This window comes from Lissotriton vulgaris, chromosome 12 (assembly GCF_964263255.1).
Source record: "Lissotriton vulgaris chromosome 12, aLisVul1.2, whole genome shotgun sequence".
Classification (NCBI taxonomy): Eukaryota; Metazoa; Chordata; class Amphibia; order Caudata; family Salamandridae; genus Lissotriton; species Lissotriton vulgaris.
The window spans coordinates 293766084-294840701 of record NC_141700.1 but is presented as its reverse complement, the minus strand read 5'-3'; the positions used below and the strand labels follow the sequence as shown (position 1 = coordinate 294840701).

The window sequence follows — 1074618 nt, the reverse complement described above, 5'->3', positions numbered from 1 at the left end:
TTTCAAGGTTTTGTAAATGCAAATTCCTAACTATATATGGTCTATAACCTATGGTTTTTTCTGTGAATTTCATTGGTTTTTTAAAAGCTAATATCTATAGCTGTAAAATATATTCTTTATTAAGTGACGTATCACGTAGCCCGTGAGACGCCTCATGATGCATCGCATAACCGTGACGTATCGTCTCTGCAGCGCAAACCAAACCCAAAACGTAAGCGCGCCAGAACACGCTTAAAGATATATATATATTTTTTTAACCTTAATTAGACAAAATCCACACGTGCACATATCATGAACGTTCAAAAAACACAATATGTCGGACTCCCGTTACGCTGCCAGTTAGCTGCCCGGTTAACGTACCAGGAAGCACCTTTACCGCGAAAAATCGCAATTTTTTTTCACCCCCCAGGGAACTTTAATAGCCCCCTCATCAATCCTAGGGGTTCAGGAGGGGTTTGCCTTACCCCTTTCATTCATTTCCACCTTTTTTTTTTCCACCTCTTGTCTCTCGATCCCACAGAGAGACAAGATGGCGGCCGCTCCAGACTGTTTACAATGATAACAGCCAATCAGCTTCTCCTCAGACTCCCGTTACACTGCCGGTTAGCTGCCCGGTTAGCTGCCCGGTTCGCGTACCAAGACGCGTCTCTACGGCGCAAAAAAACGGATTTTTTTTTTTTTTTGGGCCCAGCGTGGCTCTATAATATCCCCTCATCAATCCTAGGGGGTCAGAAGGGGTCTACCTTGCCCCTTTCCTTCATTTCCCCCTTTGTTTTGGCCTCCTCTTGTCTCTCGATCCTACCGAGAGACAAGATGGCGGCCGCTCCGGACTGTTTACAATGTTGACAGCCAATCAGCTACTCGTCAGACTCCCATTACACTGCCAGTGAGCTTCCCGGTTAGCTGCCCGGTTCGCGTACCAAGACGCGTCTCTACGGCGAAAAAATCTGAATTTTTTTTTTTTTTTTTGGGCCCAGCGTGACTCTATAATATCCCCTCATCAATCCTAGGGGATCAGAAGGGGTCTACCTTGCCCCCTTTCCTTCATTTCCCCCTTTGTTTTGGCCTCCTCTTGTCTCTCGATCCTACCGAGAGACAAGATGGCGGCCGCGCCGGACTGTTTAGAATGTTGACAGACACCGGAGAGCCAATCAGCTTCGCTTCGCAAAGTTCCGATACGCGAAAAGTAAGCGGACCGGAGCGCAGCCCGGAGCGCTGTTACAGATATATATCTTGTTTTAAACGTTAATTTCTCAAAATTCACTGAAGCACATATATTGAGACCTAGCAAAGGCACATCGGGCTAACAGTCCCTACAATTTTGCCAAGTTTCGTGGAAATCCATTCAGCCGTTCGGGCTAAAAGTGAGTCCAACCGCCCTATGGAAATTAACATGGGAAAAACGCGTTTTGGGACCCCCCTTTTTTCTCGGCCCCCCCTTGACGAACCCCCCCCAAATTTCCAGGAGCTGCTCAGAAACAAAATGTGCCATTTTCCTGAAAATTTCAGCCAATTCTGTCCACAAACGCCAAAGTTATTAGACATAGAATTTTCAGAAATCCCATAGGGAAAAAATCCTAACTATATATACCTACTGGCTATCGCCAGTAGGTAATATATATATATATATATATATATATATATATATATATATATATATATATATATATATTTGAGGAAATTTTCAGGCAGATTCCTCAACCGGCTCCAAAGTTATTCACAATAGAGTGTTGCGGTTTCCCTATTCAAAATAATCCTAACTATAACTACCTACTGGCGACCGCCAGTAGGTAATATATATATCTATCTACAGACTCCACCAGAGGAGAAGAATCGCACTACAGGTCCCAGCATGCCTCATTGGAGAGTGCGTGCGCTGTATGGGATAAAGACACCTGCAGTGATACTGCCCATTGCCTAAAGCACCGCCCCATGAGGAAGGAGCCTGTGGCTCCGAAACGCGTCGGGGATTGATATGCAGCCGCTATATGTGGTTTCCCAAATAAAGAAGTTTGATACTTACCTCGTGTTGGAGTGGCGTCCTTGAATCAGAGGCAACCTTGGGATAATGTATGCGCGGCGGCCTCAGCCGCGGAGGATGCACCGCCTGTTTGGAATATGGTAACAGGACTGCGAGCTGGTATCATACGAGCTGACAAGCGGCACACGAGGTCACAGAATGGAAACCACACATAGCGCCTGGGGCCCACTGGAGGGCTATGAAAAAAACTTTTGAAATGCTTGGTTTATCGGAGGCATAACGGACAGACTCCACCAGAGGAGAAGAATCGCACTACAGGTCCCAGCATGCCTCATTGGAGAGTGCGTGCGCTGTATGGGATAAAGACACCTGCAGTGATACTGCCCATTGCCTAAAGCACCGCCCCATGAGGAAGGAGCCTGTGGCAGCCAATCAGCTACTCGTCAGACTCCCATTACACTGCCAGTGAGCTTCCCGGTTAGCTGCCCGGTTCGCGTACCAAGACGCGTCTCTACGGCGAAAAAATCTGAATTTTTTTTTTTTTTTTTGGGCCCAGCGTGACTCTATAATATCCCCTCATCAATCCTAGGGGATCAGAAGGGGTCTACCTTGCCCCCTTTCCTTCATTTCCCCCTTTGTTTTGGCCTCCTCTTGTCTCTCGATCCTACCGAGAGACAAGATGGCGGCCGCGCCGGACTGTTTAGAATGTTGACAGACACCGGAGAGCCAATCAGCTTCGCTTCGCAAAGTTCCGATACGCGAAAAGTAAGCGGACCGGAGCGCAGCCCGGAGCGCTGTTACAGATATATATCTTGTTTTAAACGTTAATTTCTCAAAATTCACTGAAGCACATATATTGAGACCTAGCAAAGGCACATCGGGCTAACAGTCCCTACAATTTTGCCAAGTTTCGTGGAAATCCATTCAGCCGTTCGGGCTAAAAGTGAGTCCAACCGCCCTATGGAAATTAACATGGGAAAAACGCGTTTTGGGACCCCCCTTTTTTCTCGCCCCCCCCTTGACGAACCCCCCCCAAATCTCCAGGAGCTGCTCAGAAACAAAATGTGCCATTTTCCTGAAAATTTCAGCCAATTCTGTCCACAAACGCCAAAGTTATTAGACATAGAATTTTCAGAAATCCCATAGGGAAAAAATCCTAACTATATATACCTACTGGCTATCGCCAGTAGGTAATATATATATATATATATATATATATATATATATATATATATATATATATATATATATATATATATATATATATATATATATATATATATATATATATATATATATATATATATATATATATATATCTTTATATATATATATATATCAGGTTACACTCCAAGATGCTTGCAGGCACCATGCAGAGAAAACGAACTCTTAGATATGCTGTAAGTTGCTGGTTAAGATATAGTCTTTATTTAAATTAAATCAATGGTGCAAAGCGGTCATGACGCGTTTCGGCAATCCCAGTCGCCTTGATCACGAGAACGCCAATCAAGTGAATTGAATACATTTAAAGAGTCCCAGAATACCATGTGATGTTCTGTCTGCTGACCAGAAATAGACATAGTAAAAATACTACCCATATTTTAGATGCTCAAATGTGGGGCAATGGCAACACAATGTAACATTATAAATAACAAATGTGTGTGATAACTGTTCAAATACTTCATTCAGGTTGTATGATCCTGAGTACACCTGGAATGAATAAGTGTGAACAAACAAGATTACAGTACAAATAAGTAATATATTGAGCAACACACATGAGCAGTCAAAAACATCCAATACATTTAAGATGCACTCTGCAGATGTTAAGTATAACAGCTGAAAACATTGGTTGACCTGCCTCTAGTTGACAACCTAAACGTGAAATATATATATATATGTCACAGTCAAAGTGTGAAATCCCGATATTGTAGAGAATGCCTAGGTAATGTATAGAATGCCTGATGGTTTTCGGCAAACTATGAAATATAAGTTTTTTGTGAAAATGTTACATACTTTTCCTAGGCATTCTATACAATTCCTAGGCATTATGCATAATGACCAGTACCATTTACGCAAAGTGTTAAAAGGGCACAAGATGAGATTCCTAGGCATTCGGCAAAGTGTGAAATCCCGGTATTGTATAGAATGCCTAGGTAATGTATAGAATGCCTGATGGTTTAGAGGCAAAATAGGAAATATACGTTTTTTGTGAAAATGTTACATACTTTTCCTAGGCATTCTATACAATTCCTAGGCATTATACAGAATGACCAGTACCATTTACGCAAAGTGTTAAAAGGGCACAAGATGAAAAGCCTTTATTAATTAATACGCATTTGAAACTGAAAGAACAAAAGTACGAAATAAAGCACAGGATATTCTTACCGGAAAACAACGAAAGCAGAACCGAGATTGAAGTACTTGTTACACTAAAAGAGGCCAGAGTAACACGTGGAATTGTACTCACTTTTATTCTTCACACAAAAACACCTTATATTTTGGCACTTTGATCTTTTACATACATTTCACGACTTAAAGAAGAATGCGAACAGAATATTGTTACCGGTAAAACACAAAGCAGAACTGGCATGACCTACTTGTTGCAGCACAAAAACACCTTCTATTTTGGCACTTTGATCTTGTACATACATTTCACGACTTAAAGAAGAATGCAAACAGAATATTGTTACCGGTGAAACACAAAGCAGAACTGGCATGACCTACTTGTTGCAGCAGGGAAGGCTAGAGTGACATTTTGAATTGCACTTAATTTTCTTTTTCACACAAAGGCACCTCATATTTTGACATTTCGTCTTGCACATACACTTACGAATTCTTGGCCGCTTCCTGTGGACTGAGAAGTAGCTGCAGATCAGAGAGGTATTTCGTGGTCAGGAACGTCTTCAATTCTCATTAAGTTCTTTGGACATAATTTGAATTGTGATCTGGCGTAGAGTTGCTTCAAGATTCCTTGTGCAGTTCCAAGTCAGTAAAAGCCATCTTCCGTCACGTTCATAACAACTGCCAAGAGATTGCGTGAGTCACCCCGCCCTTTGTCGACGTCGGGAATCGGAACTCGCACAGTGGCACCCAAAGGCACAGGAGGAATTTTTTTGTCAGAATCCCTTTTCATTTTTTTGGCCTGAATCTCAAGGTTCGATTTCGATTCCATTTTACTTTGGATAGCTTTCTCAACATTGAAGCAAACATTGCACAAAATGCTAACCCCAAAACCTTTTACTTCGTCGCCGTCATCGTCTTTAGGAGAATGTCCACAGATGGCATGAACGTTTTGGCCACACTTTTGACATGTGTGAGCACCGCTGGTTTCTTTTAAGCAGACGCAACAGATATCGGAAGAAGGATTTTCGGTAACCACGGAAATGAAAGGCTCTTCGATAACCATGGCTTCATCACTGTTTTGGTTTCCTCCATCATGGATTGCATTCTCAGCTATGTCTTCTGCAGGGAGCTGTGCCTCTTGCATTGATTCATCTCGTCTTTCTTCCTGCTGTTGTGTTGTTTGTACGCTCTCTATTATTTTTTCAAGCTCTTCCTTAGTCTCTACGTCTTGTAAAACGTCGTCAGGCAGGTACGACATCGAGAGACCTACTCTAGCTTTACAGCCGAACAGAGCTTCGTAAGGTGAACTCTTAATCCCAGAATGAAAAGCTGTGTTCTTCATAAGTTGGACGAACCGCAATCCCTCACTCCAGCAGCTAGTTTTTTCATCTTGCATCCAAGTACACAGCATATTTTCAATGTCTTGATTAGCTCTTTCGATACTCCCCTGACTTTGGGAGTGGCGCGGCTTACCATGGACAATCATCAAGGTGGGCCAATACTCCTTTAGGCTGCTTACCACATTGTTTGCCAATTCACTGCCATTATTGGACTGTAGATTCGTTGAAGCACCGAGCAACGTAAATATGTCGACGAGTTTGTAGGCTACTTCTTCCGCTCTCTTTGATTTCAGAGCCCTGAGAACTACAAACTTAGTGAGATGATCTTGGTACACCATTATAAACTTGTACTCTCTGTGTGGATAGGACTGAAAATTGATGAGATCGACCACCTTTTTGCTTCTTCTGGCAAGGCTCACAAAGGTGAATGTACAGCTCAATATCATGACGGGTAATGTTCTTATACTTGGGTGAAAGTTCTTTCAACATCCTGTCCTGTCCTCCATGACCAATAGCCAAATGGGCCTTATGGAGTTCGTCAAATAACTCGGAGTCCGCGATGAAAAACTGAATAGCACTTGTATCTCCTTTAACAGGATAGATCAACTTAGTCGTATTCTCGACCATCATTACGTCATAGTGTTTCATCAGCCAATAGTCCTGTGGTTCCTTCTTAATGGTCGTCTTAGCCTTTTTCTCATCGCCCACTAACTTTTGGTAACTGGTTTCGGTTAGGAAAACACAGTTTTTAGCAGCATTGGCTCTTACTTGAGATAATTCATCGCAGAACCATTGTTGCATGTCAGCATGGCGTGATTCCTGTCTTGGCACTACACTCCCTTCCGACATAGTAATACAAGAACCGCGGGAAAGGATGACGGCAGAGCGTCTGTGGAACCTCAGCTAGATGCTATACACGACCGCTGACCCTACTTGCAGGCAGGTCGCTCCCCACACCACCGCACGGCTGCTGCCTGCTCTTTGTCTGGTTACTTGTGTTGTCTCTGCCCCTTGCTTGCTGGCAACTTGTGCTGTCTCTGCCCCTCGCTTGCTGATAACCTGTGCTGTCTCTCCCCCTCGCTTGCTGATAACTTGTGCTGTCTCTCGGATGAGGTGTATTATATACTTTGCCGGCAGACAATCCGGCAAAGTATACAATGCCTAGGCAATGTATAAAATATCAATCATTTCATACTTTGACATTCGATTTTCAGGCATTCTATATATGACCTAGGCATTCTATAGAATGCAGGATTTAACACTTTGACTGTAACATATATACAAAACCAATGCCCACTCAGAGGAAAGAATGAGCCCGACATATGCTAGGGCAACACCAGTATTTATTCCAAGTAAATGGAGGCACAAGGCATGCAAAAGAGTCCCAATTGTGCTGGAAATGCCAGGCAGATGCGTTCCAGCATTCCGCTTTCATCAGTGCCGGTTTTAAGTTTCCACGCAGAGTCTCTGGCTTGGGGATCTGTTATGAGTACTGTAATGCTTTCATTGGCTCTTTATTTTGTTACGTCCCCTGCTTGCAGCTGTAGTGCATCCTTCATTCCTGATTGGGACCAGAGACATGCTGGTCAATGGAGTACAAGCGGCAACCCATACAGTGAGGGACTGACTAACACTCCTTTTTCTTTACTTTATCACTGGCATCTTTCAGCACAGCCTAGGTGTAAGTCCTTTCTCTAAATAGTGCAAGTTTTTTTCTCAGCTTTCTTGTATTCTGATGGGAAAGAACAATTCTGTTTGGATCTTAACAATTTACCTTAGGGAATGCTGTTTATCAGACACTGTGTATGTGACTGCGCACATGCAGAACAGTGTTGACTGCCGTAGGTTTTCTAAACAGCTTTGTACATAGCTTGTTATGATCAACAAAAATAGTAAGATCTAAAAAAGGCACATCTGCCTTACTAATTTCACTGGTAAATCTCAAGTTCAAATCATTTTCATTCAATATCCTAATGTACTTCTTGGCTTCTAATTGGGTAACTCGCCATACTAAGAACAGATCATCTATATATCTCACCCATAAGGCAATCTTTTTCACCCATTTTTCATTTGATTCCGCCCAGGCCATATGCTTCTCCCACCAGCCTGCGAACAAGTTCGCATAGCTGGGGGCGAAGCACATGCCCATAGCCATTCCTAGTTTTTGCCAATACAGTTCCTCTGAAAAAAGGAACATTTTATTTCTAAGTCAGAAAGATTTGAAAACAATTATAGAGAGAGGGCAAGAGACACTCTCAGTCCCCCGGATTAAATGTATCAAACAAAAAAGAGAGTGTCATGCGCAAAAAGATCTGAGTATGAACACTGAGGCAAAGTCTGTAAAAAATGTCCTTCTAAGAACACACTGGAAATCTTTTAGGGATTTTTAGGAGGCCCTCACTCACCAACCTGGTTGGTGACATGCTTCATCATCGGGCCCATCAGGAGAAGCCGAATGCCTCCCTGGTGTGCTACAACGCCAGGTTACTGCAGAGCTGGTTTTTGTGACAGTGATGTGCAAAAGGAAATGTGATTTAAAAATGTCTAAAACTGTACCAAACAAAAAATGTATTCACTGGTCAGTTAGACATGGTTAAAAGATATGTGTGGGAGAACTACCATAAATTATGATGGAAGTTTCCACATATAGTGGGGTCGACATGTTTCTGCCCGTTTAAGTGCATGATTTACTGGGCATTCTTCAGGACCGTGTTGCGTGTACCTCGGCGGTATGGGCGCGCTAAGGCCCACCTTGACCAGAGGACGTGAAAGTTAAAATAAAGCTATTAGTGTAAAAATAAGTGCAAGAAAACAAACCACAAGTTGTGGCAATTACCTCAGTTATGAGGAACCTGTGTAGTCTGGAAAGACAAAGGGACATACAAACATGTAAGACAAACATAAACATTATGCTCTTTGTATAAGAATGTTTCCTGCTAGGTCAGTCTCTGCAACAAAGTGCTGTATACTGGTCTAATGTTTTGCACTCTCCAGAGTAACCATGCGCACTGACCCATGCACCTGGGACCCTTTAGCCATCCAAGCGTCCCCTTGACCTACATCCTAATTCCGTTCTAGATTTGTTCCGCCTGATTCACCCAAAGCATCATCAAATGATTAACAACCAGGACTAATGGTTTTAAAATTGGCAAAACGTTTTGAACTTTTTAATTTCCTCTATCTTCAGAGCGAAACTCCTATCTGCCATTTAGGAGCTGCCCGAGATGGCAACTCGGGTACACAAGTGTCTATTCATGACACTTCATTGGTAAACTCCCACAGTTTACTCCGGGGCTTGAGTTTCAGGCCTCCTTCTAAAATAGGCTCAATGATTGGCCATTACACAGGCTTGCTTCCCAAGCCTCGTTCTCAGAGCAGCACAAGGATTGGCTGCCGCACGTCACACGTCACCCGGCCCCCACCGGCACCCCACATTAGCTGTCTCCGTGCTCCGGCTCACATCCACGAGGTCCGGTTGCAGGAGAAGCTAGGTGCCGAGCGGGTGCCAGGCGTTGCGGGCGTAAGGATTCTTCGCACCACTTACACAGAGCTAAGTAACCTATGCTTTCACTACCATTTTGTCACGTAATTTTTACCTGGCTTTCCTTTATCTAATGTCCCCCTACAGGGTGTGCCATTGTCGCCTCCACCCCCAACCGAGACCTATGAGGCGTCGATCTTTTAAAGTACTAGTGAGATTAACATGCCTTATTTATATGTTCAACGTATCACTTTAGAGGCTAGTAGTCAGTCAGTCAGTCAAACAAGCTTTATTCAACATAGTCATAAAAGCACTACATATAAAAATTTATATAAAAATGGAATTCAAATGTATACAAAATTTAAAACAGATAATTCATTGTAATAAAAATAACCAATTTTAAGATACATCAAGTATTCATTGATAAAATGCATTTTCAAAAGCCAACCCCTTTACATTTTTTACTTCTAATAATCCAGGCCCATCCTAGATATTTTGCCACAGCTATATATATTACGGGGCTTGGGTTTGTGCAAATGATTCTAGTAGCCACAGTTCCACTCTGAGTACCTAATAGTTTAGCCATAGGTCGCAGCCAAACTCTGCGCGGGGCAGAGTAGGCTGGGCACCCAATTAGTAAGTGGCCAACTGTTTCTTTGATATCTGGGCAAAATGGACAGGAGCTACTTCCACCGTTTGACCATCTGGATGTAAAAGATCTGATAGGTATACTACCAATTCTCAATTGAAAATAAAGTTTTCTATCCAATGGCTTTGTTATGTCGTCCCAGAATGTCTCGAAACGAGTTTCATCCTTGAACTCCATAAACACCCCTGTTAATGAAAGTGGGGGGACGGTCCTGAAGTGTTTTGAAGATATCATCTCCCAATACAAGCCCTTAAGAACCTTTTTTGATGGAAATACAGCATTGGTTGGGTCATCCCTTGTTTCCGCCAGTCCCAGCTCTCTGAGAACCGCTCTAATTCCAGAGAGCTATTTTATCTGGTGAAAGACATCACATTTAATAATGTCCAGGAGTCCCACTGCAAATATTTTCAGCTCAGGCGTTACCCATATTCGACGCCAGTACAATACAGGACGGAGATTTGCAATGATCTCAATTGGTTTTATGCCTAGGTCCTGTAGAACCGGGCCCATGGGGGTACTATGAGGGAGCATAGAGGCTAGTACTTTTGGGCGTACATTCATGGCCCATTGATCGCTATTCACGAGTGTTGGATTACTAGCCACTCTGTCGTGTGGCCCTATTCCCTTTTGCCATAGTGCATGCTCACACGCCTGTAATGCCCCCCTGGGCAACCATACAGCGTTTCTTGCACTAACATATAACTTATGGCACATGGGCCATTTCCAGACCTGTATAAAGCACTTTGTTGGAGAGACTGACCTAGCAGGAAACATTCTTATACATAGAGCATAATGTTTATGTTTGTCTTACATGTTTGTATGTCCCTTTGTATTTCCAGACTACACAGGCTCCTCATAACTGAGGTAATTCCCACAACTTGTGGTTTGTTTTCTTGCACTTATTTTTACACTAATAGCTTTATTTTAACTTTCACGTCCTCTGGTCAGGGTGGGCCTTAGCGCGCCCATACCGCAGAGGAACACGCAACACGGTCCTGAAGAATGCCCAGTAAATCATACACTTAAATGGGCAGAAACATGTCGACTCCACTATAAGTGGAAACTTCCATCATAATTTATGGTAGTTCTCCCACACATATCTTTTAACCATGTCTAACTGACCAGTGAATAAATTTTTTGTTTGGTACAGTTTTAGACATTTTTAAATCACATTTCCTTTTTCACATCACTGTCACAAAAACCAGCTCTGCAGTAACCTGGCGTTGCAGCACACCAGGGAGGCATTCGGCTTCTCCTGGTGGGCCCGATGATGAAGCATGCCACCGACCAGGTTGGTGAGTGAGGGCTTCCTAAAATCCATAAAAGATTTCCAGTGTTTTTTACAGTCTTTGCCTCAGTGTTCATACACAGATCTTTTTGCGCATAAGTCAGAAATATGCCATCTGTAATAGCATTAGATTATGCTCCTGGAATTTTAACGGTCTACTTTTAAAAGAAAATTCTAATGCAGCAAGTCCTTTTTCATGTAAGATACTTGTGTACAGAATGGCAATGTCCATGGTGATTAGTATAAAGTCCTCTTCCCATTGAATATTCTGTAAGCAGTCGTGTCCTGGATAAAAGAGCTTAGATCCTCAACCATAGCGAACAGGAACGAGTCCACATACATCAAGACCTTCTCTAAGAGACATCCTTTCGATGATACTATTGGGCACCCTGGTGGTCTTTTTTTATCCTTGTGGACTTTCGGCAAATAAGAAAATGTGGGTAACACTGGATAGTCCACCTTGATGAACTTGTACTCATTTTCCTCCAAGATTCATCTGTCCCGCCAGATGTCAAGAAAGTTATGGAAATACCTATTACTCGCTTTGTAGGTCGTCCTATTAATTCGTACATAACTTTACGAGTCACCCAGTAATGGTAGTGCTGCCTGATATTGTTTCTTGCTAAGTAGCACTATGTTGCCGCCTTTGGCTGAGGACTTGATTACTATGGTGGCATTTTTTTGTAGTAAGGTAATGGCAGCATGTTCTTCTTTCGTTAAGTTGATATATATATTTATATTACCTACTGGTGGCCACCAGTAGGTAGTTATAGTTGAAACCTTGATTCCATAGACAGAGCATTTTTTGTTTTGCTAATAACATTGGCGCCCGTTGACAAATCTTCAAGAAGTTTTCAAAACTAGTTTACCACTCACTTTAGCTGTTGTCTTGAAGGTTTTGGGATGATTCATCACGCTGGGGCCGAAAAAAATGGGGGGGGGGGGTCCCAAAAAGTATTTTCCCCAAGCAATATCCCCTGGGGATTTTAGACATGACTGCAGCCCGAACCAGTGGATGGAATTCCTCTAAATTTGGAAGAAAGCTAGATCTTGATCCAGAAAGATCTCTTTTTTGTAATTTGGTGAAATCTGTTCAGTAGTTTCGGAGTTATTAAAGAAAAAATATTTAGATATCTAGGGACACTGATCCATCACGGATCCACTGCAGTGGAACCACGAATCCATGAGCCACCAGCAATGTCGTGATTGGCTGCCAACACTTCAACCAGGAAGTGCTGGCAGCAATCCTGGGACTGGGACTTCCAAGAAAAACGTTTAAAAAAAAGGTAAGGGTAAGAATACCCTGACCCCCTAGGGTTGATGATAGGGTCCCAAAAGTTTAAAAAAACAAAAAACTAGCAAAACAAAACACAAGTGCAGTTTCCTGCACTTGTGTTTTAATAGACTCTGGGTGGGCCAGGTCCCAGGTGAATGAATTTTATATATACAGGTCACTTTTGGCCCCAGGGACCCCATTGCCAGGGCCTGGCCAAAAAAATAAAAGGAGAGGGACCTTGCAGCCCCCCTGCCCCAGGCTAATTTTGGCCCTGGGGAACCCATCCCCCAGGCCCCTGCCATGCTTTATTGAGAGAGGGGACTGCATCCCCCTCCTGGAACCATTATGGGCCTGGGAATCCCATCCCCCAGGTCCACCTCCTGCTATGACCTGGGGTGCTGTTTCCCTGCCCGTACTGCTGCAATCAGGGAAAAACATGTTTGCTCTTGCTTGATGGGAGCAATTTTAAAGTTCCCACTATGCAAGAGCAAACACTAAGTCCACTTTCAGCTGGGGGGGAACATTAAAAATGCTCCTGCAAGCTGGGAGTGGATTTTTCATCTGTTGCTCATCTGTTGCTCTTTTGCCTTTTGTTCTTCCTCACTCTTTGCTCTTCTTTGCTTTCTTCACCTCTTGCTCTTTGCCTTTTATGTTGTTCTCAGACTTTTGCCTCTTACCCCTTTTTTCATGCTTTCCTCTCTTTTGCTCTCTTCCTCTGCAGTTTTTGTAATCTCTTCTGCCACCTCTTTGGTGCCTCTTTCCTCTTGTGCCCTTGCCATGCTCCTTTTTCCTTACTCCGCCTCCTGCCCACCTCCCCTTACCTGTTCTTCCTGTGGTCCTGCTAAGCCCTAACCACTGGCCATGCACTCCGCCCTCCCTCAGAATCAACATCCTGTGCCTGGACAGCGCCCAGCGCCACAAACCCTGGTCCATCTTCTACCCCAAGGTACTCCGCAGAAACCCTCTGGTCTCTCAACCCTGGATGCCATTCCCCCAATTGCTGCTGCGCCACACTACACAGAAGGAGCCTTTTCTTGCACCCATTGCTGTTTTGTGTGCAGCAACCTTCCAACATGCTAGCACCACCCACACCAACCCAGCCTACGCACAGCCAATCCCCGATCCCCAATAGCATATATACACCCCAAGACAAATTATCAAGAATGCTCGTTAACACCCACTCACTCAGCAAATATGCCTTGGAAATCTGGGCCAACGATGCCCTTGACCTCCTCTTCTTCAAGAAAATGAGGCTGTGTGGCACCCAACATCGCCATGGCCATCCTGAAAGGATACAAGATAGGACAAAAGGATCACCAACGCAAACCAGGAGGAGGAATAGCATCATTTTCAAAGAAACCGTCAGCTGCACTACAGTCACTGAGAACCTGGCCCCCTTCATGGAGTCCCTACACAAACTGTGAATCTCAGAAAATGTAACCCTCATCACCTGGACCCTAAGCAAACTTTACTGACAAGATCAAATATGTTGATGCCCTTCTCTCCATTGATTCCAAAGCCTACATGCACGCAGGTGAGCTCAACCTCTCACCAGACCAAGCACATCACCCACTTCCAGATTCAACATCCCTTTCCAAATAAAACCCTGCCACCACCAGTCTCGCCAGTAACAGCTGAAGCAGTGTCACAGAATCAGACTGGTGCTGCACCCAATGCATTAACCAGTCCCAACTCCACCAGCAATTTAAATAGCAACATCAAACAAGACTGCGCCGGCTCCCTGGCACCACCAAAAACAACCACCAGAAGAGAACCAAGAAGCAGGCTAACTGGTACAGAGGAACTCCGATCAACCAAACAATAATGCAAACAGCTTGAAATAAGATGGAGAACCAATCACATAGAAACTGACAAGAACACCTTCAAAGCAGCACTAAGACGCTACCACCATTATATCAGAGAAACCAAGAAGAAGGCCCTAGCCGCATGCATAGCAAGCAGTTCAAATAGCTGTAAAGAAATCTTCGCAATGGTCAAAGATTTCACCTCACCACCCTTTAAAAGGGCCTTAAAAACGTGGTGCTTCTCAAGAGCCTACTCAGGTTGAACTGTTGGGTCTTTGTTATGAGCTGGTTTTGGAAATAGGCGCCTTGACGCCCATTGGGCTAAGTTTGCGCACAACAAGACTCCTTTCATTTCATTTCATTTCATTCAACAGCATCATCCCTTCCCAAGACCTTTGTGACAACCTTAGAATTCTTCAGCAATAAAATCGAAACTATCAACAACAAGTTTGACCCTCAACAAAACCCCTGCAGCCTCACATGCAGCCTACTCCCAAAAATCCTTGGAAGCATCCTGACTGCAAGGAAAACAATCACCAATCACCATAGACGAAACATCAAACATCATGAAAATCATCCACGCTGGGGCTTAGACGGTCCATTGCCCCCACCACATCTACAACATGAGTGCTCTTCCCTGATCCGCAAAACACTTGCCCACATCCTGAACAACTCCATCACCACGTCCATGGTCCCTGAGGTCTGCAAACATGCAACAATCAATGCACTACTAAAGAAACCTTCGGCAGACTCCACCAACCTAGCAAACTACCATCTGATCTCCCTACAACCATACTCAAGTAAGATCATCGAGAAATAAATCAACAAGTGACTTGCCAACCACCTCGAATTACACTTGCTCCTTGAGATCACTCAATCAGGCTTCAGACCCAATCACAGCACTGAGACCCTCCACTTTGCAGCAACTGACGACATCAGGATGATTCTCAACTGAGTAGAAACAGCAGCCCTCATCCTGCTTAACCTCTCAGCAGCCTTAGACATGATCTCCCACTCCTCGCTGATCAAAAGAATTCATGAGATAGGCTTCCAAGTATCTGCTCCCAACTGGATCTGCTTCTTTCTCAATGAAAAAACACAGAAGGTCAGCATGCCACCCTACACATTGGAAGCCAGGAACCTTATCTGAGGAGTGCCCCAAGGATCATTTCTTGCCGCACCTTACTCAACCTCTACATGACCCTACCGACCAACATTATCAGAATGCACGTCATCAACATTCTCTCCTATGCTGACGGCACCCAAATTATACTCTTCCTTAAGTCAAGACACCCGTGACAAAAACCAAATCACCACCTGCATGTCCACAGTAGCCACCAGGATGAGGTCCACCTGCCTCAAGCTCAACTCAGACAAGACCAAAGTTGTGATATTTGGAAGGAAGACCTCTCTGTGGCACGCTACCTGGTGGCCGACAAACCTAGGACACAAACCAAGCCCCACTGCCCACGCAAGAAACTTAGAAATCATCCTTGATGACAAGCTCGACATGGCAGCTGAAGTCAAAGCAGTGACCTCCACCAGCTTCCACATCCTGAGGATGTTGCAAAAAAATCAAATCCTAAAGTGGCTACCAGAGAACACCAGGGAAACAGCCATACAAGCCCTCATAACCAGCAGACGTAACTATGGCAATACACTCTAGGCTGAAATCATCGAATAGCTCCTGAAAAGGCTCCAAACCATCCAAAATCCTGCAGAAAAACTTGTCCTCAACCTACCACACTGCACCCACATCACATTACACCTCAAGGAACTTCATTGGCGCACCAATTTCATCCTCACACAAACATACAAAACACTACACAATATAGGCGTTGTTTACCTCAACAGCTGCATTCACTTCCACTAACCCTTAAGGCATCTCTGCTCAGCAATACTCTCATGAATAAACATACCTCACATAAACAAAAACAGAACAGATGGTTGCACTTTCTCATACATCTCTCCCAAAGCATGGAACGGCATACCACACATAGTACATCAGAGCCTCCTCATCGTGTCTTGAGTTCTGCAAGCAGCTGAAGAACTGGCTTTTTGAAGAAATCTCCCTGAATACCACTACCTACCCATCTGCGAAGTGCCTGGATACCCTCACATATGATTAGCACATTATACAAATATGCATAACATAACATATCAATTAATTTGCTAGTTTTTAGCACATGAGAATGCATGCACTAGAAAGTAAAATACCATCAGAATGTCTAAATTTAATTTTCTGGCACACGCTCTTGTATCCTAGAGTGCTGCCACTTTGTGCCATTAATATCCAATTATATGCCTGTAAGAAATTCCATTTGTCTTTCTTTCATTCCTCTCTGTTGTTTTTTTTATTACAGATGCTGCCTTCTTGACCTCTGTCATGAGCTAGTAGACAGTTAAATAATTCTCAACCCCATATTCATCCTAATCTATGCCATTGCCACCTCAGCACATCTGTAACTATTGTTTTTTTTATTTTTTTATTTCGAGTTCAAGGAGATACAGAGATACAGAACTGCAAAAATAAAGTGCATAGTGCGGGATAATTAGATTATAAATACTCGAGCTGCCATTACAGATAAACACCATACAGGGAAAAAATACAACCGTACAAATCTGCAATTTAAAGTGCAAAGTACAAACCATTAAAAGTATACATATTCAAGCGGTCTAACAAGTAACCATGTTGCAGAAAGGGAATGGAGCATTCATATGGCAAGAAGGTAAGAGATACAAAAAGTGCAAAAGTGCATAAAATAGAATATCAATAGTTTCGGAGGGTGACCATCGAGATGCATACTCTCGCCAAACTTAGCTATTCGATCCAAAGCCTGCCTCCTCCTCAGCTCCTTATACGCCATCCAAACAGAGACCCTTTCCCTTACTTTTTGGACTAATTCCCCAAGGAGCTCCAGTGTTTCTCAAACTTCCTTGACGACCCTGATCCTAAAGCATATTTTCTTTCCCAAACTTTGATACTGTTTAGTTTCGCTCTCCAGGCTTGGAATGAAGGTATCTTATTGGTTCACCAGCTCTGTAAAATTAAAGATCTTGCTACTAGTGCTGAAATAAATAGGTACTCTTCATGTGTGGTGCTTAGCATTCTATTGGGAGAGCAACCCAAAACTGCAATGGATATGTCAATGGAAATGGAGAGATCTACGGTGACTCTGAGATAGTTTTCAATTTCTTCCCACAAAGTGCTAATTTTTGGACATTCCCAAACAATGTGTGACCAGGTGCCACCATTCTCTTTGGCGCAGCGAAAACACCTGTCATCAAATTGTGGATAGATATTATGTAGGAAACAAGGAGTCCTATAGATTTGCCATTTGGAATAAAATTGCATACACTTAAGATTTGCGCCCCTCAGTACTGAAGCATTAAGTTTTTTAATTATGCTCCAAGTTGATTCTGAGAAGTGCATCCCTTCCCTTTTCCCCCATCTATCTCCAATTTTTTCATATTGGGATAGAGACTTATTTTCGTTGCAAATTTTGACCCATGCACTGACCGACCGTTGTGACGGGGTATAAAAAGCTTCACTGATGTCTTCTCTTAAAGGTATACTATTTAAGTCGAAACTTTCCAAAAAGGGTTTAATTAGGATACATGACCATTTAAAAAATGCTTTAGAGTGTAGGAGCCCCATTTATATCTCAGGCCGTGACTTGCAGCAGTTGCCTATGATAAAATCCTGAATCTGTACATATCCATTATCTTCCCATTTTCCTAAGATACAGGTATATAATAAACATCTTACCCCCATATAAAAATGGGACAGCCTTGTCGAGCAATTGATCCTTGGAATACTAAAGAATTTTAGAAGTTGAGTTTTTTGCTTCAACAAACATTCAAGGGTCTTATATCAAATTTTTTATGGTATTTAACTACTCTTGTGGAGTCAGCTATATTATGCTCCATTAACATTTTATTCATAAAAAAAATATTATCTGCCTCGGAGGGGTCTAATAGAGGTAAAAATCTACAACTTTTATGTGCAAAACTAGCGTGCTAATAATTCCTAATATTTGGAAGGGACAGCCCTCTCTCTGCAACAGTGTAGCCTAAAGTGCTCAGTGCCAACCTCAGTGTTTTGTTAGACCAAAAGAAGGAAGAAAATATACTATCTATCTCTTTAAAAAAAGATGCTTGAAGTGCACACAGGGCAGCACTAAATAGAAAATTAAATAAGGGCAGCATAGACCAACAAATTAGTGCCACCTGACCTAACATTAGTATTGCGAGTTAGTTCCATCGTGCTAAACGGCGTTTCACTTTTTTGATCAACGGGGTGTAGTTTATGTGGAACATGTCTTCTACTTTCTCCGTAACGTAGATCTCTATGTATCTCTTTGGGCGAGTGTTATAGACAGATCTAAAATCTGGCAATAGTGAATCGGTGAAACAATTGCACAGTAATATATCCCTCTTGTATTTATTTATTTTATAGCCTCCTAGTGCCTGGAAATCAGAGAAAATCCTCATGATTTCCTCCTGGGTGTCATTTTTAGGATTTAAGAAAAGAACGATATCGTCAGCATACAATTTTACGTTAGTCATCCCTTGAACTACCTTCAAGGGATGACTAACGTAAAATTGTATCCTGACAATATTGTTCTTTTCTTAAATCCTACAAATGACACCCAGTAGGAAATCATGAGGATTTTCTCTGATTTCCAGGCAATAGGAGGCTATAAAATAAATAAATCCAAGACGGGTATGTGCCTTTTTCTGTCCAAGCGCTATTGCTAGGGGCTCTATAAATAACGCATCTGCTACTATTGTTGGGTGTCTTTACTCCCTGTTCTGACACGATAGACACTTTAGAGACAGTTTCATCTTAAGTATTTTTGGGGCCCTGGGCAAGAAATATTTTAGGGCCCCCAATCTTATTACCCATTTTTTTGCTAATTCAAGCCTTATGTTGCTTACCAATATTGAATTATACATTAAAGATATGGGGCCAGATGTAGGTAATCCTAATTTACCAATTCTAAAATACAGAATTTTACTGATTCAGTATTTTAGAATCGGTAAATGCTATGTAGGAAAAAATTTGGTAAGTATTACCGAATCGGTACGATTCGGTATTTACCGAATCGGTATTTACCGATTCGGTAATTCCCATTGATTCCTTTGGGCCTGGAGGCCCATAGGAATGAATGGGATTTACCGAAACGGTAAATACCGATTCGGAAATGGGGGAACACATTCAAGGGTAGCAGGGTGTCACATTGACACACCGTTGCACCTCTGAATCGTGCATGTGTGCACATGTGGCACACATACATGCCCTAAGGGCATGTATGTCTGCCACATTGCACTTTTGGAAATACACAAAAATGCTTTTACAAAGGTTTTCGATATTTACCACTAACTTTTTGTTGGTGGTAAATACCGAATCCTTAACTATGCAATTCACTCATTTGAGTACCCCCTACATTGCAGATTCAGTAATTTACCGATTCAGTATTTTAAGGAATCAGTATTTTACTGATTCCTTAAAATACTGATTCAGTAAATTACCGAATCTGTAAATTGGCCACCTACATCTCGAAAGCCTAATACCGGTCGGTAATGGCCGAAATTCGGTAATTTCGGCCGTTACCGACCGGCATTAGGCTACCTACATCTGGCCCTAAGTTACAAAAGTGAGCTAGAGAGAAATTTCACTTTTGCAGTGGGCTCCTTGGAATGTGGGAGCGGTGGGCAACTACCCACTTTGCCCAGTCATTAAAACATATCTGTTTAGAGGCTGCATCGACTTCTGATAGCAGTGCTGTGGAACCCTATCTCGATCAAACAAATGCAACATCACCATTCATTTGGATTCAGGGTTCGGTAAATGCGATAAACACAGACTTTACTGCATGAATACAATTTGTCACATACAGGTAGAATTTTTTTTCATGTTTGATGAACATATTTTAGTTGTATTACTTTTGAGACATGGGTCTGTTTTATGCTCAGTCCAGACTTCTAAGGGCACACGCAATTCCTGAGTAAGTGAGGGCAGAATTGACATAAGCCATATTTACCTGTTCATTTATTATTTTTTTAATGGAGTTTTATATAGCGCGAAGTAGACAGGAAGGTATCAGAGGGCTGAATATAGGCACCAGTTACTTTACAGATGGACACATTAATTTATGTTAGGCACAGGATGATTAAGTGATTTGCCCCGAATCACAGAATGTTGAGCGCCCCTGCCGAGACTTGTGCTACAGCGGGACTCCAAAAATAAATTCTAATTCAGCACCACCATTTCCCTAAAGTCTTTAGACACTCATCCATTCACCAGTGGGGCCCATAACACTGCACACTTTTAAGTTCATTTAACTCAACTTCAGAGATTTGGCAGAAGAAACAGGAGTCCTACTATAACATTGGCGGGGTGTCTAGATCTAATTAACTATTTATTATTTACACTTATAGTTTAAAATGATTTACCATGGTTTTCATTAAACACCATTTTTTCAGACACACCACCATAGTGGCAATGGATCTGCTAGAACGAAAATCAGGCATAGGAAAATACAAGACCAGCTTTAATTCTCCATTTTATCTAACTTTTATTCAAAGCAAACTTTTAGTACGTCTGACATTTTAGGCATTTATTAATTCTTTATTCAATAAATCTTTAAACTTTATTTCAAAATGATCATTTATTCAAGAACTCAGAAAAATAGACATTTATTTAAGATATTAATGTAAAGTTTAGCAAAGGACAGATAGTTTCAACTTCATTCTCTCCTAACAACCCTAGCTATCACCCTCATCTTATCCTAACAGTCCTGTAAAGAAAGCAAACATTTAAGAAAAATTCTTACAATCAGGAATCAATCTTCAGTCCGGCAGCATCTCCAGAGGAAATCGAATAGAGCAATGCTTCTAAGCAAAATCAGGGGTTTTTATACGCTAATTTCCTAACTTAATTTATCTAAAAAGTATCTAACATCACCAATTCGGCTTCTGATTGGACAAATTTGGGGTAGATGAGCGTCCTTTTCACAATGAATCAGCAGAAAAATAAAGGGGCTTTGCTTAGGACAGTCCGTGGCCTAGTCACTTCCTTCACTCGCAACTTCAGGACTTTTTCCCAGGATCAGAACATTAGAACGTCCGTGTTTGGCACTCATCCTAGGATCCGGGGCAAGGTAGCCTTGAACCTGCCATCCGAGCACAGACAGCTCACTCGCGCTTGCAGGCTTTGGATGCACATGCGCAGTCTAATATTCGCTCGCAGTTCATCAGAACAGCCCTTTTCTCAGTAGTCCTCAGAGGCCACTTTTGGAACTATCATAGAAACAAACACAAATTCATGTTAAATATGGAATTAAAGCCCTTCTGTTTACCTCCCATCATACTAATGTTTCCCCATTAGTTGTTACCTAGCAAAGAAGCCACATAAATGCGTTTTATACTTACATATCCGACTATTTTATGACACAAAAACACGTACAATAAGCACATTTAAGCTGCATCTGTTTATATTTAAGCTGTGCATTAATTCACATTACAGTAACAACATATATTAGTTAATTTTATTGCATCATGCAGGCAAGATTAGTTATCCCGTGTGTGAAAAGTGTATGCAACTTTTACTATGATTGATTAATTCACAATAACATGCCATTAATAAATATTAACGTTATGGAACATTGATTTCGAGAGGGGTGCACAAAATGTTGTTTTACCACCTCGGTCCATCAATTCCCTCATCTGGTGATCCTATCACCAAACATCTCTCAATTTTGTTTACAATTTAGCAGAACATGTTTTGAATTCTTCATATTAGTATGATCTATACTCTTGTAACTTTCTCCTTAGATTCTTTAAAAATCTTTTCTTTAATTTCTTCCATTTCTATTTCATTCTTTTCTCTTTCCCTTGCTTTTCGTTCTTGAATTGTCTTCTTTATTGCCTTTCTGAAATCTCTCCTACCTTTGCATATACAGCATATTCTAATCAGAAAAATCACTACCACTAAAATTGTTATTGAAATTAGTATTTTACCTATAATTGAACTACCTATTTCTTGGAACCAATGCTTAACTGCTGTAAAACTTCTACCTAATTTTTCAAGAACACCTTCAACCTCCAGTGGTTCAATCTATTTATGTAAATCTGTAATGTGTGTATTATACCTTTCAATATTCTGACTTTTATCTGGAATATAAGTACAACAATGTTGCACTTTCAATATTCCACAGACTCCTCCCTCTTTTGCTAAAATTATATCAAGGGCAAGTCGATTTTGCATTACCATAGTTCTCATAGCAATCATTTCAGTATCAACCATCAGGAAACCTCCTGCTGTGTCTGTTGACAATCGATCAACTATTGTGGACGATTTTCAGATTCTGTTTGCATTAAATGAAATTCCCACTGCTGGTATCAGTGCTCCAAAAACATCACCTATTATTTCTAACACACTCTCTCTTCTTTTACGACTTAAAACTTTACCTATCTCATGCTTTCCATTAGTACCTCTATCTACATGGAACATTTTAGGAAAGACCAAACCCAAATAACAAGTCCCATACCAATTGTCGGGTAACCTATAGTAAGCTTTATTCCCACAGATAAAATAAACACCTGGAAAAACAGGATCATTTCCTCCTTTAAATCCCCAACCCCCTAAAATTCTATAGGTGTCTTTACATTGACTTGCACCCACAAAATAATTGTCATACATGGTGTTATCTCTTCTAATACAAAATTTCCCTAACATTGGAGAATCTATGTTTATACCTACATTCACATTCTTATCATCAAGATTTTCATAATTAAATGTCCAATATTTAGATTTCGAATGTTTTATTTTCTCACTTCGTTTATAAGCAATCCTTTCCTCAAACATATTTAAAAATATTTTTTCTTCAATTCTCAATTTACATGTCAAATTATTATTAAAAGCATATTCATGTGTCAACTCATCTATTTCTAAGAAATACTCTCCCATCTCTTTAGCAGGCTTCTTTTTGTTTAATGTACTATCAATTTTCAGTTCCGCAAAAATTTCATCTACATTGGAAAAATGATATTCCAATTTCCTAATCTGATAGAACAAACTTGCTATTACACTGCAGGTCACACCATATGTAAGAGGAAGGTGGTGATAGGTCACCCCTTCTGACACTGATGCTGGTAGTTTTACACAAACATAGCAATCATCAACATTCATGGTTTTAATATACTCAAGCAATAATTTTGAAAATGTATTTTTTGTATAATCACTAATAGACCTATTGTGATGCACCTCTGGTTTATACACATGGGTCTCATGAACTTCTACTTTCTCACTTGGCTTATTTGAACTTACATTTGACTTCAGTTTTGTTAAACTGTCTTGGAAAGGAATTACAATTGCTAAAATCACCCACAATATTATCAATAATCCCATACATATCGAAGAGCACCATTTTCTAAAAACAGAACACTTTGTTTTATGGTTGCTGACAGCCATTTTTCTCTAACACAATTTCTTCGACCTTGTGTCACCTATAGATTACTCAATACACAGATCACTAATAAGATTTCTTCGGCCTTGTGTCAATTCTATTCTAAACTATATTATAATTCGTTTTTTCTAACAGGTTTTCTTCGACATTATGTCAACTCCGACCTCCTCTATATTTACAATATCCGTCTCTCAGGACTTCAGGCTTTTACTTATTATCATATACTTAGAGTACCAATCACTTTTCTCTTAGGCTGACTTCTTTACTCACTTTTTCCAATTGCTTTTGGGCAGTACAAGTTTTCTTGACTACTAATAACTTCAGCAATGGGTGGTAGGACTATATAAGTCCACTCAGGCGATTTGTACTTCTGATTTGGTCGTCTTACTCTTTTTCGCCTTTGGACAACTTCTATTTTCTTTCCCAGTATTTCTCTCTGGCTAGTGATCTCATTCACTTGCTCTTCTGGCTCTTTTGCTTTGTTCACTAGTTTGAATCTTAGTCCACCAGTTTCTTTAGGCCAATTATCTCCTTTACAAATGTTCTTAGTCTTTGGCTCTATTGTGTTATGCTCCACTCTCCAAGCTCTTTTCCTTGGGCTTTTTCTTAATGCAATTTCATCTGAACTGTCATCAGTTTCGCTTTCAGTATATTCAACTGTGTCATTGATTATGATCTTTACAATGTCTTTGTCTTCATCAGATTCAGCTTTCTTTTCTGTTACTCTGTTAGGAACACCTTCATAACTGGTACTTGGAATCTCATCCTTATCGTGAGTCACTTCCACTTCCCCAGTTTCAGGATTTCCATTCCTGTCTACAGAGTTTCCAGACTTCTCTTCAGCTTTCTCCTCTTCAATGACCTTATCTTCACTTACTTTTGCATCTTTACTGGTGTCTGTCTTTACCGATTCCCAACCTTCAGAACGATCTTCAGAATCTGGTATCTCCACAATCTCCCTTTCACCTTCACCTTCAGACGCAGAACTGGCTTCTGATACCTCCAGATGTCGATGCTCCTGTCGATCTTCAGTATCTGTAGTCTTTTCTGGTTCAGCTTCAGAATCAGAGTCAGTTGTACTTTCACCATCGTATGGGTATTCAGGTGCAGGCACATGGATGGTGTGGCTTGCATGCACCCATATTTTGAGTCCAGCACACTTGACTGCAGTTGTGCTAACCAGGATCACCTGACATGGTTTCTGCCACCTAGGTACCAAACAATTTCTCCTGCGATGTACCTTCACTCGAACCCTGTCTCCATGGACTAAATCATAAGCTGGATTTTTCTCTTGGGCATTTGACTCAGTTCCCACCTGGTGGAGCACAGAAGTTACCACATCAGACAGATTCTTGCAGTAATCCAGTATGATGTCACCATTTATTGTCAATAACTTATCAACAGGTACATAGGCCTGCCTCATCACTCTGCCCATCAAAATCTCATGTGGACTTAGTCCAGTTTTCTTGTCAGGAATGCTTCTCTGTGCCATCAGGACACGCGGCAAAGCGTCTGGCCGCTTAAGTCCTGTTGCCAAACACATTTTTGCAATTCTGTTCTTAATGGTTCCATTTACTTGCTCTACCACCCCTGAAGCCTCAGGTCTGTAAGCACAATGCAGCTTCTGGCGAATGTCCAGAGCTTCACAGATCATCTGCATCAACTCATTTTGAAAATGTGGTCCGCGGTCTGATTCAATTGATACTGGGAATCCAAAACGCTGTATTATCTCTCATAAAAGCAATTTGGCAACAGTTATCCCATCATTCCTCCTCATGGAGAATGCTTCTACCCATTGGGAGAACAAACAGATTATCACAAGAATATACCTAAGCCTGTTGCATGGGGGCAACTCCACAAAATCCATTTGAACCCTTGTAAATGGACCACCCTCCCGCCCTATGGTTCCCAAACTTACAACGGTTCTTCTGTTTGGATTAAATTGCTGACATATTAAACACCTTTGGTACAAACTTTCAGCAATCATCCTGAACTTGGGGTTATACCAAGTTTGTCTAAAAAGACGAATCATAGCATCTCTTCCAATGTGGGCTTGACCATGATACATTCGAGCCATGTCTGAGATCATGCTGTCGGGCATTACTGGTCTTTCATCTTTGTAAACCAAAATTTCATCTTCTCTCTGTCTACATCCTGCTTTTAACCAAATATCTTTTCCCTCTGCTTTTGCCTCTTTCTGTATCTGTTTCACTTCCTGCCATGTCTCAACTGCAGTGGGTAGCATTCAAGGACTCGGAAGATGTTCTTTTAACTTCTCTCGATTGATTGAAATTAGATTTTTCGCACAATGCTTAGCAATGGTATCCACATAATTATTTCACCTAGAAATGTAATCCTCACTCTTTTTGTGCGCTGAACATTTCACTACAGCTATTCTTTCAGGAAGCTGAAATACATCTATCAGTGTTTTTACAAATTCAGCATTCCGAATAGGTGCTCCCGCAGAAGTCAAATAATCTCTTTGAGACCAGAGTTGTCCATAATCATGAACAACTCTGTAGCCATATTGACTGTCAGTCACTATGGTTACCTTCACCTCTTTTCCTAGTTCACATGCTCGTATCAAAGCAATCAACTCCGCCACATGAGCTGAATGAATTCCTTTCAAACAAGATGCTTCCAACACTTCTGCCACCATACAAATGGCATAGGCAGCGCTTAAAATGCCACTCTCTGTTCTCAGATATGATCCATCCACAAACATCACAAAATCTGATTCAGGTAATGGTTCGTCCCTAATGTCTGGTCTGGGTTTTGTGCAATACTCAAGAACATCCAGAAATTTGTGATCAAGCTCACCTTTTACTTCTACTTCAATAGTGTCAGGTGGTAATGTAGAAGGATTAACATTCACACATCTGGCAATTGTCACATTTTCAGCTCCCAAGATTACTTTTTCATATCGGGTCATTCTGCTGTTGGTCATGTATTGTGTTTTTGCTCTTGTGAGGAGAATCTCCACTGAATGAGGTACATACACCCTCACAGGAAATCCCATCACAATTCCTTCACGTTGCTCCAAACTTATACTGGTTGCTGCTACTGCTTTCAGACATCCTGGCAAAGCCTTTGCAACAGGGTCCAAAACAGCTGAGAAATACACAATTGGTTTTCTCATTTTTCCATGTCTCTGACTTAACACTGACAATGCACATCTTCTCGCTCACTGCAGTACAATTCAAACTCTTTTTCAGAATCGGGCATTCCCAATGCTGGTGCTTTACACAGTTTAGTTTTCAGCTGTTCAAATGCTTCCATTTCAGTTTTGGCCAAAACTATTGGGTCTCTGATATCTGCTTTTGTCAATCTCTGTACTGGTTGTGCAATCAATGAAAATCCACTAATCCACTGTCTACAATAACCTACCCTTCCCAGAAACATTCTCACTTGTATTTGAGTTTTAGGTGGCTGCATTCCTTGTATCATCATGATTCTTTCTATTTTGACTTGTCTGATTCCTTTTGCAATCTTGTGACCTAAATATTGTACTTCTTTCTGGCAAAACTGTAATTTAGATGGAGACACTTTATGTCCCTCTTCTGCCAAATGATTCAACAATGCTACTGTGTCAGTTACACACGCATCTTTTGTTTTTGATGCAACCAACAGATCATCTATGTATTGTACTAATACAGACTCTCCAGGCATGCTCAAGCTTTCTAATGATTTATTTAGCAACTGATTAAAAATCGATGGACTCTCAGTGTACCCTTGTGGAATTCTACACCATGCAAGAATAAGTTTCTGGAATCGGAACGCAAAAATTGGCTGACTTTCTGAATGCAATGCACAGATCAATCACTGTGTACCACTCTGAATCATGGGGAATTTGATACAAAATCACTGCTGGATTCAGAACAATCGGGCAGCATGGGACAACAATTTTATTAACCTTTCTAAGATCCTGTACAATTCTAAATGTTCCGTTAGACTTTTTCAATCCCATGATTGGTGAATTACAAGGGCTGCTTTCTATTTCTCGCAGAATTCCCTGCTCAATCATTTAGTCAATCACTGGAGTAATTCCTTCAATTACTTCTGCAGTCATCTTATACTGAGGAATATTTGGGTAGCTTGCACCTTCCTTTACTGTGATTCTTACAGGATCAACACCTTTCATTAATCCTATATCCTTTCCAGTGAAATCCCATACTTCCTCTTTCACTACTTCTTTCAATTCAACAGGAATCTTTTCTCAATCAAAAACAGGAAATAACTTGCTCTGCTCTGTCTCAATCATGAGCATTGTCATTTTATACAAACTATCTTCATCTGGGGTTTGCAATTCTATGCCATCCGATGAACAATATATGGCACAGTTCATTTTGCACAAAATATCCCGTCCTAAAAAATTAACAGGGCTACTATCACACACCACAAATTGATGCATATCTTTGTAATTTCCAATTTCTATTTCAACTGGTTCTGTCAAAGGAGTTTGTATCTGTCTGTTAGCTACACCTACAACTTGGATGCTCTCTCCCGAGAGAGGAAGATTTTGAATTTCCACTGACCTAACAGTAAAACGGGTAGCACCAGTGTCCACTAGTAAAGTTATTTGCACATCATTCACCTTTCCGTTCACAAATGGACCAGACTGATTTACCTCAAGAGTGGCTCCAAGCACACACTCTTCTCCCTCTCTCAGGCACCGTCATAAACTTTCATCCGACTCACTGCCACCTTCTTCTTGTAACCAATACTGAGGACACACATTCACTCTTTGCAGACTTTTTACCTGTTCAACTCCGCTGAATCCTGTCTCTGCACTGTATCTCTGCTGGTTTACACTGTTTGGCAGTGGTGGTTGTGGCACCTCAAGCTGCACCTGCAAATTTAACTGATTATTTTCCACGTTAGCTCTTGGCGGACATTTACACTCTTTCTTCCAATGCCCTAACTTGCCGCAGTTAAAATAAGGGAGTTTCTTCTTTAGTTCATCTATATTTCCTACTAACCTAGGTTTTTCCCTTAAAATTTCCTTGATTCCCTGCATTCTTACTTTCCATTTGTGCCACTTGTTGTTTTGCTACTTTTACTTGTGCCCACATGGCTTTCTCTTTTAGCTTTTTCTGCTTTGCATCAATTTCTTCACTGCAATATTTTGCTTTTCTTAAAACATAATCCACAGTACCTGACTGCCAACCTATCATGTGTCGTATAATGTCTTCAATCTCTGGTCTCAACCCATACACAAATCTGTATATGAAGTGGCTCATATCCTTCTCATTTAGTTCCTCATAACCACTATACTGTTTAAAGACTAACAGCAATCTTTCATAAAATGAATGTACAGATTATTTTGGCTCTTGTGTGGTCCTGTCTATTTTTACCCAATCAGTTTCTTTTGGAGGTATCTTATTTTTCAACCATACTATTGCTTGTTCATATTTCTGCATTACATCTGGAGATGGAGCTCCTGTGACTTTGTCTCTAGCAAATTCTTCTCTTGGCCAATCTATGGCTAATTTACATTCTGTCCATAAATCTGCTGGCACTACTATGTCAAACAATCCATCCAGATCAATCCATAAAACTTTTGACACTTTTACAAATCTGTCTACTTGTCGATACCATTCTACTGGTTTCTCTCTCAATCTCAGAAAATCATTAGTAAACAACAATATGTCCTGTCTGCTCCAAGGAACATGTACATATCCTCCTCCAGGTATCTCTCTAATGGGGAACTCAGTTACCACTGCCTCTTTTTCCCTGATTGGAAAAGCTAAGGTAGATTTATCACTATTTTCTTCTCTCTTCTTTGCCCATTTAAGTCTCCACTTGCTTACATCTCCCCATTTTCGCAGCAGCACAATAAATTCTTTTATCTGTGCTATTCTCCCAGCAGTATTCATGTTTTCAATGTCTTTTTCTGCAAAATCCACTCTATATGATTTCTGCAATGATTTAAATTGTGAAAATTCTACTCATCCTACTACTTATCATACACTGTTTTAGCTTTCCATGTAATGCTTTTACACATAAACATAAGTTCATCATCCTGATATGTTTTTAGTCTATCTGTTCCAATTGTTCCAATAATTAATTCTTCCATACCTACTTTTAGTTTTGCTTCATCCAGTACTTTTGGGTCATTCTCTTTCAATTTCAAAGTTTTAATCCAGTCACTCAATTCTCTATCTGATGGTCCTACAGGATTTTATATTAAATCTATTTTATCTAGACTTTTCTCTGGTGTTGCAGAGTCAGATTCTGCACCAATCGGGTACTTATATAATGAACTTTGGTTAAAAGTCAATTCAGGTGGATTCACATTAGCAGTCTGCCTAATTTCTAACAAATCTGGATAAATCTGGATAAATATTTCCTCTTACTTTCTGCAAACCTTGTTGTAACAGGATTGTCAAGCTTGGCTCTTTTATCCTCTGATTTTCAAATACTGGTATTACCGGCCCTATCATTACAGGGACAGTTACTGCTTCCATGTTTTTAGTTCTGAATCAGTTCATGTGCAGAACGTTCATAATCAGAAATATTAGGTGGCACATCACTTCGGTTTTCATTACTTCGCTCACTTTTGTGTGAATCATTCATTTGTACAGGAGTACATGTAACTCTGGCTTCCACAATTGGAGTACTTGGAATATATCTTGTTTCTACTCTGTCTGGCACATCTTTTAAACTTGAATATTGTGTTAGGGTTTCATTATTTCTTTCATCTATTCGGAGTAGCCCATAAAGAACTTGGCTGATATGGTGGTGGTCTCCTATTTAATATTTCTTCTAATACAGCATCTTCTGATTCACTATCACCATAACTTTGGTTCGCTGTTTCTATATTCTTTTTCTTTTCTGTACATTTACGACCCTCATATTCATCCACTAGCCTAACTGGATACATACCATCAAACATATTACCATTTCTCAATCGATGCATTCTACTCTCATGTGTTTCTCCCCATAAATCTCGACCTCTACCTTTTGGTCTGATATGCCTACATAGTCTTTCACTCTCTTGCTCATGCATCTCATCCTCCCATTCAACCAGTAGCGGTCGGCAGTAGGTGTTTCTATAGGGCGGTGACGTGGGCAGGAGGAGGGGCAGGGTGGGGGGAAATAATGTATGGATTACGGAGTTTTACAGGTAAGTAAACATTTAAATACATAAAACGAATTTCGTTGCGCACACTGCATCACCAAATGTGATGCAGTGCGCGCAACGAAATTCGTTTTATGTATTTAAATGTTTACTTACCTGTAAAACTCCGTAATCAATACATTATTTCCCCCCACCCTGCCCCTCCTCCTGCCCACGTCACCGCCCTATAGAAACACCTACTGCCGACCGCTACTGCATTCAACCGAAGCATCAAACTGTGTCGGTCTAGGTCTCGGCTCAAGCTTCATCATCTTGTCTCTCAAATTTCTCAAAACTGCTAAATCAAACGATCCTTCTACAGGAAAAGCTAACACACCATCATCCTGAGTATACCTTGCCCAATTCCCTAACCAAATGCATGGATGGTAACCATATTTTGATGACATGTAAGAAGGGGGCGATTTCGGTGGAGGAAGTAATTTTCCCTCTCTAGTCACAATTTCTTTGTCTTTTGAAAATACTGGAAAGTGCTGGAAAATATGTGGTGAGTTCACTGGTACTTTCCTCATTGGATTACTGTAATGGTTTTTTGCCAATGCCCAAGCCCGGGTGGTTGCCAAAATTACAAACGATTCAGAATGAGGCGGCAAGATTGCTTTCCAGGACCCCCAAATTCAAACCGATTAGGCAAACAATCAGGAACTACCACTGGTTGACGATTAAAAATCGGATTACATTTAAAACTCTATGCCTAACATTCAAAGCGCTTCACAAACAAGGGCCAGAGTTTCTCAAAGAGCAGCTCCTTGCTTACCGTCCCACTAGACAACTAGGATCCACGACACAGCATCAACTAGTGATACCCCGTACAAGGACTGTTAATTGCGGAGATAGACATTTTACGGTTACAGCAGCCAGACTCTGGAACTCCCTTCCGCTAACTATTAGATCAACCCACTCTCTTCTCCAATTCAGGAAATTGCTGAAGACTTGATTGTTCGACCAGTAACTCATCCTTAGCCCCCACTGACTTTTTCTACAGAGACACTAACTGAATTTATAGCGCCAAGACGCCCAAGGCCAATCGTTGCGCTTTATAAATCGTAATAATAAATAAATAAAATAAATAAATACATTCTTTAATTTCTTAAACCATGAAGGTTTCTTCTTTTCTTCTTCGTAATAGTAAGACAAAAGATCACGCACTTCCCTGTTTGCTGTTCCGTACACCAACCTATCGCAGCGCGGTTCACACTAACGCACCAATTAGAACATGATACGTTTTTCTAAGTGCTTAATCAATCATTTTGCTGCTTTTACGTGATGAACCTATCAGCTCCACCTCTGTCTTGGCCATGAGGACCAATCCCAGCGCAACACTTTTGACGTCACCAGCGCTCCAGCTTCTGCAGCGCCGACTGACCCCTCCTTTACAGGTTTTTTTTTTTCAAGAAGCCGTATTTACAAGATATTTTACAAAATCCATTAGAAACTTACACAAAACAATACCATGTGCCTGTTTCGCTAATAAAGTGATACAATTTTCAATCACACAAGTATTCTGTAACTGGAGTAGACGACGCTTATCTCCTCAGAATTTTCTAGCTCGTCGATAAAGCAACACTACTGGCCTTACCCTTCTATCAGGCAATAACAAACTTGTTTCTCCAGGAAAGCACATACATAGATCTTTTTCACCTTCTTAGAGACAATCCCAGAGTTTCACTTGAACGCATATTGCAATTTCATTTATACGCTCATACAGAAATCCCTTCTCAAATATACATGAACTCTGTATCACCAGTAGGCAGCGCTTACCTCTAGCCCACCACAGAATTCCTCTATCGTTAGTAAAGTAGACGCCACTCCTTTAACCTTCTAGCAAGCTCGGGTTAAGTCCTACTACTCTCCTCAGCGATAAGCTTTAGTCAGGATACACAATGACCCCTATACTTGAAAGCCGAGATTTCATAGACTGCCCTCACTATTCATTTATTCTTTCACACCTAATGTCCCTAAACAGTGATATGCAACAATACCACCGCAGTATACGACAATACTACTTCTTTGAAACAGACCAATGCACTGTGCGACTTTACTTGCCACACTTCCTCTGCCTGGCACTAGCTTCACGCAACACTTGGAAGCTTTTTCTGAACTACATATAACATAATACGAACTCAACAGATGTTAGTTCATAATTCTGCACATTAAACTCTATATAATGCTTTATACATAATCCTAGCTAATTTCCTTAGCAACCACTAGTCTGCTACCAAGATATAACTGCTACAGCGGGACTCCAAAAATAAATTCTAATTCAGCACCACCATTTCCCTAAAGTCTTTAAACACTCATCCATTCACCAGTGGGGCCCATAACACTGCACACTTTTATGTTCATTTAACTCAACTTCAGAGATTTGGCAGAAGAACCAGGAGTCCTACTATAACATTGGCGGGGTGTCTAGATCTAATTAACTATTTAATATTTACACTTATAGTTTAAAACGATTTACCATGGTTTTCATTAAACACCATTTTTTCAGACACACCACCGTAGTGGCAATGGATCTGCTAGAACGAAAATCAGGCATAGGAAAATACAAGACCAGCTTTAATTCTCCATTTTATCTAACTTTTATTCAAAGCAAACTTTTAGTATGTCTGACATTTTAGGCATTTATTAATTCTTTATTCAATACATCTTTAAACTTTATTTCAAAATGATCATTTATTTAAGAACTCAAAAAATAGACATTTATTTAAGAAATTAATGTAAAGTTTAGCAAAGGACAGATAGTTCCAACTTCATTCTCTCCTAACAACCCTAGCTATCACCCTCATCTTATCCTGACAGTCCTGTAAAGAAAACACACATTTAAGAAAATTCTTACAATCAGGAATCAATCTTCAGTCCGACAGCATCTCCAGAGGAAATCGAATAAAGCGATGCTTCTAAGCAAAATCAGGGTTTTTATACACTAATGTCCTAACTTAATCTATCTAAAAAGTATCTAACGTCACCAATTCGAGTTCTGATTTGGGGTAGATGAGCGTCTCCTCATCATTACAGCATCCTTTTCACAATGAATCAGCAGAAAAATAAAGGGGCTTTGTTTAGGACAGTCCGCGGCCTAGTCACTTCCTTCACTCGCAACTTCAGGACTTTTTCCCAGGATCAGAACATTAGAACGTCCATGTTTGGCACCCATCCTAGGTTCCGGGGCAAGGTAGGCTTGAACCTCCCATCCGAGCACAGACAGCTCACTCGCGCTTGCATGCTTTGGATGCACATGCGCAGTCTAATATTTGCTTGCAGTTCATCAGAACGGTCTTTTTCTCAGTAGGCCTCAGAGGCCACTTTTGGACCTATCGTAGAAACAAACACAAATTCATGTTAAATATGGAACTAAAGCCCTTCTGTTTACCTCCCATCATACTAATGTTTCCCCATTAGTTGTTACCTAGCAAATAAGCCACATAAATGCATTTTATACTTACATATAGGACGATTTTATGACACAAAAACACGTACGATAAGCACATTTAAGCTGCATATGTTTATATTTAAGCTGTGCATTACAGTAACAACACAAATTAGTTAATTTTACTGCATCATGCAGGCAAGATTAGTGTTCCCGTGTGTGAAAAGTGTATGCAACTTATACTATGGTTGATTAATTCACAATAACATGCCAATAATAAATATTAACGTTATGGAACATTGTTTTCGAGAGGGGTGCACAAAATTTTGTTTTACCATCTCGCTCTATCACTTGAATCTGGTTCCCCAGCTCTGAGGTCCACGGCCTTAGCCGTTAGTCAACACTCTCTCTGAATAGCTCTATTGATTCCTACCTCCTTCTAAGCAAGGTTGATCAGATGCTCACCTTCTTCTTTCCAGCAGAATATTCTGGGATAGTGCCAGCCAGCAGATAAGAATGATTGCACAGTGCGGACAAGCATCCGGCACTGTGCAATCAGTGCAAACAGCATTTCCCTACCGCACTATGCAGTTCGCGTAGCTACGCGTAGCGTGCGTAGTGCAAAGTGCACTTCGCGTAGCTATGCATAGCACTACTACGCAAACTACTCCCAGGGTTACCTTTAACACCTTGGGTGCTAAGCTGATCCCCCTCCTGTGCTGATATTTACTGAATCCCCTTTTACATGATGAGCTCAGCTCTTCATGAGCACACGAGAGGTGTACCTCATGACGAGCTGAGCTTGTCATGAGCATCGAAGGGGTTAAGGTTAATTCGCCTACACTGAGGGGAGTTGGGCTGAACTAGAAGGAAAGGGAGGGATTCTTCAGCAAAAATGAGGCCTCATCAGTTGAAACGGGTCAGTACCCTGGCATTTAGATTGCTTCCATTTTTTTACTTTATCTGCTAGGAACGTTGTTCATTTCATACTCTAACGGATCCTGTGTGGACATCAGGCGCGCCTCTACTCATTTCCCTCAAGCCTGTGAGCTGACCTGGAGGCTTGCCTTGTTCATAGAAATTTGTGGGAGAAGTGCCCCGCGATACACACTGTTATTGGTTGATTCACATCCGAATTTAACCACAAATACTGAATCAGCATCTTAGACTGTCTTTTGTATTCTTTGCACTGTTACAATTTATCAGCTAAGAAGTTCTTCCATTTTTTTTCTCCTCTGAGACATGTTGGGCACTAAGCGCCCCACTCTACTCCGTAAAGCAAGTAGGGGTCCTCTTGTAAGTGTACATTTGGGGGAGGAATGCCTTGGAACAGACTCACTTTCATGGACCACTAATTCAAGCAAACAAAATGGTTCCCACCCCAGTGATACTCTTAAGGCCTCAGCTGCCTCTGTCCAAATGTAAGATTTTGACTGTGGACAGGGTTCTCACCCTGCGTTCAGATATTTTAGTCTAGTGATTGCTCTTCTAAACAAAACCACCACCACATGCCCTGCTGACATCTGTGCCCCCTCTGCTGAGCATGACACTCAACTGTGTTTTTTGCAATTTTCACCCCGAGTGGGCTGGGTATACTCAGACGTGAGTCCCAGGCTCTCCACACCACTGGAGTCAAGCTATCCAGGCTGATGAAGGCTAATAGCCAGAAACCGCTTTGGATGCTTGATTCCGGTCTGGGAAAGACATGGCTTGGTAGTTCGGACTGGACTGTTCCCATGAGGCACAAGGTCAGAGCTGATTTGCATATAGCCAGTGTCTAACCCAGGGTGGTGTGGAGTGCAAAAAAACGATGGATTTAGGCCCAGATCCTTGTACTGGGGTGAATGTATGACATTGTTCTACATTCTGTCCATCAACTGTGTTTTTTGCAATTTTCACCCCGAGCATGACACTGTAGCACAACTCGTGAGAAGTGCCCGCAGGTGAACTTTGAAACTGGCAGGACAACAGTTCCTGTCTCAGAATTATATTTATTGAGTACAGCGATCAAACCTGCCCTCATCCAACAAGAATGGTTTGTCAGTCTTCTGCAAAGAATAAAAAAAAACATACAAAAAAAATAGAAGTATTTACTGTCTGCCAAGGGGACTCAGTCCTCGGCAGGGGTGTTTGGGGTCGAGGTGGTCTCCACAAACCATTATATGTGAACAAATAGTGCTCATTTGTGCATTTAGCAGCAGAAGGCCAGTTTAAAGTCAGTTGTAAAAATCTGAGCATGCTGTGTAACTCAGACTGCTGTATTTTTCTCTTCACTTCTACGATACACTTTGCATTTCCCAGCACACAATCAGTTATATCATATGCTAAGCAGTTACTTCGAATGGAAGGATTGGGAAATGGTAAGGAAACACGTTGCACACAACCTAAGGCTTTTGACTCCAGCACTACTTTTTGGATTGCAGGCACCGCACAGGTCTTGGCAAAAGACATATTCATAATCAGACATACAAATAATACATACACAGATTTCAGACTTCAGTTTTAGAGTATCTACATTTTCAGATAGCAGTCAGATTCCTTAGGGTTCCCCGATCTTACAGTCCCAGACCGTGGAGAGTAAATGTGTATAGACATAGTAATTTCATAAAATTATATGATTATACATCGTGGAATGCACCCGTGCTTCATGAAATAAACAGCTGAGGGACACTGAATAATAGAGAGAATCACTGCACGCTACGCATGGTCACCAGATATCAGGAACGGTTCCTATATACCAAATGTATTCTTCCTATGACTGCTAGAGATGCCGAGCTCTTAAGATGACAGGGAGTGCTGCCTCGTGCCAAGGAGGACCAGCATATTCCAGAGACATCCAACATTTGCCAATAACAGCCTTCCCTTGAATGAGATGGCTGCCCATACCAAAATTGGCCACTCAATGGATGGCCACCAGAGGCAAGGCTGGTCGCGAATGGCCACCACATGCCAGAAATGAATATAGGACCACCGGTGCACAGTCTAAATATTGAGTTTTAAATATCGACCTACAAAAATATCGAGTTGGAAATATCGAGGGTACAGAATATCGAGGTCAAGAATATCGTTGGACAGAATATCGACCCTAAGGTAAGTAATATAGATTTTGTTTATATCCATGAATGTAATATCAAAGTTAGTAATATCGATAGCATATATATCGATGTAACTAAGCTCGATGTTACTAATGTTGATATTTGTAGTATTGTTATGTATTTTATTATGTATGTGTACTATGTTTTTTGTTAAGTATTTTACTTGTTGTAAATTATATGTTTCCTATTTTTATATATTAATAATGTTATTTTTAAGTAAATTTTATGTTTTAGTAACGGAGCAGGTTGTGGGTTTATAGGGGAATAGGGTGGGAAGTAGTTTAAATATACAATTTTTTTTTTAAGAATTATAAATTAATTTTAATTAATTGTTGTGTTTTTTTCTGTAGCGGGTTGTGGGTTTATAGGGGAATTGGGTCGGCAGTAATTGAATTGTAATTAATTAATGATTTATTTTCATTTATTGATATTGACAATTATTATATTTTAATTAATTATTAATTGGCAATTGATTATTTTAATTGATAATTAATTTTTTAATTGGTAATTTATGTTTTTAATTGGTAAATCATTTTTTAATTGGTAATTAATGTTTTTATTGGTAATTAATTTTGTTAATTGGGAATTAATATTTTTATTTGGTAATGTCTCATAAAAAGTATTATATGGTATGAAAAATAATTTTAGTGTTTAATATGTTTTAATTGTGAATTAATTTTAAATATTTTATAATTTTTCTAATGAGAAATATTTTATTGTTCAATATTTATTATTTGGTGACTAATATGTATTAACTAATATTTATTGGTATTTATTGTCCATTTATTTTTAATTAGTTATTCAATTGTAATTATGTTTTTAATAATTATTAATGGGTATTTGTAGATGATGTATAGTTATTTAAAAATTTACTTATTTATTATTTTAAATACAAAAATTATTTATAAGAATGTTATATTTAAATTCTATGCTATCCAATGTTTTCCCTACTGTTTCACTCTCTGGAGTTGGAATAGTTATTTTTTACCCATACGCTATCCAACATTTTCCCTACTGTAGCACCCACTGGAGTTGGAATAGTAATTTTTACCTCTACGCTATCCAACGCTTTCCCTACTGTTTCACTCTCTGGAGTTGGAATAGTAATTTTTACCCTTACGCTATCCAACGCTTTACCTATTGTTGCACCCTCTGGAGTTGGAATAGAAATTTTTACCTCTACGCTATCCAACGCTTTCCCTACTTTTTCACTCTCTGGAGTTGGAATAGTAATGTTTACCCTCACGCTATCCAACGCTTTCCCTACTGTTGTCCCTCTGGAGTTTGAATAGAACTTTTTACCCCTACGCTATCCAACGCTTTCAAAACTGTAGCACCCTCTGGAGTTGGAATAGTAATTTTTACCCTTATGCTATCTATTGCTTTCCCTACTGTTGCACCCTCTGTAGTTGCAATAGTAATTTTTACCTCTACGCTATCCAACGCTTTCCCTACTGTTGCATTTTCTGAAGTTGGAATAGTAATTTTAAGTGTTACCAATGTTATCGTTACTGTAGTTGATTTTGAACTTTGAATAGTAGTTTTATTTTTTTAGCAATTTAATATTTCTATTATTATTTTTGATAATGTAGTATATTATTATTTTTAAAATATTGAAAGTATATTTAATGTTTTAAATGTATTAAATATAATTATTGACTTTTTATTTATGTTATTGTTTTATGTGTGTAGATGTATTGGTAATTTATAATATTTTGTAATAATTTATAAGTTATTAAATAAATTATTATAACTTATTAAGTAAGTATATAATATATATTTTATGTATATGTTTTAGTAATGTTATATTATTGTATATGTATTATTTATTAATTCTAAACATTATTAGATATTTTTTACTATGTTTATTTGGTATATAAGTATCATTTACTTTATTTTACACTTTTTTTTAATTACAAAAAAACACAATAGTTTTAATTACGATATTTTTAACATCGATACTTTGGGTTCGATATTTTTGTACTCACCTTGTTGTAGATAGGATGTCGATGTTCTTGCCTTCGATATTCCTGCGTTGATTTTTCTGTAGGTCGATATTTTGTTTGACGATATTCTGTCAGTGATCCCAGACATTAAGAAGACTTTAAGGAGAATTGGTTCATTTTCCTCTCTGTGATAGTTTATGATAGTTTAATAATATATGTATTAATCTAGTAAGAGCTTTGTTTAGTCACCGTCACCAAAATAGAAATTGTTTTAAACAAACCATAAACTGCTTTTCCCATCCTGTTTTTTAATTTAATTGGTAGTATAATTAAAAGCTTTCCTACACGTTTCTATTTAAGTTCCTGCCATGGCCAACTTAGCCTTTCATCTTTCCATTCTCAATGAAGTGGGTTCGGGGCATTAGATGATAACAAGGCAACACTCGTCTGAGAAATGTTCTACATAAAGCACTTATAAAGTGGATAATTTAAATATTATGAAATAGGGTGTCAGTAGTGTGGCAGCAACAATACGATGCTTCCCTTGCCTCTTGGTTTTCTTTTCCCGTGTCAAAAAACAAAAACGCACGCGTTTCAACACATTAGACATGATGAGTTTTGTTAATGTCTTTATGTAATAATACCCATGGAGATGTGACATACTGTAATGTCGGGAAATACTTCACAACTGGTAGACACCACCCACCCACTCATTTATTTATTTACTTATTTCATATAGTGCAGGTGCACTGACAGAGATTGATGCTCTTTACTTAGTCACAACAATAGCAGGCATGAAGGTCACCCAACAATGGAATGAGAGGAGGAATGGAAAAATGAACAGAAGAAGCCAGGAAGAAGTCAGAAGGTAAAAGAAGAGAGGGAGCAGGATGGTAAGAGATTAGAGCAAGGAGACACAATGGGAACAGGGTCGCAGGGTAAGATGGGGCAAGTGAGTGTGCCACACCTAGTACATACAGTGAGGAATTTTCCCTTGATTGGTGGGATGATGTGAACCAGGAGGTATGCTTTTGAAGGCAGAAAGGATTAAAGTCATCAAAGCAGCAAAATTAATACCACCCTTGGTCATGGCCCGACAGGCAAATGGCAAAATTTGCTTATGTATGGATCTCAGGAATCTGAATGACTGAATTGTAATAGAAAGATTCCCTTTTCTGAGAATAAACAAAATGCTGTCCATGGCTGAGGGGGTGCAGTTGTTTTCCATGACTGTCATGTCTTCTTCTTGCCATCAGGTGTGTTTATACCCTGGTGTTGAAAATTAACAACATTCATGTTATCAGTATGTCTGTATGCCATTCAGGTCAGCTTCAACGGTTGCGGTGTTCTAGCAGTGATGCACAATTTTTTTAAGAACACCAAGGGACTTTGTGTTTCCAGAACTGTACTTTAGAGAAGGGAATATGCAAACACAACAAGATGAAGGCTTAAAGAAGTATTGGATATCCTTATGTAGCGTGGATTGATTACAGAATTTCTGCAATGTAAATTTACAGTCCAGAGTTTGAACTATTTGGAGCATAAGGTTTGTAAAGACGGTGAGACAGCGTAAAAGCTGATAATTTTTTTCACAACACCCAAACCGATTTTGACAATAAAAAGTAAAATGTGCACTTTGCACACGTCTAGAAAAACAACACTGAAACTTAGAAAAGTTGATGTACCAGCACAGTAAAAGTGTGCTTGGATAGGTAGCAATAGCATGATTAATCAAATAATGAATTTAACATGTTTATTACCTGAGAACCTTCTATTTTCTACACAATTGTACCTGCTCTGTGTTGTCCCAATGATCTGGGGGTTAAGTTGTGCCTCAGAGCTCAAGGAGGCGCCGCTGGAGATACTACACCTCCCATCAACCCCTATCTCAGCTCCTGTCTATCACACATGAAAGCGTGCCAGGTTTACCTGTAGGGTGTATCTGCTGTCTGTTGTCCCGACGCTGTGGTGGTCAAGCCGTGCCTCTGTGTTCCTGGAGGCACCGCTGGGGAGACTACACCTCCCATCAACCCCTGCCTCAGCTCCTGACTATCGCACATAAAAGCGTGTCACGTTTACCTGGAAGGTGAACCTGCTGTCTGTTGTCCCAACACTGTGGGGGTCAACCCGTGTCTCGGTGTTCCTGGGGGCACCGCTGGGGGAACTACACCTCACATCAACCCCTGCCTCAGCTTGTGACTATCGCGCAAAAAAGTGCGTCATGTTCCCGCAGCACAGGATGTGCCCAGGCAAAGCCCGGGCCAGGGCGGGCCTATCCATGCCAGTTGGAGCCCAGAGGAGGATGGGCAGGCGCCCCCTTATGTCACCAATAAAACTACTGGGAGCGGTTTGGGTAACAGGAGGCTGAATCAAGCAGCCACCGGGAGGTAACTATTAACTTGTTAGATACCTTTTTGGTTAAACTAACTAATGTTTTGAAAAAGTGATTTCCCTTACTGAAAGGAGTCTCTCAATGGGGCCCACATGGAATGAGAGCGGGCCCATACTCCCCCCAAGTTTGGAAGCCACACTCCCACTATCTGTAGAGGACAAACCAGAAAAAGCTTCCCCTCCCCTTCATCCCCCTCATTTTGCTCCCCTCTTCCCATCCTATTGAAGAACATACATCATCGCCGGCTAGTGATTACGCTGCCAAAAGAAAAAGTGGCCCTTGTGAGAAGTTGGCCTGGTATATGATGTCCACTAATTAAAGTGGGCACCTTGCACCAGTCCAAACGACCCTTATGATGTATGAGGTCAAAGATAACCTATAGAAAGCTATTCTAGTCGTAGCTGTGGAGAGCAGGTGCTCGGGGTTTCAGGTTATGCAGTCCCCACTTGGAATACTGGCCTCAAACTTGCTGAGAGGGCCGATCATCCTCAGAGGCCTTGGTAACCCACCTCCTGTATTCCTGAAATCTTCAGAGTCTGCAGGAGTTCAGGAGCAGCAGACTGGTTAGTTGCATTGAGGTGCCTGCAAATGCAGGGGAGTGACTCCTTCACCCCAAGGGAGATGCTTGAGTTGTCCTTATTGCACCACAGGTCCTGCATGGAGCCTCTATGGAGCAAGGGCACAAACAAAGCTTTGGATGGAGAGGGAGATGAAGTCGGGCCCAGTCGAAATCCAGCGAAGTCCAGAGTGTCCAGATGTTTGAAGGTCAGTGGTTTCTTCTGTGAAGAATCTTGTACACGTAAAATCTAAAGTCTTACAGCCAGGTAAGCCCATTTGTACCCACAGAGAGGGTTGGACAGATTCAGGTAACCCTCCTAGGGGAGGGGCCAGATAGAGGGGAGGTTACTCCCATGTCCTTTGTCCAGTTGTGCGCCAGAGCAGAAGCCAATGGCTCCCAGAACTGGTTTGAACTGGACTATGCACAGGGGCACCAAATGTGCCCCTCATGCAGACTTTCAAGCACTCTCAGAGTGCACCCACCCAGCCCCAATACACAAAATCCTGTCTGGGAGGTGGTCACACCTCCCTGTGACAGGGTGCCTATTGTGTTGCCTTCCTCTGCTCGAGCTTGGCTCAGCAGCAGGAGGGCAGAAATTGTCTCTGGTTGGCAGAATCATTTTTGTGCTGTCCGGATCTAGAAGGCTGGCACTGGATATGCCAGAGACCCCATGAAGCTTGCTTCTGAAGGGTGAATTATACCTCCCACGCCGGTTACCGGTGAGGAGGTATGATTCCAAGGTGGTTTATACCAAATACGATATGCTTTTATGCATCCGTATGCTAGATAGCATTTACAGCGAGATTATAATGCACCTCTACCTATATGTCCCGCTGAGTCACAGACAACCCGGGAGAAAGGTCTCTGAAGGCTACAGAGGGGCTCTGCTCATGCAAGGGCACCCTCTCACATAACACCCAGCACCCTGCCTTCAGGAATCATCAGGCCTGCTATAGGGGTGACTTATAAGTTTTAACTGTAATGACCTAAAGATATAGTGAACCTATATCTAACCCCTTCGCCGCGGAGCTAATTCCTGAGCTGACCTCGTCATGACCACGCCCGTTTCCGTGGAACGCTAAGCACAGCAGGGGAATTAGCCCACGTGTGAGCGCCGCAGTGGTCATGACGATCTCAGCTCGTCATGAGCACAGCACCACCGTGCCTCATGACGAGCTGAGCTCATCATGAGCACACAAGGGGCTAAAGTAAGTGGTGCAGGCAACAGCTTACACAGGCTGCAGTAGCAGACCTGTAGATCCATTTTGCATGGCCTCTCATAGGTGGCATAATACATGCTTCAGCTCATGGGAGACCTCTTGTACCTATGCCCTGGGTACATGGGTACCATATACTAGGGACTTATAAGGGTACTCCAGTATCCAATCTGGAGTGTACCAAAGTACATGTATGTCAATTTAAAGGAGAAAGCAGATAGACTGGGGTCCTGATTAGCAGGATCCCAAGTCAGTGTAGTCAAAAAAAGTGCAACATCAAGCAAAAAGTGAGGGTAACCAGAAGAAGCAGATTTTACTTTCCTAAAGCCCTTCTAAACTTCCACCATCCAATAGTGTTAAAAGACAGAGAAGGTTTAATCCTTCTGAGGGCTCACTGAACAGTCATGTACAACCCAAGGAGAAGGCAATGCTGCCACTGAATCATTCCAAAGGGATACGAGGCTACTTGCGTCTTTTCGTAGCACTTACAGTCATGCATGAGTATTTTTAAATTTACCATTCTAAAATGGACGTTGGCAATTTTGGAATGCAAATTAAAAATTGCATTAGTGCTTTATGATGAATGTGACTACAGGTGATCATATGGCAGTCATCTTGGATTGGTGATAAGCCATTTTTCATAATTCCAAGATGGCCATCATGCGCGTATGTGTATTCCAATGGCCATTTTAGAATGGTAAATAAAAAGTATACGTATGCTAGAGAGGCATTGCTAAAAAGGTTTGGTAAAGCTAAATAGTCAACATACAGATTTTAAAAGTGCAAGTGATTGAAGTTGCCAATGCTTGTTTAGCATGCCATCAGCACATTCTTGAAGGTTACACCCCAATTGTTTCTGCATGATTGCTTGTTGTTCTTTCTCCTTAAACTGACATTCCTAGGTGGCCAAAATGTTTGCACCTTCCCGAGTGTTTGAGTCTTCCTTCCCGATAGACTCCTTAAATTGACTGAACATAGTCATTTTGGAAGCTGCACCTTTCTGTGGATTGTACCTTATCTTTCCAAGTTGAACTCCCTAGATCAGATTAACTGGTTCATTGTGGAAGCTGCACTTTCTTATGTGCTGTTCATAGCTCCTCTTAAAAGGACTTCATAAATCTTACCCGTTGACCTTTTAGTCTCCTTGGTGTGGCATTCTGTGATGGTTTTGGAAAGCTCCTCATGTGGGTTACAGTGATTGTTCTTAGGAAGACACCGTAGAATAATACACAGTGGTTGGTTAGTATCCTTAAACTCACATGCAGTTGTGGTCTCTAGAATATACATGCCATGTGGGAGGAGCCCCCACGAGTTGTCGGTAAATTCCTCAGATCATACAGACCTCTCCACTTCTCTCTTAATGTAAACATGCCAGCTCAGGACCACAACTATACACCATCTCCTATTGGACAGCCCAGTGCAGTAACCAGATAAGCAGACTATATATTATGAAATACCATAAAGGGACCTGCAGAGCTGCTCAAAGTTGACAGCTTACTGAAAACCATGAAACTACGCGACTATCTCTTACACTTCATCATCCATAACACGCTACGCGCTGCGTCCCATAACATGATAACTGCACATTAGTGGTCATCACGCACAGCATAGAACCACTTCCCACACAGGATCAAAAAAAACACAACATCCTTTCACCCACACACGGCCTGCTTTAGGGCGGTGCAAACGGTGCAATTGCACATGCCGCTGACCTCACAGGGCACTGTGTTACAAATAATTTATGGGTTAAACGCTCGTGCTGCAGAGTTTCTTATGTGTAAAGCAGCTTCTAGGGAACATTAAAAATGTCATGATTACTGTAGTGATTAATGTTTCTGCAGTAGAGATTTCAGAGTTTCGTCTAGTGGCAGTTTTGACTCATCATAAAGTAGGGCAGAGGGTTAATTTGACTGCAGCAAATAACGTGTACCATGCAGATTATGGAACTGAGTGTTAATGAGCTATGAGTACCTCTATAAAAACATAAAATGCATGTCAGAGAGGAATTTTGGAGAGATGAGAGGTACTCTTGGAGGGTGTGGTGAGGGAATTTATGGAGAAGGTCATTGGAAGGGGTGCCAAAAAAGACTGTTATACTGGGCGCCACCTACGCTAAAGCCAGTTCTGACCACACACACCCTACATTGTCTAGCACGCTTTGCACAGTAGTGTAGCACTGCTTCCATCGACCCTAATACAAGCAAAGAAAGTGGGCTCCCAAGTGGAGAAGATTTAGCCTAAGGGCTAGGGCAGTCGATCTTAAATCTGGGGAACCGGGTTCGCGTCTTGGTAATGATGCTTAACATCCTGTCATTCTGGGCAAATCACTTAATCTCCCCGTACCTACCAAAAATGAATGTGTCCTTGTGTAAGCAACTGGTGCTCATGTAAAGCTCTCCAATACCTTTGGGTCAAGTTCATGCTATATAAAACTCAGGGGAAAAAAAGTGCCCGGGGCCGGGCGACAATGAAAACTTAGGACATCCATGATTGAGGTGCAGTGGACCCCTCACAGCCATAGGCCCTTTCCTACTCTGCGTGTTGCACCATTGATAGCTGCACCCCAGCCGTTGCCACAAATGGCATCCATGGCCAGTTTATAGGGGAGCTCCAGTGTATCTTTAGCCACTATTTAAAGTCATAGAGCATTGCATTTCAAGCACCAGTTCATTGTTCAAAAACAGCTAGATATTTGTTACCTGCTTTTAAAGTTATGAAACTGTTTAATCCATGCAGGTGTACCAAAAGAATATCACGTTTTTCACAATGACTCACAAAAATATAAAAATGCGGAATATGAACTATTATCATATAGTCAATATAAATGTCTAAGTGCAGATTATTCTTCTTATCTCCACGTCTGCGTATCTTGCGAATAGGTATGTCAATATTGTCATGACCTTGATATTGACATGTAACCTTTATGTATAAGTAACGTCATAGGAAGGCTCTGTGGAGACCAAGTACACGGCTCTACGGCGCCATTTTGTTTTGAGTTCGAACACAACAGAACCGAGTCCAACATTGAGGTTCAGGAGTAAGTGTGATTGCTGTAGTAGGAGGAACCATTTTTAATCCCTAGTAATCTGCTGTGGCCTCCCTGGGGTGAGGCGGCAGAGGCGGGGGTGTGTGTGGGTATTACAGCTGTTGCCACAGGCTCACTGGCAGCAAGTGAAAATGTAGACATTTCTCAGTTGTAACTTAAAAACACTGCAAATGTCGTGCTGCCTTTTCCTGCCTATCATAAAGCTGGCAGGATGCCCAGACCCACTGTTGATCCTCTTATACGGCATGTGGGCTATTCCTGTCACGAGGCTGCAATCCAAACATGAAAAATATTGATTCAGCAGAGAAACGAAGATATAAAAATAGTGGCTGGGATGTCCAGTTAAATGATGATGAAAGCAGAATATTGCATTCGTTGTTTACAAGTTTATCTGTAGTTAGGAGGTGACTTTTTCTCGGTTTATTCTAGGTAACACCTACCAAATGTACATGCTTGTTCCGTAAACACTTTATGGATTATATATGTGCATCGAGCACGGCTGCGGTGAGTTGTAGCCGCAGCGTTTTCAAGGGCCCCAGGAGATGATCTAATGCGGAAAAAGAAAACGAAAACCGGAATCTCAACCAAACACAGAACTCATTGTCAGAAGTGTAATACCAAGGACATAACGGCGAGCACTAGCATCCTAGTAGAAAGCCGCTGAGATTCAACATAATACCTGCAGAGCTATAGATAGGAGCCACAAATATAGCTCACACATGACATGGCGGATGGAATAAGGTAATGATCCTCTGACCCCCTCACCCTTTCGAGGGTCATGTGCCTGACATCAATTTTGATAGAATGCTCACAAGTCTAATAATGCATAGGGATTAAAAAAAGTTTGTATAATGACAGATTCTTCTTCTGTTGTTTGATAAATACACTTGCCCAGTCTTAGGAGTCACCAAATAGTTATTCACACTATTTAGCTACCAGTGAGTGGCAGACTAGTGACCCCAAGCATAAGTAAGAGAATGTTGGACCGGGATGCGGCCCTGAGTAATTACCAGCGGCTCAGTTTCATTCAAGCATTCCATCCATCACTTTTTTTGTGTACTATATGTGTCACCCTAAGTGGGATGAGTATGCCTAGATACGGGTGTCATGCACACTGTGTCCCTGGAACCAAGCTGTTCCTGTCTAATGATTCAGAAAAGGGGGTGGTGATGAACAGAGTGTCTGAAGTGAGCAGACCACTCTTACCCAGCCCAAAGATCAGGGCTTGATCCATCACCGTTATTTATCTCACTGCACCATCCCAGCTCAGAACCTGGCTATATGCAAATCAGTCTGTCCCTGGCCCAGTGCATCATGGGAACAGGGCAGACTAAACTACCAAGCCAATTCTTCACCAGAAAGGAGACAAGCTACCGGGGACCGGTTTCTGGCATTTCAGCCGTCTTCGGCCCGGCTTGCTTGAATCCTGATGGTGCAGTGAGAAAGGGACTCATGTCTGAGTATACCCTGCCACACCTATAGTGGCCAAAAACGATTCAGAAAAGGGGGTGGTGATGAACAGAGTGTCTGAATTGAGCAGACCACTCTTACCCAGTCCAAAGATCAGGGCTTGATCCATCACCGTTATTTATCTCACTGCACCATCCCAGCTCAGAACCTGGCTATATGCAAATCAGTCTGTCCCTGGCCCAGTGCATCATGGGAACAGGGCAGACTAAACTACCAAGCCAATTCTTCACCAGAAAGGAGACAAGCTACCGGGGACCGGTTTCTGGCATTTCAGCCGTCTTCGGCCCGGCTTGCTTGAATCCTGATGGTGCAGTGAGACATTTTGTCCACCATAAGCGTGGAAGGGTATACTCAGATGTGAGTCCCTTGCTCATTGCACCATCAGGATTCAAGCAAGCCGGGCCGAAGACGGCTGAAATGCCAGAAACCGGTCCCTGGTAGCTTGTTTCCTTCCCAGTGTAAGAATTGGCTTGGTAGTTTGGTTTGCCCTGTTCCCATCATGCACTGGGACAGGAACAGACTAATTTGCATGTAGCCAGGTTCTGAGCTGGGATGGTGCAGTGAGCTAAAAAACGGTGATGGATCAAGCCCTGATTTTTGGACTGGGTAAGAGTGGTCTGCTTAATTCAGACACTCTGTTCATCACCACCCCCTTTTCTTAATCATCTTGTCCACCATAAGCGTGGAAGGGTATACTCAGATGTGAGTCCCTTGCTTATTGCACCATCAGGATTCAAGCAAGCCGGGCCGAAGATGGCTGAAATGCCAGAAACCGGTCCCCGGTAGCTTGTTTCCTTCCCAGTATAAGGATTGGCTTGGTAGTTTGGTTTGCCCTGTTCCCATCATGCACTGGGACAGGAACAGACTAATTTGCATGTAGCCAGGTTCTGAGCTGGGATGGTGCAGTGAGCTAAAAAACGGTGATGGATCAAGCCCTGATCTTTAGACTGGGTAAGAGTGGTCTGCTTAATTCAGACACTCTGTTCATCACCACCCCCTTTTCTTAATCATTTTGTCCACCATAAGCGTGGAAGGGTATACTCAGATGTGAGTCCCTTGCTCATTGCACCATCAGGATTCAAGCAAGCCGGGCCGAAGACGGCTGAAATGCCAGAAACCGGTCCCCGGTAGCTTGTTTCCTTCCCAGTATAAGAATTGGCTTGGTAGTTTGGTTTGCCCTGTTCCCATCATGCACTGGGACAGGAACAGACTAATTTTCATGTAGCCAGGTTCTGAGCTGGGATGGTGCAGTGAGCTAAAAAACGGTGATGGATCAAGCCCTGATCTTTGGACTGGGTAAGAGTGGTCTGCTTAATTCAGACACTCTGTTCATCACCACCCCCTTTTCCTAATCGTTCCTGTCTAATGAGCTCATAAGAATGGCAAACCCGGTCCTGGGCTGCTTGTGTTCTGGCTCAGGGATGACCTGGTCTGGCAATTCGGGCTGGACTGCTTCCATTGGAGCAGGGTCAAAACTGCTTTGCATATGGCTGGATCCAAACTGAGGTAGCATGGCGTGCTAAATTGCAATGGACTGAGATGCATCCCTGAGTAATTGCCAGTGACTGAGATTAATTCAAGCATTCCGTTCCTTACTTTTTGGTATACTCATTATTATTCAGTCAGTTGTCATCAGGCATCTGGTTGTCTACAGCTACCTTAGGTAGAAAACTCCTCCACACATCAAACACGGTCATTTTCAGTGGATGGTGAGGCACCAGCAAATCTAAATCTCACGTTCTACTTGTCAGCGCCTCGAACACAATGACACCTATAATGATTGCATCTCCTGATTCAGGAGACAACCTGGATTTTACCAAGAACCTGTCATCCCAGAGCATCTGCTGAAAGAGGTCCCCTGCCACTCTTTGCAATGAGATGGTTGTTTATCTTTCCTATTTGTCTTCCACCTTATTAATATCTCAAACAGTCAGGACTCAATCCGGGTCACTGGCATGTGTCAGGGACTCTGGCAGGGACTGGTGCCAGGGAAGACCAGGTAGGCAGAATACTGGGTACAGAGCTGCTCAATTTCACACAGTGAGTCAAAGGAGAAAGAGAATCCTAAGAGGAAGCTCTAACAAGAGAATAAGAGAGTAAAGGCTCAGAAAGGACAGGCCCTCAGAGGCGATTTAGCATTCAGAAAAACTACACACAGGACGGATATGCAAGACATATATATAAAACAACATTAACAATAAAGAGAATGTGGGGTAAAGCACTCAGGAGCCCCACACGGTAAGACTGAAGCTCAGTAAGTTCCTCACCCACAATTGCTGTTACAGATACTGACTGCAAATACCCACATATAGGATATGCATGCAAAGGCAAGGTCTGTGGAGCTGATACCTATGGTGATGTTATAAATGTAACTCAAAGACAATACTCACAGTGAACAAGAAACACCAACTAGGTAGTCAGCTGTGCCCAGGGATTCAGGCGATCAAACAGGAACATACAAGGCAGTAACAGCAAGGGGGTAGAACTAAACACAAGCACAATAGAAAAGGAGCTAGCCAAGAGGAGTGCTTAACAGGAAAGGAAGGAAATCACAGGGCCCACTTGGCAGAAAGCAAGTAACAAACATACAAGGTAAATAGAAGCAAGACAGCAGGAATAGAAAGACAGCAAACTAGGAACCAAGGAAATGGGAAGAAAGGCCAGGACTGGAAAAGGATATACAGAAGGAGAGGCTATAAGGGTATACTAGAATAGTTTAGTTTAGTTTAGTTTAAAGGAGTTTGTAGAGCGCTTGGTAACACCTCCCGGCGTGTCCCCGCGCTATGGAGAGAGAATGCAGCAGCAGAGGGAAAAAAAAGAACCAATTCACACAGCAAAGAGGCAAGTTTTCAGCTTCTTCCTGAATACGATTTCATTACTCTCCAACCTGATATCTAGAGGCAGGAGGTTCCATTGCTTGGCAGCTAAGGTGCGGAATGATCTGCCTCCCATTTTAGCTTTTTTGGGGCAGGTAGTTTTGAGCAGACCCATTCCTTTGGATCTAAGAGATCTGTTAGGTTCATACACAGACACCAAATCAGACATATATGCCGGAGCTCTGTGATGAATTATTTTATGGCACCAGAGCATAGCTTTAAAAACAATCCTCTTACTGATCGGTAGCCAGTGGAGGGCTGCTAGAGAGGGACGTGAAGGAGCTCGGCGGGGAAGCCTTAGCACCAGGCGAGCTGCCGAATTTTGTAGAACCTGTAGCTTTTTTATGTTTTTCACTGATGTCCCCATGAGCAGTACATTGCCGTAATCAATACGGGACGTTATTAGTGCCTGCGTCATGGTACGCCTGGAGTTAATGGGTAACAGGTCGAGGGTGCGGTTGAGGGTTTTCATCACCCCAAAACATTTGCCAACAGTCTTCTTTACGTGGCTGTCAAAGGACAGTTTATTGTCCACCCATACACCCAAGTTCTTCGCCTCTCGTGCAGGCGAGGGCAGAGGACCCAGACAGCTGGGCCACCACTCTGTCGTCCATTTGACCTCATTGCCTCCCATAATGAGGACCTCTGTTTTTGTCCCATTAAGTTTCAAACAGTGTTCATTCATCCACATAGCCAGTTTGGACATGCAGGCATTGAAGTTATCAGCTTCCTTAGAAGGGGCATGGGTCAGGGATATGAGGAGTTGCGTGTCGTCGGCGTAGGAGACAAGCTCTACGCCGAACGACTGCACCACTTCTGCCAGAGGGGCCATGTAGAGATTGAACAGGGTGAGACTCAGGGCAGAGCCCTGAGGAACCCCCTGTTCCAGCATCACCCTGTCGGAGAGGAAAGTCCCTCTTTGAACTTGGAAGGTCCTGTTAGTCAAGAAAGATTTCAGCCACCCCAGTGCCTTGTTGGTAACTCCCGCTTTATTTAGACACTGTAGCAAGATGGAGTGTGCTACAGTGTCAAAAGCGGCACTGAGATCAAGCATGATGAGGGCCATTGTCTTTCCCTTATCTGCTCCCTCACGTAAGGTTTCAGTGGCCCTCAGGAGAGCTGTCTCCGTAGAGAAGCCAGTTCTAAAACCCGATTTATGGAAAACATTATGGGTTATGTGCAGGTTCAGGAATCAAGAAAACAAAGTAGCATAGAAGGCAGTGCTGGGGCAGGAACAAGAATTGAGCTAAGGCTCAAGAGTCAAGGTAGCACTGCAGGCAGTGCTCGTTCAGGAACAGGGAATTTCTAAAGCACAGGAATCAAGGTAGCACTGCAAGCAGTGCTAATTCAGGCACAAGGAATAGCTGTTGATCAGGAATCAAGGAACAAGGATTAACTATAGCTCAGGAATCAAGGAATATCAAAAGCTCAGGAAACAAGGATCGGTCTCACCGGAACACAGCTACAATGACCAACCTTGTCCTGAAGGGAGCTGGGGCTTAAAAAAGCTCACAGTAATCACATGCATCAGGTGTGAGCAGGCTAGCAGCAGCCAGCCACAGGTGAGCTGAATTCCTCCACCCATCCCAGGCCTTCAGGGGTGGAGACGAAGCAGTGAGACGGGAACTCTAGGTAATTGAGTGTCAAACATGAGCAGGCTGGCTTTCACAAAACCTGACATGGATTGGGAATGGAAGACAATTTGCAAGTAGAATCCAAATGACTGGAAGTCAGTATATGCATGAAGGGGCGGGTCGGGAAGCTTATTAGAACACTGGAGGGCCCCACAATTCAGCCCCCTGGTGATGAGCACACGAATGCAGGAAGCGTATTGTGACACAAACAGAGCTACTCCCTCTCACATCACAAATTGCAGCTTGAAGGGTATCACAGATGCAGCAGCACATTTTACATTTCATGGCGATGAAAGGCTGCTGCAGTTTCACCCACAATTGGTGTAATCATTGACAGACATAGAAGGCAGTCTCATTTTCAACATCTAGACATTCTTACAGATGACACATACACAGACGAAAGACGGGCACAGTTGCACTATCATTTCTCTGATATCTTAGTGGACACCCACATCAGTTGTTTGGTGACTGAAGCACTGTCAGAATCATTGAATTAAATGGGTGGATATTCTTTCAAATGCACAGAAGCAGGGAAAGTGTTATATTTCCGTTGTCATCAAAGGCATTTGTGAAGTGCAATAGTGTGCTGTGCCTGTGGTGTCACATATGCTGCCATTTGTGATGTCATATGTGATGTAATATGGGATGTTTCCATGTCTTCTGTAATGTACTTTATGAGGCCACAAGTTGCAAATCGGGGATGGTATTGTTACATAGCTTACAACATGTTTGTTTTTGTACCTTTTCAAACCTTGACTGTTTTTGAGGGAATCATGTTTTTTATGTTGGTTAGTTGCTAATCATAGTAGACAATCCTAATCTCTGGTAAAAAGTTTGTTTAAGTGGAATATTTGATGTATTGCCTTCCTCCATGCACTTAGTGCCTTTTGAGAAATGCCTACGGCCATGCTCAGGGTTAGGCTAAAGCATAGGCTTTAGCCACACCTCGCCCCACAACACCTACAGCAATGTGCACAATCGTCTTCTAATTCCAGTGGGCATTGAACATACTTTGGGCCATTCCATGTGCCATTATCCCAGAAGTGGTACTCAAGAGACAAGGTCAATGGCTTTCCTCACCATAGTATAGTTCCAGGGCTAGTCTCCAAAGTAGGCCCCTGTGCACAGTGCTCCTCTTCCAAATACCCAGTAGGCCATACCTACCCCCCCCCACTTTCTCCCTGTGTGTGATGGGAATGGTTGTTAGCTGCATAGTGCAGGCTCTAGGTATGGGTCATGAAATTAAGGCATATCCTGTACCCAGTACCTCTCACCAACCCCCTTAAGCAATGCTCAGTGGGATCTCACTGCAGAGCATTACCTTTGACCATGACCTTCACTGTGTCATCCAACCATCAGAACCCACAAGGCATGTCCCTTGGGCATGCCCAGCATGCTTTTGGAGCAATGTATGCCCCTCGGCCATATCAGTCTTCCAGCACAGGGAGCCTGTTTGATGGGCTTGTGGCATAAGGCTTACATTACTCCCCGTGCCCTGCACTGTATTTTTGAGTCTTTCCCTTCTCTTGGACCTTCCTATGCCACTAGCGTGATAAGAATTTTATGGAGTGGTGCATGGGTCCATTGTCTTACTTCTGACTTTTTGTTTTTAGAAACACAAGGTATTTTGCACATCTCTCAGGCATGCCCTAATTGGAGTCTGTTTACCCTCACAGACTTAAATGAGGAGATAGCCAGGAGAAGCAGCTGCTACTCAGCGGATTGCATTTCTCTTACCAATGGAACTTCCCTTTCTACCCCTGATCTCAGGGGATAAAAGACAGTAGCACTAACAGAAAGTAGGGAGGGCTTTTAGAGGCCTACTTACATTTGCATTATTTACCTGTGGCCCTGTACATGACACCTTAGCTGTAAGTAGGACACTGTTCATGAGCTAAGGGCGAGATAAGGGAATTAACCTGGGCATAATGTGATTTCAGCAACCCATGGCATTATAGTGAATTGCTGCTGGGAAAGCTAGAACCCTTACTCCTAAATGATTTGACGCAATGGTTCTTTTTATGCAGCATGAGAGGTAAAGAGTAAACTCCTTTCACAATATCTACATTTAAGAAAGTCCACGTCACCACATAAGAATTCAGGTTGACAGCCAAATTCACGTTAGTTTGTTTAAGTTAAATTCTGAAACAAATAAATATAGACTAATCTGAGCATTATGGTGGAAAAATACAGAGTAAACAGGATGAACCTGAACATCCAAAATCTTTTCAGTTTTTATAACAAAAAGAAATTGACTAACTCGATCACAACAACATATGCTATCAAAAGTCAAAAATGCATATTGGATCCCATCAATATTTCAGGTAAAACCCCTACTAGTCCCGTACTGTCCCTAAACAACCTTGAAGTGAAAATCCTAACCTAAAGAAAGTGTAGCAAAGGTGGAAAAAGAAGACAGGTATTAGCTGTTAGAGTCTTCCTAAGAAGTAACTCAAACCAGGGTCATGTTGCAAGAAGCCACGAAGCCAAAGGTGTCCTAAACCAGAGTGTCAACTGTCCCTAACTACATTACAGCATAAGCAATCGCTGAATTAAGACACCTCCCATAGTGCCACTAGTAAATTTCCATTTCCAGCACCTTCTGGCTCCCTTGTTCACACGCTGACATTTTTTGTACGTCCTTGGTGCCAACCCCTTCTCCCATGAGCACTCGTCTCCCATCCATTATCGCATTTCTCCTTCTCAGGCCACTCTATCTACTAGGGACAATAACTCTTTCTCTCAATTAATGAAGCCTTGTCCACCTTCAGTGGGAACACAAGATGCATGCAACATCCCAAAATGCAAGCAAAAATCCAATTCAAACGTTAGCTAGAAAACATATTAGAAATGCATTTGAGGCCTACAGTTGGGCTAAATTAACAATGTACATGTGACATTATGTGCGCACTTCTAAAAGCAGATAAGTTATCCGTTCAACATATACTTCAACAATTATAAACGGCAAACCCCATAAAACATTAGTGTCATGAGTATCATTTTGAGACAAATTAGCATAACACGTTAACTGTTATTCCCTTAGCTAAATATTAATGCACTATCCTGTCAATTACATTTCTAAAGTACTCATGTGACTTGCGTTAGTCGTGAGAATACCCAAACATCGTGTATTCAGCTTCTTCTTTTTTTAATATATTAGTCAAACAGAATATATGTTAGTGCAGACAAACGCAATTATAATTCAATCCTACTGTAAATTCAAATAGAGCCCAACCTACTCTCCTCCAATGTCCATGCTCACCATGCTCTAGAGAGCCTTGAACATTTTCCTTTTAACCCTATCGCTGCTGCCGTCGGCCGTTGGATGTTGCGCGAGCTACCTCCCTGGTGCTGCGCACGTCCAACGGCCGACGCGGCCGCACCCGTTTCTTCGAACGTTCAGCACTGGCGCTGAACGTTCGAAGCAGTAAACGGGTTAAAGCCTGCTCTTAAAGCTGCCTTATGATTTGCCAACAGGAACTGTTTCACAAAGTGCGTTTCTTAAAACATCTTAAAACTGAGCCTGACTGGAAACTAACTTTTTTAAAATCAGTCCCACCTTGCATCATGCAAGGCAGTGAAGCAACAAAGTCGACTGTCTGCTTTGGGTTTTGGGGAGAGTGGGAAGGGTGGATTTTACGCCAACAAAGATGATGCAGGAATGGGCAATAGCAGGGGGCCAACCAGCCCTGATGAGCTTCTCCCTCTTGCTGCCCAATGGAAAATACCACAATGTCAACTGACCTGTTCGGCCATGATCTCAAATGCCCCTTTCAACCTTCATGGTTACCCCAGGTGCCTCCAGGGCCTCCCTTGCTAATATATGGGCCAAAAAAAGAGACAAAGGTACAATGGGATTGTGCCACTGGAACGTCACTTTTACTGGCATTCCGGTGGAGCAATGCTTGCATAATTACAAAGTGGCATTAAGTCACTTTTTGTGGCTTAACGCCACTTTGTAAACTTGGTACCCTTTCACGCAGGTATCTGCGTCAAAGGGACGTGTAAATGGTGTTGCTATGGGTGTTCCACCTCAACCTCCATTGCTTTTGAACATTGCTTCAGATTTACAAGGATGTGTAAATCTGAGGCATCGCCAAAATGCAACGACATGCAAAATTAGGTGTTAGATTGGAGCAACGAGGAGAAATACTTTTATTTCTTCTTGTGTTTGCTCTTTCTATGAGTGATGCATTCTGCAGCACACATAGAAAGAACAAATTATCTTTAGAGATCGTTCATGTGCAGGAAGGTGTCCCTTTCTGCACATAAACATAATTCCCTGCAACACAGACACCTTACACCATGGCGCAAAGGTGCCTTTGTTGGCACTTGGCAGCTATTATTAGTACCAGTAAAGGTAAGACAAAAGGGATGTGCCGTATTTTTATGAATACGGCCCATCCCTACATTTTTTAAACGACGCAGTGCAGCACTGCAAAATTTGCAGCCGCAACATTTCCTTTGGAATATACACCTTAGTTTTCATGAACTGTGAAATAGGGAACTTCAGATTCACATCTTGGGCCAGATTTCCTAACATTTTGCATCATGGTTGCACCACTTCTGCGGCCAAAGCTACAAAGCCATGCAGGTGCAATTTGCGCGGCCTTGCACGGCTTTGTAAAAAACAATGTAACGTAATGCCGCACCTTGTGCTGCATTGTAGTCCATTTAATTCTGGAGGCCTTCCAAGGGTGGAACATGGGCTTTCCCATGCATCCACTCTTGCATTTCATGCAATACGAGATTTCCAAAGGTTTGTAAACCTAGAAGGCATGAAATCGCTATGCCTCCGAGAGGAGGGCGTAATGAGGAGTAAAACCTTTTTTTTCTGCTCGTTATTTCCTCTTTTTATGTGTGCTGCAATCTGCAGCACACGGAGAAAGAGGGAAATGCCTTGAGGCGATGTTTTTCAGCAGAAATCTATCCCTTCCTGCACAAAACAATTCTCCTTGTAATGCAGGTACCCTTGAACTGTGGTGCAAAGGGTGCCTGTGTTGGCGCTAGGCTGCTTGAAGTGCGCCAACGCTATGAGAGATCAGAAATAGTGCCATGTCTTAGCGGATACAGCACATTTCTCATCTCTCCCTTTTGCGCAACGCAGCCCAGCAAGTTACCTTGCTCACTGAATTGGGTGGAAAGTTAGTAAATCTGGCCTTTAGGTTTTTTTAAGTTGTTCACAAAACCTGTCAATAAATTAATAAAATAATAAGGGGCATATTTATGAAAGTATCACCCAGCGCACTGCGTGTTAGGGAAAGGGAATGAGCTCTACTCAACAATATACAGTGCATGTCAGGCATTTTCCAGTGATGGCACACAATGTGTTGCCTAGAGTCAAAGCAGGCACCCGTGCACCATGGTGCAAGGTTGCCTGCATTGTAAGCAGAATTTTTTTATTGGTCCAATTTTGCAGACTAGTGTGTATACTTGTAAAGCACACTGCCTCCCCTTCTCGGGGCATCCTGGCACTGTATACCACTGTGGAACCCTTCCTGGCTTTCCCTGTGAGATGCCCCCTCCTGGGCACCCCCAAGGTGAAGCCAGGTATCCCAGCGCTGTTGGGGCAGTTGTGGAGATTAAGCAAGCTATTGCCCAGAGTTGCAGAGTGGGACCCATGATTAGAGTAGGCACGAGGCAAGAATTATCGAGTCCGCGGACATTGAGCCCAAGACCCTGCCACGTCAGGAATTGAACCCTGGTCCCAGGCCTGACCTCTGCTTCAGGTTCTGCCGCTTCTAACCAGTGAGCCACACTTCTCCACAAAGTCAAACACAGCCAAAGGTTTTTAGTAATCACAAAATGTTCTTTGCATAGACTAGTAGTCTCATGTCTTTTTGCGGATCTACTATTGCAGACGTAGTATACCTTTAATACCTATATTCGAGCTTGCTCATTTTATCCTTTTTATAAGACTAGTTTTGACATTACTAGTTACTTGGAATAAATAAGCGCCATCTTCATCGATTTATCAGTTGCTTTATATTTATTGCTGAGTTGTGAGGTCACAACGCCTACTTCTAGAGTAGGATCAGATTACTAAGGGTAACTCCCTGCGCACAAAGAACAATTCCATAACACAATTGAATACTTAACTTTTTTTCCTAATCCTTTTCTGTGAGCTTTGTTTCTTTGACAGTTTGCAGTCACTGCTGATAAGAAATGATTAATGGTGTTTTGTTTTTAAGTGCACCGCCGGAGATTAGGCAGTACAGCGGGCATCTATCTGTTTGTTTCCGTGGTTTTTAAATCAGAGGGAGCCGGTTTTGAAAATGATTTACAATAATCTTCTTAACAAATGTGATAGAATTTGCTTGGTGCATTTTAAATTGTTTTGAAACGTTGTGGAAGAGTAATGCCCTACATTACAATGAATCAATTAACTGGCAACCTATAAAAATGTTTGCAAGCCCCTCCATTATGTTTGAGGGAAACACTGGTGGAGACTTGTGCTGGGGTAGGTATGGGACTCTGAGAGTAAGAGAGGGTAGCGATCTTTAGGTTCCTCTGACTAACTGCTCATGCGTGAGTGTTGATGAAGCTCAATGATCCATTTCCCCTAGCCCTGAGAGGTAAAGTGAATCCTATGCAGGAACTGGTCAAGTGGAAGTTCAGGTCCCATCCTTTGGTCTTTAGTGATTCTCATTGCCTTCTTGAATGGTGTTCAGGTACCGCTCTGTTTCACCGTTGCCTTGCTCCCACATTGGAGTGATTATGCAACTTAAGATGCTGTAGACTCCATATACATCTGAAATTCTCACCCTACAGACAGGGACATATTGTCTCTCTTTATCTCTTTCAAAATTCTGTAAGGCGACAGAATCCATTTTGGATGTGTGGAGGCAGGGACGTAGCTTCAGCGGGGTGTTTGGTGTGTTATACCCCCCTAACAAATGTATTCTGTCGTTAATAGTTGGGTACAAGTGCTTTCAGTCAGGTATGGTGAGTTGTCTGTCGGATTTCACCCTAGATTTTTACATGCACACACAGACAAAAACTCATGCATATACACACACTATCTCTCTAATGTCTGCCTTTTTTGGTTTGAAAACAATTGTGTGTCAAGTAACCCTAACGATCCGCACTGCTCTGTCTTTTGCCTGTCTCATAAGCCCTCCTCATGTCCAATTTCTCATAATGTAGTTTAACAAGATTAGCCAGGTGATTGTTGGGAAATCTGAAGCTCACACCCACTCAATATTATTAACCAATCTACGCCCCTGTGTAGAGGGGGGTGCACAGTGGATCAATGAAACAAATTACAAGTCATTTGTAATCCATGGGCACATGGAATGGCTGCCCAGGGAGGTAGATCTAAAATGTCGAAAACTGCAGAGTATGGCAATTGTTTCCTTCTACTTCCAGTTTAATGTATTTATTTATTTTTATTTGACAAAGTAAAAAAATATACAATAAAAAAAGTCATGTTCTACAATAACCTCTTTAATACCGCCTAAAGCCTACCAGGAGTTCGATAAATATCAATTGAAAAGTATTTACATTCAAAATACTTCATCCCTGTTCACCTAGGAAACATATGACCTAATTACCAACCCATTACACCTGGCACTGAGGTCCTTTGCCCTGTAGATTGCATTTTCGGGTTCTTCCGTGTTAAGGTATACTTGCCACCTATTATTTAAAACTAGTTGGTACACAAGATCAGTCCAGAGGAGAGACTACCCACAAGGACCCCTTCCTTTTTGCAAAAGAGTTACACCTCCTTTGAAGCATTGATACTTTAGATACTGATTCAGTATTTGGACGAGATGCCTACAACTAACTAGACCCTTCCAGATACTTTAGGAGTCAGTAAAAAATGTGGCATCCTAAAATGCAATTAATACATAAGAAACATTTTTTTAACAGTTTCAAACACCAAATCGCTGTGTTTGCGTCCAATACAACGCTTACTAAATCTGGACCGGAGTATTTAATTCCTATAATAATAATTGTTAAAATATTTTGTGATCTGAAGTTCAAAAGCTTTTCATCCATCATGTCTATTTTTTTATTTTCCATGGTGCCTCATTAATAACCCTCTTTGTAGAAATGCAACCACAGCCTAAGATCTTAGTTAATCATCATAGTCTACCCATCAGTTTAAAAATTCAGTGAGCCCAAATTGCTCGCTAATTTAATCTTGCTATCTCATAGCTCGTAGTGGAAATATTTCCTAAATGACCTAGAAGGAAATCACATTTTTAAATAAGAAGCATACTTAACCAGTAGAGTGGGAATGCATACAAACTAATTACAATTAAGCAATAGTGGTTGATCTCAGAGAAAGTGGTCAACATAAAACTTGTCAATGAAAAAATATAATCATCATCAAATCATTTCCTGATCTTATGCATTACATATACAATCTAATTTACTAGGACTAAGCTCTATTTCAATTCTCCATCTCTGTTAAAACCATAATCAGCATTTCCTTATTAATGTATCCAGACACAGTCTCTTCTTCTTAATTTACACTCTTCATCACCTCCTCTCCAGTTTGAAGTGGCATGTTCAAGACCATATGAGTTTAATATTTCTGAGATCCTTCATTGCATGCCAATTCTGAAATGTTTAGCCAAAGGATATTGTAGCTTAGTGGGTTCCACCAATTTTATCCCAATGTTTTTTTTAATTTCTTGACTACCTCATTTTAGACCTTTACTGTGAGCGAGTCTAACCATCCGACTCTTTCTCACAGTAAATTTTATGGAAATAAGCTGAGAGTGCTAAAGGCTAGTGTCATATTTTAAGATAATTATGTTGTTGGGCAGGTTAGAGGCTCTGAGCTGGTTACAAGTGTAAGCTGAGCATGTGAGACTACTGTCTAGCTCTGCCCAGTGTCTGTGCACAGGCAGCCAGTTGCAGAAGGGATCCTTCAGAGATTGGTGCTGACCTGGTGTAGGCCTTAAAAATAGTGTGGATGTGTAGTGCTTGCTGAAAAGGCTCTGTGGTCATTGCTTTGTACCTCATGGGCAAACTCTGTGTCACTGCAATTGTGCCACACCTTGAGATACCAGTCAAGTAGGAATGTTAGGATAAACTTGAACACCAAGTGCTGACCCACTGCCACTTTTGTGATAAATGTTCTCCGGATGGTACTTTAAGAATTGTCATATTTCCCTTACTTAGTCATAATCAGATTCCAGACCTTTGTCCCCGGCCCTACTGGACCAAGTATAGTTCTTTTTTTCTGGCCAGCAGCAGGGTCAGTACAGCAATTAATAGTTCTTGGTACTGTTCCTGAGAAAGAAAGAGGCGGGGATGATATCTGCATCTTATAATTAACTGTTCACATTGTACCTGGCCTGAATAAGCCCAAACCCACAGAAAGCACAAATCCCTGGAGCCAAACACAGAAGGGGCTCTCCTGTGAAGTTTTGGTTGGAAGGGATGAGACAACTGTGTTAGTTGTGGGTGGGGTTGAGGCTCCCAGGGAAGATATTTCTATAGACCACTGGAAGTTGCCATGTTGTAATTTCCCACAATGCTGTGCAGAAGTCGTGGTGCAGAGGTCGAGTTATGATGTTGCACCCTGGAAATGGCCACGGGTGCTTGGATTCTAGAATTTTCCACCCTCACTTAAAACCCCTGCACAAGGGAAAGACTTTTGAGTAGACACTGGATCTGGGAGCTACAACAGCGAAAGAATGCCCAGCTGAAAGGAGAAGACACCTGATGTCGGTGAAAGGTTGACCTAGAATGACTTTAACTCCAACTGACACCCAGGACTTGGATGGCTCTCTCCAAAGCCAGTGGTGCTGGTCCCCTTGTGCCTTCTGTGAATTTATTGGCGAAAATGACATGCTGGAGGTCCCTGGATCGGGTGGGTTTCTAGGACTTCCGTTTGTTGACTAGCCCTTGACTCTGCTGACACAGAGATGCCCTTCCAGTCGCTAGGAGGCTTTGGGACCTGGGAAGAGTGGCAGGGAGGATATTCTACTTGTTGGCAGTAGAAGACACACCCAGTAGGAGAGAGCATCAGGAGCCCAGGTAGGCAGACGACATGTCTATCAAGGGAGCAGCAAAATCAAGCTTCCTAAAAACATCACCCATTAGAGGCCAGGCATGCTTGAAGAAAATGCTCTTGGGCAGCTAGAGCTGGCCAGGATGAACAAAACAAGACAACATTGTGACCCCACAGGTGTAGGTGCCTCCTCCAGTATGTAATTTGTAACTAGGGAGTCGGTGTGCATGCGACCCCCTCCCCGAGATCACACCTGACACAAATAGGTATTGTTCAGTGGGAACCGATCCCCCCAGGGTAGGAGAAGACTGATGGGGAGGCAGCCAAGGCACAGCCCCCCAGCTCTGCTGACTGAGGCCAGGGGGAAGACGTCTTTACCTTCTCCCGCCTCTGACTTCAGAGTGCAGGCAGGAGGGAAGATGATGCCAACTCTGTCTTGGCATGCAGCAGCTGTGCCAATGGTGGCAGCCATCAGGCCACACATGAGTGGGCTCCCCACCTGGCCCCAGGAATAAGCACAAGCCGGCATATGGCCACCGGAAAATGAAATGGAAAAGCGTGCCACAAAGATACCCCACAGCGTGGCCAAGTGCAGATAGAGTGTTAATGCCCGGGACCATGGAGCACCCCATAAGTCATTGCTGGGGCTCTCGAATTTGCATATCTATTTTAGTGCTGCCCCAGAAAGTGCAGGTACACCAGCAAATTTGTTTTTTGAGTATTTAGGGGGCTGCAGTGAGTGCAGACCTCCTCCCCAGAAATATTTCCCTAAAAGTAGTTAAGTCTCCCAGGGGGTTCAATTGATGCGCGGGGAGAAGTTTTTCCTTGTTTAACCATTCCTGGAGCTAAATCTTTTCCTCATAGACTATGGATGAAGGAATCCCTGTTAATTGGTCATAAAGTTGTAGTGATTGCATGCTTAAAGGAGAAGAAGAAATCTTGCACTCATTTGATTGTTTAAACATCAGTTATTGGCAATGACAATAGTGACAATGCAATGGTATATGCTTTAATCAAGTTTATCCAAATACTTTCTTTACAACGAATAAGTTAACAGTCAATCGACACATGTTTTATTTATGGTTATTGAGATACATTTAATTGCTTTATTGACAATCTCAAGGTTAACAGTGAGTCCTGACAAGCCTTATTGAATGCTGCTATAAGATTGTACAATCCCTAATAATTTCACTGGTGTTCTATTGGGTTAGTATGCCATAGTTCTATTTTTATCAAAGTGGTAAACCCCCTTGAAAAGTCAATGGGCCTGTCATATTCATAATGATACCCCCTTATATTGTGATACTGCATCTAGTGCAGGTAGGTGTAGGGGATATTTTAAGGATGAGCTGTGTGTTTCCTTGGGACGTGAACTGTCCGGAAGGTGTCATCAAAGATATTTCCATCTAACGGATTAAATCTATTTATTATCGATTCATAATATTTAGCAGTGTGCACATAATAACATACTTTTCCTTTTTATAAAAAAAAGCACTGACTGGACAATGATTTATTGAGTGCTGTTTGTTGCATACCAGTGACCTGGGGTACTGGCCCACAATCCCTTCTCTAAGTAGGCCTTGGATTGCTCTAGTTCACACCCTGAGAGAGTCAAGTGATAGAATGGGGTTGTTAGTTCCCAGTAAATAGAAAGGTGTGGACCTCTTGCTTGTGAATGACTCACATCCTACACAAATAATAACCAATTTTCTTGCAGACAGTTATTATCAGCAATTTTGATAGATCTAATGTGTTCAAATTACTTTGCTTTCAAAGCTCTTATTGTGGAATCACCAGCTTCCTTTTGCCAAATGCTTTTAGTCCAACATATACAGAATTTTGTATTACAAATATCAAATTGAAATGATACCTTTTTTCTCTGTTTTATTTTTAAATTCAGTAGTTTTCTTCTCTGTATCTTTTCATATGTTACTTTAAACACAAATATGGAATCCCACTGTTTGATTGGAAGCCAAGTGGTTGAATTGTTTTCAGTATTAAAACAGCTCAGTGTGTCACTAGGGCTTAATATTGACTTCAAAGTTCTTGCTTTTTGCATGTTATTTTAGCAGAGTCTCGAATTTTCTTTTTTTTTCCAGCTGTGTAGCCACTTACGACAACATTAGGTTGTTTACCTCTACACCAAACATTATAGTTGAAGCGTTGAAAGTAATTTCTGTTTGTTTGATACTGCATCATTTTTCAGTAATCACAGTTCAAAATCTGTCAAACTTCTCACACTTTTATTTTTTAAATATTTTTTATTGACAATTGGAATATTGTACAGGTTGACAATCATAACAATTTCACTTATTAACATGTTGCAATAGTAGCAGATTACACAGGAATAGTGATGACAAATAATGAGGGGGAAAAAAAGAATTTAGTGGTGCATACATGCACATATCCAAGTAGGAAATTATATCATATGAAAGACTCCAAATAAATAATCTTTGTTTGGTATACTGGGTCTGTTTCCTATTCGCTAACCTAATTCTGCATCCTACTCTACACCAGGTTGTGGTACGTTCTGATCCGCAGCACTCAGCCAGGTTAGAAATGGGCCCTAAATGTCTTTCAGGAGAGAGGCCACAGGCATCAACTCCCAAAAAGCAGTGATTTGTTCCTGACAGAACGTAACATCAACAATCCAGTCTTTGAGCTTGGGAGGGTGCGACCTGCTCCATTTCATAGCAATCCTACTTTTTGCTAATCATAGCAACATAGCCAGGGGCGTAACAGAGGCCCCGCAGCCCACGCGGTGCGGGGGGGCCCAAAGCTCCAGGGGGCCCCCTCGGCACTGCAATCTGGCCGGAGAGCTCCTGATTGAGCATGGAGGGGGCCCCTCTGCGTACCATGCAGGGAGGCCCCCTCAATATTTGTTACGCCAGTGAACATAGCCAAAAGTCTGTGAACCCTCACAGGCACACTCTTTATATATGCCAATTATCAGGGCACACAGAGCGTGAGTGCACTGACTGCAGAAGCGGAGACAAACGGGAAAAGGAACTATAGTTCCCGTCATCCGCCAGCGCTGTTGGAGGTATGTGATGATGATGCAGACGTGCCCTAAGCAGAACCAGATATCTGGGGAAGGCGCCTTTACAAAGACGCTGATTATTCTGAGGACGCCCGAGTTTCAAGAAGTACGGTCAGGGTAAGGGTGTGATCTCGCACCAACATTTGTTCTAGTGCTGTGTCTTTGATCTTGAGTGCGACGGAGGCTTCCGGAGCACATTTCCTTGGTTCCTCCCATAGGAGAGACACACGATTTTTCCGGCGGTCTCATGTGGTAGGCAATGCTGTGTTTACTGTGAATCCTGATCATGTACATTACGAATTGGGCATTAATTACACTCTCGCTTTGAAGCAAAAGTGAGAGCGAGAGTTTTATTTACGATTCTTGCATTGAGTGCGAGGTCTGGAAGTCTACTACACTTTGGCTTCGCTGGCCTCTCCCTCGCCACAGTCCCCCGCATCTGCAGAACAACCGCTGGTGGCAGATCCTTCTCCCACCTTGCCACCAAGACCTGGAACTCCCTCCCTACCCACCTACGGCAGACCCAAGACCCACTGGCCTTCAGAAGACTCCTCAAGACCTGGCTCCTCGATCAGTAGCAGCACTCCCCCACCCCCTCTCCCCAGCGCCTTGAGACCCTCACGGGTATGTAGCACGCTTAACAAGTGTCCTAATTGATTGATTGATTGGTATATGCTGTGGGCTTCTATTTGATGGGAGTCTAACCTCTTCATGGTTAACAGAGGAGACTGGCTAACGAGCTATTAGATTATTGTGAGACAAACTAGAATCTCTATGCTTACTCTTTGCCTGCAACAGACTTTGGCTTAATGTTGTTGTATTCTCATCCTTTAGGGGAGATCGGTTGAGGGGGTCCGGTAAGGGCAAGCACGTTCTATGTAAAAAGGTATGAGTGGTGTAATCAGGACCATTAGATTAGAACAGAGGCTGTATATCTCCATGCTGGATGGGACATGTTACTAACAATACTCATTTCTTCAATAGAATATGAATGTGCTGTTACCTGGTACTTACCCTCACATCTCGCCCGACAGAGAGCCATCCTTATTTTCTTTCACAGGTAGAGTGAATTTCCATTGCATAACATCCTTTTAGTAACAAACAGTTAAAGCATTGAATCGTATGGTGATATTGTTTATTCTCTCTTTATCTATTCTCAGGTCTCCCTCCCCGCTGTTCCTCCCCTTTCCTTGCCTCGCTTGACCATCCCACTAGTCTGAGGGGATTAATTCTAACCGGACTTGGGGCTGTCAAGAGGTGGACCCTTTTAAGCTTCGATCCAATCCTGAGGATAACCTGGTGACCATGGCACCAATAGGCCCATCAGTGCCCCTGGTGCTATTTGTATAATAAGTATCTCGCTAATGGTTTGGAAAATCTTCCAATACGCTGCTATTGGCTGGCAGCTCCAGGCCAAGTGTAAGAAAGTGGCTTGATCTGTACGACATCTCCTCATTACGCGTTCGGCCTAATGCCCATTCGTACCAGTTGTATGGGTGTACGATAATATTGATTTATACTTGTAAAATTAATTAGCCTGAGCTTATAATTGCGGGACAGTTGTTCTAGCTACGCGCAGCAGAACTTCCATTCCACCTTTGTCACTTGTGGATGTAGCCCAGTGTTCCATTGGTCTCTATGGTTTGGCCTAGCCACTGGATAATGGGTCTGCATGGAGGAATAGAGCCTAGTGCTAGGTTTTTTTGCTGAGGGATTGGTAAGTATGTTTTCCAGAGCCTGATGAATAGGTGGTGTATTTGGAAATGTGTCATGGGTTTGCCGACAAACTGCTTGTATGCGATGGCACAGCAGTATGTCTGAAAATGATGGGGGAGGTGTATCAGTCGGAGCCGGAGGGTCAAGAAAACCTTCCTCTCTATACAAGTCTACTTATTTTTGAATACCCATCCTCTGAGCTCTTGCTAGAGCTACCTTGTCTTCCAATGGCGGCATTTGTGAATTTTTTGCCAGTTGTATTGAGGGGGCGTAAAGTATATGCATATTGGCACATCATCACAAGCCATTCCAGGCCCATCCTAGTGTTTCTGTAGTGTCAATTACCCGTCGAGGGTGTTTATATGGACTGCATAGTGCCACTGCAATGGAGTTGGTGCAGCTATGTCACCCTCCACCGCTACGTGGGGCTGAAATGGGATTGGATGTATCCAAAATTGCAAATATTGCGCCTAATTGCAGAAAGTATACAGTTGGAAATCTGCTGCACCCAACTCACCCTGACATTGTAGGAGTGTTAGTGTTTCCCAGGCGACCCTAGCTTGCCCACCCGCCCACATCAATAATATCAAAAGTGAGCGTACCCTAGTGAAGAAGATTTGGGTGAGTATAAGAGGAACGTTAGCAAATATGTAAAGGAATTTGGAAAGAACAATCATCTTTGCTATCGCTAGTCATCCTGCCAGGGTCAACAGCAGTTCAGCCCAGGATTTGATTATCCCCTCCACCCAAGTGATAGTACACCCTATGTTTATATTACATAGCTCTTGGACATCCCTGCTCAATCATATCCCCAAATATTTCACAGGGCCTTCTGCCCAGCAGAGTGAGTAGTCTATCTCAGAGGGTACAGTGTCATCGGTCAGAGGAAACAAAGTGGATTTTTTCCAATTTATTTGTATGCCCGACATGCCCCCAAATTGCGTAAGTTCTCGAAGCACCGGTGGCAAGTTGGTGTGAGGCTGTTTAATATAAAAGACTATGTCATCCGCATATTGTGAAAATATTATCCCTCTAGATGTGAAGCAGAGCCCTCTCGCTGCATGATGCTGTTGCAGCCTACTGCCAATGGCTCCATTGCGATCGCAAATAGCGGGGGTGAGAGTGGGCGCCCCTGCCTCATGTGATTGGAAAGCCTCAGTGGTCTGTCCGTTGACAAACAGGCGGGCAGTGGGGTCGGTGTACAACAGTTGTATCTGTTTTATAAAGAGATGGCTAAATCCTAATCGTTGTAGAACAAAAAACAAAAAAAAGAAACAGCCATTCCAGAGAGTCAAAAGCCTTGGTGGCGTCTAATAGTGTCGCTACTACAGGAATGTGTGGGTTTAGGTAGTGCAGTATTGTGAAAAAGGTACGCAAATTGTGAGACGTCGATCAGCCAGGAATAAATCCTGATTGATCTGGCCTGGCGATGAGCGTTAGAAGTGGCTGGATCTGGTTTGCCAATACTTTGGTATACATTTTAATGTCAGTGTTAATAAACGAAAACGAACGATATGATTCACAATTGTTCGGTGCCTTGTCGGGTTTAAGTAGCGACAGGATACTCACCTCTCTGAGAGTTGGAGGTAGTCTGCCATTATCTAGGGATTCTTGGTACATTGCCATGAGGCGAGGGGCAATAATAGAGGCATAACTTTTATAAAATGATACCAGCAGACCATCTAGCTCAGGGGCTTTATCTGGTGGCAAACTATTAATAACACTAATGACTACTTCTATGCTGAATGGTTCATCCAGATATGCTCTATGAGCATTACTGAGCCAAAACAGCTTTATAGAGTCAAAGTACGAATGCATAGTCTCTGCTGGTATGTTGTGCTGCAATGTGTATAGTTGCGAATAGTATTCTACAATGTGCTTTTTGATTGCCTGTGGGTCCCTTACTGCCTGTTGCATTTCGTCTTGCAGTTCAGTGATGAAATTTGTGGTGCGCAGTGCCCTGAGCAGAGCCGCTAATGGTTTTCCAGGTCTGTCGCCCTCCCTATATTTCCTGGCTTGTGCGTTCCTCCCCAAGTAATGAACCTCCCTTTGCACCTCCTCCTCATATTCATTTAGTTTACTTCTAATCTGTGGCAGCAACGTATTACCCCCGCTGCTAAAATAGTTAAGTTCTAACTCACAAATTTGCGCTTCTAGGGTAGACAAGGCGGGCCGTATGGCCAGGAGCACCCCAGCTTGGCGAGCAATGCATTTGCCACGATTTACTACCTTGAGAGCCTCCAAAAGTGTTGACGGGGAGGACAGAGAACCATCATTTAATGCAAAGTATTCTAGGATGTCTCCTTTATTTTTTCCTTGAATGCAGCGTCTAAGAGGACATGCGGTGTGAGCCTCCAAGTAAAGGTGCATCTGGGCATAGTTTCTACTTGGAAGCGGAGCAGACATAGTGCGTAGTCTGAGAGGGTGCGAGGGAGGTGCCTAATGTCTACTGTCCATGTGGCTATGTCTTTTGATATAAGCCAGAAACCTATATGTGACCAGGCTGAGTGATGTGCAGTTACACATGCGGCTTCCAAGTCGTCCGGATGCCACTCCCTTCAAGTGTCCAATAGCTCTCCATCCTTCAGCATCCTGTTTAGTGTAGCGCTTGTTTTGGGGTGCAGTGTGCGCAATGTTCCCTTGCGATCCCAGGAGTTGTCAAGGATGGCATTATGGTCACCTCCCAAAATGATTGTATCACATCCAGTTTTCCGTATTTGAGCCCAAAGGTCAACATAAAAGTCAGGGGTGTCTGAGTTGGCACCATATACTGTGACCAATACCACCCTCAACGTTCCAAGTGGGCCTTCCAGTAGGACATATTTTCCCTCTGGATCAGACCTCAGCCAGGTCTGGTTCCAGCCAATCCCTCTATGAATTAAAACCGCAATACCCCTGGCATAATTAGAGTAGGCCGCTAAGTAAATATTCCCCCAGTGCCTGTGTTTAAGCGAGGTGTTTATCACACTGGATACATGTGTTTCCAATATCTATGCGATGTCGCACTGGATAGGATTGCCCCAACCGAACCTTCCTATTATCTTTTAATCCTCTAATGTGCCAGATTATACAATTGTATATTGTCATTGTATATACGGTACAGTTCCATCCCTGTTTCGCCCGCAAGCTGTGCCACATTGCAACATGCACGTCAACTTTGCTTCTTCACATGTTTGCAATTTTGAATTTAAACTTATAATACCCACCCTTATTAGGCTTCCCCCACCCACTCCAACCCCCCAAACATGTTGAGCTAACATATCTCTCCCGCTATACTATCTTAACAAAGGAAACTAAAAGAAACAAAGCACCTGGTAACCGAGTGAATACACGGGAGATCTCCCTGAGGGGCGTGGGACAACCAGCATACACCCCAGTTTGAGAACCGGGTGGCCGAGGTGTATAATCAATCATTGCAACACGTACAGAGAATAATTTACAACGAGTAACATAGCTCTGCGTTCACATAACATATCACTGCACTACTGTGTCGTGAAAGTTGAGGGCAAGGCTAAAACACTCCCCAAACAGCAGCATAAGATCACCTGGGTACATCTATTAATCATTGTCACTTAGGTTGTGGCCTGCACTACGTTTTCTTTCAGTGTTTGCCTTCTGTTTCTTTGTCTCACCAATGTGTTTAGCAAACTTAAACGGCGACTTAGCGTCTGTGAAAAAGTGTGTGTTCTTGTCATGCGTGACCTTAAGCTTAGCGGGGTAGAGCAGCGCATATGGCACGCCAGTTTGCTGCAGGATCGTCTTGACTTGGGTGAATTCCCACCATGCTGCCTTGACACCAGGAGTAAAGTCAGGGTAGAATGAAACATTGTTCCCTTTGTAAGAAATGTGACCACGTTCTCTGGCTCCCCTGAGTATAGGGTCCCTATCACAGTAGTTTAATATTTTAGCAAGGATTTGTCTGGGGGTTCCGCCTACCGGAGGCCTAGTACCCAATGACAGTTGGGCCCGTTCCACTATAAACACTGGAGACAATTCTGAACCAAAGACGTCCTTTAACAGTTCCTCCACAAAGGTTTCCTTCTTTCCAGTAGCCGTGGTCTCCGGAATACCTATGAGGCGAATGTTATTCCTCCCAGAACGGACTTCCAAGTCGTCAATTTTGGCCCTTATGACCGTGAGGACCCGTTCCATGTTCAGCAATTGCTCTTTAGTTTCGACCTGAAACTCATGCGCTTCAGAAGGACGATTCTCGAGCTCATCTAGCCGAAGTTTGTGAGTGTCTACTTGGGTCTTGACCTGGTCAAACCGAACATTTAGGCAATCTAGTTTGGAGTCAATAGTTTTGAAGCTAGACTTCATTTCTAGAAAGAGACTCCGGAGGTCAGCAACCCCACTCTCAGTGTCGTCCAGTGGGCCATGAGCCGTGTCTGGGTCACGGTTGGCATCTCCCTGACGTGTTTGTCTTTTATTTTTAAATGTCAGTTTTGGTTGCTTTGCATCTGTTTTCCTTCATTTCATCCTCACAATGGTGCTGTTCGAGTAGCGCCAGCTAAACGACGGTAACCTTGCACACCCCGTCCAACTGGATTCCTATGTACTTCAGTAGCGCTTGAGTACCCTTTACTCGGGACGTGGTCTTTGCAATGTTGTAAAGTGGTGCAGAGCGAGTGGAGTGCCCAGTCCTCTCCTTTCCTACAGCATGCATGACCCCAGTTCCAGGGCTAATAGGTATTGTGATCACAGGCCCATGGTATCACCAGGGTACAGTGGTGTGCCGAACCAGGGAATGCCACTTTTTCACGTTATGATCCCCTCTGTGTTGACCACCGTTGATTCAAGTGTTCCCAATGCATTCTATGGGCCAGCCTGGTATTTCAGTCGGATCCCGTGTAGCTCCGCCTGTGTCAGGGCAATTCTGGTCACATGTATTGATGCCACCCTCCGCACCCAGTGGAAATGTGCCCCGACCGGGTGGGAGGCGGATTATCAGCACCACATGCACCTCTCCCCACCTGTCAACACAATGATCTTAATATCCTGTGGCAACTCCAACTCTGCTCCTCCTGTGGGAGCGTGGTCTCAGCTACTCCCTGCGATCTGGAGGCGGCACGTTCCACTCCCAACCCGTACGTATCACCAACTGAAGGGGGGAGTGGAGCACCAGTGTCACAACTTGTAGAGTCTACAGTGCGGCATATAATGGGGCCTAGTCTTTATGTGCAATGGAAGTGTGGCCTCCCCTGATAAAGCACTTTTTGAGCCTCTTGCCTACGTGTAAGGGCAGGCTCCCCTTATCAATGAGAGTTATGACTAGCCTCAGGGAGGCCGCTCACCAGTGTCTCTCTCTTAGTGGTGATGCACACAGGTCGCCCGGTCGCCCGGTCCAGTATGTCTCAGCAACAGCGCGATTTTGCCTTTGATGGCGCTTGCCCTGCACCCTTCACTCGCGGGTCAGCATCGCACCCCAGTCTGCAAGCAAATCACCCCCAGGCTATGGGGGTTATATCACCAGTGTCTGCCGTCTCTGTTTGTGTTTCAGGAGTGCGGCGCATTCTTGAGGCTCAGCTCGCCGTCTCTCGAGCCACGCGTACCCGCCTATCGTGGCTCAGGCCAGGCCTAGCTTGCTCCCACTAGGGTGGCTCTCCTCTTTTGCGGGTCGCAGAGGTTACTGTCAGGGGGGCTTAAATCTCTAGCGCTTTCCGCTCTGTGCCTGCATTACTTGTTTTTCGAGGGTCCTTTGAAGGGCTCCAACTCTGCACCAGTCTTCACAGCTGGCTGCCGCCCACAGCGATCTTCGGGTCTCTGGCTACGCAATCAGAGGGGCTCGGGTCCGCGCACCAGGCCCGACTAGGCCCGCTCCTACAGATGGCATCCCAATCCGAGCCTTCAGGGTGTCACAGATGCAGTCTTTCCATAGTTTGCCAGGCGCACAGTGCATCAGTGGTTCAAGCAGCGCCAAAAGTGTTCATGTTCTGTCCGTGTATGGCTGGCAGAGCCCTCTCACCGAGTGGCCATCTTGCTTCTCGGTCAGGACATGGCCCCCCAAACTTCTCACACTTAACAAATAAATCTGAAAGTCATCTTCTTCCTCTTGGCAGCACCTAGAATAGCTAGTGTGACCGGATTATCCTTATTATGAGAATTTGGCTCTGTAAATAATGGATATATAACTCTGATACTGGTAAACCTTGATCAATAATACAGAATGTTAAGGGAACCTTATTTAAAAACAATCTCATATTTGCAGATATGTTTAGAACCTGCCAATCATTAATGCAAACTCTGCTAAAATATCATAAAAAGTACGCAGCACCTGGTTATGAAAACTGTGGTCCATATTCACTGATCTGTATAGAGCTGCAGCACAAAATGTTGAAAAAAAACTAGGTAGTTATGATTCACATCCTAAAGGAATATATCTATTTTATTTTTTGATCTTGGGCATCTTGCTCCATGCGTGCCATATATGAAACCCAGTTCTTACAACATTGAATCCGACCTGTTTGAAATAATAAGGATCTGAAAACCTTAGGAAATGCTCTTTGGCTCTAGACCTCAAGCATATCTGATATATGGTTGAGCCCCCTAGTCAAAAACATTAGTTATGAAAGGAGACATGTGTTTCCCCATAGCAGCTGAGTAATAGAAAAAAATCAGGAAGCAACCATCTTCCCTTCAGAGTCAATAATTAAAAACAAATTAATGGCCTGGAGGACCACTTAAAGCTGCAGAAAAAGCCACCAATCACTGAATGAAGTCGGTGAAAAAATGCATTAGACACAAATAATGGGATGGATCAAAAACAAACCTAAAAGTGTGGCTAGGATGATCTTTTTCACAATACTGCACCTCCTATAAAGAGGATTAGGTAGTCTACTCCAATAATGCACCATTGTGGAGCACGTTTTCAGCATAGGCTTGTAATTGCCCTTCACTGTATCGCCAATCTTATTAGTCATTCTGACTGTCACATATACAGCGTTGGTGACTATATGAAAATCTTTCTAGGCTACATTAGAATTAATAATGATCTGAGTTTTGGAGACATTCAAATAATACCCTGAAATGCATTTGAATTGTTGTGCGAGCCATTCTATAATTGCGACGACGATTTCTGAATTAATTCCGAAGACTGCAACATCATCGACGTATGTTGCTCCTTTGATTTCATCCCCTTTGGTTTCAACTGATTGGATAACCTTCATATTTATAATTCATCTAAGCTAGGGTTACATATATAGAGTGGGCAATAAAGAGGTTATCAGACACCCGTGCTGCATACACACAACAATCTTAATTAGATCCAAAATCATTCCCTAAGATAGATGTTTTGTAGGGAGGGATTCATTTAAAGCCTTTGCAAAAATGTGATAAACTTCAGACCAAATGACATTTGTTCCTAACTGTCCTTAAGTATCACCAGGAGACCCTATCAAATGCTTTTACAGTATCGCAAAAGATCACACTTACATTTCTTTGTATTACTTCAGCCGGATCAAATAATATAATGGTCATATTTATAATGTGCTGTATTATGGCCAGTTATAAAGCGGTTGTGGTGTTCTGATGCTAAACCTTCTATCACTTCAGCAAGTCTAGTGGCAAAGATCTTCGAAAAAATCCTCCTGTAAATAAGCGAACACGGGCTAATATTCAGCCACCTCTTCCTGGATCACTCTCACTTGCCTCAACTAGGCATTTTCACATTCCATCCGCAAAGCCAGTATGCTATAATAATCAAAGGAGGTTCGTCCCCTGGATAAGATTTGCTCAAGATTACTAATAATAACATTTTGTCAGGAGTCAGGGCCAGCAAAGACATTGAAGCAGGCACAGGACTCATCAGGTGTGGAGCTTATGGCAAACATGACAGTAGAAAGTAAAGAGACTATGACCACTGGACTGCTAACTTAGTGCACCTTAGAAACTCATGTCCTGGTTACTAGCAAACATCCAGTACACATGTAGCAGAGACAATATTTAAGGCTTTTCTTTAAATGAAGTCTGGGCGGGGTGACATTTCATTAGTTGTAGTGGCTCTCTGCTGCAAACCAGTTCCCAGCCATTTGCTTGTCTTGCACTTTTGTTGTTTGTTCCCTTCTCGTTCCCTTGTGTTGGATTTCCCTCCAGCAGAGCCAGTTTTAGGGCAGTGTGACCTCTTTTATGTGCAGAGTTCTCTGCCCTGAAGTTGGAGTCTCCGCAGTCGTAAAATTACTATTACTCGAATTAAACTTGCAGTTTGTGAATGTCAAAATAATTATGAAACTTTGTGAATCAAGCCCTTAGTGTTCCTTCCTCAGGAAAGATCAGTGAATCTGGGATCTCTTGTACAAGAACCTTATGGCAAGAAGGAAGCTCCAGCCTGATGTTGGTTAAAGATCCAAGCCGCATGGCAGCATGTATCTTCACAGTGGTGTGGGCGCATCAGCACATGTATCAAGTGCTAAAGGATATTCAAATGTTCTGAAGCCTGGTATATCAGTACTACAACCAATTGAATCCAGTGAATGAGGAGGTCTGGGAAGCATTCGGTTGTGGATGTTTCTGGAGTGTCTAGAAAGAGGACTGTCTCTTCGAATGGTAACCCCAAAGGTCTTTAGAGCAGAAGCCACTGCAATTGGATAGGGTGCATGGCTGGACCTGCCTAACCTCAATTATCTAGTTTGGACAGTCAAAGATCCTGCAGTAGTAAGGAACTGAAAGCAATTCTCAATGTATTGATCTCCTTCCTTCGAGAGGTGGATGATCACCATGTCCTAGTGAGATCGGACAACAAGATGGCTGTTACTTATATGAATCACCAGTGTGGGACAAGACATCCTTGGTTGTAATCACTGGCAGCAATAGTTAGGAATATGGTTAGAGAATCACTTGCTATCCCTAAAAGCAGCCTTAAGCGAATGGGAAGATTATAGGGGCCAGCTCCCTGAGCAAGATTGTCTCAGTCAATTGTTCCGACTCAGGAAGTGTTTCCAGCCATACATCACAGGTTTGTCGTTCCATATCTAGAACCTTTTGCAGATCAAGTAAACCATCACTTACACATATTTTTGTTCCAGGACGTGGATAGATGAGATAACGTTGGGGGTGGTTACACTGTCAGTAGAGTCAAGTCAAGTCAAGTCAAAGAATTTATATAGCACGCTACATACCCAGAGGGTCTCAAGGCGCTTGAGGAGGGGTGGGAAATTACTTGTCAAATATCCACGTTTTAAGTTGCTTTCTGAATGCTAGGTGGTTCTGGGTAAGGCGAAGGTAAGTGGGAAGTGAGTTCCAGGTTTTAGCTGCCAGGTAGGAGAAGGATCTGCCTCCCATGGTGGTTTTGTTGATGCGAGGTACCGTGGCGAGGGCTTGGTTGGATGATCGTAGCTGGCGGGAGGGGGTGTAGAAGGACAGTCGTGTGTTGAGGCATTCTGGTCCGATTTCGTAGAGTGATTTGTGTGCGTGGGTTAGGAGTCGGAAAGTGATCCTCTTATTGACGGGAAGCCAGTGGAGGTTTTTCAGGTGACCAGAGATATGTTCTTTACGTGGGATGTCTAATATGAGCCTGGCTGAGGCGTTCTGGATTCGTTGGAGTTTTTTCATGAGTTTAGCGGTAGTACCGGCGTAGAGGGTGTTTCCATAGTCCAGTCGGCTCGTGACCAGAGCGTGGGTGACCGTTTTCCTAGTTTCGGTGGGGATCCAACGAAACGTTTTTTTGAGCATGCGAAGAATGTTGAAGCAGGATGAGGAGACGGCGTTGACTTGTCTGTTCATCGAAAGTGAGGAATCCAGGATGACGCCCAGGTTCCGTGCGTGGTCTGTCGGGATGGGTGCTTTTCCAAGGGCTTCTGGCCACCACGAGTCGTCCCATGCAGAGGGGGAAGTACCTAAGATGAGGACTTCTGTTTTATCTGAGTTCAGTTTCAGACGGCTGTGTTTCATCCATTCGGCTACTTCTTTCATTCCTTCGTGTAGGTTAGTTTTGGCGGTGCTAGGGTCATTGGTGAGTGATAGGATCAGTTGAGTGTCATCCGCGTAGGAGATGATGTTGAGGTTGTGTTGGCGTGCGATGGCCGCGAGGGGGCTCATGTATACGTTGAAAAGGGTGGGGCTGAGTGAAGATCCTTGTGGTACGCCGCAGATGACTTCAGTGGCCTCTGACTTGAATGGTGGAAGGCGGACTCTCTGGGTTCTTCCGGTGAGGAACGAGGTGATCCATTCTAGTGCTTTTCCTTGGATTCTGATGTTTCTGAGACGCTGTAGGAGGGTACTATGGCAGACTGTGTCGAAGGCTGCGGAGAGGTCGAGGAGGATGAGGGCGGCTGTGTCTCCATTGTCCAGTAGAGTTCGAATGTCGTCTGTTGCTGCGATGAGTGCGGTCTCAGTGCTGTGTTTTGCTCGGAAGCCGGACTGTGAGGAGTCGAGGGATTTGTTGGCTTCGAGGAAGGCAGCGAGCTGGTTGTTGACAGCTTTCTCGATGACTTTGGCCGGGAATGGAAGGAGCGAGATGGGACGGTAGTTTTTGAGTTTGGTGGGGTCCGCTGTGGGTTTTTTCAGAAGGGCGCTGAGTTCAGCGTGTTTCCAGCTTTCCGGGAAGGTGGCGGAGTTGAGGGAGCAGTTGATGACGTCTCGGAGGTGCGGTGCTATGATGGAGTCTGCTTTGTTGAAGATGTGGTGAGGGCATGGGTCTGTGGGGGATCCTGAGTGGATAGAGTTCATCAGGCGGATGGTGTCCTCAGTGGAGATTGGCTTCCAGTCGTTAAGGGTGTTCGAGGGAGGTGAAGGTCTAGCATGTGGTTCGGTGGGTTGGTCTCCGGGTTGGTTGTCGAAGCTGTTGTGGATGTCTGCAATTTTGTTGTGGAAGAATGAGGCTAGGGAGTCGCAGAGGGCTTGAGAGGGGGTGATGTCGTTAGAGTTGGCCGAGGGATTGGTAAATTCCTTGACGTTGTTGAAAAGTTCCTTGCTGTTGTGGGCGTTGCTATCTAGTCGATCCTTGAAGGCGCTTTTCTTGGCCTTTCGAATCAGTTGGTGGTGTATGCGGGTGGCGTTTTTGAAGGCGTCCTTGGTGCTGGAGGTTGGGTCTTTTTTCCAGGTCTTCTCAAGGGAGCGGCAGAGTTTCTTGGATTTCTTAAGATCATCGTTGAACCAGGAGGCCTTCTTGCTGCCGAGTTTGATTTGTCGTTTTTTCAGTGGTGCTAGGATGTCGGCGCTGTTGGATAATCATAGTGTGAGGTTGGTGGCGGCTTGGTCGGGGTTTGAGGAGTGGGCTGGGGGGTTTAGAAGAAGCGATGAGGAGATCTGGTCGATGGTGATTTTGTTCCAGTTTCTTTGCAGAGTTGGTTGGGGGTGGTTGTTGGGTTTGGGCTTGTTGTAGGTAAAGTGAACGCAGCTGTGGTCGGTCCAGAGGAGAGCCGTAGTGTGTCTGAAGGAGACATGATTGCTGGAGGTGAAGATTGGCTCGAGTGTGTGACCTGCGATGTGGGTGGGGGAAGTGACCAGTTGTTTAAGTCCGAGGTTGGCGAGGTTGTCCAGAAGGGTGGTGGAGTTGTGGTCGTTGTTCTTTTCAAGGTGAAAGTTGAGGTCTCCCAGAAGGATGTAATCTTTGGAGGGGAGCGCGTGTGGAGTGATGAAGTCCGTGATGTCCTCACTGAATTGTGCGCGGGGTCCTGGGGGTCTGTAAAGGAGGGTGCCTCTGAGTGTGGTCTTGGGGTCGATGTGGATCTGGAAGTGGAGGTGTTCAGAGTTGCCGAGATTGACGTCTGAGCTGGTTGAGATGCGGATGGATTTCTTATGGACGATAGCGATGCCTCCTCCTGTATGGCCGGTACGGTCCTTGCGAATGATCTTATAGCCTTCCGGGATGGCAATGGTGATGTCTGGGGCTGAAGAGGCATTCATCCATGTTTCTGTTAGGAAGGCGACGTCCGGAGAGATGGTGTCGAGTAGATTCCAGAGGTCAATGGCGTGTCTGTGGACCGAGCGGGTGTTGAGCAGGATGCATTGTAGGTGGTTGGGATCGGATATCTGTTGTGTGTTCGAAGATGAGGAGTTGTTCTTGGTGCCGTCGAACTTGCAGGAGTAGCAGGAGAAGGGTCCATGGGTGTGTCCTGGAGCGGCTTGGACGCAGTTGGGGGAGCGGCCGGGGTTCAGGGCTAGGAGGGTGGTGGCATCGTAGGTAATGCGGGAGGGCTGGGCAGTGAGAGGGCCAGGGGGTCTGGCGCTGGGCGCGGTCCAGGCGCGGACGGGCGTAGACGGGCTTACCTTTGGCGCACCTTCGGCGTGGATTGGGCGCGGTCGCTGCGCGTAGACGCGGCGCGCAGATGCATCTGTCATAAATGGATGGATGGTGGGGGGGAGGGGCGAGGGAGGGGCAGCGGGAGGCGGGTGCGTGCTGGGGAGCCTCGCTACGAGGCACAACAAACAAAATGGCCGGATAAAGTAAACAAACCCCCAATCAGGCGGCCAGTCCGATCAACAGTGCATGCAGCAGGCAAACAAGCAAATGCGAGCGCGCATTCAAAGGCTACGTTATAAATACTCTGCACTACAAAGAGGCAAATGCTAGCGCACAATACCAGTGCCAAGCGCTATGACAAGTCGGCAAATGGAGCGCACAATATTAATGCTAAGCGCTATGAATATTCAGCAAATGCGAGCGCTCTGATAGCTGAAAAGCAATCAGTTACAGGTGAGGCAGTTGCGGGGAAATACCAGTCATTCTGGCATGCCTAAAAGAGTCCAACTGGTCCATGATTTTGATTTTGATAGGTCTGCTCTGGCCCAGAAGGTCATGGTTTCTCGTTGTGTAGAGGTTATCCGTTTATCAGAGTTAGAAGATTTCCTTGAATCCCTTCCGTCTAAGTCATCCAGTAAAAACAGTGAGGCCATTGATGCTCTTGGTTTGGAAGTAGAGAGGAAAGAGTTAGAGATGAAAGGTTTTTCTTGCCATATTGCAGAAGCAATTCCAAATTCTAGAAAGCAATCAACTTTGAAGTATTACCCACATCATTGGGGTTCTTCTAAAGGTAGTATAAATCATTCTTCAACTCCATTAGATTGTGAGCATTCGAAAATCATGGTGTTTTTCTGGAATCGCTTTTAAATAAACCTAGCTATGTCTGCCCTAAGGCCAGAGTTGTCCGTAATAAAACCTTTCAGACTTCCTTGGAAACAGTTCACCCTATATATAGCCCCTTTGTATGATATAGTCTTATTACTTAAGACTCTTTAGAGTCACCCATATGAGCCAGTGGAATAAATTGACTTAAAACTTCTGGTGACATTTCTAATGAGAATAACACCAGCTAGATGGATTGGGGAATTAGGAGCAATGACATGTAAACCTCCTTTTCTGTCTCTAGTGGATGATGGCACAGTGTTAAGAACAAGTTATTTTTTTATTCCTAAAGAAGCTTCAGTTGAGAATGCAAGGCAGGAAATGTTCTTGCCAGTATTTTTTCTAGATCCTTCATCAGAAGAAGAGAAGAATTGGCATTCGGTGAACATAAAAAGGGTTCTATTGATATATATACAAAGAGTGAAAGACTTTTGTTTTACAAATCATTTTCTTGGGAATTTTGGCTCCTAAAAGGATAGAAGCCTTCTAACTTTGGCTTGAGTAGGTGAATAAGGTCAAGAAATGTTTTGGCCTATTCTTTGTTGTATTCTTCTCTCCCCGAAGGTATCCAGGGTAGATCCGCAGTGAGCCTGACCACTTCATGAGTGGTGGGACAGCCAGTGTCGGTCACAGAGAATTGTACAGCTGCAACATGGTCTGCTGTGAACACTTTTGTTCAACATTTCAGACTTAAGAAATGTGACACAGAAAAAAAAGGCTTATGGTGTGGGGATGTTGAAATCAATCAACCCTATCTTAATCACCTAATGGCTTCAGATAGGTCCTTGGGATGTTGCATTAAATGGATTTATTTTTTTATTATTAGTCGAAGCCTAAGCAATTACATTGTTATTCCTCATAAGTAATGACTGGTTTGAGGACAAGGGGATGTAGAGATAATGGCTAAATTGCTTATTATTTATCTTCATTGATCATAGTCTTACTAGTACTCCTATCATTCAAAACACGGCGCCCACCCTCCCAAAAGTTTAGTGCCTTTGAGAAATGGACCCTAGTATTCCCAGAGGATAATTGGGATTCATCCCCTTTTTTTAGCTTTTGGATGAGAGTTGGGCAGGGATCAATTTAAAGAATTCTTCCTTCTATTATTCTTGTCTAGTGGGGGGGTTGTTTCCACTTCATACGTGATGATTGGTACGAGTACAAGTAGGACCAAGGGTAATGGAGATTATAGGTAAACATTCGACTCATCATCCGGAAAGCATGTCAGGAAAAGCAAACAAACCCAAAATGAAAAATAGCTAAAATAATAAAGAACAAATATAAGCAAATCTAGGCATCCATTTGAATACAAGGAACTCAAATGATAAAACTGATCAGAAATTAATTAAAACTAAAAACACGATCAAGAGTACCAGGCACCCCTCGTGGTTACAATTACAAGGAAACTAAGTAAAGAAGAAAAAATAATAAGATCTGAGTTTTTCTACTTCCACTGAAATTGCAGTTTAAATTAAATGCAGATCATGAATGTGAAAATGTCTTAGCCCTGCAACCTAGCTGGACATCAGAGATCTCTTCTGAGAGACCGTGACCATTGACTGATCACCTCTCTAAGCATTCTGTTGTGAATTTCTTTTCAATTGATTGTCGACCCTTTTTAGGTTTGGTATGCACCATTCATGGCAAACGTAATCAATTCTTAAAATAATACACATATATTCAGTAAAGGGGTTTTAGGCTTTCTCCTTCGGCAATTGGCTTGTCGATGTGTCATTTCAATTTTAGATTAGCCCCCTGATTAGCATATTCTAAGAGTAGAAGGTTTGCCCTCTTTAATTATTGGATGTCATTTACGTTTGGATCAACACATTGAACATGAATTGGCTCTTTAACATCTGGGGGCGTGAGTGATGGCATTTAGCTTCTTTACTGACTGGTGGAGTGTGTGCGCCTCTGGAAGTGGCAGGGGCAACCGCAGAAAGTAGTCCCTCTTCAGCTTTTGGCTGCACAGCACAGCGGGGCTGCAGTGGAAAAAACACAGTAAAACTAAAACATGTTCAATCTCATAAATAGACAATAAGGGGCTTATTACTTTTAAGATGGGAAAAACTGTCATGCAGGCAGCGCAAGAGCCTTGTAAATGAGCCCTGTCATGTTTTTCAAAGAAAAACAGTAAAAGCCCTCTGCATTTTTTTATTAAGAATTCCCGCCCACATTCTATTGCAGCCTAAACAGTGCTCCATGGTCAAACACCTGGAAACAACATGTTTTCGAATCACCTTAAATAAAATGAACATAATTCTGACCCTTAAACAGATTTCTTTCATGGCTTTGACCTTGTGCCTCCCGCTCCTTTTGAGATGTATCTCTTTTTAATGATCTTGTCCGGCCCTTTGAGTGTGTGTTTGTGTTTCTGTTTTGGTGGGACTGTTTTGTGCATACCAATAACTGGTTCTAGCCAGGTACTTGGGCAGAGTGTGTGATTTCATTCAGTTCAGTTCTGTGCGCCTTAATGAGGCCTGTGTGTGGGGCCTGAAGGCCACTGTGTTGGCACTGCACACATACACACACTGGTGATGCATGCTGCTTCCTGTGCCCTGGTCTCTTTCCATGCCGGGTTGACAATATGCAGGGCTGCACAAGTGACTCTTGACATTCTAGTGGAGGGAGGGGCGGGATGATATTCAGAAGTGGGCTGGAGCAGCATCTGGTCCACAGCTGCCCATACCATCCTAGTACACCCTGGGGCATGCTAGAAGAACTATTTCCTGAGCATTTCTGTGCAATGTTTTACTTTTTTACAGAACTTTATTTATTGAGTTTTGACCTAGCATGGTACAGCTCATGTGTGTGTCAACATGCCACCCCATCAGCGTGTTCTGTTACAACAGAATAGTCCACCCCTCGTGTATACTCTCAGATATCGATGGCGGAGATTCCAATCTCCAGTGAAATGCTGCATCCCTTTTAGCTTTGTAGAGACCCATTGCCACTAGGAGTCGTGTATCGACTACCCCCCACTCATCCATCAGCCACAGCAGGACTAGTTTCGGTCCGGGTGCACTTGCCCACTACTTTAGTGAGAATGTTGCAAATAGTATGCCAATAGTGTTGTATTATTGGCTATTCCCAAATTGTATGTAAAAAGGTCCCCTGGTTTGTGTTGCATCTCAGGCAGTGTGGGTCTAGACTATTATTCATGTTGGTTATTCTTGTGGTGCTATAATAGATCTGGTGGAGATATTTTAGTTGGATTAGTTGTAATCTCATGGAGATTGCCAACACCCTGGGAGCCATTTTAGCCTCAAACCAGTCTACATTTTCAGTTGTGCATACATCTCTTTTCTAGCATTTCCGCAGCACCCCCACAGGATCAGGTGTATTCATCCACAGATGTAGAGTGCACCGCAGTTACAGGTTTACACAGTAAATGAGTCCATACCGTCCATATTGTATTTCATGAATTCTTTATTTTTCACTGAAGTAGCTTAAAAACAGCCAAGGCATTTCGTCCACTGCCTGTGGACTTCATCAGGGCGTAATAGTTTTTTGTGTTGGTTACTCCAATATATCACCAAAACATCACCTCAAACCATGTATTTGCCAGTTGGTGGTACGTCCCTATGTTTTATAAGGCCCTCATATTTACAGTTCTACTTGGAAGTCCTTATGCAGATATTTAAATCGATATAGCTTGAACACCTGGATAAGCATCAGTTGCCGCTCCGTATGTCTACTATGAGCTAGTGGAGGTGCACGCTACATGGCTCGAAACTGCTGGACTTTGGATTTTTGGGGGATTTTGCGAGGGAGTTGCGGCTGCTATATAGGCTCACCCTTTCATTGTTGTTTGCAGGATCTGGTGTATTGTTTACTGGTGCAGGGTATAAAGTGGATATCCGTTTCGTCCCCGTTCGGGAGTCTGTTATGCATGCCTTTAGGGATCTGTAACATGGGAGGGTTTACAGTGGGGTAAGAGAGGCCTCTAGAGCATGGCGGAGCTGTAAGTATCTGTAAAAGTGTGATTTAAGCATCAGCTATATGTCGGGCAGGTGTTTTAATGCACATAACCCAGCTTGGATATCCCTATGAGGTCCCATGTTTGAAGCGCTTTAATTGAACTCCATGCTTCAACCAATTCATTGCCTATAGTGGTGTTTCAGCTGTCGGTACTCTGTGCCATTTAATCCATTGTAGTGCTTGGTGACAGATCATTAGTGATCTTCAGGTCACTTGGGGTGTGCTACGTGGGACTAGCCTCCTTTGTATGCTGACAAGACATATTTCTGGTATGCGATACAGTCTTCTCCCCTGCCCATAAGAATTTCACGATGGCTGCTTGGAGGGTGTTGAAAACGGTGGGTGGCATGCTATGAGGGTAATTATGCAGTGTGTAGAGGAGCCTTGGGAGGGAAATCAACTTGCACAGGACACCCATAGCTGCTATGGTCAGTGGGAGGCTCTCCCATATATCCAAAACGTTCCTAGTCCTGGCTACCAGGGGTGCAATATTGAGGTCCCATGCCTGCTGTGCAGCGAGTGCTGTGTGCGTCCCCAGGCATTTTAAATGATGAGTTGCCCAATCTAGGAGAGTGGTGGCTTTTATATCATTGTGTGTGCCTATCAGAGGAATCTAAATAGATTTGGACCATGCATGAATCCCAATGCATCAGCATATATCAGGAGCATGGATATCAGCCTGGGCAGAGAGGTTTTCGGGTTGCTGAGGTAAACTAGAAGGCCCTTGGCTTAAAGTGACACCCTATCTTTCAGGTCCACTGGCCAGCAAAACCCAATGAGTTGTGCATCTCTCCTCAAATAAACCGGTAGGGGTTCAATGACCAGGGCGAAGAGAAGGGGCGATAAGGGACCTCCTTGTATGGTGCTCAATATTAAAACAAGGTGAAGTCTCACAGTTTACCCTGACTTTGGCGCATGGTTTATAGTAAAGTATTGAGACCGAATCTGCGGAAAAGAGCTCTGAAATGCATATGTTTGAAGAGGCAGAACATAAACTGCCAACAAACAGTCTAAGGCGTTTTCAAAATCTATGGAAACCAAGGCTCTGCGTTCGTCCATTGTGTCAGAGAGTGCTAATATATTATTAAGGCAACAAATACAGTGACGAGTACTGTATCAATGCATAAAGCCATTTTGCTTAGGGTGCACCAGGGTCATAATTGTCTTTGCTAGCCTGTTTGCAAGCACATTTGCTAAAATGTTAGTCTTCATGTTAAAAATAGAAATGGGTCTGTTGCAATCCTATACTTAAGTCTGCCTTTTGACTTTGTACACAAGAGAATATAAAATGTGATTGGACAGCTGCCAGTCAATATGAGGCTGCAACAAAAATAAATCCCCCTAGTTCAATGATTGTTATAGTCTGGTAAAAAGGAAATATAGTGAAAAAATAGATAATATTGAGGATTGTTGTGTTAGAGTACCTGCAAATGTATCACACATTTGTATGGCCTCTAAGCGCGTTCAAGGGATTATTATTTTTTTTTTAATGCCTTTTTGAGTTTTAAGACTTCCAGTGATATCATTCACTGGGTTAACCATTTAAAGACCATGGAGCACAGAGCATCATTGCTGTGTCTGGTTCTTATGTGAAAAATCTTGAAACATCACATTTGCAGAGATGATAATCTGTGTTCCCCTTCACCAACTGATCTGCAATTGGTTTAAAATGACAACTTGTATAATGCTCTCACTGTGCATAGCTGCAAAATCGGCCCTGCAACAAAATCGGCCAAAAGCGCTCGGCGGCACCTCCAACCCCCCCGAGTGGGGAGGGGGGGGGGGGGGGGGGCGGCCGAGCACTTTGCCTGGGCCGGTTTTGGTTCCCAGTCCGGCCCTGCCCACCAATGACCTCCTCTGCCTTGGATTCCCTCGCTAGCAGATTCATGTACTTTTATAGCGACACTCATACCCGTTTAAGGTGTCAGTGCGGTATAGAGACAAAATATCGACTTTTAATTATCGACTAGACATAATATCGAGTAAAAAATATAGAATAGACAAAATATCGACTAGACATAATATAGACTACCAACATATCGACTAGAACATTTTAATATCGAATAGAATGGACATAATATCGAATCAAAAATATAGAATGGACATAATATCGACTAGACATAATATAGACAACAAAAACATCTAATTTGAGGTAAGTTAATATTAATTTTTAATTTTTGTGTAATATAATTCTGTAGCGAGTTGTGGGTTTATAGGGGAATAGGGTGGGAAGTCATTTAATTATAATTACTTAAATATGTTATTTTATTTATTGGTATTTATTTAGAATTAATTGTTAATTAATTATTAATTGGTAATTAATTAAAATATAATTGGTAATTAATTTTAATTGATTAATTGATGAATATGTTACTTTTATGCAATACAGGAACCCAATGTGAAGGGTTCAGAGACCTGGTTGGTGTTATTGGTTACTGCTTACTAAGTCAGTGTGTACCAAGAGTGTGAGAAAGAAAAATTTCTTTCTAGAGTCCCCTCACTCACCGGGGTTGCCCCACGGTGACATGCTTCATCATTGGGGCCATCCCAGTTCTCTACGAAAAGGGGCGTGCTGCGACAAAACGACTACGCAGGAGCACTTGTTTTGTGAGATGACTATGTGTGGTGTAAGTGTGGTGATGGTGGAGTGGTTGTGTAATTAAAAATACCGTGCTAGTGGGCCTCAACAATTTATTTTGCTCCTAGTGTGGTATAAATTAAAAAGGGGTAACACTGTATTCCAACTTTAAGATTGAGCTAGATCAGTGTTATGGTCGACATGTTTCAAGCTCCCCCAGGCTTTTCTTCAGGACCATACAGGGTCCAGCCCTGTATTTCCACTCCTATATTCTAATGAATAGGTGTTTTTAAAAAAAAATAAATGCTAGTTATTTATGCTATACGCTGTTAATAATAAAACATGCGTGTTTTATATACATTCGGTTTGTATTTTACTCGTACTGATATATGAGTGTTAAGTTACACTTCATGGTCTCAGGCGAGGGCAGGATCGCCTCGTGGAAACATTGTTCCTATCGGCAAACCCGCTCGGTACTACCTGGTCATTCCTCACCCGACCGCATACTAATTTTTACCCTTACGCTATCCAACGCTTTCCTTACTGTTGCACTCACTGGAGTGGGAATAGTAATTTTTACCCTCTCACAATCCAACGCTTGCCCTACTGTTGCACTCGCTGGAGTTGGAATAGTATTTTTTACCCCTACGCTATCCAACGCTTTCCCTACTGTTGCACTCACTGGAGTGGGAATAGTAATTTTCACCGTCTCACAATCCAACGCTTGCCCTACTGTTGCACTCGCTGGAGTTGGAATAGTAATTTTTACCCCTACGCTATCCAACGCTTTCCCTACTGTTGCACTCACTGGAGTGGGAATAGTAATTTTTACCCCTACGCTATCCAATGATTTCCCTACTGTTGCGCTCTCTGGAGTGGGAATAGTAATTTTTACCCCTATGCTATCCAACGCTTTTCCTACTGTTGCACTCTCTGGAGTGTGAATAGTAAATTTAACCCTCTCGCTATCCTACGGAAAAAATATTGTATATGTTTTGTTAATAATATGTATATATATATATATATATATATATATATATATATATGTGTGTGTGTGTGTGTGTGTGTGTTTTAAAATTAATAATTAATATTTGTTAAAGTTACATTATTTATTTATTAATTTTAAGCTTATTTAAGTATTTTAAGTATGTTTAAATTAATTATATTTATTATTATATTACTTTTAGGATATTTTAAAAAATGCAATATTTTGACTGTCTATATTTTTTCCTATCGATATTTTGGAGTCGATATTTTTGTACTTACCTGTTTGTAGATAGGAAGTCGATATTCTGGCATTCTATATTTTTACCTCGATATTTTTCCAAGTCGATATTTTGACTGTCGATATTATGTCAGTGATCCGTCAGTGCACTTTACACTACACACAAATTGCACAGAGACAGTCAATCATATGTGTGTAAATCAGTGTATAGAAAATGTTACATCATACAGTACTGTAAGGTGTAGTTTAGGAGTGACATGTCATCGATACTGGTAGGCAATATAGTTTAAGTTCTTATTCAGGAAAAGCACAAATTCAGAATTTAAAACGAAACATGATTGTTAGTGGTTCTCTTTCATAATAAGAATTGGTTTCTATCCAAATGAACCCTTTTCACAAGATTAGGATGATGAAATATTGGGCAAAAAACATATAGCTCTATCATATTCCTTGCAGTTTGCATGCAGCTCTTTGATGACAGTAGATAGCCCAATGTTCTATATTAGGATTTTGACTTAGATACCACAAGTAACAAAAGGAGCTCTCTTACAGAAGCAGCAACCCACTGACTTATTTACATTATATGCCCTTCATTATCTGCATGGCACACAGTCTTAGCAACAGGCATTTTAACCCTCTGCGCTACCTTAGGATGAGTCAAACCTTCCACTAGACAAACCTCCGTCCCTTTCCAGGAAGAAGATTAATCACCGTACCTCTCTTGACATTTTAATTGAAGTCTGAAAGTTGCTGGAGGCCATGAACGCGGCAGCAGGTGCTTTTAAAATGATAATACCCATTTGCAAAAATGACACCACCACCCCAAGTCAACATCGGGTGCGGTATGGTGAGTAAGCAACACGTCATAACGAAGGGGCCTTTGTAGCCTAGTATGACCCAGCAGGTAAAGTTTACAACCAAAAGATTATCCATCTGAGAATAATATTCTAGGACGCTGTTTTTGTTTACTCCCTTTAAAAAAGGAAATTGCGCTTGATTTGTGAAGATTTGGTTGTTAGTTCTTGTGACTTTTGTGGTACACCTGGCTTACTCTTGAATTGCAGGAGTAAGCCAGGGGTAAAACAAGAATACTTTTGTCTTACAATTGAATTCCAATATTAAGCTATGAGCTCTCAAAGAGTAAGTCTCGCTAACTGTAGTGGCAGCTACCGTATAGAAAAAAATGATGGGGCGCTCAGGCGCTCGACTCACCATATTTTCGGGAGCATGACTGATGCAGCACTTGTCTTTGTTTTCCATGAGCGGGTAAAGGAAGGACTTCCGTCCTGCTTGTAGAATGCAACTCCAATCAATCCCAGAGCTGCTCTCATGCTGTGAACGCAGCTCCAGGAATGGTGGGAGCAGGCTCACCCAGCGCTCATTTTGAGGCTGGCGGCCAGTGCCAACAATCCCTAGGCTGTTTCACAGCCTTTGGATTGCTGGGTGTACAGTGCGGATGTTGGGCTGGCTGTCGCAAGACATGTGCATTGTAAACCAGTGCTGTCAGCCTGCATTTGCTGATTTCAGCCCTGCTGCCACCCTCATGCTGTGCACAGCGAGATCCGGTGCAGTGGCCAATAAATAAAATGGCATTGACATGCCATTTTATTTATTTGTGTTTGCCTGCTGAGCTCGCAGCAGGCGGGGCGATGCTCCTCCGCTCCATAGGAGGAGTCACCCCCAACTCTCAAATGTTGGGATTTAGACCAGCTGTTTACAAAAGCCTAAAAGTGCTAACATTTTCTGTTGCATGTTTATGTAGCTCAGTATGGCCTCATCAGAAACTTGAGCAATATTCTTAACATCACACTTGAACTTCCATTATCTGTATGTGTGGAGCTTCATATGGCCCAATGAGGCCTCATTGAAACTTCTGTCCATTTGAGAAGTGCAATGTTCTTAACCAACTTTGCAGTGGAATCTGTCTCTAAACGGCGTGGTGAGGAGGGGGGGGTGGCGAGGAGGGGGGGTGGCGGTTCGGAATGAAAAAAAATAAATAAAAATAAAAATATACCTAATTTCTTGCCGCATAGGCTGCACGTCTCTCCTCATCTTCTTTTCTTCTTCCCAGCTGCGGCCTGCAGCTTGCAGCCTGAACAGGAAGCACCCTGGCTTCCGATTCTGCCAGCCATTCACGACCCTGCAGGAAAAGTGGCTTGATTGGTCTGAGCGGCCTGTTTGACCGCTCAGTCAGTGCCTGGGGAGGCTGGGCATGTTCTCCATGAGGCTGTGCATCACAGCCCTATGGAGAACATGCCAATTACACATGACTGTTTGTCCGGCCTTGGAGGGCTGGTCAAAGCGTCATGCCCATGTAGGGAGGAAGTGCAAGCCACTCCTGCTCCCTCGGCTTCAACCAGCCCCGCCCCACCCGAAGTCGCAAAGGAAAATAAAATGATAATAACTTCTGGTTAATTTAATTTTATTTGTATTTTCCACTGCTGAACAAGGAGTGGGGCAACACTCCTCCACCTTAGAGGAGGAGCCACCACTGCAACTTTGAGCAGCTTTGTCAATACCGGTGCACATTTGCTTAGTACAGTTTCACTAATCATGCTCCTCTGTGAGGTTGTATGTGTTGAGCCCTGGTGATCAGCCAATCTGCTGCATGGGACACTGTGAGGAAGAAGAAAGAAGAGACTGCAAAAGCTAAAAGTTGTGAATTACCGCCACAGAGGTGCAGGATATCGGGCCTAACCTAAGGAACTTTGATGCTAGTGGAAAGGGCTACCTTCTCCGGCAGACAGCGTTCATATACGCGTCTAGTGCTATAGAAAACAAGGCAACCCTTTTTCATATGTTTGGGCTGTCTTTAGATCAACAGAACTGATGTTTGAACGGCAGGCGCTTGCCCGATACGCCCAACATAAAAATGTGAAGCCTATTAGCTTTGCCAATGCTTGTTTTTAATAGTGTGTAGGTTAATTCAAGAGAGGAAGATGATGCAAACAAGCGATTCGTATTTATTTGCAGCCTTACATTTAACATTGCACTGCAGAGAAACAATATTCATGTTTTTATTTTTTTTATGTGCGTTTTGCTGGTTCGATTTATGCTAACTTTGCTATCATGTTCTTTTCTGAGCCCGCACCTTTTGTAAATTGAATGAGGCCTGGTCTGTCTAACTTGTTTCTAGAAATGTCTCTCTTAGACTCTCAGGCTGTTTCATGCCATGATTTATAGTGTGCGCCTGCCACGTCGAGTCTAATCTAGGTCATCAGAGAACGACAAAGCAATATCCGTTCACATAAAAACGGCCGTCAGGGATGCTATATGGGGCTGAAGTACAGACTGCATAGCTGGGAAAACGAGGCTCAAATACCAACTCCTCTTTTTGGCCAAATCGCGCGATCCTAGGCAAACCAATTGACATCTACTGTGCTTAATTTTCGTTCTCTCTAAAATTTGGAAGCAGTCAGAAGATTCTGTGCAGAAACAGCTTAGAAATTTATACAATAAATTGGGTTATTTATACTAGATGTTCCTGTATGTCTAATAAAATAACAAGGCACTTCTATAGTACACAACAATAACATAGCTGTCTCTTGGGGCCTTCATTGCAATGTGGTGAGGCCTTTCTATATTTACGTTTTCTAAGTTTATGTTTAGTCATTTTGTTTTTTGATATTTTTCTAGTGGTTTGTAATAGTATGTATAATTCTAAAACCCTTACAAATAACAGAACGCTTAAAACATTTTGAATTTCAAAGAAATGTGTGATATTTGTTCAAAGCATCTATTTCATGGCTCACATTAGGGGTCCTTTAATGGCTCGCTTAGGACCGTAGGTCTTGAGGCCAAGCCAGAACCACGTCTCAGCGCTGACTAGCCTCTCCCTTTGAATCCTGTGGCTTGCAGATCTCTACCCCCACACCTGGCTAATATTGATAAAATATTGAACCACAAGCATCATGTAAGGAAGAAAAAAATTATGCTCTTGTATTGTTTTACATAAGTTAGCATTTGCGGTACCATTTTATGTACATGCTCCATTTTGTGTCATGATCGAAACTAATCCTTTGCCATTTCTGGGAAACAGCCTTCTCTAGGTTATGTATTCTTGCAGCTGAGTTTTTCCACACTAATTAATGCACTGTTCTTTTTGGCACATACCTTTCCCACTGAATTCAGACCTTCTCCCACCAGTCTAACAGTAGGCACCCACAGAACGACTTTGCAACTGAGATAATGTGTGCCTGGTCTAAGAATAGAAACTCATCCTTCTGTACTTCTTTGTTCCAGCTGCATTTGCTTATAGAATTCCATTATGGGCAGAGTTTCCTTGGTTTAGAAATGTACACAATGTATCTCTATGTTGGCTGAAGTCAGTCCCTCTACAGCAATCCTAGGATGCTTTTCAGACTGGACTCTGCTCGAGTGTACCTGAATAAAATATACTTGGTTTATATTCTCTACTGTCTGACCGACTCTTCATTTGTATGGAAGGCTGAGAGGTGGTCTTGAGTGACCTGGGTGGCCCTAATCGGTCACGTCCTTCAGTTGGCACCCAAACATGAACTCCATCGGGTAACCCATTCACGTCCGCGGACCGGTGTGGAGGTTGGGGCCATCCTCGGGTCGGACGGGTGGACCCGGGATCCCTGCACAATAGAGTCCTGAACTCGCAGCTGCCTCGTCTGTCTGGCCGGTCGGTGCCTTGCCCAGCGGTCATTCCGACTGGGGTCTTGAATGGCGAAACCTTGGAATTGACTGTTTAGTCCAAAGAGTTGGCAGTGGAGAATACATTAGTTTTACCCATGTGCACCAGGTGAGTTTGGTTTGGTTCTTTGTGGATATGGTACCATTTTTGTTTGTCTTTGGTACAGTCTGAGGACCGATTTTGGTTTGCATTTGGTACGGTTTGAGGACCGATTTGGATACAATGGGTGTGTGAACACTTTGCCCGGCAACATAAGGAATTTGGCATACTTTTGAAAATACAGTGTTCAGTCGCTTTTTGCTTTCTTGTTATCGTTGTTGTTCTGCTGATGCTCGACTGGAAGAAAGTCAGCCAGCACCTCCGGAAGGCCCACCCAAATTTTGATATGTTTGTAAAACATGGCCTTGGCCCTATTACGTGTAATATGTTATGGCACAAATATACGAGGGACAATGCTGGGTTGCAGTGGCCATTGACGGGCACTTTTGATGAACAAAACATTGGGTTTTTACAGGAGAAGTTGTTTGTAAGAAGACGTAGGCAGTCTATGTTTGATTACCTCAGAACATGGCGAAAAGAGGCTAAACAGAGGTGAATTAAAGCAGAGAAAGAGGCCTGGAAGGGGAGAATGCAAACCATGACTCAGAAGGTTGTAGCGCATGATAGAGAGATACAGGAGATAGGAATTGAACGTGAAGATAGGAGGTTTCGATTAAATATTGATATATCTTATGTAGCCTAAGAAGAAAATCATGCTTTTGTGGAAGAATTGCTAGATACTCGACCCCCACCGCCCTATGCCCCGCAGAGGGTTTATCCCGCTCTTTCCCCACAGGCCAAGCTACCCAGTTCTTCTGTCTTGGCTGTTTCTGCTTCTGTTACTGTTGATCAGACTGCCTTGGCCATGGCATCTCCTGTCCTTTCTTTGTCTTCGCCGTCTGTGGCAACTACGACTGTTAGCATTCCTGCAATGCCTATTGCTTCGGCATCCCTTTTGCCAGCTCTTACACCCACGACCTAGCCAGCAGCGACGGTAATGGCCACTCGCTCTGTTATTACTCCAATTGTGTTCCTCCATTCCCCGACATTACAGAGTGGTGGGACTCGAGTATGTGGCCTTGAATATAGAGACTGGACGAAATGTAAGGAACGATTGGGGCGAACGTTGATACAATCTGACATGGGGGAGGCAGAGAAACAGGTAGTGGCTAATCAAACTGCGCAGTGGGCCCGAAACCCTATTTATGGTGTGGAGGATGTGTGGAGTGTGATGAAAGACTTTTGAACCTTTTGTACAACAGCATGCCCTTAAGCACATGTCGGCTACTCTGATTGGACTTTGGGAGCAGTGTTCCAATGATGCAGCACCGCAGATTATCTATGATATTAAGGATCATGTATAGGTTGCTAATATGGCGCCTGGTCAAGTTTTTGGTGTTATCACAACGTTGGTTGCTTATTGGAGTAGGCTGCTTGAGAAGAGCCCGACGACAGTATCTCAGTTTCCTATGAGGGAGGTCCACCCCATATATCACCCCATTTATGGTGTGGAGGATGTGTGGAGTGTGATGAAAGATTATGAGCCTTTTGTACAACAGCTTGGCCTTAAGCACATGTCGGCTACTCTGATTGGACTTTGGGAGCAGTGTTTCAATGATGCAGCACCGCAGATTATCTATGATATTAAGGATCATGTGTACGTTGCTAATATGGCGCCTGGTTAAGTTTTTTGTAATATCACGACGTTGTTTGCTTATTGGAGTAGGCTGCTTGAGAAGAGCCTGACAACAGTACCTCAGTTTCTGATGATTGAGGTCCACCCCATATATCACCCTGAAATACCAGAGCTGCGAGATCAGCATAATGATGTTACTAGACCATGAGTAGCGGACGTTTCCATGAACAGTGGGTTTATTCTCCATGGAAAAGGAGTGAGGTGTTGTCCCTAAAATCTCAGTTACCTGACCCTAGGAAAAATCCTTCTTCATATTATAAAGAATTGACTGAGGCAGCCTCTCTAACTGTAATGACGCTTGCAGATGTTGAAATGTTCTTTGATTTGTTGCTTGCGTTGATATTTGGAGACAAGTACGCACACAGGATCATATTGCGGAATCGGGTGGTAGCTGGGATCAAATTAAAGTATGAGACCAGGAGAGGAAGCCTGTTGAGAAGCCTAAAGCAGAAATACTTGCTCTGCCCGGTCGTATCGTTACGTACATGCATTCTCTTATCACTGCCAGAAAGGTTGATTGGGACAAGATCTCATCTTGTCGTTAGAAGAAAGATGAGAGTGTGTCTGATTTTTTCACTCGATTTGAAGGTGTGTTTCTGGATTATAGTGGGCAGGACTTGTCGATTGAAGGTGGTGTGCATTTGTTTGTTAATAGATTTGTTTTAAACCTGCTCCCCGAGATTGCAACTCGATTACAGGCTTCCAAGCGTACCTGGTCCACCTCTTCCCCTTCTGTTATCTTGAATATGGCGCAGTATTATGAGGAGAGGGACATTGAGGATAAGGCGAAGTCGGAAAAGAAGCATAAGGATTTAAAGACGAAGGTGTTGTTGCAGAAGGCTTCTCGAGGGAATGGTAGAGGACGTGGTGGTTTAGCCCGACTAGCACTGTACTAGCAGGAATACTACGCCGATAGGGCCAAATCAGTGTGCGTATTGTAAGGAAGAGGGACACTGGTGCAGCGAGTGTCCTGTGCTTTTGCAGAAGGTGGCAGTCCCAAGAGGATGAGGCTCTCGTGGACGGGGTCGTGAAGATGGTGGCCAGGACAGCGCTCAGAACGCTGTGGCATCTCAGGGTCGTACTGATCAGAACTACTTTGACGACCCTCGGGGCAAACAGTATTATCATGGTGACTATGATACGAATGAGGTGACTGGGATGTTTTAAACCTAGGACAGCCGGGGACTGGGTGAGAGCAGTGTGATACCTGTAGACTAGCGAAGTCAGTATGTTAGTGCGGATGTGCATGGTTCGACTAAGGAGTTTTTGGTGGATACAGGTACAACAAACAGCTCTATTTCTCGTTCCTTGGCCCCTGGGGTGACTCTGTCTGGCCATAATAATGTTTCGGTAGGATTTTCTGGTGTGCCGATTGTGAGCCCCATTTAAAGCCTCTTGCATTTACTATTGGTCCTTTCACTGTGGATTCACCATTTGTGTTGACGTCCAATTGTGGAGAGAATTTTCTGGGTTTAGACTTGTTGAAGAAATTGCATGCTACAATTTACTGCTCCCCAGACTGCGTTTATATGACGATGGGTCCTGATGTGGTGTGCGCTAAGCAGGGTCTGTCCAAAGAACCGTCCCACCCTGCTGAATTTAAAGATGTGCCACCCACATTGTGGACAACAGGTGACACAGACATTTATTTGTTACAGATATCGCCTGTCTCGATTTGTGTCAAGGAAGGTGCTATTTTACCCCATATTCCTCAGTACAGGATACCGCAGCAGATGGGTGATCTTGTACTTTGATACAGATTGTGCAGGATTTGATTGAGAAAGGAGTGGTTGAGGAGACGACTCCTGCTAAAGTTTGCAATAGCCCTATCCTTCCCATTCTTAAAAGGACGCCTTTGGGTCCTCTTGAGTACCAAGAAGATGTTTATCGTTTTGTGATTGATTTGCATGAAATAAACAAAATAGTGATTCCCCAGTTTCCAGTAGTCCCTGATATTACTATTCGCTTGATGATGATTCCTTCTTCTGCTAAATTCTTTTCTGTCATGCACTTGAAAAATGAATTCTTCAGTATTCTCATTCATCCTGATAGCAGATATTTGTTCGGGTTCACCCTCGCCGGTAGAAGTTTTAGGTTCTGCCATGCTCCTCAAGGCTATGCAGAGAGTCTGAGTATCTATAGTTCGTCTGACCCCTCCTCCCCATCCTACCCATCCCTAGGAGCACGCAACACCATTTCCCAGAATCCCTTCCCCCTGGGCCCATACATCCACCACCTCCCCGACTATCCCCTGCTTCCACTAGCTCTCTACCTCTGCAGGGTCCCCTGAGCCTAGCCTCCCAATCCCATCCCCTCACTCCAATGGAAGACAGACTGGACAAGATAGCACTCTGCCTACAAAAACTTAAGGTAGAAGTTCGTAGCCTATTACATATCACTGAGGAACTATCAGCTAACTCAGATGAAGTTGCTCCACTAGGAACAATCACCATCTCCGCATGCTCCCAGCTAACAGGTGTACCTGGATCCCTTTCCCACCTCATTTCTGTGATCACTGTCCCACGTCACCCACACTCCCCATAGTTGGGCCTCCACTCAACACCCTAATGACCCTTCTCGCCCCTCCAGATGTACAGCCTCCTTGTCAGATAGTGATATCTATTCTCTCCTACTTTCATATGATCCGACACATCCCTACACCTTAACAAACCTTAACAAACCTCCAACAAATTGAAATCATTCCCACGGATCCCTTGAGGGAACCTAGGCCCAACACCAGAATATTAAATGAGAACAATCTCACGAGTGTCACCACCACACTACCTGCACCAACGAACACCAACATAAGTCTCAAATGTGTGCTCCTAAACTGTAGATTGGCAGTTAAACATGCTGCGGACATTGCCAACCTCATCCTTGCCCAGGACCTTGACCTCGTAATGCTGTCTGAAACCTGGCTAAATGACTCAGCTGCTTCCATCCTGGACATTTTAGTGACTCCCCACTACGATATCATTAGGTTCGACAGAACAAGTGGACAAGGAGGCGGCATCACATGTTTGCTTCGTTTCAATCTATCAGTGAAAGTACTTCAATCCGATTTCCTGCCATCTTGTGAACACCTATGCATTTAAGTGACTGGTAGCAACAATCAGTCATGCAAACTTCACACATTCTACCACCCCCACAGAAATCATGGACATTATCTCGGCTAATGCTGATTTCCATGGCTCTCAGATCTTCCTGGGAGATTTCAATCTCCAGTGGAACGATGGGCATGATGAGGTGGTCAATAGCCTTAAATCCTTCATACTAGACCTCAATCTAATCCAAATTTTTGATAGCTTTACTCATATCAAAAGAGCTACCTTAGATCTTGTCACTGGCAAGCCCAACTCCATCCTTCTGGACTTGATCATATAGTGTGATTGGTCAGACCACTATTGCATCACCTTCCTCATCCTGGAGTCGGTAAGAGCAAGTAGAGCCCAATCTATGAACCCAAAACAGTTGAAAAGATGTCTACGGAACATCAACTCAGAAGATCTGACTGCTCTCTGCAAGAACATCCTGCCCCCTCCCTTGAACATGTCGGACGCCCACGACCTTACGACCCACTACAACCACTCAATGCTCAATGTTCTAGACTAGGTTGCACAACTACAGCGTAAAAGAATATCCTCTAAAATCTCCAAACCGTGGTTTAATGATAGTCTTAATTCGGAAAGAAGAAATGTAAGACTTGCAGAAAGGTTGTGGCGATCCAATCCCTCCCTTAAACATCTCTACCATCTGAGATCCCTAAGAATCATATACAATAAATGCATCAGATGCTCGAATGCCACCTTTTTCAGAAATCAGTTAGAGCAATCAAAAAAACATTAAAAAACTGTTCGAACTCATCAAGTCCCAAGCTAACAGTCATCCTAATCTCTCGTCACTGGTCAAGGGTCACTGCCGAACTGCGAAGAATTCGCTGATTTCTTCACTGATAAGACTACTAAGATTATTATTATTATTATTAGCTAGCTTTTAAAGCCCCTGGTTACCCCAACGGAGTATCCCCGCGCTAGAACATGAAATGAAAAACCCAGAGACAGTCCTGACCTAGTAACACTCCTGCGCATAGGACTGACAGAACAATAGAAGGCAAGAATATTACTTCCGTCCACCAGACTGGTGTCGGGAGAGCCAAGTTTTTTTATTTTTTCGGAACAGAGACTCTGACAATTAAAAAAAAACGTATTTATGCTCTGCCCTTGATCATCTTTCGATCAGTCCACTAAACACCCTCCTTCCCCCAGGGTTTGATATCACTGTCCCTGCGCAACACCACCTCCCCAAAAACAACACATCCTGGAGTCTTTTCCAAACTTTGGATGAATGCACTAAACGCAAAATACTGTTGACTCTGAAACCTTCCAATCACTACAACGACCCAGTGCCATCAAACCTTTTCCCGAAGTCAGAACCTCCATAATATCCCTTTGGACTACGATCGTCAATGCATCACTTCGGCAAGGTGCTATTCCGGATTGCCTTAAATCGGGTCAAGTTTCCCCAATTCTAAAGAAACCATCTGCTGATCCCACTGACCTTCAGAACTTTCGCCTAATCTCTAAGATCCCTACCTTCGCAAAGCTCCTGGAGAAATGTGTGCTCACCCAACTCTGTAATCACATTGACCATTTTTAACTCCTGGACCAATTCCAATCTGGTTTCCAGCCGGGCCATAATTCAGAGTCTGCTCTAACGCACATTGTTGATGATGCGCTAAGAATGTTGGACCATAATGAGTTGTGCCTATTGATCCTTCTTGACCTTTGGTCAGCATTCGATACTGTTAAACACAATAACCTAATTGACCTCCTAGAACACAGGATGAGGTTGTCTGGGCCTGTACTAAGCTGGTTCTCTTCATTCCTGCATAACAGATCCCAAGGCTTCAAGGTGAACCAATTCCTATCCCATCCTACACCGGTCACTCTGGGGTTCCCCAGGGCTCAGTGCTTTCTTCCATGCTATTCAACCTGTTCATGGAGCCACTGACAAAAATTCAGAAATCATCCAGCATTCACTACCACATGCATGCAGATGATCCCCAACTATACTTGAAGATCACCTCCCCCGAAGACATTCAGTCCCTCGATTCAGTCCTTCTTGAAACACAAAGCTGGCTGACAGGTAACCACCTGAAGCTAAATGGTCTCAAAACCGAATTCTTCCTAAACTCACCCCACAAGCAATCTATCGTCATGGAACAATGGTGGAATCAGCTTACTGCTCTCAACTGAAGACCTCACCTCGTTTATTTGGCAATCTCTCTAGGTATTGTGTTAGACAAACGTTTGAACATGCAGAAGCACATCAGAACCCTCACCAAAGGAGTGAACTTCCAACTCAGCATCCTAATGAAAATCAAACCATATCTCCCTGCTCATGACCTAAAGGTTGCAGTGCAAGCATTAGCAAAACGCTTTGAGGCTTGCCTAGACTGAAGATGGCTCCTCTTAAGGTTGACATAAATTCTGATGCTAGGCTCATAACTGGCACTAAACAATTCAACCACATTTCTCCGGACTTATTGGCCCTGAACTGGCTTCCATATGAAGCTTGGATACAGCTACAAATCGCATGCATGGCACACAAAGCCATTCACTTCAATACCCCGCTATACCGCGCTCAGAAACTGGAGCTCTCATGTGGTTCGAGAGCCTCCAGAAGTGCCAGCACCCTAATGCTCAAACCACAAAAATTCAAGAAAAAAAGACCTATAATCGAGCCTTCACAGGGATGGCTCTGAGGATCTGGAACTCCCTTCCCCCGAAATCAGGATGAACCCTTCAACTGTCCTCTTCAAAAAAGAAGTCTAAGGACTCCTGATGGAGACATTTCTGCCTCTGTCGGGCTACACCATTTGATATGGGGAGTTTTCAGTGGACTTGTAGCCCTGCTACCTGGTTCACAAGAATTTAGAACTGTATAAGCCTGTACATTTTTCGCTTTGTTGGCTATGTTTTTGTTTGCTTGTACCCTTTCTTTATGTATAAACTGTAAAGCGCTCTGATACCCTCGTTGTTCATGTTCGCGCTAAATAAAACTTTTTAAATAAATAGGTATAGTCAGGCATTGAAAGCTCAGCTGGATTCCTTGTCACTCCCTATTGCTTCAGTACATCAATGACTTGCTCATCTCCTCGCATACAGAACACGGTTGCAGAGACAGGACAGTCAAATTGTTGCTACATTTAGCTCAACATGGCAATAAAGTATCCCTTTCCAAATTTCAGTATTGCCAATAGGAGGTCACCTACTTAGGTCACCTACTGTCGAAGGAGGGTAGGAGATTGACCCCTGAGCGCATCAGTACCATTGTTAAAATGCATGTCCCGCAAACTCAGAAAGACGTGGGTGCTTTCTCTTTTTTCCAGATATTTGATGAGGTTTATATAGCGCTGGCTAGACCTGTAGGTATCAAAGCGCTTTACATGGGGATAGCATATTTACACACGTTACAGCTGTTACATGAAAGAATGTTGCGAAGAGAAGAAAACATAATTACGTAATTACGTCTGTTATTAGCTTATTACAAACAGGGACAGGTACTATGGCGGCATGGGAGTAGAGGGGGAAAATCACGGAGGAAGGGATGAGGATCAGGACTGGAAGGAGCGGCCAAGGAGAATAGTATAAAGAGGGAACGCAAAAATAGAGAAAGCAAGTCAACAAATCAGTAGGGTCCAGTAGATCAACAAAGTCCAAGACCAGGCCTCCTACCCTGCTTCAGGGAGTGTTAGGAAGGAAACGGGACAGGAGGAGGGGGTAATTGGAAGCATCCCGGTGAAATAGCAAGGAAGGGGGGGTGAAGAGGTCCAAGAGGTGATCCATAAGGGCGATGACGAGTCTAGGAGGGTACAAGGCGTAGATCGGCAGCCGGATTCAACCTGAGAGTCTGTAGAGACGACAAAATACCAGATCCGGTCAAGGACCCCAGACTTGGTGACAACATGGCAGGAGGACGAGGAGGAAAGTAGTCAGTTCAAAAAACCAACAAGGGAACTAACCCCTAGAGCAAGGTTAGCAGGGGAAGAGCAGTCATCAGATCTTGCGGGGAAAGGCTGCGGGATGCCGACCATAATCGGGTCGAACCAGACAGGAGGCAGTCAGAGCGGGCCCCCAGGTAGCTACCTCGGGAGGGGAAGGCAGCAGCCGGATCAGGAGGGTGGGCAAAATCGGAAGGGAGAAAGGAAAAACACAAGCCCAGGGACAGTGGCTAGCAGCTATTTCGGCACCCTTGATGCTAATCAATCGGCGTGACAGGTTCCATGCATCCCAGCTGCGGTCCATAAGATGGAGAAGGGTGAAGCCAGGCAGCCGCGGCTCAAGTCCGGAGGACGGGCTGCTACCCAATCATTGCCCCCAAAGCATCCAAGGCAGCCCAGCCGGGCATCGGCATAGAAGATCAAGGATCCGCCATCTGCAAGCCCCCAGTTGTTAATCGGACGATGAAGGGATTGAAGATCGAGGTGGAGGGAACAAGAAAAAAAAAGAGTCCAGTCCAGAAGAAAGGCGAGGCCGAGGAGGCTATGAAGGCAGCAGCGGAGACCAGGCAGGCACGCCTCTCAGGGCTCGGAAGGCGGAAGCCAGCTCAGGGGCACCGCACTGAGTCCAGATCCATCGACGGAAAATCATCGGTGAGGGGGACGGAAATAACAGCGGGGAAATGACAGCAACCATGTCCCATGTCTGGCTGGGTAGGAGTCGGCGGAGGGAAAGAACCTGAGCCGGTCTCCTCTACAGGCAAACGAGTAGCTCCACCGGGCATCTGCCATATTGATCAGGATTTCAGCGGTCAGGACAAGGATCACTGTTTATTCATGAGAATTTGAGACAGAGTCGCAGGAGTTGAAGAAGATGAGGGCTGCTGACCACACAGTGCAGGTAAGCAGAAAGGATCCAAGGAGGGGGTGAATTCGTGTGATTTGAGCCAAAAAGGCGATCCCTGGCCGGGAGCTCCCAGACGGAGCTCTTCACCTGTCGGCCATCTTGAAGCCTTCATAGATATCACTTCCTATTGCAGGCAGTGAACACCTGGCTACTCGTTGCTTATTAAGCTCCTGCTTGTGCTAACACTAAAGGATGTGCATGAACCCTTGCCTTAGACGCCAGAGTGTCAGCAGTCTTTTGAGCAATTAAAAACTGCACTTTACTCAGCTCCAGTGCTTGGTACTCCTAATTACGCTAAATGCTTCGTATTGTACGTCCATGAGCTAGGTGGTTGTGCGCTTTCTGTTTTAACACAAAAATGTGGAGATAAGCAACGTTCGTGTGCTTATTTCTCTGTTGTGCTTGACCCTGTCGCCCGAGTCCCCCCGAGCTGTCTAAGAGCGGTCGCAGCTGTGGCCGTCTCAATAAGACAATCAGCGGGACTAGTACTCGATATTGACCTCACAGTTATGGTACCCCATGCTGTGGATACACTTTTGAATAAGACAAGGACACAGCACCTCACCAGTGCACGTCTGACCGGTAACGAGCTAACGCTCATTCAAAAGCACATTATGATCAAACGCTGTGCAACTCAGAATCCAGCCACATTACTATCCCTCCCTTTTGAGAATGAGGAGATTGACATACATGATAGTATCTTCCGGACGGAAGAAGAGACAAAAGGACTGGTAGACCTGACTGATGTTCCCTTAGCTGATCCCCAAGGGGAACTATATGTTGATGGCTCTAGCTTTACGCTACCAGATGGCACTACAACTGCTGCGTACGCTATTACAACACTACACATGTTATTTAAGACATCACACGTTTCCTATCAGTCAGCCCAAGCTGCAGAGCTAGTCGCCCTTATTCGAGCCTGTGAATTCAGTGAGGGACTGCTAGTTAATATTTATACTGACAGCCTGTATGCCTTTGGGGTCATGCATAATTTTGGGTGACTCTGGGCAGAGAGAGGGATTCTTACTTTCCATGGAACAAGAATAAAGCACAGCCCTCTCATATATAGACTTTTGTCTGCTTTGACACTCCCTAAGAAGTTGGCACTAGTGAAGTGCAGCACCCATTAGAAAGTTTCTGACAATGTGAGTAAGGGGCATGCTTCTGCAGATCAGACAGTTAAAGAAACAGCACAAACTAAGACAAAAAGAATGTTTGTAGCAGGTCCCACCAGGTGGGTGCCCGAGTTCTCCATGTTTGAAGATACACTTGACAGCGTGAAGGAAATACAGAGTGAGGCCACAGTGGACACATTAGTGCTGTGGCAAGTAAGTACAGCAAATGTGAATGATGAGGGATGTTGAATTGACAAATTAGAGAAGCAGAAATGGATGTTGCCACATCCATATGTTTTTCATGGAGTCACTATGGCTCACGGGCCAGCTCATATCAGTGCTAAGGGTATTTGCAAGTTGTTAGACCCCGTATGGCTGAATGTTAATATTCCAAAGACATTTAGTGAAATACTGTATGGTGTGCATAATGCACAATCCTGGCAAGGGAACCCCTACACCACCCAGTATTTTCCATCTCCCACTTTCCCTTTTGAGGTCCTACAAATGGACTTCATTGAAATGGAAAGGGTCAATATTTGAAGTATGTGTTGGTGGTTGTCTGTGCGTTCAGTAAATGGGTTGAGGCCTACCTACTAAAGAGAATACAGCAATTGCGACTACAAAGATACTCCTGAAGGAGTTCTTTCCTCGCTTCGGCTTGCCCCGTTTGATCTTGAGTGATAACGGAAGTCATTTCGATGCCAAGTTTATTCAGTTAGTTTGTGAGGGACTACATATTGGACATAAGTTTCTTGCTGCGAATCATCGCCAGTCAGCAGGTTTGGTTGAGAGTACAATGGTACTCTCAAACTGAAATTGGCAAAGATTCAGGAGACCACCGGGTTACAGTGGCCAGATGCTTTACCACTAGCTCTTTTGTCCACAAGAACAACAGCACATTCTAGGACAGAATTGTCACCCTACGAGGTCATTTTCAGACGCCCTGCGAATGTCTGGGGCGTCCTGCGACCGCAAAGGTTCTCAGAGATTGAGTACTCTTTATTGACCGATTACCTGTGTCAGTTAACTGAAAATGTGCTTTCTATTCACTAACAGATCCAAAAGTCGCTTCCACCCATACCAGAGGGGCCTGGTCATAACATCCAGACTGTGGACTAGGTGTTGCTTCAGACTTTTCAGCTGAAGAAGAGCTTGGAGCCCAGTTGGAAGGGGCCTGAGTCAGTCCTCCTCTCTACCAGGACCGCTGCGAAAGACGCTGGCTGAAAGAATTGGATTAATTCCAGTAACTGCCACAGAGTACCCTTGCCCTTACCCTATGACCAGTGGGTGAGGGACAGTATTGGGGATGCTGAGGGAGTAAAGATACCTCAGTTCATCCCCTTCAGTGATGCGAAGCTTATATGGACTCAAACACATGCTGAGAACGACAATGTACTAAATGCAGCAGTCCACCCTGAGATACAAGCAATAAAAGAGCCCCTCTTCGCTGACCCCTCTGTACCTGGAGTCACCAGGTACAATTTGCACCCTCGGTTGAAGAACGGTGCACCAAAGGAGATGTCAGATTAATTAGGGATGGACTGTGCAAGTCAGGGTGTACTTTGTCATAGTACCAACAGTGTTAGTTAAGGGTGAGGCGAGATTGGTCCATTGTTCTGACATTGGAAAAGATAGATGGAACGTGCTCCCTTGGAGGGGGGTACATTATCCTGTGCAACGTGGGATTCTTTGAAAGCAGGACTAAGGCTCTCCACCGTTGGTGCTCAAGAGCGCCAACATTGATAAACAAAAAGGGGCCTGTACCAGTGAGGCTCTGACGGACACTGGGAATTTGTACATTCCTTTTATTGGCAATTTACACCCCCTTTCTCTTTAATTCACTATGCACCCCTTTGGCAGAATGGATGCCGACGAGGAGCAGCCAGAAAATCCTTTTGTTCATACACGTGAATTGTGGTCTATGAAGCAAAAAATGCTGTGTGCTGTTCTTGTGTTAATATTGCTGTTGATTTTGGATGTAGTGTCCTTGGTTTTGGAATATGATCAGACTGCACTATCATGTACTAAACACAAGGTTGTTTCCCAAGTTCGCACAAAAAGGACAGACCCGAGTAATATATTTTTGGATATGCATAAAAGATTTTTTGGGACAGGTATAGCTTGTTACCCTACTGAATCTGTTACAAGTTTATGGACTACATACCCTTTATCATTTGTTAATTACACTATATGTGTACTTGCCCAGCCTACTTCTTAGAGGTAAGAGGTAAGTTTGGTATGGGATATCCTGGCCCTTGTCAGTATTATTGAAAGCCACGAGGGGAAGTGTACCCGGGGTGTGATAATACCACATATTGTGATAATATGTATGTGGAAGAACAGAATATCACCCTAAGGGCTGGCATTACCAAGAATTGACTGAAAAAGGCTGGATTTATCTGCATGTTGCCTGATCATTAATAGTACAGACACATGTTTATGTGTCAACTGTTCTGCAGTAATACTGTTTAAAAATACCATTTCTTTAGCACGAAAAGAAGATACAAATACCTCCGGAATGAATACTAGATATGCTCCTGTGGATTATCAAGGTCCAATATATGAACATCCAGGGTTTTAGTTTTTGTCCAATGGTACGTACTCATGTTCATAATGGTGCAGAGGATGTTGCTTTAGGAATGGTACTTCCCCTAGGTGTACCCTGTAAGTACAGTAAGCCTAGTAATAGAAGGGTAAAAAGAACATTGACGGAAGCGTTTTGTGACGGAGTGACAGACTTGGAAGTCAATATTTATAGCAATGGTATCACTTTTTGATATAGTCTTTCTTCTATCATTACCTTTGGTGGTACTGCAATGGCCAGGGGTGAAAGAGCCAGAGATTATTTTAGATGTAAACTGCAGATATGGTCCAACTCCACAGTAGCAGCCTTGCATGATATCATCACTAAATCGGAAAGTATGTGGATATATTCCGAGCAGACTATATATGCTGTTGATTTCATTTTAGCTAAGAATGGTGGTTTGTGCACTGTAGTGGGAGACCAGTGTGTAGTCGGGATCACTAATATGGAAAAGAATGTTAACCAGCACATTTTGGACATCCTGGAAAATGTTAAAGGAATGGAGAGTGGGAATTGGAGTTGGTCACTCTTTGGCGGGTGGGGCTGGATTCTTGAAAAGGTGATCTATTTCATTGTGATTCTGATTGTTTGTTGTATTCTAGCCCAATGTCTTCCTTTATGTTGCTCTTATTGCCCCACCATCCTTGCTCCTAAGAAACTATCAATTCATGATACTAATGCCACTAGTATGATCCAGAAGGAATGGAAGACCTCATGCAAATAAATGATGGTATTTTTGAGAATTCCTCCCTCCGTACCATTTCCCTCCTCGAAAGCGACACTGATAATATGGAGTGCTGCTAAATCTTTTGCTATTACACCTTATTGCTTAGCTCATGCTAAAAGGGGGGTACGTAGGAAAAAAGAAATATGCTCTTGTATTGTTTTAAATAAGTTAGCATTCGCTGCACTATTTTATGTACAGGCACCATTTTGTGTCATGATCGAACCTAATCCTTTGCCATTTTGGAGAAACAGCCTTCTCTAGGTTATGTATCCTTGGAGCTGAGTTTTACCAAACTAATGAATGCACTGTTCTTATTAGCGCATACCATTCCCACTAGATAGAGGCCCACTCCCACCAGTCTAGTGGTAGGCACCCACAGAACGACCTTGGCACTGAGAGAATGTGTGCCTGGTCTGAGAATCGAACCTCATCCTCCTGTTCTTCTTTGTTCCAGCTGCATTAGCTTTTAGAATACATTATGGGTGGGTTTCCTTGGTTTTGAAATGTACATATTGGACCCATGCGTTGGCTAAAGTCAGTCCCTCTGCAGCGATCCTACGAGGCTGGTCAGACTGGACTCCACTCGAGTGATCCTGAATAAAATATCTCTATTGTCTGACCGACTCTTCATTTGTATGGAAGGCTGAGAGGTGGTCGCCAGTGACCTGGGTGGCCCTAATCGGGTCACTTCCTTCAGCTCTCACGTTATCATCAGGTGTCGGATGTTTAGGGAGTCCTGGCTTATTAAATAAAATCGATATGCATTCTGATACTTGTAGTACCTCTGCAATCAATTCGAACCCAGGGCTTATTGGGATGTGAGCAGAAGTGAACGAAAGAGCTGACCATGTCACACTTCACAGTGGACAAGTTAACAGCTGTAAATAAACCCACACTACTGATCTTAGAAAAGATTGTTGAAATTAAAATCTTATTGATAACTGCCCCATTTTATGTCGACACCCTCAGACAAACTGTACTGGACCACTTTCCATGCTTTATGCATGTCAATACTTCTAAAGGAGCTGACTATGAGATTGATGTAATTGTAATTGCATTTATATAGTGCTTGCTACCCCTGACAAGGCATCAAAGCTCTTTTCTGGCGTGTAGCGCCCTACTCCAGAACCCATAAAGAATTAGTGTCAAATTCGTATAGTGAAATATGAAAGTAATTTGAGTGGTGGATATGTTAGTCAATTATTTGTATTCAGAAGGATAGTGGAGGGATAAAAGAAAGAAAAAGGTATGCATTTATATAGTGGTTGCTACCCCTGATGCGGTGTTGAATTGCTTTTTCGGCGAGTAGCACTCTACCCCGGAATCCATAAAGGACTAGTGGTGAATTAGTAAAGTGAAAAATTAAATTTCATTGAGAGGTGGACTTATGATGCTATTCCCCATCCCAACCACTCTTGAAATATTTTGAAAACACCACAACATCATAGTTTACCTCTGATGACAATTTAAATTTGTTTATGACAACAGGATATTCACTATGTATATTTCAGAGAACAAAAGATGCAAGGTAGAGAATCTGCTTGAATGACATCAGTTTTAAAATCGTGATTGTAGTACTTCCACAATAACAAAAGTGATAAACTGAATATTCTGCTTTTTACATCCTTTCACTGAAAAAAGGCAGACAACAGCTGAACACATACCTAACAATAGCACACACAAAAACATTACAACTGCTTATTTTCCTCACATAAGCTGGAATGAGATGATCATTTAAATGGACATAGCTCTCTCTCTATAAACATTTGTCATTTGCTTGAGTCACTGGTTTGGTCTTTGGGTTTGTTCTCAGTTTTTGGAACTACTTCCTTCTTATATTTGACCCCAAAGAAGCTGAAGATCTTCATTAACATCAGGTCGACAATCTCTTCCTCTTCAGAGGCCTGGAAAATGAAGAGTGACAACATTAGACTGATAAGTTCTCTTCAAATTCATATTTTGTTTGTAACTTTTTATTGCGACGGGTTTCCTTCGTAATTTAAACAATAATTAGTCTTATTGCTAGATGTACAGCAGGTTACCTGCCGAGGGGCCATCCTTTACATATCTGTACGCAGCTCTGATGTGTACATCTGGCAGTGACAGCTTTAGCTCCCTTGTAGAGCTCACGCACTCTACAGCAGTGGTCTCCAACATTTTCAATGCCTTGCCCACCCCCCAAGTGGAAAAAAAAATCATCAGCCCCCCTCAGAAATTTTCACAATTATTCTATTTAATTGAATCTATTAAAATTATCCTCAGTGTGTGGCTCGGGTTTTTGAAGAATATTTGGAGTCCCTTCCCTTTTGAGACATACTCTCAGCTAGGAAACAAATGACAAACGATGTTAGTGATGGCCCATTACAGAGCATAATGCTTCTTTTGGCCAAAGCCTGGAGCCCCTGGGAACACTTGGGGGCCAGTTTGAAGACCCCTGCTCTACAGAGAATGCATTTGGCTCAGCACCCTTCAGCCATTGGTTGCTGCATCATTCTTCACCTTCATTACCCATTGGCTGACTGTAACTGTCATTCAAGATGTATGGAGTTTTGCCATTGCACTAAGACATAAGCCTTGTCATTGTTGTAGCACTGATAAGACTCCACACGGGCAAAGAGCGTGCGCTGGAGGCTCTCAAATCTGATTCCCTTGTATTGTATAGCCGTTTTCTGACTTGAAAAAATATGCCTTTTTTGGTATACAAAGCAGTAATTGTAAGGATTGGTATGTTTAATATTTCTTTCTTAATATGGCTGATGCCCAAAACGCTCTCATCATTTCATCGACCCCTGTTAAGTCACCGTTGTATTGCTTGGTGTGCAGTTTAGAAGTGGCACCATGCCTTTTGGAAATCCAGTTTTATTGAACGTTTCTGATCATAATAAAACAACAGGGTTATACGGCAGAATATCAGGACCTGCCTGGAATTCCTATGGATTCTTATCTTTCACAAACTAAGAGGCATATTATCAAGGGCCGGCGATAAATATCGCAAAGCCTGCTTAGGCTTGCATATTTATCGCGGGCTATCTCTGGAATTTATCGCCCGGTTAGCGCGTTATCAACAACGTGCATCGCCGAGGTGATAAAAATTCCAGAGATAGTGGGGATATCACAGTTTTCCATGGTGGAAAACGGCAATATCCTAGATGATAGGGCCTGTGGTCTTAGCCACACAATCCACCCCCCATGTTAGGTATGCTTTAGTCAGGAATTTAACAGACGATAAATTCCTATGTTAAGGCCTTCTTAACGCGATTTTATATATCGCTAACCCTCGTTGATAATATCGCGAAGCTGCCTTCGCGATATTTTCCCATGTTGTTTTCACAGCCACGCCTCCTTTGCATCTCATTATCACTGCATGTGAAAAATGGGCGATGAGTCAAGGAATCACGCGCTAGCGTGTCCTTGATGATAATGCGATAATATTATCGCCGCTTATCGCCCGAAAACGGGCTCTAAAGCGGCGATAATAATATTGTCGCCCCTTGATGATATGCCCCTGAGCTGGCAACAAATGCCATAGGGATAGCGTGCATTTTAGGGACTCTGGAGAGTCATCAGAAGGGTGGAATTCACTCCACCCAGGAGATTCAGCCCACGAAGAGGGGGCTGGCGGTTCTGAGACCCGGAGTCCCAGGTTACTTCAGAATATCTTCTTTAGTTAGAATTACTAAATTATGAAACAGAGAACTTCTCCCCTCATTTAAGCTCAAGAACTATTTGAAATAACGCAAACTTTTAAAATATTACACTGCTTGCTGCCATAGTATTGGGGATACAAAGCACAGGAAATAACCCAAATTACCCAGACAGACGGGGATCACTTTATCCTGCAGGGATTTGAACCCGTGACATGGACGTTTCAAAGAGATATCAGTGACAGATGCTTGGAGGCACTGATTTTACCATCCCTCGCCCCGCCCCCTCCACTATCTACTTATGGTAGAGCAACAGAAGAGCAGCGGTCACGCGCAGCGATCGCGCCCCAGTCGCGCCGAAGGTGCGCCAAAGGTAAGCCCGTCTACGCCGGTCCGCGCCAAGCCCGCGCCCTGCGCCAGACCCCCTGGCCCCCGTACCACCCACCCCACCCGCATTACATACGACGCCTCCACCCTCTTAGCCCTAAACCCCGGTCGACTCCCCAACTGCGCCCAAGCCGCTCCTGGACACACCCATGGACCCTTCACATGCAACTCCTGCAAGTATGACGGCACCAAGACCAACTCCTCATCCACTATCACCAAACAGAGATCTGACACCAACCACCTAAAATGCATCCTGCTCAACACCCGCTCGGTCCACAGACACGCCATCGACCTTTGGAATCTACTAGACACCATCTCTCCTGACGTCGCCTTCCTAACAGAAACATGGATGAACGCCTCCTTAGCCCCAGACATCACCATTGCCATCCCGGAAGGCTACAAGATCATCCGAAAAGACCGCACCAACCAAACAGGAGGAGGCATCGCTATCGTCCATAAGAATTCCATCCGCATCTCAACCAGCTCAGACGTCAACCTCGCTAGCGCCGAACACCTTCACTTCCAGATCCACACCGACCCCAAGACCACACTCAGAGGCACCCTCCTCTACAGGCCACCAGGACCCCATGCACAATTCAGTGAAGACATCACTGATTTTATTACCCCACACGCCCTCCCCTCCAAGGACTACATTCTATTGGGAGACCTCAATTTTCACCTGGAAAAAAGCAACGACAGCAACACCACCACCCTTCTGGACAATCTCGCCAACCTCGGACTCAAACAACTTGTTAATACCCCCACTCACTACGCAGGTCACACACTCGACCCGATCTTCACCTCCAGCAAACATATCTCCTTCAGTCACACCACAGTTCTCCATTGGACGGACCACAGCTGCGTTCACTTTATCTACAAAAAGACCACAACCCACAACCATCCTCAACCCACTCTGCGAAGAAACTGGAACAAAATCACCATCAACCAGATCTCCTCATCGCTTCTTCAAAACCCCCCCTGCCCACTCTTCGAACCCCAACCAAGCAGCCATTAACCTCACTCAATGGCTAACCAACAGCGCCGACAACCTAGCACCTCTGAAAAAACGTCAAATCAAACTAGGCAGCAAAAACGCCCCCTGGTTCAATGATGGTCTTAAGAAATCCAAGAAACTGTGTCGCTCCCTTGAGAAGGCCTGGAAAAAAGACCCAAACACCATGGATACCTTCAAAAACGCCACCCGCATACACCACCAACTGATCCGGACTGCCAAGAAAGCCGCTTTCAAAGACCGACTAGACAACAACGCCCACAACAGCAAGGAATTATTCAACATCGTCAAAGAGTTTACCAACCCCACTGCCACCTCCAACGACATCACTCCCTCTCAAGCCCTTTGTGACTCCCTAGCTTCGTTCTTCCACGACAAAATCGCAGACATCCACAACAGCTTTGACAAGCAACCCGGAGACCAACCCACCCAACCTTCTGCCGTACCTTTGTCGTAATTTGACAATGGCCGGGTTAGCGCTTAGCTGTGCTACACGTTTTTCCTCTTAACTTGACTATACTTGGAAACGCCATCTTGTATGTTACGGTGGCCATATTAGATCATGAGCGGCCTCGTGGCCAGCGTGCCCTTTAGTCCGTTGTCCGTACCACTGACCACTCGAGTTTGCCCAGCAACAGGCTATTTTTACTAACGGTCAAGCCTGTTCATGCGCAGTCCCAACTGACCAGTCACCCCTCAGGAATGTGCCGCAAAACTGACCAGTGGGGTTGTAACCCATCCCATGAGCTGCCTGTGTTCCAAAAATGACCATATATGTACATAATGCTCTGTAACTCTGTACCGCCTATCTTTTTATTACCTGTAAATTATATAAAAGAACGGGTCACACCGATGTTCGGTGTGATACTTCTTGCATTACCGAAGGGTGCTGTAGGAATGTACCACCACCCCATGGGGTCCTAATAAACTTATTCTTTGAATATTTCAGTTTCCGTGCCAACAGTTCTTTGAATGTAAGTGGGTTATCTTCGGAGCATGTAGGCCTTGGGAACCCAAATACGACAAATTGGCGACCACGAAGGGACTCATCGGCGACTCGGATGCCCGAAGGAGAGGTCGTGACGAAGGTTTGGAAACTCGCCATGGACGCGTACGCTGCCACCGAGTGACCCGAGTCTTGGCACCCACGGTGTTTCTTCCTTTCCTTCCGATCTGACCTTCCAGGTGGCGCCGGTCTCCGACTGAGTACTCGATCGTCTGCGTTGCTGGATAAGTGCCGTTTGGCTGATTCGATTAAAAGACCTTGGCAGTTGGAATCTGGACTTTTGAGACTTTGGGTAAGATTTGTGACCAGTAAGGTAGTCTGCGGACGCTTACTGAAGTTCTATGATTTGTGATCGGTGAGGTAGTCCTCGGACGCTTGCCGAAGTTCTATGACTTGCGACTTTGATTTGAGTTAGCTAACATTTGTGAATTTGTGAACTTTGAATCTATATGTGTAGTGCACTTCACATAGGCAGGCATGTAGAGATGTTTCTCTAACTTTGTTTTTTTCCTCTGAGCAGCACATTTGTGTGAAGTACTGTAAGTGCCATTTTTACGGTATCACGCTTTCGTGATACTTTTTGAACATGCCTGTTTTAAGCACACTCCGAGGGATGTGCTGTCTTGGAAATGGTACCACAATTAGGTTAGCGCAATCACAGCCGGCTCCCCCAGAAGGAACACCAAATCGTGAAATGTACATTAAATTCGGCCTTCCCCCTATAATGTACAGTAAACTATGGCATAAATACACCAGATCAGATCCTGAATTGCAATGGCCACTACATGGGTTGTTCGATTTGCGTAAGGTTTAGTTTGTGGAGCAATGTTTGTTTCAACGAAGGTCTAGACAAAATATGTTTGATTGTGTGCGAATGTGGGAGAAAGCGGTGCGTGAGCGAATGAAACGTGAGGTTGCCTTGGCGGACAAAGAGCAGCGCAAGGCTGCTCGTGATAAGGCTTTACAGCTTGAGGAAAAGGAGGCTCAGGAGAAGAAAGAGAGGGAGGAACGGGAACGTAAATTGCAAACGACTGGTCAATTCCCTATTCGCCGACCACTTTATCCTGTCCTTAATAATGAAATTGATGATTTTTCGTTACTAGATCGATCGCCGCCTCCGTACGTCTCGCCTACGGCTCCAACTGCAGAATCTGATGACGAAGGACAGGATAAGCCAGGAAAAGGGGATACGTCCAGTGTCAGGTTTTCTGCGGAGAAATCCGCGAACTTGCGTAGTTGGGCCCGTAAAGTGAATACAAATTTTGTTACTCAGGCCGAAGTTGTTACTGAAAGGGGTAAATGGACAGAACAAGAATTACTGTATTTTTTGGCTACTTTGGCAGATGAAGTTGTTACTGCGTACCGTCAATTTTCGGATACGTTAGAATCTAAGGCTGTGTCAGTTCACCGTGAGAATTTGGATAAAGGTGTATTTGATCTTTCAGATGTCGATGCCTTTTACAAGCAACTGATCCGGCTGCGGGATGAGACGTCCAAGTTGCGGGACGAGCGGAAAAAGAAAAAGGAGTCCGGGTCGGAGACCACTGGACAGGCTAAGGAGTGTTCTCTCCGGGGTTCAGATAAGAATTCTAACGTGCATGTTATGCCTATGCGTGAAGCCGCACCTTTGTATGTTCCGCCTAAAGGGGATGGTACAGATGATGATAAAATGTCAAAGGATGCGTAGGGATATTTTGTATATAATTGGGTGTATACGCCTTGGAATAGAGCGGATGTTATGACGTTGAAAAATTCTCTGCCTGACCTTCGTAAAAATCCGGCAGCATTCTATGAAGGGGTGGAAGGGGCTATTTCGTCCTGTGTGATGACCCTTGTCGACATAGATCTGTTTTTTGGGTTAATTCTTCCGCCTGATATGTGGAGACTAATTCGTAAAAATAATGATGAAACAATACTTGCGGGAACGTGGAAAGAGATAAACGAAGCAGATTTAGAAAGGGAACCAGCATGTAAGCCATGTCGGTTGATTCTAGACCTCCCGGCGGCTATTTTGATTAAATTAAAAATGCTCGTTCCTTCTAAAAAGATTGATTGGACCATATTAGCTTTGTGCAAACAAAAATCAAATGAAACAGTTTCAGATTTCTTTACACGCTTCGAAGAAGCGTTTCACGATTACAGTGGCCAATCATTAACAGACGATACGGGTAGGCATTTGTTTGTAGATAAGTATGTGGCTAATCTCCTACCGGAGATTGCAAAACGATTAAAATCGAGTGAAAGTTCCTGGGCCACGGCGACCCCTGCGTCTTTGTTAACTATGGCTCAGTATTATGAGCGGCAGGAGTTGGAGGCTAAAGAAAGTGTTGATAAAAAAGCGAAGGAATTGAAAACGAAGGTGATGTTGGCACAGGTTCGTGGAACACAAAATAGAGGGAATGATAGAGGTAGACAAGGTGGAGGCAATACGTCGTATGGTCGCACGGATATAGCGGAGGATCAATGTGCGTATTGTAAAGAGTTTGGGCATTGGGCCGAAGATTGTCCGGTACTTCGTGAACAACGTAGTCAGCGTGGTCGAGGAGGTGGTAGGTCGAGGGGCAGTTATATGGGGCGAGAGGTGGTGGAGGTGATCGTGGAAGGGCTGAAGAGAGGGACCGTGGCCAGGATGAACGAAATGCTTTTGATAGACGAAATCAATATCAGATATCGGAGGGTGAGAATGTGGAGCATCAGGATTATGTGCATGCATAGGATTGCGTAGGATGGGGTACGGAATCAGTTGAAGTGCCAGTAGATCAGAAAGGTCCATATGTATCAGCGGGCATTTTGGGTTCTACTGATCAATTTCTAGTCGACACAGGAGCTACTCGTAGCGCTTTGTCAAAACACTTGGTTCCGAGGGCTCCCCTGTCTGGCGAAATGATAACATGTGTAGGGTTCGATGGCACACCCTCCCCTAGCCCATTGTCAAAACCCCTTGCACTTTGTCTTGACAAATTTTTTAGTTTTGGTCAATTTTTGCTATCGCCCCATACACCAGATAATATCCTGGGCATTGACTTGCTTAAATATTTTCGAGCAACGATACGGTGCGCTCCTGAGGGAGTGCGGGTTATCCTGAATGACAATTATCCTGAATCAGATAGGTTTTGCACTATATTAGACACTGCAGCTTTGGCCTCTCTCCCGCACACGTTATGGGCGACCTCAGACACGGATGTGGGAGAGATGCGTATTCCACCTATTCGAATTACTGTAAAGGAGGGAGCCTCTCTGCCACGGGTGCCACAGTATAAGATTTCCAGGGAAGGTGAAATTGCCCTGACACATATTGTTCAAGATTTGATAGCTGCAGGAGTGGTGGAGGAGGTTCCTTATAATGTTTGTAACAGCCCTATTCTTCCGATCCTTAAAAGAGATACTGACGACAAAGTCTATTGTTTTATTATTGATTTGAGAGAAATTAACAAAATTGTCATTCCCCAATACCCGGTGGTGTCCGACATTACGACTTTGCTTACACTGGTGCCACCAACGGCAACGACCTTTAGTGTTATTGACTTGAAAAATGCGTTCTTTTCTATCCCTGTCCATCCTGATAGTAGATATTTGTTTGGCTTCACGTTAAATAATAAATCGTATAGATTTTGTCGTGTTCCTCAAGGTTACACTGAGAGCCCTAGTATCTACAGCCAGGCTCTGAAAAGACAGCTTGATTCCTTTGAGTTACAGTCTGGGGTTGTCCTTATCCAGTACGTGGATGACCTTTTGCTAGCTGCAGACTCTTATGCACAATGTGAGGAGAGTACGATTGCTTTGCTTTCTTTTCTGGCACAGAACAATCACAAGGTTTCTAAGAAAAAGCTTCAATACTGTAGACCCAAGGTGACCTACCTCGGTCATCTTTTGTCTAAGGAGGGGCGTGCATTAACATCAGATCGAATTCAGGCGATTTTAGATACACCAATTTCCCGCACTCACAGAGATGTACGCGCCTTCATAGGACTAACGTCCTTTTGTAGACAGTGGATTATGGGGTTTTCGCACATTATCAAACCTTTGTTAGCGTTACTCTCCAAAACTACACCAATGCCCCTTGAATGGACAGATGAATGTCAAAATGCCTTTGAACAATTGAGACAAGTCCTTTGTTCTGCACCCGTGTTAGGTACACCAGATTATACAAAGATCTTCACGTTGTATGTTCACGAGAAAGATGGGTGCGCGTTATCAGTGTTAGTGCAAGCACACGGGGATAAGCAGAGGCCATGCGCATACTTCTCGGCGGTTCTTGACCCTGTAGCACGAGGGTTACCTGGGTGTTTTCGAGCAGTTGCAGCAACAGCGGTAGCCATACGACAGAGTGAGAGAATAGTGTTATCACACAAACTGTTGGTGTTAGTTCCCCATGCAGTAGATGCCCTGTTAAATCAAACAAAGACCCAATATCTCACCAGTGCACGATTAACAGGATATGAGCTTACACTTTTGGCGCCACATATCACACTAAAAAGATGTGCTACCCTGAACCCTGCCACTTTATTGCCCTATCCGGTTGAGGAGGGTCAGGAAGAAAAACATCATGATTGTGTTTTCCTGACCGAGGAACAGACAAAGGGTCGTGTCGACTTACAGGATACGCCACTTCCAGATGTGGATGGGGAACTGTGGGTTGATGGATCGTGTTTGAGGCTGCCAGATGGTACGACTTCCGCAGCCTACGCGATCACGACACTTAAGACAGTGGTAGAAACAGCTAGAATACCACAGAAATCGGCCCAAGCAGCAGAGCTGATAGCTTTGACAAGAGCCTGCGAATTGAGTGCTGGCCTATGTGTGAACATATACACAGACAGCCGGTACGCCTTCGGAGTAGCACATGACTTTGGGCTACTCTGGAGAGAACGTGGGTTTTTGACTTCTCATGGAGTACACATTATGCACGGAGAACTAGTGCGTGATCTCCTAAACGCGTTGCTTTGTTCAAAGAAAGTAGCGATAATCAAATGTAGTGCCCATAAAAAGATCACCGATAAAGTGGGTCAGGGAAATGCTTTTGCGGATAGCATAGCGAGACAAACGGCTATGTCCCGAACTGACTCCCCCATGTACGTAACACAATCACAGGCTGAGCGATGGTATGATGCTAGAGCAGAGATACTAGATATTCAGAAATCAGCTACTGAATCAGAACTTGCGGCATGGGCAGCAGAAGGGGTGCTAGATGATGAAGGTTGTTGGAGAAGCAAGGACATGGAGAGATGGAAATTGCCTGCAGCTTACTTGCAAACGATGGTCCAGATGACACATGGGTTGGCGCACGTGGGGGCTCTTGCAATCACTCGACTGTTAACACGAGTTTGGGAGCATCCCGAGATTGCCAACACTGCTAAGAGAGTAGTGCAGACCTGCCTGATATGTTTACAGCACAATCCTGCAAAGGGGACCCATACTCCGAAAGGAGGGTTCGTTCCACCTTCTGCACCATTCGAGGTACTCCAAATGGATTATATCCAGCTTGAGCGTTGCAACAACCTTAAGTATGTCTTAGTGGTGGTATGTGCTTTTAGCAAATGGGTTGAGGCTTTCCCCACGAAAGACAATACAGCTTTGACAACAGCTAAGGTGTTGCTCAAGGAGTACTTCCCTCGATTTGGAATTTGCAAATTTTTGTGGAGCGATAATGGGCCTCATTTTGTCGGGAAAATTATGGAGTATGTGCTGAAGGGGTTGGGGATTCAGCAGAAGTTTCATGCTGTGTTCCACCCTCAGTCGGCAGGTCTTGTCGAGCGGTATAATGCCACGTTGAAACTAAAACTGGCTAAGATTGTAGCATCTACGTCATTGAAGTGGCCGGATGCTTTACCGCTAGCATTGCTCTCTCTCAGATCAGTGCCCCACTCTCGAACAGGCCTCACACCGTATGAGGTGGTGTTTGGCAGGCCTATGAATATCTGGGGAGTGCCTAAGCCGCGATTGATACATGATGTGCCTTGTATAATGATGAACGATTATTTGGCACGATTAACAAATGATTTGCTTTCTATTCATCAACAGGTTCGAGAAGCGCTCCCTGACAATTCGACTGGAGAGGCCCATAATCTTCACCCTGGTGACTTTGTCATGATAAAGTCGTTTGAGAGGGCGAACAGCTTGGAACCGAGGTGGCGTGGCCCCGAGCAAGTCCTCCTGGCGACTCGAACAGCTGTACGAGTGACCAACAGAAAGCGGTGGGTGCACTCAACCCACTGCCGTCGTGTTTCTCCTGATCTGGTGAATCCTGCCGTGCTGACCGACTACAAGGAGATTCTGGAGAAAGAAAAGAGCCCAGCTGTGACATCGGCCGAAGTTGAGGGAGCCTTCCCGGACCATACTGTTTCTGGACGAGAGCGCTATAATCTGCGGCCACGATAAGAAGATTTTTTTTTGGTTTTCGAGACTGGTTGGTTACCGCTCTGTGGTTTGTGAAACCGAAGCCGGGAATGTCAAGGGGGGGGATCAGTTCTGCCAAGAGTAGCGACACCCGTCTTGACCCCGGAGAAGAAAACAACGGCTACCTCGGAGCTCAGCACCGTATTTTTCTTTTTTAGGTATATACACATGTACATTTGAGACTTTGTGAACTTTTTGAATTATTTGAGACATTAAGAACTTTTTGAACTATGGCGTCTTCTGCATCACGAGACAAAAGAATACTTGGTGCCATCCTTTTCGTTTTGACAATTGTGGTAATAGCAGTAATAGCTTGGGTAGTTGAACTTGTGGTGCCTGCACGTGAACATTTGCTGCCGACTACCCCGGCTCCATCTGAACATTTTCACTTTACCTTGCCTTACCATGAAGAACGGCACCGACAGACTTATTTGAACAATAGCTTTATTCAGATCCTGCATCATACGCATAACATGACAAATACGTCTAATTGTTGGGTGTGTGGGATGTTGCCTGGGCACGAGAAGAAAGGGGGCACTCCACTCATTCCACTCCCGTTCTCACATAATGGATCTTGCAATGCCTGGTACACTCTTCTCTTCACTTTGAGATGGCCAACAAAAGGGGGGGTGCTTTTCCGTTTGAATAAAATTTGCTACCATGACCGGGATGGGTATCCGCGAGCTGAGGGTACTCGATTTGAATGGGAGGAGTACCGCCCCGATAATGCGTCTGCCCCACGTGTTTACAGCAACCAACGGAACATCAACGTATCCAGTTCACATGTTATTAATGTTATTGCTACTAAAGCTGATTTGTGTATACGCAATAAAGGTACAATTCCGGTGGGGAAAAGTGAATGCAACATCACACTTACATTTGACAGCCCGAATGGCATATCGTTTGTAGCGTCTCGCAATACTTATTTCATTTGTGGAACGAAGGGTTATCATCAGCTCCCGTTGGGATGGTTAGGCACTTGTTATGTATCCTTTGTATTACCCCCTGTATTCATCGCCCCGCCAATGTATCATAATGATTATGTCCTTTATCACGATTTCGTGTTGAATCGTGTTAAACGTACTGTCGTTTTTGATGAAATAGATCAGACTGATACTGCTTTACAACAATATGTGGACTTTAATTTGGGACTGTTTTCCTTTGTGGGGGCTGCTTTGAATAGTCGGAAAATACGACGATTGACCCGTGTTGTTGAGGCTGTAGCCAATGATACTGCTATTGCACTAGGGAATATTACTGAAGAACTCCAGATTTCTAGGATTGTTACGCTCCAGAACAGAATGGTTCTAGATGTGGTTCTAGCTGACCGTGGGGGGGCATGTAGAATCATCGGAAGTAGCTGCTGTGTATACGTGCCTGATAATTCACCATCTGTTTATGATGCTAATTCGAAATTGCACAAGATAGCTGCCGAAATACACCCGGACAATGGAACTTGGACTCTTTCAGGGTGGTTCTGGTCAATGCTTACCACTTGGGGTTGGAAACTGCTAACGATTTTATGTATTATTGTTGGGATATTGTTTTTTGTATGTTTATGTATACAATGTGGCCCAGCTTTATGTTCCATGTGTTTATCAGCTTGCATACCATCAAGACGAGCTCTTGCTCACAACCAAATGATGCTTCATAAAGAAGTAACCCAAATAATGCTAATCGATATTGAAGATGAACATCCTGATTATGTTCACTATGAGGTAGCTTCAGCTAAACGCTAAAAGGGTCGTCTGTCGTAATTTGACAATGGCCGGGTTAGCGCTTAGCTGTGCTACACGTTTTTCCTCTTAACTTGACTATACTTGGAAACGCCATCTTGTATGTTACGGCGGCCATCTTAGATCATGAGCGGCCTCGTGGCCAGCGTGCCCTTTAGTCCGTTGTCCGTACCACTGACCACTCGAGTTTGCCCTACAACAGGCTATTTTTAGTAACGGTCAAGCCTGTTCATGCGCAGTCCCAACTGACCAGTCACCCCTCAGGAATGTGCCGCCAAACTGACCAGTGGGGTTGTAACCCCTCCCATGAGCTGGCTGTGTTCCAAAAATGACCATATATGTACATAATGCTCTGTAACTCTGTACCGCCTATCTTTTTATTTCCTGTAAATTGTATAAAAGAACGGGTCACACCGATGTTCGGTGTGATACTTCTTGCATTACCAAAGGGTGCTGTAGGAATGTACCACCACCCCATGGGGTCCTAATAAACTTATTCTTTGAATTTTTCAGTTTCCGTGCCAACAGTTCTTTGAATGTAAGTGGGTTATCTTCGGAGCATGTAGGCCTTGGGAACCCAAATACGACACCTTCACCCCCCTTGAACATCCTTAATGACTGGAACCTAATCTCCACTGAGGACACCATCCGCCTGATGAACTCCATCCACTCAGGATCCCCCACAGACCCTTGCCCTCACCACATCTTCAACAAAGCAGATTCCATCATAGCACCACACCTCCGAGACGTCATCAACTGCTCCCTCAACTCCGCCACCTTCCCGGAAAGCTGGAAACACGCCGAACTCAGCGCCCTTCTGAAAAAACCCACCCCCACTGAACTCAAAAACTACCGCCCCATCTCCCTCCTTCCATTCCCGGCCAAAGTTAATCGAGAAAGCTGTCAACAACCAGCTCGCCGCCTTCCTCGAAACCAACAAATCCCTCAACTCCTCACAGTCCGGCTTCCGAGCCAAACACAGCACTGAGACCGCACACATCGCAGCAACAGACGACATTCGAACTCTACTGGACAATGGAGACACAGTCGCCCTCATCCTCCTCGACCTCTCTGCAGCCTTCGACACAGTCTGTCATAGCACCCTGTTACAACACCTCAGAAACATCGGAATCCAAGGAAAAGCACTTGAATGGATCACCTCGTACCTTGCCGGAAGAACTCAGAGAGTCCGCCTCCCACCGTTCAAGTCAGAGGCCACTGAAGTCATTTGCGGCGTGCCACAAGGATCTTCACTCAGCCCCACCCTCTTCAACATATTTATGAGCCCGCTCGCGACCATCGCACGCCAACACAACCTCAACATCATCTCCTACGCTGATGACACTTAACTGATCCTCTCACTCACCAAAGACCCTAACACCGCCAAAAGCAACCTACATGAAGGAATGAAAGAAGTAGCCGAGTGGATGAAGCACAGCCGTCTGAAACTGAATTCAGACAAAACAGAGGTCCTTATCTTAGGCACCTCCCCCTCCGCCTGGGACGACTCTTGGTGGCCAGAGGCCCTTGGAAAAGCACCCATCCCGACGGACCACGCACGGAACCTGGGCGTCATCCTGGACTCCTCACTCTCGATGACCAGACAAGTCAACGCCGTTTCATCATCTTGCTTCAACATTCTTCGCATGCTCAAAAAAACATTTCGCTGGATCCCCACCGAAACTAGAAAAACGGTCACCCACGCACTGGTTACAAGCCGCCTGGACTATGGAAACACCCTATACGCCGGTACCACCGCAAAACTTCAGAAAAAACTCCAACGCATCCAGAATGCATCAGCCAGACTCATACTAGACATCCTGCGTAAAGACCACATTTCAGGTCACCTGAAAAACCTCCACTGGCTCCCCGTCAATAAGAGGATAACATTCCGCCTCCTAACTCACTCTCGATGACCAGACAAGTCAAGGCCGTTTCATCATCTTGCTTCAACATTCTTCGCATGCTCAAAAAAACATTTCGCTGGATCCCCACCGAAACTAGAAAAACGGTCCCCCACGCACTGGTTACAAGCCGCCTGGACTACGGAAACACCCTATACGCCGGTACCACCGCAAAACTTCAGAAAAAACTCCAACGCATCCAGAATGCATCAGCCAGACTCATACTAGACATCCCGCGTAAAGACCACATTTCAGGTCACCTGAAAAACCTCCACTGGCTCCCCGTCAATAAGAGGATAACATTCCGCCTCCTAACCCATGCACACAAAGCACTTTACGAACTTGGACCCGAATGCCTCAACACACGACTTTCCTTCTACACCCCCTCCCACCAGCTACGCTCTTCCAACCAAGCCCTTGCTGCTGTACCTCGCATCAACAAAACCACCATGGGAGGAAGATCCTTCTCCTACCTGGCGGCTAAAACCTGGAACTCACTTCCCATTCACCTTCGCCTCACTCAGAACCACCTAGCATTCAGAAAGCAACTTAAAACCTGGATATTCGACAAGTAATTCCCCACCCTTCTTCAAGCGCCTTGAGACCCTCTGGGTATGTAGCGCGCTGTATAAATTAAATGAATTGAATTGAATTGAATCAGCATTGAAAGTCAAAGGTCCTTCAGGACCTCACATTAGGAAAGTGGTTTTATACTGCAGAACACAGAAGAGCCAAAAAAAGCAGATGTTCTAAAAAACCTAAGGTCTGTATATTGTTAATGGTGGTCATTCATTTTGTTTTCCAGTTTCCAGAGATGGCAGGCTCTGTGGTGTGCTTTGACTGTTGACACTTACGTTTGTCGTCTAGCTGGCCCTATTTTACAGATGCATCTGAAAGATGCGCTATCAAGTAACATAGTTTATTTTAGGTATTTGTAAAATGCACACAACAAAACAAATAATAATTTCACAATGTTGTCTGTGCACCTGTAGTTTTGTCTGGACGAGCATGTGGGCCGGTCCGTGCATTTAAGATGTATGGATGCATGTGAACATTTATCTTCCCTATATATGCCTCCATTGTTGGCCATCAGCGCATGCCTTATGACAAAGTCAGAGTTGGCTTTTTCAATGTTTTTTTAATTTTAGATATCTTCAACTCACTAGATACATTGTTATTTGTATAGGTTTAGTTACACTGTGATTAACCAGTGGAAACTAATGTGGACCATCATTATTGACCCAGCTTCTTTGCCCCAGTCCTTACCTAACACAGCAAATTGGTCATAAAACAGACTCACTGGTATTGAAATTAGTTACCCTTTGAACTCTGCCCACTGGGAGGATAAAAGTATCTCTTGCTTTCTGTGGTACATAAATGAGGATCCGTAGTCCAGGTGTAGTAGTAGATCCCTCTTTATTAGCAGGTAGATAGGTGGCAAGTTATAAGGTAAGAAGATACAAATGAGAAACCCCACCAGGAGCGAGCTACCAGCTGCTCAGCCTGAGATGACTAACTGACAATCTAGCCACAGAAAGGCACTCAAACATTCTATGATGTCACAGGACATTCTGATGAAGTGGTAGAGAGGGAAGAAACATAGAAGGCATTTACCACACATCCTCCTTCGTTATAGAACAACAGAAAGAAAAAAGTTAAAACCAAAGACAAGAATTCAGAGGAAACTGTAGACACAAGAGCAAGGCAAAGAGATAACTTGAAAAGCAGGAAACTTAAGCGTGGAAGCAGAAACAAAGAAAATTAGAAGAGGCATGTAGAAAGATATTCATACAATGCACAAATGGTAATGGTTGGCCAAAACACAAGAATGCAAATTACATTACATGCCCATCTACCCTCCTCAATAAAACAAGGTAGCGACCCTGGTAAGCCAAATAGGGTGTAACAACCAAATGACAAAATGTGTGCAAATGGAAGTAAGCACAATCCGATGTACGCCAGGTCCAGCAGTCCAAGAGAAAAGTAGTTATGAGCAACAAAGCTACAACCACGTCCCTAAAGGAAAAGTACACCTTGTAGTAAAAAAAAAAAAAAAAAAAAATTGACAAACACCCTTAAAGAATTAGGGTGCACCTAAAAGTACAGTTTATAAGTATTTTGGCAACGGTGCAATGAATGAACTAGCAACCTACACAGAAAAAGGGTATACCTTGCAATACAGACTAGTGCAAGACATGCACCAACGACCTTCCCTCTAAGGGTACACCTAGCAAGGCAACCTAAAACTGTGGAAAGACAACTCCCCAAGAAAGAGTACACCAGAAGATATTAGTCTCCTGGAACAAGGAACATAGTAGCCACAACCTAACAACCTCCCCCAATAAAAGGGTACCACATGCAAACAATGTAATACAAAATTGTTTGACGCAAATTCTCCAAATAGTGGCGCTGACCACGCACACCGCCTCCCCAAGAAAGGGTAAAACACAGTAGTCACACACTGACAACCTCCCCTAATAAAAGGGTACACCTAGGAAAACAACGCAAGTGTAGTGTGACACAACAAAGTAGACACAAGCTAATAACCTCCCCTAACAAAAGGGTACACCTTGCAAGACACCCTAGCTACCAAAGTAGGGTACAACACAGGATACACACCCTGTAAGACCAAGACAACAACATCCCCTAGACAGGGTACACCATAAGGAACAACATCACCCTTGAAACCAAAATCGGGCCTTGGCGGGCCCCACAACCTCCCCAAATGAGGGTACACCGTAGAATTAAGATATTGCCCTAGGAAACCAAACTCCCCACGAAAGGGTACAACCTAAAGTACTAGACCACCTAGAGAGAGTTCTGTGTACCTCTAGATGTAGGTCAATGCAACCACCACAGCAGAAGACACTATACGCAAAAAAACACAATGGGAAGAAAAAAAACACTCAAAGAACCTCCCAAAGATAGAGCAATCAGAACAGGAAATGCCCCAAACACACTCCCACACACAACATGCACATAGATACTAATAAGTTCAAGCATAAGCAAATGAATAAACAAAAGACAATAGCTCCGGTGAGCGATTTCTCACCCGGGGTCTTCGTAGACAGCTCCATGTAGAGATGAGCATCGAATGCACAGCGCGATGTAGTTAAGGCTCTTGCTGTATTCCAATGATGCATAAAGCCATAAGGGTGAAAAGTCAGTCACAAAGTCCTTGGGAAACAACCTCTGAAAAGTGACGAGACGTGATGCATTCTGTGTGGAAATACACATCTGGTCTTTCATTTGTAGTTCGTAGCGTTTATGAAGTAAAGAAGTTTGAGATGAGCCGATTGCTTGCACTGTTCAAACACGTAGTCCATGTGATACAAATGGTGAGTATATCCACTAAGACGAAAAGTCAAGAAATGTGAGCATTAGTCAGTTGAAAGGTATTCCACATATTTGATTAGCCGTTGAAACAATAATGGGACTGGCCCTGCAGGGCAGGCTTGAGCGGAGATACTTCTAGATGAGTGACAGCACCAGAGATACTCGTACGGAGATGCGCAGTAACTCCAAAACAAAATGGCGTCACGGCGTTACGTCCGCGCCGGATGGTTCACGGCGAAAACGTGCTGTCGGAAAACAGAAGGCAGTGGCAGAGGAGCAAACATCACAAAAGGAAAGATGACAGCTTCACAAGACAGGTAAGTCTATGTGCGCGCCATGGCAGGAGGCTTGTTCAAAATGTAGCGGTTCAACTGCCAAAAAGTACATTGCATCATGAATGCACATAAAATACCAATTAAAAGTGTCCTCCACTCACCGCTAAATGCAATCCGGCTTTCACTAAGACGAACGTAGGCTCATAAGGAAGACACTGTTCACGAGTTCACCACAATAGTTCACCGCAATGACAAGGAAAACAGGGGAAACTTCACACTGCAGGAGCATAAACATGAAACAGATTGGTTGTAAGGTTGGATGTTGTGAAGGAGGGAAAACTGCTAGCGCCGTGGAAACTCTGTGACAGTCGGAACAAGTGCTGACAAAAAACATCGTGCCCAGACTGTGAGAATAAACAGAAGTCTCACAGTGGTTGTAGAAGAATCGAACTGTCAAGATGCAAAAGTCGTAGAAATTATGTAGGGTCATCAGGCCAGCTGAATCTCAGACACTTTTGTTGCTGGAGGCAGTCAATGTCCAGATGACAGCAAGATGGCAGTTGGCTCCTTCACACAGCAAACGCCCAGGGTACAGGCTGTCCAAGATGAAAAGGACACTGGTGGGGTTTACTGGCCGTTTCTCCTATTCCTTGAAATGATTAGCTTACTACTGTTTTCACTTTAAGTGAGTCCCAGAACAGTCCTTGGTTTCCTTAATGCTGAGTTTCAAGCCTCTCTCCTTGCAGCGTAGGTTAGTCCAAGAAACTTCGCCAAACTGTGGTACATAAATGAGAATCCGTAGTCCAGGTGTAGTAGTAGTTCCCTCTTTATTAGCAGGTAGATAGGTGGCAAGTTATAAGGTAAGAAGATACAAAGGAGAAACCCCACCAGTAGCGAGCTAACAGCTGCTCAGCCTGAGATGACTAACTGACAATCTAGCCACAGAAAGGCACTCAAACATTCTATGATGTCACAGGACATTCTGATGAAGTGGTAGAGAGGGAAGAGACATAGAAGTCCTTTACCACACTTTCCCCCCGATCTTCCTGCTTTGCTTGTATAGATGGCTGGTTCCTTGCAACCTCGCTTTCTGGGGAGCTTGTTTTGCTTCTTCCATCCTATTTTGGCTATGGGTTACTTAGCTTTGTGATCTTCTGAAGCAAGCTTATCTGTGTACTCCATGGGATGCCCAACCGTCTCCCCCAGCATGACACATGCTTCTTGCAATGTCTCCCACAGCATGAGATCTGCTTCTTGCAGGGTCTCCCATAGCATGAGACACGCTTCTTACAAGGTCTCCCACAGCATAAGACACGCTTCTTGTAAGGTCTCCCACACCATGAGACATGTTTCTTGCAAGGTCTCCCACACCATGAGACTGGCTTCTTGCAACATCACCCACAGCATGAGACATGCTTCTTTTAAGGTCTCCCACAGCATCAGATGTGCTTCTTGCAAGGTCTCCCACAGCAGCAGACATGCCTGTTGCAAGGTCTCTCACAGCATCAGACATGCTTCTTGCAAGGTCTCCATGCTTCTTGCAAGGTCTCCATGCTTCTTGCAAGGTCTCCATGCTTCTTGCAAGATCTCCATGCTTCTTGCAAGGTTTCCCACAGCATCAGACGTGCTTCATCTATAACTCTCAGTGGCAGAGGTTCACAGGGGTATTTCCATCACAATTCTTTGTAACAAAATTAAGAACAACTTTACCAGGGAAGTTCAGGCTTCTCCCCCAAGAATCTTTTTGTACAAGCGTGAACCAAATATTTTTAAAATGAGGAGGAAAGGTGTTCCGATTTTTAAAACAGTGTGCTGTTGGCATGAATGTGAGCGTGTGTGTGTGTGGGGGGGGGGGGTCGCACACACCTTAAATGTTTCAAACAGCTAATTAATATAGTCATAATTTACAAGTTCTGGACTCACTCAATGATACTATTAGACAGGTTACACACATCCTCAGGTTCTGGCTTCTCCCAGGTGACAGAGGCCTTACCCTTTGGACATTGAAGCTATCTCTCAGGTTTTACGATTGTGACGTGCTCAAACACTTAGAGAGAAATGCTGACTCATCAGTAGAGGATTTGACTTTAGGCAGCAGAGCTATCCTTAAGGTCACAGAACAGTCTCTCAGGCTACACAGATTTGACAGCACAAGGCATCTGACCGCAGACAAATCCCTCAGGTTACAATATGTGTAGTATTGTATGACTCATTACACATAACATACACAACATTGATCCAATAAGACAGATGCACAGGAGTCCAAACAGAAGGGGGCCCCCCAAAAAAGAGATGTAGGCAGGTTCGCGGGCGAGAACTACATAAACAAAGAAACAGAGGTGAGCCCTGCCTACATTTTTTTTTGCCTCTGAGACCTTAGAGATCTCATCATTTTGCTACGTCCAAAACGCTTCTGAGCCTGACTTGTATCTCATCTGCCTAAACAGGACCGTGTGATTGAAGACATCAGATCTATCAGTTCTTCACCGAAGGAAAACTATCGGGCACGTCCCTCTCAGACGCCCGGACGAACTGACCTGATACCTCAGCTTATATTCGCCCCTAATACATACTGGTAAGTTTTTGACTATATCCTGTGGCCCGTTGAACACTATATCTTGCTATACACTAGGTTTGGCCCCATTTGGCTCCGGGGTTGTGGCTAGCGCCATTTACTACTCCTAATTCAGTATCTTGCCACTTGCCACATAGTATGTCATCTAAGGATGTGGCACGCTATATATGCCTATGAGTAGAAATCAGCGGATATATGGGTCATGTGTCTCTTATCTTACTTTGTGTTTGTTCAATCTCTTTAATGGCTGGACATATTTATATTACCATTCGTTTTATGTTATGTCTCACTGATACTAATGTGCATCTCCATATGTCGTTTTGAACTTGAATTGTTCCCACTAGGCCTCGAGTTCGTGTCCCTATGATAGCTAAATATATTAATGATTATCCTTGAAAAAGGAACTTCCCAAAAAGTCTCACATATATAAGTTGTGAGAGAAATAATGATCTATTGATTTAACTATGCTATAGTGATAGAGATTTTCTTTCACACTTACCAGTGATATATGTGTATATATGCTTTTTATTCACAGATGTTTTGTCCCGTACTCCGTGTTACATCATCGCCCTGACGAAGGTGTGGCCCCTACCGGGTCGGACACCAAAACGCACGCTGGCGTTTATTTTATGGGCAACAGGATTGTTCTTCCCATTTTCAATCTAGCTTGTGTTCCTTGCCCCCACCTTTTCCTTATTGAATGACCTATTTGTCACCTGGTCACCTATTCATGCTCTGGTGTTCATGTAATATTGTGATTATATGTGGAGTTGTGAATGAAATTTGCTGTATGCGCATGAGCGAAGAATGTATCTTTATGAGTGTGAGATTGCACGGTAGATGTGGGACTGTATATTCTGATAATTTGACATATGTGTTTTATCTAATGTTTATTTAATGAAATGATGCACACATTTTTGTAGCACCCTTGCACTCAATCCTGAACTTCAAGAAAAAAAGGAAAAAAAGGAAAAATAAATAATAAAATGAATTGTTTATATATCATGTTGTCTGCTATCTGTCCTGTTATTGGGCTGTTCCGTTTTCTTGGCCAATATTAAGGACCCTTTATATGGCCATATGTATAAATAATTTAGGCAGGGCTCATCTCTGTTTCTTGGTAGATGCACAGGAGTCCCCAAGGGGCTAGAAAGTTCTCATGTCGGGACTCATTTATGAGGTTTTGCCGTAGATCAGTGCTGCAAGGAATTTTGCTGCTCTGCCCTATGTCAAAAGAAAAGGACAGGAATGTGCTGTATCTATAAGATATGGTCCATTCCTGTTTTTTTCCCCAGCGCTGGCACACAATGAGCTGCTGTGCGCCAATGCAGGCACCTTTGCACCATGGTGTAAGGGTGCCTGCATTGCGGGGCTGATTGAATCTGTGCAGGAAGAGTCACTTTCCTGCACAAAATCAATTAATTCAGGTGATTTCCTCTTTCTATGTGTGCTGCTAGAAAAAAGAAAAAAAAACGTATATAAATTAAAACATTTCTCCTCGTTGCGCCTCCCTAATGCCACCCCTGGGTTGGCGTTAGATTCTGACGCATTCCCTGGTTTACGATTTCTCATAAATCTGGGAATGTGTCAGATTCCATGGGTGTTGTCTGGGAACACGCATGGAAGCCCCAGGAAATGAAAAGCCATGTAAAGTGACTTTATGTGGCCTTGTAAATATGCTGAGGTAAACTGCACCACCGAATGTCAAAAAAGTGAAGTTTCGGAGTGGCAAGGGGCCTCATAAATGAGGCCCTTCGAGTCCAGTCACTGAGTTATCTCTGTTCCCTGTCTCACCCTTACCGTTCACTTGGGTTATTTTGATGACCTTTTGTAATTAAAGCGAAAGGAGCAAATCTGGTTCTTCCATAGTATATTAATACCCCGCCTTCATGCACATCTTTCTCAATCCAGCTCTTTTTTTGCATCTCTCCTACCCTCTTTCCTTCTCCTTTACTTTTGCCTCCGTCTCTATTTGGATTGTTTCTCTCTCTTTCTCACTGACTGACTTTGGAGCAGGATTTAAAGATGACTAAATGCATTGCCAGCAGCAAAAAAGCATGTAACTGACATTTCAATCCCCCCCTTAAAATATTCTTTAGTTTTACAATGTTTCGACCAATGCTGCTGACCTAATGTGCTTGCAAACACACAATCTGTTTTGCTAAATGCAACATGTGAGCAGTGTGCAGTACTGTACACACAGTTTGCTAATGCAGGCCTATATGTCCTTGAGCTCTTGCCACTGGGAAGGGATACAGCTCCGCCCCCTCCCCCAGGTAGATCATTGCTGATGGGGGAAGGAGCAACATGCCATAGACACCCTCTTAAAGTGACAGATATTACTTAGTTTGTAACGTCGCAAAGGTCCTATCGTCCTAAAAATAAGGATACGAAACGAGGTGACCCATGCTCAATTTTAATCCTCTCTTGCACCAGAATGGATACTTTTCTCCCCTCTAAAACTCTTTAATGTACATTTCCTAAAATGCAAGAAAAGCGAGAATATTAATCTCTAAGAGAAGGGAAATAAATAGATCAGTTCAATCCCACCTTGAAATCCTACTGAAAAAAGGGGCGATCATCCTGTCCCAGCGAGAAAACAAATACACTGCGGCTTATTTACAAGCCCCTTGCCCCGCCAGCGAGTCATTTTTAATATGGGAAAAAGTGAAGCACCAGTGGTGCAAGGTGCCTGTAAATAAGCCTAGTTATTTGTATTCTTTTTGGTTTCTTGTCTGGGAGGTGTTTGGGGGACGTTTAGACTAGTGATCAACCGAAACAAGATCAATGAGGTCATTGACTCAATCTCATCCAGGATGCAATCTATTCATCTTATAAGTCCGCTAATGATAATAAATGTTATCGTTGATCAAATTATTAGATGCTTAGCTTCACTTTCCCATTAACCTAAACATAACATAGATTTTCGTCAGGGACAGCAACTCAAATCAATTTTGAGTTTCCGGTTCGAACTCGTCTCCATTATGTATGTTCAATAAAATCAAGGTGCCAATAGGGGCCTCCAACCTGTTCTGTAATAAGAGCTACTTATGATCAATAGAAATTATCCTGAGCTACTAATATAATTTGTGCTCTAACATCTTACATCAGATAAGATTACGTTAGTGATTACCCTATGTATAATTACCAGCAGCGATCACCTCTGTGTCAGGCAGGATTGCCAGCAGTATTGTAAAAAGGGCTTTGCAATTTCAGAATGACTTTTCGTGGATAATACATAACAGCCATAGCTTAATTGCCCCTGGCACCAATGTAATAATAATAATAATGTAATAATATTTGAAATAAGCCTCCCCAATGCCACATGATTTGTCATTCAGATATCAGTTTTATATATGTTTTGGAAATTCAAATATCAGCCTTTCAGCTCTGAAAATACACACATTTTCATCTCTAATCTACACTTTTCAATTTTAGTATAAATATATGAATTGAGCCAATCAAAGATCCAAATTTAGTAGGCTGGACTGGACACAGGAAAGCGACTTGCAGATAGCCAGAGAGCTACCAGTAGCTAAGGAGTACTTGTTGGAGAAGCACCTTTACTGCATTCGAGAATGCCAAGAGCCACCAGTAAATGGATGGTTGGCTGCTTTATTCTCCATCCGACAAGCTGGCCATGTTTCAAGACCTTCCCGAATTAGCGATGTCCTGTTGAGTTTCTGCATGGTAATAAGACTCAACCAGTCACCTGGATACATCCAGAGTGCTGGAGTCTAAATGTCAGTTTAAGCAATGAGGATTGCAGGGTATTATTTCCTCTTGAGACAGCTATTAGGCCCCAGTCTGACCTGAGGGTTCTTCTATTGGCGAAGGGTCTTCCAGCACATCATGGACATCAACCTATGGGTAATACTGTCTTTCTCCAGCTTGCACATGAAACCTCTTATACACCACAGCCTCCTTCAACAGACCTCAGACTCTTGGAAACAGAAGGCCCAATCTCAATGTCAGGCAATTCAGTGGAATCATGGCTGGATAGTTAGCATTTCTAAAGGCCTTGACTTGAACCATCAATAGCCGCAAGTTATATTGAAGGACAGCATTGAGGCAAGCTGAGGAGTGATTCTAATTACTAAATACACACAGGGCCTTTGGTAAGTGACACAGGTGAACAGAGCATCCAAAAGAAGGGAATAATTATCAAATATCAGCATCCTCTTTTGAGTCCTTTCCAAATTAATTTGGTGATGGAATGTTCTTCGAACAGTTAAAAAAACATGGAATGCACAGCCAGACCTTGTAGTCACGATAACTTGATTCGTATAAAGGTAGTGGAGCCAGGTCTGGTGGCTCAGTGGACTAATGCTTCCACTGCAGGGGCCTGTGTTCCACCTCATGATCACAGGTTCAAATCCAGGTTGGTCCACTCAGCCTTTTATCAGTCTGAGGTCGATAAAATGAATACCATCGGTTTTGGTATCAATACACATCTGTTATTTAGCACCAAGATACCCAAGGGGGAACATGCGCTTTACAAATACACGTTATGTTATCATCTCCTTGAAGGTAAAAGTATTCAGCCATAGAAACTCAATATTTCTGCTCACTTCAAGAAATGTCTCCTTAGAGAGTCTTTAGCACTAATAAGAGCTTGTCTGCTGCACATTTTTGTGCACTGCTGGGAGCAATGACTGGTTCCGTTCTGCATGTATAAGTGCCCTGCGGCTACGAAAACTAATGCTAAGGGATGAAATAGCTTTTTTTTATGAGGCACACTTTGAGCAGCAGATCTTTAGTGCTGAGAAGCACAGCTTGTCCATTCAGTTGGACGCTGGATTCCTCCAGTGCCTCATTTGCTATCTCTCAATCCATCCATTTTGGAGTATTCGATGAGTTCAATGGTGATCAATTTCTACAGCAGTCATTGTTCCCTGGGCCCTCCTCACCAATCAGGGTGGTTTGCATAACCAATATTTTTTTTATTTTCTACTGCTTAATCTGACAATGTTAAACATTAAGTGCGGATGTTCAAGGAATCTTATTGTCGCCTTATCCTTAAAGTTTCAGGTTGACTGAAACTTTAAGGATGATGAGACAATATGATTATTCCAAAACAATTTTATTGCTTCTCATACATCTAATTCAAATACCCACATTTTATTCAAGAACTCACATATTATTTTGGTTGAGCCCAAGTGATATGATAATTGGTGGGATGAAGACAGGCCCAATGATGAATCATGCTACAAATTGTGGCTGGCGGCTTATTTATCTTACCAGAAGGATATGTACGTACACCTTATACAAACAAGAACTGGTTGCTTTTGCTTCACGATGCCTTTTACATGATAGTGATAGTTGTGGAGGAAGTATTAGAGAGCTCTTAATTTCCTCTCACTCCTTCTGTTTGTGTATTCGACTGGTATGAAGTCACATTCATTCTCTCACCATCTTGCTTGCTCATCCATAATTTCCATGATCAACATCAGTAATAGATAGACAACTGCCACTCTGGCAAGTAGTAAGAAGATGATGAGGTGGATTCCCAATGAGCAGGAAGAGTATTAAAGGAGAAGAAGATTATTTGGATCAGAGATATGCATATGGGTTTGCAGTGGGGAATCTCATGGTGTAGGTAATGTGATGAAGGAGTAATGAATATGCATCAAACCTTTCTGTATGAGTTGGGTGTTGAGTCATATTCAGACAATAATGGTGAGTTGGGAAGTCAGCAAAATGACTTTTCTGTATCCGGCTCCCTTTGAACATATTACAAGTAAGCAGATCCAGACTTTTAACTGTACAGATTCTTCTATTACACCCCCCCCCCCGCTCCCCCCGCCCCGATCCAGGGTTTGTACAGGAAATGTTAAGGTTTTTGAAACAAGAAGATTTAAAATCAATTGTCCATACCACCAACACCAGCGTAATTGATTTGGCACTATTACCTGATAATTCTTTTGTTCCTCAGTGAAAGCGACAAGAATGACTGAAATAAATAGATTCAGCACGACGAATGTCATGAAAATGATGCATGAACCAATCAGGAAGGAGCCCAGAATCGGATTATAGTCCAACACCTGAAATGAGAAAACAATGAGAAGGCAGAATTAGAACTGCATACAAAAACAAACACCTTTGAATATAAATTGTGATTTTCTACTTTCTTAAAGAAACAAATGACTGCATGTTCTAGACTTTCTTTCAAATGATAAATGCGATTGTCTGTAGATATTAATTCTGAGGTATCTTGGGTTATCTTCCTTTGGAGTTTATTGTTTGTGCCTGTGGGTATAATGCAACATTTCCTGTACAATAATAATATTTTTTGTAAATTCACAGCCGGAACCTAATCCCTGCAAGTGAAGCTCCAGATACAACCTGTGACTTATCTCTTTTATTAATACCTTTGCCCTAGGAAGAGCAACCATCCCCCCTAAACCTAATGTTTTTTCACCCCAGGCTCTATTTCTGCTGACTTGTCCTGCATGGTCCCTCCTTAGTTTCTTGTCTGCTTCCTTTTATGGATATTGTCTGAGGTGGCTAGTGACATACTAACTTACCCTAACTGTGGTCCTGGGGTCTCCCTGTGGCACTGATAGGACCAAAAAGCACTTTATAAAAAATAATTTTTCGATGTGAACAGGATGGAGCAGCAAATCAGTAGCAACATTGGAAAAAACCAAGCACCTGTCTCCCGTGCTTATTTACAATATAGCCCCAAGGTGGCCAACTCCCGGTGGCATGCAGTTTTTTTTTTTTAAAAGGGAGGGGCGCACGGAGACCCACTCCTTAATTATGCCCCAGGGACCACCACCTCCCTGGGACTAAATACAAAGAAACGGAGGGCCTTACAGACCCCCCTGGGGTACCACCACCCCTACGGGTCTAGGTTAAATATGGAGCAGAGGCCGCGCGGATTCCACCACCTCCCCAGGACTTTCTTTTTTTTAGAAGCAGGGGATCCGCAGCCCCCCGCCCCCCCCCCCCCCGGCCATTCTTGGCCCCAGGGACTACCACCTCCCCGGGGCAGACGCTTGAAAATCAAAGGAGGAAGGCTACTCTACTAGAGCCATACATGGCCCTTGGAAGCTCCACCCCCAGGGTGTCCACCCCCCGGGACATAGCTGTTTGCTTTAGCTGTGCTTTCAGTGGGTGGTAGCTGTCAAAGTGCTCTCCCCTGCTGGAAGCAGAAGCATTATCTCTTTTATTGCCCGGAGACATGTGGGCAAAAGAAAGAGATGAAACAATTGCTCCTGCACTGTGAGAGCTGCCTTTCCAGCAGCTCCCTCCATGCAGCATCAATCCTGGCTCCTGCAGGAGGTGGGGAGCTGGCTGGGACAACAAGGCTCTTGAGGCTCCCTCCACGTTCCCGGTCAAAGAGGCAAAATAAAGATCCGAAAGGAGCAGAAAGAGGCACAATAAAGGTTAGAAACAAACAGTAAGAGGTAGAATAAATGTCATCAACGAGCACTAAGAGGCAAAATAATATTGAGAAACAAGCAGAAAGTGGCAGAATAAAGTTCAGAAGGGAGCAGAAAGAAGCAAAATAAAGGTGAGAAATTATCAGGAAGAGGCAAAATGAAGGCGAGAAACCAGCAGAAAGAGGCAAAATAGAGGTCAGAAACCAGCACCAAGATGCAAAATAAAGTTGAAATACGAGCAGCAAAAGGCAAAATAAAAGTCAGCAACGAGCAAAAATGAGCAAACTACAGGTGAGAAACAAGTAGAAAGAGGCTAAATAAAAGTCAGAAATAAGCATAGAGAAGCAAAATAAAGGTGAGAAACGAGCAGAAAGAGGGAGAATAAAGGTCAGAAATGAGCAGAAAGAGGCAAAATAGAGGTCCGAAATGAGCATCAAAAAGCAGAATAAAGGTCAGAAATTAGCAGAAAGAGGCAGAATAAAGGTCAGAAACAAGCAGCAAGATGCAAAATAAAGGTGTGAAAAGAGCGGAGGAGGCAAAAAAATGATTACTAATGAGCAGAAAGGGGTGAAATAAAAGTGAGAAATGAGCAGAAAGAGGCAGAGTAAAGATCTGAAGGGAGCAGAAAGAGGCAGACTTAAGGCCAAAAATTAGCAGAAAGAGGCAAAATAAAGGTGAGAAATGTGCGGAAAGAGGCAAAATAATGGTAAGCAATGAGCAGAAATAGGCAAAATACAATTGAGAAACAAGCAGAAAGAGGCAAAGTAAAGGTCAGCAATGAGCAGAAAGAGGCAAAGAAAGGTGAGAAACGAGCAGAAAGAGGCAGAAAAAAAGTCAGAAGGGAGAGAAAGGAGGCAGAATAGAGGTAAGAAACCAACAGCAAAAGGCAGAATAGAGGTCAGAAACCAGTAGAAAGATGCAATATAAAGGTCAAGAGTGAGCAGAAAGAGGCACTATAATGGACAGAATGAGCAGAAAGAGGCAAGATAGAGGCCTTTCCAGCAGCTCCCTCCATGCAGTAGCAATGCCGGCTCCTGCAGGAGGCGGGAAGCTGGCTGGGACCACGGGGTCTTGAGGCTCCCTCCATGGTCCTGGGCAAAGAGGCAAAACAAAGGTCAGAAATTAGCAGAAAGAGGCAGAATAAAGTTCAGAAGGGAGCAGAAAGAGGCAGAATAAAGGTGAGAAAAGAGCAGAAAGAAGCAAAATAAAGGTGAGAAATTATCAGGAAGAGGCAAAATGAAGGCGAGAAACCAGCAGAAAGAGGCAAAATAGAGGTCAGAAACCAGCACCAAGATGCAAAATAAAGTTGAAATACGAGCAGCAAAAGGCAAAATAAAAGTCAGCAACGAGCAAAAATGAGCAAACTACAGGTGAGAAACAAGTAGAAAGAGGCTAAATAAAAGTCAGAAATAAGCATAGAGAAGCAAAATAAAGGTGAGAAACGAGCAGAAAGAGGGAGAATAAAGGTCAGAAATGAGCAGAAAGAGGCAAAATAGAGGTCCGAAATGAGCATCAAAAAGCAGAATAAAGGTCAGAAATTAGCAGAAAGAGGCAGAATAAAGGTCAGAAACAAGCAGCAAGATGCAAAATAAAGGTGTGAAAAGAGCAGAGGAGGCAAAAAAATGATTACTAATGAGCAGAAAGGGGTGAAATAAAAGTGAGAAATGAGCAGAAAGAGGCAGAGTAAAGATCAGAAGGGAGCAGAAAGAGGCAGACTTAAGGCCAGAAATTAGCAGAAAGAGGCAAAATAAAGGTGAGAAATGTGCGGAAAGAGGCAAAATAATGGTCAGCAATGAGCAGAAATAGGCAAAATACAATTGAGAAACAAGCAGAAAGAGGCAAAGTAAAGGTCAGCAATGAGCAGAAAGAGGCAAAGAAAGGTGAGAAACGAGCAGAAAGAGGCAGAAAAAAAGTCAGAAGGGAGAAAAAGGAGGCAGAATAGAGGTAAGAAACCAACAGCAAAAGGCAGAATAGAGGTCAGAAACCAGTAGAAAGATGCAATATAAAGGTCAAGAGTGAGCAGAAAGAGGCACTATAATGGACAGAATGAGCAGAAAGAGGCAAGATAGAGGCCTTTCCAGCAGCTCCCCCCATGCAGTAGCAATGCCGGCTCCTGCAGGAGGCGGGAAGCTGGCTGGGACCACGGGGTCTTGAGGCTCCCTCCATGGTCCTGGGCAAAGAGGCAAAACAAAGGTCAGAAATTAGCAGAAAGAGGCAGAATAAAGTTCAGAAGGGAGCAGAAAGAGGCAGAATAAAGGTGAGAAAAGAGCAGAAAGAAGCAAAATAAAGGTGAGAAATTATCAGGAAGAGGCAAAATGAAGGCGAGAAACCAGCAGAAAGAGGCAAAATAGAGGTCAGAAACCAGCACCAAGATGCAAAATAAAGTTGAAATACGAGCAGCAAAAGGCAAAATAAAAGTCAGCAACGAGCAAAAATGAGCAAACTACAGGTGAGAAACAAGTAGAAAGAGGCTAAATAAAAGTCAGAAATAAGCATAGAGAAGCAAAATAAAGGTGAGAAACGAGCAGAAAGAGGGAGAATAAAGGTCAGAAATGAGCAGAAAGAGGCAAAATAGAGGTCCGAAATGAGCATCAAAAAGCAGAATAAAGGTCAGAAATTAGCAGAAAGAGGCAGAATAAAGGTCAGAAACAAGCAGCAAGATGCAAAATAAAGGTGTGAAAAGAGCGGAGGAGGCAAAAAAATGATTACTAGAGGTCAGAAACCAGTAGAAAGATGCAATATAAAGGTCAAGAGTGAGCAGAAAGAGGCACTATAATGGACAGAATGAGCAGAAAGAGGCAAGATAGAGGCCTTTCCAGGAGCTCCCTCCATGCAGTAGCAATGCCGGCTCCTGCAGGAGGCGGGAAGCTGGCTGGGACCACGGGGTCTTGAGGCTCCCTCCATGGTCCTGGGCAAAGAGGCAAAACAAAGGTCTCTCAAAGACCAACTCAGAGACTCATACACCCACTCACAGACCCACTAAGACAACCATGCACCCACTCACAGATTCACTCAGATCCTCATGCACCTACTCACTCACCCAATCAGAGACTCTTGCATGCTTTCACAGACCCATTCAGACACTCATCACCTGCTTAAAGACCCACTCAGACACTCATGTTTTTATTCACAGACCCACTCAGAGAACCATGCACCCACTTACAGTCATGCACCCACTGATTTATCCAAATAGACACTCACTCACCCACTCACAGACTCATTCAGAAACTCGCACAACCACTCATAGACCCAGTCAGAAGCTCATGTGCCAACTCACAGACCCACTCAGACACGCATGCATCCACTCACAGACCCACTCAGACATTCACACATCCAGTCACAGATCCACTCTGAGGCTCATGCACTCACACAGAGACTCACCCAGCGACTCATGCACTCACTGACAGACCTCCTCAGTGACTCATGTATCCACCTACAGAACCACTCATGTACCCACTCACAGACCCACTTAGATACTCACACACCAACTCAGACATTAACACACCCACAGAGAGACCCACTCAGACATTCTAACACCTGCTCACAGACTTACTGAGACACTCATGCTCTCACTCAAACACTCCCTGTTAAAGGTTATTATTATTATTATTATTGTGAAATTTATAACGCGCTCAGTTACCCAGGGGCATCCCGGCGCTGGACACAGCGAAGGAAAAAGACTCAAACTCAGCCACTACACCGGAAACAGATGGGTCTTGAGGAGTTTCCTAAAGTGCAGGATGTTAGGCTCTGAGCGTATCTTAAGGGGCAGGGAGTTCCACAGTGCCGCCACTTGCACCGAGAAACGCCGGCCACCCGAACAAGCTCTTTTAACTCTGGCTGAATGAAGCAGGTGCTTTTTGGTCAGAGCGAAGAGCCCGTGTGGACTTATATGGACGTGCCATATTAATCAAAATGGAGGGGCCCCTCCCATGCAGGATTTTGTGTGCAGTGCATAAGGATTTGAATTTCACCCGCTCCTTAACAGGGAGCCAGTGAAGAGTTTTCAGGGCCGGAGCAGCTGATTGTCTCCTAAGGACCATCATCAGCAGTCTTGCGGCTGCATTCTGAACCTGTTGGAGGGTCTTTAAAGTCGACTCCGGGGCACCGACGAACAACGCGTTCCCATAATCGAGTCTAGACAAAATAAGACCACGGATCAGAAGTTTCCTTGATGAATCAGGGAGCAACGGTAACACCTTGTGAGCTGACCGCAGCAGGCCAAAACAAATCCCCGCTGTCTTCCTGGCGTGTGTCCTGAAGGACAGATCTTCTTCCAACCATACTCCTAAGCTCTTGATCTCCTTCTTAGGAGATGGTGGAACGCCCAAGGACCGGGGCCAACAACCAGCTATGAGTGAAGGCCTGGATTTGCCAAGCAACATCAGCTCAGTTTTTTCTCCATTGAGCTTCAAAGCAGAGTGGGACATCCACCGATGTACATTGGCAAGACAGTCGTGGAGAACCTCAGGTCGTTCCGCCAGCTGGGTCAGACCTACTACCAGCTGAGTATCATCAGCGTAGCTGATGATCTTCACACCTGAAGGGGAGACCACTCTTTCAAGTGGAGTCATATAAACATTAAATAAAGTAGGGCTCAAAGATGAGCCCTGGGGGACTCCACATTGAAGAGGGAACGAGGTCGACTGCTCTGCCCCTTCCCAGACTTGATAAAATTGGTCTGAGAGGAAGGACTCAAGCCACTTCAGGGCCATTCCCGTAATGCCCACCTCTGGCAGACGTTGGAGGAGCACCTGATGACTAACGGTGTCGAAGGCAGCACTCAAGTCCAGGAGGATCACTGCCACTGACCCCCCTGAATCAAGAATGCTCCTTGCTTCCTCCACCACTGCCAATAAGGCCGTGTCCGTCCCCTGACCAGGGCGAAAGCCAGTCTGGGAGTCTCCCAACAAACGATGGAATTCAAGATGGTGTGAAAGCTGGCGATTGACCAATTTTTCTGCAATTTTGGAAAACCCGGGCAAAAGTGAAATGGGCCTAAAATTGGCCAAATTGGAAGGGTCCAAGCCCGGTTTTTCAGCAGTGCTTTAACAACTGCTTTTTTCCAACTCTGGGGCACCGTACCCTGAGAGAGGGAAAGATTGATAAGGTCATTGATAAGGTCCGTAAGCGGGGTGGAAAGAATGTTGGCCACTTGTTTGAGCCATTTTATAGGCACCGGGTCACTAGGCGACCCACTCTTCATCACTTTCAGGACTTTTACAACCTCTTCCTTCGTAAAAGGACCAAAGGAGGACAGCTCAAAAGGGCATGTTACTGGGCCAAAACCCACCTCCAAATTCTGTGACGTCACCGGCAAAGAGGACAAGATCTTCTCTATTTTAGAGTGAAAGAAGTCTGCCAACTCCTCACATTTTTCCTGAGGGTTACCATGCACGACTGGAGGGACCGGAGCCTTCAGAAGATCCTTAAAGATTTTAAAGGATTCCCCTGAGGAGTTACTCGCCCTATCAATCCTGTCACTGACGTAGCTAATTTTAGCGTCCTTCAAAGCAACTTTGTATTTCCTCATGGCTACCTTATAGTCTTGCCGGCTCTCTTCATTCCACTCTCTCCTCCATGCCCGTTCCAATCTTTTACAGATTGTTCTCAGACAACTAAGTTCAGGAGTGTACCAGGGAGCGGAACCAGTTCTTCTTTCCCTGGTGGGCCTTTTCTTTTTCGGTATTATTAGATCAAGGGAACTAGTCAGCCAATTTTCCACGTGCTGGTCAGCTGTAATTGGGTCAGAGACAGGGGGGGGACAGGTTCTCGCCAACTCAACCGCCCAGCTGTCCACTGGCAGCCTAGACCATAGCCGCTCAACTGTGTACCGTCTGGGTACAGGATCTCTCCCCTTCTCCAACTGCCACCTAAGGGGGACTAGGCAATGGTCTGTCCAAGGAAGCGCCAGGGGCGGCAGGGCCTGTAGGTTCTCTGAATTAGAGAAAGCCACATCCAACTAGTGACCCTTGTTGTGGGTAGCTCCGATGTTAACGAGCTGCAGATCAAGTGCTCCCAACATGCCTCGTAGGTCTCTCGCCACTGCATCGCTCGGATCTTCAAAATGCAGGTTGAGGTCCCCAAGGACTATAAAGTTGGAAGAAGCGGCGGCTAATTGTATAACCGACTCAAGAAAAGAATCAGTGAAATTCCCTATTGCTGCAGGAGGCCAATAGACGAGAAGGCCCGCAATAGAAATGGTGGGAGAGATAAGTAGCGAGAATTGACAGCCTTCACAGTTATCAATACCGCTATCTAAGACTTTACACGTAAATTTATCTCTGTACAAAATGGCCACTCCTCCCCCTCTCCCGACCGGCCTATCTAAATGAAACATAAGATATCCAGGAGGAAGGGCTTGGACAATATCAGGTCCTGAGCAAGGGGTCAGCCAAGTTTCAGTAAGAAGCAAGGCGTCTAAGCTGTGGTCCAGAATCAACGAATTAATTTCCGTGGCGTGACAGGGCAATGACCTGCAATTAAGCAGAGCCATAGAAATTTGAATGCGATCTTTTGACGAACTACCGGAGCAACATAAGGAGCAGTTCTTAAAGGGGACACCTTCTGCCCATTGGTAGCCGCAACAAGGGTCTCTAGGAACGCGTAGCGAAAGTAAAGTGTTACTGGAGTACCTGCGAGTAGGATCCGTGAGTCCGGTCGAGCTGGGCAGAGTAATGCGCCCTATGCCCGTCTGGGCCCGGACGGGCACAGACGGGCTTAACTCTGGCGAGACTCCGGCGACGTTCCGGTGATGACGCTGCGTGATGACGCTGCGCGTCAGCATGGCTGGCTTTATGTTCGCCCAGCGTCAATAAACTAGAGCGCTGACCGCGCCGCCGGCAGTGTACCCCCTCCCAAAATGCCCACCACAAACGAGACAGTGGGCAAGGGACCCACGATAACACGGTGTTCTCACAATTAGAGTGGGGTAAGCGTGACAACCGTGCAAGTCTGCGGATGGCCTCAGGTAAAAGCAGGGGAAAAAGGTAAACTAAGAACCAAAAGAAAATAGGCAAAAACGGGACAATTAAAAAATAATTAAACAGAGCAGAGTTGCAGTAATATGCTGTGAGCAAAAAGTCCTTCCTAGAGCGCTATGAATCAAGAGGTTAGTGGTTAATTTTGGAAATAATATTCAAAAACCTTAGAAATGTACAAAAAAAAAAACAAAGGTTACAGGAATGTTATAGTTAGAAAACAACATTAAAAAACCTTGGAAATACATTGGAAAAACCAAATATTAAAGGGACATTACATTTAAGAAATAGAAGTTTAAAAAAACTTGGAAATTTACTGGAAAAAACAAAGCCCGACTTTATAGTAGGTACAAAAGGGGGTGGTAATGGACGGAGCATCTGAACCAAGCAAACACTCACACCCAGTCAAAAGATCTGGGTTTAATCCATCACCGTTCTTTAGCCCACTCTGCCACCCCAGTTCAGACATGGCTATATGCAAATCAGTCTGACCCTGTGCCTCATGGGAACAGTCCAGCCCGAATGCCAAGCCATGCTTTCCCTGGACCGGAAACAAGCTTCCGAGGACCGGTTTCTGGCATTCCAGCCGTCTTCAGCCCGGCTTGTTTGAATCCAGTGGCAAAGTGAGCAAGGGACTCACGTCTGAGCATACCCTGCCACCCTTATGGCGGCCAAAAGCGGTACAAAAGGGGGTGGTAATGGACGGAGCATCTGAACCAATCAAACACTCACACCCAGTCAAAAGATCTGGGTTTAATCCATCATCGTTCTTTAGCCCACTCTGCCACCCCAGTTCAGACATGGCTATATGCAAATCAGTCTGACCCTGTGCCTCTTGGTAACAGTCCAGCCCGAACTGCCAAGCCATGCCTTCCCTGGACCGGAAACAAGCTTCAGAGGACTGGTTTCTGGCATTCCAGCCATCTTCAGCCCGGCTTGCTTGAATCCAGTGGCAAAGTGAGCAAGGGACTCACGTCTGAGCATACCCTGCAAATCAGTCTGACCCTGTGCCTCATGGGAACAGTCCAGCCCGAACTGCCAAGCCATGCCTTCCCTGGACCGGATTGATTGATTCAGATGCTCCGTCCATCACCACCCCCTTTTGTACGACTTTATAGTCGGGCTCAGATTTCACTCGTACAAAACCAGTCAATTCAGCAGTTATAGTTAGCTGAGCTAACTATAACTAATGCCCCCGCAATGCCCTGTTTATGACTTCACATCTTACATCACTCATGAGATGGTCAGTGACATTACTGATGACATCACTGATGACTTCTCCTATGACATCACTGATGACATCATCCAGTGAGTGTGAGTGGTTTCTAAGAATTTATGAATGCTAAAGATATATACTAGGGAGGCGTGGTTTCGGCGCCGACGCAAGATGGCAGAGACGCGCTGAGCTTCGACGGACCGGGAAGCTAAATCAACTTGGGAGATCGTTCTGGCGCTTCTGAACAAGGGGATTCTCTTCCTCTGGAAATAGTGAGTCTCCAGTGCGCTGCAGTCTCTTCCCCTGAGTAGTTTTTATCAGCCAAATGGCCGGTGGGATTTCCTCTCACTAAAACGGTTGCGTCCGCCATTTTGAAAAGAGGAACGCATTAACTCCAGCATGAACTCTTGGCTTCTTTTAATTTTACACCAAATGCTTTTCTCCTCAATTGTCTCTTAGGGCCAGATGTGGGTGGCCATTTACCGACCGGTAACGGCCGATTTCGGCGTTACCGACCGGTAAATGGTCATTGGTGATGTAGGGGCCCTATTTTACCGATTTGGTAAATTTACAGAATCGGTAAATTTACCAAATCGGTAAAATACCGAATCAGTATTTTTACCGATTTGGTAACTTGCAGATGTAGGTGGGACTCTTCTGAGTCCCACAGGCCTTACAGAATCGGTATTTTACCACCCAATCCAATTGGGTGGTAGAATACCGAATCCAGGTGTGCATGCACATGTGTGCATGCACACCTATGCCATGTGACAGACAGACATGCTCTTAGGGCATGTCTGTGTGCCACATGGCACGCGTGCCTGAATACGGGGTGCTAGAGGGTGTCAAAGTGACACCCCTGCACCCTTGCAAGACTAGGTAATTACCGAATCAGTAAATACCGATTCGGTATTCCACATTGATTCCTATGGGCTTCAAGGCCCATAGGAATCAATTGGGGATACCTATTCGGTATTTACTGAATCGGTAAATACCGAATCTTACAGATTCGGTATTTACAGAATCAGATTTACCTACATTTCCCCCCCTCTAATTTACCACTTCTTAAATACCGAATCCGTATGATTCGGTATTTTAGAAGTGGTAAATTAGATTTACCTACATCGGGCCCCTAAAGAGGAATTTCTACAGTGACCATATTATGCTGAATAAGCTCTGCCCCCTATCTTGTTGTGGAATGTTTGGTTTACCTCAGCATGGATAATTCCCTCTTTTCTGACATCAAGTTTTTTCGAATATCTAAGGCAGTTTGTGACACCATTACTTAACTTGACTTTTTTATTACTCTGCCTATTTGGACTTTCAAGAATTGTAGCTTAATCGCTCTTCACCTCGGTCTGAGTCTTTTTTGCCACACAATAATTTCATTTTTTATAATTTTTCCCCCTTATGGGAAGATTAAAGAATCTTAGGCTCTCTGCTATCTGTAAGCATGTTACTCTCTCAGACTCTGACTCCTTAAATAATAACATGGAGGAAAACACCCCACACAAACCTGAACCCTTATCAGGAGGTATTTCAAAACTGCATCCTTCAACAAACCGATTGTGAGCTATACTAAACTATCAAAAAAGGACCCTCCATCCCCAGGACATACTTCTTCTGTATTTATAGATTTGATTTTGGAGGAAATTCGTGCCTTAAAACCTTTTATGGAAGAAACTAAAAAAACGATGCAATTTCTGGACAGTAAATGGTCTTTCCTAGACCAACACGTTTCTGTCATCGATCAATCCATGGAATCCTTACAAACTACTTGTTCTCGTCTACCTCAACTAGGAGTAGAAATTGCTCCTCTCAAGAAACACACTGAGGACTTGCAAAACCAGAATCACAGGAACATCTTACGTATTTATGGACTTCCTGAAAATTTAGAGGGCTCAAACCCTACAGCTTATTTCCAATCTTTTCTACCAAAACTTCTAGACTTGTCACCTTCCGTCTCCATCAATATTCAACGAATTCACAGGCTTGGTCACAGGATTTCATCAAAGCCTTGTGGCGTCATACTGTATTTTTTACAATACACAGATCTATTACACATTTTGTCGTCTGTTAAAGCCAAAAGACAGGTCTCCTGAAAGGGACACTTCTTGTTCTTTTCACAAGATGTAGCGAAGGTCACTGCAGATCGTCAGAAAAAAATTCTTGATCTTCGTCCTCAATTACTATCCATAAATGCTAGATATGGTCTCATCCATCCTTCTCTTTTTAAGGTCACTTATAAAGAAAAGACTACCACCTATGATGACCCAGAAGTTTTAAAATAATTTCTTCTACAATTCGAAGCAGATGTCATGGACACTGCAAAACCTTCTTAATTGATACCTTGTTATTTCTTATATGCTCATGTTGTGCATATTTTATGTATAATTCTGTCTGATGTTGGTTCTAGTTACTCTGCAGATTTTTCTTTATTCTCTTATGGTGTCAATTCTTCCTTCCTCTCTTACCCCTCGTTCTTCTTATTTGATCTCCTCAATTTTGTTGATGTACTTCTTATTCCAAGCTGCCATATCGTTCGCTGGAACTCTGACGTTGTCATCGTCGCTGCTGGGCTTGTAGGTATGTTTTTCAGTTGTCATTTATTTGACTTCTACTGTCTTCTTGTTCTTCCTTTTTTCAATCTACTTATTTCATAATTCTATTTCTTACCATTCGTCCTAGTGTCTATTCTGTTGCTACCTTTCTCCTTTCTTTCCTATTCAAACAACAGTTTTACCTCTATACTTTTTTCTTTTCATCCTTTCTCAAATTTGAATTTCGATTATATCACTGTTCGCTTATTGACTGTTCATGTTAAAATCTTTTGGTAAAATTCAGAGTTACTACATGGAACATTAGGGATTAGGTAATCCCATTAAGAGACAACGGGTATTATCTCATTTAGATAAATTAAAAACGGACATTGCATTACTTCAGGAATCACATCTATCTGAAACCGAAGCATCTAACCTAAAGAAATGTTGGGTAGGCAATGCATTTTCTTCTACGGCATTAGGTAAGAAAAATTGCATTTTGATTCTTTGTCATAAGAAGTTTCATGATTCAGTTGTTCATCAAGAATCTGACTCTGATGGTCATTGGGTTATTGTTAAACTTCTTCTTTATAATATACCATTAGTTGTTTTTAATGTATATGGCCCTGTTTCCATTGATAAAGTTATTGGGACTCAGATCTCTGATAAACTACTTTTGATTGATGATGAATATATTGTTTTTGATAGTGACTGCAATCAACTACATAACCCCATATTGGACAGACACTCACCAGTTAAATTAATCAAAACTAAGATGCACTCACAGTTTACTTCCACTATATGCCGCAAATCTCTAGTTGATATCTGGAGGCTTTGTCACCCAGATCTCTGAGAATACAGTTTCTATTCACCCCCACACCAATCACAATCCCAAAGTGACTACCTCTTTTTAAGTAAATCCTTAACTCAACATGTTCTTCAGTCTGAGATAGGATCTATCTTAATATCAGATCATGCCCCGGTTTATGTTGATTTCGATTTGATATCTTTTACTCCACATGCTGATAGGTGGCGTTTTAATAATTCATTACTTGCTGACCCTAATTTCTCTAGCCAAATCAGCTCTTTTGTCTCTGAGTTTTTCGCTCTCAATTCAACACCAGATTCTTTCCCTGTAATGGTCTGGTATTCTTTAAAGGCGGCTGCTCGAGGTTTCATAATGAATTTTGTTTCACAAAAGAAAAAATGTTTTGAAGTACAAACCACTCAATAACTCACTAAGATTAAACAACTAGAATATACTTATTACCATTCTAATACTGAGTCTTCTTTAAAAAATCTTATTGATGCGAGGCTCACTTTTAACAGAATAGCCACGGAAGCCGCTTCCTCCTATCTTTTAAAAACCAGCTCTCGATACTACGGAGGCCAAAATAAAATGGGGAAACTACTGGCTAACTACTTAAAAATAAGGTGAGAAAGAACTAGAATATAATCTTTGTTGAACCCTGCTGGAATTTCATTATTTAAAGACAAGGATATCTTAAATGAGTTTGTTTCTTTTTATAAAACTTTATATACTCCAGAGACGCAACCAATTCAATCAGATCTATCCCCTTATTTTCAATCCATCAATTCCCCCCATTTCAACATATCGATTTTGATTCACTGGAATCTGATGTTACTTTAGCAGAAATTATTCATGTAGTATCTGTATTATGGCGAGGGAAAGCACTTAGACCTGATGGATTTACCGTTGAGTTCTTTGAACACTTTGCTAAACTTTTCCTTACAAATCCATTACTTTTATTTAAATTCTTTTATTACAAATGGTTCATCTCACAGCACTTTTCAGGAAGCCATGATATGTTTAATCCCTAAGGATAATAAAGATCCTTCCCGTTGCAAAATTTATTGCCCCATCTCTTTAGTCAACACAGACTATAAGATTTTTGCAAAAATTCTGTCTCTTTGCATTGACCCTATCCTACCTGAACTTATTGGCCCTGAATAATCTGGATTTGTAAAAGGTCGGTTATCCTCTGACAACTCTAGAGTCTTTTTCAACATTCTTAGTAAGGCTTCTTCCCTAGACTACCCTATTGCCGCGATATCTTTAGAATATGAAAAAGCATTTGACAGGATCAGATTGGATTTTATGTTTGCTTTAAAATGGATTGGTTTTCCCTCCAAACTGATCTTCTAAATTTCTTTACTATACTTGGAACCCAGAGCTTCTATCTTCGTTAATGGTAAAATCTCAGATTATTTTCCTCTCTTTAGGAGAGTGAGACAAGGGTGTCCTTTATCACCTTTATCATTCATAGTAGCATTAGAACCCTTCTTAATCAGACTGGATACTCAGATCTCTGGTTTTCAACTTGATGATTCACACCAGGTATGTCTGTTTATGTCTGTTTATGCAGATGACATATTGATCTAATCCTGCAACTTCTCTTCCCTCTTTTCTGCATCAGGTTAACATTTTTTTTCAACTATCAGGCTACTGCCTTAATCCGGATAAATGTGAGGTCTTACTTCTCAATGTGTTGTGCCTTAAGCATTATTTTGTCCATACTTATTTTTCCTGGCCGCCTTCTAAGCTAAAATACCTGGGCTTGTGGATCTCCTCGACTATCCAAGAGACTTTAAAACTAAACTTTGATTATATTATAAAGACATAAAATTATTCTTTTGCATGTTGGCACCCACTTTCCTCGCTTGATTAGGTCGACTAGATTCAATTAATATGATGCTTACTACTCTGATTCTTTATATTCTCTCAATGATCCCTGTGCACATTCCCGGATATTATTTTAAGATCATTGATTTGCTTTTGTTGGAAATAGCCCTTTTTGCAGGTTTATCCCCAAACCTTTTGCTTCTTCCTCCTTTGTTTTTCCTGACCTGTGGTTGTTGGCAATAGGACTCTGGGCACTTTACCACTGCTGATCCGTGCTTAAGGGCATATGCTCTCTGTGTAAATTGTTGTTATAATTGGTTATCCATGATTGGCATATTTGTATCACCAAGAAGTCCCCAGTAAAGTGCACTGAGTGTGCCAAGGCTGGTGATTCAAATTTTACTAGTGGGCCTGCAGCACTGATTGTGCCACCCACATGAGTAGCCCTACAATGGTGTCTCAGGCCTGCCACTGCAGTGCCTGTGTGCAGTCTGTGGACTGCCTTGTCAACCTGGCCAGTGTCCCCACTGACCAGGCCTAACCCTTCTCTTTTTGTACACATTGGACACCCCTATGGAAGGCCCAAGGTACCCCCCTGGGCAGGGTGCAGTGTATGTGAAAGGTAGAGCATGTACTAGTGCAGATGACATGCTCTGGTAGTGAATTACAGCCATTTTTGTTTTTCACTATTGTAAGGCTATCTTGCCCATAGGCTATAATGAGAAATGCCGTGTACAGTGGTTACCTGCATATCTTACCATAGGAGCAAGATAGGACATAAAAGTCTGGTATCCCTGAACTCATAATTTAATAACACATCTTTTAGGAAAGGTGGTTTTTTAATCCTGTGTTTGAGAACAGCACTTTTTAGAAAGTGGCTGTTCTCTTGTCGGACCTTTCTGTGTGCTTTGGCTGTTTGTGAATTGACTGTCTGGTTTGTGAGTGACAGGGCTGGGGGATTCCAGGAGACAGAATGAGTCTGCCCAGTGGTGAATAGAGAGATTTGCATCTAGATGGGAGGGAGGAGTTGCACCTGGGACCTGAATAGGACTGTGCCTGCACCCCACAGTGCTGGCTCTAACGCCAGTGGTGCGTCTGATGTCTCTGCCCTGCACTGTTTAAGGAGAGAAGGAATCATGTCAACAAAGTGCTCCAGGGCTGTGCTTTCCCTCCACAATGCTGGCTCCACCTCCTGCTGGGTGGCTGATGACCCTGCACCTCTCTCTGAAAAGAAAGGAGAGGCCAGGAAAACAAAGTGCTCAAGGAACACCCAGAACTGGTTCAGACTTGGCTCAGAGCCCTCTTGCACAAAGTGAACAAAGACTTTTAGGGGTATAATGTATAGAACCCGGACCACTGAACTTTAGATCATCCTGGAATCAAGAAGGAACCTCTGCCAAGGAGAAAGCTGGAAGACTGAAGAAGGAAGACTGTCCTGCTGTTGCTTTGCTGGACTGACCTGCAGTTGCTTTGCTGCCAAGGAAAGGGGAAGGACTTTGTTGTTGCTTTGTCCCCTTGCTTGAAGAGATCCTCAGGGGCCTGTTGTGAGCTGGCCTCCTGTTAAGAAGTCCCAGGAACAAAAGGACTTCATCCCCCAGCTTTCCTTGAACTCTGCTGAGAGTCCTACCTTCCTGAGTGCTGAATCCGACAAAGAGGCATCTGGAAGTTGTGGCCTGCTGTTTGGAAAGCTGGAGAACAAGAAACTAATACTATCTGCAAATTTTCACGCATCGCTCACTTGCAATGCGCATCCCCGTCATTGCGAGGAAATTCCAGCCTCTGCGAAGATTGAGAACGTCGTAGCGTCTGTTGGCGCTGCAAGCATCGCACCGGTGCGGGAAAAGTACCATCGCTGCGAGTATCGTTGCAGAGCCTGTCATCGCTGGGTGAGATCACTACACCGCTTGCGGACCGCATCACGTCGCTGCGAGTATCGCCGCAGAGCCATTGCATCGAGGGGCCGCGAGAGGAGAAGATGGACACTGCGCTGCGCCGCCGCACCTGAGGTCGTCGCCGTCCCAAAGATCGTCACATCATGCCTTTGCGAGACGCTCCCTATGGAACCTACGCATCGGAATCCATACAAGGTATCTCCTCCCTCCCCATACAGATCGGATTCGTCGCAACACTCCTGCTGTGTCCAGCGGGGCTGTCGCATCGCCTCCCCAGGGTCTCAGGAGTGACGCATCGCTTGTTTTCCACCGCGCCAGCTTCTGTTTTAGAACTTTGTTGCATCTAAAGGTACTGTTGGCTAAACGTGATGCAACTGGGAACTATCATAACACAACTGTGGATTATTTAGACGCAACAACTGAGAACTCTTTAAAAACCATATCTTGAACTGTGTATGTTGGATTTTTGTTGTTTTGGTCTTGTTTAGTTTATATTAAATACCTTTATTTTTCTAAACTGTTGTGGAGTCAGTTTGTGGTGTTTTCACTGTGTTACTGTGAGTGTTGGTACAAATACTTAGCACATTGCCTTTGATAAGCCTGTCTGCTCATGCCAAGCTACCAAGGGGGTGAGCAGGGGTTATCTAAGGAGCGGTTCCTCCTTACCCTGATTAGAAGCAAGGTTCCCTATTTGGACAGTGGTACCTACCTCTGTCAACTAGAGACCCCCAGTTCTAACAGCTTTAAACACAATTTCTCTGGAAAAGCAAGCCCCCTCACATAGCCTTGCCCTCCTTAAAAGAAGACAAACCTAGTGGTGGCCTTAAATTCCCTGATTTAAAATCTTATCATTATGCTTTCTCTTTACAACAATCTTCCTGTTGGCTTTCCTTTGAACCCTCCAACCCCCCCCCCCCCCAGGATGGATATCTATAGAACAATCTCTTGTCTCTCCTTTTGACTTTCAAGAAACCCTTGCCTTCACTAATAACATAGCCTCTTTTCTTTCTCCCGATATTTCTCATGCTCATAAAATTCTAGCTCCTCTTCTACCATCTTCTTATCCTTCTACTGCTTCTCTCGACCAACAGCCCATTTGGCATAATAATTTACTACGTATACAAAATCGTATACTGGAAATCTTGGAGATCAAAAGGGTTGCTTTTGATCTCACAACTCATACTTAGCTTTCCCCTATCCTTTACTGATCTTCAAGCCAAATTTTCATTGCCTAATTCTTTTAATTCGCAATATAATCTTTTACTTCCCTCTTTTTTTAAAAAAAAAACCTTTATTATCGTATGCACAGTACACAGCATCTGCCTACAACCCAATCGGGCTGGCCGCTATGACATACGACAATAGTCCAGACCACATTATGCTGCGGCAAAAGCCAGAAATAACATCCCTCTAGTGCATTTGGCATCATACAGAAAGGAAGGATCATGTAGGTTTCATTTTTATAGTTTTTGGTGAAATTCGAAACAAACAACACAAACACTCACATGGTAAAACAGTGTCTAGGGCGCGGGACGGGGGAATGGGGAGATCAATTCGAAAGAATAAAGGCGATCTTCCAGGGAGGGTGGAGAAGGTGAAAAGGATTATCGGAAAGGAATAGTTGTCAGGCTATAGGAAAGTCAACTACGGGGACGAGGGGATGTTAGTAGTGAAATCAAGTGGTGGGGTACAAATGTCTCCACGGTATGCATTCCATTGTGACCAAATTCTGCTCCATTTCCTGGGCCGGCCCGAGCCTCATATACCCTCTTCTCCCGAAACATGCACCAATCCATGTTTTCTCTCCAAGCACTGATCCCAGGTGGTCTGTGAGAGCCCCAGAGTTGAGCTATATCCCTCTTGGCAACCATGTTGCCCAGAGTGATCCAAAAGGTCTGAGCAGCTGTACAATCTGTAGGCTCCCACACGTTAAGCAGGCAGCGCCTCACCTCAGGGAGAAGGGAGACCCCAGTGACTTGCCCCATTACGTCATGCACACTGGACCAGAAGGTGGCAATAACCAGACATTCCCATAGAATGTGAAGAAAGGTGCCACCCATACCACAACCACGTTTACACAGCCCATCAGTCGAAAACCCCATCCGAACCAGACGCGTACCAGTCATATAAACTCGGTGGAGGATCTTTAACTGCACAAAGCGAAGGCGGGCCGGAATAGCCACCTCCTTGGGGGAGAAAATTGCTGTTTGCCAATCCTCGTCATCTAATTCGAGGCCATCTGCCGTCCAAGAGGCCCTAAGCTTCACCAGAAGATCAGGCCTATTATTAATACGTTTTTTATAAATCAGAGAGATCGTGCTGTCCGGCACATGACCGTCCGAAATACGATCCTCGAGTGGGGGATGTCCGTTCCAGGGGGGAAAACAGAGAGCAACGTGTGACGCACCTGAAGATATCGAAAATACTCCTTGTCGTCCAGTTGGTACTCCACCTTCAGGGCCTCAAAGGACTTAACTGTGCCTCTGGCCCAAAGATCCTCCACCTTGCTAATACCGATCATATCCCATCTATCAAACCCTTTCGTTCGCCCCAGGCCACCCAACCGCTCTGAGTCATACAACGGGGTCATTCGCGTCAATCTATCACTCCAGCCTGTGGCCAAAGTCGCATCCTTCCAAGCACGCACGGCACATTTCATAGGTCCAGTCAGAAGGCGGAGAGGTGCCCTCGAATACAGGGCCCTGTTGAAGTTGCCGCCCGGCAACAGCAGTTTATCCATAGCGAAGGCGGGTGCAGGCCCCGGGGAGTACGTCACGTGGTTAATCGCACTGAGCTGGGAGGCCCAGTAGTACCGTCTGATGTCTGGTAGGGCTATGCCACCATCATACCACGGGAGCGTGAGTTTGGATAAGGAGATGCGAGCCCGCCCGTCCCAGATTAACTGCCTCTGCAGACCTACAACCTCGCGAAAGTAACGGGAGGGAACAGGATCAAAGAAATTCTGCAGGGCATACAGAAATCTGGGAAGGGACATCCTTTTAAAAAGTGCAGCGCGTCCCAATGGGGACAGAGGCAAACCACGCCACCTCCGAACATCTTGCTTGAGGCGCCGAAGAGGAGCATAAAGGTTACGATCATACCGCACAGAGGAATCCATAGAAATGAAAACCCCCAAATATTTAAACCCAGTCTCTGCCACCTGGATCGGGAATCTACGAGGCAGCGGAGGGAGTTCCCCCGCTATGACATTGACACACGATTTGGTCCAGTTAATAACGAGTCCCGAGTTCTTCCCGAAAGAGGTAAGAACATCAAAGAGCACGTTGAGGGATTTCTGAGGTGAGGTAAAATAAAGCAGAATATCGTCTGCGTATAGAGAGACACGTTCCTCCAGGTCCGGTGCCCACTGGATCCCCTTAATCGAGGGCTCCCATCGAAGCCATGCCGCCAGTGGTTCCAATGCCAAAGCAAAAAGAAGTGGAGAGAGCGGGCAGCCCTGTCGGGTGCCGCGCCCCAATTCAAACGGGCCGGAAACTCTGCCGTTAACTACGACTTGGGCCAACGGTTGTTCATATAGAAGCCGCACCCACGCGATAAAGTTAGGGCCAAAACCGAACTTCGAGAGGGCCGCCCACAAATATGGCCACTCGATGGTATCAAAAACCATCGTGGCGTCCAGAGAGGCCACAACAGCAGGTTCAGTAAGGGTCCCAGCTCTCGCGAGAACACTGTGGAGTCTATGGAGATTAAGCGCCGTATTCCGATGAGGAATAAAACCGGACTGATCCGGATGGATCAAGTCACAAATAGCCGTCAGTAAACGATTAGCAAGGACCTTAGCCAGGATCTTAGGCTCGGCATTAAGCAACGAGATAGGGCGATATGAGGTGCACCGATCCCGAGGTTTGCCGTCCTTGTAGATAACTACTATAGTGGCCAAACGCTAGTTGGAAGGGAGGCTGCCCGCCTCAAGAGCATCAACAAACATAGTGCGCAGATGGGCCGCCATTTTGTCCGGACGTAGTTTGTATAACTCGATAGGTAAACCGTTGGGCCCCATAGCTTTCCCTGATCGCAAGGACCGAATGGCAATGGCAATCTCATCCACCGTAAAAGGCGCATCTAGAGCGGAGCTATCCTCCTCCGACACACAGGGAAGCGCAATATCCCTCAGAAGCAACCGAGAGTCAGCCTCATCTCGATCACTCACAGACCGGTATACGGTCCGAAAGTGATCCACAAAGCATTCTACAATCTCACCCGGATGAGTCACACACACTCCAGTCTCACGGGTTATCACAGGCACCACACGATTCAGTCGCTCAGATTTATCCAACCACGCCAACAATTTACTAGCCTTATCGCCCACATCGTAAAGTCGGCCCAGCTGATTCATGCGCATCACTTTCGCAGCGTCAGTCACCAGGGCCCTATAATCCGCCTGTTTCAACGCCAAGGAGTGCAAGATTGCAGGGGTATTGTCACCGCCCAGCCACTCTCAAGCGAAGTAATTTCCGCCTCAAGAGCCGACACAGTTTCTCTCCTGGCCTTCTTGTCAGCAGCAATGAAGGACAACGCGGAGCCCCGTATGACGGTCTTAAAGGCCTCCCACAAGGTAGTAGGGGAAGAAACAGAACCCTCATTCTCGTCAAAATAACAGTCAATGGCTTTAACCAGGCCCGAGCGAAGCTGTGGACTCCTAAAGTGCCAGGGATGAAGAGGGGGGACCCTACTACCAGGACGGTTTCCCACCGAAACCTCGAGCAACAGGGGGGAATGGTCAGAAATACCCCTGGGAAGATGTCGAACCCCACGCACCAAGGAGGTAGCAGCAGTTAACATCAGAAAATAATTGATCCTCGAAAGGCTGCCGTGGGCACCAGAGTGAAAAGTGTACTGGGTTTGTGTAGGGTGTAACATCCGCCAAACATCCACTAACCCAAAAGTCTCAAGCAACTCAGTCAGCCACATTTGGGAAGAGGGTAAAACCCTGGGAGGCAATCGATCCCATTCACCCGAAACCACCGAATTAAAGTCCCCACCCATTATAAGAACACCATCTGAAAGCCCTAAGAGGGCCCTACCAAGATCTGCATACGTAGTAGCCTGAAGTCCCGGAGGAACATATACAACCACAATTACAATCAGCATTCCCTCCCACCTCCCCGAAACAGCAGCATAGTGGCCCCGATCGTCAAGCGTGACTTCATCTATCTCAAGGGCCAGGGAGGATTTCACCATTATGCCAACCCCCCAGGAACCGGAAGTGAAACCCGCATGTGCCACCAGTCGATAGCCACGGCGATCCAGGGCTTTACAAGCATTACCTATCAAGTGGGTCTCCTGCAGTAAAACAACATCAGGGGAGTGACGTCTAATAAATTGAAGCACAATACCCCGCTTAATCCTGTCTCCCAGACCATTGACGTTCCAAGACAACACTTTCATATCACCCCCCCATCCCCGCAGAACCCCCAAACCACCCTCTTCCGAAACCCCAAAACTAAGGCTACAAGCAAATGAAAAAGTACCATGTGAGAAACCATATACACAACACAAAAAACAACCCGGATCATCCCCCCCACCCCCAACCAAGAACCTGTTACAACACCCCCCACCCTGCACCCCTGCTGACTTAGAAGCCACCCCAAACTGCAGTGTGCCTGTCGCCCCTTCATCCAACTCTACACAGAGAACCCCTGAGGAGGAAGGGAGAGACAATCCCACCCCACCCCACCCTCGGGCCTAAGAATGAGGCATATACACGATACTCTGTAAATACTACGACCCAGGATTGAACCTCAGGAACCAGAATGTCACTCCTGTGCCGATGAACCTCCGTCCGCACCTCCAGGTCCTCCGCTCTCGGTATTCTCCTTGGGCAATGAGTCCAACCAGTCGCTAACACTGTCCGGTTGATCAAAAAAGAAAGTACGTTCTCTATACTCGATGCGAAGACGAGCTGGGAACAGCATCGCGTACTTAAGTCCCAAGTCCCGCAGTCGACGTTTCACACCCATGAATCCAGATCGTTGCCGCTGCACCTGAGGAGTGAAGTCAGGGTAGATGGAGATGGAGCTGTTCTCAAATTTCAGCGGACCGTGTCTTCAAGAGGCCTGCAGGATGGCGTCCCTGTCTCGAAAGTGGAATAGCCTAGCAATGATAGGCCTCGGGGGTGCCCCCGGCTTGGTCTGTCCCCCCGGGAAGCGGTACGCGCGCTCGACCGCAAAGAATTTACTGAGACCTGCGGGAGCAAGTTTGGTCACAATCAATTCTTCGACCAAGAGATCGATAGATGCAGCACCACTGTCCTCCGGCACACCGACTAGGTGAATGTTGTTCCGTCGGGCCCTACTATCATACTCCTCCAGACGTCTGGCCAGTAGATCATGCGAGGACCGCAGATTACCGATCTCAGATTGTGCTTCCGCCATGTCGGTGACCAAACTGGTGGCTTTAAGATCCAAAGCTTTGACCCTCTCATTGGTCTTAGCCAAGTCAGCTCGTATGAGAGTAACATCCACTGCCACTGTGTCGATCTTGGACACGATGGCTTCGTACTGTTGACCCATGTCCGTCTTGATCCCAGCAATGGCGGCCATGAGATCTTTAAGGGATACCTCCGATGTAGCCACCGAATCCGTCCTCGGGTCCTCAAGACTACGGCCGGCAGCATTGGGGGAGCCTCTTGGTTGAGTGTAGCGGTCAATTACGTTGGATTGGATCGAGCCCCCACGGGTAATCACCTTCGTCCTGCGTTTCTCCGTCTCGGGCTTAGCCGCCATGTTGGAATCAGCACCCCGAAAGGTCTTCCTGGACCTGATGAAAATGTCAGCGATCCGCTGGTTTCCAAAACCGGGGCTTGGGCGAAGAATCGCAGCCTGCCAGCCCAGGGCTATAGTCAAAGAGCACAGCTAGCTAGACCACCGGAGCCAGGAACACAGACCGCTCCCAAGGTCGGCAGCTCAAAGGCAAAGGGAAACCGAAAGTGAAACCAACAGCGTCACCGGCTGAGCAGATGCCAGGCGACCGTTGTTGTTGAATTACAGCTCGGCCATCCAGCGCAGCAGAGACCCCGGCCTCGCCCGGGGCTAGGCCAGAAAACGTAGGACGACGTGGAGACGGTTCCCGAAGTCCGATCTCAGCCACGAAGAGTACAGCAGGATCAGCAAGAGTAGTACTTCAAAAGCCCATCAAAATAATCAGGATATCAAAAGGATAAATCGATAAGGGCGGCGCGGGTCCCGGGAGCTCTCTGCTCACGCGACCATCTTGGATGCCCGCGTAGTTCCTCCCCCACTTCCCTCTCTTAATCAATATCTCCTCTCCCTATCAACTGCCCCCAAACCTCCTTTGACATGTTCTATACTTTTTCCCATAATAAATATATCTCCCTCTGCAGCTTCTGTTTATAAGCACTTATTACTACCTTCTGACAGACATAAGTCAAAGACTGAATTGGCATGGGAAAAGGATTTAGCACAATGCTGGCCAACCTCCATCTACGCTACATTATGGCTTAAGATTCATAAGACATCAAGGACTGCAAATACTTCTGAAACCCTTTATTTTGTTTATCAACGCCTATTATTTTCTCCTGCAATACTAGCATCCTTCTCACCTAATACTCAATCTACCTGTTGGTCCTCTCCCTGTTCGCATGCTGATTTAAAACATATGTTTTTCGATTGCCCTAGTATTTTTCAGTTTTGGCAATCAGTTTGGTCCCAAATAAAAAAAAAATTAAAGTTAAAATGTCTTTCTTTCTACTTAACATTTTTTTAGGCTCCTTATCACCTCAATGGCCCCAGTCACCATCTAACTTGAAGTTATTGGATCTATTACTAGCAGTAGCTTTACATTTAATAACCTCAAATTGGAAACAAGCAAGCAAAGTTACTTTTATAGCCTGGTCGAATGCTGTGTGTTTTCATCACAGACTCAATAGTAATTATGTCACCCCCATCTACCTATCAATTAAAAGAAATCTTTTATTGGTCCCTTTGACTACATACTTAACCTGGTCCGCTTCTTCTACTGTTAGTTTTGTAAATACCTCGGATGATGTCCGGAAACAACCATAAATACACCAAGTTGTTTTTTTTCTAAATATTAAGACATTATTGTTTCATACTTATGTATTTATATTATAATATTTTATTTATTCCCAAAGTGTTTATTATGCTTACAGTGATTAATTCCTTATATTGGTTTTCTTCTAATGTTATAGAGTCATAATATAATTTCACCCTTTTTTCCTCTTTCTTACCCCTCGTTTTCTTTCCTTCTCCTATCTTTTAAATTTATTCCCTTTCTACATCCAGGTTGTTCATGATAACCATTGTACTTTCTCCACTTTTTATAATCTCTATGTTTAACTGAGATATATTATACTTATTATGTATGCTGTTATTTTTCTCTTGGTTTTCAATAAACTAAAACTTAAAAAAAAAAGATATATACTAACCTTCTACAAAGTTAGACTTGTATACTAGGTGCACTACTAATGAATGATACTACTTCTAACATATATTATGGGAATGGCTGTGTGACTGTGTGTATCCACGTGTGAGTGGGTGTCTGAGTGTTTGTATGAGTGGTTGTGTGAGCGGCTATATGGGTGTTTAGGTGGGTGTGTGAATAGTTGTTTGTGTGAGTGAGTGGCTGTATTGGTGAATGAGTAGGTGTGTGTCTGGCTCTAATGGTAAGTGGGGGGCTATGCGATTGGCTGTATGGGTAGGTGTGTAGATGTGTGAGTTTCTATGGGTGAGTGAGTGGGTGTCTGAAGAGTTGTATGAGTGAGTGACTGGGTGTGTAAGTGATTGAATGAGTGAGCAAGTGGCCGTTTGAGTGAATGTTTGTTCAAGTGAGTTGGTGTGTGAGTAGCTGTACTGGAGAGTGTGTGTGTGGATGGTTATATGAGAGAGTGAGGAGATGTGAGAGTGCTTGTATGAATGTGTGATTGGGTTTGTAATTGGTTATCTGGGTGTGTGTGAGTGTGTGACTGGTTGTATGGGTGTATAGGTGAGTGACTAGGTTTGTGAGTGCTATATGGGTGAACAAATGGGTGAACAAATGGGTGTATGAGTATCTTTATGGGTGAGCGTGTGGCTTTGTGAAGTGGCTGTATGAGTAGCTGTATGACTGAGTGCACGGTTGTGTGAGTGGCTGTATGAGTGAGTGAGTGAGTAAAACTTTGAAGATTGCATTTTCTAGGGCTTTCGTAGCTGGAGATAACATTATTAAAGTATTATTGTATCCCATTGCTTTTGCATGGAACAGCCACCCCTGCTACAGTGAAAATTACTTTTAGGACCTTTTTACTGTAAGGACATGCTTAACATTAAACTTTTACGTGTCCTAATTTTAAATACATGCACCCTGCATTTTGGGCAGTAAAGCGTACTTGGAGGGGTGACATATTTATATTTAAAAAGAAGGTTTATGCCTGTTAAAAAGGGGCTATTTTCACAGGTTGAATTTGTAGTTTTAGGACTGCACAGCTAGGCTACAAGTGGTAGGTCTGCAGTCATGTTTACACTGTCACTGTAGTGGATGGCACAACCAGTGCTGCAATCCACTTGTAACATTTGGCTTACAGGCCCTGAGTACACCTTGTTACCATATGCTAGAGACATATGGGTAAGTTAAAGTACCAATTAGGGATATGCCAATATCATCACGTTAAGGTTTGGAGGGTGAAAGTGCACAGTGTTCTAAATAAAGCAAAAACACGCAAGGCAAAACCTGGGGGTACACCACGCAAAGGACGGTCATTTCCTACAACTTCCTGTTGCTTGGTCAGAATAGCTTCATTTGTGGAGGAGATGTTGAAATTGTTCACCCCAGTTCCATCTTATCTTTGCTCAGTGCTTGTCTCATATCGTATTGAGCCTTCAGATGTTATCTTTCTTTATAATTTCTTGAAGATTGCTGCTGTTTACACTCTATGTTATACATAAGTATATAAACATTTCATGGTAACCTTCAGAAAATATTGTAATATTTCCCAACATATACTGGCATCCAAGGAACATTCTTCATCAACCTGATGTTATGTTATGTTAAAAGGAACTTTTATAGCGCACGTTCACCAACGGTTTCTTGGCGCTGGAGGAGTTACTTTCCAGAAATAGTTACTGGTAAGGGGGTGGTGGAAGAACGTTCCAGTGTTTGGGTCCTAATATTGAGAAACGTGAGCCTCCTGTTCTTTTGCGTCTAAAAACTGGGACCTCTAAGTAGTTCATGTGCATAGACCTTAAAGTACGGTGTGGGATGTACTTATGAATTTTTGATGAAATGTACTTAGGGCCGGTCCCATGCAAGGCTTTAAAAAGAATACAGCTGGCTTTAAACTTGGAGCATTGCTCCACTGGAAGCCAGTGTAACTCTTTTAGCAGCGGCTTGATGTGACATTGACTGCCTTGTTGGAATATAATTCTGGCTGCCTGATTTTGTGTTAGCTGTAGACAATGTATCTGATTGCGCTGAAGACCTAGGTATATAGAGTTAGCATAATCATTTCTTGACAGAATCAAAGAGATGAAAATTTGGATACATGCCTCTTCTAATTTTCCTCAGTTTCCGCAGCTGGAGGAAGCAAGCGGAGGTAACTGCTCCAATCTGCGTGTTCATGTTTAGGTCTGAGTCAATGTGTATGCCTAGGCTTTTTATCGAGTTTTTTAATGCCGGAGGCGGGCATAACTCGGAGGGCCAGTGGGGCGGAGGTCTAATGCTGGAGTTTATTGTTGGGGATAATGATTTCTGTTTTTTCGGCATTTAGTTTCAGTTGATTTTTGTTCATCCATTTCATGATGAACAGCATGGATTTTTAAAGAAATTCCTGGGACTCTGTAGATTCATTGATGGGGAAGACTAGCTGCATATCGTCAGCATAGTTGTAGATTTGAACTCCCATCTGTCATAACGCAACGATAAGGGGATGGATATATATTTATTGAGAAGATGTGGGGATAGGGCTGAGCCCTTGGGACTCCACACTTCAGATTTACTGTGCCCAATTTCTACGGAGAGAGACAAACTGACTGTTTTCTATCCACAAGAAATGATTGAAACCATTTCAGGGCCGTGCCACTGAGACCTGCTGCAGCCAGACGATCCACCAAGATGTTGTGGTTGACGGTGTCAAAGAGTGCAGACAGGTCCAGGAGAATCAATGCTTGAGTGCTGTCTACATCTGCCTTCCCCTTTAGGTCATCCATTATAGACAGAATAATGGACTCCGTGGAGTGGCCTGCATGGAAACTGGCCTGATGTGGGTCAAGGAAGTTTGTTTTTTCAATAAATGAGCTGGGAGTCTTTGCTATGTGAGTCTCCAATACCTTAGCCGAAAAGGGGTGGAGAGACATTGGCCTATAATTGTCCAGCCTCTGGGGTTCAACTCCCTGTTTTTTCTGAAGTGGAATAATCACTGCTTCTTTGAAATCTTGTGGGACTGTCCCTTGAGTTAAGGATAGATTCAGAAGAGAGAGGGTGATCTTAGGGAATGCTTTGAAAATTGATTTTTGTACTTCAGGTGGACAGACATCATTTGGGGAGTCTGATTTTATTACGTTTAGGTACTACAAGAATAGATCTTGGTCTATACATGGGAAGGTAGTCAGGATGTCAGTGTTGGTATTTACAACTGATCTACCCATAACTTCTCATTACATATATATATATATATATATATATATATATATTACCTACTGGCGGTCGCCAGTAGGTAGTTATAGTTAGGATTTTTTTCAATGTTAAATCTCAAAATTCTATTTGGAATAACTTTGGCACCGGTTGACAAATCTGACTAAAAATTTCCTCCAAATGGCCTCGCGGCGTTCCGGTCCTTCCCTGAAAGATTGGGGGGGATTCGTCAAGCGGGAGCAGAGATAAAAGGGGGTCCCAAAACGCGTTTTCCCCATGTTAATTTCCATAGGGCGGTCGATTTCACTTTTAGCCCGAACGGCTGAATGGATTTCCACCAAACTTGGCAAAATTGTATGGACTGGTAGCCCGATGTGCCTTTGCTATGTCTCAAGATATGTGCTCCAGTGGATTTTGAGTAATTTAGGTTCAAAAAAATATATATATCTATAGGCGCGCTCCGGTGCGCGCACCGGGGAACGCACCAGGCGCGACAGGCGACTTGCGCGCGGAAAGCTGATTGGCTCACGGGTGTCTGTAAACATTCGAAACAGTCCGGAGCGGCCGCCATCTTGTGTCTCGGTAGGATTGAGACACAAGAGGTGGCATAAAAAAAGGGAGAAATGACTATAAGGGGGCAGGGTAGACCCCCTCCTGACCCCCTAGGTTTGATGTGGGGGCTAAAATAGGGTCCTGCGAGGCATTTTAAAAAAATATTTTTTTTCGATTTGCGCGGGGGAGCGCCCGGTGCGCGCACCGGGAAGCGCACCGGGGAGCGAAGCACGGGGAAAATCCAGGGCCTTATTTATGAAGGCCTTGCGGCAGTTTTGCGCCGCCTGTGCGTCACTTTTTGTGACGCACCAGCGGTGTAAAAAAATGCTCATCGTTGCGCTATATTTAAAAAGTGACGCATCTAGATAGATGGGTCACTTTTTAAAACCCTGCACCACATTATACCTGCGTCAGGTATAATGTATGCAGAGGGGGCATTCCCCCGCAAAAAGCTTCGTAATAGCGACGCAGTGAAATCTATGAGATTTCACTGCGTCACTTTTAGGATGCTGTTGCGTCAAAATCTTGCGCCTGCCTCACAGCAGGTGTAAGACTGATGCAAGACCTTTCACATGGTGCTTTCCCCATGTGAAAGGACGCATTACTGGAGTTGCGTCACTTTTGTGACGCACTCCAGCAATGCGTCACTTTTGTGTTTACAAATACGTCAGAAATACTGACGTATCTGTAACTCCTTGTGACATGATTCGTCATACATTAAATGACACATCTGGAATGTCGTAAGGAGTGCGCACAGAAAAGTGACGCATCGCACCAGCGGTGTAAAAAAATGCGCCTCTTTGCGCTATATGTAAAAAGTGACGCATCTAGGTAGATGGGTCACTTTTAAAACCCTGCGCCACATTATACCTGCGTCAGGTATAATGTATGCAGAGGGGGCGTTCCCCCGCAAAAAGCTTTGTAATAGTGACGCAGTGAAATCGATGAGATTTCACTGCGTCACTTTTAGGATGCTGTTGCGTCAAAATCTTGCGCCTGCCTCACAGCAGGTGTAAGACTGACGCAAGACCTTTCACATGGTGCTTTCCCCATGTGAAAGGACGCATTACTGGAGTTGCGTCACTTTTGTGACGCACTCCAACAATGCGTCACTTTTGTGTTTACAGATACGTCAGAAATACTGACGTATCTGTAACTCCTTGCGACATGATTCGTCATACATTAAATATGACACATCTGGAATGTCGAAAGGAGTGCGCACAGAAAAGTGACGCATCGCACCAGCGGTGTAAAAAAATGCGCCTCGTTGCTCTATATTTAAAAAGTGATGCATCTAGGTAGATGGGTCACTTTTTAAAACTCTGCGCCACATTATACCTGCGTCAGGTATAATGTATGCAGAGGGGGCGTTCCCCCGCAAAAAGCTTCGTAATAGTGACGCAGTGAAATCTATGAGATTTCACTGCGTCACTTTTAGGATGCTGTTGCGTCAAAATCTTCCGCCTGCCTCACAGCAGGTGTAAGACTGACGCAAGACCTTTCACATGGTGCTTTCCCCATGTGAAAGGACGCATTACTGGAGTTGCGTCACTTTTGTGACGCACTCCAGCAATGCTTCACTTTTGTGTTTACAGATACGTCAGAAATACTGACGTATCTGTAACTCCTTGCGACATGATTTGTCATACATTAAATATGACACATCTGGAATGTCGTAAGGAGTGCGCACAGAAAAGTGACGCATTGCTGTTTTCACGCAGCGATGCGTCACTTTTCAGAAATGAGGCCTCCAGTTTATTAACTGTGTCACCTCTACGACCCTTTCTTGTGTCAATACGTCCCTTTTGCATACATTACACCTGACGTAGGAATAATGTGGCGCAGGTGCTTACAAAGTGATGCAACTACCTAGATGTGTCACTTTGTAAATATGACTGAATAAGGTGCATTTTCTACAGCACTGGTGCGTCACAAAAAGTAACGCATCGGTGGCGTTAAAGTGACGCATGGCCTCATAAATGAGTCCTTCAGTCTTCTACTCATGCGTCATATTAAATTTATAACGTATTATGTTGGAAGTTCTTTTAGATACGTCAGTATTTCAGACGTATCTGTAAGCGCAAAAGTGAAGCATTGCTGGAGTGTGTCACAAAAATGAAATAACTCCAGCAATGTATCTTTTCACATGGGGCCAACCCCCATGTGAAAGGGCCTGCACGCCTGCTGTGAAACAGGCGTAAGATTTGGACGCAACAGCGTCATAAAAGTGACGCAGTGATATCTCATAGATTTCACTGCGTCATCTGTACGACCCTTTCTTGCGTCAATACGTCCCTTTTGCATACATTACACCTGACGTAGGAATAATGTGGCGCAGGGGTTTACAATGTGATGCATTTACCTAGATGTGCCACTTTGTAAATATGAATAAATAGGGTGCATTTTTTATTGGACTGATGCGTCACAAAAAGTGACGCTTTGGTGGCGTTAAAGTGACGCATGGCTTCATAAATGAGGCCTTCTGCCTTCAACTCCAGCAATGCATCTTTTCTTACCCTTCCACACCCCTGTTCCTTTTCAACAATTTCTTTGAATATCAACATTCCCCATATTCACTCTTCTTCTCCTTACTTTCTTTCCTAACACTCACCTTCTTTCAGTCCTCCTACTTCACTTCCTTTCTCCTCTCATACCTTTCTGTTCTTTCTTACTCATTTTCCTTTCCATTATCAATGCACTCTATTTCACTTACTCTTTTTCATTTTTTTAAGAATATAGCTATTTGATGAGAATTGGAGGTAGTTCTGAAAAGAACTTTTTGTTTTCTCCTTTTTTCTAAACAGGAACAAAAACAGGGAATGGAAACTGCTCAACAGGAGCAAAAAAAACTTAGGGGTGGGAAGGGCAGTGATGGTTCTCCAATGCTCGAACCATGAGCTGGACACTTTGCTCCCCATAGGTGAGGAGTTGATTGCAGTATCTGCATCTCAGGACACCATGGTTAAAAGCAGGTTGAATGTTTGGCACCAGCTCCTGCGATTGCCCCCTCCCAGAAGAAGTTGCTCCTCCAGTGGATGTAGAGGCCCCATCACTGGGAACCTCTTGTGCCAGAGCCCTGACACTTTCCCAGGCAAAATTCTGGGGGTGCTTCCTCTCCACATGCCGGATCATCGTGAAGTTTCCAAATGAGTACTTTTTTAAGGGGTTACCCCGTGACAGGACTTCTTTGCAGATCCTGCACTCCACTTTTGGAGCATTCACCTTTTTTTGGTTAGGTGGTATTTTAAAAAATTTCCTAATAAAATGTTCCTTCACCTTTCGTTGAGGAGGCTCTTCATTGATGAATTCAGGTTCTTCATCACTGCTGGATTCTCTGGCAGCCATGGTAAAACCAAGAAAGATCCAGGAGCAAAAAGGCAGGTCTTGCAGTCACAAAAGTGAAAGAAGAAGTGAAGGAAATGGGTGGGGATTTCATTCTTTGTAAAAAAAACTGTTAGCAACCAATGAAAAGTGTTATTTTAAGGTCACCGGAGCGCTTCCGGGTGCGCACACGCGGCGTGAACGTAGGCGCTTCCGGGGCGCATACGCGGCGCGAACGTAGGCACTTCCGGGGGCGCACACGCGGCGCGAACATAGGCGCTTCCGGGGCGCATACGCGGTGCGAACGTAGGCGCTTCCGGGGGCGCACACGCGGCGCGAACATAGTCGCTTTCGGGGGCGCTTACGTTGCGCGCCGAAGTGACGTCATCATAGTTTTACGGAAATGCATAATCATTTTCATTTCCTTATTAAAAAAAACTGCTTTTATTTGTATGGTACGAAATGTTTTGCGTTATTATTAACTTTTCATTCATATTTTTTTCACGAACGAAAGTAGAGCTTTGGGTGCGCTTTCCGGAGAGCTTACCGGTGAGCTTACCGGAGAGCTTACCGGAGAGCTTACCGGAGAGCTTACCGGAGCGCGCACCCAGAGCGCCCCAGGAAAAAATGATTAAAAAAAAAAACTTAAAAATTAATACTTACACAAAACAGCAAATTGTAAAAAAAAAACATAGGTTAGAAACTCGATATAGAAAGGAATTAGCATTTAAATAACCTATGAAATTCACTGAAAAAACCATAGGTTTCACACCAGTTATAGTTAGGAATTAGCATTTAAAAAACCTATTAAATTCACTGAAAAAACCATAGGTTTCACACCACTTATAGTTAGCTGGAAATTTTATTGACATAAAACCATTGAAATTCCCACGTTATAGTTAGTTGGACTCACTATAACTTGCGCGCCTGCAATGCACTGCTGATGACGTCACATATTACATCACTCATGACATGGCCAGTGACATCACTCATGACATTACTGATGACACCATCCTTGTGACAGAGTGAGAGACCTCCTTTCAGTGTAATGTAAGCCTTGAAAAACATATTCAAAAATAGTATTTAACATTTTCAAAAAAATTGAGATACCCATACCAGTTACAACAAACAATTCAGTAATTCCACCATCTATATACACATCCACTCATTCACCAACAGTTCTATATAGTCACTCATACATATACTCACTCATTATATGTAGTGATACACCTATACATCCTGTTACACTTCGACAGTCATCCAAAAGTTACTCACACACATATTCACACATGCAAAAAAAATATCGAACATCCATTTATTTCCATATACAGCAATACACACACTACCACTTTACTTCTAAGAATACTTACACATACTTACTCTCTTAAACAATCACTTATATAAACACATACTTATTTAAACAGGAACTCTTATAATCTCCCACTCTCACATATACTCACTTTTATAAATCAATACTCACATATACTAGGTTAAAACATATGTCGTTACTGAAAAAGACAATAGTGAGACAGTCGTTTACTCACTAACATACACATATACACACTCACCCATCCATACAGTCCTGTACATATGCTGTCTTCAAAACACATACAAACAGTGAGTCATTCACCAACCCATACAGCCACTTATACACAAAGTGAAACACTGATACATACATTTCAATATTTAAAAGTTACTTGCTAATATATGTATTCACTAAGATACACTTAATAAGGCAGATAACCAATCAATTATTTTAAAAACAAACATCCATTTACACACTTATTTAACCATTTATTCTTCCATCGTACGTATTCTTAGAAGTAAAGTGGTAGTGTGTGTATTGCTGTATATGCAAATAAATGGATGTTCGATATTTTTTTTGCATGTGTGAATATGTGTGTGAGTAACTTTTGGATGACTGTCGAAGTGTAACAGGATGTATAGGTGTATCACTACATATAATGAGTGAGTATATGTATGAGTGACTATATAGAACTGTTGGTGAATGAGTGGATGTGTATATAGATGGTGGAATTACTGAATTGTTTGTTGTAACTGGTATGGGTATCTCAATTTTTTTGAAAATGTTAAATACTATTTTTGAATATGTTTTTCAAGGCTTACATTACACTGAAAGGAGGTCTCTCACTCTGTCACAAGGATGGTGTCATCAGTAATGTCATGAGGGATGTCACTGACCATGTCATGAGTGATGTAATATGTGACGTCATCAGCAGTGCATTGCAGGCGCGCAAGTTATAGTGAGTCCAACTAACTATAACGTGGGAAATTCAATGGTTTTATGTCAATAAAATTTCCAGCTAACTATAACTGGTGTGAAACCTATGGTTTTTTCAGTGAATATATATATATATATTGATTGGACTGCATATTCATCGGTAGCAAGCACCGATTTGCCGACGCGCCTTCACGGTCAGGAGCTACGCGCCCAGCTTGCATCTGCTTTGGTGTAATGTTTAGAAGACATAGTGCGTCGTTCCCCCAGTAGGTTGGAGACACTCACTTGAGTTTGCGACCGCATGGGGAGTGAAGAAGCAGCATTACGCTGCTTTAGGTGGCACGGAATGGAGATGACATCATTTAGTCCTGCTGTGACTGCCGAAGGCGGAATGGATCACGCAGCCAGTTTTGGGAGACCACTGGGTGTTTGAGAAAGCAGATCACTGCATCTGCGTTCACTGCGTGGGACATGAAAATCCGAGATGGATCACAGCAGGAGAGGTGGAGTGACAAGTTGTGAGAGGTGGGTCTAAGAGTTTCCTGCTCCAATGAGGGAAATTCAACCTACCTTCACAAACGAGCCCCCAGGCAGAACAGTATCCAGGTGAAGCGGGCCTTGAGGAAAGTCGCAAGACTGAAACACGTTTGCCCTTGATTCACCCTCACAAAAGGACTTCTTACTAGGAAACCTTACAATAAATCCTTTCGAGCCACGGAGCATGTGACAGACCCGTTTCTTTTGAAGTGGGATTGGACTGCACGTATATATATATATATATATATATATATATATATATATATATATATATATATATATATATATATATATATATATATATATATATATATATATATATATATATATATATATATATATATATATATATATATATATATGTATATGGATTGCAAATGTTCCCAGCCTTTCTTCTGACCGCTTCCACCAGGCGGGGTTGGTGCCGACAGGTGGGCGCTGCACCCGCTATTGTCTTAGAAAGTCCTTACGTCCAGCATCCATAAGGCAGAGTCAAACTCAGGATTCAAGGAAACAAAAACTTTATTGACTGATGCGTTTCAACCTAACGGTCTTTGTCAAAGTCACTCCGTAACCCGGAAGTGGCCATGCTTAAATGCATTTTTAATAAACAAAGAAAACATATGCAAACAAGGAAGTCTTCAAATAATAGAAGACAGACTCCAGTCACGTGATCAACAGGTTGCATTTTCAGTGTCAATCTTAATTCATCAAATTACCATAATTCATGTAAAATGATATTGCATATATATATGTTACAATTATGGGGGTGTCATGGTTGCAAAACTGATAGTGGCTCACTTAAGCATGCGCTGCCACCGAGTGTGCTCAGAGTCAACAAAGCGCTACTGAGTGATTATCCCACTGCCTTTCCAAAAGGAGTCTCAAGGATAATCTTCTGGCCCCAATCAATCCATTCAATGCAGATCACTATTACCAGAGAACCACCTCGGTGATATCTGGAAGGGATTGAGGAATACGAAGATTAGACCGTATATGTTGTTGTGCCCTGCCCATACCTCATAGAGTGCTAGGCGGTCCTCTATCACCATTCCCTAGTCAAAACCCCAGCGTCACACCTGACCCAGACCACCAATGGTTCTATGGCTAGAGCAAACATAAGGGGGGGGCATAACTGGCACCCCTGTCAAGTGCCCCGACCAACGGAGAACGGAACTAAAAGAGTACAATTGACCCATCTTGTGCACATGGGTGCAAGTATAGGACCCGTACATACAACAGGAATTTGGGTTCAAGACCATTTTCGTCAGAACTCCCTCCATAGAAGACAAATAGACCGAACCAAAGGTATTTTTGAAATCGATAAGCATTAAAGCAGTAGGGTCCCCCTGTTCGTAAAGATGTGGTTACGCCACCTAGACTCTGCGGTTACAGTGTCTGGTGCTACAATGGCATAAACCCACACTGGTCTGTACAGACCAAGGGCGGCAGTGCCCTTTGGATCCTAGTAGCCAGGATCTTAGCGAAATTGTTGAGCTCTGTGTTAATGAAAGATCTTGGTTGGTAAGATGTGGATCAGTCGCGGTCAGGTTGGCCTGATTTATGTAACACTACAATGGTGGCCAAGTGGCGTTCTGGAGAGATTTACCTATTCCTTATCGACTCTTGCTACATGGGATTGGGGAAGCAGGAGGAGCTACTAGAATCAACGGTAGCACTTCCCTGGGTTTCTGTCTTGGCCTTTGAGTTTTACCAGAATTCATATCTTCTAGAACAAGCCTTATTTCATCTTGTGCAAGAGGTTGCCCAAGCACCTGTCAATCACAATTGCGGTAGAGTGAGATATCCGATAAGCGGTATCGAAGTTTTCAGTGGGGAACTATTGCATGTCAAAAAAGGCATATTGGAAGATGTCACAAATGCAACTGCAATGTCTGAGGCCTTAGACAGCTATTGACGCAATCATTCAAGAGGCTGTATCTTTCGTCACTATCCAGTATAATAATTTGCCAGATTTATTGCCCCATTCATACTTTCTATGTGCCTAGGCCATCTAGCATTGGCATGCCTTATCAAGAGACAATTGTCACTGTACCTGTTCGGTGCGGCAACCTTGGCTAGCCTGCTCCAAGGCCATAATACAGCCCTCTAGGTCTATTATGTCAGTATTCCTCCCTCTCCTTGTGCCCCTAAATGGGATCTAGCTTTGTTCCGCAGTGTGGCTTTCCTAGCAGCCTACAATGTACCAGGCGAAGCACACAAGTATTTATTGAGTGTCAAATTGAGTGGGATTTCCAATGCCAGAAACTGTGTAAAGTGTCCTTCTAGTATTCTTGAACAATCCTAAAGTACATTGGTGATTTTCTTTCATTGATATTCTGAGGGTATTATATCACAATATTAATATTGTAATATCAACTTGTACTTATATCAACTAAAAACATATCATCAAGGTCCTTGGACGTGGCATGAAGAATAGTAATTCTATAACTCCCCGTATGTGCTAACGTTCACATTATGTGGGTAATGGTTACTGTGGATATAAATGTAGTTTGATATTGTTGACCCCAATAGTATGACACATGATCCATGTGCAGTTATGTTTAAGCTGGTTAGTGTTAGGACATCAAACATCATTGATGTGGATTCAACAATATTGTGGATTGAATATATGTGCAGCTCAACATCGTTGGCCACAATATTGCAACACATGATCCGTATGCAGTTATGCTTATTTTTTTTGTTGCCTTCCATGTCACCTCAGATTAGACCCAAACAAATGTAAATTAGCCTTGTCCTCCCCTAGTAGGATCAACTAAGCCTGAACTGTCAAGCAAGGTCTTCTCTGAACTAGAAACCAAGCTACACAAGACCACTTTGAACTTATTTGCCCTATTCAATCAAGTGCAGCTTGGTTCCAGTGACATATTGAGCATGGGAGCCCCATCTTGGTATAGCCTCGCCTATTAGGAGCATTCCAAGAAGCACACTGGCAATTGGACAGGGTAGCATTCCAACCCATCGATTTTTTATGCCTACACTGTCCACCATGCCACCTCAAATTATACCCAGCTGGAAACAAGCCCTTAGTAACCAAGTTATTTAGTCTTTGGCTTATAATTACTGGATTGAAGAAATTATTTTATACTGACAAGTAAATCCTTTGATTAGAAAAAAAGTCATTTTGCAAAACTTCATAATCGTTGTAAACGTACAAATTCTGACTTATGTTGGTAAAGGAGTGGGCAAAAGGCATTTCTGAAGTGTATAGGTTGAGGAGCAGGGTCTCAAGTAGAGATTTTGTACCCTGGTGAGTTTTCAGGCAATGAGAACAGGTGGCATAGGGTTGAGCAACATAGTACATCTGACATAGTGGAGAAGACTCCACAGATCGCTTTTTATTTTCACATGAGTTTTAATCTGAATCCATACTGTTTCAAGCTTTTGTACCCACGTTTCATCTAGGATTTTTATAAGGAGATCCCTTTCCCAAGTGAGCACATATTTTTAAATTGAAGAAGGCGAGCAACGGCGGACCGTGGTGGCCCCACTTCCCTGCTTTGCTCTCTTTATAGTTTGTCAAAAGATAGTTCAAGTTAGTGTGCACATACAACTTCTGCACCTGCCGTTGTTGGGTGCCAGATGCCAGGCAGAGAGAAAACTACTCCAAAAGTTGGAGTGGTGCACTACCCAGGTGATAATCTCAATAAATTATGTTGGCTTGTTTTGTTGTATCAAATAAATCCTGTATTTTCAATGTCATCGAAATTGGCCCAGGCATACTGCACTACAGAACTAAGCATCCTGGCCATTATCAAGGAGGCCACATCATTTGCATTACTTTGCACCTGCTAGACAGACGTATTTTGCAACAACCACTACAAGCATACTCGAGCAAGCTCGCATCACACTTATTACAACACAGGGGGACCTGAAGAATATTTCTCTTCACCTTCCTAATACTAAACGAATGCCCTGGAGAAGTTCATGTCTTAATGAACTAAACGCATTGGCCGGAATTTTGTATTGTCGGTCCGGATGACATTGAAAATAAAGGATTTATTTGATACAACAAACAAGTCAACATAATTTATTGAGAATATCACCTGGGTAGTGCATCAATCCAAATTTTGGTGAGCATATATTTTTGTTTATGCTGGTGGGCACAAATAATTTTTATGGTGATAAAGACCTGAAACGGTGTTATGTCTTTGTGATGGAAAAACAATTCTGAGTGCCTTCCTGTGGAGTCTCTATATCTGCCTTGGACCACTCTAGTGCATTATCTAGGTTAGGTGAAAGTCGTCATCTTGTGTGGGGCTCAATGATTGCCTCTATACATTCATCTCTTTCAAGCATCTTCCCATTGGTAAACACATCTCCCAAAAGTGTAGAGTGGTGTGAGTTCCATTTTTAAACCTACTGTGCAGCAATGTTGTCAGAAGCGAGGGAAATGTTGTTGCTCAAACGTTTCTGGAAACATCGTTCCAGTATTCTAACAGGATGAATGTTGACTTAGAGAGGGCGGGGGTTTTAGGTTGGTGTCTGGGAGGGAGTCATTAAAGATAGCGTTGAGAGGTGGGGTAGAAGGTTTGTTGCATAACACCCATGGTTCGTGATGGGTAATAGATCCAGACTAATGATAGGCATAGTTAGTTGGACTGCACAGATGTATCTTTCAATGTTATGGAAGCCTAAACGTCTCCCTCTTGAAATAAAATGGTTCTTGCTATTCGTGGAGTCTTACCATCCAAGAGGAATGTCAGGAACTTTCTCTAGATCTATTAGGAAGCCTGAATAGTAAAGTCTGTATTGCCATGTATGCCAATTGTAATAATTGCAGAAATTGAAAAAAAACGTATTTTTGTAAGTATTTTTAAAGTAAAGATTCTTTTCTAAATGTATATATCATGCACACAATAATAGATCAATATAAAAAAATCAGTATGCATTTTATATATTGATATTTGTAAAACAGAGTTTATTTTATATATTTATATATTTATGCACACAAAAATAGATTGATATAAAAAATTCAATATGCATTTTATATATTGGTATTTGTAAAACAGAGTCTATTTTATATATTCATATATTCATGCACACCAAAATTATTCTATATCAAAAAAGTCTGCAACTCTACCTCTTCATAGTTGAATATTCCAAGCTGTAGGCTAACCATTGTCTTAGCAGAATCAAGTACTGTTTTGTAAGAAGAAAGTTTCCAGCCAAATATTAAATTTGTCTAGAATAAATAACAAGAGAAGCACGTCAGTAATGGTTAGTAGAAAGTAGTACAAAGCTCTGATTATGGAATTGAATTACAGTAATATTTTCATTGATGAAAATGTAGAACTTATATTGATGAATAAAAATGCAAAATATCAAAAGTTTGGAAACCTATTTTTAGGTTTTGCCTGCGACAGAGCTTGCGCTGCATGTGCTTTTGCTTGTGAAATATGTTATATACAGCAAGGAGCTTTGAGCCCACCCATTGCTTAACATTCGTTGGTCTCACTGGCATTCTTATTTGCTGACCTCTAATCATACAGAGCGGACTGGCTTCACTTCCTCCTCATTCAGCAGGAGCATGGACTAAGTACTGATTACTTTAGCTTGATTGCTGTCTTTCAGCTGGTCACGCAGTGGTTGAGGCACTACTTTTATTTTTTCTTCTTGCCTGTCGTCCTTGATGAAGCTCTTGCCATATATAGCTATGTTTTACTATGCCACACACACTTCAAAGAAGCCCTTTTCTTCTTTGAAATGAATGTTTATAGTGACAACAGGCGTTGTTTGCCTTTATTGAGAAAATATGGTATGTGCTTTTCAAGAAGACATGAACATGGGCGCAATTGCTTTCTTTATGCAATAGGATTTTTTGCCAAATGCCTTATTTTCTATTTTTTACACATGGGGAAAGTAACTGGTTTGCTCAGAATCGCAGGGGTGTTGCGCCAAGACCTAACAAGCATTGGCAAAGCCAATAGGTTGCGCATTTGAGACTATTGGCTCTGCCTTTGCCTTTTGCTCATGCGGTACAGAATGAGGACTGCCCACTTTGGCAATGATTTGTAGCCATGCTGTATAGAAGTATGGCTGCCATGCGGCATGGCTAAAAGTAATAAAAAAAAAGGATTATGATGCATCCAGAATCAATGTACTTAAAAAAAAGTGCATTGCTTCTGCTTGCATCACAGACCTTTTTGAAATTAGTTTGAGCCACACTGCAAAGCATCTACGCTGCTGTACGGCATGTCTACAAAACATTGCCAAAGCTAATAGCTCTCATAGGGAGACCTATTTGCTTTTGCAATGATTGATAAGTTAGTAACCAAGTGCACAAAATAGTGCACACAATAATTCTGTGACGTCAGTTGACACATCTGTATAACATCAACAAAGTATAATTATTTCAGTTATTGTGTGTAATGAAGTTATATACATTGGTTCCTATTATGTGGTGAAATAGGTTAGTGTCATGAACACTAAGGGCCTGATTACAATGTTGGGTGGAGCCTTTCTGCCTGACACTGTCAGAATCTGTTCCCGGTTGCGCGCTGGCTGTACCGCTAGGTCTCCCTAGCGGACTACAAATCCTGGCATGCTAAGCGAGTCACGCCCCACGTGACCGCCTGAAGACGCAGAGAGCCGGGTAAATGGTGGCGGTCGCGGTGAGACTCTACTTATTATTCCTCCTCGTCTTCGTGGATGCAGGCTTCTCTCGTCGGACTCTACGAGCGGGTAAGAGTGCTGAAGCACATCTCTGTTACCGCTACTTATGCGCCTCCTCTTTTGGATGAGTCCGGTATTGAGGACTCGTGCAGGAGAGGTTATTGGTCCTGGTGGATAGTGCGTACCAGTATCTAGGAGTTCCTCTGTTGGTTGGGACTAAGCTCTCATTAGTCCCTTGCAGAAAAACGTGTTCGGTCCTTTTGTTCCTCTGTTGGTTGGGATTAAGCTCTATAGTCCCTTGCAGAGGAATGTGTTCCGTTGCTGCTGGGTCTTGTGGCTAACTTTTGTTCATTTTCTGTGAGGAAGCCAAACCGTTTTATTGAGGATACGAATCCAAAGCGTAATTGTGGTTATCCATCGTTTTCTTTATAACTTGGTGATAATTGGCATTGTGATGGAATGCGCTGTTCAAGACATTGGTGAATCTATTGTTCTCCACAAATTAAGGGGTCACTTCGTTTGCATGATCTCTATTTCCCGTGTTCCCAGGATTTTGTGGAGTATTAACATACTTGTGATTGTTTCTATAAATTGGATGGAGATACAAGACTGTGATTGATCTCTTTTTCATTTACTCAGGACAACTTGGTTGTTTCTAGTTTTCTTTTTTTTGTTTCCTTATTCCCAGAAGAGAGTGCTGCAAATGAGGGTGCAGATTTAGTGTTCTCCTATGGGTCCTAATGTCAGTAACTTTGTGGTACGTTACATACTGCTTTTTTCCTCACATGTTCCACTATGAAACTGCTATAGTTAGGAAGTGAGTAGTTACATGTTCTTCTTTATGTTTCATGGTTCAGGTAGAAGAACATACGTCACCCTATTCTCTTCTGGCATCATTCATTCAAATTCTTATTATTGCAGGTATGATGCTAGAGAACCCCGAATTGAATAGTTACATGTGTTAGCTGACTAATGTATTGAAGCATTGTAGTACGCATCCTGACATTGTGTTTTCTGTGTCATTCCCGGGTCTCCCTCCCAGCTGTTCCTACCCTTTCCTTCCCCCGCTTGATAGCTCCAACAGTCTGCAAATATTATATTCCAGACTTGGTGTTATCGGGAGGTGGGCCCCCATAGAGCATCAATACCACCCGAGGATTCCTGGAGGAGCCTGACAGACACCGTTTCGGATTCAGAATCCGACTGACTTGTGGTTGGCGGTTCTACACAACCATTTACGATGTCTCCGATCACCGTTCAGTCGGACTCCCATTGACTCCTACGGGAGCCCATGTTCCGACCTGCAACATTGCCTCCTGTTATGTTTCATACGGGTACTCCAATTTAGGCTCAGGTAGTAACCAAACCTCTCCTCTATATTTCCCCAGCCATTACATAACAATTCTTGGTACTAACCTTTTACCTGGTTACAGTACTGCTTAAAGGAAGTAGGGGTTTCCCTGAAAACTAGCCTCATTCATAATATACATGAGGATTCTTGGAATCTCAGCAGGACTACCATCTCCTGTATAATAACTATGTATAAGGGTCATTCTTGCCTTCATCCTTGTCCAACATGACACAGCAAGGTAGAGCCCCTGAGGGTACCACTTTGGGTATATCAAAACCATATCTTTGCTAAGGCAGGTAGAGGAGAAAAAGAAAAGGACTTCCATGCTGACACACTGACGCAAGACGCTGAAGTTCCTGGATGCAGACACTGCAGCTCGCAGTGATCTGACATCCCTCGTGGGCTGTCCATGTCAAGACCAAGACGGGGGTCCCATAGTCTCTCACTTCAGGTAATGGGGTTGACTTTATCCTAGAGGGATTCTTGGCTCTACACCTACATACATGCTAGGTACATTTAAGTAGGCACATCTAGTTTGGGTCGCCTTGTAGATGTACGCAATAGTACTGTCATGTATTTATATACCTGCCTGTATTCATTGTTTTCAGAAAAGGGGGTGGTGATGAACAGAGTGTCTGAATTAAGCAGACCACTCTTAGCCAGTCCAAAGATCAGGGCTTGATCCATCGCCGTTATTTATCTCACTGCCCCATCCCAGCTCAGAACCTGGCTATATGCAAATCAGTCTGTCCCTGGCCCAGTGCATCATGGGAACAGGGCAGACTAAACTACCAAGCCAATTCTTCACCAGAAAGGAGACAAGCTACCGGGGACGGGTTTCTGGCATTTCAGCCGTCTTCGGCCCGGCTTGCTTGAATCCTGATGGAGCAGTGAGAAAGGGACTCATGTCTGAGTATACCCTGCCACACCTATAGTGGCCAAAAACGATTCAGAAAAGGGGGTGGTGGTGAACAGAGTGTCTGAATTAAGCAGACCACTCTTACCCAGTCCAAAGATCAGGGCTTGATCCATCACCGTTATTTATCTCACTGCCCCATCCCAGCTCAGAACCTGGCCATATGCAAATCAGTCTGTCCCTGGCCCAGTGCATCATGGGAACAGGGCAGACTAAACTACCAAGCCAATTCTTCACCAGAAAGGAGACAAGCTACCGATCTGTTGACTGGGTACGAGTATTCTGCTTAATTCAGATGCTCTGTCCATCACCACCCCCCTTTTCTGAATCGTTTTGTCCACCACTAGCATGGAAGGGTATGCTCAGATGTTAGTCCCTTGCTCACTGCACCATCAGGATTCAAGCAAGCCGGGCCGAAGATGGCTGTAATGCCAGAAACCGGTCCCCGGAAGCTTATTTCCTTTCCAGTAAAAGAATTGGCTTGGTAGTTTGGTCTGCCCTGTTCCCATGATGCACTGGTCCAGGGACAGACTAATTTGCATGTAGCCAGGTTCTGAGCTGGGATGGTGCAGTGAGCTAAAAAACGGTGATGGATCAAGCCCTGATCTGTTGACTGGGTACGAGTATTCTGCCTAATTCAGATGCTCTGTCCATCACCACCTCCCTTTTCTGAATCGTTTTGTCCACCACAAGCGTGGAAGGGTATGCTCAGATGTGAGTCCCTTGCTCACTGCACCATCAGGATTCAAGCAAGCCGGGCCGAAGACGGCTGTAATGCCAGAAACGGGTCCCCGGAAGCTTGTTTCCTTTCCAGTTAAAGAATTGGCTTGGTAGTTTGGTCTGCCCTGTTCCCATGATGCACTGGTCTAGGGACAGACTAATTTGCATGTAGCCAGGTTCTGAGCTGGGATGGTGCAGTGAGCTAAAAAACGGTGATGGATCAAGCCCTGATCTGTTGACTGGGTACGAGTATTCTGCTTAATTCAGATGCTCTGTCCATCACCACCCCCCTTTTCTGAATCGTTTTGTCCACCACAAGCGTGGAAGGGTATGCTCAGATGTGAGTCCCTTGCTCACTGCACCATCAGGATTCAAGCAAGCCGGGCCGAAGACGGCTGTAATGCCAGAAACCGGTCCCTGGAAGCGTGTTTCCTTTCCAGTAAAATAATTGGCTTGGTAGTTTGGTCTGCCCTGTTCCTATGATGCACTGGTCCAGGGACAGACTAATTTGCATGTAGCCAGGTTCTGAGCTGGGATGGTGCAGTGAGCTAAAAAACGGTGATGGATCAAGCCCTGATCTGTTGACTGGGTACGAGTATTCTGCTTAATTCAGATGCTCTGTCCATCACCACCCCCCTTTTCTGAATCGTTTTGTCCACCACAAGCGTGGAAGGGTATGCTCAGATGTGAGTCCCTTGCTCACTGCACCATCAGGATTCAAGCAAGCCGGGCCGAAGACGGCTGTAATGCCAGAAACCGGTCCCCGGAAGCTTGTTTCCTTTCCAGTAAAAGAATTGGCTTGGTAGTTTGGTCTGCCCTGTTCCCATGATGCACTGGTCCAGGGACAGACTAATTTGCATGTAGCCAGGTTCTGAGCTGGGATGGTGCAGTGAGCTAAAAAACGGTGATGGATCAAGCCCTGATCTGTTGACTGGGTACGAGTATTCTGCCTAATTCAGATGCTCTGTCCATCACCACCCCCCTTTTCTGAATTGAATTCATTGTTTTAGCACTAGGGTAGAAATCTACCATCCTTTTACTCTGTTGGTGCTTATAATCATTTATATTTGCTTCTGTGTTATGGTTGTTTCAACACACCTATTTTACACTAGAATGATGCTGGTTCAATAAATACTTATTGAAAACATCCCCACCGTTTATTCTGTGTATCTCTCTGAGATAAAGGGAGCACGGGTGACTGAGCAAAAAATACTGCACTGTTTCCATGATCCCTGATGGGACAGAGTTGTCATGTTCGATAGTAGCTAAGAACTATTCTTTCCTTTACAAGAGGAGTTTACAGTGGCACAGTGAACTAGCTGGTATACAAGTGAACATACCCGGTGGGGGTGTCTGGAATCAGTCTGGCTACTAATCCCACAGTCTGTGTTGTCTAAACACGCAGATCCTATATGGGTTTATAGGAACTACATGACATGGCTCCCAACGTTGGTTTGGTACTTATTTAATGGTCAAACCTGAGTAGTTCAGTCGTGCTATTCTCAGAGACCCCATCTCACATTTTTCCAGAGAGGTCTGGAGTGGGAAGGGAACAATCCGCCACAGCTGAGTAGGCATATCCTATGTGTATCTATAGGTTTATCATGCTTGAAGGACAACTAGTTCCCTGTTGTGCTTAAAATCTTATTTCAGTTTTCTTGAAACTTTCTCTTTTTCAATAATGGCTGACGGAGACGCAGCTGCACCAGTACAACATGCGACTGCAGCAAGGGAGGAAGAACAAGAAGGTGAAATAAACATTTCAGAAAATGTCAGAACTGACCTTACTTTGAAACCTTGTTTTAACAAAAAGGGGTAACCCTGTGTCCCTCAGAACCTGGGTATGCGTGATTAACAAAAAGTGGTTCTGTTGGGTGTTCGCAATAATTACTTTAAAGGAGACTGAAACAGCTCAGAAGCACAAAACAAGCAAAACCTCTCTGAAGGCAAAGTTTTTATATATTAAAAACAAGAATCAACAATATACACTGGAATTACTTCATTCCGTCATAGTACTAATAAATACTTCAAATTCGTGAATAGTGACTGTGGTGATCAAAGTGACTAGTGTATTGCATATAGTGACACTTATATACAAAACATGTATTTACAATAAAACCACAAAAAGAGGGGGAAGGGGAGGGGAACAACAAAGTGTTTTTTGTCGTTGTAAGGCCAGTATTGCGAAAGTAAATATTCCAAGGAAAACAAATGGTTAATGTCCAAGTTCCTGGAGCTATCTTGGCCAAGTGAGAGCATCGACGTTTCGACCCTAATTGCGCCCCAATTGGTGGTCACGGCGGGTCTTTATCAAGACAGGGGGGAAGGGGAATGGTCAATCGGTGAGTATGTTCAGAGGGAAGCCCGTCGTCTCGAGCAATCTACTCGGACAGCTTGCTTGGCGTTCATTCCTGCTCGCTACGACTAATTGCGGCTAACACTGCACCAAGGGTTGACCGACGGGCTTCCCTCTGAACATACTCACAGATTGACCATTCCCCTTCCCCCCTGTCTTGATAAAGACCCGCCGCGACCACCAATTGGGGGGCAATTAGGGTCGAAACGTCAACGCTCTCACTTGGCCAAGATAGCTCCAGGAACTTGGACATTAACCATTTGTTTTCCTTGGAATATTTACTTTCGCAATACTGGCCTTACAACGACAAAAAACACTTTGTTGTTCCCCTCCCCTTCCCCTCTTTTTGTGGTTTTATTGTAAATACATGTTTTGTATGTAAGTGTCACTATATGCAATGCACTAGTCACTTTGATCACCAAAGTCACTATTTACGAATTTGAAGTATTTATTAGTACTATGACGGAATGAAGTAATTCCAGTGTATATTGTTGATTCTTGTTTTTAATATATAAAAACTTTGCCTTCAGAGAGGTTTTGCTTGTTTTGTGCTTCTGAGCTGTTTCAGTCTCCTTTAAAGTAATTATTGCGAACACCCAACAGAACCACTTTTTGTTAATCTTACTTTGAAACCAGCAGGCTATGGAGTCACAGCTAGGGATTGGACGGTAACATTCGTGATTGAGGCACATGAATCATATAGAACAGAGGTATTCTATTCGTGGGTTGAATTCCCACAAGCAGATGCACACACAAATACATTTCACTCACACTGAAGATAAAGCACCAGATGAATACTGTCTGTATGAGGACATCAAAATTCTGCTCACCTACCAGGAGCACATAAACTGGTTTAAAGGTGCCCTCCCACACACAAAAGAAAAAGTGAGACTCGGTCCGCTCGGAAGAGATGGAGCAACGTGGCCAGTCTTCGTGGCGGGAAACAACCTTTACAGCGCAGTCATTACATTGCACTACCTTTACATAGCAGTCATTACATCGCAACATCCTTTACATAGCATGTCATTACAACGCAGCCATTACATTGCATGTCACTACACCGTGTGTCATTACAACGCATGTCACTACAACGCAGGCATTACATCGCAAGTCATTACAATGCATACCATTACAATGCATAGTACCCTTACACTATCCAACACTTACCCAACTGTTGCACTCACTGGATTTAGAATAGTAATTTTTAACCCTACACTATCCAACACTTATCCTACTGTTGCACTCACTGGAGTTAGAATAGGAATGTTTACCCCTACACTATCCAACACTTACCCTACTGTTGCACTCAATGAAGTTAGAATAGTAATTATTACCCCTATACTATCCAACACTTACCTTAAATGTGATGTAATGGTATGCATTGTAATGGTATGCGTTGTAAAGGTATAATGCAATGTGATGGAATGCGTTGTAAAGGTAGTTTCTGAAAATGCAATGTAATGGCATGCAAATTAAAAGAATGCGTTGTAAAGGATGTCGCAATGTGAAAACTGCGTTGTAAAGGCATGCATTGTAAATGTATGTGTTGTAACGTTATACATTCCCCAGTGGCTTACACACCGCATCCAAACATTGACACAATGCCAGTAGCAGAATTACATCCACTTCATAAAGAAATAATAAAACTTTACAAAAACCTGACATTTCGTGATGAGAACACTCACACTTCAGCCTGCAAGGGCTAAACCAGCAGGACAAATTCAGGGATCTACAACTAAAACACACCACAAACACCACACGCAGTTATGGGTAAAATGCCCACTAAACGTGAGCAAATGCCATTCTGGATAGCTAAAAAAATAACACAGTGCTTCCACACACAAGCCCTGAAGAAAAAAACAGAATGCTAACAATCAGCTTACCAATGAGGATAGCTTGCCAGATCGCGGATTTTACCTCTTGGGGTTCAGTTTTTGCTGCCATATATACCTGAACTCATGGTATCCCTTTGATAGCAGTAATACCAGATGTATTGAGGCAAATACAGAATGAGTATGGAGCAGAACCTGCTGTGAACTTAAGGATGGAATTGTTAGGAAATCTTGCCCAGGTATCAATTATTATATTAGCAAATACAAAAGGGGGGCAGCAGCAGTGGCAATACACCAACGTCTGAGGGATTTCACTCCTTTACAACAGGAGCTGTGAATTACCTAAAATTATCAAAGATGCCTATGCTGAATTAGGTAGAGATAGTTTGGGAGCTTAAGCAACAAAACTTCAACTCATGGGTGGTCCTGAAAAAGAGAACATCAAGCAAGCACCTGATTCTTCCAAGAAGATAGGGATAATAATAAAACACACAGGAATAGAGAGAACAGATCATAATCCAGGGGTGGGTCTCCTCAACAGGAGCACTCTGAAAAGAGGTACAACCTTAGGAATCGTGCTAACACAAAAAAACTGACTGATACGCATTCCTCTTGTTCCTTTCAGGGTTCATCAAAAAACTCTGAGAGGACAGGACGGTCAGATCACAGACAAGAAGATCGTTCCTCAGTCCAGAGATGTGCAACGAGCTTCAGACTATACTTCCAATAAAGAAGTGAAACCTCAATCAAAACCTCAATTTAAGAAGAAGAAGGTTGCAGGTCTTAAAGTTAGACATACCCAGAATTCTGAGCACTCAACTTCTAAACAGGGAATGGGCTCTGACAATACTAGACAGTGCAGCGGAAGTAACAATAGCTTGCCAGACCCTGATGAAATATCTGGTGACAGTGGAGTTGAATGAACATACCTGATACGAGAGTAGGTGTCCCACATAGGTTACATGAAATAACACTCCAAACTGAGGGGGACAAACCCAGGAAAATGACAGGTCTCTTTTGGGAGAACCTGACTTATGGATATAACATCCTTTTGGCTAAAAAAGGTTGCCCACCTGAAATTGTTATAGAGTGCCCAAAGGGCGAGACTGTAATTTTACTGGCTTTTTCTTACCTCGTTCCAATATACTTAAAACATTCATATGCGTAAAAGTGAGCGGTAGCATTTGCTCCAGCATTATATCGTAACCATGGTGGATGGGATGCTGAGTCCTCTCACCATGTTATCACAGTAAAAACTACTCCATCTCCACAGAGACAGTACCAAATGAAACAAGAAGTGAAAAAACAAGTCAGGGAGATCTTAGATCAACTTGAATACCAGGGTGTAATTGAAACTTGCACCTCTTCAATGAATAATCTTTTGTTTCCTGTAAGGAAACCTGATAATTCATACCATCTAGTTTTAGACTACAGACATCTGAACACAGGCACTAAGACATTTGCAGTACAGAATGTACACAGTGCTGCATTAATGAATAACAGTGTGCGGAAAAAAATACAACACAACATTAGATATCTCAAATTGATTTTTCTGCCAAAATATAGTACCTGAGAGCATATATTTGACAGTTTTCTCAGCGCTCGGGTCTCAGCGTCAATTTTTTCAACTCCCCGAAGAGTATAAGAAAAGGCCTAGGTTGTTGTCAGCTAGGGTAACAGAGTTACTTCAGAATTTAGATGAAGAGGCATTGTCCAATGTTGATGATATTTATCTGACAGATGATGATTCAATGTATCATTCAACCAGGGTGAGCAACATAATTTTGGGGTTCACCTCTGGGGGTTACAAATTCAATTTAAAAAAATACAAAATAGCCCACCTGAAAGTCCTATTTTTGGGCTATGAGCTTTCACGTGATGGAAATATTCTGGCAGGTAACTTTTTGGAGAAGTGTGCGCTGCTCCAACCTCCGAAATCATTGAAAAACTTTCAATCCATATTGGGATTCCTACATTTTGGCAAAACATACATTTTAGATTAGGCAGAAAAAGTGCAACCTTTCTAGGACCTAATAAGACCTGATTTTTCAGTTAGGCATTGGGCACAGCAACACACATATATGCTTCCTTACCTACAAGCTGACATGATAACTTAAAAACACCTACACACACGTGTTAACACCACAAATTTGGTGATCCGTGTTATAGCGGGTCAATCCTGGTATACTTTCCTAACCTTCAATGAAGGCAAAATGGTACCTATAGCATACAAAGCACACTTGTACACAAACGCGGAAATGTGTTTTGGTACTGCTGAAAAAATTATGACAGCAGTACAGACTGCTGTAGTGAGGGAAAGAGCACTGGCTCAGGGGAAACGAATAATTGTCGTAACTCCGGTACCGACCTTAGAGGCTGTCACAAAAGCAAGGGTTACAAAATGCTAAAGCTTTACATCCGAGATGGATACAATGGGCTAATTCTCTCACTGCAACAGATGTAGATTACACATTTGGCTCTACACTTAAAACACAAGCATTCCAGCAATATGAACAAGAATATCCTCTCCTAAATGAAACAATGCCTCTGGATCAGTATGAATATATTATTTACACAATGGATACTCTCAGCCGGCCACAGGAAGTAAACAGCAATACAGTGCTGCATGTGCGATTGTAAGGAGTCGTATGCAGGAAGGCAAATTCCATCTTTGAAGTACGAAGACACAGTCTCTAGGAAACTGCACGGCACAACTGGCAGAATTAAAAGCCCTGTTACTGGCACTAATAAGTGCGGATTGAGAATTCCCCACACTGATCATGTGCGATTAATTTTACTGTGTCTAGTCATACAATGAATATCTTCCCTACTGGGGTCAGAATGGGTTTAAAGACTGAAAAGGTTGCAAAATCAAGCATAAAACGCTATGGGAGCAGGTAGCTGAGTTAAAAAACAAACTACCAAGAGCTCACGTGATACACATGCTGAGTCATCAACGTGATGGCATTCACGTTGAGGGAAATTCTTTGGCTGATAAAGCAGCAAAATGGCAGTATGAACTGCTGCCATAGCTGCGATCACTCGTTCTAGAACGAGAATAGAAAGAAGTACAATGATAGCTGTCATTGCTTCACGCAAAAACAGTGCAGCATTGACAAAAGTTTTTCCACTCAAGTACTTCTGCAAGTTAGAAGCAAATAACATTCTGTATGTTCAAATTCCAGGAGTGGTGGATAAAGTAATACCAAACATGGATCGCAGATTAGGTTTCATTCTAGCTGCACACAAGGGTGGGTGTAGGTTCTGTACGAGCAGGGATTACTGCAACGGTGTCTTTACTGAAACAATGCTATTGTGGACAGGACTAACGAAAAAGATGAAGAATTGTGTCTTAAAGTGCAACATCTGTCAGTAGATGAAGAGTTCCACTGTGGCACGTCCACCACAGACACCATTACTTATGTCAGACAGACCACTCGCTTGTGTCTATTTGAACAACTGCAGCCCACTACAATCAGATGGGGCTTATAAGTATATCTTGGTGGCATTGGATTTATGCTCTAGATTACTGTAGGTTTGGCCTCAGCACTCGACTGACGCTCAAACTGTTATAAAAGATTTGCGAGTCTTCATAGGGACATGCGCAGTTGGCACATTACATTCTGACTGTGGCCCCGCATTTAGGTCTAGGGTTTACAAGGAAGCTATGGAAAATTGGGGTGTTGTACTGCAGTACTCCTCTCCATACCATCCTGAGGGAAATGTTGTCGTGGAGAGGAAAAACCGAGATTTAATGCAATCTTTAAAAGCAAGGGTATTAGGTCAGGTGGTAGTTGGGTCAGTCAATTATATGGGGTCCAGGGGGCTCTCAACAATTTGCCAAGAAGTTCCATAGAAGGTGTCACTTCGAACGAAGTCCTATTTGGAATGAGAATGTGGCTACCTGATCCTGATTATGAAAGCACAGTGGTGGATGAAAAATCATTTGGCATCAATAAACGTTTGGCTGTTTTACAAGATCTCACTGAATTCTGGGCACTACAAAGCATCATGCAAGTAAAACTCACTGCCACTGGGGAAGTCAAATCAGTCACAGCAACACCTGCCTGGATCCCACAAGTTGGGGATCTGGTCACAGAAAAGATTGTGGACTGAACCATCATACAGAAAGCATGCACCTGTCCTGGCTGTCGATGGAACAAGAACAGTACTTCTTCTGCCTCTTGCCTACAAAAAATAAAAGAGATTTGTCTCTATTGAGCTGATCAAACCATACTAGGTGGCCGATACTGAATAGTATGCCTCGTTGGCGCCTGGGTAGCCAAGGCTCTCCTCTCGTTACCATATAGGAAGTTCAGACAGACAGACTCATAACATTTGAGGAGTCACCAATACAAAATAATGGACTTTCCAACAATGAAATGGAACTCGTTCCTACTGCAACAGAACATCAAGACATGAATGAAAGACAAATATCAATTCGGTCTACCACCAATATCTACATAAATATGTCTCTACAAGCGATGTCTGCCAGTTCAACAAAACCTGCTGAGCTACCAAAGATAGATTGAACTGCATCTGACTACTCCATCGATTTTGATGTCTTTTCTCTTGATCTCAGTGAACCGGAAACAATGCCAGCTCAAGTTTCCCGTAAACAACAACTTCATGAATTCTACATTTTTCTGAAAAAGATTTACCTAGTATCACCTTAGCTACAGCTCTGAATAATAACTGGAATATTGTTTTTTCTATTCTGGATTGGCCTAGTGGCTGTCTTTTTCTTACTAATGAATGGAAACTATCTCCCAGAACACTCTGCAGTATCAAATGTGAACTTGGTCCTAAAACCTCATTTATCATTTCATCGTGAGCAAAGAGACCTGTGCTTCGTGAAAATTACAGCTGTTCCAATTCATGAAGGCATAGTTTGGGACAGAGTTGCATATGATGTATGTGGTCGCACTGAGCTTTTGAAAATACCTCAGATATTACAAATTTCTTTAAATTATGTCATTACCTCCAGTACATTTTCTGACAATTGGCATTTTGAAACCACAAATAATATGCTGTCTGATTTAGAACAATCCACTGCATTTTCAAGAATTGAAATGTTAGAGGACACAACTGTTTACAACACAATGTACTGTTATCAACATAATGGTCATCACTTTTTACATATATCCAGTATCCCACGTAATGTTCTTACATACCACCAATGGGAACATTGCCCAACACCACTGAAAGGTATTTCACGTATGTTCACACAGACGTTTTCTTATTTTTCAGGGCCGACCTCAAATTACTAAAAGGTTGCACCTACAACTGCAAGGAAAAATATGCTAACAAACACCAAACAGATCTACTCTGCATCCTTATTTTTCCCACTGTCTGAGCAATGTTTCCACTTATGGAAAGACACTATAGACATAAAAACAGTCTGGGGTTCCAAGGAATGGCAAGTTCAGGGAACAGAAGCACTATTTCGAGTATGCCTCATTCCACAGCAGATAATATTTCTGAACGGCACTGTGCAACAAACTTCATGTCTTGGGCTTGCCAAGAACAAAGACTTGACCACACCTCGGATTACCTTACCATCACACTTTGAGGGGTGGCAGAACATTACAACACTTGGGTGAGAACACAATAGATGACTAAACTGAAATGCATCCCCATTAACATGGGGTATGTCCCCTGTGCACTGGTCAGTAATCCTTGTGTGAGGCTCTTAAATGTTCAATGAAAACAATACCCCAAAAAGTTCCAAATCAATGTTAAATTGTATTATTCATTCACCAAGTGATGGCTCCATAGGGAAAATTAAACTTCATCTCCCATAATGCAATTATAAATCACAAATCATATATCCCAATGCATTTCGGCTGTCATGGCCTTCATCTGGGGATAATCTAGAGAAGTAAAAGACACAATTCAGTATACAAGAACCACGGGGTCGTCATAATAAAACGCGCGTGAACAGTGAGTGATGAAATGTTACAAATAAATGTGCGTGGTTTAAAGGAGTGTATATGCTGCATGAAATCTAATTGAAATGAGATGACACATGTGAGATGGTATATCATTAAATGAACTATTCAGATGCCCCGTGTTATCAGCTCTTCAAAGGTGAAGTGAGCAAAATGAATTCTCGAGTGAACGCAATGAAATTAATACAAATTTGTGCAAGTTCGTGAGTGAATCCAATAAATCAGTGTCCCCGAAACTACTTACTTGTGAAGTTAAATATGCGTGAAAAAGGACATGGCGCATGCAGCGCGGTCAAATTCTCGAGTGAACGTGATGAATATAAAATAAATCCACGCAAGTAAATGTAAATGTAAATGTAGCCGTACTTGTAAAGCGCACTGATACTCCTGAGTGTCCTGGCGCTGTACTCATACCGCTAGGGAACCCTTCCTGGTTTTTCCCCGTGAAATATCCACTCCTGGGCATCCCCAGGGTGCAACCAGGCCTCCCCAGCGCTGTTGGGGGCCGTTGTGGAGACTAAGCAAGTTATTGCCCAAAGTTGCAGCGTGGGACCCATGATTAGAATAGGCACCGAGGCAAGAAATCAGGTCCGAGGAATTATGAGCCCAAGATCCGCCAAGACCAGCCAAGGCGGGAATTGAACCCTGGTCCCGGGCCAGACCCCTGCATCCGGGTCTGCCGCTCTAACCATTGAGCCACACTTCTCCTTGAGTGAATGCGATATGTCGGTGTCATTGAAACTAATTACTTGTAAAGTTGAATGCGGGTGAAAACGGTCATGGTGCATGCAGCGCGGTCGATCAGTGATTGAGAACTGCTCCGTACTTTGGTAAAAAAGCCATGAAACAGAAATTCATGGAATTAACCCCTTCCGTGCTCATGACAAGCTGAGCTCATCATGACACGCGTGGCGCTCACACGTTGGGCTAATTCCCCTGCTGTGCTGAGCGTTCTTAAAAATGGGCATGGTCATGACGAGCTCCGATCCTCATGCGCACAGCGCCACCGTGTAGCGTGACTAGCCAAGCTCGTCATGAGCACCGAGGCGCTGCGCGCGCCCCCCTCCCTTCAGCACCGCAGTGGAATTAGCCCTGCAACAAAGGTGATAAAGACAGGACTGAAATAAAATTGATAAACAGTAACAACGGACTAGTGTTGTATAGCGCTGAAGTTCTTGGAGAACCCAGTGAAAGAAGAACTCTAGCTGTGCACGCAAAATATCAATTGTAAACACAGTAGATGACATAATATATACAGTTTCATACAATTCTTCAGACTCCGATTGAAAGGGATGGTTAGTTTGGCCCTCAGACATAAATAGGTGTCAGTCAAGGTTCAGGGGTACCACCGAAGGGTTAATTATCCATAGGCTGGACCAACGCTATGTACAAAGAGAAGATCCGGGGATGGTAAAATCATACAATGTTGGTAAGTTATGCCTCGATTGGCTAAAAACCTCGACATTATCCCAGGTGAAACAACACTTATCCTTACTATCAGAAGACATGGATTAAAGGCACTTTTTTTTGGACCCCACAAAGCTACGTCAGAAAAGTTTCTTATACGCTGTTTATAATGAAATCTGGAAAAATCTCTCAACAAGAAGCGGCGAAGAGACTTCGTGAAATTGATAGAATTAACCTAGTGGTGGTTGATAATGGTAGGACCACATTAGCACCCAGGATTTATTCACTGGGCAACATTGTATCTTCTGCTATAGATATACTAGAACAGGATTTGTCCACACTACAGCACGGACAGTCTCAGCTACGTTCTATTATGTTGTTAAGCTGGACACTACAATCATTGCGTTCTGGTTATGTGCCTTGGCGATTTATCAACAGTATGTCCTTGCTCTCTGCATACAATCTGACTAAGAAACGGATAACAATGGCACAAAGAGGAGCAAAATATACAATGATCTGTATTGAAAAACTTGTACAGTTAGCTTTCACAGTGGCGGAATCACCGTCAACAGAATGGTTAATTCAAGGCCATATAACATTACTGGTCACAACTTTCCAGTTTCGGTATTGCCTAGAGCAACAACAGCCAGGCAGATATGAAGTAATGGGTAAGGAATTGATCAAGGAATCTAGGGCATTACCTTATAGATTTCGATGCAGGAGTGGGGACATGGAAGTTTTTCTCAGTGGTACTGACTGCAAGAACTCTTTAAGTGGATCTCTCATATGCCAGTATATCATGCTTCACGGGGCTTGTAATGGTTCTGTTGCAAACTTATCCTGTCATTTGAAAGGGTCCCTGGCTGCTGTGATTAATCCGGTGTTCAAGTTGTTCTCAAATGGGAGTCACTTGAAGCTGAATGATCAAGGTTGTTGTGGGATACTCTCGAGCATCGTATATCTTGTCAATGAGGGCTCCAGGGTTACTTGTTGTATGCAAGTATTGTTTCCACCGACCCACACAGTCAGGGAGGCGCTGTTATGGCCTTCGTTGAATGTTTCCTTTACACGGTTTGATATTGTAATCCGGATGAAAGCCATGCTTTTACAGAAAACTGTGTCCTTAACCTCTACCTGAGATTCTTTTGATCATTAGGTCGCAAGGTCCTCAGCTGAGATACAGGCACTTGTACAAACTAACTGCCCTTTCCATTTCACAGAAATGGTACAAGGTATCTTTAACATATCTGATACGAAGAGTATAGTACACCTATTTAAGACTTATTCAGAGTGATATCAGCATTCAAACACTCGGTGTTCGGAAGCATTTTTGGAGGACTTCCTCTGATCCTGTTACTAATACTAGGAATCCTGATTGTAATTTTTCTGCCACTCAAAGGACGTCCCAGTCATCGAGGAGATGGAAAAAATGCTCTTGGAGCACCAATACCGTGATCGCATGGTACTCCATCAGGGCACACCTCGCCTTCGAGAACTAAGCAAGTCTTGGTTCCTATTGTTTCGGCCAGTCTGGATTTACTGTGTTTTGTCTGTCCTCTGATGCCTGTTCTGCGGACAAGAATGCCTGTTGGATCTCTGTCTAACACTTCCAACAGTTGCGCAACTGGACGTGGAGGCTTTACTGGACCCAATAACGGCCCATGTACTGCTCTGTCCTCAGCGTATTCCCATGTTGATGTCCGCATTCTTAGCGCCACCAGAGGACGCTTCAGCTCCTGTTGGACCGGAGTATGGCTCCTCTACAAACACATAGGCCTTGGATGTCACACAGGCTTCCCCAGCATTAGCTGTGGGAAATACAGAAGATCATCTGGGCTTGATTGACCTGATCTGTGAGATGTTGCAGGGACTGTCTCTGAAACGGCAAACAACAGTGATGTTGCATCTCTCAAACAGGACACATAAAAATTTGTCTCATCTTGTGCTGGCAAAAATTTGACCTTTTTCAAAATAACTAACTTTGGATTTTTTTTTAAACAAATAACACTTTTGCTGTACAGCATAGCTTTCAGACACTCATAGTTTTTCGAACCGCATATACGAAATTATTTTAATTAACCTCTACTGCTTATGCTGCTATTTTGGAAAAATGTTACGTGTTATTTTTATGGACTTCTAAGTTGTTTGCGTATTCTAGAAATATATTTAAACTTTTTAGTATGTCGTCCAGTCGTATGTGGAGTAGGTGTTATGTTTCATACAGGTACCCCAATATAGGCTCAGGTAGTAACCAAACCTTTCACTTATATTTCCCCTGCCATTACACTACATAATGGTTCTTGGTACTGACCTTTTACCTAGTTATGGTACTGCTTAAAGGACATGGAGTTTTCCCTGAAAACTAGCCTCATTCATTATGCATAAGGATTCTTGGAATCTCAGCAGGACCACCATCTCCTGCATAATTACTATGTATAAGGGTCATTCCTTCTGTCATCCTACAGCAAGATAGATCCCCTGAGGGTACCACTTTGGGTGTATAAATACCATATCTTTGCTAAGGCAGAGAGAGGAGAAAAAAGACTTCCATGCTGACACACTGACGCAAGACGCTGAGGTTCCTGCATGCAGACACTCCAGCTCGCAGTGGTCTGACATCCCTCACGGGGTGTCCATCTCGAGACCAAGACAGGGTCCCACAGTCTCTCACTTCAGGTAATGGGGTTGACTTTATACGAGAGGGATTCTTGGTTCTACACCTACATACATGCTAGGTACATTTAGGTGCATCTAGTTAGGGTTGCATCGTAGGAGTATGCATTATTAATGTCATGTATTTATCTACCTGCCGGTATTCATTGTTTTAGCTCTATGGTAGGAATCTACCATCCTTTTACTCTGTTGGTGCTTATAATCATTTATATTTGCTTCTGTCTTATGGTTGTTTCAGCACACCTATTTTACACTACAATGACGCTGGCTGAATAAATACTTATTGAAAACATCCCCCCTATTCTGAATATCTCTCTGAGACAAAGTGAGCACGGGTGACTGAGCGAAAAATATTGCACTGTTTCCACAATACCTGATGGGACAGAGTTGTCATGTTCAATAGTTTCCAAGAACTATTCTCTCCTTGGTAAGAGGAGTTTACAGTGGCACTGTGAACTAGCTGGTATACAGGTGAACATACCCGGTGGGGGTGTCTGGAATCAGTCTGCAGAACAAAACCACAGTCTATGATGTCCAAATGCACAAATCTTATATAGTTTATAGGAACTACTCGACACTCCCATAGGAAAAATTGGTGTCTGCAGAAAAGCCTGCACCCTGTCGCAGGCCCCCCATTCTGCCTGACACACAGTGCACAGTTTTAAAGGGGGGTCCCTTGGGTACCCACACAGCCCCTAACCGGAGGCCTCAGGATGAAAGGGGGCCTGCTAGTAGCCCCCCAAGTCAGTTTTCGACAGCCTTTTTGTTTCGGACAGATCGAATTGGAAAGGCTGTTGGAATCCGACATCATAATCGGTCGGTCAGAAACGCTGTCTGTAGAGCTGTGCAATTCGGCTCCGACCGACATGGACTCTCCTAGATCCGGTCAGAACCAATTCAGAATGTCCGAGCAGTTTCACTTCTGACCGTGAACATCATAATCAGTTGGGCGGATTGAATTTCAACTGAGTCGGGCAGATGGGTTCCAACAGGGTATTGGGAACTCCAACTGTTGGTCAGAGGCTTTCGGGCAGACATAGTTATCGGCCCCTAAATACGAGTGGTGGCTTGAAGTGGCGGTGCCTAATCACCTGCCCCAAATTTGACCCAGTAAGAGAGTAGCTGAGACAAAGTTTCCTGAGCAGGATTAGATGGGGGTTCTCCATTCAAGACAATTTTTCAAAGTACAGGGCAAAATGGTCCATAGTCCACCATATTTTCCTGTTGAAGTTGGTAAGAACGCAACAGGTTTACAAAGCATTCCAGAATGGACTCTCCTCAAAATACTGAAATACTCAATAACGTGGCTGGGACACAAACTAACAGGTTTGAATTACGAAAGAAATACACGCTGTGGATCTTGTTCCAACTTCAGTGTTAACCCTTTCGATGCTCATGACGAGCTCAGCTTGTCATGATGCACAGTTGAGCTGTGCTGATGACGAGCTGAGCTCGTCATGACACCAGCAAAATGGCAATTTCCAGCACAGGGGGGGAAAACGCCTAGCAGCCCAGTTATTCCCCTTCACACTTCCAAAAGAAAATATGAGAGCAGCGCTCTTTATCCTTTGAGTCCCAACACTTTCTCAGACTCCCAACACTGCTAATCCTCAAAGGAAAATGTAAAGATGGAAGGTTGGAAAAACACATTCAAGCAAAATGGGTTGGTTTAAGTTGTATCAAAGCATGAGCCTCTGACTATTAACTGTAGCGCTTCACTTCCTCACCTGACTGGAAAACTGCTGCCTCTTTCCTTGGTTTTCTCTCCCTAGATTCCATTATGTTCTTCATGCTCCCTAGCCTGGTCTCAGGCTGTCCTTACTGCAGACCCCAAAGCCTCTGCACACTTCATCTTTTTCACAAAGATTTTTCTCTGAAATTGCAGATTGCGCTCCCTGTCCCCAAAACCGTGCTGATATAATGCTTCATCTGTTTTCACTCTCTTTTCATCCCAGCTACTCCACAGCTTCCCATGCCCCAGCCTCGCTTTACCTTCCCATTTGTCTTTACCCTGGAACTCCAATCACTTTCCTTAGCCCTGACTCCCGGATACCCCAGCCTCACCACTTCTAATGATTGTTATACTTAGGCTGTGCAACCCCAGCTGCACCGCCCAACATCCTTTCCCATGTTCACGCCTTCGCCAACCTTTATTCCAGGCTTGCTCGCCATTTGGTTTCCAACTATGTCACTTTCACACTATTCTTTCCTGACTTCCCAGATTCGTCCCTGCTGGTGGCGCCTAATCATCTCAAAATTGCCCGGCTATCTCAACATTCTCCCCAAACACTCTCCCTTTGCCTAATTGTCCAACCATATCCCATTCCCCTTACCCCTATCATTTTCTCACATCGACCCAACACCCCATCTCTAATCAGCAGCTTCTCCCCTTCTTTTGTCTCCCCAGCCCACACAGAGTTCTCTAAACACATCTCCCTCTTTGGTTTTCACTGTCCCTGCCAGACACTTCCCAATCCCACACACACCTTTCCCTTTCCTCTCTCTTTTACATCCCTAAGTATCATCCTCCTTCTGCTGCAACAACCTTGACTCTTTCCTCCTCGACATCTATGTATTTACTTAACTGGTCAGTCCCTTGCACATCTCCTAGTTTCTCTCCCTCCACCACCACACCTGCTCCCTCTCCAACAACTCTCACCTTCCCTACTGCCCTGGCTTTTCACCTACATCTCTACCATACACCTCATCTTCTCATCGGCCTGTTACGCAGGAGCCTCTCACCGTACATTTGTGCAGGAATGCCAATAGATTGGTTTGTGGAACATATTCCTTGCTGGCATCTGCAATGTTGATTGGCTGAGATGGACTGTACAAAATGGCGCGCTAGTGGTGGGACACTGACAGCTTTGGAAAAGCCCTGTTCAACAGGTTGGTAAAGTACTTGTGAAATATGGAAACACCGTTATTGGTGGCACAGCATAGATGTCAAATTAGCAATGTCACATCTAGCACCAAACTCTTTGGCCATCAACATTTTGGGCCGATCACGACCTGTTCCTATCATAAATGACTATTTCTGACTGAAACAGCATTGCACCTTTTTAGATTTTAGTGCACGAGAACAATGGTTGGGGTAAAAGTAGAAGGATTTATGTCAGGTAAATGGTGAAGAATGCTGAGACGCACAGTCATTTTGCATCCTGCATGCTGTTCCCTATTACCGGTCGGAAAACTCATAATTCCATGTTAATGGTGGGGTGATACTGCACGGATACAGTAATTTTGGGTGTATATTTACCACTCCACCTTTATTACGCAATTTATGATCGACCCTTTGAATTCTGGAGGTTGAAATTTCAGTTTGTTCCCATCTGTAGGTATTGGCCTGCATGTCCCCTCATTCAGGGCACTGTTGGCTAACAGCCACTGCTTGCACAAAGGATCAGACATGGCAGCTGTGGTGATGGACTCTACGGTGGACAGTAAAATAAATCAATGCATGGGACCTGCCAAACCAAACATGAAACTTATTTATAAAAAGGAAAGGTGTTTCACAGAAAGCAACAAGGAGCCAACAACCACTCACAGCAATGGAATAAGCAAGGAACATGACTAAAATCACAGTGATGAACCCCGAGATGTCGCCCCAGGCTCTCTGCAGCGTTGAAGTGATCATGTTCAGCTTCGGGTTCAGCCTCAGCAGATGCCACAGTTTCACGGTGGATAGGAGCACCAGGAAGGCGATAAGATACCCCAGAACTGCGTCCGCAGTGGCCGTTTCATCAAAACTCACACACCTGCAACAACAGCCAAGCAATCACCTTCAAAGTCAGATTAAAGCATATATATATTTTTTTTTTTAAGTAAATCAATTTATTGTATTAGGAACATTTTATCAGCCGATAGAAATAAAATTATGTAGTTGAATACTGATATTTCCTGAGTGCGGAGTGCAGTGCGTTCTCGGAATAAGAAACCCCATAGAGGAGCAATGGGTTAACGGTACCACCACAAGCCCCTCGTTACGTGTACCAAGGCAATCGCAATGGGGACGGGAACAGGAGTTGGCAGCCATGTCATGAGTTTAGCGCGCTACAATAATTCCATTTCACCTGGGGCTTTGCCTACTGAATGCAGGTAAAATCTAAAAGTGAAAAAACAGGACAAAATGGTGCATTATTGGGACAGGGTGGGGGAGGAGGAATTTCTGGTTCCCCTGCTAGTTTTTAATTATTAAGGGTATCCTATTGGTTCACCTCATAATCCCCTGTATTTGTGCCCCTAGCAGACACACATATGCCAGCTGCACTGATTATTTTGGGGGCGGGGCAGAATATCAGTTTAGAATGTGGGACAATCAGAATGAGTTCCTTGTGCTGAACTATAGTTAAAATCTCTTTTACTTTTGTCATTTACAGCTGCCAAAGCTAAGAACCCTTTATTAAGGTAAAATGATGTGTTTGATGTCAGTGGGTTTTCACCCGGTAATGGGGTTTGGGATGGAAAACACAATGCTACAAGAGCTTGAAATGCCATAAAATGTATGTACTGAAACTTACCTTCTGAGTCTGAAAATGGGAGATTATTGGGAGGAGAATCAATGTCTGTGTACCTTATGGGTGGAGATGGTAAGTAACAATGGCAGAAAATCTGCAGGGTGGATGAGTTTTCTGCAGTCGCAAATATAATAAAGGAAACAGGTTCTCAGAGGAGGGTTCGGGCGGGGTGCCATTATGAGTGGGGGTAACCCCCACAAAGCTGAATCATCTACTTTTAATCCCAAAAAATTGTTATAGAATGTGTAAATTTTATGTGTGTCTTAAATGCCTCCATTTTCAGGAGGTGTAGAGGAAGAAACAGCACTATGTGCACACGTTTATTTTATTCATGCTTGGCTAAGGGCACAATTATTTTGCTATTTTAGGAATTAATAGGGAAAATACATTTGCACCACAAGATTGTACTTGCAAATTTGTATGCATTGCTTAGTCTCCCCAGGCGCGTGATTTGGGTCTAAAGAAGTGTGCCTCGGAATCTTTGATTTTTTTGTAAATCTCTGAAAATACTGGGCGCCATTTTGAACATCACAAAAAACGTAACTCTTTGCAATTTAGAAGCACATTTTTACACTTTGTCCTCCCACCCACGCGTGAATCATGCGCTTTCAAACTGAACAGTATCAAATGAATAAAGTTAAAGGGGATCATGATAAAGAGATTTGCACTGACTCATCCTTGTGTTCCTGGTAGTAGTAGATGTCCCGCTCGCCAAGAACTGTTCTTTTCACAAACACCGACAGCGCGCACCAGCTGATGATGATAATGGCCAGTTCCACAAGGTTCCACTTGCTGCGAAAATAGCCCCATTTCAAAGATTTCATTAGCTTCGCCTGTGAACAGAGAATTATCAGTTTTACTTGCATGTGGTGGAGTGCTGAGCGCTCTAATTACTTATTTGGAGAACGAGTTTTCCCATAACCCCAGAGACGTCTTACGCCAAGGGCAAAGTGGACAACTGCCCAGGATCCCCCTCCCACGGGTCCCCGGGTAAACGTTCATAGGAGTGTTATAATTTTCATTGTTGCATCAAGAATGCCATCTGTGATGTGGGATAACTTTGTAAATATGAGTATACTGCAATTAAGCTAGAAGTAAAGAACTGTGAGCATATGTTTTATTTTTATATTATGTACATCCACCCAGCTGTGATCACTGTATCTTTTCTAAAATAGGAGGAGCAGGCTGGGTTCACACTGTATTCCACATAAAATATTGTAGCTGCAAGATAAAATGTATCAATCCAAACAGAAAAAGAAATGGTTTCATCAATGCTTGTTTTCATTTGGTGGAATTAGACTGACAGGCGCCAGGCAGATTAAGGCTGCAGCTGATGTTGCATGTCCATTTTTCTGAAAGTTTAATTTATAAGTGGCGTAGTGAGCAAGTGACCCATGTCTGGGCAAACCCGCCCCACTTAGGGCGAAAAGTGTTACTGCAATGATGGATTTAACCCATCATGGCATCATTAACTTGTGACTGGGGGTGAATGTTTGCATTATCAAGCGTTCCGTCCATCAATTGTTTCTTTTGCATCTTCAGAAAGCGCAGCCTACTTTGTGCGCTGTTCACTGTCTGTGGGTTTTAAGTATTCATGTGTGATTGCAGTGATTTTAATTTTTAAATCACTTTTATACAGTTCGATGTTGAACTATTAACGTACAAGTAATCCCTGTCTACCCAGTTACATAAAATCAGTTAAATGTGTTTAATAGGCAACTCATATCTTTTAAATAAGTGTCTGTGCATAGTGACTTTTTATTGTGTAGTGCTATACTATAGTGGACGCTGTTTCAGGGAACTTTTAGAGCTAATTCCCATTGATAATTCTTCATTTTAAGTCCTCTAGGCAGTGCTGCAGCTGTCTCTGGTCACAGTGGTAATTCCTCATTCTGAGTCCTCTAGGAAGTGTTGCTAGCTGCTTCTATGGTCCCAGTGGTAATTCCTCAATCTAAATCCTCTAGACAATGCTGCTAGCTGCAACTCTGGTCCTGTTGGCAATTCCACATTCTAAGTCTTCCAGAGAGTTCTGCTACTCTGGTCCCATCAGTAATTCCTCGTTCTAAGTCCTCTAGACAGTGCTGCTAGGTGCTTCTCTCGTCACAGTGGTAGTTACTCATTCTAATTCCTCTGGACAGTGCTGTAGCTACTTCTCTGGTGTCATCAGTATCTCCTCATTCTCAGACCTCTAAGCAGTGCTGCTAGTTGCTTTTCTGGTCCCAGTGTAAACCCCTCATTCTTAGTCCTCTACGCAGTGCTGCTAGCTGCTACTCTGGTCTCGTTGGTAATTCCTCATTAGAAGTCCACTAGACAGTGCTGCTAGCTGCTTCTCTAGTCCCATTTGTAATTCCTCATTCGAAGTCCGCTAGACAGTTCTGCTAGCTGCTTCTCTGGTCCAGTTGGTAATTCCTCATTCTAAGTCTTCTAGACAGTGCTGCTAGCTGCTTCTCTGGTCGTAGTGGTGATTCCTCATTCTAAGTCCTCAACACAGTCCTGCTGGCTGCTACTCTGATCCCATCTATAATTCCTCATTCTATGTCCTCTAGGCAGTGCTACAGCTGTGTCTCTAGTCACAGTGGTAATTCCTCATTCTTAATCCTCTAGGCAGTGCTTCTAGCCGCTTCTCTGGTCACAGTGGTAATTACTAATTCCTAGTCCTCTAAGACGTGCTGCAGCTGCTTCTCTGGTACCAATGGTAATTCCTCATTCTAATTCCATCACCTGCGGCCTTCTGTGTGTATATTCAATGTACACCTGTACAGCTGTAGTCCCCACAAGTGTAGAGTTTGCAGCAAAGTGTACACACATGCATGCTGGTCTGGCATCCCTTTTGCTTTAACCCATCCTTCAAAGTGCAGAATTCAAATACATATGCAGTACTATCTCCTTGTATTTCTCCAGTTTCTTACACCATTGCCTCATGCGGTGGTTCTGGAGGTGTAAAATGGAAACAGATGTCTTGGAGGGACCCTGGTATGGCGCTCGCCATACCTTGGTACAGCCACAAGCCTCCATGGGCAGAAATACAATGCCGGTTCACAAGTGTATCTCATAGCCGTCCCTGGTGTGGGTTCTATTGGGTGAGATTTTATAATTTGCACGTGACTGGAGGCCTTAAAGCAATCAATGACAGAAGAGATTCATAAGGGGTCTGTCCTCTGCTTGCACTCATTTTTTATTCCTCCACTCCAAACCAAAACACATGGGTAAAAGACATTGTCATTTAGACCGCCAATAGCTCTAACTCTTGCAAATGCGAAAACTATTGCATTCCAAATGCTTGTTGAAGGGCTGGTAAAGGCTGATTTTTTGACTGTGCAGTTTCATATAGCACGAACTCGACCCGAAGGTATTGGAACGCTTTACATGGGCACCAGTTACTTTACCCAAGGACCCATTCATTTTTGGTAGGCATGGGGAAATTAAGTGATTTGCGCAGAATAAGATGTTGAGACAACGCTGAGACTAGAATGGTTCCCCAGTGCCAAAGTCAAAAGCTCTGGCTATTATGCCACATCCTCTCCTCACCCTCTTTACTAATCCACTCAGCTTTCCACATAAAATACAGATCTGTTCTTTGCATTTGACATATTAACCATCCACACTACTTTGTGGCAAGTCACAAATGCCACTAGACAAAACTCCGAACACTCTGTCTAGCAGGAATTTTAATCACAAGAGTCATCGTGACATTTTGCATGCCTAAAAGCTGGGCACACAAGGAACTCTTCAGCAGGTGCTTTTAAATTTTAAGTTATTGCTAAACACAGTGCCCCCCCCCCCCAGGGTAGAGTTCCCCCCCCACACACCCCCCGGTCCGTGCCTACTGCAGCCACACCGGTCGCACAGCCCTAAAGACAACCCTGCTTGCAATTGTAGCTAAAAGTGTTGTATAGCAAAGGAAAAACAGAGTAGCTGTAGCCTCAAGTGATGGCTTGTGTCGCCCTGGTGTCAACATGGGCCCCTAAATGGTTCTTCTCCACTGGACCCTGCACTGTTCAGCATACCCCGTAGTGCTCCTCACCTCTGGGCCCTGGGCTGCTTCCCATCCCATCCCATCCCATCCCATCTTTTGGACCACTGGCCCTGCACTAATTCCTTCCCCCTTAACCCTGTGAAAAGCCCTACCCCCTTCAGGCTCGGTACTGCTCTTCCCTGATAGTCTTCAGGTTGCTCCACCCCAGCTTGATGTTGTTGGTGCACCTGATTTTGATATACTGTAGGGCATCCTCTAGTTAACAGGGCCATCCAAAGACGAGAAAAGAACAGCTTTCTTGATCGATTCCTGCATCACTTGCAATCACAACAATAATAGTTCTACACTTTCCCTTCTTTAATATATCTGTTTCGGGGTTGAGACCTATTGTCACACCATTCACCGGATGGTCCCTTTAATATTTGATAGACTTTAGGTCTAATAAAAATCCATGTTCTGTGCTTAAATCTGTCCAAATATTTGGAGAAGTGTCTTTGGAATAGGAAGATGGGTGAGGGTCAAAGCCCTTTAGGAACTAGATTAATTAAGAGAAACATTCACAAGGTTCCTGCTTCTAGTTGAATATTAGGAATTTCGACATGTGCTCTCTCCTAACAGTGCTTTTTCCAAAATGTCCCTGATAAATCGGGGCGGTGGGGCCACAATTAGGTAGCTACTGCTCTTTGGGTAATTCTACCACATTCTCCACCCTTTCGTTTGGGTTGTTTGGGTTGCTATTCTATTCTCTTACCATGATGGAGGCTGGCCTACTTTGGGTATCTAAAGTGCTTGTTGTTGTCATTATTTAAGTGCTAGGTGATGGTGCACTAAGAGTGAGTACACATCATGATCAGCTGCAGTGTAACTGACCTATGCTGACCTACAGAAAGAGTACTTTGAGATCACAGGTCATTTACAAAGAAGTTCCATGCTTGGCGCATTGCTCCCCAAACTGATGTTTTATTCTTGCAAACCTGTGGTGGTCTTTTGTCCTCACTGAGACACCTTTGATTCTGTGTTGTGAATTTCCGTTGTCCCTTTGGGAAGTTGCTGAAGATCAGTGGCTATAAAAAAAAGGCCCTCAATTGAAGAATCCCATATTTAGAAAAATCTCTGGAGCTTTACCTGATGTGCAGCTAGTAAGGATTTGGATGCGGCACTAGATTTAGGTAATCCTCAATCCTGGAATGAACCAAAGGGACTCAGGACTCACTTTAATGTTTTATGGGATGTGTGCATGTTAGTTCCAAGAAGGTTCTTTTTTTGTCCTTTATGACTTTTTTTTAGATGAACGAGCACATGTAGGGTAGATTCCCCGGTACGGATTACCTTAAACCAGTGAGTGGCTTCTCCTTGGGGGTATCAAGAGGTCTACCAGCTTCTGTGTGTTTCTATGGTCTGAAATATTCGTGTTACATCATTGCTGCCCAGAAATATAAGAGAAATCTCTGAAATTGATTAAGAGTATTTTCACGTACATATTCATTGTTGATATCTTGGAAACATGATTAGGTTTTACTATTTGGTGGATCGACTAGATCAGTGCTACATAAACAGGAGCTTTCTATTTCAGGATTTCTAAATAGTGGAAATCCTCGCAGTGTTTTTTTTACTGTGCTACATTGCATTCTGGTCCAAGTCCAAGTTAATTATTTACACTCATTTCAACATATGATCTAATGCACACCAGAGTCACGATTATAGATAATACCTTGTCAATGGTTGAGCAAATCATTGACTGTTCAACTTATTAACTAACACTTGGCAGGAACATCAGTCTGAGCAAAATCAAGAGTTAAAATACTTTTTCCAAGGACACTTTAATTTCATTTTTGTGTTGCACAACCTTTTCCTGACTGTGTAGGTGTTTCTGAGCTTCCAAGCTGCTTCATTATGTTCTTGGGCATTGGACAGTATATTTTGGCCTACATTTCAGAAATTGGCTTAGAAATCTGGTCAGTGAACATTCATCAGGTCCCCGTGTTTTCAGTAATAGGGATTACGGCACATTTCCATTATTATGAAATCCTGGGCAGAAATTACAGAATAAGTAAATACCCTGTATGTGGGATACGCTTACAAGGTTTTCAGTTTGTGTCTGATTCCTCATTGTTCTCCGTAGTATGCAGCATTGAGTGGAATTTTAGGAATTTTAATAACTGTACAATTAATTAAAATATTTACAGTAAAAAATACAAGACAGGCATCATATAAAAAGATAAAAAGGACAAAGATACAAATTGGAAAGTCAACCCTAAATTTGTAAAAAAAAAGACTGTAAATACTTTGGTTTGTTGTTGATGAAGGTACCTTCCCTCTCCAGTGGCCTGCTTGATCTACCGGCACCCAAGTTTGTGTTCGTGGTCCAATCCTCCTACTCGCATTTGTGGAGCCCTCATTGCCCAGAAGATGGATAGATTTGGAAGACAGTTTGCCCTTCTTTTTGGTGCTCCAAGTTAGAACAACGTGATGGAGCACGTGCCTCAGAGTTTGTTCTGGGACCAGCTACTTTCTTCTACTTGATTTGCAATACTCGTCGCCCAAGATCAGTTTCAGTCATTGCCAGCTTTTAGGGTGAACCTGATCTGATGTATGAATTCCCCGTCTTGCTAATAGCGTCGTGTTTGAGGTAGAAAAGCACAAGGATGACACTTCACTGCAGGACTTTATTCCATTGGATATGCAAATAAGGCGCAGGAGTCGCCGGCGTTCATTGTAAAGGCTAGGGCAGCAGCATAGAAGGTGCAACCAGGATTCCCTCATGTAGAAGCACAGTCTACAGTGTGAGCTTTCCCCTCTGCAGGCCCAGGTGGGCTTGAAATCAGCTATTCCTAACATGCATAATCTCATGTAAAGAATGTTACTTCGGGCTTGGGGAGAGAGAGCCTCGCATAGGTAAGATGGGGTTTGCCTAAAATGTAGGAGTTATTCAGCAGGTCTAAATGGGGACTTGAGCGGAGGGATTTAAAATCGAGTTCAAAAGAGATTTTGGGCACTTGTTTGTTTATTGCTTTTTTCCAAGCATGCAATGGGATTTCCGGCAATTGTATGATCATTTCCTCTGTTTTCAGTATGGTGATCGCATTGGCTAGACTAATATGCCAGGCCAAGCATGTTTCCTCGAAGATGGCTCTCAGTTGATGTTTTAGAGATTTAGCGGGAGCCCTTAGGATTCTTAGGTAAAACTTTAGAATCTCCCCCTGACATGACAGATCTGGCCTTGTCAAGCCCAGCTCCAGGCTTAGCCTTGCTTTCCTCGCGGTCCTTGGGATAAGAAGCACAGATTTATACACCTTCGCTTGGGCTAAATTTAAGAAGGCGTCCTGAGACCCCGGGAAGGCCAAGTGGTCGTAACTGATTGCTGGAAGAAGTTTTGCTTTTAAAACTGTCAATATTGGCACCACGGATGGGAGGATCAGATGTAGGCTCAGTTGCTTTAACAAATATTTGACCTTGTTGGCTTTGGATGACTGCTGATTCAGGTGGATATTTGCCTTGGCCTGTTCTGCGAACTAGACCCCTAGATAGTTATATGAGGCCACAGTATTTATTTGTAAGTTGCCCATTGACCACTGTACTTTCTTTTTCCTATGATAGCTTCCGAAAATAACGACCTTGGTCTTTCCCTGGTTTACTGCCAGGTTGCTGTCTTGATTGAAACAGTTCAGGGCATTTAGGGCTATTTGAAGGCCCACCTTTGTGTTATCCATTATAGCAGTATAGTCGGCATATTGCAGCACTTGCAGCCTCACTGCTCCTAGTCTTGGCGCTACTAGGCAGGCTACTTTTAGGGCGTCTCCCAACTCAACAGTGTATAAGTTGAAGAGGATGGGGGCCAACACACATCCTTGTTTCAGCCCATTATTCGTGGGTATTTTAGGGGACACACTGCATGCGCTTGTTTTGACCCGCACCCAAGTGTCTTCATAGAGCAATCTTATTGCTTTCAAAAGGGTTGATGGAATGCCCCAGTTTTCTAGTTTCCACCATAGTCTTCTGCGTACAACTTTGTCAAAAGCTGTACTGTAATTGACAAAGCAACAGAACAGTGGGGGATGGTTCTTCCTTGTTGTCTGAGCTGATAGGTGCTCTAGCGCAAGCACGTTGTCCATGGTCGATGACTGTGACCTGAAGCCTGTCTGATAGAAAGGAATAATGGTGTTTTCTTCGGCCCATGTCTCCAGATCTTTCAGTAGGAGACGCGCATAGGCCTTGGCCTCGAGATCAAGCAAAGCAATGAGCCTAATATTGATGGCTTTAGGCGATCCCCTTTCTTAAAAATGGGGACCAATATAGAACCCATCCAGGAGTTAGGGTTTATGGCTGTTAGAAAGGTGTAATTGTAGAGAGGAGTGAAAGTTGATGCCCAGAAATCAGGCGCTTTTTAAAAGACCGGTGCAGGAATCCCATTAGGCCGTCGTTCTTCATGGTCTTAAGAGTCTTGATGACCTGTTGGGGGTTGAACTGGGCTGGCATAATACAATGAACCTTAGAATGGGCACTCCCACCTCTAATGCAGTTTTCATGACTGGAAAGCATCTCTCCTTGCTTTGTACTCGATTGCAGAGGATGTTCCGCCCCGCGTCTGGTCTCTACTACTCTATCTTTTTTAGACGAGGAATAGAATATAAATGTTTCACGTTAGTCAGCCAATCTTTTTCTGGTACTCTGTTTTTTCTTAGGATTCCTTGGTTGCTCAGCTGATTAATGTGTCTACACAATCTCGAAAGGCACTTCTGCTTGAGCGGGGAGAAAACTTTAAGCCATTCCCTCTCCATATTGGCTTGTTTCTGTTCTCACAGTTCTTTCCTTAAGACGGTCCTCAATGATGCGACCAGGGTGCCCCCTGTTTGATTACTCTTCGATGCGAGAGCCTTGCGCAAGAGCCGCTTGTATTCTATTATATCTTTGGTGGGGCCAATTTTTCCTACACTACATAGCCCTGCAGATCTAAGGCGTGTGGACTGGGGGTTGCCCATCTTCACTTGCAATCCTCTACCATGTTCTCCCAGCCATTTACTCGTGAGAACAGCGTTTTTGAGCTCCCTGCCTGTTTCTGGTCCAGCCAGATTTGCATGTTTTTTTCTATCGTGTTAGATCATTTGATCCTCCTCAGGACGCTATAATTATGCAGCATTTAATTATGCAGCATTGAGTGTAGATATCACTTAGCCCCAGTTTCAAGGTGTGCAAATTCGGCATGTGGGCTGCTTGGCCTCATGCTTTGCAACTGGTTTTTACAGACATTTGCAACTGAATTGAAATTTGCACCCGACTAGAAGTGAGGGATCAAGTAGGCTAGATGAGCAAACATCTTATATCAACTTAAGTATTTCCATGAATCTGCTCCATCACATGGCTACACCATCATACTATGGAACTGAATAATTTCGGGTTTGTATTATTTTTCTTCCATTGCATTTGCTGGTATATACATTATACCTCCTTGCAAGTAAATTACTAGGTAGGTATTTAAAGCCTATTTCCTATTGAGTCTCGTTTTAAGAACCCGTTTCCATTATTTTCTACGGAAGGTGTATACAGTACCTGTCAGAGGCCATGTATGGTTCTGGACTTACTCCATGGCTATGTTGAAGTACAATTAGCGCTGATGTGGGGCCTTTTTGACTGTAGTAACATTAGATATGCAGCTTGCGAACAGCAATGTGTTTACTCTCTTGTCGGAGGGTGTTTATCACATCCCTCTCTAAATCCATACTAAACCCTTTAAAAGCTCCTCCTTACATTTTCCTAATCCCTTCCCATTTGGTAGAAATTATTCCTCCTTTTCTAGCCACTCCCCCAGATACCACCAACATTTACAACTAAAACGTATACCCAAGTATAAGGAGTTTCACACACATGTAGCGGACACCTATGCATAGAAAAGATAGGAGAGGGAGTCAGGTGTCGCTACACATGGGTATGTTATTAGCATTTTCTATTATGTTAGTAGTACTATTTAGTACTACTAAACAGACTACGAAGGGCAGTTTGAGAATAGGCCCCTGAATGCATTACGTTGGACCAATTCTGTAAATCTCATGCTCCTCAAACAACATCTGCCTCATAGGAGAAACTATGTCCAACTGATGTGTGTGAATAAATAGAAAACGAAAACTGAGAAACCACTTTGGAGGAAACCAAATTATGGATTTTTTTAAAGAAAAAAAAAATCAATAATTAAAAGAAATTAAAGGAAAGATAAATTAAAGGAAAAATCCAACATCACATTAAACTTGGGTGGAGTTTAGGACTACGGTGAGGTTTTTGGGTTCAGGGATGGGTAATGTTTAGGGTGATGAGGGGTTTTTAGGAGTCAGGATTAATTGGGGTTTGGTCATACAAAGGGGGTTGCAGGGTTCAGAGATGGGTGGAGTGTATGGGTGGTGAGGGGTTTTCCAGTTCATGAATGAATGGTGTTTAGGTGTGTGAGGTGTTTCCAGGTTTCAGGGATGTGGAGAGTGTAAGGACGTGAGGGGTTTTAGGATTCATGGACGGAGTTTAGGGCTGTAAGGTTTTTAAGTTTCAATTATGGGTATCCGCTGGGGTGGTGAAGAGTTTTTAATGTTCAGGATGGGCGGAGTTTAGGTTTGTGAGGGGTTTTATGGATTCAATGATGGGTAGAGTTTAGATGTGAAAAAGGGGTTTTTAGAGTTCAGGGATGAGTAGTTTAGGGTGATGAGGAGGTTTTATAGGTCATGGATGTCTTGTGTTTAAGGGCAGTGAGGGGTTTTTAGGGATCATGGATCGGTGGAGTTTGCTAGTGCTGAGGTGTTTTAAGGGAATGGGAAAGGTGGGGGTTAGACTTAGAAAGTAGTTTTAATGGTTCATTAATGTGTGGAGTTAGGGATAGTGAGTGATTTTATGGTTCACAAATGGTGTAATTTCGGGGTAGAATGGGCTTTTAGGCTTCAGGGATGAGTGTAGCTTAAATGTGGTGAGGGATTTTAGGGGGCAGGGATTGATGGTGTTTAGAGGTTGTGCTGGAGTCAGCAATGGATGGTGTTTACGGATGGTGATGCATCATCAAATTAAAAGTATCCGAAGTAACCGTTTGAAAACGTGCAAGATATATAAATGAAATATTGTCCCCTGAAGTAAAGCTATGAAATAAATATCTCAGACAAAACTATTCCTGAAAGTAAGACCTGCAACCATTGCATTTACAAGTTAAAAAAAAGTGTTCAAAAGCCGTTAAAAAGTGGAGAGGTGTGGTGCAGCAGCCTTAGCAGTTGACTCTGGCTGACCGGCTCCCGGTTTGATCCCAGCACTGGCGTCAGCTCAGTTCAGCACCATGTGACTCTGGGCAATAGCTGACTTAATATCCTCAACGGACCCTAGCGCCTTGAAACCCTTATGGGGATGATATGTTCGCGATTTACAAATAGGAATTAAATTATATTATAATTTCAACCAATTAATTAGGTTATATGAAAAAATAAATGCCATTCATTCTTAACATTTCCATTAAACAGTTTAGTTGAAATGGTTTATCAGTAATCATATTGCATGAAATCATTTTTCTGTGAAATTACATACAACCATATCCAACACCCTTCCAACGTATGGCCAGATTACAACTGCCCTGATGGCGGTTGCAAAAATTATTAAACCCAATAAAATCCAACAATGAGTGTTCAAAATTTGTCTATTGAGATAATTATTGCCTATTCTGAGTTTGTCCCAAAACACTGAACGCAAAAAAATCTACGTGTTGATACATATCAGGCATTTGTCACCCATTAAATTCCAGTAGTTTTAACCCGACAAAATGTAATGGGGGTGAAACTTTATCACACCTGTTAAGTACCCTGTGCAATAAATATCACACCACTTATAATTGCAATTCCTGTGCAGAAAGTACACTTACAAAGGGAGCACAATTTAATGGGCCATTTGCAATGAGGCCCATAGACTCTAAAAGGCATCCGGATACAGCTGGGAATCGGTGCACTTGGTGGACTTGTCAGGGGTATGAAGCACTATACAAATACAACATTACATTACAATGCACACCTTTGCTAAACATTAAATTACATTCCTTGAAACTAATTTCCCTGATACTTTTTCATTTGCAAATGTTTCAGTGTTTTCTAAGTGACAGACTTTTCTTTTACCTGCAAGACCATGTAGTAGATGATGAAGAGAAAATAAATAACTTCGGCTGCAACAACAAAGATGTGTAGTCCGTCTGTATAGGGGTAAAGTCGAACACTCTGCAGCTCCGAATGTGTGAAGAAAACCCCTGCGTTAGAAAAAGGATTTCAGTTTTTTAAAATATGTTCACCCCCTTTGCCTTAGGTTAAGATATTGGAGGCCAAAGATTATTATCTTCGAGTCCACAATGTTTTTCATACCTTTATGGTGCTCTGCTTGATTTATAGTTTGCATGAGATTCATAATTATATGCATATGCAATTTAGGAGTGGATCATGAATATCGAATAGGAAATATTGTGGAACCTTTATATCAGGGACAAAATATAGAGGACCAAAATATTGAAAGCTAAGTATGTAAAGATTTTCTATACCCAACGCCACATATATGTAGCTTAAAAAAAATATATTTATTAGTTTTGCAGTTTCCAAACGAGGCATAATTTCATTTCCTTTAAAATAAATATAGAATCATTCTCTATTTTAAATACCATCCAAATGGGCACAGTAAAGGCCCTGCTACATTTCCTTACTCGTAGGCCCAAAGAAATACTTAGGGCCTCATTACGAGTTTGGCGATCTGGGACTGCCATTGCAATCTGGCAGTTCCACCCCCACATACCTGGTGGTTCGCTCAGTGGATTATGATGCTGGCGGTGAGATTGCCGTCAGACCGCTGCAAGACCACCAACAGGATCTCAGGTCTCGGAGTGGTGGCGGTGGGGAAAGCGCGTTGCAGTTATGACCTGCCTTTCCACCAAGTCCTCCATGTCGTGGACACCACCATGAAAAGTCGGCGGAAAGGCAGGCATGGGGCCAAAAACAGGGCTCCAGGGCAATTTAGCCCATTGGGACTGTGGCTGGGAGCATATGGTCTGCCCCTATATGTTTGCACAGTCGTGCGTGCACTGTGTGCCATACACGACATGGGATATGGCAACAGTGTGCCCGATGTGCAAGAGGTGCTGCACTGTGGCGGCATTTGCTTAAGGATCTCTCCATGAGCCGTATCATGCAGCTGCCGTGGCACAGCCACTGCAACACCACCAGCCATGTGGTAAGTTAGTAATCTGTCAGTCAGTTGGCGGCGTTCTCCATACCGCCGACCGCCAAATTCAAAATAAGGCACTTCCTCATGATCGAGGGTAAAGTGCATCAAAACAGTGCTGTTTAACATGCTTTAAAGGAAAATGGGCAACTACCAATTAACCCTATTTCATCTTGTAAAAGTATATTCCATGTGGCATATTAAGTGTATTAGTCCGCAAAAATATTCCTTGCCCGAAGTCTTAAATAAACACTATGGGGTAGATTTACAAGCCCCTTGCGCCACTTTTGCATCACTTTTCCCATGTTAAAAGTGACGCAAAAGTGGCGCAAAAGGCTTGTAAATCTGCCTCAAGGTCTGCTTTGAAGCAAAAGCGCATCAGGCAGTGCTTTTTAAAGTTTAACAAATCTACTAATTCATCTTACTGAAGTGCTTCCCATATAACATGTATAACATTTCCACATTTTTAAAAACGTCTTGCACCTCCCCACTCTTTAGGTGTATAAATATTCTTTATTATCGACAGTATGAAGCTTGTTCAGCCATATTTGAAAGTCTGGTGGATCCCTTCATGTCCAATATCTAGTTATCACTGAAAAAGCTGGCAGAGTTGCTATAAACCACCAACCTTACTGGTTTCTAGTCTTTACACCCAGATGTCTAGAACTTTCTAGAAGTACTGACTTAGGGTCCGGCACGACCAGGGATCCTAAAATCTCCTGAACACTTTACAACCTTATCCCAGAATCCTCTTAACTTCTGGCAACTCCAGATCATGTGTTCACAGGGTGCCCCTCTGATTACATTCCAGTCATGCAGTTTCTTAGGGGTATGATAAACTATCCACAATAAATACACCTGCATGCATTTAAAATGTGCCTCCCTTAAGAGCTAGGATTGAAAAACTGATATTTCTGACCAGTCTCCCTGAGCCAAATTCAAGCTAACATAATGTATCCATTTATTTTTGCATTATGAAACATTTGATCAACATCATTCTGACAAATTCGAAGCCTTCTTACCCATTGCCCAACATCCTTTGCTATATTTTGGGCATTGTAATGTTCCATCTCTCTTTCTCTTGACTCCTCTATCTGAAGAGGAAGGACATTTCTTTGGACTTGTAAATATTCCAGGATGTTTCGACCTGGGATGAGGATGATCTTGTTTGACCCCGCTCTCAGTATATTAATTCATTATTACTTATCCAATTGCCTACTGTTAGATCGGGGGGTTTCTACTTGGCAATGGTATTCACCTTTGTCCAAATAGGGACCCTTATTTCTAAGTCAGGATAAGGGGATTACACTCCTTAATAACCCCTGCTCACCCCCTTGGTAGCTTTGCACGAACAGACATGCTTATCTCAGAGGCAGTGTGTTAAGCATTTGTAAATATACACAGTAATACAGTGATAACACTACAGATGGACACAACACAGGTTTTATAAAAAAGTAAGTATTCTTTATATAGACTTAACCCAAGACCACAAACAACAAAATTCCACAATACTACACGTAAGATTGCTTAAAGATGATAAAATGTTGCTTAGTTCAAGTGATCAATGCAACACAGTTCTCAACAAAGTACCTGGATGCGTAATGCAAATAAAACAAAAGGCTTGCAAAAGGGGAGGTGCGTCGCTTCCGTGATACGGGGGAGATGATGCGTTGTGCCTCAATGCTTGCGCAGAGTAGGGAATGCGTCGTGATCCTTACCGGTGCGGAGGTGATGCATAGATTCTCGGTCTGCGGGCCCGTTACGGTGCGCAAGATGGCGCCTTGATGCAATGATCCAGTCGCAATGTGAGAAGATGGCGCCCTTGAAGCGACGATGCAATGACAATGTGTAGACGCCCTGGCAACCTTGCGACGACTCTGTACTTTGGCGCCGCGACAGGCCCTGCGACAAGCTTCTCCGGTGATGCGATGATGACTTTCTCGATGGCGTCACGCTTCTCTGGTGATGCGACAGCAGGCAGCTTCGATGAACACACAGTTCAAGCCCTTGGAGAATATTCTGTAAATTATGAAAGCCCTTAAAAATTCCTTCTCCTTTCCTTGGCAATGAAGCAACCACTGCCGGCCAACTCAGCAAACAGCACACTGGCAGAGGGGCAGTAAAACTCCTGCAGCTTCCTTGGTTCTTCTACTTGGCAAAAGGTTTCTTGTTCCAGAAGTGATCTAAAGTTCTTGGGACTGGGTCCCAATATTTCTACCCCAAAATCCTTTGTTCTCTGAAGGCAGAGAGGCCACCGCCTAGTCCAAATCAGTTCCTGAGCACTTTGTTTACATGACTCCTTCCTTCCTTTCACTGTGCAGGGCAGGGACGTTAGACGCCTCACAGGCGGTGGAGCCAGCACAGGGGAGGGAAGGCACAGCTCTGGAGCACTTTGTTGACAAGATTCCTTCTCTCCTTTCACAGGACAGGGCAGAGACATCAGACAAGCCACAGGAGGTGGAGCCAGCATTGTAGAGGCAAGGCCCAGCCCTATTCAGGTCCCAGGTGCAACTCCTCCCTCCCATCTATATGCAGATCTCTCTATTCACCACCGGGCTGCCCCAGCCTGTCTCCTGGAATCCCCCAGCCCTGTCACTCCCAAACCCAGACAAGGAATACACAACCTAGCAGAGGCAGGCCTGGAAAGTCAGGCAAGAAAATACCTACTTTCTAAAAGTGGTATTTTCAAACATAGAATATTAAAACCAACTTTACTAAAAGATGTATTTTATCGTTCTGAGTTCAGGCATGGTGTTGGACTTGGCCCTTTTTGCAGGGTCATCCCTGAACATTTTTGCCTTCCTCCTATATTTTTTCTGACCTGTTGTTGGCTATTTTATGACTCTGGGCACTTTACCACTGCTGATCAGTGCTAAAGTGCATATGCTCTCCCTACTGTAAATGAATGTATTAATTGGTGATTTCATGATTGAATATTTGGTTTACTTGTCAGACCCTAGTACAGTGCACTGAGAGTGCCCAGGGCGTGTAAATCAAAATGCTGCTAGTGAGCTTGCAGCACTGGTTGTGCCGCCCTTGTAAAATGTGTCTAAGGTCTGCCATTGCAGAGCTTGCGTGGAATCTGGTTCGGTCATGCTGACTGGGCAAGTACATCCACTTGCCAGTCCCTGAACCTTCCCTTTTCTTCATATTAGACACCCCTATGGTAGTCCCAAAGGCAGGGTGCATTGTAAGTATTAGGCAGGACACGCTCTGATGGGTGTGGCATGTCCTAATAGTGAATTACAGCCATTTTTGTTTTTTCACTATTGCAAGGCTACCTGTTCTCCATAGGCCAGAATGGGCTATTAGAATTATTACATTTTATAATCCTAACTGACTCTGAGAACATGGTAGAAATTCGAGTTTAGTATGCCTGGACTCAGAGTGATAAAATACATCTTTTAGTAAAGTGGGTTTTAACATTTTGTGTTTGCAAATACCACTTTTAGAAAGTAGGTATTTGCTTTCCTAACCTTTCAAGCCTGCCTCTGTGAGGTTGTGTATTCCTTTGTCTGGTTTTGTGAGCGACAGGGCTGGGGAATTCCAAGAATCAGGATGAGTCAGCCCAGTGGTGAATCTGCATCTAGATGGCAGGGAGTAGTGGCACCTGAACCTTGAATAGGGCTGTGCCTGCCTTCCACAATGCTGGCTCCACCTCCCAGGGTGCGGCTGATGTCTCTGCCCTGCACACTGAAAGAAGAGAAGGAAGTCTGTCAAAGTGCTCCTGGGCTGTACTTGCCTTCCACAATGCTGGCTCCACCTCCTGTGGGGTGTCTGATGGTCCTGCCCTGCACTGTGAAGGGAAAGGAGAAGTCTGGTAAACAGAGTGCTTCAGAACTGATTTGGACTGGGACTCCCCTCAGAGAACAAAGGATTTTGGGGTATAAATATTGGGTGTCTGATCCCAAGAAATTAGATCACTTTTTTAAAAAAAAAAATCTTTATTGTCAGGAGTTCAAAAGAGATATTCATACTTTCATTCGTCAGTTGCATGTACATACCATTAGTATGAGTAAGCAGGAGAAAAGAACAAAACATATCGTGTGTCTTCAACTATCAATGTCCGCCGCGTTCAGGAATTGGAACAGTTATGAGTAACAAGCATATGTAGATCGTGGCCCAATTCTGCCTCTTATCCATAAGGTGTTCCCTGACAATACATTTCTAACATACTCGTCTGAGACTAATAATTTGAAGTTTTTAGAAAAACAAGAAAGAAAAAATAAACAGTAAAATCCAACTATGGTCATCATTGAGCAATGGAATGTGTCCATCCACATACAGTCTTCTACAGGTACATTTGTTCAGCCGTGCACCTAAGGTAGCGTTGCATTCCCGTCTGTTCCCGGCCTCCCCCATCATTGTGCTGGCATACCCTTTTCCTGCTATTCCTCGTCATCCTCCGATTCTGAGTCCTCCCCCTCCGGCAGGGGCTCACATGGTTCTCCCCTATATTTGTTCCATGGCATCCATACCTTATTCCACTTGCGGGGGCATGCCCTTAGCACATAGACTGCTCTTTCCTTCACCATTAGGAGGTCCATATTCCTTATCCACCCTGCCACTGTTGGCAACTCCGGGGCCCCCCACCTCTGTGCAATGTCTCGTTTGGCCACTGTCACCGCCAGTGTGACCCATAGTTGTCCATATCTGTTTAGGTCTGTAGGGTCCCAGATGTTTAGTAAGCACTTACGGGGTTCCGGCAGGACAGACACATTGACAGCCTGCGAGACTGTGCGCATAATCTGCCTCCACAGTTCCCTGATTTGGGGACATTCCCACAACGTGTGGAGGAGAGTTCCCTCATCCCCGCATCCCCTGAGACAGTACGGGTGTGGTGCCCTTTGTATTCTGTGAAGCAGTGTGCGAGTGTAGTAGGTGCGATGCAAAATTTTAAGCTGTACTAGGCGGAACCTGCCGAAATGCCTACCTCTCGTGGCGAAGCAAGCGCCTCGTTCCACTCCGTATCATCCATTTCACCCAGTTCTCCCACCCACTTTTCTTTAAGTTTCTGTGTGGGGTCTGGCAGGTTATTTATCAGTTTTTTGTACGTGAGTGAGGTCGCCTTCTGCTCCATAAATTCGGTCAGCAACCTGTCTTCCAGCGGCGAGGATTCTGGGAGTGTGGTGTCTGGTGGGATTGTTTGTAGTAGAGTGTGTCGGATTTGCACATACCGGTATGTTTCAGAGGGACCCAGACCATATAGCTGTTGGAGCTGTGGGAAAGGAATAACCGTGCCCCTGTCCCAGAGGTCCCCAACCACCGAGATCCCTATGGCATAAGCATGGGCGGAAAATCCGTTTCGCTCGCGGATTTTGCGGATTTTCGGTAAATTCGCAATCCGCGAGATTTGCGAATCTCCCGCAAAATCCGCAAATCCGCGAGCAGCGGATTTTGCTCGCACTGTTCGCGTGAGTTCGCGGCTTCCCAGTACAACTTCGCGCCCCGCGAATAAGTGCAAAATTGCAGAAATACGATCTTAGCAAAACTGAAACTACTTACCAGGTTCAAAAGTTCAGGCTCATCATTAGTAGCCATTTCCTGTAGTGCTTCCTGAGGGGCCCCTCCAGAGTTCAGTTGCCAGTTGCAACTATTATGTGACCCTGCTCTGAACCTCAGAATAGTTACACATATGCCACAAAGGTCCTGAATTACAGCTAAGGGAGACAAGCAGGAGCCAGGCTGGAAGTTCAAATCCATTAATCAGCCCCTAATTCATTATTGTCAGTTGGGGCAGGGCAGGTGTTGTAACTAATTTTGCAACAATGAAAGCACTTAGCAAGTGCAAAAGATCACTAATCAGGAAGCACTAAGGAAGCAGGTGCCAGCTAAAAAAATATTCTGTGACACATTAATCAGCCCCAAATTAATTCAGGTCACTTGAGGCAGGGAAGGTGTGCTTGCGTTGCCACAATAATGTACACTGACTGGACAACCAGAGGGTGCTGTGATGAAACAGAGGGTGGCATGGGTGGGCCAGAGGGTGGCATGAGTAGTCAGAGAGTGGCAGTGGTGACAGAGAGTGGCAGTGATGAAGAAGAGTGTCCCAAACAGGCTGGACACGTAGAAACAACAAGTTCGCGAAACTTGCGACCCGACAGGTAAGTTCGCAATTTGCGAAATTGTACAAAACCCTCGCGAACTGGCAGAAACCCGCGCAAACACACAAAAAAAAAAATCCGCAAATTCGCGAGAATTCGCGGATTTTGCGGATTGCGAGTTCGCAAATCCGCAAAATTCGCGAACGCGAGATTCGCAAAATTCGCCCATGCTTACTATGGCATCCCACCCTGCGAATCCTTTACATGTCCGCAGGTTTCCCAGTGTTTTAGTGTCCCACAACAGAGTCAGCCTGGTGATTTTACCTTTCCACCCCAGACGTGATTGTGCTGCATGCCATAGCGTTGCTGTATGAAGCGTTGGGCCAAGCAAGGTCTTTACTTGCGGGTAGTTGTACAGCACTGAAAGCATGCCTTCAGTCCCTAGTTGTGACCAGTCCGCCTTATACGCGGGGTCCTCCCGTGTGACGTGGATCCAATGATTAACAACCTTAAGCTGGGACGCCCAGTAATATAGTTGGAGATTGGGCAGTGCGATCCCCCCTCGTACCAGCTCTTCACCAGTTTATTCTGCGCTATCCTTGCTGGGCCATTGCTCCACAGCAAACTGGAAACCAATGCCGCGACCTGTCGGAAGTATCTTGGGTTCACCACATAAGGGGAGTTTTCCAGCACATATAGAAACCTTGGGAGGGCCATCATTTTATAGAGTGCCGCTCGTCCTAGGAGGGTCAGCGGTAGTGTAGCCCAGTATTTGACATCTGCACGCAAGCGTTGCAGAGGCGGCCGCAAGTTTTCGGCATAGAACTCCGTAGCGTCGGCAGTCACAAAAATACCCAGGTATTTAAATGAGGTGGTGGTGATCTTTAGGGGACAGTCGGCTGGCAGCACTGGACCGGGGCCCTTGAGTACATAAAGTATGGACTTGGACCAGTTCAGGGTGTAGCCCGAAGCCTCGCCGTGTTCATCGCATAGAGCCAGCAGGGCAGGGACCCCTTCATTGGGCTTGATCATGTAGATCAGCATGTCGTCCGCATATAGGGAGACCTTGTCCTCCCACCCGTCCTCCCAAGTGATGCCTCTGAATAGTGGCGTCGCCCTGAGCATGACTGCCAGCGGCTCCAGCACCAACGCAAATAGAAGGGGCGATAGCGGGCACCCTTGTCTGGTTCCCCGTCCCAGTGGAAAGGTCGACGATATGTGACCATTCGCAACCACCTGCGCCATCGGCAAGGTGTAGAGCAGTCGCACCCATGCAAGATACTTTGGGCCGAATCCCATTCGGGTCAGGACAGCAAACAGGTACTCCCACTCCACCAGGTCAAACGCCATTTTTGCGTCTAGGGAAAGAATGACAGCCTGGTCTGTAAGAAGGTGTGCCTGTGCCAGCACCCCATGCACCCTCCGTAGGTTCAGCGCTGTGCTCCTGTGAGGCATGAAGCCCGATTGATCGGGGTGTATTAGGGTAGTCAGATGTTGGGTCAGACGATTAGCCAGGAGCTTCGCCAAAATCTTTGCTTCTGTATTGAGCAAAGAGATGGGCCGGTACGAGGCGCAGTCTGTTGGCGGCTTGGCTGGTTTGGGAATGGCCACAATAATGGCCGTGCGTTGGTCGAGCGGAAGCAGTGCCGTCTCCACGCTTTCATTGTACATGTCCAAGAGGGGCTTGGCCAGCACCGAGTCCATTGCCTTGTACCACTCCACAGGAATTCCGTTGGGACCCAGAGCTTTGCCTGACTGCAATGCCTGTATCGCTAACTGGATCTCCCCCTCCGTCAGGTCTGTATCCAGTTCTTGCTGTGCTTCAGGAGCGAGCACAGGGATAGAAATGTTTCTAAGCGACGCCAGGGCCTCCTGTTCCGTTACCGATCGTGTCGGTGTGTATATTCCCTGGAAGTGATGCGCTAGTGTGTGTACTATCCGTTCTGGGTGAGTCTGTAGCTGGCCCCTAGCATCATATAGTCGTTGTATCCCCTTGTTACTGCCCCCCTGCTTGTCCAACCATGCTAGCATTTTCCCTGCCTTGTCTCCCACATCATATATGCGGTGTGCGGTGTTCGCTAGGTGTCCTTTAGTGACCGTGGTGAGGTGTGCTTGGTGCTGCTGCTGTCAGAGCTGCAACTCATGTGCGGTGGTAGGGGTGGGGTCTGCCATATGGGCGGTGTTCGCCGTGTGCAGTGCCAATTCTAAATTCGCGAGTTCAGCTCTGGATTCCCTTTTATGCCCAGTGATGGCCGATATGGATGCCCCTCGTAGGACCGTTTTGTACGCCTCCCAGAGTACCGAGGGTGAGGTGACCGAGCCCACGTTCTCGTTAAAGTAGTGTGTTGTAGTCAGTTTGAGTTTTTTCCTGATACCAGGAACCTGTAGATAGTTGGGATATATCGGGTACATTCTAGCGCGCTTTTGTTCTTTGGTAGAAAGGTGAAGGGATATCGTGGAGTGATCAGAAATGCCTCTCTGTAGAATTTCCAGCCTGTCTATGGAGCCCAGTCCCACCCCCAGAAAGAAGAAGAAGTCAATACGTGAAAGGCTATCGTGAGGTGCTGAGTAGTGCGTGTAGTGTTTCGCTGTGGGGTTCAAATGGCGCCACACATCCGTGAGGCCCATGGCATTCAGGAATCCAGGAAGCGTGGCTGTCCCCCTCTGGCGATCTCGTATGGGAAAGGTGTCTAGTAAGGGGTCTGTTATGGCATTGAAGTCTCCCCCAAGGATCATATCGCCTTCCGGGAGATCGATGAGAAACTGCCCAAGAGCTGGCAGTGCTGTAGAATGAAGCGCTGGGGGGATGTACACAGATACCACATTAAGGGGCCTCCCTTCCCATTGGCCTGAGAGCGCCGCAAAACGCCCCTGGTCGTCTGTCTTGTGGCTTGTAACCAGAAAGGATGAGTTTTTCTGGAGGAGTATCCCAGTGCCTCTGGAGCCTGTGGTGAATTCAGAGTGTACTGCCATGGTGTAGCCACGCCTGTTCAGTGCTTTGCAAGTGGTTCCCGCTAGATGTGTTTCCTGGAGTAATACCAGGTCAGATTTATGGCGTTTGATGGTTTGCAATACCAAACCGCGCTTAATTTTGTCCCCCAGTCCCCTGACGTTCCATGTAAGCAGTTTCAATGGGGGCACCAGTGTCATCCTAGGGCCGCCCTCAGCGGGTGCTGCTTGTGCTTGTTGTGCCATTTGGGTTCATGTCCCATGATGCCAATGGGTAGCAGTGTGGTGATGCCAGTGTGTGGGGCTGTGCGCCGGGGTACCTGGCGCTGACGGCTAGCAGTGTGACTGTGTCTTGTACAAACATAATGATGACCAGTAACCTTAACTTTAACTTTAACTGTACAACTTTTCCCCCCCCACCCCCTCCCTGCTCCCCTGCTCCACGGACGAAGTCCCGCCCGCATCCCCAACTTGGCAGAGTGCTTTGTCTCCTCCCCATCTAGTCTTACTTGCTTGTGGGGTTGGTGAGTCCCCTACAGGCACCGGCTTTTACCCGCCCTACTCAGTTCCATCGGTCCGAAGTCCCAAGGGCTATGTTCGTATCATTGAGTCAACCCCTGCTCGGCTGACCGGAATCCAACGGATCCCTCTAGAGATCTGAGTCCAATCCCGCGGCGGCGCCCTGTTCAGTAGTCGGGCTGGCTGCCCGGTGTTCCGTCGTCCTCTCGTTGCGGCGGTCTTGGCGGTCTTTGCGCGGGCACTGGGGTTTGCCCACTGGCCTCCAACCATCCAGCCATTCTCGTGCCACCTCAGGCGTGTCGAAAAACCACGTCTTCCCCTCAGCCACAATCCGCAATTTGGCGGGGAAGAGCATTGAATAGGGCAGGCCCCTGTCACATAGCGTCTTTTTCACCTCAGTGAAGGATTTTCTGCGTCTGGCCACCTCGGCCGTATAGTCTGAGAAGAAGGCCAAAGTAGAGTTTTGAACTTTCACAGGTGGTGCCACCCTTGCTGCCTGTAGAATGGCGTCCCTGTCCCTAAAGTTGAAGAGCCTAGCCAGCACCGGCCGCGGTGAGGCTCCCGGCTTGGCCGCGCCCCCAGGGACCCGGTGTGCCCTCTCGACAGAGAAGAAGTTGGACAGGCCTTTAGGCTGTAGTTTGGTTTTGATAAGGTCCTCTATGTATAGGTCCATGGCGCCCTTCCCCTCCGATTCCGGAAGGCCTAAAATGCGGGCGTTGTTTCTTCGTGAGCGTCCTTCCTGGTCATCCAGTTTTTCTTGTAGTTGTCTTGTGGTTTTTTCCAGTCGCTCCATCGCTACCTGTAAATCTGAGGTGTCCTCGATAAGTGACTTCGTGACTACCTCCACTTGGGACACCCTCTCCGACATTTTCTTAAAGTCCGCTCTCAACAGGTTTACTTCGGTGGAGATGGTGCCCACCGTCGCCTGGACCTCAGTGAGGGTTTTCATAATGGCTTCCAGTGTAACTTTCCCAGTCCCATTCGTGTCCGTGGATGCACCAGTTGAGTGTCGCCCAGGCCCTTGCGAGTGTCCGCTCTGGGTATATGCAAATTTATCAAGCCTCGCTTGCGTCGTTGTACTCCTTGTGTTTTTGCCTGCCATAGTGCTGTGTTCGGTTCTGCCCCGTCCGGTCCGTCCAGTGGTTCTTAGCCCAGACTCTCATTGATCTCACTGTTCCCCGGGTGTGCGTCGCTGTCGTGGATTGCAGGAGTTCGGATCGCGGCGCACCGCAGCCCCCTGATGTCAGTCTGGGTCTGAGTCTGCTTGGGTTTCAGTCTCAGTGTCTCGCCACCGCGGTCCTTGCCTCCGTGGCCGTTGTAGTGTGACTCGCTATGTGGCCGTGATGCGCCGCTGGTGGCGTCTGGGCTGTGGGCACCTCGCAGGTAGCAGTCGGGTGTGGGGGTGCCCCTTCCACGTGGGTCGCACCGCCGCTCTCAATTTCTTTGTGGGCGCCCTAGTTGCAGGCGCCGCCAGGCTGCGAGTACCCTTCCCACCCCACGCAGTCTCGGGTCAGAGTCCAATTCGCCGAGCTGCGGGGGGGCTGCGTGGTCCCAGGCGCCTTCTGCCCCACCTTGTCGCGCGTGTGGGCCGCCAGCCCGGCTGCGTGGTGTCAAGATGGCTCCTCCACTAGGTAGGGACGCTTCAGTCCCCGAGTGCGCCTACACCGCGTGGAGGAGGAACTGCCTCTCAGATCCTGGTGCAGCAGCCGTGTTCGTGCCCGCTGGCTGCCGCGCTGTGTAGAAGCCGCACTGGGTACCTGTTTGTTGGCGGTGGGGCGTGGGCGCCGGCGAAAGTCGATGTCCTCCGGCCGGGCAGGGTTGACTTCCGGTCGGGCACGTCCCGCACTCCAGGCCGGTGCTGCTGGGTAGGCGGAGGCCTCACTTCGCCTTCGCCGTACGGAGCACTTCTCGGTGCCGGATTCTCGCCGGGGGCGGCTCAGTGTGCGCCGTTGCTCCCCCGAGCCGATTTCACTTCTTCGGGCGGGTTAGTGTGCGGATGGGCATACGGATTAGTTACGTGGGCCGGTCAGCCTTGTGGAGCTCCCGAGTTAAGCTGCCGCCATGTTCGGCGGTTGGCCACGCCCCCAAATTAGATCACTTTTGAACAACAAGAAGAAACCTTTGCTGAAGAGAGGAACCTGAAGAAACTAAGGAGAGACTATTCCCAAGCCGAAGTGCTGCTTGGGGGATTGGCCTGCAGTGGTGGCCTGACTGCCAAAGAGAGGAGAAAGAACTTTGTGTACTTTACTTTCAACTTGTGAAGGCTCTTCAAGGGCTTGGAAGAGAGCTTGCCCCCTGACCAAAGTCTCAGGACCAGTAGACTTCAACAGCCTTTGTGGATTGCTGCTGGAAACGCTGTTTCAGTGGCTACAGAGGCAGGGAGCTGTGACCAACTCTCACGACCGGCCTGGTGTCCTGTAGGCACCGCATCGACCAACGTCTGCCTCGAACAATGCAAGCTCTGAGCTCACCGACTCCGTCCTGATGCCGTCATCGAGCCGTTGCCTGCACCACGACTGGTGGACACCGCGAAGTGCAACGCCTAGCTACACCAACTAAAAATCTGGTCTGACCGACGCGTTCACTACTGCTAACTTCGAGTCCTGTGAACGCACCGGAGTTGGGCACCGCCTCACACGCTTCGCGATGCACTGCCCAACTCACACTGCTGTCCGACTGATAAACGCCAGCTCCCAAACTCCGGCTCTGTTGCCGCACCGCAAGCTGGGAACACCGAAACGAAGCACCGTCTCGCCCTTCAACGCACGCCTTGGATCCATCGACTCTGTCAATGGGCAGCTGCCTGCATCGCATCGAGGGACAACGCGTCCTGCAACGCTTTCTTTTTTGCACCGCGACGAACACCGGAACCGGCTCGCACGTCTGTGCCGGCCGCATCAAGTAAAAGTTACTGTGACGGAGTCTGTTGATATTTGATTGGGCTCGGACCGACGCGGTCCGCTGGCTTTGTTAGACTCTGTGTTATTTCAGCAACGCTGTAGCCGGACAGGGCTACCGACTCGCACAAAACTTTGATTTAAGCCTTTTTAACCAGAGCTCTTGAATTCTAATAGTAGTGTGAATTATTTTTGTCGTTTATTGGTCTTGTGGTAACTCTATATAAAATATACTTATTTTTATAACTATAAAACCTGTGTGGTGTCCATTTGTTGTGTTGTCACTTGATAACTGTATGTGTTCACAAATGCTTTACACACTGCCTCTGAGATAAGCCTGTCTGCTTGTGCCAAGTTACAAAGGGGGTGAGCAGGGGTTATTCTAGGAGTTTACCCCCCTTACTCTGACTAGATGAGAGGGTCCCTATTTGTCACAAGTACCTACCTGTGCCAACTAGAGACCCCCAATTCTAAAATTGTTGGTCAGTGGAGGGATTCTGGACTTGCATTTGTGACTCATATACAGTGATTGGTGAACACTACTTAGTGAGTGCAGACCATAACGCAACCACGTACTTCTGATACTTGTTTTTGCCAGGGATCTCCATTTTTGCAAAGTAATGCCTGGTTCAGTCAGAATGGAAAAGGCAGCATCCATTGCATCTGTTGACTGTGACTGGGAGCAAGAGAAACTAGAAAGCTACACCAACACCCAGCTCAAGGGCTTCTGCAAAAAGTTTACAATTTCCGTGACCGGACTCTCCAGAAAGGAGCAGTACCAATAGGCACTGAGGGCCTGGGTCGAGGCAAGGAATGCCCCTGGAAATTTTATGGACTATGAGGATGCAGAGCAGCAGCTGGATGAACCACTGGGTCTTGGAAAGGGGGGTGCACTTTCCCCAGTGGGTAGCGGTGTTTCTGCCCCAGGTCTGTCCCCAGAAGAGTTGGCAGGCAGGAAAGAAAACAGGATGCATGAAATGGAGATGGCCAAGCTCAAATTGAATGGGCAACTGGAGTTAGACAGCAAGAAAATGTCTCTAGAAGAAAAGAAAATGCAGTTTGAGCATGACTTGATAATGAGGAAGCTTGATTTGGAGCTTGAGAGGCTTGAGGCCATTAGTGTCTCAGCCCAGCAACCAGATATTTGGGTAGCTCAGGAAGTGAGCTTGGCTGAGTTGGAGGTGGAATCCAGCTCAGATGGTGGCAGCAATTTTCAGTTATCTAGTGCTGAGGGACTAGTACACACACCCAAAGATGTGGCACCTGTCTTGGAGGGGGTTAACATACACCAGGAGGTTCAAGGACATGAGGTAGCTCCAGTAGTGAGCAGTGTCCCTGAGGGGAATAGGGTAACTGGCAAAGGGGTTCATGGTTCTAGTGGTGGGAGGGACACTCTACTGACTCTAGATGAGAGGTACAGGGAGAGGGGTTCCCCCAAAGTTGAAGTCCTGGTATGTGAGTATGAAGACCGCCCAGAAGAGTGTGGGTTGTGTGACAGAGACAGTCAGCTACTGTCTTGCCAGTCTCAGGAGAGTGGTGTGGAGTACGTGTGCGAGGCACTGGATGGTGAGGTGAAGGATAGTTTGGTTAAACCCTGTGGGGGGCTGGGTGATCCAATTGTGGGAGAGCATATTGTAATTCCCTGTTTTCCAAAGCTAGGCCAACACCTGTTGGAGAGCGATTTCTCTGACCCCAGGGAACTCACATTGGAGGCAGACCTTTTGGTGGATTTGGTGGAGTTTCTTAAGATAAGTAATCATTAGTGAGAACCACTCAGAAGGATTACCATCCCACAAAGCCTTACATCTTGGGAGCTCCTTCACCACCATTACCACCTCTTCTATTTCTATAGGGTGAATAAGGTTGATAGCAGCTTTTGCTGCCAGTAATGGAATCTGGGCTCTGGTCAAGAAACTAGTAATATCTTTGTCTGACAGGGTCTAGGCTTTTTTAGTATACTCTACTGAAATGTCCAATAAAAACAAACTCTATTCCCTCTCTATCCCCTCCATTTTTCCTATCCTGGGATCTTCTGTTTTGGTGATATTATTCCTGACTGCTCTGGTCCCGGTACCCCATGCCAGCAATTTTACACTAACTCCCCTCCCTTCATATAGCTGTTGGTTGTAAGTCTGCACATTTATGATCTCCATCCCAAATAAAAAAGTTTGGAATTCCTTCTTAATTGCTTCCCTAGCTGAGTATCTCTGTTTATCTTGTACCTGCTGCAGTCTAATTTCAGCTAATCAGAGCTCACTTAATAGGCTTTGATATTTCTCAACCTCTAATCTTCTACAGGTGCTTTCATAAGCTATGATCTCACCCATCATAGTTAGCTTGTACGCCTTCAAAATGTTTTGCAGTGATGCAGAACCCCTATTCTCCCAAAACTAAGTTGAGTCTCAATCTTACACCATCACAGCACGCATGACACATGGAGCAGAAAGTGGCAGAGCAGAATACTACGGTTACTTCAGTCCTGATTCGGGGGAAAGGAATTCTCTCTCTTCTCTCACCATTTGATAAACAGAAGAGTGTTCCTTACCTCCTTCTTTGTAGCACCTGTTTACTTCTCCCTGTACTCCAGTGCCAGGCCTGTCTTGAACCTTCCAAAGTATTTTTTCCCAGGGGGCTAGGGGTGGGTAGGGGAGCCATTATTGCTCTGGACTGTTATACGTTCTGCACTATGGGGCCTATTAGGATTGCGGTTTTTCCGCATCCTCCGGGCCGGCGGAAGCCACCGCCGGCCCGGAGGATGCGGAAAAACCGCAGCGGACCCACCAAAGACCCACCGCCACATTAGGATGGCTAGTGGGTCCTGATTTGCGTCCGCAGCTTTTCCGCCGCGGTTGGCTTACAACGCGGCGGAAAAGCCCTAATATGGTGGCGGTGTCTCTCAGACACCGCCAGCCATATTAGGATGCCCCATAAGAAATGCTTTTCCACGGCGGGTTTTCCGCCGTGGAAAAGCATACGGTTCTTCACTGCGGGGGCCCGTTGCTGACCCCCTAGGTGAAGGGGGGGTGGGGGGTGCACATGGGGGGTACCTATGGTACCCCCCTGCATTTGTATGCAGAAAGGGGCAGGCACCGCGCGGTGCCTGCCACTTTCTGCATGCAAATGCAATGACTGCATTTTTAACATTGCCGCGGGTGCAGCTAGAGGCTGCACCCGCCGCAATGTTAAAAATAGAGGATGTGACCGCCAGGGTGGCGGTCACATCCTAATTGCACAGGAGGGGACGCCGCAGCCCATGCGGACGTCCCCTCCTCCTCAGTGATCGCGGGGTCCGTCCGCGATCATAATCGGCCCCTAAATCTGGTCCCAGTCCCTCAGCATATCAGAGGTTTGGCTTTCCCTCTCGAAGTCTACAATTTCACCAATTTCAGAAGAAAGCAAGTGAATGGCAGCCGTAGACTATTGAGGGATGCGCTATATGGGGTTGCGCGCTGCCTCTCCTCTCCAATATCCAGCAGTCTCTGTGACTGCTGGTGCCACATCAACCATGTTGGCTGGGGGAGTGGCCCCACTGGGTGAGACTCGTTAGGCAGAGTTGCGCATCATCCGACTCTCCAGGGTTTTGACAATTGTTTAAAGCGACAACCACGAATGGGCAACCAGTAATGGTAAACCTCCCACATATATGTAAATTGATGATAAATATATCATCAAGGTATGTAGCTGTGGAGTTAAGAACAGTAAATCTATACTTCCTCTCTGTGCACTTAGCTTTCTGTATTCGGGCCATTGATGTTTTATCCTGGATAATAAGACATTATGATATTCATTTTCTCAAAATTCAGTAGGGCAACCTGCAAATTACCATATTTATAGGTATTTGAGTTACAACATACATGTGTCATACTAACACCAACCCATTCTATTTTTTTGGCAATTTCATATTGTCCTAATGTAAAAGCTTTGGGCATCACTTTTTTCCATCTTTCCTCAAGAACCCTTTGGTATCCTCCAATCCCTGAGTTTCTTGCCAGAACCTGCTTGGTTCTCATTTGCACTCATCCACAAATATCGATCCATCCTCATTTATAAATCCTGCTTGCCACCTGCACTTGCTCCTCTTGGCACGCAAAACATTAATTCAATACTTAATCCGAGGGCGGGAGGAAGCATTTTTGTCATTCTAAGTAAACAGTCACTTTGTGAATCCTTGCCCCTTGCATTAGGCTCACCTTTGCTTCTTGTAAGGCCATTTTGGTGTCCCCAGCAACAGAAAAGGCCTAATCTTATTTAAAAAAAGAATTGGCTCTAATTCTTCTGAAGAATCCAAAGAACAACTTTCAACGTCCATTTTCTTTTAATGCAGGCACTTTGGCGCAGGTGAGAAACTGTCAGTGTACTCAGTTAAGCCTAACTGCCAGACCTCATTCAGGAAAGCCAAAGGACAGACATAGGCTCCAAGGTCCCAACCATGGAGGTTTGAGACCAATGTGTCCTGGGGTCTGTCCTACTATGACTCTACAAACTGGACCAAGTACAACCCCTTCCACACTTGGCTCTCTGGTAGTGAGGGAAAGCATTCACATGCGCTTCATGTAGGTAGTGTGATTGATGAGTTCTGATCTTAATCACTCCCATTCAACAGATACAATAGCGTCAATATCCAGTCCAGTGCTTGCCTTGTAATAAAATGAAGGTATTTTTAATCACACAGCAGCAATAAATACTACACATTCCAACTTAGTATACAGGGCACAGAGACCCTGGGTATGATGCGCCCTTGTATTGCTTCACCTGCCAAGTTCCCTTGCTAATCCCATCCGGGGGACTTGTTTGTGGTTGACCTCCTCTCTAAATGTCAAATAAAACAAAGAAGAAGGCTCAGGTGCAGTCTTAAGTTTCTCCATTAAGTCAAGTGCTCACTCAGTTGAAACTTGTATCATTTCTTAAACCCTACTGGTTTAGCAGATAGATGGTAGTCTTTTCCTCTCTCCTTTATAGTAGGTCTGGAAGCCCATCTGCACTCCTGTAGGTAGGGGATGCTGACAAGTGAAGGTAGTCCAAGAAAGCCATGTATAAGCTGCATCATGAGATTCGGTTGTTGGAGGATCTTTTTTCTTTTCGTAAGGCTATTAAAACTTTCTTATTTTAACCTGGTTCCTTCTTTTTAGCTGTTGTGTTTCTTGTGGCTGTTGCGTGTTACCTTGCCATGCGCCAGGACGCCCCCTAGCTGGGGCAGCTGTGCGCAGTACAAATCCACGTAACATAACATAACATCTCAATTTATGTTCCTGTGAACTTTGTCCTGTGTCACAGCTGTCCTAGTGCAAGTATGGTATTCTGTGCAGCAGCATCCTCTGCCAGCAGGTAGGTTGTGGGCACAACCCGAGCTGACTTAGGTAGTTGCAGACCCAATCAGGCTGATGCTGGGACTGCAACAGATGCAGCATAGATCGGGTTGATCCAAGTCTGGAAGCACTAGTCTATTTTCAAACCCACATTACAGGCACAATTAAGTGTGTGGTAGATTTTTATTTACACTTTTCAATTCTTACTATTTCTGAAACTTTTGCACCTTTTTCAACAGTTTTCAACTACTGGCTAAGCAGATTTTACTTTTTTAGAAGCCACAATATGCTTAATACATAAGGAAGGTCGCAATCCTAAATTTTGTAACAATTACCGCCCTATATCTCTTGTAAATGTGGATTATAAAATCTATGCTTTACGTCTCGAACCTCTTCTATCTACTTTAATTGGCTCAGAGCAATGCAACTTCACTAAAGGTAGATTAACTTCTGATAATTCTCTGCTTTTTGTTATCGTCTTAAATAAGGTTTCCACTCTTTCTTAGTCTCTAGCTGCAGTCACTATTAATTTATTTTACAGAGTTTTATATAACGCGAACTTGACCCGAATCGGGTATCACATAGCTTTGATGCGGAGAATGCATTTGATAGTGTTGACTGATCTTTTTTATTTAAAGCCCAAAATTGGCATGGAATTGGTCCCAAATGTATTTCTCTTATTTCTTTGCTTTATAGCTCCCCTAGAACGTCTGTCTTTATTAATGGTCTTATTTCTCAATTCTTTCCACTACAGCTAGGTGTATGTCAAGGATGTTCCCTATCCCTTCTTTCATTTGCTTTATGTATAGAACCCTTTCTATCTCATATCCATCAAAACACTTTATCTCTGGATTTATTTACAGAGATTCTCATTTGAAGTTGTCAGGGTATGCAGATGATGTTTTACTTTTCATTTCTAATCCTGAAACCTCTATTCCCTCTTTACTGTAAGAGTTCTTTGATTTTTCTCTGGTTTCTGTGTAAAAAAAATAAATCCTGATAAGACAGAAATTCTGCCCATTACCACATTTTTTCTTAAGCAGCATTTTGATTTTACTGGTTTCCAATGGAATAATTCTAAAATTAAATTCTTAGGAATCTGGTTCAATAATTCCATATTAGACTTGGTTATAATTAATATGAAGGAGGACCTTGACCCTCCTGTAACCTTCTTTTTTTCTCATGGTGGGGTCGTGTTGACTCTATTAAGATGATGATTTCTCCTCTTGTGTTATACATTGTTTCAATGATACCCATTCGCATTCTGTCTATGTATTTTCAAAATGTTTTACTCTCCTATCTAAATTTTTATGGCACGATAAGAAAGCTAGAATTTTCTTGAAACACCTCAGGAAAACAAAGTCTAATGGAGGAGTGACATTTCCTAACTTTTGACTTTACCATAAGGTTTTTGCATGAAGCAAGCATCTAAATGGCTTTTTACCGACATCTCCCCTTTTGCACCTTTATGGGTTAGAGTTGAACAATCTTTATTCGTAACTTTTTCTTCAAAAGAAAATCTTGCCTTTACTGCAAATGCTAATATCACGTCTCTTCCATTATTTCGTTACACATGCTCATTATTAAGACCTCATTATCAACCGAAGATCCTACAATCTCCTCTTTGGTATATCCGTCTTATTACTAGTAATAATAGACCTTTATATTGGAAATCTTGGAGATTCCAGGGAATAGTTTGGGTCCGAGATATGTTTGACGGTAAGACCCCTTGTTCTTTCCCTCATTTTCAAGCTACTTTTAAATGTCCATGCTCTTTCTGGCGGAAATTTTCAACTCTTATGGAGATAATTCTAGATGTTTTTTATTTCTTACCTTCTGATGCCTCTACATCCTCAGGACATCCACTTTTAAAAATGTTGTCGTTGTTTCCAAAGGCTTCCCAGATTGATAAACTCCTTTTCACCCCTGACCCGGTCCTCTCTAAATCAAATTTGGAATTGGCCTGGGAAGCTGGTTTGGGCTTTGTTTGGAATGTTGACTTCTGGAACAAGATCTGGGCAAGATCGTTAAAAATCTCTAGATCCGCTTCTACTATTCAATCTATGTTTTTTCTATATCATAGGTTGTATCTCACCCCCATATCAATAGCTACATTTTCACATACTATTAATGATTCCTGCTGGTCCTGCAAATACCTGTTAGCTGATTTATTTCATCATTTGTTTCCTGTCCCAGTGTAGTCTACTTCTGAGTGGATATATAGGGCCAGATGTAGGTAAGTCTGTTTTACCGAATCATAAATAAGCATGGGCGAATTTTGCGAATCTCGCGTTCGCGAATTTTGCGGATTTGCGAACTTGCAATCCGCAAAATCCGCGAATTCCCGCGAATTTGCGGATTTTTTTTTTTTGTGTTCGCGCGTGTTTCTGCCAGTTCGCGAGGGTTTTTACAATTTCGCAATTTGCGAACTTACCTGTCGGGTCGCAAGTTTTGCGAACTTGTTGTTTCTACGTGTCCAGCCTGTTTGGGACACTCTTCTTCATCACTGCCACTCTCTGTCACCACTGCCACTCTCTGACTACTCATGCCACCCTCTGGCCCACCCATGCCACCCTCTGTTTCATCACCACACCCTCTGGTTGTCCAGTGTACATTATTTTCGGCAAAGCAAAGCACACCTTCCCTGCCTCAAGTCACCTGAATTAATTTGGGGCTGATTAATGTGTCACAGAATATTTTTTTAGCTGGCACCTGCTTCCTTAGTGCTTCCTGATTAGTGATCTTTTGCACTTGCTAAGTGCTTTCATTGTTGCAAAATTAGTTACAACACCTGCCCTGCCCCAACTGACAATAATGAATTAGGGGCTGATTAATGGATTTTAACTTCCAGCCTGGCTCCTGCTTGTCTCCCTTAGCTGTAATTCAGGACCTTTGTGGCATATGTGTAACTATTCTGAGTTTCAGAGCAGGGTCACATAATAGTTGCAACTGGCAACTGAACTCTGGAGGGGCCCCTCAGGAAGCACTACAGGAAATGGCTACTAATGATGAGCCTGAACTTTTGAACCTGGTAAGTAGTTTCAGTTTTGCTAAGATCGTATTTCTGCAATTTAGCACTTACTCGCGGGGTGCGAAGTTGTACTGGCAAGCCGCGAACTCACGCGAACAGTGCGAGCAAGCCATAAAATCCGCTGCTCGCGGATTTGCGGATTTTGCGGGAGATTTGCGGATCTCGCGGATTGCGAATTTACTGAAAATCCGCAAAATCCGCGATCGAAACGGATTTTCCGCCCATGCTTAATCATAAATACCGAATTTTACCGATTCGGTATTTATGAATCGGTAAAATAGAAGGGGGGAGATTTAGGTAGAATCGGTAATTGAATTGCCGATTCTGTAAGAATCGGTATTTACCGAATCGGTAAATACAGATTCGGTAATGCCCATTGATTCCTATAGGCATTGAAGCCCATAGTAATCAATGGGCATTACCGAATCGGTATTTACCGATTCAGTAAATACCAAATGTTGCAAGGGTGCAGGGGGTGGCACTTTGACACCCTCTAGCACCCCGAATTCAGGCACGTGTGACATGTGGCACACAGACATGCCCTAAGGGCATGTCTGTCTGTCACATGGCATAGGTATGTGCATGCACACCTGGATTCGGTATTTTACCACCCAATTGGATTGGGTGGTAAAATACCGTTTCTGTAAGACCTGTGGGACTCAGAAGAGTCCCACCTACATCTGCAAGTTACCAAATCAGTAAAAATACTGATTCGGTATTTTACCGATTCGGTAAATTTACCGATTCAGTAAATTTACCGAATCGGTAAAATAGGGCCCCTACATCACAAATGACCATTTACCGGTCGGTAACTGCCGAAATCGGCCGATACCGGTCGGTAAATGGCCACCTACATCTGGCCCATAGTCTTTTATATCCAAAATGTTTAATTTACATACTTCTTTATCTAATTATACTCTTTTTTGCAGGAAGTTTGATAGTCTCTGGGCTTATCTTTACATGAATAAGGGCTATTTGACCCTATGTTGGATTTAGCTTTTAAGCAAATTACACTAAACTGGAAATGTTCAACTAAGCTCTCAGTTAAGTCTTGGTGGAATAATGTTTTTCATTTTAATAGACTGGACATTGCCTTTGCCTCCTCTTACAATCCACTTGCAAATAGAGATTTGTATTGGTTACAATTAAATAGTTATTTAGATAATGTTGCAAAAAAACATGTATCTTTCAAACGTTCTGAACATTTTTAAACTTCCGTAAATTGGGGGCGTGACTTGGCTGGCTGCAAGATGGCCACCCTTTAAGTGGGCTCTGCCGGTCAAGCTCAAGATACAACAATATCCTGCAGACGACTGTACTTTTGCAATCTACAACCGGCGTACCCCGTCTAATCCTTACCTGCAGCATCGTCCGGGGCTGTTCCTGCCTCCCAGAGTCTCTAGAGGGCTTAGAGCTGCTGCCTGCCTGCGACGCTGGGCCTACACCTTGCGGGTCCGCGGGGCCCGGTGCTTCCTTCTCTGCTACCAGCGGGGCTGCCTGGGGGCTCCGTGCAGCCAGAGTGCCATTAGTGGTCCCTGGCCTGCTTTCACCCGGTGAGTGTCATCGCCGCCGGGGCTCTCTGCTGCGAGGTTGGGGGCTCACGAGCTGAACCACCAGGCCCGGGCCCATTACTGCTACCACTCCTCCCGGCACCTTCCCTGTCCGCTCTTGGTGCCCGGGCTCGGTGACATGAGCGGTGTGCCCCCTGCGCCTCCCCGCTGCGTCTGCCCCAGGTTGGCGCGCGCTCCCGCCAATACTGCTACGGTGCTGTGCGGGGATCTCTGAATTCGCACTCGCCTCTGCGGCCTCTTCTGGTGGCCCGTAACGCTGCGGTCCCCGGCACAGCTGACCTCAGGTGTCTGGCTCTAATGAGGCCTATTCTGGACTTGGGCTGTGGCTGTCCCCATACGCCTGGGTTGCCGCCCATCGCTTCAAGCTGGACCGGAGTGGGCCCTGTGATCTACTGCAGACACTCCTAACTTTTTCAGCACGCCTGCTGCTACTTCCCAGGGCAGGGTGCGCCCCTTCCTTAAGGCCTCAGTCCTGAGCAGCTGGTGCTGCTCCCGCCCTTGGTTGTTCTTGGCCCTGTGCTTCTGCCGCTGCCGGGGGCCCACCTTTTGCCTGCTCCCTTATTGCCCCAGTACTGCCGAGGAGCTGCCATCCAAAACCTCCCAAGCCCACTCCGGCATACTCCTGCTGTAGCACCACATTTGAGCCTCCAGCCCTACGGTGACTTCTCTTCATTCAGGCCTTTCTCCAGGGGAGGCTTCTACTGCATGGCCTGGGCGCAGTGGCGCGGGAGCTTTGATCTTGGGCTCCCTCCTCACGCAGGATGACTGTCCCTTCTGCTCGGAGACTCGTGGGCCCTTCATATCTCCAATCTGCTACCTGCCTCGAGTGGTGTGCCCTCTCTGGACTTCCCTGTCATACTGCCGCCCTGGTTCCTCTGCCATCTGCCACAGCCTTTCCTCATCATGCAGTGTCCACTACCAGCCGGGATTGTCCTCCGCTGCATCCTTTTCCAGATGACACTCCCTTTCCCCCGTTAAGTCAGTGACTGCTGTGCGGCTGTGCCTAGATTGAGGTGCTCTTTGGACGCTGACTCTATCGGACACCTTCTCCCCCTCCTTGATATCTATGCTGGGAGCCTCGGGCGCGTTGTGCGACCACCTGCACCGCTGACGCTCTCCTCTGCCTCCCGCTCAGCCTCGCCATTGCTGGTCTTGCGGGGTGGGCCCCGATCTTGGAGATAGCCTAGCCTCATTGCAGAGCTCAGTCTGCCCATCTGCCTCTTTCTCTGGCCTCTGTTCGTTGGGTTGTCGCGCCGGTGGAGCCCTCCCTGGCGGTGCTGTAGTCCTGCCGCCCACGCTGCCCGCCACACTCCTCTGTCCAAGTAACCTTCGATCCTAGAGGCCATCTGTCGCTGCCCACATTCGGAGGCGATCTGGTGATCCTTCCTGGCTGCTCTACATCTACTGTGGTGGGCTGATCAGTCTGTGCCTCATCTGCTTATCTTGGGCACTCTGTCTCTCTCCCGCTCCCTGGTGGTGCCTGCTATGTAGTTCCTCTGCCATGTGAAGGACCGACCCCAAACATCCCAAAATTGCTTTGACCAGCGCAGGTCGACTCGCCAGGATGGCGCTGGTTCGACACAGTGGTGACTCCGCAGCCACCATGGATTCCCCTCCTACCCGTGATGATGACCTATAAGCAATTATGTTGGATGTAAAATCAAAGGTCACTGGAATGGCGACCCAACTGGATCAGCTCTCTGCCTGGCTGCACTCTGTCAAGGCCCATGTTGATTCCCACGACATTCGCCTTCTCCAAGTCGAATCCAGGGTCTCGGACGCCAAGAATGCTGCCACTCAGGATCATAAGAAACTGCTGCAGATGGACAAAATCCTAGCTATCATTCGGGAGAAAAACGAGGACTTGGAGGAGCGCTCATCTCGGAGTAAACTCCGCATGCATAACAGGCGTCCCAGAATCCACCAACATAGCCCGTATGGAAGACTTCGTGGAGCAACTGGTCAAGGAACTCTTCAGTGACGTACTCTCCTCAGTTTTTATTGTCAAACACGCACATCGCTGCCTTAGTCCATGCCCTGGTCCCAGACTACCTCCTCGCCCTATCATCGCAAAAATTCAAAATTTCCGGGATCGGGATGCCATTCTCCGTGCGGTGTGGGACATGGGCAAAATAAACCATCAAGGTAACTCACTTTCGTTCTTTCCAGATTACACTCTTACTGTCCAGGCCGCCCGGTGTGAATTACTTTCTGCAAAGCGGATTCTGCAAAAACATGAGGTCTCTTACTCGTTGGCGTATCCAGCAAAACTGAGAGTCAGTCAGTGCGCAAAAACGCTTGTTTTTCCTGATCCCATAGACGCCCTCGCCTTTGCAAAGGAACTTGAAAAATCATCACGCTCTTCACCATCCAGCTCTCAACCTGCTGAAGTCGATCGCCTTAGTAAAAATGATTGACTGGTTCTACTTTATAGGTTTTTTAATTACTGAACGTTGTCTGAAGTTCTGGTAGCTTGGCCACCTGCTTAACTGCGGGGGTGTCCGCTGAGCCCTGCCATGCCCCTACAGCATAATTCCCTTTCTTACTATGGTTTCCCCTCTTCCAAGTTGCGGGTTCCTGGGGTGGGAATGGGTGGGTCTTGGGTATGGGTGGGAAATGTTGTCCTCTGCTGGGGCTCCTACACTGAATCTTGCAAGGTGGGTTGGTGAAGGTTGGGGTGGGGGGTGGTTTTAAGTATTCTTTAGTACGCATCACTACACTACTATGCTTGATTACTTACTGTGTCTTGCAATGCACCTTACTCTGGCATGGGTTGGCGCTCTTGGGATCGGTCCCGACTGCCTCCCAGTTCTATCCCTATCAGTGATTTTCATTACAGCCTCGCAATACACACTCAAATTCACTGGTTGGCTCAAGAGCATGCTTCATGTGACTGTCCTGTCCAATCTTCTTCCGGGCACGCCCGCTCCTTTTTCCACACCAGCTTACGGCCACGGCCTGGACTTGCTGCCCTTCACCCCATCTTACCCTGGTCCAGAGTTGTGTGACTGAAGCCGTTTGCTGGACATGGAATATCTGCGGTCTTAATGACCATCGCAAGGCCAGACTTATGCACTCTCACCTCTTCCGGCACAAAGTTGACATATGTCTTTTACAGGAAAGTCAACTAATACCAGTGACCTCCACTAGACTCCAATCGCGTTATTGGGGGGGATCACACTCCTCTTTCTATTCCTCCTATTCCCGGGGGGTGTCCATCTTGATAAGGAGGGGGCTACCATGGACCACGGCTCAAGTTCTTACTGACCCTGAGGGATGCTACGTCGTTCTGCATGGGTCACTTCTGTCCCAACCTATGACTATTGCCGCTGTATACAGCCCTAACTTGGACGACCCTGATTTTTTCACTCATGTTTGGCACCTCATATCATCCCTGGGTCCTGCAGCACTTCTTTGGGGTGGGATTTCAATGTCACACTCTCTGCAACCTTGGACTACTCTAGCCCTTATTTATCCCACCCTCGCTCCACCGCTCGCCTTCAGTCACTACTCACCGACAATTCCTTATATGAGGCATGGCGTCACATGTGGCCCGAGGCTAGAGAGGGAACTTGCGTCACCGGTGCCCGCGGATGCTGGTCTCGTATTGATTTTTGGATCACCTCCCCTGATGTTCTCACTTGGCTAACCTCTGCCAACAACATGGCAAGCACTCTCTCCGATCATGCGCCGGTCCAGCTTTGTCTACGCCTTTCCCATTCCCCTCAGCGTGCCTTCACCTGGCGGCTCCCCCGACCGCTCTCCGTAACTCCGTCTTTTGTGACGAGATCCAAACCACTATATCTACCTATTTTGACTTGAACGTTGGTTCTGTTGATTCTGCACCCACTATGTGGGAAGGCTTCAAAACTGTGATCCGCGGCAAGTGTATCTCAATCGGGCGTCCTTCGTTCCTTCCGCTCCACTTTAACTAAGTTTGAATCTGAAATTAAGGCTTTGGACGCAGCTCATGCTACCAACCCTAGCCCTGAGACTCTCGTTTGTCTGCGCAAGAAACATACAGAATTCACCTAGGCCAACCGGGAACTCTTGTTCCTTGGCAGAGCAGGGCTTGATAAATCGAAAAAATCTTACTTGACCTGCAGGTCGAGTGAGTAGACAAATTGATCGCATATGAATTTTTTTTCAAAACATTTGCAGCGCCAACAACCCAAGAAAACGTTGGCCAACCAAAAAAACAGAAAATGTTATTAATTTATCACCCAGTACCTCCCTAAGATGTGCGTATCAAAGTGCTGTGGTGAACGTTTCTGCGAACATACATGGCAAAAAATACCCCATAAACTTTAACATGTCACTGAAATAACATCCATGACAACATATCAGGCATTTACTCGTTAGTGAAGATGCTCTGAGCTAAGGGTTGCGTTCTTCAGATGCAACACTGCCTTCTGTCCTTGGTATTCTGTCTTGAAATAACTTTGTGCAACAGGACCAATGTACTTGTATCAATCGACGTTGAAACAGTCTGAGCCATCGGAATTTATGGCCAGAGATCAAGTGCTTGTTCTTTCAAAATAGGGACAGTTTTGCATTAAGTGTGAGCGGAAAATCCGTTCCGCTCGCGGATTTTGCAGATTTTCGGTAAATCCGCAATCCGCGAACTCCCGCGAATTTACCGAAAATCCGCAAATCCGAGAGCGGCGGATTTGGGGGGCAAAAGTTCAAGCCTTCAAGCTTGAAGTTGTTGTAACTATTTTAGGATGGCGCCGGCAAGCTGCCAACGCCATCCTAAAATAGTTACTAAGTTAGCTTCAACAGGAAGCACTAATAGATAAAATAAAGCAGGTGCTCTATTTTATCTATTAGTGCTTCCTGATGAAGCTAATTTAGTAACTATTTTAGGATGGCGCTGGCAGCTTGCCGGCGCCATCCTAAAATAGTTACAGGATGATGACAGCTCACTCACACATCGGTGCGATTGCATAGTAACACACACATGGTCGCTGGAACTAGTTGAAGCTCAAATTCAGTGACTCATTCATCAGCCCAAAAACAATCGTGAGCGTCGTCAAGGCTGGGCAGGTGTGCCTTCTTCCCAAATCTACAGTCAGCCCTCGCTACAGTCAGCCCTCGCTGGAAGAAAGGACATCGCTGGCAAAGTATAGCGCTACTCTCCTAAAAGCGCTACTGGGCAGCGCTTTGTCTTTACTGCTCGCGTTTCCCGCTTCGCGGGAAACACTCGTGTTGGCTGGCTGGTCGGCTGTTTGGGAATCCTGCAAAACTAAAAGAACCACAAGCCATCTGGCCCTGGAGCACCTCCCCGCCACGCCCCCCTCACCTGGCGATAATTGGGCAGTAGGAGCGCTGGAGAGCGGTGACTACCGCTGATACTGCCGATATTCTACTGTTCCTGGTTGCTGTGCGTGGAGCCAGAGCCCTCGCTGGAAGAAAGGACATCGCTGGCAAAGTATAGCGCTACTCTCCTAAAAGCGCTACTGGGCAGCACTTTGTCTTTACTGCTCGCGTTTCCCGCTTCGCGGGAAACACTCGTGTTGGCTGGCTGGTCGGCTGTTTGGGAGTCCTGCAAAACTAAAAGAACCACAAGCCATCTGGCCCTGGAGCACCTCCCCGCCACGCCCCCCTCACCTGGCAATAATTGGGCAGTAGGAGCGCGCATCGCGGGACGCGCGCGGGCGGCGCCGGGCTAAGCCCGGGCAAAGGGCGGGCCCTCTGTGGCCCTCAGTGGCTGAGGTAGGCTGGGCTGGGCCCTGTTACTTTCTTTGTCTTTGTCGCTATTCATATCATATACGTCTGGCAGTTAGACGAAGGATCATTTAGTGAAATAGTACGTCGCTTCCTTGCCATCTACTGCTGGTCAGTTACTGCTGCATCTCCAGAACTATATTTATTCTTTTATGAACATTGTATTATTTCGTGACTATTCTTCTGGAGGTAAACTACTTGTATAACATTGATTTGTGGGATAAGTCTGCAGAAGATGTCTAAAAAACTACGCTCAGGAAGGTTAGTGGGAGGAAAACCTGGTGCTAAAATAGATACCATCCGCACAAGAAATAAATCTGTGAATAATCCCCCGCTGAAGGGTCAATGCCAACTCTTTGAGCTATGGGACATTCCTACGGCTAAGAAGCCTAATTTTGCTGTAAAGGAAGCTCCCCGCACCGCGGTCCAGGAGGACCATACTCAAGGTGTCACAGACTCTTTGCCTCCATCCTTGCTGACCGCGCCACCGCAAACAGCAGCAGCGGTGAATCCCTGCCCTGTACATCCTGAAGGGGAGGGGGAGAGTAATCTCGGAGTTCTTGTATCTGAAGGAGAACTTGAGAATCAACCACCTATGCCTCAAGCTCTTATTTTGAATGACAGGTTGGGTGGGGATTCGTCATCGTTATCCATTGATCTTGAACTTTGTGGACGCTATGTAAATACAGCTAATTTGGAGACTCAGGATCCTATTAAGCCTTCGGGGGGTGCTACTCCCTCTGGGTTAATGTTATATAGTAGTACCCCTTCGTTAAACGGACAGGACATGTCCGATCTGTTAAATGTTTCCAGGAGCCCGGGTCTCAATCTTTCTGGTATCTGTCGTCCAGCGGAAGCTAGTGATAAACCGATCTCAGAATCCATGATTGCTTTGGAACAATTACTAGCCTCCATTTTATTTCTCCTGGGGAAATTTGTAGGCAGCTCGGATTGTATCCTGGATTCAGTTACCCAAATACTGAAGACATTGTTACAAAAATCGCCAGATACGAGGAGTGTCTCCCCCTCCAAGGCTGAACCCAGTTCTCTAAAGGGGAAAATAAATGTGCCCATAGTGGATTCTGACATAAAGGCTGCAGCAATAGTTCATGAAATTCATACTGCAGTTCAGCCTTTAACCGCAGTGCCTAATTGTGTTAAGAACTCGGTTCTAGAGATTGAGGAAGAAAATAAATCTACTTCCGGCCCTAAAGTGGTTCAAGATTTATTCCCTATCTTCATGTCCGAAAATAAAAAAGAACTTTCTGAAGATAAACAAGAGGTAAAGGTAAAAAACGGTAAACATAGAAATAATAAAGGGAATAAAAGGAAACCAATCCGAAAATACAGGAAGAAAAGGCAATGACGGATAATCTTCCAAAACTCTCTGGTTGCATTGGAGAACGAAGAAATAGACTTGGATCCCACTTCTACATCTTTAAAGGTGGAAAGTGAATTGTGCCCACCAATGTCTTTGGAAGTTTTGCCGCAAATGGAGGGCCCTCTTCCAAGTTCCTCTCCATCGACTGCGACAAGAGCCCCAATCATATATCAACTTGGGCCCCTTAACCCTTTGGCCCCTTCTTTCTCTTCTGCCCTAGAGATTGGAGACCGCTCTCTTCCTGCGCGCCATTAAAAAAACTCAAAGGCTCATGTGGATACTCTTGTGTTAGACTTTTTACCTTTATTTGATGCTGACTTACCCCTAAACAGAGCATGGCTACTTAAGCGTTTTAGCGAGATTGAAAGTCTTCACCCTATTCAATCTAGGGACATTGAGCTAGTCTCTTTGTCTGGTGGAGACAGGGTACTGAGTATAAGGGTTAAATTTTATTCACCTATCATTGTAAATTTGATATTACAGCAAGCTGAGAATTTTCAACGCATAGGTATTGATGTTCTCCCTATTTTTAACCTTGGTAATACAAACCCTTCCCTTGGGATGGTACTAGGGGGCGATAAACAAAATGGGGTAGCCTCCCCTCTTAGAGACCTGAAGATTTGGGTCTCTAAGGGGAAACGCTCGGTCTCTCAGGTAAAGCCACTCCCGCTGCCTTAGAATTCCTCCCTCATAGAGGATAATAATCGGTGGAATTGGCTGCACAGTGCTTTATCTACAAAGACCACAGATAACTCCAAATTGTTTCATCATCTTTAACATCCCATTGAAAATTATTTCTTGGAATGCGGCAGGGATTCACAGTAGCCCAGAGAAATTTGACCTTTTATTCTCTCTAGGAGCAAATGTGATTTGTATACAGGAAACCTGGTGTATTAATATGCTGGATGTTTCGAAGGATTTCTATGTCTTGGAAGTGCCAGCTGCCCCTTCCAAGAAAGGTCACGCTAGGGGGGGAATTGCTTGTCTATTATCAAATAAATTGCAGTGGAGATTTTCCCATTATATCGACCCAAGTAAATTTTTTCACGCTATAACTATTGAAAATCTGTTTAGTAATTGTATAAAGTCACCCATTGTTATCCTTAATGTGTATATTCCCCCAGAAGAGCGTTTTAATCTCATATTGAAGCAGGTATTTCGATATATTGATCAAATTAAAAATGCTTCATCCCCTCCGGAAATTATTCTCGTAGGAGATCTGAACTGCAAAATCTCCAATGCTAGTCTGAAACTTTTTAGAAATAAATCTAAAGAAGAGGCGCATTTTGTTCCCCAACCACTCTCCCCAGATTAGTTAGTGACTAATAAAAGAGGGAAGATTCTGCTAAAAGAACTAGCGGCCGTTGAGGGACTTATATTAAATGGGAGATTCCCGTCCGATGTGCCTGCCAAATTCACACACAAGTCCCCTTTTGGGTCTTCTATCTTGGATTATGTAATCTCGGACTATGGCTTGTTTCCTTATATTCAGGATCTTAAGATTATTCCTACATCTCTGAGCGACCATAGTATATTGCTTATAACTATTTCTCTAAATCCTATGCCCACTGCGCCATGGTCTCTTAACGGCAGTGATGCAGCCTTCCACGCTTCCTCGGGAAGGTGTTTCTGGAATCCTTCCGCCATTAATGGGGTACAGGATTTATTATCTGAAACTTTAATAGAATTAAATGAGTGGCGTGGGCATGAAATAGTCAATTTTGAGAAATTCATGCGAAACATTATCTTACATGTAAAAAAGACTTCTCGCCCTAGAAAAGGGGTAGTGGTGCCTAGTATACTGCGCATCCTGAACAAGGAAATAAATAAACTAGTCCGTGAGCAATATCTAGATAGAGTTATGGAACGAGAAAAAGAAATTTCTAGGCTAAAAAGAAAGAGATGCAGACTAAAGGTGAAAATAAAAAAGGAAAAGGATGATACTGTTTGGATCAACTTGAGGGAATCAGTTGTTCATGGTAGGATAAGAGAATTTTGGGCAATAATCGGGAAGGGATGTGGTACCAGAATAAGACCTTCCCCCATCCCTATAGCTGAAGAGGTATGGATTACTTATATTCGGGACCTTTATGCAGGGAACGGTATTACAGGTGAAGATATCGCCCTAGATGCAACACCCGAAGGACTCATTAATTATCCCACAGAGGAAGAAATTGAGATGGCTATAAAAAACATGCGTCCCTCTGGGGCAATGGGTCCTGACGAACTCCCCATGACGGTCCTGAAACAGGATCCTTTAAGGTGGAGTAAAATCCTGTATCCACTGTTTAAAGCCTGTTTTTTGTCTAAAATGGTCCCTGCCTCCTGGAGGGGAAGTATCTTGGTCCCTATTTTTAAGAAGGGTACTCGGGATAGCCCCAGCAATTATCGTCTGATAGCCCTCCTCGACTCTATCGGAAAGGTCTTTGCGAAATGTCTTTTAAATTCCCTCTCCGATTGGGTCGAGGAGAACAATATCTTGCCTTTTGAACAGACTGGCTTCCGTAGGGGCCATGGTACTTTAGATAACCTCACCGCGCTCCATGTGGTTACTGATAAATACGTGCAGGTGAGAGGGGGGGTGGTGTATGCGGCTTTTATTGATTTCTCCACAGCGTTCGATAAAGTAGATCGCAGAACGCTGTGGAGAAAATTGGCAGCTCTTGGTGTTCCAGCTTATCTATTGGAGCTGGTTCGGACTCTCCATACAGAGACCTGGTGTAGTGTCTTGCAAGGGGGCGAAAGGGGGCTCTCCCACCAAATTCCGTCTTTGAATGGCCTCAAACAAGGCTGTTTATTGGCTCCCCTTTTGTTCTCCTTATATACTGTAGACCTACCCGCTGCCTTGTCTGCCAGAGAGGGTATTGCCCCGGTGGTGGGGGGGACCTCAATATCCTGCTTGATGTATGCCGATGACGTCCTTATTTTAGACTTGACCCCTAAAGGACTTACAAATCGGCTACATGCCCTTCATGTCTTTGCTGCTGCCCATTGCATGAAGATTAATATATCCAAAAGTAAAGTCATGTGCATAGCCGGTAAGAAGAAGTGCCGATCTGTAAATTTTGGATGGTATATCGGCGGCCAAAAACTGGAGGTTGTTAACTCCTATACCTTCCTGGGGAAAATTATCACGGCTAACCTGAGTGAGAGGCCCCATATTGAGCATAGTTCACGCAAAGCCCTCGCCCATGGCAAAGGTTTAAATTCCCTCTATCAGGCTACGGGGAAAAGGCACTTTTCGTGTTTATTGGAGGTGTATAGGTCTAAAATCCCCGCAATGATACTGTATGGTATAGAACTTATAGAGGTGAAATATTGGGACTTTTGCCATAAGATTGAGGGGAAACTCTTAAGATCTCTATCTTCCCTAAATACTGCGTGCTCTTTGGCCGCCTGTAGGCTCCATTTCGGTCTCAGGAGCAGCTGGGTACAGGGACTATGTGCCCTAGTAAGATGGGTGGCCTGCCTGGCTAGAGCTGAACTAGGGACAATGAGAGCTCTCCTCAGAAGTGAATTACTGGGTAATTTTAAAGAGTTTTCACAACTTGTAAGGAATTTTAGAAAAGCCGTAACCCTTCTAAAATTAGATGAAAACACTTTGTTTTTGTATTCTCCCTTACAGTTAAAACTCGTTTTAAAACAGGCCTCGTGGGATCTATGTTTTCAGTCTGATAAAAAGTTAATCGGTGAAAAAAGGAATGTAGACCTTCTCCTTAATTCCTATGTGATGAAGTTGGCCCAACCCTATGTTACATGGAACCTGCCGCATGGTATTCGTAGATTTTGGTTTCTTCTACGTTACGACCTAGTACCTCTAAATCTACTTTTATCCAAATGGTATGGTTCTTCTTCTATGTGCAATTTATGTAAATTGAGTACCCAGGATTGTATGCATGTTTTACTGATTTGCCCTGCGCTCCGTAAATTGCGTCTCAGATGGTTAAAATTTATTTGTATCCATCTGGGCATTTCCACTTTGAACGGCTTCCTCCAAGCACTTTATTGGCCTCCTAATGAAATGTTCTGTTTCCATATTTTTAACTTTTTTAAAGGTTTTTTAGCTATTTATTAATATGCCTCTGGAGATGTTTGACATTGCGACCTGCTGTAGATTTGTCATTGAATGTTATTTTTGCACTTAAATATGTTTCTTAAATGTCATAACTTTGATGTGTACTTGTCTTCTGCTTTTATCTTGTAAATTTTATGTGGCCCTCTTTTGAGAGCCAAAACATAATAAAATAAAATTGAATTGAATTAAAATTGAATACAGTCAAAAATCAGCTGTGATGCTGGATAGAGGCCTTTGCATCCTTGACTTTCACGAGCGCAATCCTCGTGCTGTTCCTGTGACCAGGAGCTTCTTTCTCTTAATCTGCTGCTCTGATCGGTCTCTGACCTTTTATACACACAAGAGGCATGTGAACTCGCATGGAAGCCCCGCCCATTTGGCCCTGCTCACACACTCGCGGTGTGCACCGTCTTCCCGCCATTTACCCACTATGATGGACAGCTCACTCAAGGGACCCTTGCGCCCTTCGGGGCGATTGCATAGTAACACACACATGGTCGCTGGAATTAGTTGAAGCTCAAATTCAGTGACTCATTCATCAGCCCAAAAACAATCGTGAGCGTCATCGAGGCTGGGCAGGTGTGCCTTCTTCCCAAATCTACAGTCGAAAATCAGCTGTGATGCTGGATAGAGGCCTTTGTATCCTTGACTTTCACAAGCGTAATCCTCCTGCTGTTCCTGTGACCAGGAGCTTCTTTCTCTTCATCTGCTGCTCTGATCGGTCTCTGACCATTTATACACACAAGAGGCACTTGAACTCGCACAGAAGACCCCCCCATTGAAAAAATCTGCGAAATCTGCGTATTCACAAATTCGCAGATTTTGCGAATTGCGTGTTCGCAAATCCGCAAATTCGTGAACCGCGAATTTGCAAAATTCGACCATGCTTATTTTGCATATTCATGGGCCTGGAGGCTGTGTCAATGTGTCATGATTGTCAGTGTCCTGTGTTTCCACTCAGCGAAAGCACCACTGTTCGGATTGGATGAAAGTGTCAACTTTCGAGTTGTCCACTTGTATTTCCATTAGCGCTCCGTCAGCTTTGAAGCAGAATGTAACTCATTTTGTAATCAGTTTGTAGTGCCAAGTACTCAAAATTTTGTTTATATTGCTGTAGCTGTGGCAGTGCTTAATTGAAAAAAAGTGCTAGGGCCCTTGTCAGGAGTCCATTGGCTTGGCAGTTCGGGCTGGACTGTTCCCATGAGGCGCAGGGGTCAAGACTGATTTCCATGTAGACTGTCCTGAATTGGGGTGGCGAACAGTGAGCTAAAGAACGATGATGGATTCAACCCAGGTCTGTGACTGGGGATGAGTGTCTCCAAAGTAGACAAACAGCTGCTCCACCGTGGCAAATTGTCAGAAGTATTATTGACAGACACCAAACAGTGAATGGCAAAACAACACAACGCACCAGCATTTACTAACTTGTTAAGGAAAATGGTGCTGATTTGAATATTGAGTAGCAATAAACTCAGTCGCTATCTTCGACTCAGTAAAAGTCTTGTTTTGACAAGGATGTTTGTGGCCCATAATGTGCCTCATTCCTGGATGTGCTGAAAGCCAATGCAAAACAGCTGGGTTTGGATCAAAAGTGTCTAACACCGGCCCATCTACTTGGATCCGCATTAAAGCAGATATGGTGTCACTTTTAAGGGACCTACAGAGCTCATTATTTATTTGGTTCATGCTGCTAAACCCCCGTTCACATATTGATGTTGTTGGAATGATGGAAAGTATTATTTCTAAAATTGAATGGACATGTTTAACTTCTTGTGGGCGTTTTTTCAATAGCTGAGTGAAGAGGGATACAGGCATATGCGACGTCATCCATCGAAAAATGTACAGTTTAAAATATAGCCACTCTCTAGGGGCAGACTGAATTTCTTCATCAGTAAGTGCCTTTTTGTAGTACGTAACAAGGGCCTCAAATTCTTGATCCCCAAAACCTCTTTTCAACAGAGTCTGGCTACCAAGTAAAATCAAAACTGTTAAACAATGAATGCGGCTTGCCTGAGATGTGCTTCAGAAACTGGTCACTTATAAAAGAAAGAGCATTCTCTATTAAATCAATAGTGTCTTCCTTGACACTAGTTTCATTTGAGCTTCCTTGTCTAGTAGGCTTTGCCTGTGTTAGTAACGGGCCCCCCTGCAAAATTTCCATCTTAAAAAAGCAATTGAAATTGTGTTAGTGCTTTTCCTGGCTTTGTTTTCAGCTGTATTAGCTTCTGTTGAAGCACCTCAATCCTTCTTGCAACTTCTGAAATAAGACTGTCTTCTTTTTGAAATGCCTTAGACACTTGCTGAAGCAGCTCTGTGAAGTCTATCATGAAGTACAAGAAATAAAGAAACTTCTCTGATTTCATGTCATGAAGCAATCCTTTGGCTTTGTTTGAATATTCATCACTACCAGTAGCAAGGTGCTCAAGATGAAGTACTGTAGATTCCCAGTTTGTCTTAAGCAGTGTTACTGCCCTGTGCTGACTTGCTACCCATCTGATTTTCTGCAATCCACCAACATGTTTTAACTGCTCTTCCAGATTATCAGCTATCTCTTTAAGTTCCCATCTCCGCTCAGGTGAATAATAATATAGTTTGAAACATCCTTTGAGCATCTCTTCAAATTTGGATATGTATGAACTTTTTTTAACATCACACACAGCAAGCTCTAGATTGTGAGCTACACCGTGCACAATTGCAATGTGATCGCAATGTCCCATCCTTGATGTTTGGAGACTTCGTCCACTAGCTGCTTCACAGCACCAGATTCACTACTGATGTCCACAGAAGCTTCATCTGAATTCAGACCAATGCATTTCTGGCTCAGAATATCCAGAGATATGCCCATGCTTCCCAGGCCAACTATCATAGCATTTTTCACTCCAGATGCAGTGGAGTTTTTCATGCTGGCAATGTCACACAGATGGATAACAAGGGTGCCTTCACAAACGAATCGTGCAAAAATCAGTTCCTGTTCCTGAATTCCTTTGTCAGTTGACCCATCTGACAGAACACTGAGGAACCTAGCATTTTCTATCTGGGATCGAATTGTCACTTTTAGGGTCTCGTAAATTGCTATTACAAAGTTACGATTCAGAAAAGGGGGTGGTGATGAACAGAGTGTCTGAATTAAGCAGACCACTCTTACCCAGTCCAAAGATCAGGGCCTGATCCATCACTGTTTTTTAGCTCACTGCACCATCCCAGCTCAGAACCTGGCTACATGCAAATTAGTCTGTCCCTGGCCCAGTGTATCATGGGAACAGGGCAGACCAGACTACCAAGCCAATTCTTCACTGGAAAGGAGACAAGCCTCCGGGGACCGTTTTCTGGCATTTCAGCCGTCGTCGGCCCGGCTTGCTTGAATCCTGATGGTGCAGTGAGCAAGGGACTCATGTCTGAGCATACCCTGCCACACCTATAGTGCCCAAAAACGATTCAGAAAAGGGGGTGGTGATGAACAGAGTGTCTGAATTAAGCAGACCACTCTTACCCAGTCCAAAGATCAGGGCCTGATCCATCACCGTTTTTTAGCTCACTGCACCATCCCAGCTCAGAACCTGGCTACATGCAAATTAGTCTGTCCCTGGCCCAGTGCATCATGGGAACAGGGCAGACCAGACTACCAAGCTAATTCTTCACTGGAAAGGAGACAAGCCTCCGGGGACCGGTTTCTGGCATTTCAGCCGTCGTCGGCCCGGCTTGCTTGAATCCTGATGCTGCAGTGAGCAAGGGACTCATGTCTGAGCATACACTGCCACACCTATAGTGGCCAAAAACGATTCAGAAAAGGGGTGGTGATGAACAGAGTGTCTGAATTAAGCAGACTACTCTTACCCAGTCCAAAGATCGGGGCCTGATCCATCACCGTTTTTTAGCTCACTGCACCATCCCAGCTCAGAACCTGGCTACATGCAAATTAGTCTGTCCCTGGCCCAGTGCATCATGGGAACAGGGCAGACCAGACTACCAAGCCAACTCTTCACTGGAAAGGAGACAATCCTCCGGGGACCGGTTTCTGGCATTACAGCTGTCGTCGGCCCGGCTTGCTTGAATCCTGATGGTGCAGTGAGCAAAGTTACGGAATACATGATCGTTCGTATAATTTTCGAAATTCCAGTTAGGATTGTTCTTTTTTTGCAGTGTGCAGAGTTTTCGAAACTTAATAACAGCCACACCTTCTTTTTCAAGATAATAGGCTGTATTAAATAAAATGTTTAAGCGCTGATATTTTTTTCATGCATTTTTGGATCGATTTGGCTATGCAGGTCTCCTGTGGGTTTTGAATTGCAGCTTCATGTAATATGCATTTTTCATGTGATTTGCTCTTGTATGCCATTTTAACGTCTCCCTTTTGAATTTTTCTGTCACACCAACATATAGGAAAGACTTAGTATCTGCAAGATGAGGACATTTCCTGCAAACTCCACAATCAAAAACATGAGATTTTTTAAAACTGGTCTCGACTAGGACAGCGCTGTTACTTTCCTTTTCTTCAATCACTGCCCACTTGAAATCTTCAAGCCATTTCTGCTGTACAACTCTCTGTCTTTTTGTTTGATCATACTCCCTTTGCTTTTTGTGGATTTCTTCGAATGACTTCCTTTTCCCAACTGCTGAACTCTCTCCTGCATTATTCAGTGGAGTTTTAGCTCCAGTGGTTTTTCCCAACTACAACCTGATGTCTGCCATTGCTGCGGCACTCTCTGCCTGTTGTCTGCCTTGTCCTCACTAGATAGCCAGCACTGCTTCTGTCAGCTCTGAGCTAGAATCAAAAACAATAACTGTAACTAATTTAAAATAACATGAACTGTGTACAAACTACTAGGCTTAAAGGCTTAACAATGTTGCTTTCCATAATTAATGAAAGAGTATGGCTCTAATTACTTAATACTGCAAAGTCTTATATGTGACTAAGGGTATGGCTTACCCCGTCCATCATGAGATTGGGTGTTCCATTCAAAGTAAGAATCTTGACTTTTAATTAAATGCTTCCAATTATCACTTATCATTATGTCAAATATTCAGTTACATGAATGATAACAGTGCAAAGTGCTCTGAAGCGAATATTACTCTCTGGTGCTACATTAATGACAAAAGCTGTGTCTCTGACTAATGCAGAAGCCTATGGGTTTTTTTTTTGATAATCAATTTTATTGGCATTTAGAAACAAAAACAAAGAACAAAGACATACTATTAGCAGCAGATCAGCAATCAAAAGTACAGCAGAGGGCAAAAAAGGGTATGACACATTTCAGACCAACAGCACGAATGCTTGGGACAGAGCTATTGTCAGTGTTCACGGGGGCAGCAGATTGAACCATTTCCCCCAGATTCTGGTGAACTGGTCAGGCAACCCTCGGGATTCACAGAGGGCCTCCTCTTGGGCCCCGCACCAATCCACCCCTCGTCTCCAGCCTTTTACCGTGGGAACCGCATCTCGCAGCCAGTGACATGCAATATCTCGCTTGGCCACGGACACCGCCGTCCCCAGGAGGCGCTTATACGCTCTCGTACCATCCAGGCCATCAAAGATCCTCAGGAGAAGCCGGAGCGGGTAATGGGGAACCTCCCAACCCAGGGCTTGCGTTAAGTCTCTCTCCACCCTTCTCCATAATCGTTCCAACCCCAGGCACAGCCAGACCATGTGGTGAAAATCATCCAGGGAGTGCAGTCCGGGGAGTTCCTCAAATGGGCACGAAAGAGCCTGTCCGGGGTGGGTAGGACATGTGGAGGTAGTAAATCTGTACCAGCCGCAGCTGGAGGACGTGAACAGGGTACGCGGGGCCATAAGGGCATCCCTCCAGTCTGCTTCCTCCAGGGGGCCCACTCCAGGGGGCCCACCCACCCCTCCCATCGGGCTCGCAGATGGTCGAGGGACACGGGGCTGTTATTTACGAGGGCACAGTAGATACGGGACACCCCCCCTCCCCAGATCTCCCATCATTACTTGGGCCTCCAGGGGGCTAAATTCTGGGAGGGTAGATGGTGTGGGAAGGTGCACATGGAGGGCGTGGCGCAGCTGCAGGTAGCAAAAGTGCTGAGTATGGGGGAGGGCGTATCACTGTCGCATGTCAGCAAAGGTTCGAATGTGGTCCCCCACCCAGACATCCTCCAACACCGACACTCCAATGAGGTCCCAGCGACGGAATCCACTCAGAGAAGACACTTACCGAAACCAGTTCCCGTGCCAAAGGGGCGTTTGGCGGGTGAGTTTGCGGTCCTATCCAGTGTGGTGGAGTGCGGCCCGCCACGCCTGCAAGACCGTCCTAGTGATGGGTGTCAGAGCCTGCGGGATCGGGCACCCATAGAGGAACGCCTGGATCTGAGGAAAATCCACCTCCTCCAACTCCACCCGGTACGCCGGGTCGGACCAGCCTCCTGCGTACCAATCGTGAATAACGATCAGCTTGGAGGCAATATAGTAGAGGTAAAGATGGGTCACCCCTAGGCCCCCATCATAAGGCGGGTGCGACTATGTGCGAGGGAGATTCGCGGTCGCCCACTCCCCCAGAGGAACCTAGACAGAGCTGAGTCTAGCTCCCGGAACCAAGCTTGGGGTAGCGGGGCGGAGGTGTTCTGTAAGGTGTAGAGAAAACGAGGTAGGACTATCATTTTGAACAACGCGCTCCACCCCAAGGGGTTGAGGGGGAGGGAGCTCCACTTCTTCAGGTCGGATCTCATCCGAGTCACCAGGGGAGCGATGTTCAGCGCCCATTCCAGCTCTGGGAGGAGGGTGACCCACATCCCCAGGTATTTGACGGAGAGACGACAAAGAGGGATGGATGATTGCCAGTTAAAACATTCTCGGGAGGGGTGCAGTGGGACCAGGACCGACTTGGCCGTGTTGAGCCGAAGGCCCGAGACACGCTCAAAATCCAAGAGGAGCTGGAGGCATTGAGGACCCAAGGCCGCCGGGTCCGCCAAATAGAGGAGCACATCATCGGCATAGAGGGCTCTGATTTCAAGCCCACCCCCGAATGAGGCGGTCATGTCGGACGAGTGAGGCCAGGGGCTCCATCGCCAGCGCGAATAAAAGCGGGGAAAGGGGACACCCCTGGTGTGTCCCTCTACAGACCGGGAAGGCGCACGAGAGCGCTCCATTGACTAGGACCCGGGCCCTGGGGTTCGCATAGAGGACCTTAATATAGCTGCCGGACCGTGGTCCGAAACCCATTTCCCGCAGCAGTTCCTGCAGGTAGTCCCAGCCCACCGTATCAAAGGCCTTTTCGAAGTCAAGGAAAAGGAGGGCCAGGTAGGGGGACAGGCGGGCACGGTGGGCCAGGGCCAGATGAAGGCGACGGAGACAGTGCCGGGTACCCCTAGCCGGCATGAAGCCGCATTGATCCGGGTGGACCAGAATTTGCAGGAGGGGCCTGAGTCGTTGGGCCAGGATGGTGGCGAAGAGTTTGAGTCCGGTGTTGAGCAGTGAGATAGGTCGGAAGTCCGCACATTCACCGAGGGTGGGTGGGTCTTAGGGATGACCACGATCGTGGCCAAGTCTGACTCGGGAGGGAAAGTGCCCTGCTCTATTGCATGGTGGAAGAGAGACAGCATCTGGGGGGCCAAGGTGTCCTGAAAGGCCACGTAAAATTCCTCAGGGAAGCCGTCAGGGCCTGACGTTTTCCCCCTGTTCAGAATGGGAATAGCCTCCAAGACCTCTTCCAATGAGAAGGGCCGATCCAGGGAGTCAGCGTCCTCCAGAGCCAGGGAGGCCAACCGGATGCCGGCCCCGTCCAGGAGGGTGGTCAAGAGCGCAGTCGGGGGACGCGCCGCGTAGAGGTCAGTGTAGAAGTCGGCAAATGCCCCCGCAATGGCCACAGATGTCGTCTGGGGGGTGCCCTCCAATGCCTGAACCTCGGGAATAACGCGGTGGACCCTGGGTGAGGACACCAAGTTGTGAAGAAGCTTACCGTTCTTATCCGCGCCACCGACGAGCGCCAGAGCTGCTGGACCGAGTCGAGTGAGACCTGGCGGATCTCCTCTCGGATCAATGCTAGGTGCTGGGCAGAGTCACCCCGACCGCCTACCCCCAGGTTGAGTTCAAGTTGGGACGCGCGGGACTCCAAGCCTGCAAGCCGGGCCAGCCGGTCCGCCCGCTTAGCATGAACCGGGCCTCTCGACATTCCGCGGATTACCGCCTTCCCAGCCTCCCAGAGGGTCCCCGGGGATCGGACAGATCCCTTCTTGGTGGTGAAGTAGTGGGTAAGTTCCTGCCCCAGTTTCTCCACCAAGTCTTGATCTTGCAAGAACCAGGCGTTAAGGCGCCATACCCATGCAGGCCTCCAGGGGTTGAGCCCATACGGAGGGAGACCGGGGAGTGGTCCGACAGACCTCTAGGCAAGATGGACACTCCTGAGACCAAGCGGCAGTCCGCGGCCGGGAGCAGTAGAAGGTCTATGCGGGAATGGGAATGGTGGGAGGCCGAGGTATGGGTGTACTGCGTCACCCGGGGGTTCCACACCCGCCAGGCATCACAGAGTCCCAGAGCGGACACCCACCCCGAAGGGCCGCAGCCGACGAAGAACGGGCCGCTGAAGGGGGACTCAACGTATCTCGTCCCGGCTGCATTACCGCGTTGAAGTCGCCCCCTACCAAGGTGAGACCCGCCGGGAACTCAGAGAAGACATGAGTGAGGGAACGCAGCGTCGAAGACTGGAGGGCGGGCGGGACATAAACGCTCAGGATGTTCATAGGACAACATTCCAGGACACCAGAGACCGCGACATAGCGCCCCTGAGGGTCGGTGTGGGCCATAGTCAGGGTGAAGGGGAGACCTCTCTGCAGCAGAATCGCCGCCCCCGGGATCCGCGCTGGAAGCCCGAGTGCCAGACCGCCGCGAAGCCGAATCGGGCCAGGAAGGGGCAATGGGTACCCATGAGGTGGGTCTCATGATGAAGAAGTATGTCGGCCGAGAGGCAGTGCGCTGCCCGGAGGACCGCCATGCGCTTAATGCGATCAAGGAGACCGTTGACGTTCCCAGACAGAACGTGGAGGGACCTATTCAGAGCGCACATCATGGGGAGAGGCAGGGGCATAGGAAAGCGCAGGGGGCAGGCCACAAAGAGGGGGTCCAGCACATCCCTCCGGAACCCGGGGGTGAAGGACGCTGCGCAGGTGTAGAGAGCTCCGGGTCCAAGGCATCCGTAGGGGCAAAGGGGAGCGGGCGGACAGGAACCGCCACCCGGTCTATGGATGGCTGAGGGGGACCCGGGGTTGCCTGAACATCAGGGAGTCAGTAAGGAGTGCCGGACAAAGTGTGTTCACCCTGTAAAAGAAGGAGGAGAAGCTGCTACCAGCCGCATAGGAGCGGCATCTACCTAAATTTTGAAGCTGCTGCACAGTGTCAATCTGAAAAACCTGCTCCCCGGCGGACAGAACCAGTAACCTCATAAGAAACAACACCCCCCCCCCCTCCCAACACCCCCCACCCTACACTTCAAAACAGGAAGCATCTGTCGCCCACCTATGGGTTTAAGTGATAAAAATCTATTTGTATTTTTGGGAATACGTGAGTTTTATAAACTTTTTTTTCTGAAGCAACAAACTTAGATAGGAGTTTAAAAGGTTAAAACAATTGACACAGAACAACCAACCTCGCCACTCTTTCAACTGTTCAGTGGAACAGAAGGCCCTGGCCACAGGTACACACGAGATCCACTCGCTCTCGGCATTTCGCTTAGCACCAAAGTGCACTGCATTGGAGCTATCTTAATTCATTTAAATTGAACCACTTCCCCTTCCCTACACTACATGATCTGTAAACTCACTGGCACTCTTAGGTTCGCACAAAAGCACCCCAATTTGGAATGCCCTCTAAGCCATAATAATCAAATGGTACTGAACGATGTGCAAATTCCAGTAACACAACCAGCGCTTTCAACTGAAATAACTCACTTCGGAAGTAACCGGTCTGCTCTTGAGAAGTACTGATACTAATATGTGTTGCAGATGGGGCAGGGTCTGTTATACCTGTAATTTCAGTAAAATTAAAATGTCTTGCCTAACGCTTTAACTAAAGTCAGAACTGAAAAGAAATCCACTCAGCTTAAACTTAAATGTCTTAGCGCTCGAATAAAAAAGCACAAGTATTCACTAACAGTAACTGGCTCCCTTACCCACTGACAATGAGTAACTTACAGTCAGGATCCCCGAGACAGGAGTCACGCTTGACATTTTTTCTAATAAATATTGCTACCATTCTTGATGAATGCGAAGCGGTGGTGCAAACCCTAAGTAAAGGCAAAAAATCTCTCAGTACAATTTTAAGATGGTCTAAGCATTGGCATAGCCAATAGGTCTCGCCTTTGGGGCCTTATAAGTGTTTAGCCATGCAACAGTTGATATTGTTGCACCAAGGATATTGCGCTGCATAACCAAATACTTATACGGTCCCAAAGGCGAGATCTATGCTTGCTTGGGGGCAGGTTACAGTATATTTGTTGGCCAGTAGGCAATGCAAATGAGCAAGGTGTACTTTTTCGAATGATTTGAAGGTTGTGTCCATCAGATCAGAGAAACTTGGCAGCTTTTTTTTTTGCTGCGTTCTGGTTATAGGGAGCAGGATTTTCTATATGTGACTGTACCTGACCGGAGACGTTTTAACTGCTATATGCGTGCCTGCCTGGCTTAAGCAGTGTTGCAGCTGGCCCCTGGTGATCCCATATGTGTAAGTTGATTACACCCTTGCCTCCTTTTTTTCTGTTAGTCTTCAAGGCACTTGTTGGTGCAATGCTGTGATGTAAGTCCACCTTCATAGTAAGTTTATTTGTGGAGCGGGAATCCTGTCTTGGGAATTCAGAACAACTGGTGTGTCCTAGTCCAGTGCCAAAGTGAAAGCTGTCCCATATGAGAGCAAACTGTTAAAGTAGCACAAGTGTACCTGCATCACTGAGGAGCAAATGCAAGTGTATATAGGCTAGTTGTGCCAGTATCTGAGGGCAGTCTAAGCGTGAGTTATGTTTTGTTGTAAGGGCTAAGAAAATGACCATATGTCTCTTTTCACTAAGAGGAGTGAGCTTGCACAAAGCAACTCTATTATGAGTTGCAGAGTGTTCAGAAATTAGTTTTCGATTGTTTCACTGACATAAAGGGCTGCAAATGGACAATTTGGCTCCATTATTTTACTGTTTTTCTTGCAGAGACCCCCATGAAACGTGGTTTGAGCTTGCTCATTTGCATTGCCTACTGGCCAACAAATATACTGTAACCTGCCCCCAAACAAGCATAGGTCTCGCCTTTGGGACCTTATAAGTATTGTACGCCCCATCACACAATCGCTACACCAACACAACAATAAAAACCTCTTGTCGTGACAGGGACATGGCTCAGGCACCGCATATTTAGAACTGACAGTAGAAGAACAGTTGTCAAGCCCAGGTCTGGTCACCAAAATTGTCATGCTAATATGGCGGTCTCTTGCACTAATGGTAAAATATATGTGGTGAAATGTATCCTTCCGCAACTGCACAGGACACTTCGAGTGCGGCCTTCGGGCCCTTGCACTAATGGGGTGCATATGTGGGGAAATCATACCTCCTCAACTGCAGAGGGTACTTGAAGTGCGGCTTTCAGACCTGTGCACTAATGGTTAAATATATGGTGAAATGTATCCCTCCGCAACTGCACAGCACACTGCGAGTGCAGCCTTTTGACCCTTGCACTAATGGGTTACATATTAGAATAGAGACAGCAGACTGAGACTGCAACTGCTATAAATAGTCCATCATACCATTCAACGCAAGAACTTGAGTGGAGGCGAAGAGGCAGTAGCATTGAGAGACGAATACCACAGTGAGCAATCAGCAAAGCGGGGGCTCCCTGGTCACGTTAGAGAAAATCTCACTGTCCGCATTGTACAAAGTCTTGATGCCATAGAAGGCTTTCCATTTCCATTCTAAGACACTAATTCAATTTCTATCCTCCTATTAGTGGAAAAGTAACCAACAAAACTACATACAATATATATATTTGTAATGGGAAAAACTGTGACTCACCTCTCCTGTGTAGAGTGCAAGCCAAATCGCCCTGCAATCCCGACTCCACTGAAGAGAGCGCGTGGTGGTGCGCTGCAATACTGCTGCATTATAAACAGCACAGCTCGGGGGCTGGCCAAAATGAAGTCCAGGGCCGTCATTGGTAGCACTTTCATGCCCTACAAGATTAAAGGCCCTGGGACCCGCATACAATAGCCTGCGCATCGCACCACCACCACTGTTAGGTGGTGCATGTGCTTTCCCTACATTTTCCTGTCGTACCATGCTGCCCCCTAGAGCCTTCACCGCGCACCGCACCACCACCACTATGCTAGGTGGAGCGTGCGCTTGATTGCCTGTGCTTTTCCCGTTGTACCATGCTGACCCCTAGAGCCTTCACCTGATACTGCAGTGGCAGATAGCACTCGCCAGGCCGGTCAAGTAGACCTAAAAACTGTCTCGCCCTTCAAGAAATTCACTCGCATTTGCAAGCGGTCGAGTACATTTTTCGAAGCCCTGCGAGAAGCCCAGTCTCGCCATTTTGGTGAGGGCGAACAGCCTGGCAAGGCCCTGGCCAACCTCTTCCGTCCTCCCCGTGTCGTGTCGTATATCAGGGCCCTCCGGGATGGTGTCCCCACCAGAACCACCTCCCCTGAGGAAATCAAGACTCGATTTACAGAATATTAATCGTAACTCTACACTGCGGGTCCCACCCCCTCCCGTGAGGATTTCAACCAATACTTTGACACAATTGCATTGGTCTGGCTTGCGGACTACCATGGTAAACTCTTAGATGAGCCCTTCTCTAAGACGCACTTCTCGCACCATAAATAGTTTACCCGGTGAAGAGGTCCCTAGTTCGGATTGTCTCCCCGCAGCGTTTTATAAGACCTTTGCAATGCTTCTTGAGCCGCACCTAGCCGCCATGTATAATTACTCCTTTGATACTGGCCTCTTACCACAGTCCCTCCATGAAGCAATGATTACACTTTTACTCAAACCGGATAAGCCACATGATTGCCGTGATTTATATCGCCGCCTCTCTTTAATTAATTACTCTCTTCCAGCTTCTCCCGGTCCTCTGGATACTTTGCTATTTTACCAGCTGTGGGCGATCTGCAGGGAGCTGCATCCCACGTTTCCCCAGCCACCTCTGTCGATGCCCACTCTTGCCTTCATCAATTCTTTCCCCTCCCCCTGGAAGGTAGTGACTAAACTATATGCTATCATCTTGTCGAATGCCTCCATTTCTACTGAGCGTGCCCAGGTGGCATGGGGTGAGGATCTAGGTGAGGACATCTCCCAAGCAGACTGGCTCTATTGTTGTAATCAAACTAAAAAACTGTCTCCAAACTATCGCCTTTGTCTGATTCTCTTTAAATACTTACACAGGGTATATCACACCCCGCTCGGTTTCGATAAATTGGGACTCATACCTGACGACAGATGCCTGCGCTGCTCTGCCCCTGTCGCAGATTTTGCTCATTTGGCTTGGCTGTGCCCTAAGGTGTCAGATTTCTGGCGGGCGGTATGTGTGGCTATATCTGAGATTACCTGAACGCCGGTTCAACCTGACCCACCATTGTGCCTGTTGGGCTTTGTTAAATTCTGTCCGGATGTCTCGTTGACTGGTCGCAATGTTGCTGTTCCTTGCGCGGCGCAGGGTGGCCATGTGTTGGGGGTGCAGACCGTATCTAAGTTTGCCCAGTGACTTGAGGATGCCTCTAGATGTCAGACTCTACTTTCGGAATTCTGGGACCTGATGCCTGCTCGGTCCCGGCCTCTTGACAAATGGGGCCCTGGTGACTTACCTTCATACTCGTCCACACCCCAGCCGGACTGCCTTCCTCGCGGTCCCCGCCGGCACTCTGCCCGCGGTGGCCGCCGATGCTGGTCAGTAACCGCTTCCCTCCCTGTCCCCTACATTCTTGTGCTGAGCTTGCTCTCTCCTCTAAGGTGCCGACACTACACTATGCAGTTACTTTTGGCTTGATGAAGCGTTTGTTGTACTGTACTTGATAATGCCTCTGCCTGATCGATCTACCTCTTGACGTGGTGTGCATTGTCTATGATATGCCATGTATGATGCTCTGATTTAATGCAAAACTGTATTCCAGTGATGACGAACTTTTCAATAAAGGTTTTGAAAAATCAAAAAAAAAAAACCTCTGTAAATTGTTATTTTCTCTGCGTTTTACTCTGCAATATTTCTTAATGTTATATTGTTTTTAGGTATGTAAATTATTTCTTTATTTAGTATTAGTGTACAATGAAGATACTCGACCTTCAGTTGTAAAATTATATTATATCTTTTTTTCCCATTCCCCCTAAGACATTGTCAAAATGTAAACAGCTTTCTACTTTGTTTAGTATTTGCCTTCTCATCTTATGCTACTTTAATTTAAGATACTACGTATGGCTTATTCTTTTTAAATGATTTTGTTTCCAATAAAGCTTTTTAAACATAAAAAAAGTCAGAATAGCTGATGCATGCAGTCAATCAATCAATCACAGCATTTATACAGCGCACTACTCACCCGGAGGGTCTCAAGGCGCTAGGGGAGGGGGGGGTCCGCTACTGCTCGAACAGCCAGGTCTTGAGCTGCTTCCTGAAGGCGAGGTGGTCCTGGGTCAGGCGGAGGTGGGTCGGGAGGGAGTTCCAAGTCTTGGCGGCCAGGTAGGAGAAGGACCTTCCTCCTGTGGTGGCTCTTCAGATGCGGGGGACGGCTGCGAGGGCGTGGCCGGTCGATCGAAGTTGGCGTGTGGGAGCGTAGAAGGTGAGGCGGCTGTTGAGGTATCCTGGGCCTTGGTTGTGTAGGGCCTTGTGTGCGTGGGTGAGGAGACGGAAGGTGATTCTCTTGTTGACCGGGAGCCAGTGCAGATCTCTCAGGTGTCCGGAGATGTGGCTGCGACGGGGGATGTCCAGGATGAGTCGTGCTGAGGCGTTCTGGATCCGCTGGAGTCTCTTCTGGAGTTTGGTGGTGGTTCCGGCTTAGAGGGAGTTGCCGTAGTCCATACTGCTGGTGACGAGGGCCTGGGTGACCGTCTTTCTGGTCTCGGTGGGGATCCACCGGAAGATCTTACGTAGCATGCGCAGGATGTTGAAGCATGACGAGGAGACGGCGTTGACTTGTCTGGTCATGGAGAGGGAGGAGTCCAGGATGAAGCCCAGGTTGCGTGCGTGGTCTGTTGGTTTGGGTGCGCTGCCCAGGGCGGGGGGCCACCAGGAGTTGTCCCAGGCGGAGGGTGAAGATCCCAGGATGAGGACTTCCGTCTTGTCCGAGTTCACTTTCAGACGGCTGCTCATCATCCACTTGGCTACGTCTGTCATCCCTTCGTGTAGGTTGGCTCTGGCGGTGGCGGGGTCGTTGGTGAGGGAGAGGATCAGCTGGGTGTCGTTGGCGTAGGAGATGATGTTGAGGTTGTGTTGGCGTGCGATGGCTGCGAGGGGGCTCATGTAGACGTTGAAGAGGGTTGGGCTGAGTGAGGAGCCTTGAGGAACGCTGCAGATGACTTCGGTGGCTTCTCATCTGAACGGGGGGAGGCGGACTCTCTGTGTCCTTCTGGCAAGGAACGAGGTGATCCATTCTAGTGCCTTCTCCTGGATTCCGACGTTGCTGAGGCGCTGCACTAGGGTGCGGTGGCAGACCGTGTCGAAGGCCGCGGAGAGGTCTAGGAGGATGAGGGCCGCTGTTTCTCCGTTGTCGAGCAGGGCTCGGATGTCATCGGTAGCTGCGATCAGGGCGGTCTCGGTGCTGTGGTTGGCCCGGAAGCCAGACTGCGAGAGGTCGAGGGATCCGTTCGTCTTGAGGAAGGTGGAGAGCTGCTTGTTGACGGTCTCCTCGATGACTTTTGCAGGAAACGGGAGCAGCGAGATGGGGCAGTAGTTCTTGAGGTCGGTGGGGTCGGCTGATGGCTTCTTTAGTAGAGCGCTGAGTTCGGCATACTTCCTGCTCTCCGGGAAGGTAGCGGTGTCGAAGGAGGTGTTGATGATGTCCCGCAGGTGGGGTGCGATGACAGCGTCAGCCTTGTTGAAGACGTGGTGAGGGCAGGGGTCGGTCGGAGATCCGGAGTGGATGGAGTTCATCATGCGGATGGTGTCTTCGGTGCTGATCGGGGTCCAGGCGCGGAGGGTGGTGGTGGGGGGCGGTGGTTCAGTCGTGGCATGCATCGGTTGAGAGCTGAAGCTGTTGTGTATGTCCGTGATCTTGTTGTGGAAGTAGGAGGCGAGGGAGTTGCAGAGGTCTTGCGAAGGGGTGATGTCTTTGTTTCCGGCGTTGGGGTTGGAGACCTCATTAACGATCTTGAAGAGTTCCTTGCTGTTGTGGGCATTGTTGTCCAGTCGTTCCTTGAATGCAGTTTTCTTGGTGGCGTGGATCAGTTGGTGGAGTTTTCGGGTGGCGAGCTTGAGGGCAGTCACGTTGTTTGGTGTTGGGTCTCTGCGCCAGGCTTTCTCGAGGGCTCGGCAGTTCTTCTTGGAGCTCTTGAGTTCATTGGTGAACCATGGGGCTTTCTTGCTGCCGGGTCTGCTGGGCGGGGTCTTCAGAGGGGCGAGGTCGTCTGCGCAGTTGCTGATCCACTTCGCGAGGTTGGTGGCCGCCTGGCTTGGGTTCGTTGCGCTGGGGGGAGGGTTCATGCTCAGGGAAGTCGCGAGCTGGTCGGCTGTGATCTTGTTCCAGCTTCTGCGTGCAACCTGTTGCTGGTGGTGGTGAATCGTGGTCCTTCTGAAGCTGAAGTGGACGCAGCTGTGGTCCGTCCAGTGGAGTCCGGTGGCGTGGCTGAAGGCGATGTCCTTGCTGGAGGAGAAGACGGGGTCGAGTGTGTGTCCGGCGTAGTGGGTGGGGGTGGTCACCAGCTGCTTGAGACCGAGGTTGGCGAGGTTGTCCATGAGGGTGGTGGTGTTGCGGTCGTTGTTGTTCTCCAGGTGGAAGTAGAGGTCCCCGAGGAGGATGTAGTCAGCGAAGGGGAGGGCGTGCGGGCTGATGAAGTTGGCGATGTCTTCGCAGAATTGTGTGCGTGGTCCCGGGGGTCTGTAGATGAGGGTGCCTCTGAGGGTGGTCTTGGGGTTGTTGTGGATCTGGAAGTGCAGGTGTTCAGCGGGTGCGAGGTTGTCATCGGTGTTGGTCGTAATGCGGATGGAGTTCCTGTAGATGATGGCGATGCCTCCTCCTGTCTGGTTGACGCGGTCCCTCCGGATGATCTTGTAGCCATCCGGGATGGCGATGGCGATGTCGGGCGCTGAGGAGGCGTTCATCCAGGTTTCCGTGAGGAAGGCGACGTCTGGGGCTGTGGTGTTGAGCAGGTTCCAGAGCTCGACGGCGTGTCTGTAGATGGAGCGGGTGTTGAGCAGGATGCACTTGAAGTGGTTGCTGCTGGAGTTCGGCTTGGTTGGTGCTGGTGTGGTGCAGGTCCGAATGCAGGTGAACTTGCAGGAGTGGCAGCAGAAGGGTCCGTGGGTGCGTCTCGGGGTGGCTCAATGGCAGCCCGGGATTCTACCAGCGTTGAGTGCATAGAGTTCGGTGGCGTCGTAGGTCCGACGGGTGGGCTGGTGTCTGCGGGGGCCAGGGGTCCTGGCACTGGGCGCGGTCCAGGCGCAGATGGGCGCAGACGGGCTTACCTTTGGCGCACCTTCGGCGCTCAATCGGCGCTCCCACTGCGCGCGTCCGCTGCACGGTCGCTCTGGGGGCGTCATAAGAAGGGAGCCGGGAGGGCGGGTCAGCTGGGAGGCGGGAGCGTGGGAGCCAATCGGCTGGTGGGGGGGCGGGCCGCAGGCAGGCAGCGGCGGGAAAAAAAGAGTGCGGGCTTGGAGGGTGGCCCTGCGGCGGCTGGGGCGCTTGTTGTCGAGGCTGACGGCGTAGGCGAGCAGGCAGGCAGGCACAGCAGCAGGAGGCAGGTAAGGCAGGAGCAGGAGACACGAGGAGCGTGGGGGCGACCAGGCCGATGAAGGCGCAGTGGTCGCTCTGTCAGGCAGGCACTCGGACAAGGGATTATGTCCGTATACCATGCAGAGGACATACCCACCTAAACACAAACAAACTCTCAGATTGTGTACATTGTGTGATCTTCCCCACATTCAATGCTATTCATACCATCTTTCTTCTCAGAGCAACAACTTCAAGTTAGCCTCTCCTTAGTGCTGATCCCAGATCTCAACTCTATTATTTCAATGAGTGGAGAAGTGTGACTCACCGGTTAGAGCGGCAGACTCTGAAGCAGAGATCAGGCCCGGGACCAGGGTTCAAGTCCCGACGCGGCAGGGTCTTGGGCTCAATGTCCGCGGACTCGCCTATTCTAATCATGGGTCCCACGCTGCAACTCTGGGCAATAGCTTGCTTAATCTCCACAACGGCCCCTACAACACTGCGATGCCTGGCTTCACCTTGGGGGTGCCCAGGAGGGGCATCTCACAGGGAGAGCCAGGAAGGGTTCCACAGTGTTATACAGCGCCGGGACGCCGCGTTGGGGCAGCTGTGCGCTTTACAAAAATACACTACACTACACTACTTTGCAAAGCCTTTGCGAGATTATTAAACAATATATTTGGGACTGGAGAATTTTGGCCCAACTTTTGGGAACTGACCATTTAGGGCCATATGTAGGTAATCTACATTTACCGATTCTAAAATACAGAATTTTACTGATTCGGTATTTTAGAATCGGTAAATGGTATGTAGGAAACAATTCAGTAAATGTAATCAAATCGGTACGATTCGGTATTTAAGAATCAGTATTTACCGATTCGGTAATTCCCATTCATTCCTTTGGTTCTGGAGGCCCATAGGAATGAATGGGAAGCCATTCACTATTACTGATTCGGTAAATACCGAATCAGTAGTAGGGGGCACATATTCAAGGGTGGCAGGGTGTCATATTGACACCCTGTTGCACCCCTGAATCATGCATGTGTGCACATGTGGCACACATACATGCCCTAAGGGCATGTATGTATGCCACATGGCACTTTAAAAAAAGCACAAAATTGCTTTTTTAAAGGTTTTCTATATTTACCACCAACTTGTAGTTGGTGGTAAATAACGAATCCTAAATGCAAGAAGGCACTCACTTGAGTGCCTCCTACATAGATTTTTTGAATCTGTAATTACCGATTCCTTAAAATAAGGAATCGGTATTTTACCGATTCCTTAAGGAATCCGTAATTACCGAATCCTTAAACATGCCTCCTACATCTCAAACCCTAAATACCGGTTGGTAACGGCCGAAATTCGGTAATTTTTTCCATTACCGACCGATATTGGGCTACCTACATATGTTCCTTAAATGCTACATACGGACACTTACTACCTCACCCATAGTGTTTTTATTACTGTAATCTAGGTTTTCATCTGTGGCGTGGACATCCCTGGTGGTGGGTGAAGTATTACACCACAATGTGAAAATTAACATTATTCAAAATGCATGACATTTTGCATTATTTGTGAAACAGACATTCTCTGTCTCTCCACACAAAAAAACAAGCACCTCAAAATACGAAAATCAATACAAACGTAAGAAGTTTTGCTATTTTCACAGATGGAAAAAAAGAGAGTTTGCGGTGCATTTGGAGTATTGGGGGAAAGAAATCGCCCAGGAATAAACATCAGCAGAGTAAAATATTACTGACTATTCGTTAGCAGATGACTGTAATACAGGTTCTCACCTAGGGCATTCGTCTCAAATGATATTCTGATAATGCAGAATAGGTTCACATTAGCATTGTAGACTGTGAACTCAACGAAGACCGCTCTGGTGTAGGTGTCCAACCAGACATTTCTATAAAGATACTGGATAACTCTGAAAAAAATAAACAATGAGAGAAAAGACAGACAACGTTGTTTACCCACAAAAAGTTCTCTGGTGTAACCTGTGGTCATCTGCAAACCTCTTAGAAATCAGTGTCTGCATTATGGAGCTCACAGTCATTTTTCTTATGACAGAAGCATGTTCAATTGATTAGTAGTTCTACAATCTACACTGCCAAGACAAGATGGCTGAAACTAGCACCACCCAAAATGGACAAGTGTTATTTTTACGTCTGGAGGTTGTTACGCCCTTTTGACCTCCCACCACAGCATACAGTATGTGGTACTGAGTCAATCCACTTCAGACATGGCTATCTTCACTGTGAGTGATGGCATTCTGCCCTTTCACAAGGAGCACATCCACACACAAAGTGGCCTCCTTCTGCGCCAGAGACTACTACAGCAATATGGGTTTTTGAGACTAAAATATTTTTGCTTTTAGCTCTCCAAACAACTTTTTGCAAAAACGATGTCATAACAAAACAAAACATTGACAAAGCCAAAAATCAGACACCCAATGCCAGACCTATTGGCTTTGCCAGTGCTTTTGTCGTGGTGTTCTTATGAAGTATGACTTTATCTGGCAAAAGCAGTATTCACTGTTTACCTGCTTGTTTTCTTGTATTTTAATGTTTTATGTTATGGCAAACGTTTTGCCACATTTTCAATGGCCACTCAAATTCAACAAGAACTAAACAATACCTAACAAAGGAACCTAACAATTTGAGAGAGTTTCAAACTACCTGGACGCATTCTTAGCATCGTTCCCCAAGTAGTCCACATATCCACCACCTCGGTACATGGCGAGCTTGCCCCAGATCGGATGGCCCCTGAGGGCGGATTGGCTCTGATAATTCCAGGCAGGATTGCTATCGGATGAATTGGTGTCCACTGTAAGATTCCAGCGCTCCCCATAGTCGGCCATGTCTTCCGCGTCCAGTGAATACGCGGAGTGGCACTCTTTTACAGTATTTCTCAGCATCTTAGCTATTGGGCATGTATCCTTCCTCACTCGAACCTGTCGAATCCGGGCACTGCCAACAAGTTTCGAGTTTCCATCAGTGACAAATCCTATCATTTAAAAAAGAGAAGCAAACTATTGTCATGATTTATTCTTCCTTGACAGCTGTTTGTTTTCTATTTTTCTAAACATAAAAAGAAATATGGCTTAAATCATCATTATAAGCGACTTTCGCTTCATCGAAAACCATACAACACAATTGGTCAAAATTAAAAATAATAAGTAAAACAATAAAATAGATAAATCCATAAATTGACAAGTTCATGAAAATAATGTAGCCTATGTAAGTGATTAGCTAAATAATACAACATTTCTTTGTTTGCCAGGGGCACATAATAGGCACTGACCAAGCCAATGGGTTCTGCCTACGAGAACTATTGGCCTTGGCAATGTTTTGTAGCCATGCTGAACAGCAACAACGCTAATGTGTCTTTTTAAGAAGTGCATTAGCTGTGGCCTGTCATAGAGCTTTTACAAATGTTTTTGCAGTGTGATCCTCTGAGGCAACACAGAGGGAGCGAAGGTGGGACAGAAGGACGCAGGTGAGGAGAGAGGGCAGGCAAGAGTGGATGGGGAAACACACACACAATGGACGGTGGGCAGGAGGAGCTGGGGTGGGTGGTACAGGCTGGGAGCAAATACACACACAATGGAGGGTGCATGGGAGGGGCTGGGGCAAGCACACGGTCAATGGAGGGTGTATGAGACATTCTGAGGCAAGAACATGAACAATGGAGGGTGGGAGGAGCTGGGGCAAACAAACAAACATTGGAGGGACAGTGGGCTTTAGGGACTGGCAGAGGAATACAGAGTAGAAGTACATGAGTGAGACAGCTGGAAAACACACACATTCTCTTAGAGAGCTTAAACAAAGAGGAAACAGTAGAGCCAGAAAAAGCGAAAAGTGGAAGTACACAGTAATGTGCCCATGCTCCAGGGGAGGAACAAACACACGAAGATAAAGGAAGCCTATGGAAGATGACGTCTAAGGAGCAAGCAAATAGGAGTGGCAATGAAGCCAACTAATGGTAAGGAATGGGCAGCCTTTAAACCCCAGTAAGGTAATAAAACATCTCACTGTCTTAGATGATTCCTGAAAAGTGTCTCACAAATCAATAAACCAGAGGGCGCAAGAATATTTGGACTTTGGAAAAAATTACAGAGGGATCCAAAACAGGTTAAAATGTGAATTATGGAGACAGCTAGCGACTGTTTTAAAACAAAACGAACACACAATATTGTATGTTTATAAAGACTATGTACAATTAAGAGTTTAGGAATTTAAAAGATTACTTTTTCTGGTTCCACAGTTCTACATGTAGAGGGTTGGTGAAAGTGACAATAATAAAGTGTTCGCCAGTAGCGATTATAAATTGAGGACCTGCTAGTGTGGATTAACACTAGTGTATAATGTTTGAAATACTTATGACCAAAGGAAAGAACAGGGAAGCATCAATCGCTCTTATTACATAAACTGTGTTTGCTAAAAACATTTGCACAAAAAATGTTTTTGCACCAGGTATGATTTTAGATTTGTAAATGTACTGGTAGAAGCCCATGAAAGGAAATTCTCTCCTCTGCCACCAAATTATAACGTGATGTAGGATGACATCTGCTGTGACATGCAAGTCCTGAGTTTTCATCCCAGCAAGGCCAACTCAGCCTCTCATCCTTCTGAAGTTAGTTAATTGAGTATAAGTAAAGTGTGCAACTGATGCAATTCGACCTCTTCTTAAGACTGATTTGCATTCAAACCCTCGGACGCATCAACACAATTCAGTCTGTCATTTATAACTTGCAAATGTGTGTGGCCTTCTTAATGCGGCTTGTTGCATTGGTTCTGGCAATTGCACTGCTCTCCGCCTCCTCACTCTCTTGTTCACCTGTACTGCAAACTCCACTACCTAATGTGTTGGCAAGGAGTGAATAATGTATGCTAACAACTAGATGACATGGCAAAGCTTCCATAGTTGGGGGTGGGGGTAGATCCAGGGGTGTCTCTTCAGGGGGTTCGGGGGAGGGGGGGTGTTTGGGGGGTTTCACCCCTAATAAATATATTAATTAGGAAATAGCTGGGAGCTTTCAGTTGGGTATGGTAAGGTGTCTCTCGGATTTCACATGGGATTTTTAAATACTCACTCAGACAAAAGCACACTCGCTCTTCTTACAAAATACTGTGTTTTAAGTACCCCTCAAAATTCTCACTCCATTGGCCCATAAGCCACTCTCATGCATGGCTTCCCATATAATAGTTAGCATGATATGCCAGCTTCATTGTCGCAAAATCTGGAACTCACAACCCCCAAGCCTTACTGGATATATCCACCTCTGACTATGCTGACCTAGTGACCACTCTATTGTTGCTGTGGCTCGCACAGTGAAATCCTGTGGGGCGGTGATGCGGGGCGGGGGCAGGGCAGGGTGGGGGGTAGTGGAATCAGACATATACAACGGGAATGTGAAAATCAACAAAATATATAAATAAAAGCACTTACATTGCGCTCGCCGCATCGCAGACTTCAGCGAGCGCAAAGTAAATGCTTTTATTTATTTATTTTGTTAGTTTTCACATTGCCATTGTATGTACGATTCCACTACCCCCACCCTGCCCCACCCCCAACCTGCCTCCCCGCCCCACAGCATTTAGCTGTGGGAGCTGCGGCTACTCTATACTATAGCCCCCAACAGAGCCGATTAATGCTGTACACTTCCGATTCTTCAAGCGAAAATTCCTATATTTGATCTGTACACTCTTCTGCTTCAGCAGAAGTCAGTGGGGAAAACACTCTCCCCTGATTTTTTTTAAATCTCCCATTTTCCTGTTCTGAAATGTTGGCATGAATAGTGTCGCGACCTGTCTTAAAGTTTGCCATCATTGCAAAGGTATATCTTGTCTCTCCCTGATTTAAAAGTAACTGAAAATGTAACTGGAGGATGATTGATGTGTACAAAGGGTTGTACTCACAGAGAAGAGGAGTGGATTTTTTCTTTAAATCACCCATATTTACATGGGGTACAGCCATTTTGAGGTCAGGCTGCTGTCAATGGGTCTCCTTGCAGTCAACGGATCTTTCACACCAAATGTCAAAGTGCTGCAAATTTACTTTGCATATAATTTCACCCCTTCCCTAAATATTAAAGAAAATGCATGTGTCTACTGGGAATGATTAGAAAGATCAAAGCTGGTCTGTGTCATGACTGATTATGAAATCCAAGCTGAAGTGATTATACAGTTGGGTGGCAGAAATCTTCTTTACTTGCGTAGTAAATAATTAAGGCTCCCTGTTTTCTGTTTTTACTGATTTTTAAAGATAAATACAGACGAAAAACATTAATTTTCTTGTCTGTATTTATTTTTAAATGTGGATAAAAACGGAAATTGGGTTGCTTTTTGAGTAATTCTAAATACTCTCGGCCATGACTGCCAGGACAACAGATGTGTGGATTGATAGATAAGCGGGTTAAAAAAGAAAGGACATTTAGTAACGAGGCTTTATTAGCAGTAGATATCACAAAGTTGATAGTGAAATTTGCATTTTTTTCATATAAGTGCATTGATTTATTTTCTGCGGGTGCCCACAGCACTGAAACCTGGCAGACCTTCAAGCATGAGTGCATATTTATTGGGTAAATAAATGTGGAAATATGCTAATTTTAGCTTACAATTACACAAAACCCAAAATAAATATGGATAAATACAGATAAAATGAGCAAAAAGTAAATATGGATGAATACAGATGGAAACGGCAGAAAAATAAATACCATAAAACCGGGAGCCCTATATATAATGCATTTAGGCAAATATGCCTTCTGTGGTGAATATCACTGATTTCTCAGGGATTGCTTCTTGTGACTGTGGATTGATTTTTTTTCTGACCTCTAGTGCACAGGTCACAGTGTCAGCTGTATGTTTATAAGTATATTATAATGAACATTGGCTGTATTCACTAAACAAATGAATGTGGGTGCCACCTTTTTAGATTGTCTTAATCATACCACTATTAATTCAATATAATAATTATTAAGGTGAATTTACAACCTAAGCAATATATATTTCAGTCTCCCTGATGGAAACAGAGAGAAGGGGGAACTCGATTTGCTGTCTACAGGGGAAATCCCTTTGTCACTGTGGTTTTCCACACCTTACACCAGGCTGGGATGAAGGAAGATATGGCCTCATTGTGGAAAAGGGTGGAGTAGTTACTTCACTTGGTAAATACCATTGCCATGTGGTGAGGTATTTACACGGTGTGGTAAATACCTCCTATTTCGTTTTTTTACTGGGAGGCATAGCATGCAGAATCTATAATTGAAGTACCGAAAATCACATGTTTTGACTTTTTCCAGGCCCGTTTCTCGGAGAAATTTCAGCAGGTTTGACCTGCAAAAATGTGTCAGGGGAAAACGGAAGAGGTTAGATAATTATTGCAAGGCTCATGAATTCTGATCCCGGTGCAAACTCTTCTATTCACAGGGATTGAAATTCACCCTGAGCATGTGATCAGCGCCTAAGTGTAGAACTTACTTATTGCGCCGGGCAGTCAAGAAGTGCTTCCTTAAGCACTAACAAAAGATTCAAGAAGGCAACCTAAAGCTTACTACTGAGGCCTCAATTACAATTGCACCCTCAAATCTTGGTCCTAGTGCAAACACGTATAGGATAGGATAGGATGAAGATTTAAAAAGCGCACTAGTACCTGTAGGTGCCAGGGCGCTGGGCGGTAGAGAAGAAGAGAGGAGAGTGCAGAACTGCTGAGAAAACTGAAAAAAGCCAAGTCTTCAGCAGCTTTTTGAACACCGGGAGCGATTCTACATGGGAGATCGAAGAACGTAGGGTATTCCAGAGTTTTGCGGCCACCAGAGAGCAGGAGCTGCCGCCCCATCTGGCTTTGAACTCTAAGGGTGATCAGTTTTCTCTGGGAGGAAGATCTAAAGACTCTCCCAGGCATGTACCATTTAAACATGGGCTTCAGCTGCTGATAGCCTTTGTTATGCAAGGCCTTGTGAACCGTGCATAGGGCTTTGAATTAGATTTGCTTCCTAATAGGAAGTCAATGCAGAGTACGAAGCCTCTCCTTTGCTGAGTGCCATTTGAGGATATTAAGGATCAGCCTGGCAGCTGTGTTTTGTACAACCTGAAGCCTGTTCAGGGATGCCATGCTGATATTCAGATATAAGGCATTGTAGTAGTCAAGCCGGGAGGTGACTAATGCAATGATTGTGGGCCGATGCAGTGCTGCTGGAATATACAGGAGCACCTTTCTGAGAGTCTTCAGAATGTGGGAGCAAGTGGTGCAATGCGGCTGAACTGAGACTTGAAGGTCAGGCCCTCGTTAAAAATTACCCCCAGGTTTTTTGACTGTCTTGGCGGGAACAGGGAGTGGACTGCAATCTTCCGGCCACCAGGCATTCAACCACATTGAGGTCTGAGTACCATAAACTAGGACCTCAGTTTTCTTTGCATTGATCTTAAGGTAGTTATTCTGCATCCATCTGATAATGCTCGCCATGCACTGGTCACATTTCCCTGCTATCAACTGCAGATCATAGGAGATAGAAACAATGATCTGCGTGTTGTCAGCATTGGAAATCACCTGGAACCCAAAAGATCACAGTAAACGTCCAACTTTACAATGCAATTCACAGTTTCAAATAGTTGTAATCCGGTTTCTTGAATGAGACACTACATCCTTCCAGCATCCACCTCCTGATGACTTACCTAGTGTCTGCAATCCTTAGCGGATAATATAGCACAGTTGACTCGAAATACTCTAAAGCGCAGATGCGCACAACCATTCAGTTTGCTTTCACCAATTTAAGTTCAACTAGTAAAAGTCTTAAATTCATGGGGCAGAATTCTTACGGCTCTCTCTGTCTTTTCACTTACAGCTTTGGCCCTGCTATTACCTGTGTTCTGTAGATGCAATTCCGACAGTGGGGTACTGGTGTATGCAAAGGGGCTCTTAATTTAATGTGTGACAACTTGGGTCATAGAATTATGCTGCCCTCATGAGAATTTGAGTGCTTAAAACTTGCCATAGTATGTTAAATTGTGGTTGATGTGCTCTATATGGATTTTCTCTACAGATACTTGCATGCACTGCAGATACCGGTCTGACATGCCTTCGTGTTTACATGGTGGCAACCACTAGGACTTTCGGTGGTTCTTAAACTAGATCAGTTCAGCTGAATTATGATCTTTATATTGCAAACGATGCAGAGTTGTTGGAATCGTGATGGCAATCTGAGTACCTGGATAACTTCCATATAAATTGCTGATAAGTGTTGTATTTGCCCATGTAAAGAAATGTTGATAGCTGTTGACATCTTGCAACCCATTGGAGAAACTGCTCTGCAGGTGTGTGTTGAGGTAATAGGAGTTTGGATCTCGCTGACCGTAGGCCACCAGCAACAGCATCCATAGGAACCCTAGATAAGCTGGAAAGAAAAGAGAAACAACATGATCCTAAATGACTTAAATGAGCTATCATTATCTTACTGTGTACTTTATAGCAAAAGCCAGCTCCATATTTTAAACTCATACTGTATTGCTACTGTAATATGCTGCTGAAAAGGCTCAAAATGTATCAAAAGAGTGAGAACATATATTGTCAGCTCTTAAACTAGATCATAGTACAGTGTGTGATAAAATTACATGCATTCGCCTCTAGTTAGAACATGAAAAAATACATGACAGTATCATAGGCACTAAAATCTGGAATTTAGTGGGTGAGATATTTACCACTTGCTCCGAGTTCAGCAATCAAAATTGGGCATACCATGTAGAATTTCGTGCTTATCACACCAACATCCAGGTATCCCAGAATGTACTGAGCCTTTTCCTGCAATTTTGACCTGCTGAAATTTAACGTGGAAATAATCCAAAGTTGCGATCTTTATCACTCCCCCTAATTATTGGACACGATTAACATTGCGACAATTGTAACTGTGATCAACGGGCAAACGCATGTTTGTTCAGGGATCGTTATTTCACGAAGAACTCATAATCGAAGCCTTTGTATCATGGAACTCATGAATGGAACTGGTATATAATCAAAGAGTGAAACAAAAAGGTGCAGCCACACAACTATAGCGTAAATATATGCATAAGAAGTTGGCCGGGTACATGATGTCCACTAAATTAAGTGGGCCCCTTGCACCAGTCCAAACAACCCTTATGGTGATTTAAGAGGTCAAGGATAACCTTAGACAGCTATCCAAGTGGTAGCTGTGAAGAGCAGCCGTCCGGCTTATTCTTGAAGGAGTGTTAACTCCTTCCATGCTCATGATGAGCTGAGCTCGTCATGAGCCACGGCGCTCCCGTGCTCATGACGAGCTGAGCTCGTCATGAGTCGTGGAGCGCTCGCATGCGGGGATAATTCCCCTGCTGTGCTGAGCATACCACGTGAACGGTTGTGGTCATGACGAGCTGAACTCGCCATGAGCACAGGAGCGCCGTGCCTCATGACAAGCTCAGCTCGTCATGAGCATGCGGGCGCCGTGCGTGCCCCCCTCCCCCCCAGCACAGCGGGAAAATAACCCCTGCAGCGAAGGGGTTAAGCAGGTATTTTGCCAGAATACAACCTTATTGATTGTATTGGTTAAATGAAAGGAGAACCACACAGTAGTTATAAAAATATGTATTTTTTATTATAATACACTCTAAATACTTCACGGTATCTGCTACATGCGATAAACACAAAGCACACAATACTGTCGAAAGGACACAATCGTAAGTAGCACTAATACTCAGTGGGCTCCAGAGGGAGACAAAGGCATATACTAAAATAGTGGTATAAAAACCACGACTTGAGTCAAGACATTGTCTAGAGTTGTAGAATTGCTGGGACCCCAAGAAACCACACGTGGTGAGTAAGTAGGGACCCCACGTAGGACGGGTGCAGTGTGGAAGCACGACCACGGGCGCCGTACAATTCTATGGGAGAGTCACAGTTGCAGTTTTAAAGTTTAAGGACCCTTCCCAGTGGATTATGAGGAAACCCTTTGGACCGTAGAAGGTTGGAAAGCCACCCCACCTGTGGATACCGTAGAATCAGAGTTAGCTATCCCAGGCAAGCTGGGTGCATAGGGCTGAAGTGGTGTCAGAAACCGTAGTCAATCTCAGTGGAGGACTTCAAGGAAATGCCACTGTGAGAAAGAAGAAAAGTGTCAGTCAAAACCCAAAGGTGGATTCCTGTTGAAGAGTACCTGAAAGCAGAGGGAACAGAATCTGGGTCTCTCAGGAGTGACCAGGGGCTCAGTAGACGAATGCCTATCGATGTTGGGTGCCTCAGGTGCGAAGAGGGGGTTCTTGACTCTGCAGCCACCGGGACCACGAGATGTCGAGTATGACCAGGAGCCAGATACAGGCTTTCCCTCAAAGGATGTCGAGTGCTGAGGGGTCGTTGTCCAGCTGGACCACCAACAAGCCTTGGCAGCGGCACCTATGAAGATGGTCAGGAAAGGTCACGGTTCGGACCAGCAAGGTGCAGGAGACACACCAAACACAGGGGGGTTGGAACAAGCCTGGTGCAACCAGGAGAGCCCAAGAAAAGCAGTATTGACCCTTAAGAGGATCCACAGGCTGGAGGCACAGGAGTCGCGAGGGGAACTTGAGCAGAATTACAAAGCAACAGCCCACAGAGCACTCAATGTGAGGAGGCCAAAGTTCTTTGGTGGAAATGGTGCCAGAAGTTGGGGCTACTCGGAGCCCAGTGCACTTGTTTTGGGAACGTCAACAAGCATACGCACTTGCAAATGTACACAGTGCACAGGGGTAGGGGTATTTCAACCCCCACGAGGGATTCTGACCTTAAACTTGGTGAGAGGGCAGCTCGGACCTCAAGGAACTTGGAAACTGACCTCCTGTGTTGCTGGAGGCTTGGGAGTCCATATGAGCTCAGAAGTAGCAGACAGGTACATCTTGATGTGCTGCCTGCGGTTGCCGGGGAGTGACTCCTTCGCTCCAAGGGAGATGTCTCCATTTGTCCGTGATGCTCCACAGGTCCTGCATGGAGCCTGTATGGTGCACAGGCACAGATGATGCTTCAGACTGAGAGGGGGAAGAAGTCGGGCCAAATGAAGTCTAGTGAAGTCCAGAGTGTCCAGACGGTCGAAGTTCAGTGGTTTCTTGATCAGAATCTTGTCCACATCGAATCTATGGTCCTACAGCCAGGTAAGCCCTTTTGTACCCACGGGAGAGGGTTGGGCTGATTCAGACATGGCAGACCTAGATACAGGCAGTTACACAGAGTGAAAACAGAGAGACTCCTTCCTCTCCTGCACAACACTCCGCTGCTAGAGTCACACTCTGTAAATGTGCATACATGCACTACTGTTATTCGTCAGTGTTGAGCAGCAGACAGATCAGGGAGTCTTGTGGTTACAAAGGCATTACATCCAGTATATTGCCAATGAGCACAGTGCAGCTCTGAAGCTGGTAGCACTGGGATAGAGTCAGTTGTATGGCAGACCTTCTTCCACAGGAACATTCCTGCATTCTTCAGATCTAGTGCTTTGAGATCATCATGGGCGAGTAGCCCGCTCTATAAATCCTTGATTGATTGATCTTAGAGAAGTCAGCCTGTTACGTGACTTCATCTTTTGGCCTTCAGTACTTGTCAGAGGTGTCCTTGAATGTTACTGACTGATCAACTGGTAACACTGGGTAGTGAGCCTGAGATTTGATTGAAGGTTTTAATCTTGAGTAATCCTCTCAAGGTGAGCCTGACATCTGACCCTTAACCAGCTCTAATATCCTGTAAGAGGTAAGCCTGAGATGAGTCACTGTGATTTAGGCAGTTTAAGGCCAGTCTGTAGTCTCGGAAATTCTAGTCACCAGTGGTAGAGAGTCAAACTGGAGCGAGTGACTTCTGCAGCTTCTCAGTTTAAAAATTTCTGTTTAGAAATCCTGAGTCCTAGGCCCTAAAGTCTGTTCCTGGCAAAGTAAAGGAAGTGTCACCATACTAGAAGGCTCTTTGGAGCATGGACAAGAAACTAGAGGAGGAACCGAAGAGGCAGGACCAGGAGGGAATGTGCATGAGGTAGTCACTGCTGCCTGCTCATGGCCTAGCTCTCACTGCAGCTGGCCTGGTCTCTCCTCTTATTTGTTTAGGCCATGCCTGGACAGCGCATGCGCTGTTTCTATGAGACATTGCTTTTTTATTTGTTTCTTCTAGTGTCCTTTAAAAAGCCTTAATTCTAAGTGGTTAATCTTTCCTATTTGTCTCTCCTTTTTGTGGGTTGTTCCCTCCCACAGACCACCACCCCATTACTTGTAGCCTTACACTTGTCCAATTTGAGCAACTTCTTTTTTCTTTGTCTAAGAGCAATTCACATTAGCACTTGCTCCGAGCTTTTCTGTAAAGAGGGCTGTCATTCTTGTCCTTATCTCGTCACATTCACTGTTCTTTCAAAGACAGAGATCAAATATCAGATGTTGTTTCCCCGAGGGTGCCTGTTCTTTCTCTGACTTCAAAGTGAGAGAATCGGTCACCCCATGTACTCACTCATCGCTGCTTGCCCTCTTCTTGCTTGTTTATTACTTGTTGTAGTCAGCAATGCATGGGTGCATTAGTGCTTTTTTATGGCGTGCACTATGGCTCGCAGCTTCATACAAACTCAGATCTTTGGAGGGGAACTGCTCATGCTTGTCTTTGCCAACTTTATGCCACTAGTGACAACCTGAGAGGGAATACAGGGAACTGCGCAGTAGCTGGGGCCTGAAGAAGTCGGCCTGTAGCAGTTGCACTTCTGATGTGCTCCTGATCAGACCATCTGTTTGTAAATTTCTAATTGTAAGTGGAGTGAAGTGTAGATAGGAGATCATGTGGCAAAAAATACAGTATGAAGAAAAGTGGTGAATGGCACTGTTGGACTTGGCCCTTTTTGCAGGGTCATCCCTGAACTTTTTGCCATCCTCCTGTATTTTGTCTGACCTGTTTTTGTTGGTTTTATGACTCTGGGCACTTTCTCCTGCTCATTAAAGTGCCAGGACACCCCTTAGCTGGGGCAGCTGTGCGCTATGCAAGCACCTATAAAATAACATAACATAACATAACATAACATAACATAACATAACATAACATAATATTTATCACTGCTGATCAGTGGTAAAGTGTATATGCTCTCACTATGGCAAATTGATGTACGGATTAGTGACTCCATGATTGGCTGATTTGGTTTACTTGTCAGACCCTAGTACAGTGCACTGAGTGTGCCCAGAGCTTGAAAACCAAATGCTGCTAGTGGACTTGCAGCACTGGTTGTGCCACCCACAGAAGCAGCCTGTAAGTTTTTCTCAGTGTGTGCAGTCTTGTACTGCCATGTTGACTGGGCACGTGCACCCACTTGCCAGGCCCTAAACCTTCCCTTTTCTTCATATCAGACACCCCTATGGTAGGCCCAAGGGCAGGGTGCATTGTAAGTATAAGGTAGAACATGCCTGGTGTGTGTGGGATGTCCTAATAGTGAATTACAGCTATTTTCGTTTTTCACTATTGCAAGGCAACCTGTTCTCCATAGGCTAGAATGGGCAGTTAGATTATTACATTTTATAATCCTAACTGACTCAGGGAACATGGGGTAAATTCGAGTTTAGTATGCCTGAACAGAATGATAAAATGCATCTTTTAGCAAAGTTGTTTTTAACATTCTGTGTTTGAAAATACCACGTTTAGAAAGTAGGTATTTTCTTGTCTAACTACCCAAGCCTGCCTCTGTTAGGTTGTGTATTTCTTGTCTGGAGTTTGAGTGACAGGGTTGGGGGATTCCAGGAGACAGGATGAGTCAGCCCAATGGTGAATAGAAAGATCTGCATCTAGATGGGTGGGAGGAGTTCCACCTTAGACCTGAATAGACCTACCTTCCACAATGCCGGCTCCACCCCCTGTGGTGCGTCTGATGTCTCTGCCCTGCACTGTGAAAGGAGAGAAGGAGTCATGTCAACAAAGTGCTCCAGGGCTGTGCTTTCCCTCCACAATGCTGGCTCCACCTCCTGTGGGGCGACCAATGTTTCTACCCTGCACAGTCATGTAAACAGAGTGCTCCAGAACTGGTTTGGACTAGGCAAAGGCCCCTCTCCCCTCATAGGACAAAGGATTTTGGGGTATAAGTATTGGGACCCTGATCCCAAGAAATGTGATCACCTTTGGACAAACAAGAAGAAACCTTTACTAAGGAGAGGAACCAGAAGAAACTGAGGAGAGACTATCCCTAAGCTGAAGTGCTGCTTGCGGGATTGGCCTGCAGTGGTTGCCTGACTGCCAAAGGAAGGAGAAAGGAACTTTGTGTACTTTATTTCAACTTGTAAGGATCTCCAAGGGCTTGGAACAGAGCGTGCCTCCTGCTGAAGTCTCAGGGACAACAGACTTCCACTCCCAGCTACCCAAGAGTTCTTTGGAAGTGCCTGCTGCTGTTTTGGGCCTTCTAAGAGACTGCGTGATGCAAGGAGCTGGAAGCGCGACTCAAGAGGAAGAAACGTGTCGCCGTCGCAGCCGCTGGCATCGCATCTCTGAACAAGGGTGACGCCGCTGTAGCTGACGCATTGCAGAGCATCGAGAGAAGCATCTTGCACCAAAGAAGAAGCGTGTTCCGTTGCAGCCGCTGCCATTGCATTTCTGAACAAGGATGTCGCTGCTGTAGCTGACGCATTTCTCCGCATCGAGAGAAGCGTCTCACACCGAAGAAGTAGCGTGTCGCAATTGCAACCGCTGCCGTCGCATTTCTGAACAAGGATGTCGCCGCTGTAGCTGACGCATTGCACCGCATCGAGAAAAACACCTAGCATCCACAGAGAAGCGTGCCGCCTTCAGAGCTACTGCCATTGCATCTTGAATGACGCCGCTGTAGTTGTCGCATTGTGTGGAAGTGTCTCGCAACGTTGGAGAAGAGTGTGGCAGCCGAAGCTGTTGTTGTTGCATCGCAGAACAAGGGTGTCGCCGCTGCAGCTGACGCATCGAATCGAGACTTCTCGCATCATCGGAGAAGCGCGCCGCATCTAGAAGATCTTCATGTCTTTATTTCTTTGCACCAGAACTTTGCCGCATTTCCATCGCTGCAACACTTTTGTTGTGGAAGCGCAACGCATGGTAAGGGACATTGACTCAAAGGGTCGCATTTTAAGAACTGAACAGAACTAAGCTAAAACTACCATTTTAAATACAGTATTGTGGATTTTTGTCATTTGTGGTCTTGTGTTAAGTCTATATAAAGAATACTTATTTTTAATATACAACTTGTGGGGTGCGCATCTGTAGTGTTGTCACTTGATTACTGTATGTGTTCACAAATGCTTTACACACTGCCTCTGAGATAAGCCTGTCTGCTCGTGCCAAGCTGCCAAGGGGGTGAGCAGGGGTTATTTAAGGAGTGTACCCCCTTACCCTGACTAGAGGCAAGGGTCCCTATTTGTCACAAGTACCTACCTGTGCCAACTAGAGACCCCCAAATCTAACAGGCACTCAAATGCGTAATAAATATTAGCGCATCTCTCAATAAACGTGAAACCTTGTTAAACTGCAGTCTTCAGTACAAGGCCAACTCCCTTCTGGATGCAGTGTTGTTCTACATCCAACTGTGCCCAAAAAATGGCACCGCTATGTAAAAGCAGTTTAAAAGCATCTACCCTGCGATACAAATGCTCCTCGGAAGAGAAAGAGGGCCTCCAGTGGAAACAATTCACCTCAAAAGTACCAGTGCCACAAGGACCAAAGCCCCTCCAAACTACTTGCGTTTATATTTATACTCTCCACAAAGGAATCATCCAGAAAAGGCAGCTCCCTGAAAACTAAGTTCAGAAACTTTTCAGAATTTCTGCTCCTGATCATTGATGAAAAAACCTGTCTGTCCTCGAGATCTCTATATAGTGACTCAGTGTTCGTTTGACCTCACTCTGAGTCAGCTAAATTCACTTAGGTATTACATGTTAATGCTTTCAGTGCACTTACATGTGACAAAGCAGTTATGGTAATTTATGTTCATACGAGTATCGGAAATCATTCCATTTTTGTTGGAATGTAATGGCTTAGAAATTGCCTAAAAACAGCAGCTACTTTCCTGAAGTGCTTATGCAAGTTTGCACATTTATCCCTTTCCTAACTTGGTACAGCAGGCCTAACTGTTATGGTGCCTAAATGTTGTTTCCTCCGTGTTTCTCTTATCCGCCTGCTGGTGAGAGATTTTAGGCCAGGACTGATGTTGAGTTAGTCATGGCCTACCCCATTCAAACACAGCAGCAGTCAGTCATGGATTGAGCTGGGATTTGACATGACTATCATGTTAGTCCTCGGCACTGCTTTGGGGAATGGCCGTGTGTCCCTGATCTGCTGGTGCCATAAGGGCAAGGCAGGAACAGACATAGAGAGACTGAGTGGGGAATCTTAACTGCATGACCGCGGATCCTTTCTGCAGTGCTGGAATACTAATGAAATGTATTAATCTAACTCACAATACTTGGCACTTGGTAGGACTGCCTGATTGTAACTTTTAAATTGCCCTCTGCTACCTTTGTCTGTGGCTTGCTGCAACCATGTGAGTTTGACCTCTGACCCCGTGTGTGTACTTAAATTTACTTAGGCGTTGATTACAAGTTGTGAGGAATATGTTGTGGGATTTACCACCCCATTAAATACTATTACCCTGGGTAAGACTTTTACTGAGTGTGGTAATACCTTCTTTTATTCATATCCAATGCACATCTTCATCATAAAAAAATATATGGGCTCTCTGTATCTTTCACAAGTAATGGATTAATCTGCATACAGAGTACAGAGTAATAGCAAATAACTAAATCTTTTGAGTCTTTATCTTTTTTTATTTCTAGCATGTTCCATTTGTACTTTAATCTAGCTCTGGATCAACAAACAAGCACAGAGCAGACAGGCTTATTCTAGGGCAATGTGTAAATGATTTATGAAGTACCCAAACAGTAATAAAGTCAAAGGCAAAACAATAAAAATCCAAAACCGAATAAAAAAAAATAGAGTTGCATATGTGATACTATTGGCTTTGCAAATGCTTGTTTCAGCTTGCCGCAACCCGTAAAGTGCCTGGCCTCTCTGTCTCTTTCTGCTCCATTCCTAACCTCTCCAGTGAACTTCCTCTGTCTGGGTGTCCACGCTCAGGCTCTCAGACACAGCAGAACTCAGGAGGTGGAGTGCTGACAATAACCACTTTCCACCTTCTGAGACCTGCTGAGGTCAAGCACCATGTGCTTTTCTGAGTGAGGTCTGCACCACCCTCACCCTGCCACCTGCTGTTGATTTCAGCACCTGCACCCAATGAGTATGAGGTGATGCTGCCAGGTGGAAACTGATCGCGAGATGGACTTCTACCAAGAGCCAGGATCCACCACAGCTGCCTGCGAGACATACAGAAAGGAAGACTGTGACAGAGAGTTGAGTGTGTAAATGTGTGTATATGTATAAGTGAGTGTGAAGGAGCTTTACCTTGTGTGTACGTACCCCTACTTTTGTAGGTGTGCAAATGGTGCATGGCTATGGGTAGCTGAGATGTCCAAGGGGTCGTGGCTCAATGGTGCACTGCTGAATGGCATGACCCATCTGTTGAGTGCATTCTGAACACCATTTTGGTTGTCTCTGCCATAAGGTGAACATCTATTGGGGGAATCCAATGCATTATTCTGACTGGCCCTCACATAATAGTGACAACATGGGCATTCAGGATGACATTCTAGCAACGAACGGCATAATTGGGGTCAGTACACAATATACTGTGGGCATCCATGGCAACATTCTTGCTATCATTCGCACTATAGGAGTCCATCTATAGGATGATGTGGACATTCATAGTTATAATTCTTACTACACAGCTTAGTGGGGGCCCGTCTTTAATATACTTGGGCCTTCTTCAAATAATTGTGGCTATCCATTGCCTAATGATGGACCTGACACAATGATATTTATCCTTGACTGAAAGTGGCCATTCTTTTCATACTGCTGAGTGGAGAGGTGTGGTGCAACGGCCAGGCCAGTTGACATCAGAACACCGGGTTCACTGTTCAATCCCCGGCTCCGGCGACAGCTCAGCTCAGCACCATGTGACTCTGGGCAATAGCTCACTTAATTTCGATGGCCCCCAGTTCCTTGATACCCGTAAGGGTGAGTAGTTCGCGCTTTACAAATACGGATTTATATATATATTTTTTTAGTATCCCTGTTACAATGGTGATCAAAATCTCTGCAATACTATGAACTTCCCTTTAACTCTATATTGGAAAAATAAAAAAATCTGTATGTTAATAACCCTACCCTATTTACAGGGTGTTTTATTACAGTACCATATTGTGGTACTGAAAAACGTATATGTCGGTATCCTGGCGTGCCACCAGCCGCTCCTCTTCCTTGAGCCGCCACCAACCGTTCACCTCCGAACCCCTCCTCGAGCATGGAACACACAAGCCTGTGTTCCATGCTCGACATTCCACATGGCTCACTGAGGTGAAATACTACACAAAGGAAAATCACAGCAGCACAATATCTCACAAATATTTAATTTACGAGATTGTACAAGAGTACTACAAATTAGAATTTAAAAAGAACCAACCTAGTATTTCTCTAAAAAGTGCAAACACTTTCTGCTCCCGTATATAGTTCTTCTTCATTCTTTCAATGTCTGTTGGAGGAGGCGGTTGATAGATGTTGCTGTTGCTGTCTCTCCGGGCTCCGAATAAAACAGGTTTATCACCTGTTAAATTAACACAGTGATGTATTAGCAGTGCCATTTACAAATGTCTCTCATTCTAGTTTTTTTTCAACTTCTTACTTCATTTTAAACCAAGAGATCATGACACATTTTGTTGTGGTTTGTTATGTTATCAGTGTTTTTATAGTGCAATAATCACCCGTTAGCATATACAGGTGCTCTGTAGTAGGTGTGAGGCCAGCCCTGAGGCCTTACTTGAAAAATCAGGTGTTCATCTTCTTGCTAAAGTCAGGTAGGGTTCAGGTGAGTTGTGAGAAGTCATTTTAGGGATTATGAGCCACGTACAAGCATGTGCGGCCCCTTGCTCTGCTTTTGTGTATGTGTAGGGTGTGTGCTAGTGAGAAATGCAGAGTGGAGGTAGTTGGAAGGTTGGTAGAAGTTAATGCGGCTTTTCAGGTAGACAGGGCCAGTGTTGTGGTGGGCTTTGTAGGTATTGGTGAGGAGTTTAATGTGTGTGCACTTGTGTATCTGCCAGTGGAGTTCCCTATGGTGTGGTGTGACGTGGGCTTGACATGGTAGGTTGGGGACTAGTCTGGCTGCTGAGTTTTGGATGGACTGTAGTCTTCTTGTGAGCTGGTCGGTAATCCCTGAATACAGGGTGCTTCTGGTGAAGAGGGCTTGGGGGTTTATTTTCCGGGTGTTGCCTGGTAGCCACTTGAAAATTTTCTTCAGCATCCTTAAAGCAGGCCAAGACCACTAGATTGACTTGGGTGGTCATGTCCAGTTTGCTGTCTATGATGATTCCAAGGTTTCTCGCTTGCGAGCAGGGTGTGGGTCCAAGATCTGTAGGCCACCAGATAGAGACACATGGCTAGGTGGTTTTCCGAAGGCTACCACCTCACTTTTAACTGAGTTCAATTTGAGGCAATTAGTTTTCATCCGGGTGTTCACTTCTGTAATTCATGTTGGGAACTTGTTCATGCATGCCTGTTTTGTCTGAGAGGGACAGTATCAGTTGCATGTCGTCAGTGTAAGTGAGGATGTTTATGTTGTAAGCTCGTATGACATTGGCCAGTTGGGTCATGTAAATGTTGAAGATCATAGGGCTGAGCAAGTAGTCCTGCAGGACTCCTCAAATAAGATCTTGTGCTTCAGAGGTGTGCATGTTGACAGAAGTTCCATTTGAGATCCCTCTAAATCTGCTTCTTGGAGTCTTTGAATTAGGAAGGGGTGGGAGACAGTATCAAAAGCTGCTGATTGGTCTAGAATGATGAGTGCTGCGGTTTCCCACTTTTAGGATCACCCAGATGTTCTCACCCAGATGTCATCCATTGCTGCTATAAGGGAACTTTCTGTGCTATGGTTGGGTCTGAATCCTAACTGTGTGGTATTAAGAAGCTGGCATTTGGCAAGGTGGTTGGAGAGGTGCTTGTTGATTACTGTTTCCAGAACTTTGACTGGGTTGGGGAGGCGAGATATGAGTCAGTAATTGACAAGATTGGTTGGGTCAGCCAAGGGTTTCCTTAGGAGGACGTGGACAGCTGCATGTTTCAATGGTTCCTGGAAGGTGGCTGTACTGATGGAGGTGATGAGGATAGCGGTGAGAGCCTTGCTGATAGGGATGAGAGATGTTTTATGGCATGGACAAACTGGGCACTGGCCCAGGGCCCCAGCCTTTCAGGGGGCCCCCTGATAGAGCCGTTCTGTCCTAAAGACAGACCCTTCCTGATGTCCTTTAATAATTCTCAAACAGATTGTTTCAAACACTGTGTTCCTTTAATGCATTTACAATATCGGTAATTTGTGGTATTTTTTCACAGACATTTTGAAGGGAAGTGTTTTTGTTTTTCTTGCTCACGATCATGCAACATCCACAAAAAAGGTTATTTTTGATAGAACCAGGACCTCACATATGAGAAATGGGAGGGGCACCACAGAGATTATTTGCTATACCATTAGTAATCAGTCGCTGTATTATACTATTAAAACACAAATTACAGTCCCTAAATATTAGATGGCAACACATTTAGAATTTGGACCGGAGTGAATGTGTACTGTCCATGACCTGGCCAAAGAGGGCATGAAAGAGCTGTATTTGGATCATAAATTCAAAGCTGTTTCGAACATGGTCCCCAAAGTACGTTTGGCTCAGAGCCCCCAAAATACTTAAGCTGTCCCTGTTAGGGATTGCTCCTTTGTAGAAGGCATGGTGGTGGCAGGGGTCCACTGGGCCCCAAAGTGAATGGTCTTCCTGATTGTTGTGGTTTCCTCTGTGCTATTGGTGTCCTTTCTGGTGATTGTGTTGGCTTCCTTCGTCACTGGGAGACTTCTAGCAAGGGCCAGGAGGTCTGGTTCCAGGGGCAAGTTGCTATATATATATCTTCAGTTTTGCTGTAAAAAAAGTTTGAAAGGTCATTGCACAGATCATGTGATGAGTTGATGTTTCCGTGGCAGCTACAGGTGTTGCAAATATTTTTTTGCAGCTGTTGGAGATGGCATTTATTAGTTGGACTAGAACCTTCCTCTTGTTTTCTTGGATGAGCTGGTAGTACCTGATCTTGGTGTTTTTGAAGGCGTCATTTTCAACTTCTCCTTTGCTGGTTCTACATCTCCGTTCCTGTTGTTTGCAGTGTCCGTTGGTCATTTTGAAGTCTTCTGTGTATCAGCTGGCTTGTGTTCTGGATTTTTCTGTGTTGCTTTGTTTTCAATGGGGGTGAGAGTGCTGGCACATTTGGTGATCCTCTTGTTAAAGTTCTCGATGTTGCTTGCCAGGATGCCTGAAGGTTCCAATTTGTTCTTGTGTTGGACTGTCATCCAGTCCGCCTCTATTAGGTTGTTCCATTGTCGGTGTGCTGGGCCAACTGTGGGGGCTCTTCGGTGTTGATGGATGTAGATTGTAAAACTGAGTATGGCGCGGTCTATCCAGGTGATGGGTCCTAGGTTTTTTTGCAAATCATTTAAGCAAGTTAGGTTTCAATTGTTTTATTTATTTTATTTGGATATCCCCCACATCAGTTGGTGTGACTGATAAGTGAGAAGTGAATTTCCTGATGTCTGAGAATTTGCAAATATAAAACTCCCACATCATCCCCTCATATTAAATGGCCCATGTAACTTGTGCAGAAAAAACGCCCTTGATAGTGTCAATGTTTTACTTCCCATCATACAACATGGGTGAGCGAACCTAAAAATTAACAGGGAGAGCCGACCCAGAGCTAAACCAAAGTCTGCTTGTCTTTAAGAGCCTGTGCACAAGCCGAGTCCTGAAATATTCTGGCATGTAAATCATGCAACACGCGTAATATAAACATATGATTAATTAAGTCCCCTAAAATTTCAAACAATTCAATTTACTAACACTGAAAGCATTTCACCTTAGTACGTCAGATCACATTACTACATTGAGAGACATTTAGTAAAAGTGATCCTTTTTAAACATGTACGTAGATATATTCATGCCCCCAACCCTGACAACACTGCTGTTGGTACACTAAGAGGCAAGTCACTTGTCATTTGCGCCCTATATGTGGACTGGATTTATATTATCATAAAGTCGTTTGTTGACTGTACATCCTGAACTCACATATTTGAAGGTGTTACTTCAGGGAGGCTTGGGGAAATAAAATATTTGTCAAGGATCACAAAATTTGGTGAAGCGAGGAAGCTGGGATTGATCCCAGGTTTTTTGGTTCCACATTGTGCAGTTCTGCCTTTAATTGGGTATCTATGTCTCCCGCTCATTTTACATCAAAGGTCACACCTTTCTGAGTGCGGGTGCCAAGGTGAAGCCACACAAGGGCTCGGCTTATTTTGGGTTCGAGGCTCCAAGACAACTGGGAGCAGAACCAGATTTAGGCATCTGGCTCAACCCTGGCTTGAGCTTTCAGTGGCTCACCTACCTCTACATACAAATGACCCAGATATTAGTTACTTTTTGACTCCAATATCAGCCTTAGTTTGTCCCAGATGTCATCCCGTACTTAGCATGGGTGTCAGAAATCTATCTTGCAAATTACATCTCACAGTTGCCCTAGTTTTCAATTCACGAGTCTACAAATCTCAGCTCATAATTATCTCTAATCACAGCTCATTGCTGCCCCACACCACATAATATTTGCTCAAATTACAGGCCTTTTTCACTATAGGTCGTCATATAATTGCTCTAAATGTCATGATTGCTCCAGATGTCAGCCTATAAGTGGCGAGATGTCCGTCCAAAGTTGCCCCACATATCACCCAATAATTTGTCAGTCATCTCATAAATGGTCAGTGCCGACATCATAACTAGGACATGTGCCCTCACCACCCATACTATGTCCAGTGTTGTCATCAAATATGTCATTTAGGATGTTATCGGTGATGCACTAGTGATGTCATTGAACACGTCATAAGTGCAGGGCCGTTTCTGCCATTAGGCAGGGCTAGGCGGCCGCCTAGGGCGGCAAAAGGGAGGGGGCGGCAAAAAAGTGTGCATGAAGGTCAGGATCCCTTGGAAGGCCCCAGCTCGCTTTGGTGGAGTCCTGTCTGAGGACGCAGCATGCACAGCACTGTGCCCCCGCCTTGAACACAGTTGAGGGCGCCTCAAGTCCCAGAGGTGTAGCAGAGGAGCTAGACGAGCGGGTAGGGGGCATCATCAAGCAGGGTCCATGGCTCTGCTCGGAAGGACTTTAGTCACAAGGTGCTGTGACCTGCACACCCGTGGCCCCAGCCTTTAGCAGGGCCTCCCTCCTAGTGCCTGCCTATTAGCACTTGGACAGCCTCAGGTCGACAGCTGTGGGCAATGCACAAATATATCTATTAAGGTCAATGCCGAACTGCAGTTGAAGATGTTACTTGGAACTTTGAAGTGCCTAATTACATTTTTGTCATGTTGGTTTCTTTTAAAATATCAAATACTTACATAAAATACTTTCCATTTTCCTAACTGGTACTGGAGGTTTGAAATTCCTGTGTTTATAACACACACTATGTGGAGTTAAGCTAGCCCTTTCATGCGAATCGTTAGCAGGGCAGATAGCGGTTAGTTCAGAGATGGAAGGAGAGCGTAACTAGGAGCTCGATTCTTGCTTCAGTAACACCTGCCGCTCCCACCCGGCACGTGGATGCAGATGTGAGGCAGGCAGGCCCAGAAAGCCCTGGCCAGGTCCACAGAGCCTTTCAGTAGCTCCGCCTTTCATCCATTCCACAGAGCTGGATGGGGTGAATCTCCCATTAAGAAATGATCTTTACCTTTGATTGCAGCCAGCTGGCACTCATGAAAGGCATCCTTACAGTCCGTTTCCCGCAGGGGCTTTAGTAAATTGGCTTGGCAAGAAGGGATGTCTGTCCAAGCAAGAACTAGACATCCTCCCATGCCCACCGTTATCTAGACACTGTCATCCCTGCAGGCCCCTTCTAGTGAGTAGTAATGGTGCAACGTTGCAGAAGACGGATGAGCACGGTCCTGAGAAAGCACTAGAGACAGGCTTCATGTCTTAGCGCCGCCTAGGGCGTTCTGTGGTACACAATATGAAGTTCATTCCAACCAAAATTTTTATTTTTAATGGCATTGTCTTGAAAATGTGCTTCTGATCAGTTGTTTTATTTTTGGATCAACGTCTCCCCCTTTTTAGCCCTTCTCCTGGTGCCAAGGGGAGAGGATGTGGGGTAAGGGCCAGAGATGCCAGCATAGGAGCTGGGGTACCATGTTCGAGCCTCCGTGTCAGCTGAAAATCCCGTGATTCTGGGCAAATCACTTAACCTTCCCGTGCCTACCAAAAATAAATGTTTTCTTGTGTTACATAAGTGGCACTCATGTAAAGCGCTCCAACACCTTTGGGTCGAGATTGCCTAAATATAACTGCAAAAAATAAACGTGCATTGGGTACAAAACTGGCCTCGCTTTAGACCCTTCCCTTCCTACCGAAGGTGTTCAGAAAATTACAGTAGGGCTCACTCCCACCCTGGCACAGGCAGCTCAAAGCTGTAATCCTCACGGGCGTTATTTTGGAGAGGGGGCCAGCTGAAGTGGACAAATCTACAAAATGCACCTGCCCTATCCCGAGGAAGCAGACACGCCTAATCTGATGGCGCTCCCCAGCTAGGACTTTTGGATGAAACAATATGGATTGAACGTCAGTTACATAAAGTTTATATTTGATGGCTCTTCATTTGTGTTTAACAAGTGTTTCTGAGCATTTAGTACAGATTTAGGTCAAATTCACACCCCTGCATTCACTGCCCCCTCGAAGCCATGTAGTGTTTCTTAGGGCCATATGTATCAACATAGCCTTTTGCGATTCCTTAATAGCGATTTTTAAGGAATCGCTATTTAGAAATCGCAAAATGGTATGTATGAAGAAATTCGCTATTTTTAAGCGATTCCTTAAAATTCCTTAATTGCGATTAGCAAATTGCTAATCGCAATTAAGGAATAATTTCCCATTCATTTCTATGGGCCAGGAGGCCCATAGGAATGAATGGGAAATTATTCTCAATTTGCGATTCGCAATTTGCTAATCGCAAATTGAGAATAATTTCAAGGGTGCAGGGGTGTCTCAAGAACACCCTGCTGCACCCCTGAAAATGACATGTGTGCGCATATGGCGCACATACATGCCCTAAGGGCATGTATGAGCGTCACATGGCACCATTGGATTTTCAAAAAAATGCTTTTTTAAAAGAATTTGCAACTTACCACCAACTAGAAGTTGGTGGTAATTTGCGATTCCTTAAGGGCATTTTTGATTTTTTTTTCCTTGATACATTGCATTTAAGGAAGCGCAAAATTTGCGATTCCTTAAATGCAATCGCAAAATAAGGAATGGCAAATTTTGGGATTCCTTATTTTGCACCTAAATTGTTTGATACATACCATTTTGCGAAAATGGGTTCGCAAACGCCGAGATTCTGCGGATTTCGGCGCTTGCGAACCCATTTGGCCTTGATACATATGGCCCTTAGTCCTGGGGCTCCACTTGGTAACCAAGTGTCTTGGTTTCACATTGCAGCTGTTTTGTACATGAATCCCTGACCCAGCAGAGCGCAAGAACATCAGGATGTGCCCAGGGAGGCTAATCCTGGGACTTTTCCCAGACTTGTCGCAATACTGTTCTGTGCTTTTGCTATAACTTTAAAAGCAAAAAAATCTGGACACGGGAGGGGGCGGCATAATTCAATTCTCGCCTAGGGTGGCAAAACACCTAGAAACGGCCCTGCATAAGTGGTGCAATCTGTGAATTCATAAGCAGAGCATGGTAGGGCCATATGTTCATGTTAACTCATTTGCATATAACTGATGAATTTCAGTCTTTTCTTTAGTTTCAAATGTTACATGTTAGCCGATATTTTCACCTAACTTTAACACCACTTCAATCTTTGTTTTGTTTATTGAATTTCTGAGTATGTTTTGAATGTAAAATAAGATATTATTAACATACCTATCTATAAAGTCACTTTAACCTTTGGTACTATCAGTGAATTTCTAGGGTCCTGCTTCCCAAACTGTGGGTCAGGAACTGATTTTCGGTGGGTAGCGAAAGTCCGAGCACATTTGCCAGTGATTCAAAGACAGAGGTCAAATGTCAGGCTGCTTTATTCTTTTAATATGGGGATTAGTATTTACTTTTCTTTCACTTGGCTGCAACAGTGAGAGGAGGTTTTAAAGTTAATTATGTGACAATGTAGGAATCTGTTTTTGCAATACACAACAAAATATAAGTACCTGTAAATGAACTGTTTGACCCCAGCAGTTACGAAAGCAAAAATGAAACATTTCTCTGTAATTCTGAAGAGTACTGGAAACAGTGTTTTTAATAGGATCAAAACATGTCAAGATACTTAATTGGTGATGCACACATGATAAATATTCACAGAACCCCGATTTTCACAAATTATCATTTGTGTGCCATGTAGTTTTATTAGTAAACCTGTATGTCTGTGTAAAAATAGTGGACATTTCCATGGAAATTTGACTGTTTGTAAATGACAATACACTACCACAAGATACTTTAGTAACATTAAAAAAAAAGCTTGAGGAATGTGCAGCCAATGCATGGGGGATTTAAAAACCCGGTAATTGGACATTGGCTGTTCAGAGTCTCCAAAGACGAGCTGGAAAGCTGGAAAACCGCTCAATGCAGGAGTATCAAGCTTCCCTTCCCTTTCTTTGTGTGATTGCGACTCTTCATCGGGTGACTGTGCGAAGCGATCAGATATTGTGTGAAACAAACTGGCACAGTGCGCACGCGTGACTTTATAAATGACCACCAGACAAATAGAGGTAGATTTTACATTAGGAACGTTTTTGAGATCATACCAAACAGTTATTCTGCCATTGTTTGTTTGCTATATCTCTTATAAATAAATGGTTTACTATGTGTTTCCTGGTTCTCTGTACAATAATTTATTTGCAACTCTAGTTTAGAAAGTCACTTTTTCATGTTTTCAAATGTAAATAGTGAACTCTGTGTGGAAGGTAAAAGGCAGAATCTTCATACAAGAGTCTGAAGCTACTAAGGTAGGAGGTATGTTCTTTACTTCATGTTTACCCCCTAGGTTTCAGCAACAGCAGGTAGTTCCTCTCAGGGCTCCAGTCCTTACTCCCTCCAACTGGCCCTGCCTCCAGCTTCCACTCCAGTCCACACACCAACATTCTATTAAGTCATTCCCTCTCAACATTCTAGACACCAGATCGGACATACAGCGATTGGGCACAAACATACTACACTCTAACCTTGATTTTCTTTGCATCCTGGTAATTGTATTTTTCTCATTATGAGTGCATGTCCACAAAAAACATTAATAAATTGTTTAGAAAGGAATACTGACTGAGTTGGGAACGGCTGGTCTTGGATACTTGCGATGTCTTGGGAATCGCATTTGTATTGAACACCATGCACACCTCATTTACCTATTATGCAACTGACCTGGAAAGAACATAATACAAAAGAAAATACCTGGGCAAGCGAGGGGGCCTTCGATTGCTGCCTCATCTTCATCTTCCGGTTCAACCTTTTTCAAAACCAGTGCAAAGAATGCAGCAAAACCAAGGACCTTGAAGACACGATTTGAAGCAAACATGGTTAATCACTCATTATTTGGTCTATATTAATGTTCTGGTCACAGACTCTTATTTGAAAATTTCTATATGCATTGTGAATGGGATTTAAGGGAATTTGTGAAATTGTCTTTTTTATTCATGCTGTAGTTTATATTATATTTGCTAAATTGGCACCTCGAAGTTGGATGAAGCTGGGATTGTAGCGCGATCTTAAATCAAACAATGCAAAACACAGATCTTTTCCAGATAAGAAAGGTTACAGTGGTAGTCAGTGCACAGGTCATTCATATATTTTTATCCCTGTGAAACGGATCCACTTTAGGCTATAGGAAGGGTTTATGGTTTTGCTATTGTGATTGGAAAGAGCTAGACTATGGGTCTCCAACCTTTTCTGTAGTAAGAATGAATGAATGTGAGACTTTTACAGGGCGGACTTAGCCCAAGGGCATCAAGGTGCTAGCACTAGACATCATACAGGCAGAACTGATTCCTACTCAAACCCGACATTCAAGGAAACAACCATGTCTTCAGGGCTTTACGGAAGATTGAGTGTTCTTGTTGCCCCAAGAGAAAGTCCGGGAGAGAGTTCCAAACATTTGCAGAGCTATTTCTGATCATTGAAAATCATTGTGAACTACTAAAGGCTGACCAACTTTTGTATTGTTTCCAGAGTCACCCCCATGCCTAGCTCCATTGACTAAAGGGCCTCTGGGGAGAAAGATCTGCCCATTTTGTGTAGGCAATGCACAATCTGAAACCAGAAAACTTGGCATTAGTCTTGGCTTGCCCGTACAACAGATTGTGTGATCTTGACCTCTGCTGTCACTAGCTAAGCAGACTACAATCATAGGAAATTATAGTGACATGCAGAGCTGTGCAAAGCTACTAACATACTGAAAACCATAAATTGCACATCTGTCTTTCATACCTTGTCATCTTCTACACTGCTCCATCTCATTACATGGAAATGCACCTCGAACGTCATCACACATGACATAGAAATGTTTCCCACATAGGATCAGAAAAAAATGACAACACCATTTCAACTACACACCCTACTGTGACGCAGGGGACCCGGACACGGGCCCCCCTGGCCCGCCTATTCATGTGTTGCCTCTGTTGTTTCAGCATATGGACTCATGGAAAACCACGGACGTGGTCCGCTGTCTGCCGGTGTTGGAGAGTGAGGGGCCCTGCACCTTTAAGTGGGCGGCAACGGAGACTGGACCCTCCCAAGTCAGCTCGGTAAAACCCTGCCCAGAATCGAGACAGGTGTGTGTTACACCTGGAGGAGGAGAGTGGAGACTGGAGTGCGAGGACGGAGTGGAGAGGCGAAGCAGCGAGGACGGAGAGGAGAGGCGAAGGAGCGAAGACGGAGAGGAGTGGTGGAGGATCAGGGACGGAGAGGAGCGGAGGAAGAGCCAGGACGGAGAGGAGTGGTGGAAGACCGAGGACGGAGCAGAGGAAGGTGAAAGCAACGACCTCAGCGGGAATAGGCGAGACCGGGACGGACCGGGAGAGGAGAGCAGTGGAGTCCTCCCTACGGAGAAGCGAGACAGCAGCGACACGCCAGGAGGCCACCGAGAAGGCGCATCGCCCAGCCACGCTTCCAGGGAAGTGTGGCTCGGACAGGTACGGTCTCATTTCCTGGGCTGGGCGGGACGTAGTCGGGGCAAACCACCTTGACCCTTACGCGGCCCCGTTATCTTAAAATCCCAGACGTTCCCCTGCACAATCCCTCACGTATAGCGGGGTAGATAACTTGCACGAGTGTCTCCTCACTACCCAACCCTCACCCCTGTTCGGCTAGAACAGCCGAGTAACCCTGGTTTTCTTTGTTTTCTGCACTCTGGCAACCTCCCCCGGACTCCACGCGACCACGGCGGAAGCACGGACTACGACTCCCAGCAGACACCGGGAGACGAGGAGACGGAGCGGAGTACGGGAGGCCGCTGAAGAGGCTGCTAACCCTCTACCATTCTACCGGATACCGGTTGCAAAACGGAGACTGTATAAAACAATAAAACCTGCACTACCCACAACCCCCTTGTCAGTGGATTTGTTTGGCAACCCAGCTGAAACCCCACACCTACATGGCGGAGCTTGCTGACCATGTTGGTAAGTGCTTCAGTGCCCCACAAAGGGGTAGTAAGCGCAATATAAATGCTGCAATCACACATGGCCAACCCTTGAAATGCTTGAGTTCAGGGTGTGCCCTATGCACTGTACAAAAATCTCCCCAGCCAAACTGTAAAGTTGCCCCAAGGAAGTCATAACCTATGCCACATGTATGGTACACATGACTTGCCTCTTAGTTCATTAATGTAACAATGTCATCAGGGACAGTTGGAGTCCATGACTGTTTCATGTTTCAAAACTATCACTTATAAAAATGCCCCACAATATACTGATATCATTGAATGTGCTGATGAAATGGTTCTGCATGTTGGAGAAACAAATGTTTTGAATTTTTTAAAAAAGATCCCATTTTTGTATGGCTTTTGTGTCACTATTTGCAATATTTTCAAACTTGTGCTCGTGCAAGGAAGGGGTCATATACTTAATATTGGGTCCTGTCTCAGCTTTCACTGTTTATTGGCCTAATTTACAACAGAAATATATAGCCACTACAGGGGTCAGGTACTATTTTCAAATAGGATACATTTAAAGTACTGTGTTAAGCCTTATGTTCTTTGCTCCATAAAATTAACATTTAATTTTAAATTACTTCCGTTATTTCAGTAAAGGAAAGTAGCGTTTTACAGGGATTTTAAAAAAAATAACGTTGCAAGTTGTCCCTAGGCACAAAGCTGAGCCAAGAACTTATTTTACATTTCTCTCATTATTTCATTATAATTTAATGAAAAGGAATGTAAAAGGATGTTCCTGGCTCTGGTTTCTGGCCAGGAACATCTTGCAATGTACTTTGTTTATTGGACTTAAAAACAAAAAGCAAATCTCTCACATGTTGCTGCCTTGAACATAACATTTCCCAGGTATCTTTTAAAACAAAACAAGAGTATCGTTCTGCCATAATCCTTATGCAACGCCGTGTATGCGATTAAATGCCCATGTGGGATGCTTTACATAGGCAAAACTGAGAGAAAGGTCAAGGTCAGAATGACTGAACATAAGAACAGAATCCGGAACAACATTGCAACGTCAAGTTTTGCCACTCATTGGGCAGAAAGCAGTGGAGAAGTATGGCTCACTGGTTAGAGGAGGCAGCCCCTGAAGCAGAGGTCAGACCCGGGACCAGGGTTCAATTCCCGACGCGGCAGGGTCTTGAGCCCAAATGTCCACGGACTCGATAATTCTCGCTTCGGAGCCTACTCGAATCATGGGTTCACACTCTGCAACTCTGGGCATTAGCTTGCTTAATCCCCGCGACGGGATGCCTGGCTTTCACCTTGGGGATGCCCAGAAAGGGTTACCTCACAGGGAAAAAGTCAGGACGGGTTCCCAAAGCAAGCGCCGAGATGCCTCACGGTGATTCGAGCGCTATAAAAGAAGACATAACATACCATTGCTCAAATCAAATTCCAGATCATAGAGCTAGTGCAGAAAGTCACAGGAATAGACACAACAAACATTTACTACAAAGAGAAACGTATTGAATTAAGAAACTCAACACCTTGAAACCAAAGGGGCTCAACTATAAGCTAGAAATGAGCTGTCTCCTATACCAATGACAAAAAAATCAAATCCTTAAACGTACACACATTGAAGAATAGGCGCATGTTACACCTTAGAATAACTTACACATAAAGATACTTATTCACACCAGCTCTTTCAACATTACCACCATAGAGATTATGATACATAGGATGAGAACCATGTGTATGCTGTTCTTGTATATGTTCTGTAATACTGGCCACTCATGAGTGCTTTCTGTTACGAGTATATAATTTGTTGTTTCACATACCATGATCATTGTACAGTGGACATGCTAGACGAATGTCAGACACAACTAAACTGAGGACTATGGAGCCATCATGATAACTTCATAACATTATTGTATGACTAAGAGGATTCTTTCGTATGATATTATAAGATTCCAATCATAACTTGGTCGTATGACTAAGAGGTTTCACCTCTAGGATCAGAATGCTGGCATGACCATTGAATTTACAATTATTGGGGCTTTAAGTGCGCCTGCATCCTTTTCACATGCTTACTATATTGTTGCACTATTGAAGAACACTGTGCATAGTCCATTCATAGATGGCGCGTATCCACGGATTGAACGGTATTCATTCAAAAACAAGTGACAATAATCGTAACTCTGTCATATTACTAAGAGGCTTCACCTATAGGATTAGAATGCTGGCATGACCATTGAATTTACAATTATTGGGGCTTTAAGTGTTCTTGTGTCATTTTGCTACATTTTTTCATCTTTACTAGATTGTCCAACTATTGAAGAACACTTTGAACTCCATTCTAAGATGGCGCGTATTTGCGGATTGAGGGGTATTCATCCGAAAACGTGTGATTGTTCATGTGAAATGTATGTTCCATCTTTTTATAAAGATGGTCGCTGAGCGTTTCAAATCGAAAACTTCCCTGGGAGGCTCGGAGTGTTAGTGTTCACTGGTGAGTTGATTGTGTGATTGGGTTAGAGGAAACTGGGCTTAGCGACATTGCGCTTTGGTAATACTCAAAGCTTGGGCTACTTTGCGTCTTGCAGGGAAAGCCATATAGTTGCGTTGGTGGTAGATTGTTGGTAATCTTGGTTGATCAGCACACAGTGCTTAATTCTAGTAGTGCGTTTGCTATACTGATTCTGATATTGATATCTGAGAAGTATTAACTGTGATCCATCACATTTACAGGCAGCAGAATATTTTCTAAGACCTTCCGGTATGTTATTGACCTACCAATTTCTATGTAGTGATTCACTTGGTGATGTCTATTTAAACAATGCATTCTCATTGTGTTGCACAGTATTATTCAGCTATCTTGAGGCAACCGAGGCACTTGCTTAATCATCATCTTAGATCTTCATGTCTTATGTGTGAGTAGCTTTAAGAGGCGATTTTCTCTACATTGGTTTATTCGAATTGGGACGTTTTGGACTATGTTTTCAAATATTGTGGTGATGATTTCACATCTACACATTGTCCGGTCGGGACGTTTTGACAATGACAATGATTGCGGCATGTCACAAATGGTGAAATTATAGCCACAACATAATGAATAATAACTATCATCACAATAATAAATGGGTTGTTGATGAAGAAAGTAAAAATCATGTACTGATCCACAACTGCACTCATATATGTTTTTGTTTGTATATTTTGTTTACAGATATGCCCCTGACTAAGGGAGACAAGGGTCCTGAAATGTACTGGGCTCATGTTGACAACATTTCAGGACATGGATTACCCAAATGATTAATTGATTGTTGACAATTGTATGTACATTGTTTTTTAAACATATCATTTTGGATAAACCGTCAGGAGAAGTTAAATTGCTTATAATTCTGTGAAGCTGTATTAAAACACAGATAACAATTAGATGTTATTGCATTACATTTGTAAAAACGGATGTATACCATTTTTAAAGTAGTGCACACCTTGTCCTAGAAACCAGGTGGTTTCTAGCCTCATGTACATGTCATACGGGGTTTGGTAGACACAAGTGAAGGTGTAGCACACAGATCATTCAAACTAGTTCTGATCTCTGCCAAAATTGGATTTTCAAATAAGAGGGAGTGCATGATCTACTCGCATAGTAAAAAACTTATGCCGGCATTCTGATGGTGCCTATAATGCCGAGCTTTTCACCTCCTGTGCTGTGGTTTATGGAGCCGATAGGCCTCCAAGGCTGCCACGCTGGTCACAGAAGTCGCGCAGGATCAAAGTGCGGACCTAGGCAGCAGAAGGCAGGTGTTGCAGTTTCCCATGGGCAGTCTAACACGTTATCTGCTTTGCCCCGTCCCTCCCAGCTAAGCTTAAAAGCCAATGGGAGCAGTTGGATTATGTGAAAGTGGGCAAGAACTGATATTAGGCCAAAAGGCGTAAAAATAAACAAAATGACAATGACTGGGTACAAATATGGCCATTGCGAGGCTAGCTACTGACAGGTTGTCGGTGAGCTACCAGTAGCTCGTGATTAACTAGTTGGAGATCCCTATGCTAGACCTATTCATAGGAGACAGAATCCCCATATTTCAGCAGCGGAAACTCTTTAGACACTTCAGCAGTTTGTGTTAACTCTTCGCTGGCATGCTCTTTGCTCCTCCAATCTCTCTCTGGAGTGATTCCCTAAAGTGCTGTCTCATCTGTTCACGTTCTGATGACCGTTAAAGGTAAGAGAATGAAGGAAGAGGTACCCAGCAATAAAAAGATATGCAGTGGTAAGAGTGACAAAGGAAGCATGTGCAAAAATATTTTGAGAGCAAATATTTGTTGAAGAGTTACTTTTAAGGGCTGGGTGATGAACAGGCTCTCAAAGAATGAGATTCCCATGGTGATAAGCCACTTGATGGAGCTGTCTTTGCCGTAGTGGAGACCATACAGCATAGTGAAGAATCCAGACACACCGCTGGTGATCGCTATGAGGGCCCAGCCAATGAAAACAAACCACCAGGGCAGGCCCTTGGCAGAGCTCTTCTTGCTGTCTCCTGAAAGGCTTGGGGTTGGGGAATATCTGCAGAGCAAAAGAAAAGTAATGTGTTAACACAGGCTTTAAATAAAAATAACTAGCAGAGGAATTATGCAACATAGAGGAAGATTTATCAAAAAAATAGTGCAATACAGTGCAGCAACCAAAGTTGCTAGGGGAAGAGAGGAACACAGAGCCATAGTGTAAGGAAATGGGTTCTGCCCATCAAATCTTCCCAGATTTTTTGCGTTTTGACCACCTGTTTCTTGACCTTTTTACTGTGTGTGACCCTCGCAATCGGTGACTCATCCACAGTAAACTCATGGTAAATGGACTGTGCATGTTTACCGCCAGTGTTTGCCTTTTAAGATAAGGCCCCTGTGACACAGCAGCGGTAAGGGGCACAGCCCAGTAACTGCACACAGGTAGCCTGGTGACAAAGGAACTCTCCAGGATTGGATATTGACCTGGGGTAGGGCTCAGTATGTTGGTGTACACTCATAGGGAAAGTCAGTGTGGTGTACTGTCTTGTTTCAGTGAACTCCATTTACTACTGCTTCCGTTTGGCCTACAAAGACCAGTGACATATTGAATTGAGGGGTAACATGTGCATGAAAACCAATTTTACAAATTCCAAAATGAAATCTGTACAGCATGTGGGTCATCCAGGATTGTCATATTTCTCTGTCTCAGCTCAGGATCGGAGCCCAAGCCTATTGCCACCCCGACGTCCCAAGTTAATAAAATTTCTCTCTTGCAGCAGGAACAAAGGCCTCTCTTGGTTGTGATTTTCTGCTGGACACTGAGACTTGAGGTGGCAGCCATGTACACCTGGAAGGAGAAACCCCCTGATATCCATCTGAACCAAAGACTCTGACTACAGTTGCCCCAGGACCAGTGGGACTCTCCCCAGGATGAAGGGAGTTAGTCCTCTTACACCCCCTGAGGACTTGCTGGGGGAAAGACTGGTCTTCAGTGCCAAGAAGGAGAGAAGCTCCAGAGGAAACAAATCACAAAGGCTGTTGCAGGGAGCCAGTAGAACTAGCTTCCTCTCAACTTGGAGACCTAAGAAAAGTGCTTCAGGTAGCTAGGGCTCTCCGGCAGCAGCAAAATTAGCCCACAAATGAGCAAAATGGCCCAAATGGCCAGAGATATAAGCAGAAGAAGGATTTGACATTTGCCCCCCCCCCCCAGCGATCACAGAGCGCCTGGAGCTCCGTTGCCCAGCTGCTAAAGCACCCCTCAGATGGGCCAGGGCCCAGGGTTCACCATACAGAGAATTGTTATTTTTTTTCTGCAGGGAAGGAGCATGTGTGGGTCCTCCTTCCCAGCATCCAGTAAGCCTGGAGACTGAAATGCCCAGGCTGGTTTATAGATTGGGCAGCCCGGGACCCCCAACTCCAGACCCCTGATGGCAGCAACAACGTGTATTGTGGCGCTTCCCCTGAGGAACACAAGAAGGAGGCAGAGCTGAGGATCCCAACTCTGGGCCTGAGGAAGCCTGGAGAAGGATGGAGGAGTGCTGCAGCACTCTCCTTGTCCATGATGGGTCTGCACTGCTCCCCGTGCTCATGTCTGGGGTGAGCTGGCGGCCACTACAGTGGGCAGGGCAGAAGAGCTGCTGGCTTACACGGATAGCGGGAGAAGTGCTGCTCATTTGGGGAGCTGACTGGCGGCAACCAGGGGTGAGCTCCCTGGGCTGCTTCCCCTCCCCCACAAACGAGGCACGCGGGGGTGCCCAAGTAGGGGAGGGCACCCCCCTCCAAGAAAAGAAAATGCATACCCCAAAGCACAAAGTCACTCTGCTTCAACAAAGGCAGCAGCTTTCCATGGCTCAGCCGGAGAGACGCTAATAAAATATTCACCCCATAATGCCCTGTGGGGCTTGAAAGTGCCCAAAACTTTCCTGTGATTTGTGGTGGCCCCAGGATGGTGGGGCCACCACCAATTACTTAAAAAGATTGTAGCAGAGTTGCTGGAGCATCACATGGTATTTTAACAAAAGTTTTTAGGTATTTCTAAGTAATGCAAACAGCACAAAGCACTATTTGAGTTAGTTTATGGCAACTTTCCAGCTCAAATAACATTTTGCTCTGGAAAGTAAATAAATGATCAACACTTTGCCCTGCTTTGTGCGATTTTGTGTTGGTCAATCTGCCCCTTATGTGTTACATGAAAATGTACTAGATTTTCAAAATAGCATCAACAAGTTCTTACAGACAGATAAAGTGTTGACACCATCTGTCACCCTTATGGTCAAACCTAGTAATTTTCTTTTATACTTTCCAGTTTGCCTCCTTATTACATTGTACTGAACGCAGTGTATTCATTAAGGGAGTTTGAATGTTTGTTCCATTCTCAACAAAATGTACCCATCTTGAAATTTCTAAAGATCTTGACGTCTGTGTTGTTTAAATTTCCTCAGTCTATATTTTCCCAATAAACTACTTCCCCTGAAACGTTTTTGTATGTGATCAGTTCTTTCCGTGGTAAGTTTCCTGGTGGAATCCTTTGACCCCTTTCACCCAATCTCGGGCACATTACAGCCTGCATGGAGAACAAGCCCAGGCCTCCTTCCCTGGCTGAGTGTCGAACCAGGACGCTCAAAACCAATCACTACGCTGCACAGCAGTGTTGTGATTGGTCAGGGCAGCCTGGGTGCTTACCAATCATGACGCTGCATTGCAGCATTGTGATTGGTCAGAGGGGGCTGCTTCCTGTTCCTTGAAAGAGAGGAGAGGAGAGCAGGAGCAGACGCGGGACCCGGTGGCAAGGTAAGTTTATTTTACTTTTCTCTATTTATTTTATTGCACAACCCACTCCCCTCACCACCCCGCACAACCCCCTTGCCCCCTGTGCGACCCCCCACCCCTGTGCGACTCACCTTGTCACCCGCGAGTCATGCCGGCCGCCACTGGTAAATGGTCTTTGTGAATTCCCAAAGTTCTAATCTTAGAACTCTGGTCTAAGTTTAGACCAAACGTCTAAGTTTACCTTTGTTAATCGGGCCCCTCATATTTAGATCCATGCTCAGATCCTAAGTCTCAGAAACGTGTTTCTCTCACAAATGCTTGCATAATGCCTCTCTATTCTCGCCTACAGTTTATACATATCAAAGGATTTGTGTTTCGGTTTGTTCAGGAAGCCTGTCTATTTACTGTATTTAGTAAAACACAGTCATAATGTAGCTGCACTGAGATCCTTCAAACACCTGGGCCTTGGTGCCACTGCTCCTTCTGCACTAATGCTAGCTATGACGCTAGGCCTTCACAGCATATGTTCTGAATAGATGCTTTAATCGTATGAAATGTACAGCAGTAGCAAAATGCCTCGTGGCATTATAAGGACAGCTGTGCCATCTGATGTTAAAGTCAGATAACCAATTAATTAACACATCAATCAACCAGGGGAGTCACTGTAGTGTATGACTTGGCTGTAAAGGGAAAGATGAAAAATGAAAAAAGCTCCATCAGTTCTTTAGGACACTGCATCCCCTCCTACCACACTACTTGCAATCCAGCAAAGAATGTATCTTTCCTGAACATTACTTTTCTACAATCTAACTACCACCTGACCACTCTCATGTTAAATAATTTACACTGTCTCCCCTACAATTTCAGATCGTCTTCGAGATCAGCTACATCACATACAAAGTTCTCTACAATAATACACTGTCTAACAAGTTAACAATGTAATCTTGAGGTCAGCGCCAGACAAGAAGCTTCAAAATCGCCAGATTAGAAGTTAAACAATGCAAGAGGAAAAACAAGAAAACAAGTATTCTCATCCTACTCCCTAGGACCTGAAACAACATCCCTTTGACATCAGATCAGTGCAAACATCCCTACAATCCTTGAAAATACTGAAAGCGCACCTCTTCAAGGCACACTACCTCAGATAGACTGACTCCCCTTCCCTTCACCAGCTCTACCGCTTGCTTCTATCCCGAACCCTATTCATTCACAGTGAGGTTTGCCCCCTGCTCAGCACTCAGTTACTAGCCAGCACAGTTCACACTTTAAAAATACCAAAATATACAATACATATGTAGATTACTTATTTTTTCGACAACCTAAATGATCTGGCTATCCCACAGCTCTCTATACTCCCTATTTTCATTCACCCAACCCAAGATCATACTCTCTTTCAATACACTCCACTCTTCTTCGGAAAGTGGGGTTTTCTAATTTATGTACATTTTAGAAAAGTTTCCGTTTTGCTTATCACTTAGTGGAGCCTAACATTGGCAATATGGGGACTATTCCCCAAGTCAAGAAAAGAAACTGTCAGATTTAAAGTCGACACCCAGCTGTCGGCAGGGGAGAGGACACAGGGTCTGATGTGGGAAATCATTAACTTGAAAACTCCGACTTCTTAGAAATAATATATGGGTATGCAGTCCTTGTTTTGCTCTTTGCACCTCTGCAGGGGATTTAACTTCTCAAGAGAACCTCCCCTTCACTGTTCTCGCTGCAGCGACATCTTAGAGTGGCCATTTTAAATTCTTGCCACGTTTTGAAAAATATGTCTTCAGGACTTTGCTACATGTGATTAGGAATTTGTTGTGTATTGTCTACATTGAACGACCATGTAATTTATATTGTGTGGTGAAACAATTCCAAAAGTGATCACTCGGTGGTATGTACATATAAGAAACATAAATGTGCATTTAAAAGACTTTTAAAAAACAGCAAAGGACACTGTGCATTTTCGAAATGACCCCTGGGAACAACTACTTAAAAAACAAAACGTTTCCTCATCTCCACTATCCCCACAGTTGACTTCTTCTGCACTCGGCATATCAGCACCATTACTGTAAATCTAATAACTACTATTTGATGTCCCCACTTTGTCTTGTAAATCCTCATCCATCGTCCTCGCATCCAATGAACCTTTATGTAGCAAAGATTTTTATACATATCTTTTTAGGATGCTCAATAGCGGAATTTACACAAAAAGAAAATAATGTTATTAGATCAATCAGGTAAAATACAATAAATGATGGGATTGACAATGTTTGCATCTAGCTTATTGTATGGAATTCTAGACTACGACGTAGATGTATCAGTTAGTTAGGATAAAACATCTCTGGCGTGCAGACGAATGTGAGACATGACTTCAAGGACAGGATAGGAAAGTGTTTATATTTTCTTTAGTGAATTCTGTGGAAGGGATGTGGATGACTGAGTCAACTCTGGGATCTGTAGTGCTCTGATAACTAGAGGCTGAAGCTCCCAATTTAGTGAATGTAGTTAATGGGCTTGCATTTGACAACCAATGTTTATACGAGGTGCTAATCTTACATCCCCAAAAAGGATTGACTGGGATTCTAGCGTAAGTAGTTAAAGCATGCACAGTAGTGCTGGCAGGCTCTGGCTTTAAAATTACGCCTATAAGGGGAAACAACCTTTACAACGCAGTCATTACATAGCACTACCTTTACATAGCAGTCATTACATCGCAACATCCTTTACATCGCATGTCATTACAATGCAGCCATTACATTGCAAGTCACTACAATGCATGTCATTACAATGCATGTTACTACAATGCCGGCATTACATCGCAAGTCATTACAACGCAAACCATTACAACGCATAGTACACTTACACTATCCAACATTTACCCTACTGTTGCACTCAGGGAAGAGGTGTGGCGCCGTGGCCAGGGCGACTGACTCCGGAATCTGGGGATCCCGGTTTGATCCCCGGCACCGGAGGCAGATTAGCCCAGCACCATGTGACTCTGGGCAATAGCTTGCTTAATCTTCCAGACGGCCCCCAGCGCCTAGAGACCCTTGCGTGCGATTGTGCGCTTTACAAATGTGGATTATTATTATTATTATTATTACTGGAGTTAGAATAGTCATTTTTACCCCTACACTATCCAACACTTACCCTACTGTTGCACTCACTGGAGTTAGAATAGTAATTATTACCCCTATACTATCCAACACTTACCTTAAAAGCAATGTAATGGTATGCATTGAAATGGTATGCTTTGTAAAGGTATAATGTGATGTAATGGAATGTGTTGTAAAGGTAGTTTCTGAAAATGCGGTGTAATGGCCTGCTATGTAAAATAATGCACTGTAAAGGATGTTGCGATGTAAAAACTGCATTGTAAAGGCATGCATTGTAAATGTATGCATTGTAACGTCATACATTTGCCTATAAGTGTTAGATTTGCCACTTGTAGCCAGGGCATCTTTATGGAATGCACTGCTTAATTTAATACAAAATAAGTGCAAAGTATTTTAAGAGCATGTTGCAAGTGCTGCTGAATTCCAGAGTTGCCAGATACCAAGACTGCCTAGTCTTAAATCTATCTGTCCCCTCTTTCATAAACCGCCCCACACCTTGTGGTCTTCTGATCTCACTCTTGCACGGTTTTGTCATCCCTGCTTTCTCCATTTGTCACTATTGTCCTATTTGTCTTTTCTTCTTCCTCTCTTCTCTGCTATTCTCCCTCCTGCTCTGGATTAGCCTAATGATGGAAATTAGGCCTGGTCCCCAAAAATGAGTGGCGGTACCCACAACCTGCAACTTTCTGCAAAAACAAAGCACTGGGTAACCCATGTCCTCTTTGTTCCTCTGCTGGCTGATTAGAAAGTTACAGAACCAACAAGTACATCGAGGTTACTCACACAGGGTACTGTGTCAAAATTGTCATTTATAGAATCTCACTCTCTTCTCAGAGTCAAATGTATCATAATAGTTTGAATCACACAGAAGTAGCACTTTGTATACTTACAGCTGTTTTTGTGCTGTGCAAAACCTTACTTGCTTGTACTACATTTCACTTTCGTCATGTCTTGCGCTGTTGTTGAGCGTATGACTGGAAACGAAGCTTGGCAGAACGGTGACAAGACAGAAGAAAGTGAAGAAACACTCACCTCTCACTTGAGGAGCCTAATGAGAAGATCAGGTGCTTCAGAAAGACCGTCAAGTACTGCACCTGGTGCACAGCCTGGTTGTAACTCTGGGGTTTCTGGAATTTGTCGGGTCCTAGTATCAACAAAGCTTGGCAAAATGGTGACAACACAGAAGAAAGAGAAGAAACACTCACCTCTCGGATGAGGAGCCCGATGAGAAAATCAGGTGTTCCAGAAAGCCCTTCATGTGCTGCACCTGGCGCACAGCCTGGTTGTAACTCTGGGGTTTCTGGAATTTGTGGGGTCCTAACATCTCTAGCTCCTTCTCCACGTGCTGCAGCTGCATGTACAGGTAGCGGTTGTTGTCACTCCGCCGCTGCCTCTCACTCATTCCTTTATCGGGCGTTGGACTTCTTGTTTTTTCTATAAAAAGAAAAGAGGTGTGCATTACCACAGCACTTTGTATGATCAGATCCTATTTTATCATGTCTACATGTAATTTTGTGTAAATATATATTTTTTTAAGTCTCTGGAGTGTACTTTTCATCAGAATTTGTAGTGTTAACCACATAGGTATTGACATGGCATGGTGAGATTCTTCCACCTTCAATTTCCCTTTCGATACATAATATGATAATGTTGGTTTGTAAAAAACAAAATTGATTTGCATCAGAGCTCTTACAATCACACATTTATCATGATGTTCTGGTCTTGCTGATCCTTTCAAAATCAGACAGACAATGCACTAAGGCCCTCAGCCAGGATGGGGAGAGCTGACATTTTAGAGGGCACAGCACGGCCGAGCATAGCAAGATGGCAGGCCAGCAGGTGATGCCCCTACTTTGGGCCTTATCCGCTATCTTAACGTCCAGGGAACCTGTGCTGCTGGGCCATCTCGCGAGAGCTGGTGGTTGCGGTGGGCATGGCAGTTGTGGCGACACACATAAAATGTGTGGCGAAGTAGGTCTCAGATTCAATGACTGTCACGGATGGCCATCACAGCGCTGACCATGTGAACCAACTTCAACTGTGACAAAGTGTTAAAGATCAATAATAAACAAAACAGCAAATTCAAAATTAATATGGAGTACTGAGGCTACAGCCTCACCCTCCAAAACAATCCAATGATAGAAGGATTCTGACTGACAGAGAAGACAAAGTCGTCTCAGATTCTTTGGTCCCACCCTCCTTGCCATGGACAAGTTGCCGCCATCAGGCACAAGACTTGAAGCTTTCCAAGAGCAGCTACAGACCAGGGATTATGCTTTCCTCTACAGTCTCACATAGCCCGCTGCCTAGCTCCAGGGGACTGCGGGAGGCCCGTTGTTGGTGACTCCTGCTGCATCTGGAAGCAACCTGAGCTCGGTTAGTGCAGGATTTTAGGATGCCTCTAGAGTCCTTCTGCAGTTGGGAAGGCGTCTTTTGCCTGTCTGGCATTTAGTGAGATTTCTTTGTTCGAGAACTTGGCCCAGTTTCTTTTGAGAGTTGAGGCATATTTGGGGGATTTTTTTTTACCATAACACCGCCTGCGTGTTTTGATACGGATGGGCGCCTCTAAGAATCTCAGTGCAATATCTATCCCTCATTCTGTTGGAGCGTGGAGCAAAGTTTGCAAAGTTTTTTTGCCCTGGTCCAGATGGTTCTTTCTTTTGAGTGTTTTTGGAATTTTGGCCCTGATTGCTTTTCACATGGATGCGTGGTAAGAAAATGTGTGGTGTCTGGACTCCAAGTTGGATTTTTAAAGCAACTTGCTATTTTACGACAAAGTGCTTTATAAGCATGTGGCCTCTTTGGCAATTCAGTTGAAAACCAGTATTGAGCACTTTGGGGCAGATTTACAAGTGGTGGCGCAGCCTGCCAAGTGATATTTACAAGAATAGGTAAAGTCACCCTGCGTGACTTAAACTGTGCTTGTAAATACCGTCCCTGGTCATGCAACACTTTGCGTGTTAGGGGCATGAGATGGGTGTTGCTGTGGGTGTTGCGTGGGAACACCCACAGCAACTCCCATCTCATGCCCCTAACACTGCATCTCCAGATTTATGAGAAATCGTACATCTGGAAATTCGTCAGAAGGCTACGCCGCCCTAGGTGTGGCGTAGCGATGTTTAACGGGGAGAATTGTTTTCCTTTTTCCTCGTTTTTTCCTCTCTCAATGTGTGCTCCATTCTACAGCACACTTTGGAAGAGGAAATCGCCTCAATTGGATGTGCAGGAAGGGGCACCTTCCTGCACAAAAACAATCTTCCCCTGACGCAGGCATCATTGCACCATGGTGCAAGGGTGCCTGTGCCGGCACATGGCAGCAGTTTGTGCGCCAGTGCAGGGGGAAGCACAAAGATGCAACATATTGTTGTAAATATGCCGCATCCCTGTGCTGCAAAACTAACGCAGCAAAATGACTTGGGGCACCGCGCTGCGTTAGTTTCTTGTAGATCTGTCTCTATATGTCTTGGATCCTTCTCTATAGAACTTGTGGCTTAAGTGCATCCAGGGTTAATAAATAAACGTTGCTAGATCGCAACAGCATTGACTAAACACAGTAAGAGTCTCAGGAGTAGAGTCACAAACATGTTCTGCTGGGTTAGCCAGCACAAAATGTTTTTTTCCTAATTTAATTTCCAGTGCAAAACTTGTTTTGTGCTAGAAAGTACCCTAAAAGTAACGCAGCCGCATAAAGCCCAACCAAGGGAGTGTTACTTGGGTGGTACATGGGCTTTCCCATGCAACCACCCATCCCTTTTGACGCAAAACCTTATCTACCACAGTTGAAGACAGGGTTTAGTGCCAAAATGTAATGCCATTTAAAAGGAAGCTCTAAAAGGAGACATGTTTTAATTTCTGCTTTCTTTTCTGACTTTGCACTTGTGCTGTACTGTACAGCACACGTACAAAGTAGGAAAAGCTTTAAAGTGTGTCTAAGCATAGTATTTGAACTGGAAGGGTGCCATTCCAGTATAAAGCCCATGGTGGACTCAGACACGCACCCCAGGACTATGGCGTTAAAGTGTGTGCCTGGCGCACAGCAGCTAAAAGCTGCGCCAGCTCTAGGGAGAGGGGAGGAGAGAGCCATATCTCTGTAGATATGGCTCTCTCCCTGTCATGCAACGCAGCTCTGCATTTTCGCCAGCTGCGCTGTGTTCCATGATTTTTGGGAGAATCTGGCCCTTAGTGCATTATCATGACATGTACTTGTTCTCCAACATCAGTCTGTTCACCCTCATATACAGCTTCTCTGTGTCTGGACGTGCCGTTTTGTGCGTTCTGGGTTTCCACTAAAGGGACTATGCAGTATGACTAAGACACTGAACATCTCCACATGCTGGTAAGCACAGTGTACTCTGAGGAGAGGATAGTGATTGGCAATAGAGATCACCTTGAATGCTGCACTGATTAGTGGAATCCCTGCAGGTGGAGACAACTACTGTATGTGGTGTCTGCACTGCAGTCTTTGGCCTCACTGTATGCACTGCACTCCACAGCTCCAGCTCCAGCTCCAAGCTCCCTGAAGGGTTACTATGTGATACACGTGACTGATGGACTCCTTTACCTCACAGCACAGGGCCCATCCGAATGCAGTGTGGGATGCCAAGAGGCAAAATGATGCCACTCAAAACAGCTAACGTTCAACTCAAAACGGTCAACATGACAGCACCTACCGACCGAGGAGGCATTGTCATCATACAAAAGAACACCCTCCACCAGACCACCCACTCGGTTGACTCAACGACAACCATGGAACACTTCAACTTCCAGATCCAGACCAACCCCACCACCACCTTCCGTGGCACCCTTGTTTACAGAACTCCTGGCCCCCACCTAAAACTCACTGACACCATTGTCGACGTTATCACATTTCAGGCTCCTGAACCACCAACTATATCCTACTCAGCGACCTCAACTTCCACCAGTGACCAGAATACTGCATCCCTTCTGGAGAACCTCGCCAACATCGGACTCAAGCAGCTAGTTGCTGCTCCGACCCATGCAGCAGGACAAGCGCTCAACACCATCTTCTCCCCCAGCAGAAACATCACCTACAGCCACACCACCAAACTCCTCTGGACCGACCACCACTGCGTGCATTTTGCTTTTACCTCTCTGACAGTACACCACCACCCTCACCGCCCTCACTTCCCACCCTGCCCACCCTGCCCACCCCGTCATAGCTGGAACAAGGTCACCAAGGAACATCTCACCACCCTTTTCAGCACTTCCACTCTGCTAACATCATCAAACACTAACACCTCAGCTTGCAACTTCCACCAATGGATCTCCAACTGCACCAACCCTGGCCCCCTCAAGAAGGCTCCCCGCAAGCAACACTCCAAAAAAGCCAGCTGATTCACTCCCGTCCTCCACGAGTCAAGACACACCTGCAGATGACTCAAGAAGAGAAGGAGAAACAACAAACCCTGGAAACCCACACAACTTACAAAACCGCCGTCACCGCACACAACCTCCTCCTCAAAACCACAAACAAAACAGCCCTCCAAGATAAAATCTACATCAACACACACAACACCAAAGAACTCTTCGTCATCCTCAATGAGTTCACAAGGCCCAACAGCGAGACCACAGATGTCCAATCTTCCCAGGAACTCTGCGACAAACTCAGCACCTTCCCTTGCCCGCACCACATCTTCCATAGAGCAGCCACGTCCATCACCTCGAGCTTCGCCGCACCATCAACTGCTCCATTGAGACCGCCACCAACCCCAATGACTGGAAACACGCCGAGATCAACCCCCTGGTGAAGAAGCTGTCCCCTGACCCGACAGACCTCAAGAACATCAGACCCATATACCTGCTGCCCTTCCCAGCCAAGGTAATTGAGAAAGCCATCAACGTCCAACTCTTCAAGGACATGGATGTCCTGGACATCCCCCAATCAAGTCCACAAAGCAACCACAGCACTGAGATCACACTCCTCGCCGCCACCAACGACATACGTGCCCTCCTCAACCAGGGCAAAACCACAACCCTAATCCTGCTGGGCCTCACAACTGCCTTTGATACAGTCTCACAACGCACTCTAATCACGAGACTCCAAGATGTCCGCTTTTGTGACAAGACCCTGGACTTGATCGACTCCTTCCTCTCCAGCCAAACACAGCGAGTCAGACTACCTCAGTTTCTCTCAGAACCCACAGAGACCAGCTGCGGAGTGCTCCAGGGCTTCTCCCTGAGCCCCGCCCTCTTCAATATCTACATGGCTCCCCTTGCCACCATCGTCAGAAACCACAGACTCATCATTGTCTCCTACGCCGACAACACCTAGATGAACCTTTCCTCACCAACAAACCCCCAACCACCAGAAACAACTTCCCTAACGGAATGAAGGCAGTTGCCTCCGGGATGGAATACAGCTGCCTCAAACTCAAGTGTTCATGGTGAGACCCACCCCCTCAGCCTGGAACAACTCCTGGTGGCCCGCCCCACTGGAAAACTCCCCCCACTCCCACAGACCACGCTTGCAACCTCGGCATGATACTGGACTCCTCGCTCACAATGAACCGCTAAATCAATGCCATATCCTCATCATGCTTCCACACGCTCCACCTGCTTCAAAAGACTTTCAGATGGATTCCCACAGAAGCCAGAAAGACAGTCACCCACGCACTCATCACCAGCAGACTCGACTACAGAAGTGCACTCTATGCCAGCATCACCAAGAAACTTCTCAGGAAACTAAAGAACATTCAAAATGCCGCAGCCAGACTTGTCCTCAACATCCCCACCACAGCCACATCACTGAACACCTTCGAAAACTCCACTGGCTCCCAGTCAACAAAAGAATCACATTGAAGCTCCTGACACACACCTACAAAGCAGTGGTGGCTGGTGACATATGAAAGTGGTGGGGGCTCAAAATTATTGTCGTACTGCACTGCAACCAGCGAGCGTAGCGAGTGAGCCTGAACAACCTACGGGGGATTCGGGGGTGGGGGTTCTCCTCCCGAGAACATTTTGAAAAAAGAGTGGACAAATGGTGCATTTTTAAGTGAATTTGAGGAAGCAGGAAGGTTAATAAAGCAATATAATTTAATAATTTATCATTTAAGAAATTGCCAATTTTTATGAGCTGTAGAGGTCAATCTTTGCATATGCTGATGTTATCATGTGCCCATTTTAACTTTTGGATACACTTGTAATGGTTCTAACTATACGATAAATACATTCATTGAGTGTGCAGTGCTGTACATCAATATGATGACACTATTTCCTTAAATTAATTTTCTGTTTTTATGCAAGAAACGCCATTCAAAAAAATCACAAATACAAGCTCATGAAACATTGTCATAGATATCATGAAGAGCACAAAATACTGATACATGTGAATAAGGTGGGTTCAACCCCTGTCTGTTTGTAAATGCAAAAACATTGAGGGATGATTTTATTTTAGGTTTTCTGTATATTGTTTTACAGGGAAACTGATCGTCTGTATGCTGCGTTGTGGTCTAGTTGGTATATGTAGGTGACGCTGTGGATAACAGAATATAGTTCTAGAGTGTTCAGAGTGAGAGACGAGGGACAGGCAGTCAAGACGGTTGAGATCCGTGGTCGGCTCTTGGGCTCTTTATATATGTAACTTGTGGATGTATTGTTCATCCATCCGGAATATCGTCAATAAAGATTACTATGTTGGAGTTGGACGACCCAGTGTTATCATTGCCACATGCGTCTCAAGAAAACATTCAACTTATATAGCTGTTAGCGTGTACTGATTTAACACTAGAGAGAAATTTTGGAATGGGAGTCAGGAAGTAAAAAAAAAGGTTTGGTGTCTCGCCATCCTGTTGGTTCGAATTCCTACTGTTTTCTGTGCATAATAAAAAAAAAATCGAAAGCGTATGTGTTGTAGCAAAAACGAGGCAAGATTAAACAACTCTGACAGAAGCAATGTCTTCAATTCACGGGCGTGGCCTCATTAACATTTAGGGGTGTGTACGTCTGATATTTCTCAACAAACAACGTAGCACTCAACTTAAAAATACAAGTGGTGGACTGGGTCATGGTTTGAGGTGGGCGGGAAAATAGGAATTCATTTGGTGTTTGCCACATTAAGGAATATTGTTGGCAGCATTAGTAAATAGACAGAAACATCCATTTCCAATGCAACCCCTAACACACAACATGCTACAAAGCCCAGATTTGAACAATGAACAAAAGCTATGGACTGGGTCTGCCTGATAACCACCTTGAACCAGGGCATTAACGCCTAATAAATAACTGTGGTTGCTCGTGAGCAGCTCAATAAATCAATTATTCAATAACCAATATAGATGAGATTCCATTGTAATGCAATTAAAAGATTACAAGAGTAAAGAAATGGTAACAATAATTATTGAAATCCCCGCACAGCTAGATCACATTCCGTCACGGAACTCCATTCGGCGCGTGCAGAGCGGCGACAGCTTCCTGTGAGGGGAACACACGAGGAAACATTTTAAAAATGTGCTCGCTATTCACCACCAAACTCGCGCAGCTGAGTTCATAAATAACTTTATGTCCAGGCTGGCGGCAAAAACAACATAGAAATCTAAAGTAGCAAAATATACATAGGCAGTAACTATGTGCATTGCCCTGAGGAAGAAGTAGCGTGCACTGATGCCAGATGCTTGGAAATGACTAGTCTCTGCAGTCTAATACAAGCTTTTTGTTACATAAATAGCTGCTGTGTACAAACCATGTGGGAGTGCGGCGCAGTGTGTTTTCTTGTACTGCAGTTCTTGTATTTCTGAAATAAAGCTCACAAAGGGATAAACACAGTGGAAAATAGGGTTGCTAAACACCTGCTGTGAAATTTCTGATATGGCCAATAAAAGCAGTTGCAGCCGGCGGGCGAGTGAGGGGAGGTTGCGCGAGTTAGCGGGGGGAAGCGGGACTGTAATTACAATTTGAAAAATGGACCTTCCCCTGGGTCACGCGCCACCGCCACAGCTCCTGGTGCTACTGGTCGGGTCTGCGTTTTCCACAGGCAGCCTCCCTCCCCTACCTTAAGCCAATCACAATGCTGCAACAGGAGCGTTGTGATTGGTATGGACTGTGCCCAGCAGGGCGCCTGTTGGGAGGCCATTTTCTCTATGTAGGCTGCATGCAGCCTACATAGAGAAAAAGTGATAGTGCGCATGACTGGTTTGGTCGGCCCCAGAGGGACGACCAAAAAGTCAGGGCCAACAACAGTGGGCAAGCCACTCCCCCTCCCCTCGAGCAGGACCAAACCACCCGCCCAGCCCCAACCAGGCACTTCTGCTTTCTCGCAGTGCGAGAAGCAGAAACATAAAATGGTAGTTTTACCATTTTATGTTTCTGCTTCTCGCACTGCTAGAAAGAAGTGGGGCAACGCCCCTCTGCCCTAATGCTACAAAGCCTCCGCCCCTGCTACAAAGCCTTCCATGACGCAGGACCATCAAATCTGAACCACCACCTCTCATTCCACGTACCCACCAGACACCTCTGCTCTGCCTAGTGGCCCTGGCCACCATCCCATGGATCCGCAAGACCAGGCCGGGATGAAAATCCTTCTCCTACCTCGTCACCAAGACTTGGAACAAGCTGCCCCTGCACTTCAGCAATTCCCGTTGCTGACCCAAGTCAGGTAGGTTCTCAAGACCTTGCTTTTCAACTGAACCCCTGCGCTCAGACAGATCAGCAGCCCGCTACTCCACAGCACCTTGATACCCTCATGGGTGAGTAGCTGTGCTTTACAAATCCCCTAATCGATTGATTAATACAATGCATGGCTGTCCTGTGGGCTGGCCCAAAATGTGACTGACACTTCGACAAAATTATGGCTAATGGGGCTGACTAATTGCTACTTCTGGGTCTTGTTCCTGTGCTCCAACTCAGAGCGAGAATGACAGAGACAGAAGGGGACTTGCTGTCTCTATCCACCCCTTGGACAACATGAGGAACCTGCAATTTGTCCATTTGGAAGCAAGTTAGGCTAATGCCATTTGTTTGTATCTTAGTGTCATTAAAACACTTTTACAGGGGGACACAAATACATTTATTGTTGTGGGCCTTCTGCTACAGTGAGCAAAATATGTGCTATGTTTGAAATTTTTGCACATTCATTATACGCAATTTCTGCTGAGATGCAGCGTGCAGTATTGTATATACATTTCACAAATGCAGGCATAACAAGCATTGCCAATTATAATAGGTCTGTTTTTAACCGCATCGCTGCGGCGGCTTTTCCCGCTGTGCGCGGCAAATTCGAAATTACCGCGTTACGTGACGAGCTGGCCTTGTCATCCGCGCAGGACAGGTAAGCGCGATGACGAGCCCAGCTCGTCAATAGCCTCGAAGGGGTTAAAGTAATGTTGTATAGCGATGTGAAGTAAATAGCACAGGAATAGATATGTGTTGGACTTGGCTCTCACTCTAGGGCCACCCTAAACCTTCTGCCTTCACCCCTCCTGTTTTCTGATCCCGCATTTGTTGGCTTTTAGGACTCTGTACACTTTACCACTGTTAACCAGTGGTAAAGTACTTCTGCTCTCCCACTAAAACATGGTACAACTGTCTCAGACCTGAATGATACTTTAATTTACTTGTAAATCCCTCATATTTGGTAACGCGGGTACCCAGGGGTGGTAAATTATATTCTACTAGTGGGCAGCAGCACTTATTGTGCCACCCACTGAGGTAGCCTTTTAAAGCATGTCCTAGGCCTGCCGTTGTACCAGTAGTGCAGTTTTGAACTGTAATTTCAACCTGGCAAAATAAACCTTTTGGCAGACCTAACTGTTTCTTTTTAATACATATAAATTACCCTGAGTTTAGGCCCTAAACAAACCCATGGGTCAGAGTGCCTTATTTTTAAAAGGCATAATATGTCCTGGTGGTGAAGAAATGCTACATTCGTTTTTCACTATTGTAAGCCTTATTTCTCCCATTGGATAACATTGGTTACCTTGTTACAGTTAGTAAGTGATAACTTTTGATTGGGGTGCAGGTAGGAATGCCATGTTTACACTCAAATGAATTGGACTTTAAAACCGTCTTTATTGGTAAAGTCAAATCTTAAGTCACAATTCTTAAAATGGCACTTTTAGAAGGTTGGCTTTTTCTTCCTCTAACCATATGGTGCCTGCATCATGGGTCACATGACTCTGTGAAGTTGGCAGTTGGCCTTTGTGTATTCCTCCCAGACAGTGAGACAGAGGGGAACAAGGTGTTTATAGGATGGGCCATCCTGCCAGGATAGGAGGGGTGGAGCTCTTCACTGCCGCAATTACATTTTACAGGGGCTTCCTCCACACTCTCACAAAAAAACTTGACACCAAGCCCTGGTCATTCCAGACCCTGGAGCCTGGGCAAGGGAAGGAAACAAATTCCAGAACCAGATGTGGGAAAAGTCTAGAGGTTTCTCCCACTTTAAACCTGGTGCCAGGTATAAATGTTGGACTCTCAGACCAACTCTTCAGTATTCCTGGAACTGTGGATACTACAGAAGAAGGACTAAACTGCTGCCAGTGGACTGCCCTGCTGTGTGAGGACTGTTTTGCTGTTTGAGGCCTGCCCTGCTCTCTGAGAAAAAAGACTGGACCTGCTCTCTTCATCACAGGCTGAGTGACTACAAGGGTGGACCTCCTGTTCTGAGATACAGGGACACAACAAGCTCCAGAGACCTCCCTGCAACTGCCCAACTGACCTGCTGCACTGGATTTACAACTGGACATGCCTGAGCCCTGCTGGCCTCTACTGGAGTAAGTTCCTGATCCCCAAGAGGTGCCTCCTGGCCTAACTGAAGGTTCCATCAAATCTGGTGTGAAGTGATGCGAAGTCCTGCACAGCTACTAGTTTCTTCAGAACCAACACAGAGTGAATAAAAGCACAGCAACGTCTCACTGCACATCCAGAAGCTTTATCGGAACTGGGGCTGAGCAACACATAGCCTCACTACACAGCTACAAGCTTCAGCAAAACCAATGCTGAGCACCACAAAACCCCCTCAAAACCTCGCCGCACACCTAAAAGCTTCTGTGCAACCGACGTGGAACAACGCGAAGCCTTGCAAAGCAATGCCATGCAGGTCTCACAATAAGGACATAGGGTACAATCCTCAGAATGCCAAACTTGGCCCTCTGCTCAGACTGTGTTGCACTTTATCGCGGTTGGTCTGAGCTTGTGACTTTATCTCAGTCCAGCACTATCCGATAACCTAGGCTTTGTGCTTTTTAGCGCATCTTTTATCTAAAATTCAATCTCTTAAGTCCTACTGGTTGTATTAATGTAATCTAGGTCTCAAATTATTTTTAAAAATGTAATCTATTTTTCCAAATTGGTCTGCAATTTTTACTGTATTGTGTTCTCATTTTATTACTGGTAGATCTGATAATGCCTGTTAACGCTGTTTCCTGCATAGCGTTTCTGCTGAGGCAGGACGAGTGCGCTAGAGCCTGTGAGGTGGTGCGGGGAGACAAGGCCATCCTAGAGGTGAACTAAGGAGGTGTGCTTCCTCTAACTGTTGGTCCTCAGCGCTTTTCTGCCTGTTTTCTGCCTGTTTTCTGCCTGGCCTCCCGTATACGCCATTAAACGGGCATTGGGGGAGGGGGGCCAGGAATACTGCAAGCACCAGCGTACTTCACCAGAGGACCCTGGAGAGCCCTGTGTCTGCCTCCAGCTTTTACCACCTCTCGCTCGCTCCCCCACACAAGCGTCTCAGGGGGTTGAACAGGGTCAAGAAAGGACCAGCATCTGGCTTAGTAAAGGAGAGGATGTGCCTGTTTGCCACCTACCTCCTGACGAAGTGGGTCCTGACCCGGCTTAAGGAAAGCTGATGAAGAAGTTGAACCTGCGAGCAAAAACCTTGCACAACTTTGCACCACAATCCTTGTACAAGGAAATAAAGCAACAAGGCAACAAAGAAGGCAGCAAGTGCAGAGAAGAGGGCTGTTTGGGCAGTGTGAACTAGAATCCACTGCATTGGTTGAGCCTCGTGGTTCGTGGAAGCAGGCCGCTTTGGGTGGGCTTGGCTTGCTTGCCCAGGTGAGCTCCCCGCATGCATTGCCCACAGCCTTTTACAACTAAGCATGGCATCCAGCATCTAATTGCATCTAATTGCCTCACAGAAGGGACCAACAAGGGCCCTACATTGTGCTTTTGCCCCTCCCTGGCTTCTCTGACCTTCATCCAGCTCCAGGGTGAGAGTGGTGGTGTTGTCAGGAAAATCCTATTCCTAGGCAACTCAGCAGGTTGGACCCTCCCAGCCCAGTATCCACCTCAAACTAGAGTAAATCAAGAAAAAATGTAACCTAGGGGACTCGGCGCAGAACTTCTTGGCATCTGGGGAATTCAGATTGTGTAGGAAAGACCAGGTCATTGCCTGTTGCCATGGCAGAAAAAAAGAACCTAGGACTATTCAAGACAAGCCATCTGCCTGCACCGCCTAGCTGGTAACCAGGACAGTAATCAACAGAATCCTATTAAAGCCAAACAAGATTAATCACATTGACAATGCCGAAAAGGAAGTTGCTATCTTGTAAAAAAGAACTGGTGGAGAACCCGTCCCCGCTGTCCTTGCTTTTTGTACCTTCTAGATCCCTTGCATTCTAGGGCGAGGACTCAGAGGAAATGAGGTATTGTCCCAAAAGCTCCTCCTCAATGACGACATCTTCCTCAAAGGTCACGCTTAGGCGCATGTTCCACAAGCTACTGAAGGATATATCTCCAGACAGCGCAATACTTAACATCACATCAAAATGCTCAGGGCCTACCTCTAGCCTAGTCAGCAGTCTTCACATTAGCACTCAAACCTTAAAAAGTAAAGCACAGTCGGCCACTGGGATAAAAATCCACAGGTCACATTCATGCCCAAGGTTAAGCACAGAAGGGTTAATAACAGAGATATTATCTCAATCATGCATGTCATCAGTATCTCCAGCCCGCAAGAGTGGTAGCATGCACAAGTAGGCACCAGTCTCATGTCATCAACCATTCCAACCTTTAGTGGGGATTTAACAGTAGCAGCACCTCTATAAATCATGGCGATGGCAGCCACCCAAGTCCACTGAATTCCAAAGCCGGCGAGTCCACCAGCTACAACACAGAAGAGTGCAGAAACGCCACCAATCGCAAACCACACGTAAATCATGACCAGGAGGGAAAGCATAACCGATCTGGAATTGGGTAATCTGTCAGACCGCTTCCTTTCCACCACAGAGGCTCAAATAAACAAAACACAATGTCAAACCCCAATACTTGGAAGGGGTGCATGGAAAAGGATTTTGGCTCCTAGACTCACAGTCTGGTTCCAATAGCCCTTCTCTGGCTGCAGTAAGTGCCTTTCAGGATACAATCGCCAGGGCACTTCTCTGGCAATCAAATAATATGGAACTTCAGATTGGCCTGATACAATCACTGGCAACTTACCTGGCAGAATTAGGGATCACATTGAGCAGCCTGGAGTCAAAATGAGAGCCCTAGGGAAGGACAAATCTTTCCCATGTTTCCCTATCATTAACAAGCTAAACTCTCTACCTGAGATCTTAGAGTCTCTAGTGGATAAGGCCAAGGCCAATGGAGTGAGTACAGAGTGAAAGGATCAGTAAACAAGCTTTAATATGGGCATACTTTAACGAATTCAATAACCGGCGTGCCAGAGGGAATCTCAGACATTGTCTCTGAAGTTGTGACTAAGTCATTCGACTCTCTGAGCCACTCAAAAAACATTTTGGTAGTCTCTCCCTCCATTGAACACCTGGCTGAGCCCAAGTTGAGATGAAACCAATCTCCCATAGTACCATTCAACACAAAAGGGCGACATAAGGATGCTATAAACTCGACAGAATCTGATCCCCCCATGAACAGGAGAACAGGAGGGCAAAAGATTAAAGAAACAGATGAGGACACAGGGTCTATCAAAAAGAAACTTGTTGTCACATAAGCTAACCACATCCACCAAAACACAGGTTAGATCTAATTCAACAAATCTCTTTCCCGTATTTGTTCAACCTACATAGTTCACAAACTTGCCTCCAGAGCTCAGTGACAACACTGTCAAAGCATGGCAACCTACTCTTCCACAAAAAAAGGAGGGCATGGTGGAGAGTCCCATCAGGTAAGGCCTGGAACTAGGCATACTGAGGGACCCCAACTACTACGTCTTCAATCGTGGGTCACCTTAGTAATGCTGCAGCGGGCCGCGGGCTACCCCCACGATGCAGGGAGCACAAGTGATCAGTCCAGTGTGGCTCCATGGAGCTCCTAGAGTCATCATGAATAAGGGCACATAGTCTAACAGGAAATGTTTAGACATTTGTAGTGCTAGAGGCACTACTATGTATTGAAACCATGTGATGACCTCTGACTACCAATATTTTAATTAATTTTTGGTGTTTTACTTTACCCTAGCTTGAATGTATGACAGTATTGTTCCGGCATGTGCATTTTTCCTGGAAGATTTATTTTGTGTCACCTTGTAGCAGGGGGAGTGCTTTCACAGAGTAGAACAGCCTTGGCAGGAACAGAACGTGTGGGAGGTGCATTTGAAAGCATGAGAGAGAGAGAGAGAGGTGTAGAATGTACTTCTTGGTCTCGGAGTGTAGTGTTACAAGCAATGGTGCTTAAATGTGCATGATGTCGTACATTGGGAGATGAAGTGTGTAGTGCTATAGGCAGTGGTGCACAAATGTGCATTCTGTTCTACATTGGAAGTATTATGAAGTTCTTCCTATCGGTTTTGACATGCCCTCATGCCATCTTGAATTCTGACTCTGTCTAGGTTGAGCTTTTGCACACACAGGCAGGCCCCCAGATTACTCAAGTTGTTTAGGCTATTCATGTTCAAGGTTGTTTTAGGCTTTTGTAAGCCTCGCTGGGATAATGTGTGGGAAGTGTGCTTGCTACCTTTCAGAGCAGAGATTATTGTTGCCAGAGAAAGCTGTGGAATGCACAGCTCTGTGGGAGTGCAGTATTTTCTATTATTTGGGAGGGTGAAGCAGTGCAACATACCATATAGCTCCAACTTTGAGGCAAGACCAGTGGCCCTTCAATAGCCTGCCCCCCAGTTGTAGCCTCGCGGACCAGCAGTGAGCGAGCAACTGCTCCCAAGGTGCATTCAGAAATGCTGTCGGACAGTATCTCCCAAACTGCATTAACCAGCCCCCACCATGGGAGCGATACTAGAGGTCTTTCACTCAACTGCAATTCTATTGAAGCCTTGTGGACCAGCAAAGGCCAACACTCAGTCTGTTTTTGTTATACGAACGTCCTGTGGAACATCGGACCTGTGTAGAGCGCTTCACTGCATTGCGCGTATAGTGGCGCTATTCAACAGAATTTCAGCCGTCTTTTAATACTTCCCTGTTTTGTATTTTATTTATATTTTTTGTTTGTTTTCCCCTGCTTTTACGGGGCGCTCCCCACACTCGCACTCTAATTGTCACTATCACCGCGCTTGGCGGGTCCCGGTTCCCTTGTGTCTGCCTCTCGGCAGCTCAGCAGAGTAGCAGCCATATCGGGTGAGGGTAGGACGCGGGCTGTGGAGTGCGCGCTCTAGCGCACAAGGACGATCGACCTCCTCTTAAGGAAGTCATGCTGACGCGCATCGGTCACGCGCAGCAGGAACGCCGGATCACTGCCGGAATCACGCCAGAGTCCAGCCCGTCTGCGCCCGTCAGCGTCCGGGAGGCGAGCGAAGCGGCGGGCGGGGCTTTAACATCGTGATTTCCTTCTTCTGCGCCTACTATGGTATGTTACACATCCCTTGAGCTACGGTCTCTGCAAAAGGTACCCTGCGGCTGTTACAAAGTCTTTCCTGGCCGGTACAGGGGAAAGAGGAGATGTCCTGGTTGTGGGTGGTCACCTAGCTATGCCCCGGCCACTTTACCAAACAGGGTGAGGGACTGTGTGAAGTATCTCTGCCTGCTTTAAAACACTAGATCAGTATGCAGACATGCGCAGGATATTTATGATCTCCTGACCTTGGAAAAGCCGCTATGTCTGATGTTGACAGAGACTTGGTTGGGGGAATCTTCCAATCCCGATATAGTCACAGCTATTCCCCCAGATTACAATATCTTCAGGCAAGATAGATCGGAGGGGAGGGGTGGCGGTGTGGCACTGGTGGTGAACAAACTCGCCACGTGCTCCATTCTGCCCACGGATGCAATTACAGGTTCTGAATCCCTTGCTTTTTCTATAGCATTGTCTCCTCATCAATCTTTTAAAGGCCTTTTAGTTTATAGGCCACCTGGACCGCCTGGATCCTTCTTTGACGAGCTTCAGTCGTCAATTTCGGTGCTGGCCTTGAAAGCTGAGCATTGTGTTCTGGCCGGGGATTTTAATTTCCATATGGATGAGCGCCTGGACCCTGACACAATCAAATTGCTTGATATTACGGCCCCTCTTGGCCTTGTCCCCTACCTTTCTGGACCTACGCATGATAAGGGCCATACTCTGGATCAGGTTTTTTCCTCGTCCCCCATAGAGGCGACGGCACTCTTACCGGTGCTTTGGTCAGACCATAGACTGACCAAATTCAATGTACGGGGCACAATGAAACCTTCTAGCATCGCTCCCAGGCAGCAGGGACGAGCTCCTAGGGCGTATCATCGGGTGACTCCAGATTTGCTAGCTCAGGCTGCTCTGGATCATCCATGCCCTCTTACGGGAGATCTGGAGAGGGACTTAGACTCCCTGCAAGTGTGGCTAATGGATAGGCTGAATGATCTAGCCCCTGTGATGGCCCCCCGATTAATACCTAAGCGGGTCTCTGCCCCCTGGTTTACTGAAGCACTGTCGTCTTCTCGTCGGCAGTGCAAGGTAGCTGAAAGGGCTTGGCGCTCACAGTACGATCCCGCGGCCAGGCTTGCCTATAGGACAGGGGTTAAAGCCTATCATCGGGATATCCTCCTTGAGAAAAAAGGTTACTTTGCAAGGAGGATAGAGGCTGCCTCTAATTCCTGCAAGGAGATTTTCATAATTGTTAGGGAATTTACAGCCCCCGATCTAATATGACCCAGGCCGCTCCCTCTGAGTCTTGGGTTTCTGATCTCGCCAACTTTTTTACTACCAAGATAAAACTGATCCAGGACTCTTTTCCTCTGATGGTGACTGAAGTGTCTTCCAGCTTGGAGGACGGATCAGTTTTATTGGCCCCTTCGGGCCCAGTCTTGGCAGATTTTCCGTCTATTTCAGCCTCCTCATCATTGGCACTCATGGTCAGTCTCAAATCTGGGTCGCCTCTTGATCCATGCCCGGCCAAATTCTTGGCAAAAATGGCTGAAGTTATAAATCCGTTGGCGAACCCACTTCTGAACCTCTCCCTAAATCAGGGAGTGGTTCCGCAGGCCTGGAAGCAGGCAATGGTCATCCCCCTTCTTAAGAAGCCTGGCCTCGACCCGGAGGCCCTGGCCAACTACAGGCCTATCTCTCTCCTCCCCGCGCTAACGAAGATCTTGGAGAAGCATGTGCATTTTGTGCTTTCCAATTTTTTGGAATCTTATAATCTGCTGCACCCTACTCAATCTGGCTTCCGCCTCAATCTAAGCACCGAGACGGCGCTATTGGAGGTGTCCAAAGCCATTAAAGAGGTGCTGGACTCTGGGGGCAAAGCTATGCTTGTAATGTTGGATTTGTCGGCGGCCTTTGACACCGTCCCCCACGAGGGTCTCCTCGCCAGACTTTATGAGATCGGTCTGAGGGGGACGGTGCTTAGCTGGTTTAGATCATTCCTGGCTGGCCGTCGACAAACAGTCTGGGCCTCACCCAGCTCTGCCGTGATGCCGCCTTAGGGAGTCGGAGTTCCGCAGGGCTCTGTGCTGAGCCTGACTCTCTTCAACATCTTTATGACTCCTTTGGCGGCATTGGCGGAGTCTTTTGGGGCCCAGATCGTATCCTATGCCGACCATACCCAGCTCCTCTTTACGTGCAGGAAAGGAGAAGATATCGATGGAGAGAGTATCCGTGAGTGCCTTGGGGCTGTTTTTAAATGGTTCCAGCTTAACAGCCTCAAGTGCAACTCAGATAAATCTGAGGTACTCTTCTTCGGTTGTCCATCTGATCCGGATTGGCAGGAATGGTGGCCTGTTAATATGTTCCCTCCATCTTGCTCTTCCCAGTTAGCTAAGAACTTGGGGATCAAGATGGACAATGGTCTGACGTTAAGATCTCAGATCCTGGGCCTTACAGGGACATGTTTTGGCCTCCTCAAGATGCTTTGAAAGTTCCTCCCCCTGCTCTCAGAGGAGCATAGGAAGACGACGGTGCAGGCCTTAATTGGTTCAAGACTGGACTATTCCAACGTCCTTTACTTGGGCCTGCCGGAATATCTTTTGCAGCGGTTGCAAGTGGTCCAGAACTCGGCCGCATGGGCCATATATGGCCTGAATAGGCGAGCCAGAGTTGCTGGCCTTCTGCAGTCGCTCCATTGGCTGCCTATCCGGAAGCGGATAGTTTTCAAGGCCTTGACCTGGGCCCATAAGGCTCTTCACGCCGTGGGAGCAAAATATCTCCAAAAGAGACTTGCTTTTTACCACCCGGCTCGCTCTTTAAGATCTGAATCACTGTTCCTGGCTGTGGTCCCACGAGTAAAAAGGGCCCGCATTGGAGGCCGCTCTTTTAGGCTGTTAGCGCCACAGCTTTGGAATACTCTGCCTTTGGCATTACGTAGCACCGCCAATTTGTTAACCTTTAGAAAGGGCCTTAAAACCTGGCTTTTTACTCTTTAGGTTATCTTTCCTGTCTTTTGTTTCTGCTGATCTGTTTTTATATCTCTGTGTTGTGTTATTCTACTATAGGTTTTTAATAAAAGCGCTGGGACACTCTCTGGAGTAGCCGTGCGCTATAAAAGACAAAACTAACATAACATAACATAACATTTTGGTCACCAAGAGCTCACCACCAAGCCTGCAGGAGAAGAGGAAGTGTGTGATTGTCCAGAGTTAGTCTTCATATCCCGTTAATGCCCCAAAGGCCTCCAGAACACGCTTAATAGAGGAAATCTCCAGCAGTTGTTTAGCCACATTGCAGCACTGAATCATATAAATACAGAGGATCTTGCTTGGTTGAGAGTCGATCCCCGAATCTTGAACTCAAACAGCGAAGTTACCACCTCATATGAATGAGAGAGGACCACAGAGACAAGGTGTGGAAGGAGAAGGCCTCCTTGTCGAATGAGGGATGGAACTTTATAAACCTTCATCAGTAAAATATCCTTACATTCTGTTACACCCTCACCCAAGACAAACAACCACTAGCGTACTGAAGGGCATAGCAATTGGGAAACAAGCCTGGGACATGGAAGAGGTTGAGGGATCATGCATCCTATAATTGTCATGCTAACATAAGCAGATGGAGGTAAACTGCGACATCTGAAGTGATACACGCAGGAAGTGGGGGAAGCATGAGATTCCCACAACCAAGAAACTGGGCTACCATCTCTAGCCCCGAGATATGCCTTCGACACCCACAACCGAGATCAAACACCACCATCTCAGTAGTCTCAAGGAATGTGGCCAGCCTCAAAAGTGTCAGCATGAACAGACAATCTATGTTCTATCTGAAGACAAATGGCATTCTATGGCTTCAGGAGACCTGGGCACTTGCCTCAATGGCCCTGGAAGGGTCTTCACACTGGAGTTCAGTTCAAGCCTTTTTGGGAATCCGTTAGATGGTCTTTCTATCTTTATTAAGCACTCAATCAAGTTGGAGGCCACTGCCCTGGATCTTGGCTTCACAGGGACTCAAGCAGTTTCCATCACTGGCCTGAAACTCAACTGGAAAGCAATTGGCCTGATTCTGTTTAATTGTTATGCTAACGCTCCAAAAAAGTCTCATGGTCTTGAGTTGCTCCTTTTGGACCACCCTTGACACGAAATTATAATTGTAAGAGACATTAACAGGAGAGGCCTGGGGGCGCCAACTGGCAGCACCACCCGACTGAAAGTAGGGCCCATTATGCAGGACATCCTGGCAGTCTACAAATTTATGTCGGCACAAATAGAGACAGAGGCGAAAGGGATTGAACGGCCAATCCTTCCGACTTGTGAAGGAATATCGACTATCAACTACGTCGTTCTTTCTGAGCACCTAATAGAGCAGCAGGAAAATTTGAAATTGCAGATGGATCAAAAGAACCAAAAAGAATGGGCTATTATCTTCCAGTTGCTCTAAGATCAAAACCAAGCTTGCTTCTGGGATCACATCAACAAATTAAAAAAACAACAAAGTAATCAGGGAAAATGGTGTTCCAGAAGTGGCCTAGGTATGGAACGTAATTGAGCTGTAAATGGATCAGCCCTGAAGTTCCCAGTTTAGCAAACAGCCCGTGGCAACAGACAACAAGCAAAATTCCACCTCAGACTCAATAACCAGAGAGACAATGGCCAGGCTTTTGAACAGAGCTGAACCAGGTCAAGATATAGATCTTCATCCTGTCAAGACCCAGAAAACTATTGCTGAATTAACAAGCATCAAGAAGGTTGAGAGTATAATCAGGCACCTGAAAAATAACAGAGCACCAGGCCCTAATGGCCTCCCTGTGAGCTTATTCAAATGTGCCCCAGGCAACTAGGTGAGGTTGTTAACCCAGCTCTTTAACCTTGCATTTAAAACTCCAACTGTCCCTGAAGTCTGAAGAGGGTTTATTCTCTGCCATATATATAAGAAGGGGGATCAGACAATGTTGTTTAGTTGCTGTTGTTAAGTCGCATATGGAACATGCACCGCACGGGTAGTGTCCCATCACTGGCGGAGTGTTCCATAACTAGGCGGTAGGTTCGTTCCTCCTGATTGGTGTTGGTCCAGTGTGGACCAATATATCTTTGAGGTTACGTTTTCTTTTGTTATCGAACCTCGGTTTGGGCCAACTGATCGACCCTGATGTGATGATCCTCCAGTTTTTATTGGCAATCTTCATTATTTTGTTTGATGCTGCATTGTAAGTAGTAACACAGGTTGCCACATCACTCTCTGTTGTTTTAGGGGTAATGTCAAGGAGGCATTCTGTGGGGTGGTTATTAGCTCGTTTTTTGCACTTTTTGATCACTCTCTCTGGGTAATCTCTGGCTCTTAGTTTTGTGCACAGGTCCTCTGCTTGCGTCTTGTACTCTCTCGTGTTGCTGCAGTTGCATCTCAAGCGTAAAGATTGGCTATATGGTAGATTCTCCCTCAGGGGACGTGGGTGAAAGCTATTGTATGAAAGCAGATGTTCTTCGCAGTCGGTTTGAAATAGGTCCTTGTTTGTGAGGTACCATTGTGAGCTTCAATGGTTTTGTATGAGTGAAATGTCCAGCTAACTAACGCCCCTGACACCTATGTTTTTTTCAGTGAATTTTTATGGTTTTTTAAATGCTAATTCCTAACTATTACCTATATACACACAAATGCAGCAGGACAAATTAAGTTCTGATTTATGCTCACTGCGCATGCTCATGTAAATTACCTTCACACTCAATGAACCATCTAATTAAGGAGTCTTTAAAACACATGATCATTTCTAAGAGCAGGAACTTTCATTTTCCCATGAGCATGGCTCGAACACAGAGTTGAAATGCGTTGGGACAGATATTTATGTTATGCGTTGGGACAGATATTTATGTTGGCTGCCAAATGATTTAGTATGTCTAATAAAGTGCTTGGATTCCCTGGAATTTGGCTTTAACATTCTTCTTTGTCAGAGAAGTGCTATTTGTGTATATGTTATATATATATATATATATATATATATATATATATATATATATATATATATATATATATATATATATCGAAAAGAAATCTTGAACCGCTGAATCACAGACGGCACCAAGCAGGTAACGACCTCTTCCCCAAGAGTAGAAGCGCTCAATAACAGGCCTTCCAACACAATGAAGTGCAAGCAGTCATTTTTTTATTCAGTGCAGTTACGGGCAGCTGCCCTCCCAGACGCGTTTCGCTCTGACAAGCAGAGCTTGATCACATGATGCGCCACTGTAGGTTGTGCCTTTTATGTGAAGTAAAAGCCTATCAGCTTAAGAAAAAAGACTGAAAGGTCAAATTTTAAGTGCAAATAATAAATAGACCATATACAGATGTCTTTGCGGTTTCAGGGGTGACACAAAACAATCAAAGTGGCGCTGTTACCTGAAGCTTATAGAGTAAACAATTAAAAAACACCTCAAATGATCATATTACAGAAGGAAGTTATGGCAAGTGCCAAAAATCACTATTTGATCATTGAGTTCCAATTAATAGGTCACAATTCTAATATAGACAGGTAAATCACAAAGCAAATGACCATGCTGTTCAGGTATTATAAATGTGTACAAAACTCCAATTTCAGAATTTTTAAACAAGTTTCACCAAGTGGAAAAAATCATCATCATAACCACCTTCAACATTTTATAAAAACGATGTAAACATTCAAAATAGTTCCTAGATATTCATCTGTATATGGCAACATAAAGTGAAAAATCAAAAACAAAAAGAATTTTTAAATGATTATTAAAACAGGGCACTTGAACAGTTTGGCAATGACCCTCTGTAGATAGTGTTGTAAAGTGCACACAATATTTATGTCACTCAATTAATAAACAATACAGCAGCCGCTGAGTTGTAAACATTCTACTTCGAAAAAAACTTACACAGAAATTGTCACAGAAATTATCATTATGAGCATCCAACATATTCAGAGCATGTTATAAGAAGTTGCTGAGACCTTCATTGACATTCAATCCATTAGGGACTGTGGTATCTAATAATAAAATGAATTGTGTCTCCTTCTGCCTTAATAATTTCTCACGGTCTCCACCCCTGCTGGGATTAGGGACAGAACCTAGGACAGTTTTTTCAAGATCTTTAAGCTGGTTGTGAATTGCTCGAAAGTGGCGTGCCACAGGATAGTTATTGTCTGAATTCACAATAGCACGTATGTGCTGTAGAATACGTTTGTTAACTGGGAGTTTCGTAATCCCAATGTATTCTAAATTGCATGTGCATCTAAGTTTGTAAATCACAAATTCAGAACGGCAAGTTAAATACTCACGAATTGGAATTCTTTTTTCGCTAAAGGCAGACTGATAATATGTGCCATTTTTAGCGAAAGTGCACGCCCGGCACGAAGTACACTTAAAAAAGCCCAACTTCACCAACCATGGAGGTTTCAAGATATTCTCTGGCATGGATCTATCTAATGCATCTTTCATAGATGGAGCACGCCTAAAGGTGATATTTGGCAGTCTCGGTAAAATGGGTCCTAAGATATTATCTGTGAGAATAATCGGCCATTCAGAATAAAGGATACGTCTAATGTTTCTTTCCTGATTGCAGAAAGTTGTGATCAAACGTATTGGACCAATTATAGTGGGTTCTATTGTGGTTGGCAGCTTAGGTTGTAATAGTTCAGTTCTTGACTTACTATTAACCTTGAATAAGGCCTGATCCAGGATATTGGAACTATAGCCCCGTGACAAGAATCTAAGATAAGACTCACTGAGACAGGTAGCTAAAGAAGCAGTGTCACTACAAATACATTTTATACGGATGAATTCACCATAGGGAATACTTTTAATGGTGTGGGCAGGGTGGGAACTCCGAGCATGTAGTATGGAATTGCCGGCTGTCACCTTTCGATGTAATTTAGTATGGACTTGCCCTTCCTTAATAAAAAGAAGAACATCCAAGAATTCAGCCGAGTCAGTGGTGACAGTAGCTGTAAATTTAAGATTACGGTCATTTTGATTTACATCCCTGACAAAAGTTAAAGCCTGTTCCTGCAAGCCGCTCCAAACAATGAAAACATCATCAATAAACCTCCAGTAATGTATCAAATATTGACCCCACTGAGCGTGTGTGGTTCTGAGTCCGTGCTCCTCCCACCAGCCAACATGTAAACAGGAATAGCTGGGGGAGAAACACGAACCCATTGCCACGCCGCGCTGCTGATGATAAATAACATTTTGAAACTGGAAAAAGTTATTATATAAACATATTTCAATCATCTGGAGGAGCATGCTGTTATGATCTCGAAACAAAGCTTCCCTTTGATCGAGAAAGTATTTAATGGCTTCCATCCCTTGTTGGTGATGTATACTAGTATATAGTGACTCTATATCCATAACAATAAAACAATAGTTAGAGCACCATTTGATTTGTTCAACTTTCAGCAAAAAATCTGTAGTGTCTTTTAAATAAGTTGGCAATGTGTTCATGTGGGGTTGGAGGAAAAAGTCAACGTATTTAGAGATGTTCTCATTCATACTGCCTTGAGCAGAAATGATGGGGCGACCGGGTACTGGAATTGTACATTTAGGGATCTTCGGGAGAAGATAAAACAACAGTGTAATTGGAAATTCCACACTGAGAAATATTTCTTCTTCTCTAGAAATGAGCCCATTTCTTTGGCAAAGATGGATGAATTTCCATGTTTTTTCTTCACTTTTACACATTGCAAATTTGGTGGATTTAGAATAGCATGATTGATTAAAAAGTTGTTTTCTGCTTCTTGCACATAGGCATCTTTAGCCCAGAGAACAGTGTTTCCACCCTTATCTGAATTTTTCACAATAATGTTAGGCTTCGATTGCAGTTTTTTAATCAGTTTATGATATTGTTGATTATTGTAATCCATCTGTTTCTTACATCCCAAAGTAGCTTTATTTCAAACCTTCAATTCCATTATCACCCTGTCGCTAAATACATCAATAGCGTCTTTTGGCAAGAGTGGAAAAAATTTAGATTTTGCCCGAAAAGGTGTTGGAGTAGTTTTATCCACAGTGGTGGTTTGACTACAGTAGGAGTGTCCTGCGATGATTCTTCTTGAGCAATGTCAAGCATCGTTTGTAGTCCTCCCAGATGGCGGACTTGTAATCCTGTAGTTGGATTGTCTGGGACCGGCTGACTTTGTGTTAGAGCCGGAGGCATAGGATGTAGCTGGAAATGTTTGATTAGCTTGATCTTGCGAATAAATTTAAACACATCAATGCGTGTTTGATTATACGAAAAATGATTTTTAGGACAAAATGTTAAACCTAAAGACAAGAGTTGTTCTTCAGCCTTAGATAGAGTTTCATCAGTTAGGTTCACCACAGTGTTCTCAGTGGATGAAGTTATTGTCTCCAATTTCTCCTTGCATAGTTTTGCGTTGTACCTTTCTTTGCATTTGCGCCTCCTAGCGCGCCTTGCCCTGCTTGGACACTGCTTGATTGGTGCTGAGGATTGCGGGGGCGCAGTAAATATCTCCGATCCTCGTTTACAAAATTCAGTTCGTCCACAACAGTAAATTAGTGGATTCAGTGACATCAACAGAGTTAACAGATCTAGTGTCATCTGAGAAACTGTCGGAGGTAAGCGATACTGAGTCTGAGTCAGGATTATCAGGGGCCGCAGTCGTATCAAGGGCCTGATTAGGATCGCGGTTTTCCCGCATCCTCCGGGCCGACGGAACCCACCGCCGGCCCGGAGGATGCGGGAAAACCACTGCGGAGGCACAGAAGACCCACCGCCAAATTAGGATGGCGGTGGGTCGCAAAATCCGCCCGCTGCTTTTCCGCCGCTGTTGCCTTCCGACCGCGGCGGAAAAGCTCTAACATGGCTGGCGGTGTCTGTCAGACACCGCCAGCCATATTAGGATAGCGGAAAACATATGCTTTTCCATGGCGGCTTTTCCGCCGTGGAAAAGCATACGGATATTGCCTTCGGGGGCCCGTTGCGGGCCCCCTTGGTGATGGGGAGGTGGTGGGTGCACATGCAGGGTACCTATGGTACCCCCCTGCATTTGCATGGACAAAGCGGCGGGCACCGCGCGGTGCCTGCTGCTTTGTGCACGCAAATGCCGTGCATGCTTTTTTAACATTACGGCGGGTGCAGCTTGAAGCTGAACCCGCCGCAATGTTAAGGATTGAGGATGTGACCGCCACCATGGCGGTCACATCCTAATCTGCATGGAGGGACCTCCGCAGCCCCTGCGGACGGTCCCTCCTACTCTATGGTGGCGGACCGACTCAGATCCGTCCGCCATCATAATCGGCCCCCAAGTGTGGCAACCGGTACTTCTGTTGTTTTCCTTTGCCCTGTCAGAGCCTTACGCTTGTAGTTGTCGTATTTTTTGGCAAAAGTGAAAATACGGCCTGTAGCGTAATCTTGCTTGTCTCTGGTGAACTTGTGCTGTTTGCGTTCCTTGATTGACTCCTCATACTTTGCTAATCGTGCTTCAATTTCTTTTTTTGACTTGGTGATTAAGTCAACTTTCCCCGAAGCATCAAGCAGTTTATTGATGTTGTCAATTTCAGATAATATAGTTTCCCTGTTCGATTGAGCATACTTGATGAGGATAAGGAGCATGTTCCTCGAAGCCTGCAGATTGTTGTCCGCCCACTCTTGCAGCATATTGGGATCAGGTTTTTCATAGGTGGGTACAATGAGCACACGCAAACCCCTTGGTACACGATTGACTTGGACATACTTTTTCAGGGATTTTTTCTCCCACCACTTGGAAAGTTCATTGCGAAGAAGTTTTTCCAAAGTTTTCAACAGGTGTTTCACATCATTATTTATAATAAAGACTGCATTCAGCGCCTCTGCGTCCCTACTACGTAGCGCATCACAGGTTGCCCCTCGTCAAAAAACCCCTGCTGTATGGCTAACCGCCCCTCGTCTCGCCGGGGATTAAAGAAATTCCAAAAACGCGGTAAGGGGCGCCGAGGGGCGGTTAGCCATACAGCAGGGGTTTTTGACGAGGGGCAACCTAGGCTTAAGTTTGCCATCTACACAGAGACAAGATGTTTAGTGTCTCGGAACGTCACGAGGCGGTAGCCGATATGTTTAAAAAAAAAAGACACCAGATGCAGCAACAATTTCAATACCGCGAACTGATAAAATCCCCAATGCGCTTTCAACATTATTTGCGCAATTGGAAAAAATATATGAAAGAGAAGTCCGCAAGTGGTGGGAGGCCACTTCCCTGCAAGGGTATATAGAGGTCGAACGAGTCCCGAGGGGATTGCGAATTTATACTGTACCAGCCTACGAGAATCCTGACCCCAAATTACTTGAGGCATGGTCAGCCCACACAGCTCTGTCATGCAGAGGAATGCTGGAGATTTTGGTCCAGTTTGCGTGGAGTGACAGAGAGAAGGCACTCAAGGAAATAGAGACATTGGAGGAACGATTAAAAAAGAACACCGAATTGGACCTCCAAAATCAACTAAGGGAAGATATGAAAAAGTGCCTGTCAAAATATGAGATAAAAATCAAACAGCGCAAGCAAGAAAAATTTGATCGGGACGAAAGGGACTATGCGATGGGGCGCATTTTAACTTTCGCGAAAAAATTCGACCAACCTCGTAAGGAAGTAATGAAGAAAAACCAGATAACTACTAAAGAGAATCCGCAAAGAGTAGAAACCTCTGAGTCCGAAGTGACTGAAAACGAGCAATCCAAAGATGACACTCCGGCATTGACAGGGAGAAGTTGCAAAACTCCTTTTCAACAGGAGTTCAAGATCATAAGGCAATCATGGCTAAGGGGTGGAAAGAACAAACCCCCAGAGGCCGAAGAAAAACCAGAAGGGGTGGCAGGAAGAGGAAGGGCAAGAACCAACGTGCCCAGCAGAGTCACTCGCAGCAAGAGGGGAGGACGATGGTAGCGGATGAAGAACAATTAACAATCATCAACCTCTCACCCAAGATCTTAACAGACACTGAATAATCAGTATTGAAACTCGGACTAAGCTTCTGCCCTCAAAATAGGATGGAATATACACAGACCAGGATAGATCTATTTAAATTCACACAGAAACATAAGCTTCACAAATTCTTTAAACTGAAACCATCAGCGAAAGAAGCTAGACTATTGAAAACCAAAGGGAATGACACTGATCTCTTGTCAGTCAATGACTTGACAACCTTGGAAGTATTGGAAGACTTACGACAAGAAAAAGATCCAGAAACTGTAATGAGTTTGAGCCAACGGGTTAGACAAGTGAATGTGGAACAACAAGCACCCATCAGTGGTTTCAAGCCAACCTCTCAATTCCTTCCACAAATGCCATTTGATGCCATTGACACCTTTAGCGAGGCAGTTAACAAGGAATTATTGAAATTTAGAGCTAACCCTACTCGCTCAAACAAATCTAACAACTTGACTAAATCGCAGATGGAGGCAATCAGGAGTCTAGAGAAGGACGAATCTGTGATTCTCAAACCCTCTGACAAAGGGGGTAACATTGTGATCATGTCCCGGGAACAATATACTGAGGAAGCATATCGACAATTAAGGAACTGTGAATGCTATGAAACAACAACGAACAATGCTTATCAGGAAAGCATCTACAAATTCAATGAGCTTATCAACAGGTGGTTTGGAAAACGGATGTTGGACAGTGATGAACACTTATTTCTTCGAACTACGAATCCCACTTTGCCGACCTTCTATCACCTCCCCAAGGTGCATAAGGATCAGCTTAAACCACCAGGGAGACCCATTGTCTCCTCAATGGGGAGTCTAACCGAAAACCTGTCAACATTTCTAGACCACTATCTGTTTGAAGCTGTACTGACATTGAAGTCCTACATCAAAGACACTACTGACTTCATTAATCACATTGAATCTGTAACCTGGCAACCATCCTAGTGTTTGTTGGCATTAGACATTACTAGCCTCTACACGACCATTGATCACCAACAAGGCCTCTATGCTATGGAGTATTTTTTTGAAGAAAAGACCGCTTAAGTTTGCCATCCATAACACTATGCTATTGGAATTCGCTGAGTTCTGTCTGTTTAACAATATTTTTGTTTTTCAGGGGGAACTATTCAGAAAAATCTCGGGGACCGCGATGGCCACCTGCTACGCCCCCAGCTATGCGAACTTGTTCGTTGGCTGGTGGGAGGAGCAGGTGGCCTGGTCTCCAGCTAATGCAAAATGGTCTGATAAAATTGTGTCTTGGAGCAGGTACATAGACGACCTGTTCCTTATTTGGAATGGCAGTGAAAGCGAGGCCGCCAACTATGTAAAACATCTAAATGACAACACACTAAACTTCACTTTAGTGGGGATAGTAGTTCGGTGGCAGCAAACTATCTAGATCTTAAAGTGGAGATCATAGATGGTAAAATTAACACAGCTCTCTTCAGAAAACCGACCTCTGGCAACAGCACGCTTCATGCGTCCAGCGGTCATCCTAGGAAATTAGTAAACAGCATCCCATACGGGGAATTTCTTAGGCTAAAACGGAATTGCTCCAGAGACAGAGACTTTGATTTGGCAGCGAGAGAGAGCACTAATCGATTCCTGGCCAGGGGTTATGATGCTAAAGTGTTGCAAAGTGCTTTACAAAGGGCTAGAACCAGATGCAGAGAGACTTACTAAAACCAGTGAAATCTAGTAATGAGACCAAACAATTTAGAATGATTACTACCTATTCAGAAGATGCCAACCTGTTAAGATCTATAATGAAGAGAAATTGGCATATCTTGGGGACAGACAACATCATTGGGTCCGATATCTCTACGGGACCATTAATAACTTTTCGGAAAGCCCGTTCCCTGAAAGATAGTCTCATTCATAGTCATCTGGCAGACCCTACTCCTAGACAAGGTACTTTGAGTGATATGAGGGGATGCTTTCATTGCGGAAAGTGCAAGGCCTGTGCCTTTAGCAGAAGAGTTCTCTCATATCACATCAATGAGCTATCATTAGAGAAAAAGATAACCAAATTTATGACCTGTCTAACCTCTCACGCTGTGTACTGTTTGGTCTGCCCCTGCGGCCTTCGCTACATAGGGAGCACTATCCATAGCATTAAAATCAGAGTGTTAGAACATATGTGGGCCATCGGCAAAAGGGATCTGAATTATCCAGTAGCCCGGCACTTTGCCATCAAACATGGGGGGTAACAGGGACCTGTTACGATATGTTAGCATTGATTGCATACCCAACAATGCCAGAGAAGGTGACAGAGTGTTGAGACTCAGGAGATTGGAGTCTCGCTACATAATAGACTTACAAACTAAATCCCCGAATGGTTTGAACTCAGGGGAAGAATTAATGGTCCATTTGGATTGATGAATTTTCACTGTCACTATAAACTGTTTATATATTGTGTAGAGCTATTGATTTATGAACTGTATTTTGTTGTCTGAATATCTGGTATAGATTTAAACATATAGATAAACCTAATGGTTGCCGATACACGGCTTGATTTTGGAAATGCGGGAATTTGCCAGCAACCGGCATATAGGTTGCCTATGCCGATCCACGGCAAGATTGTTCAACGTTGGGTAAAAGCCATCTTAAGAGTCTGTCTTTGCAATTATATTGTTTTGCATTATGTGTCTCTTAAACGAGCTTTGTTTACATGTACTGTTAACATAAGCGGGCATGCTTCGTTGGTCGTAATTTAGACCATTCCAAGATGGCGCGTGTCTTTGACTGACACTGGGCGCCAGTCCTTCTTTCATTTCCAGAGCATGTTCACCTAAATAAATGGTGTTCTGTGAAACTACCACTGTAAACACACTGACAAAGGTAATCCATCGAAACGCGTCTGTGAAATAAAAGCCGCTGCTGTTGCAACCAACCCCGTGAGTGCTGCATTTTTCTTTCTGGATTGGGAGAATACTGAGCGATAATACGTTAAATGGAGCATCACATCACCGTAAGCGGCACCCGTCTGTTCGTGCCCTGTCTGCTGATGCAACGAGGAGCGTGATATATATATATATATATATATATATATATATATATATTTAGAGCTCCGCAACTCTGCTACCGAGGACCGGCAGCAGAAAGCAACAAGACGGCACTCCCAGCAGGTGTAAACCAAGTAGGTTTATTTGGCGCAAAAGAATAAAGTCAGACGCGTTTCAGCACTTGCCTTCGTCAGTGTCAGCTGGCGTCGGCAGTGCAGCAACAAATAAGGCAAAAGTCATTGAAACAAAAGAAGGTTCAAAGGGTCAAATGAAAGCGCCATCTTGGAACGATGAATCGCGCTATTTACAATTAACATTTTGCTTTTTACGTTTTGCAAGCAATGAGAGTAGATCAACTGAACATTCATAGCATACTATTATCGTGCTGAAAAACTGATTACGCCCTGGATGGGCTTATAAACACAAAATAACACTACTACAGTGAAAATCTCCATTGCTTTCCCCTCATCTCGCTAGTTGGTATGAATAGGATATTGTAGAAAACCTATGCATGTTTATTGCTATTTTCCCCATCCTTAGGTACAAGATGTACATACATATATATATATATATATATACATTTTGCTTGGAAAATAATATTTTCATTTTCATCGGTGTTCTGACCGACTTTTTCGGCCCTCCTTGGAGGGAGAATGATTGAAGATGACTCCAGCCTATTACCCTCTTAGTAGAGGGATTAGAACTATAAACAGGGCCTACTCATAAGGCACAGTAGTGCATTTTCGTACACTTTTCCTTAGATCAGGGCTTATAAACTTAAGTTAGGGGATAGATTCATTAGTATTAGTGATAATCTGTCCTTTTGCAAGAGTGTTAGTATACCTTCTATGGAGTTATGCTTATTTCGGGCCTTGTAGGCCTCAAACGGGAGAGACTCCATCTTGCTTTCTGCCCCGGCAGCTTGAGAGGCTTCTAGGTCAAGTGTAATGTTTTAGTTTCGAAGTGTTGTTCGCTTGGAGAGAACCGGTTCAGGCTGGCCCTTATCGAAAGACTGTATTTTTCTCCACTCCGAAGACACAACTTCAGGCCGGCCGGCTGGGAACGTGTCCTTGGTACGGGGAGGTACAAGAATTTGGTGGGCAGCAGGTTACTGGCCGTAACTTTCCATGAAAGAACAGGCTTCCATATTAGCGAAAGTGTTAGGCGGTGAGTCAGTCAGTCTGTAGGCGGCAGCTAGCCGTTAGCATCAATGCCATTAATTATTTCCAGGCAGACAATCGCCATTTTGAAGTCTGTTAAAGATCATGAAATTGAGACTCTCTGAGAAAGACTGAAGGAGAAGGAGAAGTAGCGCAGAGCGATCAGAGACAGAGAGAGAGAGCAGCTAATAATGAGGAAGGTTCCAGTGACTTGGAGGGAAGCAGAGGAGACAGAGCACAGCGGTGCAGACGTGTACTCGTGACTGCTAAGGTGTGATTCCGAGACGAGCCAAGGCACAGACGAGACGGGAACCTAGATGACTGCTGAACCCAGACTCCACATTACTAAGGTGATGCCGACCCTTTCCCCTATAATATGCACATTCTAACCTTTCACTTTTCTTTGTAGAATATATGGTATCGTATAGTATTGTGTTTATAATCATTGTAATAAAATACCCCAGTTCTTAGTGAACCGACATGTGCCTTGTATTCTAGTTCAATCAAGGTAACCTGGTCTACTAGTCAGACATTGTTTGCATGAAAGGATGCGAATCCCGGTCAGGTAAGAGGTGACTGAATAAATGAGGGAGAGAGGGAACGTTTGCTGCCAAGAGCAGAAGGTACATATTTTAATTTGGAAAGCCGTGCTAACTTCTATTATTGTAGTATCATCCCGAGTAGACAAGGAGAGATTCCTTCCACAGGTGTTCATAGGAAAGTGATCGTCGTTGGTACGCGGCGTTAATGAGAGCACCGGAGATAGACGGTGTGTAGATCCGCCGGATTGTGGATCATGTTGTGAGTGAGCACCGGAGGGAGACGGTGTATAGATCCGCCGGATTGTGGATCATATTGTAAGTGAGTGAGCACCGGGGGAGACGGTGTATAGATCCGCCGGATTGTGGATCAGATGAAGGGAGAGAGCACTGGGACTGCAGCCCAATGTGTAGACACGCCGGATTGCGTGTCGAGTGAGCACTGAGGGAGATCAGTGTGTAAGGGTACATAATCAAACCTGCCCCAGGGTAGATTAGTCTGGTCCTAAGTGGCCGTGAGACTAGTTGGTATGAATAGGATATTGTAGAAAACCTATGCATGTTTATTGCTATTTTCCCCATCCTTAGGTACAAGATGTACATACATATATCTATACCCATTGTAAATACGTTCTAAGGAGGGAGGTGATTACGTTCCGACTGGGTTAGAGGGGCTCTTAGGAGCTGATTCCATCTGGTCCGAAAATCCGGTCGTTACAATCGGTCAGCTATATAAACAACAAAGGGGTACCGCGATGGGCACCTGCTTTGCCCCAGCTACGCAAATCTTTTCATTGGCTGGTAGGAGGAGCACGTGGCCTGGGGGGACACACTCAAAAAATGGATGGAGAATGTGGAGTTCTGGACCTGGTACATCAATGATCTTTTCATTGTATGGAAAGGGTCCTACTCCTTGGCTGAGGAATTCATAACATTTCTCAATGTCAATGATCTCAACCTTGTATTTAGCGGCCAAATAAGCAACACACAGGTCTTTTATTTAGATCTAGAGGTTTACATTAAAGAATCAGAGATTCTGACACAACTTCACAGGAGGCTGACAGCTGGGAACGCTCTGCTTCATGCCAAAAGCTTTCACCCCAAAAGCATGATTTATAACATTCCGTATGGGGAGCTTCTGCGCATGAAGCAAAATTGTTCTTCAGAGGAAGACTATAACACAGCTAAAGATGAATCCTGCACACGTTGTAAGGCAAGAGGTTATTCTGACAATTTTTTAGACTCTGCTAAAAAGAAAGTTCAGATAACAACTAGAAAAGATCTTTTGGTAGCTAAGATCAATAGGAAAACCAGTGTCTCTAGTCAACCGGAGCCTACACGTATGATCACAAGCTTCAACACACACTCGGGGCTAAAATTGTCCAAATGTTCCGTAAGAACTGGCATATTCTTAAAACCGATAACATCTCGAAAGATCACATCTCGACATGACCACTCATAACATACAGGATGTCTAAATCCATATAGGACTTATTGGTCTCAAGTCACAATGACGGTACTGTGAAACAGAAAGAACCAATTAAGTGGTTCTTTCCCTGCATGAAATGCAAGGCGTGTAAATACAGTTGTAAAAAGACATTATATGAGATCTGCGGTAAGAAGGAGAAAACTACGAGATGCATAAATAAAGTGCTGAATTGTAATTCGGAGTACCGTATACTGTTTGGAATGTCCTTGCAGAAAGAAATACATCTCTTGCACCATTAATGCCACCAAGAAATGAGTGCTAGAAACCATGCGGGCAATAACAAAGAAAGATAGAACTTACCCGGTGGCACGCCATTTCGAGGAATGTCATTGTAGTAATCAAGATCTTTTGAAATTTTACTGCCTGGAACAAATACCCAAAAGTCAGAGAGGGGGAGCCAGGGTTAGAAAATTGCGTGCCCTAGAGTCGAGATACATTATTGAACCAGGCACCATGTCACCCCAGGGTCTTAATAATGATGAAAAGCTATGGTCCCACTTAGAGTAACAGCTAACTGAAACTGCACTGTTGTCATCATATCTGTATAAATGTCAAAAATAATAGCTTTTATTGTTCCGTTTGAAAGTAGGGTAATGCTATAGACAGATGTATTGACTTATGGATGGTCTTTAACAAGCCCTGTCTTTTATTAATTTATGTCACATTGCACTAATTGAAGTAATATGCCTCCTTTTGCTACACGTTCGAATTCAGCTCATTCAGGGCATGATAACTCTAGCAGTTACACCCGTCTTCCCTCATTTTATTTAAAATGAAATGATAAGTCTTTTTATTGATATCAATTTATATCAGTGACTTTCCCAGTTCTGTCATTATATTCATCATGACAGCAGAAGGGTAATAGGCACAGAGAGGAAGCTTGGTATATTGTTATCTTAGCTCTTCTAATTGTTCACAATTTTCAAATAAATTCTTATAGTTATAACTTTATGCTTTCTCTCTCAAAAATGTGCCTTGTTTTGGTTGTTAATTGGATATAACATGGTATTGTATTCAGCATTTATTAGCCTTCTTTCATGTTTACCATTGTTTTTAAACATGCAGGCGTACTTTTTCACTTTAAAATGGTGTAACTTTATTGACAAAGCTGGAGGGGCGAAACGCGTCTGTCAACGCTGGAGGGGGATTTTCTATTCATGAAATAAACACATTTATTTATGGACTTGCGGTGTTCTCCTGTTTGTGTCGGCTGTCACAATTTCAGTGGACTGTGCTTGGGATATATATATATATACATAAATAATTGGAGTCTGTGCCTGCCATCGGTTTCCTCTCCGCAAACGCAACCCCGACAAGCATCTCCTTCCCCAGGTGACGCCATACCGCTGCATTCTGGGATTTGCAGTCTTTCCCTACAGGACTGCACGTGGGAACTTGAAACCATCAAGGGGGCGGAGCAATATGGATTCCAACATCATCGAGGCAGGTTTGCCTACGCCACAGCAAAGCAAGCAGATGGGATGGAGTGCTGAAGAAGGCACACATGCCGAAATGCATTCGCAAAGGACATCTCTTTAATAAAGTGCATCTTTGTATCCTCTGCATGGGTAACTATTTCTTTTCGTTGGAGAAGAACTTTCACTCATACATAAATATATATGTATATTAGTTTACAAAAAGTTCCCCAGAGACAAGACCACACTCCAACAACCGGTAAGTTCCACTCTTTATTAGAAAGACACGTGGCTTCTCTTCCCCTTTTCTCGTCCTCGGCCTGACGTGTTTCAAAGTGATGCCGCTTCACTTCAGTGGCCGTGTCAGCAGGCTTTAATCAAGGCTTAACCACAATCCCCAGCATGCTTTTTCAATGTCCGTGGCTTCCGGTGTGCCACTCCCTTCATTATTCAGATTTTGATGCATGCTGGTAATCGTAGTACTTTCTGCCCAATTACTATTCTCCAGTGGGTTATCCTGCTGACACGTTATTTAGGACATTACTCACAGCCCTCCAGTGTGCTTCAGAATGAGATTACACGTGTCAAATTAATCTGCCGGCTGTTCTCATCCGATCGCAAATTTTCACACTGTGGGGTCTTCATTTAATGAAAGCGTTGCGTCGTCTCTGCGGCCTGAAGGCGCCGCGATTAATTGTTTCCCAAAATTTCCCCAGAGGCAAGACCGCACTCCAAAAACCGGTAAGTTCCACTCTTTATTAGAGACATGTGGCTTCTCTTCCCCATTTCTCAGCCTCGGCCTGACGCGTTTCAAAGCGATGCTGCTTCTCTTCAGCTCCTCAGCTGCGGCGGCCCACAATAGCAATAGCGATGATTCTCGTAGGACGGCAAATGCTGGCACTAAGCGGCACAACTCCTCAGCTGCGGCAGCCCACAATAGTGATAGTGATGACTTTGGTAGCACAGGCAAATGCGGGCACTCAGCGGCACCGTTTCTCAGCTGCAGCGGCCCACAGTAGCGATAGCAATGACTGTGGTAACACAGGCAAATGCAGTCACTCAGCGGCACAGCTCCTCAGCTGCAGTGGCCCACAATAGTGATAGGAATGATTTTGGTAACACAGGCAAATGCGGGCTCTCAGCAGCAACAGATCCTCAGCTGGGGCGGCCCACAATAGCGAAATCGTGGATTTTGGTAACACATGCAAATGCGGGCTCTTAGCAGCACAGCTCCTCGGCTGCAGTGGCCCACAATAGCAATAGAGAAGATTTTGGTAATACAGGCAAATGCGGGCTCTCAGCGGCAACAGCTCCCCAGCTGTGGCGGCCCACAAATACCGATAGGATGACTTTCATCCCGCGTTCACCGCAGTAGAACCAGAGACTCTGGAATTCTCAACAGAGGCCTCACCTGCAAGTAGAATCTCCTTCAAATAGGAATCCAGGCGGCTTAATGGGGGAAGTCTAATGTCCCTGAGACTTCAGCAGGAGGCAAGCTCAAATCAGGCAATTGGGTAATTGCTTCAGGAAGATGGAAGAAAGTTTCAAAGTAATTTCCCTTTAGTTACATGGACAGAGGTTCGTCTTGATATCCAGACGTAACACCCCGGGTAGGGGTTTTACCACAGATACTCATACCCCAAAAAGTCTTTGTTCTCAAAAGTCACAAACCCCTGAACCCAGCCAGAACCAGTTTGGTGTCCTCCTGGAGCACTTTGTTTACAAGGCTGCATCCTGCCTTTCAGGAAGAGGGGGTCTGCCATCAGACGCACAGTGGGAGGTGGAGCCATCATTCACCTTGCCAGGCACAGCCCTGCTCAGATCAAAGGGTCACCCCTCCCCATGCTCCAACTGCAGATCTCTTTGTTTAATCTAAGTTGGGCTCAGCCTGCCCTGTCCCTCCAAAACCAGACAGCCAATACACATAACAACAGAGCCCACTGGAAGGCTTAGGCAGGAAAACACCCAACTTTCATTAGTGACACTTTGAAACACAGAACACAAAAATAATCTCCACCACAAGATGCACTCTAATATTCTGAACTCAGGCATACTAAACTCGTTTTCCCATCATGTCCCTTGCGTCAATTTATAATAGGGAGCACTTGCGCTGTAGCATTGAACGGCAGTGGCACAGCACCCAGAGCATCTAACACCAGCAACCACAGAGGAGACAAAAGCGAAAAATGACAGGGAGACCCACGCCAATGGTGCCAGGTCTAACAATATATATATATATATATATATATATATATATATATATATATATATATATATATATATATATATATATATTCACTGAAAAAAACATAGGTTTCACACCAGTTATAGTTAGGAATTAGCATTTAAAAAACCTATTAAATTCACTGAAAAAACCATAGGTTTGACATCAGGTATAGTTAGCTAGAAATGTTACTGACATAAAACCATTGAAATTCCCACGTTATAGTTTGTTGGACTCACTATAACTTGCGTGCCTGCAATGCACTGCTGATGACGTCACATATTACATCACTCATGACATGGTCAGTGACATCACTCATGACATCACTGATGACACCATGCAGTGAATGTGTGTCTTTCTGAAAAATAAATATGTTTTATATATGTATATGTAAAGGTCGATGGAAGAATAAATGTTTAAATAAGTGTCTTAATGGATGTTTTTTAAAAAAAAAATTGATTGGTTAACTGGCTTATTGTTAGCGAGTATTGTTTAAATATTTAAATGTTTGTATCAGTGTTTCACTTTGTGTATAAGTGGCTGCATGGGTTGGTGAGTAGCTACATGTGTGTGTATATGGGTTATTGGATGTTTTTTTAGTATCAGTATGAGTGTCTGTATGGTTTGGTGGGGGTGTTACTTAGCACATAGATGCATCAATGACTGACTCACTGTTTGTATGTGTTTTGAAGACAGCATATGTGCAGGACTGTATGGGTGGATGAGTGTGTATATGTTTGTGTTAGTGAGTGAATGACTGTCTCACTAGTGTCTTTATCAGTAACTACATATGTTTTAATCTAGTTTATGTGAGTATTGATATATATAAGTGAGTATATGTGAGAGTGAGAGATTGAAAGAGTTCTTGTTTAAATAAGTATGTGTTTCTATAAGTGATTGTTTAAGAGAGTAAGTATGTGTAAGTTTCCTTAGAAGTAAGGTGGTAGTGTGTGTATAGATGTATATGCAAATTAATGAATGTTCAATAGTTTATTTGCATGTGTGTGAGTAACTTTTGGATGACTGTCGGTGTGTAACAGGATGTATAGGTGTTTCACTACATATGATGAGTGAATATATGTATGAGTGACTATATAGAACTGTTGGTGAATGAGTGGATGTGTATATAGATGGTGGTATTACTGAATTGGTTGGTGTAACTAGTATGGGTATCTCTATTTTTTTGAAAATTTAAGTTTCTATTTTTGAATATGTGTTTCAAGGGTTACATTACACTGAAAGGAGGTCTGTCACTCTGTCACAAGGATGGTGTCATCAGTGATGTCATGAGTGATGTCACTGACCATGTCATGAGTGATGTAATATGTGACATCATCAGCAGTGCATTGCAGGCGCGCAAGTTATAATGAGTCCAACTAACTATAACGTGGGAATTTCAATGGTTTTATGTCAGTAAAATTTCCAGCTAACTTTAACTGGTGTCAAACCTATGGTTTTTTCAGTGAATTTAAATGGTTTTTTTAAATGCTAATTCCTAACTATAACTGGTGTGAAACCTATGGTTTTTTCAGTGAATTTCATAGGTTTTTTAAATGCTAATTCCTAACTATATAAGGCCTGAAACCTATGTTTTTTTCAGTGAATTTCAAAGGTTTTTTTAATGCTAATTCCTAACTATATAAGACCTGAAAGCCCACCAGGAATCTCCAGTATGCGCCAGGGGACTGCATTGCAGAGAGGTGTAATGAAGCCACGCCCCTTTTCGCACCTCTCTGCAACACAGCCCCCGTGCATGTTTGAAGAGGGGGAACTAATTCCCCTTGCATTCTGGGGGCCCCTGGGGGCCAACTAGCCCACCTGGAACCTCCAGTATGTGCTAGGGGGCTGCATTGCAGTGGTGTAATGAGGCTATGCCCCTTGTTACACCTCTCTGCAACTCAGCCCCCTGCCGCGTTTGCAGAGGGGGAACTAATTCCCCTTGTATACTGGGGGTCCCTGGGGGCCAACTAGCCCACCAGGAGCCTCCAGTATGCGCCAGGGGGCTGCATTGCAGAGAGGTGTAATGAGGCCACACCCTTTTTTACACCTCTCTGCAACGCAGCCCCCGTGCATGTTTGAAGAGGGGGAACTAATTCCCCTTGCATACTAGGGGTCCCTGGGGGCCAACTAGCCCACCTGGAGCCTCCAGTATGCGCCAGGGGGCTGCATTGCACAGAGATGTAATGAGGCTATGCCCCTTTTTACACCTCTCTACAACGCAGGCCACTGGCGCTTTTGCATAGGGGGACTAATTCCCCTTGCATACTGGGGGTCCCTGGGTCATATCTGCCCAAACACCGATATTCCGAACGATTGAAAATGACTTTTCTTGAGAAACATTTGGATTTGGATTATCATGTCCTATACTTTGGAATTTTTGAAAGACTGACTTTGAGGATGCTATAAATTACTCAAGTCTGTCCGAATTGTGTGGGTAAAATTGATACCTAGTCACTTTGAATAATAATGTACTTACGTCTCGTCTAACATTTGGAAGAAATATCTAGTTATATGACAACAGGATACCGACATAACTTGAAGGAAATAAGAACGCCCTGAAGAAGTTCTGTTGTACAGAACGAAACGTTTCGGCTGGCTGTGGTACATAAACTTAAGGAAAATAAAAGCATTTGAATATACATCAAGATTCAGCGCTTCAATAAGGACTCTAAGTGATATGATTTGATTGGACTTATTGTGCAAGTGGTGCTGTGCCAAACTTTGGAATATCCTCCACTTCTCTCTACTACTTACTCTCTCCTACTCCACTACTCTCAAATACTCACTCTCTACTACTCATTCTCTACTACTCTACTACTCTCTACTACTCTCTCTCTCTACTACTCACTCCCTACTACTCACTATCTACTACTCTCTACTGCTCACTCTCTACTACTCTCTCTCTACTACTCACTCTTTACTACTCACTCTCTACTACTCACTCTACTACTCACTCTCTACTACTCTCTACTACTCACTCTCTACTACTCTCTCTCTACTAGTCTCTACTACTCACTCCACTACTCACTCTCTACTACTCTCTACTACTCACTCTCTACTACTCACTCTCTACTACTCTCTACTACTCACTCTTTACTACTCTCTACTACTCACTCTCTACTGCTCTCTACTACTCACTCTACTACTTACTCTCTACTACTCTCTACTACTCACTCTCTACTACTCTCTACTACTCACTCTACTATTCACTCTACTACTCTCTACTACTCACTCTCTGCTACTCTCTCTACTGCTCTCTACTACTCTCTACTACTCACTCTCTACTCTCTATTACTCACTCTCTACTCTCTACCTCTCTACCTCTCTCTACTTCTCTCTCTACTAGTCTCTACCTCTCTACCGCTACCTCTCTACCTCTACCTCTCTACCTCTACACCTCTACCTCTCTCTACACGCACACATATACACATATATATATGCATATATATGCATATGCATTTATATATATGTATGTGTATGTATATATATACATACATACATATATAAACATATATAATCTGTATATCTATATAAATACAAATATAAATGCATGCATACATATACATATATGCATACAGATGCATGTTATTTACATGAAAGTTTAAAAAACACTAATAAAAGCAAAGCTAAAAAGCCACCTCATTACAAACAGAATGGCTTTAACTTAAACGAGGGCGAGATCTATTGCATTTTCAATGCTTGTTTACTTTGGTTCCATCAAGAAGGCATTCAGATGTGTCACACATTTGCCATAGATTCTGAATGTTAGCACTCTAGTTGCTCATTAGATCACTGTAGTAAAGCTACTGCTCACCAGGGAAGTCTGCTGCTGGTATTCAAAGTGCATCTTTCAGTCTGCATGTCAGAATTTTTTTAATGAAATAGAAGAGGATTTGAGAAGTCACTCAAAATGATCCCTAATTTTTCTTTCTGAAGCACTAATCATACTTTCTATGGCAAAATGAACCCCCTCATTTTGTTCCTTTTTAAATTAAATGTTTTCAGACTTACCACTTCATTCCAATCAAGATGGCTCCTGGTGTGCCATACTTTTGTCATAAGTAAGACTGTTAGCGCTCTAGTTGTTCTTTAGAACACTCTGGGACATTCTGTCATTGGGCTATACTTGAGCTACATCTGGGTGATATTTGGGCTACATTTAGGCTCTTTTGTCTCTGGTGGCCATCTTGGGAGACTGTATGTCAGAATTTTTTAATGAAATTGAAGAGGATTTGAGAAGTCACTCAAAATGTGCCCTAATTTTTCTTTCTGCAGCACTAATCATACTTTCTATGGCAAAATATACCCCCTCATTTTGTTCCTTTTTAAATTAAATGTATTAAGAGTTACCACTTTATTCCAATCAAGATGGCTTCAGGTGTGCCATACCTTTGTAATAAGTAGGACTGTTAGCGCTCTAGTTGTTCTTTAGAACACTCTGGGATATTCTGTCATTGGGCTATACTTGGGCTACATCTGGGTGATATTTGGGCTCTTTTGTCTCTGGTGGCCATCTTGGGAGACTGCATGTCAGAATTTTTTAATGAAATAGAAGAGGATTTGAGAAGTCACTCAAAATGTGCCCTAATTTTTCTTTCTGCAGCATTAATAATACTTTCTATGGCATAATATACCCCCTCATTTTGTTCCTTTTTAAATTAAATGTTTTAAGAGTTACCACTTTATTCCCATCACGATGGCTTCAGGTGTGCTATACCTTTGTAATAAGTAGGGCTGTTAGCGCTCTAGTTGTTCTTTAGAACACTCTAGCAGGCTGCAGTAGAACACAAAGGAATCAACTGACAGTCTCTGTCCTTGTTGGATGTACATGTTTTACTGAGAATGTCAGACTTCATTCTCACATGACTGAGAAAGATAATGTGAATTTACAGAAAATATGCTTTCAGTTTAGCTTATAGATCCCCTTCCAAACCACTGTGGGAAAATCATGAGATATTAGTTTTCTTTCAAACATGATTCATGATATCACAGCAGAAGGCTTTTTCACATGGTAAAATCACTTTAGAACACACCACAATTCCTAAAATGAGTATGGTACAATCAACAAATGATTTACAATGTAACTAAAGTCCTAAAACCCTCTATTGACTACAATGCTTTTTAATGAGGTGCTATCATGTATATTGGTCCCAAGATGGCTGCCAACACTTCTTGGATGAAGTGCTGACAGCCAATCAGATCAGATGTGTGGTTAGGCTCCGCCCAGATATATATATATTTTTGAACCTAAATTACTCAAAATCCACTGGAGCACATATCTTGAGACATAGCAAAGGCACATCGGGCTACCAGTCCCTACAATTTTGCCAAGTTTTGTGGAAATCCATTCAGCCGTTCAGGCTAATAGTGAGTCCAACCGCCCTATGGAAATTAACATGGGGAAAACATGTTTTGGGACCCCCTTTTATCTCGGCCCCCGCTTTACTAATCCCCCCCAAACTTTCAGGGAAGGAGCGGAGCGCAGAGAGGCAAATTTAAGGAAAATTACAGGCAGATTCCTCAACCGGCGCCAAAGTTATTCCCAATAGATTGTTGCGGATTTCCTATAGAAAATAATCCTAACTATAACTACCTACTGGCGACCGCCAGTAGGTAATATATATATATATACACATATATATATATATATATATATATATATATATATATATATATATATATATATATATATATATATATATATATATATACATACATATATTGTTAGACCTGGTACCATTGGCGTGGGTCTCCCTTTCATGTTCAAGATTTATCACTACCTACAATACTAGACATAAGGAAATCAGATCAATACTAAGAAAACATTGGTATCTGATAAGGAATGATCCAATATTGGGTTCCAAGATAAAGAAAAACCCAGAGATCACTTATCGGAAATCCAAATCACTTAGAGATCTAATTGTTCGTAGTGAGTTTGAGGACAAACGAAAGAGTGGCGCAGATTGGATGAAACCTAAACCTGGGTTTAAGAAGTGTTTTAAGTGCAAAGCATGCCTTCATGGCACGAATCGCACTGAATTTAAAACCCCTTTTAACAAGACCGTGAAAATCAAGAGCGCCATTACCTGTAAAAGTGAATTTGTTGTGTACCTTTTACAATGTCCTTGTCCCAAAACTTATATCGGGAGTACAACCTTACCAGTACACCAACGAGTGTTACAACATAGAAGAGCTATAGTGAACCAGGATAGGTCTTACCCTGTGGCTCGCCATTTTGAACTCCATCACCAGGGTAACCCCGAAGGTCTGTTATACTCCTGTATTGCAGAGGTCCCCAAGAAAAAGAGAGGGGGAGATAGGAAAGGGGAATTAAGGAGATTAGAAACTTATTTCATTTTGGAGTTTAATTGCAAGGAGCCACGGGGTTTGAACATTGACGAAGACCTTTTTACATGCCTGAGTTAACTGTATAGACACAATGATTTATTTCTGAAACCTCGATAATCCTAGACCTGCATTTTTAAGATTTTTTCATTATGAATTGCCTTTTTTATGAAAATCTCTTGTTGATTTTAATGGTTTAAATCTGAAGTTTTTCCTATCTATACTTTCACATGCAAAGGTGGTCTTATTCGTGAACGAAGGCTTTGGGAGAAATCTCTTTCTTTAATGGAGTATAGCTGTCTTTTACCCTGTGATTTGCACTGTCACTTTGGATCATTGCTTTTTGTTGTGCAATCTGAGTATAATGTTTACATTTATAAAGTACTGTAGTATTGAGACATAAGCACTCGCAACTTTATAATAAGATTAGGTAACTCCTCCAATGTTATGGAATTAGAGTACATAGGAGGATGATGTGTAGATATGGAATCTTGTGAACAACACAGAAATATTTACACTCCTTTTTAGACATTGTTCATCCCTTAAGCACTAGCAATTTGTAATTTTCCATGTGCAATTCCCAGTCGATTTGTTTACAGTATTCATTTATCTGTTGACTAATGCACTTGCACTTTATGTTTTTAATAAGGTAGAAATGTTGGACAGCACCATTACTGATTTAACTCCCACATGATATAGCAATGGAATTTTGGTAAATAAAGCCAGGACGAACCTTTAGGGGATTTGACTGTGTTAAATTGAATACATCGACCTGTCAGAAATTATATAGATTCCAGGACATAATCTTATCTCTCACAATGAAATAAGGGTTGTATTGTATTGATATAGGCACTTGCCTTGCTCTATTAAGCATAAACCTATGAATTCTTTGTCTTTGCAAAGGAGCCAGCATGCTTCTGTTGAACTATATATGCACTTGCACTTTGAGAATTATAAATGTAATATTGAAATGGATAGAGATACACACATGTACATATCCCCTCTATTTATACATTTTTAACATTTTTTACAATTAATTTTGTACTAATGTTGTGTTGTGAGAGGTCCTACAATATGGTATTCACTTGGATATCTCTATATTCTCAATGTTTTAAGATGGCCGCTGTATTTCACCTAACAGTGCTTCCCCTTGAGTCCTTTTTCTGTTTGTATCACCCTACATGGTTGTGAAAAGGGAAACTCGTACCAACGCACAAACATCGTGAGCAAGGAAGCGTGACTCCCGAAACGCGTTGATGAGGATGCTTAATAAATAAGCTTTTTGATTAAACCTGTTCGTGAGTGCCTGGATGCTTTTGGTAGAATTGTGGATCTGAAATCTCATTTTGGATATATATATATGTATATATATATATATACACACACACACACACACACACACACACACACACACAAGCAGAAAACTCTGGGTAGGTCCTAACGTTTAGGTGGAAAGCAGCTCCTGTATAAAACACCCTCCAACTCCAGTGACACTCTGAATCTACTCACCTCAAATGTCTGTTATTCTAGCAAAGTTTTCAAACATAGGATTAACACAGTGCCATTCATGCCCAGCTAGAAAGGGACACATTATCTTACCATTCCTACAATAAAGTCATTAAGCATAGCAAAAGCACAGTGCAATCCACGCCAAGCTTTAAAACGACAAAAGCCTTTTACCAATCCAGGCACAGTATTACAGCTTTGTATTCGTAAAATAGCATCCAAGCCACCCTAGAATGAATAAAGGCTACCCCTCGCACATGTTTCGCTACCATTATAATTAGTGATTTATCAATGGGTGAACGTGAATAAATGTAGATATTTTTCACAAAAGCATTCAAGTGGAGCATACCACACAGTCAACTATTGAGGCTTTAAAGGATCTGTTACACTTCTATGCTATATCTAGATGAGGCAAAGGCAATGATCAAACAATTCTTAGGAAGAGGTTATCTCTGTAAAATCTTACAGGAGGCATATCAAATAGTGATGACTGAGAGCAGAGATTAATTACTGTTCATTCAACAACTAACATATTTGGGGAACTGATTTCCGCTCCATGACAGAAGATGACACCACCATAAGTTGCTTCTTTGTTAAGTACAATGATGAACATCAGCAATCAAATCTCTACTTGCACGTAATTGGCATGTGTTACAACATGATGAATATCTCAAAGGGAGCTTCGGTTCTCATCCCAATATTACGTCCCAAAAGGCTAAATCTTGAAGGGAGATTCTTACAAGCTGCATGTTCATTGAAAGTGATGGATCAGAATGGCTGGCAAAGTTGAGTTTGGGTATTCAAAAAATTGACCAGCTGCAAGGTATTCAATTTTGGCACCGATAAAACCACATTTGAGACATTTGAAGGAAGACTATGTACCGTTAAAGAACGTATTACTTGTGATACAGAATTTGGGATATATGTCTTTGAATGTGTGTGCCAGGTGTGATATGTGAGAAGTACTGTTGTAATGAAAGAGCCACTCTTGTGATTTTGGCACCATATGATGACTCTCAACCACCACCATTTTAATGGACTTTAGTGTGTTCTTTAATGTAGGATGGTCCTGCATATCCTTGCTTCTCTTCTGTCCTGTAATGTTGCTGTCTTTCAGTGGGAGCTATTACGGAGTGGAACAGTCTTGCCAAGAGCAGAGCGCGCGGGATGTACATTTGAAGGTGTGAGGTTGTGCAGGAATGTGTATTGTATTGTGCATTGGTGAGAATTATGAGTCCTTACTATTAGCTTTGACATGCTTTCATGTCATCTTGCTTTTCAATTCCATCTTGCTTTGGACCTTTCTGTGTGCATGGCCTAACTTACTCCATTTTCATGACTGAAGCTATTTTCTGTGCTTGCACGTAGCTGCAAAGTGGGGAGGGCATCTCCTGTTCTCCATCCTGTTTTTCACACTTTTCAGACTAGAGAAAACCGGTTCTTATCAGAGGAATGTACATGGTTCGTCTCGAAGCCATAGCAAAGGACTGATCAATCGATGCCGTGGCTTTGGAGCAGACTGGTACGGGCTCTCATGAGAACGAGGGGGCGAGGCTTGCTAGAAGCTTCGTTATGTTTGGATTTGTATTAAAAGGGGGAGCCTCCACTGGTCTGGTGGAAGTTTGGAGGTTTGGGAGTTTGGATTCTGAGTGAGGGCAGACATGTCTATCTCGGATTGAACCCTGATTGCTGAGCTCTGATCCCCAGCTGTGTAAAGACTTCCCCCGACCAGAAGTGAGCAGTGTATGCATCAGGTGATGTATTGAGTTTTGTGATTCTTGCCATTGTAATGTGAGCCAGTGGCGGTGATCAATTGAGGTGTTTTATTTGTGGTGTGGGAGGTGCACATCCAGAGTGATCCTCTACTCTGTAGATATATCTTTCTGATCTCTTGGAGGACGTCCAGTGTTTCTTATCTTATATCAGTTAATGCTTGTTTATTAATCAGTATTATAGTTTGCTCAGTTACTGATTCATGCCTTTAGATTATGTTTGCTAAATATATTTGAATCTAATGCATTTGGTACCTGAGACAGCCTTTGTTTAGAGAGTATTATGTAATAAACCCCAAGCCTTTTCAAAAGGTGCTGTTTCTTTTGTGTCGAAGTCTTGCAGTGCCAGGGGTGGTAAGACATGCTCAAAAGTGTATATTATTCAAAGGTGCATTGGTATATTTGCCTCCCAGGTGGGAGTGCAGTGATTGGGTTTGGCTTATTGGTGAGAAGCCACATTCAAAACAACTGTTCATAAAGCAAAGTTTCACATGTTAAAGCACATCAGAGCCAGAAGAAACCAAGGTAAGAACTATTCCATGGCCAAGTATTGTTGGGATATACATCAGGGTAATCTCAGCAGCCTGCGGTATGATGGCATTAAACACATCAAAGTCGACCCACACAGCGAAAACATAGAACTTGAACTTCGCAGATGTGAATCAAGAGTGATTATCCTCTTAGGCACTGAGAAACCCTGGGGGCACAATGTTGATGCTGAACTGCATGTAAATATTTACTTTGCACTGTTCCAAAAGAACATTTGCATCAAAGTGGCCATTATGCACGAATTGAGAGACATCTATATAAGCAGACATCTGTGTATGTTTGATACTGAGTGGTAAATCTCTGAGATGTCTTTTATGAGATGTTCCACTGTTATTCCCTTATCAATTGTCAAATTATCTATCATATTGCCTTTGTGTAATGATGTGTCAGTGTTAAATAATAATTTTTATCAAGGTCTTTTTTATCATCTCTGTTACTCACCAGGGTACTGCACTTTTGCTTGCTTTTTTCTATTATAGCCTCTTGTGGCCTTTTACTGTTTGGATCAAGCCCCTAATGGGAGTCATGGTGGTCCTTTATATTGAAACAATAATTTATATATTGTCAGAATAATACCATACACTCATGAATGTTGAACCAGAGTGTTTTAGTATTGCTAACATTAATATTATTTGCATGACGAGTGCTGTTCTATGGGTATTATTTACACTGCTATAATTGTGCAAAACTATCATGAATCAGCAGCACCTTTGCATCTTTATATCATTTTGATTAGACATTTGGACCTCTTTGATTGGCTCTCCCTTTGAACTTGATAAATGGTAACTTTATCTGATGTATAGTTGTGCATTTATGTAGATTCAAATCGAAATTATTTTGAATGTCTTTAACTACACAAAGTTACTGCGTGTTTGCACATTTCATATGTTTACATCCTGTGTTTACTTGATCGTGCATCTTTATATGAAGATAGATGCCAGATTTGCTTGTATATGGCAATATTTATTTATTTATTTATTTGAGTTTTATATAGCACTGGCCAGACCCGGAATGATTACTATTTACGGCCATGTTAGAATCTATTTTAACTCCAGTTTTATGAACACTATGCACTTTAGCATTGTTCGCACATCCATATATGGAAGCCCATTTTTCAATATTTAGGTAAACTGATTCAATATTGACCTAATTCTCATTTTTTGCACTAAATAGCACTATTTGCACAGTATACAGAGTAATTTAGATCTTTAGGATGACCAGGATATACTGGAAAGTTTGTATGATATATGATTCTGTTATCTGCACTCACTATCATGCCCAAGGATTAGGCAGGTTATTCATAACTGGGGTGGAAATGTAGAACATGACATGATATACCAACATGAAACTGCGGTTTCTCTCATTTGCAGATACTTCATTTTCTATTTTCTATTTCCATTCATGAGATTGTTTTATGAATTGTGCAAATGTTATATATATATATTATATATATATAAATAAATATATATATATATATATATATATATATATATATATATATATATATATATATATATATATATATATATATATATATATATATATATATATATATATATATATATATATATATATATATATATATATATATATATCTCTTACTGGCGGACGCCCGTAGGTAGTTATAGTTAGGATTTTTTTCAATGCAAAATCAATCAATCAATCAATCAGTGACACTTATAAAGCGCGCTACATACCCGTAGGGTCTCAAGGCGCTGGGGGGGGGGGGAGGTGCCGCTACTGCTCGAACAGCCAGGTCTTCAGCTTCTTCCTGAAGGAGAGGTGGTCTTGGGTCAGGCGCAGGTCGGGAGGGAAAATCTCAAAATTCTATTGTGAATAACGTTGGTGCCGGTTGACGAATCTGTCTGAAAATTTCCTCAAATATGCCTCGCGGAGCTCCAGTCCTTCCCTGAAAGTTTCGGGGGGATTCGTCAAGCGGGGGCAGAGATAAAAGGGGGTCCCAAAACGTGTTTTCCCCATGTTAATTTCCATAGGGCGGTCGACCTCACTTTTAGCCCGAATGGCTGAATGGATTTCCACCAAACTTGGCAAAATTGTAGGGACTGGTAGCCCGATGTGCCTTTGTTATGTCTCAAGATATGTGCTCCAGTTGTTTTTACAAAAATTAACTTTGAAAAAATATATATTGGGCTACATTGGGCTATATATCTGTTAGAGCCCCAATGTCGCCCAATGTAGCCCAAAGATGGCCACCAGAGACAAAAAAAACCAAATGTAGCCCAAATATCAGCCAGATGTAGCCCAACTATAGCCCAATGACAGAATGTCCCAGAGTGTTCTAAAGAACAACTAGAGCGCTAACAGTCTTACTTATGACAAAAGTATGGCACACCTGAAGTCATCTTGATTGGAATAAAGTGTTAACACTTAAAACATTTAATTTGCAAAGGAACAAAATGAGGGGTTTAATTTTGCCATAGAAATTATGATTAGTGCTGAAGAAAGAAAAATTAGGGCACATTTTGAGTGACTTCTCAAATCCTCTTATATTTCATTAAAAAAATTCTGATATGCAGTCTCCCAAGATGGCCATTAGAGACAAAAGAGCCCAAATGTAGCCCAAATATCAGCCAGATGTAGCCCAATTATAGCCCAATGACAGAATGTCCCAGAGTGTTCTAAAGAACAACTAGAACGCTAACAGTCTTACTTATGACAAAAGTATGGCACACCTGAAGTCATCTTGATTGGAATAAAGTGGTAACACTTAATACTCTTAATTTGAAAAGGAACAAAATGAGGGGTTTCATTTTGCCATAGAAATGTTACATATATATATATATATATATATACGCGTCATGGCGGCAGCGCTGGCTCTCAGAAAATAAACACTTTTCACCAGCACCTTTTGGGTCGGCTCTTTGTTGCTCAAAACTTGGAGACTTGTTGTTCCGTGCAACAAGGTTCGCTATATATATATGTATATATATGTATATATATATGTATATATATATATATATATATATATATATATATATATATATATATATATATATATATATATATATATATATATATATATATATATATATATATATATATATATATATATATATATATATATATATATATATATCAGAAAGGTGCCTGCTATGAAGAAGCCCACACACCGGTAGGTATCTGCCAAAATGTATTTAATGAAAGCACTGCACAGGATGGAGCGCGATGGCATCATCATTAAGAGCTCTGCTTCCCGACGCTTTTCGTGCTGAAAAGCACTTCATCATGGGCTGCATACTTTAAGTTGAAAGGGCGGCACCACGCAATTAAGTACATCTTTGATTTTGCACATCCCGCCCAGGTGGGCGTGGCTACCAGCAAGGGTCTCCTGGATCCTGTTGTGTCATTAAACCACAGTAGGCTGCGTGCCGTTTTTCAACTATAAAATCCATAAATCCCTCATGGGTTGTGCACACCAGTTTCCTCCCTGTGCAGTAATCTTAACTTTCACCAAACAGCAACAAGTGTCCTTGCGCCGGAGGGTCGTTTGGCACCCCAGCTGGTCTGCATACACAGTAGGGCTTCTCCTGCGGTTCAGGCAAACCGCTACAACATCCATCAGAAAGTTGCCTGCTATGAAGAAGCCCACACACCGGTAGGTATCTGCCGAAATTTCTTTAATGAAAGCACTGCACAGGATGGAGCGCGATGGCATCATCATTAAGAGCTCTGCTTCCCGACGCGTTTCGTGCTGAAAAGCACTTCATCATGGGCTGCATACTTTAAGTTTTGGCGGCATGCCGGAGCCGCGGAGGGAGCCCTGGGGCTGTGCTAGCCCACCATGGAGACGCCTTAACAGCGCCACCGAGAGGGAGCAAGGGGCCACTGTTGGTAAATAAAGGACAGCTGCGTTTTGTGATGTGATGCAGCACACCCCACTGTGAATTAATTTTCACAATTCGTGTGCTCAAGGGCAGGCTACCCAATGGGGAGGACAGGTAACTACAAATACCAGGATGCCATTTGGCTGGTCACGCCCCTGAGACGGGAGTTATAATGCTATGTAGCTGCCTAAAATCGTTTGCCTTTGAACAAAAGCCCGAGCCTCTGATGAAGTAGAGATACGAAACGCGTCAGGCTGGACTTCTATGCTGTTGCTGAAATTTGCATCCATTTCACTGCTGCTTCCAACAAGGTTATTAAAAGGCTGAATGTTACCTTGCTTGTGGGCCCCTCCTTTCCTGCAGGCAAACTTGTTGGTAATTTGGCAGCATGCCTGAGCCGCGGAGGGAGCCCTGGGGCTGTGCTAGCCCACCATGGAGACGCCTTAACAGCGCCACCGAGAGGGAGCAAGGGGCCACTGTTGGTAGATAAAGGACAGCTGCGTTTTGTGATGTGATGCAGCACACCCCACTGTGGATTAATTTTGACAATTCGTGTGCTCAAGGGCAGGCTACCCAATGGGGAGGACAGGTAACTACAAATACCAGGATGCCATTTGGCTGGTCACGCCCACTGAGGCGGGAGTTATAATGCTATGTAGCTGCCTAAAATCGTTTGCCTTTGAACACAAGCCCAAGCCTCTGATGAAGTAGAGATATGAAACGCGTCAGGTTGGACTTCTATGCTGTTGCTGAAATTTGCATCCATTTCACTGCTGCTTCCAACAAGGTTATTAAAAGGCTGAATGTTACCTTGCTTGTGGGCCCCTCCTTTCCTGCAGGCAAACTTGTTGGTATAAATATATATATATATACATATATATTTACTGAAAAAAACATAGGTTTCACACCAGTTATAGTTAGGAATTAGCATTTAAAAAAACTATTAAATTCACTGAAAAAACCATAGGTTTCACACCAGTTATAGTTAGGTGGAAATTTTACTCGCATAAAACCATTGAAATTCCCACGTTATAGTTAGTTGGACTCACTATAACTTGCGCGTGCAATGCACTGCTGATGACGTCACATATTACATCACTCATGACATGGTCAGTGACATCACTCATGACATCACTGATGACATCTCAAAAATTCCACGGACTCGATAATTCTCGTTCGGTGCCTACTCGACTCACGGGTTCACACTCTGCGACTCTGGGCAATAGCTTGCTTAATCTCCACTACGGCCCCTCGCGGCGGGATGCCTGGCTTTCACCTTGTGGATACCCTGCTGGGGTTATCTCACAGGGGAATACCAGGACAGGTTCCCAAGGCAAGCGCCTTGATGCCTTCGGGTGATACGTGCGCTATATAAATCGCAATACATACATAATATAGCCTTTCCTCCCTGCTCCGAATGTGAAAAAGATATCTGGCCACCTGTCATCCCTTCCCAAGGCTGAGCTCTCTGCTTCCCAGCACTGCTTTAATGGGCAATTTGAGAACCCTGTTAGAGTAGCCTGGAATTCCTTTATAACGCAACAAAAGTTGGAAACAACCTTTGTTACCTATTGTTTCTATGTCATATCAGTGAATAACCAGATTCAGAATACGGTAGTATGATGTGTGTAAGTATAACAGATAAATGTCAGCATCTAAAATTCCTCTATCCTCCCCTTTGTGTCAGCATTAACATTAACATACAGCAAGGAATGCGTAACCCTCACTCATAATTCAACCTAAGTTCTTTAATGTCTGCACCCAATAATGAAGAAAGTATCAATGCACATAACTTATGCATATAAACAAAGAATAAATCATCAAAGTTCTAGTCTTGGTCTAAAAAAGCGGAAATAAAAACTAAGATTGAATTAGATTATGGAGTGTATTATGTTCGATGAGCTTCTCATAGCGGTTTCAAATCCATTGTGTTTGTTATTTATCGTTCGATTAAATGCAACAATATATTTTTTTTAAAACAAATATGTTGTCCCACATTTCCAGTTAAGCAACTGTAGTTGTATGATGGCAAAACTACTCACCCTGCAGATTTACCGACCCTAAAGTGAGAATGAGAGGTTCTTCCTTTTTCTTACTCTCATCAAAAAGATCTTGCCCAGCCCGATTTTGCTGACGAATTATTTCTTCCAACAAAGCCAACAGTTTGTTAATATCAGTAGAATTTCCAAAATCTAAAGCTGAAGAGGGCAGTGGAGATTTCATAGTTTTAAATAGTGAATTGGCAATTCTTCTAATGTCCTAAAAGAAGAAAATAACGGGTTCTTGAAAATACGCGTGACTGCAGTACTAGTAAAACAATTTCTGCTATTTCGGACACAGGCATACAAGTACTGAGACCATATGGGAATTTTGCATTGTACTAATCTAGGTTCACCCCCGCCAGATGCAACCTGTAAACAGCCTTCCTTAACCCAGTCCTTAAAATCTGAGTTTGCTTTCACCCCAGAGACATCCTTTTACTCTTTTACCAAGGACTGAATTTTGTTTTAGCACTAAAGCTCCTGCCTACCTATAAATGCCCCTTGCTTTTTGTTTTAGTCCTATTACTATGTCTAAACCACCTGCCTACCCATAAATGCCCCTTGATATTTTGTTTTAGTCCTATTACTATGTCTAACCCACCTGCCTACCCATAAATGTCCCAAAAGAAATGGCAAGAGGGTTCTGGGATGTGACAAGAAAGAGCTAGCATAATAAAAATACTATTAAGTGATCTAAGAATTACCTCTTGATCCCGTCTTATTCCTCACAGTCCTTACAATCTAAGGATTTGCCAAGTCTGAATAAGGTTGTAAATATCATTTAGAGAATTTTTTTTATTATTATGCTCAGTAAAAAATATTTGTTATTCATAATATTCCAATCTCTAAAAAGAAACAAAACATACAACAGTAGTTTGTCTGAAAAACGATTACATCAGACTGAAATAACATGTAAAGGATACATTTAAACAAAGGTTTTAGATGCAGTCTAAGTAGCTACTTTACATATATCAGTCAAAGCAAATCCTCTAGCTTCACCCTAGAAGTTGCCACTTCCCTTGTTGATTTTCCAATTAAGCCTGATGAGATTTTCTGATCCAGCGCTTCACAGACATGAGAAATCACAGATTTTACCCAGTAATTTATAACAGCTATGGATGCCTTTTCCCCTTTGTTACTACCTCCGTTGGAGTCTAACAAGGACTGAGAAGACCTAAAGTTAGTGGATCAATCAATGCAAATTAGTCATAGAACTATAAAGGACCTTCAGACTTATGAATCCGGGAAAAAGTAGGACTTGATCAAAAAAGTAGGAGAATGTCTCTTGGGTGGACACACCCTCACATTTTAAGGACTGTGACAAGGAAGATGGGACCAAGAGTAAATGGGTAGTCGAGCTAAAGATATGGTTAATACATGTTTTGTGTACCTGGTATAGAGAAACTCTTTGAAAAACTGGATGTGCCTCGCAGCTCCTTCCTGTCATAACATTCTAAGGGGCTCATTAGGATGACGGGCGGACTTTGTCCGCCCGCCATCCTGTCAGAATTCGGGACCGCCCGCCATTAGGGCGGGGGTCCCGAGGGGGGTATTAGGATGTGCCCGCTACAGTGGCGGGCACATCCTGCATGGATAGCATTGTGGCGGGCGGTGCTCTCTGCAACGCCCGCCACAATGCTTTTAATGCACAAATGCATTTGCATAAATAAAGCGGCAGGCACCGCGTGGTGCGTGCCGCTTTGTTTATGCAAACCCATGTGCAACCCCCACCCCTCCTTCACTTTGGGGGCCCCCAGAGTGAAGACTGCATGCCTTACGGAAAGGCATTAGTAATAAGGCATCCTAATATGGCAGGCGGTGTCTGACAGACACCGCCACCATAGAAACCCTTTTCCGCTCCGGTCACCTTGCGACCAGGGCGGAAAAGCGGTGGACGGTCTTTCCGTCCGCCGTGGTCCCCCCCCCGCCATTCTAATAATGGCGGGGGAATTGTGGTGAGGATGTCGGCGGATTGCCCCTGCCAGGCTGGCAGTGGCTACCGCCAGCCTGGTGGGGGCAATCGGCCCGACATCCTAATGGGCCCCTATGTTTCTAGAATATATAATGTATTACTCACTGCAATCTTGGATTAGGTTACATTAGAAACAAAAATCTAGAAAATAACATTTCATATACTTCATATTTTCGAGATTAGATATTATTCAAAAAGTTGCAGATCACTGGACTGTTGATAGCATGAATGGATAACCTGGTCTCTATTAGCGAAAAAATTCTGAAGAACATTGCAGTAGGAACTTTCGTTACTGAGGCCAAAGAATACCACATGTACCAAGCCTTAAAGAGTTAATTTGAAAAGTAAAAGAAATTCATCAGACCAAAGTTTGCCCTGTGGATAAGTTATGCTTGCCTACTTGATTACACTTTTCACCAAATATCTATGCACACACTGCCACGATCTCTGTGTAAAAATCCTCGACCAAATGGCCACAAAACTACATGTAAAAGCCTATATAATACCCACATTTTAGTATTTGAATAATACATAATCAACCACAAAAAAAAAACTGTTGTCAAATTCCTTTTCTATACTGGAGGTTAAAAGGCAAAGAATAGTCCACTCGGCAATATACATTGAAAAGAGTGCATACAAGAACATTATTGTGGTTGCATAAACTTGCCTTTATCACAGATTCCGGGGTCAGAGTGGCACACTGTGTGTTCCGCAAGGCGGGAGACATAGTCGGCGACACCCGTCCGCTTTTTCCCTGTTTCTTCTCCTGCTCTTTAGTTTGCCGCGGGCGGATGTTTCTAAAGATCTGGACGATGAGAAGGTTAATGGGGAACATGAGGATGGAGCTTTCAAACCCAATCATCACTTCCTGCCAGGTGAATTCTATCCGACCTATAGAGGTTAAGCAAGAACGGAAGGACAGCTAATTAGTTACATTTTGAACAAGTTTATTCCACAGAGTTAATTTCTTAGCTGCAGTTTGCAAAATATAGTTTGGGGGAGGGTTTAGGGAATAATTGTTCAAAGAATGCATGCAAAACAACTGCTTGAGTCAGAATATTTGCAATTGTAAAGCACAACCATTGGTACTGAAGAAGAGCACTACCCTCGGTGCTACAGTGTGGCCTCTTTGCCATTGAATTGTTTAATGCATGATGACACCCTTTAACTACATTGCTCTAAATTGAAATTCTGTAAAATTGAAATAAATTAAAAAGCTGTAACGCGGAACAAGATTTGGGCATTACTATTTCTGACGACGCCTGGCAGAGGTTGTGAGGACCAGCAGCCAAGACCTCTATCTGTTTCCAACACAAGGCCAATTCTTATAAACTTCTTACCTGAAGGTACCTCACTCCATATCAGCTGCATGCCATTGTGGGAACCTCTGACCTCTGTTGGCGAGGCTGTGATTCTAAAGGCACTTATATGCTTATGTTGTGGGAATGTATACATATCAAACGCTTCTGGGCAGAGTTCCTTCTTCAGATCTCCCAGATTTGTTCAGTGACGCTACCCATGGAACCTTTGGTGCTGTCATTGGGGGAGGTTGGGGAGGATTCTGTCTATCCATACACAACCCCTCGGGCAGATTACTCACCTTCTTCTTATTAGCGGCTAGGCTTACAATAGCTAACATCCGTCTTTCGCCTAATTTGGCTGTTTGGTGAACTAAGATATGGCACATTTATGCTATGGAACGATCAACTGCATTGGTTGCGGATAAGATGTCTAAATTTGAGCTCATTTGGACACCTTTAAGATGTATGTCAAGAGAGACAGCGCAAAGGTGAACCCCACCATTGCTGCACCCACTCTCCTGCGGCGACCCCGTACAGGGCCTGTCGTTATCCAATGGAGAACTGGAGCATGAGGTCTGACGTGTGACCATAACCAGTCCCGCCACCAATGTTATGCCGTCATGTTGACTAATCGGCTTGATGGCTCTCATGCTTGACCTACTGATAGTATTGCTGTGCCCTATGCACTAATGTGGCTCTATTACATTTTGTGCTCACATTTTTTTGCTTGCTTTTTATTGGTATTGCGATTACCCTTGACTTTTCCTCCCCATCCCTCCCATCTTTCCATTTTTTCCCTTTGTTTTTTTCCCCATGTTTGTAATGTTTTACAAATGAAAAGAACCAATAAATTAAGTCTATAAAAATATATTTTTTAAAAGCTGTAATGCTTGTTTCGTGGAAAACGAGAATACCATGCTGGCAATGTCATATCATAATTATTGCATCGACCTTCTGAAAAAGTACGCTTTTGGCGGGGAGGGTACCACGCTGCGTGTTTTGAAGATTATTCATACTTGTAGGGTACCCAAAAAAGTTCCTTCAGGGTTGGGATGATGTGATCCTATTTCTATCAGCCATTGATGAGGTTCACTGCGCACAATGAATGCTCTTTGTTGCCGCCACGTATGTGATACAGAATAGCATCTTGAAGATTGAACCCTGGAAGAGATATTTTAGGGGGTGGTGTACAAACAACTTTAAATGTATCACCCATTTTCACCCACTTTTGACACACAATAGTGAATTCTACAGGAACCTTCCAGGAAGACACTGACCTACAAAGACAGCCGGAAGCACAAGCTGTCCTCCATCCGTCAGCCAAACAATACCCAAAGGAAAGCTTGACCAAGCAGTGGTGAAGAAAGCCCTGTGTGGTTGGATCTTAATTTTTATGTCTCAATGTATTAATTCTTTATAAAAGTGCGAGTAAAAGTACTGTGAGAGAGTGGGTTAGTCCCTTCCGCCTCTGGTTGTCATCTGTTTTGTTCATGCTTTGCTATTTTTAGCAGGTCTGTCGCTCAAACCCCTGGCATTCTGAGGATTGTTCCTTGACAGCTGCGTCTCACATGAGAGGGCTGCACTCCGGAATGAGCATTCATTGCAGACACCATCTGCGAGGAAAGCAACAGCAGAGTGCAAGCGATTCTCATCACATTCATTACTGGAAAAAGAAAGTGTGCAAGAAAATGGAAATAAGGAGGAGTTGAGATAAGAGACGGAGCCAGTGAAAGGAAAACAAGCGGCAGGTGGTCCAAACATGGATCCCTGCAGAAAGGATTACGAGTGCTCCCCCTATTGGTAGTCCATACCGCAAGACCGCTGGCCTGACGGATATATGCTGCCCTGTGGCGCTGGAAGTAGATGTCTGGATGGGTTCCTTACACCCGCAATTAGGTTCAGATTGGAGGATTAATAATCAAGGGATTTTTATTTATTAATCTTGGAGCTGTGATTTCAAGTGAAATCTGCCAAATGACAGACAACACCTTTGATAAAATGCAGCCAATTCTGTGTTAACTGTCCCCTTCAGTGGAAATCTAGGGTATTTTATCATTTTAACCAGCGAAACTCTTACTAGGGAAGTAGAAAGCAAATCTATAGAGCTGCAGTGTTCCATGGGTTTTCTCTCACATATATGTTTATGTTTATGAGTGTCCCGGCGCGATCCAATGGAGAGCGGAACAGAGAATAGAGCAGAGGGGAGAACAGATTAGATAAACGGGAAAGTTCTAAGTCTATTTCTAAAGAGGTTGAGATCCTATATAAATAAAGACATGTTGCTTGTTTTAAAAAGTAATATATAGATATTTCAACATCTATGCCAGTGGTATTGAGACTACAAATGAGGCACTTTAAGTCTCACATGATGTTGGTTGGCCAGCTCAACCAGTCTGAAAACTATTCCAGAACCACTGATGCTGGCATAGAAAAAACATAAGCATCCTGGCGAAATCCTTTATTAGATTCCAGTTCCCCTAAGCAAGGTTGAAATGAAAGCAGAGTATTCAAGTGACCTATCGACAATAGTACTCCATAGTATTGAGAGAGCGCAAACTGACCTAAAATGTATGAGTACATCACACTTACACGTAGTAAGCACAAGTCATGAAGAGAAATGCCATGAGTGCTGATATTATATGCATCTATATTCTGAAATGTGTAGTTAAGCTAGAGATTTAAGTAGAAGTGGAATTAATGCAGAAATGTGTGAAATTATATAACCTTATTAGACGTGATTAATCCTGAATCCATGTCGTGTAGCTGCTAAAATGTAAGAAGACAGGCTGTGAAACATAGAACGTGGTAGGCCTCAGGGCCAGAGCTGAAAGGGATGGGAAAGGTGTTCGTTTTCACGACATGGATTGCACTAATGTCATTTAGTAGTCGCGTTAATGGGTCATATTATATAGATGTGTTTACCGAATCATAGAGTAGAGTATTAACATGCTATTAATTAATGAAGGATTCGAATGGTATAATCATTATGAGAAATGTTGTAGGCCTGAAATGTTTAAAGACACTGATTTACACGTATTGGTCTGTGCCGAGAATTATGTTGCAAACTTTTGTTGGAAGTCTATGAGAATTGGGATCTTGGCTGCAGATGTCTGTCTGCAAGAGAAAGGGGGGATCCAATTATAAATGAAATGAATAGAGGTTTGTTCAGGAGCCGGCACAGACACGGAGGAGGGTTCCGGAATGTTTTAAGGGGTATCAGCGGGCCGGAGAAGAGTCTGAGAAGCAAGGTCAACTCTAACGCACGAGGCCTCATCATGGAAAAAGCCAGAAGCTACACCACGTGAGGGGCGTCTCACGAGGGGCGTCTCAAACGATGTTGTATGTTTTGTATTAGGGACAGCACCCCTGGGTGGAGTTAGAGCAGATGCCTGAGGACCCTAAAGAGAGCGGATGGGTAGGCAGAGAGGGGTCATGACTGGAGGACCATAGGTTTTCACCAAGAGACTAAGAGTGGGTGATCTTCCTAGGAAGTCATTCACCGCTGACACCTTTTGATAGGTTGAGACTTTGTTAAGTAGGGATACCATCCTGAGCAGGGTAGGGACAGCCTAACCTGTATTTTCCCTCCAGCCTTAAATGACGGAGAGATCTCAATACGTGTCCATGCTAGCAGCCTTGTTATTCTTAGAACTTGTACTTGTAGTCTTCTTTGCTCGTCTGAGGGTTTTCAGAGAGCACATGTATGTAGTTGGGCCCGTGTATCTTGTAAATCTCATTTTGAGATGCCTGTACTTGCAGCTGATTCTAACTTTATAATAAACCTTTGAAAGCTAGAAGTTGTTTGTGATCCTTCAGAGCGGAGTCCATTATTGGGTGAACTAACTTGGTAAGAGATACACTTTCTTCCCTCAATGACAGGCAACAAAGGTTCAGTCGACCAGAACGGGGTTTTAGATCAAGAGTGATAAGGTATCGATCAAAATCTCGCCCGCGCAGTTGGTAGCTATAGAGGATGGTTGCATTCTTGAGGAAGGTGATCTAGGCCAGGTTAGATTACCCCAAGGCCCCTAGAGATCGATGATCAGAAGAACCGCCCGCCGAAGAAGGTCCGGATGACGTGAGACAGAAAAGCAGCAGTATCGGTCGAGAGTGAGTATAAAGGGTCATGCGTGTTAGATTGCGGTGTTTTTGTATTGTATCTATGTTGTAATGTCTGGCGGAGTTGAATGTCTGTAGAGTGACTGTGGAACAGGTTGTGAGCGCGCGCAACCGGTGGAAATCTTAAGTTCAAGGGGAGCTTAAGTGGTTCGGGTGTATCGGACATCCAGAGTAATTGTCAACCAGTGTGAAGGGGGTCATGAGGTACCATTGATCACCCGAAAGACCGAGATAGGGGGAACGTAAGAATGAGTGCGTGAGTAACGGACGCTGGTCGGAGGTTACTGTGTGTGTAAGCAACCTATCAGAGAGACGATAGACATTTCGTCAGTTGTGTTGACAATTACAGATAGACTGTGGACGTACAGTCGAGGGAAGTGACCGCTTGGTCGGAAGTAGTCATTTTTCAGGGTATGAATGGGACGCATGCATGACCGGGAGAAGAGCTGAGAAAGGATGGGTGCTGCTGCGAAGAGGAGACGAGTGACGTCAGAAAGTGCCGCGCTGGGATTGGCCGGCCGGAGAAAGACCGCGCTGTGATAGGCCAGCTAGCAAAGCCGCGCTAGGATTGGTGGATTGTCATCAGGAAGTAAACAGAGTATTGAGGCTGGAAATTGTGCGTATAATCATGAAGTGTTTTAAATGGTTGAGAGCGGCGTTTAAGAAAGAGAGGCGGGGATCTTATGAAGGGGAAGAAGCCCCGCCGGAGGGTACGCCGGCTCGTTATATGGCGGAAAATGTTGGGCTGCATACAATATTGTGGATTTCAGAGTGGAGTAAGATTACAGAGGGAAATGAGGAACTGACGTTTCCGAAGTACGGGACGTTCAGATTAGAGGTGCTACACCGATTAAAGGCAGTTATGACCTCAATGAGACCTTTGCCTAGACCGACCCAGTTTGAAGCTCTCAATGCATGGATTAGGGCAGCGCACGAGAAGAATCTGAATAGACGACAAGAAAGGGTGAAACGATCGGTAAGAGCAGTGCAGGATGCCAAGTGGGACGCAGATGCTAAAAGATGGAGAGTGCATAACATGGAAGTAAATAAGTTGTACCCAGTGTTAGAGGTGCCCGGAAACAAAAGCCCCCTAGAAGAAGACGATGAGAGCGAAACAGAGGACAGCCTGATAAACAGATTATTGACAGATAGGCCACCCCCGTATAACAGAGCAGGGGGAGATGTCGAGCATAGTGAAAGGGAGGGGGGAAACGCAGGAGAGCATGGACCGCTTCCCAGTTCCGATTGGGATCCCGCTGCAAAGAAAGAACTGTCCCAGCCTAGTCCGGTGCAGCAGGTAGTCGGGAGGTTTGTGGTACAAAGGGTGCCGGAAACGGAGTGTGCCACATCCTACGCACTGCCAGATGCCCTACAAGTACCTGTTACCATAGGTCCTATAGTATCGATTTATGACCCAGAAAGAGCTAGAGGGGAGGAACGGGTACGGAGGGACAGAGAAAGAGCAGAGATGGCAAGGAGGAACGATACGATCAATTCCCCAAGTCAGTTGCCGATACCAAGAGAGTGGAGCACCCCACTACACACAGCAGAGGATCCAGTAGGGGATCCGGGGGGCCATAGATGGCCAGTGGATATGAGGGGATCAGGACGGAAATCCTTTCAGGAGTTAAACGAGTACCTGAAGAAGTGGGATGAGGCAGTAGAGGCTCACAAGAGCATCATAGCTGCGGAAGCTGGAAGGGAAAGTCAGGATAGCAGAACCCGGACTCACTGCGGGGCTGAGGAAAGCAGTCCGGAGTGGGACGGGAGGGAGAAGGACAGTAGGGGAGTCACCCATTGGGCCCGGAGTGGAGGTAGATCAGACCTGGAAAACGGGGGCCCCGAGAGTGGGGGGGTGTCTCGGCCAATACACAGTGAAGGAGACAGGAGAACGCAGGAGTACAGAGACAGCTTTAAGTGTACCCACTGTGTGCCCGGCAACAGAGAACAGAATGGGAGTTGCGAGAGGCCGCGCCACAGTCCCTGTGATGACGGACATGAGCGCAGTCCAGGGAATATGGGGAACCAAGAAGGATCATATCAGATACTGAGTGATAGTAGACAGAGAGAGGATGGCGACCGGAGGGAGAATAGCAGAGAGTCCTACTGTGAAAAGAGAGAAGAAAGAGAGAATGGGCAAAGTAAGATTGGGGGTAACAGGCCTGTGTTCCATCATCTTCCAAGATCGGATGGCCGAGCATGGGACCTGGAGAGATGGGAGCAAGGGAGAACACTCCTTAACTCTCCCGAACCCAAACGTAGGGCTCGGAGTTGGGATGGGAGAGAAACCTGTGAACCTCCTTCGAAAGACATATTGCGAGCTGAGATAAAAGCCAAGAGACTCGATGTCGCCAGCTTAAGGCCAGAACTGGATGACATGGTAGATGGTACCCTGCCTTTAGAAAGAATGGAAATGTATGAGCAGGATGAAATACTGTTCATGGCAAAGGACATCACTCGAAAGGCGAGAACAATCCATGAGAAGTTAGTTGAACTAGCAGGCAAATATATGGTGGACCTGTCAAGGACCAAAGCATTACAGGGTAACCACAGGCTACATTATTCAGATCGGGATCTAGATGAGAGGAGAACAATCGGACTGAAAACGCACATAAGGGAACTGATCACTGGAATAAGGACATGGAGGGCACTAGATAAATGGGAAGAGAGGTGGTCCAAGAAGGGGACCGTCAGGAGAAGCATGCTTGGTATGACACCAGGAGGACTGCAGAGAATAGAGGCATACCCTTTGCGTGAAGTTGCAAATGGGAACTATGTGCACGTACCATGGAGTAGGGGAGATTTAGCTGCTTTTACCACTTCCTTCCCCAAATTGCGGGAGAACCCAGTGGAGTGGTACAAGCAAGTTGAGAGATTCGTAAAAATCTCAAAGGTCCTATGGATAGATCTGAACACGCTGTTTGACATCGTAGTGCCAGGAGATTTGTGGACAGCATGCAAGGTTAGAGCTGAGTGGCCCACAACAGAGCCAGAGAGAGATGCTAAGACTAATGGGCCGTCTGAGACCGTAATGGCAAAATACGAGAGAGTGATGACTTGGCTGAAAGAGAAAGTGCCAATGCAAGACATAGATTGGGTCAAAATAGATCGAACTAGACAGGAACCCAAAGAGACAGTTCACGAATACTATGAGAGATTGCTGAAGGCGTTTAAACAGTATAGCGGTCTGGATGTAATGGATCCAAAGGACATAGGGCAATTTGTGTCCAAGTTCGTCCTGGGCCTGAGACCGGATATTAGTTTAATGATTCAGCAACACTTGATTTGTTGGCAAAATAAACCCTTAGATGAAATCCTGAGATATGCCAGGTACTGCTGTGATGAGATAGACTCCAAGGCAAAGAAACTAAAAGAGAAACTGATGGTGGTGCAGATGCAGGCAGCCGGAAAGGGGGGACAGCAGCAACAGCAACAAGGAACAGGAACTGGGGGGAAGAAACAGTATAGCCAGAACAAGGGCAATGAGGAGAACTCCACCTTTAGACCCAGAATAGACATAGCTGCCTTGAAGAAAACGACTCGGTGCCACCAGTGTAACGAGGTGGGGCATTGGAAACGCGAGTGTCCCTACAATGTTGAGATAGGGGAACAGGAGGTAGAGGAGGAAGAGGTCCAGAGTACGCCTGCGAGAGGGGTAACGCAATACCAGGGAAAGGTGCTCAAAGGGGGGGGCCCTCCTCCCCGAGCCCAGTTCCCTCAGCCACCCAGAGTAGGGACTATGGGTAAGACATATAGACAGATGCCCCTGTTTGTAGGAGGAGAGGAGTGCTATTATGTGGACCCACTAACTGGACAGAGAGTGGAAAGGGAGGACTGTACCCTCGGGGCAGCCTTGGAGGTGGATCAAAGGGGACCCTATGTTGAGGCCGAAGTGGCAGGGTGCCCCACGACATTCCTAGTGGACACAGGAGCCACTCGATCCACGATCAGATCAGCCGCAGTTCCAGGCCTGCCCATGTCTGGAGAGACAATACAAGTGGTGGGGGTCGCTAACAGGAGAATGACCTTACAGCCCACACAGTTAAGATTTGGCATACAGCACAGAGGGCCCTGGGATGAGAGGGAGTACTCACATTGGCCACGCCGCTATGGGATACACGCCGCCTTGTTACATTGGCAAATAATAAAGGATTCAGACAATGGGACCTCATTGGTATCTCCAAAATAAGTGACTTGTGGAAACGAGGGGAGATCGTCCCATTCATAGCTCTACAGGAAAAGTATGGAATGGCAGATACCGAACACTATAGATACGCCCAAATCAAACATGCGCTGCGGGGAGCTGTCCCACAGGGCACAACACTTGCCGAATCCTCACCCCTGGAGGATAGACTGCTCACTGACCACCTTGACAAGAAAGCGATCTCCCTCACATACCGCAAACTAATAAACAACCTCCCGGACCCCACGGTGGTCCTACGCAGCAAATGGGAGGTGGAACTAGGAGACATAAATGACGAGGACTGGTTGTATGCTCTGGCATCGGCTAAAGAGGCATCCATACCATCTCGGCTAAAACTAATACAGTTGAAAATTCTGCACAGAATATACTACTCTCGCACGGTATTACATAAGCTAGGTCACACCGCAGAGCCTGAATGCCTAAGGGGTTGCGGATCCCCAGGAACATTCTTTCACATACTATGGGATTGTCCGAGAATTCAAGTGTATTGGGCCAATATTATGTCTGAAATGTCTGAAGCAAGTGAAATAGAACTGCGACCAGAACCCAGGTGTTGTCTATTAAATATTTGGTCACCTACAGATTTGAATCGAGGGCTGCAGACCTGGGCGACACTAGGCATGACCCTTGCAAAACGGAATATTGCTAGAAAATGGGGTTCCGGACTACTACCCCCGAACGCACAATGGGGGAATGATATGGATATAGCAATGGTGGCGGAGAGAGTTGTATACGTACACAGGGGCTGCCCCAAAAAATGGTCAATGATATGGGGGAAATGGAACGATTACAGGGGAACATATGTGAACCCCCACAAGAAGCATCTGAACTTGAAGCGAGCCCATGATGGGGAACACTTACATATGAACGATGTACTGTATGTGTGCTAAGGTGTATTGAGAGGGGAGGAAGGACTAATATCAATAATAATATCTTGCTGTCTATGGTTGCACAGGGAAGAACCTAGGTTATATAGAGTCTGGGGGTCGCCCATGAAAGGGGGTTATTCCAAAGCTTCAATCATCTAATGTCTACAAATGTATTGTAATGAAACGAAAACGTTGTTGTTACCTAAATGCTATGCTGACCTCTATAAGCAAAAGGATTTCTTATATGTATTTACATGCCGGAAAACTGAATATTACATGTTGTGTGTAATTCTTGTGGAAAAGCCAATAAAAACTGTTTAAAAAAAAAGAATGAACTTTGTAGATCTTACTTAGGCGGAGGAAAAAGGATTACATGTGATGTTGTATCCCAATGCTTTCCTGTGGAACAGCTAACCTTGCTACAATGAAAATAGCTTTTGGGATCTTGTCACTGTAAGGGCAAATGTAACATTAAACTTTTACAAGTCCTAGTTTAAAATACTATGCACCCTGCCTTATGGGAGTTAAGACCTATTCAGGGTGACATTAATATTTAAAGGAAGGTTTAGGACTGTCAAAAGCAGTGATTTTGACAGGTCGAATTTGCAGTTTTCAAACTGCACAGACAGGCTACAGTAATAGGCCTATAGTCATGTTTGCATTGCCACTGTAGTGAGTGGCACAATGGGTGCTGCATTTCAGTAATGAAATTTAACTTACAGGCCTTTTGTACAATTTGTACAATATACAAGGGACTTATAGGTAAGTTAAATATGCCAATTAGGAGTTTTTGCCAATGTTGTCATGTTATAGGGGCCAGAACACTTGCACTGGGGCCTGGTTAGCAGAGTCCCAATGCACAGAGTCAAAATACAACACCATCTGTCCAAACAAATGGGGTCATAATGCAAAAGAGGCCTTTTCCTACAGGTGTACTACAAATATGTTTGATAGTATATTGATGGTTAACTTGATATTTTTTACTTGTTAAAGGATCCCAAGGATACTACATTGTTCCATGTGTGTTCCTGTTAGAGTTTGGTGATGAGGATCAAGTAGTCCTTTTGTTCGATGGCAGATGTGCCATGGCCTGTAGAATCTACTTGGGAGCAGGTGTGTGTTCTTTTATGTATTTACTTTGCTGGCATGATGGCATGTAAATTGCTGATTTATGTTCTTTTTTTATTAGGGAAGATCTTACTTTGGGTGCTTTAGAACATGGATAATCAAAGTTCAGCCGGGGTGAGCTTGTGGCCCTCCTGACTTTTACATCCGGTGAACATCAGCACTGGAATGCTGTTTACTTGACTGAGCATAAAGCTGTAAAACGGACATGCATATATTTACACATTAACTGGAGTAAAGGAAAAGAAGCAAAGGTGTCTTGTGCCACTTATGTTTAATAACACATTCATTTTTGAAGAAATAGTGCAACAATAATGTAAAAATAAGCAGAAGCGTTTCATCTGAGTAGATAAGATTATATCGCTGCATTGAGAGGCATTTGTTATAGAGGTATAGCCGGCCGTAGCAGGCTAACCAGCAATTAACGGCCTGCTCCAGTGTTAAAGGCCCAAGCCAAAGGCGAGGGACTTTAACAAGGGAGCGGACCTTTAATGGCAGGTATAGCCCTGCTAAGGTTGGCTCTATGGCTATTAGAACATTCCACCCCATCGGGCAGAATGTCCTAATTTGTAAATCAAAGACCTCACAGAGACTGAGGGGGTTGAAATCCGCTTGGATTCCACAAGGCCTTTGTTCATAGCTGTTTCTGTGAAAGAAAACATTGGAATGTTGGAGCTCCGGGCTTTTACTGTCCAATAGAAGCCCAGAACTACTCCATTATCTTCAGTGGAGCTCTCAACATTCTAGTGTTCTAATAAAACTGATAGTTTACAAACATGAACTTAAGAAACAATCATGCCTCCCCCGCCATGACAACAATGTAATTAGTGAAACAAGCGGCAAACCATTTGTCATCCGCACGCTCTGGGTATCCTAGGTTGGTATTGCACAATGAACAACATTATAGTTTATCAAATAAAACACAAGGGATGGTTTTGTATTCGGCCCATCCTGAACTTATGTATTTTAATATGGTATCATATGTGATAATGAAGAAAAAAAGCCAACGTGAAATTAAGGAATTACATAGGGTCACACAATGTGGTCAATGATACATGAGGTTATAGTGTTGTCGGCAAACAGAAATCACATGAAGGCCCGCTCGTTCTGGGCTTGAGGATCCGAGTGCCCGAAATGAGCCAGAGGCAGACATCTCCAAACCTTCAGTGGCTTGCCCACCTCCATCATACAATGGAAATTAAGTTGACACAGGCACAGGAAAGATACAATATGACTATCATCAAACAATTTTGTGAAGTAGGAGTACAACACCACTGTGGAGTATTCCTTGTTTCAAGATTCATAACGTTCTCACTACTCCATATTTTAGTGAGTGGACTGTGAGACTGGGTGCTCTCTTCTCATGGATAAAAAAAAAACAACTTGATGGGTTATGTAGTAAATTGGCTGGGAGGCAATCCAAATAAGTAAAAGTAATCCTTTATTAAGTTGTAGAGTAGAACAAGAGCTGACTCTTCCCTTCAGCAGCTACCAGTAAACTGCCACAGAACAGAACCCAAAAACATATGACAACAAAGTACACAGAGGTAAATGCATTCCTCACATTGAGCATTCTACTAAAGTATTCTAGAAAGACTAGAGCGATAACAAACACTACAATGTACTACACATCTTCTTTCTTTCTTTTCAAAAGAGATAAAACAAAACAAAAATAATTTTAAAAAACACAAAAAAATAACACACAAAATCTTTTAAATAAGCATGTGGTCTGCGAAATCTTGGAGTACGTTCATTTGAAAAACCACACTCAAGTAGAACCTGACTATAAAAAGCGTGATCTTGAGGAATAAGCGCATCTCCGGCACCAGAATTATTAACCTCACTCAGAGGCAAAGACTCCACTGGAGAATGAGCAGCCAAGAGATAGCCACTGGTTGTAGGAGAAGAAGAATCACCACTATCATAGGATTCAGCCCCATTTCTCTTGTAAAGATCCACTCTCCTACAATTACAACACTCTCCATTGCTGAGAATAACACAGTGGTCAAGAACATTCTTCACTTTGAAAGGCCCTTTGAACGTTGACAACCCTCTCTGCACCCTACCACTTTTGACTTTAACAAAGTCACAAACTATGAAAGGAGGTATAACATTCGTGGCAGAAAAAGTGGCAGAAGAAGTGTCAAAATGCTTTGTTTATAATGTGACCACTTGCTTCATCCAGGCTGGTACTAACTTCAAACCAGGATTTCGTCCCCTCATTATCGGAAAAGGTGATTGCTGCCCGTGAAGTAAAGGAGTTGTGCGATAGGCCCATAACATTTCATTCACCATTTTCCTGACAATGCCTCCATTAGTAGATGCCATGTGGATGATACCCTTAACAACCTTGTTGTCCCTCTCACATATCGCATTGCCCTGAGGATTATACAAGGAAGTGCGATGGTGTGATATGCCACATCCCTTCAAAAATGTTTGCATGTCCTTCAAAATAGGTTGTGTGCCGTTGTCAGTGATAATGACAGAAGGTATACCCTCATCTTTAAAAAGATTACCCAAGAATCTAATTGTACGCCCCGTGGTAATGTCGTTAGTGAAATGTACAGCCCACCATTTTGAATAGACATCCACCACCACTATGGCAAACCTATCTTTCTCATTAAGTTCACCCACAGGACCGATGAAGTCAAGACAAATAGTATGCCAGGTCAAGCCTGGATTTTGTGTATGTGTTTCAACAGATTTTGGCCCCACTTTCAAACGCTTCTCACCTTCTCTGCACATGACACCGTTTTCCACCCAATCCACCACTTGAGCATCAATGCCAGGCCACCAAAAGTGACTCTTAAGCCGACGCTGTGTGAAAGTTTGTCCCATATGACCCTCATGAGCTAAGGCCAACAATTTGTTCCTAAGACCAAATGGAGTTATAAACGTCTTGTCTTTAAGCAAAATGTTATCATTGATGATGGAAAGATCATCCAAAACTTAATGAAAGGTCTGACTGAGACAGAGACAGCACTCTCCTGCCTAGAACCAAGTTTAATGAGTTTGGGCCTGATTCACAGAATGAACTTAAGACTCAATCCTAAACTTACTACTATTTTGGTATTCACAGAATGCACTTACTACTTTTGGCATTCACAGAATGAACTTAAGACTCAATCCTAAACTTACTACTATTTTGGTATTCACAGAAGGCACTTACTACTTTTCGTATTCACAGAAGTTAGGATTTTGTCTTAAGTTTGTCTTAAGACAGACTTAAGACAGACTTAAGTTAGGATTTTGTCTTAAGTCTGTCTAAAGTCTGTCTTAAGTCTGTCTTAAGTTTGTCTTAAGACAAACTTAAGACAAAATCCTAACTTCTGTGAATACCAAAAGTAGTAAGTTCATTCTGTGAATGCCAAAAGTAGTAAGTGCATTCTGTGAATACCAAAATAGTAGTACGTTTTGGATTGAGTCTTAAGTTCATTCTGTGAATCGAGCTCTTTAATAACTTCTTGGAGGGTATGGACATTAACCATCTCCCTCTCCCAGTCACTGGCCATAAAAACACCTTCTCCAACAAACACAGCATCTTCAATAGAAGCAACAGCAATATCATCCATGCTCACAGAGACCTCAGAGCAGTAAAAGGTACGCCAATCTAAAGACATTATGGAAAGGCAATCTGCTTGCACATTTTTCCATCCTTGGATATATTTCACTGAATATTGAAATTCTTGGAGTCTTGCAGCTAATTTCATAAGCCTAGCAGAACCTTTCCCAGCCCCACCCGGGGAAAGAACTTTAATGAGAGGTAGTGGTCCGTTCTTAGGATACATTTCATACCCCAAAGATACGTTCTAAAATACTCCACTGCCCAGGAGGCAGCTAACGCCTCTCTTTCGATGACTGAATAGTTTTTTTCTGACTCAGTCAAGGTCCTTGACGCAAAGCCCACAGTAAATTCAGACGCACACTTGATTTGTGAAAGCATAGCGCCCAGGCTAGTCGCACTAGAGTCTACTGTAATAATACATTTGTTATGCACATCAAAAGGTGACAATACATTGGCAATACAAATTTCTTTTTTGATGTTGTCAAAGCACTCTTCATGTTGAAAATTCCATGCAAAAATGACCCCACGCTTAAGTAGAGGCCTCAAACATGCAGTTTTATCTGAAAAACTTTTACAAACTTTGAGTAATACTCGATAAGAAAGGAACGTAATTGTTCCTTGTCCTTCGGTTGAGGCGCAGAATGAATAGCTTGACACAAATCTCTTTTTGGTTTAATGCCCAATGGAGTGATAGTATAGCACAAATAATCAACACAATCGACTGAGAACAAGCACTTATCTCTGCGAAGTGTAAGACCAGCAGAAGAGAGCTTGTCCAAAACAATTTTAAGAGTTGAGTTGTGCTGTTTCACGGACTGCCCATAAATTAAATATCGTCTTGAAAGTATATGACGTTTCCTACGTCCTCAAATATACTGGAAACCATTCTCTGAAACACGCTAGCCACAGAATTGAGACCAAAATGGAGGCGAGTAAACTGAAAGGTACCCCAGGGAGTAATAAAGGCAATCAAACTTTTAGAATCCTTGTGTAAGTCAATCTGGTGGTAAGCACTCCTGAGATCAAGTTTAGAAAAAACTTTAGCCCCCTTAAGCGTAGTGACCAGTTCTGTGATGTTGGGCAAAGGAAAAGTGTCTGCCACCACACATTGATTCAAGGTCCTCAGATCCACACAGAAGCGGAGTTTGCCGTCCGATTTCTTTGTGACGACAATCGGAGAAATCGAAGGAGATGCCTCCACAGGCTCAATAACACCACTTGTTAACATATCATCAACGAGCTGTTTGACCTCATCCCTGACAACAAAAGGAATTCGCCTGACTTTATGTTGGACAGGAATCGAATTTAAAAAAAAATCTTGTGTGAGTTCCCTTTAAGGCGACCAAGACTCTCTCCAAATACATCTGCAGCACCAGAGAGAATAGTATGTAACTCACCATCTTCAATGATCATTACCTGCGGGTCGGCACGGGGATTAACTATGATACTTAGATCATACTGGTGAACCCACCCCAAGATGGCAGGACCAGACACAGACACATAAACCTTCCCTTGAATTTCCCTGGTAGAGAACTTAATGTTTGCCTCAAAATAACCGAGAATGTCTAAAGGTTCCCCCTGGTAAACCCCGGGGGAAATGTCTTTGGGAAGGAGTGGCCCCGTGCCCCACACCTACACAAACAAATCATTAGGAATAATTGTGTAGCGTGAACCAGTGTCAACCACTAAGTGAACTACCCTATCATTGATAGTGAATGGTGCTTTGGGTCTATTTTTCCGTTAATGTTCGTCATCAGTATTACAATGATCCAAACCTACTACTAAAATCTTGTTATTTTCATCACACATACTAGTGGAGTCTTCTACATGTGCAACAGAGGAGCGATTTTTGCTCCTACAGATTCTTGCGTAGTGACCCAAACGTCCACACTTAAGACATTCTTGCTTGGCAGCAAAGCAAAACTTGGAGTCAGGTGCATGACCAGAACTGCCACACCTATTACACAATTTAGTATTATAGGCTCTAACTGGGTTTTGAACTTTCATGGACACAACTTTTTTGAAAGACTTCTTGTTCTTAACTGCAGGAACTTCACTTTGATCCTCATCGCCCTGAAAACCATCCGAAGAGTCATGGAAAGACACTTCATTTACGTCACTCGCAACTGCCCTCTTCTCAAGTTCCTTCATGCAACCCTCAGACTGCTCCACTATTTATACCAATTCAATAGCAGTTTGCAAGTTCGGATTTTTGGCTGCCCACAACCGTTCTTGAATTTTGTTATTATTGCACTGGACGATAAGCTGATCCCTGATCAGTTCATCAGTCTTGTTCCCAAACTTGCACTTAACCGACATCTCACGAAGTCTTGAAACAAAGTCATCGATAGACTCACCAATTTTTTTACTTTTGGGGTTAAACTTGTACCTCTTCATGACTAGGTTTTCTTCTTTTGAATACCTAATTTCCAGACATGAAACAGCTTCTTTGTATTCATCTAAAGAAGATTGTGCACCACCTTGTGAGACTTGAGGGAGGAACTTGAAAACACGCTGACCTTCTTTCCCCAATGAGCTCAACAAAAGCGCTTTCATTCTGCTTGGCCGAAAACTCTTGCGCGTCAAGTGCATCTAAATAATTATCAAACATCGGGAACCAGTCCTCCCAGGATATGCTAGGTTGGCCAGGGTTAGGAAGGAAACTCGGTGGAAGTACAATTGAACAGTTCTGAGGAGCACTTTGCGTGGACGTGGTAATAACAAATTGCTACTAAATGAGAGGATAAAACAAACAAATACCAGTGGTGAGCGTTGCTAGGATGAATAGTTTTTTTTTTTAAACAAAACTTAATGAAGGCCAAAGAGACAGTACCTGCAGCGAGATGAATATGACGTGTGTATCGTAGAATACCTAAATCCCTCAGCGTTTTCATTTAGATACACAAGGGGCGTGTGTATCGCCAAGGAAAACTCTGAAAGATAAGACAGCAGTTGAATTTGATACACAAATGACATGTGTATTGCCGAAGACTTAAGTCACTCAGCGTTCGTATACACAGACAGCGTGTATATCGCCGGCGAGAGCAGTGTTCACCGGCGTGTACAGTCCGGACTCGGGTTGCTGTAGTAACCCAAGAAAGCTGACTGTCTTCCTTGAATAGCGCGGTTGCGTGGCTGGAGGCTGATTGGATGAGACGGGTTGGTGTGGTAAACAAGATGGCTTCCTGATGTGACGTGATTATGTAGCCAAAGACTGATTGGAAGAGAGGAGGTTTGCAAGCGCTTGGTATCAGCAAAGAGCGTAGACGTCACCTTGACCAAGACGATAGAATGATAGTCAGTTGCAAGGCAAGATGTCATCCGAGTGTCCACCAACTCCCATGTGCATTGTAAGACAGCATCATAACACAGGAGGAACGCGGTGAAGACCGGACAGTTGAAGCCAAGAGTGTTACACGCGACTTAGGAAAGAGCCAGGGCGATTTACAAACACAAGCAGGTGAGCGCACGCACTGCACGCAATCACAGAGAAGTATTCACAGCATGTCCATCAGTTCAGCTCATCCAATAAAATACACAGTGTTTCTTCACTTGGAGTCAATAAATACTCAAGTGTAGAATCCACACGAGACTAAAAGTCAGTAAAAACGCTCACCTCACCAGCGAAGCTCTCACGAAGATCGCTAAATGAAGAATGAGAATGAAGCTGACATGAAAAGTCTCAGTTTTGTCCGCTCTTGTCAGAATCAATGAAGAGGTCAAAGGCATGCGATGGGTTGGAAATATTGTCGCCAAAAAGTTGTAGTAAATAGGCTGGGAGGCAATCCAAATAAGTAGAAGTAATCCTTTATTAAGTTGTAGAGTAGAACAAGAGCAGACTCTTCCCTGCAGCAGCAACCAGTAAACTGTCACAGAACAGAACCCACAAACATATGACAACAAAGAACACAGAGGTAAATGCATTCCTCACATTGAGCATTCTACTAAAGTATTCTAGAAAGACTAGAGCAATAACAAACAATACAATGTACTACAGGTTACAGTCCTGTTTTATTCTCTTATACCTGCAAGCTTTAGTTTGATTTATGTTTTTTCTATCTCTGTTAAAAAAGGAGCAGACAAATATTTTCAGAAAGTGAATACCTAAGAGCGCACAATTCATCACTAGAGGAGGCCGAGATTAAGAAAAAAACATGCCTTTTGGTTCCATAGCTTCCATCTTGCTCATTAAACAACAACTGGGCTGCAATTGGGTTAGATGGTGCTACTTAGGGACTACCTTCACAAAAGAAATACCACTGTGCTGTGTAATGTCCATACTTTATAAACAGAGTCCATAACCAGTGTATTTTGGTCAAGTATTAAACCCAGGATTAAAAGTCAAATCTCACCGTACCATGGCTAAAGTTCTCCTACTTTTCGATGTCTATCTATGGAGATTGAGTGTTTGTGTCTCCCCACCTCAGTGAAATGCACACCTTGGTGTGCGGATCTTTGTCAAGAAGTGCTTAAGGCACTTGGTGCCATATGTACAATGTTTCTGTGAGTCAGTAATCAGTTGCAAGCTGGTTGCCAGTCACAACAATACCAGTTTGCTATGTAAGAAATCCGTTTGCAACTGTAAATTTTGTGATGCAAATGAATTAAAAATTGGTATTTTACTGACTCCAAATAGCGAATTGGTATTTAGAAATCAGTAATAGTGGTTATCTATTCCTGTGTTCATTGCATTTCAAAATAGCCAAAAGTCTCAAAAACATGATTTTCCACATGCAATTTACCACGAACTCAAACTAGGTGGTAACTGAAGCTGCCCCAGAATTCATCTGTACTTCTTCAAAATGGCTGCTCTTTATGTGATGGCAAGGAGAATATGTTTATCCGCTGGTTTGCGAAGAAGGAGGAGCAGAAATGAGAGGACCTTCAGACTGAGGATTACACTAATTGAGCAAAAAGAAGAAGAGATATGAGTAAAGTACAGGCTAAGTAGCACTTTTATCCAGGAACTTATAGCGATTGAAAATCTCAGCTTGAGAGACACACCATCTCCACATGTGCAGGTGTTATGTTGTTTGCATCTCTTAGCCTTTAGTTGCTACCTAGGTGGCATTTCAGCAGCTAGTGGCGTGTCACTGAGTACTCTTTCTCGTTTTATCTATGCTTTTGTAGATGCTTTGTAAATATGTATTAAGACCAATATATATTTGCCTAGGAATGCACAGGTTTTGCACACTACTAAAATAGAATTCTTTAGAATTGCCAACTTTGCGCATGTCACAGGATGTGTATATGGTACACATGTGCCTATATGCCCACCATATGACGTTTTGTATTCGTTCAGGAATAAGAAAAATACACATTCATTGAACATTCCAGTTGTGTGTTAAGAAAAACATTTCAAAATAGATATTGTCATCTGATTTCTAGGGACTCTTTCGTATTCCGGCATAGTGGAATTTACCAATGGCTACAAAACGAATTTAATGATGGATATTTATTTAATACATGCACATAGAGCTTAACATAGAGCTCAAATGGGATTTTTATTCCGTAACTAAATATGATTTGTCTGTTTGTAGGTGACAGTGCATATACCTTATGGTCATTGCTAATGACACCATATCTGCCCACACTACTTGCAATAAACGTTGCTACAACGAGGCACACTGTAGAACCAGAGGTGTTATAGAACACACATTTGGACTACTAAAAAGTCACTTTAGATGTGTGCATAAGAGATATAGTACTGTGCAGTAATCTCTAGAGAGCAGCTGTAAAACTGTAGCAACATGTGCCATTCTGCACAATATTGCAACAAATAAAGGAATCGCTGTTACTGTGTCAAATTCTGACTCAGATGAGGAAGGAGATCCAAATACATCACCTCCCACACATGATGAAACCCACGCTGCAGAAGGGTGTTTGAGACATGCTAATATATCCAATTATTTTTTTTCACAGTAAGTATGTACATGAATTCAATCTTACTTAAAGAATAAGAAAGAGACAGTGTAGGTTATATAACTAAATATACCTTTATTTTATATCTGAAAAGATGCTCTTCTTTCTGGACATTGTATGTAATGAAACAGTGGTTCTTGTGGCAAAAAATCATAAAAGAATAATGATAATTATACTGCGCAATGGCATTCGAAATGGATTATACGGATGTCAGACAGAGAGGAGACCGATTACAGTTTGATTGGATATTTACAATTTATAGCAATTATTTAAATAGTTTTCACATATATACAACAAAATAGTGCTTTGCGTCCCCAGTGTGTTTTGGAACCAAAAATCAAAAAGGAGCGAATTTGTGTCAACAGTGACATATACAATTTGGTTTCCTTCATACGAGAAACGACCATTTAAAATAGTAGCTATTTATCCAAACACTGTGTTCTGTAAACAATGCTGATGTAGTGACTAGTTTCTCTTTAAGTCGACGGCGTTTCGACCCCTCTGCGGGTGTGGAGTCTCTTCAGGACCTATTAATGTAGGTACATCTGAACTATTAAGGAACAATATGCGCAGCAACATGCATTTAGTGAAGAACACTGGTGTGAAAATAAGGTAGATAGAATACTCACACTGGACCCAGCCTGGTGCTCAGTGTGAGGCGGGAGAGGAAAGGAAAGGAAGGGCTGGCAACCATTGACGAGGCACGATGGATGCCGCTGCCTGTTGACAGTGCTTCTCCTGGAGTGCTCGTGGCACTATAATATCAATGGATTTAACCTTGTCTCCCTGTTTAGCAGATTCTTTATCGTGGGAAACACAGTTAAATCCATTGATATTATAGTGCCACGAGCACTCCAGGAGAAGCACTATCAACAGGCAGCGACATCCACCGTGCCTCCTCCGATTTATAGTTAACACTGGGATTGTGTAAGTGAAGCATTGGTATCACATACTTTCGGGTAGTTAGTATAGTAAGGGTGATTATTTCACAGTGGAGTGAACAATATGGGGAAAAGAAAATTAACAACTAATAATCCTGTAAAATACCCTAGTAAGCCCGAACGATGTCAAGATGACCTTGTTAAATTATCTCACGGGGGCAGTAGGTGTTATAGAAAAACAGATTTCTTCTGTTGAAGAATCATTAAATATGGACTCACAGGTGTTAACAACTAATGCCAAGGTAATATCTTTACCTGACATAGGGATAGATGAAGTCCGTATTTCGGCAATTTCAAACTCAGAGCAACTTAAAAATGGTTGCATCCAGGTAATTGCTGATGATATCTCTATTAGTGAGCTGGATGCTGAAACATTGCCCCCGTCAAAAAGACCCTGTAATCCAAGGTCAACTGAGAATGCACCTGGCCCCTACTGAGATTAGACCACCTAAGAACAACCCAAAAAAACAACAAGGGAAAAAAGGTAACTCAGTGATTCAAAAGCTAATGATAATGTACCCGATTAAAAAACAAAGGTAACGGTCCCCCTAATGAGAGAGAGAAAGTGTCTAATTTGATTATATATCTAACAAAGTACGTCAAACAGTCCATTAGTACATTAGAAGCTAGACTGAAGAAAATTGAAGAAGGTATGGAGAAAGAGGAATATGTGCAATTTGGGTACACTTAATGTCCCAATAAAGATTCAAGGTGTAAATTCAAATAATATCCTCATAGTACCTTCTAAACAGAATGGTGAAAAGGATAAGGTTAACAGGGTAGGGACAGTAATCACGCACAGTAGTTTATTAACAAATGGAGGGGCAGCAAATGAAAAAGAAAAGGGTGGTTCAGAATTATATATGGGGGTGAGACATGAACGTGATCCTCCATCAAGAATTTGTCCAACTAATTTTAATACACATGAAAGTTCACGTAATTCTCACAACTTAAATCTACACCGGGCAGCTACCCCCTTTACTATGATTTTAGCTAATGATCTGGCCCATCTTCCAGGGGAAGAAGCGCCATGGATTTCATTGAAGAATAAAGCCATTCATTGCCTAGGGAATAGAACAGGATTGACTCGGGAAATGTTCACAGAATTTAAAATGGTCAGGCGTGTGACCTGGGTTGGTAATAGCAGGAAATGTTTTCAAGGAGACTGTGTAGTTCTCTTTTTTGGCATTCCGTCCCTGGTAAGGGAAATTTTATTTAGAGCCAGGGTTAGAAACATCACTGATTCAGGTAAAAATGTTCTTCCTTTGGCCTACTTTAATCAGCCGAAATATCCTACTTAGCAAAAAGGAAATTATCCCTCTATACAGCCCACCGATTATCTCTCTTATTATTTGGAGGTGTCAAATATATTTGGGCCTCTTCAATCTTTGGATGTGAATGATTGTCTATTTAGACAAAAGGATCAGAGTGTTACTGTTAAATATTTTGACAGTCAAATAACCCATGAATCCTGTTACGATTTTCTGAGTACAGATCTGATGGCTAATATGACAAATATGGGTGAAGTTTCTGGGTTAGGCCCCAGGATTAGTGAGGTATTGGAACCATGTATGCCTAGTCACCCAAGTCGGGTTGAGCAATCCAGGTCTGAATTAAGCTGTCAGATAGAATCCACCTCTGGATCAACATCCCCTAAAAATATCAGTGTGCTTTTTTGGAACATAGCTGGCCTCCATAATAAAGTGAATAATGTAGTTTGGACTGAGTTCATTGATAAATTTGACATCCTGTGTTTACAGGAGACTTGGATGACAGATGAAGTCCATATAGATGGATTAAAGACCTATCATACCCATGCAATCCACTCATCACACGGGAGGCCAAAAGGGGGGGGGGGTTATGTTTACATTTCTAATCTGTAGAATGTACAAAAGATTGAATTGATAACACCTGAAAACTATTATCAAATAATATTGATTCACTTAGATTCCAGTTATAGCTTGACCGTAATAAATTTTTATAACAACATAGAAAAGGGACAGTTGAGGGTCATTTTAAAATTGCTTAGCGATTATCTTGGTAGACTAAGGGCAACTAAAAGTACTGAAATGATTATTGTCTGGGGTGGGGATTTTAATGTTACCTTATGTCCGCAAGCTGGGTTCGGGATCTGTAGGTTGGAGGTAGAAGAGGATGAACACCCGATACATTTTGAGCATACTGATAGGGGGAGATGCTTAATGAAATCTTGTTCTCACATGATCTTGGTTTCGCCAACTGTCTGTGTTCCCGGAGTGTGGATTTTGGCTATACTTTTGTAAGTAGGGGATTACATTCTATAATAGATTTTATAATTGCCCTCAACCATTATTCTAATTATATTGCAAATTACAAAATCCACTTAAATATAATGAGTGATCATTTGCCCTTCATTATTAACATTCTTTTTCCAACTGTTGATGACCGACATATAATTAATCAACTGGATTTGACCAAAATATCTCTCTTGTCCGCTCAAATGGATACACTCTACGGTGGTCTAGCCATGATCCAGTTGAGTTGAACAAGCAAAATATAATAAAGGCTTATGATCCGATTTTAACATGTTTGGGGGAAATCACTACCCATGTAAATATTCTGAGTGCATTTTCCCAAATTACTCTGATTACTCAAAACTTGCTTACAGTGGAAAATAAGCATACACATATCTGCAGTAATGGGTGGTTTGATTCACATAGTACAAAAACATATACACGATTAAAAGAGGCCCTTCATTGAATAGAGAGAGATCAGGAGGAAATTCGAGAATGTAGAAGGATGTACAACTTGGCTAGAAAATCTAGAAAGAAAGAGGTAAAAGATCATGCTTTTGTTGCCCTCAATGAAGCATCCTTGACTAAGGATAGCTCTTCATTCTGGAGGGCAGTGAATGCATCGTTTTTCAACAAATCAGATGTTGTGACAATAGCGGTTGCAATAGATGAGAAAACTTGGATAGATTTTTTCTCAAGTGTGTACAAATTACAAGACTACATAGAAACTATTACAGATTATTGGAATAACCCGGGGGGGAGATCCTTCTATATTTTTACCAATTGAACTTCAATTTACACATGACAAGGGGGCCGATTAGGATGGTGGAGGATCACCACTGCCATGCAGGCGGTGGAATCCGTCCGCCATACATGCCCGTCCGCCACCTATTCCCCCCCGCCATATTACAATGGCGGGGGGACCGCGACGGACGGGAAGACCGTACGCCGCTTTTCAGCCGCGGTCGCCTTGCGACCGCGGCGGAAAAGGTCTAATATGGTGATGGTGTCTATCAGACACCACCAGCCATATTAGGATGTGCTGTGGGCAATGCCTTTCCATGGCGGCAATGCTGCCATGTGAAGGCATACGTCTTTGCTTTGGGGGCCTGTTGCGGGCCCCCAGGGTGAAGGGAGGTTGGGGGTGCACATGGGGGGTACCTATGGTACCACCCTGAGTTTCAAAATACAACATGGCTGGCACCGCGCTGTGCCTGTCATGTTGTGCTTTGAAACGCACAACATGCAGCATGCATTTTTAGCATTGCGGCGGGGGATGCACCCGCCACTGTGGCGGGTGCATCCTAATTCGAGGCACGGAACCTCCGCCCCTGTGGCGGACGGTCCCGTCCTCCGACAGGATGTCCTAATTGACCCCATAGTTATTAGGGTGATAAACGCAAGCAAGGGCAGTAAGGCCCCTGGCCCGACGGGATGCAAATTGACCTGTTCAAGTTAACCCCCTTATTATGGTCTTCATTGATAACATGGGTTCTCCAAGCCTGCTGCGAGAAGGGTTTCATTAAAACTTGGTCGGAGTCTGTAATAGTACCGATTTTTAAAAAAGGGGAAAGGGAAAATCCTTCATGTTATCGCCCGATATCCCTATTAGACGAAGAATAGGCAGGATAGTTTTAGATAGATTGCACATATGGGCAGAAGCGAATAATTTTTTAAGCGACATCCAATATGGTTTTAGACAGGACCTAGGAACAAATGAGCAGGTTTTAAACCTTAGTATTTTAATTTGAAAGGACAGCCAGACAAAGGCAGGGAAACTCTATGTGGCGTTTGTAGACCTCACAGCCGCTTTTGACTGTGTTATACACAGCAAACTGTGGGACATTCTGGCTGATTTGAAGGGTGATCTGGTTTTGGTTCAGTTCCTAAGACAACTGTATTCAAGGGATACCGCCAAGGTGCGGTATGGAACCAAAGGGGAGTGGGGAGTGTACTGCATTGTGTAAAGTGGAGAGGTGATTGAGACGTGTTGTGTCTTGGCGCTGTTCCTGTTCACTTTATATACCAATTCTTTGGAACAGGAACTGGCAGGAAAGGCGAGAGACCCGCTGTATATCAATAAATGACAGATCGCCTCCCTTCTCTTTGCAGACGATGCAGTACTCATGGCCTGTATGCAGCTATGTCTGCAGAAAGCCCTTGTTTCCTAACTTTTATCATGACCTGTGGGCGGGGGATACAAAAATGTAGAAGTCTCCCATTGGGAGAAAGCAGGGTAGTCGCCACTAATATTTTTACATATGTACGGGTCCTCTTTGGGCATTCAGGCTCTTGGGGACCAACGGTCAAGAGTAGGAGTCTTCTCTTTATGAAGTCAACCACAGTCGTTGTACATTTTTCTAAGAAAATGGGCAGAAGACCTCCGGAGATTCTCCTTAAGATATATCAAGCGAAATGTGTCAGCATTGCGAAATTTGGGGCAAGAGTCTGGGGTTTATATGATGCATCCCCGATACAACGTGCGGAAAATTGATTTTTAAGTTTTATTTTAGCAGTACCTGACAGATCCCCAGTCTTTAACTGGAACAGCGAGTTGGTAATCCCTTATATTTCGGATGCAATTAAAGTACAACTGGTGTTACTATGGCACAGAATGTAGACCTCCAGTTTTACAGGTCTAAATAGAAAAATCATTGAGCACTCGATGAATTTGGATCCTGCAAGTAAGATTACTCGGTTGAAATATGTTAAAATGTTATGTCTGACCTTGGGCACAAAGAATATTATAATTCCTCAGAGTCAATGAACTCTGACAAGGAACAGTCCGGCTGTTTTCTAGCAAGCCTGGTTGAAGACGCTGTAATGCCAGAAACCGGTCCTAGGAAGCTTGAATCCGGTCCAGGGAAGGCATGGTTTGGCAGTTCGGGCCGGACTGTTCCCATGAGGCACAGGGCCAGACGGATCTGCTTATGGCCATGTCTGAACTGGGGTGGCAGAGTGGTCTAAGGAACGGTGATGGATTAAACCCAGATCTGTTGACTGGGTGTGAGTGTTTGATTGGTTCAGATGCTCCGTCCATCACCACCCCCTTTCGTACCGCTTTGTTCTCCGTAAGTTGGCACGGTATACTCAGACGTGAGTCCCTTGTTCACTTTGCCACTGGATTGAAGCAAGCCTGTCTGAAGACGGCTGTAATACCAGAAACCGGTCCTAGGAAGCTTGAATCCGGTCCAGGGAAGGCATGGTTTGACAGTTCGGGCTGGACTGTTCCCATGCGGCACAGGGTCAGACAGATTTGCATATGGCCATGTCTGAACTGGGGTGGCAGAGTGGGCTAAAGAACGGTGATGGATTAAACCCAGATCTGTTGACTGGGTGTGAGTGTTTGATTGGTTCAGATGCTCCGTCCATCACCACCCCCTTTCGTACCGCTTTGTTCGCTATAAGTTGGCAGGGTATGCTCAGACGTGATTCCCTTGCTCACTTTGCCACTGGATTCAAGCAAGCTTGGCTGAAGACGGTTGTAATGCCAGAAACCGGTCCTAGGAAGTTTGAATCTGGTCCAGGGAAGGCATGGTTTGGCAGTTCGGGCTGGACTGTTCCCATGAGGCACAGGGTCAGACTGATTTGCATATGGCCATGTCTGAACTGGGGTAGCCGAGTGGGCTAAAGAACGGTGTCGGATTAAACCCAGATCTGTTGACTGGGTGTGAGTGTTTGATTGGTTCAGATGCTCCGTCCATCACCACCCCCTTTCGTACCACTTTGGGAAATTGGGTATTTCGATGTGGTTGGCTCTGTGTGCCTGGCGGCCAGCCCCCTAATTCACAACTGGGTGCTAGTAGGATAGCCACATCGGTGCATTCCTGATAGAGGGCCATAAAGTAATGGTTCACAGGAAACTGCAGACCTCTGACTCTGTAGGGCCATTTTGGGATGGTTACGTGGGGGTGGAATTGGCACCTGCATTTCAAGGGGCAGGGTTTTGACCCCACTAAAGATTGTGATCAAACCTCCAGGGGTCGGATGACAGACAGGACAACATTTATAAAGGGCCTGTGCATTTCAAAAGTGGCCTTTTGAACCAATTGTATCTTCAAAGGGTAGGGCATAACTACTGGAATTTTGGCCTCCGAAAGTAGAGACACTTCTGGATTTGGAATGACACTATGCTGGTTGGATATTGGGACATTGACACAAGGAATGATTAGGGCAGAAGGGAATGCAACTGGACTATCCATAGACTTGTGGTGTCTTGGAGCTTGTCGTACCTCATGAAGGGGACTATTACTTAGTGGATTTTGCCGGAACATTGCTGGCCTGCTGCTAGTGCCCACTGTCATGGCATAGGTCTTGAAGTACTCTCCGAGGGCAAGTGAGCTGGCCTCCTGTCCACGAGATACCAGGGACACAAATGATCTCACTGTCTCCAGCAAATCAGAAGGACCGCACTGGGTACAGCTGAGACAATTAGAAGTGATGGTGGGTGAGACAAGGACTGTCCTAACATACACCATCATGTTGCTGTCGAAGAGGAGTGTGTACGCAAAGATCAGCAGCCATCTGAGGTGCCAGCATTTGATGAGTTCGAGGAGTGTGGCTTGAATAGTCCAAGGGGCACATGCTTGCCAACAATGGGACCTGTGCTCGCTTGTGCTCCAAAGTGCGTGGTGTCTGAGGGGTGTTGGGGGGACCTGACCCGGGAGCTGAGACTGTCTTTGGGTCCAGACCTGAAGGATGGCAGTGCCTGACATAGCAGCCTCTGTCAAAGGTCATTGGCTCCCTCTCACTGACCCACCCCACAGGATGCTTTGTTTTAGAAAACATTGTGACGAAACCCTGGGGGTTTCATTTGCCTTGTGGGCCTCTCCCGCTAACTGCCAGGGATTCTCCAGACAGGGAGTGAGCCAGCTTCCTTGGTCCCACCTTCTGTCTATGGGTGGAATAGTAATCCCTCCCTTGTGCAGGTGCCATTGGGTGCTGGAGGTCTAGTCCAGGTAAAAATAACTAAGTAACAGTTTCTTTCCATGTTAGGTGGTTCTGACTGTCTAGTCAACACGTCGCCAGCAGGGGCAATGTGTTTAATTGGCTGGTACAGTTGAAAGACTGAAGGGCTGGATCATCATTAGGCATTGTCAGAGACTAATGACTATTTGACCTTTCTGCAATGGGAAAATTTGAAAATGTATATAACTGTAAAGTGTATATACAATGTGGGATGAATGACGTTACACTGCATACTTTCACAACGCATACCATTACCACAAAACCTTTACAACGCAGGATCCGTTACAACGCATGCCATTACAACGTAGCTGCTATTACAAGGCATGCCATTACAACGTAAGTATTTGTTTTTTTTTTAATTAATGGAAATGTAATAGTAGTGTAAGTGTTCTCTTTGCAGACAATGCAGTACTCATGGCCCGTATGCAGCCATGTCTGCAGAAAGCCCTTTTTTCCTACACTAGTTTTATGGATGATTTAGGACTAAAACTAAACACAAAAATGTAGAAGTCTCCCATTGGGAGAAAGCAGGGTAGTCGCCACTAATATTTTTACATATGTAGGGGTCCTGTTTGAGCATTCAGGTTCTTGGGGACCAACGGTCAAGAGTAGGAGTCTTCTCTTTATGAAGTCAACCACAGTTGTTGTACATTTTTCTAAGAAAAAGGGGCAGAAGACCTCCGGAGATTCTCCTTAAGATATATCAAGTAAAATGTGTCAGCATTGCGACATTTGGGGCAAGAGTCTGGGGTTTATATGATGCATCCCCTATAAAACGTGTGGAAAATTGATGTTTAAGGTTTATTTTAGCAGTATCTGCCAGATCCCCAGTTTTTAAATGGAACAGAGAGTTGGTAATCCCTTATAATTCGGATGTGATTAAAGTACAACCAGTGTTACTATGGCACAGAATGTAGACTTCCAGTTTTACAGGTCTAAATAGAAAAGTCATCGAGGACTCGATGAATTTGGATCCTGCAAGTAAGATTACTCGGTTGAAATATGTTAAAATGTTATCTGATTTTAGGCACCAAGAATATTATAATTCCCCAGAGTCAATGAACTCCATTTCTAAGAAGGATCTCAAAGTAAGCTGCATGATCCATTTCGAGTCACTTAGAGTTGCCCTGGAAATGAATAAAGGTATGGTAGTACAACATCAACTGACCTTGATAACATATGATATTCAACCATATCTTTTATGTTGTACAGGGGGATATGATAGGTATCTTCTAACACGTTTCAGGTTAAATACTTTTCGTTGATTAACTAGTTATCCAGAGATGAATGGTTGAACTTTACCATTACCCATGTGACAATTTCTCACCACAAACAACTATCCATGTGATTTTATTTAGCACATTTTATTTTAAGGAAAGCTTAAGATGGATCATGCCTCTGCTAAAGCTAGGGGAATGGAGGCAATTCTGACCTGCCTTTTTATAGTTGCAGCTATTGGATAGTGTTTATTGTACTAGTGTTATGGCTGTTTTTAAGGAACATACTAAAAGTAAGGAAAATAATCAATAGCTAAATGTTTCAATATATAGACCTGATTGTACCAATTACTGTAGGATTACCTTGTATCAAAATGCATATCCCCAATATTAATATGTTTGGGTTAACTATCTTCTAACTAAACAAACTGTGCAATAAGGGTATATCTGTTCTGTATAAATTACCTCAGGCTTCCTTCCTTTTTAATGTATTGCATTTATGAACGGTTTTTACTTGTCTGCTGTTGTGATTTTAAATAACTAAAATCAAATAACGCACATTTTGATTTGGTTTGATTTGACTTGTGCATATGTGCCTAATATTAGATGAACAAATACACATATCACCTGAATTTGCAGCTTTATTTGCGTTTGTTCCTAATTCCAAATAAATTCTCATGTAAAGCTAAAATTCTTGTTGCAGTGGTAAACGTCAACCAAAAACCACCACTGGGTCTGGGCTCCCAACGGCACAGCTTGCCACAAGCTTATAAAGAACAAAATCGGTGCACGTGCCGCTACCAAATGCAACTGACAACTATTTAGTCATAACATATGATCAAAACAATATGTTTGTCGGTTTTAATTCCAATTATTTTATTTATTTCTTATTTTATAATTTCCACTTCTATTTGAATATGTGATTTATCAAATGTTTTGCACAGAATTTTAAAACCTTATGTACAAAAAAAATGACACTCTTTTTTTCAAAAACAACTTTCCTATTTACAATAATACATTCTATTTGTACATTCAAACCTCAATCATCCATCAATCATACCAGTACAAACAATACAAACATAAATCAATAGTTCGATAAATGCTGGAATCTAAATATTCACAACAAAAGCCAATGTCTGTTTATCAACAAAAACAATATATATACAATTTATTGATTCTTATCACTTTTTTAATATTTTGATTTTGGATTGTTTCTGAAAGTCTACGCGTTTCGAACTCGCATCAATTAGGAGTTCTCATCAGGACCAATATCTGTAATTGAGAACAAGAATGGCTTTTTAGAATTTAAATTCTGTGCAAAACATTTGATAAATCACATATTCAAATAGAAGTGGAAATTATAAAATAAGAAATAAATAAAATAATTGGAATTAAAACCGACAAACCTATTGTTTTGATCATATGTTATGACTAAATAGTTGTCAGTTGCATTTTGTAGTAAACGTCAAAGCATCACTCTCAGGACTTTCACCAATCCAGAGGGTGTAATTTGATAATGTTCTTTTTCATTCCCTTTCCTTGCCTTTTCCCTCGTCTTCCTGTGTACATACTATGCTGGCTACACAGTGGTCTCTGGATCCACATGAGAAAGAAAAACAAAGGAGCGTTGGAGACAGTAAATAGGTAATGGGAACAGCATACCACTGGAGGTGACCTATAGAGAGGAGGGAGATTGAGAAGTAGAAAGATAATTAAGGTAACACGAGAAAGGGGAGGTAGCCAGAAAAGAAGATGTAGAAAGTGGAGGTGATAAGCAGAGAAAGATAGATTGAAATCCAGGTCAAGTAAGTAGGGCAGTCATCTTGAACGATCCTATTTAAGGCTGGTAGGGCAGTATTGCCATTGTGCTAGAGGGGTTGCAGATAAGAGGCAAATTATTTCTATATTCTGTGGGCTTGTCTGCGAATCCAAACATTCTGGGAACAGATAGTGGAGATGAAGTCCAGGGTCAAGAGTCACGAGTACTGAAGTCTTGTTAAAACGCTAAGGAACTGCTCTTGAATAGATCAGCCGAGGAACCTAGACACAGATACCAGTCCACTTGGGTGATGCTAGCAGCTGGTGCAACCAAGCATAATGTAGCTAGATCATGGGGTAAACACAGGCCCCAAAACTTGAGGAATGGGAACTAAACTTTACCTGGTGTCAAAGGACGGAACAAGTAATGTACCAAGGTTGAGACTGCCCCAAGAAGTGGGAAAATATCTGTGTGTCTTGGAGGGAGTTTAGGGGCTTTTGAAAACCACCACTAACGGGGTAATAGGTAGGATTTGCTGTGCCACCGGTGACAGCTTCAGGGCACGTTCTCCCTGTGGGTCATGGTGCCATTGTGAAATGTATCTTGAAATGTATGAAAAAGCATATCTGAAATACAAGGATACCAGTACTGTATTGGAAATGCTTTACTCATCTGTATATGCTGTCTGAGGCAAAAGTTCAATAAAAAATGTTCAATGTAGGGAGATTCAGGTTATGTCATAAAGTCACTTGGTTTTTTACTAGCTATTGGGAAGAGGTTGGGCAAGTGTGTGTTTATGTTACCTGACAGAGTTGTGACTAACACTGAGTGGTATGTTCAGTACGATGGGGCCTGTTTCTCGCATTGGATTAGCAACTGGAGATGTAGGGAAAGGCTGTTTAGCAATATTTCCTAGGTGCAGAACAGCAACAGGATTATATTTGGTATTGATGAGTTCATAATGGTGAATCCTCTCGGCTAATGGGAGGGGGTTCGACCTTACGGTGATGGGAATTTCACTTTAGGAAATTGGTACAAAAGGGGGTGGTGATGGACGGAGCATCTGAACCAATCAAACACTCACACCCAGTCAACACATCTGGGTTTAATCCATCACCATTCTTTAGCCCACTCTGCCACCCCAGTTCAACATGGCCATATGCAAATCAGTCTGACCCTGTGCCTCATGGGAACAGTCCAGCTGTTTTCTAGCAAGCCTGGTAGAAGACGCTGTAATGCCAGAAACCGGTCCTAGGGAGCTTGAATCCGGTCCAGGGAAGGCATGGTTTGGCAGTTCGGGCTGGACTGTTCCCATGAGGCACAGGGTCAGACTGATTTGCATATGGCCATGTCTGAACTGGGGTGGCAGAGTGGGCTAAAGAACAGTGATGGATTAAACCCAGATCTGTTGACTGGGTGTGAGTGTTTAATTGGTTCAGATGCTCCGTCCATCACCACCCCATTTCGTACCGATTTGTTCTCCGTAAGTTGGCAGGGTATGCTCAGACGTGAGTACCTTGCTCACTTCGCCACTGGATTCAAGCAAGCCTGGCTGAAGATGGATCTGTTAACTGGGTGTGAGTTTTTATTTATTTATTAATTAATTTATTTATTTATTAAATTTGTATGAACGCAACAGCTACCCAACAAGGGTTTCCCGGCGCTATCAAAGGAGCAGCAGAGTTAAAAACAACCTACTGGCCAAATAGCCACATTTTTTGTGACTTTCGAAACAAGAGAAGGTCAGAGTGCACGCGCAGAGAAAGAGGAAGAGCGTTCCATAACACCGGGCCGAAATATGAAAAAGACCGCCCGCCCATACGGGAAAGTCTTATCTTCGGGACCTGGAATTTAGCTTGCGTGGCAGACCGAAGAGTGCGGGACTGAGCATAGGGAAGGGCTAGATGTTTGAGATAGCGCGGGCTCTGTTGTGCTTAATATGGAACATATAGGTTAAAGCCTTGAACCTGGTCCGTTTTTCGATTGGTAGCCAATGTAGCTTATTGAGCAGGCAAGAGGCTGAGGAAAATCTGGAGGCCTGACACAGTAATATTGCGGCTGTGTTTTGCACACGCTGCAACTTGCGCATGACATCTTTATTAGCTCCCAGATAAAGAATATTACCGTAGTCCAGCCTTGAAGTGACAAGGGCCTAGACTACGGTTTTCTGGGTGGGGACAGGCAACATCCAAACAATCTTCCTCAGCCATCTCAAGATGGTAAAGCAGGTGGCTGCAACCTTGGTGACCTGTTGACGCACAGATAGAGATTCGTCTATGATAAAGCCAAGGTTGCGGACCTGCGAGGAGGGATGAGGAAGAGGACCCATTTCTGTCGGCCAATGTAGAGGGCCCCAGAGTCCTTTATTCTTGCCCAGGACCAACACCTCTGTTTTTTCCCCATTCAATTTTAGAAATGTTGCATTCATCCAGGATGCCACCCTGTTAAGCCCTATCCTAAGGGCTGAGGGCTCTCTAGTCTTTCCTGCTGAAAGAGAGACAATCTGGGTGTCATCAGCATAGGAAAAAATCGACAACCCAGATTCCTTAACAATAGTAGCTAGGGTTCTAACATAAATATTAAATAACAAGGGACTAAGGATAGAGCCCTGTGGGACCCCATAGGGTGAGGAGTGGACCTTGGAATTGGCAGTAGATGAAAAAACCTGAAATGTACGGTTCGTGAGAAATGAAGTCAGCCAGTTTAGAGCAGCACCCGTGACTTCTATGGATTGAAGGGATTGTATTAATACGTCATGGGAAACCATGTCAAAGGCCGCACTCAGGTCCAATAGCACCAAGGCCACCGTCTCGCCCGCATCCATGTTCCTGCGGAGCAGTTCTGTAACTCTCAAAAGTGTTTTCTCAGTCGAATAGCCAGTCCTAAAACCGGATTGGGTGGAGTGGAGAAGTTTCTCGCTCCTCTCTAACGAGCCGAGTGGTCGCTCCCAGTGCCTCTGCTGAGACCTGGTATCGTAGCGCTGCATTGCATAGCTCACAAGCTGCCTCTCGCTGCATTGCCTCATAAGCTGCTTCTCACCTGCCTGCCTGTGCCCAGCTAGCGCTATAAATCATTGTCGCTGTATCTCATTTTGACTGCACTGTATTTTAACGTGTTTAGCGCATCAGCCTTCAGCGCTCCGCTTATTGCCTGCAAAGTTGATTTTTATATTGCCTGCTTGTGCCCAGTTGCTTTTGGACTCATTGGCGCTGTGATCTTAGTTTCTGCTGTTGTTTACGTGGTTTGCGCGTTGTGCTCCGCTCTGTTCCCCCCCTCCGCCTCCATTTTGTTTATTTGTTGTGCTCGCCGTCCTCGTGTGCCCGCCCCGCCTCCCAGCTGAGACGCCCTCGCCCCTCCCCCTCCACTATCCATATATGACAGTTCTTCCCGCGCGCAGGGTCCACGCGCAGCGACCGCGCCCAATCCGCGCCGAAGGTGCGCCAAAGGTAAGCCCGTCTCCGCCCGTCCGCGCCTGGACCGCGCCCAGCGCCAGACCCCCTGCCCCTCGCGCTGCCCAGCCCCCCCGCGTCACCTACGATGCCGCCACCCTCCTAGCCCTTAACCCCGGTCGCGCCCCCAACTGCGTCCAAGCCGCTCCTGGACGCACCCATGGACCGTTCTCCTGCCTCTCCTGCAAATTTAGCGGCACCGACAACATCTCCGCTATGACCACAACACAGACTCCCGACCCCAAACACCTAGAATGCATCCTTCTCAACACCCGCTCGGTCCACAGGCACGCCATTGACCTTTGGAACCTACTAGACACCATCTCTCCTGACGTCGCCTTCCTAACGGAAACATGGATGAACGCTTCCTCCGCCCCTGACATCGCCATCGCTATCCCTGATGACTACAAGATCACACGCAAGGACCGCACCGACCATACAGGAGGAGGAATCGCTATCGTCCATAAGAAATCAATCCGCATCTCAACCAGCTCTGACGCCAACCTCGCTAACTCCGAACACCTTCACTTCCAGATCCACATCGACCCCAAAACCACACTCCGAGGCACCCTCCTCTACAGACCACCAGGACCCCGCGCAAAATTCAGTGAAGACATCACGGACTTCATCACCCCACACGCGCTCCCCTCCAAAGACTACATCCTTCTGGGAGACCTCAACTTCCACCTTGAAAAGATCAACGACCGCAACACCGCCACCCTCTTGGACAACCTCGCCAACCTCGGACTTAAACAACTGGTCACTTCCCCCACCCACATCGCAGGTCACACACTCGACCCCATCTTCACCTCCAGCAACCATGTCTCCTTCAGCCACACTACGGATCTCCTCTGGACTGACCACAGCTGCGTTCACTTCACCTACAACAAGCCGAAACCCATCATCCACCTCCAACCAACTCTACAAAGAAACTGGAACAAAATCACCACGGAGCAGATCTCCACATCGCTCCTTCAAACCTCCCCAGCCCTCTCTTCTAACGCCAACGAAGCCGCCTCCAACCTCACCCTTTGGTTATCCAACACCGCCGACACCTTAGCACCACTGAAAAAACGTCAACACAAACTTGGCATCAAGAAGGCCTCATGGTTCAACGATGACCTCAAGAAGTCCAAGAAACTCTGCCGCTCCCTTGAAAAGGCCTGGAAAAAAGACCCATCCACCAGCACCAAGGACGCCTTCAAAAGCGCCATCCGTACTCACCACCAACTGATCCGAAAAGCCAAGAAAACAGCATTCAAGGATCGACTTGACAACAACGCCCACAACAGCAAGGAACTCTTCAACATCGTCAAGGAATTTTCCAACCCCTCGGCCAACTCCAACGACATCACCCCCTCTCAAACCCTCTGCGATTCCCTAGCCTCTTTTTTCCACAACAAGATTGCTGACATCCACAACAGCTTTGACAACCAACCCGGAAGCCAACCCACCCTACCATCAGCTGACCATCTTCCCCCCGTGAACACCCTTAACGCCTGGAACCCAATCTCCACTGAGGACACCATCCGCCTGATGAATTCCATCCACTCTGGATCCCCCACAGACCCATGCCCTCACCACATCTTCAACAAAGCAGACTCCGTCATAGCTCCGCACCTCCGAGACGTCATCAACTGCTCCTTCAACTCCGCTACCTTCCCAGAAGACTGGAAACACGCTGAACTCACCGCCCTTCTGAAAAAACCAACAGCAGACCCCACCGAACTCAAAAACTACCGCCCCATCTCGCTTCTTCCATTCCCGGCCAAAGTCATCGAGAAAGCTGTCAACAACCAACTCGCCGCCTTCCTCGAAGCCAACAAATCACTCGACCCCTCACAATCTGGCTTCCGAGCCAAACACAGCACTGAGACCGCCCTCATCGCAGCAACAGACGACATTCGAACTCTACTGGACAATGGAGACACAGTCGCCCTCATCCTCCTCGACCTCTCTGCAGCCTTCGACACAGTCTGCCACAGCACCCTTTTACAACGCCTCAGAAACATCGGAATCCAAGGAAAGGCACTGGAATGGATCACCTCGTTCCTCACCGGAAGAACCCAGAGAGTCCGCCTCCCACCATTCAAGTCCGAGGCCTCTGAAATCATCTGCGGCGTACCACAAGGATCCTCACTCAGTCCCACCCTCTTCAACGTATACATGAGCCCCCTCGCGGCCATCGCCCGCCAACACAACCTCAACATCATCTCTTACGCGGATGACACTCAACTGATCCTATCTCTCACCAAGGACCCCAGCACCGCCAAAACTAACCTACACGAAGGAATGAAAGAAGTCGCCGAATGGATGAAACAAAGCCGTCTGAAACTGAACTCAGACAAAACAGAAGTCCTCATCTTAGGTAAATCCCCCTCCGCATGGGACGACTCCTGGAGGCCGGAAGCCCTCGGAAATGCACCCATCCCGATAGACCACGCACGGAACCTTGGCGTCATCCTGGATTCTTCACTCTCAATGAACAGACAAGTCAGCGCCGTATCCTCTTCCTGCTTTAACATTCTTCGCATGCTCAGAAAAACATTTCGCTGGATCCCCTCCGAAACAAGGAAAACAGTCACCCACGCTCTAGTCACAAGCCGACTGGACTACGGAAACACCCTCTACGCAGGTACCACCGCTAAACTCCAGAAGAAACTACAACGAATCCAAAACGCCTCAGCCAGGCTCATACTAGACATCCCACGCAACGAACACATCTCTGGTCACCTTAAAGACCTCCACTGGCTACCCGTCAATAAGAGGATTACTTTCCGTCTGCTTACCCACGCACACAAATCACTCTACGACATCGGACCAGATTGCCTCAACTCTCGACTGTCCTTCTACACCCCCTCCCGCCAACTTCGCTCTTCCAACCAAGCCTTCGCCACTGTACCTCGCATCAACAAGACCACCATGGGAGGCAGATCCTTCTCATACCTGGCTGCCAAAACATGGAACTCACTCCCCGCTTACCTTCGCCTCACCCAGAATCACCTAACGTTCAGAAAGCAGCTTAAAACGTGGATATTTGACAAATAATCCTCCTCCCCTTCCTAAGCGCCTTGAAACCCTCTGGGTATGTAGTGCGCTATATAAATTTTATGACTTGACTTGACTTTGTTAGTTTCAACGTACTGAGATAACTGGATATTGATATGCCTCTCTAAGACTTTAGAAAGGGCGGGGAGTAAAGAGATCGGTCGATAGTTGGAGGGAAGAGCCGGGTCTGTATTGGCTTTTTTCAATAAAGGAACCACCATAGCGTGCTTCCAGTCAGCAGGGACGGAAGACTCCAAAAGGGAAGCGTTAAGCAGATCCAGAATATGTTAAAGGGATGGCTATTCAAGCTGTTGAAGTATAGAAATGGGAAGGGTATCGAGCGGAGATCCAGAGTGGGTTATATTAAGAAGTGATTTGAGCATGTTAATGTCAAGGAGTCACCAGGTGTTGAGTAAATTTCACTGGTCAGACGCAGGGGTGGTAGGACAGTCAGACATTGGGCAAGATTGATCTGAGATCAAGGCGGACAGAGGATTAGGTGGAGGGGTATTACCTGCGAGTGCAGAATATATAGTTTCCACTTTATTTAGAAAAAACTGAGCAAGGTCATCGCATTGCATTGTATTTAGACTAGGGGGAGTCTGCGCAATGTGTGAACCTGCAAGCTCTTTGACCATCTTGAAAAGGGTTTTAGGGCAGTTGTTAGCCCCTGTAATGGTAGAGGAGACAAAATTGACACGTGCGGATCTGCAATGGGAATGATACGTCCTTTTTGCTAACAAAAAGAGAGCTTTGGCATCAGGTGCATAGTTCTTGCGCCATCGTCTTTCCATGTTGTTACATTTAGTTTTTTCCCGTTTTAATTCTTCAGAGAACCAGCGGGCGGGAGGACGGTGGTTGTTTCGTTTCCTAGATGAAAACGGAAGGCAAGTATCCAGTGCTGATTGAATCCAGCATTGAAAGTCCGCCAGATCGAGTGTGAGGATATTTTTAAAGACAGGAGCATTAACAGAAAGAAAATGATTAAATTGAACCATGTCTAGATCTTTCCAGTTTCTAATTGGTTTATTTGCGCTGTCGCTCCATTTATGTGCAGGGCGAGGGACCGCAGGCGACAAGCTCACTAAAAAGTGATTGGTCCAACACAGTGGAGTGGCAGCAGGGCCGAGAAGGCAGGGTATGTTAGAAAAAATAGTGTCAAGCAGATGACCTGATTTATGGGTAGGGCTCGAATTATGAAGTAGAATATTCATAGCGGCCAGGTCAGAGATAAAGGTGCTGCTAACCTTGCAGTCAGGGTCTTCCAGATGGAGATTAAAATCTCCTAACATTGTGAAATTGGCCGAGCTAAAGAGAAAAGGAATAATAAAATCTGGGAGATGTTTGGCACACGGGCCAGGTGGCCCAGGCGGGCGGTATAGAAGTATCCCAGAGAAGGAGAAAGAAAGTGTCAGGCATAACTTAAACGCTGCTGCCTCACAACCGGGAATGAGCAACTCATCGAACTTACAGCTGAAAATATTTTTAAAAATTATAGCAATTCCACCACCAGTTCTGTCTTCTCGATCTTTCCGGACTATGGCATAGTTGGATGGCAAAGCTCGAGCAACATCCGGGCCAGAGCTAGCATTCAACCATGTCTCAGTGAGAAAGATCGCGTCCGGCTGAGAGTCGACAAGTAAGTCAAATACATCAGCCTGGTGTTTTTGGAGGGAGCGGCAATTAATATTGCAAAATAAAAAGTTATGGGTGGCAGATTGCTCCAAATTCAGCTTATACTCAGTGGGCTGACTCGATGCAATATGAGCTGGAATAACACGGTCAGATGCATGAGTGGCAGTATTAATAAAGAAGTTCCACCCAGAGCAGGGAAACATAGTCCCACCCGTGTTTAAGCAGGTACAATCAGGCCTAGAAGGCATGCGAAGATTGTGAAGCCGAGAAGAGGAATACCTTAAGATATCTATGTTCAGGGAAGCAGGGGTTGGGCCTCTGGTCTCGGCCTGGCGCGGACGGGCACAGAAGGGCTTGCCTTCGGCACGCCTGCCACGTGCATCCGCTGAGCGTAAGCGCCATAGGGTGCTATTGAGGCACCTGCCTTGGGAGGGGAAGGCAACAACTAGAGCATCCCTTTCCCCAAAATGGCGGCGGCGTGTGGCGAAGTGGGTTCGGGAAGAAAGAAAATTTTGTCCTGTGGCCTCCCTCCACAACAAACAGTCCACTCTCGACTGTGGTGGACCGGGGGGCGGGGGGGGCACAGGAGAACAGAACACAACTTTTACAAAGAATTAAAATCTCAAAATTAAATCAGTTAAAAACACGAGGATTGTGCTTCCAGAGTGTTATTAATTCAATTCTCCCAAAGTACACAAGACATCAGATTCATTCACAACATTAAGTAAAATAACTGGTAAGATTTTAGTTTCTAATTGCAGCAGTAGCGTTACTCACAGGGCTCACTTTAGATGTATCTGCCGCGCACGAGCACCATAGCCTCCCTTTGAGGCGCCCGCCTTGGGAGGGGAACGCAACAACTAGAGCATCCCTTTCCCCAAAAGGGCGGCGGCGTGTAGCACAACCCGGAAGTGGGTTCGGGAAGAAAGAAAGATTTGTCTTGTGACCTCCCTCCACAACAAACAGTCCGCTCATTTGATTGTTTGATTGGTTCAGATGCTCCGTCCATCACCACCACCTTTCGTACCACTTTAGGAAATTGGGCATTTCGATGTGGTTGGCTCTGTGTGCCTGGCGGCCAGCCTCCTAATTCACAACTGGGTGCTAGTAGGATAGCCACATCGGTGCATTCCTGATAGAGGGCCATAAAGTAATGGTTCACAGGAAACTGCAGACCTCTGACTCTGTAGGGCCATTTTGGGACGGGTATGTGGGGGTGGAAGTGGCACCTGCATTTCAAGGGGCAGGGTCTTGGCCCCACTAAAGATTGTGATCAAACCTCCAGGGGTAGGATGACAGACAGGACAACATTTATAAAGGGCCTGTTAATTTCAAAGGTGACCTTTTGAACCAATTGTATCTTCAAAGGGTAGGGTATAACTACTGGGACTTTGGCCTCCGAAAGTAGAGACACTTCTGGATTTGGAATGATACTATGCTGGTTGGATATTGGGACATTGATACAAGGAATGATTAGGGCAGGAGGGACTGCAACTGGACTATCCACAGACTTCTGGTGGCTTGGAGCTTGTTGTACTACATGAAGGGGACTATTACTTAGTGGATTTTGCCGGAACATTGCTGGCCTGCAGCTAGTGTCAACTGTCATGGCATAGGTCTTGAAGTACTCTACGAGGGCAAGCGAGCTGGCCTCCTGTCTACGAGATCCCAGGGACACAAATGATATCACTGTTTCAAGCAAATCAGAAGGACCGCACTGGGTACAGCTGAGACAGTTAAAAGTGATTGTGGGTGAGACAAGGACTGTCCTGACATACACCATCATGTTGCTGTCGAAGAGGAGTGTGTACGCAAAGATCAGCAGCCATCTGAGGTGCCAGTATTTGATGAGTTCGAGGAGTGCAGGGGAAGCTTGAAGAGTCCAAGGGGCACATGCTTGTAAACAAGGGGACCTGTGCTTGCTTGTGCTCCAGAGTGTGTGGTGTCTGAGGGGTGTTGGGGGGACCTGACCCGGGAGCTGAGACTGTCTTTGGGTCCAGACCTGAAGGATGACAGTGCCTTACATAGCAGCCTCTGTCCAAGGTCATTGGCTCCCTCTCACTGACCCACCCCACAGGGTGCTTTGTTTTAGAAAAGATTGTGACGAAACCCTAGGGGTTTCATGTGCCTTGTGGGCATCTCCCGCTAACTGCCAGGGATTCTCCAGACAGGGAGGGAGCCAGCTTCCTTGGTCCCACCTTCTGTCTATGGGTGAAATAGCAATTCCTCCCTCGTGCAGGTGCCATCGGGTGCTGGAGGTCTAGTCCAGGCAAACAAAACTAAGTAACAGTTTCTTTCCATGTTAGGTGGTTCTTACTTTCTAGTCCACAGGTCGCCAGCAGGGGCAATGTGTATGATTGGCTGGTAGAGTTGAAAGACTGAGAGGCTGGGTCATTATTAGGCATAGTCAGAGACTAATGACTATTTGACCTTTCTCCAATGGGAAAATTTGAAAATGTATATAACTGTAAAGTGTATATACAATGTGGGATGTATGACGTTGCACCGCATACTTTCACAACGCATACCATTACAACGAAACTTTTACAACGCAGGATCCATTACAATGCATGCCATTTCAACGCATGTCATTACAACGTAGCTGCTATTACAACGCATGCCATTACAACGTAAGTATTTTTATTTATTTTTTAATTAATGGGAATGTAATAGTAGTGTAAGTGTTGGATAGTGTAGGGGTTAAAATTACTATTCTAACTCCAGGGGGGCGTAATAGTAGGGTAAGTGTTGGATAGTGTAGGGGTTAAAATTACTATTCTATCTTCAGGGGGGCGTAATTGTAGGGTAAGTGTTGGATGGTGTAGGGGTTAAAATTAAAATAAATACTTCCCCATACTTAGGTTGTAATGGCATGCGTTGTAATAGCAGCTGAGTTGTAATGGCATGCGTTGTAATGGATCCTGCGTTGTAATAGTTTTGTTGTAATGGTAGTGCGTCGTTATAGTTGCGTTGTAAAGAATGTTTCCCACAATATGTACCACAGTTTGATTTCAGTGAATGCGTGTAATACAAAGACAAATTGCAGTGTGGAGCCTTTTTGTGGTGAACGCGGTGTGTTGCAAGGGGGGTGTTGCGCCAACGCTTTACACTCAAGCCCTGAGGATAAAGCCTGACTGCTTGGTGCCAGCTACTAAAGGGTAAGCAGAGGTTTTCAGGAAAGTATATCGTACTCATCCTATGGTGGGTTCTGACTGGCTTTGATGAGTCTTAGCCAGCCTGAAACATCTGGGTTTAACAAAGGTTAATTTTCATTATTAGTGATGAATGACATCACATGGTAAAAAGAGATAATGTGGTGAAAGAAGACTTACATTGCCTTCAATATTTTGGCTAAGGCAGCAGCATGGCACCATTCTGGCAGTTCTTAATGTGTTACATTTTAACCCATCTCTTTTTTTACCTATGTGCCTTGTGAAAAACACTTTTCATATGCCTTGACAATGTAACTTCCCTTCCGAGATCCTTTGTTTCGCCATTCCCACACTACCCCACAACTGCCCATTAACTCTGTTCTCACCTTTGGCTTGAGGTCTTAAAGTGGCATTTCTAGTCCTTGACAATTCCTAATTCAATCCCTCTGAGTGATTGTTCCAGACAAGCAGAGTGTGTTAATTGAGACTATTGGATACTGCAGCTTTGGTGCGTTCTGGGACAGCAGATCCTTTGACTAATCTGTTCATTTAAGAGATCTGCAGACATTTCACAGTGTTTCCTCCTCAGTGATTGTCGCTTTTTAATGGGGGGGCTGTTTAATTAACCACTGCAGTGAAGGCAGTGAAATGCCCGTCTGCATGGTTAACTCGGGCCAACATCCCCATACCCATTTAAGTACTCTGGTCTTAGGCCATACAGGCGCATTGCCGGGAATATTACACTTCCCCTTACTACTTTACTGCTACCTGCTATGTCTCGGGCTAGCCTCACTCATTCCTGGTCACTAGGCAACATCCAAGGGATGGCAGCCACGTTGGAGGAAACTCTTGAATTGGCAAGAGGTATTGAAAGGTCAGTTGAACAAAAGTAAAATTGATTCTCCTCTTGAACCTGTCAATGCCTTAGTTACTAAACCAAAAATTGCTAATGTTAAAACTCAAGAGGTTAAAAAACAAGTTGCTTGTTTCAGATGTGGCATTCGCATTTGGCAAATGCTAAAATTTGTCCAGCCTTGGGAAAGTTATGTATTAATTGCAACAAAGTTGGACATTTTTCACGTATGTGTAAGATCCCTAAGAAAGTTGCTATTGTTGAAAATATTGAAAATGTTTCAGATTCCAGTGTATGCACCATCACTAAAAGCAACAACATTGTTTTAGCTATTGATTCTGATGTTTCTGATGGTGATCCTTTGTGTGATATTACTATTGGTGATGTTAAATTACAAGTGACTGTTGATTTTGGATCTCCGGTCACTTTCATTACTGATGATATGTTTTATAAACATTGGAATCAGATTCAACTTGATCCACCAGACATCCGCACCATGCCTTCGGTGGACATAACATCGATATGATGGGTTTCTTTTAAGATAAAATCAAATTTCAAGATAGACTGATTTTCACAAAGACTTATGTGGCCAAAAATGGATATAATATTCTTGGTTGGAGAGACCAAGGGAAATTTGGAATGGTTCTAAGACCAGGCACCGCTTGTCCTATCTCTTTGGTTGAGCTTCCTACTTCCAAGCGTACTTTGCACCAATTGTTAGAAGATCATCACAAATTATTTCAAGATAGACTTGGTTTAGTAACCAATTTTGAGTAAAAAATCATTTTGAAAAAGGATGCTATACCCATCATTTACAAAGTAAGAAATGTTCCTTTATCCATAAGAGATCAGCTGAAACAGCATTTGGAGAAATTATGTGCTGAAGGAGTTATCGAACCAATTAATTCGTCGGAATGGATTTCTCCGATTGTTGTAGCTAAAAAAAGGATACTAATGACATCAGGCTTTGCATTGATTTGAGATCTCTTTATAAGAATATTTTGATTGACTGTTTTCCCCTTCCCAAAATCCAAGAAATGTTAGCTCGCTTAGGTGGTGCCAATTTTTTTTCTTGTATTGATTTGAGTTCAGCCTACCACCAGGTGGAGCTTAACAAGGATTCTCGTCCTCTCACAGCATTTAACACACCTTTTGGTGCTTTTCAATTTCTGAGAATGCCTTTCTGCCTGGCTTCGGCCGCTTCTGTCTTTCAAAAATTGCTGATCAATTTGTTTGGTGACCTTAAAAATGTGTTTGCTTACCAAGATGATATTCTGGTTTTTGCAAAGATGTCTGAGGAACATTTACACATCTTGAGTGATGTTTTGAATACTCTTGAAACTCAGGGTTTTATTGAAAAGAAGGAAAAATTTAAGTTTCTTCTCAATAGTATAGACTACCTAGGTCATCAAATTTCGGAATCTTGTATTAAACCTAAGTCCAATCTGGTCAATGCCAATATGGATAGCCCTGCTCCTACTAACAAAGATCAGTTAAGGTCCTTTCTGGGGCTGTGCGAATACTGTTCGCGATTTATTCACAGCTTCTCACTTCAGACAGAACCTTTGAGGAAGCTACTCAGGAAAGGTGAACAATTTATTTGGGAAGAAGATCAAACTGTAGCTTTTTCTAAACTTGAAGATCTTATTTTTAAAGCTCCTGTGTTACATTCCTTTAGGGACGATATGCAGTCCATCGTCACGGTAGATGCCAGTGGTGTTGGCCTGGGAGCAGTACTCACTCAACTAGTTGATGGTGTTGAAAATACTATAGCCTTCGCTTCTAGATCTCTCTCTCAATCAGAACGAAATTATAGTACAATTGAGAGAGAGGCTTTGGCTTCTGTTTGGGCCACCAAGCATTTTGACACTTTCATTTGGGGAAGAAAATGTCTTTTAATCACTGATCACAAACCACTTGTTTTTCTTCTATCCAAAAGTGACCATAATAAGGTGAGCCCCAGACTTGTCAGACTACTATCTAAAATGTTTGAATATAATTTCTCAATCAAACACATTCCTGGTGGAAAAAATACCCGAGCTGATTTTTTGTCTAGGTGTCCCCGAGTTGATGATACTTCTGTTTCTAATGAGGGTGGCATGGAATGTATGATTGGTTTGAATGATGGTTTAACAGTCTTAGAAGGCACCATCACGTTTTCTGAATGGATTAATGTTTCACAATCTGACAGTCTACAAAATGAAATTAAAGAGAACATTGTTAAGGGTTGGCCTGAGGAGAGATCTTTGTCGGAAGGTATGAAGGATTTTCAAAAAGTGAAAGATGATTTAACCATAGAAGGTGAAATTATTTTAAGAGGCAATTTGTTAATTCCTCCTGCAAAACTTAGATTAAGACTTATCAATTTTGTTCATCAAGGTCACCTAAGCGTGACTGGTACTAAAAAATGTTTGAGATTGTTATATTGTTGGCCTGATATCGATGTTGAGGTAGAATATTTTGTGGGTCATTGTGTTAGTTGTTCCATGTCTGACAAGTCTTTAAAGATACGTAATACACCTCTTCACCCTGTCGATTTTCCCAATGGTCCTTGGGAGAAATTAGGTATAGATTTTATTGGTCCCATGTATAACCTTCATGTCAACTTAAGGTATGCTTTGGTTGTTGTTGATTATTTTTCCAAATGGGTAGAATGCAAATGTTTGTCTGAACCTTCTACTCTTGCGGTAATTGATATGCTTCGTGATCTCTTTAGACCTGAGGGCATACCTAAAACCTTGATTTCAGATAATGGGGTTCAATTTAAATCCCATCTCATCCCAAAAATTTTAGAAAACATGGGTGTGAAACATTTAACGGTTGCCCTGTATAGTCCCCAAGGGAATGGTATGGTAGAAAGGGTTAACAAAATAATCAAAGACACCATCCAACAAGCATCACTTCAGGGTGAAGCAATTCAAGAGGCAGTGCAAGAAAGGCTTTGGACTTATCACAACACTCCCCATTCTGTAACAGGTATTCCTCCTTTTCTTCTTCACAAAGGGCGATTTGGGACCTCTAAACTCAGTCCCACATGGGTTTTAGAACATACTAATGGTGATAGCAATATTCCTGATTTAAAGCAAGTACGCTCCACTGTTGAAAAAGCTCAAATGAAAATAAAAATGACTTATGACTCAAATAAGAAAGTTAAAGATCTCCAGTTTAGTGTTGGAGATATTGTCAAAATTAAACGACCTTTTGGAGGGAAAGGAAACAGATCTACATTTTTTCCTCAAACTGCAATCATAAAAGTTTCTAAATATGCAGTGTTAGTTGGAAATGGTAAATGGTGGAGTAAAAGAAATGTGGTTTTAGTAAAAGACAAGGACAATACCACCTTTAATTCCATGAGTGATACCTTTTCCTCCAATTTAAATTTGACAATTCCCAAACCAACCACTGTTCTACCTCAAATGGGTGGTGGTGATGTGACTGCAACGCATGAGGTTAATGTTAATGATTTAACTTTCTCAGAAGGAAGAGGAGGGTCTGTTCTCAATGCTGATAATGTAAATAGAACAAGCACAAGGATTTGTCATGCTCCTCATTATTTCAAAGACTATGTGTTACATTAATTTGTTCAAACTAATTTTCTTCTTTTCCATTATTTCATTTTAAGTTCTGTACTCAGTTTTCATTTTTGTTTGTTTTTGTTTTTATAGAGGGAAGGTATGTCGTGTTTCCATTTTTCCATCTGTTTAGGTAACATTTAGAATGTATGATGTCAGGCATTTGTAGATTTCAGGATTAGGTTCGGAGTTTGGCAGTTGCACTGGAGCTCCGGACCTGACTGGATGTCTTTCCTACTTACTGCATACTTCTTCAATTAAAAAGAAGAATTCAATTTATTTTAAGAAGACTGGTATTGCTATTTACTTTATTATCAAGAACATAACAAAAGCACAGTGATGCAATTTTAGGTGAGGCTTCGATCAATTCACCCAAAACATCAGAGAGAGTTTGGAAGATGGTGAGAAAATATTGCTGAATATGAGGGCATCCCCACACCATATGGACGAAATCCCCATGCTGTCTTGATATCTGGTGCAGGTGTGTTCAGGGATTCCTTTTGCCTTCCACTGCCTTCTGGGTGTGATATAGGTAGAATAAAAATGTATCTGGATGAAGCATAATCTAGCAGATATTGCCTGGATACTTGTTGCTGTACAGGCTTCAGTCCATTCCGCATCTTCAAAAGGTCCCACCCAGCCCTCCCGTTGGGCTCTCAGATGTGAAAGGTTACAGGGTGAGTGGTTTACCAGTGCTCTATATACCTGCAAAATGCCCCTCTTCTCTGTTGGTACCAGGAGTCGCTTATCCTTCAGTGGGTTGTACTCATGTGTTAACAGACCGTCCTAGTAGAGCCAAGGGTGCAAAGAGAATCCACAGGACCCAGGATATCATTAAAATCGCCCCTATGATTGTCCTGCCGGGGGGGGGGGGGGGAGATTAAAGAGAAGATCCCTAAGCATCATCAGCGTAGGAGCATCCAACTGTGGAGGAACATAGACACATAAAAATGTGTAGAGGGCCGCATTTAACAAACCTTCTAATAGCACATATATCCCCATGACATCCTGGGTCACCTGGGAGACTACCAGCGGCAGGGACCTATGGACCATGATGGTTATTCCCATGGACCCTCAATTAAACCCTGCATGGTACACATTATAGCAAATCTTGTTAGGAAAGAGCAGTGTAACCCCAAAAGATGGGTTTCTCAGAGCATAACAAGTCATGCCAGTGACTGTGAAGGATTAGATTTATGAATAAATTAAATTAAATTAAATTAAATTAGATTCAAGGATTAGAGCATGACGGCCCCCCTCTCAGTATGATTGAGGAGATCATTGACTTTCCACATCAGAATTGTAAAATTGGTCATTGTGGCCTAAATAGCAATGAAGAAGTAAGAATGTGAGTTGGTTGGGTGGGCAGGGCACAGCCTTATGGAACTCCTGCGTTGTTCCTCCCTTCAAGCACTCGCAAGAAAAACAGAGAACTGCCAGGACCCTGTTGGACTTAAGCAGCAAAGTGTAAATGTAAATGTAAATGTATTTGAGCTTATATAGCGCACAGCTACCCACAAAGGGTTTCCCGGCGCTTGCTTAGGGAACCCGTCCTGGTATTCCCCTGTGAGATAACCCCGGCAGGGTATCCACAAGGTGAAAGCCAGGCATCCTGCCACGAGGGGCCGTTGTGGAGATTAAGAAAGCTATTGCCCAGAGTCGCAGAGTGTGAACCCGTGAGTCGAGAAGGCACCGGAGCGAGAATTATCGAGTCCGTGGAATTTTTGAGCCCAAGACCCGCCGAGGCGGGGAATTGAACCCTGGTCCAGGGCCGATCTCAGCTTCCGGGTCTGTCGCCTCTAACCCCTGAGCCACACTTCTCCACTGTGTGACTAAAAGTCTAAAATAAAAACAAACAGCATAACAAACCAACCAATTCCAAATCCCCCCAAACCACCCACCCTGTACTTCCCCCTGTAGAAGCATCTGTCACCTAAATTAAGTCCCCTTCTGTGCATTTCATTTTTGGATCTTCATTGTAAACAAACTTGAAAAATCTCCAAGTTTGTGCATGTGCTGCAGATAGCAGAGCTCAGAAACAAAACGCAGTAATTGTCTCTTTGTGTTCCACGCTCTGAATACAGCACGACAAGAAAAGAGGAAGTGGCATCAGTAAAAACTGGTTATCAACAATTTTAAAAGATATTCAATTTAAAGTACTGAATCAGCTTTCCCTGCTATACTTAAACACAGCCTGTGAACTAAATGAGACCCATGGTACACTGCAATTTAACATACGACCTGGAGAAGTATAGGTGCGGAATGGCACTACTTTCTTCTATCCTCCAAAAATAGTTTAATTCATTAAACATAAGTTCCCCACTGAAGAGTATTCTGATGAGGATGGCATGATCAATCATGTTGACAGTCAATATTTGATCAAATAAAATCTGCACTTCAGCACTGTTGTCATCCATCTGAATTATTAGCTTATTGTAAATGGCTGTATTATATCATCCTTGTCTGTTTGGTTGCTTGTTGTGTGTTGATGGAATGTACTGTGCATGTGTTATATCTGTTTGGCTGTGAATATGAGATGTGGAGTGAATGGGGAATGTGCGGAGATATCAGTTAAATGATGCAGAGAAGAGTGCCATAGCATCTACACCCTGCTCTTCTGTATCCACATCTTACCTGAAATTAATTGATATGGATTACCACTCAGCAGTGGTTTGCTTTATTGCTATTCTCACACTGACAACAAGGATTGAATATAAACACGCTCCTGCAATTCACAATGCAAGGCTTGCAGGGAAACTTAAGGGTTTTATATTTACAGTCAAGCATGTAGATGGGAAAAGCAATGGGCACGAAGACTGCATGTCTCAGTTGTTGTTTCAAGTAAATCAGTTGAGCGATGATGAGTTTGAGTGTGGACAATTTTGAGTGTTAAGGGTGGATATTTCTGGTCCCATTTATTTTACCTAGAAAGGAGATATATGCATTGGTAGCTCTAGCTTATTTCTCCAAATGACCATAACCCAGGGTAGGGAAGAATATTGGGGCATATTACCAAGGGCCTTATCGCCGCTTTAGCAGGAATTTTTCCCGCTAAAGCGGCGATAATTTTTCGCCCTATTACCTAGCTGTCGTTAACACCAGTTAGCGACAGCTAGTAGGCGAAAGCGAGCATTTTGGGGCCCGCTTTGCATGTCAGTGATATTTATCGCTAATGACATGCAAAATGTGCGTGCCAAAATGTCAGCGACTGGAAACAGTCACTAACCTCGCTATCGCCTATGATCAACACAGGCGTAGCGATGGAATTTCAGCCGCTATCGCCTGAAACTAACACCTGCTATGACCAGTTCTTAGCCATGTTATCCAATGGGAGGTGGATAACATGGCTAAGAGCATTTGGTCGCTAATGCATGAATATTGCTGAATTTTCAGCGATATTCATGCATTTTGCCTGATTTTTATCGCTTAGGAGAAAAAACCTTGATAATAGCAAGGTTTCTAAGCGATAAAAATAGGCGAAGCACGGCGATAAAATTATAGCCGCTAACCAAGCTTAGCGATAATTATCGCTTATTCTTTGTAATATGCCTCATTATTCCTTACCCAGTAAGTAATTTTTAAAAGCCACTTTTATTTTGTGAAATTTATACCTGAGTGTCTAGACTATGTGCTACACTGTGTAAGTATGAAGATGAAAATATATTTGGGGTGGTGGAGGCCCACTTGCTCTTTCCTGGTTGCTGGGGTGGGACTCGGTGCCCCAGCACTCTCAGAGGCGGTGCGGGAGGCGAGGCCAGTCCTCCCGACGCCTGGAATCCAGCTGGGCACTCCCTCAGTACGGGACGCGCCCAGGCATGCCCGGGCAAAGCGCGGGCCAAGGCCTGGCCCGTCTATGCCCATCCGCGGCAGAACAAGGGTGGGCTGGGCCACCCCCCTTGGTTTTCCTGTTCCCAGTCTACACAACGCTGTAAGTCTGCCCATATTGTAAGCACCTGCTATAAGTTTCTCTCTCCTATGAGACTGTGAATTCTAAAATGGCCAAACGGAAGTTAATGGGAAACAAGGAGGGCACACCCCTGGTAAAAATGGAGAACTTTCAACAGGAGGCAAATATGGAAAGTGCCAGGGGTCATAAATTGGAATGGTTTGAAGGCCTCAGAGTAAAACAAAAAAAATAAAAAATCAAGCTCGATCAATCATCAAACAACCCTGGAAAGGGGAGCAAAGTGGTTCGCTGTGGAATGTATGAAAATGAAAAGGATGATAAGGAGAGAAGAAAGAAACCTTAGTAATAAATACGACCAGGGTAGATATACACAACTTAATAAGCTAAGGAAGGAATATAAAATGTTAGTAAGGTACCAGAAAAGGATCCAAAAAGAGAAATTCTGGGAAAACCTGCTGGAAACCATTGAAGCTGGAAATGTACGGAAGTTCTGGAAGCTGATAAAGGAAGCTTCAGGATAGCTCCAAGGGGGTATGAGTTGTGTGGTAGAAGAAGCAGCTTGGGAGGAATACCTGGGTGAATTGAATGTTACATGTAAGATGCCTGAAGATAGCAAACAATTTCACTGGGGAGAGGTAGTTAAAGATATAACAATGTACTTCACAGTGGAGAATGTGAAGAATACCATAAAGAAGCTAAAGCTAACCCAAACAGCAGGACCTGATAACCTTCCTGCTATCAACATAAAGACACAGTTAAATTGGTGGGCCAAAGTCATATCACACATGTTCTTGGCTATTTTGGACTTAGGCAAAATTCCAAATAATTGGAGGGTAGTTGTAATTAGACCAGTACATAAGAAGGGAGATATGAAAGCCCCGAAAAATTATAGACTGATTCATTTGCTGGATGTTGGTGGGAAAGTATTTGCCAAAATAATTCTGTGTAGACTGAAGGACTGGGTGGAGCAGCGGCCAAATGTGCCTGTGGAACAGGGTGACTTTAAGGAAGGCCTATCCACAATTGACTACTGATTTGCCCTATGGGCGACTGCGCGGAGGTCAATTTAGCAAGGAGAGAAGCTGTACTACTGTTATGTAGACTTCCTGGCAGCGTTTGACCTGGTAAATCGGAAGTGCCTATGAGAGACCTTGAAAAAATATGACATCCCAGACGGGGCTTCTGGTCATAATACAGGAGCTACATAGAGGGAATTGGGCCCAGATAATTAAGGATGTGCTGGGGACATTCACACCGAAAATAGCAATTAGTAACGGTCTAAGACAGGGCTGTGTGCTGGCCCCCTATTCTTTGCCATATTCCTAGCAGATCTGCCATCTGTGCTGGAGGTAGATAGAAGTGCAAGTCCGAAAATGAACGAAAAACAACTATTGTGTTTATTGTACGCAAATAATTTGGTAATCCCTGACCAGACAAATTTGGGCCCACAAAGGAAGTTAAATGCATTTAGAGAATATTGTGTGGCAAAGCATTCAATTGTAAATATGGATAAAACCAAAATATTATGCTTCGGAAAAAGACATCCTAAGTGCAATTGATATTTGGGCCCCTTAAAAGTAGAAATCGTGAATGAGTACAAATACCTTGGTGTCTGGTTTGAAAGGACCCTAAAATAGCACTTGCATCTAGAGGAGCTGAAAGTAAAGGTCTTTACATCAGAGCGTAGTTTGAAAAAATGTAACTGCGTCTATGGAGATATGTCCCATAGACCGCTGATAAAGGCCTACAGTGCGATGATACCCCCTCAACAATTTTACGGGGCAGAAGTAATCTACCTAAGTGGTAAAAGCGGATAGGATTTTAAGGAGGGGAAGTGAATAAAATCCCTAATGTCATTACCATGCTCTTCCATGATCCAGGCATTTAGATTTGAGATAGGGATGACATCATGGAATGTACAAGCTCAAGTGGTCCTGTTAAGATTTTGGAAAAGATTGGAACCGAGGACAGTCCAGAAGGTCTTGCAATGGTGTAAAAATGAAATACAGCATAGTCATTTAAAATGGGCCAAAGAGGCCAGAAAGAAACTGTATTCTGTATTTTGGAACCTGAAGCTGAGATTATGTTATCATACATTACAAGTAGGAGCCACTAAGAGTGAACTCAGATCCCTTGGGAAGGAACTGTCTAGGAGTGAGGACAGGGAGTATACGAGAAAGAAAAAATCGGTACAATTTATGATAAATAGTTGGGAGAATGAATGAAGCCTGGTACCCATACATGGATACATTTCCTAATCGTTGGCTCTGATGCGAAGAATTAAGATTGAGAATTTGTATCAACCCCTTGATGATAAATGAGAGAATAAAAAAAGAGATGATGCAACTGATGGCAATTTTACATGTATGATAGGCACAAAATGTGATATCTTACACATATTAGTGGATTGCTCAAAAGTATTAGCTCTGTGGAAATTGTTTTTACGTTCCATTGTTTCCGTCTATGAGGGGACATAAGTGGGTGTCTAAGGGGAAAATGCAGCTGGCGGTCCTCAGATTCCCCCTCATAGACCTGGCAGATCTGTACACCTTGCAAGGATAATGGGCAAACAGCATTTCTTATGCACAATCTTTTCTGGACAGGGCTTTATAACATGGTCATTAGTAGGTGCAGGTAGGAGTGAGTGCAATAAAAATACAATAAAATAAAATTCAGTCAAAACTGCCGAGATTTAGTGGGTTTTATACTGTAGTTATCGAGGCTGACTAACTTACAAAACAGTAGTGTATCTGTTACTCTTCAAGCCAGTTTATTACTAATATGCAGAGGTGTGTCATCGTCAGTTGGAGGAGTTGTCAGTCGAGGCTGGTTTGCCATAGATTAATGCCTGCACATACTGTTTAGAACGTCCTTATGTCAATATCTCTCATGTACCACAGGGCAGAAAAGCAACTGACGCCACTAACACAAATTGAGACCTCATTGCTTTGTGTGCGGCCAATTCCCAGAAACCTTTCACATTATGTAAGTATGCTTAATGACCTAGCTAGGATGAGAGAAGTTACTAATGCTTTCTACATTATAATCAGCTACTTGCAGTAAGGCACATAGACTCAGTATCACAATGTATTTTGTGTGATGGATAGAAGTTGTTTATATAAACACAATAGATATAAAAATAAGGCAAAAATTCATAAAAATACACATACGGATTCCACTTCCTAGTTATCGCTCTTTATCCAAAAAAGTGTCTTTTTTTAAGTGTCTAATTGGCAAATGTATATTTCTTTTATTCCTGTTTCGTGCTTAGAAATCTATTCAGCTGACATTTGAAGGGCACCTTTTCAAATTATTGGTGAGGGAAAAGGTGGAATTGTAGGATGCTAATTAATTGCCCATAGGCTCCTGCGTTCTAACTCCCAATTCTAGGAAAACACTTTATTACCATATTCCATGCGTATTTTGACCTTGGCTGCTACAGCTCTGGATTCTTATCCTGTTTCGTTATCTAATCCAAAATGTTGTGACTGTGGGCAACTCGCTGTTTTCCCCTTGTGGTCAAATTGTACAATTGTGTAATTAAAAAAGATGTGGATCGTAAACACTAACTGTATGTTGCGCTATCTAGTATTGCAGTTTCATTTTGCTTTCCCCAAATCCCTGTTACATTCTGTTTTTGTAAGGAGATTTCATCTGGATTGCACACACTTCTTTCTGTTCGATGTAAAATACCTCAAATTTGACATAATCCACCTGTCATAAAATGTTCTATGTAAGGCACCCTGCTGCTCCTTGAAATTAGGTTCATGACCTTCAGACGCTTAACAAAATACACAAATACACAAATAATCTTGGGGCGTGCACACAAAGACATACCGACACACCTTCACAGAGACACACAGTTGTGCAGGAAATACATTACCCCAATATGTACTTTTGCTAGCATTGGAACTTGCATGTAACATAAGACCACTGTGGTGGTGGCGATTGTATGTCAGAATATCGATAACTGAAATCTGACATAAAATATTGTGTCCTATCCTAAATGTCATTTACAAAAATATTGTCTCATTGAGGGCACATATTGTTCATGGCAGATACCTGCCTCCTCAATGCAAGCATGTATCATTATATGTTTATATTTATGTTGTATATGTATATGTTAGGACACATATAGAACCGTATAGTTAAAGCATCACACTTGTTTATTTTTTAGTTCGTGAGTGTTGTACCAATTGTACTATTCCTTTCGGCTCCTCTTCATGTTTAATTCAACCCGTTCGATTTACTTGCCCGCACTCTCCAACCCTTCACCCATTAGAGAATATTTTTTTTTTATTGTAGGGTCAGAGGGGGTGAGTGGAGGAGTTTTACGTCGGATCTGTGAATCAACTCTCCATGGCCTTGAAGTCACCTCATTTAAACAATCAAGAGGCACTTCCTTGCAGTGCATGCAGTTAGCTCCTGACCTTTTTGCCCCCTTTGCTTCCCTAATGTGGGGGATCACTCATTGACTGGAGTCACTTTCACTTCCTGGAACTGCCTTCCATTGAACCATTGACAACTCAGAACACTGGCTTAGTCCCCATTGTCTTTTTTCCTGCTGCCTTTTGCATTCATTGTTTTTCACCCTATGTCTGGTCTCTGTTTTATTACTTTTTTGACCTTTGTAACGAGTATCCTGTGTTAACCTTCGGGCACTTTTTTGATCGGGCTGTATGAGTTGTCAGGAAAGGTCAAAACCATCAGTTTAGAACTCCGATGGGCAGAAAAAGAGCAACTCGTTCTGTCAACAAATCTAGGAAGTGGAAATACTTGATCCCTTGACGCTCTCGTGCAATTACAACCTATGTCATTTCCACCAGAGATATACCACAACAAATCACCATTGAGGCTTGGATAGCAAATTCTGCAAACCACTGACGGACTCCAAGCAGCTATCATTGTAAGAAACATTTACATCAATTCACTTTTGGAGAGGAGGTTAAACACTCAGGCTCTCATTACAAGTAGCAAGAAATTAATGTGCGGTAAAATTACTCTGGGGTAAAACCACTACTGCACCTTATAGTATAAGTTTGGGATGATGTTACTGCCCCATTCTGCGGTAATAGGATCAGGATAGTTCAATCTGTGCAGCTGTGGTATTATTGCAAACAACATCCATACCTTTTTTAGGTTCCCTGTGCAAATTTGTGTGGGAAAACACCAATAATGCAGTCATTTTAGACAACTCAGAATACAGTGAAGCGGTGTAAACAGTGAAAGGAGGACATACAACTAAAAAAGTATTTGTCCTGTGGGAGAATTATATATCTACATAAGACATTAGTCATGGGTCACTGACTCAAAGGATTTTAATTTTAAAACGATTTGTGAAATTTTATTTGTATTCTGTGATTATAATAAAACAACCTTGCAACATAGTATATCGTTTTTCTTCCCTGAGTGACCACAAGACTTGCTCTCAGGTCTACTGTAATATCTATTATAAGTCATTGATTGTCGGATCCTCTGAAGGTCAATTTTATTGGGAGTTTGGAGAGAAACAGTTACAGCAACACTCTGTGAGGGTTTATTCTGCACTGGTATCCCAAGGTCAAACAGACATAGAACAAAGAACTGGAGAAACAGATAAACTTAAGTCTTCTCAGAGATTGATAATCATATTGATCCCAAACGCAATCTATATTGGTTGTATGTCATTACATCGCATACTAATACCACGCGTGCCATTACAACGAGGGTATTACTAGGCGATGTCAATGACAACAACATGCCATTTCATCGCAAAATTTTACCAACGAGTATGCCTTCATCACCCATGCCATTACAACGCAAAGGCATGCAAAGAAAAGCTATACTTGTGGTTAAAGTTTGCATAGTTGTGAAAACCCTACTCCTACACAACCCTCCCCCGACCCCCAGTCCTCTCCCTACAATATCACTACACTACCCTACACGACCCCACCCTAAAACACTACACTAGAAAAGTACCCTAAACCCTAAAACACTACACTAAACAAACACTACAACACTACCCTAAACCCTAAAACACTACACTACACAAACACTAGAAAACTATCATAAACCCTTAAACACAACACTACACAAACACTACAACACTACCCTAATTACTAAAACACTACACAAACACTACACCACTACCCTAAACCCTAATGCACTACACTACTCAAACACTACAACACTACCCTAAACCCTAAAACACTACACTACAACACTACCCTACACCACTACACTATGCAAACACTACAACGCTACCCTACACAAACACTAGAACACTATCCATCCCTAAAACACTACTCAAACACTACCCTAAACCCTAAAACACTACACTATACAAACACTACAACACTACCCTAAACCCTAATGCACTACACAAACACTACAACACTACCCTAAACCTCAATGCACTACACCACTCAAACACTACAACACTACCCTATACCCTAAAACACGACACTCCACAAACACTACAACACAAAACTTAACCCTAAAACACTACACTACTACACTACCCTAAAACCTAAAACACTACACTATACAAAAACTACAACACTACACTAAGGGCCCGATGTAGGTAAACGCGATTTTCCGATTTCAAAATACCGAGGCGGGCCGAATCGGTATTCTGAAATCGGAAAACGAGATGTAGGGGAAAAAAACCGAATGAATACCGATTCGGTCGGCATCGGTAATGAGATTCGGTACGTTCCGATTCTGCTCGGTCCGAATCGGAAAGTACCGAATCGGCCAACAACGATTCGGAAATCACCGAATCGGCTACCACCGAATCGGATATTCCCGATTCGGCGAATACCGATTCGGTAAAAGCCGATTCGGTAAAATCCGATTCGGCAATCATAGACCCATGGCGAAAAAGCCCATAGGAATGCATTGAAAGAACCGATTCGGCTTTTACCGAATCGGATAATACCGAATCGGATTTTACTGATTCGGATATTACCGAATCGGTAAAAGCCGAATCGGCAATAGGCGATTCAGCCAATGAGGTGGCTCCCCCTCCCCCACCCAAACAGGGAGTGGCAACCCTGGCAGGTGCAGCTAATTAAGAAGTTTCTGGAAATATCTGGAAAGCCTGCCTGAGCCCAACACACACAGTTAGCAGCAGTGGGAGAAGGAGGTTGCAAACTGAACAGGAGAAAATGGCAGATCAGGCAGGAAGCCAGAAGTCCTCCCAAAAGAGGAAGCCCAAGTTCACCACCACCGAACTTCAGGTGCTGGTTGAGGAGGTGGTGAGGGTGCACCGCCAGCTGTTTGGCAAGCTGTCCCTCAACGTGCCAGACAGCACCAAGAGGAGAATGTGGGCCGACATCGCCCAGAAGGTCAATGCTGCTGGTGTCACCCCCAGGTCCATTGAGGAACTGAAGAAAAGGTTTTACGACCTCCGCAGCCTCACGAAGAGGAAGCTGGCTAACATTCAAAGGCAGGCTGGACACACCGGAGGAGGCAACAACCCGGCGCCACCCCTCACCGAGCTGGAGGAAATTGTCTCCAGCACCATCGAGAGGGAGAGCATCGTAGGAATCGGGACCCTGGACAGCTCTGCGAGAGCCACAGCTACAGGTAAGAAGCATGCGCATCATGACACACCCTACCAGACACCTCCCCATTAGACACAATGCATAGGCAAACACCAGCACTGTACTGTCACCAACATACAAGAGACAAGCATCATGGTACATGTAGTCAGCAGAAGTTAGCCAAATATGTCAGTGCAGAATCACAAGACAGGAAACAGTGTGACACGGTGTAAGGAGATGCAAGGACATGTGGAATGCCATAATTGTACTGACTGTAATACATCGGCACTCAGTTTACAAATGCTTCTTTGTACCTAGGGGCACCATCAGGCGGCACAACTGTGACAGCAGAGGGAGCAGCAACGTCCAACACTGCAGTCGCAGGGCCGAGCACCAGCCAGGCTGGCCAGGAGGAGGAGGATGAGGAAGGAGACACCCCAGGGCTAGGAATGGAGGGAGTCCTGGTCATTGACTTCCAAGCAGTGCACTCCCCAGTACTGCCCAGCACACCCCCCTTGCAATTCTCACCAGACAACTCCCCTACAAGGCAGACCATTCCGCCTACACCAGCTCCTGCCACAATCGTGGCCTTGCCACCTGTCCAACCAGTCCTGGGAGCAGGGGCTCAGGGACCGGCCAGCACCACACCCCCACCAGTGGCACCCCAGCCCACTCAGCAGGCCGGAAGCAGCAGTGCCCGACGCCGTGCCACCACCACCACCACTGCTGCACCAGCACGGGAGGGCAGTGTGTTCCTGGGCCTGGAGGGACAGATGGTTAAAATCCAGCGCCAACAGGCCAGATCCACCATGGCCTGCCAACGCCAGCTCCTGCAACACAACATGCAGATGGGGGAGTTGGTGAAGGGTTTCCAGGCTGTTGTGGACAGCAACAAGGAGGTGGCAGCAGGGTTAGGCAGGCTGACCACTGCCATCACCCACTCATCTGCCAGACAGGAGGAGCATGAGGTTGCGCGCAGGAGGGATGCCCGGGTGCTCAACCGGGCCATGGCCCGCCTTGCAGCGGCGACCGCACAACTGTGCCATCGCAGCTCCAATCAAGAATCTGTGCTCAGTCAGCATACAGCTGAGCTGACTAGGGGGATGGCCAGGATCACCACGGCCATGGAGGCCATGATAATATCAAACACCGCCTCCAATCCTGCCCTGGACCTGGGTGATGCTGGAGACAGCAGCAGCCGCAGCAGCCCGGCCAGCGCTGCATCAGAGCCACGGAGGAGCACCAGGCGATCCGCTGATGCTGCTGGGCATTCGGAGGGGGCCGAGGGACACCCCAGTGGGTCTGGCAAGCGGGCCAAAAAATAGCCTGGCAAGGGGGGATGAGCAAACCAGAACCCTGGACTTTATTTGAGTTTACAATCTCCATTTTTTGATGCACATCAGTGCTGTAACTGTGGTGCATCACTATTAAAAATTTTTTTTTCCAAGCAACATTTAGCTGTCTTTGCATCTGTACTCAGTCAGAAATAGTTCTCAGTGATCTCCTCACGTCTGTATCTGCCATCACTTGGCGTACACACCCCAGCTGGCTGTGTCAGTGGCACAGCTTCGTCGTCGTCATAGTCCTCGTAGTCAGACAACTCCACCTCAGTGCCCTTCTTGACCGCAAGGTTGTGTAACATTGCACATACAGCTATGATCTTGCAGCAGGTGATGGGGGTATACTGCCTTGCACCTCCACTCTTGTGCAGGCATCTGAATCTACTTTTCCAGATGCCAAAGGTCCGTTCAACAACATTCCTGGTGCGTATGTGGGCCCGGTTATACCTCCTTTGGCTGGGTGTGGAGGGGTTGAGGTAGGGGGTGAGTATGAATGAGCGGAGGGCATATGCACTGTCGCCTGGAAGAGAAAGGGGTCACATTAGACACATGCATACATGTATTACACCTACCTACTATGTGTTATGGGGGTCTGATGATGTGGCTCACCTAGGAGGTATCCTTCTCCAAAATCGCCAGCCATCAGCCGTGCATATATGCCGCTCTGTTGGAATATATAGGAGTCATGGGTACTTCCTGGAAATTTTGCTACCAGGTCTGTGATGGTGCACTTGGCATTGCAGATCACCTGCACGTTGATGGTGTGTGTAGATTTCCGATTGCGGTATATGTATTCGGTGTCCGCTGGTGGGCAAATCGGAATATGCGTGCCATCTATGCAACCGATGATTTGGGGAAATTGTGCCATCTGGTAGAAGTCAGCTTTGGTTTGTAGCAGTTCTGCGTGGGTTGCAGGGAATGAGATGTATTGGTCCATCCTGTCTATCATGGCGTCAAGGAATATGTGGAAGAACCTTGACAGGCTGCTCTGGCTCACCCCTCCTGCTGCTGCTACTCCACTTTGATAGCTGCCAGACGCTACCAGGTGTAGGCTGCATAGCACCTGGACGTGCGCAGGGATGGCGTGTGCCCTTGGGGTGTGGTGGTCCAAGTATGGCTTAAGGTCCCTGATGAGCTCAAGTATGGTGTCAGAGTCCAGCCTGTATCTCTGTAGGATCTCAGCCTCAGTGAGCATGAACAGGGTTATCCTCTGTCTGTAGACCTGTTCATTTCTTAGCCATTCCCTCTGTCCTTCCTGCTGTAGCCGTAGCCGCCTCGCAATGACATAGAAAGCTGCCATCCTGCAAGTTGCAATGCATTTTGGGACTGTTTATATGGGTTGGAGTTGGTTACCACCTGATTGCAATCCATGGTAAATACCGAGTGAATTCTACCGATTTTGAGCCGATTTCGGTGTTTCTGTGCCTCCCTACATCTCCCCAACTGTCGGAATCGGGGAATTTCCCGATCGGAGATTCATACGAATCGGCATGTTTTCCGATTCGGCTCATGTCCGATTCGGTATTTTTTCCGATTCGGTACATGGACCGAATCGGTGATTTTCCGAATCGGTGTCACTAACGAATCGGTTCTTGGACCGAATCGGTGATTTTCCGATTCGGTGTCACTAACGATTCGGTACTTGGACCGATTCGGTGATTTTCTGATTCGGTGTCACTGACGATTCGGTACTTGGACCGAATCGGTGATTTTCCGATTCGGTGTCACTAACGAATCGGTACATGGACCGATTCGGTCTTTGTAACCGATTCGGTGTTTTTCCGATTCGTTACATATCCGATTTTCGGTATGTACGTATCGGATTCTTTCCCATTCGGTACTCATTCCGAATCGGTTTTCTATCCGATTCGTTCTGTTTTTGGTTCCCTACATCTCGATGGCTGTTTACCGATCGGTAAGGGCCAAAAATCGGTATTTTCGGCCGATACCGATCGGTAAAGCCCTACCTACATCGGGCCCTTTACCACTACACTACACAAATACTAATACACTACCTTAAACCACTACCCACACTACTCCCATCCCTACACTACCCTAAACTCTAGAACACTAAAGTACACAAACACTACAACACTACCCTAAACCCTAATTATTATATTTTTTTTTTATTTTTTTTATTGAGATGGATCAGAATATAAAAAGAAAACAGACACATTTGCTGTTATCAGCTGGATAAGAACATAGTAACATCAGACATTAGAATTAAAAATATACATATACATATACATCTTCTGTATATTCCCACTCTTAGCGGACATCAAAAAAGCTTGTCAACAGATTATCCTTGTAGGACAAGGTTACTTTACAAAACAGTGGAAGAGACTCAGGGTCCGTTCAAATTATTCATCTCATTTTCCTCCAGTTACTAAGAGGAGCCCATATCTTTTTACCGTAATCTTTCCTCTTTTGACCTTTAAAGCTATATAAGCATTCCTCAATGTTATGAGTCCCGAGCAATCTCGTAAGCCACATCTGGAAAGTAGGAGCTATCGGATCTTTCCAGGCCGCCGCAATTAAAATTCTAAAAACAGCAACACACAGAAAGATAAAAGCTTCGGCCTCTTGTTCGATTATAAGGTTTTCATCCCTGCCAATCAAAACAGTAGTAGGGGATAGAGGAATTTGACACTCTAGCAGCCCCGATAAAAACTTTTCCATTTCTGTTAAAACTGGCTTAAGATTCTGACAAGAATAAAACATATGCAATAAATCCGCCGGGCCTTGATTACACCTTGGACATCTATCAGTATCTCTTTTACCCCATTGAAACAGCTTAGCGGGAGTATAGTAAAGGTTAAACACCATCTTATAATGCTGCGCTTTCAGGTTAGTTGCTCTTAATACTTTTCTATTCAATGCCAGAGCATAGTCTACATCTATGTCTGGGTCCCCAATTCTTTGCGCCCAGGCAGTTTCTATTTGTCCAATGTCCTCTCCCAAGCCCTGTAGAAGATGTCTATACCCTATTTTAATCTTCTAGCCCCCGTTCATTATGTATTTCACAATCGGTTTTAACTCCTGAATATAAACCCTGGGTCTTAATGACTTCACTGTTTGTTCTAATTGTTTATATAAAAGCCAGTGGTTCGTAGGGATACCGAATTTTTGTTGCAAAGCCTCAAACCCTAATAGTTCATCCTTACACATAACATCCCCCAGACATCTAATGCCAAGACTCTTCCAAATGCCGCTATTCCTATTCTGTCCTAGATGTATAAATGGGCTTGAGCTCCAAAGATCTATTATACCATTAATCTTAGGAATCTTGAGAAATTTCAGGATCGCCTTCCATGTACCCCACGCACTTATCATCACTTTGCTTTTGCTCCTTTTGAAATACAAGACATTGGTTTCACGTGTTAAAATCCCCAAAGCCCTTTCACCAATTAATAATTCATATATTGTGGGGATTCTATGTAATCCAGGCGGCATTTCGGGAAGATCATAATACAATAAATGATTCATATGCAGCATTAAACAGACCCAGTGATATAGCCTTAAATTAGGTGCAGATAACCCTCCTCCCTCTAATGGTGTGGAGAGTCGGGCCAATGATCTCCGAATTTTACCGTATTGCCATAAAAATTGTGAAAACACTGCTTCCATTTTTTTCATCAAACCCTCGTCAACTAACAGCGGTATGGCACGGAACAAATACAATAATTTTGGAAACATTGACATTTTCAAAACATTCACCCTTCCTATCAATGACAGATGTAATACATCGATTCTTCTCAATTCTTTGTCTATTAGTGTGAGTAAAGGCAAGTAATTTTCCTGAATGATTTTACCTACATTTGCATTGATTTTTACTCCTAGATAGACCGCGGAGTCCACATACCTTTGATCCCTTTTCTGAATGTTTTTTGTACAAATTATTATTGTTTTTTCCGTGTTAAGCTTATAACCAGAATACATCCCGAACTCCTGCGCCAAGTGGTTTAATTCCAGTATTGCCGTTTGCGGATTAGTGGTAACAATTGCCAAATCATCCGCATACGCCAATACCTTAGTAGTATGCCCGTAAGATATAACAGGGGATATTTTATCAGAAGCAAGAATCTTCCTAATTAACGGGCCTATATAGAGAGAGAAGAGTATAGGGGAGCAGGGGCATCCTTGACGGGTGCCTCTTCTAATCACCACCTCCTCAGATTGAAGTCCCATTGTGGTGATTCTGGCTACAGGATCCAAATGATTCTGGCTACAGGATCCAGTGATTCTGGCTACAGGATCCAGTGATTCTGGCTACAGGATCCAACCCTAAACCCTAAAACACTACACTAAAACACTACCCTAAACCCTAAAACACTACACTACTACATTACCCTAAATCCTAAAACAATACACTAAACAAACACTACAACACTACATAACTCCCTCCCCTACACTACCGTAAACCCTAAAACACTACGACACTACAACACTACCCTAAACCACTACCCACACTACTCCCATCCCTACACTACCCCTAACCCTAAAACACTACAACACTTACCTCTTTCCTCGTGGTTCCAGCGTCGCCGTCTCTGCTCCTGGTTCCTGCTTCCAGCGTTGTCTGAGGGGCTGTGCACGTTGTTGTGAGGAAACAGCCTCAGTTTCCTCACACCTACGTGGATAGGCATTACATTGCATGCGTTGTAAAAGCACATGTGATGTAATGGTATGCGTAGTTTTTACTACGCGTTGTAACATCGCATGCGTTGCAACGCATGCGATGTAATACAATGCGTAGTAAAAGTTGTATTGTGATGGCTGTTCCCCATCTAAATTTGAAATAAGGTTCACTTGTGCATGACTGTGTACTTCCACAGTGCTGCACATACATACACTCACTCACACACATGTATATATATGTGTGTGTGTATGTAAGTATATATATTATATGTATATATATATATATATATATATATATATATATATATATATATATATATATATATATATATATATCATGCGTATTTCGGTCCAAAGGCTAGATTAGGCCTCAGCAGCAGCCCGTGTGTGGTGCAGGCTGGCATTTACCCTGAAGGCTCCCCTTGATCGAAGTAAGACCTTATTATTGGACATGTATAATGGATACATAGTGTGTCCTCATTGATATAGGACTGTAGAAGACTTTAGAAGCAACTGATTTACCAACATCAAGAATGTGCAATACTGTGCAATCAACAACTTTTTTAATTATTTGTGAACTAGTCTGAAAACACTTGAACACAAATTTATTTCTACACACTTTATCTGAGTGTTATGGTACCAACATGCAGAAGATCAGTAAGATTACCTAAATCCATTTTTTGTTCGGCTGGGTCTGTTGGTACTCCCCAAAACATTATGCTGGTGAGCATTGTACACAGCAACAGAGAGAAACAGCAGGACACCCTCTGTGCTCGTGTGAAAGGGCTTCTAGGAGAGCGGCTGAAAACAGAATACCAGATATGTCCATCTCTGAAACCTTTTGACGTCTTCATGAAGAAGATATTGCTAGAAAAAAGAAAACACATATCATTGGTATATACATGTATCATAATCTACCTGAGTACAACCCTTACTCTGCATACCTAAGAACAATGCTTTGCCTCAAATGTCTCAGTCATTATACCAATGGTAGGCCTTGGAGTTTCATCCCTGCAAGGCCAACTCTTCCATAATATGCAGTAAGGAGCCACTCGGTACCCTTTAATGATAGAAAAGGCCCCCAAATGGCCTTTATTAATCATGGGGCAAGAAGCAATAACATTACAATCCGCTATTTTGTCTGCAGTGCTGACCTTGCTCCTGATTACATGCCAGATTGGTCAGAACATTCACATGAGATACATAAAATTAATTTTAAAGGGAGCAGTTTTCTCATCAAGTAGCCTAAAATGTTGCCGCTTCTAGACCAACGTTTAACAATATTTGCTGCGATTCATATTTTTGTGGTATAACTAATGTATGTTAAGGGTGGGCAGAATATTTCGTTCCACCTGTGGAATTGGAGTAATTTTGGTCACTCTGTGTTGCTCTTTATTGTGCAGTTCTGGCAAATTTCGCCAATAGCCTCATGGCAGAATATTTTTCATCCAAGGCTCCAGAATATGTGAGCTGGCGAGAGAGACTGAGATTTGGCATCCCCTAGCACAACTTTTTTAAAGCAGACGGTCACCGGCATTTGAGAGTGGTTAGAGGTCTGCCATTCAAGTATATTTCTTGCCACTCAAGAATATTTTCTACTCAAGAGGCAGCAAAATCAACTGGAATAGACCTACACTCTTGCACAAAGCATGGGACCGTTTGTGCTGATTTTGAGCGCTGCTCATGTTACAAGAGTTAAATTGCAGCGTGAGCTGCATATTTTCTGCTCATTGTGAATTCCGCAAAATGTTGTTGAGTTTTTCTGTAACTCTGCGAAATTCAGTGGAGTGAACCTCCATGAGTTCCTACCCCTCAAATACATACATGCTGCCTCGATTCACAAAGGTAGGTTTGCTTGTGTAGATCAACTCAAGTGTTGTTAAGCGCCTATGCCTAAGTGTAAATCTTTACTTTTTTGCTAGTCACCATTTACAACTGGAGATTTGTACCAAGGTGGAGACGTAAGAGTCTCTAACCTCTCAAATGATGGGGTTGGGACTCCTACAACTGAATTTACACTTGAAGAGTTACTATTAGTAACCTTCCACCTGTTTGTGATCTCCTCTCTCCCTATAGAAGAATGTGGAGAAAGTTTAGTATTTAAAACATTTATTGGAAAATACAAATTTTAAATTATAGTAACCTAAGACTACTTACAAAAATATACAACATACTACCTCCTAAAACTGATTTTGTATAAAATATTCAAATAATTGAAATATATATTTTTATTTTTTGAACTATCAGTTAAAATTATAATCATCCACCCTGAGTAATATTTATATTTTTATGCAATTTATAACACATCTGGTTATACGTTATGTCTTTAATTCATTTCAATCATTTTAGGGCCTGATTACGATTCTAGCGATCCGAGGACTGCCAGACTTGTGGGGGCAAAGAGGTAGCAATCCAGCCACCACCGCACCGGAAGTCAGACTGCCCCAGTGCAAGTTGGGCTGTTGGAGTGCCATTGCACCGCTGCAACCGCCAGGAATCAGAGATTCCTGGCTGTGGTGTAATGGTGTTGAGGCCACAATATGAACTGCTGTGGTCCCACCAAACATATTATGAGTTTGCTCTCTGCCATGGTTTTCAAGGCAGTTCCTCCTCCATGAAAACCGTGGCAGTGAGGAACCAAAGGGGGCCCTACAGGGGCCCCTTTTGCCTCTGGGCCATGGGGTGCATGCATGGAGCATGTTGTGCCCCCTTGTGTGCATGCACCCAGTATCTACACAGCATGGACTTCACCAGTCCATGCCATGCAGGTATTGCCTACTCACAAACCTACAAGTGTAAATCTCCACCATCTCCTCTCCTGCCTTTTCTATAAGGAAATCCTCACACATGTAAGTTTACTACCGAATAATACATGTGGGAGGGACCAGGTAGAGTGGCTGGAATACTTACTACTAAATAGAAGGGCTTTAGTGATGAGTAAGGAAGGGTTTAGGAAGGGTTAGGGAGGGATTTAAGGTGGGACCCACAAATGAGTAAGCCCATTACTGTTCACAAACTGCACTTCTAAAGTTAGTACAGCCAAAAGGGACCCAAAAAGAAAGTAAATTACTCCAGCTCAGAGCTGGAGTAAGACCAGCACCACACATGGCCAACTATACTGCAACACCCTCCCTTAGAAAAGAATGAGAGTACGGAATTTAAATAAAACCCAATAGGAAATATTGTTACATTAACTTAAGTGATTTAAAATAGTCAAGATATAAATAGGCTTAATTAAATGTTTCAAATAATCTAGAAATAAAACATTTTTAATAAAATATTTTAACATTCTTATTGCAATTTATAAATTATTGTAACATTAACATTTATCAAAATATATTTACTTTACATTTAATGAATCATATACATCACTTTCAATGAGTAATAATGCATAATAAGTAAGTGTAATTCTTTACTGTAGGTGGTAATTAACTTTTTCATTTAAACTTCAGAAACTATTTGTATTCAATTTACTATATTTAAATTAATGAATGATTTAATTTCAAATTTTGTTAATAGTGCTATGGCTTTTTATTTGTAATATGTTTTGTGTGTTAACTTTTCCCTATACTTTGTCAGAGAGAGACCCCCACAGTCAGGGTGGAGACTTCCCTATGGTACAGAACACAGAAAATTATAAAACAGTTTTAAACTTTATAATAAATTAGTAAAAATATTTTTATGTTAAACAATAATGTACATTCATTTTATATATTTTAAATGTAGAACAAAATAAAACGCTACAGCACCATTAACTTAATTTTGAATTAAATCATTCATTTAAAACTTACGAAATTAAATGTAAATGATTTTTTAGAGTTTACATTAAAAAATAAATTCTCACTTAAAGTAGAACAAATTATGCATTACTAATTATTAAAACTGATATATGGAATGAATGAAGAATAACGTAATTACATTTTATTAAAAAGTATTGTTACATTTATTTATAAATTGAAATATTTTTATTAAAATATGTATAATGAAATAACAAATATGTACTATTTTTATATTTTTTGTAAAAATACAGTGTATTTATTTATATTTTAACTACTGTAAACAATTTCATTTAATTTAATCTAACATTATTTTCTATGGGATTTTAATTTAAGTCACAGTCTCCATTATGGGATGGTGTTGCAATATCAATGGTTGGCAATGAATGGTGCGAGTCTTACCACAGTTTCTTTTTTGGCAATACTAACTCACACTTGTAACTTTGGCTCCACCCCCTTTTTAAGGGGGTAGGTATGTATAAGTCTACATTTTTGAGTAACTTTACACTCAGAGTTTGTGAATAGCCAAGGGTAGTAAAGTTGCTCAAATGTCTCAGAGTGAATTAAACATGTAAATTACTCACAAGTGTAAGTTACTTTTGTGAATAACACATTTTAGCTTTCAGTTTCAAACTCCTTCACATTTACAGAGTTTTTTTTTAAATGAACAAGTTTACATTTTGCTTTTAATTTGTGTCTATTTCGTAAAACTGCTAATATTATTACATTTTCGAAACTGTTGTGGACCCCCTCCCGTTTAGGTGTCGCAGACCCCCAGGAATCCATGGACCATAGGCTAAGGTGGGGTGTTAATGTTATAGCATGCTTCTATTGATTTCTATGAGAGTTTGCTGTACTACCAGTGGTTGGACATGTGTGTTACTTGTTTTACTCCAAAGTGTAGTTGAAATATATTTAAGCCTGTTTTGTTGCTTGTCACTATTGAAGCTCTAGTATTTCAATTTTTTTCAATTTCAATTTTATTTCATTTGATTCAGACCTCGACTGAGGTCAACAAATACAAGGTAAAATTATTGTTAGTAAATTAAACTAACATTTTTAAAACTTTTTCTAAGGTGGCAAAATGACGATATGTTGCAGACTGCTTATACAGCGTTTGATTGTATAAGTATAATAAAATTTTGCATTTTACTTTCAAAACAGCTTAAAAAAACATTTAAACAACTTATACAGGTTATAACATACAAATTCATCAACTGGAAAATTACACAGCAAGACTAATTTGTTTGAGAAACGAGCATTATACTTTATTTGAATTGGAGTTATATATCGTCGTCAAGCCTCTACCATACTTGGATTAGGACAAATTAATAAAACGTGGAGCAAATCTTGTCGTCCACCATGGCATAGTTCACATATGCCTTTAGGATTATTTGTACCATTCCAATCAGCTAAGACTGTTGCTAACAGGAGTATACCCATACGTAAGAGTAGGATACAGTGCCTTACCCCATGTTCTAATTGAAATCCTAGATACGGAGCTTGGGTTTTAAATTCTATATTTTCTGCGAACAATTTGTAATGTTTTAACTGGCTGCAATATTCTTTGTCCTTTTCATAACTGATTCTAGGGACAAGATGTTTTAAAAAGAGCTTCAGGTGCGCTCGCAAGCTCTAGTAGAATTAGAGGTGTATTTTGTGAATAGTTATTGTCTTAGGGCTAGATGTATCAAAAAAGCATTTCGCGATTCTCAAATAGCGATTTTTACTGAATGGCTATATGGTAATCGCAAAATGCTCTTTATGTAGGAATGGCCAAAGATTTTGCGTTGCTTAATATTGCATAATAGCGATTCGGTACATAGCGAACCGCTAATAGGTAATAATACTTAATTTGTTACTACGGGACGAAAGGCCCATAGGTGCGAATGGTTTTGCATTAGCTAATTTGTGATAACCTAATTTATAATCGCAAATTAGCTAAGGCAAAGCCAAGGGTGCTTGGTGGCCTAAGCCCCCTGAAGCACCCCAAAAAAAGAATGTGTGCACATGTAAAGCACACACATGCCCTAGTAAAGGTTGGAGAGGTTTGTGAATTGTAGTACATGAAGTAGTACTACTGAAGTACTACATTTTTTACTCCAAATTGCCTTTTGTGAATCAGTCCAACTGCGTGTCCTTCTTAGTCATTCCCAGTACTACTTAATTTTTCATGGTCTCTGTTTGTACAGTGTTTTGCTTCTATTCTGCCTCTGTCCCTCCACGTCCTGCCCAATTCAGTCATTGTTGATTTATTATCTGTACTTGCATCTGTCCTGTACTTTGTCCTACCATCTGACAATTTGATTGTATAATCCCACAACTAAAAATGTGCAAACAGAGCTCATACAAAATAAATTGTTTTTTTACTTTGAATTCACACTTTTTTATGAGGAACCATTTGCAAAGATTTTGTGGTGAACACATGCTACATGACGAAAGCATGCAGGTCCAAAAGAATGTGAACAAGCTATGCAGGTAAAACATTTCTTTGTGAGGTCTCAGTTTGTTGATAAACTATGTGATACGAAATATACATATATGTATATAAAAAACCTAGCAGCTATGAGAGTAGAAAAGGAGGTAGCATTGTTGCAGAAAGATTGATAACCAAGTGAGAGGGACTACTGTACATTTTCTTTTTACAAATGAATGCACCCAGCCCACGCTGGTTTAAATGGGTAGCCACATACATTGTTTTACTAACTCTGTTTCATGACTGTTGATTTTCTTCCTTTTCTTGTGTCAGGTTTAGGATTAACTTTCTGTTTTGCTGCCTGCCGAGCCATCACTCATCCCTACAAGAAGCCTAGTGAGTCTACTTCCTGTCTTCAAGTGTGTGTCATCACAAAAAGGCTTCTGCTTTATTTCACCTTATGGAAGATCATGCCCTGACTCACCTACCCTGTTGTTATCATTTCCACTAAAATATCCAAGGAAAACCAAAGACATAACACCAAGGACACAAATAAAGGACTGAGACCCCTCATCCCTTTGACCACAGGAAGGCATACCCAATTTTAACACCAAGCGAAGGTTTCTAGCCCAAACTGACCTTGTCTTAGGTGCTAGTGACATCTACAAACAGCCAATGTTTGGTTTTGAGTTTGGGCATATTGCTAGAACCCTGAGATGGCATTGTGATCCCACAATTCAATGTCACTTCTATATATCCTCGATATGTTCAATGATGAATGTCATGGCTAGGCGTAGATAGGTAGATAGGGCACACACATACAACACTGTGTGGATGAATGTATGAAAGCAGAACTACATCTCCCATAAGTCAAAGGGAGAGGCTGGCCGTCTCGCCTCACATGCCGGTACATAAGCCCTGCCCTTGTTTCACTCGGGGCTTTGTCATTCGAGCAAATCCCTTCCTGGTGAACCCATGTGAAGCTGCATCTGCAGTCAAGCTGCAGAAATCTAGACCCTCGAGAATCCGTGGCGCCTACCTTCCAGGAGGCCGTTTTGGATCCAAGGAAGAAAGCGCCATTGAAAACTGCTGCACCGCGCTATCAAGCGCCCTTGTTTGAACCCCCTTTGAACTTAGACGCCACACGCGCTGTATCCAGGGTGCGAGGAAAGGCTTGCACGGCTGCAGAACTACGAGGCAACCTCGCCGCAGCAGAGTTGAATTCCTCTGCTATTACAGAAGCCTTCTAAGTGAAGCACAGTCAGTGCTATGGAAACGTTCATTTCCCAAAGACCTACTTTGCCTTGTGTGCTCAGGAGAGCGAGCTTGACCTTTTTCTGTGGATGACATTTTCCCCAGAGCTGTTTAGTGGCTTGGAACACTTATCTGGATATTTTCTTTGTTTTATTAATCCTGAAAGCTACGAGGATATCTTTCAATGCACAGACGCCAAGCAGAAAGAGTATTCCTCTGTGACAACAGAACCACTCTGTGCTACCAGAGGATTATCTGCAGTAAGATAAGTACCTCTCACTGTGACCATATGAAGTAGTGGTTGATTCCTTTACCCCAAACACGTACCCGAATATTCCCAGGTGGAATTGAAGTGTTTTTTTCTTTTTTTTTCTTTATTGTTCTCTTTTGTGCTTTTTCTGTTGGGAGATGTGTGGCTGCATTAAAAGTAAGTACATTACACATAGAGAAATATTGTGTTTGGAAGTATAGGGGGTAACGTCTTATATGTGTGTTGTGTTTCACTTGCAGGGCAGACAGGGTTGATCGTAGGAGTGAGGTCTACAACTCCCGAAGACATCCCTATTCTGTGTTATGCGGCTGCAACTTTATTGTTTCTTTTGTACCTTTTTTCCCTTTCCCCTATGGTGGTAAATGTAAATTGATACTTGTATAGCGCACTACTCACCCGCAAGGGTCTCAAGGCGCTTGTACGAATACCGCTGTGGAACCCATCCTGGCTTTCCCTGTGAGGCGTCCACTCCTGGGCGCCCCAAGGTGGAGGCCAGGCATCCTTAGCGTTATGGGGGCCGTTGTGGAGATTAAGCAAGCTATTGCCCAGAGTTGCAGAGTGGGACTCTATGATTGGAATAGGCACCGAGGTAAGAATTATCAGGTCCGTGGAATTTTGAGCCCAAGACCCGCCGAGGTGGGGAATTGAACCCTGGTCCCGGACTAGACCTCTGCATCAGGGTCTGCCACTCTAATCATTGAGCCACACTTCTCCACTGGTAAGATCTGTTGAGGTATACAAATATGCTAACAGGTGTTTCCATATAAGGGGAATGGGTTTACAAGCCTCAACCATTGTTCCTGCTGTATCCGGCTGTAAAAGGTTAGTGGTTAACCTTCCTCTGTTGTGACATGAATATCTGCCTTGATTGTAGGGGAGCACCATGGGACCCTTGGCCTTGGACAAAGCATGATCTATATAAGAAGTCTGCTGTGCCACCAGGAATTGGGACCAGGTTCCTCTAGGGCTCAGCATACTTCACCAATGGCTTAATGCCCGTATGTAGTTCCCTCCAGACAGTCAGACTGGTCTAAAGACTGTGATTAGCCTTTATCTCTGACTTTTTATTTTTATAAATCTGTCAACTTTCTTCTTTGAGCTTTTCTCTATGACTATGGATTGTGTTTATGGTTGCTATCAAGATATAGATATCTCTGTTTTTGTTTAAAGGAGGACCTTTTAATTTGTAATTCTTAAGTAAAGAAAAATATAAATAGGGGGAAATATACGTAAACATAAAAGTTATGGATCACATTTCCAAGCTACAGTAGCTTTACATTATAGCCCTGTACATTAGTAGCAGTAAAATTGCAAAATCCTGATTGATACCTAAATTGTCGCATGTCCTCTTCAGTTGCTATACTGAACACCTTATCCAGGATACACTCGCCCACATCAATGGACAGCCAAGAGTTACAGAGGAAATACCATTTTTGGTCCAAAGCCACATCGTGAACCAGTACACGGTTAACATACCTGGAGCAAAAAAAAAAGGGAAAATGGTTAAGGTTCAATACTTAAATAAAGACCATTTGGGTTTTACTTGTGATATAGAAACCTCTTCTCCTAGAAAAAATGGTTCGCATTGAATTTGTTGCTGCATTGTGTAAGAGATGCAACTTGAACGCGATTATGTTGATTCTGTGACAAGTAAACATACATGTGGAGTACACTTGTAAGTGTAAATAGAAACCGAGACAGTGTCCAATTTTTTACTTTTTCATAAGATGCAGTTTCTATGCAAAATATCTGCAATATTTAGTGAATGCTGAATCTACCAGAGGAACATCATCCCTCAGTGAAACTGACTAGGGAACCCTAAAGACTAAATAATTCTCAGAAGCACCAACTTCCAACATTTAATCGAGGTAAAAGTAGTATTCAAGGCCTACGTAATTCTCAAACCTTCCTCCTTTTACATCTGGGTGAATGTGGCATATCATACTCCTGGGTGAAACCACATGATAATCTGCTATGGTCTCCAGTCCAGCGTGGTATCACTGCTACAAGGAGCAACTGCTTCAACCATAGCCCTACACTCTAGCCTGGAGGCAGCTGAGCTGTGTCAGTTAAAAACTGTGCCTATCCCCTCAGCCAGATTCACCTTCAACACCATCTTTAGAGATTATCTAATAATAGATGTCTAGGGCAATAAACACCACCATGGAATTACCACCATGAAATCATGTTCACTGTTGAAACACTGTCCCAGAACAAATCAATGGGGTACATGGATTTGGAAAGCAATCATGCCCTGTATTAGTTACCTTGAGTTTCAGTTGTTTCCTACCAGTGATCTTGTCAATCATGTGAACTACTGAGGGTTCTTTCTCCCTGTTTACTAATTTGACAACACATAACTATGATCTGAGGTTGAGAGGGCACCAGCTCAAAAGAGACCCCTGTACACCAAGTGACCAAACATGATGTGAATGGAGGAGCCATCCACCTGAGTTCAAAGATTACAAGACAGTTGATTGGCCAGCTCTGACTATAATTACGGGCCATTTTGACTAGTACAACTTCCTGGATTTCTCTCCATCCAACGTGGAGCTCCACACAAATGTAGCTGAGAAAACTGCAATCCAGAGACAGCACTGTCCCGGTGACTACCTTTCTTAAAAGATAGGATAGAGGCAAATTATATCCAGTGACTCAAGAAAAAGCAGAGTCCACCTTTGCTGTTCAAGGAGAGACTGCTGACATATAAAAGGACACTGGGCTGAAAGGATGCACATTTTTCAGGAAATCCACAGAACAGAAGAAACCCTGCAGGAGCCATAGTGGGTGTACCAGTTCCAGGACACATGGTCCTCTCTAGCCAGTTGGTTTGAAGCAAGTCAAGTCAAGTCAAGTCAAGCAAGCTTTATTCGACGATAAAAGCATATTCCATATATATAAAAGTACATGTATAAATTTCAATAGATAAAACCAGATTAAAATCCAGATTATAAAAATTCATAAAATACATAAATAAAATCATTCCATTACCAATACAAAATGTGGGTGATATTATTACACGATAGTTGACAAGGATACTTGGCCTACAAGGTTAACTAATATATTTTGCTTTCAGCAATCGGGCTCTAATCGTCCATGGAGTCCCGTGCGCAGATGAAATCACTGAGCCCCCGCGATGAAAACAGCCTTGGGCACTGCGGACACTTCTCCTTACTCCCCCGCCTGGGGAGACAGCAGCTCTGGACACAGTGAGCAGGAGCTCACGAAGCGGGATCCGCGTAAGCGGGTCCGGCGAGCTTTGATGTAAGGCCGGTAACTAGGGGACGGTCCTCTGCTCAGGTGGGCAGGTGGGCTACCGCACAGACTCCTGGCTCCTGGAGTCCTGTGCGCAGAAGAAATGACTAAGCCCCGCGATGAAAACAGCCTCGGGCACGGCGGACACTTCTCCTTACTCCCCCGCCTGGGGAGACAGCAGCTCTGGACACCGTGAGCAGGAGCTCATGAAGCGGGACCCGCGCTAGCGGGTCCGGCGAGCTCTGATGTAAGGCCGGTAATTAGGGGGCGGTCCTCCGCTCAGGTGGGCAGGTGGGCTACCGTGCGCAGATGAAATCACTAAGCCCCCGCGATGAAAACAGCCTTGGGCACTGCGGACACTTCTCCTTACTCCCCCGCCTGGGGAGACAGCAGCTCTGGACACAGTGAGCAGGAGCTCACGAAGCGGGACCCCAGTTGGTTTGAAGCATTATCTTCATTGGTTTGTATGACTTTATAGAAGGGTTGATAATATCGACTGCCATAAATATTGCATCCAGTGCATTGCCGATCACTGAATCAGCAAATCAAGTATATAATTTGTAGTCTTATCTTTGCATCTAGTTACCTAGTCTTACCTAGAGGTCTTATGTAGAGGTCAGGCTAATACAGTGGATGCAATACTTTTTCTTGCAATGTAATATGGTGGTGTTTTATCTAGAATTGTGAAGGGCTTAGGGGAATAATCATAAAAGATTGCACATATTGCTAAGGTTACTCTGTCCCTGACACTGTCTGCGCTGCAGGATATCCTGTATTGGTCTGCCAGAGGCTTTGAGGATTACCTTGGTTCCAACCGTTAGTCAGAAGAGCTAGAGAGGTAGTGGGAAGAGGGCACCCTGAATTGGAACAGTCAACACCATATTTCTAGCTTGCGTGGATCCATATATATTCAGATTTGAACCCCCTGTCCCATGGTTTTCAGGCTTGTCTTTGCTGTTGTTATTGACAACAGTCTATTCTCGGAGATCAGTGGTCAGCTCTGGCACTGCAGTTTCTCAACTATGACAAAGGTATATGGTGCTGAACCATTTTGTGTTTGTAGTGGGAACTCTCGGGTACTTGCACCAGAACCAAATGCAATTCCTTATCTACTAATCGTAGGCTAATGTACTCCAGTTAGTTGTGTTCGGTCACAGGACCTTCTCCTATGGCCCTAATATGTGATAATTTAGCTTACCAGGGCAGACAGTTTCTGAACTGAGATGTAAATCCACAGGTATATTTTTTCGCTGACATGTGCCCCATAAAGCTTCCTGAATCAGCAAGCAAAATTAAATCACTGCTGTGGAAATAAACAAATACATTTAATTTGGATGTGTACCAAGGGGAACTGTTACCCTTTGGAGATTATTTTTAAACGTCTGTAAATTATTTGTTGATGTTTTCACTGCCTTTGTCTCAGGGTCACTGATGGTGTTATGATGCTGCAGACTCAGGTTTCGCGGCCAGTGTATATTGGATAATGTTGTCAATTGACTCTAAGTTACAGATTTTTATAGCGTTTAGCACATAAGCACAATATTGATGTTTGTAGATGTATCTGTGGCCAGGTAGTTGCTATAGACCTTTAGTTGTCTTTGTCTATCATCATTTCATGTACCTTATGTTATTTTATTTGAATTAAAGTACTTTCTTTTGCTACAGCAAATTACTGACTGAATAGTTAGTTATTAGGTGGTATTAATATGTTCCTATTATGTGTTTGAGTGTCTAGCCCACATCACATTTTTGGGTAAGCCTTTAATTGCTCTTCATTGTGTCCTGGGCTGGTCAAGGAATAAAGAGGAGTAACTGGTTTTCCAGTTTAGGGTCTAATAGTATTGTGGTCCCAGGACACCGCTGCTAAATGACTCCTATTGATACAGTTTCAACCAAGTAACCTCAGGCTTCCTTGAAACCCCCAAAACAAGGTCTCACACTATATATATGTCTTAGACTGCTGGGATAATGTAGAACAACCAACTCATAACCAGGCAGACTCAGCTGCCTGACAACCTGCCAACTCAATCACTGACCACCTTCAAAACCACAGCCCGTTCAATAACACTGCCTTGTTAAGAAAATTTAAAACTGCCAAGCAATTCACAAAATACCTTGCTAACCTTACACCCACAAAGAAATCCCTTAAGAACATATAATGGAACAGAGCAGAGTCTTTCCAATGCCACACGAGACTTTATTGGGTAACAATCTAGAAATTCTCTCTGCCAAGATGTTTTTATCAGCTTACCTCCATCCACTGCAGCCCATAACTTCACCCTCCACCTATGTGGCCACCTTGGATACATGCCCCTACATTACGCCTTCTGGTTTCAAAGTTAACATTGAGTTGTGTCAAGATTCTGCATTACTAGTAGAATTTTCAAGGAATTTCCGAGTACTCACCTAGTTTGTATATTTCACAACCACATCATTCGATTTTAAATCTGTTAACAGGACTTCACTGTCTCATACATTGATCCTGTTCTATATTTAGGTTTCGTCAACAAGTAATCATTGGTAACATCGTTAATAAAAAAGAGGGGCCTGCCTTAGGCAGGTGGACGTATTTAAAAACAACAACCTCCTTAATGATGCTCAAACCTTCTCTGGTCGCGTCTTAAGACAGAGTACACTCTCATCGTCATCTGTGAAAACCTCAAATCGCAATGAATGGAATTGGAGTCATTGCGATTTTACTACTGGATGTGTCAATAGCAAATCCCAACATCATTTACCGCTTCAGTATACGTATAGGTGAGGGCCTTAAAATAGGTCTTCCTTTTGCTTTGAAAATGCGTCAAAATCATTTATTTCCCCATAAGTATTTTTCCCTCCTTCTATTCTCCCCCTAGGCTCCATATTTTCCCTCTCCTGTTTAACCTGTGGCTCAGAACGTCTTCAGACCTCTCCATATCCTATCTTGCGACCCTGATTAAATACAAGGATAACATTTTAATCATCATGAATCTACAGCACTCATCCGACTCTGATACGTTCATGCTGGGAGCTTAGCTCCTCATAGTCTGAGACTAAATGCCAGCAAGACAGAAATCTTGACATCTGGTAACTAGCATAGTACTCAACCACTTTTCCCTTTATTAGTTATCATCGCTATACAAGGCAGTTTTAACGTGCTGAATTTTTTATGTTGAGCACTGTTCAGTGCGACGATCTTTATGCATGTAGTGTGATGTTATTTGAAAAGTACAATAATGAAAGCACAATCAACTCATACTAAACAAATATCGCAACAAGAGTAGGGAGAATGTAAGTACAGACTTAAAAATGTGAGTGTATCATGGTGGTGTTGAATACTGTCTGGTGAATCTATCAGTTCAGCCATTGATAAATTCAAGCTGCAAGGGTTCAGGTGTTACACAGTAAAAAATATTGCATATTTATGGGTCACTGACATAAATTTACAACAATTTGTCATCAGACTTAGGGCTGGTGCTAACAGTAAAGCGACACAACCTAGTACTGTTTTGGGTCATCCAGCTTTGTACCAAAGGCATCGTCAGTTTGTGCCCTTGTATAGATCGCAGTTCCATAACTACTGCTGATGTTGAGGGGATTTCCATTTAATGGCTATAGACCATTTGGCTAGGATCAATACTGAGGGCCTGATTACGACTTTGGCAGTGTGGGAGCGGGCTGCGACGCCACTGCCCCTCTCCCACATCGCCAAACTCATCCGTACAACACCAGACAGATTGCAAGTTAATTTGTGGTCTGGCGGGCGGTGCTTTGGCGGTCCCATGGTAGTGTCTGTTAGAAAGGCACTACAATCAGAGCGCCAAAGCACATTCCTGCACCGCATGGACTATGAATTCCATGCCGGGCAGGGACTTGTAGTGCATGCAGACAGGGAGCACACCATTTGCCCACCTGCATGCATCCCCTTGCCCAGAGGTATTAGGGCACCTTGTAGGCCCCCTTAGTTTCCTCACAGCCACAGTTTTTATGGAGGTCTCACCACCATGAAAACTGTGGCTGTTAGGAAACTCATAATATGCTTGCCGGTGCTGCAGTGACACCGGCAGCATATTGCTGGGCCAGACTGCTGCGCCACAGCTGAGGCGTCATGGAACCCTGGCAGTTGCGGCGGTCCTGTGACGATGGGACCGTCTCTCTTGTAATGCAGTGGATGGACTACCAGTGCAGCAGTTACCGCCATGCCACCAAGAGTTTGGCGGCCCAATGCACCACCAAACTCGTAATCAGGCTCTAGGTCTACAAGCATACTGTTAGATTTGTCAGCTTTCGTTCTCAGCATCAACCCCAGTAAAGAGTCATCTACCATCTTATCACCAGCTGGTCCAAGAAAGCTGACCTCTATTCGGATCCCAATCACTTCTTTGAGTAAACTGGGACTCAACCTGGGCCAAGGCGTCACCTTGGCACCTCCAGTCAGCACAGTGGGCAAGTCTTCTCTCCAGTCTCTTTCCTGTGATTCCCATCTGCAAAGCACCACAACCCTTGCATTTCCTCAACTGAACTGTGCAAATGGGCCTACCTCAATACACAGTAATTCTGTGGTCTCATCTGAGTCCTTCTGATCTGCACAACCAGTATTCAAAATGACCATTGCTTATACAACAAAAGCTGCAAGGCTACTTTTAGAGGCACCACCTATGTTCAAGGACCCAGCCGTGGATTAAAATTTGTTGATACTAAAATTACCCTTTAAAAACATTTTATACACAGCAGTGACAATACACTATGGTACAAACAGAGTTTATTGTTTAGAGGATCCGTGTTGTTGAAAGCGTCCAGCTGCAGGCAAACCCTTGGCTCACGAGAGAGAGGAGAACTTATACCTCTGTATCCTGTGTCCTTGACCACCCGCCTCCCGCCGCCTGACCCCTGCAACACCCTCAGGTCGGGCCGCCGAGCGGAGCGCGGTGCTGGCTAGGGGGAGCAAAAACTACATTACCCAGGATTCCAGCGACGCATTCCGCGTCTATCACGCGCCAGGAGGCGCATAAAATTGCTGTCACCCCGGTCGAGGGGGGGGATCCGTGTTGTTGAAAGCGTCCAGCTGCAGGCAAACCCTTGGCTCACGAGAGAGAGGAGAACTTATACCTCTGTATCCTGTGTCCTTGACCACCCGCCTCCCGCCGCCTGACCCCTGCAACACCCTCAGGTCGGGCCGCCGAGCGGAGCGCGGTGCTGGCTAGGGGGAGCAAAAACTACATTACCCAGGATTCCAGGCGACGCATTCCGCGTCTATCGCACGCCAGGAGGCGCATAAAATTGCTGTCACCCCCGTCTCGCGGGACGCCGGGCGAAGCCCGGGCAAAGGGCGGGCCCTCTACGGCCCTCATCGGCCAGAGGAGGCTGGGCTGGGCCAGAGGTCCTGGTTCACGATATCCATAAGTTAAGCTTCATTTCTGTACATAGTTCGCCTCTACCTTCCACCGCATTATGGCTACAGCTGCTACCAGCCCTGCTATTGTGGGAGCAGATAAAAACGGGGGCACGTTAAATCGAACACTGGACGATTACTTTCTTAAACCAGCCCTAGAAGGTAATAAGGAGCTCCTGTTAGCTGAGAGGAGGGCTGATCGTCGTCGCTCAATAGAACGCATCAAAAACAGAACATTTTCCGAACCCATAATGTCTGTTATTTTGGACGACGATCTGATCACTACCTCAGCAGATAACACATCACTGACTGCCAGTGTACCCCTGCTCCTTCAAGAATGTTTAGCCCCAGCTGTGTCACCTACTCAAACCCAACAAGTCTCACCAACTGTGACTAATGCCCTTAACAATACCTCTAAGATCTTGATTTCACCTACAATAAGACCTGGCAAGGTTGTAAGAGGCAAAACTTGAGGCCATTGGCACAAAAAATGCATGGGCCCCCTCCATCTAAAAGGAGACGGAAAACAACAACTGTGAATAAGCCCAAAATAAGTCATACTGAGTTTGGCAAAAAGGCGAACACTGTTGCTATAACACCACTGGGAGATCCCGATACTAATCAAGCAACAGCAGCTATTTCTATTTCCCTAACATCGCCATCCCAAGTAACTATAGAGCCAGATATTACTCATAATCAGATGGAAGAAGATTCACAATCGGCCTCCCCCAAGTCGCTTTTGGACAATATTGAGCTGATTGTACGTAGTTACATGCTTGCACTAGCAGAAAGATTTAAGGGGATGGAGTCAAGGCTTGGTAAAATAGAGGGGGACTTGACTGCACTAGGGAATTTTGTACGATCACAAGGTCCATTAAAAGTGCAACAACAAAAAGTTATCATAACAACACAATCCCTTTTAAAAAATGTTGTGGGCTCCACACCCCCTACATCCACTACAGGTAATAGCCAGGCAGCAGTAGCAACCCCAGCTGCCCTTAACCCCTTGCATGTGGCCGCGATAATACCTGATGGCAATACTTGTAACAAATCTCTGTCAACAGACTCAATAGCAGCCCAGGGTAGACCAACTACCACAACATCAAATAGTAATGCAGTTACTTCAGTCAATATTCTGACCAGGGAGCCTAGCATTCTCCCGGATAGACTCCCTAGACCCGATGGGAAAGAGACTACCCGGGGAAGAGGGGGTCAGTCTAGGACACCACCTATGGAACTCCCACCGGAAGCACTACCGTACGTGGTTGTACTTACCGGGGTCCCCGAACTGCCAAATGGAAAAAGAGAGGGATACTCTCAATTAAAAAATAAAATAATGCATTGGCTCTCTCTGTACAGACCAAAACCCAACCTGGTAAATGGCGAAATAGTCCATGTTCGCCGCCTGTCTTGGTTGGGGGGCAGAGTGAAGGATATAGGGGGTGACGTTGTGGTTATAAATTTTAGGGACAGAAAAGCAGTGCACCATATTCTGAACTGGCCATTCGGTAATGAAAAGAATTGCATTGTACCACGTCCCCTGACGTACTTTTACCCCAGATCCACTGTCTTCCCCCCACAATACCTAAATAATAATACCTATCTTACCTCCCAATTCCTCAACATGGAGTCTGCCTTGAATCCTGCATATATGCACCATTTAGCCCCACCACCAGCTATACAAGGGTGGAATACCATACCATTTAACAATAAAATAGGACCTAATGGTAATATGTCAAGTCTGATACCATTTACTCCCCTAGAGCTCTCTAACAGGTTCGAGGCCTTCAGTGGCCTGGAGGAATGCGACTGATGTTTAAGGAGTGTAGAGGGTACGGGGGGGTGAAAACGTCTCATGCATTATAAGGTTACATGAAAAGATGGGTAGTTGTTGCCACGAAACAGAGACACATACTGCTGTAACATATGCTGATAAAAATAGCAGATCCCCTGTAGTATTACCCACAGCGTTTTCTGGGAACAATGAGGTGGCTCCAATGCTTTTACCCGCTATGAGGCCAGAAAATAGCGACTCTGAAAGTGGTGCCGATAAGGGTGTAAGTATGTTAGGATACCACGAAAACCACCCCAGCACATCACTGTTAACTTTGGATTCTCCATCTAAAATTGATAACTCTTTTGTCTTGTATGGGGCTTCTGATCCTATCTTAGAGCATTCAGAACTGGTTGCAGTAAGCACCGCGGACTTGGTGGACACAAACGCAGTGATGCCCACCCCAATATCCGCTCTAATTATCAGAGAAACTTTTACCTGCCCTGTATCCGATGACTGTGTAAGCCTAATCTCATGGAACATAGCTGGCTTGGCCAATAAGTTACGAGACCCAGTCTGGTTATCATTTATCAAAAAATTTAGTATTGTGTGTCTTCAAGAGACTTGGTTGGAGGATAAAAACGTTCATATTGATGGTTTTTTAAGCTTCACTATCCCAGCGGTCGCCTCGATCAGGGGCAGAGCTAAGGGTGGCCTGGCCACCTTTATTAACCTGGGTTTGCTCTGCAAAATAAGCAACTGTCATAACGATAATTTGAACATTCAGATGCTTGACCTAAAAAATGGCAAGAATGTGTTGACCCTGGTTAACTTTTATAATGCTAATAGCAGTAATGATGTATGTAATATTGCTTCCTTAACAGAATTAATGAGCAAGAATGTTTACACTGTATCACGGCACCTGTTGATAGTAGCTGATTTTAATGTCCATCCATGTGGTAATCCAGGCTGTACCCCAATGGGTTCCTTGGGGTGTAATAGTGTTGAAGGTTTTCACTTCTCCCACACTAGGGGTGGCAAGAACTTAAATGACTTAGTGAATGATAATAATTTGACTGTAGCTATGTCCTTGGTTCCTGACACAAAAATTTTCGACACCCCAACCTTCAAAGGACATGGGCAGGGATCCTTCATTGATCATATATTAGTATCTTCAGATCTTGTACAATGGGTCTCGCACTTTACTATCCATACCAGTGTCTACAGTGATCATAATCCCCTCGTCATTAACTTGGGCGGGCCTCTATTCACAAAACGACAGTCTTGCATTGATCGAGGCACGTTGAGTTGCATAAATGGCAGACGCCGCATTAAATGGACAATGATAAACCAAGACACTTTATACTCCAAAATAAACAGTGCATGTGAAGAGGAGCTGTTTGCATGTTCATCCTTTGACTCATCCCCCACGAATATTCTGACCGGGTTTGCGGGGCTGATCTCTAAAATTGGTTCCATGCTTACTGCGCCAACAAAGGGGCAAAGTGGAAAAAATTCTAAATGGTTTGATCATAACTGCTCAAAGGCAAGTAGGGATCTGAAACATGCTCTAAAAATTAAACCTAGAGACTCTGATTTGATAAAAAATCTTCGCTTGGCCTATAGGAAGGCAATAGCTGTTAGAAAAAAGGAAATTAAGGTCAACATCATAGAATCCCTTCTAGATTCATCAGTGTTGGGGAACAGCAGCAAGTTTTGGCAAATAATCAACAAACCTTTGTTTGATAACCCAAATGACACAGTTCTTGGTACAAATATTTCAGAGGGGGAGTGGGTGACCCACTTCAGCACAATTTTTAAGAGCAATGAGCACTGGGAAGATCATGATTTTTTAACACCAACTGTGATCCCATTATGCTTCACAGCAAATGAGGTTGCAAGGGGAATACAAGGTCTAACTAGCAACAAGGCCCCGGGCCCGGATGGATTACCGCCGGACCTGTTCAAGTCTAGTATCCCCTTTTGGGCTCCAGTTCTCACGGCTGTAATAAATGCAGCTGTGATAACGGGGTGCCCAAACACGTGGGGTCTATCGACTATAGTCCCCGTTTTTAAAAAGGGCGATCGCAGCAGCCCGTTATGTTACAGGCCGATTTCCTTAATAAATTCAGTAGCTAAAGTGGTAGGGGTGTAATTCTTAACAGGTTATCCACATGGGCTAAAGATAATAACATTCTTTCACCTATACAATATGGGTTCAGACCAGGCCATTCGACCATTACGCAGTGCCTGAACCTATATTTGATTCTAAGTAAGTATACCCTGGCGAGACAAGGAACTGTCTACATGGCATTTATGGACTTGTCGTCCGCTTTTGACTGCGTGGACAGAAGTTTACTATGGGCTACCTTGCTGAGAATGGGTGTAGAGAGGAATCTTGTCAACTTCCTAGCCGATTTGCACTCGGATACAAGAGCAAACGTCCGTTACACTCAAGACCTTAAAGTAACGGACGAATTAGGAATAAACCGGGGAGTTCGACAAGGTTGTATTCTGGCCCCATTCCTCTTTCACCTGTACATTAACGAATTGGAGGAATTTCTTTTCAATACTGAAGCAGATTACCCCCTAGTTGAACGCAAAGGGGTACCTGTGTTACTCTATGCTGACGATGCTGTTCTTATATCTAGAACAGCAATCGGTCTCCAGAAATTACTAAATTCCTTTTTTAAATTTATGGAGTCACGTGGCCTAAGTATAAACAATTCCAAGTCCTACGTCATGAAAACAGGAAAGGGTACCCGGAATATTGATTCCTTTAGCATAAATGGGGAGAAAATCCCCTCAACTAACTCCTTCTCATACCTTGGGGTCCTTCTAGATCATAAATTATCGTGGGGCCCAGCAGTCTCTAAAAAGAAGGGCGAAACAACAAGGGTAAATGCGGCCATTCTTGGCTTTGCAAAAAAAATCGGCAATTGCCCTACCGCCGCATTGCTTAAATTGTATCAGGCAAAAAGTGTTGCTGTCGCCTGCTATGGAAGCGAGCTCTGGGGCTATCGCAAGATAAAAGACCTAGAGGTTACAGAAAATAACTTCCTGAAAAAGACACTGAGGCTGCCAAGGGGTATTGGGAACTACTCTGTACATGAGGAGTTGGGGATCCCCTATTTAGGCGACAGAATAGCAGTAAATCCGGTTTTGTGTTGGCTGAATTGTTGGCTCAACACTGACATTCCACTAACACATGCCCCACTGAAAGAAGCCTTACTGCTAGACGCGAGGTTCAAAGTACCGTGGGTGAAGTACATAAAGGATTGTTTAACGGCATTTGGCCGCCCTGACCTGTTTTATGCTCCCAACTCAATTATAAAATCTGATGTTACCTCGGTCAAGAACGCTATACTATTGTTAAGATGTACTGACAGAGAAGAGGTTGAGATACAGAAGGACAGTGTAAGGAAACACTTACTATTAAAAACCTGTCCACAAATGGAACCTTACCTGACATGGCCCATGTCCAGCTATGAACAGTTTCTGCTAATAAGGTTCCGTTTTGATCTATATCATCTTCTACTGGCAGTACCAAGTGGGGCTCTACGGGGTGAAGTGTTGCCAGCTTGTGGCTGTGACGGAAAGTCTCCTCAAGATCTGGCGCACTTTCTTTTTATCTGCCCCTATTACTCCATCCCACGGAAATTATATCTTAAACCGTGCCTTAAAAAATTGAGTTTTGCACAAATCAAACCTGCACTTTACTATTTACAACTACTGAATAGCGATTGTACATTATTTGTCTGTAACTTTTTTAAAAAAGCCATCTGTTTTAGGAAAAGTATGGATGGATAATTATGCTGTGAATGTTTTAGGTGTTTTTTTAAGAATACAGTTATTTATGTTTTTGACCAAATACTGCTCATGCTCATAGTGCCTGATGTACCATCCTTTTCTTTGTACTGTATACTGTGTCTTTTATTTGCCATATGTATTGAATTGTTTGTAATGTTTTTAAACGTGTACTTATGAATTGTACTTTTATGATTGTAAAATCTACAATCGAATAAAGAATTTTGAATTGAATTGAATTGAGTTTATCTCTGGCCTTTATGTATCATTCCCAAGTATTTCCACTCAGGATACCCTCCAATCACATCTCTTCTACAACGCGCGCAAAGAGGTTCAGGGAAATTTCAACACTTATCGCAGTTGTTCGATACACATATATCAGAAAATGTAACAAAATAAAACATAGTACGCTATCTTAATTTAAAATAATCATAGATATGCTTCTTCCCACACCATCTTCATCCAATAGGTACATATTGACTGTTATTGTGAGTTATAAACTCATAAAGATAAGAACGGAGGTTGCCAAACTACCTGAGTCTAAAGCTACTAATGTAAATATACTGAAAGCGACAATTGTATCTGACTTCCTCAGTCTAGGTTGCAATAGGTTAAAGTCCATTTTTTGAAGCAGACCTTGGTCTGCAAATCAATATGTAGCTTAGAAAAACAGATAAGTAATTGTCTATGCGGGAAACCATAGAGTTGGGAGAATTAATTTTGGTTTTTTTTCGAGAGGGTCAACAAATTAGAAATGAGCCAACGCCAAAGTTATTGGCAAGGCATGTGGCACCTTGGTGAGTAATCGATTGAACAATATCTGTTGAGAAATGGGAGAGGGGAGGATAATTAAAAAAGAAAATGGATTAACTTGTATTCTTGACAGACAAGCAGTGGCTTAATGCCAATTGACGTCCCTTCCTTGCTAAATAGATTGAGTGGCCCCTGCAATTTCTGTTAAGTTGGCCTCCGTACAGAGGGCACACTTGCACTGCAGGGGCGCTCTGATTTGCAAACCATAAATTAGATCTTTCCATATAAAACTACGACATGCAGGACTCCGACTATTTTCCTGTTGGATGTTTATTGTGTGCATTTCAGACACAAAAAAGTTTGTCTAAAGGTACGACCTACTTGCTGGTGGACATTATCACAGTGAGTCCACCCTCATTTCATGGTAGCACCCGTCTTCAAGAGTTCAGCAGCAGCTGGTGGAATTGAGCTTGAATGAATTTTTACAGCTTGCTAGAACCACCACAGTCGGGTACTCCCTGTTGGCCAAGAAGGTCATAAACAATACATGCTTATGAACGTTGGATCATTTGATCAACACCAGCGGATAGATTCCCTGCGGTGCGGCTTGACAAGGTGCATCAAAGTGGAGCGACAAAAGATTTTAGGAGTATTGTGTCAGCACAGCTTGGATGATACAAAGTGGACAGACTGCAACAATATGGTCATATAGGTGACATTCAAGAACTTTGTACTTTATGTGCTTGCTCATTTCAAGATATATGGTATACTGGGCTTTATGTTCTCTATCAACTGAGAAATGTGAACACAAGTATTGTTAGAACTGTCATGGAGAAACAACAATAAGTGACGAGGCGGCTGCAAGCCTCCACTCATTTGTTCGTTCTCTTATCCAGTGGGAGTGACTCATGGGACTTTTAAAACATCGTACAACTAGTGTTGATTTCCATGAAATTACCAGCATTGATAAAGGTACTGAGCCGAAACGTGTCTGCTGTGAATAAAATATTGCATGTTACCCCGCGAGAGATCCATTCTGTTTGCTATTGCACACTATCTCAGTGAGTCCACCCTCACTTCATGAGCTTGAATATATGTATATATATACATATGTATATATGTATATATATATTTTATTTATTTCACTTAACTGATGTATATACACTTACCATTTCATTGTAGAGGTTTGCATGGTAAAAGGTATATGCATGGTAAAGGCAATGCGTGGTAAAGGCACTGCACGGTAAAGGATGTGTGTAAAAGGCATGCTTGGTAAAGGCATTCGTTGTAATGTCACACAACCGTTTCTGAATACTCCAGGGAGGATGTTTTAGAATCAGTGCACACTCACACTTACTGTGTAGAATATTTTTCTGTTTACTCTGACTGTCGGTGTTTATTTCATTCTGCAGTTGATTTTTGTATTGTATGTTTCGTTTGCCTCTGAGTCAGTACGAAGCAGAATATTGGCACTATATGAAACACTTCAATACACAAAGCATTCCTTGGATGACAACAGTACCTCGAACAAAAAGACTGTTATATAGAAGTTAAGTTAATTAAGATAATAAAAGAAAACGTCAAATATATATTTTTTCACTCTGCTTCTTTTCAGTTAATGAAATCTTGTTATAGATACATTTCTCATAAGAAGAACAAAATAACATGAAATACCCTAATTGCTGATCTTTGATTATTTCCAACAAAAAATCTGAAGTCCGAATAGGGACAAATATTCCCGGGTGTCTGAGTTAGAGTATTGTAGAAACTACCAAAGGGTACACGTTTTGTTTCACTCCTGTGGTGGAGTTCTTCCTATATGGCAGAGAATCTACAAAAGGCAAGTGAGATGGGGTAAATACATAATTTTAATGGAGAATATTCTCAGCATTTCTTCTGCTGATCAGTATAGCTGTTTCGATTAGATTGGGAAAAAATGTCCTCTCTCAAACAGTTACACCTGGTGACGTTTGGGTGTGTGCAAACATCCGGTGTCATAGAAAGTGAGAGGTGTTTGACTCCCCAAATGGCTCATGATAAGGTCACGTTTGAGGACATCTTTAAACGTCATACTTCGAGTGGTACTCACGTGTTGATTTCAGTAGCATGGTTATAGGACTTCATCTTGAAATCGCGTCATCAGTTTTTCCTAACTTGTTACAGAAAATTAAAATTTTTAAGGGTACTTTTTTCATGAAAGGACTGGAGAGGGGGAGGGTACACATTGAATGGTTGCTTGCATACCATATACAGGTATCGGATATTGATCATGCTATTGGTGATAAGCATACATATGAAGGTGGTCACACCTTCAAGGGGTTCAATAGATGCCACCATTGACCAAACTATAAACATGTGTCTATATCGCCTCAATTCTGGTCAGAACCCCGCTCTCACTTGGACTAGTCCATTTCTGTGTAGCTCCCTTCGAGGAGCTTGTATTTCTGGATTTTGTGCTTCAGACCATGATTAGTGTTTGCTTGATGCCTGCTTTTTGGCTCTGTAAATATGCCGGGTATGATTGATTGCTTTACTGAATGCTCTCATCGCTGTAAATGACAGGGACCTCTAACCCTTACATCTGTAATTTATTTAGCTCAATCATCTAATTGGTGTGTTTCAGTAGCTTTTTTTGCACCTAGTCTGTTTGACCTGTGTTTTCAGTGCCTGGCATCCAAGATTGCTAATCTTCACTCTAGAATCATTCTTATTATGATAGTTAACTTCTTAGACTATTGCAGCCGGCTGCCATGCAGTACCAAAATAAATGGCAGGAAAGTTCCGTATTGCAAAAAATGCCTTCAGAAAAAGGCCTTGTTTTTAGAGAAAAGAACGTGCCCAACTGGCAAAATATAATTTTGCCTTGGATTATAAAAATACTTGCACTGGAGCATTGCTGGGTTCTCAACGTGTGCGTGCTTCTGGGATGGTTTCTTTTGTTGGTGAAGAAGAGTAAAGCCAGCAGGGGTAGCTTCCAGTGGTGGCCGGTAAGCTACGGGGTGATGGTGGGGATTTGAATTAAAAAAATAAATATTCACTTACCTGATCTTGCCGTGTCTCTTCTCTGTCTCTCCCACATTGAGTGAGTCTCTTTTGGGAAGCACCCAGGCTCCCCTGCAATGCAGCGTTGTGATTGGTCTGAGCGCTGTGGTTTTGTGCTTGTGAGAGCAGCACCAGGATTGGTTAGGGGAATTGGCTGGGTCTCACGTTGAAGCCTGCCTTCAGATAAGACCAAAGGAGGAGGACGTTGCGCAGAAAGGTAAGTGTATTTTATATTTTAAAAAATGTTGTGTGTCCCTCCACCCCACCACCCTCGATACATGCCAGCTGCCACTGAGATCCAGTGTAGTACCATGTTGTTGATCCCTATGTGTGTTGACCAGATTTTGATAAGACCCTAATGGAGAACATTATTTAAGGTTCTGGAGAGATTAAACAGAATCAGAAGGCAGGGTTCACTATTGCATGCGACATGATAGGTGTTCTTCAATGCCCAGGATAGTCATCACAACAGTAATACATCTCGTATTGAAAGCAGACAGGTGGCTCTGACAGTCCTCAGTGTTGATTCTTCAAATCATCCTCATTGTCTATGAATTTTTGAGGATCCCATGCTATTTACTTGATCTTTGTTACATGACTACAACATTACACAGGGCCCAGGAGCACTGATAAAGCATGCTCTTATTGAGTGTTTAATACTACAGTTTTACCTTTTCAAAGTGTAGTTACATTTGCCCCGCGTGAGCATAACTGTCACAGCGGATGGAAACCAGGCCTCAATAAGTGTACCTATCTAAGAGTGCCCTAAAGGTAAAGGAAGACAGTGTTGCAAATTATACATATGGGCTGCGGCTCGAATGTCTGCCATTATTTGTGGGTGCCTGATTGCAGCAGTTCTTGTGGAGACAATGCTTTGAGTGGTTTTTATTACTAAGAGGAGTCAATATGCAGGAATCCTAAACCACGAAGCTGAATGCCAAATGGCTTCTAAATGTCACCAAAACTCCTAGATGGCAATACAGAACCTTGTTACACAGGTTAACAACAATGTACAATTTTTTTCCCTATATAGTTTTTATTAAGTTTTACTAGTGTGCACAGTGCAAGTTCAACACAATTAGGGCCATATGCATATTTTTACTAAACAGCAAATGACTCTTCCAACTCCTCCCTCCTCTCTCCACCTCCCCATCCTGCTCTTGTTGCTGAACAAACATGTTGGCGGTACTGAGCCAGTAATAGCATCCATCTCCGTTGTGTGAAACCCTGGACACCCATGTAGTACAGTCACGGTGCCCGCCATGGAATATGTTGTCAGAGGAGCACAATCCCATCAGGGTTCTACTGTAACCCTCCCTACACCCCCTTCTGCTCTAAAGATACGGTCCATCATAACTCACTTCATGCATTCCATTGCGGTTCCACCCACTCACCGCGGTCGGGTGTCAGGGAAGTCTCTCAATGCTTCAAACATAGCCTCCCATGCTCTCAGATCATCCTCCACCTTGTTGTCTCTTCTAGTCTGTTTCATGTGGATTTTCTCCATCACCTCACACTTTGACATATCTCTGTGCCAGTATCTACAGCATGGAGTTTCGTGAGCCACTCACCCAAAGTCAATGCAGCGTTTAGCCAGTACCAGCCTGTAGTGCTAGAGACACTCCTAAGGTTTGAAACCGCGTGATGACCTTTGACTGTCATAATTTTAATTGACTTTCGGTGTTTTACTTTACCCTAGCCTGAATGTACGTACATCCTGCATATGCCTTTTTCCCTTGGAGATTTAATCTTGCAGTTTTTAAAGTAGGAGCTGTCATAGTGTAGAACAGCATGCCAAGAACAGAACGTGTGGGATGTGCATTTGAAAGCATGAGAGAGAGAAAGGTGTGGAATGTATTTTTTGGTCTCGAAGTGCAGTATTATGAGCAGTGGTGCACAAATGTGCATTATGTTGTAAATTGAGAGATGAAGTGTGTGATGCTATAAGCAGTGGTGCACAAATGTGAATTGTGTTGTACATTGGGAAGTATTAGGAAGTTCTTACTATTGTCTTTGAGATGCCCTCATGTCATCTTGAATTCTGACTTTGTCTTGCTAGAGCTTTTTTGAGCGTGCAGGCTGGCCCCCAGAGTGCTCAAGTTGTTTGGGTTATTCACGTTCAAGGTTGCTTTGTTTTTGGAGAGGATATTGTAGAATGTACTGCCAGAGGCTTTAGTAAGCTTTGTTAATATAAAGGCTGGAACATGTGAGAATGCAGAGGGAACATGGGAACTCCTTTTGACTTCTGAATGCTTGCAATGAAGGTGGCCAATTCCAGTACGTTACCTTGGAGTGGAGGAAGCCCTCTTGAACCTTCTAGTGTGTTTTGAGATTATAAAGCAGGGGCTTGTTGATTTAGAGACCGGGATTGTTGGATCCTGAATGGTGGACGCATCTTCTGTGCAGAAGTTGCCGGCTTAGCTGAGTCTCTTGTCCCCAGATGTGAATCCCCAAGTCTGCAGTGGGCTAAGATGAATTTTGCAGCCCATGCTGTATCTTGTTTTTGATTAGTGCCATTGTGATGCGTGGCTGTTTTTGTGTGCATATTCACTTTCTATTTGCTGTAAGAGTCACTGTGATGCATGACTGTCAGTGTGCACCCTCAGTTTCCAATGGCTGTAATCATCTTAGGTGTTTTCTTTGAGTATTGAGTTTGTGATGTGTGAGTGAGCCTGAGTGTGCACATCCAAGGTAATCATCTGATGTATTTAGAGTATATATCTTTCTGATTTCTTGCAGAACGTCCAGTATTATTTCCTGCGTGTTTATTATTATTATTATTATTATTATTATTATCCATGCATTTAACTGTTGCATTTGCCAAGTGTGTTATTATTGCTTGCGTATATATATATATATATATATCCACTCTCCAAATAAGCAAATTCTGGCACTCCGCTTGGTAATTTGAATTAGTTTATTCCACACACTGTGATCGCCTACGCGTTTCGAACATAACGTTCCTTCTCACAGCAGTGTCATGCCGTGAGAAGGAACGTTATGTTCGAAACACGTAGGCGATCACAGTGTGTGTAATAAACTAATTCAAATTACCAAGCGGAGTGCCAGAATTTTTCTTATTTGGAGAGTGGATTAATTTCGAGAACCTGTCCTGGTCTCGATTCTGGCACCAACTCTGAGGTGCTCCCTCTGCGACAGGACAGCTCGTGTTGCATATATACATATATATATATATTAACACGATTTAACCCGCAGGTTCCCTCCTCCAGTCCCGGGAAGAAACCACACAGGAGCCGTGGCCACGATTCAAAAGTGCAGTTTAATGCGAATCACAAGGACCTACGCGTTTCGGAGTAAAACACTCCTTCCTCACGGGCAAGAAATGTGCATTTCACAAGTGTTAATAAAGTAAAGTAAACAAACACGTGATAATGAAAATAAACAATATACTTCATCTTCTTACGTCTTTCTGTGGTTTTTTCATGAGATACATCACTCCATTTCATATTATTAGTTCACTTTAGGTCAAGAATACAACAGTAATTCCGATTTACAAAGTATAAATCAAATTGGCACTTGATGCTCCGTGTTTAAAAATAAAAAGTACAATACACGGGCATGGGATTCGAACCGGCCATCCCAAAAGATGGTTGGACATAATTAATGCGTTGAGCTATTTGGGCGGCAATGCAAGGATCCTAGATTTTTACTACTAAGTGTTCAGTACCAGCAAGTTAACGAGAACAATCATGAACTGTGCCACACAAAATTTCAATGATAAGAACAAAGACAGTATTGTACGTATGCTATGTTCTAAACGTGTGGTCAAAGTAAGCACTGATTAAATAGAAGCCTCGGACCGAAATGGCACCACATATTCCAAAAATAAATGAAATACACCAGCCAAAGGCTCGAACCGGCCATCCCAAAACTCGTCAGACAGGACAGATGCATTCTACCAATTGGGTGGTAATAATAGATTCGAAAATTACGATCATTAGATTTATGTGCCAGCATGTGAACAAGAGCATAACTGCGCCCCATTACATTATTGAAAACATACAACTGGTGGTCCCTCTGCTATGTACATGAGATGACGCTTGGAGGTTAGGTCAAATATAATACTAAATAACAGACTCCAATCAGAGGTGGGATACTCATACGCCAGTGTCCTAGCTTTACTAAAAGTCAAAAAGGATTTTTCCATAAGGGTATTTTTAAATGTATCCACCCCACTCGTTTGTTGGTTATACAAGATTCTTACCCAACATTAAATTCAAAAAATGAGAGAACATAACTATATAGCCCCAGTGGGCATACTCTGTGTTACACAACACGATAATAATTCCCTGTAGGCATCATCATATTATGTACAATTCATCATAGCAGATAGGAACCAAAAGCATATCATGCCCTAGTGGGCTACTGTATTCTTGATCATAGATGGAGTCCAAGGTAAGTTACTGTACCTGCAACAGATAAGACAATAAAGACAATAAAGACAAAGGTCTGTTAAAAACTCTACAGCCTACAATTAATGGTTGTAAAGTAAAAACACACACATTCTAAAACCAGCAATCAGAGAGGGTAAGCAGCAAGTAACATGCAATGATTAACTAAATATTAGTCATCATGAAGATGCACAGATAATTCTTCGTCCATATTTAGCCCATGGGGCACCTGGGTATTGAATCTCACAATGAATTTGGACTCTAATTCCCTCCTCGCACATTTGGAGGGATGCAATCAATCACAGCAAATTTTGCAAAGTTGGCATTGCTCTTATGGTGTTCTTGAAAGTGGCGAGCCACTGGGTACGATTTGTCATTTTTAGTAATGGCCCTAAAATGCTCAAGCACACGTTTCTTACCTTTGTGGATGGTGCTGCCAATATAATATTTAGAACATGGGCATTTCAAGGTGTAAATGGCAAATTCAGTATTGCAACTGAGGTGTTTTTGTATGATCCATGGATCCTCATTGTTATTAAACTTGAGAGATTTTGTACTAGTACTGAACTTGCAGGCCTTGCATTGGTTACATGTAAAGAAACCTTTTATTGCATTACTTTTTATGGGGGTTTGGATCATGTTGTTACAAAGATGATCACGTAGTGATTTTGGTTTGCGGAAGGTTAAAGACGGATGATCTCCAATATGTTCATTAAGGTCATCGTCAGTTTTGAGAACCTCCCAAAATTTCTTGAGGCTCTTTCTTACTTCCCATGCTTGTGTACTATAAGTCGTTATGAATCTTATAGTTTCTTTAGGTTTACTTTGAGAATCAACGACTTTGGGAAATAAAAGATCTCTACGATCAAGGGAATCAACTTTTATGATAGCCTTCTTGATATTTTTGGGGCTATAGCCTCGTGTAAGAAACCTCTCACTCATGATTACTTTTTCTTTCTCAAATTTGTCATTGGTACTACAGTTCCTTCGGGCACGTAATAGTTCTCCGAATGGTATACTGTGTATCAAATTATGTGGGTGGCAACTGCCTGCATGTAGTAGGCTGTTACCAGATTTTTTTCTACAGCCCCTGGTACAGTCTCTTCCGTCTTTTGTGCTGGACACAAGTAACTTTTTGAGACGGATCAATGACATTGAGTGGTCTTCTAATTACCTTATGCTAGGCTTAGATGTCAACAGTCTCTATACTAGTATCCCCCAAAAATTGGGCCTTGAAGCATGTAGATACTTCTTCCAGACCAGATCACTATGCTACCTTCACCATACTGAAATGTTGCTCACCATGATTGATCTATGCTTGAGCAACAATTTCTTTCTCTTTGACAATAAGATCTACAGGCAAATACAGGGGACGGCGATGGGAACCTGCTTCGCCCCCAGCTTTGCAGGCCTATACCTCGGCTGGTGGGAGGAGCAGGTTGTCCGAAACATCAGACTATTTCAAGACCACGCCGTCCTCTGGCTGCGTTATATAGATGACATTTTCTGTGTATGGAGTGGCCAGAAAAGCAAGCCAATCAATTTGTAGAGATGTTGAATGAAAATCAACTCAATCTCCAATTCACACACCAGATTAGTTCTGATTCCATGGAATTCCTTGACCTCAAACTTGAGATTAAAGGTAATACTATCGAAAGTTCACTGTACAGAAAGGCCACGGCTGGTAACAGCCTACTACATGCAGGCAGTTGCCACCCACATAATTTGATACACAGTATACCATTCGGAGAACTATTACGTGCCCGAAGGAACTGTAGTACCAATGACAAATTTGAGAAAGAAAAAGTAATCGTGAGTGAGAGGTTTCTTACCCGAAGCTATTGCCCCAAAAATATCAAGAAGGCTATCATAAAAGTTGATTCCCTTGATCGTAGAGATCTTTTATTTCCCAAAGTCGTTGATTCTCAAAGTAAACCTAAAGAAACTATAAGATTCATAACGACTTATAGTACACAAGCATGGGAAGTAAGAAAGAGCCTCAAGAAATTTTGGGAGGTTCTCAAAACTGACGATGACCTTAATGAACATATTGGAGATCATCCGTCTTTAACCTTCCGCAAACCAAAATCACTACGTGATCATCTTTGTAACAACATGATCCAAACCCCCATAAAAAGTAATGCAATAAAAGGTTTCTTTACATGTAACCAATGCAAGGCCTGCAAGTTCAGTACTAGTACAAAATCTCTCAAGTTTAATAACAATGAGGATCCATGGATCATACAAAAACACCTCAGTTGCAATACTGAATTTGCCATTTACACCTTGAAATGCCCATGTTCTAAATATTATATTGGCAGCACCATCCACAAAGGTAAGAAACGTGTGCTTGAGCATTTTAGGGCCATTACTAAAAATGACAAATCGTACCCAGTGGCTCGCCACTTTCAAGAACACCATAAGAGCAATGCCAACTTAGCAAAATTTGCTGTGATTGATTGCATCCCTCCAAATGTGCGAGGAGGGAATAGAGTGTTGGAGCTCAGGAAATTAGAGTCCAAATTCATTGTGAGATTCAATACCAAGGTGCCCCATGGACTAAATATGGACGAAGAATTATCTGTGCATCTTCATGATGACTAATATTTAGTTAATCATTGCATGTTACTTGCTGCTTACCCTCTCTGATTGCTGGTTTTAGAATTTGTGTGTTTTTACTTTACAACCATTAATTGTAGGCTGTAGAGTTTTTAACAGACCTTTGTCTTTATTGTCTTATCTGTTGCAGGTACAGTAACTTACCTTGGACTCCATCTATGATCAAGAATACAGTAGCCCACTAGGGCATGATATGCTTTTGGTTCCTATCTGCTATGATGAATTGTACATAATATGATGATGCCTACAGGGAATTATTATCGTGTTGTGTAACACAGAGTATGCCCACTGGGGCTATATAGTTATGTTCTCTCATTTTTTGAATTTAATGATGGGTAAGAATCTTGTATAACCAACAAACGAGTGGGGTGGATACATTTAAAAATACCCTTATGGAAAAATCCTTTTTGACTTTTAGTAAAGCTAGGACACTGGCGTATGAGTATCCCACCTCTGATTGGAGTCTGTTATTTAGTATTATATTTGACCTAACCTCCAAGCGTCATCTCATGTACATAGCAGAGGGACCACCAGTTGTATGTTTTCAATAATGTAATGGGGCGCAGTTATGCTCTTGTTCACATGCTGGCACATAAACCTAATGATCGTAATTTTCGAATCTATTATTACCACCCAATTGGTAGAATGCATCTGTCCTGTCTGACGAGTTTTGGGATGGCCGGTTCGAGCCTTTGGCTGGTGTATTTCATTTAATTTTGGAATATGTGGTGCCATTTCGGTCCGAGGCTTCTATTTAATCAGTGCTTACTTTGACCACACGTTTAGAACATAGCATACGTACAATACTGTCTTTGTTCTTATCATTGAAATTTTGTGTGGCACAGTTCATGATTGTTCTCGTTAACTTGCTGGTACTGAACACTTAGTAGTAAAAATCTAGGAACCTTGCATTGCCGCCCAAATAGCTCAACGCATTAATTATGTCCAACCATCTTTTGGGATGGCCGGTTCGAATCCCATGCCCGTGTATTGTACTTTTTATTTTTAAACACGGAGCATCAAGTGCCAATTTGATTTATACTTTGTAAATCGGAATTACTGTTGTATTCTTGACCTAAAGTGAACTAATAATATGAAATGGAGTGATGTATCACATGAAAAAACCACAGAAAGACGTAAGAAGATGAAGTATATTGTTTATTTTCATTATCACGTGTTTGTTTACTTTACTTTATTAACACTTGTGAAATGCACATTTCTTGCCCGTGAGGAAGGAGTGTTTTACTCCGAAACGCGTAGGTCCTTGCGATTCGCATTAAACTGCACTTTTGAATCGTGGCCACGGCTCCTGTGTGGTTTCTTCCCGGGACTGGAGGAGGGAACCTGCAGGTTAAATCGTGTTAATTTACGGGGGTGGCTACCCCTGCCGTGTGCCCGCCGAAGAAGAGGCTTGGGGAATAGCCATAACTGTGTGTTGATATATATATATATATATATATATATATATATATATATATATATATATATATATATTACTATTTGTATGTTTTACAACATGATTTGGTGGCGGAGACGGTCTCCGCTTCCTTTCCTCTCTTGCCACTTTTTTCATCTAATCCCCTTCCTTTATCTCAACTCTTCTGTCTCTCTCTCACATGATACCACCCGATATATATGGTCACTGGACCATGAACCATTAGGAAATGTAAATATTATAATTATTTTGGGATTACTTTTGCTCCGGGCGATAGAAGGGACAATGTAGTGAATTCTTTTATGCGCACTTGCAATTCCCTGTTTACTGTATATTTTTTCATAAGTTTTTCACTGTGTATATACATTAATATATGTTTATTTATTTTTCTGTTAGGGTGAGGCACCCTCTTATCTAATTTGGGACAAAATTATTCTTACTTTCTTTTAAAAGTTTTTGACTTGTATAGTTTTTTTCTTTGTGATTGATAAATTGGCATTTTTCAGTTAATGCCCAAAGTATTTTTCCCATGTTTATTTTTCCATCCACTGTGTCTCACTGTATGCTATTAATACAATGCCACAATGTGTGATCCCCAGCTTTGACAAAGAACTCCTGGTCGAAACGCGTCAGCTGCCTCAATAAAATCATTTTTTTTTAAAGTTGGTCATTTGACATCTTGGAAAGTCTTTCTGTTACAGAGCATTGCATAAATAAAACCCAAAGCCTTATTCTGAAAACAGTCTTTGATGTGCTCAGTTTTATGAGTGAAATCTCTTTTTAGGGAATGTAGTGTAATGTTCATTGCTTCGTTGTGTTTGAGCCATCGTGTGGGAGAGTGGTATTGTGTTATCTGACTAAGGGTGAAGCAAGACACGGCCCCAGGAGCAAAAATTTCCAACTCAATTTCCTACCCTTCGTCCTCAGGAGCACCCCCAACAGAACCAACTTAACGTTGAGCTGCACCATCCAACCAGTGGCCTCATTAAGCCTTTCCACCACCTTCTGTCGTAACAGGGCAATAGATCGACAGGTCTGAGCCACAATGTACAAAGTCTGCCTCATTCTCCCCACAGTGCAAACAATTTTCTGTGCGAGTGGTGTACATGACACGTAAGGTCTTTGGGGGGTGAGGTGCTTCGGATGATTATAGTTATATTGCATCTGCTTAAATCATGCATTGAAAGACACCATATGCCCAACACCATGCACCTTCTCCCACTCCGTCACCATGAGTGGCTAGGACAACGCATCTGCCCATTTTGCCTGGATTTTTATCTGTGGCGTAGGATGGTCATCCTACAGTACCCTATACAGGTGTGATATCAGTCGCCTATCTCCCATCAATGCCAATATTGCCACTCGGTTATACAGTGGGATATAGCCGCCGGGAAGCATGACCATAACTCATGCACCATGGCAAAGAGTTTAGTATACACAGATATTGTTCCAGCCCCAGTGTGAGGGTCTCAGTGGCCTCCTGTCTTGAGATTATTCATCCTTCTGTATAAAGGTCCCCGAAGGGGTTGCAGCCACCTCTCAAACATTGCTCAACTGACATGGCATGTGCAAATGTATACAATTTGTTGAAGTACCTAAATAGGAAGGTCAGGCGTATATGGTGCATGTTTGATCACCTTGTATACTACCCAAACTCAAATTTTGCAGGTTAATCACACCACATATGATGCATCTAGTGGCACTCAAGCCCCCAGCATCACAGAGTGGTAAGCAGCCCTGTATCACAAGAGTCCCTAAGCAATTGTTTGTCCCAGTTGTCATCTGGGTCAAACCAATGGATCGCAAGTTGTAAGTCAGCCATTATGCAGTATTACTCCATGTCGGGCATCTTCAGGCCCTCCAGTGCAAGGTTTGTTTAACCACATCTCTTTACCCACCCAGAGCAGTACTGTAATCAGTCAATCTATATTAATGTAGTGTGAATGTGAAATCTCGTATAGTGAGCCCAGCTGAGTTTAAAGGCACCTTAGGAGCAACACCATTGATACCAAAGCAACCCTACCCATCATTGATAGGGGAAGCGTCTTTCTGAACCAGATCGTTGGTCCTAGACTCTCCACCACCCTCCATATGTTCAGGTCCGTAAAGTAAGGCTCCGTAGGTGCAGTCCTGATTCCCAAATATCTCACATATTTTGACTCTTAGGGTAGCCCCATTGCTGGCAACTTATACAGGGTGACTGCCCTCAGCATTCCAAGGCAATGTACTGATATAGTACAAGGTTATTTAGTGGTAATTAGCTTGAAAAGAGTGATTTAAAAAAAGGGAAATGTTCATTTAAAATAGAAAGTGAAGTTCTGGAATGCATAGTTTGACTGTCTGCTGTTGGACTCCTGCCCAACCCACACACTGCAGGAACGAGGATATGTCCAATCCACTTATCCGACTCACCAGCCACTCTCTGACAGGCACAGATGAGAAAGCTGCTGACTCAGAAAAGGGGGTGGAAAATTATAAGGCAACCACACCTTCCACCCATGTAACTTGGCACCAAAAGGAACACCCGCCTCCTTCTTCTGCTCCTGCAAAAGGGAAACAACAAATACACCCCACAGTTATGTTTCAGTCCCCAGTCTTACCTCTAATGCATATATCCATATCCAACAAATACCATCACACACACTTACCATAAGCGTGAGCAGGCTTTGCTTCAAGGAGTTGATAATTGAATAGTAAGGGTGTATTGGGCGTGGGCGAGTAATCAGTTTACAGGGTAAAAAACACACCTAAAGCAACGGTATGTGCAAAAAACCCCTGTTAGTGTGGTTCGGGAAAAGGGAAACAGGACAATTCCAAAGACGAGAGCCTCTTCCGCGTTATTGCGCTAGCAAAAAGGAAAGAGGAAACCCAGCCGGGTTCCTCTCGCGGAATGGCCCAAAACGTCACGTCCACCTAAAACGAGGTGGACGGGAAGCGCAAATGCGGCAAGGGATCGCGCTACGGCGCGAATGTTTACTGATTAACTCCGCGTCTTCAAGAAAGGAGAGCGGCGTGCACCGGCGCTCTGCCAACAGGAGCCCCTGAAAGCAGAAACAAATCCCACATGCGCTTCGTCAAAATATGAAACAATATCGAGGGCTGGACCAAAATAAACAGGACACTAACTAACTAATAGCTACAGGGGACCCAAAACGGGAAAAAGGGGGAAATAAGGTATAAACCCAAAAACGAGGCACCAGGACAAGGAAAAAATATCAGGATACGGGACAAGAAGGGCAAATAAAGGGGGAATAGGGAATTCTCTTCTTCTTCTCACGAGCCCGTGAAAAGACAGCAACCAACAACAGGAAACTCTGGAGCCAGGATGCAGGAACCCACAGGTTAGCAATAACAAGCATAGACATAAGGGTAGGACTCCTTTTTATGCTACTGGTGTGTCATGTGATGTTATTGGACATGGTCAACGAGAGAGGACTGGGGACCTAATCCTAACAGTACCCCCCCCGACAACCCTCCCCACCGGTCGGGGTTTTCGGGGATGCTGCCTGTGGAATATTCTCACCAGCCGAGGCGCATGCACTCCTCCAGCCGGTTCCCATGTCCTATCCTCCGGGGCATACCCCTTCCAGTCTACCAGGTAATACAACCTACCCCTCCTTCTTCTGGAATCAAGAATGGCCTGCACTTCATACTCCTCTTCGCCATCCACTAATACGGGGGCAGGAGGAGGTAAGACCTGATCCGATGGGATGAAGGGCTTCAGCAAGGAAGTGTGGAACACTGGGTGGATTTTATAGTTCGAGGGTAATAACAACTTCATTGCCACAGGGTTGATGACCTGGACCACTGGAAAAGGGCCTACATACCGGGGCTGTAGCTTACGAGAACCCTGTAGTCTTAAATTACGGGACACCAACCATACTTGGTCACCCACTTTATACCCCGGAGCTGGGACTCTATGTCGGTCCGCCTGCACCTTCATAGCTGCCTTGGCGTCCTGTAAGCTGCACCTAGCCACCTCCCAGATGTCTCCCAACCGTTTACTGACTTCATCAATGGCTGGCACGTGCCCAGTGGGTTGGATGGCGAGGGCTCTGGGATGAAATCCCATAGAACAAAAGAAAGGTGACATGCCCAAGGCCGAGTGTACACTGTTGTTATATGCGAATTCCGCTATGGGCAAGGCCCTCACCCAATCACACGAAAGGGACGTAGTCAAGCATCTCAAAAACTGTTCCATCGTCTGGTTGGTGCGTTCTGTCTGCCCATCTGACTGGGGATGGTACGCAGATGACAAACGTATATCCATCTTGAGCACCAGACAGAGCTCCCTCCAGAAATGAGACACAAACTGCGCCCCCCTGTCTGATATGACGGCTGTGGGCAACCCATGTAACCGTACTATTGAGACCAAAAACTCCCATGCCATTTCCTTTGCTGTGGGAATGTTTCGAAGTGGCAGAAAGTGAGCCATCTTGGTAAATAAGTCTACCACCACCAGTATTGCGGTAAAACCGGAAACCAAGGGAAGGTCTGTGACAAAATCCATGCTAATGGTGTGCCAAGGAGAAGGGGGCACTGCCAACGGCTGCAAAAGGCCCGAGGGCTTACTGTGTGAGGGTTTATTGATGGCACATACAGGGCAAGCTGTCACATATTTATGGATATCCTGGGCTACCGTGTCCCACCAAAACCACCTCAGACACAACTCCTTGGTCTTCCCGATACCCGGGTGCGCAACTAAAGAGGATGAGTGACACCACTCCACTACCTTTTGTCTCAACTCGGGAGGAACGAACAACCTCTCCCCCTGATACAACAACCCGTCTCTGAGTACCACCTGTGGCAATTGTAACCAAGGGGCCACATCCATATTGCGCAACAGATCTTTAATAGTCGAAGCAAATTCTTCCACCGATACTACTCCCACAATCCTCCTGCTATCCAGCATAGGCCTGTTTTCCTTCCCTGCCTTTACCTCCTCTGGATCAACATGAATCCGGGACAAGGCGTCTGATTTAATCTGTTGAGCGGCAGGTCTGTAAGTGATAATAAAATTGTATTCATTGAAAAACAAGACCCATCGCATTTGTCTGGGTGTCAAGGCCCTGGCTGATCTGAAGAACTCCAGATTCTTGTGATCTGTGTAGATTGTAACTGTATGCCGGGCCCCCCACAGATAATGGCGCCATTCTTCGAAGGACAATTTTACTGCCAGTAATTCCCTCTCAGCCACCGTGTAATTACATTCGGCCGGCAGCAATGTTTTTGAAAAGTAGGCGATAGGGTGCATATCCCCCGTGCCCCCCTCCCTCTGGGACAAGACACCACCTACAGCACATGCGGAAGCATCCGTTTCCACAAAGAAGGGAAACGCCGGATCTGGGTGAGCCAGTACTGGAGCGGTTGTAAAGGTTTCCAACAATAACCGAAAGGCATTCTGGGCCTCCGGGGACCACTCAAATGAAATCCCTTTTCTCAACAGGCGGGTCATTGGTGCCACAATGTCTGAAAAGTGGGAGATAAAGCGCCGGTAGAAATTGGCAAACCCTAAAAGTACCTGTATGTGCTTCACCGTAGTAGGCACCGGCCAGGTTAATATAGCTTGTATCTTTTTTGGGTCCATTCGTATCCCTTCGGAGGAGATGAGGAAACCCAAAAACTCCACCTCCCTAGCATCAAACTGACACTTTTCAAGCTTGGCATAAAGCCGATGTTCTCGTAGTTTCTGTAGCACTTGTTGGACATGAGCATGATGGTCAGCACTGGTCTCAGAGAAAATAAGGATGTCATCCAAATAAACTATTACTGTCTTATCCAGATGTTCGCTCAGGACCTCGTTTATAAAATACTGGAACGCCGCCGGCGCGTTACACAAGCCGAACGGCATCACACAGTATTCGAATAACCCATATTTCGTTTTAAAAGCCGTCTTCCACTCATCACCGGGCCGCACCCTGATCAGATGATATGCTCCACGCAAGTCCAATTTAGAGAAACCCGTGGCCTTGCGGAGCTGATCCAGCAACACGGGGATGAGCGGAAGAGGGTACCGGTTTTTAACAGTGGCCTTGTTTAATGTCCGATAGTCCACACAGGCCCTCAGAGTGCCTTCCTTCTTCGGGATGAAAAAGATGGCTGAAGAAACAGGAGAGGACGAAGGACGGATAAAACCTAGCTCCAACATCTCATCCAGATATTCTTTGAGATGTCTTTCCTCTGGTTCTGACAGAGCATACACTCTACTACTAGGCAATGGAATCCCCTCCACTAAGTCTATCCTACAGTCAAAAGACCGATGAGGAGGCAAACTCTGAGCACGACCCTTGTCAAACACATCGGCGTATTCCAGGTACTGTTTTGGAACCCCGTTCTCCTCTGTGGCCGCACAGTACAAGGGAGGGACCTTGTCACTGGCCTCGCTATAGCAATGTTTCAAACAATAATGCGAATCAAGCGTGACAAGCCGTAGTACCCAATCAATCCTGGGATTGTGTTCTTGGAGCCAAGGCACCCCCAGTACTAGGCCAAAAGAAGGCGCGTCTATCAGATCGAAAACCACGCACTCAGAATGTCCATTGTCACATAACAACCGCAACGGCATAGTTTGCCTAGTAATACACCCAGACGACAACTCAGTCCCGTCTATTGCACGTACCGGCTCTGGCTGTTTCTTATACTGGCAAGGCACACCTAATTTCTCTGCTAGGGAGATGTCAATGAAATTACCAGTGGCCCCTGAGTCCAACAACACCGAAACAGGCACCCTTTTACCTTCTGCCAACAGCAACTGTGCCGAAATCACAAAATGTCTGGGCGCCATATCCACTGCTCCCAACACCTCATACTGTTCTCTTCTATGCACCGTTAGGGGTAGCCTTTCCACCTGTACATATGCCACCTTTTTACCAAAACCAGATCCAGACGGTTTAACGGGACACTCTCTTGCAAAGTGTCCTCCTTGTCCACAATAGAGGCATAAGTTCTGATCCCTCCGTCTCTTTCTTTCCTCAGGCGTAAGGGGCCCCCTGATCCCTCCTATTTCCATAGGTTCTGGCTTTGCTTCACCAGGTTGCGGTTTCACTTCAGTCTTTACAAAGTTCCCTCGCGAAACCTGAAAACGACCACGATCCCTGCGGCGCTCTGATAGCCTGTGATTCAATTTGACAACTAGATCTATAAATGCGGCGCACTCCTCAGGGGGGTCCACCACTTGTGAAACCACGTCCTTCAATTCATCATTAAGACCCTGGTAAAACAAGGATGTCCGCTTATCGGCCGGCCAATGTGTCTCTGCAATCAGACGATTAAAAGACGCTATATATGTCAAAAGATCCTGTCGACCCTGTCGTAGTTTCAGTAATTATGAATCACTAGCTTGCATGAAAGCATGCTTGGCAAACAATCCCCTCATCAGTTCTTTGAATGCATTGTAATCCCTCAGTACCTGATCATTCCCTTCCACTAAGGGGATGGCCCACTGGGCAGCCGTACCAGCCAGATACGAAAGAGTAAAGGCTACCTTCGCGGCATCATCAGGGAAAGCACCAGGTCGACACATAAAGTGTAACTGACACTGGTTCATAAACATCCCATACTTCCCACTGTCCCCATAAAATCTTTCAGGCGGAGCCAGGGGAACAGGAACGGGGGAGTTTACAGTGATAGCTACAGGGGTACTTCCTCCAGGGCTGCTCTGTCCCGCCCCCCCATACTGGAACGTAGCCGACTGTATTACAGGATTTTGGGCTCTAGGCTGGGCCTGTGCTCTTACTGCAACCAGCTCTTGTCTCAAACCCACATTCTCCTGTCTCAATTCCTGTACTTGGGCCTGTAAGGCAGCAAGGGCACCCATTATATCAATCATGGAGGGGGCTTCAGCCCCAGCCATGGCCCCTCCTTCAACGTCCATCCAAGTTCAGGCAGTATAGTTTAACGTGGGCTTGTTATTCTGTTGGACTCCTGCCCAACCCACACACTGCAGGAACGAGGATATGTCCAATCCACTTATCCGACTCACCAGCCACTCTCTGACAGGCACAGATGAGAAAGCTGCTGACTCAGAAAAGGGGGTGGAAAATTATAAGGCAACCACACCTTCCACCCATGTAACTTGGCACCAAAAGGAACACCCGCCTCCTTCTTCTGCTCCTGCAAAAGGGAAACAACAAATACACCCCACAGTTATGTTTCAGTCCCCAGTCTTACCTCTAATGCATATATCCATATCCAACAAATACCATCACACACACTTACCATAAGCGTGAGCAGGCTTTGCTTCAAGGAGTTGATAATTGAATAGTAAGGGTGTATTGGGCGTGGGCGAGTAATCAGTTTACAGGGTAAAAAACACACCTAAAGCAACGGTATGTGCAAAAAACCCCTGTTAGTGTGGTTCGGGAAAAGGGAAACAGGACAATTCCAAAGACGAGAGCCTCTTCCGCGTTATTGCGCTAGCAAAAAGGAAAGAGGAAACCCAGCCGGGTTCCTCTCGCGGAACGGCCCAAAACGTCACGTCCACCTAAAACGAGGTGGACGGGAAGCGCAAATGCGGCTAGGGATCGCGCTACGGCGCGAATGTTTACTGATTAACTCCGCGTCTTCAAGAAAGGAGAGCGGCGTGCACCGGCGCTCTGCCAACAGGAGCCCCTGAAAGCAGAAACAAATCCCACATGCGCTTCGTCAAAATATGAAACAATATCGAGGGCTGGACCAAAATAAACAGGACACTAACTAACTAATAGCTACAGGGGACCCAAAACGGGAAAAAGGGGGAAATAAGGTATAAACCCAAAAACGAGGCACCAGGACAAGGAAAAAATATCAGGATACGGGACAAGAAGGGCAAATAAAGGGGGAATAGGGAATTCTCTTCTTCTTCTCACGAGCCCGTGAAAAGACAGCAACCAACAACAGGAAACTCCGGAGCCAGGATGCAGGAACCCACAGGTTAGCAATAACAAGCATAGACATAAGGGTAGGACTCCTTTTTATGCTACTGGTGTGTCATGTGATGTTATTGGACATGGTCAACGAGAGAGGACTGGGGACCTAATCCTAACATCTGCAATAAAAAACATATACATTGTTGTATTTAAGAGTGTAGAATTTTGTAGTTAAGAGTGTAGAATTTAGAACAAACACTCTTCTAATATAGCCGCTATGAACCAGACCCCATTTTATGTGTAGACAATTCTTGAGTTGTGAAGCCTGCATCTTTTTCCAGTTGTTTGGATTTAAACCTAAGGGAGGCCCTTTGAAGTTCCCCCTATTGTGGACGAGGTGTGCCAATCCTGCCCATTGTAGGCCATTTCATATTTAAATGCAGAAAACAATGACTGCATCCCTAGCCGTGTATGGCTGCCACCTAAGTATTTTTTCTCTGGCGGTAGTCAATCAGATCTTTAGAATAGACAGTACCACCTATGAGGCCGCAGATCCGAAAGTGAATGCGGGAGAAAGGTCTCCCTCACCCAAAAAGCTTTTTTTTTTTTTTTTTTTTTTTTAATAATAATAAACTTTATTCGGATTTTTTTACAAAGATCCATAAAAGCAGTACATAGTAAAAATAAATCTGCAGTGCAAAATAATTACAGATAACTTTAAAAATAGCAAAAGGAATTTCGGTAGTTTATCCAGTACTATTATATTTTAAAGGTTTTTCCTGTGTCCGTATATACATTTCAGAAAATTAAGAAAATGGTAACATGTGGCTTCAGTATCCAAAAGCTGCAAACTCAACATGGCTACTCGACATTGTCTAAGACCCCAAGATTTTAAAAGAGTCAGTAACCAAAGTTTGCGGTGTTCCTGATAAAATTTACAGAACAGAACAGTATGAAGGGTGGTTTGTCTTGATTTCCCATCGCAAGGACATGGGAGTGGATTTGGGTCCCAAACGTTTGGCGTTGGAAAAGCTACCAATTTGTGAAATATGTTCAGTCTGAATCTTATCAGGAGAAATCGGTCGAAGATGCCAATGTCGAGATTTAAATAGGGCTGCATTAAAAGAGTAGATTGGACCATTATTGCGTGCTGTACCGACTGTTTCCCGGCTTCTGATTGTAATCTCAGATTACCCAGGTGGTCCAAGGCTCGTGTTTTTAAGTTATTTTTTGAGAGTTCTCCAATTTTTTCGGGGTTTGAATAGTATTTTTCTATTCCAAGGTCAAAGAGGAAGTTCCGGATATATGCCAGCCATTTGATTTTTAAAGCGTAGTCCAGGGACATTGCATCTGCCAGTATTGTTTTTGTAAGGTCGTTTTTTTCTGACGCCCAGATACGTCGCCATAAAAGAAGTGGTTGGATTTTCGCAAGGTCTTCGATATATGGAACACCCAATTCTAAATGGCAGGCGTAGGTCGAAGAACTTTTGGGGGCTGATAAGAGGAATCTGAAAAAATTGTTTTCTGCAGTTTGCAGAGAGGTAACATCCGTATGGCCCCATAGTCCTGCTCCATATAAAGCTGTAGATTGGCATTTGGCTTTATATATGGTCATCAATTCTCTGGGCGGACGTTTTCCTAATTTTTGTGTAAACGACACCAATGCGGCTAGTGCTCTTTTAAAACAATGTTTTCTGGCTTCTACTGCTGGTTTCCAGGAGAGTTTATTATCTATCATGACTCCCAGATAGCAGTATTCATTTGTAGAGTCTATTTTTTGGGTGTCAAGGTAAATAGATTTTTGCTGTTTTCTCCCAACCCCAGCCTTCATTACGAAAGTCTTTTTTACATTTATATGAAGGTCAAGCGTTCTCATGAACTGCGAATATCTGCTGAGGGATCTTTGGAGTTCACGAGGGGTTTGTGCGAGGAGGACGGCGTCGTCCGCGTAGAGCAGAGCGGGGATCGGGCGATGTTTGGCCAGTGGAAGATCTCGGGCACCCTTCAGGAGCTCTACCTCCAGGTTGTTAGTGTAGAGGGAGAAAAGGAAGGGTGCCAGGACACATCCTTGTCTAACCCCACGCTCTACTCTGAAGGACGCCGTCAGTTCCCCCTTTGTGCCGTAGCGGACTCTTGCGGATGGATTGGAATAGAGTTCCCTTAAAAAGTTCAGGAGTGATGGATCTACCCCCATTTCTGCTAAAAGGGACCATAATTTTGTATGGGAGACACAGTCGAAAGCCGCGGACAAGTCTACGTAGGTCATATAGAGTTTTGCTTTCCTTGCGTGCACATATTTTCCAAAAATTACCGATAGATTTAGGGCTTGTTCCACGGTTCCTAGTCCTTTTCTAAATCCGAATTGTAGGTCGGATAGGATGCCTCTCTCTTCCGCCCAATCCTGAAGTCTTTCTAGGATCACTCTACCTGCTATTTTCCCTAGTGAATCCAACAAGGAAATTGGGCGGTAGCAGGCAGGGTCCATGCGGTTACCTTTTTTAAATATCGGCACCATGATGGACCTTGTCCATGACTCCAAAATTCCTTTTTTTGCCGTTGCGGTGCAGACCCTTGTTAAGATCGGTGCCCAAAGTTCTGTTTGGTATTTAAAAAAGTCTGCCGGGACTCCATCCGGGCCTGGAGCTTTTCCTTTTTTGGTTGAGTTCAGTGCCAAAAGAATCTCGGAGATTTCGAAATTTATGTCTATAGGGTATGGTAGGAATGTTTTTTCCTCCTCTTCCGTCTCTTGATCAGAGGATGGTTTTTGGAAGATGCTGGTAAAATGTGATACCCAAGCTGCAGCATCTATGGCGGCTTCGATTTTTGGGCACGTGTCGTCTACCAAGAAGGGAGTTCTTATGATTCTCCAGAAGGCTTGAGGGTTTTTTTCTTGTGCACTGGTGTGGAGTTCATGCCAAAGCGCTTGCTTGAGTTCCTCTTTCCTCTTTTTCCTTGTTTTGTAATATTCACTTCTAAGGGTGGCTATAGTGCGAGGGTCCCTTTCATCTTTGTTTAAGGCTAGCTTCAGCTTTGTGTGAGCCTTGGTACACTCTTGGTTGAACCAGCCTTTGAGTCGGGATAGACCGGGTTTTTGTTTTGCTGTAAGTAAAACCTTTAATTTGTCTATAATTTGGGCGAAGTTGTTAAGAAGCTCTTCGTCTTTTGTTGCTATGTCCAAACAAATTTTGATTTGGGGATAGACTGATCTTATTAGCTTTTTAGTAAGTTCTTCTGGGTTGATCCTTCCCCATCTTATTGAATACCCATTTAGATTATCCATGTTGATATTTTCTTGGGTCAGTGCATTGGCTATTGTTACTGGAGAACATTGTTGGTAGTTTAGTAAGACTTCCAGATTTAGTATTGCATGGTCACTTTGGGGATTCGGCTTGACTTCAAAGTTTTTTACTCTTGATTGTAAGGATGTTGATATTAGTATGAAGTCTACCGTGGTTTTATAGCCTCTTCCTAAGTAAGTAGGTGCTAGTGAATTATCTCCATGGTCCAAGGTGTTTACTATCTGGAGATCCAGGTCGGATAGGAGATCATTCATTTGTCTGCCCATGTTGTTATGCGAAAAATGGGTGAGTGAGAGTCCTTCTTCTGTCACCATGCCAGGACATTTTCTTTTTGGTTGGGTACAGGCGTGAAGGTTGAAGTCACCTGCCCATATTATTGTTGCCGGGCTTCTTTCTCCTTGTTTCATTCTGAGGGTGGTTAGTTTTTCGTGGAGATGGGTCAGGACTCCCTGAAAGTCTAGTTCATCCAGGTTGTTATAAAAATTAATGATAACCATTGACTCTTTTTTCGGGAAGGAGAGACCAAGGATCTGCAAATTAGAGTCCAGTTCTATGACCTTTATTTTGATGTTTTGGATAGTATTGGCTACGTAAATACACAGGCCTCCCTTTGGTCTACCTATCTGTCCTGGCTTTGCGAGGGAGGAGTACGTCTTGTAACCCTGTAGGTGGTGTTCTTGTAATGACCATGTCTCCTGTATGCATATTATTTGGTGGTTATGCGTGTGATGCATAATTGTCCCATCCTCTATTTTTGTCCTTAATCCTGCGATGTTCCACGAGATCAGGCTCTGGATTGTTGGACTATCCCTTGAGCTTTTTACTATTTTTGGTTCGTTAAAGATCTCTGGGGCTGGAGGGATCTCTGGGTCTAGAGGGACTAATGGAGAGGCCGTGGGTTCCGATGGGTCTGTGTGAATTTGGGGGTGTTCTTGTAGCTGTGGTAGTCAATCAACGCACTCTAAGGCGCTATACCTATTTGCTAAATGAAGGTCATTCCAGCCATCCCAACATGTGGGGTCCCTGTGCTTTCTCCAGTGATCCTGGCCACTCCATTCGTCCCTTTCTCTGCCTCGATGATTAAGGCCTAGTGGGTTGAATGGGGGGAGCCGTCCTTGCCGCGGCTGCTGCCATTGGTGAATATTATGTTGCGTGGATTGATGGGGTTGCCGCCACTGTTGGGAAGTGTGGTGTAAGTATTGAGGAAGATGAGCAGGTGGTTGGGTAACGAGATGTAGAGGTTGAGGAAATTGGGGAGGTGGTTGCCAATGGAAGATTGGTTGTTGTGGTACTTGTGGAAACTGTGGCGTGTGTGAGGGCTGCTGGTATTGATACGTATTGTATTCTGAGGGATTTATGGGCCCGGTGTTTAATGGGAAGGCGGGACAGGGAAAATTTTGCCTTGAGGATGGGGGTAGGAAATAGGACAAGGGGAGGGGATTTATTTGGGTGGCGGGTCCACTGTTGGGTGAGTTACAGATATAGTTAGATGCCCCTATCTCCCTAAATTTGATGCTGATGACGTCCCCCGCTATGGGCTTTGTGCTTCTGCCGACCCAATCTCCTCTACGTACGGAGAAGATATCGCCCCTGATGTGAGCGGGTAAGGGTTTATGGAGTGGGAGCCACTGGGCACATTTATTCCTCAACTCTGCGAAAGTTTCTCTTACACCCTCCTTCAGTGGGGGTACAGCTGTTAGCACCACCACGAAGGGAGAAGCTTCCGGGGGTAAATTGATTATTTTGGGCCGAGACTGCTTGGTCTTAGGTTCTAGTGGTTTTTCTCGGAGAGGGGTCTCTAGTGGAATGGTGGTGTTTCCATTATTACCTTTTACTTGTCGGTTGTTTGTTTTGGTTTGGCCTACTGGGTCTATTTGTATTGCGGGGGGAGATCTACCGCGACCGGGGTGTCAGGGGGAGCATCTGAATTGCTCCCTTTTTTGGCTGGGAGTTGTGTTGCTGACGCCTTTCTAGCTGGTAAAGTATTAGGCTTGGTCGTTATGCCTGTTGTTTGTTTAATACAAGGTGTGTTTTTTTTTTGGGAGTATTTCCTTTGCCCCATGCGTTTGTGCGGGGCCATTACCGCTTTTCTTGCAGCTACATTTCGTGTTGATTAGTGAGGTGAGTCTGTCCAACTTTGATATTAGAGGTTTAATTTGTGCTGAAATTGTGGCTTCGAGGTCTGATTTGAGGTCCATTACCATATTTTCCACCCAGCAGGGGATACCTGCCGAGGAATTTGAGGTGGGCGTGATCAGGTTGTGATTCTTTATTTTTATTTTAGATTTTTCCTTGATGTTTGGCATAGCCTTGGTGAAAGTGGAGGTGTTTTTCCTTGTTTTTGTCGGTTCTAAGGTCGTTACTGGATCAGGTAGTATGGAATTACTAGTGACACTCTGGTCTAATTTTCCAGTTTGTGATTGGCAGGCTTCTAAGTCTGGGGTCGCCTCAAGGTCGACATATGATTGATCGGAATCTGTTTGGGTTATGGATAAATCTACAGAGTTTGGGACAGTCATCGTGGGAACAATAGTTAGTGGTATTGGTAAAGAGCAGTTGTTAGCGACCTGGTGTGCAGGGGAGTTTGCGGTGGCAAGTGAACCTAACGAAGAGCGTTTAGCCTGCATGAGGTCCAAGGAAACTCTTTTCTCCAGTAGAATTATGCTCTTATCAATGGTGTCGTTTACCCTGGATATGAAGAGGTCTATGGGACCGGTCACTTGTGTCACCAATGTAGCTTTCTTAGATGTGCTTCTGGTTGTGGGACGCATCGTGATCGTCAATGGTATAAGTCAGAAATCGTGGGGACCTGAGGGAACGAAGTGAAATGCAGGGTGACAGGGCCGGGGCCGTCCTCTGCCGTCCTCGAACGGCCTCAAACGGCCCTGTCTTTGCCCAGTCTTCGCCCGGGCTGCGTCCCGCGCTGCGGGAGTATGATGAGGTTATGTAGAAGTTGTTGAAATTGTAATAGGGCGGGGGGCGGGCCAGCAGGGAGAGCGGACCGGAAGCTCTCCGTCGGTCTTGCAGGGACTTCTGGGAAATGAAGTCCCCGCACGCTCGCAGCCCCGCTGGTTCCTCGCGCCCCTTACCGCCTTGCCGCCTGGACGATGAAATGCCTCTCAAAGTTCCTGTCTCCACCAGCGTCCACCTACGAAGCGGCACCCGCGGAGCGGGTGCGGCGAGAAGTGGGCTGGGAGACCGGTGTGCTGCTGGGCTGAAGGGCTGATGACACGGTGAGCCACGAACCTCCGTGTAAGTTAGGAAAATGACCTATGGCTTTTTTATAATTCCCATACTAACGAGGTATTTGTGAGTCCCAACCATCAGTGATTTATAAAGGTGTTAACTCCTTAAATCCTACTAGGACACTCCCATATTCCAAAAACAAAAGAAAAATGTATACCAAACCAATTAAACTACTCTTTCTGAATGAAGTTCTACTTTCATGCCAACTCAATGGTACAGGCTGTCAATATGAGCAACATTTCCAAATGGAGTTAAAATGGGAACACACTTGCTTTTTTATCCCCTTTCTAATTTTATTCCTTTGGATGGTTCTCCATGATACTTGATATTCTGAACTTTATCTGACCGAGTTAGTAGATTGCCAGTGTTCATACAAATCTGTTCATAGTGTGAAAAGTTCATCAAAAGAGGTATTTTCGATGGAAACACCGTCAGAACCACACCTACATTGCAGTGACCGCCACTCTATATTAAATACATGTACACATATATCTACATGACAATATACCATCATTAAAAACTAACACATATCAAATCAAAGAAACTAATTCAAGCCATCCACTTAGCTTGGACATCATTATATTGCATCCAATGGTCAGCATCACCTCAGGCGAATATACAGCAACGAAAAAACTAGCTCAATCCTAAAGCAGCACATCCATTTTAGCCGCTTCCCAAACAATGATACTGCCTTTATACTATGCAATAGGAGTGAAGAGTATTAGTAATCAAATCAATCACAAAGGGCCAGCCCTATCATATTCATCATTTGTGTATATAAAGTCACTGAACACTGCCATCAGGTTTTAATGGGGAATTTTATATAGAACTCAAGGAGCTATTATCAAGGTGACATATCAATACACTATGGGGCACTCAAGTTTCGAACACATGATACTGGTCTACAGGAATGTGCCTAATAACTCTAGAAAGGAGCAAAGGAGCAGATATCTAGTCAGATATATTAATTTGGCCATTTCTCTTGTAGTCAGTGCCATTAAGCAATGGCATATCAGTTCTGTGCTGTGAGATGAGGAGTAGATTTCACATGATCTATTCCTTGTTGTAAGCTATATGCACTATGAGAATTTATTATATTTATCAGCGCTATGTCTTGCTTACCACGATGGACGTTCACCCGAATTGTCATGCCACAGTCTGATACTCTGCAGATCCCCAAGTGGAAACAAAGTGGTCAGAACAAAAATGTCCACCCCTCCACGTTCAAATACTGGCTTTTCTGGATCATAGAGGTGGTGAGGCTCACTCTCGCCTTCGGCGCCGTAGAGGGTTATAGTCACCTAGAAATGTAAATGGATATAAAATATAATTTAGGATATGCCTGTAACTTTAATTTTTACAAATTACATTTGCAACTGTTTTATATTCTTTAATTGCTATTCATCATAGTTCATATGTACGTCTGACTCATCTTAAAAAAAAACACCAACCACATTACTCGTAGAAAAAATGTGTGTATTTTCTACTTAAATGTCTATGGGACACTTATGCAGTATTAACATTATTTGGATTTTGTCTGATGGTCACCATAAAATCTTATAGCCAACGAAACAAATAGATCCAAACGTTAATGCAGAAAGATTAAATTGTAGACATTAATTTCAGGGAGACTGTGGGACAGAGCCGTCCTCCTACAATCGAGAATGTGTCACTCAGAAACAGCATGGCTGTAGTGTTATATTTCAGTAGCGGCTGTTACCAGCCATCAGTGGTGAGGCGGGTGGGAGGGCTTTAAAAAAAAAGAGGGAAAAACGAAAAAGAAATAAAACTTACCTTACTGGCAGCCGCCGCTCCTCCGTCCTTCTTGCAGACACAGGAACAGGAAGCACCCAGGCGCCCTCCCCTAAACCAATCACAACACTGCAATGCAGCATTGTGATTGGTCTAAGTGCAGTGGCTTGGCGTTCACACAGAGAATGGGAGGCTGGACATGTTCCTCAGCAGGCTGTGTATTACAGCCTGGTGGGGAACATGCACAGTGCACAAACCTGTTTGGCCGTTCGAAGACGGTCAACCAAGCAGTCATGCGCACTTGGGGAATGCCACCACTCCTCCTCAGCTCTGTGGGCAGCCCAGACCAGCCACACCCCGCCTGCACCAGGAGATTGCTAGGGAAAAATAAAATGATAATAACCTGGCGCTATTATCATTTTATTTTTCTTGTGGGGCGACGCTCCTCCACATTGCGGAGGAGCCGCCACTGTTCTGTTTCCCACCCAGGGAAATAGATTTCAACGGTGTGTAGATGAACTAATATGGAGGAAAGAGTGCCGCTAGTGGCTGAGTGAAAAGAACAATAATGGGGCTATGCACAAAAACATTGCACTGAAAAAGGTGTCAATGTGAAAACACCAAATGATGTGACCCTGAAAGTGTTATCAATATCAGAGAGAACAATAGTAGTTTAAACTACTGATCTAGATTTACTCTGGGAAGATGGCCTATAATCATATAGAAAACATGTTTATGAGAATACTAATCATTCTTGAAATTTAGGAGGTTTGTTATTCTTTACCACCAATCGGTTTAACGGTCAACTGAATGCTAAAATCCTGCCAGGTTGACCAGATGTCCACAATGAGTATACCCGAGAATGATTACATATCATGAATTTAACAGACATTATCTCCATATTTTTTCAAATGGACAATCCTTGTACCTGTCTAATTGTGTGGGATGATACTCATCTGAAATCTTTTAAGTGAATCAAATCTCCATTGCTTGGACGTTGTCATTGGTCCCCAGGGTTGAAATTCTTGAGTAGTTGCCTTTGTCTATTCAGTGTTCTTCCACTGTTTTACCATGCGTTGCTGCTGCCAGACTGCCCAGATTTTAACTACTGCTTTATGAGTGCAGTAAAAAGGAAAATCACATGAGAGGCTACCTCTTGATATGAAGTGGAAAGGGATGTTAGGCTCTTAAGGCTGCACCCTTTAGTCAGTCAAATTTTCATTGCTGAATTCCTGACTCCCAATTGTGCTCTTTTTCCACCTTGTTACTCACTGTGTGTATGTGCACTTAGTAATCCAGCTAATATAACATAGTATACAACCATATGCATACACTATGCAGGATCGCCAACACGCCAATACCTTGGAAGTTGTAGCTGCTCCTCTTCGATGTCCTGTATAAACTGTAACGAAGTAGCGATACTGAGCAAACGGGTCATTGTCTTCCAGGACCGTGATTGACACCTATACAAAACAATAATATAAGTAATTAATTTACTGTTTTGTGAACCTCCATGGGCCACCAGAGTCATGTGTCTTTTTTATCATTATAGTGTATATTCATATATATTTGTGGAGGAGGGAAGAGGGGAAATCTTTGCATGCAGTCATATATTTTTGCAAGCATGGCATTCACTTGAATCCAGAAAATGAGGGAGGAGGTGGTGAAAGATTTTTTTAAATAGGGATATAGGATACCACCCCCTTAATACAAAAAATGCTCCACAAACATCCTAAAACCCAAAAGAGATCCCAGTGTTGAGAAATGTATACCCGTAACTGAATAGTACGCTATAGTACTCTTTTGTTTTTGAAGCCCCATACCCACTATAATAGTAACACGCTCCTTCATTGATTCTCACCTGGTCCCTATTACCAGGATGGGCTCAGTCTTGTAGGAGCACTTTCGCTAATTACCTTTCTGGTCTATGAAGCTAAAAATACCTAAGGGTCACCCCAGTTTCCCTTTATTTTCAGTGCCTTCAGAATGGTTGTTTAAAAGCAATATATTTGAATATTTTTATCTTATCAATACATCTCCGAGATAGTTAACATGCTTTAGCCTGTCCACTGCCCACAGGTTCCTAGTCTTTCATAGGGACAGATATTGAACCCCTATTATTGGTTTAAGTCCAATCATACCCCCGCCAGGCTGGTAAGTTTCACAAGGAAGGCATACATAAACACACATACTTGCTTAGCCCATAGGCACAGTGTTTGGTAGTGCTTAGCTTATTGCACTTAGTAGTGCCCAAGTATTAGTCTATTATGCTTTGTAGGAAAAGTAGTGGCATGCTCCTGTACTCACATTAATCAATGGTGCCTTTTTGAAGATTCACCTACCATTCACCATCATTGATCCCTGCAGTGATCATGGATTCAGAACATGGATCATTTTTAATTGAGTCACAATCCACACCCTGCACTTGCCACTCAACCTTTTTCAACCTTAGATAGGATGCTAGTTTGTAAAGATGTAACTTGATCATTCATTTCATTGTCTATCTTTTCCAATAAAGGTCAAAATAATAGTTCAGTAAATTTTAAATTAACACAAAAGACATGCCCATCAGAGTTTATATCTGTGTACATTTCCGGAGAAGTTCTTGGTAGGGAAGATTTGATTTTACTGTATTCCACATGCTTAGCTGGCATATCATGGCTTCAAAGGCATGTACTATTAAAACTCAAATTGTTGCACTGCCTAAAATGAACAGACTATACATAAAGTTGTAATCAATTGCTGGAATGGTTGTGATTTTATACAGAGGGCATTTCCCTAATCCACTGCCTAAGTACTTTGCTAATATACCAACAGTTGATGTCCAGACAGAGTGCTGCTTGTGGAGAATTGGGTTTCACTTTGATTGCTATATACCTAAACAGGAGACTGTCCATAGGACCTCTTTCAGGGTTACATTGTAAGCTTCCAGTCTGTTTGGTTTTGCTTGGCATGAGCCCCTTTCTGTTGTTCATATCTTCAGCCTGTACTCCTCAGATTAGTGCTAATGAGAGTGAGAGCAAAATCAGGCAAAGGATTTGCTTATATTTGATTCAAGGTGTAGAGAGGATGGCATTTATCTGATGTAACCCCTTTATACCTTTCAAGGAATGATGAATGTTTCAGTCTAGGCATGAATTGCATTCTAGCTTTGCCAGAACGCAAACATTTGCTCTTCATCTAAAACTGGAAATATGCAGAGTTTGTCTATTTGAGTTGGATAATAATTGTGCCACTTTAACAGCAGAGCACATGTATCTCATATATGTGCATTTTCTATACCAGTATCTACATTCCAGTGAGCGAATTAAGAGGCATTATTATTATTAGTCTAGCGTTGAATAGATACAGTGACAGGAAGCACACACAAGGAACATAGGTAATTATATTTATATTCACAGCAACACACAGTTCTTATTTTTCGCTTTTCACTACTGATAAATAATAAACATCCCTCCAAGTAGTCTGATTTCAAGTTAAGACACCAGATAAGAGAGTTAGGAAACACAACTCATGAAGTAAATGGAGAAAGAGGCAATAGAGACTACAATCATGGAGTACAGCAGCTTCCAGGCAGGGTCTGATATACACAGCCCGAACCTCCACAGGACCAGTAATTGACTCTCAGGCTGGAGAGATCAGAGACCTTTAAAGGGTTAGTGGACGCAGAAGAACTTGTCTGATGACATAGATTGTTTCAATTCTCGTGTGTCACCTTACAGTTCGCTTTTGAAATTCCATTCCCACACATTTGGTGTTTTCCACTTTGTCTGTTTCTTTGGTCTTCCTTTTTCCACTTCTTTGTTCTCAAATCTGTATTTGTTTTAGGAAGAATTTTGGTATTTTGACTCCGCTCCAGTTTTTTACCTTGCTCCAGTTATCCCCTCTGATTGGATTGTCAATAACCTGTTTAGTCCTGGCTTTGGAATTCGCTTTTTGGTTTAGTGAATATGGTTCAGGGTTCCAGTGGTGAGGGGAGCTACTCGTTTTCGGTACACTGGTAAATGTCTGCGTTTGCCTGAGGGCTAGTTACAGCAATGCTTTGCCTCACACCTGGTAAAACGCATCAAGTGTTTCCATCCTTACCTGTTATAAGAACCCTTCTCCCATTATCTGATACTCACTGTCTCTTTTGTTCTCTCTCTTGACACTGAGTCCTATCGTGCCTCTGTGAAGCTGTGCCATCTTCTATCTCAGGTAATTCAGTCTAGGTCTTCTATCAGCCATCCGACTGCAAACAAATGTGCACTTTCTCTCTAATCCCACACCCCATTTCTCTCTAATCCCACACCCCACTTCCCCTGTTTAAAGAATCAGGTGTTCCCTACTGTTCTGGAGTGTGATATAGAAAGTAGGACTATCTAGCACAGGGTTCTCCAAAGTCGGTCCTGGAGGGCCGGATCCATGCCAGAGTTTCAGCAGATCCTATTAGATAAATGCAGTTATCTTAAAAATCTGCTGCAGCAAGAAATGATGGACGGAATGCTGAACGAATCAAGCATTCATCCCCGGTCAAGAGATCTGGGTTAAATTAATTGTTCTTTTGCTCACTATGCACCCACCCCAATTTTCAAACTGGAATGTCATGGGAGCAAAACAACTATGGATTAGGCCCAGATCTCTGTACTGGGATGAAAGTTTGACATTGTTCAACATTCTGTCCTTCAGTTGTTCTTTTTGCATTTATCACCCTAAGTGGGACAGGTACGCCCAGACATGGGTCCCATGCTCTCCATGCCACTGGAGTCAAACTAGCCTGGCTGATGCGGGATGAAACCCTGAAACCGGTCCCAGGATGCTTCCTTCCAGTTCAGGGAGGATCTGGACTGGCAGTTTGGGCTTGAATGTTACTAAGGGGTTCAAGGTACAGAATGATTTGCATATGGCTGGGTTCAAACTGGAATGGCATGGGGAGCAAAACAATGATTGATTTAGGCCCAGATCTCTGTACTAGGGTAAAAGTTTGACATTGTTCAACATTCTATCCATCAGTTGTCATTTTTCCATCGTATAAATCTGGCATGGATCCGGCACACCGGGACCGATTTAGGAGAACCCTGATCTAGAAGATGAGATTAAACCATGACGTCCTTTGGCCGGAATTGCAAAGGTTGTGACAGTGCTTAGGTAAACTAGTATACATTTACCCTTTTTCATTCCAATAATTTTTGTGTTGTGTGGTTGTAGAGTCAATAGTTTGTTCACATTCCTTCTGTTTTTCACAAATAAAGAATAAAGAGTCAACTTTAAAAAACAAAAACAAACTATATATATATATATATATATATATATATATATATATATATATATATATATATATATATATATATATATATATATATATATATATATATATATAATATATTTCATTTTCTCCAATTCTGTCCTCATTGAGAGGATGGGTAGGATGAATAACTGAGTTTCAATTCTTGTTCTTTTATTTTTTTGAATGATATTAGTTCACTGTGTTCTGTTTCTTTGTATAAACTGCACAGGGAATTGTTTTACCGCTAATTTTGTTTTTACCCTATATTTAAGCACAATAGATCAATCTCCAGTTTAGCTGTTATCTTCTCTCAGTTTCTATTAAGATGTTTTTTAAATTGAGACGTGATCTAATACAAGCAAAGCTGATATCAGTGTGTAAAGTTGATCTAGAGACATACTGATTGACCAGAAAATACTAAATTGTGGAAAACAATTTGTGAAATGCTGAGCAATGACTACATTATCTGGATTTTGGATTTAGCAGTCTCCAGGTGCTGAGTTACAGATCGCACATCGTGTTCTAGTCTGCAACATGGCGCACCCTTCATCGGTTGTGCTACGCATACACCTGAACAGAGTACCTTATTATGGAGAAAAATATGTTGCCCTAGTGCAGGTGAGAATTTGTGCCTGTAGTATGGACTGTACAGCATTAAAAGGTGGATTGATGGTTTAAAACTGGCGATTTGTCTTTCAATACAGAGAGACTAGAGGGTATTTATTTGAGGAGGGGGTTGAGGACCTTGAAAGGAGGGTGGTGCAGTTAGTGAGTGAATTCACATGTGAGGGATACTCTGCAGGGTCCCTGGAATCACCGTACAACCAGCGCCTAATTTGTACAAAATAAGGGTTAGGCCCTCATCAGGAGGACAGTGCAGCTTGCACCTTCCAGTGCCCCTGCCAGCGCTGCCAACTACAGTACCAACAAAAGTACTAACCATCACACCCTTAAAAATTTGATGATGTATACTATTTTAAGCCCCCAAAGCTATAAGAATGGATTGGGTGGCACACATTAGTCATTGTTAATGTACATTGTATTAATAAACAACTGTTGTTGTGCTCATACCTAAATTAGGCATACAGTGACACCATGTGGCAGACTGTCATAAGCGCCAGTGCTAACAATTAAGTGCCGGTGCTGAGCACCGGAAACCATCAGCTCAAATTAAGCACTGCATACCACCTACCAAGCGGCCCTCTCAGGGAAAAATTACACTCTGTAATCTAATTGGCACATAAAGAGAATGCCATAAAAGTGCTTTTTTGCCTGTGTCTTTAATACAGCGTGGTGCAGGGTCAAAGTTGCTCTCATGCACATGATGGACCGCCTCTTTGGGAACGCAGATATTTAGTGCCATCCAGATCTATATTATGACAGGGCCTCAAAAGAAAATAAGTCTAAGTAGCTGTAATGTAATTTTTGCTTACACAGATAGCACATTCAGACTAACTCTATCATGTTCATCCATACAGCAAACTACAACAGATATGGGAAACTGGTGTATTAATAAATGGTTTCAGTAGTATCTAACCACCTAAAACTACTTAAAATTAGCATAAACATATTAAACTTGATGTATTCATGTATACATTCATGTACTATTCCTTCTATGAAATGTACATACAGTTGTGGAAACTACTTAGGGATTGAATAATGCATTTCACTAAAACAATGATAGAGTATATTGTATTGTAAAAAGAAAGCAAAATATATTGGAAAGCAATATAATATAATAATAGCAATGTTAATGGTATTAGTAATATGACGTGATTAACTAAGCATAGTAGTTATACTGAAAGCTTCCCTTACAGCAGCTGAATCATTTAATTACTTGAGTGTTTTTTGATTGGATAATCTGATAAGATTAAATATAAATATAAATGTATCTAATATAATTAAAAAGTAATTTACATACAGGCATTGTGATTATGAAATTGAATTTAAGCTAGCCCTTGCTGGAGGAATCAGTGGGCACTCACAATACTCCCCCGACAGGGGTGATCACCTGTTGTATAGCAAAGAGATAGCGAATAATTGTAATAGACTTTGTAGAGAATGTCATTGCAATCATACGGTATGACACATACATTTACCAGTGTTGAATAAATTCAAACACACCATCCCTTCAGCATCTGTTTAGAAATAGGTCTCTCCCTCTTATTTCTACCATTTTTACAGTACCTTGTCCAGGATCAGAGAAGATATCTGGGATTTTGATTTACAATTCTTACTGAGCATTTAACCATGAAGTGAATCTGAAAACCGAATCCCTCAATCAATGCTATTCCTCCTTCGAATAGCATATATAATGTAGAATTTAATCAACGTCAACGTATTGTGCAGCTAACATGTCTTTAATAAAAAAGGGGAATCATGTAAAGCAAATTATAGGTGCTGTCATGCAGGATACGATCACTAATAATTGGATGAACACATTGTTGTAACATTCTATGTACATCTGATGACGAAGAGAAAGAATAATGGACAGAATAATGGACATTCTTAACCTTTATAGGAGAGTATGGTTTAATTCTTCTCATGTCTTAGGGGGTCATTATGATGGCGGACGGACTAGAGCCTGCCTGCCATCGTGGTGGGGATTGGGACCGCCGGCCATGGCTCCACAGTGTCCTTCACTCCAAATTAGGATGCGACCACCACCATGGTGGTCGCATCTTGCAATTTAACATTGCGGAAGGGTGCTGCTGACTGCAGCGCCTGCTGCGATGTCAAAAATGCAGGTCGTGCATTTCACTGCACTACGTGACAGGCACCACGAGGTGCCTGCTACTTAGCGCAGTAAAATGTAGGGGTTACCTTGGGTAACCCGCCAGTGCACCCACATCTCCCTCCAACACAAGGGGGGCCTGTAACGGGCCCCTGAAACCAATCCCCGCCAGCCTTTCCATGGCGGTTTTCCTGCCATGGAAAGGCTGGCTGTAGCCAGCATCGTAATTTGGCGGACGGTGCCAGATAGGCACTGCCACTTTTTTACGTATGCAGACCGCTCCATCAGGCAATCGTCACGATTGCCTGTGGCGGATCCGTAGCAGGCAATCTTTGCATCTGCCACGGTCTGATCGTCCCACATTCTAATCTGGCGGGCGGTGAATTGTTGTTCGATGGCTGAGGGATCGCCACCGCACGGCTGGGGGTGGCGGTCCCTCCGCCATCGTAATGACCCCCTTAGTCTTTCATAAGAGTGCTATTACGTGCAAGAAACGTGTTGGCCACTTCTCACATATGAAACACAAAGATGACCTTTGCTGGTGAATTTTATGTAGTATAATGGTGATGTAAGGTCCCATTAAGCACTGCCAATCAATCTGCTTAAATCTAATATTTCCAGAAACGAGTCTTGAATGCCTGCATGCCTAAGCCCATTCTGACTCAGACCCTGTACTCCAAAGCACCCCTTGACACTTGGATCTTATCCTATAATTTAAAGAGCCTGACATTGGAAAATTTGAAATTCACTTACCTCTGTCACTTAAATACTTTACAGCTTTATTTTCAGGGTGCAAATCAGGAAGCATCAGGAGCCCTTCTCAGTGTTTATCCGGGTTCCCTAATCCCCAACTTCCAGTAACACAATAAATGAGAGCCCATTTTGTCGCTTTCCACCTTATAACACAATTCGTAACCGGAAGAAGCTGTTTTCTACATATACCTGTCCTACTTTTCAAATCTACTCCTGGGTCACACCACAAAGGTTTAGTCAAATCATGACTAATGAATTCCATTACCAATAACTGGAAATTCTGAAAAAATATTAACCTTTTCTATTTTAATTGTCCATTTCAGACTTTGGAGGATGTGTACCAGTGTTGTTAATGTACTGTTTTTGCCCTTATTCATACATCACATCACCCATTCTCAGAACAGTTATATTTTCGTTGCTTGGTGTAATCCACCCTGACTAAAATATGGAAATCTAAATGTTAGCAAGGCAACATGATCAACAACGCAGATTGTACATTTTGAGGTATTTATGTAACCAATGTGCCCCAGCTAAACCAAATGCACAAAATATGTAAGGGACTTTCAGGAACTTTGATATGGATATTGCTAAAACTCCCTGTGTAACCTAGGAGCAAAGAAAAGAACATTTTCTTGAAATTGATTATCGGCCCTGATAGCAAGCCAAAATTTTATGCTTGGTCCAAAATCATTTCAAAAATCTTTAAGGTGTTCTTATGTATCTTAGAATAAAACATGACTGCTCTCGAAATAGGAAAATAGGCTCAAAAGATGATGGAAGGAATATTTTAGGTGACAATCGTCAGACATACCTGTGGTGATGGCAGAACAACAACTAAATGCGTGTTAATTATTAATGGTAACATTTCTTTGTAAATGCTATGTAAAACCAAGTGGCATTCCAACCACCATTCACACCCATACAGTCAAATCCTGTCTAAATTTGAAATACCCCCAGTGTGAACAGAGAGCTTGCAGGCAGCTCTGCCAAGTGTCACGCATCTTGGGTTAAACTAACGCATATCAGAATATTTTGCGCATCACTGCATGGTCCAAATTGAGTCACACATTTAAGGTGAGTACAGCTGACAGCATGAAATCGCATTTATGTTCATGGTGTTAACCGCTCCATGACCCCTGCAAGGTGCATTTTCAGTTTCCTCATGCAGGGGCTGCATTGTATGACCATGCCTCCTTAGTGGGCCTTGTGCGTAGCTGATCACAGCAAGTTGTTTTTTTGTTAGTGTTACTGTCCATGCCTGCCACCAAAAAGGACCTTACCTCAGAGCCCATTCAGCACCACATACTGCAGCAGATCAGGTGAACCTTCTCTGATCTCTCTGAGAAACATGTTGGACAGCTTAGCTAAGATATCACATTCTGGCTCCTGACAGTAAGATTCTGGATCAGACTGAGACATGACTGTCCTTTCACATTTGAGTGTTTGGCCCTCTGGACAGATGCAGACTTACTCTCTGCTGGTTAGAACTGCAGAAGGCTTCTTCTGGCTCACCATGCCAACCACAAACACCCCCCCCTCTCCCTGTCAGCTTGTAGACAGACATGATCGTTTTGAAAAGGTGGGAAAAGGTGGGAAATAAGTCAAAAAAAGATCAGCTGCCACATTCAACTTTTCTGAGGAGGAGGGCTGGACTATTGAGAGCAAAAAGAATGTTATGTAGGATGTCAAACTGAGGCGACATCTCTAGAGTCACTTTGAGTATAATAGCTGCAAAGAGACTGAATTGTGTTAGACAACCTTCACCCAGGCCTGCACAGGTTTTTGCAAGCATCACTGTAGGAACTGTAGGAAAGTGGAGCATTGTGGGGGGTGGGGGTTAGACCCCACCATGTAATACTATCCCAATACCCCAAAAATGGTCCTTGGACTCGCACTAAAAAATCCTTAGCTCAGCCCTGGTAGTATGGCAAAGAGCAGTCAGGTTTTACTAGAGGAACACGTGTTAAGCATTTTAGAGTATCAAGATAGACGAATAGTAATTGACACGATTTGAGAGAAAAAAGAGGCCATTTTATAAAAATAGAGTGTATTTTTATCTCAATTTAGACACCAAAGCAAATGAAATAGCATACATATAACCTGAGTTACAGATTTTTGAAGCATTATAAAATCACTGCAAAATAATACAGTGAAAATGTAGCGTTGCGGTCAATGTGAAAAACCACTTGTGACAATTGATCACTTGCAAGTCGAGTTGCGTTGTACCCTTGCAGGGTAAAAGTGATCTGGGTCCCAGGACCAAGCCATGACAGTCAGTTCAATTTTATCAGGCCCCGGGGATTCAGCCCTGATGCCAATCAGAGGCAGTGCAGCCTTTGAAGCTCACTGCCTTGATGTGCCAATTCACTAGCTTGCTTGGGAAGTGTGATGGTATGAGCCAAATGACAGGTTGTATGGTTGTAACTGTGACATGATGTATGATTGTAGACAACCAAAACTAATGAAAAGAGTCACCAAAACAAATGCAAGAAAGTGAGCTACTAAAGGTATACAGTTGTGTTGCTAAATTCTCCATTGAAAACAGGTTTTCGTTTTGTTAGGTTTCTGATTTACATACAGAAAATATGCTATCCAAACATGTTTGCAGTCTACCTCAACCATTTCTCCTTAGGGTGTTTCTATAAATAGCAGAGAACAGAAACAAATGCTGAAAAACAGGATAGGTTGATGAAGATCCATCTTTGAAAGTACACGGCTAGTTATAATTTATGATTCACCCATGTCAAGTAAAAAGGTGTATTTCCTGAATTTAAATAGTTAACCTCGCTTGTTGTCACAAGCAGACTTCTGAGGGAAGAAATGACAGGAAAGTGAGCAATTAGAACAGGCAGACTGTTCTGACAGACAGTAAACAGTTCCAGCAGAAAACATACCTTGGCATTGTCTTGAATATCTTTTCTTCTTGCCCAAATAACAACCAAAACATAAATGACGACGATGCAGCCAACAGTGGTAACTACCACTGGGTTATCCACAAAGGTGGCAAAGAGTTCTAATGTTTTGGTGACGTCAATAGCATTGGGCATCACAATGAAGGAACTTCCAAAGAAGGTGAGGTGGGTGCAGAGGCACTGGGTGCTGCTCGGAGTAGTTTTCGGGCCTACCTAAAAGTCAAGAAATTAGAATAATTATGTAAGTAACACAATTGTTTTTTTTATTTTCTCATTCTGTACTTCATATTTTCACCTGTTGTCCATCTTGGACACTTTTGAGTCGTTACAATTAATATTCATTCCATACTTTATCATCTAAAGAATTGGGTGAAAGCAAGAGATGCTGACGTTCTAAGGAGTCCATCAGGTACCAATCATGAGAGTCATTTTGGATCTTCACTTATTTGCATGTCCCAAAAGTTCTACCTTATTTCTGCCTTTCATTAATGTGCTGCAATGTGATTGGAAAAGGTTGTGGTGATTGTGTCTTACACCGTTAAACACACCGATAGAAAGGGGGAGGCAAAGCCACCGCACATCCTTCCTGAATGAAACACTCAAACACAACAAGGTACGGTAGCTCAAGCAAGATAGGAACTTTTTTTCTAATTTGAAGTTGAAGTCAGAGCCCTAGTTGGGCGTCACGGGAATTCCCTCAGATTACATGGGAAGACCTCACACACATGGTGTCATGCTTCATCACAGGCAACCATTCGCCACCCTGGTGGGACAATCCCACCAAGGCAGACTCCCCTTACTGATGGACTTAACCCCTTCCAGGCTCATGACGAGCTGAGCTCGTCATGAGGCAAAGTTGAGCTGCACTCATGACGAGCTGAGCTCGTCATGACCACACCCGTTTCCATTGACCTTCAGCACAGGAGGGGAAATCCTCAAGCAGCGATGGTGTTAAAGGAAAGGAAGGGAGTTCTTAGATAAAGGTTCACCTGGACAGATGGTGGGATCCAGATAAGTTAAAAAATACCTTCAGGAACCAGGGTGTATCACCTCTAATGTTGGGGACCTTAGGTATATCTAAAATCATCAAAGAAATAGCCATTGAGGACAATGGCTCAATCCATATCCTAAGACAACATTTTTAGGCCTCTGTAGTTTTCCTACCCAGGTTTTGGGCATTTCTCAGGGCCAAGGATCCCTAATAGACTGGCCTATTTGCCTAAAGTATATTACACACTAATTTTAGTGGATACCAGCTCCCTGGCCTGGGAGGGGTGATGTCCTCTATAGTCACACTTGCATCAAGAGGTCATCGTGCCTGTTAACCTGCAAAGACCCACTGACGTTACGGGTTATAATACCCAAGAACATCTTTCTGTTTTTTAACCCTGCCAAAGGATCTCAATGTAAAACGGAGTTAGGATCCAGAAGGCAATTTTAATTCACACAAACAAATCCCTCATCCTTAATCAAGAGCTCCGCTTACAAACTTGGTTGAGCCCATCCATCCACACTAGATGTAGTGGGTGAGGATCCAATTATGAAGCATGACACAGGTAGTACCCGTGGGTGAAGATCCTTCCATAATATTGAAGATATGCTAGGATCCCATTCATTTACCTGGGTGTGGATCCTACAAATATCTCAACATATGTCAGGAACTGTAACTGATCTTTCAGTAGAAAAGGATCACAACAGAAAAGGTTAACCCTCCTCTGTGTAGTTACAGATGTTGATAAATGGACAGTGGCACTACGTGTTATATCTGGGACCTTTTACATTGCCCATATTCTTTTTTCTCAACAAACCATAACAGAAAACATTGACATTGGAAGAAAACAGTCTACTCTACTTGTTTTATGAGTGCGGGGACTTCTTGTAGTGAAATGGATATAGGTACAAACATGGCTGTAGTGGGAAGACAAAATCAGGTCCGGCAAAAATGCACAAAACTAGCTCCGCTCCCTACCCTCTCTCTCTATGCTCTAGCTCTCTTTTTCTATCCATCCATTCTCACTCACTCCTTTTCACCTCTCTCTACTCCCGCTATGATCTTTCTCACCCTCTACTTCTCTCCACTTTTCTCTCTCTCTTGAAGCACCCCAGCATTTGCTGCAATTAACAACAGGGATCTGGAGAAAGTGACAAAGGAACAAGGAGCGGCTTTGCACTTTCAAAACTGGCTTTCAAGGCTCCAGCTCACTATGCAAATACCACATGGAATAGAAGGCCAGTTTGTCCCTTCTTTTAGCACTTTAGTCACAGGCAACCAATATTGGACCGTTTCATGGTCTGACAGGTCTGCATCCTACTCCTGGGAAGGAAATTTCCCAGTAAAGGGCACCGCTGAAAAGATTAACCTTCCAGCCTTCCAGGAAGTCCAGGTATGAACCTGGGTGAGTGTGTCAAACTTGGCTACCTCAAAGATGTGGGACAGAGACATCCTTGGCATATGACCAATGTAACATTTAAGTTTAGTTGGCAAGTGTCCCTGGATGATGAGCCGACAGGTTTCTGCGTCAATGTTCCTGAGGTTAAAGTAGCTGAATCAACACCAGTGAACCCTTCCTGGCCATGTTATGCCTGGTGTAGAGTAAAGCACATGGAACTTCCCAACAAAGGGAACAGATTGACAGTGACAATGGCTTCAGGGCATAATTGTGCCGGAGAACAGTAAGGCCTTCAAGGTGCTTTACTCTACAACATCGTTAAACTTGTTTTTAAATTGGTCTCCTTCCTGCAATGTTCTTGTATTTCCCAAAGCAATCTACTGATGAATCTGCTGTAAAACATTAATCAACGTGACATATTTACATCTTAGAGTGGGCGGGGTATTTTATTAAGGCATTGGAGGCAGTGCGCAGGGTGTGAGAAATACTTTTGTGAGTTAATATCTTTCATTAATAACATCGATGCATCATCAGCAGTGCACCTTGGGATTTGTAGGACCATGGGGAAAGGAGAGGGAAATAATTGGCTAAACTGAAGGGGTGGTGAAAACATACACGAGTTGAAAAGGGAGAGGACAGGAAGCAGTAGATTGCTTTGGGAAACCCAAGAACATTGCACGAAGGAGACCAATCTAAGAACAAATGGAGCTATGGAAGAAGGCTGGTTTAGCAAGGCTCACGAATAGCGGGTTAATTTAAGAACATGAGGTAATGGTGAATGGTTAGTGGGGGTTTGATGTTGGTAATGGGGAGAAAGGGAGGGGCACGCAGTTCGGAAGAAGGGTGTTTAATAATTTTGGAATGCGCACGGTTACACAGTTAGCGGGAAAACGTTGATTAAGGCGTACAATTATAACCTAGCATGAATCTGTTGATGCAATGTCGAATAATTTTTGTAAAGCACAAAGGTTGGAATATAAAGTGTAAATGCTCGTTGTTTTGAATAATTTCAGTAAACCCCTGAAGAAGGGCTAAATTTAGGCCCGAAATGCATTGGGAACATGACTGAGCTACTACGACTGAGGATGTTTTATGTAAACTTTGTGTCTCAGAAAAAGGCTTGGAATGGCATATCTGGAGCATTCGAAACTTTGAGTTTGCATAACGAATTGTCTCCCTCGTGACATGAGAAGTACTTTCAATCTAATGAAATGGTGGAATACTTTCAAGAATACTTTCAATAAAAGTTTTTGAACGTGAAAATTTCTTGGTAACTGTTGTGAACAGCATTAGAAATCTACTGTGCGTCCGGAATAGAGTGTCACTTCGCTCTAAGTTTAACGTATTTGGAATCTACGTGGTTGGAGGGCATACCACGTCTCCGGGCTGCACGCCGCAATGCCGGGTACCGGGGGAAGCACAGTCGCAGACTAGTCTTCCCCCGGGGTCATTCGCGCGGGATAGGACAGGAAGGGGAGGAGTTAGGGGGTGGGTATATAAGCGCAGGGGAGGAAGGGAACTTCCTCTTCCTGCGCCTGGCACCATCGAGAGGGAGAAAAAGAAAGGGATTTGTCCAGTGTAGGGTATTTTTGCAAAGTTTAGCTAATTTAGTGCGCTGTGGAGTACGCATTGTCGTCGGGGGCTGTTTCCACGGCAGCCGTTCCTCTTTACACGCCGGAAGCGTGAGACTTTGCGCCATGTCGGGTGAGGAGGTCTGGGCGGCCCTGCTGTTGTTGGCGCGGGCCGGGCGCAAAGATTTACTGCAGCCAGGTGTGTTGGGGCAGGCGTGGGTGGGGGCCACCAGGGGCACGCGAGCGGCCTCAGTGGGGGTCAAGGCCGCGGTTGTGGTGTGTCTCGACGACGAGCCAGACGCTAATGGGCAGGAAACCGATCGGAGGGGAGGGCGGAGGGCCCAGGGACCTGGCGAGGGGCGGGAAGCGTAAGAGCCTGCCCCCGCGGGCCTACCCTCCGATTGAGTTCCTGCCTGGGGCCTCCGGGGCTGCTGTGAGGGGCACGGCCCCCCCGCCCCAGCTTCTGGGGCCTGTTCACAATCCGCTTGGAGCGGGGGAGGGGGAGGGGCAGCCTTTCGCGGCCCCCTGTGCCGGCGGTGGGTCCAGGGGAGGTGTCCAAGGCCATTGAGGTAGAGGGTCAGGCTGATTCCCATGCCACCGGGGAGGGCCTGCAGGGGGAGACTGAGCCTGTGGAGGAGGGGCAGAGTGAGGAAGCCCCCATTGACCTGTCCACCAGCTCCAGGGCAGGCACCCCTGCCCTGGCAAGGTGTCGGGATCGGCAGCAGCTCAAGGATAACAATTGCCACTAACCTTCACCTTGTGGCCAGCGGAGACGACGTCAGATGAAATGCCTCCCAATAACTCCCGAGCACGATTCCCAACAAAGGGTGTTTGAAACCTCTGCGTGAACTCGCGCCCCGGGAAAAAGGGAAGTGGACAAATAATTAAGAGCTGTGATCTCTGTGGATCCCTCAAGGTCTGGCGAAAGAACTGCTAGTTACCAGGAAGGGCTTCCACTCTGCAGAAGGGGAAGATAACGCACAAGATATATCATCTATTCTTTCCTGAAGGGTAACTAACATATGCAAGACATCTATGTATTCCCTTACCAATGATATGCAGCTACACAGGGCGATTCTTTCCCTCTTCTTCTCAAAAGAAATGAAATGACACAAGGATTTAAACTGTCCTCTTCAAAGTTCATTGGAAGACGGTATGTGTCTTTGTGCAAAAGAAACGGAAGGATTCCGAACGTTATTCCAGGGTGAAGCCAAGACGAAATGATGTCCACAAAATAGGCGTTGTTTAAACAGCACAACGCAATCTTGTTTTTTCAGCGCTCTGGACTTTCTCCTCTGCGGAGTTCTCCGCCTTTCTCTGGAAGCAAGTCACGTTCCCTTATCAATTTGAAACGAATGGAATCGGAACGCGTCTTCGTATTCAGACGCGTTCAGAGCACTTTCGTTTAACCCCGCTGCCTACAATATCAAACGCGAGAAATGCATTTAAAACTGCACCGCGGCTTTCCCTGAAAGCACTCACAGAATTACGATGCAAGACACGGAGGAGGCGAGCCCGCGCTCCAACCGCAAAAGTACCTGTCACAAGTCCCGTATCAAACGCGATCCTTCTCACAATGTCCCGGACAACAAAAGCAGAAGTCTTCTAGCTGAGATCCGGCGGGGAACACCATCTGCCATCCCTCGACGAACCAGAAAGATTGACAAGCACCGCCTCAGTGGGAAGGAGGTGCTTATATGAGTTCCACCCTAGGTTCTGGTTCCGGCCCCTAGGCATGCTGGTAGTTGCAGTTCTCAAGACTAACACCCTCCACTCAGCTCTACCATTAAAACAACGGAACCTCCGTGAATGATAGGGGACAAGCCCTGTCGGTAATATAATCGCTACAGGACCCCCTGCCGAGGACCGCCGACCCGGCGGTCGCCCAGGCCTACCAGGATGCGAAGCATGAAAGAGAGCCACCAACTGAGGACAATGTAGGTTGTCCAGAGGCTCTCACGTCCTCTCCTCGGGCCCAAAACCTTTCCAATCTACCAGATACTGAACACTACCCCTCACCATACGAGAATCAAGGATCGCCTGCACCTCGTACTCCTCCTGACCATCCACCTCAACAGGAAGGGGCCGATCGGGAAGTCTCATACTGGGAGGACATGGCCGGAGCAGAGACACATGGAAAACAGGATGGATCTGCCATGAATCGGGAAGGGAGAGCCTCATTGCCACAGGGTTAATGACCTCCACTATAGTGTAAGGACCCACAAATTTCGGTTTCAGTTTGGAGACCCCCTTCAGATGAAGATGTTTAGTGGAGAGCCAAACCTTGTCCCTCACCCCATAGTCAGGCTCAGGGGTTCTTTTCTTATCAGCGTATGTTTTCTGAGAGGACTGCGCCTCAGCCAGATTGTGTTTAGCGGCTATAAGCACCGCCCTAAGATGTGCATGATGTTCATGTATACTAGGCACAGGGGAACGAACAGGCCAATCAAAAGGAAGAACATTGGGGTGGTAGCCCTGGAGGCAGAAAAAGGGAGAACAACCCAGAGTGCAGTGCACAGCATTATTGTACGCAAATTCTGCCATCCATAACAGGGAAGTCCATTCCAGATTGTTCTGCAGAGTGAAGCATCGGAGGTACTGTTCCAGAGTCTGGTTCAGGCGTTCGGTTTTGCCATCTGTCTGGGGATGGTAGCTGGAGGAGAGCCGTGCATCAATGTTCAGTGTTTTGCAAAGAGCCTTCCAGAACCGGGAAGTGAACTGAGTCCCCCTGTCAGTGATTAGAACACAAGGGATACCATGAGCTCGTACAATGTGTTGGAGAAACACCTCTGCCAGTTCTGCAGCTGTGGGCAGCCCACTCAATGGTACGAAATGTCCCATTTTCGTCAGGTGGTCTACAACGACCAAGATCACCGTCTTGTCGTCACAGGGTGGCATCTCGACTATGAAATCCATTGATAACGTATGCCAAGGCTGGGGAGGTATAGGCAATGATCTTAATAGTCCTACAGGTTTCGCATGGATCGCTTTTCCTTGTGCACAGATAGCACAGTTCCCAATGTAGTGTCGTACATCATCTCGCATTCGAGGCCACCAAAAAGAGCGTTCCACGCTGGCGATTGTTTTATACGTTCCCAATTGTCCACCCAGTGTGGAATCGTGGACCCAGGTGAACACTCGTTGACGTAGAGCCTCAGTTGGGACAAAGAGGGCCTTGCCATGATAGGCAAGATCATCTTTCACAGCACGATGCTCCGGATATTCCTGGACCCAGTCCTGTAAGTTCTCATTTGCAAGGGCAATCTTCAAGTCCTCCAGGAAATCCTGTGAGGACAACAGTGCATCTGAAGGGTTCGTCAAGCTCACACCTTGTAATATAAATGGAGGTTCGGTGTTACTGGTTCTACTCTGGTCGTCTGTTTCTCCGATGCAGGAAAGGGCATCCGCTTTCCCATTTTGGGGCCCCGGTTTATACTTGATGATAAAATCAAAGTCTGAAAAGAACAATGTCCAACGCAACTGCCGGGGGGTGAGCGCCTTGGCTGTTTTCAAAAACAACAAATTCCTGTGATCCGTATAGATTTCTACAGTGTGAGCTGCTCCCAGGAGATAATGGCGCAATTCCTCGCATGCTCTTTTAATAGCAAGAAGCTCTTTGTCTGAAATAGAATAGTTAATCTCACAAAGTGTACGTTTTTTCGAGAAGAAGGCAACAGGATGTATTTGGCCAGTCACAGGATGTCTTTGAGATAGCACACCTCCCACGGCATTTTGAGATGCATCCGTTTCCAGTATGAAAGGCCTTTGAGGATCAGGATGGCGAAGTATTGGAGCTTGCGTGAACTGTTTCTTTAGGAATCGGAATGAATTATCTGCATTCTCGCTCCAAACAAAGGGAGATTTCTTTCTCAAAAGGCTTGAGATAGGATGTATGATTTTAGAAAAGTCTTTAATGAATCTCCTATAGTAATTGGCAAAGCCAAGAAAGCTCTGCACCGATTTAACATTCTGAGGAGTATTCCAATTGGTGATAGCCTCAACTTTAGATATATCCATTTGGAATCCATGTTCATTGATCACATAGCCAAGAAAGGTAACTTCCCGAGCATGGAACAAACATTTCTCAAGTTTCGCATAAAGCGAATTTTGTTGTAATTTGCCGAGCACAATTTTCACATGATTCACATGTTTCGAAAAGGTGGACGAATAGACCAGAATGTCGTCTATATAGACGACACAAAACGTTTCCAAGCATCCTCGCAGCACTTCGTCCATGAAAAACTGAAACGCTGCAGGAGCGTTACACAGCCCAAAGGGCATCACCCTGTATTCAAACAATCCAAATTTTGTTCGGAACGCCGTCTTCCATTCATCCCCTTTTTGGACACGGACCAAATAATATGCTCCACGAAGGTCTAGTTTGGTAAAAAAGCGAGCTCCTTTCAATTGGTCCATCAGTACGGGTATTAAGGGGAGAGGGTATCGATTTTTGATTGTTACACGATTAATCGCTCTATAATCGATACAAGGTCTTAATTCTGCGCACTCCTTCTTAGGAATGAAAAACATAGGGGATGAGGCTGGTGACGTTGAATGCCTGATAAAACCAGATGCTAGGTAATCCTCTATATAGGTCTTTAGGTACTGTGTCTCCTTCTCCGTCAGTGCATACACTCGACTGCATGGGATGTCAGCTCCTGGTACCAGTTCAATACGGCAGTCATATACCCGATGCGGTGGTAATGTAGTAGCCTTTTGTTGATTGAACACTGGGAGATATTCCTTGTATTCTTCAGGAAGAATGGTGGCGCAACAATAACGCTCTGAGGAACTTTCGATCGCCAGACACACCGAAGGCGTTATACCAGGGGTGTTGGGAACCGGACTATCCCGTTTGCAGTGTTCCGTACAATAGTCAGACGATAAGGTAATGGTACGTGCCGCCCAACTGACCTTCGGATCATGAAGGGTCAACCAGGGCATACCCAAAATGATTCGAAATTGAGGCGCGTCGATGAGATCGAACTGAATGTATTCCTGATGGTTTTTGCTGGTTTGCATTAATAGAGGACTTGTATGATACGACACAGGACGAGAGGACAGGACTGTTCCGTCAACTGCCTTCACCAACTCGGGTTTCTCCTTCTTCTCACAAATGATTCCGAGTTTCATAGCATATTCCTGGTCGATGTAACTTCCTGTCACCCCGGAATCCAGTAAGGCGTCTTTATCCAATGCTTCATGGGAAGAGACCCACAGCGTAACCTGGAGATTCATATGGGCGACAGCTGGATGGAGCGTATTAGCGAGTACTGATGAGACCATAGATGATTGATAACCCAAGGCAGAGATCTCTTCCTGATTTGGGTTTTTTAGTTTTCCGCCTGCTCTCCTGCTTGTACAATCGCCTGCACACGAGGCATGAACGGGCGTCCCGGAAGTGCATTTCTTGCTCTACAATCTTTTATGAAATGGCCCCCTTTTCCACAATACAGACACTGTTTCAGTCGTCGCCTTTTCTCTCTTTCTTCTTATGAAAGGGGCCCGCGGATTCCTCCAATTTGCATAGGCTCAGTGCCTTCTGCTACTTTGGGTCGGTCTTCAGGGAGGTTTCTGAAACGGGGAGACATATACCGACCATCCCCCATCCTGTTTCTGTCCCCTTTTCGGTCCAGAAGTCGGTGGTCCAACTGGACGGTCAAATCTATGAGTTCTTCACAAGTATTGGGAAGCTGCACTACCTGTGCCAGGACGTCTTTAAGCTCCCCTCTCAATCCTTGATAGAATAATGTAATACGTTTACTAGTAGGCCAATCGGTTTCCACCACCAGTATGTTGAAGGATGTAATATAAGTCAACAGGTCCTGGGAACCTTGACGCAAAGTTAACAATTCCCTGTCAAGGGTCATCATATGGGATTTTCTATCAAACAGTTTCCGGAGTTCCAAGCAAAAATCTGAAAAGTTGTGCAACACGGGGTCATTCCTTTCCAGTAAGGGCACTGTCCAACTTGCTGCATTTCCACTCATATAGGACATCATAAATGCTGTTTTTGCTGGTTCATCTTGAAACACCCCAGGTTTACATAAGAAATGTAGTCTACATTGATTTAGAAATGTCTCGAATTTCCGGGGATCCCCAAAAAAACGTTCAGGGGGTGCCAATGGGATTCCCAAATTTTGTACTATATGTACTGTGTGGGTAGGGTCAGCAGGGGGAACTGTGTGAGGAAGAGGTATAGCAAACCCACCCCCTTCTGCTCCTACAGAGGGCATGTGTGTGGTGGTAACAGGCGGTGGCAGTGTGGCGGGTTTAAGTAAATGAACCCCTCCTGTACCCCTACGTGTTAGCCCTGCTACCTCTCTTCGTAAGGAGCCCACCTCTTTATGTAATACCTGAGATTCGGTTCTAGAAGTGTGCACTTCACGCTGCAGAGCGGCCAAGCTTTCCATCATAGAAGCCAATGCTCCTTCGACATCCATCGTCTAGGCCGGGCGTTATTCTTGGGCTTGTCAAGCTGTCGGGATCGGCAGCAGCTCAAGGATAACAATTGCCACTAACCTTCACCTTGTGACCAGCGGAGACGACGTCAGATGAAATGCCTCCCAATTCCTCCCGAGCACGATTCCCAACAAAGAGTGTTTGAAACCTCTGCGTGAACTCGCGCCCCGGGGAAAAGGGAAGTGGACAAATAATTAAGAGCTGTGATCTCTGTGGATCCCTCAAGGTCTGGTCGAAAGAACTGCTAGTTACCAGGAAGGGCTTCCACTCTGCAGAAGGGGAAGATAACGCACAAGATATATCATCTGTTCTTTCCTGAAGGGTAATTAACATATGCAAGACATCTATGTATTCCCTTACCAATGATATGCAGCTACACAGGGCGATTCTTTCCCTCTTCTCAAAAGAAATGAAATGACACAAGGATTTAAACTGTCCTCTTCAAAGTTCATTGGAAGACGGTATGTGTCTTTGTGCAACAGAAACGGAAGGATTCCGAACGTTATTCCAGGGTGAAGCCCAAGACGAAATGATGTCCACAAAATAGGCGTTGTTTAAACAGCACAACGCAATCTTGTTTTTTCAGAGCTCTGGACTTTCTCCTCTGCGGAGTTCTCCGCCTTTCTCTGGAAGCAAGTCACGTTCCCTTATCAATTTGAAACGAATGGAATCGGAACGCGTCTTCGTATTCAGACGCGTTCAGAGCACTTTCGTTTAACCCTGCTGCCTGCAATATCAAACGCGAGGAATGCGTTTAAAACTGCACCGCGGCTTTCCCTGAAAGCACTCACAGAATTACGTTGCAAGACACGGAGGAGGCGAGCCCGCGCTCCAACCGCAAAAGTACCTGTCACAAGTCCCGTATCAAACGCGATCCTTCTCACAATGTCCCGGACAACAAAAGCAGAAGTCTTCTAGCTGAAATCCGGCGGGGAACACCATCCGCCATCCCTCGACGAACCAGAATGATTGACAAGCACCGCCTCAGCGGGAAGGAGGTGCTTATATGAGTTCCACCCTACGCCACCTGCTTCCGGCCCCTAGGCATGCTGGTAGTTGCAGTTCTCAAGACTAACACCCTCCACTCAGCTCTACCATTAAAACAACGGAACCTCCGTGAATGATAGGGGACAAGCCCTGTCTGTAATGTAATCGCTACACAAGGCAGGAGCCGGCCGGGAAGCCGTGGACCGGGGTGGGGCGGTGGTCTTGGTTTCCATGGGTGGGGTGCCCGGGTGGGCTCGTGGTTTTGGGCAGGGTGGTTTCTTCCCCCTGGGGGCTGAGCTTATGGGCTACTGCCCGCCCCCGCCCCCTCAGATCTGGGGCGCGCTATCTTGGGAGGACAGGGCCAGGGAGGAGAGGATCCTCAAACAGATCTGGGAGGTCAGGTGGGCTGAGCAGGCCAGGGTGGGAGCGGTGTGGGGTTACGAGGTTGAGGGCCCCCCCACCCCGACCTCTGAAGAGGAACGGGAGGCGGAGCTGGAGGAAGAGCTTAGGAGAGTCAGGGCTAGGAAGAACGTGGTGGAACCCCCACCCCAGAGAGTTATGGCGGGCGTAGGGACTGCCAGGACGGCTTTGAGGCCCGATGGTGCTGGGGCCCACTCAGGCTGGAGCGACCTGAGGGGCGGGAGGGGATCCAAGCTGGTGGCTGTCGGCAGAGCCCAGGGGTGCCTGGCGGGGCGCAAGACGGCCCCAAAACTCAGGACAGAAGCAGTAGGGCAGTCTGCGGCAGCTGTCCCTCCACCGAGGGCTCGGGCTCCTGCGGCACGTGTGGAGACTGGCATGCGTGCTCATGGGGGTGTGCAGAAAGCCGTGAAGAGAGCTGTGAAGGAGGTGGAGAGTGTACGTGTGGATCTGGAACCGGTGCATGAGTTGGATTATGGCGCAGAGAGTGATGAGCTGGAGGACAGGGAGGTGTGGGATGACTCAGAAGGCTTAGGGGGTGCTGCGGACAATGGCGACATTGGTGTTTTGCAGGCCCCGGCGTCGATGAAGACCAAGGCCAGGACGGCAGTGGTCCAGGTGACGGTGCCCAGAGAACGGCCCAGGGAACGGACCACGGCACTCACAGGTGAGGGATCCTGGTGGGCAGCCTGGGATGACGGTCCCCGGGGGGGGAGGGGCGTAAGAGAACCTGCAGGTCAGTGGGAGTGGGGGACGATTCGGTCCGGGAGTCGGAGAAGCCATCGGGCGGTCCACCTGGGGATGGTGAGAAGGTGGACGGTAAGTGTGTGACGACAGGGATGCAGACTGACAAGGGGGATGGTAAAGAGGAGAAGGGTGTGAAGGTTCCGAAGAAACTGCCGTATATGGGTTTGGCTATGCCATTGGGTTCGCATCTCTCAGAGAAACTAAGGGCACGGATTTGGAGGCATGAATTTGTGGAATGCCTTTAAGCTACTACATAGGGAGGTGCACGCAAAGGAGGGGTCCAAAGAGGAGGGGTGGGAGCTGACGAGGCACCCTAGGGTGCCAGTGACGATGGAAAACTGGACGTCAGCGTTCTTGATTTATGCCAGTATTTACTGCGAGAAGTATTTGGACAGGGCGATTGCGCTTTTCAAATACATGGACATCATTCGCAAGGCCCAGATGCAGTTCCGGGGTTTTGCCTGGCTGAGCTATGATGAGGAGTTTAGAGCTAGGGTCAGTGCGAATCCCGAGAAGAGTTGGGGGAAGTTGATCAGGAACTCTGGGTATAGTGGATGGCGTCCACACACTCCACTGCGTCCACACACACGGCCAGCGGCTTGCCGGTTCTGTATCGGTCTATTCCCCCGCGTCCCGCCCAAGGCGGGGCGGGGGGGTGGAACAGTGCCCAACACCATCGTCTCGGGTCAACAGTCTAAGCCAGGGGGATATTCCACAGGGGCCTGTTGGAGCTACAATAAGGGGTATTGTTCCAGATATCCCTGTAAGTTTAAGCATGAGTGCTCGAAATGCGGCGCGAAACATGCCCTTACTCAGTGCCTCACCCTCGCTACGCCCTTCGAACAGTGGAGGAACGCCAGAGGTTGGGCCACCCTGGACAGAAGGGCACCTACACCGGTTAGGGTGAAGGCGATGGCCCCCTGGCTCTAGTGCTACCTGGATCAGGAGGCAGCGGCGCGGCTGTTCTGGGGCTTCACGGAGGGTTTTAGAGTGGGCTACCAAGGTCCTAGGGAGTGCCGGTGGGCCGACAACTTGAGATCTGCTAAGGAATTGCCTAGGGTGGTGGCTGCGAAATTGAAGAAGGAGGTTGAGGAAGGAAGGGTAGCTGGCTCGTCTACTGACTGGCCTTTGGCGGACCTGATCATCTCTCCATTGGGGGTGGTGCCAAAGAAAGAGAAGGGTGAGTTCAGGATGATACACCACCTGTCATGGCCGGAGGGCCAGTCTGTGAACGACTTTATTGCAGAGGAGGATTCTAGAGTGCTCTATGTGTCAGTGGACGATGCGATCCGTCTGGTGAGGGTGTGTGGGGCGGGGGCGGGGGCTGAATTGGCGAAATGCGACATCAAGTCAGCCTTCCGTTTACTGCCTATTCATCCGGCGGATTTTTCGCTCTTAGGAATGCAGTTTGGGGGGGGCCATCTACGTGGACAAAGTTTTGCCCATGGGATGTGCCATATCCTGCGCTCTTTTCGAGCTATTCAGCACTTTCCTGCAGTGGGTCATGGTGCGAGTCAGTGGGTGCCGTGTGGCCACTCATTACTTGGATGATTTCCTCTTCCTGGGGAGGGCAGGTTCCGGGGATTGCGGCAGGGCCCTGTCGTGATTCCAGGAGATGGCCCTTCAGTTTGGTTAGAGAAGACGGCTGGTCCCAGCTGTTGCCTCACGTTCCTGGGGATTGAACTGGACTCGGTGCAGTGGCTGGCGCGCCTCCCTGCGGCCAAGGTGGCGGAGATACTGGCATGTCTGGACTGGGCGGTTGGGGAGAAGCGGATTCCTTTGCTTGCGGTTCAGAGACTTCTGGGTTTCCTTAACTTTGCGTGTCGGGTGGTGCGTGCAGGGCGGACGTTCTGTAGGCGGCTCGGCATGGCCATGTCGGGGGCAGTGCTTCCACATCACAGAGTCAGGATTTCCATGGGTGTGAGGGCAGATTTGAGGACCTGGATGACATTCTTGCAAGATTTTAACGGTGTGTCCCTGGACTTTGATGAGGAGAGGGCGGTCTGGCAATGCCAAATTTACTCTGACACGGCTGGGTCAGCGGGGTTTGGTGTTTTCTGGGACGGCAGGTGGTGTGCGGAGAGCTGACCGGCCTCCTGGCTCAAACAAGGGAGGAGCATTGCTTTCTTGGAATTCTTCCCTTTGCTGGTGGCACTGGAAGTGTGGGGGCGGAATTTCGGAACAGGTCGGTGCTTTTCCATGTGGACAACATGACGATGGTGGATCTGGTGAATCATCAGAGGGCAAGGGACCTGAGAGTGCTGCGGCTGTTGTGGAGGTTCATGCTGGCATGTTTGCGGTTGATTGTGGTGTTTCGAGCAAAGCATGTCCCTGGGGCGAATAATGACATTGCGGATGCTTTGTCTCGTTCGCAGTGGCAGCGGTTTCGGCACCTGGCACCGGGAGCGGATACTTGCAAGACCGAGCTGCCCGCCGGCATCTGGGCCTTGGGGGAGTGAGGATGATTGGCCTGGTGGAGGGCTCTGTAGCAGACACCACGAGACGGACGTATCGTCTGGCATGGTCTGAATTAAGTGCTTTCATGGGTTGGAATCCGGATTGCGTCATGGTGGTTGAGTCTGAGGTTGAGCAAGGGCTGAGACGGTTTGTGCTGGACTGTATTGATAGGGGTTTGACTGCGGCCACGAGGTCTGGCAAATTGGCCGGGATATCCTTTTACTGTGTCTTGTTTCTGGGTTTTGATCCGACTAAGGATGTGATCGTGAGCAGGATGTTGCGGGGTTGGGGCAGGGAATGCAGGAGTGGGGGGGAGGGAGGCTGCGGGAAGCGGTTACTTTTGAGTTGTTGGTCCGGCTGGTTGGGGTGTTGCCGGAATGTTGCTATGACCTGGTGGAGTTTGGCCTTTTTCGATTGTGTATGGTGTGGATGTTTTTCGGGGCTTTCAGGGTGTCTGAGTTGCTGGGTGCAAGGGGTATGGCTGGTGGGTTGTTCGAGGAGATTCGGGTGGATGGTGGTCGCTTGGGTATTTGGTTGCGGTGCTCGAAGACTGATCAGTTGGGCAGGAACAGGTCGGGTGTGTGTGGCTGAACGAGACGGAGGGTGGAGGAGTATGCCCTGTGGGTGAGTGGCGGACTTTCCTGGGGATGGTGAGTGTGGCGCGTGGGGAAATTTTCTGTCATGCATCGGCGCGAGATTGACGGCGGGACAATTGCTGGCTGTGTTGCGCAAGGCCTTGCGGCGATTGGGGTTGGATGCGTCTGGTTTCGGGACTCACTCCTTCAGGATTGGGGCTGCGACAACGGCGGCCAGGTTGGGGTGGTCCTGGGACAGGATTAGGAGGATTGGGCGGTGGAAGTCACACTGTTGCGAGAGGTATGTGAGGAAATGAGATGGTCCCAGGCAGGATGTTGGTTGATTCATGTTGTTGTTCCTCTTTCTAACATCTTTTTCTTCGTAGGTTGCGTGGGTGGACCGGGCAGTAAGACAGTGACATGGATTGTTGGGCACTCCTTTGTGCATTGGGCGTCAAAATATGCGGAGCAACAGGTTTACGGCCGTAACCTGGGACTGAAAAGACACTTGCACAAGGTACAATGGTGGGGCAGAGGTGGCATGCGATGGGGGGCACTACTGCCCTGGCTCGCGAAGATGATCCTGCAAAGGGGATGCCCTGATTTGTGGATAATACATCTGGGAGAAAATGACTTGGTGCAGCTGTCAGGTTTGGCGCTTTTACAGCTTATGCAACGGGACCTGGAGGTGTTGAAATCTAGGCTTGCAGGGACCTGCATTACCTGGACAGAGTTGGTCCCCAGGAAAGTGTGGAGAGGGGCGATGAAGCATGGGGCAATCGAAAAGGCATGAAGGAAGCTCAACAGGGCAATGATACTTTACTGTGGTGACAAGGACATTAAAGTAATTGCACACGGAGGGATTCGACTCGAGGAACCTTTAGTTTTTAGGGACGATGGAGTGCACTTGTCCCAGCTGGGCAATGCTTATTACATGATGGAGATGAGAGATGTAGTGAGTTATGGAATGAGGCTATCTGGTGTCGCAGGGAGTGAGTGCGGGTGTGATTGGTGCGGGCTGACGGACCTTAGATGGGGGGTGGGGCAGAGAACCGCCCTACAGGGGGTTCCCTGGTTGGCGGTACTTTGAAGGGACAGGGGGCTCAAGAGCGGGCACACCCATCCCTTGGGGGGGGAGTTCGAATGGCGGATAGAGGCATGACTGGAAGGACGCAAGGAGCGAGCTGGATGACAAGTGATTGAGGGGCAGGAATAAAGTATGATATGGAGCTTCTAGGGGTTTGTGATGAGGTGAAACGAGTGAAACGAATGAGAGGGGAGTGTGAGTGGGGGTTTGATGTTATTACCTGTTTTACGTTTATTGTTATGTACAGATTACGCAGCCTGGTCTAATAAAATGGTCTTTTACGCTGACACTGCGTGGTCTGTTTATTGCGCGATGCCGGGCCCCGGGGGAAGCACAGTCGCAGACTAGTCTTCCCCCGGAGTCATTCGCGCGGGATAGGACAGGCAGGGGAAGGGGAGGAGTTAGGGGGTGGGTATATAAGCGCAGGGGAGGAAGGGAACTTCCTCTTCCTGCGCCTGGCACCATCGGGAGGGAGAAAAAGAAAGGCCTCCCACCCACCCGGCAATTGGTGGTGTGGTTTTGGGTCGGTCTATAGCGTTGCCAGTTTAGGCCGAAGCTGCTTTAGGCAGTACTTTGAAGGGACAGGGGGGTCAAGAGCGGGCACACCCATCCCTTGGGGGGGAGTTTGAATGGCGGATAGAGGCATGACTGGAAGGACGCAAGGAGCGGGCTGGATGACAAGTGATTGAGGGGCAGGAATAAAGTATGGTATGGAGCTTCTAGGGATTTGTGATGAGGTGAAACGAGTGAAACAAATGAGAGGGGAGTGTGAGTGGGGGTTTGATGTTATTGCCTGCTTTACGTTTATTGTTATGTACAGATTACGCAGCCTGGTCTAATAAAATGGCCTTTTACGCTGACACTGCGTGGTGTGTTTATTGCGCGAGTTGAAATAAGGATACATTTGAATAAGTTGACGAATAATCAGAATAAAAATAGGTGTGCACTGTCGACCCATGTTGAAATTACTCTACAACATGCCAAACACGGCCAAGAACAGCTTACTGGTGTTGATTCAGCTTCTGTAACCTCAGGAGCATTGACACAGAAAACTGTTGGCTCATCGTCCAGGGACACTTCCCTACTAAACTTAAATGTTATATTGTTCATAAGTCAAGGATGTCTCGGTCCCACATCTTGGGGGTAGCCAAGTTTAACAGACTCACCCAGGCTCATACCTGGACGGGAAACATCCTTTTGTACGTGGTAATTACACTGCATATCATTACTACGCATGCGTTACAATGCATGCGCTGTAATACCGCATAGCTTTTAGTGCACATGTTATTACTTCACATGCGCTGTTACAAAGCATGCGAAGTAATATGAGAGTTGAGGAGGCAGCGATGACGGCACCCACCCAGGAGATACAGGTAAAAAGGACTGTTTAATTTTGTAGGGTTTGCGTTTGAGCAGTAGTGTTTTTAGTTTAATGGTAGTGGTGTGGGCCGTGTGGGGTACTGTTTGTGTGTAGGTACAGGAGAGGGGGATGGGGTAGGGTCGTGCAGGGGTTAGTTTTTTAGGTATTAGTGTAGTGTTGTGGTGTTTGTGGGTTGTAGGGTAGTGTTGGGGGGTTGTGCAGGGTAATGTTTAAGTGTAGGGAGCGGATTGGGGTAGGGGCAGGGTCATGCTTGGGATTTTGTTTTAGGGTGTGGGTATTGTATTAGTGTTTGTATAGTGTAGGGTAGTGTTTTAGGGTATTGGGGAAGTGTCAGGGGGTCGTGTAGGGAAGTGTTTGCGTGTACGGGCAGGACTGGGAGTAGGGGCAGGGTCGTGCTTAGGGTAGTGTTTTAGGGTTTAGAGTAGTCTTGTAGTGTTTGTGTAGTGTAGGGTAGTGTTTTAGGGTTTAGGGTAGTGCTGGGGGGTTGTGCAGGGTAGTGTTTCAGTGTAGAGGATGGACTTGGGGGTAGGGGCATGGTCGTGCTGGGGTGGTGTTTTAGTATTAAGGGTAGTGTAGTAGTGTTTGTGTAGTGTAGGGTAGTGTTTTAAGGTTTAGGGTAGTGTTAGGGGGTCATGCAGGGTAGTGTTTAAGTGAAGGGGACGGACTGGAAGTAGGAGTAGGGTTGTGCTGGGGTTAGTGTTTTAGAGTTTAGGGTAGTGTAGTAGTGTTTGTGTAATGTAGGGTAGTGTTTTAGGGTTTAGGGTAGTGTCAGGGGGTCATGAAGGGTAGGGTTTAAGTGAAGGGGACGGACTGGGAGTAGGGGTAGGGTAGTCCTGGGGCTAGTGATTCAGGGTTTAGGGTAGTGTTGTAGTCTTTGTGTAGTGTAGGGTACTGTTGTAGGGTTTAGGGTAGTGTCGGGGGTCGTGCAGGGTAGTGTTAGGGAGTAGGGACAGGACCGGGGCTAGGGGCAGTGTCATACAGAGGGTAGTGATTTAGTGTTTAGGGTAGTGTAGTGGTGCTTTAGTAGTGTAGGGTAGTTTTTTTGAGGGTTTTGGTAGTGTTTTTAACTTTGGGATGTGTAGTGTAGTGTATTTGTATGTAGTGTTGGGTTTTATTATTACTAAGCAAGTTTTTACTTCGCATACATTAACACTGTCAATGTAATGGTATGCAAACTAAAAATTAGCGCCGTAACGGTTTTTGCTAAGAAAAAAACGCGTAGTAATGGCATGCAAACTAATTGTATGCGAAATAACGAGTCATATTCTACCTAGACTCCCTGGAATGCTGCAAGGTTCCTCTTTTCAGCAGGGCCATCGTTGGGGAAATTCCTTTCTAGGAGTAAGATGACTGAACCTTCTGTTACCTAAGAGCTGTAGGGTACACCACTGGGCTAGTTTAAGCCGTGGTCTGGCAGATTCCCTCAGTATTTCATACCCTCAAATTATCTCAGCATCTGAGACTGAGGGTGGAAGGGCAGAGGAGTGCTACAATTTGAAACCACTGGATTCAAACAAGCAGTAGGCGACCCATAGTTATGAATGTTGGGCTATCACCCCTTTTGAGAGAGTTGGGGCACACATGGAACTCGGCTCAGAGATCAGGGGATGCAGGCTGCCACGTTTAACCCCTTCCATGCTGATGACAGAATGGTTCCGTCATCAGCATCGGTTGAGCTGTGCTGATGACCGAACCGTTCCGTCATGACTCCACCCGCGCAAGGCGGAGTCAGCACAGGCGGAAAATACGCCCCGCACGCAAGGGGTTAAAGCACCCAGAAGGTATTGAGCCATACAAGGAACACATATATATGCACCAATCAATTCACTCAACCTGTGACTTACAAAAAAACTCGAATTCCACACACTGCCTCATGTGGCCTGCAAGTGCCTTGCTTTCTTGTTGACAATCACTCTAGTGAAGGTGAGATATTGTCCTAGGTCCTGAAAGGCAAGGTTACATAAAGCTTCTATACCGCTATGGAGAGTGGACGAGTACCCAAATCTCAGTTGATGGGAAACACATTAATGAGGAACATCAGAGGATTACATTCTTAAATGGACTGTAACTCCTCATAACTACAGGACTTCTATTGCCCGATTGAGTATGGTGGTGAATGTCAGACCACCATTGTAATTAAATGCATTTGTGAGATCCAGCTATCCAAATGGCCGTGGTAGAAGCTCTTTGATTTCGCATGGCACTCACCCAGCATATGGAGAATATTTATTTTGTAATGTGGAATTAGATTCCTGAACTAACAAAGCCAAGTGGTGGCACTAATGTAAATAGCATACAGTATCTTCAGGTGGGCTCAGCAAATACCTTCACACACCTTCACTTACACATATACAGACCCTAATTCAAACATATATGCCTTGTCTTGTTAATGATACCTGCTTGAGACATTTTTGTTAATCCTCGCCATCCCTTGGCACTTGGGTGTTCAGGTTCCAGACAGTGGTGAGGAGAGGTAAAGAGGCTAAATGTGGAGGCAGCATAAACCTAGACCTACTGGAGATGGTCAAGGCAAGGCAGAGGTTAGAAGGAATGAGCCTTAGACTTCTTTCCTTTGGAGTGTGTGTAGAGAAGATCTCAGTTTCTCTACAGTATTGGGAGCACAGTGTTTTTGCTGGTGCATTGTTGGGTACCATGGTTAGTTTGCCTTGACTGTGCCAAGTACATTGTTGTCAAAAGTGTGATGGAGAGGAGTGCCCCTAGTATGTTCTTGGGGTGATTAACAGTGCCTGCTGCTGGTGGATTGTTGTGTGCCAAAATGTTTGTGACTGCATGTGTGACTTACCTCCCTAAGTATTTATTGGGTAATATCTTTTTCACCACCATTGTAGAGCTACCCATCTATGTACCAGAGACAGGGCATATGTGTTCTTTTACTTTGAAATGAAGACTGACTCAAACCTGGCATGCAGCCAGGTACCACTTTTCAGAACAGTCAGCTCTTCATGTTGGCGCATGTGCCCTGACATTGCCTCACTATCTTATTGCCTGTCACCCTATAAGAGGTGAGGCATAACCCTGCTCCTCCAGGCGGGATGGCTATGATGCTGCCTTGCAGCCAATGGGAGAGCATGTTGAGGTTCCTCTATACCCGGGACCATAGTTATAATAACTGCCCATGCACCGTCCCCAACCATCCAATCAGTGGACTGGAAGTTCTCATTTGGTAATGTACAATGTGATCAAGGACCATGAAAGGCATGCGGAGGCACTGATGTGCAAAGATTAAAGTGCGATTGGGGTGTGCTCACGGAATTCCTTCATAAACCCAAATCCATGCATGTTGGTTGGCCCACTCCTTCTGGGAATACAGTTTAGTGCCAAATATGTTATTTCTCATGTACATGTGAGAGGATGAGGTGACGGGCCATTATGTATGGGGAATGGGGTTACCCCCTATACATATTCACAGGTCAAGCTCAGGCAGTGCAGTTGCAACACACCTGCACACCCAAACTGGGGTGGAACTACAAATGTTCCACCTCACCAAACTTCAGGGCAATTTGAGGTAACTATCACTGGAATGCTACTGAATGTCACTTCCTCCTCTAAATGTTTCCATCTCACCTTCTTCACAATTGTCTCTTGTTCAGTGATTTGATATCCTAGAGGTTAACTTTATGTGAAAAACATCGCACTAACTTTCATGTGTGAATTCAGCTATAGAAGTTCTATCTCGGACGGGAAAGTAGTTTAAATTGTAGACATGTACAGACTGTTCTTTTCTCTCAGACTGTCCTCATGCATATGTCATCAAGTGAGACTTCTGACTGTAGCTTCCTATGAGTGGGTATCTGTGTCCTTGGTGACAGAGTGGAATTGCTGATCAGCGCATCACTTAAGGACTATTGACCAGCCACCAGGTGATAATGTTCTGAACTCTGATCAATGGCCGTTTTGATTGAATTTGATCAAGCAAATTTGTGCGTGTGGCTTTCAATCCCAGTGTCAAACTTGTTTGCTGTGACAGCTACTTGTGATAAGTTTGCCTTGGTCTTCCCATAAGTAACATGATAATGGGTGTGACAGCGTGTTACGATTTCTACTGTGTCACGGTAGAGCTATCCACTTAAGACCCGAAAACTACTGATATTTAGAAATATTGTTAACCTGGCAGCATATGAATGAAAAAAGTGGATTCCAACCTGGGGCTGTATTACGATATGGGTGCACTTTCCTTGTTAGCGCATCTTTCAAAAGGTGCTCTCAGCGCTAACCAGGAAAATGCACCACATTATAGTGAATGCAGTGCCCCCAATGCAGCCACGAACCGACGCTGCACTGGGGGGAGCACATTCAGGTGAAAAACAGCTGCTACTTTGAAACCTCTCCGTGTTTCACAGCGCAGGCAACAACCTGACTGCACTTTTAAGGGGGATTAAAGATCCCCTTGCAGGCGGGTGCAGTGGGCGACTACACCCGCCTGCAAGCGGATGCCTGAGGGGTCCATAGGACCCCCTTTTCCCCCTCCAGAGGCCTGCTATCAGGGATTGCACTGATAGTGCAACAACTTTTAGTTGCTGCACTGTCAGGGCACCTCCTGACAGCTTCTTTGCCTCTGTGCCCGCATCTGTAATATGGCACAGGCGAAGAGGCAAAGGGATTCCCTCGTTTGCATGTGTCCATGCAATCATGCAAATGAAGAAACACCTTCTGATGATAGCGCTGGCCCTATACGTGCACCAGGGCTACAGGTATTACAGAAGGGGACGCTTCTGTTTTATCAAAGTGCTGCTGGGGCACACAAAGCAGGTGCAAAATCCTGTTGTGCCCCATGGGCCACCCCGGTACTACTGACCCTGGAGTTGTTTCTGGTGGCTATTCCAATCTAATCTATTGTCTTTTTTAGCGGAATCAAGCTGTTTAACAGCTTTGAGTTAGACAATGTAATCATGATAGAACCCCAGAATTTATGTAATAAAGCAGCAAAAATGCAGGATTGATTTTCTACTTACATGACACCCATAGCTGCTCCAGTTTCCATGATCTTCATCCCAATACACGCACTGGGAAATGAAGCATGTGATTCGTGCTGATATATTGCTGCGTTTTGCAAAATCTGATTGACGTTCTTGTTGTACCGTCAGGTAGTATGTCCCCTCTCCGAAGAGCAGGTCATCTGGGCTGAGGATCCAAGTATACAGCTCCTCTTTAAAAAAAAGTTGAGGTTTTGTTATGAGACCTCTTCTAGAAACTGGAAGCAAGTCTGATAATGTACGGTGTGTCATGGCCATGCCTCAGTCTAATCATCTTAAAATAAGGGCATAAGGAAATAACATGCAGATTTTGGTGTTAACACACCAAAATCCACATGGAACAGTAAATACCGTATGTTTTCCCCGGTTAAATTTCTGCAGGTTTGACCTGCTGAAATTTAAAGAATTTAGAGTTATTTAACTCACCCAATAAATATCAGATGCGTTAAATATCTTCAAACTCGTATTCCGACCCATGCGCGAACAGGGGTTAACGCATGTGTTGGAATATTACAAGCAACTCGTAACCAACCTATAATTGTATTACCTCTCTATGCATTCCTGACTAATTTAATTACACCACTCTTTCAAAGTGATCTCCTTGGAACTGACAACTACATCTAGCTCAATCCAATCTTGAGAAAGCTTACCTCAGCAGATTTCAAACAATGGAAATAAGACATAATATCTATGAACTATATATATTCTCATGTCCTCTAGTTTATGTCTCAGAATCTAATCGACAAATGGAAATCTTCACAATTATCCGCCATGCAATGCATCAATCTATTTTCATCCTTATTAGTATCATGTCTTACCAATATTTGTACTGCGTTTCAGAGAGAAATGCTAATTGGAAACAAACCAACTGAGCGGCGCCACCCGCACCTAGGGGCGTGGCGCTATTAGTGGCATCCCAAGCGGGAGCCAGCATAGATGTCCTCGAGGTAGAAAGGGGCCAGGAAGGAGACAGCAAGGTAGAAGAGGTAGAAGGTTAGGCGTGCCCACTCGAGCGCAAAGTCAAAAGAGAAGCAGGGTCGACCTCCCCTCCTCCAAGGGTATAAAAGCATTGGGAGAGGCAGAATTAATCCTCTTTGTCCTCTCCAAGCAGCTCCGGCGGCAGCAGACCAGACACGCTACGATGGAAGCTGGGTTGCTGCACGTGGAGAAAAGGAGAGGGCCTCACAGCGTAGTCTCTTGGTGAGTTGATAGAATATGTCTGTGTGTTTGGTTTTTTTTTTTGCGAGAAATTTCTCATCGAGCACCAGTATCGATACATGTTCAGAAGTGTGATATTCTTTAGCTCTAAACTATTCTTCTGTTTTATTCACTTCGAGGAAATGCTTTGTTAAATGGAACGTGGTCTGGGCAGTCATGGAGAGAAGTTCCTGGTCCGCCACCATGCTCGGAGAGCGGCAGCCTAGCCAGGTAATATACTAAGAGAATTTCGGAAGATCGTCGCATCGTCGGCTGTAATGGAGGAGGATTCATGGCTCGTGCACTCACTGGTATGTAAACTGCGAGTGGCCGTTCTGCTATGAGTTAAATACAGGGGTCACTACAGTTAAAATCATGGTGGTGTTTACAGGCAGGCTCTAATGAGGCAGTTCCCCTTATTGCTAGAAAGCCTGCATAGATTTAACTTAAGAAGATGCTTAGCTTTCCTTGTTAAGCCCGGTTTCCAGACACGGAACAGAGAGCACATGAAGGCACAGGAAGGAGGCGCATTAGGATCCCAAAATGTTGATATCTCTTGTGGCGGGTTTGGGCATTTGTTGTCGTAGCTGATTGGCTGGACGGACAACGGGATTTGGAAGGGAACCGGCTCAGGGGGTCGGCCCATCACGGACCAAGTCTGTTGCTAGCGCCCGGATGTCGCTGTTTACAAAAACTGCGGTTTGGGCAGCAGTATTTAGAGGTCTTCAATACTGATTAACTTGGCCTCTTCCTTTCCTTTAAGGGACATAGATTGTTCAAGACTTTTGTTGGTAGATATAATCAGCATATTTTCACACAATTGGTTGATAAGGATCCAGTAGCTATATTCATTTTCAAAATCTATTATACTTTGCCTTGTTTCCACAAATGTCATTTTGATGGTATTTGTTAGGATCTCTGCTTCTTAGAACGGTGGGAATGTTGCTAGGTGCTTGGAATGTTGTGATGTGAATAGCAGACAGTACAGAAGAAGCTGTGGAAGGAGCTGGAGGTCTCTCTACTTATAACTAATAAAGACTTACTTCAACTATCTACCCTGGATTGAAGATATCTTCTTTACATTGGCGACGAGGAAACCCTATACTCTGGCAGGGGCAGAGATTGGAATTGACCTCCACCCCTGGATGATACTACAACTGAATTTTACTGTGGTATACAATTTACTCCTCAAATTTTGCTTCCTACTTTTCTTCTCAAAGCAACAGCAACCTTGTGGTATGTACATTTTACCCTATATACTGCTCTCTATCTAAATCCTGAAAGTAGATAGATAGATTGAGTTTTATTTAAACTTCGCATCTTTTGACTGGCAGCTGTGCGACAAGAATCCTTGTGGCTATTCTTTTTTTTGCCACCTTTGCGCTTTAACTTTCAACGTTTCTGGAGCGTTTTTCATCTTTAAATTGCTAAACGCTGAATGCCCAATGCTGAATGCTGAAAGATTTTATACATTTCTATGATCGTCTACATATTTCACAGATTGCATCTTTTGAGCTGCTTACTTGCTCGCGCGATTTCAAAACCGCCGCCTTAACAATCCTCAGAAGCCGCTGCTGCTCTGGAATCTTTCGACATCATCGCCTTGATTACGCACCTGCGTGATGTTGACAACGTCACTTGCGTGATCCAACGTGGTGGCCATCTTGGATTGGGAACGTCATTGATTCAACGTGGCGGCCATCTTGGATTGGGAACGTCATTGATTCAACGTGGCGGCCATCTTAGTCTAGTATTCAAAGCTGTTTTCCATTTAGCGCGTTATTCGTCTTGCTTGCTGCCGGTTGAACTATTGTACTGCTGAACTGCCGATCTCTCACTGGATTTGAACTGTTAAACTGCGGATCTTTCACTGGATTTGAACTGCTGAACTGCCGATTTCTCACCTGAATTAGAATCTCTTCTACCTTGAATATTTACTTATTTTCTGTAGTAATCTTCCTTGAACTAAGGAAAGAAAAAAAAATAAGGGTGCTATTGTTTGTTTACAAAGGTGCTGTTAATTATTTACCATGGGTGATCAATCCTTTTCTACTCCCCCTTCCTTCCTCCCTACTCCTGGTGAACCTCCAATACCTTGGAAAGAATGGAAAGAATGGAAGAAGTTATTTCTCACTTACATTTTAGCATCTGGTGCGGACAAATATGGTCCTGTTCGCAAACAAGCCATTCTTCTTCATAATTTGGGGGTGGAGGGTAGAAGATTATATGAGGATTTACCTGAGATATCTTTAGGTGTAGGAGACCGTCATGCTGCTAATGTCTATGATATGAGTATGTTGATGTTAGAGAAAAGGTTCATTACAAAAATTAATACTCTTTTAGAAAGACATAAGTTCTTTTGTCGTGTTCAAAAAGTAGATGAAGATGTTGCAACTTACGTGGCAGCCTTGCGGGGATTGTCACTTAATTGTCAATTCAAAGATTTGGCGGATTCTCTGATCTGTGATCAAATCGTTAGGTGCACTAATAATAAAAGAGTGCGAGAGAAATTACTTAGTAAGGATTGTAACTTAGAAGAAGCTATTGAGATCGTTAAAGCAATAGAAAATACTGACTTATGGATAAAAGAAATGGATAAATGTTCTACCTCTATAATATCAAAGGATAATGTGGCAAAGGAATCAGAGTCCAGTGTAAAATCTCAAACACAAGCATTTGTTGATGAAACTAAAGTTGTTAAAAATGTTGGGAAGTTTGATTCTAAAAGCAATAAGTTGTCTAATTACCATCCTCCAAATGATCGTCCTCCTAATTTTGTGCATTAAGGGAATTCACGTCTTGTGAAATGTTATAGATGCGGATCTCCAGGACATATTGCGTCCTCGTTGTACAGCTAGAAATGCTATTTGCAGAGGATGTGGGAAGAGGGGTCATGTAGTTAAGGCTTGCAATGCTAAGACTCAATATGTTAATGAAATTGATGACTCTTGCGAAAATGTTGAGAATTTAATGCTGTGTGTAGATGGGCTGATTTTGAGTGAAAATTGTCTTTGCGCACAAAACCCTATTTGTCTTGTTGATGTGGCTACTGAGAGTACTGATAAGATTGAGAAGCCACATTGTTTAATCAATTTTGATTCTAGAGATCCTATGCATTCTCAATCTAGAAATGTTAACATGCTGGTAGATTCTGGAAGCCTTTATACTTTATTGTCCAAAGATATGTATGTCGAAATTTGGGACGGTGATGTGGATCTCAACTCCTGGACCCCTCCAGATATAAGGGCTGTAGGATATGGTGGAAAGACCATTGACATCTTTGGTCTCAAATGGATGGTGATTACATTTCAAAATAAAAAAGTATTTGGGAGAGTGTATCTCACTAAGCAAGGGTCTAACTTGCTTGGCTGGCGTCACCAGAAAGATCTGGGAATTGTACTAAATCCCAATGCTTCTGAACCTGTTTCTTCATTCTCTGTTCTCAATATTGATACTTTTGAAACAGATGTGATGAAGAAGTTTCCTAATGTTTTTACGGAAAAGTTAGGAAAATTGAAGGGGTTTTCTCATAAGATCATTCTTAAGAAAAATGCGGTGGCTGTGGTTCATAAAGTAAGAAATTTACCACACTTGATGAGAGAACCCCTGAAAGTAGAATTGGACAAATTGTTAGAACTGAAGATTATAGAGCCTATTGAGGCATCTGAGTGGCTCGCCCCCATTGTAGTCGCGCCCAAGGATGGTGGAACCAAAATTCGTCTCTGTGTAGACTTGCGCGATCTAAATAAGAATATATGGGTTGATAGGCAACCATTGCCTAATATTTCTGAAATGTTAAGTGCCATGGGTGGTGGTGTGATATTCAGTGTAATTGACATGTCTGCAGCCTACCACCAAATTGACTTAGACGAGAAATCAAGACATCTTACCTCATTTGTAACACCACTGGGGGCATTTCGCTATTGCAGGATGCCGTTTGGGTTGGCTTCAGCGTCAGCGGTGTTTCAGAGGGTGATGGAGAGAGTTTTAGGTGGTATTGAGAATGTGTTATGTTTTCAGGATGACGTATTAGTAGTTGGAAAGGATTGTCAACATCATGATAGGATTTTAACACAAGTTTTAGAGCGTATGGAGGTTAATGGTCTGACCATAAAAGAAGAAAAATGTCAATTGAAGTGAGATTGTGTGACGTATCTAGGTCATGAGATATCAGGTTTAGGTATCAAGCCAAAAAAAAGTATAATCTCTGCAATTAATGATGCTCCTACGCCAACAACTAAAGATCAGCTAAGATCTTTTTTAGGGTTAGCTGAATATTGTTCTAAGTTTATTCGAAATTTTTCGGATGTGGTTGAGCCTTTGAGACGTTTGATGAAGAATGGTGTGGTTTTTGAATGGGATCAAGTATGTGAGGATGCTTTCAAGCGCGTGAAGGTAGGAATTATTCATGCACCTACCTTAGGTCATTTTGACGTTAAGGCCAAGACTTTGGTTACCACTGATGCTAGTGCTGTGGGACTTGGGGCTGTACTCTCTCAGATATCTGATGGTGTGGAAAGAATTATAGGTTTTGCCTCTAGAAGGTTACAGGGTGCAGAAGTATCTTACTCAGTTATTGAGAGGGAGGCTCTTGCTTGCACGTGGGGAATTAAACACTTTAGATATTTTCTTTGGGGATTGCCCTTCAGAGTGCGTACAGATCATAAGCCTCTCGTACATTTATTTAAAGGAGGTAGAGGTTTGGAGGGTAATGTCACCCCTAGGATATCGAAATGGATGTTATCAGTGCTTGATTACAATTTTCAGATGGAATATGTGAGAGGAGAGAAAAATGTTATTGCGGATTGTTTGTCCAGGATGCCTGTAGACTTAGTAGATCTGGTAGAAGCTGAAGACCCTGTAATTTGTTGTGATGAGATTCTTGCTTTTGATAAAAGTGATTGGGAGTCTGCCATGGCTGATGATCAAATAATTCCTTTAGTTATGAAACATGTTTCTGGGGGATGGTCTAGGGAATCCTCTAATGACACTCGCTTGAAGGGTTTTTCTAATGTAGAAGCTGAATTGAGTGTATCTGAGGGAAAGTTGTGGAGGAGAAACCGTTTGGTGCCACCGTGCAATCTTAGGTCAAAGATCATGAATATAGCTCATGACGGTCATTTGGGGAGGAACATGGCCAAGAGAAGGATTCGTGAATCTTATTGGTGGCCAGGGATGGATGGTGAGATTGATGAGTTGGTGAGGAACTGTCATGCGTGTGCTGCTAGCGATAAAACGAAAGTCATTAGGCAGCCTTCTCTTTCCTGCGTTGAATTTCCGGTAGGGCCCTGGGAGAAATTAGCGATTGATTTCTTGGGACCAATTTCCAAATTAGGTACTCGGAATAGATTCATAATGGTTCTTGTGGATTATCATTCTAAGTGGTTCGTAATGGAGTCCACTGAAAGTATTGACACTAAGAGAGTGATAAACTTTTTGGAAAGAACATTTTTAAATGAAGGTATTCCAAAAACTTTGGTATCGGATAATGGTGTGCAGCTGGTGTCAAGACAAATGAAGGAATTCTTGGATGGCATGGGGATCTGTCATGAGAAGGTTGCGTTGTTTAGGCCACAGGCCAATGGCCTTGTGGAAAGGATCAATAGAATGTTCATGGAGAACATTCAGTTGTCATTAGCGAATGGTTTGGTGTGGGCTGAGGAGCTCAAGAAGATGGTCTGGTCTTACAGAATAACTCCACATTCAGTCACTGGTATCTCTCCTTTTGTCTCCCTAAAAGGGCGTGAGCCAGGTTTGAAGGAAGTTCCGGGTTGGCTGAAGAACAAAGAATGTGTGTGGGTTGACCGATCAAGTGTGAAAGATTGTGTTGTCAGTAGGCAGCGTGATTCTACAGATTCATACAATCTCAGGATGAGGGTGAAAGATCCAAATATATGTGTTGGTGATTGGGTGGTGACAAAGAAATGTGGTATTGTAACTAAAGGAGAAAGTAAATATTCTCAACCTAAACAAGTAAAGTTTGTGAAGAGGAATGTTCTCATCCTAAATGATGGTTCTGCTTGGAGCTGTGGCAATGTTGCAAAATGTAATGCTCCATAGACTTAAATTTGTTCCTGTATGTTTAATTTTCTTTATATGTTTCATTTGTACATTTCTTCTGATATTGTGATGGGGGGAGATGTGTTAGGATCTCTGCTTCTTAGAACTGTGGGAATGTTGCTAGGTGCTTGGAATGTTGTGATGTGAATAGCAGACAGTACAGAAGAAGCTGTGGAAGGAGCTGGAGGTCTCTCTACTTATAACTAATAAAGACTTACTTCAACTATCTACCCTGGATTGAAGATATCTTCTTTACAGTATTCAATTATCTCTTACTGTTCAGGGCAGTCCCAGGCATTTGTTCTATGTTTGTAGTATATATTTCCCATCCGAGACTGCTTAGCGCGGTAATTATCGGTGGCTGAATGTGGAGCGAAAGACAGAGGTGTCAGCTTTGGAATTGCAAACCCTGGTTCGTATTTCAGGTTGGGGCGTCCTTCCATGCCTTGGGTAGCACACCAGTGCCTCCATGCTCTGCAGTGACCGTGGGCGCTTGGCGGATAGATAACGGGGGGTCGGATCACATGGCCTACCAGACATGCATAAAGTATATTCGGTTAGTGGGCGCATGGCTGATATATGAACCGGGGGATCACATTGCCTGCGCAGACACACACAATGTATGTCTTTCTACCCCATTACAATCGAGGCTGGCTAGATATGGCGATGACTCTGCGCCTTATAGAGGTGCTCTGCTCTGACAGTGGGCGCATGGCTGCTAGTCAAACCAGGGGGTCGGATCACATGGCCTACGCAGACACTCACAATGTACATTCCATTTGCGGGCGCATGGTGGATAGATAAACCAGGAGCCCGATCACATGGCCGGGGCAGACGGGCACAAGTATACTCTGCTTTCTATACCGTTACAATTTAGGTAGACGAAATATGGCAATGTTTAATTTGAAGTTCAGACTGGGATAGCACCCCCTATAGCTGAGCCACAGTTGGGGTACATTAGCATCTGCTAATGCCAGCAGTCGACGGACTCTCTGTATTTTTCATAAATTCCCATGTCGGTAGGTGCAAGGGGGGGCACCTGAGCACGACACAAGACAGAGTTAGCTCGGGGTAAGGAATGTCGAGAGTCTCCCGTTAGCATTGCCGCATGGTAGGGGTGCTGCACGGGGCTGGGGGTGCCCAGGGCAAGGGCGGCGCATTTTCATCGCTGACTCCTGATGGGTTTGGCTTAATTCATGCAAGAAGGGCAATCGTTGGTAACACTAGGGGGCCCAGCAGCAAGGTTCTACGAAGTGTCTCGTTCTCATTGTAAGCCAGCAACTAGTAACTGCAGGATTCAAGGGGATATGGTTGTGAGTGGTAACAACTAGGTTGGGATGTTCCTTGGTTATGCACGGCAAGTGGAGTGGGCAGCGAAAAACCTATTTCCTTTCTTTGTTTTATGGCTTCTATCACTGCAAAAACTGGGAGCCCCATTGCACTGCAGGCTGCCAACGTGATTTAAGGAAGATGGTCCTGAACTTGCAGAGTGGGTATGGGGACGTGATGCCAAGCATGGCAAGCGTTTTCAGAAGTCACCAAGCTGATTGGGGAAACTTGACTGAAGGTACTTATGAGGCCCTGGTATACATTATAGCCTTCAGTGGCAACATCACATAGCAGCATGTGGATTGGGGGATGGTGATAAAGCCTTAGCTCGGCGTGTTCATACACGCAACGGACGTCGCAGTGGGAAGTTGTGAGGATGGGTGTTCCCCTGCAGTTGGGGGGTGTCTAAGCTGAGTTTGCCAAATTTCCGTAGGAGTAGGGGGTCTATGTGTGAGACCAGCACCTTTCACGTGGGGTTCACATCCCCGGTGTATCGTAGACTTCCAAAGCCCGAATTGTGACCTGCATTATCACTGAAGGGCGCATGGTGGATAGATAAACCAGGAGCCCGATCACATGGCCGGGGCAGACGGGCACAAGTATACTCTGCTTTCTATACCGTTACAATTTAGGTAGACGAAATATGGCAATGTTTAATTTGAAGTTCAGACTGGGATAGCACCCCCTATAGCTGAGCCACAGTTGGGGTACATTAGCATCTGCTAATGCCAGCAGTCGGTGGGCCTCTGGTGAACTCCAATACCAGCACTGTTTTTTTCTGTAGGGCCCCTTGGCCACACTAGCTTATAATGTGATATGGCGCAGATATAGGTGCTAGATCCGGCGCCCCCCCATCCCTCTTCCAGAGCTCCTAGCTGTAATTTCCTATGTTTGGCCATCAACTGGGCACAGCTGGTAATCGACTCATGCTAGGCTGGTACAAGTGGCTCAACGCTCAGGTAATCAGGGAGGACTCTATTATTGGAAGCCATATGCTGGCTCTTTAGTTTCCTTCTGATCTAGACTATTCTCCCCAAGGCCGGGGAATCAGTGGTACAGTTGGTACGGAATTCCCATGCAGGAGCGGGTCAACAACCTGGTAAGCAGGGCGCCCGTAATCAGGGACTAATAAGGGCACCAGGTGCAGGTTCCAGAACATGGTTTCCTGGATTACTGATGGAATTGAAGAATTGCAAAAAAAATGATGGATTTAGGCCCAGATCTCTGTACTGGGGTGAATGTATGACATTGTTCTGCATTCTGTCCATCAACTGTGTTTTTTGGAATTGAAGTAACAGCACTTAGGAAGATAATAGTACCTCTGGGGCATTTTTCTACTGTTAACTTATATGGGCGTGGCGCATGTCAGACAAATAAGGTTGATCTGATCGGGAGCGTGGTATAGGCCGAAGATATTCAAGTACAAGCCAGTGAGGGAAGACCATAGGGCCCCAGGCCAGGATACAAATTCGGGCAGGGCAGCTATTGCCACAAAATCTCACATGGCTCCATCATGGTGGGAACTTCAAATAGCTAGAGGGTCCCCCAAAGTTCTGAAGATCACACAAGGCAATTTTTTGCACAAATGCTCTAGTATGCGATGCCAGCTGGGCTATACCCAGATCTGCAGTTGCTAGGGTTGAATTAGAGTGCAATGGAGACACCCTTCTGCCATGGGCGATGGCTGCGATTTCCCCAGGAGTGAGTACGGGAGCAAGTAAAACCAACCGAGTGCAGGGTCTGGTGTAATGGCAATAACCAGGTCCTAGGTTGGTCACTGAATATCTAGGATGCATCGGTCCAAATTTGCCATCCATTGGCAATATGAATACATTCTGCTAGTCTTGTAAATGTGGCTAGTGCAGCAATCACGATTTCACATGGGGCCCAGCTGGTGACCAATAATCTTCATGGAACAGCCATTTGTCACCTCCTGTCACATTGCGGACATTCAGACGATTTACAATCTGACCGGTCCGGGAAAAAATTTCGATTGTTGATTACACTTCCTGTTTTGAAGTCGAACCATGGTGCAGGGTGGTGGCAAGGAGTGCGTATAGAAATTGGCCAGGGGTAACCCTGTGGGTCATTGTTGGATGTGGTGAAGTCTACGGAGCAGGTACAAGATGCAGGGCTGCATCTTAGGACCGGGGCAGTCACATATCTGATTATTCTAATGGACAGGGATAGACCAACAGATGTGGCAGGGTTGCTTAAGCAGGCTCACAGGGAAAGCCTATTTATACAGCCTGGGCACGGCCAGCTGCCTCTTTAAGAACAGGTGCAAGCAGACATGGTTGCACAGTCCCGTATATGTGTAAGGCTCTTAGCGGTTGGGGAGGGCAGTCCCCAGTTGGTTCACAATCATCTAATAAGTTTGTGGGGGGGCAATGCCTTCATTTCATTAGAGGACCCATGTGGTAGGAAAAAGGGGATTTGGTTTAGCAGTGAATATTGGGCTTAGGAGGTGGAAGGGGGACCTACAGCCCGATCCATAATCAAAACACCACATGGAGGGCAAAGCAGAGGCTTTAGAAAGGCCCCAAGCTGGTGTCGAGCATTCAACGCAATAACAGGGATGGGTATGTGGTTGTTTGCACAAGTGGTACTGTCACTCAATAGTGGGCCGTGGTGGAGGTGGGAGGTACAGCCTACTGGTTTCACTTCAGGGGCTAGTTATGTTAGGAAATCGGCGTTACAAGTATGCCAGAGTGGCCAGAAGCTCGGTGGCTTGTGGATACCACTAATCAAGAAGCTAACAAGTGAATGATCATACCACTATGCCCCATATGGATTAGGTTGGATCTCCCCATTTTGGTCCCACAGAAGGTTTTGTCCCTCAGCAGTGGTTGTGGGGAAGGCAATAGGGATATATAATTTACGGGCCTCACCGCAAGGGCAGGATTTCTCAGACACTCTGTATTGCATTATCATTTGGCGGTCAGACACTCTGTAACCTGGGAGGATCATGAAACAGGAATATTTCCAGGTTTTGAGGCTCATTGAGAGCTTAGGGAGGGGCGATGTTCAAGGCAGACAGCTCATCCTGTTTGGGGGATGGAGAGGCCATGGCACAGTTCTGCCAGGTTAGGCATGGTGCATAGGCAGTGAGCCATAGGTGGGGTATCCGATACCAAAACGGAGGCATGATTGAGGGCACCGGTGAGGGTCCAGTTGGAGGAGTCGAGTACAGACTGGCTGGGGTCGTAGTCTTGTCAGCCCTACCTGAGTTACCCTAGAGTTCCCCGGTAGGATGGGAGTTGTCTGGGGTTTGGACACAGCAAAAGCATCATGACGAACGGTGTGTTAAGCTGCTCTTAGGAGGCGCTGGTTGGGGGCCAAGTAGTTGCCATCAGCTGGTAAGTAGCTGGTGGTTGATAAAAGCGGGGGCTGACCTACAGGCAGCACGATTTTCCTGGTCATACCCGAACAGGTGAGTGCTGTTGAGGTGGCACCCAAGCAGTTAAGCATGATATAGGTTGGGAGGAGGGCGAGAGCACCAGTAAGCACCTCGCACTGTGGCAGGGTCCCAGGCAAGAAAAGGGTGTGAACTTCCTTTTTGGCATGGACTGGCTGACCCTGGACAGGGCAAGCATTATTTGTGGGGCACTGGGCTTGCGGGAGGGGGGAACTGGCCTGCTGGTGGTCCTGGACTCTCCTGCCCTATCCAAGATGCCGGTGTGTATGTTTAAGAAAAGTGGAGGGTGTATATCCCGGTACGGTGGGGCCAAGGCGGAAGCAGTGCCCCTGTGATAGTGCCTCTTTCTGGGAGGAGGACTAGCATGGAAAGTTACTGCTGAAACAGTGCAAGTTGGGGTCTGCTGGCATAGCAAGCACAGGGGGCTATGACGAAGAAGTATGGCCATGATTGGATTGTAAATAATATTGTGTATACCTTTGCCTAGAAGAAAATGGTCAAGTACCTTAATCAAAAATGAATAAAGGATTAATTACACTGCTTTAAGATTTAATAAAAGACTACGCAGTGAACGGCAACAACCTGCTTCATGTCTTTATGTGGCCACATGTTATCGAGGGGGGGGCGACTCACACACAGTATGCACACTAAAAGTAATTGCAACTCATCTCAGCTCTAATGGCTGCCGCAGAAGGAGCCATGCTAAAGGCACTCGGCAATTTCCTGCACCTTTATATTCACCACCGGGCCTCTGCTAGCTACTTAACTGACTATTTTGAGTGCCCCTTGGCTCACACAGTGTGTGTGTGTGGTACGATATTTGGATGACAATGGTCATGAAGAGACCCGACAAGTTGAAACGGGTCAAAACTTCAACACCCCCTCCCTTGGTAGTTTAGCATTTGATTCTACAAGGACATATTGTACCATAACTGTTCTAAATCATTTTGCAACCTTGGGGTTTGTACAGTGTCTTGTTGAACCTTTCTGTATATATATTCGCTGTTTGAGCACTGCATCATCTGCACTATCATTACACTGTATATATTGCACTTTGTTCCTGCCAAGCAAGTTGATTTGTGGAAACAAAGCAACAAGTATCCTGTACTTATTTTGTGATATTAGTCAGTTGATGAGCGATTTAACTACATTGTATACCTCGAAAGCTTATGGGGGTATTGATAAATGAGTCCCACGTAATAATTGTTACATTATAATATGATTACTCTAGTCCTTGTGGGCAGATATGGTTGTCCATGTACTGTTAACACGAGTAACTATACTCCAACAAAGGTGTGTCTAGCATGCACCTGTACTGTGGCACTCGAGACTCAAATATCAGAGCTTGGATAAACTTAACTTGTTACAGTGTGGTATTGTTGAGGAAGTGACTTCTTAGCTTGCGTAGTTTTCACTTGTACTAGTCCTGCAGCAGTCGGGGGAAGATGCTTCAACTAAGAGTTGGCACAAAGTACGGTCCGCTCGCGGATTTTTCTGCAATTTTGCAATCCGCGTATCTCGCGAAATTGCCGAACAATTCGCAAATCCGCTCACGGGTGGATTTTGGTCAGTTGAGTAGAGGTATCGCACAAACTGGTGGCGTCTTCTTGGATAAATATGAAGGGCAGGGTTCATTCTGGCACTATGCTCCTGTCACAAAAATTAAACCTCAACAGGAAGCACTTACAGATATAAATAAAGCAGGTGCCCGAGTTGAAGCTCAAGTTCAGTAATACATTCATCAGCCCAAAAACAATCGTGAGCTTTGTCGAGGCTGGACAGGTGTGCTTTCTCTGCATCTCTATGTTCGAAAATTAGCTGTGATGCTGGATAGAGGCCTTTGCATCCTTGACTTTCACGAGCGCAATCCCTTGCAGTTTCTGTGACCAGGAGCTTCTTTGTCCTCATCTGCTGCTCTGATCGGTCTCTGACATTTTATACACACAATAGGCATGTTAACTCGCATAGAAGCCCTGCCCGTTTGGCCCCGCCCACACACTAGCGGTGTGAACCGTCTTCCCGCCATTTACCCACTATGATGGACAGCTCACTCCAGGGACCCCTGCGCCCTTCGGCGTGATGGCATAGTAACACACACATGGTCACTGGAGACAACTCTTCTGGCACTTTACACAGCTGTAGTGTAGGAAAAGCACTATACATTTACCCAACGAGGTAGCACTTACTGATTAGCCAGTAGAAAGTACTCCAGTTGAGTAGAGGTATCGCACAAAACGATGGCGTATTCTTGGATAGATATGAAGGGCAGGGTTCATTCTGGCACGATGCTCCTGTCACAAAAATTAAACTTCAACAGGAAGCACTTACAGATATAAATAAAGCAGGTGCCCGAGTTGAACCTCAAGTTCAGTAACGCATTCATCAGCCCAAAAACAATTGTGAGCTTTGTCGAGGCTGGGCAGGTGTGCTTTCTCCCCATATCTACCGTCGAAAATTAGTTGTGATGCAGATTGAGGCCTTTGCATCCTTGACTTTCACAAGCGCAATCCCTGTGCAGTTCCTGTGATCAGGGGCTTCTTTCTCCTCGTCTGCTGCTCTGATCGGTCTCTGACCTTATATACACACAAGAGGCATGTGAACTCGCATAGAAGCCCTGCCCATTACGCCCGCCCACACACTAGCGGTGTGCACCGTCTTCCCGCCATTTACCCACTATGATGGACAGCTCACTCAAGGGACCCCTGCGCCCTTCGGCACGATGGCATAGTAACACACACATGGTCACTGGAAACAACTCTTCTGGTACTTTACTCAGGTATAGTGTAGGAAAATCACTATACATTTACCCAACGAGGTAGCACTTACTGATTAGCCAGTAGACAGTGGGAAGCAGTCTATTTGTGCAATTCCGCGAGTTCGCACATTTTTTTCACGAACTCGCACATTTTTTTGCAATTTCGCGTGAATTTGCGGACCGCAAATCTGCAAAATTCGCCCATACTTAGCTTCAACCCTATATCTCCGCTGGAGAAGCGCTCTTCACTTCTAATGCCTTGATCTGTGGCTCTGTATATCTAGGTACTACAAGTCCCTTGAACACTGGGTCTCATTTCCGGTTTTTGATCATTTTGTGATATGAAAGGGCACATAGGTTAGCATGCTGCAAGAGCTCATCGCTTAAGGATATCATGGTGGTAGCACCAACCTAAATGATTTTCTCGCAAAAAACACTTTTGTGAGAGTTTCTGTTTTAACTTGGATTTTAATTGCAGCAGAAAGGTACTTGCTGGTAAGATGGCCTGATTTAGCAGTGATAGATAGCAGCATGAACTTGTTATATTTCTGCAACTTAATTTGAATTTTTGAAGAAAAATTGAGACATTTTACTAAGGCTCAAGTTAGAGAAAAAGCACTTTTACAGTGCATTAATTTTTAGGGAGGACAAGATAAACAGACCTGTTCACTGGGACTGCATCCTTTTAATTATTAGAACTGAACAAGCAAAGCATGTTCAAAGCATGAAGGAAAAAAGTATTCTCACAAAGCCGAACCCTACGCAAAACATTCAGATGGTATGGTTCGTCTGGTGCCTGGAATTCCAATATGGTGGCCTCTTCCATTAGACTCAATAAGGAGAGCCCAATTAGTGTGGCAAAACACTGCCTGTATCACAAAGAAGTCGGACAGGAGTGATGTTAGAAACAAAAGAGTATAAAAGGAACAGGTGAAGAAGGACTTCGGGTTTAGAAACTGGATTTGTTAGACCATGATTTAGCCCCTGTTTTTTTACGTCATGTTAAATATAAGCTTATCATTTCTATGATGTTTTTCAGGGGCGTAGAGTCCATTAGTGCAGCAGTTGCAGTGTCACCGGGGCCCAGAGTCCTGAGGGACCCACTAAACTCTGATTATTGCTGTATATCACAGTTCAAACAGTGGCCATAGGGCCCATTTCCTTATTTGCACTAGGACCATGACACACTGGCTGCAGCTCTAATGGTTTTGTTTCATATTTTGCAGTGGATGGCACATTTGAGCGTTTTAAGAAAATCCTCGACATGTTTTGAGGAAAGGGTAACACGTGTTAGTTGCATGTTTGCTGACACTGTCTCATTATGTTTCCTTGCAGGGGTTCCATCTTTGTAGGTGCCATTCATGTGGCAGATGCATCTTTACCACCCTGTGTTATCGAAAGACTTCCACATGGCCAGTGTTGGTGTTAATGCAATTAACGTAATCCTACTAGTCCATGGGCAACAGTTTTGGGAGATCTCAGTGAATCCCCCAAGATCACATAGATACACTTCCAATTACCTTCATGGTCCCTTAAAAAGTTGAAAAACATGCAGGACAAGAATTCCCATGTTCAAAGCAACCTAATTGCAGCTCAAGGTCCACCAGAAGCTTAGTTTGTCAGAAAACCTAATTCTCAATCAATTAAACAGGATTTGTAAAGTGGGGCAAATTGCCCATGAGGGTCCCACTGTGCTGGGGTTGCTGCTTGCCTTGTGAAAGAGACAGATATTGAGTGTCCTGAATTGCTGGAGCGTTTGGGTGGTCCTGAGGTGCAGGGGAAGGTCATTCCAAGCTTTGGCTGCCAGTTGCGAGAAGGAGCGACCTCTGCTCTTGCTTCCGCCGATCCAGGGGGTGCCTGCAAGGAGAGGGAGGTGGATGGTAGGTATCTGCTTGGTTGGTGGAAGGTCAGGTGTATGTTGATGTAAGTTGGCCCTTTGTTATGCAGGGATTTGCATGTGTGGGTCAGCATCTTGCACTGGTAGTTTTTATGGATAGGGCGCCAGTTTAGCTGCTTGAGGTGGGGATGTGATGTTGGTTCGTTTGGGGAGGTCAAGGATGAGCCTGGCTGCTTAGTTTTGTATTGTCTGCAATCTCTGCACGATGCATGCGGTAATTTCTATATAGAGTGTGTTTCCGTAGTCCACCTGCTGGTGATGAAGGCCTGCATGACGGTCCTTCTGGTGTTGACAGGGAGTCACCTGAAGATCTTGCGAAGCATTCGTGCGATGTGGAAGCAGGCAGATGAGACTTCATTTACCTGTTTCTTCATGTACACATTTTTGGAGCCTTCAGAGCTTGGTTCTGGTAACTTGAACAACATGCCATCTTGATTTCTACAGCTCAGGAGGCGCATGCTGTGAAAGTTTGGAGACCAAAAATCCATGTGTCCTTGAGATATTTAGGCAAACCCAAACCTTTATTGTCTTGTGTAGCTTACACTTTATGAATTGAACGCTGCTGATGTGATAACATAGCTATTAATGTATCCATACTCAGCTCATCTTCCTTTCTTTCTAAACCAGAGAGAGCCTTATATGTGTTCTTCATGCTTTTCCCCAGATCACCCTCAGACACTTGCATGCACATTTACTATAGTACTGTTTCCAAATAACTTGTTCTTCCAGCCAGAAAGATCAAGTTAAAAGTAAAGTGGTACAACATTAGGCTCAACCCATTCATTTTACCGAATCGGCTTTTACCGAATCGGATTTTACCGAATCGGATTTTACTGAATCGGTTTGTTCAATGCATTCCTATGAGCTTTTTGCCCATGGGTGTGTTTTCAAACCTCCGAATCGGTAATTGCCGAATCGGATTTTACTGATTCGGCTATTTCCGATTCGGTGGTAGCCGATTCGGTACTTTCCGATTCGGTCCGTGCCGATTCGGTACGTAGCGATTCACAATACCGATGCCGACCGATTCGGTATTATTTCGCTGTTTTTTTCCTACATCTCGTTTTCCGATTTCAGAATACCGATTCGGCCCGCCTCGGTATTTTGAAATTGGAAAATCCCTTTTACCTACATCGGGCCCCAAATGTCCAGAATTTCCAAATTATCCTGCCGAAGGCGGTTCTCTAAGTCAACCAGTTTTCATTGGGTGTCATCCTTATGTGTACGCATGACTTCAGTGATAGATTTCTGGGCTGCTACTACATCCTCAAGGGTGGATATGAGTGCCTCTGCTTCATTAATCCTTTTCGTAAATTCAGTGGAGGATGTTGTGATCGTCCTGACCGTGTTCTGAAGTTTCCAACAGGCACCTTGTGTTTTCTGACTCTCCATTCAGGTCTCCGCTCTGAGATCCAATATAATTTGGTATATCGCTGCCAGCGAGATCTCTTCATCTGATTTTTCCAGTGGGGATTCTACTCTATGCCTGGAAGGGGCCCGCAAATCATGTGTCATTCCAGGTGATGAAGAGTAGTCTCATAGCGGAGTATCTGTATCCTATGTTGCATTGCCTTTTCCATGGTGCCTGCTTCTTACGCAATATTGTCACTTTATGTGTGACAAAAACTTCGGCAGACAGCTGTGCAGTCAATCCAAAACTTCAAAAGCAATTTTGCCAGTTCATTATTGGGCAATGCACGTATGATCTTAAATACTCTCCTCTTTTGAATATAAATGAACCTGTTGTTTGAAAAACAGATAAACCTTTTAGACTGATTTGACTTGCACTTTTTGCCCATTTCACCCATTCTTCATATTTGCAAGCTGAACTTCTTTTTATATAACTCCTTTATAATCTTCATCCACCTACTACTGCTTCCTTTTTCCTCTCTTACATCCCCATCTTTTTTCCTCTACACCTGTCTTCTTCTTCTATATACCTCTCTTGAAATCCAATATTTAGTCTACGTTTTATCTGGGATCCATTGCCTTTTAATTACCTGTGACCATATTTGAATACTCAAACCAAGAGAGCGTTCATGTTTTCCGGTCCATTCGTGAGTAACTCATCCTGTCTGGGTTTTTGTCTGCATTCTGGGACTTGTTGTAGCCCTGAATTTATAATGACAATAACAACGCCAATTACCAGAATGCAAAGAAACTACAAGACTGGTTGAGCTACTCAAGCATGGATCTGACAAACCTGAAAAGTCTGAACTAATGAAATTTATCCATAAATTGTACAATAAGGCCACTATTATGTTCGTGTATCGGCTATACAGCAGTTTGAAGCACGTTGGGAGCATCAGCGGTTGTCACGCATTTCATTTACAGCTGCAGCAGGCCGAGAAGATAAGGAGTTGTGTCTTCATTCGGGTGACCAAGCCTCCTGGATTTGCCCGGACGGTCCGGGTTTTTCACCAGATGTCCTGGCAGATTTCAGGAAATGTATCTCCTGTCCCGGTTTTTAGAGAGGGTCGATAGAATACGGCGGGAGGTGCTTTTTTATGTTTTTCTAAGCAGGGATTGTTAGCAGTTGTTCCAATAAAGCAATTTAATTAACAGGCACTCTTCTGGGTTCAAAATTGTATTTTATGTATGTTCTAACTGCCTGTTCTGTAATTCTCTACTGCGGAGTGCTGTCATTCTGGGCGCTCGCTTGAAGTAAAACTGTAGTCCTTCTTCTTTTTCGTGAAATGTCCCAATTTTTGGCTTTACAATTCTGGTCACCCTAGAGAAGAGTTCTTCAATCTGTGGGGCGCACCCCCCCAGGGGGGCGCAACACCATCTCAGGGGGGGGCGTGCACTCCACCCTGAAATCTTACCTTTGTTTGTCTTTTCTTCTCCAGCTTCGCAAGTCTTCCCCCATTCCAAATGGAAATTTTTGTTAAGCAGAACTCCGTAACAGAGGGTTGGAGGGGGGAGGGAGGGGATTTAGATGGGGCCCTTGCTTTGTCATGTTAAAAGCGAACAGTTATTTTAATCGGCCCCAGAGGGGGTTAATTCGCCCTGAAATGCTTCAGCTGCAGCTGAAGGCGAAAGTCTCCTCTGATTAAATCGAAAGCAAACAGACCGTCCTTTTCCTTTGGTGTGATTTCATAGAGCAGAGGAGACCCTTGCCTTCCACTGCAGCTAAAATGTTATTTGGAAAAGTGAGGAGTTCGGGACACCCCTCGTAACTTTTGAGCCTTGAACAATCTGTACCAATTTTGGCACGCTCACTATACTGTCTCTTAAGATTGGTGCAAACTGCTCCGACGGCAGGCAAGGTTGCTAAGTGTGCCAAAAGGATAATATTCAGCAAACCTACTAGTACTTGTAAGTTTCCTTTTCTCATTTCAAATTCAACCCTCGCTAGGCTGCCCACACCTGACATTGCAATCAATATACGTGCCTTCTCTCTAGAGCAGAGTTCTTCATCTGTGGGGACTCTACCCAAAGGATGCTTGGCTCACTGGCCTCTGCCCCTCAAAAGCTTCTGAGGTATGATCCGCCAAAGAGTGTTGTCCACCTGAAACTGCGTCACAAACACACCATCTCCTTTGCCAACTCTGTATACCAGCCAAACCCCAGAGTACTATTGCTCCATCTCCACATTATGCTCTATTCTGTGCCTCCATTACAGAGTACCCAACGTGTGCCTAGGTAGCAAGCGGACCAGAAAATCCTTCTCCCCTCTTACATTTCCCACTTCAGGAATGTTCTGTGAGCGAGGGGTGCTTGCACTGCTGCGCCTGAGCTGTCCCCGTGCATAAAACAATCAACTACATAATGTCATTCTGATAAAATGGAGTGCATGGATGGCTTAACGGCAGTGCTACTGGTGCAGCTGCGCTGGGCGCTGACCTGGAGGGAGGCACTGAACTCGGGAGTGGGGTGGGGGGGATGCTGTGTTGAACAATAACTTACGATTAAAAGGCACTTGCTGCAGAGTTTCATGTGCGTCCAGCTTTCGGGCAGTAATAAAAATGTCAAGATAACTGTTGTGGTTAATGTTCCTGCTAGAGAGAGATTGGTGTTTTGTCTACTAGCAGCTATGACTCGCCATAAAGTTGCACAGTGGGTTAATATGCCTGCTGCAAAGAACAGATCTGCATTTTTTTGGGGATAGCTGTGTGGGTTAGGAAAACCAGCCTTTACCAGTGCTTTAAAACAAATTAAAGGTATGTGAGAGAGGGGCTAAGGAGAGATGAGGAGCACTTTTGGCAGGTGGTAGTGAAGGAATCCGAGGTGGAGGTCATGGGGAGGGCACCAAAAAACCTTAGCTTACATAGCACCACCTGCTCTAAAGCCGGGACTGATGGAGTGGCATTCAACTCAGTTTACTAAAGCTGGTGTGTGGCTGTGAGGCAGAAAATCGAGGCGTTCGAATTACAGCTTCCCACTCATATGCCTTGTGATCTAAGGCATGGGCCAGAGGTGGGCTCTAGAACTGGACACAATGAGAGAGAATCTCAACGTTGGCTTGCTTTGGCACAGGCCGCAGGATATCCCCACAGATGTGTGTGTTCAATCAATCAATCAATTCACTTTATTTCGGTCACAAATGTGATCATAAAAGCACACACAAAAAACACAATAATACGTCACATTAAAATATCCCGATGCACTCACACCATTCACCCACTTACCCTGCACTCACACTGACGACACTGCACTTATGCCACTCGCCCTGAACTCACACCAATCTTCCTTCACTTACCCTGCGGTCACATGAGCACACCGCTCACTCTGTACTCACAGTGATCACTCTGCACTCACTTGCGCTGTTCACCCTGCCTCACCCTGCATTCACACGAGAACACTACTCAGCGTGCACTCATGAGACACTTCGCTCACCTGTCACACTCACTGCTCAATCTGGAATCTTATTCAAATAAGCCCATCATTACCAATACATTAATTTGTCCCACTCTGCACTTACATCCGCACCCGAATTCATATGCTCACCTCACTCACCCTGCAGTCACTCCTCTTACCCTACTTAGCCCGGCTCACCATGCACTCACATGGGTAGTCCGGCCACCCACACAGCGCAGAGGGTTAATGTGCCTGTTACAAAGAATGTGTACAATGTAGATCAAAGAACTGAGTGTGAGTAAACAATGAGTAGTGCTATAAAAAAATCCAATGTTTGTCAGAAAGGTGCTAAATAGCGATGAGGTGGATTGTTAGTGAGTGGTAGTGAGGGAATGCATGGAGAAGGAGGAAATGGGGGAAGGGGCACCAAAAAAGACTGTTGCACCATGTGCGACCAGTGCTAGGACCAGCACTGGCTGAAAGGTACAATAGAAAGATGAGATGCATTGTTGGTGAGTGGTAGTCAGGGAATTCATGGAGAAGAAGGAAATGGAGGAGGGGGCACCAAAACAGACTGTTGCACTGTGTGCAATAAGTGCTAGAGCCAACGCTGGCTGGAAATGTTAGCCCCCACCTGAAGTTCGGGTCTAGTTGCGTCCCTGTACACAAGTATGGGTATGTCATGCCCCATCAAGGTTTCTGTCCTAAATTACAAAATAATACATTTACATGCACTGCAATCCAGCATTTCAGGGGGTCCCTTCATAGAGGCAGCTCTGTTTTTGCCCTGATGGCCTGGAATAATTCCTAAACAGATTCTTGTAAATACTGTTTTGTTTCATTTCTTTTTAATATGATTGATGTGAGAGAGTATATTACTATTTGCAGAGAAATGTTTTGTTTCATGTAACAACCATAAAAAAAGTTTATTTTAGATCAAAATGGGTCCTCGCCTATGAGAAATTGGAGGATATCACAGATATTCGCTGTAAAATTAGTGAGCTCCTGCTTTGTTACAACAGTGAAACCACACATCACTATCTCTGAATAGGTTTGGCTGAAAATGTCTGCAGAATATTGAACTTTAAGAGAAACTGCTATCAAAACTCTCTTGCCTTTCAGCACGTCCTATTTATGAGAGATTGGGTTCTCAGCACTTGCGGTATTAAAGACTAAGTACCGTTCAAGACTGGATGTGGAGCACAACCTGAGGATGGCAGTAGCAAAAATCCATCCACAGATTGACCGTCTCAGTGGCGAAAAACAGGCACACCCGTCACATTTATGTTGTGGTCTTATTAATAATCTATGTCATGTGTAAAACAATTTGCGCACATTTTATCTTAGAAAATTGTGTTTTGAGCTGTGTAATAAGCCTCTGTCATTTTACCACACCCACTCACAAACCTGCAGTGTCCTAAACACTCTTATTGTGTTGAACATTATTTGCTGGATATGGCCCATGATATGCGTGTGGCGGGCGATTGTGTAGCGTGCCCGGTTCCTGCAGTTAATGTTAGGTGGTGGGGCGGGGGCCCAACATCTAAGAAGATTCAGCAGGGGGGGCTCAACCCACAAAAGTTTGAAGACCTCTGCCCTAGACTGTAGATGGAAGTGTTTCTCAGGGAATCTTAGCCAGACCTTTGCCGATCGTCTTTCTTCGTTATAAGGGAAGAAGCTAAAAAGAATTGCTTCTGCGCATTGACAATACAATGATGTTTCCACAGTTTGGCGGCAGGAAGAAAGAACACAAATAATATGAAACCTCCCTCCCAAACTATCACTGCCCTCGACGTCAACAGGGAACTGATAAGCAAGGGGTCTGAAAAGGTGAACCGGATAACAAAAAGACGCATGGCCTGACTTGTTAAAAAGTTTCACCTCACCAGCATCTCCGTCTTGAACATCTTATGGGTCCTAAACAAATGAAAGCCTTTGCTCAAGCGTTTTCATCGTAATTAAATGCTGTAATTAAGACTCCGGTGACAGGTTTACTTAACTACTTTAGTTTGTTAGTAAAACGTACATTTGGAAACCAGTGTTGTAAGTGTTTTAAGTTCTGTGAGTTTACCTCTTCAAATTTCACGGGCACTTTTGTAAAAAGCGCAGGCTTTTTACACAACTCCTAATTTTGTGACTTTTTGGCAAATCGCGAAATTCTGGAGGGTCTGTCTAAGTGCAAGGGCTGTAGCTGCCACGTTAGAATAGGCAAGGGGCTCGACCCCAGTTTACTGACATTTTTAAGGTATCATGATCAGATATGGTTTTGCCCAAGTAGGTACTACTGTTTAATGGCTGGGGACAAATCTGGTGTACAGAGAAAGTGATCTAATCGAGTATGCAAGTTATGCGGGTGGGAAAAGAAGTAATATTCTCGTATATTCACATGTTGTAATCTCCAAACGTCAATCAGATTCCATCCCTGTCCCCACCGAGTCTGGGTAGCAGCTTGTGTTATAGCCTTAGTATTAGGTAAAGGGGGTGGGATCTGTCCAGGTACATGTCAAACACTGCATTAAAGTCCCCACTCAGGACCCATGGGTATTGAGACCAGTCTGAGAGAGCCTGAGATACCCACAATGAGAAGACATCTGGGTCCACATTGGGAGCGTAGATGGAGCCTAATACTACTTGGTTACCGCCTAGGGCCCCCGCTTAAATATATATCTGCCTTGCTCGCCTATTCTACTCTCAGTGTGGGAAAAGGGGACTCCCGCCTGCATCCAAATTGCGCCCCTGGAAAAGGCGGAATACACTGTTGCAAAAAGTTGGCCTCTCCAACGTTTCTGCAATTTGCTGGTCTCTAATGGAATTAAATGCGTCTCCTGGAGATGTACTATTTGGGCTCTATGGCGGTGGAGCTGTGCAGTTATTTTGTGCCGTTTGTGGATCAACCCCATCCCCTGAACATTCCAGGATATAACAGTGTAAGGTTTGGTAATCAACATCATCAGCAATTATATGTAAACGCCACCCCCAACCCCATCCACCAAACGACCCCCACCCCACAGATCATCCTCGGAAAGCTCTTTGGGGTCCCAACTTAGTAGTACTCCTCCCTATCTCCAGAGACCAGGGCCCATCCACACTTGATGATACTGGCGGCTCCACAAAGAAAAATGTCTCTTCCTGGCCAACGCCCAGACATAGCACGTTGGCCCCTTACAGGGTCATGGCAACTTAGCCCTTTATACCCCCGTCAGAGCGCTGTAAGTTTCCAAATACTGATAGGGGCAATATGATGCAGGAGCACATGTGGTCGCTCCTGGACCTCACCCACAGAGGATCACCACCCAAAATGGGGAAGGGGCCCTAGATAGGGGGGCTCCAGGCAGGTATAGAAGGAACAGTCACACAGCCGCCCCACTGCCCCCCTCTGCGCCCCTAATAGTACCTCTACAGTAGTCTCAGCTCTGCCGAGGGTGTGCCTCTTTGTGCCTCAGTATCGCAATCTTCAGGCAGTCCTCATATCTGCCACAGCTCCCAGGTCCCAGTGCGGAGGCACCACATGTCATCTGCTTCATTCCAGGCAACTGTTCTCGGAAGGATTCCACCTTTGGCAAAGGCGCCCCTGTTCAATCAATGGCCTGGTGGGGGGGGGGAAGTCTTTGGGGAGGGGGTCAGCAGGTAACGATGAGCAAGAGTCAGCCCCACGTGCATCGCAATGGGCTCTGCCTCCGACGTTCAACCAGGGCTTCGCTAACATCCCAGCTTCCCAAGGGACGACATCAGGCATATCATGCTGAGACACTCCCAGCCAGACTTCGTGTGAGTCACGGTACTGGGGCTCGTTGTAGAAGGAATACCTCTTCGCACACCTCACATTCAATCCGGGGGGTGGGGGGGCATTCACCCCCCACAGAGGAATTATGCGGGAAGGTGAACCCCACCCACTCAGCGCTCATTTCCAAATTCCGGAGTCCGTCCCTGGTGTTGCCACTCCAGGTCCTGTAACGGGAGGTCAGCAGGGGAAAAAAGATCATCCCGCACCGATTCGACAGATTCACTGCTAGCGTAAAAGGGGTGTCTCCTCCCCACTTCACAGCATCTCCAGGAGGGGGTGGTGATTCACACCGCACCTGGTATTGCGGTCCCACCTGGATGATGTCGGACCCCTCGGGTCGCCACTGCTGGGGATACACCACTAGGCCTGGAACCGGGGCCTTGCGTGCACACACGCCGCCTTCAGTCTTTCCTCTGCCGGCCAGATCTTAGGAAAGGCTGCAGCGTCAGAGGCCACTCCCACGCCACAGGCCCGCTATATCACCGGGAGTCAACTCGGGGTAAACTTGGGCTAATTTCCACCACAGCCCCTCAGCACGTCATAGCCCTCCTGCATTCCTCTGCACCTGGTGACTCCGCTAGCACTCCAATTGTGAAGGGATTGAGGATAATTAACCGGATTAGGTGTCCTGGGCCCGGAGCGTGTTGCTTATGCGTCCTCCATCTTGGGCTGCAAGCCACGCCCCCCCTGAGTCAGTGAATATGGATCTGTTGAAACAGAGGCATTGCAGTTCCAATGGCCAATAGTGGGAAGAAGCTGATAGCACCCTTAACTTGGTCTGGAAGAAACAAGTGAAGGAAAATATTGATTCTCCTCAGTGTCTTTGGGTTCAAGAAGCAGCAAGCATTGCTTCAAAGTTCACTGAAAGTAACCACCCATCATCCATAGCATAGATAACGCATTACATTTACAGTGTTATCTACAAGCGACACTTAAGCTGAATCAAATTCTAGCCTCCTAGGTAATATCTCTGGTAATGTTGGGATGAAAGAATGTGAAACAAATAGTGCAATACACACTGAGGCACCGCAGTGGCAGCATGACTTCTGGGAGCTAAATAAGAACATAATTATCTTAAAAGAAGTAAGACATTCCCTCCAATATTTTAGTAATTTGCCCATTTTGTTCAAAGGTGACAAGGCTGATCCCAAAGGAAATTTAGGACAACAGTTGATTTTCTAACAATTAGGGAAAAGAAAGAGCCTGCAAAATATCTTATATTGTAATCAGAAACAACACTTGCTTTCCATTTTAAGGAGCTTGCTTTCCAACAGTTCCCATGCAGAGTTTTGCACCATGAAAATGTGGACATAATGGAAGAATGATACAGACAAAATGATACATTCCTTAAACATTCTTTTACCACATATATCTTTCCCTTCCCAGTTATCCCATTGATTTGAGTACATAGACTTCAAAATTAGAAACAATTCACCAAAAAAGTTGTTTTGGATTCTAAAATTTCTTTAACAAGCAATAACAGATAGTATCAACTAAAAGACCAAATTAACCCTTTCACTGCTGAGGTGTTTGAGCATCTCTGTGCTGCACCCTGCTTAAGGAAATCAAAGTTATATTCTTCAAAAACATGTACTTCATTGGTCTCTTTCTGTAGCTGTACAGACTGTGTGATTTCAGCACATTCGTGCTTAGCTATTGATCCAAACCCGGCATCAATATGATATCGCAGTCTGAATATATAATGAAAAAAATTAGATATTTGTATTTTTACATTAAATTTGCTCAATATTTCATTGAATGTCTCATATGGATAAACAGAAATCCCTGAAGACTAATCAAGGAAATGTCCACTCTAATGTCTGGAATATGGCAGTAGCAATTCTATTTAGGTTTTCCTAGGCAATTGAGGCTGTACAATAACATATAAAATATTAGTACAGAATCCTAAAATGTGGTACAATCCCTCTTTATTGTGCACTGTTCAATTGATGACAGGCATCATTTTGATCGACCTAAAGAATTTATTGGTATAAGCAAGACCTCATTTTCCCTGACAGGCTTGCTAGTTGTACATGCTGAGCATGAAATTAATCAGATGTATACAGAGGCGGCTCCTCCGCTAAGGCGGAGGAGAGTCGCCCCACTGCTTCAGCTGCAAGCTGAATACAAAAAACAAAATGATAATAACGTTCCATTATTATCATTTCGCTTTTTGTATTCAGCTTACAGTTGAAGGGGAGGGATGGGGCTGGACTCCCCTCGCCTCACAGGGAGGAGGAGTGGTGAAAGCACCAAATGTTCAAATGACGCTTTGGCCAGCCATCTCGGGCCGGTCAAAGTGTCATGCGCGCTTTGCATGTTCTCCACCCAGGCTGCACTACAGCCTGGGTGGAGAACATTCCCAGCCTGCCCGCCTCTGTCTTAGCTCTGAAGCAAGGCACTCAGACCATTCACAACACTGCTAAGGCAGCATTGTGATTGGCCAGGGGATTCTGGGAGGCTGTGTGCTAGGTTCCCTGGTTCCAGGCTGCTCCAGAAATGACAAGGAGAGGCGGTGGTATAAAGGAAAGTTGTTTAATAAGAATATATTTAGTCCCCCTCCCTCGGCCCCCTCCGTCCACCACCCCTTTTGGGTAGCAGCCGCTACTGGATGTATAGTGTTTTTGTTCCAAAAAAAGTTAATTTCCTTCAACCTCTCTCATGAAAGAACATAGTCCTGCAAATGATTGACCCCCCACCTGTGGTCGTCTAGGTCTCCTAAATGTGGGGGTATCACAAAAATATGGGTTTTCTGTAAGTTCAAAGTGCCCACAGGCAATAAACCGGAGCATTGCACTTAGGAAACTTGGAAAGCAACTGAAAGCAAAATGCGGGTTAGAGGAACCTGTCTTTTGATTGAAAAGTACTACCACTGGGCGCTGTGGAAACATAATCAACCCGTATATTTTCTGCATCCTAAGGCTTCAATCTTTTGTTCCAGACTTCTCTCGCCCTGGTTGTGTGGTGAGTAGCATAAGCTGAACCCTAGAGGTCTTTGTCTTCATTGTTGTTGGTGAGGAGCTCCTCAGCGGGGCAAACCTGTGCAGTCAGGCCGAGTCTTGGTTCAACGTCTCCAGCTAGACTCTTGTTGTCAGTGCCGGTCTTCTTCCAGAGCTTTTTCACCAAACTTGGTCAAAAGTTCCCAAACGTTCAGGTGTTCTTCTCTGTAGGTTTATTGATGCAGGAAAGGGTTCCACAGCACCAGCCAAGGGTTTAAAAGCTCTGGTATGCCTCTTGGGGGGAGGGGTCTGGGATTCCAACTCCCACAATGCACCTGCTCAGTTGAGGAAAATCCAGGTGAAGCTGGTCAGCTGGAGCTGTCCTTACAGTGGATGTTGAGGGTGCCTTCTTCCAGCACTTTTCTACTTGTTGCTGCTCAGGGAGTCCGCTTTGTATTCTTGAAGATAGACAAAGTCCTTCTTGTGTGGAGACTTTAGAGTACAGTAGGTGCAGTCATTCTGAGTGCAGTCCTCTATTGTGCAGAACAGAGGTCCAGCAGGGCAGTCCTTGCTCTCCAGATGTTCCAGGGAGGGATTTGAGGGGCTCCTGCAGGTCTACCATATTTATTTCCCATTCTGGGCTGGCAAAAGGGGGAGGGACACTGCAACTAATGGGGTTCAAGTTGCCACCCTCTGCCATGACAACTTCCTGGGAAGTGTGGCATTTTTCGTCCCAGAGCACACATTTCATACAAAATCAAAATGGAGAAAATCTCTGCTTGGAGTTCAGGTCTGGCTAACCAAATCCACAGGTGTGGCTAATGTTTCCCTTCACTCCCCTTCCAGCTCCTCTCCTAAACTACTTAGAGGGGCTCCAACCTGGCTGGGGATCACCACCGCACCAGGGCATATAAAACATAGTTTATAATGTCCCTGCTTTTTATATCAAGGCAGCCTACCATTGGGGCATGTAGGGCAGACCTTATGGGTGACTTATATGTAATAAAAAGGGAGTTTTGGACGTTGGAAGTACTTTTAATTCAAAAGTCGGATTTGGACGGTTTTATTTTAAAACTAGCCTGCAAGGCAGGGCTGGCTCTAAAATGACACCAGGCAGCACAGCAGTGCACATGAAACTGCATTGAGTCCACCGGGGTCTCTAAACCTCCATGTCCTACCATATACTGGGGACTTACAGGTAGGTTGTCCTAGGCAATTGTATTTACACCAATTACTGTATCCCTTTGAAGGACAGAGCACAAGTATCAGTCAAAAATGAAGGTGATCAGGGCAAAAAGGATGACCTTCCTACACAGTGGAGGAGTGCGGCTCAATGGTTAGAGCGGCAGACCCTGATGCAGAGTTCTGACCCGGGACCAGGGTTCAATTCCCGCCTCGGACGGTCTTGGGCTCAATTTCCTCTGACCTGATAATTCTCACCTCGGTGCCTATTCTAATCATGGGTCCCACGCTGCAACTCTGGGCAATAGCTTGCTTAACCTTCACACCGGCCCCAACAGCGCTAGGATGCCTGGCTTCACCCTGGGGGTGCCCAGGAGTGGACACTTCACAGGGAAAGCCAAGAGGGGTTCCACAGCGGTATGAGTAATAGCGCCAGGAAACCGCTTGGTGACAGTGCGCTCTACAAATACCTTGACATTTACATTTACACCATACCATACCATACCATACAATGACAGCCCAAACTATACCATACCAAACTATACAATGGCAGGTGATATTCATACAATTTAACAAGTATTACCATTTGACAGATCATATCATTCCATACCATACCGTATCATACCACATCATACTATGACCGACCATATCATACCATACCATACTATGCAATGACAGGATATACCATACCATAGTATGACATCATAACATGCCATAAATACCACACTATGCAATGACAGGCCATATCATACTATACATATATACCACACTGTGCACAACAGGCAATACCATACCATACCATGATAGGCCATATCATACCATACCATAACATACCATACATACCATACTATGCAATGACAGGCCATACCATATCACACCATACAATAACATACTACACCATACAAGAACAAGCCATACCATACCAATGTTATCATACAATCATATTATTATATTATATTACATAACACACACACATAGATATGCACACAAAAACACATAAATATACACACACACACACACTTATAAATATAATGATATAATATATTATAATATACTACTCCATTTGTACAGAAGTTATACAACATGGCAACAAAATTGACAAAGCCAGTAGATTTTGCATAGCTAATTCTTAATGGAGTTGTGTAAGAAACCAGGCATTTTTGCAGATGCCCCCATCTTTTCCCCCTTTCGGACTACTAGATGGTAGTTTTCGACTCTGACAGTGCACTGAAGCCCGCTAACCAGGCCCCAATGCTCTCTCCCTAGAACTGATACGTGTGAATTGGTAACCCTAGAGGTACGCAGGACATGGGTGTTAAAGGGGACACCATGGCCTAAACACTGTTTGTGCCACCCTGAGTGACCCACATAAACGTCAGACAGCAGGCCTGCCATTTCAGACTGCAGGAGCAGTGTAAACTGCTTAGTCTCGATTTTGCCCTCACCACGTCTAGCAAAGTCAGTGCACTATTTATTCCATGAAAGACACCCCTAAGGAAGGCCTCCTAAACCTAAGCCTAGGAGGCAGGGTGCAATATAGTAAAGGTGTGGACATATAAGTACAGGCTTATATGTCCCGATAGTGGCCTTTACCATTAAAGGACACTATAAGTGATACATGGTCTATAGGATAACATGGGATGACACACAGGCAAACCTGAGGTTGGCAGCTTCCTTAACGCCTAAATATGTTGTGTTTGGTATCAAATAACATGCCACATCACCCTTGGCACAAATCTCATATTGAGGACAATGTGGTATGCACACAGGTGGCTACCTTAAAGTTTGTCGGCCTGATTGCCCCAGCCTTTCCTGTGCTCTGGCTGCCAACCCACGCTTGCTGTTGCCACGATTGGAATCTGATACCCTCCAGGAGGTGTGAACTCTCCCAGAAGTAATGGCCTGTATGAGAAGGAAGTCATACCTCCCACCCTGACAGGCTGTCTATTGAAGTGGTACATCAAGGCAGTGAGCTTCAACTGTTGCACCACCTGTGATATGCAATCAGGCTGTCTCCCAAAGGAGGAAGCAGCCCTCTCCCAACCCCAGGCACATCTGCACCCAAGCAGGTGAAAATATTAACTATTCAGGAGGTGTACACCCCAGAAGGCTATCAACACCTATAATGTGGGCTACCTGGTCAGTACAGCTAAGGAAGACTTCTGTCATTTAAAAAAGTGGTGGAATACTTCAACTCCGCCACCTTCCCGGAAAGCTGGAAACACGCTGAACTCACCGCCCTTCTGAAAAAACCCACAGCGGACCCCACCGAACTAAAAAATTACCGCCCCATATCGCTCCTTCCTTTCCCGGCCAAAGTCATCGAGAAAGCTGTCAACAACCAACTCGCCGCTTTCCTCGAAGCCAACAAATCCCTCGACTCCTCACAATCTGGCTTCCGAGCAAAACACAGCACTGAGACCGCCCTCATCGCAGCAACAGACGACATTCGAACTCTACTGGACAATGGAGACACAGTCGCCCTCATCCTCCTCGACCTCTCTGCAGCCTTCGACACAGTCTGCCACAGCACCCTTTTACAACGCCTCAGAAACATCGGAATACAAGGAAAAGCACTTGAATGGATCACCTCGTTCCTCACCGGAAGAACCCAGAGAGTCCGCCTTCCACCATTCAAGTCCGAGGCCACTGAAGTCATCTGTGGCGTACCCCAAGGATCCTCACTCAGTCCCACCCTCTTCAACGTATACATGAGCCCCCTTGCGGCCATCGCTCGCCAACACAATCTCAACATCATCTCCTACGCGGATGACACTCAACTGATCCTTTCTCTCACCAATGACCCCAGCACCGCCAAAACCAACCTACACGAAGGAATGAAAGAAGTTGCCGAATGGATGAAACACAGCCGTCTGAAACTGAACTCAGATAAAACAGAAGTCCTCATCTTAGGTACATCCCCCTCTGCTTGGGACGACTCTTGGTGGCCGGAAGCCCTTGGAAAAGCACCCATTCCGACAGACCACGCACGGAACCTAGGCGTTATCCTGGATTCTTCACTTTCAATGAACAGACAAGTCAGCGCCGTATCCTCATCCTGCTTCAACATTCTTCGCATGCTCAAAAAAACATTTCGCTGGATCCCCACCGAAACCAGAAAAACAGTCACCCATGCTCTGGTCACGAGCCGACTGGACTACGGAAACACCCTCTACGCAGGTACTACCGCTAAAATCCAGAAGAAACTCCAACGAATCCAAAACGCCTCAGCCAGGATCATATTAGACATCCCGCGTAACGAACACATCTCTGGCCACCTGAAAGACCTCCACTGGCTACCCGTCAATAAGAGGATCACTTTCCGACTGCTAACCCACGCACACAAATCACTCTACGACATCGGACCAGAATGCCTCAACTCACGACTGTCCTTCTACACCCCCTCCCGCCAGCTACGTTCTTCCAGCCAAGCCCTCGCCACTGTACCCCGCATCAACAAGACCACCATGGGAGGAAGATCCTTCTCATACCTGGCAGCTAAAACATGGAACTCACTCCCCACTTACCTTCGCCTTACCCAGAACCACCTAGCATTCAGAAAGCAACTTAAAACGTGGATATTTGACAAGTAATCCTCCTCCCCTCCCTAAGCGCCTTGAGACCCTCTGGGTATGTAGTGCGCTATATAAATTCTTTGACTTGACTTGACTTGACTTGACTCAGGTGCGGACAAGCCTCTGGGGCTAGGAGCTCATTGGCCACTTGAAGCCACAACCCTTAAAGCCCCTAAATCTAGGATTTAGGGCTACCCCGGCATCAGGACCTCAGTTTTGATCTGACTAGAAGGACAAAGAAGTGACCCATGTCTGCAGCAACAGGAGAAAACTAAAGGCATGATACTCTGCACCTGTGACAACTTCCTGGAACTGCGACAATGCGGCTCGTCCTGGACCAAAGTTCGGTTCCTCCCGACAGAGGGATCCCTTTGAAAGCCAAAGGCATTACCAGACTCCCCTGGACTAGTGGCACTAGTCCTCTGAGGGATCACCCAGAAGTAGATTGTCTAGTGCATTGTGGGAAATGTAGTCCTGACCTCTAAGAAGTTTCAGGTTGCTATCATGTTCCCCAGGATCTCTGGACGAACGTTCTACTGTGCTTACAGCTGCCAAGGTTTGTTGGCCGCCAGTCTGGCAACACCTCCTTTATTAAACGCTGCACCTCGAGAAATCTCTGCAAAACCTTCATTTGTTGTTGACTTTTTACCCTCTGTTCCCCACTAGCGCCATGTACGCTGTAAAACCAGCTCTCCTGTGGTTTATTCTTCAGCACCAGGGACAACCAGGACAACTCTGCCTCAAGGCTTCTCAAGCCAGGTAAAATCAAACTGACTTTCACGGCATGGTCCTGGGACCCTCATCACCTGTATCCTCCTTGGGTTCCATGCAACTCGACCTGCAAGCAGCCGATTGTCACTACCATTTTTAACCATTGATCGCAATACAATGGTTCTGCAGTAGTGATTTGCTGTGATTACGTTTTCTTTTAAAATCCATAAATCTGGTTACTTGTATCTGATATTATTCATTTTGGAGTCTAAAATAAAATACAAATCTGCTTTTTTTTATAAATTGGTGTTGGAATTCTATAGAGTTGTGTCAATTACTTATTGTCAATGTTGGTACTCTTAAATGCTTAGCTCATGTACCCCTAGTAAAGCCTGACTGCTCTTTGGCACTCTGCCAGGACTGAGCAAAGGATTTATTATTGTGAATCCAAAGACCATCTTTGGGGTATTGTGAAAGTATGCATGGTGAAGCCTAGCCAGCATTACCACATGATACTCCACTTTGCCAATACTTGTTTTTTTCTTAAGCACTCAATGAGAGTACATGTTTTTCCAGCTCCCTACCTTATGTACTTCTCCTGCCCTTACTTACACTCTGTATTGTTTTCTCCCCTGTATTGCAAGCACTCTCTCGTGTGCTTATACCACTCCAAACCTCACCCATGCTTCCTGCCTCCCAGGCTCTGTGGCGCTTTCCCTCATGTGCTGCTTTTTTCCTACCCACCCCATACCTTGTAGTTTCCCCCCAACTACTTTTCCATTGTTCCCGAGCCCGCAGCCTTTTAAAAAAAAAATATTGGGAGGGTAGGAGTACCAGGCAGCATATTGCTGTTGGGTCCGCCCCATAAAGGGAAAGCCCTTTCATGCTACGTCATTTTAATTTGTTTTAAATTCACTATTATATCTAAGATCAGTAAATAAAACAAATGGTTCCCACATCATTTTGCATGCACACATACGTAGTCACACATGTATGTGCAAAACTACAAATTTACTTTTATTTTCATTTTTTTTACTTTTGGCCATGTTGCACAGCATTACCAAAAGGCATTGGAAAAACCATTAAGCCCAGTCTATTGGCTATGCCAATGTTTTGTTATGTGGACATGCTAGTACAGTAAAATGGTAGATAAAATCTTATTCTCTTGCTTATTCAATTGTGAACCCTATTTGCTTTCCAGATTCCATGGTAATCAGTGCTTATTTTGAATCGTTTGGCATAACAAATAGGAGCCTCATTAGCCGTGCCCCGGTAAAAGGATTGCGTAATTCTGTATAGATGTTACCAATATGGCAAGTGCAGTATTTACTGTGTCTAGTGTTACCCCGTCATCATGAGTTTCCTAGCTCAAAATGAGGCATAACAAGTAGAGTTGGGGATTTATGTACCAATTTTCCCACATTTACCTCTTTCCAAGCACTGTTGTTCACATTTGACTAGATGTCCCCTGCTGGCATTGTAATGGTGCAAAACAGAGATGCATTTAGTATGGTTTCGGTTTAGGGAAGCAGACTACATGAAAGTTAAGGTTTTGAGTAGGTGAGAGGATTGAGACATGGTAAAAATGTAGAGCGTGAAAGAGATATAAAGTTCAAGTTCAAGTTCGGGGATTTATACAGCGCACTACTCACCCGAAGGGTCTCAAGGCGCTTGGGGAAGGGGGGTTCATTTTTTGTCGAATAGCCAAGTTTTAAGTTCTTTTCTGAAGGAAATGTGGTTCTGTGTAAGGCGGAGGTGAGTGGGGAGTGAGTTCCAGGTCTTGGCCGCCGGGAAGGAGAAGGATCTGCCACCCATGGTGGATTTTCGGATACGCGGGACTGCGGCGAGGGCTTGATTGGAGGATCTTAGTTGGTGGTTGGGTGTGTAGAAGGACAGTCGAATGTTGAGGCCTTCGGGTCCTAGTTTGTAGAGGGCCTTGTGTGCGTGGGTGAGGAGACGGAACGTAATTCTCTTGTGGACGGGAAGCCAGTGGAGGTCTTTAAGGTGTCTGGTAATGTGATCTTGGCGAGGTGTGTCCAAAATGAGTCTTGCTGATGCGTTTTGTATGCGTTGGAGTTTTTTCAGTAATTTGGCTGTGATTCCGGCATATAGTGTGTTTCCATAGTCCAGTCGACTCGTGACCAGTGCGTAGGTAACAGTCTTTCTTGTCTCAGGAGGGATCCAGCGTAAGATTTTTTTGAGAATACGAAGTACGTTGAAGCAAGAGGATGAGACTGCGTTGACTTGTCTGGTCATCGAGAGTGAGGAGTCTAGGATGAAGCCAAGGTTACGTGCGTGGTCTGTGGGTATGGGTGCTGTGCCCAGAGCCGGAGGCCACCAAGAGTCGTCCCAGGCGGAGGGGAAAGATCCTAGGATGAGCACCTCCGTTTTGTCTGAGTTGAGTTTTAGGCGGCTGTGTTTCATCCATTCGGCTACTTCTTTCATGCCTTCGTGAAGATTGGTTTTGGCGGTGTTCGGGACTTTGGTGAGGGAAAGGATTAACTGGGTGTCGTCGGCGTAGGAGATGATGTTAAGGTTGTGTTGTCGCGCGATGGATGCGAGTGGGCTCATGTAAATGTTGAAGAGGGTAGGACTGAGTGATGATCCTTGTGGTACTCCACAGATGACTTCAGTTGCCTCTGAGTTGAAAGGGGGGAGTCAGACTCTTTGAGTTCTCCCGGCAAGGAATGAGATGATCCAGTCCAAGGCTTTTCCTTGTATGCCGATATTGCTGAGGCGTTGTATAAGGGTGCTGTGACAGACTGTGTCGAAAGCGGCGGAGAGGTCGAGTAGAATGAGGGCCACTGTTTCTCCGTTGTCAAGTAGTGTTCGGATGTCGTCTGTCGCTGCGATGAGGGCGGTTTCGGTGCTGTGTTTGGCTCGAAATCCAGACTGAGAGGGGTCGAGGGAGTTGTTGGATTCAAGGAAGGTGGCGAGCTGGCTGTTGACGGCTTTCCCAATGACTTTGGCAGGGAATGGGAGGAGGGATATGGGTTGGTAGTTTTTAAGTTCAGAGGGGTCTGCTGTGGGTTTCTTCATGAGGGCGCTGAGTTCAGCGTGTTTCCAGCTTTCAGGGAAGGCGGCAGAGTTGAATGAGCAGTTGATTACATCACGGAGATGGGGTGCGATGATGGAGTCTGCTTTGTTGAAGATGTGGTGGGGGCAGGGGTCGGTTGGCGAGCCAGAGTGGATAGAGTTCATTAGGCGGATGGTGTCCTCAGTGGTGACTGTGTTCCAGGCGTTGAGGATGTTAGTTGGCGGTGTAGGTTCTGAGGGGGGTGGTGTGGATTGTTCGCGGGGAGTGTTCTCGAAGCTGTTGTGAATGTCGGCAATTTTGTTGTAGAAGAAGGAGGATAGCGCATCGCAAAGGTCTTGGGAGGGGGTGATGTCGTTAGATGCTGCGGTGGGGTTGGTGAATTCTTTGACGATGTTGAAAAGTTCCTTGCTGTTATGGGCGTTGTTATCAAGTCGATCCTTGAATGCTGATTTCTTGGTGGATCGAATTAGTTGGTGGTGTTTGCGGGTGGCTGCCTTGAGGGTGGTCATGTTGTCGCTGGTTGGGTTTTTTCTCCATGTTTTCTCTAGGGTGCGGCAAAGCTTCTTGGATTTTTTAAGGTCATCATTGAACCAGGGAGCCTTTTTGCTACCTGATTTGATTTGGTGGTTTTTCAAGGGTGCTAATTCGTCTGCGCTGTGGGTGATCCATTGCTTGAGTTTGGTGGCCGCTTGGTTTGGGTCCGATGAGAGGGTGGGGGGGTTTTGGTTGAGTGATGTGAGGAGTTGGTTGGTGGTGATTTTGTTCCAGTTTCTTCGGGGAATAGGTTGTGGGGGTTTGTGGGTCGAGATGGTATTGTAGCTGAAGTGAACACAACTGTGGTCCGTCCAATGGAGGGCTGTGGTGCGATCGAAGGAAATGTGCTTGCTGGAGGTGAAGATAGGGTCGAGCGTGTGTCCGGCTGCATGGGTGGGGGTGTCGACGAGTTGTTTGAGTCCGAGATTTGCCAGGTTGTCCAGAAGGGTGGTGGTGTTGCTGTCGAATTTGTTTTCAAGGTGGAAGTTGAGGTCTCCTAGTAGAATGTAGTTCTCGGATGCGAGGGCATGTGGGCTAACGAAGTCGGTGATGTCCTCGCTGAATTGTGTACGGGTTCCTGGAGGCCTGTAGATGAGGGTGCCTCTAAGTGTGGTCCTAGGGTCGGTGTGGATCTGGAAGTGGAGATGTTCGGCGGTTGCAAGATTATCTTCGGAGCTGGTCGTGATTTTGATGGTGTTCCTATGGATGATGGCGATGCCTCCTCCTGTTTGATTTGTGCAGTCTTTTCGGATGATCTTGTAAGCGTCCGGGATGGCTATGGCGATGTCGGGTGCTGATGATGCGTTCATCCATGTTTCTGTAAGGAAGGTGATGTCCGGTGACGTAGTGTCGAGTAGGTCCCAGAGTTCAGTGGCTTGTCTGTGGACCGAGCGGGTGTTCAGCAGGATGCATTTCAGGTGGTTAGGGTCGGAGCTGTGTTTGAAGGAAGTGGGTTTGGTGTGGGTCCTGGAGCAGGTGAACTTGCAGAAGTGGCAGGCGAATGGACCGTGGGTACGACCTGGGGCGGCTTCGCAGCATTGTGGGGTGCGTCCGGGGTTAAGGGCAAAGAGGGTAGCAGCGTCATAGGTTATGCAGGTGGAGTGGGTTTTGCGGGGGGCAGGGGGTCTGGCGCTGGGCGCGGTCCAGGCGCGGATGGGCGCAGACGGGCTTACCTTTGGCGCACCTTCAGCGCGACCGCTGCGCGTGAACGCTGTGCGCGAGTGCATCTGTCATAAATGGATAGTGGGAGGGGCGAGGGAGGAGCAGCAGGTAGGCGGTAGCGTGGGAGGAGGTCCGGGCAGGGAGGGAAAACAACAACAAAGTGGCTGGCTTCAAGCCAAAATCGAATTGGATTGGGGCAGTATAGGAATAGGAATAAGATTCGGCAGAGGGTGATAGTAAGAGCGAAATTTCCCATAAAGTTGAAGATATAAAAGATTTTTTTTTTAACACAAATGCATATTTCAGATAAATTGTATTGTATTGTATTGTATTGGTACTTGTGTAGCGCATGGCTACCAGGAGGCACCCCAGCGCTTCGCGGGGCTAAGGGGAGGAGGACTGAGTTCTTATTTGAACAGCCTGGTCTTTAACTGTGTTCGCAACTTCATATGGTTTAGTTCGCTCCGCAGATGCAATGGGAGGGCATTCCATAGTCTGGAGGCATTGAGTGAGAAGAGCCTACCGCCACTTCTGGCGTTCATGATCCTGGGAACCACCGCAAGATGGAGTTCATTTGATTGAAGTGCCCTGCTTGCTCTGTGCGGGCGAATCATGACCTTTGCGATTAGTGTTCCGTATTCGTTCAGTGCCTTGCGAGCTATGCAGAGAGCCTTGAAGTTTATTCTCTGCTGTACTGAGAGCCAGTGAAGCGAGCGGAGGGCTGGTCTTGCTGAGCAGCTGTATGGGGTGTCAGTGAACAGCCTTGCTGCACAATTCTGTATGACCTGTAATTTTGAAATTACCTTTGGGGCACCTAAATAAAGAGAATTGCCATAATCCAATCTAATGTAGACCGAATCAGGGCCTGGTTCACTAGTCTTTTTGCGAGCGGGGGTAGGAGAGGGCGGATTTTGTGAATAAGTCTTAGTAGGCGATAGCATGAGGCAGCTGTCTTTCTCGTCTGGGATTTGAATGTGAGGTTCTGTTCAAGCCAAATTCCCAGGCTTTTAATTTCGGTTTTGGGGTCGGCAATGATCCCATAGAGGACGGCCACAAAGTTTTTGGAAAGGGACTCAATGACTGGAGGAGTAGCCGGACCGGGGGTTTTCATTAGTCTAGTGGCAATGCGAAAGATTCAAACTAATGCTCATTTCAATGAAAGTGCATATTGTTTAGGTCTCACCTAGGCAGCGCTTGAGCTGTCTCTGCAAGACATGCTGTATTCAGGATATGGGTTTTAAAAGCTCCACCCATTTTCAAGGACCGCCCCTGTCACATGTTATGTTACTCAGAGCTTGTGAGCACTATTTCTTTCTTTAAGCTGGAGCACTCCAGACCAGTGCTCGTGGTTTACAGAGCTCTGTGTAAACAGCGCTGCAACTCTTGCTCTTATCTTGCCACATATGCTGTGCATTCAAAGACCGAGGTCTGTTTTGGCTGCTGTTGCCTCCTGGTGTCATAGGCCCTGCCTAAGTACAAAGTGCATGTTTATGCACTGCTTGCAGGTTTTCAAAACACATAAATAAAAGGTATTGTCATTTACGATGCCAATAGCTCAAACTCTCGCAATTATGACACCTATTACATTGGAAATGCTTATTAACCATTTGCATCCACAATAGTGATTCAAAACAAATGATATTCAACCATTTCTATGAGTGACTCATATAAAATCGCTTCTAGCTGCTTTGACGGCTGATCCTCCTTAGATTTTTTAAACAACTCTCAGAATCTAATACCATATCGGATTTACACTTCGTTTTATGAGACAGCGTATAGATCACATACCTCCATTGCTCTGCATGTAGGGCAGCTGGGTTTTGATGTCATAGTTGGTCTCATTCGGATGATAGCCATATGCCAAGTGGAGCACTAGGGGGAGCTCTTCTTCAGGTTCCACATGAACCACCAGAGAGGCATCAAATGAAGTGACATTAATCTGCATTACTGTTATATTCCCCACGGCCAGCAGGGCAGTATCCTCCGGTGATGTGGACGGCCTCGGCAGGATTATCTAAAGGTAAATACATACAGACATTATAGACTTGTTTATAACGGCTTTCATTTAAATCCAAAGCCACATAGCTCCAATAATCTCTAAATGTGCGTTATATGCTTGGGCCGCAATGACATTGACGAGGGAAAATAACATTAAAAAAAGAAAAACACTTACCTTGGCCTCGCCACATCTCCGGTTTGGCGATGCGGCAAGCGCAAGGTAAGTGTTTTTCTTTTTTTTAATGTTATTTTCCCTCATCATCGTTAGTTGATGGCCCACCACACTTACCTCCACTAGCCCCTCCTGATCATTACTATAACATGCTGGCAATGTATGACGTTCACACAACTTCACAGAGGTTGGCACTGACACTGTTTTATAATATCGGTCAGCTCTATAAGCAGTGGTTTATTTAAAACCAGTTACTAAAACTTACTGAGTTGCTCCCTTCCTACTCCCAAGCTTTGAAAAGAGCACACTATGTGAACTTTTCTCCCTGGAGTACTAAGAGAGGAAGAGGACAATACTTGGTACCAGGATATCCTGTTCACTCACATCCTTTTGCTTGGCATCTGTCTTTCGTGTAAGACTCTTTTCCCACCTAGCCCCTTCCCTCTTGTGGCCAGAGCTTATTTTATGTCACCATTGCTCTGGGTTGCACACATTACACATTCACAATTCATACCAGCACTGACTTAGGATTGTTTGAAGCCAGTGTCATTTTAATGATTTTTGGGGCCCTGGGCAAGACATATTTTGGGGCCCCCTGCTCAGAACAACATTGAATATGGTTGTCAATTTTCTCTTGATTCAAGTCTCCAAGATACCAAGTCAGAGGTAGAGGTAGGCAGGCAGAGGTTAAGAAATTGAGATAGTTATATAGAGGTGACACAGAAATACAAATCACTTTCCCTAATGGGGGGACCTGGGCAATTGGTCACTTTGACCATTCCTTGAAACATCTATGTCTGAAGCCCCTCTGCTCTGTGTAGTAGAATGGAGTTGGGATTCAAATTTACTGAATTTCAAATTACCTGTATTTTTATGTATGCAACTCTGCTAAAGTGCATAAATGATTCTCCCACAGACACATGAGCATCTAAGCAGTGACCCCCAGACTGAAGTGCTCTGGAAAAGACATGGCTTTTGCCTGTGAGATACCTTGATTCCAATAGTCATGTATACGCATGAAAATTTGGAATACTCTAATGCTTCTTCAGCATTTCCATTATAAGTGTGTGCTTCATGAATATCGACCCCAGAATATTCATGAAATACAGTATTGAGGATAAAATATAAAAAATCAAAAAATAAATATTGACAGGTAAGTAAGTCTAGATTTTCTATGCCTAACTCCACGTCTGTGTACCTAAGTGGCACATATATCTTCAAGGTATGTAGATGTGGAGGAAAAGCTTTCCTATATGCACTTACCTTTCGATTTTTTGTCCCTAAATATTCTGTCCTGAATATTCTTCTATTTTGATATTCTGAGAGTCAATATTCAGTAGTACAAATTCTTTATACGACCTAATTCGTCATTAAAATACATCTATTTAAGTAGGGCAGAAAGAATAACGTTAATGCGAAATTTAGATTAAGAAAATCCTTTGTGCATTGCAGGACTACACAGATCTGCATTTACCTCACTTGGAGACATTTGTAAGGTTGCGATGATGCATCATCCTATGTTGCCTTCCTGTAACCTCTGCATGGGCCACCTTGTGTCTCATGTCTGGGTTTCCAAGCTTTGACTTACTGGGCCGCTTATTCAAAAATCAGATCCATGGGAGTTCAAAAGGAGCTTCCATTGATTAGTGGAGAACAAGGGCATACCGCCACCCCACCTCCATCTCCCCATTTTATTAAAGTCACAGGTTTGGATATTTTAAATCAGCATTGATATCAAAATCCACACTGGAATGAGCAATAAAGATCAACTGGTCTTTACCTCTATGGGCTCCTTTAGGCCGTTAACAGGTATAACTTGTCCGTCTGTGCTGGTAAGACTCAAACCACCCACAGCACCACTTATCTCAAAACCATCACTTGCAGAGAATGGATTCATTGTAAAGCTCATCATCTGAAATAGAAAACATTTATATTTCCATTTTAATTAAAGAAATAATTGTAATGAATTGAGTCATTAGCTGTGAATGATGTGAGTCCTCCTCAAGAAAAAGGTCTGCACCTTTCTCTTTACTGGGAACCATATACTCCATTGTAGCACTAGGCTCTCATAGGGTAACAAAGGAGACCAGTTCAAAGCCTACTCAGGGGAGGTGATGTGAGTTAGTGCTCCAGCTCACTGGTACATCGCCACACCCAATAAATCATCGTTCAATCAGTACATTTTCTTTTTAAAAGGAAAAGTACACATACTACTGAATACTACTCAATTTACACAGATGTACAATTAGGTAGAGGGAAATATCTTTGGTGATGCCCTCACAACCCCAGCGAGCCTTAACCATAATTTAGAGTACTCCTTCACATATGCCTAGACACAATATCTTAGGGCGCAATGATAAAAAAATGTCTGGTCAATTGGCTTTCTCAGGGCATCACTACATTAATTAAAACAAAACATGTTATAATGAACCAATGCACTCCTTTGAAACCAATAGAACAGGTACCATCTTTTAATAGCGTCCACTAAAATGTATACTGTTTCATTGTCAATGACATCCTTGATGTATTCGATAAAATGCATGCAAGAGTCTTTCCATCACTTTTTTATGCTTCCACTGCACGTTGAAGACTAACCAACAGAAGTGCCAATGCTCCAGTGCCTTTGTGAAAAAGAAAAGCTCTAGGAGTGCTTGAAAATAGTCATAACGTCTCCTTGGGGCATAAATATAACCTCCTGCATATCTTAGGATGGCAAATACATACCATTGCGAGCTGCTGGAGCCGCATTACCACACTGCTGGCAGATCACCATAACACTTGGAAATTCATTGGTGGTGTCCCAACACATCCTGGGGCACAAAATGAGCCAAATATGCACCATTCTGGGTTCACAAAGATGCTTATGGGGCACTCCTTTGCTTTTTTCCTGGATTATGCTGTTCATGCTGTACACGACCAAGTACTCTCACCCACTTGAGCACCTGTGTTGTACTTTGCTGGCAGCTAAGGGAGGAGCAGCTGCGGCCCCTGCTGGCTGCATCTTCAGTGTTCCCGCCCACTGGTGTCAATGTCTGCAAGAACAGGAGCCATTGTGCTTCCCGCCATGTTGGTCGCAGGTGGGATGCTTGGTGTGGTGTGTCCCCCAGATACAGGTGCAAGGGATGGATGGAGCACTCTGCAGTCACTCTGAATTGTATTACTTCGCGGGATGGGTCCCCAAGGTTGTAGATGATCACAGGCAGGGTGCTCTATTAAACCTGCAATTTCATTAAATATGTAATGTTAGTGGTTGCAACAGCCCTTGTGGGCTTAACCCTCCACATGGGGAATTTGGGGCTATATGTACAAATTTTAGGGATTGTGATTACCTAATTGGGATTCTTTGGAATCAAAATTCCTTCCTAATGTATGAAACCCATTGAGTTTCATTTAACAATGCCTAACGGAGGTCATATTTAATCTACTTCATGAAAGTTGATCAGGTAGGTCGCAATTTGCAAACCATTAGGAATCGCGACCATAACAGAAATAGTGGCCTGCTGTGGTCAGCAGACCACCATGTCTGTGATTGTTTTCTAATTTCTAATAAACCAAACTTTTTTTTAAAACACAGCCCGTTTTCCTTTAAAGTAAAACAGGACGCGCTTAAAAAGAAAAAAATTAAGCTTTGTGGTTTCATTTTTTGAAGAGTAGGCAGTGATCCCTTGCCCACTGCCTGCTCTTCCCAAAAAATTATTTTGACATCCACAAATGAGAAGGGGTCCCGTGAGGACCCCTTTTCCACTTGTGAATGATTATCGCCACTCTTGGAAAAAATAAATGCTTTGCAACTATTATTTGGTTGCACAACATTTATACATACCATTGCGATTGCATTAAGAAGGAATGCCCTAAACACACCCCTTTCAAATACAGAAACACTAAACGGATTTTTAGGACTCCCATTACCAGACTTGCCCTCCACCTAAGCCCTTGATACTCTCTCCTGCTTTGGGGGTGTCTCTACAGCCCCTCCACAGTCGACACACAGACTACCCTATCTGCCACACTCCCCAGGTCCCACAACCTGCTTCCAGGGAACCTGTGTGTGAGTAGAGTCAGGGATAAGTCCACAGAAGTCCCAGGGGAGCCCTCCAGGGTCTCCCAGCAAGCCGCTCCCCCTACTGTTCCTCAGGTGGGCTAAGGGGCCAGCACCAGTGGCCTTGAAGATGCCAATCTCAGTTCTGCGCACCAACAGAAATCAAAGTCCTTCAGTCCATCTTCTCAGTGGGGTCTGGCGGCTTCTCCTTCCACCTGGGCATTCTTTCGCTATTGTCGCTACAATGTCCAGTGTCTTCTCAATTGTCTCTCCCATCGGCATGGGTATTTAAGTGAGGTAGGAAAATTCTGTAAGGTACAGACCTCTGCCCTATAATAGGGTGCCATGTAATCTCTCCACACCTGTATTGAACCTCCTCCATAGCATTCTGGGACATTTCAACATTTCATCTAACAAGATGAGAGATGGTCGTCCTCGGAACCTCAACCCCGCCACTAACTGACACAGCTGCCTGATCCCTTCCCTAAAAAATGTCAAAAAGGAACCCCTCCAGTGTCTGGCCTTCCCCATTTGCCTCTGTGGGCTTGGGCTACCCTAGGCCAACTGCAGTGTGAAGAGGTAATCAGCACGTGAAGTTTTCCTCTCCACACATTCCTTTTGCAGGAACTCGGCCAAACACTGATAAATGTCTCTCTTGTGTGGGGATGCACTTGATCCTCCCGCTGACCAGCAGAGTAGTTAACCCGGCCCAGTAGGGGGAACAAAGGCCACAAATCTGATTATGGCCGTGCCAGGAAAATATGATCATGTTCAAAGTTCCATGAGGTGTACAGTTATTACAAAAGTGCTAGTGGATCTGCACACGGTGTACCTGTTTACCCATACATTGAAAAAGGAACATTATCTCTAGGCCTATGTTTAGCAAAACTATACTGTGACGCCAGTTCCACCCATAAGGTATAATGCAGTGAGCGTCCAGCCTTTTCAGTAAACCACTACAGCCCTACAATATGTATGCGGATGTATGACATCACAACGTATGCTTTTACATCGCATGCTTTTACATCACAAGTGTTACAACGCATGCCTTTACAACGAAAAAGGAAAAGATCAGCTTAGACTGTGATTGTTTGCAAGTATTAAACATGGAACGAGTTCCCTGAAATAATAAAAATTAAAACATACACTCTTTGCATAGATAAAAACAAAGATTAGTGAAAGAGAGGAAACCTGAATTAACACGAAGATAACTCCCGGCCCCAGATGATCTTGAACCCGGTAATTATGATGCTTATGTGATAACTTAAACTGGATATAAAAAAGATATAGAAATAATGGAAAGACTTGGTGGTAACAACTAGAGTGCAGAGTATTAGGAAGGTAGAAACTGGTTATCCTTGTTAGAAGATGATTTCCTCATGTCCTTGTTTAACAATTATTGGGCACAATGGTCAGTCTGCTCACAGGAGCAATGTACAAAAAAAGTGTGTACATACAAAATGTTGATATGTAGATATGTAGATAGGTACCTGTGTTATTAATTTGTGGGATCTATAAGTGATGTCTGTCCCCTTTTTAATTCTTACTTGTAGAGATGGATTACGAATAGCCCTAGTCCTGAAGAGGCCAGAATCGATTGGCTGAAACGCGTCAACTTTAAAGAGACACCAGATTGAAACAAACCTGATTAATTTAAATAATTTGTTGGGGTATTTAAAAAGATACTGGGTTTGAATAATATATACCTGTTGTTCCCTCACATAAGTCTGTTAGATCTCTATAGGAATGTCTTGTTTATTTTTTCAGTGAGACATCCTAATTTTGAAACGAAGGGCTTTTCTTGTGTATATATAAAGAATATATGTATATACAAATGTGTTTGAAATTGAAAATGAAATATATAAAGTAAAAAATCTTTTCATTTGATAAAATAAAAAATCATTTAGTGAAATTCTAAAGGCGTGGTGCGGTTCATGACGAGACATGAGATTGTATGAAAAATATATAAATTGTGGTCATAGTAATATGAATACTAAATAGGGGATACTTTGTCCTTATTTCCTTTTGCTACAACTAAGAATATAAACCATAGAACCAGGGTACCAGTTCCTTATAAATTAAATTTAATCTTAAAAAGTGGGCACTGGTGGTTAGCACTCTGAGCCCATTTCCACAGAATTTACGGTGAGTGAAACCCAGTTGGTTAGACTCACTCACAGTAAAAGTCTAAAACTGGGTAGTCAGAAACCAAAAACCTAGGGGATTAAATGGGCAGAAACCATTTCCAAAAATAATTTAAGCATGAGTATAACTGTCTATGTTGCATTAATTTTACAGATGCATGTGAATGGACATCTAAGTGGAAATACTATATTTTCAATGTATGCCAGCAGAAGGGCACCTCCTGATTATATCAGTATTGAGGGTGCTTTCAGGCAGTCAGATGTTCTCTTCATTAGAAGCTTGTGTTTGGAATTCTCTCTAAATAGTCATCAGAGACCTCTGCCCCTCTGAAGTCCCTTAAGAAAGTTCAGATCTTACCATTCCCTCTGCAGGGCTGTGTACTGTGGTTTCAGAATAGATTTAGAAGTTCTCGTACAAAAATGCACTTACCAGAGCAAGTGATGTGGTTATAAAATGCATACCATAGTTTTGAATATTAATGATTAATGATATGCTCTGTTAGTGCAAAACATGTCCAAAGGACTATTAGTGCAGAGGAGACAAATAGAATCATAACAATATACACAACTTAATGCTGAAAAGTATATTATATGTGACGGCAGGAAGAGGCAATGAGCACTGGCAAAACCAATAGATCTGGATCTAATGTGGTACCACATTCAAACACATGCATGCCCACTCAGCAGATCAAAACATGCAAACAATGAATGGAGAGGCACATTCACTTGTAAGCCAGAAGAACGTGTAGGTGCAAATTCCTTTCAAAGTGCAAAGGTTATGGGAGCATAGACTTGATGAAATAGTAAAATTGTCTTTGACATTCAGTTGTATGCAATTTTATTTAATGGGAAATCAAAACCTTGATCTTCAAAGTATTTATCGACAAGGTCTCCTTTTTGTAATTCCTCAAGGAAATCACCAAGGTGGGCTGGGACATGTGAAGAAGTTTTAACAGCCTAGTCCCTTTAAGTATTTACCCATGTATCTAGAAAGGCAGTAATTATGCGCAGCACTAAAATTGGTAATTACAAGAAGAAATAAGAATTGCGCAGTCCACTGCCTCATTGATTAACGTGAATATAAGGACCAGGGGTGTGGTCCTGGGGAGGACTAGGCTGTATGATTTGCAAGACTGATCATGACGAGACTGGATTAACTCCCAGTAGCAAAATGATGTTAAATTAGAGATTCACTTCGCAGACTAGACTGTTACCAGTGACCGTGCTGAGTAAGAGAAAGAGAAATGGGATGGGCTGGGATACAATAGATGGACAGAGACATCAAAATAACAGTATAGCGAGCGATATGAAGTTTTGGGAGAAGGGAGTAGAGCCAGAGATAGAGGTGAAGGATATGTGAGGGTGGGAGAGAAGGAAAGTAAATAGAGAAATGTGAGCTAATCAGAAGGAAAGATAAATAGAGGTAGAAAAAATGAGGTTTTAGAGTTCAGTAGATAAGTACGGAGAAATAGAGCTAGGCAGAAGTAAATGTAGAGAGAAGCGGAGCAGGACAGAACTCCAAGGGGTGAAATAAAGAGAGAGGTAATGTTGAAAAAGATGTTATTTTATAGAGGGTTAAAGGCACCGAGAGGTAGAGGGAGACCGAGATACTTGAAAAATAAAGAGTTGCAAAGTATAGAGAGCATATTGAGAAGATAAATACAAAATGAATTAGTTAAAGAGAGTAGTGGGGAAGAGAGAAGCCGGTTCAAAGAGGGGTTGAGGGTAGAATGAGGAATGTGATTAGAGTGGAAAGAAGAAGTTGAGAGACTTACATGAAATAGAGAAAGGGGGTGAGGTTTATCAAGAGGTAGAGAGTTGTGAGAGGAAGACATTTTGAGGTAGAGAGATCTATAAAGAGGTTGGCCACCTAACTATAGTGCCTCCTTTGAGAGACACACAGATCTTACCAACAGTCATTCTGTCCCTGAGTTCAGCACAGTTTTTATTAAAAAAAACAGCATTTTTATGCTCTGTCCTACATAACCAACAGTTCTAATATTGACCGTCTTCAATTTATTCATCTATAGCCTTGACCTTCGACTGTGAAATTCTTTGCACCTTAAGCTGTCCTTTTTTTCTTCACCTTGCTCACATGTGACTTTTTCAGATGTGTTCCCTACATTTTCTATTTCTTTCTGTAACATCCATACACTTGTACATGTATTCTACTATTTTTGTAATCATGACACCCTCTCTTAGAGGTGGGTCATCCTTCAACCTAAGCTCCTCCATGATGCGGACATTAGTGCAACACACAACAAACTGATCCCTAATGCTCTCCTCAGTCAAGACTCTAAACTTGCAACTGCTTGCAAGTTTCCTCAACCCAGTCATATATTCTTCAACCATTTGATCTAATTTTTGCTTTCTCTTTCCAAAGTAGTATCCTTCCATGTTTGTACCAGTGCATGGTAAGTAGTGTGTGTCAAGATGTGTTTTATACATATCTCAAATTCATTTAGACCTTTCTACTCTTCAGCATTCAGATCAGGAACATTCTCTAATACTTCCTCACCTTCCGCCTCTAGGCTCTAAACAGAGTAATAAGTGTGACCAATTGCCTAACAGTCCCAAGATTCATACCACATACCCTTGCGTAGTTAAAGAAAACTTTTTTTCACTTTGACCATATCAATGAAGCTTCACCTGGTTAAATTATGATCAAAAGGGGAGCTGTTATACATTCTGCATTTTGAACAGGAATATGTAATAATGTGTTATTACAAATAAATTGATCAAAGTGTATTTTTCACAGACAAGCGCACATTTACAAGCTCCATGGAGATATCTGTTGAAGAAGGTGTGACTGTCACAGACAAACAGGAGACAATCTCTTTAAAATATACATTTTGTTTAATAATGTGAAAAGTACCTTGAGCACCAACTGAAGGGTGAAATGTTCTCTACTTATTTCTTGAAGTGGTGAAATCCTTTCCAAGCTGTTACTGGTTTGCTCTTTAATTTTTTGTGTCTGTCACACTTTAATGTACTGCCTGTGAATTAATTCTGAGTTGAAACCACTGTCCGGGATTCATCCTATCGCCTGGGGGTGGAAGGCAGAGTCAGACTGCCTTCCACCCGCAGACGATAGGATGAATCCCTGACACAGCTCCAACTTTATTCCACAGCGACTACCGACACGAACGTACACCACCACAGCGCACTGGCCACTCCAAGGACTGGACAATACATACGGCTACTAGATTTTAAAGACTCTTTAACAACCGTTTCCTTTCTATGCAACCAATGATGCGAGCTGCACGGCATCGCTAATCGCCTTGAAGAAGCCCTTGTTTGGACGAAACGTGTTGGCTGTTCCAAATGAATACAAACAAAGCACACCTGAAATAAAGCCACAAAAAAGACTGTCTACCAACGACTAGTTTTTGTTTGCTAACTTCTATATGCTGCATCTGTTTACTTGCCATTCAATTGTACTGCTTCTCAGTCAACCTGTATACATGTTTATATTTATGATCAAGAGGCAGCTGATCATTTGAGGCGGGCAATAATACTTTACCACATGACTGATCGAGGTAGTGCAGTCTCCTACAACCCGGCTGCTTTTCTTCTTTGTGAATTCCACTTAATAAATGCTGGTTTGTCTGTGAGTGCTTATGTAGAATATTAGAACTGACCAGCAATCAGCCTGGAATGTTTCTAAAAGGAGTTTCTTGGGGTGAGGATTGAGAACACATTTTTAAAACACTACTAAATGTAAATATTGTGCTCCTTCTACTTGTGGGGCAATTGCAGTGTCGACAAGTCCCTTACCTGGCAGCTTGACACCAGCAGTCTCTTCCTAGCCGTCAGCACCCGTCTCCCCTCGCCGCCGCAGCCTCGTCCACCTCGGCGCGGCCGCTGTTGAGGGAGAGACCACAAGAACCAGGGAGCTTTGCGACAGGAAGCCGCTCGACCAGACTTCCGCACCTGGAGGCGCTTTATAGAACAGTCCAGCCTCGGTGGAGCGGGGGTGCTCCTTCTACTTGTGGGGCAATTGCAGTGCCGACGAGTCCCTTACCTGGCAGCTTGACACCAGCGGTCTCTTCCTAGCCATCAGCACCCGTCTTCCCTCGCCTCCGCATCCTCATCCACCTCGGCGCGGCCGCTGTTGAGGGAGAGACCACAAGAACCAGGGAGCTTTGCGGCAGGAAGCCGCTTGACCGGACTTCCGTCCCTGGAGGCGATTTAAAGAACAGTCCAGCCCCCGCGTCGCGGGACGCGCGCGGGACTGCGCCGGGCTAAGCCCGGGCCAAGGGTGGGCCGTCTGCGGCCGTCCAAGGCAGGGCAGTGCCATCCCTCTAACGAGTGACCCACAGGACCATCTGTTCATCGAAGGGTACTGTGCAATCTCGGTTGGGGCAAGTGCATTATGATACTGACTGCGGGCTATACAAGTCCAGAGGGACACTACTCATAGTGAGTCAGGAGGGTCCGTGAAATATAATGGGCAAGAGAAAGCTAATGGAGGGGGGAGGAGCCTCAGTAATTACAAAAAAAGGCAAAAAAATCCCTACATTCTGCAACTAATTGTGTTTTAACTAGCATTGAATCTATTGTTGAGGATTGTGAAGATATTTTATTGGGGGCCCCGTCTATTGAAGAGACGCAAATTCATGATCCCCTTGTAGATGGCCTGTCACGGAAAAGGAACAAAGTGATCCCTGCAATTTTTAACAAAAAAACAAAAAATATATCTCCAGCTGATGATTTGCATTCTGTCCTTGCTAATCCCATGGAGGCTAATGTTATCGAGATCATAAGGGGTGGCACCTCTAGTAGTAAGGTTGATCTTCTGGTCAATTCAATAGAAAATGTAGATGGCTCTGTGCAGGCGAGATCATGTGAATTGGGTATTACTTGCTCTAATCGATTTTCTGTGTTGGAAGGGGAATCTAGAGAGTTAAGCGAGGTATTATCAAAAAGACCTGGGGGGGGGGGGGGGGGGGTTGTGGAGGTTATGAATGCTACAGTCGAATGTCCCAGATGTTTGAATTTTAATAGGACAATCATGAAGAAAATGGAAAGTCTGGAAGGGGACATAGCTTTTATTAAAAAACTACTGATTGAATCAGTAAAGCAGGGAGAATCAAATGTGAAAAATAGCCCTCAGGCATTGATAGTGTCCAAATTGGCAAAAGCCCCAAACGCAAGAGCAGTACCATTGAATGCTCCCAAAATAGTAGGAGGGCCATTACCCAAGATTCCTGCCCAAACCTCGTTGGCTAGTGTGCCAAGAGGGCAGGCTATGACTAGTTCCTACGCTGAAGTAGCAAAACCATGGGGACAACCACCAAAGCCCAAGGATCCACATGGGGGTAAAAAACCATTTAGTTACTCAGTAGAGGCTACTAAAGAGGCAAATGCTGGGGAATCCTGGAGTAAGAAATGGACTAATAAATCACCTAGTGTCCCAAATGCCACTGTTTACATGACCGGGGTCACTAAGCTTGGTGCTGCTAATGCCTATGAGAGCAGCGAATCAATCCGTAATAAAACCATTCACTGGCTGTGCCATGTGAGAGGGTGCAGATCGGTTATTAGGGGGATATGATTAATGTAAAAAGGTTGTCCCTGTTCAGCTCACTAACAGACTGCATTGAAATACAGTTTAATAATGCAGCAATTGCGGAGAATTTATTGGCCCTTGAGTATAGAACATGCCCCCCTAGGGACTCTGACATACAAATTAGACATGCTCCGTTATGGTCTAGAGCTAGCCCTAGGGATGACTCGGAGCTCAATAAAATTGATTGACCACTAAAGGATATCCTTTTGAATAGTGTAGCTCAAATGAACAATATGCGTATACCCGAGTACCAGTGTAACCTCACTTTAGGGCAGATAGATGGGGAGATGATGGTGTTCAACGCTGATGTGGCCCCTGACTGGGGAAAAAGTAATAAAGATTTAAGTAAAGTTCAACCTCCACTAAGGTCAGCAGTGGAGGCAATGGCTCTGGTAATGTCCACTAGACGGTTGGCCACAAATACCAATATGATCAAGCTGCTTTCATGGAACATTGCGGGTCTCCAAAAAAATATGGAAAACCCAGATTGGAACGTTTTCATTGATACGTTTGAGATCTTTATGTTCCAGGAAGCCTGGAGTTTGATCCCCCTGTACAAAAGTGGGTATTCTACCCATTTTATTCCGGCAACTAGTGCAGGGAGAGGCCGCCCATCAGGGGGACTACAGGGGGACTACATGTATTGATTAGTGTGGCCCTGAATTGGGCACTTACTGTGCATGATTTACCTACTGGTGACATTTTGCATATCTCCATTAAGGACAGCAATAACGGAAGCTCGTTGGAGCTGTTTAATGTGTATGCCAGAGGTACCCCGGGAGGCCAAACTTCACCCACTATATCATTACTTGAGGTAGCATTATTGGGACTCACCCCCTCGTCTAGTGTTATTGTGGGGGGAGACTTTAATTGCACCTATGAACCCCTAAGTGAAGATGACCAATTGGGATGTAGCGAAGAGGATTCGAGACTTTCGTTACCGCCCCTGACTTTGGCGCCAATCAAGAAATGGACACCTAGAGCGATCCAATTAATTGCGATAACATTAGAACATAATTTATGCGCCCTGAATGGCAGGACCATTTCAGACCCAAATGGCGCGATGACTTATAATAGACTTAGTTGCCCGTCCCGTATTGATTATATTTTACTTGACACCCGATCTTGGGGCAGATTAGTGGATATGGAAATCAGACAGTCGCAGGACAGTGACCACAATCCGCTCTGTATGGAAATAAGATGGGGAAGCGGGAGGAATGCACCAAATGGTCCCTTATTGTCTGCAAAGGAGGTAGTTCCATCTAACTGTAATCGCAAACTAACATGGAACAGGGTGAAGTGCCAAGAAGATAAATTAACTAGTATTAAAGAGCTAGTTGAAGCAGAGACTAGAGAATTTTCACCTTTTAACTCTGATCAATGGACTGAACAAAGTTCTAAATTTAGAGACTCCTACAAGAGCCTAATAGAGAAAATTGGCTTATTCTTTACCATTGGGGACACCAAAGGCTTAGGAAGAATATTAATACTAAAACGGGGTCACCATGGTATACAGCAGAATTCAGGAAAAAGAGAAAGGAAATATCAAATTGCATTAGAAGTAAGGACGCGCCAGAAGCTAGGGTAGCCAGAAAGGAATATAACAACTGTAACAGAAGGGCAAAGAAGGATTGGGAGGAAGAGCATTGGCAACAACTTAAGATTGCTGCCTGCTCGAAGGACTCTGCCCTGTTTTGGAATTTGATTAACAAACTTGATAGAAGAGGAGTAGAGCCCCTCCCTAACCACATAATCGAGAAGCAATGGCAATCCCATTTCTCTAAATTATATTGTGATGAGGACGAGACAGGGCAAATTTTGTGGCCATCAAATGATTTACCTATAGACAGGCATGTTCCTGTAGAACCCTTCGCAACTTGTGAAGTTCATGATGCCATTATAAGTATAGTCCCTTCTAAAGTAGCGGGCCCGGACGGGTTAACAGTTGACTTATTTTTACATGATCCCAGGCTATATACTGACTTCATTGCCCTACTAATGAATTTAATTCTTCATGGACATCCTGTCCCAGATTCTTGGAAGGGTGCTGAGGTAGTAACTATCTACAAGAAAGGTAATAGGGAGGACCCTGCCAACTACAGGCCGATTAGTTTAATCGATGCTGTTCAGAAAGTAGTTGGCAGGGTCATTGTTAATAGAATAGGAACTTGGCTTGAGGAAGGGAATATAATGATTCACTTTCAGGCGGGCTTCCGACAAAATGTGGGAACGATGGATCAGGTCTTCAGGTTTTGTGTTATATACTGGAAATCTGTGACCATCATGTAGGGGACCTTATATCTGGCCTTCATAGACCTGAAGAGCGCTTTCGATCTGGTTCCCCGTGATAAACTGTGGAGGGTGCTGATGGACATGGGGTTCCCGCAGTATCTCCTGGAGTTTATTGCTAAACTCTATTAGGACAATTATGCCAGAATTAATTGGGCGAGCCAGGACAACTAACAGAGAGGGTGCCTGTGAAGAGGGGGGTGCACGAGGGCTGTGTGATGACCCTGACATTTTTCTCTCTCTTTTTTAATGGAGTGGTAGGCCATTTGAGGGAGGACACTGCCGATGCCCCGGTCCTGGCGGGAGAAAAAGCACCCACCCTCCTCTTTGCAGACGACACCCTCCTGATGTCCAAAACCCCGTCTGGTCTCCAGAAATTGTTACAGATTTGCTCTGTTTTGCGACGAACGTGGACTGACAATCAATACCACTAAAACAAAGTTGATGGTAATGCCCCAACCAAAAAAGCAAAGAGAATTTTTATCAATCTTAATGGGTCGCCACTAGAGGTGGTGGAGAAATTTGACTACCTGGGAGTCAGGATCAACAGTAAAATGAAATGGGACTCCCATGTCGCCAAAATGCTCCTAAACCTCAAAAGAGTATGTGGAGTAATTCTGAGGAACCAGCGAATGTCTGTCAGTAGGCCCATAGCCCCGGCACTAGCTGTTTACGAAGGAAAGGCACTGGCCTCTGCAGTTTATGGCTCTGAACTGTGGGGCAGTGAGAATATAGTTGATTTGGTTAGAGCCAAGAACAAGTTTTTGAGGGACTTAGGTTCCCTCCCTACCTCGACTCAATTGAAGCCCCTCTTCCTTGATATGGGCAAACGCTCGGTCTCGGATATAGTTCGCCTCCGCCCTTTGCTGTTCTGGGTGCGCCTGAGAAGGACACCAGAACTGGCAAAATATGCCTTGGTGCTGAACGAACGAACCTCCTTGAATAGTGCTAACAAGATACAGTGGCTTAATAAATTGAGGCAGCTGGTTATGAATTTGGGGTTGGATGAATTTTGGATCTCGCAGTCTCCGCCCCCCAGGGGGGCTGTTAAGAAAATCTACTGGGAGTGGGTTCATGCTGAGGAACTGAAGAGTCTAAAGCGGGGAGCCCTAACTACCAAATTTCTGGAATTCAAGCCCACGAGGAAGTTTGAACCATTCCTGGATTTTATTCAAGTTCCAAAAGATAGATCTCTTTTTTTGAAAATGAGGTATGGGACTCTTCCTCTTAATAAGTTCATGGAGGGCTGGAAAGGAACACGAGCTCTACATTCTACCTGTCCAAACTGCCCACGTGTGTCTGAATCCTTACCCCACTTCCTGTTTGCCTGCAAAGCATATCAAAGAGCCAGATCGCGATGGTTTAAACCATTATGCAGGGAGCTGGGAGTTAGCGACTATAAGGTCGCCCTACGCATCTTCTCTTCAGACACAACATCTCTGCTCATTGCATGTGGGGTTGCAAAATACTTATCAAGTGCTTGGCTGATGCGTACTAGGTCGATAAACTCAAACAAAGCTGTGAATTTGCCTTTATAGAAAGTCCTTATGTACATTATTATCTTGCAATTTATTTGCTGTTATCAGGGGGGTTTTTTAAAAATTGGATATAGATTTATTTTAACGTCTTTTATTGTCCTTATATTTGTGAATTGGACATACTATTTTATGCGTGTTTTTTTGTCTAGAATGTATGTACTTTTATGATATGTAACATATTGAATAAAGTAATTCAACAACAACGTAAATATTGTTTATGATGTGTGAAAAACATAGATAAGAACATCTGATTTTCATAACATGAAGAAAAACTTGTCCACTTGCCCTTAGATCCACTGTTTCTTCACTTTCTCCAGGAATACTGAAGGAGGAGACAGAGGGCAAAGAGAAACTGGCAGAGTTTGAATTGGCAATCTTGACTGATGTCTTGTCCAGATTTTCTGCCTGTAACCTGCCAGAGACACAGCACACAGACTAATAAAAGTAGAGTTTAGTACGTGCACGAAATAAAAGCGCGTTTATTGAGACAAAGGTTTCAGGTGGATACAGCTTGAAATGGTGTGTGTAAGGCTTCTGCTTCTCCAGTTGTTATTGATTTTGGCTTTCAAGTGCTGTGTAAGGCATGCAGTGCCAAGTCGTTTGTAAATATGAAAATGGGATTTTTGCAAGCAGCTGCCAACTTTACAATTGGTTGTGATGCCAGACTAATGCCGAGGAATAGGAAGTGTAGTTTTAGAACAATATCATTTCAATGGTATTTGATGGTTTCATTAGTCAATGATTATACGGAATTCTAGTCTTTACAAACGCCATTCAGGTTAGGCAGTGCATTGTCTTATCTTTTGCACATCCTGTGACAGCGTGTGTTTTAATGAGACACTTCCTGTTTCCATTGACATATGTAAACAATGGCAATGCAAAAATCTGAAAGATGGATGTTATGTAAGCAGTCTGAGCGGTGATTCTTCAAGTAGTTTATTGTAGTAGAAATATAGAAGCACAGGCGGAGCCAGCAACACATCTCATAGCCAAGCAGCCAGGGCGTAACTGACCCACAAGAGAGAATACAGTCGATGCAAGGGTAAACATTCTAGAGGCTCGCTACAGCACGAGCCTTAAAGCTACACTAATGAATAAGTCACAACATAACACATCCCCCCCCTTACAAGGAACAAAAGGAAAACAAAGGGAAAACAAGGGTAGGCGGGAAAAGGGAGACAACACAAAAGACAAATAAAAAGAGCCTACCTAAAGAGGTCTACCTAACATAATCCTTAAGCCAACAAGGCGAAACTCTCAACCTCTTAGAATTATCTGTGACTGGTAAAGCTGGAACAGAATTAGCATCAGAATTAGCATGAGTGAGAGCAGGGCAAGAAGTCACATTAGTATCAATCATATTAGGATCACTAATCACCACTTCCCCCTCCCCTAATTGAGGAAGTGACAAATTTGGCGCTAACTGAGACGGTAAATCAGTATTCTCAAAATAATCCTCAATCCAACCGAAATCACCACAACATTTCTTCTCCGGCTCCACATTCACCACACCATGGTCTTGGCAACTGTCAAAAGCCACATCCTTTAAATTCCAAACTTTGCCATCGCTCAGTCTGACAGAGTTCCTGAGAACCTCGACAACCATCTTAGGCGAATCAAATTTATTCTCACCTTTCGCCACTCTATAAGGTTTCCTAACTCTTACCCAGTCGCCAGCATTTATAACAGCATCTTTAGCACCATGACGTTTATCATAGTAAACCTTGCTTTTATCGTGAGCCAAAACCTGATTTTTTTTAACTTCCTCTGGGGACCACTCCTGAACACTGTCTTTGAAAACCCAACCTGGATTAAACTTGCATCTGGGAAGTCTACCTCTCATCATAACAAAAGGGGGAGACACCAGTGCAATTATTCAAAGTGACTTTGTAGGACCACACAGCCTTCTGTACCTCCAACTTCCAATCTAACTTCCTGTTGTTAGCAGCTTGCAAAATACCTTTAATAACCCTATTAAAGCGCTCTACTGTCCCGTTCCCACTGGGGTTGTACAAAGAGGTGGTTTTATGTGTAATGCCACATTTTACAAAGTACTCTTTAGCATCTTTTGATAAAAATTGAACTCCATTACCCGTTAGGATATTAACTGGTAGTCCTTCCACTCCCAAAATTTTGTCCAAAAACTTTAAAACAGTTTTGGTATCCACATTCCCTACGAACTTAACTATAGGCCATTTGGTAAAAAGATCAATAGCAACCAATCCGTATTCTTTCTCATCCCCAATTGGACCAAAAATGTCCACTGCAATAGTCTCCCACGGGAGACTAGGAATAAGTCCCTCACTCATGGTTGGTCTCAAAGTCTTCAAGGACTTGTCGGCTGAACTACAAACAGAACACGCTCTTACAAAAGTCTCAACTTCCTTGTCAACTTTCGGCCACCAAAACAAATTTTTGACCACTAATTTAGTTCTTACGATGCCGAAATGTCCCTCATGGCACATTTGTAAAACCCTTTTCCTCAAACCTACAGGTGGGACGATTCTATCACCCCTCATCAACATCTCACCTTCTAATGATAACTCAGAACGGATTTCCCAAAATGACTTCAAACAGCCTGACATATACTTTTCTTTAGGCCACCCTTGACAGATAAACTTCGAAACTTGCACCAAATCCTTGTCCAAACCATGCTCTTTTGACCAATCCTCCCTGCTGATAGCTGGAACTCCAGAATCATGTACAAACGCCACAGTGAATTTCCCCCATGGGTCATCCACGCACTCCTCTAGAGGGGAAGGTAACCTTGATAAACAATCGGCTACCACATTGTCTCTCCCAGGTACGTAAGTGATGTTATATATGTATTCTTTCATGCGCATGGAGATCCTGGCTAATCTAGCCGAAGCGGTTGCAGTGCCCTCAGTGGACAAGATGTGGACTAACGGTCTATGGTCTGTCCTGATGTTGACCATCTTACCCCACACAAAGACACGAAAGTGTTCTAAAGCCCATGCATAAGCTAAGGCCTCCCTTTCTATGATAGGGTATCTGCTTTCTGCTGGTGACAAGGCTCTGGATGCAAACAAAATGATCCTCTCCTTTCCATTTTCCCCAATTTGTGATAAAACAGCGCCTAAACCTTTGTCGCTAGCATCGGTTGTCAAACAGCAATCTAAATTAGGATCAAAGCTAGATAAGGCATTTACTTTCTGTAGTTCCCACTTAATCTCAGCAAACTCACGTTTACACTCCTTGGTCCATTCAAATTTCACATTTTTCTTTAGCAAGGACCTTATATGGTATACCTTAGAAGCGAAGTTTTTAATGAACTTAGCGCAGTATTCTGCCATCCCCAAAAAGGATTTGATTTCTTCCTTAGATTCAGGTGCAGGCGAAGCAACAATGCTTTCAATAAGAGATGCCTTCGGCCTGACACCCTCCTCGCTGATTATATGGCCAAGGTAAGAAACGCTTCTCTCACCGAATTTGCATTTGGACAATTCAACAGTTAACCCTGCAGAATTAAGTGTCTCAAAAACCTTCCAGAGTTTAGTATCATGGTCCTCCTTATCATTACCTGCAATCAAAACATTATCCTGAAAGAAACAAATGCCATCCATATTGCCAAACAATTTGTGCATTAAACGCTGAAAAACAGCTGCGGCTGATGCAAGGCCGAATGGCATCCTTATAAATTGGAAGCAGCCAAACGGCGTGATGAAAGCCGTCAAGTGTCTAGATTCAGGATTTAAAACTACTTGGTGGTAAGCAGCTGAAAGGTCCACCGTAGAGAACCACATTGCCCCTCTTAAGGAAGAAACCATCTCGTTAATTTTTGGTAAAGGAAACCGTTCAATTACTATATTCTTGTTAAGGTGGCGTAAATCGATACACAAACGAATCTTGCCATTGGATTTTCTAGCTACAACTACTGGACTAATCCATTCCGAGGAATCTACCTCTTCGATAACACCCTTGGCTAGAAGACCTTGAATTTCTTTTTTAACTTCATCCCTTATCAACAAGGGAATAGGTCTGACCTTATGCACTTTAGGTAGTGCGTCACTCTTGAGCATGATTCTGTGCTCAAAACCTTTTAATTGGCCTAAGTGACCACTTACAACTCCAGTGAATTTACGTTTCAAGGCGTCTTCAATCTTACTACACTCATCTACAACTAAGACTTTCTCCTTGCTATTAGGGTCTAGGATGATGTGGAGGTTTTTCTGGTCGAACCAACCAGGGACAGACGGTCCCGTTTTGGCTATGTACAATTTACCTCTAGAGAGTCTACCTTTGAATAGGAAGATGAGCCACCTGAAACCCAATAAACCTATTCTATCACCTGTGTAACTCACGGGATTAACATCTGAAGGATTCAACTTATCCCCTATTTTGTGAGTAAATTTCTTCCTCCATACCTCCTCATTAATAATCGTGTATGGGGATCCCGAGTCAGCATATACATTTACCTTAATGCCACCTAAAGACACTTCACAAATTGGTTTACCTTCCATTGCTTCATCAGTGATATTTAGCATGTAATTACCACTTACATTTTTGACACAACCATCCTCATCTTCTCCACTCTCACTAGCACTGCCATCATCATTCCAAATACATTTGACATTGCTGCGTTTGCGGCACATTTTGCTAAAATGTCCTATTAGACCACAGACACTACACTTCTTCCGTAAGGCAGGGCACGACTTGAAATAAGCCATATGATCCTTGCTACCACAACGGTAACATTTCCTGTCCTCTGGCTTGTTGTCCCTTGCTTGATTCCTGAACGATTGATTAAAGTTCTTGTTCTGAAGTTGTTTGGTCTGATTCTTTGTTGTGCCTTGAATTTTGAAAACAGCAGATGACGTTTTGTCTAATTCTTTCACTGTGTCTTTGACAATAGTAGCACATCTCCCTGACATTTCCGACTTCCTCATTATTGCAAGTACATCATCAAGAGGTGCATCACCATTGACCCAAAGTCGATCTTGAATTGGTGAGTTGTCATTATGCATAACCAATTGGTCTCTAATGAGATCATCATGTAGGTTGTCGAACTTACAGTCAATAGCCAGTTTTTTTTAAATCATCCAACCACTCATCAACCAACTCTTCTTTCTTCTGTTTCCTTTGGAAAAATGTGTGCCTTACAACACCTATGCATACTTTGGGAGCAAAATACCTGTCCATATCAGCAATTGCGTTATCAAACTCACTTAAGTCAGTATCCACCACATTTTGCATTCGTGAGAAGGTTTTTAAACCTTTAGGCCCCAAGGAATGTAATAGTATCCTTTTCTTTTGCTCAGGCTTCATTTTGCCATTTTCATCAATGGCACAAATATAGTTATTAAAATATTCTTTCCATTCCACCCACTTCATGTCAGGTTGAGAACCTGTAGCCCAAATAGGTTGTGGGGGGCTAATGACGAAATTTTGTTGGGCCATTGCAGTATCTTTGGGTTGATCACCAGTATCCATAAAATGAAATAAAATAAAGGAAAAGTAGTAGAAATACAATAAGATACTGCACGTAAATGTAAAAGTAAGTGTTCCGACAGTCTCACCTATGCTCCTCGTGAAAAATGATCAATAAATCATTCCGCTTGTAATAATAATTCTGCCTGTTCCGTGTAGGCACTGTGAAGAAAAAGCGGCGTGAAGCGCCGTGTGAAATTGACGAACGCCGACAGCCGAAGTAATTCCCCAAAATGGCCGCTACGCAGGGTCACGCAGCGTGACCTTACGCGCCTCCGTCACTCCGTGATAGCGAGTGTGATGATGTAGGAGAGTCGCGTAGGCAGCAGTGGTCGCGCAACAGGGAGCGCGATAGGAACCTCGTTCGGCAATCAAAAGATGCAGGCGGGTGCCGTCTGAAAATCGTAAGTGGTAACGATTTTTCGGGCCTACCTTAAGCAGATTTACAAAGTCCATCCGTGGTTGTAGTAGAAAGGGCGGAGTAGCGGTCCATAAGTGCGGGGAGTGTAGAAAAAGTTAATGAATCCTCCGATATAGATTAAAGTATCCAAGATGTTCTCCTTCTTTTTAAAAAAAAAATATATATATGTAATAAAAAAAAAATGAAGAGAATTAATGATTCAGATCCCTCATCGTCGCCAGTTGTTATGTAAGCAGTCTGAGCGGTGATTCTTCAAGTAGTTTATTGTAGTAGAAATATAGAAGCACAGGCGGAGCCAGCAACGCATCTCATAGCCAAGCAGCCAGGGCGTAACTGACCCACAAGAGAGAATACAGTCGATGCAAGGGTAAACATTCTAGAGGCTCGCTACAGCACGAGCCTTAAAGCTACACTAATGAATAAGTCACAACATAACAATGGAGGGCAAACAAAAATTCTGAAAATGATTGTAGAGACAAGCTTTTAGTTTTGAATGCGCGCGCCAGAAAAGCAGATAATCCTTTAAAAAAGAGAAAACAAATAACTAGTCAAATATAAAAACAAGATGGACAAAAAATATATGATTCACCGTTTTCCCTCCGTAAGGGCATAGAAATATTAGCCAAGGGCTGCTCACCAAAACTGACGACCAGTTAAAGGTGTCACACATGACATAAATCTTCCAGCATGTTTGCAGGCGTGCATGTCGTCATGTATGTGAACTGTGCTTGCCTTCATCAATGTTCCTGGGTGATATCTACAAACATAGGGGCATATTATCAAGAGGGTTTATCTCCGCTTTTTTGGCTTTAAAAGCCAAGGAAGCGGAGATAAAATTATCTCCCTATTACCAAGCTGTCGCTAACACCAGTTAGCGACAGCTAGTAGGAGATAGCGACCATCTTGGGCCCCACTTTGCATGTCAGTGATATTTATCACTAATGAGATGCAAAGTGGGCGTGCCAAGATGTTAGAGACTGAAAACAGTCGCTAACATCGCTATCTCCTATTATCAACTTTTGGAGATATTCGCGCTAAGCGGGAATATCTCCAAAAGCTAACACCTGCCCTGAGCAGTTCTTAGCCATGTTATCCAATGGGAGGTGGATAACATGGCTAAGAGCATTTGCTCGATAATGCATGAATATCGCTGACTTTTCAGCGATATTCATGCATTTCGGCCGTTTTTTATCGCATTTGCGATAAACCTTGTTAATAGCAAGGTTTATCTGCGATAAAAATCGCCGATGTGCGGCGATAATTTTTGTCTCTAAACAAGTTAGAGACAAAAATTATCGCTAGTTGTTGGTAATATGCCCCAGAGATCTGTGTAGAGAATATATCTACCTAAAATCCCATAAGGGATACGCCTTGTGAGTGCAGCAGATGCTGCAACATTGAGGTCAATAAATGCATTTTCTTGTGTGCATTAGGGCTGTAGCACTCTTAATTTGTCACTGAAAACAGCTTACTGTCTGTTGCTCAAGTGCACTTGAAAGAGAAGCTGAAAGTGCAATACTGTGTATGCCAAAATGTCACGTTATTTGGGCAAGCAGTCTTATTATTCATTTCTGTGCATCTCTGGTACTCTCCTGGCGCAGGTCGTCTTGTGCTCCCCTAGTAAACATCACCAGATGCTTCTTTGCTCTTCTTTGCTCTTCTTCGCCTCAATGTCCTCTGATGTATATCATGTTTTGCTCACTGTTGTGTATCCTCCTGTGCTTTGCAGGTGCACTTGTCCCTGGGCAACCTGTTGCCACAGTTATGTTTTGTATAACTTTTGTTCTTTGTTCATTGAGAAGTGTGGCTCAATGTGGAGAAGTGTGGCTCAATGATTAGAGCGGCAGACCCTGATGCAGAGGTCTAGCCCGGGACCAGGATTCAATTCCCCGCCTTGGTGGGTTTTGGGCTAAAAAATTCCACGGACCTGATAATTCTCGCCTCGGTGCCTATTCCAATCATGGAGTCCCACTCTGCAACTCTGGGCAATAGCTTGCTTAATCTCCACAACGGCCCCCACAACGCTAAGGATGCCTGGCCTGCCTGGCCTCCACCTTGGGGGTGCCCAGGAGTGAACGCCTCACAGGGAAAGCCAGGATGGGTTCCACAGCGGTTTTCGTACAAGCGCCTTGAGACCCTTGCGGGTGAGTAGTGCGCTATACAAGTATCAATTTACATTGATGTCCATATGTATTTTGATTAGTGTGTAAGGACGCATACTTATTGGCTTGGTCAAGGCTATTTTTTTTACAGGATCTGTTGTGGCAGGAGGGCCCCTAGCAGGATTAGCAAGTGTTTAAACCTGCCCTCAGTAACCCCTAGATGAACCTCGTGCATTTTTGGATATTTTTCAGCCTCAGAGCACACAACAATCATGCAGGCAAGCAGAGGATCTCTTTTAGTTAGTGACATAGAGATCCAGAAGGTGCCTTTGTGATTTGGAGGGGCCTACCAAGTGTGTCCTTATTGGCAAGAGATACTACCATCAGCTCGATAGATGAACTGAGCCTGGCCCGTCCTAGGATTCTTGTTTCTGGTCCAGGGAAGACCTGGCTTGGCAGTTCGGGCTGGACTGTTCCCATGAGGCACAGGGTCAGGACTGATTTGCATATGGCTGGGTCTGAACTGGGGTGGCAGAGTGTGCTAAAGAATGACGATGGATTCAATCCAGATCTGTGCCTGGGGGTGAGTGTCTGAAAAGTTTCAGTTCTCCGTCCATCAACTCCTTGTGTCTCCTTGCGTTTGCAGTGGCGATAGCATGCAATTGGTAGTAATGGGACCAGCCTTTTTACCTGTGACTTCCGAAGGGTGAGCAGCCTTCTGGAACGGCCATGATACATTTCTCCACGTACGAGGCATGTGTATGTGGGACTGGTGCATGGCAGTGCGAGCTGGGAGCGTGTATGGGTCCTCTGGCTGTGGGCATGGTTGAATCCGGTGTGGCTTGCCACTGGAGATATTCTGTACAAAATGGTTGTGGAGGTAGCCTGCCAGACCAACAATGTGTAAGACTTAAATTCCTATCATCTTTCCGTAGGAGTGATGGATACAGTTATCTCATAAGAAATACACGGACAGTCACTGGACATGTCCTGCTTCTGTCCTTCCTTAATGCCACACTCAGGTGTAAGGAGAGAAATGTAATATAAAAAGAGACATGTATGCTAGGTGAATATGCTAGGTGGAATTGCAAGCTTTCTGATTGGTGCAGCAAAAATAAATGCAAGTGTCAGGCAGGAGAAGTGGTATTTAGCTGCTGCACTATGTTAGTCTGATAGCTCCTATTCTCATTAGACGGACTTCTGAAAAGAATTAGTGTCTTTAAAAAATACTTTTGCGCAAAAGCATTTGCTACAATAGCGTGTGTGTATACCACGGCATTGTATGCACTGCATTGAAATAAGTCCCTCATTTCAACGTGGTTCAACAGCTTCTACCGATGACATGTCCCCTGAAACTATGTGTTTATTTATTTATTTATTTATGGAATTTTTAATGCGCAACTACTACCCTGAGGTGTCTAGGCGCAATGAGATACTCCAAGATACAGTGGTCAGGACACAATATTATAAGAAAGAAGCTATAAGCTCTTTTTGCCAGATGGTTAATATTAATAATATTATTGATTGAAGAGCCAGGTCTTCAAAGCCTTGCGGAAGCTAATCAGGGTTGGCGCAGTTTTAATGTCTAAGGGGAGTGAGTTCCACAATATTGGAGTTGCTACCAAAAATCGTCTGTCACCCCATGTTGCCGTTCTTGTGCGGGGTACAGACAGTTGATAGCTTGCTGCTGATCTTAGGTTCTTTTTAGGAATGTACACCTGAAATGCCTCCTTTAGGAACTTCGGTCCAGTCTGATGGATGGCCTTATAGGCAATGCACAAAGCTTTGAATTTAATCCTGCTCTCCACTCTTAGCCAGTGGAGCTGGCGTATGGCTGCCGAAGTGGAGTGGCATCTGGGTATGTTGAGCAGTATCCGTGCTGCCATATTTTGGACAGATTGAAGCTTGTTCGGATGCATTTATGCGTGTTGAAAAAGAGAGCATTTCCATAATCAAGCTTGGAAAACACTAAGGTAGTAATCAGTGTTTTTCCTGCTGATGCTGGTAAATACAGCAGAAGTTTTTTTTATCTTTTTCAGCATGAAGAACGCCGCGGAGACCACCTTGTTAACATGATATCCGAAGGATAGCTTGCTATCAAAAATCACTCCTAAATTCCTGACCTTGGCGGCTGGAACCGGGGGAGGGCCCATCTGACTGGGCCACCATGTCGGGGACCACTCTGGAGAGATATTACCAAAGGTCATCACCTCCGTTTTCTCCGCATTAAGCTTCAAACAGTTACTGTGCATCCATGATTGTATGTCCAGTAACCCCTCCTGAAGCTTAGCTGCTACCACTGGGCCGTTCTTATGCACTGCCAGCACAAGCTGGGTGTCATCTGCGTATAGGATATTTCATGCCAGGCGGGAAATGTAAGGCAAGCAGAGTAACATAAATTGTATCCTAGTGACTTTGCTATTTTCATCTATTATCTTTTAAAATGTTAATATAGGGAGATACGCTTAGTTCTCCGACAGACTGGCTGACTGATAACATATCTTATGCACACTTCACTACTTCTTTTAAAAGCAGAAAAACTCAACTAAGTGTAATTGTCAACATATTAAAGCCAATTGCATGTGTTGTTTTAAGAAAATGAAAAGGTTAATACATGCACGTTTCCACGTAACTTAAACTACCAGATTACTCCATATACAACAACCACAACGTTTCAAGACACAGTAATTCAATTAAATAAATCTGTGAATTCAGGGAATATTCACTTGCTTTATTTGTAGCAATTGGATTAGCATGTGTAGTGACAATGATGGGTAAAAAGAAGGCCCGAGGTTATATTCATGGTGTTTGGTTTACTTGGAACCTCAAGTATGATGTGTTAGCATGGATGCAGTACTGCTTAGTATAGTTCATTCGGCAAATACGCTTTAGATGCAAACAGAAATAAGCATTTATAAATAGGAACTTGGAAATGGGAACATTATGAGTTGAAATTAAATATAAATATTTATAAAAGTAAAAAGAAGAGAGGTTGGGACAGGAAACTGGTTGTAGCTGAAAAAAAGGGAGGGGACTGAGGAGAAAAGTGGACAGGATGCGGTTATTGATTTGCAGTGCTGTATATGTATAATTATACCAAAGAGGCCAAGGATGGGAAGGGCATGCAGAGAGCAGGGTATTGTTTCCTACAGGTGATCTTTCAAAAGAGGGAAAGATTGAATGTGTATGAGGTCCAGACTGTTTCATCATACAGTAAAAGAAATTATCTCCAACGAGAAGCTATGGTTGAATGAATGTATGTGTTGATGGCATTCATTACTCCATTTCAATGTCATTTCTTCTGCACAGAAGTTCAAAATTAAGCCTGTGTCTGTGCATGCGTCTACCAGTCCCTTCTGGAATCTTCAATCCGTCCATCAGATAGTCAGTTCACACATCTGTCATCCACGTGTGCCTTTTTGTATGTGGCCGGTTTGCATCTGTATCTATTTGTGCGTCTGCAGCTGTGTGGTTAGTGTCTGTAGATATGCCTCTGTGTATGTTGTGGCTGCATGTACGTTGTTATTACGCATAGGTGCTTGTACATCTGTTGACTTGTGTTCATGTGTGCCTGTAAGACTGCTAGCATGTGCGCTTGTATGTCTGTTTACCTGTGCATGGGAGCTCGAATGTCTGTTGACCAAGTCTGTATTTGTATCGGACATTGGCTGCCCGTTTACCATTCATCTGTGCCTCACTGTGTGTTTGTTGTAAGTGTATGTGCTTTTATCCATGCTGTGTGTGACATACATGAACCTCTATGGGCGTGTATTTGTTCTCTGCGTGTTGTGTGTCCACACATAGCTGCTGCCTGTATTTAGCCTTGCGTGGTTGCTGCTGTCTGTACGTCTGTTGATCTGCACGTAAGCGTGTGTGTGTGTCTGTGGATGCCTGTGTGTCTAATCTATGTGCGCCTGTGTGCCTATTTTTCTGTTTAGAGAAGTGTTTGGAACTTGTTCGTTCGTGGTTTTGCCAGGTGTGCACATGTATGCCAGAAGTTCTGCTGTGCATACACTTATGATCTAGTCTTCACGCCTGCACATATTTTGTCCATCTTTATTCGCGTTGTATACTAACATCAAACATTAACCTACTGGCTTTATCAGTGTTTGTCTTTAATGACGTGGTCTCTGAAAAAGCGAACAATGCAGGGTAATGGTGACTGTTCAGTGACGTTTCAAACCCCTCTGCAATGTCAGTCACGGTTCTGATCATTCCAAACTGCACGCGTGTTTTAATGTCCCATTTTCTTAAGCAATAAAGCCTCAAGGCCGTGACTCAAACGAGTTCATTTGTAGGCATCAAAATGGGTGGGATGGTGTAAGTACTTCTGTCATCCCGCCCACTGTCGACACCATATATTCACAATGAACTGCGCACGTTCCTGAAACAACCCACTCGCCGCCCTCACACGCCTGTACGCCTCATTCCCGCCCCCACACAGACGTGCACGACACAAATGCACGCCGTTACTAATCCGACCAGCCGTACAAGGCATCCCGTCATCAAATGACTGAGTTCGCGCTTGACATCCAGTCGAGTGCCTTCACTCGGCCCCCTCTTTCACGATCAGTTATCACTGGTCTGCTCAGCGCGATTATCCACTGTTCAGAAACACCAGCGCGCGCTGAATCTTGCAGGTGACCCCGGCGTGTTCTGTCTTTGTCTTTTCCCTCCCTTCATTCTGCTAATTCTCACCTCATTATTCGTGTAATACAATACATTTATGCCTCTTTTATTTGCTCTTCTTCTCTCACTGTCTCAATCTGTCTCTTTACCCTAGTTGGAATATTAGCTAGCATGTTTGGCTGTCTTGAAAGCTAAATAAGCCTTCATGTCCACTACTTATGACAATAACAGAGGTTAATGCCCTGTTTGCAGTGTTAACTGATGTTAACTACGCACGCCGCAATTATGGGCCTAAAACCAGGGAGTGGGTGCTGAAGGAAGAGAAGCGCATTTAACAGCTCTTAACCTCAAATTAGCATTAGCACCAACTCCCCCCAATCTCACTCAAAATAGGGAGACAAAGAGGCCAATCATTCTTTGTCATGTATGTCCTACTGAACCAATAGCGTAGTCTAAGAATTCTGATTCGCTTAACCAAACCCCTCCCAAGTGGGCAAGTCTCTTGAGCTCCCTGGCCCATGTATGCACCCCAACTTTCCCTGTGCTCACAGATAATTCGGTGATGGTGCGAAAGGCAGCAGCTTTTATTAACATATTTTACATATTGTCATACAAAACCGGCAATATCTATTTCAAACCAGTAGTTCACGCCTCCTCATTTGGAGTTCCTGTCCAATCCTTATCCTTCTTTGCACAGCCCTTTTTAGCCAGCGCACGGAGCCAATGCCCCTTCTCAGCAGGTCTAGCACTTCTTTTGCGGCCTCTAGGCTACACCTTGCTGCTGAGTATTGTGGGTGGCCCTCATGCCTGGCCTGCTGCAAGAGTTGTGTCCGCCCTCTGCTGACCCCAGGCTAACCCTTAGCATGCTCCATGTGCACCTGCCGTAAGTCATCCCAAGAGCACAGGTTAGAGTGTCTCCTCTTAAATGTAAATGTCAAGGTATTTGTAGAGCGCACTGGCACCAAGCGGTTTCCTGGCGCTATTACGCATGCCGCTGTTGAACCCTTCCTGGCTTTCCCTGTGAAGTGTCCACTCCTGGGCACCCCCAGGGTGAAGCCAGGCATCCTAGCGCTGTTGGGGCCGATGTGGAGGTTAAGCAAGCTATTGCCCAGAGTTGCAGCGTGGGGCCCATGATTAGAATAGGAACCGAGGCGAGAATTGTCAGGTCTGAGGAAATTGAGCCCAAGACCCGCTGAGGCGGGAATTGAACCCTGGTCCCGGGCCAGAACTCTGCATCAGGGTCTGCCGCTCTAACCATTGAGCCACACTCCTCCACTTAGGCTATTATGCTCTGTCTGCTGTCCCTCTGTGCTGTCCCCTGCCTTGCCTGAGCCCATCCCTTGCTTGCGGCTGCGACACCCGCATTGAAGGTGTGGGTGGGTTTCACGGCGAAGGCACATGTCCTGGATGGGGGCACCCCACGCCCTTACGTGGGCCCCTTACCGGTCCGGCTTCGCCTCCCCGGCCCGCGTGCTATCTCAGAGTTCCATAAGGATTCTAGGGGCATACTAGCAACGGCCAGCGATAATTATCGCTGGCCGTGCTTAGCGATAATTAGATTATCGCAGGCTATCTCTGCTTTTTATCGCTCTGGTAGCGCATAATTAACAACACGTTACTCTCGCTGCCGGGCACTTGGGTTGTCGGCTGATGAGCTGTGTATTATTGTGCTACTGGTGTTGCGTGCAACTGACCAGCCTCCGTGGTTGTAGGTCTGTAACTGTACTTTCTTTTTACAAAATAAAGGTTTAAAAAAAAAAACAAAAAAAAACGCGTTACTCCAGGGCGATAAAATTCCAGAGATAGCGAGGTTATCTCCCTTTTGCAGGGAACATCGCTGGTTTTACAGCGATGTTCCCTGCAAAAGGGCGATAACCTTGCTGATACGACCCACAGGGTCGTATCAGCACAATCCACCCCCTATGTTAGGGATGGCTAAGTCAAGAATTTACAAGACGTTAGTTTTTGGAGAAAACTGCTGTTTTCTCCAAAAACTAACCTCTGCTAAAATGCTAGGGCATCCTTGCTGATAGCGTGAAGCCGCGCTATTGATGTCCTGACATGTAGTGTATGTCAGGAACGCCATCTTTGCATCTCATTAGAGATGCAAAGGTAGGCGTAGTGCAAAAGGGTGCTAACATGCGATTATACATGTTAGCACCCTCTTGTACATAGGGCAATATTTTTATCTCCACTTTTTTGACTTTTCAAGCCAAAAAAGCGAGATAAAGCCCTTGAAAATATGCCCCCTAATTCTGTAAGCAAGGACACAAGCCCCAAGTGAGTCCACTAACAGTGTACACGCATTGGTCACATTTCCTTAGCTCGATTCTGTTAATTAGGGAACAGAGGAACTTGATCCTCAAATGTATCCTTAGAACCTTAGACTGCCCTTCCCTTTATAAAGTGGATTATTTGAGGTGTACACGCAACAGGGCATCTGTGACCATGATGCTGCTATTCTGCACTTCTGCAACAGCTGGTTCCAATTTGCTTAATGTTGTTGCTTGCCTAATACAGAACGGAAAATATAAAGATGTGATGCATGATGACATATTAAAGAAACGTTTTTGTTTCAGCCAAAAAGGGAGGGGAGGGAATGCGGAACTATTTAGAATTTTGCAGAGTTTGCTGTTCATCTACCATAAAATAGAGCAGCCGGCTTTCTCTTTACCACAAAGTAGGGCCACATTTCATATGTGAGAAGTCATGAATTTGTTTTTATTGTCCGAAGCTGCGTTGTTTTTTCTTGCGAAATGCGCATAATTCTTGCTGGGCTACTAAATGAAAATTCGATTTTCCCCGTGCCACCTCGATTTGTAACCTCCATCAGCTTATAGAACCCAAATTCGAAATATAATACTTCCACGCAAGGTAAAAGAGGTGTCCAAGAGTTGTCGTTATCCTTCCCTCATCCACTTCACTCTTCTGTCTCGGCTTTCTTTTGTTTTCTCCTCCCTTTTCCTCACACTCTTTCCTATGTCTATCTTTCTTCTATTTTCTTTCCTTCTCTATTCTCCCTTGCTTTATTTTCCGTTCCTTCTCCCCATTTCTCATTTAGTCAATATTTTTCTTCATTAGCTTTACCGTTTTTTTGCTCTATCTCTTCATGTACTCTCCTTTCCACGACACCGTCAAACCAAACCACTTCCATGCCTGGATCCTGGTCGCACTGGAGCCTGTGGAGTGTGCCCACACTGGCAGTGGGCAGTGCCAATGGATGAAAATGGATGGCCCCATCATTAGCGATGGAAGGAAGGGACCCTCCTGAGAAAAAATGTGAGTCCCTTGTACTTATCTTTTAAACATTCAGCACTGGATTCAGGGAAAAAGGGCACATTTGTTTGTGCCGTGGTCAACACACAACTTGAGCAAACAAGAATAGGTGGAAGATCTGGACATGAACAAAACAAAGACATACTTTATGCATATCCAGGGACCCAACCCTATCTGACAGCTTGGACACTCATATAGTTTACCTACTAATACTCCATAGCATTCTAATCTTCTAGTCCCCAGCCAACCTCAATTCAGCCTGTTTTCAGTTGGATTGAGTATGGAACCCAATTACACTTTGGGTAAAGCACTAATGTGTTTGAACCATTCTTGTAGATGACACTTTCCAACAGGACCTCGTCTGTCATTGCGAATCAAATTAGAGTTTGCCTGAGACAACCATTTCCTACCTCTCATGAGCTTAAACCTATTCGCCACCTCAAAAAGTGTTAATCGCATATTCCTGTTTAGTAACAAAAGGACTAGACTCGAGTTATTTTGAAATGTATATGGCAAGATGAAGTTACATACTCTCTGTGGGGTACTCATGGCAGATTGGTCGTGGTCTCTAGATGGCATGATCCACCTAGTTCACCAAGCAGGAATGAAGAAGAGGGAGATTTCCGGACACCAGAGATCCTTTCATGATGAAGGGAAATGCAACATAAAAACCACAATCTTCAAAGGAGACTTCAAACGTGGGATTTTTCTCCAGTGAATCTATTTGACTGAGACCTAGCTCTAAGAGGTTCTTGGGATTGTTAAAGGATTCCTTCTGATCATGGGGTCAGAAAATCTCACAGGCCTGTTTCTCTCCTCTCCATTTTCTGTAGTGTTATTCAGAAGTTCAGATACAGACACAAATGCATTAGAATTTCAATAGCACTGATCTGGACTACTCAAATATGCTGGACTTTGTTGGCAATAGAACATGAAGGAAGATGGAATATTATGTGGTGATGTTGGTTCGGCTTCACAATGCAATACTCTCAGAATACCTCACACATGGTCCTCGTGTTCACACTACTAAATCCTCATCTCAGTCCTGGTAGAGTGGAAAAGAGCAGTCAGGCTTTACTAGATGAACGTGTTAAGCTTTTCAGAGCACCGTGGACGATAAGTAATTGACACAACTGGAAAGAAATCCTACACCAATTTATAAAAATAAACCAGATTTGTATCTTATTTTAAACACTAAAATTAACAAAATCAGATACACATAACCAGAGTTATAGATTTTAGAATCAATATAAAATCAGCGCAAAATAATACGGTGAAACTTTATCATTGCAACCAATGGTAAAAGCCACTGGTGACAATCAGTCACTTGTAAGTCCAGTTGCATGGAACTCAAGGAGGGTAAAGATCATGTGGGTTCTAGGACCAAGCCATGTCAGAAAGTTCAATTTTACCTGGCTCAAGAGGCCTGGGTGCAGAGCTGTCCTGGCTGTCCTTGGTGCTGATGCTTAGCCCTAGGAGAGCGGGTTTTACCGCTTACATGGTGCTGGTGTGGAACAGGGTGCAAAATGTCAACAACAAAGCCATTGCTGACGTCAAATGAAGGTTTTACAGAGTTCCCTTGAGGTGCAGCATCAAGTAAATGTGGTGTTTGCCAGATTGGTGGCCACTAAGCCTTACTGCCAACCTCAGATTTGCCTGGGTGCCAGCCCATGTTATCCTATGGACTGCCTATCACTTATAATGTCCTTTAATGGTAAAGGCTGCTACAGGGACATATGAGTTTGCACTTACATGGCTCACCTTTAAAATAATGCACCCTGCCTCCTGGGTTTTAGAAGTCCTTCCTTAGGGGTGACTTACATGAATTGGAGGTAGTGTATGTGACTGTGCCACATATGATGAGGGCATGTAAAAAGCAGCTGTGACTCCCAAGACGTTCGATGCCGCTTGGTGCAAACCATCTCTAATTCACCTTAATATTAGTTATCAAAATAACGAGGCAGGCGCTGGGCAGTGGAAAATGAAGAACAGGTTTATTACTCCAGGAGGAGAACACATCACTTCTGACACCGGGGCTATCATCAGGAGGTGCTCTAACTGCATCTAATTTTGGCTCTTCCTTTTATACAGATTTTACACAATGCATTGTTGTCATGTCAGCCCACCTTTGTTATATCGATTCAGAAAAGGGGGTGGTGATGAACAGAGTGTCTGAATTAAGCAGACCACTGTTACCCAGTCCAAAGATCAGGGCTTGATCCATCACCGTTATTTATCTCACTGCACCATCCCAGCTCAGAACCTGGCTATATGCAAATCAGTCTGTCCCTGGCCCAGTGCATCATGGGAACAGGGCAGACTAAACTACCAAGCCAATTCTGCACCAGAAAGGAGACAAGCTACCGGGGACCGGTTTCTGGCATTTCAGCCGTCTTCGGCCCGGTTTGCTTGAATCCTGATGGTGCAGTGAGAAAGGGACTCATGTCTGAGTATACCCTGCCACACCTATAGTGGCCAAAAACGATTCAGAAAAGGGGGTGGTGATGAACAGAGTGTCTGAATTAAGCAGACCACTCTTACCCAGTCCAAAGATCAGGGCTTGATCCATCACCGTTATTTATCTCACTGCACCATCCCAGCTCGGAACCTGGCTATATGCAAATCAGTCTGTCCCTGGCCCAGTGCATCATGGGAACAGGGCAGACTAAACTACCAAGCCAATTCTTCACCAGAAAGGAGACAAGCTACCGGGGACCGGTTTCTGGCATTTCAGCCGTCTTCGGCCCGGCTTGCTTGAATCCTGATGGTGCAGTGAGAAAGGGACTCATGTCTGAGTATACCCTGCCACACCTATAATGGCCAAAAACGATTCAGAAAAGGGGGTGGTGATGAACAGAGTGTCTGAATTAAGCAGACCACTCTTACCCAGTCCAAAGATCAGGGCTTGATCCATCACCGTTATTTATCTCACTGCACCATCCCAGCTCAGAACCTGGGTATATGCAAATCAGTCTGTCCCTGGCCCAGTGCATCATGGGAACAGGGCAGACTAAACTACCAAGCCAATTCTTCACCAGAAAGGAGACAAGCTACCGGGGACCGGTTTCTGGCATTTCAGCCGTCTTCGGCCCGGCTTGCTTGAATCCTGATGGTGCAGTGAGAAAGGGACTCATGTCTGAGTATACCCTGCCACACCTATAGTGGCCAAAAACGATTGAGAAAAGGGGGTGGTGATGAACAGAGTATCTGAATTAGGCAGACCACTCTTACCCAGTCCAAAGATCAGGGCTTGATCCATCACCGTTATTTATCTCACTGCACCATCCCAGCTCAGAACCTGGCTATATGCAAATCAGTCTGTCCCTGGCCCAGTGCATCATGGGAACAGGGCAGACTAAACTACCAAGCCAATTCTTCATCAGAAAGGAGACAAGCTACCAGGGACCGGTTTCTGGCATTTCAGCCGTCTTCGGCCCGGCTTGCTTGAATCCTGATGATGCAGTGAGAAAGGGACTCATGTCTGAGTATACCCTGCCACACCTATAGTGGCCAAAAACGATTCAGAAAAGGGGGTGGTGATGAACAGAGTGTCTGAATTAAGCAGACCACTCTTACCCAGTCCAAAGATCAGGGCTTGATCCATCACCGTTATTTATCTCACTGCACCATCCCAGCTCAGAACCTGGCTATATGCAAATCAGTCTGTCCCTGGCCCAGTGCATCATGGGAACAGGGCAGACTAAACTACCAAGCCAATTCTTCACCAGAAAGGAGACAAGCTACCGGGGACCGGTTTCTGGCATTTCAGCCGTCTTCGGCCCGGCTTGCTTGAATCCTGATGGTGCAGTGAAAAAGGGACTCATGTCTGAGTATACCCTGCCACACCTATAGTGGCCAAAAATGATTCAGAAAAGGGGGTGGTGATGAACAGAGTGTCTGAATTAAGCAGACCACTCTTACCCAGTCCAAGGATCAGGGCTTGATCCATCACCGTTATTTATCTCACTGCACCATCCCAGCTCAGAACCTGGCTATATGCAAATCAGTCTGTCCCTGCCCGAGTGCATCATGGGAACAGGGCAGAATAAACTACCAAGCCAATTCTTCACCAGAAAGGAGACAAGCTACCGGGGACCGGTTTCTGGCATTTCAGCCGTCTTCGGCCCGGCTTGCTTGAATCCTGATGGTGCAGTGAGAAAGGGACTCATGTCTGAGTATACCCTGCCACACCTATAGTGGCCAAAAACGATTCAGAAAAGGGGGTGGTGATGAACAGAGTGTCTGAATTAAGCAGACCACTCTTACCCAGTCCAAAGATCAGGGCTTGATCCATCACCGTTATTTATCTCGCTGCACCATCCCAGCTCAGAACCTGGCATTATGCAAATCAGTCTGTCCCTGGCCCAGTGCATCATGGGAACAGGGCAGACTAAACTACAAAGCCAATTCTTCACCAGAAAGGAGACAAGCTACCGGGGACCGGTTTCTGGCATTTCAGCCGTCTTCGGCCCGGCTTGCTTGAATCCTGATGGTGCAGTGAGAAAGGGACTCATGTCTGAGTATACCCTGCCACACCTATAGTGGCCAAAAACGATTCAGAAAAGGGAGTGGTGATGAACAGAGTGTCTGAATTAAGCAGACCACTCTTACCCAGTCCAAAGATCAGGGCTTGATCCATCACCGTTATTTATCTCACTGCCCCATCCCAGCTCAGAACCTGGCTATATGCAAATCAGTCTGTCCCTGGCCCAGTGCATCATGGGAACAGGGCAGACTAAACTACCAAGCCAATTTTTCACCAGAAAGGAGACAAGCTACCGGGGACCGGTTTCTGGCATTTCAGCCGTCTTCGGCCCGGCTTGCTTGAATCCTGATGGTGCAGTGAGAAAGGGACTCATGTCTGAGTATACCCTGCCACACCTATATTGGCCAAAAACGATTCAGAAAAGGGGGTGGTGATGAACAGAGTGTCTGAATTAAGCAGACCACTCTTACCCAGTCCAAAGATCAGGGATTGATCCATCATTGTTATTTATCTCACTGCACCATCCCAGCTCAGAACCTGGCTATATGCAAATCCGTCTGTCCCTGGCCCAGTGCATCATGGGAATAGGGCAGACTAAACCACCAAGCCAATTCTTCACCAGAAAGGAGACAAGCTACCGGGGACCGGTTTCTGGCATTTCAGCCGTCTTCGGCCCGGCTTGCTTGAATCCTGATGGTGCAATGAGAAAGGGACTCATGTCTGAGTATACCCTGCCACACCTATAGTGGCCAAAAACGATTCAGAAAAGGGGGTGGTGATGAACAGAGTGTCTGAATTAAGCAGACCACTCTTACCCAGTCCAAAAATCAGGGCTTGATCCATCACCGTTATTTATCTCACTGCACCATCCCAGCTCAGAACCTGGCTATATGCAAATCAGTCTGTCCCTGGCCCAGTGCATCATGGGAACAGGGCAGACTAAACTACCAAGCCAATTCTTCACCAGAAAGGAGACAAGCTACCGGGGACCGGTTTCTGGCATTTCAGCCGTCTTCGGCCCGGCTTGCTTGAATCCTGATGGTGCAGTGAGAAAGGGACTCATGTCTGAGTATACCCTGCCACACCTATAGTGGCCAAAAACGATTCAGAAAAGGGGGTGGTGATGAACAGAGTGTCTGAATTAAGCAGACCACTCTTACCCAGTCCAAAGATCAGGGCTTGATCCATCACCGTTATTTATCTCACTGCACCATACCAGCTCAGAACCTGGCTATATGCAAATCAGTCTGTCCCTGGCCCAGTGCATCATGGGAACAGGGCAGACTAAACTACCAAGCCAATTCTTCACCAGAAAGGAGACAAGCTACCGGAGACCGGTTTCTGGCATTTCAGCCGTCTTCGGCCCGGCTTGCTGAATCCTGATGGTGCAGTGAGAAAGGGACTCATGTCTGAGTATACCCTGCCACACCTATATTGGCCAAAAACGATTCAGAAAAGGGGATGGTGATGAACAGAGTGTCTGAATTAAGCAGACAACTCTTACCCAGTCCAAAGGTCAGGGCTTGATCTATCACCGTTATTTATCTCACTGCACCATCCCAGCTCAGAACCTGGCTATATGCAAATCAGTCTGTCCCTGGCCCAGTGCATCATGGGAATAGGGTAGACTAAACCACCAAGCCAATTCTTCACCAGAAAGGAGACAAGCTACCGGGGACCGGTTTCTGGCATTTCAGCCGTCTTCGGCCTGGCTTGCTTGAATCCTGATGGTGCATTGAGAAAGGGACTCATGTCTGAGTATACCCTGCCACACCTATAGTGGCCAAAAACGATTCAGAAAAGGGGGTGGTGATGAACAGAGTGTCTGAATTAAGCAGACCACTCTTACCCAGTCCAAAGATCAGGGCTTGATCCATCACCGTTATTTATCTCACTGCACCATCCCAGCTCAGAACCTGGCTATATGCAAATCAGTCTGTCCCTGGCCCAGTGCATCATGGGAACAGGGCAGACTAAACTACCAAGCCAATTCTTTACCAGAAAGGAGACAAGCTACCGGGGACCGGTTTCTGGCATTTCAGCCATCTTCGGCCCGGCTTGCTTGAATCCTGATGGTGCAGTCAGAAAGGGACTCATGTCTGAGTATACCCTGCCACACCTATAGTGGCCAAAAACGATTCAGAAAAGGGGGTGGTGATGAACAGAGTGTCTGAATTAAGCAGACCACTCTTCACCAGTCCAAAGATCAGGGCTTGATCCATCACCGTTATTTATCTCACTGCACCATCCCAGCTCAGAACCTGGCTATATGCAAATCAGTCTGTCCCTGGCCCAGTGCATCATGGGAACAGGGCAGACTAAACTACCAAGCCAATTCTTCACCAGAAAGGAGACAAGCTACCGGGGACCGGTTTCTGGCATTTCAGCCGTCTTCGGCCCGGCTTGCTTGAATCCTGATGGTGCAGTGAGAAAGGGACTCATGTCTGAGTATACCCTGCCACACCTATAGTGGCCAAAAACGATTCAGAAAAGGGGGTGGTGATGAACAGAGTGTCTGAATTAAGCAGACCACTCTTACCCAGTCCAAAGATCAGGGCTTGATCCATCACCGTTATTTATCTCACTGCACCATCCCAGCTCAGAACCTGGCTATATGCAAATCAGTCTGTCCCTGGCCCAGTGCATCATGGGAACAGGGCAGACTAAACTACCAAGCCAATTCTTCACCAGAAAGGAGACAAGCTACCGGGGACCGGTTTCTGGCATTTCAGCCGTCTTCGGCCCGGCTTGCTTGAATCCTGATGGTGCAGTGAGAAAGGGACTCATGTCTGAGTATACCCTGCCACACCTATAGTGGCCAAAAACGATTCAGAAAAGGGGGTGGTGATGAACAGAGTGTCTGAATTAAGCAGACCACTCTTACCCAGCCCAAAGATCAGGGCTTGATCCATCACCGTTATTTATCTCACTGCGCCATCTTAGCTCAGAACCTGGCTATATGCAAATCAGTCTGTCCCTGGCCCAGTGCATCATGGGAACAGGGCAGATTAAACTACCAAGCCAATTCTTCACCAGAAAGGAGACAAGCTACCGGGGACCGGTTTCTGGCATTTCAGCCATCTTCGGCCCGGCTTGCTTGAATCCTGATGGTGCAGTGAGAAAGGGGCTCATGTCTGAGTATACCCTGCCACACCTATAGTGGCCAAAAACGATTCAGAAAAGGGGGTGGTGATGAACAGAGTGTCTGAATTAAGCAGACCACTCTTACCCTGTCCAAAGATCAGGGCTTGATCCATCACCGTTTTTTAGCTCACTGCACCATCCCAGCTCAGAACTTGGCTATATGCAAATTAGTCTGACACTGGCCCAGTGCATCATGGGAACAGGGCAGACCAAATTACCAAGCCAATTCTGATACTGGGAAGGAAACAAGCTTCCGGGGACCGGTTTCTGGCATTTCAGCCATCTTCGGCCCGGCTTGCTTGAATCCTGATGGTGCAATGAGCAAGGGACTCACATCTGAGTATACCCTTCCACGCTTATAGTGGACAAAAATGATTCAGAAAAGGGGGTGGTGATGAAGCTTTTCTCCTTTCTGGTGAAGAATTGGCTTGGTAGTTTGGTCTGCCCCGTTCCCATGATGCACTGGGCCAGGGACAGACTAATTTGCATATAGCCAGGTTCTGAGCTGGGATGGTGCAGTGAGCTAAATAACGGTGATGGATCAAGCCCTGATCTTTGGACTGGGTAAGAGTGGTCTGCTTAATTCAGACACTCTGTTCATCACCACCCCCTTTTCTGAACCATTATGAATACGGCGAGGCAAGTGGCAGATGTCTCGCCCAAAGAGTAAGAGCAAAAACGGCAGCCCAGCGTATCGACGAGGTACTAGACCTGAAAGGTGATGCTGTTAAGGACGAGCAGGGTATTCTGGAGGTATTCAGGCAGTTTCATGAGACGCTATATCAGAGTGATGAGTATAATGGTGATAATGCTGCATTATTGATTAGTCAACATTGTCTGAAGGACCTTTCGGAAGATGACAGGGTAATGTTGGACGCGCCCATCACTTTGGAGGAATTAGAATCAGCGGTAAACGGACTGGCTCTGGGAAAGGCTGCGGGTCCAGACAAATTACCTTTAGAAATATATAAAACCTTTTTTATGTGATTAAAAAAAGATCTCTTGGCAACAATGCTAGAAGCACAGAAAGGCTCAGCCCCCAAAACATGGCAAGAAGCAACTACAGTGGTATTTCACAAAAAGGGCAAGCCATTGAATTTCCGGGATCATATCGCCCTATATCGCTCCTAAATGTAGATGGTAAAATATACTCGAAGATTTTAGGGAATAGGCTTTCCATGGTTATTTCAGGTCTTGTTTCAAAAACACAGCATGGGTTTATCCCTCAACGTAGTACTACTAATCATGTTAGACGAGTGATCTTTGGACTGGGTAAGAGTGGTCTGCTTAATTCCGACACTCTGTTCATCACCACCCCCTTTTCTGAATCATTTTGTCCACCATAAGCGTGGAAGGGTATACTCAGATGTGAGTCCCTTGCTCATTGCACCATCAGGATTCAAGCAAGCCGGGCCGACGACGGCTGAAATGTCAGAAACCGGTCCCCGGTAGCTTGTTTCCTTCCCAGTATAAGAATTGGCTTGGTAGTTTGGTTTGCCCTGTTCCCATCATGCACTGGGACAGGAACAGACTAATTTGCATGTAGCCAGGTTCTGAGCTGGGATGGTGCAGTGAGCTAAAAAACGGTGATGGATCAAGCCCTGATCTTTGGACTGGGTAAGAGTGGTCTGCTTAATTCAGACACTCTGTTCATCACCACCCCCTTTTCTGAATCATTTTGTCCACCATAAGCGTGGAAGGGTATACTCAGATGTGAGTCCCTTGCTCATTGCACCATCAGGATTCAAGCAAGCCGGGCCGACGAAGGCTGAAATGCCAGAAACCAGTCCCCGGTAGCTTGTTTCCTTCCCAGTATAAGAATTGGCTTGGTAGTTTGGTTTGCCCTATTCCCATCATGCACTGGGACAGGAACAGACTAATTTGCATGTAGCCAGGTTCTGAGCTGGGATGGTGCAGTGAGCTAAAAAACGGTGATGGATCAAGCTCTGATCTTTGGACTGGGTAAGAGTGGTCTGCTTAATTCAGACACTCTGTTCATCACCACCCCCTTTTCTGAATCATTTTGTCCACCATAAGCGTGGAAGGGTATACTCAGATGTGAGTCCCTTGCTCATTGCACCATCAGGATTCAAGCAAGCCGGGCCGACGACGGCTGAAATGCCAGAAACCGGTCCCCGGTAGCTTGTATCCTTCCCAGTATAAGAATTGGCTTGGTAGTTTGGTTTGCCCTGTTCCCATCATGCACTGGGACAGGAACAGACTAATTTGCATGTAGCCAGGTTCTGAGCTGGGATGGTGCAGTGTGCTAAAAAACGGTGATGGATCAAGCCCTGATCTTTGGACTGGGTAAGAGTGGTCTGCTTAATTCAGACACTCTGTTCATCACCACCCCCTTTTCTGAATCATTTTGTCCACCATAAGCGTGGAAGGGTATACTCAGATGTGAGTCCCTTGCTCATTGCACCATCAGGATTCAAGCAAGCCGGGCCGACGACGGCTGAAATGCCAGAAACCGGTCCCCGGTAGCTTGTTTCCTTCCCAGTATAAGAATTGGCTTGGTAGTTTGGTTTGCCCTATTCCCACCATGCACTGGGACAGGAACAGACTAATTTGCATGTAGCCAGGTTCTGAGCTGGGATGGTGCAGTGAGCTAAAAAACGGTGATGGATCAAGCTCTGATCTTTGGACTGGGTAAGAGTGGTCTGCTTAATTCAGACACTCTGTTCATCACCACCCCCTTTTCTGAATCATTTTGTCCACCATAAGCGTGGAAGGGTATACTCAGATGTGAGTCCCTTGCTCATTGCAACATCAGGATTCAAGCAAGCCGCGCCGACGACGGCTGAAATGCCAGAAACTGCTCCCCGGTAGCTTGTTTCCTTCCCAGTATAAGAATTGGCTTGGTAGTTTGGTTTGCCCTGTTCCCATCATGCACTGGGACAGGAACAGACTAATTTGCATGTCGCCAGGTTCTGAGCTGGGATGGTGCAGTGAGCTAAAAAACGGTGATGGATCAAGCCCTGATCTTTGGACTGGGTAAGAGTGGTCTGCTTAATTCAGACACTCTGTTCATCACCACCCCCTTTTCTGAATCATTTTGTCCACCATAAGCGTGGAAGGGTATACTCAGATGTGAGTCCCTTGCTCATTGCACCATCAGGATTCAAACAAGCCGGGCCGACGACGGCTGAAATGCCAGAAACCGGTCCCCGGTAGCTTGTTTCCTTCCCAGTATAAGAATTGGCTTGGTAGTTTGGTTTGCCCTGTTCCCATCATGCACTGGGACAGGAACAGACTAATTTGCATGTAGCCAGGTTCTGAGCTGGGATGGTGCAGTGAGCTAAAAAACGGTGATGGATCAAGCCCTGATCTTTGGACTGGGTAAGAGTGGTCTGCTTAATTCAGACACTCTGTTCATCACCACCCCCTTTTCTGAATCACCTTTGTTATATCAACATGTTTATACAAGATTTGAGTCCCCGCTCCAAGCGTGTTGTCATACAAGCCCCACTGTTATTGTCCTCCCACCCGGGTCAAACAGACAATATTATGGTATAACAGGGACTTGCTTCAGGGTCTAAAACATGTGAGACTGGCCAGATCTAAGAGTCTGTTCCGTTGGTGGTGAAAACAAGTCTTGCTGTTTGCGGTGCAATAAATCATGTCTGCAAGGGTCATCTTAGTATCTGAAATCTTTGGTTAGTACACAAGTGTAGGGAGGGGAGAAGAATGCAAAAGTTCATAAGTCCATTAGTTATCGAGGACAGGAAGAGGTGGTGGTTTAGCCAAAGGGCGCTAAGGGTTGTTGTGGCAATAGAATGTCTCTTTGAAGATACCATCAAAGGCATGCCTGTTAGTTATGGCCTCAGCACACATATCAGGTTTGGTCAGAGGGCCAGATGGGTGCTAGTGAAGGCAGGATGAGAAAGTGGTGACCATCAGAATACAAAATGGCTGCGGTTGATCAAAATGACTGCGGCTTATGGTAATGAAAGAACTTTCGCCAGACACGATGGCGCAGGTAATGTTTATGCTTGTTATTTTAATTCTAACAGGCATATTAGAGTTTGAGCAGTTTGCATAACACCGGCAGTCTGCAATGGCAGGCCAGCTGTCAGTAGTTTACTTGAGTGACCCAGGGTGGCACACACAGTGCTTCAGGCACTGGCGACCCCTTTAAAACCTATGCCGTGGGTACCACTGGTACCATATACTAGGGACTTCTTAGGGGATTAAAGCCCTTTATTAGTTGGGATTACCAATTCACATTTACCAGTTTTAGGGAGAGAGCACTGGCACTGGGGCCAAGGCAGCAGGCTCCAGTGCACTGTTCGAGTTGAAAATCAGCATCCAGTAGTCCAACTGGGGGCAAAAAGTGGGGAGCATCTGCAAAATGCCTGTTTTCTTACACCCCACCCCCCCAGCCAACATGTCCAGGAGACTCAGCCCAACCCTGGGAGAGTCTTCCTTACTTGTCAGCAAGGAAGAATGGAAAGAAAACTGGCTGAACTGTTGCAGGGCCTACTCTGCCTCACATCCTCCTGTCAGGGTCCCTACCACTGGGCACTCGCCCATCTCAACAGCAACAGGACCCAATCTAAACTGGACTTTAACTGCAGCTGTGTCTTTACCTTCTTACCCTTTTACTTTGGGTAGAGAGGTACCCACCTCTTCTAACCCTATTTTTTCAGGGCAACAACTTGCTTACCCATAGAGGTTACCCACCACTTGAGCAACCCCACCCTAACGAGCAGGGTCAGGGGACCTCACCTACCTTTGTCCATGAGGCCTGCCTTCCATGCCACGAAGGCTAGCACCCTGGAGAGGCTACTGACATCTGTCAGAATCCAGAACCACACACTGAGCTCTCCACTGACAGATATGTGAGCTATCTTAGGGGCAACTGTAGGTTCTTGGTACCTCTCTTGCTGTTCAGATTGGGGGCTACCACCTCCTGTGGCATAACACTTCTCCCTTCTGTTAGTTCAGGGGTGACACCCTGTTTCTGAACAGTTGCCCGAGTTTTCAGGACTTCTTTGGGGTCAGGAGAAGCCATATCATTACGTAGTTTGAGGTTCTCACTTACCGGGAAAGAATGCCCATACCTAACCAAATATATAGTTAATAGTGGCTTCCTTTTCCCTTTACCATTTCCCTTTCTGTTGGGGCCTAAGTCTCTTAACTTTGGGGGCAGTACTCTTAGGATCTTCAGGTTGGGCAGCACCCTGGATGACTACCCCTTCTGGGATCAGCCCAACCTCTGGGAGGGCATTGCCTAGGATACAATCTAGGTGGAGGTCTGGACTGACTACCTCCCTATGCAAGCCAATGATATTCCTTCTTTCTAGGGGTACTAAGGCTACCAGTCTGGTTGTGACCTCCCCTGGGACTACCATCACTCTTCTTGTTTCCTCTGGCAAATACTTATCTGGGGTAACAAACCAGTTAACCACTATGTTATGACTTGCACATATGTCTCTCAAGGCAGTGGTAGGGATCTTATTTACCCAAATGGAGTGGAAGTTCTTACAGCTTATCTTTTGGCCCATTCTCTAAGTTAAAACCTAAGAGGACCTTATCATCAGAGATGTTCTCCTCAATGCCTACACTGGACAGACAAGCAAAGGTAACAGTTTAACAGGAGTGCACAGCGTGTACAAGCAAGTCCAAATGTAAGTCCTGTTGGTGCTCAAGGTGGGCAAGAGTCTGTTACCACGACTCTCATATGTAGCCAACAAGTGGCTAAAACATGCAAAGAAATCCACCAAGCACTCAAATATACAATCAAAGTCCACAATAGTAAAGTAAGTTTCTTCAGATATTCTTCTCTTTTATTCCTTCATCCAATGTAACTGTAATTCTCAACACAGCCAACACGTGTTTCGTCTTTGTCAGTTTTTGACAATTAGACTTCTTCAGGGCCCTAGAGCTTCAGTACTTCATAACAGCCACCGTATATAAATCTTCAAATCTGTCAACTAGAGATACTATGTATTATGTAGCACAAATCTAAAAGTTTCTTCCTCATTAATGTAACGTGTAACTTGGTAAGTTCAAAATGACGTACAATTCAGCAAATAACTGTCAGTGTATTAAGTAAAGTTCTCCCGTATTCAGGATATCAGTGTAAAAGTATCGGCCCATTAGCGTGTGTCATCAAGGTCCTGCCATCAGTCATTCCGCGTGTTGGCTGTGTTGAGAATTACAGTTACATTGGATGAAGGAATAAAAGAGAAGAATATCTGAAGAAACTTACTTTACTATTGTGGACTTTGATTGTATATTTGAGTGCTTGGTGGATTTCTTTGCCTACACTGGACAGCCCAGTTATAACAACCCTTTGGGGACAGCCTGCATCCCCTCTGTAGTGCCCTGCATGTTGGAACTCAAAGCAAAGTCTATTATCCAAGAGAGTTCGATTTGTTTGCTGTGGTTCCCCCTGCCTCTGCTTGCCAGAGTTGGGCTGGGTGTTATCCTCCTATTTTTTTGGGTTGTGGTGCCCTGAAGTAGTATCTTTGGTGGGATTATACCCTTCCTCATTTGCCTTTTGTGGGCCTACCCCCCCTTCCTGTGGTCACCCCCTGGCATTTCATGAGTAATCTTGTCCTTACCCACTCATCAGCCTTCTTGCACAACTCTCTAGGGCTAGAACGTTCTGAATCTACCAGAGGCTGGTGTACCTTGTCTCAGGTGCAGTTTGTTAAAATGTACTCTTTTATAATGAAATTATGCAGCCCATCATAACTGTCCACCTCATTGCCTTTTAGTGCTTTGACTGAAGAGTCCACAAAGTCCACCCATGTTCGTTTTTCACCTTTATTGGTGTTCCTAAACGTCAATCTAAACTCTTCTGTGGTGAGTCCAAATCCTACTATCAAGGCCTCCTTCATATGCTGATAGGACTCCCCTACCTCGTTATTAAGGGTCAGAAGACTATCTCTGCCCTTCACTGAGAATATCTCCCACAGTAGAGAGCCCAGGGGCTGGCAACCTGTCCTCCTCATTTTGCAGCACCTACCAAATGCTGCAAACCATTTGTTGATGTCATCACCAGCATTAACCTTGAGGACAACCCCTTTGGGGATTTTAGGATCAAAAGATTCCTCTTTCTGCCTGTTAGTATTGATGCAAGCATCTTTGGGCTTCAAGCCCATCTTGACCCTTCTTTTTTCAAGGGCCAGTCTCCTTCTCTCAAGTTAAAATTTTCTCTCCCCTAACAAGAGGAGGTTAAGCTCTTTTTCAAGGCCTAGTACCACCTTACCCGTAGGGGGTTTGCTAAAGTGACTTCTGTCATTTCCCACTAATGAAAGAGATCTCGGAAAGGGTGGAGAGTTTTTGTCTTCACCTTCTTCCCCATCATCATCAATTTGGGCTAGGGCCTTCTTAGGAAGACCCTCCTTCTCTAGTCTTCCTTTCTCATAGGAGCTGAGGGCTTTTTCAAGTTCTTCCTTTTTAGCTGTAAAGATCCTTACCAGCTTCGATTGTGGCTAGCTATTTACTTGGAAGTTGGCACTTTTTAAAATTGTAACAAAAACTTTTAAACCTTTTCCTAACTTACCCATGCCTTTTAATGCCCTATTGGAATGGGGGTCTACACAGTGGCCTAGAATTCCAATTTAAAAAATCAAAAATACTTTGAAAAAATGCTTTATGAGTCTTAAGTCATTTTAATGAATTTCTTATATTAAAATCACTTATGACTGAGTGGTACTGCGAAACACACTTTCAGGATCCCCACTGCTGCAATACCAATGTAAGAAGGTGGAGTACTGTGTGGTGATGCTTGTTAGGCTTCACCATGCAATAACCTCACAAACCCGAAAGATGGTCCTTAGATTCACAAACATAAATCATTAGCTCAGTCCTTGTAGAGTGGCAAAAAAAAGCCAAGCTTTACTAAAGGAACATGCGTAAGTATGTCAGAGTACAAACATGGACAATAAGTAATTGAAATGACTTGAAAGAAATCCGACTCCAATTTATACAACTAAATCAGGTTTCTATCTTAATTTAGACACCAAAATTTATGATATTAGCCACATATAATTGGAGTTATGGATTTTAGAAACGATATAAAATCAGTGCAAAATAATACTGGTAAACAGTAACCTTTTGCACCCAGAACACACTATTCTAACACTTTAAAAAATGGCAGGTCTTCCTCAGCTGTGCAGACCAGCTAGCCACCCTGGCGGTGTGGCTAGCCTTCTGGGGTGTACACCTCCTGTGTATCTAATTTTCCCACCAGCCTGGGTGCAAATGTGCCTAGGTGCAGGGGTAGGGCTGCTTCCTTCTTTGGCAGCCGGCGAGGTTGCATATCACAGTTGGTGCAGCCTTTGAAGGTCACCGCCCTTATGTGCCACTTCACTAGCCAGTCTGCCAGGGAGGGAAATGTAATGTAATGTAATGTGACACCTGGAAGAGTTCACACCTCCTGGCAGGGGCAGGAAGAAGGTCACATCTCCTGGCAGGGGATTAGATTATTGTTTTGATGGCAGCAAGTGCGGGCTGGAAGCCACACCTCAGGCAAGGCTGGGGCTTCTGGGTGGACAACCTCTAAGGTCACCACCTGGGTGCATGCCACATTGTCCTCGATGCAAGTTTAATGTCAGGGGTTAGTAAGTCTGTTGTTTGATACATGGCCTATTTAGGAGGTGCTATAATGGAGCTGCTAACCTCAGGTGTACCTGGATGCCAGCCCATGATATCCTATGGACCCTCTATCACTTAGAGTGTCCTTTAATGGGAAAGGACACTATAAATACATATATGCTAGCACTTATATGTCCACACCTTTGATATAATGCACCCTGCCTCCTGGGATTTAGGAAGCCGTCCTTAGGGGTGGATGGTATATATTAAAAATAGTGCATTAACTTTGCCACACAAGGTGAAGTCAAAGTCTAGTTCGAGTAGTTTGCACACTCCTGCAGTCTGAAATGACAGACCTGCTGTCAGTAGTTTGCTTGGGTCACTCAGGGCGGCACAAACAATGCTTCAGGTACTGGTCAGCCTTTTAATACACATGCCCTGGATACCACTGGTACCATATACTAGGACATCTAAGGGGGTTTAAGTCCTATGCTAATTGGGGTTACCAATTCACATATAATAGTTTTAGGGAGAGAGCACTGGCACTGGGGCCAGGTTAGCAGTTTCCAGTGCACTGTCAGAGTAAAAATCCAGCATCTAGTAGTCCAACTGGGGGCATCTGCAAAAAGGCCTATTTTCATTTAGAAAACCTGAATTTTCCTTTTTCTTTAGGACTCTAATCTTCACTTTCTTTAGGTTTTTTGTAATGACAGCACTTTTAGGCCATTTAAATGGATATGTGTCTGTGCAATTTATTCTATTGGGAAATGAGATATGAGATTTCCAATAAAAGGTAATTTTGTCAATTTAAATAATTTCCTGGCTCTCTGTAGGAACTTCTGGATATTTCACATACCACATTCCTACGAACTTGGCAACCACACCCTTAAACAAGTACAGGTTGAAAGTAAAAGTTAGCAAAAGGATGTGCAGATTACATGTGGGTCTCAGTGATATGAACCCTTGACAATAACAAACATATGCGCCTTGGGTGACTATTATCACTGAAGTGCTCAAAGATTTTCTTTTGTATTAATATAGCCTTAAAGCGTAGTGGGCTCTACCGGCCATTAAAGGCCTGATCCAGCGTGAAAGGCCCGACCCGAAGGCCTTTAACAAGGAAAAAGGCCTTTAATAGCCAGTAGAGCTTGCTACAGAGGGTTCTAAGGCTATTAGAACATTCCACCCCTGGAGGACAGAATATTCTAATTTGTAAAACAAACGTCTCACAGAGCCCAGGGGGTTGAAATCCCCTGGGGCTTCGCAAAGCCTTTGTTCACAGCTGCTGCTGTGAACAAACATTGGAATGGTGAAGCTCCGTGCTTCTACCAGCCAATAGAATCCCGGAGCACTCCATTGTCTTCAATGAAGTGCTCAGCATTCCAATCTTCTAATAATCAGAATTACAAAACATTGGATTCTTTTAAACATTTTCTTTATGGTCTACATGCTGTTTTCCACTGAAACATGCTTAGTTATTTGAACTTCAGTCTATACGCCATGATGGTATAATGCTTTCAGAATGAACCTTCAGTAACTATTTCCCTGCTCTTTTGAAAGATGGATGACAAAGCAACCGTTTTTTTTCTTTGTTGTTAAATAGCAGCCATTTCAAACCAGTCCGTCAATTGGTGTTGCGATACTGAATGTCTTGTAAAGGGGGACTCCGGGTGTTCTGGTGGAGGGCTCCTGTGTTGTCTAGCTGAGAATGCTTATATTAATTGAGGGTGTCATGTAATGTGGACGTTAGGTTGTGTTATATTATAGTTTTTATGTAACACAACATCCACCATTTCTAAAAGCCAACAGACATTGCTAAATCATATTATCATTCAAATGAGAAGTTTTTGGTGTGAAATTGTGTGGTGGTATATAGTGTCTGGATTGGTTTGGGTCATGTGCTAGGTCAATGTGGCACAATGTGTTGTTGCAGGAAACAGTGTAGTGGAATGTGATGTAGTATGTAACAACTGAAGTGGTGTCTGTGTTATTCTAAAATGTTGAGAATTGCGTTGCATGCCGTTGTGAATGTGGTGAGGAAAGCTGTGGGTGGCTTACTGTGGCACTGAAATTGTGTGGTGTGGTCGGTGGTGCTGGAAGGTAAAGTGTAAGTAAGTCCTTATGATATCTTGTGAGGTGTTTGGGGAGGTTGCAAGATGTGGTGATGGAAGGAGTAGTCAGGCATGATATACCGAGATGGTTAAATGGTGCATTGTTAGGTACTGGCGGAGAGTGTAGAGATATGGAATAATATGACCACTAATGGTGCATTGGGTTTTCAAAACAGGATCATTTTTGCATGACACCCTTCAAATTAATGTTATGCAATATTGTGTCTTGGGTATGTTGAGGTGTTGCGTACGGTGTTGTGTTATGATATATAGTTGTGAGACACTTGCTCCATTTGAATGTGTGGGCCTGTGTGAATTTGAAGTCTAACAGTGTAGTGGTACAGCATCATAGGCACTGAAGTGGCTTGCTCTTGTTTATTGTCATCCATGTTGTTGTGCCATGTGCTATATTATGGTTGTCTGTCCCTATGACCAGTCTCTGTCTTAAAATGCAAGTACCTAACAGCGTGGAACAAGGTTGTATGGTGTGGTATGCTGGGAGTGGGAGGAGTGGTAATATATCGAGGGATAAAGTATAATATATAATGTGACACAGTATTAAGTGATGAGGTGTTCGATGGTGTGATGTTGAGAGGCATTGTGTAATGGCGAGTTGTATATTCTGATAGGTTGTATTGTAGCTGGGCAACTCGATCTTTCAAGGTTAGCATCTCCTTATCCAAGTTCAGGGGCTACACAGTGGGGTTAATGTGCTTGGTAGTCGTTCTCGTGGGCAGTACTAAGGTCCTCGAGATTAAGACAGCAGTGTTGTAGGTGTTTATATTGATTAGCTGTGAGTTATTTAAGTAAAATAAAAACATTTTACGTAGCACATTATTGCCCTTGTATTTGGCCTCTCTACAACGTTGTGTAAGGGAAAGTGGGGAAAAGGACAGAGGTGACTCAAAGGGAGAGGGAGCAGTGGGAGGGTGGCAAAGGGAGGAGGGTAGAAGGAAATGGTGTCATAAGAGGAAAGAGGATGTGCAGAAATATAAAAGAAAGAACAGGGGGATATGTTGCAGAAGACAAAGATGGGAGATTTAAAGGGGAGGTTAGAGGGGATGTGGTTGGTGTGACAGAGGTAGTGGTGTGAAGGAATGAGGTTGAAAGGAGGAGAGATTTGAGAGGACAATATAATGGAGTAGGTGTGGAAGCGATTAGGTGGTAAACTGGAGATCGGAGCAGTGAGGATGTAATATTGGAAGTATAGATGAAGAGAGGTGGAGGGCAGTGAGGAGTAAGGGTAAGAGGTGGAGAGGCATTTATGTATGGAAATGTGAGTGGGGATCTGTGACTTGCTGTGGTAAGGATGAGCAGAAGGTAAGAGGGGGAAAGGATCAGGAAGCTGAGGCGGGGGAGTACAGTGGTGAGATGGGAAATGGAAGGGATAAAGAGGTGAAAAGGTTTGTGTAGAATTGGGGAGAAGTGGTGAGAAGAAAATGAAATGAAGATGTAAAGAGCTGTCAGAGGTTGTAGGAGGTGGGCAGAAGAGAGCAGGGAAGAGGGGATCTACCATCCATGCTGTGAACACAAGATCCGGTCAGGGTGTCTTTACTAGAGTGAAAACTCATTTTGATCCTCTAACTCCTCCAACTGTTTTTTTTCTTACTTGAAGTTTGGCTCGAGCTTTTATTGCCTTATTACTCTTCTTTCCCTTTTTCAATAACATCATTTTTTCACTCCACTCTTCTTTTTGTCTCCAGTTCTTCTTCTGCACGGGCACGGTTCTTTGCATTCACTTCCATTCCAGTATGAATATGGTGCATTGTTATTCTAGAGCCTTCCAGTTCCATGGTCATATTGAGAGCTTTTAAATCTGGAGTGGTCTATTTTTTAACAAACCTCACCTGTTGTGCTGTATGTGGACACCAGGAACTTGTTCAATAGTTATTACCTTCTTTACCTACCAATGAACTGCATTTGATATTTAAAAATCCAGGTCTATCTTCAATACATTGCTCTACAAATGTGACAAATGCTCACTATGAACCCAGAACCCTTTGAAAATAAAGACTGTGGTTTGAGGATTAGTGCCACCTGCTCAAAATAGATTCCACTAGCTCATGACAAGTCTATATCAGAGAACACACCATTTGATCATGACTAATAGTACATAAAAACAATTCCTCTTTTATTTAGATAATCAATGCCCTGAAAAGCAACAGCTAGCATACAGGGTAGGTACACTTTGACAGGCTAAATAAAATAAACAACACAACTTGAACCTGGATCTTACAGATCAAACTCATATTTAGTATACATGCTCCCATCTCCAGAAATGCTGAAGAAATACCGTTTGCTTGTTACTTAGTTTATTATATTTTATCCAGGAATGTATGTCAACCTCAAGATTGTTTTATTTTCATTGTCTGTTAGCCTTTGCATATTCATTCCAACAATTTATTGTTTCTAGAATTTTTGGGGAAAATACTCTATCTAGTGATGTGCCAGCAAACTCCTTTTTTCAAGTTGCATAGCCCACAATTGAAAGTGCTTCTTTCCAGGATGGAAGAGCCATCTGAAGAATTTCCAAATAAATCAATGAACCATCACACCACCCATCTTGCCCTGCACCTGTTGCTGAAAATGTTATAGAAAGCAGAATCCCTCTTCCATTGATGTCCATATGAGATAAATCACATGCATATAATCGAGCGCAGTGTCTCTAGTAACTGGCCCCTTGCCCAAGAGATAGCCAATCATCACGTCTGTTTTACCTGTTTATGTACATGGTAACAGATGGAGCCCTCAGCACAGTGGGTTCTTCGTCAGGCATTTTTCCCATAAGAAAAGCACTCTGTAGGTTTTCTACTGTACTCAGCAGCTGCTGGGACACCATACTCTGTAAGAAGGAAAATGTAATAGAGCACCATTTAGAAGTATTAGCATTACAAACAGACCCTACAGTCCCCTAATACGCTTGACATGTTAAGTTATGTTAGATGTTTTGTAAAAAGCCTGATTACTCCCGAAGAAGTGTCACCATGCTAGATGTCTTGCAAATAGCTTCATATACTCTCATCCAATGTTTCGAATTACAAGTGATTCCATTGGGAAGATTCACCAAAATTGTGCATGAACTAATTAAGTGAATGTAAGTATGCAGAGTACATTGTCACAATTTGCTCCCTGCCCTCTCGTGCCCACCACCAAAGGGGTGAATAGTGTCACTTCCCTGTGTTCTAATAAGCTTCCAGATACTCCGCTGCATGCATATCCTGACTTCCATCCATTTGGTCACTATTTGGGAATTGACATCCATTACTAATCCATGCCGGGTTTTGTGAACGCCAGCCTGCTCATGCTTGAAGCCAGCGTGCTAATGTTTGACACACTGTTACCTAGAAATCCCTGCTCACTGCTTCGTCTCCACCCCTGCAGGCCAAGGATGGGTGAGGAATTCAGGCCACCTGTGGCTGGCTGCTACTAGCCTGCTCAAACCTGATGCATGTGATTACTGTGGGCTCTTTTAAGCCCCAGCTCCCTTCAGGCCAAGGATGGTTATTGTAGCTGTGTTCCAGTGGGACCGATCCTTGTTTCATAAGCTTTTGATACTCCTTGATTCCTGAGCAGGGCTGGACTGGGAACAGAAACCGGCCCTGGCATACTGCACAGCGCCCCCCCCCCCCGGGGTGAGGGGGGGTACAGATGAGCAGTTTGCGAAGGCCGTTTTCATCCGATTTTGTTACGGGGGACCGATATTGCTGACCCCCGGTAAAAAAATGGCCTGCACCCTAGCTGCCTACCGAGTAAACGCCAGTGCCCGCTATGGCCAGTCCAGCCCTGTTCCTGTGCTATAGTTAATCCCTGTTCCTTAATTCCTGAGGTATAGCTATTCCTTGTGCCTGAATTAGCACAGCCTACAGTGCTACCTTGTTTCCTGAGTTCCTGAGCTATACTTATTCTTTGTTCCTGTTCCTGAGCTTCAGCTATTTCTTGTTCCTGAATTGCACTGCTTGCAGTGCTCTCTTGACTTCTTGTTACTTGACTCCTGAGCTATAGTAATTTCCTGTTCCTGAACTAGCACTGCCTGCAGTGCTACCTTGGCTCTTGAGCTTTTGCTCAGTTCTTGTTTTTGCTCCTGGGCAGCCTTCAGTGCTACTGTGTTTTCATGACTCCTGATACAGCACTATTCTAGTATACCCTTGTAGCCTCCCCTTCTGTATATCCTTTTCCACCCCCTGCCTTTCTTCCCATTTCCTTGGTTCCAGTTCCTAGTTTTCTGTCTTACTATTCCTGCTGTCTTGCCTCTTTTAACTTGCATGTTTTGTTACTTGTTTCCCTGTGATTTCCTTCCTTTTCTGTGAAGCACTCCTCCTTGCTAGCTCCTTGTCTATTGTGCTTGTGTTTATTTCTACCTCTTTGCTGTTACTGCCTTGCGTGTTCCTGTTTGATCGCCAAGATCCATGGGCACTGTTGACAACCTAGGTGTATTTTTCTTGTTCACTGTGAGTATTGTCTTTGAGTTACATTAATAACATCACCATAGGTATCAGCTCCACAGATCATGCATATCCTATATGTGGTTATTTGCAGTCAGTATCTGTAAGAGCAATTGTGGGTGAGGAACTTCCTGAGCTTCAGTCTTACAGTGTGGAGCTCCTGAGTGCTTTACCCCACATTCCCTTTATTTGTAATGTTGTTTTATATATAAGTGTCTTGGACGGCGATCCTGGGTGTAGTTATTCTGAATGCTAAACTGCCTCTTGAGTGCCCCTCCTTTGAGTCTTTGCCATCTTATTTGCTTGTACGGGCTTCACCTTTGGACCCTTTATCCCCTCTGATTTCCATTGTGATCCTGGGCAGCGCTGTATTCCTCTTTCTGTGTATGTTTTATGCCAACTTCCTTGCCCAAGTTCGACTGTGTTCCCGACATAGTCCCAGACAGTCCCTGGCATAGATATACTGTCCAGAAAAGCTAGGCCCTTGAGAAAATTGAAGACCTTAAATATAAATGTTGAGAATGCCAGCACGAAAAATATTGCCATTGGGTCCTCGATAAAAATGCTTCACAACCAAATTAACATTTACAGATGGGTACACAATTAAATGTTAAGCAATGGATGGTAATCTTAGAATTTCCAAACGTTAGGAATGCTCCGGTGTTATATTAGGTGAAACATTGGACTGGTGTGTAAATAACAATAAGCTCCAACAATGCAATGAACAAAAATACATCTGGCATTGTATTAACTAGTATTGGCACTCAAACATTTTTGGGGAGTTTCCTCTGTGTTCTGAATGTAGGGAATATGTTGATGTGGCACTATCAATCTTGCAAACGTTTAAAGACCGCCTTTTTTTTTTATAAAGCAGCAATGCTCGCTAGTTACAGCCTAAAGTTCAGATTTTAGAGAGAAATGAATGCCATATGATTACAAATATTCACAAAAACAATTTCTTAAAAGATAATTCTGTAGTTTGTCACTTGCTTTTGTCATAATGACCCACATTAAGTCAACAGGCATTAAACAAGGATCATTCAATCCATATCAGATTTGTAAAGTACACATTTATTATTAAGTTGTAAGTATTAAAAACACAACACATAACTAAATATCATTAAACAGCAACACCCTCAAATTTGTCAGTTGCATAGTCATCCCTCTCCAGATGAAGGTGACCTATGTGCAAAAGATCAATGAAGGTGCAACACTGTGCAGTTGAGATCCACTGAAGTACATGGACTATTGCTTAATCAAGGAAAATTGCTCAGTCACTAACTGCTAGAGAGGTCATTATTAGTCATAATCCTGTGACTTAGTTTCACAGTCAGGCAAACAATGCATAAGGATTACGGTTGTTATTCCTCACACAGTACCTGTTAGATATTCCCTGAATTTTATTGTAATGTTACCTGGTTATTTTAGTAGCTAAAATGTGGGTATTTTAGGCCTAGTTCTAAAGTGAATAAAATAGTCGAATGATACGAACCTTGGAAAAACTATCTAAGTAGATACTCTGGTGAAAGAGTGGAAATATTGGAAATAGAGAGAGCTGCATGTCTATGTGTCAAAAATAAGGCAAACCAAAACAAAGAAGTGCACCGCCCGGGCCCCACCCTGGAAGTTGCGGGAAATATAATAAACCAGACCCCTTTTTACTGACACTGAAGAGGCATAAAGGGGCCTCAATTCAACAGTTGCACAATGCGCCGTATTAGGGTGCGGGGTATAACTAGCTAAAACAGGCCAAGAAGCGCCTGCAATTGACAACGGTCCCATTCTGACCAACGTCAAAGTGTGGGGGAGAGCGCCATTAAACCAAACGATGTGCTGCCAAACAGAAATCGGAACTTCCTGTGTCCTATATGGAGCGTATCTGCAGGCACGGCAGTCGCAGTGTAAGTATGAAACACATTATTATTAGCATCAACTGCAGGAAACGTGACCCATGAGTAAAATAGCTCAAATGGGTACGCTGCTTCAGCAGATACAACAAAAACCACTGCCATGCCTTCCAAAGAGACGTTGAAATCCTGCAAATGAAGCGACTGTGTACTGGGATTTCAACTGCAGCCATATTGACACAGAGAAAGATAAGTACAATGCAATATAATGAAGCACGACTGGGTAGTAATTCAATAGAAAACCGTTTTAAAATATCAAGCTTGAAAAGACCTATATAACTATAGGTAGGTTTATCCGTCACCACTGTCAACCGGAAACAATAGTGAGGGGGTCGTGGACTGATAAAAGCACTACTCGAGAGTCTCACAATAAGACCACTATGTTAGGTGCACCATGTTTCAAGGATCCTGCTCATACACAGAACTGTGCACAGAGACCCAGGACATCAGTGAATTGTGGTGTACCAGAAACTAACTTCAGTACCTAGAAAAACCCCAACCAGCTAGCATCAGTGTCACATTAGCTCTTTGTCCTATAGCAAAGTAACATATGATTAGACAACCTAGAGCATGCGACTTAGTACCAACTCAGGAATGGTCGGAAGTGAGAACACTCTTTCGTTATACCCTCATACCAGTCCACAACATGAGTAAATAAGAGACAACGTTTTTAGACGCAACAAGTGGCAGATGTGAGCCAACTGAGATTCTGGCCCCCACCCTTTGTCTTAGCTGCTTCGCAAGGGGAGGAGGTAATCCTCCTTAGTTTTGCGCACACAGTGCCGAAAGAGCAGGCGCTGCATTTTGCAAAAGATTGGACTAAGGCACTGGCGCCGGCTTTGTACCGTACTCACTGTGGGTGGGACAAATCTTCCCCCTGACATAAGATTCCTTTGCGGTCAATGCCACAGCCTCAACCCCAATACCCCATGCGGCAAAAAGCGAAAGTTTCCATTGCAGAAATCCTTGAACAATTGGAATATCAAGGTGTAATTGAAACGTCTGTGTCTCCGATGAATAACCCTATTTTTACTGTGACCAAGCCGGATGGCTTGTACCTTTTTGTATTGGATTACTGCCACTTAAACTCCCATTGTCATACATGTGTGGTACAGAATACTCACAGTTCAGCTCTTGTGGATAGTCTCGTGCGCAAAAGGTTCAAACCACACATGACATATCCAATGGTTTTCTCGCCCACAATCCGTCCCCTCTTAGTAGTCAATGGACAGCTTTTACCAGTGGTGGCAAACAATGCCAATTTTGTACTTTGGCTATTGGTTATAAGAACAGTCCTGGCATCTTTGCCACCTGCATAGTCTTTCTCTTGGAGGGACTCGACGCAGATGCATGTTCGTATGTGGATGTCACCTATCTCACAGACGACGAATTATGGCCGTATCTGTGCCATGTAGACCGCATAATTTGCAGTTTTGTGGATTTTGGCTATAAATTTTACTTTGCAAAAAGTCACATTGCAGAGTTCACAGTGTTCACTACGAGCTCAACAATGAAGGTGGAGGTTTAGCACCTCACTTTCTGGAGAAATGCACACTTTTGCGTGCTCCCACAACACTGAAAAAACTACAATCTTTACTGGGATTTTTGAATTTTGGGCATAAATTACCCACATTCCCGAATATGGCCAGCGCATCAAGCCTCTTTACGCCTTGATATAACTTACTTTCGCCAAATCGTGCTGGCTGCCTGAACATTCAGCTATCTTGCAATCTTTGCAGGCTGATCTTCTAAATTCTTGTTGACTCGTGAAAACCACACCAACCTGGTGATAAGAATCGTGCAATGGGCGGTGGGTTTCACGTACCTCACTTTTAATGAGGGTGACACAGTCCCTATCGCTTACAAGTCACACTTGTACACTTCGGCTGAGTTGCAGTTTTTCACTGTGGAGAAAGTTTTGCCAGCAGTGCAAATGGCGATTCTTAAGGAACGTGCACTGTCGCAGGGAAAAAGCATTTTTGTTGTGACTCCGTATCCTGCCTTAGAGGCAGTGACGAAAGCGAGTGTACCAAATTTGAAAGCTTTGCACCCGCGGTGGATACAATGGTCCACGTCCTTGACATCCCCGGATGTCACGTTCATTTTTGATTCCTCTCTGCAGTCTCAGGAGTTCTTGTAGTATGAATTTGTTCATCCGGCTCCTCTGACAATGCACCCACTTGAGGATTTCCGTAGTATCGTTTACACTGACGGAAGCGCGCAAGCGGCTACAGGCTCAAAGCACGCATATTCTTTGGCCTGCGCAATTGTGGTTGGTACTATGGTGGATGGTGAATTCAAGTCCGATGTCATGCATACACAGACATTAGGGGGCTGTACTTCCCAATAGGCTTAGCTTTGTGCTCTGATGCTTGCATTGGAGTACGCAGATTTCAGTGTGACTACTCTTATTGTAAGTGACTCTTACTACTGTATTCAATCATACAATGACAATCTACGCTTTTGGACTCAAAATGATTATTGTGACTCCAAAGGTCGCACAATAAAACATAAAATGATCTGGGTTCGAGTGGCTGAGCTTAAAGAACGGCTGCCACTCGTGTTTGTAATTCATACTCTGGGTCACCAGCATGTCGAAGTTCACGCTGTTGGCAATTGTCTTTCGGATGAAGCCGCTAAGACAGCAGTTGCAACATACGCAGTAGCAGCAGTTATAAGCTCCAAAAGTAAGATTGATGATGATATCTTGGCAGCTATTGCCGCAACAGAGAAGGGAGGTATTTACCATAGAGGTTTCCCTTCTAAATACTCTTATCATTTAAGTCCTGATAAAGTTTTTTATGTGAGAATTAACGACATTGGTGACAGGTTGATTCCCAACGCGGACCACAGGCTGATGACAGCATCCCACGTTGGGATGGCCTCATCGCATGCCGGCGTATCAGCTACTGTAAATCTTCTCCAACAACGTTACTGTTGGCGGGGTTTGTACAAACAGATGCGTGAGTATGTCCTTCACTGTGACATTTGGTAGCAGATTAAACCTTCTACTGCTTCACGTCCGCCCCAAACACAGTTGTACATATCTAATAAACCACTTGTGGGTGTTTATTTAGATCACAGTGGTCCTTTCTCTTCTGATACTGCGTATAAGTACATCCTAGTTGCAGTTGATTTGTGCACGTGCTTTGTGCGGTTGTGGCTGCAACGCAGTGCTGATTCCAGCACTGTTGTAAGGGATTTGCGTGTATTTGTGGGAATTTTTGCATGTGGAACCTTCCATTTGGACCAGGGTCCAGCATTTGCCTCTAAGTCAGAGGTCTTCAAACTTTAGTAGGATGAGCCCCATCATTTGAATTTTTGTATATGTCGGGTCCCCCCACCACCTGACAGAAATTTCTGGAACCTTGCACACTACATATTCGACTGCCACCCGCATATCCCAGGCCATATCTGACAAACAATGTTCAACACAATAAGAGTGTTTAGTAAACTGCAGGATTTTGAGTGGGTGTGGTTAAATGACAGAGGCTTTTTACAAAGCTCAAAAACAATTTTCCAAGATAAAATGTGCCAAATACTTTTTACTAGGATGCTTTATTTTACACAAGACCTAGATTGATAATAACACCAACAACATTAATGTGACAGGTGTGCCTATTTTTCGCCACAGAGATGGTCAATCTGTGGATGGATTTTTTCTATTGCCATTCTCAGGCTGTGCTCCACATCCACTAATTTTACAGCAAATAATATCTGTGAAATCCTCCAATTTCTCATTTGTGAGGGCACGTTTTGATGTAAGAAAACTTTTTTATGGTTGTTGCATGAAACAAACACATTTCTCTGTAAATAGTAAGACTCTCCCATATTAATCACATTCAAAAGAAATGGAAATAATATGGTATTTGGTTTGGAAATTATTCCAGGCAATCAGGTCAAAAACAACAGAGCTGTCTCTATCCAGGGGCCCCCTGAAATATGCAGGGGGGGCTAACACTCTCAGCCAGGTATGGCCATAGCAATGGTCGCACACAGTGCAATAGTATTTTTGGCACCACGTCCCCCATTTCCTCCTTCTCCATGAATTCCCTCACTACCACTCACCAACAGTGCACCTCATTCTCTATAGCACCTTTCTGACAAACATTTCATTTTTTTTATAGCCCTACTAATAGTTTACTCAGATTCAGTTCTTTGATCTGCATGGTACATGCTCTTTGTAGCAGGCACATTATCCTTCTGCCCTGTGTGGGTGGCAAGAGTGCGCATGTGAGTGCACAGTGAGTAATGCATCAGTGTGAGAGTGATGTGAAAGGAGTGACTGCAGGGTGAGTGAGGTGGTCATATGAATTTAGGTGCGGATGTAAGTGCAGAGTGGGACGAATGAATGTATGGTTAGTGATGGGCTTGCTTGAGTGACATTGCAGATTGAGGAGTGAGGGGGACAGGTGAGCAAAGTTTGAGTTAAGTGTCACATGCATCCTCATTTAACTGTGGTGGTGCTGTTATTTTAAAGTTGTGCCCTCTGTGAATGCTTTTATTATGATAGCTGCATTTATGTGATTGATCAGTAGATTGTATTGAATGTACTATCTGCTGAAATCGTTACCCAAACAAACAGTTTTAATACTGAAGGCCACGCTCCTGCAATATCACCCTACCAGGTAACCTGAGATCTTCCTAGTTCCTTCTAGATTCCCTAAATTTATTAGAGTAAGGATTGGTGGACGCTCGTTCTGTTTTGGGTCCTAGCCTGTGCCAATTAATTACAGGAACTGCAGCATGCTAGATTTTAGACCTGACATCTTTTGGTGTGGTTCCCCTGACATTTTGCTTTCTGAACTCCTGTTTTTGACTTTGTTTTCTCTGGCTTTAGGATTGTGAGCACTTTTCCACCATTGACCAGTGCTAAAGTGCATGTGCTCTTATCTAAAATGTGATGACAATTTGTTTACCCATGAGTGGTATGTTTGGTTCACTTATACGTCCCTAGTAAAGTAGTATACCATATACCCGGGGCCTTTAAACCAAATGCTTTTAGACAGCCTGCAGCACTGATTGTGCCACCCACAGAAGTAGCCTCTCAAAACTGACTCAGGCCTGCCACCTCAAATAGCCATTTCCAGCTACTTGCCAAGTCATAAACTCCCCTTGTGTTACATATCAGTCACCCCTAACGTAGGCTCTAGGTATATCTAAGGGCAGGGCGCTGTGTAAGTAAAAGGTATGGCATGGACCTTTTTGTTTTCCATGTCCTAGTAGTAACAACCACCCAAGTTTGTTTTAACTACTATGGGGCCAGCTCCTATTATAGGTTAACATTGGGAATTCCTTAAATAACCCTTTTAAGTGTAATTCCTGATTTCAGAGTCGCTGCTTTTTGTTTGAAATAATTGGATTGGCAATGACAAATCCTCTTTAGTGGGAAAGTTAGATCTGGTATTACTAATCTAGAAATGCCACTTTTAGAAAGTGTATATTTCTCTGCTCTCTTTTAGCTCTCTTATGTGCCTTATAGCATATCTCCAATACACTTCTGGGGTGCGGTGAAAGCTCCACTTCATGCATTCCCTCTAGGCAGCCACAAGCACAGGACACTCATCAGCATCTACATTCATCTGCATACCGTCGGTCATCCTGGACAAGAGGGAGGGGAGAAGCTGAATAGGTATTGGCCTGGCCTCACACAAAAAATGACTTATCCCCCCACAAATAGGCTGGCAGACACAGTTGGAATACGAGGAGACTTGTACACCACAAAGGCTTTGCTTTGTAGTCACCTCCACTCCAAGGACACATTTGGGTATAAGTATTGGGTCTATGACCCCTTCTCACTAGTTCCCTTTGGGGTCCTAAGGAGACTCTGCTAATAAGAGGAGCGGTGCTACGGGAGGGATTGCCATTTTGCTAACTATTTTGCTGTGTTGGCCTGCAGTCTACTGATTGCTGGACTACAGGAGGGACTGCGACTTTGATGCCTGCTCTGCTGTGTTGGCCTGCAGCCTCTGGCCTGGGCGGTGAGGACTGGACCTGTTCTCTACAACCTTTTGCAACCTAAGTAACTCCATGGGCTTTTTTGGCTTGCCCCCTGGTCAGGAAATCTCAGGGCCATCAAAGATTTCATTCGCACAAACGACCACTGCTAGGCTTTGCTAATTCGCAGTCTGACTCTGCCTGACTTGCCCTCAACCAGTCCTGAGCCTTCACAAAGTGTCAGGAGATGCATTTGGGCACCGATCAAGAGCTGCTATATCTGCCTGCTCAAGCACAGCCTATTGTTTTTATTGACTTTGCCGAAGCCGCAGCACCCGAAGGCAGCCAAGTGAGACTTGGCGCACTTTGCATGAATCAAGAAAATACAGGTGCCTGCCTTCTGTGACTCCAATCAAGGCATTGTATCCAGCAAGGGGAGACTCCAGCAATGTGAGTCCTGAACCCTAGGCCGACGGCACCGCTGCAATCCCACAGGAAAGGTATGGTGCACCCCGGGACTTATGAGGGTCCAGCCACCCACCAGCTCTCTTGCCGGCGGCCTTGAACAAAGTGAGTAGATCAGTTTCCCGCAAGCTTGACATTGAATTTTAACAGTAATAACTTTGGAAGCATTGATTCACCATGACCCGGGGAGAAAGTCTTTTCCAGATTCACGGCATATATCGCTATCATTACCCAGCGTAACAATAAAGACCCTACTGAAAGTGCACGGGTTCTTTCAGCATTGTACATTCTTGAAGTATTCATAACTTGAGATGCTTTCATTGGATTCTTATCATTTATATCTTGATTTGAAGAGTAAAAGAGATACTATTTTCATACCTCATTGTGGGGTCTTTTTAGGTTGTTTTCACTGTATTACTTTATCCTCATATGCACAACTGCTTTACACATTGCCTCTTATGTGAATAGGCTACACACAATGCCTTATTAAATATTTAAATTCTATTTAAGTTGTTTTGACATTTCTACCTGGAATTTGCAGCTTGATAATTGAAATTAATGAACGCTTTTGAATATATGAACTTTTTGAACCTAGAGTCCCTTCCTTTGCATGGATAATTAGTGCCAATACACAAGAGGTGGCATAATATCCATCCTTCAGAGTTAGCAGTAAGGGCTCCCTCTTCTATAACCTGTAGTTCAGTGGTATTCACTACGTAACTTGTGGGCAACATGTTAGTCAAGAGACCCAACATTGTTGCTCGTTAGGTGATCTAAGTCTCTATGTTTTTGTCCTATTGTTGCAATGGCAAGCATCTCTTTTCTTTTGAAAGGAAAGTGAAAAGGTTTTTCTGATTGGTTGTCCTTAGTGCTGCTATTTCCTAACACTTTTTCCCCAAGAATGAGGCACTATGGGTGGATCCTCTTTAATGGTGGATTTATTCTCAGAAAGGGAGCTGTCATATTCCTGCTGATGGTGCCACTGGAGGCAACAGCAGGAGGCATCTAATGGGCCGATGATGACTACAGCATCTGGGGGAGACTAAAAGAGACCGGATACCTCTACTATATACTTTGCGCTCTTGCGATTGGACCAGACCTTGCCCATGGCCTCCCAATGAGTATGCCTTCTCCTTTGCAAGCAGATCAATCAGTCATATCTGTGACACCGTCCCCAGCCCGGGAGCATGTATCAGACCATGCCACACACAAAGCTCTGGTTCGCACTTCTTTATTCTTCAGCATGCAACAGTTAACTGAGCATACTGCATCACAAACTGTATTAACCATACCAAGTCAAACCTAATAGATAATGTAATACTTGTAAGGAATCTGCCGAGGACCGCTAGAGGCCGCATACATACAAACACATGAAACAACATCTCCCCCTTCGTTCAATAAAAAGTATACACATTATAACTTCTCGATGAGTCTTCGAGGTGCTTGTACCAGTCTTTGAGATCTAGTTGTACATGATAGAGGAGGGGCACCTTCATCTGGCATCTCTGAAGCAGAGTTGGATGCTTGACTTGGGACTCAGATGGACTTGCCTCACATCATGAGGTCTGGAGGTGACGAACATTGAGGAGCAGGCTTAAAGTGTGACGAGTATCTGGATTTTTCAGGTCATTGGGCAGTTACCATATGTCCTTTGCTCGCCACAACTCTTAGTGGTTCAGCATCAAACTGAGCGCGTTAGTCTTGTGTGTCAGCTTATGCTTGACAAGAACTTGGTCTCCTTTTTCGAAAACCGAATCTTGAGCGCATCAGCGCTTATTGGCACTTTTCAACGTAAGCCTTAATTTTGCATTTGCGAGAGGTGTCTGTGACAGGAATCTCATCAGGGTCTATTGATCGACTGGTGGTCCATTGTGGTACCTTTGTTCCAAGAGCTCTCCCACACAGCAAGGTGGTAGGACTTTCTCCTGTTGCGTAGTGAAGAGTGGAATGGTAGGCACCGAGGACTGGGCACCAAGCTGACTTGAGATTCATACCTTTCAGAGCAGCACACTGAACCACCATTTTCAAAGTACTCATAAATAGTTCAACAACACCATTTGCCTATGGCTAGAGAGGTGTACTTTTCTGATGTTTGATGTTTAAGCTATTAAGAAAATCTTTGAACTCTCTACGAACGAAGGTGGGACAGTTGTCAGATTTGAGAATGGAGGGAACACCCCATGTTGTGAAAATGTCGTCCAGCCTCTCCATGACTCTGTCTTGTGTGGTTGATGATAAGCCTTTCATTAGAGACACATGTGAGTACTCATCAACAACTACCATGAGATGATGACCATTTCTTGTGGGGTCAGAAGAAGTCAACCTCAATCTTCTAGGAAGATCAGACATGCTTAGTGGGCGTTGAGCCATTTTGGGAGATAGACAGCTGCACAGATAACAACCCTTGATCTGCCTTTCACCCATTGATCAAGGCTCAGGAACCACACTCGATCCATGAGGGCTGTTTTAGTTGCAGCAATGCCACAATTTCTTTCATGTGCCATTTCAATAACTTGTTGTCCCAGGCTTTCTGCGATAACTATTCTTGGCCCTCTTAGTATGACACCATCATGTGTAACAGAAAGGGCTTCCCGGACATTTTTGAATTTCTGGTACTCAACATCATCTGTAAGAGGTCAAGTATGTTTTCTCCATGATTGCGTTGTGATGATTTCTTTGAGCTTAACCATGTCTTTGTCAGTATTAGTAGCTGTCACAACAATCTGTTCAATAGAAATCTAGAGCTGCAGGCGCACTTGACTTTACTATGAAGTCGATGTAGGTCTCAGCCGCTTTGGACGTTTTACTATGATCCTGTAGCGGCACCCATGAAAAGTAGTCTGCGGGTTTTGAACCTACCCTGGTTTGTGCATGTTAGTGTAATCAAATTTCTGCTGATGCACCTCCACCTCTCAGTGCAATAGGGGATCTTGGCTTTCAAATTTCCAAAGATGGTGATCTCTGTACAGTAGCATATGGAAGTGTTCACATGCCCATACTACACCTAAGCTTTTTTTCTCAGGTTGAGAATAGGCACTTTCACTCTGAGATAGGATCCGCCGAGCATAGGCCACAATCTGTCTCTGAGCATTGGGCTCTCCAATGTGTTGGGCAAGGATTGCACCCAACCCCACCAGGCTTGCATCTACCACAATCTGTGCATGCAATTTTGGATCAACGTAAGCAACTTCAGTTGCATTTTCAATCGCATGTTCTTTTTTTTTTTTAACTTCGGTCATATTCAGATGACCACTAAAATGAAACATCTTGCTTTGTTAGGCCTCTCAGAGGGGAACTCAAAGTGGCAAAATCACAAATGTACCTATAGCAGCATCTGGCCATGCCTAAGAAGGATCACACCATGGTCACATCTTCGGGAGGCAAGCAGATAACAATGCTTATAGCTTTTCAGGGTCAGGAGTCAATCCCTTTTAGAGCAAATATGTCCAAAGAATGTAAGTCTGTTTTTATTCTTCTTTGCATTTAGTGTGAGACCTGCATCAGCAAGCAGGCATTATACTTGCCTGAGTGCTTTATCTCTTGCTTTCATGTAGCCCTAAACTCTGGTATATCATCACTTTAGTTAAAGTCATGTAGGGTAGGCTGAATTATTCGACGGAAGACATCTTGAAAGATTTCTGCAGCGCACGACACACCAAAACTGAAAAAATCAACATGAGTTGAAAAAGTAGTAATGTACCTATAGTTTTCTTCCAGGTCAGGTTAATGGTAGTCTTTGTTCAATTCAAGGCGGGAGAAAACATTGGCTCCATTCAGCTGCATGATCATGTTCGCTGTGTGTACCTGGATGTGTTTGTCTTTTGATTGCTTTGGTTGCCTGTCGCAAATCAACACAAATCAACACAAATGTGCACTAAACCTCCTCTGCCCTTTTTGGCGCCACTACAATGGGTGAAACCCACTTTGTCGGACCATTAGAGTGTTCGATGGTGTCATGCTTTAATAGTGTTTCTAGCTCTTTCTCAATGGCGTCCTGTAAGTGAAAAGCTTCTCAATGGTGTCGCTGTGCAACAGGGCGAATAGCTTAATTTATGTGAAGCTGCACCTTCATTGTCTTAAGTTTCCTAAGTCCATGTAACTGTGCCGTGAATTGACTAACTATTTCAGAATGGGCATTCAAGTTGTAATTAACAGAGATCAGTCCCATGTCATCAGTTGTATCAAAGTTAAATAAGCATGCACTTGACAACGTAACTGGAAGGACAAGAATTGGCACTTGTACTGTTGTTTTCTCGTGCTGCATGGTGGCTACAATGGACCTCTTGCTTCGCAGGGTTTAAAAGCTACCCAGGTGTACACCTTTGTTCTCGAAAGTGTGAGATGTTGTATCAGAGACAGTTCTTTGTACTTTTCTGCTGGCATGATGTTTTTCGTCATACAATTGTCTATAATAAAATTTGTTGGGAAACCATTCAACGTGAGCATAATTTTGGGACAATGGCCACATGACCTTTGTTGCTTTATGTGGTGATTCTTTGTAGATTTGGTTTCATCTTTGCAAGCGGCCAATCTTACATGCGCACGTCGGTCTATGACTGACATCACTATCGCACATCCATCTTCCTTACTGTCACTCGATGATGACATTAACAAGCCTTTGGAATAACTTGGGCATTTTGGAAAACTGCAAAATGTGTTGGCTAGGAACTTTCAGAAATTTACCTCGCTATTTGACACATAATGGACATTTTCAAAATGTTAACTGAGACAATAGGAAATTCCATGTTCAATGTATTTTTCTTCCTGTTTACTATTCGTTTTAGACCCTGCAATTGTGGCTCCTGCCAAGAGTGCTGTAATAAAATGACCTTCAGTGTTCCACGGCAAACTCTGCTACTTTATGCCAGCCGGCCTGTCAGGATCTGAGACTGACATCAGGAAATAATGTCATATTAAAAACTAACAAGTGAAAGTGCAAACCTGCCGATTTGATCTAGATATATTGCATTTCATCCACTCAGTTCTAAGTCATTGACATGCATCTTTCAAAGCTTCAATGTCCCCTGGCAGTTCTGACACAAAACCTGTAGCAAAACAGATCTAAAATTGGATAACAGAATGGTGGAGTCTGCGACCGGATATCCCTCTAGCCCTATTATGGAATTTGAAAAGTCTAACAATTGGGGAATTATGGAAGCAGAGCACTTGGATTGTGGCAAGATCATTGCCATGGTATAATTATAAATCTTTACAATGTGACAAATTTATGACAATTCCTTGACACCAGCCTACACGCACTGTGCCTTGAGTTTTACATTTGTTCAAAGTTGGTCTGCAGCCAATGGCTTATACTCGGCTCAGAAATGCAGGTTGTCTCCTCTTTAACCCCCCTCCCCCATCAGTACAGTGCCATCACCAAGATTATCTGATTACTTCATCTCACCTGTGCTGTGTCTTGGCCAATGGAGCTCTCAGTTGTGTTTTGAGCACTGGCCTCCAGCACACTGTTCACAGCATTGAACAGATAAGTTGCTGCATCCTTTCGCTTCTGTTCCCCCTCCTCTTCTTCACCACTGACCTCCAGTAAGGACCTGCTCACATCTTCCAGAGTACTGCTGGCTTCCACCTCAGAAAGAAAGAAGATACAGTATTTCACTTTCAACAACCCTGACATCACTGGATACAGAAATCTACACACCTGTGTCTTTTCATGTGTCTCTGCATTTTTGAAAAGTGAATAAGTAAAATATGCATGCCAAATACCCAAGAAAAAGTACTTTTTGCTCTTTATTTACTTATTTAATTTCTGAACTATTCTAAATGACAGTGGCACTCGGCACCTTGGTGTGCATAAATAATGCTCTTGATCTTTGTGCAGCATTGTTAATAATTTGTATAGTATTGCTGCACGTGTATTTCCTTCTGCTATGCTACAGTACTATGTATAGTATGCTATGGTGGGTGCCCATAGTATCACTGTCCCATGTGTAGTATTGCTGTTCCAAGCGGTTGTTGTGTCATTATATTGCATGAGATGTGTCACGACACAGCATCGCACCTACTTTAGTGACTACCACAACATCAACAAGAAAAGTAGATGTGGGTTTAAGAAAAGTAAATGTATACACACCTTGATGTTAGACTGATAGGCAGTGTAATGAAAGTGATGCGTTTCTAGATCAATAAAAACATCTTCAATATAGTGACATTCAGTCCTCCATATATATATATATGGAGGACTGACATTCAGTCCTCCATATATATATATATGGAGGACTGAATGTCACTACTCCCACCGACCGGCTCTTGACGCCGGTCCCACAACGTAGGAACAGAACACAGCAACGCTCCAAAATCCTTTCAAGGTAAGTTTATTGCTCCATAGACACCAGCATATATATATATTACCTACTGGCGGTCGCCAGTAGGTAGTTATAGTTAGGACCGTGACAAAAGAACATCTCTTGTTTGAAACGTTGGTGGGTGATGGTGGCGGTTTCTATCATGCTTAAATAAATAAGGTTCAAGAAAAAGTTCCTGTGTTCGGGAGTGCAATTTTTAACAGGTTGCTGGTCAAAATATCTATACTACCATTAAAAAGGAAGAACTTTGAACCTTTGAGGCGGGTAAACTCGGGAACCACAGCGCCAATCCACACACCCGATACATCGTTGTAATTGTCAGGGTGTGCAGATGGACATAGGCTATATAAATTACAAAAATATAAGTTATTTAAAAAATTTACGAGAAAAAAATAGTAGTCCCATGGAAGTAGCGCCGGCCGCGACGTGAGTGCTGACATCAGGAGCGCAGGGAGAAGCGGCGTCCAGGAGCGCAAGGAGGAGTGGCGGACATGAGCGCGGGGAGGAGCGGCGGACAGGCGGGGAGGAGCGGTGGACAGGCTGGGAGGAGCAGTGAGAAGCGGCGGACAGGCGGGGAGGAGCGGCGGACCGGTGAACTCAGGAGCGCGGAGAGGTGCGGCGGATGAGGTAAGGCTCCGGGGGACCCACAGACAATGTCGGGGCGGGCGGGGGCCCTGAAGCCAAGGTCGCGACGGGCTGCTACTCCGGGGGACCCACGGACAATGTCAAGGCGGGCGGGGGCAGGGGCGGCCGGGGGCCCTGAAGCCTAATTGCTCCCGGAGCACGAGGAGGAGCAGCGGACATGAGCACGGGGAGGAGCGGCGGTCAGGCGAGGAGGAGCGGTGGACAGGCTGGGAGGAGCGGTGAGAAGCGGCAGACAGGCGGGGAGGAGCGGTGAGGAGCGGCAGACCGGTGAACTCAGGAGCGCGGGGAGGTGCGGCGGATGAGGTAAGGCTCTGGGGGACCCATGGACAATGTCGGGGCGGGCGGGGACTCTGAAGTCAAGGTCGGGGCGGGCTGCTACTCCACGGACCCACGGACAATGTCGGGGCAGGGGCGGGCGAGGGCCCTGAAGCCTAATTGCTCCTGGACAAGGTCGGGACGGGCAGCTAGTATATATATATATATATCCATACTAATATAATAAAGAGAGAGACCAACCTTTGAGGCGAGTAATCTCAGGAACCACAGCACCAATCACAACACCCAATACAGAGTTGGAAAGGGCAGTTGCAGCAGAAGGACATAGACTATGCAGACGCCCACCATATACATTTAAAAGGTAAAATAACCGTGCCAGCAAAGTAGTCCCTTGTGGGCGTGTCTGCGTTGTGCTGTGGGCGTGTGCTGGGGGCATGACAAACGCTGGGGGCGTGTGGTACGTTCCGCCCTTCATGCCATGTCTCATATGGTGTGCTAATCCCACCCTGCTCCCTTTAAATACCTCTGCACCCCATAATTATAACCCACCCTTACTCCTTAAATTACCCCAACACCTTTAAACACTAACCCACCATAACCCTATAAATATACCTTGTACCCCAAAATCCAAACCTATCCCTGAACCCTAAAAGTACCCCTGTACCCCAAAACCCAAACCTAGCCCTGAACCCTATAAATACCCCTGTACCTCAAAACCCAAACCTACCCCTGAACCCTAAAATACCATGGTACCCCAAAACCCAAACCTACCCCTGAACTCTAAAATACCCCTGTACCCCAAAACCCATACCTAGCACTGAACCCTTAAAATACCCCTGTATCCCCAAACCCAAACCTACCCCTGAACCCTGAAAATTCCCCTGTACCCCAAAACCCAAACCTAGCCCTGAACCCTAAAAATAACCCTGTACCTCAAAATCCAAACCTACCCCTGAACTCTAAAATACCCCTGTACCCCAAAACCCAAACATAGCCCTGAACCCTAAAAATGCCCCTGTACCCCAAAACCCAAACCTAGCCCTGAACCCTTAAAATACCCCTGCACCCCAAAACCCAAACCTACCCCTGAATCCTAAAAATACCCCAAAACCCAAACCTAGCCCTGAACCCTAAAAATACCCCTGTACCCCAAAACCCATACCTATCCCGAAACCCTTACACTACCCCTGTACCCCATAACCCAAAACTATATCTGAACCCTTAAAATAACCAAACACCCCAAAACATATACCTCAGTACCGCAAAACATATACCCCTATACCCATACTTACCTTATCCAAACATTCTAAAAAAACATGCTTTTACCATTCATGCATTTACAACGAATTTCGTTGTAAATGTATGCGTGGTAAAAGCATATAAAATGTAATGCCATGCGTTATAATGGCATTGCAGAGTCATGGTACTTGCGTAATGAAAGTATGCGGAGTGATGGTATGTGGAAAGAAAGTTGCGGAATAATGGGTGTTTACCCTCCCCTGGTAAGTACATTGGTGGCACGGCGGCCCACATCTCCTTCAACATAGTCATATTTTTTCACCACCCATTTGAAAAATGCACAGGTCTCTCTCATTGATGGCCAGCACCGACATACACTTTTAGACACACCTCCCTCCACAAGTTCTAGAATTGCGAAATTTAGAGCTGGGTAGCTACATTCGAATCTCGGCATCAGCTCAACATCCTGTGATTCCAGGTAAATCGCTTTGTCTCCCCATGCCTACCACAAATGAATGTGTTCTTCTGTAATGTAAATTGTGCTCATGCCATGTTGTCGAGTCATGTTGTCGAGTTCGCGCTATATAAAATTGCAAGGAAAAATAAAATAGGAAAACTCTAGTTCACACACTACTGAACGCGCAATCTTAAGTGCATCAGCAGTGCACTGTGAATCGGAGCATTTCACAGGCCTGCCACAGATAAGAAATGCTATCAAAACGAAATCCTACAAAACAATATACTACTGGCCGGCAGCAATTCATACCCGGACAACTTCGGGACTGGCTGCTAGTATATATATTCATGTGACCAAGCTCCGTCTGCGGAGTGAAACGCGTCAGGGAGGGCACTTGCTCTGACATGAACAGAAATAAATTCTGCACTGCTGACACTTTAATGGTGTGATGGCGTCGATGATATTGTATTAAATCATTCGAGGAGAGGAGAGGAGGTCTGCGCCTGTTTGTGACCGCAGCTCGAGGCGGTCGGGTTTCTTTCGATATATATATATATATATATATATATATATATATATATATATATATATATATATATATAATATTGCTGTGCTATATGTAGCTTAATGTGCTATGAATGTTTATTACATGTATTGGGTTATCATCCAATATAAAGCTACACATTTATAACAACAGAAAGCAATCAAGCAGGTGATTTGATTTAGATGATGTGTCCTGTAATAAAAGGTGGACACAGTATCAAAACTGTCGAAGAGCATTGAGGGACCAATTAGAAATCTGTATGTCCTATGACATGTGCTGATATTTCCATACCTATGTAAGTCAATATATATTTAGAATTGCATGGGATCGTCGGTGTTCAAAGACTGTCAACATGCATTGAAATAAAAAAATGAGCTGAGAGTTGACACACAAGTGGTAAGAAATTTAGAGGAAACTGAAAAGAAATCATTTCCATCTGTGCATTGCGAAATTTGGCGAATGCAACGGAAGAAACTGAAGGCATAGTACACCATCTGCTCATTCACTGTAAATAGCTATCTGAATATATGAAATTATTTTATCTGCTGGTACTTCATGAATATTGAGAACCTGATTACCACTTAATCATGTGCTATTTTCAACAGTTGAACACACAGATGTCATTCCAGTCTTTGAAATGTAGCATGAATGTTCATAATTTTCACAAAACGCCCCCTATACCGAGGCCCTGCCATCTTCAAAACACTTAATACGAAGCATATGCTGCAACCAGTTACTCTTGAAAATGCAACAAACTGAAAATCAGTGCTCCTTAAAGAGGTAAGCAGGGTAAACCCGATGGGATACTTGCTGAAAGACAGTTGTGGGAACAAACAAGTGTGCCTCTCACTATTTGATAGAAGCCAAAAATCAGGGCGTTTGAAGACGCTATTTGTCGTATTCAACACGGTATTTTTATTTTTACCATTAACTTAATAATTTGTCAAAAGTTTGTCGCAGACAACATATGATCAGCAGAAAAGAACTGTAAAACACGACAGTTTTTACACAACGTTTGTATCAATCATTGCAACACATTGTCAAACTTAAACATAGACCTGAATGCGGTCAACAGATAGAGACATAAAACATGTATAACAAAGTACAGAGTGCAACACATAATATTTGTATCAGTGCAAAATTTGGTTAAAGCAAAAGCATGGTGAATGAGAGAAAGGATTAGAAAAGATTAGAAAAAGGAACGCGAGTGAATTCAAAACTCAATATTATCATCAGCAATAGCTTGGGTTTAAATTGTCCTTTTCTAATTCGCCGACGCGTTTCGAATCCGGAAATTAACTGTCGGGATTCTCATCAGGGCAAAGTTTATCTATCTGTAAATTTAAGCAAAGGGGGAGGTTTTAGTGTCATGTATTGACGTGAGGACGACTCTCCTTGTATTGTGACATTCATATTGACATACCGCGAAAGACAGTTGTGGACAAAGGCTTACTCAATGGACCTCATTCAGGAACCTATAGCAATCCTGAGATGGAAAATAGCTGTGATTGTGGTAATTACCCAAGCTAACACATAAGGCCAATCTCACTCCTGACTTATCCTACAAGGATATTGTAGAAACAGTTAAATCAAATGCTCTCCTCCTATCTGGACAAAACTCAGACCCTCAACCCAATTCAGTCAGACTTTTAATCACCTCACAGCATAGAAACAGCACTTTTGTCAGTCCTGGACCGCCTGCGCCTATCAGCAGATAGAGCTATACCGACAGATATGGTGTCACCTGATTTTTTGATCGCGAGAATGGAGGAAGTTGGACTGGTGAGAAGGCAGTTGAGTGGCATCTGGAAGAAAGAACCCAAGCAGCCTATCTGCCTCCATTTATGTCAGACCTTTAGGTTACAAAACAAGGAGAAACTCAAGGGCCAACATTAAGCTCTACTTTTTAACATCTATTTCAAACCGCTGGCACATCTGATTCGATCCTTTGGTATTAGATGCAAGTACAATGAAGACAATGTGCAGCTGACCATTGCCATGGACAAGCTGGGCCCTAATCTTTTTTTCAACAATGTAAGTCCACAGTATCCTTTTGACTTAAGGGCAATTCCTTAGAATTCAACTCAGATAAGACTGAAGTACTCTAGTCAGACCATTCCATTATATCCAGCCTTATTCAAGCCAATGTCTTGTCACCCTCTTGGGCTACGACGCCTGTTCTGGGAAAGATGGTAAAAAATCGGGGATTTTATTTAGATTTTTGGACAGGAAAATCAAACATCTTGCCTTCACGTGCTTCTATCTGCTAAGGACTCTGAAGAAAACCCTACCACTATTGCCCAAGCCAACATATAAAATGGCTCTTCAGGCTACCATCCATACTCGCATAGACTATAGAGATCAGCCATCTCCGTGGGTGGCGGCATCGCTGAGGCTTCCTGCTCCACATGAAGCGGCTGGGCGTAGTTCGATATTTTATTGGATTGGCCCGTCTTGCTTACTTTATCCCTTGCCATCATATGAACTGGTGTATAGATAAGAGAAAGAAAGGGCACAGTTCCAGGGCCCACTTCTGTTACACAATTTGTAAATATTCTGCAGGGCAGCAAGCATCACCAGCCAAACAGCTTGCTTCTCGGGACCGCCCCAGGCGCCCCACCGCAATGCAGCCCAGCCGGTGCAGATTAGTCACAGCAACACGTCTCGCTTCACTATGGAAAGCAGCAGCCAGCGTCTCAAAAGCAATGCAAATCCTCCATGGAATCCCAGGCCCGGATACCACCAATCCACTATATCGGTGGAGACACATACAGGTTAGTTGCAGCTCCTCCCCCAAGCACTATTGTATTAATACCCCCATCAGCACATCAATTAACCAGATGGGGTGAGTGTCTCTTGATTGCAGCCTTCAGCTCCTTAGGCAGCCTCCACCCCTCCATGGGATCACAGGTCCGGACACCACCAATCCACTATGTCAGCAGAGACTCGTACAGTTTAGTTGCAGCTTTTCCCTCATGCACAGTAGCATTAAAACCCAGCACATCCAGTAACCAGATGGGATGAGTGTCTCCTGATTGTGGCCTTCAGCTCCTTAAGCAACCTCCACCCTCCTAGTACAGCGGCCCAGAGCCGGCCAGTAGTTCATGCGTCACTCAGGCCCCAAACATCCAGGCACAACGGAGAGTTATTTCTCGCGACTCCAACCCATGCCACTACTTAACGTCAGGGCTGATACCACTGCAGGGCAGCCCAGACCCAATCACCTAGGGCAGCGGATACGGCGAGCTGGCACCACCTCCACAGTCCAGACACCTAGTACTACACAGCACAACCTGGGTCCTAGGCATAGACTGCCCTGGGCTCTGTGGTTATGTACTGGTCCGCAGTCGCCATCCCCCAGTAGCCAGATAAACGTCCCAGGGAAGCAGCAGCACTACTCCAGACCCTCCATGTAGCAGTCCCAGCAGGACACCCAGCTCCACAGTCCCCAGACACCAGATTCAGCCGCTCACGCTGTATACGGAAGGCTAGGAAAATGGCCAGCGGCTCCAGCAGTCCACCAACCCAGCATACAAATCACTGTTCCGCGGGGTCCTCAATCACAGACACAGGCGTCCCTCATTCAGAAGGGGGCCCCCTACTCCGGGGTTGTTAAAACTACGAAGAATTTCACACCAGGATGATCATCCGATATTTAGGTGATGTGAGCTCTGTGCAGGCACATCTACTCCGCCATTGTACTTGGCCATGCCCCCATCTGCTTCTTAAGGTTACCACTACTTTTTGCTTCATGTTACACTGTTTTTGACTAGTTTGACTGAGATCCTGCTAATCAGGACCCCAGTCTATCTACTTTCTCCCTAAAATGTTATGCATGTACTTAGGTACACTCCAGATTGGATACTGGGGTACCCTTGTCATTCCCTAGTGTATGGTACCCCAGAGGCCTCCCATGGGCTGAATCATGTATTATGCCACCTATGACAGGCCAGGCAAAATTAATCTACAGGCCTGCCATTACAGCCCATGTAAGTTGGTGCATGCACCACTTACTTAAGATATATGTTTACAATATCCAAGGGTCACTACACTTAAAACCTATGTCACCCCTACAGCAGGAATTGGCAATCCTGAAGGCAGGGTGCTTGGCTTTAAGTGAGAGGGTGCCACAGCATGAGCAGGACACCCCTGCAGCCTATGGAGTCCATTCTCCCGGGTTGTTAGTGCTACAGCCATGTACAACATAGAGTGGCATTATGCGACTGCGTGATGACCAACTCTAAAACTGCTGAAAGTAACCCTATCGTATTTGGTGTCAAACATTGTGGAATCATACCCCCACACTGGTAACTGTTTGGTATGATTTCACTCCTCAGAAACGAGCTTTGTAAGGTCCCTGGTGTTCCCGGTACCAGCCTTGTAGTTCCGGGCAGTGCAAAATGGTTGCTGCTGACCGGAGGCACATTTCTGCCTCCTTCTGTTGAGCCAAGCTTGAGCAGGAGAAGGCAGAACAACAGGCATCTTGTCACAGGGAAGTGTGACCACCTCCCAGACAGGATTTAGTGTATTAAGCCTAGGTGGGTGCACTTGCCAGCGACCGGAAGTCTGCATGAGGGGCACATTTGATGTTCCTGTGCATAGTCCAGTTCAAACCAGTCCTGGGAGCCATTGGCTCCTGCTCTGGCACAAAACTGGACAAAGGACATGGAAGTAACCTCCCCTCTGTCCTGACCCTCTTCTGTGGGTACAAAAGGGCTTACCTGGCTGCAGGACACTAGATTCATCGTGGACAAGATTCTGATCAAGAAACCACTGAACCTCGACCATCTGGACACTCTGGACTTTGCTGGACTTTGTTTGGGCCCGACTTCGTCTCCCGCTCCGTCCAAGGCATTGTCTGTGCCGTGCACCACACATGCTCTGTGCAGGACCTGTGGAGCATCAAAGACAACCAAAGACATCTCCCTTTCAGTGAGTCAGTCACTCCCCTGCAACCGCAGGCACCGTAACACAACTGACTGGTCTGCAGATCCTGAGCTTGTGCGGTCTCGGAGGCTCCAGCAACACAGGAGGTGGTTTCCATGCCACTCAAGATCTGAACTGCTCTTTCACCAAGTTTGAGGTCAGAATCCCTTGTGGGGGCTGCACTACCTGCACCCCTGTGCACCATGTACTTTTGCAAGTGCATATGCTTGTTGGTGTTCCCAAAACAAGTGCATTGAGCTTCAAGTAGCCCCAACCTCTGGCACCATTTCCACCAAAGACCTTTGGCCTCCTCACACTGAGTGCTCCGTGGGCTTTTGCTTTGTAAATTCTGGTTGAGGTCCCCTCGCGACTCATGTGCCTCCAACCTGTGGGCCCTCTAGAGGGTCATTTGGCTTTTCTTGGTCTCCCCTGGTTGCTCCAGGCTTGCCCTGACTCCCTTGTGTTTGGTGAGGTTCCTGAACCTTGCTAGTCTGAACCGTAACCTGTCTTGACCATCTTCGTGGGTTGCTACTGCCAAGGCTTGTTAGTGCTCCAACCAGATACCGACCCCTCAGCATTCAAAATCCTTTGTGGGACAGCTTGCATCTGGCTCCTGGTTGTCCTCTACATCTCCTGGTCCCGGTGGCTGCAGAGTCCAGAACCCCTTCAACCAACCTGAAGCACCCGCCATCGGTGGGCATCCGTCTATAGAGCCCCTGGTCACTCCTGAGTGACCCAGACGCTATCCCCTTTGCTTTCAGGTACTCTTTGACGAGAATCCACCTTTGGATTCCAACAGACACTTTTCTTCGTTACAGCAGTGGCATTTCCTTGAAGTCCTCCATTAAGAGCGACTGCGGTTTCCGACACCACTTCGGCCCTATGCGCCCGGCTTCCCTGCAATAGGTAACTCTGATGCTATGGTATCCATGGGTGTGGTGGCTCTTCAACCTCCCATGGTCCAAAGGGCTTCCTCGTAATCCACTGGGAAGGGTACTTAAACTTTAAAACTGCAAACATGACTCTCCCATAGAATTGTATGACGCACACGGTCGTGTTCCCACAGTGCACCCGTCCTCCGTGGGGTCCCTACTTACTCACCTTGGGTGGTTCCTTGGGGGTCCCCGCGATTCTACATCCTCTAGACACTGTCTTGACTCGAGTCGTGGTTCTCATACTACTATTTTAGCATATGGTTTTGTCTCCCCTGGAGCCCACTGTGTATTAGTGCTACTTACAATGGTTTATGTGCTACAGTATTGTGTGCTTTGTGTTGATCTGCGTGTAGACGATACTGTAAAGTATTTAGATTTTGTTATAATATTAAATACATATTTTTATAACTACTCTGTGGTTCTCCTTTCATTTAATCAATACAATAAGGTTACATTCTGGTAAAACAAGCTGCTTAATACTCCTTCAAGACTAAGCCTGAAGGCTGCTCTCCACAGCTACCATTTGGATAGCTTTCTAAGGTTATCTTTGACCTCTTAAAGCACTATAAGGCTTGTTTGCACTTGTACAGGGTGCCCACTTTAATTAGTGGACAGCATATATCAGGACAATTTTTCACACCAGATTTTACGAATGTTTGTATGACACTTAAATTGCAGGAGGTCTGAGTTGGTATCCTTAGCAGAGACATTCTCCAGAGAATATGTTCTGACAGACGTGCACTGACTATTCCTGCTGTCAGATCATTTAGTGAAACTCTAGATTCACCTACTTTATCTCATTAAGATGTAATTAGCATCATCCTGGGAATGACTGCCAATGAATCTTGCCGTGTCTGTCACAGCATGTGTGGTGCCATGGCCATGATGAACCTCAAGCTCCTAGTCCATCATGTTGTGTCCCACTTGACCCGGTCCTTTCTGGACTATGAATTTTAACAAGATGACTCAGGAGGTCGATGTTTGGTCCTGGCCTTTCTAAAACTAGGTTGTTAGTTGGATAGATCAGAATTTGATCTCTTCATTTGGAAGACTGATCAAAAGAGTCATTTTTTGCCACAGAGGGACTTCCATTTGGAACAAAAGCCGTTTCAGTACGTCTTTTAGGAATTTGGCCTTTGTATGATGGATCTGTTTGCTTTAAGGTTGAGCATCTCTTCAGCTTTTGAATTGTGGGGAAGATGGATGTGCTCCCTTTTGATTGTTTGCACAACTCCTGTTTTCCCACTGCTGCATTACATTCATTCCCTGGGGTCACTCAAAGATTGAGAGGAAGTGGGTGTCAATTATAATAATAGGGTCTGACTATCAAAGACCTTGGCCGGTCCCACTGCACGCTCAGTTGGTTTTGTGCTCCCCCAACGTACATGCCATGTTGCTATCTGCATCCTGCCCTCTTGGTCTCTTCTTTCATTGCAGCTGAGGCCATTTTTGCTTGGATTGGATGCTTGGAAATTGAGAAGCTAAGGTGCTAGAGTCAGTGTTGTTTCAGGGAAGCAGATTTTTGTCTTTTCAACAGTTTAGGTGATTTTCCTCTATGAAGGCTTCCTTTAACCATTGAGCTTTTTTCTTGTGTTGGTGTACATTGAGAGATCTCCATTCCTGACATCCTTTCCTAACCATGCAATTTATTGAGGGTGGTTTTTGGGGTATTCTGTTTGTTCCTTGCATTCTCTATGTTGGTGGTGCAGTGGTTTTAATCCCTTAGAATGATATATCCCACATTGGTCCTCTGATATTCAGGTTGATTTGGAGTTTTTCCACTGACCTGCAAATCTCAAGGTCCACTCTACTGTAGATATAACTTTTTTGTGGCCAAGTTGCCCTTTGGTGTCGCCTTCAAGCACCTGGATAAGATGTACTTGAATTTCATGATTCCTTTGTTGGTGGCAGTTAAGTTTTCTGTAAGATGCTTTTGGACTTTCATAATGAAAATGATATTACCATAGCGTCTTTTTTTCCTTGCCCAGTCTTGGGTGATGGTTGTGTTTCAGGCCTGTCAGAGCATAATGTTTCTTTCTGGGTGACTTATCTTTCTGTTTGTCACATTTGCTTCAGCTCTTTAGAGACGAAGCAAATGTTGTCACATGGCCCATGGAGTCATTGTCGTTTTCTCTAAGTTAGCATGAGCATGCTGCAGACAGTACACTGCTTTGCGCACGTTACTACATGTCTTTATTTTTGCAACTGTTTTGTTTTTGATTTTCACATGAGAACCGACTGTTGTGTTCACTCTCTGCACCTTCCTAGGATTTAGTGTGAATATTGTGAGCAAGGTCGATAAACAATGCTCCTTGTTATTCAGTTCTGGTCAGGCCGTAGCACCTAGACAAAACATACCAATGCTGCTGTTGTTTGGGAAATCGTACTTTGGTATTATTGAGATACATGCATCGGGGGGTAGTGGGACCTTTCCAGGGAGAAGAGCGAGTCAGCACCTATGGTGAAGATCTACCATTTATAGTCTAAGGTCGCAGACACAACCCAGAGATCTTCTAATATATAATAATACAGCTTCTAAGCAAGGGGAGGGAGGTTAGGCTATATCGTCTTTTCATAAAGACATCCACTTTCATGATTTACGGACTAACTGCTATGCTGACCATATTTGTATTATGCATTTTTCTGCTTGGTGTGGCACATATACTGCATACTAGAGCGCGTTAGTTAAAATAAATATTTTAAACTTGTTCGTGACTCTGTCAGATCTTATTGTAGACAAGTACAAGAGTGCGAGTAAAAAGGGTGTCTTGCAACAGCAATTCCTGAGAGAGACGGAAGTGTTGTGTTCTGGGGTGTCTAATCATTTGTTTCTCTGTGAATGAGTAGGACAGAAAGTTATGTTATGTTATGTTAAGGTTTTGTTTGAGCGCACAGCTGCCCCAGCTAAGGGGCATCCATGCGCTGACCGTATCATTGTACCGGAAGAGGAGAAACTGAGAGAGAGAAACCTTAAATCAAAGGGAAAAGATAGGTCTTAATGGCTTTCCCGAAAGGGGAGAAGCTCATCGATGCTACGAATAGATACAGGCAAGGAGTTCCAGAGTTTGGCTGCCAACAGTCGAAAGGAACGACCTCCAACACGGCAAAGTCTGAACTTGGGTATATTTACCAGATGTTGACCCAAGGAGCGCAAGTTACGCTGAGGAGTATACGAATTTAACAGTGGGCGGAGTAGCTCAGGGCTGGAACCTTTCAAAATTTTAAATGCTAAACAAAGTGTCTTAAACTGGATTCTAGCTTGAATCGGTAGCCAGTGTAAGGCTCTGATAGTGAGACACTATAGCTAGCCGGTCCTGGGCTCATTGGTCCTAAGGTGGTAGGATTACCCAGTCCCTATGCACAAAGGTACCTTAATCCAATGCATAGTGCTGTTTTTTATGCAGAATCCCTGCAACAATGTGACAACTTGTACTATTTGATTTAGGCTGTCACATTAGCTTTCCTTATTTGGTGTGTTTTTGGGATTTCTCTGGTTTATGAGACCCAGAATGGCAGCATCTCCAAATGCCACACAAAGATTTTTTTCACCATAACGAAAATGATGCTCATCGATGAACATCATTGACTGTGATATTTAAAATACTGTCATTTAGGCTACTACCCACACGGTTACTCATTACAAGGGTATATGGCCTGATTGCAAAGTCAGTATGTTTTAATGTTCTCACTGTTGTGTGTTAGTGAAATCTTTGTGGTGTATGCAGTAATAAAAATGGACGGAGCACCAGGTCAGTGTGTTTGTTTTTGGTTTTGAATAAGACATATTTTGAGGAAGAAGGGCATGGGGTAATAATACAATTACATACTGATAATCTACATTTCCTTCCAGTCCAATATTCCTGACCATATTCCAGGTTCTTATCTTCACTGTCCCCATGGCCATAGGGGCAGACTGCTTCATATCATTAGGGTAAAGTATACAAAATAGTGATGGATGGCATGCCTGAATTAATCTCAGGCTTTGGTCATTATTCGGGCCACATTCCAATCCATCATTATTTTGCACACCATGCTACCTCGGTTTGGAGCCAGCTATGTGCAAATCAGCCTTGAGCCTGCTCCAAAGGGAACAGTCCAAGTCCATCCTGCTGCCAGGCCAGATCCTTTCTGGACCGGAACACAAGCAACCCAGGACTGATTCTGCCCTCAGCCTCAACCCTGCTCCAATGGAAACAATTCAGCCCGAACTGCCTACCCGGTCTTTCCTGAACTGTAACACAAGCCACCTGCGACCGTTTTTCCCTAGTCAGGGCTCTTCAGCCAGGTATTGCTTGGTTCCAGTGACACAGTGTGCACGGGACCCATGCCTAAGCATAAGTGTCTCACTTGGGCCAACTCACTAAAGCGGACAAAAAAAAAGTGATGGATTGACTGCCTGAATTATTCGGAGCCACTGGTAATTGCACAGGCCGCATCCCAATTAATCACTATTTTGCACACCATATCACCTCAGTTTGGAGCCAGCCATCTGCAAATCAGTCTTGAGCCTGTTCCAAAGGGAACAGTCCAAGTCCATCCTGCAGCCAGGCCAGATCCTTCCTGAACCGGAACACAAGCAACCCAGGACTGATTATGCCCTAGTTAGAGCTCATCCACCAGGTAACTGGGGTAAAACTGGTTCTAGTTTACTTGTGTTCCGGTTCAGAGAGGACCTGGCCTGGCAGTTTGGTCGGAGCAGTTTCAATTGGAGCAAGGTCAAGACTGATTTGCATATGGCTGGGTCCAAACTGAGGCACAGTGTGTAAAACAATGATGGAAAGGGATGCGGCCTGAGTAATTAATTACCAGTGACTACATTTAATTCCATCCACCACTTTTTGTATGCTTTTGTGTGTCACCCTAAGCGGGATGGCTATATGCCAGGATGTTGGTCTTGTGCATACTTTGTCACTGAAATCAAACTACACCTGGTTGATGAGCCCTAACTAGAGCGAAACCAGTCCCAGGTTGCATGTGTTCTGATTCAAGATGGACTGGCCTGGACTGTTCCCATTGGAGCAGGGTCAAGACTGATTTGCATATGGCTGGGTCTAATATGAGGTGGCATGGTGTGCAAAATAATGATGAATTGGGAAGCAGTCTGGAGTATTTACCAGTAGCTGAGTTTAATTCAAGCATTACATCCATCCACTATTTGTATGCTTTATCATATCAATAGCGGGCATGAAGAAGGTTGTAAAGTTCTATCCATAGGCCCAGGGAATAGATTTTAAATTTAAAACATTATTATAATGTACATATTTGGCTACAATTCTGGGAGTAAACACATTGCCTGTTAAAAGAGAAATAATCAGATCATTAATAGATTCATTTAGCCTTCTTGGAATTTGTTTTGTTGTGCATGAAAGCCGACCACAGGCTTCTTTCGAAAGAAAAACAACGAGTTTTAGAACTGAGTAGTGACAAAGCTAATGAGAAAAAAATGTAAAACTGCTCTATTACCTTCCGCTCTCTTTTAATTGCTCCAATAGTTCATAAATAACTGAACGAACCCAATCTCCAAATTACACTCTTGACAATTCTGACTCAGAAAGCGAGTGCCCATTTCTCAGAAAGCATTATTGTGCTTTCAGCACAAATATAATACTCACAAATTCAACTAAATTTCATTTGAAAATCCTTATTTACGTCTAAATGATGAACTAAAAAATATGGGGTTGTAAATCTCACTGAAACTTTTGAGGGATGTACTGTTGTTGAAAATGGGCAGCATAAAAATAATCTAAATATTGAGCTGGAGACAAGCAAATCTTCCCCCAGTCTCTGGAATCCAAAAGCAAGCTCACTTACCTACATAGAAGGCAGGGCCAAGTAACGATGGAGAAACATTTCTGAGACACTTCTTAATGAATGGCTCAGGATATGTAATGTAATGTTTTATTGATTGATTATTTAAAATCTTTACCAAAAGAGAATGCACAATATAACATTTCATTTAAAGAATACAGTAAAGGGCGATAATTTTAAAAATAAGCGATAATTTCATAATGTTAAAAATTCAGAAATATAAACAGTATAATAATTAATATTTTAAAAATTCCAGTTTTCTCCATGCACTTGTTAGGAATTTTGAGAGAGCAGAGTTAATATGTATATCTTCCAAGCAAAGTCACTGGATTAGTGCTTGTCTACATGTCCTTATTGATCTTTTGTTAAAGTGCCTTTTTAATAGTGTTAATCTTTCATTTTTTAGTTCTGGGCAGAGGCATAATAGATGTATGATATTTTCTTCTCCTGTATTACACAGCTGACATGATATATTGTTTTCAAGCTTTTTCCATGGCAGTGCATGAGATTCTCCGGGCAGGATTCCGAACCGGGCTTTCATGAATATATTTTTATATTTCCAGGTCCAAGCTGTATTCAAATATTGTTGCGGAATCTTTTTTTTATAGCTATTTATTATAGACCAAGCATGTTTCCTTTTGACCAGGGACTCTTTGTCACTTATTATAGATAGAATATCAATTGTCTTATTTACAATTTTTTTAAAAGATTCCTGAGGAATAGTGGTCATCCAAATTTCCTTCAGCCCAAATTCATCCAAAGCCTTATCAAGATACTTCCAAACAGATAGTTTATTATTGCCCTCTACTTCTTTCCATAAAAGCTCTGAGATTAAATTTTCCTTGTCATTTTTTACCCTATACCATACTTTAATTGTGTTACCCATCCGAGCATGTAGTTGGTTATTCAAGCCAAATTCTAGTCTAATTTGGGACTGTGAGGCATTTTTTTGGTAAACAGAAAAGAGATCGAAATGTTTTCGAGATTTCTTTGTTTAATGTTATTGCGTCCTTTCCGTTCAATGCTTCGCTGCCGTAGGTTAGGGAAGGTACAATTTTGCAGATATGACCTTGAGTAGCGGGTGGTAGGTTAAGTTACTGGTGGATTTTTTTTATCATACCAAATGCACCTGTTAGGGAGTTCGCCTTTCGGGTAATGTCCAATATCTGGGGTTTAAAGCTACCATTGTCATCAAAAACCAGTCCTAGGTATCTATAGATTTTTGTTTGCTCCAATTTTTCTTTACCTAAGAACCATTTCATATTGTATTTCCTTCTTAGATTTTTTGAGACAACCATAACTTTAGATTTGGATTCATTTATTACCATTTTATTTTTTATTGCGTACTCCTGTATACGTGTAATTAACCTTTGCAAGCCTACCTTTGTTCTACTTAAAAGAATAACATCATCTGCATATAGCAAGTTTGATATGTGCTTATCTGCAAGTTTAGGTGGATGGGCATTTATCTTATTCAGTGTTTCAGTTAGATCAGTTAAAAGCAAATTAAATAACGGTGCCAATACGCAGCCTTGCTTCACGCCGCCAAGAGTTGGTATTTCCTTAGTTAATGATCTGCCGTTCCCAATACGGACTTTGGCCCAAGTTTTTGTATACAAGAGACTGATCAAGTATATTAAAGGCTGAGGAATCCCTTGTGCTTGCAACTTTTTCCATAAAAGATCTCGGTCGACACAGTCAAAAGCTGATTTAAAATCAACAAAACATAGAAACAATGATTCGCCCTTTAATATTGCCTTTTCCATTAAAATAGATAGTGCCAGGATATTGGAGGTAGTACCAAGTCCTTTAATGAAGCCGGTTTGACTTGGCGGGAGGATGTTGTTCTTTTTCACCAAGTCAGATAAGATTGTTAGCAGATAGGCTGCAAAAAGTTTTGCATCAGTGTCCTGTAGCGTTATTAAACAGTAGTTTTCAGGAAGCGCCCAGTCTCCTTTTTTTAAAAATTGGGGATATTAAGGAGCCTCTCCAGCTTTCAGGTATCTCCCCTTTACTAATTATTTCTTTAAAGACCTTTACAAGTACTTCGGCCCATGTTTCCGGATCATCTTTGTATATAGAAAAGGGTATCCCGTTCGGTCCTGGTGCTCCATTTTTCTGCTTCTTTATTAGTTTAACAATCTGCTCCTGTGTTATCTCCATGACTTGTTCTTGATTTGTTATTGCAGTTTCATTCCATGGGCTATGGTCTTCAATTGCCTGTACTGCTGGATGGGGATTTAGATGATGGCTTAAAAAGTGTACCCATTCTGTTTCAGTCAATACTGATGGGACTATTGCTTTATCCGGCCTATTTAGGGTATTAACCATCTTCCAGAACTCCCTCGAATTTCCTAGGTTACTAGCATAAAATATACGAGTCCAAAGAGCGTTATTGGCTTCAGTTTTTTCATTCCATATTATCTTCCGTAAATTCTTGTTTGCCACTTTCAGGGGAGTTCTAGCTTCTTCTTTATCTGGGAATTTAGTCAGCTCTTTCCTTAATCTATTTCTGGTTCGTTTCATTTTCTGCACTGCGCGTGTGAGATTAATATTGGTTACCCTCTTTATTACCTGAGTCATTTGGCCATCTCTAATGATATTGGAATTACCTTTACTAGTAGGCAGTCTGGCAGTGAAACTGGCCCATTGTTCGATTACTGATGCAAATGGTAGCTCTTTGCTGCATTCTCGTAGCCGTTTTAGTGCCAGATCACTTGTCAGTAGGTTGTTTCGAGATTCTGTTTCCCAAGGCTCAGGATATAGATTTCTCAATATGATTAAAATGCACTAACATTACCTCTTAAAGCCGGCGTAGGCCTTCTTTTTCCTTACTATACCAGATTTCCGCAACTCACTGGTGGCACACTCAAAGATCATAAAGAAAATTCAGAGATTGTGACAGCATTCAGAGGAGCAACAGCCTGGGCCATATACATTTGATTTCCTGTCTGGCCAGCTAATAAAGTGAGCGATTAGAACTATTTTAGAGAATTAAATCCTATACACTTTAAAGACAAATAAAATGATTATTAGCACAGAGTTTCTTATGGGTCAAGAACGTAGCGGGAATATGTCAGGGTAATGAAGGCCTTTTTCAGGGACTGCTGGTCAGTGAGGTGCCTAGTAAAGGTTTGGTGGAATCATATTAAAATAATAAAGTTGAAAAAAGACCCCCAAGAGCCAATAATCATAAAACAGGAATGGAGTGCTGGGTGGAGAGGAGATGATGGTTCTTCCCATTGCCATATGAGTCACAAAAATGTTCATGAACAATACCTTTATTTTTCACACCACTAAATCTATCATCAAGATTTTCATATGGAACCCTTTTATTTTAAACAAAGGGTTTGCTGAAACGTAAAAAACGCCTTGGATATTTTGTTTGGGTGTCCATTGTGTTTCAAAGTTAAGTTAGGCTGCACACAACACACCACGGTGCAGTTTCCTTTGCTCCGTCCTTACCTGTGCGGATGTGGAGAGTTCCTCACTCTTGTATGTAATTTCCTTCAGTGCCTCGGACATCACAAGAGCCGTCTGCATGGAGGTCACAGTCACATCAGACAAACTTGCCAGCATGGCCTCTCGCAGCTTGGGATGACAGGGACAAAGAATGCAGATATCATGTTTGTGCCTTAGGTATTGTATAGCATACATCAACCATTGTTAGTGTCTTGTTGGTAGTTACAGATGTGTACAAGTCATGGGACCCAAAGATTAGAGCCTGTTCTACACTGATGAAAGTAATAGGTCATGAAGGCATTGGAGGCTTCAAGGATTGTTTTATGTGAATCATCCAGCGTATTGAGTTGCGTGGAATGATTCTTCTGAACATCTTGTATAAACAACTGGTAATAGTAGGAACGTGCTTAGAATCATTGGTTTCATAATGAGGTGAATAGGACAAACAAGTCAGGGAAAATAAGATCAACACACAAATTGTATCAATGACTTGCATCCCGCCATGCCCTAAAGCCAACGAGTAAGGTCATGGCTACATATCTATTTCAATGGGAATATTGAGACCAAACCTTCGATGCACATGATCTATTCACTGTTCATTTCTGTGTATCATGTTTAGTATGATCAATAAAACCAAAAGCTGCCTATGTTTAGAGGTAGCCACCAAAAACCACACATTGCTATCTGGCCAAGCTATCCAAGCATTGTCGGAAACTAACCATTTACGGGCACGACAGAGGAGTACCAATAACTCCATACCAACCACGAGCTTAAAAGACTGGTAAGCCATATAGTGTGATCCTTCTGCATCATCCAACCCTATGCACCCAGTTGAGGATAGCCTCTATGAAGTCTTCACCTTTTCAGGATCCCACATTGTTACGGAAAATCTTCTCCATAACTGAGCAATCACCATGCCATCAACTTTCAACTCAATCTCCTACTCCTTCATCCATGACAATCATCCCTAGAAATGTTGGAGCTGTGGGAGAGATCAAAGTGACTTTTCCAAAATCTTCAAGAAAATGGGACCCTTGATAGATGCAGGAGGCAGTGTCGGAAAGGCCAGTCTCACGTTGGAGCAGTGACTCGAGACCCCAGAGCAGCACCATGAAGTACCATGAAGATTGAGTGCACCAGCCTGAAAGGTAACATATCCTGCCCCTGTAGTACTGGTAAGTTTGATGCAGAACATGTTGATTGTACATTTTCCGCATTGGTGTCTGTCTTTCATGCAGGAGTGGCATCCAGTGTCTATTTTGTACTTAAGTTTACGTTTATAACAATGCTGTTTTTTACAGCCATTGTATTCACTCATTCAAATGTCTACCACTTTTATGTGTTTTTTCTCATTAAATGTTTCTTGATTATTTTAAATGGTTTAGAGTTTTTTTGGGGTAATTTTCTTGACTTTAATGTTGTCAGCTAGTTCCTGAAGCAAACACACATTTCTGTGTGGAGAAAAGACTGCTGCTTGTGTCGCACCTACCGAGAATTGAATAGAGTTTTCTTAGTAAACTGTTCTTGGTTTCAGTGGAGGAGGGAGCTGGACTCAGGACCAGTTTGAGAGTGGTTGTCTAGGAAGGAACTGCTCAATACTGTCTGTAACCGGTATGGAGAAACATAGTGCTAGACCTGCTCCCAACTGTAACAAGGACTAAGAAATGGATTCCAAGGGACTGTTGGCTGAGCTCCATTGTGGATACATGGACATTAACACCATCGCCGCTGCACCAATTCCCCCCCGGTGCTGAGCTTTTCAGATTTACATCGTTTCATGACGAGCTGGGCTCGGCATCAGCGTGCGAGGAGGCTACGCCATGACGAGCCCAGCTCGTCATGAGTGTGGAAGGGGTTAAAAGCTGAAAGAGACCTTTTTGCTGGAGTGTCCAGTTGACCAGTTACTAATCAACTTGGACTGGACGTTGCTGGTGGCCTCTGCTATAGTGTGTTCTGGCACCTAAGTGATGTCTACTGGGGGCCTTAGAAGTGATTAAAATGAACTGCTCTAGAAAGTCATACCATTTGGGATTCAGAAACATTTTGAACTTCCAAGACCTCTATAGCTTCTAGAGGACCTCATGGCAAAGATGTCTAATTTTTATAGGACTTCATTAGATGCAGCTTCAGGTTTGCCCTGCTGGAAGGTTTTGAGCTTCAATAATGAGATCCAGTCTGAGGGTAGAAATCTTGACCAGGCAAAGGCACAAAAAGTATCCGCCTGACAAGAGAACTTCAGTGGCCATGATATTTGGATTTTCCTTCTCTGAGCTTTTCCTGGCAAAAACATTGGCTTCAGCGAGTCCTCGACCAGCAGCTATCCGGCTTTGAAACAATATAGTTGTTTGTTGCATACAGACTTTATTCTTGCTCCACTGAAGTCTTTCAACTTTCAAAAAAAGACTAAGAAATGTAGAATTTGGCAGACAGGGTTATTTTGCAAACATGATGGAGTACCTTGTCTGCCAAATCACTGGTATACCCACCTCATTCACAGATAGGTGGGTGTTAAGTTTACCATAGACGTAGCGTAGAGTGGGGGTGTCAGATAAATGACATTAAACTACATGCCATTTTTGGGGTTGCCAGTGCAATTGTTTTTCCTGTCCTCCCCAACTAATAAACCATGTACATTGTTATGTATGAGCTCTTGAGCCAGTCCTGGGGTTTTCCACAGAAGCATGTTCTGGAATGTATAATCCAACCTTTCTTTATGTCACACATAATTAGGGGAACGTCTGCAGGACGTCCAAGGGTAGACATAAACTGAGCTTCAAAGTAATGCTTAGTCATAGTTTTAAATACAACACAAATGCTTTATCATTGTGAGAACAAATAGGATTGTCTCCACATCGATTTATACTAGCTCATCACTGCAGAAGCTTTATTTCAGCATTCAGTTATACTCTCTATAACTTGAAGTGCCTCGATTCAAAACCTCCTTTGCCACAAAACACTCATTCTCTAGTGCAGCAACCTCCCCTTGGAACTATCTTCCCCTTGATATAGGAACTACATCAATTTCCTCATTTTTAGGAAAATCCTAAAACCTTCCTTTTCCATCTTTTCCAGATCTAACTAGTTGGTCTTCTCCTCAGAAGGATTTTTAGTAAGATGCACCATATCTTTATCCATAGATTTACTTATTGCTGCTTCAGTCCATACTTGCTCAAATCTCTCCTTTATACTATAATGTGATCTAAAAAGCACTATGGAAAGTGTCCTATTCTGTGTAGTTTGGAGCGTGATATGTAACTGCATAACAACAACAACAACATCATCAACAGCAACAATACTACTACTACTGATAATAATAATAAAAATAATCTTAAATGTTGATGTGTACTCTTCAAAGATTTGGCAGTCAAGGTATGGGCATTGTGGGATGTAAAATACCCTAAATTCATATGTGTCATGTATAACCTACAAGATTACTTCACTTTTCCCAAAATACATACATGGCTAAAAGTATATACATGGAAAGGCATGGTGCAAGCTAGAAAGGCAAGATGCTGCCTGAACACCTCCCTTGTGACCTGGAGTAATTTAGGAAGCCAACAGCAAAGCATGCTCCAGCTTCAAGCTGCCTATAAAGAAAACAAAAAACAGAGCAGCTTCCATTTTACTCCTCTAATCCAATCCCATGGATTGCTAACTTCCTCATAAGTAAGGGATTACCTTCATTTGTGAATGGGCAAACCATTAGATATGAAGGAGAGCAGTACATAAAAGTCTAAAGCCACCATTGTAGAAAGGGTATTGTGACCCCCAACTGTTGACCAAAAAGTGTTGATTTATTTTCAAAGTATTGTTGTGGTTGCAAGAAGGCTATCACCAGACACTGGTGTTCTTGCCAGGGTGAGTTGTGTGGCACTGTGAGATTTGACTCCATATCTACGGTGATTATCAATTATTCCCAGGTGTCACATATAATGGTGATTTACCAAAATATAATGACCGCCAAGGATGTTGGGTCAGTAAAAAGAGAAAAAGAAATTTGCATCTCTAATGTTAATAATCATCTCTTTGAGCATTATTTATTGGAAAGACCAGTGTTTGGACAACAATAACTCCAGGTTAAATAACAGTGAGATAGTCAAACACAATGAAGGCCGCTGTACATAAATCAGTGTTCAATCTTCTTTGAGATGCTCATCCTGTCCAATTTCTTGAGCTGCTAATAGATAGGATTTTCGTAGATACAACAACACTAATCAAAAGACTTAAAGTATATGATTATGAGATTGAATATTACCCTGGGCGGAGTTTGCGGAGTAGCGCTCCGCGAAGCTCCACAAAGTGGGGAAAAACTCTGCTGCGCTACGCGGACCTCCGCAAGCAGTGGAGTGTGATAGAAAATGCTGCTCGCGGTGATTGCACAGTGCCATATGCTTATCCGCACTGTGCAATCATTGCGAATGGCACCATGCACAGCGCAAGCTTTCTTTTTCTGCCGCTCGAGTAGTTTTTTACTCGAGCAGCAGCTTTCTCAACGCGAACGGACAGTTTCTCAACGTGAGTGGTCTCGAGCATATGTGACCACTCGCAATGGGAAACCTGACCACACACGTTGAGCAATCTCGCCTGAAGTTTTATTTTCCGCACTCGCCAACTTGAGGTTGACAATCGTGAACGAGGAAAAATCTTGCCTGTAGGTGGATTTTACTCACTCGCGCTCGCCAACTTGATGTTGGTCAATGCGAGTGAGGAAAAAAAGTCTGCTCCACTGCGCGAAGTAGAGTTTTTCAGATCTCCGAGAGCTACGCGTAACGCGGAATGCAGAAATTTCCGCAAACTCCGCGAGCAGAGCAGAGTTCACTGCCCAGGGTTATAATATGCTATTGGTTCATCAGCACTTCCATGAATGAGGATGAATCCTCTTAATTCTGAAAAAAGTAGATGTTGCTCAGTTCAATATTTTAAATGTTTTATTAAGGTATACTCTTTGCCTTCTGTTCAATTTTTTCAATGTTCAAATCTTTTAATACAGGTACAGGAAAAGATATAAGACATACAGAATGACAACTGGGAATTGCAGCTACCATTAGAGGAGTAGCAGGGAGCTTTGCAGCAAGCTTGAGAGCAGTACCAGCACGCTTCTGGACTTATCGTGAGCAAGTGCAGGAAGCACATGCTCACCTAAAGATGCCAACAAAGCAGATGAGGCTGAACCTCTGTCTGAAATGCCATCAGATGTATTAAGTGAAACAAGAATGCCAGTTTATCCTGCCACAAAATTAGTGATGCAGCTGACGATGCTTTGAATGGAATCTTCTACATTATTTTCGAGTTTTTCGTGTTTGATGTATATTTGTCTCAAAAGATTCTGCACCTTTATTTTAAATGTATTTGCATTGTTCCAATCACATGAGCAGCGACTAGCGGAAATCGGGTTGGTTGTGAAATGATTGACATTTGGGCTACTCTGTCACATTTCTAACCTCAATATCAATAATTCTGAAAGGTAGACGGCAAACTTGTTGGAGTTCACCATTGGGAGTATTGACTCCTGAGGGATTGAGAATGTCAAAACCACTATGTTCAATAAACTCTAATGTCTAAGACATGAAAATAATTCTTACCACTAGAAGGTGGGCTACATGTGATCCAGCCTCATTTGAAACTATGGTAGTTTGTGTTAACCATTCCACTATTGACTCCAGCACTTTGGCTATTGTTTTTGCTTGCTGAGCTACAACAGTAGTTTTGTATATGATCTAGAAGATTTGATTATGTTGCTACGCTTTACTTCTCCTGCATGATAACACATAACATTTTGTTGAACAACAAAGAGGTTGAATAATGCTTTAAACTCAATATTCATGATTTAATTCGCTTTTTGCCATGATGTGGACTTTTCCAGAGATGTACTGGTTCTACAAATAAATTTGAACACACACTTGACCTGCTATTTACCTCAGATGATAGGATCAATATCCTACCACCTTAACCGTTTTCATTAACTAACTATTCAAAATTCTTTTTTAGGGTGGATGGTTTTAGCCATGACAAAGATGACGGCATATGTCTGAATTCTGTGCAGCTATTTCCTAATGACCCATCGTCACAGGCGTGGATCCCTGTGATTCTACTTGCAGCTGTCTGTGGGGTGGGTTAGTCGAGTCCACATCTCATTGCAGGGCATGGTTGAACCCTGTTACCCCTTGGGCTGGTGACTGTACCTAAGTCTTCTTGTGGAGCTGATGCTATTGGTGCTTCTTTTTAGGAAGATGGGGCCTGACAGTATCCGCTGCAAGACGCAGAACATATCAAAGCAGATGCTCAGGCCTTCGAAGAAGACATGGTACATGGTGCCACCCAAACTACTGGTGAAAGTCTGCTGGAGGTATGGAGACAGCCAGTGAAGGGGGTAGGTTAGAGTCTGCAGAGGACAGTGGTGGGTGACAGACAGAGCCTGCCAATGGTACTTATTTACCCCCTAGAAGCCTTCAAATAGTCATGGTGCAAGAGGAGTCCTGTACACTACTCAGCCCCTCTGATCAGCAGCTGCTGAGTGAGGCGGCCATTATTTGAAGAGGTAACTATCTTGTATAGGGCACTTTTGTTCTACTCAATCTCGATTTCCCACAATGAACCTGCTGCATCCTACATCTCATTTGTAAAAACACCAACTTTTGAAGTGCCAACCGATGGCTGCTTGGACTCACTTTATCATTAAACTGGATATTTCTCATATTTTAAGGGTTTTTTCTTTGCTACAAGGTTCCTGCCTTTCATACTTCAATCACCAGTCTGCACTCTCCCACTTTTGAGCCAGTTGGTCGATTTGTATGTTGCAAGTGAAGCTTAGTTTACTTCTACAAAACTGTTGTCTCTGATCACTGTCGCAGTGTAACACCAACTAGTTGGTACTCGATGGTGCATCCAGTGATGTAGACCATGTCGTCAGCAAATAAAAATAGCCTACAGCCGCTTAAGAGTAAACAAGGGAATATGCTTTTAAAGAGGAGTATTCTGAAGCCTAAATGACTAGATGAAGGGCAATATTGAGTCTCCAAGTTGGATAATGACTGGAACTCCTACAGGGGTGGCCCTCTACATCTCAAGAACTACATAGGACTGCTTGATGTCAGGCTGGCTGACTATGAATTCAGGCATCATTGTAATATTGTTAAGATTCTTCAAGTTCAGGAGGTCTCCGCTTGAAGACTCTCCCGATTGATATTGGCGAAGCATTGGGTAGTAGCCTAGCAAAGAGGGTTCTTATACCTTCTGCCCAGTCCCTGAAACACTCTAGAGGCCTATCCTGATGGCCACACAATCAAAGAAAGGATTATGAAACTATAAAGGAAAAAGCCAGAGACTACATGGGAGGATCATGAAATCTGGGTCTATCAAGACATGGCACCTGGAAACCTGGAAATTAGGTGTAGATCCGCTGAAGCGTAAAGTCAATGTAAACAATAGAAGTCTACACGTATGGGTTTGCACTCTTAACTCTGAAGTTTCACTGGAAGGGTAGAAATTATGACATGGCATCCCTAGTAAAATGTTGCTACTAGTCAATGCTAATCACGGTTGTAGTAGAAACCACTCAACAGATAGAGAAGACTCTTCATCCGGCAGAATACCAGACATATTTAAAAAGCAGAGGTACAGGGCCGAGCCTGCTGCAAAGATGTAGAAGAGAACAAAATTAGACTCTGAACACTCTACAGCTGGTTGTTTTATGTCTCTATAGCTGGTTGTTTTGGTATGTCTTCTGATCATTCTGCATGCCCTTTGCATTCCATCTCTTGGGATATTAAAAGGGTGAACTGTCCTGTTAACTGTACGAAAGTCTTAGTCTATCTCTGAAAGGAAAGAATTGGCATGAACCTCATCCAGAGTTCCTGGAGTTTTTGTAGATGTAAAGGCCTGCCCCAGGAGGCACAACAAAAGAAAGACTAAAATGAGAAGTTGGGAAAGAGGTGGAAGAGCAGTTTTGTGTAGCCATACCACTCCAAACAGAACTATGCTAAATTGTTGATATGACAAAGGATTTTCACCTGGGCAATATGGTCAACAACAACATGTGCCGTTTGGGAAAAATATACTGCAGAGCTTTGGTATTATATTACCTTACAGGCCAAATCACTGTGGCTGACGAGTTCTTCTGCCAACTGGCCAACTGCTTTCAACCCTCTGTGAAACTGATCTGTTGCAGGGAGGTGATTGGAATGAAGTTATTTACTCGGTGACTGATCACACCATTGTTGCATGATAGGAAGCAATTACTGCAAGACCAGTGCTGAGGTGACTGCTTAAAAGGTATAATTTGGCTGAGCTGCTATGCCCTAAACATCAAGATTATCAAGTACAACCCCCAGAGCATACTGTATTCTCTATAATTGACTGCATATTATTACCCACCCATGAGCAGTGCTGAGAGTCTCTGACCATGTTCCAATCCCACAGTGCATTGCAACAGTGGCAATGGAAAAAAGGCTGGTTGTACATTCTATGAGGGGTAACAAAACAGGATGCCTTCTTGCCTACCTCATTAAACGACATCAATCTGTGAGGGTGATTATAGCCACAAAAATGTGCAATGGTGAGGCCATATGAGAGCCAAAATGCAGGGCAGATGATTTACATGCCTTTCAGTCTGATCTCTATGTGTCTCAAAGTCCAACCTCCAAGACAGGTTCAGAAGCTTTCTACAGTCCCTTTGATTTGCCAATTTACAGAGGAAAAGCTTGCCAACACTACTTAAGAAGTCAGGAGACCTGGAGCTCTGATGGAGCTGCATCAGAATTTTACCTGCAATTTTTAGACATACTTATGTCCTGGCTCACAATGCTTTGCAAGGCTTTGCAAGGCTTTCTTAAGTCAGCGGATGCTCCCTCAACGCCTGGTTCAAGGTTTTATTCTCTCATCACAAAGAAGGGAACAAGATTATCTGGGAGGATAATGTTGGAGGGAGAATTTTTAGCTGCATAGCTATCCAAGGACACACCTGTCACCTGCACAACATGACCCCTGTGTAGGCCCTGCTGTTTAGAAGTTACAGGCCTCAGTTACGTTGCCCTGAGCACTGCCATTTTCTCTTAGCTTAAGCAGAAGCAGAAAGCAGGTCTGACCCAAGCTTCACCCAGCTGCTCTTGTCTGCAAGGACCCGCACCCCTACCAGGCCCCACCTCATTGTATATTTCGCACACACTGTAGAAGTCAAGTTCCTCTATAAATCTTGCAACATGCCCCACGTCCCCCACCTAAGCCATGAATAGAATGAGGGAAGTTCCCACCACAGCTACGTCAAGCAAGATATCCGATAAACTGAGGATAACTGTGGCGAAATATTATCGCAGACTGCCTGATTGACACATGAATAGAACCCTCCAAAGCAATAATAACACATTTCTGATTAATGACAAACTTCCAGTCAGAATGGCAGGAACTCAGTCTAAGCTGGCGTCCGTGCCACACAATTACGAGAAGGTAGTCACATTTACACTAATGATGGGAAAGTCACCAGGCAGGGGCTTGAGAGGCGATAGAAGGATATGTGGTTCGAGGTGACGTGATATAGCGTGACCATAGGCCCCTCACCCCTGAACAAGTATAAAAGGGTGGTCCGCCAGATTATCGTTGAACTACTCCCCGTCAGCACATGGGTGGCGGACAAGAGTTTTTCCCAGGGGTTACTCGAGATAGCCCTTGTTTCAAGTACTTAGGTTTCATGTACTTAGATTCTGCTCCATTGTATATTCTGCTGTAATGAAATGCTTTTTCCTCTTTGCATTTAAAGTTGTATTCCATTATTTGAAATGTTATGTTTTCTCTGACTTTGTTTTATCTCCACTGCATTGAAGGTCTTTAAACTTATACTTTCATGACATCATACATGCAGTGGTGAGTGTGCCCAATAATATGTGCTTAACCTTTTCTATGCAATCTGCCTCAGCTCAAAAGTGTACTTAAAGTATAGTCTCTCTCTCTCATAGCTGCTGTAAACTGTACTTTGTAATCTCAAACTGGTCCATGTGACTTTCAAGAGAATGCTGGGTACAGGACCAAGTACTATGTGGTTTTTATGCTATCATTGATTATTTCTAGAAGCTGTGTCTTCAAATAAATTGTACAACTCCAAGCTTCAGTCTCCAAAGCTCATATGTATGTTGTTTCCTGTTTTAGTGCAAGAGGTCCAGGACTGCCCCGGTGCAACTTAAGCTGTCCTATTTCCCTTAGTTCTCTCTCACGGTCTCCCCAGCGCGGCTTCCTCTGAGCTGCTGCACCGAGACCCCTGGCCCCTCCCGTTCCTAATAAATCATCCCCTCCAACAATGTATCTACCACCAAATATCCTTCCTCATTGTTAACTTTATGAACCTCATGAAAATGTTGAATATGAAGATTCAGCTTCCCCTTCAACTTCATATTCAACATTTAGCTCAACCCGATTAGGCCTCCTTAATGGCTTTGAGGTTATCCACTGATGAATTGAGGTGCTTCATGCATGTAACCCATAATGCTCCTAGACTGAGTAACCGACCAGTGTGTGTATCTATTGACATTAGAAAAGCATTAAGTAGAGTGGAGTGGTTCTATCGACTGTGCACACAACGGAGACATTTGACTTTCTTATTGCACTTGGCTCCTAATTAGGTGCCCTGTATGCATCACCACAGACAGGGACCCTGTTTGGCCAGACATTGCACAGCTTTTCATATTGGAGAGGGACTCTCCATTCTCACCCTTGCTTTTCCTACTGCCATTCAAACCTCCTGCATGTGGAATATGAGAAGAAGAGACTGTCAGGCGCACACCCATAGGCACAGTCTGGAGCAAAATCAGTTTATACGCAGATGATATCCTCTTCAGATGTGGAACCTGGTCGAGGAGGTACCCCAAATCCTAGAGATGATGTCACACTTTGATTCTATCTCCGACTAGAAGACGCTTTGGGTTCTGAGTGGTGCGATAGTGAAACAATATATCACTCAGAACCCCTTTGTGGACAATATCCCTGTTATTCACTGTTACTCATCTATAATTCAACATGCTCTTCTTGTCAGGCAAAAAGCACCTGGAAGCCTTTAGTTTACAAGCACTATATTAAATGAATAAATACATAAAATAAATAAGGAGAAAGAGAACATGTATCCCTTCTGTATCCTCTGTTTATCTAAGGCACCCAACTCAGAAAGCATTACATGCACAGGTATTTCACTAACACGTTGCATACCTCTCTCTTGCTGCCTGTTTGTAGATCCTCCTCTTGATCGGCCTGATTAAGTACGGAAGACACTGACTTGTATAGTTGGATGAGTGAGGCACTGCTGTTCTCTCCTTTTGATATGGTGTTCACTCTTTCAGTTATAGATGCAAGGAATGTCTGGTTGCTTCTGTTGAAATCTTCAGGTTTTACCTATATGAGTGGCAAAAAATAGGCAATGGGCTTAGATATGACTGAAGCAGACCCATCAAATGAACATACTTAATTCCTGTGTCATTGAAAGGATCGGGCAGTGTCATGATTGTGATACTTACCACAAGGTTCACATAGCTATAGCTCACTAGATATACATGGCAATGACCACATGGAACCTGTGAACCCATTTACCGATATTGAACTAACAGATCACAAAACATTTTAAGCTCTTAGCAGAGAGGAAAGTGACAGCCCATCCTGCACTTTTTGCTCCACACATTCCATCAATTTACATCTATGATCCTGATCACAAAAACCCAAGTTAAAACATTTCCCTAGCATTTGATAATGGCAGCACAGCTCTTGGCATAAAACTGGCCAAACCTTTCAAGCTGCTTAGGCCAAGCGAAAAATTGAATCGTTGGACCGACAAGGACACTTTGAAAAAGGATAATGTGGGTCCAGTAAAGCATATGCAAAACTTTATACCAAACTTCATTTCTAAGTGAAACATATACCCAGGGCTACAAAAGGAAATCAGAAGTAGGGGAACTAATTCATTATGTGAACATTCCTGAGTTCACAAAAGAAATTGATGACACTGTAGACTTGTGCATAGGTTACCGAAGCCTGACAAAAGGAGACTAGAACTGCCCAGGACTCCGCAGGCACACGCCGGGAGCATTTTAAGATCAAATTTTTAAAAATTTACAATTGTCATACTTCTGTATTTTGTGATTTAAAACAAACTAAGCCTACCTCAAAACAGCTGAGAGCGCTCCTCAGCGCCGGCTGCATCGATTCCTTGACGCCATTCCGGCGAGATTCTAGGCCACGCCCACTTTCAGGACACGCCCCCACAGGCAGCATATTTAAGCGCCAAACCGAGCGCCATATTCAGAACTGCCCAGGACTCCGCAGGCACACGCCGGGAGCATTTTAAGATCGAATTTTTAAAAATTTACAATTGTCATACTTCTGTATTTTGTGATTCAAAACAAACTAAGCCTACCTCAAAACAGCTGAGAGCGCTCCTCAGCGCCGGCTGCATCGATTCCTTGACGCCATTCCGGCGAGATTCTAGGCCACGCCCACTTTCAGGACACGCCCCCACAGGCAGCATATTTAAGCGCCAAACCGAGCGCCATATTCAGAACTGCCCAGGACTCCGCAGGCACACGCCGGGAGCATTTTAAGATCGAATTTTAAAAAATTTACAATTGTCATACTTCTGTATTTTGTGATTTAAAACAAACTAAGCCTACCTCAAAACAGCTGAGAGCGCTCCTCAGCGCCGGCTGCATCGATTCCTTGACGCCATTCCGGCGAGAGTCTAGGCCACGCCCACTTTCAGGACACGCCCCCACAGGCAGCATATTTAAGCGCCAAACCGAGCGCCATATTCAGAACTGCCCAGGACTCCGCAGGCACACGCCGGGAGCATTTTAAGATCGAATTTTTAAAAATTTACAATTGTCATACTTCTGTATTTTGTGATTCAAAACAAACTAAGCCTACCTCAAAACAGCTGAGAGCGCTCCTCAGCGCCGGCTGCATCGATTCCTTGACGCCATTCCGGCGAGATTCTAGGCCACGCCCACTTTCAGGACACGCCCCCACAGGCAGCATATTTAAGCGCCAAACCGAGCGCCATATTCAGAACTGCCCAGGACTCCGCAGGCACACGCCGGGAGCATTTTAAGATCGAATTTTTAAAAATTTACAATTGTCATACTTCTGTATTTTGTGATTTAAAACAAACTAAGCCTACCTCAAAACAGCTGAGAGCGCTCCTCAGCGCCGGCTGCATCGATTCCTTGACGCCATTCCGGCGAGATTCTAGGCCACGCCCACTTTCAGGCCACGCCCCCACAGGCAGCATATTTAAGCGCCAAACCGAGCGCCATATTCAGAACTGCCCAGGACTCCGCAGGCACTCGCCGGGAGCATTTTAAGATCGAATTTTTAAAAATTTACAATTGTCATACTTCTGTATTTTGTGATTCAAAACAAACTAAGCCTACCTCAAAACAGCTGAGAGCGCTCCTCAGCGCCGGCTGCATCGATTCCTTGACGCCATTCCGGCGAGATTCTAGGCCACGCCCACTTTCAGGACACGCCCCCACAGGCAGCATATTTGAGCGCCAAACCGAGCACCATATTCAGAACTGCCCAGGACTCCGCAGGCACACGCCGGGAGCATTTTAAGATCGAATTTTTAAAAATTTACAATTGTCATACTTCTGTATTTTGTGATTCAAAACAAACTAAGCCTACCTCAAAACAGCTGAGAGTGCTCCTCAGCGCCGGCTGCATCGATTCCTTGACGCCATTCCGGCGAGATTCTAGGCCTCGCCCACTTTCAGGACACGCCCCCCAAATCCGCCTATAATATGTGTTTCCAGAGGAAGCGCAGCGGACGAGCGCAGCGGGAGCGCCGTTTGCGCACCGAAGGCGCGCCTAAGGCAAGCCCGCGCCTGGACGGGCCCAGGGGCCCAAACCCCTACATCTCCTGCGCGTCACAGACAGTGCTACACAAGTAAGAGACTGATAGACCTCTGCCCCACTTTACCTACCCTCTGTCATCACACTATGGAGCCACTGGACCTAGGTCCATGCCCACATTGTTCATTTAGAGGAAGCTGCTTAGCGCCCGTTGTCCATAACCCTGAAGCGACTCTTGTTAAAGGGGGTCTCCTAAACTGCAGATCCATCAGCAAACACACTCTTCAGATGTGGGATCTCATATTGGATGAGGACTTGCAAATACTGTTCTTAACTGAGACCTGGCTGGGAGAACACTCTGATCCAGACATAGTGGACACTATCCCACCAGGCTACACTCTCCACAGACTCGACAGGATAAAAGGTAGGGGAGGCGGTATCGCCATTATCGTCAAACACCCTTTCGAGCGTGTTCTAAAGCCAGTAAAAATTGATGACAGCGAAGCAGGCGAATTTAACATTAAACTGACTCAAGAGGAGACTATCTCGGGCATCCTAATCTACAGACCTCCTGGGTCCCTGGGCAACTTCCGCAGTAGCCTACTAGAGGGGGTTGCTCAGACCGCAATTAAACACAATAAAGTTTTGGTGCTAGGTGACTTAAACTTACACCTAGAGGATCCCGCACAGAAGGAGGCAGAGGATGTTCGTCTGATCTTACAAGAATTACAGCTCAAACTGCTAAGCGTCACAGCTACACATCAGAGGGGTCACTGTTTGGACCCTATCTTTGCGAGCTGGGATATGATAGAAGTACTCACCCCTTGTCAGCTCCTTTGGACTGACCATTTCCTGGTCCCTTTTCAATGCTGTTATCAGACTGCTAAGATTATGGATAATGGAAAAGGAAATACTATGAAACGCAAATGGAGACAATACTCCAAAGAAAACTTTATAACCGCTATCCAGAAAGCACAACCTTTTCGTTCCACGGATTGTGATCAGGCGAACAAGGATTTTAATCTACTTGTAACTGCCACTTTGGATGAGCTAGCTCCCATGTGCAAGGGTAAAGCCAGAGAGGGCAGACAACGTACTGCACCTTGGTTCACTACCGAACTCCAGCAAATAAAATCTAACTGCAAAAAGCTTGAAAGGAGCTGGAGAAGGAACCCGAGTGAACAAGCAAAAAACAGTTATAGCTCAGCACACCGGAGCTATCAGTATGCGGTGCGTAGAGTAAAAGCCAAATACTTTCAGACTCGTATTGAGGATGCCGAGTGCTCCTCGCGAGAATTGTTTACAATCTACAAAGAAATATCTCTAGTCTCCAGCTCTAATACCCCTACTAAGACCTCCTTGGAGGGTTGCAATAAAGTCGCTGACTTTTTCTCCAGTAAAGTCAAAAAGATTTACGCTTCCTTCTCTCAACAACCAGATAAGGGTATAGATTTTATAGCAGATAGCTCACTGACAGCCCCTGATGCCTCATTAATAACTTTCGATGTCCCCGCAGCTGACAAGCTAATAAAGATCTGTCGAAGTGTGAAATCAGGATCCCCTAATGATCCGGCTCCTGCCTGGGTCATCTCAGAGGGCCTGACAGCCCTAGAACCTCACATCAGACACGTCCTACAAACCTCCTTTTCATCTCAACAGGTCCCGATGGAGTGGAAGAAGGCCATAGTACTGCCAATAAGGAAAAAACCGAATGTAAGCTTGGAGGTGCTAGAAAACCTAAGACCTATTTCCTTATTGCCGTACGTGGCGAAGGTGGCTGAGAAGGTGGTTAACGCTCAGCTCACAGAGCACCTGGAAAAATGGAATTTACTCCATCCCTCACAATCAGGATTTAGGGCGGGCTACTCCACGGAGACGGCCCTCCTACGAGCCACTGAGACTTTAAGAGCAGGGGCAGATGCAGGGCATACTATGGCCTTGATTATGCTCGACCTTAGTGCGGCTTTTGACACCGTAGCACATTCCATCCTGCTACGGTGTCTGAATGAAGCCGGGGTCGTTGGTCCTGCGCTACGCTGGTTACAATCGTTTCTGACGGAAAGATGCTTCCAGGTACAGCAAGGGACATGCCGCTCAGTGGAAATGTCACTAGACCAGGGAGTGCCTCAGGGCTCAGCTCTGAGCCCTACTCTTTTTAACCTATACATGGCCTCCCTGGCGAAAGTTGTACACTCCTTTGGGGTGGAGTTGGTGTCGTACGCTGACGACACCCAGCTGCTAATATCCCTATCGCAGAACACCTCCAACACCCCTAACAACTTTAAATCCTGTATGCAAGCACTAGCAGAATGGATGGATGCCCATTGTTTAAAACTCAATGGCTCTAAAACAGAGGTACTGGTGGTAGGGGGTAAAAGCGAAAACTGGTCGGCTGAGTGGTGGCCTTCATGTTTGGGCCCCACCCCCATACCATGTCAGGAGGCTAAGAACTTAGGAATCTGGATGAATCCCGCTCTCTCATATGATGGCCACATAAGACGTCTTGTGGGCAAATGTTTTGGAGTACTAAAGACTCTAAACAAAACTTTAGACCTCCTCCCTTTATCGGCCAGAAGGACACTAACGCAGGCACTGGTGACCTCGCGGTTAGATTATGGCAACATCCTGTTCCTTGGGGCAACCGAGGGCAGCATAGGTCGCCTACAAGTCATACAGAACTCCGCCGCCAGACTGGTGTTAAGAAGACCCAGGAGAGCCAGCTCGAAAATGGCGCTGGATGCGCTTCATTGGCTGCCTGTGAAGAAGCGTGTGCTGTTTAAGTGCCTCCTCTTCTGTCACCGTATCGTCTGGGACAGGTCACCAACTTACCTAAAGGATCTAGTCAGCCGATACGAACCTACTAGGACCCTACGTTCGGAGGGTACCGGAATGCTGACAGTCCCCAGGATCAGGAAGGCTAGAATGGGCGGACGCTCCTTTGCGCTCCAAGCAGCTCAACAATGGAATAAACTTCCCCCTGCTCTGAGACTGGAGAGCAGTGAAACGCGTTTTAGGGCCTTGCTTAAAACACATCTATACACTGCATAGATCCTGGTTTTTGTCTGCTGATTCCTATGACAGCTTCAGCGCGGGGACACGCCGTGATGGCGTTACTGAGCGCTCTATAAGCTCAATATTATTATTATTATTATTATTAATTAAGATTAGAACTTGTCTATTCCCCTACAGATTTCTGAAGGGCACAGAACCTATCGGCTCCTGAAATCTTACCCTCTAGGAGTGATAGCCCCAGTCAAATGGGAATGGATATTTGAAAGGCAGATAGCAGCCCTGGAAACTGACGCATGGGCATCTGTGTACAGGAATAAAGACACAAAAACTCTCTCCAGTGTGCACTGACTAAGACAACTGAATTCGATTTTGGGATTGTTGGTGGCCAGCCAGCTAACACTCCAAATACCAACGGTGAAATGACCTCAAGGGGCTTTACTTTCCTCAAATCAAATAAAAAATTAAAAGACCATGCAACACAGTCAACGTGATCTAGAGGTTGTCTTTGCAACAAACAACCACCCCACAGCATAACCAACCCCTATAAAGATGTAATGATCCTGTCAAAGCGGCACGTGCTAAGGTGAGAGTACCAGAATTAATAAATTCACTGAAATGCTGAAACTGGAGAGAAACGAGCAGTAAGAATGACCTCCGAATGGGGGAGGTTTTATTACTACTCTGCTCATGGGTATATACAATCTAGAAAGCCACAGAAGTCCTATGGATAAAGCAGGCAATGGAGGTAGAGATGCTGGTAAAGTCTGCATCCCAAGGTGGTGAAGCAAAAGCACTATAGATAGAACACAAACAATTGCAGGAGTACCACAGAAGTAAGGAGGCATCAACTTGTTGTTTTTTTTTACCTCGTTTGAGATCGTAAACTTGCAAGACATACATGTTCACAGGAGGCTTGGTCTATACATTTCTTTCATACTGATGAATATTGTTAGACCTGACAGCCTTAGGGTGGTTCTCCCCCAACGTTTTGCCTATCTCTCTATTTGTCTGTGTCGGTTTTGATGGTGTTAGGACTCTGAGCACTTTACCACTATTCACCAGTGCTAAAGTGCATGTGCTCTCTCCCTTAAACATGCTATGATTGACCTACATATATTTGATATATTTAATTTACCTGTACATCCCTTGTCAATTGATATACCATATACCCAGGGCCTGTAAATGTAATGCTACTAGTGGGCCTGCAGCACTGATTATGCTACCCACAAAAGTAGCCTTTCAAATCTGCCTCTGGCCTGTCATTTCAGGGACTGTGTGTGCAGTTTACTGTCACTTCGACCTGGCATTTAAAACTACTTGGCAATCCTTAAACTCCCCTTTTATTACATATACGTCACCCTTAAGGAAGGCCCTTGATAACCCAATGGGCAGGGTACTATGTAAGTAAAAGGTAGGACATGTACTTCTATGTTTTGCATGTCCTGGTTCTGACAAACAGCCTATTTCATTTTTTCAAAACTGTGAGGCCTACTCCTCCCATAGACTAGCATTGGGAATTCATTAATACGCTTTTAAGCTGTAATTCCTGATCATAGAGTAGTTGGTTTTTCATGTTTCGTATGTTTGGAATGGTCTTAACAAATCCTCTTTACTGGTGAAGTTGGATTTAACATTACTGTTTTTGAAATGCCACTTTTGGAAAGCAAACATTTCTCTGATCACAATTCTTTTGTGCTTTGCAGACTGTCTCCAACTTACATCTGGGTTGGGTGACAGCTACATTTTGTGCATTCCTTCTAGACAGCCTCAAACACAGGATGGTGAGGCTCATCTGCATTCTGATGGGACGTTCTGGGAAGGAAGGAATGGGAGGGGCTGACACTTACACTTCAATTGGTAGTATACTGTCCACACACAAAGCACTGATGTATCCCCTAGGGTTAGCCTGGCAGACAGATTGGGCTGAAAGGGATTGTGGGCACTTCAGAGGCCAGTCTTTGATGTCACCTCCACTTCCAAGGCACTTTTGGGAATAAGTACTGGGGCCCGTACCCACACAAATAAGACACTTCTGGACCTACAACTGAACTCGGTCAGAAGATCAGCTGTGGTGCTCAAATGACTTAACTGGACTGTCGATTTTGAAGGTTTGCTTTTCAGCTTGTTGCCCTGCTGCCTGCTGCTCTCTGACACTGCTGAAGGAGAACTGGTCCCTGCTTTCTTCCAAGTGATCTTCAAAGGCTTGTTGGATTGCCTCCTGTTGCTTGAAACTCAGGGAAATCAAAGTATGTACCCCTGCTTATGTGCTTGACTCACTGGAGTGGCCCAGGTACTTGCAACATGGATTACGATGCATCTCCTGTCTGCGGAAAAAGCAATGGGTTCAGGGGGAACATGGCGACTGCTAGCTAACCGGCCCCAAGCTCGCTGGGAGGAGTGTTCCGTTTTCCCTTTGGCGTTGGTGCCTCCCCCCCATTCCTCCTCTCATGACTCTGTATTTTGCTTCTCCTTTTTCAATCCCACCTGTGGCTGCTGATCGAGGCTTAGATGGTGAGGCTATGTCAGGGATCATCCTGAAGCTCTCCTCGAGGGAGCGCTGCTGGGAGAGGACAGCAAGAGAGCTGCGCTGCTGTAGAGTTGCCGGTGAGTTATTGTTCCGGGACTGCAGCAGTGGGGTCAGCACAGGCTGGAAGGCAGCCAGAGAGGACTGCTAGCAGCCTGTAGTGACTTTTGTTCAAGGGGACCAGCACACATGTCAAAATTTAAAATAGAAGGTAGAGATTTTATTGATGCTCCCATTACGAGGGAAGAGATCAGGGTAAGCCTACTCCAGACAAGGAATGGTAAGGCTGATGGCCCAGATGCTCTGCCTGTAGAAATGTATAAACTTTTGATTGAAGAACTGATTCCAGAGTGGGAGGCTCTTTATAACTCAATATACTGGCAGGGAGCCCGGTTACGTGGAAGGAGGCCACAAAAGTTTTGGTTTTAAAACCTGCTAAGGACCCAAGGAAAGCACACTCTTAATGGCCCATCTCCCTGTTAAACGCAAACTATAACATCTTGATGAGTATTTTAGCAGGGAGATTGGCCAACCTTTCTCCCCAGCACATCCATATAGATCCAAAAGAGTATATCCCAAAGTGACAGATACAGGAGCTTATGCAACAATTGATTAGCTCAATAGATCTTGCCACTATCCACTTGATCTCTTTGGCTGTGATCACGACTGACGAGGCTAAAGCCTTTGATTGGGCATGCTGGACATTGCTTGTGGGAGGTCCTGGGTGCAATGGAATTTGGCCAGGGCTTTGCTAGTACTCTCCAAATATTGTATGAACAGGTCTCTAACTAGAGGTTTGAGCATAGAAAGGGGTATGAGGCAGGGCTTCCCCGTCCCCTTTAGTGTTCGATATCTACATTGAGCCTTTAGCACATCAATTAAGGGAAGATAGATAGATAATCCTCTTTTACTTGCCAACTTTTAGTAGTAAGGTTTCATTGTATGCTGATGATTTGTTAATTTACACATCAGACCCTGCTACAACTGTTCAGAGAATGGAGCAGATAGTGGCAGAAATCGGAGCCATTTCAGGATACTCTGTCAATCACTCTAAAACAGATATAATGTGTTGGAATGTGGAAGGATGGAAGGAGGGGGTTAGCTCTGAGATAAAATATCTAGGGATAACGATTGTAAATACTGTGGAGGAAATTCCATTGTATAATTTAAAAAGGGTGGCCAAGGAGTTCGACTTATTGCTATCTAGGTGGAGGAATTTGCCCCTAACAATCTATGGGTGTGTAACTTTAATAAAAAAGTTGATTCTCCCAAAATGTACTTATCTCTTCAATTGTATCCCCCTTACATTCCCAAGACCAAATATAGGCAAAATCTAGGAGAAAATAATTATTCGTTTAGGCCCCTAGGGAGGCCAGAGTGACATGGAAAAAGCTTAGGTGTAGGCTACAAAATGGCGGTCTGGCTCTCTCAGATTTAAATATATATTGCTTGGTGTTTCAGTTTAAGAATATCCAGATGCTATTGGGAAAACCCGACAATTTTACCTGGGGAATGCTTTTAGGGGAAATAATCAAGGAGGTGGACACTGATGAGTTTTTGTATAAATCTGGTGCTGCAAACAAATTTAAGAAGGTACGACTGAAAGTCTGAAAGTCTGCACTCAACCGTTGGTGTTAAATGAGGAGAAAGATCAGCATTGGATATTATTCTGACTTTGCACCAATATGGGTCTTCCCTTGAACCCTAGAATGTATGAGGGATGGGCTGAGTCTTCCTCTAAGGTGGGCTGGGATGGCCACCTGGGGAAATTTGATGACAAAGCAAGGGATACTACCATGGGAAGTTTTAAGAGCGATAGTCGGGGACAATCTATCCAGGTTCTAATATGTACAACTCATCTCCTGGTTGGCGGCCTCGAAATTGGAGACAGTGGGGGACTGGGATTTCGAGCTCTCCTTTCAGGACATAAGACCTAAAAGAACGGCAATCGCTAAATGGTGCTGGAAATTCCTGGTAGCGGAAGATAAGAACTTAAAATCACCATATACGGTGTGGGAAGACACTTTCCAAGGGGAGTACCTACAATCAATCTGGTGTGACTCTTTGAAATTGCTATATTCAATTGTTAAGCCCGAAAATTTAAACCATAACCATTTTTTTTACAATTAATATGTTGTGCTGGATGCCTGCAGAGATGGTCAAGTTTGCCCCATCACCCATTCCAAGGTGTAGAAGATGTGTCGTTTTAAAAGCTAACAACGAACACATTTCTTTTTCATGCCCCAGAATAAAAGTGTTCTGGAGTGGCATAGAGTCTATCCTTAAAGACAAATTCATGGTAACTATAATTGTAAACTCAGTGCTAGTATTGTTAGGTGTAGATAACATCTCACATAGTGTAATGTGCAGACAGCAGTCTGGTATCTTGTTTTATTTGATATTATAGCCAGGAGAGAAATCTGTTAGCTGTGGGCTGACCCATCGCTCCAGAAGTTTGCAGATTGGATCAAAGCAGCCACCTGGGTATGGCGTTCCGATTTGGAATGTAAAGCAGGAAGCATATCCGAGATGTGGACAGACTTCTCCAGATGGAGAGGAATTTAGGGTAACATCCTAAAAATGAGTACCTATAATTACACTGAGGCACCATCCCTGGTGAAGGCCCGCTTGGGAGTTGAGAGTGGTAGAGCAAAGAGCAAATGCAATTGCCCGTGAGACACTACGGTGATATGAGGACAAAGGAGAAAAGAAAGCATCTCCTGTCTGCGTGTAGCAGAAATGCTGCATCAACCCAATTGTGGGACTAAAACTAGTCCATCGCTTCAGAACCAACGCTTTGCCTGTAGAGGTTGATGCATCGGACAGCATATCACTGCCGCAGCAGCTTGGTGAGATCGATGCATCCCCTCGATTGTGTGGCAAAAACCGGCGCATTGCTTAACGCCTCTTGTCTCCAGCACCCATCAATGCACGGAGAAGATCAATGCATCTTGCTGCTTGCAACCAGGAAATGTACTTTGTTCACCAGGGCCTGCGTGGGTCCTGTAGGCGGCCAGTGCTCATTCGAGTTTGGCCCAAAGGTTGACTTTGCCCCAGTCCAGCACGACCTAAAGTAACCTTTTTAGCGTTACTTGCTTCTAAGTGACTTACTGCATTTATTTCTTCAAAATTCAACATCTCAACTTCTACACATTAGATTTTTGTTGTTTTCGTCTTATTATACTTATTTAAATATTCTCTATTTTTCTAAACTGTTGTGGAGTATTTGTGGGGTGTTTTCTCTGTGTTGCTGTATGATTTATTGCACAAATACTTTACACATTGCCTTCTAAGTTAAGCCTGCCTTCTTTGAGCCTAGCTACTAGAGTGTGAGCATAGGATCAATCAATCAATTAATCAATCAATAAGGGACTTGTGAAGCACGCTGCTCACCCGGGAGGGTCTCAAGGCACTGGGGGGGGTGGGGGGGGGGTGCAGCTCTGAGTTAGCTGAATAGCCTGGTCTTGAGGCTCTTCCTGAAGGCCTGCAGAGTGGGGGAGCATCTGATGTTGGCCGGGAGCTCGGTCCAGGCCTTTGTCGCAAGGTAGGAAGAGGTTCTTCCACCCCCTCTGGGTCTGTGGATGTGCAGGATTTGAGGTTCTGTAAATTATGAATTTGTTCGTGCTCAGCCTCCATTTTGAAATCGCCGCCATTTTATGTTGCCCTCACTCAGGCAGCTCGGCGAACGCGATGTTTTTGTCGTTTCTGCTTTGGGTGTCAGGTGGCTTCCTCGCCTATGTTTACTAACGAGTGTCAGGGTCTGGCCAAGTACACTAATTCCTGTCTGAGCTGATTAATCCCCGTCCGGACTACATGTCATTTCACATCATTGTTTCCTTTAAGTTGTCTTATCTGCTGTCCTTTGCTACACATCTCATGCATTCTCCTGTTTCTCGACTGTCCTTCTGCGACACACAAGTGTGTTTTCTCTGCTAGGAAACCGAATTGTGTGGATTCACTTGTAATTTACTTAAAGGGTCGAATGACAAACAGAACCGGGAACTTGAGTTGCTTTGGCTTTAAAACATTGTCTGTAACATTTGCTTATAGCTCATGCTCGTGTGTGATTGCATTTTTGCATTGTACTGTATGATATATAAACCTGTGCGCCACAGAGTTAAGTGGCAGTCTCTTTTGAACCTCGTTGTACTGATGACTTCTAAGACGACTGTACTAGCTGCAGCTAATAAATACCATCTTCTACGCCAGACGAAGAGTCTGTGTCTCTGTTTTGACAAGGCAGGTGAATACCAGGGATTTGGGCGTACCCTGCGCCACCGGGCCTTAAGGCTGCGGTTCTCCAACTGGCGCGTTCGTGGGGCGACTTCAGTGGTAGCCGTTGGGCCCGAGGGTCATGAGGAGCCCCGCAAGAAAACTCCGGAGAAAGCGCACCACGTGATCGACCCCTGCATGTCGAAAGTGGACTGAAGGTCTTTGACGGCGCGGCTACTCCTTTCCGACGGCTGTTGACAACTGCTGCCCTGACTGTCGCCCTGCCTTGGACCCTTCTGAAGTTTTGGTAGAGCGAGACGATAGACGGACCTTCGCTGGAGCAGAACGATTCTTAGTTAAGTATTTGGTGGGTCGCTCCCACAGACCTTTGTTTTGTTTTTATTCTTAGTCTCTGTTCAGATATTGCAATAGCTGAAGCCAAGGGGTAAGTACGATTGTACTGTTTCACTGATCTACACCCCTTGTTGTTTGTGATCAGTCTAGAGAAGTGACGATGCCTGGGCTGAGTAAGTTCAAAAGATTTTGTTGTTTGGGTTGTACAAGGGATTCCCAGTTGGAGGAGTCATGCCCGATTCCTCCGGTTGGAACTCCGACTTATGAGCTCTATTCGAAACATGGTATTGGTCCCATTACCTTTAACGAGACATGGGTCCGATATACGAAAAATAGTGGAGTTTTGAGTTGGCCCCAGAAAGGTAGTTTCGATCCCGCTATATTGGATATTTTGGAAACAATTCTGTTCAGAAGAAAAGCCCGGCCGGCTATGTTTGACTCCTTTCGCCTCTGGCGTAAAGAAGCCAAACAGAAAGAAATCAAGCAAGCGAAAAAGGATAAGAAAGCACAAGACATGTCAGTCCTTCAGGCTGCTCAGCAGTTTAAAAATAATGAAGTAGATGATGCAAAGGAGATATCAGAGAGACAACATCGTATGGCGATAGATAGATGCTATCCGATGTTGCCCACTTCCTCTTCAGATAAGAGTAAGGAATTAGAAGAAGATTCCCTAATGACTTGTTTATTGAATTCATCTCCGCCCTATGTTCAGAATGCGAATGCACCTCCGTTACCCGCTCCTGTTGCTCAACAAGTGGTTGCTCAATTACCGATTGTCCAGCAACCAGCTCAGTCCCTTAATACTTCCTCGTCTACTTCTGCTCTGCCCTCGCAGCTTGTACTTCAGCCCCTGCCTTCTTCAGCTCCTGTTCTTCAGCATGATACGTCTCAGTCTCCATTACCTTCTACAACTGTAATACCTCCTATTCTTTCGAGGGATTCTCCTATTTCACAGAGGAGGATAGCAGATGCTGTTACAAATTTCTTTTCTCCTTTGGTTAGGTCTCTAAAAATGTCTCCAGCTTTTTGTAGACGACAATCTCGCTGTCAGCTTCCTTTTGCAGACGAGAAAGCAGCTTTGGGTTCTCTCGCTCGCAAATGGATTGAGCATGGACCAGAATATAGTACCGAAGATATTATGAGTTGTTTTCATCAATGGGGGGAGCCCACGCAGAGATATGTTTTCAACATGATGTGTCAAACTCTTATTAGAAGTTGGGAAGGTATGGAGTTAGATACAGTCCCTACGGACCTCCTGAAATTACAAGGTGATTTCGACAAAGGTTTTATTGTAGGACATCGAGTTGAGGAGGCGGTAACTAGACTCATTGCGTTTCGAACAATGTTTCTATCCCTGTCCTTTTCCGAGGTTGATCTCGTCAATAAAAAGGGAAGCAAGAATTATCCGATGCGTGAAGACCCTCCCGTATGGAGAGACGCGGTGGTTGGTCCACCTGCTGTCCCTGCTCATTTCCAGTGTATATGGGTTCACGAACCCTGGAAGAGGTCTGAAGTATTGGCGCTTAAGCAAACTCTTCCTGACCCTCGTAAAAATCCTGCTGGATATTACAAAGAATTGTCCCAAACAGTTGATGCTTGTATTATGAATTTGGCCGACATTGATATGTTATTTGGAAATGTTGTTCCGCAAGGTATATGGGCACGAATTCGTAGGGAAGATCATTTGGCTTAATTGGGTGGTGATTGGGCTGCTATTAGAGCTGCGGATGCGAATCAGGTGGGTGGTGCAAAACCCGAGGATTTGATTACGGCTCTCCCAGGTAGAATAATTGAGTTAATGAAGACAATGATGCCGACGGTACGAGTAAATTGGGATAAGTTGGCCGCGTGTAAGCAAAAGAAAGATGAAAGTGTCTCGGACTTTTCACTCGTTTCGAAGAAACATTTATAGACCATAGCAGTCAGAATTTGAGTGTAGAGGGTGGTCAGCGTTTGTTTGTGGACAAGTTTGTATATAATTTGCTCCCCGAATTGTCGAATAAATTGAAGAGTTCTGAAAGTGCCTGGGCTGTCTCTTCTACTGCAAAAATATTAGCTACTGCACAGTATTATGAGAATAGGGATAAGGAGGTGAAGGAGAAGCAAGAGAAGAGAAATAAGGATTTGAAAACTAAAGTTCTTTTACAACAGGCGTATCCGCCTCGTTCGAATCAGCATCAGCAAAACACTCAGTTTCAGCAACCTCCACAGTTTCAGAGACTGTTGCAAAAACCTGAGTATTTTGTGCCGAGACCCTCATTAGGTCCTAATCAATGTGCATATTGTAGGGAAAAAGGACATTTCAAAAGTAATTGTCCAGTCTTATTACAGCGTAATAATGGGATGTCTGCTTCTCGAGGTCGTGGGAATTTTCAGACAGGATCTAGGGGAAGAGGACGAAGTGCGCCCTCTCAGGAGCATCGTTCTCGTGTCCCATCTACCTCGAATTATTTTGACCAGCAGGCAGTTCCATCTACGCAGTATTACAACGATGAAAACTATGTTGAAGAAAGGGCTGACAATTTTCAGACCGAATAGGATAGCCAAGGACGAAGTGAGGGAGTTGTGTCGATTCCAGTAGATCAAGATGACCCGTATGTCACTGTCAATGCCATGGGTGTTTCAGAACCGTTTCTTTTGGATACTGGTGCGATGAGAAGTTCGATCATTCATTCTAAACTCCCTGGAGCCCCTTTGTCTGGCTTAATAAATATCTCTGTGGGATTTTCTGGTGCTCCAGTTTGTAATCCGGTCTCTTGCCCCTTACCTTTTTCGATTGGTCCTTATGATTTGGAAGTTCCACTGATTCTAACAACTAGTTGTGGTGAAAATGTATTGGGTTTAGATTTGTTAAAAAGATTGCATGCAACATTGTATTGTTTCCCTTCTGGTGTGCATCTCACGTTGGGAAAAAGATTGATGTCCCCTATGTATTTATCTCGGGACAAGTTTACGTTCTTTCCCAGTAAGTCTTTGGGCTACGGGTCCGAATGACGTGGGTCATCTTGCAATCCCACAGTACGTCGTCACTGTTAAAGATAATGTTCGAATGCCACGCATTCCTCAATATCGTATTTCTAGTGATGGAGAGAGAGCATTATTGGCTATTGTTGATGATTTCATTCAGAAAGGTGTGGTCGAAGAGACTAGAGGCAATGTCTGTAATAGCCCTGTTCTTCCGATCCTTAAGAGGACCTATCCTTCACAGCCTCCTGTCTATAGATTTGTTATTGATTTAAGGAAAGTCAACAAAATAGTGGTACCACAGTTTCCTGTTGTTCCAGACATTACAGCCTTATTGACGATGATTCCTGCTTCGGCGGCTTGGTTTTCAGTGATCGATCTTAAGAATGCTTTCTTTAGCATCCCCATTGCTGAGGAGCGTAGGGATATCTTTGGTTTCTCTTTAGGTGGCCGAGGTTTTCGCTTTAAGAGAGCTCCTCAAGGCTATTGTGAAAGTCCCTCTATTTACAGTAAAGCTCTTAAATGTCAACTTGATACTTTTCCTTTGCCTCCAGGTGCTACGCTTGTTCAGTATGTGGATGATTTGCTGGTGGCTGCTGATACGGAGGATGTGTGTAGGAGTGTGACAGTTGCGTTGTTGCATCATCTGGCTGTTCTGAATCATAAAGTATTGCCCTCCAAGTTACAGTATGTCCGACAAGAAGTGACCTATTTAGGTCATCTCTTGTCGAAGGAGGAAAGGCGATTGACCCCAGAACGTATTCATGCTATTTCACAGATGCCTGTACCCACCACACAGCGAGAAGTACCTGCCTTTTTAGGTATTACTTCCTACTGTAGACAATGGATTCCCAATTTTTCTCTCTTGGCGAAATCATTGGTGGATTTAACGTTGAAAGATACGCCCCATCTGCTCCCTTGGACGGATGAATGTCAGAAAAGTTTTGTTGATCTACATACTGCCCTGTGTGCCGCTCCAGTGTTGGGTACCCCAGATTATAGTAAGGCCTTTACATTGTACGTTCATGAGAGAGAAGGTTGCGCGTTGTCAGATTTGACACAGCAATTAGGAGATAAGCAAAGGCCATGTGCCTATTTCTCCGCTACATTAGACCCAGTAGCTAAAGCTTTGCCCAGTTGTCTTAGAGCTACAGCATCTGCCGCAATTTCTATTAGACAGTCTGCCGGATTAGTAATGTAATGTAATGTAATGTAATGTAAGCACACATTTATATAGCGCTACTATCACTCCAAGGAGCATCTTGGCGCTCAACACCCAACCCCGCTGGAAAAAGTTGGTGGACAGAAGGCAATTTCACGCATTACAAGCTTTACACTAATGCTCTGCAAGCCGCGTCGGAGAGTGAGAAGATCCATGTCTTCAGAGACTTCCTAAATTCGCTCTCCTTGACTATACGCCGAAGCTGAGCTGGCAATTTATTCAAAGCTCTTGAGCCTAGTACAAAAAGAGATTTCCCCCCTTTGGTGGCCAATCTGAACCTGGGAATCACCAGAAGATTTTGATTGGCAGACCTCAAGCAGCGTACTGGCACATAGCGTTTAAAGCCATTCAACAGATATCTCAGACCTTGTGACTGAAAGGCTCTAAAGGTGATAACAAGGACCTTAAATAGGACACGCTTGAGGATGGGCAGCCAGTGTAAGATCTTAAGCGCCGCCGAGGCAGATGACCTTCTCGGCCAGCGAAGTACCAGGCGAGCAGCAGCATGCTGGACCATCTGCAGCCTGTGCAGCACTGCTTTATTGGTGCCTGCATAAAGACTGTTGCAGTAGTCCAATCTAGATGTTATCAGTGCTACTGCTACCGTCTTCCTGGCTGCCAGAGGAAGAAGATCAAAACACTTCCTCAATGATTTGATGATCTGGAAACATGAGCTAGCTAAGCCTACCGCTTGCTGCTTGAATGAAAGTTGGTCATCAAATTTAATACCCAGATTTCGCGCAGAAGAAATAGTATTAGGAGGAGCTTCTGCATCCTCCGGCCACCATTTTTTAGGGGAAAACAGATTTTGGGGTCCAAAGGGCAATATTTCTGTCTTCCCTGAGTTACATTTGAGGTGATTGTTATTCATCCACTCAAATGTAGCCGTGGGACACTTCATCAAATTTTCTTAAGCCCCTGGCAGCTCCCTATCCAACACTTGGATCAGCTGCGTATCGTCAGCGTACGATAAGACTTCAATCTGATAGGATGCAATCAGCTCAATCAGGGGAACCATGTAAAGATTAAAAAGAACAGGACTCAAACTGGCGCCCTGTGGGACCCCTGAGCTGGTAACCTTTTCTTCAGATGTGTAGTCACCTAGTACTATTACCTGACGTCTCTGAGAGAGGAAGTTAGTAAGCCATGCCAGCACCATTCCTCCTATACCTGCGTTTTCCAAACGGTCAATCAAGATGGAGTGTGAGACCGTATCGAAGGTAGTATTGGATGATACACTCATTGTTATGGTTCCACATGCAGTGGATACCTTGTTAAATAGAACTAAGACGCAACATCTCACGAGTGCTCGTTTGTCTGGTTACGAGCTGACACTTCCGGCGAGTCATATACATATCAAAAGATGTAACACGCTAAATCCAGCTACACTGTTGCCACTCCCAGATGAGAAAGACGATCGGGAAAAGCATGATTGTTTTCTTCGAACAGAAGAAGAGACGAAGGGGAGGATTGATTTAAAGGACACTCCGCTCAAGGACCCGGATGGGATCCTATGGGTGGACGGTTCTTGTTTTAAGCTTCCAAATGGAGAAACTACTTCTGCCTATGCTGTCACCACCTTATGCACTATTGTTGAGACGGCACGTATTGGACATAATTCAGCCCAAGCAGCTGAATTAATAGCTTTGACTAGAGCATGTGTGATGTTGAAGGGAAAGAGGGTGAATGTGTACACGGATAGTCAGTATGCTTTCGGTGTTGCGCATAGTTTTGAAAAGTTATGGAGGGAGAGAGGATTTTTTACCTCTCACGGGACAAAGATTCAGCATGGTCAGTTGGTGACTGATCTTCTTGAGTCACTTACTTTACCAGCACAGATAGCGATCATAAAGTGCAGCGCACATAAGAAAATCACAGATGATGTGGGTTGCGGAAATGCGTTTGCAGATGAGGTAGCGAAAACTACAACTAGAAACACCACTAGTCGAATGTATGTGACAGGCCCTGAAAATTGGGTGAGGGAAATTGGAATGTGTGAAGACACGATTGAGAGTGTGAAAACGATTCAGGGAGAAGCCACTGAGAAAGAATTGAGTTTGTGGAAAGAAAGGACAGGAATGTTAGATCCAACGGGTTGTTGGACAGAGTTGTCGGAACATCAGCAATGGTTATTACCGGACGCTTATGTCTTGCCGGTCGTGGCTATGGCTCATCGCCCAGCTCACATTAGTGCAAAAGGCATATGTAAGCTCTTGGCTCCGGTATGGCAGAATGAAGGAATTTTGAAATGTGCAGAAAATGTGGTTAAACAGTGTATTGTTTGTTTAATGCATAACCCAGGAAAAGGAACCCCAACTCCAGCAGGCCATTTTGCTCCCCCGTCATATCCCTTTGAGGTGTTGCGGATCGATTATATTCATATGGATCGCTGCAACAACCTCAAGTATGTTCTGGTGGTGGTATGTGCCTTTTCCCGCTATATAGAGGCCTACCCCTTGAAAGATAACACTGCTTTGTCAACTGCTAAAGTACTAATTAAAGAATTTTTCCCTAGGTTCGGTTTGCCGTGCATTGTCTGGAGTGACAATGGAAGTGAATTCGTAGGCCAGATAATGCAGAAAGTATGTTCTGGTCTCGGAATCAAACAAAAATTCCATGCGGCAAACCATCCACAGTCAGCGGGTTTGGTTGAGTGTTACAATGGTACGCTCAAGCTTAAGCTGGCGAAGATTAAATCCAGTACAGGTCTTGCTTGGCCTGATGCCTTGCCCCTTGCTCTTTTGTCAACCAGAACTACTGTGCACTCTCGTATGGGACTTAGCCCATATGAGGTGGTATTCGGACGCCCAGCTAATGTTTGGGGTGTTCCCCGTCCCAAAAGATACTCAGACATACCATATCCTTTGCTAATTGACTATCTGCACAATTTGACTACTAAATTAAGTGTCATTCGTCAACAGGTACAGAATGTTCTGCCGGAGGCCTCCACAGACCCAGGTCACACCATTGTGCCCGGCGACTGGGTCTGTGTGAAGAATTTTCAACAGACTAAGAATTTGGAGCCTCGGTGGTCCCCGCCTACGTAGGTGTTGCTCGTCACTCGCACGGCTGTCAAGGTGGTGGGAAAACGAAGTTGGGTGCATGGAGTGCACTGTAAAAAGGTGCCACTTCCATTACCCTTTGATCAGTGGACTCGCAGTGGCGTAAGAGAATCGGACACTGCAGCCGTTCCTTGTTTTGTCCCGTTCAGTGATGCTCAGATTTATGGGACTCAGTCTGAAAAAGCGGATGACGATATTCTTCAAGCTGCTGTGCCTGTGCATCGTCAAATAGACACCACCAACCCAGAAATACTGTTTAAAGATCAGACCGTGCCGAGCAAAACACGCTACAATTTAAGACCAAGACCTAATGAACTGAACTCTTGAACTCTTTTTATTAACGAAAGACATTCTTTTGTCATTATTTTTGCCTTTTTGTGTAGCATTAGTATTTAGATGTGCCATCTGTCTCCGTCGCAGGGTCACAGTAGGAGACTCAGACTGTTACCTGATTCTGTTCTTTAGTGAGCGCTAGTGCCTCAGGATATACGGAAGTGATTAGCTGAGTGATTGAAGAAGAGTGCCGTGAGCGACATTTTTTTTAGATAAAGATGGATGGTACAATAATTGTAGGTAGGGAAAATAGGAAGCAAGAAATGAGATAAAAATATAGTAAATTATTACGTAGTCAATTTGGCGTAGCTTTGTGTGTTCTTATGTTTTTGTGTATTTTATTAGCCTGCACAGGATGGATTGTTCATATTTGCCAATCAAGAAATGTTGCTAATACTACGACTTCTTTGCCTTTTCGACTTTCTGTATTTTCACACAAAATGCATACTTTACCCCCACATGAACAGATAAGGAGAGCCGAGTATATGAACAATACGTTTATTCAGTTGTTGCACCAACATCAGTTGGCCATTAATATGACTGATTGTTGGGTGTGCGGACTCATGCCACATAAAACACAAAAGGGAATGCCATATCTGGTCCTTCCTTTTTCATACGAAGGTTCAGCTTGGGCCTATTTGACAATGTTTTCGGCCGCATACCACAACAGACTTAGAAGCCCTGTGAGAACTCCTGGGAATGGATTAGATTTTAGTCATAGCTCCTTGATAAAAAGCATAGTGGTAATGGCCAAGATTGCAGAGAAGAGTAAGATTGCATTGGATGAAAAGAAAGCTTATGATGGATGGAATGTTACCCACTAGGTCTCCATTCTCCGCGACAAAACTAGAAAAGGCGAGTCTTCCCCAGTGTGGACTGTGCCTCATAAAGGAAATCTTTGTCTCCAGATTAACAGCAAGAAAATTGATGATATCCAGAAATGTACATATACATATGTTCTTTCATCTCTTGATTTCCCTCCGCTAGTTCCGTCTCAAGGAACATATTTTGTTTGTAACGATCGAGCTTACACTTGGTTAGCTTCTAACTTTTCTGGAACTTGCTACATAGCTTTTCTCCTTCCCCCTAAATATACGGCTTCGTCAGACCATCACAGAGTTAGACATAGTAGCGGCGTATTTGATGCCAAAGACACGGCAGAGCAAGAGAGAGGAGATTTCCTTAAAGGATTCCTTCCCTTTTGGGGTCCAATGATTAACAGCAGACACATTAGGAAATTAGTTTGAGTGGTTGAGACCACTATTAATGTTACCGCAGGTGCGATAGGTAACATTACAGCAGAACTTCAAGCGGACCGTCTTATGACGCTTCAGAACCGAATTGCGCTAGACGTGATTCTAGCAGATCGAGGAGGTGTCTGTAGACTGATCGGATCTAGTTGCTGCATTTATATTCCAGATGACGCTCCAGCAGTATACCAAGCCATTTCCAAATTGCACACAATCTCCGAGTCGATACATCAGGATGAAGGAGATTGGTCTTTTATGGGATGGTTTTGGGGAATATTGTCAACTTGGGGATGGAAGATCTTAACGTTCCTTGGAGCAATTCTAGCTGTCATATTCTGTTGTTGTTTGTGTGTTCAGTGTGGTCCTGCAGTTTGTGGCCTGTTAGCTACTTTGTGCATTCCACGATCTGCCGCTCAGAAGACAGAGAATATTAGAATGATGGTGCAGCAACAGCTTGAAGATCTCATGAACATCAGTGTTGATTCCAACTCAGATTAGCATGAGTTGGTTTGTTTTTTCTTGAGTAATGGCAAAAGGAGGGTCTGAGGTTTTGTAAATTACGAATTCGTTCGTGCTCAGCCTCCATTTTCAGATCTCCACCATTTTATGTTGCCCTCACTCAGGCAGCTCGGTGAACGTGATGTTTTTGTCGTTTCTGCTTTGCGTGTCAGGTGGCTTCCTCGCCTATGTTTACTAACGAGTGTCAGGGTCTGGCCGAGTACACTAATTCCTGTCTGAGCTGATAAATCCCCGTCCGGACTACATGTCATTTCACACCATTGTTTCCTTTAAGTTATCTTATCTGCTGTCCTTCTCTACACATCTCATGCATTCTCCTGTTTCTCGACTGTCCTTCTGCGACACACAGCTGTGTTTTCTCTGCTAGTAAACCGAATTGTGTGGATTCACTTGTGATTTACTTAAAGGGTCGAATGACAAACAGAACCGGGAACTTGAGTTGCTTTGGCTTTAAAACATTGTCTGTAACATTTACTTATAGCTCATGCTCGTGTGTGATTGCATTTTTGCATTGTGCTATATGATATATAAACCTATGCGCCACGGAGTTAAGTGGCAATCTCTTTTGAACCTCGTTGTACTGACGACTTCTAAGACCACTGTACTAGCTGCAGCTAATAAATACCATCTTCTATGCCAGACAAAGAGTCCGTGTCTCTGTTTTGACAAGGCAGGTGAATCCCGGGGATTTAGGTGTACCCTGCGCCACCGGGCCTTAAGGCTGCGGTTCTCCAGATTTCTGCTAGGGCGAGGTTGGCGGAGCCGAGGTTTCTTCTTGGTACGTGGAAGGAGACTCTTTCGTTGAGGTATTTGGGTCTGGTGTTGTGAAGGGATTTGTAGGCATGGGTAAGTAGCTTGAACGTTACTCTCTTCTCGACGGAGAGCCAGTGGAGGTCTCGTAGGTGTTGGGTGATGTAATCATATTGTGGGATGCCAAGGACGAGTCTGGCCATGGTATTCTGGATGGTCTGAAGTTTGTGTAGCAAGGTTTTGTTGATTCCAGCATAGAGGGTGTTTCCATAGTCCAGTCTGCTTGTAATGAGTGTGTGGGTGTCGGTCTTTCTGGATTGAGGGGGGATCTATCTAAAGGACTTCCGCAGGATGCAGAGGATGTTGAAGCAGGTGGAGGCAACGGCGTTGATCTGGTGGGTCATGGAGAGGGAGGAGTCAAGTATGATGCCAAGGTTCTGGGCATGGTCTGTTGGGGTGGGGGGTTGCCAAGGGTGGTGGGCCACTAGGTGTTGTCCCAGGCTGAGAGAGTGGGTCCGAGGACGAGGACTTCTGTCTTCTCTGAGTTGAGCTTCAGACAGCTGCTGCTCATCCAGGATGTGATGTCTTTCCTTCCTTCCTGGAAGCTGAGTCTGGTGGTGTTCGGTTCCTTTGTGAGGGAGAGGATGAGCTGGGAATCACCGGCGTAGGCTACTATGCTGAATCCATGCTGTCTGACGATGGTGGCAAGGGGGGCCATGTGGATGTTGAAGAGAGTGGGGTTGAGTGATGATCCTTGGGGTACTCTGTAATTGATCTCTGTGGGTTCGGAGAGGAAGGGCGGAATCTGATCCTTTGGGTTCTGCCGGCGAGGAAGGAGTGGAACCAGTCGAGGGCAGTTCCCTGTATGCCGCTGTCGTTGAGTCTGGCTGCGAGAATGCGGTGGGAGACGGTGTTGAAGGCTCCGGAGAGGTCCAGTAGGATGAGGGCTGCGTGGTGGCCTTGGTCGAGGAGCATGCGGCTGTCGTCTGTGGCGGTGAGGAGGGTGGTCTTGGTGCTGTGGTTTCTGCAGAATCTGGATTGGGAAGGGACGAGGATGGCGTTCTCCTCGATGAAGTTAGTTAACTGGGCATGGACGACCATCTCTGTGATTTTGATCGCAAATGGGAGAAGAGAAATGGGTCGGTAGTTTTTCAAGTCCATCAGGTGTGCAGAGGGTTTCTTGAGGAGGGGCTTGACTTCTGCGCATTTCCAGTCATCGGGGAATGTGTCGGTTTTGAAGGTGGTGTTGATGGTGCGTCATAGCTCGGGTGCTATGGTGGCAGCCGCTCTGTGGAAAATGTGCGGCGGGCAGGGGTCCGTGGGTCTCCCAAGTGAGTGCTCTTCATGGTCGTGGTGGTTTCTTCAGTGGAGACCGGGGTCCAGGCGGTGATGCTGGGCTGGCTATCGTCGCTGGAGGTAAGGGTTGATTTCTGGAGTCTGTTCGCTGAAGTTGTCGTAGAGGGCCTAGATTTTCAGATGGAAGGATAATTTAAGATTCTGCTGTGACTTACCCTGACTAGGATTGTGGTCCCTACTTGGACAGGGTGCATACCTCTGCCAACTGGAGACCCAATTTCTCACATTGGTGGCAGCAGTGGGATAGGAGTGGTGTATAAGCCCTTCAAATATTTCTTCATTTTTCCTTACGTTGCATCTTTGATCCATCCTATACATCACGTCTCTGGCTGGTTCTGCAAGTGGAGCTATGGAATAAACCAACTGAAAAACTTCTACAAGGAGATGGGGTCACCTGCCTGAGGAGCCACCAAAAAGAGTTTCAAGCTGTGCTGATGGTCTGAGCAGAAGCCCACTCCAAGAATGATCAATTGGAGGAGCCTAAGATGTGCTTTTCTGAGAAGATACCTGCAGCAGTTGAAAGGGAACCTCCTGGATTTCAGCCTCCTGGGAGAGCTGTAGCAGTGTCTCTTTCCATGACCTATTTCCAGAAGAGCTGGATGAGAGTTGGTAGGAGAGAGAATTCAAGCAAGCTGCAGCTGGCAAAAGTAAAGAGGGAAGCTAATAATAGGAATGCTGGGGCTGACAGAGGCTTAGCAGAGAAGAAACCTTTGTTGGCTCATGAACTGAGTGTGAAGGAGCTGGAGATCAAGGCCAGGCAGGCTGATTCCAGCAGCGATGGTAGCAGCATACCTGCAGTACCTGATGGAGATAAAAAGTTCCTTATACCCAAGGATCTGGTGCCCAATTATGGGATGGGGATGCCACTGATAAATGTTTTCCTGCTAATGAGGTTGCACTCAAGGCACTAAGGGTTCCAGAGGAATACTGTATGGTGTTCTGTGGAAACATATGCCTGCACTTCTGACATTAGAGGTTGGGGACCAAACCAAGTATACTTCTATGAAAGCTATTTTGATTGCCAAATGTGGGTTGACCCCAGAAAAGTATTGCCAAAGATTCAGGGACAGCCAGAAGCTCCTCAACAAGTCCTGGGTAGATAACATTGATTACTCCAGTAAGGTAGCGAATGATAATGGGTTGTATCAATTAATCATGAGAGAGCTCATTCTCAGTATCTGTTTTAACAGAATTCGCCAGCACTAAGTTGCTGACTGACCGCAGGAAGCTTGCTGAGGAGGCAGGCCTCTGGGCTAACACCAGAGTGTCCAAATCCAAAAAAGGCATCTGGACGGGACAGCCACAAAGGTAGTCAGGGTTGTTAACAGAAGAAAGAGGGTGGCGGAGAAAAACGTAAAACCAAGCAATTCTCAAAAGGGCCCCAGAATAATTCCCAAGGGAGTAGTGCTAATCAGTCCCAGTCTGATTCTAAAAAGAAGCATGTCTTTGACCATAAGACAGGGAGTTTTGCATCCCAATGAACACAGTGCTACAAGTATGGGCACATACAGGGTGACTCCAAAAGTCCCAAGAAGCCACAGCCTCCCATTGGTGAGCCGACACCAGCGTTGGTGAGTATGGCGCTTGGGGAGTAGGTAGTCCCAGTTAGTTTTGGGTGACCGGCAGAGATTACACTATTTTCCCTAGGGGATAGAGAAATGGTGCCAAAAGTCCACATGCCTCCAAATACTTTTAAGTATAGGCAGTGGGTCACCAATAATAGGGAGCAGGTGGAGGCTCTGTGTTAGAAATGGGATTCCTGGTTGGCTGAGGTATGCACCCAGGCCGGACAGGAAACACCACTCTAGTCGGGGTAAGCTAGGTGCACACTAAGAGATAACCTGTGCTCACCGTCTGGTAGCTTGGCACAGTGCAGTCAGTCTTTTTTAAAGAGGTGATGTGTAAAGTATTTGGGCAACACGCACACACACACAAACACACACCCCCACACACACTCACACACACACATGTATAGCACACAACATTTAAAAGCTTTAATGCTTTTGATTATCTACCTGCAGGTCCCATTTGAACTCCTTCCCGTGCTGGGGCATACAATTGAAACCTCGCCTGCACAGAAGCAGATTTGAGGTTTTAATCTCTCCTCTTTCACACCCCATTTTCCCAACTCTATGACAAGTTAGGAAAGTGTTGGGTGACAGTCTGATTGGCGTGTAGCCATGGGCGTTACAGGGCTTAAGCCTGCAGCGCCTGTGTCTACCTTTAGCGATGACATACAGCACGTCACAAATCAGAGAGGAACAGAGGCATGCCAGGGCTCCAAGGCCAGGGATGGAATTTCTCCAGCTCTGGAAATCTCTCTCCGAAGGCTAGTGGAGGTGCCTATGTGTGCTTGGGCCAACCATCAAATAGAGACTCTTGCTTGACCAAAGGAGGTCGGCATTTTTAATATACCAAGAGTGAATAATAGGTTATTTTTCACTCTTGGCATAATAAAAACAAATTAAATGGGCCAGAAAACAAGGCGGCGCGGCCTCTCAGCCCATTAAGAGGAGCCACCACTGGGGCTGGAACTAATTTTCAGACATTTAAAGAAAGCAAGAGAGGGAAAAACACACAAAGTGGAAAGATGGAGGAAGAGAAAGATTGAAAGAACTTCCCAAATGAAAAAGACAGGAACCTGAAAGAGTGAGATAAAGGGGCAGGGAGAGCCTGATAGAGGATTGAAGAGGCAGCAGGTGGATTCAGGACGACGCAGCATTGGTATTAGGTGCTCTGACGTTTAATAGCACCGACCGTGATCTTCCAAGCAGATATTTGGGCATCGGTACTAATTCTTTTATCAAATGAACCACTAAATATATAAAGAAGAGCACAAGATCGGAGTCTTTCCAGATTTTTAATCTGTTGTTATCTAAAATATGTCTAAAACTCTGGGCCTGAATTTGTGTTCTTTATACATATTCGGACTAAGCTCAACCCCAGAACATTCTGTCTTTTATAACTTTCTGTGTAAGTAAGCTTTAATTGTTGCCATGTTTTTAGAACTTTAGCTGCTTTTAGGAAAACGACTTATGTTGAAAACCACTAAATAAAATAAAATCTAACATGTCTGCTATGTCATGTAATTCTTAGAAGTTGTCATAAATGTCACTGCTGATCCGAGTCAAATACTGTCACGAGTGCCCCGTCCAGTCTTGTCGTTCTCGAGGACTGCCAGGATTGCTGTATCTTGGAGCAGTCACATGCTGTCAACTTCGCAATGTCATGCCACTGTCAGATGCTGTCATGATCCCTCATGATAGGTATATCACTTCTTTGTCAGATGCGGTCAGGATTATTATGTAGTGTCACTGTCAAATGTTTTACAAAAAGTGAGCAACCCGAAAAAACCCTTGAGGGCTTGGGTAATTGAAATGGAAAGGTAAAAGTGCCTTCAAGGGAATTTATTTTCTATATGTTCAGTAATTCAAATTGGTTATAGAAGGATAAATCAATAGTCCTTATTATGAATCAATCCAATACTATTTGACTCGAAATTCAATATAGATACTTTGTTTCATTAAAACACAACATATAAACAAAGACACAAGGTGTATTAGAAAAATAGTTTTATCAAAAATTCATTGAGATAAGTGACTTCATATACAGATAAATAAACAAATGGTGTTTAGGACTGTGGGTACATGTATAAGTAAATTACTACGTGACTCAACAGAACCTAAAAAACACCTATCCCACGCCACATTGAATAAAACAAAGATAGGGATAAGAAGTACTGTCGACGTTTCGGTTTCCTAAGAGTCAATTGTAGAAACCATCCTCAGGACTGCTGTCAATTATAATCTGTATAGAGGTATTGTAATCTGTGTGGAATGCTCCTGCACCTTCGGCACATGAAATACGTGTAACGAATTACACTTGATTAAAATTGAGATGTATCTTTGTTGATTAACTGTGAGTCGTTATCTTGACTCAAAGTTCGAAATCAATCAATCCGGAATGTATGTGAAGTCGTGTCTAATCTTCACATATGTGAAACGTAGGGCGATGGTCTAGTTAAGATGGGGTGCATTCTTTGTTACAGCCAAAGTGAACATAGAGACAGCGAATTCGTCTCATATAAGAAGGATTGTTTTTGAGGCAGTCACTCGCCAATCCTGTATCAGTAATCTAATTTCTGATGTCTGTGTCGCAGAGTCAAGCAGCGTGTAGTCAACAAAGACCGAAACGTCGACAGTACTTCTTATCCCTATCTTTGTTTTATTCAATGTGGTGTGGGATAGGTGTTTTTTAGGTTCTGTTGAGTCACGTAGTAATTTACTTATACATGTATCCACAGTCCTAAACCCCATTTGTTTATTTATCTGTATATGAAGTCACTTATCTCAATGAATTTTTGATAAAACTATTTTTCTAATACACCTTGTATCTATATTGAATTTCGAGTCAAATAGTATTGGATTGATTCATAATAAGGACTATTGATTTATCCTTCTATAACCAATTTGAATTACTGAACATATAGAAAATAAATTCCCTTGAAGGCACTTTTACCTTTCCACTGTCAAATGTTGACATAACAATAATGAAGATATAAATGTATGAAGAAGAAGGTATAAATAAAATACCCGGACAAACAAAAAGAAATGTGTTTGGCCATTAAGCGTTAAGCTAAAAAGCTTATGAATAAACTGAAGCTCGGGCACCCCCCCCCTTTTTCTACGTATATATAAGGCCCTGCCAAGGCTTCGTCCCTTAGGGCAAAACTCCTTATTTTTCTAAAAGTCATTATTACCATAGCATGTTATTTTCATATATGCAGATTGCCATGGCCTGTCAGGCTTTGTAAGGAGTGTTGTATCATGTCACTGTCAAATGTTGCCATAGTTGGTATGTTATTCCACTGTGAGTAAATATCAGGATTGGGCAGTGAAAACAGAGTATCGTGACATTCTATCAAGACAGGGAGCGCCAGTGGGAGTCATACCAGTAACGTCATGATTGCTATATCATGCCACTGTCAGCTACTACCATGATTTGAATGTAGTTTAGGAAATTGAGTCAGCGAGGTAAACACCCAGTGCTATCATCTTTGAGTATGTGACCTGTGAACCACAAACTTGGACACTGGCAGGGTCAACTCGCCATTAATTCTTTCTCTTGCAATATAGCAAGAACTACTGAAATAAGTGATGTTTGCCCCCAGAGTCACATTGTAGACAATGCCCTGGGGAAGCAAAGGGTCTGTGTGCGCATTTGCGGCACTCCCAAGGGACTTTTGTATTAAAGAAGGGGCCACAGACCCTTGTGCTGCCCCTTCTGTGATACTGATAGCATTGACACACATATAGCACCGCCACTATCTTAAGAAGGCGTTCCTTCGTTTACATGGGGGTGTGGCCCATGCAAATCAAGGAAACATTTTTCTTCTGCACTCGCACCACGTTAAGGCACGGTACAGAGGCAAACAGGCAGCTGGGAGCTGCACTGACTGCACCACGAAAAGATGGTGAGCAGTCAGTGTGCCTCCTAAAGGCAGTGGTCTGGAGGGGACAAAGGGGGGTCTCATGAACACACCGTATATCTCCCTGCAGGCGGGTGGAGTCACTCACGGAGCCCACCTGCTGATCCTTGTCAGCCCTCGGTTAAGCAGGAAGCATTACAGGCCTGCACGGGCAAAGGTGAACCAGCTGCTTCAAACAGCCGGTCCTCCTTTCAACAATGCCTTGCCCCCAGGTCAAGCCAAGTCTTGTCCAAGGGGGTCCATTGGGATAAGGCTACCTCTGTTCACCCCTGTCATGCAGCACAGGGCAGTACATTCAGCTGTTTGTCTGTTGCCTAATGTTAGATGCAGGGAACTTAGCCATAGTCAGGGTCATTGGTGTTATGTGATTTTGCAGTCACTGCATTTTCTGCATAATTACGGATTTGCTACACCATCCACCATTTGCCCCATAATCTTTAGGTTTGTAAAACAAATGATGGTTCTACCTCAAACAGACCAAAAGTTATTAAAAACTTGGCTACACTTTCTGCCTTGAAGTAGAAGACCCTTTACAAAGGTTGTCTGGTCACCTTTTGGTTGCCTATTGCTATATGTTGGTGTTAAACTGGCACTAATAAGGTGAAACCTTCAACAGACAGTGGTCGCATGTGTAAAAAATGGCATAATAATAATGTAATATTATCACAAAATGTGCTGCACTAAGGCATAATAATTTGCTTTTCCTAGCCGCATAATTTGGTTAACCGTGCCACATAATTTGCCTCTCCTTCGCTGCATAATTCTAATGCCCCTGGCCATAGTGCATTTGGCCTCTCTCAGCTTCTTCCTCCATTGTGCATAACCATCAAGTAGAGAGTTTTCCATAAACAATTAAAAAGGTGTTCGCCCTCCGCAGGCACACTCAACCAAAACAGAATAGACTAAACCACACGTCAAATAAATATTTTCCCTGAGGGGGCGCCAGGTGGCACACAACAAAGATGGCCGCACGCCTGTGAGGCTCCAGCCGAGTCGGAAAATATTCAAAATGCCTATCCTGCATCACCAATAGGTGCTTTACAGTCCACCACGTGAAACAGGCTTCCCTGCTGATATCAACAGTACCAAACTTGTGAATTTTGCTCGAAGTGTGGCGGAGGAAGAGCGAGCTGATGATAGAGGTGGTGAGCGTTGTGGAGTGCAGCGGTGACCAGTGGCTCCTGTGGTGAGTGCACCGGTGCGGAGCTCACTTACACCCGGTCTCACAGATTTGCGGCGGCGTTCGTGCCATGGAGTGAGGGTGCACCGCGACCCGCCATTGCTGAATTGCACGGCCGCCCGGCGACTGGGGGCATTCGGGGGCCGCGCAAGAGTGCTTCATCGCCCTTTTCCTGACCCGGGGTGCCGCCCTGCTCCCTCCCCCGCGATAGACGCGCCACGGCTGGCCCTATGTGCGGGCATCCGCACTGCCAATAGCTCGCTGACAGAGACGGCTGCCATTTTGGACATTGCCGCGAAGGGCGCCTGAAACTGCTGATTACATCACTTGCTGCCTGTGGAGATCTCTGCCCGACCGGCATCAGCTCAAACGCCCCCAGCCTAATAGTGGACATACTATTCACCTCCAGCCCTGGAAGCTTCTGGAGCTGCTCGTGGAATGTCAAGGGCAGCCATTTGTGAAAGCTGAGTGGGCCGTCCAGCGGAGGGGAATGCTGAAAGTTGCTGTGACGAACGGATGCGCATCCATGAATAGAAGAGGACCCGGGGCCATTGCGGGGAGTATGGTGGAGTAGGTGCCTCCTCTGGATTGTTTCTACACCCTCCTTACCTTGCGTCAGGACGCCTGTGCCTTTGAAATTGGATCCTGCTTTTGTTCTATGCCCATATCAGCATGCGGAGTGGAGCCGAGGGTTACAATACTCGTGGGCCCTGCCTGTGCAATACCTCATACCACGCAGTTCCCATCGTGCTGCCACAGCCCACGGCGTTGCTGCTGACGCTCTTGCCTCCTCCACAGGTGTAAACTGCTCTGCACCCCCTGAGTCCTACAATCTTGCCTTCCTAACAGTTAAATAAGGGTAACAGGTACTGCCAGACATTGCGCTGCCCTCCACTGTTCTGCTCGCCAGCTGGTGCCATGGGGCGCACTGATACCAAAGAGACCAAAATCCCATTCGAAGCGCGCAAGACTCCCAAGTCGTGCTTTGAGGAACATGAAGGCATGGATGCCACGGACCCGCCTGAGGAGGCTTGGAAGGTGATCCTCCTTGGCATGCAACAGAGTCTTGCATCTGTTGATGCTAAGATAGATACAATGAACGCTCGGATGAACTCAGTGGTTACCAAGCTGGGGCAACATGAACAGCGCCTCAAGGAGGCAGAGACTAGGGTGTCTGATCTGGAGAATGGCACCACAATGAGCAAAAAACAGATGTCACAGATGGACAAATTACTAAAGGTAATTGCTGAAAAAAATGAGGACTTGGAGGCACGTTCCCGAAGGAACAATGTTCGAATTCTAGGCCTGGCCGAATACACAAACACGGGGCGCATGGAGGACTTTTTGTGAGACTGGTTGTGGAGCTCTTTGGCAGAGAGGCTTTCTCTGCGCATCTCACAGTGGGACGGCGCCACATCCTGTGATAGCCCGCTTTTTAAACTACCGCGACAGAGATGCAGTGCTACGCCTTGCCTGGGAAAAGAAACAGGTGTTATACGAAAACACGACATTGTCCTTCTTCCCAGACTTTACACAAATGGTACAGGACGGCAGGCGAAAGTTTGCAACAGTCAAGAAAAAACTGCAGTCGCAGCAAATCCCCTACACCATGTTGTACCCGGCGAAGCTGAAGATAACCCATCATGGATCGCAGCATTTCTTCTTGAATCCACAACAGGCTGAAGATTACCTTCAACCCCATCACCACTCGGCTACGACAGAGTCAGAAACTAGAGATCTAAGGTGCCCGTCACCTGGGTCAGACCCCAGCTGAACTGTATAATGGACAGTGACATTTGTTGGAACTCTCACTACTGCTTTACTCAGGGCAAAATGAACTACGTTGGTGATGTATTAACATACTTTCTATTTGGTATGATGTTTGACTCGGCTACTTGCCTCCGTCCCGTCGCAACTGCCTGCCTACGAGTGGTGTAGTGGGTGGGTGAGAGTATGGAGGGAAGTGGGCAGGTCATGAGCCCCTAGCGGGTTCCCGAGAGGGCGAACCTCCAGAAGCTACGTTTATGGGGAATACAAGTAGTTCCATTATGTTGGGGTATTGGGGGGGTCCTGTACCCGGCAAGTTGGAGGAGCCGGTGTGGGTGGAGGGAGGTTATTTGTTTTTGACTGCATTATAGTTTGTCCAGTCCACTGGGGGCATGGGTTTATGCTGAATGTCACACACGGTACAATGGCTGATGACACACGAGGTATTAATAGCATTATTGTAGCATCGTGGAATATACGAGGTCTAAACAACCCTAGGAAAAAGCGGCAGATTCTGAGTTACCTCGATAGGAACCACTTTAAGGTAGCTATGTTGCAGGAGATACACTTAAGTCCTGGCACTACTCCCTAGTTTGCCTCGAGGTGGGCCTCGCATCGCAGTTTTGCATAATATTCTACGTATTCCCGGGGAGTGGCTATATTGGTTGAGAGAGAGGTTGCATTCGTTCCCAGTGGGTCAGAAGCTGATGCGGGAGGCAGATTCTGCCTGCTTTGGGGCAGATTTCACTCCCACGATGTGACCTTTGCTAATTACTATGGACCCAATACTGACAACTCGCAGGCCCTCCTTCGTTTATGTAGCAGAATTCAGGAAATAGACCCCACCTACATTAACTGGGGTGGGGATTTTAATACTGCTCTGTGCCCCCGTATGAAAAGATCCAGAGATTCCCCAACACACTCCTGGAGAAATATGCACCCCACACAGCGGGAGGGAACACATTTTTTGGCATTCCACTCAACTTGGGCCAGACTAGACCATTTACTCGTATCCAAGGGTATGGCACACTGGCTAGGACGGGCGACCCATTTAGCTCGTACTCACTCTGATCACTCCCCAGTCCTCGCTGAGTTGCATGCACCCCTCAACCACTTCCCATACAATAGTTGGCGCCTCAACCAGCTGCACCTTCAAGATGCAGTGTTCAGAACTGAATTAGAACAGGACATACAAGATTTTTTTGACCGCAATCTAGACTCTGTTCCCAGTATCACAACTGTTCAGGCGGAGTTCAAAGTCGCGATTAGGGGCTGGTGCATATCCAAGGGTGGGGGTATACTTAAGTCGCTGCCCACTAGCTTGTCCACATTAGAGAGAGAACTCAAACAATTGGAAAGTGGACTGGTCTCCGATCCCGACGGGAATGACATCTGAGCCACCAGCGCTGGAGGAGGACGGTATGCCTATGACGATGCGGGAGGCGCTTATAACATCCTTATTAAACCCAGGGAAACCCTTACACTGCTGTGATTCATATTGTCCCCTCTATCTCTTAAATTGCGATACTAAGATACTAGCTACGGTTCTGGCGACCCGGCTCAACCTACTAATGCAACACCTGGCGCACTACCCGACCAGGGTAGCTTTATTCCGAGCAGGGCCACATCGCATAATCTCCGAACCTTGGCCGCGGTATTACAAGACATTGACCCGAAGTGCTCGGCAATAGCTGTATTCCTTGACACTACCAAAGCGTTTGACTTCCTAGAGTGGGACTACCTGCTGGGCACTCTGGGATATAGGGGGATGCCTTCGTCCTTCCTCCAGTGGATCCAATTATTATATACTCGCCCGGTGGCCTCAGTACTCATGAACAGGACCAAATCCTCTCCTTTCCTTGTATCCAGGGCACCAGGTAGGGCTGACCCCTGTCTCCCATCCGTTTTGCCCTGGCCATTGAGCCCTTAGCTGCTAAACTCCGACAACATCATAATAATAGAGCGCTAAGCTACCCATCTAGGCAACTACTCATCTCCCTATACGCAGATGATATGATGCTATATATTCATAAACCCCAAGATAATCTATACCCTATACTTTGAGAGATAACTACATTTGGAGCCATTTCCGGGGTGCAATCTTTCCCCTTACCAACAATACCCCCCAGCACCAGCTTGATTATTACCTGGTTTGGGAAGAAGATTAGGTGAAATACCTGGGCATACGGGTCACTAGGGACCGGGCTGCGCTCATGCGGCTAAATTATGGCACAACAGTCGACACCATCACGAAGTAGTTGCGCCTTCTACTTTCTATGGCAGCGAGGATCTCCTTAATTAAAATGGTCATACTACCCAAATCACTGTACCTCTTCATTAACATACTTGATCATCCTGGGGATTTAAAAAAAAAAATGCTTAACTCGCAACTTACGAGACTGATATGGGGCGGGAAACAGGATAGACTAAGCCTGACCACCTTGACGCTGCCATACCATCAGGGAGGGTACGATGTCCCTAATTTTGAGCTATACTACACTACTGTGCACAGGCTCATTTTGCCATGTATTGGTTTTTACCCGCCACCTTTTATGCCCCACATGGCGATGGAGGATGCCTTTATGGCCCCAACACCCACAGCGTGCTATCTCTTCACGGCAGTGAAAAAGCGAGAGTGCGACCCATCCACCGTGGTCTGTACTATAATGGCATGGCAGCGTATAGCTCGCAGGCTAGAGATACCCATGTTGTACTCTCCCAAGATGCCCCTACTGCGAAACCCGCTATTGCAAGTCACTTATGAGGGGGTCTGCCGGAAGGTGCTAGAGAAACATAAATACAGCACCTGGGGGGATCTTTATGTGGGAGGGCAGTTCCGCACCAAGGAACAACATTTTTGAGACCTTTCAGCCGACGACAATGGACACATTCACGTATACCCATCTTCGGCAGAGTGTGAAGGCTGTAACTCCTGATTTTATGGCAAGACCGGAGGCTAATATTATGTAATCCTCTTTATTGCGCCACCCACAGCAGCATCTCCAAAGAACATAGAACACAATAAAAGTTCTTAGAACACTAACAATGAGCCAGAACCTCTATGACTCTTCCTTCTTTTTTGCTGCTGCCCATAGGATAAGTTGTGTTTTAAATTCTCTTAAACTTTTCAGTTTGTATGAGTCTTGAATGATGTTAGAAAGAGATGGGGTGTGAATGTTTTCATAAGTTATTGCTATTATTAGAAGTGAGATCGTTTTATTCTAAAATTCTAGTGAAGTTCTGTTTTTCTAAGCTCAAGTTAAGTTATCCTTTGTTTTAAGTTTGGGCTGACTCTGTGATGTTAATTTATTTCTGCGTCGACAGAAAGTTAAAAATGGGCTCTGAAGATTATTTCAGTCTGTGCTCTGTGCGAAGACCGTGATTAATAGGCTCATTAAAAAGTCATTAATGTCCAAATAGAGAAAGATTTATGTTTTGAAAGAATATAATGTGTGCTAATAGATGTTTGAGGAACGGAGTTTGAGAAGGTAGCATGTTTTAGATTTCATTTTTGTTTACGATTTTACAGGTTAAGTTGGGTATTTATAAAAGGCTATGCATGTAAAGTTTTGTTTTTAAAGACTGGTCTAGTAAAATAAGATTTCGTTTTGAGGCTGTGTTAAAGGTCTAGAAGATTGATTCAACATTTTAAATTTGTAACGGAAGCCTACTGTTGTATAATTACGTAGGAGGATTCCATTCAGAGCAGCCTTGGCAGGAGCATTCTAGGTGTGTGCATGTTGTCGAACGCATGCGCAGAGGTCAACGTCCATGTATGCTTCGGTAATGACGTATGCGTCGAGTTTCTGTTTCTGACTGAAACTGACTAGAGGGTTTCAGGCGAGGAGAGTTGGAGGAGTCTGGAGTACTAGAAAGTTGTATTTATAGCAACGAAATCGGTGATATTAGGAGTGTTTGCTGTTGAAATTAATAGTTTTAAAACGAAGAAAGTGTAGATTTGAAGGTCGGACATTTTATTAAGTTGAATACAAGTTATATATTATTAATTTATTGAGTTTTAGGTGTTAGAGTAGTCTGAATAGAGAGTTTGTAAATTAGAGTATTTCAGTATGTCAGAAGTTAATGCTTTGACACAAGCAAATTTAAGTATGGAGGAGAGAATTACTCTTATGTTAAACAAGTTTGCGAGTGATTTGGATTCAAGAATTGATAAAAGATTTGAAGAATTTAAGAAAGGTAATGGTTTTAATACCCAGGAGGAACATTTTTGGTCAGCGGGTGAAGCTCCGGTGTTGGAGAGGAAAGGTGGAAAAGTGAATAGGAAGAGAAAAAACGTGGATTCAGAAGGTTTGAGTTGTAAAAAAGCAAAAGCTGCATACCAAGACTCAGGTATTTTGCGGAAATGTGTAAAACAAACAGGTGTCAAGTACACACATGGTGACCTAGAAAGAGGTCATGGTAGTAAAAGACATACTACCGTATTATGTGATGAGTCTTTGGGTAGTGCGGAAATAGAGTTCAGTTGTTCTTCAGATTTTGATTCAGATGTTGAAATGATGGATAAGGATAAGGATAAAAACATTGAGTCTAAAACAAAAGAGAGACATGAAGAGAGTGCTGGGGTAATAGATCCTTTAGGGGAGTCTATGGTTGATCCTATGATGATGAAGCACCCGTTATCACCTGAATGGAGCCCGGCTCCACATGTTGCAGAGTATGTCCAGATGTGGCTCAGAAAACAGATACCAAAGGACGTGAGGTTGAGACTTCGTTCAGAGTGTCCTAGACCAAGTTTAGCGAATAAGATTGCTTTGACACCTGAGCTTGATGCAAAGATTATTGCTTTTGTAGCAAAAGGTGGTAGGGATCCCAAGAAGGGATTGGATAAAGGGTTGAAGATGTGTCAGGACAGATTGCTTGACCTAACAGGTCCTTTAACAAAAATATTCGATATGGCTGAGGAGGACTATGTTGATAAGAAAAATCCGGACATAGAAGAACTAAGAGAGTGGATTCAGAGAGCGGTGTGTTTGTTGGGTAACGCGAACACCGCAATTTCAGTTGAAAGAAGGAAGAGCATTCTTTTAAAAATTGATCCAAAGTTGGTGGAATTGGCCAACAATGAGGGTGGATCCGATGCGAATGGAATGCTTTTTGGAGAAGCTTTTATTAAAGAGATGAGCAAATATGTGGGTGCTCTCAGTTCTTTGGAGAAATCTCAGAGAGATATTAAGAAAGTTTTTAACCGTCGGGTTTTTGGAAGGGCCTGAAGAAGTCGAGGTCGTTTTCACTGCCGTGGTCAAGGAATCACAAGGGCCTCGTTTTCCAGAGGATTCAGAAATTACAACTATAATTACCAACAACACTCTGGATATCAACCTGGAGGATTCTATCCTCAGAAGGAGATAGGAAGTTCTAGGGGAAATAGAAGGCCGAGAAGGGCAGGTAAGACAAGACCCTTTTGTTACCCATGTAAGGTTGGGCGGCAGACTTGCCCAATTTTACAAGAATTGGTGTGTATTAACAAGGGATCCGTGGGTGTTGCAGACGGTTTTGGGTTATCGAATAGACTTCATAGAAGAGCCGTTACAGTTTCAGTGTCCACCAATGATAAAGTTCAGCTCGGAGCTGTCAGAGTTGGTAGAAAAAGAAGTAAAAGAGTTGTTAATGAAAGGAGCGATTTTAGAAGATTTCGAAACGTGTGCGGGGTTCATAAGCAACATTTTCTTAGTAGAAAAGAAAGGGAAAGGTCTGAGACAGGTGATAAATTTGAAGAGTTTAAACGATTGGGTGGAGTACCATCATTTCAAGATGGAGGGTTTGCATATGTTGAGATATGTACTTCAGTCAGGGGATTGGATGACTCGACTGAATTTGAAGGACGCATATCTACCAATTCCGATATGGTTAGAGCATCAGAAATTTCTGAGGTTCAGATGGGGAGGAAAGTTATGGAAGTTTGTTTGTTTCCCTTTCAGACTTTCGTCAACCCCTTGGTGTTTTATAAAGATGCTTCGTCCTGTTGTTGCGTTCTTGAGAGAAAGGGGAATTCGTGTGATAATTTATTTAGACAACACTCTGATTATGGATCAGGAGAAGAGGAGAGTGGAAGAATACACAAAGTTGGCTGTGAATCTTTTGGAGAATCTAGGATTTATTGTAAACAGAGAAAAGTCATGTTTAATTCCAAGTCAGGAAACTCAGTTTTAAGGTTTCATGATAGACAATATTCGAGGTCAATTGAGGTTACCTTTAAACAAAATGAAGAAAATAAGGAAGTAAATTCGAAGGGTATTGGTTATGAATGTTATATCTTTGAGGATGTTGGCAAGGATTGTAGGTCTTTTATCTTCAACGATACAAGCTATTTTTCCAGGACCTTTGAACTATCGTGCTCTTCAGAGATTGAAGGGCAGTCATTTAAGACATGGTATAAAATATTCTCAGAAAATTACTCTTTCTGGAGAGGCAAGATCAGAACTAAATTGGTGGCTAAAGAATATGGAGGCATGGAATGGGAAAGCAATTTTCGGAGTAAATCCAGAATTGATAATAGAGTCAGATGCAAGTTTAACTGGTTGGGGGGTACGTTGTGGTGCGAATTCGACAGGAGGAATGTGGACTGTAGAGGAGAGTCAGATGCACATAAATTGTTTGGAACTGTTGGCAGGTTCATTTGCAATCAAAAGTTTTACGAAAGACAAGGCCAAATGTTCAGTTTTGTTGAGGTTGGACAATGTGTCAGCAGTGAGATATGTAAACAAATTGGGGGGTCTGAAATCCAGAGACCTAGCGGATCTGGCCAGAGTTTTTTGGGATTATTGTCTGGACCAGAACATTTCAGTTCAGGCGGAGTATTTGCCAGGTCAGAAAAATGTGCAAGCGGATTGGTATTCCAGAAATAAAACAGATTCCAGCGATTGGATGTTAGACAGGTCAGTGTTTTGGAGGTTAATGGAGTTCTGGGGTCCTTGCCATGTGGATCTGTTTGCAAACAGATGGAACACTCAGTTGGAGAAGTTTTTCAGTTGGCGTCCGGATCCAGATTCGATTGTGATAGATGCTTTCAGGCAGGATTGGAGGGGTCTTCGACTGTATGCTTTTCCTCCATTTGTGTTGATAACCAGGGTAACTTTGATGGTTCGCAAGTGGATGGAAACGGTGGTGTTAATAACTCCGAATTGGAAATCTCAAGTTTAGTATCCCATTCTCTTGGAGATGTCGGTAGATTGTCCAATCCTTCTACCATCTTTTCAGGGTATTCTGAGAGGAGCTTTAGGAGCGTTCCACGAGTTGGTAAATTCAGGTCAGCTGAGTCTGATGGCATGGAAAATTTTAGGACAGTCGGGGAAATGCCAGGACTTTCGATTGAGGCTTCTCAACTTATTAGAGAATCCTGGGCTCAGGGAACTAGGAAGATGTATAGATTGGTATGGCAGAAATGGTTACGCTGGTGTGTGGAGAGGGATTACAATCCCATTTCAGTGGATGTAGTTTATGTGGTAAATTATTTGACATCTTTGTTTGCTTCAGGTTTATCTTACAGTACTATTAATTTGCATAGATCAGCTATTGCAGCAGGTCATGAATTGATTAATGGTATTTCGGTGGGGCAAAGTCATCTGGTAAGAAGAATGATGAAGAGTGTGAGAGTTTTAAGAGCCCCTGTGGAGAGGTATTCTTCAGTGTGGGATGTTTCAAAGGTTTTAGAGTACTTGGAAAGTTTGGGAAGTGACTGTGTTTTAGATTTGAGAGTTTTACATGGAAAATTGGCCATGTTATTGTGCTTATTGTCTTTTACAAGGGTGTCTGATGTAAGAGCTTTGGATGTGGGAGTTAGGATTTTTAATCCAGAAGGTGTTTGTTTTTATCTCTGTAGGAGAAGTAAGACAAATTCAGATAGCATCTTTTATCCTTATTTTGATGGTCATGAGCATTTGTGTGTTGTTTGTTGTTTAAAGGAATATGAGATGAGAACTTTAGGTATTCGTCCTGCAAATGAGTGTCAATTGTTGATTTCTTATAGGAAGCCTCATAAACCTGTTTCGATTCCAACTTTAGCAAGATGGGAGAAGGAGGTGATGAAGAATGCAGGTGTAGATTTGGTGCACATTCTGTGAGGGTTGCTTCAGCATCAAAAGCTTTTATGCTAGGAGGTGCTTTGCATGATATTTTAAGGTGTGCAGATTGGTCAAATGATTCTATTTTCAGGAAGTTCCATTTTAAGCCTGTGATTAATGCAAGTTCGTTGTTGGTAGAGGGGCTTTGAACTTGCATAAATCTTAGCCTCTGGTCTTGCCATAAAATGTAGATTTTCATCAGCCCTGATGGACAGATAAATCTGGATTTTATTAAAGACACGGAGGCTAATATTATCCCTCCTCTCCCTACCCTTGTTGGTAACAATTATTTGTTTCTTTTTCAGCTCGTGGACAGCAATGAAAAAGGAAGGAAGAGTTTATTCTATTATGGATTATTTGTTTACTGGTTTTAATATGGACTTTTAGAGACTTTAATGCAGCACAAAAAGAAGGAAGAGTCAAGGAGGTTCTGGCTCATTGTTAGTGTTCTAAGAACTTTTATTGTGTTCTATGTTCTTTGGAGATGCTGCTGTGGGTGGCACAATAAAGAGGATTGCATAATGTTAGCCTCTGTGTCTTTAATAAAATCCAGATTTTCTGTCCATCAGGGCTGATGAAAATCTACATTTTCCGAGTGAACCAGATACATTAGTCCCACTACATGCCTTATTGCAGGCAGATAACCCTCAGCACATCATATCTCTCCTTTATCAACATACACACAATTTGCCGTCCCCCGGCCAAATACGTGCTAGGCCGGAGTGGAATACTGACTTAAATATTACTATGACCGATGACCAGTGGGAGCTTAGCTGTGCGCAAACGGAGGCAGTGATTAGCCATAACAGGTTACGCCTCATCCATTTTAAGTTTTTGCGCCGCCTATATCATACCCCATTCAGGCTTTATAGGTTCCGCCTTCGGGACAGTGGTGCATGTACACGCTGTGGTTGGGAGGGTGCAGGGTTCTTCAATCTGGCGTGGGACTGCCCCCAGGTGATGGCCTACTGGACACAAACGTTTCAGGGATTATCAGCCATGATAGGTACCTAGATAGAACCATGTCCCCTCATGGCCCTTCTAGGCTTGACCCAGGGAACCCAAACAGTACACAAGAAGTTCCTAGCAATGGGATTACTGATATCAAAGCGTCAGGTGAGGTGTAGGTGGGGGAGGGACCGTGCTCCTAAATTTAAGGACTGAATTCATACCATGTCCACATGGCAGGATCACATGCAACACTATGCAGATATGCTTCCCATCAAATCACGCCCAAAGGACATTTGGGGCCCGCTTACCACGTATCTACTTGCGCAGGAGGCAGCTCGGGAGGCGGAAGAAGATGCACCCAGGGCGGGAACCCGCACCCAAACCTCGCGGGAGCATTCCTAAGGGACATGTCTTAACACAGCGGAACAATGTGGCATCTTGACGGGGAGCAGGGAACGACGAGTTCCTAATTGCCGCACTCAGCAGGGGGTGGGGAGGAGGGTGGCAGGATGATGTGTGATCTGTACTTGTAATGCTTGGTTCCAAAATAATGTGGTGACTTCATGCAAGGCATAACGTATTGCTACACTTATATTTGCATATTTGGACAGTAATGCCAGGGACTGGATGGTTCTGATTAATTTGTTTTTTTAAATTTGAGCTGTTTTACAGGATGAATGGGGTAGGGGCAAGTTTGGTTCGTATATATAATTGCATGTGAAATTGTGCTAAATTTATCAATGACATTTGTACTCGGATTGTGATATCTCTCTTCTTTGTATTGTATTTTGCCTAAAAGCACTCGAATGCAGCAATACACACTACCACTTATCCGTACACAATATATAATACACAATAAATCAAACATACATACCGTGACAGTAGCAGTTGTCCTGGCTATATCACCAAAACTGTTTTGAACAGTAACTGTGATATTTAACAGGTAACTATTTTTCTCCTCTCCAAGCGGAAGATACACAGATGGAAGTTCAGGTTTGGAGCCGCAATGCAACAGGGAATCTGAAATACCAGATTGAAATATAAGTCAATATCTGTAGAAGACAAGCAAACATTCATCTGTAACACTTTGTCAATGGGATTCTTAAAGTGTCATCTTTGGTGTCCTTGGAAAGTAGTAGTAAGAATTTCTTGCACATTAGCAGATTACTTCTGAGGTCTTCTTTAAATAAAAATTGTCAAGTCAACGCACTGTTGGAGAAGAAAAACTCCAACTTTTTTTTTCATTTGCATCCATGATAGGCTTGTAATTTCAGGCAATCAGCAGTTGTGTAGTATCAATGCAATAGATATTATCTGCCAGTTGAATGCCTGCCCTCTCAATTGTCCCACAACTCTGACTCCAGTTTTGGTCTGTAAGTAGTTGAGAATTATTATTTTACTCTGAATGTATGTATTACCCTCTCATTTACTTGCAGGGTTCTGATTGGGGGTTCTGACAATAACAACATATGCCATCATCCACATCTCGCATCATGAGAGGTCCATCCGGAATGCATGTTTGGAATGACTGAGTCTTATGCACCAAAATAACACCTCTGGACGAGCACGTATTTTGATGCTTACATTGTGCAGCTATCTTCCTCCTCGGTGCGGCCTTGTCAAGATGAGCTTCCCCAGCAGAACCTGAGGACACAGTGGGGCCAAACAGATACTGGAAATCTCCCCACTAGGATTCTGCAAAGTCCAACCCCAAAGTCAGATGCTAAAGTTAGCTTTGTGCTTCCAACAGGGATACATGAATACAAACATGCACACAGACACACACACGCTATGTGAGAAAGAGTCACCCATCTACCCAGTTAGACCACACAGATAAAATGCACAATACTAAGATCACTGACATAATGATTGTGCTAGGCTTAAACTGTGAGGAACTTCCCAGGATACACATGTGAAGATTTCTTCCTGTTGGATTTTCTTCCTCGTTCATATATTCTGTTTTTGGGCAAGTCTGTGCAATATGCATGACTTGTGACTCATACTCCCTGTAGTCCTCTTTCTTATGTCACATTTCCTTTACGCTAATTTATACACATATGATTAGTTGTGTAATTTGTGTGTGATGCAAAGTGATCTGACACCCTACACTGGTATGAGTGGTGCTTTATAACTAATTAAATACATCTGAACGTTAGTGGTTATGGAGCCTTAAGGTACACTGTTAAAGGGTGGGGTGGTGAGGGAATTCGCATCACTCAGCCTTACCGCAACATCGCTTCAGCACCACCTCAGCATCAGCACAGCACCACCTCCTCATTAGTGCACCACCACCAAGTGCAGCCCCAATTCAGCATCAGCGCAGCACATCAGCATCAGCGCAGCACCACCTTCACATCAGCACTGCACAGCACTATCTCAGCATCAGTGCACCACCACCAACGCAACCCTACCTCAGCAGCAACTCAGCACTAACGCAGCACCACTTCAGCATTAGTGCACCACCACCTCAGCACAGCACAAACTCAACATCACGCAGCACCACCTGAGCACCAGCTCAGCACCACCTTAGAACCAGTGCAGCACCACCACCTCAGCATCACTCAGTACCACCTCAGCATCATTCAGCACTACCTCATCATCACCTCAGCATCACCTCTTCATCAGTTCACCACCAACTCAGCATCAGCACAGCGCCACCTCAGCACCAGCGCAGCACAACATAAACATCAGCACAGCACCATTTCTGCATCAGTGTACCACCACCAACGCAGCCCCACCTCAGCAGCAACTCAGCACCCATGAAGCACAACCTCAGCATCAGCAGAGCAGAGCCTCGACAGCACCACCTCAGCGCCAGCGCAGCACCACCACCTCAGCATGGCTCAAAGCCACAGAGTCACTCAGCACCACCTCAGCATCTCTTAGCACCACCACAGCATCACTCAACACCACCTCAGTAACACTTAGAATCACCTCCACACCAGCACACCAGTACCTCAGCATCACTCAGTACCACCTGAGTAACATTCAGCATCACCTGAACATCACATCTGGAAAGGGGCGACCATTCGGTCCCCCCGAACGTATGGCGGAGTACCACGATCCCCCCGGGAAGCCATCTTGGGCGGGAGGCGAGTCTCGGCTGGTATGCCCGTAGCGGCGTAGCCGGGGCGCGCCTTTTTCCCGCCCTGGAATGGGCTGGCCTAGACACTGACGCGGCCGGCCACGCCCTTGGGGCAGGCAGGGGCGGGTTTACGCCCGCCCTGAAGACGGATAAAAGGAGCAACAAGCCAAGAAAGCATCCTCTTGTTCCTGTGCTCTGAAGCTGCACCTCCTCGCTGCACGTGAGCTCGAGACAGAACGAAGAGCCAATTTTGAGCGTGGTAATCTTTCTTTTTTGTCTTACAGATACTCTGCTGAGAATGCCCAAGAAAGTCGGAAAGCGAGTTACTACCGATCAGATGCTCCGTATGCTCATGAAAGAAGTAACCGATCTGAAGAAGCAGATGGCGGCTAAAGATGGGGAAGGGGGACCGAAACGACCTTTGTCGGGAGCAGCTCCCGGAGGGAAAGGCAAGAGGTCCAGAAGGGGGGCATCCGGGGGGGACAACCCGGTTCCCAATACCCCACTTGAAGAGCCAACTCCAGTGCCGAGGGAGGGGAATCCGATTCCCGTGGTGGTTACTCCTGTGTCCGGGGAGGATATGCCTCCTGAGTTAGCAGCACAATTGGCAGCGTGGTTGGGGAAAGATAGCGAGGGCGCCACGGCTGACGACGCACGGGTGTTAATGAAACAACTGCGTGAAACTAGGGAGGCGGTGAAGGCACCAGCGCCAGTTACTCCGCTGTCTCCGGCGGTGGAAAAAGCAGCAGGATCAGGTCCAGCGGCAGATGCAGCTTCTGGTTCAGGTAAGCGGCCATTGCCGATTGCAAGGGAGGGGTCTGCACCTTCGCGAAGGGAAAAGGTGGGTCAGCATGTTCCTCTGGCAATTAAGGAGAAGATGTGGGCAGATGAGTATGTAAACATTTTCTCTTTGCTTACCGACCATTATGAGATGGAGCATGTTAAGAGCCAAAAGGAGCTCATGCATCCGAGTGTTTGGCGCGCAAAAATGGCCGCCTTTAAGGTCGACGAAAACATTGGCACTTGGGGCAGGGCATGGGGAATCTTTACCTCCATCATGGGCGAACGTAGGCCCGAGTTGTTGACCGAATTGCCTATTTATCAGTCACGGATCATGGAGTATTACGTATCATATGGGGGCAATCAGTGGTTCTGCTATGATAATATTTTTAGAAAAGCGAAAGAACACGACAAAAACTTGACTTGGGATTGTTACGACTCCGTTTCATGGTCAAAAATGGAGAGTACAGGAATGTTGAAAGTACCATTGGTAGGAAGTAGCGGGGGCGAGTCCTCCCGCCAATACGCTGGGACACCCTTTCGATCGGGTGCAGGTAACGACTACCACTCTAAGCCGAATGGCAACGCAGGTAAAAGGGGGATTTGTTGGAATTTTAACAGGGGTAAATGTACGAGGCCCCAGGGGTCGTGCAAGTTTAGACACGAATGTGGGGGGTGTGGGCAGCCATCCCATCCTGAGTCCATGTGCAGAGCCAAAACGGGTGATAACGGTGGTAGGGGAAGCGCCAAACAGGTCTGAAATAGTCCGAGGGGCGCCTTTACCTACTCCGATTGATACCATGGCGATGATTCCTTGGCTCAACGAATACCCGGATCATGCTTCCGCTGGGGTGTTGCGGAACGGGTTTTTCATATGGTTTCCGCATCCCAGTGGGGGATTTTCAGGGTGTAGCAAAATGTAAGAACCAACTGTCGGTCTTGCAACATACGACCGTGGTACAGGAAAAAATTGGGAAGGAGGTTACTCGAGGTCGAGTCGCCGGTCCATTTGATGTGCCACCGATGGCTAACTTTGTTTGTTCCCCTTTAGGGGTGGTCCCCAAGAAGGACCCGGGTGAGTTTCGACTGATACATAATTTATCAGCCCCACGTGGTCTTTCCGTGAATGATGCGATAGACCCGGAAGTATGTTCGGTGCGGTACGCATCTTTCGATGAGGCCGTTGCCATGTTGAATCGCCTAGGGCCCGGTGCGCTGATGGCAAAGTCAGATATTGAGTCAGCGTTCCGGTTGCTCCCGGTACACCCAGATGATCAGCGTCTCCTTGGTTTCATGTTTCAGGGTCACTATTACATGGATAGATGTATGCCAATGGGATGCTCTATATCTTGTGCCTATTTTGAAAAATTCAGTTGTTTTCTGCAATGGGTCTTCACAAAGAGGACGGGTTTTCAACATGTTATGCATTATCTCGATGACTTTTTGTTTCTGGGGGCAGCCGGGGATCCGGAATGTGGACAGGCTTTGAATGAATTCCGTGTCTTAATGAAGCATTTTGGTGTGCCATTGGCACCAGGTAAGACTGTGGGTCCCTCGACTAGCCTCGAGTTTCTGGGGATTGAGCTCGACTCAGAGGAAGGTTGTTTTTGATTACCGAGAGAAAAAGTGTTAAGATTCAGGGCATCCCTGGAGACGTGTATTAATGAGTCTAAGGTCAAACTGCTTCAATTACAACAATTGGTGGGCCAGCTGAATTTTGCCCTGAGAGTAATGCCGATGGCCCGCCCCTTTTCCCGCTCGATCGCGCAAGCCATGGTCGGCCTGAAGGAGGGTCATCATCGCACGAGGCTGTCGGCAGAGGTTCGCCAGGACATGCGCATTTGGTTGGCATTTCTGGCGGATTTCAATGGTCGAATTGTCTGGAACAAACCGGCGGTGTCCTCCGAGGAGCTGGGGCTGTGGACAGATTCGGCAGGAAGCATTGGTTTTGGTGCCATATTCGGCGCTCGATGGTCGGCTCAAAAATGGCCGACATGGTGGCACGCGTGCGGGCTGACAAGTAACATTGCTTTTCTTGAACTTTTCCCTATTCTGGTGGCCCTGAAAACTTGGCCCGAGGGGTTCAGAGATCACTCTGTGGTGTTCTGGTCTGATAACATGACCGTGGTTGAGTGTATCAATAGTCAGGCAGCACGATGCAAATGGATTCTGAGACTGCTCAAAGAAATTGTATTATTGTGTATGCAATTGAATGTGCTATTTAAGGCAAGACATGTGCCGGGGTAATGAACCAAGCGGCTGATGCGCTTTCTCGTTTCCGTATGCAGGCCTTCTGGGGTTTTCTGCCCACAGCGGACCCGGTGGCGGCACCCTTTCCCGAAGCTCTCTGGTCTCTCGGTGCCCCGAACTACAAAACCTCGTGGGAGAGAGTTTAGCACCCAGGACGAGGAAGGCATACGAAGGGGCGTTCCGTTCCTATTGGGCCTTTTTGGGGACTGCTAGGGGGGAGCTTTGGGGCCAGGAAGAGTTTGTAGTAAAATTTCTGCTGTCTTTACATCGGGCAGGCAAATCAGTAGCTACGGCCCAGAGGCATCGGGCCGCCATTTCCTTTATGGCAAGGGCTCACGGGATCCAGGACCCGACAGCGTCTTTCGTTGTGCAGAAAGCGCTACGTGGGTGGCAACGCCTTGAGGGTCGCAGAGTAGATGAGAGGCACCCGATAGGTCTGGATAGGTTGGCCCTGTTATTATCCGTACTCCCTGCTACGTGTTCATCCCAGTATGAAACAGTGTTATTCCGAGCCGCTTTTGCGCTGGCATTCCATGGGGCTATGCGGGTAAGCGAATTAGTGGCGAAGAACAAGCAGGATACGATGGGGGGACTGTGCCGAGAGCACATTCAGGTCAAGGGGGAGACGATGACTGTCTCGTTTGTCAGGTCCAAAACCGATCAGGGTGCGATTGGGGACTGTATAATCATACAAAGGATTCCCGGGTCTTCCATGTGCCCTGTGGTTTGCGTGGAGGAATATTTAGCGCAAAGGGTGGCATCATGGGGGGGGACCTTGTTGAGACACGCTGACGCCACCCCACTGACGAGGTTTCAGTTCCAGCGGGTGCTTGCGATGTCGATTTCGGCCGCGGGCTTGAACCCCGGCGAGTTTGGGACCCATTCCTTTCGGATAGGGGCTGCTACAGAGGCTACAGCCAGGGGTCTGAGTGTAGAAGAAGTAAAACGTGTGGGGCGTTGGTCCTCGAACTGTTATAAAAGGTATGTGCGGTTGCACATGTTGTGAAGCTGTAATGATGTACTCACGCTTCTTGTTTTTGTTTGGTTTTTCAGTTACGCAAGCCTACGAGGCGGGGCGGACTGTGCAGTCGACCCGACACCTGGGGACCAGCGGTCAGACATCACCGGCTGTAAAAAAGGAGGTGTGGGTCGTGGGCCACTCATACGTGAGGCGTGCCGCGGACGTATTCAAAGCAGGTGATATGATTCACGTGGCTGGGGAATACGGGTACAGGGTGTCCTTCTACGGAAAGGGCGGGCTCTGTGTTGACCAATTTCAATCATTTTTTGAGGGTTTGTTAGGGCGGACAAGGTCACCGCCGTCTATAATCATAGTCCATCTTGGGGGCAACGATTTGGTGGCCACTGGTAGACGACTTCTTCTTGAGGCAATGCTTTCCACAGTAAGTTGGTTGGCAAGAAGAGTTCCAGGGTGCACAATTGCATGGTCCCATATGATCCCACGAAAAGTGTGGCGGGGGGCTATTTCGGTTTCTGCTCTGAATCATTCAGTAAGGAAAATTAATAACAAAGTGAGTAGATTGTTTCGTTCAAGTACACTGCATTCTGTTTCGCATGGTTGTATTAAAGGGGACAGTATGTATTTGGGGGATGGTGTTCATTTGTCCCGGGTGGGGAACGAGTTACTCATAGGAGACCTCATAGCTTGGTTAAAGAGTTTATAACATGACCTTTAGGCAGGAGTGTTGTGGGGTGTCCGGATAGCCGGTCAACTATCCGGCCTGTGGCGGTAAGGTCATGATCGGTGAGCAGTAATTGGAAGATCCCTATGGGTGGGCGTCACCCATTATGGATGGGAGCGCTCGAGGGAGGTGGCCATTGGCCCCTCAACGGGGAGGCGGTCCCTTCTAAGGATGGGCCGCCGAAAGGAAAGGAAAGGCGGTCAAGGCCCCTTCCTGGGTAGGAGGGGCTACAGCCCCCTCCTGGGGAATTTCCCGGGGCCAGGACATCTGCGACAGCAGATGTGGTAAGTTGTGTGGGGTTTGGGAGGGGGTTTACGCTACCTTCTAGACACCTCACACGAGTCCTCGGACGACCTTTAAATGGCGTCGAGTTTATTGGGGCCCCCGTCAAGTCAAGGGAAATTGGTAGATGCACGTGAGGTACACCTCTGTGCGGTCGCCCCTCACAAGTGAGGGGGATATTTCTGGTTTTGGGATCTGACACCGGTTACGACCTTGCCGTTGGCCCTTAAACGTTAGGATGTACAATTTCAAGTTAAATGTTTTGTAGGATGTTAGTTCGGCTAGGTGAACCTTTGTATTAGAAAATATGTTAAGGTTAGCCAAACATCGCAATGTGGAAATGAAACTGTACATAATATGAAACTGTTATTTTAATGTTTTAATTTTGTTTCATATTTTAATAAATACGGCCGGGAGGGTCACTCCCTCCCGTCTTCCAAAAGTTCAGAACCGTTTCCGGTTTCCCATTCCTTGGGGATTGTGTTGAGAGGGGGTGGCGGGTATCTCAGCCATATGGAAAGGGGCGACCATTCGGTCCCCCCGAACGTATGGCGGAGTACCACGATCCCCCCCGGAAGCCATCTTGGGCGGGAGGCAAGTCTCGGCTGGTATGCCCGTAGCGGCGTAGCCGGGGCGCGCCTTTTTCCCGCCCTGGAGTGGGCTGGCCTAGACACTGACGCGGCCGGCCACGCCCTTGGGGCAGGCAGGGGCGGGTTTACGCCCGCCCTGAAGACGGATAAAAGGAGCAACAAGCCAAGAAAGCATCCTCTTGTTCCTGTGCTCTGAAGCTGCACCTCCTCGCTGCACGTGAGCTCGAGACGGAACGAAGAGCCAATTTTGACCCACCCACCAGCCCCTGAGGACAGCAAGTGGTTTTGAATAAAGTTTGATGAGGTGACTCTATTTCTTGCAGGTTGTGATGATCATCGTGTTTTGAATAGAGTTTGATGTGGTGACTCTATTTCTTGCAGGTTGTGATGATTATCGTGATAACTTTGAATATGCAATAAAGAATGGTCAATTTTTAGTATGTGTTGCAAATAAAGTAATTCTGCACTAGTGTTGATCAGTAATCATACTTTTAATAAGTTGTAATTATTACTGTCATTTAGTAATTTAGTCATTTAGTAATTTAGTTAGAATTGTCGTATTTATTTTGGTCGGGCGGTAAGGTCATGATCGGTGAGCAGTAATTGGAAGATCCCTATGGGTGGGCGTCACCCATTACGGATGGGAGCGCTCGAGGGAGGTGGCCATTGGCCCCTCAACGGGGAGGCGGTCCCTTCTAAGGATGGGCCGCCGAAAGGAAAGGAAAGGCGGTCAAGGCCCCTTCCTGGGTAGGAGGGGCTACAGCCCCCTCCTGGGGAATTTCCCGGGGCCAGGACATCTGCGACGGCAGATGTGGTAAGTTGTGTGGGGTTTGGGAGGGGGTTTACGCTACCTTCTAGACACCTCACACGAGTCCTCGGACGACCTTTAAATGGCGTCGAGTTTATTGGGGCCCCCGTCAAGTCAAGGGAAATTGGTAGATGCACGTGAGGTACACCTCTGTGCGGTCGCCCCTCACAAGTGAGGGGGATATTTCTGGTTTTGGGATCTGACACCGGTTACGACCTTGCCGTTGGCCCTTAAACGTTAGGATGTACAATTTCAAGTTAAATGTTTTGTAGGATGTTAGTTCGGCTAGGTGAACCTTTGTATTAGAAAATATGTTAAGGTTAGCCAAACATCGCAATGTGGAAATGAAATTGTACATAATATGAAACTGTTATTTTAATGTTTTAATTTTGTTTCATATTTTAATAAATACGGCCGGGAGGGTCACTCCCTCCCGTCTTCCAAAAGTTCAGAACCGTTTCCGGTTTCCCATTCCTTGGGGATTGTGTTGAGAGGGGGTGGCGGGTATCTCAGCCATATGCATCAGCACACCACCGCCTCAGCACCACTTCAGTATTACTTAGCACCACCTCATAGTGCCCTCGAAATCTGGCATCTGTTGATTCTCTCCTAGTGTCTGTCGGCTGCTTGTGTTGTAATTCAGGAACTATTTCTCAATCTCCACCCTCCTATTGTTTATGTCCCTCCAATCAAAACAAAATAAAAGCTATTACAAACAAGCATTACAAATGGCAGGAAGAGGTTGCCAGCACTGAAAGGACAAAAAAACTAGAAGACATTTTTTGTTAATTCATTTTTTAAGACTCATTCAGTTGTCCATAATGTCTTCTTTAAACTCCACTACATAACACTCCATAACACAAAATACCATTCCACATAATAACAGTCCATTTCAAACTGCCTCACTCCACATGACTCCAACACACTCAAAACACATAACTACTATCCACATAATACAACTGCACACCATACCACATAATTCCACTACACAAATCCACACCACACAGTTTTGCACCACACAATAGCACAACTAAACTGTCCAATCCAACCCACATAATTGGTACACACCACATACATCCACTCCAGTAGATACCACATAGGTAAGAGACATTTACCTTTACAATGCCTATAGCTCCAACTGTTTCCTTTTTTTTAAACACATAGATCCGATGCTTAGCTCCTACCTGTGTACTCTTGCCCGTCACCAAAAACGTAAAGCTATACACACAGTTCCATGCCACACAATTCAGCTCCACACATTACCAATCCACACAACATAATTGAACACCAAACCACATAATACACTCAAGAACACAATTACACAACACACCACACAATTCCACACCGTGCTGCAAAATGTGCCACAAAAATTCAACAGCACAGCACATAATTAAACCGTACTACTTACCACTCCACAACACACAATTCCACTCCACATACTGCCACTACACTGAATGCCACATGATTGCTAACAATATATTTCCACAGCACACCATGCCACATATTGCCACCAAACAAATCCACTCCACACCACACAATTACACAACTAACTAATCCAATCCAGCCCACATAGTTCCACTACACACCAAATACATACACCCCGTAACACATAAGTAAAATACATTGCCATTTACAGTGCCAATATCTCCAACTCGAACGATTGCAAGACCAATTGCATTTACAGTGCTTGCTTTTAAAGCCATTCGCATCTGATACGCCTGCAAGCAGTACCTGTGTCTGGAATCAGGTTCAGCAGAGATGGCAGATCAGGCATAGTGGTGACAGGGGTTGAAGATTATGGAAGTTGGTAGAAAGGAAATGTAAGGGACTGTTAACATGATGCTACGTAATGACTGATGGCCTAATATGCTCAGTCAAATAAAAGGATTTCTACTGGGACTGTTAAGATCCCCACCAATCAGTGTTGATGGTGGAAGGTTACCCTAACCAATAACTCAAACTCGGCTATATCATGCATCCATTCAAAACGGGTTCAATCCCTCAAAGGTAGACAAGTGACATCAATAACAACGTAACTAAATATGAAAAATACCATGGGTCTTTAATAAAATCAATAATAATATGTTCTACAACATTTATAAAACAATTTGTATATACAAAACCATTTAAAAAGTCCTATTGACCAATCATTTTAGCACGATCCTCAAATTAAAAAGACTAACTATACAAGAAAAAGATACCACTGTGTACATAGATCTGAATATGAAAGCTAGCGAACAAATGTAGTGCAAACCAATAAAGAGCATCTCTAGTTAGTTACTCCATATAGAACTAAAAATGTATCTCTTAAAACAGGTGTCTATAGGTTATTTCATCAAGGGCGACACCCGTGTGGTTCTTTGGATGTAACATTCAATGATGCGTCGACGCGTTTCGGTGGCGTATGTGTTTCTCTATGCCACCTTCTTCAGGACAATATGTATGTATAAAGCAAGCTTTCTTACGGCGGCATAAATAACCTACATAAAACAATAGGTACAATTAGACAGTGTTCTAAGGGTAATAACATTTCTATACCTAATGGTGTCTCAGCTGATGTTTCTCCCAGCAATTTTAATCATACTAGAATGTATTTAGGCACTTAGTAACAACCTAGGTCTAATCTATGCATAGAATACAATCTCGCCCAATAATTTTCATCATACTAGAGTACATTAAACCCTTTGTGACATCCTAAAACTCATACATTTATAAAATGCACTCCCCTTGGTGAATTAAAAAGCGATGAGGACGTGGGGAGGTAGGAGGCCTGCCCACTAACTCTATATTACAAATCTCTATGAGAGCAACCTATTAATGATGTCAAGCAACCTTTGAGGAACAAGATGTAGACTAACCATACACTCACACTCATTCATGTCTGACATTCTAACATTCTTTGGTGTGGGTGAGTGTAGAGACCCACCTTATTGATTTTAAATGGCGTTCCCAGGAAACTGTTGATTTGTTTCCGGGCAGGGCCTGGTCACTAGCTTCAGGCCCACGGAAGTGCTCTATGTTTCTAGTTAAATTCTAGAGACCAAGTGATAGAACAAAATGATTAGCTACTCTATGTTTAATTCTTGTATCACTCAAATAATTCTTTATTACAAACGACCTACCCGAGCGACCCAACGGTGTATGACTGATCCGGGTGAGGGGCAGCTGGGCTCTTATAGCTCCATAGGTTCCTCTTTGATTGATGGATACGATTGATTTAATCTAAAAAGGTCAACAATTCCATTTTATAGATTGAGTGGGGGGACCATGTTTATCTAGATTGATTATTAAGTTCCCAGTATGCTGTCTCACCATTTCGTTATCCTAACATTATTCAATACAATTGTGAGAATCATATTTACCACAGTATAGTGATACTCCTGGAAAGAATGTTGCTGACGATTTTCATATTTCGTGTCTTGATCCCGCATTCAGCCTGCATAAATGTCAAGCTTTAAGTGATATCACCTATACGATAAAGTGTCGTTTTGGAGACTTTTAAATTCCCTCTGACGATTGAATTATATGCGATGTTTGCACAAATTATTCTAACAAGCATCCTCAAATTGTACTCATCCTCATAGTTTTCGGAGATTACTATGTCAGGTAAAGGAGTCTTTTTACTTTGCTCCATGACTATCCACCTTTTCTATTTAAAATGGGGGGGGGGGGGCGTGCTCAAATTTCGGAACATAATTAATGCCTAAAGGCAAACAAGTAATTTATGAACGAAAAGCCCTGCTCCAGCCGAAGCCGAATGATTGTATCGGCAGGGCATGTTGATTCAGAGCGAGTCCAAACCTCTACGCTTGACACGAACTCTTCGCACAATAGGTTGTAAATAAAAAGTCAGAATTCTATGACGGAACGGTGGTTGTTATTTATCACTGAAACCCCTTGTCCAAATAAATTAGAGTGGGTGCTTAGAGCGAACGTGTTTATATTGCTACGCGGGTTGTTTAAAAGGTATATTACATGCATGGAATGGTAAAATTCTATGGACCGGATTTAACTTGTCTAGGTACTGAAGTACGGTCCATTTTCCTAATCTCATATGCCAACGGTTTACTTACTTGTCTGAATGTTGTCCAGCGCCTCCCCGGTCAACCGTAATCAGTGGATTGAATTATACAGATCCGAGTCCTTTCTTATATACGCGTTATAATTCCTTTCACCTGGCTGAGAAAGCGCCGGTTATGTCACACGGCCGTGCGTTCATTGGATTGCTGCCGTTTTTTAGGAAACATGTTCAGTTGTTTTCCTATTTATTTAAAGGGACCTCTCATCAGTACGTTTTGTGTCCGCTATATTCCTATGCTTATCTCAGTGAGTCACAAGTTTGATCCTCAGTCCATGTATATCCATACTCGATTTATATATTACTTTTGGCTAGTATTAGGGAAAATGGTCCTAAATAAAGAGTCAAATATTTATATTTATTAATATAATCCCGTAATCGGACTACGTCGTCTGTTGGTCCTATTTATACAAGAAGAGGTTATTCTCCCCGCATGGCTCTCCTGTTGTTATCTATTAATAGTGCCCTACATATGTAGGCTTATGCCATATTCTCAATAGTATTTTATATGTGTTTTTCTTAGTGAAGGAGGGCTCTATCTGCGAACATCAATCTCTTACCTGTTCTTTTTTTAAAAACTATTGTTATAACTATTCAATGTATACTGGTGCCTTGTGCAGGCCACCAGTCTGCCAGTACATGGAGTACACACTGGTTAGTATGATGATACACCACATGTAGCTACTCCATATATTTGGGTGTTTGTTTTATTTGTGAGGAAGAACTCAATCTGCATGACAGGATTTCTTTACCTATTATTTTTTACTGTTGTTGTGAGAGGCCTACATTTTTCCCACCTATTCGATATACATTGATGCGTTGTATGCGCCACCTGTCTGCAGTTCCATGGCCGGTACACGGAAAGCAAATTGGTTGGCGCAACGACACATCAAATATAGCTACTCTGTATAGATAAGGGTTAACCCTATATTGCTTTATATGACCTATAGTGTGATGTCTAATTACACATTAGGTGATGATACTCATCCACTCTTCTCTGGTGTTCAGACCCTTCTTGACAGTGTTTAATATGGAGATATACCACTGTTCGCGATGTTTTCTTTTTGTTGTCATGTCTCCACCTCTCTTGTTCATTATAATGCGTTCAATAATGAACCATGAGAATTCCAGATGGGTATGACCCATTTCTTTGAAGTGATCTACGAGGGGGCAGTATGCTTTTTGATTTTTAATGGCCGATCTATGTTCTAGGAGACGGACTCTCACCTAGTATGATTAAAATTGCTCGGAGAAACATCAGCTGAGACACCATTAGGTATAGACATTTTATTACCCTTAGAACACTGTCTAATTGTACCTATTGTTTTATGTAGGTTATTTATGCCGTCGTAAGAAGAAAGCTTGCTTTATACATACATATTGTCCTGAAGAAGGTGGCATAGAAAAACACATACGCCACCGAAACGCGTCGACGCATCATTGAATGTTACATCCAAAGAACCACACGGGTGTCGCCCTTGATGAAATAACCTATAGACACCTGTTTTAAGAGATACATTTTGAGTTCTATATGGAGTAACTAACTAGAGATGCTCTTTATTGGTTTGCACTACATTTGGTCGCTAGCTTTCATATTCAGATCTATGTACACAGTGGTATCTTTTTCTTGTATAGTTAGTCTTTTTAATTTGAGGATCGTGCTAAAATGATTGGTCAATAGGACTTTTTAAATGGTTTTGTATATACATATTGTTTTATAAATGTTGTAGAACATATTATTATTGATTTTATTAAAGACCCATGGTATTTTTCATATTTAGTTACGTTGTTATTGATGTCACTTGTCTACCTTTGAGGAATTTAACCCGTTTTGAATGGATGCATGATATAGCCGAGTGTGAGTTATTGGTTAGGGTAACCTTCCACCTTCAACACTGATTGGTGGGGATCTTAACAGTCCCAGGAGAAATCCTTTTATTTGACTTACCAGTGGTGCCCCTTCTCTTGGGTTTGGGGTCACTCCCATTTGATTTTCACTAATATGCTCAGTTCCTGTTTATTGGTAACCTTTGGAAACGTCATGTGTTGAAACAGTTTTACAACAATTTCTGACATGCAGGCTTTGTCTGACATGTCACGAGATGTTGTTTCTTGTCATTTTATTTATTACTTTGCACCGGTTATTCATCCCTTGTTCATTTTTTAAACTTTTCAATATACTCATATTAGATCCACCTTTAGGCATTCTTTGCATATATCCTGCTTTGTTGTATTTGAAAACTTTGAGTATCTATGTGGAAGAGGTGTGGCACCGCGGGGGCGACTGACTCCGGAATCTGGGTATCATGGTTTGAGCCCCGGCACTGGCGGCAGATTAGCCCAGCACCATGTGACTCTGGGCAATAGCTTGCTTAATCTTCCCGACGACCCCCAGCGCCTAGAGACCCTTACGAGTGAATTTGCCCTTTACAAATGTGGATTATTATTATTATCTATTTCTATCCTCCTCTGATCTTGAACAGCTGGTGGGTGCTGGAATCCTAGAGCCCTTGTCTTTTTTCCCTGTCTGCTCAAGGGCTCAACACTGCAACATCCACTGTCAAAACCTGTAATATCTCTACCCTATGAGTTCACTCTGGATTGTATCTTTAAACGTACCTGTGGTCTTCGTTTCCCTTGCTGCCGGTTCAGTGACCTTCTATTCCTCAAGCACTGATGTTGTTCTGTGTGGTTCTTTACCTGTGACAAATCCATTGTCAGAGTCACATACAGTCCAGCGTTACTCTCTACTCTGCTTGCCTGGTTTCCTCCAATTTTTAGCGCAGGTGTTTAAAACAACTTTCACATCTGTGTAAGTGTTCCAGGATAGCAGAAGCTTTCAGCAATGGACACAATTGAAATTCTCATTCAAACGTTGAGCCATTGCTAAGATAAACAAAAATATGAGATGCTACTACTGCTATATCTTCTCAGACTTCGGAAAACATTTTCATGGGGACTAGTATTTTCACTGAAAATAGCAGTAATTCAGGAACAAGGAGGAAAAGAATATGCTACAGTTTAACAACTTAGTTTTGATGCCCCCTGAGAAATTCAGAGACCCTCATCAGTTTCCGAATTTTTTGGCACTGTGCCTTCTGCATTTTATTTCCCTAACCAAACTATATTGCTGTCAATACATCCAAAATAGCCTTTGCATAATCCTATTACTCTAAAAACACCCCATATATGGGCAACAGCCGAGTGTGAGTTATTGGTTAGGGTAACCTTCCACCTTCAACACTGATTGGTGGGGATCTTAACAGTCCCAGGAGAAATCCTTTTATTTGACTTACCAGTGGTGCCCCTTCTCTTGGGTTTGGGGTCACTCCCATTTGATTTTCACTAATATGCTCAGTTCCTGTTTATTGGTAACCTTTGGAAACGTCATGTGTTGAAACAGTTTTACAACAATTTCTGACATGCAGGCTTTGTCTGACATGTCACGAGATGTTGTTTCTTGTCATTTTATTTATTACTTTGCACCGGTTATTCATCCCTTGTTCATTTTTTAAACTTTTCAATATACTCATATTAGATCCACCTTTAGGCATTCTTTGCATATATCCTGCTTTGTTGTATTTGAAAACTTTGAGTATCTATGTGGAAGAGGTGTGGCACCGCGGGGGCGACTGACTCCGGAATCTGGGTATCATGGTTTGAGCCCCGGCACTGGCGGCAGATTAGCCCAGCACCATGTGACTCTGGGCAATAGCTTGCTTAATCTTCCCGACGACCCCCAGCGCCTAGAGACCCTTACGAGTGAATTTGCCCTTTACAAATGTGGATTATTATTATTATCTATTTCTATCCTCCTCTGATCTTGAACAGCTGGTGGGTGCTGGAATCCTAGAGCCCTTGTCTTTTTTCCCTGTCTGCTCAAGGGCTCAACACTGCAACATCCACTGTCAAAACCTGTAATATCTCTACCCTATGAGTTCACTCTGGATTGTATCTTTAAACGTACCTGTGGTCTTCGTTTCCCTTGCTGCCGGTTCAGTGACCTTCTATTCCTCAAGCACTGATGTTGTTCTGTGTGGTTCTTTACCTGTGACAAATCCATTGTCAGAGTCACATACAGTCCAGCGTTACTCTCTACTCTGCTTGCCTGGTTTCCTCCAATTTTTAGCGCAGGTGTTTAAAACAACTTTCACATCTGTGTAAGTGTTCCAGGATAGCAGAAGCTTTCAGCAATGGACACAATTGAAATTCTCATTCAAACGTTGAGCCATTGCTAAGATAAACAAAAATATGAGATGCTACTACTGCTATATCTTCTCAGACTTCGGAAAACATTTTCATGGGGACTAGTATTTTCACTGAAAATAGCAGTAATTCAGGAACAAGGAGGAAAAGAATATGCTACAGTTTAACAACTTAGTTTTGATGCCCCCTGAGAAATTCAGAGACCCTCATCAGTTTCCGAATTTTTTGGCACTGTGCCTTCTGCATTTTATTTCCCTAACCAAACTATATTGCTGTCAATACATCCAAAATAGCCTTTGCATAATCCTATTACTCTAAAAACACCCCATATATGGGCAACACTGCTTATTTTGAGATCAAAATCCTCAAATTGGTACCTGGAATACATTTTTCACACAGTTTAAGGCCATCTTTGGTAAAAAGGCATACAACATTAATGACTCATACCAGACTGTTGACAATAAAACAAGGCAACAAGGACCTTGTTAATCACTTTTTACTGTTGGTCTCAGGAGCAGCCTGGACTCATGAGGCTGCAGTAGCGACGCTCTATCAGGGTCTGTGTAAAGACTATTTTTCTCTCGTAGTCAATCAACCTACTACCTCCACAGCTTTAATAGGCCTAATGTTACAAACAGAAGCTCAAAGGAGGCCTTGCAAGGCTGAGAGAAGAAGCTATACTCAGCAGTCTTGGAATCCTAATACATCAGAACCCACTGAGATGCCAGCTAAAAGGCTGAATCCATGAAGATTAAGGAACTCAAGAGACTCTTACTAAAGAAAGGAAGACTGAAGGAGAAAGGCAGGACTCTGTCTTTACTGTTTGATTTGATTTGTGCATTTAAAAAGCACATGAAAGCCAGGGGTCGTCTAGGCGCTGATAAAGAGAGTCCAGTAAGGTTGCCGATGTTACTGTAGATGAAATGTTAGTTGGCGAAAAAACTGTTTTTTTTGCGATTTCCTGAAAGATAGCAGCGTGGAGCTGTTCTTTATGCCAACCTGGAGTGAGTGTCATATCTTGACTCTACCCAACAGAAAGCTTCTTCCGCCCCAACGAGCTTTCTTGAACATAAGCACTGGTAGAAGTTTACAATGTGCAGATTTTAAACTTCTGGAAGGCAGGTACCAGTTCAGATGTTTCTTCAAGAATTGAGGGCCGCCTCCGCGCAGTGCTTTGAAAGCTAGGCTTTAGGATTTAATCTTGATCCTCTTGTCTATTGGGAGCCAGTGCAGGGCTCTTAGACGGTGGGAGACAGGCTGGCACCTGAGAATATCCAGCAGTAAATCTAGCTGCCGCATTTTAAAGAAGCTGCAACCTCTATAGATACTGCGATTGGATACCCATGTACTGAGCGTTACCATAGTCCAATCTTGACAAGGCTAATGCTCTGACTGTAGAAAGATAGGTCATTTTGTTCAGGGTTGTAAACAGCTGTCAGAAAACGAATCATCTTCTCCCTGAGCAGTAGAAAAGGGACACACAGTATAATAACTGAAGTATCCATAATTATTGGAACCCACTATTTTTCACAAGTGCTGGTAACTACACCAGGAGGCTATTTTTCAGGTTTTGCACTAGTAGACTCTGGGGTCCCCAGTTGCTTCATAGATGATACATTTCAGACAGTGGTATACATTCCAATCACCTAGACGTCTACCTCTGGGAAAATTCAGGGAATTCACAAAACACCTTTAACATCCAGAGTAGATTTTAATGAAGGATTACCTTTTTTAATGGCTACAGAGACTGTTCATGTGGACCCAGCGCGGCCCATGGAGGGAGTTGCGATGGGGCTGACAGGCGAGGCGGGGGAGGGGCAGGGTGGGGAGTGATAAACACCGAAATATGGATGATTGCAGGTAAGTAAGCAATTAAATGAAGAAAACGAATTTTGAGCGCGCCCTGCATCGCATTTTGTGATGCAGAGCACGGACTGAAATTCGTTTTATTCATTTAATTGTTTACTTACCTGCAATCATCCATATTTTGGTGTTTATCACCCCCACCCTGTCCCGCCCCCGCCCCGCCTGTCTGCCCCACCGCAACTCCCTCCACGGGCCGCTGCTGTGTGGACCATCTGTGATTTAATCTTATTGGTGAACCTGCATTTCCCATAGTCCTGGGAACAACATGGCTGAAGCTACACAATCTTGATATCCATTGGGAAACCCTGGCTATTAGATTTTCATCTACTTATTACGTGGAACATTGTATCCAACCCGTGATCAAAGAGAAAACTCAGTCCTTATCCAGCTTTGCTCTGCACAAATCATCTCCTGCAACTAAAGAGGAAGCTGTAAATAAAGATCACCTTATACTACTACCTTGTGGGGATTTCTTGGATGTCTTCAAGAAGAAAAGAGCTGACATGTTGCCTTCTCATCAGAAGAATGATTGTATGACAGACCCTTGAGCGACCATTGACCCTGTTTTCAGGCCAGGTCGCCCCCCCACCGCGCTAGCACACCCTACTAGTGCTGTGACCTTGTGCCCCTGCGCCTCGCTGCTGCTGCCGCCGGTTCGATCCCCGGTGGTCCAGTGATCATAAGCTTTGCCTCCTTCTATCTCTTTACTGTATCTACCACTGATTGTACTGATTTATTGTATTTCCTTTTGCGTTCTGTGCCCTGCTGCGTCTGTTGTATTTATTGTATTTCCCTTTCGCGTCCTGTGCCTGTCCCACTGTAGTTTTCCCCCCGCCGTTGCTCCTTCCTTCCCGCCGCTGCGTCCCCTACGGCCCGCCCCCTGACACCCGATTGGTCCCCGCTGCCCCTCCCAGTGCTCCTCCCTCCCTCAACCCCTACATAATGCAGGCCGCTATGCCCGTCCACGCCTGGACTGCGCCCAGGGCCAGTAACCATGGCCCCCGCCGGAACCAAGGAACCCGACTGAAATACGACACCACCGCCCTCAGCGTACTCAACACTGAACGACCACCGGCTTGCTACCGAGCCACCCCGAAGCGCACACACGGACCCTTCACCTGCCTCACCTGCAGATTCACCTGCCTCCGAACCTGCACACCGCCCGCCGGTCCTAATATTAGCAACAACAACCTCAAGTGCATCCTCCTCAACACACGCTCCGTCCACAAGCACACCGTCGAACTCTGGGACCTCCTCGACTCAATGGCACCAGACGTCGCCTTTCTCACAGAGACCTGGATGAACACATCCTCAGCCCCAGATATCGCCATAGCCATCCCGGACGGTTACAAGATCACCCAAAAGGACCGCAGCAACCAAACCGGAGGAGGAATCGCCATCATCTACAAAAACACCATCAACATCACAACCAACGCCGAAGACACACTCTCCGCCGCCGAACACCTACATTTCCAAATTCACACCGACCCCAAGACCACCCTAAGAGGAACACTCATCTACAGACCCCCAGGCCCGCACACTCAATTCAGTGAAACAATCGCCGAATTCATCAGCCCGCATGCCCTAGCCTCACCAGAATGCATCCTCCTAGGGGACCTGAACTTTCACCTGGAGAAAAACAATGACAACAACACCACTACCCTGCTCAACAACCTGGCCAACCTCGGACTCAGGCAACTGGTGGACACACCCACCCACCTCGCCGGCCACACGCTCAACCCCATCTTCTCTGCAAGCAACCATGTCGCCTTCAGCCACTCCACAGGACTACACTGGACCGACCACAGATGCATCCACTTCACCTTCAAAAAGAATACACCCCATCACCGCACATAACAAATCCCCCGCAGATGCTGGAGCAAAATCACCACAGACCAGCTCCTCTCATCACTGAGTCAGAACCCGCCAGCCGACACCTCTGAACCCAACGACGCAGCCAACAACCTCGCTCAATGGATCACTAACTGCGCCGACGACCTCGCTCCACTGAAGAACCCCTCAGGCAAGACCGACAACAGAAAAAACTCATGGTTCACAGATGCCCTCAAAGAATCAAAGAAATCCTGCCAGACCCTCGAAAAAACCTGGCGCCACGATCGGTCCACAGGAAACATCACAGCCCTCAAAAACGCCACCCGCAAACACCACCAGCTGATCCGCACTACCAAAAGGACATCATTCAAAGAGCGACTAGACAACAACACCCACAACAGTAAGGAACTCTTCAGCATCGTCAAAGAGCTCTCCAACCCCAGCGCCAGCAACAACGACATCACACCATCACAAGACCTCTGCAACTCCATCGCCACATTCTTCCACCGTAAGATCACAGATATACACGACAGCTTCGGACCCCATTCTCCTCCTCCAGCCACTGAACCAACGGCCCCCACCACCACCATCAGCGCTTGGACCCCCAATCAGTACTGAAGAAACCACACACGTCATGAACACCATCCACTCCGGATCCCCCTCGGACCCATGCCCCCATCACATCTTCAACAAAGCCGACAACATCATCGCACACCACCTTCGGAACGTCATAAACAACTCCTTCATGTCAGCCACCTTCCCTGAAAGCTGGAAGTACGCCGAAATCAACGCCCTTTTGAAAAAACCCACAGTGGACCCCAAAGACCTCAAGAACTTCCGCCCCATCTCTCTTCTTCCCTTCCCGGCTAAAGTCATTGAGAAAACCGTCAATAAACAGCGGACTGCTTTCCTCGAGACAAACAACTCACTCGACCCATCACAGTCCAGATTTTGAGCCAACCACAGCACCGAGACCGCCCTTATCGCAGCCACCGACGACATCAGGACCCTGATGGACAACGGAGAAATGACCGCCCTCATTCTCCTAGACCTCTCGGCAGCTTTTGACACCGCATGCCACCGCACCCTGATAACCCGCCTATTCCACACCGGGATCCAAGGAAAGGCCCTGGAACGAATCACCTCCTTCCTCTCCGACAGAACCCAGAGAGTCCGCCTGCCCCCCTTCCGCACAACGGCCACCAAGATCATCTGCGGCGTACCCCAAGGCTCCTTGCTCAGCCCAACACTCTTCAATATCTACATGAGCCCCCTCGCCACCATCGCACGTAAACACAACATCAACATCATCTCCTACGCCGACGACACCCAACTGATACTCTCCCTCACCAAGGACCCAGCCACCGCCAAAACCAACCTCCGGGAAGGAATGAAAGACGTCGCAGAATGGATGAAGCTCAGTCGCCTGAAGCTGAACTCAGACAAGACGGAGATCCTCATCCTCGGACATTCTCCCTCCGCCTGAGACGAATCCTGGTGGCCCACAACACTGGGCTCCGCACCTACTCCCACTGACCACGCACGTAACCTGGGATTCATCCTGGACTCCTCCCTCTCGATGACCAAGCAAGTCAACGCCGTCTCATCATCCTGCTTCAACACCCTACGCATGCTCCGAAAAATCTTCCGATGGATCTCCACCGAAACCAGAAAAACCGTCATCCAGGCCCTCGTCACCAGCCGATTGGACTACGGAAACGCCCTCTATGCAGGAACCACAGCCAAACTTCAGAAACGACTCCAGCACAGTCAATACGCTTCCGCCCGACTCTTCTTCGACATCCCCCGCCACAGCCACATATCCACCCACCTGAGAAACCTGCACTGGCTCCCCGTCAGCAAGAGGATCACATTCAGGCTCCTCACCCACGTACACAAAGCACTCCACGACAAAGGACTCGAATACCTCAACAACCGCCTCTCGTCGTGCACTCCCATCCACCAGCTCCGATCAGCCGGCCTCGTCCTCGCCGCCGTCCCACGGATCCGCAGAACCACCTCCGGAGGAAGATCGTTCTCCTACCAGGCCGCCAAGACATGAAACTCACTCCCCACACACCTACGAATGACCCAGGAACACCTCACCTTCAGGAAACACCTCAAGACCAGGCTATTCGAGCAGTGACAGCACCCCTCCCCTTAGCGCCTTGAGACCCTCACGGGTGAGTAGCGCGCTCTATAAATGTTTTGATTGATTGAGATTTAATTACAGGGAAACATATTCTATGTGAAAAATATAACTGTTGACTGTGAAAAGAAATTAAATATTGTGTTGATTCCTGCAAGAAAACCTGGAAGAGAGTTATCTTTAGCTTACACCCACCTCAACATGAGCTCTGATGTTCTTTGTGGCCAAAGCAAATGAAGAATATTGATTCTGCACTGATAATCAACAACTCAATGCTATTACCATCTGGAACCGTTATCCTTTCCTTCTCATCTCAGTCTTCCTAGATCAGATCAAGACAGCAAAGATCTTCACTAAAATTGATCTGTGAGACACATACAACTTGGTGAGACCATGCAAGGGGTGTGAGTGGGAGACAGCCTTCAATATTCAAAAGGGACATTTCACACATCAACCGAAACCCTTCTGCCCTTGTAAAACTCCAAACACCTTCCAACAATTCTTTAACAACATCTTCTATGATCTTTTGGATATTTGCATGATGGTCTACTTAGATGCCATCCTAAAATAGTGTCACATCAGAACAGCATTGTTTTTATGTTTCAGAAGTTCTCACCCAACTGCGCAAATATTCATTATAGACTAAAGTAGAAAAATGCTTGTTTGAAGTCACCAACAGTGCTTTCTTAGATTTAGATATTTCAGGACAAGGAATCAGTATGGATATTTCCTAAGTGAAAGTAGTCCCTAACCCCAACCTAAGTGAGGCCAATTCATCACTCGGTCAAGGAGGTACAAAGGTTAATCAGGTTTACTAATTTCTATCAGCAGTTCATACAAAAGTTCTAGACCATCATCCAGCCCACTGTCCACCTGCCAAATGGAGGGTTTTTATTTTGTTGGGGTGAAGAAAAGAGAAAGCCTTTCAAATACACATCTGCCCTAATACAGAGACATCCTTCCTTTTGTTGTAGAAACTGATGTCTCATGGTTTGTGATAGGAGTGGTATTATCTTACCAGGATTATGAGATTAATAACATGAGTCTTGTAGTTTATTATTCCCAGACACTTTCTGAAACTGAAAGGATATGTGATCGATGGCAGAAAATTATTAGCAATTGAAAAAGCTGTCACTTGTTCCGCCCCCACTCACCTATAGAACAGCCACTGCAGGAACGAAGAATGTTCCGTTCCTCTACCCGTGCATTATTCACACCTGCCCAAATATAAAAAGGCAAAAGTAGAAGAATGCACCCGGAGAAGGTGGGTAAACAAGAGAAGAAAAAAAAGAGGTGTGGATTACCAGTCCTATGCTCCCCTGTCTAGCTGATGATGGATACCAGGTTAAGCTCAGGCGTCTTAGAAAAGGAGAAAAGAAGAGAATCATTATTACGGGGGATAGAAAAGGAAAACATTTTACACAGCACTAAACAAATAGGCACAGTATGCGTGTTGTTTGTGTTGCTTACCCCTCTCAAAGCAACACTCAGTCCATATAGGCCAGACAAAAATAAGCAAGGCTCATTCCCAGAAGAGTGTTATCATGATTTGAATCCTTTATAGTCCACCCTTTATCCAAGTTCCACCAAGGCTCCGTGTGGGAAAAAACCTAAACGGCAAAATACTTGCACCTTCTATACTAGAAATAAGGGATCCCTTAACAAAAAGGTATTATTCAATGTGCTCCATGAAAAGCACCACAACGAAGTAAAGAAGTTAAAAAATTAACCACTTCTCCAGAAAGCGAGAGACGGGAAACAAACAGCCCTGTTAGCTCACAAGCTCTAATCTCTACTAACAGTCCAACGAAGGGCAGAAGAGAGTTTCCAGTAGATTTAGCAAGTCAATCCACTTGAAAAATAAGTGTGATCCAAGATTTCAGCCAAAAAGATGCACACTCGGCTCAGCAACCCACTGTTGTTTTAATTTTTGACAATTCAAGGACTGCGTGCCAGCTCACGGCAGCTACAGGTTCCAGCAAGCCATGCAAGTGGCAGCGCCACTTGGGGGCTGGAATTGGACTAAAAAGTAGGTGTGCCAAATGGTCCAAGGTGACAAGACTTTGAGGAAGTGAAGAGTCACAAAACACTTCAGGCTTCATGAACATGCTGTGGAGTGTTGAACTGTCTGCAATGCAGCCTTCATTAAATGTTTGAGCCAAAGAAAGTAGATTTAGGACTCTTCTAATTGTGGGTAACTATGCGGACTATAAATAAATATATCTGTCTCTCTCTCTCTCTCTCTCTCTCTCTCTCTCTCTATATATATATATATATATATAGCTCTGTTTTAGCTCTAAAAATATGTGCTGACCGGGTTTTATGGTATTTGCATATTTGCACATGTTTATGCTTGCTATATGTTCTGTTTACATGTTAATCAATTTTTGCACATGTGTCTTAAAATATTTCAGCGGCTGTTACTGTAGTGACATGAGGAATTAAGTGAAAAATATATATTTTTTCTATGTCTATCTGCCCAAGTTTTGCTCGTGGTATTGCACTGTCACTTTACATTTGTGGTTTCCTATCACAAAGTCATGTGATAAAGGCCTCCTGAAGGCTGAAACGAGTCATGGCGGTGGTGCGAGGTGTTTGGATACAATAGACAACTTTGCACTGAACTTCTGGGTTCGTGTTCATCTTTCCAGAATTAATTTGGAAGTTCCAGACGGAGTCTTTTGCATGTATATATATATATATATATATATATATATATATATATACATGCAAAAGACTCCGTCTGGAACTTCCAAATTAATTCTGGAAAGATGAACACGAACCCAGAAGTTCAGTGCAAAGTTGTCAACTTCTGGGTTCGTGTTCATCTTTCCAGAATTAATTTGGAAGTTCCAGACGGAGTCTTTTGCATGTATATATATATATATATATATATATATATATATATATATATATATATATATATATATATATACATGCAAAAGACTCCGTCTGGAACTTCCAAATTAATTCTGGAAAGATGAACACATATATATATATATATATATACATGCAAAAGACTCCGTCTGGAACTTCCAAATTAATTCTGGAAAGATGAACACGAACCCAGAAGTTCAGTGCAAAGTTGTCTATTGTATCCAAACACCTCGCACCACCGCCATGACTCGTTTCAGCCTTCAGGAGGCCTTTATCACATGACTGAGGAATATATTAAAGCCCGAGTTAAATTGTATTTTCATACTTAACATGGGGTTAATAAAGCTCTGTCAAATTTAAAAGAGCAAAAAACGTCTATGCCTGAACCAATGGCGTATGCCATTCGGGATGCTCCCCTGATTGTTAAAATTATTAGCTGGATGAGGGCAATTTAATCATGCAAAAATGAATCTAAAATATGTTATCTAAACTGCTGTGTATTATCATTGAATTGTCGGATAATGTCTTTTTTCTAAATTTTGTTAAGGAAGTAACCATAAGTCTTTCTTCCATTACTTTGACCGTAACTTGTTTCCGTTCACGTGACCCAACACTTTTGCACTTTAAAAAGGTGAATGTTTGTATTGTAACTTTGGTGAACAAGCTTGCGGGTCAGGCGAAACGCGTCCGAGGGTTGACAAATAAATCAATTTGTCTGGTACATGGTCTCGCCAGCGTGTGGTTTCTCTACTCGTTTGCTTGTGGTGATTTTAAGAGACCCGGCATCGGAGGTCTTTGGTTCAGGCGAGACACCCGTTGGTCTGGAGGCGGCGACTCGTTTGCTTGTGGTGATATGTATATATAAATATATATATATATATATATATATATATATATATATATATATATATATATAGTGGGACGGCGCAATCTGTAACAACAGGCAATGATTTGAAGCAACTACTTGGAGAACTGGAGAAATTGCGAAGACACGAGGTGGCCAAATTGTGGGAGTGCACATCGCTCAAAAGATACCTTGATGTGCGCCGCATACCGAGGGGCCTGAGGATTCTCATAGCACCAACATACGAGAATCCGGATTTTGCCATGCTCCAGGAATGGGCTGACAACAGTGCCCAATCATTGCATAATATGTTACAAATACTGATTAAATTCGCAACCACAGACAGAGAGACAGTATTGGCAAAAATCGAGGAACTATGCAGGGAGCTTGAAATAATGAACAACCAAGAAGATGTAAAGAAAGGTTTAGCTGACATAAAAAGCCGGGTACTTAAATATGAGCAAACAATTAAAGAAAGGAAAGCCAGCAAATTCCAACATGACAGGAACGACTACCTATATGGAAGAATCTATACCTTCTCACAAAAATTCGAAAATTTCCATCGCCAGCAGCTGTCAGCAACAAAGAGCAACCAACAGTGATATGGTGAGCCTAGTGAATATGAACTAAGCTCAGAAATAGAGTCAGACCCTGAAGCAAGTGGAAGTGGGAATTAACCACGCAAGATACCAACACTGGTCCAAGAGTTTGGTTTTTTACGTGTAGAACGCCTGATGAGTCTACGCCCAACACCCCAAAGACAGGAACAAATGCAAAACAGGACTCAGTCTTAGGAGTAGAAGGAGGAAGAACAGATGATGGCGCAAGCATGCCACAAAGAACAAAACCTACGTACAGAAGGAACAGAAGGAGATAATAGGTCCGACAGGGACAGCTAACAGAGTCATAAATCTAACAACCATGGCTTTATCATATGAGGAGGAACAAACACTTGCTCTAGATTTATCGTTCTACAGAGAAACAAACTTTGATTATACGCAGACCAGGATAGATCTATACCACTTTACAAGCAAATTAAAACTGCGAAAATACTTCTTCAACATGAAAGAGAAAACCAATAAAGGAGATTTAGGGGGGATAGTGCCCGCAACACCAAACTCTCTAAGTGTAGCAGACAAGACATTTCTAAAATAAATTACGGAGTTAGACATTGGTGATGAAACAGGTGTATTAAACAGTGGCCAAACAGCAGTGAGATCAGATATTAAAATCTCCTCAACTGCAAACACACCGTTCAGACCAAAATCTGTGTTTAACCCGCCAATGCCTAAAGACAACATCGACATATTTGCGGACAAGGTGATCAAAGACCTTCAGGAATTAGCTCTAATCAGCGGTAATAACTTCAACAAATCTAACCACAACCAAAGAACCAAGTACTCCAAGGTCAGGCAGAAAATCTAAGAGCATCCTGACATAGTTGTGCGGTGGTCAGTTAAAGGGGGCAACGTGGTGCTCTGGCCCCTTGAAATGTACAAAAAAGAAGCAATGATACAACTACAGGACAAAGACTGTTATAACTGCATCAGTGCCACCAACATTATCAGTATCAAGGAGAGATACCACACGTGTCTGTATGAATGGAGAGGGAAAGGCCTTATCACTAGACAAGAGCTGGATTTCTTGAAAAATGACTACCCTGTGACACCACAACTATACCTAATCCCAAAGGTGCACAAGAATGCGGAGTGTCCACGGGGCAGACAGATTATATCTGCCATTGTAGGCTTGTTTGAAAACACTAGTAAATTTATCGATTATTTTCTTCAACCACTTGTCCAAGCCTTGCCTGCCTACACAAGAGACACTGGAGACTTCTTGACCAACATTTTTTATTGTAATTGGTACGATGAGGATGTATTTGTTACATCAGATGTACAGAGCCTGTATACAGGTAGAAGGCACCAGGAGGGCCTGAATGCACTGAAACAATATCTAAGCACAATGGACATAGGATTTTACTATCACACTCTGATGTTATTATGGTGAATGGTGCTTGGACAACAACATTTTTATGTTTGATAGGCTACTATACAAAAACACACAGGGCACAGCCATGGGTACTTGCTTCGCCCCCAGCTATGCAAATTTGCATATGGGTTGTTGGGAGGAGCAAGTACTCATGAAGACATACAACACACAAATGTCTAACAATGTGGTAATGTACCAGCGCTACATAGACAACATTTTTATTCTATGGCGAGGCACTGAACAGAGTGCCTTAGAATTTGCTGACAGTATCAATAACAATGCACTCAATCTTAAATTTGCCTGCACTACCAGCAAAAAGTCAATAGTGTTTCTTGACTTAGAACTGTACACCAGGGACAACAAGTACATTCTAGAACATTTAGAAACCCGACCACAGGGAATGCCATTCTTCATGCCCAAAGTTTCCACCCTACCAGTCTTATTGAAAGCATTCCCTATGCAGAATGTTTACAAATGAAGAGAAACTGCAGCACACAAGAGGATCTGCAAGAATCCACAGAGAGCCTCTTTAAGAGACTTAGCAACAGAGGCTACAAGACAAAAATCCTAGAGAAAGCAAAACTGAAGAGTGCAGCCACTACTAGTGAAGATCTGCTCTTCAAAAGCAAAGATAGCAAAAAATCCAAAGTGGAATCAATAAACAACACACCCAGGCTAATCACAGGGTACAGCACACACCACTCCAACCTACGCAAAATCATGTACAGGCACTGGCCATTATTCGTTGTGACCCCACCATAGGCCCATCTTGCACCAAGCTGCCACAAAAAACCTTCAGAAGAGCCACATCCATGAAAACAAGAGCTAGTGTCCAATGCACCCTCACAGGACAATGGTGGAAGTTGGCTCAAATCCCAGAAAGGTTTCTATAAATGCACAAAATGCAAAGCCTGCAAACACGAAACCAACACCAAAACAGTCACCACCCCTCTTAGAAAGACTTCGCTTGAAATCAGGGAGACCTACACATGTAAAACTGAATTCGCAGTGAATGTGATGCGTTGCACTTTCAACAAAATGTACTTGGGCAGCACTTTCCATACCGTACATGTGAGGATACTACAACATCTTAGGGCCATCGGGAACGACGACCCTACGTATCCTGTGGCTCGCCACATAAACGCACAACATAACGGCAAAGTAGAGGACTTGACCTATTTTGTCATAGAGAGTGTAAAAAAGAACATCAGAGGGGAAAACACACAGTTAGCATTAAGAAGACTTGAATACAGATATATAATTTTGTTAGATTGCAAAATCCCTAATGGCATGAATGCTGAAGAGGCCATGAGCGTATATCTTTAATGATAGGATCTAATAGTGCTGGGATTGCTGAAGTTGTCTACTCCGTTCCCAAACCCAATCCTTGTAACATCTGACTCACTCCTCTTTTCACAATGTTTTAATCTCCACTCGCTTAATTCACACACACATCATTTTCTTTTGTAAATACTTTATACATGACTCTTAGACTCTTCTAAACACAACATTAGCAACCACACACAAATCCACCAAGCGCCAGGAAAATGGAACTGACACATAGTGTGTACTAAGACAGAATTTATTAAACACCCACATTAGGGCCCACTTGGGCTTAACTAAACATGCAAGCGCGTTAGACCCCGTAACATCTCACCAGTCCAAATGCATAGTGAAACACGCACTAGTGTTTCATCCTTAGTACACATGACACTGGCACTAGGCATACATTACATATGGGGCGGAACCTATCATAAACATGGCTAGTGAAAGACTTACCAGGCAATATGTCAAAATGGGTCCATTTTTCACATAACCTCGCACTGTGATGCGCACGCAGTATGCATTGCTAACATTTCTATGTTGGGTGTATTTCATTCATGTCTATTAATTCTACAATATTCATTCCTTTTATTTGTGACTATATAACAAATACGCTTTCCACATTTGTTATGCAGCTGGAGGAGGTCAATCCCATTTAATTATCATTTATATATTTTGTGTCTGTTCGTACAACACTGAAGTATGACTTTCATTTTTCCCGAACTCTTCTATGTCCTTTACCCCCTGTCTGGTTGCTATGACAATTCACTTCTGGTTTGTGTCACAAGTGTAACAGGATAAAATGCAAACTTACCTGAGTGAAGCCAGATGTAGTGAGCCAGGCCGACTCGTATGCCGAAACGCGTCTGGGTTTCATCGCATGGAATAAAGATTTTCTTTGAACAACAATCCCACGGAGTCAGTGCCTGTTTTACTATTTCGAAACCAGGATTGTAGAAATATATATATTCTACTAATGTATGTAGTTTTAATGAAAGTTGAGTATTTTCTTACTTTCTATTACATGTGATGGCACTACTTGCACTTTAAAAGGGGTGGTCATCCCTCGTGACGTTGTCATGTGATCAAGGCTATCTCTAGACGAAACGCGTCATGGCGGACTGGTGCTGGGCTGAATACTAAATAAAATCAAATTTGCACCATTTGGGTCTCGCTGGTTCCTGTCTGTTGGTGGGGCTGACTGCGCTGTGCTACGTTCGTTGGGAACTGGACATACCTCATTTCTACATCCGGGACTGCTTCCCCCGGTTTTGGCGAGACCCCTCCACGTTCTGGGCAAGCTGCGGTAAGGAGAAACGTTTCTTTGAAACATTTTCGAATTCTCTGTAAGGAGACGCCGCCACGCCCCAGGGACAGCGGAATTGTTTGGCGGCTTGCAGTGGAAAGACCGGAAGTAGTTTCGGAATACCGGATCGGCGTTGGTTGGTCGGGGATCCGGAACTCTACGCTCGAGTACCGGCGAGTACAGCCAGACTAACTGCAGCAACCCCTGTGTGGAGGATACAAGAGCGACTCCGAGGAGCATTGCCGGGTAGGAGTTTGTTGTGCACTGTGTACATTTTTTGCCCATTGCTACGCACCATGTCCGCGGACACGTTGAGGGGGCGTGTGGAGGCGTCCAGGGGAATGTTTACGGATCCCCCGGCTGGGGGGTCCGCACCAGCCACTAGTTCCATCAGTGTGCCAGGAAAAACTGATGGTGTCAAGGAGTTGTTTAGAAAATGAGAAAAATGCAGCAAGAGCGAACAATCAAAATGGTGGGAACACACGTCTTTAACAGGATATTTAGAGGTGGGGCGGTTGCCGCGCGGCCTGCGCATTCTACTTGCACCGTCTTACGAGAAACCTGACCCACAAATGCTTTCTGATTGGGCGCAATGCAATTTAGACAACTCCAAACGCCTTATGAGCATACTCATCCAATATGCCGAAAGTGACAGGATCAAGCTGTTGGATGAAATAGCACAACTAAATGCGGAAATTGATAAACTTCCTCCCTCTCCTGAAATTACCAAATACAGAGAGGAAATGAATGCACGTTTAAAACAAGAAGAGGATATTATCAAAAAAAGAAAGGCGTACAAATTCCAACGCGATAGATTGGACTACGAAAATGGACAGATATTTACGTTCGCAAAGAGGTATGACAACATCAAACAGCGACGTAATATCAATGAAACTATCGCAAACACCAGCTCAGGCACAACGGCAATTACAGGACAAACAGAGGTGTCTTCGATCTCGGGGGACAGCTCACAGCCGGAAAGTGAGTCCGACAATGAAACAAGAAGACAACTGAGGTCAGGGTTTCGCAAATTCACCCCGGGGCAAGAAATGGAAATGGTCCAACAGGACCGCAAATCGACTCTGCGATCTGGAACATCGACTGCCGGCGCCAGCGCGCCAACAGGAAACGCGCCGAGAGGCGCAAAAGCCACAAACGCCGCATCAACAGGAGGCAGGCAAAAGAAACCGCGGTCCAGATGGCAATGGAACAAAACCCCAACACCTCAACCACAGCAGTAAGTTTGACTCCTACCTCGAGCTGCAGCACACACTCGGTTATTAATTTGACCGACATTGTTTTAACCCCAAAGGAAACATCAATCTTATCCTTGGGATTATCATATAGTCCCCGGGGAGATTTCGACTACGCCACAACTAGAATCGACATGTTTAAATATACACGCAAACTCAAGTTACGTAAACACCATGCTACACGTACGGTTGGTGCCCCCAGCAATCATATGGGTACCCAAGGGTCGATTTCTGACCTTACAGTCAATGTCGAATCCAATGAAACAGTGGTTCTAGGAGCAGCATTAACACAAGAGTTTATGTCACTCCAAGAAGAAGAACAATCAGTTCTAACAGAGAGTCAAACTGCACTAGGAGGTGAGCCCCTTCCAAAGACATGTCAGACCCCATTCAAACCGAAATCTAAATTTTGTCCCCTCATGGTCAAAGACAATGTTGATATATTCCATGAGCGTGTGAATTCCCAATTGAAGGAGTTACAAATCAAGAACTCACACTCTACTAAACGGTACAACTACAAAGACAGTGAATATCGCAAGCTGATAAAGAAATTGAAGGCAAACAAACATTTGGTCATAAGACAATCAGACAAGGGGGGCAATGTGGTCTTGTGGCCACGAAAAATGTATTTGGAAGAAGCCCATAAGCAACTCAATGACAAAGACTGCTACAAACGAATAACCATGCAGGATGCTGTTGCAGCCAAGAATATAATCTATTCCAAACTGTCTGCCTGGCGGAGTAAAGGCTTGCTGACCATGGAGGAGTATATATTTCTAAAGAATGAACATCCTGTTACTCCGGTAATATATTTTATCCCCAAGGTCCATAAGAACTATCAGAAGCCTCCAGGCAGACCTATTATCTCTGCATGTAACAGTCTTTTGGAGAATATGAGTAAATACATTGACTTCTTCTTACAAGACCACGTAAGAAGTTTGCCCTCGTTTGTCCTTGATACGACTGATCTAATCAGGAGACTCATTGATTTCAGATGGAATTCCACCTATATGCTGGTGTCTATGGATGTTACCTCGCTATACACCAGCATATTCCATCAAGATGGATTAAAGGCTATCAGATACTTCCTAGGGAAGAGGGAAGTTTGCTTTAATGAACATTCGCAAATGCTGATAGAGATGATCTCAATGTGCCTTGATAATAATGTTTTTTTGTTTGCAAAGCAGCTATTTCTTCAGACCAGAGGTGTAGCTATGGGGGCCTGCTTCTCTCCCAGTTACGCCTGTTTGCACATGGGGTACTGGGAGGAGCAGGTCCTGATGGCAGAACACTCTGTCATTGTGAATACAAAGGTGAAACTCTGGTCTAGATACATAGATGATTTGTTTTTTGTTTGGGACGGGACTGAGACTAAGGTGAGAGATTTTATACAAGTGCTCAATAACAATAATCTCAATATCCAATTAACCAGTACCATTAGTAATCAGTCCATTGTTTACCTGGACGTTGAAATTTTTGTTCAGGGAGGCACTCTCCAAACTAGATTGTACCGGAGGCCCACGGCAGGGAACACCCTGCTGCATGCAGACAGTCATCATCCTGCACATCTGATACGTAGCATTCCCTACGGGGAGATGCTTCGTGTCAGAAGAATCTGCAGTAGTGAAGAGGAATGTCACGTGGCACAGTCTCAGTGTAGGGATTGTTTCCTTCAAAGGGGCTACAAACCAGCCATCATAGACAATGCCATTGTTAGGGCCAATAGAATTGATAGGCTGGAACTCCTAGGCTTAGGAGGTGCAGACCAACCAGCTGTCCCCGCCAGTAGATCTAGTGAAGAAACCAGATTGATTATCGGGTACAGCAACCAGCATAGGATTATTCATAAGATAATCAAGGACAATTGGTCACTGATTTCCAATGATCCTATACTTGGCCCCACAATGCCTAAATACCCCAGCATTACGTACCGAAAGGCACGATCTATGAAAGACAGTCTGGTATCCAGTAGCCCAGAGGTTATTTCAGGCTCATGGTTAGATGACAGCAAGGGATTTTTGCGTTGCTCCACCTGCAAAGCACGGTATGAGCAAGTTTGAGGTAGTTACACCTTTATCTCCTTCCCCCATCAAGATCAAACAAAAGTTAAACTGCAAAACAGAGTTTGCTGTTTATGTGTTGGAATGCCCATGTGGGCTCAGATATGTAGGTAGCACCAGGCCACAAGTCCATAAGCGGATCTTGCAACACCTGCGTGCCATTGCCCATGATGATCCTACATATCCTGTGGCCAGGCATTTCGAGTTAATGCATGGGAAGGATGCCTCTGCTCTGAGATATTTTGTGATAGATTGTGTTCCCCCCCAAAGAAGAGGAGGTGATAGGGAGTCCCTACTCAGAAAGTTGGAGACCCGTTACATTATATCCCTTGATACTAAGGCACCTCAGGGACTTAACATGGGGGAGGATTGCCACACTTATCTATAACACTCTAACCCCCTTGCTGTCTTGCACATTGCACTTTACCCTCAATGAACTGTTACTGTCCTGTAATAACAACTCAAAACTAGCATTCTTGAGGCTATTTGTATAGCATGAACCCTGGACCCTCGCTTTTTGAGCTGTTTTTTTAATCTATAAAGAAATAATGATTTAACATTTCCTATTGCACTTTTTCATTTTATGGTAGCACTTTATAGCCATTTAACATGTTTTGTACGTGATATTGCATCTTTGCACAATTGAACTAATACTGTTGACCTCAGTACTGAATAGCCCACTTGGGCTGTACATCCCTTAATTTTGCACTAGTGGTAACCATGACATCTGGCCCCTTATGTATAAGTTATGTGTGCTCATCAATTAACCAATGTTTGGATTATTCAAATGTTTGAGCACCTTTTGTAATGAATTTTAACGGCAACATGATTATTTATAATTATTTATTGGCTTTTAACTTTTGTACATTATGAAGTTATTTTTTTTAGCCACTGCCATGAGTTTGTCGGTCGAAATTCAGAGTTCTGAGGCATCTAAATGTACATGTATATATTCTAAAATATATCATTTTTGAATATTACTGTTATAATAATGACATGAAAGTGTCTTCTCTGTGCAACGAATGCATTTATGCTGTGATTTATTTATTTTATTTATTTTGGAGTTTTATAAAGCGCATGGCATTACGCACACCGGCGTGTCCCCGCGCTAAGAGAGAGAGTGAAGAGACACGACGGGGAGGCTACATCAAAACTGAGCGAAAAAGATGTGTTTTTAGAGCTCTACGGAATTTTGCTTCGGAAGGTTCGAGACGTAGCTCCCTCGGAAGCGTGTTCCAGCTCTTCGCCACCAGTAGCCTAAAGGATCAGCCACCCATTTGGGTTTTATTAATTTTGGGGACTGCGAGTAACCCGGTGCCAGAGGATCTAAGCCTGCGTCCTGGGCTATAGGGAGTGATGAGGGATAGTAAAGGATTGGGTGCCTTGCCATTGATGATACGATGACATACGCTTAGTGCTTTAAAAGTTATCCTCTCCCTTACCGGTAGCCAATGGAGGGTTTTCAGAGCGACTCTAGAGGCAGTTCTTCTTGGGAGCCTTAGCACCAGCCGGGCTGTGGCATTTTGCAGTACCTGGAGGCGGTTGAGGCTTTTTGCTGTTATTCCCAGATAGAGAAGATTGGAATAATCCAATCTTGATGTAACCAAGGCGTGCACAAGAGTCTGTCTGGCACCGACCGGAAGTAGATCCAGGATCTTTCGTAGACTCTTGAGTATACCAAAGCACATCCCGGCTACCCGGTCTACCTGGGGAGCAAATGTAAGGGCGGAGTCAAACGTTACCCCAAGATTTTTAGCCTGTTGACAAGGCACTGGGGTAGAGCCCAGGCAGGCCGGCCACCATGCCGATGACCACACATTCGGACCACCTCCTACCACGAGCACCTCAGTTTTGGACCCATTCAGCCTCAGGCAGTTGTCAGACATCCAGGATGCAAGCTCCTGCATGCACGCGCTGAAGCTGACTGCCGCGACATCCGGTGCCCGTGACAGTGAGATGACCAGTTGTGTGTCATCGGCATATGACACTAGTTGGATTCCATAGCCTTCAACAATGGTGGCCACCGGGGAAGCATAAAGGTTAAACAGGGTGGGACTCAGGGCCGAGCCCTGAGGCACCCCCTGATCAAGATTGAACAACCGGGAGTAGTGTTCACCCTGTCTAACCTGAAAACCCCGGTCAGTGAGGAAAGATTGAACCCATCTCAGCGCTGACCCTGTGACACCCCCTTTGTTTAGACACTGTAGCAGAGTTTAGTGAGCTACAGTGTCAAATGCTGCGCTTAGGTCTAGTAGAATGAGGGCCATAGTTTGACCCTCATCTACTCCTTGCCTGATGGTCTCAGTGGCCATCAGCAGCGCAGATTCCGTGGAATGGCGGGACCGGAAGCCAAACTGAGTAGGATGAAGTAGATTGGCTTGCTCAACAAATGCCATAAGCTGGAGGTTCGCTACCTTTTCAGCCACCTTGGCCAGATAGGGAAGAAGTGAAATGGGACGCAGATTATCCATCCGGTCCCAACTAAGATTTGTTTTTTTTTGGAGAGGGAGGACTACCGCCTGTTTCCAAGTTTTAGGCACAGTGTTGGATTTAAAAGATGTATCGAGAACCTCCCTAATATAGGGTTCAAGAGTCTCGATACTTTCTGCAAGAAGTTTAGGTGACGCCGGATCACGAGGAGACCCTGACTTAATGGTACGGCATATCTGCTTAAGCCTGTCGGGGGATGGAGTAAAGAAATGGTCCAACCTACTGACACCATCAACCTCCAGTGTATTTTCTCCAAACTCAATTCCCTTTTTTTTCCCCCCGTGAAAGTAGAATAAATGGTAGCCACTTTGTCAGAAAAGAAAGCAGCGATAAGGTTGCAAGATTCTTCCGAGACCAGTGATGGGTCAACAGATGAGCCGCAAAAAGAGATCTCCTTATAAATTTTAAACAGCTCTTTGGTTGAGTTCATGGCTTCTCCTATCCTGCCAGAGAAGTAAGTTGCTTTAGCCCGTCTGATGGAATTATGGTAATCTCTGCATTTGTCTAAATATTGCGGTTTAGCTAGGTCTAGGTATGCCACCCGCCACTGTCTTTCTAACTTCTTGCATTGTGATTTCGCTAAGCGAAGCTCATCACTAAACCAGGGGGCGGATTTCTGGGGTCTACTGCCGAGTTTTTTCTGACAGAGAGGGGCTATTTCATCTAAGGCTTCGTTGATGCGGCCATCTAGTCTATCTGATACCATGTCAGCATCCTCACCTCCTAGTCTGCAACCTTTAGTCAGTGCAGTCTGGAATTTAGTTATAGATTCTACTAATGTATGTAGTTTTAATGAAAGTTGAGTATTTTCTTACTTTCTATTACATGTGATGGCACTACTTGCACTTTAAAAGGGGTGGTCATCCCTCGTGACGTTGTCATGTGATCAAGGCTATCTCTAGCCGAAACGCGTCATGGCGGACTGGTGCTGGGCTGAATACTAAATAAAATCAAATTTGCACCATTTGGGTCTCGCTGGTTCCTGTCTGTTGGTGTGGCTGACTGCGCTGTGCTACGTTCGTTGGGAACTGGACATACCTCATATATATATATATATATATATATATATATATATATATATATATATATATATATATATATATATATATATATATATATATATATGTATTCACTAAAAAAACCATAGGTTTTAGACCTTATATAGTTAGGAATTAACATATAAAAAACCATTGAAATTCCTCCTATATAGTTAGCTGGACATTTTATTGACATCAAACCCAATGAAATTCCATATATAGTTAGCTGCAATAACTATATATCGCGCACCCGCAATCCACTGCTGATGATGTCACATATTACATCATTCATGACATGGTCAGTGACATCACTGATGACATCACTGATGACATCATCCAGTGACTGTGTGTTTCTGTAAAGTTTAAATATGTGTTACATATTGAAGAATGAGTGGATGTATAAGTGTCTGGATGAAGGATTTAGTAGGTGCGTGACTGACTGAGCGAGTGAATGAATGTGTCTTACTGAATGCATGGGTTAATGACTAAACTGTCTGAAAGTGTGCATCAATATGTCTGTTGTTGTGCAAGCTGCTGCATGTGTTGATCAGTAGCTATATGAGTGGCTATATAGCTTATTGATTGGTTGCCCAAGTATTTGTATGGAAGACTGAGTGTGTGTGTAACTGGCTGGGAGGCGAGTGACTATGTGCAGATCAATGTGTACTTGTATCAGTAATTGTATAAGAGAGTAAGTATGTGTTAGTATATGTTTGGAAAACTGTATAGATGAGGAAATCGAAGTGTGATTGATTCTTTACAGGACTGACTAGGTGTGTGAGTAACTCCATGGATGAGTGGCAGTGTGTGAGTGTCTGCATAGGTGTATGAGTGCATATGACAGTGTTGTAAAAATGAGTGACTGTATGTACGAGTGATTGTATGGGTGAATGAGTGAATGTGTGCGTAGACGTAGGAATCAGTGAGTGCACATGTAGTAACTGGTATTGGTGTGTCATGATGTCATCAGTGATGTCATTTAAGATGTCATCAGTTATGTCATCAGTGATGTTATTTGAGATGTCATCAGTGATGTCATCAGTGATGTCACTGACCATGTCATGAATGATGTAATATGTGACATCATCAGCAGTGGATTGCGAGTGCGCGATATATAGTTATTGCAACTAACTATATATGGAACTTCATTGGGTTTTATGTCAATAAAATGTCCAGCTAACTATATAGGAGGAATTTCAATGGTTTTTTATATGTTAATTCCTAACTATATAAGGTCTAAAACCTATGGTTTTTTTAGTGAATTTCATTGGTTTTTTTAAAGGCTAATTCCTAACTATATATAGTGTATAACCTATGTTTTTTTCAGTGAATTTCATTGGTTTTTTAAATGCTAATCTATAGATATGTAAGGGCAGAAACCTATGGTTTTTTCAGTGTGGTCTCTTCAGAGCACAAAGGCGCGCTGTTCCCGTTCTTTTGACTGCGTGCCTCGATTCGGGCCTATAATGCGCCCTTGCTATATTCCCTTACACTGACGATGCCGTATACAATGCGCCACGGTTGTGGAGCGGGGGAGCTTTAGAAGTCGAGTGGGGGGTGGGAGGAATGCACCTTACCGACGGGAGGCCCTGACAATGCCCCGTCCAGCTTCCGCCACGCAGGCCTGGCCCGGATGAGTCCTCTCTAAAACCACCGTCCCGCTAGCCTCTGGTTTCAGTGTAGCGTCTACTGGCTGTAAAGCGCTTCGACGCCTCATACGGGATAGTAAGAGCAATATAAGTGCAAATACAATGCAATGCAGAACAACCCCTTGGGGCATCCTCTCCCTCAAGCATTGAACCAGCCCTTAAGGTCATAGAGTGTGTGTGTGTGTGGGGGGGGGGGGGATTACACACACACTTTCTCCTTAATAATAACACCTTGGGACCTTGTATTGGAGGACACTGGCTCATTCGCCCTTTCTCGTTACTTAGTGCTTCTATGGCCGCAGATTGGGGCTCTCATGTTCATCGCACTACATTTATTCTCATTAATAAAAACATTGTTGCTCGGCTGTAAATTGGGGCTATTATTTATTTCTACTTCTGCTCGTGATGCTGCTGCTGCTGCAACCTAATACATTTAGTGCACTAAACACATCCTTGTTGCTTATAGCACAACCACCACAAACCTTTTTTGGGGGTAGCATTACTCCACATTTCAACAATAGTATTAACTCCAGTATACCTATAAATCTCTAGAAAACGCTTCATTCATTCATTATGAGTATAATTCCTGCGGCGCATACAGTTTGTAATTTAGCCCCTCGGTGAATATCTCAGTACTGACAAAGCATTGTGCACTACAGGGAAGTGAAAAGGAAAAACGTCAGAACTTTGTGTATGTCTTGTTACTATTATAGCACGTGCTGTGGGTCAGGCGAGGCTGTACTGTAAGCAGGGCCACTGGAATTATGCGGCAGGAGAAGGCCACATTATACAGCAGTATTGAGTAAATCATGCGACAAGAAGGGGCAAATTATGCGGCATAATGCAGCACGTTTTGTAACACTGTTACTGCATTCTTTCAAATTGTTTAACTTGGTAAGAGTATATTGGCACTGATTTCATCTCATTAGTATCAGTTTAACACACAAATATAGCAATAAGCAACAGAAAGATGAGCATTCCAGTACTGCAAAGGGCCTTCCATTGCTGCATTTTTTTTAAACAACTGAACCATATGAGATAGAAACATTTTTTTTTAATCTGCACATTATGTGGCAGATGATGGATTATGTGGCAAATGCGGCAAATCTATACAAATTCAAAAATCGCTGCAGCCGCACAATCTCATAATTCTAGTGATCCTGACTGTAAGAGCTTGTTATATAGCTGAGGTCTAATATCATAATGCAAGTGGTAGGTGTTAATATGTCGATTTATGAGGCCTTGTTCAGAGTGCAAATCAGTATAGAGGTGGACTGTTAGAGGTGTGTGGATGTCTCAGTGCCAATGCATTCAACTTTCATAGTTTTCTGCAACCCCCATGCTTATGCGCAGTGACATTTGATCAACTGTGCACCAACCACACCATCGAACCATGCACAGAAACATCACCATATCTCAAATAGACCAATCCAGGCGTTCTGAGGGCACCCAGGGACCCAACGGAAATTGGAAGACTTTGAGCCATGAGCATAAGGCACTACAAAACAATACAACCAAACCACCCAGGAAAGGCCGCTATGCCCTGGAGGAGTGTGGTAAACACTACACAAATGCCAAGAAAATACAATACAATGCAATTCAGAAAGTGAAGATATAGGGAGACGGTGTGACCCGAATGAAACATTTTGAGAACTCGAAGTCAATTTGATTAGGTAAGGCCACAGTTCAACTTGGAATGCTTGCAAAAGATAATAAGGTGCTGGGCTCGAAACCTCGCAGGGTGTGAAAGCAAGCTTGTGCGAATCCAGGAGGCTACAAAACTGTGAAAGATTCAACAGAGTTCTTCCATGTCATTTTACTTCAGATACCTACCAGGCTCCTCCAATGGCCATGCGCTATGTATTATATCAGAACCGAGACGTGCGGAGCTCTAAGGAGCCCCCCCCCCTCTTCTCCCTCGGGCACCCACGTCACCTTACCACACACCTCCCTATGGGTCACAGAGACCCACACTCAGCGAAATCCTTTGTATAGCCAGGACACAGTGCTCACTGGCAGCGTTTGTGATGTCAAGAAATGAAGAATGAACGCTCAAAATGAATGACTTTTAAACAAACAGAGTTTGCAAATAACTTAGTGTCTTTTCAAGTGCACTTTGAGCTCAGATGTGCTCTTAAATGGTGCGGCGGTGCAAAAGGAGACACAGCGAAGTGATATAGTTTGCCTAAAAACACACAATTTGGTATAGCAGGGTAGCCTGGATTGGAGTCAGCTGTGCATTGGCTGGGTGTTACGGTCTCAGGTATCCAATTTTACACAGAAAATCAACCCCTTCTGCATACTAGTCTTTCAAAAAAGGAGTAGCACAAGCAGAAGTCACTTAGGCAGGCTCGCAAAGTACACACCTCGCAAGATACATAGATAAAAGCAATAATCTTACAAAAATAAGGTAAACGGACCGATTTTGAGTCAGTCTCAAAGGGTGAAAAAGTACAAAAGAGGATTAACTTTCAGGACTGGAGGGCTGGTCAGTTTAGCTAACAATGAGGTTGAAAAGTGCATGCTGCAGATTAGCTGAGTGAAAAGCTATATGTAAGGAATAGAATTATACGGGCTTCCAATGTAATACACCTGCCAAGTGCAGTAGTGCTGCACCCTGTAGGTACGCTTTCCTGTGGCTACTACTTCTCAGCGGAGAAACGTCACAAAGAAACACACTTTTCTATTTGCAATGGTCGGGCGCCTTGGCATAGCCCTAGCATAAGACCCAGCTGTCCAGAGGAGATGAAAACAACAAAAACACACACAGGAGTGATTAACGGCTCCGCACTCACCGGATTCTTGATCGGAGAGCAGCTCCTTCCTAAGCTACTCGGATACCGCGGGCGAGGCTCCTCCTCTCCGGAGCCTCGCCGGTCAGCCGCGCCTCGGCTGCCTCACCCCGGGGCTCTAGGCATGAACACAGGAGTGATGGTTTGGTCGCCAACATCACCCGGTCTCCCCTCGGCACGGGAGACCGGACGGACACAGCAAAGGCTTCCCCCAGGCAGGGGGAAGCGGAAACCACGTCCTCCCGGCCCTGCCCACAACCAGGCGGCGGCCATCTTAAGGCAGCTCGGGCGGCGGCGGTGATCTCGGGGGGCAAAACGAGGGGTGGGCATCCTCGAAATTACATTAAAAACAATAAAATGAAAGAGAGAAGCCCCCCCAAGCCCCGCCCCCAAGCCCCCCCCCAAAAAAATCGCGAAAAATCGCGGGGTGCGCGCACGCGTTCGCGCTTATAGATATAGAATTGATTTCTCTTTGATTTCTCTTCTAATTTTCTCAGGAACCACTTGAGGGATTTACACAATTTTACCAAAAGCGTGATCTGCATACCAGACACTACCATTTTGACAAGTTTGGTGTAATTCCCTTCAGCGGTTCAAGCTGTAGCTGAGTCTAAAGGTCCTATGGAAATTAACATGGGGAAAACACGTTTTGGGACCCCCCTTTTTTCTCAGCCCCCACTTGACGAATCCCCCCCAAACTTTCAGGGAAGGAGCGGAGCGGAGCGAGCCATCTTCTTTGAGAAATTTGTGAAGATTCATCAACCAGGGCCAAAGTTATTCCCAATAGAATGTTGGGGATTTCCTATGGGAAACCGTCCTAACTATATATACCTACTGGCGACCGCCAGTAGGTAATGTATATATATATGTATATATGTGCAGCGTGATCAAGGGCTTTCCGCCCGAAACGCATCGCTAGTTCTGTTTTAATCTGTAATAAAATTACCATCTTTGCTGAATTGCTGGTCCGGTCCTCTTCCTTGCTGGCGTGGAGGCGGTGTCTGCGAGCGCAGAGCAGACTGGGGAGGAATCTTTCTTCATATATATATATATATATATATATATATATATATATATGTGTGTGTATCGTTGATGTTTATCCTACATTGTTTCAATCGGGCACTAGACCGAGGGCAATTTTAGTCCTTGAAATTCTCATGCGAGTACTTGAGCATGGGATATCAACGTACTTGTTTAATGATTTTTCAAGTACAATTAACTGTTGGGGGACCTCGAATCAGTAGTTATCTTCCCGGGGCAATATGGCGCCCACATTGGACAATTTTGACAGTTGTAAAAGTCACTCAAAACCCCGTTTCTTTAAAAACCTTATGAATGTAAATATGGTTTTATTAAGTGTAACAGCTCAGATAACTCAATTACAAATGGGGTATCCATTCCATGTTTATGAGCCATCATGTCTAGAATGAACCATTGATTTTGAGTACACTTAACAATGGCCACCATGATTTCCATGTGTATCATGTACTTTCTTTATGTTTATGGCACAATGTGATCGGTTTGTTTGCACTTTAAAACTGCTTCTGACTCTGGTTAGGTTAAACGTGTGAACAAGGCACCTCGGTGCTGAAACGCGTAGCGTGACTTTGGAAAATAAACCTTCACCAGCTGTACCACTTTGAGTGCTTGTGATACTTACTACGGTAAAACCTGCAACTTATTGAACTTTCCTCGGTGGTTGGGGGCCGCCGGGCTTTGACACGCCACCTGACAACGGGACCGGGATCCCAGAAACTAACCCCTTTGCACCAAATGAGAAAAACGGACCCAGCGGCTCATGGAGGTAGATGGTTTATTTCTTTAACCTTTCCTCTTGTTGACGCGTTTCAAGCACAATGTGCCCTTGCTCACACAATGAATACAGCGTCTGCCATTATTTTTAAACTGCTTGGTGTCCAACCCCCCTGTGAGTCACATGATCACCTTAGTGGACATAGACAAAATACTCCTAGCAAACATAGCATTGTGTCTCTGCTTTTACAACATTGAAAAACAATTGCAACGTTTATATTATCATACAGCATAAATGCATGAAGTTGGAAAAGTGACTAATGCAATAAATTATTGCATAAATATATAGTTTTTAAAATATAAATACAATTGCATAATTTACCAAATGTATAAAGCATTTCATGACTCAAATATTCAATGTGATTTGTAGATCAAATGATAAGACCCAATTACATAAAAAACATTATTAAATAAATTATGTAAACCAATAATTTGTTCAAAATAATGCTATTTGTGCAAATTTGGGCTTTCTGTGCACATTTCTGCAGATAAGGGTCATCACCTATGAACATGTTTTAGTTACCACATACATTCAAATATCTACTGAACAGTTTTTTTAAGCTGCATGAATGCAAAACTAACAAATATCCATTTGCCGTAATTTCTAACCTTGGTCCATGAGCATACATCAGTGCATAATTGCCAGCCCATAAAGAAGAGGCGTACTAGCCTTGAAACGCGTCGGCAGAATACATTAACTGAGGGAGGTGAGAAGGGGGCAGCAACAAGGCTAAAAAAACGGTTGGTGAAAGCGCCGTGGAGTGACTTCTTGTTGCTTTTGGGCACTTTGGGATTACATAAACTGCATGGCCGCCCTTGCCGTGAAGAGTGGCACCACTTCGAACATTGGAAGGCTGTGGAAAAGGAACGAATCCTGTTCTGACAGCACGGCGCTTTACTGCAAATGAGCCCACCTCTTCACTTCCCAACCTACGAAGGTAACACACAATGATCTGTAAATAGAGGCAAGCATGCATTGAACTTACCTGAGGAAATTAACGGACAATGCACCTTCAAAGGACTACCTCTCCCAGCACACCAATGTGCTGATAATTGTTGCCACGGCCACTTTGGGAAAATGTACGAAATAAAGGCATCTGAAAATGAAGGTGATGAATCAGTGCATAATTGCCAGCCCATGAAGAAGAGGCGTACTAGCCTTGAAACGCATCGGTAGAGGCAGAATACATTAACTGAGGGAGGTGAGAAGGGGGCAGCAACAAGGCTAAACAAAACGGTTGGTGAAAGCGCCGTGGAGTGACTTCTTGTTGCTTTTGGGCACTTTGGGATTATATATATATATATGTATATATATTACCCGCAAGTTGCCTTGTGCATTGGAGGAGCTCACGCGATGTTGGGCTATCCAGACTATTAACGATGCAGCCAGTGTTTTGAAGTGTGCGTAATTTTCCACTGCCTACGCGTTTCGGGGCTTCAAACCCCTTCTTCCTGGGCAAGAAAACGACACACCTAGAGCCAGTGCACGTTTGTTTACGGTTTTTATTCAGCAGGACCTCCCTCCATGGGCGTGTGTTTGTTCCACTGCCCCAGATGAATTATGGGACATGCAGTCCTGTGTACTGGTAAGTTCATTCAGTTTGAGTAAGTTCTGGTGTTCGTTAGTAGTTATTCTTCAATCTGTACTCTGAGTGAGCCGCGACCTTCAATTCTGGCTCAATTTGCATATATTAACATCGTGCCAATGACAGTCCTGATCCGTTCACTTCCCACGGCTTCAAACAGCTGGGATAGGCATTGAGTCCCAATCTGTTGACGGAGCCTCCTGCCACGGCCAGGCCACCATGTTGTTAATGTTACCCGCAAGTTGCCTTGTGCATTGGAGGAGCTCACACAATGTTGTGCTATCCAGCCTATTAATGATGCAGCCAGTGTTTTGAAGTGCACGTAATTTTCCACTGCCAACGCGTTTCGGGGCTTCACGCCCCTTCTTCCTGGGCAAGAAAACGACACCCCTAGAGCCAGTGCACGTTTGTTTACGGTTTTTATTCAGGGTGCCCTCCCTCCATGGGCGTGTGTTTGTTCTACTGCCCCAGATGATTTATGGGACATGCAGTCCTGTGTACTGGTAAGTTCATTCCCTTTGAGTAAGTTCTGGTGTTCATTCATGGTTATTCTCCAATCTGTACTCTGAGTGAGCCGCGACCTTCAATTCCGTCTCAATTTGCATATATTAACATTGTGCCGATGACAGTCCTGATCCGTTCAGTTCCCTTGGCTTCAAACAGCTGGGATAGGCATTGAGTCCCAATCTGTTGACGGAGCCTTAGGTGGGGACTATGTCCCTTGGGTGCGAGGAATCAGACTTGGATAGCACTCCCAGGTCAGGCAGACTTGTGTGCAACTTTTGGCTATCTCAGATTTGTCCTCTTGGTTTCCTGGCAACTGGTAGCTTCAAAACCGCTGCAGGGGCTACCAACTCATCAGTTTGGGCTACTTCAGCTCTTATGTCCCTGCAGCTGGTTACAGGAGATCAGCTGACTGACCCTTGGAAGAGCAGCTGTAGGTTTGGGCTGGGAATCAAGTTTTTCCAGTCCCAGGAGCAACAGGTACAGTTCAAACTTTGCAGTCCTCCCGACAATGCAGCCTCTCTTTGTGCGGATCAAAGGCCAGCAGGGTAGTTCTTCTTTGGTCCTCTCTCCATTTCCAGGGTGATCTGAGGGTCAGAGGTCTATGGCTGCCATATTATCCCAGGAAAGTTCCCTGAGGGGACCACACCGTCACTAATCAATGGGCTCCTCCTTCCTAGTGATGAAATTCCTGTGATGTGTGGCATCTGGCTACCCAGAGTGCCACATTCTTGCCCCTTTCAAAATAGCACAACCCTTCATCTGTCGTAAGGAGCTTGGAAGCCCACCCCAGAGGTGTTGCTACCAGAGGGGATACATGCCCACAGTAGAACCAATTTGGGGCACAGTTTTCCCTCCTTGACCCTGTCTCTACTTTGTCTGCAGGAACAAAAGGCATCCTGCTCAGGGGTGTTGGTGTTACCTTTCCTCCCAAAGCAGCTTCACCTTTGGGCTAAAACCCTGAGCGGCCATCCTGTGGGAGGAGGTGACACCTCGCTCGTTCACACGTCTCCACAGGTTGTCAGAAAGCTGCCTGTGTGCCAAGTTCTTTGTAAGGACACTGGATTAGGTGGAGCACAGAGTGGTAACTTTCTAAAAGTTACTTAGCTTTAAAGGTGGTATAAATGTTGATTTGGCCATTAAGTTGCATTTAATGTCAAGATTAAGTTGGTACCTTACATCACCTAGTGAGGTAGTTCCATTCAGGGTTAGACGGGTTGGTGTGCCAACCGGTAACCCTGTATTAGCCAATGGGGCTACTACGTTTACCCACAGAAAAACAACAATTTGGAAGAGTTGCTGTTAAAACATATAAATAATATATGTCTTACTTAAGAAAATACAGCTCCCTGCCGTAGGACTCTATAGGCCTTCCTTAGGGAAGACATATATATTGTTAGGGGGTGGGGTGGCTTTACCATTGGTGGGGACGGCAAAGCCGAACTGGTAGTGCAAACACTGCCCTTCCAGTCTGCAGTGGCAGGCTGGGAGCCATTTTGTACTTTGTCAACACAGGATGGCACAAACAGTTCTGCAGCCCTGAGTGACATCTCTGCCTTAGATGACTTGGGTACCATATACTAGTAACTTATAAGTAAGGCTCCCTTTTTTCCATTTTTAATGATTTTTACAGACAATACAGAGAGAAAAAAAATTATTTTCCTCTCTGTATTTATTTTTAAATGTGGATAAAAACGGAAATTGGGTTGTTTTTGAGTGATTAAAAAAATGCTGTCAATCATGACTGACAGGCCAATAGCTGTGCATATTGACAGGCAAGGTGATTAAAAAAATATAGGATTTTTAGTAAAGAGTTTTAAACAGCAGTAGATTTGCACAACCTTGATACTAAAATTCACATCTATTCTTACAAGTGCATATTTTACCATCTGAGTTTGTATATATCATTGAAACCTTTCAGACGTTTAGGCATGAGTGCACATTAACTGGTTAAATAAATGCAGAAATATACACATTTAGCTTAATTTTTTCACAAAACCTAAAAAAGATATGGATAAATACAGGTAAAATTAGCAAAAAATAAATATTGATAAATACAGACGGAAATGACAAAAATATAAATACCATAAAACCGGGAGCCTTACTTATAAGTAAGTCAGTCCTTGCCAATTGGAGGTATACAATTCTACACGCAATTTGTATAAGGTCAGAACACTGACACTGAGGTCTGGTTAGTAGGCCACAGTGTACTCTCAGAGTCGAGCAACCAGCAGCTAATAGTCCAAATGGCGGCAAATGGTGAGTGGAAACCAGCAAAAAGCCGGTTTCCCTACACATATTTTGTGCCTTTAAATAAAAGGAGAACTTTTTATAACACCTAACTACAATGTTACTTAACCTTTGCTTATTTGCAGTGAATTTCTAGGGTTTTTTAACATAAAGTACTATTTTATTGACAGACATAATGCCAACCCCCCCACTGCATGCAGCCTTCGACATGCGCTGCGGGGGTTGGCCACAGTGCTTGGCCTGCTGCCACGAACTGTGACCACACACCCAGCAGGCTGCTAACCCCACACAGTACACAGCCTTTGATGTACATAGAGTGGGGTTGGCCTTCGGGCCCCGTCACCTCATCCCCTGGGGCCAAAATATATATATGTTAAGGAAAGGGGAGTGTGCAGTCTCCTACCTGACCCTTAACTGGTACTGGTATGCCATTCCCAAAAAACAGGAGCCTTAAAAAGCCGCCTGGACCTTATCCCCTGGGGCCAAATACAATTAAACAGGGAAAGGAGGGCATTCAGCCCCTGTCCTGGGCCTTAATAGACTCCGGGGACCACATCCCCCAGGGCCCAAAACAACAAAATGGGGGAGGGGCCATATGGCCCCTGTCCAGGCCTTCTTGGGCCCCTGGAACCCCATCCATGGGGTCAAACTTTAAGGGTAGGGGTCTTGCAGCCCCCTCCCGGAGCCTCATTATGCCCTGGGGACCCCATCCCCTGGGTTCACAATAAATAAAAAATGGGTGGGACATGTGGCTCCCTCTTCGAGCCTTCATAGGTCCTGGGGACCTGATACACTGAGGCCGTACTTTTATAAAATGGGAGGGGACTGTGCAACCCCCTTTGTCAAGCCTATTTTGCATCAGTTATAGGTGGGTGCTTCGGTGCCCACCCAAGACACCCACACACCAGCATATTGGGGGCAAGGGGAAGCCCCAAGGCCCCTCCTGCCCAGCCAACTCCCCGCATGGTGCTGGAGTGGCATTGCTTCTGCCAGGAGAGAGCAGCTATTCATGCTGCTCCTGCCTGGCAGGAACGATATCAATCAATAAATCATGGGTATGTTTAGTAGGGATACTCAACCGTGAGAGCCTCAAGGTGCTGGGGGAGGGAATGAGAGGGTTCCTGATCCATCTGGGCATTGGGGTTCAGTCGAAAAGGCAGGTCTTAAGATCCTTCCTGAATTCAATCCTGATATGTGTTTTATTTCCCTTCCTGCATCAATGCAGGCAGGAAAACAAAACACAAGTTTGCTCCCAGCCTGTGGGAGCATTTCTAAAGCTCCCACATGCTGGGAGCAGATCTAGTGTTTGCTCTCATTTGGCGGGAGTCAGTAAGTGAATCGGACCTGCGGGCCGGGGGCTTTTATAGGCTCAGGGAGGGGTTCCGTGGCCCCCCTCTCTTTCAATTGCAATCACAGTCCCAGGGAATTGACTTACCAAGGCGTCTAATTGCTGGGCAAGGGGCCAGAACACTCCCCTTACCTTAATAAAAGAATGTGGCCCTGGGGTATTGAGTCCCAGTGGGGCCAATTAGGATAAGGGGAGGCAGGGTATTTCTGACGCCCCATCCCCATATATATATATATATATTTTAAAATGGTGTCCGCCAATTCCTTTTTTGTTTGTTCTTGAAGCAGTCCTGAGGGAGTTCCGTGGGATCGCAGAAGAAACTGCAGATAGATTTTTTTCTTTTGCCTGGGTCCGCCCCCGGGGCCTAGGGGGGCAGGGTATGTCTATCCTTTTGACTTACATACATTTTTTAAGTTCAGGAGAGGGGACCAAGTCCTTGAGTCCTGTTAAGGCTGCAAGCAACATGTTTCTCATGTTGCTTGCAGCCAATCAGTGTGCTCGCTCCCGCTGTAGTCTGACTCCCGTGAGAGCGAGATGGGCCAAGGGTAAAATAGCTCCTTGGGCCAATCAAAAAGCTCTATTTGTAAATTGGTGCTTCCGGGAGACTCTTGATAGCTTCTCGCTGGCCCAACAGTCCAGATATACAAATAGTTTTGAACCTTAAATCTCAGAAACTACTGAACGGATTTATACCAAATCACGAAAACCCAACCTGCTTTTTGGCAATCCTACCAAAAGGTAGGTTGAAAATCCTGGCAATCCGGACAAGTTTGGTGTCATTCCATTCAGCAGTTTGTTCGGTACTGTTTCTTAAAGAAGTATTTAGAAAATGCATGGGGATTTGCCTTTGAGACCCTCTTTTTCTTCCTCTTGAATAACACCAAAACTTTCAATGCACAAACTTTTTTTTTTAAGTGCCATGGAGATTCATCACACGGTGCCAAAGTTATTAGTAACACAAAAAAAGCATTTCCTATGGAACACTGACCTAACTTTAACTTCCCAGTGGTGACCTCCACTGGATAATATATATATACCTACACATTATTCAAGTCATATGTAGCATTGCTGTATTGTTCCTTCCCCTTCTCTTTTCCCTTTTTGTATGGAAATCAAAAAGCAAGGAATCATTTTAATTAACATGGTGTTGTATTATAGAAAGTTATTGTGAAGTAGTATTTGTGTATTCAGATCGCTTTTTACATAGTGAAATGTGTACACTTTTTAATAATAATCATTGTTAACAGGCTTTTTGAAATATTAACAGTACCAATGCAACTTTTTAAGCTTGAAAGAATTGTAACATAGTTCAATTGTGACTATGCATCATTTCATATCTCAATGTGTTTGTAAAAAGTAATATAATGAAAGACAAGAGGTCTCTTTGGCTCAGTAGTAGTGTGCAAAAGCTTAGTATGTGTCTCTACTCAGCATAAAGTCTGTGCACAGATGGATGTCCCCCACAAAGTTATTGCTACTGCAGCTGTTACCAGTTGAAATGCAGACACCCTGCTGTACCTGATAGCAAATTCACTAGAATACCCTGCTGAGTTCATTATCTTTTTATTTTAGGCTCATCATGTGGGTAATTACATTAATTAGCTATTTGGCTAGCGGATTTCAATTGTGCAGAATGAGTTGAATGAACTCTGTTTATTTCTCGGAGCTCAGCCTTTTTCAGCCTTTGCGTCCTCGGATATTCCTCAAAACTCACTATCATCAGTGGGGCAAGATCTGGGGATCCTGGAATGAGTATAGGGGTTTTCTGTGCGATCCACCATTGTCTAATGGGGAGGAAGATTCTGACTAGGGGGGAGAAAGTTCGGGGAGGTCCAAGTTTGGGTCTATGTTCAACCAAGTCTGACCTTTGCATCTGCATCTTTATTTTTGTAGTCCAAAGTTTTGTAACGACACTGTTGTACACAATGACTATCGTAAGCAGTATATGTAATGTATGCCTTGTACATGCCCTGCTAATTGTTCTCAATAAAAACAATTTAAAAAAAAAACCTCACTATTATCAACAGTATCCTATTTTGGAGAAAAGACCCAATTTCATTGGTATAAGGGCATGACTGTCATTGGTACAGAAAGTGCAGTGGCATAGGGGATGTGTGTGTGGGGGCCTCTAGCCATATTTTACCATCCAACTTACGAATAGGGGACATTTTCTTTGCCTGCACTAGGGCCTGAGTGCCACTCCAATGGCTAAACATATAACCTTTTCCTTTTTAACACTTTCCCCTAAAATAGCTGCCTTAGTAACAGTGTTACTTTTATCCAGTGCTTAATTTATAAAAATGTAAGTGCCAGGGCTCTTGTCAAGTGGCCCCTGCAGCTTGTACCGCCCATTGTCCCAGCCATTCTGCCAATGATAGTAACAACACAACCACTAATCCTCACACTCTTACAAGCTTGACAATTCGGAGTATTTCACTTCTCCAAAGCTATAAGCATGGCTTCGGAAGCAGGTAATAGTAATGTTTAATATATATTGAATTAATAATTATCTGTTGTTGTGATCACTTAAGCACCGGTGCTGACAATTAAGTGCCAGTGCTGAGCACCGGAAACCACCGGCTCACATTAGGCACTGCTCTTATCTGAATAGTACAGAAAAGCACGCGAATCAGAGTAGCCCAGTAATGCCTAGGAGAAAAGAGTGTTTAGTACCTGTGTGCGCCCTTTATGGATTGGAGAAGAACTGCACCCAGGCAGCAGGAAGGTCATTTAGAGGTCGCCAGAGGCACCAGCTTCTATTCCTGGCCTGACGCTTTCTACCTTGTGCACTGTTGTTAGGACCCCTGGCCTCAGCCATAAATAGAAAAGTAATTATTAGGACTATTTACTTTCCTGCCCGACTACTGACACCCAGGACATTAGTGTTTCAGTTGTGTAAAATAAATACGTCCATCAGTGCAATGCACATTCTTCTGAATAAACAAAGAAGACTGATGCCCTCTGACCTGGAAAACTGCACACAGGTACCATTTTGATTCAAAACACAAGCCATAAATCACGTGTTTTCAATATTTAAGTAGAAACGTATGACCAGTGTAAACAAAAGTGCCTCACATGAGTGTTAGTTCCTTAACACCTGAATACAGAAGAGAGCTTATTAGCATTGAATGAGAATATTTAAAGCCTATAACAAAGTCTATATTTGCAACATGGCATTTTGTCAGTATTCATTAGTACAGGAGCACATAACCAGTATTATTTTTAAGTCCATTTTTGTTTGTTTCCCAGTGGTTTATGAACATATTTTCTCTATGTGGTGTATCCTAGTAGAACCATTAACTCATGGCAGTTTGTGATAGAAATATTTTGAATTCCCAGGTTTTTTTCTGTATTTTTGTGGCTGTATATACTCTTTAAATGAATGCATCAGTTAAGTCAGGCAAGTCAGGCAGCTGTTCAGAAAAAGGGTTTTGTTCCTGCACTGGCAGAAGAGAGAGTGTAAGAAGGGTGTCTGCCAGAGGATAAGGTTGCCCCCACTCTAAACAGCAAAAAAGGTTCCAGGAACCCACAGTGGCCCCTAAAACAGCTCAGCCACAGTTGAGAGCTTAGATTGTGGTTTTGGATACTGACAGCTGTCGGTAGCCTCTGCTGGGTGCTGGTCTTCATGGCAGCACCATACTTAACATGGGAGTCTGACCTCATAGCCAAAAGTAAAATAGGACCTCTGACCCTGCTGGTCATGGTGGGGTTGTTCAAGTGTTGTGTGGCCTCTGTGGATAAGCTAGGTGTTGCATGCAACTAAAGTTAAAGTGGAGTAAGAAAAAGAATCACCTGTCATTAAAGTTCAGTTTAAAATGGGCCCTGTTACTATTGAGTAGGGTCAACTGACCGGAGGGTGTGACCTTGTCAGGAGAATTTGAGGAAGAGTAGGCCTTGCAATAGTTCAGCAAATTATTGATACATTCTTCCTTGCTGATAAGCCAGGAAGACCCTGCCAGGGTTAGGCTTAAACCCTTGGTCATGTTGGCTTCGCGAGGGAGGCAGTTGTGTAAGAAAACAAGTCTCTTTGGGATGCCCCCCTCCACTTTTGCCCCTATTTGGACTACTGGATACTAGTTTTCAACTCTGACAGTAGACTAAAGCCTGCTAATCAGGTTACGTGCCAGTGCTTGCTCCTTATAACTGTTATGTGTGAATTGCCAATCCCAATTGACAAGGACTTTACCCCTTTATAAGTCCCTAGTATATTTTACCAGTGGTACCCAGGGCAAAGGTGGTAAAGTGGTCCCCTGGGCTGTAGAATAGTTTTGTGCCACCCCGAATGACCCAAGTAAATTACTGACAGCAGGCCTGCCATTGCAGACTGCATGAGCAGCGCAAACTGCTCGAACTCGACTGCACCCTCATCATGTGTGGCACAGGCAATACACTATTTTTAATATATGTTAGGCACCCCTAAGAAAGGCCACCTGAGCCCAGGAGGCAGGGTGTATCATCTTAAGGGTGAGGGCATATAAGTGCAAGCCGATATATGTCCCTATAGTGGTATTCCCAATTTTTAACTACAGTAAGTGTCAACGTTCCATAGCATAACATGGCAGCCACTGGGGCATTCTCGAGCTTGGCAGATCCATTATGGTACAGCCAAAATATGTCAAGTTTCATGTCAAACAACATGCCGGTTCTCCCCTGACATGAACATTGTGTCAAGGGAAAGCTGGCATGCACCCAGGTGGATATCTTAGAGGTTGCCCACCTGGTTGCCTGGTTGCCTCAGCTTCTCTGTGCTCTGGCTGGCAAGCCCACTTTTCCCACACCTGCTGCCACCAAGACAGGATTTGGATTTCCTGCCAGGCAGTGTGATCACTCCCAGGAATCAGGAAGCGACTCTTAACTAAAGATCCAGTAAACCAAGGGCCTTCTACCCCAGTAAGGGGACAATTAGTCTTAAGATTCACTCAATGTGCAGCTGGGACCAGAGACGACACAAAATTAAACATGTGTACAGTTGAAGCAGAATATGTCATGATTTGATACCAACCATGACATATTTAGCCGGTACCAAAATGGAGCTGACAACGTATTGGTCCACTTTTACATATTACACTGCGCCTTCCTGACCCCGGAGGAGAAACAGAAATACTTTGCCTCCGACACGGCGGCCTGCCCGAGATGCCGGACGATTGGGGCTGACTTTATCCATATGCTATGGTCCTGCTCCGCTTTGTCCTCGTATTGGACGTTGATAGGGGACACCCTCAATAGGGTCACAGAGCGGTCCCTACAATTTGACATTGCGGTGGGGATCTTGCACTGGTTTCCTCATACCCCCAAAAACAAAGTCACCATTAAATTTATTGATATGGGGCTACTCCTGGCGAAGCGGGAAATAACTCGACACTGGAAGGCACGAGTTGGTCCAATGGGCACTAAATGGCGCAGTGAATTTTGAAAGTGGGTTGAGGGAGAGAGCACCCTGTGATACCAGCTAGCGAGGCGGCAGCAGAATGAGAAGGCGCTAGAATCAGCACAGGCGTAAGAGACATTGGTGCAGGCCCTGCGCGATCACAGCACACCCAGTGACACGGACAGTGATGCCGATGGGCAGCCTGCGTCTCCGTAGTGCAATAAAGGCACCGTATTCCCGTCAGGCTGCGTAATGTCTCCTACCACACGCTCTTTGCACATTTACCAGGACACCGATGGCGGGGATGGGAGGGGGGTGGGAGATAGAGGGTGGAGGGAGCATCTGTTTGATTATTGCACCTTCTGATTGGACATTAGACCTCTGGGAGTGGGTTGTTTAGTTGGAAGAGGGGGAGGGAGTTTTCTTTCTTTTAGAAAAGCAGAAGTACAACTTTAACTTATAACTGGTCATATTTAGAAGGCCGCTGGACCCGAACCATCGTTTCAGCATAACTCGCCGCCCGACCCCCGGGTTGTGGGCTAAATGGCCGTGTATCAATGTTATGTCACCGTTTGCCTTATTACTGACCAATGTGTAACTATAACTAATTCCTGCAATAAAAATATATTTACAAAAAAAAATGGAGCTGACAACGTTCATTTTGCCCAGGTGCCAGTCAATCTTATCACATGGACCGTCTTTCACTTATAGTGTCCTTTAATGGTAAAGGACACTATGGGTGCATTTAAGCTCACACTTGCATGTCCACACTCTTGATATAATGTACTCTGCCTCCCTTCTTTAGGAGTGACATGAATATATTAAAGATAGCGCACTGACTTTGCACACATGGTGAGGGTAAAGTCGAGTTTGAACAGTTTGCACTGCTCCTTCAACTTGCAATGGCAGACATACTGTCATTAGTTTATTTTGGTCACTCAGTGTGGCACAAATAGTGCTGCAAGCCCTGGGGACAACGTTACCACCCATGCCCTGGGTACCACTGGTACCATATAGTAGGGTTTTATAAGGGGTAAAGTCCTTGTCAATTGGGATTGCCAATTCACACATAACACTTTTAGATAGAGAGAACTGGCACTGGGGCTTGAGCAGCAGGCTCCAGTGCACTATTGGAGCCATAACCATCAGCATTGTAGCAAAAAATGAGGGGGGGTGTCCTTCTAAAAAGGGCACTTTCCTAGAAAATTAAATTACTCAAAAAAGGTACAAATGTGTTTTTAAGACAAATGAAATTGGGTATCTTGGACTCTGAGTAACCACCCCAAGAATATTGGTATGGTGGAGCATTCCAGCAGGCTTTTGATGGGATGTGTCTACGAAGCTCATGGTAGTAGCATGGATGTCCTAATGGCACTGAAAGATCTCATCTGGTCTTATTGTGCCACTTCCTGCATGTCCCCTGGGAAAACCCAGTTTGAACTGATGCAAGGCTTCTTATGAGTTGTGTCTTTTTTGGAAGGGTAAGCAAACCAAGGAAGTGGAGACATGCAGTGGGTTTTGGAAAAGTGACAAGCAATCACTGGATCTGGTGGGTGACACTAGAGCTGGTAGTGGTGTACGAAATGTTTGTCACGAGTTGAGAGTTGGGAATTTGGCACATGTCATGACTGACTTTGGTTCCTCAAATAGGGAAACAGGAAATAATGTTGTTACATTTGGTGCGGGTGTAACAAGCTTCAACCCATGAGTCCAAAAAGGAGTTTGGAAGGAGTGCTTTGCAGAAGGAGTTTACTTATCACAAGAAGATCTGGCAGGTTCCAAGATCTCATTATGTAGCTTACATTTCATATTGTATTGAATTCTTTACCTTTGGAATATGCTTTAGTTTTATGTTCATTATGTTGTTCCTGTAGTTTTTATTATTGTTGTTTGAAATGAGCATGTTATTTATAATGTTTAATCTAATTTTAGTTTGTGAGAAGAAAGGTGTGGTGACATCTTGGGACTTCCAGTATGCAGTCTGTTCATGATGCATTATGGAATTCCAGGGATGGCTACATCCCAAAACGGTCACTTCACTTGTACCTCTAATAAGACAGAACTGTTCTACTAAATAAAAGCTATTTGGGTCAACTGCTATTCGATGCAGTGTGCCTCCACACCACGAGATCTCATGACAGGTCAGAAGTTAATCCTGATTTTAACAGTAGCAGAGGTTACTGGACAAACAGTGATTATGAATAGTGCATGAATGCATGTCCTAGTTCCTCTTATAGCACAGTTTTCACCTGGAAAATCCTGACAAAAAGTGTGGAAGGAAAAATACCATGAATGGGGGAAAACATTGCTGTGCTCCTACATCATTGGAGGTCAAGTCAGTGAAACTAAATTAACATATTAAACAAATGAGATTATTTGGGGGTTAATATCTTTGTACATTATACTGAAATCTGAGGCTAAGCCTCCTGTTGTACTTTTCCATTATTTTAAATTGTTATGTATAGACAAGAAAGGGGGGCGTGGCCTGAGCAATGGCTGAGAAAGCCTCATCTTTGGTGAGCTCCCGCCGGAGTCATTTATCCGTCAGTAATCCTACCATTTCCAATGGAAATCTACATCCCCAAGTGGTACGGGAGAGATGTGACCTGTGGTTGATTACCTGGTAGCCACTTTGGCACTGATCTGCCGGCTGAGATGGATCAGGATAGGCATCTTCCCCAGCGGTCGGCTGTCAAGATGGCGCCCACCCTGCAGTGAAAACAGTGGAGTAACTGCACATCGCGACCCTGGAGGAAGAGAAGTGGTGCTGCCCTAGTCGAGGAAGAGCGGTAGCCGTAAGGATTGAGCCTTGGTGCCCGGCACCCCCACTCCCATCTCACTTCCTGTACTCCTCTGTTGCAGTGCCTATACATAGGCCACATGGGGGAGAGGGGCCGCGTGGCCGAGTGCAGGGGAGGATCGGGGCTTGGACCAGGGAAGTGCGAATGGGGTCTGAGGAGGCCAGAGAAGGCCCCCAGCCCACCACTGGAACTGTGGTCTTGCCCCTGAGGCAGAGGGAAGGACTGGAGAGGGAACTGCCATGCCCTTGGAGAGGCACTGGCTCGCTGCTGAAGTCCAGATACGGCTGCACGTGTAAGAGGGGCCAAGAAGCCGGGCAAAGCGGAAAGTGCTACTGGGAGCTAGCAGTTGGGACTGGGTCTGACAGCAGAGGCCTGTAAGGGGCCTGATTATACATAGGAAAGACTGAATGCCCCTCCACCGGCCATTTGAAGGAAAATCTGCAGAGGGGAGAAACGGAATAAAAAAATAAAAAGGAAAGGAGAGCCCCGGATGGCCTGCCTGCAGACCGGAGGAACTGCAGGGGGTGGATACTGTTGAGGCCCAGGGCCCATAAGGATGAAAGGCTGACTTGTCCTGCCACCCCCGGGGCTGAGGTGACGCCTGAAGTTTCTGGCAAACATGAGGAGTAGACAGAACAGAATAAAGGGAGTGCTTAAACCTACACTACTTGCCCCATTAATGAAGCAGAGGAAACAGTCTCGTGGGCACATCACCCAAATAAGTGTGGATACGTGGAGAGATATGGGGCACCACATGATAGTGAGTGCCAAAACAGGGCAATGCTGCCAATAAAGGAGGGTCAAGAGATATCAGAAAGGAAATAAAGAGAAAGGGCTTCTGACCGCTGCTCTGTGACAAGATAAGGACGCCCGTCTCCAGGAAGAAAACCGGGCAGATGCCCAAAGCCTAATCCCAGCAGTGACGGCTCGGACACCTTGGGCTCAGTTGGGTGCCTCTGTAACAAAACAGAGATACTCCCCGTTTCAATGGTCCAAGTGGATCATATAGGAAATTGGTGCTCATGTAACATACGCAGATACACAAATATCCTGTGCCTGCATTGAAAATACCCCAAGCGACAAGATGACTAAGGTAAAGACCCAAAGCCACCTCACCAGAGAAAGCTAGACAATTTCACGAAGGTCATGAACACACAGTCAGAAACTGCGGAGACTACACCTTCCCGACCAGATATCGTGGTTTTGCTCCAAGCGATCCAGACTAAAAGGGAAGCCTTGGAAAAGAATGTCAGGGAGGTGTGACTTGTACGCCAGGACCCTCGCAAGAAGTCAGAAAGGGTGACAAGGATCGAATCACTTGGTCTCGGAGGTGGAAGACACTGTCCGTGATCTTCAAAAGGGGTTGTCGGACCTCCGCAATACTAACGTGGATGTCATATGGCATCTGGAGGATACAGAAAACAGAGCACGAAGAAATAACCTGCCTTCGTCTGCTTTCCTGAAGAGGTAAAGGGAACTAAAGTACCCCTGTTCCTGTCAACTTGGCTGAAAGACGTCATCGCCCCACACACTTTTCCACTTGCTTTGTTATAGAACGAGCACATAGGGCGCTGAACGTGAGGCCACCTCCCGGAGCACTCCCCAGAATGATAATAGCAAAAATTCCTCAATTTCTTGTACAGGGATATGATACTACGAGAAGTGTGCAAAAAAGGCAAATTCAGACATGAAATCACAAAGATAATGGTATTTTGGTCTATTGTAGAGAAGTCAGGCACCAGAGATGCTTATTTGACTCAGCCAAGGCAAAACGTAGAGCCCTCCTACTACAATACATGATTCTCTTCCCCGGGAAGCTAGAAGTTATATACTCGGGAAAGACGCATTTCTTCCAGACGCCTGAGGAAGATTGGGTCTGGGTAGAGAAAAGACCGATCCTCCTCTCCAAAAAGCCATTAGAGCCAGCGCATTACCCTGCGCAACTCTTATTAGACAGATCTTAAACCTCGAAATGACGGAAGCATGGCAGAAACTGGAGCCTGGGTCATGTAAGGGAAGGAATGCCCTATGTCCTGAAGGACAACTCCAGGTTTAAGAGGCGAATGGTGAAGAAAGACACTCATAGTGATGGTTGGCAATGCAACTGGAACTACCTGTCTTGAGACCCACTCAGACCTGGAAGAGTCTGGAATGTCCTCAGGGCCCGAGAGCATACACCCCCTGGCAGCCAAAATCACTGCCATAGAGCAAGACACAGAGACTGACTTTCAATTACCACTAGGTACAACGATGGACTTGAAGGTGAACGAAAATGAAACAGGCAACAAGGCACCGGTAGGAGGACCACCCAATACCTGAGATGTTCTACAGGCAACCCCATCACAAAGAACTGAGAAGATACATCAGTGAAATCTGTTCTATGATTTAATTGTTAATAGGAACCACATTGTTGGAAGATGTCTAGTTCCTTCGGGGGTGCACGATAGACCTCTCTATCTTCTCTGGCACACTGCTGTTTCTCTTGGGAAAGGTGGTATGATGTTGAGGGGAGGTTGTGGGGGACAGGGAGATCGATTGGTTGGGGTATAAATGCGTTGGGGTTCTATTACTGTTTTTTGTTTGTCGCATGGGATGCATTAGGACACAGATTACAGAGGGCACAGATACATTCCAAGACCTCAACATATGAGGGCAAATGTTTGACATACTATCTTCTATGGCTTAAGATACGTCGAATATAGGGAATACTCTTACAGTATTGACGTGGAACGTCAATGGCTTGGGAGACAAACTCAATAGAGGTCTAGTAATACAATACATTAAGAGACACCATCCTGACGTGATAATGCTCCAAGAGACACATCTGCAGGGGACCCATTGTGGATTTCTGAGCCAAGGAGCCTACAGGATGTTGGTTCGTGGTGGTTATGCCACCGGCTCACGCGGAGTGGCTATACTGATCACGAAATCCCCCCCATCATGATGATGCGCCACTGGATAGATCCCATGGGTAGAAATGAGGGTGTCATGGGTCAATGGGCCAGAAAATTGGTCGTTTTGATATGCGTATATGCATCACTGAGGCTCCAGGCACCTACACTGGAAAAAGTTGTAGATATCCTACTAGAGACACCCTCCTCCTTTCACATGATTGGAGGTGACTTCAATGATGTTATGAACCTATCGGTGGACCGCTCAGGGGTAGGTGCAGAACCAAGGGGCACAAATTGCTCACTGGCCTATGGAGATACTGTCACCTCGAGGCATGTCATTACTCATAGCACTCTGGTGCGTATAACATATACTCTAGGCTGGACTCCATTTTTGTCCCCAGGGACAAAATGAAAAAGGTTGGGCAAGTGGAGTCCCTCGCCAGGGAACTGTCAGACCATTCCCCTCTGCTAATACAGTAGGGGATGAGGAGAAACAACCGACGCCCAGAACGGTGCCTTAATGCATGGGATCTCCAGGAGGGCAAAGTGCTCAGAGGTATTAATGTTAGATACGGAGGTCTACTTCAATAAAAATGAGGTCTCAGTTACATCTGAAGTAACAGTATGGGAGGCTTACAACACCATCCTGCAGGGCATAGCCCAAAAACGGATTGTCTGGGAGAAAAATAATATGTTTGAACAGTTAGAGCAACTAGAACAGAATACTCTGGCCCTTGAGAGATGGATTATAAGAGCTGGAGACCCTGGGCTCACGTGATGGCTAGACATTCTGTGGCAAGAATATAAACATTTGGCCATGGATAACTTAAAAAAAGAGACTGGCCATATTACACCGACTCTACGAGGTCGGAGACCGGGCAGGGAAACTGCTGGCATGGCTTCACAAGAAAGAGACACAGGCCAGGTGGGTCCAGGAGGTCAGGGATAACCAGGGGAGAACCCATGTCATGGACACTTGGATTGACTCAGTGTTTGCCGACTAATATGAAAGCGTCAATGAAGCACACCCCTTGAGAAATAATGCTAAGATAGTCCGATACTTGGAGAGCATACCGACCTCAGCTGTGAGTGGTGAGGGAATGGCAGAATTAGAAACCGACCAGACACTAATAGAAGTTCAGAACGCAGTAGCTTAATTGATAACTGGCAAAACCCCTGACCCAAATGGCCTACTGGCTGGGCTATATAAGAGATGCATAGAGCTGCTGGGGCCACGCCACTGCGCCTTTTTCACGACACACAGAGGGAAAAAATTCTACCTACAGACCTGTGGTCTGCTGCAATTGTAGTGATACACAAAGAGGGCAAACCATGAGACTGATTCGACTCCTATCGCTCCATCTCCCCTTTAAACACTGAAGTGAAAATCCTAGGCATGATGCTAGCAACACAACTTCTAAAGCACATAACTACCCTGGTGCATGACAATCAGTCGGGGTTCATGCCTGGCCACGACACTAGATTTAACCTGCGTAGAACACACAACTGGTTGATGAGGGTCAGGGACCACCCCACACCACGTGTATTTTTCTCCTTAGATGTGGGAAAAGCATTCAGTGCTGTACATTGGCCGTTCCTTGACCACTTGCTCATTAAATTTGGCATTGGACCTAATTTTCGCAGCTGGGTTGCACAGCTCTACAGACCACCAGTGGCCATGGTCAGAGTGAACAGGGTGTCCTCACAGGCCTTTTCCACTGGACGGGGAACGAGGCAGGGATGCCCACTTTCCCCGCTCCTCTTCACACTTGCCCTAGTGTCACCGGCATGTGCCATCCATTGCCATCCACAAATACGAGGCTTATGAATAAACCTTACCTGTGATTGGGAAGAGAAGATCTCCCTTTATGCAGTTGATGTACTCCTTTACATCACAGAAGCAAAAAGTACTGTCCCCACCCTGTTCAACACCATAGAGGAATATGGGAGGTACTCAGGATATAGAATCAATTGACATAAATCGATGATATATGGCCCGGTGGAATACCACCGGTGTTGCACTTGTCCAGTGAACTGGGAATGGTTTCTGATGGATTCCCATACCTGTGTATATTCATCACCCAACACAGGGAAATATGCAGGCAACGAAACCTGGGTAAGGTGATAGCCAACTTTAAAAGAGATGCTGAGAGATGTAGAGACCTCTCCCTCACTCTGATGGGAAGGGCAGCTCTCTTTAAAATTATAACTTTGCCACAATTATTATATGCCCTCCAAAACATGTATCATCCATTCGTGTGGGTGCAGTTGGCTGGACCAGAGGGAGATATTCGGTCCCTACCATGGCAGGGAGGGCATCCACAAATAGTTTTAAAAACATTGCAGCGTAACCCATATAACAGCGGTATACTATTGCCAGACAGCTAGGCATATTATTGGTCTGCACACCTCTCCCCCCATCAATGAATGGATCCACAAACCATGGTACCATCCCAAATAAAGGCTGAAGAGGGAGGTGATAGGGCCCAAAAAACAACTAATATGTAAAAATTTTGGCAAGGACGGATACTCATTGTTTCCGGCAACACCGGTCACCTTAAAGGTACGGGATAAATCCACAAAAGCTATGGGCTGGACAAACTGGATCACTAAAAGAATGCCTTTATAGACGGGGGTGGTTTCAAGAACTAGGCAAGCTGAAAGGCTTTGGGATGTCGGACCGGCTAGGCATCTCCTTGCTTGGGGAAGTGATTGAAAAAGGAGATTTTAAAACCTGGCCTGTACTAAGTACAGAATATGGGCTACATAGATCCCAATTCTTTAAGTACTCACAACTATGCCGCACATAGCGATCAGAGGGAATACTGTGTCCCGGGCTCCCTGAACATGCCCCTCTTGAAGCAAGACTATCACAAGAGGAGTTGGTGGAAAAGACGATCTCCTCCATATACAAAACAATAAACCTTAGCATTCCAGATATCCTTGAGAAATTGCATGAGAGATGGGAGGGGGACATTGGAGGCCTGGAAGATGTCGACTGGGAGGCCGCACTGATGCACCCCATCAAAATGGCCATCAAAACAAGACTGTGACTGGTCCAATACAAAATCCTACACTGGATCTATTTTGATAGGGACAAACTGCATAAGATGGGGAGGGCAGACATGCCACTCTGTCTTAAACGTAGGACAGTAAATGGAAATTTATACCATACAATATGTGGTTACACCAAAATCCAATTGTATTGGAAGAAAATAGTGGGAGATTTGGGGAAGATAGTGGGGGCACCCATACTCTTAGACCCTGGTTGTATCCTACTGGGTATACCAAGCAAGGTCGACATAAATAGGGCTCAGCTGTATTTTGTGGCACTAGGCCTTGTCGTGGCATGATGGTGGGGCATGGTGGAGACTCCCACGATGAAAGAGTGGAAGAGGGGCATGAACCTCTATATGGCCGCTGAACGTACGACATATTAGTAGGGGATGCACAAATACATTTCACAAAATATGGGGCCCATGGAGACGTTTCTACAGGCTAGACCTACGAGATGACACACCAGTATCCACACCTATTAATTCCAAACATATTGATGTTATGGTTCAGGGTACACATCATCAGACTAGTTAAACATATGTCTAATGTCTTACGAACATTCAGATGGGACCTAATGTCTGAGTTATTACAACATGGAGACGTATGTAGTCACTCTACAGTTTTCGTAGGCAAGAATATTATACGGTCCATTCAGAATGTACCTCATGCAAAACAAGTTATTGTTTTTCTTTAATTATGTTCTTTTTGCAGTATCTAAGATGCAAAGTAAGACAATTGAATAATAAAAATATAAGGATAGACAAGAAAAATCAAAGACATAAAATGTACTAACTTGTTTTGGGATAGAAGCAGTAGGTCAGTGATCCGTGCTGAGAAGGACAAGGCATTGCAACACATGTCAAGCAGGAGATTTTGAAGCTTGTGAGCACTGATCCCTCCTTAGGTTGTACAACACAGACTGGAGTCTGTAGTGCAGACAGTGTGCTCACTGTATAGGGCTCCTCACCATAATCTTGGGAATTCATGGCTGAAAAGATATATCATATTAGAAGAATACATCAAGGGAAAAAATATTCTATTTTCCAAATGCAGAGCCACATTCTTCTGGAGCCTAGCAGGAACAATTTGGAAAGAGTTTCCTTCCTCCTATAAATATTTCGGGATAATTTTCTCTTGTGAAGAATCTACTCTGTACAGTCATGATAGCAATCTATGAACTTGTTTGTTTCAAGGTGGACTTGCTCCCTTTGGGAATCACATAGATGGCCTAACATAATTCCTCCTTCATTCTGGTAGGAAAATGTCTCAAACCTGATTTAGGTCTTACTCCAGGGTCAATAATCTCTTCAAAAAGGTTTGAATTGTTGGCATTATAGTCTATGGCAGGAATTTAGCCACTGCCTGTCTTACTTGAATAATTGTGAGTCTTGTATAATTTCAGACATGCATGTGTGTGATCTTAAAGAAAGCAATCATTTTTGGTGGTCTCTTTTAAACGCTCTGAATGATTTGTTCAGGGGAGAGTAAAACAGGAGATTCTTGAACTATAAATGGATGTTGCCTTAAAAAACCCTTTTGAGGAATTCTATGGGAGATTCTTGAGTGAACAATTTTGTTCATTTGAAAGCAGAGTTTCTGTTCAAGCAATGTTTCAATATACATTCTTAAATAATACCTTTGAACACTTTCTTGATTGTGGTAAATCAAAGAGATATTAAAATTTGAAATGAATACCAGCTGGCAAGTTAAGAATCTGATGATGGCTTTAAGGATAATATTGACAAAAACATATGTGGATAGAAATAAATATCAACGTGAACATGTTGCATTGACATGTATGATCTTTCATCATTTTAGAATACAATTTTTCAACCTAATATTTTTATATTTCAAGACACTTTTAGACTGTTGCTAAATGTGAAAAGTTGCAAGGTTCGTACTGCCTTGTACCGCTTTCTGAATCCAATTAGGTTTGTTGAACTGTGAAATACACAAGAATGTATATGAGCAGATATTTAAACATGCTTTTGTCATAGCTTCTTTTATTGTGAATTGGTGTAGAAGGTCTTATTTGAGATCATTTCATATTGAAGTACTTTGATATTATTGTAAAATAATGTTCAAATTCTATTTCTTGAGAATGTGTAGATCCCATTGTATACTTTCACAATGTATATGACATCTAGACTTGTAATGTCACTAAACTAGCAGGAGAGGGGTATTATTTTATATTAAACCAAAAATCTGTTTTCTATGGTATGAAAGTTAACATTCAAGTATCATCTTTTAGGCAATGTCTGGGACAAAATAATGTGTCCATGTGGCCTCCATGGTGTATATCTTCATTTAATATCACATGAGTAATACTTTTCATCTCATAACATACAAAGTATAATATGTTGCCATACCAGTGCTGTCATCACAATGTCCATGGTAATAAAACAGGAGATGTTCATGTGAGTAAACAAGATTAAAAAGATTACAAGCTCAGTTTTCCCAAATAATATTAAGTAATAATAGAAAAAATGTAAAGGGATCTGATATTATCTCCTCAGAATATGCTACTTATTACATTTATGTAAAACTCATACCAGTGTTATCTTTAAATGTATCTGAAGAACAAAACCCTGATTTAATAATGGAATGGTATGAAAGATTGTTCATGTATCTAAAGCAGTGTTTTACAAGAGCAACTACCATATGTCATTTAACTGTAAGGAAGCATGACTGGTTATGACCCTGAGGGCCGAACAGCAAGGAAAGCTTTAACTTTTGCTATTAAGGATGGGGAAAGCTAGAATATTGGAATGTAGGGCAAACTCCAAAAAGATACACAAGTTAGCCAAGCAAAATCAGAATTGTAAATACTGTGATGATTTGTTAGATGCATCCAAGGAAAATGATACAAACGTTATTCGGCATATCATAGGCCATGGAGAACATCATCAGATACAATGTGAAATTTGTATACAGTACCGGACTGCATCTACCATGATGCTTAGGGGCGACCCTGCTGGGTGGTGAAGCAGTGTGCTCCCACACCAATTTTCTACTTCACGGCTCCCTCGAACCGCTGTGGTCTGACGAGCTTGTGGAGAGGCACCTGCGCGCCTGGAGAGATACTACGTTCCAAGGATAAAGCAGCCTGCTCAGCAACCCCAAATAATGCCTAATCTCTGCTGATGACAGATAATAATCTAGAAACACGTGTCCAGAGATGGCCAGCACTAATCTGCACCCACCTGGTGAAACACTCTGAAGACTTATCAAGTGTACTCGCTTGTCGGACTGCATCTACCATAATGCTTAGGGGCGACCCTGCTGGGAGGTGAAGCAGTGTGCTCCCAAACCAATTTTCTACTTGAAGCTCCCTCGAGCCGCTGTGGGCTGACGAGCTCGTGGAGAGGCACCTGCGCGCCTGGAGAGATACTACGTTTCAAGGATAAGGCAGCCTGCTCCGCAACCCCAAATAATGCCTAATCTCTGCTGATGACAGATAATAATCTAGAATCTCGTGTCCAGAGATGGCCAGCACTAATCTGCACCCACCTGGTGAAACACTCTGAAGGCTTTGCAAGTGTACTCCCTTGTTGGACTGCCTCTACCATGATGCTTAGGGGGCGACTATGCTGGGAGGTGAAGCAGTGTGCTCCCACACCAATTTTTAGTACCAAGACTAGGTTTATTATTTTATTGATTCATATGGTGCCATATATCTGGCAGAATGCAACTGATCTAATATTACGCCATGTGAGATTTCAGATCACATTTCGCATTTGCCAATCTAATTTTCTTTGCATGATACACTGACATACATAAAAGTAAAAACAAATCCTGACAAGCCTAGATAAAATTTCAGACGATCTTTTTAGGTCTGAGCGTATTACATAGGTGTATATATAAACAAAGTGTCCAACACCATAGTATCAGGGAGTCTGATCCCCGGGACATGGCAGCGTGGAGAGATTATCACTGTATACAAAAAAAACTCTTGAACTGATCCTCAGAGTTATCATCCCACCTGCCTAATAGATAATCTGCAAAAGGTATTTTCCAAACAATTACTATATAGGCTAAACTTGTGAGTGGAGGAAAATCAAATTCTTTCCCATATTAAGGCAGTCTTTAGGCCACAGATTAGCATTGTAGAGCAGGTCTTTCGCTTTCTTCTAGTAAAATGGAAAACAGCCGATTTACCCCAAGGTAACCTCTATGTAGACTTTGTTGACTTGAGAACTGCCTTTGACCTGGTGTCACAGTGTAAACTCTGGGAACTGTTACAGAAGGGGTGGGGAGTTTCCCAGTATTGTTTACACTTTTAATTCAAATTCACATAAATAATATGCTCAGGTCTGAACGGGGGCACACAGTGAACCAACAGAGATGATTAGTGTTAATCGAGAAGTTTAGCAAGGTTGTGTATGTGGTCCAACACTATTCCTTTTATATATATAAATAAATGTTGGACTTCCTGTTGGAGTGCAAAAAAGATTCCCATGTATCACGGCCATAAGGTGCCAGCTCTTTTATTTGCAGATGACAAATGTTTGTTGTCTGAAACCCGAATGGACCTTAGAGTTTTGTTGGAAAGATTTAGCATGTTTTGAGTTGAATATGGATTGGTAATGAATGCTTCTAAATCCAAATGTATGGCCTTTAATCCTAAATCTTTGTATAAGGCCCAGATCTATACAAAAGTCTTCATTCTACAGATGGTACACACATTCAATTATTTGGGTATTCTACTGTCAGAGTTAAAAATCACAACTGACCTTAGATCGTAGATCGATATTCCTGCTTAATCTCATAAGAATCTTCCCTATTTATTGTATACTCACTATACTGGAGATGTACAGGGCTAAGAAGTCAGTGCAATACTGTACCTGCTGATCTATGGGGCTGTTGTAAGCCTGATTGGTTACTCAAGAGTGAAAATAAATTAATCAAGAAACTACTGAAGGTCTCAAAGAGGGCCCTACTGTCCTAATATGATCAGACAGTGCATTAAAATGAATCTCTCACCTTATGAACTTGAAGTCTTTAATCTTTTGGACAGTAAAATAACTTTCACCCTAAAGAGTGCCCCCGCAAGATATATTACAGAGACCTTGTTCCTGGTTCTGCTATGTGAAAACCTGGCATAAGAAATTAGAAAACCCTAAAATGGCTCCAACGTTGTAAAGGCATGCATGATACTTGCATGCCGTTTCTGGTCGATTGTTGCTCGATGGAAGTCTAAAAAATAGCTTTCTTGAATTCAAATGTGATTCCAAATTCGAAGAGTTCCTAGACTTTATTGGTCCAGCTAGCACAAGAGCACTTTATATTAGATTCAGGTTTGGTATTTTGTCTTTGGCAGTTTTTACAGTTAGGTAGTGAAATAATATGCAAAATTCCACTAGGTTTCCAGTGTGTAACACTGGCAAGGAGCGTGAAGAGCACTTGTTATTTTTTGCAGAAAATATTGCAAACCTAGAAGAAAGTGTACTATCCTCTGCAGAATCCTGGAGATTAGACACCGCAGAATAGCCCAGCGGATATGCAAAACAGAATATAATACCAGTATGGTCTTCACAGGCTCTAAGTTCCAGGAGTTTCACTTCGATTTAGAGAGACATTTTTAGTAGAAGTGTTACTGTTTTTTTATCTTATTTAATAATGCTATTCTCAGAATTGCTTTTTTATCTAATGTTAATAATTATATTAATTCAGTTTATATCAGTATTAGATATGGCAACGTATGTCGTTACTACGCATGCTTTTACAACGCATGCCTTTACCAAGCAGGTTTTACAACGCAAGTCGTTACAACGACTTGCGTTGGGGGGCGCTGGATAGTGAATAGTTTAATTTACTATTCCAACTCCAGTCCCCGTGGATAGTAGGGAAGGTTTTGGATAGTAAATTAAACTATTCCCTATCCTACAGCGCCCCCCAGTGTAAGTCGTTGTAATGACTTGCATTGTAAAAGTTGCGTGGTAAAGAAAAGGTTCGCTGTAAACGCTGTTCCCCGATATGGCAGTTAGCCTGGTAGGTTTTATAGCTAGGTGGTCAAATAATATGAACAAGTTAACTAGGTGACCTGCCTGTAACACTCGTGAACAGAGTGAGGAGCATTTCTTCACGTTATGAGGTCTCACAGCCTGCGTGGCTTACTAAAGCGAAATATTTAGCATAATTGTTATCATTGGAATCATGTAGATATTTGATTGCAAACATGCAATTGATTGAATGTTTATATATAAATTAAGCTGTGCTGTTGTTGGTGCATTATTTGATTCTATTGAACAAATACCTAAAATAAATTAAATAAATAAATAAATAAATCAACAGCCTTTCAAGGATGGCGCAATGTGTGCAGATAGGAGATCTGCTATCTGCACATGTCATCAAACCCACACAAGGAAGGGAAGGGAGGGGTTGAGTCAGTTGAGTTGGAGCAGGACCTCTGAGATGTGACCTGTGTTTCCAGATGGAATTTCGAGCGTATAAGGCATGTAGCAGGTTAAAGTTCAGAAAGCTATATTTCATACGAAAGATAAGGGAGGCTTAGATCTCTTAGGGCTGTCTGGGGTTCATTTTCTCAATAAACTACTCTTGCGTAGATCAAATAATGCATTGAATCCTGGAATAGGGCAGCTAATGAGCAGTGTTGGAGGACTTCACAGGCGTCTGGTTATGGACACGTTTCTTCTCACGAACCTGTGAAAAAGTAAGGTATCATCCATTCTTCGAGCTATTCATGCTGCTGGTTTACGACACAAGTTTCTGTTGAGCCCATCTTCTTATCGATGAAACTTTAGTGTTTTGGCTGACACTGTCTTATGTACCTGATGAAGAACAAATTTGGAGAGGACTACTTTTCCAATAGAAGTAGGTAGCAGTTTTCAAGTACTCTGTTGTGAAATCAGTGAAAGGTTATAAGGAAATCCAAAGAAAAGGGAAATCCTCATATCTCCTTCCAGAAGAGTGATATTAAATGTCCAGATAATGCAAGTGTATTGGAGGTATATATACTCCCTGACACTAATAGACATAATCACTCATGCATTGATAAAATGTGTAGTTACTGTTCAACGCCTGCACTGGTTCAATGATATGTAGAAATCACCACACACACCATCTGTCTAGATGCTAAAACACCATGGATCACCGAAGCACTCCAGTGATATAGTGGGAAATATATCACTTCTCTGGTGAGGAGATGGAGTGGTTCAGGTCAGATCCCCAAAGCTATGCCATAGATGGAGTTTCTGGCAAAGACGGGATTTAGTGGTATCTTTCACGGTTTGTGATGCACATGGAGCTATTTTAAATGTGAAGTCTTTGGACCTCAAGTGGTGTGGTTACACAGACTACCTCAATCAAAGCTTCTTAGGGTATTGCACTTTAACTAAACTCTTAAGATTCTAATTATTGATCCCACTTACCAAACTGGGAATAAATCTGCCACAGTCCCCTGCTATTTCAAAAAAGCCTAATTGGAATATTGGAAGTTACATTGACTATTATCACCTTATATCAGTAGTACTTAACCTTTTGACTTCTGTGGACCCCATTAAATCACTACCGGAAGCCCTTTGATTTGAACCTAAAACCAATATCTAAAAATTAAGAAATAAGTATAAACAAACAAATATACAATTTATGAAATATTTAACTCACACAGAAAATTAAATACACAAAGGCGATATTTCACATTTAATGTGAAGGTTGGGGCTCTCCAAAATGTAGTTTTATTTCTAATAGACGAACTGATATGTGAAACTCCAGCTTATCACTTCGTCTGTTTTTGCTCCTAATGCCCGCTCTCTTTTCGTCAGTGCATACCAGCTTTTCGGGCATCCATGTTAGATTCATTTTGCTATATTTGCGCTACTCCTATGAATCTTCGTAAGGATACCAGCTTTATTTTCAGGCACAATTTTAAAATACTTTGGGGCAGATTTACAAGCCCCTTGCGCCTCTTTTACGCTGCTGTTGCGTCACTTTTGTGACGCAGCGGCGGCGCAAAAGATGCGCCATGGTGTGGGGTATTTACAATGTGACGCATCTCCCAGATGTAAATGCGGCGCATCCAGGGTGACGGAGCTGCGGCGCACAATTACTGGCGCATCCCTGCTGATATGCAGGGATGCGCCAGTAATTGTAAATCTGCCCCTCTGACCGTCACAAAGCATTTTGAAATTTTAAATTTTCCTTTTTTAGGCATTTATACTTTATTACTTTATGAATATTATTTCGTTTTCTGAACAATTGGGGGCCACCAGCTTCGGCATCTTGGACCTCCATAGATCTATGGACTCCAGGTTACATCTGCTGCTTGATGGCATTCCGGACTCTTAAGGCCCGACTCACAAAGGTTTTTGGATTTCAAAGTTGTGCACAAAAAAAGCTATTTCTGATTCGAAAGTCCACAACCTAGTTAATGGAATTTTCGAAGTGCAAATCACTCTGGCTAGGTCGGAAGAACTGCTAGAATGGTAAATTTCCCATTGTTGTGAGATTAGTGTTAGGGATGGGAAAGTGGGTGCTGTAGGGCAAGTGGCTGCAAAATGCAATTAACACCCACAAACCCCTCCCATGCATACGTTGAAACGTTTGAAAATCTATGTCGTTTCCAGCAGTTTTTGAGGGATTCTTAGTGAAACGTGTAACAATTTAGGAGTAATTTTCGACGTTTCCATGCTACCCTAAAGATTATTTTGTTTGACTTTAATTGACAATATTCCTAAATATATTTTAAGAAAAATCAGTCTGTACTTCAAGAACATATGCTTGCCCTGAGAGAGTTTTGCAAAAACAATATTTCACTACTTTACCAATTTAATTGCACACTCGGCCGGAATCAGAAAGCAGTGAGCACACACCTGTCACTCGGATGCGAAACGCCGCTTCCTGACTCTTCAGAAAAGAGCTGTTTAACGTTAGGAAGGGAGAATTCCTTTCCAGCAAAGTCAGCGAACTCTGTCTGAAACCCTGCAGGCTGCAAACTGCTGGGAGGGAAGAAACCTGCAAAATACACAGAACAGCAGGGAAGAGTTACCACAAGAGGATGAAGGCGCATAAAATGCATCGGTATGGCCTGCAATTAGAGATTATCAGAGTCTGAGACCTAGTAAAGAGCGAAAATCATCATTTCATTCAGAGCAGAAGTTTCACACTTCACTGGTTTGCTCTTCACTGCTAAATATAGTGCATTTAAAAGCCCATTTCAGATATTCAAAACAGTCATCCACTACCTTGATAAATGCAAAATCAGAGGGCGTGACATCTCAGAGAATAATTAAATACATGCTCTTTGTGAAGAAAAAAATATTACAGTAACTTTCCCTTTACTAGATTATACACTTTGTGAATCAATAAATGATACAATCCTAAATATTACTTAAACTGTGCGGGAATGGATTGACCAAGCGCGCCTTATGGATTTCAAATATTTCTGGATTTTCCAATAATTTAATCTCACCATTGGATCGTATCCTAAGGCTGTTGCCTTACTTGGCATAGCAAAGGTCCTTCCATAATCCTGTTATATTTAATCTTACAACAAAAGAGTGCCTCAAAACAGGTCCATAGGTTACCAAGGTAAGGTACGCCACTAAATAACAGGGCTTTTGTACGATTATGTTGCACCAGTCTGTCTGGGTTCCTGACCTGTATCTGAGTGGTATGTGCCCTCTGCAATGGAAGGGAAGAGTAGCAGCATACAGTAGCAGCTGGCAGGGAACAGGGGCAGGGGAGAAGGGAACAAAATGGAATAAATAGAAAACTCCTCCGTCCTCACAGGCAGCGGCCGCCGTCTCTCCTCCGTTTCTTCGACCCCGAAGCAGGAAGCACCTGGTCTCCCAGGCTCCCCAAACCTCTTCGATGTATCGGACGGGCCCATGGTGGGCATATGTGGAGGACAGCAGGGGGGGGGGGCGTCCAAACTGCACTCGCGTCAATTTTTTCAGCACCGAATGGGGAATTCCAGCTGCAGCAAAGCGGTGAAACCAATCACAATGCTGCAATGCAGCATTGTGATTGGTCTGAGCACTGTGGTTTGGCACTCAGACGGGGACAGGGAGCATGGGCATGTTCCACACCAGGCTGTGTAATGCAGCCTGGTGGGGAACAAGCTAAGTGCGCATGACTGTTTGCCCGTTTCTAAGAAGTCAAGTGCATTTAGTGTGCACAAACCACTCCTGCCCCTGTGCCACCAGCCCCTCCTGCTCTATGCCAGCCTAACACTACAAAAAATAAAGTGATAATAACTACATTATTATCGCTACATTTTTCCTGCTCTTAAAGCAGTGAGTCGTGGCTGCTTCGACTTAGCGGAGGAGACGGAGCCGCCCCTGGAGGTGCACTTTTCAATGGTGCAGTTGGTACAGTGGCGCCGGGCCAAGAGTTGTGAGGGGTCCATTGAACCCTGGTTATAGATATATTTACAACTTAGCAGGGGAATAGAGTGCCAAGTAACATGCTTGCATTACCCCACATAACACCCCTGGGCTTTCTAGATATATAATGAGGCTATACTCAGCAGGCGGTGGTGGCAAAAGAGGAACATAATGCAGGCCAACCAGTATCTTAAGTTCCTTCTCATTGTTTGATAGTTGAGTGTAGGAGAGTATGGCTCCCATGAGGTGAGAGGTGTATTGCTCCCAGAAAGTGGACAAAGGGCTTTGGGTGTGGGGGGAGTAGTTTCCCTTGACAGGATGACCTGAATGTCCCTCCTGAGCTACAAAGGATACCTACCTGGTCACTGGCAAATGAAGCTCATACCGAGGCCTGCCTTCATTTGTCTCTTTAGTGAGGCTGGCTCTTAACCCAGTGGAGGAACTGACCAGTACTGGTTTAAGGGATTGACAAAAGATTGAACTCCACCCACAGGCTGGCACTGGACATACATGTGAACCCCACGTAGCTCTTCTCAGAACACTCCTGGACCAGTGAAGAATAAGAAGACGAACTGCCCTGCTGTCTAAACAACATTAGGGACGACTGGACTTGCTATCCTTATGCTCAGGACTCCAGAAGTGACCACAAGAGTCAGTTGTCTAACCTCCAGAGCCCTATTTTCCTGCACCTTCCCAGCTCATAAGTTCCAATTGCACCTGCCCTAGACGCTTCTGCTGGCCTCTGTTGGAGTGAGTTTTAACCTGGCAAGCATTGACTCCAGGGCTATCTCCAGGGTAAAGGAGGCATTTCAGGGTAAAGGAGGCATTTCAGTATTGGCATGGCAGAGCCCACACAGCGGCCTTTATAATTTGCTTGTAAACTGCACTTATAATTCAATCAATTTGATACAGGGTCGTGGTCCTGGTTTCCGAATGGGAACCTCTGGTTTTATTTAACACAGCTACGATTCAGTCTATTACACCTGAAAGTTGCTTTTCCTAGAAATATAGTCTGGGGAGAACCACTGTCTAGATGTCTGTGCAATATCACTGCCACTCAAAGCACATTGCACTTTATTGTATTTTGCACTCTGTATGCTCATGTTAGGAAGCGATATCTGTGCCCTATTTTTTTCTCTTTTAATACAAACTTCCATAAGGAGACTTTTGAGCAGTTGCAAAGGCTGGAGAATGAAGAATATTAGCATGGCAGTGGGAAATGTTGTCTGCCTTTTACAGGGAGTTAGAAAAACATATGGCTCAAGATAACTACCACACCCATATCTTATTTGAATGTTAGGATCTGACCTCATTTAAAAAAAATTGTAAATGTTTTAATCTTTAGTCTGAGACCATCATCCCCTTTTATATATGTTTTATGCAACCTTTCATTGATAAGCACCCTATGTTTTGTCTTCCTTGAAACTAACTGTTTTATCCCTGGATGTGTCTTGAACCTTGAAATGCTGCTTCATTTATTTATGAAATATTTTTACTATCTGTACTTTTATGGCTGAAATTGGGTGAGTTTTTGTAACTGTGACTGACTGTGAGTCGTAACCCCCAAGTAATACTCCTCAATTCCTGGACCCTTTATTGGTATTTAAGTGTATTCCTCCTGTTTTTTCTGCCTATACAACTGATGGGGCCAAGGGTCAATATCAAAGCCAGAACCGTCAATGTCAAATTGCAGGTTCTTCTTTGACCGCTTAGCTCTTTCCCGCTTTGGTCGACGAGTGCACAAGGACACTTGCCCTCAGAGACCTGCCATTGCTGAGCTCCACCTCAGATCCAGCTTGCAGACTGCCCTGCTGATGACTTGTCTAGGATGGCGTTTTCTTTATAAAAGTTTCTAAGTCAAAAGGTAAACTTCCATGAAGACGAACCAGGTCCATGTGTCTGACCGGTGATCCATCATGGTCGGCTTTAACTTCTGAGTTTGGCATGGTCCACCGCAGGCTGGCAACTTGGGCTTTTTGCCGCTATTTGTAAATCAAACTTTAAAAAGTCCTATCTCTGATTCTACTTATTGGGATTTTGTTGTTTTGGTGTCATTTTATAAATTAAGATATTCTCTATTTGTCTAAACTGGTTTAAGAGTTTCCTCATTATGTTTTCACTTCATTGCTCAAGCATTATTGCATAAATACTTTGCACATTTCCTCTGCATTAAGCGCGTTGTGACAATCTACCAGAGGGTTAAGTATAAGCTTAATTAGTGACTTCCGTGTTTCGCCTTGACAAGGATTGAGACTATTATGTGAAGAAAGTTATCATCCCCTCCAAATGATACTCTAATTTCCCACAGTTTTCAGCTCAGAGTATGCTCAGATATCTTGGCTACCTGAAAATCAGGGAACTGTCATCTGCATTCAAGAGGTATTGAGGTTTTGTTCAGATTCAATCAATACCCTGAGGTGCTGCCAAATTCAGACACAGTTTGTTCTTTGAACAGGCAAGGCCCATGCTGAATTGGTGTAGGAGATGGCTCTGGGCTTAGCCTAAGCTGCATGTTTACCAGGAAGGCACTACCCTTTTATTGTTTTGATAATCATACCCATAAGAAGCCTTCTGAAGAGTACTTTCAAACATGAAGTGATGGAGTTAAGAGGCAAACCAGTCAACATCACTGGAGAGAACCCAGGAAGCCTGAAAGGAGACAAGGAGTTGAAAAAAACACACCCTGAGTTGGGCTTTTGATAATATGGGTAGGAGGCTAGGCGTTTAGTATGCACTCATCAGTACATTGAAACTGGCTGCCAACAGCACCCTCCAGTCCACACAGGCTCAGTTATTACATTGTTATGGTACAAGGTTTTATATAAAATATTTTCATTACTTGCATGGTCAATGAGGAACATCCACCCTTGCCTTGAATTGAAATATTTACTGGTTATGTATATACAAAAATCATCAGGAGCACACTGGTACTCCAATTAAGGTAAAAGAAAACTGCTCAAGTATTAAATGGATTGTTCCCTAGAGTGAAAAAATGTTTATTAAATGGACTACATCAATAGAAATGAGAAGTAAGCATAATGCAAGCGGTGTAAGTTATGCACACTATCTCAGTGGTTCATGTCGGAAAAAATAGTTAATTCAATATCTCTAAGGAACTATTCCTTTACAAATTTAAAGTGATGATGTGTTTAAAGTGGCCTGCACCGTTGATCAATAGGTAGATTCAGGCAATAGCAAAGCTGCTTACTTCCTGTTTGGCTACTGATAATCGCTATGAAGGCAAATCATTTGCTCAAAATAGAAAAATACAGGTATAACACTGATACAAAAACTTGCTACTCAGTACAAGTTATATTCAGGAAAATATCCCAATGTGCACACGTGTCTAAACAAGAGGGTATTAGTCAAACCAACCGTTCTACATCCTTAATTTATTCATTATCCCTGTGTTCACTAATCAGCAGTGATAGAAACAAAGAAAGCCTGATCCCTCATTCATAGTCCAGCTATATATTCGCTCATTGATTTGTGTATATATGAGCTTGAAAAAAAAGTCTCTATGCAAGTCACAACATCCTTATCCAGAACATCATTTATAAGCTTTGTCTATCAACAAAGTATCCAATAATGCAATTACTCATTGAGAGGTCTAAAACATAAATGGTGAGTTTTTTTGGGACTTGTGTATTAAATGGACTCTTTGCCAAAATCAATGCACCCTATGCTTTATAAATCTCAGTCTGAGATTGGTCGGCAGTGCCATAGGAGAGTAATCAGTTTGCATTATTTTGTTCTCATTGTTATTCATTTCAGGGCTTCATTGGAAGACTACCATTGGTACACCATTAATAAACAGACACCTACATGTTTTCCATGCTAGTTCACAGTGATTAAGGAGAATCAATAATTCATATTGGGTGGGATCCTCTTAAGGCTGTTAGTTAAAAGTTGATTACGGTCAGAGAATGGCCAGAATTTCAATGATACTTCTCAATGTAATTAGTGATGCAATGTTAGCGCTGGAAGCCACTTTGTTTCGGGGATCTGGATTGTAACCATACACCTGTTTCCCCTTTTTCCCTATGTTCTCAGCACCCCGGCCCCTCGCCATCCTTTTTGTTGATTTTGTATATTTCTGCACTTTAAACTTTTTTGTTTGTTCACCACTGTATGCTGTGTAAAGCACCCTGATACCCTCAAGGGTCAAGTTCGCTCTCTATAAAACACACAAATAAATAAATAATAAATAAATAGGAGATTGATCCTGGGCTAGAAGCCGACCATCTAAGAGACACACACTTAAGAAGTTCTATATCTGTGACAAGAGCCCTTGCATGAATTAAACGCCTACTGTCTCCTCATTAAATGTTATACTATTAAAAGGAGCTATCAGTCAAGTCTGGCATAAACTATGAGTGAAACGTCCTAGATATGAACCAAGGCCTAGATGAAATGTACTTGTTGGCCAGCTCTCACTTGTGTGAACATTGAAACTGTGGGTATGACATTGGTGTTGTATGCCCCTTCCAAATTGATAAGTTGTCTCTTTGTTGAGCTGAGATCCTTTTAAGCAGTCATATTCCAAGAATTTCTTTTTGGAAAGCAAATGGGTTAAATATTCTCTCACAAGGGTCTCGGGAGAACAAAGTGTATTTTTTATTTCACTGTCCTAGAATTTACTCTATCTCACAACATAAAACATACTTCCATCTTTTCATTTACAAAGAATAGCAGACAGCCAAAATTACCTCTTTAGCTTCGGGCCAATGGGCATGAAGAAGACTTAATAAATGTCCCCAGCCTGACCTCTCGCTCATAGATCACAGCATATATCCAGTTTCTCCCACTAGGGAACAGCATTGCAGCGAATGCCATAATGTTGCATATATGTGTCACCAACAGCTTCTTAAAACCGAATGAGGATTTATTTATACCAGATTCACAATGCAGCAACAATACTCTTAGATTGGTCAGGTACATCAAAGAAAAGAATCAGAAATCAATTAAATGTTCCAATTGCTATTAAATTTCACATCATCATAGGAGGACTCTCAATGATGTACCATTAAGAAACAGACACTTCAATCGCATTCACATTTTTTTTTAATTAAAGGGAATCAATACCTCATATTGGGTGGGGCGGGGGTCTACTGAAGCCTGTTAGTTCAGAGTTGACCAAAGAATGTGTTTGAGTGAAGAAGAGACCTCATGAACTTGTAGGGTACCAGCCACTGGATTTAACTCCCCTTTCCAGCATGAATCTAATTGTTTTTTTTTATTGAAGACACCATCATCAGAGAGGATCATGGGAGCTCCCAGGAGAGGGTTGTTGTTTCAAAGTGACCCCTGTTGGGTGGTCACCTTCATTTTAATTTTTTAGGGAAACAACTGTGGCAGGCTTGACCTCTAACACTGGGGCGCTGCCATCCAGTGCCCAGTGTATAATGCATTACCTATAATGCAGGCCAAAATTGGCTTAAAACCTGATTAGCATATTTACTTTTTCTATAACGGCAAAGTATGTGAAACAGAAATTCACCTTTTGCACTGAAAAGTAAGTGCCACTTGCAGACTACGCAAAACCAAAGGCACCTATTGTGCCATGCAAATGGTGGAAATGAAAACATGACTTCAGATCTAGTCTGCATAGCCAGACAGCAACAGCTTGAACCCAGCTGCCCAGACCTGTCAAAATCATCCTACTGAACAGTGGAAAACCCAATTCAAATATTAAGTCACCCCTAAGCACATCTTGTTGTCCATAAGGTAGATTGCATATTATTTAAGAGTGAAACTTGAGTAACATTAGAAATGGCACGTTCCTCCAGTGGCAAAATTATATTGTCACTAGTCAGGCTGTAGTTGGCAAATAGGAAAGTCAAAGTAGAGATTACACACTCCAATCTATGACGCTTGACCTGTACCAGCTACAGATTCCATTCAAAGTCTCATGTTTATCGTTTAATAAAAATCCAAATTAATGGTAACGTCTGAATTTTATAAAATATATTGAAAATGTACATTTTAGAAAGTTACATTTAACCTACCTGAAGCTGCTGGAGACTCACTTGCATAAGCCCTCCAGCAGCTACCTAGTCTGTACATGGCCTAAATTAGGTGTGAAAGAGGTCTGAAACTTTCCTACAGTTGCTTCTTGTGTAACACTGGGGGTGTTATGCAGAAGCACCAAGAAGGCTGATTAATCATCTTTGAAACAACAGCACAGCTTTTTGAGTTTTAAGAAATAGATGACCATTATCATGTTTAAAATTAGGTTAACTTAGATCTCTTTCCATTTCTATGTACTGCAAAGGTGGTTTGCTTTAATTACTATCTTATTACCATGTTTGGAAATAATTCTGTGTGAAACATACACCTAAAAAGTTATTGTATGTAACCATTCATTATCTTCCATTAAGCCATTCTTCTACACATTATGGGCCCGATGTAGGTAGGGCGTTACCGATCGGTAACGGCCGAAAATACCGATTTTTGGCCCTTACCGATCGGTAAACAGCCATCGAGATGTAGGGAACAAAAAACATAAAGAATCGGAGTGAAAACCGAATCGGAATGAGTACCGAATGGGAAAGAATCCGATACGTACATACCGAAAATCGGATATGTAACGAATCGGAAAAACACCGAATCGGATGCAAACACCGAATCGGTCCATGTACCGAATCGGTAGTGACACCGATTCGGAAATTCACCGATTCGGTCCATGTACCGAATCGGTAGTGACACCGATTCGGAAAATCACCGATTCGGTCCATGTACCGAATCGTTAGTGACACCGATTCGGAAATTCACCGATTCGGTCCATGTACCGAATCGGTAGATAGACCGATTCGGACATGAGCCGAATCGGAAAACATGCCGAATTGTATGAATCGCCGATCGGGAAATTCCCCGATTCCGACAGATGGGGAGATGTAGGGAGGCACAGAAACACCGAAATCGGCTCAAAATCGGTAGAATTCCCTCGGTATTTACCATGGATTGCAATCAGGTGGTAACCAACTCCAACCCATATAAACAGGCCCAAAATGCATTGCAACATGCAGGATGGCAGCTTTCTATGTCATTGCGAGGCGGCTACGGCTACAGCAGGAAGGACAGAGGGAATGGCTAAGAAATGAACAGGTCTACAGACAGAGGATAACCCTGTTCATGCTCACAGAGGCAGAGATACTACAGAGATACAGGCTGGACTCTGACACCATACTTGAGCTCATCAGGGATCTCAAGCCATTCTTGGACCACCACACCCCAAGGGCACACGCCATCCCTGCGCACATCCAGGTGCTATGCAGCCTACACCTGCTAGCGTCTGGCAGCTATCAAAGTGGAGTAGCAGCAGCAGGAGGGGTGAGCCAGAGCAGCCTGTCAAGGTTCTTCCACACATTCCTTGACGCCATGATACACAGGATGGACCAATACATCTCTTTCCCTGCAACCCACGCAGAACTGCTACAAACCAAAGCTGACTTCTACCAGATGGCACAATTTCCCCAAATCATCGGTTGCATAGATGGCACGCACATTCCGATTTGCCCACCAGCGGACACCGAATACATATACCGCAATCGCAAGTCTACACACACCATCAACGTGCAGGTGATCTGCAATGCAAAGTGCACCATCACAGACCTGGTTGCAAAATTTCCAGGGAGTACCCATGACACATATATTTTCCAACAGAGCGGCATCTATGCACGGCTGATGGCTGGCGAATTTGGTGAAGGATACCTCCTAGGTGAGACACATCATCAGACCCCCATAACACATAGTAGCTAGGTGGAATACATGTATGCATGTGTGTAATGTAACCCCTTTCTCTTCCAGGCGACAGTGCATATGCCCTCCGCTTATTCATACTCACCCCCTACCTCAACCCCTCCACACCCAGCCAAAGGAGGTATAACCGGGCCCACATACGCACAAGGAATGTTGTCGAACGGACCTTTGGCATCTGGAAAAGTAGATTCAGATGCCTGCACAAGAGTGGAGGTGCAAGGCAGTATACCCCCATCACCTGCTGCAAGATCATAGCTGTATGTGCAATGTTACACAACCTTGCAGTGAAGAAGGGCACTGAGGTGGAGTTGTCTGACTACGAGGACCATGACGACGACGAAGCTGTGCCACTGACACAGCCAGCTGGGGTGTGTACGCCAAGTGATGGCAGATACAGACGTGAGGAGATTACTGAGAACTATTTCTGAGTGAGTACAGATGCAAAGACAGCTAAATGTTGGTTGGGAAAAAACAAATTTTAATACTGTTGCAACACAGTTACAGCACTGATGTGCAACAAAAAATGGTGTATAGGAAAAAAACAAAAGTCCAAGGTTCAGGTTGCCTCACCCGCCCTTGCAAGGCTATTTCTTTGCCCGCTTGCCAGACCCACTGGGGTGTCCCTCAGCCCCCTCTGAATGCCCAGCAGCATCAGCGGAGCGCCTGGTGCTCCTACGTGGCTCAGACGCAGCGCTGGCCGGGCTGCTGCGGCTGCTGCTGTCCCCAGCATCACCCAGGTCCAGGGCAGGATTGGAGGCCGTGTTCAAAATAATCATGGCCTCCATAGCAGTGGTGATCCGGGCCATCCCCCTTGTGAGCTCTGCCGTATGCTGACTCAGGCTAGATTGCATGTTCGCGCTGCGATGGCACAGTTGTGCCGTCGCCGCAGCAAGGCGGCTCATGGCGCGGTTCAGCACCCGGGCATCCCGCCTGCGCACCAGCTCATGCTCCTCCTGTCTGCTAGATGATTGGGTTATGGCAGTGGTTAGCCTGCCTAACCCTGCTGCCACCTCCTTATTCGATTCCACAAATGCCTGAAATCCCTTTACCATCTCTCCCATCTGCAGGTTGTGCTGCAGGAGCTGGCGTTGGCAGGCCATCGTGGATCTTGCCTGTTGCCTCGGAATCTTCACCATCTGTCCCTCGAGGCCCAGGAATACACTGCCCTCCCGTGCTGGTGCAGCAGTGGTGGTGATGGTACGGCGCCGGGCACTGCTGCTTCCGGCCTGCTGAGTGGGCTGGCGTGCCACTGGTGGGGGTGTGGTGCTGGCCGGTCCCTGAGCCCCTGCTCCCAGGACAGGTTGTACAGGTGGCAAGGCCATGGTTGTGGCAGGAGCTGGTGTAGGCGGAATGGTGTCCCTTGTAGGGGAGTTCTCTGGGGAGAACTGCAAGGGGGGTGTGCTGGCCATTTGTGGGGAGTGCAGTGCATCGAAGTCTATCACCAGGTCTCCCTCCATACCTAGCCCTAGGGTGTTTCCGTCCTCCTCCTCCTCCTGGCCAGCCTGGCTGGTGCTCGGCCCTGCGAGTGCAGTGTCAGACGGTGCTGCTCCCTCTGATGTCAATGTTGTTCCGCCTGATGGTGCCCCTAGGTACAAAGAAGCATTTGTAAACTGAGTGCCGATGTATTACAGTCAGTACAATTAAAGCATTCCACATGTCCTTGCATCTCCTTACACTGTGTCACACTGTTTCCTGTATTGTGATTCTGCACTGCCATATTTAGCTAACTCCTGCTGACTACATGTACCATGATGCTTGTCTCTTGTATGTTGGTGACAGTACTGTGCTGGGGTTTGCCTATGCATTGTGTCTAATGGGGAGGTGTCTGGTAGGGTGTGTCATGATGCGCATGCTTCTTACCTGTAGCTGTAGCTCTCGCAGAGCTGTCCAGGGTCCCAATTCCACTGACACTCTCCCTCTCAATGGTGCTGGAGACCAGTTCCTCCAGCTCGGTGAGGGGTGGCGCCGGGTTCCTTCCTCCTCCAGTGCCTCCAGCCTGCCTCTGTATCTCAGCCATCTTCCTTTTTGTGAGGCTGCGGATGTCGTAGAATCTCTTCTTGAGTTCTTCTACGGACCTGGGGGTGACACCCGCAGCATTCACCTTTTGGGCGATTTCGGCCCAGATCCTCCTCTTGGTGCTGTCTGGCACATTGAGGGACAGCTTTCCAAACAGCTGGCGGTGCACCCTCACCACCTCCTCGACCAGCACCTGAAGCTCGGTGGTGGTGAACTTCGGCTTCCTCTTCTGGGAGGACTTCTGGCTTTCGCACTGCTCTGCCATGTTCTTCTGTACAGTTGACAACCTCCTACTCCCACTGCTGCTAACTGTGAGTGTTGAGCTCAGGCTGGCTCTCCAGAAACTTCTTAATTAGCTGCACCTGCCAGGGTTGCCACTCCCTGTTTGGGTGGGGGAGGGGGAGCCACCTCATTGGCTGAATCGGCTTTTACCGATTCGGATATTACCGAATCGGTAAAATCCGATTCGGTATTATCCGAATCGGTAAAAGCCGATTCGGTTTCTTCAATGCATTCCTATGGGCTTTTTCGCCATGGGTGTGTTTTCATGGCTACGAATCTATGATTGCCGAATCGGATTTTACCGATTCGGCTTTTACCGAATCGGTGTTCGCCGAATCAGGACTATCCGATTCGGTGTTAGCCGAATCGGTAATTTCCGATTCGTTGTTAGCTGATTCGGTACTTCCCGATTCGGTCCGTGCCGAATCGGAACGTACCGATTCTCATTACCGATGCCGACCGAATCGGTATTCATTCGCTATTTTTTCCCTACATCTCGTTTTCCGATTTCAGAATACCGATTCGGCCCGCCTCTGTATTTTGAATTCGGAAAATCGCGTTTACCTACATCGGGCCCTTAGTCCTTACAACAGCATTTCTGGAATTATCAGCATCACATACAATTATTTAAGCTTTTCACGGACGTCGGTCATTTAGCTTTTTAAAAAAACCAACTGATTAACCTCACCTTTTTAGGGAAATTGTTGTCTATGTACCACTGGAACTTGGCTCCAGTGCATTTTTCACAAGTGACACTGAATGACATGTCTTCGTGGATGTTAACAGGCTTGCAGTTTTTCTCACACCTTAAAGAAAGTTGCAACACAATTAATTATTATGGCTTATGAGAGCAGGGACAACATTTGAGGCAAGGCTGTGCTGTTTAGGAAAAAGGCTAATTCAACTGTGATGTAGCACAATAAATTGTCCATAATTCAAAACAAGAATAGAAATACAGAAAGGAATATTTAAGTATTGAACTGCACCTTTTTAACGACAAATGATATTCAGAAAGGAAACAATGTTCTAGAGTCAACTGTATTGGACCCACATTAAGTGAATAAAGAGTGACATACCTAATTTGTAGGGGCAAGCGCTGTTTGGCAGTCACATACAGGCACTGTTCATCATGTCCATCTTCCTTCCCATTGCTTCTCACTGCAACCTTCAAGGTCACTGCTGCGTTTGGAGGAGGCAGGCATTCTGCAGGAATCCTCAGCTCCGGGGAGTTTGGCAGGATGTGATGTTGATCCACACATTCACTCCACCTTGGCCAACAAGACCCTAAAGAGAGATTATAGATACACTTAAACGATTCCCAGTTATAGTAAAGGATTGTACATAAACTGTCATGACATGCAAATCAGCAGTATCCAGGGTCAGAAAGATCAACAAAAAATAGGAATACATCTGGTAATCCAGTGTGACTAAGGACATTGGCAAATTGCATTTTATCTATGATAAGTTAAGGCAACAAACCTCAATAATTCACAGTTAAATCAAATATGGAGCCAAGTCTGTGAAGATAACAAGAGCCCTAACAAAAAACTTTCTGATGTCAGGGGGGGAATGTTGCGCAATCCAGGCATATTTGCTGATATCAAATTGGATTATGACAATTATTTTATAGTTCTTGTTTTGCTAGAAAAAATGCAAATTTATAAGTGGCAGAAGATGAGGCAACTTGGGGTAAAAAGCAAGTGCTCTGTAGCCATTTTGCGGCTGGCATGGAGCACCTTGAGGCATTCACACAATGTGTGTTTTGTAGAGAAAAGCTTCACTGATAGATTTTCTATTCTTCAGTAATCTTGATTGCCCACATGTTTTTCAGGATAACATCGGTGAAAGTAATTTTAATTCCCAAATGATATATACAGTATTCAGAAAAATATTTTTTTTCAATTTTAAAGTGGTCTTTTGGAAGGGTGGTGAGGTTTGTGTCCTTGGTGACTCAAACTGGCATGGCATTCAATGAAATGGGGAGTAATTGATAACTGCAGTCACTATGCCCCTCATGTACATATTAGTAGTTGGACAGTGAGCATGAGAAGGATGCATGCTGCTCACAGACCCAAGTTCATGAGTTGGCCTGTTGGGTGAGGATTAACTGATAGACATTCTCTAGGAAAGCAATATTGGACAAATGGTCTGCACAGTTAGGTCCTGGCTGCCCACGAGCCTTGTGAGAGTGAGCATTTAGTCAGGTGGTGGACGGACATGCCGGGAGCTCGCCTCTGCTTGTATGTGAACATGTCAGTATCGAAAAAATGTTGTTGAGGTTGGATGCTTCTAGCCATTAACTTAGGCAGATGATCAGTAGCCTAGGGGGTGCAAATCCAGGTACGGTCCTGGAATAAGAAAGGATGCAACATATTCTGACCTAAAAAAATCCCAAAATGAAGGTACGGGAGCACTAGACCTATCTAGATTTGTTGGTGGATGACCCTTTAAGGTGCCTTGTTCCCCAGAGTGATTCAAAGGAAAGACTAGACAGGGTGCTGGTAAAAAGCCAAGAAGGAGAACAGTAAGTGGTTAAATGTAAGATCACCAAACCATTGCTTGAGACTGACACTGAGCCCGTCCCCTATCATTTGGGCGTGGTGTGGTTCTCTATCCTAATCCTTTGAGAGTGTTGTGGGAGCCTAACAATGGGTTTAATACTATTGCGCAAAACGGCTGTAGGTAACACATCCAATACATTAACAAAGAGTCTATAGTTTTTTAAGAAAAAAATAATAATTTATTATTACATGGAATTTTCAAATCTTTGACTGGAAGCTTATGTGCAGGTAAGCAATGCTCAATGCCTCGTACAGCGCTTAGTGGTAAGTGAAAAATATATACCAAGCAGACATCTTTTAACCTAAGAAACAAATGGCCAGAAAATAAACTGTAAAGACCATTCAACAGTCGGAATTAGTGACAAATAGGATGGAAAGTGTTTTATCCGACAGTTATTGTTCAGTTAGTTGGGACCAGTAGATATTTTACCACTGGCATCTATATAAAGGGGTCTTTATCAGGTTAGGAAAACATATTTTGGAGATCTGGGTTCAATATTGTCAAACAGGGAAACAGACCTAAAAGTGCCCTAACAGAAGCAATGAAGGCTGGATCAGAAGGATCCTCGACAACTAAGAAGAGAAAACCTAAGGGAAAGAGCAATGCAACAGCTGTTAAAACAGTTGAAACCTAAGAGTAAAATTGAGCTCGCGTACACAGCACTTTCCTTGAATCCACTATCCTTAATTAGTGCTTCTATGAAACGAGTTTTACATGTTTTGAGTGGGCCTCTGGATCACAATCCACTTAAGCATAGATGTGGTAAGGATGTCCCAGATACGTTTCCTGGCATGTGATATATATCTGGTTGGGCTGTGTGACTGTGAGGGGAGACACTGTGGGCCCTTAGTTTATTTATTTATTTGTAGAGTTTTATATAGCACAAACTAGACTCGAAGGCATCAGAGCGCTTCACAAACATTGCATAGCAGTAGTTATAGATATACACTTTAGGTTGGCATATAGTCAAACAATACCGGTACGCAACGAGACATATGCGCAGTAGCTGGCACAGTTTTTGAGATAGAGACAGTACATGAACTACATTTATGGAGAACATTAGGATCAGTAGCTGATACATAGATTCAGTTGATTCAGAAATCCAATTCTAGAAGACAAGTTTGGGATGGCCAGAAATATCACAAGAAAACATGAATATGAAGCCACAGAAAATCCCCTGACCCTTACTCAATCTAGTAGAATATTACAAATTACTCCATTAAAATTGGTCCTAGGTTTGAGGTTATAAACAAATGAAATCTTCCTCACTGGTTTATAATCTAGGCAACAGGAGTAAACGCACTCTGATTAGATGACAACGAGAACAGCCTGGGTTCCGTGATCAATTTAAAGCAGCCACAAACTATTTTGAAAGAGGTTGCCCCATTTCCATGTTCTTCTCACAAATACAAAAGAATGTTGCAGATCTTTTGTGACTGCTTGAGAACGCTGCAGATGTGTCATTGTGCCGACCTGGGTTAACAAAAGGCTAACCGCACATAACACAAATAATGCTTTTCATGAGTTTTTTGTAATAAGGTGATGCTAGCTGAATAAGTGCAGGGTTCTGATCAAAGAAAATGCACAGCTAAGAGTACATGATGAGTTCTATATGACAGTGTTGGCATACTTTGACATAAAAGTATTTGTGGTTAGCTCTGTCATGTGTAGTCACTGAAGTGACTTGTGCGGTAAGTATAGTAAAAGCAGGAAGAGATAAAAGCAAATACAAAGAGTGCTCTCAATTTTAGGCATGTCAGATACACTGATGAACCAGGAAGGCTATTGCGAATGAGAAAAGAAATGGACTTTGCGCTGATAACTAACTGAGTCTTATATGACGAAATCTGCTGCTTCATATTATATATATATATATATATATATATACACACATACATATATATATATATTATATATATATATATATACATATATGTATATAGATATATATATATATAACAGCTCCAGTCCCCACCTACAACTGCCAAATTCTTTAGGCGGGTGCCTCCAAACGTGATGGTAGGTATCATGATAAACATCCAAGCTCCAATAGGCACTCACGGGGTGAATAGAATAAATTTATTTAGGCAGACGCGTTTCGGAAAATATCCTTTCTCAATACTTAAAATGTATATCCTGAGCGCATGACATTTACTTTCTTAAATAATACAAGCACATTCCTCATTGGTGAATTCCTGGTAGTTGAAAGTAAGAAGGGGATGCAGGTATGTTTCATCGATTCTGTCCGCCATATTGACTGGGAAATGTCTCCATGATTTTTAATAGATTATCAACATTATTGTCCTGCGAGTCATTGTCCTCACTGCCACACTTAACAGTCCTTTGCATTTCAATCTCTAACTGCTTCATCGTGTATGCGGCTTGTCATGCGCTGTTCTCCCCTCGCCTTGCCACTGGTTGGTGAGTCAAGCTGGTAGCGCTGGTGGCAGTCTGATTACCGCTCAACCGTGGATTTGAATAACCAGTGACAACAGTTGGCGCCACATCCTTCAGCGACGGTTCTGGCAGTGAATTATAATACAGCTCCAGTCCCCGCCTACAACTGCTGAACTCTTCAGGCGGGTGCCTCCAAACATGATGGTAAGTATCACGATAAATACCCAAGCTCCAATAGGCACTCACGGGGTGAATAGAATACATTTATTCATTCAGACGCATTTCAGAAAACAACCTTTCTTAATGCTTAATATGTATATCCTGAGCGCATGACATTTACTTTCTTAAATAATATAAGCACCTTCCTCATTGATGAATTCCTGGTAGTTGAAAGCAAGAAGGGGATGCAGGTACGTTTCATAGATTCTGTCCGCCATATTGACTGGGAGATGTCTCCATGATTTTTAATAGATTATCAACATTAATGTCCAGCGAGTCATTGTCCTCACTGCCACACTTAACAGTACTATGCAAGTCAATCTCCCACTGCTTCATCCCGTATGCGGCTTGTCATGCGCTGTTCTCCCCTCGCCCTGCCACTGGTTGGTGAGTCAACTTGGTAGCACTGGTGGCGATCTGATTACCGATCAACTATGGGTTTGAATTACCTTTGACAACAGTCAGCGCCACATCCTTCAGCGATGGTTCTGGCAGTGAATTACAATACAGCTCCAGTCCCCACCTGCAACTGCCTAACTCTTTAGGGGGTGCCTCCAAATGTGATGGTAGGTATCACAATAAACATCCAAGCTCCAATAGGCACTCACAGGGTGAATAGAATACATTTAATTATGCAGACGCGTTTCGGAAAACATCCTTTCTCAATACTTAAAATGTATATCCTGAGCATATTACCTTGACTTTCTTAAATAATACAAGCACCTTCCTCATTTGTGAATTTCTGGTAGTTGAAAGCAAAAAGGGGATGCAGGTACGTTTCATCGATTCTGGCCGCCATATTGACTGGGCAAGGTCTCCATGATTATTAAAAGATTATCAACATTAATGTCCCGCGAGTCATTGTCCTCATTGCCACACTTAACAGTACTCTGCATGTCAATCTCCCACTGCTTCAACCTGTATGCAGCTTGTCATGCGCTGTTCTCCCCTTGCCCTGCCGCTGGTTGGTTTTTCAAGTTGGTAGCGCTGGTGGTGGTCTGATTACCGCTCAACCATGGGTTTAAATAACCCATGACAACAGTTGGCACCACATCCTTCAGTGACGGTTCTGTCAGTTAATTACAGTACAGCTCCAGTCCCCACCTACAACTGCCGAACTCTTTAGGCGGGTGCCTCCAAACGTGATGGTAGGTATAACAATAACATCCGAGCTCCAATAGGTTACCCTGTGAGTGCCTATTGGAGCTTGGATGTTTATATATCTATTCTGAAATAATTTATCAAATGTGTGCTTTCATTACAGTCAAGGATTTAAAGCCCCAAATTCAAACCCAATTTAGAAAACAAGCCTTTCACATAATAGAACCACTTTGAGTTGGTGCCCAGACCCAAGACCTCTTCTAATGTACCTGGGTTAGGTCCAAGTAACAAAGCAATACATTTTCCTACATTGTTCTAATTTTGCACAATACCATTTCTGCTGTGACCTGTAGCACATATTTGCGTGCATGACAATGTTGAATTAGTTTCTCTGAAACTATTTTGTTTACACATTTATTTTTGCATAACATTATCATGATGCCTTGAACACCATGTACAAAGCCTCCTAACGGATTATGTACAAATGTCCTTCTATCTTCATCCATGGGGCGACAGGGCTATCTACATATCCATAACATTGCTAATCTATATGTACATCACAAGGATGCTTTCTATTATAAATAATAAGCATCCCAAAAGTTTAGCAGAGGAGGCACTTCAGCTGACACCAAGGGTCCCTGCATGCTGAGACTTCACCATGCAGTGGTCTGACATCTCCATGAGGGGTGTCCAGTTCATGAACAAGACAGGCTCGTACATTCTCTCCTGCCAGGTAATGGGGTTGGATCATCTCTTAGGGGAATTCTTGGCTTAACACCTCCACACACTCTAAGTACACGCAGAGTAAGGTTAGCTTGGTAGTTGTTCCTGATTATTGCCTTGTTTATATACCTGCATATATACACTCTTTGAGTACCATGGTAGAACTATATCTACTATTTACTCTTTTGGTTCTGGTAATCATGTTCTTATGCTTCTGTCTACTGATTATTGCAGCCATGTATTCTATACAAGAATAATGTTGATTCAATAAACATATTGAAAACATCCCACTGTATATTCTGGATATTTCTCTGAGCCTAAGAAGGCACGAGTGACTGAGCGAAAGGTTCTGATCTAGTACCATGATCCCTGAGGGATAAGGGTTGCTATGTTCAGTGGTTGCCAAGAAACCTGGTAGGATTAGGAGGGCTTATGGTGGCACTGTGAGCTAGTTGGTCTCTAGGCCAACATATCCTATGAGGGTGCTTGGAATCAGTCTGGGCACCTTGTCCCCCTAATGCTCAGGTCCTATGGATTAATGGGAACTACACAAAAATCTTGTAGTGAAAATGTATAGGTTTCCAATTTGTGATGGGACAACAGTCTCACCCAGTAAAGGAGAGGTTTTAATTTAAGCAGCTAGTTGATCAATACTTTTGCGCCCAGTATCAAGAATAAAGGGCAAATTCAGTGAACTAGGAGTTAGATTTAGGAGAGATTTGAGGAAGATATTCTCCTTTATTTCCAAACAACTCACATTAGTAATACCCCATAAATAAGAACAATTAATTTAACCCAGGTCTATTGACAGAGGAGAATGTTTGATTTGCTCTGCATTCCGTCCATCATCTGTGTGTCTTTTGCTTTCTCGCCCTAAGTGTGCCAGGTATGCCCAGAAGTGGGTCCCAGGCTCACTGTGCCACTGGATTCAAGCTAGCCTGGCTGATGATGGGTGATGCCCCGAAACCAGTCCAAGGATGCTTGCTTCCGGTCCAGAGAGGACCTGGCTTGGCAGTTTGGTCTGGACTGTTCCCATGATGCATAGAGCCAAGACTGATTTGCATATAGATTGGTCTAAACTGGGGTGGCATGGTGAGCAAAAGAACAAGGGATTTAACCCAGATCTATTGACTGGGGGAGAATGTTTGATTTGCTCATCATTCCCATTCATCATCTGTGTGTCTTTTGGAATCAGTCTGGGCACCTTGTTCAACAAATGCTCAGGTCCTACGGATTAGTGGGAACTACAAAACACTCTTGTAGTGCAAATCTATAGGTTCCCAATTTGTGATGGGACAACAGTCTCACCCTGGTAAAGGAGCAGTTTCAAAGCAGCTAGTTGATCAATACTTTTGCACCCAGTATCAAGAATTAGGGGCAAATTCAGTGAGCTAGGAGGAAGATTTAGTAGAGATTTGAGGAATATATTCTCCTTTATTGCCAAACAACTCATATTAGTAATACCCCATAACATTCCTCCATATAAAAGAGCAGTTTGGGCTTTCAATTTATATACTTGAAATGCCAGAGAGACTTCTTTGGACTGAGTGGTTCTATGCATTTTTAGAATTTCTGCTGCTGCTCTATGGTATATTACGAGGCTGCTTTTCAACATCTGGGGACTCCAACATCACGAATTGAAGACCCTTTAACCCAAATAGTCAAACATATGTACTGACTCAAGAAAAATATTACCCAAATAGGTTTTTCCCTTTCTGATTTTATGAGGGTTATATAGCATAATTATTTGTTCTAAATATTTATATACAACCCTCTATCATTGAAGAAGTCTTGGTACTTACTCAAAGGGGTTTGCAGGCCTAACAGGGTTCTAGATAATAGCAAGGTGTTGTCTCCAAAAAGAAGTTCTTGAACCTTTTTGCCCCACAATTTCAGTGAATCGATGATGCAGCAGTTAAGATACTCAACAGCACCATTAATTTACCTAGAAAATATGGTAGGTGCCAGAACGCAGCCCTAGCAAATTTCGCTGCTCATCAGTATTGGAGTAGTGAGCTCTACTAACCAGCCTCACCTCACTTGAGCATAATTAAACTGGTGAAGTCTAAAAATGATATGTAGAATGTGGAATGGCATGCCCATTGATCTAAGGACTTCCCTTAATCTATTTCTAGGGTGAGATGGAGAGGGACAGAGGAAGAGAGAAAGCAAAAGATTCAAAAAGAGAAGTTAGGCAGGGGCTTCTAGGTGCTGGAGCAACTGAATCCACTTCTATGTGGTGTCCTGGACAGGTCTATATTGCATAAGTTCTTTCTGTCCGAAACAAAGGTGATATTGTATACACTATATCACTTGTGGTTTTTGCCAATTTTAGAAGCTTCTAGGGGGAATTGGCTTCCAGCACTGATGGCTTCATAAGTGATTAGGCTGGTTGTGCATCCTACTTCATTTGCTGTGTGTCAAATCTTTACACTCTGGGATTTTCTATAGCAATTGTTGCTCTTCTCCTTGTTGACTGTTGTAAGGCCTTCTGGTGTGAGTTCGTCTGGAATACTGTATGGACGTGGAACTGATGATGATGGAGTAGCATCACAAATTTGTGGCTAAGCCCTTTGAGGGAAGTAATTGGCTACATGTGGTGAAGAATAAATATGGCATATCACCTTCTACAGTATCATAGAATTCACATGCTTGACCAAAACATGGAATATCATTGTGCATTAAGTATTGCCAGCTTACTAAAAATGGCAAAGAAACCAATTAAGAAGTCAATTTGTGAGAGCCACTGAGCATTTTGTCTGAAAAGTACACATAGATCAACTGGAAAAAATGGTGGTGATTGTCATCTTTCAGGTGTCGGATAGGAGTATCTCACAATGGGTAATGCATTAGCTTCATCACATGTCTTATAAAAGTGATCTCCAATTGACAATGGAACCCTTTCTTGAAATAACACTTCAAATGATGGTTATGATTCAACATTGGAAGTGACTTTACATAGTTGTGCATTCTTCCACAGTAACTCCTGTACTAAGCTATGATCTTGTGCATGCACATTCCTTGTTATATATAAAGAAGAGGACACCTATCTTTGAGAGTCTATTTGGACAGATACACCTTTGTATGTCCACACAAAACCCACCTACCTTGCTATATCCAGTAGGGCACACTTATCTTTATGTGTTCAGCAGCACATACATACATCTGTCTACGCGTGTGTATGTGAGTCCAGTACTGGACACCTTTCTTTGAGGACCTAGTAGGACATATTTATATTTGTAAGTTCACTATGGCATACACATCTTGAGTGTCATATGGGGCAATTTTTTTATTTTTAAAAAGCTCTTTATTGGTAGTTTTGAAAGGCACAATTAGACATTCACGCGCCTACATCAAGGCAAGTAATAACATATAATTATATGCAATTGGACATTAAGCATTCATGCCTGGTTATGGTTCAGAGTCATAAATGTGAAGGACAAACTCATAACTTGCATCATTTTAATATACAGTCTACTGTTCTTTAGAAACAGCTCCCATTGCAATTTGTTAAACCCCCACTTTTACATTTCCACAGCAATGGTTCAGTATGTTGCGATTTTGGTTAAACATAATAGCAAAGGGCCTCATAGGGCATGATATTCCAGGTTCCCTATACCATGTGGCAAACATGGTCATCATATGTCAAATCATGTAAAATTACAGCGTGGTGTTACCACCCCCCCTTGCGTATTCTCGGTGGCATCTTATTTGACTTTGCCTGAAGTGCCAGTAATATTGTATACCAGTTTGTAGTGGGAGTCCCCTTCACTGTTTGTTGATATATGCGAGTCAGAATGTTAACTTCTGCGTCACACCATTTTATTAGCTGCTGAACCCATTTCATCACTACTGGTGCTGCACCGGCTTTCCAGTTCATCGCTATGTTCTGTTTTCCCAAGAGCAGCACGAGGTCCAAGAATTTGTTTGTGTGCTTAGCCTTTGCCAGTCTTGTAAATCTCCACAATAAACACCCCTCCACCGATAAGTGCATGGGCCTCCTCGAGAGGTCCGCCAAGAAGTCCAAAAGCATCCTCCAATAGGTTTGTATGTGTATACAGTCCCATACCATATGGAAGAAGTTGGGCTTGGTCGGCTGACATCTCTGACATATTGATGGGAGCCCAGGGTAGATCCTAGCCAGCCATGCTGGGGAAAGATATTTCCACTGGAACTAGTTAAGTTGTGTATACTTGGATCAAGGGCAGCTATTCACTCCTTTGGTGTATTCTAGAATCGAGCCCCACTCTTTGCCGGGGATTTTCCTATGTATCTTCTGTTCCCATTTCACTTTCAATGCAGTCATGGGTGTGTATTATGTTTTACCCCACGTGTCAGTAGAGTGGATAATACTGCATCATCACAGGCTCAGTTGCTTCCTTTCCCCAGGTGGCTTCCAGCACTGTATGTTTGGAACTGACCCTTGTAAAACCCGAGTTCCTTCATAAGTACAGTGAACGTAAGAAACTCACGTCCAATGTATATATACCCCAAATTGGTGATGTCAGTCCAATGGCAGACCTATATGGTGTGCTTTTCAGCTACCTTCACCGGTGTTGTCATCACCCATAGTAAGAGATCAGGGGAATATGGAGCCTTCATTCATGCCTTCTTTGTATAAAGGCTCCAACAGGTCTTTATCATCCAGAGTGCTCTAGTATATGGTACCATTGGCCTGGTGTTTAGGTATAGGGTCCTCACAAATTCCCTGCTGCCTATGAGGTGCACTATGTCCTACCTTTCCTGGTCCGAATCAACTGCCAGCCATTGTGCCATCCAAACCAGTTGTGCAGCCACATAGTACGTTTCTGAGTTGGGTACTTTCACACCACCCATAGGATTTTATGTCAAGTAGATCCTAGCCTCACTTTAGTAGGATCACAACAGTGGTTTCCCTTGTCAATTCTGGTAGCTTCCCCCACTGGAATGCACCTGTGTACATAACATGCAGTTGGGTAGCTAACTTTGGTCTGTAGGTGTAAAACTCAGAGGGGAACCGTCCACTCCTGGGGCTTTACCTCTCGCCAGCTGATCTTTAGCCAGCTCGATTTCTTGGACCTTAAAATCAGTATTTAGGACTATTGATCACATTGCCGTAAGCTGTGGCATTCTTATAGATGCAAACAAAATCAGCCAATGTGGGAAGGTGGGGGGGGGGCGGGTCCTATCCACCACATATATTGTTTTATAATAGTTCAGCAAAGCATCATTGATGTTCACCTGTGTGGTGATGATCGAAGCGTTGGACGTCCGTATGGCCCAATAGGTTTCTGCGGTGTATCTGACCGGAATAGCCACAGCAGGAGGTGGCCTGTCCGATCTCCTTCACCATGTCGGCAAGCAAGATAGTCTCTATAATGTACACATCAAAGTCTTTCTATCAGTTACCAGGGTCTTTCTGGCACCACAAGAAATTTGGATGCATATTCAATGATCATTGTCTTAAAGGTATCCCATTCTATATCTGTGTGCATGGCTGTGCCTTCATTGTTCTTAAAATAGTCATCTATTGTGTCTCCCAGAGCAGCTCTGAATGGGGGTTGGGTAGTGTCTCTGGCTGTAGGTGCCATGTTAGTACTGCCTCTCATTGGTGCCATGTTGTCATGGTTAAGAAGATAGGGTTGTGGCCCAAAACAGTGCAACATAGGTATTTAGTGTTGTAAACAGTGAGTATTAAGTCAGGGGATGGAGCTTTTGCACACCAGAATAACAGAAAAATTCACAAGTTTCATGATGGGAGTCCCTCCACAAACCCATGAGCCCCTAGTGTGCAGCCCACCTTCTGAAACCCTCTGTTAGTGGCCCAGTAGGACCCGATGACATGAGCGCCATTGATCGGTCTAAGTCACCATCCAGGACTTGATTATAGTGTCCTCCTCATAGCTTTTGTGTATCAATGTTTCTGTGTAGATGCGGGGACAAAGCATCAAGAAAGTGCAATTGTTTGACATTAGAGACATTTAGGCTTGCAAGGGAGATGGACCTCCCATCAAGAGTGGCCTCCACTAGTATATATCTGCCCTCTGGATCAATATATGCATGGAATATAGTAGTTGGGGGCAAACGTGAGACCCATAATAATACACCCCCTAGCACATACAGATTAACCAGTGTGAACAGTTGTTCGCTCCAACGTTTCAGCATGTAACAAAGCTCAGGGATTTTTCTTGTGTGTCTACTGTAAGAAGGGTACATGTATTCTGCATCTGCGGAGAAAGCAGAATACTTTGTGGCGTTTTGTCTGGGAACCTAGATCTCTAACGTTCATTTGATAGGAAGTTGTATCCGTCCATACATTAGAATACAGGGCATAAAGCAGCGGCACCATATATGCGTGAAGGAGGTGCGGGGGAAGACATTGAGAGCTTCCTGTGGGAAGTGTAATAGAAGGGTCTCATGGGAGTAAATGCAGTCAGGCCATGAGCAAGTATCCCCCCTCCCCTAATCAAGTGGGAACATACCTTGGCAAGTTGAACTATTAAAAACAAAAACAAAATAAACAGTTTGAACATAAACCTGAAATACTTGTGTAAGCGCTGGGGGCTGTAGGGGGCAAAGTCTAGAATGAATACAACTTAAATGTAGTTCTTCCCTACTGCCATTAGGAAAGGGTTATATTCCCAGGTCATCTGATTGATCATGCCTCAAGAATCAGGTGAGCCAGCATGACACTGTGTAGTAGGCGCAGAGATGTTAGATCAAGTCATGTGCAGTTCTGGGGTGACATGGGTGGTTCATCTAAGTTGCATTAAAGTCCCCCTCGGCGGTCCCCGGTTCACTGTTCCCCAGTGAAAATAAGGGCTACCTCCGAGCCCGGATGTTGTTTGCTTCTTCACTGCACATTCCCTCATGGGGGCCCGGGAGGTGGCCACTGGCATCTCCTCCTGTGTCTTTGTCCATGGGGCATCTCCAGGTTGGCCCTCCACGCATAAGATATATCATGTCCCTGGTCCTCCAGCCATGACCATACATCGAATGGGGTAAAAAAGTCCTTTTGTGTGCCATTATATGGAGCTTTGCAGAGTAGCTCAGTCCATAGGTGATACCCAGGTAGTTAAGCATGTGCTTAGGCCCTGAGAATCTGAGCCGCTTCTGTATCTTGGCAGTGTAATCAGGATAAAGGTGCATTTTGTGGCCTTTGAGTTCCCAGGGGCCATAGGAGCATGCCCTCTACAATATGTTGTCCCAGTCCTGATAGTTGAACAACCTGACCAGCTTTGGCCCATGGGAAGCCCCGGGGGCAGCTAACGGGAGGGTACCCTGTAGGCCCTTTCAATGGTGAAGAACTGCATTTTAGGAAGCACCACCATCAGCAGCTAATCCTCCACGAACAGTTCTGCCATTCTGGCAATTCCACCATCCTGATGTTATTGTTGTATGAACGACCCTCCGCATAGCTTTTATCTGTTGCTGTAGAACTGAAACCGTCCATCCTGAGGAGGTCCATGTCTATCGCTATGGTATCTATCTTTTGCTACAATGCCATTCGAAACTCCACAATACCTGGAAGGATGGCCCCTGTGTTGTCGTTCTTTGAGGTGCCCATGCATGCCTCTCTGTGCATGGGCTTAGGGGACCTGGGAGGTCCTTTTTGGCTTGCCACTGCAAATCTGCATAGTAGTCAGTTTGCCCATGTCGTGGGCTCCCTTGGGATAAGAGCATTTTCAAAGGACGTCCGGCAGTGTGTAACAGGAGTGATGATAGTCGTTCCATCAGGTGTCTTCCGTCCGCAGGGGCTCACATGGGCTCAGGCCAGCAGCAAAAGTTTCCAGGAGATTGTACAACCCATGGGTGCCTGCACCATCAGCAGCAAAGAGCCAAGGAGGGGCAACAGGTGTCACAGGGTCAATCCAGAACTGGTCCCTCACATTGGCCAAAGAGGCTCCTGTCGGTGACCCTGCTCCCACAGCGACCATGTCCTAAAATTTCCTGTACCTCTAATTAGCAACGTTCGACTCCCAGGAAGCGCCAGTACACAGGCTTGATCGCCACTGACTAACTGGCCCTAGCTGGCCCAGCACAGTCTGCTGCCTCCTTCTCCACCCATTTCCATCAGCAGCCTCCTGAGCTTCAGAGCAGGGGCCCAAGCAAGTGAGACCCAGGTCAGGCTCTTGGAGTGAGGGTAGGCGAGTCAGAAAATTCCATTCACTTCAAAGAACCTTTACAAAAGCTTCTCCCACCTTCCATAAGAAGGGCACCAGAATATTAAAATAGGACCTTCAGCCCCACTCTTCAATTCACTACTGGACCTGCGGAAGAACTCTCAGAGGGCTGCCTGCTGCTGTGACATGATGTGCACTCTGCAAGACTGCTGCTGCACCTGGAAGGACTGCTTTGCTGCCTGAAGCCTGCCTTGAACCCTCAGAGGCCAGTCCTGCTGTTGAGCCCTGCCTCTACACCTGCACCCAGGACTAACAGAAGTGGCTCCTAGAGCTTTTTTTCTCACTTCCTGTCCAGAGCAACATGGCCATAACAGGCTCCCACCATATTGAACTTGCAACTGGACCAAGCAAGCCTCAATGAGTACTGAACCCCAAAGAGGTGTCCCACTAGTCCTGGACCCTAGTTTGTGGTGGTAAAGGTGCCCTGGTGGTCAAGTCCCACATCTGAGGACTCAGACAAAATTTGTCCAAAAGATGTCCTGTGAAACAGGAGGAGACCAGGACCAGCCTGCTTGCCTATCCGCCCAAAGTGCATTGCTGGTCGGATTGAGTTTGTGGATTCTCACGCGACGTTCTTTCTCCGCAGCAGCAAATCCATCCCAGCGGTTCTTCGCCAAAAGGGTATCTAACCTCATGGAACTGTCTTCGACTACAGCCTTCCGCCTTGTCCCACTAGATTTTTTCGACTTCCATTTCAGAGACTAAGTCCAAATGTAAAAATCTTCACTATGATTTCGATCCAAGGCCATCTTACGATGAAGCTCCCTCCTTGGATACTTCCTGCAGCCTTGCCCCACTGAAGTTTACCTTCTCAGACATTTTTCCTAAAGAAGTTTTTTTAAGTTGAAAGATAACCGCTGACCAGGCCCAATCCACTTCTCTTTTCCTAACATCGCTCCATCGCGGTCGTCCTTATCTTCAACTTTGACTGGGTCCCACACTACTAGATGTATGCGGTTGGCACTTTGATCTTTTAGGAGCTATTTTGAACCTTAACATTTAAAAATGTTTAACTCCATTTCTACTGATTGGATTTTTGTCATTTTGATGTCAAACGATTTACTAAAATGTACTCTATTTTTCTTTACATTGGTTTAAGATTTTTCTTGGTTGTGTTTTCACTTTATTATTGTTTGTGTGCTGTATAAATACTTGAAACATTGCCTCTAAATTACGCCTGACTGTTTATTGTGACAAGCTACCCAGGGTTATGCTCAGGTTAATTTAGGGATTTTTTGTGATGCACCCTGCAAGGGATCGTGGCTGTTGCTTGACCAGGGCTCACACCCCAGTCAATTAACAACCCAATTTCTCACACATGTCCAGACATGGCACACTTATTTTTCTGAGTCAAATAGATCACAACCATTGCTCTATTTCCCGTAAAAGCATGCATATAGTTGTGTGCACAAATAGGCAGGGTATATCTAGCATCGTACATCTAGTTGACAAAGCAGTCTTTACATGTTAAGTAGGGTAAAGCTATCTTTAATACTATCTTGTTTTAAATTCTACTTCTCTAGTGTGCAATTTATTTTTTATTTTATCAGCTACATCTTGTACGAATTCAGTACATCCACCTACTTTTTGAAAATGTTATTGATTTCTTTTGATTGACAATAAATAGATGAGTTTGGGTATAAAAATTTCACTACAAATAAATACAAATCTCAAATGTGGTTGTTTAAGCCAGAATGTGAATTAAAGGTGACTACCACGGGCAAATGTAATTACATGAGGACTACTCACAAAGATCAGCAATTGGTGTGACAGAAACACAACACACAAATACCTACCACATGACCAGGTGAGGTTATAGTGCGTACTGTCAGGCCAGCGAAGGGTCACAGTGGTGAAAGGGTCAACATGTCGTCTTGGATCAATATGTATTCTGTGCCTTATTTTGGTGCCATCTTTTTGAGCCTGCGGAAGACAAATATCCACAAGAATTTGACCTTTTGATCTTGGAATACCACAGCCTTAATTCAAGTATAGCCCCACTTGACACCTTAAGAAAAAAACTAGCTCTTTGGCTAAGTGATCTCTCTTCATACATGTAATCAAAATGCCAAGTGTTGAAGGAGCAACAGTACATATTCTCTGTGTTGCTGATTACATGAAAAAGTTTACACCTTTTCCCATCCTTCACCCCTTAAAAACCTGGTTTGTGCTGCCTTGAATGGGTAAGGAGTGCAAACAGCGGAAAGAAAATGCAGGAGACAGGGCGGTGCCAGGGGTGATAAGGGCAAAGCTAGGGTTTCAGCACCTTCCTGTGGCTATCCCTTATTGGAATACTTCTACCACGTCCCATCCCAAGTATGTTCCTTAAACTCAAGTGACCTAAAGCCTGTGAGAAAATGTATCTCGCTGCACCCCAAGACAACCTTTTGTATAACATATACTACTAAACAACCATACACTCACACACACAACATACATATTCAAAAACACACTCAACTGGGCATTGCCCGAAGATGTCAAATTTGGAACATGGAAACTAAACCATATAACAATATTAACAAATACAGCACCTTTTTTGTCCTCCACCTAAACCTCTTCTCTATGACTACAAGTTTCAGCTCTCTCCAAGTCAAACCCGGAAACAGTGTCTTCATCCACTTTAAAAGTAAACCCAACCAAGATTTTAAAAAACGAAATAACTCTTAAATCCATATTCTTGCCACCAATTAAATATACAAATGGTGTTTTGTGATCTCACATGACACAAAACCATATGACAGATAATTAGATATGTCATATTGATGTAAATAGATCCATTTCTGTTAATTAAGAATACTAGAAAAAAAGCTGTATTCATATTTTTTTTATTCTTAAATACAATTTGGCATAAATAAAAAATGACCCAACTGACATTGTATGATTGGTTTCTGCTAACTTCAACAACATTTGTGTCTTTTTAGACTGATATTCAAATGTTTCTAAAATGGAAGTGGGTTAAGTCCATCTATGTGTTTGCGGTTCTTGAACTCATGTATCTGAACGACACCTCTAGTCATAAGTCCAGCCTCTTTCGGAAAATAATGCGTGCCATTAGACACCTTTATACAACATTCAACTAACTCAACTGACTATGACCTGCTTAGTTCTTTTTGTAAGACAAGAGATCATAGACTATATAAATTGAAGATCCCGGATCCTCCCTCAGTGTTGATGCCGGTAGCGGCCTCGTCCCATATATGCTCAATTCCTTTGCACTTGTTGAGTTAGAATTAATCTATACTTTGCGTGACTTCAATTTCTGCCCAAGAATTAACATTCTTGCTGAGGTCCTATCTGTTCCCACAAATCGTCTTTGCATTTATGCACGCGAAGCCGGAAATCAACTTAATTGCCATGAGTTCTCCATTCGGCAAAATAAAGATCTCAAATTACATTGGTCCAGCTCTTGGGCACAAGCTCACGCACTGATGTCCCACATTACTGTATGCGTTAGTAATCATCAAATCAAAATTAAACAAAAATGTGCATGGTTTTACCATTAAAAACATACAGGCTATGGGTGCCTCTACCAAATGGGATGCTCAGAAATAATGGCTGAAGGCTCTGATAGCTAATCTTCTCTTACCAGGGCAATTTTCTATTTCTGCGGAACACTTCTGATAGTTCATAGCATATTGGATGGTGAGAATTGGAGCATCATTTTTATTGTTAAATAATAGACGATAAAACCCATCGGAATAATCAGCATGCGAAAAAAACTGCTATAAGTCACAGAAACAAAATCTTTAGCAAAATATTCCCACTGGACTACCCAATTAGCGTCACTGGGACTGTATTAAGCATGTGTTGGCTTAAAATGTAAATGTAATTTGTACTTGTAAAGCGCACTAATACCCCAACTGGGGTGTTCTGGCGCTGTAACGCATACCGCTGTGGAACCCTTCCTGGCTTTTCCCTGTGAAATGCCCACTTCTGGGCACCCCCAAGGTGAAGCCAGGCATCCCAGCGCTTTTGGGGCCGTTGTCGAGATTAAGCAAGCTATTGCCCAGAGTTGCAGAGTGGGACCCATGATTAGAACAGGCACAGAGGCAAGAATGATCAGGCCCGAGTAAATTGAGCCCAAGAACAGCATTGAACCCTGGTCCCAGGCCAGACCTCTGCATTAGGGTCTGCCGCTCTGACCATTGAGCCAAACTTCTCCACAAACTGAACAGTTCATTTGTAGCTAGAGCAGGAGTCACACTGACTAGATTTTACGCCTTCTCTTGAGACAGTTTTAGCTCTCCTGCCAGAATATTTTATTTTTAAAGAATACTCTATAAAATACATACAAAGAGGGGCTTTTGGTCAGCAATCTTCATCCATTAGCCTGTAAAATTATCATTCACACTTTGCTTCCACCCATTACAGCATACATGAGGCAGAGGGTCAACGCACTTCAACCATTGACAACATACAAAGAGACTCTTTCAGTCCAGTACTGGTGGGACAATGTGAGCTCTCTCTTCCAAAAACCTTTTTTTCCCCTTTCAAACATAATTTTTGGGGTTTTGCAAGGATCTGGCAGTTCTCCAGGAACTGCTCCCGAACCACTGCGGCTGCTTGAAATGCGCTGCATTACCCATCTGCACTGTTAGCTGGGCCATCTTAAAGTTAAGCTTATCATTATAGTTAATTGTAAAGTACATCAAAAGGCATTCAGCGTGGGGTGCGTGTCTGTGCACATGATCAAGCAGGTATTTTTGAATGGAGTTATAAATACAGTATTTGAAGTGGAGGCCACCTGTCTGGGCACACTCGCACGCAGCCATTTTTTTATGTTTTTGCAATGCTATATAATTCTTTTTACCATTCAAGATGGTCAACGGTCTGCTTTTATGCACCGGCCATTTTTGCATTGATAAATAATTGTAGAACTCTCCAAAACATTCAAAGATGGCCACCAATGTGTGTACACACATGGGAGGCCATCTTTAAATGGTTTTGGTATTTGTTATTAACACACACAGCACTGCTAAAGCCAGTAGCTCCATGGTTTGCCATTAAAGACCAGGTCGATTGACTTTGCTAATGGTTGTTCAAACGTGCAGCTAACCAGGGGCTATTTTTCGTAAGTATTTTATTAAGAAGGGGGGCATAGTATAAAAAGTGAGAAGACAACTGTTAAAATCGAAATATACATTTGGAAATACAAATTGTAAAGGTTAACTTTAAGAGCAATCAAAATATGTAAGACTACAAAAACATTGAATAGTTAGCGATTTGCGTCATAATTCCTCAACTGCCATATAAACTGCTGATTTCAATAAAATAAACATTTTGCAGTACCATTACGACCGTTACAGGCAAGGCAGTTACTCACCATATACCTCACACCTTTCTCGTAATTTTGTGAGGGAAGAACAAAGGGGCATATTATCAAGGGGTTTATCTCCGCTTTTTTGGCTTTAAAAGCCAAGAAAGCGGAGATAAAATGATCTCCCTATTACCTAGCTGCCGCTAACACCAGTTAGCGACAGCTAGTAGGAGATAGCGACCATCTTGGGCCCCACTTTGCATGTCAGTGATATTTATCACTAATGAGATGCAAAGTGGGCGTGCCAAGATGTTAGAGACTGAAAACAGTCGCTAACATCGCTATCTCCTATTACCAACTTTTGGAGATATTCGCGCTAAGCGGGAATATCTCCAAAAGCTAACACCTGCCCTGAGCAGTTCTTAGCCATGTTATCCAATGGGAGGTGGATAACATGGCTAAGAGCATTAGCTCGCTAATGCATGAATATCGCTGACTTTTCAGCGATATTCATGCTTTGCGGCGATTTTTACCGCATTTGCGTTAAACCTTGGTAATACCAAGGTTTATTTGCGGTAAAAATCGCCGCAGCGCTGCGGTAAATTTTTGTCTCTAACCAAGCAATAGCGATAATTATCGCTATTGCTTGGTAATATGCCCCAAAGTTCACACCTATCTACAACTGTGAATTGTGAAAGAGTGCTTATGGGCAATTCAAATGTACATTAGGAGAGAATAAAGATGGCAATGAAAATAAATAACAGGTTAATAGCAATTATCCTTAATTATCATTAATGTATCCATTTAGGCAAGAGTAAAGCAGATTTTCAAATCACATTATTTAGGCAGTTAATTCTGGAAACACTATGAGGCCGATTTCGATGGGCAGAATTGCTTCCGCCCGACACCAACTCCGTCCTAGGACCGACCGACCTCTGCTCGGAAGTCCTGACCCCCTCATTAGGATGCGATTGTGCGGTCGCATTCTTGCATTTCCCTATTGGAGCATACATTATAGCCGTAAACCGGCAGTAATACATGGTCCCATAGAGAAATGGGAAGTGCTGTTCATCACTGCACCCCGTGGCAGGGACTTCAAGGTGCCTGCCAGGGGTTGCAGGGATCAACAGGGGTGCCCCTCGGCCCTCAACTGGAGGCAGCGCACCCAAGGGGGCCCTGCTGGAGGCCCCCAAACACACTTTCGGACAAGGTTTCAATGTCGGACAACCCGGCATGGAAACCATGCCGGAAACTGTGCATCTTAATCCCAAGGGAGGAAAGGTCCTCTGGGATTACGAGCCGGTTCTGACTGGTCGACAGGCTCCTTGAGCCTGTCGGAAGCCAGCCGGAATGACCAGCTTGTTTAGTTTCTGACCACCAGCATTGTAAGGCGGCAGTGGGAATGTAAACCAAGCAGCCATTATGATGCGGCCAGGAAGGCTCCGTCCGTTAGTCAAAGCCTTTCCGGGCTGCATCGTAATTGGCCCCTTGATATACTAAAACATTCAAGCCGATCAGTCTGCCCAAAAGAAGATGTAATTATTTATTTGTATCCATTATAATGAATGACTTATAAAAAAGAAATTAAATGAATTACTGTTGCCCGAAGCCACCCTGTGGCCATCAGGAGGGCGGGCTCGTAGTCCCAGAGGGCTTCCCCCGACCCCCCATCTCTGGTACCCCTCCTCCCCGGGCAGGAGGTGCCCGGCGGGAGGGTGGGCGGGCCAGTGACGCGCGTCCGGGGCAGCAAGCATGGCGAGGGGTATATAACTTCCCTTTGCCATTTTACTAGCCTCTTTGCCACTCCGGTCGCCGCGCGTCGGGTCACGGGACACTCTTTTCTGGACTTTGAGGTGAGTGGCCCTCGGACTGTTCCCCCCCTCTGCCAACTCCCTCCTTTCGGAGGTCGAGCCGGGCTAGGCGGCCCGCATAGCATCGGGCCGCTGTGGAGGAGGGGGTGCAGAGTCGGCCTTGACCCCTTCCAGACGATCTCGTGGCCACGGGGTTAGGGAGGGCATGCCTCGCTGGCCTGGTGGAGTGCGGGGCTCCTGCTACCGCTCACTTCTCGCGGGGGCACATGGGGGGGAGTGCCAGGTGTTCCCCGGCCCACTGCACAGGTTTCTGCCCGGGCCTCGGGTCCTGCCTCACCCCCGGGGGCCGGCGCCTCTTTCGCCCCTGTCCAACCTTTGTGCAGGACGCCCGCATGGGCACAGGTTGATGGCTTTGGGGATACTCCTTGTCTGCCACCGGTCCACGACTTGTTTTGGGTCTACGTGCCGGGTGGAACTCGTGTGCTGTGGGGTGTTCACGTCAGGCACTCCAGCACCCTCGTGAGCTCTTGGGGCTCATTGTGTGCCACGGTACAACAGTTGTAGTCTTCTCTCCCATTTTGCTGCGCCAGCCCCCCTCCCTGCCTAGCCATGCGGGAGGGGACTGGGGGCAGGGATTGAGAGCGGGGCGCTCGCCGTGTGGTAGCGGCGCGGCCTGGCCACCGCGTGCGGCCATGTACCATGCGCGCGTGGAACCAAGCCTGTCCCTGGGGTGCGATCCCGTCGGTGGCGCGGCTTCCAGGCGGCTTTCAGGCGCACCGCGTGTAGGTGATTCGTCACCCCCCCACCTCACCCTTTCTGCAGTTTGCGGCAGGCGGTGAGGGCCACATGGGATGTACAGTAGGTAAAATCGGATCACAGAGGGGCTAGCTGGCTCTCTGGGGACTCCAACACGGTTTCGGAACCGGGTAAGCATTCTCTTGAGTGGCACGCTGCACGTTAGGTGTCAACCGCGGATCTATGACAGAATTTCGACAGACAGAATTTCGACCTACACAAATATCGGCGTAATTATATCGATAGCAAAAATATCGACGCCCTATGTACAACATGGTAAGTACCAAAATATCGAAAAATTAATATCGATGTTAAAAATATCGTTGTTAAATATATCGATTTTTTTTAAATTTAAAATAACATTAAAAAACTGTAAATAATACTTATTAATTACTTAAACATATTTAAATATATGTAATAATTGTTAAAAAAATAATAATACATATTTAATAAAAAAATAAAATGATAAATCATATATAATATATAATTACTTAACAATAATTACTATTCCCACTCCAGTGGGTGCAACAGTAGGGAAAACTGACCCTGAACACTAAAAATACCCCTTTACCCAAAAACCTAAAACTGACCCTGAACCCTAAAAATACCCCTTTACCCATAAACTGAAAACTGACCCTGAACCCTAAAAATACCCCTTTACCAAAGAACTGAAAACTGACCCTGAACCCTAAAAATACCCCTTTACCAAAGAACTGAAAACTGACCCTGAACCCAAAAAATACCCCTTTACCCAAAAACTGAAAACTGACCCTGAACCCTAAAAATACCCCTTTACCCAAAAACTGAAAACTGACCCTGAACCTTAAAAATACCCCTTTACCCAAAAACTGAAAACTGACCCTGAACCCTAAAAATACCCCTTTACCAAAGAACTGAAAACTGACCCTGAACCCTAAAAATACCCCTTTACCCAAAAACTGAAAACTGACCCTGAACCCTAAAAATACCCCTTTACCCAAAAACTGAAAACTGACCCTGCACCCTAAAAATACCCCTTTACCCAAAAACTGAAAACTGACCCTGAACCCTAAAAATACCCCTTTACCCAAAAACTGAAAACTGACCTTGAACCCTAAAAATACCCCTTTACCCAAGAACTGAAAACTGACCCTGAACCCTAAAAATACCCCTTTACACAAAAACTGAAAACTGACCCTGAACCCTAAAAATACCCCTTTACCCAAAAACTGAAAACTGACCCTGAACCCTAAAAATACCCCTTTACCCAAAATTAATTAATATTACAAATAAATTACTTCCCACCCTATTCCCCTATAAACCCACAACCCGCTCCAGTAGTAAAACATATAATTTAGTTAAAAATATACATAAATTATCAATTAATTAATCAATTAATCAATTAAAATAAATCATTGCCAATTAATATTTAATTGCAAAATAAATTAATCATTGAAAAATAATTATTTAAGTACAAATAAATTACTTCCCACCCTATTCCCCTATAAACCCACAACCCGCTGTGGTAGTAAAACATATAATTTAGTTAAAAATATACATAAATTATCAATTAATTAATCAATTAATCAATTAAAATAAATCATTGCCAATTAATATTTAATTGCAAAATAAATTAATCATTGAAAAATAATTATTTAATTACAAATAAATTACTTCCCACCCTATTCCCCTATAAACCCACAACCCGCTGTGGTAGTAAAACATATTATTTACTTTTATATATTTTTAAATTATAAAAACATATTAAACACATATTATAACAATTAATTTAAATACTTAACTAATATTTCTAACACATATTAGTAAATCGAAATTACTTACATCGATATATATGCTATCGATATTAGTAATTTCGATATTACTTACCTTAGGGTCGATATTCTGGCCATCGATATTCTGGACATCGATATTCTGTCCCATCGATATTAGCAACTCGATATAAGTGTAGGTCGAAATTAAGAACTCGATATTTTGACTGTTTACCGTCAACCGCCACTGAACGCAGGTTCATCAGAACTAATCAGAACAGGAAGCAAAAACATAGTCAAGCGGTTCCCAAAATGCAAATAGATTTCAGAACTAAGGATACTTGCATTTAATGCTTATTATGACTGCTGTATTTGTAAGTGGGTTTAGTTACCGGCCAGAGGGGCAAATCTTGAATCTGGGGAACCGGGTTTGAGTCTGGGGGGAGGCTCGAACATCCGGTGTTCCTGGGCAAATCATGTATTTCACTTTGCCAAAATATGAACGTGTCCGTCATGAATGCAACTGTGCCCATCGAAAGCGCCCTGATGCCCGGGTCTTGTTTACGCAATAAAAACGATAGCGTTACTGATGGTTCCAACCGTGGGAGCTTTTATATTATTGTACATTCTTCCCATTGCCAACCTCACTTCTAGACTTTGGAGCAGCCCTAGTGTAACTGGTCGCTATGAACAATATATGTTTGAAACACAAACAAGGTGAGAGGTCATAGCGGGGCGAACAAAGCGGTTGCCTTTGGGCCGGATGACTCAGGCTCGTGCCCCGGCGTAGGCATCCTAGAAAATGTACGCTGGCATTATTGAATTTTACAATGTTTCTTTTCTCCTTGGGCACGTGGTAGTAATGTCGTGTAAAAGGGGTGGGAAGCACGAAGTTCTGACCTGCGGCACCGCACGATTACAGCCCATGGTTATGGGTCAGTCGGTTAGCAAGTAAGGTGGCAACTGAGGAAGGGGTGTTTGTCAGTAATAGTGTTCAACACTGATATGGGATATGGCATGGACTTGTAGTTTATTAGGCAGACATTGCATTCCGTTGGAAATTGTTGGTGATGCACAAGGGCAGTGCACCATTCCTTTAGCTATCGTGTTCATGCTACGGTAAAACTGGGATGATTCCCTTTGGCTATTTAACTTGAATGAGTTCTGTGTAGCGAGGCTGACACTAGGCAGTGTGCATTGTCGTCAAAGTGCGACACCCTGGGTCTTGCGGGCCCCTGGGCGGCCTAGGGTTTATCAGGCCTAGTCATTAAATCTTCTCATACACACATTTGCTTTTCAGACAGATTCTTGCCCGCATCGTCTGGCCGTGCACCATCCTCTCGCCTTCCGCTCGCCCCCCCCCCCCCCGCAACCAGGACCTATCCGCCTGAGGTATGTATGGCGAGCTCAGGGTTATCTGAGGTTGGCAGGAAGGGTTTGTGTGCGGTTTACATGGCAGCGGTGGTACATAAGGGGTGTCGATGAAGGGTGCGGGGATGGTCGAAGCATCTGAATCTAGCTAACACTACCATCCAGTCACATGATCTGGGTTTTTTCCATCGCTGTTTTCTTGCTCTTTACTGCTCTCAGGCAGCTGTTATATGCTCAGGCTGGCGTCCGCTGTGGTTCAGAAGTGTGGGTTTGTGTGGCAGTGTAACCCCAAGGTTTCATGGTCTCCGGCCTCCAGGGGACATTACTCACGCATTCCTTTGCCTTGCAGACCGATTCGTGCCCGCATCGTTCCTCATCACGCTTGCTGCTCGCACCCTTACCCCTCCTGGGCCACCAGGAACTATTCTCAGAGGTATGTATCATGTGCCCTGTGTTACAGGCGGCTAGCTGGATGGGTTGGTGTGGGGCGTACAGACCGGCAATGCTACCAATAGGCGGTTGTGGATAGGGTTAGGGTTGGTCGGAGCATCTGAATTATTCTACACCGCAACCATGTCATATGATCTGGGTTTTATACTCGCTGTTCTTTTCCCTGCCATGTCCTTTGACCTTTCTGGTCTCCCCCCAGTTCAGCAAGTGCTGGCTGGGTCTACGTTGCATTTTGGGGCGTCTGCGGCCACACACCGGTCCTTGGTTAGCTCACAGTCACTTTCTTTTGCAGGGAAAGAGCCCAAGTTTGGAATGAACAGCCAGGGATCCCCCCCGCTCTTCTCCCAGACATTTCAAGTCGACGACTCCGGGCTAGGACCGTCACAGGATGCGCAGCTGAAAGCAGTTTTGGAGTTGATGAAGACTAATGGGGTTGCTTGGGCAAGTGAACTTTTGAATGCCAACAATCCCAGGGTTTCCGGGGTCGGCCCATCGCCTCCAGCACCTGAACAGGAGATAATTGAGGAGACTGGGCCCACCAGGTCCAAGAGACTAAAGAAGCCTACAGTGAAGGATTTTCCCACGGACCCGATCCCCAAAAGCCATGCGCCCGAGCCGACCAGGAACGTAATTGTGCAAGCGCCCGCTTCCCCTCCGGAAGCAGGCAGGGCACGCCAAATCCCGCCGGCAGTCACTCCTCCTGCGGACTTTGCCACACTGGAGGATCTGGGTAAGCTCACGAACACCCTTACTGATTTTATGTCAGAGGTCAGAGCGGGCCTACGGGCGTCCACCCTGCCGGTAGGAGCAGCTGCGGGGTCGCCTGGGGCTGGGTCGGTGGCACCAGCGCCAGCCCCCTTGGCCTCAGTCGACGCATTGGTGACACAAGTTTGGGGGGCTCTCGGACCAGGGAGGGGCATGCACCAGCAGCGCTTCGAGCATTACCCCCTCTGCAGTCGCAGCACCGGCGGCTATTAGCGCCCAGTCAGATTGTGTGCTAACCCCGCCCCCTGCCTCAGCTCTGACCCTTGCCCCCCCAGCCACCTCGGCATTGCCCGCGCACCCTGTTGCGCTCGCTTCCCCCCTAAGCCCAATACCCCCCGCCCCGGCGGCACTAATGACCATGGCACCCTTGCTGTCGGGCAAATGCTTCCTGGCTTGGCAGGTGCCGCTGGCTGCCAAGGAGGGCATCTGGCGTACGGAGTTCATTGACATTTTCTCGCTCCTCATGCTGGGGGCGGAGGGGGTGGACATTAGGAAAATGGGGGGCAAGGAGGAGGATAAGAACGTTTGCTTTCAGGCATGGCCGGAAAAATCGATCAAGAACTGGAGACAGGCCTTTTCTATTTTAGCGGCAGTCATTACTGAACGTTTCCCCGAGCAGACTCAGGGACTTTTCCAGTATGCGAGTGTCATAACTGAGGAGGCGGAATCGACCGCAGGAATGGGTTGGTACAGATATGACTGAGTTCAGAAAGACAATGGCTGTTTGTCCTGAGTTAGACTGGGACCAAATGGAAGTGAGGCTCTGGATGCAGCACATGGGTAAAGGTAGGACAGATGCGGGGGCAAGGGTAGCTCACAGGAGAGGAAGGTGGAGGCAAGCAAGGGTCAGAATTCAGAGAGAAAAGGGCAATTCAGGCGGTCCTTTCGAGGGGGGCGTGGTGTAGGGAGTTCTCACAGACAGGCATACAAGAGGGTAATTATCATTAAGCTATATGCAAATGATTTGAGTTGGGCACGCGCTACGATAGCAGGTTCATTACAAAAGTGTGTTTTATGTTTTTTCAGTTGTGAAGACTAATCTGTCCATATGCAGTGGCTTTAATATACATGACGCCCTGATGAAATTGCCAAAAATTCGATTGGCAATGAAACATGTCGGCAAGTAAAGTAGTATTGGTTGGATAGTTGATAACCACAACTACTTTCTTCTTTTTTAACCCCATACCCAACACAAGATACAGAATAAAATTGCATATCTGTGTTGGTGTGTGTGTTTTTACATGTTGTTTGACACTTTATTGGTCACCTCTTTGTCTGTTTTCACTGCATCTTTTCACAAAACTCTTCTCTTTGAGTTTCTGGACACTTTTCTTTTCGAGCTCGATGGTGCCAATGATGAGAACAGGGCTATCCTGGTGAGTACCTGCCAGGGTCCCGTTGGTGGTGCGCCCGTGAGGTGCCATCTTGCTCCCACACACTTTTTTTCGTTTTTGCACATCACAATTTGACACTAAAGTGTGTGTGTTATGTGTTGTCCCACAACTGATTTGTATTTATTGGGAACCAGGCGATTGTTTAAAGGAGGCACAATCCTAGGACATACCAACTACCCCATTAATTAATAGATGGGGAGGAAGGTTTGCAAAGATAATGCAACAAATGGTATACCCCAAACAAAGATAAATTTATAAGTGCCTATAAAGTCTAGGTCTTTTTTGTACAAGTTGCATTTTGAGTGGAGGGCGACCTATGACTAGCTTTACCCTCTAAGCTCCTGTTGTTTTGAATACAAGAAGGGTTCCTCAGCAACCTGCAGGTTGTTCAACGGAGGAAACTGCACGTGGGGTAAGGCCTGCAGATTTGCACACTCCTGCAGCAAATGCAGTGGTGCCCACCCCGCTTCGGCATGCGACAAGCGCGATTCAGCAGCAGGCCCCACCAGTAAAGACAAGTAACATCCCTTCCATTGTCTGGCCACTCCTATCCCGTCCTTCCTCGCCTCCCCTACCTCCTTCGCTCCTTCCCGCCCAGGCCACCGCCTTGCATGCAGCGGCCCCAGCTGTTGAAGTTCCCCTCCAATCCAAAGGTCCGTCCCCCATTATCATACACAACCTTTTGCCCCTACTGAGGTGCTATCCCAATGGGAAGGACAGGGCCATCCTGGCAGAAGGCTTTCGCGAAGGCTTCAAGATACCTTACCTGGGTCCTATGGTCAGCAGGGATTCGGAGAACTTGAAGTCAGTTAGAGACCTCCCGGAAGTGGTGGGTGAGAAGATACGAAATGAACTGCCTTTGGGGGAAAGTAGTTGGTCCGTTCCAAACCCCTCCCCTCCCGGACTTTGTGGTATCCCCGCTGGGTGTGGTGCCCAAAAAGGAGCCGGGGTCCTTTAGACTGATTCATAACCTCTCCTTCCCCGAAGGCAATTCAGTGAATGCTTGGTTAGATAAGGGTGCTTGCTCTGTTTCTTACTGTTCGTTAGACATGGCCATTGATCTGGTTAGGAGAGCAGGGAAAGGGGCATGGCTGGCGAAGGCAGACATAGAGGCAGCTTTCAGACTTTTGCCGGTACACCCTGAGAGCCAGCACCTCTTGGGCTTCAAGTGGAGAGGGGAATTCTTCTTCGACAAATGCATGCCTATGGGCTACGCAGTCTCGTGCGCCTTCTTCGAGGCTTTCAGCTCTTTCCTGCAATGGGCACTCTCTGTGAAATATGGCATCACAGCAGTGTCCCACTACCTTGATGATTTTCTATTCATTGGAAGGGAGGGTACGCAGGAATGCAGTGAGGGATTGCAATGCTTCACGGACCTGGCTAGACACCTGGGAGTGCCTTTGGCACCTGGCAAGACTGAGGGCCCGGCACAGGTTCTCACATTTCTGGGCATCGAGTTAGACACGGTTAAGGGCGTGTCGAGACGCCCTGCTGGACATCCAGGTTCTGCTAGGAAAGGACAAAGCGCCTCTGGGGGTCATCCTGAGCCTCCTGGGCAAGCTTAATTTCGCGGCTAGGGTCATCCCAGTGGGCCGAGTGTTTGCTAGAAGATTAGCCAGGGCCACTGCCAAGGTGTTAAAGCGCCATCATTTTAGAAAGACTTGGTAATGTGGGCAGAATTCTTGTCTGATTTCAATGGGACGGTTATCTGGAGGTCCCCGTGGGTAGACAGCCCTGAAATCAGCATGTTTACGGACGCATCAGGAAGGGAGGGATTTGATGCAATCCTGGGCGAACTCTGGTGCGCACAGGAGTGGCCCAACGCGTGGCGCAAGCGCGGCATTACTTCCAACATCACAGTCCTTGAACTCTTCCCCATTGTCATAGCTCTTCACCTCTAGCCTGGCCCCCTGTCGGATAGAAAGGTCCTTTTTTGGTCAGACAACATGGCAGTCGTCCAGGCCATCAACGGGCAAACAGCCAGCTGCCCTTTGGTCCTTTGCCTGCTGAGGGAGCTAGCCAGTAGGACCCTGCGCTGCAACATTGAATTTAGGGCTAGGCACATTGCGGGGGTCAAGAATGTAGCAGCTGACGCTCTTTCTCGTTTCTAGTGGGACCGTTTCCGGGTGGCATGCCCGCGGGCGAGAGCAGAGATGACCCCCTTCCCTCCTGCACTTTGGCGCATCTCGGAGTGGAGCAGGAGTTAAGAGCTTTGGGGGAGAGGTCTCTGGCCCCAGGTACGAGAAAGCGCTATGGGAGTCACCTGGCACATTTCCACAATGCTGTTGAGGAGATGGGCCTGGCAGCCTTGACTCTTGAGGACAGAGTGCAAGCCTTTGTTGTTTGGGCTAAGAAGCAGGGAAAATCTCATTCCTGGGTCTGCGGCCACCTGGCGGCTATCAGCCATGATGCTAGATTGAGAGGGGCTAGGGATCCTGCTAAGTCTTTTGTGATAACGGCAGCGCTGAGGGGCTGGGCTAGGGACGAACCGAGGGTTCCAGACAATAGGTCACCCATTGACTTTCCCACGTTACAATCCATGCTAGATGTTCTGCAGGCAGTAGCAGACTCGCAGTTTGAGGCGTCCCTGTTTGTGGCGGCCTTCTGCCTAGCCTTTTTTAGAGCCTTCCGAAGCAGCGAATTATTGTCACGCTCATGGACCGACAACTCTGGGGACGCCCTAGGGGTGGCAGATGTTAGCATAGACAAGGGTCTGTCCATCACACTCAGGCGGTCTAAGACTGACCAAGCTGGTAAAGGGGCTGTTATTGTGCTGGCCCCTCTCGGGGACCATAGATGTTGTCCGGTATCAGTCCTTCAGGCCTATCTCGCCCAGCGTCCAGTGGCACAGGGTTACCTCCTGATACATGCAGATCTAAGCCCACTCACTAAGTATCAAATGGACAAAATCATGTTAGCATGCCTCGGCAGAGCTGGACTGTTGGGTCAGGGGAAGAAGTTTTCCAGCCTCTCTTTCAGAATAGGGGCAGCGACTGCGGCCTTCAAGGCAGACATGCAGCCGGCATGTGTTCAGAAAGTGGGACGCTGGGAGTCACGGTGCTACAAGCGGTACATCCGCCCATGAGTGGCCTGCTGTGCCCCAACCCTGTTCAATTCAGTGTAAATATTGGTGTGCAATGTTTTAGTGTGTTTTGCTAACAATAAGTCAATAATATAGAGTAATCAATTGTGTGTACATCTGTTAAATTCAATAAATATAAAGGAGTGATTTGTGTCTTTTCTTTTGACAGGGTCAAGAGTGTGGGTCTTGAGGCATTCCACCGTCTCCAGTTTGGGTCGGTGGGCAGCGATCAGGAACTGGACACAGGGCTTCACGGACACGGAGTGTGTTTGGTTGGGTTTCCCTGGCATGTGCTGGAACAGCCTGTTGCATAGAGTAAAGGAAGTGCTATCTGCAGTAGGGCCTCCGCCTCAACACTTGGTTCATACACTTAGGGGGTAATGACCTAACAAACATAGGGAGGTCTGCGCTATTGCAGAAGATGAAAACTGACCTATGGGTTATCTGCAGTATAGTGGGATAGTGCGAGGTCTGGTGGTCAGAAATTGTGCCGTGCAGGGTGTGGCGGGGCGCCAAGTCTGGTGAAGCAATAGATAAATCTAGGAGAAGAATCAATAGCGCTATGAGAAGATTCACCCAACAGAGGGGTATGGCTTTCATCAGGCATGAAATGATTCAGGACAAGATCAAGGGTTATTTTGAGGCGGATGGGGTCCACCTCACACCGGTTGGCTTGGACTTGTTTCTCCTGGACTTGAAAGAGGCGCTTCAGAGCAAAGGTTGCAGGTAATATAGGAGCAAGTGGTGGGGGGCCCGGGTGGCAGCGGGCCGCTGCCCGAGCTTTGGCGGAGTTACAGGGCGATCCGTAAGCAGAGAGGTGCAGCACTGTACTTCAGCGGGCACATAGGGGTGCCAGAGCCTAACCTGGAACCTCATGGGAGATCCAGGAACCCGAATCGGCGCCCCAGTAGTCCTTCGGGCGGTTGTGTGCCTGTGCAACCGGGGGTTTGCCTAGATACGCCTCGCAAGGGGCGTGAGTAGAGTTATTACCATAATCGCGCAGCAGATGGGTGGTTCGCCACCGTGCCCATTGGCTCATCAGGCGGGCGGGTGGCGAGAATGCGGCCTGCCCTTAGATCGCCTGTAAGATAACCCACCGTGATTACATGATGTTGTATGTAATAAACCGGCAGCAACTTTTCCCAATCTAACACTGGTGTCTGTGTGTTATTTGCAGGATGTTGGGTATGTTATGGGGCAGGGGTTATTGTTGACCTGATGTGACTATGTCATATAAAGTAGCACCCACTGATGAATACATTTATTGGCAGCAGAATTGTAAAAATAATGTCAAATATATATTGTGTCTCTGCCCTAGAAATTAGCACTATGTGCTGCATGATTTCACGGCCTGTGTATCATTATTTCCAATTCAGCAAAAACGGGGGTTTGCCTAGATACGCCCCGCAAGGGGCGTGAGTAGAGTTATTACCTTAATCGCACAGCAGATGGGTGGTTCGCCACCGTGCCCATTGGCTCATCAGGCGGGCGGGTGGCGAGAATGCGGCCTGCCCTTAGATCGCCTGTAAGATAACCCACCGTGATTACATGATGTTGTATGTAATAAACCGGCAGCAACTTTTCCCAATCTAACACTGGTGTCTGTGTGTTATTTGCAGGATGTTGGGTATGTTATGGGGCAGGGGTTATTGTTGACCTGATGTGACTATGTCATATAAAGTAGCACCCACTGATGAATACATTTATTGGCAGCAGAATTGTAAAAAGAATGTCAAATATATATTGTGTCTCGGCCCTAGAAATTAGCACTATGTGCTGCATGATTTCACGGCCTGTGAATCATTATTTCCAATTCAGCAAAATAATATAAATTGCATGACCACATTTATAGACCCCCCCAATGGTGTAACTATATATTATTTTTCTAAAGTGCCAACAAGTACATCTATAAACACAAATAGACAGAAAGACGAACACACAAAAACACGCACACAGCCTTGTACAGTACATTTTTTATAACAATAAAATGTCTCTCATTCATTACTGCATTGCTAATTTTTCAGAGACCAACCTCTAATTGTACTCACATTGTCCTTGCTTTCGCTGGAACTGTTTTGGCTACCTAGAGAGATTGTAGAATAAATAAAAAATGATCAAACTGTGCAGTTTATAAATTATGCAAAGTTATTCAGACCATTGGCCACAGAACATTAGGTATGCAGCCTGTAAAAAGACAGGTCACTCACATTTAAAGAAAACTCATCGAAACCGGCAAGATTCCTATGAGATATTTCAGAATCACTAGCAGATCCCATTGGTCTCATTTTGAAACAGACAGTGGGGCAATACCAGTGGCTGCAGGAGGCCACCGGCTCCATACCCAACCACATGCCCCATGACGTGTGGTAGATGCCTATAGGCACTTTATGTTGAACATTAAGTCAGCTGTGATGCTAGCAGCAGTATTTCCCTCTCACCACCCCTCACCTCGCTGTGGCAGTTTGATGCATTTTCTGCCTTCCATTGTACAGCATGAGGGACTACTTTATATCTGAAAACTACACATTTACCTCTTTACCTCATCCATTCACAGTAGAGAGACAGTCTACCTGCCATATATAATCTATCATACCTACCATAGCTAAACTACAGTACCTATCTACCACAACCAAGCTAGCATACTACCATCCCTCCATACCTAACCTACCATAAAATAAATAGCTTCAATACCTAATCTCAGAGACATTTTAAGGCAGGGGCAACGTGGGATCTCGCCCAGGGCCCCTGCCATTCAGGGTGCCCCTAGATTGATCCAGCTCTGTTCTGCAGAGAGTCTTGCCCTGATGACATTGAATAATTTTTAAACAGATTGTTTTAAATTCTGAGGGCACAAAAGAGCTCAAGTTGGATCAGAAATTCAAAATTGTGTCGAACGGGGCCCCCAAAATATGTTTGGCCCAAGTCCCCAAAATCCTTAAGAGGTCCCTGCCTAATCTACGTACAATACCTTTCGTTCCACATCTACATATCGTACCTAACCTACCATACCAACTATATCTACTTACCTAACCTACTAGATCTAACCTATAATACCTACCTACCTACCGTACAGACTAACAAACATCGCTGCATACCTACCTACTACACATTCCATGTCTAACCAACCATACCTAATTGCCTACTATACCCAACCTACTGTATCGAACCTAGCATACCTAACCTAGCATGTCTGCTGCACCTGAACTACTGAACCTACCTACTACACTTAAACTACCATAACTAGCCCACAATATCTAGTCTACCTGCAACACATACATCCCTTATCTATTGAACATACCTACCTAACTTACTATACTTAAACTACAACACCTTCCTACCCTGCTCCCAACATGCCTCCCTACCATACATACCACGCTTAACATTCTATACTTAATTACCTAACTCACCTTACCTATCAAGCCTAATGTATCCTGCCTAAACTAGCACACCTACCAAACTTACCTGCCCAACATACCTCAACTACAATAATAAACTACCACACTCATCTATTATAGCTACCTAGCATTCATACCTCCTTACCATAGGTACATATTTGCACAATTAAAACCAAAGCAGAACTATTTTATTCTTAATTATAAAAATGCATAATAATTTGCTTTCAATTAACACAAATCTTACAATTCTATTCTATTATTTCTATACTAATTTTGCATGTCAATATATGTATCTATTATATTTTAACCATATTGTACAAATACTTACCATTCAATACAAGATGATTCTCTTTTAACATAAAAAAACTAACAGTTGCTAAGTACAACATAAATAAAAAGCAAGACCTATTGGCATTGCTAATGCATGTTTTATTCATTGGAATCACCAGACCTGCCATGTGCTTTTTATCAACCAATTTCCCAATAATGTAACAGGGTTTTCTTTTATTTTGGCACATACCATCAAATGTGCATCTCAACATCAACTCACTGAATTATGACAGAAGCATAAGGAAGTGGGGCTGTGTGGCACAGATTTGAAAAAACTAGGCCCAGGTGTGAATTTAATTGGAGTAATTTAGGTAATTCCCCATTACTCCTTGACACGGAAATACTGATATTAAAACGATTAATTACGCGTCCTCTATGTATGTTTGCAGTTTGTCAATCTTATTTCTATAGGACAAACCTAGCCAAAAGGCAGCGAGTGCTGTACATGGTCAAAAGGAAACTTAAATTCAGCGAGTAATAGGAAAGGAAGTTCACTTGTGGACGGTTAATGCATTGTGATGTAGTGTCCTTTAAAGAGGTAAGTCTTCTACACTTTGCTATATTGGAGTAGCACATAAGGCAGTCATTATGGATACGTGGAGGTACTTCCAGATTGTGGGTGCATAGATGGAAAAGGCCTGTTGTCTTGTTTTTTCTTTTTTACATTTCTTAGTCTGCAATCTGATAGTGTACTTACTGCTGGTGTGCCAAGAACCACAGAGATGGTAAGCTCATCTGCAAGGTAGTTGGGGTGCTTTTTGAAGGCTTTTTTAAATGATGCTGTTGGACTGCTCTCAGGGTCCCGAGGGTACCTCTGGTGAGAGGGACACATGGCTTCCGCAGAGCTGGGAATCGGTGAATGGGCCTCTGTGTTCACAATCTAAACTCTACCTTGGGAGGGCTCTATCAGGAGACACCATCAGTGACTCCATATTTCCAGTCCTTTCATTCTCCCACAAAACCTTGTGAGGATTTGTGAGGAATAATGTTTTTCCAAATTCAAGTTGGTTGTCACAATATTGCTGTCTATAACCTTTTCCCCAAACCAACATGGACTCTTAAGTGTTTCCCATTCCTTTGGCCTATATAAGGAGAGGAATTGGTTCATCCCTTGCTTTGCAAGACTTTGTGTAGACCTGCTGTCCTCCTCCAGTGCTCCTAATTGAGTGGCAGTTCTCCCCTGGGGCTTTGCGAGATCTCATCCGATCATCTTACTTCTGGGTTGACGTGCTCCTCCAGTCTTCTCCAGGTTCCTCCTTGGAATTCTTCTGGAAGGATCTTTTCTTCTCCAGTAGTGACTCCAGCCTCGAGTCCAGGTCAACATTGGTCGGCGTTCCAGTCCGGGACTTCCATGTCCTCTCTGAGTTTTTTTACCCTCAGACTTTTTTCTCCATGCCGGGCCTTTTTTGAGAGATGCCTTCTGATTAGGCGCTACCTATTGTCTGCAGCAATGTGGCTACTGGAAGGGGTTGCCCATAGCTCTGGGAGACTAAGGCAATGGCCACTGGACTGAGTTGCAGCAAAAAACTCTCCATTAGTCATCAGCTTCATGACAGATGCAATTGGTTTTGAAGGCACTGTGGGCTGACAATGGGAGCCACTGGAGTTCCATCAGGATGCAGACGATGTGTTCATATTTCTTCAGGCCCTGGATGAGTTGTCCTGTGTTCTGTAGAACGCCACTAAGGGTGGCCAATGTGGAGTCATAGAGGCCATGGAGTAGGGCATTACCACCATCCAGATGTGAGAGTACAAGGGCTTGAACAGCAGTTCGGAGGCCGCTTTCTAGAAGAAATGGTTTGATTTTCTTTAGAAGAGAGAAGTGGTACCAGGTCGCCTTTGTTTTTTGGCAATGTATTTCTTGAGAGACAGGCTGATGTCAAGGGTGAATCCAAGTAAGTTGCCATTCGATGAGAGTTAGGGTTAGAAGTCATCAAGGTTCACGTCATTGAGCAAGATTTGTATTGTATCTTGTTTGTGGTTCTTGGCAAATAACAGAAATTCTGTCTTAGTTTGGTCAAGCTTCAGGTGTGTGCTTCCCAGCCAGGTCTGGCAGATTAGTAAGCACTGTTTGAGGTCTTGGATGTCTGAAGAAGAGGAGACTTTCAAGTCCAGTTGTGCATCATCCCCATATTGGTGAATTTTGATGCTGTTATATGTGAGTAGAGCACCAAGCAGCTTCATGTAGAGGTTAAAGATGACATGAGACAGTATGTAACCCTGGGGGTCGCTACATGAAATAGGGAGGTTTTGAGACCTGGAGGTGCCCATATGAACAAACTGACATCAGTTGGAAAGATAGGAGACAAAAGAGTCAAGGGCACTGCTGGTGTATCCCATTCGCAACTTGAGGTTGTGTATATGGGTAGGATGGCCGACTGTGTTGAAGGCATGTAAGAGATGCACCAGGATCATCAAGAAGGGGAGAGCATTGTCCATGATATGCAAGATGGTGTTCTCTGTGCTGCAGCATGATCTGAAGCCAGACTATTAGTTGTTCAGGTGGTGGTTAGCCTCGATGTGATCTTGGAATTGAACATAGACTGCTTTTTCAACAATAAAGGTTTACGAGAGGAATGACAAAACAAAACACTGGCAAAGCCAAAAGACTGGCAGTCGACACCTCATCCATTGGATTTGCCAAAGCTTGTTAATTCCAGTGATTGCTGTGTTAGCAGAAATAGAGTTAAACACCCGGTCTGTAATTTGAACAATGCGCATCTTAGTCTTACACTTCTGATGGATACTCTTTTTCAAACCTTACTGTGCGTTAAATGCTATTTGGAAGGATGTATCTAGTTCAGTGGTTCCCAATCTTTTGACTCCTGAGGACCCCCATTAAGTCACCACTGAAAGCTGGGGACCCCCAAGCAATTTGAATGAGTTAAATTTCAAATATTAAAACAGTAATTCGAAAATAATACACACGTGTGCATACAAAACAAATACTCAAAGTACTAAGGATTTTGGGGCCAGATGTAAGACCATTTCATTTAGCGCCTTGCTATTGGCGACACATGGCAAGTGGCAAATTGCGAGTCGCTAAATGAAATGTACAACAGTGTGTTTAACACTGTTTGGGATTCCCAACGGGGGTCGCAAATTGCGAGTTTCATTAATATTAATGAGCCTCTCGCAATTTGCGAGCCCATTGGGAATGCCAGCCCTCCCAGGTATGGTGGCCTGCTGGGCTCTGCAGGCCACCATGTCTGGGACTGCTTTTAAATAAAGTAGTTTTAAAAAGGAACTGCAGCCCATTTACCATGCATTTAAAGAAAAAGGAAAGGAAACATTTTCGTTTAATTTGCTAAGGGCAGGCAGAGGTCCCTGGGACCATTGCCTGCCCGTAAAAAATAATTTTGCATGCATTTGCAAAGGGGAAGGGGTCCCCTGGGGACCCCTTCCCATTTGCAAATGCATTACCATCTACTTGAAGTAGGTGGTAATTGTGAATGTTTTGCGACTCCAAAACATTTGTTCATGGTTTTGAGACTCGCTATTTGGAAGGAAATGCCCCTTCCAAATAGCAAATTGCAAAACGTATTTAGCGAGTCGCTAACAAATTGCAACTCACTGAATATGCAATGTACATGGCCCAATAGGTTGTTGCATTTGCAAACGGGTTCGCGAATCCGTTCGCACATATAAAAACGGATCATACATCTGGCCCTTAGTATTTTATATTGAAGTAATAGCCCCTCTGTCACATACATTTCATTTGTTTTATAGCATCTCTCATACCATTGTAGGATGCCAGAGCACTTTACATCACACACATATAGAGACATTGAATCATACATGTAAATTAGTGTGTGTATATAAAATGTTTAAAGAGTGCTTGGTCTGGAAAAGCACAAACTCAGGATTCAGAACATAACACGGTGGCTAGCACTGACTTTAACATTAAAAATGTATTTCCACCCAAATAAACCTTTTTAGCAGCAAGCAACACCACCACCCTTCTGGACAATCTCGCCAACCTCGGACTCAAACAACTAGTTAACAACCCCACCCACTGCGCAGGACACACACTCGACCCTATCTTCACCGCCAGCAAGCACATCTCCTTCAGTCGCACCACAGCTCTCCATTGGACGGACCACAGCTGCGTTCACTTCACCTACAAAAAGACCACAATCCACAACCACCCTCAACCCACTCTGCGAAGAAACTGGAACAAAATCACCATCGAACAGATCTCCACATCGCTTCTTCAAAAGCCGCCAGCCTATTCGTCGAACCCTAACCAAGCAGCCATCAACCTCACACAATGGCTAACTCACAGCGCCGACAACCTAGCACCCTTGAAAAAACGCCAAATCAAACTAGGAAGCAAAAACGCCCCCTGGTTCAACGATGAGCTTAAGAAATCCAAGAAACTCTGTCGCTCCCTCGAGAAGGCCTGGAAAAAAGACCCAAACACCAGCACCAGGGACGCCTTCAAAAACGCCACCCGCATACACCACCAACTGATCCGGACAGCCAAGAAAGCCGCATTCAAAGACAGACTAGACAACAACGCCCACAACAGCAAGGAATTATTCAACATCGTCAAAGAGTTCACCAACCCCACTGCCAACTCCAACGACATCACTTCCTCTCAAACCCTTTGCGACTCCCTAGCCTCGTTCTTCCACGACAAAATAGCAGACATCCACAACAGCTTCAACAACCAACCCGAAGACCAACCCACCCAACCTTCTGCCGAACCTTCACCCCCCTTGAACATCCTTAATGACTGGAACCCAATCTCCACTGAGGACACCATCCGCCTGATGAACTCCATCCACTCAGGATCCCCCACAGACCCATGCCCTCACCACATCTTCAACAAAGCGGACTCCATCATAGCACCACACCTCCGAGACGTCATCAACTGCTCCCTCAACTCCGCCACCTTCCCGGAAAGTTGGAAACACGCCGAACTCAGCGCCCTTCTAAAAAAAAAACACAGCTGACCCCACCGAACTCAAAAACTACCGCCCCATCATGCTCCTTCCATTCCCAGCCAAAGTCATCGAGAAAGCAATCAACAACCAGCTCGCCGCCTTCCTCGAAACCAACAATTCCCTCGACTCCTCACAGTCCGGCTTCCGAGCCAAACACAGCACTGAGACCGCACTCATCGCAGCAACAGACGACATTCGAACACTACTGGACAATGGAGAAACAGTCGCCCTCATCCTCCTCGACCTCTCCGCAGCTTCCGACACAGTCTGTTATAGTACCCTGTTACAACGCCTCAGAAACATCGGAATCCAAGGAAAAGCTCTGGAATGGATCACTTTGTTCCTTGCCGGAAGAACTCAGAGAGTCCGCCTCCCACCGTTCAAGTCAGAGGCCTCTGAAGTCATCTGTGGCGTGCCACAAGGATCCTCACTCAGCCCCACCCTCTTCAACGTATACATGAGCCCCCTCGCGACCATCGCACGCCAACACAACCTCAACATCATCTCCTACGCTGACGACACTCAACTGATCCTCTCACTCACCAATGACCCTAACACCGCCAAAACCAACCTACATCAAGGAATGAAAGAAGTAGCAGAGTGGATGAAGCTCAGCCGTCTGAAACTGAACTCAGACAAAACAGAAGTCCTTATCTTAGGTACCTCCCCCTCCGCATGGGACGACTCTTGGTGGCCAGCGGCCCTTGGAAAGGCACCCATCCCGACGGACCACGCACGGAACCTGGGCGTCATCCTGGACTCCTCACTCTCGATGACCAGACAAGTCAACGCGGTTTCATCATCTTGCTTCAACATTCTTCGCATGCTCAAAAAAACATTTCGCTGGATCCCCACCGAAACTAGAAAAACGGTCACCCACACGCTGGTTACAAGCCGCCTGGACTACGGAAACACCCTATACGCCGGTACCACCGCAAAACTTCAGAAAAAACTCCAACGCATCCAGAATGCATCAGCCAGACTTATACTAGACATCCCGCGTAAAGATCACATTTCTAATCACCTGAAAGACCTCAATTGGCTCCCTGTCAATAAGAGGATAACATTCCGCCTCCTCACCCACACACACAAAGCACTTTACGAACTTGGACCCGAATGCCTCAACGCGCGAGTCTCCTTCTACAACCCCTCACGCCAGCTACGCTCTTCCAACCAAGCCCTTGCTGCTGTTCCACGCATCAACAAAACCACCATGGGAGGAAGATCCTTCTCCTACCTGGCGGCTAAAACCTGGAATTCACTCCCCATTCACCTCCGCCTCACTCAAAACCACCTAGCATTCAGAAAGCAACTTAAAACCTGGATATTCGACAAGTAATTCCCCTCCCTCCTCAAGCGCCTTGAGACCCTCCGGGTATGTAGCGCGCTATACAAATTAATTGACTTGACTTGACTTGAAAAACATAAGTTACTAACTGGTACCATGCAGTTTGCAAGCAGCTCTTTGATGACAGTTTATAGGTCCCTCTGCTAGATTACGATTGTCACTTGTGAAGTTCACAGTAATAAAGGAATCTCTGTGACAAAAGCAGTAACCACGAACCTATGCACACAAAATACTGCGTTTTAAAATGCATGTTACACGTTCTTTGCAGTAGGCACATTAACCCTCTGTGCTACATTAGTTAAGTCAAAACTGCCACCAAACAAAACTCTCCTCACGCTCCAACAGGTACATTAATCACTGGCATGATCTTGACACTTTTATTGTTGCTGAAAAGCTGCTAATTATACAAGAAACTTTTCTGTGCTTTTAAAACTGTTGCCTACAGACCCCCAGGGAATGTGTCACAGACCCCTGGGGGTCCGCGGACCACAGTTTGGAAAACACTGATCTAGTTAATTCTATGTGTGGTCGTCCCATGAATTCCAACTTTGGTTGTTCATTTACACTATACCTGTTTACAGACCAATAGGGCAATCAAGCAATAATGTTAGGGCTGGGCAGACAGGTCAGCGTGCAGGCCTTTTCTGGCTGTGTGTGGGCCTGTTTTATGGTGTGGTGGGCTAGTTTTGCTTTGGAGTTTCCTGAAATTACCAGCAATTTCAAATCCATGCAGGCTTCCATACCTTGCAAAACACTTACACAACATGTGTTTACAAGTTTAAACCTGACCCATTTTGCAAACATGGGCCTCTGTTTAGCTAGCAGATTCACTAATGGGAGCCACTTTTATTTTGGTGCCCGGGCCTATTTTCTGACCCAGTCCAACCCAGCTTGTATATTCTGACTTACTGCAACCCGAACATGAGTTCTGAATGGTTGTACAGCATTACAACGTGGGCTTGTACCCCGCATGCCATTACAACGCAGTTTTTACAACGCAAGTCGTTACAACGACTTGCGTTGGGGGGCGCTGTATAGTGGAATAGTTTAATTTTCTATTCCAACTCCAGCCCACGTTGATAGTAGGGAAGGTGTTGGATAGAAAATTAACCCCTTGGATGCTGATGACGGAACCGCTCCGTCATCAGCTGCGGGTGCGCTGTGCTGTTGACGGAGCGGTTCCGTCATGGCCCGCTCGGCGCGCCTGCGCGGCGCGAATTTCGCGCCTACGCTTGATGTTCTATTGAGCGGGGCGGGCCATGACGGAACCGCTCCGTCATAAGCACAGCGCAACCGACGCTGGTGACAGAGCGGTTCCGTCACCAGCATGCGGCCGCCGGTTGCCCGCCCTGCCCCCTTAGCACTGCGGCGGAATAGCCGCCGCAGTGAAGGGGTTAAACTATTCCCTATCCTACAGCGCCCTCCAGTGCAAGTCGTTGTATTGACTTGCGTTGTAATAGCAGCGTTGTAATAGAAGTGCGGGGTAATGCCGGCGTTGTTATGGATGTTTCCCGTTCTGAACGCCAGGCTCTACTCGACCAAGATGTAACATACATAGTTTGGCATTTTAAATGAGTGTAAATGGCGCCTTTCATAATGTGCTGCCTGTCCCCTAGCGGGGAGTCCTGTTGCAGAATGTACTGTGCTTCTTGACTTTAATAAAGGGTAGTAATTCGGTTTCAGAAACTCTTAGTACACCAGTTCTGTGAAATGAGGGAGGCGCCGATTCTGTGCACCGGCTAACAACGATATAAAGTATTTATACAGCTATCAAGAGACGTGCTCCAGTTCTCTCTGCTGCGAAAACAGCATCTTGAATGTCTGACGGTGCTAACAATGATTATTTTGTGTGTATTTAATCCACGTCTTATGTCATGTTTCTATTATGTACGACTCCTCATAATCAAATAGATAAAATTGCGAAAACTCTAGCCCTGTTAGCTGCTAGATCTAAGTGCTCTGATACATTCTCTAAGTGAAGCAATAAGTACGTGTTTTATCTCTAATATTAGCAACTTTGATTTGAATTTGAAATGTTATTAGGTGTTTACCTAGGTTCACAAGGGAAATTGCAACAGTGGTGGAATGTGCTGAGCTTAATAGGGTCTGCTGAAGTAATGGTTGAGGCTTATCTCTGCCTAGTAATTTTGAGACTCTAAAAGGCTTTTTTTTTCTTTTTGCTGGCAAAATATTTTTCTAGATTTCTACCAACAGATGGTGGTGGTGGGGGCAGCGTGCGTGTGTGTGTGCGTGCGTACGTGTGTGTGTTTTACTGGTGCGTGGACCTGCACATGAGTCTGTATGTATGTTTTTATACAAGTAAAATACTCCTATATAAACACCTCACGTTCTTTATGGGAGAAATAACATATGTATTTAATTGTGATTTCTTTGCAATACAAGTTTTTTTGGGTGCATCAACACAGCGCGCTGACACACAGGGGCAGATTTACAAGCCCCTTGCGCCTCATTTACGCCGCCGTTGCGTCACTTTTGTGGTGCAGCGGCGATGCAAATCCTGCTCCCTGGTGCAGGGGTACTTACAATGTGACGCATCTGGGAGATGCGTCACGTTGTAATGCCCTGCGCCACATGTAGGCGTTCCTGTGCAGGGGGGGCGTTCCCGCACAGAAACGCCTCCTAAAAGTGGCTGAGTGAAATCTACAAGATTTCACTCTGTCACTTTTATGCCCATGCTGCGTCAAAACCCTGCGCCTGAAGCAGGTGTAAGGATTGGCGCAGCATTAACTAGATAGGGCCCCCAGAGCATTGCTGGAGCTGCGTCACGCTTGCGACGCAACTCCAGCAATGCGCCACTTTTACGGCACAGATGCGTCACACATCTGTGCCGTTTTTGCACCATGGTGCGCCGCATTGTAAATGCGGCGCATTCATGATGGCGGAGTTGTGGCGCACAATAACTGGCGCATCCCTGCTGATTTGCAGGGATGCGCCAGATAGTATGCCCAGGTGTGTGTATGTGTGTGTGTATAAGAGACTGTGCGCACACATCTCTGTGTGTTAAGACCTAAAGCAAAGGTGCTGGGACTTAGATAACTTGCCTGGGGACTCACATTTTAGTAACTGTTCTTGATACATTGTTGGCATCATTAACAAATAAGTTTGTGCACGAGAGTTTAATTTATATGCGCAAAAAGCAGTGAAATTACTCATGCTGATACAAAGAATTAGATCTGGGAAATTAAGTGCATGGCTGCTGGTCGATTGCTGGAGCAGCGGCTTTTAAAGGCATGTTTAGATTATTTGAAGCCAGTCTCAGGCATTATGGTCCGACTGAATACCTAATGGGGATCAGTGTGATGATTGCCTGACACAGGTTTATATATGTATTTTTTAACATCAGTATGAGTGCGGTCCAAAATGCTTTAGTTTATTCTTGTGGAAAAGTTACCTTGAGACGATTGTGGAGGAGCCCTGCTGCCCGTGACTTCCTGGTGGCGGATTGAAAAGACTGACTCCACGCCTTGCCGCACCCGCTGCGCGGGTGCCGCTTCGTTCTTTGAAGTGGTGCAGATCATCGTCGTGGGACAGCTGCTGTGTGGGAGGGTGAGAAGGGCTGCGAGCGGGCTGCCTAGAACGCCGCAGGGACTCAAACTACCAGGAGTCCCTGCGTGACCTACAACACCTGGTCCGCGTTTGCCGCTCAGCCCCGCCCCCTACTCACCGCACAGAGAAAAGTGCTCTGCTCTCTCCCCTCTGTGGGAAAAGTTACCTTGAGACGATTGTGGAGGAGTCCTGCTGCCCGTGACTTCCTGGTGGCGGATTGAAAAGACTGACTCCACGCCTTGCCGCACCCGCTGCGCGGGTGCCGCTTCGTTCTTTGAAGTGGTGCAGATCATCGTCGTGGGACAGCTGCTGTGTGGGAGGGTGAGAAGGGCTGCGAGCGGGCTGCCTAGAACGCCGCAGGGACTCAAACTACCAGGAGTCCCTGCGTGACCTACAACACCTGGTCCGCGTTTGCCGCTCAGCCCCGCCCCCTACTCACCGCACAGAGAAAAGTGCTCTGCTCTCTCCCCTCTGTGGGAAAAGTTACCTTGAGACGATTGTGGAGGAGTCCTGCTGCCCGTGACTTCCTGGTGGCGGATTGAAAAGACTGACTCCACGCCTTGCCGCACCCGCTGCGCGGGTGCCGCTTCGTTCTTTGAAGTGGTGCAGATCATCGTCGTGGGACAGCTGCTGTGTGGGAGGGTGAGAAGGGCTGCGAGCAGGCTGCCTAGAACGCCGCAGGGACTCAAACTACCAGGAGTCCCTGCGTGACCTACAACACCTGGTCCGCGTTTGCCGCTCAGCCCCGCCCCCTACTCACCGCACAGAGAAAAGTGCTCTGCTCTCTCCCCTCTGTGGGAAAAGTTACCTTGAGACGATTGTGGAGGAGCCCTGCTGCCCGTGACTTCCTGGTGGCGGATTGAAAAGACTGACTCCACGCCTTGCCGCACCCGCTGCGCGGGTGCCGCTTCGTTCTTTGAAGTGGTGCAGATCATCGTCGTGAGACAGCTGCTGTGTGGGAGGGTGAGAAGGGCTGCGAGCGGGCTGCCTAGAACGCCGCAGGGACTCAAACTACCAGGAGTCCCTGCGTGACCTACAACACCTGGTCCGCGTTTGCCGCTCAGCCCCGCCCCCTACTCACCGCGTGCACTTTATAACTGACAACGTTCCCCGCGCTGCGGGAGCGCGCGGGAGCGCCCGGGGCTAAGCCCGGGCCAAGGGCGGGCCCGTTTTAGCCCGTTCTAGACTGTGAGAGACTGGACTGGGCCACCCCCCTTTCCCCTGTCCTGCAAATCCATCCTGCGGTAAGGCGATATACCTATATATTTCTTGTATCTGGGCTACTATTGCTATATTCGCCATCAGGGCACTGTTGCTCACACTCGACTGATCATCATGTCGAGGCAAAAAACACCAGCCACCCCGGCAAACACAATGGACAATTATCTGGTCCAGGTAGTGGCGAAAATAAACAATGATCGGAGGTCCTCCCTGGGACTTAAGGATTCGCTACCTTGTGCCCAAATTAATCAATCAGGGGTATTCCAGTCTGCCAGTGATGAAATTATTACCGCCGACCCGATTGAGGACCCTAATGATTACTCCACAATAAATGTATCCATGGCTTCCATTGTCCAACAACCCGATCCTCTTGTAGATCTAATTATCTTAGAAGAGCCAAATAAATCTGATGCAACTGTGGAGCTAGACCCAGAGAGCAATACCCCTCCCACTCCTGTCCCTGCACCAAGAGCTAAAAAAGGGATTACCAAGGCACCACCTAGAAGAGGTGGCCTACGCTCTTGTAAGAATAAACCTGTAACTCCACCTAGAAGAACAAAGAAAAGGGTGGAAGAAGGGATAAGGGAGGAAGAGTACGAAAGTGTAGACGGGGAGGATACCCTCTTAAATAAGCTCATGGGCATACTAGAGTCCAAATTATCATGGTTAATGAAACCCCTCATATCAAAAGTAGACCAACTAGCTAACAAAGTTAATAAGCTAGAGACCCTCCTAAGGAAAACCAATGAGGGGGTGGGGGAAATATCAAATTTAATAACAACCAAATTTGAACACATAGAGGCTGCAGGGAAAACACTCGGGGGAAATATGAATGCAGACCCGCAAGCAACATCTGAGCAAGTCCAACAAGCTAGCTCTAGGCACGGTGACACCCCTGACACGGCTTTAACTTTAGATCCAGTACAAGCAGTAGACAACACTACCTCTGAGATCCTCAATCTAGAAACCAGCCCAGTTGAACTAATTGTCGAAGCCTCCCCCTTGATCCTAGTACTTGCAAACACACCACCGTTGAAAACAGGTCAGATTGAGTCTTCGGATTCCCTAAGAAATAAGGCTCTACAGTGGCTTAGTAACAACATGCACATATCTCCCTGGGGCAAGGAAAAGCTATCTGATGATCTGCTCACAGCAAGAAGGGTTAAGTGGAGAGGCACTAAGGCAAAGAAATTTCAAGGGGACTGTGTGGTTTTGAATTTCAAGGGCCCTGAAGTATTGCCAGATGACCTACGGAACATCTTCCCTCCACAACATAGAACCGCAGAAATAATACCACTGACACTTGATTTCTTCTATAGTAGAAGAGGTCTAGTAGCTAAACCTAGCATATTAAGAACAAAGTGGACAGTTGTGGGAAATAGAAGGGCTAGGACTAATCCATTATGCGAGTGGGGGTTAAACTTGGATAACCACTATTCCGCGTTATCCGACCTAAACGATTGTGATTGACTCGTATGTGCTTCTCCTGTCCCTCCTGAAATCCAGCAGCACAAAGGCCATGTTAAGACTCCTATTTTAGATGAGTCTCCATTAGATAAATTGACCCTGGTCCCTAATGTATCCTTCACTTCCGTCCCAGAGGAACCAAATAGAGTTCTGATGGAACAAACAAGAGCACTAGAGGTAATTGAGAAGTCACCAACACTGAGTGGAGCCTTAGCCCGAGGCATAGAACTTGTAGAAGCAATAAATATTCCTGATATTGACCAGATACACCATCAAATGGTTATACCGCCACTATCTATTATCTCATGGAATATAGCTGGCATCGCAAATAAGATAAATATCCCAGATTGGGTTGACTTTATCGACCATTACGATATTGTTATCCTGCAAGAAACTTGGTCGTCCACACCAATTTTCCGGCAAGGTTATTTGAACTTTTACGTTCCAGCCATAAGAAATCGAGTGGGTCGTCCCTCTGGGGGCCTGTTAATTTGGGTACGCCAAGCTTTGAATTGCTCGGTTAAGCAAAGGTCTATACCCTCTAATGATATTCTAGCACTTGACATTAACTGGCAAAATGGCCAACAACTTGCCCTGTTTAACCTCTATTCCAGGGGAGTTGGTAGGGGCAAACCCTCAGAGACCTTAACGACCCTTGAGCACCATATTGAAATGCTACCAGTGCCTCCTCACATAATAATAGGCAGGGATTTTAACACCACCTTTGAACCCTTGGGCGAAGAGGATAGGATCCTGGCCGAAGATGAGGATGCCAAGTGGAGAATTCCTCAATTAGACATCCCAGTAATCAGAAAATGGAGCACAGTAGCAATCCAGTTGAAAAGTTTTTGTCTTTCTAGAGGGCTTAGAGCAGTCAATGGACGGGCACCGTCAGATGTAATGGGGAAAAATACATTTGATAATGGCCGAGCTGCCAGCAGAATAGATTATATACTCCTGGGTGTAAGGGCCTGGGATAAATTGGTAGATATGGAAGTGAAGGACAAGATAGAAAGTGACCACAATCCTTTGTGCCTGACACTCCATCCCTACCATGAAGTGCCCGATCATCCAAGAGGGGACCAAATGGTGACGCAAGATCTTGTAAGTTCAAATAACCTCCGCCACTTGAAGTGGAGCATGCTCCTAGAAGATATTGCCAAAATAGAGACCTTAAAGGAATTAGTGGTGGACGAAGTCTCTAAGATTAAGTCCCATTATGGAATGATTGACTTCACAGATTACATGATGGCTGCCCACGAGAAACTGTTTTCCAAAATTCAAAGTTTCTTTGTTAAAGCAGTAGTCTCAAACAAAAAGAAAAAGGCCCAAGAGATTAAAGGGTGGTATGACAAGAGTTGCAGGGTAGCACGAGATAATCTTAGCCTGGAACTAAGATCAGGAAGTGCAGAAGCAGTAAGGCTGGCGAGAAACCAGTATAGGCAGGCTCAAAAATTGGCAAAGAAGCGTTGGGATGAGGATTGCTGGCGCGAACTCAAGGAGGCATGTGCCTCCAAGGACTCAAAGCGCTTCTGGGCCACAGTAAAATGGGCAAAGGGTGGCGTAGCACTCCAGCCTACGAACCATGTCCCGATAAGCAATTGGGTAGAATACTTCCAACCACAGTATGCCCGTAATTCCATGGTTAACAATGATTGTCCTCCTCCACAAGTTTACTATAAATCTCCAATATTCATTGAAAAGGATGTGAGTATTGTATTGGATTGTGTAGCAGGGGGTAAAGCTCCAGGCATGGATGGAATTCCGGCTGATATATTTTTATCGGATCGGAAGTCCTGGTGTAGCTATTTTGCAATGCTGGCTAATGCGGTGGCAATGGGAGGGAAAGTGCCTGCTTCATGGAAGGGAGCTGAAATCATCCCCATATATAAGAAAGGTGATAGAACCCTGGCTAAAAACTACAGACCCATTAGTTTGATTGATACAGCGCAAAAACTAATGGGCCGATTAGTCCAAAATAAACTGCAGCAATGGATCAACGAAAAAAATATTTTGTCATCTTACCAAGCGGGGTTTCGCCCCCTAACTAGCAGCATTGGTCAAGTCCTCCACTTTTTAACCATCTATTGGAGAAATGTTACTCTAAAGAAGGGGACATTGTATGCAGTCTTTGTGGACCTAAAGGCCGCATTCGACTTGGTCCCCAGAGAAAAACTCTGGCAGACCTTGGCGGATGTAGGCTTAAGCCAGGAACTGCTCACACTCCTTGTTCGCCTACACGAAAATAATTTTGCTAGAATAAGATGGGGCAAGCAAGGAGAAGTGACTGATCCCTTTCCGGTAGAACGTGGGGTGAGACAAGGGTGTGTCCTAGCGCCAACCCTCTTCTCTATTTATATAAATGGTATCGTTGAACACCTAGAGAAGATTGCTAGTGACGCCCCAGTAATTGCTGGCTCTCGTGTACCTGTCCTCATGTTTGCGGACGATACACTCTTACTTTCCCGTACCCCCAGTGGGCTCCAAAAAGTGGTTGATGCCTTTGGTGTATTTTGTGACGGGAGGGGCCTTGAATTGAATACCACCAAAACAAAATTCATGTGCCTCAACCAGCAGTCCACCTTCAAAGGCGTAATAAAATACAAAGGTACACCCCTAGAAAGAGTGGACTCTTTCTCTTACCTAGGCATCACTTTACAAGAAAACATGAGTTGGAAACTACATATAACCACAACTTTATTAAAGTTTAGGCAGCTAGCAGGCGCAATCACCCTAAAACACCGCACCTCGCTGACAAAGCCAGTAAACTGTGTGTTGGAAATTTATTCTATGAAAGTCCTGGGGGCTTGTTTATATGGCTCGGAACTATGGGGGTTTTCTAATTTGAGAGAACTGGGCCGAGCAGAAAACAGGTTTTTACGAGAGATTGTGATGGTCCCACAAAGCACGCCCACAATCCCACTAAAAATGGATCTGGGAAGAAAAGGCATAGAGGACATAGCGAGGCTACGCCCTCTACTATATTGGAGACGGATCATGGTGACCCCAGAACTAAGCCACTATGCGGCGGCATTGACGGACGTCATTAAATTCGACCGCTTCCATAGTATTCCATGGCTAAGGGAGCTCCGGGGACTCCTTAAAAAATTGAAATTGGACCATCTATGGGACACCAAAGACGTATCTTGCTTTCCTACGAAGGCAAAGCTGAAAGTCTTATATTGGGAAATGGTATATTTTACAATGTTTAGTGACAGTACAAGTCCAAATTTAACATCTCGCTTCTTAAATATAAAAATGTACCCTTCTTGCGAATCTTTCTGGGACATCATTGAAAAGCCTCATGACAGGAAACTTTATTTTCAATTTCGCATAGGTACACTTCCGGTGAACGCGTTTAAGAAGCATTGGTCCCCAGCATGGGATGAACATTGCCACCATTGTAATGAACTAACTGAGCACATTTCCCATCTCTTATTCTGTTGCCCACTGTACTCGTCCCCAAGACGTAAATGGTTGAAACCTGTGTGCTCAAATTTGGGAACCCGCAGCCAATCTGAAGCCCTTAGGATACTTGAAACAGATTGTTCCATATTGCTTGTGGTTGGGGTAGCAAAATTTTTGGCTTGGTCATGGTTAATTCGTACCCGATCATTAATGGCAATTGCACCGTAATGAAGTTATGCATACTCTTAATTTTGCATTTTGCCATATGGGTTATTGTTTTCATTTTATAGAAAAACTACCTTTTAAGAAGTGTGATAACTTGATGTAATTTGATGTTTTTATCATGTATTTATTCGACATCTCATGTTTAATATGTATTTTTAGAAAGTATTTTTTACATGTAGTATTTATTGTATTAGGGTTAGGTGAATGCTTTTATGACAAATGTCGAATAAAGCTTTAAAACAACTTGTTCACAGTATCCACTATGACTGATAAAAAACCTCAACAATGTGTGTCTAGAGGGGACTAGAGCACTGACCTCATGCTGAGGTGCAGTTGCCTGTCACAGGGAGTCCCTGAGAATTGTAGTGTTGTCACTCAAGATTTGCATCAGGTTGTCGCATAGTTTTTGTGAGAGTGCCACATTTGGTACACTAGTCAGAAACATGTTTACTGGTAGCCAGAAGAGTTTTAATGCCTTCAACAACGCGTTGGTGCAAGTATCACTTTTTGCTCTGCATATAGCTAAGTTGTAGCCTTCATTGTGAAAGTGGCATGCAGATCTGTCAGAAGCCACTTGCAGTGGCTTTAAAAAGTTCTCTATCTACATTTAAAGAGCAAAACATCTTGCAAGCACCCAGAACCATGTGTTGCGCCTTTCTTTGGATGGTTTGTCCTTCTTTTTCAACCTTGTCCACTACAGTAGTAGTGATCAGGAGCTGCAGTTTCAGGATGGCCAGGGTTCTTCAGGGGTGGGTAAGCTCTTATATTTAAAGGCATAAAGGAAGTCATCCTCTTGTTCGATTCTTGACTAAGGAACCTGAAGAAATAGGAGATGTTTCGTCCTTTTTATGGTCAATATGTTCTGTGTGATGAGGTTCCTATCTAACCTATAACGAGCTTGCCCCCTGATGATATACAGTTTAAGGATTTAATGGGGACATCAATTTGAGGCGCATATAAGTTTTTAACACACATGTACGTTTGTAAAACATATGTACATTTTTTAATATTGTGAGTAGCTCAGATTGTCTATGCTTCCTACAATTCTGTAAGCGTAGGTGGGGAAACAACACTTACAACGCAACTTTTACAACGCACTACCTTTACAACGAAACTTTTACAACGCAACATCCATTACAACGCATACCATTACAACGCAACCATTACAGCGCGTGTCACTACAACGCAGTCATTACAACGCATACCATTACAACGCATACCTACACTATCCAACACTTACCCTACTGTTGCACTCCCTGGAGTTAGAATAGTAATTTTTACCCCTACACTATCCAATACTTACCCTACTGTTGCACCCCCTGGAGTTAGAATAGTGATTTTTACCCCTACACTATCCAACACTTACCCTACTGCTGCACCCCCTGGAGTTAGAATAGTAATTTTTACCCCTACACTATCCAATACTTACCATACATGCAATGTAATGGTATGCGTTGTAAAGGTAGTATGCGTTGTAGTGGAATGCGTTGTAAAGGTAGTTTCAAAGAATTCGTTGTAATGGAATGCGTTGTAATGGAATGCGTTGTAATGGATGTTGCGGTGTAAAAAATGTGTTGTAGAGGTATGCGTTGTAAAAGTATGCGTTTTAACGACATACATCCGTGTAAGTGTTCTGGGAGTCCCCTCCCCAGATGCTTAAATCTGGAAGGATTATGGAACAGGCGGAGGTAAAGTTAAAAAGATCAGTAGGATATCACCAGATAAGTTTCTAAAGTGGTGGATCATGACTGCAGTTAAGTAAATCTTCAAATCATTCAATATGTGGACCCATGAGTTCTTTGCAGGTAATAGGGGACAGGCCAGTTAGTGCTATAGCATTAACAAAGCTGATTCCCCGATTTTTAAGCAGAGGTTGCAACCATCTGGTGGGATATCCAGTATGGCTGAATGGACAGGTTTTTTGACCCACGTTCCCATTACAGAAGGGTTATGATGTACATATTTGACAATGATGTCTTGAGAGTTTATGAAATGTTGACTAAATAATTCAGAACTTTACTTTTCAACTCAAACATCACTAACACGTGACTCTGAAGCACTTATGAAATGTAAAAGTTCTGTGGTGGGTAATCTAACCTAAACTGAAACATTTGAGAAACATACAGGAGACGTGACAAATAACCTAGGAGGCAGAGAGTGGAATGTTTTTCGCGACCTTAGTAGACTCTTGCCTCTTTTTTGGAGCAATGAGCTCTGTTTCAAAGTGGCAAACAGGTATTTTTCCTTTAACCTACAGCAGTGTGTAAACCACCCAAAGAAATGACCACAAGTGATCGTACACGATTGGTTGTCAGGATATTGTTCATGGAAGCGATGACTGGCATAAATGTTGCGCCCTAAATGCCTTTTGCAAAAATATTGTCCCATTAGGTTTTCCTTTGTCTATTATTGATAGTACGTGAGATACATTATTAATGTCAGACAATATTCTGACAATGATATTCTGCTACCACGCCCAGTACAATTGGACTAGAAATGGCGCTGATGATTGTAATCAAAGTAGAGAAGCAGCAGGAATTAATAAGAATAAAAATGAATAGCTCTATCTAGTACATTTCCATAATTTCAAACTTTCCAAACTGTCATCCTACCATTGATTCCAGTAGGGATACAGAGGGTTTTATGATGATAAACTGTTTGAATCAGACCTTTCTGACAGATTGGACAAAACCGAAGATGTCCTTTTTAAGGTATTTTGGCATTTTAATGCAAGCAAAAAGCAGGTATTTTACTACTATTGTTAATAGTATTAAACACCCCTGACACTGCATATAAATCTACAGGCACCCACCCTGTCAGGGCCAGGGGCCTTATTAGATATGGATATATCTTTTGTGTCTTCTACCTCTTGGAACGTAATAGCCACAGCTTGAGGGAAGCCACCATCGTGGATAAATCCATGAGTCAGACCTCCCAGTTGCTCCTCCTCATTTCTGTCTAAAACATACAATTGGCTAAAATAATCCACCAACCAATTTCCTTGCAATTGGGCCTCCTTTGGTACAGCAAATTTTGACTTGCACCACTATTTTTAATGCTGTGGTGATCTCTGATGTGCCTGCTGCTTCTTTTTACTTTGTCGGGTAGAACAACCGTCAGTTGAGGATGCTTTGAATGCAATCTGAAAAGTAAGCTCTCGAACACGCATCATATGAACAAGTGATCAATACTTAATTATCTTGGCACTTAATGAATAAGAACTGAGATGGATGGTTAGGTGATGTTATTTATATCAGAATTACTTCATTCAATGATATATACATCACAATGGTAGACGGTCAAGGTCAATTATATACAGGAATATAAAGTGCGTAAGGGTGACAATTGTGCACAGTGCTCAAGTGGTGAACAATATATACAGTGTAATCAAGTTTGTTTACATATACAAGTGTAGTATAGGCCATATGCTGATTTCAATCCAGAGATTCCTACCTTCTGTGGTATAGAATCCTGGCAGTACTGGACCTAGCGTAAGCGTCGACGTTTCGACCCTATGGTGCCCCAGTTGGTGGTCACGGCGGGTCTTCCTCAAGACAGGTAGGGGGGGTTGTTCGGTGACAGTCTAAAATAAATGGCGATGCATGTGTAAGAGAGACTGAAGGTGCATAGAAGTATTACACCCTGTAAGAGGGGCTGAACTACTCGCCCTACTGAAGGCTGGAAAATTCTCAGCCTGGAACGATGGGGCGCGAAGAGGTACTTTGTGTGTCCCCAGGAATAACAATCTGTGGGAGAGGGACGGTTCCCAGTTGGGCGCTAATCAGGCTAACCACATATTGGAAAGTCAGAGCGTTAGTGATGGGGTGCTTAACTCAGAGTCTGCCCACGGCAGAAGTGGTTATGTGCTGTAGCGCAGTTGTTTAAGACAAGACATGCGCTGAAGTACGTCTGGGCGTCTATTGCACAGATGTCATGCGGGAATCTGCAGTGAATTGTTTAAACAGGGGGCATGTCTGACCTATTGACAAAAGGTGCATGCTGAGATCTGGGTGTGTAATACACAGATATCATGCACAAATCTGAGGTGATCCATTTAAGAAGGGGGGATGTCTGACCTATTGACGAAAGGTGCATGCTGAGATCTGCTTATCCCAGACCGATCCGGAATGGTTAAATCCTGGTTCGGTGGTGATACATGAAATTAAGAGCAAACGCATGCGAGGATCCAAACATGCAGATTAAAAGAATTGGAAAACAGCAAGATTGATTCCCATTTATCCTCGCTGTGAAGGGGTGCAGCGGAGTGATTAAAAGTGCGTGCCTGGTTCAGTACAGAGCATGGTTCAACAGGTGATGTATTTATAACTGGCGCCGTGAGTGGGTTGATGTGGTTAAAAAGGGGGATTTATTTACAAAAAAGAGCAGTGAGTTACATGCGCGGAGTCGGTTAAATTAGTTAAAAAGAGGTGCAGTGGCTAGTGCGCTAGTCGCGTTTAGGTCCCGATCGGGGTGGGTAATCCTGGCCAAGGTCTCACCTTAATTCTGGAGTATTCAGAGATCAGAAAGATGGTTCGCGGTCCCATCCATCTTCTGCTACGAGTCAGTGGGGATACCGTGCCATGACTGCCTGGTAATGTACCCAAAAGTTGACGTGGCCGCGAAGACGCGTGTATGCTGCAGTTGGGCTCGGTTGCCTAGAGACGATGTTTGTGTCCAGTAGTGTAACACGAACGCTGCGTGAGCACGGGCGCTGAAAGTCAGTGTGCGTTTACAACATTTCAATGGGGAGTTCACAGTATAACCCAGTATTCTCGGCTATGGAAAGTGGAGATTGCCTAGCAATCGAGTATGAGACAACTAAAGGGACTGCATCACCTTTGTGGGTATAACGCATAAACCTGAGTTTTTCTGTCGTGTTGTCATTGCATTAAAGATTAGTATCAATGTCAGGGTGGCATAAATATTAATGGGTTATTCTGGCCACAGAAATGATACAATATGTACAGCCATGATTTAAGTACATGCAATTTCTCTGTGAGGGTATTTTGATCACAAATTATCTAACCATATAGGATTGTAGAGTAGGTTGTATGAGTGTGGTAAAGAACAACAAAAACATTACTGGAGTATTTTGACCACAAAAGACGATACAAATGATACAGTCATAAATTAAAGTGCATACATTTCTTTAGAAACCACCAGTATGTCTTGTACACACATGCTATACTGTAACCACATAATGGCAGGTGTTAGTAGCCATGTATTAGGATTAATTTACAATGTTCATAACAGAAAAAAACACACAACAGGTCATTCCTACGGTAGACCCATTTGCTTGGATATCTCTTCCTGTTCATTCAGTCCATTGGCCACTGAGTTCAAAATGTGTATCCATTTACACTCCTTACGATTGAGAGCTGCTGCAATGGAACCACCCCTTGGGTTGGCGTTGATCTTTTCCACCACCCTCCATCTAACACTCTCTGGTGTGCGGTTCAGGGTAAGGTAGTGTTCTACAAGTGGAGCTCCCTGTACTTTGCATCTGATCTTACTCATGTGCTGCAGGACACTTGTTCTGACCTTCTGGGTGGTCTGACCAATGTATGGTGTGTTACGACATTCGCACTGTTACAGTTAGTCAAGGAGGGAAACTTGTAGGTTTTATTGTTATGCATAAGCGTGTGACCTTCCATGCATGAGGGGGAGGCTTTACATGTGCACCTTTTGATGTGTCCCAGTAAGGGCGGAAGTCCAAGTTGGCCCCGTAAGTCTGGTTATTTTGGAGGTTCCAGCTAGGCTTTAACCACACTGTCCTTCACGTTCCTTCCCCTCTTAAATGCAAATAGGGGATTCTCATTGATGTTCAGTTCAGATGCGACCAGATTCCAGTATTTTGTGATAATATTCATTATGTTGTTGCTTTTTGAATGGAATGTGGTAACACACACTATGTTGTCCCTGCGAGTTTTCTTTTCTTTAGGTATCAGTAGTTGTTCTCTTGGGCAGTACCAAGCCCTTTTCTTGGCACGTTTCAGGAGCCCTGATGGGTAGCCACGTTCCCGTAGTCGCTTTGTCAGGACGTCCGTCTCTCTGAAGAAATCCTCCTTTCTTGTGAAATTTCTCCTCATTCTCAAATATTGTCCATAGTACAAATTGTCTCTTAGGTTGCGAGGATGATGTGACTCATATTTCCGCAGCGTCTTCCTTTCTGTTGGTTTCCTGTAAAGGTCACAATAAAGCAAGCCATTTTCTACTTTGAAAGTCATGTCTAAAAAGTCTATGGTTTGGCAATTGTAATTCATTGTGAACTGGATGTTACTGCTTCTTTCATTCAGCCATTCAAAAAACTCTTACAGCCGGTACTCAGTGCCAGACCAGATCATGATCACATAATCTATGTATCTTTTCCAGACTGCAATGCAGTCGATGAATGGGTTAAGGTGTGAGTAGAGGTGTTCTTCTTCAAAGTTGTCCATGTAAATATTTGCCAGACTCAGTGCATAGGTTGCACCCATTGCAACTCCCTTGCATTGGAAGTAGAACAGTTTTTTAACATAAAGTAATTATTTTTCATGACGATTTCAAGCAGATTCACCAGAAAACTTGTGGGTATCCATTGTGGTGCTAGACACCTGTCCAGTGTAGCACGTACAACATATATCGCCTTTGTCTGAGGTATAGAGGTGTAGAGTGACGAAACATCCAATGTTACCAGGAATTGTGTGGTGATATCAAAAGGCTGATCCTCTGGCAGTTGTATGATGTGCATAGAGTCATGGACATATGACTTAGTTTTTGGGACCCAGGGTTGTAAAAAGTGATCGATAAATTGGTTGGCTGGTTCCAATATCGAGCCACATCCCGAAATAATGGGTCTACCGGGTGGTTTCTCCAAGCGCTTGTGAACACGTGTGTGCATACATGTTCACATGTAATCAGCCAGGTGCCCTTACCCTTGCTGTGTCGCTGCAGCCTTATCCTAAAAGGCGGACACTGGTGGTAAACACATGCAGTCCATTTACCATGCGTGTACTGTGGGCGAGTCACCGGTTTTGACAAACAGTAAAATGGTAAAAAAACAGGTGATCAAAAAGCAAAAAATCCGGGCAAATTTAAAGGATAGAATCCATTGCCTTACAAGTACACATATGGAGTTTATACCTTTTTGGTTTTTCTTTCATTTTCTTTTCTTACAGCAATTCTTTACAATAGGCATTCTTCTGTCACTCCTTGTCATAATCTTTATATATTTTTGATTTCAGGTATCACCCTTCCAAATTATATATGTCCATTTATTTAGGTGTATGTTTGTAACATAAATTCACAATTATTAATGCCATTATTCAATGCAATCTGATAATGCAGCTTGCTTTAATAGATGCATGTTCATTTCTGCAGCATTTAAATTGCTTTTCCAGATATTGTTATTGAATAATGGACAAAGTTTAATAGAAGTTGACATCTTGATTTCTCAGTTCTTGGTTTTAAACAAAAAGAATGTTTCTCAGAATATAATAAATAGAAACAATAGAAAGGCTTTACTACTAATTGTTTATTTTGAAAATCGTTAACAATGTTCAGACAGAGTATATAAAGAGGAAGAAAGCGTTGATACAGAGGGACTTCGCTCCAGGGAGACAAGACAGTGGGTCATGCAGTAGCCATGAACACCTTTCCCTGCAGGAGGCTGCAGTGAGAGTACCTCGAATCATCCCCTCCACATATCTGCCAACTCTAGGACATAGCTGCTTTGATGCAGAGACAAGAGCAGGAGCTGCTGTTTCTTTACTGAATATTACTTCCATTACTCAGAAAAGGTTTACGGGTGTGAACCATCTATGCAGCTCAAGTAGGTCTCTTTCATTGCTACATTTGAATTAGTTAGTCTATGGAAGAATGGGATGTGGATATTGATGTAAAGAAGCCTTATAATACTGTCATAGTGTTACAATATTTTCTATTGTTCTTATTTTCTTTAAAATAGTTACTGTTCATATTGTGAGAATTAGGATAGCATTTTGATTTTAATACATCTTGAAATTGTGTTCAAACTTTCTAGTGTTCTTGATTGTGCCTATTTATGATTAAAGAGAGTTTGGGTTCCAATAACCATTCCTGTGCAATCTCACAGGACTGATCATAACCTAAAACGCACCTCACGCAAGAAATGCTCAGTGGATTATGGGTGGTAACATTCCACCAAGGTCTCAGACTCCGGCTGTCACATTGACTAAGTCCTTAGGGTCAGAGTCTCTAGAAAACCCATGTACTAACTGTGTTCTTAGGAGAAATCCAGGCAATGTATTACCCAGTTATTCTCATAAGTGACAGTGATAAGTGATAAGCACCTGTAGACTCTGCAAGGGAGTGCGGAGTCAGAAAATTCCTCATGTAGTTTGTGAATACTTAAAAATAGTAAACTTACACAAAAGTATGAGTTTACCTTTGTGAATCAGGCCCTGAGGGAAGTGCAATGAAAGAGAATACATCACCATACATCATAGATTACCTTTAGGGACCAAACGAGGAGATTGGTTGGAAGGTTGCATTGATCGATTTACAGTACAGCACTTAAATTTGGAAGCCAGAAATTCAGGAGTTTTATGGTGCAAATATTTATGTAAAACTGACTATTCTAATATTGTGAAGCCTATGAAGACATCTATGCACTGATGAAATATGCTCATTCCTTTAGAGTACATTGACCAGCTGAGTGGCAGCATTGTGCACTAACTCAATACAATGGAAAAGTTCACTGGCAAGATCATGTAGATTGAATTTGTGTAGTTTCATCACTCTATTTACAACTGGAATGTATAGAAGAGTGCTAGAAGAGGGTTGATTTTGGTTAAGAAATCTCACTTGTGATAAGCAGGTTTTAGCAACTCTAGTCTCTTGGCTGTCAAAAGGCAGATTGCAGTAAACATGCATATCACGGTAACAAACTTCCTTGGCAGTTTGAGGCACTGTATGCATTACTAGAGGTCCAAAACATAACTCTAGCCAAAACTATCCTAGATGGTGAGCAGGATTTCAATTTTGGTCATATTTAGCTTGCGGAATGTAGGGAAACAGGGCTTTTTACAGATGCCCCTCACTTATTGCCCCCAGTTGGACTACTAGATGCTGGTTTTGAACTCTGACAGTGACTGGAATCTGCTAATCAGGCCCCAGTGCAAGTGCTCTTTCCCCAGAACTGATGTGTGAATTGGTAACTTCAATTGGCAAGGACTTTACCCAACTTATAAGTCCCTAGTATATGGGGGCAGTGGTACCCAGGGCATGGGTGGTAAAGCCCCCCCCCCATGGTTTGTACCACTGATTGTGCCAACCTGAGCGATCCAAATAAATTAATGACTGCAGGCTTGCCATTGCATACTGCAGGAGCAATGCAAACAGTTTGAACTTGATGCACTATCTTTGATATATGCCAGTCACCCCTAAGTAAGGCCTCGTAAAACCCAGAAGGCAGGGTGCAGTATATTAAAGGCATGGACACATAAGTGCAAGGTTAAATGTCCCTATAGTGCTCTTTACAGTTAAAGGACACTATAAGTAACATGTATAGGATAACAATGGCAGGCATCTGGGCAATCCTGAGTTTGGCAGCTCCATTATGCTACTGCCACAATATTTCATGTTTCGTAACAAACAAAGTGCCTTCTCACTCCTGACACAAATCCTGTGTCATGGGTGATGTGGCATGCACCCAGGTGGCTACCTTAGGGACTGCCCACATAGTTGTGCCAGCTTCTCTGTGCTCTAGCTGGCAAGCCCCCGTTTCCCATGTTTGCTACTGCCCAGATAGTATTCTGACCTCCTGTCAGGCAGTGTGATCACTCCCAGGAGTCAGAAACAATGGCTTGGGCAGGAAGGAGTTCACACCTCCTTCCTCCCAATAGGGCTAGTGAAGTGGCACATCAGGAAGGTGCGCCTCAAAGGCTGCACCACCTCTGATATGCATCAGGGATGATTCCCAGTGGAGGAATCAGCCCTCCCTATGCCCCACGGACAATTTGCGCCCAGACGGGGGGATATTAGTTAGTCAAGGAGGTGTACACCCCCAGAAGGCTAGCCACACCTCCAGGGTGAGTAGCCTGTTATGTACACAAGCAATTCGATTTCTGCCTTCTTTAGAAATGACAGAATACTGGGTAGTAAAGGTGACCCTAACCCCCAAATGTGGTCGCCTCAGGGGCGGATTAGCTGTAGGGACTAGCTGCCATTGGCTACCAGGCCCCATTCCCCAAACTTCCCTAAATCCAGGATTTAAGGGACCCCCTGAACCTCACTTCTGATCCAACTTGCAACAAAGAGGACACAGAAGGGACCTGTGTCATCAACAACAGGTGCTTGAACAAACAAAGAGAAGGATACTCTGAACCTGTGGCAACACTTCTTGAAACTGTAATAACGAGGCTCATCCTAGGCTAAAGGACAGTTCCCCCAGACTGAGGGAACCCCCTAAGAGAGACAAATGCTAACTCAGACTGCCTTAGAATAGTGGGACTAGTCCCCTGCAAACTGCAGGTAAAATGACACTCAGGAATTGAAGAGTCATTGGCCATCCGGCACTCCAAGTGATCAACCAAATCCAGATGAATTAGTGCATTGTGGGAACTGGTCTTTCATGAAGTTTTAAGCGGCTACCATCTTTACCTGGGTCTCCAGATGTTCAAGAAGCTCCCAGCGGAGCGTATCGCTGTTGTATCGCTGCTAAAACTTGTTGGTCTCCAGTTTAGTAACCAACCCCTTAACTCAACGCTGGATCAAGGGCATTTCACAATACCCACAACCGATGTCAGAAATGACCCCGATCTTGTGTTTTTGCATCTTGTTTTCAGCAGCACTGTGTAAAGCGGTAAAAGCAACTCTACCATGGCTCCAGTTCAGCACCAGGGACAGCAAGGACAACTCTGCACCCAGGCTTCACAGGCCAGGTAAAATTGAACTGACTGCCTTGACTTGGTCATGGGACCCGCATCACCTTTACCCTGCAAGGGTACACCGCAACTCGACTTGCAAGTGACTGATTGTCACTAGTGTTTTTTTTCCATTGACCACAATGTTAAATTTTCACAGTATTATTTTGCATCAATTTTCTATTACTTCTAAAATCTATAACTCATGTTGTATGCATGAAATCTTGTTTGTTTGGTGTCTAAAATAATTAAAAAATGCACTTTATTTTTATAAATTGGTGTCAGATTTCTCTCCACACATATCAATTACTAATCGTTCATGTTGATACTTTGAAATGCTTAACCCATATACCTTTCTTAAAACCTGACTGCCTTTTCCCACTTTATCAGGAATGAGCTAAGGCTTTATTGGTGTGAATCCAAGGACCATCTTTGGGGTATCGTGATAGTATTACATGGTGAGGGCTAACCCCACAACCATGCACTAGTGAGGCACTTTGCCAAAGCTTGGGGATCCTGACCGTTGTTATCTATAGGTGAGAAATGCGCTAGACCAAGTATGAGTGTGGTGTCACCAACAGATGGGCTCTCTGAAAGGTCAAAAAGAAAAATCTAAAGTAAGGCATGTTGGACCCGGAACTTCCGGCCCCGCTAGGGTAGCATAGCACAGAGCGAAGGCAATCAATCCTGAAGGCTTTTAGACATACTTGCGTATTACTCATACAGCATTCCAATGCAAACCCACCAAAAATGACACCACACCATCTGCGTTGAATACAAATTATTGAGGCTTTATCTCTCTGCGGTGGAAATCAAGGTTAAATAAAGTACATTTCATTTAATAATTTGGACCTTTAAACATTTCCCTTTTGTGTAAAAATACAGTAATCAAATAAGACATTACACTTCCTCAATAGATTAGACATATGACTTCCACTTCAGATTTCTGTGACCAACTTTCAGCCAAGTTAAACTGGCAATTACATCAAATATTACTGTATATTATATGATAATACAGTCGAAGCATTCTAAGGCAACCTTCATGGTGGGGTAATTGGTCTGTTCCTCCTGTTCTAAAGCTAGAAGGGCATCCCTCCCCACAGGAGGCATGTACTTATACAGGCCACCCCCCCCAGTGACTTTCAGGAACCCCATTGGCTCTCAATGAGACCTCATAGGCAGCCAACCACTTACCAATGTCATCCCCTATGCTAAAACTAGCGACTACATCTTTGGGCAGGTAGAGTCTAGGCTCCCTGGTAACTTCTTTATGTATGCTGCCACCAATTGGATTACTGGGGGTCCCTATCTGTAGGGCTTTAAGATCCAGTTCCCTTAAAGTAAGCTCATGGATAACCTTCCTTTCCTCCCGCTCCTTCTCCAATTGAGCTAGCTCCAATTTTAGTTGTCTCTTCTCCCTCCTGTCCGCTAATTCTACTGAGGACAGGCTCCTTCCAGACACACTACTGCCCGCCCTAGAACGTGTCCCAGGATGTGGTAACAGATTGCCACCTTCTTTTTGGTACAGCATGTCTAATTCTGCGATGGTGTCAGGCTCCACTCCTTCCTCATCCCTCCCCCCATCCGGGTGAGCTGCTACCCATGCTCTGAAGCTGGTTTGAAGTTCTGCTTTCTTCGCACCACGCTTAAAGAACACCCATTCCTCCTGGATAAATTCCTTAAGCTGCGCCACTGAGTAAGTTTCCAACTCAGCCAGCTCGAACTCCATCTTGCCAGATGGGCCCTCAGACATTTATATGGGATACTTGATAGAAAGGTGTCAATTGGGAGCTACCTACAACCACCACCTCAAGATGGATTTTGGAAAAACCAAAAATGCCAATTGAAGAGACTAGCTCTATGAAAACTAAATTACCAATCGGAGAAGAACAAAAATTAGGTGTAATGCGCGTGGTGCATACTAAGTTGCTGTAAGGTGTACGCAAGCACAAATCCCATCCCACCACTGAGCACCAATATGTTGGACCCGGAACTAGGGTAGCTAGGGTAGCATAACACAGAGCGAAGGCAATCAATCCTGAAGGCTTTAGACGTACTTGCGTATTACTCATACAGCATCCCAATGTAAACCCACCAAAAATGACATCACACCATCTGCGTTGAATAAACATTATTGAGGCTTTATCTCTCTGCGGTGGAAATCAAGGTTAAATAAAGAACATTTCATTTAATAATTTGGACCTTTAAACATTTCCCTTATGTGTAAAAATACAGTAATCAAAGAAGAAATTACACTTCCTCAATAGATTAGGCATATGACTTCCACTTCAGATTTCTGTGACCAACTTTCAGCCAAGTTAAACTGGTAATTACATCAACTATTACTGTATATTATATGATAATACAGTCAAAGCATTCAAGATTATATGGATTCCTGTTTTAGTACAATCTACTTCACTCTGCCTTAGGTTCAGGAAGGCATTAATGTAATATCAAATTCACTCTGGATTCTGAGTCAAGAATGCTGTATCTGAGGTCTGCTTAGTTGGAACCCTCTGCTCAATGTTTTTTAGTGAGTTAAGTCACTTGAGGCGGGAATATTCACGGGGCCTTGGTTCTAATCAACCCTGTGATTTCTTTCCTCAGTCTGCTCCCCACTTCCCTTTTCCCAAATACCTCTGCGCTCGTCCAGCGCTAATCTTGGGCAGTCCTGGAAGCAGTTCAGTGGTTTGCTCTTACTCTTCCCCCTTCTCGCACAGGTCTGGCGTTCGTCTGAGGCGAGCAGAGGGGGTCTTAACTGAGCCACGTGGGGCACCTTCCGGAGGCTCTGTAGCACACGGGGCCTCCTTGATCTTCTGCTCCTGCACTCTGGAGCGCTTCCCCGATCTCTCTCAGAGCCGCGGCAGCCTCCGACCATGCAGGGTTTCTCCGGCTTGTCAGAAGGAGACGGAGACGCGTCGGGCGGGAGTCCGGTTGCCAGGCGACCCCACCCAGCACCTCTCCCTTCAAGCTGACGTCGCCCACCGTTACCTCACGCCTGGCGCGGAAGGCCCACAATGATTGCCTCACCAAATGTAACAGCACAGAATCAGGCAGGCCTCTCGCGCAGCCTCGGGGAAAGGCCACGCAAAGGTCAGAAAAGGAAAGGACTAGTCACGCCTCTGTCAAGGGCGGCTTGTAGGTCTCACATCACACGGGCAGGAATGATTCTCTCTAGGAAAGGTCCTCAGAAACCCAAACCATTTCTCTGAGCCTTATTTCCATACAGGGTGATGGCAGGAGACCTTTCTTCTCACGTTGCCTCAACAGCTTAAGTTTCCACCCTCCCAGGTTTTGAGGGCCGGGGCCAGATTACTCGCCCCAGGGCTGACGTAATTCAGTCCCCCTACACTGAAGCGTAGTTCTAGTTTTCTCCTCACAAGCAGGGTTAGATCCACAGGAAGGAGGGCAGCTCCCACAACTAACTTGCAGCCCCTAGGAACAGTCAGATTAGCTTAAGTCGCAATCTCCCTCCTCTGGCGCCTGAACTCCAGCCAGTCTAGTCATCTATCTGAAATGGCCGCCCAGTGTCCTCCCTTATATAGCTTAGGTCCAGGTCACCGGAATGGCCTGGAAGGTTCTGGAACTATCTAATGTTATCCTTTGGGCAGAACCCTGAGGTAACTCTAGCAGGCGTCCATCTTAGGAATCTTCTCTATCCACCATTTTAAGAAGGCGCACCTGTACCTCAGCACTGGTTAGCAGTGGTGGGGCACCCGGAGACCTAAGGCCACACAAAAATAACTGGTGGAAAAAAATGAAATAATGGGAAGCACAAAGGGACAAAAATTAGGGGAGACCATCCAAAGACAGACAGGTCTAACACGCGTCCCCCCTAGCTGAAAGTGGGGAGAGCTACCCAATCGCTTGGGAGTTCTCGTCACAAAGGCGGAAAAACCTTGAGAGACCGTCAGCATTGGCATGGTCCACTCCAGGCCGGTGTTCCACCCTAAAGTCAATTCCCTATAGGGAGATGGACCACCTTAACAACTTGAGATTCTCACCCCTCATCTGCATAAGCCACCGGAGGGGCCGCTGGTCCGTCTGAACAAGGAAGTGCGAACCAAACAGGTATGGCCGCAACTTCTTCAGGGCCCAAACCACCGCAAAGGCTTCCCACTCTATCGCACTCCACCTCTGTTCCCGGGGGAGCAGTCTCCTAGAAAGGAAAACCACAGGTTGGTCCAGACCTTCTTCATTGAGCTGCAATAACACTACCCCAATGCCATGCTCAGACGCGTCTGTTTGGATGATGAACTCTTTGGAAAAGTCTGGGGCCCTGAGCACCGGAGCCATACACAGAGCTTTGTTCAAGGTGTCAAAGGCTTGTTGGCATGCCTCGGTCCAGATTACCTGTCAAGGGTGTTTCTTGGATGTAAGCTCGGTCAAGGGAGCCACAATTGTACTGTATCCCTTGACAAAGCGGTGGTAGTAGCCGGTGAGGCTCAGAAAAGCTCAGACCTCAGTCTGTGTCTTGGGGGTTTCCCAGGCCATGATGGTTTCAATCTTGGCCTGGAGGGGCTGCACCTTCCCCTGACCCACCAAGTGACCTTGGTACACCACCGACCCCTGCCCGATCTGGCATTTGCTGGCCTTGATCGTCAGGCCGGCCTGCTGAAGGGCCTAAAGTACTTCCCGGAGGTGACACAGATGGTCCTCCCAGCTGCTGCTGAAGACAGCGATGTCATCAAGGTAGGCAGCAGAAAAGCCTCCATACCGGAGAGGACCTGGTTCACCAGTCGCTGGAAGGTAGCAGGGGCATTCTTGAGCCCAAAGGGCATCACTCTGAACTGGTAATGTCCCTCAGGGGTGGAGAAGGCAAACCTCTCCTTCGCCACCTCTGTCAGGGAGATCTGCCAGTACCCTGACGTGAGGTCAAAGGTACTCAGGTATTGGGCAGCTCCCAGCCGGTCAATGAGTTCATCCGCCCTGGGAATGAAATGAGCGTCAGTCGTAGTCACTGAGTTCAGTGCCCTGTAATCCACACAGAACCTGAGTTCCGGTGTGGTGCCCGGTGGGGCAGATTTTGGTACCAGTACCACCGGACTGGACATGGGGCTGTCGGAAGGTTCAATCTCTCCCAGCTCCAGCATCTTGGTGACCTCAATGTGGATGCTGGCCTTCACCTTATCTGACAGCCGGTAGGATTTGGACTTCACAGGTGGGCTGTCCCCTGTGTCCACATCGTGGGTACACAGGTGGGTCCTTCCCGGGATAAGGGAGAACAGCGAGGAGTACTGCTCCAGGATTTGGCAGCAGTCCCTCTGCTGTTCAGGAGTCAAAGATGGTACAAGGACCACTCCCTCCACTGAACCATCCTTCTCCTGGGACGCAAATAGGTCAGGGAGAGGCTCCCTTTCCTCTTCCTCTGTCCCATCAGTCACCATCATCAAAGTGACCTCGGACCTCTCATGGTGGGGCTTGAGGCAGTTGACATGGAGCACCCGATGGGGCTGCCTGGCGGTCTTAAGGTCCACCAAATAAGTGACCTTGCCCTTCTTTTCAACCACTTCAAAGGGGCCTGTCCAGCGATCCTGGAGAGCACTGAGCTCTCCAGGCTCCATGACCGACACCTTCTGTCCAGGCTCTAACTCCAGAGGGTGAGCGTTGTGGTCATGCCACTCTTTCATAACTGCCTGGCTGGCTTCAAGGTTGTCGGAAGCTTGCTTCCACAACGTATCCATTTGGCTACGGAAAGCCAGCATGTAACTCACCACATCCTGGGGAAGCCTCCTGGGAGGCTTTTCCCATCCATCCTTCACCAGGCTGAGAGGTCCTCTAACAGGGTCCCCATACAGAAGCTCAAAGGGGCTGAAGCCCAACCCCTTCTGTGGCAATTCCCTGTTTGAGAACAACAAACAGGGTAGGAGAATGTCCCATTTCCTCTGCAGGCTCTCAGGCAGACTCCTGATCATGCCCTTCAGGGTTTTTTCTTAAATCTTTCCACCAGACCATTGGTCTGGGGGTGGTAAGGAGTGGAGAATCTGTAGGTGACTCCACATTCCTTCCACATAGCCTGCATGTATGCTGACATGAAGTTGGCCCCCCTGTCGGACACAACTTCCTTGGGGAAACCCACTCAGGTAAAAATCCCCATCAGGACCCGGGCCACCGCAGGTACAGTAATGGTCCTCAGAGGAATAGCCTCTGGGTACCGGGTGGCATGATCCACCAGTACCAGGATACACCTGTGACGGGCTGAAGTGGGTGGATCTAATGGCCCAACAATGTTGATGCACACCCTTTCAAAGGGGGTGCTAACAACGGATAGTGGTTCCAGGGGAGCCTTCAGCTTAACCCCTGTTTTCCCACTGGCTTGACAGGACACACACGTCTTACAAAAAGTGTCGGATGCAACCCTCATCTGAGGCCAATAGAAGTGTGGAACAAGCCAGGCAAAGGTCTTGTCCTGGCCCAGGTGTCCTGCCAAAGTAATTTCATGAGCCAACTCCAAAAGAAAGGCTCAGTAACGCTGGGGAACTACCAAGGCCTGGGACGAACCGTGCACCGGCGGCTTGTGTTCACTGTGATGAGGCCATCCTCCCAGTAGATGTGAAAGTTCCCTGAAATGTTACCTGCTGCCTGGGCTTCGGACTGTCGCCTCAGACCCTCAAGGGTAGGGCACTCCTTCTGCCCTTGACAAAACTCCTCCCTGGTAGGTCCTCCCTCCACTTGCCACTCTGCAGGGATAGGTAAGTTCTCCAGGGAGACAACATCCCCCTCCGTGGACTCCGGGACTACCACCTCAGGTGCCCAATCCATCTCAAGGGGTGTGGATGCCGAGGCAGGTTTTCCCCGTCCCCGGATCTTCCCCTTGTTGGCAGCCGGCTGTGCCTTTCTTCCAGGCTCCAGCACTTGCGAACTCCCCATCCGGGCAGTCGCAGACTTGTGCTTGCACAGGACCAATCAGGTGATCCCAGCATCTTCGTGTCTGGAACGCCACCTCTTTCCAAGCATTGTGCACAAGGTCATTTCCCAACAGACAATCGACTGGCACAGCAGGGCTCACCGCAACTCGCAGAAGGCCCGTGACCCCTCCCCACTCAAAGGGAACCTCAGCCACGGGATAGTGACTCACTCTGCCATCAGCCATCACAGCTGGGTAAAGTACATTGGGAATCACCTGCTCTGGGGACACCAGAGCAGGTCTCACCATGGTCATGCTGGCACCTTTATCCCTCAGAGCCTCCCCCCTCTGGCCATTGATGGTGACCCGTTGCCTATACTTGGTGGTATTTGGAGGCACATGGACCTTAGGAACCATCTCGCTGTCTCCCAGGTACACTAAGGTCAACCCTGCCCACTCACCCACATTGTCTAGGGGCAGCTCCTCCCCGAGCACTACACTCGCCACCCCTGGGGTCTTTCCTTCAGTGGAAGGGTGCGCTCTCTTTGGACACTTGGGGTCTCCTTTATAGTGTCCAACTTCGCCGCACTTGTAGCACCGGACAATTCTGGGCTGCTGACTTCGGTCAGAATAAGTGGGTTTTTGGTGGCCGGATTTGGCTGGGGAACCTGACTCCTTCCCTTGTGAACTATTTTGGGGGCCTTTGTAGAACGCCTTCTTTTTATCTCCCCCCTCTTTCTTCTGGGAAGACCCCTGTCCAGCTCTCTGGGAGTCCCCCCCAGATCCCTTAGTAGACACTCTGGTACTAGCCCAGGTGTCCGCCTCCTCTGCAAGCTTCCTAGGGTTAGTCATCTTGCTGTCCACCAGGTGTTGGCGCAGCTCCGGAAAACATTTCTCGAAGAGATGCTCCTTTAGGAATAGATTGTACAACCCCTCGTAATCAGTAACCTCACTGCCCTGCACCCATCCCCTAATGCCTTCCTAGCGTAGTCCAAAAAATCCACCCAGTTTTGCGTGGGGAGCTTGTGGCTATTTCGGAACTTCTGCCAGTATTTTTCAGGGGTCAGCCCAAACTTCCTGACTAAGGAAATCTTCATGGTGGGGTAATTGGTCTGTTCCTCCTGTTCTAAAGCTAGAAGGGCATCCCTCCCCACAGGAGGCATGTACTTATATAGGCCACCCCCCCAGTGACTTTCAGTCACCCCATGGGCTCTCAGTGAGACCTCATAGGCAGCCAACCACTTACCAATGTCATCCCCTACGCTAAAACTAGCGACTACATCTTTGGGCAGGTACAGTCTAGGCTCCATGGTAACTTCTTTAGGTATGCTGCCACCAATTGGATTACTGGGGGTCCCTAACTGTAGGGCTTTAAGATCCAGTTCCCTTAAAGTAAGCTCATGGATAACCTTCCTTTCCTCCCGCTCCTTCTCCAATTGAGCTAGCTCCAATTTTAGTTGTCTCTTCTCCCTCCTGTCCGCTAATTCTACTGAGGACAGGCTCCTTCCAGACACACTACTGCCCGCCCTAGAAGGTGTCCCAGGATGTGGTAACAGATTGCCACCTTCTTTTTGGTACAGCATGTCTAATTCTGCGATGGTGTCAGGCTCCACTCCTTCCTCATCCCTCCCCCATCCGGGTGAGCTGCTACCTGTGCTCTCAAGCTGGTTTGAAGTTCTGCTTTCTTCGCACCACGCTTAAAGAACACCCATTTCTCCTGGCTAAATTCCTTAAGCTGCGCCACTGAGTAAGTTTCCAACTCAGCCAGCTCGAACTCCATCTTGCCAGATGGGCCCTCAGACATTTATATGGGATACTTGATAGAAAGGTGTCAATTAGGAGCTACCTACAACCACCACCTCAAGATGGTTTTTGAAAAACCAAAAATGCCAATTGAAGAGACTAGCTCTATGAAAACTAAATTACCAATCGGAGAAGAACAAAAATTAGGTGTAAGGCGCGTAGTGCACACTAAGTTGCTGTAAGGTGTACGCAAGCACAAATCCTATCCCACCACTGAGCACCAATATGTTGGACCCGGAACTTCCGGCCCTGCTAAGGTAGCATAACACAGAGCGAAGGAAATCAATCCTGAAGGCTTTAGACGGACTTGCGTATTACTCATACAGCATCCCAATGCAAACCCACCAAAAATGACACCACACTATCTGCGTTGAATAATCTCTCTGCAGTGGAAATCAAGGTTAAATAAAGTACATTTCATTTAATAATTTGGACCTTTAAACATTTCCCTTTTGTGTAAAAATACAGTAATCAAATAAGACATTACACTTCCTCAATAGATTAGGCATATGACTTTCACTTCAGATTTCTGTGACCAACTTTCAGCCAAGTTAAACTGGCAATTACATCAAATATTACTGTATATTATATGATAATACAGTCGAAGCATTCAAGATTATGTGGATTCCTGTTTTAGTACAATCTACTTCACTCGGCCTTAGGTTCAGGAAGGCATTAAATTCACTCTGGATTCTGAATCAAGAATGCTGTATCTGAGGTCTGCTTAGTTGGAACCCTCTGCTTAATGTTTTTTAGTGAGTTAAGTCACTTGAGGGGGGAATATTCACGGGGCCTTGGTTCTAATCAACCCCGACTACTGATTTCTTTCCTCAGTCTGCTCCCCACTTCCGTTTTTCCATATACCTCTGCTCTCGTCCTGCGCTAATCTCGGGCAGTCCTGGAAGCAGTTCAGTGGTTTGCTCTTACCCTTCTCGCCCAGGTCTGGCGTTCGTCTGAGGTGAGCAGAGGGGGTCTTCACTGAGCCACGTGGGGCACCTTCTGGAGGCTCTGTAGCACACGGGCTCCTTGTTCTTCTGCTCCTGCACTCCGGAGCGCTTCCCTGGTGTCCCTCAGAGCCCCGGCAGCCTCCGACCACGCAGGGTTTCTCCGGCTTGTCAGAAGGGGACGGAGACGCGTCTGGCAGGAGTCCGGTTGCCAGGCGACCCCGCCCAGCATCTTTCCCTTCAAGCTGACGTTGCCCACCGTTACCTCACACCTGGCGCGGAGGGCCCACAATGATTGCCTCACCAAATGTAACAGCACAGAATCAGGCAGGCCTCTCGCGCAGCCTCGGGGAAAGGCCATGCAAAGGTCAGAAAAGGAAAGGACAAGTCACAGCTCTGTCAAGGGCGGCTTGTAGGTCTCACATCACCCGGGCAGGAATGATTCTCTCTAGGAAAGCTCCTCAGCAACCCGAACCATTTCTCTGAGCCTTATTTCCATACAGGGTGATGGCAGGAGACCTTCCTTCTCACGTTGCCTCAACAGCTTAAGTTTCCACCCTCCCATGTTTTGAGGGCGGGGGCCAGATTACTCGCCCCAGGGCTGACGTAATTTAGTCCCCCTACACTGAAGCCTAGCTCTAGTATTCTCCTCACAAGCAGGGTTAGATCCACAGGAAGGGGGGCAGCTCCCACAACCAACTTGCAGCCCCTAGGAACAGTCAGATTAGCCTAAATCGCAACCTCCCTCCTCTGTGGCCTGAACTCCAGCCAGTCTAGTCATCCATCTAAAATGGCCGCCCAGTGTCCTCCCTTATATGGCTTAGCTCCAGGTCACCAGAATGGCCTGGAAGCTTCTGGAACTCTCCAATGTTATCCTATGGGCAGAACCCTGAGGTAACTCTAGCAGGCGTCCATTTTAGGAATCTTCTCTATCCACCATTTTAGGAAGGCGCACCTGTACCTCAGCACTGGTTAGCAGTGGTGGCGCACCCGGAGACCTAAGGCCACACAAAAAGAACTGGTGGGAAAAAAATAATAATGGGAGGCAGAAAGGGACAAAAATTAGGGGAGACCATCCAAAGACTGACAGGTCTAACAAGGTAGATCAGTGTTCCACAGACCAATCAGAAAAAAAGTATTATTAGTTCCAAAAATCATACATAAAGGAGAAGCCCAACTAACCTAGGGAGAGGTTAAGAGCTACCAAACAGAAGAACTGTTCAAGTGTATGCCAATAAAAAAACACCTCAATTGTAATTAGGAGAACAATAGAGAGCCTGCATGTCTCGATGTATTTTTAGAAAAGCAGGGCAGGATCAAAAAGCAGAGCAAAGACAAATGTTCCCACACACAAAAAGTGTAATCCAAAGTTATTAGCAATAGGCAAGCAGAGCCAAACCCAGGTGGACAGAAGATAGAAATCAACCAACACACTACTCTAAGAAAATTTGTTGAGGACCAATAATTGCCCTAAAAAGCACTGCCTTTATACAGTCCTGTACTCAGTTGGTCCCTACAATACAAAATGAGGTAACATGAGCATGTAAATCTTAGTTTTCAATGTAGAGCAATGCCATGTCATGGCATATGTTTCAACATGACTGCAATGATGCTCCAATAGAAAAAGATGAATCTCAAAGACTCACAGTCAGTAGCCACTCAAAACACCTCCATTGTGAAACTACCAGAACCTGCATAGCTGAGAGCAACAACAATACCAGTGTTAAGCGAGACATGTTTATCACATCAGCTGATGGATAATGCTGTTGTTAGCTGACCGACAATGTGGGCCAAAGGGCAGTGGAGACCAAAGTAAATCTGGACCACAACAGCATCTACTATTTTTTTCAGGTCATTATGTACTCATAAAAGAACAGAGCTAGTTTTATCAACTAAGTTAGAAATTAATTTTGGTGATCAACATCACTAAATCTAATGTCTTACAACTGGAAGTGAGTCTCTTTCAAAGGCACTTCACAATAATAATGAAGAAGAACTAGAAGTGGCATAGAAGCTTGTCAATGGAGAAATGCTTTTATGGTTGCTTGTAAGTTGAATACCAATAACTACACTATGTAGCAGGCAATTGGAGCCATGATGTAATTAAGCAACTATTTTGAAGAACCTCAATTCGTGCTGTAATTTAAATTGATAGAACAAACTCCTATGTGCTACCTTACATGTTAAGGAACCTTACCACAATTCCAAAATTAGGGTATTTGAACCATTCCAAAATATATTCTTGAAAATGATTCTTGACCTTTCCTGATATACCTCAAATGAACTGTCCTATATGGAATTACAAGCCTTTTATGAACGATGCAGTTTCTTTTGGTACCCAAATATGCTCAATCTATCTGTGGGCAAAACTTCTTCTAGAGAATGGTATGGTCTTACATAAGTTCACTGTATGGTTGGAGAATCCTTCAATTGCATTATACCAGTAAATCGTTAAGTCTTGCTTTGAGCAATTATTTCAGTTCCCAGTGCATATGCCCCTATATTGAAAGGATGAGACTGATGTAATGAAAGAAAGCGTGCATGTGTTAAATGGAAGAAATAAAATATACAACTTGAAGTAAAACTAAATGTTCCATGTAAATGGTGTGTTGAAGAAACAATAATAGAAAGAAAATTATTAACAATATGTTTTGTGATAGTGTCACATCAAAAAACTAAAGGATGTGGAAAAGGAAGATTTGGTAGGAGCATTTTTTTTTTTACCAACATCTGTTTTATTAAACCCCCAGACCGGGGTAAGCACATGAAATGGTGACCTTCACACAGCGTTAAGCCTACAACCCCCAGGGGGCCGGCCGCGGCACACAACTTGGCGCACAATAGCTTTTTGTGCTTGCAGGACCTGCAATTCCATCAGTCACACAGTCAGTGTCCTGCTTGCAACCCACTCGGGCGGCCATGTGAAAGGGCATTTTGTGCAGTCAACCACGCCCAATCGTCACCACGCGTTAGGTTCAGCCCTAAGGGTCGGGCAGCAACTAATGGGCCAAACATAAACAAACATCAGACCATAACAGTCCAACACACAACCATAGCCCTAGAAGAAGGCCCCATAGAAGATAGAGACAGCGTCCAGGGATAGCAGAGAGAAAGGTGGGAAAAAGGTAGCCAAGATAGGGAGAGTGAGAGGACCCGAGAAGGGGCAGTCTTCGGGGCACGCTTCAGCAACTCCATGTCGGACCCGCAGGCCATTATCTCAGGGTGCTAGGGGGGTAAAGGGGATCACAGCATCATCCACTAAACGCAGCACCCGCAGCTTGGGGGGCATGCTTCTAGCATGTTCGCTTTTGCACAGATAAGTCACCAGGGGCTGCCAAACTTTCTCAAAGCGTGTAGTGCAAGACTGTAGTCTCGCTGAGAGCATCTCCATAGTGATGACCTGCCAGAGTCTCCCAAACCATGCAGCAAGGGGGGGAGTCTCCGCTTTTTTCCAGTACAGGGCAATAAGTTGTCTGGCGGCACCCAGCATTTGCAACGATATACTCCATTCATTACGGGTCAGGGCAAGCATATTGGCAGGTTTGATTCCCAACAATACTGTACTAGCGGCATCAGGCAAGGGGAACCCCAGAACCCCCCTTATGTGGCTCAGTACCTCTTTCCAGAAGACAGCGATCAGGGGGCAGGTCCACCATATGTGCAGGAATTCCCCAGGCACGTGATGGCACCTCCAACAACCAGGAGAGGAGGAGGAGAACATTCTGTGTAAGCGCTGTGGTGTGTAGTACCACTGTGTCATTACTTTGTACGCGTTTTCTTGCTGCGGTATGCTGCGGTATACTTTGGGGATATCTCCCCAGAGGCGGGCCCATTGCGTCGGCGTAATATCCTCACCCAGCGTCGCATCCCATTTTTTCTGATACGGCTGCGAAGGGGGAGTTTGGGGGTGCTGCAGAATTTGATAGATCTGAGAGATTAGGCCCTTCATGCCGGTGCAGGAGCGGGCAAGACGCTCAAACGGGGTAAAGGCCCTGGAGGCCCCTGGGTAAATCGCGTCCGACAAGGCCCAGTGACGCAATTGGAGATATTGCAACCCAGCCTCCGGCGGGAGGCGGAATTCCTCTAGACAATGGGCAAAAGTCTTAAGGGTGCCTCCATCAAAGAGATCTGTAAGGACTCTACAGTCTCCTTGCGCCCATTTACGAAAGGCAGTAGTGCGGCTAGCCGGAGGAAACCACGGGTTGTCTTCAATAGGGGTGTGCGGCGAGGGGAAGGTCGTAAGACCTCTCCGTACCGCTGTCTTGTCCCACACATTCAGAACTGTTTTCGTGGGCACCGCCAAATATGCACTAGGGGATCGTCCCGCTTTATGAGTCCAGGCCAGATTCCAGATGGTGCGGCCCGTGACCGCCCGGTCCATATGGAGCCACCCCTTCTCACTCCGCCTGGTGCCCCATTCAATCACAAAGCGCAAGTGAGCGGCCCAGTAATAATCCACCAGGTTAGGGCACGCAAGCCCTCCGCGATCTCGCGGGGCCATAAGAAGTGCCTGAGAGAAGCGGGGTCTCTTGCCGCCCCATATGAATTTAGTGCAGTCTTTTTGCAGGGCTCGGATGTTCGGCAAGGGGATAGGTGTGGGAAGGCATTGGAACAGATAAAGGAGTTTAGGCAGGATAGACATTTTAATTGCGTTTAGCCTTCCCAGCCATGAGGGGATAAGTGGTTTCCAGCGTCGCAAGTCCTCAAGGATGGATTTGCGGCAATCTGCCCAGTTGAGTGCCGACCAATCTTCCAGGGAGGGGGTTAGGGAGAGGCCGAGGTATCGAATATGATGAGCCGTCCAGCGATAGGGGCATAACTGTTCCAGCGAGGGGACATCGGCCGGGGGGATCGTAAGGTTAAGTACCCACGATTTATCGTAGTTGATTTTCAGGCCGGAGGTGCCCTCAAAGGAGCAGAGCGCTGCATGGAGCGCTGGTAAGGACTGTCGGGGCTCCGTAAGGGTAAGGATGAGATAGTCAGCGTACAACACCACTTTATGGACTTGTCCCCCCATCTTAATGCTGTGGATGCCCGGGTCTCGCCTGATCATATCCGCCAGAGGTTCAACCGCCAGTGCGAACAGTAGGGGCGAGAGAGGGCAGCCCTGTCTAGTACCTCTCCCAATGTCGATCGGGTCTGTCAACCTCACATTTACGCAGATCCTAGCCTTTGGCGCAGCATAAGGTGCCATGATCCTGGCAACCATCAGTGGACCAAGCCCTATCTTACAAAGGACCGCTCGGAGAAACGACCAGTCCACGGGGTCGAATGCTTTCTCAGCGTCCAACGAGAGGAGGCACGCCGGGATACGCCAATGGCGCGCCTTCCCCACCAAATGTGCAACTTTCCGCACGTTATCGGCCCCTTGGCGGCCATGAATGAAGCCCACCTGATCCGGATCCACGAGATCAGGCATGTGGGGATCCAATCGCTTGGCCAGCACCTTGGTATATATTTTAAAGTCAGTATTGAGCAGCGCAATCGGGCGATACGACGAGCAGAGCGCAGGGTCTTTCCCAGGCTTTGGGATTAAAGCTATTTCCGCCATTCCCATGTCCGGGGAGGGGCCCTGACCGCCATCGAAAGAGGCAAAGAGTCGGAGGAGGTATGGACTCAGCTGAGATTGGAATAGGCGATAGAAGGAGAGCGGCAAGCCATCAGGGCCCGGTGCCTTCCCCAAATTTAGGTCTTTAATAGCCGAGGTCACCTCATCCAGCATTAACGGCTCCTCCAAACAGTCAGCCGTAAGGGGGTGCAGCCGCGTCCCGCTATAGTGCTCCAACACTGCCTCCGACACGGCAGGGGCCGGTGGGTCCGCAGTGTAGAGTGAGGCGTAATAGTCCCGAAATGCTCTCAGCTTGTCCCCTGCCGCCGTCGCTCGAGACCCATCGGGGAGCATCACGTTCGCTATGTGGGATCTGGCCGCTTTGACCCTCAGCCGTCTCGCCAATAGTTTCCCCACCTTATCCCCTCCGTCAAAGTGCAGTTGCTTCAGAGCCAAAAGGGAGCCCTCAGCTCTGTTCGCACGCAGCAGCCGCAGCTGGCCCCGAATATGTGCCAGGCGTCTCCGCGTCCTCAAGGTGGATCCCTCCTGATCCCGCGTCTCCGCCTCTTTCAAGTCCCTCACCAAGTCGTCTTCCACCACCCTCCTCTCTCGTGCCCTCGCAATCGCGAGGGACGTTATGTGGCCCCGTATCGTGGCTTTAAAGGCGTCCCAGACCACCGGAAAGGGCGTCTCTGGTAGGTCGTTGAACTCAAAATAGGAGGTAATGGCTGCGCGTATGTCCTCAACAGATGCTGCATCTCTAAGGAGGTGCGGGGGTAAATGCCATTTCCGTTCTCTGGGGGGACGCGGGTCCCTGAGAAGCAACTCCACATGAGCGTGGTCCGAGATGGAGATGTCTGACATCCCAGCATCCACCACGTCATGGAGTAGATCATGGGACAGGAAGACATGATCAATGCGAGAGTAAGAGCGGTGGGCACTCGAATAAAAAGAGTACTCTCTCTTATCCGGGGAGAAGTAACGCCATACGTCAAATAAGCCTAGGTCGCCGATCTGCCTGCGAAGCGCCAGAGACATCGCCCCCGCCCCATGAAAGGAGCCCTCACTCCGGTCTATCTTCGGACACCACACCAAATTAATATCCCCCCCGAGGACAATAGAGGGCCCACCCCGAAGTACCTGGTCGCGCAAGAGGTCACAGAGGAAACAGTCCTGCGCCTGATTAGGGGCATACACATTGCATAGCGTAAGACGGCGAAGTCCCACCTCAACAGTCACCTTGAGGAAACGGCCATCACCACTTCGGTACCTCGCCTGATGCCAGCTTTGCACAAAATCGCCACCCCTGCCGTTTTCGTGTTTGCCGCTGCCCAGTATTGGAGAGGGTATCTAGGATGTGCCATGCGCCCAGTATCCGCCTGAAGGAGGTGGGTCTCTTGTATGAAAACGATATCTGGGTCATGCCGCAAAAGGTAATGCCATATCTGCTTGCGCTTATTGGGCGAATTAAGGCCCTTAACATTGAGGGACAAGATCTTAAGGGGTCTATTCACAGTACTCGCCATGGCAGGGAGCCCTAGGAGACGCAATCAAAGCCATCCTCAACAAGTCACACACCGTCCATTCACCCCAGACAAAGGTCCCACCCTCCCCGACCCCATCCACCACTACACCCTCCCTCCCAAGTCCCACATAGAAGAGAAGAGAAGGAAGAAAAGAGAGAGAGAGGAGGAGAGAGATAGTCAAGTACAAAAACCAAACATTCATCAGCCGATGAGGCTGGAGGTATGAACCGTAAAGTTGCGGCCAACAGGGCCAGAGTTCACTGTCCCCAGAATAGGGCATCCTACACCCTTGGGTTCGAATGTCCTTCGGGATGTCACTCCCCAGGGGACAGCTCCAGAGGGACATGGCTGGCAGAAAGCACTACAAGGTATGGAGCCCCCACCCACCCAGGCCCAGCACCGAGGGATCAGGGGCCCACCCGACCCACCCCCTTGTCTGACAACCCCCCCGTCCGCTGGGGGAGCATGTGACAACAGTACCTCAAGAGGAGTGCAGTAAGTGTGTCGCCATCCTCACGGCGAAGGGGGACGCTCCTTAGGAGAGCGCTCCGCAGGGTCGGTTTCCGCCTCCTCCAAAGCTCTGATGTGGGCTATGACGTCTTGCCGAGCTTGGCTGTTCGTGGGCTCGTCAGCAGGTGGTGCGCGTCGCCTCCGCGGCACCGTGGTCCAATCTGGCCCAGTGGGCGTTCTCTTGCGGGATGGGTGCCTAGAAGGACTCGCCGGGGGGGAGCCCGAGATATTGAGGAGCCGCGCCGCCTCATCGTATGACCTCAAGGATTTGCGTCTCCCCTCCCACTGGAAAATAAGCGCGAAAGGATGGCCCCATTGGTATGGGATGTTCATGCTCCGCAGCTTCTCCGTCACCGGGCGGAAAGCACGTCGCCGCTTCAGGGTATTGGGCGCCAAGTCCTGGAAAATTTGGATCTTATGGCCCTTGTATTGCAAATTCGGCTTGTCCCTGGCGCGCTTCCAGATCTCTTCCTTCTCCACAAAGAAATGCACCCTCGTGAGAATGTCCGGTAGGAGGCCCGACCTCCCTGCAGGGGCCGCCACCCGATGTGCCCGGTCAAGAGTGGGGGGCGATACGTCCTCATCACCCCGCACCTCGTGGAGGAGCTGCGCCACGTAGTCCATCACGTCCTCCCCCTCTTCGCCGAGTGGCACGCCGCGAATACGGAGGTTGTTGCGCCGTCCCCGGTTCTCCAAATCTTCCTGCTTGATCTGGAGCTCAATGTTCTGCTCTTCAAGGGCTGTCAAGCGCTGCCACAAGTGTTCCTGGTCCTCCGTGCGCGTGTCCATGGTCCTTTCCAAGCTATCCACGCGATCTCCCAGCTCCGTGACCTCTCGCTTGAGCTCAGTGACGCATGAGTGTACCTCAGTTCTCAGGGAGCCGATCTCTGCCTTGAGGTCAGACATAAAGGCGGCCATGAACGCCTGCGTGACCGGTGGGGAGTCCGCCGTCCCTCTGGATGGGCCCTCTCCGGCCGGTGGCGCCCCCGCCTTGCCCCACATGGCTGTCACAGGGTTATCTTTGGGGGCCGCCGTCGGATCTGCCCTAGCGCCCCTATTCGTGCGCGTCATCGTCCGTCTTGGCCAGGAAAGGTCGTTGCAGGCCGCTGAACGCCGCTGTGGTTTGGGGCTCCCGTCCAAAGTAGCTCGTGAAAGCAAGGCCAGGAGGGGAGGAGAGGAACACAGGCTTGGAGCCCCGAGGGTCAGCTCACACCCTGGGTATCTGAGGGCCCAAGGCTCCGCTCATTCGACTTCTGCAACAGCGGACCCCAGCGCACCCTCCGCAGGAGACCGGGCAGATCGGGACCCACCGGGCAACAGCACCTTGAGGTCGAGCACACCGGCGTAGAGCGAGCCCACCGTTCCAGCCCCTCAGTCCGGGGTCAGCGTTGGGGGGGTAGTCCTCGCCCCCAGCACACCACTCCAGCAGAGTATCAGGCACCCCACACTGCCAGGGCCCCGCGCACCGCCTCTTCCTGTCCCTCGCCGGTGATGGCGAGGGGAGTCCGCTGAGGTTCTGTCCTCTCGAGCGCCTGCAGGGGTTGAAGAGGGAGAGACGGTCCCCGGGCGGCACCAAGAACAGCAGCCCACCGTCACCGCCTCCCGCCGTGTAAATCAGCCACACCGCTGCACATCCGGCGCACCACTAACATATTGGGTTTTATGAAGACGGGGATGACACAAATCATGGTGCACTCCAACACTATTGACCAATCTCTCATAAATTAAGAGCATAGGTGGTATTCATGGAAGACAATATACCAAGTGATGATGATGATGATGATGTTCAACCAACAAATAGCAAAAATGAGTTAAGATAACTAAAGGAGATGTTCATATAGATCACTAGTTTTCCATGTCTCATAGATTACTAGTTTTCCATTTCAGGGACATGCTCTTGGGCCATAATTGTGATGCAATAGTTGAAAGTATGTTATAAGTTCTCATCTCAAGCTTATTCTGAAAAGATCTTTTCAGAATGGAACTGAGATATTGATTGAACTTACAATCTTGCCCAGTTTATGGTATTTAGTCTTTAAGATCTGATATCAAGATCTGGCACCCATTTTGCTTATTGTTTCCAAATCTCTCAAGCTACTCTTTCTTGAAATGTCTAGAAGTGTTAGACTAGATTTTTGCTGCTTACAGCCCATACAAAATAAGGACTCATAAACGTTGCTTTGTAAGCAATTTTGTTTGCAGGCCTCCTCTATGTTTTATGATATCTATTGCACAGCCTCCCTTATACTTCAGATGGTTTGTATGTATATCCAAAAGACCTGATCCAAGTAAAACGTAGCACACATACCATATGAAGTCCATATGGTTGTATGATGTTACAACGTGTGTTATTACAACGCGTGCTGTTACATCGCATTCGTTACAACGACTGCGATGTTACCATGCTATGCTTTTACAACTCAAGTCTTTATATCGACTTGCGCTAGGTGGCGTGCTAACATTAGAAAAGTGTAATTTACTATTCCAACTCCAGTCCACTTATCAGTAGGGAAGGTGTTGGGATAGTAAACTACACTATTTTTAATGTTAGCACGCCATCTAGCACAAGTCGATGTAAAGACTTGCGTTGTAATGGCATAGCGTGGTTACATCGCGGTCGTTGTAACGACCGTGATGTAACAGCATTGCAGTGTACTGACCGCGTTGTTAAGGATGTTTCCCCTCCATATGAATATATGCCAATAAAAACTTGAGAGTCAAAATAAATGTGATGTTATCTAACATGGGCCTTACACATTTGTCTATCAATTGAGCACACGTGGTAATATTAGTATGTTAAGGTCCATTGAAACAAATGGCCACACGTTATCTTTGGCCTTAAGATGTATTAAAATATCCATTATAATTAGCTCATCTATAATATATTGGCTCCAGGGTCAGAAGAAAGAACAACATTGTTAATGACAAAAGGGGACAATAAAAACAGATTGTCAAGAACTCTTTTTTCCTCCACAAAAATGTACTATCCAAGATAGCATTGACTGTTGCCATTAAATGAATTCACATAGATATCTTCAACTAGATACATTTGTTGCCAAGCCAGTCCAATCTCTAAAAGCTAACAGTCTCAAACTTGATAATTAATTTTTATTGGATTGGCAAAAACTATATGCCACAGGGGGTATATGTAGAAAATGTTAAAAAGCCCATCACATTCTGCTTCATGTGTGCCAAGGCATATGCCATTTCCACAAACACAGTTACCACAGCTTTTTCTGGAAAAATTAACTTGGACATGCATGATAAAAATCCAGTTTGTTAATTGCATCATTTTAACCAGACTCTATTCGAAACCTCAAACCAGTTGGCCCTTACGGAGCCTAAAAGATAAAGCCTTTACAATGCATGAGTCCATTCTTGAAGGGAAGGTTTTTCAAACATATATTTGTTTTTAAATGGTTGAAAGATCTTGGAGAATTTGTTTTGTATTGATCCAAAAGAAAGAATACATTCTCAAAGAAATAGTACAAGTACAATCATATGGTAAGCATAGACCACAAAAACGATTTGCAGAAAAATCTCAACTCAACAATAATTCCCACATGCTCTCTTTAAAACAATGAATTCTCTACATAATTCCACTTGCACTAAAACTGAACTAGAGCCAATCCAGTGGATTCTCTATAAGTCTAGTTCATAGAAAAGATTAGGAAACTTAGGCCTAACCTCCACACCATCTCCCTACTCTTGTTAAGTGGCAGGTTTAGAAATAATTCAATCAAGTAGACCTCACACCATTATGTTGTAGTGATGCTGCATAATGTAATAAAATCTAAATGTGCCTTAGAAAACAGTACGCTAAATGTGTGGTAAGATTTGCCTCAGCCCATCTTCAAATGTTATAAAAATAACATGTTTCTGGGTGTAAACAGTCTTTATATTGCTGAAATGCAGGGCAATTGACTGGGATGCAGATTCCATTTCAGGTTGGGGTGAATTTGAATGCCATTGTGAGAGTATTTTAGTCAATAAAATCTAGTTTTAACAGGATTTGAAAGGACAACTTTGTTGGGAGTTGCTCTGAAGGCGAGGCCAGCCTAAATTGACTAGAGTCTGTGAGCAAACAATTAACAGCCAGTCATCTACCATTTTTCTGTGTTGGATGACTGTTTTTCAAGTGGATTGCAATCAGTTAGCAGAAGAGACTGCTCTTCACTTAGCCCATCACTGAGTGGCTCAGTTAATAGGCTGGATTTCCCCATCCCTAAAGATAACAAAACCTGGGGTACTGGTTACTCCAGGGATGGGGAACGTTTGGTCCAATTACAAGAGGAACTCTGAAGGTCCGCTAAGAAATTGGGAATTATTGGGGCAATCAGCAATTCCAGGTCTGAGAACCCTGGTAATTCCTCATTGTGGGCCAGACCTTCATCCAGAGAATTGGTTTGCTTTTGACAGCTGAAATCTCAAGGTAAAATGTAAGAAATCCGCAGAGTCACGCAAATCTTATAATTCCCGTGAAGCCAGTACCTGCTTTTATTGGACCGTTCAGAATTAAGAGGCCACTCGTTGTGTGGCCCTTATACTTGTGAATCACAAACCTAAACCCAAGGACTCTCAGCCACTAATGACAGAAAACATTCAGTGCTTGATTTTGATCAGTAATACTTTGATCATGCTTTGTCTGTGTGATGTATTGCCTAGTATTGGAGAAGTGTGGCTGACTGGTTAGAGGAAGCAGACCCTGATGCAGACGTCAGACCCGGGACCAGGGTTCAATTCCGGACGCGGCAGGGTCTTGAGCTCAAAATGTCCACGGACTCGATAATTCTCGCCTCAGTGCCTACTCGAATCATGGGTTCACACTCTGCAACTCTGGGCAATTGCTTGCTTAATCTCCATTACGGTCCTACCACGATGGGATGCCTGGTTGTTAGAATGTAACACTGGTCTTCACCTTGGGGATGCACAGTAGGGGTTATCTCGCAGGGAATTCCAGGACGGGTTCCCAAAGCAAGCGCTAAGAGACCTGTCGGTGATTTGGCGCTATATAAATCGAAATTAACATAGCATACAGCAAGATTCCAGTCAGACCAATTAAAGTCCCTCGCTAGTGATCACAGACCTACATGCCTGGGTCGTGCAGCATAGCTATGTAGTTATGGAGGCATCTGTTTAAGGGGCAACATCTATGAACTAAGATATGGGGAGAGTTGCATATTTGAGGTGGAATGTCTAGTAATAGTACATTTCTGTTAGTTTGATACTATTCCAATAATTATATTGGACAGAAGCCTTTGTTTAAAACCTGTGTGGTCAAGTATGAAAGAAAGGGAATCATAATCATCACTTTCTGTAGGAGGATATGTATTGGTCCCCTGGCAGTATAATTTGGAACGACCTGCCCAATGTCAAAAAGTACTTTTGATAGTACTTTTCTAATTAAAAAAACCCACATAAGAACATAAGTACAGGATGTCCAAAACACTTCCTTAGGAGCCCAACGCTGGCACTGCCAAATGCTGGGGTTTCTGAATACCAAGGCTGCCTAGTCTAGACTCCTCCTCATGATTCTTTCTACCACATCCATATAGTGGCTGCTGGTATGTTCTGAGGGTGGTACGGCGGGTGGGACATAAAAAAAAGAAAAGAAATTAAAACATCTTACCTGCAAGCGTGATATCCTCCTCTTCGATGGTCTTCTCTCCTCGAGGCAGGCTCCAAACTATCTTCACCAATCCTAGCGCGCCTCTCACCAGCATGAGAGCCATGCTAGGATTGGTGGGAGCGGCTTAACTTGGCAATCCACAGTGCTCTTGAGGCATTGGCTTTCTCAAACCCAGCTGTCTTAAGACAGCTGGGTTAGAGAGGTTTAACCTCTTGCGTGCTCCCGTCAGCTGATGGCCGAGGGGAGCACTACCTCCCAAGTGCTGCCGTCAGCCAATGGCCGACAGAGCCCCGCCCACCCTTTAGAACGCCCGCACAGCGGCGGAAAAACCGCTCCAGTTAAGGCATTAAAGTACGCATCTGTGTGGCTTCCTATCGCAAGACGGTCGTCTAAAAAGACATGCGCACTTTAAACTGAAAGTGCCCTGCTCTCTCTGCTGCTGTCATTCAGCAGCTGTCCCTCCCCTGTCCTGATGCTCCGTTTGGGACGAGTCGAAGAAAAATAAAATGGTAATGAATTAACTTCATTATCATTTCATTTTTCTCTCTGAGGGCATTTCAATGGGGCGAAGTTTCTTCGCTCAAACAGAGTGGCCACCCCTGCATCCATATGAGTCTAGGTTCACTCTTGCAGGTTCTTTTTAATCCAAGCATTCTTCTTATGTCACTGTTTTTATATATTTCTCCTCCACCTTCATTTCCCTTTTCTGCCTCCCTCATCTGATGATAAATAAGTCTTGGTCCCCAAAAATGTGCGATGTGTCCAACCTCCTTCAAATTAAGCACTGCTTTCACTCAAGTATTTCACAAATATTTGAATAAGAGCAGCAATCAGTATAACTATTTAGGAGGCCATTGATCATAATATTGATCGTAATATCCAAGACCCTAATATCTTACATGTATACAACGAAAATGACCTCAAGCAACAACAGCACCGTCACTGCTGCAATAGTAGCACAGGTTAGTTGTGGGCCACAAATAATTGTATGCATTCTACTGGATTTTTCACAAGATGTTTGTGCTACAGATTTGGAATGTTTTGTTGGAAACTGGCTTTAGTAATTACTCTTAAAATTTGGCTAAGGAAAGCTACATTTCTTCAACGGAAGTTAACCAAGAGTAATCCGGAGAACTGGGCCAATCAGGTGAGGATGCGGCTGATGATGCTGTATAGGGGCAGTGATTACTAATCGGATCCTGTCTCTCTTCCCCCTCTGCTTACTGCAATTACATAAAAAGTGGAGGCAGTTGTCAGGAGCTGCCTGCATGACCAATTTAGGGAAGACTGTATTTGCTACATTATGCATACCATGGATACACAATGTCACTGCTTCCTCCTTTATTCGCCCCTGTATAAAAGTGAACACTTTGCAAATAAAAAAGTACCTTTTGGAGAGGTGTCACGTAATACAGTGATATTCCCGATGTCCTTGCTTATGTTGGAAAATGCGTTCCCAGCCAGAACCCTGACCAAAAAGGTGCCTGAAATAGAAAATGTGCCAAAAGCCTTTGAATTTCAAAAGTCCCCATTTTGCTCACATGCAAATCGATGTTTACCCTGATAACTTGCTATAGGGCTGTTTTTGATCACAAACCATCAGCATTCTTTATCAGGAAACATCATTTATTATCATGCAACATAATGCATTAAGACAGAAATCGTAATAAACATCAAAAACAGTCAAAATGTGCCATTTTTTTGGCTATTGGACATCAATGTGGAGTCACCCATCAAACACCGAATTCATTCTTCCACATCTTATTGAAGATTAATTATTCTCCTAATCAACACCGTCGGTCCTAGACCTCCATGCAGGGTCACCCACAAAACATTTGCCTCCACCCCTCCTGCTTTTCTGAATTTGTTTTTGTTGGCATTAGGACTCTCTGCACTTTAACACTGCTAACCAGTGCTAAAGTGCCTGTGCTCTCTCCCTAAAACATTAAAATTGATCTATACCTGATTAGCACATTTAATTTACTTATGCATCCCTAATATATGGTACTACATGTACTCAGGGTCTGTAAATTAAATACTATGTGTGGACCTGCAACTATCATTGGACCATCCACAAAATTAGCCCTTTAAAACATGTTGCACACCTGAAGTTGCAGTCTGTAGTAGTTTTAAACTGCTGTTTTGACCTGGTAAAATGAACCTTTTGCCAGGGCTGAACGTTCTTTTTTAATACATATAAGATAACCCTAAGGTCGGGCCTAAATGCCCATAAGACAAGGTGCATTACATTTAAAAGGTTGGACAGGTTTGTTTACCTTTTACATGTCCTGGTAGTGAAATATTCCTAAAGTCATTTTTCACTCCTGTAAGGCATATCTCTCCCATTGACTAACACTGGGTTACTGTTGCAGTTGGGTCCTGGCCATTCAGTTCATTTTTTGTGTTTTGGATCATCCAGTTTTAATTGTTTACTGTGGGTGCTCACCATTGGTAATCACATGGCAAATGGACTGCACGTGTTTACCGCCAGTGCCTGCCTTTTATGATAAGGCTGATGCGATGCAGCAAGTGTAAGAGGCATTTGGTTGGTTACACATGAGCATGTGCACACAAGCGGGTGGGCTGCTTGTGGGAGACTACTGTCATGTGCAACTTAGTAACTGTGCACAAGTACCCTGGCACAGGATGACTTTGCAGTATTGGATATTGACCTGGGACAAGCCGTATAATGTTAGTGTACACTAAAAGGGAAAGTCATTTGATTTACTGTTTTGTCTGTAGTGACAATTTCTAATACAGATAGGGAGGAAACTGCCTTAGAGTGCAGTTTTGCTTTTCTTTGGCCTACAGAGACCAGTGGCAATCGAATTGGGGTGTAAAATGTGCAAGAAAAGCAATCTGCAAATTTCACAATGATATCTGTGCAATGTGGGGGTCATCCAGAATTGCCATATTTCTCTGGCTCGGCTTAAGATCAGAGCCTGGGCCTTTTGTCCCCCGCTGTGCCAGGTTAAGTACATTTCTCTCAAGCAGCAGGCACAGAAGCTTCCCAAGAACAAGGGGTGCATTTAACAGCTCCTGAGAAGGAAAGGAGTGGGCGGAATAACCTGCATTAATCAATCAGCTGTCACACTGTACCAAGGATGGGCTTGTCCAAGTCCATTGAACAAAGGAGGGAGCCCAGAACTCTAGCTCCAGCATTGAAAATCTTGTGAGAAAGGCCCTGCCATGATGTCAACAAGGGGTGGAGTTGAAGCTCCCAGAGGTGATGTGACTAGTGACTTCTGGATGACTCCATTTTGAACTGTCCCAGCATGCTAAGTCGGAGGGTTGGGACAGGGGTGGCGAGGTAAAGTGGCACCTCTAGGATTGGTTAGGGGTGCCTGGCCTACTGAACCTACCTCTCCCTTTTAAAAACTCTTACACAAGGGGGAGACTCTCTCTTACCTGGTGATTTATCTCCGCTTTGCTGCTGGACCCTTGGTTCACCAGGAACAACTGGAAGAAAGAACCTCCTGTTGCTCACCAAAGACTAAGGACTCTGCCCAGTTGACCTCTGGAACTGTGGATTTCCCCAAGGGTCAGTGAGGCTGGTCCTCTTACAACCCCTGAGGACCAGTTGGGGGGAAATCCTGGACGCTTGTACCTGAGACCAGGTTGAAGGCTGGCACAGGGAGCCTGGAGAATCACCTCTCTGAGGATTATACCTCTTTGGAGGTAGGAAGGCCGCCTGTAACTGACCCTGGTGGCTAGACCTCACCACCAGGAGTAAAATGAGCTCACGATCATCAGAATTGGCCCATCAGGGCCCGAGTTATGGCATTGTAGAGTGCAGTGACCTTTTATTTCAGACGAAGCCCGTGGGGCTCCGTCGCCATTCCTTACCTTACCCACAGGGTGGGCCAGGGCCTAGGGTTTGGAGCTTAAAGGTCTTCATTAATATTTCCAGAGAGGGGGCATTTATGAAGCCCCCTCCCCATACTCTTCTTTAGCCCAGGGACCCCATCCCCCGAGCCACAGTTGTTAAAAAAAGGAGGAGCAGGACCCCATCTCGACCCCTAAATGCCCAGCGTACACCATCATGGCTCCCCCAATAGCGGTGGGCCTGCACCTCTGCCCATGCCCATGTCTAACAAACATTTTAAAGCCCTTCCAAGTCTAGAGCTTTGGTTCTACAGCAGGGAGTTCTGCACCCTCAAGGGACTTACTTTATGGTTACATTTAATGTGGCCAGCAAGTGTGTAAACGAGATATGTGTACTGAAGTGCCCTCTAGAGGCTATCAGCCAGATTCATCATTGTCCCGTTTTGCGAGTCCTTAATAGCGATTATTAAGGAATCGCTATTAAGGACTTGCAAAACGGGATTCATGTAGGAATCACAAAATAAATTGCGATTCCTACAGCTTCCTTATTTGCGATTAGCAAATTTCTAATCGCAAATAAGGAATAACTCCCCATTCATTCCTATGGGCCTAAAGGCCCATAGGAATGAATGGGGAGTTATTCCTTAATTGCGATTAGCAATTTGCTAATCGCAAATAAGGATGCAATTTCAAGGGTGCCAGGGGTGTCCAAAGGACACCCTATAGCACCCCTGAAATGAAAATGTAGACTGATGTTGCACACACACATGTCCAAAGGACATGTGTGTGTGTAACATACAACTTATAAAATGCACTAAAGTGTTTTTTTAAAAGTTTTCGCTATTTACCACGAAGTCAGACTTCGCGGTAAATAGCGGCCAAAAATTGCGAATTCGCAAATAAAAAAGGGTTAATGAATTGCATTTAATGAATCTCAAATAGAGATTCCTTAAATGCAATTCGTCGCAATTTAGCGATTTTGCTATTAGCGATTATTGTATTTGGGATGATGAATCCCAAATGCAAAAATTGCGCTCGAAAAGGGCCAGATTCTCAGAATCTGGCCCTTTGCAAGCGCAATTTTCAAAGATGAATCTGGCTGTAAGTCCATGGTTGCATTTAACACACCCAAAATGTGATGATCTCTAAGGGTTGCTTTTATGATTACATTTTCATGGTTGGAAAGTTTATTAAAAATACAAAGATACATGTTTTGCTAATTTCAGATGCTTTATTGAGATAATATTGTTGACAATGAATATTGATCACAGTTTATATGTTTTATGGACATTTACGCAACACCTGATGTCTTTTACATGTAGTTTGTTTATCTTTAACCTTTGACCATGCAATTGACTTACCTTATATGTTTGCATGATCCATTTAGGCTGTCAAAGGTGATTGGGTAATGTCGCCTATGGTATTTTCCATTTGCCAATGTATATATTTGTAAATTACTTTGTAGTATTTAGTAGTGTGTGTGTAATAATTGTGTGTCTCTTTTTTCTAGAGAGAAAAATCTGACGGGATAACCATTTATTGAGTGTTATTATTGTGTGCCAGTGAATGGTGATTACTAGTCCACACCACCTTTCCTGAGTATGCTTTGGACTTCTCTGGTTTGCTACCCTGAGAGAGTTAAGCACTACAAAGGGGTGCTTGGTTCCTAGTAAGGAGAATTGCAATTGTAATTAAATGTATATAACGCTTACTACCCTTGACAGGGTGTTGGAGAGTTTTTCGGTGAGTAGGATGCTACTCCGGAGCCAAAAGGATTAGTGGTGAATTAGTATAGGGAAAAACAAGTTGTTAATTGAGCGGTGAATCTGTTAGTTTGACTGAATAGGATAAATGAGAGATAGAGGAGGAAATAGTCAAGATAGTGTTCTTTGGGAGTTTATATTAATTATATGAGGTTTGAGATGAGTCAAAGGAGGGTTAGAGGGGGTAAGAGTCTAGATAGGTTTATTATGGAGCTTATAGTAGTAAAATGAGGTTTCCCTACTGAGGATTACATGCAGCAGAAAACTAGAGTTTGAGGAGGGTTAGAATGCTGGGTCGCTCCATCTGGTTGGCTAAACTTTGGGTCCTAAAATGAATTGCTTGGCCTTCTTTTAGTCTATGAATCTTTTCTATGTGTTTTTAATGACGATAGCTGTAGTGAAATACTTCTACGTTAATACTGAAAACAGATTTCCCAGCATGATGGCAGTAATAATTCAAGCACATGATTTTTTAAAGCGCTAATGATGGAGAACTGATTTACCTAGTAGGTGTGAGAGGTAACCTGAAGAGTGCAATCCATCCTTACACTACTTGCTATATTGAGGCTGTATTCTAACAGCAGCATTCCAGATGGAGCTCGAAACATCAGACACCACCAAAGTCAGCCCCACAAAAACAGTTTACTGTAGTGGTAATTATGACTATAACCACATCAAGCAAACTCTCCATCACATTAAGGGTTGGAAGGATGATTGTAACTGTTCTGGTTTCAGAGTGACACCAGGCAACAGGATGCATTCTTATGCTGAGAAGCAAAGACAAATGTCTCCTATCAGCACTGGAGCAATAAGAGAAAGATATATGCACTCAAACGACATGGCATAGTGTTGAGGACAGAACAGGATCACCCTTTTAACTGAACTGAACTGCTCGTTGACCAATATGTAGATTTAGTTTCTCCTGGGCAGAGTGACTGTTTTACTCTGGGCAGACTTTTCTTAGACCAGTTGGCACAACAGTCCTTAGTCAGTAGGGCCTTGCTTTCCCTAACCAAATCAAAGCACTTCTAGCAGGCAGAAGGCAGGGATGCAATCATGACTGCCTTCTTTTTACTCGAAGTCAAGCAGAATCCACAGGCTGACCAGACAAGGGTTCAATCTTGGGGGATCATGGCATCTACACATTCCACACCTTGTTCAACAGAATTCATTTGTTGTAAGGGTGTGCAGCCTTCTCAATGTCAAGATGATGAGCCAATTACTGGTCAAGGCAGCCAGTTCTTTCAAAGGACAAAAGGCAACTATCCAGTTCAACCCACAATTCAACCCAAACAACATCCCTCCCACAACATCCCTCCCATGACTGTTGCAGGCCAAACTCTCAGGATACACAGATTACAATATGTTACTTGTTACAATTTTTCTGGCAAATTCCTAACCTTATAAAAACTACTTCCAGGATCCAGACTGGCCAAGAAACTGTCAATTAAATACACATCAACACTGACTCCAGTGCCATTCAGTGGTGCCAGGTGCCTATAGCTGTGATTTCACCAGAGAACATTGGCCAACATCAAGTGCACTGACCAATGTTCCAGATATTCATTCAGTGCCTCACAGAGGCTTGAGGAGAGTAACAGAGAATCCTGTTGGCAACAAATGCACCACACACTTGCATACGTTCAGAACATATTAATCCTGGCTCATTGTGGAGGAGGAATAAAAAGGTTTCTTACCAGCTAACCATCTGTTTGCAGTTTGTAGATTAACAATAGGCCCCAGAGAAATAAAAATTACATAGCGTAACTTTTCATCGTGCTTTCTTTGTGACATTATGCCATGTCAAACAGTTACACCACCGTTTGCAGTAAAATTATAGCGAGGGAACAACTCAAGCTAGTCAAACACAAGCAGATGTTCATGGAAGTTGTGTTTTTCACAAGGACTCATTCCGTACGCATAGGCTGTAGGGGGTACTGTCCTTTTTGGAAACAAGAAAGTACAGGGATTATACTCCTTGAACCTCCTATCATGGGGACACCTTTGCAAGTAGGTAGTTGTACTTACTCTTGCAACAGGTGCTTGTCTTCCAGGCTGTGTGCAGTTCAGATCAGATGTTTGGCAATGTGGAACTCTAAAGAGAATCCCTAATGAACAATGGATAGGACCCACATTTTTTAGAGATAATTTCCTGCCTCTTTGGAAGGAATAACTTGATCATAGCCCATCTCCATTCCCCCACTATCCAGATAGCTATTGTGTGATAGGGCATCGATAACAAGTAACTGCATGGATATTGAGATGCCCTTGCCATAGCCGCGATGACCCTTTCCTCTGCATTGCTGCGGTAACCACCTCGAATCTATGCCTTGGAAGTGTGTCCTTCCTGAAAAGATTGCTGATGCTGGAATACCCATGTACCTTATTGTGGTAGTAGTCATATGTCTTATAGGAGAGTGAGTCCATTATGGACTGTGGAGGCGGGAATCAATAGATAGAAAATCTAAAAAAGAGGTGCCTCCCAGGCCATCAATCAAGTTAAGAGAAGGTACCAAAATATTGTTCCTTCTATTGTCTTTGATTCCAGAATGCATAGAATCACCCCCGTAAGAACAGCACCCCCCCCAGCAGGCGGCCTGTGACCTAACTTAAGCAGGACTCCAGATCATAATGGCTGGATGGTCCCCTTCAAAAATTCACCAAGGTCCAACTTTCGTACAGGACCCCAAGATAAAACAGGAGTTTGCAGTAAGAAACCAGTCAGACGCTCCTAATAAGGCATTTATAAAGAAGCTGGCCCAACATGTCCAAAGTCAACAGCCCTAAAGAAGACCTTCCCTAAAATACACCACAGGCCCAAACTGAAGGTCAAAATGCATTGGCGCAATCACAAACGGGGCCAAGAGCTACCACAAACGGGTTCATCCTGTGCACAAAAGCTGTGCACTACGAGAGATGGATTCCAACACCTTATCCAGTTATTAACGCATGCTCTGAACCCTCACCATAATAGGGCCCAGTAGCATTGTCTAGCACTACAAATAAGAGGACTTAAGTGGCAAAGGTCCCAATGATAATATAATGTAGGACACTAGACAGGCAACTTCATGTGTTTGTTGTATGTCTGTGGATTAATTATTTACATTTATTTAAGAAGTGTTGCAATTTCTGCTTTGAATAAATCTTGTTCTGGATTAATCCTTTACATGTATTCAAGAAGTGCTGTTATGTAATTTGTGCTTTGCACAAGTCTTGTCCCTTGTAATTATGTTCATAAATGTACACTATCTTCCCTTTAAATAAATTCTATAATAACAAGCAAAGAAAAAAATGCTGTGATTTAAGTAAAAGGATTACTGATTTATACTATGGAAAATTACAACACCCTTGTTGAAAAATCAAACGGTAACAGGTTAAATCAATGACGATAAAAGGAACAATATTTTGGTTTGTTCTCCTAAAGAGTAACTTGATTGATGGTCTGGGAGGCACCTCTTTTTCATTTTCGTGGTAGTAGTCATGGCACCTCGTGTCTATTGTTAATGAAACTCAATTTTGGGAGACAGCTTGCAGAGCCCTTTAGAATTTGGCAGTGTTGCCTTTTTTTTATTTTAGCAGGCATATTGTTTACCCAAGGTAGAGATGTTACCTTATCGAATGGTACATTGACCTTGTGCTGCTTAACCTCAGCTATGCGTGAAAGAAAATAATGCTTGTCTTAACCTTCCTGATAGGTGTGAGCTGCATGTAGGACACACCGAATATAAGCACTGGGCATTATTTCGCCCTGCTGTGTAATCGCTCCCTCTCTCTCTCAAGGTACGCCTCTGGCAGGAGTTTAATAAGAAGTTCCATTTGTTCCCGGTGATGACTTTTGTAACAGGAGAAGTTAGCAATAAACCCATGTGTGGTAGTAGGAGTCAGGATGCGTGGAAGTGTCTGGCTGGTTGGTGAAAGATGTGACTGTTCAAGTATGCGGGGCCCAAGTTGTACAGTGCCTTGAATGTGTGAGTGTGGAGTTTGAACTAAGTGTGTTTGTACTGGGAGCCAGTGGAGTTCTTTGAGTACTGTAGAACAGGAGTGTGGAAATTAGCATTTTGCAAATTTAATGCCACCATCTAATCTCCTGGATGCAGGGCAGACTTTTGTTAAGGTGTGCATTTTGAACTTGTCCTTCTGCAGGAAAGAAGTTCAGAGGGCGAATATCTAGGATATAATTAAGGCCTCCATACTTCTTCAGAACTAGGAAATAACTGGAGTAACAACCAGTTTCAATCCCTTTTTGCCAGCACCCTTTCAGTGGCTCCATTGGTCATCGGACCTCGAACTTACCCTTTGACTATGGACAAGTGGTCAGTGGGAGGTGTTGCAGTGTGCATGGCCTATACGGTGATGTGACCAGACTGGTGGGGAGGAGTAAGTGTTTTCCCCAATTCAGAGCACCCATTGGTTAAATGTGATTCCCCTCCCCCCCAGGGAGGTGAAAGATGATGCGGCCCATTACTTTTGCAGGCCATTCAACTAATAACCCAATTTCCTACAGTTAGCTTATTACATTTAATAGGAGCTAACTTTTGATTGGGAGCAAGTAGCGATGTCAGGTTTAGACTCAAATACATTTTTATGCAAATTCCTCTTTAATTGTATAGTCAGATTTTAAGTCACAATTCTGAAAATGCCACTTTTAGAAAGATAACTCAGCTTCTACACCCCCACCCGCCAGCTCCGCTGCGCCAACCTGGCCCTCGCCACAGTCACCCGCATCCGAAGAGAGGCCTCCGGCTGCAGGTCATTCTCCCACCTCACCGCCAAGACCTGGAACACCCTCCCCATCCACCTACGGCAGACCCAAGACCTGCTGACCAGAAGACTCCTCAAGACCTGGCTTTTTGAGCAGTAGCAGCATTACCCCCCCCCCCCCCTCCCAGTGCCTTGAGACCCTCACAGGTAAGTAGTGTGCTCTACAAATGCTATGATTGATTGATTGAAACAGCACCATTTAATGAGCATAGATTTCTATGTTTTAACCACTGACAAGAGAAGCTCGAGGCACATTGATTTCAACTAAAATTGGAATCAGGATCAAAATGTTTAAACTTGAAGAGAGAGTTTAAATACATTCAACCTAGAAAAACACAAGGCATAAACACTTTAAAAAACAAATAAGGTTCTTTGCGCTGTAAAATAATGAGATGCACACCATCAATTAAATTAAATAAAGAAAACAGGAACAATACCTTCTGAAGCCACTGGAATGTGGTAAATCTGTGGCTGTCCTCTTCGACCATCTTTGGAGTGGTGGAATGTTCCGTTGATCCCTGTTATTTCAAATTTCAACTCAATGGGTGCACCTTGTTCTATGGATACATTGATCAGTAGATCTGTTCCACTTTCCACAGTAGAGCTATTGAGAGAGGCTTGTAGGCCAGTCACTGGTTCAACCAAATGAACGGTAATGTTCTTCGATGTCTCTGAAGCTGTTGTATTGCTTGTTGCAATAATTTTCAGGTGGTGGGTCCCTGGGCCAATCAGCTGCTGAGATGCCCTGTCCAGTGTCAGATTGTGGGGGGTAATTCCATACATCTCGCTGGAAACAACAAGAGTAACATTTCCTGCCAATACAGAGTAGGTGACATTGCGGCCTGCAAAGAGACAGATTGTCATATACTAGAAATTCAAATTAGATACATATCAGTCCTTTCAAACATATCAAATGAAGATGCAAAGAGAAGAGTTTTGTGTCACTGTTTCAAGGTGAAGGAGTTGGACAGTAGAATTTCCTTCAGAGATAAGCACTCTGCGTACAATAATGAGCAAATATTTGTGAATCTCCAAAATTAACTCTCAGATCATATATTGTTAACAATATTCATCCAGAGCCAGTAAAAGTCTATTTGAGAAAGAATATTCATGTTCTTAGACATTCACTACTGTGCTGCAATGTGCCTATGCAAGGAAGAGCACAACACCAAATCATGTGCGCAGCCATGGGACAAGAAACTTCCAATCACTGTTTTTTTCACAAAGGAGGCCTGGATTTAACTTCCTGTCCATTTACATTTAAGTGATGTTTTCAAATTGATTTCGGTTACTCAGATTCAAACCTTAAAAGACACCTGTGGCCAAATGAATGCAAGGCTTCTCGATTTTATGTTTATGGTAAACTCCTTTTATATATGACTATCAGGCCCACTGCTTCATACAGGAAACACTATTTAAAATCAGAGTTCTCCCAGCTCATGAGCCACACAGCGGAAAATCCTACTTGCCTTTAGAACATGGATGTTACCTGCAGCTAAGATTCTTCCCTGGCAGTGCCCTGCATTCCTGATCTTGAGGTTTGTCTAGTCTACAGAAAATAACATTACTTCAAGGTTGGAACACTTTCAGGAAAATAGTTTTAAGAGATACTTTTTAAGCTCAAAAGTAAGATAAAACTATTAATAAATAACAGTGCATATATTCTCTGTCGCAGTTGTGTTTTTTAATACAGGTATACATTTTAGGTTTTTAAAATCTTTACTCTCTCATCTTGTACATGTTGTAGAATAACCATGGTAAAGCAACAGTCAATAAGTGTTTCCCTCTTTCCTGTATGTTTGCCTCGGGTTTTCTCAAATAAGTTGGTCTGTGAGAGTGTTTTTGTTATTGAAAAATAAATCTTACATTCGCTAAACAAGCAATCTCACAGAAAGTATTTAATTCCCCAGAGAAAACAGACCACCGCGGCTCTTCTATTTAACTTCCAACTTTTCCCACATCTGACTAAACTTTGACCATTACTATAAGCTCATTGCACCAGCCTTGAGATACCATGTTTATCAAGAATATATACACTGTTATTTATTTAATGTATTTGCTTTAATTTTTATACTTAAAACCTCTTTTATAAACTCTTGTCTTAAAATGTTTGTGCAAAGCAGATTAATCAATACTGAAGTAATTATCACTGCAAAATACATCCACGGCATCTTCTATAAGCCAAAAGCGGATATAATTCTTTACGCCTGTGCCTTTCTTTATACAAAGACTTTAATAATACCCACAGTTTACAAAGGTAGCTGTTAAACATCTTCCTGAAATCACTGCATCTACATTCTAAGGGGTTGATTACTCTGGTGGTGAACCAGCCACAGACAGGCTGTCGGTGGCAGGATCACTGCTATCGTGAGGCCATTTCCCACCCACCAGATTTTGATGGCGGGCAGTGTTCTAGCGGGCAGAAAGCTTGACCATCACCTGTCTGACAGTAGCAATCATTCAGAATGCCTATTGGACCGCTCGGCATCCCCAGAATGTTGGCGATGCCTACCAGGCACCGCCGTGGGGATTATGGTTCATCCATCCCCGCCAGCCTGTCCATGGCGCTTCACCCATCAGGGAAAGGCTAGCGTGGATGGACTTTGGGGGCCCAAAGCAGGGCCCCCTTAAGCAGGGGCACTCCAATTTTTCACTTGGCTTTCCCTGCGCATGTGGCAGGCATGCATGGCGCCTACCACGTAGAGCAGGGAAATTAAAAAAGTGCTTGTTCACCCACCACAATGGAAGAAATGTCCCTTGTGCTCTCCGTGGTGGCGGCCGCATTGTGATCCCACCTGTGGGACCGCCGTCTTGTAGGCGGGCGGTCCACATCCCCGGAACGATGGCGGACAGACAGAAGTCCGTCCACCATCATAATCAGCCTCTCAGTTCCTGTAATTGATGTGTGCATTACAGTAGTCTTTTGGCCAAGTTAGCATTTGTTGCCTTTTGTTTTGCAGTGAGTGCCTGCAACAGAATCAAGGACTATTGTGTTTTCGTAGTGAGAAAATGCTATCAACTACCTGCACTTTCTTTCATTCCAAAATTGAATCTCATTTTTAACCTCAGCTAATATTCAAATGAAAGAACTTTAAGTGAGCTTTATTCAATAAGTCATCTTGCAATATATGCATTTTAATTTTTAGATGAAGTTATTTATTGAGTTTTGAGGGGATTAAATAATATCAAGCACTTTATGATGCAAGACTATTTAAAACTATCTACCATTCTAAAATTACCATGACTTAAAAAACTTATTAATAGGTCAGTGTGGAAATACCTAGGCTGGGATTTAAAGTGTTCCAGAGTTGTAGGTGCTATATATCTCATCTGATAAAATCTAACTCCTGGAGTTTGGAATTTATTGAATGCAACAGACTGCACTTATTCTTTGTTTTGCGGAATAACATCTGGATTTTCATGCAACTGTACCAAAATAGACATTTCAAAGTCAATACTCTTCTCTTTCCCCCTGTTAACTTTCAGTAGGTTTGAGGCCGCTGAAATGTAACGAAGGTTGCATACGTTATTGCACCCTGTAAATGCCTTGAGCAGCAAGTCGGGATTCTGGCCCACTCATAATCGGTACCTTAGTGTTTTATAAAACTTAAACCTCTTTTATGGATGCTAGCTTTGTTACCCGACATGTTATGGAGTATCGTTCCACCTAATAATAGAAATATCAAAATATCTTTTATCAATGATGAAAAGCAAACATTATGGTGTAAGGCCCTAGATATTCTTTCTGTGAAAATTCTCTGTTAGCTTTCATATTATGAATATAGGGACCGGTGTATCAAAAGGTTTTATCCATTCTTTATCTAAGGTAAAATGCATTCATTCTCAAGGACCATCATTCCAACGTGTCATTGAGCTCATGCAGCTTTTGGGGAAAGCTGGTGATGAAAAGAAAGAACGATGTAATGGAGGCCTCTAAAAGCACACTGTGATATGTGCTTCAACCATTGATTGGGAGGGGACAGACATTTTCATCTGCTCTGATGTCTATTATGACAAATAAGTAGTAGCTGAGGCTAAATTGTGGGTCTACTTGAAGTGCATGTACTTGGTAAGGATAAAAGGCTCTTTCCTTACATGCGTTTGCTTAACCTCAACCGTGCGGCCCCGATTTACCGCCGGTGCTGGGCCCTAATGAAAACGGGCGTGGTCATGACGGAACGGTTCCGTCATGAGCACAGCTCGACCGATGCTCATGACGGAACCGTTCCGTCATGAGCATCGAAAGGGTTAAAAAGTAGCAATACACCTTAAATATCTTCAGACTGGTGTTAGCCTTAAATCAAATTGATCAGATTACTGTTTCGAAATACCTGCTATTTTGGTTTATGTTATGTTATGTTAATGACACTTGATCAAGCACACGTTTACTAACGGTTTCTAGGCACTAAGTAAATTAAGGGAGAAAAGAAATCACTGAAGCAGCAACATAAGAAAACAATGGTCAGCAGGTATAAGCCAGTCTAAAAAGACAATTTTTAAGAAGTTTCTTAAAATCATTGAAATCAGTTTCACATTGCAGAGGATCAGGGTGAGAATTTCGGAAAGTGGGTGCTTGCACAAAGCAGCTTCCACCTACCATTAATTTCTTAATGTATCTCGAAAAGATCAGATAGTTCAGCTTGGAGGATCTTAATGCTCAAGTTGGAATACATTTATTGATCCCACTACAAAATGAGAAGGTTATACAATTTAGTTCTTTGAAAGTAAGATAGGTCTTAAACTGTACCCTTGTCTTACGGGTAGCCAATAGAGGTTATTTTAGATAGGAGTGACTTGTGTGTTTCTTGGAAGTTTACAAATACAACAGGTAGCTTCACTTTGCACAGTTTGTAGCCTATGATTGGCATTACTGGGAAGCTCTAAATAAATTGCATTTGTATCATCTAAATTTGAGATACTGGTCACTCAAGTAACCATTTTTAATGCTTCGACTGATAGGAAAGAGCTTATCTTCTTTATCATTTTAGGAGGGAGATTGATATGGAGGTAACAGCTCCAGAGTATCATTGGCTAAACCCTAATGATGGTGTTTCTTGTGCACGTATTTAAAATATTAGGACCTTCAAATGCTTCTATGTTCCTAATCTTATATGAGGGTAATAAATATTGTTTATTTTCCCTTCTGGGTATTCCCCTTCTGGAGTTACATGTGTTAATCAAACAAACAAAAGTGAATACCCGTGATTAATAGAATGCAAATGTAATTCATATTATTATGTTCTGCAGTGTGAAAATCACGCTTGCTTGAATATATCCATGGTATTTTATCTGGTAAAGACTTTCCCTTTAATTTACTAACCACAATACTAAGTGAACAGACATAAGACATTTTAATAAGTGAATGGCAGTATTGAGGCATTCTATCTGCCATACTCTTCCTTCCTAGTGTTTAGCAAGTGCTGTGCATGTCCCAAAAAGGAGCCTGTGTACATATTCTCAGGACCCCTCACCTCCTCTTAGCTGTACTTGAATCCACAAAGTTTCTCCATATAGAGTTCCACAGGGACTACTGTTCGTGTTACTTGATTCTTGCTTGCTGTAGCACCCATCAATGGCAAGTTCGTCCACACTTCCCTGGACGATGACTGTTTTCTGTGCTGTCACGTGCCATTCGCTGGTTGTACATTCCACAAATATGGTGTATTCGCCTGGAGCCTTGAACATGTGAACTACGCTGCTGGACAAACTTTAAACACAAAATACAGATGAGGATTTGAATGAGACACAGGAAAGAAAAAGCTCTTCACAAGTATTTCTTAATGTAGGTTTCCTCAACTAAAATCAAAGAGCAGTTATAATGGGACCCAGTCAAAATTTATAGTACGGCCAGGGAACAGAGGGGAAGAAATAGAGCACAGCAAAAGAATAGGATGTTCCCTCAATGGCCACAATTTTTCAATACAGGTGTACATCCCATTCTTAGTATTAAAGGTGACAGATTCACAACAAACTTTTTATTTTCTTCAAAAAATATATGAAGCTTTAAATTTTTTGTTTTAGCAATGCTTTCAAGTTTATGTATTTTTCATAGAATTTGAATTCATAAGAAACATGTAATCACAATATTAACATTTCATAAATAATTTCATGGTTCATACAAAGAAAAGAAGAAAATGACAATATCTATATGTACAAAAAGACAATTTATACAAGTACATATGACCCTGATATCACACAATCAATCACAACATGCAAACACATTCATACTCTCATTACATTCACATCCACAACATCTGAAAAAGGAATCTGGGTTTTAATTGGCAGGGGAACCCCTGCCAACTAATGAGTCTCAAAACTCAGTATGAGACCCCGCACTTTAGAAGGTTTCCTCAACTAAACAAATTCAAATCTGAATCTGCATTATTCCATTAAAACCTCTCTGCTGTTGCCAGTGACAATATAGTCCACCATTTCAACAGCCCTCCAATGAAAGGGAAATGCTAGACTGACCTTTTATTTAGATGAAAATTTGGATCCAAAGGTTTATCGCTAGAAATTCCACCTTGGAAGAGAACAACCATATAAGGAGTGATGTAATGATCAGCATGCGAGACAATTAGAGATTGATTTTGGCCATTTGAAAAAGTGTAGGAGGAAAGGGATCTAGAGGGGACTCACAACAATTGTTTTCTGTATAAATACTAAAGTTGTAAGTAAACATTAGCAATTGTTACTTGGTCACACGCATGAAATGTGTTAACCCAGTGCTTACTCTGCAGAGGTGGCTGCAGGTGGAGGGATCAGCAATCATTTTTGGGAACAAGGAATTATGTTGTTCATACGGCTTGGACCCAAAGTAAGAGAGACAAAGGTAGAAACCTGAGAAAGGAGGATGATAGAAAAGCAAGAGAAAAGGAGAAAATGGGATGAAGAAGAACCAGTAAAGTGAGAAAATGAAACATAAAATGTAGGGTTGTGGAAGGACGAGATATGAGGTAGTATCAAGAAGAGGCAACTTGGCAACACTGACATTCAGCAGCACCAGCAGAGGGCTTCTCGGAACACCTTATGGCCCTTGCTCTTATTTTATACAAATGAAGGACTAGGTAAAGCAAACCAGAACCCACATCCTGCAGGCAGATTAGGTGCTCAGAAATTCTGGATTGGATCTCTTGGACAATGAAATGTCTTTTGTTAAAGAACAAGGGAAGGCTTCCATAAACAATATGTGGGAAGAACACAGAAAGATTAGAAGACGAAGGCTGACAAAGATTGAGTCAAACTTTGTCAAAGATCTGTAAGATTTCTCTGTAACAGTGATATCATCAGCGTGACCTGAGGTTTTCAGTTTTTGATGCCTAGAAGGCAAATACAGAGAGGCTGTTGAAGCTCTTATCAGTTTAATAGAGGACGTCCTCATAAAGAATGCGGATTATAATAGGGATGCGCTGACTGAAAACACACTGATGGGAAATCTAACTTTAATAATGTAGCAGGGATACTTGTCATGGTCCCTCAGAAAGACTTTTTGTGATGTGATCCAAGCATAAACAGTACACACATGGATCTTCTCTTCTCATGCTAGCTTACCACCCCAATTGTCACAACTTTGGAACCCCTGACAGTCCCACACCCAGGATTTTAGATCAGGCAAAAGGTGCACCCACTAAGAAGCCATACATCCACATAATCAACTATGAACATATCCATATGTACACACACACATACACATACACTCATAGGGCCCCATTAGGATGTTGGGTGGATCGCCACCGCCCGCATGGCAATGGCGATCAGCCCGACATCCGTCCCTGCCACCCATTTCCCCCCCACCATATTACTATGGCGGGGGGACCATGGCGGACGGAAAGACTGTCTGCTGCATTTCCGCACGAGTCGACCGGGCGGAAAAGAGTTTAATATGTTGGCGGTGTCTGCTAGAGACCGCAATCCATATTATGATGGGGCGGACACATGCCTTGCTGCCACAGAAAGGTGTGTGGGAATTTCTGCGGGGGCCCGTTGCGGGCCCCCAGGGATTCTGGGGGGTGCACCTGCATTTCAATGTACAATGTGTCAGGCGCCGCGCGGTGCCTGCCACATTGTGTGTTGAAATGCATGATGTGCATTTTTAGCATTGCGGCGGGCGGTGCTGAAAGCTGAAAAATGCGGCAGTCTCTTTTTACGTCTGGATGGCAGGCGGACCGCCATCCTAATGACCCCCCCCATAGTCTCATGAGATCACAGATAAGTGTAATTTCCTTACATGTTTCCAACTCAGTTTGAAAATCTTGAGGATAAAATAATGTACTAACAAAAACATCAAAACAGTGTTCTTTTCTTGGCAAGTAAAACCTAAGGCCATTGTTCTTAAAGCTCTCTCCCTTGAGTAGGAATCCCTTTCTCTTGGAAATTCAGGAGTAAGCCAAGAGCTAAGTTAAGAATACATACCAACTACTCACAGACAAATCTTCAGAATTTGAGCCTTAAAAGTTTATCTTACAAATTCAGTTTGTGTTTGAAAATGACGGCTTGTCTATTGGAATGGATGAGTATTTGGCAGAAGCTGAGATTAAAAAACACAATCAAACATTTGGCAAACAAAATAAAAGTCAAAGGATTGAATGTCATTATGCAGGAGCACCAGTGTGGCTAATATAATTTGCCCAATGCACTATTTACTATTGTAATGGCGAATTCTGATATGATTTCTCCATACCTTAAACAGATTGGCACAGAAATGTAAAACTATACCAAAATTCAAGGAAAAGATGGGCTATTGCGTTGAACAAGCCTAAATCCATGTCATGCCCAGGATTTCCATGTAGACACACTGAGATGCTGGAAGAAAGATAAAAAAGAAACATTCACACTTACTTTAGTGGTTGATAGTCGATGGTATAGCCATCCCCAGGATTGATTATACAGGAGAGATTTCCCGTATAGGGTGACAGCATCCACTGCATGGATATTGTTACATTTTCCAGCATTGAACACTCATCATCCACAGTTAACAGCAAACCTGTAAAATATAGCATTGAAAGAGAGTTTGGTTGGTCAAGAAATGTCCACTACCTCGAACTACATGGGGATTTTGTAATAGATCAGCCACAGATCTGAATCATTTGACTTAAGAGCCATCTCCACAAACCCGGTCAACTTCAGGATAACACAGCAAAGGGTTGATAGAATAAGTACACATTTCAGTTGCTTAATAAAACACAAAATGTATCAATTGAAGCACCATGGAAGCCACTATGTCACAACATAAAGGGTATGGTGAAGGAGACAATGCCCTAGAAGATCTTTTCCACAAGACATGTTAAGACAACCAACATTATACCCTCCTCTTGGGATTACAGAGAGAAACGCAAACACTGCATAAATACGTAGAGTGACGTGCAATTTTTTTGTTCATGATAACTGGGACAGGAGCTTTGCATCACCTCAGTGGCGTAGCTGGTGGGGCGGCACTGTTTTTGGGGGCGGCGGTGAGCGCAAGGTAAGTTTTCCTTTTCCTTTTACTCTCACTCTCTATTAGTGTGTTGCTCTCTCCTCATTGCAAAACAGTTTATTTGTTCAAAACCTCAATCATCTCTCTGGTGTATGTGATCAATCATATCTGACTTACTTTATACCACAATTTGACTTTTGCTAAAATGTTATGCTCTAAATGATGTGCTGCATTTTCCTAAATTATAAATATCGTTATAAATTAATAAAGGAATACATGCAAAAATAGTGAGGTTAAGTAATCAGAATGATCATTGAATGGATGGTGGGGTCAATATGGATTCATCTAGAACTGGTTTGGGCTGGACTTTAAACTTCAACCACTATCTCAAACTTTGTGAAAACTCACAAAAAACGGAGACTTTTATTATCCTTTATCCTTTCCTCTTTGTACTTGGCTTCTTACAAAGAATTTACAGCACACTCAATGAAAGCCATGCCCACGGCTTGTGTTACTTCAAAAAGTCAGTGGAATAAGGATGAGCAAAAAAATGTACATACAGGTCGAATGAGTGACACAGTTACTTACATATGTACTACAAATGACCGAAAAAACATTCATTATTCAGGAATTTGGATATTTAGACTGAAAAATTATGTAATCAAACTCAAAATTACAACTGAGCAAATGTGCTTCCCACCAAACAATCATTAGATAATTTGGGACTTACCTTCAATGCATTTGTACGTGATGGATAAGTAGCTGCCCAGTGCAGGGCACGGCTCTCCGAAGGTAGCTCCATCTGCTGAGACCTGGCATGCTTGCAGTCCATGGCATTGGCCTTTAAAACATCACAATATAATTTTGAACATCAGCAATGAAATAGATACATTTCTCTTCAACTTGTCAATTTAAATGCAAATGACAATATAGTTTGACTTCTACTGTCTATACTTTATTGTCAATGCCCTTTGCTGGTAACAGCTGATAAGGGTCGTTAATGAGTACAATGGCTAGCGCTTAATTTGTAAAAAATACAAATAAAAAAAAATAAGTGTCAGGATCCTCGTTAGGAGGCCACTGCAGCTTGAATCACCCATTGCCCCTGCAAGTGCTGCCAATGACAGTACAATCACAACTCCTCACCATCACACTCCTACAAATGTGACAATCAAAGTATCCCAAGGTCCCAACGCAATAAGAATGGCTTGGGTGGCAGGAATTAGTCATTTTAATCTATGCTGAGTCAATAAAAGAATGTTGTTGTGCTCATCTTTAAATTAGACAGGCAGCGCCACCCTGGGGTAGACTGTCATCAGTGCTGGTGTTGACTACTAGGTGCTGGTGCAGAGCACTGCTAAACCACCCGCTCAAATTAACTACTGACAATGATGCAATAACACCAGAACAGAAATTGTTGTAGTGACAAATGTTCCCTTTAAACAGGGTTTAGTCTAGAGGATTGTAAAACATTTTACTTTTATTTGCTGTTGGAAAAACATGACTGCCCAAAGGTCAGGCCAGCTTTTGACCATTGAAAAACAATCCTTTCTAAAAAAGAGCATGGAGGGGAAACTCGAGCACAGATTAATAATGTGAAAGCAAATAACAATGTCAAGCGCCATAAACTGAGAATGTATCCAATTGGAGATTAATTCTAGTTGGGCCGACAATCCTGATCTCGAAGGAGATTAGAGTAGACTGGGATTACACTTTGTGCATCAATTCTACATTTTACCCCACCTTGCACCAAGTAATACCTGACATAATTTGAGAATAGAAATCACTGCACATTCTGAATTTTACAGCTTGGACTGTGAGAAATCAAGCAGCATTACCACTTTATTCGATTTCTGTGGGGTGAATCTCCTATTGGAGAGGTAATACTGCACCCTATAAATACCACAAAATTCGACAGCTCTCAAAGTGAGGCCATCTGTGCCACCAAATCCACTCCAGCCAGTCTCAGAGAGGCACACTAATTGTCCTTCAACTCAGGAATCCTGAAGCTCAACACGTTGGTACATATATCTCATTGGACTATGAGTTTATTTTAGATTGCATGAGAAAATGGGTGGACAACCCCAGATAGGACCTACAATAGTGCTGAACTTTACTTTCAGATGAGAACAGACTAAATTGAAATGCCCTCCCACATGAGCCAAATTTCATTACTGCTGCCTACACCAGCCACCTATTGTCTGTCCAGTCTCATTATCCGTGAGCTGTAGTGTCTGACACAGTTATTCATCCTCTTATGATAAAGGTTTGTACTCCTAACAGCGCCACCCACCATGAGCCGATCATATGTAAAATCACCCATAAGTCCCCTTTCATACATCCATGTTCCTAGATGTGAACAGAACCTATCACTTCCACAGTGTCTTGATAGGACATCTACCTTGTTAATTGTGTCAACTGGACAAAGGCATACACTGTGTGATACCAACATTGTTTAATCTTGGCATTTGCCCTTTCAGTTCTGTTTACAGGCATCAAGTAGGGTGGTGTTCCACCTGGGCATCATGAATGGCTTGGATTACCCCCACATTTGGGGTTGCCAATCCTGGGGGTACTGGTATGTCCGGGGAGGGGAACATTGGGCCATTACAAGTGGGAACTCTTAGATTCTCCTTTCAAATTAAGAACTACAGAGGAACTGTTAATCCTGGGTCCAAGTCCCCCAGTAACGCCTCATTTTTTTACCTGACTTTCACAGAGAGTTCAGCAGCTGACATCTTTGTCTGAAAATAAAGAGATCTGTGGAAACTAAACAGTTCTCATAACTTCTATGGGGCGGGTAGCTGCTGTTCGAGCCCTGTTGGAATTAAAAGGCCACTCATAAAGAGTACCTTGATCGTTAAGGTAATCCACGGCCCACACAAACATAACTCATTCAAACCCTTGCCTAATATTTTCTTGCATTCAAAACTTATATCAACAAATCAGAGACCTCACAACCATGGCTAAACCAAGCAGGATGCATCAAGAGTCAGGTACTAAGACCCGGTCTACCTGTCTTCCCATAGGATACTTAACATTACCTACCTCCCCTTATTTAAGACTGATCTAACAGCCTACCCCATTGACTCTAACATCAAGCTCACTGATGACTCTCCAACCACAACAAACTGAGCCAAGACTGCAACAGCAGCTGTTCAACGTCATAAAACACGCTAAATTCATAAAGTACTCTGTACATGGTGTAGCATATTAAATATATGCACTGTTACTCACCAGTTAAAAACACAACACTTAGGGCCAGATGTAGGAGCCCTAATACCGGTCGGTAACAGACGATTTCGGCCGTTCCCGACCGGTATTTGGCTTTTGAGATGTAGGGGGCATCTGATGTACAGAATCTGTAAATTTACCGATTCGGTAAATATACAGAATCAGTAAAATACTGAATCGGTAAATTTACAGATTCTGTAAATCAATATGTAGGTGGCACTTCACAGAGGGCCACAGGACCTTTAGGAGTCGGTATTTACCACCCAATTCTATTGGGTGGTAAAATACCGATTTCAGGTGTACATGCACATCTGTGCATGTACACCTATGCCATGTGACACACAGACATGCCCTTAGGGCATGTATGTGTGCCACATGGCACACAAGCCTGCACTTGGGGTGCTACAGGGTGTCAAAGTGACACCCCCTTCCCCCTGCCAGGATTCGGTATTTACCGATTCGGTAAATACAGAATCGGTATTTCCCTTTGATTCCTATGGGCTTCAAAGCCCATAGGAATCAATTGGAAATACTGATTCGGTATTTACCGAATCGGTATATACCGAATCTTACAGATTCGGTAATTGTGTTTTAAAAATTACCTACATCTGCCTCCTTCTAATTTACCAATTCATAAATACCGAATCGGTACAATTCGGTATTTATGAGTCGGTAAATTATATTTACCTACATCTGGGCCCTAGTTTGAACTTGGTGATTTTGTCCACAGGAAAATATTGTGCCATGGAGGAACCCCTCATTCTACATCTAACTATTTTAGAACATGTTCTCATCTCATTAGCTCCCTAGTTGGCAGATTCTGCCCTTGACAGAAGTAAATTGGTGATGACATCCATTGTCAGTTAGTGCCTTTGAAAGACACTTGCATGTTTTTGTGTTCATCTAGTTAGGCACGCATCCCATCTCTGGAACGTCCCGCATCTGAGGGCAGATTTGCTCACTTCCAAAATTACAACACACTGGTGTAATTTTGTGTGAGAATAAATAAATCTAAGAGTGTATTGGTTTGTGAATAACAAACATGAGTTTGCAGTGATGGTACGTACGCAGATATGTTCAACATACTTTGGTAAATACCTTTGTGAATATGGTCCTATGACTTTGGGCACCAGGGGACATATTTACAAGAAAGTGGGCAAGTGTGGCATTAAGCCAAGAAGGCTAATGATACGCTTCATCGCTTCTGAAATGCAGTGCTGCACCATATGTACTAGAATATGGTGCAGCCCTGCCTTTCCCCATGCAATTAAGATCAATGGGGTCATCCTGTATCCTTCGAAACTTGGGTTAATAGTTATAGAGCCACAAGTCGTTCCGTTGGGTAAGTACCACAGGGTACTGGTTCAGAATCTGTTTTTTTCTTTCACAATCAAAAGTGATTTTGTACTAGACTTTTATAAATGTACCACACCTCAGTAAATTTTTATCAACAACAAAAAATATTTATTACATTATTTGTTTTCTTTCTCTATTTTTCTCGCTAATTGTGTGAACAGTTGTATACAGATAATGCCAATGGGGGCTGTCTGACAAAGAAAACACAATAACAAATACACAGACAATTCAATAGGCGACTGTGGTGACATATAGTGAAAATAGGCGACCTTTCAAATTCAAACAATAAGCAAGACAATAACATAAATTCTCCGTCCTTTTAAGGTCTTTTACTTTAGCTAGTCCTATTTTTTTAAATAATTGCTATAGTGAGCCAAGACATGAGATGGTTGTACGTTAAGCTGCCTAGCGCCAACACAGGCACCCTTGCACCATAGTGCATGGGTGCCTGTGATGAGGGGATTATTGTTTATGTGCAAGAAGTTCCCCCTCCCTGCACATAACCAATTGAGGTTTTGCTGTTTCCATCCATAGCAAATAAGAAAATAAAGCATTTCTCCTCGTTTCAACTATTTAAGACCAAGTTTTGCTTGGTCTTAATTTTGGCGCTGCCTCCTATTTACGCTGCACTTGTAAATAGGGGGCAGCGTCAAAATCAATGGGTGTTGTGGTGGAACGCCCATCACAACACCCATTGCCCACCCATTTCACGCTAAGTACAGCGTAAAAGGGTGCCTTATTCACGAGGTAACGTTAAGCCAAGTTAAGTGGCTTAATGCTGCCTTGTAAATAGGCAATGCTCCTATTGCCATCACAATGTCACTAAAAGTGATGTTGTGGTGGTGACAGAGGCTGTAAATATGACTCCAGATGTTTACAATGCCTCGCATTTCTGACACAAATTGAAAATTATTTGCTTTATGCATCCATTTTGCCAATGTTGTTACCTCTTCAACACTGTTCTGCACAGGTAACTGCCACAACCTGGAAGCCAATAGTAGCACACTGTTCAAAATCTGATGCAATTACACAAACATGCTCAAATGCTATTTACACCTTGTTGGCACAGACTCACAGACCTCAATCGCCTATTAGTGTCCCCCGAATTGCAAAATGTTATCAATCAATGCAACATTCATGCTTTCCCTGTGTTCCTATGGATACCAGCACAATATGCCATATTTCGTCTTGTTTTACCACAAATAAACCATTTTACCTGATACTTGCTCCTTCACATTGACCCAACTGCAGCCTGCTGTCAACTCTGTTGAAGAGGTGCCCTCGAGGGTACAGTAGTGTGGACTCTTACGCCCATAAGTACTGTCGCTGATTTGCACTACTTCTCCAGAACCGCACTGGACAGTTGCATTGTAATAATCACAAGCAATTGTCTGTCCTGATTCTAAAGTAAAAGGAGATAAGGAGAAAATGATATTGTTATATTAATAATAGGCAGGATAACATAAAGGGAAACTAGTAATGTTTTTACATATAATATGTATATGTATTTACACACAGACACACAAACACAGATATATATATATATATTTTTAAGTGACGTTATAAGTTGGTGAAAATGTCAGTTAAATGTTAACATTTTAAACTAAAAAAAGACTGAAATTCACCAGTTAAAGTTTACTAAGATAACTAGAACTCCCCCTCCATGCCCAGCGCTGTCATCAATTAAGTAATTTAAGAAGCAATCACAAACGTATTCAGGATAGCAACGTCCTCTCCTACGCTGATGACATAAAACGCATTCTCTCCCTCCCGAACAAGAAGGCCAGTACCTGGATCAAATGCAAATGCTTGCATGACTGAAATCGCCCACTGGATGAAGATCAACGGTCTGAAGCTGAATACAGACAAGACCAAAATCATGATCTGCGGGAAGAACACTTCACTGTGGGACTGGTGGCAAACAGAGGTAGGACCGACACCCGCCCCCACCAACCTCACCAAGAGCCTTAGGGTTGTCATCAATCAGCAAACTCAACAGGACTGTCCCAGTCAACACTGTCATCGCTTCATGCTTTCATACCCTGAAGATGCTGAGGAAGATTATCAAATGGCTCCCAAACAGCACTCCATGCTGAGTCCTCCAGGCCTTGCATCCGCCTACCCATGCCCGGCCAACCCCCATGGATACTCCCCCACGCTTTTTTTGTAGTTCATATTCCCAGTCCCTGAGGAGTCTCACAGGATCGCGACAGCCCCCCCACAAATGTTTTTTATTAATTTTAAGTCCAGGTTTGGCTCTTTTGGGACTCTCCCACTAGAGCTAGGTAGTATAACTACTCTGCACCACAATGTGCTTTGTCCTGTAATTGCCACTCCGACATTTCCTTTGATGTTGAGGCTAGCCAATTAGAGCGCTCACTCTGAAAAGCCTCCCCAACCAATCAAAAGGCTTCATTTTTTTTAATTTCAAAACAATGGTCCAGATATCTATACATTTTGAACCTTAATTTCTCAAAAACTATCGAACAAATTTAAACCAAATCACAAAACACACACTTTCTGTGTACATATGCCAAATTTGGTGTAATTACATTCAGCTGTTTTGGCTGTCGTGCTCTCTGAAATTCCAGGGAAATTGCATAGGAAAGTTGTATTTTGGAGAAGAAAAAAAACCTTGTCCTTGACCCCTTGTTTGATGGATCACTCTGAATTTTTTCAGTAAGGAGCTGAAGGGAGTGAACTTTTTGTTGAAAATGTTGTGACAATTCACCAAATGGTGCTGAAGTTATTAGAAAAACAAAAAAATGTATTTCGTATTGTAACTAGATCCTAACTATAACTGCACAGTGGGTTGCAGAAGTAATAAGATTAAAAACTAGAACTGCACCACAAGAATTACATGAAAAGTTTAACTTGGCTCTTATGGAAAGCATTGGAGGGATGCATTAATCAATTATGCAAGTGTGGAGAGCTTGTCTATTATGATTCATTGGCTGAAAAAGAGCTTAATTTGCCAAAGAAAGGTGAGTACAGGAGCCCAATGTTTTACTTTACCCGTCCATTTTCACCTCGGACTCTTAGTTTTTACTTTGGAGCTGGCCACTAGTGTTGTTAAATGATAGACCATTTGAATACTGCCAAGGCTGCCAAGTCTTGATTCCACCACCCTTTCCTCCACGATCCTACATTTGCAGTCTCCTAATTGCTCTCTTGCGATGAACCAAAGTGTGATAATAAAAAATAAATCCTGTTATTGAAAAATGAATGGCTGAGTTCACTCCCAACCCTGCCTGCAACCACCTGCACAAATTAAGCACCGCGAGAAGCAACTGTTATTAATAATAATGGCTATTGTCTTCTTTTACAGTTTTCCTAGATACCACACTTTGCTGGACATGGCAGGCATTTATCCCTATTCTTCGATCAACCAGTGGGCTGTAGTTAACTAGCTTTTTCTCTCTCAAGGATTTGGTCCCTAAACCTGCCACCCATGATCAGGGGCAAAGGTTGGGGGGGGGGGTGTTTGGGGTGATACACCCCCTAATAAATGTATTATTCAGTAAATAGTTGGGGACAGAAGCATTCAGTCTGGTGTGATAAAGTGTCTGCCGGATTTCGCTTGGGATTTTTACATACTCGGACAAAAACACACCCACTCTTCTGTTTTGAAGATCTTCAGACATGGGTATTTTACACAATACTGTGTTTTAAGTACCCCTCACAATCTGCACGTCTTTCCCTTTCCATTGGCCCTTAAGCTGCTGACAAGCGCTGTTTCTCATATAATAGTTATGAAATGCCATGATTGTCAGAAAATCTGAGGCTCTCACCCGCCAGTCTTACTTACCAAGCTACTACGCCCCTGCTGCCTATTATACTGCTTTGAGTCCGTTAGGGGGGTTGGCTGTCATTGGCCCCGTCAATTTTCACCTCGGACTCTTAGTTTTACGTCTGCCCTTCCCTATCAGGAATAAAGGCCTAGCAGCTACTAAGCCACCTAGAGTTTAAGCCACCTTTAGTATTAGTGTATCTGTTTTTCTGAGAACATCCAGCAGGGACCAGAATAAATTCTTTGTCCAAGTGACTGGACAATTTTGCAGCCTCATTTACCCTAATTGGCCAAAGCAAAATAACATTTACCCAAATCAATCCCTAATCGAAAGACATGTGCAGTCAATGAAATCTACATTTTGCAACGGTCTGTTTTTCAAAATGCCACTGCGAATTTGCCAGGTCCGATGAGAAAATTGCCAAGTCACTGATGCAATGAATGCAAATTGGCTCTAGGTGTCAGTATAGTACCGTCAAACCAGTGCTTTTTACATCGCTTGTCCTGAAACTGTGAATGCTGCAAAATGTCTCGTTTTCAAGAAGGTACAGTTAAAAGTATATTTCTGTGCCATGTCCAAGATGCAGCAAATATCAACCTGGGACAAATTACAGGGTTTTTTAAAGGTTAATTAAGCACGTTACAAAAAGAAACATAAATCTAGACAGCTAGAATTTAGTTCGCTTGTTACTCAAGTAAGTACATTTTGACAAAATGTACAGTGAATCAAAACCAAATGTATTCTAAATCCAACAGCCATTCTAAACAAAAAATCACCATGCCAAACATCCATACTTATAAAAAATAGCATTTTTCATTTTAGATCTAGGCCAAAACTGCACAGCAACGGGAAAACATGCCTGGCTTTCTTCAAATCATATCAGGCGAACCAGGGGGCATATTACCAAGCCTGGCAAAATGACATTATCGCCGCTTTAGCGTCTGTTTTCGGCCGCTAAGCGGCGATAATTACATTGCCCTATTAGCAAGTTGTCGCTCACTGATGTCAGCGACAGCTTTGAGGCGATAGCGAACGGTTTGGGGCCCGCTTTGCATGTCAGCGATATTTATTGCTAATGACATGCAAAGTGGGCATACCCAACCTGTTAGCGACTGAAAACAGTCGCTAACATCGCTATCGACTATTAGCAAGGCAGGCGTAGCGATGGAAATATTCGCGCTAAGCGCGGATATCTCCAAAAAATAACGCCTGCTCAGACCAGTTCTTAGCCATTATATCCAATGGGAAGTGGATATAATGGCGAAGACCCTGTTAGCGATAATGCGTGAATATCGCTGTATTCTCAGAGATATTCACGAATTTCGCCTCTATCGCCAGGAATTTTATTGCTTTTGAGATAAACGTTGCTAATAGCATGTTATCTCAGCGATAAAATCTGGCGATGCTTGGCGATAGAAAAATTGTCACTACGCCTATTTAGCGGTAAATATCGCTAGTTGTTGGTAATATGCCCCCAGGTTACATATTATTAACCTGACATTTAGTATTCCGTCTTGCATCCATAATACATTCAATTTGCACATTTGCCGAAAAAAACAGGGCTAATCTTTTTGTAGCATTTTCATTATTCTTGTAAGAATGAATGGGAAAACTGTACTTTTACAAAAACAAACATGTTTCGCGCTAGTTTTCTTTTTTTATAATAAAAAAATAAGAAGATAAATACTCCTAATATTTCATGTGGAAAGATTTGACTAATTCCGCTTCGAAGTGATTTAGGGGCATATTATCAAGAAAGGGCGTTCCATTAACGCCGCTTTTATCGACAGGAAACTGCCGATAAAGCGGCGATAATGGGCTTGATAATATGCTCTGTGGAATTCCAATCGAAGCCCATGTTAGATGTCTTCACATAGTTAGGGAGGAAATGGGTGTGAGTTAGGAGAGGTTATAGGACTCAGGAAGGGCGTGTTCAGCTCTCTTCCTGACTCTGAGCATCACCAGGTGGGGAGGGAAAGTGTAGGAAAAGAAGTTGAATACATGACTACTGAAGTTCTGGAGCGAGGTTTTGTGTCCCCTACCGGTTTGCAAAAGTTAGGACAGTTTGCGGGGTTAGGAGGCATTTTGGGGGGTGGAGAGTCACATGCGGGTGTGTCCACACCAGCATCGGATTGGTAAGGTGGGCAGTCGGGCATTGGCCGATGGGATTGTGCCTAAGGGTCACCTGTGGGACGGTTTTTGTTAGGAGCTCTGTCAACTGGCCCATAGAACCTTACTGTCACTCCAACACCAGGGCACTGCAATGTGGGGCCAGCATCATGGGGAGGCAGGTTCGGAGGGGGAATCTTGCATCAGCGTTGCTAGGTGACCAGATTGTGGCTGACGCAGATTTTATCTTGGCCACCTTGGGGCCGGGGCAGACGCTCAGGAGAAGTGTCCCACTTCCCTGCTGTGCTTTTCAACAGAGGTGTCAGGCTGGAAGCAGGTGATGTGGCTGTTGGCCCATCATCACCTCACCCCCCCTGGAGCAGCAGCATCTCTCTGCTTTTCTTCACCCCCCCCCCCCCCCCCCCATGCCAGGAGGCTTTACTTAGGGTCTGAGCTGCTGAATTTGCAACTATGGAAATAAGTTCAAGTGCCAGCCTAAGCTCAACATCCTGTGATCCTGTGATTCTGGGCAAATTACTTAATTGCCCAAGGCCTAAAATAAAAATGAATTTGATCTTCTGTAATGTGACAGGTGCTCATATAATCGCTGCCCTTGGGCTGAGTTCCCGCTAAAACTACAATAAAATCATAACCTTCTGTTTGAAGAGTCTGCAATGGCTGGAATAATAATAAAAGAGGATTCTTTATACATTGATAAATATGTCTGTATTCCTTCTTAACACAGCTTTTCTGCCTTTGTTTAGTTTTTAGCTATCTGTCATGGATCATTAAAACAGCTTTAGACCACATTTTAACCTGCGTTCATCTTATGTTTATTGTTTGAAGTACATATTGATAAGAGGAGGAAATGCGAGCTTTAGGTGATTTTCATTATTTTCCTACCAGCCTTTGGGCCACTTTATTTAACCTCAGACGCCCAGCCAAAATGTAGTGCTTCTAGTTTTCACCAATGTTTCTGGCTCTATGAGCTTTAAAATATGTAATTTATCCAACATTTCTCAAAAAATGAGCCTAATGAGACTAGCCAAATGCTGTTTTATAAGCAGGTGTGAGCCGGGAACGTGGGTCACTTTTCTGGGGGTGCCCGGGCCCGATTGTGATCCCAATACGACCCTGATCCACACCCTCTGGGTGGGGGGGGAGAAGAATGGAGTACAGGTGACAAAAGACAGTGTGCGGTGTGTTATCAAGCGAGGAACGTTTCAGGGGAGGGAGTTTGGGTGAAGTTGGAAGGAGAGCCTCGACAGATGGCAAGACCCCAAGGAGTGGAACAGTGAAGTATGGAACAAGGTATGATAACTTGGGGGATTGAAAGTTGGTGTGAGGTGTGAGTGCTCGTGGGATGTATAGGGAGGTTCGTAATTGCAAAGTTACGGTTATATGTTGATTAAAACTTCAATACGTTTTTGCAACTGTGTCCTAATAAATGGCCTTTTACGCTAAACCCTGGTCACAGTGTGTTTGTGTGGCAAAATGTTTCTACATTTCCCCATCTTGGCCCAGGTGCAAAACTTTCTTTAATATGGGCAGTGGCAAAATCTCTATTTCATGTTACAAAAGCACTGAAGCAGTGCAATATAATATTGCCCTGTTTTTTCAGCACTAGTGCAAAGTTTCCATAATATGAACCTTGATGCACAAAGGAATTTTGCAATTGCAGACCTGTGCTGTATTAAGTGGCTCGATTTCTGCATGCAAAATCCCAAAATGCAATGCACACTAGTGAATACTTTTGGCTTTGTTATATTTCAGCTGTTGAAATTACATTTTCTTCTTGCAAGTGCTTGTAAGCCTATGGGAAATTGGGTTGAGGGCCATTCCCCTTCCATTGTAACCCAAAAACAAATGTATAAATGCTTAGCAACTGCTCCTATGGCCTCAAAGGATTAAATGGTTGATGTTCCTGTTACTTACCGGTAATCTTCAAAACCCCAATGAGGGTTCCTCTTCGTCCCAGTCCTAACATATGAGGTATGTAACTATCACGACAGGCTTCACATGTAAGTATTTCATATATATATAAATGTGATCAAGCCCAGTCAGTGGACGAAGCGCGTCATCAGCCATGTTCTGCACCAGCAAAATGAAATAAAGAATCAGCACCTAACAGGAGTGCCTGTCCCGTCTGTTCGAGAGCAGTTACTGGAGCTTTGAAGTATATATATATATATATATATATATATATATATATATATATATATGACTACACTTCGTCTCACAATTCGACACGCTCTCAGACATCCAATAAACGCCAGAAATCAGCAGAGTCCAAGGGTGTTTATTGACACCTTACAAGGTAGTAAGGTGTCAATAAACACCCTTGGACTCTGCTGATTTCTGGCGTTTATTGGATGTCTGAGAGCGTGTCCAATTGTGAGACGAAGTGTAGTCATTGAAGTTACCGGCGTGCTCTGCCGGCATTCACGCCACTTCCCACGGGGCCTCCCGCAACCCTTTGGAGCAACTTGGAAACTTGGATATATATATATATATATATATATATATATATATATATATATATATATATATATATAAAAAAAATTTACTCCTTCCACCACCTCCTTCTCTAGTGTTACCAAACTGTGCCCAACAAGGTGCAACGAGAAAGGGAGGGACGGAATGGGACAGCGACGAGGAGGTCCCCTAATTGGGCTAATGAAAATTATCGGTAAGTAACAGGAACATTACCCTCTCATGGGGACCTCCTCGTTCCAGTCCTAATATACAAGGATATGGCCAAGCAGAAAGAAAACAGGGTTGCACCAATAGTATAAATGCAATACATGTTTATTAGAAAAAAGTAAACAGCAATTACTTCATTGCCTTAGACAAACCCGCTGATCCAAAAATGTCCATCCTGATCCTCACTGTTAGAAACGGGGGGCTCTAGTTGGCAAGGGTTTGCACCTTTGTCCAAATAGGAACTCTTCTTCCTAGTCAGGATAAGGAAGTTACACTCCTAAAATAACCCCTGCTCACCTCCTTGGTAGCTTTGCACGAGCAGTCAGGCTCATCTTAGAGGTAGTGTGTAAAGCATTTGCACATAACCAACAGTAATACAATGTAAGCACTACAAAAGGACACCACACCAGTTTAGAAAAATATCCAATATTTTTGTATACTTAAAACAAGACCAAAAACGATAAAAATCCACAATACAGTACTTCAAAATCTTCCCTTATCAACGTATGCTTTAAAAATAGTTCCTTGATGTCGCTAGCTCCATCTGGGGCTATCACGGCATCGTGAGCAAACAAATCCAAACAGTTCTGGCTGACCCTGGCGTCGCAGGCCAGCTACGGTGACGGGAAGACCTGTAAACAGTACCTTTTAGAAATGCAGGGCGTCAATGGCGTCCACAGGCGACGGTTCGGGAGGTCGGCGCAGGAGTCGTCGGGCCCTCAAAGTCACATGCTTTGCAGGTGGCTCTCCTTTCTGATGGAGTCAGGAGGGCTGGCGTCGGCAGTCATTGTGTACTGCGGTGCGAAGTGCAGTGGTGCTGAAGGACTGGGTTCTTTAAGACCCAGCGGTGCCAGGGCACAACACCTGAAACCTTCGTGGGTAACCTGCTCCGGCGTACGAGTGACAGAGACACGGGACACTTCCTTCGGCGTCAAAGATTCAAGGTTTATTTACTGCAGGGAACACAGAAGTCACGACAAGTACAACACGTGCAACTTGGGGAGACTGCTTCAAATTGGTTCTGTGGATCGCTCCTTTTATACACGATTTTCCCATAGGTTTGCATAGCAGACAAAGGGTTACAACCTGGTTCCCACAATTATCCCCCAGAGGGGTCGCTTTGGTCACTTTGATACACACAAGGTCCGGAACATAAGTGCGGAAACATTTGGTGGTTCCCAACTGTAAAAACCCATCTTCCCAACATTAGTGCATTCCAATCGGCAGTAAAACAGATCGAAATAGGAACAAAGACAGGTGCAGAGGAAGACGGAGACAGTGGGGAGATCGGAAAGGGTGTAAAAGGGGAGGTATCGGGAAACACGAGCTACAGGCATCAAAGGGACGTGCCTAATAAGATGCACAGCTGAGACAATAAACCGGCACGGCAAGATGAGCCTCGAGCGGGGCCATCTGCCTTACAGTATCATCCCCCTCATCATAAAGACACTTACAAAGGACATGTGTCTCCTGCAAATATATTGGGAGTCCCAGGGTCGCGAAGCGGACAGCGTCCGTTCGCTGGCTACTTGAGGGCAAGAGACAAAATGGATGCCGTATCTAAGATGGAACCCGTGGGTACAAATGAAAAACCCACATAATAAACGAACGGTTTAAGTTAGCACAGCGAAACTGCGTACACTTACTAAACTCGTCATTTGCGGTTCATAGATACCAGACTCGACCATATTCGTGCGAGTCAAAAACACCACTTACAATTGTCACGGAACCTCAGACGCTCCTTTTGCCCTCATGTAGGCAAGCACTAGTCGGAATCATACTCGATATTCATCAGACCATCTAGATGTTGCTGTAGCATAGCTCTGTCCAACCGAGTCCCCTTGGTAACAGGTGGCTGTCTCATACACGTTGTAGCACAAAGGCCACATAAGGCAGGACTGCACTGCACACAAAGGCAACACGTGAACAGGAACGCTACAACGACTCCGATAATCATCAGAATCTTCCAACCCCAAGTCGACATCAGGCCCCAAAACCACCCAAGTAGCGTCCAATCCCCTACATCCACGTGTATGGATTCGGAGATCTTATGTAACTTCGAGATGGCTTGATAGACAGTCGGAGCATTATCAGGAATGAAAATACAGCAGCTCGAATGGATCACCTTACATACCCCACCTCGATCTGCTAAGATCACGTCTAAAACCATACGGTTTTGTAACGTCATAAGTCTATCCGCCTGAAGTTCAGTGGTGATATTGCCAAGGGCACTGGCAGTAATATTAGCTGTCGATTCTACCACTCGAGTCAACTGTCTCAGGTTCCTACTATTAACCATAGGTCCCCAAAACGGGAGGAAACCCTTGAAAAAGTCTCCTGCCTCTTGACCGGCAGTATCCTCTTCGCTAATTACGCCTCTCACAACTCTAGTCTTGTGATAATCTGCATCTACAGTGAACGTCGGAGGCAACAAGTTTGCGATGAAGCATGAGCCCATGAAGTCAGAGGGCAACCATGCATACGCACGATCATGACAGATAAAGTATGTACCCTTGGCGGCCAGAAACACAGGGGACGAGACCATCGGCAGAATGTAATTTTCAGTGCAAGCACTCTCTCCAAGTCGGGCTTTCGATCTTCGGCCACGACCTATTAGACAAAAATTACCAATGTGGGGTACGACCCATATCGGAGGCGAGCTTTTAAGCTGTTTTTCACTAGTGAACACACTATACTCGCCTCTACTCAGGACCCTATAGGCTTGTACCTCTTCTTCAGGAATAAGCGAAGGATCATAGATATCGCTATCTAAGTCTTCAATCGCTATAGACAAAGGTTTCTGGTACGAGGTAGGACCCGAGTAGGGGGATCGTGGTTCTCGAATGGGGTGGAAACCTAGTGCGCTTCGAAACATTGTTTGAAATGCTCGAGCAGACCCTTGGGAACTATACGGTAACACCAGATATGGAATTCCCTTATCCGTGGTATGTGGCATCAACCCACACACCCAACAATTAGTAGTGTTAACCACTAACTGATGCTGATGAAGGAGCTGAATAAAGGAATTATTACGGAATTCTGCACGTCTAGCCTGCTCGTGTTCAGGTAAGATATGAAAAGAATGAGGAGAAGCAGTGGAGGTAAGTTTAGGGTCAGGGGTAGGAGTAGGTGTAGCAGAAGGTGAGAAATAAGACATTGTGTAATACACCCCACCCGCCAATAATGCAGAAACAGTCAAAAACAATACGAATATTTGGAACAAAAAGCATTTGGTACGACTGAGTTGCTGTAACTTAAATCTTTGCGCCTGAGCTTCTTCCAAGTCCATCAGCTTCGAGAACGCCATTCCCTACAACCGTCCGCAACGTTTCTTGACGCACTTCGTTCTGTGTAGCAGCAGTCAATCCCTAGGAGTTCCCAGGAACCGACGGTCTTTAACCTAGTGTCAAGACCTACTAACCAGAAGGAAGTACACGCGCGGCCCTACGGCCTTTATTTCACAAGTATATATGCGAAAAATGTCTCTGCAGCTGTGGAAGCAAAAGTATAAGGAACGAAGCTCAATGAATATATACAAAATAATTACAATGATACAAGTGTTCAAACTGATCGTGGAAAACGGGGTAATACAATTGTCAAGGGACAGAACAGGATCTTTTATTAGTCTTTAGTGCTGGATCGCAAAAAGTATCGGGTTTTCCCAGGACGTGTCTGTTCGTCAAACAAAGGATCAGTTGAAGGGACAGCGTCCTGTCGATCAGCTGAATGTTCTGGTCTTGAGTGTTTTGATGACAAATGTTCAACAGTGTCTTTCTGCTGCACTGAGGATTCTCCGACAGGTTGTGCGTCGCTGAAAGGTACAAACGCCGGCAGTCCTTCGGTTTCAGTTGATGCAATGCCTCTCCTCACCCACGAGTCTGCTGGCAACGGGATAGGGACCTTTTTGGTGTGGGTGGCGTGCACCCAATTCTTCCGTCCCTCAAGACGAACTGCAGTTCTCGTGGCAAGGAGGACCTGGTAGGGTCCAGTGAACCTGGGATCCAAATTGTTCTTGCGCGAAAAGTTTCGCATTACCACCCAATCTCCGGGCTGGAGCTGGTGGCCTGGACCCTCCGTCTGCGTCGGCAGTGCTTCGTGAACCTGTTGGTGAATTAACCTCAGTTTAGCAGTCAAGTCATGAAGATAATCGATCAACATTGGATACTCAAGATCACAGAACGCACCTGGCCTAGGAACCCCCCAGACATTTGCAGGACGACCGAACACTATTTCGTAGGGACTAAGCCCTACTCGGGAGTGTACAGTCGCCCTAGTTGACAGTAATGCTAAGGGTAAAGCGTCAGGCCACGAAAGACCAGTCATCGCCTGAATCTTCGCTAGTTTTAGTTTAAGGGTGCCATTGTACCCTTCAACCAAACCAGCTGACTGGGGATGATTGGCGCTATGGAATTTCTGATTAATTCCAAGGCCCTTACACACACTCTTCATCACACTCCCCACGAACTCACTTCCGTTATCTGACCACACAACTCTAGGCATTCCGTACCGAGGAAAGTATTCCTTCAGTAGGATTTTAGCAGTAGACAAAGCAGTGTTGTCCTTAAGAGGGTAGGCTTCAATCCATCGGGAGAATGCGCAAACCACAACTAAAACGTATTTCAGGTTATTGCATCTCTCCATATGGATGAAGTCTAATTGGATCACCTCAAAGGGACATGAAGGGGGAGCAAAACTACCAGGAGGAGTTGGGGTTCCCTTACCAGGATTGTACAACATACACACCATACAGTTCTTGACCAAGCGTTCAGCACATTTCGTAATACCATCATTCTTCCACACAGGGGACAACAACTTGCAAATACCTTTCGCACTAATATGTGCTAACCCATGCGCCATAGTCACAACAGCCAGCACATACGCATCAGGCAACATCCATCTTTTCTGATCCGATAAGTCAATCCAACAACCACTTGCATCCAACTTTCCCGTACTTTCTTTCCACTTCGTCTTTTCAGTCTCGGTGGCCTCATTCTGAATTGCCTTCACACTCTCGATAGTGTCCTCACACATACTCGATTCTGTAGGCCACCTAACCGAACTCGCCACATACATTCGGGTGCTAAGGTTCCGGGCAGTCTCCTTAGCAGTCTCATCCGCAAACGCATTACCACGACCAACATCATCCGTCACCTTACGATGCGCACTACATTTAACAATCGCCACTTGCTTAGGCAACGTAAGTGCATCCAAAAGATCATTCACAAGCTGGCCATGCTGAATCTTCGTACCATGCGATGTTAGAAAACCTCTCTCTCTCCACAACCGTCCAAAACTATGTGCGACGCCAAAGGCATATTGGCTGTCGGTAAACACATTCACACGTTTCCCTTTCGCTAACACACACGCTCTAGTAAGGGCGATCAGCTCTGCAGCTTGGGCAGAATTCTGATTTAACCTCGCAGTCTCAACAACAGTAGTCAATGTTACAACAGCATAAGCAGTAGTCACATCACCATTCGGCAACTTGAAACATGAACCATCCACATACAGTGTTCCATCTGGGTCTTCCAATGGGGTGTTTTTAAGGTCCACTCGACCTTTTGTTTCCTCCTCTGTCCTCAAATAACAATCGTGTTCTGTTATTTCATCTGACTCTGAGCTAATTGGTAACAAAGTTGCCGGGTTCAGAACATTACAACGTTTTATTTGAATGTGGCTTGCCAACAGCGTCAACTCGTACCCAGACAACCTCGCACTCGTCAAGTGCTGAGTTTTCGTACGATTCAAAAGAGTGTCGACTGCATGCGGAACCATCACCGTAAGCATATTATCCATGACCAATCCTGCTGATTGTCGGATGGAGACCGCAGCTGCCGCTGTTGCTCTCAAGCAACTCGGCAATGCTCTAGCTACCGGGTCCAAGGTCGAGGAAAAATATGCACATGGACGTTGCTTTCCACCAAAAGGTTGCGTTAAGACACTCAACGCACAACCTTCCCTCTCGTGAACATATAATGTAAACGGCTTGCTATAGTCAGGAGTACCTAACACAGGAGCCGAACACAATGAATCACGTAATTCAGAAAAACTTTTCTGACATTCTTCCGTCCATGGTAAAGGAGTTGAAACATCCTTGCACGTAAGAGCTACCAATGGTTTCGCTAGCAATGAAAAATTTGGAATCCATTGCCTGCAGTATGACGTGATACCTAAAAAGGCACGCACATCTCTTTGGGTTGTTGGCACAGCCATTCGCGCAATCGCTGCAATTCTCTCTGGGGTCAACCGTCTTCCCTCCTTTGACAATAAGTGACCTAGATAGGTTACTTCTTGACAACAATATTGGAGTTTAGAAGGTGACACCTTATGATTTAACTCGCAGAGATGTTGCAGCAGCGACACCGTAGCAATTTTGCAAATGTCCTGAGTATCTGCAGCCACCAATAAGTCATCGACGTATTGGATTAAGGCCGCACCAGCCGGCAACCTAAACGCATCCAGTTGACCCTTCAAGGCTTGACTGTAAATCGATGGACTCTCACAGTAGCCCTGAGGAGCGCGTTTAAACCGGAAGCTGCGTCCACCAAGAGAGAAACCGAAGAGGTCTCTGCTCTCTTCTGCAATCGGGATGCTGAAGAACGCATTCTTCAAATCAATCACCGAAAACCACGATGCAGAAGCTGGAATCAGAGTCAGTAATGCCGTGATGTCAGGCACAACGGGGAACTGAGGAATCACAATTTTATTCACCTCCCGTAAATCGATAACAAAACGATAAACAGGTGGTTTCGAAGGATCAGTACGTTTTAGAATGGGCAGTACAGGGCTGTTGCACACGTTTCCCTGTGTTTCCTCAATAACGTCTTTCTCGATCAAATCATAGATGATCGCTAACAATGCTCGTTCACCATCAAGAGAGATACGATACTGGGGAATACGTGGCAATCGCACATTGGATTTCAACTGAACAACATAAGGTGAGATGTCAAGCAGGCCCACATCATTGGGACCTGTTGCCCACAAAGACGCAGGAAGAGAACTCAATTCCGATGGAAGCTTATCGAGAGACAAATACATAGGAGAGACAACCCTCTCTCCCAACGTAAGCTTTACACCCGCAGGAGAACAATACAAAGTTGCATACAAACGTTTGAGCAAATCCAGGCCCAAAAGATTTTCACCACAACCCGTGGTTAAAATCAACGGAGCTTCTAGCTCACGAGGCCCAATTGTAAGGGGCAAAGGGCGTGAAACTGGATTGCTAACGGGGGCGCCAGAGAATCCAACAGAAACATTTGTTAAGCCAGACAAAGGTGCGCCAGGGAGTTTCGAATGCTTAATGGAACTTTTCGCTGCACCAGTGTCCAACAGAAAAGGCTCAACGACGCCCGATGTAGCAACCGCGACGTAAGGCCCTCTCTGATCAACCGGAACTGATACCACTCCCTCTCCTTGTCTATGGCTGTCCTAGTAATTACTGTTGTCAGTTCCCTGATCGACGTAATAATCGTCTACATTGTACTGCGCAGATCGTCCTTGCGACGATCCACGTTGATCAAAACAATTATCGGAATTTGATGAGTTATCTGAGCGATCATTCTGAGCACCACGACCTCTACCACGTGGTGCCTGCTGTGAACCACCACGACCTCCTCTAGATGAGTTACCACTATTACGTTAGTTTAGAACAGGACAATTGAATTTGATATGACCCTCCTGTCTACAATAGGCACATTGATTGTACCCTAACGACGATCTTTGGGAAGAGGAGTCATTACGAGATTGTGATCGGTTCGATTGCGGCTGCGATCTATTTTGTTGCGAAGCATTCTGATTCGAACGTGGAGGATACGCTTGCTGAAGCAACACTTTAGTTTTAAGCTCTTTCGTCTTTTTATCAGCGCGGTCGTTCTCTTCTTTCTCTCTATTCTCATAATATTGTGCCGTGGCCAATATCTGAGCCGAAGTAGAAACGGCCCACGCACTCTCTGAATTCTTCAATTTATTGCTCAAATCGGGCAATAAGTTCGACACAAATTTATCCACGAACAACCTTTGACCACCCTCAGTGCTCATATCCTGACCACTATGATCAATGAATGCCTCCTCGAACCTCGTAAAGAAGTCGGAGACACTCTCGTCCTTCTTCTGTTTACAAGCTGACAATTTGTCCCAATTTACCCTCATAGCTGGCATAAGAGTTTTCATTAACGTTATTATTCTTTGAGGAAGATCAGCAACCAGCTGGTCGGGTTTAGCACCACCAGTTTGTCGGGCATCCGCCGCTACTATGGCAGCCCAAGCACCACCTAATTCATTCGGATGATTTTCCTGACGAATCTTAGCCCATACCGGCTGCGGTACGACATTGCCAAACAGCATGTCAATATCGGCAAGATTCATTACCGTAGCATCTACGAGCTGCGACAATTCTTTATAGTACCCTGCAGGATTTTTGCGAGGGTCAGGCAAAGATTGCTTCACCTGCAACACTTCTGATCTTTTCCATGGGAGATGTATCCATACTCTCTGAAAGAACGGCAAAATCGGGGGGTTTGCCCCAGGATTACCTGGCATCCACACTGGTGGAACTTCTCGCATAGGAAACTGACCAGACTCATCTGGCTGTCTTTCAATATCCTCAACAAACAAGGCTTGAGGTATAGGAGTGGGACGAAAAGATAGCAACCGTTCGACAGCACGTCGAACATTGGTATCCACTATCAGTCCAGTCGAGAACTGAAGTTGTAAATCAGACAAGGCGGTCAGCACCTCGTCAGGTGCATCAGCCGATATCTGATCGCGAAGGACCTTACACATTTCCTCGAACACAAATCTTTGGGTTGGTACATTGAATTGACAAAACGTGTCGAGTACAATACGTGGTGGATTTCTAAGGGGATGCGTCATCCAACCCATCACCATATTATATAGCGAAGCGCGTTCCCTGTTACCAGGAAGCTGACTACGTCTCTGAGGACCATCTGAACCAGCGGACCCAAGAACAGGTCCGAGCGAATGAAAGAAACTAGCCGCAAGAGGAGAATTACGACTACGAGTAGAGGTAGAAGTATAGGACACAGGACTAACAAGCGAAGGAGTAGAGACAGAAGCAACAGCAGGGGTTAACAGAGCAGGAGCAGTAGCGGGAGCAGGAGTATGTGGAAGCGGAGGAGCAGTAGGGATAGCAACAGGCAAAGGAGCAGGAACAGTCGGAAGAACGGGTGCAGGTTGAGGAACAGGCAGAGGAAGAATAGGTGCAGGAACAGGCACAGGGGGAATCACAGGAGCTGCGACACCCTGTACGTACGGAGGTGGCGATTTCATAAGATAGGACATTAAAGGATCCTCAACTGCTTCTTCCTTCTTTTCCAACTCCGTAGGCAAAGTAGGATAGCATTTATCTATAGTCATACGCTGTAATCTATCAAACACTTCCTTTTCCTTAACCTCCTTATCACGCTGGAACTGCTCTGCCTTCTTTACAATGGCAGCAACACTATCTCTCTGATTTCGTTTAGTCTGTCTGATTTCTTTCTGCCGGGCTTCTTTACGCCACAACCGAAAGGCATCAAACATGGCCGGCCTTGACTTTTTCTCGAACAATTTAGCCTCTAGGTTGTCTAAAATCGGAGTCTCAAAGCTACCATGAGGTGGCCAACTAAGGACACCGTCCTTCTTAGTATAGCGAATCCAATAATCATTAAAGGTAATCGGGCCTAGCCCATGTTTACTGTACAGTTCATAAGTCGGAGTTCCAACCGGAGGTATCGGACACGAATCCTCCAGTCGGGAATCCATACCACAAGGTCTGAAACAACTAAACAAAGTACTACGACCAGGCATCTTGCACACTAGCCGAGTTTCACAAACTTCAAGGGTTACGGGATTTACCAAGTCCCAGCAAAGAGCTAATACCCTCGGTTTTTGGCGTCTGCAGGCGTCAAATAACACAACAAAGTACGCTTAGCAAAGTGTCACCGACAAAAACACTCACACAGCGTCAACGACAAAAACACTCACTAAAGTGTCAACAACTAAGGACTCTGGGAGCGACCCACAAATACTTAACTCAAAGATCGATGGCGTCACCAGGAAGGCCCGTCAATCGTCTCGCTCTACTAAGGTCTACGCCAGGCGCCAAAACAGGTCTACAGTCAGGGCAGCAGTCCGTCGCAGCCGTCAGGAGGCGGGAATCTTCGCGGGAAAAGTCTTCGGGCCACTTGTTTCGACAACAGGATCGATGAAGCGGAGTGCACCTTCCCTCGGAGATTTCACACGAAGTTCCTCACGATCGTCGGGCTTGGACCGGTACCACTGATGCAGCCCCACGTTGGGCGCCAACTGAAGGACTGGGTTCTTTAAGACCCAGCGGTGCCAGGGCACAACACCTGAAACCTTCGTGGGTAACCTGCTCCGGCGTACGAGTGACAGAGACACGGGACACTTCCTTCGGCGTCAAAGATTCAAGGTTTATTTACTGCAGGGAACACAGAAGTCACGACAAGTACAACACGTGCAACTTGGGGAGACTGCTTCAAATTGGTTCTGTGGATCGCTCCTTTTATACACGATTTTCCCATAGGTTTGCATAGCAGACAAAGGGTTACAACCTGGTTCCCACAATTATCCCCCAGAGGGGTCGCTTTGGTCACTTTGATACACACAAGGTCCGGAACATAAGTGCGGAAACATTTGGTGGTTCCCAACTGTAAAAACCCATCTTCCCAACATTAGTGCATTCCAATCGGCAGTAAAACAGATCGAAATAGGAACAAAGACAGGTGCAGAGGAAGACGGAGACAGTGGGGAGATCGGAAAGGGTGTAAAAGGGGAGGTATCGGGAAACACGAGCTACAGGCATCAAAGGGACGTGCCTAATGAGATGCACAGCTGAGACAATAAACCGGCACAGCAAGATGAGCCTCGAGCGGGGCCATCTGCCTTACAGTATCATCCCCCTCATCATAAAGACACTTACAAAGGACATGTGTCTTCCGCAAATATCTTGGGAGTCCCAGGGTCGCGAAGCGGACAGCGTCCGTTCGCTGGCTACTTGAGGGCAAGAGACAAAATGGATGCCGTATCTAAGATGGAACCCGTGGGTACAAATGAAAAACCCACATAATAAACGAACGGTTTAAGTTAGCACAGCGAAACTGCGTACACTTACTAAACTCGTCATTTGCGGTTCATAGATACCAGACTCGACCATATTCGTGCGAGTCAAAAACACCACTTACAATTGTCACGGAACCTCAGTGCGGAGTGCATTGCCCTAATGTTGCGGTGCGAGCAGAGGCTCGGTGGTGGCGTAAGATGGTGTCGTCGGTGAGACCAGGGTCGGTGTGCGAGATGAAGCAGGTCCTCGTCACGGTGCTGGCAGGTCACGGTGCAAGCAGCGGCGCCGTCATTGCTGGAGCGTTGTCGTCGGCTTGACGAACTGGAGTCGATGGCGCCGGCAGGCCAAGGCTGCGGTGCGGGATGAGGGCGATGCATCATGTAACTTTACAAGCAGTGCCATCGAACCATGGTGCAAGCAGGGCTGCCAATTTTGGCGTGGAGCTGCGGCGACGGGGATACCTGAGCGTCGCCGTGAAGCGAGGTAGTGCAGAGTGCGGTGCTCACAGGTAGCGGTGCGAGCAACTGCTTGGTGGCGGCATAAACAGGCGTCGTCGGTGAGACCAGGGTCACGTTGCGGCAGTGCCCTTTGCGGTACCAAGGCATTGTCGTGAAGCAAAGTGGTATGTAGTGAGGTGCACACAGGTTGCGGTGCGAGCAGCGGCTTGGTGGCTGCATCAGCAGGTGTCGTTGGTGAGACCAGGGTCGCGTGCAGCATTGTGATGGTGCCCTCTGTGGTGCCTTCAGGACACGGAGTCAGCAGTGGCATCATAGACATTGTCAAGTTACTTTTCTTCTGTTGCAGCACAAAACACACAGTCCCCAGTGCTGAGGGCAGAAGAGCTTGATGTCTTTGCTGTTCCTGAGACTTCTTGAACAGGGGGCAAGCTCTACCTCAAGCCCTTGGAGAAAATCACAAAAGTAGATTGCAGAAATTTCAGTCCAGTCTTTTCACTGCCCAAGACAGAAGCATCCACTGCAGGCCAACACAGCAAAGCGCACAGCAAAGTGGTAGTCCCTCCTCACAACTTCTCCAGGTCTTCTTCTTGGCAGTCTTCTTGATCGAAAAGAGTTCTAAAGTTCAGGCGTCTGGAACCCAATATTTATATCCAAAATCCTTTGATCTCTTAGGTAGAGAGTGTCTGTGCACAACCAGAACCAGTTCTAACTTCTCTGGTGTGATTTCCTGGCAGGAGGTGGAGACGGCATTGTCAGAGGCAGACCAGGCCCTTTGAAGTGCAAGGAAATTTGAATTTGAATTTGAAAATATTTATTGAGCGCTCTTATACCAAGCGGTTTCATGGCGCTTTGGAGATTACGACCAGCAAACAGCAGCAGGAGAGGACATACTAGGTGGCAAAAGCACTGGAAAAAAGAAAAGTTTTCAAGTTTTTCCGGAACTCTAAATAAGAGGATGAAGTTCGGAGCGCCAGGGGGAGGGAGTTCCAGAACACCGGTACCAGGGCTGCAAATTTCGCCCCGCCAGCTTTCTTTTTCTGAAAGCGGGGTATGGCCAGGAGTGCCATGTGAGTAGAGCGGAGTTCTCTGCCCGGTAAGTAGGGACTGACAGCTGAGCAAATAAACTCAGGAGCAGTACCCATCCTGGCCTGGAAGGTGAGGCAGCCTAGTTTGAATAAGGACCGTTCTCTCACGGGCAGCCAGCGCAGTGCCTTCAGCAATGGGGTGGCTCGATGGAATTTATGCAGTCCATGAATCAGGCGGGCAGCCTGATTCTGCACTAGCTGCAAGCGGCGTATGGCGTAGGCTGGCGCGCCGTTGTAGATTATGTTTCCATAATCGAGGCGCAAGAGCACCATGGCCATTACAATAACCTTTAGCGCCGGAAGGGAGAAAAAGTGGGATATTTTCCTGATTATCCTGAGGGAGAAGAAGCAGGAGGATACCACCGAACTAACTTGGGAGTGCACGGAAAGTTGAGAGTTGAGCAGAATCCCAAGGGTTTTGACTTTAGGGAGTGGGGGGGGCACCGAGTGATGAGGGCCAAAAAGATGGGGACCATGGACTGCAACCACCTCCAGTCAAGACCAGCTCAGTCTTGTCTGGATTGAGCTTGAGGTAGTTGCAGTTCATCCAGTCCTGAATGATTAACACAACAGTTTGAACATTCTGAGCGGACGAGGGGGAGTGAGAAAGATTGAAGATTAGCTGGAGGTCATCGGCGTAATTAAACACCGTGACCTCCAGCTGCTGTAACATAAAAATGAGGGGGTAGATGTATAAATTAAACAGGAGGGGGGAAAGTGATGAACCCTGGGGGACGCCACACTCCACCTTACGGGAGGCGGCAGTGAAGCCAGCAAGGTGGACCGCCTGAGCCCTGTCGCACAGGAAGGACTCAAGCCATGAGAGGGCTAAGTCCTCTATGCCCGCCGCCCTGACACGGGTGAGGAGGATGGAATGGTCCACCGTGTCAAAGGCGGCGGACAGGTCCAGGAGGATAAGCGCCTGCGGGAGATTGGTGTCAATGCCCTCGCGAAGTCCATCCATTACTGAGATCACTACCTTCTCCGTGGAGTGTAGAGGTCGAAAGCCCGCCTGGTGGGGAGAGAGGCAGTGATTTCCCTCCACATTGGTGCTCAGGGTACTGGTGACGTGGGTTTCCAAGACCTTTCCCAAGTAGGGCAGCAGGGAAATGGGACGATAATTGGAAGGAAATCTGCTCCCCCTTCCCCCATTGCAGCCCAGGTCTATTCAGCCCTTTCCTGACCCTACCTAGACTATCTGGAGCCACTCCTGCTCCCCAGCATTCTGTCATCCAAAACCCAATGAAGCAAGCTACATTCCAGCAGAGGCACACAGGATGACTGAGCAAGAAAATACCTACTTTCTAAAAGTGCTAATTTCAAATTCAGAATGTAAAAATCCCCTTCACTAAAAGATGCATCTTTAGATTCTGAGTTCAGGCATACTAAACTTTATTTTCCCACCTAGTTCCCCGGGCCAGTTATGTTTATAAGATGTTATTAACAAACTTCCCATTCTGTCCTATGGGGAACAGGTAGCCTTGCCATAGTGAAAAACAAAATGAGCTGTATTTCACTATCAGGACATGCCACACACACCAGGGTATGTCCTACCTTTCACATACACTGAACCCTACCCACAGAGGTACCTCAAGCCTACCTTAGGGGTGTCTGACATGTAGAAAAGGGAAGGTTTAGGGCCTGGCAAGTGAGTGCACTTGCCAAGTTAACATGGCAGTTACAAACTGGGTGCAGACTCTGCAATGGCAGGTCTGAGTTACCTTTTTAGGACTATTCACGTGGATGGCACAATCAGTGCTGCAGGCCCACTAGTAGCATTTGATTTACAGGCCCTGCACACTCAGTGCACTTTACTAGAGACTAACAAGTAAATCAAATACCCAATCCTGGAACCAGCAATCCATAACATAATTTACCACAGGAGCACTTACTCTTTACCACTATTCAGCAGTGAGAAAAGTGTGCTGAAACACTACGCCAGCAAAAACAGTCAAAGCGGGGAGGCAGAAAGTTAAAACTCAGGGGAAACACACCAAAGATGCCAATTCTAACACTCACTCACAGAAAGACGTTAATGAGTGAGGAAAGTATGAGGCGAAGACCAAGTAGCAAACAAGCAAATATCCAAGAAGGAAACTCCTCAAACTCTGCTGAGGAAGTTGACATAGCTATGGTGGAACGCCCCTACACACCAGTTGGAAGAGACTTCCCAACAGCAGAATATGCACAAGCAATGTCCTGACAGTCCCACCTACTCAGGGTTTGAGTAGAGACCTTCTTCCCCTTTGTCACCGAGCCATGTGCACCAAACAAGGAATATGAAAACCTGAAAGACTTTGTGCACTCCAAATAAATCAGAAGGATCCTCCTGACATCTAGAGTAGATGGAAGAGTAGTGGAATAAGGATCTGGAAAAACAGGCCTAACTACCTCCAGCGCATAACGAAAAGAAGAAGACACTTTAGGAATAAGCTTAGGATTCAAACTAAGTACCACTCAATCTGGACAAAAATGAAGATGGGGAAAATAGCCATAAGAGCCCCTAATTACCCAAATGTCTAGCCAAAGTATTAGCCACTAAGAACACCAAGTTAGTTGGCAAACTACAACAATTCTGCTTCCTCCAAAAGCTCAAAAGGAGCACCCTGCAAACCTCGCAAGATAATTGACATATCCCAAGAAGCTATCTATTTTCAAATAGAAGGCCTCTGTAATCTGAGACGCTTAAGCAACCAGAACACTAGGGTGAAAGAGTAGAAAAATCATCAAAAAAGAACAAAAAGCTTTAAGTGCAGCCCTTGTGAATATGAAAGAGTGCTTGGAGTCAAACCGTTCACAAACCCATCTTGTAACAAATTGAGGATTTTAAAGGAATCAATGATGGCAGAATCCTCAGAACTAGAGATGCATGCACCATTTAGAAAAAGACACCCAGTGTTTCATGCAGGATTTCAGGATAGATTGTTTACTAGGAAACTAAATCTCCAGATCCACTTGGGAGGAGCAGCCTCAATGCCCCAGCCTTACTTGTTCAATTGCCAAGCTGTCAGATACCATCAGGCGAGACAATTTTGGAAACTGAAGGGGAGAATGGGTGCAAGGGAAATGAAAAAACTGACCCTTGGCAAGAGACAGAAGGAGAGGAAACCACTGGGCCTATACGGAGAAGTTAGAACCACCTGCATTAGCTCCATCCTGACCTTCTGGAAGACCTTGGGTAGGAGGGAATGAGAGGAAAGGCATACAGCAACCCCTGAGGCCACGCGACTGACAAAACATCTACCGCCCGTGCTAGTAGAGATGGTATTTCTGTGCAAAACAGAGGACATAGCACATTTACTGGAGAGGCAAAAATGTCCAGCCAAGGTTTACCGTACACCTGACAAACCATGCGGAACTGAGGAAGAGCTAAGTGGTATCTCACTGAAGATGGCAACTTCCTGCTGAGGCTGTCTGCCCAGAAATTCCTCTCCCCCCGAATGTACACTAGTCTCAGACCCAGAACATTTTTCTCCACCCAGGAACAAATCAGGGAGGCAGTCTGATTGAGGGATATGGTCCTTGTGCCTCCCTATCTGTTCAAGTAAGCCCTTGCCAACTGATTGTCTGTGCAACCCACTACATTCAGACCATTTAAAGACCCCTGAAGGCTTCCAAGGCCTTCATGACAGCTATGAATACTCTCCATTTCGAGCACTGGCGACTTTACCAATGAGACCAAGGGACCCCCCTCTCCTGTCGATTCAACACAGCCCCCCAACCACACATGCTGGCATCCGTGGTCAAGCGCATCGGGTGATGCAGCTGAAAAGGGACTCCTTTCAAAAGATGGTCCGAACCAGCCACCAGGAGAGATCCTGTGAAATCTGATCTGTAGAGGAATCATGAGTTCGTAATTCCTGGAGCTGGGATCGCATGCTTGAGGGTGTTATTCACAACTGGCTTCAAATGAAGTTTCACCATGGGACTATAGCTGTTGAAGCTGCCAATAGACCTTGCAGGTTAAACCAGCATCTTGAAGAAGTCAGTAAACATGTTAACAAATCCTCCACACCTGACTGGACAGAAACAAGTCTGAAAAATGTTTGTACTTGTAATGGAGTGAGGTGTGACTTCAGAAGATTCACCAGAAGGCCAAAGTCATTCAAAGCTTGAAGGACCAAATACATATCTTGGCATGCCTTCTAAAAGATGGGGCAGTCAACAACCAATAACGTAAATAATGATACAAGAAGACGCCTTTCAAACGCAAGAACGCAAAAAATGGAGCTAATACCTTCATGAATATTCAGGGAGATGTTGTTAGTCTGAATGGCAGAACTGGAACTGGAAATAGAACTCATATACTGCCAACCTCAGGAAGCTCTAATATATTTACCCGCACATGAAAGTAGGCATCCTCTAAGTCCGGCGTCGCCAGAAATCACCCTTCATGCTCAAAGGCATTATGGACTGAAGAGATATAATCCTGAAATGTTCTAAGAGAACGAACTTGTTCAAGTCCTTGATATTGAGGATTGGCCGAAAGGAACCGCCTGATCTTGATGCTAAAAACAGGGTTTAGTAAAAGCACAAACCTCTCTGATCCACTTATTGCTTGTTTCTGTAAGAGGTTTTGGATCCCAACATGAGACATTGTAGCTTTAAAGGATCCCTTGGAGAAGGAGTAACTTGTAAGCGGGGTGGTGGTGCGCGCCCTTTGAATTAAGACTGACAGCCATGCTCCACTATTGAAAGGACCCATGAGTCTGTGACTTCCTTATCCACTGTGGCATAAACAGTTTGATCCGACCTCCTACTGCCATATAGTAATTTCTGCTGTGGACCACAGAAGTGCGGGAGGTTCAGGGTCAGGATTTGCTGTAGTAGGTGCCCCCCCCAACCACGGGCCCATCCTCCAAAGGGACGTAGGTTCAGTGGATTGAAAAACATTGGGCCATATTATCAAGAAAGGGCGATACATTATCTCCGCTTTTATCAGCAAGAAACTGCAGCTAAAGCAGTGATAATGGGCTTGCTAATATGCCCTTGTGAATTCCCATAGAAGCCCAGGTTCTGATGTTAACCTGGGCTTCTATGGGAATTCACAAGGGCATATTATCAAGCCCCTTATCGCCGCTTTAGCTGCAGTTTCCTGCTGATAACAGCGGCGATAATGTATCGCCCTTGCTTGATAATATGGCCCTTTCTTCCTATGCTTCTTCTTGTCTGGAATCTGTCAAAAAGTCAGGGAATTTATTTCTCTTCCTCTGTCTTTTCCACCATATCGTTTAGCTCAGGACCCTATAACTTCTGACCCAGAAAAGGCAATTTATAGATTAAGGACCTCTGGTTAGCTTCCTATTTCCATGATTTTAACCAGCGAGATCTACGGCCGGAAATGGATGCACCTGCTGCTGACGTAGAGTCTCAAAGGCTGTAAAAAACTGAATCCGACAGAAACTGAGATAACATTTCCATATTGTCCAAAAGTGCAGTAGGATTCTCTTGTGCCTCAAGATAATTAAATAAAGCATGCAAATTCTTAAGCAGCATCTGTGTAGCATATGCCTCATAGGTATTACCTCTAATTCCATAGTTAGAAGCAGAATATACCCTCTTCAAGGCGGATTCCACTTTTTTATCCGCCGGATCAGAGAGGACAGCATCCTCCGAGATCAAAGAGGAAGAAGAGGACATGGACACCAAAATTGTATTAATATTTGGAGATTGAGGGAGCTGGTCTTCAAAACCCTTCAATAAATAGCACTTGTTGATAAAGCGTGGAATAGCAGTCTTAACAATATCCTTCCATTCCTTTTGAAGCATATTTTGAATAACCTTGTGAAACGGCAAACTGTCCTATTTAATATATCATATTGAACCAAAAATTCCCCCTCATCGAAAACTGAGGAGGCAAAACCCAGTTTGAGTTAAGGCCTCCCTAAAATGGTCAGACTGAATTTATTTGCCCTTACAGTCCTCAGGTTCCTCTGCATCCTCCTCCAATCTCTGTCATTTTGCAGGGAGTTATTTTCCCTTTAATGCTGTATCAACAGCTTCCTTAATGAGGGACTGCAAAGTCCCTCTAGGAATGTGCAATAATTCCTCAGCCTCCCCTTGATCAGGGGGCTTAGGATTCTTTCTTTTCTCAATTTGCTTAACCATAGGTTCTCCCCTGAAAGCACTGCAACACGCTATAAGCAGTGATTACTTCCTTGTTTTATAGTATAACTAGGCATCCAACTTTCATCTCGCAAGACCCGCGTGCCTAATAACTACAGAGCCATTCCCCTGACACCCACATCAAATAATGACAGCAGCAGGGGTTCAGAAAGCCATACACCATGGCCCCCAAGCAGCCCAAACCAAGAACGTGAAAACAGCTCTATGCCCCAGCTCAGCACCTGAACAGGGAGCACGTCTGAGGCCAGCGGGAGAACAACAACGACGCGCTTCAGTGACGCGGTAAAATTAACACGGAGCCGACACAGGGCTCAGGGCAAGGCATGTGAGTACAGTAAACACAGAAAGCCATAGAATCTTTATGTGAAGAAAAATAAGTATGTGCTTACCTGCATCGTGACAGGAAAACAAACAGAAGGAGGGAAAGAGTTAATTTATAAATATTCATTGCACAATCTTTCATCCTGCTTGCCAGTAGATTTATCTAGGACCCTCAAAATCCTGAAGGCTGGGGGCGTGGCTAGCAGCCGATCATGGCGGCAGCATAAGGGACGAGCTCCGCGGCTGAAGCGGCCTCTTCGTCGATCCGACACATAAATCCGTCACAACTGCAAGCCCCAAGGCAGGTACCGGATCCCAGGACCGGGCGGAGTGAGCAGCGACAAGCAGCGAGAAAATCCGACGTTCGTAGCCAGAGATACGTCGAAGCCTCCGACCGGCCTGCTAACACCTCCAGAGCCGGGACCTTCCCTGGATATTCACCCCGCCGGAAGTGCGTCTTGACCGGAGAACTTGGACCGGAAGTGCCCGTGGCGGTGGACTCAATAGATCGACTACACCTTGGGGAGCCGGAGAAGGCGGCTCATACGACTCGAGGAAGCGGTGTTTACAGGAGGGGCCACTGGAGTCCTGAAAGTCTCGAAGGTCGTCACCTAAAGTGCCGAGAGCCTGGGCATCGACAACGGAGTGGGCGCCCGCCATCTTGTGACCCGAACAGTCGCTACACACTCGGCGACTAACGGAGCACCTCGCGCCCTGGAGAAGCACGCCCAACCTGATCGTTGCTGAACCGGCCTGGCTAGGAGGTCCACACCGATCCTCACATCCTGGCGCGTAGGGGCACGAGGAGCACAACACTCGGCAGCATGGCGGGGAAAGGCCCTAAGGGTGGCGTCACACAGACTCGTATAGATCGATTCACCTCCGACAAGCCCACCGGATCCCCGGCAGGGAAGGAACAGAATGGCAGGACGTCCGACTCACCAGGGGGGAAAAAGGCCACACTGGACGACGTCATGGTCGCATTGGCACAGCTACAAACAACCGTTGGCGGAATCTCCACGGACGTCACCCTACTTAGAGCGGACCTCCACAAAATGTCGGAAAAGGTCAAGAGTATGGAAGTGATCACGAAATCACTGGTGGAAGACGTCGCAGAACTCCAGCATGAAATGGGGAAGATGGCGCAGGACAATAGAATGCTCCGGGAGAAGCTGGATGAGCATGAGGGGCGTTCTAGGCGCAATACCATCCGTATTATAGGGGTACCGGAGACGGAAGGCGTGAAGGCGATGGATCTCTTCGTAGAGAACCTGATAACTAACGAACTAAAGCCGAAGGGACTGTCCAACTTCTTTTCGGTGGAGAGGGCCCATCGAGTCCCGGGTGGCCAACCGAAACCGGGGGCTACCCCGCGACCCATAGTGGCACGTTTGTTTAACTTCCGTGACCGGGACGCAATCCTGCAGGCAGCCAGGTCCTCCCCTCCCCTCAAGATCCAGAACGCCACCGTTGCCATCTTCCCCGACTACACCGCGGAAGTCGCCCGTCGGCGACGCACATTTTTCGACGTGAAATAGGAACTGAGGTCCAGAGAACTGCCGTACTCAATGCTATTCCCTGCAAGACTACGGGTGGTAGCGGAGAACAAAACCTGGTTCTTCGACAGCCCGGAAAACGTGCAAGAATGGCTCGAGGGATGGAGACCGGGTCAGAACCACAGACGGACGAATCGCTCCAGAAAAGATCGGGCTGAAGGCCATCGCCGAGACTCACAGACCTCCGGAGGGGGACCGGACAACAGTGACTCTTTGGGAGCTGAAGGCGGCGGGGAAGAGGTTGAGGACCAATGACCATTTGGGAACACTTCATTTTTGCTACCGTATTGAGACTTTTAAGCTGTGAAGCGCTTCCCGCCATTGGACACTGGGTGAAGGGCCTCCGGGGGTATCAATGAGAGACTGCCGGCTGCGGAGAGTCCCTCACCCCAACGCGCAAGTACACTGTTTTGGGAATGGGGTATGCACTCTGCTAAGTTGGGGGGGCGGGCAGTTTTGAGTCCGTATAGCAGGGGGGCAGGGAGGGGGGGCGAGTTGAGTATGTTTTTTCTATGGGACTTTTCGGTCCTGCAAGTTTATGTTCTATGCACACTTATGTATCTAGGCATGTCTTATGTACCTGGAACCTTCTGGTCCACTCGGGGCGCAGGGGGGTCTGATTGGGAGTCTCGCTATGGCTGCAATGGATAGTCCAACCACAAAAAACTCACTAATTGTCATGTCCTGGAACGTGAGGGGCCTGGGGGATAAGATTAAGCGAGGGCTGGTGTTGCAGGGGATAAGGAGACGGGGCCGGCTCTCATTCTCCTACAGGAGACACACTTGTCGGGAGCGGCCACGAAGGCCCTAGATAGGAGAGGCTATCATATGATAGTACATGCAGAGTTCACCTCGGGGTCCCGTGGCACCGGCATTCTGCAGAAAAAATCTTCCAAATTTATTGTCAAGTCTACTGCAACGGATGACCATGGCAGGTTCGCGGCGGTGCATGGCCAGTGGGAGGGGAGGCTTTTTAACGTGGTCTCTGTCTACATACCACCAGCGCTACACTCTGAGGCCTTGCCGGATCTGGGCAAATTCCTGCTGACACTCCCTGATGGGGAACTGCTCATAGGTGGGGACTTCAACATGACACTTTCAAACACCGAGGACCGCTTGCCCCCACGTACGCACACAGAAGGGCCCAACAGGCTCCAGACGTTCCTGACTGCGCAGGGGTTGGTGGACACATGGCGCGCTCTACACCCTACTCAGCGACATTATACATACTACTCGGCCACGCACAATAGTCTGTCCAGGATAGATTACTTTTTTACCTTGATTAATGGTCACCTTACTGTAGCGGAAGCGGACATACAACCACGGGGGGTCTCCGACCACTCACCACTCACATTGTCACTCACCACTACGACCATGGCACGGCGCAGGTTATTCCCGATTTTCCCTGGCTACCTCAGGATACCTCGGATTAATAAGGACTTGAAGAGATCAACACGGCTATATTTTGAGGAAAACCACTCTTCAGTGGACTCCCCCTCTATACTGTGGGAGGCGTATAAGACAGTGTTCAGGGGTCAGGCCATAGCTGTAATCGCAAATCACAAAAAGGAGCACAGGCAAGAGGCCCTTGAGATAGAGTTAGGCCTCGAGAGGGCCAACACAGCCCATATGGCAAACCCCACAGACGACACGCTCCATGAACTCCAGATTCACCAGCACCGCCTTACAGACCACATGCGCAAGGTCACGATGTCGGACATTGCGGCCACACAACACAGGGTGTATGATATTGGGGACAAGGCCAGTAAATTGCTGGCGTGGTTGGACAAGAGACAGGGGGGGGGGAGAATATCCTACAACTTACGGACCCACAGGGCAACAACCACACCCGCCCCGACGAGATAGTGGAAGTCCTCGCCGATTATTTCGCCTCAGTTTACAACCCAGAACTAGTGGTGGGGGAGGAGGAGGTCCAGACTGCTCTTGCGCACGTTCCCTTGCCAGAACTGACACCAGAGATGTCCGAGAGTGTAGACGCGCCTCTTACGGTGGAGGAGATCCAGCTGGCTATAGGTGCCCTTCATCCAGGCAAGGCGATGGGCCCTAACGGGATTCCCATTGAATGGTTGAAAGTCATGGCCGAACCCTTAAGCACGCCCCTACTCAATATGTACGAGGAATCTAGAACACAGGGTACACTGCCGCCAGATCAGCGGATGGCTACTCTTGTGGCGATACCAAAACCAGGTAAGCCCCCCAACGAATGCTCATCATATAGACCGATCTCCCTTTTGAACCCGGAGGCCAAAATTATTGCCAAGGTGTTGGCGAACAGGATCTTGCCGACTCTGTCCCACCTGATCCACCCGGACCAATCCGGATTCATGCCACACCGCAGCACTGCCTTAAATCTCCGCAGGGTACATGGAGTGTTGGCGCGAGTTCCACTACTGCAGGAACCGGCTGCCATCCTCTCCTTGGACGCCAAGATGGCGTTCGACATGGTGGAATGGAGCTATCTTTTTGCAGTGCTCGCACGTATGGGTTTTGGCCCGGTGTTCCTTTCCTGGATACGAATGCTATACAGGGACCCAGTGGCGCAGGTGACGGCCAATGGCCACATTTCAAGAACCTTTTCCCTAGGCAGAGGTACACGACAGGGCTGCCCGCTTTCGCCCCTACTCTTCGCATTAGTTTTAGAACCACTGGCGGTTACGATACGCACCACCCAACTCCTGAAAGGAATACAATGGACTCCGTTATTGGAGGACAGAGTATCCCTCTATGCAGACGACATGCTGATCTATCTTACAGACCTGGAAGAGAGTCTCCCTAACCTCCTGGCTCTCTGTACAGCTCATGGGCGAGTCTCGGGTTACACCATTAACTGGGCCAAATCCATCATTTTTGAACTGCGGGGGCCACTCCCGCCTCTCCCGGACTCTTGCCCACTGGAACTGGCGCATACGTCATTTAAATACCTGGGGATTCATATCACCCGGAATGAGGCGGATTTCGCACGGCTCAACCTGCAACCTCCCTTGGCCCGGCTCCGAGGGGACGTGCGCCATTGGAAGGATCTCCCCCTAACGCTCCTTGGCCGTGCAGCGCTATTTAAAATGATGGCTCTGCCACGTTTCCTATATGTGCTGGAGAACGCCCCATACTTGGTGCCGGATAGCTTCCTCCAGAAAATAACGGCGCAGATTTCGGGCCTGTTATGGGGCAGCCAGCCAGCCCGCATTTCTCACGCCAAGCTAAACAGGGGATGGTACGACGGGGGAATCGCCCTCCCAAACGTGCAGATGTACTACTGGGCGGCCCAGCTCAAAATCCTTAACCAGTGGATACATGCCCCGCAGGACGACCCAGCATTCAAGGCTGACAGGGCGCAACTGGGTACGAACAGTTTACTGGCCCCACTGTACCACCGTGGAGTGGCGGCAAAACTTAATGGGCCTACGAAACATACAGTCCGCATATGGTACAAGGCGCAGGCAAATTTGAAGTGGGATGGCATCATTACGAAACTTACGCCCCTGTGGGACGCGAAGGCGCTGGGCCATTTGCGGCGCTCTAAGGGCTTCACACAATGGGATAGCATCGGCATCTCCACGGTGGGGGACATGTGGACGAGGGAAGGAGTGATCTCCTTTGCCACTCTGCAAGCACACTACGAGTTGGGGAACACAGAGCTCTATAGATACATCCAGGTCCGACACGCACTGCAGGCAGCGATCCCACCCGACACATCCCTGCCCGAATCCTCCCCTCTGGAGGATCGTCTGCTAACTGACTTCATGCAAGAGGGGGCGACATCGCTGACATACCGCAAACTGATTAACAATATGCCTGATCCACTGGGGAAGCTGAAGGACAAATGGATGGTGGAAGTGGGTGACCTGGATGAAACTGACTGGAACGCAGCCATGGCATCCCCACGTGAAGCAGGCATATCGTCTAAATTTCGCCTAGTGCAGCTGAAAATCCTACACAGAGTCTACTACACCCGTACACTGCTTCATAAACTGCACAGGGCGGATCATCCACATTGCCTTAGGGGCTGCGGGATAGAAGGGACCTTCATTCACACGGTGTGGGAATGTCCACTGATTGTCGGTTACTGGCAACGGGTAGTGCGCACAATGGCTCAGACACTTCACACCACCCTCACTCTAGACTCACGGCTCTGCCTGCTAAACATCTGGGAGCCGACTGACCTCACCTTTTATGCAAGGACCTGGGTCACAGTGGGGATGGTAACAGCGAAACGGGACATAGCGCAGAAGTGGGGATCGGCTGATCCCCCCACGCTGCCCCAATGGCTCCGTAACATGGACATGCTTATGTTGACTGAAAGGGCGGTGTACAAATTGAGGGGTAACCCACGTAAATGGAATGGGGTGTGGAAACCCTGGAACTCCTATAGAGGGGATATCTGCGAACCACTGGAAGAGGATGACATCGAAGGATCTGAGAGTGACGAGGAGCATTGATGGGGTGTATAAATGTATATAGGGCGTGTGCAATGGAACAGGGTGAGACCTGCCTTGGGAGGTAGTAAGGGTGGGTGTGGGAATTAGGGGGCTTTGATGCAATGCACTGCTCTCTTTGCAGATGGACTGTGCTACGAGTGCCGAAAGCTACTACTTCAAGTACGTGCCGGACTAAGTGTGCTGTTTTACCTGTTTTATGTTTGTTGTAAGATAAAAAAGGCAAGACTCAGACGAATAGTAGCCAACAAAACACAAAATCGCAAACTGTATTTCTACGACACATGAAGAGCCCTATTCATCACATCGCCGATGAGGCCTGAAATGCTTTGCGCTAACGTGGATGATGTACGTTTTGTCGTTACTGTATACTGTATTACTTCATTCACCTAGTACTTAATGTGTAATCATGCGATGGATGAAGCTGTACATACGATCTTTGTTTTGCACCAAAAATAAAAATTAAAAAAAAAAAAAAAAAAATCCTGAAGGCTTTTAAATCAGGCTCTCCAAATGATCCCTGTGCGGCCAGACTTTTGACCACTGTCGCAGAATGTATCAATCCTGAGGTCAATCAGATCATCAACATGTCGTTGCGGGATGCTTTTGTCCCAGCGTCTTGGAAACAGGTGAAAATCTTCCCCCTCCTTAAAAAACGTCCCTCGATCCATCGATTCCCGGAAATCACCACCCCATATTGCTTTTGCCTATCCTGGCCAAGCTTTGTGAAAAGGTAGTCACAATCCAACTCACTGAGTACGTTGAGGCCTCCGGCCTGCTCCACCCGGCCCAATCCGGTTTCTGGGCCGCTTATAGCACAGAGTCAGCATTATTGGAGGTTTCTGAGGCGATTCGTGAGTGCCTGGATGTAGGCAGGAGGGCAGCTTTGGTTATGCTGGACTTCTCTGCGGCATTCGATACAGTGACTCATGCCTTGCTTCTTGATCGCCTCTCGGAAATCGGTGTATCCAGGTCCTTCTGGGGTTGGATCAGGTCCTTTCTGATCGATGACAAGATATTTCCTTAATACAAAATACCTTTTTCAAACTTGGGTTTTAAATTGCTGCCCGTTCTTTGAATATAAATTAAATACTGATTCCTTTTTAATTTTTTTAGAGACTACATTGATCCCTTCATCCAAATAATTTGTCAATAACAGAAGGATATTGTGGAGTCCACTTGTATATCCTTCAATCATGGCCGCCACCTTTGCCATTAGCGGCGGCCATTTTGTGAAGCTTCGCCCGCGGTTTAGTTTCCATTGATCTCCACTCGGGCGAAGCAGGAAGTATTTATTTATTTCCCCACCTTGGACATGCTAAGATGTGGTCTGACGGGGAGACTAGTAGGTGTCCAGACGCAAGAATTTTCATACAGAAGTAAGTGCCATTTCCCTCCACAGGAACGGGACGACAGGACGGGTGTCCTTTTCAAATACGGGGGTTGTTTTACGCCAGCACTAACAAAATCCTACCTGTTTTTCCTCAATCTTAAAGAGAACATTTTCAGGGAAACGCCAACCCTGTGTGCCCTTGAAGCACAGTTTTGCTCGCAAAAAAGTATGTGTTACTAGTCTGGTGTAACCATTCTATCCCTGTTTGTGTGTGTTGTGTGAAAATCACCTCATGTATGTTGTGTGTTTTAATGTATGACCAATCACTACGGAGCACGTTTAGCCAGCATGTTTATACCTATTTAGGTTACAACCACACTCTGAGCTGGACGACTGCACGCACCATTAAAGAGCATTTCATAAGCATGGAAGTACATTCAATGTGTACCCACCTACTCTACAAGAGAGGGGGGGCTGTCACCTAACCATGTCTTTTTATTTGTTGCAGACATACTACGTGATACATTGTGATCGTATGTATAACCACGTATGCTTTATTAGTTGCAGCGTTTATTTCTTTATTTCCATATTTAGGTTTATTAGGAGTGGCATACACAGGGCTGGTCCCTGTGTGGTCCTGACGAAGAGCTAGGGGTAGGCTCGAAACATGTTGATCTTACACTGAACTTCTAACCCATTATAATTATTTGTTTCCTGGTATCACCCCCCTTTTAGACATACCAACCTAGGAGCAATAATAATGTATTTTAGCTCACTAGCAAGGTATTTTTAATCACTGTAACCCACTCCACCACACTGTGCACTACACATAGTCTTCCACTTATAGTGCTCCTACGTATTTTCCGCAAGTCGCAGCATACCCCAGTTAGTAGAGAACTAGGATGGGACCAATGATGAAGCATGTCACCGTGGGAAAACCCTGGTGAGAGAGGGGACTCAAGAAAGAAATTTTTCTTTCCTGAAGGCAATCTCTGGTCGCATTGATCGGGTGCCCTATTCTTACCCTATGACTAGGTCCTCTAACCCGACAATTCGGGTTTTAGTTGAAGCATAAACAAAGGAGGGCGGACCTAGCTCTATAAAAACCTCTACCTCCCTTTCCTTTTTGTTAATAGTGTTCCAGTTTCTCATTGTCCACTGCATGGTACTTCTATACAAAGAACTGCACCACATTGTAATAGTTGTACTCAGCAGCGCGACCGCCAGCTGTTAAACATCAAGCAGCTCACAATTCTGTACGCAGTGGAGACCTGCTTGCACTAGCATGGAATGGTTTAGCTACAACCCTTGATCCTAAACCTAAGTCTATCACTGCTCCTAAAGCTACATCTGAATAAATTGGCAAGAGTGTTAATGCTAATGCTAGTGCTATCCATCATTCCGTAACTGGTACCATCTCAAAAGTAATAAGGACATGCTAAATTTGGCCCCAGCTGCCTGCCCATATGTCCTGGTGTTGGCAGGAGTGCCCCAACTCAAGGATGACCATAATGAATCATGAGATTGCTGCACAATATTTGTGTTGATTGGCTATGTAGGAAAAAACAGCTAAACATTATGAATTTGAACTATATCATCATGGTACGAAGAGCGGGGTGGATCTGTTAAGAACATCGAAGGGGATTGCATTGTAATAAACGTTCATAGACCATCTCTAGTTAGGGCCATATTGAAACAGTATGGGATCTCTGATTGTAGGAACACTAATATTTGGGTACTTCCCCTAATTAATTCTATAAGCCATCTTTAGGGAGAGCTGCATTGAACTTATTTAGCCTACCTGACCAGAGGACTTGGATTGATTGAGTCCAAAAACAGCTGATGAAGCCGACCTGTCACCATTAAGATCACTGCTCGTGCCTCTGATAGATGTTCACATGAGTATGAGTATGTGATAATCAGGCCCTAAAAATACTTCGCTGGAACATATCCGGTCTACAATCAAGGCTAACATTAATTTACTGAGTACAACTAATTAGCCAATATGACATTTTAATGTAAAAAGGAAACCTGGGCTACTAGTGACATATGTCTTGATGGGTTTTAGTACCATAATATTCTTGCAACATCATCCAAAATGGGACATGCTTCCAGTGGTTTGGCCAAACGGGTAAATATTGCAGCGGGATGTTGTGCTAAGGCCATACCCACCCATAATGGAAATTTTCAGGTTATAAGATATAAAAGGGGTATGACCCAATACCTGATTAATTTATATAACAACGATTTCCAATCAAGACCTAACAATAACTTCCTAAGCCTTTTTGATTATATCACAACTTTAAGATATTTACATGATGAAGAATGTTAATTCATTTGGCATATGTTTAGGACGTGACTTTAATGCAAAGCCGCCCACACAGGATCCTCTATTTGGGAAACTTAGCACAACCCAGATATGTCTTAGGGGCGTAGAGCTAGCGGAACATGTGGCATCTCAAAATTTGAGTAATGTTATAGATGTTGCAGCCTACCATGGCAACCACACAACACAACGCACATACAGAGGCAGGGGCTGTGCCACCATAACTGATTATATTTTTATGTTGTCTAATCTAGATGAGTTTTTATTGTTTGGTAAGGTTGTTGTAACTCAAAATGGGGCTCACAACCCGATCAAATTAGCACTGAAGATGTCCCCTAAGCCGAAGCGTAGAATTGAATGTGGTGCTGGGAATTTGGAACCATCCACAAATAATTCACGATTAGTGCGGAGAGGAGTCAACCCTGCCCAAATACTTGATAAAGTGGTTAAGGAGAATTTTGCACTACTTCAGATTTGTCTAACAGAGCGTGAAGCTAACTCTGATTGAACCAAAGTTTTTTCACAACTTTGTTTTAAAATGAAAAGACAGCTAACAAAACCTGCTCGCCTAACCCCTCATAGTCCTAGATGGTTTAACTATGAATGCTCAAAAGGGAATCGCCAGTTGCGACAGGCCCTTGTGTCTAAGCCTAGGGATCCACAGGTGGTGACTTCCTTAGGGAAAAAATATATGCTGGCCACTTCCTTGAGGAGGGAAGAGGTTCTGGACCAAAGATGGAATCTGCAGGCTAACGTGGCATGCAAAAATAATGGTAATCTTTTCTGGCCGGCTGTCAACGACGTTCAAGCAGTAGATCAGATGTTATTGCCAATCAGCTGCAACATAACTAGTGAGGCCTAGGAGGGGCATTTTGCTACTATATATGTGGCCGCATCATTAGAAAGAGAGATACCTTTCATGTCATCCCTAAAGGGGTAACAATGTCCCTGACCAAAGTATTGACGTCCATTGATCAGAGCATGGGTGACAAGGCCCCGGAACCTGACGGGGCACCAAGAGATCTTATTAAACATAACCTTATCTTTGGGTCCCGCTCCTGCTCAATGTTTTTAATAGTTTAACTTGCTGCGCCTTACCATGCACCTGGTCAACTCTGTTATCGTAACAATATTTTAAAAGGGTGATCGTTCCCAACCTTGTTGTTACAGACCCATTACATTGATAGACACAACATTGAAAATCTTGGAGAGGGTTCTCTACAACAAAATCAAAGACTGGGCTGTGGAGAATTCTATCTTGCTCTCTTGTCAACAGGGCTTTAGGAACAATGTCGGCACAGTAGAGCAGTGTCTAAATTTTAATTTAATTATTGGAAAATACACCATTGCCCAAAGCTCACCGAACTACCTGGCATTTATGTATTCGACCTCAGCGTTTGACTGTGTCAACTGTTCAAAGCTGTGGTTAATCCTCTTAGAGAGTGATAGGGATGAGACACTGGTGCATTTTTTAGCCCATTTACAAGGAGACATGAAGGCCAGGATCAGAATAAATACAAGGTGAGGGGTTCCAACGATATTGGTGTTTTTAGGGGGTAAGGCAAGGGTGTGATTTAGCTCCTTTACTTTTTAATTTGTATATTCATAATTTACATCCATTGTTAATAAACCTTACGCAGGACGTCCCAAGAACTAAAGAGTCCATCCTGACATCTTTATTGTATGCAGATGATGCAGTCTTGCTGGGTGAACCCCAAGAGACTTGCACCTTTTTGTATTTATTTATTTATTTTGACTTGTATAGCGCACTATAACCCAGGGGTCTCTAAGCGCTTTGTTAGGATCAGCTAGACAATAAAAAGATGCATCAGATTACAATTGGCGGCCACCCCACGCTTGCTGGAAAAGCACAGTTTTTAATTTCTTGCGAAAGGGCATTAGTTTCTTTTCATTGCAGAGTTCCAGCGGTAGTTTATTCCACATAGCTGGCAAAGTATGTGAGAAAGCACGTCCACCCACAGTGGTCAGTCTACAGCGTGGCTGAACCAGATAGATGGAATCAGCAGATCTAAGCACCCTCCCTGGTTTGTAAAGGGACAGGCGAGATTTCAGATAGGTGGGTGCCCTGCCATGAAGCGCTTTGTGTGCAATGCAGAGCCCCTTGAACATTAGCCTCTGCCTAACTGGCAACCAATGGAGTTCCCGCAGGAGGGGGGATGCCTGGGTACTCCTTGGTTTCTTAAAAATGAGCCTAGCAGCATCATTCATGACCGTCTGCATTCTGTTTAAAAGGCCCTGTGGAAGTCCTATATACAATGAAACAACCTTTCGTTGAGTCTGGGAGAGGTGCCGCCAGTGTGGAAGCAGGCAATGGTCATCCCGCTGCTTAAAAAGCCGGGACTTGACCCGAAAGCCCCAGCCAATTACAGGCCAATTTCGCTGCTGCCGGCTCTTGTAAAAATTCTGGAGAAGCACGTCCAGTCGGTGCTCGCCAATTTTCTGGAGTCTCATGAGATCTTACACGACTCCCAGTCGGGCTTCCGTTCTAATCGCAGCACCGAGACCGCGCTCCTTGAGGTTTCTGAAACCATTAAAGGGGTGTTGGATACCGGGGGCAAAGTCATGCTGGTGTTGTTGGACTTATCGGCGGCTTTTGACACCGTCCCTCATGAGGGCCTGCTCGCAAGACTCTTTGAGATTGGTCTGCGGGGGACGGTGCTCAAATGGTTTTCTTCCTTTTTGGCCGGCCGCCGGCAAACGATCTGGACATCATCTGACACCGCTGTAATGCCGCCTTTGGGAGTCGGGGTCCCTCAGGGCTCTATATTGAGCCCGACCCTTTTTAACATCTTCATGACCCCTTTGGCGGCGGTGGCGGAGTCATTTGGTGCCCGGATCGTGTCATATGCCGACGACACCCAGCTCCTCTTCTCTTGCGAGAGAGGGGCTGACTTTGACGGGGAGAGTATCCAGAATTGCCTTGGGGCTGTGTTCGGATGGTTCCAACTGAACAGCCTCAAGTGCAATTCCGACAAATCGGAGGTACTCTTCTTCGGGTGCGATACGGAGCCTAGCTGGCAGGCCTGGTGGCCCATCGACATGTTCCCTCCGTCCGGCTCTTCTCCCATGGCTAAAAACTTGGGGGTTAAGATGGACAAGGGGCTGACGATGAAAGCCCAGATCCTGGGGGTAACCGGCACCTGCTTCGGCCTGTTAAAAATGCTGCGGAGGTTTCTGCCTCTCTTGTCTGAGGAGCACAGGAGGCTGACGGTGCAGGCTCTGATAGGCTCCAGGTTGGATTATGCCAACATTCTTTACCTGGGCCTGCCAGAGTATCTGCTGCAGAGGCTTCAAGTTGCACAGAACGCGGCGGCCAGGGCCATCTTTGGCCTAAGTAGACGCACCAGCGCCTCTGGGTTGTTGGTGACGCTACACTGGCTTCCCATCCGCAAACGGATCGCCTTTAAGGCTCTGACCTTGGCCTACAAAGCGCTCCATGCGGTGGGAGCTAAACATCTCCAAAAGAGACTGACCTTTTACCACCCGACTCGCTCGTTGAGGTCGGAATCTCTACTTTTGGCGGCTGTACCGCGTGTGAAGAGGGCTCGCCTCGGGGGCCGCTCTTTCAGTCTATTGGCCCCACAGATGTGGAATTCATTACCGCTCCCTCTGCGGGGGGCGTCTACTCTCCTTGATTTTAGAAGAGGCCTCAAAACCTGGCTGTTCTCCCAATAGGTCTGCCAGTAGTTTCGCTTTTTTGCTGTTTGCTTTTTAACCTCTTTTATCTGTGTTGTGTTATTCTAAAATCTGTTCTCCTTACCTAAAGCGCCGGGACACTCTTTTTGAGTAACCGTTGCGCTATACAAAAGAATAAATAACATAACATAACATAACATAGTCCAGCCTGGCCAAAATCATTGCAGAAACCGCGCTCCTTAGAGTGGAATAAGAGAGCAGCGGGGAAACTTTCCTGAGTTGGCGAAGGAGGCCGACGCAGCAGCCCACCATGTATGGGCTTTCGTGACTTTTATGGCCTCCCTAGACTTATGCACTAATTATACAAAATCTTTTATCATGTCATGTTGCCCCAGGAAGTGTAAAATTAACGCCCTCTCTGTTGGTAGTCATAGTTTACAATGCACAAGCACTTTTCCTAACTAGGGATTGGTTTTTGCTGCTAAACGCCTGTTTACGGACCATCCTGTGTACTGCAGGGATATGTTTTCGAAGTCCATTAACGCAGTACGTAGTCTGCTCACAACCGATGAGAGAGGGGAGCTATTTTATCTATTTTAGAAACTTTTAAGGCTCAGTGCACACCCACAGAAACCTATCGGGCTGCGGTTTGGGGCATCTCCAATTGTCATAACATTCAGAACAAAGAAAACAAGTTCTGTCGTAAAATTCTAGAGGTCCCAATTTTCTTGCCCTAGTATGTGTGTCATAGTGAAATAAATCTACATTATGTTGAAGATTATATTAGAGCCTGTCCTGCACTGTTTTGGCTCGCTATATGGAAAAATAAGGTTGTGTCTCTTACAAGAGACATCATACTGGATTGACTTCATTGAGCTAAAGGTATGAACATCCCATGGCTAGCTGGGGTGAGAACCAGTTTATGTAAGGTTGGCTACGGATACGCCTTTGATAAACCCAAGGATTTGGACACAGTAAGCAAAAAGTAGGTATGGGCAGCCTTATATAAGAGCTATCATGAAGATGGAGTGGCCAAAGAGTGACCAAGAGCAAATCAAGTGTGGCCTGAGTTTTGAACATCGAGGATGATCACTCATTAGCTGGGTATTTGAACAAACCCATGAAACACTTGGAACGTAGCCTCCTTTTTCGCCTTAGGGCAGTTACAGGTATTTTTTTAGAGTTTTGTATAGCGCGAACTAACCCCGAACCAAATCGGGTATCGGAGCGCTTTACATAGCACCAGTTACGTTACATGAGGACACTCATTCAGTTTAGGCACGGGGAGATTAAGTGATTTGCCCAGAATCACAGGAGGTTTTTGTGTCGTTAACGAGACTCGAACCCAGATCCCCAGGTCCGAGTTCGAGCGCCCTAGCCGATAGGCCAACTTAGTACTTATTGTGCTTTCCTCTTGATTTTTGTGCAAACCTTTATTCCTCTCCCTGCCCATGCGATGGACGTTCGGACCAATCTTTATTACATTTTCTATTTTTCTGTGGGTATTATGTGCAATATACAAAGTTCTTTTTACTCCACTTTTTTAACAAAATGTTTTAATGTTGATTATAGAGAAGCATATAGAACTCTTCTTGAATTTGGCAATGATGAATTAATTATTCGTACAGGGGCTTTTTTGAAAACTGCTAATGGAGCTCGTAACTCGATGAACACTGTATGATTGAATTTTAACCCCTTCTATGTTGATGACGGAGCGCTTCCGTCATCAGCATCGGTTGGGCTGTGCTGATGACGGAACCGCTCCGTCATCGGCACCACCCTCGGGGGGAGCGCTGGCGCTCGCCACCCCCATGGCATGGATGTGTGTTTTAGATGCAGGGGTGGCAGCGGAAGACTTTCCGCTGCCACCCCAGGGCACTCCCCCTCTTCCTGGTGCGCGCACCAACGTCATCAGGAAGTGCTGGATGCGCTGGAAGCCATTTCTTTCCAGCGCGTCCAGCGAGCAGGTAAGGTTTCTGCTCTCCGGTGGGGTGGGGGGGCATTTATCGGTGCCTTGAGGCATTGGGGGGGGAGGAAACACCTTTTCCTCTCCCCTGATGTCCCAATGCAGGGCAAGCCTGGTTCAGGATCGCGCACAGTGTGGCGATCCTGCACCAGGAATGCCCCCACTAGACACCAGCGATGTTTTTTTTGGAAAAAGGAAGCGACCCCTTTGGCAATGGTCGCTTCCAGGGGCATAATGGTAATGTTCAGACTTTTCTGCCCCCCCCCCCCCCCCCCCTGGGGGCAGATCGTGCTTTTTTTTCGCTGAATCTGGCCCCAGAGGGGGCAGAATAGCCCACTAGTCACCAGGGATTATTTTTTTTGTGAGAAGGAAGCGACTCGTTGGGCAAGGGTTGTTTCCTGGGGGCAAAAATATTATTTTAGACTTTTCTGCCCCCCCTTGGGGCAGATCACCCGTTTTTGTGGCCGAATTTGGACCCGGGGGGGGCAGAAAAGCCCACTAGACACCAGGGATTGTCTTTTTTTTTGCAAAGGAAGCGACCCCTTGGGCAAGGGTCGCTTCCTGGGGGCGAAATAATTGTTTTAGACTTTTCTGCCCCCCTTGGGGGCAGATTGGGCGTGTCTTTACCGAATCTTGACCCAGGGGGGGCATAAAAGCCCACTAGACACCAGGGATTGTTTTTTTCTTGAAAAGGAAGGGACCCCTTGGGCAGGGGTTGCTTTCTGGGGGCAAAAAAAATATTTTAGATTTTTCTGCCCCCCCCCCCTGGGGGCAGATTGGCCCCTTTTTTGCTGAATCTGGACCCAGGGGGGGTTAGAGAAGCCCACTAGACACTAGGGATTGTTTTTTTTGCAAAGGAAGCGACCCCTTGGGCAAGGGTCTCTTTCTTGGGCCCATAGTTTTTATTGATTATATCCTGCCTCATACTTTTGCCTTTCTGCCCTCAGAAGGGAGCAAAAAACCCTACTAGACACCAGGCAAATCTTTTTTTTTTTTAAATGGAAGCGACCCCTTGGGCAAGGGTTGCTTCCAGGGGGTCCAAATTTTAAAAAGATTTACATTCTGTCCCCCATTGGGACAGACACCCCATTTGTGACATAACCTGTGTATTTTTTGTTTTCTAAAGTGTAATGTTTTCTTTTCTCTTTAGACTGTTGCAGTTTGCGGTTTCGTTACTGCTGTTTGTGTAGTTGCATGTGTTTGGTAAGAGACCTTTTTTGTACAATTTTAATGTAAATGTTTTTTTTTAAAGTGTGTAGTAATATGAGTATGTTTGGTTTCTGTTTTTTGTGATTGTGAAACATGGTTTGCATTTGTGCTTGATGTGTATTTTGCTTTTTTTTAGATTTAAGTTTTTTTTTCTTCTTTCTAGTGGGATATCGTTGACTATTTGCTGTGTCTTTGCAGAGTAGGTGCTGGTGAGTGTGGGTGTATTTTGTAAGTGAATTGTATAGTTATTCAGTTTATAGATCTTTGTGATAAAGGCTTACATGTTTTTTACCTACTTTTCACAGTGTTGGTTGTTGAGTTGTTTGTGCAGTCTCCTTTCTTAGTGAGGATAATGGCTAGCCCCCGGATTACAGCTCAGCAGGTTGTTGGAATGCTTTTTGATTCTTCCTCTGACCATGGTGCTGAGAGTGACTCTGATTCTGAGGCAGAGGTGGGAGGTGAAGATTCTGGTAGTGAGTTTTCTCTCCACATGGCATCGTCTGATGATGAAGATACCCTGAGTGCTGATGAAGCTACTTTTGGTGTGGATGAAGTGCCTGTGTTAGAGGAGGATAATGCTGTGCCGATAGTGCGGCAAGAGGCATCTGGGGTGCAGTCTGGGGCTGCTAGACTTCACGTAGGTATAGTGCGGCAAGAGGCATCTGGGCCGCAGCCTGGGGCTGCTAGACTTCCAGTTGGTGTAGTGAGACAAGAGGCAGCTGGGCGGCAGCCTGAGGCTGCAAGACTTGTCGTTGAAAGTTCTGACCTCTGGGTTGCCCCAGGCATGGTGCATCCGGCATTGCCTGAATTTACTGGTGTTCCAGGGTGTAGGGTGAACACTGAAAACTTTTTGCCAATTGATTTTTTCAAGTTGTTTATGGATGATGTGTTTTTGGCAGAGATTGTATAGCAGACTAATTTGTATGCAGAACAGTTTCTTAAGGGAGAACAGTGCCAGCCTTAAGCCCCACGCTAGAGCTACCCGGTGGACTCCCACAAATTTGGAGATTAAAAAGTTTTTTGGTTTAACTTTTTTAATGGGCTTGCTTAGGAAACCATCAATGGCTTCACATTGGTCTACTAGTCCCTTGATGGCAACAGCTATATTTCCAGCAGTCATGAATCGTGATAGGTATTTGCTTCTGCTTCGGATGATGCATTTTGTTGACAATAGTTTAGCTTTGCCACAAGATCACCCTGATTGTGACCGTCTTTTCAAAATTCGGCCTGTTATTGATCATTTTGTTGATCGATTTCCTGAGATCTTTGCTCCTGGGAAAGAAATTGCAGTGGATGAGTCTTTGCTGTTGTTCAAGGGCCACTTGGTATTTAGGCAATACATTCCTAGTAAGAGGGCACGCTATGGAATTAAGCTTTATATGCTGTGTGACAGTCGGACTAGATATGCCTCTAATTTTAGGGTGTACACCGGTAAGGAATCCCGGATTAACACCCCTGGTTGTCCGTCGACTTTTGGAGTGACTGAGAAAATTGTGTGGGAACTTGGTAGAGGATTTTTTAACAAAGGCCATCATTTATATGTAGATAACTTCTACACTGGTGTGCGGTTGTTCAGGGAAATGGCCAAAGTGGACACTGTTGCTTGTGGCACAATCCGCTCTAACCGTAAAGGTTTCCCAAAAGAACTGGTTTGTCAAAAGCTTGCTCGGGGACAGTGCAGTGCATTGCGTTGTGAGGAGCTTCTAGCTGTGAAGTTTTCAGACAGGAGAGATGTCTACATATTGACTTCCATACATGATGAAAGCACTGAACCGGTGACTGTTTGGGGTCAGGTTGCAGAAGCGCGCAAACCTGTGTGCATTTTAGACTATAATAGGCACATGGGTGGTGTTGACAGAGTAGATCAGAGGTTGGAACCGTATGCTGCTCTTCGTAAGGCTTACATTTGGTACAAGAAGTTGGCTATCCATCTTTTTCACTTGGCAACCTTTAATGCTTTTGTTGTGTTCCAGCAATCTTGTCCTCAGTCAAAGATGACTTTTGTAAAGTTTCAGGAGTCTGTAATAGGCAGCCTTGTTTTAGTGGAACAGGCAAGTGTTCCTAGAGTTGGAGTGGTGGAGGATGTTGCCAGATTGAAAGGTCGCCACTTTCCTGATCAAATTCCTCCTACAACCTCAAAAGACTTTCACAGTCGGAGATGTAGAGTCTGTTGGCGAAGAGGTTTGCGGAAGGAGGTTCGTATGTACTGCCCCGACTGTCCTTCTAACCCTGGGCTGTGTGTACCTGTTTGTTTTAGAATGTACCACACGCAAAAGAATTTTTGGGAGCATCCATGAGTGGTAAAGGGAACTGGCTGGTCTCTATTCTTTAAAACTTATTGTTTAGTTTCAAAGTTGGCATTTGTGTAGTGCATTCAGATTTAGTTGTTGTGTTAGTAGATTTGTATCAATTTGCAATTTGTTTATGTTTTTTATTTGTATTGTGTGCATGGTTTGGCGCTTGACTGGCGGTGTCTGTGGACTAATGCTTGGCTGGCGGTGTGCGTGGTCTGGTGCTTGGTTGGGGGTGTGCATGGTCTTGTGTTTGCCTGGTGGTGTGTTGGGGTTGGTGATTGGCTGGTGGTGTGCCTGGGCTGGAGCTTGGCTGGCGGTGTGTGTGGAGTGGCGCTTGCCTGGTGGTGTGTGTGGACTGGTGTTTGGCTGGTGGTGTGTGTGGTCTTGTGTTTGGTTGGCGGTGTGCGTGGTCTTGCGTTTGCCTGGTGGTGTGTTTGGATTGGTGCTTGGCTGGTGGTGTGCCTGGACTGGTGCTTGGCTGGCAGTGTGTGTGCAGTGGTGCTGTCCTGGCGGTGTGTGTGGACTGGTGCTTGCCTGGCGGTGTGCGTGGTCTGGTGTTTGGTTGGCATGTGTGCAGTGGTCTTGCGCTTGCCTGGTTTTGTGTTTGGATTGGTGCTTGGCTGGTGGTGTGCCTGGACTGGTGCTTGGCTGGCGGTGTCTGTGGACTGGTGCTTTCCTGGCAGTTGTGTGTGGACTGGTGCTTGGCTGACGGTGTGCGTGGTCTGGTGCTTGACTGGCGGTGTGTGTGGTCTGGTGCTTGGCTGGTGGTGTGCATGGACTGGTGCTTGGCTGGCGGTGTGTGGGAAGTGACTTAATGCTGGTTACTACTCACAGTGCTAGCTGAGCGTCACTCCATGTAATCCATGAGTTTGTGTAGTTGCTGTGTCAGGAATGTGTGCGTGTGAAAGTGATGGGCCCTTGATTGGCATTGTCTGCTGGTGGAAGTGTAGTAATGTGATGGGTCCGCGGCTGGCGGTGTGAATGTTTTGTATGTGTCACATGTATCAAAGGTGTATGAATGGCCTGTAAAGAGGTTGGTGCCTTGTCGTGGCTTTACAGCTCACGAGCTGTGAGTCAATGGTTCAGTTTCTTGTCCTTTCCATTATTAACAGTGTATTTCATTTTTTGTGAAATCACTCGCTAATACAATGGTATATACTGAACTATCACTCACCATCGTGCCAAATCCAACCAGTATGTGTGTGTGTTTGAAAACTTGATGTCTGTGTAGTTTTTTAAAAAAAACAATTTTTGAAGCAGGACGAACCTTGTCACTTTTTTTGTAAATGTTGTGATGTGTTGCTTTTGAGCCTAGTGGTGTGAATGGTCTTCTGTGTGTCAGGTATGAAAGGTGTGTGAATGACCAGTAAAGCGGTTGGTGCCTTGAAGTGGCTTTACAGCTCACGAGCTGCGAGTAATTGGTTCAGTTTTTTTGTCCATGTAATTGACAGTGCGTTTCATTTTTGTGAAATCTATTGTTAATAAAATTATATATACTGAACCATCACTCTCCCTCGTACCAAATCCAACCAGTATGTGTGTGTGTTTGAGGAATAGATGGCTGTGCAGGAATCTTGTTTTTTTTAGTCTCTCTGCCAAGGTGTACATTCCGCCCACGAATACCCTGCCAATTGTAGATATTGTTGAAAACCAATGGGACTACATGGCGATGTCTCTCCGGTGAAATCTACCAATTAACTTTATCCACAATATCCTGCAAAACTCACAATGCTGGTCATATTTTCCTTGCAATATTGCGCCCAAATTTTCACACTGCACAAGTAAACAACTAATTTTGTCAAAAATAATTGGTTTAGCTAGGGGGTCACATGGGTTTTTCACTCCTTCCTCGGTTGTCATCTAGGGAAACCTAGCAAACCCACACATTTTTGGAAAGTAGACACCCGGGGGCTTTCAAGGGGGTATGGCTTGCGTGGATCCTCCAACGTTCCTTTTCTCAGAATCCCTAGCAAACCTTAAATGTAGCTGAAAAAATGTGTTTTTTCTAACATTTTTGTGTGTAAAAGTGTGGCATCACTGGGCTCACACAAATTTCCACCCACCCAGCGTTTCCCCAGGTCTCCCAAAAAAAATGGTACCTCACTTGCCTGGGTCTGCCTAGTGCCGGCGACAAGAAGCAGCGCAAAACGCAACATGGTTGCACCTCAATTTCACAGGGAAAACTGGCCCTTTTTTGGCAAAGTGCCTACCTTTCGTTTTTGAACCCTAGCTCTGCCGGCACCTAGGGAAACCTAGCAAACCTATACATTTTTGAAAAGTAGACACCCAGGGAAATTCAGGATGGGGTGACTCGACTGCCTCCCACCAGGTTCTGTTACCCAGAATCCCTTGCAAAGCTAAATAAATGACAATAAAAACACATTTTCCTCACATTTCTGTGGTGGAAAGTTCTTGAATCTGCGTGGATCAACAAATTTACACCCCCCCCAGCGTTCCCCCAGGTCTCCCAAAAAGAATGATACCTCACTTGCCTGGGTCTGCCTAGTGCCTGCGCCAAGAAACAGCGCAAAACGCAACGTGGTCGCACCTCAAATTCGCAGTGAAAACTGGCCCTTTTTTGGCAAAGTGTCTACTTTTAGGTCTCGCCTGTCGATGCGCATGCGCATCGAGCAAGCGAGACTATGGTGGCTTATCCACTCTTTATCCAACTTGCAAGGAATCGTGGCAATTCCTTGCAGTGCACGAGAAATTTAAGCTCAATGCGCATGCGCATTGAGCTTAAAAGCGCGTGCACATGCCCCCAGCCGCCTGCCTTGCCTACTCTCCCAGCTGGTGCCGCTTCACCCCCTGCGGCATCAAAGGCTTTCACGGCCGGCCGGCCATGCTTTCAGTTTCACGACCGGCCGGCCGTGTGAAGTGCATTTCAAAGCCCGCTCTCCCTGCTCCGCCCCCTGCTCCGGCCGAGACGCATTTCTCCTCCCTCCTCCCCCCTCCTGGGTCTGCTTCACACGGTGTCGCATTTCTCCTCCCCCCTCCCCTTCTCTGCCTTCCCTCCGTCTTATCACTTTTATCCTTTCATTATTTTTTTCTTTCCTCTCCTCCCCCACATCACCGATTTTCATCCTTCTTTGTTCCTTTCTTCACAATCCTTCTTTATTTCTTATCTTCCTTTTGTTTCTTTCTATTTTAGTTCTCAATTGTTATTCATCTCTGCTTCTTTCTTTCTCATTTTTTCTTTTCCTTTTTATTCCACCCCTCTCTCCTTCCTTTTCCATCTGCCTTACCCTGCTAGCGGGCCCCTCATCCGTCACATGCTGCCCTGTCACCCCTCTCCCCTGCCTCTGCTCCGTGCAGATTTTACCCCTGCGTTCCGTCTCTCATGGCCCGTGATGCTGTGATGCGTCCCTGACTCACTCTCAGACTTCATAGAGACTGTTGGGTTTCTTTGATTGTAAAGGGGATTGTTGGGGGGCGGGGTGTTTGCAGATGACAGAGGCGCTTACACTGCCGTCTAGTGAAATAGATGGCTTGCACGCCATGTCAAATCTCCCATTCGGCTCCGTGGTCCCTTTATAATCTTACATTTCCGATATGTGGCAGTCTTCTCTCATTCTGCCTGCATTGCTCTTAGGTCTCTTGGAGTGGCGCTACTGCTACAGCAAGAGGTTTGCTTGGGGGCAGGAACGTGGCGGGACTGGGAGATGATGCTGGTTTTACTCCTGACTACCGAGGTTCAACAAAAATCTGTACATTTTTGGCAGATCGCCTCATTTGCTCGTGCATGTAAACGTGAATGTAACATGCATGTTTGCTAATTGCACGTTCACCTCTGGAGCTTCTTGGCGCTGAATAACCGAGGTTTACTGTTACCCGCCGCAGTGATACTCATTTTATGTTTCATGTAAATATGTCATTTAAAAGCACTTGTATTTTTTACTGTCCCAATCACGCGTACACCCCTCCGTTTTGTGTAATCTAATTCACAGCACTGCGCTGCGCCAGATATACAGGGACGTGTCTGTAGAGCTCTGTTTGTCACTGCAACAAGATCTACGCTGTGTCGGTCAGGGGGTTTGCTGCAGAGGCAGTCTTCTGAGGAACTGCCTCAGTTGTGTGATACTGGGCAACTCGCTCTGTATCACTGCGTTCAGATCGGCATTCATCAAAGTGAAGCAAACAAAAAGCCAGTGCCTACCATTGTGTGAAAATAGGACAGTGTGTAATCTTATTTCAAGCAAAAGTCATACATCTCAGGATGCGCTCACAATCCCTAAGTTATCACAAATTCAACACCCTGCAAGCGGAATGTGTTAATTTGTGTGCGTGTTAATTCGAGATCCTACATTTTTTAATTAAATAGTGGAAAGTATGAGGTCCTAGAACAATGCCCTCGAGGGACCCCTCTGCCACACCCTGAAAACGCCCATTATTATATGTGCACACATGTTGGTTCTATGAGAGCAGTTACTTCACAGCCTTAAGGCCACACTCCATGTGACATCCCTTTTATGCACCATAAGAACATGACCTGCACTTGCTTAATTCCTAGATGTTTGTATTTAGCCCCTATGCAGAGGGTTGAGGCGATGAGGAAGGTCACGTGCCCAGTAGATGTCCCAAGATCGTGAAGACAGGTTGTCTTTTATTCTGAACCCTCTCAGATGTATGCATGACCTTAACATATGCATGTTCTTTCATATGCCTGGCCCTAAGATGTCCTCAGACATGCCTGACCATAACATACTGTGAACAGAATATGAATGTACTTACATATTTTCTCAGAGATGTCAGATGCTCTTGGGTGGTATGCCTGCATGTACGCAAGAGCGTGTGTTGCTTTGACTAAAAAAAAACAAGCACTGGTGTTGCCAATAGGTCTCGCAGTAGGAAAGTTGGAGCTATTGGTTTTGTAAATGACAAAGCCCTTTATGTTTTTAAAATTAAAACAAAAATAAAAGGCATTGCTATTTGCAATTGTAATAGCTCCAACTTTCCTACTGCGAGACTTATTGGCAACCCTTCACCCTCAACCTCTCACTCACCCTCACTCACCCTCACTCACCCTCAACACCTCAGCCTCACCCTCACTCACCCTCACCCTCACTCACCCTCAACCCCTCACACTCACTCACCCTCACCCTCACTCACCCTCAACTCCTCACCCTCACTCACCCTCACTCACCCTCACCCACACTCACCCTCCCTCAACCCCTCACCCTCACTCACCCTCAACCCCTCACCCTCACCCTCAACCCCTCACCCTCACCCTCAAACCTTCCCCCTTAACCCCTCACTCACCCTCACTCTCACTCACCCTCACTCAGCCTCAACTACTCTCACTCACCCTCAACCCCTCACCCTAACTCACCCTCACCCTCACTCACCCTCAACACCTCACTCACCCTCACCCTCACTCATCCTCAACACCTCACCCTCAACCTCAACCCCTCACCCTCACCCTCACTCACCCTCACCCTCACTCACCCTCACCCTCACTCACCCTCACTCTCACTCACCCTCAACCCCTCACCCTCACTCACCCTACCTCACCCTCAACCCCTCACCCTCACACAGTGCAATAGGTCTCAGACCATTTCAGTTAGAGCTTTAAGAAATGTTTATGGCTTTTTTTATTTGTAATTCTTTAGCATTGGCTACAGGAAACAAAAATGCTAAACATTTACAAAAAAAACCCATAAACAATTCTAAAAGCACTAACTCTAATGGTGCGAGACCTATTGCATTTCCAATGCTTGTTGTTTTTGAACCCTAGCTCTGCCGGCACCTAGGGAAACCTAGCAAACCTATACATTTTTGAAAAATAGACACCCAGGGGAATTCAGGATGGGGTGACTCGACTGCCTCCCACCAGGTTCTGTTACCCAGAATCCCTTGCAAAGCTAAAAAATTGACAAAATAAAGCATTTTCCTCCCATTTCTGTGGTGGAAAGTTCTGGAATCTGTGTGGATCAACACATTTCCAACCACCCAGCGTTCCCCCAGGTCTCGAGTGACGGCTGTAACCTGAATGCTGGGCGCTGTCCGGCGCGGCGGCCGGAGGCTACTCCGAAGCACTTGCCTGTAATATTGCCCTTGCTGACGTCGGAGACGAGGGTGAACGAGCCGGAGACATCCTACATTTCTGCGACAGGATTTCGCTGGTCTGTGAGCTGAAACTTCGGGAGACGTTCTGGCCTGGCGAGGTGAGCTTAGACCGAGGGAGGCCCGGTGGCCGCGCCACGCCTGCATTCCTGACCGGAGACCTGGTGGAGCGTCGGAGGGTGAGTGAGGCACGGCGATGCTGTGAGGAGGACGGACCTGGCTCCCCTCTGCCTTCCCTCCCCCCCTCCTCTCCACTGACGCAGCTGGAAATGGATGCCGAGATGGCATGGTTGGATAAGTGAAGAAGGCCTGAATGGGGGGCTCGGGTGCGGGGAAGGCCGCCGATGCTGCCCTGGGCGAGAAAAGACAAAAAAAACGCCAGACCTGAGTTTCGCCACGCTAGGGGTAAAGAGACAGTGGCGATCGGACACACACCTAGCGGGGACAAGTGAGCTAGCCCGGGCGTGAAGAAGACCATTGTTGCCGCCCTGGGCAAGAGGAACACAGCCGCCAAACCTGGGGGTGCGGAGGCGGTGACGGCTGGATACATACCATATGGGCCGGTTCCTCGTGCCCTACCGGGGTGAAGAGCGGCGAGTGCTGACTGCAGGCCCGTGCGGGGAGGAGATCTGACCGGACCCTCCTAAAGGGGTCCTCTACCCGCCGAAGACTTGGGGGAACACGGAGTTGGGACGGGACCCCGAGTGGAAGTGGCATAGGGGTTGGAGGGCGCCCGCCCTACGTCATAGTCCCGGACACTGCGTGGGCCCACAGACGAGAAACATGGTCCGAAAGGGAGCGAAAGTTATGGACGGCAAGGAGGGGACACCTGCGGGACATAATCTAGATACAGGCCCGGGAGGATCCGCACCACTGACACTGAACTCTACCCTCTCTGATGACCAACAAATGGACAAATTAGACCTGATACTCAAAGAAATCAGGGACTCCAGAACCGCGATGGAGACACAAGTGGACACCCTTACCACTAATCTTTCACTGTTAAAAGCCGACCACAACAAGCTGGTGGACAGAGTTAAAGATCAAGGGACAACGCTGGCGGACCTCGCCCCGACGGTGGCGGAACACACCGACTCCCTCCAACAAATTCAACACCAAGTAAAATCTCTCATGGAACGGGTGGAGGATGCTAAAGGCCCCAATCGACGCAATAACATCCGCGTCATTGGGCTTCCGGAACGAAGTGAGGGGGCCTACGCGACGGAATTCATGGAGCAGTGGTTCCGAGACAACGTGGCCACGGAGGGCATGTCACCGTTCTTCTGTGTGGAGAGAGCTCACAGGATTCCCACTGGCCAACCGAGACCGGGACAGGCACCACGACCGCTGATTGTTAAAATTCTCAATTATCGAGACAGAGATGTGCTGCTTCGACAGCCCCGAATAAAGTCCCTCATCGAATATGAAAACAAACATATTTCATTGTACTCGGACTATACCAACCTGGTCCAGAAACAACGGTTCTCCTATTACGAGGTAAAAAAGAGACTCCAGAGAGCCAAACTCCGCTATGCCCTGTTATTTCCTGCCCGCCTTAAGGTTATCCATGACAATAAAACTAACTTCTTTGAGAGCCCCACGTACGTGGAAGAATGGCTGGAGGTGATGGACATCGAGGAGAACCCGGGACCGACTCAAGAATCATCGGTCAACGGATCCAAGGATGAATCAGATCACACGGGAGACATGTCCAGCACACGGAGTGCGGAACCAAAACAGCGTAAACCTACTGCCTACCAACAGAAGAAAGGCCAGGAAGATGCTGTCGCAAAGGTGGGCTCCTTCCGAGAGGAACGAGAGACAATCAATACAGACACTGGGGACAGCACATTGCACTCGGAGCACAGTATGGTATTGTTCCCGACTGTAACACCTAGAGCGGCGGATGAAATTCTAGACAATGCCCAGGAGTAATTACTGAAATGGATGAGACCTGAGACCTTAGGACCTATTGATATCCTTTCTATTGTATACTGATTGCAAAGCAGGGGTACAGAGGGGGAGAGGGGACCTACAGCAGGGGTAACTGAATCTGTTTAAATATTGGTATGTTGAGGCTAGATGCAACCAAGATATGTTTATTGCGTGCTGACTGCAACTGAGAGACCTCACACCCTACATTCCGGCGAAGCAATGAGGTACAACATTATGTAGGCGAGGAAATTCCCCCCCCAAAAGGCTAGCAGTAACTGATGATTATATAATAACTCTCCCGGCGGTGCCGTTGAGCCGGCAGCGCAGACAAGTATGGCTCTCTGGACACGGCCCATGCTTAGCCGACCCCCCAAAAGCGTATGCACCGTAGATTGTTTGGTAATGTTTTACACCTTTTGGTTCGGCACAGCACAGTTCCGAGGCTGCACCTCTAGAGTTCGAGTTTGGGAAGGGGTGGGAGCCGTCTCCTGGCTAGCACTGATAATACACATATTGCAACATGAAAAGATACCCATTGTGACACCTGTACTTGGATATGGCTGATAAGAAAGGGAAATATAGGCTGGTTACCTGGAATGTACGGGGGCTAGGTGCAGTACAAAAACGACACAGAATACACGCCTTTTTAATTCGCCAGCAAGCGCACATAGTATTCCTACAAGAATCTCACCTAACACAGTCCGAGGCACACACACTGCGGAAAAAATGGAGAGGAACTGTATTCTCCACAACGTACTCCGCCTTCTCCAGAGGGGCCACCATATGGGCACGATATGGTACCCCTTTCGTAGAACTAGAGAGGAAGGTAGACGACCAGGGACAATATATCCTGGTGAGGGGCACACTAGACGGTACAATGCTAGTCCTGGGAAGCATCTACGCCCCAAACTTTAATCAGGACAGGTTCCTTGCAACTGTAGGGCAGGCTCTAACTGACTGGATAGATGTCCCCTGGATACTGGGGGGAGATGGGAACATGATATTGGATGTGGACCTAGACAGATCGCACCCTCCCCGCCAGGCGACAGGGGTACACAGGATGACCGACTTGTTTGGGACGTGGCTTCAGTGATGGGGAATGACAGATGTATGGCGTGTATTACATCCAACACACAAAGAGTATTCATACTACTCCCCAATGCATAACCTACACACTCGCCTAGACAGATCCTTATGTACTAACTCCTTGACGGCCAAGTGTACGTCCTCAGACTATCTCGCCAAAACATTTTCGGACCATAGACCACTAACACTTGACCTACATTGGGGAAGGGTGCCTTCACCAGTGCCCACTTGGAGGCTCAACCCCTCACTACTAGAAGATGCCCCATTCCGCACACACCTCTCTGACACGCTAAATAATTATTTCAGGGAAAACTGGGGCTCCACGTCTTCGAACCTGGTGGTGTGGGATGCTATGAAGGCTATGATAAGAGGGGATGCAATTGGCCAATTGGTGGGTGCCCGACAAGAAATTCATGGGAAACTCTGCGAGGTTGAGAACCGCCTGAGGGAACTGGAGACGGCAGCGGGAATAGACCCTTGGCGCAAAGGAGACTTACAATTATGCAACATAGAACATGCAGAACTCCTGGAGACCTTGAGGGCTATGGATTATGGGGACTATTTGAGGCGCCAGCAGATGGAAGCGGATTGATCTGGAGCCCTACTGGCTCGCCTGATCCGTGATACTCCCGACATCCCCGTAATTACGAACATCCGAGACGAAACAGGTAGGGAGGTGAACACACAGTTGAAAATTAACACTGTGTTTAAGGTTCACCTGGAGCTGCTATATGCCCCCCCCTGAGGGTGCTGGAGACGATATGATGGAATTCCTATGGGAACTGCCGATCCCAACCCTGACCTGGGAGGTACGGACTGAACTAGCCAGACCCATAACGCAGCAGGAAATAAAAGTAGCTATCCACTCCCTTAACCGGGGCAAAACCCCTGGCATAGACGGACTGCCTGCGGAATTTTATCAAACTTACTCTGAAACGCTAGTAGCCGTCTTAGAGAAAATATACAACACTGCCTATGAAGTCGGTCATCTACCCGCCACGACCATGCAGGCTTTGGTAATATCCATTCCGAAACCCGTCAGGGACACCCTTGATGTAAGTAACTACAGACCCCCTCAATGCTCCCCATGGAGTATAAAATACTTAGCAAAGCTATCGCCCTGCGTATACAAGCCCATCTCCCTGCCATGATCCATCCAGACCAATGTGGCTTCCTTCCTGAGAGAAGCACTTCCCAGAATACGAGACGACTACATTCCCTCATGTTGGCCACGCCACTAGATCTGCCACACGCCGGCTGCATTGCCCTGAACCTCCGGCAGGCATTTGACTCCCTGACGTGGGGCTTTATGTTTGAAGCCCTAAGATGCTTTGGCTTCCCTGATACCCTGATAAAGTGGATTCGTTTGCTATATACAAACCCAACGGCTAGAGCACGCACGGGCAGATATACCTCGGATAGTTATGACGTTTACAGCGGCACCCGGCAGGGTTGCCCGCTGTCGCCGCTACTGTTTGTACTCACACTCGAGCCTCTGGCAATCGCACTCCGAACTTGAGCGGCTGAGGTGGGCATATCAGTTGGAGGAACCCATAATCTGATCTCCATTTATGCCGACGATATATTAGTGTTCCTCGGAGATTTGCATGGAAACCATTCACACTTAGCAACCATCTTTGGACGTTTTGAGAATATCTCTGGCCTGGCCATAAACCTGTCGAAATCCCTAGGATTCTACTTCCGGGAAGGACAACAACCTTCTCATATACAGTTTGGTGCCTATGAGATCCAAATAGCACCGACCACATTTAAATACCTGGGCATTAATGTTTATCGAAGTCAGGAAGACCAGATTGAGGGTAACGTACGGAGGGCAATCAATGGTCTCTGAGGTAGTGAGAACTTTTGGACGTCCCTGCCCCTATCTGTCATGGGTAGAGTGGCGATTTCAAAGATGGTCCTACTCCCCAGGATACTGTACTGCTTTGTAAACTTACCGATTCTACTCCCACAACAAATATTTGCCACACTGAATACGTTATTGGTCACCCTCATATGGGGTCCGGGAAGACGCCGAATAAGCCTCCAAAAACTACAGTTGAATATCAGACAGGGAGGCTTAGGTGTGCCAGACCTACGAGGTTATTATTACGCAAGCCAACTACAATGGCTGACACGTTGGGTGGCGGGTAGGAAGTAGGAACCTACATGAGATCGCTTTTACACAAGACAGGCTAGCGCGCGGAGAACTACACTCCCTTCTGCCAAGATTCCCAGAGACTGCCACCCCCTGCTACTCACTGCTTTGCGGTGCTGGCGAAAGGCATTGGCGTACACAGCAGGGACCACTCCCTATGCAGACAACATTCCCCTGTTAGGGCTCCCAACACCGCAGGGAAGTCTGACTCAACGCAGGTTGCAGCCCTGGACGAGGCGGGGTGGATAGAGTGGGTGACCTGTTTGGGGATGACACCCTGATGGATCATGTCTCTTTCGCACAGTCCACAGGAGCCCCACTACGAATGTACCTTCTACACTCCTCGGTGACTCATTATGTACGACGTACATGGGCTCCGCAACGCACCAAGCCAGAACAACATGAACTGGTACATCTCCTCCACTATATGGGGACGGGGGGACACCTAGTAAGATGGCTCTCTGTGGGCATTAGGGAACACGCTGCTTTGCCCCTTACCACACTGAGGGATGCCTGGGCTATGGACACAGGGGAGGCCATAACGGACGGGGAATGGAAGATTATCCTAGAACACCACAGGAGAGTGTCCAGAAACATCAAATTCAAATTCATACAGGCCATGATATTACACAGGGCGTATCTCATCCCCCAAAGGCTCCACAGAATGTTCCCTGCCTCCCCCCACAACTGTCCCAGATGTCAAGCGGACGAGGCTGGCATCCTCCATATGTTGTGGACATGCCCGAGAATACGCAACTACTGGGTGACGGTCAGAAACACACTACACACTGTCACAGCGCTGCAAATCCCTGAGGGGACGCTACCCTGCCTGATAGGACACAGGAAGAGACCCAAGACCCGCAAAGCACAACTGAAGCTCTTGGACCTGGCCCTTTTGCTGGAACTCAGGGTTATAACTATGAGATGGAAATCGGCCAGACCCCCGAGTGTAGAGATATGGCGTTCTGACTTGTTAAAATGGGGCAGAGCGGAAACTGCGGCCCTGCGTAGGGAAGAGGAGAAGGGGCTCCGTAAATATCCCATAGCGCAAGAATGGGAACGAATGTTGATAGAGATGGAGGGTATAGACCTAGAACTTTCACAGGGGAACAACACATGATCGCACACACAGAATGCAGAATGATGACGAACGAGGACGTAAACGCAGGGTACACAGGTTAACCCAGCCAACTACTGACACATTTTCTGGACAGGATAAAGTCAATGTACCGAGAATTGCAGAGTGTACACAGGGGCACGGCTAGGAGACGGGGCGGGAGGAGGGAAGGGGACGGGATAGAGTTAAATCAACAGGTGATATTGTAACTTGAACGCAAAGGATAACTGCTATAATAGAATGATACACTGGGAGTTACAAGGCAGGACAAAAAAGAAAATGAATGATTGTAAATTCGCCGACAGTTAATGTTTGAAAAAGTGAAAAGACTGATAGAATGTAAATTGATTGAACGTAACATGTAATAACTGATACAGTCATGAATAAAGAGTTTTAAAAAAAAATATTACACGAATGTCAGAATAATCTTTTAGGGCATTTTTATAGAGCATGAACTCGATTGACCCGAAGGTATTGGAGCTCTTTACAAAAGTGGCAGTTACATTACACAAGGCCCAGTTAAATGTTGTTGTTTTTTGTTGCGCTGAGATTAAGTGATGCTGAAGACGTCTTTATTTATTGATTATTTTCCCTCTAGCTGACAAATGGGAGCATTTTGTTGTTGTTGCTATGTCCAGTGTTCCTATGCCCAGGGGGCTGTGACAGAGGAACGGGGGCTTGCTGGTTAATAGATGGTGCGAGCAGAGTTTTCAATGGAAAAATCTAGAGAAGAGTGCCTAGTGAATAGAGGCATTGGGTGTGAAGTCTCCACCATTGGAAAGTACAACTCTGCTTTTTTTCATAGGCTGTACAATACTCTATTGATCCAGTCGCACCCAGAATGTTATAGTGCTATTGACTTGCATTGAGGCTCTTGTTTTTCTGCCTGTGCATTAAAAAGCCTCAGGATGTGTCCATAAGTGTTTCCTGAGGCAAGCATGTATTTCTGAATCACACTGCATGACCAGTACTTGTATAGTGCTTCAATCCCTGGTGGCACAGCCCCCAGGATAATGTGATGTATGGCTAAACACTTATAAGGTTCCATAGGCAAGCCTATTGGCTATGCCAATGCTTGTTTTACTTTTAACTAAGCTGCACAGCAGATTTGCAGCTGTTTAACATGCCAAAGACAACATTTGAATCTTTTTAAGTCATGTTGTACAGCTGCATGGCTGCTGTGCAACATGGTTGAAAGTAAACGAACAAAATACTACGATATGGGCAGCGTTGCCTGCATCATAGCACTTTTTTATACTTTCAGCTGTGCTCCACAGCAGGTTGGCTGCTGTACAACATGGCTAAAAACACTGACAAAGCCAACAGATCTTGTACAGGTGCAGCCTATTGACTTTGCCAATGTGTGTTCTGACTGCTTGGGGAAGAGCTTCCCCAGCTGCCCGAGGCTGTGTATTTTCTTTGTAATGATGATCAGCGTGCATAGCACGCGGACATTACTAAGTTGAAACTGAAAGTAAGACAAGACAATTGGCTCGTTTTACCTTCCCTTGCATCAGTGCGTTGGGCATATCTTGGCCCCCTGATCAATTATTGTGAAGCAAACTGTATTTTTGGAAAGGACGATCCTCCCCTTTTCAATGATATCTCTCTCCAGTGGGTCCCTGCTCAGGAATCAACCCAGGTAAGTAGTGCCCAAGCAGGGATCAAGCTACTGAACCAGAGCGGGAAGGGAGCTGCCCCAAAAGGCATGGGTAAGTGCAATGCCCCAGAAGAAAAAAAAACATCAAGCTTTCTTTCTCCCAGGGAGGGGCCATTTGGGGGTGCTTGTCCCAATTGCCCGCCCCACGGGGGACAAAGAGCCCACCAAATGGCAGGGAAATTAATTGGCCAAAATAGAGTGGTGGGCTCAGCCTATCTAGAAATCGAGAATGCCCAAACCCCAGAATAGATGGCACTGCCTTTTTTGCCCATTTGTAGACAGATTAGTTCAATATACCCCCAATGTGCCCCTTGGAAAGGGGAGGCAGAAAACCCACTAGACATCAGTGAGAAAAAGGGGGTGGGGATGGGAACGATGATACTGGGGTAGTGCCCCAACCTCAGAACGCATATAGAATGCAAAAAGCAATGGATGGAATGCATGAATTCATCTCAGCCACTGGTAACTACTCGGGCCACATCTAATCTCAACTGCTGGTAATTACTCTGGACGTATCCCAAATGGTATTTTGCACACCATGCCACCTAGGTTTGTACCCGGACATATGCAAATCAGCCTTGACCCTGCTCCAGTGGAAGCAGTCCTACTCCAACTGCCAGGCCAGGTCCTCTCTGAACCATAAGCCAAGCAACTCGGGACCTGTGTCAATCATCAACCTGGTACAGCTTGGTTCCAGTGGCACAAGGTGCACAACACCTGCATCTGGACGTACCCATCCCACGGAGGGCAACACACTGAAGTATACAAAAAGTGATGGATGGAATGCTTGAATTAATCTCAGCCACTGGTAATTACTCGAGACGCATTCCAATCCATCATTATTTTGCACACCATGCCACCTCAGTTTGGACCCAGCTATGTACAAACCAATCTTGACCCTGCTCCAATGGGATCAGTCGAGCCCAAACTGCTAGGCCAGGTCCTACCTGAACCGAAACAAAAGTAAGTCAGGACATGTTTTGCTCTTTGCAGAGCTCAGTAGCCAACTATAGCTTTGTTCCAGTGGCACAGCATGCATGGGACCCACATCTGGGCATAACTATCCTTCTTAGGGTGACCCACTGACGTATACAAAGAGTGATAGATGCATAAATTAATCTCAGCCACTGGTAATTACTCAGTCCACATCTAATCCTCAGCCACTTGTAATTCCTTGGGCCGCATCCCAATCCATCGTTATTTTGCACACAATGCGACCTCAGTTTGGACCCAATCAGATGCCAAACAGTCTTGATCCTGCTCCTATGGGAAGAGTGCAGCCTGAACTGCCAGGCCAGGCCCTACCTGAACAGGAGCAAAGGGACAGGTATGTCCAGACATGGGTCCAATGCACATTGTGTCTCTGGAACCACACTATACCTGGCTGATGAATGCTAACTAGGGCAACATTGGTCCTATGATGCTTGTGTTCTGGATATTGAGCTGTGCCTTCATTGCAGAATGGGTCCAAAAATATTTTTGCTGCCTCAGGGCAGATTGGGGGTATGTATCTACAATTTGCCCACCCCGAGGGAGGGAGCAGAAAGCCCTCCATGCACCCCAGATTTTTACATGGCTAAAAAAATAAACTGTAAGGGTGGGTCACCCTGCCATAAGGCATGCCCCCATCCCAAAAAGAGCAATACAGTCTTTCTTGAAAGCCCACTAGTCACCAGAGATTTCTTAGGGCAAACAATAGGGTGCTAGGGTGGCTCACCCTGGCATTGGGTCACACCCCACCCCAGTAGGGGCAAAACAGTTGCTCTGCACCCCTCCCCTGGGTTTCTTATAGGGGGATTTTATCACCCCCCTCCCCCAGGTTGCAGAAAGCCTATTAAACACAAGGGAGTTTGTCATGGTTGAAAACACAAGGGTTGGGGGGGACTTCACTGTCATGGGGTCATACCTCCGCCCCAAAATGGCCAATACAGTCTTTCTGCCCCTTGGAAGACGGGTTGATGGGCTGTTCCCAAATTTGGAAGGGTGTTGAAAGTCCTTTAGACACCAGAGATATTTTTAGGTCTAGAACAGGTTTAAAGGTGAGGGTGGCACACTTTGGTACTGGGCCATGCTCCCACCCCAAAAGGGGCAACAGTATTTCTGTCCACCTTCCTACCCACCCCCGCCTAGGGATGGAAAGTGGCTCTTTACCCCAAATCCACCCCTTGGGCACTGACAAAAATGTTACCCACATTTTGTGGTAGGGATTTTGAGAATCCCTGCAGATTCCAGGCCTTTCTCTCCAAAAATATTTTTGCCTACTTTTCAGAAATAGCTGGATTTTGTTGGTTTCTGTGGGTCGCAACCAAGCCCAAGCCCGAAATTCACAGCTTCCTACATTGCAAAATACAGTCAATTTTGATAGGAAACATTTGATCTCTCCAAGTTGCGTTTTGAGAAGCTTCCTGTAAACCCACCCACACAGAAGACACACTGTTTTTATCAAGGGAAGTGTGGGAAGAGAGAATAGTAGACAATTTGTTATTACCAATTGAATTCCTTTCCATTGTTTGCCTCCTAACACAAGCCAATGCACAAATTGCCCTCTGAATCCCTTGATAGTATGGGTAAACCAAAATGCAAAGGTGAATAAATAACCACTGGTCCTAAACAATTTGTCTTGTGCAAATTTAAAAAATACATAGGTGTCTTCCATACCAGTTTCCCTTCTTTAGATTGTACAATCTGAATTGCTATATGTTTTGTACACAATGAAAAATCATCAAGAGCTGCAGCTCAGTTGTTTCCTCTAGGTGTTGCATGTTTTTGAACAACCAGCAAAACTATATCCCAGTGACCAGAAGCCCATTATGAACATAAAGGTGTGTCACTTTTGTGATTTGGTCAATGGAAAAAAATTATAGACGAAAATGTTGTCCAATTGCTATTTTCCCTAATAATTTTCATTTTTTCATATTTTAATGATTAGTTTCTTAAGGAAAACCATGAGCAATCTATACAGATGACAGCTTGCTGAATTCAAAATTGTATCTAATCCAGTTTTCAGTAATGTATCGTTTTTTTAGGTTCTCTTATGCATTCCACATAAGTTTTCATGACAAACTGCATGTAGACTGATACCACACAAAAAGTAGTAAAAATAAACCTGCAGTTAAAAAAATGCCAAAACTGTGATTTAGAACGCAATTGTTCTTCACGCAAGTCGTTTTAACAACTTGCCTTAGGGGGGCGCTGGTTTTTGGAATATTTTAATTTACTATTCCAACTCCAGTCTACACAACAGTAGGGAAGGTGTTGGGCTTTAATTCCAACACCACTCCAACATTGCACCCCCCCCCCCCTAACCCCTTGTGTGTTGCTGTCGGCCGTTGGCCGACGGCAGCACTAGCGAGGTAGTGCTCCCGTCGGCCGACGGCCGACGTGGCTCCGCCCATTTTGCGGAAGTGCCGCACTGCCGCAAAATCACGGCCGTGGCAAAGGGGTTAAGCAATTCATTGTAACGGCTTGCGTGCAGAACGAATGCATGCTAAAGACTCATTTGTTTTGCTGCCATTGCTGTGAAGGCACAGTGTGATTGCGACTTCGTCCTAAACCACGTTTTCCGTACTTCAATGACTGTGACTTCAGAAGTCTGCCCAGTTCCATTCTTACTGATTTGTATCAGCTCAATATGTGTTTATGTATGCGAGACTGAGAAAAAGAAAGAAGGGACAGATGAAGAGAAGCAGAATGAGGGATAGAAATATGGAGGGATGGAGGCAGGGAGAGACAGAAAAAGAGCTCGAGAGAGTGAACATGAAGGAAAAAGAGAATGCATAAGTCAAAACATACACATGGTTGAAAAGACGACTAGCGGACGTTCACAACAGGAACCATAGGCTAGACTTACCAAACTCGCAGATGAAATAGAGCTCTTGGCTGCAGTTGGAAGTGGCGCCCCAGCTGTAGCCGGAGCTCTGCAAGATGTAGCCACACTTGTCAGAAGCCGGGGGGAGTTCATCGCGGTGCCACTTGCTGTAACTTATATTTGAGCCATCCAGCCAAGCAAAGGAACCTTTGGAAGAAAACATATTCTTTTTAGGAACGCCATTTCATGTTCCCAAGAATCGCACAGTTCTCTGTTGTTTCTCGTCAAACGAGAGAGACCTCACGTTTCCACTTGTACAAAGGCCAGGGCCTAGAAGCAAATAATGATCTATGTAGGTAGATTTTAGGACACATTAAGACCCATCTTTTAAGGGGTATCAAATAAACACAAAGTAGAGAAAATCATACATTACATTTGTTAAAATGGTTAGATGATTTGGAATATTATATATATGTGTACATTATGCAACATCTCTTCCACAGCACTTTTCATTCATCTACGATTCTCCCTACAAATAGAAAAAAATGCCCAGGATGGACCAGGCTTCAAAATGTTTAATGAACAGTTTCCTTGGGAGGGCACTGTGTCAACTCAATGTCTATTGGAAGCAGGGAGATGTGGGAAGAATGCAGTATTTCCATAGGTCCTGGAAGTGGGGGTCCGGGGGTGTGGCAGCACCCCCAAAATAACCATGCTGGAGTTCCAAATTTTTACTGAGCACTAAGGATAACTTTACATTTTGTTTTTATGTTGTCATGTGCTGTGCGTTCAAAGACAGAGGTCAAATGTCAGTCTAGTCTTCTCACAAATTGCTGCCTACTCTCTAAACATGGAGACAGGTATTTCATTTTCTTATTCTACAGCAAAGTGTGATGATTTTGTAAAGTGAAATATGTGACACTCTTGCTGAGTTGAAGGGAACTGTAGGATGTCATTTTCCTCTAACACACAATAACATTTAGATACCTATAAATGAACTGTAAAAATATGTCAAAATAAACAGTGAGGAAAGCACAACTGAAGGGCTTTTTTGCAATTCTGAAATGAGATGGAATCAAAGATTTTTTTTCAAGCTTTTATATCAGCATACAGACAAAACAAACAACAATGAAATCTGGCCAATCATAATACATATTCCATTTCCCCCCCACATATTTACACATAAGGATCACGTGTAATCAATAATTCATATTTCTTCTGATCAACATACATTAGAAAATTAAAGATAAAAATAATCCATCATATCCATTTTGCGATAGGGGACCACAATTTCAAACCTTGTATTTTCTTTCTAACACCCTTTGTTTTATACACTGAAATCTCAAGATGATAAATGGACAATAATCTAGACTGACAATTAATAAAAGTTGGTGGTTCAGCATCCAGCCATTGCGACGTAATACATAAACGGAAAATGGACATACATATAAACAAAAACCCCTCTTCTGCCCCCGACCGCATGCTAGCCGAGCTTTCTTGTCGGCCAAAAATCACTAATTCAGCCGATAGTTGTTTTCGAATACCCAGGCTATGTGCCAAAAAATACTCTACTTCCCTAATAAATTGCGAGAGTTTGGGGCAAAAAAACATATGCGCACCATCCGCAGCATATAGCCCGCATCGATTGCACTGGTTACCCCTTGCGGCCTTCTATTTAGCAAGTTTGCTCGGTGTATAATAAAGGTCAAAAATAGGCATAAAATGTTGACTCTTTAGGGGGCCACTATATAAAACTTCTTAGGCTAATTCAATAATTTTCTCTAAATTAATTTGTTCTATCTCCAATTTTTTTGCCATTTTGCCTCCCAAATCACAAGGTCATCTTCGAGTCCTGCAATGAACATCTGATATAAAGGGCCCATTTTATGTCCTAATTTAACAGCTTCAATAATGTCTACCTTTCCAAATAAAATCGAGTTTTGACTTATTTTTTTGTTCGAGAAAACTGCGTATCTGGAGATATTTAAAGAAGTCCCCCCGGGGTAAATTATACTTCTGCTTCAAAAAGTCAAAAGACACTATCTGCTTCCCCAAAAACAAATCTCCAATCTGTCTAATTCCAACACTTTGCAACCTCGCCATGACCTGGTCTCTAAATATTTCTGGAAGTAGTGGGCAGTACTTGAATGGAGTATAAAAATTAAAATTAGGCACCATGCCAAATTTCTTTCAGATTTTTCTCCATATTTCATAAGTGGTCATAACAACTTCGAATTTTATTTTCTTATAGTAACTGGGTTCTATAATTCGGTTTAAACATTGTCTTGCCTCTGGACCCAATAGCATCTCGTAGATAGAAGGCGCTGCAAATTCCTCTGTCGGATCATCCTGTAAAATTAGAACCCCCATGTGTTGTAATATGGCTATCTAATGGTATATACGGAAGTTGGGTACTCCCCAACCTCCCCTAGATCTAGGCAACTTAAGAGCTCTCCTAGAACGGGAATAGCTCCATAAAAACCTTGAGCACATTCTCTCAATACGAGAAAAGAAGGAAGCTGAAATAAACAAAGGAATAGCCCGAAATAGATACAGAAATTTGGGAAAAATAAGCATTTTTAAGACATTAGTGTACCCCATAAAGGGAAAGATGTAGATTATTAAGCCTTTCCAGTGTCTTGCTAGAGGAAACTATTATTGGGTCCTGAATCAAGTAGATAATATCCTCGACTTTAGGTGATATTTTGATACCAAGATAGGTTGCTTCGGCTTCAAAATTAAGGTCAACTGGCTGGCCAGCCTCTGACCGGATCAATTGTGTTTTGGAGACATTTAATTTATAGCCAGAGAAGGAGCCAAATACATCATCAGGGTCAATGATCCCAGGCAATGCATTACTAACGTCGAAAGTGACCTGGAATCAAAGATTTCAATAGGATCAAAACAAATCAAGACACTTTACTTGGTGATGCGCAAATGAAAAGTTTTCCCTGAAATTCAATTTCCACATGTTAGCGTCTGCGCTCTATATAGTTTTATCAGTGAGTCTGTGCCCATTTAGTGGTAATTTCAATAGAAAATGTGCTTTTGGTAAATGACAGTGTGATTCCACACCAGACTTTAGTAACATTAGTGAGGGGGTGCCCCTATATGGCGCATCAGCTACATACTACGCACGTACCACGCTCTTACTCCCTATGAGTTCTGTGACGTCAGCAACCTTACTCTGAAAATGGTACCAGAGCCTCTGAGTATTCCAAAGGTTCATGTGCTTGAGCTAAGATGTTGGCCGTTTAGAGCTGCGGAGGAAGTCAAGCATCGCGTGAAAGCAGCTGTGCGAGGTCGCTTTGTGATGTGTAGGCATGGACTGGCAGCTGTCTTTTGTTTTGTTACTGACAGTGAGGAAGGGCAAGCAACACCCCCAAGTAAAGTTAGCATGCAATCTGGGGTGGGAGGTGGAGAGGGGAATTAAGGGCAAAACACCTGAGAGTAGCAACATCAGGAAGAACAATCAGATCACACAACTAGGATACCTCTGGCAATTAGGCCAACAATAGATGCCTGGCAGCCTGCACTGAGCACTCTGTGGCTAGACGCCTTACAAATGCAGAAGGCATGAACGAAAAGTAGCTCCCCCAGCAAGACAAGACACAACCCATCTGTGATATCTCCCATATTACTGTTTTATGTATGCACTTGCCATTAACAGTAGTTGCTATGTTTATTTGCTATTATTTGAACTGTCTGCATGGTACTGCTTTTACCCGGAGAATGTGGAATGTTATCACTTGACTCTGTACTGGCAGACTCTGGGCTGAGTGGATGGAGATTCTATTCCTCTGAAATAAATCTACTTGTTTGCACCCTTCGCCTCCTGGATCTTTCTGGTTATCCCTGCTTCACAATGGCGACCAGGATGGGATCCGAACCCACATATACAAAAGCACAAGGGAGTATCCCCTACTTCACCCATTCATACTAGGGTGACCCTCAGATGCTCCAAAGACAGCCAACAACTTCAACGGGGTCTTGCAAAAGTGCCTCCCAAACTCCAGTAAAAGCAGCAGGGGCAGACATACAAAGTCCTCGCAGTCAGTGACAGTTAAGGTTCTCCTTTCGTTCAAGTTGCAAATAAAATATGGTTAAGGCACTATATACATGACACAGCAGGAGGAAGATTACATCAATACTCCAAAACATGTTTACATAATACCTATTTGTTCTGTGCTTAATTTGAAACATATATGAGCAGGAGCAAAAACTTTTCTTAAGAGCTCACTGTCGATATTGTGGAATGCTGGGATTGCTGAATACCAAGGCTGTCTAGTTTTTATTCCTCCTCCGCGATCTTTCTCCTACCACCCCACACTTCCTGCCGATTTATCCCTACCCTGCTGGTTCTCTTTACTTTGTATGTTTGATACTTTTTTCTTGCTCCTTCTTTCTCCCTTTCCTGCATTTCTTGTGTTCTGGGTCAAGGCTGAATATGAAAAATATGGAAGCCCTGTTCTCCAAAATTGGGAGCCAATGCCCAGCACGCACAACCGGCGCAAAATAAGCACTGACCTCATGCCTCTAAGGAACACAACCTACATCACACATTCTATGCTGACCAAAGGCACACAGACTCAAGCAAAGTACTTTCCTAACATGGAGAAACATAGGACAGAAACTCCTCATCCTTACAGTTTCAACACAACTACAGAGGCGCAGTTCTCTCCTCCTTTCCACACACCTTCGAAGAACACAACCAAACAGCAGAGACAGCAAGGAGAAAGAAAAAGATCACAACAAGCAGGTGACAGCGAAAAATATGCACGAGTAAACATATCCTCAGCAATTATATGGTGATAGGAACAATGCAATGCCATGTAGTGGCGGTTGGCATTCTTTCAGGGTTATACATTGACAGTAGTCCCCCTGAAGCTATTCTCTCTGGGGTGACACACCTAGAAAGGGCAAAGGTCATGTTTAGTGTTTGGCAAATAAGGTACCCTGTCTCTAACGTGTCAGATCTACCATCTGCTGTACTGCACGTGTTCAACAGTCAAGGGCACTTGTAATAGGGTAGATGGAACTTCCGCCATGTGTGTGCCAAAGTCCCTGATTGCCAAACTCTAAATGAGAACCTGAGTCTATGGAGTTGAGGTCATTGGAAATGAGATGCAGAGTAAAGGTGTCTACACTGGAGTTTTGAGACTACAGATCCCGACTCTTATGCTTTTGGCAAGCAGACAAGTGAGTTTCACGAGGGGGAGGGGGTTTGTAGAGGACATACCAAGACATTGGGCAGGAAAGCTGGGTATACCTGGGGGCGGGGAATATGTAAGAGAGTTTACACCACCTGGCCTTTGTACCTGATACAATAATTGGCCATGAACAACTCTGCGGAGTGGGACACTGAAAACACTGCCTGCAAATAAACACTCCTTGAACTGAAACTGCATTTATCTTATCTGAGAACTGTAAAACTGGGTTAGATAAAATATACGCACATATACATTTACGTGACCGTGTGGTAGACATTAGAAGCATGCTCGAAAACCTGTCCCTCTGCAAACAGTCCCCACAGCCCGCACCAAAGTTCACTTTGAAGCTTATGAAGTTCTTGGTGTTGGTGTGTTGCTGATGTAACACCGGCGCAGCACGGTTGTGTATTTGATGGTAACTATAAGCCTCTGCTCCGCCTCCAGCCTATGTACAAGTATCAGCCTAGAAAGGCATGAGCGACCTGGGTGCAATGTATAAAAGTATGCCACAATTAAGGAAATAAACAGGATATAAATAAAAGGGCTTCCATTTTTTTCTCAAGGGGTTCCCCAATCAGGGGATGGAATGCATGAAGTTAGTGTACCTCCCTGCCATGAAGTAAATAGCCTGATAGGACAGCTGGATCTAGAATACATTTGACTTGTAGAGGAACCATATCATACACAGAACACACTCTACATACAGACACCATAAAACACAATGCTTAGGTTTGTCATCGCATTTAAATCAAAAAATGCTCATTAGAGTTTCTAAGTACTGGATGGTTTACCTCCTAAAAGTGGATTTCTAGATTCCAGATTTCCAGTCAGTGGGCACATATTTTTCGGGCCCATGCTGTGGGTGATATGTTCACTAGAATGAGGGTTGTGATGAGCGAGCAGCTGAGCGGCAGCTGAGAGGTCAAGCGTTTTGTAGTATCCTCAGATTTGTATATATGTTTCTGTACTCCTCTCCATCTAGCTGCTCAGCCAGTGTGAGTGTTCCGGGTAGAATGTTAGTGTGATTGACATGAGTGGAATGCTTGGGTGCCTGGTGAGAGTGTTGTCAGTTGGGAGATGGGCTAAGCAGCTAGGAGGCTGCTCCTGGTGGGGCTCCTTGTTCCAGATCTCTACGTCTTGTATTTGACTTATGGACTAAATAAAGCTTCTACTTAACTCAACTTCATCTGCCTCACATACTACACTTTTTTTTATAGGAAAACAAGTTGATGCAGATTCATAACATACCATGGAGATCTTTTAATAATCTAGAAGGGCGAAACACATGCCGGCTGTTCCCCACTCAATTTGAACAAAGATCTGAATATCCAAAGTACCTATTGCATGTGACAGTTAGCACAAAACACATATGGTTCGAGGATCTGATGTACGATAACTCTTTATTAACAGACATCACCAGACTTCTAAGGTGGCCAGCAGGCGTCTTACTTGGGAGCATCTCCTCAGCACCTAAAATCTTTGAAACTGAAGTCTTCATCCAAGACCTGTGGTAAGGAAGCTGTGGTAAGGGGGTTGTGGTAAGGGGGCTGTGGGAGTGCATTCAACCCTGGAATGGAGATTCTGCATGGGGATTTGGACCCAGTAATTCTGGGCCCACCTGTTATTCCCCATTCCAGGGATTTTGGTGTGGGGACACTGCTCAGAAATGTTATGCTTTCAGATTAGTTGCACCTAAGTCTGCCTCACTTGTAACGGGGACCTAGATCCTTTAAGTGACTGATCAGCTCATTCAATGAAATGAAATGAAGAAATCATTACCAGTTAGTGGAAAGACTTTCCCACTTCTGGCACTTACAAGTTGACAAATATTAGAAGCGCACATTTAGCTAATCCTCCAAATTTGAAATTTAGCAGGTGCACTATAGTTTAAAAATATCTCTGTAAAATGAGAGGAAAAAAAGGTACAGGAAAAAAAATCCAAAACACAAATGATGAGTGGTTATGGGCAGAACACCCCTAACTTGTAAACAGGCATTCAGATGGATTCTTATATAATTGGGTGTGTAGGGCCAAACAACGTATGAACATTGAAAAATAAAAATATTGTAAACGAGTGCGAACATGGTGCCCATGGATACCTGTGGGGTGAGACTGCTTTGATCTGATTGTTTCACTTTGCAGTCTGTCTCCTCGGCGGCCAAAGACTCGTAATCAGCGCACACCAGAGCCCCGCCAAGACCATAAAGCGCCAATAAATCAGGGCAGCGCTATTGTTGCTTCTGCAGTCAGCTCTAATGAGGGCGGTGGAAACACATCAGCATCATTTGTGTGCAGGCACAAAGCAGCACTAACACGATAAGATAGAAAAACACCTTAACAAAATAGAATAGCGTGTCCGGCACACCTTGAGAACCTGAAATACGCAAGTGTTAAAAGCATTAGTGGCAAAAATGTGTGAAGTGACTAAAATTGAGAAAACATTGCTAAACTTGTTTAGGTTTTAATGCCTTTATCATTTTAGGTTTAATAACAGAGTTTGCCCATCAGAGTAGTGTTTGCCTGTCCATACTCCCCTGCAGCTCGGTCCTAAATTGAAGATTTAAGTATCGAATAGCATGGCCCTGTGTGTATGAAAGCTGCCACAGAGCTCTCCCTTGCACGTGCTAGCCTTTGCACTCTTCTAGGCTCCGCCAGCAGCCAATCTCCTTCTCCCGCAGATGGTCAAAGGGCTACTGTCTCTCACTTCAGTCTCTAACAAGAATCCCTTCTTTGAATTCTGGAGACAGTCCACTGCCTTCCTCTCCACCAGCCATGCTTGAATGCCCTCCCGCCTTTTCTTGATGCTCGGTAATCTGCTGCTTTCGAGACACCTGCATAGGACCTGTTTTTTGGGGTTATACGACAGTCTGTGGGTACTGGGTAGATATTGGGGTAAGTTTGCTCATTAGCCACTGGTGTTTCCAGGCCTCAGGTAATATGTTTCAAGGCCTCAGGTAATATGTTTTAAGGCCTCAGGTAATATGTTTTAAGGCCTCAGGTAATATGTTTCAAGACCTCGGGTAATATGTTTTAAGGCCTCAGGTAATATGTTTCAAGGCCTCAGGTAATATGTTTCGAGGCCTCTGGTAATATGTTTTAAGGCCTCAGGTAATATGTTTCAAGGCCTCAGGTAATATGTTTTGAGGCCTCGGGTAATATGTTTTAAGGCCTCAGGTAATATGTTTCAAGGCCTCAGGTAATATGTTTTAAGGCCTCAGGTAATATGTTTCAAGGCCTCAGGTAATATGTTTCGAGGCCTCGGGTAATATGTTTCAAGGCCTCAGGTAATATGTTTCAAGGCCTCAGGTAATATGTTTCTAGGTCTCGGGTAATATGTTTTAAGGCCTCAGGTAATATGTTTCAAGGCCTCAGGTGATATGGTTTAAGGCCTCAGGTAATATGTTTCAAGGCCTCAGGTAATATGTTTTAAGGCCTCAGGTAATATGTTTCGAGGCCTCTGGTAATATGTTTTAAGGCCTCAGGCAATATGTTTCAAGGCCTCAGGTAATATGTTTCAAGGCCTCAAGTAATATGTTTCTACGTCTCGGGTAATAAGTTTCAAGGCCTCAGGTAATATGTTTCGAGGCTTCGGGTAATATGTTTTAAGGCATCAGGTAATATGTTTGAAGGCCTCAGGTAATATGTTTTGAGGCCTCATGTAATATGTTTTAAGGCCTCAGGTAATAAGTTTCTGACCTCGGGTAATATGTTTTGAGGCCTCAGGTAATATGTTTCAAGGCCTCAGGTAATATGTTTCAAGGCCTCAGGTAATATGTTTCAAGGCCTCGGGTAATATGTTTCAAGGCCTCAGGTAATATGTTTCAAGGCCTCGATTAATATTGCACTTTGATCAGGTAAGAAAGTTGCTCTCGTTCTACTCTTCAGTCTCCAAGTGAGTCTGAGCACTCACAGCTTACCCCAGTAGGAGGTAGTAAAGTAGAACTCAAATACAGTATGATACAGTAAGTGCACCCAAACTGTCAAAGCCAGCGGGTATAAAAGATATAGGGGCATATTAGCAAGAAGCTTGTTAAAAGTATCCCCATTTTAGCAGCAGGAAACTGCAGCTAAAGCAGCGATAATGGGCTTGATAATATGCGGTATAGAATTCCAATAGAAGCCCAGGTTAGATGTGCATTACATCTAACCTGGGCTTCTATTGGAATTTATAACGTATATTTTTAAGCCCATTATCGCTGCTTTTACTGACGCTAAAACGGCAATGATTTTAATGAGCTTCTTGCTAATATGGCGCTTAGAGGCATATTATCAAGGACCGGTGTTAAAATTATCGCCGTTTTATCGGCAGGAAACTGCCGATAAAACGGTGATAATGGGCCTGATAATACGCCCTTGTTAATTTCCATAGAAGCCCGTGTTAACATCAGAACATGCGCTTCTATGGGAATTAACAAGGGTGTATTATCAAGCCCGTTATCGCCGTTTTATCGGCAGTTTCCTGCCGATAAAACAGCGATAATTTTAACACTGGTCCTTGAAAATATGCCCCTTAGTTCTTAATTTACAAGCAGATAAAGTATTGCATTTACAAATTCAGATCAAAGAAAGATAGAGGGTCCTGATCCCTTCTGGGGCCGTGATATGACATTAAACAGTAGTAGAACACTTACATGACGACGAGCTACCACCTACATCACTATCTATCAGCAAAGTTATCACATAGAGCGCAAATTATTCTGAAGTCAGATGTCACCACTGTTTATAACCCAGTCTCTGTAATGCAGAATCCTGACACTAATGCCTTGGGTATGGTGTAACAAGAAAATAATAAAATGTTGTTTAAAATAAAATCACAGCGAGCACGTGTCCTCAGCAATTTTCTCAAAACTTCGTGTCTCGGTTCCTTACCAGGGACACTGTTTCTCAATATATTTTGTTAAACAGAAACTCACAGAGGTACCAAGTGTGTAATAATAAGCTGGCCTTTGCCCCAGATTCTGAGTGGTGCGAGGTGCAAAGGTTATTAGCTCAGAGTGTCTGAGCCCAGGTTGCTGAGATGATCTGGCTCAAATCTCAGAAACCCGCCACCCAGAGGTGAACTGGGATGCTCAACCCACAAACGGGAGATTTCTGGTTGACGAGGAAAATGTGGTTCAAGTGTCCAGTTGGCAGAGCCACTAGGGATCTGGTGCACAGTGAATGTGGCGCCAAACACCCTTCAAGGATCCAGTAGACCAAACTGCTCCCACAGTAGTAAGTAAGTAAAACTTTATTTACTTTATTTACTGAGGTCAACAAATACAAAATAGAAATAATTCCAAATACTCATAAAAATGCTTAGCTAAACATTTTTGCTTTCTTTTTTTAAACTCACTACAAGATGGTACAGTGGTAACTGCTCCCACAGTTAATGTTACGACGGCAAAGGTAATGGTGCTGGGAGTAAACAATCTGTGCATAGTAATATTTCCAGGGTTTGGGTTTTGTTTGACTTGAGCAACTGGTTATGTGTGCTCTCAAAATGTATCGGGCCTTTAACGCTGGAACGGGCCTTTAATGGCCAGTTACCCTGCTATGGGGCTATAAGGCTATAGTATCTCTTTGTCTGTCCTTAAGAAGTTTAAATACATCATCAAACATATTGAAATTCATAGAAAACATGGAAGTGAGAGGGCTTGACCCATATTTTACCAGTAGCAACTGAGTGAAGTATCGACTATCCCTCTAAACAGCAATATCGGTGGAACACCAGGTCTTTGGATGAAGTTCAACAAGCTTTGGAATTACAGTAAACAGTCCCAGCCAATGGGACAAGTCGTTAGGATGCAAAACAAAGGGAAAAATACCTCAACTCACTTCCAGGCGTGAAAAGAACTGCTACAAGCTTTCACAGGGTATGGCAGTTGAACCAACAAGAGCTATAATTTGATAGTCCAGCATTTCCTTGCCCATAGGTTAAAGAACTATTGTCAGGTTTGGTCATGGCAGCTGTGTGCAGGCTCTCTTGTCCCCATGCTAGGCTCAGTTCCTATAGATGTCCTCATGCACTTCTTAGCCAGCTGTATCAGGGCAGGGCAGTCCAGGAGCACTGATTCCTGGAAGAGCAACAGGATACCTCCAATGGCTGACACTTTTTCCCAGACAAGAAGTGATCCTAGCCAGTTGATTTTTCATACCTTTCGCTGAAGGCCAGACAAATACCCGAACTGCCCCATAAAGGACAGAGTGAGGCACCTGGGGATTCTAGGGCAAAATACAAGGGGTTTTATATTTAAAAATCCATATTTTCAACCTACTGTGCAGGTCATATTTTCAACACTCGAGGGAAAGGATTGACGCTCGATAGTTAACGGGGACATGGTTTAGCCAGACACGGTGAAGCCTCTTCTGTTTCCAGAAAGTTCCAGAACCAACACAAAGAGCACCGCTACAGATAACTGAATGAACGCTGTCCCAAGAGGCAACGTTTAGTTATCCTGTTCACTGACTGTGCAGATCCGGGGAAGGAGCTCCACAGATAGCTAATCCAGTTTGGGTCAGCCCTTGGTTGAGCAGCAATTCTCTGGCTCGAGGACGGGATTAAATGGGGAAAACCCCAACCCTGCAGGAGTGGCTCCGAGGGAAATCTTCACAGTTAAATGCAACTTTGTGCATAAAGCCGAACATTAAAAAAGAACATCCCTCCTGTGTTTTAGTAACTATGGTTTCACACAAGACAAAATTCCTTTATCAGGACATGCACCAAGTGACCAGAAAACAAAGGAAGTGTACCTGTTAAAAAATTTCATCATTTAAATTATGCCTACAGAACACAGATTTCCAAGCATTTAATATCCAGCATAGCCACACTGCACACATACCATGTGTCACAACCTATCACTTTCAGTGCTTAATTTATACCAAAATAAGTGTCAGGGCTCTCGCCAGGAGGTCACCTCAGCTTCCACCACCCATTGCCTCTGCCAGTGGCAGTACCAACACAGCTACTACCCATCACACTGCTACCAGTGTGATAATTGAGACTATTCAAGGCTCCAAAGCCATAAAAATGGCTTCTGCGGCAGACATTAGTTTTTGTTAATGTATAGTGATTTATTAAACAACTGTTGTTCAGCACATCTCTAAGTTACACAAACAGCACTCCCATGTAGCAGCAGTCATAAGTGCCGGTGTTGACACTTCAGTGATGGTGCCGAGCACCAGAAACCACTGGCTCAAATTAAGCACTGCTTTATACTCCCTGATAGGTGAAGAAAACCATCTCCTCTGTCTCTTCTTATACTCATCCCAAACCTCATCTTACTATTTGGATCTCTCAATAAACACTTTCTAGACTCATCCCTTTTCTATCCCCTCCATTGTCATTTTCAATCTAACTAACAGACTCACATGTCGTTCACTCAAATAAGCTCAAATTTCACTATACTAATCCACCACCAATCCTTTTTGGGTTCTGGAGTAGCATGCTACTCGCCGAAAAGCGGTTGACACTTCGTCAGGGGTAGTAAGCGCTATATAAATACAATAACAATACAATACAATACCTATGGGAAGTTACAGAGATTTTACTGGTGGGTTCAGCTGACCTTCCCCCTGGGATATATGTCAAAAACCCACGCCAATGTAGTGTAAATTAAAATTCCCTTTGAGATCAGGACAATAATCACTCAACAATGGCTGATGTGGTAATAGCATTACCTGCAGGCATTACTACAAAACATCAAAGCTGCCCTGAATCATTGGAGAATAACCAGTGGTAACATTGTTGATATTTCTTATGACTTTATTCTCGCCCTATCAGAGACATTTGCAAAAATTACTAGGAAGCGTCGTATTATGACACACTTCTTTGTAATTTAGGTCATTGTTATATTTCTGAGGAGTGTAAAGAGTTTCTGGCAACTGATGTCACTGAGTACGGCTGCATTGCCAGAAAGACTCATTATAAGAATGCAGCATCTGCACATGGCTTATAGATTGGCTTGGCATAGACTCCCTTTGATTTGTCTCAGACATTCAATTAATTTAAACCATCCTCATCCCCTCCTCACCACAAGTCATGTTTCAAGTGCAAAGGGCCTGCAAAGACCAATAGGCACCTACTATGGCAAAGGTCCTTTGGAGACTTTTTTGTCCACTATGGCTGGCTAGCGTAATTGTACAAATACCAAGGCTGAGACTTTCAAATAATCTTATAAAGGAAGAGTTTCCTAGATTGAGTTCAATCCCAGAACAATGTCCAGTATGGCCTGCCGATAATCACTTTTAGAGATGTTAGGCAACCTCAGCCACACCAAAAACCGAAGTGGAACAAGCAGGCAGTCCCCTATAGGCGCATGCTTGCAATTGTACTAACAATAACAACACTGCTTGGCGAAAAACATTAGGCTATGTGGCGACATTTGCTTTGATGTCGCCACAATGGTCTTGAAGCATTTTTGCACAATGTAAAGAACAAAATCAGCAACTAGAAAGGACCTCTAGACTCACACCTTAAGCAGTTACTTAAAATTCAGAACAGGAATCGACTCCCTTTCTCCCTATTATAACATTGTCACAGATGAGCAAACTTCACCACAGAATTTAAGGCCCCTATTGAGACTTAGAATACTCCGTCAACCACAACAGATATCTGGTCCGCAATGTGACAGCTGCCATACACTATAATGAACTCACAACACAACAAACTGTACATTCGCCACATTTGTGATGGAGTATCCCATCCAGCAAACTCTAAATAAAGCCCTATGTCCAGTTAAGCCATTTCAGGCAAGCAAGAACAATGAATAGGATTGCAGGCTCTCTGCCTAGTAGCTAAACCTAAGCAATTAAAAAGGCACTCCTGGATAAAACAACCCCAGAAACCAGACTCCAATATGTCAATATGCTGAATTGGAACCACATGTTACTGTGAGACATCTGGGATTTACAAACCTCACTCTCAGAAACAGAACCAATGAATTGCTGCCTGCAGCAGAACACAGACACCTTATTGAGAGATACAGGAATCTGACTCTATTTCTCAATCAGGATCAATTGATTTGGACTCCAATTAGGACAGTTGGATTTCAGGACAGAATTTATGCAACATCAACACCCTCACCTCAACCTGATCGAGTGATGGAGCCCATTCAAGGCGCTGAATGTTTTGGATATCTCCAGAACAATATATGTCAAACATCAGGGGACTAGGCCCGTACTACCAGCCCCTCAGGAGATCTTCTAGCACTAGAGTAGCAACTACAGAGCCCCCAGAATCTGAACTCCCAAGTCTGGTGGTTCTGAATGGTCTCTCTCTTACAATGTATCTAGTTCCTCTTTTCGTGCCCCAATATCAAGCTAATTTTGGGTCAGGGACAATAACAGACAGCCCGCCCAGGAGCTCGGACTGTTGAACCTTGAGGTTACTCATTGACCAGGAGAAAACCAAAGGTAGGCTTACAGACCTTGTCTAGGGCAGTTCAGGAAGTTCAGTTCAGTCCTCTCCTGCTCCGCACCTCTTTGGGTTTTCAGCACCGGGACACTCTTCTGAGTAGCTGAGCGCTATATAAAACTCATTTTAACATAACATAACAAAGGGCTGAACCCACATTTATTTTCTATCTCCAAAGCACAGACAATGCGGGAGGAGCAAACTTCACTTTAGTTGACTTTCACTTGTCTCTTGGAAGACAAGGAACCTCAAGATTCATCAGTGTAAGCTCCTGGTCAGCTGCCTTTTATTGTCCCTCTCCAAAGGTTAGCTTGATATTTGGAAATCCACTGGGATAGAGATACCCAAGGGTTGAGGGTTCTGTATTAGGTAAGTCACTATCTAGCCTTGAGGGTCAGGATCAGCATTCTTGACCACGCTTTGAATCCATGGAAGATTTTCATCATAGAAGCTTTTGGATGACTTTAACAGTGCTCCAGAATGCTGAATACCATTAGGCCCTCCTGGCCCTATAGGATAAGTACAAGAAATTCAGCGTTTTGCCCAGGGGCATAGCTTCATTGGGTGTGTTTGGGAAGTAACCTCCTTGAATAAATAACTTCTTAGCCTAGTAGTTGGTTTTGTGGGTCCTGAGTCGGGAATGCTATGAGTGTGTTGGTTCTCATTATCCTGATTTCACTAAGCGAGGCCTGTTGCACTTTTCAGGCTGCCTCATCACCACTCATGGTGGTTGGGCTGACTGCTCAGAACTGTTTTCTTTGCAATTTCAAATCCTTTTATCACATCAATAATGCTGTCCAGCTGACCCTATTATTCATATGACAGATGTGCTGTTTTTTGTGCCAATTTCATTGTGTTGCCTTTCTATTGCCTGATCGCAAACCTATGCTTTAGCTTTGTCAGCCTAACCCTCCTTCTGATTCTGATTTAGAGTACTGTAACATACAGGCGAGTCTGAGCATGGCACTTATCCTCAATTTATGATACATTTCAGAGTGCACATGCTGGGTGGAATTTTTGAACAATTGCGAAGAAACTGCTCTACAGTGAAGCATGCTCCAGATCTCTGAACTGTGTATAGGCTCTTGTTCACCCATGTGTATTATGCTCATCTGACTTTTCCTGCGCACTTTTATGCATAGGGATAATAGTTGTTGTTTACCTTACACAACTAAAGTAATTTTTATCAAGATCTGTTTTTACATGTTTATTGCTTTATTGGTTATTTTATATTTTTATATTGTGTGCCAGGTACAAAGACCTGGGTTGCAGTCTTTCTTGCACATTGCTTGCCTAGAGTTCTAACCAATGGTCCTGTCCACTCGCACAGAGGATAATCTATAGCCACCATGCGAGGTGCACTTATCAGAATAGAGAAATCAGATGATGCCCCCCATTTTTATGTAATTCCTCTCTTCCTAACAAACAGATACTTAACAGTGTTTTACAGATTCTCAGTAATGAAAATATGCTCATTGCCAGTGGAAGCAGTAAATCTAAGATTGGTGAATATACATCTGTGGCATTACTGCAGACAGAATTACTACTGACACCCAGTATATACATTGCTGTCCACTGCTAAATTAGATCATGTTTGTTCTCTGGGCATCAACCCAAGAGATAGCAGCACACAGGGGGCTCCTGTCATGTGTCTGGTCATGGTACAGCTCAACCATTTGCTACACCTTGATCAATCATTCCCACAGATCTGCAGAACTAGTATCATTACCACAGACTAAAGTCTTCCTTTCTTCTGACCATGGGATGCCAAAGTGGTGGTGAGATAAAGCAATGGGACATCAGCTTCACACTACAAAAGGAGTAGGCCTGCTGGGCATCACCATCACCATTTCTAAAAGGTTCAGGGATTCATCCAAGAATACATATCCATGAAGACACTATCCACTGAGAGAACTGTAATCACTAGGTAAGTAAATGATGTTGCATTTAAGACTTGACATTTTGGAAATCCAACTTGATCCTCTTCTTTTGATGTTATGTTTGCCATCCTCTTTTTTCTATTTGCCCACCTTTAATTCATCTGTATAGTACATTGTTTATAAATATGTTTTATAGTTGATTCAGAGTTTCTTTGGCAGAATGATAGTTCAGGCAAAGTCTGGTGGCTCTCACCGACCTCACCACAGCTAAATAGTTATTACTGTTTTGAAGCATCACTCCCAAAAAGTTCCTCTTGTCCTATTCTTGCCAAACAAAGCTTTACGCTGACAGTACAATCTGAGATCTATTTTTAACTCTTTCAGGACAAAGTTTTGGTCTCAGAATTGCAAAAAGACCAGTCAGTCATACATGCATATTGAAAAAACGTCTGCAACTCAACGGGAAACATCCTTTACAACTCAACTTTTATCCACTCAGTGCTTTTACATCGCAACATTTACAACGCAAACCATTACAACGCATTGCACTGGGGGGCGCTCTAGGATAGGGAATAGATTTAATTTACTATCCAACACCTTCACTACTATCGACGGGGACTGGAGTTGGAATAGTTAATTAAACTATTCACTATCCAGCACCCCTCAACAATATGCGATGTAAAGGCATGTGTTGTAAAACTTGCGATTTAAAAGCATGCGATGTAAAAAAAAGCATGCGTTGTGATGTCATACATCCCAACTCAACAGTAGCAAACCCAGCTTTCAATTTTAGGCAGCAAAGGACAATACACATTATCATCCACCCCTCCCCCCCCCTCCCCCCCCCCCCACCAAAGGAAGATACACATTAACTCTCCCCAAGAGTACTATAGCAGCCTGAAAGCGGGGACACAATCTTTTAAATGTTGTCTCTGAAAAATGTGCAGAAAGAAGCTACTTGCTTGATTATGGAGCTAGGCAAAAAGAGCATATTACTTTAGCCAGAAGATCCCTTCCATGGCTTCCAATGAAGGAATATAATACTATTCAAGACAGGTTATCTCATCTTTAACTGCATTAACATGTTGATGTATGTTTCTCTCTTGAACAGTCTATTGCTTCAATGTGTCTCTATGGGTGGGGAGTTCTTTTCCATTTAAGGGCCTTCTTTTTCAAACTCTTTGCCATTACAGCTTCATCTCAAATCATGTCTGCATTCCTTTCAAACGACATTTTCACCTATTTTATGTAGCAAATGCCCTTACTGGGTTGTGTGGTAAATATAAATGTCTGTAACTGATAGCTTAGTATTTTCTAAAACCATCAGGGAAACTTTTATACCTCAAGTATGAGAAACATGTGGATTATTTAACACCTACTATTGGAAGCAAATAGTGGTGGAGTGAAAGATGAAGTGTCCAAGAGCAACCAGTTATGGTCCTTTAAGGCTGCACTCTAAAAATGTACTTTTGTCTTGTTTCTCAATGTATTTAGGTTATATTTTTTCTTGTGTGCTAAAGAAGGATTTTGCAGCAATCAGTCTGCATATTGGAAGGATGCCATTAGAACACTAGATTGAACCGTTAATTACATTGAAATGAATGTTTAAATCAAGTGTACTGTGAATGAGGTGGATTTATTTTCTCTTGCTGAAGGGCAGAAGGATACTTGAAATGTATTGTGGTATTACACAATATATGTCCACTGATTTTTCACAAGAGAGCTAAATACAGCATATTTGAATATAAATGTTTTGGAATTAAATCAATATCTTTATGAATGGTATTAACTATATGTGCAACTTTGTAAAGCAATTTGGGTAGAACATAATAGGAATTACTAATGGAAATGGTTGAACCAGGTTGGACCATGTAATGCGGAAAATCCTGTGTGTGAGGAGATACATTGATGGGCTAGTGAAGTGATATGTATTGAGAAAATGATATGCCCGGATTAGAGGATCTTGCATTCTGTCATGGCCAATGTTTCTGTATGTCATGGGCTGAGAGATAAACAGTGAAGGCAGAATAATCAGAAATTCAGAGCAATGCATGTGGGACCGCAATCAAAATCCAATTTATCATTTTCATTCTGTCAGCAAATTTTTGCTAGTCACAAAGTAGAGTCACCGATTTTCATAAATATAATTATCCACAATTAGTAAAATGCATGTTTGCGAGAGACAGTCATTTATAAATGGTAAATGGTCGGATGTTGGGCACTGATGGCTTCCCTGCTCTAAGAATGCATTAGAAACTGCTGAGACAGGCTTCTGAAAAATTGCCAAAACTCAGGCATAAGCCATCAGTACAGAAATGTCATGAGCAGAAGTTAGGAGTAAAGTCAATGATGCCATGAAAAGAAAGTTGGGATTAGGTGAATTTAGCAACCTGACCGAGAAGGTTGGCAAAAAACACAGTGATAGAAAATGCTAACCCCCAGGTTCATCAAGAACACATTTTGCGATTCCTTAATAGCGAAAAATACAGATTCGCTATTAAGAATAGCAAAATGCTATTCATCAAGAAATCACTCCAAAAACAGCGATTTCTAATAATTCCTTAATTGCGACTTGCAATTTGCGAGTCGCAATTAAGGAATATCTCCCCATTCATTCCTATGGGCCTAGAGGCCCATAGGAATGAATGGGAAGACCATCTCAATTTGCTAATCGCAATTAGCGAATCGCAAATTGAGATTGCGATTTCAAGGCTGCAGGGGTGTCCAAAGGACACCCTGTTGCACCCCTGAAATTGATGTGTGCACATATATTGCGCACACACACATGCCCTTAGGGCATGTGTGTGCGCAACATGAAACTTTGAAAAATGCACTTTAGTGCATATTTCAAAGTTTTTGCTATTTACCACGTAGTTAGACTTCGCGGTAAATAGCGGCCCCAGATTGCGAATTCGCAATTTTTAAATGGTTCATGAATTGCATTTAAGGAATCTTAAATTGAGATTCGTTAAATGCAATGAATCGCAAATTAGCGATTCTAGAGAATTGCAATTTTTGCATTTGGGATGATGAATCCCAAATTCAAAAATAGCGCTCGCAAAGGGCCAGATTCTCAGAATCTGGCCCTTTGCGAGCCGATTTCGGCTTGATGAATGTACCTGTAAGAAGCCTATGCTGATAAGCATTAGAACTAGAAAAAATGTCTCAGGAGTCAACCATCTAGACACTGATGATCTACAGCCACACTTCTCTAAACTCAGATGATTTCCAGAGGAGAAGCTTTCAAACAACATCCAAGTTCAAAATTGCCATCACCAGGAACAGTCACAGGATGTCACATTAGCACCCATGGAGGCCAGCATTGAGGACATAGTGGTTTTTCAAGCTGTGAATGGTGTTATGAATTCATCAACCCTGAACGCCAGATACAGGTAGAGTATGAAGAAGTCATACTTGCCCTTATGAAAATATACACATGTGACCCAGTCTAACATCTGAGCAGGCTGTGCCACAGTTGTTATACTCTCTTGTTATGACAACACAGGGCTGGATCAGATGATGAAGAAATACAAGTACTAAGCTGGTAAAAGTATAAATGGTGATATATAGAGGGCTTAGATGGAAGTCTGTGAAGTGCCCAAGTACAGAACACTTCCATAAATTTTGCAAGATGTGATATCCCCCTGGGCAAAAGTTTTTTTTTGTGTGGTCAGGGAGGGTCCAACGTATCTCTTTGAGGCATCTAAGGAGCCCGAAGCAGAAACCAGATAGCTTTTTGATATGGACATCCAAGGGGAGTTTTTCATTCATCCAGAAACCCAACTCATTACTGCTGGTTTTGTCAGAGGGTACTGGCCATGGTTGTCAGGCCACCAGGCCTTAAGGAGGAGGGCTGATTCCCCATCATCAACACCTCAGTCTTACCAACAGTACGTTTCAGACTATGGATCTAATCAGCATAAGAGAACAGGGTAAAGCATAAATATTTCACCTCATCTGCCAACGGATGAACATAGAAATTAAAAAAGGGCGGGCTGAGGGGAGAGCCCTGAGGCACTCCACAAGCAACAGGCAGCTTGGTGGAAAAGAGTGGCTTGTCATATACCGGAGAGATCCTGTCCTTAATGAATAATGCAAACAATTCAAAGGCAATGTTGTCCATCTTGCAGCCCAGAAGCTAAGTAACATGTTGTGGGAAACTGTTATAAATGTGGCTCTTAGATCTAACAGGATGACAGCTGCAGAGCCTTTTCAATCATGAGTCCATATCAGGTTTTAGGAAGCAGCCAGTAAAGCAGAGTGTGCTGGGGTGTGGGCAGAAGCCTGACTGAGATGCATGAAGCAAGTTGTGGATTCTAAACATTAGGAAAGCTGTTTGTTGATAGGCTTTTCCAACAGCTTCATTGGGTAAGTAGTAGGGATATGAGCCAGGACTTCTCAGATTGAGAATCACCTAACGTAGGTATTTTAACAACAGGAAAACTACTACAAGCCTCCAGGCGGAGGGGAGCAAAGCAGTGGAACTCAACAGGTCCAGCAGTTCAGAAATAACTGAAAAAAGAGGTGGATGGTGCATTCTTTAAGAAATTAAGCAGAGCTGCGTCCTGAAGGGAATCACATTTAACTGTGTTGGTTAATGCTGTTAGGTCATCAGATAAAATTGGACTGAAAATCAACAATCTGGAGCAGTTGAAGATAATATACCACTAATAGAAGGAGCAACTGCATTCTTGACATCTAATGGTAAAGCAGAGTGGATATCCTAATTTTGTTGGAGAAGAAGCCGGCCAAGTCATTGCATCAGTTAAAGTTGTGGTGGCCCACAGAGCTTTATAATCTAGGGTCAAAAAACGATAGATAATTGAAAATATCTCCCTCGTTGAGTTAGGTGTTCCTTCTATTTTATCAGCAAGGAAAGCAGAGTGGTTGGGCCAAATAGCTGTATTATAATCGTTGATAGCGCCTCTGTAAATTGTCTTATGAGTGGGTTATAGTTCTTCTGTCATGCCTGTTCTAGTGTTTTTCAAATTTTCTTTAATACCAGGAGGTGAGGGTTAAACCAGGGTACTGGACGTGTAGTGGTGGACCTCGAAGAAGCGGACATCAGGATAAGCTTATCTAAAGATGTCAAGCCCCTTGATTGCAGCATTACAGAGAGGCACCAACCACATAAAAATCAGGCTTTGTTTTATCTATCGGTCAGATTGCTGCCCAGAGCAACTTTATTATCTGTTTTTTCTGGTACTTGTGGAAAAGCACTTCAATTTCATTAAAAGTGTCATAAATGTAGGCACCATATTAATAAAACCTGCAAACATGTACTAAACTAGTTGAGGTAGTATTTTAGTATATGGTGTGGGTGTCACCATCTTCAAAGACTAGCTAAATTTCAAGCGGGTCTTAGCTACTATTAAATGCTCCACACTCTTATGCATCAAAGTTACAATTTCTGTCTTCGTATCACAACTGACCAATTACATCACTCACTGCCAACTTCTATACACCTCTAATGTCTTTACAGGTGACATCAATAAAGACTAATGAGACTCAAATCCAAACCATTACTCAACCGTGACTTTTTTTTCAACTAATCAGTCTCTTTCAAGTATCATCCTTTCTGACTCACAACACAGTATGCATCCTTGATGTAAACATTGCATCCCCTATCCAACTAATAAATGGCCTTGTCCCCATGGAAACTGGTCTGATCACTTGTACCCTTCGTCATTTCAGCTTGCCTACACCCTCACATCAAATAGACAGAGAAAATCTGAATGTAAACTTTGAAAAATGTCTTTAAACCAAACATCCAAGATCTACTACTTCAATTTTTTTGTCCTCATTTATCTTTAAATATGCTTTAAGTTCAAGGATGGAAGTTTTCGCCCAATACACAGGTAGCCGGGTGTTTAGCGGGGCTTCCGGTCACTCCTTACGGAGAGATGGAATGTCCTGAGACTCTGGAAGGCCACCCCTTCGGCTTCGTTGTGGTAGGGCCAACCTGATCTTGATTCCTGAATAAACTTGCCCCACTGGCGTCCCCAATCATTGGGGTCTGTTTGCAGCATATTTTATAATCATTGGACCAGACAGCACAAAATAAACTACACCCGTGCCCCACAACAAACCCAAAATAAGTGTATAGGAAAACCATTAATCTAAGTTTCAGCATTTCATAATACCGTAACTAATTTAAGACCCCCTAACCAGAGAATTTAATCCTAGGCCCAAGAACTCCTCTCCACCCACTTATCCCAAATAATGTTTTTTTCCGCTTTGTGCCAGCTTGATCCAACTTTGCTACCCTCTGAAGGAATGTATCCACTCATCTTCAATTGGGGAACAGGATGAGATCCATTTGATGCACAGTTCTCTTTGTGTCAGAAGTATTAGAGTGAAAAACAATGCTCTATGTTTTTTTGTTAAAACCCCCGGTTAGACCCCTTTGTCAGAATACCGAATATTATAGCTCCTGTTGTTAATTTTATGTCAAAGCCCATAACATTTGAAATGGTCTTACCTATTTTCTGCCAGAACAAATGTATTACCCGGCAACTCCAAAACATGTGCACCTCATTTGCTTTTTCTTCTCCACATTTTGAACACTTCTTGATTTCTTTACTTCCCAAATTCGATAGTTTCTGAGGTGTCCAGTATGCTTTATGTACTGGGAAGAGGTGTTTTTTTTTTAAAGGTGCAGCATTCACATATGACCATAAAAAAGACATAGATACTTACCCAATTTTATCGAGGTCTTCATGCGGCAGGTCCTTCTTCCCAATCTCATTGAATGCGACCTGCATATCTTCTCCATTTTGGGCTAGTAACCAGTACCACTCTGATACTTCTTTAGGCTTAGTTTTGTAGGCACAAATTTTCGATGCCAGTCCCTAATTCCCTTGTAACTCTTTGCCTGCAGATCTTGCCCAACTGCTCAACTGATATACTTCGAAACGGAGTCCTCACAAACCGCCGAGAAGTAAGGCCAAGAAATCAGTTTGGCTTCAAAAATCAGTTGTCTACAGATAGTGATACCGCACGTGCGAAGGGGGGTTGCAAGGACATCTTCTAGACATAAGGGTGTTCCTGGGGAATCCAAACGGGAGCTACCTCATTGTAGTATGGTATCTTTAAAAGGCGTCTAACATGGTACCAAAGCTTTATAGCTGAGACCAGCATCTTTAATTTGACCTTCTTTAAGTATTTTGGATGTTCGAATGTTAATAAGAAACACCCCGCTTGTTGGGAGAACTCTGCTGTGAGGGTCTTAAAGAGTGGAGAAAATAATTTGCTTTCCAATAATAGTAGTTGAAAAAAATATAAGTGGAAAGCGCAGAATTATAAGAATAAATCAGGGGTTGCTATACCACGTAAGCTTTTTTTTCAAATTTTTTTAGGGTGATTCTAGGATTTTTGTTTCCCCAAATAAAAATTGAAAAAAGCCCCTGCACCTTTTTAAACCACACTTTTGGAAAATCTAGGTGGATAGAATTAAACAACAAGGTATACTTTGGCAGAATTGACATTTTCAGTAGATTTGATTTACCTAATAGTGAAAGTGAGAGCCCCCCCCAAGATTACAACTGTGATCTGACTTTCTTAGTAACTTTTTCGAAATGAACCATGGCTATTTAATCAATGCTTTGGACTATTTGAATGCCCAGATATCTAATTTCCTTCTTTGTATATGTGCTCCTGAAGTTGGTGTTCCATTTCATTAATTCTGTTTTTTTGTTGATTTATACTATACCCAGAAACCTTACCAAAGTTCTTTAATTTAGACCACATCTCTGGAAGCGATTTTTCTAAATCGCTGGTATAAATTATGAGGTCGCCTGAATATAACCCAATTTATTTACCCAACCTTTGCAGCTAAAAGGGATGATGTTCTAGGAAGCTCTCAAAATGAACGCTAGAGGTTCGATGTAGATATTACAAAGTAATGGGGAGAGGGGACACCCCTGTCTAGTGCCCATGCCTATTTGTATTGACCTGGTTAATTTTCCATTAATAAGAATTTTGGCAGTGGGATTCTTATAAATGGCTTTGATTGCTAGCAATAGATTTTTGCATAAGTCAAGATGTTGGATTACTTTAAACAAAAAAGCCCAGTTGACCCAATCAAAGGCCTTGGCAGCAACAAATATCATTGCTGCCAAGGGGATTTTATGGGTCTGTGCCATATCTATTGCTGCAATTAAGTTGTGGGTCAATTTGCTGCGTTGCCTCCCTTTCATAAACCCCTTTTGGTCTGGGTGAATTAAGGTGGCCATTACTTTGTTCAAGCAATTGGTGATTATCTGTGAATAAATCTTGTGCTCACAATTCAAGAGTGTAATGGGTCTATAAGACTCACAGAGACTAGGATTTTTATCTGGTTTAGTAAAATTGTTATTGTAGCCTCTTCCCATGAAGCCGGGGGGCTCTGGCCTTCGGTGAAGGAGAAATGAAAAAGCTGAAGGAGGAAAGGAACCAGTTCATCCCTTAAACTGATATAAAATTCGTTGGGGATAGAATTTGGGCCAGCCGCTTTCCCCTTTGTTAGAGAACTGATCGATTGAATTATATGTAATGAGGGGAGAACAATAGCTGACAGAAATTCCTCCATTGTAACTTCCTCAAGTGGAGTCTCATCAGTGTATAAACTCTGAAAAAACTGGACAAAAGCCTTCTCTAGTTCGGAATCGTCCGAAATGATATTTCCAGTACTCGAACATTGGAGGTTCCTAATCCAGTTTCTTGTTTGGTCTACCTTAGTTTTCCACGCCAAGAGTTTACTACAACCCTCGCCATACTCATGATGTGATAGTCTACTGGCGTCCCACTTTTTTTTAATTTGAATTTCTAGGAAATCAGCGAGCTAGTGTTTCGCATTATTTAGTTCTCTAAAAGTGTTAGAATTCTCCTGATCTTGTTCTAGGTGCACCTGCAACTTCTGTATGTCAGCTTCCAATTTTTTGGTTTCCTCTTTCACCTTCTTAGACTGGAAGGACGATATGGCTGTTAGAGAGCCTTTTAAATAGGCCTTATACGTGTCCCAAATTACTTGGGGAGATGCTGAATTTACATTATTTTCAATAAAATAATTTGTCTCCTCCTTCAACTTTTCAATTACTTCATTTTCTTGTAATAGTACTCGGTTAATTGTCCATCTCCGAGGGGGAGAGCTTACTCCCACTACCTTTCCTAACACAACTGCTGAGTGATCGGAAAGATGTTCCGGGACATGACTAACTGAATTAAAGTTTCTGCTTGTGACGAAGTCGACTAAAAAGAAATGAATTCTGGAGCGATGTCCACACTTTTTTTTGTAGAAGGTGAACTTTCCACCGAATGTCTTATGTTTATGGGACTTCTCTGTCCAGATATCTACAAGCCCGATGTCCGACATTAATTGTCTTAGGGCCGTTCTCATTTTCTGAGTATTGGAACCTACTCTAGTTGATGTGGAGTCTTGATTTGGGTCAAGAACCAAATTGAAATAACCCCAAGTATGATGCAATCATTTATTTTTGCTAGGTGGAAAAGTAAAGTTTATAGGGTGGCAGGGTCATCTAGGTTGGGCCCATAATAAATTACAAAAGTTGTCCAGGTATCATTCATCTTAATTCTAGCAATTGCCCACTTTCCCAGAGGGTCTACCGTACAGTCCCCTAACATAGCGTGGGCTGATTTTTTTTATAAAAATGGCAAACACTTCAGAACTATAAATTTACTTTTCAGATGCCTTTCTGCCCAATATATGTTTGTTATAAACAAGGGAACCCCATACAGTAGAACCTGGGGTAGAACGATAATTTTAAAGAACAATGGTTCGAGGTAGGCCTTATGAGGTCCTTAGAGGAAAAAGGAGCGAGTATTTAATAAGTCGCTAGGGAGCAGTGGTAGTAGGTAAAGGTAAGAGTTTTTTTTATTTTTACTCTTTTCTCTTAACGATATACATAAATATATATACTGTATTGCAGGTGCTCAAGTGAATAATACGGTGCAGGACGTGACATAAGTGATCAAAGTGAACGGACTGTCACACAACAACAAGGATAAAAACACACAACAATTATATACAATAGAACAAGTGAAATTCCTTGGGTAGGTCGACGGCGTTTCGATCTATATTGTTTTAGATCTTCATCAGGACAGTTGAGCCTCCTGAAACTACAAGAATTTCAATTACACTCTGTTTCCTATATGTATACTTTTCTGGCATTCCTACATGTTTGCTTTAATATGCCATTGTTTGGGTGCTCCCGGGAAGATACGGAATTAGACTTAGAATAAATTAAATTAAATGAAATTGATTCTAAAGCATGCACATGTTCTTATTACTATGCATGCGTTTTTTGTGAAAGGATTAATAAGGGGGTTATGTGATTTAACCTCACCCTAGTGCGTGGCGCTTATGCAGATACAAGTTATATATAAGCGCATGCATTTAAGTAATTAGTTTGTCACAATTTTAAAATGTACCTTGCCGGTGGGTAGGGCAAGGATAGTCATTTGTACAATACAGCTGGTTGGATGTCGCTGCTTTCCAAAGAATCTGTAGGTAATGTAAATTATATAGGCATTGGTTGGACTTGGTCGCTGTAAACATGTATTAACTCTGTGCGAGTATGGCAGAATTGAGGGGCTAAGAATTAACCATATTCGCTGCTAAGTTCAGAAACTTACATTAAAATTATCGGATTTGGGTCTTCCAATGAGGAATTCAAGTAGCGCTCGTTCACTTCTATGTAGGCAAGGGTCCTACTTGAACTTATAAAGCGAGAGAAAAGAGTAATTATTAGGACCTATGAAGTGCTATTAGCCACAGTTAGAGTCAAGCGGGCAGGGCTACTTACTTACAGAAGATTAAACAAGTTAAAACACAATCAGTGTGGAAGGGGGTTCCAAAAGCGCATTCGTCGCTATGGTAGAAATTGGCGCCTGAAACTAAAAAACATTTTTGGTCAGTGCCTGGCTAGTTTAATTAAAACCAACACGATGAGCGTAACCGCGTGGTCGGCGCTACACTTACTGAATCGTTGTAGTTCTGCGTGGCAGGAAAAGGGGGTCCAAGTACCTCTTTCGCAGCAGCTCACAACTGAGCGAGCGTCCCTTACTCCATTAATAGCGTGTTGAGGTTATTGCGCGCGCAGGCACGGAAGCGTGTCTGGGGGGAGCATGCGCGTTGAGGGATATTGGGAGCATGCGCTCATGATTAGTGTTGGAATTGGGCACATGCGTGGAATACCACCGCCCTTGTCACACGGTTTTATGACAATGTCTTGGTTTTGTTTGAGTGTGATCAGGCTGTTCCTTTCTTCCTTACTGATGTTGTAGGGTGTGAATCTATAGCTGTCCTTTATTTTGTCCAGATCACGTAACACTAAGTGTTCGAAGGTAATTACTTCTGGTGGCATGGTTCCACTAGATGGACGGAAAGAGGAGGGTGGGCGTAAGCCTGTAGTGTCGTTCCTACTGGGTCCTTCGCGGTTTTTAAAGAAAGTTTGCAGTCTTACTTTCCTGAAAAATTGCATAATTTCAGCTTGAATATTGAACCAGTTAGGTTTTTCAGCAATTACAAATGAGAGTGCCCATGCAAACTACTATACATCGGACAGACGACCCAACAGATAAAGACCAGAATATCTCAGCACAGGAGCAGGATCCGATGTAAAGTAACAACAGCTCCGTTGGTGGAACACTACCTCGAACTGGGACATTCTGAAAATGAAATAAAGTGGCAGGTTATTGACAAACTGATGCCTAATGCCAGAGGAGGCAATCAACAAACAATACTAAATCGCCTGGAATGCAAATGGATTTTCTTTTGTAAAACAATTGAGAAAGGACTCAACTCTCTCGATGAATGGAACATGTGCACCTGAATCAGAACCTATGGATATTGTTATGGGATATTGTTATGTGAATTCATTTAGCAATGTACACTAACTAGCCACTGCTTAAGGTTCTTTTTTCTGCAAAGCTACAACTGAATATTGTTCCGAAAATGTTCTAAAAGGTTTTACTCTAACTTTTGGTTAGTTTGGTTGCTTCAAGTACTATGTTAAGTTTCCATTCAGAATGTTTTAATCACTGCGCAACTAGCTTATTCACAACTCTTTCCACGCATGTGCCCAATTCCAACACTAATCATGAGCGCATGCTCCCAATATCCCTCAACGCGCATGCTCCCCCCAGACACGCTTCCGTGCCTGCGCGCGCAATAACCTCAACACGCTATTAATGGAGTTAGGGACGCTCGCTCAGTTGTGAGCTGCTGCGAAAGAGGTACTCGGACCCCCTTTTCCTGCCACGCAGAACTACAACGATTCAGTAAGTGTAGCGCCGACCACGCGGTTACGCTCACCGTGTTGGTTTTAATTAAACTAGCCAGGCACTGACCAAAAATGTTTTTTAGTTTCAGGCGCCAATTTCTACCATAGCGACGAATGCGCTTTTGGAACCCCCTTCCACACTGATTGTGTTTTAACTTGTTTAATCTTCTGTAAGTAAGTAGCCCTGCCCGCTTGACTCTAACTGTGGCTAATAGCACTTCATAGGTCCTAATAATTACTCTTTTCTCTCGCTTTATAAGTTCAAGTAGGACCCTTGCCTACATAGAAGTGAACGAGCGCTACTTGAATTCCTCATTGGAAGACCCAAATCCGATAATTTTAATGTAAGTTTCTGAACTTAGCAGCGAATATGGTTAATTCTTAGCCCCTCAATTCTGCCATACTCGCACAGAGTTAATACATGTTTACAGCGACCAAGTCCAACCAATGCCTATATAATTTACATTACCTACAGATTCTTTGGAAAGCAGCGACATCCAACCAGCTGTATTGTACGAATGACTATCCTTGCCCTACCCACCGGCAAGGTACATTTTAAAATTGTGACAAACTAATTACTTAAATGCATGCGCTTATATATAACTTGTGTCTGCATAAGCGCCACGCACTAGAATGAGGTTAAATCACATAACCCCCTTATTAATCCTTTCACAAAAAACGCATGCATAGTAATAAGAACATGTGCATGCTTTAGAATCAATTTCATTTAATTTAATTTATTCTAAGTCTAATTCCGTATCTTCCCGGGAGCACCCAAACAATGGCATATTAAAGCAAACATGTAGGAATGCCAGAAAAGTATACATATAGGAAACAGAGTGTAATTGAAATTCTTGTAGTTTCAGGAGGCTCAACTGTCCTGATGAAGATCTAAAACAATATAGATCGAAACGCCGTCGACCTACCCAAGGAATTTCACTTGTTCTATTGTATATAATTGTTGTGTGTTTTTATCCTTGTTGTTGTGTGACAGTCCGTTCACTTTGATCACTTATGTCACGTCCTGCACCGTATTATTCACTTGAGCACCTGCAATACAGTATATATATTTATGTATATCGTTAAGAGAAAAGAGTAAAAATAAAAAAACTCTTACCTTTACCTACTACCACTGCTCCCTAGCGACTTATTAAATACTCGCTCCTTTTTCCTCTAAGGACCTCATAAGGCCTACCTCGAACCATTGTTCTTTAAAATTATTTAAATTTTCTGCCCAATATATTCAAAATGCATTTTCCTCTATCTGAAATAAATCATGACTCCAAATTATAAATGCATTCAATGGGGTGCTCACTGGACTTTTGGGGGAAACTCACCTCTTTGCTGGTCCTTCACCACTGCTTCCCTGACCCCATTTCTGGTTTCCCTCCAGTCGCCGCAGCTCCTTGCCAGCGTAGCACGACCACGGTCAGGGGGGGACTACAGTACCCGGGAGCCTTGCGGCGGAAGCCGCCACCGCCCATTCCGCACCCGGAGGCGTTTCAAAACAGAGGAGAACCCCGGTGGAGCGGATGCTCACTGGACTTTTGGGGGCAACTCATCTCTTTGCTGGTCCTTCATCACTGCTTCCCTGACCCCGTTTCTGGACTCCCTCCCGCCGCCGCCGCTCCTTGCCAGCGTAGCGCGGCCGCGGTCAGGGGTGGACTACAGTACCCGGGAGCCCTTGCGGCGGTAGCCGCCACCGCCCATTTCACGCCCGGAGGCGCTTCAAAACAGAGGAGAACCCCGGTGGAGCGGATGCTCACTGGACTTTTGGGAGCAACTCATCTCTTTGTTGGTCCTTCACAACTGCTTCCCTGACCCCATTTCTGGACTCCCTCCCGCCGCCGCAGCTCCTTGCCAGCGTAGCGCGGCCGCGGTCAGGGGGGGACTACAGTACCCGGGAGCCTTTGCGGCGGGTGCCGCCACCGCCCATTCTGCGCCCGGAGGCGCTTCAAAACAGAGGAGAACCCTGGTGGAGTGGGTGCTCACTGGACTTTTGGGGGCCACACACCTCTTTGCTGGTCCTTCACCACTTCTTCCCTGACCCCGTTTCTGGTCTCCCTCCCGCCGCCACAGCTCCTTGCCAGCATAGCGCGGCCGCGGTCAGGGAGGGACTACAGTACCTGAGAGCCTTTGCGGCGGAAGCCGCCACCGCCCATTCCACGCCTGGAGGGGCTTCAAAACAGAGGAAAACCCTGCGTCGCAGGATGGCGCGCGAGCCGCGCCGGGCTAAGCCCGGGCAAAGGGCGGGCCGTCTGAGGCCGTCCGGGGTCAGAGGAGGCCGGGCTGTGCCCCCCCTCTAATATTGTCCTTCAAGTAAGATCCTTGCCGTATTTGACTTTATTTACTCACCTTGGGAAAGACATTACAAGACGTTACATTGTTGTTTTCATTCCGGCAGGAGAAATTAGAGTGTTATCAATGGCTGTAAGTATAGGGAAAGGAAGGAAGTGTTTCCCTGGGGTCACAGGTGGGTCGGTTACTGGCACATTAGATATGTTTATAAAAAGGGCAACAACAGTGTTGGAGCATGAAATTGCACTCACAGAACGTCGCTTGTCACTAGAACCTTTATACAACAGGCGTTCGTCACTGGGCCCTATAACATTGGCAGTAACGCCCAAGAATTTAGTCCCTCAAATCCATCATGATTCTAATTTTCTAACATCAATGTGGGGGACTATTAATGAGCATAGTTCCACGGCAAAAACCAGGTGTTAGGTCCGGGTCCAAACGGCAAGAGAAAGCGTGGGGGTACTCATCAGAAGGGTAGATCACCCAAACAAATTAAAACTGCCAGAAAAGCTGGAAATCCGGCGATACGGCCCCAGCCATTATTAATTAGTACTGTCCAAGCTTCCACTGATCCCATATTAATTCCCCCGATACCGCCATCTCAGCAGGTCTTGGAGTTTGTGCCTCCAAACCCTGAAGCTTTTATGGGTGAACTGGAGCAATTAGTAAAGTCATTAATTTTACCTTTACTAGAAAGAATTAAAAACTCAACTGAAAAAATAGGGTGCCTGGAAAAGACAGCATTGGCTAATTCCGATTTATTTAGAAAATTTGAGGCCAATTCCCATAATAGCAGCCAAGTATCTAATGTTTGGGAAAATCTGTTACGGCCAACATTTCCGTAGTATCCTGTAGTCTGGCCAACTCCATAACTGGGAGTTATAATGGGCCCTCCCAGGTAGAGGCACTATCAGGAGTCAGGTTACAGTCCCCAATTAGAACAGGAATAAAAGAAGTTGAAAGTGTGGTAACAAAAGAAACGGTTACGGGGGAGCAGCCCAGTATAAATAGACACCAAAAAGATGGTAAGGTTAATAGCAATAAAAAGAAGATTATATATCCACGTATTGGCCTGCCCCCGCAATCTGTACCAAACACTGTGGTCCTGACCGGGGTGCCGGAGTTGAATAATGATAAAAGCGAAACCTACTCAGACTTGAAAAACAAAGTAACTTTTTGGCTCAACACTAATAGACGTCTTCCAGCCCATCTACATGCCGAAATATTATATGTACGGAGAGTGGGCTGGGTTGGACATAAACCAAAAGACCTCCCTGGGGATTGTATACTAGTCAATTTCAGGGATAGACGGACAGTAAAGTTTATTTGTAATTGGAGCAATTGTAGAGTTAACGATGGAATACAAAGCCGGGATTTACATTATTTCTATCTGCCTACACATATAGATCTAATAAAAACAAACCAATGGCAGCAACAGGGATTTTTTGATGGAAATAGAGATAGATTTAATATCCCTATGTTTAATCGTTATGAAATATTGCAGGGGTTGGAGGACGTTGATTGACTCAACATTGGTATTCGCCCTGCAAACTTTGGCACAATTGTAGAAAATGATGGTCATAAACCATTGACCTTGAAAGAAGGAATATTTAAGACTCAGAGAGATGTTGGGGTTAGACATAATGATACCATCAGGAATGAAGAGGGGATACAGATGGAGTTAACGGAAGACGTAAATGCTGTGATTAATCTGGAGTCCCATGGTGTTACAAGTTTGACGGATGGTGAGACTCCTAGGACCATCTGGTCATTCTTGTATTGGAATATTGCAGGCCCAAAATCAAAACTGGGTAATGAGCACTGGGTTAATCTAGTGAATATGTATGATTTTGTGAGCTTACAAGGAACCTGGTCAACCGTCCCACATCATGTGTGTGGATTTAAAACTTACTTTTCTCCAGCTATCGGGTCTGTACATGGAAGGGACAAAGGGGGGCTAGCCACATATGTGTCTAATTTGTTTCACTGTTTGAAAAATTAGATTATTTTTAACAATACATATTATCATATAATCAGGATAACTATAGATAAAGTGTTTACATTGATCTTGGTAAATTTCTATAATAATATCCCTGCAGAGGCGGTGGAAGATATTTTTAAAACCTTAGGTAATGATGTAAAATCAACGTTATGTGGGAGATTTAAAGACGTTTGTGTTATTTGGGGTGGGGATTTTAACTGTTCTATATGCCAAAGCATTTGGGTGTGATATGGGTTTTGTGAATAGAATCGTTAGACCTGAGATCCCCTTTGATCCCACATTTAATGGTAGATGGGTAAATTCAACAATCGATTTTATATTGATGACGGCTAGACATGGGGGAAAGACCCAGGCTTTTAATGTCTTGGATAAACCATTGAGCGACCACTTTCCACTTAGCCTAGGCAAACTTAAAGACCCCCACGGAAATTACACCTTAAAACCATGTGTGGATAATATTGCTATGGTCAGGAAGAACGGGTACGCACTAAAATGGACCACTGTGGTTCCTGAAGATTTCCTCCATAATTTGATTAAGAAATGCAAGCCGCAATTCCATGCCTGCACAGATGGGAATACTGATGATTCAGATTTTATAAAAAACTTTTTAGATGTCACCTCCCAAATAAAGAACAGCCTATGGGTTGAATCGAAAAACCTCAAAAAGACTCTAATTAGTTGGTTTGACTCGGCCTGCACTAAGGCTTATTCTAAGCTAAAACACGCTTTAAAAGCCACTGACAAGGATCTCCCTTTAATTAAAACCTTGAGAAATGATTATAAGAAGGCTTTGAAAAAGAGAAAGAATACCCTAAAAAAGGAAGCGTGAGAATCATTGTGCGAGGCATCTTTAAACAGAGATTCTGCAGCCTTATGGCAAGCAGTAAATGCACCCCTTATAAATGAAAATGTTTCGGCTAGGATAGAAATAGCTATTACTGAGAGGGAATGGGTGAACAATTATTCAGAATTGTATTCTGTGATGACTTTTGAGGATGAATCCTCAGTAATGGATAATATTACGGAGGATCCCCATCATATACTGGTTACCCTGAAACCAGCTATATCCTTAATGGAGGTAACCGCAAATATAAATGCTAGCATGGCAGGGAAAGCCCAGGGACCCGATGGGGTTCCGGCGGATCTATATAAATATAATACCGGTCTGTGGGGCCCGCTTCTCACCCAGCTTTTTAATGTTACTTCTCGCAAAGGTCTTCTATCTTCCTGGTGTGAGTCTATAATAGTGCAGAAATTCAAGAAAGGCGATAGAGCAAGTTGTCATTGCTATCGCCCAATATCGCTCTTGGACTCCACTATTAAGATTTTCAGCCGTGTGTTTTTAAATAGATTTCAGTCCTGGGCGGAAGAAAATACAATAATTAGTGATCTTCCATACGGTTTTAGAAAAGGATTGAGTACTATCGATCAGTGCCTGAATTTACACGTCCTTATTGAAAAATACACCAAAGCTAAAGATGGTTGCATGTTTTTTACCTTCGTTGACTTGACGCCAGTGTTTGACTGTGTCTCCCATTGCAAACTGTGGCTGATCCTTGAGAATCTAGGAGTAGAGAACTCAATAGTCGAACTTCTTAGGGAACTCTACTCGGGGGCAAGAGCCAGAGTTAGGGACGGGAAAAATGGTGAATGTACAGAAACATTTGGAATTGCTAGGGGGGTACGGCAAGGTTGTGTCCTTGCCCCTTTTCTCTTCACACTTTATATTAATGATGTGGAGAGGATATTATTACAGGAGGGCAGAGACATGCCGATGGTGGGTAAAAGACCAATCCCAGCATTGTTATACGCAGATGACGCTGTCCTAATGGCCAGGTTGATTCATATGAGTACATACCCTCGTCCCACTGCTGTTTAACATTTACATGGGACCTCGCAGTTTATTCCTAGCTGACTCCAAAGTTGTGGTTAATCAATATTCAGGTGATACACAGTTGTATTTAAAGATAACATTTGCAGAAGACATTCAAATGCTCCATTCCTCATTCATGAGAATTCAACAGTGGATGTCCGAAAAATGTTGTTAGCGCCCAAAATCTGGGAGGGCAATTTTATGACCAGTGCAGACCCAAAGTACTTACAACAAAAGCTTCCTATTTTTGGCATTCCTCTGTCTTCTGGCCAACGGATCTTGGCCGCCATCTTAGAATGGCGCTGTAATGGATTGCATTTCAAATATAATCATCAACTTTCAGTAATTCAATCAATGATAAGAGGTTTAGAATAGTTTTAAAGCTTTATTTCTCATTAAGTGATTAATATTGTTATTGTCGTTTTGATTCAGGTTAGTCAATTTACAGAAATAGCAAGAAAATGTTTAATTAGAATCAGCATACTATAGACAGTGGTTTCCATAAAGAAAATAGTCCCTATTTTAGTCTAAGAATCCTAACCTAAATAAGAACCCATAAAGAGTTCTCTTGGAAAAGATCAAGATTCTGGAATATCTGTCTGTCAAAGAATGAACTCTCCATAAAGAGTAGTTCAGGAAACTCAGCTGAGTTTCCCAACAAGTTACAGTAACAACTGTTAATTTATCAAAAGCATGCTATTCACAGCAGTAGTTATGATAAGATGTAGGAGAATGTCTCCCCACAAAAAGATCAGGATAATAGGAAATCGCTGTTAGCAGTAGCACAAAGCAATCTGGGCAAGAATGATCAAAAAAACGAATGAAAAATCAAGGGTAAGATAGCATGGCAAAAGGAAGAATGGCTTAACGTCTCTCACTAGGAATGTGTACATATGAAAACATAAATATTTGCAACATCCAGCACAGTTAATACAATGGAAATGGGCCTTCAAATGGTCTGTCGTCTCTTCTCCCATTTCCCATCGTAAACATTCAAATTAGTGAGCAGTTAGCTAAAAGTTTCTAATATGTCTTGCACTAGATACATGGGGAGGAGGGAAGTGTGACCTCCTCCCTGCCCAAGCCTTTGTTTCTGACTCCTGGGATCGATCACAATGACTGGCAGGAGGTCAGAATCCTGTCTTAGCAGCAGCAGGCATGAGTAAGCGCAGACTGGTCCGCAAGAGCACAGTAAAGATGGGTGAAAACCAGTTGGACAAACTTTAAGGTGCCACTAGGGTGCATGTCACATCATCCAGGGCACGAGAATCGTGGCAGGGTGAGAAAGCATGTTGTTTGATACCAAAAAGTACATATTTTGGTGGCACCATAATGGAGCTGCCAATCTTGAGAGTGCCCGGTTGGCAGCCCATGTTATTCTATGTACATCGATCACATATAGTAGTTTCCAATGGGGAACTGTACTATAAGGACATATAGGCTTCACTTTTATGTCCACACCTTGAATATATTACACCCTGCTTCCTGGGCTGACCGGGCCTGCCTTAGACGTGCCTTACCTATATCATATCAAAGGAGGTGGTCTGCACACTGTTATTTATCCCAAATATAGTCCGTTTTATCGACGTTTGAAGGTTGCGTGCAAAACTGGGTTTTTGTGCATCGTCCTGACTGCACCATTTAGTATCATGCTGTGGGGAGCGCTACGATCGCGCTCCACTCCCAGAGAGGCTCGGATGGGCACACGAGAGAATGAGAAGCTTGAAAAAAATGCAACTTGTGAAATATGTGGACTTGGATTAGGCAAACAGATTCAAAGAGAAAGGAAAAGAGAAAAACTTTGGTAAAGATGGTGATAATGAGTTTTTGCATAACATTATCTTGAAACGGTAAATGGATGTAAATGGATCTTGTATCCTATATAGCAGTGCAACTGGGAGTGGAGCGCGATCATAGCGCTCACCACAGCATATTACCTATATCATAGGCAGTGTATGTGGCTATGCTACACATGGTGAAGGAGCAGTCGAGTTTGAGCAGTGTGCACTGCTCCTACAGTCTGCAATGGCAGGCCTGCTGTCAGTAGTTTGCATGGGTCGCACAGGGTGGCCCAAAACAGTGCTACAGCACTGGGGACCCCTTTACCACCTATGCCCTGGGTACCCCTGGCATATATAAGGAACCTATAAGGCGGTAAAGCCTTTGTCAATTTGGGATTACCAAGTCGGACATAACAGTTGTAGGAGAAAGCACAATCACTGGGGTCTAGGCAGCAGACTCCAGTGCACTATCAGAGTCATAACAATCAGCATTTTGAACAAAAAGATGGGGGTGACCATGCAAAAGGGGGCCTTTCCTACACCTCTCTAGGATCACATAGCCCTTTGGCCGTAAAAGAGTGAAATGGCAGTGTCCCGTTTTAAAACTTCAAATAAATTCTCTAAGCAATTGTGGGTTAAATCTCATCCAAAAAAGCTTCCTCTGCAAAATCATTCATTTGTTTATGGAAAGCAACGGTTAGGGAACCAAGATTGAACTGACCATGCAGGGTTCCCAATTTATATTTCAGTATTTGGACCTGATAGATAACTTTGAGGTCACACTACCTCCTCTGGATTAGTACACAGGCTCTTACATCCAATCTGCCCTAGGCATATTTTAATATACTTAGTTCAGGCCATTTTATTGGACTCTGGGGTAAGTAGTATTTATTTTCCTGAAGACCCTGACGATAGGAAGACAGCTCAAGGGTAGCCCAGATTCTTCTCCAGTATAAGATAGGCCTCACTCCTGTCTTATCAGAGATTGGTCTTAGCCCTAAATCGAATCTAAGGGGGACCAATAGTGTATTAATAGGAAGACCAGACAGTAGGAGCATAAATTGATTCTCAACTGCCACCAAAGGAGACGCAGCCCTATTATCCCCACCTTCCCACCATAGAAGGCAGCTACTAGAGCTTGATGGTTATACATTCGAATCACTGGGGAAGTGAAATGAAATTGGGTACCTTGTTGCAGTTTTACTATTCCCCCAGTTATTTACTCCATTTGTAGCTTACACAGGACTATTTGGGTATGCCAATCAAACTGTTTGGTTAGTGTTATCCCAAGAAAGCCAAAGGTGTACACCCACTCCAGTGGGGCCCCTTTTAACATAGGATTGGATCTAGTAGAATGACAAGGATTGAAGACCATATACTTGTTTTTTTCTATATTAAGCTCCAGACCCCTCTGTTTACAGAAGCACTCAAATTGATCTATTAGTTTTTGCAGCCCCATGGGTGATTTAGAAAGCAGTAACTTATCACACACAAACAGATGTATGCCAACCTCAGTGCATTATTTTCACATTGTTCCCGATGGGCAGCTGCATCAATAACAAACAAAGTAAATAATGTGAAGGCAAGGACACATCCCTGTCTTACCCCTTAATTGGTAGGGAATAGATCAGTTCACATCTAACTTGTGCATAGTTGTTAGCATGCAATCTAATGATTGTGTCAAGTAGGTACTTTGGGACCCCCATTTTGGCTAGCACCTGACAAAGAGTAGATCTTGACAGTAAAATTAAACTCAGACCGAATGTCTATGAATACCACATAGAGATGACTATCACCTAGGGAGATTGTGTTCTAAAAAAGTAGCTGGAGTCGAAACAGGTGGTTGATGGTGCTAGTGCATTCATGGAAAACAGCTTGCAAAGGAGATAGGATCTTCGTTGAAGTTAGCCATTTGTGTAGAATATTCAGAATAATCCTACTGTTAGATTTGGGTGTCTCTTGTTGGCACAGGTAGGTACTTGTGACAAATAGGGACCCTTGCCTCTAGTCAGGATAAGGGGATTACACTCCTAAAATAACCCCTGCTCACCCCTTTGGTAGCTTGGCATGAGCAGACAGGCTTATCTCAGAGGCGGTGTGTTAAGCATTTGTGACCACATATAGTAACCCAGTGACAACACTACAAATAGACACCACACAGGTTTTATATAAAAAATAAGTATACTTTATATAGAGTTACCACAAGACCATAAACGACAAAAATACACAATACTGATACTTTAAGATGGTAGATTTAGCTTAGTTCAGTTCAGTTCTTAAGATGCAACACTTTGCGTCAATGTACCTTAGGATGCGCTGCGCTTCCACAACAAGCAATGTTGCAGCGATGGAAATGTGGTGAAGTTCTGGTGCAAAGAAACAAAGATGATGCTCTGTCCTTGATGCGACATGCTTCCCGGTGATGCGGCGGCATCTGCGGCGACGATGGTCCTCTTCTCCGGCGATGCGAGATACTTCACAAGATGCGACCTACGACTGGCCCTGCGACAAGCTTCCCAGCGATGCGGCTGCATCTGCGGCGACGTCGATCTTCTCTACTGGTGATGCGAGTTGCTTTCACAACGATGCGAGCCGCGACAGGCTCTGCAACACTCTACCCAGTGATGTGGCGGCATCTGCGGCGACGTCGATCCTCTTCTCCGGTGATGAGCCGCGACAGGCCCTGCGACACGCTTCTCAGAGATGCGGCAGCATCTGCGGTTACGCCGGCCCTTCTCTCGTGCATCACGCTTCCCGGTGATGCGTCGGCATCTGCGACGACGTCAATTCCCTTCTCCGGTGATGCAGTGCGCTTCCTGTTGTGAAGCCGCAGTGGCGGTTCAGTGACACGCTTCTCGATCTTGAGTCGCGCTTCCAACTCCTTGCGACACGCAAATCCCCCACAAAGTCCAGCACAGCTGCAGGCACTTCAGGAAGACTTTTAGGAAGCTGGTGGGTGAAATCTGTTGTCCCTGAGACTTCAGCAGGAGGCCAGGAGGCCAGCTTGAAAGTAAAACGCACAAAGTTCTTTCTCCTTTCTTTGGCAGTCAGGCAACCACTGCAGGCCAATCCCCCAAGCAGCACTTCAGCTCAGGGATAGTCTCTCCTCAGTTTCTTCAGGTTCCTCTCCTCAGCAAGTGTTTCTTCTTGTAGTCCAAAGTGATCTAATTTCATGGGATCAGGGTCCCAATATTTATACCCCAAACTCCTTTGTTCTCTGAGGGGAGAGGGGCCTTTGCCCAGTCCAAACCAGTTCTGAATCACTCTGTTTACCAGACTTCTCCTTTCCTTTCACAGTACAGGGCAGGCACATCAGACGCCCCACAAGAGGTGGAGCCTGCATTGTGGAAGGCAAGTACAGTCCCGGAGCACTTTGTTTACAGGAATTCTTCTCTTCTTTCAGTGTGCAGGGCAGAGACATCCGCCGCTTCCCAGGGCGTGGAGCCAGCATTGTGGAAGGCAGGCACAGTCCTATTCAAGGTCCAGGTGCAGCTCCTCCCTCCCATCTAGATGCATATCTCTCTATTCACCACTGGTCTGACTCAGCCTGTCTCTTGGAGTCCCCCAGCTTTGTCACTCACAAAACCAGACAAAGGAATACACAACTTAGCAGAGGCAGGCTTGAAAGGTTAGGCAAGCAAATACCTACTTTCTAAAAGTGGTTTTTGCAAACACAGAATGTTAAAACCAACTTCACTAAAAGATGTATTTTATCATTCTGAGTTCAGGCATACTAAACTCGAATTTCTACCATGTTCTCCTGAGACAGTTAGGATTATAAACATGTAATAATCTAACAGCCCATTCTGGCCTATGGAGAACAGGTAGCCTTGCAATAGTGAAAAACGAAATGGCTGTAATTCACTATTAGAACATGCCACACCCATCAGGGCTTGTCCTGCCTTATACTTACAATTCACCCTGCCCTTGGGCCTACAATAGGGGTGACCGATTGTAGTGACCGGATATTTTGTCATATTTCCGAGTGATGGTGACTTTAGTCTACTACAATCTTAGTATAGTGGATAGGTCCCTATCTTCAGCCTATTCTTAGGATTAGCCTATTGACTTTGGCATAAACGTATGTCCTTTCATCATTTTAGGGCCTGAAGGCCTATATTAGAGGGTAGATCCTTTATTCCTGATACTATATTACCTATTGGTAGGTTTGTTTATGTATTTAGATGTAGCTATGCGTCTCTTTCATCATTTTCGAGCCTACAGGGCCCAAACGAGAGAGACTCCATTTTCTTTCCTGCCTCGGCTGCTCGAGGCGCTTGTAGGTCAAGAGTGATGTTTTAGTTCTGAGCTGTTGTTCACTGGAGAGGAACCGGTCAGAGCTGGCCCTTATCGGAGGAATGTAAGCAGAGCTCGGGTTTTAGACGAAACAGCAGTTGGCCACTGTGGGAGCGTCGGGAGCCCGGAGCCTAGCACAGGAATCTGGTGGGCGGCAGGTTACTGTCTGGAAATTTCCATGAACGAGGAGCTCTTTATATTATCGAGGTGTAGAGAGGAGAGGCAGACAGAAAGCAGTCGACAGTTAACAGTTGCAGTTGCAGATGACAGTTGGAGTTTGGAGCAATCGAAGGCTGATGATCTTTCGGAGAGACTGAAGTTACATCGTGAGTCAGTCTATTAGAGCAGTTGGAGATAGTTAAACGTTGGAGTTAGAATAATCAGAGTGAAGAAGTCAGTTGAACAGATGGTTTCCAGAGCGGCTGAAACTATATCATTAGATTGAAGTCTGGAGGTGAAGACAGTTCGTGAGAGAGAGAGAGCAGAGCTGAGGCACAGGCTTTGAAGGGGCGCATAGCGGTGCAGACGTGTATCCGTGGGTGCAGAGTAGAATCTGAGATGAGTCAAGGCACAGACGAGAGAGGGACCCAGATGACAGCTAGAACCGGACTCCGTAATTATAAGGTGAAGTCTGTCCATATATTTATGCTAATTCTTTCTTTTACTTTTCAGGCTGTGCTTAGATTGTTAGGTAGCATTGTGACTTTATAATATAAAGTTTTCTTTGTCTATTATTGTGTAATAAAGGAACCCCGGTTTGTAACAAACACATACTTGCTTATTATTCTTATGACAAAACTAACCTTTCTTTACAGCCAGGTGCTATTGTATGGAAGGATGGGTGATTCCCTTCCTACATGTAACTGATGCGGGAGATTGATGTGAGTTGTATGTCAAGGAATAATGCTTAAGTGTAACAATTTGGCAGTTCTTGTGTGAGAGGATCGGATCTTCTATCTATCACATGAGGGATAACAATTTATATAAGATAGACCCCAGTAAATATTAGTTATGAAGAAACTTTCCAATAGGGAGAGAGAAAGAGAAAGGTATTAATAGGACAGTGAGATCGCTCAAGATAGGGCGTTAATGAGAACATCAATTGGGATTGGTGTATAATGAGATTGCTCAAGATATGGCATTAATGAGAAAACCAATTGTGGTTGGTGTGATAGAGTGAGCTGCTCTCCACCATGAGAAGGAGGGTAGAATAGTCCGGGCCAGATTGTCGCGGGGCTATAAGGTAAGATCATAGGATGGGACATGGAATTCCGTAGTTATTAGTGACTTTTCTTAGTAACCCCTTAGATCTAGCAGTGTTTTTGATAATATAAGCTTGTATATTGCGAGTGCCCCATTCCCGGGTAAGTATTCAGGAACCATTGTAAATAGGGTCCGGGAAAGGAATGGTGTTATGTTTTGGCTGGGTTGGTTGTATCTAGATGAGTGGGTGATTCTTGGTCTGAGAATCCGGTCATTACACTGATATAAAGAAAAGGGAAGGTTTAGGGACTGGAAAGTGGGTGCACTTGCCCAGTCAGCATGACAGTACCAGACTGCACACAGGCTCTGCAACGGCAGACCTTAGACACATTTTGCAAGGCTGCTTCTGTGGGTGGCACAAACAGTGCTGCAAGCCCACTAGCAGCATTTAGTTTTACACGCCCTGGGCACACTCAGTGGACTAGACTAGGGTCTGAAAAGTAAACCAAATAACCAAACATGCAACCACTGATTAGTACATCACTTTACAATGGGGAGCACTTGTACTGTGGCACTGGATAGCAGTGGCACAGTGCTCAAATGTAAATGTAAATGTATAGGCATTTATATAGCGCACTACTTACCCGTAGGGTCCCAAGGCGCTTCGACCGCTGCGAAACCCTTCCTGGCTTCCCTGAGAGATGGTCCCTTAATGGGTATCTCCAGGGTGAAACCAGGCATCCCCGGCGGTCTGGTGGGGCCGTTAGTGAAGATGAGGCAAGCTAATGCCCAGAGTTGCCGAGTGTGATCGCTGATCAGAGTGGGCACCGAGGCGAGAGAATTATCGAGTCTGCTGACCCTGGTCCAGAAACCTGCCGCGCCGGGAATCGAACCCTGGTCCCGGGCCGTCCTCTGCTCTCGGGTCTGCCGCCTCTAACCAGTGAGCCACACTACTTCACTAAGCATCTAACACCAGCAAAAACACATGAGGCAACAGCAAAAATGGGAGACCCACGCCAATGATGCCAGGTCTAACACCTATAAAATTGTTGTTGAGCATTACCTATAAGGCTTATCAATCTATAATTAGTCGGGGGCTCTAGAGCCTTTTTTAGGTCTCGCCTTGAGCCAGCCCATGTGCTGAACTGACGAGACTTTTAGTAAGAGGACTTTAAAAAGCTCACCACACGCTTTTGCTTGTAGCCTAAAGCTTGCGGTCACGCGCACAGTTACACGCAGAGGCGCCATCTGGCTTTCCTCTCTCGTTCGTCATGGCTCATTAAGCGCATCGCTCGCCACTCACCACTCGCCAGACATGCCTCCTTTTTTTTTTTTTTACTTTTAGCATGAGGCGTGTGCACGCACGCACCACTTGCATGCTTGTTTCCATAGTGGGAGACGCAAGATACTTAGTCGAGTCTGAATTAATGAAGGGGAACAAACGTGACAGATTCTTATTAATTACTTCAGAGAAACCTGTACATTATGCCCCGTGCTCACATTTTTGAAGCATATACTGCCCATCCCCTGAGTGGCAAGAGTGGGCCAGACGTATTTTGAAGTCCATTTTATTGGGCACTCCTCCTTGCCCTCACTACACTCTCCGCATGTAGTCCGCCGTGACCAAGATTCCTTAGCACTGGAAAGTAACGTGGCACAGGGTGGAAGGTGAGTGCGCCTCCTCGTGCTGTGTGCATGCCTCACAGCAGAGGGCCCGGGCAGACAGAGGCGCACTATGTGCTGGACAGCAGCAGCTGCAGGCCACTCTGGGAGGCACAGGGTCTCCTGGAGAAAGTTCAGATGGATGGCTATGCGCTCTCTGCTCCTCAGCTCAGCTCCCAGCCCAATAGCTAACTCGAGCCGTCCTGCTTGGCTGCGACAGACAGTCTGCAATTTCTCATCAACCTTCCTTTTTCTTTTCTTACTTCACGCCAAAGCAGAAACACTTTTGCATAAATAGAAGGATATTTTACTCCAGCCCGCGGTACGCAGCTCTCTGCAGGTGTGGTCAAAGGCACTGCACGCAGAAGTGTACAGAACGCTTTTTACAAAATATCTTGGTTACCAATCCATAACTTTGACAGAATAAATACTCTCCAAGCGGTAACGGTGGCTGGTTTTTCTACCGCGAGCTATCAATCATTGGTTGAAAAGGTGTAAATGTGGTTGGTTGCATAAGTGCAGAATAAATAGACACTGGAGTACTATCCACACCAGAGTGATCTTTACGAAATTCATAGTTAAGGCTGAGTCTAAGGGCAGAAGAATAAAACATAAACCACTATGCCTGTTCAGGTTTTATGTTAAAGATTTATAATAAAATGACTAAACTTGAAATGCAGTTTAGTTTCCTTGCCAGTGCACAAGGCCATCAGCTTCACCCATTCATACCCAGCATCCTTCATTCATTACAGACTTCCCTCAATGTCATCCATTCCATTATTCAGTACGTGAAATAAATCAAAATAGGCAGTTTCCCCATACACACCTTCCCTGTGGGTCTCCCTTCAGCTATAATTCTCCAGGTGGGAGGTCGGGCCTCATAATAGGGGGTCTGTGTGATGTGTGCCGAGACAATGCAGCCCTCAGAGCACTTGAAAGCAGCCTCCTGGAGAGGGGTGGAAGGGACTTTGACCTCAGAGATCCTCCCATCCCACCTGAGCACTCTCAAAGGGTCACTCTTCATCTGTGACAGGGTGGGCTGGAGTGACTTTCAGATGCTGCAGTCAGCAAGTGAGCATCATGGAAATCCCATATAATGGGCAAAATGTCATAATGTTTCCCTCACAGAGTGGCATGGCTGCCATTCACCTGTGACAGGTGTGGGCTGGTGTCTATCAGCGTCACCTTTGATTAAAGTCGTAACTCACAATGCGAGCACAGGTCAGTGGAATGCCATACTCCTACCTCCCTGTGCAAACCAGACCCCCTTAAAAATAATGGTAATGTAAGAGGGGGCAAATACCCCCCCTTGACAACTAAGAAATGTACCACAGCCCCTTCCAGCCACCCAGCCCCTCTTCCTCTGACTCCTTTCCTTACCACTTCCAAAAACAAGCACTGGCATAGCCAATAGGTCTCGCCTTTGGGACCTTATAAGTGTTTAGATATCCAGCACAATATCCTTGGTGCGACAACATCAACCGTTGCATGGCTAAACGCTTATAAGGTCCCAAAGGTGAGACCTATTGGCTATGCCAATGCTTGTTAAAAATAGGAATTATTTCTGCCTTATCCACTGCTTTACAGTATACATTGCTTATTTTATAGACTATATTAGATGGAAAGGACAGGCTGATACACATTAAATCTGGGGAGTCCGACTTAATCTCCTTGATCACACAGGTTAGGGAGGTTTTCACCCAAATTGTTAGCCCTCTTGATGGCCGCCCCTTCCCAGTAGTTACATCTGCCTGGCTTAAATTAACAAAGCCTATCAAGTAGTGGGGGTTCAAAGACCAATTCTCTTGGAAAGATAACTGTCATGTTTGTCGATAAATTGGCCCCAGTCTGGACAGGTTAATTTAGAAGTAGCCCTGCTAGATTCCATGATACTAGCTTGGTGGTAGGAGCTGCATTGCTAGCTGCCTACACTCCGTCTTTAGTTTGGGAAGCAGGTAATGTAAATGTAAATTGATACTTGTATAGCACTACTCACCTGCAAGGGTCTCAAGGAGCTTGTACGAATACCTCTGTGGAACCCGTCCTGGCTTTCCCTGTGAGGGGTCCACTCCTGGGCACCCCCAGGGTGAAGGCCAGGCATCCTTAGCGTTGTGGGGGCCGTTGTGGAGATTAAGCAAGCTATTGCCCGGAGTTGCAGAGTGGGACTCCATGATTAGAATAGGCACCGAGGCGAGAATTATCAGGTCCGTGGAATTTTGAATCCAAGACCCGCCGAGGCAGGGAATTGAACCCTGGTCCCGGGCTACACCTCTGCATCAGGGTCTGCTGCTCTAACCATTGAGCCACACTTCTCCACTAGGACTGCCCTCCACTACGACAGCCCTTTATTAGTTCAAGAGGCAAAGGGAGGGTGTTACTATCCCTTTTGTTTACTAAGACCCGGATATTAGCAGGGCTAACATTATTGCTATGATTACGTACGGTAATCCCCATTACTCTTAGTTCTACTCGTTCTCGCCCCAGTCATCACTCATGAGGTATTCCACAGACAGGAAACAAAACAGGAAACACTTTTAGGCTCCACCCCCCCTCCTGCCAGGTGCTATATTACACACAACCACTAGAAGCACTTCCTGACACACCAAGCAACAAAGTCCTGGACAGGGTGGGATGGCAGGAAGTATGACTGGGTCGAGGATGAGTAGGACTAAGAGTAATGGGGATTACCATACGTAATCATAGCATTACCTCTACGTCCCTCGTCCTCGACCCAGTCATCACTCATGAGGTAATCCACCGACAGGAAACAAAACAGGATGTGCTTCTAGTGGTTGTGTGTAATATAGCACCTGGCAGGAGGGGGGGTGGAGCCTAAAAGCGTTTCCTGTTTTGTTTCCTGTCTGTGGAATACCTCATGAGTGATGACTGGGTCGAGGACGAGGGACGTAGAGGTAATAGGCTGTCCTAAATGTGTTTGAATTAAATAGGTCACACAGGACATACAACTATTTTTCCAGTCGTTTTGTATAGCGCGAAAAGGACCCGAAGGTATCAGAGCACTTTACACAAGCATCATTTGCTTTACACAAGGACACATTCATTTTTGTTAGGCGCAGGGAGATTAAGTGATTTGCCCAAATTCACAGATGTTCAGGTCATTGCCAAGACTCGAACCCTGTTCCTCAGATTTGAGATCGGCTACCCTAGCCGTTAGGCCACCTCTTCCTAATTTTTCTACTTTAAGTGTTAGCATTCTTGAGTACTTTTCCAATTGTACATATTGTGTTAGTATTCAGTTCAGCCTCTGGGAAGAAGACGAAGCTGATGTTCAAGCACTGAAGTTCTTCTCTGCACATCCGAGCACCTGCCCATGAAACGTTCCCCTTAAAGCCGGATTCTGAAATATCAGACTGTTAAATCTGGCCCTGAACGAAAAACCAAAGTTACTGTGAGAAATGTTTGGGCCAGACTGATTAGTCTTAGACAATACCGCTCTCCTCCACCCAGAGGTGTGGGGAGAGGCGGTGTTCCTGCTCTCACAAAGCTGCACATGACAGGGGCGGTTTAAAAAAATGTCAATGTCACAACAGCATGGATTCTAATGGAGACATAATTCAAGAATTTACATGAGATTAGCTCGGATAAGGCAGATTCAAAACACGTTTGCAACAGTTCTGTTGTTTGCAGCGCCCTACACCCTCTTTTGGAAGTGGGATGGACATATGGGATTGAGTTATTGCAGGGCTGGCAGATTTCACCTACAGGTTTGCAGTGTATGAGCCTACACTTAAGAGAGATAGGGCACATACAGGACAGGCAATTTACAGACCAAAGTAACAATACAGATGGGGGCCTCCAGGAAAGACACACAGGTTTTCATATGGAGTAAGGAAAGGAGCAACGGGTGTGGTAGATTTTGAAATTCAGAGAGAAAGAAGGATAGAGGGAGGCAGAGAATGTAGGGAGAGAGTATGTGTGTGCGTGACAGAGAGGATCAGAGATCAGAATATACAGAAATAGTAAGTAAAGTAAAAATTTTATTGCACAATTATTTAAAATCATTGCAATGTGCATGTTAGACGGGGACCCTGAGGGTTGGCCGAGCAAGGGGGAGAGGCCTCCTGGCGAGGGCCCTCTCCTGAGATCGTACGGACGAGCAACTACCCCCCACAGATAGACACCCACACAAAGATACGTTCTGTACACTTTTAGCAGTATTCTTAAGCAGGTTATGCTGGACGATACAGTAGGACCAGGATACGGTGATTCCTTCAATTCTAGTCTCTGGGGGAAAAGGGGTAGCGGGACAGTCTTGGTACCGGTCCGGTACAGGCGTATAGCTCTCAATCCTCGAGCTGGAGGGTTCTCAAGTAGGGGCCGCGGCAGCGCCAGCGCCAGCAGGCCTTCAAAGATAGTTCACGAGGATGAGCCACGGCAGCGCCAGCAGGCCTTCAAGATGGTTCACGAGGATGAGCCGCAGCAGCGCCAGCAGGCCTTCAAAGATAGTTCATGAGGATGAGCTGCGGCAGCGCCAGCAGGCCTTCAAAGATAGCTCACTAGGATGAGCCACGGCAGCGCCAGCAGGCCTTCAAAGATAGTTCATGAGGATGAGCTGCGGCAGCGCCAGCAGGCCTTCAAAGATAGCTCAGTAGGATGAGCCACGGCAGCGCCAGCAGGCCTTCAAGGATGGTTCACGACGAGGATGAGCCGCGGCAGCGCCAGCAGGCCGTCAAGGATGGTTCACGAAGGGGATGAGCCACGGCAGCGCCAGCAGGCCTTCAAGGATGGTTCACAAAGAGGAGCCGCGGCAGCGCCAGCAGGCCTCCAAGGATGAGTTCGTCTAGGTGTCTCTCGACTTCAGGATACAACTGTCTTCCTGCTCTGGAGCTGCCCCAGTTATAGGTCTGGTGCCCTTTGATGTCCGGACCCTCGCACTTGGAGGTCGGGGGGTCTGCGATGAGGGAGTCCAGACACCCAGCAGGGGGGTGGAGCCAGCGCCCAGGGAGGCTGAGGGCGATCGAAACCAGGCGGAGGGGAGCCATCGACACTCCTTCTCCCATTGACTCGCCAAGTGGTCTCTTTACCCCCTGTGTGGATGGTGGTGCCTCGATGTCGGGGCTTGGCTGGGCCTGAGGCTGAGGTCGACCCGAGGCCACGAGGCCTGGTCGTGGCGGGTCCATGATGGCGGCTGGGCCGGGGACGGTGGTTCAGGAAAGGGCCCGGGCCAGCCGAGAAGGTTGTGGTTACGAGTCTGTGTTCCGTCGGGGGAGAGCCGGGGGGTGACCCGGAGGGTGACCCGGAGGGCTGCAGGTGTGGTTCTTGTCCGGGGAACAGGGGTAGCAGTAGTCCGGGACCCGCCCTGCGGGGAGGGTCGGGCCTGCCACGAGGCCTGTCCAACAGTGCACATACAAAAAATGACATTTTAAGTAAAAAAGGAGGTATTCCAGTCTGTTAAAAAGATCAGCAAAGTTAATGGATTAGATAAAAAAGAAGGTGAATCTGAAAAACCAAGGAAATGTCACTTAGGAGGGTTAAAGTTCAGGCTTGCTTGGATGATAGAGTCGAGGAGTTAATTTCTATGATGAATTTTACAAAACGAGTCGCCAATTGTGGCGAGTCCTCCCTCAAACATGCCTCGAGCGCTTCGTGGCAAGTCCTGATGCCGAGAGAAAGCCAAATTGGTCTCAGCCAAAATATTCTTTGCACCCGGAGGTGATGGCAAATGCACAGAATGTGGATTAGGCTTTCCTCTCCCTGGCTGCAGAAACGACACTGAGAGGAGGCTTCTTTCTTGTATCCTTGGCCAAACTTATATGCCTTCAACGGAAATAAGCCGAAACGGAATCTCATTATGATGTTTAATATAAGGCTTTATAGCTGATGCGAGATAGGATGGTAATGTTTTCGGGGCATATAGTTTGGCAGCCCAGGAGCCGTGAGAAAGCTGGAGAACCTGTTGCATATCTGATTGATTTGATAGAATTTTGGCTTGCTTGGTTAAAAGCTTCGATTTCATTTCATCGGGCAGGGAAGAGGACCATATATCCCCCGCTTCAAGGGAATTGAGGCAAAATGTCAAATACTTATTCCATGATGTAGTCGGGTTGCTAAGCAGGAGCCAAATGCAGTTCTTCAACGTATGGGAGTTAGCTTGTTTCGCTGTCAGACAGTATGAAATGAATCTTGCCCCCATAATCCAGCGCATAGAGAATAACTATAGCATGATGATTGTGCTCTATCTAGCCAGTTGTTCATTTTGTCCTTGAAGATTATTGCGCCAAAGGAGATTGTAGGCAGGAATTTTGCATTTATTAGTTTTATCAGAGGGACAAAATATTGGGAGTGCAGAGCGCTCTTCGTTCTCATAAAGGCCCCCTCTAAGCTGCGCGCCACTGCCTGCATCTCTGTTGTATGCACCGAGCATCTCCCTGTATGGTCAATCCAGACGCCCAGATATTTGTATGCACTCACCGGAGCTTGGAACTGGTGCTGTACTCTGTTTTGCTGTGCGAGGAACCCTTCTACATTGACTGTGACCTGTGCTGCCTGATCGGAGCTGACGCTCAACCATCATCGTTTCGTGGCGCTGCCTCCCCTTGACTCGCTGGTGTGAGCATGAGCTGCACTCTGCACGCTCTGCCTGTCGCTCCCAGCTGGAGTCAGAGGGGTTGAGGCCAGGGTGTGTACTGAGAGCGCACCTAGCCTGGGGGACTGCGAGGACCAGAAATCCTAGCTGGGATCAGCTGGTTCCTCTTCCCCCAGGCGAACCGCCCACGGACACGCCCCCAACGAGCTGGATATAGCTTTGTGACACCCGCTTCGCGGGCGCCACTCACCGGAGCTTGGAACTGGTGCTGTACTCTGTTTTGCTGTGCGAGGAACCCTTCCACATTGACTGTGACCTGTGCTGCCTGATCGGAGCTGACGCTCAACCATCATCGTTTCGTGGTGCTGCCTCCCCTTGACTCGCTGGTGTGAGCGTGAGCTGCACTCTGCACGCTCTGCCTGTCGCTCCCAGCTGGAGTCAGAGGGGTTGAGGCCAGGGTGTGTACTGAGAGCGCACCTAGCCTGGGATCAGCTGGTTCCTCTTCCCCCAGGCGAACCGCCCACGGACACGCCCCCAACGAAACGTATAAATATCATCTCGCTCCCCGCGACGCGGGACGCGCGCGGGACCAAGCGCGGGGATAAGCCCGGGCAAAGGGCGGGCCGTCTGAGGCCGTCCGAGGTCGTACTAGGACGGGACGGGCCACCCCGCTAACCATCTGCTCCTGGTAAGCCAAATCTTCTTCTGACTTGCTCCCCTACTAGTGCTAATCCTTGCTCTAAAACGACGAGGGATTAGAAGTAAGTAAATACCAACAGAAATCGTGGTAACAAAAAGCAATGGGTCTTAAAAAATTACGATCCAGGACTATCTTTATGAAACGTATGGGCACGGAGGACGCTGTTCGTAAATCATCAGACAAATCAATAAAACAAGGTCGCATTACACGGACCCCGGCCATCACTGAATATTTCTCTACTCTAATATCTAAAGATGAAATTGACAAAAAATTACTCGTGGCAGAAGAAATACCCAACTCACTACTGCATACAGGGTTAGAGGAATGTGTGCTCACCAAACTTGGGTCAAATCCAAAACCAAACTTAAGCGACATTGTTTCCGACAATATACAAAAGTCTTTCAATAACTCTAAAAATTTTCAAATCCAGGGTCACGAGGAAAATCAGTTAACGTCTTCAACACCAAAAAAAGGCCCAGGAAATACCTGTCATCTGGAAGAACTTTGTGCAAACAACTCTAAGATAACACAAAACCAACATGAGTCAAAAATAACAAATAGTCCCCCTTTACAAAAAAACCAAGTGCAACCTCAAACACTTGAATGATCTGTAGACTCTTTTCTCATAAAAACCAACTACTCAGCTAACATAGCTACACCTATGTCAAAAGCCTTGTTCTCCTTACATGAAATACTTGAGTCGGTCCTTTCCTTTCTAGGGAACATATTAGAAAATTCAGACCAAACCCTGGATGTTCAAATTGGAATCCTTAAGCATCTAGTAGAGGAAAAAAAGAAAAGGAAAGAACCCCCTGAATTGGAAAAAAACTAATTGAAGTTCAACGACAATGAACAAAGGAACTACACAAGTCACAAAAACAGCGAAAAAGACCCAGAACAAAATGATCGTGGTACACAAACATCAGTAGTTCCAAAACAAAAAAAGGAGAAGTTAGTACGACAACATGAAACACCAATATTCTCCCTGAAAAAACTTTTCAAAGAAAAATCCGTTAATGACAAACAATATCCAATTTTCACAAAGGTAATGAAATCGAATATACCAAAAGATGAAGATTTGGATGAAAATACCCAAAAAGTCACTTTCAACAATACATCTGAAAGCAAAAAAGGAGAAAAAATAAATAAACTTATAAATACTGAGCAAGTAGAAGGAAAAAGAAAGAAGAAAAAACCAATAAGACGTATACATAGGAAAAAAAATCGCAAGCTGAAATTCCAAAAGTCTACAACTGTCAATAATAAACAAGAAGTACAAGAAATTGAACCTATTAAGCCCGGGACTACTGGCAATACGGAAACTAGCTCAAAAAAAAGAGAAGAGAAATTGAAACCACTAGATCCGGCTGCAAAGGATTTTGTCTCGTATAATGTCCCTGAAGAATTACAACTCCAAAATATGATCGAAAGTAATAATAAAGGAAAAAACCAACATGGAGCAGGAACATCATACTCCAGAACACTACAACTTGAAGAACTTTTTCCAATGGACCTAGCACCACTAAATAGAAGAAGAATCATCAATCTCCTTCACCACATCAAACCTTTGGAATCCTTGAATAGCAATGAGATTGATCTAGTAATCTTTCCACAAAAAGATAATAATAAAATAGCTACAGTAACCTTCTGGTCAAACGTTATACCTGGGATCATAATCAGTGAAAAGGAAACACTACACAAACATGGATACGACGTCTATATAAGAAGGGATCCTAAAGAAAACAGATTTCCCCCAAGATATGATGAACAAATATGGAGAATCTCTAACTCTCAATACAAAAATCCTCTGGGAGAAACTGATGTGTCCCGAGCAACGTATTCAGGAATTAAGTATTCAGGGAAAGACACTTTGAAGGTAAAACTGGAAAATGGTGAAAGGTTAGTATGGCAACAAGACCCAAAGGGAAAGGAGTACAGAGAAAGCATCAGATCTTGGTCATGGGTATCTGAGAACTTGAACAGCAATAAATCCACATCATGTTCGGGACAATCTGTTTAGCAATGGTCTCAAAATAATATCATGGAATATAGCGGGGAAAACTAAGATCAAATTGACGGAAGCCATAAGCAACCATCCGGACCTCTTAATGCTACAGGAAACCTGGGCAACACAAACATTTTCGCAAAATAACTACTACGTATATGACATCCCAGCCAAAGCATCCATTCGGGGCCACGCAAAGGGTGGTCTGGCCATTCTATTGAAGGAGGATTATATGTGGGCCCAGGAAATTATCCAGACCAAATCACAAAACCTGCAATGTTTAAAGATCCTTCTAAAAACTCATGATGTAGCAACTAAACAATAATTCCTGCTATTCAATGTCTATGCCCCTCCGGGCAAGAACTACGATAACACCTTTCTAGTAATCATGGAATCCATCACACAAATTGTCGAAGATCAATCATGCATCCCATACATAATAGCAGGTGATCTAAACGGCAAAATTTCAAACTCAGAAATTGGTAAATGGATGCAACTTTATGATGAGGAATTTGCCGAGTTCTCAGCCCCGCAATTTCCCAAGGGTGCAAAATGTGACAAAAGAGGGAAATTACTATTATCGACACTACCTTCCCTAAGAGGCGTAATTCTGAACGGAAACATAGAAGGAGACATTCCGGCATCGAACACCAGACGGGGTAATGGAAGTTCATCCATCATTGACTATATTATCTGCAATATGAATTTAATGGAGACTGTTACTCACCTAAAAATACAGTTAAGCCAAGAGAGCGACCATGCTCTGCTGATTTTAAAATCTGAATGGAGGCCTCAAACAGCTACTAACAGGCAGCTAATATTTCATAGAAGTTCTGTTGTGGTAAATAGTGCCCAAAGAAGAATTTTCTGGAGCTCGAAAGTACTGGACAGAATATCGACACTGATTGAACAGAATGATCTCCTATTAAAAACAATCTCGGATGACCCAATAGAAAATTTTGAACACATCACTAATGAGCTAAAAAATCTACTATTGGACAAACTGCAATGTGCCCCTAAAGGTGTGAATTATGGAAACAATAGCCGCAATAAAAATAACACACAAAATACCCAAAATTCTATAACTAAGAAAAAATTGAACAGACTGGTACGTGCACAATATCTGAATCATTCTATGTCAATTAAGAAATAAATAAATAAACTAAAAAACAAACTCAGAAGAGAAAAGCAAAAAATAAAAAAAGAAATTCAAGACCGTAATTGGGTGGACATTCAAGAAGCTGCAAAAGATATGAATTCCCGTAAATACTGGTCCCTTGTAGCTAAACTAACTGGCACGAAAAAGAAGCTACAAGCGATACCTGTTACACCAAAGGACTGGGTAACTTATCTAACAGACTTATATAAAGCAAACCCGATTAACTTTGAGGGGAAAAGCTCAGAACAAGACAAAGGAGACGCTGACCCACAAATATATAGAGTTACAGCTATCTCAGTGGAATGGAACATAAGAAAAGCAAGGAAAACAGGAGCTTCTGGCCCAGACCAGATCCCAATAAAGATCTACCAGGCAAATCCAAGGGAATGGAGCAAGTTGTTATCAAACCTATTTAATCACATTTTTAAAACTGGACAAATGCCTATATCTTGGCAGGGAAGTACCATCATCCCAATACACAAAAAGGGAAGTAAGACAATCGCAGGAAATTATCGGCAAATCGCCTTAATGGATGCTGCTGGAAAAATCTTCGCAGCAGAGGTTTTACAAAGATTAAAAGATTGGGCTTTTTCATTGAACAAAATTCCAATGTTTCAAGCTGGCTTTAGGCCAAAACATTCAGTTACGGATAATATTGCTATAATACAAACAATAATAGACAAATACGTAACAGGTAAATCTCAGGCGATATACGCAGTGTTCGTAGATTATTCGACTGCGTTTGATCGAGTAGATCGCCCTACTCTATGGCACAAACTCAAGGAACTTGGCATTCCAGATTTACTACTCCAAACTATAGTGAACCTTCACACCGACACCTGGTGCCAGGTCCAAATGGGAGGCGAAAAGGGCTTAACAGAAAGGATAAAAACATCTAACGGCCTAAAGCAAGGGTGTCTTTTGGCCCCACTACTATTCTCCCTATATCTCAGCGACTTACCTAAGCAATTACATCAAGGCTCAAATCTGTCCCCTAAAATCGCTAAACAAAACATACAAGTGCTACTCTACGCCGATGATATCGTGATGCTTGATCTCACTCCCTATGGTCTGCAACAATCCCTGGACATTCTTCATGATTACTCAAAAACAAACTTTCTAATCCCTAATTTAAAAAAAACAAAAATTGTGGTTTTTTCAAGGAAGAAATCTACTGTTAAATATAGATGGAGTCTAGGTGGAGAGAAAATAGAAACAGTAAGCGAATATCCATATCTAGGCAGGATCCTCTCGAAGAATACTACGAATGGAAAACATATAGAAAATTTAATGAGGAAGTCAGAGGTGCATACTGAGGCCCTCTTAAGACTATATCAGACAACTGGGAATCGGCATTTCTCCTCTTTAATAAAAATATATAAGGCAAAAATTCCTCCTGTATTGTCATATGCAACAGAATACATTCCAATGAAACAATGGACCTATATGGACCGCAAGGAGGGGAAAATTTTAAAAAGGATAATGAAAGTTTCTGACTCCACACCAGTCCAAGCGTTACGTATGGAATTTTCGATCACATGCTCCTATGCCACGGCGGTATCAAACGTAATCAGGTGGAGCTACAATCTTCTCCATGCAAAGGAGGGCACATTAAGACATTTGCTGAGACAAGAAATCTTCGAGGGTGCATTTAAAAATCAGACGTTTCTAAAAAATATGACAAATATCTTTCAAATGGCAGAGATTACCCCGGAAATGCTAAAAGGCTGGACAAACGCTCAAATGAAACTTTTCCTAAAATGCTTCACTCCGAAGTTAAGCTACGAACTAGATTACCAACACTGTAAAAAATTGTCAACATACAAATCTTTCATAGATTCTTTGGAGTATAAACAAAAACAACCATATATTGGGTTTTCACTGACTCATGGTGCAAGGAGGACAATCACCTTGTTAAGACTGGGCACCTTACCCATACTAACTTACACAGTAAGATGGCAGCCAGAGGGATCTTTGATATGCCCCCTGTGTGAAGGGGGAGACCAAACCCTAGAGCACCTGTTGTTCGTGTGTCCCAACTTGAAGGTAACTACTGCACGGACAAGATTCCTTGCCCCTATTTATCGATCTTGCAGAATCACCCGAGTGAGCGAACTAATAGATTTATGTAAACAGCCACCAAATGAATTTGTCTGTTATAACTTTTATAAATTTCTTAAATCTTTTTTAACACTGTATTGATTAAAATGTGTAACTACTTCTTAAAATTTTGTAAAATGTAAATTTGTGGTCCTCTGTTGAGTACCTATACAAATAAAAAATTTTGACTTTGACTTTGACTTTGTATGCAGCGACAGTCTCCAGTGGTTTCCCTTTTATAAACCACAAGGTCTTTTTTCCATTCACAGTTGAAATTGCCATCGTTTTGGTTTTACTAACGTTTATCTCTAGCATATTGTTTTTGCAATACTGGGCGAGGGAATTGAGCAGTCTTTGGAGGCCCACCTGGGTTTGATCTAGAAGAATGGTGCCGTCTGCGTATTGCAGAATTTGGATTTTATTTTGGCCGATTCCTGGGGGAAGGCTCTTGATCGGGACAACCATTCAGGTAGGTCTGCAAGATACAGATTGAAAATTAGTGGAGCAAGGGTGCATCCTTGTTTTAGGCCTTTATTCGTAAAGATTTTATTAGAGGTAGACCATTTCATATGGAGTAAGGAAAGAAGCAACGGGTGTGGTAGATTTTGAAATTCAGAGAGAAAGAAGGATAGAGGGAGGAAGAGAATGTAGGGAGAGAGTATGTGTGTGCGTGACAGAGAGGATCAGAGATCAGAATATGCAGAAATAGGAACAGAGGGAAAGAGAAAGCAATATAAAGTAGAAAGCAAAAGATTGAGAAATTCAGAGGAGAGAAAGAATAACAGCAAGCCGCCAGCAAAAGTGAAAGACAGAAAAAGAAAGAGAAAAAAGTGTGGAAGACAAAGAGAGGAGGAAGTGGAGTGTTGGGACAGAAATGTCCTCTCCATGGTTAACAACGTATACCCCTGCCCTTAGTGGCCAACTGTACTGTTGTCTGGATTGCTAATGCTTTTTTGTCATAGACAAACATGGATTATGCATGTGAGCCATGACAAAGGTCCGCCCGATGGATAGCAGTCTTGTTGGACCGGGAGGGGAGCCAAAAGTGCTACACTCATGGTGTTGGAAGGCTACTACGTTCACCAAGAGTTAGGCTATACAAGCCTATTGGTGACAGCATACTGTGCAGTGATTAGTAGTAGTGAAAAGGACCTTTTTATCCCAGTGTCACTGGAGTGAGGCCTATGGGCTCATTGGAGTGAGGCCTACAGGCTCACTCACCTTTTGAAAAGTTCTGCTGCTATGTGCTTAACTCAACCTTAGCCTACATCAAGTAGGTGTAGAGTGCTGTGCATCACAGGAGTCATGACTCTGCACTTGATGAATGTGTGCCTGGGACAGATACAATACAGGGCTAGAGCAGTACTGTGCAATATGTGTGGTGAGTGCTTGTACTAAGTGTATGTATGCCTCTGGGTGAGATTACATGAGAGATGTAGTGTTGTGCAGTGCGTGCACAATAGAAGCATGTGCTGGCTGTAGGCGTACTTGTTTGAAGTACAGTACATGAAGGGTGAAGTGATGCGCAGCGCACACATGGTGAGCGTGTGTGCTGGTAGTATTTGTGTTTGCAAATAGCACACTAGTACTATACAGAAAAGCTACAGTACTGAACAGTGCAGTCAGACTGATTGTCTAAGATGAGTGCATGTGTGTCTGTAAAGGCACTTTGCATGGAGGTAACAGTCATGGACAATAAGTGTCTTGTAATTGTACTACAAGTCTAAGTGTTCCAGCAAAGGTAAATTACATGGAGGACCCTGGGCTCCATGTGGGAAGCCCAGGCCTGTCTGGTGGAAGTTGAGGAATAGAGAAATCCCCCTAGACAAATTTCTTTATGGATGCATTCCTATGAGCTGGGTGTGACACACATTGCAAAAAGGGGGAGAAGAGACTCCTCCTTTGTACTTCAAAAGGATGCGCTTTGATTCAGTGATAAATCACAAGGAAGTGGCCTGCACACATTTTGACTAATTCCAAAAGAATCAATGGGGAACTCTTGAATATGGCCTGTTAGTGAGCATTCCCTGGATGTGGCCACAAGTGAATGGGGAATAACCATGACCATGTTATAAGGAAAAGGGTGGGGCAGGGGTTTGCCTGACACCTACCGAAGCCCGACCTCAAGGAGATTGTGTTGTTGCTCATGAATGTTGCAATTCCTTTAATGTGTAAAGTTAGAAATAAATAACCGTGGGCGAAGCACTACGCTACGCTCACAGAGTTTGCGAAGTTTGCGCAATTTCGCACTACGCGAGCTGCACGTAGCACAGTGCGAACACGCGTAGTGCAGCGTAGGGTAGTGCAGCGATCATTTTTTGCTTGTTCGCGGTCCTGAATGTCATGTTCGTGACCGCGAGCAAGCAAAATGACATCCCCGCGAGATTCTCAACGCGGGGAGGTAAGGTTTCTCATTGTGAGTTGTTGTGCATGCTCGCGTCCGCTCTCAATGAGAAACTACCAGTTCGCGTTGAGAAAGCTGCAGCTCGAGTAATAATCTACTCGAGCAGCAGAAAACTACAGCTTGCACTGTGCAAGATGCCATTTTCAATGATTGCACAGTGCCAGATGCTTGTCCGCACTGTGCAATCATTGAAAACGCATCTTGCACAATGCGAACATGCTACTACGCAGCTCGTGTAGTGCTACGTGAAGTTCGTGTAGTGCAAAGTGCACTTCGCGTAGCTTCGCATAGCGCTACTTCGCGAACTACGCCCACCCCTAGAAATAAAATACTTCTTTTTGGTTATAAAAGCATTTGACTGGAAATTGATGGGGGCATTCAGGGGCTCACCAGTGGCCAGAGATAACACTGGAGTGTCATGCGGAAGGTGATGGGACTGATAACAGACTCATAAAGAATAGGGCTGGGAGCGCAGTATTACCCTTTTGATACACATATCATCAAAGTGACTGGCATCCAGGTGTGAACTCTGGCCACTCCCTTGAACTGTGTTCTGGGTCTATCAACTTCGGAGTCTTTCCTGCTGTGAGAGACAACCTTTCAAGAAGAAAGAAGAAAAGGAATAATGTACACTTCAAAAGATGCAGAACCCCTTCATAAACCTTCAAAGGCTCCAACCTTAAATCACATTTGGTGTCTGGAAATGGAGGATAAGAAGGGGAGGTTAAGATCCTAAAATGTGTCATCTACCAAGCAGCCAGATTGGCTATGTGAGAAGGGGAAGCTCTGCAAGATTTCTGCCTGTGACCAGGACTAGGGGAAAAGGCCTTATAGTCTCCCTGCTGGGTGAGGGGATATCACCCAGGGAAAACCAAGATCACCTGCCCTGATCCCTGGAGCATCAGCACCTGCGTGCTTGCCAGGACCAATGTGCCCTGTGAGGAATAGGTGAGCGGTGGGTGGACCGAGGTCCAATGGGTAGCCCTACAGAGAGGACTTCCTAAGTAAAGTGTGAGGGAACTGCTGTTCACCAATTGGGTCATTGACTGTGTGCAGGAGCAATCCAATGACTTCCATATGTCAGGAGAGGGCAGCTGTAACCTGATCCATGTAGTAAGCACCATATGGAAAGTGATAAGCCCACATTGCCATGTTGCTGTGACCCCAAATGCCAGAAGGGACAACTGCAGAACTGTTTATTACCAGAGCGTTGAGTCTTGTATCTTCATTAATCAGCAACCCTGTATGCCAGGAGGATCTGTCGTGGTAAGGGCGAGTGCACTAGAGTTGTCTGTGTCTGAACTGGGAGTACAGCTGCTACCCCATATGCCATAAGGTACTGCCAGTACCAACATTGCCAGAAGTTCGGGTCATTATTAAGACAGCTGTGACTGACACCAAGACCTGCCCCTGACTGATTCCCAGAGGACGCTACTGGAGACCTCACACCCTTGCTGGGCTCCAGTCAGGAGTTGGAGGATTGAGTTTCTCGCTATTTCAACCATGGACGAACGTTGAGACTGCTGGCCATGATATTGATTTACCCTGGATTTTCTTGAACAGACAAGGACAGTGCTTAACCGGGAACAGGGAACCACTCACGAAGCCTTGTTTTTATTCACATCGCGTTTATCGCCGTACACGACCAGGAAGAAACCTTATTCTCTACCAGACTGTCTACCTACCGTCTTCATTTTTTAGACTGCGGGACCCGAATTTGTTGAATCTACACCTTCATTTATCTCAGGAACAGAATACTGGAATCTCCTCAGTTTGCTATATCTATTCTCTCGATCAGGAGAACACTGGGAAATAACTGGAATCTCCAAACTACATTTCTATAGATATGCTCTGTCAGCCCAAGATTGAAATTGTGAACTGACTTTCATACTGATGGTGTGCTATTAAATTTGGATCGTACCGGATTAACTACATGCGCCCTGATGAAGGATTCTCTTAGACAATTTGTAGTTTCCGAAAACGAGCGTCGGCGCTTTTTCTCCAACTGTGTGCTGTTTTTTTATGCCTTTCTGAGTGTGAATACATTGTTTGTTTGATAGAGAGAGTGTGCATGATTGATAGAATGAATGAACGGTGTGTCATGTTTTTATTGTCATATTTGTACTTGGGCTGATGTTTTCTCATGATCCTAATATTCATTGTACTTTTATACACTAGAAGCTGACCTTCATCAATTTTGGACTAAATAATTTTATCAAAAATGATCAACTGAAAATAAACTTACTAAAATAACTTAGCTATTCTGTGGGTGTTTTTGGTAGATCTCCATTTATTGGTCATTCATCCTTAGGGGAAGCTCCCTTTCATGTTTATATAAGTATTTCTCCCCTGGTGGGTTGCTCCCCGTTCCTATGCCTTTAGGTTTTCAGGGTCCCTCTGTTGTATTTTTGGATTGATTTCCTCCCCCCATGAGAGGAAAGTGACTTACCTCATCTTCACAGAGCTGGAGAGGCTCAGATCTCAGGGACACTCCAGCAACACTGCTCGAGGTGGAGAGCCTGCGCCTGCTGATTGCTGCCATGTGCATCGCGAGCAGCCCAAATTTGCCAAGCAGGACCAGGACTTGCAAGCACCTCTGGAGAGTACACTAGCTGCATAGGTGAATGCTTCCAAAAAGCTGGAGAGGGTACATTTGAATTGGGACTGTCGGGCCCCAGGGGACTCGCTGCTGACAGTGGTGCAGTATCATAGACACTTTTGGCTAGTTACAAAAGAGTCAAAGGGGAACTCTTGAATATGGTCTATTAGTGAGCATTCCCTGGATGTGGTCACAAGTGAATGAGGAATAACCCCAAACACATTATAAGGAAATGGGTGGGGCAGGGATTTGCCTGACAACTACTAAAGCCACGACCTCAAGGAGATTGTGTTGATGCTCATTAACGTCATAATTCCTTGAATGTGTAAAGCTAGAAATACAATGCTTCTTTTTGTTTATAAAAACATTTGAATGGAATTGATGGGGGCATGCAGGGGCACACCAGTGGCCAGAGACAACAGTGGAGAGTCATGCAGCCCCCGGAGCTGCCCACGGAGCAGCCCCGGAGCTGCCCAGTCACAACAGTGATGGCATCAAAATGTCAGCCTAAACAGATGCGGCACCCGTGGGAGGGCGGGTTTGATAAACAGGCGATGAGGCTGTATACATTTTCGAAAAGGAGGATTTTTATTTTCAATAGGGGAAGGTAAGGGTTGGGTAGGTGGCTTTTCCTCTGGTTCCTCTTCCGAACTGATGAGCTTGACAAGGTTCTCAGGGATGGTGATTCTTGCTCTTCTTCCTCTTTGTCCAGGTGATCTCCCCGGAGGCTCATAGGAAGGAAAGAAAAGAGGAAGCCGTGAGATAAGGGTTGGGGTTTGTATTAGGGATGCATACCTTCACCACACCTTTGGTGTTAAGAGATCTTTCTTTGGTGCTAAGGTTAGGTTTAGTGAGGAAAGGAATTGTATTTAGTGCTTAAGGAGTTTTTTAGGGCGGTGCTTGGGGAAGTGCAATTTAGGTTGTAATGATGGTATCGTAACACAGAAACTATTATGCTCTATTCCCTATACCTATAAGTTGCTGGGCTCGTGCTGCCAAGATGTTCCTGCAAGTTAGGGCGAAATTGCAGAAGAACTCTCCCACTACCCGTAGCCCGCCCAGGTACCCCCTCCCGCTTCCCACAACCCCACTCCCGGTTTCCTAGAGCCGCTGTCACTCACCGGCTCTGCCGCAACGCTCCAGAGTTGCGGCCGCTCCCCAGCATCCTCCGGACACCACCAGTCTTCGCACCAGCTCTCCTCCGGCTCCTCGGTGTTTCCTGATGGTCTCGCATCCTGCAGCTCGGGTCCCGCGTCTTCATTCTCGGGTCCCACGTCGTTCTTTTTCCTTTTCCACTCCGCCGTCCACACTTTTCCGCTCGCTCGCCTTCCTTCCTGGTCTTCTCGCGCCACCGGTCACTGACACCTCCCCTTGAAATTGTCCTTCTTTCATTGGGCCGTCGAGAGTTTATTCGGGATCCCTCAGGGTTGCTTCCGGGTTATCCTCAACATCAGCGTCTCTCTGTGGATAAACAGGAGAGGGGCATGGATGTTGTAGTCCTTGTACAGAGTCTCGGTTTTGGCACGCAACCCGTCTCGGACACTCCCCCATGGCGACACCTCAGTAAGTCCGTCATCCATTCCCCGGACTTCCTCACAGCACCATAGACTGGTGCACCAACACCTGGCCCACAGTTCAGGATCTGGGAATGGTGGAGCAAAGCCTCACCATTTCACTGATGGTCCAACAGCAGCGGAGAGCCCTCGCATCAGTGGCTACATTACATGTGGCTGATACCTGTGGCTGGCGGGACTGCTGCCTAGGATATAGCCTTCCAGCTCCCATGCATGGCTCTACACCCTGCCGGTGGGGCCTGGAACAGCTGATCTAACGGATGCATGACAGTGGATAACTCCCCCAGCTACATGGTGAGTAGGCTCAGGGGCACATGTTGCACTTCCGATCCTGCACACAACAGAATATGACCCTCCTCCTCAGACCTTGGATGAAAGCATCAGGCCGGAGGCCGCGGACTGACTACACACTGGGGAGCTAGGGGCTATTGCAATAGATAGTGTGGCCTGATTGTGCTGCAGCGCAACCCAAGCTCCCCTGGTGATGGGCTCCCCTTCTGCAGCCAGTAATCCAGACAAATGGTCTTCAGGACTCCAGGAAATATATAACCCCTGCCAACCGCAGGGTTAAAGCTGCAGCACCTGCCCTAAACACAATGTACAGTAAACACTCAGCAGGGCTAGTCCACACAATGCACCACATGGCACCAACACTGAGATTTCATCATCATGAAGTCTAAGACAGACAAACCCAGGCCACCTGCTGAGGCCAGACACCCAGCCAGCTAAATGATGGCCTCACAGAACCCACCCTGTGGGCACTGCAACAAGATGCGTTCATAACTACAGGGACTTCATTCCCAAGATGGAAGGCCACAAAGTGAACCTGTTCCCAGACGTCACGATCTATGTGCAGACTAAGAGAAATTCTTTCCTCCAGGTCAAGGCAAAACTCTGCCAGCTGGGCCTCCACTATGCTTTTCTCTACCCCGCGAAGCTGTGCGTCGAGGAGGATAATACCACCCTCTACATTATGGCACCGGAAGAGGTCTAACAGTGGCTTAAGCAAGATGGTGTCCCTCGATTAGAACAAAATGATTGGCAAATGGCAGAGTCAGGAAAATGTAGAAGCACGGCCAGCCACAAGAACAGAATTTCTGGGAAACCCATGAAACAACAGGTGCAAATGACAAGGGCACAGCATGGCAACCCTCAAAGACTCGCAGCGAATGGAGTCAAAGAGCAGCCCAGAGTACAACCAGGTTCACCAGGACCTGTTTGACACAGATGCAGAACTGCTGTTCCTTCAACAGGGCCCAGAGGTAACCCCAATGACAGTGGATGTGATGGGCTGAGTTGATATTGGTGCACAGAGATCCTACATTGGGCCAGCCCGGGGAAGCAGATACGCAGTGCTGATGGCCGATGGCTGACTAGTGCCAACAGGAAAAACATGCAACAGCAGTTGGGACTCAGAGCTCACGCTTTGAGCATTTGAAGACTGTTGCTCCTATCACAAGACTACCTATGACATGGTAGAATGACCTAAACATTTCAGACTAATAGATTGGCTAATTGTTACATTGTTGTTTCATACTTGTTTCAAGGGGAACTGAGGAGGGCAGGTACCAGACCGTTCCTATGTAGAGGGGTAAGCATAATTTGGTTTATGTCTAGGAAACGTGGGAAGGAGGGTAGGTTCAACAGGGAAAGGGTAACTTATCTAGTGAGTGATCGCAAACAACCTGTGGTGAGTGCACAAGGGTTGGAGGTAAAGACTGAAACCGGGGAGGGTGCCAGGGGGATGACTTGCAAATGTTTTGGACCATGGCTGACTGAGCGGAGAGTGGCTTCAAAATCCTCATATGGTATGTGAACTGTCTGGTAAAAAAAATCAAATGTGGCGTGGTGACACAATACATTAAATGAATAGTCCTAGATATCGTCTTCCCTCGGACACTCAGGGTTCTCCTAGGGATCCAGAGGAGTGGCCATTTTAGCTAAACAACAACCCCATTTAAAACCACTAGGACATGGATGGACCCAGCTGGGCACTGTCCTTGGGATACAGGGCACCAGATGCTCACAGGGGTACAGCCTCATTAACATTTATGTTTCTCCTCACTTACAACAGGACACAGTAGAAAAATAGGCCTGATAATCCTGGAGGTGGGTGACACACTGCCAATACTGGGTGGGGATCTCAATGACACCATGGCTCAAGACTCAGACAGGACAAGGAAACCATCTGACAGATATCCGCAACATATCCTGTTATTCCAGTTGGCTAGGACAATGGGACTAGTTTACCTGTGCAGACTCCGCCACCCTGTAATAAAAGTATATGTATTCTACTCCAGAGCCGGACAGAGGTTTTCAGTGTTGGACTACTTGTTAGCACCCATGGGAGACCACCAGGCTATAGAAGGGTGGAGTATCTCAGACCACTCACCACTTCTAGTCACTCTGGACGAGAGGGGTCAATATATGAACAAGTTCTGAAGACTTAATGCCTGGGAGTTACAGGATCCAGATATAGTCAAGCAACTCAGACTGGATCCGGGGATATACTCTTAGGAAAACAAAGACTCAGTGGACTTCCTCACCATTGTGTGGGAAGCAGACAAGGCGGTCCTGCACAACAAAACACAAACACTGGTGGCAAATAAAAAGCAAGCCACAGCAAACAGACTAATCACCCTTGAACACCGCATCCTAGACCTTGATCACAGGGATACCATGTTGGCCAATGCAGCTGTCCTCCGACAGCTGAAGGATACCGCAATATGGCGGAATCAGAGGCCTGTAGTCAGTATCTGGCAACCCAGTGGAAACTTTACGATATCGCAGGATAAGGCCGACCTCCTGGTAGCCTGGCTGAGCCATAGAGATGAAGAGACAAGATGGGTAGGGGAAATGATAACCCAGACAGGGGAAACAGTAACTGACAGTGGAGACATAGCACAGGAATTCGCCAGACATTACCATGCACTATACACTGTGTGACCATAGGCATCCAACAAGGAATCAGGGTGCTCCCTGGCCACACTACATCCCCCCAGACCTGTCGCAGAACGATGTGGAATTGTTGGAGGTCGAATTTAAGATAGAGGTGCTGACAGAGGCGCACACAGCAATGGAGAGCGGCAAGACACCAGGACCTAATGGGCTACTTGTGGAGCTATTCAAAATATTGTCAGGGTTGCTGGAACCGCACCTACTGCAAATGTTTGAAGACTTGTGCAAGCAGGGGCGACTACCGCCTGACCTTCGACATGCACTCATTGCTGTGATAAACAAAGGCAGTGAGCCCAGGACAGGATGTGGGTCTAACCACCCAATCTCGCTCCTCAGTGTTGAGACTAAACTGCTGGCAGCCATGCTGACTTGCAGGCTCAACACCATCATCACATTGCTCATCCACCCCGATCAAAACAAGTTTATGCCTCGTAGGTCTACCCGATTGAGCTTGAGGTGGCTGTCTTGGCTTGAAGCAGTGAAGGAGGTGATGACTCCCCTGTCTATAGTCTACAGCGATGATGAAAAAACATTTGTGTCCATCCACTGGCCCCACTTGGCCATGGTTTTGAAGTGCTTTGGGTTCGGACCCTGCTTCTGCAGGTGGGTGGCCCTACTCTAGAAGGACCCACAGCAGAGGTACACATGAATGGGGAGATATCTGAGACCTTTCCACTGGTATGGGGGACCAAACAGGATGCCCCTCACCCCCCCCCCCTTCTCTTTGGCCTGTGCATTGAACCCTTAGCGCATAGTTCAAACTTGAACACGGACCTGGCCACAGTGATGTCCCAGCAGAATGGTACGAAGACATGATCACCTTATACGTGAATTATTTCCTCCTATACATATCAGACCTTGTACAATGATTGAACCTTCTCCTGAGTACCTTTGGAACCTTTGGAGACTCATCCGGCTACAGAAGCAACTGGCATAAATCTGTGTTATATTGCCTGGTCGTCTGGGACCCATGAATCATCGTGGGGTCCATCCTAGGTATAGTAGAGGATGGTTTTCACTATCTTGGAATATATGTTACCATGAACCAAGAACTGTTGATGAGGGCCAATCTGGAAAGATTGCTAGTTGAACTACAGAATGATGTATCTAGATGGAGCAGATTGCAGCTGGCACTCCTTGGCAGGGCGCCAATCTGCAAAAAGATTTCCCTTCCAAAACTTTTGCATGTCCTGCAGAATATTTACTATTCCCCAGATTGCAGGGCTTTGTCCGGTGGGACTTACTCGGAATTGCCAAAATACAAGACATCATAGAAGATGGAGTGATCAAAACATTTAACAGCTTACAAGTAAAATATGACCTCTCACATACCAAATATTTCAAATACACATAAGTCAGAAATTAACTATACGCCGAAAGGGTCGACTGGACAGACTTTCCCGAACCGGTTGCCCTGGAGAACCTGTCATTGAGAGACCCACTGGGTAGAGGGGTATCTCCACACCCTATAAGGCCCTCATAAACAACATCCTGAACAACCTGGGGTGCTTACAGCAGTGCTGGAGGCAAGCCCTGGGGGAGATGGAGGCCATAGCCTGGGAGGCGCTCCTGATGGATCCCTGGGAGGTGGCAATATGAGTGCGCTTACGTCTTCCTTAAGATCATGCACAGCATATATTTGGACAGGGTCAAGTTGCATAAAATGGGGAACATACCCCTGCCTGGTTATCTTAGATGCAGCAACATTGAGGGCTCCTTCTACCATACTCTTTGGGGTGCTGAGAGATCCAAAGGTACTGGGACATGATCCTTTGGGAACTCAGCGCAGTACTCGAGAAAGAGATACCACACCATCTCCAATTCATACTTCTGGGTGTGCCCGAAGTTAGGATAACTGACATAATGGATGATGTAGACTTACGGCTTGAGCGGTCGACGTCGAGCTGGGGAACCGGGCTCGAGTCTCGGCAACGACGCTCAACCTCCTGTGATTCTGAGCAAATCACTTAATCTCACCATGCCTAACAAAAAAAATGAAGGTGTCCTTGTATATTGAAACTGGTGCTATGTAAAGTGCTCTTATATCCGATCTTCGGGTCTAGTTCGCGCGTTTTAAAACTCTAAAAAAAGAATAATAATAATAATAATAATATCGATCACAACAATATCAAATATTGATTACTAAGATATAGTTTCCCCATAATTATAATGGTAAGTACAAAAATATTGAAAAGACATATTGTTTCACACTAACATCGTTAAAAAACATACAAAATATTGCTTTATATAATATATATATTTTTTTAAATAGTAAATCTTAAAATATTTTAATGTATAACAATAATATAATGCAAATTAAATAAACTTAAGTAATACTATATATAAAGATATACTTATATAAACATAAACACAGCTATATATGTGTGTTTTTATATATATACATATATATAACACATTTATTAAAAATGTAAAATATATATTTTACATTATTTGCAATGCTTTACTTTTAGAAAAATTACTACTATAAAAAACATATGCATATATACATATATTGTTTTAACTACCCCCGCATTATCAGCCAGAAAAAAAACAAAGAACTCTGGGACTGGTAGTATTGACGCACCAGGCGTCCTACAGCTGGGCAATGCAACAGTACTTACTTGGGGGGCGGAGCTGATTAACACCTATGAGGATGGGGCCGGTTATTTAAATCCATGATGGCGCCTTCATCCTGCAAACACCACTGGCACTGAGGAAGGCAAATTCTGTGCCGAAATGCATTCGCCTACTATCTGGTGTATTTTCCAATAAAGATGCCTCCACTGTCTCCCCTAACGTGGCCTCTTCTCTTTCTTTGGAGGAGGTTCTTCGGATATTAGTAGCGTGTGTGCCAGAGACGCACTATGAGAGGCCCCCGCATCACAAAGTTGGCTGGCTTCTGCTTCGGTGGAGTGTTTGTGTATCCAGGTGACTGGGAGGACTGAGACCCTCCTCCGGGCTCGGGAGGAGAAGAGGCGGTGTTGGAGTCATTGACTCCACATCGGGCGAGATGGACTGCCAGACTTGCCCCCCCTAATTGAATCACCGGGTCTCGGGGTTGATGCGGTCTGGGGAGCTGAGGAGACATTGGCGTTGGAGCAGCAAGGTGTTTCATTTTCCGCATATTGTTTTAACTACCCCCGCATTTCCCACTAGAAGAAAACAAAGAACTCTGGGACTTGTAGTACTGACGCACTAGGCGTCCTGCAGTTGGACAATGCAACCTTATCATGGTTGCATTTGTATGTATTTTATTGCATGATTGATAAAAGGCCCCACAATACACACATACAGTTCATTCCAATAATTTAAAAAGATCCAATACAAACAATTCTAATACCAAATAATCTTAGATGAAATTATTTTTTCAAGTATTTAATAGGTAGATCATACTCTGCACATTCAGCTAGACCACCACGATATTTATGTTCGTCCTTATAGTTGTGCTGCAGTAATCTGGCTTCGGGCCATCTTGCAGATACCTGTGCCCTAGATCTAATTCAAACAAATCGACAGCATATGTTAGCATTAGTTACATATCCCGGGCCTACTCACAAGCATGCACTTCATTAAAGTCAGCTACAGCCACGAGGCAATGACAGGTGCAAAAAGCACCTCGGTGCAAATGATATTAAAGCTGTTGGTCAGTGGCGTGCCTTGAACCTGGGTATGGCCTAGTGCTTATATTCCTTGCATGCTGGTTTGCGTGAGCAGTTGCCCCTGGCAACTGTCAGTAACAAAACCTGAGCAAGTGGAATTTGTACTTGGTCCCTGATGGAAGTAAGTATTTAAACAGGTCGAAATGCGATCGCATATATTTTAATACTGAGGGCCCCAATTCAAAGTCACCGGAGTTTGGCCAGGTCACTCATACCACCAACCCTGCCACTCCCCAGGGTCAGCAACACCAGGTTCATGGTCCATGCCCGATTCCTACAGGTTTTCCTCATTTCCCCAAATATTTCACCTGGCGATTTGTGGCTGCCACGGTAAAAGATGCAAGATTTGTCGAATTCCTGCAAATCTCCTAATTCTGATGGGGTTTGCTGACCTGTTACCTGCTAAGTGACAATGGAGGTCAAGTAATGACATCACAGGGATGCAGGACCTGGTCCCTGCAGATGTGCTTCTCCAGTAATAAAATCGGATTCCACAATGCCAGCTTAATCTGCGTTTAGAATTTCACGCTGCTCTTTCTGAAACCATTCATTAGTTTGTACTTTTTCACTCTCAGTGACATAGTTTTAGAATACCTGTTAACTTATGTTTCTACTAACCTGCCTGACATTCTGAATTCAGGTGATGTAGTCTATTGACTAAAGTACGGGGTGCAGGCCCCTGTATCTTCTGCATCAGTGCAGCACTGATGTCCATTGTGACATTGGGAATGCACTGTACTAATATGCACCTCTTTTTAAGCTGGGCCAGTGTTGTATCTGTAGAAGCTGTCCATCTGTCCATGCCCTGACACCCCTACTGAGCACAGAAACATGATTCGCCATGCGCACTGGCCTGCCTGCCTTTCCCTGTTTCCAGATTGCCTAGATGTGGCCAGCACTTGAAAGTACACTTTGCCCAAATGTTTGAGGACTGGTTTTAGAACATTAAATTATCATGTCCAGGAGTTTAATATTTGGTTGTATTTCTGTCTCTCCTCTGATTTTCAGGGGACACTTTTAAATGCTCTACTTCCGGGAGACACAGACATACTGGGGAGTCTCAATATCTAGAAAACTGGAAGAAGTCCTGTGCCTACTTTGCACAACTCTAAAAAGTCCACCGGTTCCCTGTCAATACCGAGACCCACTTCAGTGCTTTTTGTCTGACCCAGACATGAGTTCCCAGGTAACGCTACACCACACTCCAAAAACAGTTCAAACTAGGCCTTAGACAACCACTCAATGAAAAGCTCCTTCGATCACAAAATCCACTGCAGCTCAATTAGAGACAGATGCTTCGCGGTCTAAAATCCCTAGTAGGGAATACTCAGGGGCATATTATCAAGCCAGGGCGATAAAATTATCGCAGCTTTATCGGCAGGAAACTGCCGATAAAGTGGCGATAATGGGCTTGATAATATGCTCTATGGGATTCCAACCGAAGCTCATGTTAAATGTGAAGGACATCTAACATGAGCTTCGATTGGAATTCCATAGAGCATATTATCAACCACATTATCGCCACTTTATCAGCAATTTCCTGTCGATAAAGCGGCGATAATTTTATCGACCAGGCTTGATAATATGCCCCTCAGTTCGAGCCCTACAATGACATCAACAAATTTTCAATAAAAAAAGAAAATTCTCTACAGTCTGAATTTCTCTTAGAACTCATGCCTCCGAGCATCTGGTCTTTTGAGGAAATTTACTTTGTAAAGCTGTGCTGTACAAGTCTATTAATTAATCATTTCACCCATCAAGCTATTTATTCACTAAATGTAACTGCCTAAAGCTTGGACATGGTTTATCTGCCGGTATGGTGTCCAAATACCTTGCATGGTCCATAAAGTAGGCAGACCATCAACCAAGATGGTCATTGTTGCCACCGGGTGTTGCCTGTGCCATGCTAACAAGAAGTCACATCAGCCACCTGATTACATCACCTAGCTCATGCACATTTTCTACTTTTTTGATCAATGTATTCCCCAATTACCAATATTCCTATAGAAAAACAGGACCAACCTTGAGAGGTGTCATTCGAGGTGTGGTACCAGGCCAAACCGATCCACCATTTCCGGTCATCTGACACATGGGTCTGCAGAAATTCCTGTGTTCCATTATCCTCAATGAAGACAAGGTGTCCGCCTCCTCTCTCGCACCAGCTCTGGGCGCTGGAAAAAGAGCGCTCTAGCTTCGCGAACTCAAAGCATGAATTGTTGAATGCCACCTGATATTGGGAGCATGGCGGGCCCACCGCGGCAGAGTTTGCATTGGATCCAAGTCCAAGAGAGCACAGAACCAGAAATGTCAGCCACATCCTGGTCTTCGCTAACTGATCCTCACCATCGCCCTGGTGTACAAATGCTGGGTTGGGGGTGAGCACCCTCTTTCCCCGGAGAAGATGGCCGACCATCCTCCTCCATCACTGTCTCATACACAATGCAAGTAACAGAACACAGTGACAACAATACAGGTTATAAACAACAAAAGCATCTCATCAGAGCGACACTTGTGTCACGGATTATTCAACCACAGGCCATTAAAACATTATCTGTTCAAGAGTAGAGAGAAGATAAGGCAGATGCGTGCGCCATTCCTTTTAGAACTGGAAACCTGCTGCAAAGAGATAACGCTTGCTTTGTGCTGCGCGGCTCTTCTGGTGCCACAGCATCTACACATGAACGCGGCCCAGGCACATGCTCTAATACACATTTTTTTTTAAAAGACAGCAACATAGAAAGAGGAAGATGCCTCTAAGGATTGTTTGCAGGAAGGGGCCCTTTCCTGCACAAAAACTATACTGCCCATAGCGCTGGCACCCTTGCACCATAGTGCTAGGGCGCCAGCAATGGTGCTGTAAATGTAATGTAAATGTAAATTGATTCTTGTATAGCGCACTACTCACCCGCAAGGGTCTCAAGGCACTTGTACGAATACCGCTGTGGAACCCATCCTGGCTTTCCCTGTGAGGCGTCCACTCCTGGGCACCCCCAAGGTGGAGGCCAGGCATCCTTAGCGTTGTGGGGGCCGTTGTGGAGATTAAGCAAGCTATTGCCCAGAGTTGCAGAGTGGGACTCCATGATTGGAATAGGCACCGAGGCGAGAATTATCAGGTCCGTGGAATTTTGAGCCCAAGACCCGCCGAGGCGGGGAATTGAACCCTGGTCCCGGGCTAGACCTCTGCATCAGGGTCTGCCGCTCTAACCATTGAGCCACACTTCCCCACTGCGGCACACAGTGCCCCAGTGCAAGGAGAGCGCACAAGTGTTCCATATCTTTATAAATATGGAGCCATTCTGCTCTCTTCATTTCACGCAACGCTGCAAGTTCACCTATTGTGCAATGTTGCGTGAATTAAGATTATGTGTGGCCCAGGGTTTTGCGTCAAATGTATCACCCATGGAATGCCCCCTTGACGCTAAGTAAGGCAAGGCAGCCCAAGGCGCTTCTTTGTGCTACTTTCAGGTGCATTTGTTTTGTGCTGTAAAGGAAATTAGGAAACAACATTTTGCACCGATCGACGCAAACACAGCGCAAAATGTTTTTAAATATACCCCTAAGACTCGTGTGGGTGGAGGGCAAATGAAGAACACTGAAGGTACAATAATTGCTTCTATGATGTAAAATGGGAGCCATTGCGCACCTATTTGAGACAAGTCTCAGGTAAATGGAGGTCAGCTCTCCATTTTCTATATTTTTAAACTCCCAGTGCCTCTACTACGCATTTACAAGTGTCAACTCTGCCTTCCCAGTGACATTAACTTGCCTCACAAGTAAGAACCTCTTGTCGCTCTGGTAGAAAGGCTTATTTCCGGTCCATTCGACGGCGCTCTGCTAAAGTCCGAATGGAAACAACATAAATAGAATCAAACCGTTTCAGCCGCTCGGAAGACATCTTGGTTTTCCTGTTTGCACTTCACAAATGGGCCGCCCTTGAAGCACAATTAATTGTACATACATTTTTTTGTGCAGCATCTGAGGTGCCTAGAACGTAGATCGAAATCGCAGTACGCAAATGGCATTCGTGTGGGCTCAGGGAACTCCCATCTGCTAATTTTAGGGACACAAACCTATTAATGAGGCGAGCATCCCATTTGTGAATCCCTACTATAGTTTGTAAATCCCTACTATAGTTTCTGAATCCCAACTATAGTCGGCCAAAGCAGATGGAGTCTTGGGGCTGGCTGGCTGACAGGTGATGGTGAAATAGGATGTTGACAGAACACCTTTAGGTTAGAAACGCATAGCTCCCGACTCTTGTGCCCTTCCACAATATATTCTCAAATATAACATGGAAGCCCACAATCCCTCTAATACCATGGTGTACTTAATTTAAATTGACGACATTAATCGCCTGTAATAAGAAAAAAATAGATAACCTACTGAAATAATTTTTTACAGCTGGATTTGTTGATCCTCTGTCTGCTAACAGAAACAGCTAACAGCTTAAATAGCAATGTAAATAGCTTAGAAACAGAGACGTCAAAGGTAAAGTAGTGACATGAGGGGACACATGGAGGGCAGTTGACCTTTGCTGCTGTGCGCTTTGCAGCAACGTTTTAATCACACGAGACAGGGTAGAAAAAGATGAAAGGATGCTGAGAGTCCAGTGTGAAACATCTTCGACAGTATGCCACACGCCTGGCATTTCACTTTCAGTTTGGGAGCGCAGGCAGGTCGTGGTCCATGGCACTGAATGACGGTGGTACTCTTTGTTTGTTTGCTTCGGTGTGGCGGCCTAGAGCGGCTCCCACCTACAATGTGTGTGGAACCAAGCTATACCTTACTGATGAGCCCCAATAAGGGCCAACCCGGTCCTGGTTTGCTTGTGGTCCAGTTCAGAGAGGGCCTGGCCGGGCAGTTTGGGGTGGGGTGTTCCTGCTGGAGCAGGGTCAATTCTGATTTGCCTATGCCCGGGTCCAAACTGAGGTGGCATGGTATGAAACCATGGACGGGGGTGCGGCCCAGGTAATTACAAGTGGTTGAGATTAATTCAAGCATTCAACCCATCACTTTTCTGTGTGCCTCTGTGCTGTGCCTGCAAGGGCCCTGTGATTTCACTTATTGACTGCAATAAGCTATTGCAAGCTAACAGTGACCTGCTGTCTAATTATACACAAGTTCTGACCTCAGAACTGTCTTATAAGCAAACATGTGACAGGTCTTTTTGGAGAAATTTCACTTGTCTCTGTAGTCCATCTTCCTACACACTCACAAGCAGATGTTTATTAACTATCTTCAGAGTGGGGATATGCTCAGCCTCGAGAGAGTCATGATGTTCTTCTACTCCCTCGACAATGATAATAAATAGCATATAACACTCAGTGCATCTGCCTATATGGTTTATATGCCATACCTTTTCATTCCTTAGCAGCCGTTATAAACAAAGGTCTGTAGCCGTGTCCAGATCAAATGGGGTACAACCTGTGCAGTGAGAATGAATCATGATGTCCAAACTTTGTGTGTATGGCTACAGTTGTTGTCTACTGTTAACTCATTCTAGAAAAGATTCTGGGAGGAAATACCCATTCTGTTCTCAGATCCATAACAATATAGTGTGGTACTAATAAAGAATGTAACCTTTGACCTGCACTGTAATTATTGAATGGGTGACATTGCATTTATTAGTGCATTTGTTCTAAATAACATATTGTGTTTGGCCACATTTACTTTCACAGGCATGGCTTATCTATCTATCTATCTATCTATCTATCTATCTATCTATCTATCTATCTATCTATCTATCTATCTATCTATCTATCTATCTATCTATCTATCTATCTATCTATCTATCTATCTATCTATCTATCTATCTATCTATCTATCTATCTATCTATCTATCTATCTCTCGACTGATCTATCTATCTATCTATCTATCTATCTATCTATCTATCTATCTATCTATCTATCTATCTATCTATCTATCTATCTATCTATCTATCTATCTATCTATCTATCTATCTATCTATCTATCTGTCTGCCTGTCTATCTATCTATCTATCTATCTATCTATCTATTGCTCTGTCCTTCTATCTATAAATACATATATAGATAAACAAACACACTCATACATAGATTCAATCTAGCTATACATGAATATATAGATATATATTCGTCAGGAAAAAAACAAAGATGACAGGATCTTACAGTTAGGAATTGGAATGACACATTAGCTAGTGTTAAAAAACCCTAAAGCACCTGAATGCAAATGTTATAGTTTAGTCCAAAAACTAAAACCTATGCCCCAACAAGCTCTAGTGCTTGGCTAGGCCCTGCTCCTATCCCCGCAGAAGCATCCAACCCACATTCATTTCCCATGTTTTTTTTTTTATTTTAACATTTATATGTGATGTAATATCTGAGCTCATAAGAAGTCAAGTGCACAATAACGGTGCAAGTTGTAGCTACCCTTGCCACTCATTCCATGTCCCAGGTCCTTTTTGGTGCCCCTAACTCCACTCACTGTTCTGTCCTGATGATGATTTCCAATTGTTTGTGGGATCGAAGCACCATTAACAACCGTGCCAACTGAGCGCAGGATGATTCCTTGCTCAATTACCTGTCTATGAACATAATCTAACAGAGCTTACATAAAAAGCTAGTTCCCTCATTGTACATACAACTATTTATCACTTGTGATCCATTACATCGGGAATTAAATGTGCATTTTGTATACAGTGTTGCTAATGTAGCAAGGAGTAAGTTACTCTAAACAGGCATCAGAGGCCAGCTAAAGAAACCCAAACAAATGATTAGGGACTAGAAGGACATAAACTTACACAATCTAAGAGCCAACATATCCTAACTCGTCCATGGCACATCAACAGTTCAAGAGCTGAATACAACTACCAGTCAATACCTAAACTGAATGTATGTCTCTGATCATGAACGAAGATGTCCCCAAAAAAAAGAAGTGACCTAAACTCAAACCTTCAGCACGATGGTTCTTCAAACAATCGAATTTGGCAAAAAAAAACTCTTCAGATGAGCAGAAAGGAAATGGCGCAATTACCCACCTATAGAAATCCTTGAGAGTTTATGATTGAGAAATTGTAGTACAAGCAAGGTATTTTGTTGGCCAATGCATTCTTTATTCCCTCGGGCATCAACTTCCCCAAAGTCATCCTAGAAATGTAATTGAGAGAGAATCAGACAATCAACGAATTCCCCACGTATTACTTTGCCTAATAAAAGTCAGAAACAGACTGTAGACACGTTGTCTTCTTCATTAAGGGCAAAGTAGATAAGACTGAACTGGCCTTCACACAGACACCAAATAGCACATCAGCTTGGAATAGATTCAGAAATGACTATTCACCTCGACAGAATTAAAAAAACATCCCACTATTAGAATCATGAGAAACCATACGAGAGAGCAACTCTCCACCCACCACTCAGACCCAATACAAGCCTCCATCATCAAAAAGCGAAATACTGCTTTTGTTCTATTCTAGATCAAACTTATCAATGTCTCACTTTTGCAAGGCATCCTCCATGAATACGTAAACATTTGTCAAGTTACCCACCACCTGGACTAGCCAGAGACAGACATAGAAGACTTAAATAACTACTGTCCAGTGTTGAAACGTACCTTTATCATATACTTGATCGCTGTGTTGAAACCCAATTAAGACAATTCATCACCATATAACAAGCTTCTTTACAACTTCCAAATGGTTTTTAGTCTGTGCTGCAGCAGAGACATCAGAGGCTTTGGACAGTGATCTAAGACACAGTTATCTCCCAAATTAATTTGAGTAATGTGGCACGGCTAGAGTTGCAAAAAACAAAAAGCATTGACAAAGCCAACAGGTCTGGCGTCATCCGCCAGCCTTTCAACAATTTTTGTTTTATTTTCTCATGGTTTTTGCAAAACTTTATTGTTTTTGGAATATCATCAATGTAAATTAAAACACTGACTGAATGCAAAAATGTTATTGGGACTCAAAAAAGCACACATTACCATAGCAATCCCTGGCACTGAAGAGAGCTACTTTGTGTGTGAATATGCCCCTTGTGAAAGGGCATCAGTACAACAAATGTTCCAAAGGCAATCATTTGGGAAAGACTAAATGAATGGGCAGGGAACAAAGTACAATCAATCCTTTAAAAGTGACAATTATGCAAGATATACGATTTAATGATAAATCAATCAAATTCAACAGGTGACAATTCCAACCAATGATAAGGTGCTAAATGTGCCCGCGCAGTACAAGTGAAGGTAAGTGACACAAAAGTGCAAGAATATATATACACAGTGCGCATATCAGAAAATGTTCTCAACCAACAGAACAATATTTGAATCCAATCAAAGTATATTACTCAAATTAGTCCTTTTATTAATGAATAAATGGTCAAGACATAACAGTCGATGTTTTGATCCCAATTAAACAATTTAGCAGGGTCTTCTTCAGGACAGGAGTAGCAACCTGGAAAGAGATAGGATTTTTCAAAATTGAGTAAAGAAGATGTATCTACCGAAAGAAAATTCTGAAAAAAACAAAGTAAGTGCTCATCTGACCAAACAAGAAGCTATGTCTCACGAATGAGACCAGTGAAGATTAAACAGGGTTGCCTCTTTAAAGAAAGAACATCAGGTATAATCCTGGGTCAAAGACAAGGTTTGCCTAGATAATCCAGTAAAAACCCTTATAAGTGCTTCAAAAGTATGTCGACTTTTTCCCTTTATTTCCAAATATTGCCCTTTTTATTATACTTTGTGGAGAGCTGAGGAGCCATCACGCTGTATTGATTACGCCGCCACCGAGCCAAGAGTCACTCACCTGGTTGCTCCCTTGCTGGGAGAACGCCGCCACCGAGCCAAGAGTCACTCACCTGGTTGCTCCCTTGCTGGGAGAACGCCGCCACCGGAGCCAAGAGTCAATTCCTGGGGAAATAGCGCCGCCGCTCCGGGACTACAGTTCCCGGCAGGCAACGCGGCGGCGCGCAACAGTGACGTCGCGCCAGGAGGCGCTTCATAACTGCGTCAGAGCCGGCGGAGCGGGGGAGAGCTGAGGAGCCATCACGCTGTATTGATTACGCCGCCACCGAGCCAAGAGTCACTCACCTGGTTGCTCCCTTGCTGGGAGAACGCCGCCACCGAGCCAAGAGTCACTCACCTGGTTGCTCCCTTGCTGGGAGAACGCCGCCACCGGAGCCAAGAGTCAATTCCTGGGGAAATAGCGCCGCCGCTCCGGGACTACAGTTCCCGGCAGGCAACGCGGCGGCGCGCAACAGTGACGTCGCGCCAGGAGGCGCTTCATAACTGCGTCAGAGCCGGCGGAGCGGGGGAGAGCTGAGGAGCCATCACGCTGTATTGATTACGCCACCACCGAGCCAAGAGTCACTCACCTGGTTGCTCCCTTGCTGGGAGAACGCCGCCACCGAGCCAAGAGTCACTCACCTGGTTGCTCCCTTGCTGGGAGAACGCCGCCACCGGAGCCAAGAGTCAATTCCTGGGGAAATAGCGCCGCCGCTCCGGGACTACAGTTCCCGGCAGGCAACGCGGCGGCGCGCAACAGTGACGTCGCGCCAGGAGGCGCTTCATAACTGCGTCAGAGCCGGCGGAGCGGGGGAGAGCTGAGGAGCCATCACGCTGTATTGATTACGCCGCCACCGAGCCAAGAGTCACTCACCTGGTTGCTCCCTTGCTGGGAGAACGCCGCCACCGAGCCAAGAGTCACTCACCTGGTTGCTCCCTTGCTGGGAGAACGCCGCCACCGGAGCCAAGAGTCAATTCCTGGGGAAATAGCGCCGCCGCTCCGGGACTACAGTTCCCGGCAGGCAACGCGGCGGCGCGCAACAGTGACGTCGCGCCAGGAGGCGCTTCATAACTGCGTCAGAGCCAGCTACGCGGGATGCGAGCGGGACGCCCGGGGCGAAGCCCGGGCAAAGGGCGGGCCCTCTTAGGCCCTCAGAGGCCTGAGGAGCCTGGCCTGTGCCAGGCACCCTGCTCGGTTGCGATCAGCCAAAGGACATCGAGACTGCATAACTGTAAGTTGGCTGCCACACAAATTTGAACTCTTGTTGCACAGGGTTTGGCCCGGTAATTGATTATAAGCTGTATATATCCGTTTAGCGTGCCATATATTGGACCTGCCATGAATCACCCAGAGACTAGAAGTATGGCTTTAGCTGGGGCAAAAAAACTTACTGGCACCCTAGATGATTTTATAGTGCGCACGCATGCCCTTATTGATGAAGGGATCATACTGATGGACAGAAGGGTGTCCCAAGATTTAGCCATGGCAAAGCGTTCCTCTCTGGGTCACATTGCACAAGCTTGTACACCCAATAATGTTTCTGTCCCAAAGTCACTTGTAATGGTTCACAAAGACCAGGGCAGTGATTTACCTGCCTCACAGGAAGGTCTGGAGGCAACCCCAAATCTTTCTTTGCTACTGGAAAATGGACCGGTGGCAATAGAAAATGAAACCATAGATAGTACCCTAATAGAAAGGGGGAGGAAGGAGGGGGCTATCCCTAAATTAAAGAGTACTAAACAAAAGTCGACTAAAACCATTACTCGCAAAGGGAAAAAAGCCCAGACTGGTAAGACCTATGACCCAATCCAGCCGGATCCCACCCCATTAAATGTATGCACAAACCCAGAAACTCACACTAATATTAATGGTGCCGCGGGTGGCCCCCGGGTAAGTGTGGGCATAACATTAAGTTTGCCAGATGAAACTATCTTGGATAGCAGTTTGGAGGGGATATTGGAACTAAGTGGGGTAGTTGATAATCAAGCTGGAGGGAACGAAGACAGCAGTAGCCTAAGCATGGTTAATAATAACATCTTTGCAATGCTAAAAATTCTCTTGGAACCCATTGAGGTCAGGCTACGATGTCTGGAAACAATATTGACTAATATCCACAAAGATATTAGTGCCCCTAGCTTTAATTTGAACAATAAAGTTCCTGAAAAGAAACCAACTACGAATAGACCACCCACAGCCGCTAAAAGCGATGGTAATACCAATCTATCTTTAAAAACTACCTCTATTCCACCTCCAAAACCCACTACTAACCCACCTCTAAAAGTTTTACCAACACCTAAAAATCCCACCGTAATTGACCAAACAGCGCCACCCATGCAAACTCCTAAGGATAAAGTTAATGAAGAAAAGAGGGAGACACGTAGAAATATACATTTACCACCAGAAGCCTCAACATATGTTGTGGTTCTTACTGGAGTACCCCAACCTGCTGATAAATCATATGAAAATAATGGGGGACTAGTAAATAAAACAATACATTGGCTAAATGATAACTATCCTCTCCCCCCGGCCTTCAAAAGCAATATCCTTATGGTTGAAAGGGCTCCCTGGGTGGGGTACAATAATAATAAAAAAAGGTTACAAGGTGACTGTGTGGTAATAACTTTTGAGAATCCCCGCACCGCAGAATTTATTACATCAAGGCCCCCAAGAAATTACGGTTTGTCAGTTGTGGCTAGGCCATTATCCTATTTTTACCCGGAGGGTGAACAACCGGATAATAGGTGGAGCTGGACCAGGGAAAATCGACGCCATGGTGGTAATACTGGCCAGTTCCCTGATAACAACTACCACAATATACTGTGGAATGGGAGGCATGATGATGGCTGGAACATTGTGAAACACAAAGGCAGGCCTCCTTATTTTCACCCACAGGGTTATGATCCAGGATGGATAGGCAATGCCCAAATTCCCCCGTTTTTCCCATGTTATAATCGGTTTGACTGCTTGGAAGCAGTGGACTGACTCCCCAAGATTAAGGTAGATGATCGGTTACCTATTAATCTCGCAGTCTTGGATTCTACAAGCTGTCTGGGGGATGAGGAATCCACAGAAATACAGGGGGGGAATGAGCTCATACAAGAGAGCCAGGCCAACAGTTTAGGGGATACTGTAGATGTGTCTTCTGTGGATAAAGATTCCTGTACGGTATTATTTTGGAACGTGGCTGGGTTAAAACAAAAGATTACAAATCCAAGCTGGGATGAGGTCATTACCGACGTGGGAATACTAGCCCTTCAAGAAACTTGGGCTACCACGCCGATACACCTTAATGGCTACAAGACATACTTTACCCCTGCGGTGGGCGGAGTATACGGAAGACCCAAGGGGGGGTTGATTGTATACATATCTAATCTCTTAGTATATGATAAAATTGTTTTTTCCCCTGGATCCAGCTATTACCAAAAAATTGTGATATATACAAGGAAGGGTCCAAAGATGGTTCTTTTTAATTTCTATAATAACTGTTCAGATAGCATGATTAAGGATGTACTTGACACACTAGCCCTAGAAATGCAAAATGAATTTGACAAGAGTAAGAGGGCGGAAGTTATGTTATTATGGGGGGGTGATTTTAATTGTACTCTCTGCAAAAAGGGCCAAAAGGGTATTTGTGGTCTAATGCTGGAACAAGACGTCAATTTGACGCATTTTGAACACACCCTACTAGGCGACTTACTGAATGAAATGATTTTTAACTTTAACCTCGGCTTTGTAAATGAATTAGCACACCACACAACGATGTTTGCCCCAACCTTTGTTGGGCGGGGTGCTTCAACCATTATTGATTTTAGCTTATGCACACTTAGCTCTGCAAACAGATTGATTAGAGCAAACATCATGGATTTACCATTGAGTGATCATCTGCCACAGGTATTAAAAATGGAAAATTTATTTACCGTAGCTGACATTAGAGAATGTCAGAACCAAATGGTCCAGGATGTAAGGGTGGGTGCTCAAAATGGTTACAACCTTAAATGGAGCAGACTGGTCCCAGATGATTTCCTGCAAAAAATACTGACTAACTGCATGAGTAGCTTTTCCATCTGTCTAGATGAACACGCAGAGAAATGTGAAATAATAACCCATTTTAGCACTATTTCTAGTAAAATTAAGGAAGCACTGTGGGTTAATAGGAAAAATTCCCTAAAGTCCAATAGGAAATGGTTTGATAGGAAGTGCACTAGAGCCTTAACAAAGCTTAGATATGCAATTCATAATAGACCAAAGGACGTAAACCAAATTAGAATTGCAAGGAAGGACTATAACCTAGCATTAAGGGAGAGGAAGACCTCGATAAAAAGGGAGGCATGGGATAACCTATGCGACGCATCAAAATCGAAGGATCCGGCTGCTTTTTGGAGGGCTATTAACACCCCCCTCCTATATGAACAAAAAGCACGCATGGAAATTGCCATCTCAGAAGATGAGTGGGTGGCCCATTTTTCCTCCCTTTATATGGCTGTGGAACTAACCTCGGAAGTAGGCCAGGAGATGGGGTTGCTAAATCTAGACACATCTAGAACCCTGACTGTAACCCTTCCTGAAGTTACAGCAAGCTTAAAGGCGACCAAGGGGGGCAAAGCAGCAGGACCAGACGGTATACCAGCTGACCTCTATAAGGCTAACATCGAATTATGGGGGCCACTGTTAGTTCAGCTCTTTAATGCCGTCTTGGCAAACAGCCCAATACCCACCTGGTTTACATCAACAATAGTCCCAATATTTAAGAAAGGGGACAGGCTAAGTTGTACATGCTATAGGCCAATCTCCCTATTGGACTCTTCTATAAAAATTCTGGGAAGAGTGATTTTAGCTAAACTACAAAGCTGGGCCAATGAAACTGGGGTGTTAAGTGACTTTCAATTTGGGTTCCAAAAGGGCCTAGGGACTATAGAGCAAGGCTTGAATCTCTTCACCTTGCAGCAGAAGTATATAAAGGTCAAAAAACAACGTCTATACCTCACATTTGTTGATCTATCATCAGCTTTTGACTGTGTGTCACACATTAAGTTATGGTCAATTATGGCTGACTTGGGAGTAGACAATGCCATTATATGTTTTCTGAGAGAGCTGTATTCTGGGGCCACTGCCAGTGTCAGATTTGGGAAAAATGGTGAGTGCAGTAGACAATTTGGGATCGGTCGGGGTGTGCGCCAAGGGTGCGTCTTAGCCCCCTTCCTATTTCTGCTGTACATAAATGGAATGGAAAAGCATCTCGTGCAGGAGGGCAGGGACATGCCCATGGTGAGAGGTAGGCCTGTCCCTGCACTGATGTACGCTGATGATGCTGTCCTAATGGCGCGCACCCCAATGGCTTTACAAACTTTGGTTACAGCCTTCAACACCTTTATGCTTGACTTAGATTTGAGAATCAATTGTTCTAAAACTTTATCTATGTACTGCGGGTCCAGAACAAACAAGCATGTGAAGCAAATCTTTGTAAACTCCAATCCCTTAGAAAGGACCCCCACCTTCCCTTATCTAGGGATACTGTTTCATGAAAGTGGCTCATGGACCACAGCAATTCATGCTAGATCTCTGTTATTCTCTAAGACCATTATGGCCCTAAAATGTTTTATGAAAAAATTAGGTAAAAAACCCATAAAAGAGATTTTAACCGTTTATAATGCGACTTGTATATCTGTAGCCATCTACGGGGCAGGATTATGGGGTTATTCAAACATCACCCCAATTCAAATCCTGGAAAATAAGTTTTTATGTCACATACTGTCTGTACCCCAAAGTACTGCAACAATGATATGCCATGCTGAATTGGGAATATCTTATGTCACTGACATTATTAGAATTCAGCCAGTTCTTCTTTGGCATAGGGTCTGGACAAATGAAGAATGTGTTGTTAATCGGGCCATTTTTAAGGACATCATGGTATTGGACAACATCAGGGACTACAAATGGATAGGCTATGTCAGAGACTTTCTTGAAAAAATAAGTTGCCCCCAATACTTTGAGGATCCACAATCAATGGAATGTATATCCAGAAGAGATTTGAAATATTTGTGTATGACCTACCTCAAGGAAAAGAGAAATATAGAGGAGGCAAGAAAAAAGACTGTCTCTGCCCACCAGGATATTATATGTGGAGAGAATTTGCAGCCATATCTTTCACTGTATATGTCTAATCATGAACGGTACCTTTTGACCCGATTTAGATTGAATATAGTTTTCAGGACACTATCATTCCCCGTGATGAATTGTTGGCTGAAGGACTTATGTTTCTGTCCATGCGATGATGTTTCCCAACAATCGGATATACATATTTTATTTTTTTGTAAATTTTATACCTTTCCCCGAAAGAAACTTATCATCCCTATTCTTAAAGATCTAAATGTTTACAGATGCCGCCTAGCGTTTACAGAGTGCCAGAAAATGGATACTGTTTTTATGGTCGCCTCTATTGCAGAATTTTTAAAATTGGCTTTTAAATGTCGTAAATCAATGCAAATGGATTGATCTCTTTTATTGTGTATATGAATTTAATACTGCTGATATGGATTTAATTTTGTTGTTTTTCTTATTTTGTGATTTTTAAGGAAAAATACTTACTCTACCTTTTGTAAATTGCACCTTACATGCTACTTTTATGGTTATCTTGCCTTTTTAACCGAATAAAGTACTTTTGAATCTTGAATCTTGAATCTATACTTTGTTCCCCTGCCAATTCATTTAGTCTTTTCCAAATGATTGCATTTGGAACATCCCTTATACTGATGGCTTTTATATCTTAGTTCTACTGGAGTACCAGCTGTTTTCCCCTCTTTTTATTCATCTCGTGAAACAGCAGCATGCTGTAACATGAAGTGAAGTCAACCAATGACTGACATGGGCTGAAGTATTGCCCCTTGACAAATGTGAATGGCACAGACCAATGGATAAAGTCTTCCCTTACCTGAAGTCTCAGTTTAGCATTCACAAAGGGACATACGAGGAGTACCTTTACACCTTCAGAGGTTCTGCACTTCGGGCAGAATCTCCGCACTTGGGTGGAATCTCCGCATTCGGGGCAGAATCTCTGCACTCGGGCTGAATCTCTGCACTCAGGGTAGACCCTCCGCAAGCGTAAAGATACTACTCATAAGTCCCTTTGTGAATACCAAACTTAGACGTTAGGTCTGACCTTAGACTTAAGGTCAAAACATATACTTGCGCTCTAAACTTAGCCTTCGGGTCTAAGTTTAAATTTGTGAATTGTCCCCAAAGAAGCTATATTTAGTTCTTCCAGCTGAATATGACCCAGCTGTAACTTTTAGGCCCCAGGGTCACTCTACAACACGAATGGAGGTACTAGAAACATTTGTAAAGGGTAAATGTGGCTCTGGGGGCAACAAGAACAACATCAGATTGTCAGCAGATCCCCAGGTTCCGGGACATTTGTTGAAATGGTTATAATATCTTTAGTCTGTTAAGGGCTTGAGGGGTGTACAACGAGGATTAGAAATTTATGACAGACGTGGTCCTGGAATCGTCAGGGTTTTTCAGAGGGAAGTTCAGTCTAGTTGAGGAGGATCAATAAATCCAAAGTTGGTCAGGATATGATCCAGTGAGTATGACAATTAACTTAATGGAATTACTAAAAAATAAATTAAAAGGTGAATTTGATTAGGAGGACAGGATGAACATCTTCTCAGAAGAGTTTTTGTGGGTGCCAGTAGGTCCTCAAGCTCAACAGAACTTTCACTGTACTTCCCCTTTCCATCTGGAGATTTCGTCCTCTGAGTCTCAACTCCATTTTTTAAACATTATCAACAGGGCATTAAAACCAAAGTCTGATAAAAAACATCTATCTGCCTCTCCGTTATGCTTGTTCTCTCTCTCATGAACATATTTGGTGAATGGGCACTGAAACAAAAGCTCTATCGGGAACATACAACATGACAAAATTATGGCAATATATTTGATTTGGTGGAGGGATAAGCGATGAGATAATGAAGGCTACAAATTTATGGCCGATCAGGTCTAGAAGATGGGAGGTTTGGCAGAAGACTGGCAAACTCAGAGTAGAAAGACTACTAGGTCCATTAGATATTAAGGTGGCCGAGAAGCCTGGTTAGGGAATGTAAGGATAGTAATGGGTCAGGAGGAAGCAAAATGGTATGTAGGCTAAACCCAATTCACCATGTGGTTAGGTGGAGGTGAATTCATCAAAACTGAAATGGTTTATGTATAGGGTTTGGGATGGTATGCTCAGTAGTGAAAAAAACAATGATGCTGAAGATGAGGATAAAGCAAACGTTTATCAACGACAAATATCACCTGGGCACAAACTCTATGTCCCAATAATTTGGCATCTATATTCATAGAAAAGTAAAGCAGGAAAATCGGAAAGCAAACTTACTTCTTCTACAATAAAACCCCTTGACCACTAGCAGCCCTAGAATAAAGCCCTTTGGTAAAGCTGATTTACAAATGCGCACTACTCTTTAATAGTCATTTTAGGTTGCAAAAATGAGAAAAGAACTAGTGGCGTGCCTGAGCTAATACATCTCTTTCAGATGAGCCATGCAGAAATTCTTCACAGTTTATTAAGGTCACTTTAGGGCTGCTTTGACAAGCCTGTATGGAAACCTAAGAAAGTACACATTATGGGGAAATGTTCATAGCAATAAAACCCTTGGAGTAACTGGCACTGACGCTGAGGGTCACACAATCCAAGGAACTAACTTGTGCAATCAAATGTTGAAATTTTTGTAATATTGATTGTTGGGTTCTTTACATTCACAGTTCCAGGATGTGTACAATTTGACAAGGGGTTAGGTCAAACTTCCATATTGTCTCTTTTTATGGGGGCCATAAGAAGAATTAGGATTATTAGTGAGATAGATTTTGTGTATGGATTAATTACAACACTTATGAATTGTCATTATTTGTTTTATTGATCTGAATTTTTTTAATGTATTTTTAAGGAATTGTTGTTTTATTTAGAAAGATGTGTATCTTTCATTTTTTAACCTTTCTTGAATAAATATTAATGAATATTGCAATTTGTAATCACAAGTTTATTAGTTCAACTACTGCATAGATATTTCTATTTTGAGGTTACGGGAATTGTGTTTTCTCTTTGGTTTAATACCCTATTTCCCCTGACTTACTTAAGGGGTTCCTCTCTTTTTCTATAGAACTGCCTGAAATTTGCAAATACCAGTATTACCCTGTGGTGACTATTCAGTGCTGTGCCAACAAAAGTAAAACTCTTTCTAAAGGCACCTCTGCTTGGCCAGACTATTACATGTACCCATTCCACCCATGAACAGAACCTGATTCGGAAGTCAGGCTGTCTCCTACATCACTCCTAAAGTGTGGAATAACCTACCAGTACACATTAGATCCTCCTCCTCAATTCTTGAGTTCCACAAGATGCTGAAGACCAGGCTCTTTGAATAGCACCTCCCATCTCCTGTAGGTGAGGCTAGTCCACACCTGCTCAGCATCAGGATACCCTCCTGTGTGGCAGTGCATGTTACAAACCCACATAACATATCAGATTTGGTAGGGCTCCTTAACAAGGTAGGGCTTCTGCCATCTTTGACCTTGTTCACTGCATAGCTAACTGTTTCCAAAATCTTTACAGGTGCAACTTAGCGAGTTAGTGGGTGTCAGTACAGTACAGTCCAAATTAGACGGTGGGTCTCTGGAGACAATCCTTACAGTGTTTACATGATTCATATGTTACATGTGGTCATGCATGTTTTTTTGTTTTGTCAGATGAAAGCTTGTATAAGTCAGCACATTCAACCGTAGGACACTTTGTAAAATGTATTTTAGAACAAAATTTTGTTCAGTGGTGGCAGCAGAGCATGGAAGTTTGGAAGGATTATTACAGCAAGAGCTATTCAGAGCATAATGTTTGATAAAAAGGTTACACGATTGTTTAGTGACAATATCTGTCTTGCAATTCAGTGTCACAAAAACATGCATTCCAAGATAAACATTTTGTATTTGTGATAACACATGAGCACGGGTGATATTGGTATTTAATTGGCAACTGTTAACGGATTAAGAATTTGGGAAAAGGCATTAAAAACATCAAATATGGCTATTTTATGCATATAAATGTTGGTTTTTAACTCTGAAAGTGCACTGACACCTGATAACCAGGCCCGAGTGCCAGTGCTCTCTCCCTAAATATGATGTATGCGAATTGGCAACCCCAACTGGCAAGGACTTTAACCCCATTTTAAGTCCCTGGTACGTGGTACCAGGGGTACCCAGGGCATGGAAGTCACCAGGGCATGTAGCACTGATTGTGCCACCCTGCCTGACCCATGTAAGCAGATGAAGTTGAGTGCGCTACGTGGGTACGTGGGCGCATCCCTGTATCATAGGCACACTTGTGAGTGTTCAGGACGGCCTGACTCAAATTTAAGTTCAAATGAAAACAGTTCAAGAAAGATAGATTCAAAGTTTCATCGTAGTTTGTATTTGATAGATTCACAAGAGTCTATGGTCAAGCGTTACATCACGCTGTGTTCATAATGAATTCACAATAGTTTAACAAATGCTCCAATGCATTTCGGACTGGAATAGTCCTTTGTCAAGGAGCGCTGTGAAAGGATACAAAAAATGCAATCAGATCAACGATAACGAAAAAAGATATAGACATAGTGTCAGGGTCATGCTGGTGATTGGAGTTTAAGCATGCACTACGGAATTGTTTAGGAAGTGAGGATGGGTAGTGAGGGTTATGGGTGTGGTGGGTAATTAATCGCAAAAACGGAGGTGAAAATACGTGGTGGCGGATTTGTGCAAGTTAAAACGGGAGTTTAGTGAACAAAAAATGCGGGGAAATCGAGTTGTTCTTACGCTTCCAAGAGTTGAAGAGGTGCTCACATCGGTGCTGCAAGATAAAGGAATGAAAGGCTGTGAAGTGTGTCAAACGGAAGAGCGTTCGTGAAGATAGTAAAGCTCATGCAATCAGCGTACTTACTAGGAGTGATGCAAAGGTTGGACCGAGTTTCACGAACTTCGCGGAGTTACTGCGGAGTTCCGGGGGAGTGAAAGGTTGGTAAAAATAGGTCAGGGACTGCGGAGTTCCGGGGGAGTGAGAGGATGATGGAAATAGGTGAGGGACCCGTGGTGTGTGACCGGGTAGAGGCGGCCATCTTGTAGTGGGTTTGAGTACCCAGAAAAAAGTGAAAGATGTAGGTGAAATGCAGAACGAGGGAACGTAGTGTCACAACAGGTTATCACAAAAAACAACTTAATTCAGTTCGATCATTGAGCCCAAAGGGCTTTAAAGATTGAAGTCTGTAGATCCATGACGTCTCCCTTTGTAGGAGAGTTTTGTTATTGTCTTTTCCTTCTTTGTGGGTAACCATCTCAAGCACAAGGTATTTGAGCTGAGCCACGCTGTGGTGAGCTTCATTGAAGTGTGTCGCCACATTCGATTTAGAGTTCTTAGTCCGAATATTCGATTTGTGCTCGTTCAAGCGAGTTTTTATTTTTCGACTGGTTTTGCCCACGTAGATCTTCCCACATGGGCATTTTAGTAGATAGATCAGGTTTGCTGAGTCACATGTCGCATCCACTTGGAGGTTGATTGTAAATCCTCTCATGGGGTGACTGATCGTGTTGCCACTGATTACATTGTTACAGTTACCGCAATGATGACATGGACGTGTTCCCGTGTATGTTCTTGATGTGACGGTGGGGTTAGACAGTATTTCTCTTATGTTCATGGGTCTGTTGTATGCAAAAATAGGGGGTTCTCTGAACAGATCTTCGAAGTCAGGTTCTGATGATAAAATTCGCCAGTGTTTTAAAACAATCTTTTTGTAGATTTTGCTGGAGGTGGAGTATCTGGAAACCAGTGCCATTCTTTGGTTAGGATCTTTTTGTTTGCTTTTCAAAGCTTCAATCCGAGGAATGGTGTTTACTCTTTCTACTGCCTCCTTGATGATGGTTTGAGGGTACCCTCTGCTGGAGAATCGTTTTTCCATAGATTGCAGTTGAGAGTTTCTTATGTCGTTGTTGGATACTATTCGGGTGACTCTCAGCATTTGGCTGAAAGGAAGGTGCCTTTTCAGAGAATCTTGATGGAAACTACTGTATAGTAACATGTTGTTACGATCGGTCGGTTTTCGGTAGAGATCAGTTTCAATGCCATCAGGGGTAACTTTCACAAGTACGTCCAGGAATGTTATGGCTTTGTCAGAAATGTTCCATGTGAATTCGATGCGGTCATCTTTAGAGTTCAAGGTAGTGAGTGCTGTTTCCAGGTGATCACGTGAGTCTTTCCAGATGAAAAATAGGTCATCGATATATCGTGTGTATAGTTTGAGGTTATCTGTCCAGTTGGCGTTGTTTAGGATGTGGTTAAACTCAAAGTTGCCCATGTAAATATTGGCATACGTCGGCGCGGCGCAATTGCCCATTGCCATCCCAGACAGTTGCAAGTACCACCGTTCTTCAAAAGAGAAATAGCTATGGTATAGGGTGAAGATCATGAGCTCCAAAATGAAGCGTTTCATGGGTTCAGTCAAATCCGTTTTCAATAATGCCGATTCAATTGCCTCAATGCCGCCGGCATGCGGGATCGAGGTGTACAAGCTTTTCACATCGGCGGTGCACAGAAAGATTTGTTCATCCCTACTGATTTGTATGGAGTTCAGCTTGTTAATGAAGTCAGTAGTGTCTCTGATGTAGCTCTCAAGATTGACGACTGAAGGTTGTAGGTAGCGATCGATGAATTTACCGATCGGCTCGTGGATGGATCCTCTTGTAGAAACTATAGGGCGGAAAGGCGGATTCATGAGGTCTTTGTGAATTTTTGGGAGCATTGTGATGGAAGGACTTCTTGGGTGTTCTGTTGTGAGATAACGTTTGGTACGCTCATCGATAATGTCGTTATCCATGGCTTTATTAAGGATATTGCTTAAGATCGCTCTGTATTCGTTGGTGGGATTGCCTTCAAGTGGCATGTAAGTGTTGATGTCAAAGACGTGTTCCCTGGCCCTCCGATTGTAGAGGTCAGTGTTGAGGATGACGAGGGCGCCTCCCTTGTCAGCTTTAAGGCATTTGATTGCTTTGTTGTTGGCAAGGTTTTTCAATGTGTCTTGGTCTTTGTTGGTGATGTTTTTGTGTGATTTCTTTTTGAAGTTGATCTTGGCGATATCTTGGCGTACTAAAGTTTCAAAAGTGTCAATGCTTTTGTGGCTACTCGGAGGCATGTAATTACTAGGTGGACGTAATCCGCGTAACAGGTCAGGTTTGGTTTCCACAGGAGGTTCTAAGACTTTCTCAAAGAAATGCTTCAGACGCAACTTCCTGGTAAATTTGAAGGTACTGACTTCAAGTTCAAGTAAATTAGTATAATTGGTGGGTATGAAAGACATTCCTTTCTGGAGGGTTTTGATTTCGTGCGTGGTGAGAGTGGTATCAGAGATGTTGATGACTAGCGATTCCTCTTGGTTTTTGGTTTGGTCTGAGGTGGTTGTTGAGTTTTTCCGTTGTCTTTTGTTTGTCCTTTTGCCCCGTCTGGGTCGTCGATTCCGTCTGGGCGTGAGTCTAAAAAAGGCACACTGATGGTGGTGTCGGTGTGAGATGTGGAAGGAATTGAAGGTTGTTCAGACCCGTCTGTTGAGGCCGTCCGTGCAGTTAGTGGACGTTTAGGGCGGCGGTTGGTGGTGTCACTGTCTGAAGACGAGGTGTCGGTGTTTTGAGTGTATGGCTTATTCCTGCGGCGTTGGGCGTAAACCTCCGCCCAGGTATACACTCAAAACACCGACACCTCGTCTTCAGACAGTGACACCACCAACCGCCGCCCTAAACGTCTACTAACTAAAAACTCAACAACCACCTCAGACCAAACCAAAAACCAAGAGGAATCGCTAGTCATCAACATCTCTGATACCACTCTCACCACGCACGAAATCAAAACCCTCCAGAAAGGAATGTCTTTCATACCCACCAATTATACTAATTTACTTGAACTTGAAGTCAGTACCTTCAAATTTACCAGGAAGTTGCGTCTGAAGCATTTCTTTGAGAAAGTCTTAGAACCTCCTGTGGAAACCAAACCTGACCTGTTACGCGGATTACGTCCACCTAGTAATTACATGCCTCCGAGTAGCCACAAAAGCATTGACACTTTTGAAACTTTAGTACGCCAAGATATCGCCAAGATCAACTTCAAAAAGAAATCACACAAAAACATCACCAACAAAGACCAAGACACATTGAAAAACCTTGCCAACAACAAAGCAATCAAATGCCTTAAAGCTGACAAGGGAGGCGCCCTCGTCATCCTCAACACTGACCTCTACAATCGGAGGGCCAGGGAACACGTCTTTGACATCAACACTTACATGCCACTTGAAGGCAATCCCACCAACGAATACAGAGCGATCTTAAGCAATATCCTTAATAAAGCCATGGATAACGACATTATCGATGAGCGTACCAAACGTTATCTCACAACAGAACACCCAAGAAGTCCTTCCATCACAATGCTCCCAAAAATTCACAAAGACCTCATGAATCCGCCTTTCCGCCCTATAGTTTCTACAAGAGGATCCATCCACGAGCCGATCGGTAAATTCATCGATCGCTACCTACAACCTTCAGTCGTCAATCTTGAGAGCTACATCAGAGACACTACTGACTTCATTAACAAGCTGAACTCCATACAAATCAGTAGGGATGAACAAATCTTTCTGTGCACCGCCGATGTGAAAAGCTTGTACACCTCAATCCCGCATGCCGGCGGCATTGAGGCAATTGAATCGGCATTATTGAAAACGGATTTGACTGAACCCATGAAACGCTTCATTTTGGAGCTCATGATCTTCACCCTATACCATAGCTATTTCTCTTTTGAAGAACGGTGGTACTTGCAACTGTCTGGGATGGCAATGGGCAATTGCGCCGCGCCGACGTATGCCAATATTTACATGGGCAACTTTGAGTTTAACCACATCCTAAACAACGCCAACTGGACAGATAACCTCAAACTATACACACGATATATCGATGACCTATTTTTCATCTGGAAAGACTCACGTGATCACCTGGAAACAGCACTCACTACCTTGAACTCTAAAGATGACCGCATCGAATTCACATGGAACATTTCTGACAAAGCCATAACATTCCTGGACGTACTTGTGAAAGTTACCCCTGATGGCATTGAAACTGATCTCTACCGAAAACCGACCGATCGTAACAACACGTTACTATACAGTAGTTTCCATCAAGATTCTCTGAAAAGGCACCTTCCTTTCAGCCAAATGCTGAGAGTCACCCGAATAGTATCCAACAACGACATAAGAAACTCTCAACTGCAATCTATGGAAAAACGATTCTCCAGCAGAGGGTACCCTCAAACCATCATCAAGGAGGCAGTAGAAAGAGTAAACACCATTCCTCGGATTGAAGCTTTGAAAAGCAAACAAAAAGATCCTAACCAAAGAATGGCACTGGTTTCCAGATACTCCACCTCCAGCAAAATCTACAAAAAGATTGTTTTAAAACACTGGCGAATTTTATCATCAGAACCTGACTTCGAAGATCTGTTCAGAGAACCCCCTATTTTTGCATACAACAGACCCATGAACATAAGAGAAATACTGTCTAACCCCACCGTCACATCAAGAACATACACGGGAACACGTCCATGTCATCATTGCGGTAACTGTAACAATGTAATCAGTGGCAACACGATCAGTCACCCCATGAGAGGATTTACAATCAACCTCCAAGTGGATGCGACATGTGACTCAGCAAACCTGATCTATCTACTAAAATGCCCATGTGGGAAGATCTGCGTGGGCAAAACCAGTCGAAAAATAAAAACTCGCTTGAACGAGCACAAATCGAATATTCGGACTAAGAACTCTAAATCGAATGTGGCGACACACTTCAATGAAGCTCACCACAGCGTGGCTCAGCTCAAATACCTTGTGCTTGAGATGGTTACCCACAAAGAAGGAAAAGACAATAACAAAACTCTCCTACAAAGGGAGACGTCATGGATCTACAGACTTCAATCTTTAAAGCCCTTTGGGCTCAATGATCGAACTGAATTAAGTTGTTTTTTGTGATAACCTGTTGTGACACTACGTTCCCTCGTTCTGCATTTCACCTACATCTTTCACTTTTTTCTGGTTACTCAAACCCACTACAAGATGGCCGCCTCTACCCAGTCACACACCACGGGTCCCTCACCTATTTCCATCATCCTCTCACTCCCCCGGAACTCCGCAGTCCCTCACCTATTTTTACCAACCTTTCACTCCCCCGGAACTCCGCAGTAACTCCGCGAAGTTCGTGAAACTCGGTCCAACCTTTGCATCACTCCTAGTAAGTACGCTGATTGCATGAGCTTTACTATCTTCACGAACGCTCTTCCGTTTGACACACTTCACAGCCTTTCATTCCTTTATCTTGCAGCACCGATGTGAGCACCTCTTCAACTCTTGGAAGCGTAAGAACAACTCGATTTCCCCGCATTTTTTGTTCACTAAACTCCCGTTTTAACTTGCACAAATCCGCCACCACGTATTTTCACCTCCGTTTTTGCGATTAATTACCCACCACACCCATAACCCTCACTACCCATCCTCACTTCCTAAACAATTCCGTAGTGCATGCTTAAACTCCAATCACCAGCATGACCCTGACACTATGTCTATATCTTTTTTCGTTATCGTTGATCTGATTGCATTTTTTGTATCCTTTCACAGCGCTCCTTGACAAAGGACTATTCCAGTCCGAAATGCATTGGAGCATTTGTTAAACTATTGTGAATTCATTATGAACACAGCGTGATGTAACGCTTGACCATAGACTCTTGTGAATCTATCAAATACAAACTACGATGAAACTTTGAATCTATCTTTCTTGAACTGTTTTCATTTGAACTTAAATTTGAGTCAGGCCGTCCTGAACACTCACAAGTGTGCCTATGATACAGGGATGCGCCCACGTACCCACGTAGCGCACTCAACTTCATTTGTTAGCCTAACGCACCTGGACAGTTGCGTTACCTGTTAGTGCACCTTCAACTTGATTAAACCTTCCACCCTAATTCCTTAACTTTCTCATCAACCCCTTGCTGTGCGCCTGCGCCTATCCCTTTAACTCCATGTAAGCAGATGACATCAGTCCTCCCATTGCATACTGCATGAGCATTTGCAACTGCTCAAACTTGACTTTGCCCTCAACATGAGTGGCAAGGTCACAGCACTATTTTGAATATATGTCAGTCACCCCAATGGTTGGCCTCCTGAGCCTAGCAGGCAGAGTGCATTATATTAAAGGTGTGGACATATAAGTGCAAGCCTGTATGCCCCTATAGTAGCCTCTTTCCGTTAAAGGCTACTATAAGTGTTCAGGGGCCATAGGATAATGTAGGCTGGAACCTGGGCACCCCGAGGTTACCAGCTCCATTAAGGTCCCATTGAAAAGGGTCATGTTTGGGATCAAACAACTTGTCTCATCAAACCTGACATGATTATCAGGTCGGATTTAATGTGGCATGCACCCAGCTAACTTAGAGGTTGCCCACCTTGTTGCCCCAGCCTTTCCTGTGCCCTGGCTGACAGCCTGCAGCTGCTGCAGCCAAGACAGGAATGTGACCTTCTGCTAGAAGGTGTGGGCACACCCAGGAGTCAGAAACAAAGGCATGGCCGGGAAGACAGTGACACCACCCTCCCTGGCAGGATGGCTCGTGAACTGGCACATCAAGGTGTGAGAAGTTGGCCTGGCATATGCTGTCCACAATTCTAGTGAGCACCTTGCACCAGTCGAAACAACCCTGATTGATGATAGGGTTAAGACAACCTTTATTGAAAGCTATCCTAGTGGTAGCTATGGAGAGCTAGATAAGTCTTGAAGGAGTGTAAAGCAGCTTGGTTTACCAGATTATAACCTCTTGAATGTCTAAATGAAAAGAGATCCACACAAGGTAATTATATAAAATATATGTATGTATTTCTAAACACTCTCTAGTGATCTCTTTATGAGATTACAGAGCAAAGTACACAATTTAAATGCAATAGAACCTCCGAAAATAGCACAATATACACTGGGCCCCCGGGGGGAACCAAATCACATATTTAAAAAGTGGTATAAGAATCACGACTTGACTAGACAAAAGGGCCTGTAGAATCGCTGGGACCACAAGGAACCACCCAAGGTAGTGGCATAGGGGGCCCACGGAGGATGCGTGCAGTGTGAGAATACAGCCACGAATCGCCGTTTTCTTCTATGGGGAAAGTCGCGGTTGGAAATTTAAAGATTAAGGACACTTAGGAGAGGACTTTGAGCAAACCACTTTAGAGTTAAGGGTTTCTAGAGCCAACACCCACAGGAGCACCATAGTACTCATGTTACCTCACCCAGGGTAGCTGGGTCATAAATGTCTTTTGGTGTCGGCAATCGTCATTGATTTCAATGGCGATCTGCTGCAAAGTGCTGCTGCCATGAATAAGAAAAGTGTCTGGTGTGATCCAAGCCTGGATCAAAGATGTGAAGAACCTCAAAGCAGAGGGGACAGAGTCTGGGTCACTTGTTAGTGACCAGGGGCACGATAGACGAATGCCCACCGATGTTGGGTGATTCAGGTGTGAAGAGGTAAAGCTTGATTCTGCAGCCACGAGGACCAGGAGGCGTTGATGACAACCAGGAGCTAGATTTGAGCTGCCCAACAAAGGATGTCCAGTGCTGCGGTGTTGGTTCCTGGAATAGACCCAACAAGGCTTGGCAACAGCATCCCACGTGGGAAGAGAAAAGATGCTTCGGTGCAGACCAGCAAGGTCCGGGGGACTCACCAAGTGGTAGAGAGTCAGGGCATGTCTGGAACAATCAGAGAAGCCCAAGGAAAGTCAAAGTTGCCTCCTCAGGGACCCACCAGTTGACGGACCAGGGATCGCAAAGGTACCTCGAGCGGAAACACACAGGGCTGACTCAGGGAACACTTGTGGAGTGTAGGCCAGCAATCTTCCTTGGAAAGGGTGCTGGGGTCTGGGCTACAAGTAACACAATTCACAGCCTCAGGGGACGTTGAGAAGCTGATGCACTTGCAAATGTGCTTGGCGTCCAGGGGTTCCGGTTCCATGGTACCCACAAGAGCTTTGGCTCACAACTTTGCTGGAGTCTCGGGTCAGCCTCGGAGAGGTTTGGAAATTCCCTTCATATGTTGCAAATACTTCTGAGTCCAGCTGGAGCTTTGGATATGCAAACCGGTCAGATGCGTCTTTGGTGCCTGCCAAGCAGAGGAGTAACTTCTTTACTCCGAGGGAGATTCTTCAGTCATCCAGCGTCGTGCAGATCGTCAAAGTTCCAGGATACCCAAGGAAGGGGTTGGACAAACTCCGTGGACCCCCCTATGGGAGGGTCTGGAGAGAGGGGTGGCTACACCCATTTACTTTGTCCAGTTTTGTGCCAGAGCAGGGGCTGGAAGCCCCTGCAACCGATTTGAACTGGGCTATGCACAGGGGCCCCAAAGGTGCCCCCAGTGCTGACTTCAAAGCACTCTCAGAGTGCAACCACCCAGCCCCAATACACTAAAGCCTGTCTAGGAGGTAGTGACAACTCCCTGTGACAGGAAACCTATTGTCCAGGCCTCCCCTGCTGGAGTTTCGTCCAGCAGCAGGAGGCCAGACTCGTGTCTGTGGCTGTGGCATCCATTTTGTGAAGCCAGGGTTCTTTTAAACTGGCACCGGGTGTACCAGTGTGTACATGTCTCTCCTTCTAGAAGGGTGGAATCATAACCCTGCCACCAGGACTAGCGGGCGGTATGATTCCAATGTGTTTGAGACCAAACACGACATGTTTCCTTGCAGCCATTCCAAAGTTTATTTAGAGACAAGGGAACCCAAAAGGTAGCCAAGGACCTAGGGTGTCAGTTAATTACAAAGAACAATGGTCCTTGTTAAAGCAAATAAATCAGAACAAGCGGTAAATATAGAACAGAGTCGATTCTATATGATCTATCCAACTGGATAGAAAATTTAATACAAATAAATGGATTTTCTGTCAAGGGACAGTTGCAATATCCGGTAGGATACAATCCTGTATCCAAAGCAAGGCAATACACAAACAGGTGTGACAAGGTGACAGTTTTAACAAAAAATCATAAAAAACAAAACAACATTCAAGACAGTCAGGCGAAACAGAAATATTTCTTGTTCTTAATTATACATGATGAGACAAGCATGGTACGTAGCAACAAACGTGACACATAGAAGAGTTGTTTGTGTGCACGCTGTTTTTTAAGGTCGATGACGTTTCAATCCCATTCAAGAGGTAACTGGGATCATCATCAGAACAGTGATACTGTAAGCCTGAGATAACACTTTGTACAAAACCAAAACCATACTAAAATCATTAAGAAATGGGGCAGGAAAAAGGAGGGAAGAGAAGACAAAGATGGGGGTTATACTAGGTTATTATAATCAAAACTAGTAGTAGTGCTTCATGTCATTTATATTAATAGTCCCATATTTAAGGTCATAACAAGGACAAATTTAGCATTACTGCGAGATATAGACGTGGAAAAACGACTAGTTCATGCAAGTCTTCCAAAAAGGTCAATACAGTGGTGTTGAAAAAACCATGCACGATGTGCAATGAGGTCAAAAGCGAATTGCACAAGTGTGCGTGGAAGTGAAGGAAGGAAGACGCAGAGTGCGAGGGACTTGAAATCCCAAATTAAAAACTGGCGAGAATTAGCTGGGAAGCGAGGGTCAAGGCATAGTGGCTGAAGTGAAGTGTGGTGAAGAAACCGCACGTTGTTCGAAGGGTGAAATCGCTGGGTGGTGGAGGCATAGGAATTGACGATACGTAAACCGAAGGTGGAGCGGGGTGAAATCAGTGTGTGAGCACTAAGTTGCACTTCTATATTTACCGCTTGTTCTGATTTCTTTGCTTTAACAAGGACCATTGTTCTATGCCATTCCAAAGTTAGCATTTACCGCAAGGTTATAATGCACTTAAGAGTATATGGTCGGGCTGCATTACAGAACTACCCCGGAGAAAAGATTTCAAAAGCTGCAGAGGGGCCCTGCTCATGCAGGGGCACCCTCTCACATAAAACCCAGCACCCTGCCTTCAGGATTAATAAGGTCTGCCATAGGGGTGACTGATAGGTTTATATGTTCAGTGATATAAGTTAGATATAGGGAACCTATATCTAAGTAAGGGGTGCATACACCACCTTACACAGGCTTCAGTAGCAGACCTGTGGTGTCATTTTGGAAGGCTTCCCAGTGGTGGCATAATACATGCTTCAGCCCCTGGTAGGCCTTTGGAGTACCTAGGCCCTTGGTACATGGTGTACCATATACTAGGGATGTTTAAAGGCACCCCAGTAACCAAACTGGAGTGTACCTAACGTACTTGGAATCATTTTAGAGAGGAAAGCAGATAGGCTGGGGCCCTGAATAGCAGGATCCAAGCCAAACTAAGTCAAAAACCATCAAAACACCAGAAAAAAAGTGGGGGCAACCATGTAGTCAGATTCCACCTTCCTACACAAGGCTTTGATCTTCAAAACTTACACTGCCTCTGATATGCTTCAGGCTGCCTCCCAAAGGAGGAAACAGCCAACCCCCTCCCTCCAGGCACATTTTCTCTTGGGCAGGCAGGACAATTATGTAGTGAGGAGGTGTACGCCCCAGAAGGCTAGCCACACCCCTAAGGTAGACTACCTGGTCTGTATAAATTGTCATTAGTGCTTTTTTCATTGACCGCAACGTTAAAGTTTTGAAGTAGTGAAAAGCAGAGATTTATTTTTGCTTTCAAAATCAATAAATCCAGTTATACTCATCCAATTGTCTTTATTTTGGTGTTTACATTTATATAAAAATCTGCATTATTTTTATAAAGTGGTATCAGATTTTTTTTGAGTCATACCAATTAGTTATCGTTCATGTTGGTACTCTGAAATTGCTAAACACATGTTCCTCTGATACTCCAATGTACTACTTCTTCTAATATAGACACCAACATGAACAAAATATCATAGATAATACCAGAGTTATAGATTTCTGAAGCAATATAAAATCAGAGAAAAATAATACATTGAACGTTTACCATTGCGGTCATTGTGAAAAACCATTAGTGACAATCAGTCACTTGCATGTCGAGTTCCGTTGTATCCTCGCAGAGTAAAGGTGGTGTGGATCCCATACCAAGCCACGTTAATCAGTTACATTTTACCTAGTGTGTGGAGCCCGGATGCAGAGTTGCCCTGGCTCTCCCTGGTGCTGAACAATACTGTGAGAGAGATCCTTTTACCCCTGAAGTGATGCTGCTGGGGGAAAGATGCAAAAATACAACAACAAAGCCGCTGCTGATGTCGGATCGACATCAGATAGAATCTCGTCTAGGTGAAACATCGATTGTAGAGGTTGGTTGCAGGATTGGTGAACTTTAAGCTTTGGAGATGGTAAGTGGAGCAGAAAGTAACTTCGACATCCAGTGGTCTCCAGGGAACACAGTGGCTGCCTGTAACTTCATCGAAAGCAGGACTACAGTCTTCTTAATGCGCTAGACCATCTGGATTCGGGCAATCCCTCGGAGGGCCCGATGGCCAGCAATTCTTCAGATCTGGAGAGTTTCTTTACATGCAGTATGCAGGGGACTTGTGCCACTACTCCAGGGGAGTCTGAGGGTGCTTCAGACTTCGATGTGGGTCACTCTGTATAGGGGAATGAGAGCTAGTCTAGGACAAGTCTCGATAAGGCAGTTCCAAGAGTGTTGCCACAGGTGCAGGGTATCCCTCTTTTCCTTGATGCTGACACAGGTCTCTTCTTCTGTCTTTTTTGATGCAAATATTTCAGAACTAGGGTTCTGGTCTCAGGTGTGTCCCTTAAATCCTAGATTCAGGGGAATTAGGGGTGTGGAAGCAAGCAGCCAATGGACCTCCAGTTCTTGTGCTAATCCGCCCCTGAGGTGACCACAACCAGGGGTGTGGGTCACCTTTTCTGCCCCAAACCCTCTATTCTGCTAACCCTGAAGATGGCAGAAATCTAATAATTGTAGTGTACAGACCAGACTGCTCACCCTGAAGGTGTTGCTAGCCTTCTAGGGGTGTACACCTCCTTGACTAATTTCCAACCTGTCCATGTGCAATGTACTTGAGGCTGAGGGAGGGCTGTTTGCTCCCCTGGAAGTCAGTGCTGATGCATATCAGAGGTGGTGCAGCCTTTGAAGCTTACTGTCTTGATGTCCTACTTCACCAGCTTGCTTGGGGGGAGGGAGGTGTCCTTCCTGCTCACGTCTTTGTTCTGAACTCCTGGAAGTTATCACACTTCCTGCCAGGAGGTCAGAATCCTATCTTGGAGGCAGCAGCCATGGCACAGAGAAGCTGGGGCAACCAGGTGGGCAACCTCTAAGATATTGACCTGGTTGCATGCCACATTGCCCTTGACACTTTATTCATATCAGGGGTGAGAAGGCATGTTGCTTGATGCCAAACATGTATTTCGTCAGTACCATACTAGATCTGCCAACCTCAAGAAGGCCCATGTGGCAGCCGATGTTATTCTATGGACCGCAAACCCTTATAGTAGTTTCCAATGGCGAACACCAATATAGGGACATATAAGCTTGCACTTCTATGTTCTTGCCTTTAATATAATACACGCTGCCTCCTGGGCTCAGGTGGCTTTCCATAGGGGTGCCTGACATATATTAAAATAGTGTACACACCTGGTGAGGGCACAGTTGCGTTTGAGCAATATGCACTTCTCCTGCAGTCTGCAAGGGCAGGCCTGCTGTCAGTAGTTTTCTTGAGTCAGTCAGGGATGCACAAGACCGTGCTGCAGCGCTGGGGACCCCTTTATCACCTATGCTCTTAGTACCCCTAGTACGACTGGTACCATATACCATATACTAGGAACTTATAAGGGGTTAAAGTCTTTGCCAATTTAGGATTACCAAGTCGAACATAACAGTTTTGGGAGACAGCAGAGGCACTGGGGTCTTGACAGCAGACTCAAGTGAACTATCAGAGTCAGAGTCATAACCATCAGCATTTGGAGCAAAAAGTGGGGGGTGACCCTCCCAAAAGGGCGCTTTCCTCCAATGCGTAAACAGCTCTAGAGTTTTAACTGCTTGGGGACTACATGATGAGTGAAGTGGGTGAAAATGGAAAACTCTAACTCAGACGGAAGTAAGTTGCCCCTGCTTCATAACACATTTGTCTGAAAACCCATAATTAAACAGAGCATTTGTAAGTTTGTGGTACAAATTCCTGTTTAACACTATAGAAACAGATAGGGATTTTGTCGAAACCGATGGGTGATTTCATTACACCACCCATGGACTCATGGCAAACACTCTTGACGCATAATAATTAAATATTATGCATGCCACTACTTTGTATTATTTTGGCCAACTTTGCAATGCAAATCATGATTTGTGTTGGAAAATAAATAGAGGGAGAAAGTTTTGCACCTCATTTATGTCATGAAATTAAGTGCAGTAAACAAAGAAGTTTCCTTTCTGTGTATTCAATTACATTTATCCAAATAACAGATTATTTATTTCAATGACCATCCCTACTTTTAGTAAACCATTCATATAATGTAACCACACACGTACATATATGTACTGTTCTTGATTTTTATTTTATAAAAACATAGTTATATAAAAAATACTCTGTTTCTGAGAGTCAATTAACAAACACATTGATTTTTGATTGCTAATGCCGTTGGTACTATTACAGTCTTTTACATACATTGGTCAATAAACAAAGTTCATTATTATACAATATACAGTCAATACAACAATTAAAAGTCCTTATGTCAACGCGTTTCGGTGTCTCTTTATGTATAAAACACCTTCTTCAGGACAGAACAAATTAAAAAATCAAGTCTTCTTTCTAAAAATAAATACACACAATTAGTATCCATTATATCTACATGATTTTTAGGTTTGAGGGGCTATATTTATCTAAGCTAATGGTCATAACAAAATCTTACATTGAGTGTTTATTTAATCTTTCCACTCTTCTGAGCCCAAACCTTCAATCGGTCAGGTACGTCTGATTTAATGCTCCTTAATCGAGCCTTCCTGTGTGTCTAGAAAATAACACAAAGTAACAGGAGCACGATTTTTTTCAAATGCTCACTGTATATATATACTGAAAAGCCTTTATTTCAGATTGCTTCAAACAAGCACTTACTTGATCGGAAAAGGTGTTCTTTGTATCATCAATTTGGGTCACGTTTTCCTTTTCCTTTAGTCCCCAAGCATTTTCAATATATTACGACTATATAGACAGTTAAGCCTTCGTATGTCACCTTTTTTATTTTCTAGACACACAGGAAGGCTCGATTAAGGAGCATTAAATCAGACGTACCTGACCGTTTCTCTCTTAATTCCACGATGAAAAAGGTTTCTGTGAAGAACAAAAAAGTACGAAGGAATCATAAGCGTTTCGAGCGCATATGCGCTGGCTCATCTGAACATTAGTTCAAGCGTACATCAAAATTACTCACTGATCTCATAGCGAATGCTCGATTCAAAGTAACGTTCCTTGTGAGGTGGCAGGATGGAATGCGGAATTCCCGGCAATGTATATGAAGTGAACGTCACATGACGGGGAAGGTCACGTGACTCGAAACGAGAAAAAAGATTAGCACGGGAGTAGCGTAAGATGAAAGACAGACTCGAAACGCTTATGATTCCTTCGTACTTTTTTGTTCTTCACTGAAACTTTTTTCATCGTGGAATTAAGAGAGAACTACGTTAACAAGGTACGCTTTTGTTCACCATCGTCCAAATAGAAGAGGCTTGGCACCCCGTCTTGAGCAGTTTCACATTCGAGAGTAACCTCCCAGTTACGTTTGTTAGTACCCGATCACTTGAACATTGGTTATCCCAGATTCATTTAAAACAGGACGTACCTTATTATTTTTCCTAAAGTATTGGGCACATGTCCGTATTTGAGTAGACACGTCTTGTTAGTATTCGCACTCTTTTCCCATTTCACTCATCCGCGTATTTTCCCAATTTACTTTCCAGTGAAGCGCACTAGTCCTCATATTTTCCAATTGATCATCGTTAAATGTGTGAAATGTTTTAAACAATGCTCCATTTTGTGGGTCGACTTTTTTGAGTTCACATGTTTACTTCTTTTTGTGTACTTCTTGAACAGGAATGCATAGATTAGCATGAAACAGTTAATGTTGATATCTTTCTACTAAAGAATGTCCGTTCATATTAATTGTTGTGTATTAATTTTTGTGTATTATCCTTTATCAACAGTACTGCTAATTCCCTGATGAAGGGCATTCGGCCCGAAATGCATTGGGAAACCATGAATGAATTATAAGAATTGAACACAGATGTTTTTCATGAACTTTATGATGTGAATTTAACATCAAGATCAAAAAAACTTTTCCTAAATTAATCAACTTCAAACGCATAACAACGTTTTTGAAATTTCTTTTCACTGAGTGCATTTGGTGACGCTACCCACATCTGGGATAGCGCAATACTACGTATCAATTGGTCCTTTAGCCCTCAAAGGATTACCAAATAGCACCTACCGAACAGTATTCAAAATCTTATCCTTCAACTTAAACAGGAGTGCGATTGTTCTATCTCCAGAGCAGTTTTATATTATGAGTAAACAGTCTATGGTGTGAATCAATAGCAGTTACCCTGCATGCACACTTAACATGTCTCCTACTGGGTTTAGAGTTTCACCACTGTGCACACGTTTGGCCTGATAGTTCTCTTCACAATGTAACACGAGCACCTACTTTTCTCTAATGAAATCAATGTTACCATCAGCCGCCTCAACTTCTACTCTCCCAAACACCAGCTTCGATCGACCAGCCACGCCCTCGCCGCCGTCCCCCGCATCCGAAGAGCCACCACAGGGGAACGGTCCTTCTCCTACCTCGCCGCCAAGACATGGAACTCCCTCCCCACCCACCTCCGCCTGACCCAGGACCACCTCACCTTCACGAAGCAACTCAAGACCTGGCTGTTCGAGCAGTAGCGGACCCCCCTCCCCCAGCGCCTTGAGACCCTCTGAGTGAGTAGCGCGCTATATAAATGCGATGATTGATTGATTGATTGATTGATCCTTGTTCTCCACTAGTACTGAGCAGAACCTTCCTCGCACTTTTTTTCCTAGGAGGCAAGTTCAGAAATGGGTGGGCTAAAGGAAGTGAAGGAGAGTAAAAATGATGGGAATGGTACTGGAAAGTGAGAGAAGGACATTTGGGAAACTGTTATGTTTATCTTGCGCATCTCCTATGCTTGTGTCTGTGGCTCGTGCTGGGCTCGTGTCGGTCTTTCGGCTGGAAGCCGTTAGAGGCAGTTTGTGTCCTGACGCTGTTAGTCGGGTTTTTCTCCTATGCTGTAACTTGTGAAATAAACCCTTTACCTGGAACAGCCGTCCTGTCTCCCATGAGTCCTTACAACAGAAACAAAATGAATGAAGAGGTGAGAAAAAAAGAGTACAGAAAAGGTAATGGACTGCATATGTAAGGGAATGGAAGGATGTAAAGCACAACAGGTAAGACAGGAAAACATGGACCTACACTGAACACCCTCTATCTCTCTGCTTCTTGCTGTTCAAATTTTAAAATCTTGTTCAAAATGTATGAAAGCACAGGTCATGTGGTACTACTTTGCTGATTTCTGGGATCACTGTGTCCGTTCACTTGTGCATGCACACAGATGTGTGCATGTGTGTGTGTTTGTGAGGTCACATTCACCATCCCACCCCCAGGCTCCTTTCTTGAGCTTACTTTCTTATCAAACATCAAGTATATATCAGTGCACTTATTTTTTTCACAACCATGTCACTAAATACCCTTGTTGTGCTCTTTGGTGGTAGGTTATTTCAATTGATTATGAATGTACCTCATTATCACGCAGTCTTTTTCCCGCAGGGAATTACAACTAGGACGTTACAACGAATGCGTTGTAATTCCGTATACCATTACTCCGCAAGTCGTAACAACGACTTGCCGAGGGAGGGGCGCAGGATATTGGAATAGTATGATTTACTATTTCAACTACAGTCTGTGCGGACTGTAGGGAAGGTGTTGGATTTAAATCCAACACCTTCTGCCCCCTCCGCAAGTCGTTGTTCCGACTTGTGAAGTAATGGTATGCGGAATTACAACGCGGTCGTTGTAACAACCATGTTGAAATTACCTGCGGGGAAAAAGTTTCATGTTAAACGTTGTTTACCATTGATTATTGGTTTAATCAGTTTCTGTGGGTGGCTACAGACAAGCAAATGCAGTCCGAGCTAGGAAGAAAACGCCGGTGACTCAGATCCAAATCTTGAATCAATACATTAAGTGCTTCTTAAGGTTGTAAGGCGTAAAAGAAAGGTATCTTTACAGCAAAGCTATAGACCATCAAGCAGTGTGGGGATTCATCTGGTCTAGGCTCTTTCAACATATGCATACAGTTTCCAGTGTCCACATACAAACTGGCAAATCAATACACGGACAAAGCAGACACGTTGGACTCGTACTTAAAACAGAAACAAATCACCAGCACTAACCCTTGTACAAAACAACTATCCAAGAATGCTCTAATCAAGCCTCTCCGTTCCTTCCAACACATCTCACACAATGAATTTATGGACCTGGTCTAAGCTAGCAGGCCTGCCGGCAGCCCTTCTGACCCCTGTCCGCCACAAACTTTCAAGACAATTCTTTTAACAACCTCTGCTGCCATTCCAGTAAGAAGAATCATCAACGATTCCTTAACTACTGGAATATTTCCAGAAGAACTCAAAAAGTCATACATACGCCCTTTACTGAAGAAAACAAACTTGGACCCGCTGAACTCTGACAAATACAGACCCATTACAAATGGACCTTTCCGGGGCAAACTGATAGAAAGAGCAGCCTTTGCCCAGATGTCACAAGTCATTGAAGAGAACGACATACTTTCAGATTTCCAAACAGGATTCCGTCCGGGAAGAGGCACTGAATCTGCCCTCCTTGCCATCTGGGATGACCTAAAGAATACAGTTGACCGCAACAGGGTTGCTGCGCTACTCCTCTTGGACCTCTCAGCTGCCTTTGACACGGTTGACCATGACACTCTGAAACAAAGACTTTATGAAGCCGGCATGAAGGGAACTGCTCTAGACTGGATTGCGTCCTACCTTCGAAACAGAACTTATGTCATCCACACCCCACCTTTCTCGTCCAAACCGTACTCCACAAAAGCAAGGGTCCCTCAAGGTTCTATCATCTCGCCCATGCTTTTCAACATCTACAGGAAGTCTTTACCAGTAATGATCAATAAATTTCTCCTCACGTGCTACAACTATGCAGATGACACGCAAATACTCCTTCAACTGGAATGCCCCAAAGACATTGGAAAATCACCAATTTTCAGCTGCCTCAGAGCCGTGGATCAGTGGATGACTTGGAGCCATCTCAAATTGAATGCTTCAAAAACTGAAATACTCACGTGTGGGGATTGGAAAAATTACAACCCGCTTGCCACATGGCCTGATGAACTGGGATCACTGCCTAAAGTATCGAAGGAAGTAAGAAACCTCGGAATGACCATGGACTCCAAGCAGTCGATGAATGTCCAAGTGGATAAACTAGCAAGATCAAGCTTTGCTACTATAAAAACGCTGCGACAAATTTTCCCTCATTTGGGATTTCCACACAAGGTCCAAGCTACCATCTCCCTTGTTCTATCCAAACTCGATTACACCAATAGCCTCTACCATGGATCACCTTTAACGACCATGAAAAGTCTACAACAGATTCAGTACTCGGCTGCCAGACTACTCTTGTATATCAAACCACAAGACCACATCTCCCCTGCCTTGAAAGCCCTGCATTGGTTACCGGTTGCCAAAAGATGCACGTTCAAGCTGCTTTGTATTACCCACAAAGCAATACATGGAATAGGACCACTCTTCATCAGAAATAAATCACCAAACACATTCAACAAAGGAACCTCTGCTCTAAAGGAGCATCTCGCCTCAAAATCCCACCATACAAGAAAAGAACCATAGGTGTCACATCCTTCTCTGTTCAAGCAGCCAAAAATATGGAACTCTTTACCCCCAACATAAGATCCTCCGACAACCACCTTATCTTCAGAAAACTACTCAAGATCTGGCTCTTCCCCACATAAGCACCATATGGAAACAGAAATTTACAGCATATCCCTCTGTATATAAGCATTTATTTACACTATAGATATGTACCTATCTTTGTGTATTACTTTATAAAACATGTAAAATAATGATGTTAGAAAATAAAAATAAAAAAATAATAATAATAATATTCATCAATAAATAAAAATCATCTTTGGTCTACATGTACATACTTCCATTATGCATCTATATACCTTCCATGTACTTGGATGTGTGTGTCTGTTACTTTTCTCCTGAAAAAGCATATCCAATGCACTACTATATTTCTCATCCTGTGCCTCTATCAATATATTTAATCCAAATATACTTACTTCCTTTATGTATCTATATACTTTCAATGTACTTATGGATCTATATATTTATCACCATTTCCAATACACTAGCCTATTTCTCAGCCTATACTTCGCTCAATATATCTTCTAGCCCAACCTTCAGACTCATCTGAAACTTCTTTCTACTACTCCTTTTAATGCACTACCACATCGCTCATCCTATACATCTTTCAATATATCCTCTACATCCACTCTCTCATTTATCCCAAACCCCATACCACTACTATGATCGCCAAAATAACCCTTTCTAGACTCTCTCCTGTTCTACCCCTCCTTGCATCATCTGACATCTCTTTTTACTACACCGATCCCCTAAAGCAAACGTTTCTAAACTCTCCCCTCTGACTCCTTCCCTCCAAAACTCCTTTTTACTCATCCAAAAGCCTCTTCCTACTGCTAAGACCTAAAAAAAAAATCCTTCACTCATTTATCCCTCCACTATCCTTTTCAATCAAAATTAACAGACTAACATGTTCACTTCTCAAATTCCATATTCCATATTCAACTATACTAATATACTGCCCAAATAACTGAATAACATACCTACTACTCAAATTACTTCATATTTATACTATACTAATTTTCAACACTAATCCTTTATGGGTTCCGGAGTGGCTTGCTACTCGCCAGAAAAGCGCTTCAACACTCATCAGTGCTATATGAATACAAATCTTTCTTCCCCTTTTATCCCTCCGCTATTCTTCTCACTCCAAGTAACAGACTAATGTCCACCACTGAAATTACCTCATATTTCACCATATTAATTCACCAATAATCCTTTATAGGCTTCCTGAATAGCGTGCGTCAACAAGCGGTAAATAAATACAAACCTTTGTCCCCCTCTATCCTTCTGCTATCATTCCAAATCCAAATAACTGACTAACCTATCCACCACTCAAAATGTACTTGCATGTTTCCCTATACTAATTCAACACTAATCCTCTATGGGTCCCGGAGTAGCGTGCTACCTGCCGAAAAAGGGCTTCGACGCCTCGTCAGTGGTAGTAAGCGCTATATAAATGCAATTACAATACAATACCAAAAAGTTATTTCTAGCTCAGCCGGTTCCAACGTTACCTAAAAGGCAGTGATGTGTGTTGCTGGGCAGTGAAATGCCCTTTGCAATGTTGACTAGTCACCTTTCTTTTGCCTATTGTTATATTTGTGTTAAACTGGTACGAATGAGGTGCAACCAATACCGAGGCAGTGTTAACAAATGTAAAAAGGTCAAAATAATGAAGTAATCCTATCACAAAATGTGCCACATTATGTCGCATAATTTGCCTTTTTTTGTTGCATGATTTACTCAAACCTGTTGTATAATTTTACCCTCCCCAGCCACATAATTACAGTGGCTTTCCATATTGATAGCCAATAATACATGTTTTACTTGGGCAGAAGTTGTGTGCCTTCACAAAACAGTACTTGCTCTCTATGCACAGCTATGGTCGCTTTGTTAATGTATCCAGCTGCCTACCTGCTATAAAAGTGTCGTAGATAACAAGATAATGTATGGTGTTTGTCTTTCATTGGCAGCAGCACGGATGGGAGGAGAGCAGCCATGAGGAATACATTGAAGTCCCAGTACTATGCCCTTCCATTATTAACCAAGCATTTGCAATGCAGTAGGTCTCGCATTTGCAAGAGTTTGAGCTATTGGCATTGTAAATGACTATGCCTTTTATTTATGTGTTTTGAAAACCTGCAAGCGGTGCGTAAACACGCACTTTGTACAGATAGTCCTTGCTTACGAGAAGCAAGGCTAGCAGTAAAAGAGGCGCAGTTATTGCCAGCCCTGCTTCTCGTAAGCAAAGGCTATAAGTACAGAGTGCATGTTTACGCACCTCTTGCAAGTTTTCAAACACATAAATAAAAGCCAGTGTCATTTACAATGCAAATAGCTCAAACTCTCGCAGAAGCGAGACCTATTGTATTGCATTGCAAATGCTTGTTTCCTTTGCTATTATGAAATGGGTGTTTTGCTTTGTGTTTTCTGCTTGGTGGGCACACTATAAAAATAAATAAATTACCTTATACTGACCAGAGTGCTGCTCCTTCTGTTTGTGAAGGAAGTCTGCTTGGAAATAAACACACACAAGAAAATACCTAAATCTATCTCTCTTGAAAAATGCATTCTGACATGGCTGGTTATGTTTACACTTCGTGAGCTATTATTTTTTATGTGTATGGGTGCATGAATATTGCAAGCATCAATACTATATTTTACAATGTAAATTTTTTTTTTTAATTATCAATAGTGTACTAACGTATTCTATTTTCTGTGTGATCAGTTTGGTTTACTGAAATATTCTCACCCTAACGATGTCATGATGACTGTGTCTGTGGACAATGCATGGGAAGCGAAAGACAGACAATATATTGTGTTATTTGTGAGATTTTGCGTGTAAAATGAAGTCAAAGCTATTTAGATGACCAAGGCACAAAACAAGCAATGCGTGGAGGGCAAAGCATGCAGAGCAGGGTTTTATTTTGGGTGCCTGGTAATTATATTTTACACAGGAATGATGGCACTAAAGAGATTGTATGTATTAGGAAAAGTTATGCATGCATACAACGACGCTGGTTATTGTATTGGGTTGAAGGAGGAGGGAAACTATGCATGCAACATACACAGTCACCGACCTCGACGCCCCCGCCAACACAGGAAGAAGATGATATACCACAAGTTACCAATGACTCCTGGGGCTGTTGGTCAATATACAGAGACTGGTTTCAAAAGAGATTTGTCTTACTTGTCAATCAAGGGAATGTGTGGAATAGACACGCACTACTACTAGGTGTGTTTAAAAGACACATTAAATTGGAATTTACAGATATATGAGATTTTGTCACCAGAGGGCGCTGGCAAAACAAATTAAAGACCACGTGCTACCGAGATTTTCATTCGGGTATAAGCGAGGCATGTATTTCCGAACAATGAACAGTGCGTTTTTATTTTAAAGTTAACAAGAATTCTACATGATGAACCCTGCGTTGATCATTTAAAAGGTTGTGCTGCTACAGAGTTTCATTCATTCATTGAACTTTATTTCGGCTATTACAGCCATCAAAGTACATACAAACAAAAGAATACAGTTTTTAACAACCTGTTAAAAGAATCAGGAAAATAGTCCATTTGCAAATACAAAAATACATAGTACACAAACAAACATGGGCTCACTTTTAGGGAATTAGGCCAGTAGATGTTCATCACTTATGGGAAATGTATAAATATCTTAAAAAATATAATTTAATATCTGAGTATTAAAACCAAATAAAAAGTTTCATATTAAAAAAAAACAAATCCCGTCATCAGGTAACAGTCATTTAATATATTTCAGTCTTTTAGATCAACAAGTACCTAGGCAATTGCCATGAATCTCGCGTGGTCCTTGTGCAAAAGTAGATAGACTTACAGATGTTACAAGCTCACATTGCAACTGTTGAGGAGACACCTACGCTTGGACCACATTGCAAATAAAATTATTGAGATCACAACAGCAAAAACCGGGTCAGTGTCTGTTTTTAGAATCCTATAAATTTCTGTGTAATTTCTAATGCCCATGTTTCTGCAAAGTTGGATCACCCACTTGGATCGGGGGCTCTAATACGCCGGACAGAAGAAAACCATGTGAATCACGGTTTCTTCCTCTACTAGACACCCAGGGCAAGGGCGGCCTATACTGCCTGCCCCCCTATTTGTTCGGGCGTTTAGTGGGAGGGTCCCATATCTAAATTGGAGGTACAATTTTTTAACTAAAACAGGTTGCATGGTGTCTATCACTCGCTCAAACTTATATTGGCACTTGAAATCAAGAAACCCATAGGTTAGGCTAGAAGGGTCAACCGTCTGTAGGATGCGTGACAAATTATATTCCTTCATAGAGCATGCTAGGGACTTTTTTGAAATTTCCGGACATGATATTTCAGGTGTAGTCCATGGATCTTCCCTGTCCATTGCTCTTAATGTGTCCCCAATAAAAGCCAGCCAGGGGATTTTACCCACCCCCAATGTGGACAGTACCGCTTTTAAATCGTCCCTATAGTGGGCCAGTTCTGGGGTGCTCCAAAGACGTCACCAGTACATCAATAGACGCAATGATATTTGATCCGCTATGGGGCAGATACCCAGATCCATACTGAGCAGAATTAGGGGTGTATTTTTGGGCAGGCTTAGAATCTGTCTCATAAAACTATTTTCGGTTACTGTGAGGACAGTCGCTGCACAGTACCCCACAGTTCTGCCCCGTATAAGGTAGATCCCCAAGCTTGTATTTCAAAAATTTCTAATGGCGGACTTATGGCCTTTCGAGCCGAGGTTTTATGGAGTTTTAAAATCCCTCCAATGTCCAAGGTTAGTGTTAAATTAGCCTTATTGATTTGTGAGCCCCACCCCATTTTATCATTTAGAGTGAGTCCTAAATAATCAAAGATGGAGACCCTATCTAGAGGGCTACCATCCATTATGGGGTGTGGGCAATTGATGGAATTAGCGGTAAAAACCATATATTTTGTCTTTGTGATGTTAACCACCAGGTTCCTCCTCTTGCAAAACTGTCTTAATTCCTCTAGGACACGCTGCATCCCCATTGGTGATTTCGAGAGGAGCAGAGTGTCTTCCGCAAACATTAATGCAGGAAATTTGCGTTTCGCCAGTTTTGGGGGGGTCAATATCTTTAACATCAAGAAGGTCTTCAATTAACCCATTAAGAAAGAGGGAATAAAGAGTTGGTGCGAGCACACAGCCCTGTCTCACCCCCTTTTCTACAGGGAAAGGAGATGTCGGTTTACCATTCTTGCCAAACCTCACCCTTGCAAAGGTTCCCTAGTGGAGGTGACTAAACTGATGGCATAAATACGGTGGGGCTCCGATATCTAAGAAGATGCCCCACAGCTGATCGCGGTCCACCATATCAAAGGCAGATTTTAAATCCACGAAAGTGAGGTACAAACTTCCGCCCTCAAGGACTATATGCTTCCAGTATATCAGTTGTAACCTGAACAACTGATCTATAGTCGATGTTTTGCTTCTAAACCCAGCTTGAAGGGGAGTTAGGATAGCATTATCCTCCATCCATTCGTGGAGTCTGGCCAGTAAGACTCTAGCGTATATTTTTTGGGACACATCGCTAAGACTAATAGGCCTATAATTTACAGGGTCAATTGGAGACCATTTTTTATAGATTGGGATGATCTCTGCCCCTGCCCATGTAGAGGGAGCGACAACCCATTAAGGAACGCATTAAAAAGTAATTGAAGGTATGGGGCATACACTGCCTGTTCGCTTCTGTACACGTCCCCAGGGATTCTATCTAGCCCAGGGGCCTTGTTTGGTAATACCTTCACGATTGGGCTCAATGGTAGTCTTGCCTTCAACTCGTCCAGTATGGACCAGGTTCCAGAAGCCTCTAGTATCTTTGTGGTCTAAAGCCTTTTTTATTGCCTGCCATCTTTCCATTTCCCATTCTGTTTTTGCATATAAAATCGTTTTTTTTTTAAAAATACCTACTTTCCCTAGTACTTATCCTGTCACCCTTTTTAAGGCATGTCAGAAGCACTCTTTTCGCGTCTCTGCATGCCGAGTTATACCAGAGACTTTTTCCTCTTGGTCGATTACTCTAGATTAGTTTGTTACTATAAAAAAAGGTGCATGGGTTGCAACCAAGTCTTGATGGACTCTTCCCAGCTCTACATTGTCGTCCTCGCAGGATCCAATGCCTGAAAAAAGGCTAGCCTTTTCCAGCACTGGGATAACACATGAGTACATTTCCGCTATTGTATCTTGGGACTGGGATATTACACCCCAACGGATACGCCGCCCTCCCTATATACCACTGTTAGATTATCATGTTGGTTGTGGTCCAAAGCTTGCCCCGATTCTAATACATGTGCTTCCAGTGTCAGGACCAAATGGTTATGGTCACTTTCTGCCCTTAGAAGACACAAAACTTTAGTGCTTTATGCCACATTTCAATATTAATTAACATGTAGTCTATTATAGATTCCTGGGCAGGTTTATTGTAAATGAAGAGGCCTGGATTGTCATCAGCGAACCGGCCATTACAGGTCCTCAATGAGTGTGTAAGTGTTAAGGAGGTCAGTTGAAGGACCAAAGGGGTCCATCCCCTTATTGGATAAGCATTAGCCGCAGGGATTGATAGTATTGCATCCTCCTCAGATGTCATCGGTAATGGCGACCCGTTAAGGGTCAAAGTGGCAATTCAAATCACCACCTATAATAAAAGATGCTTACCTCGTGAGTGTAGCAAGTAGAACCACTAAATGATCCAGAGTTGGCAATGTATACCCATATTTAACTGGCCTTGAATAGACATTAATAACGGGCAGATTGGGAAAATCAGCATTAGATAGGAGAAGGCAAAGAATGTCCAGTGTGTGGGTGTCTATACGCTTCACAGTGTACCCTAAATGTGTACCCACCCATATGCATAGACCCCTGATGGTCTGCCTCTTGCGCCTTTCACTGCTGGCTTACTGAATGATACAAAGTCAACTCTATGTAAGGTTTTTAAGGCCCAGGTTTCCTGAAAGAGACAAATCTCATGAGAATCCACAAAATTACCCCAATCCGGCCGCTCTAGTTTACCCAGCAGTCCTGCTATATTCCATGACATAACCTTAAGACAGTTTGGACTTGCTTCCGTCTCACCCTCAAGATTCAACTCCACTTCTCGCCTGTGTAGATTTACTGTCGTTCCTGAGTTGTTAATGATAGTTATGGGGGTTTGAGGATGTGAGCCCTCCTCACAAGTTGTTACACTATTGGGTTTGAACCCAGCTGCCATATTGCCCACATCCTCACATGGACCAGAAGTGCTTTTTTTCTCACTTTCTTCACACCCCGTGTCACCCCTTCGCTCTAGCAATTGTCACGGAAGGTCAACTCCCGGGGCCAAAGTAGAGTCACTCAGATAGTTAAAACAGGTGGGGTGGAGTATGAGGTTTGGCACGAGTCAGTCAACCATATCCAACACATTATATCTGTTTCTTACAGGGATGTTAGAGGCAAAACCCAAGCCAACCAACCCGATGCTGTTGGTGGAATTTCCATGTAAAGGTCGCCCCTCCCGTGTCCTTTCTTGGTATCCAAACGGCTCCCTACTTGGCATAGTAGTATAAAAATAACTAAGGTCCAATGCCTGAATGGATGTTCTCAAGTTTTGAGGTGGCCCCTCACAAATATGAGACACTGCCCGCCTATTCCCAAAATTGACTACTATGCAGTCACCTGGAATATCTTTCTTTTTCCACCCTACCCAGCTTACTCTACGGGCTAACAGAATTTGACTATGTACATTTGGAGGAAGCGGTCTGTTAGTATTCAACCAGTGAATAGTTTTGTTCTGTAACTCAGTATATGATTCAGATCTGCCCTCGGCTAGACCCGGGACCCCTGCCAGACAACCACATAGGGTACTGACTCAGGGGGCAGATCAATGTGTGGAAATGTATTCACATGATTGTCAGATCCCTTTGTGCCCCCCGGTCCGTTATAGCCGAACCCACTTCCAATAGTTGATGGTATTCTCTACCACCCCTGATAGAGTCTCGATTTTCCATAGGTACTCTACCATTGTCAGTAGTGGGGCCTGTTACAATGTTCCCACATAATGTACCTTCCATATGTTCCATTGGTTCAGAGGTATGGGTATCAGTGATCAAGTTTCTGCCACCCAAGCCCCTTCATCCATCAGTTATTGTGCTCTTAACCTGACCATTCGCTGGGAGGTTCCTCTGAATGCAGTCTAGGTTGGTCATTATGGAGTTTTCAAATTTCACCAACCTATCCTCAATCAATGTAAGCCTATCAAATAGAGGTTGTAGGGAAGAGGTAATAAGGCCGCCAATCTTTACCAAAAGACCATTATCCATTCACGATGAAAGGCCAACAAGAGGGGCCATAAGTGAAGGGACAGCAGAGGGTGTGACCACATGTGGTAAACCTGGTCTTGGGGGGTTGACACCGGATGAATCTCCATGTTTGTTCAATTTAGGCATTTTGGGCTTTTTTGCCCTCAGTGGACCCCCTCCTCGCTTTCTCTTGGGGATATTCTGAGCAGGTTGATTGGACAAGCCTTTTGGGGTTGCCCCCACTGGTACGCCTGTTCGTCAATGGTAGTAGCCCGTCTGTTCTTGCATGCAATTCTACTTTGCTGGTCAGGCTCCCCATCAGTCGAAACATACACCTCCTCCTGCGGCAGAGAATTATCACTTAGGCGTGGAGCTCCAGGGGCTATGACCTTACGGTTAACTCTCTCTGGGGTTCGTGCCAGGATCAAATCACCCATGGATGAGCGTTTTGCAAATTCAAGTTCCTGGGAGACACGACGCTCAGTTAAAGCAATTTTGTGGGCCAGCATAGAGGTAGCCCTTGTATATATGATATACCACAAGTTGCCAATGACTCCTGGGGCTGTTGGTCAATATACGAAGACTGGTTTCAAAAGAGATTTCTCTTACTTGTCAATCAAGGGAATGTGTGGAATAGACACACACTACTAGGTGTGTTTAAAAGACACATTAAATTGGAATTTACAGATATATGAGATTTTGTCACCAGAGGGCGCTGGCAAAACAAATTAAAGACCACGTGCTACCGAGATTTTCATTCGGGTATAAGCGAGGCATGTATTTCCGAACAATGAACAGTGCGTTTTTATTTTAAAGTTAACAAGAATTCTACATGATGAACCCTGCGTTGATCATTTAAAAGGTTGTGATGCTACAGAGTTTGAAAAGATTTTCACCAGATTTGGTATGGATGTATCACTTCGCTGAATAGATCATTATTTTTGTTGGTTGTAAATCTGCTCAGTGGTTTTCGTGAAATTCGAACAAAAAAGATGTCACGCAGCCCTCAATTAGTTCGTTTTAAAGTTCATGAACTGCGGTCTGTGAAAGGAGCATTTAAATTAAAAATAAATCTGAGAAGCTAAGAAGCTGTTTCTTCCACTGGGCAGTTCGCTGTTAGCAAAACACAGATATCGGTTTGTGAGCAGCTAAATTCTGATCAGCTAACAAAAATTGAAAAGATTTTCTCTGGTAACCATTACATGATGCAATGGTGAGTTATGACCCAAATCTAATGGAAAAAAATACTGACGACCAATCCCAGGTGGCACCACAGAGGGAGGAGAAATATCCACTATAAGAACAAGGGGAAGGCGCCCAGGCGGTGACAGGGTATGGCGCCTAGGCACAGGAGGCGCACGGCCCAGGCAGGGGCAGGCAGTCTAGATAGTGCCAGGGGTACCCAGTGCTGAAAGTTCAGTGGGGGGCCAAAGGAGAGGACTGAGAATGCGACGGACCCAGAGGGAAGGGGTACTGAGCAGTGTCAGAGTCCATGAGCAGGAATGGGACAACAACAAAAGAGGACAAGAGCCCGTGAGGGGTGCAAGGGTTCAAGGATAATTTAGTGGCCATCAGTTGTCAATTACCTCATTCCCATCCCCTTTCTTATGGCTTTAAACACAGCAACACTGGTTTAGTATTTTACTCTGGCTCAGTAAATGACACTAAAGAAAGGCTCTTGTGACACATGTGAGCCTCAGCGCCTGGATGCCTTCTCTCTGGCGCTGCAGCGCTTAGGTCGGCCACTCAGCAGGGCGCTGGGACATGTCTCTGCACCAGTACCCGTGCTCTCATTACACGTTCAAGTGTATCATCACAGCACTCGCCCCGACAGAGCCTAATGCGGCCGGCCCGAGGCTGAGAGCCTCGGGCCGGCCCAGCTTGGGGACACAGTTTGAAGCGCCACCAGTAAAATGAAGGAGCTGTCGCACAGACAGGGATGGAGAGATGGAGCGAGCGAGCAGGAGTTGTGCTAATGCTGAGAGCCGCTGCTGTCTTTTGTGCTAACGTCGTACGCGTGCACATGTCCTGTCCCCCTTCCGCCTAAAACCCACAGCCATAGATCTCGAGATCTCATCAAGGCATGCAGCGCATGCGCTGAGTCGCTAGGTGAGACCTAAAAGCAAGTGGTTGCTGCACTTTTTGTATTTTTTAACATATTGAGAACTGGGGTGTGCATGGGTAGGACTTCACAATGCTGGGAGACAACATAATAAAACATTTGTTTGATACACACGCTCTAGCTTTTGGGAAGACTATGCCACCATCACCAGCCCTGAATGTGCTCGGCAAAGACGAATAATCTGAACTAGAGGAGACGAGAGTACGTATGTCAGACACTCAAACACTTCAGGGTTATGAACAGTGCTTTAAATGTGCCGGTACTCACTGGTACTGAGTACCGGCACTTCTTTTTTTTACCCCCAAGAGTACCGGCACTTTTTCCTTACAAAAGAGAGTAAAGGTACTCATTCAATCAGGTCGGCGTTTCAGGTCTAGTCAGCATGCATCACATTTTTGCACTGTGACACATGCTCACATGATAGCTGTAATGTGTGCCGTGGAGCAGTAGTGACGTGGCATAGCCAAACAAAGTCTGACGTCACCCGCCAGGTAGTTGTTTGGCGCAAAGGATCGGAAGACCTTTAAAAAGGCCAGTTAGGCTGGTTTTCCCGTTTCGGTTTCCCAGCGCAGGATGGAAAGCAGGGCCACAGGATCACCACAGAAGAAGAGCACCATCGTGAAGGGATTTGCCATCGCCAGCCAGACCCAGCAAGGAACCCTCTCCATCATCTCCTTGGTACACAGGTCAGTACCATGCACTCCTTTTGTTTTGTTTCTGCCTCTGCTGGAATGCAGGATTGATGGGCCCCTTGGAGAGATGTAATGCCGGGCACGGAGGTCAAGTGCAGCAGCCGCCCCTGCATCACACAAGCACACTAATTTGTTTCAGACTCCCGTACCTGAAAGCAAGCTCTGTCCGGGGTGGGTTTCTCCTCCTGGCCGGGTGCCAGTCACGTCAGCCGGTTGCTCCTTATTAGCCCACTCACAGAGTTTGGGGCCCGATGTAGGTCACCAAATACCGGTCGGTAACGGCCGAATTCAGCCGTTACGGACCGGTATTTGGTGATTGAGATGTAGGGGCCATTACTTTACAGAATCGGTAAATTTACCAAATTGGTAAATTTACCGATTCTGTAAAATACCGAATCGGTAATTTTGCAGATTCGGTAAATCCCAGATGTAGGTAGCACTGTTTACAGTGCTTCAGGCCTTCAGAATTCTGTATTTTATCACCCAATACTATTGGGTGGTAAAATACCGAATTCAGGTGTACATGCACATCTGTGCATGTACACCTGTGCCATGTGACACACAGACATGCCCTTAGGGCATGTATGTGTGCCACATGGCACACAAGCCTGGAATTGGGGTGCTATAGGGTGTCAAAGTGACACCCCGTTCACCCTTGCAGGATTCGGTATTTACCGATCAGATAAATACTGAATCGGTCCCATTGATTCCTAAGGGCTTCAAGGCCCATAGGAATCAATAGGAAATACCGATTCGGTATTTACCGAATCGGTAAATACCGAATCTTACAGATTCGGTAATTCTAAAATAAGAATTACCTACATCTCCCCCTTCCTATTTACCTACTCTTAAATACCGAATCGGTATGATTCGGTATTTAAGAGTAGGTAAATAGGAATTACCTACATCAGGCCCCTGGTGAGGTCCTCTGTGAAGGTCAAAACTATTTGCGTTAAGTTTCACTGTGAAGGGATAATTTTTTTTAGCTTACGTGATTTTGAGCCCCTTAGAGTAACCCCCCCCCCCCCAGTTTTGTTGTCCCACTTAAAACCCTGATATTACTACAGTTTTGTACCAATGTCTTTTATACTGAATGAGAAATACCAGCCAGAACAATGGGCCTCGCAAATACAGCGTGATTGCAACTTTCACTGTCTAACCCGATGCTTCCAACACACTTCTATATGACGGACCGGCACAAATAGGCCTGTGTCAATATCAGCCTGATATTTTCAAAATCTGCAAAGTAAGTTCCCAGCCATCAAACCTTTGCCAGAGGGATAGCTCAGTAAACATTTGATTCTTGCAGTGCCCACAGAGTAGCTTACAAACCTCTCAGGTTTGAACCACGAAGGGCAGGAGCAGAGCTGCATTACTCAGAGACTGAGGATAGAAAAAGTCATGAACAGTAGAACTGTTCCAAACTTTACAAAGCGCAGGTGCACTACAAAGAACATTTCTAGGACAACGGTTCTCATTTGCGTGAGATCATTGTGCAATGCTTCATTTAAAAAATATACTACTAAATTAATCAAGGAGCTCAAACGTTACCCACACTGCCTAGTCTTGATTCCACCTCTTGCCTTTTTCTTCCACCACTGTTCACCTCCTCTTTCATCATCTCATTCATGAAGGTGTTTTCATCAAATAAGTTCTGGTCCCTAAAAACGAGTGGCAGTGCCCACCACCTGCAACCACTGGCACAAACTAAGCACACTGGAATTATGCCACTTTGCGGCTGCGACGATTTTCACACAATTACAGATTTGACACATAACACATCATCTGCTGCATAATTTGCAGATTTTAACCCCCAAAAATGTTCTGCTACATTTGTAAAGTATGTTAAGTGATAGCGTTGAAAACGGGGGGCAGCCGGAAGACGACTTCTGGTTGGCTCTGAAGGAAAATGACATTACTCTGCTTCTGAAATGATATAATGTACTCATAGATAGCAGCGCTGGTACATAGTGACTCCTGGGACACAATTTATGGAGGTTACATGCCCCATATTTCCACCCCAAAGGCCACATATGAAACCTCAGTTTCCAGCACTTAGTAAGTGGTCCAATTTTTCTGCGGTGTGCCAAGTGCTGCACAGTGAAGCACACAGGAGGCCCAACAGAAACACCGCACAATGCATGGTTGAACAGTGGTGGCCGTAGGGCCACCAGTAGTATTTTCTCGGTGGGCTGGAAACTAGGGGGTGCTTTCGGTGCTAGCACAACCATGCAAGCCCAGTTTGCTCATTCTGCTCATGGCCTCCTGAGTGTGGGGATGGTTTTAATTATACTTCTGTATTTGGTCCGGTTTGATGGCGTTTATTCAGGCCAGGTGTTTGTACAATTAAAACGTTTGGACAGCAGCAACTGGTATCTGGGCTAGCAGGCCTTTAAAAAATCAGAGGTGTAATTTTCCTTTTTGATGGCCCCTGGAGTGCAATACACTTTTTTGGTCTTCAGTATTTTGCCATTTTTATAGTTGTTGTCCTTTACCCGACTCTCCAATTTACACTAGAATTGGGGTTTAGATTTGTACCTAACAAGCGGATTAGTCAATATCATGGGTTCTCACTTACATTTTTGTTTGCCTAGAATCACACAATTTGGGAATCTGAATCTGTGCATAATAAATGTGATTCATGTGCCATTTGTGCACCGGCAATTTCATATGCAACATTTGAAAGAGAATGTTCAAAGTATCTTTAATACATGCAAGGGTATCAACAATATATTACAGATTGAAGCAAGTTATCATTATTGGCATCCCAAAAAAGTTTTTCCCCTTTTAAACTGACATTAGCCCCGCCCATTGCCCCGCCTCCTAGCCCCGCCCCCAGGTCACAGCTCAATTTGATGAGTACCTGCACTTTTTTTTCCCCATTTAAAGCACTGGTTATAAATATAGGCGAAGGGCAGATGATGTTCCATGGAAGATGCACTTTTAGAAAAAGGTTCAATAGAATATTTTTCATTGGGGCAGTGCTTAATTTGAGCGGGTAATTGCAGGTGGGGCACACCAGCACTCATTTTTGGAAACAAGCACTTATTTTTCCTCAAGAAACTTTGATCCAGAGTAAGAGCAGTAAACACATGAAAGGGGGAAGAAGGAAGGAGAAAAAAGCAGGAAAACAATGACAAAGGAAGAAAGCAGAGATGACAAAAAAAAGAATGTGCAGGAGTGCAATATAGAAGCAGGGAGATTTTGGTGGTGATTTAAAGAGGCATAAAAGGTGGAACAAGACTACACAGCCTTGGTATTAGGTCCCCCGGTCCTTTGATAGTGTTACTTTCAGGCTTCTGAACAAATCTTTGGACTGGTCTGAGGTAGCACAGCAGTCAATGAAATAATGAAACTAGGCAGGCCTGACGTTTTATTCGTTGGAATTGATCACTCAGATCCAAAAAAGTG

At 44.5% G+C, this 1074618-nt stretch overlaps 1 protein-coding gene and 1 pseudogene across 1 annotated transcript; one reads left to right on the top strand and one right to left on the bottom strand.

The window, feature by feature from the left end:
- Positions 1–108128: 108128 nt before the first annotated feature.
- Positions 108129–1023631, bottom strand: LOC147673997 (polycystin-1-like protein 2). The gene is made up of 43 exons (XM_086945086.1): positions 1023299–1023631; positions 951734–951898; positions 888610–888795; positions 883534–883644; positions 882227–882371; positions 878860–879095; positions 873826–874230; positions 864428–864523; positions 811488–811522; positions 794563–794689; positions 778679–778886; positions 778291–778408; positions 766029–766170; positions 757991–758185; positions 693199–693344; positions 650669–650851; positions 639485–639610; positions 620271–620453; positions 604833–604957; positions 568231–568357; positions 554144–554275; positions 551982–552207; positions 511794–511987; positions 488729–488959; positions 478443–478544; positions 476452–476630; positions 434800–434946; positions 426421–426620; positions 361038–361261; positions 358399–358615; positions 305084–305312; positions 297832–298060; positions 291303–291399; positions 282268–282408; positions 271957–272142; positions 265427–265754; positions 264542–264675; positions 210326–210453; positions 198902–199062; positions 197260–197470; positions 174975–175076; positions 134864–134995; positions 108129–108584 (listed from the first exon to the last, which is right to left on the bottom strand). Exons 1-43 carry the CDS (start codon positions 1023591–1023593, stop codon positions 108450–108452), a joined length of 7419 nt encoding a protein of 2472 aa, XP_086801212.1. The 5' UTR covers positions 1023594–1023631; the 3' UTR covers positions 108129–108449.
- On the top strand, positions 687363–688434 carry LOC147673998 (uncharacterized; annotated as a pseudogene).
- Positions 1023632–1074618: the final 50987 nt, after the last annotated feature.

Coding starts and splice junctions, on each gene's coding strand:
- LOC147673997 (XM_086945086.1), bottom strand. CDS start 1,023,593: ATGTGGCTGACATTTCTGGTTCTGTGCTCTCTTGGACTTGGATCCAAT. Junction 888,796..951,733: donor CTATTTCATCTGCGAGTTTG/GTAAGTCTAGCC, acceptor CTTTTACTTTAG/AATCAGGACAGACAATTGCT. Junction 434,947..476,451: donor TCGGGTGAACGTCCATCGTG/GTAAGCAAGACA, acceptor TTTTTGCTCCAG/GTATGTTAACCGTGTACTGG.